Source organism: Canis aureus, chromosome 2 (genome assembly GCF_053574225.1).
Source record: "Canis aureus isolate CA01 chromosome 2, VMU_Caureus_v.1.0, whole genome shotgun sequence".
NCBI classification, from domain to species: domain Eukaryota; kingdom Metazoa; phylum Chordata; class Mammalia; order Carnivora; family Canidae; genus Canis; species Canis aureus.
In genome coordinates this window covers 25,838,707-26,689,108 of record NC_135612.1, presented here as the reverse complement: position 1 = coordinate 26,689,108, position 850,402 = coordinate 25,838,707, and the positions used below count along the sequence as shown (strand labels likewise).

The window sequence follows — 850,402 nt, the reverse complement described above, 5'->3', positions numbered from 1 at the left end:
TTCATATTCTTTTTAAGAAGATTTTGAAGTTAGTGCTCTAACCTTACTGGCAGGCCAGTAAGAAAAGGAGATGAGGGGCACTTGGGTGGCTCAGTGGTTGAGCATCTGCCTTCAGCTCAGGGCCTCATCCTGGGGTCCTGGGATTGAGTCCCGCATCAGACTCATCGTAGGGAGCCTGCCTCTCCCTCTGCCTGTGTCTCTGCCTCTCTCTCTCTGTGTCTCTCAGAATGAATGAGTGAAATTTAAAAAAAAAAAAAAAAAAGGAAAGGAGATGAATCCAGAAATGTCATGCCCATGCCTGAGAGAGCTGTAGAGACCAGCAATCAGTGGTAATGTCCAAGAAGACATTTCAGGCCACCTCAGGCTTGGGCAGGCCAGCATCAACATTTAAGCTAGTCTGGGCTCCAGGAGAAGTGTGTCCAGGCAGTGACAACACACAGTGTCTGGCAAGTCACAATGTGGACTATTACAAGGTAGATTCTGTAACATGAGCCAGAATATCAGCCAGCCAGCCAGTTTGCAAGAGGTTAGGCCTGGTTAGGATAAGGCCAGCACTCCTGCATTTCCAAGTGCGGCCTCTTCCTTGCCAGGTTACTGAGGTATTGAAGGGGAAGTAGTGGCAGAGGCCCAGTTATGAAGATTGTACAAATGCCATGAAGATTGGCAGGAAAAATGCAATTGATTGGGTACAGACTGCAGATAACCAAACTGAGGGGTGCAATTCTAATGTCTTCTAGGTATTAATTTCATTTCCTTTTTTTTTTTTTTTTTTTTTTTATTTATGACAGTCACACAGAGAGAGAGAGAGAGAGAGAGAGGCAGAGACACAGGCAGAGGGAGAAGCAGGCTCCATGCACCGGGAGCCTGACGTGGGATTCGATCCCGGGTCTCCAGGATCGCGCCCTGGGCCAAAGGCAGGCGCCAAACCGCTGCGCCACCCAGGGATCCCTTCATTTCCTTTTGATACATATCCAGGAGTAGAATCGCTGGATCACATGGTTGTTCTGTTTTTAATTTTTCGAGGAATCTCCATACTGTTTTGCATAATAGCTGTACTAATTTATATTCCTACCAATAGTGCACAAGAGTTCCCTTTCTCTACATCCTCAGCAATGCTTGTTTATTGCTTGTCTTTTTGATAATAACCATTCTAGCAGGTGTGAAGTGGTATCTTATTGTGGTTTTGGTTTGCAATTTCCCTGATAATTACTGGCAGTTTCAGAACATTATTATTATTCTAAAAAAGAAACCTGTTCTTATTAGCAGTCTTTCTTCATTCATCCCCAAAATTCCGAGTCCTGTGCAGCCATTAATCTGCCTTCTGTGTCTCTAGGTTTTCCTGTTTTGGACATTTCACATGCATGGAATCATACAATGTATGCTCTTTTGTATCTGGCTTCTTTAATTTAGCGTTTTGTTTTCAGGATTCATTCATGTGGTAGCACATATGGTACTTCATTCTTTTTTATTATTGCAAACTACTCCACTTTACATACTTTGTTTTATTTATCAATTCATCAGCTAACGGACATTTGGGTTTCCATTTTTTGGCTTTTATGAGTAATTCTGCTATGAGTGTTTTATGTGGCAAGACATAGGGTTGTTTGTTTTTTTTAAAGCTTCCCCAAATCTAATGTGCAGTCAGGTTTGTGAGCTACTAGTCTCAATAATGACAAATGGCTAAACTATATTTTTCACTGGAATGACAATTATTTGCTCCAACCTCTTCTTTGCTTTCTCTTTCACTTAGGAGAAAGTATAGCATGCTATAGACACCCACCCCCCCCATACTTATTTGTTGAAAGAGAAAAGAAAAACCAAACCGTTTCAGGTTCGAAACTCAAGGAAAAGACTCTTCTTTTCATAATCAAGGTACCATTTCACTAGGGAGTCAATATCTATACAAAAGTATACTACATCTTAAAGTAAGAAAAATATTTATTCTGACAATTTATTCAGGTTTGAGCCTGAATGGAGTGGAGTAGTAATGGGGCGGATGAAACAGTGCCCACTGAATGAATTCCAGAGTAAAGGCTAGATTGAAATCCAGTGTGGTACACAAATTAATGTTGACCTTTACTTAGTTCCAAGATCAATATTAATTACTGCTGGGCTATGTAATTACAAAAGTGCTATTTGATGCTGTCTACCAAGGATATGGGTAGAGGGAGGAAGAAACTTGGATCAATACTATCTGTGGTTTCTAACTTTATAGTTAGAATGAATTCCTCTTTGGAGCATTGTGTAGTTAGTATATACAATTATTGTTAGATTTATTATACCCTGAGAAATATTGCTATTAAAGGGATATCCTTTCTGGTTTGGTTGGGACAGTCTTAGTCTATACCTGTTTTCATGGCATAGGTATTAAAAGTCTCTTTCACTCAACAATGTCCTGTTTTAGATAATACATTATATGGTTACCCCAGTTATATTGGCAAACTTTGCTGACTTGATAGATTTTAAAAATCATCTTAGGGGTGCCTGATGGCTCATTCAGATAAGCGTCTGCCTTCGGCTCAGTTCGTGATCCCGGGGTGCTGGGATTGAGCCCCACATCAGGCTTCCTGCTCAGTGGGGAACCTACTTCTCCCTCTCCCTCTGCCTGCCATTTTCCCTGCTTGTTCTCTCTCTCTCTCTCTCTCTCTCTCAAATAAATAAATAAATAAATAAATAAATAAATAAATAAAATCTTTAAAAAAATAATCATCCTAAAAAGTCCATTTTTTCTTACCTGTTGTACAAACTGATTTTTATCCCAAAGGCCTGCCAATTGTTTTTTCTGTTAGTAATAAATGCTTTATATTGTGGCATTTAGAAAATATGACTCTGCTAATTGACATGTTAGAGCTTTGTTCCCTAATCTATTTAAGAAAGAGAAAGAGGGCAAGCAGGAGGAGGGGCAGGGGGGGGGATGGAGCAGACTCCTTGCACGAAGTTCAACACAGGGCTTGATCTCCTGACCCTAAGATCATGACATGATCCTAAGTCAAGAGTCGAACACTTAACTGACTGAGCCACCCAGAAACCCCCTTAATCTACTTTTGAAACTACATTCCTGAAAATTATTTGTCATCTGTTTTGTTTCTATGAAATCATGGTAAAGAATGTGCACCTACATGACTTCATAAGATAAAGCAAGGCTGTCTTCTTGCAGAAATAGTTACTGAGCTTGGAAGGAAGAATCAGTCTTTCTCAGGTCATTTTGTCCTTTGCTGAAATCCTCCCTTCATTGCCTATATCCCTCCATCCCCCCACTTTTTTTTTTTTTTTTTTTTTTTTTTTTACATTTAGAAAAATTTATTTCTTTGGGGAAAAAAAAAAGAGTTTATTTCTAAATTAGAAATACTACATGCCATTTTACCTCTTGTTTTTTATTAAACCATACTTCCCTGAATCTCCCTCATTGGATTGAGTGTGTCCTTCTGTTTATCAGAATCAGCTAAGGAGTTTTCAAATGCATATTTCTAGGCAGCACTGTCACTGTACTGAATCTGAATCTAAGGTTGGGACATGGAAATGTCATTTACTGTTAAGTTCTTTACTCCTCTCTTCATTTTCTCTCCTCTTCTCCTTTCTTACCTCTCCCCCCATGTTAGTAATCTTGTCTCCAAAGCCATTTACTAAAAATCAGATTCCTTAGATTCTAACTGCTTTACAAGATTCTGTCCGATTTGGTAGGTCTGGCTTGGGGCCCAGAGAACTTTATTATTTTTAAAATAGACTTTATTTTTTAGAACAGTTTTAGACTCACAACAGAACTGAGCAGAAAGTACAGAGATCCTCTATACTCTCTGCCCATCCTCTCCCTCCCCCCCAAGCACTGCCTCTCCATTGTCAACATCCAGTGCCAAAGTGGTGTATTTGTTATAATTGATGACCCTACATTGGCACTTCATTTTCACTTAAAGCACATAGTATATACATTAGAGCTCATTCTTGGTGTTGTATACTCTGGGTTTGGACAAATGCATGATGATATCTATCTACTATTGTAGTATCCTACAGAACAATTTCACTGCCCTGAAAATCCTCTGTACTACTCCTACTCAACCCTTCCTCTCTTCTAACCACAGCAACCACTGATCTTTTCACTCTCTCTTTAGTTTTACCTTTTCCAGAATGTTAAGCAGTTGAGATCATACAGCATTTGCTGATCGGCTTCTCTCACTTAGTAATATGTATTTAAGTTTCTTCCATGTTTTTCACAGCTTGATAGCTCATTTCTTTTTAGCACCAAGTAATATTCCATTATCTGGGTGTGCTACAGTTTATCCATTTACCTGCTGGAGGATATCATAATTGTCTCCCAATTTTGGCAGTTGTGAATAAAACTACTATAAATATCTACATACAGTTTTTTATGCGGACATAGTTTTCAGTTCATTTGGGTAAATACCCAAGTGCAATTGCTGGATCATATGGTAAGAGTATATTTAGTTTAGACTGCCAAGCTGTCTTCCAAAGTGGTTGTGCCATTTTGTATTTCTTCCAGCATTGAATGAGAGTTCTTCTTACTCCACATCCTCGCCAGCATTTGATGTTGTTAATGGATTTTGGCCATTCTAATAGGCATTTAGTAGTATCTCATTGTTTAGCTCACAATTTTCCCACTGACAGGATGCTGCACATCTTTTCATATGCTGATTTGCCACATGTATATCTTTGGTGGTGTGTCTTTTCAGGCCCTCTGCTCACTTTTTAATTGGGTTGTTCATTTCTTGTTGCATTTTAAGAGTTCTTTGCATATTTTGGACAACAGCCCTTTTATCAGATGTGTCTTTTGCAAATATTCTCTCCCAGTCTGTGGCTTGTCTTCTCATTCTCTTGATTATGTCTTTTGCAGAGCAGAACTTTTTAATTTTAATGAATTCTAGCTAATCAGTTATTTCTCTCATAAATGGTGCCTTTGGTGTTGCATCTAAAAAGTCATTGGCATACCAAGATCATTTAGATTTTCTCTTATCTTCTGGGAGATTTATTACTTTGCATTTAACATTTAGGTTTATGATCCATCTGAGTGAATTTTTGTGAAGGGTGTAGGGTCTATATCTAGATTCATTTTTTTAAGTAGATTTTATTTTTAGAGCAGCTTTTGTTTCACAGCAAAATTAAGCAGAAAGTACAGAGAGAAAAATTAAAAAAAAAAACCTGAGTTTCAAGAAACATGGACATAATGCCTCAAATTCTTTTTCTTTTTTTTTAACATTTTTATTTATTTATGATAGTCACAGAGAGAGAGAGAGAGGCAGAGACACAGGCAGAGGGAGAAGCAGGCTCCATGGAGCCTGACGCGGAACTCGATCCCGGGACTCCAGGAGCGCGCCCTGGGCCAAAGGCAGGCGCGAAACCGCTGAGCCACCCAGGAATCCCCTCAAATTCTTCATCAGAAGAAGCCACTTTTGCAAATAACATTGGGCCTTTAACTCCCCCAAACCCTTTGGGTTTCTTTTTAACAAAATATCAGCAAAAGCAAACATTTAAGGTTGCATTCTTGTGTTACAAGGTTTAAAGGAGTGCCTATAAAGAGCATACATGATACCTTGAACTGTTCATAGGCTTTCTGCTATAATGGTATTTTAATAATAGTCTGTCATTCAAATACTGATACTATTAAATGATATTCTAAATAATCAAACTGATGTATAGCATAATCAGGAAAGGAGAAAATGAAAGTATTCCCAAGCACCATCTCTGTTTCATGACCTTGAACACTACAGTTTTCCAGCCATCAGTGGCTTTGCCATCAGTACATGGCTAGATTCTAAAATGTTCTTTCACTGTCGGTACAAAAACATGATGATGGCCTAAGTCAGAAATTTACCCAAGAATTGACTCACAGTTTGTAAGTAATAGGTAAACAGATCCCTATGTAAACTAATGCTATTGGCACTTTTGTAACCTATACTTGGAATATTACTGCTCCCAGGACAATCACTCCTATGTCAAGTAGAAACCTTGGAATAAGGTTTGAATTAAGAAGTTTTTGAGTTAGTGTTCTCTTACAGTGACAAAACGCAATTCCTTATTTATAGGGAGGAGCAAGTTGAAAATACTGACTTTTCTATGGAGGTAAGTATCAAGCTACAGCAAGGCATTTGATTTAAATATAAAAATAACATTTATTAGTAGCAGATGAGTATAAGTGGCCAACTTCAAGGCACCTAAATGTATTCAGGTAATTAAGTTACTATCCCCAGAACAGAAGAAGTAAAATGTTACATAAATGCCCAACCACAGGTAGGATCTTTTGAAATTAAAATGATCCCTTCAGAATAGCAATTTATCATAAATTTAATGATCTGTGCATAAAGGAATAATTGCAAACTTAGTTAATAGTGGCAGACTCTTAAGTTGTGAGAATGGAGAGACACCTAAGGAAACATTGAAAGTAAGGAAAGCAAAGAGCAGCTTAACTTGAGCTAATAGAAGATAAATTGGAATAATTTTCAGAACACCGCATATACAGTTCTGTTTCTTTCATTTGTCACTGCATCAGCAGTGGGCTCCCGTTTCTCCTACCATTTTAGCGAATCAGCTCTTCTCTTTGTTTCTGTTGCTTCTGACTTACTCTCTGCTTTTTTCTCTGTTCTCTAGCCTCCAATTTCCCAGCACTTAAAATTATTGCGTTTTTTCCAGGGTTCTCCATCTCTGTCCTTACCACCAGTCTCTTACTTTGTTCTTCAGCTGCCCTGGGAAGGCAGAACTGGTTGGTTCACTGGATCCTGGCTGTTCCTGCCGGGTAGTTTTGGTTTGGGCCGCATGATGGGCAGCTGACTAGCCTGAAAAGTAGCAACCTTAAATCAAGCAACCACTCTATTCCGTCAGTTCCATCCAGAATGGCAGCTTCACTTTACTCAGAAGAAGCTACAAGCTTGGCAGCAACTTTGAGCACCAGTAGAGGTGATTTCACGAAAGTGCTGGAGGTCTTCACAATATATAAATACACTGGCCTCCTAGAAATAAAGAACTTTACTGGTTCATCCTAGCTGGAGCAGTATGCCCACATACCCACCTAAATTAGTGAAATACCTGAATCATAGAACGCTTTGCACAATCTATAGATTCAGTAACATCTTAAATTTGAAAGATTAGCTAAAACAAAGATTAAAATGTTTGGTTGAGAAAAATATGAGAAATACCTTTGATGAAATCTTAGGGTTTCTGTGAATTGTTAGCCTTTAAGTGGTGAGTCCAGAGTTAGTGTTAAAATGTATATAAAGTGATATGGAAAAACTTTTTTACAGTTTTTGAGGGAATGGAATGAAACTAGATCCTACTGGGAATAAATGTATTAATGATAAGGACAGATCCTTAACTCTTAAAGTATTTAGGATTAAGTTTGTGGGTTTTTTAAAGTTTTTTTTTTAAGATTTTGTTTATTCATGAGAGAGACTGAGAAAGAAGCAGAGACATAGGCAGAGGGAGAAGCAGGCTCCTCGCAGGGAGCCGGATGTGGGACTCCATCCTGGGATCAGGCCCTGAGCCAAAGGCAGATGCTCAACCACTGAGCCACCCAGGTGCTCCTAGGATTAAGTCTTTTGAGTAATTACATCCTGATGCCACACAAATAGGAGAGTCTTTTCTTCTTAGTAACAATTCTCTCAAATCCCACAACTGGGAAAATGTTATAATGATCCAATACTTTTTTGTTTTTTTAGCTGAGTTCTAAATTCCCTTGTTTAAATGTAGATGTATGAGTTGATTTAGAAGACTTGGTATATACAATTTATTCATTGGCTATATTACACACATTGAGCAGGTTGTTATCCTTGAACTTTTGACTAAATATTTAGATGAAAGAATATATTCCTGTCACAGGGATGGAAGCACTTGCTAGTGTTCATATTCCCCCACAGTAGAGGAGAAGTGAGAAGACCTAATCAACTCTGGATTATCATACTTAAGAAAGATTGCTGTGCATGTAGCTGGGTGAATTGATGGTTAAAATGTCCACTGAATGCATCTATCCCTTCCTTCTCTGTTTCCCCATGCTGTTTCTCCTTTTCCTGTTCTAGTAAATAATTCATAACTTCCTGAGTGACTTCCTTTACTCCTACCTGTACTCATCACCCTTACATGCCACCTGCCATTCCTCTACCTTTTCTTATTGTCTCAGATCTGTGATGTCTACTTTCCTAAAATACCTTTCCCCCCTGGCTTCTCAGTGACTAAACTTGCTGAGCAACTTAAAGCTTTTGGGTAAAAAGGGGTCCTTGGAATTCAGTCACTGAATCTTAGTGGCCTTGGTGTGTGTGTGTATATCTGTGTGTGTTTGTATCACTGTCATTTTTACCAAGTGGAAGATCCACATGGGAACCACAAGGGCCATCATTTTTCATGATACCTAGTATTCATTATGGTAGGAAGAAAGAAAAATTTTTCATTGAGCTCAAAATTTCTACCTGAAATGATGATTTGCAGAAATAGCACTAAGCAGCCTTTACTTTGGCTCCAAAGACAATTCTCTAATTATGACTTGCCTGATGATTAATGCAAATATGAATGTGATGTGTGTACAACTAAGGTTCCATGGCTCAGTACACGGAGCACTGCAGAGTTAACAGACCACTTCTGGTGCTGACCCTGCCACTTAGTATCTTTTTAAAAAGCCCTATAAAATATAAAAATCTCAACAACTTGCAAGGAAAACGAACCTCAAAATACCTCAAATGGGGCAGCATGGGTGGCTCAGGGGTTTAGTGCTGCCTTAGGCTCAGGGTGTGATCCTGGAGTGCTGGGGTGGAGTCCCACGTCAGGCTCCCTGCATGGAGCCTGCTTCTTCCTCTGCCTGTGTCTCTGCCTCTCTCTGTTTCTGTGTCTCTCATGAATAAATAAATAAAATATTTTTTTTAAATGCCTCAAATGTTAGACTTATCAGACAGTGACTTTAAAGCAGCTATTCTAGCCAAGCACTCTTGAAATGGATATAAAGGTAAAAATTCTCTGTAGAGAAATAGAAGCTATGAGAAAGAACCATGGGGGCATTGGGGAATGGGTATAGAGTTTTCAGTTTTGCAAGATAAAACGTTTTGTGTATTGGTTGCACAACAATGTGAATGTTGTGCACTACTGAACTGTACACTTAAAAATGGTTAAGATGGTAAACTAGTTTGTATTTTACACAACTTTTTAAAAGAACAAATTGTTATGTACTTAGCTGGAGATATATTAAGTAAAAATAAAGCATGTTTCACAGTGGGGGGAGGACCAAATGGATATGTACAAACTGAAAACTACACTTATCTTGGTGAGAACTGAGTATTACATAGAATTGTTGAATCTATGTAACTAATACAACACTGTTAACTACACTGGAATTTAAAATATATATAAAACCTTCATGTGTTTGGAGTCTCAGAAATACAGGAGGAAGAGATTGGTACCAGCTAAATACTGAAAGAAAGGATGACCTGGCAAAAAAAAATATAGTTAAAAGATTTAAGAAGTTCCATAAATCCCAAACATGGTAAACCAAAATAATAAACTGCTCACATGTATCATAGACTACTTAAAATTAAAGAAAAATTTGACAAAGTCAGAGAAAGGTGGCACAGTATGTAAAGAGACAAAATGATCAGAATATTGTGGATTCTTCATAAGAAATCATGGAGGATAGAAAGCAGTGAAACAGCTTTTTTTAATTAAAAAAAATTTTTTTTAAAGATTTTATTTATCCATTCATGAGAGACACAGAGAGGCAGAGACACAGGCAGAGGGAGAAGCAGGCTCCATGCAGGGAACCTGACATGGGACTCAATCCCAGGCCTCCAGGATCACGCCCTGGGCCCAAGGCAGGTGCTAAACGGCTGAGCCACCCAGGCTTCCCACAACTATTTTTTTAGAACAATATTTTTTAAATGTTGAAGGAAAAGAAATGTCAACCCAGATTTCTATATTTTGTAAAAATATTATTCAATAATGAAGGCAAAATAAAGGCTTCTTCAGATGGATGAAGGGAAATTAAGAGAGGTTGTTGGCAATACACCTGTTGTAAAAGAAATGTTAAAGAAAGTTCTCCAAAAAATAAATAAAAAATAAATGAAGTTCTTCAACAAAATAATACCAGAGAGAAACTTGAAACTTCAGGAATAAAGAACAACAGAAATAGCAAACATATGGGTAAATATAATACTGTTCTACTCTTGAGTTCTTTACGTATAATGGTTGCAAGAAACACAATATGATTTTAAATGGTAGAATTTTTAGTGTACATAGATGTAATACATATAACTCCAACATAAAGTGTGCAATATAGAGGGGCCTATGTGCTTGAAAGTTTCCTACATTTTATTTGAAATGATAAAATATTAATAAGTGGATTATAAAACTTAAGTATATTTTAATCCTTAGAGCAATCATTAGAAATATTATGCAACATACAGAGTTCAAAAAACCAAGAAATAAGTTAAAATAGAAAACTAAAAGATACTCAAATAATTCAAAAGAAACCAAAAAAGGAAAAACTGAGAAATGAGAAAAAGGGAGAAACTGAAAAGAAAGAAAATTATAGGTCCAACCATGTCAACAATTGCATTAAACGGAAATGTTCTGGAAACCAATTAAAAGGCGGTTTGTCATTTTGGTTAAAGATAAAGACCTAATTATATGCTATCTATAAGTTCACTTTAACATAAGTAGCTAAAAAGTAGGATGGAAAAAAATACACCATTCACAGGCTAACCAAAAGATAAGTAGCTAAAAAGTAGGATGGAAAAAAATACACCATTCACAGGCTAACCAAAAGAATTCTGGAGTGGCCATGTTAATCAGACTTAAGAACTAAGAAAATTAACAAGTATAAAGAAGTAAATATGTAATTTAATAACAAAGTTATCAATTCATTAAGAAGACCTGAGAATCCTGAATCATGCAGCCTAACAACAGAATTTCAAAATACATAAAAACTGAAAACAAAATAGATAAATCTAGATAAATCCAAAATTACAGATGGAAACTTCAACATTCCTTTCAGTAATCAATAGAGCAAGTTTACGGAAAATCAGTAAGAATATAGAAGGCCTGAATGATAACATGAACCAATTTGATCTAATTGACTTTTATATAACATTCCACCCAAAACAGTAGAATATACATTCTGTTCAAGCATACATGTAATATGGGCCCTGATAGACATATCCTTGGTCATAAAACCTTAACAAATTTAAAAGGAAGAATACAAAATATGTTCTCATTAAAATGGAATCATACTAGAAATAAATAACGAAGCTATCTGGAATTCCGCCAAATACATGGATATTTAATAACACACTTATAAATAATCTATGGACCAAAGAAAAAGTCCCAAGGGAAATTAAAAAATATTTTGAAGCGACTAAAGTGCTGAAGCAATACCTTTAGGAAATTTATAGCATTAAAGGATTATATTAGAAAACAGTCAATAAGCATCCACTTTAAGAAACTAGGAAAAAAGTGAACAATACTCAAAGCAAGCAAAAGGAAGGAAACAACAGAAAAAACTAATGAAACCAAAAGCTAGTTCTATGAAAAGATCGACAAAACTGATGAACTTCTAGCCAGACTGATCAAAGAGACACAAAATATCAATATTAGATATAATAACAGTATAGGCCACAGAAACACTAAAAGGGTAGATAATATGGAAATACTAGAACAAGTCTGTGCACATGAAGTTCAACAATTTTGATTAAATGGACCACTTTCTTGAAAGGCATAAATGACTGAAGCTCACGTAAGAATCAGATCATCTGAATAACATACAGGAATTAAGCCTGTAGTTAAAAACCTTCCAACAAAATTCCAGGTCCAGATCTAAGGAAGACATAATACCAGCTCTACACAAGATCCAGCAGAAAATGGAAAAGGAAGGGATACTCCCCAACTCATTTTGACAGCCAGCATTACCCTAGTGCCAAAACCAGAGAAAGACATTTCAAAGACTAGACTAATATCTTAAACATAGACAAAAATCCTGAACAAATTATTAGCAAATTGAATAAGAGTAAAGTGATCAAAACCAAGTGGAGTTTCTCGCAGGGATGCATGGCTGGTACCACTTTTGAAAATCAATGTAATCTACCATCTTAACAGACTAAAGTATAATCGTAATCAGGTGGGAAATGCACTTAACAAGATTCAACATCCATCCTTCACCAAAACAAAAACCCTCAACAAACTGGAAATATAATAATTTCCATAAGTTGATAACATCAACTATAAAAAGCTGATAGCATCATTTTTAATGGTGAAGGACCAAATGCTTCTTCCTAATTGGGGGAAGAAAACAAGAATGTCTTCCCTCAGCATCTCTATTTAACCTCATAAGCCCTGGCCAGCATAGCGAGGCAAGAAACAGAAATGAGACATACAGTGTGCAAAGGAGAAAACAAAACTTTCTCTATTTGCAAACAATACGATTGTCTATGTAGAAAATACAAAGAAATCTACAAAAAAGCTGCTAGAACTAATTAGTGTGGTTACCATGGAGGATACACAGTTAACATAAAAATCAATCATGCTGCTATATATTAACAGCAATTGAAAGTCAGAAAACAAATTACTGTTTTTGTAGTCTTCCAAGATGAAGTACTTGGGTTTAAATTTAACAATTTCTGAAGAATTTTTATGTTCAATACCGGAAACACTGATTAAGGCAATAAAACCTAAATGAATGAAGATATTCATGGATTAGAAGACTCCGTATAATTAAGATGTCAATTTTTCCGAATTGATTCAGTTTTAGTGAATTCTAACCCGAATCCCAGCAAGATTATTTTTAAATTTATATGAAAAGGCAAAACAACTTCAAAAAAGAAAAATTATGTTGAAAGCTTGTCTTGGGCAGCCCGGGTGGCTCAGCAGTTTAGCGCCGGCTGCAGCCCAGGGCGTGATCCTGGAAACCCGGGATCAGGTCCCACGTCTGGCTCCCTGCATGGAGCCTGCTTCTCCCTCTGCCTGTGTCTCTCATGAATGAATAAATAAAATATTTTAAACACAAAATAAAATCATTATTTTTAAAAAGCTTGTGTTACTGGATTTTAAGACTGTAAAGATACAGTAACCAAGACAGTGTTGACATTAACAAAAAGTATAACCACATAGATAATGGAATAAAATAGAGTGTGAAATTAAATCCACACAAATATGGTTAATTGACTTTTGATGAAGGAGAATGGCATTTCTTTGGAGAAAAGGGAGTCCTTTCAACAAATGATGTGGAACAATTGGGCATCCATATGCAAAAGAATGAGCCTGACCTCTTTCTCGCTCCTTGTATAAAAATAAACAGTGCGTCTGGGTCTGGGTGTCTCTCTCAGTTGGTTGAGCACCTGACTCTCGATTTTGGCTTAAGTCATGATCTCAGGGTCATGAGATCGAGCCTCACGTTGGACTCCATGCTGGGTGTAGAGCCCGCTTAGGATTCTCTATCTCTCTGTCTCCCTCTGCCTCTCCCTGTCCCCGCTCACTTGCTCTCTAATAAACAAACTCAAAATGAACAGTAAATATAAAAGGTACAACTATAAGGAAAATACAGGAGAAAATCTTCATAACTTTCAATTAGGCAAAGTGTTTTTAAATATGGAACCAAAAACAATCCATTTTAAAAATAAGTGAACCTTAAATTAAAAAAAAAAAAAACTTTTGACCCACAAAATACACTATGAGAGGATGAAAGCTCAGCTGTAGACCAGAAAAGTATTTTCATTTCACATAATTGACAAAGGACTCAGCCACCATACATAACTCTCAAAACTCAGCAATAAGGAAAAAACTCACTGCAAGAATGGACAACAGATTTGAATAGACTTGTCTACCAAAATGATATATGAATGGCGAGTGAGCACAGAAAATGTGCAACATTGTTAGTTACTAGAGAAATGCAAATTAAAGCCACAATGAGACACCACTACACACCTATTAGAATGTCTTGAAACACAAAAATAACTGATAATACCAATTGCTGGTGAGAATGCGGAGCAACTGGAATTCTTACACATTCCTGGTAGAAATGCAAAATGGTAGGGTTGTTTTGGGGCCCCTGAATGGCTCAGCTGGTTAAGCATCCAACTCTTGGGGTGCCTGGGTGGCTCAGCGGTTTAGTGTCTGCCTTTGGCCCTGGGCGAGATCCTGGAGACCCGGGATCGAGTCCCAAGTCGGGCTCCTGGCATGGAGCCTGCTTCTCGCTCCTCCTGTGTCTCTGCCTCTCTCTCTCTCTCTCTCTCTCTCTCTCAATGTCTATCATAAATAAATAAATCTTAAAAAAAAAAAAAGTATCCAACTCTTGATTTCAGCTCAGGTCATGATCTGAGAGTCATGAAATTGAGCCCCATGTAGGACTCCATGCTGGGCAGGGAGCCTGCTTGAGATTCTCTCTCTCTCTCTCTGCACCTCCCACCTGCCCTCATGTGCATGTGTGTGTGCACTTGCATGTGCTCTCTAGCTCCTAAAATAATAATAATAATAATAATAATAATAATAATATAATAATAAATAAATAAATAATGGTACAGTTGCTTTGGAAAACAGTTTGGCAGTTTCTATTAAAGTTATTATACAGTTGGCATAAAATTTAGCCCTCCCACTCTCAGGTGTTTACCTTAGAGAAACAAAAGCTTACATTCACACAGTAACTCATACATTAATGTTATAATAGCTTTATTCATAATGACCCATTACTGGAAACAAGTATCTTTCCACTGGTGATGGGGTAAACTACGGTTGCTCCAAAAAATGGAGTACTTTTCAGCAATGAAAAGGAACAAACTATTGATACATACAACTGGATAAATATCTCATGTGTTGTGCTGAGTGAAAGAAGCCAGTTCCGGAAGTTTACATATTGTATGATTCCACTTACATGATGTCCTGGAAAAGGCAAACTGTAGGGAAAACAAATTAATAATTGCCTATGGTTGGGGTTGGAGTGGAGCAGGATGTACAAGGGAACTTTTAGGGGTTCTGTATCCTGATTGTAGTTTGTGATTGTACAAAGCTGTGCTTTTATTGAAGCACCTAGAACCATACATCAAAGAAAGTAAATCTGACTGTATGTAAGTTTTAAAAAACTTCTAAAGACAATGCAAATAATTTTTAAGACACATTGTCAAGTATGTCAATGTGTAAGTTAATAGACTTCAAGGAAATTCCAACACACAATGCAACATGGATGAACTTTGGGGACATTAAGTTAAGTGAAATAAGCCAGTTAGGAAGGAAAAATGCTCTGAATCCACTTACATGAGGTACCTAGAGTAGTCAAATTCATAGAGACAAAAAAATAAAATGGTGGTTTTCAGGATAGAATAATGGTGAGTTATGTCATATATATGCCCTATTCAAATTCATTTTGAGTTCTTTAGAGAACAACAAAAAAACCTATTAACTTTCAAAAAAAAGTCATGTATGATTTCTGTATAATATGTTACCATAGAACGTTGAGGAGTCTTTTTGCTTTTTTTAGATTTTTATTTATTTTAGAGAGAGAAAGAGTGGGAGGAGGGCAGAGGGAGGGGGAGAGAAAATCCCAAGCAGACTCCCTGCTGAGTGTGGATCCCAATGTGGGGCTTGATACCATGACCCTGAGATCATGACCTGAGCCAAAAGCAAGAGTCAGAGGCTTAAGCAACTGAGCCACCCAGGCCTCTTGCCGTAGAGTAATGTTACAAAATAAGTTAAAATAAGTTCTAAGTGCAAAGCTTGCCTTAAATGCTTCTGCAAAGCCCCAGACAACAATGAAAACAATGTTTCCTTCCATAATCTCAGAGAAATCACAGGTAGTTACATAATTGCCCTGATTCCTATCCCGAGGATACAGAGTGGAATGTGAAGGAAACCATGCTCTGGGAGAGTCGCTTTGCAAGGACTCTTGTCAGGCAGGCTGTGTCCAGGGAAGACTAGGCTTTAGATGTCAGGTTTGCTTCTAGTATAAATGAGCTTCTCATTTATAAAAATGTATATAAATAAAATAAAATGAAAAATAAAATAAAATGTATACTTTTTTTCAAATGAGGATCTGCACTATGAAAGATAAGGCTATTGTGGCTGCGTTAGAACTATCCCTGGAGCCAGCCTAATTCTAGATTAAAATGAGAACATGAGGTGTTGCAAGACGGCTAAAATCCTTTCTACACTCAGAAGGGGTTAGAGCTGAAGGGAAAAGGGGACGGAGCTCATGAAATGCAATCTTTCATGACTGTTTTAAATTGTTTTTAATATGGTTGCATTGTTTATTGAAAATTTTAAGAAGAAAAAATAAATACCGTTGCACATTTAGTTGGTTCTTTGAGTGGCTTATCATCACAGGATAACTAGTAAGATCTGGCCACTATGCTTTAATGGCAACAGGAAGACTCAGTCAAGTTTTACAAAAGCTTAATGCTGAGTCACAAATGTGTGTGACCATATTGAAGTGAATAATGGCTGAATGACACAGTCATCTTTTTGATAGATTGCGTTTTCATTCAAAATATCTGTTGCGCCTCCCTGAGCTCACCTTCCCACAGGAGGGTAGTACTCTCGGCTAGTGGACACGGGCACGGCCAAATTGCTTTAGTCATCAGCTGTGAGTGTTAAGTGATGGGTGTCATTTTGGAGCAAGGAACATCAAAAACCAGCACCTAGTTCACGGTGGTCTTATTCCTCTGCTGCAAGAGCAGCAACGTCCCATATGGGAGCTGCTCCGTGAGGTTGGGCCTGTGAGTAGAGCAGAGTTGCAGTGGACGTGTAAATTGGGCAGGAAATAAACCTCTGTTAACTGGGGGTTGTTTGTTGCTGCAGCATTACTTAGCCTATGCAGACTCTTTTCCATGTTTCTACTCCTGACACAACAGCATCATAAACATTTATGTAGTCAACATCACATCTTGCTTGGGCTTCTTATTTACCAATTAACCTTTCCCCAAAGGCCAAATTTGCACAATTTCGTCTCCATTCCTTGATAACAGAATCACAAATTCATTCTAGCTCAACTAATTCTCTGAGCCAATTATTAACAACTTGGTTCCTCTTTGAGAGTAATTAGCCCAGGGGTGAACATGTCACCAAGTTCTGAACAGTGAGATTTAGGGAGACTCAGCCAGTGAATTCAGGAGAATTGTCTCCTTTCTGATAAGAGCATCTTGCAAAGAAAAAGTTGTTTACTCTCCTCCAAGTTTAGCTTTGAAAGCTGTAATAGAAGAGTATATAATGCCTGGAACTGTGACCATGAGGATTAACACCAATGTGCTGGGAGCAGAGGAGGCAGGGATGGCAAGAGCCGGAGTCCTTGATGACATAACTGAACGAGCAGATCAACCTTGGTCTTCTTAGTGAACTATCAGTGTCCTTCTAGTTTAAGCCATAGTCTGATTTCTCTTTTGCTTGCTGCCAGGAGCATCCTAACTGACGCAGTACATGTGGACAAAGCATTGTTCACTTGGTCAGTTTCACAAGAGGTTCATCTTTATGACTGCCCCAGATCGGCTTAGATATACGAGTTTGTTTTTTGTTTTTTGTTTTTTAAGATTTTATTTATTTATTCATGAGAGACAGAGAGAGAGACACAGGCAGAGACACAGGTGGAGGGAGAAGCAGGCTCCATGCAGGGAGCCCAACGTGGGACTCAATCCTGAGTCTCCTGGGCCAGGCAGATGCTCAACTACTGAGCCACTCAGGCATCCCAGATTTACAAGTTCTTAAAAAAAAAAAAATACAGTGGAAGTCAAAGGAATTTGGATATTTTACAGAATTTGGTCACCATAGTACAGCTCTATCCTTGTTGAAATCCTCTTTGGTGCATGCACTGAATGAAATGCTCCACTCCCTTGGGGCACCTGGGTGGCTCAGTGGTGAGCATCTGCCTCCAGCTCAAGGTGTGATCCTGGGGTTCTGGGATCGAGTCCCACACTGGGCTCCCTGCATGGAGCCTGCTTCTCCCTTTGCCTGTGTCTCTTCCTCTCTGTGTCTCTTATGAATAAATAAATAAAATCTGAATGAAAGAAAGAAAGAAAGAAAGAAAGAAAGAAAGAAAGAAAAGAAAGAAAAGAAAAGAGAAAAGAAAGAAAAGAAAAGAAAAGAAAAGAAAAGAAGAAAAGAAAGAAAAGAAAAGAAAAGAAAAGAAAAGAAAAGAAAAGAAAAGAAAAGAAGAAAGAAAAACTCTCCACTTCCTATGGCCATTTGGTTGGTATAGGGTCATATATGTCTAGGTAGACCTAGAAGCTCCCTGGGCCTCATTTTTCCCCCAATGGGGAAATAAGTCTTTCAACCACTGGTCCCAGTAGCTCTCACGAGCAGCAGCCACCACTACAGAGTAGATCATGGCTTTCGGCAAGTAGGCCTGCGTCTGAATGTTCAACATAAGTTTGATCTTTTCATAGTTCCTTGGAACAACATCTACTTTGGCATTCTATTATCATCCATTATTTCCAGATGTTCCTTGTTTTTATTCCACTCTTCTATTTCACAAACCAGGTTTTGTTATTTTTAATCTTTGTCTTTTGTCTGTGTTTGTGGATCCGAGAAACAGTCTCAGAAATAGGATTATTCTTTGATTTTTCTAGGTATCTTTTTTCTTTGTTGTTATAGCTGAGTGTGGCTTCTAGACATCATGTAGGAGACTTACTTTAGGGTTTTTGGAAATAAAACAACTATCTTAATTGTCTAGCACTACTTTCCTTTTATTTCTATTTTACATGTATTTCCCATTTGCCAAAAATGTTGTTTTAATAGTTGGTGGCCCATTTTTTTAAGATTCATTTATTTTTAGGGGAAGAGCAAACTCACAAGTGGGAGGGGCAGAGGAAGGAGAAGAGAGAGCATCTCAAGCTAACTCTCCACTGAGCATAGAGCCTGACCCAGAGATTGGTCTCATGACCCTGAGATTGCGACCTGAGCAGAAACCAAGAGTGGAACACTTAACTACCTGCACCCCTAGGCCCTTGTTATTGTCTACGCTACCATATACTTCTTTTCATCTTGCAAATAAGAGAGAAGTATACAAAGTGTGTCTAGTACAGTTATTTATATAAATCGTGACTATTTTGGAAAATACCACTAAGCAGTTAAGTTGCTGTTAACTTAATAGAGTCCCCCAAGTGCTGAATGGTACAAATTCATATTTATCAAAATAACTTACTTTAAATTTATATTATCTAATTTTTATTTGCCTAGTATAAAGTAGAGAGCATGTATTTGCTGTTTATCTCTACCTTCTATGTCCTCCATTTTATACTTACACTGCCCTTTAGGTCAAGTTTTGTCGCTCCTTGGCACCTGTGAGTTTGTAGCATTCCTTCTTAGATTTATGCCTTGAATCAGAAAAGCTTTTTTAAGAAATCTGTTTCTGCACATTGCCCCATAAAATTTTCTTTGGATGGATTAGTAATATGCCAAGCTCATAAGGAGTTTAACGGCTATTTCGACTTGTTGATTTACTGTAGTTTCTTTGTTGTTGTTTTTGGAGAATTTCTGTTCTTCCAGCAGCTCCCAGAAACCTTGAAACATCTGTGCTGAGGAGAAGGATGATCACATGGAAGTGGAAAAGCACATGGAACTGCTTTGTTGCTGCATATCGTGTGGCAATAAAAGTTATAGGTCCTGATGTTTCAGGTAATCAATGATGTACCTTTAGCTTGTAGTCTAAAAGTCGATCTCAGCTGCTCATTTGAAATGCATTTCCCTATGGAAACAAGGTTAAGTGGGTACTTACATTTTTTTAAAGATTTTATTTATTTATTCATGAGAGACACACAGAGAGAGAGACAGAGACACAGGCAGAGGGAGAAGCAGGCTCCATGCAGGGAGCCCGACGTGGGACTCGATCCCAGGACCCCAGGATCTCGCCCTGGGCCAAAGGCAGATGCTCAACCACTGAGCCACCCAGACATCCCAGAGAACTTACATTTTTAGGTGAGTTCATAAAAGCCTATTTCACCCAGAATATAACTAAAATTCTATACTTTGTAGTGAATAAGAGCAGAATATTGTTATAATACTGGTAAGTCTTAAGTAGCCAAAAAAGAAATACAATTGAATAGTAAAGTACTTTTAAAAAATATATGTATATATTGGGTGCTGATATATTGGGTCTTTGGAAAGACCAATTTAACTAGAAGAGCAAATAAAGGAATACTCTTATGAAAATTCCAACATGGACAATGGAAGGACCAATGGTATTAGTTTTCTTCCTTTCTTCCTTCTTTCCTTCCTTTCCCTCCCTCCCATCTTCTCTCCCTGTCTCTGCCTTTCTTTCTTTCTTTTTTTTTTTTAAAGATTTTTATTTATTTATTAATGAGAGACACAGAGGAGAAGCAGGCTCCATGCAGGGAGCCTGATGGGGGACTTGATCCCAGGACCCCAGGATCACGCCCTGAGCTGAGGGCAGATGCTCAAGCACTGAGCCACCCAGGCACCCCTCCTTTTTTCTTTCTTTCTTTTCCTTCTCTCTCTGTCTCAGTCTTTTTCTCTCCCTCTCTTTCTTTCTTTGTTCCCTCCCTCCTTCCCTCCCTCCCTTCTTGTCTCATAATACAGCCAGTTTTGCTTATCCACATTGTCCCAGGGAACCGCAGGCTCACTTTAGCATGCTGGCATCTTAGGCTGTGCGGGTTCTGGGTCATTCCAGTTCTGTTCGTCCTGCTTCTACCCTCAGCGGCTCTCCTGCTCTCCCCTCCTGCCCAAGGATTCAGGGAACCACAGCCCTTGGCCGCGCAGGCCACGTAGGCCACGTGGAAGAATGGGGGCAGAGCAGCAGTGGAGCTTCATGAGTGGGGAGACCAGGACCAGTGACACCCTCACACTCCCACTAATTTTCTTTATTACATGTTTCTCTTTAAAATAAACAGCTTGAGGGGCCCCTGGGTGGCTCAGCTGGTTGAGCTTCCGACTTGGTTTTGGCTCAGGTCGTGACCTCGGGATCATGAGATTGAGCCCGGCATGGGCTCAATCCACAGGGAGTCTGCTTGCCATTCTTTCTCCCTCCCTCTCTGCCCTTCCCTCCCCTCCCCTCTCTGTCAAATAAATAAGTCTTAAAAACCATTAAAAAAAAATCCCAACTTTGAATTCTGCTACCTGGTTACAGTTTTACTGTGGCCCCTCAGAAACGTCAACGAGAAGGGCTGGTTTTTCCTTTGGCTACTTTGTTGCTGTGTTTTTACTTCAGTTTCTTGATCTTTGAGAAAAAAGAAGGGTTTGAGTCAAAGTATTGGCAAATTCACACAGATCCACCACAATCTTCAGTCTAAACTACTATCTGTGCCTAAACTGACAGTTTCTCCCTTTGTCCCCCAAAAACTCATTGTTCAAAGCAATGTGACCTGTTGCTCAGATACCCCAAAAGAAAGGGCAAGGAGGACAACTCTAAATGTCAGTGTTAGGTGGGAAAATGCTGTTCTTCTACACCCTGTAAAGTCATCCTGTTCTCTATATAAACAGATTTTATTATTATTTTTTATTTTTTTTAAAGTTTTTTTAATTTATGATAGATATACAGAGAGAGAGAGAGGCAGAGACACAGGCAGAGGGAGAAGCAGGCTCCATGCCAGGAGCCGGACGCGGGGCTTGATCCCGCGACTCCAGCATTGCGCCCTGGGCCAAAGGCAGGCGCTAAACCGCTGAGCCATCCAGGGATCCCCAGATTTTATCTTTTATAGAGACAACTGACTGCTATTGAATATTGTCTAAGGGGGAGAAAAAAAGGAAAGAACGTGTGTTTTCTACTTATGCTATCGGCTGACTGCACCTATAATCCAACCAACATATTACTTATGTGAAAAAACGCACATTGGAGCGCCTGGCTGGCTCAGATGACTAAGTGTTTGCCTTTGGCTTGGGTCATGCTCTCCCAGTTTTGGGATGGAGCCTCACATCAGGGTCCCAGCTCAGTGGGGTGTCTGTTTCTCCCTCTCCCTCTCTCTCCTCTCTGCTCATGCTCTCCCTCTCCTTCTTTCTGTCTCAAATGAAAAAAATAAAATCATCAAAAAAAAATTTTAAGCATATTTTACCTGTCATACTATACTCAGGAATTGCTACATAACACGAATTTAGAGCCCATCTTTATAATTTAACAGGATATGATCATCTAAACAGTGAAAACAAAATGCACCAGAATTATCTTTAAAAATTGAGGAGCACCTAGGTGGTTCAGTCAGTTAAGCAAGCATCCAACTCAATTCAGTTCAGCTCATGATATCAGGGTTTGGGGATTGAGTCCCTTGTCAGGCTCTGCGCTGAGATTCTCTCCCTCTGTTCTTCCCCTGGCCCCCAATTGAATAAATAAATCTTAAAAAGAAAAATTGAAAGAGCCTTTGGGGTTTGAGTTATTTTGCTTGGATTGAGAACTCTAAGAGGTGACCAAAACTGCCTTTGAGACATAAAAGGGAACTGTTAAAAGATAAACTGAGACTTATTAAAATTTTAAGAGTTTATTTGAGCAAGTATCTATTTTAATTGGCAGTGCCACACTGGAAGTAATTAGGAGTGCTCCACCAATAGTAGCCAGGGGAGAGACTTTTATAGGGAAGATGGGGAAGCAAAGCAAGGGAATTACTTGATTTGCCATAACTTAAGCATTTGTTTTATTTGGAAAGGTCAAATTGGCTGTTTGTGACTGGTTGTCCTTAGATTTCAGTTTCTTGGGGTTTTGAGGTGTTTACAGGCTTAGGCTCTGGTTTGCTTATGGAGGCTGCCAAATGTTTAGAGCTAGCTCCATCGAATGGCCTCCTTGTTTAATCAGCTACTGTGGGGGGGCTGTGATGAACTTAGCATATTTACCAATTGCAGACCATTGCTGCTTTTAAACTTCTCTAAACCTCTATGTGTATCAGAGAAAGGAATATCTCACTAAGCCAAGAGCAGATATTTCTGATCGAATGGTTCCTATCAAAGTGATTCAGTTTGTGTTAGTTTAAGGAGCCATTGCGAATCACTTCATTCACACAAACTGTCAGGTGTGGTCTGAGGGGCCCACCATGAATGATAGAGACACCAGACATTCCAGGACTTAAGAGGTTTCCCAGAAGCTAGAGACAAAGGCCAGTCCAATTCTTTATTATACAACATTATGTAGATGCTGATAAGGGTTTAATGTTCAGAATATATAAAGAATACTTACAGCTAAACAATAAAAAGACCATTAAAAAGTGGGCAAAAGGGGATCCCTGGGTGGCTCAGCGGTTTAGCGCCTGCCTTTGGCCCAGGGCGCAATCCGGGATTCCCGCATTGGGCTCCCTCCATGGAGCCTGCTTCTCCCTCTGCCTGTGTCTCTGCCTCTCTCTGTGTCTCGAATGAATGAATGAATGAATGAATGAATGAATGAATAAATAAATAAATAAATAAATAAATAAAATAACCTTTTAAAAAAGGTGGGCAAATGATTTGAATTGACATTTTTCTGAAGAAGTTACACAAATGGCCAATAAACATGTGAAAAGATACTCAAAACCATTACTTCATTACTCCTCTTCCCAGAATCTATACTGAACTGAAATTTCTTTTTTTCTTTTTTGACTGAGGTACAAGAATGCAAAGGTAACGCGGCCTATCTCCCAATCTGTCTGTTCTCTGTTTTTTCCAAACCTCCATTGGGAGTCTTGTACTTTGGAAAGAATTAGGTAGACCTCACACTTCAGGCTTCATTTAGTTCCTTGTGTCCATTATCCAATGTTTAGAAACTGAGGAATGGAGAGGACAGTTGATTGGCTCCTCAGACCTTCTGGAGGCCTGGCACCGTAAGATTAAGCATGCTGCGCCTTCTGCTGCATGTTCTCCATGACTGACTTCTTGTTCTTCAAAATTTAAGTTGAATGCCACCTCTGCTAGATGACTTCCGAGAACTTCTCCCCTATTCCCAGCCCCAGTTTTGATTCTGGTACTTTGTGTATATCTCTGCCATAGGTGGCATTTATTAATGTTGACATGTGGACAGTCTAGTGTGGTAATAGACACTGGAGTCAGAATGTCTGGATTTTAAATTCTGACTTTATTTTTTATCAGCCATGTGACATGAAGAAAGCTTCTTAAATTTTTTATGCCTCAGGTACCTCATTTAAGATAATAATAAGGGGCACCTGAGTGGCTCAGTTGGCTAGGCATCTGACTCTTGATTTTGGCTGGGCTCATGGTCTCGGGATTGTGGCATTGAGCCCTGCATTGGGCTCCATGCTCAGATTCTTTCTCTCTCCTCTTACCTTCTCTCCCACCGCCACTCCCCACCCCTTGCTCCTGCATGCACTCTGTTTCTCTCTCTCTCTAACAAACAAATTTTTAAAATCTTAAAAAATAAAATAATAGGGGAGCCCGGGTGGCTTAGTGGTTTAGCACCACCTTCAGCCCAGGGTGTGATCCTGGAGACCCAGGATCAAGTCCTGCGTCAGGCTCCCTGCATGGAGCCTGCTTCTGCCTCTGCCTGTGTCTCTGCCTCTCTCTCTCTGTGTGTCTCTCATTGGTAAAAATAAAATAATAAAATAAAATAAAATAAAATAAAATAAAATAAAATAAAATAAAATAAAATAAAATAAAATAAAAATACCTCTTACATAAGGGCTGTTGAAAGAATAAAACAATTTATATATGGCAATTAGTATTACATGTTTGGCACATAGTAATTGATCAATACATTTTAACTATCATCATTTTTGTTTAAGTTTCTAGTTTATCCAGAAGGTAGCAAACGTCTTAAGGACGGAGAACCCTTGTCATTCTCCAGGACTAGTAAGTGTGCCTGACACATGGTAGATACTCAACAAATGTTTTTTTTTTTTTTTTTAAGATTGTATTATTCATAAGAGACACACATACACAGAGAGGCAGAGACACAGGGAGAGGGAGAAGCAGGCTCCATGCAAAGAACCCGATGTGGGACTCGATCCCAGGACCCCAGGATCACGCCCTGGGCCGAAAGCAGATGCTCAACTGCTGAGCCACCCGGGCATCCCTGTGGTTTTGAATATAGATAGAACAAGGTTCTGTCTCAGCGGCAAAACTAAAACACCACACTTCAGTCTCTCTCTAAATGCCTAGGGTTCATTTGTTCCTCTCTGGTCCATGCAGGAATTACCTCTTGGGACTATCCATGGTGCTGACCTTTGCCCATGTGGCTTAAGTAGCCAGAGCTTGACCCAACAATTTGGGCCTTATCATATCATCTGTTGACTTAATATCTCTGCTGTACCCCCGGCCTGACTGAGCATGCTCAGTCGCCTCAGTGTGCCGAAGATGAAGGCTTTTAGTAGCTCTCCCTACCTGACTTCCTAAATAGGCTCGTGGACTCTTTCCTAAATCCTACCCCGTTCAGCTTGCTCCTCATGACACCAACACAGAAGTAGCTAGTCTTCTCCACTCTCACTCTCTTTCCCTGAATGCCCTTCCTGCTTTCATCCCCCCACTACTTTGCTGCTGTTGTTTTTCTCTACCTTTACCTTCTTCCTCAAGTATGATGAGAACTTTTGTGTCCACTTCATTATTGGTGACCCTCCTCCCCCAAATCCCTTTGGAATTGGTAGCATATTTTCTCTAAGTGCAGTGAGAGGAAGTAGGGGAGGACTTCAGTGGGAGACAGGCAGGCTTTTCAAAGGTAGGGAGCTGTATGTTTGGTGTCTAACATTGACCTGTGTAAAGTCAATGGAAAATAGATTTTCCGTAAGCCAGAGCTGAGGATGATGGTGGTTATGAAGTGTGTGTGATGACAGAACTTGGAAGGCGGACAAAGCCTCGGTGGGAAATGCCCCAAGGATGAACTTTGGTTAAATCCCTGGCGTGTGTGGGGCCAGATTTGGTGAGAGAGACAGTTTTGTTTTGTTTCCAGATAAACTCTGCTAGAAGGAGGGCATCCAAAGAAAAAAGGGAAAGTTCTGAGGGTTTTTTCCCTCCATGAACCTACTTAAAAGAAACTGTGCTATATCTACACACAGATAAAAATCATTACTGTCTTTGTGTAGGAAGATGGTGCAGTTCCTAATGTTGTTACAGCAAAGTACAACCAACAAATTAAGCCTAGTCAAGAAATTGAAGTGAATCAGATTCAGATGCCACAGTCACAGACTTAGAGTTCCTCTGATGGTCAGTGCTGGGGGTTTGTGAAGCCTAGACTGCTGAGCCAGCTCCTAACTCTTCACATGACCACAAGGATTTACTAGAATGTTTCCAAAAGAAAATTAAAATGCATGCAGCAACATTTGCTATTATTTTCGTTTCTGTGAATAACTGGCATAGTAATTTTTAAAAAGATTTATTGATTTAAGGAAGAGAGCATGTGAGTTAGGGGAGGGCCAGAGGGAGAGACTCTTCAAGCAGACTCCCTGCTGAGTGTGGAGCCCAAGGTGGGGCTTGATCCCATGACTCATGAGATCACGACCTGAGCCAAAACCAAGAGTCAGATGTTTAACCGACACCACCTACATGCCCCAGAATTCAAAGTTTTTAAAGAACACTTTGTTATTAATCTAGTTATCCCTAGACTATTAATCAGTTATTCCCAAATAGTGACTATTTTTGTTTGCTTTTACAATAAGCATCTTCTTTTTTGGTGATTTCTTTACTGTGGTAAAATGTACTGAACATCTCCTTTCCTAATTAGGAAAATCAAGCTGTTTCCATTTTAGTATAATTGGAAACTGTATCAGTGGAAGAATCTTAACTATGATTTGCATTAAGATAAGTTCATGTGAGGCATAATGGAGTAAACATACACATACTACTGGTGCTAGGTTTAGTTGCTGTACTTTGTTTTTTAAGATGTAGTTATTTGAGAGAGAGAGAGAGAGAGAGCGCGCGCACACACACACACACGCACAAATGAGGGGAGGGGCATATGGAGAGGGAGCCAAGCAGACTCCCCACTGAGTAGGGAGCCTGATGTTGGGCTCCATCCCAGGCCCCAGGTCAACATCATGACCTGGGCTGAAATCAAGAGCCAGACACTCAACCAACTGAGCCATCCAGGCAGCTCTAGTTGCTGTGCTTTTTAAAACATGGGTCTGGGGCAGCCCTGGAAGTTCAGCGGTTTAGCACTGTCTTCAGCCCAGGGTGTGATCCTGGGGACTGGGGATCGAGTCCCACGGTGGGCTCCCTGCATGGAGCCTGCTTCTCCCTCTGCCTACATCTCTGTCTCTCTCTGTGTCTCTCATGAATAAATAAATAAAACCTTAAAAATACAAAACAATAACAACAAAAAAACATGGGTACGAAACAGTGCTTCAACTCCCTGCTGAAGGACTTTACGTACTCTCTCACTCCCCACCACCATTAGTTTCAATGGGAATTAGCTTCGTAGTCCATAAAATGGAACAGCCCTTACTTTGTTGTGAGGTTTACAACACTCAGTAGGATGCATGATAAATAAAAAATGGCCCTATTGCATGTTGACTGGAAAGAACAAATGTTTTGCTCGTTTACTTATATGGCCCAATACAAAATTTCATCCAACATTTGGATTCTGGACCCTGTATCTTCCTATTTTTAATGTTTCCTAACGGTCACCGCCTTCAGGTTTTCTAGACAATATCTTTTCTTCTCAAGAGGTTCTTGACAACTGTATTGTAAAGAAAATAAGTGGGATCCCTGGGTGGCACAGTGGTTTAGCGCCTGCCTTTGGCCCAGGGCGTGATCCTGGAGACCTGGGATCGAATCCCACATCGGGCTCCTGGTGCATGGAGCCTGCTTCTCCCTCTGCCTATGTCTCTGCCTCTCTCTCTGTGTGACTATCATAAATAAAATAAAAATTAAAAAAAAAAAAGAAAAGAAAAGAAGTGAAGATGTGACTTTGATGATTTACAATGACATATCTAGGTTGTGTGTTGATCCAGTTTGCATAGAGAGTAGCCTGCAAGCTCCCACATGGCATGGCATGGAGCTGCCTGGTGCAGCTGCCTGGTGCCTGGGTTTTTCCACTTCTGACTTAGACTGGAATGTCTAAGCATTACCAGACCCAAACTGTTTTAGGTCTGGCGGGGGGATGGTGGTGGGGGCCCCTCTGCTAGAAGGTGAAAAAGATGAGGAGACTAATGACTTTCTTGGAAAGAGGTGATGAATACAAACAGATTAAAAGATTAACCTACACACATTAATCTTCTGTAAGGTGCTGGCGCTGGCTGCTTTGGGAAGTACAAAAAGAAGAAGAGAAAGTCCTGCCCTTCAAGGAACTTAGTCAAGATGGATATCGAGGATCCATTCATCCACATGAATTAAATTGAGGCCAGAGGTAAGTATCAACACGAAAGATCCCAGTAGGCTGCCAGTGAATACAGTTGATTGTTGGGGGTGCTACTCGGGTGACCCAGAGGAAAAAGAGAGAACAGTGGGCTGGGGGGCTCAGCAAAGGCTTTTAGGAGAGAATGGAATTGGACAGACAGAAGAGTCCAAACAGCCAAAGAACAATAGCATAAGAGCGGTGGTGCCAAGGAATGTTTGGGTAAAGATGTCAGAAGCTTTGTGAGAGGACGCAGTGGGGTGAGAGGCCACAGAGAGGCTAGGAGCATGTGGCTTTGTTTGTGTAAGTCAGGGGACCTCAGTTTCCTCATCTTCCCGAGAGGATGAACATATGCTCCTTATAGTCATTATAGTCTGACCTTTTAGGATCATGAGTGCTGACCAGAGGAAAAGAAGTTGCTTGCTTAATGGGAGTCTATTGGTTCACGTAGACAAGAAGGATGAGAGTGGAATCAGGAAGGCTTTGCTAGTACTTAGCATACCTTCGGTCAAAATAGGACAGGCAATGTTTTCAGAATAATAGGTCTTTAAATTTTAATGAGTTGTATTACAGACTCACTCCATTCTCCTTACTTTTCTCATTTCACAGGGAATCAGTGAAACTTTTTATAAACCAGTGTTTTAAGAATTATGGTCTAAATGAATTCCTAAATGTCATTCCTGCCAGATGACATATGGGCACATTTTGATATTTTTGAAGTAAAAGCTTGCTAGAATATGAGGAAGTGCTATTGTTTTATTTCATTGCCCGGCCTGGGCCCCAGCAATTGCTCTAATGGGAATATTCCAGGAGTCTAGGCCTCACTGGGCAATGGCTCTTTGGATGAGCTTGGAATGGAGCCACTGGTAGAACTGGATATGGCCCAGCAGAGGTTTAGCTGCTTCCTTGGGGCCAGGCCAAAGTGAGCCAAAGATGGTGCCTTTGATAAAGGACTTTGAAAAGTAATTTATTCTTTTTTTTTTTTTTTTTACCATTGTGACAGTCTAGAATGGAAAATGCTCAAGAGATAATGTTACTATGTCATGTAGCTAAATTAGTAAGAAAATTTTTTTTGGTAAAGATTTTATTTATGTATTCATGAGAGACCCAGAGAGAGAGAGAGAGAAAGAGAGAGAGAGAGAGAGAGAGAGGTAGAGACACAGGCAGAGGGAGAAGCAGGCTCCATTCAGGGAGCCCGACGGGGGACTCTGGGATCACGCCCTGAGTGGAAGGCAGACACTCAACTGCTGAGCCACTCAGGCGTCCCAGTAATAAAATTCTAAGGGGGTCCCAATGACTGGAAATCCAGAATTTCCCAGTGGTTCAATGCCTGTGTTCAACTATGCCAATCCTAATCAGCAAAACTTTCTTTCCAAAGTCACTGAAGTCCACCCTGTGTGTCCCTGCCTGAGTAGTTTTTTTTTTTAGATCTTCTTTTTTAAGATTTTATTTATTTATTTGAGAGAGAGAGAGAACGAGAGAGAAAGCATGAGTGGGGGGAGGGGCAGAGAGGTAGACTCCCCAGTGAGCAGGGAGCCAGACATGGGACTGGATCCCAGGACCCCGGGATCTTGAACTGAGCCTAAGGCAGATGCTTAACTGCCTGAGCCACCCAGGCACCCAGTTTTTTTCTATATCTTGATTTCAAGGCAATTTCAGTTTTTTAAAAAGCATATTCCTTGCCATTAAGACATGTAATATACTTTAAAGTTCCTGTGATCTTTCAAGTTTATTCCTGCAGTAATCTGACAAGCTAGAGTAACAACACAGGAAATTAAACCAAGAGATCATAAGCTGAAATTCAGTTTTTTAATTTAAAAAATGTCATCACCAAAGTCAGGGTGCAGTTATCATCAGATTTGGGGCAATTTCTCAGTTTTCTTCAGATGCTATTAAAAAATAAAGTTTGGGGGATCCCTGGGTGGCGCAGCGGTTTAGCGCCTGCCTTTGGCCCAGGGCATGATCCTGGAGACCTGGGATCGAATCCCACGTTGGGCTCCCGGTGCATGGAGCCTGCTTCTCCCTCTGCCTATGTCTCTGCCTCTCTCTCTCTCTCTCTCTCTCTGTGTGACTATCATAAATAAATAAAAATTAAAAAAAAAAGTTTGAAGTGTCCCCAGAATATTTGGTCTTCCATTAAGGAATCTATAATCCACTTTGCTTGTCCTCTTTCACAATTATGGTGCTTGCCATTTGTATTTGAGATGAAAATAACACCAACATACATGTGCTCTGTGAGTGGGAACCTGGTCCACTTAACAACAGGAGGTAATTTTGTCATAAATAATGGTCACAGCAGTAGATCTTAGCAAATACACCACCATACGAGTCATATAAATAAACTCATTGAGGGATGCCTGGGTGGCGCAGCAGTTAAGTGCCTGCCTTCAGCTCGGGGCGTGATCCTGGGGTCCTGGGATCGAGTCCCACGTTGGACTCCCTGCAGGGAGCCTGCTTCTCCCACTGCCTGTGTCTCTGCCTCTGTCTCTCTCTGTGTGTCTCTCATGAATAAATAAATAAAATCTAAAAAAAAAAAAAATGAACTCATTGACAGTTCACTTCACATGCTCATGGAAACAAAGGCAAATAAAAGAAATAAAAATGCATTTGCAATGTAGTGTAAAAGCTCTCAGCCTTATCTTCTGAAGTTATTTCTTTTACCAGCTCAGAGGATATGGAATTCTGAGATTTTCTTTCAAATGTCTCGGGGTCACATCGCCTTCTTTTTAAATAAATTTGTTTTTGACTTTTAAAAACCACCTTTTGAGGTACGCTTGACATACCAAGGGCTATACATAATTAATATAATTTGATGAGTTTGGAGATTAGTATACATCTATGAAACCATTACCACAATCTGTGCCATAAAGATTTCTATCACTTCCAAAAGTTTCCTCTTACTCTCTTAATTATTATTATTATTTCATTATTATTTGGTGATAAAAACACAACATACCAAAAATTTAAGTACACGATATAGTATTATTAACCATAGAAACTATGATGTACAGTCGATCTCTGGAACTTACTAATTTTGTATAACTGGAACTTGTACCTATTGACTTGTCCCTGTTTCTCCCACCCCCTCCGCCCCTGACAACCACTATTTTACTCTCTGCTTCTGTGAGTTTGACTATTTTAGTTTCCTTGTATAAGTAGCATTATTTAGCATTTGTTCAACTGTGTCTAGCTTATTTCACTTAGCATAATGTCCTTCACATTCAACCATGTTGTTGCAAATGGCAGGATTTCCTTCTTTTTTAAGGCTGAATAATATTCTATTTTGGGCATATGCAACATTTTCTTTATCCATTCATCTGTTAATGGGCAGTTAGGTTGCTTAGCTATTGTGAATTAGGCTGCAGTGAAAATGAGAATGCAGATATTTCTTTGAAATCCTGATTTCAAAAAAAAAAAAAGAGAAAGAAAGAAAGAAAGAAAGAAAGAAAGAAAGAAAGAAAGAAAGAAAGAAAAGAAGGAAAAGAAAAAGAAAAAGAAGAAGAAAGAAATCCTGATTTTCTTTCTGTAATTACCCTGACATGTGATTGCTGGATCATATGGTAGTTCTATTTTAATTTTTTGAGGAACCTCCATACTGTTTTACATAGTGACCCAGGTCACAGTGAAATATTCAAAACATGTCCCCTAAAATAAGAAACAAGGCAAAGCTGACCCCTCTCCATCTTCTACTCCATATTTTACTGAAGTCTTAGCTGATACAAACTGTGAAGTTTGGATACAAAGAAAAAGGTCTCTATTCACAGGGAACAAGATTGTCTTCATATAAATCCTATGGAATCAACAGTGCAACTATGAAAACTAAAAGTGGACTTAGTAATCTTTCAAGATACAGTTTTCACACACATAATTCTGTTTAATGTCTATATATACCAGGAAAAAACTGAACATGTAATTTAAGAAAAATATATTTTAGCTTCTTTAAAACTTATAAGATAGATATGAATAAATTTAAGGAAAAATGTGAAATAATTCTACACTGAAAACTACATAATGCTGCTAAAATTAATTTTTTTTGTGTGTGTTACGGGTACAACTATATTTATATACCAAACGGGAATCATAGAGTACATGCAATTTTGTAGCACCCTTTTTCTGAAAATGAATACATTAAGGACACATTTTGACATTCTTAGTTATTATTTTCCGACCTTAAAAAAACCCTGGGGCCACCTGGGTGGCTCAGTCAGTTAAGCATCCAACTCTTGATTTTGGCTCAGGTTGTGGTCTCAAGGTCAGAGGATCAAGGCTCCTGGCCGACTCCATGCTCAATGGTGAGTCTACTTGAGATTCTCTCTCTCCTTCTCCCTCTGCCCCTACTGCCCTACTCTCCCTCAAATAAATTAATAGATCTTTAAAAAGTAATTAAATCTTAAAAAACATCTTTAAAAAATAAGAAAAAGAAAAAACTCTGGAACTCAGAAAATTTCAAGCATATATAACAAGGTCATAAACCTTCATTCACCCATCACGCTTTTGGCTCATCTGCCACTCTCTTGCCTGCCACAGAGGTATTTTTCTTTTAATGAAGTATAGATGATATACAATAATCTTTTAGTTCTGGGTGTATAACATAGTGATTCAACAATTGTATACATTATGAAATGTTCACCATGATAAATATAGTTACCATCTGTCACCATACAAAGTTATTATAATGTTATTGACTATATTTCCTATGCTGTCCTTTTCATTCCATTACTTATTTGTTTTAAGTGAAACACATTGCCTTCTTAATAGAAGCATCACAGAGTTTTTCTACTGGGTCAAGATCTAGAGATTGCTGCTACTTAGAGACGACGGTTTTATAAAATGAATGTGCATTTCAGGCCTAAGTTCACATTTGATCCCAGAAAAGAAAAGCAGAACTGTAATTTGAGCAAAATATAACTATTGAATCCTACAAGAAAAAAATGAAACATACTCCTATGCCAACTGCCAGGCAATGTTCCTGGCTCCCAAGTACAGCCTGGGGCAATGCCAGATGGTCCTTCCCAGGAAATTGAGCTTGTCCTCCACATAGGAAATCTGAATGACTCTATCCCACAGGAAATGCTTTATTGTCCATTATAATGATCATTATGAGAAATACAAAAAAAAAAAAAAATTGAGGGTGGCCATGGCTGAAGATTAATCAAAGAAGGAAAGCTGTTAAATAATTGAGACTTTCTGCTGATTGCTTGGCATTCTGGCTAAGACCAGGGGTTGTGGCCTTAAAATAATGGGGTAGAGGGCAGCCTGGGTGGCTCAGCGGTTTACTGCTGTCTTCGGTCCAGGGCCTGGTCCCAGAGACCCAGAATCGAGTCCCACATGGGACTCCCTGCCTGGAGCCTGCTTCTCCCTCTGCCTGTGTCTCTGCCTCTCTCTCTCTCTGTGTCTCTCATGAATAAATAAAATCTTTAAAAAAGAATAATGGGGTAGAATTATTATTGGGAGGGGGTAATAGAGCAATAATAACTAACAAAAGAATATATATTATGTTCCTAGCACCGTGCTAAAAATGTATGCACATTAATACTGTAAACAATTTCATGAGGTCAGTGTTATTATTATTTTGATCACCTATTGTCCCTAATTACAGATGTGGAAATCAGTGGACACGTTTCCACTGGATTCTGGGGTGCCAGCTCACAGAGTTGCCTAAAGTCTTACATTTGATAAATGGCAGGGCCACAGTTTGAACCCTGATCTATTTGCCTTCTGAGTCTGAGATCGACATTCTGCGTAACAGTATCGTGACCACCCCCAGCATTTGTATAAAATAATATTGCCTCAGACGTGCTATCTTTTGAGTGTTAGGAGGCTCTATTGTGCTTTGCCTTGCTCAGATAACATTGGTTGGAGAGCTTCTCTGTCTTGCTTTTTGCTCCCCAGATCTTTACTGAGGTGTCTCATCTAGGCTGCTTGTCTTCTTCAGTTCCAATTACATATGCTTTGGTCTCTGCTAGCAACAGGATTATGTCCATCGATCATTTTTTAAAATGGCTTCAGTGGTGACATTTCTCTGCTGCTGAAAGGGCCTTTTAATTTTCATGCTGCTTCTGGGTGAGCCACAGCTAAGCTTAGCGGGGAAAAAAAACTAAAGTAAACCAAACTCTACAGATTTTAATACTATTTAGACAATTAAATTCCTACATAAATTCTGAGAGATGATAGGCAGGGTCAGATCTATAATAATGCTCAATTTAGGGCCTGGAATCCTCAGGAGAGGTGTGAACATGGATTCATTCAAGCCACCTCTGCTCTCCCTTAGAATTTTCCCTAGGAAAGCTCCTCCTCTGCAATGTCCAAAGTGCTCTAGAATTAAAAACAAGAATGAAAAGATACTATTAATTATAGCCAACATGCATGGTGCACTTAGCGTGCCAAGCTAAATGTAAGTTATCATTACCCTTTTAAGAAAGTCCAGTGATGCTGAGCAGTTGATAATTCCTTTGAGTCGTAGCCAGCAAGTGACAGAGTTGTGGGATTTAAACTCTGAACCCTGAACATGAGTTGAGTTTGGTTTTTGGTTGTTTTGTTTCTTTTTTGCCAGAATCCATGTGTCTAAAAGTTATCAAACACTGTCTGCCTGGGCCAGGCCCTTAGCAACACCTTGTGGGAAATATGGATCCATCAGGTATGATTATTCTTCAAAAAAGTCACAATCTAACTACTAAGATAAAATATAAATACAGGAAAGTTTATTGACCACAAAAAAAGTTAAGTCATATTTCAAAAAGTGTTGCTTGGGATACAAAATTGGTTGTCAAATACATTTTACTTTTTTTTTTTTTTTTTAGGATTTTATTTCTTTATTTGACAGAGAGCACAAGCAGAGGGAGGGGCAGGTAGAGGGAGAGGGAGCTGGGAGCCCAACATGGGACTTGATCCCAGGACCCCAGGGTCATGATCCGAGCAGAGGCAGACACGTAACCGACTGAGTCACCCAGGTGCCTGTCAAGTACATTTTACTAATCCTAATTGCTACATTTCAGAGGAAGATGAGGGGGTCTCAGGTTCAAGGCAGGAGCCTCAGGGTCGAGGTGGGGTTTAGCCACTTCTGCAAAAAAGACTGGGTTTCCCAGAATTGGCAAGTGGTGGGGCTTTCTAGGTGAGTGGAGGGGCCAGACTCCAGGGGTTTGGACAGGTGAGTACCAGAATTTAATACCATACTCCACCTCCTTTTCCCTTCCTTCCCTCCAATAGTTCGCTCTTTAGATCTGGGGCTTTTGTGCTGCTGCATTTGTCTTAAGAAGGAATATGAGCTAATAAACCCATTCATGCCAAGATGTGTACCCTTGGCAGGAGTATATGCATTTTTCATATGGGCACAGGGACACAGTAATGACAAAGTAGTAGTTACTGATACTGATACAAAGTCACTGATAGTGGAATTTCTCCTGTTTTGTGTCCTCCAGAGGCCTATCCTGCCCGCATGTACTTCCACTCTGCCTCCCACAGCACCAGATGTCCACATGCCCATCCTTGGCCCCCAGCAGGACTGGATGAAAGAGTGTGGCTGGAGCCCCAGAGTCCATCTCTGGCTGTGGAAAACCAACTCAGAGCACTGTGCTTTGCCAGTGGAGATGAGTAATGTCTTTTTCAAATGTAAAGTATACATAAGTTGTTATTCCTTATATATTTTATCAAAACTTTTACCGAAGCTTGAACAAAAAATAATAATCCACACTTTAAATGATCTTCCCATACTACTTAAGAACTAAGAGCAGCAGCTACAGAATCTCATTTTATTTGCCTCAGCAAACATATGCTACTCTATATGTGTTTTTGACTGACACATTTACTGCCTCAGAATATGACAATTTTACCATTTCAAATAAACTATGGAAATTTGCGTAAGGATTTGATAACAAGCTCCAGCATGGTAAGCCTTAGGTCATGTGGTAACTTGTCACGTCTACCCTCGTGTGGACTTGAACCTTGAATAGGCTTAGAAGTAGCCCTTGAACAAAGAAGTCCTGCACTGGCACCAGGGTTAGGGGTATCAAGCGTCCCGTTTGTCCGGGCCTCTTAGGTTTCCCAGGAGGGAGGCCTTTCAATGCTAAACCCTCAGGAGAGTCCTGAGCAAACTGGGACAGCTTCACCCTGTGAGACCAGGTTACAGGGCAGGGGCAAGGCTCCGAGGCTCACAGCTTAGCTGCTGTGGTCCAGAGGGAAGGCAGCTCTCTGGCCTCGGAGGTCGACACCCGGAAGGAAAGCGCTTCTCTCCTGGGTTGTCCAGGATTGGGAGGTTAGCCTTTTGGGCCACAGAGCTGTGGGTGTGGGTAAAATGGCCCAACAGAAGGGACGGAAAGGCCAAGTAGGAAGAGAGAGGGTGAGGGGTGTGAGCAGAGCAGTGGTTAGAGGCAGCCTGCGGAGGACTTTGGCAGGATTGGAGAGAACATGAAGGGGAAGGAGATGAGCTGAACTATTGTGTGGGCCCAGAGGAGGTGAATGGGTGCGCACAGCTCTGAGCTGCCTCTGGCCATTAGAATCACTTAGGCACTTTTGAAAAATATAGATATCTGGCCTATATCCAAGCTAATCGGAATTAGAATTTCTGGAGGTGGGCATAGTCATTGGCCTTTTTTCCTAAAGCTCCCAGATGATCCTAATATGCAGATAAGATTGAAAACGGTTGGCCTTGGGCTCCATGCTGGGTGTAGAGTTTACTTAAAAAAATAAAAATAAAAAAAGAAATAAAACCGATTTTGATATACTGATTTCTTTTTGTTTTTGTTTTGGTAGTCTCTACATCCAGCATGGGGCTTGAATTCATGATCCTGAGACCAAGAGTCTCATGCTCTTCAGATGGAGTCAGCCAGGGGCCCCTGATATGCTAACCTTAAATCCTACCACCTTGCTGTATTCACTCATAAGGTTTTGTAACCTTTTCATACATTAGGATTTTCTATATAGTCATGTTATCTGTTAAAAAAGATAGTTTGATTTTTCCTTTCATATCAGTATGTCTTTAATTTCCATTTCTTGCCTTTTGCCAAGGCTAGGAACTCTAGAAAATACTGTTAGGTAGAAGTCCTGAAAGTGCTCCTGATCTTAGGAGGAAAGATTTCAGTCTTTTCACCATTAAAAAGTAGATTTTTTATTTTATTTTTTTAAGAAGTAGATTTTTTTTTAAGAAGTAGATTTTTAATAGATGCCCCTAATTAGGCTGAAGAAGTTCCCAGCTATTCCTGTTTTGCTGAAAGTTGTTTTAAACCATGATTGAATGCTGAATTTTGACGGATGTTTTTTCTGATATTCATATGGTTTTTCTTTTTTAATTGTTCAATATGGTGAAGAAATAGCTGATTTTTTTCAATGTTAAATAAACACTGAAACATTGACACCTCCTTGCATTCCTGGTGTAAACTCTACTTCATCATGATATGTTATCGGCTGTTGATCCCATTCGGTGTATTTTTTTATCTAAAGCACTGTGTTTTTCATTTCTAAAGTTTGATTTAGGACTTTTTGTCTTCCATTTTTCTTCATCATTCTGATGCATTCTTCTACCTTCTTGAGTATATGAGGGGTATGTTTATAATAGCTATTTTAATGTCCCGGTCGACTAATTTTGTCATTTGTATCATTTCTGGCTCTACTCTTACTGTTTGCATATTTTCCTTCCTATGAGCCACATTTGCCTGCTTCTTTGCCATTTTGGTTAGATGCCAGATATTGTAAATTTTACCTTTTGGGCTCTGTTGTTCTTGCTTTTTGTGTGTGTTGTAATATATTCCTTTTAAGTATTGTTTTACTTTATTCTGGAACCTCCCGTTAAGTAAATTGAAAATGTTTGATCCATGTGAGACTTACTTTTAAGCTTTTTTAGGTAGGCTCAGAACAGCTTCTAGTGTAGGTAACATGGCCCACCCATCTGAGTACTCCACTTCATCCCTCCCGTGTTCTGAGACTTTCCCATTCTGACTTCTGAGAAGTGGTGTAAGCTCTGGGGATTTTTCCTCCTGCTTCTTTCTGGGGGCTATTTTTCTGGCCTTAGTCATATTCTCACATGCATGAGCTAGTCAGGACTCCACTAAATATGGAGGGAACCCTCTGCAGATTCAGAGCTTTTTCTTTAAGCAACTATCCCCTGCCCAGCAGTCTGTCCAGTGTAATTTAGCCTTGCTTCTCTTAACTCTGAGTCTTGTCTCTTCAAGTCAGTGAGGCCATCATGCTTCTTTAGGTTCTCACTCACAGTGCTGCATGCAGTCTGGCCCTTCTCTTTAGGCTGCAAGCCAAGGCAAAAATAGGGCTTATCTTATTTGTTTCCTTCACTCAAGAATCACCGTTCTTTTCTGCCTAATGCCCCATGTCTAGAAACCACTCTTGTATTTTGGCCTATTGTTTAAGGCAAGAAGTAGAAGTTCTGTCTTTATTCTTCAGAAGTTATTTGACAGTTGCTCACAGATGAGGAAGGGTTAATGTTACTGGGATTTCTACAAAGTAACCTTTTTTTATTTTTTAAAGATTTTATTTATTTATTCATGAGAGACACACAGAGAGAGGTAGAGGCACAGGCAGAGGCAGAAGCAGGCTCCCCAGGAGGAGGCCAATGTGGAACTTGATCCCGGATCCTGGGATCACGCCCTGAGCCAAAGGCAGACGCTCAACCACTGAGCCACCCAAGCATCCCAAAGTTAACTTTTTTAAAAATAGGAACTTTAACTCTCACTGTGAAGAGACTGTGAAAGAGCTGTACCAAATTTGGCAGGCACTCGCTGTGGCTTGGAGTATTGATGTCCTACTTACCTGAGATGTGCTATTTGACACCATAGATTATATAGACAGCTTATATTGACTATAAGTCCCATTAGAGTCTTAAAGCAAGCTCTTGGGGGTAGGACATGTGTTTTCTGCTAATGAGAGCAAATCTTTCTTCCACAAAGTCATACTGAGAGCAGATTGATGCTGTGACAAAAAATGACAACTAAGAGGAAAAGCTTGGATTGAAGGGAAAAAAATACTTTTTTTTGAAGCAGAGAACTCCTGAGTTAGTCTCCGTGTCAACATGTGCATTCTCTACTTTCTCCCCTACAGTTCTCTGTTGTTTTGAGGGAAATTAAAGAAAGGACCTATTCCATACTTAGAATGGATTGGCAAAGGTTAGTGGTGCTTCTCCCTGTCAATCTCCATTCCCATTGGCCAGAATTGCAAGAGGGTGATTCTAGCTTCAAGGGGATAATAGACAACGGCCCCTGGGTGGCAACCCAGTGAGGAGGCTGGGGGAGGAGACCATGTGCAGATCTCTTTGTGAACCCTCAGAGTGGCCTCTTAGCAATAATAAGGAAACATTTTGGGATGGCAAAGTTTCTACAGTCAACCAGATGGGGGCATGGAAGGATGATAGGTAGTCTAAATATTAATGGACATGTTCCTTATTTATCATCTCTGACTGTTGATGCCTAGATACACACACACACACACACACACACACACACACACACTGCTAGGTAAACTGACTCAGGTACCATTTTATCATTTTTAAAAATTTTTATTTATTTATGATAGTCACAGAGAGAGAGAGAGAGGCAGAGACATAGGCAGAGGGAGAAGCAGGCTCCATGCACTGGGAGCCCGACGTGGGATTCGATCCTGGGTCTCCAGGATCGTGCCCTGGGCCAAAGGCAGGCGCTAAACCGCTGCGCCACCCAGGGATCCCCTCAGGTACCATTTTGAATGCACAGTGATATATACCTTTAGGTTGACTGAAATCAAAATGCCTTCCTCAATATATCACATGTACACTCACACACACACACACACACACACACAGACACTCAGATATACAAGCCAAAGGTTTTCTTTTCTTTTCTTTTCTTTTCTTTTCTTTTCTTTTCTTTTCTTTTCTTTTCTTTTCTTTTCCTTTCTTTCTTTTTTCTAAAGATTTATTTATTTGAGAGAGAGAGAGAGAGTACACACATGCACGAGTGCATGCATGAGCATGAGAGAAGGGGTATGGGGGGGAGGGGAAGTGCAGAAGGAAAGATTCTCAAGCAGACTTCCTGCTGAATGCAGATCCCATTGCAGGCACGATCTCATGACCCTGAGATCAAGACCTGAGCCAAAATCAAGAGTTGGACGCTTAACCGACTGAACCACTCAGGAGCCCCCAAATCAAATGTGTATCTATATAACGGTCATTGAACAATCAGAAAATGAATCAAAACATATCATTTACTATTTGTTGTGGACTGAATGCTTGTGTCCCCTCAGGATTCACGTGTTGAAATCTAACCCCCAAGGTAATGGTATTTGGAGGTGGGGCCTTTAGGAGATAATTAGGTTGTGGGTGTGGAGCCATTGTGAATGGGATTTGTGTCCTAATAAGGTGATAAAGGGACCAGAGCTCATGCTCTCTCTCTCTCTCTTTTTCTCTCTCTCTCTGCCATGTGAGGATACAAAAAGTCAGTCATCTGTAATTGGGAAGAGGGCTTTCGTCCAACCATGCTGGCACCACGATGTAGGACTTCTAACCTCCACAACTGTGAGAAATAAACTTTTGTTGTTCGTAAACCACCCAGTTTATGGTATTTTGCTATCACAGCCTGAGTTAAGACATTATTGCATCAAAAAATATGAAATGCTGGGATGCCTGGGTGGCTCAGTGGTTGAGTGCCTGCCTTCAGCTCAGGACATGATCCCAGAGTCCCAGGATGGAGTCCCACATTGGGCTCCCCACAGGGAGCCTGCTTCTCCCTCTGCCTATGTCTCTGCCTCTCTCTCTCTCTGTGTCTCTCATGAATAAATAAATAAAATATTAAAAAGAAAATTATTTAAAAATATGAAATGCTTTGAGATAAATTAGATAACAGTTGTACAAGACCCATACACTGCAAACCACAAAATACTGCTGAGAGAAATTAAAGACCTAAACAAATGGAGAGATATACCATGTTCATGGATCAGAGGATTCAAAATTGTTAAGATAATAGTTCATCTCAAATTGACCTATTCAACCCAATCCCCACGTAATTCCAGTAAGACTTCTTTTTGTATAAATATATAAGCTGAATTTAAGATTTACATAGAATTGCAAAAGATTTAGAATAACCAAAACCATTTTGAAAATAAAGAACCAAGGTGAAAATCATAAATGACTTGATTTTAAATTTTTAGAAGCTTGGGATGCCTGTGTGGCTCAGCATTTGAGCATCTACCTTCAGCTCAGGGCATGATCCCAGAATCCGAGATCAAGTCCCACATCAGGCTCCTTGCATGGAGCCTGCTTCTCCCTCTTTCTGTGTCTCTTGCTCTCTGTGTGTGTGTCTCTCATGAATAAATAAATAAAATCTTTAAAAAATGTTTTTTAGAGAGTTAAAATAATCAAGATAGTGTGATATTGGTATAAAGACATACATCAATGTAAATTTGTATGTATATAAGGATATACATCAAAGGAACAGAGTAGAGTCCAGAAATAGACTCACATATGTATAGCCAAGTGATTTTTAACAAGGATGCCAAGGCAATTTGACAGGGAAGGAATAATCTTTTTAACAAATGGTGCTAGAACAGTTGGATAGCCATATGCAAAAATATGAACCACAACTCAATACCCTACACCACTAGATTATAGGGCTAAATGTTAAGAGCTAAGACCAGAAAAATTCTAAAAGTAAACACAAGAGGAAAATGTTAATGTTCTTGGTTAATCCAAAAAATGACCCAAATGTTCATCAACTTGAAAATGTCTAAGCAGGAGTATCTGGGTGGCTCAGTCAGTTTGAATATCTGCCTTCAGCTCAAGTCATGATCCCAGGTCCTGAGATTGATCCCCACATGTAGCCCCACAACAGCAGGGAGCCTACTTCTCCCTCTCCTGCTCTCCCTGCTTATGGTCATTCTCTCTCTGTCAAATGAATAAATAAAATCTTTTAAAAAATGTCTAAACAAATGTGGTATATACTCATATAGTACTACTATTAGAATACTATTTAGCAATAAAGGAACAAAACTATTGATATACTCATCAAAATAGATGAATCTCAAAATCATTATGCTGAGTGAAAGATGCCAGACAGAAAGAGTACATACTGTATGAGTCCATTTATGTAAGCTTTTAGGAAATGCAAACTGACTCAGTTGCAAAGTGGACCAGTGGTTGCATGGGGGTGGAGGGCAAGGAGAGATAGGAGGGGAAAGATTTAAAATAGGAATGAGATAGAAATGTTTGCTGTATTGATTGTGGCCATAGTTTCATGGGAATACAAATATGTCAAAATTTATCAAATAGTATTCCTTAAATATGTACAGTTCATTTTTTAAAAAGATTTTTAATTTATTTATTCATGAGAGACAGAGACAGAGAGAGAGGGAGGCAGAGACACAAGCAGAGGGAGAAGCAGGCTCCGTGCAGGGAGCCCGATGTGGGACTCGATCCCAGGACTCCAGGATCACGGCCATGAGCTGAAGGCAGATGCTCAACCGCTGAGCCACCCAAGTGTCCTAATATATGCAGCAAATTGTAAGTCAATTATATCACAATAAGCCTGTTTTTAAAAAGTACAAAGAGCAGTCTATAGTATAGTGCAGTTTAAATCCTGGAGAAGTGTACCAGTCAGGGCAATTAACACTAGATGTTGTAACAAGAAACCCAGTATCTCAGTGGCTTAATACCACACAAGTTTGCTTTGCTTATGTTACAAAGTCACTTGGGTTGTACAGCTCCTGGCAGCTTGCAGGATAAGAAAAAGAGCAGAGGTGATCATGACCAGACATACAAGGAGATTCCCATCACGTGTGCCCACATCCCTTAGGCCAAAACCAGTGACATAGCAGGCAAGAGAGTCTTCTCCAGGCTGGTGATGAAGTTTTGGAATATAGGTGACGTTTGGTGGGGGGAGGTCCGGAGCCCACCCTGAGAAAAAACTCTTGAGACGTCTTTGGTGCAAAAGGGTGGTTTTATTAAAGCTGGAGGATAGGAGCCTGGGCAGGGAGAGGGCTGCCGGGCCTGGGAGGGGAGGCTGATTGTACCCCTGGGAGAGGGAGGGTTGGGGCACACGTCCTCCCTAAGGAGCTTTGGAAGCCGGGTTTCCAGGACCTCGAGGGGCAGCTGTTGTGGGAAAAGGCCACTTACCACCGTCTAATGAGACCTGAGTCATGAGACCCTACAGATCTGTACCGGTGGGCCACGTGCTTGGGGATGATTGCCCACACGTGTGCTGGGGGCAGAGCTAAAGGAATTTCTAAAGGAATTTTTATATGTTAAAGTAGACGGACAGGCTCCTGGGGGTCGGGCTAAGCTTGCCTCTGCCCTTAGCAAAGTCTGAACATCGAGGCGGTTGAGTATCTGGAGGAAGGTCCCTCTGCCTGTTTCAAGGACTCGTCAGTGTGCTCTGATCTCAGTGCTCCGGTCCCCCGTCCCTAGGAGGAAGGAGTAGTGCTTTCATCTATATATCTTGCCAGTTTCTGCCACAAGAAAAAGAAATGTCAGAGTAGTTGTGCACACAATAATGGGCAATACAAACGAATACTGAGCTTCTGAGCCAAAATACTTGCTTTCAGACCTCTTCAGTTTTCTCCCAGAATGAAGGGGTATTTATATTTCTGAACTAAAGCACCTACCTCAGGAGTTCTCATGAAGGACCAGTGTCTGTACCTAGAGAGAATCCCAGTCTCCAACTCCTGGGAGACAGAAAATTGGTATAGTTTGTAAATCACTCTCACAGCCACCCCCACTCCTGCTCTACTTCTACCCCCGGAGCACGCAGCTCCCGCCCTAAGCCATTTGCATCTGCAAGGACAGCACATCTAGCAGGACGTTACAGAACCACCCAGAAATTTGCCCAGAGTCTTTTGTGCAGCATTGTGGGATAAAGGGATCCCTTGCCTAAGCAGCCAGTTAGCCTCTCTGTGTGACCATTTGGACAGGCAGTGGCAGCCACAAGATGTGGATACAAGGGCTTGCACCACCAGTCATGTGAACCTGACCAGGTCCCTCCCTCTTTCCTCCAAAAACTGTCTTCGCTTAGCTTCTGGGACAGCACACCCTCCGGGTCCTGCCTCCCTCCCTCCATGCTGTTCACTTTTTATCTGCTGTCCTCCTCTCCCTAACCTCTGAATGGTACTTTGCCCCCAGGGCCCTCTCCTGCAGTGTCCTCTCTTGTATGACCCAGGGATTTTGAAAAGCTTTAGGATAGGTTCTACATTTGTAGGATCAGCTCTCCACACCTACCCCCCCCCCCTTAATAGTTTTGGACACTGAGATAAAATTTCTCCTCCCTCTCCCTTCCTTTATTGTCAAATTATGTGGATAACTTCTACAAGTAGTCAGTAGGTCCCAGGTATGCAGCTAATTGCTAATTTCTTTCTCTTGCCTAGAAAAAGGCAAAAAAGACCCTTTCACTGCCATCAGTGAGAAATGCTTTGTGGCCCTTGAAAATCAACTGAAACTGACCCTTTCAGGAAAGAGTCCCTGAAATGCAAGAGGGAAAAACAATGAATTCACAGAAGAGCTTGCTCCCACCCACTTGGAACATAGTCCCTTTAGCCAACCTGTTTGATCAGCTAGGGAAAAGCACCCCTATTTACATAACCTCCTGGCCCTTTGTGTTTCAGGATGGCATCATTCCAGGGAAGCAGTTTCCATATGAAGGAAGAAGGATAAAGGCCCACCAGTGCCCATCAGACCCTACAGGATATGGCTTCTCTAGATTGTCCGGGAATTTCTGGTTGTTTCCATTCAGTCTTGCAAAATGCTCCAATATTTGCAAATGTGTGCACCCTTTAAACAAGTCAGTGACCAAATGCTATATTAATTTAGGAAACAGTTATGAGTCGCTTGTGTGCCAACTGCATATAAGCTCTCTTACGGGGTGCTTCAGGGATCAGGGATACAGCCCCATCTTGGAGAAGCAGACAAGTGAGAAACACCTAAACATTAAATAATACTCCTAATGGTCTGAGCACACGAGGAACAGGTGCACTGTCTTTTCTCTGTGTCTTCTGCGTCACCTAAGTATCACGTTGAAGGGACGCCTGGGGGGCTCAGCGGTTGAGCATCTGCCTTTGGCTCAGGTCGTGACCTTGGGGTCCCAGGATCGAGTCCCGCATCAGGCTCCCCTGAGCAGGGAGCCTGGTTCTCCCTCTGCCTGTGTCTCTCTCTCTGTCGCTCATGAATAAATAAATAAAATCTTGAAAAAAAAAAAAAAGATTTTCTCCCTCTCCCTCCCCTTCACTCTCTTTCTCTGAAATAAATAAAATCTTCAAAAAAAAAGTATCATGTGGAAGACATAACAGGTGATCAAATCCATAGTTCTCACAGTGAATTTCCGTAATTAAAGCCAACAATGAAAAAAAAAATAAAGCCAACAATGATTACCAGCCAAATTTCAGAGGGAGCCAGAGCTCCCTTCTGTCACCGTCAGGGGCCATATGACAGCCACAACATCTTACGTGGTAGCAAGTGATGACAGACCAGAGGCTGAGAAGAATACTTTGTGTGGTTCAAATCAAAAGGACATTTGAGTAGAGAAAAAGGATAATTCAGTGCCGAAATTAGCCTCCACACCAGAGACGTTGCTCATGAGGGGAAGAACGCTTCACATCTGAAAAAACACAAGTGGCTTGAAGGTCTGAATACTCATCGCAAAATTGGTTTTGTACTGAATTCACAACCTTAATGGCTTCGGCTCACAGGTGGCAGGCATCAAATACACAGGTGTCAGCTCACTCAGGGCTCTCGGAGCTGGGACTGGACCACAGACAGGGAAATAAAAGGCCTCCTCCTGAGGCCATTGTCCTCTCCTCTGCATCTAGAATCCCGCTCAAAACCTTGTCCACGTTTACTTATTGTCTCTGCTCTAAATAACAATGCAAGCTCCCAGCTGGGTGAAACCCAAATTAGCACAGCCCTGTCCCTGACACATTTAAACACGTCTAGAGAGAAATGACCACTGTCCTCACACTGTAATTTCAATCGGCAATTTCTCTATTGTACAGTTTTTAATAGTGAAAGTGTTTTGTTTTTGTTTTTCGGTAAAATGGAAAAAACACTCAGCTGCTCAGTGAGGCAGAGATAAAATACCCCGCAAAAAAATAAACAAATAAATAAATAAAAGCACCGATGGGAGGGGGAGTACCCCTAGGCCATCAATTTGTGAACACACAACTTGTGGTACAAGACAGGTGCATTGTTGCAGACCCATGGTCCAGAGAAGGATTTTCTTTCTTTTTTTTTTATTTTTGAGAAGGATTTTCTTTGATTAAAAAATACATAACAATAAACACTTCATGGCAAACCACTGTAATGATCAGTGACTAGAGGGAATGAAAAGTCTGTCTAGCAGAGTCAAATCCTGGCACTTCCTGGGGCTTTCACTGGCTCTCTCCTGCAGCTGCCGGGCACGTTTTTTCTTTTCCACTTACAGTGTATAACAGGGGTCTCAGTTTTCTGGTCGTACTTGTGAGGTTTGTTAATCAAATGAATCTCAAGTCCTACCTGGGGTATCTAGTGAATCTACAACAGCAGGGCCTCCGGCGACTTTCTGCGGCGGGGAAGGGGGGGGCAGCAAGTCTCCCTTGTTTTGTTTTGTTTTGTTTTCTCATTGAAAACTCTGTGCTCAACGTTTAGTTGCTTTGCCCTTAACCCTGAGAAATCCCAGTCCTTGAGCGGGAACTAATAGCACCTGGGAAGGGGGACGCCCTCATTAACCTTCTCCTCTGGTTTAAGTACAACAGTGAGTCCGATGGAAAAGTGAAGGTCGACTGGTAGGCAAGCCACCTTGTGACTGCACCCACTGCCATGGGAGTGCACTGATGGAGACTGTGGCGGGGGAGTTGTGAGTTGGTAGGAATGGGTTTGTGAAAGTGCATGAGTTTGCATGAATATGTCTTTGTGTCTTTGTAAGTGCTTGTGTAGGAGTATGTGTATGTCTGTGTATGCATTATTTTGAGTGAATGTGTCTGCATCTGTATGTTCATGTGTGTCTGCGCATGATCATCTATGAATGCATGAATATAGACGTGCGGATGTGCGTGCGTTTATGTGGAATTGGCACGAGTGCGTATGTGTGTGCTGTGTGTGAGTATGGTTTGTGTGCGTAAGTGTGTGTGTGGGTGAGCGTCAACAGTGTGTGTGCACGCGTGCGGTTGCTGTGTAAGTGTGTGATTGTATCTGGGTTTGCATCTTGGAGTGAAGTGCACACTGTGGTGTGTGTGCATATATGAGTGCACAGTTCTCTGCGTGAGTGTCGTGTGTGCGTGTGTGTGCGTGACCGAGTGTGTGGCTGTGTGCGTATTCCTGCCCGTGCGGGTGTGAGCGTGCAAACGCGAGCGCGGCGTGGCGACCGCGCGCGTGTGTCCGCGTGCACACGTGTGCCCGCGAGCGCACCCGTCGGCCGGCGCGGGCGGGCGGGGGGCGGGCGCGCGTGGGAGCGGGGTGCTGCGCCGCGCGCCCGGCCCTCGGCTCCCCGCCGCTCCCCGCCGCTCCCCGCCGCCGCCCTTGCCCTCCCGCCGGCCCCCAAGCCGCTTACGGCTCGTCTCCCACGTGACGCGCTCCCTCGGCTGCCGGAGCCAGGGCCCCGAGGACAGTCGTCCCCGGGCTGCGCGCGCCGCGGGGCTCGGGCTCCCGCCACTTCGGCCGGGGCGGCGACGCGCCCGGCGCCCTCTCGGGCCGCCTTCCCGCGGGCGTCGGGACCGGCCCTGGCCGCAGCCCGGCGCCCCCCGCGGCCCCCGCGGCCCCCGCGGCCCGGGGCGCCCTCCGCCGGCCGGGAGATGGCAGCGAGGCGGCGCTGAGCCCCGCGCCCTCGCCATGCAGAAGAGCGTGCGCTACAACGAGGGGCACGCCCTGCACCTGGCCTTCCTGGCCCGCAAGGAGGGCACCAAGCGCGGCTTCCTGAGCAAGAGGGCGGCCGAGGCGAGCCGCTGGCACGAGAAGTGGTTCGCCCTCTACCAGAATGTGCTCTTCTACTTCGAGGGCGAGCAGAGCGGCCGCCCGGCGGGCATGTACCTCCTGGAGGGCTGCAGCTGCGAGCGCACGCCCGCGCCGCCCCGGGCCGGGGTCGGGCCGCCCGGCGCCCGGGACGCGCTGGACAAGCAGGTACCGCGCGCCCTCCCCGCGCGCCTGCCCGGCCCCGACCCCCCGTACCCCCGGCCCCGACCCCCTGTGCCCGCCCCCCCCGTCCCCGTTCCCCCGCCCCCCCGTCCCGCCGCTCGCCCTGCGCGGCTGCCCGTCCCCGTCCCCCCGTCCGCACCCCGCCCCGCCAGGGCTCCCCGTCCCCCCGGCCCCGTCCCCCCGTGTCCGCCCCCCCCGCCCCGCCAGGGCTCCCCATACCCCCGTCCCCGTCGCCCCGTGTCCGCCCCCCCGCCCCTGTCCCCGTCCCGCCGCTCGCCCCGCGCGCCTGCCCGTCCCCGTCCCCCCGTCCGCACCCCCGTCCCCCCCGCCCCCCGCCCCCCGACCCTGTCCCGGTCCCCGTCCCGCCGCTCGCCCCGCGCGCCTGCCCGTCCCCGTCCCCTCATCCGCCTCCCCGTCCCCCCGTCCCCCCGACCCCGTCCCGCTCCCCGTCCCGCCGCTCGCCCCGCGCGCCTGCCCGTCCCCGTCCCTCCGTCCCCCCCACCCCGTCCCGCTCCGCGTCCCGCCGCTCGCCTGCCCGTCCCCGTCCCCCCGTCCGCCCCCCCGTCCCCCCAACCCCGTCCCGCCGCTCGCCCGGCGCGCCTGCCCGTCCCCCCCACGGGAACCCGGGCTCCGCTTCCCGGCTTCGGCGCCCCCGAGAGCGGGCGGGTCTCTCCGGTCGCGGGCGAACCGCGCATCCGTCCCCTCCGCCCGGCTCGGGAGGGCCTGGGGCGGGGACGCGCGTCGACACCTGTTGGGCTCCGAGGCCGCCGCCGCCGCGGCTGCAGGAGTCCGCGCCCCCCGCCCCCCGCCCGGCCGCGTCCCCGCACGGGTCCTCCGGCTGCCTGCGCCGCGGCCAGCGGGCCCGGGGAGGACGGGCGCTCGCTCTCGGCGCTTCTCACTGTTGTTGGTTTGTTGTTGTTGTTGTTTTTGGTGGTTTTTGTCAGTTTGCTGTGCTGACATTTGACCCGCGGGTCCCCCCGGGGTGAGCGTGTGCGGGGCGCCCTGGGGAGGAGGACGTGCTCGCCCCCGCCTGCCGCGTCCCCGCCCGGGCGCGTCTCGGAAGGACGCTTCTCTGTGCTTTTCAGTGAAAGCTTTGAAAATAAATGTGACCTTTTTTTTTTTTATCCTGGGTCATAATTTTATTAGTTTTCTTGTGTGTGCGTTCAGAGCGGAAAAAACACCCCCCCCTGTAGATTTAGGAACTCCTGCCCACCCCACCCCAACCCACCCCACCCCTTCCTGCAAATGAGAAATTGCTTTAAAAAAATTTTTTTTTCCCCCAATCACCATTCGGTCATTAAAGTTAGAGCAGCAGACTACTTTCTGCTCTCAAATGCTCTCACTTTGCTTCTTGAGCTCCGCCTGGAGAAAGAGACGATGGTCTTTGCTGGGGCAGAAAAAGGTGTCGCTGCCGATTTTCCCTGCGGCTCTGGCTGCTGCGGCGCGAGCGCGGGGGGCGGGGGTGGGGGGGGGAAGGGGCGGGGGGGGCGCCAGGTGCCTGCGGAGCCCCGGCTCCCAAGACCTGCGCCAGGTGGACGGCGGGTCCCGCCAGAGCGACCGGAAGCTCGGGGATGCTTTTTTCCACTTTGGCTTCACTATAAATCATTAACAGACTTGATTGATTATGAACTTGTTACATCGCACATAAATCGGATATTTAAAGGATACGCCCTTTGGCCCTTTGAAGGCATGTTGAGGGTTATTTGAGAAACGGACTTTCAGTGTTGTAGATACAGACACCGGAAATAGAAGTTTAAATTTCAAGTGTGCATTTTAGAATTTAAGAGCACGAAAAGGGTGCTGAGGAAGCAGTTTTTTTACAGTGTCCCCTCCCCCCTTTTTTTTCTATTGGTGAGATTTTTTTTTCCGAAGACCTGTGTTCCAAGGCCCCACAGAAGCCAAAAATAATAGGTTCTTAAGTGTTACTATGTGCAAAAGAAAATAGGTACTTTGAATTACCCTGAATCTATATCATTGACTTAATTCCAAACTATTTTTTTCTCCTTGTATTTATACTAATATCAGGAGACAACCACTTTCTTTTCTTTCCTTCCTTCCTTCGAGCTGAGGGTGTGAATATGTTACTTGCTGCAACTTATCTGGCTGGCTGACCAGTTAATCTATGAAAACCAACATTTTTCTTTTTTCTTTTAATTTTTATTTATTTATGATAGTCACAGAGAGAGAGAGAGAGAGAGAGAGAGAGGCAGAGACACAGGCAGAGGGAGAAGCAGGCTCCACGCACCGGGAGCCCGACCTGGGATTCGATCCGGGGTCTCCAGGATCGCGCCCTGGGCCAAAGGCAGGCGCCAATCCGCTGAGCCACCCAGGGATCCCCATCCAACATTTTTCTACTTGAAAAATATCTGGACTCTCCTCTTCAGGACAGTTTTCTTTACAATACACTTTAATTGATAGATGTAATCTCCAGGTAGTATGACTTTTTATGCCACTTTCTAAGAGAAGTCCTAAACAGGTCATCCTAGCACAAGAAAAAAAAATTCTGTTGGGCATACAAGTTATGAGTATTTCTCTTTTATTCGGTACATCTTTAAGGGGATAGAAACTGGAACCTTCGGTGTGTGGCATGTGGAAAAACAGATACAGAGAACAAGCATTTCAAAGTGGATTAGGAGTTGGATTGGGAGATCTTGTCTTCTGTTAGACACGCTCCTGTGACTTAGGTTAGCTGAGCAGATTGCTGCTTTTCTCGAGCGCTGCCTGCACGGGTGTGTATGAAGAATTAAGAAGAAACTGCAAAGATAAGAAACAAGAAGCAGCATCCTATCTTTAACCTACAGTTTATGCAATGGGTTCCCTTCCAGTTCATTTGTGTTGCTACATGCTCACGTTTTTCTCAAGCACCTAGACTGGAAACTGGCAAAGGTGGTGCACTGAGCAGGGGCCATGTGTAGGTCAGCTTCTCTAAATGTGCTTCTGGAGCTTTCCGAACACATACCTCTATCAACCCCAGAAACAGCTGAAGGTTAGGGCTTGCAGCAGGACTTAGGGAGGCAGCATAGGTTTCTTCCACCACGTTGCTGTGACTTCCCTACACAAAACCCTCAACAGTTCTTTTTTTTTTTTTTCTGTGAATGAAATCCTTCTCCTAATATTTAAAAATTAAGAGTTTGGCGAAGGTTTCAAGTTGCCTTCCGATAATGACATTTCCTGTTTCTAATGTTACAACAGCAGCATGAGCTTTTGCTGTGTAGAGGATGTGCCGGACTGTTCCACAAGACCGAAAGATTACCAGCCTCTGTAATAAATCTTAAATCTGAGAAGCTAACGACAAGCAGGTGATCAAAGTGGACATCCTGGTAAATCAGTTAGATTAGCAGATGTGCAAACTACTGGTGACATCATTGCTAGACACGGAGACTTCTTATTTACAGCAGAGGGTGATGTATTGCAATGCTGTCGACACTTACTTACGTTAATGTAATTTTTGCTCTAGCGTCCCTCCAATCGTTTTTGTGAGTCCTAAATGCTACTTATCTTTCAAATAATTCTTAAATTCTGATTAATTGTGTTTTTAGGTAAGCGATAAGAGGAAAACACTCATTGGTTTGCTTCTTCTAAAGAATTCAAAGTTGGTTGACAAAAGAACAATATTAAGGTTTTTTTTGTAACCACTAATACAGTAGTTTTTAAAAAACTATTTCCAGTTAAGAAGAAGAAAGACAGGTGTTTTTCCACTTTCCAAATGTGTCTAGGTTGAAGGAATATTTACATAATGCCCCAGTTTTTCAAGAGTGTCCCAAAGACTTCACTTTGGTTAGGTTCTTGGTTGATTGTAAGGCTCTCAAATTAAGTTTCCATCGTGGCTACTTTTTTAGGTACTTTTTAGGTGCTATAAGCAAAATAGTTCAGCTAAAAAAATTTCAAGGAGTGGTTCTTTTCTTGAACGTGTATGTTGGTGACACTACTTTCTAAAGAAATCTCCATTTATGTGAAATGAAAAATTTACTTTTCATTCTACGTAAAGGTGTTCAAGGGGACTGGGAATATGAGCTTAAATAGTGCCTTCTGTGCGCCGGGCTCTGTGTGATCCTCCACCATCATGTCTAGCATGAACCTCACTTCAGCTCTGAGAAATTGGTAGTACTTTTTTCGTTTGCACCTGTGCCAGCACTGAAACTGAGAGCATTCTAGGGAGGTGAGGGTGATCGGAGTGCAACTCCAAGTATGAAGGTTGAGTAATCCTGAAGTGTGCCTTAGGAAGGATGCTACCCTAAGTTGATTGAGCTTCAAGAAATTTAAAATCTGGTTCCCCCCAGGTGGCTCAGTGGTTGAGGGTCTGCCTTTGGCCCAGGGCGTGATCCTGGGGTCCTGGGATCGAGTCCCGCATTGGGTTCCCCACAGGGAGCCTGTCTCTCCTTCTGCCTGTGTGTCTCCTTCTCTCTCTGTGTCTCTCATGAATAAATAAAATCTTAAACAACAAAAAAAGAAATTTAAAATCTGAGGAGTGCCTGAGTGGCTCAGGTGATGATCCTCGGGGTCCTGGGATCAAGCCCTGCATTGGGCATTGGGAATTGAGCTCCCTGCACATCGAGGAATTTGGTTCTGTCTCTCCCTCTACACCTCCTTGCCCCACCCCCCACCCCCCATAGTGCATGCTCCCTCTTACAAATACATGAGTAAAATCTTTTTTTTTTTTTTTTATTTATTTATGATAGTCACAGAGAGAGAGAGAGAGAGAGAGGCAGAGACACAGGCAGAGGGAGAAGCAGGCTCCATGCACCGGGAGCCCGATGTGGGATTCGATCCCGGATCTCCAGGATTGCACCCTGGGCCAAAGGCAGGCGCCAAACCGCTGCGCCACCCAGGGATCCCCGAGTAAAATCTTTTAAAAAAAGAAAAAGATTTAAAATCTAAGCGGGATGGGGGTTGGGATCATAGTATGTGAATCCCTATTTTGTTTATTCTTATTTCCCTTTAAAAACTATTTACAGGGTAGCTGAAATTCTCAAGAAATGTAATTGCAGACCATTGCATTTTGGGGCGCCTGGGTGGCTTCAGTTGGTTGAGAGTCTGCCTTTGGCTCAGATCATGATCTCGGGGTCTTGGGATTGAGACTCGTGTCAGGGGGGTCCTTGCTCAGTGGGGAGTCTGCTTCTCCTTCTCCTTCTGCCTGCCACTCCCCCTGCTTGTGCTGTCTTGCACACACTCTGTCAGATAAATGAAAATTTAAAAAACACAACTATTTACAGTAGTTACAATTCTTGAGAAATGCAATTGCAGACCATTGCATTTTTAAAGAAAAATGAGACTTATGTGTAAACAAACAATTTTACGTGGCATTCATTTCCTTCGGTAGGGGATCTTTAGAAATATTTGCACTTAAGTGAAAGTACATGTCGATTAGTCTGGTCCATTGAAGTGGCTGTATATGTCTTGCCGGCTGGCAGGCATATAGGAACAAAGCTGTATTTATTCTTATTTTCTTGGTAATGTTAAGTGTTCTAGTCACCCTGATTCCAGTTGTTTTTGGAGTAAAACATCTTCGTTCTGGAGGCTTAAAGTAGTAGATACTTGTCATATTCATACTGAGTTAAACATGTTGATTTAATTTTCAAAAGATTAAAGGTTATGTGATTTCCCCTGTCACCTCATTACTAGCCAGTCATTTTAGCCTTCCTAGCTTGACCACAAGTGGAGGGTTTTAATCGTTTTATGGAATTAGGCAGAGCTATAAGCAAGCCCTGGAATACTTGTGGAGGGTGGGGAGTGTGGATGGTGGATGTTAAGTCTAGTTCATGTTGTTTAATTGGTAATATAAAAACCAGCTCAATATTTTCTTTTCGACCTTTGCTTATTGAACACAAGTGAAGGGAAAATGGAATAAAAATATTTACTAAATCCTATAAAAAGTTGTAAAGTCTAACTTAAAGAGAAATGATTTATTACTTGAATTTTGTAATCATTCATTTAAATTTAAATGAAGAAAAATAATCTATGGATTAGCAAAACAGTTATTTTCATTTTGGCTACACTAAACCTTATTATTTATATTATTGTAATATCTGTTTTCTTTGGGAATTAAAAACATAGAGATATTTTCTTCTCACTGGGTGATAAGCTGTAAAGCATGTGTAATAACCACAGATTTCTGGTTTTTAGTAAGCAAATGTTAATAGTTGATTAAAGCAACTGATATTTTTGTGTGTTTAATACAGATTGTATTTTTAAGTTGATTTTGTTCATATTTTTTCAGTAAATATGCATGCTGTGGGGATCCCTGGGTGGCTCAGCAGTTTAGTGCCCGCCTTTGGCCCAGGGTGTGATTCTAAGGTCCTGGGATCGAGTCCCACATTGGGCTCCCTGCATGGAGCCTGCTTCTCCCTCTGCCTGCGTCTCTGCCTCTCTCTCTCTCTGTGTCTCTCATGAATGAATGAATAAATAAAATCTTTAAAAAGTATAATCATGCTGCAGTCAATATAGTTTTAATTCTGTAGAATATAAAGACTGACTCATTAAGATTACTTTGTGATGAAAGAAGCCAGATTGACAAACAATATGGCTTTACTTAAGTCTTACTTAAGTCCTAATTTTCACACTTTTAAAGTAGCTTTGAGTTTTCATGCCTGTTCATTTGTCCTATAAAAAGAGATATATGTGTATATGTGTGTTTATTACATTGTTATCTTCCATCATAAATATGAAACATTTGCTATGCACTTACATATTTTTGGAGTTTACAGATTTTTATATGTATTAAAGCATTTCAAGATGTGAATTGTAAATCCAATTTGTCTACAATTTAGGGAACTTTATTTTTCAGGACCAAGTATATAGAATTACTCTGTTGCATTAATCACTGAATAAATTTTTCTCTGAAATGTTTACCTTAATTCAAGTGTGTAGATATAGTAAAATCTTAGTTAATATTTAAATGAAACTAGAAGCTGATATTTGTTAGGCATCAAAATAGTACTGTGGCAAACATTTGTCTATTTGATAATATTTGGTCATTATTCTAAAAATTAATTATTCCAAAATTATTCATTATATAATAGCTAGTATAATTTTCAAAGATTAGCTGATTGAGAAGTTATAAATACATTATTACGGCTCCACCAAAGGGTATAGTTGAACTTTTGCCCAACAAATTCAAATATGGTTGTGTGTACATTCAGAAAAAAAAATACAGTAGCAAGATTTTTTTTCTGCTTGAGAAAACAGTATTAGTAGATGGAACAGAGATGCGGAAACTGCATATTCTCACTTTTCCTTTTTATTGGCATTTGAAAAACTTAACGATTCAATGAAAAATAAGGACTCAAATCATTTCCCTTAAAAGTCCTCACAATGAAAAAAAAAGTCCTCACAATGAATGCAAAATGCCCCAGATGCACTTTTTTTAAAAAAAAGATTTTATTTATTTATTCATGAGAGAGACAGAGCGAGAGAGACACAGAGACACAGGCAGAGGGAGAAGCCCCAGATGAACTTTTTTTTTTATTTCCCAGATGAACTTTTAAGGAGAAGGCAGAGAACACGCACACACACAAGTCTGACTTGATCCGTGTTTATTTAAATAATATTTTTCTTTTTTGAACAATAAGGGCCGAAGTGAGACAGTGGGGAGGCCAGCTTACTCCAAGGGCTTAAGGCTTCAGGGTACAGTACGTCAATGAAAGCTACTTTCTCGGAAGACCTGAGATAACAGAGATAGAATGACATTTACCAAAAGCTACGATTAAAAATAAAACTCATCGATCCCTTAGTGCTGTTTCCTTTTTAAACATAGGCGGCAGTTTCTCGTAGTAACTCTGGCCCCGAGGTGCCACCTGCCTGGGGTCGGAGGGACTCCGCTTACCTGGACATCGCATTCTTTTCAGATTCCTGAAATGTTTTATTTTGTCGTTGGTCTGACTTGATGCAGACGACGCCTGATTCACTTCCTGCGCGGTGTCCCGAGCCCCTGCCTTTCGGGTGACCCGTGTTCCCCGGGCTCGTGCCGCCCCACGGACGGAGGCCCCAGCGCCTGGGGGCGACCTGCCCGCGACCCCCTGGCCCCTGCAGAGCCCGTGCGGGGGACCAGGTGCTCACATCCCAGGTGAATCTGCTGTCTTTAGGCTGATCAGTTTCGAGGGCCGGAGGCAGTGTGCGAGGGGTGGGGTTCAGGAGTCCCCCTCCCCGAGTGTCTGCCTCCTCTGGGCTGCGGACCCCTGGGCCTGAGCCTGACCCTGAGCTCGAGCCGGAGCCTGAGCCTGACCCTGACCCTAAGCCTGATCCTGACCCTGATCCTGACCCTGGGCCTGAGCCTGACCCCAAGCCTGAGCCTGACCCTGAGCCTGATCCTGACCCTGGGTCTGAGCTTGAGCCTGACCCCAACCCTGGGCCTGACCCCAACCCTGGGCCTGAGCCTGACCCTGGGCCTGAGCCTAACCCTGGGCCTGAGCCTGACCCCGAGCCTGACCCTGACCCTGACCCTGGGCCTGAGTGTGGCCCTGGGCCTAAGCCTGACCCTGAGCCTGAGCCTGAGCCTGGGCCTGAGCCTGACCCTGAGCCTGACCCTGCACCTGGGCCTGAGTGTGGCCTGGGCCTGAGCCTGACCCCAACCCTGACCCTGACCCTGGGCCTGAACCTGACCCTGGGCCTGATCCTGACCCCAACCCTGACCCTGACCCTGGGCCTGAGCCTAACCCTGGGCCTGAGCCTGACCCCGAGCCTGACCCTGACCCTGACCCTGGGCCTGAGTCTCACCCTGGGCCTGAGCCTGACCCTGACCCTGAGCCTGACCCTGGGCCTGAGCCTGACCCCAAGCCTGAGCCTGACCCTGAGCCTGATCCTGACCCTGGGCCTGAGCTTGAGCCTGAGCCTGACCCCAACCCTGACCCTGACCCTGGGCCTGAGCCTGACCCTGGGCCTGAGCCTGACCCCGAGCCTGACCCTGACCCTGACCCTGGGCCTGAGTCTCACCCTGGGCCTGAGCCTGACCCTGACCCTGAGCCTGACCCTGGGCCTGAGCCTGACCCCAAGCCTGAGCCTGACCCTGAGCCTGATCCTGACCCTGGGCCTGAGCTTGAGCCTGAGCCTGACCCCAACCCTGACCCTGACCCTGGGCCTGAGCCTGACCCTGGGCCTGACCTGGGCCTGGGCCTGAGCCTGACCCTGGGCCTGAGCCTGACCCCGAGCCTGAGCCTGACCCTGGGCCTGAGTGTGACCCTGGGCCTGAGCCTGATCCTGACCCTGAGCCTGAGCCTGACCCTGGGCCTGATCCTGACCCCGAGCCTGAGCCTGAGCCTGACCCTGGGCCTGAGCCTGACCCCGAGCCTGAGCCTCAGCCTGACCCTGGGCCTGATCCTGACCCCGAGCCTGAGCCTGAGCCTGACCCTGGGCCTGAGCCTGACCCCGAGTCTGAGCCTGAGCCTGACCCTGGGCCTGAGCCTGAGCCTTGGTCTGAGCCTGAGCCTGAACCCGACCCTGACCCCGACCCTGACCCTGACCCTGAGCAATCCCTCCTCCGGACCTGGGCCCGCACCCCACTTGGGCACCAACAGGCTGCCGGCGCTGTCCCTGGTTCTCAGCACGGCCTCTCAGTTGTCTACTCGTTTGTCCACAGGTGTTTCTATTAAATCCTTTCTAATATAATTACTCTTTGGCTCTCTGCTTTTTGTTTTCATTACTTCAGTCATTTCAGAAGTTTTTTCTGCCTTCCTCTTTAAAAAATTTTCAACACAAAATCAAATAGTTCAGGGAGTGCCAATATACTCCTTACCCAGCTTCGACAATCTCCAACCTTCTGCTTTCTTGTTATCTCTTTTCCCTCCACACATGCTGCTTTTTTTTCTTTTTTTTTTTTTTTCTCCTAGACTATTTTGGAGCAAGTCCCACACATTGTATTATTTCACTTGTAAATAAGGAAGTTTTTTTCTTTTTTTGCACAGACCTTGTTTGGCACTGAAGATTGTACTAGATGTGGCTCTGAAAAGAATGATCTTGGAGAGAGTCTATCATGTGCTTCTGTGTTAATGTGTGTTATTATAATAGTCATCTTGTTTCTTTGATATTATATTGATTTGATATTATTATAAAGGAAAAGACAAAAAAAAACTTAAGACAGTAGTTGTGAAGATATAAACATGGTGAAATGAACTTTTAAATAAATCCCAGTACGTTAAATCCAAAAGAAAAGAAATTTGAGATCAGTTGTTTGTGGCCATGGGGTAAAGATATTTTCATGTTCTGACCTCACGTTAGGGGAAATTAAATTATAGATGATTCTCTTACTGAGGGTTCTTCTCTGCTTTACTGAAGTCCTTTTTCCAAACTTTTACAGCTGTGTAGTTGAAGAGCCTTGTTTAGAGGAGAACGAGTGTTTCCTCCTGCGACATCCTTCATGCTTCTTCTAACTCAGTGTTCTGCATAGATTTGCAACAGTCAGGGCATCTTTCGTAAGCCAGTGTTTCATCAATCTTTCAAAACAAATCCTGAGGCCCAACAGCTAGTCAATGTTATTTTGAGGCAATTACTAAGGTTTCAATAAACAAGGGTGTAGTTTGCTTTCTCTAGTTTTGCTAAACTTGTCTAGGACTGGTTGGTTTCTGCTAATGTGATTATTTGCTTTAGGCCCTTTTGATTACAAGTTGTCTTGAATTAGGGTCACCTCTGTGTGTGGTGGGGGGACAGTGGGAATGCTGAAAGGCAATATAAGGGCGAGTCTCACTCTAGGACCTCTCTTGTGACCTCACTGATCTCTGGACACCGGTACTGGCTGCCCTGAACCTCATGGTGCTGACTTAACATAATGTGGTCCATTTCTCTTTCTTTTTTTCTGCTTTAATTCTCACTGCAGCATCTTTCATTCACTCCATCTATTCAGGCTAGTGGGAGGGAATCTGATTGGCTCAGTTTGCCTTTTTTAGGGCCCTACAAAACCAGCAGCCTCTGACCGATTCATGGGAGTGAGGGGCTGTGGGTTAGGTCATTTCATGGAAAGTTTGGGGAGTGTGATAGGCATCATTACTGACATGTCTAACGTACTCGTCAAGCTAATTAATGTTATTTTCACCAAACGAATACTTATTCGTGATAAGTCACCTTCTCTTCTTGCAGTAGTTTTATACCCTCGCTTTAGCAATAGGAACATTCCAGTAATATAATTACTGTCCTCTGGTCCTGATTGGCCTTATTGTTTAAGATTCATGTTCATCATTTTCCTTTACTTTTTAATATTTTGATGTTCAAAAATTATTTGAATGTTCTCTTAACAATGGATTAAATGCAAACCTATTTTTAAAGTATAGCAAACATACAGAACAATGCACAAATCCTGAGTGTGCCACTTGATGCAGTTTCACAAAGTGAATATATGCAAGCACCACCCAGATCAGGCAATTGACATGATCAGCCCTCCAGAAGCTAGCCTCATGTCCGTTCCTCTTCACTACTAGCCATGGTGGCCACCATCCTTACGAAGAACATTAAGGATTGCTTTTGCCTCCTTTTGAATTTCTTCATGGACTCATGCAGTAAGCACTCCTTTGTATTAGGCTTCTCTCCCTCACCTGGATGAGTGTACAAGGTATTCCTTGACTTATGGTGGGGTTGTGTCCTGATAAACTATTGTAAGTTAAAAATATCACAAATAAAAAATGCATCTGATATGCCTAACCTACCAAACATAGCTTAGCCTAACCTACTGTAGCTGTGCTCAGAACACTTACATTGGCCTATAGTTGGGCAAGTCATTGTAGAACACCTAACCTATTCTCTTTTTTTTTAAATTTTTTTAAATTTTTATTTATGATAGTCACACACACAGAGAGAGAGGCAGAGACACAGGCAGAGGGAGAAGCAGGCTCCATGCACCGGGAGCCCGACGTGGGATTCGATCCCGGGTCTCCAGGATCGCGCCCTGGGCCAAAGGCAGGCACCAAACCGCTGCGCCACCCGGGGATCCCGCCTATTCTCTAATTAAGTGTTGAATATCTCATGTAATTGATTAAAGACCCTGCTGCAAGCAATAAACAGAATGGTTGTGTGACTATAGAATGGTTGTTAGTGTATCGGTTCTTACCTGTCGTGACTGTGTGGCTGGCTGACTGGGAATTGTGGCTCACTGTCACTACCAAGCATCGTGAGAGAGGATCATATTGAGTACCACTAGCCCAGGAGAACGTCAGAATTCAAAGTCTGCTTTCTACTGAATGCGTATTGCTCTTGTACCATCATAAAGTCAAAAAATCATGAGTCAGTCCATTCTTCATCTAGTGCTGATAGACATTTGGATTGTTTCCGAAGCTATTACAAATGCTATGACCGTGGAAATTCCTGTAGCAGCCTTTTGCTGCAGAAGCACGTATGCATTTCTGTTGGGTATATACCCAGGAATGAAATTGTCGGTTCACAGGACGTACGTATGTTTGGCTTCAATAATTACAGCTAAACAGTTTTCCAAAATAGTTACATCAGTTTATGCTCCCACCAGCAGTGTACAAGAATCCCAGTTTCTCTTCATCCTTGCTAACACTTAGTATTATTGGTCTTTTAGATTTAAGCATTCTAATGGGTAGGTAGTAGTATCTCCTTTTGGTTTTCATTTTCATTTCTCCGATAATAAGGTTGAACACCTTATCAAGTACTGACCGTTTGATTGTTCTCTGCCTTGAAGTGCTTATTCAACCTCTTGCCTACTTCTTATTGAGTTGTCTTATTGATCTGTAGGAGTTTTTGTTTATTTTTTTATTTTTAAAAGGTCTTGTTTTAGAGAGAGAGTGTGCGCAAGTGGGGGGCGGGACAGAGGGAGAGAGAATCTGAAGCAGATTCCACTCTGGGCGCAGAGCCGGAGGCAGGGGCTCCATCTCAGGACCATGATGAGATCATGACCTGAGCCAAACCCAGGAGTCGGATGCTTAACCAACTGAGCCACCCTCACGCTCTGTAGGAGTTTTTATTTTTAATTTATTTTTTAAAGTAAGGAAGATTTTTTTTTTACAGATTTTATTTATTTATTCATGAGAAACATAGAGAGAGAGAGAGAGAGAGAGAGAGGCAGAGACACAGGCAGAGGGAGAAGCAGGCTCCATGCAGGGAGCCCGACGGGGACTCGATCCCAGGTCTCCAGGATCACACCCCAGGCTGCGGGTGGTGCCAAACCGCTGCGCCACCGGGGCTGCCCTAGATTTCAGGTTTTATGAGAATACGTCCATTTCCAGTTTTCATTAATTTCTTTTTTTTTTTAAGATTTTATTTATTTATTCATGGCAGAGAGACAGAGAGAGAGAGAGACAGGCAGAGGGAGAAGCAGGCTCCGTGCAGGGAACCTGATGTGGGACTCGATCCTGGGTCTCCAGGATCACACCTCAGGCTGAAGGCAGCGCTAAACCGCTGGGCCACCGGGGCTGCCCTAGTTTTCATTAATTTCTAAAGTATAGCCTTTCCAGGGTCTTATCTGGAATTCTGGGTGTTTACAGGACCTTCTCCTCCTTGGTCTCCTCCATCCTCATGAGACTGCTAGAAACTCAGCACTGATTTCTAGCCTCTCAGCTGCTGCTTCCGGCATGGCCTCCTAGCCACTTGGCTTTGTACCACGTTGTACCACAGGCCAATTCCTTGAGAGGAGCAACTTCAAAGATTGTCAGACTCACTAGTTTACTTCCCTTCTAAGGTGTGTTTACTCCTTCGATCGTGGCTTAGGTCTTGTTAGTTCACTGATGCTTTCAAATGGATTATTTTTGTGTGTTGTGTCCAGCTTTTCTAATTGTTTCAGTGTGTGTGTGTTGGGCTAGAGACTGAGGTCAGATCTATAGCAAGCTACTTGGCCATTACCACTCGATGATCAGTTTTAATAGTGACTCTAAAAATCAGTAAAACTCATTTGAAAAAGGTGAAACACTTATCTTGTGTTTTGTCCTAGAAATTTATGTTAATTACTTCTAATTCAGTAATGATAAAAGAAGTCAAATCATAATTAACCTTTATTTTATCAGTTTGATCCGAACATCTTTGAATATGGTGTTTTTGAACAAAATAAAAGTATACTGTGGTAGCCGTAAGATTTTTTATAGATGTCTATCTTACTACTGAGTGGCAAGGTATATATTTTGAAGGCATTGAAATGTAAGCCCCATTTTATTTCTTCCACAGCGGATTCAGTTTAAACTTTTCTTTTAGATAGTTTCATCATTTTTGATGTCTATATTTCTTCCTCCCTGCCTCCCTCCCTCCCTCCCTCTCTCTCATCTGTTTGTCTATCATCTTAATTTATGAGCCCTTGATTTAAAACAATCATCTTTCTTCTGGCATAAGTTAGTCCCGTCTTTTTAGAAAGTAAAACAAAATACAATTAGACTATTGCATTTAGGATACTGATTTGTTAGTTTTTTTTTGAATATACATTGTTTTATATTATATGTCATAAGAGCTACCATTGCTGAGTGCTAATTTGGGGTTAAAAAGCCAAGCATTCTACATATATTATCTCATTTAATCATCACAGCCATCCTGAGATGACAGTGTCCTTTTTGTTTTGCAGGTAAGGATACTGAGGCCTACAGAGGTTTAGTAATTCAGCTGGGGCAAAATTTTACTAAATGGCAAACTTATTTAATAGAACCTAATTTAGTAACTTAGCATTTGTTGCATGTGGCCTTAATGAGGAGTTAGAAGCGTATAACCAGGAGGGAAACATTTTTGTCTTCAGTCTCATTCTTCTCTGTCATGGTTCATTTGCAGTTTGAGTGGAAAACTTCTCAGACTGATCTGGCCACATTCATAAAGCCCATGAAACAAGTTGTTATTTCCACTCCAGATTGATGAAATCATGTCAACAAAGCAAAGCTATGGGCTTATATTTATATAAGGGAAGCATGAGAACCAGCTCACATAACCTCTATAATCTCTATCTGCTTGGCCCTGTGCTAAGGGCCTGAGAACTGGGTCATGGTGGAGAGTGGGATGTTGTGGATCAGGTCAGTCTGTCTCCAGAGCACCCTGTCCTTCTCCTGCGCTGCTGACTTCTAGCACAGGCTTCCTTCTTGTGTGCCCAACACCACAAGGGGCTCCGAGGGATGTAGAAGACACATCCCTCTCTGCCATTTCAGACCTTGCTTATTCTTTGACTCTTGACAATGAGAAGATTTCTTGTATCTTGCTGTGAGTCCACATCCTCAGGGTCTTGATTTATACTATCACTTTTTGGCCGGTAGGTCTAACTAGGTTATAGTCTCCCCTGACCCAGAGCAATGAATACTGTTGTCTGAAATATTCAGCAACCAAGAATAATATTTGCCATCTGTGCAATCAACGTAAATGTAATAAAACGAGAAGGGGCATATATATGTATATAGTCTTTCTGTTCTGGGCACCAAAGTGTCTTCTTGTTTTTGTTTGGTTGGCAAATGAAAACAAAACAGATGAACTGCTGTCTCTGGAATTTGTAGTCAAATGGTTGAACAATAATATCAGTAGTATCCTGTGATTGTAGTGCCTTAGCTGTAGTTTCCTCCTGCAAGTTATTATAAAAATAATTTTCACATGAGACCCGAAAACATAAAACTCCTAGAAGAAAACATGTGCAGTAATATCTTTGTCATCAGTCGCAGAAACATTTTTCTAGATATATCTCCACAGGCAAGGGAAACAAGCAAAATTAAACTGTTGGAACCATACAAAAATAAAAAGCTTTTGCACAGTGAAGGAAACCATCAACAAAACAAAAAGCAACCTACTGAATGGGTGAAGATATTTGCGAATGATAAATCTGATAATGGTTTAATATCAAAATACATAAAGAACTTCTATGACTCAGTATCAGAAAAGAATTAATACAATAAAAAATGGGCAGAAGGTCTGAATAGACCTGTTTCTAAAGTAGACATACAGATGGCCAACAGACACATGAAATCATGCTCAGCACTACTAATCACCAGGGAAATGCAAATTAAAACTACCTCACACTTGTCAGAAGGCCTAAAAGCAAAAATGCAAGACATACCAAGTGTTGGTAAAGATGTGGAGAAAAAGGATCCTCGTGCATTGTTGATAGGTACGCAAATTGGTATAACCATTTTGGAAAACAGTTTGGAGGTTCCTGAAAAAATTAAAAATAGAATTATCATGTGACCTAGTAATCCTATTTTTGGATGTTTATCCTAAGAAAATGAAAACACTAATTCAAAAAATATCGTGTACTTTTATGTTTATTGCAGCATTATTAAATAATAGCCAAGGTATGGAAGCGACCCAAGTGTCCATTCACAGATGAATAGATAAGGAAAATGTGGTATAATTATACATGGAATATTACTCAACCATAAAAAAGGATGGGATCTTGCCATTTGCACCAATATGGGTGGATTTAGAAAGCATAATGCTAAGTGAAATAAGTGACTCAGGAAAGAGAAATGCCATATGATTTCATTCATATGTGCACTTTAAGAAACAAAACAAGTGAACAAGAAAAAAAAAGACTAAAAGCCAGACTAGGAAATACACTGAAAAACTGGTGATTGCCAGAGAGTTGGCAGGTGGGGGATGGGCACAATAGATAAAGGGGGTTAAGAGTATATTTATATTAGTGACCCCTGAGTAATATATAGGATTATTGAATCACTGTATTGTACATCTGAAAATATAATCCTGTATGTTAATTATACTTCACTTAAAAAAAAATTACAGTTTGTTTTCAGCATGCCAGTTTGCATGGAGACCATCGCCCTTCCTGTTTACCTGCCATGGCTGTGTCTTACAGCTCTGAAGATGCAGTGGCTTTCCATATGGTTGAATGGTAAAGAATGCCTACTATATTGTGGCAAAGTTCCCGAGTTCAAGTTCTAGATCCACCCTTAACAAGCTGTGGATTCTCAGGTGCCTGGATGGTTCAGTTGGTTAAGTGGATACCCTCGGCTTCAGTCATGATCTCAGGGTCCTGGGATCAACTCCCACATCAGGCTCCCTGCTCAGTGGGGAGTCTGCTTCTCCCTCATCTTCTGCCCCTGCCCCTCCTTGTGCTCTTTCTCTTTCTCTCTCTCTCAAATAAATAAAATCTTTAAAAACAAACAAACAGGACATGTGGGTGGCTCAGCAATTATCTTCCTTCGGTCCAGGGTGTGATCCCGGGATGCCAGCATCAAGTCCTGCATCGGGCTCCCTGCATGGAGCCTGCTTCTCCCTCTGCCTGTGTATCTGCCTCTCTCTATATATGCCTCATGAATAAATAAGTAAAATCTTAAAAACAAAAACAAAAAAAGTGAACTGTGGATTCTCAAGCTTAGTCATTTCCTTATCTGGAAAATGGGTGTGATAATTCCTACTTCATAAAGAAAGTAGGAAGATTAAATTAATTGAGATAATCTTTGTGGAAAGTGTTCTGTAAACTAAAATGATATAAGAATGGCATTTAAAAACTTTCACAATTATATTTTTCGTGTAAGTGAGGGCAATTTTAACAGCAAATTAGTTGGAAGTTTGATTACTGCAGATGGTTATTCTGTTCATTTTAGGGCCCATTTTGTGAGCCAGATAGCTTTTCTGCCTACTTTGTAGGCATCTTTATGAGTCTAGAGTTTTACATTTCTATGAACAATATTTAGTGTTTGATAAACTCCTTGAGAAATAGAAGATTACTCTAAGTGTGGGTGAATATTACCTATTACCTATAAGGATAGATGAGTGAAGAGGTTTTTCTTTGACATTTAAGCCCTTTCTGTTCTATGGATCCTTTTGACTAAAATAAATATTATTTTATATTTTATAATATATGAGAGTGAGATTAATAGGTTTTTTTTTTTTTCAGAAAAAGGTGTAGCTAAATTGATGTTTGTGCTTTAAAGATTCAAAGTGTTTTTTTTTTTTTTCCAAAGTGTTTTTTACAGAGAATGTTTAAAATGTTTACTGAAAGGTAAATAAATCTGCAGCTTACTCATTTTCTCCTTTTTGGTATAAACTGCCATGCTATCAGAACATTTTTTAAAAGATTTTATTTATTTATTTATTCATGAGAGACACAGAAAGAGAGGCAGAGACACAGGCAGAGGGAGAAGCAGGCTCCATGCAGGGAGCCCCATGTGGGACTTGATCCTGGGTCTCCAGGATCACGTCTTGAGCTGAAGGCAGACGCTCAACTGCTGAGCCACCCAGGCGCCCCTTAAAGCAGTTTTTTATTTATAAAATAGTTTCTGGAATCTAATGTGTACAGACAGCATGGTGACTGTAGTTGGCAATACTGTATTGTATCATTGACATTTGCTAAGCGAGTAAAACTTAAACGTGTTCACACACACACACACATACACACTCACAGGTAGGTACTTTATGAAGTGATAGGTTTATTAACCTTATGGTAATCAATTTTATTTGTCAATTACATCTCACAAAAGCTGGAGGAGAAGGAAGTCAGGGAGTGGATATAGGTAGTGTATATTTTCTCATTCCATGAGTTACATTAGAAGCAATTGGTTGTTGTGGCACCATTGTATAGACACATCATTAAATTTTAAACTCATTCTCAAAAAAGGAGTATAAAGTTTACTGTGTAAAATTTGAAAAATTGAGATGATTTATAAAATAAGAAAATTAAAATATCCTGAAATCCTATCCCTCAGATAGGATTGCTTTGCAATTTCAAGTTATGTTGCAGTCACCATCAGCATGACATTTGTGAGTAAATTGTCAAGGTAGGTGGAGGCACGTGCAAACAAATGAACAACCAAAAAGCAAGAAGGGAGAGTCCGTTTAACCACCATAATAAGGGTATTTTCCTCAATTTCTCCACCTTAATGAAAAACTGTTCAAATACCCCACTTGCTTTTCAAGGTAGTTTTGTAACTTGTTGAAAACACAACATAAAATATAGATTCTGGAATGAAAGTATGATCTCATCTGTGAATAAAATACAGAAATAAATATGGCCAAATATGGTTGTCCAAATTTTGGAAATAATAATTCTAGACTCCGAATGCTTTTTTGGTGGAATTTGCTCTCCGTAGGGATAATATTTGTTATAATTAGTTGGAGTTGCTTGGGACCATGATCAATGAGGTCCATTTGAATGCACAAAATAGAAATGCCCAAAATTACTGTTCCATTGATTTTAACCATACTTGGATTATAATGTTTTACATTTTCTAAAATCAGGATGTGTTTTCAATCAGTGTGCACATTTGATTAATGTGATAGTACTTTTCCTATGAACTTTTAATGACTTATGTTGCATTTAACAATACCATCATAGAAGCAAAAACAAGTGGCTGCTTCCAGGCCACTTGTTACTTTGAGCCTTTGGCCTTTGAATAATAATTAAATACAAGTTTAGGGATTATCATGACCATGTTGAAAGGGGAAAATTCAATGCTTGGCTTCCGAAGTACTTACTCTAAAAATCTACTTGAAAGATGGCAGATGGGGACGCCTGGGTGGCTCAGTGGTTGAGCGTCTGCCTTTGGTTCAGGGCGTCATCCCAGTTTGGGGATCAAGTCCCCGCATTGGGTTCCCTGTGGGGAGCCTGCTTCTCCTTCTGCCTGTGTCTCTGCCTTTCTCTCTCTCTGTGTCTTTCACGAATGAATAAATAAAATCTTTAAAAAAAAAAAGAAAGATGGTAGATGTTAGTATCAACCGATCTTAACTGTGGTTGGTTTCTCTCTCTTCCTGCAGCCCCTCTGGCCACAGTGTTTTGGGTCAGTAAAATTCATACAACACACTTCTTCATGTAACTACAACGGTATTTACCTTTTTTGGCAGTGGGTTTTCATTTTTTATATCTTTTATTGTGGATCCTTAAATTTGATTGTGTTCCCTTTTGTGATTTAGAAAGACCGAAACAAAACAATCGAAGGTTAGGATACTCCTTCTTTCCTACCTTCAATGTTGCAAACAGCTGCCTTGCCTCCTTGGTCTTATTATTAACCTTCCCCCTGAGAGAGAACATTGTATCCCGAGGTCCCCACCCGTCCTCCCTCCTCGGCCTGTCCTCCCTCATCCTGCGTGGCTCTCCCTGTGGCTTTTGATAATGAGAGTAATTTTGGGCCACAGACAGAACTCCTGAAAGAGTATTACTCAATTTCTGATGTCTTCCTTCTATTTTAAAATTTAATCTGGTTGTGAATTTCAGTAAATTGTTTCTAGTCTTGATGTTTAGACAAAACATTTTATTTGAAGATTATTTTGGGGTCTTGGAAGGCAGGTTTGTTTGGAAACTCTCTGTCACTTTGAGTAAAAGAGGAAGATCTATCAGCTTTTCACTTGGCAGCCTTGTTGGCTAGCAAAGTAAGAGACTTCCAGAGAGCCTACTTTTTCACATACCCTGGGAACCCAGATCCCAAATTCCTCAATATTGCTGCTAATGACTTCACAGTAGAATCCAGGCAAGCATTTTCCAGATTCCTTGTAATCTCTTTTGCACATTTGTCTAAAAGTCACTTAAAGTTTTGGAGCTGTGTATTTATATATCCATCATGTAAGTGTAGTCTCAATACACCAATACTCGTTACACAGTCACTGTAAGAAGGGAAACCTTCCAGTGTAGACTTTACTAAGACTTGCTGTTTTTTTTTTTTTAATTTTTATTTATTTATGATAGTCACAGAGAGAGAGAGAGAGAGAGAGAGAGAGAGAGAGAGAGGCAGAGACACAGGCAGAGGGAGAAGCAGGCTCCATGCACCGGGAGCCCGACGTGGGATTCGATCCTGGGTCTTCAGGATCGTGCCCTGGGCCAAAGGCAGGCGCCAAACCGTTGCGCCACCCAGGGATCCCAGACTTGCTGTTGTTAGTGTTGATATTGTCTGGCTTCTCACTGCTTGAGAGATACCATAGAATGGCTTCCAAGTTTTCTAAGACAATCTTGATTTAAAATATTCTCTCTACAGTCCTACAAGAGCATTTGGGGTTTCAGGCCACAGGGTTGTGATTTGCTTTGGGAATTATGGTATGTTGCACTTCCTGATAGCTTTGAAAAAATTTACACAATGCTGGTTAGACTCTTAAATGGTGTTCTCAGTGGTCCATGTGGCACAACTGAGATGGAAAGAGACTTTATTACAAGAAGGGCTGTTGTTTGATGCTGCGGCTTGTGAGAGAGAGAGAGTGTGTGTGTGTGTGTGTGTGTGTGTATGATGCTTTAGTAACTAACATTCTCCTTAGGGAGCATCCCAGACAGTTTCCTTTTCATACTGAAAAATGCTTTTTAAAAAGCAAAACATCTAGTTTCACTGGGAAAATCACAGCGCATTACAGTTGTCTTTAGAGAACAATATGTAGAGGATAAAGTATCTTTTAAAAGGAAATAGAAGTTTGACCATGAATTAATTCACCAGCAGTGGAGTCCTTCAGCGATATGGCTCATGCCCCAAAAAGCTAAATCAGAAGGGGATCAGCGTGGTTTTTCTGCCTGTAGAGGTTTGAAGGTCTCTCCTCCCCGCTGGGTGCCACTTGGGAGGCCTGAGTGGGCGCACAGGCAGACCCCTCCTTCACTGAAGCCTGGGCCCCCCATGCCTTCATTTATTGGCTAAGGAAGTTTGAGTATTTGCTGCACATCCCCGTACGGGGCCTAAGCTAGATGTTGAAGGTCTCGTCTCTCTGGTCCTCCAGGTGCCTTTTTAGGGTCATGACGAGGGAGTGTATTTGAGAGAGTTTTCCGATGATGCGTGCGGCTTAGTAAAGGCCGTCCGTGTGCAGGGGATGCAGAGAAGTTTCCGGCTTTGTGGTCAAGCAGGGTTATAGGAACGTCTGAGGTCTGTGGTCCGTGGCAGAGGCACCGGGTTCAGCGGGTAAGAAGGAAGCACTAACTTCATTTTGGCTTAAGCTGGGGACATTTAGATTCACTTTGGAAGTGACATTTGGGCAAGACCGGAGAGGCAGGCAGTGCGGAGCACATTCGTGGTCTTTGGGCCTAGAAGGCCTTGGAGGGACATGAGTATGGGGAGGGGAGAAGCGGTATGTCGACAAAATAATCTGGCATGGTGTTCGGGGAAAAGGGAACGAGGAAAGATGGGAACCTGAGAAGGAACCTAAGACTTTGATTCTATTATTAGAGTTTACTGTGAGGAACTTTTCCTGGTATCGCAGGGGCTTCACAAACTTAGCTTCGAGCAGCGTCTCTCAGAGTGAGCCACGTGTTCCGAGGAACACCCGCTTGTGTGCCTTGGGTGTGTGTTACTTGTGAAAATGGGTTCACACCAAAAAAGTATTGGGGATAGCTGAGTTACCCCAAGTGAAGCAGGTTTCTTTATGACTGGATTTCTTTTTTCTTTCTTTTTTTAAAAGATTTTATTTATTCATGAGAGACACACAGAGAGAGAGGCAGAGGCACAGGCAGAGGGAGAAGCAGGCTCCATGCGGGGAGCCCGATGTGGGACTCGATCCCGGGACCCCAGGATCATGACCCAAGCCAAAGGCAGACACTCAACTGCTGAGCCACCCAGGCGCCCCTGTGAGTTATGTATTTTCTGTGATGTAAAAATCATGACCTTATATCTATTGCGATCCACTGAATCCATTTCTAGGATTCTATCTTAAGGAAACAACTGAATGAGTGTGCAAAGATGTGCACATAAATATGCTCACTATGGCATTGCCATAAAGAAAAATTAGGAACAACCTTGATGTCCAACTATACAGATTAATAACTAAATTTTGGAATATCTACATTTTTATTTTGCCAGTATAGATGATGGCAATGAGTTATTAAAGAGTTTTATAGACAAAAAGCATTTTATTTTATTTTATTTTATTTTATTTTATTTTATTTTATATTTTATTTTATTTTATTTATTATTTTATTTTATTTTATTTTATTTTAAAGAGAGAAAGAGAAGTAGAGCTTGTAATTGGGAGGGGGGAGGAACAGAGGGAGAAGGAGAAGGAGAATCTTAAGCAGGTTCCACACTCAGCGTGGAGCCCAACACGGGGCATGATCTCCTGACTTTGAAATCATCACCTGGGCCAAAATCAAGAGTTGGTCGCTTAATGAACTGAGCCACCCAGGTGCCCCAGACAATAAGCATTTTAAAGAGAAATATACGAATTTATGCTTTAAAAATTCTGAGGAAAGCAAAACAGATTTTACCTGTTTATATGGATTCTTTTTGGGGACTTAGAGATTATTTTCATTTTCTTCAGGCTTATTTATATGGTCTAATATTCCACAATAGACTTGTATATCTTACATGATTAGTTAAAATAATTATTTAATCACAGTGTAACTAATGTATGAAATAGCTCCTCAGAAACAGGAAAAGCTCATATTTCTAAGTGAACATATTTATGTGGCATGGGAATTCATAAAAGTAGATTTTATTGTCACATAATGTGGGACATTAGATAAAAAGCATTTTCCCTCAGGTTGGTCACATACTGGAAAGAAATTGTTCTAGGAATAAGATGAGTGGTCATTGGTAGTGAGTAGAGAAGTTTGCACTATCTGGAAGATAAAGTTCTTATTTGAAAACCTTATGAGGTCTACCCTGGGTTCTTTACCTCACCACAAGTGTGGTGGCCAGTGACTTTTCCACTAAAATAATTTGCTGAAAAATTCCCCCCCCCCCCCCCCCCCCCCCCAGTTTGCTGAAATTTTAAAATGCTTCATGGCTAGTTATTTTTAGGTGACCCAGTACAGGAAGGATGCGGAGGGGGTGGAGTGCCATGGGAACTCCTGCCTGTTAATGGAAAATTGTTTCAAAGTGGACTGAGGCACGACAAGTAGTCTAAAGAGATTGCTGTGTAAAAAATCAAGGTTTTTATTGTGGCAGGTATGTGTGTACTTAACCCCAATAGGTCTTGAGATATTTTTTTTTCACATTTTGTTTACTTCCATGGCAAAATTCAATGCTAAGAAACAGTTTAACAGTGGGAACTTTGAAAAGTAAGAAAATGACTTTTGTCGCAGTAGTTGATGGGTGAGCCCCAGCTAGCAAGCAGGATTCTCCAAATGGGTTTTACCTGTAACATTCACAACATTAAGCAGAATTTCATAGAATCGATTATATGATCTATTCTGACATATATTTTGAACAATTTATGCATAGCTTCAGCTACGTTAATGGGGAATGTCACTGACAATATGTATAGCATTAGACCCTGGTGATAGTTCCTTTAGATCATTTGAACATAAATGGAGGGGATCCCTGGGTGGCTCAGCAGTTCAGCGCCTGCCTTTGGCCCAGGGTGTGAACCTGGGGTCCTGGGATCGAGTCGCATGTCAGGCTCCCTGCATGGAGCCTGCTTCTCCCTCTGCCTGGGTCTCTCTCTCTCTCTCTCTCTCTGTCCATCATGAATAAATAAAATCTTAAAAAAAAAAACAAACCATAAGTGGAGTCCGACGTTAGCTTTCTCCATCCCAAGCAGCACTCTGTCATCCCCGTGCGCTCACCCTCCTTGCAGCGGGGGATGGCGTGGGGGTGGTCACCTGTGTATCCACCTGCCTTCTGCTAGGCCCTGAGCTCCTTATGCACCTTACGGAACTGTCATCGTCGCTTTCGCATCCCTAGCTACCAGGACAGGGCATGTAGTCAGTGCCCAGGAGATGTTTATGGGAAGGAGGAAAGTGGGAGAGGAGCCGTCCAGGTGGTAGAAATTCTCTAGTCCCCCGGGGGGTCAGGTGAATGGCTCCAGGTGCTCTCGGGCCGCGGGCCATCCAGCGGGCTCCAACGTGAGAGCTTCGGCCCCATTTGCAGGGGAATCCGTTGGTAGTTCTTAAGGTCCATTTTTCTATCTCGCTCATCAGGTTTGAATTCGGACCTTCCTCTTCCCGCAGTGAACCTCGAGGCCTGCCTTCACTCTGTCCGCGTGGCCGTCGCCCCGGCTCTCTGAATCAGCACCAGCAGACCACACTCCTGCCGAGCTGGGCGCCTGGGGGCGGCTCCCGGTAACTGCTCGGTCCTGCCCCCCCGCACAGGACACTGTGGCCCTCTGCGGTGTGGCCCGGACACGCCCGCTGCCCCCTGTCTGGGCCCCATCAGCCAGGCAGGGTGGCCGTCGTTTCTTTCCAGGCCATGTGCTTTGCTGTCTTCTCTGCTTGGGATACTCTCCAGCTTCCCATTCCTGCCAGACGAGCACCTCTTCTAGAGAAGAGCATCTCTCGGACCCCTCCGGGGAGTTGGCTGCACCCTTCCCAGGCCCCCCATCCAGTGCTTATCGGCTCTCCCAGTTTACTGTGACCTTATATACTTGTTCTTTTGCTGCTGCTGGTCGTCGTCATTGTCCTCCTCCTCCTTCTTCTTCTTCCTTCTTCCTTCTTCCTTCCTCCTCCTCCTCCTCCTCCTCCGTCTTTGTCTTCTTCTTTTTTAAAGCTTGAGAGAGAAGAGTGCGAGTGGCGGGGAGAGGCAGAGGCAGAGGGAGAGAGAGAATCTCAAGCCAACTCCATGCTGAGGGCAGAGCCTGACTCAGGCCTTGATTCCACAGCCATGAGATCACCACCTGAGCCCACCTCCAGTGTCGGATGCTCACCCAGCTGAGCCACCCAGCCGCCCCCCCACCCCCCGCCGTCTCTTTGCTTCTTGACTTCTACTTCTTCAATGTCCCGCTCCTCAGCTATGATGCACAAGAAATGGAAGCTCCCACTTATTAACTGTTGACTGCATACCAGGCATCGTGTAGACTCAATTCCTACTGGATTAAAAAAGTCCTTGGGGGCAGGAACCAAAGCTTACCCTGGGCCAAACAACTGATTGTTAGGGGCTTTCTAAATAAAACACATTGGTTGAGTGTAAGTCCCTCCATGTCTTTTAAAATAAATAGGCGAATAGTCTAAGTCATTTGAATGCAATACTCATTTAGGCTTCACGCAGGCAATTTTGGAAATAAGTGGTGGGTGATTATCACTCATTTACTCTGCGAGTTTGTTTTTGAGCAAATCATTGCACACTGGTGGGAGACAGACCAGGGAGGGAACATAAAGAAATGGTTTCCACTTAACACTTAGAAGGTTGCCTGGAATGCTGAGATGAAAGGGGAATAAAGCCAGAAGAGTGAAAGTGATAAGTGTAAAATAAAAAGTAGATTCTTGGTTAAAGGAAAACCACTGTGAAATTGCTCATCACAGTTTCATATGACTTGAAATACTTTGCAACATACACTCTGTTCTTCAGCTGCCACCTCCTTCTCTCCTATTACCTTCTGCTTGTTTTCGATCCCAGCATGAGATTTCCTTAGTCCATCACTCCACCAGTTCAGGGAGTATTTTCTTAGAGCTACGCTTGGGATCACCTCCGTGACACTTCCCATTATATCTGTCATTTTCCCCTTTATTTCATTCATACCACGTTGTCATCTCTACTTAGAAGTAGCTTGGAAGTGAGTGAATTTTATGTATATATTTTTGTCTCTTTAATTAGTCTGCAAAGTCCTTGTAGCTAAGGACTTTTCTTTTAAAAGTACCTGCAGTTCTGGGGCACCTGTGTGGCTCAGCTGGTTAAGCGTCTGCCTTCAGCTCAGGTCATGATCTCAGGGTCCTGGGATTGAGGCCCGGATTGGGCTCCCTGCTCAGCGGGGAGTCTGCTTCTCCCTCTCGCTCTGCCTCGCCTGCCTTCTTGTACTCTCTCTGTCAAATAAATAAATAAAATCTCAAGAAAAAAATTACCTGGAGTTCTTAGTACCATTCTATGAAAGTTGTTATTATATGTTAGAGTCCTGTTGAATTAACTCATTGTGAAGTGTTTAAAATTTTAGTGGATGAAGATATAATCCAGGCCCTGATGGATACTGTTTGTGTTAATTGGGTAGCAGTTGAGAGAGAAACAGGCTGCCTGGCTTCAAATATTGACTTTCCTAGATATTTGCTGTCTAACCTTTCTGTGTTTTAGTTTTTCATCTCTTAATGAGGCCACAACTAACTACTTCATCTACCTCATCGATACAAGGATAACGGTGTTGTGAGGAGTATGTAAAACAGTTGACAGTGCCTGGCACGTCACGAGTGGCTGATAAATAGTAACCATTATGTATAGTTTGTGCATACAAACACAGAAAAATAAAACACAAAATATGTGTGGTTTATGCATACCGAATTTACTATGATGATTATAAAATTGATGTATTAAATTGCAGGCATTTAAAGAAATTAAGATGACATTAATTATGAACTAGAAAGTGGAACACTGTTACTGTTATTATTATTATTTTTTTTTATAATTTCTTTTTTTTTATATATTTTTAATTTTTATTTATTTATGATAGTCACACAGAGAGAGAGAGAGGCAGAGACACAGGCAGAGGGAGAAGCAGGCTCCATGCACCGGGAGCCCGATGTGGGATTCGATCCCGGGACTCCAGGATCGCGCCCTGGGCCAAAGGCAGGCGCTAAACCGCTGCGCCACCCAGGGATCCCTATTTTTTTTTTTTTTAAAGAAAGAACCCCCTTATTGTGTGTTGATACTCAAAATCAGATTAAGTCTGCTCTGTGAAGTCTAGCCTAAACATACAGGATGTTGAAAGAACTGAGCAAAACACACACTTAGGGAAATGTTTTTTACGCAGCCGTTTTTAGTTTAGACATTGTATTGTAGTAGGAGTACCTTAAAAACTCCTCTGTGTGAAATTCTGTGTCAGAGCAAACTTTATCATTGCAACAACTAATAATGTGGTTGCAGTTTGGAGCCATTAGTGTAGAGTGGTGAAAAGAATGTTTTCATAAAGTGCCCCATGGTGTTAGCAAATGACGACTAGATGGACCGCGAGTGGAGGAGTCACCTCACTCCCCTTCCTCGCTAAAATAAACAGCCCCATTTTTGAAGCATGGGCTTTATTATATTCTTGCATTTTGAAATGCATGCCGTTACTGCCAACATAATATAGTAGAGTTATACTGTAGTTCATCATGCCATCAGCCAATTTATAAAACTCAATATCATCATTTTGTGGCAAAATACAATTATAATAAGGGTTATAATGAGATGAGAGAAATGGATGACTCCTCTGGGAGTTGTTCCTTCCTTCTAGAGAATTCTCCAGCCAGACTGTTTATTGGATTCTGGGATTCCTATGCCAATGTACTCCTCCTTTCCCTTCTCTCCCACCTTAGAGGCTGCCAGGGTGGGGAGGGCAGATGGTTTTGTGTATAAATGCTGCACACATGTGCATGCTAGGGGTTGAGAGGGAGCCACGTCCTCTGGAGCAAAGAGGGCCGTTTTCTTAGCACACAAAGGAGTCCTTTTACGACTTTAACTGCCAGAGGTTTTTTCTGCCCAGCTGGAGACCCATTTTTTAAATTGCCCAGAGGCACAATGTATTGTGTAGCAGTGGCTTGATTTCCAGGTTCTGCAGGAAGTAGGTGAGCCCCCTCACACCCAGTTTCATGGCCAACTCAGAGCCCATTCTTAGAGCCCTGAGAATGAATACTCCTGACCTCTCCACTTGCACAGTTGCCCGCAGAAGGAGGGACCTCCAGCCAGAAGTGGTCAGGACCCGCATTGCCCTGCCAAAAGAGTTGTGAAGCTGGGGCTTCCTGTGTGCTGGGGACCCCCCCCCGCCCCCTGGCCTTTAGCTGGCTTACATTAGGAGCTCTTCCTGGCAGGGGGCATGTTTTATTGAGCAGCGCTGTCAGTCCAGCTGGAAGCTTGGTGGGGGCTAGCTTAGGGGTGGTCAAGCCATCGCTTTGTTCTGCAGCCCTGGGTTGGTTGTGCGCCCAGTCACAGGGACTGTACCTGTGGGGTCCCCCCGCCGGATCTCCCACCAGGCCAAGCTCTGAGTTCCCTGGGGCTCTGCGTCACTTTTGTCGTGGGCTCTTCCTACTTCCCAGCTAGGTTTTTCTTTTCCACGCCTTGACTGGCTGGCTGGCTGGCCAGTCTGTCCCTCGCCATGGTGGTTTCTAACTTCTTTCTTCAGGGAGTTCCTTGGTGCGGAATCGGGAAAGAGCAGAGTTCAGGTTGTCGTAGGATATTAGAAGTGCTGAATTCTTAGTATATGAAGATTTTCACTTTGCTATAAATTTCTGAGACCTCTTGTTTCTAGCAATCCCTCCTAATTTATATGTTCATTGATAGATTATCTGAACTTCAGGGACCTTTGAAGAAGGCCTCTCAAACTTTGTATAGGTCTACAAATCACCTGGGGCCCTTTCTTTTTTCTTCCTTTTTTTCTTTTTTTGTTTTAAGTTCAATTTGCTAACATATAGTATAACACCCAGTACGCATCCATTCAAGTGGCAGATGGTTTTGTATATAAATGCTGTACATTAATGCTCTTTAATAGAGCCATTTCTGGTGTGCCTGTTTGCTTTACATCGCTGAGATGACATGGATATACATTTTTAAAAAGATTTATTTATTTGAGAGAGAGAACACAAGCAGAGGGAGAGGGAGAGAGAATCCTCCAGCGGACTCCCTGCTGAGCGTGGAGCCTGACACAGGGCTCGATCCCAGGACCCTGAGATCATGACCTGAGCCGAAATTGAGAGCTGGCTGCTTAACCAGCTGAGCCACCCAGGTGCCCCATAGATGAACACTTTAAGAACCTTCTGAACTATTGAATGTGTTCTCAAGATAATATATACAAAAGAAAAATAGTTCCTTTTACTTTTAAAATGTTTTCCTTCTCAGGGGCACCTGGGTGGTTCAGTCAGTTAAGCATCTGCTCATGATGCTTAACTCAGCGTTGGCTCAGGTCATGACCTCAGCATCCTGGGATTGAGCCCCACATAGCATTGGGCTCCCTGCTCAGCAAGGACTCTGCTTCTCCCTCTTTCTCTGCCCCTTCCCCTGGCTTGTGATCTCTCTCTCTCAAATAAATAAATGACATTTTTTTTTTTAAAAACTTTTCCTTCTTAAATTACATAAATATGTTCAAATTTTACAGAAACATTTTGAGCACCTACAGCGACTTTACTGGGAAAGGTGTCTTTTAGCCTAACAATGTCAATATGAATTCTAGAGGCAGGAGGCCCTTAGGTGCTGCTGTGGCAAGTAAATTTAATAGGCAGGCAGGGCCCTAGAGACAAGGGAATGACTTTTTGGTTGAGATGTCCCAGGAGGAAATTCCCATGAGGAGAGTCATAATGCAGATGGGTCTGCAGATTGCTTCCATCTGGGTACTCCCAGATTGCTTCCAAGGCTTTTCTGGTCCACTCACGCTCTCCCCTAACCCCCATCATGGACCAGGGAAGCCTCTCTGCCTTTAACGTAAAGAGTAGCCCTCTTTGTTTGCATGCATGGCTACATGCATAAACGTGTACGCACACACCCTCAGGTACACACACACAGAGATTGAGAGACTGCCATCCTCAGCCAATATCGTCCTCAGCAGGACCCTGCCTCTTGGAGTTGACCGTTTCCTTTGGTGTTGAGGCTGCGGGAGGAATTGTCTTCCTGTCTCTCTTGGGGGCATCTGTGGCCATGTCTCTGTCAGACACTGTCAGAGTTCATCCCATGTAGTCTACTATCTGTTCCACTTTTTTTTTTTTCTGGTTAGTAAGGTGAAAAATTAGTGTTCTAATTTGCAGAAGAGACTAGGAGGCAGATACAGCCAAGGTCTTGTGAAAGGAGAAGAAACTCTAAAACAAATAGGAAGGAGTTGGTTCTAGGATAAGTTGTAAAGGTTATGATCTGAAATCAGCCTTCTTTATGGTTTTTTTTAAAAGATTTTATTTATAAAAATTTTATAAATTTATACATTTCAATTTATTATCATATTGTATTACTCATTTCAGAGGTAGAATCTGATTTATCAGTTTCAGATAACAACCAGCACTCATCACGTCAGGTGCCCTCTGCAATGCCCGTCACCCACTTACTCCATCCCCTCTTCCAGCAACCCTGTTTGTTTCCCATAGTTAAGAGTCTCTTATGGTTTGCTTCCCTCTCTGTTTTCATCTTATTTTATTTTTCCTTGCCTCCCCCTATGTTCATCTGTGTTTTTTTTTTAAACTTTTGTTTTAAATGTTTTTTTTTTAATTTTTATTTATGATAGTCACACAGAGAGAGAGAGAGAGGCAGAGACACAGGCAGAGGGAGAGGCAGAGACACAGGCAGAGGGAGAAGCAGGCCCCATGCCCCGGGAGCCCGACGTGGGACTCAATCCCGGGTCTCCAGGATCGCGCCCTGGGCCAAAGGCAGGCGCCAAACCGCTGCGCCACCCAGGGATCCCTGTTCATCTGTTTTGTTTCTTCAATTCCACATATGAGCGAAATCATATGGTATTTGTTTTTCTCTTATTTTCCTGTAGCCTCTAGTTCTATCCACATTGTTGCAAATGGCAAGATTTCATTCTTTTTGGTGATGATGATATATATATATATCACATCTTCCTTATCTTTTCATCTGCTGATGAATAGGCATCTGAGCTCTTTCCATATTTTGGCTATTGTGGACATTGCTGTTATAAACATCGGGGTGTAGGTGCCCCTTCAAATCTCTATGTTTGTGTCCTTTGGATAAATACCAGTAGTGCTGTTGTTGGGTGGTAGGCTAGCTCTATTTTCAACTTTTTGAGGGACCTCCATACTGTTTTCCAGAGTGGCTGCACCAGTTTGCATTCCCACCAGCAGTGTAAGAGGGTCCTCCTTTTCTGCATCCTTGCCAACATTTGAGAGAGAGAGAGAGAGAGAGAGAGAGAAACATGTGCACTTGAGTGGGGACAGAGGCAGAGGGGAAGGGAGGAGAGAATCTAGACTCTCTGCCATGAGTGCGGAGCGCCATGCGGGTCTCGATCTCATGATCCTGAGATCATGACCTGCTCTAAAACCAAGACTCAGATGCTTAACCCACTGAACCACCAGGTACCCCTTTTATGTTTTTTTTTTTTTAAGATTTTATTTATTTATTCCTGAGAGACACAGAGAGAAGCAGAGACACAGGGGGAGAAGCAGGCCCCCTGAAGGGAGCCTAATGTGGGACTTGATCCCCAGACTGGAATCACCCCCTGAGCCAAAGGCAGACGCTTAACCACTGAGCCACCCAGGTGTCCCCCCCCCCTTTATGGTTCTAATGGAGTTTAACATATAGGTGGGGTGCCTGGGTGGCTCAGTGGGTTAAGCTTCTTTCATCCAACTTGATCATGATCCCAGAGTCCTGGGATTGAGCCCTGAGTCAGGCTCCTGCTCAGCAGGAAGTCTGCTTCTCCCTCTCCCTCTGCTCCTCCCCACTCCCCACTTGTATACTCTCACACTCTGCCTCTTTCAAATAAATAAATAAAATCTTAAAAAAAAATAAAATATAGGTTAAGTTTCATGAGGAAAGAAACATGTCACTATCTTCAGCCTTTTCTTGCTTATTCTAGATTATTTTCATCTCTACCTTATTTCAAAAAGGATTTGACACAGCCTCTCTTGGTCTGTTTGGGCTTCTATATCAAAAATACCATAGACTAGATAGTTTATAAACAACAGAAATTTATTTCTTAGAATTCTGGAGGATGGAAAACCCAAGATCAGGGCACTGGCAAATTTGGTGTGTGGCCAGGGCCCACTTGCTGGTCCACAGATGGCCGCCTTCTTGCTCTGTCTCCACATGGTGGAGGAGGCAGGGGAGCTCCCTGAGGTGTCTTATAGAAGGCACCAGTTCCATCCATGAGGGCTTCACTCATATGATCTAATCACCTTGCAAAGGCCGCATTTCCAAAGACATTTGTCTTGTCATTTCCAAAGACACATTGGGAATTATGGGAATTGGGTTTCAACATGTGGATTTGAGGGGACAGACATTGAGTAGTTAGTATAGGCTGCAAACTTATACCCACAAAGATTAAAAAATAAAAATATTCAAAGAGATGGAGTGGAAAGAAAAGAAGCTAGGGGTAGGGTCAGCACACAACACATTTCCTAGAAAACGCTGTTTACTTGTTCGAAGTGAGCTCCTGATAGGGCTGAGAGCTGAGGTGTCCTGAGCTAGTGATAGGATCCATCATGGCCCAAAGAGTAAGGTGAAACAGTTTCTCCTGTGCTGAGACTTGAAAAAAATATCTTCTAAAGGGAAAACTGTGTTGTGAACCATGTACATCCTCAGCAACATTCCTCAAATAGATGGTAGAGTGTTTTGTGGGGCTATTTTTCAAAAGGTCTTTCCGTACAAGCTGATGGCATGTGTATGCATAATTTAGCGAAGACCTTTTCGCAACAGCCCCAAATGATGAAGTCTAAATATCCAGCTCTCTGGCTGCCTCCAGACATAGAATTACATCTGGAGGAATGCATGGGCCTCTCCGTTATGTAGTCTTTTATGAGGATTATTTTGCCCAACTGAGCTGTATTTTGAAATATCCTTAAGCTGCCTAAAAAAATGAAGAAAATATGCGACTTAAATCTTTCCTTAGCAGAAAATCATCAACTTTAATTTGAGGGACAGTATACGCAAAACAGATTAAATCCAGTGGCTGCTACCAATTGCTCAGTTCCCCAGTTTGAAGAGTGAGAGGATTGAAATACACCCTTGAGTTCCCTTTGGTTTCCAGTCTTTTTAAGGTCTCGGCAAGTAAGAATTGCTATCCTCAAACTGGGCAATTGACGTGACATCGATCGATGTCAAAGGTGATGGCAGGGCCCGGGGAACGAACAGGGCACAGCGCCCAGGGTTGGCTGGGGCAGGGAGCCATGGCCACGTGTAGGCCACGTGTAGGGAGTGTTTACAGAACTTCTGGAGGTGAGCTTTAGGGAATTCTGGAGGGATGCATCCAGTCCCGGTAGAGAGCTGAGCTGGAGGAAAGGCCACCTCACTTCCCTCTTGTCCTGACGGCGCCCCTCATGGGCCAAACCCAGGAAAAAGCCAGAGGGTTTCCAGACAGTTCAGCCTCCAGGTGCTCAAGAGCAAGGGGAAGAAGAGTGGCCAGGCAGGAGGGGCAAATGGGAGACACCTAGCACTTTCCCACATGTTCCTAAACGAACACTAGGCTTTTTTTCCCTCAAGGTAAACAGATTGTGTCTTCATGTCTCAGCTTCATGGGGGACCTTATCTCTGACTCACTGCTCTGGCTCCCCGGCCTACCACAGGCCTGGCCTCTGGTTAGTGCAGCGAATACGGGGCAGCTGGCAGCTGAGCATCCCGCACCCTAGGAAGGGCTGCCAGGAAGGGGCCGCGATCAGGCTCTCCTGGGCCAGAGGAATAGAACAGGAATGGTGAGCTGACGGCCTCGTCACGGTCATGTGTTTGTTCCAGTCCTACTGAAATCTATGAAAGAGTTGTTTTCAGACTGCAGGACAAAAATAAAACCTTCACAGGACTTCACTTGCTGCTTTCATCTTTACTGTATTGAAGGAACTCCTCATTTTCGGATCTATAAATCTCGCAGACGAAGGACAAGATGGCCCTGTGGCCTTGCCCATGTGCAGCCTCTGGAGGGAAGAACAACCCTCTTAGGCTGTACTCGCTGACACCATAGCTTGAAGCAGAATCAGCTTTGCTTCAAATAAAAAGTATTTTGATTTGAAATCGAGTATGGGAATATACTCTCCTGAGGGAATGATAGTGCATCTTTCCCCATCTTCTTAAAATATTAGTACATTTGTTAAGAAGTTCAATTGGAATATAGTTTGTATATAATAAATTTCATCCATTTTGAGTATACATTTCCACGAGTTTGGGTACATGCACACAGTTGTACAATCACCACCACCATGAAAATATAGAATGTTCTTGTCATCCCCAAAACTTTGCTGGGGCCACTGTGTGGTCAGTCTCCTCCCTCCCTCCTGAGCCCAGGCCATCTCTAGTCTGAGTTTCATCACTATAGCTTTGCCTCTTGTAGGATTTTATATAAATACAGTCATATTTACATTTTAGAATCAGCTTTTCAGTTTCTACAGAAAGTCTTCTGGGGTTTGTTGTCTATTTGTGTGTCTATGTTTATACAAGGTAATAATATTTATCCAAGTATATATACATGGTAAAAATGATCCGGGTAGTATAAAGCAGTGTAAAACGAAAAGACAAGTCTACCACCCACTCTCTTTCATTTCTAATCCCACTTCTCAGAGCCTCCAGCATTTAACTGTCTCTGTCTTTAGTTCTTCTGGAGGTTTTAATTAATATCCAAACCACTCTTTCTTGACAGTGTCTATTGACACTGTGCAGTGAGAGGTGATGATTTTGCTCATTATATTGCCTCCTCTGCCTTCCTCGCAGTAGTTGTTAGTTAAATCACCATTTGGATTATCTGTATTATTACCTTGGAACCTTAAATGCTTATTTTTGATTTTATACCTAAAGTTAAACTAGCACTTTGGAGAAGAAAATGGTTACATTATAGTGCTTGGACTAAACAGACGATCCTTTATATAAAATAGCTGTATGAACCATGAATTTCAGGGGTGGGGGCCAGGCATGACTAGTGAAGTTACTTTGCCCTTGTGTTTGTGTGCGTGTGTGTTAATTGATATGATTCACTTTTGTCTCAGTCATATATATGTATTACGAACAGCTAAATAGATAATCAGATGTTTAAAACTTGATTTTTGTTAACAAAGAAAATCCAGAAGGAAATTGCAAGAGACTTGAAAAAAGCTGTTTGTTTCGCTTCTTTGGTGTACACAGGTTCAGCAAAGCAAATTAAGAAGGAAACTTTCTCTTTCTAGCAAGAACATGAAATTGAAAGCTAAAGGCATATGAAAAAATAAGCTAATGATAAAGTTTTTACAACTAAGAACTTTTTATATTGGCAGCTAATTGAGTTAAAACATTCTTAGCCAAGTTACATAAAAAAACCTTACCCTTAATAGCAATATTTACAGACACAAGCATACTTCCTTTGTACTTTTATAAACAATCATCTTTGAGAGTTTATTTATTTATTTATTTATTTATTTATTTATTTGTTATTTTTTTCATCTTTGAGAATTTAAAGGTGGATTCTGATTGTGGTTTCCCGCTAGCATGAAGAGCTGCCGGTGCAGACAGGATGGGTTAGTAACTTTGCAGAGTCTTCTTTGTAAGCTCTGACTTCATCATCTGACACCTGGCACACAGTTTGTGGGTCAGACTTAATCCGTGGACTCTACAAACTAAAATTGTGTCATCAAGCATAAGGTCTTTTCTATGCTCAAGGATACTATTGACTGTCAAATACTTGATAACTTAAGTATAGAGAGACTTTTTAGAAAATTGGAGTGTAGTAAACATACAGTATTACGTTAGGTTCAGGTGTACAGCAGTTCTGTACATTTCTCAGTGCTCATCAAGAGAAGTGTACTCTCACTCTCTTTTATCCATATCACCCATCCCCTTCCTACCTCCCTTCTGGCAACCACCAGTTTGTTCTCTGTATTTGAGTCTGGTTTGCGTGTGTGTACATTGGGGGGGGGTGTGTGTCTCTTTTTTGCTTTGTTTGTTCATTTGTCTTGTTTCTTAAATTCCACATGACTGAAATCATATGGTATTTGTCTTTCTCTGACTTATTTCACTGAACATTTTCCTCTCTGGATCGGTCCATGTTGTTGCAAATGGCAAGATTTTGTTGTTTTCTTACGGCTGAGGAATGTTCTATTATTACATACATACCACCTCTTCTTTTTTAAAGATTTTATTTATTTGAGATAGAGAATGAGCGAGGAGGAGGGGCAGAGGGAGAGAGAGAGAGGCAGGCTGTCCACTGAGCAGGGAGCCCAATTCAGGGCTCAATTCCACGACCCTGGGATTACGACCTGAGCCGAAGGCAGACGCTTTACAGACTGAGCCACCCAGGTACCCTAGGCCTCCTGCCTTTTATCCATTTATTTTTGGATGGATATTTGGGTTGCTTCCATATCTTGGCTATTGTAAATAATGCTGCAGTAAACATAGGGGTACATATATCTTTTTGAATTCGTGTTTTCATTTTCTTTGGGTTAATATCCAGTAGTGGAATTACTGGATCATATGGTAATTTTATTTTTAATTTTTTGATGAACCTCCATACAATTTCCACAGTGGCTACACCAAGTTAATTCCCACCAACAGTGCACAAGGGTTCTTTTTTCTTCACATCCTTACCAATACTTGTTATTTCTTGGATTTTTTATTTTAGCTACTCTAACTGGTGGTGTAAGGCGATACCTCTTTGTGGTTCTAATTTGCATTTCCCTGATGATGAGTTATTTGAGCTTCATTTCATGTGTCTGTTGGCCATCGGTATGTCTTCTTTGGAAAAATGTCTATTCAGGTTTTCTGCTCATTTTTAAATCAGATTATTTGATTTTTTTACAGTGTTGAATTGTGAATATAATCTGGATATTAACTCCTTATTGGATAAATCACTTGGAAATATCTTTTCCCATTCTGTAGATTACATGATGGCCTTGATTATATTAAGATATCTTTTCTCTAAACATATTTGGTTGAATTTTTATCACAGATGTATGTTGTACTTTGTCAACTGCTTTTTCTTCATCTACTGAGATTATCATATGATTTTTATCTATCTTAATAATGTGATATATCACATTGCTTTGTGAATATTGAACCACCCTTGAGATAAATAAATAAGTAAATAAAATCTCACTTGATCATGGTGAGTGATTTCTTTTGATGTGTGGTTGGATTTAGTTTGCTAATATTTTGTTGAGGATTTTTGCATCTATATTCATCAGAGATATTGGCCTGTAATTTCTCTTTTTTGGTAATATCTTTATCTGATTTTAGTATCAGAGTAATGCTGGCCTTGTACAATGAATCTGGAAGCTTTCCTTTCTCTTCTGTTTTTTGGAATAGTTGGAGAACAAGTATTAACTCTTCTTTAAATATTTGATAGTAGTAATGTGTGAAGCCATATGGTCCTGGACTTTTTTGGGGGGTGGGGAGTTGATTTCTGATTCATTTTCATTGGTAGTGATCAATCTGTTGTGATCAATTTTCTATTTCTTTTTGACTTAGCTTTGGAATAGTATATATTTATAGGAATTTATCTATTTTGAAGAGAATTCATAATATAAGATTAGATCCCTCTTACAGAAACCATGAGCTCCCAAACAACAATTTTACTTTCTTGGCGTTTTCTAGATGAAAAATGGCTAATTTGGGAAATCACTGAAACAGCAATAGTTTCATAGTTCATATCATGAACTCATTTGTTTTGTCACAAAATGCAACAATTTCCGTAGTTCATACAAAGTGAGATCCAAAGCATAGAAGAAAATCATCAAGTATTTTCCTTTAAAGTTGTCAAGGGTTTGATCTCTTCATTGTCAAAGGCTGTATCTTTAAAATAGTAAGATGACAGTAGGAACATAGCATAAGAACTGGTGTTGAAATAGAGTTTTGAATGGCCAGAAAAAGAAGATGTTATGTTTGCTGAGCTATTTGTTCAGGGGAAGGTGCTCACATGTTGTGCAAATAAAGCCTGAGGTAACCTTCCCACAGTGACTACCATATTCTTATTTTATAACTTTTAATAATATTTATAAATTTGTATTTCTTGTTTCACTAACTTTCAACAGTTCCTCTTTATTCTCTGCTTTCTGCCCTTCCTCCTCCTCTCCTCTCCTACTTTTACTGTGAAGTTATTATGATTAAAAATATTCATTCTGAAATTAATTGTCTGCTTTACATATTGGTTGATTTTTGAAAGATAAAAGCTGAAAGTAGGTTTCATTGCAGCATATTAGGGGTGTACTGTGGTTAGATTGCTTTCTCTGCGGTTCCAATGCCACAACATTTTTGTCCTCAAGACATAACTTTATTTTTTTGTTTTTGTTTTTTAAAATTATTTTTACAAGAAGTTTTAATATCACGGAAAAACATTTATAATAAGAAAGCTGAGTATAACTTTGCACATAGAATTTGATCACAGATTAAAAAATTTTTTTAATATTTTATTTATTTATTTATTTATTTATTTATTTATTTATTCATGAGAGACACACAGAAAGAGGCAGAGACATAGGAAGAGGGAGAAGCAGGCTCCATGCAGGGAGCCTGATGTAGGACTTAATCCTGGCACTTCGGGATCACCCTCTGAGCCAAAGGCAGATGCTCAACCACTGAACCACCCAGGTGTCCTACAAATTTTAAAAATTGAAAATAAATATCTTGAAAATAAATGCACTAAAATATTAACTATGATTTTCTTGGGCTGGTAATATTATTTTTTTCTATTTTTCTATATCTTTTAAATTAAGAAATAATTTTAAATAAATTATTTTTCCAATGTATCCACCACATTTGGCTGCATTTTAGTTGGTTTTGTATTTGCACTGTGACTTTCTTTTGCATTTTCCCCTTCTTGGAGTTCCTTATTGCCTTTCGTTTTTCTCATTGAGAGACATAGAATGCCTTCTATTATGTCCCTTTATACCCACTCTCCACCCTTCCTCACCCTCTCTGCCTCAGTGGTGTACATCAGCAGGCTACCATACCTGATGGCTTCTAGTTGGGTCTAGCCATAAGGGAGACCAACAGGAGACAAACAGGAGTGGGGAGAATGAGGTCAGTGTATGCATTCTGCTGGAAGCTTGATCTGTGAGGGTGCCTCATCTGGCTTTCTTCTTCTATTGAAGGTCCGTTTCCCTTTTAAGGTAATGTGCTTTTTTTTTAAGATTTTTTTTTTAATTTTAAAAAAGATTTTATTTATTTACTTGAGAGAGAGAGCATGAGCCGGGGGCAGGGGCAGAAGGAAGAGAAGACTCCCTGTGGAGTACAGAGCTTAACACAGGGCTCGATCCCAGGACCCTGAGATCACAACCTGAGCCAAAATAAAATAATTGACCACTTAAATGACTGAGCCACCCAGGTGCCCCTAAAGATTCTATTTTTAAATAATCTCTACACCCAACATGGCGCTTGAACTTACAACCCTGAGATCAAGAGTCACATGCTGTATTGACTGAGCCAGCCAGATTCCCCTCAGGGTAGTACTCTTGGACTTCCCGGCTTTTTGATTTGGTTACTCTTGTCTCTTTGAGCTTAGAGAGAAGGGTGCTAGTCCCTCACTTAACTGCACACTCCTTTCCTCAGTTTTATAAAGAGAACCAAAATTACTGTATCTGTCCCACTCGTTTCCTGTTGGGATCTTAACTGATGCAGTAGGGTTTCAGGAAGGAAGCAAGATTCAGAGGTTGAGGTTTGTTCACCCATTCTGATTTAACATGACAGAACCAAAAAGGCTGACTGGGCTCTCTTTTTCCAGGTTTGGGGCAATCTTCCCTTTCTGGGGATCAGGCAGGGAGCTCACTACCACATACTGCCCTCATAACCACCTTCCCCCCAAAGCCAAAATTGTAATAACAGTTTTCATTCTGGGAGCACCATATATCCTGGTTGGCTGCTTCAGTTCTCCTCAGTTCAATGTCTTTAAAGAGGAGCCCTCCCCCCCTTTTATGTGTGCTTTTGCTTTATTTTTTGTTTGGGTCTGCCAATAAACTTCTTGAACTCTGTGTCTTGGATTGGGAAAAGCGGAGAGGGGTTGTTTCATAACAGCCTCCCTGACCAAGTCTTGTCAGCATAGAACATCAGTCATTTTATTATGTTCACAGATTCTTTGGGTTAAGAATTCAGAAGGGCCAAAGCGGGATTGGCTCTTCTCGGTTCCACAATGTCTGGGGCCTCCACTGGGATCATGAGGGACTGGAACATGTGGGTCTGGAATGACTGGGATTGAACAGCTGGGACTGGAGGAGCCCCTTCTCAGATGGCTTCTTGATCCGTGTGCTTACGCCTGGTCTGGGGTGGCTTACGGAAGACTCACATTTGGAGTCCTGAGCCACCACATGAGACATCTACCTACCCTGTGGATGCTATTCTGGAGAGATTACATGTCCCTGTTTAGGTTGAAAGTTCCAACTGAGCCACGACCTCAGTTTATACTTTCTTTTCCATTATGGAAAAGCAGGATCTAGCTTACTTTTGAACAACTTACTTAAAAAAAAAGTAATGTTAGTAAATCAGGCTGTCATGCCAAGTCACTAGCAATAGTTTTCAGTTTTTGCCTAGTAGAAGTTCAAGTGTCAAAGGCACATCTGACGTTACCCATCGCCAGTTTATCAAAGCAACGCAGACAGCTCTGATGGTGCGGGAGCAGAATCTGAATACAGCAAACTTTCATAGGGTAGCTTGTCTTGGTTGTGTTCTGTGTACCTTGCTTGCTAGGGACTCCTCAAAGAAAGGCTTTGTTCAGTTTGGATTTCTTCAATATAGTACACAAAGTACAGATAAGTACCATCAGTAATGTTGCTGCCCAACTAAATTCAAACGGAGCTGCAGACCTGACGCCGTATTATCTGAGCAAACCCCAAGAAAGGCTGCAGGTGAAACCAGGACAACAGGCATAACTGGACATCAGTTTCTTGCTGCTGTACCTTGCCTCCATGAATTGGAAGCTATGTATTTCAAACAGGAGGATCTGAGAGTTGCGAGCGTGATGAATTGTTGCATAGCCGACTTAGGCACCACTGAATGTTATCACAGTTTTCTATTTTTTCTCATTTACCATTTAAATAGACTGGGCATGTCTACCAGACTGCGGATGTGTGCAGCCGTGGTGAGGGAGGGCTGTTCTAAAGAGACCGACATTGAGATGATATTTGAGATCCAAAGGGCTTGCTTGCTTTGCCTTTCTTCCTTCCCTCCTTCCCTCCTTCCTTCATTCCTCTGTAGTTAGTATGCTTTCACTTCTGGGAAGTAGAATTGCTACTCAGCCAATAGCCTTCCAGCAGCAGTCTTTTATTATTATTATTATTATTATTATTATTATTATTATTTCTTATTTTATTTTTTAGATTTTATTTATTTATTCATGAGAAACAGAGAAGCAGAGATATAGGCAGAAGGAGAAGCAGGCTGCAGGGAACCCCATGCGGGACTCGATCCCTGGACCCTGGGATCATGACCTGAGCCAAATGAAGGCAGATCCTTAACCACTGAGCCACCCAAGTGCTCCAGCAGTCCTTTTTTTTTTTTTTTTTTTTTTTAAATTAGATCTGTGAATGAAGCCTGTCTTTATTACATAAGTCTTCTCAATGATAATTTTAACCCAGGATAAGATACTCTGAATTAATGATGGGTTTGAATGGTGACTTTCCTGCCTGTAGGGTTGTAACTTCCTTGAGAGCTAGAGGAAAAGTGTCTCATCTTGAAAGACAGACGGTGCCCAGCATAGTTTTGGCCATGTGGTGGACACTTAGAAATATGTGTTACACAGAAGGGAAATATGGGCTTTCCCTCATCTGCCAGTTTGAACAAGATCTTTGTCTTCTGTGTCCTTTTCAATGGCGACAGAACTGGTGGCCTCTAGGGAGTGGGTGGACACTGTTCATACATTTCAGTTGGAAATGGGTTCTGACAGTTTATGAAGAGCCATATCCACGCGGAATTAGATAATTTGGTTACCGCTGTAGTTTTTAGCAAATGATTTTGCATCAGTAGTCCAGTTGGCAAACTCCTGTGTATGTTCAGTGGAAAATCTGTTTTCTAAAGGAGTATCAATGAACTTTTCCTTCTAGTTTTGCTGTATAGGTGGCACTTTTAGCATTTAATGCCCATTTCCATTAATAGAGGGAGTAGTTATCTAATTTATCAACTTTATATTCAGGGCCTTTTTTATTTTTCAATCTATAAACAAAGCTGGTTGTTTACTTGCTTTTCTTTCCTGCGTTTGTGTTTGGATCCTAGATTTAGTGCTATGTTTTGATCAAAGTATTTCCTAGCAGAGCTAGATGGCAGTTGACATGCCATTCATTTGCCACCTGTTTTTAAATGATTGATGGTGAAGTAAAAAAACTAACTGGGGGATAGTTAAGGAGCATCCAAACAGTAACTTGTGGTGACCTATCCATTTTAATATTTTCTGTGGCTCAGAGGCCGCAATTTTGTCATTGTAATGGAGTGATTATATGATATTAAAAGGAAGGGCCTATGCTTGCTACTGAGTAAATTTGCATCTTTGGAAGAAGTAAAAGAATAACCCATCTCACTACAATCTACTTAGTAACAATCTGAAGTGCCTAGGTACTTATGAGATATAGAGTCCATGTAAATAAGAGTACACGTTGTATAGATATAGAAATTTTGTAATTAAGCCATTTTTCCTCCCAGAAGACTGCAGGATGTTATCTCACTAGACATGGTGAAATAGATTTGATAAAGGGATTGTCATTTTCCTTGGGAATAAATTATCAGTAGTGTATTACATTTATTATGACAGGTTTGGCAAACAGAATGCCATAACTGGCTTTGGTCATTAGACTGCATGGATACAAATAGCTTTTTGGAGGACTTTGAACAGATGGAAACCATCAGAGTCTCTTGAACTACTTTGTCCAGTGGGCATGAATTTGGTCTAAGTAATTGATTACCTATCAGAGGAAAGTAGCTATCTCAGTTTTTTTTTTTAATATATCATAAAGAGACAATTGCTTTTTGTTTTTTGAGAAAGAGAAAAAGAGGGAGGGAGGTGGAGAGAATCTTAAACCGGCTCCACGACCAGCATGCAGGCTGACTGGGGCTTGATCTCACAATCCTAAAAGCAAGACTTGATCCAAAATCAAGAGTCAGATGCTAGCTGAATCACCTAGGCACGCTGACAGTTTTTTTTTAATAAAGGAAAAATAAGTTGGTTTGGATTTTAAGGTTTATTCATAAAAACAATTTTTTCAGCTTTGTTGAGGTAAAATTGACAGATACAGTTGTATGAAAACAATTTGTTTTAAATTCAGGTAGTGAAGTAGAAATCTATTCAACATGAGTCAGTTCTTAGGCTGAACTGTAGGCCTAAAGAAACAGAATATCTACTTTTTCTGAATCAATTTAGGAAAAAGAAGCCTATATTTTTCTCCCCAAACTGGGGCAAGCTGAGCTTTCTGACACGTTTACAATTGTCTTAGATCTTTGAAGAGAGTCCTAGAAATAACGATTAGGGGCTTTGCCTAGACTCTGCTCATTTAACCTTAACAACGGTGCCAGTCAGTTGTACACATCTTCACTGCCCTCTTATTTGCTTGCTTGCTTGCTTGCTTGTTTGTTTATTTCCTTCACCATCCTTTAAAAACTCCTTTAAAAATTGCTGCCTGAAAACAGGGTCCCTGGCACAGAGCCGTTGGTGAAATGAAGCCTGGGAGTTGACCTGTGTGCCTTGTGTTTGTGCTAATGTTGGCAGGAAGGCCTGGCCAGAGCCTAAGAGCATTTGAGGTTCTCTGGAATGATTGAGGCCTGTGGCCAGAATAAAGCTTTCCCTTGCTGCTGAACTTGTACACAATGAGCAGTTTCCTGTCATTTAACAGGGGAGGAAGAGTAGTGCTCAGCTTCTGAGTTCTGGATGCACTTGGATTCTAGGTCTCCTCCTTGATGAGAACTATGATAAGGTGTGGAACATTACTTTCACACCCTTGTATTTCTGGCCAGCGATTGACTTCTTGATTGCAGAGTGGTCTTTGTTTTCTTTTTCTAAATTAAACTTAATTTTAATTCCAATATAGTTAACATACAGTGTTATATTGGTTTCAGAGTGGTCTTTATCAGTGAGTTCCTGGACTCTCGGTGGGTGGGTGGGTGGGTGGGTGAGAGATGGGGCTCACTAAGAGGCTGTTTCAGGTGTGGTGTCAGGTCATGAGGCTGCATGTCCAATAGCAACATTCTACTAACTGGCCTGTGAATGAGAATCACCAGACACCCAATCACATGGTCTTGCCATTGAAAGCAGGTTCATTTCATACCTTTGGATTAATATATCATTCTTTAAAGGAGGTGGCCCTCTAGGCCGAACCTGGCTTGTTCCACAAGATGATACATGCAATTATTTAAACTGGTTATTTTCTCAGTTGAAATGGTTCTGGAGAATTTACCCTCTTAACGGATAGAGGCAGGAGTTCCAGAGCCTAGGCGACAACCAGTTCCAGAGAAACAAATACGGAAAAGATGTAATGCCCTGATGGAAATCATAAGCTACATAGATGGTTGTTTTCTCCATCATGTGACATCATCAGTATTGTTCTTTACTTGGAACAGAAATGCAGTGCGTGCTGATAAATTTTTAGTATTTGTTTTCATCTGCGCTCATCACCACAAAGAATTAAAGAACATTTTTGTTATATTCAAAAAAGGAACTTCTCATCCCTTCGCTATCACCACCTAACCCGCCTGAACTCACCCCCTGCAGCCCTAGGCAGCTATCATTTTCTGTCTCTATAGATTTGCCTCTTCTGGACATTTTATATAAATGGAATCATGTAATATATAGTCCTTTATGATTGGCTTGTTTCATTTAGCATAATGTTTTAAGGCTCATCCATGTACATATATAGCATGTTATCAGTGCTCTGTTCCTTTTTATGACTGAATAATATTCCATTTTATGGATATGCCATATTGTTTATCCCTTCATTAATTGTTATATATATTTGAGTTGTCTCCAGTTTTTGGCTATTAAAATAATGCCTTCTGTGAACATTCATACGCAAGTTTTTGTATGGACACAGATTTTCATTTCTCTTGGATATACAGCCAGGAGTGGAGAGATGTTATATTTTGCAGTGTTTTTTTCTTTCTTTCTGGAAACTGAAGGGGTTGCTTTCCCATGTAGACTCAGTGTTGGAGAGAGCATTGAAAAGGAGACAGGAATTGTGGGTCAGAGTTCCAGGTCAGCCCCTTACTGATCATTTGTTAGGAAATTCACTCTATTTCCTGGGCTGTAGAATGAGATCGTTTTTATTGGAAAATCTTTTAAGGTCACTTCAAAGTTAAAAGATTTTCCTGAGTGACAATAAAAGGCTCTCAAAATATGAAGGAAAATATTTCCAGAGAGGTCTAAATAATAAACCACACCTAATGTCCCTGGATGGCTGTTTTTGTTTTTGTTTTTGTTTTGTCCTAGTTTGAAAATAACTTGGACTTAAATATTTATTTAGTTAAATGTATGTTTTTCAATAAAAATAAGTAAGTGCTCCTTTAAAAAACCAAATGACTATAGATGAGAATTGTTCAGATTTGTATTACAGACATCTACTTGAACATTTTGTTGTATTTCCTGTCAGACTTTTTTCCACTTGAGGTTGTTTTTTTATTTATTGGAGTGTGATCATACTCAGTTCAGTTTTTTTGTTGTTGTGGTTGAGATCCTGTTTTGATTACCCACAGACTCTTCTTGTTTTCACTTGTATTCTGATCGGAGGATATTTGAGACTGGAAGTGTTTCGATATAAATGACTTTGGGAAAGCCACAACAATTTTGGAAGTGAACAGGTGTTTCCAAAAGTGTGTTTCAGTTAGAGTAGTGAGTAGAAAGATTTGTACACAGTAGACAGATGTGAGGCTGTATATGAGTTAAAATCAGTTTCATGGCACAGGGCAGCTCATCCATTTCCTCTTCCTGTGTTTTGACTGATTCAGATGCCATCAAAATTACATGCTTATTCTTTTCACAATGTAGTCTGTTCATAGTGTTTCTGATTGTATTTCAAATTTACCAAGTCTTCCCAGAAAACATGCTCCTGGGATTCTTTCCTGTGTTGGAAGGAAAGCTGTTGAATTTAAGTTTCCTTTTGCCTATTTGCTGGTTTCCATACTCAGCAACTTGAGAATTTATGTTGACCCTTTCTGGTTCTTGAGAGACCAGCTGTACGGTAGAGCAGGCCCTTCTTCTCTAGGGGCCAGATGGTCCATTTGTTTCTGGGACCTTTCCCAAGCTGAGTCCTGAGGCTGAAGTTTCCCTTCCTTACTGGCACCAAGGCTTTCAGAGAGCCCCAGTGTTGATTCCTGGGGGCACCATCACCCTCTTCCTGCAGTGGGAGTTAGCTAGGCATGCATTCCCTTACTGCCCCACCCCACTCCCTTTAAAAAAAAAAAACAACAAAAAAAAAAACGTGTGCCATTAAACCCAACTTTCTCACTTTTGGTTATAGTAAATATTGGTTTGTATTTATTCAGTCAATATTATAGAGCACCTATTATAGGTCAGGCACTGGTAGGCACTAGTATTAAAGAGATCAAAGTCACAGTTCTTGCTTTGATGAAATTTAGTACTATATGCAGAGTCCTTAAACATCTGGCTGGAAAATGTGTGCTTTTAAACAAAATAACAGCCCTGTTTTGAATGAATGTAGACAATTTCCTACAGAAGATTTATATAGCTGTCAGATTAATCCTTACAAAACACACCTTTAATTATCTCATGGGGGGATCCCTGGGTGGCTCAGAGGTTTAGCGCCTGCCTTTGGCCCAGGGCATTATCCTGGACTCCTGGGATCGAGTCCCATGTCGGGCTCCTTGCATGGAGCCTGCTTCTCCCTCTGCCTCTCTCTCTCTCTCTCTCTCTGTCTCTCATGAATAAATAAATAAAATCTTAAAAAAAATTATCTCATGGTTCCAGTTTAAGAAAACATAATAAATCTCTATTATCTATAGCTTAAAATTTATTTTATTTCTTAGTAATTCCTGCGACTCTTTAAAATTGGATAAATAGATTGAGACAACGCAGAGCCCTTCTGTTAAGTGTTTGGATTCCCTTTGTCCTTTAGGGCTTTTGCCAGTAGACCACGTGCGGAGGAATATCCAGTCAAATGAATGGTAAAGGACATTTTATTAATCTGGGCATACCTCGCTCCTTGAATATGTGAGACAGTGCAGCCGAAGCTTGATATTGAACCTGTGTACTCAGGCCCTGCAAATAAAGAGTGAGGCAAATCCAAGTTTGTTACTGAAAATACTGCCGTGTACAGAAGTCCTTTACTTGTAAGAACTCATGCAATTCTCACAGTAACTATGTGAGGTAGCCAAGGCAGTTACCCACATTTTTAGATGAGAAAGCTGAACCACATAGAAATTAAGCAACTTGCACAAGGATATATGTAAGTTCGCAAGGGACATTAATGTGACCTGAACCCAGGGAAGCTGGCATTAGGATGAGCGAGGTTGACTGTTAAGATCCACCACCTCTCCATGAGGACTGCTAGCCTCGCGCTCTTAGTTGCAGGTACAACACAGGTGGAAGTGTGACCTCTTGCTGCTCTTCAAAGCAGTGACCTCACCCACAGAGGAAGACAGCTCACTGACTGTCAAATGCTGAGCAAGCAGGTCACATGGGCCTCCCTCATTTGGGAGGGGGTGAGTAGGGGATGGATGCATAAGTTGGAAGAGCAGCAAGACTTCCACATCCCTTGGTGGTGGCAGTAATGAGAGGTTCTAAAAGTGCCATCCACAAGGGACCTCTGCCTCATACTTGCCAGTCTGCTCACACTTAGATTTCATAGTCTGGATCATCCTTCTTATCTGGGACTTAGCCTTTGGGAGAGACCCAGATGTATTTTGATCTATTTGCTCAATGAGCTCTTGGAACATTTACTGTCTTCCTCAATGGTAAACACTCCCTAATAGGACAAAAATCTAATAGGCATGGTCTAATATACAGGATCGACTATCGCAAATGTATATTAATCTGAAAAAAAATGAAGATGATGGTTGCTATTTTCATACAGCTTATTTTAGCACTTTGACACATCTTGCACTGCTATTTAATCTTTTTTTAAAAAGGGATTTTATTTATTCATGAGAGAAACAGAGAGAGAGAGGCAGAGACATAAGCAGAGAGAGAAGCAGGCTCCATGCAGGGAGCCCAATGTGGGACTTGATCCTGGGACTCCAGGATTACGCCCTCGGCCAAAGGCACACGCTCAACCACTGAGCCACTCAGGCGTCCCCCTGTTTAATCTTATATTGTTATTTAATTGATTTGTGAGTGCTTGATTTGGCTCTTTGGCTGAATTGCAATGTCCTTCAGACCAGAATGTGGTGAAATACATATATATATATATATTGCATACCTGCAAAGTGGTTGATAAATATCTAATGGATTTCTTCCTCCATTCTTCTTTCTCTTTTTCCCTCCTTCTCTCTTTTCCTTTGGTAGCACTAATGTCTCTAAAGCCATTGATGTTAAGATTAGTCATGAGGTTAGAAATGGTTAAGGCAGCAGATAGGAGCATTATAAAATTCAAGGACAGAATAGAACTGTGTAGATTTGATAATTTTGGGGAGTTTGTTTTCTGGACATGTTGTCTACCCAGGATCCAGCCCATCTATTTCTTCCTTCTCATGTGGTCTGTCCTTTGGTGGGTCCACTTAGAGTAGACCTCTGAGTCAGAGTCCTGAGTTTTGGACTCATGCAACCTGGTTAGCTTTGCCACATATAAAGTTTTCATGACAGAGAATAGGGAACAGAGTGTGGGTGGAGAGTATGAGTCCATTACTTCTCCTGGGCCTACAGCTTAGGACACATGCCCAAGCAGATTGGGAGTGGCCATTATGCCTCTATGAGCCTATATCCTCATCTGTAAAATGGGGCTAACTTGTGGGTCCTTGTGAGCATTCAATGAGAAAATGCAGAAGGAATCTTAGCACGATGCCTGGCATATGTTAAGCACTGAATAGATGTTCATTATTATTATTATGCCCAGCCATGTAGGCATAAATATTTTCATATGCTGCCCAGGTTAAAGAAGCTCTCCTGAGAGTGTAAGCTCTTAGACGGTTGGGAATAGTCAGTTGCTTATAATTTCTAGTTAGAGTACCACAGATGGAGCCACTCAGTTGCTGAAATGGTGGTGTGAGTATCGTTGAGTAGCTATCAGATCTGTCATACACAGCCTCACATCAACTGTGGCAAATAGGTGGAGCAAAGATCCCTAAAGAAAATTTAAAAACAGATTTAAAAAAATAAACTACTCATATCTTTTGCTTATTCATGAGAATCTCAACCAGTTGACTAACTCAAAATTCAAATAAAGATTTTATGTACCAAGATGTTATGGGGAATAATTGAAAACCTTCTAAATGTTTCAAAAATAGGTAACTACATTTAGATAAACAGTAGTATATCCTTTCTATATAACGTCATACAAGCTTTATATAAATGTTTACCACATTTTAAGTAACATGGAAAAAGTATTTTGGTTATCATGTGACGTGAGAAACACTGGAATAACATTGCATATATGCAGCATGTGCTCAACTATATTAAGATGGTTTTAGAAAATAGGCTGGAATGAAATACATCAGAATTTAACAGTGGTTATTTTTGAATGATGTTGGGATTATGGATGAATTTTCCCCTCCAATTTTACTTCTCTATACTTCCTATATTTACATGATATATATGTATTATTTTCGTGGATAAGAAAAAAATAAACTTTTCCAGAAGGGGTAAGTAATGTTCATAGGTGGTAGACAAAAGCCGTGATATTTGGCTTGCATTTTCATGATGGAAAAAAAAAACACACACACACACAAATGCATAAGGCACAGACTGGATTATTTGCTATATATTCTCTGAAGAGAAATAAAATTTAGCATAAGCTGAATTAAAGACAGAGTACTTTGGAGAATTTGAGAGAGTTTTCGTTTTTTGAAGATTTTAGAGAGGCAGCAAAAATACAAAGCTTAAGCTAATGCACACCCATGTCCGTGTCTCAGTTTTCTTTTCCAGCCCAGAAGTTTGGTCTTCTTAGCCATTCTGATTATTGGAGGTTTGAGACTGTCATCTTCTTCTAAATGTCTGACAGCTATAAGCCTTAAGCTATCAGCAAATGAAGTGAAAATGTATTTTTGATATTAAAAAATCTTTCTAGGGAAAGAGGCCCAGCAAAACCATCAATAATAGTTCACATTTAGGCAACATTTTAAGCTCCCTTTCTAATCCTCCTCCTATGGTATTTAATAGCCAGGCATGTTCACCAGATGTGCTTCAAGTCCTTTTATTTACATAAATGTTTCCAGCAATTCACTGTATATTTTTCTACTTATAAATAAATATGTACCAAATAGCCTTCCTCTTTTGGCTGTGCTTCAACATATTTGTTTGTTTTAAAGCTGGAAAATGCCTATTAGGCCCTGAGTATCTTTATGTCTTTTCCACACATAGAACTCTATTTGTCTTTTTTTTTTTTTTTGCTTGCTTTTTTTTTTTTCAGATTTTATTTATTTATCCATGAGAGAAACAGAGAGAGAGAGGCAGAGACACAGGCAGAGGAGAAGCAGGCTCCATGCAGGGAGCCCGACGTGGGACTCGATCCCAGGTCCCCAGGATCACACCCTGGACTGAAGGCGGCGCTAAACCACTGAGCCACCTGGGCTGCCCTTTATTTGTCTTTAAAATGAATATTCTCATTATGGCTAATTTGGAAAATGCATAAAATGTATGAGTAAGAAGATAGAGGTGCCTGGTTGGCTCAGTCACTGGAGCATGTGAGTTTTGGTTTCAGGGTCGTGAGTTCGAGCCCCACATTGAAGGTAGAACTTACTTTAAAAAAAAAAAGCAGATGCTTACTCAGGGGTAGCTACTGTTAACATTTTGGTATGTTGCCTTCCCCTTATTTTAATAATGCTTTTTCATAAGTGCTAATTCTGTATTTATTCTCTAGCTTGCTTTTATTGCCTGTCTTATTCATATTGGTACATATGGAACTCTTTTTTTTTTTTTTTTTTGGAACTCTTTTAAACTACTGATGCATGGTATGCTGTAGTTTAATTAGCCATCCTTTTATTGATAGACATTTAGATTGTTGCTTCTTTTGCTATTGAACGATATTGGAATGAACATACTTCTACGTGCTCTTTGAGCACATTACTTTTTTTCACGGAAGTAGAATTACTTGATGATGGGATATGCTTTAAAATTTTCTTTTATTTACTATGTGTTTTCAGTATATTTCTTTATGCACTTACAGACATACACATTATATATAAAAGATATTACATATACTTCCTTTTTCCCCCCAAATTTTATTTTTTTTAAGATTTTATTTATTTATTCATGATAGAGAGAGAGAGAGAGAGAGATAGAGAGAGGCAGAGACACAGGCAGAGGGAGAAGCAGGCTCCATGGAGGAGCCCAACATGGGACTCGATCCCGGGACTCTGGAACCGTGCCCTGGGCCAAAGGCAGGCGCCAAACTGCTGAGCCAACCAAGGATCCCCAACTTTTATTTCTTTATTTGACAGAGAGAAAAAGAGAGAGAGAGAGTAAAAGCAAGGGGAGCTAGCTATAGGCTGAGCTGGGAGCTTGACAGGGGGCTCCATCCCAGGGCCATGGAGATCATGCCTGAGCTGAAGGTAGACGCTCAACCTACTGAGCCACCCAGGCACCCTATTTATTTTTCTTTTGAATTAAAGGACTGGTTGCATTAGTCTTATTGGTTTTAATATCAATTTTTTTACTTATTAACACAATATTGATCTCTTTCCATTGCGTGTCATATGTTCAAAAGGAGTCTAGTGTTATAGGTGGTCTGAACTTTTGGAGGAAATCCACAAATACCTGGAGATAGGACTATGAATTTACCTTCTCTCATCCTAACTTTCTTGTTCTTTTCTTCTTTCTTTCTTTCTTTCTTTCTTTCTTTCTTTCTTTCTTTCTTTCTTTCTTTCTTTCTTTCTGTGAGAGAGAGCTAGCGTGCAGAGTGTAGGGCAGAGAGAGAGGAGAGAGAGAATCCCAAACAGGCTGTACGCCCAGGGCCTGATCTAGGGCTCGATCTCATAAACCAGAGATCACGACCCAAACCAAAACCTAGAGATGGATGCTTAACCAACTGAGACACTCAGGTGCCCCTTACAACCTAGTCTTTAAATAACTTTAAATTTTGTTATTATTTTAAACTTTAGTAAAATTGTAAGAGTCATACAAAGAGCTCTTTATATGCTCTTTACTCAGATTCCCTAGTTCTGAACATTTTGCCCCATTTACTTTCTCTCTTTCTCTCTTTCTGTATGTGTGAGTTCATAATTGTCTCTGCTGGAAGATTAGTTTAATAAAAGCTACTCTGCCAAATTGAAACCAGAAAATCATTTAAAATTTTAATAGATATTGTCAAACAGTTCTTCTAAGTCAGTTCTTATCAATGTTTTCTCACCAGTGTTTATCGATGTTTTCATATCTCCTTATGTTCAGTAATACTTACATTGTAAAGCTGTTTTCATAGTACCCTACCTGATGGATGAAAATCATATTTCAGTATTTTAATTGGCATTTTCTAAGGTCTAGTGAGGTTGAGAATATTTTCATTCCATTGGAAGGTTTTCTTTTTTTAAAAAAACTTATTTATTTATTTATTTATTTATTTATTTATTTATTTATTTATTTATTTGAGAGAGAGTGAGCAGAGTGAGCAAGAACACGAAGGAGGAGGGGCAGAGGGAGAGGAAGAAGCAGGCTCCCCATAGAGCAGGGAATCTGATGCGGGGCTTAATCCCAGGATCCCGGGATCAGGACCTGAGCTGAAGGCAGATGCTTAACGAACTGAGCCACCCAGGTGCCACTGGAAGCTTTTATTTTCTATTTTGTAATTTGCTTATTTGTAGTCTTACCTATTTTCCTATGGGTTATTTTCCTTATTGATTATGCATAAGAATTATAATTAATTGTCAGTAGTTTGCATCACAAATAACTCCTCATAGTCCATTTTTTCCTTTGCTCATGTATCTTTTATCTTACAAAAGCATTAAATTTTATGTAAACTTTATCTATCCTTTATGTTTCTTGCTCTTTTTATGCCAGTGCTTTTCTAGGTATAGATATTAATTTCTTTTTACAAAATTTGTTTCATACTCAGTTTCTGAACTCTGTCTTCCCTGTGGTAGGCAGCAACTGAATTCTGCTAGTGTGTATTGCCTGCTTTGACACTTAATATGTAAAATAAGAACTATTCCTGGGAGTATTCTTGAACTATTCTTAGCAAACATGATTATTAATTAATTCATTAATTGACTAATTAGAGTTTGAAATTATTTTTATTTTATTTTAGTTCCAGTTAGTTAACATACAGTGTAATATTAGTTTCAGGTGTACAGTACTTCAACACTTCCATATATCACCCAGTGCTCATCATGACAAGTGAACTCCTTAATCCCCATCACCTATTTCATCCCCCCATCAGTAGCCATCAGTTGGTAACCATCAGTTTGTTCTCTATAGTTAAGAGTCTGTTTTTTGGTTTGTCTCTCTCTCTTTTTTTCTGTTTGCTCATTTGCTTTGTTTTTTAAATTCTACATGAGTGACATTGTATATTTGTCTTTCTCTGACTGACTTCACACAGCATTAGAATCTCTAACTCCATCCATGAGAAGATTTGTGACAGATGGGAAGATTTCATTCTGTTTTCCGGCTGAATTATATTCCATTGTACACCACATCTTCTTTATCCAGTCATCAATTGATGGACACTTGGGCTGCTTCCGTATCTTGGCTATTGTGAATAATGCTGCCAAAAACATAAGGGTGCATATGTATCTCTTTGACTAAGTCCTTTGTAAATACGCAGTAGTGAAATTATTGGATCATAGGGTAGTTCTATTTTTACTTTTTTGAGGGGCTTAGATATTATCTTCCACAGTGGGTGCACTAGTCTGTGTTCACACCAACAGTGCACGAGGGTTCCTTTTCCTCCACATCTTCGACAACTCTTGTTCTTTGTTTTTGATTTTAGCTCTTTTTACCAGTGTGAGGTGATTCTGTTGTAGTTTTGATTTTCCTTTCCCTGACGGGCAATGTTGAACGTCTTTTCACTGTCTCTTGGCCATCTGAATGTCTTCTTTGGAAAAATGTCTGTCCATGCCTTCTGCCCATTTTTTAATTGGATTATTTGTTTTTTGGGTGTTGGGTTTTTTAAGTTCTCTCCTTCTTTTTTTTTTTTTTTTAGTTTCAAAAATTTTGTCTTTTAAAAATTAACATGTACATAAAAGGAAACTGAAAAACACAAGAAGCAAACAAAGTCATCCATAATCACTTGCAGTTTATAGTTTGGCTTCTAGGTCCCATGAGTGTATCTATACAACTGAGCATTTTATTTTATTATTTTGGTTTTTTAAAAAGATTTTATTTATTTATTCATGAGAGGCACAGAGAGAGAGAGAGAGAGAGAGAGGCAGAGACAGAAGCAAAGGGAGAAGCAGGCTCCCTGCAGGGAGCCCAATGTGGGACCCCTGGGACCCCAGATGCTTAGGCAGACGCTTAACCGCTAAGCCACCCAGGCATCCAATAACTGAGTATTTTAATGTAAATAAGATCCTACAGTTATGTATCATTTTTACACACCATGGATGTTTACCATTTCAAAGTCTCAAAGCTATGAGTATTTCGTTAACCAACAAACACTACACCAACTCAACCTGAAAGGAAAAAATATAATCCTACTTTTCTTGGCGACAAAAATTTCATAAAAGACAAAAATGGCAACAGGCCTCTAGATAAAGATATGGGCAGAATTACAGTTAAAATACTGCATTGTCTTAATGTTCAATTAAAAATGAGATTTAAGGTAACAAAGTATGCAATGCATAATGCTTCTAAAAGAATTCATTATCCAATCTGTACTATTCAAATATTAACAAGGACGTATGTTTCCATTGAATCACATAATATATTCCTACAGTACAGCCAAAAGAGATGCACACACATTAATGGTTATTGTTAAAATGTAGATACGAACACATCTGCATACATCTTTCCCTCTATACTTCCTTCTGCCCCTCTCCTGCCAACCTAATGAATAAGTCCAGATGTACATTTCTCAGAGATGTCCAAGGTGCTTCTTTCCTATCAGTTATAACAAAAAGAAACTTATACATTGGTTAATTTACTAGCTGTACATTTTATCATACATTATCACCTCAGGACATCTGGAAAGCTTAGATGTTGCAAAATAATGAACCTGTCCACAAAAAACACAGGTATTTTACAAAAATGCACATATAGACTTATCATTATAACCTAAAACTGTCTTCTAGGTATAGAGATACTAGCAAAAAAACCCCTCTCATCATAAGTTTTATAAGTTCTTTATCTATTTTGGATACTCACCCTTTATTGGATTTGTCATTTACAAATATTTTCTCCCATTCTGTAGATTGCCTTTTAGTCTTGTTTCCTTACCTGTGCAGAAGCTTTATAGGTTGATTCAGTCCCAATAGTTTATTGTTGCTTTTGTTTCCCTCACTTCAGGGGGCCTATCTTGAAAAAAGTTGCTGGCAGATGCCAGAGAAGTTACTGCCTGTGCTCTCTTCTAGGATTTTTCAGGTTTCAGGTCTCATATTCAGGTCCTTAATTCGCTTTGAGTTTATTTTTGTGTGTGGTGTAAGAAAGTGGTCCAGTTTCATTCTTTTGCATGTTGCTGTCTAGTTTTCTCGACATCATTTGTTGAAGAGATTTTTTTCTCCCCCGGATAGTGTTTCTGCTTTATTGAAGGTTAATTGACCGTATAATTGTGGATTTATTTCTGGATTTTCTCTTCCATTCCATGGATCTGTGTGTCTGTTTTTGTGCCAGTAACTTACTGTCTTGATTATTGCACCTTTGTAACATAACTTGAAATCCAGAATAGTGGTGCCTCCAGCTCTGTTCTTCTTTTTTAAAATTCTTTGGCTACTTGAGGTCTTTTGTGGTTCTGTACAAATTTTAGGAGTGTTTGTTTTAGTTCTGTGAAAAATGTCGTTAGTATTTTGGTAGGGATTACATTAAATATGTAGATTGCTTTGGGTAGTATAGACATTTTGACAGTATTTATTCTTCCAGTCCATAAGCATGGGATGTCTTTCATTTTATTTGTGTCATCTTGAATTTCTTACATCAGTATTTTATCGTTTTCAGAGAACAGGTCTTTTACCTCTTTGGTTAGGTTTATTCTTAGGTATCTTATTATTTTTGATGCAATTGTAAATAAGATTGTTTTCTTAATTTTTCTTTCTGCTGCTTCATTATTGGTGTATAAAAATGCAATAGATTTCTGTACTTTGGTTTTGTATCCTGTGACTTTACTGAATTTCGTTTATCAGTTGAAGCAGTTTTTGGGTACAGTCTTTTGGGTTTAAATATGTAGTATCATCATCTGCAAATAGTGAAAGGTTTACTTCTTTCTTACCCATTTTGATGCCTTTTATTTCTTTTCCTTGTCTGATTGCTGTGTCTAAGACTTCCACTAATATATTGAATAAAAGTGGTGAGAGTGGACATCCTAGTATTGTTCCTAAACTTAGGGGAAAAGCTCTCAGTTTTAAATCTTAGGATGACCACATTTCCCAGGACTGGACTTTTTTTTTTTTTAATTACAATTTAAAAAGGTGGTCTTAATGTACTAATATGCATTTCTTTTTCATATTTTCATGTGCTTGTGTTATTTTTTGTTTGTTTTCATTTGTAGGCATCTGAATATTATATTCTTTTTCCAACATTTCTATTAGGGTGTTTGGCTTTTCCTTATTGATTTAGAAAACTTCTTTATATTAAACACATTAATCCTTTTATATTATTCTAGTTTTGAGGTTTGCTCAATGAATTTAAATATTAATAATTATTGCTGAATAGTTACCATCTAAAATATAAAAAATGAAATAAGAATTTAAATGACTTTTTTTTTTTGGTCACTTTTGCAACAGTGCTTCTGATTAAAAAACATCAATGCAACTGTGGTTTCCTGTTAATCTGATATATGTAGCTGATGATTATCAATTTAAAACTGATACAATGTTATAAAAGACTTTCCTTCTTAAAAGTCTGTCTCATTATCCACATTTTTCCTGCCCATGTTTTGGCATAACCATGGTCCCTCTTTGACAGGGCACCTCAAGAATAGGCTTGCAACAAGCAATCTGTAGGACTTACTGTATCTGTCAAAGTATTTTCCTTTCTGCTAAGTGGCACTAACTACCCTGGGCATTAACAGCATACATTTTTTATTGTCTATAGCTTCCACACAATGAGAATGTGGTTGGGAAATGGGAAATAAAATCAATGGTTGAAATGAGAAAGTGATGAAAATGGTATGAAGTAAAAGAGTTTTGTGGATTTCATTATTTAGAATTTTGGAAGTTTGGGGCTCTAGATTAGTTCATGAGAAAGCAGGATGGAATGGATATTGGCATGGTGATAAAGTTTAGTCATCTTTCTATGAGAGAAGGCTGTGACAATGGTGACTGAATTTTCAAGTGTACTCAGTCCTTGGCTCTAGGCTGACCAGAGTTAGATGTCTCTCCCTTGAGATAGTAAGTAAACGGGAAGGCTAGAGGTGGGATGAAGTCAATCACACAGATCAGATGTTATCTTCAACAACATCCATCCCTGTCTGGAGTAGAAAGATGAAGGAGAGGAACTTATAGGAGACTTAATGAAGTCTCACATGAGAGAAATCATTGCTTTTCCCTTGCCAGTCAGGGATGATGACTTCAGCCACAATGCATCATGCTTACTTTTTCACAAATTTCAGTATACTTGATGATTATGGGAGTTCGGATTCCTTGATTGATGAAAAGTTTCTCTGTTCCAATTTTTATATGATAGCTTCTTGAAGATTTGAAGAGCAACCAAATATATCAAGTTCTTTTAGCCATTCTTAAAATGACAGGTTTTCTGGCATCTTATCTTTGTCATTCTTAAACGGGCACAGTTTAATTTAACTCTGTTCTTTATGAAATTTGGAAGCCAGACACAATGTGTTTTTCCTGTTGTAGAAAACCACAGTAGGAGGCATTTAAACTCTAAGTCCTTGAGCTGGTTTCTAAGTTAAATTCTTATTTAACTAAAACCTAAAATATACTTAATAGAAGAGTATATATTCTGAGTCAGTTCTTAAAAATTGATATTACAACATAAGTGTGGATTTTACTTTGCCATAATTATTATTTCAAATTCACAATCAATGTATTGGCTTTGTTGGGACAAATTGTTAAACTCTCTCGTGCCATTGAAGCTTCAAAATATAACGCCTCTCTAAATCTTTGGGAGAATTAAGAATCTTTGCATCGTGAATATCAAACAACCACAAAAAAGTCCTCAAGAACAAAACAACCAATAACCAACACAACAAAAACAGTATGACGTCTTCTTAATTACCAAGTATCTAGTGTGCTGGCTAATGATTTTAATACATCCTTTTCTTCTTTTCCCCATGTACTTTTATCTGAGAACACTGGAGAAAAAGGAAAGAGTATTTGAATTACACAGATGTGTGGATCTGGACCAAGTCCAGTGTCCTAGGCAGACTTGAGATGACTGGTTTCCAGGTGAGACCTGTCAATTCCACCCCCACAGGAATGCCAACACGTACTTCGTGCCTTCCCAGGCACTTTGATATCTATTATTGCATTTGCTCTTTACCCTGGGGATTAGTAGAAGTGGCCTTATCTTCTCGTTGGCCCAAGAACAAACTGAGCACAAGAAGAACTTGTCATAGTTCACACTTTGTCTCCAGAGGCAGGAGAAAAAACCTGATGTCTCCTAGCCTGGGGCTCTTTCTTCTGAATCACACTGTGTACTTGGATGCTGGTGTGAATCTGTGAAGTCGGCTTGCCCTGAAGTAAATATGCCCATGGCAAGGCCTCCAAATCTCAGAGTTGCGAAGGCAGTAAACCAACAGGGATGAGAGAAGCCTTCAGCATCTTAAATCTTTGTGTCTAAGAAGACCTGGAGAAGGTAGTTGGATGATTTGACATGTTTTAACTATGAAGAGCTTCACCATATAACTATGATATGAAAAGATGGAGTCTATAAAGTAGTTGGGAAATCAGCCTCCTTTAATTTACACAGAATCTTCTTTGGAGCTAAAAGTGCCTATGGGAGAGAGCTGTGGTAAAGAAATGATCCCAGTAGATAAAAACAATCACTAAGGCTGGAGAGTAAAATATTTTCTCTCCTAGATACCAGTGGAGCTGCATCAAGGGAATAAAGCTTTAGACTTTTCTTCAGTTAGTGCCTCACCAGCTGGCATAATGGTAAGCAGATGCCGTGGGCAGAGAGGTACCTTACAAGTGACATTTCAATGACAGGAATACAAGGGAGTGAGAATTTGAGGAGGAAACTTTTATCAAGAAGCTTGAAGTATTTCTCCCCCCCTTTTTTTTTATATCCACCTTACTATTATTCTCAGTCTCTTATCTCTCATGCGACGGCAGAGGCCGCACGTCAGACTTAGAGTGATCTGTCTCTGCCTCTAGGGCTTAGGGATGGGGTACTTTTCTCTTTGAAGGGCCAGTCATATACTGGGAAAACATTAATTGGAGTTCCTGCACATGTTAAGGATAGCTCAGTTGTCAGGTTGGGTGAAGTTGAACTTCTCAGAGTCAAAATGAGTAGTATAAGAGCACATAAAGCTCAATTTCATCAGTATATCGAATGTTTAGTGTGTATGTCATTTCCACTCTACAAGCTGTTACAGAAAGAAAGAGAAAGAGCAGGAGCTAATGAATCACAGGATGAATAACAGGACCACATAGTTCATTATCACTTTGGAAATGGATCTAGACCACTGTACACAGCTTTATTAATCTCCATATCCTAAACACTTGGAGTCTCCCCTTTGACTGGGATGGATGGCCATAGCAACCCATGAGGGTAATGAGGAGAAATATGCTGTGGGCTGCAAAGGGCCACATTTCCAGGGACTCAGAGGCCAGACCCCAAGGCCTGGTGAGGGTAGAGAGCTCTATCCCATGTAGAGCCTTGCTGTGATCCCAGAGGTACTGTCACCCAGGCTGCTGTGCTATCAGGATCCCTAGTCCCATGGATGTAAGTCACCTAGCCAGGGACAATTTGGAAGGCACCCATTCCTTTATCTATCCTGTGTCTGACCTACAGGGTCAGGCCACTGGGAGGTCCAGAGGAGAAGACCACTGAGGGTTCCTGTGGGGCATCTCCCATTCCTCCTCCCTGGCAGGGGCAGTGGAAAAGGGATACTTGGAGGATTTTCTGACTTAGTGGTTGATGACAGAGGGTTGGTGTTGGTTCTCTTAATCAAAAAGTGAAAAATTTCAAGGACTTACGTAGTAATTTAAAACCCTACAGTACCATCCAAATAATAGCATGCATGGAACAGCATTTTTAAAAGGAGATTATTTTTTCTGCTGTGTACTTTTAAGAAAACCACGGTAGTTTTTAATCTGCCTTGAACATTAATGATTTGACCAATGTAATTTACTTTCTCTTGATATATATAGGTTCTATTAAAAAGATCTGAACATAGTTTTTAAAATAGGTGTCTTTATTGCTGATTATATAGCTGAAGGTATCTGTTGTAAGTGGCTCAAACACTTTAAAAATGGAATGAGCATTTTTGGGGGCTATATAGCTGTGTTTAGTGTAAATGATTTGAACAATATAGTAATGTAGAAAGTGGAAGTGGTCCTGTAGTACTATCCCTCAGCAATTGCCACAGTTAGCTATAAATTTGTTTCTAACTTGAAGGAGCTTAGGGACCAGAGTTTTAAGTGAGCTTGTGTTTTCATATTGGGTTACATTTGTTCTCTCTGCAAAAACACATAGCATTAAACGGCAGCAAACCCATTATAATAACAACCAGAAAAATGAAAATCGTACAAAGCTACAAAAGGTACCAAAAAGACCCTGAACATTTAAATGTACTAGATCTGTTCATTCTGTTGTCTTTCTGGTATTTTATGGTCATTGTAGGTAGGGGGTAAGAACCTTTGGTGAATCTGCCAGCGTATGGTATCTGCTCTTATTGCTCTTCTGTGTTTGTGAGATCATTATGGTGTTCTGACTTTTCATACTTAGGATCAAAAGATATATTGGTAGTTTAAGCAGGCTTTTTAAATCCCTTCTCTAGATGGCTACCTGGATATGATTATATAGTCATCAAATTTATCATCACATGCGGCTGTTTGAAGAAAACTTATTAATTTAATTATACCTCATGTTTCTTTACTGATGATTATTTGTTTATCAAACAGTATTGGGGGCTTTGTGTGTGCCTAGCACAGTGCTAGGATGTGAGAAGAGGGTACACGGGGTTACTAAGACCCAGAGGACAGAGTGACTCTTTTTTGCTAGAAGATGCCAAGGAGGGATTTTAGAGGATTGACATTTCAGTGACACGAGTCATGAAAGTTTGGTAAGAACTTGTAGGTGGAGAAGAGGCTGGGGATGAAAGAAGAAACAAGGTGTGTCATGACAAAGATACACTTTACATTTGTTAAGTGCCCACTGTGTGCCGAATGCTGCCCGTCAGCTGATTTGATCCTGTAAGGTCTTTGTCCTTGTCCTTGTTATGCCCAGGAAGAAACTCAGGCTCAGAAAAGTAGTGTGACTTGCCCAAGTTCTTGAGTTACCACTTGGGGTCAGGATTCACACCGGTGGTGCTGGCCGTAGCATGAGGCTGAGGAAAGAGCCCGTCTTCCTGTGGGAGGGATACCCTGGTGTGGCTGCAGTGCAGCAGAACCACAGCACCACCAGACTACAGCCGGCACCAGCCAGAAGAGAGTCCTCCAAGAGAGCCTTGGTGAAACCACATGTGAGGGTGATGAGGAGGAGTTGAAGAGGACTTTGGGGTGCCTAGTTGGGGCAACCATTGAATAAAGATTCACTGGACAGAGAAAAGACAAGAGGAGAAGGAATAGTTGTGTGGGCGGACGGGAGGAGGAGGAGGCTTGGGGGGGTAGAAGGAAGAGAGGGAAGTTAATGAATTCAGTTTTGGATCTGACTGAAATGCTGTCTATAGGAGAAATATGGGGCTGGCACCTGGAGAGAATCTGCCTGGAGAAATCGATTTGGGCGACAGGTGAGGATATCTTGGGAGAAAAGGAAGAGAAACTCACTGTCATTGTAGATGCCGAATTTAAAGTCATAATTTTTTGTAGTTGAGCTAAATTTGTTAAGTGAACTCCTGGAAATGCAACATGTGCGCCTCAAAGCCGTCATCGTTATGCCGTGGGACATGGCCTAACCTTTGCATGTACTCTGCTAATATAATTGCCTTGCTGTCTTTGAAAGGTGACTTTTAATTGGGTTTCAGAGTAGCAGTTGCTGGCGAGGGCCTGGTTGCAGCCTTTCAGTTTTGGGCCAGTTCATTGAGCGTTTCCTCTCTCTCGACTGGACACCTGGGCTTGGACAGTAGCCAGCAGTTACTGAAATGCCATCACTTACAGGATTGACCTTTAAGACACTGATTTGTTATATTATTGAGTTTTAACTTTTTTTCCTCTCAAATTTAAGTGGAGCTTTATTGAATACCGTGCTAAACTCAATTCTTCTCATTCTCTGTGGCCTTTTCATCAAGTTATTGCCCCCTGGTTCCTAGCATTTAGTCCTCTGGCTGGACAAGAGGCTTAAGAACTAAAGACAGCTTGCCATTTATGGGGCTTAGGACTGTCCGTGGGAAGCGTGGTGGATTATCACACAGACATGACTCAGAGTCCTCAGTGGACTGATGATTTATGCTCAGGTAACCTGAGAAGTCTCTTAGTCATTTTTTTTTTTTTTTTGTAAAATTGTGCTGAAAATTGTTTTTCTTAAGTTTTAATTTTAATTCCAGTGAGTTAACATACAGTGTGGTATTAGTTTCAGGTGGACAATAGAGTGACTCAACACTTCTGTGTGTCACCCTGTGCTCATCACAGCAAGTGCCCTTTTTAATCCCCATCACCCATTTACCCATTCTCCTACCCACCTCCCTCCTGGTAACCATCAGTTTGTTCACTGTAGTTAAGAGACTGTTTTTTGGTTTGTCTCTCTCTCTTTTCCCTTAAGTTGGAAATTCTTATCTCTAGGATTTTTGTCCCAAAGTTTTTACATTCATTTGAAGAAAGTGAGTACATAACTGTCACACTGAATAAACAAAACTTTGGGGGTGGGTGGGAAGGTGGGATGAAAGAAAGAACTCTGGCTTTGGCTCGCCCTTAGAGCAGCTCTGTAGCACTGGTTCTTTTTATGCCCTAGGAAGACATTCTGGGTAGGTCCAGTCTATTTTTGATCATTTTCGTATAATAAAAAGCTTGCCAGGGGTGTCTGCCTTTGGCTCAGGTCATGATCCCAGACTCCTGGGATCAGGCCTCATGTTAGGCTCCCTGCTTAGGGACTTTGCTTCTCTCTATCCCTCTGCTCCTCCCCTCAGCTCATTCTCTCTCTCTCTCTCTCTCCCCCATATAAATAAATAAAATCTTAAAAAAAAAAAAACTCACCAGTCACATTTCCTTTCCAGACAGTCTCAGTTTGGTAATTAATATGCCGACCTCAAATAGACTGGTTTAAAGTGAAAGCTTCTCCCCTGGCACAGATTTCAGATTCAGTTTGTCAAATTCTACCAAAAATAAAGACTGATGAAATTATAGATTAATTTACTTAATAGAGATGATAAACACATTTTCTTAGATTTAGCCTTAAGTTACTTGTATTTGTTGTTGCAAATGCTGTATTTTCAAAATTAAGCTTTGAGTCTGTTGATATTATACCAAAGTGCAATAAATTTTTGTGTATTGATTTTATATCTAACAATTTTATCCACTGCTCTTATTCTAATAGTTTCTCAATGAACTTTTAGTACAGGCCTATCAGCTGTGAAAAATTTTTCCCCTTGCTTCCCATTTATTGTGCCTTTTTCCCTTCATTTTTCTATACTGCCCTCCAGGTAGAATTAGTGAATAGAAGCACTGATAACTGCCATCTTTTTCTTATTTTTGATCTTAGAAGGGCTGCTAGTACTGTACACCAATGGGTAAAATGTTGGTGAAATTTACTCATTTACACTGAGTAAATTTTTGCTCGGTATCTTTTATTAGGTTTAGAAATTTCAGTAAGGAATTTTAATTGTGTGTCTGTGTAGAGTCTTATCAAATTACCTTTTCCATATCTAGTGAGGTGTTGTGGGTTGACTCTTACAGAGGGTGTTAAGATGCAACCTATTGTATCTTCTAGGTGCAAAGTCATTGCCAAGTGGACTAGGAGTGATATTACGTTTTGAAATAGGATTTATATAATGCTGATGCATTTTTAAAACATAGACCCATGTAGGGAAATAAATGTATTTTATGGTCATGCTTGAAAACTAAAACTAAACTTTGTTTTTCTCTCCAGTACTACTTTACCGTTCTTTTTGGCCATGAAGGTCAGAAACCTCTGGAGCTGCGCTGTGAGGAGGAGCAGGACGGTAAAGAGTGGATGGAGGCCATTCACCAAGCCAGGTAGGGGCTCAAATCCTCTTGTGACGCTGAACTGGCCGGGTCTCTTGTGTTGGGGTTTTTCACTGTTGGCTGTAGTTTTGGAAGAACTTGCAATCCCTTGGTACCTCCTCATTAGTCATGTGCGAGATGATTCTCTGAGCCTTCTATGGCCATATTCTAGCTAACAGTGAAAAGTAATAGATACAACAATAATAATAATAGGTCACTTCGGCGGACTGTTCCTATGTGCCAGGTGCTCCTCTGAGGGCTTCTCAATTAAGGAATTTATTAAATGTATTGATTTTGCTTATCCTCTCCACAATCTGAGAGTGAATATTATAATTACCCCCTTTTACAGAGAAGGAAAGGGAGGTCGGGAAGGTTAGTTTGCTTGTCCGAGGTCACACAGCTGCTAAGTGGCAGAGCCAAGGATATGGATGCAGCCAAGCTCACATTTCTAAACCCTGCCCTGGGTTTACAAAACAGGTGCTTATCAAAAAGGGTGATGCTGCTTATCAAAAAAGGTGATGCTGACTCTATCCAGGGAGAGAGAAGACCATGCTTTTATTTCCTCCTAAGAAATACCAGGAAGGTAGAAAGAACACACTCGGCCTCACACAAGAAGAAATCTGAAAGAGACCCAGGCAGTTCCCTCTCTTTTATTTTTCAAATTCATTTCTGAAATCCAGTCTATTTTTTTTTTAATTCATAAGAGACACACAGAGAGAGGCAGAGACACAGGCAGAGGGAGAAGCAGGCTCCCTGCGAGGGGCCCGACGCAGGACTCGATCCCAGGACCCCAGGATCACGACCTGAGCTCAGGGCAGATGCTCAACCATGGAGCTGCCCCGGGCGTCCTAGCCCAGTCCATCTTTGCTTCATATGGCTCCCATCTCGCTGCTTGCCTGCCTGTCCCCTCCCTGTCCATCTCGGGTGACTCTGTAGCTCCCTGTTCATCTCCCAGGTGCTTCAGTGGCAAGAACTCCGGCTGGGCACAGCTTCTTTTCCTTCACCTGACAGGCCCCCTGCTTCTCCTCAGTGCCCCATCTTGCCTCTCCCTCCCCGTCCCTGTAACTGCCCTTCACAAGGAGCCCTCGGGGCCTCCTTCTCCAAACCGCTCTAGCACTTGCATTACTGCACGTAGAATATTGAACGGTCTAGTACAATTTAGGGCTTGTTTGTTTGTTTGTTTTTACATAGTTCACATGTGTGATTTCTGTGTCTTGAGCTGGATTGTATGTATCTTGAGTGAGGAAGAGGATGCTTCATTTCTGAACAAAGCACAGTGCTAATTATGTAGTAGGTGACAAAGAAATACTTTCAGATTGACTATAATGAGGATGGAGCATTTGTTCTGAGTTTAGACTCTTCTTGAACCCTTGAGATGTTGTCTCTGGAAGTCTCCTCCCCCTTTTCCCCTCCCCACCCCTCTTTTTTCTTCAACTACTTTATATTGACCAGCTACCTACCTCTTCTGTGGCAGGCAGCACGCTGAGTGCTTTACATACCTTACTTATTCCTCACAACTACCCACTTTCCAGATGAGAAGACAAAGGCTCATGATTATTAAGCAGATTGGCCAGCATCTAACATGAATTTGTTCAGCTGCAGCGCTCGGCTTCGAACCCAAATCAGTCTGACTCCAGAGCCTGTAGCCAGTGTTTTGGATCGTACCTGTCTTCATTCTCATCTTTTTCTCCTGAGTCTTCCTCTTTTCTATTTTTTTTTTTTCTTTTCCTCTATTCAGAGATGCAGATAGATTCATGTAAGGTCAGGATTGAGAATTGAGGATGTTATTTGCAAAATATTTCAATTCCATTTCCTTCCTCCTCCTCAAAATCTTTCTTTGAGATGCACAGGGTTGGCAACCAAAGGCTGCTCTCTGAGGGGCCCTGGCACACGGTTCAGCTGTCTTTTCTCTCATTGTTTCTGTCTGAGGGTTTTGCTCAGGGATCTCCTGTAAGGCACAACGACTGGCTATAGAAAGAGGGTCAGGTCTTCAAAGGTGAAAGGAGTATCGAGTTGGAAAGGTAACACCTTTCTAGACACAATCTCTGTGTAATTCCTATCTACCTGGGAATTAAAATGAGTAAATAACTTAAAACATGTGTGTTTGTTCTCCCCTCTTTTTTCATTCCAGAAAAGTCAGATACTTTTAGTAAATACCTTACCTTTGTAGTTGCCAAGCAAATACTGTGGTAGACCAAATACAGAGTATGCATTACTTCAAAAATGATTTTAAGTGGACGCCTGGGTGGCTCAGCAGTTGAGCATCTGCCTTCAGCTCAGGTCGGGATCACGTCCCACATCGGGCTTGCCGCAGGGAGCCTGCTTCTCTCTCTGCCTATGTCTCTGCCTCTCTCTGTGTGTCTCTCATGAATAAATAAATACAATAAAAAAAAATAAAGATAAAAAAATAAATTAAAAAAAAGATTTTAAATAAGTTTTTTTTCCCTCTGCCATGAGAACTTTGTCATACATGGGGGTGTGGGTCAGTATTTGGTATTGATTGACATATGATCAAAAGCAGGGCACTTTTGGTCTTGTTAGGAAACAGACTTTAGAAACCACTTTAGTGGTTTAGGTGATCAAATAATCAAAATTCTCTTCTCTTGTGGATTTGAAGACTTAGTTAATAATTGATTTTTTTTAATGTCCTGACTTTTTTGGTCCATTAAATTTGCTCTTCTTTTGATTTATGGCCCAGAACTGGATTCTTTGATGACTTCTTTTTAAACAGACTGCTTTATACTTCAGTTCTTATATTTGACTTTTTGCATTGAGTTGCTTCTTAAATTTTTTGTTTTATAAATCATTTAAGTTTAAGTTGAGTTTTTGGTGTAAACTTTGATCTGTGAAATTCATTCTGACTATTCATACATGTACAGAGCCAGAAAGTTAATGAAGCTGATTCAGAGAAGGTGTTCGTCAGCCAGTTTTGCTTGGCATTGTGCTAATTACACAACTGATTGGTTGACTAAATATTTCACCTTTAGAGGACAGTCTGATGTCATTAATTTGGTGCTACTGCTTAAATAGAAAATGTTCTATGGTTTTATTAATCTCTGTTTTTAAAAGTCTGAGTTTTCTTTTTTTTTGCTAAAGTCTGAGCTTTTGATTAACTGATGACTATTTTAGCCTGAAACTAGTTCTTTTCTGAGTGTCCTGCCAACACTACATAGAAACACTCAGAATCTTTCTCCTGGTCTCTGCTATTTTCCTGGGTTGTCTTCTCAGTACTGGCTTGGGTCTGCTGTCCTTGCGTGCCATGAAAATCACATTCTTGCTGCTGGCTTTTCTACCTCAGAGCTGAATCTACTTGCTCCAGTTTGCCTTCAGAGAGGATCTCTGGGTCATTTTCCGGGATGTTGAGTTGCATATTTTCTCCCTTAGATGAGATTCAAGGAAAGTCTTTTTGGAAATTACATTCTCATTTCCAAGCTCTGACAGGGTCCAGAAAGCTTGTTTTACAGTTTTTCTTGAAGTTGGCCAATACTACATTTCTAGAACACTGGCACATTTAAAATATCATTCCATCACATATTATTGGCACCAGTTCATGGGAAGCTGCTAGCAAGACTCGGTCTTATTTTTGTCTGGATGAGGTGAGGCCAGAGCATTTTAATGGCATTAAAATCTATGCTTATTCCATAAGTGGTTTGGTAGTTGCGTATGGAACTTTGGTTACTCTTAATAACCTGATTTTTTTTCTTGTTGTCTTCCTCTTGGTCATATCTTTCCACTATAGTTGATTTAGTCCTTGACATTAGGACAGTCAAAAACATTGACTGAGTTGATTGTGGGTCCGTAGGTCTCATTGGCTTTAAAGACAGCATCCACAGCACTTTTTCTCAACTTTTCATCTGCTGGAACACTGACCAAGCAAAGCCTCAGCAGTTAGAAGGTGGTTATGACCGGAAAGAGGAGCTAAGTGGGTAGAGGTACCAAAACTCTGCCCATTCTGGTCTAAGCGTAAGACCCAAAGGCCCCGGGCTATGACAGTTAAGAAAAGAGAAGTGGAAAGTATTCCAGAGATGCAGTGGAAGATAGACTTCCCCCAGGACTTTGTGACCACCTGGATGAGGGTGGTATTAGATCAGGGTGCTAGCCTACACATCTCTCAGGCCCCCCATCATGGATAGTGTCACTTCCTGGGGGAAGAAATGATGGAGGAAAGCAGGTTTGTGGGTCAGAGATGATGAGCACAGGTCAGGAAGGGCCTCTGTGGGGAATTGGAGAGTTTACTTGCCTGGAAGGGGCAGTCAGGAGCCATTCTGAGGGCTTCCTTTGCCCTTGGCTGTGCAAGATATGAGAAAATGCGTATCAGAAGCTACTAGAGAAGCAAGATGTGTTCTAAGGGGAAAGCTGGCTTTGGGTTTCTACCAAAGCTGAGGTTAGAGGACGACTTGTGAAAAGTTGGAGATGTAGAGACTATTGTGCCTGGTACAGCGCACCACAGAATGTTGCAGCTTTTTTTTTTCTTCCTGCAAAATTATGGCTTATGCTTTCTGTGTTTGAGACGGGCCTACTGTGTCTTTTGCCTGCTTTCTAATTTTTTGAACTGCAACTCTGCTCAAACCCCATCTTGACTCTCCTCCATCCTCTTGGTGTGTGTGTGCCTGTGGCAGGTGAATCTTAGACTCTTCTCAGTGGGGAGGACATTTGCGAGTGAAAAGGAACTGGGCATCGTGCTTCCATTCTGAAAAGCTCACGTCAGATTTAGGTTGGGAGGGGCTTGACATAACCCATTCCTGCACCCTGTCAGTGCTGAATTTGATGAGCAGAGAGACTTAATCTTCCAGTTAAGTCTTGTCCTCTTGCCCACTAAAGAAAGCCCTGGGGCAGCCTAGGTGGCTCAGCGGTTTAGCGTCGCCTTCAGCCCAGGCCCAGGGCCTGATCCTGGAGACCCGGAATCGGGTCCCACGTGGGGCTCCCTGCGTGGAGCCTGCTTCTCCCTCTGCCTGTGTCTCTGCTTCTCTCTGTGTGTCTCTCATGGATAAATAAATATTTTTTTTAAAAAGCCCTGATTCATCCACTTGGGTCTGTTTTCACTTGTAGTCCTTTTGATCACATATGCCGGAGGCAGCCTGTAGTTCATTCTCTCCACGCGCCACTCCCCATCTGCTCTCCCCTCCCCCACACCATATACCACACAGACAACACACAACATACACAACCACATGCCCCAACATAGTGACTGTACCAAACACCCAGTGCCTATAACCTCATCCTTTTTACTTGGACAGAGGCTTAATTTAGAGGGAAATGTCTAAAATCTGTCTATCACTATAAAGGCCACACTGCATATCACATCCTCCCCATAAAATCAGCTCTTTATAGAATGTGCATGGAGAAACCCCCTACAAATCAGAAAAAAAAGGTGATTACATAGAAAAGTGGAAAGAGCTTCATGTATCACAGGGAAATGACAGGGCTAGAAAATCAGACGTGGGCAGTAATGTTATAGCCTCAAGCAATCCTGAAGCCATGTTTTGTATTCTTCTTGTAGGAGCAAGACTATCACTACTTCAAAGCGGAAGGTGTAGATTTTGTTCATTTGAGATACATCCTTTTTTTTTTTTTTTACTAAGAAGTGCTGTTGGGAGGAAGGACGTTAGGTTTGAGGAGAAGAACTACCATGACTTCAAGTGCTTTAACGAAACCTCAGATGCGAGGCCTTCTGGCCAAGCGTCTGCGATTTCATATCGTTGGAGCCTTCGCTGTATCCCTGGGGGTTGCAGCTTTTTATAAGTTTGCTGTGGCTGAACCAAGAAAGAAGGCATATGCAGATTTCTACAGAAATTATGATTCTATGAAAGATTTTGAGGAGATGAAGAAGGCTGGTATCTTTCAGAGTGCAAAGTGAATTTGGAATATAAAGAATTTCTTTGGGTTGTGTTTCATTGAAGCTTGACTGTCCTGTGTTCCTGAGCTATGAAACACGAACACTGGGTTATGGAATAGTTTCTCTTAATAAACAACTAAAAAATGAAAAAAAAAAAAAAAAAAAAAAAAAGAAGTGCTGTTGGTCCTTTGCCTCCAGATTTGACAGGATGAAAGAGAGACTTCAAGGCTTTCTTCCTTAGAGCCTGCAAAGTGCAACAGGAGAGAGGAGGGATAAGGTGTCTGAGAACAATGCACAGTTTCACTTGATGAGATCCTAGAACTTGTTTTCTACAGGGAAGAGGTGGCCTTGAGTTTGTTAATAGGCTGTGCAGCCCTCTGTTAATAGGTTCACCTGTCGGTTCTGCTTCCTACTCCTCCCGGCGCTTTTGCTTCTGCTCCCACGGCCCAGGGAACGGCCACGCACCTGCGGGACAGGTGTCCTGTGTGCAGCGCCCGGCCACCTGCGGGGCGCCACTGCCACGGGGCTGGCTCAGTTTGAGGCCGATTTCTGCCCTCAGCCCTTCCCTCCGCTTCCCTTGCTCCAGCACTTACCCCCTGGCTCGCTCACACTTCCCATCTGCCTACCAGCCCCCCTTTGGCTTTTTTCCTGTATTCTCGGATTCTCCTTGAATGAATCTCTCCCACCTTAAGCCAAAACATGAAAGTCTTTCCCTTGGGACGCCTGGGGGGCTCAGCGCTGGAGCACCTGCCTTTGGCTCAGGTGGTGACCCGGGGGTCCTGGGATCGAGTCCTGCATCGGGCTCCCTGCATGGAGCCTGCTTCTCCCTCGGCCTGGGTCTCTGCCTCTCTCTGTGTCTCTCATGAATAAATAAATAAAATCTTTAAAAAAACCCACAACTCTTTCTCTTGGGCCTGCATCCTCCCTCCAGCTGCCCTCTCTTGCTCGCAGCCAGGCCTTTCTGAAGGAGTGATTGGGCTGCTCCCTTTTCAGCCCCTCGTGATGTGTGTCTGTCCCCACCTGAGTTGACCATGCCTTTCCGAAGCTTTTCTTTCCTTATATAACTCCAGCTTCACAGTTATATTTAATACTTAGGTTTTACTACACAAATAGTCTAAATCCAAGCTGTCTAAAAGAAAGGAAATTCAAACAATGACAAGCAGAGAGAGTAAAAAGTTAGAGTTTGCACTTACTCGTATGCTGGTCCTTCCCTGGCCCCATTCCTCATGCCCAATTACTTCCTCAAAGGTATTTCCTAGTAACAACCCTGTGCTCCGTTTTTCTACGTATTTGCATATCCATTAGATAAATAGGTAAGATGGGTACATAAGATAGGTAAATTATATGATTACACCCTCTTTATTTACTATTCACATTATTTTCAATTTTCCTTTCTTACTAACTTGGAGGTGTTTTGTTTTGTTTTTTTAACCTCCGTTATAGAAAGACCTGAATCTTCTCTTGAAATGATCTTTTCTTTTTCTTCTACAACATCACTCACTCCTGGTTCTCCTTCTACTCCTTTGATCATTTCTTCTCCTTCTTTCACTGCTCCTTATGCTCTATCCCTTTTGTTAACACCACTGCTCTGCTCCTTTGCGCCTTTCTCTCCTCACCAGCAGCAGCATGGAGCCACCCTTTCCCCACGCTTTTGCTCCACTGGATACCATGGTAACTGCACTGTGTACTCTTTTCACTAAACAATCCCACAGCCCATGAAGTTGCTGGTACTATTCCCATGGAGTCTGGGGTCTTAGAGGATGAAATGACCTCCTGAAGGCCACCAGCCTACTAAGTGGCAATAAGTGGCAGAGTGGACATTCAGATCCAGGCAGGCTAACTGCGGAGCTTGTGTACTTAGCAAGATGTATTGCCTCTATTATGTAGAGTCATCTTTCTATGCTGACCTATCTACATGCCCTCTCCCCCTGGGTGCCCAGTTAACTGACACTCACTGAGTCCAAACTCCTGTTTTTCTCCATGTCCCCTTCTTGTCCCCTTCTTCGTACCAGGGTACAGTCTCCTGTAGATGTACCTTCAGCCACTCCAGCCAGCAGAATGCCATCCTTCACCCTTTGCCCCCACTGCTCACATCCATTCAGCCCCTTGTGGATTTGAGCCCTGAAACATCTGGTCTATATTCCTCTCCGTGTCCACGGTGGTTGCCTGGCTTACTGCTCAGCCACCTCACCTGTCCCTCTTCAATGTTTGCCTCCTAATCCCTTCTCCACAGGGCACCGGAGTGTCCTTTCTGAAAAGAACATCTGCTCCTGGAAGGACTCCAGGGTTCCTGTTAGCTCTTTTGGTTATTAAATTCCATTTACTTTTTACTATAGAAAATCTTAACCAGATCCAAGAGTGGAGAGAATAGCATCATGATTCACATTGCTTTTAAGAAAAAAAAATTGTATTCATTTGACCGATATTTGTTATATCCTAGAACTTGGGGTTCAGTGATCCGGTCCAAGCAAGGCCCCTCCTGAGCTGACCTCTGTGAACTTCTGACCCCACCCATCCCCTGTGTCCTGGATTGTAGCTGTAGGACCACACCCAGGAACTCGAATGTGCTGGCATGTCCCCTTCAGTCTAACAGACCTGCCCTTCAGGACTCAGCTCTGCATCACCTTCCCTGGTCCCCTTCCTCCCCCTGGAGAAAGGACCAACCATTCCCTTCTTTGAGCCTCCACTGTAACCCCTTATTTCTTTTCAAGCCCCTGCAGGATTATTGCATTGATTTGTTTAGGTCTCTTTCTCTCTGGCAGCCTGAATTCCTTCAAAGCAGACCTCTACTGCTCATCTCTTATCTGCTGCTCCTGGCACAGAGACAAATTGCTTTTCAGAAATGTGTGTACCAGTTTAATCTCCCTCCACTAGGACATGAGAAAGCTGGAATCATTTTTTAAATATCTGTATTATATGTATTGAGGGATAAAAAATGGTATCTTGCTGTAATGAGCATTTCCTTGATTATTGGTGAAATTGACTATTTTTTGCTATTGTTAATATTTGTGATTCCTATATGAATTATCATCTCGTGTTCATTCCTCATTTTTTCTGTTGGTGTGTTTCTCATCAGTTTGTTTATGAGCTCTTTGTATGACAAAGATATTATTATCTCCTTGTATTTGTTATAGATCCCCTAGCACCATTTTTTTGGTCTTGTTCTTATATATATGGCTTTTTTTTTTTTTTTTGGCAGAAAGTTTTTGAATTATAGAGCAGTACAAATACTGTTTTTGGTGGGGAGGTTGTCCCATTGGTTTAAAAAAAACAATATTTAAAAAATTCATAAAACCCACCATTTAATTTTTTAATTTTTATTATTTTTTAAAAGATTTTATTTATTTATTCATGAGATGCACAGAGAGAGAGAGGCAGAGACAGAGGCAGAGAGAGAAGCAGGCTCCATGCAGAGAGCCCGATGCGGGACTCGATCTCGGGTCTCTAGGATCACACCCTGGGCTGAAGGTGACACTAAACCGCTGAGTCACCCTGGCTGCCCAAAACCTACCATTTTAAAGCATACAGTTTAATGGTTGTGTAACCACCACCAGTATCTAATTTTGGAACCTTTCCAACACCTGCAAAGAACCCCAATATCTGTTAGCATTCACTCCCTACTCCCCATTTTCCCTGGTCCTAGCCAACCACTGACGTACTTTCTGTGTCTATGGATTTGCTCATTTTGGACATTTTGTATACATGGAATCATGTAGCCTTTTTGTGTCTGGCTTCTTTTACTTCTCTCAGTGTTAACAGAGTTCATCCATGCTGTAGCATAATCAGTCCCCCGTTCCTTTTTATGGCACAATACTATTGTATGAACGTACCACCTTTTGTTTATCCGTTTACCCATGTTGAACATTTGGATTGTTTACACCTTTTGCTATTATTAAATAGCAAATGGTAATGCTGATATAAATATTTGTGTACACATTTTGGTGGACATATATTTTGAAAAATCTTGGGTATATCTAGGAGTTGAATTATTGAGTCAAATGTTAACTCCAGGTCTAACTTTCTGAGGAACCACCAAACTAATTTTCCATAGCGGCTGTTATCATTTGATGTTTCCACTAGCAATTTATGAGGTTCTAATTTCTCCACATCCTCACCTATTTCCATTGCTTTTTTTAAAAAAGGATTTTATTCATTTATTCACCAGAGACACAGGTAAAGGGAGGAGCTGGCTTCTTGAGGGAAGCCCGATGTGGGACTCGTTCTCAGGATCCTGGGATCATGCCCTGAGCTGAAGGCAGCCACTCAACCACTGAGCCCCCCACGTGTCTCTCTATTGCCATTTTATTTAGAGTTCTTGTAGTAGAAATTGATTATGAGAACTTACAAACCCCTTTAATCCATTTGGATTTAATGAATATACTAAATAATTTTTTGTGATCAGAAAGAGAATTTTGCCGATACTATTTAAGCACATTTGTAAGGAAATAGAAGTGTCAATGTTAGGAAAGAATCATCAACAGAAATGTGATATAAAACATTTTCTTAAGTTTTATAATATAGTACTATAAAATATATTTGCTTTTGGAAATAAATGTTCCTTAAAATGTCTCTGCCTCAAAGTAATTATTTTACCATTATTGGCTTTCTGTTCTGTTACCTTACAACAATATTTATGTTGCTTGTTTTTTATGTTTAATTGTGTTTTGGAAAGGGTTACTGACAACTTTCCATACATCCTGAAGTTAGGTGTTTAAGTAATGAGCTACTCACTGTGAACTGGAAAGAAGGAGCAATATTTAGACAGAATTTTAGTCTTTACGTTTTATTCCTCTTTTTGATCTCTTCTAACAGAGCAGTTGTTTCCATTCATTGTAAAGGGGACAAGCATAGGAGAAAAGAGTCAATCAGTAAAGAGGGGGGATTAGCAGGGGTGATAAGTTAGACCCTCACCCTACTGTGACACCTAATAAATATTGATTAGCCAGTGGGGTAGAGCTATCAATGCAAGAGAATTTGAGGGCCAGAAAAAGTGGATAATAGTAATGCTGAAGTGGCCATGAGTAAAGCTAGGGAGGTACAGTCTTGTGTAGATGAGGTAGCTGCTCCCAGTGCTCAAATATTTAGATGGCAACTGCACTGCTGTCAGGCAGGACTGGCTTTTCCCAGTTCCCAAAGACATCATGATGCCCCTGATATGAGGGATGCTGATTCCAAAGAGAATTCTCAATAACATTGAGCATAATCCTGGAGCTTAGTGGGAGTTTTTCTTCAGTCACTTATAATACAAATTTTCAGTTTGGGTTTTGTTACAGTTCTCATTATATCTCATTAGCATATCTATCTAGCTTATTATATCTGTCTGTCTCTAGCTAGCTAGCTAGCTAGCTATCAAATATGTCTTCAAGTAACTAGGATGAGGTTCTGGCCCATTTAACCATTTCTTATGAAGCTAATGTAATTTTTACTCTTCTGTAAAAATAATTAAGGCTTATGATTTTATACTGTACTTCTCTGGACTCTAGGATTCCATTGGAATGTTTCCTTTTGTCCCATATGGAATAGTGGTGTCCTGGTTTTGATTATGAATATTACACATGAGTGTTTTACTCTCATATATATACTGAAAATCTGCCATCTGTTGGTACTGGACATATGAGTTTGGCTATCATCATATTGATTTATGTGACTTAATTTTATTATTTCCTTTGGCAGTGAAGAGACTATTTTTTCCCCCTTGGTGGAGTTAAACAGAATAACAAAAAAATTAAAAATAAAAATAAATAATAAATAGGCAGAAATTCTTAAACTTGAGTAGCTGGGGGGTGGGAACCCTGGGTGGCTCAGTGGTTTAGTGCCTGCCTTTGGCCCAGGGCGTGATCCTGGAGTCCTGGGATCGAGTCCCGCATCGGGCTCCCTGGGTGGAGCCTGCTTCCTCCCCTGCCTGTGTCTCTGCCTCTCTCTCTCTCTTTGTGTCTCTCATGAATAAATAAATAAAATCTTTAAAAATAAATTTGAGCAGCTGGAAAACTTAATCAGATAGAACATATATTGGAAATATAGTAAAATAGAAATACCAGTGCTCTGAGAGTTCTTACGTTGAAAGGAAGCATTTTGAGTTGATTTGTCATAATCCATTCACTAACAGGATGCATAAAGCTTTGTGACACAAAGTAAAGTAGATGCTCCAGTAAGAGTAATAAACTAGGGAGAACCAATTAAATGAATGGAATGACTTGAAAATTTTGAGAAATGAAAATTATGTGAAGAAGAATAAAGCATGCAAAGCAAATCATCTTAGATGACTTTTTTTTTTTTTCCACTTGACAATGACTTTTATTTGAATGACTATTTTGTCCCAGGTCCCATGCCGGGTGCTGAACTAATCTTTAACATTTTTGCCTAGATTATTGTGGAGCCTCCAACTGGCCTCCCTTCTTCTCCCCTGGCACTTCACCCCCCACCACTGTCTTTTCCCATTACAGCAGCCAGTGTGATCCTGTTAAAATGTCAGATCTTGACATGCCTCTGATCAAAGCTCTGAATCTCATTTGTGGTGAAAACCTGAGACTTTATATTGGTCTACAGGGCTCTATGTGCTTTAGAATCCTGTTCCCTCTTCTGCTTCCAATTTACTCCTCCAGTAAGCTGGCCATTCTGCTTTTCCTCAGGCAGCCCAGCCTGCTTCTACCACAGGGCTTTTGCACATGCTATTTCCTCTACCTGGAATACTCTTCCAACCAGCTAGCCACATGGCTCACAGCTTTAGGTCAGCACTTCAGTACCATCTTCTCAGGGAGACCTTCTCTCACACCCTAAGATTGTAACCCTTATCTCCCCCACTTTCTGTCCTACTCTCCCCACTCCCACCCCACTTTTTCCTTTAAGGTACTAATCACCAGGTAACATAGTATGTATTTTAAAATTTGATTTTATTGCCTCTTGCTCCCTACTGCAATATAAACTCCATGAGGGCACCGTTTTGTTTTGTTTGTTTCTGTGTTCTGTTTACTCCTGTGTCTGGAGCTTTGAACAGTTTCTGGGTGCATAAGAACATTCAGTAAGTACTGAATGGAGAGTGGGTTTGGAGTGGATTTGGAGTCATCTAAAGGAACATATAAAGAAAGTAATAAATATTATGTAAGCTCACCTCACAGAATAAATAATTGCCATTAGGAGCTGCTTATTTTCTTTTTGCCACTTAATATAGAAATGTTGGAAAATGCAGAAAGGCACAAAAGGAGTACTTAAAAATCATCTATAATTGCCCCAGCACATGTACATGTACAAATTATATTTACTTTAATCTCCTGGGATTGTTTTTTTTTGCTGTTGTTGTTGTTAATTTATTAGTGGGTCTTGAATGTATTCCATTATGTTAACTATCTTTTTAAAAATAGGACTTTAAGTGGCTTGTATCATTCCATTGTGTAGAGGTAACTATTATTTGTTCACCACTTCCATACTATATGCATCTATATTTAGATTGTTTCAATTTTCTTATATGTTTTAATGAATGATCATCTGATTTTTTATATGTCTTTGTGGGAGTCTCTATTTTCCTTGGGTTAGACTATTATGATTGAAATGACTATGACAAAGGATATGAACGTTTTAGCCTGTTGTGATACTTATTACGATACTGTCTCCTAGAATGTCTCGCTCTGGTACACAGCGCCCATTTTGTCATATCTTTGCCAGTGCAGAGTATTATTGTTCTTAAAGCTCTTGACCAAATTTGACAAATGATTTTTACTTCTTGGTTAAGTAGATCCTTTCCCCTCTCTTTAATATTTATATATTATATTCTATGATGTCCTTAACTTCTTGACTTAATGATTTTAGGCCCTTTTATTGGCTCTTTGCTATAAAGATGAGGAATTTAACACTTTTACAATACCTTTTACCTACTCTCCCTTTACCTCCTCTGTTTTTGTTACTTACATATTCTTGGCTTTTAAATTGGTTGAGTTTGTCTTAAAATAATATAATTAACTCTCTTTGTTTAACAGTTTTGAGCAGTGTGTAGTGAATCTCTGCTATGACAAATAAGTAAATTTAGACATTTTCATGTGTCTTTATTGTTCTCTTCTTTCCACTAACCCTGAGGCTTTTTTCCTTTCATTATTATTTTCTTCTCTATTTATAAACTTTTAAATACCTTCCGTTCCTAAATTGAATTAAGCCTCTTGATTCTGAAAATAAAAAAACCAATAAAGAACTCAGACAAAAAGCCATAGTTTTAGAATGTACCAAAGTATCAAAACTGGTGTTTGGTTCTACAGAGAACGAAGTGTAATCATATGCAATTGAATACTTGCTCCTTGAAGGAGAATCTTGCATACATGAACTTTTAATTTCTTTCTAGCTCCCGTTACTTCATCTGGCCTGTATTCTTGCATACGATGTTAACTTTTGTCTTTTTTTCTGTTTTGTTTGCTTGGAAAGTCTCCTTATAATTTTTCTCCTTTAGTAAATGTGATTGCTAGTAAACTGTTTCTGCCTTGAACTGGCACTTGGTTGGTTGAGGTTGCCTGGGTGTAAGCATTTCGGTTCAAAATACTTTCTCTTTAGTTCTTTACTGTGATCTAGCATCCCAGGTTACTGATGACAAGTATGTCATCTTGATTCCTGCTTTCTTTAGATAAACTGTGATTTCTCTTTGGAAGACTTTATAATCCTTAGAACTCTCATATTTTACCAGGGTGAATCAGGGTATGAAATGTTTTCATTTATCCTGTCTGGCATTTGTTTTATCCTTTCTATTTGAACTGTATCATGTTCAGTTAAGGGAAGATGTTTTTCCCCTTCTAGAACTCCCATAAGGTAGATATTAGAACCCTTGGATCTGTACTCAGTGTTGCTCAATCTTTCTTCTGTAATTCTAACCTCTTTGTGTGCATGTGTGTGTGTGTGTGTGTGTTTTAAGATTTATTTATTTATTCGAGAGAGAGAGAGAGAGTGCATGCATGAGCAGAGGGAGGGGCAGGTGGAGAGAAAGAGAGTCTTAAGCAGACTCCATGCTGAGTGCAGAGTTCGATCTCATAACCCTGAGATCAGGACCTGAGCTGAAACCAAGAGTCTGACCCTTAACCAACTGTGCCACGCAGGTGCCCCATTCTCTTTGTGTTTTTGTTGCTATTGTTGTTCAGTGTTCTTTATGTCTCCAACCATCTAGCTTAGTTTTCAGCCATGTCTGTTTTATCAGCACATTCACTGAGGTGTAATATTTCAGTAATCATTGTTTGTTTCCAAGAACTCTTCCTGTTATCTGGTTACTTCTTTTCTATAGCAGCCCCTTTTTGCCTTATGACTCTAATATCCTTCCATATCTCTCTGAAGATGATCATCTTTATTGCTTGAATTGGCCTTGTTTCTTTAGTATCTTTTCTATTTGTTCATTTGGCATGCCAATTTACCCCATGATGCTTAAAACAGTGAGCAATTTATTGTCCTCCCACAGTGTCTGTGGGTCAGAAATCCAAGCATGATTTAACTGGGTGCCTCTGACTTAAGGTCTCTCACAAGGCAACAATCAAGGTGTGAGCCAGGTCTGTGGTCTCAGCTGGAGACTCAAAAGAGGAAGGATCTGCTTCCAAGTTAACTCACATGATTGTTAGCTAGATTCACTTCCTTATCAGTTCCTTATCTGCTGGTGGCCTGAGGCTTCTCTCAGTGTCTGTCTATGTGGACCTCTCCATACAGCAGCTCACAACTTGGCATTGGCTTCTTCAGGACAAACGAGCAAGACAGCAAGAGAAGGCAAGCAAACTGGAAGCCAGAGTCTTCTTGTAAATTGATCTGGGAAGTGCCATTCTATCACTTTTGCCATATTCTATTCCTTGGAAGTGAGTCATCTAAGTTCAGCTCACACTTACGAGGAGTTACATAAGGACATGAATACCAGAAGGAAGGGATCAGTAAGGGCTATCTTAGATGCTGCCTACTACAGAAGTCTTTCTTTTTGGGTTGTTTTTTTCAAGACTCTAGTGATCTTTGTTTCTAAATGAAGGACCTTATGAGTTATTCCAGGTAGCTGGCCTGGGTTTATTCTGCATCTGTGTCACTTATATATAGGCTTCCTTTTCAGGTAATAGGGCATACTTATTGTATGTTCATGGGTAGAACGTGTGACTTGCTATTAGCCATTATTATATGACAAGCACACTGAGATAGTCACTCTCTTGATCAGATTACATTATTTGATAAAGGAAAAGGGACTTTGCAAATATAATTATGGTCCTAAATCAGATCCTTTTGAGTTAATTAAAAGGAAGATTTTCCCGGGTGGGCCTGAATCAATCCTTGGAAGCCCTCATGGAGGGACGGAGGTCCTCCTTGGGGGCAGAGATGCTCTCCTGATGACCTTGAGGAAGCAAGCTGCGTGAGTTCTATACCTGCAAGAAAATGAATTTCTCAATAATCTGAATAACTTGGAAGTGGATTCTTCCCCAGTCAAGCCTCCAGATGAGAATGCACTTTGCCTGACACCATTATGGTTAGCTTGTGAGACTCTGAGCTGAATACTCAGCTAAACAACCTGGATCTTTGCTTGCACAGATACTATGAGATAATAAATATGTGTTGTCTTGAACCAGGGAGTTCATGGTAATATGTTCACAATAGAAAAACAATACATGTTTTTCATTCCTATTCCCTTCTAGTGCTGATCCTTTTTTTGGTTCTCTTATGTCTACGGTGGATGTCTGGTGTAAATTCAAGCTCTGTTCTCTCTGAGTCGAACTTCCTCATTAGACCAGTTGATGGTCCCTTTTCTACAGAGAGCACATCTTGGGTTGTGACTTGAGGGCATGTCACTGCCAATTGTCCCTTTTATTTCTTTACTTTGGGAATTGGGAAGAGGAGAGGCCTAACTTGCATATGTTGTAAAAGCACTTGTTTAATGAATGACCCTAATGATTGCCCCCTTACCTACTCTATTTCTTTGAATTTGTTGACTCCAGGCTTGGAGTTCTGGCCACCTTGGTGGGACCTGTGCTTATGCAAGGTGTCTCCTTGTGTGGCTTCCCCTACTCTGAATTTCCCACCACTCTGATTCTACTTGATTTTTCTCTTCATGGAATTTCTTACAACTTCTGGTCTGTTGATGGCATACTTTCCTGTTTTATAATGCTGTTATGGTTTCATTCTTTAAACAGAAAATAATTTTCCTAGCACTTCAGTGGGGCCTTGGAAGTGAAGGGAGACAGATGTTGGTAGAGTCTGCATGAACTCAGCTGTACAATATGGACTGGACTTTTTATAAGAGAAAAAAATGCCATCTTGCTATCTAACACTGGTTTAATATATTTGCAATAAATTTGTTATAGTTCTAATAAAATCGATGAGAAAGGGCAGAATTTTTATTATAGTAACTACATTCTCATGTTCTATTATTTCCTCCTTTTAAAGTTTCTAAAAGCACATTCTATGAAGACTCTGCCCTTTTTTCCCTCTCTTCCCACTTACACTTATACAGCCTTTCTTTCTACTTTATTAGGGTGATTTCTTAGAAGAAGAGACTTTAAAATATTGCTGACACTATGTTTTTTTCTAACACTAATAGCACACATGATGTAAGTGCTGAGGATGTTGAGATAATTGAACTAAAATTGTGATTTTAGAAATATTTTAAGACTCTTAAGTTCTAAGTAACAGAAACCTATTTCAAACTAGTTTAGGTTACAGAGACTTTATTTGAGAGAAATTGTAGTATCTCACTGAACCCAAGAATAAAAAATATATTCAGGTATCATGAGGGTGTGGAACCAGAAACTAGAAAGTTGACAAGAACCCAAATAGGCATTACCTTTCTATCTCTCTTATCTTTATTTTCTTAAACATCTGCCTATTTTCTTTCTTAGCAGACTCACTTTATTTGGCATGGATATGGCCAAATATGGTTGCCCAACAATGGTATCCAGGGGTTCCAAGCTTATATCATATTAGTTCAAGCAAATAGACAAGAGACAGAGTGCCAGATTCCAAAAAGGACTAATTGGTTTAGCTTGGGCCAGTTATCTCTTTTTAGACTAGTGTAATGTAGCGATAAGGACAGATTTTGTGGTATAAACATGGCTGCTATGGCCCAAGTTCTCAAAGAAGAGGTAAGAGGTAAGTGAGTACAAGATTGAGCAGATGTCTCAAGACATGTCTGATGCAAAGTTCTCATTCAGATTCAGTGTAATATTTCATATTAGAGACACAGTTTAGCTTGTGATTAAGAATAGGAGCTTAGGGTCAAACATAAGTTGATTTGATTCCAGCCTTGCCAACTACTAGCTGTGTGACCTCTGTGAGGATTAAAATCTTTCTGTGTACAATGGGGATGATAAAGTCTGTGTCTTGGAGTTGCTGTGAGGATTAAATGAGAATATATATATGGTACATCTGAAGCACTTAATAATAATTATTAGTTACTACTATTATCAGGCAATTTGAGAAAGATTATGTGAATGGAAGAACAAACATTTTACTGTCTCAAATGGTGCAAAAAGATCTAGAGGCAAAATTCCTGATGCTACAGAATTGCATAGCCAATAACAATCTAAGAGAGAGTTTTGCCCTTACCACACTTGACCAAAAGAATGGATACAGGTGAGGCTGATGGTGGTAGGGCCCAAGAATCTACACTTATTTTTAGAATGAAATTTTTGCTGCTTTTGATTTTTGAAAGAAATGTCAATGGTCTCACAATACTAAAGAGAGCCAGGCAGGGCTGATGGTCACCGGAATAGGCTTCATAGTTCTTTTGAGCTAGTGCCTATTCTGGTGGTCACATTCTACTTGGCAGGTCTGCTCTGATTGGCTAGTGACTTACCAGTGAAACATTTTTGGATATCATCCCTGGAAACCAAGTGTGTATCATCAGTTCAAAGACTTCAGTTTTTGTTAAAGGAGATGCATCTATTTCTTTATAAAACAATCGATTTCCTTTGCATTTTTCTAGCTTATATGGTAAAATTGTGGGTGGCACCCATTCATTAAATGAACTCTTAGTAAAAGATATGTAAGGTGGTAATGTTCCAAATTCTATATAGTTAAATGAACTCTTAGTTTAGTTAGTGAAATGTAAAATGATGATTCAAATTCTATATAGTTAAATGATATGAAATGTCAGCCAGAGGTTAATATTTACATAAAGTAGAGCTAGCCAACAAGCTACATTTATGGTTTCTTTTTAAAGCATAGTGTATGCTGTTCTATATGAAATTGCAGTAGAACAGTATCTCATTGACTAACTGTGTCATTTTCTCTTAAGTTATGCAGACATTTTGATTGAGAGGGAAGTGTTAATGCAGAAGTACATTCATCTAGTTCAGATCGTAGAGACAGAAAAAATTGCAGCTAACCAGCTCCGGCATCAACTTGAAGATCAAGATACAGAAATTGAAAGACTTAAATCAGAGGTACTTCCCAGTTGATAGATTCTTCCCCGTTGTTTCACATTTATTGTCATCTCCTCGTAATTACATAAGGCCTACCAGGGTAAAATTTCAATCCCAAACTTAGCTCCTTTGCTGTCAACATGTACATAGACTACATATCTGTGCTAGAAAGGTATCTCGTCTATGTTAGGATTGAGTAAATATGCTACAACAAAATACCAGAGTAATATGCTGCTTTTTAATTATTTTGTGCTCCTGATGTCCTTCATTTGATCAGATAATCAAGAGTCGACTGTAATATTTAGCCATTTGTAGACTATTGTAGTAATGGTAACTGTGAATCTGTCATAAACTGTAATAAATTCTCAAATGGCAACTAAGGAAGGACCAGAAATGAAATCTAGAGGACATTCCTGCTTCTACATGTAAGGAGTCCAACTTTCTCCCCTCTAGTATTTTGAAAAACACGTTTGAGTTGAAGCATAAGACATTTTCTAGGGTATACTTTTTCCTAAATTTAGCACTTCTGCCTCCCTCCACCTCTACCCCTACCCTCTGAAGGTAAACTTCCGAGGCCCAGCATGCCCAGATTGTGAGATTGTACCAAGTGAGAATAGAAGATGGTCATGGTGTCGGCAGCCATGGAGGTGGGCCTGGGTCCTCCCACGCACACAAGTGCCTCTGTCTGTATATAGAAACCTGAGTGTATCTTTCCTTGCTGTCCTATTATTCCTTGTGGGAAGTGATCAATAACTGAAGAACTGAAGAGGAATGTAGAAAACAAGATTTTCCCCCTTCCTGACTAGAATGCATTAGCATTTTCTTAGCTTCAAAAGAGAAGAATAGAACAGAATGAAACCTACTACTAATTGTAATCCACTTACAGAACAATTCAGTCTTCGGTCTTAGTAACTTTCTTGTCACTTTTATAGCCATTGGATAATGTTTTCCTCTTTGTTTCCTTACACTTTCCTCTAAGACATACTCTGAATCCTGTGAAGGGTTTTCACCTCCTGCTGCCTGTGTACATCACCTCCAGTTCACAGAACATGAGTATAAGCTGATTCCACCTGGGATCTAATTGCTTCTCTGGTGATAAGTTGCAGACCATGTTCACCATATCATTAGTGTTGTTAACTTCCCGGTTCAACCCTGAAATCTGATATAGTGAAAACAACAACAGAAAACTTAACAAACCTGCATTTTAAAAGACTATATCAGGCACTGTAATTTAAAACAAAATTATTGTGTTCTTTCTTAACACAGTAAGCTAGAGCAGATGCTTGTCTGCTAAGTGAAAGAGGTTGGCATTTACTCCACAAGAGAAACTCAGCACCAAGCAGTGTTCCCCAATATTTATTTGTGCATGTTTATATGTCTTCACTATATTCTATTTTAGTCTGAATATAGATTGCAGCCCCAAACTGTCAGTAGCAGGTATGTCTTGTGTGGCCGCTTGGCAGGAACCATAATTTATTATTATGTATTTTCCCATGTCTTTGCCAGAAAATGGCAGAAATGTGTGTTTGGTATTGGTGACAAAAATGTAAAGACAAGTCAGAGGAATCAATTATGACTCTTAGCTTCTTAAGTGTCTGCTTGTTAGTAAATCTGAATAGGTATTTACCTTTATAAGAACCTGCAATTGAGCAGTAGTCTAGTGAATTTTGTTACCAAGTATATTGGCGTGGCCATCTGATCCTGAATTGCCCCTCACAGGCCACATAACTAGGCTGGAGATACAAAGAGATCCCAGGTTGTTTCTATCCTTTTTATCTTTTCACCTTTTCTTGGTTGGCTTAGATCAATCCCAAGGCTCTGAAGTTTCTTTGCAGTTACCATTCTCCCAAAGAATTCTGTGAATCTGCTGTTCTCTGTGTCCCTGGAAGGCTGTAGGCTGATTATAGGAAGCAAGAGCTTTGGCTTGAGTGTCATTGCATTTGAAGACTGTGCATTACAGTAGGCAGCTGCCATCAGGCAAAATGGCATCATGCTACTCAGCTCCTAGAAAGGCCTTGACCTAGTTATCACTAGGCTGAGTTTTGGGCTAACATTTCTCCTAACCCAATCCTATTTCACACTTTTCACAGTCACTTCTTGTAAGCACTTTTGTTAGCAACACTAAACAGGCTTGGGGTGAAGTTATGCTTCCCCTGTCTTAGCACCAGAGGAAGAAAGGATGGGTAAAAAGTTTCCTGAGGATCTCATAAGCTTCCTTGTAGACATAACTTCTATGAGTTATGGCTATAAACCGGTATTTCCCAAATCATGAAATGGACCGATTCTGTATTATAGATTATCGCTCTTAATAAAACCAAGGAACGAATGCGGCCTTACCAAAGCAATCAAGAAGATGAGGATCCAGACATCAAGAAGATTAAAAAGGTAGGTTGTTGGGGGTTTCTGGCTTTGGGGAAGCATGGTGATCAGTTGTCTGTCCTGTAGTGGTGTCTTGCCACCCTGTCCCTGAGCTGAGAACGATCTTGGTGTATCTGTTCTAATGGCTCTCAGACTTGCCCTTCGGAGTGATCCAGGTATGGCTACTTTGGAAAGGTTTTAGCTTGAGATTTTTTTCCAGTTCTGAGAATTCTCTTTTGGACTCTGTGGGAGGGATGCCAAAAACCAGACGCTAAGACAGCAGTGTTCTCAAGTTGGGTTAAGTAAGTGCTGTTGAACCTCCTGATTTTGTGCTGCTTTCATATTTTAGAGGAGTGTTTTTTAAATGACATTTAAAAAATATTTCTTTTAGCTTTAGATTTAAGTGCTTATTTAGAAAGAATTTTTTTGAACATATGAAAAGATTGACTAAATACATCTGCTCTGATTTGTTTTGTTATCGTTGTTTCTTTCTTGTTTAACATCTACATAATCAGCAGATCTTTCTACCTTATTATCATACATTACTGCACAACTTTTGCAATTAGCCAGACACTGGTACTAACTCTATTCTACTGTGTTTGATTTATGTCATCTATGTTTTGAGTTCTATAATCTTAATTCTCTTATAAATTACCTACTCAGCTTTGTTAACATTATGTGAAAAGCGTCACAGTTAAAGAAGTTTCTTTGGATACACATCTTCAGATCTTATTTCATCTTAATTTTTTTATTCTTGTGTTCCATGCTAAATAATTATTCCCCGTAAGTTGTAACAAAACTTTAAATATTGCTTGGAGTTTGAAATACAGATGCTTCTTGGAACTAAATTGCAATATTTTCAGTTTTTAAGGAATACAAAATGAAAGGAACACCATTTCTTTCTTAGAATTTAAAATTTTTTATATTGAATTAGGTTGATGTTGTGATACAAGATTAATATTATTGCCTTTATTTTAATAGTCTGAAGTTGACTGTAAACAAAGATATCAGTAAAGTACAATTTTCAGTTCTTTTTTTAATAGAAACTTGTAAGTAAGTAAATAAGTACACCAGCTTTTGCTCAGCAGGCAATACCTAAGTAAATGGAAAGATTTTATTTAATACAAAATTTGATTAAGTTGAATTTTGTAAGTACTTTTATTAAATGGAAGAGTAAAGATAAATGTTTTTTATACTTTCTACCTTCTTATTTCTCAATAGAGGCAATTTAAAAAAATCCCGTTTTTGAACTTAAGTAGGTTTTAAAAATAATTCTATTGTTCTTCATGCCCCAATCAACCTAATGTCTGTGTGGAAAGGGGTGTTTCAAATGAATTAGTTTCTCTAGTCTCATCTTGGCAAATACCAACATAATTTTTTATTTTCAAGGAACCAAAAATTGAAATTTATTATATTACACAGAAAGTTTCCATTAGACCTCTCCAAATAATGTGCATGTAACTTCCCCCACATAAATCTATTAGAATGTGATTGATTTTTATTATTTGAAGCATGGCAACTGTATGAATGCCTGCATGAAAATTGACAGTATGATGGCAACATTGGTAGGTAAATCAAATAATTTTAAAATTGCAAAAGAAGAATAGTTGTTTATATGCATGATAATTTAGACCATGTGGGTAAAATAGCAGGGAAAAAATAAAAAGTATAAGAATGTGTTGAACAAATAACAATGATACTAAAAGGACATTTTGGGAGTGATTTAATGTTTTCAATTATATGTAGATTTGCAACCTGCTTTGTTGCTAAGTCTGCCAACTTAGATAGATATCATAGACCCTAATAAGCTATCATGTAGTTGTTTTTTTTTTTTTTTTATATTAAGAAAGGACTTCAGATTGTTTTGGTCCATTATTTTATAGGTGAGAAAATGGAGGACCAGAGTTCAGAGTTAACCCTTCAGGTTAGTGCAGAGTCTTGGGTTAAGGATTATGACATCTACTTGTCTGGTTACCACCCAGCATTTACCTGGACACTTGAAAGATGTTAAGTAAATATTCATTGGCTAAAATTCATAAGTCGGTGCACTTTCTCACGTTTGTCTGTTATTTTTCAAATCAAAATCAGATCAGTTTTGGAGGCTATCGTGTTTTTTACAGATTTGATTTTTAATTATATTTCACATTTCTTTTAACAAAATAATCTCCATTGCAAATCTTTAACATGTGTTTTCTCCATGTGCCTGGGAGAGAACCCTTGCAGTAACAAAAAGCCGGTAAAAGAATGCCAAGTCTGATTGCATCTTTCCTGTGTGATTTAACCATGAAATTTAGTTTACTTATCTATAAATGGAAGGGGTGAGAAAAGCTGATGTCTAACACTTACTTTCTAAACTTACTAAAAACCCTCAATAACAACAAATCAAATAGCCTGATTTAAAAATGGGCAAAAGATTTGAATAGACATTTCTCCAAAGATGAAATCATACACATGATCTTTGAAGAAGTCATATACACTGAAAAGCTGCTCAGTTTCACTAGGCATCAGAGAAATACAAATCAAAACAACAGTGCCTATTAAAAAATCTCACACCCATTAGGATGACTACCATCAAAAAAACAACATAAGTGTTGATGAGGATGTTGGGAAATTGGAACCTTTGTGTACTCTTGGTGGGATCATGAAGTGGTTCAACGTCTATGGAAAGCAGTATAGTCATTCCTCAAAAAATTAAAAATAGAACTACCCCCATGGTGCAGCATTCCCACTTCTGGGTATATATCCAGAATAACTGAAAGCAGGATCTTGAAGTGATATTTACACTCCCACGATCACTGAAGCATTATTCACAATAGCCAAGAGGTAGATGCAACTCAAATGTCTATCAGGAGATGAATGGAAAAACAAAATGTATGTACAATGGAATATTATTCAGCCTTAAACAGAGAGGAAATCCTGGCTCATGGTACAACATGGATGAACCTTGAGGACATTATACTAAGTGAAATAAACCAGTCACAATAAGATAGATACTGTGTGATTCCACTTATAGGAGCTACCTAAAGTGGTTAAATTCACTGAAACAAAGAATGGTGAGTACCACGGACTGAGGGAAGGGAGTAGTAGGAACTATTGTTCAATAGGTATAGAGTGTCAGTTTTGCAGGATGAAGAAGTTCTGGAGATCTGTTGTACAACAATGTGAAATACTTTATCTGAACTATACACCTTAAAATGGTTAGGATGGTAAATTTTAAGTTCTGTGCTTTTTTTTAACCACAATTTAAAAAACTTTAATATCTGCTTTTATATTATTAAAGAATAAACCTTCCATTTATTCCTTTATTGAAATGTTAATAACTGAATATGTACTATTATCCTATTCTGGTGTCCATATGGGCAGTCCTAAAGGGCTTAAGATATAGAAGAAACTTGTGAAGCTGAGAAAAATATTATTTTTAAATCCTCTTTTTTCTGCCATCTGGAAAAGCCTGCCGCTATTTACTCTAGCGCTGGGACCATTATTAATGCACTAATGATAAAACAGGGTTTATGTGGCATAGGATGGAAACCTTTACTGACAGGCTGACCCCACAGCTCCCTGAGATCTTTCTGTTGTTGTTGTCCTTTAGGTTCAGAGCTTCATGAGAGGATGGTTGTGTAGAAGGAAATGGAAGACTATTGTGCAGGATTACATTTGTTCTCCTCATGCTGAAAGTATGAGGAAGAGAAACCAGATTGTGTTCACCATGGTTGAAGCCGAGTCAGAGTATGTTCACCAGCTCTACATCCTGGTCAACGGCTTCCTCCGGCCCCTGCGGATGGCGGCCAGCTCCAAGAAGCCTCCCATCAGCCATGATGATGTCAGCAGCATTTTCCTCAACAGGTTTGTATTGGCATAAATCAAAGAGTCATGTGAAAGACGCATTTTTATTTCTTAAAAGAATTTTTACTCTTTAAAAAAAATTATTTACTCATGAGAGACACACAGAGAGAGGCAGAGGCACAGGCAGAGGGAGAAACAGGCTCCCTTTGGGGGAATTTTTACTATTAATAGGTACCATAAAGTCACCTTTACAGGTGTGTGATATTGAAAATGAGAAAGCTGTCATTTGTGTCTCATTATTTGTCCAAATTTACATGTCTTTATCTTGAATCATGGCATCTAGTTCTCTGGTTTGTCTCTATTGGACATGTGTTTTCTTGTCAATCTGTGGGCGTGTGTGTTGGGAAAGATAATCTCCTTCATAAACTGAGGGAAATGGAATGAGTAATGGGTCGTCATATGTAATTTATACAGACGTACTTTAGAAAGAACAATAACAGAGGGCCTGAGAATCTATAGCAAATTTATTTGCTACTTATAGTGTCCTTCCTGCTGAGGATTCATCAGTGAGCAAAGCAGAAATCCCTGCCTTCATGGAACTTAAATTTTGATGTGGGAAGGGAAATAAGGAATGGTGAATAAGAGAAATATGTAGTATATTATGTGGTGATGAGTGTTGTGGAAAAAATCAAGAAGGGGAGAGGACTTTGGGGTGCCTGGGTGTTGTACTTAAAATTTATTTATTTGTTTTTGAATATATAATACATTTACATCATCCAAAATTCAAAACAACATGAAGACATCAAATAACTTACTCTTGTCTCTGCCTAGCCCCATTTCCCCCACTTTCCATTTTTAACCATTTTCGTTAGTTTCTTACATATCTTTCTAGTGTCTCTTGATGTAGAGCAATCAAATTTGGATGTGGAATGCTATTTTCTTTCTTCTTACACAAAAGGCAATGAACTTCAATATGTACTTGCCTTTTTTCACTTAATAATATATTCTAGACATCTTCCCATATTGACATCTAAAGAGCATTCTATTTTTTTAAAAATCACTATGGGGCAGCCCGGGTGGCTCAGCGGTTTGGCACCACCTTCAGCCCAGGGCCTGATCCTGGGGTCCCAGGATTGAGTCCCACATGGGGCTCCCTGCATGGAGCCTGCTTCTCCCTCTGCCTGTGTCTCTGCCTCTCTCTCTCTCTCTCATGAATAAATAAATCTTAAAAAAGATAAAAATAATAAAAATAAAATCACTACTTTTTTTACATTATGTGAATATGCCATAGTTTTTCTATAACCAGCTTTTAGAAAGTCCTCAAAGATAAGTTAACTTTTGAGTAAAGACTTGGAATTGATGAAGCAGCAAGCCATTTGGCTATCTGGGAGAACAGTGAGGCAAGCAGAGGAGACAGTCTATGCAAAGGGCCTGAGGCTGGGGCAGATCTGGTTTGCTTGTTTTGAGGAACTGACTAAGGATGAAAAGAGGTAACAATAGGACATTGTAAAGATGTTTGCTTTTACTGTAAATAAGATGGGCAGATACTGGTAACATTTTGAGGAGAGAAGTAGTATCATATAACTCATATTTTAAAACTCTGGTTTCTCTGTTGAGAATAGTGCAGGGAAATCAGTTTGGTGGCGATCTCAATAAACCAGGTGAGAGGTGATTGTAGCAGGGAGGCCTGTTAGGTGGCTATTACAATAATATAAGCAAAAGATGGTTGTCATTGGAGGCAGTGATATATGGTTGGATTCCTGGTACATTTTAAAATAGAACCAATGAGATTTTCTGATGAGTTTGATGTGGGGTTTTGAAGGAAAGTCCAAGGTTTTGGGGCTGAACAGCTAGAAGGATAGAGTAACTTCTCACTAAATGGTAAACATTGAGGTATAGAGAGGTTTGGGGGAAAGACAAAGAGTTTTTGTCTCAGACCTCTCAAGCATGAGGGCTATTATCCATCCAAATGGAGAAATCAAGTGAACAGGGACTATATATCAGGGAAGGAGTTTGGGCTGGAGATATAAATTTGAAGCTCCAATAGCATATGGATAGTATTTAAAGCAGTTGGTCTGAATGAGATTACCAAGGGAGTAAGCACAGATGTGAATGAGAGAAGAGGAACGACACTGAGCCCCAGGAGATTCCAACATTTGGAGATGAAGAAGATGAGGAGGAACTAGCAGAAAAGAATGAAGAAGATCCATTAGGGTCGTAGGATGAAAACCAGCAGAATGGGTTGTCCTGGAAACCAAGGCAAGAACAAATGAACTCCGTCCAAAAGGTCAAATAAAATGGTAACTGAGAACCGACCATGGGTTTAACACAGAGCTTATAGGTAACTTTAATGAGGGCCATTAGGAGAGCCATTGGAGGGTACTTAGGAGAGAATGGGAGGGAAGGGTAATCATTGGAGAGAGTTGGTATCGAAAACTCAAAGAGTGTTGCTATAGAGAGGAGCCAATAAACAAGACGGTACCTGGAGGTATAAAAAAATGTGTGTGTGTTTTGACTTAGGATAAAAATTACATTGATAACAAGGGGGAAATGACGTAGGGTAGAGGAGGATGTTGCTGGAGCAATAAACTTGCGTAGACAAAAGTGGGTAGAACAGGGCGTACAAGTCAAGAGGGTGCATAGGGAGGGAGGGAATAGTACCTTGATACATATGTCATTAGGAAGCAAGGACATGTGACAGTGCTGATAGAAGGAACGTATTGGGGTTAGATAAGAGGGGAAAGTGTATAATATTGTAGAATAATTGCTACACAGCTGGAAGAGCCTATATTACTCTATTAGGGTGGTGGTCATGACTGTCAGTGAGACTAGTCAGGATGGTTGTGTGTTTTTCTTCAGCCACTTTCAGCTGCACTGGTGCAGAGTGGGTGAGTGAGTGGCTTTTTTGGTGTTGTGTGAGGCTAATATGATGACATGAGAAATGAATAGGGGAGTTGAAGGTTATGCAAGGAAGAGATTATAACAGTGAGCCATAGAATCTAAACTGTGCAGAGAGGGAAATGATGGTGCGAGGGGTTTTGGTCAGTGATAAGATGACAGGATCATGCATGAAGTCAGAGTTCTAAAGGCAGTGAATTGAAAGATCAGAGAACAGTTTGCTTGAAACTGAGATAGGGAGGGGATGTAGTTACTGACAATGACAAGGTCTAAAGTACCATCAAAGGAGTGTTGGTTGAAGTTATTGGAGGGAAAGATGCCAAGAGGAGAGGAGTTCAAAGGCCCTAGAGGCCAGGAGTGTTGTTTTTTGTGCCTATTAGAGTCACCCAGAATTATGACAGGAGTAGTATTGGAGAAAGGACTGCCAGCAAGCTGGGAACTTGGAGCTCAGAGCTCAAGGCATTAAAAGAAAGGCTGGGGAGAGTTCTACTCCAAGATAGTGTTGTAGGAAGACCCTAACTCACCTTCTCCAGGGAACACACCAATGACACCTATTAATAGAACAATTCCTCTTAAAGAAGGACTGAGGGCTTGATTGAATAATTTCTACGTAACCAGAGCTGGAGAGAAAGGGCAAGAGAACAGCAAGAGGGAGAGAGACATGGTAACAAAGGGAATTGACCCTTGATGCTGCAAAGAGCAGTGGGACTGTATTGTACCGAGGGACCGGGAACAGATTCCTCTGGTCTTGGGCAGCGAATAAAAGCTACAGTTTGAAAGAGCAGCTGGCATATAAAAACGAGACAATGCTAGAACTTTGCCAAGTGGTAGATAAGCCACATGGGTGCTCTCCAAGTCAGAGGGTTTATGTTCCCACCCCACTTTTTTATTTGTTTTTATAAAAACCTGGAAAAAGTAACATATTTGTTTTATTAATGTGTTCTTACATCTACATGCTTGGCTGTATGCTCCCTTAAGGAAGTAACTTAAGTGTCCACCAGTAAACCAATAGATAAGGAAAAAGTGCATACACATGAGACGCACACACACTGGAATATTACACAGCCATAAAAAGGGATGAGGTTTTGTTTTGTTTTAGGTTTGTTTGTTTTTTTTTTTTTTGCCTTTTGAGACAACATGGATAGACCTGGAGGGTGTTATACTAAGTGAAATAAGTCAGACTGAGACAAATACCATATGATTCCCCTCAAAAGTGGGATCTAAAATTAAATAAATAAACAAAAAGCAGAATCAAACCTATAAATACAGAGAACAAACTGATGGTTGCCAGAGGAGAGGTGGGTGAAGGGTTGGACAGAATGGGTAAGTGGAAGAGGGAGATACAGGCTTCTAGTTATGAGATGAGTAAATCATGTGAATAAAAAGCAGAGCATAAGGAATACAGTCAATTGTATTATAATAGTGATTTAACGGGACAGATGGTAGTTACACTGTGGTGAGCGTAGTATAATGTATAAACTTGTCCAATCATGAATTATACACATGGAAGTAATGTAATATTGTGTATCAACCATAGTCAAAAAAATTTGTTTTAAAGAAAAAGAACAAAAATTATTGCAATATATTTTAATTTGTTTTTTTAAGGAATTAAGGCTTTTTTGCATTTATCTTATTTTACTTTATTTTCTTTTATTATTGAAGTATAACTGACATATAGTGTTACATTAGTTTCAGATGTGTAATGTAATGGTTCAACAATTCTGTACATTACTCAGTCCTCAACAGGATATGTGTACTCTTCATTCCCTTTATTTAACCCATCCCCCAGCCTGCATTTATTTTAGGTTATTGCCAATTCTGAGCTAAAGGTTTTTTTCCCCTGGATGCCTGGGTGGCTCAGAGGTTGAGCGTCTGCCTTTGGCGCAGGGTGTGATCCTGGAGATCCGGGATGGAGTCCCACCTCAGGCTCCTGCAGAAAGTCTGCTTCTCCCTCTGCCTTTGTTCTCTCTCTCTGTGTCTCTCATGAATAAATAAATAAAATCTTTAAAAATAAATAAATAAATAAAGGTTATTTTCCCTAGGTTTTTATAAAATGAAGACCCACACTATAAGGAAGATTTTAGGGACTAAATCATAGATCATAATTAAAATGTACTTAAATATTTAGAAAGGCATGGCTGGGGGGTGTCTATAGATGACTGAGTGGATGATAGATGGTAACTTTTTTTTTTTAATGATTTATTTATTGGGCGAGGAGGAGCAGAGGGAAAGGGAGAGAGAAAATGTCAAGCAGACTCCCCACTGAGTGCAGACCCCATCTTGGGGCTCGATCTCAAGACCCTGAGGTTACAACCTGTGCTGAAACTAAGAGTCAGGTGCTTAACTGGCTGTGCCACCCAGGCACCCCTGGAAGGTAACTTGTTAACAGGAGATTAGAAGCTTGGCTTCTCTGTTGTGAGGCAGGAGGAAGATCTCCCCACATTAGGTGGCAGTGGCCCTGCGCAAGTGTGTGAGACATCTTGAGGGACCTAAGAGGAGCTCCTGATCGTCAGGCTGCACAGCTAGCCTTTTGGCAAATACTTCCGTCACCCAAGCATGTCATTTCAACAGTTCTGATGACAATGGATGGGATTGTAAACTACCCTCTGGTAGTGATGCCAGCAGAGCCTGCACCACCTTGCTCTTAGGTCAGCTCTGGGGATTTGTTTCTGTTGGATTGCGTGATCTGCAATCTGGAAGGCCAGATTTGTCATATTGTTTAAATTCGGAGTCAGGATGTGCTGGGCCTCTTCTTGGAAGGTGAAGCTGTAAGCTCTTCATACACTTAGCAGTTGTTTACTATACCTAGTCCTTAAGGGAGATCTGAAGAGGTATGTTTTTATCTTTTTATTTTATGTATTCATTTTTAAGATACATGTTTTTCTTTTTTTTAAAGAGTTTTTAATTCCAGTTAACATCCTGAAAAGAGATGTTTTTAAAGCTGAGGTTCATAGGGTGTTTGTTGTCACTGCGGCTGTTTAACTGGATTCCTTTCCTTGACTTTAAATGGGAAGGACAGGCTTCCAGTTATGGCAGGTCAGTTTTGAATTTCTTTTTTAACAAAATTATTTGTTTATTTATTCCAGAGAGAGAGAAAGAGAGAGGGAGAGAGAGAGAGAGAGAGAGCGGGAGGAGGACAGAGGGTAAGGGACAAGCAGACTGCAAGCCCAGAGCCCAGTGAGGGGCTCCATCTCGGGACTCTGAGATCATGACCTGAGTTGAAACCAAGAGTCTGACACTTAACTGACTGAGTCACCCAGGCACCCCAATTTTTTTGCATTTCAACAGTTTATACTTAAAAAAAAAACTTAACCTACATGCAGGATTATTTCATTTTTTTCTAACCATCCTGGTATCAAAATATGAAAGTAGATGTATCAGTTATATACATTTTCAGTGTAGGAAAAAGAAGCCTCTCTGTGAGTGGAGGGAGTTCATTGCTTACAGAACTCTTTGGAAGAGCTGGAGGAGTAAAGTCAGGGAGCTGCGCCTGGAGCTTTGAGTTCAAGGGCACAACACTGTAGACATGCTTCGGTAGTGAGGAAGTACAGCACCACCATTGCCACTTGTCTGCCTTTCAGGTCCAGGAAGCTGTTGCCTAGAAACAAAAACACTGAGGCTGGGTGCTGGAATGGCCCCTAAAATACTCATATTTCCGTGACTGACTTTCAGCAACAGGAAGATTGCCTCTACTCCAGCCTCCCACGTCTTACCAAGTGCATCTATTGGTGCAACAGGTGGAACCAACCTCACATCCAGAACCACATTTACAAGGGAGTCAGGGGAGTGTGGCCTTAGCTCTCCATCGTGTCCACCTAGAAGGAGGAAGGGATGACTAAGATACAATATCTAGATTTGCTTGAAGTCCTTGAACAACAAACACTGCTTAGTTAAAATTTCTTTTTTTTTTTTTTAAGATTTTATTTATTTATTCCTGAGAGACACACAGAGAGAGGCAGAGACACAGGCAGAGGGAGAAGCAGTCTCCCTGCAGGGAGCCCGATGTGGGACTCGATCCCAGGACCCCAGGATCACGACCTGAGCTGAAGGCAGACACTCAACCACTGAGCTACCCAGGAGCCCCTTAGTTAAAATTTCTATAAAAGAAAAATAAATTATCATCTTCAAGCAGTGTGTATTTTGTTTACTGGACCATTTGGAAAAAATTAAGGATTTCCCATTGATTTTTACTGTAGTGGAATTTGACTTCAACAAACCAGAGTATCTCACTGACATGAATGATTCTGTGTTTGATTGTGTGGATGTGTTAGTTCAGAAAAGGCTTTAGAGGTTCATTCCAATGGGATAATTGTAATGAGGAAGCAAAAGTTGCTTTGGTAACTACTCTTCTTGAACTTTTTAGAAATTTGGATCTCTATGCCTAGTTCTCATTTTATTTTTTTATTTTTTTGTTTTCAAGAATTTTTTTAATAATAAATTTATTTTTATTGGTGTTCAGTTTGCCAACATACAGAATAACACCCAGTGCTCATCCCGTCAAGTGCCCCCCTCAGTGCCCGTCACCCATTCACCCCCACCCCCCGCCCTCCTCCCCTTCCACCACCCCCAGTTCTTTTCCCAGAGTTAGGAGTCTTCATGTTCTGCTCTCTTTCTGATATTTCCTACCCATTTCTTCTCCCTTCCCTTCTATTCCCTTTCACTATTTTTTATATTCCCCAAGTGAATGAGACCATATAATGTTTGTCCTTCTCCGATTGACTTATTTCACTCAGCTTAATACCCTCAAGGTCCATCCACATTGAAGCAAATGGTGGGTATTTGTTGTTTCTGATGGCTGAGTAATATTCCATTGTATACATAAACCACATCTTCTTTATCCATTCATCTGTCGATGGACACCGAGGCTCCTTCCACAGTTTGGCTATTGTGGACATTGCTGCTATAAACATCGGGGTGCAGGTGTCCTGCCGTTTCACTGCATCTATATCTTTGGGGTAAATCTCCAGCAGTGCAATTGCTGGGTCGTAGGACAGTTCTATTTTTAACTCTTGGAGAAACCTCCACACAGTTTTCCAGAGTGGCTGCACCATTTCACATTCCCACCAACAGTGTAAGAGGGTTCCCTTTTCTCCACATCCTCTCCAACATTTGTGGTTTCCTGCCTTGTTAATTTTCCCCATTCTCACTGGTGTGAGGTGGGATCTCATTGTGGTTTTGATTTGTATTTCCCTGATGGCAAGTGATAAAGGGCTAGTTTCCAAGATCTATAAAGAACCTATTAAACTCAACACCAAAGAAACAAACAATCCAATCATGAAATGGGCAGAAGACATGAACAGAAATCTCACAGAGGAAGACATAGACATGGCCAACACGCACATGAGAAAATGCTCTGCATCACTAGTTCTCATTTTAGTATCTCCATGTAGGCTTTGTCCTTTTCAGAGGATTCTTTTACATTTCTGTCTTGGGAGTCTTGGGAGTGGTTACAGTAGAGTACTGCCAAACCTTTGCTATGGATTTTTTCCCCTCTCTCCTGTCAAAACTCATTTTAATGAAAGAGAGAGTACTTTCCCTGAGTTATCATCTAGACTCAAATCTAAGAGGAAAAGGATCATAACTAATTCATTGATTATCAGTTGAAGTGCTACATTCTAACAGTAGAAAGATATTGCTATTACAAATTGATAATGCGAGTTATATGACAGTGATTTGGTGCTCAGTGTCTTCCAGTGTTTGAAGCTTAGCTCAGAATTTTCTTTGAATTTTTGAGATCTTCTGAAAGATAAATTGCTTTATGAGGGCTAATGCAATCCATGTTATTATTGGGCATAGAGTTGGGAGGCCCTGGGAGACATGTATATCACGTATTTATTAAAGTTTTAAGGACTCAGGAGGCTTCTTTAACAAAATAGACACTTTGCAATAACTGAATTGTTTTTCCATTTTTATAGTGAAACGATTATGTTTCTTCATGAAATATTTCACCAAGGACTGAAGGCGAGGATAGCAAACTGGCCTACTTTGATTTTAGGTGAGTGCATGCTTTAGAGATAAAAGATTTTCTCTTAAGATGGCTACAATTAAAGTAAAATAACTTCGGCATCATTCAGCCTAAGCTGTCTGAATTTCCCTCTTGACCGGTGAGCTTCCTTATGTTCTGGGGATCTGTTTCATTGCCCTTTCAGCCCTTTGCCCTGACCTGTCATAGTGCATTTGGGGCAAGAGTCATGCTTGGCCTCCGGGTGACTTCCACCAGAACAGTCATTCAGGCATCTGAACTGGGGGCCCTGTGCATGTGTGACGCCTGGTGCTGGGAGCCGCTCTCTGCCATCCCATCAAGTGCACCTCTCCTCATACCTTGGGTAATTTACCAAGGGCAAAGAGAAACTGCCATGTTTACTTCTTTTTTCCAGCTGATCTGTTTGATATTTTGCTCCCCATGTTGAACATTTATCAAGAATTTGTGCGTAATCACCAGTACAGCCTCCAAGTGCTTGCCAATTGTAAGCAAAACAGAGATTTTGACAAACTCTTAAAACAGTATGAAGCCAACCCTGCCTGTGAGGGGAGGATGCTGGAAACGTTCCTGACCTATCCAATGTTTCAGGTAAGTCATCTGGGACACATTTTATAAGTCACTGACTCCAGTCTGGTGGTACTGATGCCTGCGGTGACCAGAGCGAGGTGTCCAAGTGTGCCCTGTGGGGAATTACGGCGTGTATGCATCCTCTGTCATCTTGAGCTTGACCCTGAGATAAGCAAACATATGCCACACATTTTCTGTCTGTGTAGTATAGGGAAGAAGAGCAGACATTTTTTTTTTTAAACCAGGCATTTTTGAAGCGATTAAATCAGGAATGATTTTGTGCAAAGTGGCACAATTTTCTCTTTACAGAAAGCTACCACACAGACTTCTTCCATGGAGTCTCCTCCTCCAGCATGTTTAAAAATATTATCAGGTTTACAGAAATAGGATGCTGTGCAAAAGTTCCAGTATATGCTGGTTGCATAAAAGGCTCCTGCAGGGTGGAGTGACTGCTGGGAAAATCTTTGTTTTCCTGCCCATCCTCCCTGCCCCGTTACAATTGCTATTGGAACTGGTCTCGAGCTTGTCTGGAGCTCTGGAGAGCCAAAGGAGGACGGCTGGGCCACAGAGGAAACCAAGGGTCTGGAGGCCCTGGCAGGACCTGGGCACTCTTGGCCCAGAGTCGGGTTCTTGCATTGAGGCTGGGCCTTGTCCTTACATTTACCTTTTTGGCATTAGAGGGTCCCTGAGGGACCGAGCACACTTGTGTCCTTGCCTGTGTCGCAGGCTTTACCATTCCAAGTCTTTGAGTGAGGACTGGGGAAGTCAAAATGTGAATTGAATCTCCCATTCTTTTGAAAAGCGTTGATTCTGTTCTTTTGGAAAGGCATTGAGTGTTCTCATTGTGGAATTTATGGGGCTTCTGGCCAGGCCTCCAGATTGTCATGTGGTAAACCGATTCTCCTCATCATGTGTTAGGGCTTCTGCGGAGAGCTTTGCCCCCCTACAGGCACCGCTGACCCCAGCAGATCGTTGTGTAGCCTCAGAAAGAAATGTTGCTCTGGGTCATAATTGTTTGTCTTAAAGTTGGTCAGTCCTGCTTGAAATCCTGGAAATCACCGTAGAGGTTGAGTAAGGTTTTTAAAAACCAAAAGGATGCATTTGAAACAACTTAAATATAGTGAAACTTTATAATGTTATTGTGTTGTTTCATGGAACTGAGTTGTTTGAACTCTTGGCCTCTCTGAGGAAATATTTTACAAGAAAAACTTCAAAGCAAACAAAAAAAAGTTTGCTTTTTTTTTTTACCTTATAAAAATTGTAATTTAAGCCTTTATTTATAGCAAAACAAACTTTATATAGTGCAGTGTTCTGAGATTCTGTTTGAATATTTGGCATTACTCTGGATGATGATTAAATACCCGAAATTGTGTCTTTCAGGCAACTTTGCCTCGGGTGACTATTCAAAGGTAGAGTTATCAAAGGCACATGGAATATTCAGGGAGGTACCTAGCTCCCTTTCTGATAGCCCATTAATGCCTTCCTGAGGCCTATTTAATTTCCCTGGGTGTGATTCTCTCAGTATTTTATTTTATTTTTTTAGGATTTTATTTATTTATTCATGAGAGACACACAGAGAGAGGCAGAGACATATGCAGAGGGAGAAGGAGGCTCCCTGTGGGGAGCCCAGTGCAGGACTCAACCCCAGGATGCCCGGATCATAACCTGAGCCAAAGGCAGACATCAACCAGTGAGCCACCCAGGTGCCCCTCTCTCAGCGTTTTAAAGTGACACGACTGCACTTGAGCTTTAGGGGAGGTGTCCAAACACAGTAGAATGTAGGGCCTTGGAAAGTCCTTTGGATCATCTTTAAAGTGCTGAGATACTCTCCTACCACCCTCCCTCCTTTGCCCTGGAGGTTAAGCCCAATGAGAATGACTTGGCATTTTCATTGACTCCAAGGAATTCCCATAATGTCATGAAAGGACCACTGGACTGAGAATCTTTAGAAGACCTGGATGTCTGGCTCACTCTTCAGTTGTAGCATTGAGGAAAATAATTGAAACAATATAAATCTTGGTTTCTTATTCTTAAAATTGAGGCACTTGAGCTCTAGTCATCTCCCAGAGGTCTAGCTGACTCTGTGATTTTAGGGGGACTGCACCAGTTCTAAAAGTTTGGGTTGGGTAACTATGTGGGGGTTCAAGGAGCCTGGTCCAGGAACCCCCAGTCCAAGACTGTGGTGGCCCCAAACCCTAGAATTTAGCTGATAGATCAGATGTTGAGGCTCTGTGGCTTCTTCCAGACCAAAGGCACTGGTTCTGAGAGCCTGGGAGGTTCAGGGAGAAACCTCAAACTTGAAGAATTTAGCCAGAGTTGGTCCAAATTGCAGGAAGTGTGCAAATTGAAAGAACATTAAGTTGTGCTATTTATTTATTTGCTTCCCTAGAACTATCTTGAATAGACCAAGAGGGGAAACCATCAGAATCTGCTACCTCTAAGAGCCTCATTCTCCTTGATGTCTCTTCTTTGTCTTGTTCACTTGGTGTCTCTTCTTCCTGCCTTCTCCCTAGGAGTAACCATATGGAACACTTGGGGGAAAATTGCCCTTTCTAGAAGCTTGAAGGTTTTTTTCCTCACTAGGTTCATTCCCTCCTTCTTGTTGCCTTTTGGTTCTTTCACAAATGAGGTGAAATAGTCATGAAAGTGTTTGCTCCCTTGAAGGATCCAACTGTTTCTGCTTCGCCCTGCATACATGTGTCAGCAGTAGTACTTTAGCACTTCCACCTTGCTCTAGTGGAGGCTGGACCTGGGGATGAGGCTGAGGCACTTTACATTTTTTTGTGTGTGTGTGCTATTAGATAACAGTAGAAGAAGTGACTCTAGTTCATGCCACCAAGGGACCTCTGGCCAGACTTTTACTTGAGTCTAGACACGGGGGCAGAGGTTGGTGTGGGCATAGGGGAGAGGCGATTGGCAGCTTTTAGCCTGTATATGTATAGAAGAGCAAGTGTTCTGGGCTCTTTGTCAAGTAAGTCAATTGCTGCTTTTAATGTACTATGTTGAGCTTTGAAACATGGAAGAATTGTAGAATTTGGATGATGTAGTAAATTTATCCTCAATTGAACTATCAGACAAATAAGTCCAAGTGTTGCCAAGAAATTTGTTTATGGAAAATAATGTAGTTATTAATATAATTTTTAATTAGCAAAGACAATGGCATGACTGGTACTGTTTAAATTGGCTTCAGCTGCTCCTAAGTCCATAGGTAAGCCAGTCGTGAATTCTGCCCCCTACGAGAACTGTTAGATGTTCTCCAGCAAGTAGCCACTTGCCGCTCTAGCCACCTATTTACTGTAACAGCAGAGCAAGCTCATTAATGTCTACAAAGTGACAAGCATTGTTCCATAATTGAAAGGAGAATTATGATTCATCTGGACAGCACTTACTGTGATTCTTGTTTTTTGGGGGAACAGATTTATAATCAGCTCTTGAATATACAGATGCGCTCTTTGGAGAGCCGTCCACTTTTCTGCAGAATGTCCTTTCCCAGCTTTTTGGCAGCTTCAGGCTTGTTTGTTCCTCCACCAGAAAGTAGAAAGGGCCAGTTTCTGAATTTCAAATCCATCTACTTGAATCTGAGCCAAGGAGCTCTCTAAAATAGATTTAATTAATGGGGGAAGATCATGAAGCTATTGACTAAACTTAGTTTTGTGGGTTTTCAGTGCTTGCATCATACGTGTCAGGCGCTCCCACTCCTACCTTCTTTGTTATGAAAGATCTAGTGCATTAGCTGTTGTTTGCCTTGATTTTCTTCGTATGACTGCTGACTTAGAGGCATACTGGCTTTGTGCGGAAGGGATATTTGAAAGCGTATCTATCCCAGGGACCTTAACCAGGAGAAGTTTATGGGATGGAGAGGAAGTGTCCTCCACATGTCTTACACAGGAGGGGTCTCCCTCCTTTAAGGAGTCTGTCTGAACTTCCAAAACTTTAATAGGATGACATTCCCTAGGATACGGTCCCAGAATATCAACTGCAGATCCATGTCTGTGCTGATGGCCCTGCCCTTTGTGCTCATGCGTAAACATAGGCCCTCAGTAGACCACAGTAGGTGACCCAGTGAAGGCCACCCCCTGCACACGAGCAAAAGCAGATCCGTGGACAGGGCTGCCAACACCTCAGGACAGGATGGAAGGAACTAGCCACAGCGCTCCGGGAGGCTGTTTTACTTTCTTCCTTCTCAGAAGTCCTTTTGAGGGTTGAGTGAGTCCCCAGGCCCCACAGAGGAGACCGAGTGGGTTTGTGTACCAGTGAGAGCCATGATCATGGCTGGCTCTGTCATGTACTGTGAGACCACCCTGGGCAAGTTACCAGACCGCTTCACGCTTTGTTTCCTCCTTATCTCTGTATAATGGGGACATAACCCTTCTGTTGGTGTGGAGGTTTGGGCATACATGCCCATAGCAGGCCGCGTTATGGCAGCTGCGGTGCATGCATGTCGTTATTAAAGTTAAGCCCACTGCCCCAGCTTTCTTTTTTTTTTTTTTTCACTGCCCCAGCTTTCTAAAAAAATTTTATCTGTAAACCAGTAAATAAATAAGTAGAATAAAAAAAAAATATATATATATAAATAAATAAATAAGTAGAATCAGTAAAACTTGAATCTCTACTATGTTCATTTAAAATTGTCATATGGCTGGTGGAGTTTCCGCTTTTGACAGAATTCAGATAGTTTATCCATAAACAAAACTATAAGTAAATAATGTAATTAAACAATACATTTTACTGCTAGAAGGATGAGTTAAGGTAAAGTAGGAAGAGAATGTAATAAAGGTGAGTATGTCTTCTCCCAAGTTTAAATTCTTAAAGAGAACATTGCAGTAGGGATGTGAATTAAAAAAAAAAAAATTGTGGGGCCACCTGGGTGGGTGGCTCAGTTGGTTATGCATCTGACTTTGCATACATCAAATCACAATCTCAAGGTCCTGGGCTTGAGCTCAGTGTGGGGCTCGGGAGCTTCTCTCTCTCAATCTCTCTCTCTCTCTCACTCCCCATGCTCATGCTATCTCTCTCTTTCTCTCAAATAAAAAAATATATATATCTAAAATACGGACTCATGTGACTTGATAATCACTATGTTTCTCTATGAACCAATTTTCAAATCTTATGATTAAGAAATATATGCTTATGTTAAAAATCTAAAGAAACAACCATTTCTTTGGAGTATAATATTTTATTACTCTTTTCTTGTGCTCTTGGTGAATGTGGATATGTGGATGTGTGTGTGAAGTTTGAAGTGTAATTCATTTGAGAATTGTAAAAGTAGAGTTGAATTTCTCAGACATGATGGTGCACAGGAGAGGATGTCCCAGGGTCACTCATCCTGACCTCTTGCTCATGCTGGCCTTTATTTGCATTTAGATCCCCAGGTATATCATCACACTTCATGAACTCCTAGCTCATACACCTCATGAGCATGTGGAAAGGAAAAGTCTGGAGTTTGCTAAATCGAAACTAGAGGAACTGTCCAGGTATGTAGAGAACTTATAATAAAGGCTTGATTAGAGAAACCAGCGAGTTAGTTTCTATGGAAACCTAATATATATATATCCAGGGAATAAGAAGTGAGACACAGTCCAACTTCTCCGATTCACCTGAACATGAAATGCTAGCTCTTCAGATGGTACTGAATCAGCATAAACGTTAATTTTAACCAAGAAAAAAAAATCAATCTTTGAAAATGGTTTTATAGCATGTGAATTTATGTGATTGAGATTATAGGTGTATTTGCGTTTGAGTTTGAAAATATTAACATTTCTTTTAGCGTAGTAGAAAAACAATTTTTAGTTGTGTCTTTGTGTTCATATTTGGCAAAAAGCTAAGAAATGTGTATTTTGGATTTTTCAGTGACTGCACTGTTTCAGAGAATTATTTACATCTGTGTTCCTTTAGCTTATATGGAATAAATGGCATAAAGGTCTCTAACTTGCTCCACCTCTAAGAAATGGCATCCTAATTTCAATGAAGGGGCTGTCCATAAAATGATATGTTGCTTTCCTGTTGCATTTATAAGCAGCACCCCCAGGGTACTCATTGGTTGCTGACCCACTTGTCATTTAGAACTGTGTTGTACGTTGGGTTTGGTTTGAGTCATGGCTGGTTCAAGCCTGAAGGTCTCTCCTCACAGCCTCAGTTGTACTGATACAAGTTCAAAACTGAGCTTCCCAGATAGAGCTCTTTGCATACCTGCTAGAGCTATACAAAACCTCTCTTCCTGTGATCTGTCCCTGCTGTGTCTGACAGGATAATGCACGATGAAGTGAGTGACACTGAAAACATAAGGAAGAACCTGGCCATAGAAAGAATGATCGTAGAGGGCTGTGATATTTTGCTGGACACCAGCCAAACTTTCATCCGCCAAGGTAAGTCCTTGTTCGGTGGACCCACTGTCTCTAGTGATCTCTGCAACTGTCACATTGTCACTGGCAGATCCTGGCAAGCATTTTGGAGCTGTGTGATTGATACTGTTCATGCAGGACATCCCCATGGTCTTGACCGAGGCTGTGGCTGAGGCCCACATTTGTGCTGTTTCTTTTCAGGGGCCATGAAAAACAGCAACACAATAATAGTAAAGCACGAGTGGGACAGTAAATTACATTCTGACTGGACTCTCTTCCTCAGTGGACCAGACATTCTCTACAGCTCCAAGGAAGACAGATCGGTCTGGCCGATGAGAGTGGCAGTGCCAGGTGGCGACGATATACAGGCAAAGGCCCAAGAGAAACTTGCATTACTCAAAGCCCTTTCACATAGCGGTGGGGACAATGTCCGAAGTGAAAACAGCTGTCTCTTGTTCCCATTCTTTATCAGCACTTCTGGATCCGCCCCACACAATATGATTTAATTCAGTTGGTGACTCCAGTTGCCAAATGAAATGTCTTTTGACCCCTGCCACGCTTTGGTAATGGTGAACGTATCTTGTATCTTGTTTGTGGGATGTGTGCTTTGCAAGCATCACCCAGTATATTAAGCTTCTGAAGTGTTGAAGATTTTTGGGCCAGAAACGAGATGCAACAGCCTAATGGTGCATCTCCCTCCGGGGCTCTCACTGCAAAGCGCACTAAGTAAACCTCATCCAAAGTCCTTTTTAAGTGCTTAGGTGTTCTGAGGGAAGGGAGCATGGCCCATGGAGTTGATCTGAGACAACACATCTCACACATTTATAATTTTGAACTTGGTGAGCGGTGGCACATACATTTAGAACTAGAAATAACCTTTAATGTAGCTTCTGTTCGTAATGAGCCAATATCATTTGAAGATATTTGCATTTCCATTGCCTACCAAAAATGTGTTGCTTAAATTTTTTTTTACTTCATCAAACAAGACATTATTTGAGCTGTGAACCTACATTTTTGCACAGAATACTTAAAAAATGTAACACGCGCTGTTCTATTTTCCATTATTTGTTGATAAAGAGAGAAATTACACATATGTTAAAGTTTGGAAGTATATTTTAGGAAAGGATAGCTTTTCTCATTTTTGGCTTTTGATACTGATTTTCCTTGAAATGTAGTGGAATATAATGCTAACAGCATCAGGCCTTCCTAATCGCTTTGCGTTGCTCCACACAGACTGTGTCCCCACGGGGCTTCCTGCCTTCCTGGCCCTTGCCTGCCCGTGTGCCTTCCCGTGTGCTGGCCCCAGTGTGGGGACTGGGAATGCCCCTATCCATCCCTTCCATGCCTATTGAAGGTCTGCTTGTCCTTCCAGGCTCAGGTCAGACACCTTTAGGGAGCCTTTGACAATTCTCTCCCCTTCCCTCCAGGTAGAATGAATTTACCTTCGTCCCGGTTTCAGGGCCCCTCACTTCTCATGTCTGTGTTTCATCCTCTTGTGTGTTGTAGGTACATGTTTGCACGCCTGGCGCTCCCAGTCATTGTATCTCTGAAGGGCTGTATTTATGAATTCTCTCTTCCTTTATATGCTGCTTTCCATTATAGATACTTGAAAGAGGGGCACTGCATTAAATCAAATTGCTTGTTGAATTGCAGTTTTGATTATTAGATGTCTCGTTTTGTATTTTTCTTGTATTTGGAGTTCATGGAAAAAATACTTATTGACTAGAGCTTTATAATATGTGAGAATGCAAACAAATGTTTCTGTAACCACTATTTTGTTTCTGAAAAGGCTTGTGATTGAAAAGTATTATTATGCATAAACATTTATTTCTACAAACTTAGACTGCTCTTATCTAAGTTTGAAAAAAACATCTCTAATGAAAAATGCTGGGAGGTCGGATACATTGAATAAGTCTTTTTTTTTTTTCAATGCACCTTGAGGAAAAACCCTCATGAGCCGCCTCTCCCTTTGATTCATGTCCAGATGTTTATTGTTCTCTGCCACATGTTTAAAGCACTTTTATCAGCTATTAATATATCTGATGTTGTTATCGTATTGATGTTGATATAATGATTTGCCTTTATGGTATTTTTCTGTATTGTTTGGTTAGTGTGTTTAGGAATTATTCAATAAAGTTGGTTTTAAAAAATCAGACTGGAACCTGAAAGTAGAAAGGAATCCAATTAACATATAATTTGGGAAGTTTACAATGTTTTGCTTCGGTTGCTCCTATCATCACTTCTACTAAATACCCTTAACAGACTTTAAAACCCAGTGAGATGGGTTTCTTATTCTTTTGAAGTTTGCTGAGTTCTGTTTTCTATGAAATGGACTACAGCCTATCTCTAATTGTCCACTAGTATTTGTGTTATTTACTTTTAGGAATGGTTTGAGGTATGTTTCAGGCTGTGTGCATGTGCACGTGTGTACATATGCACAAATATATTGCGGTTTCAGTCTCAAATGAACTGTTATTCTGAGACTAGAAAAAAGAAGCCTTCTGGGTCATCTAATAGGCCTCCTTAGAATAGGGGCATCAGCTAATCTCAAATGTCAACCTGTGGGAATTTAGTTATCAAAATAATAGAAGTTCTATTGTAAATTGATTCTAATTATTAAACAGTTAATGAGCAGGATGCAAAGGATTCTATCATATTATAGTCTGGAAAAGTCGTTTATTTTCCAAAATCTACTCAAACTTTGTTGAACTGAGGTGGAAAAGTCTGGGGCAATTATATGAAGGCAGTATTGCCATGTCAGTGGAGGTCAAATCCCATCTCTTCCACTTCCTTGCTGTAGGATATTGGGTGATTTACTTAGCACCCCTGTGCCTTACTTTGCTCTTGTAGTTAATACTACCCAGCTTTTAGGGCTGTGGTGAAGATTACGTGAGCTAACATTGCTCACAAGAATATCTAGACTAATGCCTGGGAGAGTGTGATGTAAATTTAAAAACCAAGATCTAAATTTTGGAGTGAGTTTCTGTTTTTCAATAACATGAAATATATATGAATGCTTAATAGAAGGTAAGGCACTCTAAATTGACCAATTGCACAAAACCCATTATGCAGAGTCAGCATCTTGTGGATATGTGAATCAGGATCATTAAGTGAAGGTGACTGAATTCAGAGTGAAAGACACTGAGAATGAGACCTGGACGTCTGTGGTAGTAAACTAATCATTCCCAGACTTGAAATCCTGTCCTCTCAGTGTAGCAGTGTTCTTTGGAATTGTAACGTGGGGTCTGGGCATATTTGTACCTTCTCAAATACCTAATCCAATAACCTGGAGATTACTCTTTGTTGCCTCTTACTACTGAGTGAAATGAAGAATCTGGGCATTCGCCCATCTTGGATGCCACTCTTGGGAATTTAGTGATTGAATTAACAGAAGTTTTGTTGTAAATTGACTCCCAATTATTAGGTGACCGATGATAGAGATGCAAAGGACTCTGTCACAGCAATGGTCTGACCCTGAGGAATTACTAATTTAATACTAAATATTCCTTTCATTTGTATCAATTAGAGAGGAACCTCCAAGTCTTATAGTTGTGTTGAAACACCAGGTCAAACATAAAACGAAATACGAGAAAAATCCACTATGATTATTTTATGAACTAAACAATAGTGTTGAAATTGCTAACTTTTAATTCTGACGTGTAGACTTCTGTCTATACCTAATGTGCATAGTGAGGGGAACAGTTACAGATCAAGCATATTAGGGTATCGTTGCCAAGGAAACATTTATTTATTTTTACCTCAAAGGTGAAATTCATATTACTAATATATGAGCTAACGATGTGTTCTGTAATTTCTGTTTTACAAAATCATTGAATGCTGAAGGCACTTAACAACGCATGATATTAAGTCTTCATGCACTTCGTTATAACCTTTCTGAAAATGACTCCCAAACCTACTGATCCACCAGGATATTTGTCTTATGCTCCAGTCTTTCACTCCGCCCTAACTGATCTCATGGCCCCCATGGCAAAGCTAGAATGTATTGTCTTCTCCCACCCCATCCCTTTCCAAGGGTCAGCTTTCATGTTGCCGAACCCATTGCCATCTCCTGGCAGTGCCACTCACTGAGGTGTGACCTTAGGAGAGCTGCTTAGCCTCTCGGGGCCTCTGTTTTTCCCTTCTGTGAAAAGAGGGGCAAACCAGGTCTTCCGAAAGAGCTCCTTTGGCCTTGTTTCCACCCTGTGAGCCCCATGAGTACAATCCCTTTGCTATTACTTGCTCATTTACTTCTCTAGGCATTTTGCCTTGTGCTCTCCCCACCCCTCCTCTACTCTGCAGATTTAATTACTTGCTGCCTGTGTTCTCTGACAACTTGCTCCCACCTGCCTCACCTCCTTCTTTCCCTCTCCTCTTGCCCCTTCCCTTCAAGGGAGTCAAGCGTTCTCCTGCCCTTTGTTTCACAGGCCCATGCCCTCCCCCAGGACTCCTTCCACGCTATTCTTTAGCCCCCTGCTCCCCAATAGCTGCCTACTTTGTCCGGCAGCCCCACCTAAACACTCACCTGAATAGATGGAATCTGCACATGGAGTCTTGGATCCTCACCACCACCACCCCCGCGCCGCCTCGCACTTCTTTAGATCTCCTTTCAAAAGTAGATGCTATTTGGAATATTCATATGCTAATGTGAACATTTTGTGACCCAAGTCATAGTTTTACCATTTAACATATATGAACAATGTTAGTGGGGTTTTTCCCCACTTATGGATGTAATCTATGCTCATTTAAAAAAAAAGAGAACACAGAAAATGTATGAAGAGGAAATGAGGTTGCCCACAATCTCATTTTGTAGTGCTGACTCCTGTTAATATTAAAGGGATGAATATGCATTTAATGGTTCTTAAGGCTGCATTTGGGGTAGGTGGTAGATTGAACAAACAGTAGAAATATTGCTGACTCAAGGTATATTGGAAGTCAAGATATTCACAAGAATCTTTCCTGGTATTTTTTAGTTGGAGATCTAACTTAGATTAGGATTTTATTTTGTGAGGAGAAGGTGGTCATTATTAGGGTGAAATTGCATTTAGTCTACGTAGAGCTTCTCACATGCAATAGAAGACAGTTTTGCTCACAGAAATGCTCTGGGTATAGAGTTTATAGGAGTTCTTTTCCATTTAGATTCCACAAAGACTCTTTATCACACTTTTTAAGTTTAATTTAATTTTATTCTATTTTTGTGAGAGAATTGGGAGCATAAGTGAGGTAGAGGGGGGAGCAGAGGGAGAGAAGAGACAGAACCCAAGCAGTCTCCTCACCCAGTGTGGAGCCCACATGGGGCTTGATCCCCTGCCCAAGTGGAAATCAAGAGTCAGACATCCAACCTACTGAACCACCCAGGTGCCCTTATTGCACATAATTTGAATGTAACCTGAAATAGTTGCCCTTTAAAAATTAACCAATTGCATTGACTTGTACAATTGTGTATTTTTATAATATACATGAATTGTGAATTTTATTTTTTAGATACAAAGTAAACTCAACTAATGTGCCAGTTTCTACCTTCGCTGCCTCAGGAAGGATAAATCCTATTTTCTTTCTATTGTGTTATTTTATTATCGTATATAATTACACAATGTGTATCTTATTCTTAAGTAAATACATTGATTGAGACCAGACCACTAACAGACAGATGGCCAAAGTGCCTTGTTCTTTAAATTCAGTTTGGCTTTCTTTCAAACTTCTTTTAAAGTTTAAAGATGAATAATCAAGTCTAAAGCATTTCACAGAAATAGTAGGAATTAGTTGGGCCCTTAACACACAATACACTGCCTCTTCTGCTCATAGTGTAGCGGATTTTCTTCCAGGGGTGTAGCAAATAAGTCCTTGGTGTCTTGGGAAACAAGCCCTAGAGTTTATTACATCAAGAACAGCTCTCACTTGACATAATTTTAATTGCTATGTATTCTTCACTTTTGTGATCACCAGGTTCTCTTATTCAAGTACCTTCTGTTGAGAGGGGAAAACTTAGTAAAGTTCGCCTGGGTTCATTGTCTTTGAAAAAGGAAGGAGAAAGACAGTGCTTCTTATTTACAAAACACTTTTTAATTTGTACAAGAAGTTCAGGAGGAAAGCTACATCTGCTCAAGGTACGGGTTTTACATGACTATTCCATCTATGTCCATGCACTTGAGAGGCATCCAGGTTAATTTGATTGTGGCTTTCCCACGCCTAGTATCGTAAAACCCAGATTGTCACAAGCGCATAGTGAGGTAATGTACAGTTGCTAAGCTTGACATGTACTTTGTTGTCAGTTGTATCCAAAATAATAGAAATTTAAGTGTGTATTTCCATTAAAAAGTGCAATTAAAATCACCTGGAAAGAATTATTACTATTGAGCTGCAAAAATCTTGTTAAATCACGACAGCGCACTGATCTAATATTTGCTAGATGCTTTTTAATCTTGCTCTGTCAAGAGGCAGCGAACCACAGCCTGCGGCCTGTTAATACAGTTTTATTGGAACACAGCCATGCTCATGTGTTTACATATTGTCTGGTTGCTCTCATGCTTTTTTAAATGATAGAATTGAGTAACTGCGATAGAGATTGTATGGCTTGCAAAGCCTAAAAGATTTACTATCTGACTCTTCATAGAAAAAGTTTCCCTATCCATACCTTCTGTTATTAGTGCCCGAAATATCATCCAGCACCACGATGATGGCTTTCTACTGCTTCCAGCACTTTCTGCTTGATGGGTTCAGCTGCATTCACTCTCAGGGTGCCTCCCACTCTCCCACAGACTGACTTGCTAAATTTATAAACACTGTGAGTGAGAGGGGTTTGAGGGAGAAGAACCATGAAGTTCAAGGAGTTTAATTACTTTTTACACAACTAAATTTAGTTTTGGAACCTATGAAAAATTATTTACGATGCAGAACTGTTACTCTTTCTTCCATGGCAATTTGAATCAAAGGTTTATAAATCTGAGCTTCCCAACTCATGCAAGACTGTCAGCCTCTTAATGAGAAATTGGTTTGTTTCCAGACAGGTGGGGTTCTCTCTCTAATAGAATGTACATTGATTGAGGAGCCCGATGCAAGTGATGATGACTGTAAGTCACATTCTATCTCTTAGAATTATAGTAGAATAACAAGGGTTTATGGTTTTTATCTACTGAGAGCTAAGAAGAGCTGCTTAAGGAGGCAGGAAAGGGGTTGAGAATACACTCCCTGAAGTCATTTACATATGAAAAGTTCTGTTGAATCATTTAACCTGTGAACCTTGTTAAAGATTTTATTTATTTATTCATGAGAGACAGAGAGAGAGAAGCAGGCTCCATGCAGGGAGCCCAACGTGGGACTCGATCCCAGGTCTCCAGGATCACACCCCAGGTGAAAGCAGCACTAAACCGCTGAGCCACCGGGGCTGCCCACCTTGTGAACCTTGTTAAACCATCTTTGGGACTTCACATTTTACTGAGTTTGTCTCATGATAGTGACTTTTTAGTGGCAGAGAAGAAAGGAATTAAATTAGAGAGTATTGAAATTCTGTAGATTATGGAAATGAAAAAAAGAGAGAAAGAAAGAAAAAGAAAGAAAACAAAACAGGAAGTGACTAGGAGACGGGGATCCTAGTCCTGAGTAACCTGCTGACCTCAGTTTCTTTATCTGCTTATGAGCTTAGTACAGGCTTCCCCTTGCCCGAGAAGCCCAAGAGGTACCATGTTGCTGAAATGAGATCCAATATTGTCACTAGAACTCTGTGAAAGCAGCTATCACTCGTATCTTTATGTTCACATCTAACTGTTTGCTTTACATGTGTTGAAGCTAAAGGTTCTGGGCAAGTGTTTGGACACCTGGATTTTAAAATAGTAGTGGAGCCTCCTGATTCTGCCCCTTTCACTGTAGTCTTGTTAGCACCTTCACGCCAAGAGAAGGCTGCCTGGACGAGCGACATAAGTCAGGTAAGCAAGTGGCATTTGCCGTAAATTGTGTTCTTGTTTTTTTTTTCTTTTTGTTTTTTAAAGGTTTTATTTATTCATGAGAGACACAGAGAGAGACAAAGAGGCAGAGGGAAAGGGGAGAAGCAGGCTCCATGCAGGAAGCCCAATGTGGGACTCAATCCCAGGACCCCGGGATCACGTCCTGAGTCAAAGGCAGATGCTCAACCATTGAGCCACCCAGGCATCCCTGTTGTCATTTTTCTTAATTTCACAACATAAACTTGGAGGGAAAGATTTTTAGTTATTTTGTTTTTATTAAAAAAACTTCCATCTGGTTGCTGTGGTCACTGCCATCACCACTGTGTATCTTGCTAGAGCTGGAATCATTTGTCATTGTTGTTTGTTTTTCTTTGTAAGTTTAACATTTACCTGAAATGTGGTACTTGCATTTTAGTTTCTGGGCATTTTTGTACAAGCTATAAGTGTAATTGGTTGTGTCGAAGAGTGTTTAAAATTGCCCTGTTAGTGATAAATTATCCAATGATCCCCACTAGATTATCTTTTGCTTCTTTGTTTCTGAGGTAGGAAAATGGTGAGAGATACAAAAACAGCTAACAAGGGCCTTGGTGAGAAATCACAAATTAAAGAATCCCATCAAAGAAAAGTGTCTGTAGTATGAAACCTGAAAATTAGCTTTCCTTTATTTTATATAGAAAAAAATTAGGAAATGGATTTACTTACTTTTCCTTGATCGGGAATGCTCAGTTAAGGAATTGCCTTTATTCAGAAATTGCAAATATATCAAAACTAGTTGTGATTGGGCTTAGGCATTCCTAAATCCAAGCTCCACATTAATTTTTACTCCATTAGCCAGCATAGGAGAAAAATGTTCGTGTAAGGAAAATATTAAAAGGCTTGGTAATTATTTTCCAAGTTGTTAACTCAAGATTGGGGCAAATGGAAAAAGCTTATACTGTAGATTCAAATACCTTCTTTTCTCTTCTGAAGAGCTCATAGTAATTTATATATAAATCTTAGGTAAAAATATTAATTTTTTTCTGAGTGACTAAGAACTGAGGGAAAATAGACAATATAGGGCAAAATATTTTTTTATGTGTCAAAGAAATTTTACAGACTTAATCTAATTTGATCCTTACAATGGTATTCTGAAGGTAGACAGAAATATCAGCCCATTTCATAGGTGAGGCACACGAGGTTTGGTGGAAGGCTGTTTGTCCAAAGTTACACAACTGTGTTGACTCAGGAGTCAAACCTAATCCAGTCAAAACCAAACCTTATTAGCATTCTAAACCTTCTCTACAGGAAGGCTGGATTTTTATGTATATGCCCCAGGATTCCTTTGACGGTGAATAAATAGCTTGAAATGAAGATGCTTCTTTTCTGGCCAAAAAAAGAATGAAAACTTGGGATTTGGGATCTTCTATATTTGCATAATTATATCCTTGTGGTGATTTATTAATACTTTCATTAGCTCCGTGCTGTAAGAATTAATACATTAGTCCCTGTTTGTAATACATCTCTTACCTTATGAAACTCTGAATCACCCACTGATTCTATGAATGTTTTCTGAGCAATCAACGTATACTACCAGGTATCATGTGGGTATCAGGGATATGGCAATAGTCCCTGGTCTCGAAGAGATAGGCAGGCCAATTGGGAAGAAAGGGCCATGGACAGTATAATGCAACAACGTAGGTGTTAGGAAGCTAAGATAAGTAGAGCAAATGGGGAGAATAGGAGTAGGCAAAAATGTTTTTCTAGCTGCTTCTAGCTTCTACCTTATGATATAACTGGGGGTCCTAAGATACAGAATTGATAAAAGCTCCAAACCTTCCTTAGCGTGCCTGGTGTGGCATTGCTATGGAAGAAAGACCCTTACGTGCTTGGATGATCCTATAACTGGTTTCTTCAAGAAAGAGTACAATGCTTTGTCTGCCATAAGCATCCAAGTGAGTCTACCTACTTAGACTCCATCTTGAGGCAGAAGTATACAACTTCTTCATATTTTTCCCTAAGTCTCAATGGCTGATATGTTAAATTCTACTAGATTGTGTCTGCAAGTGAATTGGAAAATAAAGCTAACAGAAAGTTATATCGTTTTGAGTGCCAATTATATAATTCATGAAATTGCTATTTGATGGAGCCTTGATGTTGTGTGGCTTTGGCATATATTATTACATTCATTCAACAAATATATTTATGCAGTGATACTATATGCCAGGTACTGCTTAGGCACCTGTGATATATCATGAACAAAAGAGGTAACAACAACAAAAATTCCCTGACCTCATACAGCTTACATTCTAGTGAGAGGAAGATCAAAAATAAAGAGTAAATGTAATAAATAAAGGCATACTATTTTATGCTAGAAGGTGATGGGACACGGTAGAAAGGATTGCACTACTGGGGGTAGGTGTGGGTAGGTACACTTTTAAAATGGTGGTCACCTCAGGCTACAGGAGACATCTGAACAAAGACTGTAGCAGGTGATGGAAATACCATACGAGTATGTGAAGAAAGGAAAGTCATTTCAAAGAGAAGGAAGAGCAATTGCAGAGACTCTAAAGTAGGAGGACACTACCTATTTTGAGGAACAGCATCAAGTCAGTGTGGTTGAAGTGGAATGTATGAGAGGGAGAATAGGAAAAGAGGAAATCAGGGTGGTAACAAAGGTCCAACCAGGGAGGGCCCCCTAAACCAATGAAAGGTCTTTAGCTTGCACTCGGAGTCAGATGAAAAGCTCTTCAAGAATTTGGCAAAGGAATTCCATTATCTGACTTCCTTTTTAAAGGTTTCTTGGCCTGTTGTGTTGCATATAGACTGGGAATGGAGGGTAAGGGTGGAAACAGGGAGCTGAATGAGAAGGGTATGGTAGTCATCCAGGTGAGGGTTCTTGAAGGCTCAGATCAGCATGGCAGGAATGGAGTCTGAGATAAGGATTTTGATTCTGGATTCGTTTTGAAGGTAGAGCCAGCAGGGTTTAATTATGGCTTATATTTGGGGTAGGAGAGAAAAAGAAGAGTCAAGGATGTCTTCAGAGTTTTTGGCCTGAGCCATTGGAAGAATAGAGTTGTCATTAACAGAGATTTTGTGGTGAATATCAGAAGCTTACTCCAGATATGTTCAGTTTCAGAAGGCGGTTAGACATTTGTGTGGAGTTGTTAAGTAAGCAACTTACTGAGTTGTTAAGTGAGCAGTGGTCCAGCACTTAGGGGAGAGGGAGAGGTTCAGGTGGGAAAGTCTGTGTCATCTAGGTCACATTTAAGGCAGTGAGGGTATTGAGACCACTTAGGGAGTAAATAGGGATAGAAGTGAGAAGAGGGCTATGGACTGAGTCAGGGGTCATGGAGAACAGTGAGAAGACTGAGAAGGTTCCACCAGTGTGGTTGGACAGCCACGAGGGTGTGGTGTCCTGGAAGTCAAGTGAGGAAATGTACCAAGGAGGAGGTAGCGGTCATGTATCAACTGCTCCTAAAAGCTGAGTATAGTACTGAGTGCTCTGAGGTACTTAGCCTTTTTGCCAATGCAAGGTTTCATTAGTGGGTTGTAGGGTTGTGCTATTGATTGAGCCTAGCCAGCTGCCAAGCAGCCTGCATCTCCATTGGCTTTGTTCTCTGCTTAAAATATTTTCGTTTTAGGGGGGAAATTATGCAATATACATACAGTGATGGTATTTGTCAGTCTCCCAGTATATCTCTGGACATATTAATTTTTAATAAGATGAGCCCACTGAATGCTTGAAAATGTACTGTTTAATATTTTATTATGTATATGTAAGAATATGGACGTAAAAAGGAAATAATACTCCCAATACTCAGCACACTAAATTAATATTTATCAAAGTATTTCCACAGATAACTATGGTAGAGTTGCCTGAGGATTTTTGTAAACTTGCAGATTCCTGAGTCTATATTCCAGACACCCCCCAGGTTTAATAAGCTCCACAGATCACTTTTGCACAATTAAATTGGAGAACCTTTGCTCTGAAAATCAGTGGTTTCCATCTCTAAAACCTCCACAATCCTGCCATACAGAAATAATTTTACAGTTTGGCTCTCAGTGTATATATACATTATTTTTGTGTTTTACCTCATTTGTACCTTTCTGTATTCCTGAAGATTCTTCATATTGGGGTCTTCTAATGGCCATACACACTACCACATTAACATACCTCTTTTCCAGCTTTTCCTAAATAATTGGATATATTCTGGGTTTTAGCATTAATATGTGATGTGGTGCTGCGCATTGTTATACAGGGAGTTACTCTCCCTTTCAAGGTCCCTTGTTGTCCTGTCTTCCCCACAGAGGGTCAGGTTGGTACAAAGGGCCTGTTCACTTCCATGACTTCGTGATTCATGACTTGATAGACTGCCAAAATGCAAGAAATCTGTACCTCATCATTTTATACCTCATCAGCAAGGTATCTGTGCAATTTTTTTCTAAGTCCTGTGCCAATGTTGAGTTTTGTTGTATCTATCACATCTTCCTATTTAATGGAAACGTGGTAGGATTCTCCACTGGTTTTAATTTACATTTCTATAATTATCAATGAGATTAACATTTCTACCATTTTTATTTCTTATCTTTTATGCCAGATGGACATCTATTCATTGGAGCTATCCTTATAGACTAGGGAAATAAACATTTTCTTTCAAGTCAAATTATGAATATGTCCTCCATTATTTCATCATTTTATTTTTGTCACTCTATTTTGCTAGATCTTAATTTTTTTGTGACTTGATTTGAAGCTACCTTCCTAAGTTATTGTACCATGTTACACTAATCACATATGGCTCTTATTTAAGATAATAAAGTGGTTTCTGAGTATTGATACAATCTCAGTTTCACATAAAGAACTCGATATAAAAATTACGACTATTGGTTTTGCCAGGCCTCTTTCTCTGGAGCTATAATTTTTAGAAGTAACAATTGCTTGAATGATTAATTACACCTTTAGTTACACCAGTAAGGCCATAATTAACTGTTGGCACCTCCAACAAAATGAACAAATAGCTAATGGTCTTGACCAATAATTCTTCCCTTTTCATCTATTTATAGGGAAAAATTTGAGGCTGAGGATTTGACCATTTATTTCAATATAGTGCATTCATTTATGCATGTCTTCTTGTCATACATAATAGTGTATTAAACAGATTTTTCTGTAATTATGGGTATTAACTAAAATGCAGAATTAAAATTCACCTCTAAGCTTGGTTTGGGCAGATGTGTGAAAATGTACACCTTGTGTAAAGAAATCTATAGCACTCTCACATGCTTTCTCCCTTAAAATAGCTTCTCTGGAATCAATAGAGAATTTTTTACTTTAAATTAAAAGGTGAATTAAAAGAAAAAAAAATGGAATCTAACCTTTCTTCCCACTACTTAGAAGTGGTAGAAGGTAAAAAGGGTGGAGACATAGTAGACTACGGACCTTTGAACAGGTATTGCCTTAAGCAAGATCCTCAAAAGACCTTGCTGGAGAAGTCATTCTCAACAATTGTCTAAGGACCAATTGCATCAAACTTACGCAGGGCTATTGTGAACATACATGTTATACTATTAATCCTATTAATTTCAAGGTTTAATTCACATAGATTTGATGTGTGCTTAGAGATGTGATACCTAGTTTATCCTGATTCTTCTTGAATGAGTGAACTGTATTCATTTTCCCAGGGCTCAGTCACTTTTCCCCAACATAACTAAAGGACAGGCTTATATGGTCATGAATTTATACCATGCCTTGCAATATAAATATATTCATACATACATTGTTCTGTTATAGTCTAACTTTTTTTATGAAAGGAAACCCTTTCTCCAGTGCAGCATTATTGAAAGTCCCAAATGGAAGTGAGATATAATACTCTTGTTGAAGTAGAGCTGGTGGACACAGAGCCCCCAAGAGTTCTTTTGTTCACCCATGTTGTTGCTGCAGCCTGTCTGTGGAGCCTCTAGGAAATGAGGATTTTTATTACATGGCCTTTGAGCTTTGGTTCAGATTGCAGGTATGTTTTGATTTCCTGAAACCAGAGCATAAGTGAAAACATTTTTTCTCTTGAAAATAATTTTAATGCTTCACACAGTAAATCAGAAAGATTTATGAATGAGAAAGGACACTGGCTAATGAGATGGTCAAGAGTAGTCACATAAACCTCTTTTGGATCTAAAATATTTATCTCAAGTTCCAATTCTGACAGTGTAGAGGACTGAGCTGATTTAGTTCCCCCCTAGTTACAAAAACAGAAATGTTTAACATAAAAAATCAGTATAATAAAAAAATTAATACATTGGTGATATTTACAGATATAAAAAGAAATCTCTAGTTGTCAGAAATACTGAAGAAACTTAAAGTTAGAGCAGAAAGCTTATAAGTTGAAGACATAGAGACCTAGGAATGATTTTAGATTGAGTATTGGTCCCAAGCCTGAGGAGCTTTAGCCAAGGTAGCCTTGGATCCCTTAAAGGAATTAAGCTCCTTAAATAAAGCCTAGATATTGGAAGTGTATCCCTTCCATCAGATAAGAACTCAAAAAACTCTTCCCATTAGCCCAAAAAAGAAATAAGGAAGTTTGGTTTTGTCTTGGGTTCTGATTTTTCAGAAATCTCCCTTGAAAAAAATGAACGCATTTCTGGCCTATGGGATTTCAAATTTAAATGCACAGTATTCACATGGTGTGAAAAATGCAAACCGAGAAATTAATGTAAAAGCAATTTTTGGCCCTGTTGAAATCCTAGGACTGCTTGGTAGGAGCAAACACAAAAGTCATTCCATTAACAACACTTTACAGGGGTCCTGGGATCAAGTCCTCCATCAGGCTCCCCTCAGGGAGCCTGCATCTCCCTCTGCCTATGTCTCTCTCTCTCTCTCTGTATTTCTCATGAATAAATAAATAAAATCTTAAAAAAAAAAAAAAAACAACACAACACTTTACAATTCAGGCCTCATGACAGTGTGCTCAATATCAAAAATTACAATTATGTGAGTAATTTATCTATCATGAGAGAGTCAGAAAACACAGTGAACAGTAGAATTAATACTGCTGGAACCTCAGATAGTAGAATGGCAACTTGGAAAAGACTATAAAATAAGAATGTTTAAAATATATGAAAGAAAGAAAGAGAGAGGGAGGAAAGAAAGAAAGGGAGGAAAAAGAAAAGATTATTATATAAAAAGTCCAGGTTGATCTAAGAACCAAAGAGAAATCTAAACATGGAAACTATAATCCTAAATCATTCTAAAACTGTTGTTTGTGTAACTATGCCATTTGCTTGAAATGTTAAAGGAAACTGAAGGAACATTGTTCATTTTCCACATTTCTCACCAAACACCATCTCTGTCCTCTCATCTTCCTGTGTTGGTGACTCAAGCAGCATCCTCATTGTGCTTTAGAAACCTTGAGAATGAAAAGAAGGCCACTGGGGTAAAGGATCACTTATCCCATGTCTTCTCCCCTGTGTGTAAGTCCGGTCCTTATACGACACTCTTTCCCATGCCCTCACCCTCCACCAATCAACCTCTTTACACCATTTAATTACTGTTATAAATCACTATGCCGTATCCTAGTAACTAGAGATAATTTTTGATTTTAAAAATGGCTTAAATCTTTTCTCATTTTCTGTTTTGTTCAAAGGGAATATGTGTAATTCAAAATAAATCCTTCTCTAACCCTTCTCTAGTTGCAGAGGGAATTTTTAAATTGATAAGGCCTAAGTAAATAAGGCAGTGGAAATTAGCAAAAGTTCTTGAATTTCCTCCTCTAGAGAAAAGAGAAAAATGATGAATAGGGCTTTATGCATTCCAGAAAGAGGAGAAAGTACACAATACATCCTCATCAAATCAACATGGTGCCAATAGAAACTGCTAGAGAGACTAGTAAAATGTGGGAATTTGTCGGCAAAAAACACCTCAGAGGCAGGCATAGAGTTTACTAGTGATCTAGAAGATGAATTCCATCCAAGAAAGCCATCATTTCTACTCAGCCTGCCCCAGACCACCCTCGGGCAGAGAATGAATACAGCAGAGGCAATTTCTGTCAGAAGGTATAAACCTCTCAACTGGTGCAGCTACTGACAGAGAATTGTCATGATGTGACACTGAGGCCAGAGTCCTTAGGAAATACATTCCAGGAGAATACAGCTCTTATACCTATCCTCAGGTATTCGCCAGGTGCACAGTTTTGGTATCTAGATATTGAATCTGTTCATCAAAGTATAATGTTTCCTGCTGCTGTGTGTGTGTGCGCGCACAGATGAAATGAGAAACTAAACTTGTTTTTGTGGCTATAAACAATTCTGAGAATATATGATCTGCCCAGGTTTGCATGTGGATTGTAATTGTTTATTTTTTCATTTCACAGTGTGTGGACAATATACGGTGTAATGGTTTAATGACTATAGTATTTGAGGAGAATTCCAAAGTTACTGTGCCCCATATGATTAAGTAAGTGTAATAATCCTTTCCCTTACATTTTAATCAAGTCGAATTGGTAAAGAAGATAAAGCCCTGCATAAAATATTGCTTCAGTAGTATTCCACTTCATTTTTATGAGTATGTTTCTTGACAGGAATGTGATAATTCATGGTGTGCTATTATAAATCATAAGACTTTCAAAATGGCTTTTCATAGTTTATTGATTCATAGCATAAAAAATGTTTTTTATACTGTTACATGTGCTTTCGTTCAAGACAAAAGGCCTATTGAGATTTTTCAAGTTCAATATAGAAAGTTGTGACAGCCAGATGTATCCAAGGTCAGAAGCTGGGTCAAAGGATGGCAGATTCTTCTGGCATCTTCCCAGTGGGTATGAATCGTATTACTTGGATTTGGTTGTAGAGATATATATTTAGATTTCGAAGGCACTTGACAGGAGTCAACTGGTCTTCCCATGGTACGTTTACCTACTGCTCATATGTGGATTTGCCCAGGTCTGTCATCATGCTCTTTCTCTACTTTGTTAACAAAACATATCCTATAAGGTGATCAATAGGGAAACTGTAGTTTAAAATGAGAAGTGGTATCATTAACTATGTGCCATTGCTCTCTGTATTAATGCTTTTGTCTCTACATACTTTTTTCTATTCCAAATTCGGGAAGTGTTTCAGGAGTATTTCAAAGCTGACCAAATTGTTCCCTGTTCTCATTTTTTTTTTTTTTTTGGTTATTTGCAGCTCAAATTCTAAGAATAAAATGTATTTTTGAAAGCAGTCCTGTTATATCTTTTTAAAAAAAGTTACACGAAAACTATGAAAATATTTGTCTTCTATGCATTTTTAATGTGGATTTTTTTTAGGTCTGAGCTGTTTGTGCTAAGGCAATAAATAACATTAATTTTCCTCTTTTGATAGGTAATAAGTATGCTTAGCACCATCCCAACAGTATAGCTTTTAGAACTTACTAATTATTGTATCAGATGAAAGCAGTATACATTATACTATTGAGATGAAGGCAGTGTACATTATACTATTGCTGTAATTATTACAGGAAAATATAAACTGTAAGAGAATGATAATATTTTAAATTACTGGTCAAATTTAAAAACATTTTAGGTAGAATCATTTTAAGGTTCCAGGGCAAAGATTCCTTTAGCATTAAGTTTTTTTGGTTTTTAATACAGTATAGTTTTTTTAACCACATTATTTAAAAATGTATGATGCTAAGATTAAGACCAGGTATGCAATATTCAACCAAAAGGTCTAAATTGTGACTTAATTTTTAAATTCACATCACTGGGTTTGATGATTTAAATTTTAAATTTTCTACCATGGGATTCTTATTTTAATATTTCACAAAATAGCCTATGTTACTTTTATTCATTTCTGAAAGTACTTTCTTGAAGGCTAGACAGCCATGAAAGTCCCAACTGCTTTAGAATGAAAATATGTAAGTTGGACATTGTGGCCAAGTTATAAGCTCCTAAACCCTAAGGTTACTTCGCGTATGCTAGACATACATTTTGTTGACTTTAAAAACAAATACAGATGCAAACTTCCCTTTTGTGCCTGACTGGTTATGGCTGGAACCCAAATGCATCTTCTGTCCCCTGTGGGGTCAATTTGACCAATGCCCATGTCCAACCTCATCTGTGTAACCACCCCCCACACAGACCAAGCTTTCCCCCTTTCAGGTGCACAGAGTGACCTTGAGTGAATGGAGACCGCTCTTCTGCTAGGGCAGAAACCTGTAGCTCAGGCTGTAAAGGTTTTGTATTAGAGTCATGCACATTTTGATGCCCATCTATCTCATTCTAGCCATAAACCCACAGCAGAGGAAAGTCTCCTATGTTTCTTTGTTTCATTTTTCCCAGCTTCACTGAGTCTAGTTTTCCTCAGTCAGAGGCAAGAGGATAATTTTGCAGTCTCTGTTCCTTCTGATATTCCCTCTGTGGCCCTATTCTACCCTAAGTCCTGTAGTAGTGCCTCCCTGTGCATCTCCTTAGCCACATACCACGAAAAAAAAAAAAAAAAAAAGAACTTTTTTTGAGAGTTAAAAGAAAAACTATATTAATTGTATCTGTTACTGACATGGCATCACTTTGCAAGCACTCACTTCCCTTTAAAACTTTAGTAATTATAATAGGTGATCTGGGTTTGATGTCTCAAGATTGCTTTTTACAGTATTGACCAAAAAGGAATTGTTATTGTCACAGGAGGCTTAGGTAATGCATTCTACCTTACTGGAGAGTCCCTTAGGAAATAAACACTGTGTTCAGTGTAATAAAAGACAAATAATTTCATTATATTGAATTTATTTTCTTTTCTTAAAAGGAAAATGTAAAAAAAAAAAAAAAGGAAAATGTAATCATAATTTTGAAGGACAGTGGTGTAATTAGTTTTATTTTAATTTCATGTTGCCACACATATTTTTTCTTCCAGTGTTGTTATTTTTTAAGTAAGCTCCGTGCCCAATGTGGGGCTAGAACCCTCCACCCCGAGATTAAGAGTTTGCGTGCTCTACTGACTGAGCCAGTCAGGTGCCCCATTTTTTCTGATGTTTTGAATAAAGTAATTATGTCGAAAGATGCAAAGCCCTAAACTACCATTAGAATGCAAAATTATGATATTTATTAAGTGGAGATACCCCTTTAAGCAGTGCTTTCCATTTTAGGGTATGGAAGGATAAGTCTTCCTTCCTTTTAATAATAGTTGATCTCACCTTTCTTAGAAAATAGAGATTATTATTGGGAAAATGGTGGGGGAGAAAGTGATTACCTTAATCAGTCATCTTCTAGAAGACTGATTGATTCATGAAAGTTCTACGATCTTTCTCCTAATGAGAAAATTAAAAACCATAAAAGTAAAGAGTAAGGGTCACATAAAGAGTGGGGAAAAAGAGCCCCATACTATTTTCAAGAATCTCAAAAAGATGCACTTGTGTATTTTCGAGATCAATAATGTGGCTCAAAGTAACAGGCCACCCTTAGTTCCTCAGCAGGGTAAGCTGCTCATTTAAAATGCTCTTTTGAGCCTGCAAATGAAGTACTTTTGCCTGCACCAAGCATATGTTGGGGTGGGAAGTTTCCAAGAGCAAGCTAAGAAAGTTATTGATTCCTTTTTGTTTGAAAGAAAATAAATATATAATTTAAAAACCCTCGAAGTGAAGGGGCTAATTAAGGGTACTCAAAACAAGCGAACTGATTCTAAGCAAGCAGTTGCCTCACTGAACGTTCCTGGCCCTGCAGCATGTCCTTTAATCAAGTGGTGAAATCCAGAACTTCACCGATGGCTTGTTCTGAGATACTGCAGTGGAAGGAACAAGGAGTCTCAGAAGGGAATGCAAAAGGTCTGGGCAGTCCTAATGAAGGTGTGCATTTCTTTGAGCCCCACTTGGATTCCACTTCTGCTTTCAAGCATGTTCTCTTACAAGCTTTGCCTCTCTGCTGGCCTCTTTTGCCCTTTCTAACAAATGTGTGCCACAGGCTGAGGGCTCTGAGCACAGCCAATGATTGTGAGGGCTACTGTGTGAACCTTCCCCTCAGTGTGCTCATCCACCTGCACACGCTGCTCAGGCACTTGGGGAATCCAGTAGGGTTAAGGAGGTTTTACACAGTGAGGGAAAAAAAAAAAAAAAAAAAAAAAAAAAGCGGAACACTGCAGGGGGCAATGGCGAATCTCTACCATTACTTTTTTTTTCTTTTGGAATGAAGATATTTTTAACACTACAAAATATTGCAAAATAATGAAGACATAACATTGCACACAATTTATGGATTAAACTGTACTCCTAAAATGGATAGCCCTAAATGCATTAATGAGCCAGGAAGAATGGAATGAATTAAGCATTCAGTTAGAGAAGTTAGAAAAAGAATGACAAAATAAACTAAGAAAGTGTGGAAAGAAAATAAGGACAGGCATGAATACATTAAAATATAGAAAAACAGTAGAATTGATCAAAGAGCCAGCTCTAAAGAGAAAAATACCTAAGGCTATAACCTGTTGGTTTAGTTAAGAAAAAAAGGGAAGAATATAAATGCACAAAATTAAAAGTGAGGAAAAAAATAACCACAGATATAGCAGTGATATCTGTGTCTTCCTGTCCCCTCTCCCTATCTGTGGGAAGAACATCACCCATTACTTTTTAGGCACACTTCTGATATCCTGATCTAAGATCACAAGCAATGTCCCTGCTTAAATGGGGCATTTGGTTTCATTTCCCTAAGAAAACATGATTGAAGTAGAGAGAGAAGTGAAGGATAGCAGAATGTACCACCCTAAAACATGCCACTTGGGCATATTGATTGAGCTGTAGGCACTTGAAAAACAGCAAATGCAGGGAGAAACTTTCTCTGAACTCTTCTTATTTGCTACCTAAATACAGATCCTCCAAAAGGCATTCAGTTGTCATAAATTAAGAACCATAATTCAACCTGGTTGAATTTCATCAACCAGGAAGGATTGACTTTTATTGTAGGAGAGGAGACTAGGAGTCAACACCCCACCTGGATGAACTGTCCCTAACTATCATACCTCCCATCTAGTCTCCTAAGGGCCCATTTATCTTTCCTAAAAATCATTTACACTCCCCTAAGAGGCCTATACCCTCTCCCCGCCCCCCCACCCCCCCGCCACACACACATACCTTTTCCATTAGGATGGTACTTAAGCCTGAATTCTAAGCCACCTCTGGGAGTTGCTTATTTTTCCCTGGGTATCTCCCATGTGTACATGAGAGATGCATGTTAATCAACTTCTGTTTGTTTATCTCCTGCTAATCTGTCTTTTATTACAAAAGTCTCCGCCAAGAACTCAGAAAGGTAGAGGGAAAATTATTTTTCTTCCCCTGCAGAAGGAATCCACAGAGTGAAATGGATTATTATTACCTTCTCCACAATTAATTCTGACCTTCCTAAATTATAATGATTTATTTGATGTTTTAATAGCCCTGCCTTCTTGCATGTAATAAGTCATATCAACATCTTTTATCAACTGCAGTGGGAAGCCCCCATACAAGTGCATGTTTCCACATTCTGAAATACTCTGTGGCCGAGAGGAAGCCACATCCTGGTTTTATTCTTATGTTCCTGCTTTGTGCGTAGGTCTGATGCCCGTCTTCACAAAGATGACACCGACATTTGCTTCAGTAAAACACTCAACTCCTGCAAAGTGCCCCAGATCCGCTATGCCAGCGTGGAGCGCCTCCTGGAGCGGCTGACAGACTTACGGTTTCTCAGTATCGATTTCCTCAATACCTTTCTGCACACCTATCGTATTTTCACTACGGCAGCTGTGGTGCTGGCAAAACTTTCTGACATATACAAGAGGCCTTTTACCTCCATTCCTGTCAGGTAGGCCCAGGATCTGCCTGTCGTGAAAGCTAGCCCCCCTGGTCCCTGGGTCTCCATGGGGATGGGAAGACAGACACTCCGCAGAGCTGCTCCTACAGGATTGGCTTGCCTGGGAACTTATATGCCCTGCCTGGAGAAGGGGTGGGTAGAGGTCACAGATGGTTCTCCACAGAAGAAGTTGAGAACGCTAGTGTCCCCAGGTCATCTTTGCTTGCTCCACGATTATTTGGAAGCTAACTCTATTGTTTTAGGCTTTCCTATTATTATTATTATTTTTAACAGTTGTGCTTTTCCAACTTTCACACACATTAAGAATCACCCAAGGGTCTTGTTAAATTGCAGACTGTGATTTAGCGTGTCTGGATAGAGCCTGAATTCTGCATTTCTAACAAGCTCCCCAGAGATACCCGTGCTGCTGTCTTTGGGCCACAGTTTAGTAAGCAAGGGTTTAGACCCAGTCTAAAAAGTGTCTGTATTCCTTTCGGAAGTGTGTGGTATATAGGTAGCATTTAAATGAAGGAAATTCAACAACAGAAGTGTGATGATATTGTGGCCTTTTCATGTAGGGAGCATGTTCTGAATGATATCAGGGGAATAGTTTTTACTTGGCTATAATCTGTTAATAGTTTCTGCTCTCATTTTTAGGTCATTGGAATTGTTTTTTGCTACCAGCCAGAACAGTAGAGGTGAACATTTGGTGGATGGCAAATCCCCACGCTTGTGTCGCAAATTCTCTTCCCCCCCACCGCTGGCTGTGTCCAGGACGTCCTCCCCAGTGAGGGCCAGAAAGCTGTCCTTGACTTCTCCATTGAACTCAAGGATAGGAGCGTTGGACCTGACCACCTGTTCAGCATCCAGTAGTCCTACCGCCACCCACAGCCCCGCTGCCTCCCCACCACCGCACACCGGGAAAGTACCGTTGGATCTTAGCAGAGGCCTTCCTTCTCCAGAGCAAAGCCCGGGATCTGTAGAAGAGCACGTGGATAACCCCCGCATGGATCTGTGTAACAAGCTAAAACGAAGTATTCAAAGAGGTATTACCCAGCTGCCACACCCCATGTTTGCTGTCGGCCCCCTTCCCCACCATTCCTTCTGGAACGCCACATCCCTTTCTTTATAGCTTTCCTACTTCTTTGTAGAAAGTAGAATGAATACAATGGCTAGTTAGAAGAGGAAATTCCTGTAGGTAACTCTAGCCTGTGTGCAAAGGAGAGCAAAAGTAGCTGTCCTGAGGTCTTCTACGGCAAAAGGCTAATTGTCATCAGTTGTATATGGAAGAACAGAGTTATCTGAATGGTATTACTAGAAGGTTCTTCGTGGAATTTGGTTAAGGCTGACTGGGTAAAGAGCCTAATATGAAACTTTGTGTAGAGGTAGGTAGTGGGCATCCTCTTTTGTGAACTTGGGCCTCAGAGCCTTCTTCTTCTCCAGGGTCTGCCTTGAACATCTGTAACTGCTTGCAGCCTCCCCTGCTGAGGATGACCCAGCCTGGAAGCATTAAGATGGCTTCTTCAGTTTAGTTACCAAGACAATGCTTCTTCATATTACAACAGAGATGGAAGGAGAAAAATAAAATCTGAGACGATGTTCATTGTCCATGGCACCCCGAATGATTTTTTTTAAAGATGAATTAGATATGTTTTCCTGATTATATTCATTTTCCCTCACAAGGCCTTCAGATCCTATGAGACTTGGATTTTGTCTCTCTCTTCAACCCCTGTTCCTGTCATGCTCCCTCATCTACTAGGATATAGTCACAGGGATTTCCTTTTTGTGTCTCAGAAACACCTCAATCATTTCTGCCTCAGGATTTTCACGCTTTTCTTCCTCCTTCCTGGATATGCAAGTTCCATAAGATCAGCAACATTGTCTATCGTGTTGGTCTCTGTACTCTCGGTGCCTTGGCCAGTGCCTGGCAGGTAGTGAATTTTTGTTACATGATTGAATCAGGCAAAACATTCAGTTAACTCACCAGCAGTCTTGTGTCCTGTCACCTTACCTTCTGCAGCTTGGTAAAATGTAGAGGTTAGAGGAGGTGACATTTGTTGTGTTTAGTGTTTCTGTGATGAAAATAAAAAAGGTTTCATGGCCAAATTAACAAACAGCTTTTTTTTTCTTTTGCTGTATGATAACTGATTTATTTACTGATAACATTAAAAAATGGGAATCGAAGTGTCCAAAATTCAACGAAGATCACCCAGATGGAAGCGTAGTCTCTTGCTTTTCTACGTGCTTGAAGCTTCTCTGTACTTCCTAACTCAGATAATTTAAAAATAAGCTTCCTGAGTGAAATACTAAATGGAATTTTACCTGGATGGTTGTCATCATGAAAAGTAGCACCCTTTTAAACAAGAAATTCGTTAAATTGACAAGTTAGCAACTAAGGAGGAGGCAAGGAGGAAGATAATTAAAAAGTCATTAGAACAACAAGCTTTAGTAGAATCATAATGGATTCTTCTCAGGAATAATGAGGCAACATGCAAGCTGACAAGTGCATCTGGGGTTCAATCCAACATTAGTGCCTGTGAACCTCTGTGGAGAGAGTGACTTAGGGAAGTTTAACATAGACTTCCCTGCTCCCCAGCGCCCCCCCCCCTCCCCCGCCCCGGGTCCTGGTGCTCAGGGAAGGACAGGAATTCCCCAGAATATGGGAAGTTCTGTTCCCTCCTTTAAGTGGATGCAGTAAGGAGAGGAGTCTGGGAGTAAGTCTGAATTCTTGTGTTATTTTGAGTTAGGAGAGCTTTAGGATTAAGCATGTTAGTGTCAGACATTCATGGCTTTGAGGTTGGTCTAAATACATGTTACAGTTCTAGAGGTCCTCAGTCAAGTTGCCCATTGCTCACCATGGCTTGTTACACACAGATGGTGACATTGTTCACCAAGTTCCCTCGTTCTGGTCTCAACTCCGAAGCCCAGAGTGTCGTGATGGTCCAATGTCATATAAAACCTGTTTGCCCTACTATCTAAGATGGAGGTGTAGTCATTGGTAGGAGTCAGTAGTTTTTTTCCTGGATCAAGTTAGACTCAGGGAGACCAAGATAAATAAGAATTGGATTAAGTTCTGCAGGAAGGACACAGACAAAGTCTACTAGATGTTGGACAGACGTGCAGTCATTGTGGTCACAACCAGTGGCACCTGGAGAGCTTGTCATGTGGCAGTGTTGATCATTTATTGCCAGTGGCTAGAGGTGGAGAAAACCTATGAATGATGGTGTGGTAGAAATATTAGGTTCTCGGGGAGGGGGGGCACCTGGGTGGCCCAGTTGGTTAAGCATCAGACTCTTGGTCTCTTGGGTCAGGTTATGGTCTCTGGGTCATGAGAAAGAGCCCTGTGTGGCAGTCTGCTTCTATCTCTCTCCTCTCCTTTTGAACCTGCTGCCACTCCTCCCTTCAGCCCCCCATTGCTTGCACATGCAGTCTCTCTCTCTCTCTCTCTCAAATAAATAAATAAACCTTTAAAAAATATATTAGGTTCTCTGCCACATTAGAAAAGCAGTTGAGGGCAGCCCAGGTGGCTCAGCGGTTTAGCGCTGCCTTCAGCCCAGGGCGTGATCCTGGAGACCCAGGATTGAGTCCCATGTCCGGCTCCCTGCATGGAGCCTGCTTCTCCCTCTGCCTATGTCTCTGCCTCTCTCTCTCTCTCTCTGTGTGTGTGTCTCTCATGAATAAATAAATGAAATCTTAAAAAAAAAAAAAAGAAAAATAGTTGAGGGATTAATAATGTCTCTAGTTTCACCGCATTTCTCCAAAAACAAATGATTTACAGTTAGATTTTCAAGAGTTAGTTTATCCACATGGTTCATGAGTGAGAAATGTCATTTTGCTGTTCCAGCTCATCATTAAATGCAGAGCTGTTCTCACTCTGGGTGATGGAGAAGTTCCAGGATTGTGTCAGGTGGGCCCCATGGCACTTGATGAAGCACACTGTAGCCAGACTGTCCTCCAGAGATGCCAGCTCCTTTGTTCTGTGTTTCTTAGTCACATCCACTAATGTGCACCCCCTTATCACTCATTGATTGCCCCCCAGGCCTCCCATGCCACTTATTTATTCCATCCCACTTCTTTGCATCATTATTATTTTTTTTTATTTTATTTAAATTCTAGTTAGTTAACATAAAGTACAATGTTGGTTTCAGGAATAGAATTCAGTGGTCTATCACTTGCATACATCCTAACAAGTGCCCTCCTTAATACCCATCCCCCATCTAGCCCATCCCCCACCCACCTCCCTCCATCAACCTTCAGTTTGTTCTCTTTTATTAAGAGTCTCTTATGGTTTGCTTCCCTCTCTCTTTCTTTTCCCCCCTCTTGTGTTCATCTGTTTTGTTTCTTAAATTCCGTATATGAGTGAAATTATATGGCATTTGTCTTTCTCTGACTGACTTACTTCACTTAGCATAATACACTCTAGCTCCATCCACATCATTGTAAATGACAAGATTTCTTTCAATGACTGAGTAGTATTCCAACATATATTGGAGATAAATGTGAGATATATATATCTCACATCTTCTTTATTCATCAATTCATCAGTTCCTGGACATTTGGACTCCTTCCATAGTAGTTTGGCTATTGCTGATAATGCTGCTATAAGCATCGGGGTTCAAATACCCCTTGGAATCTGTATTTTTGTATCTTTTGGATAAATACCCAGTAGTGCAATTACTGAATTGTAGGGTAGTTCTATTTTTAACTTTTTGAGGAACCTCCATACTGTTTTCCAGAGTGGCTACACCAGTTTACATTCCAACTAACAGTGCAAGAGGGTTCCCCTTTCTACACATCCTCGCCAATACTTGTTTCTTGTGGTGTTAGTTTTAGCAATGCTGACAGGTGTGAGGTAGTATCTCATCATGGTTTTGATTTGTATTTCCCTGATGATGAGTGACGTTGATCATCTTTTTATGTGTCTGTTAGTCATCTGCATATCTTCTTTGGAAAAATGTCTATTCATGTCTTCTGCCCCTTTCTTAACCAGATTATTTGGGATGTTGAGTTTGATAAATTCTGCATAGATTTTGGATACTAACCCTTTATCAGATACATCATTTGCAAATATCTTCCTGTGCTCTGTTCAAGGATTTTTATGGTTTTGGGTGTCACACTCAAGTCTTTAATCCATTTTGAATTTATTTTTATGTATGGTGTAAGGAAGCGGTCCAGTTTCATTCTTCTATATGTTGCTGTCCAGTTTCCCTTTTATTTGTTGAAGATACTGTCTTATTTTCCATTGGATATTCTTTCTTGCTTTGTTGAAAATTAGTTGACCCTATAGCCCCTTCCTGGGTTCTCTGTTCTGCTCCACATGTCTGTTTTTGTGCCAGTACCATATTGCCTTGATGACTGCAGCTTTGTAATATAGGTTGAAGCCCAGAATCATGATGCCTCCAGCTTTGTTTTTCTTTTTCAGGGTTACTTTGTCTATTCAGAGTCTTTTGTGGTTCCTTACAAATTTTAGGATTGTTTGTTCTAGCTCTGTGAAAAATGCTGGTAGTATTTTGATAGGGATGGCTTTAAATGTGTAGATTGCAGGATGCCTGGGTGGCTCAGTGGTTAAGCGTCTGCCTTCAGCTCAGGGCATGGTCTTGGAGACCCGGGATTGAGTCCCACATTGGGCTCCATGCATGGAGCCTGCTTCTCTCTCTGCCTATGTCTCTGTGTCTTTCATGAATAAATAAATAAAATCTTCAAAAAAAAAATGTGTAGATTGCTTTGGGTAGTATCGACATTTTCTAATCCATGAGCATGGGATGTCTTTCCATTTATTTATGTCTTCTTCAATTTCTTTCAGAAGTGTTCTATAGTTTCTAGAGTACAGATCTTTTACCTGTTTGGTTAGGTTTATTCCTAGGTATCTTATGGTTTTTGGTGCAATTGTAAATGAGATTGATTCCTTGATTTATTTTTCTGTTGATTCATTATTGGTATATAGAATGAAACACATTTCTGTACATTGATTTTATTTATTTGTTTTTAGTGATTTATTTTTTTCAGCAAGAGAGATAGTATGATGGGGGAAGGTGGATGGGAGGAGAAGAGGGATAGGAAGAGAGAGAGGGGGATCCCTGAGTGGCTCAGCAGCTTAGCGCTTGCCTTTGGCCTGGGCCCTATCCTGGAGTCCCGGGATCGAGTCCCACGTTGGGCTCCTGGCATGGAGCCTGCTTCTCCCTCCTCCTGTGTCTCTGCCTCTCTCTCTCTCTATGTCTATCATAAATAAACAAATCTTTAAAAAAAAAAGGAAGAGAGAGAATCTTTTTTTTTTTTTTAAGATTTTATGTATTTATTTAGAGTGCAAACAGGGAGAGGGAGAATTCTAAGCAGACTCCACTGAGCGCATAGTCTGACTCAGAACTCAATCCCACTACCCTGAAATTGTGACCTAAGCCAAAATCAAGAGTTGCATATTTAACTGATGGAGCCTCCTAGGGGCCCCTCTACATTGATTTTATATCTTGCAACTTTTCTGAATTCATGTTTCAGCTCTAACAATTTTTTGGTGGAGTATTTCGAGTTTACTATGCAGAGTATCATGCTGTCTGCAAATAGTGAAAGTCTGGCTTCTTCCTTGCCGATTTGGATGCTTTTTATTTCTTTTTGTTGTCTGATTGCTGAGACTAAGACTCCCAGTACCATGTTAAATAGTAATAGTGGGAGTAGATGTCCCTGTCCTATTCCTAACTGTAGAGGAAAAAGCCTTTGGTTTTTTCCCATTGAGGCTGTTATTAACTGTGGATCTTGTGTATATGGCCTTTATGATGTAAGACCCCTTTTTTAGTGGGGTCTTTGTCTGATTTTGGAATCCAGATAATGCTGGCCTTGTAGAATGAGTTTGGAGGTTATTCCTTCTATTCCTATTTTTTGGAACAGTTTTAGAGGAATAGGTATTAACTCTTTAAATGTCTGGTAGAATTTTTCTGGGAAGCCATCTGACCCTGGACCTTTGTTTTTTGGGAGATTATTACTGATTCAATTTCTTTACTGCTTATGGGATTGTTCAGGTTTCCTATTTCTTCCTGTTTCAGCTTTGGTAGTTTGTATGATCCTAGGAATTTGTCCATTTCTTCCAGATTGCCCAGTTTGCTGGCATATAATTTTTCATGATATTCTCTTATAATTGTTTGTATTTCTGTGGTGTTGGTTGTGATCTCTCTTCTTTCATTCCTGATTTTATTTATTTGGATTCTTTCTCTTTTTAGGTCTGGCTAGGGGTTTATTAATTTTATTAATTATTTCAAAGAACTAGCTCTTAGTTTCATTAATCGGTTCTCTTGTTTTGTTTTGTATCATTTATTTCTGCTTTAATCTTTATTATTTCCCTTCCTCTGCTGGCTTTAGGTTTTATTTGCTGTTCATTTTCTAGCTCCTTCAGGGATGAAGTTAGGTTGTGTATTTGAGACTTTTCTTGCTTCTTAAGATAGGCCTATATTGCAATATACTTCCTTCTTAGAACTGCTTTTGCTGTACCTCAGAGGTTTTGGACTGTTGTGTTTTCATTTTCCTTTGCTTTAATGTACTTTTTAATTTCTTTCTAAATTTCTTTTAACCCGTTCATTCTTTAGTAGGATGCTATTTAACCTCCATGTATTTATAGTCTTTCCAAATATTTTCTTGTGGTCGACTTCCAGTTTCATAGTGTTGTGGTCTGAAAATATGCATGGTATGATCTCAATCTTTTTGTATGTGTTAGAGGGCTGATTTTTGACCCAGCATGTGATCTGTTTTCACAGACCCACTATGAGAATGTTCCATGTGTACTTGAAAAGAATATATAGTCTGCGGCTTTATGTAATGTTCTGAATATGCCTGTTAAGTCCATCTGGTCAGGTGTATCATTCAAAGCCATTGTTACCTTGTTGGTTTTCTGCTTAGGCAATCTGTTCATTGCTATAAGTAGGGTGTTAAAGTCCCCTACTATTATTGTATTATTATCAGTGAGTTTCTTTGTATTTGTTATTAATTGATTCATATATCTAGCTACTCCCAAGTTGGGGGCATAAATATTTATAATTGTTGGATCTTCTTGATGGGCTGACACCTTAAATATGATATAATGCCCTTCGTCATTTCTTGTTAAAGTCTTTGGTTTAAAATCTAGATTGTCTGATGATATGGCTGCTTCAGCTTTCTTTTGATGATAGATTGTTCTCCAGCCCCTTTATATCTTTATTTCTTTTCCCTTTCTGTAGCTGTTTTCTGATTACTTTCAATGTATTTACTTCCTATCCTGTTAAGTGGTAGTTCAAATAGGAACATGGGCTAAAAATAAAATTAATAAGGAAATCAAGCAATGAAGAAAAATTGTATGAGACCAAGGGAATGGTTAGTGAACAGTGAGTGAACACAACACTTGTGTGGTCTTCTGCACTTCCTAGAGTAGCCCAGGTTTGGATTCTGAAAGTAATCAATTATGTGATTCATAATGAAACGTAAGAATAGACTGGTGTACAGACACATCTTTTCTTGCTACTGGAACTTGACAATAATTTATCCTGTGGATTCCCGTAAAGAAAATGCTGTGAGTAGAAAGTTCAGAATTAACACTGGACACCAGGGAGCTCTGTGGTATTTTTCTGAAGAAGTGAAACAAAAGAATCATAGATTTTTCTTTTATTTTTGCATTGGTAAATGGGCAACATTGGTCATCAATAGGCCTAAGAAAATCTTGGATAAAACACTTCAGCATAAGTCTGACAGATTCAGCGTGTGTGTGTGTGTGTGTGTGTGTGTGTGTACACGATGTCTGTAGAAGCCAAGAGTGCTGCTGTGTTAACTCTGTTGTCTGGTCTTGAAAATTCTAATTGGCAAAAAAAAGGGAGACACTGATCTGTCTTTAATTTGAAAGATGTTTGCATGTGCTTTGCATAATGTTAACACTTAAAACAGTTGGCAAACTTGAATAAGAATCCTGTGCCAACAGTTGATACATTTTTGGCTTTTCACTTCAGGAATCAACTCTGTACAACCTCATTGCATAACATCAGCTTCATCCAATAGGTCCATACTGAGGCCATAGGTCTCTCTCACTGCTGATCAGTTAGACAGTTTCAGGGCACACCATTTGAAAAATGCTAGTGACCTTTGTCCAGTTTTATTGTCATTGCAATGATAATGCCAGCCTTGCAATATCTCCTGGCAAGAGAACTTCAAATGACATAAAGGAAAAGAAGAGAAATAGGAGCTATCCCTTAAAGTGAGCAAAACAATGAACCTTATAGGGAAAACGAATGCACTTTCTTTTCCACCCAGCTCAGTCCCCAGATCTGTTACAGGCTCACCTATTATTCATTAGTGCCCTCCTTTAATTCCTAGTAGGCAGTTCCCACCTTCTTCCACCCTGGATTCTCCTAAGAAGTGCACATATCAACCCAGCTCACATACGTTTTCCACCCCACAGTAGGATCTCCACAAAAGTCCACCCAGTGGCAGGCAAGAAAGGGAAGGTACAGGATTGCTCCCTGTATCTGAGGTTCTCACCCACCCGTGTGCACTCAGGTCACGGCTGTGCAACCCAGCCTAAATGTTGCTGCCTAGCCTACATCCCCGGTGTCTGTTTCTGTGTTCTTAGCTTGAAAATTGCCTGCCCGTGGGCTGAAAGTGCTCCCAATTTTAGCATTTGTTTTGAGCCCACATCTGCCTACTAGTCCTGAAAGCAAAGCTGTTTGCATGGAACTTGATTGAAAGTGAACATGCCAGAAGGAAATGCTTCTTCTCCCCCACCCTGCTGGCATGGTTTCTTCTCTCTGTAGCTGCCTTTTGCTTACAGTGTTATTCTTTGCTTTCCTGTCCTTTCAGGGGCTGTTCGGGGGCCTGACCAGCTCTCTCACTGGGAAGTTTTCTGGGTTCAGTATAATTGCTGACTAAATGACTTTTTCATCTGCCTCGGAGGAGTGAATGGTTGAATCAGCTGAAGGACATGTATTTGATATTCTGGTCGCTCTTGCAGAGCAGATGCCTTCCATTACTGAATTTTGAGAGAGTTATTTAGAAAATAATAAAACTAACAGCTAAGCATGGATTTTTTTTGTCTGTATCCTGCATCACTGCCAGCTTTACTGTAATTATGTCATTCAGGGAAAGAGCCGAGCCATTTCCCTTCCTTGGCCCCTTTGTATTTCAAAAGAGCCAAATTGTGGCCCTATTTCCAAGGAAGCAGATCACATGCAAGAAGTCATTAGGGATTTTGGAAGGGTTTATTGGGGGAAAATCTTGAATGGAATGGCAAAGGGAGCTGAGCTGAGAGCAGTCCCACGGACAGGGATAATGTGAAGTTAACAGAGGTGACACAGCTGTTATTGGTTAATGAAAAACCCAAGGAAAAAGAAATACAAGAGTTGCTGGAAATTTATTAATTTTTTGTAGTGCTTTTCCGTGAAAGAACATGCACAGAGTTGCAGTTTTACCTGGTTAATAAGCCAGTAGGAGTGGTACAGAAACATCACCAGTAATAGCCTAATGTGACCCAGGAATGATGTGTCTTTTATTCATGGGATCTTAGTTGCAGTGAAAAGGCTCAAATGATTTTAAACTTCCCCAATAGTTCATTCTAAAAATTTCCACTTGCCTCCTGCTGATCTGTAGTTTTAGAACAGGGCTATCCAGTAGAACTTTCTGGGAGGATGGAAATGCTGTAAATCTCTGCCATCCTGTACTGTAGCCACTAGCCACATTAGGCACTGAACACTTGAAATACAGTTAGTGCAAAAAAGGAACTGAAATAGTAATTTAACTTTAGTTCGTTTTAATTTAGATTTACCTAGTTCATCTTTGGCTAATGCTACCATTTTGGAGAGGGCAGCTCTAGATCCTTAGGAGTTCCCAGAGCTTGCTGGAGGGCCACAGTGGTAGAGATTCTAACTCTAATTGGCTTAAGAGGGTAACCAAAGCAAAGAATTAGTGAAGTCCTAACTCTGACCCCAGTCTGATTTACAATCTGCAAATATCTCTCTTCCCCCACTCTTCTGGAGGGTAGGGAAGTCACAGCATATCCCCTGATCTTTTTGACACCTGTTGTGTTGAGCAGAGAGGACTGGGTAGGGTTAGCCAGGCTCAGCAGGGTCAGTAAGATAGCGATAAAGAAGACACTGCACTGAGATTTAGTGACATTAGCACTCTGCTAGGAGGAATGACTTGATTTCATATTGAAGCCCTTTAAAAATCTTGGCTATTCTGAAAGGCAGTTATCCATAGCAAACCTTTGTGTTTCTGTGCATGAGACTGCCAAGAATGTCTTGAATTCACAGCCTGGTTGTTAAAATGCCCAATGTTTCCAAGCAGCTGTCCTTGAGTCTGTCCCTGTGGACCGAGCTGGAGTGGAAGGTTCCCCGGCGGTGGACAGCACAGACCTTTCACCTTGCCGATCACCCTCCACGCCTCAGCATCTCCGCTATCGCCAGCCTGTAGGTAAGTAAGCTCAGTAGGAGACACGGAAATATAAAAGCAAAAGGTAGTTTCTAGCTTCTGAACCTTTCTTTTACCTGTGTTGCTCCCAAAATATTTTGTGATCTTGGTTATAAAAATCAGTTGGAAGGAAACGATGTTGCTGTCAAGTAGTGGAGAGATAAAGGATTTGAGGATAAGTCATTGCTGTAACTAATGCTGATTTGACCCCATCATTGTACTGCACTGCCCGTGGAGTAACATGAATCGAGAGGCTTGTCCTTAGAGGATGGCTTCTTGAAGAATCTCAACGCTGCTTCTGTCAAAATGTTCCCAGACTGATACCTTGTTGTGAATCCTAATGTAGTTTCTATATAAAATAGACTCATTTGAGACACCACAATTTTGGAGGGACCTTATTAAGAACAGTATTTCACCTAAAATCGGGTCCAGTTGGATGAATTCCTAGTAGTGCATTTGCTGGGCTGTAGGGTGGTTCTAGTTCTGATTTTTCAAGGAAGCTCTATATTGTTTTCCAGTTTCCATTCCATCCAACAGTATAAGAGGCTTCCCCTTTGTCTGCATCCTCACCAACATAGGATTTCAATCATATGTGGAATTTAAGAAACAAAACAGATGAACATAGGGGAAGAGAAGGAAAAATAAAATAAGATAAAAACAGGGAGGCAAACCATAAGAGACTCAACTCTAGGAAGCAAACTGAGGGGTGCGGGAAGGGAAGTGGATGGGGGATGGGGTAAGTGGGTGATGGGCATTACTGAGGGCACCCGATGGAATGGGCACTGGGTGTGGTATGCAACTGATGAATCACTGGATTCCACCCCTGAAACTAATAATATACTAAGTTAACTAAATAGAATTTAAATAAAAAATTTAAAATAAAATAAGGTCCAGTTGCATGGGACCCCAGTTATCATTATTGTTCATGTGGCAGGAACTGGTATATTTTCTATAGTTATGAAAATTATGAAGCGTTACCCATACTTTGTTTTAGAACATACCAAATGTCCTCTAATTGGAGGAAAACCGGTCAGACCAAAAGGTAGAAATCTTTGATTTCCCCATTGTTCAAATAAAAAAAAAAAAATCCAAATAACAGTTGTTTTTTTGAAACATTTTTATAGTGGTTTGCCATTAGGTATGCATTCAGATAATGTTTTCCTCTTCTAGGATTACAAACTTTAAACACTTTTTAAACCTTAGAAATATTTAAAAACAAAGTAAAGGGATGTGTTGTTAATCCTTACACTTTTTTTTTTTTTTTTTTTACTAATCAAAAACAACACAACAGTTGTTTTTGAAATATTTCCTTCTTTCCCTTCAAGTTAGTTATTTCAAACTGGAGGAGAAAACTATTCAGTTATGAAACCAGATTCACCCCATGTAATCCAAGTAAAATGTAAACAGTTTTTGACTTTCGTACTCCTACTTCGAGTAGAACTGTTTAGCAAAAGGGAGAGTGTATACTCCAAACGGCTGCTTCATTTGTAGCCTTGGCTCTGTGGTGGAAGTTGTCATTGTGATTAGATCCAAGAGAAGCTAACCTGAGTCAGGCTGTTGTCAAAAGACTCGCCCAGGGGGCACCCGGGTGGCTCAGTAGTTGAGCGTCTGCATTTGGCTTGGGTCACGATCCCCAGGGGTCCTGGGATCGAATCCTGCATCGGGGTCCCCACAGGGATCCTGCTTCTCCCTCTGCCTGTGTCTCTGCCTCTCTCTCTCCCTGTGTCTCTAATGAATAAATGAATAAAATCTTAAAAAAAAAAAAAAAGAAGACGACGACGACGACGATGACGACTCACCCAGATGGCTATCAGTCTTGGGGGAGTGGAGCCATTTCAGGCTCCTGATCAGTCATGGGTCACCCTGACATTTGAGTGGCTCTGGTAAATGCAAATGGCAAGCAGGACTGGCCCTGGCTTGTTACGGGTCCACTAGGATGCTTAGCCAAATCTCTTTACTACTCTTAGAGCTTTGATCAGTCCAGGCCTTGGCAACTTCCTTGACCATCGCCACATAAGTTCATGGTAACCTGGAAGAGTCTGGAGCCAAAATCCAGGGAAACAAAACTCTACCAACATAAGAAACAAATACTATTTTCACTTGGTCGCTATTATCAGGGCTCTGTTTTATAGTCTTTTTTCACATATTTATATTCATATATGAAAACTTTAAATTTATATAAGCATTATTTGGAAATCCTCATCCTGTTTGTGAATTAAATTAAGTCCTTTGTTTCTTCTCTGATGTGACTAAATCCTAGAGACATGTGAACATGGGAAGGAAGCTGAAATCTGTGAGAAAACGGAGGATCCAAATGGGGACGGTGTCACACATTTCCTTGCCGTTTAGCTGAAATTTTGCCCGTTCATCTGTCTACTTGCCACCTTTTTCCACAAATATTTAATTGCTGCTGCTAAAGGAGAGGGTGGAGCCGTTCTCTGCTTTCTACTTGGGCGTATTAAGTAGCTCTTTGCTTCGCCTCATACTTACTCATTTTAAGTGTGACTTAGGGGTAAACTAATGAAAACCCTGCAGGTCAGAACCACAGTGAATTATTTTCGCTAAAAGCGTGAATGAGGAAAAACAGTGAGGTTGGCATCCGCATTATCAGACGCTGTATGTAAGGTATCTGAAGAGGGAAGGGGCTGCACAAGGGTGCTCAGAGCATCCTTTTGATTTTAGAATGCATCCTTATTTTAAAGGTGATTTGGGAAGAAAATTCTATCTGTAGTATAATGTGGGGAATTTTTTTGAAGCAGGAAATTTTAAGAACTATTTTTTTTTTGTATTGAGATATAATTCACATACCATAAAGTTTGCCTTTATCAACCATACAGTTCAGTGGCTTTTATAGAGTCACAAGTCACATCACCACTGTCTCATAGAACATTTTTATTACCCCGAAAGAAACCCTGTACCTATTAGCAGTCATTCTCCTTTCTCCTCTCCCTCTGGCAACCACTAATCTACTTTCTGTGGATTTACCTATTGCAGACGTTTCATATACATGGAATCATACAATGCATGACTTTTTGTGATTAACTCCTTTCCCTTAGCATAATGTTTTCAAGGATCATTCATGGTGTAGTATGTATCAGTGCTTCATTCCTTTGGTAGCTAAATAATATTCCCTTGTATCAATATACCACATTTGGTTTACACATTCGGTGGTTGTTGGACATTTAGGTGTTTGTACTCTTTGGCTATTGTGAAGAATGCTGCTAGGGATATTCACACAAGAACTACGTATTGGTTTTTGTGTGGATATGTTCTCGGTTCCGCTGGGTATATACCTAGAGTAGAATTACTGATGTAAAATCTTTTTTTTTTTTCTATTAACAAGGACAATACAGGGCATTGGGCCCAATCCTTCATCCAGTGCAGGAATGAAAATAAGAGTTTTCATTACAGAATATTACCCATCTGCCTCACCATGCTATTTCCATTCTTTTAAATAACCAGGACAGACGGCTGACAACTCCCACTGCTCTGTTTCGCCTGCTTCTGCTTTTGCAATTGCCACGGCGGCTGCAGGACATGGAAGTCCACCAGGTGAGTAGGGGTGAGCAGCTACGTAGAATAACTTATCCTGAATCAGTGTTCTTGCCTGCCAGTGTGTTAGTTAGCGTTGGGCAGCTCATTAAGAATGCCTGGTCCCGGCATCCCCACGTGTGTGCACCTGGTCTGGGCTGGTCCACCTGAGACCCCCTGAGCGCCAACCCTGTTCCCCCCACGCGGTCCCATTTCCACTCCCACAAGAGGAAAGAAACCATCATGAGCCAGGAGATAACTCGCCAAACTGCAAGCACAAGTGCACACTGGTGGGAGAGGAGCTGCTCGTCGAGAGAAGGTAGAACAGCTACAGCAGATGATAAAAAAAACTTCAGTTCTCCTTAAAGAAGGTAGGGGTAAGCAATATCTCTGGTTTTGAAGAAGTGAATATGTTCACAAACCAAGGAACAGTGATCCACTTTAACAACCCTGAAGTTCAGGCATCGCTGGCGGTGAACACTTTCACCATCGCAGGCCATGCGGACACAAAGCAGCCAACAGATACGCTACCCAGTATGTTAAACCAGCTTGGTGCAGACAGTCTGACTAGTTTAAGAAGATTGGCTGAAGCTCTGCCCAAACAGTCTGTGGATGGAAAAGCACCACTTGCTACTGGAGAGGAGGATGATGATGAAGTTTCAGATCTTGTGGAGCATTTTGATGAAGCTTCCAAGAATGAAGCAAACTGAATTGAGTCAACTTCTGAAGAAGATAAAACTTGAGGAAGTGATTGGGAGCTGCTATTTTATATTATGACTGCTTTTTAAAATTTTGTTCATGGATCTGATAAAATCTAGATCTCTAATATTTTTAAGCCCAAGCCTCTTGGACACTGCAGCTCTTCTCAGTTTTTGCTTATACACAATTCATTCTTTGCAGCTAATTAAGCCGACGAAGCCTGGGAATGAAGTTTGAATCAAGGTTAATAAAGTTCTTTGCCTAGGAAAAAAAAAAAAATGAATGCCTATTCCCAGCTCCTATTTTAAGCCAGTGTGTCTTTTAGTGATGTATTATTTATTTACTTATTTTTAGTTTTTTTTTTTTATTTGAGTATAGTTGACACACAACGATACACTGGCTTCAGGCGTACAACCCAGTGATTCAACATCCCCGTACCTTATGCTATGCTCACCACAAGTGTAGCTACCATGTTATTGACTGTATTCCCTCTGCTGTGCCTTTTATTCCCACGGCTTACTCAGTTTTTAGCCAGAAGCCTCTATCTCCCCACTCCCCTTCATCCACAGACTGTCTTTTAAGTAAGCGCCTTCAGGTAAGTCCTACACAGGTGTTGTGTGGATGATACTTTTAAGAACTTCTGTATCATGGAAGGATGTGTTATTTCTTCCATGTTGTTTTATGGAGCTCTCTAACCTTTCTAGCCAGATTACAAAAGGAACAAATATTTCCTTTTTAATTGACTACAATGATAAAAGCATATGCAAGGCGGGAAGGAAGGCTTGTGGAGGGAAGGAGGACAGAAGGACTGTTGCTTGAGCTGACTTATAATCACTTCCAGTAGCTCCACAATGCTTACTGAATTGCTCCTGGGTAATTTTCCAGGTAATGAAGAAGAACTTAAAATATTCTAATAATTGGAAGTCATAATTCATTATCCCTGTCTTCTTCTCTCACGTGCAAGAAGGACTTTTAAAACAAATCTGTATGTGGTTTAAACCACCTTGGTGCTGTCAGTGTCTTCACCTAAACCTACCCAATGGGTTCTGATCATCATGCTTTGTAGAACCATGAGTGAGTGTGTATTTTGTTAATTAGCCATTGTTCACCCACCACAAAAAACTCCCAATGCCAAAGCCTATGAACCTGTTATTCAACAATAGTAGCTGGTAGGTACTATCTGTGTGAATTCTTCCTAAACTGAAGTAAGAACAGAGAGATGTTCTATACTGAACATGAACTACCATAGTAATTACATATATAATTATATTCCATTATATATATGTGTGTGTGTGTGTATAGATAGATAGATAGATGGATAGATAGATATAGATATATATCTCAACTGAATGGAAATCTTTGCAGACTCACGTCATTCTACTCCACTATTTTGCCACAAATGCTGCATTGGATGTGGTTGGGAAAGCTGGGTTTGTTTTTGTTTTTGTTTTTTTTTTTTGTCTAATTATTCTCAAAACTTTTCCCCCAAATGCCCATCACCATAACACAAAACAGCCTGTTATGGTAATAGTATTGATGTCTTGTCCATCCAATTGACTTCTGTTGTTGCCTCCATTCTACAAAAATGAACATTTCTTTGGTGAAATAATGCAGTAGTCATCACTCTACTCTCAGCAGAATTGGTTACCGACTGTGATTTGTGGAGAGCTTCTCCTCTGTCTCTCCATCTCACAAACTAGTCTGTCTTTGGCAAAAGTGAAGTACAGAGCTTCCTCGAAGGTTTTTTAATTTAAATATGGCTCATGAGGGAAAATAGTTTTTATGTTAATTCACAATGAGCCTATTTCTGCATTTGCTGGAGGCTAGGGAGGAGGAAAGTACTTCTTTTTCACCTGGGATTGCAGCAAAATTCCAACGAGCTTTAGAGAATGGCGCTTGACTTTGGCTTGGGCACGCATAATGGGCCAGAGGATAAAGTAACCAAAACAGCCAATTCTTGTGCACCATTTAAACATTGCTGTTTCTGCCGCCTTTCTTCTTGCTTCTTCCATACTTCTGAAATAGCTTTAGGAAGAAAGCTCTCTTCAGTGAGCCAGTTAAGGAGGGATGGATAGTGATTGCCCACAGCCAGTGTGGCTAGGGGCAGGGTAGCCTGATCCTGGGTGAGCAGACTGCTTCTTTATTTCAGTGTTGCTGATGTTGCCTGTAACGTGGTCTGGTGCCACATGATTCAGTTTAGAAGTAAAGAAATAAAGGGTTGATTTGACAGTGGCTGTGGCCCTGCTGTAAGGGTGGCAGGTTGCACATGGGTCAGTTGCAGTGGCTAGAGATGGTAAGAGAGGGGATTTCTTTTGGACTGGGGGTCAGTATATTCCGGGGGCTCAGCCGCTCGGTGGAGCTGGCCTCCCACCCAGGGGATTCCTGGAGAACTTGGCCAGAGAGTTGGGTACTCAGGTGGCTGAGGAAGGTGGACTGGGAGCAGAAACTGGGAAGTGTGCAGAAGATAATCTGGACTTACTGGCCAGCCAGGGAGAGTCTGAGCTGCTCTGGAAAGGGCTAGAGCCAGACGGACAAGTGTTCAAGGGAAGAGAGTGCCAGATAGCAGTTAACTCCTGAACCAGACTTTGTATCCACTTTCTGAACCAGGAATCACTGACCCAGATTCGCTGCAGAGAGTTGCCCAGGCAAGCAGGAGGGAAGGTTGTGTGAGCATGTGAACCTTCACGCTTACATCAGCCTTTGCAGGCCTCCTGTCTGCTTGTACGACTCTACCTGTATCGTGGGCCCACTTGTCAGTGTGACTCTGCTGTGTCCCAGCCCCGGGCAGGAAGAAGGAAATGCCCGGTTAGGCCATGTGGTCGCAGAGGGCCTCCGTGTTTCAGGCTCCCTTCAGGTGCACTCCTGCTTTCATCCTCTCCCACTTGCCTACTCCCACCCCTACCCCCATCCTAATACACAGAAGTCTGGCGACTCTGGGTTAGATCTGTCAGTCAATGATTATGTTTTCAAATGTCCACTCCAGGCATTTGCATGTTAAGCCATTTCTTCCTAATTATTGCTTAGAAGGCTTTGCTATTTCATTAACAGGAATTTCAAATTTAGCGAGAAAGCAGACAGAAAGTTTTCCTTATAAAGACACAGACAAGTAGCACCCACTTGGCCCTAAATGCATAGAAAGCTAATTTTATTTGTGGACTGTGGCCTGGGGATCCACTCCCCGGGTCTGGGACTGCCTAATTTCCATGCACACTGGAAAAACCTGGGTTTTCCCCACAGGTTTCTTTAGGACCTAGAACTTGGCCCTTTTCAAAGGTGGATAAGTCTCTCCTGTATCCCTTTACCTCTCTTGGAGGTTCCTCATTAGAGACAAAGAAATCCAATTCCGTGGGTATGATTGTAACCCTAAACCAATTCTGGTTAACTTCACAGTCTGAAGATTTAACAGTTTATTTAGTGCTTGCCTTCCGATTGGCAGCCAAGTTACACTGGGCCTGCTTATGGTGGTATCTGGAATTTTTTTTTAAAAAGATTGTTTATTTATATATTCATGATAGACACACAGAAAAAGGCAGAGACTGAGGCAGAGGGAGAAGCAGGCTCCCTGAAGGGAGCCTGATGTGGGACTCGATCCCAGGACCCCGGGATCATGCCCTGAACCAAAGGCAGACAGACACTTAACCACTAAGCCACCCAGGTGCCCCAGGATCCAAAATTTGGGGACCTAACACTCAAACAATCAGCTCAAGGAAAAGAATATAAAATCACCAGTACAAACCTTTAGGACACCTCTGAGGGCTTTGGAAGAAGCCCATACCCGATGGGAGGCCCTAAAACTTAAGTGTCATTGGCTTCCTAATAAATCTGCTTATGAATCCACTCCAGATCATTCTTGGAATTACCGCAGCTATAGGAAATTTTGTTACTTGGGGAGTGGCGGTGGGGGTGGGAACAATCATCATCAGTTCAGGAAGTGTCCTTTCCTGTAGTGGAGCTTTAAGTCTATACAAGATGTAGATGAAGGACAATTAGCAAGGTCTTGTGTGTCTCTATACTGGTTGCAATGTATTTTTAAGCATCTCAAATTTAGAAGCTCTGCATTAAAGTAGAAATTAAAATGTGTGCATTTCAGAGGGCTGCTGATACAGGGAATCTGCAGGTGCACTTTGGATATAGTTATATGAATAGAAATGCACATCCAGTGAATAGACATATCAGGGTGCATCATGGTGCTTACTACACACCTGAAGCTCTAGGGTTAATTATAGAGTTCATGGAATGATCTAAAATGAAATATGGAAATGTGAGATGGGTTATTTTTATAAGACTAGAAATAATGGCAATGGAGGTACTACAAGCAACTCTTGATTATCTGTGAGCAGATTATATGTTTTACTGTTCTCTGCAAGTCAAGGTAAATTAACAAAATTGAGGAATGGTCGAATGTACTTATGGGAAAATTAATGGTACAGTTAAAATTGCTTAGGGAAATAGTGAGTTTTTTATTGGTAATTATCTGGTACTTGTAAAGTAGATAATTCATTATCTGTTTTCTCTTTTGTCAAACCACTCAAGCCTGTGTAGTCAATAGTAGATCTGAACTTGGTGTGAATTTGGCTTGGGCCAGTTTTTAAAAATACTGGTACCCAGAGGTGCCTGGGTGGCTCAGTGGCTGAGCATTTGCCTTTGGCTCAGGTCATGATCCCTGGGCCCTGGGATCGAGCCCCACATTAGGCTCCCTGTATGGAGCCTGCTTCTTCTCCCTCTCTCTCTGTGTCTCTCATGAATAAATAAATAAAATATTTTTTAAAATACTGGTACCTGGTTCCATCCCTGGAGATTCTGACTTGACTGGTCTGGGTCCATGCTGGGCATCAGGATATTAAGTTCTCCAGGTGATCCTAGTAGGGAGCCAAGCTGAGAAACTGCTGGACTCTGGATTTCGTGTGTGTGTTCCTTCTCTGGTTGTAGCATTCCCAATGTGTTTCACTGAAGCCCTGACCCCCCTAGACTGTATTATTTTCTCCATAGATAAGACAGGAGTGGGAGGGATTCTCTTCCCCGAGCTGAGTAAGGCTTAGCCCGTCTTTTTCCCTGGAGAATAGACCTTTTTACAGAGAAGGCTCTAGGCGTATTTCATAACGGTGCTCTTCCCCCTCTGCCTGCAAGAGCCAGAAATAGTGTGGGGTCCCCCTAAGAAGGCAGTCCTCAGCAGTTCCCGCTCTGCTGCTGGTCCACATTCAGCCACTGACCATTCGGTGTTGCTTCCGGTTCATGGCTCCAGCAACTTCTGCTCCCGAGAAGCAGATATCAGCTGTGTCTCTCAGGATGCACCTATCCCTCTAGATTTGGGGGTGGTCGTTAGTTCTGCAACCTCAATTTTCTGATGTGTCCAAGAAACATCACTGATTTTCAGTTTGTCCATCTTTTACTTGTAGTAGAGACAAATGTGTCTGTCACCTACTAAGTTCTTTACATGTCAGAGCTGAAAATGAAAGTCTCATGTGGAATTTTTATAGCGATTCTATTGATTTTGTAGGTCAATTTGGGCAGAATTGTCAATCCTAACAATATTTGGTCTTTTTTTAAATCTATGAATGTGGAATGTCTTTATTTATTTAGATCTGTTTCCATTTCAGCAATATTTTTTATTTCTCAGTATATAAGTCTTACATTTGTTCTGTTGCATTTATTCCTAAATATAAATGACTTTGTTAGTTACACCCCCCTCCACCACTGGAGGTATCCTCATTTGGGACATATTTTCCATTTTTTCTCAAACTATGTAAAAAATTTTTTTTTCATGATTTCATCAAAGATACATACTTGAAAGTTTGGGGGATAAAAGTATCTAATTTATCTTTTTTGTAAAACATTACTATCACTGTTATGAATGAAAAATAAAGAGCTTTGATAAATCAAATTTAACTTAGTAATGATTCCAAGTCTTATTTTTAAACAGACACACACAGACACACATGGACACACACTGCCTGGAATAAGAATTTTGGACCTGAGAAGTGACATGTTTAACTGTACCAGCCTGCAGAGCAGCTGGGAATGTCCATGTTCTGTGGTCACTGCATTCTTTTCTGGGGGACGTGCCCCATAACAAGCTAGACCACATGGAACGCCTCCTCTGCTCGTCCTGTGTCTTTGGTCTCAAGTAGACCCAGACCGCTGTTCCCGCTGGCCTGGGCACCCTGTCACACCGTGTTGCATTGCCAAGTTCCCTTTCTTTGTTCTGTCCTTTCCATGGGACCGTTCTCCTCTATTACTGTCTCTACTCAGCAAAGGTACAACATAGTTGCTTGTGCTTGTTCACTTTTTTGATTCACTCACATTGCCCAATTGCCACTTGATTGCGTTACTGTTTCGTCCATTTTAGAGCCAAGCAGGTAACTGAAGGAGAGGCTGGAGAGCTGATGCCATGTGTCAAGGAGGTAGCCACTGGTCAGCCACCGTCTCCATGATTTTGCCATGACGGGTTCTAGACTGGGGCTGTCACATCTGTTTTCTTTCTTTTCTTTTTTAAAGGAAAGCCAGGAAGTTGGATATTTATGCGAAATCTGTCTTTAAATGCTAGAAGTGAATTCATACTTTAAAAAAATGCCATCCAAGTCAAACAAAATACTTCTGAGGACCACATTTGGCTGTGAAGCACTAGTGTGTGACCTCCGGGTTCCTGTGACACTTAACATCTAGAGTGGAGGTTCATACAGATAAGATTTCCCAGAACAAGGCGCACCCGGGTGGCTCAGTGGCTGAACGTCTTCCTTTGACTCAGGTCATGATCCCGGGGTCCTGGGATCGACACCCGCATCGGGCTCCCTGCATGGAGCCTGCTTCTCCGTCTGCCTGTGTCTCTGCGCCTCTCTCTCTCTCTCTCTCTCTCTCTCTCTCTGTGTGTCTCTCATGAATAAATAAATAAAATCTTAAGAAAAAAAAGGATTTCCTGAGACATGCCTACAGACTAACAATGGACTCCCGATCCCTAAGTGCCCTCCCTGATTGTTTCCTATGCCTTGGGCCAAGCTGTTCTACAGGAAGTCCATCTTTTCTCTTCTACTTGACCACTTTTGCTTTCACTGGGTAATCTTATCTGAAAGATCTGGAGGCTGCTCATCATCACCTCCCCCCGCCCCCCTCATACACACTGTGGAAATAACAGCAGGGACCAGTTTTCTCCATCTTGTTTGATAGATTCTGAAGCAAGCGTGAGACCCAGATCAGTGGAGAGCCTGGCCCGGATTCTTGCAGTTACTGAGAATAAGGCTCACTCCAATCTGTCCACTACCAAGTTTCTGCTTTCTTTGCCCTGATGGTACCTTTCATCCCACATCTGCTTCAGAAAGAACCAGGTCATGGGAAACCTGTTACTTAATATTGTTACTGACTCTTGATCCTGTCTTTGTCCACAACACCCATTTCTTTCATCTTCTTCCCACTGATAGGTCCACCTGGCATTCACCTGACAGGTCAGCAGCTGGTGACTCCAGAGAAATGAGCCCTGGTGAAATTAGTCGTCTGTGGGTAGATTCTTACTTGGCTAGCAGTTGGTATTGAGGATCTGCAATTTCTTTCACTGGACTGCAGAAATGAGGGCCTTAAGTACAATGATATAATCTGATCAGAGGAAGCGTTTATCTCTGTATCGAGAATTGGATTACATTTTCAGTAGGATATTGGTTACCATGAATTAAGTTAATGTCACATATACCTTGCTGTCTGTGATCTCTTTCAGGATTTGTGAGCATACTCAGCTCTGTTTAAGTAGCTTATCTATTTATTGAGTGAACTCATAAAAAAGGCACAGAATGTGGCCTTTTCCTCAGTGTCTGTTTTACAAGGTAAAACTGTAACTTCAGGCAGGAATCACAAATTGATTTTCTGTTTCAAACTCAGAAAGTTAATGCCTTGTAGATATTTCTTTGCAGTGATTCTCAATGGAACATGGGTAGGGTGGAATGAGAACAGTCAGGGACTGCTTCAAAATACCCGTATCCCCCTGAGGATTCTGATCAGCTTCCCCCCAGAGGGAGACACTCCAAAACAGAGAGATGTTATTGATGGAAATGTGCTGCAGTGTGAATTGTGTAAAAGCAGAAATAAGGCTAAGAATCACTGCTCTACTATCTGCCATCCGTGGAAAGACTGCTCACTGTCTCAATCTAATTCTCTTGTTTCCCCGTGTCCTATTTCCTGGTAATCAGGGCATCAAAGGAAATAGGCTGTCTATCTAACCCAAGTTAGCACCGGTGTTGAGAAGTCTAAGGTTCAAATGCTGGATGCGTGTAGTGTTTCTCATCTGGGGCTCCCCCTATCTTTTAATTTTCTGTGCAATACCCCTTGTCTTAGTTCTTACTTGTCCCCCCTTCCCTCTGTCCTACTGTGTTTTTTCCTTGGTATGTTCTCATCTCTTGGAGTTCTGCACAATTTCAAGGAAATATGTTCTATTGCCAGGAGTATCTGCATTCACTGTAGAGCCCAGTGGAGTAAGAAAGTGCTGGTCCCCTTGTTTAAAAAATTAGAATTTCAAGATGGTGAGAGTGGAACATTAAACCAAGTGTGGGCCTTTCTAAGCTTGGGGCACAGTGCAATACAGGTTATACACCATGAAGCCAGCCCTGCATTTTGCAGTCTTGTCAGGGGTCTGATAGTTTTTTTTTTTTTTATTTTTTTTTAACACTCAGGATATGTCCTGTAGTGCCTTTCCAGAACTTTTCCATGGTGAAAAAGACAGTAATAGAAAACAATCCCATTTATTTGAATGTGAAAAATCTTAGGCTGGAGGAGACTAATTAGAAAGAGAAAAAAATCAACCTAGGACTCCCGATTCTCTGAAGAGACTATATATTTTAAAATATATAGTCAGCGAATTTTCTTTTGGCAGAAATAATCAGTGATACTGTTCTGATTATGTAACATTGCATCAGCTCCATGCATTAAGCAGAATGAAATAAGCTTTTAGTTACAATATTTCTCAAAGTAGTCTGCCAAAGATTAAGTGTTGTAGAAGAAATAATCTATAGAAATGTCCCGCTTTGGGGGCACCTGGGTGACTCAGTCAAGTGGCCAACTCTTGATTTCAGCTTAGGTCATGATCTCAAGGTTGTGGGATCCAGCCCCATGGTGGGCTCCACACTCAACAGGGAGTCTGCTTAGAGATTTTCTCCCTCTGCCCCTCCCCACTCTCTCTCTCAAATAAATAAATACATTTAAAAAACTTTTTTAAAAAAGGAAATGCACTGCCTTTGCATAGTTAATAGTGCAAGTCAGCACAAGGTGAACTGAATCTTAAAACTTCTAAAGTCTATGGTAAGGGAGGAATGGGCTTTTCATCTGCCAGGAACATCCCCTGAGAGCACAGGTCCTCCACATGTCCTTAACTTTATGCAGCCAACAGTGTTTGGTTCAGGTGGTTTCTCTTCCAGCATTTGTAGCCAATGGCCTCACAAATCCTGGGAAGACCTGAAGAGGCAACCTGACAGCATGTAATTAGCCTGTTTTATCAATTGTGAATACATCATTGTGGATGACTTTAGCAGAGGGTCTCCTAAAGTGACACCCACTTCTTATAAGCCCCTATCTAATGCTGCTCTCCTGGGTATTTCTATATGCAAATTGAGTGGTTGCCCTTATTAGCAACAGGACAGTAACAACACCAGGAAAGTCATATAATTCTATAGAGTATACTATGTACCAAGCACTATTCTAAGCTTTACATGTGTTAACTGATATGTGAAAGAGTCACTGGTGTTATATTCTCTTGCCAATAGAGGAAATTGAGATGGAGAGAGTTAAGCAAATTGTCTAAGGTCACATAGGTAATAAGTGACAGCTTTGAATCTGGCACCTGGCTAATGAACAAAAGAATAGCAGGAATTATTACCTTTCCAAATCTCTGCCTTGCATAGGGCAGGGTTGAAACTTCATTCTTTGGGTTTCTGCAATGCTGCCATTTTGTTTGGAGAACATGGACATTTCTGTTGAGTGGTCTGGTGGTTAAAAAACATGCCCCCAAATGCTTTCACACTCCTTCCTTCAAGAGGTGGAGCTTGATTGCCTTTCCTTTTTGTGTGGATGGCATTAGTAACTTGCTTTTAATGAAATTAAGCAAAAGTGATCATGGATGACTTTGGCACCTAAGTCATCAAGAGGCCCACTGGCCTTGTCTTGGTCAGTCTGTCTCAGATCACTCATTATGGGGGAAACAAACTTCCCATGTCATGAGGAGAGGCCCATGAACTAGCAAGAAACTGGAAGGCAGGCCTCTGGCCAACACCCTCACAGGTGAGCTTGGACATAGATTTTCTAGCTCTAGTCTAGCCTTCAGATGACTATAATTGTAACCCTGGTGGGCATCTGGATGCAGCCTCATGAGAAACCACAAGCCAGAGTCACCCTGCTGAGCCACTTCCGAAACCTTGCCCTGAAGAAACTATGCGACCAGAATGTGTCTGGAGTCTCTAAGTTGTAGGGTAATTGTTTTGCAGCAATGGATAACTGCTACTGGTAGTGTCAGGGTAGCCAATAAACCTATGGTCAAATTATTCATAATCACATTGAGTTTAAGGAGCATATTTTCATTTTGGAAAGAGACAGGGCGCCCTGGGCATATTCCCTACCAAATATTTTGAATTTGGGGAACATATCTAAAATTAACATGTAGTTTAAATCTACCGTATATTTCGATGGGGCAGCCGGGGTGGCATGGCACAGCGGTTTAGCACTTTCAGCCCAGGGTGTGGTCTTAGAGTCCCGGAATCGAGTCCCACATCAGGCTCCCTGCATGGACCCTGCTTCTCCCTCTGCCTCTGCCTGTGTCTGTGCCTCTCTCTCTTTCTGTCTCTCATGAATAAATAAATCTTGAAAAAAAATAAATCTACCATATATTTCGAGATCTCTAAATAGTCTTTCTCTTCTCCCTTCACCTTGTAGTGCTCTGAATTGAATAGACTGATTTTTCCACTGTTTGAGAGCAGAGAGCAGTTTGATTTTAACAACTGTTGCTTAGCAATAGGAACGAACTTAATGGCTCTTCTGCAAACTGCGAGGAGCCTCCCTGTGTAGCTATTGTCTGTCTGTAATGCTGAATTTAAAATTGTAATTATCATTTAAGATGAGATTGAAGCTGGCCTCTGTAACACATTACACTTACCCTAGTATCTCCGCTGCCCAGGGAATTGTACTGTCCCTGTTTGAGGCCCCTCTGCGGACAAGCTGGTCCCTTGGAATTATGGGGGCATTTAGAATTTGAAGATGAAGCTCTGAAAAAGCTAGTAAATCCCTCACTGGTAGGAATATGCTATATTATATATACATAATATAGTATATACATATACTGACTTTGTAGATCTGCACCAAAAACTTGACTCTTCAAATGTTGTGACTAGAAACTGGGCCAGTGATAGGAAGGAAGGGACACTGCAGGGGTGGGGTTTCCAGACAAATTCAGGGGAGGAGGAATGGGTGGGAAATCTAGTTGCCGGGTTTTTACCACTTGGCTCTGATGGAAAGGCTCTGAGACGTGTCAGCTGCTTTGAATTTTTAAACAAACGGTCTAAATTCAATTGTTCATCTGGAAAGGTTGATATCAAGATTCAGAAATCTCTGCCTGGCTTAAAAGCATTATTCTTTCCCAGTCTTTGGATTAAATCATGCACAAGTTTATTTGATTTTATTTAATCTTCAATTAGTCATATAGGTCTCCGTGCCATACCCTGTGCCATACCAGGTACTATGGGAAGATAATGAAATATGAGGCATTGCCTGTACTCTCTAAGAACCGACAATCCACTTGAGGAGATTAGATGAACAAGCATAAAGTAAGTCTCAACTGATCAAGAAGGGAACGACAGTTACTGATAATAATCAGTATAATTATTGGCCTCGTTGTAAAACTTTGGACTTAAAAACCAAGAGAAAATGTCACATTAGCAAAATAACAAGGCTTCAATGCATGACCCTGAAAGAAAAGGTTAATATAGTTTCAGAGTATTTCACACACCCTTCCAATTAGTCAGCTTTCTCTGAAAATTGGGTTTGGTTTTTGTGTTTGTGTGTGTGTGTGTGTGTGTGTGTTTTAACTTTGAGAAAATTTTTTCCTCCGGATCTGCAATTATTTTTTATAGGCGCACGCTCCCTGGTGTGTGTGATAGTCTTAGGAATTAGCTAGTGTTAGATTAAGTGGAGGCAGCGTCTGTCATATTGGACTAAATTAATACTACCACGATTTCTGCACCAGCATCATAATGAGAAGTGCTGAAAGACTTCCACTGAAGCAAATGATATTTCAGTGGCTTCAAAAATTAGAAGCCATAAACCTACCAAAACCCCCAAATAGTCTAGTTGAAATAAGAGTAAAATAATAGTATTGTGATGTAGTGTGATGTGGTGTGTGTGTTTTAAATAAATGTAACAAATAGTTGGGGGAGCTAACCATCTCCTCCTTCAGATGATATTGGATCACCAGCTGTAAAAACTCTGAGGGTAGGTATTTAAATATGTTTTAGCATTTGAGTGGCAACATTGCAGGTGTTACCTGCCTATAATCCTCCTCCTCTTTACAGACTTTTCTTTGTCTTGCTTCTAATTTTCAAGATCCTGTGCACGGTTCAGAATAAATTCAAAACAGTAGTGGAGCACCTTAGTTGGGATAAACCTTCATCTGGCAAACAATGTTATGCCACCAGGGTCCGTTCTCTTGATTCCTGTGGATTGTACATAAAACAAACCACAGTCCCCTCTAGAGGCAGGCGCCCAGAAGCAAGCAGTCTTAGCACAGGCTGGCGTCTCCTGCCTCCTACTTAACTTTCCTCAATGGAGAGTTAAAGACTTGTCAGTGATGTTCTCATTTCCTTTTTTCTATCCTAGCATTATGGATTTATGAAGACCTAATCCTATATCTAACATTTGTGCCTTATGATTTCAAAGCCCTTTAATAAATAATGGTGCGTGTGTCCTCCACAGCAAGCCTGGGAAGTGGGAAGCCTGGTTATTTTTGTAAAGCGGTAGTATTTCAAGAGACAGTTGAGCAATTAATTGGTAGACAATTAATTTGTATCAATTAGTTAATTGGCCTCCAGTGATTTTAATTCAGATTTTTAAAATCTGAATCTCCACTTTCTTCCCTCTCAGATCCAGCCACTTTCTGTACATTAGGAATTTCAAGGACCACCTTTTATTCCTGCTGTCCTGTGCATGTTTGTTTGTGTTTAATTTCCCAACGGGGCTCAGGGCCCAGCACCAAAGCATTCCTGAGGGGAGGGTAGTTGGATACTGACTGGCCCACAGGAACACAGTTTTGGGGGTTTAAACATATTTTTCATTCTCCTAAACATTTCTTTAGGTAAACATCAAGGCCAACTGACCAACCAGATTTTACTTATTTACTTTGTCATAAAATTCACCTATCATGGGGCACCTGAGTGGCTCAGTCAGTTAAGTGTCTGCCTTTAGCTCGGGTCATGATCCCGGAGTCCGAGATCATGGTTGACCCCTGTGTTGGGGCTCCTTGCATAGCAAGGAGTCTGCTTCTTCCTCTCCCTCTGCCTCTCTCCCTGCTTGTGCACTCCTGGGTAAATAAATAAATAAAATCTTTTTAAAAAATTTAAAAATACATCTGTTGTGCATTTCTTTAAAACATACTCTGCTGTTCGATTATGTTTGATGGTGACTTAGAGATAGAAGCCTCTCATTTTCAAAGATTGGCTGCCCTGCCAGTTTTAAATTTTAAACAGCTACGTTAAGATATACTTCATATACCGCACGACTCTCCCATTGAAAGCGTAGCTTTAGTATCACCCTGCCATCCTTAGTGGACTTCCAGTGTTGGGTTTGAAAGCGCTCAGGCTGCCAGATGTGGAAGACAGTTCAGGTGAGATCTACGACAGACTCAGGGTGTCTGCTCTTGCTCCTGGCACCATGCAGTGCGGGGAGGATACAGCCAAGAAGCCCCTTGCCCTCTCAGGAGTTAATGGTTCATCCTGAGAATTTGACTTTCTGTTCTTTGTCGAGAGTGGGAAATAGAGGCTGTGTGCCTTTTCTCAAGAACAGTGCTTTCTGGAAAGGCAGCCTCCAATTCCTGGTGTCTGGCGATTTGGCAGTAGAAAAAGAATTTCTTTTTCTTCAAGGAAAAAGGGCCATGAGGGCCTAGAAAAAATGACATATCAGTTAGGGCAGTTAAGAATCAGTATCCAAAAGGTCAGGCATGAAAAGTGGCCAAGAGAGTGGATTTTGGTGTCAAATAAGCCTGCGTCTAAGTTCTCATTGTCCAGCTGCGTGATCAAGGACAGCCTCTCTGAGCCTCATTTTTTTTTTTTTCCATTTTAAAGTGAGGATAATGATTATATCTTCCTCAGAGAGTTGTCAGGAAGATTAACTGAGATGATCCATGGCAGTTCTCAGCTCAGCATTTGGAACCAACTAAGTGCTCAGTGAGTATTTCCTGCTGTGACTAGTAGCTGTTTCATCCATGTGATTTATAAGGTTCTTGAGAATAGGGACCAGTGTTTACCATTAGATCTCTAGCCTGTATCGTCATGAGAGACCAGTGCTGAACTGAAGTGAATGCATTTGCCTGTCGTCCACTTATTCCCTCTGTCTCTTCCCATCTCACTTATTGTGCACATGTGGCATGTGTGTGTATGCATATGTGTATACTACACCCCCTACTGACTGTTATATTGGCAAGAATTAGTGAAAAAACTGCAAAAGATATTAATTGTTTGTCATCCTGTGGTTAAGGAGTATTGTTTCTGGGCACAATCAAGGGACCTAGAAATAACTGTGCTAAATAACTCTATGGTATTCACCACAGTAAATTCTTGTGTATAATGACAGGTAGTTGGGGACAGAAGAGGCGAGAGTCAGACCAGTATGTTTTTGTGGTAGTACTGGTAGGACCTGCATTGGGACTGTTCTGGAAGGGGAAGAAATCTAAGAAATGTTGGTGGAGACCTTTGTGATGGATTATATATAGGACATGATAAAAAAGAAAGAAGCAATGCAGATGATTAAATTGTGAGTCTAAGGCCTGAAAGACTAAGTTAGTAATATGATAATGATCTCAGTTCACAATTAGCTAAGTGTTAGATGTCAGCAAATCTAAGTGGGGAGAGCCAGAGAAGGGACTAGATGTATTTCCAAGATGAGTTTGTCTAGCCTCTTTCACCCTTGGAGAGGTGTCCCCTGATGTTTATGTGTTATACCTTATATCATTTTGGAAAGGGCTTGAGGCAGATCCCTGGATATACGGTGAATCAGAAACATTGCCTGGATACCATTCTGGATAGAGTCCAAGGGAGAGAGATTGAGTTTGGGGTCCATAGGGAACTGGTATCTTAATAATACAAATTATGTTTGCAACTTTCTATCTTAAAAATGTCACACATGCCAGTGAATGCATCTTGTACAAATGGTTGCCATTATTGAAGACAAGGTCATCTAATGTGGATTTTTTTAAAAAGATTTTATTTATTTATTCACGAGAGACACAGAGAGAGAGGGGGGCAGAGATACGGCAGAGAGAGATGCAGGCCCCATACAGGGAGCCCTACGCGGGACTTGATCCCGGGTCTCCAGGATCACGCCCTGGGCTAAAGGCGGCCCTAAACCGCTGAGCCACCCGGGCTGCCCTAGTGTGGATTTTGCTGTCATGAATTTCAGTGGATTGAGGGACAGGTGCTCTGATTGCCTGTGTGTACAGCCTAAAGTTTTGAATTAAGTCACTTACTAGCTCTTTTGAACATCAGTTTCCTCATAACCAAAAAAGGAACAATTATGTGTAATTTACTGGAGATTTTGAGAATTAACTTTTTTCCCCTGCATAGTAATAATCAGAAGAAAAGGTACTACATGAGGACAAGTTTGTAGTGTGAGTTGCAGGATGACAAATGGATTAATAAGCCCCATTTTTTTATTCCCAGGGCTTATTTATGGCTGCTTTCTGCTTGTTGACACTTTCCTACTGTCTGGTTGACCTATGCCAGAAATGGCTCTGTTGGATATAGAGTAGACTGAGAACGGAGAGGCAGGAAGTTTCGGATCAGAGAACATGTTTGAGTAGCTTCCAGTTGCTTTATTTCACCCTCTGTGATCAGTTCTGGGATTTTCTTACACAAGAGTTCCTTGAGGCTTCCCCTATTATTGTCTTAACCATGCTAGTATATCACAAGTCCAGCTGCTGGGACTGACATTCCTATGGATGATTTTTATAGGTACTATCTTGGATTATATCCAGGGCTGGACTCAGCTATACTGGTGCTGTGATCATGCATGTGTTCCAGAATAGTTTCCAATGTGGTTTAATTTAATTTATGATTTTTAAGGTTCTGATTAATTTTTATGCATAATGATTATAATATTTTATTCAGGTATGCTGCAGTATTGGAAACACTGGGTATTTTCATTAGAAGGATCTTGAGAAGCATTGCTAAACCTATGGAACAAGGGTATTTTTGTTCAAATTTGAATAAAAATGACAGGTACTAACCTCAGCCTTTGGACACTTATTGCTTATAGTTTAAAGCTGTCACAAAAAAAAAAAAAAAAAGCTGTCACCAATACTTCAATACCTTCTTGCCAAAGTATGAAATGATTTAACACATCTAGAAGGAGAAAATGGTATGCAAATTTAGGTTATCTTTTTTTTTTTTTTTTTTTTCAACGTAGGTAGGTTTTTAGGGAGTGTAGGAGTCTCTTTTCACTACAAAGCTATCAAATTCAGAAACTGAGTGACTTTTTCTACTTCAGGTAAAGGATCTATAATATATTATTTGCTAAGATTTTTATGTGCTTAAAAAATGGGTGGGGGCTGGGTGGCTCAGTTGGTTAAGCATCTGATTGTTGATTTCAGCTCAGGGCATAGTCTCGGGGTCATGAGACTGAGCCCTGTGTCATTAGGCTCCACACTCACTGAGAGTCTGCTTGAGATTCTCTCTGTCTCTCCCTTTCCTTGTACCCTTACCCTCTGCACACACACATCCTCTCTCCAAAATAAATAAATAAATATTTAAAAAACAGAACAAATTAAAAAAAAAAAACAGAACAAAACATGGGAATGATGGTATGAAGAGTTTGGCAGATTTTCTTCCCAAAAAGCAAGAATAAAATTGGACAGAATTATTAAAACCAATCTTTCATGGACTCTTAAAATAACTATAGCCATATAAAAAACTACTGAACCATAGGTGAGAGCAATGGGAGTCTATGGCAGTTCAGCCTGGGGTTGTTCTCATTCCATCATTTCCAGATCCTTTGGGCAAGCTATGAAAACCAGCAGCTTTATTGTCAGAAGATGATGACCTAATTTGGAGCACAGCAAAATATGGTAAAAACCTATGATGTTGGGTATTGTCAGAAATATTAGCTATCCAGTGACAAGCAGACAGAGAATACCAACATTATGGGTAGCCTGAGGTTGAGATCCTGGCTGGGGGAATGGAAGTAAAATAATAATAATAGAATCAGAATTTAAGTGGCACATTATAATAGATTTATTTAACACAAAAGAAGGCAGTAAAGGATGAAGAAGGAACAAAAAAGCCTTTAGACATTGTGGCAGGAAGATGGCTTCCTAGAGATGCCTACATCCTACTTAATGTAATCTGTGAATATATTACTCTACATGGAAAAGGAAATTAAGATTAAAGTTGGAACTAAGGTTGCTCAGCAGCTGACCCTTGGATAGAAAAATTGTCCTGAATCATTCCAGTGAGCCCAGTGGAATGACAAGTTTCTCTAAAAGTGGAAGAGGGAGGCTGAAGAGTCAGTGTCAGAGTGACCAGAGCAGAGGAAACCTCAGGCAGCCATAGCTGGCTTTGAAGATGTGAGAGCCATGAACCAAAGAATGCAGGCAGCCTCTAGAAGCAAGAAAAGGCCAGAACATGGATTCTCCTTTAGAATTTCCAGAAAGGAACACAGCTTTGCCACCACATTGCTTTTTGACCAGTGAGACCTGTGTCAAATTTAGACCTTTGGAACTAGGGTAAATAATTTTTGTTGTTTTAAGCCTCTAAGTTGCTGGTAATTTGTTACAGCAGCAACAGAAAAATACAGAATAAATAAAAACTAAACAGCAAAATGGCAGAAGTAAATTCAAGGCAAAATAGGATATAAGACCAAAAAACTGTTACTAAGGCAAAGAGGGATGTTTTATAATAAAAACACAGTCAATTGCTGAGGAATAAGTAATAATTATAAATGTATATGAACCTAATGAGCCACCAACAAAAGAAGCAAAAACTGACAGAACTGAAAGAAATAGACAATTTAACAATGTTTATTGACTTCGATACCCTATTCTAAATAATTGGAAAAATAACTATACAGAAAATCAAAAGGATATAAAAGAATTGAACAATACTATCAACCAACTTGACCTAGTAGACATTTATAGGACATTCCACCAAATGAAAGCTGAATATATATTTTTTAAAGCAGACATAAAAATATCTCCAGGATAGACCAGACGTTAGGCCATGAAACAAGTCTCAATAGATTTTTAAAAGACTGAAATCACAAAAGATATGTTTTGAGGACATAGTAGTATTAATTTAGAAATCAGCAACAGAAATACTTTGGAAAATCTCAAATATTTGGATATTAAACAATACATTGCTAAATAACTCATGGCTCAAGAAACAAATCACAAGAGAAATTAGAAAATATTTTGAAATGAAAACCATAACATTTATAGGAGTCAAATAAGCAGTCTTTAGGAAGGAATTTTATAGCTTCTAATACCTATACTAGAAAAATAAAAATGATCTCAAATCAATAATCTATCTTCTACCTTAAGAAATTCATAAAAAGAAAGCACACTAGGGCAGCCCAGGTGGCTCAGCGGTTTAGCGCTGCCTTCAGCCCAGGGTGTGATTCTGGAGACCCGGGATCGAGTTCCACGTCAGGCTCCCTGCATGGAGCCTGCTTCTCCCTCTCTCTCTCTCTCTGTCTCTCATGAATAAATACATAAAATCTTAAAAAAAAAAAAAAAGAAAGAAAGCACACTAAACTCAGAGGAGGCAGAAGGAAGGCAAGATTAGAACCTAAGTTAATGAAATAGAAAACAAAATAGAGTAACTCAAGAAAGCCAAAGGTTATCTTTTGAAGAGATCAACAAAATTGACCTTCAGCCAGACTGATCAATAATATAAGAGATAAGGTACAAATCGCCAAAATCAAAAATAAAAGTAGGACTATCCCAATCAAGCTTGCAAAAATTAAAACAAGTATAGGGAAATGCTGTGAACAACTTTATGCTAAAAAATGACATGCAATACATAAATTTTCTATAAGACACAAATAACTAAAATTGACAAAAAGAAATAGAAAATCTGAATAGATTTAAAACAAATATATTGAATTAGTAATTAAAAATCCTCCTGAAAAGAAAATTACAGACCAAATGCATTCACAAGTGATTTATACCATTTAAAGAATTGAGTCAGTCGTTCATATCTTACCGAAAATGAAGGAGAAAACACTTTCCAACTCATTTAATGAAGCCAGTATTACTGTGATACCAAAACAAGACAAAGACATGAAACTACAGACTAATAACCTTCATGAATATAAATGCAGAAATTCTCAATAAAGTATTAGCAAACTAAATGCAGCTATTTATGAAAAGGATTCAACGCCATGAGCAAGGGGGCTTTATCCAGAAATGCAAGTTTGGGTTAACATCAGAAAGTCAATTCATATCATAAATCGTGCAAATATAATAAAAAGTAAAATCATATGATTATCTCAACAGAAACAGATAAGACATTGCATAAAATCCAACACCCATCCAAGAAATTAGGAATAAAAGGGTAAATCCTTAGTCTAATAAAGGACATCTATGAAAAACCTGCAACTAGCATTGTACTTAATGGTGAAAGAATGAATTTTTGAACAAGAACAATATCCAGATGCTCACTCTTGCCATTTCTATTCAACACTACAATGGAGTATCTTTCCAGTGCAATAAGAGAGAAAAAATATAATACAAAGGCATCCTAACTGGAAGGAAGGAAATAAGCTGGTAGACTGAATACAGTTCCTTTCAAAATACCAATAGGTTTGTTTGCAGAAATTAACAAACTAATCCTGAAAAAAATATGTAACTTTTAATTTATGTATTAGAAATCTCAACAAGGGTTTTGTTTTTGCTTTTAGTAGTGTGCCAGCAATTTTATGGAAATGCAAAGAACTCAGAAGAGCCAAGACAATTTTGAAAAAAGGGAACTAAATTGGAATACTTATACTTCCTGATTTCAAAACTTAATAGAAGACTACAGTTTGCAAGATACTTTGGTACTGGCATAAGAATAGTTACGTATATCAATGGAACAGAGGTACGAGTCTAGAAATAAATCCTGACATTAGTGGTCCATTGATTTTCCATAAAGGTACCAAAGCAGTTCCTTGGAGAAAGCATAGTCTTTTCAACAAATGGTGCTGGGGCAATTGGATGGCTACAAACAGATGAATTTAGTCCTGAATGTAAGGACTAAAATTATGAACTTCAATAAGAAGCATAGGAGAAATCTTAGTGCATTGAGTTGGGCTAATAAGCACTTTTAGATACAACATCAAAAGCAAAATCCATAGGTGAAAAAAAAAAAGGATAGATTGGACTTCATCATAAGTGAAAATTTTTGTGCTTAAAAGGATGCCGTCACCAAAATGAAAACACTCCATAGAAAAAAGGGAGGAAAATATTCACAAATCATATATTTGATAAAAGACTTCTATCCAGAATATATATATAAAGAACTCTGAAGACTAATAAGACAAATAACAAGTCAAAATGGGTGGATGATTTAAATAGATGTCTCCCCAAAGAAGAGAAGCAAATGGCTAAAAAGCACATAAAATGATGTTCATTACTCATTAGAGGAAATGCAAACCCAAACCACAGTAAGATATGACTTCATATCCATTACCGTAGCTATAATAAAATCCACAGAAAATAACAAGTGGCAGTGAAAATGTGGAGAAACAGGAACCTTCATATATTGCTGGCAGAAATGTAAAATAGTACAGTCACTTTGGAAAACAGTTTGCCAGTTTCTTAAAAAGTTCATAATAAGTTTATCATAGGCTCCAGCAATTCCATTCCTGGGTAGTAGGTATCCATGCAAGAGAAATGAAGGCTTTATGGTCACATAAAGACTTGTAGATGAGTGTTATAACAGGATTATTCACGCTAGTCCTAAATTAGAAACAAGTCAGACATCCATCAACAAGTGAATGGATAAACAAATGCAATGTATAAATACAATAGAATGCTATTCTGTAATAAAAACAAATAAATGATACATGCTACAACATGAATAAATATCAATAATATGCTAAGTCAGGGGTTAGCAGTTTTTAAAGGGTCAGATAGTAAATATTTTAGGCTTGTGAACCATATGGTCTCAGTCACAACTTCCCAACTTGACCCTTTCAGTGCTAAAGCGGCAACAATCTGTATGTAAATGAATGGGTGTGACTGTGCTCCAGTAAAATGTTGTTTATAAAAACAGGCAGCAGGTAGTGTGCTGACTTGTTTGCTGATTGAAAAGAAGCCAGAAAAAAAAAAGAAAAGAAAAGAAAAGAAGCCAGAGGCAGAAGACCACACATAGTCTGATTCCATTTATATGAAATCTCCAGAAAAAGTAGACCTATAAATCTATTAAAAAATCTAAGAAAGATTTCCTGGGATGCGTGGGTGGCTCAGTGGTTATCCATCTGCCTTTGGTTCAGGTCACAATCCCCGGGTCCTGGGATCGAGTCCCACATCGGGCTCCTTGCAGAGAGCCTGCCTCTCCCTCTGCCTACATCTCTGCCTCTCTTTCTCTGCCTCTCATGAATAAAAAAATGAAATCTTAAAAAAAAAAAACAAAAACAAAACAAGCAAGCAGATTCCTAGTCCAGGTGAGGGGGTGGGAACAGAGATTGCCTGTGTAGGAGTGCTGACAATACTGACTCCATCTTTGGCCCTCCATCTTGTTCACGTCTGCTCCATGACATTTCTTGGGGCTATGTATTTTGGGTCTCTTGGAGGTTTATATACACCTTAGAAACGCCCACCAAGGCTGGAATGTGGGGAGGCTTGCTTTGGTCCTCTGTAAATTTGCTAAAGGTAACATAACACAGTTTCTCCCCTTCCTGAGGTACAGATGGCACCACAAGATCTAATTAAAGGTTAGCTGTCAGGTACATGCAAACCCTTTGGTCTCACCACAGTGCCCTCTGTGTGTCCCCTTACTCTGTAAAATCTAGACGAAGGTCTGGACTTTGAGGAGAATAACTGTGCAGCTGAGAATTCATCTGCCCTGATAAACTCTTATGTAAACTGCGTGGAGTTACCGGTTTCATTTTTTGTTCTCAAAGTGCCTTCTCAGTTTGAAGGACACTTTATGGTCATTGTTCACCTTCTAACAGACTGCAGGTTGGCACTAGGGGTATTTTGGGTCTGATGGAAATGGTCTGTAGTTGGCTTGTGATTAGGGTTGCACAGCCCTATAAGTTTACTAAATATCAGCTAATTGCACACTCAAGATGGGTGAATTTCATGGCATGTAAATTACATCTCAAAAACCCATTAAAAATAATATGTATTTTCATTTATCCTGGTTTCAATTGTGCTAGTGACCTGTAATTTTATCCTCATATTATTACTTACATCTTCAGTGAAAAGCTGATTAGTAACTCTAGTGGTCAAGCTCAGAGCAGTGCTTGGGGAGTTTTATAGATGCTTTGGAATTTTGAATTCTTCTCTCTAGAGCAAAAGTTGATACAAGTTAAGTAGGTTCTTTTTGCACTCTCTCGGGATCTTATTATAAGGAAAAGCTTAGTTAGAACTCTGGAAGAGGCTTTATGACACCATCAGTGCTGCAGTACCCTGAACCAAAAGTCAGGGACTGTGGTTTTAGAGATGGATAAGAAAGGAGCTTTTAGTTGTACATATTCTCTTCCTGCCTTCTGTAACAATTCTTGTAACATCGAACTTAGATTAGAGTAGGTTAACTCATCTTATGCTTAAGGAATTTTCCATGCCTACTGAGGATTATTATATGCTAAAGAGAGAGCATTTATATCTGCCAGTGGTCTGCTGCAATCATTGCGTTCCCTTCATGTGATCTGAGTCCCAGATGGGTCAAGGACTCATTTCATCATTGATCATTGATCTTCGGTGATTGCATGATTTCCCTCTGCCTCTTACCAGAAGAGAAACTTCATAAATCGTGGAGTCATTTGATATTTCCGATACACAAGCAAGTTTTCATAGAGCTGAAAATTAGCTTGCTGGTAACAGAATTGGTCATACTGAGAAAAAGAAGGTCATGTGATGGCTGGTGCAGTAGGCTGCTGATTTGGTTTTATTTCCCTCATCAGAGAGCATTTCTGAGATGTGATCTTGAAAGAAAACAGCCTTTTCTCTGGGCTGATGGCGTGGAATAAGCTCTAATAAATGACCTCGCTGTGTGATTGAGATTCTGGTAAATCTTTGCCCTTGGACCTGAGTGTATGAGCCAGTTCTTAAAATCTTCAGGAGCCGGATGTGAAAATGCATCCTCTCAGGAGGATGCTGTATGTACCGGTCAGCTGAGCTACTATAGCTGGAGAGGGCCCCTTAGACAAAATATAAATATTGTTTTGTTCTTACTGTGGCTTCTCTCCACCTTGTATACAAAGAGTCCCACTTGTGAATTGTAACGTGTGAATGATTTGATGCCTTATTCAAATCCTCGCAATGAAGATACTATTGTAAACATTATTGGCACCAGTGATATCCTGGCCCGTATGGTAGTCTGATACACGCCATCATCTATCTGAATTCTTTCATTCTGTAGTCAACCTTTTTGTCTGAATCTATAGAACCATCCCTTATAGGGGTTTGGTTCTCATTTGAATGAGAGGTCAGGTTCTTCCTGGCAGACAGACCAAGGCAGGCTTTTTAAAACACTCGTAAGCTAACTGTCTTCTAAAGATAGATCAAGAGCGCTTAATGGACCCAGGACTGTCTTTGGGGTTGAGAAAGAAGCTCCTATGTGAAGTCTCCCTGCCTCTGCTGGGATTTTTGTTCTTTTCTCTTTCTTTCTTCTTCTGCATTCATTTTTTTTGGGGGGGGGGGGCAGTGGTGAGAAACCAACTGTAAGAAGCATGGGTATTTAAGTAGAAATTATGCAGGTCTGTTAGAAGGCAGGCTTCAGCAGAGCAACACTGAAGAGCCTCCAGGGGTAATACCTTTGAATGTGGGATGTACTGTTTTAATTGAACATCAGGACTTGCTCAGGTGCTGACCCCCTCATCTACCTCCAACAGCTGGTTTCTAATTGCAGATATTGAGCATCATGGGCATATGCCAAAATTTGTCATTGGGCAGTTGTTATCTGTTATCTCCTGAAGTTTGGTCATGAGGACCAAGTTAGCTATTTTCTTTGGGAAGAGATTTTTTAAAAACATTTATTTAAAAAGATTTTATTTATTTATTCCTGAGAGACATAGAAAGGCAGAGACATAGGTGGAGGGAGAAGCAGGCTCCATGCAAGGAGCCCGAAGCAGACTCGATCCCTAGACCTGGGATCACGCCCTGAGCCCAAGGCAGGCGCCCAACCACTGAGCCATCCAGGAGTCCCTGGGAAGAGATTTCTTACAGGAAACTGGGTATATAGGAAGGGCTGCAGGAGTAGGCCCCGGGCTGACCTTCCAGGAATCACTTCTGAGATACCAGGTGGAACTGACCCCCTGGGGGCTGCTGCCTCTGCTCTCCTGGGATGGTGCACAAGCAGGAGATGGCCGTGCATGCCACTGACCTGAGAAGACATGGACTTGGCCACGTCAGTGACCTGGAAGCTGCTGCCGCCTCTGTGGGCCAGGACAGTGCAGTGCCCCTGCAGGAGAGTCCTGGCTGCCAAGGCCGGGGCTGCCCGCAGAACTAGCTGCTGTTCCAGCAAACACCCTCCATCTCACTGCCACCTTCCAGGCCCTGAGCATAGGCTCTGATTTGCATTGAGAACCTGAGTTGCAGGAGATCTTGGGAAATGTCATTTTTAGTTTTGAGCCTTCCAGCCTCAGAGCACAGGAAGAAACCCCCCTCCATTTTAGCCTTTTACACAGTATCAGTTATGCTGAAAAGAACATGTGAATTTTAACCATCCTAATTCAAATACAGATATGAATATATTGGAAAAATATGCAGAAAATAGTTAAATAGGCACATAAAGTGCTCTCGGAAATTTGAATGCACCTCTGTTGACTCCCAAACTCACTAATTAAAAATATCTTCAAAGCAAGTTTTTTGCAATATGTCTGGCTATACACACACACACACACACACACACACACACACACACACAGGAACCATGCAATTAGAGGGCTCTTGTGGGTTCCCAGTTTATGTGCATATGAGTGTACATCAAGTCCTATGCCTAGAATAAGTGGCTCTTTTTTTTTTTTTCTGACCTGGGGAGAATACAGATGTATTGTGTGTCCCAGCATGAGATGCTGTGTAATCAGAGAGCTAGGCTGGCTGGCTACACCAGGAGGTGTTTCTCATTCAAGAACTCCTGTTAGGTGGGGAAATTAGCACCAACCTCTGCTGTAGTTGCTTCTCTGATGTGAATGGTACCTAATGACCTCGTGCAATGCAAAAACTCTGCTATCTCAGGAGGTTATCGTGGGGGTTAAATAAGTTAATATGTGTAAAGTGCTTAGAGTAGTGCATGGCATGTAATAAATACTATGTGAGTGATTGGTATCATTATTATTTTCTAAAAAATGAGGAGAACTCTGACTTAGAGTATTGTTATAAAGCTTAAATGAGTTTAATCCCTGGTATAAGTAAGCACTGAATGAACTTAGCTATATGGTAATAATGATCATGGTGTTTTAACTCTTTAACTCTTGGATGCTTTCCCATAGTATATTACTGTAGGCCTTTGGTTTTTTGTTTTTGTTTTTTTTTAAGATTTTATTTATTTGAGAGAGAGTGAGGGAGAGAGAGCACAAGCAGGGGCGAGGCAGAGGCAGAGGGAGAGTGGGAGGGAGAAGCAGAACTCCCCACTGAGCCAAAAGCCTGATGTGGGACTTGATCCTAGGAGCCTGGGATCATGACTTGAGCCAAAGGCAGACACCCAACCAACTGAGCTACCCAGGTGCCCCATTACCTAGGCCTTTTAACTAGAGGCCTTCTACCTCTGATGAGTAAGACAGAGTTGCTGGCTTCACTTTGAGAGAAGAGCACAAAGGCCATCTTCATTTCTTTAGGGCAGGGCATTTTCACAGTAATGCGCACATTTACTCCACTGGTTTAGCGTGCCTTACGGTTTTCCAATAGAACCCCAAGTCAAGATGTTAGTTTACTTTTGGAAAATTATTTTTCTGACCAAAATGACTTTGCACCACACTTACTCACTATGTGAATTAAGATCCCTGTCCTTAAAATTGGGCAAGTATGACGGAAAAAATAGGTTGACCTTGATGAAGTTTAGGAATCAATATAGTTCATTAATTAATATTTATATTAAATACTTTGACCTGATCTGATAGAAAACATTTTTGTACAAGTATCTGGTAGACTGTTGAATCATTTCTGGACTGTTTAATCATGTCTTGGGGATTAAATAGAAACTAATTTCAGATTTTGTGGTTTTAAGAAAGGACTTTCTGTAGCCTAATGAACAGTGACAGTAACACATGGAATTCTTGGGAATCTTCTGGTATCGTTTTGCAGTTGCATACCATTTAGTAAGTGTTGTCTTGATCAGCAAAGTATGGCTTCTGGTGGGAAGAATCATAAAGTACCTGTATGAGAGTTAAAGTCCTATGTAGTTGAGATGAAGGTGTCTGGGTGGGGCAAAGAGGAACTTTGAAGCTCTCAAACATGTTTTAAGAATTGTTAGGAATCTATTTGGAAGTTTTTAACATTAACCATTGAGCAGCCATCTCCCATTGAAATGATACAAATGGACTTTGTCTGAAATACTCCTCAAAGATATGAAAGTCAGGCAGGGCCCCACCTTACCCAGCTGAGGTAGAAGGTAGGCCAAGGATGGGGCCCAGGTGACCCTGCCCTTGTGTGCAGGGTACTTTCTTGGGGCTGAAGTTTCCACAGCTGTATTCAAGCCTTCCTGGTCCTCAGCTGCTAAACTAAAAGTACTTTAACGATACCTCAAGTCTTGTGGTTATAGACCCTGGGGAGTGCGGGATGGGAAGGAGAAGTGTGGTAAATTCCAAGGCAGGGAGGCTCAGGAACCTCCTGGCTCAGGAAATACCAAGGTCTTCCAATAAATGGAAAAAGTCTGTGTTGGTATGTTTATCCACAAATGATAAAGTTAATAAAAAAATATTGGGTTTTACAAAATAAGAGTAATTAAACAGATTGACTGAGTCCCCATTGTGTATCAGGCCCATTGCATGAAGGGAGATGTGAATCCAACTCAATATCCCAGGCCTCCAGTGTGGAACCTCAGAGTGAGGCCCAATTTCTTCAGATACTTGAAATATAATAATTTTAAGAACTGCCTCCCTGACTTTGTATCCAATATGGATCATCTCTGGAAAGTCTAACTTTCAGAGTTCCTTCGGAATATTTCCAAGAATTCCTACTGCTGTTTTTCCCCATCTTAGCTTGGCTGCTAGTGCACCCCTAGATGGGCCAGCTATCCCATCCTAACCACATGAGAGCCTCACCCGTTGGTCCTACGTGCCTCTGTGCTGATGCCGAAGCTTTGGCCAATCTACAGAAATGCTCCTGTGAAGCCCATTCTCTTCACCACCACCCCTGGAGCTGGTGCAGATTCTGTTAACTTGCCTAGATTACATGGCTTCCATCTTCCCTAAGCCCTGACACTTGTTCTGGGGTACCAGTTCCAGTTCAGACTCTCCTTTGCTTCTAGTGACTTGACTGTTAGAAGCCCCCTTCATCCTTTTCTACAGCCTGACCTGGTTCTCTCTGTGCCACATGAGTCCATCTGATGCATCCAGTGTCATTGAGCCTCAAAAAAAAAAAAAAAAAAAAAGAGAGAGAGAGAGATGGGGTTGTAATCTATTTTCCACTCAGGGAGCCTTATTCATGGATGCAATCAGATCTATGGAATTGGTGTTGTCCAGCTTTCCCAAGAAACATTCAGGATCAAACACCAGAGGATTACTGGGGCAAGGGCCACACTTTATTCCTCCTGTCCAGAGCCTTTGCCTGCTTAAAAATACTCTGGAGAGACCCTGGATAAACAAGAAAGACCCAGGCTCCATTGTCACATGTGAAGGAGTGGCAGCACTGAGGCAAGGCCTGTTTAGGCAGAAAGGTGGGATCCATGGAGATTGAGGTGCTAGAGGAAAGATCGGGGTAGGGGGGGCAGGTTGTTCATGATGCCAGGGAAGCAAGATTGTTGGACACATGGTGGGACAGCTGAGCTTTGTCCAAGGAGACGCTGAGGAAGGTGGCTCAGAGGCATCTAGGTAAGCACCTCTATTTCCCAAAGAGGAAACTGAGGACCCGAGAAACAAAAGAAGTCTTCCAAGGCCACTCAGTGAGATAAGTCCATTAAACAATTGTTTCTTCCATCACATCTCGTGCCACCCTTGCTGACGGAAGAGAGTCAGGATGGAATTGTAGAGAGATTTTAAAGGAAAGGGGAGTTGTCCTCTGATCTCCTTCATGGGGTGGTTGCCAACTCCAAGTCACAGGTGATGTGGCGAGGTTTGTGGCAAGTGAAGGGCCAGGATGAGCCTGGCAGTACGTGCTTAGAGTTGGCTGTATTGGGCTGCTAGCAGCAGCGTGGGCTCTTGCCCTCGGTGGGGAACGTGATGGATCCAGCGCTGTTGCACAAGGGACCTGGGCAATCACTCATCAGCCGGTATTATTAAACCAGTCCCCTGGCATATACACAGCAAGCTGCTCAGAGTCTGTCTGAGATCCTGGAGGGTCTTTAAAACACACACTTCAGTGCACTATCGGGTGGCGGTGATACTGTCTGTAAGATTCACAGCAGGCGCAGAATTGAAAGCTAAGGCCACAGGAGCAGCTGCAGACAAGCGTCTGCATTCCCACCCTCCACCTCTCCGTGGCCGCCTCCAGGGCACAAGAGGAAAACCCGAAGCCTGGCGGGGCAGGTTCTGATGCTGTGATCACAGACCGGGCCTTCGGAGCAACCGAGGCCGTAAGGGCGCATGATGGAATCACACGGACTCGGGATTCAGACGGAGCAGAGCCGTTCTCCGGACACTCCCAGGGTGGTGCTGCCTGGACGCACTTTCCGACTTCAGATCTCACATGAGCCTCCCGCACTGATCCTAGTAGTGTCACTTGCCCACACACTGGCATGACCGTTTCATGGCTTCTCGCTTCAGATCTCCGTGCCCCTGACCATTCTTGGCTGATGAGCTTGTCTGTTTCACAGTGAAAAACAGAGAGCTCAAGGTCAACCCTTCCACTTTGTCTCCATCCCACCCCCTTGCTCCTCAAGAACTCTTCTCATGCAGTTACCCTGTCCACCCTTAGCACCGGTTTCTCCCTCTACTCAGTCATCCTCATCAGCGTGCCAAGAGGTCCTCATTTCACCCATTTTACCAGCTACTGCTCCATTTCTCTGCTTGTTTGCAAGCAAGATGTCTTTAAACAACAACAAAAAAGATTGTATTTATTTATTCACAGAGAGAGAGAGGGAGAGACGCAGGCAGAGGGAGAAGCAGGCTTCCTACGGGGAGCCCGATGCAGGACTTGATCCCAGGACCCCGGGATCATGACCTGAAACAAAGGCAGGCGCTCAGCCACTGAGCCACCCAGGTGCCCCTCAAAGCAAAATGTCCTGAAGGAGTTGTCCATACTTGTTGTCTCTACTTCATCACCTCTGTTTTTCCCTCCTCTTGGACTTGTCCTCCGCCAGTCCTGAGATGACTTGTATCTAGGTCACTAGTGACCCACATCTTGCCAAAGCCCTCATCATAGTCACCTCTCAACAAAATTTAACACAGCAGGTCACTTCCTCCTTGTTGAAAGGCTTCTCCCACCAAGTTCACACGTGCCTGGTTTTCCTTTTGCCTTACTCTCCTCTCCCTTTTGGGTCTTTTCTTTGGCTCCTCTTCTACCAAATCTCTACTGGTTGTGGGGCCAACAGGGCTCCGTCTGGCCTTTTTCTCTGATTAAAAAATCTCTACCTAAGTAAGCTCATCCAATTGCAGGATTTTAAGGCCTATTTAAACTTAATATTGGGGCACCTGGGCGACTCAGTCAGTTAAGGGTCGGGCTTTTGATTTCAGCTCAGATCCTGATTTCGGGGGTCTTAGGATCAGCCCATGTTGGGCTCAGTGCTCATCACGGAGTCTGCTTGGGATTCTCTCTCCCTCTCCCTCTGCTCCTCCTTCCCTCCAATAAATAAATGAGGCCTTTTGGGCACCTGGGTGGCTTAGTGGTTGAACGCCTGCCTTTGGCTCAGGTTGTGATCTCGGGGTCCCGGGTTTGAGGCCCACGTCATTCTCCCCACAGGGAGCCTGCTTCTCCCTCTGTCTGGGTCTTTGCCTCTCTCACTCTCTCTGTGTGTCTCTCATGAATAAATAAATGAAATCTTTAAAATAAATAAATAAATAAAATCTTTTTAAAAAGTAAATGTTTAATACTCTCCGATTTACATCTCTAGTCTGAACCTTTCTACATGAATTTCAGGCTGTTAAATATAATAGCCCCACGGATATTGTCACTTAGATGTATGCAAGAGACATGTTTTAGTTTAAAACCAAACTTGATTTTCTTCCCCGAACCTTTCCCATTTCAGGAAATGGCATCATTATCTCCCCAGTTGCTCAGGCCCCAAACAGCAGAGCTAATCTTGATTCCTCAGTTTCCCTCAGACCCTGTGTTAATTTCTAAGAACTTCTATAATAAATTATCTCAAATAGGCAAATAAAAACAACAGAAATTTACTCTCTCACCGTTCTGGAGGCTAGAAGTCTGAAATCAAGGGAGCAGTGAGCCCCTGCTCTCTGGAGGTGCTAAGGAGGGAGTCCACCTTGCCCCTTCCGGCTCCTGGTGATTGCTGGCAGTCCCTGACAACCTTGGTTTGCGGCAGCAGAAATCCAGTCTCTCGTCTGTACAGAACTCCGCATCTGACCCAGCAGCAAGCCTTAGCCCTCCGTCTCCAGTAATTTTTACCACTCCTACCACACCTTTGTCCAAACCTGCATCACCTGGATCACTTGGACAACTGCCTCCTACCTGGTCCCTCCCACTCTGCTTCGCCCCTTCCGATCCCCACTTCACAAGGCAGCCAGAGGAACCTGTCCAACATGTAAATCAAATGATTGCGTTTATGCAAAAGCCTCTGATGGCTTCCCAATACCAGAGAACAAAATCCGGCTCTTTAACTTGGCTTGAAGGTGCCTGGTGATCTTGCCGGCTCTGCACCTTCATCACCATTCTCCGGCCCTCGTGTTCACTGGGCTGCAGGCACCGTGGGCTGTCCCTCTAGGCATGCTGAACTTCTAGGTCTTTCCATTTGCTGTTCTACTGGAAGCACTCCTCTCCCAGGACTTCATGTCGCCACTTCCCTTTCATATTCATGTCCCAAATCATGAGTCTTCTCAGAATGGGCTTCCCAACCGCCTAGCAGATGTGCTGTCTCTCTCATTAGCTCAGTTATGCTCCCCGTAGCTCTTTTTTCCAATATCTGATTTACCTTGTTTATTTGCTCATAGATTTACTATTGATTTTTCTGTGGCCTTCCAGTAGATCCTAGGTTCTATGAGCAGCTATTTGGTTGCCTGTGTCCACTGCTATATCCCCAACTCCTATAAAAAGAGTGCCACAAGATGCGTAACAAATATTTTGTGTCTGACTAAAATGGGCTACATTTGTGTTTTGTGGCTTCCCCCCTCCCAAGGTATGTTTCTTTTTCTAGTAGTAAAATCCACCATTTTTATTCATTAAAATTTTTGTATAAATTTCTACATGTTAACAACCAAGGAGAAAATGGCCTATTTCATACCCCTCCCCAACTCTAAACATCTCTGCTTTGGATTATTCAGAATATCCCAGCTAATTTGTGGCCACCTCTCCCTGTCCTACCACACCCCACACACACAGGTGCATGCTTGTTCCCAACTTTGTACACACCCTCCCCAGAGAAGAAGCTAACATTCATCCTCACCACCATGGAGAAGCAGTTCTTAATGTGCGTGTAAAATAGTATAGAAAGATTTTTTACAATGATTACTATTTTGGCTTGGGGGGGAAATTGACTTGATGTAAAGGATGTGAATATTGTTCCACATCAGTCTGCCAAGTCACACCTTAATCCAGAATAGGTAGCAAATACCCATTAGGGAATTCAAACTAACGTACCAAAATATCTTCCTCCTTCCTCCCTTCCTTTTTCAGATAGTTAGTTACAAAGTTAGGCATAAAAGAAAATGACCAACAAATTTAAAGTTGTTCCTTAAAAAAAAAAAAAAATTCTCCATGTTAACCATTTCTAGTGCATTCACTATATTTTCTTTTTTTAATTTTAATTCCAGAATAGTTAACATAGAGTGTTATATTAGTTTTCAGTATACAATGTACTACTTCAACAGTTCTATACCTTATCCAGTGCTCATCCTGATAAGGGTACTCTTAATCCCTTTCACCTATTTCACCCATCCTCCACCTACCTCCTCTCTGGTAACCATCAGTTTGTACTTTAAGAGTCTGGTTTTGTTTTGTTTTGTTTTGTTTTTTGGCTTATCTCTTTTTTTCTTCATTCTTTGGTTAATCTCTTTTTTATTTTGTTCATTTTATCTATTAAGCTCCATATATCAGTGAGATCATATGACATCTGTCTTTCTCTAACATATCTCACTTGGCATCCTGTTCCATTGATCTATGTTTTTATCCCAGTGCCATACTGTTTTGATTGCTATAGCTTTGTAGTATATCTTAAATCTAAGATTGCAATACCTCTGGCTTTGTTCTTTTTCAAGATTCTTTGGCTATTTGGGGTCTTTTGTAGTTCTTACACATTTTAGGGTTATTTGTTGTACTTTGTAAAAAATGCTGTTGGTATTTTGATGGGACTACATTAAATCTATAGATTGCTTTGGGTGGTATGGACATGTTAATAACATTTATTCTTCCAATCCATGAACATGGAGTAGCTTTGTTTGTTTGTTTGTTCATCTTTGCTTTTTTTCATCAGTGTTGTTTTATAGTTTTCAGAGTACAAGTCTATCACCCCTTGGTTGAGTTTACTCCTAGGTATTTTATTATTTTTGGTGCAATTGCAAATGGGATTGTGTTCTTTTTTTTTTTTTTTTTTTTAGGATTGTATTTATTTATTCATGAGAGACACAAAGAGAGAGGCAGAGACATAGGCAGAGGGAGAAGCAGGCTCCCTGTGGTGAGCCTAGTGTGGAACTTGATCCCAGAACCCCGGGATCACAGCCTGAACCAAAGGTAGACGCTCAACCACTGAGCCACCCAGGTGCCCAGGGATTGTGCTCTTAATTTCTCTTCCTGCTACTTCATATTAGTGTATAGAAATGCAACAGATTTCTGTATACAGATTTTGTATACTGCAACCTTACTGAATTCATTTATCAGTTCTAGTAGTTTTCTGGTGGAGTCTTTATGGTTTTCTATATAGAGCACTATATCATTTGCAAATAGTGAAAGTTTTACTTCTTCCTTATCATTTTGGATGTCTTTTATTTATTTTTAATTTTTAAAGATTTTATTTATTTATTCATGAGAGACACAGGGAGAGAGGCAGAGACACAGAGGGAGAAGCAGGTTCCCTCTGGGGATCCTGATGTGGAACTCGATCCCAGGACTCCAGGATCATGATCGGAACCAAAGGCAGATGCTCAACTCCTGAGCCACCCCAGGTGCCCTGGATGTCTTTTATTTCTGTTCCTTGTCTGATTGCTCTGACTAGGGACTTCCAGTACCATGTGGAATAAAAGTGTTAAGAGTGGACATCCTTGTCTTGCTCCTGATCTTAGAGGGAAAGCTCTCAGTTTTTTTGCTGTTGAATGTGGTGTTAGCTGTGGGTTTTTTATATATGACCTTTATTATGTTGAGGTAGTATGTTCCCTCTAAATCTACTCTGCTGAGGGATTTTATCGTGAATGGATGTTGTACTTTGGCAAATGCTTTTTCTACATCTATTGAAATGATCATATGAATTTTATACTTTCTCTTGTTGAAGTGATGTGTCATGTTGATTGATTTGAAAAGATTGAACCACCCTTGCATCCCCAGAATAAATCCCACCTGATTGTGGTTAATACTTTCTTTTAATATATTGTTGGATTCAGTTTGTTAATATTTTATTGAGGATTTTTGCATCTGTAGTCATCAGAGATATTGGCCTACAGTTCTCTTTTCTCATAGTATCCTTATCTGGTTTGGTATCAGGGTAATACTGGCCCCACAAAATGAATTTAGAATCTTTTCTTACTCTTCTTTTTTTTTTTTTTTTTTTGCAGTGGTTGAGCAGAATAGGTGTTACCTACCTTGTCTTTAAATGTTTGATAGAATTCCTGTGACGCCATCTGATCCTGGACTTTTGTTTTTTGGGAGGTTTTTGATTACTGATTCCATGTCATTGCTGGTAATTAGTCCATTCAAATTTTCTATTTCTTCCTGATTCAGTTTTGGAGGATATACATTTCTAGGAATTTATCCATTTCTTCTAGGCTATCCAATTTGTTGGCATATAATTTTTCATTATATTGTCTTATAATCCTTTGTATTTCTCTGCTGTTGGTTATTTCTGCTCCTTCATTTCTAATTTTGTTTACTTGAGTCTTTACTTGAGTAAAGACTTACTTGAGTCTTACTTTGATCTCTCTCTCTCTCTCTCTCTCTCTCATGACCCTGGCTAAGGGTTTATCAATTTTGTTGATCTTTTCAAAGAACCATCTCCTGGTTTCATTGTACTATTGGTTTTTTATATTCTATTTCATTTATTTTTGTTCCAATATTTATTATTTCCTTCTTTCTAATGGTTTTGGGCTTTCTTTGTTTGTATTTTTCTAGCTCCTTGAAGTGTAAGGTTAGATTGTTTATTTCAGATTTTTCTTGCTTCTTGAGGTAGGCCTCTACAGCTTTTGCTGCATCCCAAAGATTTCAGACTATGTGTTTTCATTTTCATTTGTCTGTATGTATTTTTAAAATTTCTTTAATGTTTTGATTGATGCATTCACTGTTAGGTAACATGTTATTTAGCTGACAAGTATTTGTGTTGTTTCCAGATATTTTTCTTGTAGTTTGTTTCTAGTTTCATAGCTTTGTGGTTAGAAAAGATGCATAGTATGACTTATATCTTTTTGAATTTGTTGAGACTTTTTTTTGTGGTCTAATACATAATCTATTCTGGAGAATGTGCACTTGAAGAGAATGTGTATTTTGCTTTTTTAGGATGGGATGCTCTGAATAAATCTGTTAGATCCATCTGGTCCAAACAGTGGTTCAAAACAACTGTTTCCTTGTTTCTGTTTGGATGACTATCCATTGATGTAATTGGGGTGTTAAAATCCCCTATTCTTATTGTATTACTATTGAATATTTCCTTCATTTTGTTATTAGCTGCTTTGTGTATTTGCATGCTCTCTTGTTGGGTACATAAATATTTACAATTGCTATATATTCTTGTTGGATTTTTTTCATTATGATTATATAGTGTCCTTATTTGTCTCTTCTTATAGTCTTTGTTTTAAAGTCTGTTTTGTCTGGTGTAAGAATTGCTACTCCAGCTTTCTTTTCACTTCCATTTGAATAATAAATGCTTTTCCATCCCTTCACTTTTCATCTGCGTGTGTCTTTAGGTCTGAAATGAGTCTCTTGTAGGCAGCATATAGATCTTCCCTTTTTATCCATTCTGTCACCCTACACCTTTTGGGTAGGGTGTTTAGTCTATTTATATTGCAAGTAATTATTGACAGGTATACACTTATTGCCCATTTTGTTACTTGTTTTATGGTTGTTTTTGTAGTTCTTCTCTGATCCTTTCCTCTTGCTCTCTTCTCTCCTGGTTTACTGGCTTTCTTTAGTGATATACTTGGATTCCTTTCTCTTTATTTTTTTTTTCATATCTATTATTGGCTTTTGATTTGGGGTTACCATTAGACTTGTATATAACATCTTATGCATATAGCAGTCTATATTAAGTTGATGATTGCTTAAGTTTGTACCCACTCTTGACTCTTCCACCCCATATTTTATTTTTTTATTTTATTTATTATTTTTTTTTATTAAAAGATTTTATTTATTTATTCATGAGAGACACACACACATACACAGAGGCAGAGACAGACATAGGCAGAGGGAGAAGCAGGCTCCATGCAGGAAGCCTGATGCGGAACCTGATCCTGGGACTCCAGGATCATGCCCTGGGCTGAAGGCAGGCGCTAAACCGCTGAGCCACCCAGGGATCCCCCCACCCCATATTTTAGATACATGGTATCATATTTTAAATCCTTTTGTGAATCCCTTGACTGATTTTTATAGATGTACTAAATTTTACTTTGTGTGCTTCCTACTTTTCTTATTCTTACTTATGATCTTCCTTTCCACTCAAAGAGACCTCTAACATTTCTTGTAGGGCTGGTTTAGTGGTCATGAAGCCCTTTAACTTTTGTTTGTTTGGGAAACTCTTTATATCCCCTTCTATTCTGAATGATGGACTTGCTGATTAGAGCATTCTTGGCTACAGATTTTTCCTTTCATTACTTTGACTATACCATGCCACTCCCCCAGTCTGTAAATTTTCTGCTGAAAAATCAGCTGATAGCCTTATGGGGTTTCCCTTGTATGTAACTGTTTCCTTTTCTCTTGCTGCCTTTAAAATTCTCTCTTTATCACTACTTTTTGCCATTTTAATTACTATGTTTCTTGGTGTGGACATCCTTGGATTAATTTTGTTGCAGGCTGTATGTGACTCCTGGATCTGGATTTCTGTTTCCTTTCCCAGATTAGGGAATTTTTCATTTATTATTTCTTCAAGTAAATTTTCTGTCCCCTTTCTCTCTTTTCTCCTGGGGTTCCTAAAATGTGAATGCTATTATGCTTGATTCTGTCTCTGAGTTCCTTACATCTATTTTCATTTTTTATTATCTTTTTCCCTCTCCAGTTTCATTTCTCTGTACTCCATGTCACCTATTCTTCTATTCCCTCTAGTCTACTATTTATTCCCTCTACTGTATTTTTAATTTTAGTTATTGAGTTCTTCATCTCTTATTGGTTCTTTTTTTCTATCTCTTTGTTGGGAATCTCACTGAGATCCTCCACTCTTTCTCAAGTTCAGTGAGTATCTTTATGACTATCACTTTAAATTCTCTAGTAAGCACATTACTTATCTCCATTTCATTTGCTCCCTTGCTGTGATTTTTGTCCTGTTGTTTTGGGATATATTCCTCTATCTCCTTATTTTGTTTAACTCTGTGTCTGTCTCTCTGTATTAGGAAAGTCACCTATGTCTCCTGTTCATGAAAGTAGTAGCCTTGTGAAGAAGAGGTCCTCTCGTGCACAGCAATGCAATGTCCTCTGTCCACCAGAACCTGAACTTGAGAAGGGTCTCCTATGTGTCCTGTGTACCCCTACTATTGTGGCTGAGCCACATTTGCCTTCAGTCCGGTCATCTGCAATGTCTCTCTTTACCTGTTTTGGGCAGAGTTTAGTCCCTGCTTTGTTAGTGGAACAATACGGGGTTGCTTTAGGCTTGAGTTGAGTCAGATTAGGAGTTTGCCTTGAACTGTAGGGTGCTTTCTCTGTGTTGCCCCCCTGGGAGACTTTCAGTGATGAACAGGGCCTGTAGCCAGACCAGATATCTGCCTCTGACCCCTTGCTGGAGCTGCAGTTGGACTGGTGTGTATCAGTTATCTTCCCCTCTTCATGGGGCAGGAGTCCCTTCGGAGCCATGCTGTTCCCTGCTGGGGCTGTATGCACACTGTCAGGCTTGTGGCACTGCTTTGGATAGGCTCTGGTCAAGGACCTACTGGAGTGGGTGGGGTGCGTGTCTAGAGGAGATGCAGGGGCTGGGTATGCAGTGTTAGCAAGGCTTGTGCAGACCTGTTGTGTGAGGAGACCCAGTGCTGGGGCCTGGCTGGTAGGGCATGTCCATTAGAGAACACAGCGAGCAGGGCATCCTGTTACCAGTTTAGCCATAGAAAGTGTTGGTGCAGGACTGGTTCCCATAGGTGTCCATGTGTCTAGACTATGGGGCTGTGGAGGGAATGGTGTCCTCAAGCTCCGTTGTTTCTGAAGTCTCACAAATATCTCTGCACCTCCAGCAACATGCTCTGAGATGAGTAAAGAAGTCTTGATCCTGTTTATCCTCGATATTTTTCTAACTGCTCTTTCTATGCTGTATCTCCAAAGGGCTATTGATCGTGCTGTCCATTTGAGGGTGTGAACTCCATTTCTTGTGGCTCTGCAGCTTTCCTGGAGTCAAACCAGCGGACTTTTAGAGCCAGGTGTTAAGCCCCACTGATTGTAAGAACTCATGAAATTATACCGCTCTTCTGTTCAAAGCCAAATGTTATAGGGATTTGTTTTCCCCATGCAGGTTCCCCATACCTGGCTGCCCAGTGTTAGTGTCTGTTTCTTTCCTCTTTCCACCCCCACAGTGTCCCTCCCTCTGTGGGCAGTCCCATGGGTTTGTTTAGCTACCAACTAAGTCTCTACCCTTCCTACCCTCTTCAGTGTGGCCTCTTCTGTACATTTAGCTGTGGAGAGTCTGTTCTGCAAGTCTTTGTGTTATTTTCTGCATTGTTTACACTCATGTGGGTGTTATCTAGTTGTATCTGTGGGAGGAGGTAAGCTTAGGGTTCTATGCTGCCATCTTCTCCAGAAGTTCTCGTATTCACTGTATTTTCATAGGCCTCTTGGCTAATACTGGTTGTGCTGTCAAGAAACTCTGACATAAGGTATTCTATATCTTGATTTTCTTTTTTTTTTTTTAGATTGCTGTATCTTAGTTTTCAAACTGGTTCAATTTATTGTCTCCTATGAACCTGCGTCACCTCTCACTTTCTAGGCTATTTATTTCCTTCTTGCCTCAGCAATAATCTTGAAAAGTTATTATGCTTACTTGGTGGCTTCACTTCCCACTGACTCCTCAAATGCCCTCATTCTGCTTGGGGAGAAGTTACCATCACCTTCTTTACTGGCAGAATGTTCTTGTTGCATTTCTATGCCAGCACAGAAGCTGATGGCAACAGCAGTGGGAGGGCTTAAGATTAGACAGCAATAAACAGTAGCACCTTGCACTTCTTGGGAGCAATCATTCAGGTAGTGTGTTTCAGTAGGAAGAGCCTGGATTTTGGAATGGGATCATCTGGCCATGGATTTTACTATCTGTACCTTTGCGTGGCTACTGGACTTCTCTGAGCCTGAGTTTTCTCATCTGTAAAAGCAAGGAATATGTTTTCTGGAATTGTGAAAATAGAAATAATACACAAAGGTTTTTGTAAGTTTTAAGTCTGGTATATAATCATTCCTTTAAGAATCTAGACAGCTCAGGGGCACCTGGGTGATTCAATCAGTTGAGCATCCAACTCTTGATTTAGGTTCAGGTCATGATCTCAGGGTCATGAGATCAAGCGTCGCATCGAACTCTGTGCTGGGCATGGAGCCTGCTAAAGATTCTCCCTCTCTCTCTCTCTCTGCTTCTTTCCCTCAAATTATGTACCTGTTCTCTTTCTCTAAAAAAAAAAAAATCTAGACATTTTTAAAAATCCATAAAAACAATGCAGCTGACAGTCTTACTTATTTCCTTGAAAAATGAAAGCAAATGAAAGAATATTGATTTTGCCATTCCTCATGTATTTTTTATCACATAACAATAAGCCTGCTGAGCTGCTTTTCCTCAGTCTAGAAAAATATGTTTTTTTTATTGTTATGGTTAATTGTACTTAGAGAGAAAACCTCAGGTTAATATAAGGAGAAGAACTTAAAAACAGAGATAAGAACACACTTGTAAGTAGGTAAAAACAAACAACAAAAACCACTATGCAGCGTTTGTTCATTGTCTCATGCATATCTCAGCAATAGAACACTGTTCTCATGATGTTTAGCATTGTATATATGCAAATCTGCTTGTCTGTACTTACCTATTTTTTTCAGTATACTAGCTTTGTGATCTTAAGTAATTTATTCACTTCATATCTAGGAAAATATTTTATACTTGGCTCAGTGTACAGTAAGGAGTCATTAGAAGTACTTGTACTGAGACAATAACAATAAAAGGAATATTTAAGGTCAGTTTGAAGAGGCAAGCAACTTGCTCATCTGCAGGTTTCGAGTTATACATTTTGGTGTTTTACTTGTTTGGAGGCTATCATTTCTCCATTTACAGAGCAAACTCCATGAGATCAGGGACCACATCGCTTATTCCTACAGCACCTACACTGTACCTGGAACAAAGTAGATGCTCTATAGGTATTGATTGAATAATTGAATTAGGGTTGGAGGAAGAATAGAAGGACAGAGAATGAAAGGAGGACTTACCTAGGAGACAGTAGCTACTACACATGTGTGAAGAACGTAGACTTAGCATTGTGGCAGAAGAGTGGAGAAAAGGGGATAAATCTGACAGATGCTACCAAAAAGTTAACAGTAGTTGTTGACTGAATGGGAAAAACAAAGGAGAGACAGAGAAGAGTGAGATTTTCCCACCTGAGAAGCTGAAACTGTGGTTATCCCATTAACTCAATAGGAAAGTTAAGATGGGGAGGAACTTGAGAGCAAGAAACATACATTGAATTTTTGGGTGTACTTCTTATTAGGGTAGAATGTGTCATTAGGTGGAAATCTCTCATAAGAGTCTTGAAATGAGGGATTTGGGGGCATACAGGAACCGGAGGTGTCACGTTGGAGGGCATAGAAAAACCATGAGACAGAGTTATGTCCCTGAGGGAGTGAGAACTGAATGGAATCATCTGGAGCACAGACCAAGAACCAAGGGATGAGGTAGTGGTGGAAAAATTGGAGGATTGGGCACAGAGTGGGGAGAGTATTTGGTGACAGAAGCAAAGGGGGGCACAGTAGGAGAAGAAGCATCCTTTGCTTGTTCCTGCAGACATGTTTCAGAGTAAGGAACACAGTTACCCAGGATTTCTGGAAGATTCATGCAGGTGGTTTAAACCTGCATGGAGGTATACAAACCAATTATATGACATTTTTTGAACAATATTTACTAGATTATGCAAAGCATATTGATAACATTGATGTTATTGGAGAGATCGAGCTTTATTTGTATAAAGTGAAAAATGATGATCATTGATAGACTTTTCTTAATTCCCTCACTGATGTGGACATTAAAATGATCACATTGCAGTTATTCAACAAGCTTAAATTTATTAAGACCAGCAGTGCTGGATAGTGGGGATAAAAACACAAGAAAGAGGTCCTGGATATAAAGTAACCAATAGTTAGCATTTACTTTTTCTCCTGGGCAGCCCACCACCATGGACCACTGATAACATTATAACCTCTAAAAAAAAAAAAACAAAAAACAAAAAACCAAACAAACAAAAAAAACATTATAACCTCTGTGGTTTTCAGCTCTTTGTGAATGTACTCTAACTTTCCTCACCAATTCTGAAGGATGGCTTAAAGATACTTTGCTGAAATTAATAAGAGCTCCACAGTCCAATTCTGGGTGATCTACTTCTGATGTTAAAATGAGTATGCTCAAGAACTTCTTGACTTTTATAGTTTGTCCTCTGGAGCCTCAGGGTAGCTCTTACTGGACTGACCCATGATCCACCTATGTGTAATCTTATTTCCATCTAACATTATTTTGCTTGCCTCTTACATAGTAGGCAATGAAGTTGGCTGAGCGTCATACCATTTGAAGAATAAAATGAAACTTTCCCTTTTCCCCCCCTATTTTTCAACTTCCTTGTCTCCCTCCCCACTACTTTATTGTATGGTCTGGTTGTGATAGATTTCAAATGTGTGGTCATCACAGTAATACAGTGAAAGGATGCCTTAACTTCAGATATAAAGCACCTGCAGACACTATCAAATAGTTTCTGGAGGGAGTGATGCGATTTTTATTAAGAAAAGTTAACTGCTGAGTGCCTGTGTGCCAACCTGGAGGGCCTACAAAGATGCTTGAAATGAAATCCCTTCACCACGGAGTGTCCATTTAATGAGAGAGGTGTCACATCTGTCAGTTGCTATGAGGGATGGCGTGGCTCACAAGATATCTGGGGGAGGGACCATAAAGTTGAATCTCATTCTTAAATTCACATGAATGGGGGTTTGGTTCTTAGCACTTTCCCAGATGGCTTTTGTTGCTCACATTAGTTATTTTGACCAGTGCCTACAAATGAAGAAGAATTTACAAAAATTGGAAAGACGGGAATCTTGAGATGCTGGTGCTCCAGATGTATGTATTTATAAAAGAAACTCTCCTGGTATATGTGGTTTCATTGTGCTGTCACACTTGACAAGTGAAAGATATATAAAGCCCTGCGGAGATTTTCTATTTGCTATTCCAAAGAATGGCACAAGAACTCCTTGGGGGTGGATCTGTGATTCTAGGATAGAATGGCTTCCACATGGATGTTGTCACCAATGAGCTGTGTAGTTCATGCTTAAATTCAGAAATAAATAGTGCCCAAGCAGCCCCCAATTTAGATGGTGGCTTAAAATAAGGAGAAAATCTGATGGGTGATGGAAAACTGTTACTCTGATCACATAGCTTTAAAGTCTGTGAAAAATGGGGAGACAAGCATATCTGATTAGGTGAGAGCACATGGGAACCCAGTTAAGGCATTAATTTCAGTTCATAAATAAGCAGTAGCTCCTTTTATAAAACTTAATCTATCAGCATTTGCTACAGGTATGCCCCTCAGAAATATGGTTCATGTATCTGGTTTAGGGAATTTCTAAATTGTTGCTGGTTTAAATAGAATTGAGAGAGTATTTCTCTAGAAAATCAAAGGTCTCCATCTGTTGATCAAGCAGTGAGAAAGGCTCTTCAGGAAGGAAATAAGTTGATGTCCATCACATCCTTACTGCTTTCACATGTGCTTATAACTAGCTTTCTGTCAAAGGTATTTAGTAAGGGCCACTGGATCAGGGCGGTGGATGGATGAAGCCACCTCGAGGTGCGAACGTAATTATAATAAATATGATTTCATTGAGTACTTTGTTTTACAAGAATTATTTAATATTTAACTTAACTTTATGTGGTTTATCCTGCCCATTTTACAAGTTAGGAGACTGAGCCACAGAGAGGTCCAGTAATTTGCTCTGGACTTTACTTCTTGTTCATCCTGGAACCATATAGGGCTGGCCTGCCTTGGGAAGGGCACAGAGGAATGTGGGTCTTTGGAGCCTTCCTTCCCTAATTCTCCACATTCCTGCAGCACTTGGAAGGGCGGTCCTGCCTGTGGCTGGTCCTGCTATCCTAGTCATTTTTCCTACTAGCTGTAGATTGCTCCAGCTGCCCCAAGTGCCCATTTTTGTTGCTGGAGATTGCTTAAGTGAGTACCTGGTCACTTTCCAAGAGGATGTTGAGTACTACAAGTGGCAGCAGGTGATAAGCCCCAAGCAGCAGGGATACTGAGAACTTACCAAGCTATGATCTCTACAGAAAAGATAAATAATGTGGTAATTAGAAGGAGGTATGCAGAACATCCAAACAGTGTAATCAAATCCTAACCTAAATGGTAATAGAGGTTGAGATTTGAATTTATGTAAATATTTGAAATTTTATAAAGAAAATCCCTTAAGTGGACTTTTAATGTGTGACACTAAATAACTTGGAGAGCAGAAGAATGTTCCTTGCCTTTTATTTTGCCTGTCTTTGAAAATAAATTGCTCTGCCACCCACCCCTAACACAGCCCAAAGAGACCAGTAGAGAGAGATGCTTTTTCCAAAGTACATTAAAGGAGTAGCAGCAGCTCTGTTAAAATAGCTTTTCTTTCTTAACATTTCACTTTGATTTTGATATTTCTGTTCCTTCCTCACTCCCATCTTCTGTTCTCATCTCATTGATTGGTCATCCTTATATATGCAGGTGGGGGGCCCTGCCCCATTACCCTTTTTCAGTGTTCCAAGAGCTTTTGGCTTTCATCCTCTAGCAACATGATGGTGCCTTATTATTCCCCAGCTCTCACTCCAGTTGAAGTCTCTAGTATGGTTGATCTGAGCCTTCCCATCTACTTCACTCATTCCCCATACCATTTCCTATCCTTTTCACCTGCCTTTCCCTTTATAGATCATCAGTATATCCTCACCAGTTGCTTCAGTGGTATATTTGTCTGGGAGTTCCATCATTTTGCAGTTTTTCTGGGTGTGGTTTTCATTTTATCTATCCTGCTTAGGATTCATTGCAGTTCCTGAGCCTGAAGATTCATGTCTTCCATCGAGTCTAGAACAATTCTTTTCCTATATTGTCCTTCTGATTTTTTGTTGGAACTTCTCTTTCCTCCATGTCTTTTAATACCCTTTTTTCTGCTTTCTCTCTTTAACTGCTTGTGCTGCATTTGAATACTTTGCTGAAATCTTTTTAAAATCTCTTTCTACTTTATTGTTTGTTTATTCAGTGAGGTCTATCTAATCAGTATTTATCTATCCTTTGAGTTTTTTATTTCATCTATTTTTCTAACAATATTTGAAAGAACAATTATATTAGCTTGAAGAAGTTTTATGTAGTTCTTGTAAAATCTGACTTTAAAAATTTTTTATTCTTTTATCATGTTTTCAGTTCCCACTTTTATATCATTAGTCTTTGTAAACGTTTTAATTTTAGGATGTTTAAACTGGATCTATATGATAGTACTGGTACCTGGAATTCTTGGTAATGGTGGAGGGGTGGGGTGGGGAGTTCCTTATCCCTGTTTCTACTGATCTGTGTTCATGACAGAGAGTGTTCATGACAGAGAGTTTGAGTGTTTTGTAATTTTGGATTGTGAGTTTTTCTTTGGGGATTGATTGATTGATTTCTTATAATCCACTACAGGCTGAGGTTGAGTTTCTGTCCCTCCAGAGAGGTTTTGTGTATACTTTTGTCAGGGGTCTCAGGATTATCACTGGCCTGGGCCACTTTGTAGCTTCACATTTAGAGAGACAGACCACCCAATAGGGGCTTAATATGAGCTTCAAATCTACATAAAGTGGGCTGTTGGCTGTGAGTTCTCAGGGAGGCTTTTTTCCCCACTGCCACTGAGATTCAGGCTGAGACAGATAAGCTTCTTCACTGTCTCCTGTGCACTTAGAGCACTTTTCCTCCTAATCTACTCTTTCACAGACAGACTGGTTTTTTGTGAGTTCTAGCTTTATGTGGGAGTTTCAATTGACATTCTCTCACCCATACTTCATGAAGGTCCTGAAGCTTCTTCTCCTGAACCACATGGATTTACAATCTAAATCCTGTGTTACCCAGACTGGTGAGCTGCTTTCCTCTTGGGGCGGCTAGCATCAGTTCAGAGGCTTGGTTCTGGTTCAGATCTCTGTGTGTTTGACCCTAGAAAATTCCTTATTTTCTTGAGAACTCAGCTATGCGCTTTAAAAGATATGTATTGTATTTTACCCAGAATTTATAAGCTTTTAATAGTAACAGATTTTTTAAAAAGTATCTATTCTGCCAAGATCACATCATCACTGTCCTCTGACAGTGTACACTAAAAGGTAGAAGATGACTGTCGACATCCAAAGAGCAATATGGAAAGGGGGCCTCTGCGCTCAAAAAGTTCATAGATCTTTTTTGGTCTAACTCATTCATAAGCACTGAGGACTGTTCATTTAGTCTTTTACTCCATCATCTTTACGTTCAAATCACATTCACTATGTTTTTAGTAAATTTGTGCTTTCCAGGCTTTCATTCATTTATTCAGCAGATATATACCATGTACAGCATTGCTACACGCCAGATATGTGCTTGTTGTGCTCAGCAAAAACATACCCAATCCCTAGCTACATAAATAAATGTAAAATTGCACATGTAACAAATACCAGAAAATAAATGTGCATGGTGCTGTGAGATCCGTTGATTTTGTTCAACTCAGGCTCAACTGGGGAAGTGAAATAAACAACAAGAGCTTTCACTGAGTGAAAAGGGGAGCGATAAATGTGTCAGGTCCAGGGCAGTATGTATAAAGGCCCTGGAGTGTGGATGAAGGACTTAAAGAAGGGTGGTGAGATAAAAGAGGAGAAGTGAGAAGAATATGGTTCCAGAAAAGGCTGAGAAGGAGCTAGGAGTCTAACTGTGAAAGACCCTGTGGGCTGTGTTAAGGAATTTTTCTGTTTATCATAAGTGTCATTGAAGGGCTTTAGAAGGGGGAATGATACATATAATTTGGCTTTGGAAAAGATCTTTCTCATTTGAGGGAGGAGAACAGAGCTGAGGAAGCAAGAATGACAAAGGAGACCAGTTACAGGACTATTGTCAGTAGACCAGATTGAGAGTTGCTGGTAGCTCAAGGTCAATTTTGGCTTTGTAGAGTTGAAGGTATGGACAGATTTGAGATTTACTTACCAGATAAAATTATTAGGAAGAAGCCGAGTGTTGGGCCAGGGACAATTCCAAAGTTTCTAGCGTATATAAGTGGATGGCTAGTGATGTTCCTTTAATGAGATAGGGAACACTGGATAAGGTCAATGTTTGGTGGAAAGGCCATGGTTTTTTCTTCTTTTACAGATTGGGTCTGAGGGTTTTGAAATATTTAAGAGGAAAATATCAAGAAGCAGTTGGATGTATGGATCCAGAGCTCAGAGAAGAGATTTGGGGATATAAATACATAAGGATTTGCTTATAGGTGTCCATCAGATGAGCTTTCCAATGGGGAGATGATGGATATCGCTTGGATATAGGGACATGCAGGTTACTAGTGACCTTATCAGGAGCTGTTTGGGTGGCAAAATGGGGTGAGAAGCTTGGAGTAGGGTGTAGAGCATATAGAAGATGAGGACATGGAATTAGATGAGTTTAGACAACTTTCAAGAAGTTTGCCAGTGAAGTTATATAAGGCTTGCATTCATTTTTAAAGGAAACATGTCACTTAATTATGATGGGAAGGTAAACATTTTTAAAACAGAGACTCAATAGAAAAAAACTTAAATAGTTTCTTGAGAGTGAAAAGGTGGCCAAGAAAAAGAGACCTATACTGGCAAAGAGAGGAACCAAAGACACTCAACCAACACTGAAGTGTATGTCCTAAGAGCAAGCATTTATTGAGCTCTCACTATTGTACCAAGTGCCATTCTAAATGCTTAATCTGTATTAACTAACTTAGTCTCCATGGTAACTCTGTGGGGTAGGTGCATATTAGCTCATGCAGGACATGAGGAGACCAGTGACAGAGAGGCCACCACTTGCCAAGGTAGAACAACAGGGATTTGAACCCAGTCTGGCTGTTCATGGAGTTCATGTTCTTAACCACTACGCTGTCCTGCTTCTCTAAAAGTGGGTGCATAATAAGCTATTTGTCTCATCTATGAGGCAAGATATGAGCTAATCCATCTAAAATACTGAAAATGTTATTGGGATCCCTGGGTGGCTCAGCAGCTGTCTGCCTTCAGCCCAGGGCGTGATCCTGGAGACCCGGGATTGAGTCCCACGTCAGGCTCCTGGCATGGAGCCTGCTTCTCCCTCTGTCTGTGTCTCTGCCTCTCTCTCTCTCTGTCTCTCTCATGAATAAATAAATAAAATCTTTACCAAAAAAAGAAAGAAAAGAAAAGAAAAGAAAATGTTATTGGTTGTGTAATGACTTTGGGGCAAAAGTATAAACTAATGTTCACTTAAATGATTTGTTAAAACTTTCTTTAGCTTTATGTTCTAGAACAAGGCAGGCGTAAATGAAATGTCATTACATCAGCGTTAGCTTTCACCAGTGGCCTTTAATAAATGTGTGCACATAATTCATTTAATTGCACCTGTATCTGTGTGGTAGCCTCACTGTTGAGGGTATAATAGGTAAGTAAGCAGAATTCACAACGGTCTGAAGCCATTCATACCTCTCTGCCAAGGTGTATTTGTGAGTGTCCACTAACCAAGGTCCTAAGATAAGTGACCTTTTCCAGATTCCTAGGGATTGGCTTTAATATATGTGTGTGGGGATGCCAGGGTGGCTCAGTGGTTGAGCATCTGCCTTCCGCTCAGGCTCTGATCCCGGGACCCAGGATCGAGTCCCACATCGGGCTCCCGGCATGGAGCTGCTTCTCCCTATGCCTGTGTCTCTGCCTCTCTCTCTCTCTCTCTGTCATAATAAATAAATCTTTAAAAAAAAATAATGGTGATGCATGTGTTTATTCTTTTCCTAAGGATTTAACAACACTGAGAGGACATGTGACAAAGAGTTTATTATTCGAAGAACAGCCACCAATCGAGTCCTGAATGTCCTCCGTCACTGGGTCTCAAAGCACGCACAGGTAATTTATTGGCATTGCTAATGACTTTCAAGGATTATTTTTTTAAAAAACCAAGCTTCTAAGTTGTTATATTTGTAAAATGCCTTCTGAGTCTTAGAGTTAGAGAAACCTTGGAATGAGAACAGAAAGGGAAGAAATGGGATAGACCTTTGGATCAAAGTAAACATGTGCCTGTTTGCCAAATATCCACTGTCTCCTATCTGGCATGACGCGAGGTGAAGCAGGGCTCCTCTCTTTCCTGATCTTATGAGGCAGCAGCCCCCGGCTGTGGGTGCTGGAAGCGCTGGCCTGTGCCACCCAGGGAGTGCTCTTCATAGGGCTGTCACCGTAGGTGGGATTGCGCCAAGTGTGGCCGTGCTGGGGGTAAGCAGAAGGTACTCATACCCCTCAGGTAAACAGCAGGTGCCCTTGGAGATTAGAGCACTCTGGTGTCTGGTCTGGAAGTATTTTCTCAGGCTGATTTAGAAGGTATGTAGCTTCATGTCTTGGATGTTCTGGTTCCTAATATTCTTTTTTTAAATTGCATCATGCTGACAGGACACCTACTTGATAATTGTTTGTGTGTTTTCAGTATATGTTCGTAAAATTTACACCCATTTCATAATTTCACAAAATAAAGGACGTCCTTCACTTCATTGGCTTGAGCGTCCTTCGCTTCATTGGCTTGAGACATGTGTTGTCCTTTTGTGACCCACTGCCAAATAAAGGGGGGGCTCTGGCGCACATGTGGTGGCTAGCACCTGCCAGGAGAGTTTTCAAGAGAGGGAAGGGGACCCTGCATGGCTCAGATGAGAACATGTTAATCATATAAAGTGTGAGTAAAATGCTAATTAATAAAGAAAAAGGGAAAGGAGGCGTTCCCGGGTCTCCCTTCATTATATTCTCAGATCTGTCGCGGATCTGCAGCACGGCCCTTGGTAACAACAGTCCATGAGAGAGCCAGAGTCCTGGAATCCCTGTGCAAGGAGAATACACTAATTGGGAAAAGTGGGATTTGGGCCTCACCATCAGTTAGCCCATGACAGTTCTTAAATGTAAATTAAAATAAAAATGAAGGTAGCATGTTAAATATAGGATGTAAAAATTTTATCTTACACCTCTTGAATAAAGAAAAATGGATCCCCTATGACTCAAATTCTGAAACCATCCTGAGCCCATGGAAAATGTCTCATCTCTCTTCCTCATAATCTGAGGGAGCTGCTTGTAGGTCCCGCTTGCCTCATTGCAGGTGCATGATAATGAGGTTTCTCCTGTGTCTGACTGTCCCATTCCCCTCTGGCTTTTGATTCCCAGGGCTCCAGTGGCTTCAGAGGTGCAGAGTAGTTTCAGTACACAAGGCTTAGCAGGTGCCCCTCGATTGTCTCCCCTGCTGCAAGTGCAAGCCCAGCCCCCTCCTATCTGCAAATCTTCTCTGAAACCTCTAATCTTGCTTCCCTGTCAGCCTCACCTCCTTTCCCTCCCTCCCCAGTGCCCTCTTTTTCTAATGATCTGAAACAGGAATCCCTCCCAATTTGCATAGAACCCTTGCAGTGGCTAGGAAAAGAGTCGTGAACCAATTTACGATATGCTGGGCTTACTTTACTTTGGGTGAAGAGAGCTCATGGATGGGGAGATGGGTGGGCTGAATCCCTTGCTTGTACGATAGAGATGTGCAGGCAGGTGTGATCATCTGGCTTGACTGGCTGCATGGATACATGCATCCAGCCGGGATTAGAAAGAAAAGCAGCAAGTCCCCGGAACAGAAAGTGGATTGATATGAAAGCAAGGGTCTCATTATTCAGTGTGTTCTGGGGCCTTTAGCTGTAATCTTGAAAGACCCTAAGTGTTTGCTGTTGTTCAGACAGTTGAGATACTTCGCTGCCTGTTACTTAAGGTGTGCTTGGATGTGGGGAGGCACTTCGTCATCCGCTTAGGGGGCCCATGCTGAGAAACCCAGCTTCTCAGACCCTCCCTATGTTGGGGACAGACGTGGATGGTACAAATTGCTCAGACATCTAGTCTTCCATCCTGAGACAATTAAAAACATTTTTTGTATATTTTTTTCATTGGAGTTCAATATGTGAACATACAGCATAACACCCAGTGCTCATCTCATCAAGTGCCCCACTCAGTGCCCGTCACCTAGTCACCCTGTCACCCTGCCCACCTCCCCTTCCACCACCCCTTGTTCATTTCCCAGAGTTAGGAGTCTCTCATGTTCTGTACCCCTCACTAATATTTCCCACTCATTTTCTCTCCTTTCCCCTTTAAACCCTTTCACTATTTCTTATATTCCCCGTATGAAGAAACTATATAATGTTTGTCCTTCTCCGATTGACTTACTTCACTCAGCATAATACCCTCCAGGTCCATCCACGTCGAAGCAAATGGTGGGTATTTGTCATTTCTAATGGCTGAATAATATTCCACTGTATACATAAACCACAGCTTCTTTATCCATCGTCTGTCGATGGACACCGAGGCTCCTTCCACAGTTTGGCTATTGTGGACATTGCTGCTAGAAACATCGGGGTGCAGGTGTCCCAGCGTTTCACTGCATCTGTATCTTTGGGGTAAATCCCCAGCAGTGCAATTACTGGGTCGTAGGGCAGGTCTATTTTTAACTCTTTGAGGAACCTCCACACAGTTTTCCAGAGTGGCTGCACCAGTTCACATTCCCACCAACAGTGCAGGAAGGTTCCCCTTTCTCCGCATCCTCTCCAACATGTGTTGTTTCCTATCTTGTTAATTTTCCCCATTTTCACTGGTGTGAGGTGGTATCTCATTGTGGTTTTGATTTGTATTTCCCTGATGGCCAGTGATGCGGAGCATTTCCTCATGTGCTTGTTGGCCATGTCTATGTCTTCCTCTGTGAGATTTCTGTTCATGTCTTCTGCCCATTTCATGATTGGATTGTTTGTTTCTTTGCTGTTGAGTTTCATAAGTTCTTTATAGATCTTGGATACTAGCCCTTTATCGGATAGATCATTTGCAAATATCTTCTCCCATTCTGTAGGCTGTCTTTTAGTTTTTTGACTCTTTCTTTTGCTGTGCAGAAGCTTTTGATCTTGATGAAGTCCCAATAGTTCATTTTTGCTTTTGTTTCTTTTGCCTTCGTGGATGTATCTTGCAAGAAGTTGCTGTGGCCGAGTTCAAAAAGGGTGTTGCCTGTGTTCTCCTCTAGGATTTTGATGGTATCTTGTCTCACATTTAGATCTTTCATCCATTTTGAATTTATCTTTGTGTATGGTGTAAGAGAGTGGTCTAGTTTCATTCTTCTGCATGTGGATGTCCAATTTTCCCAGCACCACTTATTGAAGAGGCTGTCCTTTTTCCAGTGGATAGTCTTCCCTGCTTTGTTGAATATTAGTTGACCATAGAGTTTAGGGCCCATTTCTGGGTTCTCTATTCTGTTCCATTGATCTCTGTGTCTGTTTTTGGGCCAGTACCACACTGTCTTGATGACCACAGCTTTGTAGTACAACCTGAAATCTGGCATTGGGATGCCCCTGGCTCTGGTTTTCTTTTTCAGTATTCCCCTGACTATTCAGGGTCTTTTTTGATTCCACACAAATCTTTAGATTATTTGTTCCAACTCTGTGAAGAAAGTCCATGGTATTTTGAAAGGGATTGCACTGAATGTGTAAATTGCCCTGGGTAGCATTGACATTTTCACAATATTAATTCTTCCAATCCATGAGCATGGAATATTTTTCCATCTCTTTGTGTTTTCCTCAATTTCTTTCAGAAGTACCTTACAATTTTATGTAAAATCATTATATAAGATATACAAAACAATTATGATATACAAAATATGAAGGGCTTGAACAATAGAATTTTTTCATCATTTCCTATCTCATCAAGGATAACTAATATTGGCAGATACGACCCTGAACTTCATTCGGGAGAGAGTTACAGTATTATGAGTGTTGGTTCTCCAGAGAAATAAAATTTCCCTAGGATGTCACCCTCAACTCCTTCCCTGCAGTGTGTACTAGAATGCCTTTCTGGAATCTTCTAGCCTTTCCTTTAGTAAGTATTTGGCAAGGCTAGAATATTGTGGTTTTTTATTCTGATTCTAAAATTTTTCATCCGTTACATGTTCTGCCCTAGTTTCTCCTCATTTTGTTTTGCTTTTTCACTCATGTGTTGCCTTTCTTGATGAAAGTGAAGCCACAAGTCTTCCCTGGGTGTCTCCCACATGTTTTGTCTGTGGGTTAGTAGAGTCGGGATACACGAGTTCTTCTTCGAGCTCTGTCACTATATCTTCTGTGGGGGCTGATTTGGTCCCTTGGCCTCACTGGGTGTTAATATTCTCTTCTGAGAATGAGAACAACCCTCCATCTCTTGCCTCCCCCGAGGATGTAGTAAAGAGGTTTAAAGGCAACATTGAATCGAGAAGCAGGAAAGACATAAAGTACACTGTGGGTGGGTGTGACCAACTTTCCCTTCCAGCTAAGGATAGGAGATGAACATTTCCTCCCCCTACAAGGAGCTCTTAATTCCCTGTAGATGGGATGTGTCTCCTTCATCGTTGTGTCTGCTTCCTCAGGGCTCTGCAATGCAGGGTTCATGGGAGATGCCCAGGAAAAGTTATCAAATAGAGTTTACAGGTTAATGTTGCTGTTGCTCATTCTCTAGCATTTAAAATATGCAAAGTCAGCCAGGACAGAACTAAGGCCACTGAGGGACCAGAACTCAGCACTGTGTGTTCAGAAAATCAGAGAGAAGGAAGTATTTTTGTTAGGTGTCCACACACAGCTCCAGTGTCTCCTAGCAGGAGACGTGTGTGGACATTTGCACAATTCCAGGGTGTCTATAGGTTTCGGGGCCTGCAGTGCTTTTAACCCCATGCTCCCAGGACTGCTTTGTCCTCTGTGCACAGATGGGAGAGGGAGGGGCTTTGAGGCTGACACTCGAGGGTCTGTGAGAGGCCTGGTGCGTACAATCTATAGCAATTTTGATTTTCCCGAATTGCCTTATAGACCCACTGATTCTGGAAAGATTCTTCTGTCCCGATTGTTCGAGGGATTTTACATACCATGGAGTGGCACTAATAAAGGAGCCTGCAGCTGTGTCCACAGGCTACAGCCTGCTCCATCAGACCCTGGGTTACTGTCTGAGGGACAAGTGACCAGAATGAAATGGTCACTCATTTTCTTAACTGTAGGTTAAGGGGAATGTTTTAAAAGCATGAGATCAGATAAAACTGACCAATTCACATGAAAATCTCCTTCCTAAAGGAGTTTATGAAGGAAACGTTGCTACTTCCTCTCTTTTCCCTCACCTCCTTCATTCATTCACTAACAAGAATTGAGCACTGGAGTGTGCCAGACACAGGGCAGATGTGAGTGTGAAAGGATCCAGACATTGCCTGAGTCAGGGGTACTGGCCTTACGTCTCCCGTGGAGAGAACTCCCAAAATCCCACCAGGTGCCCCTCAAGACTTAGCCACTGTCCATCTGCTATATCCAGAGCCGAGCTCGGCTCCGCCTGCCCCAGCATGTCAGGTGATGTTCTATATGCTGGACAGTGGAAGCAAGAAGGGAAAGCAAGGAGTGGCCTGGGTAGGCCAGTCAGTTAAGTGTCTGCCTTTGGATCAGGTCCTGGGTCCTGGGGTGGAGCCCTGGGTCGGCTCCCTGCCCCATAGGGAGTCTGCTTCTCCCTCTCCCTCTGCCCCTCCCCCCTGTTTGTGCTCTCTCTCTCTCTCACTCTCTCTGTCAAATAAATAAAATCTTGAAAAGAAAAGGAAAGAAAAGAAAAGAAAAAAGAAAAGAAAAGAAGAGAAAAGGAAGGCGAGAAGCGGAGAGGAGGTGTTGGGGAAAGAACAGGGGTCTTTAGGTAGACTGCCAGGCTGAGGGCAGGCCCAGCTATGCCAGGAAGGAAATGTCTTATTCTGGACTGAACTGGAACTTTGATTAATGTACTGGACTGGACATTTTGATTGAAGAGAGAAGTCTCATACCTAAAGGTTCTCAAAGACTTCAGTGCTTGCCCAAAATATATGCGGGGTGGAGAAGGATGGTGGACAGAGCAGTTTACTGTGATCAGTGAAAAACAGTACCACTGCTTGACGATGACGTCACTGTTTGTGATACAGGAAGTGCAGGTCATCTCAGGAGAGCAGCTTCACAGACTGTATCAAAATAACTCAGCTGTTAGGTTTCTAACTCACTTCAGTCCTCTTTCATTCATTGTCTGGGGGCCAGAGAGAGCCCACATTTAGCTGCTGCTGAAGAACTCTGGAGTTTACATTTCAGTTTAGATGCTTTGTTGCATTTTACCTGGAGATCACATTCTTCATAGAAAGGGCACTAAACTTAGGGTGTGGCTCAGCGACTTTTTACCTTTGACCACACCTGTACACCTACCACCCTGATCAGGATGGGATAGCACCCAAGAGGCCCCTCCTAGCCCATGCCCCTCTTCCTGGGCACTGCCCAATCTTCTGCTAGTTTTAGTGTTGATCTTATGATATTATGTACTATTTCTATATTAAGGATAAAACCTTTTATCTGCTAATTATACTCGTTTTCCCTGGTTTGCTCTTTTAACACTCTGGATGATACTTTTTACATACATACATACTTTTCCAATTACGAGGGCTTTTTTTTTTATTTTTAACGAGGGCTTTATATATGCTTTATCATGTAAAATGTAAAAATGCACACAGACCCTACAGTCTTTTTTGTTAGAATCCATATTCTGTAACACTTCCTGAACACATTGAAGAAATAAATGTAGTTTGGGGTATAAGACAAGAATTAGCAGCTCTCACAGCTCCACTGTGGAGCCATGCATAGTAGTTGAGGTGAAAGCTTTCACACCTCCAAAACTCCCGGTAGGTTCTGACCTTGGGCCACTGTGTCCGGGTAGCATGGATGTCGGAGCAGAGGGGCCTTCAGAAGCCTGCTGGAAAAGCAGTGGGGCCGTGGTGGGGAGCACAGGCTTCGGGTCAAAGTTATCTGAATTGAAATCCCCTCCCTGTTTATTAGCCATGTGGCTGAGCAAAGCTCCTCTAGGCTCTCCATTTCTCCTTCTATCTGAGTGTGGATGAGGTCATGTCTTTCTACTACTGATTTTGAGGATTACATGAAGTAGGACCTACAAGAGTCACTGTTAGAGACGGATCCTCAGGACATGACAGATGGCTGCCTTCGGCAGAGCCACAGGCCGAAACCCAGGCAAATGTTGTTCCCCCCGATTTGACCAGTGGAGGGATGAGGTCTCAGAAAGGTTCCATTTCCACTGACCCCAGTGAACCATTTATACTGGTGGGAACATTCAGTATCTGTAGTGCCAAATTAATGTTATTTAATTTAATGAAGTTTAACTGGCCACATGTGGCTAGAGACTACAGCATAACTGTACAGCTCTAGACCTCTCAGAAGTACAGCAGTGAGCCGACCCGGCTCCCCGACATCCAGCTCAGAACAACCCCTCTCTCGTGCATTGCCCCATCCCTCTGAAACAGGAAGTTACGGGTCATCCATCTCTACTCGGCCCTTGCAATAAGCCTGCCAAAGAGGGACACACCTGTATTGGGTCTGTAGGTAGAGCAGAACTTCTAAGTAACATTGATGTTGGGATTATAAATCTCAAAGAATATGATCTCAAGAAGATTATAAATCTCAAATCTCAACTCTTGGGGTGCAGAGAGCTTGAAAGCAAAATCTCTTTCCCAGTAGGGAATGTCCCAGTGAGTGTCCTTGTGTTTGAGCTTCGAGCCTGCAGCCTCCAGTGGGTGGTCCAGTGGGATCATGCCCTGTTGACTAACAGAGATGGGAAAGTGGGTGTTGCCGGGGTGCCAGGGACTATGTGTGTTCAAAGACCTCAGGGATCACGGTGTCCTAAAACGGGAGTTTATGTAGTTCACCTCTTCTGTTAGTTATTTTGACAGGTGACAGAGTGCCCTTTTTAAATTTTTTAATTTTTTGGCATTGCGTAGTAAGACACTAAATCTGGCATCAAATTAGAGCACTAAGTTCAGATTTATGCTTTGTTCCAAATCTGAAATGGAGGTTGGGCCAAGGATGAGCATAGTACAGACTTTCAATGTGGGTGGGAGAATGAAACAGGTAAGAAAGATCCAGCCATAAAAAATAATAATAATAATAATTTTTAAAAAAAGAAAAGATCCAGCCATGGAATAGGCAGGTCCTGGCGACCCTACTGACAGTGCTCAGCTGGCTTCCAGCCCTGGCCTGCCCTTGGGCTCAGCCCCTGCTCATCTCTACCTGGCCCTGCCAGGCTGCCCTGGGCATCTTTCCCATCCACACTCGCTGCTTGGTTTCTGCTCTTGAGTCACCGCTCCCCTTCCACTTGTGAGGCTGTCTTCAGAGGACAGGTGCCTGTTCTTTGAGCTCTTTGCCGGAGAAAGCATGCCTCCCTGGACCACACCACTGTCTGTGTTGTGTGGCTGCTTCCTGTCCTCGCACTCCTGAAGGGGCCAGGACTTTACAGGCCACTCTGCCCCAGGTCCTTACTGCTGCTTGAGGAGATTTCCCTTCATCCCAGGAAGATATGTAGCTGGCACTGAGCTGGGGGGACGTGCCACTACATGCCAGAGGAATGATCTCTGGGGTCTGAGGCTGTCCTGATTATGCTACAGAGCACATGGTCTTTAGAGGCAACTTGAAGACATCACCCCCCACTTAGAAGGAAGTGTCCTTTTCCTCTATGGGGGTGCATTCCGAATGACAAGGCTTCCAGTGTTTTGTTTGTTTTTTTGTTGTTGTCTCTTTTATCGCTTGCTCTTGTGTCAGGCACTGTTCTAAGCAGTTTTCAAATATAAAATCATTTACCCCTCACTGAACCTTTTAAGAGACTGTCATTATCCCAGCTTTACAGATGGGGAAATTGAAGCCTCGGGAGATGAAATAATCTGCCTGAAATGACACAGATAGCAGGTGGTGGAAGCAGGTTGCACACCCGGGCTGCTGGCTCCCCAGCGTATGCTCTAACCCCTGATCTCGTCAGCCAACTCTTGGGGTGCAGACAGCTTGAAAGCAAAATGTACAAAGCTACTTCTGACTCAAAAGCACGAGAATATCCTATGCCAACCCTGACAACATTTTTTCTATTTCTAAATCTTTCCTTAGAAAAGTTACTTTTGTCCCAGAGTCTATTCTGTGTCCCTTGAACAAAGGATTTGTATGGTTTTAGGGGGCAGAGTGCTGGCTCCCCTCTGACAGCCAGGGGGGCACCTCCCGCATTCAGACGGTGAGAGCAAGGCTCCCGTACCAGCCTCCCCAGCTGGCCGTGGTGGGAGCTGGAGCTAGTGCTGTCTGTGGTGAAAGGTCAGGAGACCCCAGACTTCCCCCCAACAGGTGGATGAGGGTGCTGGCCCCCTGCTCAGCATCCCCGAAGTACAATGAGGCTCCCGTCTCCTGCCAGTGGGTGTGTCGATGGGGACACTGGAACCAAGAAGAGGGAATTTAGTAGCAACGTGAGAAGCTGGCAGCTATGAACTATTTCTGTGTAATGACAAGCGCATTGTCTCCTGCTTCTACCTGGCAAATAGTTTCATAAGGGCCCCGACTGGGAAGGTAACCAACAGCTACACCGGTTTTTATGTTAGTCTCAGCTTTACTGATGAGCGCCCGGTTGCTTCTGGTTGTCCATACCACTTCCCATGGACCTCTGCACATCCAGGCTAAAAAAATCCCAAAAATCCACCAGGGACAAACCAATGTTTGTTCGCAAACTCAGGTTTCCCAAGCCGGCAGCCAAGGCAAGACAGAGAATGCTCTATTTGATTAGGCCAGGCCCTTGTGTTCGCTGTGGCCCCCCCTCATTCCCTCAGCACGAAGTACAGTAGCTGGTACTTCGTTGCATCAGTATCGTATTCCATCCTGCTGTATTATTTTATCAAAATCTGTCTTGTCCTTCTCCCCTTGGAACAAATGGCCTTGGGCATCACATTTCAGTTTAGTCCCTGGGTCAGAAAGGACTCAGGTGAGGAGAGAAATCTGGAACCCTGGGCTAGAGTCCTCTGTAATTTGCCATCTTGCTCATTCATAAAACTGGTGGAATGATCTACCCGTAAGGGGGTCCTGATGCACAAATGGATTCTTGGTCAGAGCTCTCTAGAAAATACAAAATGAACATACAAAATCAGAAACTATTATCTGATAATGATGGACTTTCCTTTTTCTTTTTAACCCCGAAAATAGATTTTCATTTTCATTTTTTTAAAGATTTTATTTATTTACTCATGAGAGACAGAGAGAGAGAGAAGCAGAGACACAGGGAGAGGGAGAAGCAGGCTCCATGCAGGGAGCCCGATGTGGGACTGGAACCTGGGTCCCCAGGATCACGTCCTGGGCTGAAGGCAGATGCTCAACCGCTAAGCCACCCGGGCTGCCCGATTTTCATTTTCTAACTTTAAACAACCAAGAAGATCCTACTTCCTTTAACTACTTACCAGAGTTTTTTCTTACCTTTTATACGTCCCTTTTGTCATCCTTTAAATTCTCCTTAAGCTTTCCACGCATGTCTTCAAAAAAAAAAAGAAAAGGAAAAGGAAAACAGTGAGAAATTAACAACAGGATTTATTTAAGTCTGTGTGAAACAGAATTAAGAGTTTAGGAAACCAGTGTGTTAAATGGAACTTATTTTCAGTTCCCATTGTGGCCAAGACAGAAACTTCGCTTTTTCTGTAGAACAGCGGGATTCTTTAACTCTCTGTGGATGGGTTTCTTGGACAGAAAACAGCGAGAGACACCATACAGGATTTTATGTACATCAGGAGCTGCTTCTTCCAGTTTCCATTCTCCATGGTCATGCTCCCTCGTGGACCTAGGAGGTATTTCTGGAGCCCGTGGCTCGCAGGACTGAGTCCTCGGGCCCTCCTCTAGACCAGCACCCCTCTGTCATGTTAGGACTCTGTCTCCAGGACTCCAAGGAGCTGTCTCAGCTCTAGGGGCATCAGCTGGTTTGTTCAGGTCTTGTGTTGTTGCCTACCCTTTGCCCTTTTCTTTGTACTCACGCTGCTTCCAGATGCCACCAACCTGTACCTCCTAACATCTTTGCAAAATAAAGTTTCTTCCTGGATGAATGTCAAAGATTCCATTTCCACCACATTCCTGACTCTCAGTCTGTCTTCTCGACGGGCAAAGGGTTGAGGTTTGCCCACCAGTCTTCTTGACCAGTCTTTTCTCCTCTTCTGGGTCAGGGCATGGAGAACAAAGTATAACTTAGAAACTAAGACTTACTCTTTGAGTTAAAGTCAGTGATCATTTTGTTGCCATGTGGCATTAATTACCTAAGAAAATTTAAAAAGAAGATTAAAAGCAGTTTTTGCAAACTGGGGTTTTTTTTTTTTCTCACCAATCTTTGTCATTGTCTTGAAAGCTACCATCCGCATCAATTAACCACCTCTCTAGAAACCAGTGGAAAACAGAGCACCTGGAAAAATCCTTCTTCTGATAAATGCTTTCTAAACTGACTGATTCTCTTTTGGGATGCAGCGATGTAAGCCTGGGAGTTTCGTGATTTCAAGGTTGTGGGCAGTATTTAAAATTCTTCTAGGTGCAGCAGTTCAGGTCTAGAGGCTGGATTTCAGCAAGTCATTCAGATGCAGAATCATTTGTTAGAAAACGGTCAAATAACTTCTTCCCTGTAGGAGTCCTTCCTTGTTGCTGAGTTGGTGTCATTCATTGCCATTTGCCTCCTCCCAGTTAATTTTGTTCTAACATCTTCCACATTCTGCATTGTGCCTCCCTCTGGTAGCCTCCCACCTCACATCTGCTAAAATAATTTCTGAAAACTCCAGTTTAAGAAGAATTAGGTAATATATTACCACGCGTCTCCAAGTCAAGTATCCTCCCTAGAACTTTTGTCCATTCATTCAACAAATATTTGAGCACCCACCAGGAGCACCCATGCTTAACAAATCTGGGGTTTAATCATATCTCGGTTTTAGCACCTTTTCCTGGTGCATAAGCTGCAACATGACTGTCAGTTACACATTTTCGGTATATTCTGTTCCTCTTTGGAGATTCTAGAACCTTATGAGTAAGTGTTGAACAGGTATTTGAAAATTCAGAATTACTGTGGGGTTGCTTTGTCGGGTTTTATTCCAAAGTTAATGGCCTTCCTGATGTTTTTAGAGTAGGTTGTTCCTTTTGTAAGGCAAAGAGGCTTTTAAAATACTTTTATAGTCAGGTGATGGGAAATGCTGGAAAATGCTGCCTTTCACTTTTCCAATGACGAACTGTGATTCAGAGTCAAGATTGCACAGAGGCAGCAAGAAGGCAGGACGACCAGGGGTGGGGGCAGGTGGACGAGGTCACACAGGTGCTGTGCACAGTGTCCCTTGCCAGCTTTTAGCCAGCACAATCTCCCCCTGGGATCAGGTTTCAACATTTAAGTTCTGAATAAAGTCTCCCCTCCTCAAAAGAATTGAAAACCACATTGGTTTCGAGACTTGTTATTTCTAGGTCATTAAAATGAGGAATCCAGAAAAGCATATCCTCAACCTATCAAGGTTGATTTGCATAAATCTTGGGAAGATCACTGGGCATCTCTGCCTCGGTTTCCCAATTGACAAAATGGGCCCAGATCTAACCTAAATCTCCACCACAATGTAAATTAAACTCTTCATCTTCTGTAGTCAAAGAAAACAAAACAGCAGCACACTCTTCATTTTCTTGAAAGTCATTGTCAAACCCCAGGCTCTTATTTTTGAGCCTAATACATCCTAAGCCCCTTCTTTATGAGCCCACTGTCCCAGATTTGAAATTTATGTGGTCTTACTTACTCCATTCCGCAGTATTTCTACTTAGCTTTTAAAAATTCTGGCCACAGTTAGGAATACACTGTTCTGATTACAGTGAGAAATTCTCCTCATAATTCTCTTTACCCTCAAACTTTTTTTTTTTTAAAGATTTTGTTTATTTATTCATGAGAGACACAGAGAGAGGCAGAGACACAGGCAGAGGGAGAAGCAGGCCCCATGCAGGGAGCCTGACTCAGTACTCGATCCTGGGTCCCCAGGATCACACTCTGGCCTGAAGGCAAGTGCTAAACCGCTGAGTCACCCAGGGATCCCCCTCAAACTTTGTTTTTTGAATCAGATCTTCCCGATGTCCTGGAGTTCCCTTGGCCATACATAGTGTAAGGGAACTAATCGTTACCCTGCTCTCCCATGAAAGGATGAGTGTAATTGCCACCATGCCTCGGCCGTCAGCAAGAATCTGATTTATTGTGCCACAGATTATTTTCCTGTCGTGTGATCTAGTCTTACTCATACAAACCTGAGTTTCAAGATCTCCTTCTCAAATGGGTGTTAGGATAGGTGGAAATAGTTCCCGACTCAGTGTGGCAAGCAGCAGTCTGATGTGTCCTCGGCCCAAGCCACCAGCTCTAACTCACTGGCAGCCACTGTTTTTGGACGGGCTGCCGTGTTAGCAGCTAGACACTCCGGCTGCGGCCGACCCTGCCTCGGGAGTGTCCTGCATCCGCCGCTTGCTATCTCCTGACTTAGAGCAAGACACTTAGATTCTCTGTACCTTGACTTCCTTGTATATAAAATGGGAGTCATGGTTGGAACTGTGTTGCCATCAAGGGTGAAATTAGATCATAAAGTGATTAAAATATCACCTAGCAGTGGCCAACTCCCGGAAGTCTTACTTACAATTATGACCCTAGGAATTGCTCACTAACCTAAGGGGAATACTGACTTTCTAATCATTTATGAATGTGCTGGGGCAGAGTCAATAAAATCTGGGTAAAATAAACTCATCTCGCCACAGCTTATCTCTTGAGGAGGATTCTAGCATTATTGACTGGTAACCTCTTATCCCCAAGCATTTGCTGTGTTCCTGGATACTCCACGTGAGCTGTCACCGGTTTGCAGGGGTTCGGTGAAGCAGCATTTGCAGGAGTGTCTGGAGCTGCATTTGCAGGAGTGTCCGGGAGCTGCATTTGCGGGGGTACCCGGGAGCTGCATTTGTGGGAGTCCCCGGGAGCTGCATTTGCGGGGTCCCCGGGAGCTGCATTTGTGGGAGTCCCCGGGAGCTGCATTTGCGGGGGTCCCCGGGAGCTGCATTTGTGGGAGTCCCTGGGAGCTGCATTTGCAGGGGTCCCCGGGGAGCTGCATTTGTGGGAGTCCCTGGGAGCTGCATTTGCAGGGGTCCCCGGGGAGCTGCATTTGCAGGCCCAGAAGCTCTCCTTAGGCTCAGCGCAGCAGGGCCACACTGTCCCGGGCTCCAGGGGTCAATAGTTACTAACGTTTCTTTCCTTCATCTGCCCACGGCCCGCGGCTGTTCTTGCTCCGCCTTTCATAAATTGAGGTGCTCAGGAAGTGTTGAAGGATTGCGAGCTGTCGTCTCCCTTTTGGGGACGGAAACGGAGCAGCGTCCCATTTTCTGGGCTCCCCACCTTTGGAAGCAGGGTGGTTTCTTCTTTCTGATCGTCTGTGTCCTCATCTCCGCTGCAGCAGTTGGAAAACAAAACCTGCCCTGCGTAAGCCGTCGCCGCGATGGCCTCGGGGACAGGCTCCTCCTGGGTGCGCGGGGTGCGCGGGGTGCGCGGGGTGGCCGAGCCGCGCAGGTGCCTGCAGGTGGGGGCCCGACTCCCGCGCGGCCGGACGGCCCAGGAGCGCCACCTCGTGGGCACCCCGATTGCGGCCTCGCAGCAGGGGCCGCCCACCTCCCTCCAGGATTCTCCTTTCCCGTTTCAGCGCTTGGGGAAATGGGACCAAAAATTAGATTCCAGATAATTTAAAAATGACTGTCAGGCAGACTTATTATGAAGCATCTACTTCTGGCTTTACATAGGGCAAGTGCCTTTTAGCTGCTCCAGGTTTCTATCGAAGTGGTAGCTCTTGCGCGGTTAGGCCAAGTCTGCATTTTACAGGCATTGGTAAAAAAGAAAATGTTGGATGAGCACTGGGTGTTATGCTATATGTTGGCAAATTGAACTCCAATAAAAAAAAAAATGTTAGTCTGTTACAGTCTAGGTAGTACATCAAAGGAATGAGAATTTCCTTTTTTTTTCTTAGTCCAATTTTAAGAAGTTTTTTTTTTTTTGCATGAATTTTAAAAAATAATGGCAAAGTCTTTGAACTGAAAGTGTCATCAGCATCACCCAGTAGCTCGTTAGAATAGAATCTCAGTCCCTGTTCCAGCCCTACTTACAGCATTAGGATCTGCGGCGGTTCGTGGCTACCTTGACAGGTAGAAGTGCAGGTGACCAGAGTGACATGGAAGACCTGTGATTTTGTCCTTACTCTGGTGCTTCCTGACATGTCTCAGCCATGTGATCACATCCCTTCAGCCTCAGTGGCCCACATGTGACACAAGATCATGGGTTCCTGCCTTGTCTGCTCCTGGCCCAGCTGAGGGACAACTAAAAACATGCACAGCAGGTCACCTTGAACATGGGGAAAACCTGTGCAAATGTCAGGGGAAACGATGAGTGAGAATTCTTACATTTCATACTCAGCCATCACTGGATAATGTGCTTTCCATCAGCTACATCAGCAGCAGAGCAAATGTTCACCTAAAACCTTCATCATGCTTCACATGGTGTCTGGTCAGATCCCACCAAGTTTTCATGGGTCTCTTTGTTTTTTTTGTTTTTTTTTTTAAAGATTTTATTTATTTATTCATAGAGACACAGCTAGAGAGAGAGAGGCAGAGACACAGGCAGAGGGAGAAGCAGGCACCATGCAGGGAGCCTGATGTGGGACTCGATCCCAGGTCTCCAGGATCACACCCCGAGCTGCAGGCGGCGCTAAACCGCTGCGCCACCGGGGCTGCCCTCATGGGTCTCTTTGAAAGGCTAGTCTTTCCAGAGTGCAGAATAATAAATTGCCTTCCTGGGGTCTCAGAACTGTTTCCCCTCTTGAGCCCAGGATGGGGTGCAGTCAGTACTCAATGGAGCTTGTTGATGAAACTGCTGATTATCCCTCAGCAAGGTCCAAACACTGGCCTGATGTCCTTCACACAAATCCTTTTATGATAATCAGATTATGTGCATCATTAGAGACTGACACAGCTACAGGAGGACTCTATCATCACTAATAAATACCAATATTCATTAAGGAAACAGACTCCTGATGGCTGAGAAATCCTTTGGTAGTGCTCAGGGATCGAAGTTAGTGAGGTTATTAGCTGTATACAAATATTCCCTTCACCTTGAAATGGGGCAAAGGCAAATAAAACACAGTAGCAAGATATTACCCTCTTTTCCTTGCACACATTTTATTTTTTTATTTTTTTTTAAGATTTTATTTATTTATTCATGAGACACACACACACAGAGGCAGAGACACAGGCAGAGGGAGAAGCAGGCTCCATGCAGGGAGCCCGACATGGGACTCCATCCCAGGACTCCAGGGTCGTGCCCTGGGCTGAGGGCAGGTGCTAAACTGCTGAGCCACCCAGGCTGCCCTCTTGCACACATTTTAAAAGCAAAACCAACAGCCAAGAAGCTGTTGGAAAATAAATAGATGAAATTTTAGAAAAACATATCAGCTGAAAGCCTGAGGATGCTGAGAGATGTTAAGCTCCGTGTTGCCCCAGGCCCGTGTGGCTCCTGTTCCAAAGAAATGGTAGTGATTGTCCAGTAGTAAAAGCAAAACATGGAGAAAAATTTCTTGCACGATTCTCCACTGAACCGAGGCACAACAATATTCAACTCAAATTAGGGCAGACTGTCACATTGTCTGCAATTTGTGAAATTATGGACCTTTTTGCTCCTAATTTACTAAATATAGGGAAAATGTGCTGTTTTCTTCTTACTAGATTCTAATTAGCAGTGTTTTCTCTAATCATTTAAAAGAACTCGGACTGTCAGTGCTTCAAAATTACTTTCCTTAAAGTTAAAATGTAGCTATGAGGAGTAACTTTATACAGGAGGGAAAATACACATTCAGGCCTACACCTAAAAAGATAGCCTGTCAGTCAGGACCTTGAAAGCAGGCCTTAGCAGAGCGCACGTCATCTCTGAAAACCTGACCATCCCCGATGCTGCCTGTCGGTGTATTATAAGGATGCATTTAATAAGAGAGTACAAGAAACATGATGTTACCTTTTTACTTCTTTTTTCAACTTTTTACCTTTAAAAATTTCAAATCAAGAGGGAAAAAATGCCAGAATATGTAACACTATTCTGTTTTATTTTATTTATTTTTATTTTGTTTCTTTGTTTTTTTTAATAATAAATTTATTTTTTATTGGTGTTCAATTTGCCAACATACAGAATAACACCCCATGCTCATCCCGTCAAGTGCCCCCCTCAGCGCCCGTCACCCATTCACCCCCACTGCCCGCCCTCCTCCCCTTCCACCACCCCTAGTTCGTTTCCCAGAGTTAGGAGTCTTTATGTTCTGTCTCCCTTTCTGGTATTTCCTACCCATTTCTTCTCCCTTCCCTTCTATTCCCTTTCACTATTATTGATATTCTCCAAATGAATGAGAACATATAATGTTTGTCCTTCTCCGACTGACTTACTTCACTCAGCATAATACCCTCCAGTTCCATCCACGTCGAAGCAAATGGTGGGTGTTTGTCATTTCTCATGGCTGAGGAATATTCCATTGTATACATAAACCACATCTTCTTTATCCATTCATCTTTCGATGGACACCGAGGCTCCTTCCACAGTTTGGCTATCGTGGCCATTGCTGCTATAAACATCAGGGTGCAGGTGTCCCGGCGTTTCATTGCATCTGTATCTTTGGGGTAAATCCCCAACAGTGCAATTGCTGGGTCGTAGGGCAGGTCTATTTTTAACTCTTTGAGGAACCTCCACACAGTTTTCCAGAGTGGCTGCACCAGTTCACATTCCCACCAACAGTGTATGAGGGTTCCCTTTTCTCCGCATCCTCTCCAACATTTGTGGTTTCCTGCCTTGTTAATTTTCCCCATTCTCACTGGTGTGAGGTGGGATCTCATTGTGGTTTTGATTTGTATTTCCCTGATGGCAAGTGATGCAGAGCATTTTCTCATGTGCGTGTTGGCCATGTCTATGTCTTCCTCTGTGAGATTTCTCTTCATGTCTTTTGCCCATTTCATGATTGGATTGTTTGTTTCTTTGGTGTTGAGTTTAAGAAGTTCTTTATAGATCTTGGAAACTAGCCCTTTATCTGATACGTCATCTGCAAATATCTTCTCCCATTCTGTAGGTTGACTTTTAATTTTGTTGTTTTAACAGAAACGCTAATACCCATCTACCTTCCTAATAGTGGTTAACATAGTTACATGCTGACCGTATTTATGCTCTCTCACTTTCCACCGCCTGCTGCCCTCCCAAACAAGGAGCTGCTCTTAAATAGCCTCAGTAAAATGACCAAATTCAGGACAATTTAACATTGATAATATTCCCACCTAGTACACAGTCCTGGCTGGACTTTTGCCACTTGTCCCAGGGATGCCCTTCATAACATTTTCCCCTTGATCCCGGATCTGATCCAGATTCGCACGTTGCATGGAACCGTGATAGCACCCTCTGGTGTCCTTTCAAATGGAAGACCTCCACGTTTCGTCTTTTAATACATTAACATTTTCGAAGAGCACAATGCTTCCTCACAATGCAATTGTGAGACTGTGCAATAACTGATGGCTTTCACAGAGCATCACACAAGTAGGTACCCGGTGGTGACTTGCTCCTTTATTAGTGGGGTAACTGACCACGTGATTGAGGTGATGTCTGCAGAGTCTTTCTTTGTAATGAACCCGTCATTTCTGGCACAGCCGGGAGAATTAATAAATTCTGCTTCCCAGTAAATTTCGGCGTCCATTCAGTTGCCTGATCAGTTATTACTGCTTTGGACAAAATGATGATTTTTCTAGCTTTTTAAAATGTCTTTGCATGTATTAATTGGAATTCTACTATAAAGTAAAGTTTCTCTTCCACCCTCTTTATGTGTTTACCCATGTATGTCTTTGTGAACATCAGTAGGGGTTCACAGGTTGTTTTGATACAGTTGGTTATTACTTCTCACTCTCACTATTCATTTTGATGCTCTAATCGTTCCACCTTTGCCCAGTGGGCGCCCCTTCAGTCTCACTCCTGGGCTTGTGTGTGTGTGAGTGCCACTTATTCTTTAGCCCTTAGCATATCTGTATTGAAGTTCTTTTCTTTTTTTTCCTTTTATTTATTCATGTGAGACACAGAGAGAGGCAGAGACACAGGCAGAGGGAGAAGCAGGCTCCATGCAGGGAGCCTGATGTGGGACTCGACCCTGGGTCCCCAGGACCACACCCTGACCTGAAGGCGGCGCTAAACTGCTGAGCCATCTGGGATGCCCTGTATTGAAGTTCTTAATTCAAGTCACTGCCCAAATGACAAACTTTATTCTTAAATCAGATCTTTTTTTTTTAAAACTATTGCTATGTCCCAGTTACTATCCAACACATGGTCCAGTGGGAAACCAGACCATTACTTCAGCCTTTACATACAGTAAAGATTATTGTAAGGGGCACCATGGGAATGTCAAAGCAAAGCCCTTTATTCCCTTGGGTTGACTAAAGAAGCTCCTGGGAGAAAGTTTATCACCTCCTAGATGTGAAAGATGATTAGAAGTAAATGTGGAGGGGTAAAGGAAGAGGCACAATGGTCCAGGCTAAGGGAAGTACCTATGTCTGAGGAATTCCCACCCTCTGGGGAGCCTGTCAGAAATAGCAACAATAGGACCCCATCCCGAACCAGTGAACTCAGGATCTCCGGTGGGGAGAACAGTCCTAGGGTCCATACATTTTAATTTCCATACATAGCTTCTAGAGAATTTATCATGAGAAATGGTGTCATATGGCATGGAGCATAAACCTTCACAACTAAAATTTTTAAAATTCCATTTTATTTTATAGGATTTTGAACTCAACAACGAACTAAAGATGAATGTCCTAAATTTGCTAGAAGAAGTTTTACGAGACCCAGACCTTCTTCCCCAGGAAAGGAAAGCCACGGCGAATATCCTGAGGTAAAACACAGTTGCAGGTTCCTCCTAATGACATTGGTTGCTTTGTGCTGTGTTCTAGAAAATAAGATCCTATTCGACCAGAAAGGAGTATCTTAGATTCCTGGGAGCAGTCGGGATTCTGCTGTCACTGTCAAATGTTACATATCATCTTCTCTCTTCTGGGGGCAGGTTGGTGTCTGCTGCCTCGGGAAGACTTGGCCTGGGAACATAACTTGTGTGGAGACAGGAGTGCAGTTGCTCCTCTCGGTGTGGCCAGACAGTGGTTCACTGCAGCACCAAAAGTGAAAAGGAGGAAGCCTTAAAGGATCTCTCCTGTGACCCCATCAGGCATTGCAGACAGATGTTTTCCTACTATTGGTTCTAGTTGTTGATTGTAAGCTTGGGTATATGAGCAGGGTTGTAGCATTTCTGTGACAGTCCTGTGCCCCTGGCTTGTGGATGTGCCACCATATAGTAGTTATATGTTTTCTTTAGCTTGTTTCACAGGTTCTAGGCCAGTTTCACTGACGACTTCTCAGGTTAGGATTCCCACATCATGTAGGTTGTATAAAAGCTTGTAGGTGTCATAAAAGCTTGAACTTTGGGTTTCCCACGAGAGACTGTTTGTTTCTGTCATTACACCCAGCATTCAAGCAGGTAACAAACTTTTCTATAGTTTCTTGAACTGATGGGCGAACTTTTTTCTAGGCCATTCTATGGGAGAAGGATACCCATCAGGGATTTTGTGCAGACATTTTAGTTACAGCTTTCCACCTGATGCATGGCCATATCATCTGTCCCCACATAGGGATGGGAAGCCCAGCATCTATCTGCTAGACCTGATACTCCTTTATCATTTTGACTTCTAGTTTCATCTTCATTTATAATCTCTTGAAGAAGTCCTTTATTTCTTCTAACCTTGACTATACTGTTTCTTTGTTATTCAGAAGGGAGTCTATCTTAGCTCTACCATGTTTTTGGAAGTCACTCTAATGCAGGGATGCTGGATTTTGGTCTGTGACATTTTAGCAATTGGCTCATGAGTTATTTTTAGTACCATCAGTTCAAGATTCCATCACCAGACCCTTCTTTGGTTTAGGGGCTCTTCTGGGAGTTTATCTTAAGGGAGTTAGTCCTTAAGATAAATCCTATTTACCATCCCAAGTCTTTATTATTTATCAGGTTTAAGACATGCGCATACTTTTTGTTGAATAAATGACCTGAGAATTAGAGGTGTGGGATCAATAAGAAATAGAAATTTTAGTAGATGGTACAGTTGGGACCATGACATGGAGCAGAGTCTGATTCTAACTTTTGCAGCATTCACAGGTATAATCTTGGTTCCGACACTTGGAGATGCCAAGTTTCTCAATGAGTCTAAAACTCAGTCCCCTCATTTGTAAAATGAGGCTAATGATACCTACTATTGAGTTGTTATGACAATTACATGATATAATATGTACAAAGAGCTTAACACAATGCCTGAAACATAAATGGCACTCATTTTACTGCTACACTTGTTATTATTATTTTTATTTACTCTGACAGTAACTCTTAGGAAAAATATTTTCTTCCATCAAGCTAATATGGCACAAGTAAAACCAAGCTAGGTCTTAATTAAACTCAAATTTCCTCAGGCTTCTTCACCTTGTCTCTACAAAAGAGATCATAATAACACTAAAAGCCAATTTAATATTGCACAAAGATATGAATGCAATAAAAAAAAGAATTCAAATGTATACTTCAAGTGGATGAATTCTTTGACATGGGAATTATATCTCAATGTAGTTGTTACACAAAAAACTATAGTCATAACCCACTTGCTATTTTGCAAGAGGAAAAAAAGAAGTAAAAAAACAAAACAAAAATACAGTTCTACTGATGGGATGCTCCCAGCTGTCCACTCACACTTCTGACCTCTTTCAAAGTCTTCCCAAGAATTCCAGAAGTCCCAAGAACTGTGTGCTAGGAGCAAACCCAGTCTTTTTTCTGCCTTAGCATCTTAATTCAGGTTCACTGCCCAAATACCACCTGAGGGAGAGACTTTATCAGTGCCACCATTGTTTCTGTCAAGAATGCTTTGTCCTGAAGATGGCGCCCAAGGCGAAGAAGGAAGCCCCTGCCCCTCCCAAAGCCGAAGCCAAAGCAAAGGCTTTGAAAGCTAAGAAAGTGGTGCTGAAAGGCATGCACAGTCACACACACACACACACACACACACACACACACACACACACAAAGAAGATCTGTACCTCACCTACATTCGGAGGACCCAAGACCCTGCGTCTATGAAGGCAGCCCAAATATCCTTGAAAGAGCGCCCCCAGGAGAAGCAAGCTTGATCACTGTGCTATCATCAAGTTCCCCCTGACTACCGAGTCAGCCATGAAGAAAATAGAAGACAACAACACACTTGTGTTCATTGTGGATGTCAAGGCCAATAAGCACCAGATCAAACAGGCTGTGAAGAAGCTCGATGACATTGATGTGGCCAAGGTCAACACCTTGATCAGGCCTGATGGAGAGAAGAAAGCATATGTTCGACTGGCTCCTGACTATGATGCTTTGGGTGTTGCCAACAAAATTGGGATCATCTAAACTGAGTCCAGCTGGCTATCAGTCTAAATCTAAATTTTTTCACACACACACAAAAAAATGCTATGTCCTCTAAAGCCATTATTTCCCTATCAAAAAGCTGACAAAGATGCCACCTGCCTTAGGGATCTAAGCCAGACGGGCCCCAGAACAGCCTCACTCAACCCAGAGTCTTGGTGTTGGTCTTTTCCATCTTTGGTGAAAATAGCTCCTTTGGCTCCATCTTTCACCATCACAATTCAAAATCCACCCAAAGAGCCTGCAGGGAATAGATATTTACACCATCCATTCTCCCCGCCCCCTGACCTATCTTTTTTCCCATGAGGCCAAGACAAAAGTCTTTGTTTAGCCCTAAGTACAACAACTAGGGCAGACAGATACCAGTGGGGTCAGCAGCCCTTTGGCTTAGCAGACAGCCATGCCCTGAGTCCCTCTTGGGTCAGCTGGGTCTCCGAGGCACTCACTTATCTTCCCAACAAGTAAGTGAATATATTTGTGCAAATAAATAAATAAATAAAATCCTGTGGTACAAGAAAACTGACCTTTGATTGAAGCTCTCCTGCCAAGTAATTCATCCCACCTGTGTTAAGTTTCCCAGTCCCTGCCCCAGCATACACAATTGTGATTAGAGGAGGAAGGTACAGTAATTTGTTAGGATTTTTGATAACTTACCATACAGATACTTATGTTTATATGTATGATACTTACATATTTATATTTTAAAAATCATGTCAGAATGATTACAAAGTAGAATAGGAAGGAAGACCTCTATATAACCATCACCAATGAAATACCATCATTCATGAAATCTCTTTGTGAAAAAATCTCATCATGGAGTTTTTGAAAAAGAAACAAATCAAAAGGATTTTTTAAAAGATTTTATTTATTTTTTTTGACAGAGAGAAAGAGAACACAAGCAGGGGGAGTGGCAGGCATAGGGAGAGGGAGAAGCAGGCTCCCTGTGGAGCAGAGAGCCCAATGTGGGGCTCGATCCCAGGACTGTGGGATCATGACCTGAACCGAAGGCAGATGCTTAATCAACTGAGCCACCTAGGCACACATCAAAAGGATTATTTAAAAATTATCTGAAAATTGTAACATACGATAATTATACGAAATGATAATAATTATTATGGAAAATTATAAAGATGTTTCTCTTTCTTTCTTCCTTCCTTCCTTCCTTCCTTCCTTCCTTCCTTCCTTCCTTCCTTCCTTCCTTCCTTTCTTCCTTTCTTTCTTTCTTTCTTTCTTTCTTTCTTTCTTTCTTTCTTTCTTTCTTTCTTTCTTTCTTTCTTTCTTTCTTCTTTCTTTTGAAAGATTTTATTTATTGATTCATGAGAGACACAGAGAGAGAGGCAGAGGGAGAAGCAGGCTCCATGCAGGGAGCCCAGTGCGGGACTGGATCCCAGGACTCTAGGATCACACCCAAGGCTGAAGGCAGGCACTAAACCGCTGAGCCACCCAGGGATCTCCTGTTCATTTATTTCTTTTCTTTTTTTTTTTTAAAGATTTATTTATTTATTCATGACAGACATAGAGAGAGGGGGGGGTGGGCAGAGACACAGGAGGAAGGAGAAGCAGGCTCCATGGCGGGAGCCCGACATGGGACTCGATCCCGGGACTCCAGGATCGCGCCCTGGGCCAAAGGCAGGCACCAAACCGCTGAGCCACCCAGGGATCCCTCATTTATTTCTTAATCTGGAAACAAACAGGGAATTATTTCCAACCCAAACCGGGAGATTTTAGTACTAAAGGTTTCCATGCATGTGTGGACATCTGACTTCAGAGCATACGTAGCCATGGGCTCAAGTAAGCCTGGAAGGAAGAAAAGCCATGTGCAAGAAAGCCAATGAAGGAAAAGTACCAGAAGGTACCAGAAGGGGAAGTAACAAGTGATAAGACCATTCACAAAGTAAGGAGGAGCAGAGACGGAGGCAGGTCATGCCATGGGCATAAGCCGGCCACTCTCAATAGCAAGCAGGAAGCCCAGAGAGTGTGGACCAGTCTTCAGACAGAGGCCAATTGCTCTTGGCTCTGTTTTTAAGATTTCTACTGTTGATTTCTGATTTCTATCTGTTTCTACTGTTTGATTTCTACTGTTGAAAAAGGACTTTTCCAGTCATAGAACTTGAAAAATCCCATTTCCTTTTAAATTTTTTATTTGGCATTTCATTTATAAATGCAGATATTAAGTTGATCATGCCAACTGGGAGATGTGAGAGAAACCCAGTATCCCAGAGTGTCTGTCAAAGCACTATGGCAGTCAGGAGACTAGGAGCAAGTCCATCCTCTATTGGAACTGGGCCAGAGATAGAGGGGCCTTCACATCTAAGGGAAAATTTGTGAACATACCCCCCAGTGAATACAAGTTGTGGTTGCGAGAGATAAAGACATATCACATTGTAGTTAAATGTAACCCTGACATTAGAGATGTATATGCAGTTAAGCTGTCAAACAATGAGATATGAACATGAACTGTATGCAAACATATATTACATTTATACAGTAAACTGAAAGCTTCCAATAATAAACCGCTTCTGTCTCACGTAGTCTCACAGGGGTTACTTTCTGATGAAGAAACTTAATTGGCATATCTAGTTTTTTGTCTTGTTTGTGAATAAAAACCTCCGATCAAGACTTCTATTTCTAAAATACTACTTCCTCTCCAACATTGTCTGACTAGGTGGCTTCTGAATCTCTGTAGATGTAGATTTTGGTAGACAAGGAACATGCCGAAAGATGAGAAAAAAAAAAAACAAAAAACAACAAAGTCTGACCTCATGGGTGGTCAGCTAGAATAGGTTCAGGTCATGAAAAGGTGACCCCCAAGCCTCACAAAGCCCCAAGCAACAAAGATAGGCACTTGGGAAAAGAAAAAATGGTAGATAATTTAACATGACCAGAACACATCTTGAAACATTAGTGTGAGATCACCAAGGAAAGGAACATTTGATAGAAGCTAACTAACTCCTTGACCACTTCTTTCCAAGGAAAGACTATTGCCCAGCCTCGTAAAGAAAGATCTTTTCCATGGGTACACATAGTTATGTGGCCACCAATCTCTCTCCAGGAACCTAGACTACCCTGGAAAGAATGACATAAGCTTTGGGAAAGAGTCACTTTTCTCCCTTGTGTGCAATCCTTAAGGGTGATTTAACAGTCTTTGGAGAAAGACTTGAGTTTGCTTATATTTTCCTCACCTTAATCTGCCTTTTATCATATGATGAGTATTTCTCTCTGCTCACAAATAATACGGCTCATTGCTGGCCAGAGTTCTGCTACTCCTGTCATCTAGAAGGAATCTTCTCCCTGGCAAACAGCCAAGAGCTTTTGTAAGAGAGAAAGATAGAGGGAAGAGACTGGACGTTTTGGGATGTGTTCTGTGCTGGATACTCAGAGAGGTGCCTTTTTACACTTGCCTAGGACAAGCAAGGGCAGCAGGACAGCACAGCTGACCAAACGTTTGGGCAAGTTAGTTCCCTTGAGCTTTGGTTTCCTCATCTGTAAAATGGAGATCAGAATGCTTACTTTGAAGGCATATTTTTATGATACGAGAGAGTGTGTATCAGGTGGCTCACACGTGGCTGGCGTGTAGCAGGTATATAGTAACCCATCTCTGTTGATTTCATATTTTTGAAGGGGTGGTTTTGTTTTCATCAATTCAGAGCACAACGGAACATCACATTGTAATTTCTTTGAAAACTGCCTTCTTCCAGCAGACAGGCTACGTGACCTGGGACTGTTTAAACATTTTAGTACTTTTAATATGCAATTGTGCCTTCATCTTGGACAACTTAAAATGCTTGGCCCTGATGGTAAGTTATATAATCAGTATAATTCTCCTGGACTCTGAACTTCTGTTGGACATGAAATATCTCTCCCACTCTGAAACCAGCACCCATTTCAGGGTTAATTAACTTATGCATTTATTCAGTCATTCATCACTAAAAAAAAATATTGAGAGCTGAATAACTGTGTGTGGGGTGCTACAGCACCAAATGCATCTCAGGGAAGTCCATCTAGGAGAGAGAAGAGTTTACCTGCTGGCTTCTGCCTCCCATTGCTCAAATTCTTGACACGCCCCCCCCCAACCCTTGCACTTCTGGTCTACGTGTACGCAGGGAGGAGGTGGCTCTGCATCTTCTGCTTTGGCATCAGCAGGGAAGGGGCAGGGTGGGTGGTTGAGGAATGTGGATGGGGCCCCCAGGCCTCTTGGGATCCCCCACTGACAGTATTGCAGGATGCCTGAACTCACGGCACTGGTCCTCTCATGCACAGGCTTGCTTTGATGGTGGGTGTTTCGACTACCACCGTGTAGGTAACAAGTTGGCTCCCTGGGATAAGTCAGCCCTCTCGATGATCCTCCTGTGCCTTTAACTGTGTGTTTTCCTGTTTCTTTGATTTCCCATCTCCAGGTCATGTCTCTGCAACCTCCAGCAGGCACCACAGCCTAGTGGACCCAAACCTTCCAACTTGCCAGCCAGGAAAAGTTGACATTTCATTCCTGGCGTGTCTGTTGTCTTTTCATGGAGGACATTTTTATTTATTTTTTAGGGCCCTTTCACAAGATGATCAAGATGACATCCACCTAAAATTAGAGGATATAATTCAACTGGTGAGTCCAGCCATGGTCCCATCCAGCACAATTATGTGCAGACTACTTCTCAAAGGCAAGCAATATTATGCCCATAACTGGTAACTGGGTACTTGACCGTAGTTCAATGAACCGTAGTTTATGGTTCAAGGAAGCACCATGAGATTAACTAAATTTGACTTGGGGCTTAGCAGTTGGTCCATACTGTTAATGTTGGCTGATACTTCTGAGCCTTTTACCATTTTCTTCTGAGCCTTTTACCATTTTCTTCATAGCTAGAATCTCTGATGGACTTTGTACTGGAGTAGCTGTGGTGAGCTGCTGGGCACCTGCTCTAGGCGTGTTTCATTCCCACTTTCCTCTCTTGCAGACAGACTGTCCGAAGGCTGAGTGCTTTGAGACCTTGTCAGCCATGGAGCTGGCTGAGCAGATCACCCTCCTGGACCACATCATCTTCAGAAGCATTCCCTACGAGTGAGTGCAGCCCTCACAGCTGTAGGCCCCCTCGGGCGGGATCTGTGCACTTAGAGCTGCCATTGTTCCTAAGGCAGATGTAGGCACCAGAGGTGTGAGGTCTTCATCCTACGATTGTTTGATCCGACTTCAATGACTTTTGGTCCCAGTTTATGTTAGAAATATTGAGTTGGAAATACTGGGGGCTGTCCAGATGGCTACTCTTATGTTTCTTTATGTTTAGTGGTCCCCATGGCATGTGAATTTCTTTGTACCCTCACATCCTTGCATTATAGAAACCTCAGTATGGCTCCAACAGTGGTTCTCAGACTTCATGGTGCCTAAAATCCTTTGGGAAACTTGTTAAAAATGTATATTCCTACATAGCCCCTGCAGAGATTCGGATTCTAGTAGGATGGAGGCCCAGGAAACCTTTTTCACTGAGAACCCCATTGAGAACTGAGTGATCTAAGACTATACTTTGAGAAGCACTGATGTTGGGTAAAATCTGTAAATTCTGCTTCAGTTACTCATTCACCTCCATGAATCAACAAGTATTGCTGAACTTTGAGTCTCTACAACAGTAGAGATAGATTCCCAAGATGGAGCTTTACCTGGGGTGTGTGTGGAGCAGAGAGCTGTGCTGTGTGAGCTGCCCTGTGGTGAGCGTCCATATGTATCAACACTTTCAGCTTCTCACATAGAGCACAAGGGGGCCCTCTGGCCCCTTCCAGCTGCAACAGTCAGTAGCTCCACAAGCAAGGCCTTTGTTTGGACATATGACAACTGATGGCACACGTCCTTGAAATAGCTAAATGAAGGGTAAAGGAGGGGCTGGGCAAGAGATACAAATGTGACCCATGTCATGGGTAGAGAAGGAGGGCATCATGATGATGTGGATGATGTGGGCTCAGACATGGCAGTGGTCAGAGCTACAGCTATGTCAGAGAGGTAATAAGGGGCAGAAGATGCCCCTGCAGGGTTTTCTTTATGCATTGTATCTTCTCACCCTCCCCCTGTCTCTACCCATGAACAAGAAGGGAGGGGAGCAAAATGTGACCTATTGGCTATACAGGTGAATCCAGTAACTACTTGAAGACTTGAGGTAGAAACTACAGTGCCATGGGGTACCTGGGTGGCTCAGTCGGTTAAGGGTCAACTCTTGATTTAGGCTCAAGTATGATCTCAGAGTCTTGAGATGAAGCCTCACGCCAAGCTCTGTACTGGGCATGGAGCCTGCTTGAGATTCTCTCTTTCTCGCTCTGCCCCTCCCCTCCTTGCATTCTCCTTCTGTCTCAAGAAAGAAGAAAGAAAGAAAGAAAGAAAGAAAGAAAGAAAGAAAGAAAGAAAGAAAGAAAGAAAGAAAGAAAGAAAGAAAGAAAGAAAGAAAGAAAGAAAGAAAGAAAGAAAGAAAGAAAGAAAGAAAGAAAGAAAGAAAGAAAGAAAAAAGAAAGAAAGGGAAAGAGAAAAAAGAAAGAAAGAAAGAAAGAAAGAAAGAAAGAAAGAAAGAAAGAAAGAGAAAGAAACAAACCACAGTGCCTCTGCCTGCTACCTCCTGACTCCCCTCTAGTGCAGTGGGGATTTAGTGGGGAGATGAGTGTGATCACCATAAAGGAAGAGAAAGAGCAAAGGCCAAACCCCCATGGTTGATCTCTTTCTGGGACTCTCCCTTCCACTCCTCTCCTCCCTGTGCTCTCTGGTGTGACCATCTACCAATTATTTTCATTTATGGAACTGGCACCCTTTTATGTCCAACAGCCTTACAGAACTTGAAGGAATAAAAAAAAACCTTTGGCAGGGACTCAGTCAACATTTCTGAATTAAGAAATCCAGAGTCAGAGTAATTTCTTTCTTTCTTTTTTTTTTTTTTTTTGAAAGATTTCGTTTATTTATTCATGAGAGACACAGAAAGGCAGAGACACAGGTAGAGGGAGAAGCAGGCCCCCCAGGGGGAGCCTGACGGGGGACTGGATCCCAGGACCCCGGGATCACGACCTGAGCCGAAGGCAGATGCTCAACCACTGAGCCACCCAGGTGCTCCTGTGTCAGAGTCCTTTCATTTCAGCTTACGTGTAGTCATGCCTATACAGAATACTGCCTGCATGCTCCAGTTTAGCTGTCCATTGCCTTCTGCCATCAGTGAAGTGAAGGAGCAGGGAGGTTATTCAGAAGACAGACCTTCTACTGGGCTGAGCTCCTACCACTGTAACTGCCTTCACCATATGATGTGGTAGCAGCAGTGTTTATTCAGCCTTCACTGTGTGTCCTGTTCTGGGCTCTGGGGAGAGCAAAGGAAAATCCCTGCCCATGGAATTGACATTGTCCTGGAGAATATCAGAGCAAAGTGGAGGAAAACACGTTATTCATCATTAACATTTTTCATAGTGATGGATTTTTCAGCCCTTCTACTAAGGCTTAAAAATTTTTTAAGCTGATCCAAGGAAAATAATCTGGGTTCCTGACTTGGTCCTTAGCCTCTTTACTCTTCTCGAATTGGTCATTGTGTTCCAATTTCAGAGAAGTCTTTATCATGATCTTAATAAGGACAGAGTTCCAAACCTTTATAAGAGAAAGGTGGAAATTGAAAACTATTTTTCGGGGATCCCTGGGTGGCTCAGCGGTTTCGCGCCTGCCTTTGGCCCAGGGCGTGATCCTGGAGTCCTAGGATAGAGTCCCACATCGGGCTCCCGGCATGGAGCCTGCTTCTCCCTCTCCTCTGCCTGTGTCTCTGCCTCTCTCTCTCTATCATTAATAAATAAATAAATAAAAATAAATTAAAAAAAAAAGAAAACCATTTTTCTATTTGGCATCAAGCAGTAAAATCGTGGAGATGAGCCAAAATTCATGTGAGAGGAACAAATTTAATGTATATAATATTCATGCTCATTGTTCGAGATTGTAGCCACCATTTAAAAAACTGAATTGGTTTTCTGTTCTCTTTTGCACTTACAGAGAATTTCTTGGGCAGGGGTGGATGAAGCTGGATAAAAATGAAAGAACACCTTACATTATGAAAACCAGCCAACACTTCAATGATGTGAGTAACCTAAAATTAAAACGTAAGGCATGTTATAGAAGATGAGTATCAGGGTCTTAAGACTTCTTCTCTAAAATTAAGCAAATCTACTACCCACTCTTTAAACAAAACTGACAAAATGTTTCTTTAAAAAAAAAAAAATCCTGTATTTTCTCTAATTGCTCACAATGATGTAATAACTTCCAGTTAACTTCCAGACCTAAGAGATTCACTTTTGATGGTACCCAAGTCTGGTAAATGCCCAGTGACGCATAGATTGCTGCTCTATTGTTATAATCATCATTACTTTGTGGTTATACATTGACTAGTTCTAATAGCACATGTGTCCCTGGTCTCTAGTGGTGCTGGTGACAGTAAGGCTGGATTAGTAGAAATCATCCCCATTATTACCGAGCACTCAGGACACATGCATTCCATGGTTGGCAGGGACCCCTTGGAGCATAATTACAGTGTTACTGCAGCTGTGCACAATGGTGACCAGCTGTTGGTCCATCTCCCTGCCTTGCTTTTCTCCAGCAGTAAGACAGAGTTACTTTTATACCCACCAACTCCTAATTGGCTTTGTCCTAATGATTTTCATCCTTTGGCAGAACCACATAGGTGGGAGTGTCTTCAGGCCTATCTAGGGAAAGGGAAGGCTCCCTTACCAGTTCTACTAAAATACAGTAAGAGGAATAATGATGATGTTAAAAAAGACCATCAGGATTCCCCGTGGGCAAATTAGTCATCCAGCATCAAAATACAAAACAATAGTGTAGATTCCCAAGACGGTGCTTTGTGCAGGGTACTTGCAGAGTCTGTATTTACTGAATGAATGTTCTCGCATTCCTAAAGGACAGGACGCATGACCCCTCTAGGCTACTGTCTGAGAAGCAGAGCCCCTGCTGCAGAAAAAAATTGTCTATGGTCTGTGCCATCCATACACTTGCGATACAATGGATAATCAAATCATAAGTTTCATCCCAGATTCCAGACCCTCACGTCTCCACTTGGATGGCTACTTGCACCGTGCCTTCAACAGATTGCAAATGGAACTCAGCATTAGTACCTCCTGGACCTGCCAAGCCTACTTCTTCATCTTACGCTATGTTCTTAGTCTTTCGTGGTGGCCCAGACCACGAACTCACCCAAGCACAGAATCTAAAGGTCATCTTTGACCCCTTCTCTGTCACCTACCCCACCTCACTCCTCAATATATTAGTGAGCTCTAAATCTACATATGCCCCAGACCCTTCTGTTCCTCTTCTTTCCTACTGCCATAACCTCGACTTGACCTTTCACCCTTTCTCCAGGAGCTCCTACATCACTATCTCCACAGTCATCTCATTGCCCCCAAACCCATTCTTCACACAGTGTCACGGAAATAACTTTTCTGAAAGACTGATTATAACACTTTCATGACAAAATCCTGTCAGTGACTTCCCCTCACCTTCAGGATGCAGTTCTAGCTACTCAACATGGCCAACAAGAGCCCTGCCTACTGGGCATCTGTGTCTGTCTCGAGGCTTCCCTGTGCTCCTTAGACAACTGCCAGGTCCTTTGTTACACCTCACCTTCTACCTCTGTCCCTCTCCAAATGTTCTTCTCCTTTAATGGAAAGCAGTGGCTAATTCGTGCCCATCCTTTAGGACTCAGTGCAGGGATGACCTCTTTCTGGAAGCCTCCTCTCTACTAGCCAGATGCCCCCTGCTATCTCCAGGTCCTCAAATCTTCCATGCAGACTTAGCTTTGTATTTCACTACATGATACTTGTCTGTGTCTGCCTCCCTTCACCTTTCCACCTAACTAGGCTCAGTACCTTGAAGTCAAGGATGCTGATTTATTTGTTTTTCCTGTTCTCAGAACCTAAAGAATGCCTACTCCATTCTAGGTGCTCAACACAAAATAATTTTTTAATGAATATGTACAGTGATAATTCTGAGACATCTGAAATACCTATGGAATGGTCAGAGAATCGGTATATTTGCCAAATAAAGTGTATGGATATAAGATTACAGACCCTGCGTTCCCTTTGTTAGTAATCAGCCCTCAACTGTTCTTTTCCTTTCTGTATTCTAAGTGTTGAGCTGCTCCAGCTGCTTCTTTTTCTCTTGGTTTCAACTGATAGAATTATGGTACTTAGCCTTGAAACTATAGGTCCTATTAACTCTGGTGGGAAAAAGATCCAGTGAGATAAGATGGAGTAAGTGTTATCTCTTCCTCTGTCCCTAAATGTGTCTGGCTTGAGAGCGGATCCGGTTAGAGTTTGATTTGACTGGGGGTAAATATGTTTTCTTATAAGAAGTAAGTGGGGCTTCCTGGTCCCCACGTGTCAGGGGCGGAGAAACATGTGGAGAGGCTCCAAGGAGTGAAACCCATAACCCATGAAGGTTGCCATTCCTCAGGGGTTAGCTCATTCTTTTCCATTTCCTCAGTGATTACTGGAAATAACTCCTGCATCAAAATTACTGATTAAAAAAATGACCTGGTCCCCCAACACGTTGATGCCAAACAATCCCTCTGTCTGCTTCGAGGATGAACAGATTCCCATTAGTTTCTTCTTCTTATTATTATTATTACCACACACACTTTAGTCTTTTAAGAAGGTTGGTATCTAAATAGGAACTTTGATCTCCATCCCTCTCGGCACCTATTTTCCTGACAGTTCTATGGTTAATTAGGCACTTTGCCTGAATGCGTTCCTTTGGCTCTTAGCTGGCGTCTCTTGGCTTTTCCATTGTCTCAGATGAGTAACCTGGTGGCCTCCCAGATAATGAACTATGCGGACGTCAGCTCGCGGGCCAACGCGATAGAGAAGTGGGTGGCCGTGGCGGACATCTGCCGATGCCTGCACAACTACAACGGCGTGCTGGAGATCACCTCAGCCTTAAACAGAAGTGCCATCTACCGGCTGAAGAGAACCTGGGCCAAGGTGTCCAAGCAGGTGAGCGCCTGCATGCCACCCAGCCTGCTGCGGAGAGGAGAGGCCCAGAGGAACAGTACTAATTAGGAAATAATTAACTCAATTGAGCAGCTCAGTTGCCAAAGAAAGGGGCCAGTGTGGGTAATTACTGCGTTCTTATCACTTCGTTGATGCCACTCATGTGCCCTTCTAATTGGTTAATTTGAAAAACAAATGCAACCCAAAACATGCATTAAAACATACACAGGGCACTGGGTGCCTGGGTGGCTCAGTTGGTTAAAGGTCTGCCTTTGGCTCAGGGCATGATCCCAGGGTCCCGGGATTGAGCCCCACATCGGGCTCCCTGCTCAGTGGGGAGCCTGCTTCTCCCTCTGCCCCTTACCCTGCTCACCTGTACCCAGGTGCACACACTCTCTCAAATAAAATCTTAAAAAATAAAAGCAAAACATATAGGGGGACAGCCTCAAATGGTGTGGTTGATAGTCAGGAGTTGTTTCCTGATTGAGGGAAGACACCTTGATTCCAATGAACGGAGCGATGTCCCGCGGGTCCACTCTTTCTCCCCAAAGTAAGCAAAGAAATGCCATAGGGCCTCAGTGTTCACTTTTTTAAGTTGTTTTCTTTGGTGATTTATGTAGTAAAGTTTTGTCGTAATGACTTAGGTGTGCAGAAAACGTTCTTAATTTTCTTTTATAATTTTTTTTAAATTTTTATTTATTTATGATAGTCACAGAGAGAGAGAGAGAGAGGAGGCAGAGAGGGAGAAGCAGGCTCCATGCACCGGGAGCCCGACGTGGGATTCGATCCCGGGTCTCCAGGATCGTGCCCTGGGCCAAAGGCAGGCGCCAAACCGCTGCGCCACCCAGGGATCCCAATTTTCTTTTAATTAGACTCAGCTTGTTCATGCCTGTCGTTTTCATTCAGTATTTTTAAGATTCAAATGAAATCACGATCTCCCCTTTGCCCTTTCTCCCGGCCTTCTTCCCAGGTGTTGGGGGGTGTTGAGGGGAGGGCTCCTCTGGGCTTCTGGGAGCTCACATGCACCCACTGGTCTCCTGTTGTAGTCTTCTGCTGGTTGGTCACTGGGTGCAGGCTGCTGTGAATTGCATGTGCCCGTTGTATGTGTGTTCCTGCCTGGCCTGTCCAGAACAGGGTGGCTTAGCTGATCTCCCCTCCCGTTGGGCCCTCCCTGGCTCTCCCTGGCTCCTCCGAGCTGGGTGTGTCCTGCCTCTCCTACAGGCTGCCCTGCCCTTGGTAATGCCTGGTGGGCAGGCTAACTCTTCATCAGTAGATAACTACCTTAGCCCTCTCAAAGGGCACTGGGAGAATTTTCTAGATTCCTTCACATCCTGCTGGTACCAGAGGCAAATTCTTTTGTCTGTGAACAAAGTCTTGGACCTTGCAAATAAAAGCCACAGCTTTTATAAGTACTGTTTTAAAAACAACACTTCTTATGCTGAGATCATTGTAGCTTCACATACGGTTTGGAAGAAATAATAGAAATCCCCTGCATCTGGCACCTCGTGCCCCCCAGTGCAACCTCTCATGTAACTGTGAACATCCCAATCACAAAGTTAACATTGCTAACATCCACTAACCTTATTCAGACGATCTGTTTTACATATACTCATTTGTGCCTGTATTGACTTTTATGTACTTGTATTACCCTAGCAGTCAAGATACAACACGGTGTTCTTACCAGGATCCCTCCTGCCACCACCCTTTTAGTCATAGCCACTTCCTGCCTGCCCCCTCCTTAACTCCTGGCAACCAAAAATCTATTTTCCATCTCTATAAAATTTCATCATTTCAAGAACATTATATAAATGGAATCATATGGTATGTGACATTTTGAGATTGCTTTTAAAAAATTCCCTTGAGATCCATTCATGTATCAATACTTAGTTTCTTGTTATTGCTAAGTAGTACTCATGGTATAAATGTAGGACATTTTAACCATTCACCCCTTGAAGAACATCTGGGTTGTTTTCCGTTGGAGCTGTTACAAATAAAGCTGCTATGCACATTCACATCTAGGTTTTGTGTGACTGTAAGTTTTTGTTTCTCTGGGATAAATGCCCAAGAGTGCAAATGCTGGATCATATGGTAATTGTGCATTTAGTTTTATAAGAAACTGTCAAATTCTTTTCCAGGGTGACTGTACCATTTTATACTAGTATCAACAAAGTATGAGTGAACCAGTTTCTCCAAATTCTTGTCCGCATTTGGTGTTATCACTGTTTTCTATTTTAGCCATTTTGATATCTCATTATTGTTTTAATTTGCATTTTCCTAATGGCTAATGATGTTAAACATCTTTTCATATGGTGGTTTACCATCTGTTTATCCTCTTCAATGAAATGTCTGCAGCTCATTTTTTAATTGGATTTTTTTTTTACCTTTGAGATCTGGGAGTTCTTTCTATATCCATCCCACTTTATTCTGTTGCAAAATTATTTTAGCTGCTCTAGGTGGAGAGGCCCCAAGGAAGGCCTTTCCATATAAATTTTAGTAAAAAAATTATGTCTAAAAAACTTTACTGACATTTTTATTGGAATTTCATTAAACCAGTCAATTTGAGAACTGACATCTTTACTCTGTTGAGTCTTCCAGTCCACAAACACAATCTGTCTCCCCGTTTCTTTAGGCTTTCTTTGCTTTCTTAAATCAGCATTTTGAAATTTTCAGCATGTAAGTCTTGTATAAATGTTTTAGATTTTTGTCTTAAATATTTCATTTTCTTTAGAGAAATTTTAAATGTTATTGTGGTTTTAATTTTGGTTTCCACACATTCGTTGTTAATATATTCAAATGTCGTTGATTTTGTGTGTGTGTGTTGGTCTTCTGTCTGCAACCTTGCTGAAAACCTTGCTGAACTCACTAATTAGTTCTAGGAGCTTTTTTTGTAGATTCCTTGGGGTTTTCTACATACACAATTGTCACTTGTAAATTAGGAATTATCTTATTTCTTTCCAATTCATATGCTTTTATTTCCTTTTCTTGTCTTATTGCTCTAGCTAAACTTCTAATACTATGTTGAATAAGGGTGGTGAGAAAGGACATTCTTCCCTTGTTTTCAATCTCATGAGGAAAGCATTTAGTCTTTCACCATTAGGGATAGTGCTAGCTATAGGTATTTTGTAAATGCTTTTATAAAATTGAGGAAACTACTCTCTTCCTAGTTTTTTGAGAGATTTTATGATGAATGGGTGTTAGAATACTATTTTTAGTTTTAATTTTTGTTAAAGATCTTATTTACTTATTTGAGAGAGAATGAGAGAGTGTGGGCAGGGGAGAGGGGCAGAGGGGAGTAGCAGAGGGAAAAGAGCAGCAGACTCCCCACAGGGCAGGCAGCCCAACTAGAGGCTAAATCCTAGGATCCTGGAATCCTGACTTGAGCTGAAGGCAGACGCCCAACCAACTGAGCCACACAGGTACCACTAGGATACTGTTTTTAAAACGGGCTTCAAGCAGCTATTTCAGAATCTAAAAGCTGGACACTGATGCCCCTGCTGTGGCTAGATTTTGCCTCCTCCTAAAGCGATGGTAGCCTTAGCTGTTGGGCACAGGATACAAAGAGCATATTCTCCTGTCATAGATATTGTCACACTTCATCAAGATCAGCAAGTCACACTTCTGCCTTCTCTTTAATTCTCCTCCCCCTATTTTTTTCATCTGAGTTGATACCAAGAGATTCTTAAATCATCTTTAAGAAAATATTAGGCTGGGGCGCCTGGGTGGCTCAGCGGTTTGGTGCCTGCCTTTGGCCCACAGCATGATCCTGGGGTCCAAGGATCAAGTCCCACATCAAGCTCCCTGCATGGAGCCTGCTTCTCCCTCTGCCTATGTCTCTGCCTCTCTCTCTGTGTGTCTCTCATGAATAAATCAATAAAATCTTAAAAAAAAAAAAAAGAAAATATTAGGGCTCTGATCCAGCAATTGCACTACTAGGTATTTACCCAAAGGATACAAAAATACCCATTCAAAGGGATACGTGCACCCCGATGTTTACAGCATCATTATTATGATAGCCAAATTATGGAAAGAGTCCAATGTGCATTGACTAATGAATGAATAAAGAAGATGCGGTATATATATATACTGCACACACACACACTATACACACACACACACACACACTAAATTGGAATATTAGCAATAAAAAGGAATGAAATCTTGCCATTTGCTATGACGTGGATAGAGGTAGAGAGTATGCCAAGGAAAACAAGTCAGTCAGAGAAAGACAGATACCATATGATTTCACTCATATGTGGAATTTAAGAAACAAAACAGATGAACATGGGGGGGAAAGAGAGGAAACTAGAGAACAGACTTAACTATAGAGCACAAACTGAGGGTTACTGGAGTAGAGGCGGGAGTCAGGGATGGGTTAAACAGGTGATGGGCATTCAGGAGGGCACCTGTTGTGATGAGCACCAGGTAGTGTATGTAAGTGACAAATCACTGAATTCTACACCTGATACTGAATGTCAATTAACTGGAGTTTAAAGAAACATTTGAGGAAAGAAAGGAAAATATTAGGACTTTCCTGTGGTTGACTTAAGTGAGATTCATGTCTTTGACACGATGCGGCTTTAGGAATAACTGATGATGGAATAGGGTGATAAGACTAATATCCAAATTATTTTTTTTTCAAAATTGAATATACTCCGATAGAGGCATTAAATAGAATATACCATTTCAACCACATGTATGTGTCACTTGATGTGGCTTTAGGATGAGTGAGGGACTATCCTCCAGGGCCTAGGACCCCAGTCTAGTCACCATAGGTAGTGCCTGGTTGTAGATAAGTTCCACTTCAGACACTCTCATCATACCATCTGCTCTCTAGCTGTCTCTTCTTCCGATCTGAGTCCTGTCTGGGAAACATCCAGAAGGCCTGGTGGAATGTGCAGTCTGGAGTCCACCAAATTTGGTCTGTGACTATAGGACAGACTATATTTCTGCAGCTTCTTTCTCCCCAAGGATAGCTCTGGGCCTGGCAAGAGGCCTATCCAGCCCCATCCCATTTCCCCACACCTACATCCCTGCCAGGCCTTGCTGGCTGTCTTCTTTCAGAGTCCTCAGGAACCAGGATGGAGAAGGAAGCCCTTTGAGTCATTCTGAAAGCTCTTGTGAAGCATGCAGCTCCTCTCCAGATTGAGGCAAATTAGTCTGAGGTGTTGCAGCTTGGGCATTCCAGGTGCCTTTCCCTGCCAACCTGCCCGGGCATCGGTATTACCAGGAATGCGTCATCACCCCCAAGGGCCACCCTACCATTCTCTCATGTCCATGGAAGAAACTCCAGATCAATATCAACAACAGTTTTATTTCTTGGTAAATGTCACTTAAACTTTTCTAACAAGTTGATGAAGATGATCACAAAACAAAGGGTTTGTAGCAGAAGATAGCCAAGCAACCAAATCTGTGTTTTGATGATTTGGAAATTAACACCCAAAAGATTCACCATGAAAACCACCTGACATGAAACCTCTCCTTTAAGATTCCGTAATTCAACATGTGCTTTATCAAGTCTTTAAATCTCTAAATTTCTCATGCATTGCAATTTTTCATTTTCCTCTTTTTGACTAAATGAGCAGTGTAGTCAATTTCTCTTCTTCACATGCTTCTTTTTTTTAATCAATCAAATTAGATGATAATGCCCCATGTCTGTATTTTGAAAATAATATCATATCACAACAGTCTGACAAAGGTATCAGCACCTGCAACTGTAGAAGGGAATTGAGGTAACTTGGTAACTTACCCATCTTGTCAAATCACAGGAGTATTTTTATGACATGCTAAGTCGTTTGTTTCTTTCTAGACAAAAGCTCTAATGGACAAGCTTCAGAAGACCGTTTCATCTGAAGGAAGATTTAAAAATCTCAGAGAAACCCTTAAAAAGTATGTTTATCTCAATTACTAAGTTATTCACAACTCAGAAATATATTTTAAAAATGTATACAGTATACAAATAGTGGCCTACCTCCTACTTGAAAAAAAAAATGCGAAATGACTTCCATCATCTAGGTATTTTCCTGATTTTTCTTTATATTTGAAATACTATGCATACAGTAATTGTCTTGTAAACAGACACGTGGCATGCAGACTATCCCAAATAAGAAGAAAATAACATCAGCTTTTACTCCAAAATAAAAGCATCTTTTACTATAAAAAGTTTCTTGATTTGGTATTTATTAACCTAAACACAATGAGGAGACTGTGGTTTGCATAGTTTGCCCAGCATCACTTAGCAAGTGTTCTTGCTGGGACTCAGACCCAGTTCTCTCTGGTTCAAAAGTCTGTGTCCTCACTCTTGACTCTGAGAAGACCAAGGTAACCCCCTAAAAAAAAAAAAAGAGAAGGCATCGCCTTAGAGTACAATGGGGATATCCATTAACATCGAATATCATCTTGTAAATATTGAAATGTTACCTTGTAAAACATTGAAATACTAACCAAAACAGAAAACAAGTTTTACAAGCTCTAACCACATTGATTTTTCTTCCCAGTTCTTTAAGCTTCCTGCATGCTCTTACTCCTGGGAGAAGTATGGCCAGGTTACAAGTACTGCAGACAAGTACTGCTAAGCACATGTTTTGTATTTGTCTGCAAGACATCCTGTTGTTTGAACATGCCACTGTCTCAAGCACATTGTAAGATATGGGCTGTAATTTTCTATTAGATTCTGTTGTGAGATGTATTGGAAACTCAATATCATGAGTATGCTTGGGAAGACGGAATTACAAGGCTTTATTCTTCAGGATTGAAGCAGCATAGTTGCTTCCTGTAAAACAGGGGAGGGGAATCGCTGCTTGTGTGAATGAGCTTGAGAACAACGTCTCTTGGTTTTGCAGCTGTAACCCCCCAGCTGTTCCTTATCTGGGGATGTACCTGACAGACCTGGCCTTTATTGAAGAAGGAACACCAAACTTTACTGAGGAAGGCCTCGTTAATTTCTCCAAAATGAGAATGGTAGGTGATAATTTCATCGTCCACCTGATGCAGCGATTCCAGTGGCTTATAGGGAAGAGGCTTAGTCAGGGAGGTCACTGCTTTTGCATTTTGAGGCAGCGGGGATAAGGGACACTGGGTTTAATTAATCTGCTGTGGCTGATTGAAGTGATTTTCAGCAGGGTTGTTTCAGCTTGCAGCCTGGGCAAAGGGGCGGGGAATAAAGCTCCAGGGACGACTGTCTAAGACGAGACACACAGATGTGGAAGGCTTCTTGCTGGACAACCAGGTTCTGAGCGCCAAGATAGAAACAAGGAGCCCAAGGACAGTAATGCCCCAAGCTTGCCACCTCTGAACTTGAGGGCACACCCAGTGCCAGCTGTTCCTCTGATTGTGAATTCAGTGTCTTGCTGCATTTCACGTGGCTCATTGAAGGGCAAGAAAGCCCTGGCTGGGCATAGAAAATGATAGGGCAGGGCTCTGACCCTTCCCGGGGCGGGGGGTGGGGAGGAGTCAGCCCTTGCCTACTTGTGAGCAGGGCCAGGAAGAATGTGTGGTGATACAAGGAAATATTTTTTTTCTTTGCTTTTGTTGTTATTGTTTCTCTACTAGATATCACACATCATCAGAGAGATACGCCAATTCCAGCAGACTTGCTATCGAATAGACCATCAGCCAAAGGTAATATCATGTGGTTGTTAAGGGGACTAATAAAGAAACAGTGGGAATTTATGAATTAGAAACAGTGGTTAAGTTGATTGATAATATCTAAAGCTGACTCACAGAAAAGACCAATTGAATAGACAAATCTTTGGCAACTCTGATTAAGCAAGCAAGCAGGCAGGCAAAAAGAACATCAATTTTTCAAGTTCTATCTGTTGTATATTCTATATTCTCATGAACCTGTCTACACCATCACCACCCTGGTCCAAGCCACCAATTATCTGTTACCTGTCTACTTGCATTCACTCTAGAATGCAAAGTCCATTCTACAGATTGCAGTCAGATAGAACTCTCTGAAACACAGAGGAAAATGTCCCTTTCATAAAATATTTCATAGATTTTTCATTGCTCTTAGGATGAAGAAAGAAAAAGTCTTGATGTGTCTCATAAGTCTTAGATTATATGGCCCCTGTCATCTTTCAGGATGTATCTCACATCATGTACCCCCCTTCTTCCTCTGTTCCAGCCACAACTGGACTTTCTTTCTTTCCTTTTTCTTTTTTAAATAGGTATTATTTTTTAGAATCATTTTGGCTTTACAGAAAAATTGAGAGGGTAGTACAGAAGATTCACATATAACTCACAGCCATGTTTTCCTTATTATTTCATGGAACTTGACAAACTTATTGTGAAACCCATAAGTCAGCTTAGATAGGCCAAAAAAAAAAAAAAAAAAAGAAGACAAGGATTTTTTGGGAAAAAATAAGAGCTTTTCCTACCAGATACACAGGCATTTCCTAAAGCTGTGTGAATAAAACAGGACTACATTGGCATAAGAATGCAAATTCAGTGGAGTGGGATGTAGTCCAGATGCGGATTTTGTCTATATGAAAATCTAATATGGAATAAGGGAGGCATTTAAAGAAAGTGCCAGAAAGAAATTGACCAGTCAAGTAAAAGAATAGGAATTTTGGCTCTACAGCTGATAAGTCACACATGCAAAAAAAGTCCAGATGAGTTCATTACCTAAATATAAAAACAGATATTAAATTATTTGCATAAAATATAGTACAAAATATTCACAACCTTTAGATTTGAAGGATCTTCCTAAATACAGAACATATGAACTGTAAGACACAAGCTTGAATAAGTTTGCTGCATCAAAATTAACCTTTGGTATGACAAAATGCAATTATTTAAAAAGCAAAAATAGGGATCCCTGGATGGCGCAGCAGTTTGGCGCCTGCCTTTGGCCCAGGGCACGATCCTGGAGACCTGGGATCGAATCCCACATCGGGCTTCCAGTGCATGGAGCCTGCTTCTCCCTCTGCCTGTGTCTCTGCGCCTCTCTCTCTCTCTGTGACTATCATAAATAAGTAAAAAAATAAAAAATAAAAAAAAATAAAAAAAAATTAAAAGCAAAAATAAAACCAGTCAACTAGGAGATGATTGTTTTGAAAAAAATTTTTTTTTTTTTGTGAGAGAGAATGAGAGCAAGAGTGGGGTGCTGGGTGGGGCAGAGGGAGAGGAAGAGAGAGAGAAAATCTTAAGCAGGCTCCATACTCAACACAGAGTCTGACCAGGGGCTCGATCTCAGAACCCTGAGCTCTTCACCAAAATCAACAGCTGGATGTTTAACTAACTGAGTGACCCAGGCACACCTAGGAGATGATAATTGTAATACGTAGAAACAAAGAGACAGAATAAAAGTCTTTCTATAAGTCTGTAAGGAAAATATAAACAACTCAGTCGAAAAATCAGCAAAATTATGAACAGGTGAACTCACAGAATAAGAAACAAAATTAGCCAATAAATATTTTTTAAATGCTCAACTTCACTAGTGAGAAGGGGAAACACAAATTATAATGAGGCATCATTTCCACCTTATAGATAAACAAAATTTTAGAATACTGGAAATCCCGAACATTAGTTTGTGCACAATAATACCAGGTACTGCAGTTTCAGAGGTTATTTTGCATCACCTGTTAGAATTAAAAATTGATGAACTGAACAACCACAACTCTTCTACATTGCTGGCGAGAATAACATGGTTCATCCACTTTAGAAACCTGTGTCCTGTGGATATTTCTTAAAACATTAAATATGCATCTATCTGATGACCCAGGAATATCCCTCCCAGGTATTTATCCAGGGGGACATGACAACATGGCCACTGAAAGTCTTGTATGAAGTGTTCATAGCATTTCTTAATAATAGCCCCGAACTGGAAACAGCCCAGGGGTCCATAAATAGGTGAATGGATCGACAGATGTTGTGTGTCTCACAGGAGACACAACAACAGGGCAGACTTGTGATACTTGTCACAGCCTGAAAGAACTTCGGAAGAGCACACTGGGTGAAGGAAGCTAGACACACAAGTACATGCTGTAGGGTGTTATACTATATGTCGGCAAATTGACTTTACATAAAATATTTCTTAAAAGACAAGTACATACTGTATGCTTCTGCTTCTATAAAGTTCTCGAAAAAAGAAGAGAAAAACACAAAAAAACCCCCAAATTCTCGAGTAGACCAAACTAATGCGTGGTAATAGAATCACAGCCATGGCCGCTTCTGGGAGCAGACAGGGAAGCTGAATGAGCACTTCCTGGGGGAGGGGGTTGTCCAACTGTGATATGGACGTAAAGCTGAGCGGACCATGAGCTATGCCTACGTAAGTTTTAGCTCAATAAAAGTAAAGAACTATTTCCACAGAAATACACCAGGCCCCAACATTCTTATTTTAGTGTCATTTCCTTTCCTTTCACTTCTCACGTCCACTAGAAGTGAATGCACGTCCCCAAGGAACATTCCCATGTGAGCACCAAGCAAATGTGCTAACGAGGATTTTACTGTCACTTTGTGTGATAGCGAAATGTCAAGAGCAAACACCCCTCTCGATAAAAAGTTGGTGACTAAACTGGTGGATCACATATTAGTGCCGCACAGCGTTCACACTCTGTGGACCGACGTGGGGAGCTCTCCCTGCCTCACAGTGAAGATGTGAAAGCAGAGTAAGATGTACCTTAGGATCACAAGGGGAAAACAGGTTTCTGTAAGTACCTGTAGGATCTAAAGAGAATGCAAACCACATGATAGCAGTGGCGCCTCTTCAGGGAAGTGCCTGGGGTTAGGAGCTGGGAGAGGATGGGACGTGTATGGTGGCTGGCTTTCCCTCCCTCCCTGCCTTTCTCCTCCTCCTCCTCCTCCTCCTCCTTCCCCTTCGGCTTCTTTCTCTTTCTTTTTTCTTTCTCCCTCCCTTCCTCCTTCTTCTTCCTCTTCCTTTCCTTTTCTTTCTTCTTTTTTCTTTTCTTTTTTCTTTCTTTCTTTCTTTCTTTCTTTCTCTTTCTTTCTTTCTTTCTTTCTTTCTTTCTTTCCCTCCATTTCTCCTCCTCCTTCCCCTTCAACTTTCTTTTTTCTCTTTTTCTTTCTTCCTCCCTTCTTCTTCCTCTTCCTTTTCTTTTTTCTTTCTTTCTTTCTTTCTTTCTTTCTTTCTTTCTTTCTTTCTTTTTCTTCCTTCCTTCCTTCCTTCCTTCCTTTCCCTCCCTTTCTCCTCCTCCTCCTCTTTCTTCTTCTTCTTCTTCTTCTTCTTCTTCTTCTTCTTCTTCTTCTTCTTCCTCTTCTTCTTCTTCTTCCTCCTCCTCCTCCTCTTCTTCTTCCCCCTTCCTCATCTTTTTCCTTCCTTCCTTCCTTCCTTCCTTCCTTCCTTCCTTCCTTCCTTCCTTCCTTCCTCTTTTTTTTTCTTTTCTTTCCAATGAGAATATATTCATGATCTCTTTTTTAAAAATCCCGTAACATTTTTAAATGCTCGAGGGGGCATGTGGAGTTGTGTCCGACTGCATTCGGGGGACAGTGTTCGGAGCGAGCCCACGGCCGGCGTTTCCCTGTTCCTCCAGGTCACCCAGTACCTGCTCGACAAAGCCCTCATCATAGACGAAGACACGCTCTACGAACTGTCCCTCAAAATCGAGCCCCGGCTCCCGGCCTGAGGCTGGGCCGCCCGCACCGTGCATGCCTCGCCCCGCGGCCTCCTCCCTCCTCGGGGCGCACCCAGGCCCCCTCCAGCCCGCGAAGCCCCGGCCCTTGGCGGGGGCCGGACGCTGCAGACTCGGGGGGTGGGGGGTGAGCCGAGGGTGCGCTCCTCCGGGGGGCGCCGCGCCGAGCACCAACCCCCCACCCCCGCCCCCGCGGGCCGCCCGCCGCCTCCGCTGTTTTCTGTTTTCTGCCTCCCGAGGAGCATCCAGAGCGGCCGAGGCTCCGTCTGCGGGGCGGCGCTCGAGCAGCCCCGGCGTCCCGCACGTGCATGGTTCGGGGCCTCGGAGCTCACGTGCGAGGAGCCGCACCGCCTGCAACTGCTGCTTTGGTCCGGAGGCAGCAGGCCCGGGGAGACCGAGGGCAGGGAGCGGACTGCGCATGCGTGGGCCGCGGTTGGCTGCAGGCGCGGCCCCGCACCTCCCCGCTTGCCCCCTGCCCTCCCCACGGTGAAGGCGGATTTCTCTCTCTCTCTCCTTTTTTTTTTTTTTTTTCTGATTTGCACAAACCATTTTTACGCTCACTGCAAATACGGTTGTATTTTCTAGAACGTTGTTCAACAGGATTTTCTCTTGCAAACCCACACGTCCGTGTGCTGTTGGTAGACGGTCCTGCACCGGTCATCCTTGGTTTTCAATTTGGGGATACTCGTGAGGGAACACATTCCATGTGTGGGGGGACGGGGACCCACCGCTCAACAGCGCTTGCATCAGAAGACGCAGTGCAGGGGTCGCCGCTGCCCGGGCCGGGAGGTGAGGCGGCTTTTTCCAGGATTGATGGTTGTTGCAGAAATAGGGCTATCTCGCGTTCACCTCCCTCTTCTCTTCTCAGGGAGAGCTCTGCTTTACAAGAAGAAACAGCAAAATACAGAGTTCTTGGTACCTGAGCCTATTGCACCTGCTGGTTTCTCTTGGAGGCATGAAGTATATTGATGCTGACAGTGAAAAAAAAAATTGACCTGTCTAGCTGTTTTCCCTCCTTCTTTGCACTTTAATTCTCTTGTTAGAACTAACGGCTGCCTAATACGTTCAATGTGCCGGCTCGTAAGACCCAGTGGAAGCACTAGCGTTCCTAATGTACCATAGAAGTGGAAAATGTACATTTTTCCTGCATGGTAAGGGCCATCTCTGTACATAACTATCTAGTGAGATACCAAGTAAGTAAAAGAAACTATTTATAATATTTGAAGACCATTCCAAAAAATATTTTCAATAGCTCATATTAGCCAACAGTGTAGCACTAAACCCCAGGAGGGTTACTAATGAATGCTTTCTTTTTTTCTTTTTTTTCTTTCTTTTTTTTTTAAAAGTTGCTTGTTTGTTCTCTTTAGTTTCAAATAAGAGGTTGATGCATCTTGATGCATGATAAGAAGCATGGGTTGTCTGGATCCTAACTGCATAACGTGCAATTTATTTCACAGTGTTCACAAACTGAGGGTTTGAACTAATACATGTCAACTGCAAGACCTCAAGGTCTTGCAGAAGAAAAGGAAAATAAAGGTTAACTTTCTTGGCTCAAAAACACAGTCTTGGAAGGTGGACTAAGCCCAGGAAAAATCAGTGACAGCACCACACACATCGTAGTTTCAGGCAAAACAAACATGTGGGAAGGTCCATGCGCTCTGCTTTGAAGCCCCCCAAAGTTTCCCAGGGGCGAAGAGGTCATTCTGTGTGCACTTTCCCGGGAAGTTTGGACCATTATTTCTCTGACCCAAATGTTCCAGGGGCACTGCAGCCATTCTTACTAAAGAAAAATGAGAGACCGAGGAATTTCCAAATGCTCCTCCCCTTTCTCGGAGAGCCCAGGTTTCCTCAACCCAGTGACAAAGGTTTCTGGGGTTTTCCTGTAGAATGTTGTAAGCGCCCCCAGTGGTCAGCTATAGGAACCATCAATTGCTATGATGACCTTTAGTGTTTTATTGAATTACACGCCCCTCCTGCTTACTAGAGTCCGAAACCTTGCTGGAACTGCAAGAGAGAGAACTCTACCTCCAGGGGTGCTCCTTTTGATGACCTGCACCATTTCTGTACCATCTGGGATAAGAATGTGCATTCTAAAAAACCTCAGTTTGGTCACATTTAAAATCGCCAAGAGCAACTTGTAGTGCTTTTGATTGTTAAGGCACCCATCCTCTTCTGCCTTTCAAGTGTGTATTTAGTGTTGCACTGTGCACTCCCAGCTGTGTCTGCCTATATTCCATTATATGAGACCCACTTCTAAGACTCAAAGGCAGGTCAGCCCCCAACAACCAAATAGCAAATTCTTATATTATTGCAAAATTAACCTAGAAAATCAGAAGTAAAAAAGCCAATTTCATGCTTTCAGCTGAATACCCACATTTTGTACTGTCAATGAAATTACCTTGGGACTTTTAGGGGATGCCTTTCGTTATTAGCTAAGACATCCAGTTTTGCTGCAGGGACAAATCTCTTACTTAAGCCAATATATTATGTGACAGATTTAGGCATGAAGTAGAATGTTGTCACTTTTCCTTAGCATTTCTCTGAAGGAATCTAAAGAGAGAATTTTAAACTACTGTTGCAATATTTGCCAGTGGCTCTCACACAAAGCCCCCAGCACTGTTTGTTAGATTTTTTTTTTTTTAATCTTAAAGCACTGCTTAAAAACAAATGAAACTCCTAGAACCTGGATAACTTGGAAGAGAATCCATTCTGGAGTATATGATGACAGACTAGCACCTCTTCTCTCACCATATTATAAAACATATAGCCTTGGGTTGGCAATGATTGGGCCACTTTTTAAATTCTCAACTAAAAAAAATAATGTGATAGAGGGCTTATTCTCCCCCACCCCATTAACTTTTATTTTAAAATAAAGGATTTTATTTAGCTTTTCTTTTAAAGTTCGATTTTATTCCCCCTGACAAAAAACTTTCTCTTTGCTTTAAAGACTTTTAAAATCCAACCTGTGAAGTTTATCATTTTTTTTACTACTCTTGAAATGGGATATACTATATATGGGATATATATTACATGGTGGAATAAATTATATGTTATTTATGGCTAGAGAATAAAGCCAGGCTAATGTCCACAGCCAGAAGGAATAAATGAACTCAATTCACTTTCATTTCAGCAAGAGAGCAGATTGTAAGTTTAGATAGTGACTTGATTACAACGCCACTATGTGAATCCTGGTAATAAGACTTGAGTCAATGAAATCTAATCACAGTGTCATTTTTCCATGGCTGTGGGTGACTTAAAATTAAGGCAGGGCAGAGAAAGAGTAGAAAACAACCATTTTGTTATAGGTATAAACACATGGATGATGATTGAGATAATTATTCATTTTGGCTGCCACACAGCCTAAAATTAACATTAGGGTTGATTGTACTTGATCTCATCTGCCCAAGAAAAAGAAGAGATCTACTTGATGTTGAGCTACTGTCTTTTGCACAGCCCATGTCGTTTTTCCCTAGAAAAGCAGTTGTGAAAGAGCTGGCCGAGGTGCCCTAGCTCTGAGTCCAAGACCCAGATGTCCACCTGCAAGCTGGGAAACCTTAGGCCAGTGCTAAAACCTCCTTGAGCCCATTTCCTCATCTGCAAAACGGAACTAATCTTGATTCCTGTGCTGCCTACCTCACAGGGCTGTCATCAGGACAACATGGGTTAGAGTGTAAACTGTAATGTGCTGTCCAAATGTGAGGTAACATGATTACCATCCTCAGCTCTCTTTGGCAGAGAATTATTTAAATGTATTTCTTTGTTATTTGTGTGTGTGTGATGGACAGACCCGTGTGTTACCTTGAGGAGCATAATATTTGTGTCCAGTAACTGCAAATCTGCTGACATTTGTGATTCTGACAGAGGGGTTTGTGCCGTGGCCTAACACTTGCCAGGTGGGGTGTGGGTTATACCTATATGCAAATTAAATTTTGCCTTTCTTGATTCTCGAAAATCTCGTTAGTCTCTTCATTGATTTCTTTTTGCATTTTTCTACCTTGCCTTCTTTGTAGCAATGGGCTTCTTCGGATATTCTTTTACTTCTAAAGTTCAGGAGAAAGTAAAGTTTGGAAGAAGCCTATGTTGCAAGGCACTAAAATATCAGAGATTGGGGGGGGATCCTTAGAAAACATATCAAGGGTCATTGAGTCCCACTGTCTTTCAGTGCTTGAACCTTTCCTGTGACACCCCAGCCCACGTTTGACCACCTTTGACCACCCCCAGGCACACAGAACTCATTGCTGCCCAAACAGCTCGGTTCATCGAATGGCAGCTCGATACTCATGAACAGGCCGAGTGCTCGGGGGACATGGCCCATCCATCACTCTGACCTTGGATGGGCTACTGAGCCAACTGAGGCTAAGTTCCTCACCTGTGAAATAAGACGCCTATCTGTCCTCAGAATTACTGCAATGGCCAAGTGGATTTATGTCAAGTACATGAAGTCGTGCTAACGTTTCGAGCCAAAGAGAGCATGGTGCAGCTGTCACCCACAAGTGAGAACTGAGGGAAGGAGGACTTTGGGTGTCTTCTGCTTCATTGGCTTTCTTTTCCAATTCTGAAATGAGCCATCAGGCTAGTGGGGATTCAGGAACCCAGGTTCTTCTTAACTTATGAGTTGGCCGTCCCGCAGAGCATTGCGCTTGCCCGCCGCCACATGCAGAGCCCTGGACTCAGGAACGAGAAAGAGAATAAGCCCAGGACTGATTCTGATTCCCTCTAATGCAAGTGTTAGGGCAGTGGCATGCTTCACTTCCGTTCCTGTCTGTATGACGAGAGTCAGCCACGTGGCCACACTGGCTACCAGGTGTGGATTGAACCCCCGAACTTGGAAGAGAGTCGGCAGTGATGAGAGAGGGATAAATGACATATAACAGGGTCATGTTTGAGGGATTTTTGGAACTGTGGAATTATGTTGAGTCCCTTGTAGAGGTTTGCCAATCCGCTCATAAGCTTCAAGATGGCCAGGTCCCCAACAGATAGTCAGCACCCCCTTTTCTCAGCAACATGCCCACTTCTCTTCTGACCTTACTTACTAATGTAAAACTGCCCTGTAAGAGATGAGGGGTTGGGGTAAGGGGGGAGGGGCTGAGGAGGGGGGAGCACCAAATGTCCTTTAGCAGGGACTTGGGGAAAACAGACAAAGAAGAGGGGTTTCTCATTGTAACTGCCATTCTATAAATTCTCCATTTCCATGCTCATCAAAGCTTCGTCATTTTCTGGGTTTGGGATCTGGGTTACTTCAGGGTCACTGGATTTATTTCATTTGGTGCCTGAAATGACTGGAAACAGTGTGCCCGCCAAAGAGCTACTTTAGGAAGAAATAGGCCTAAACTCCCCTCACTCCACCTTCCCTTACCCCAACCCACAGAGCCCAGCTTGCTGAGCAGCTGTCAGCCCAGAGACCTCCAGCTTGCTGCCTGTTCTGCTGGGGAGGCCCCCAGAGACAGGAAAGACCATGGCCCTTTATGGTAGAACTTGCATACTGGGAACTCCGACCCCTAGAAGATCATGCAGTCTGTTTGGTTGGTCCCAATCTGTAATTTTTTTTAATGAAATAACATAGAAGAGGTTAGAAAATATCTGAGTAAATCATACGTAGAAAGGATAAGTATTGCTTTGTAAAAATTTCGATTCAGTACAAGCTAGACCAAAATGATAGCGTATGTATTAACCAACGTATGACCAACACACAGGCAGGGGCTTGACTTTTGTGTGTGCAGCTTGAGGAATTTTTACGTATATGAAGTTGGGACAGATGGGGTTAGTCAGGAAAGGATAAGAAAAAGGCCCAGAGTCAGGCTCCCATAAACCTCTGGGCTCCCATAAATCCCAAGGACACCGAAAGGCCCCAGAATCAGGCTCCTACCCATCCCAAGGAAACAGAGATAAGGCAGCAAAAACAAAGAAGATTAAAACAAAACAAACAAAACAAAACAACAACAACAACAACAACAACAAAAACCACACACATAAACCTGGCTTCCTAACTCCAAAATGTTAGGGAGTATCTCCCTTTGATGGTTACCAGGCAATCACAGGAACTCAGCAGACCCCAAAACAGCCATACATCAATGACTCAAGAAAGCACAAAGAAATCTCCAGGCTGTGGGCTTCCTGGTTAGTTCTCAATAAAAAGTTGGCCAGAAAGCCCTCAGTGGCAGATCTGTCGCGACCCCTCTCGCTTCTGAGCTTTCTATCTCGGCTTAATAAACTTCCCTCCTGGGATCCCTGGGTGGCGCAGCGGTTTGGCGCCTGCCTTTGGCCCGGGGCACGATCCTGGAGACCCGGGATCGAATCCCACGTCGGGCTCCCGGTGCATGGAGCCTGCTTCTCCCTCTGCCTGTGTCTCTGCCTCTCCCTCTCTCTCTCTGTGACTATCATAAATAAATAAAAAAATAAAAAAATAAATAAACTTCCCTCCTTTGCTGACTGTCCGTTGTCCGCGAGATTCATTCTTCCACTGGTGAGACAAGAACCCAGTTCTCCTGTGTCACATGTATGCACCCATATGGTCACCCTAAAATCAGGAAACTTCCAGACCCCAGAAAGTCCCCCTCACGCCCTCTCCCGGTCAGTAACCCCATGCAAAGGTAAGATACTTATTTTTGGTTTGGGTCACACTTCAAAGTAGGAGCTCTGAAAGAGAACCACTCCAGGTTGGAGGTTATTCCTGGGCTCGGGCTTGGACCCGGAGAAAAAGGGAAAGGAACCAGCTGGTGATGTGCACCTGGCCAGAGAAGCCGGGTACGTGACAGTCGCCAGACACCCAGGCAGCTCCCTCTGAAATGTCAGGGCTGCTGCCCAAGTGCCCTTGCGTCGCTGCTATTTACAGGCAACCTTTCTGGTGGGCGCAGGTCCCAAGGAGGGCTATTTTTAAGCAGGGCAGTGGCCTGCAGGGTTTTCTGCGCACATTAAACTAGTGGAGATTGCAAGTGAAGTCGTCCCGCCGGCTACCGGCTACCGCAGAGAGCTCCGACCGAAAGACAAACGGCGGCCCGGGGAGTCGGGGCTGAGCGTCTGCCTTCGGCCCAGGGTGTGATCCTGGGGCCCGGGAGTCGAGTCCCGCATCGGGCTCCCTGCGTGGAGCCTGCTTCTCCCTCTGCCTGCGTCTCTGCCTCTCTCTCTCTCTGTCCCTCATGAATAAATAAATAAATAAAATCTTTGGAAAAAAAAAAAAAGGCAAACGTGCTTGCCACTGCCCCCGGAATCCAGGCCGCAGACAGCAGGTTGGAAGGACATCAGGTCCCCGGCTGATTGGCAGCCGCGGAGAGGCAGCTTTAGCATCTTCGTCTCGGCCCCCGGCTGGGGGCGCGGGGTCGTTCTCGGGAGCCAGCCGCCTCGCCCTCCGCCCGGTGGGGCTGCAGGGGGCGCAGGGCCACGAAGCCGGGCCCGGAGCCCGAGCCGCGCGCCCACAACCTGGCAGAGCGCCGGGAGCCGCAGCCTCCAGACCCGAGCGCGCAGGCGGCAGAACGCGCGGAGGGGCGGGCGCCAGCGAGCCCAGCGCCAGGGGCCGCGCCCGCGCCCGGGCTTCAAGGGCACCGCGGGGCCGCGCCGACGCCGACCCGAGCCTCGGGATCCGCCGCCCAGCGCCCCGCCCCGCCAGGGCCCCGCCCCGCCCGACCTGCCCAGGGCCCCACTCCGCCCACTCAGGGCCCCGCCCGGCGCCCAACCCGCCCACCCTGCCCAGCGCCCCGCCCACCCAGGGCCCCGCCCCGCCCTACCCGGAGCCCCGCCCACCCAGGCCCCGCCCCCACCTGCCCCGCGCCCCGCCCACCCAGGGCCCCGCCCCCACCTGCCCCGCGCCCCGCCCACCCAGGGCCCCGCCCACCCCATGCCCCGCCCCCCACCTGCCCAGCGCCCCCGCCCACCTCAGGCCCCGCCCACCTCAGGCCCCGCTCCACCCCCCGCCCCGCCCTGCCCAGCGCCCCGCCCACCCCAGGGCCCCCGCCCACCCAGGGCCCCGCCCCCGCCCCGGCCTGCCCGGCGCCCCGCCCACCCCAGGCCCCGCCCCCACCTGGCCAGCGCCCCCGCCTGCCCGGCGCCCCGCCCACCCCAGGCCCCGCCCCCACCTGGCCAGCGCCCCCGCCCACCCAGGGCCCCGCCCCGGCCTGCCCGGCGCCCCGCCCACCCCAGGCCCCGCCCCCACCTGGCCAGCGCCCCCGCCCACCCCAGGCCCGGCCCACCCAGGGCCCCGCCCCGCCCGCCGCCTGTCCCGGCCCGGGCCGCCCGCCGCCGTCACTCTTCTCAGCTGTCGCGGCAGCGGACGCGGGGACTCCGGCTCCGAGGTCAGTGGGCCCCGAAACCCGACTTTATTCCCGCAGGGCGCGGGTCGGGACGGGTGGGACCGCGGTGGTGCGGCTGTCGCGGGCCCCGCTGGGGGGGGAGGGGCTCCCGGCCGGCGACCCGCCCCGGCCCCGCCGCGCGTGGGCTGCCCGGTCGGCACCCTGCCCTCGGGAATGCCTCGACGGAAGCTCGAAATGCCCCCGAGCTCGGGCCCGCGACCTCCAGCTAATCCACTGGTTTCTGGGAACGATTTCCAACCTCAGCGGCATCGACGCAGGTGCAGCCCCGTGAGCTGGGGTAAGTAAGTGGGAGATGAACGCGGAAGGCCGTCCCTCCCGAGGAGCTGGCGCCCAAGCCAGCGGCGGACCCCGGCTCACCTGGTTGACGCCGTGTGGCCAGAGGTTCGCCCCGGGGGTCACCGACCGTGAGCCCAACAGGTGCCCGAAATCCCCCGGAGGAGGCGGGAGGCAGCGCCGCGCCACCGGCCCTAGGGGGCTCGTCCCTGCTCGCGCGCCGCCTGGCTCCCGGGGACTTGCTGTCAGCCCTGGTTGGTCCCTTGGGTGGGGGACACGTCTGCCTCCAAATGCCCCGGCGGGTGTGACAGCGAGAAGCGCCGGAAACCAAACGCCCTGGTCCGGCGGCCCTGGGGTCAGGGGAATCCGTGAGGCCGGTTCGTGCCCTTGTGACAAGGTGATGCTGCTTGGGCCGCTTTTCCTCCTGTCGCTCTCACAGCCCCGTGGCTGGGCCCGTGTCCTCGGGCTGTTTGCTCTGGGCTCAAGGAGAAGCCCTCCCTCCCCCCCCCTCCCCCCCCCCCCCCCCCGCCGGGAGCTTGGCAGGGGGCCTCCGGCCCAGCAGCTCTGGGAGGCTACCTGGGTATTATTGGCTGTGTGGGATCCACTTCCTCCTCCGCACTTAAAGGTGATTTTCCCCCAAACCCAGCTTTTAGAGTTGACCCTTCTGTGGGCCGAGGCTCCGTGTCAGCGAAGGGCACAAGGGCCCCCTGCATCCTCGGACCCTGCCAGTTCCATGATCGAGTCCTAGATCCTTAGGGAATGGGCCCTGGGCCCCGCCAGTTTCCCTAAAGAGGTGCCTGAGGAAGGTCCAGCAGACCACAGGGTGGGAGGTGGGGTGAGGAGGAGGGGGCCCTGGTGCTCAGAGGCAGGAGCAGCCTGCGGCTGCCTTGAAGGCCCTGGGCCTCCATCGCTGCCGCAGCGTACAGGAGCCCCTGGCCGCCTTTGCCCACTGAGCCAGAGCCCTGCAGGGCGCCAGGCCTGAAGGTGACTGTGGGAGGGCACGGCCACCCTTGCCGGAGGCCACACAGATCCCTTTCCTTGGGCAGGGGAGAAGGCACCCACTCCTTTACAGCGTTTCGCAGGACCAGACATCTCCTGTTTCCTTGAAAACCATTTACCTGCGAGAGAGGAGCATGTAGTGGCCATGACCCCACCCTGTCAGGAGCCCTAGGAGAGGCCTCTGGTTGGGGGGGAAGGACCAGCAGTACCTCGTGCTTATCACTTTCTACTTGCGGAATGGAAGAGAGGTGGCCAGGATATCTAGAGGTGGTGAGGGAACTCGAACCCTGTGCCCTCTGGGAGAATTGGGAGGGGACAGCCATTTGCTGCTGGCCTGGTGGACTGACATCATGGGAATCTGTTCAGAGTGTTCTGTGGAACTGGTCCAACCCCGAGCATGTCCTCTGTTTTGGGGTGACTTTCTGGAAGGAAAGCTGGCACGTGGTCCTCCCGTTGGCCTTCCACTGCCCTCCAGCCCCAAGGAGCTCAAACACATGGACGCGGCGCCTGGCCCGGCCAGGAATAACTCTGAGTCAGCAGAAAGGCACCCGGGACATCTCGCTCCAGGACAGTCAGGGAGACCAGGAATCTCCAAATCGAGGCAGTGACAGACCAAGGCCTCCACATTCTAGAAAGTGACAGAACCAGACAAAACTCTTCCACCAGGTCCCAGACTCCCAGTATGCCTACCTAGGCCGGAGAGATGGCTCTTGGGCACTCTAACCAAAAGCCTTCATATGCTGGTTTCTTGGTTTTTTATGGAGAGGGCAAGTAGCAACAAACATAATATTATTGCCTTCTGCTGAGACCTTCCCCCAGATAGAAACCTCCCTGGCTCGGAGCCCAGGATTTTTTTTTTTTTTTTAAGATTTTATTTATTCATGAGAGACACAGAGAATGGAGAGAGCGAGAGAGAGACACAGGCAGAGGGAGAAGCAGACTCCATGCGGGGAGCCCACTGCGGGACTCAATCGCTGGTCTCAGAGCCCAGGATCTCTGCCAGGTTTTATCCCCGGTGCTATAAACAGTGCTTTTCAAATCAGGAGCCCTAGAGGTGTTCGGGGTTAAGGAGACAGGCAGACGGTTTCTATGGGGTGAGGGCTAGAGACCACCGCCCTCCTCATCCCTGCAATCCCTACTGCTGCATAAGGGAGGGCACAGGAGGGGCGGAGAGAGAAGACAAGCCCATGGCCCACCTCCGCAGCCAAGGCAGGCTGGCCCCGCATCCCCTGCATGGCTGGCAGGCACGGTGGTCACCTGATAGCCCAGTGGGGTGGACAGAGAAACCCTGATATCTGGGCTACCTCTGGAGCCTGAGGACAAGGAAAGGGCATGGTTTGTAATATTCTGGGACTCTGCGGAGTCACCTGCTTTGAGGTGACGTTCCTGTGCCTGGGAGCTCTTTTGATAAATGCATTTCTACAAGTCTTGGGGAGTCTGAGGGCAGGGTCCTGTGGTCTTTTTTTTTTTTTTTTTTTTTTTTAAGATTTTATTTATTCTTGAGAGACATAGGCAGAGGCAGAAGCAGGCTCCATGCAGGGAGCCCAACGTGGGACTCGATCCTGGGACCCCAGGATCAGGCCGTGAACTGAAGGCAGGCGCTAAACCACTGAGCCACCCAGGGAATCCCACTCCCAGGTCTTAAATCACAGATGCTTTCCCTCCAACTACTGGTCAGTGCAGGGCTGCCAGTGAGGTGCTGCAATTTGCAAGGATCCCAAATTCAGGGCTAAAGACACACGTAGCTTTCAATCCCAGCTCTTTCAACCTACCCTAGACCTGGAGCAGGTCACCCAACCTCTCTCGAGCCTCTGTTTCCCCAACTACAAAATAATGCTTCCTTGTCGGGATTGTTGCAAAGACTGAAAACACTGTTTGTAAGGTTCCTTACATGGTGCCTGCTCATGATAGGAGTTCAATAAATGTTAATTTAAAAAAAATAAAAAAGCTTTGGGCACGCAGGGATGGAAAGGACATCCCAAGTGGAAAGGCAGAGCGAAAGTTCACCTGGGGGCAAGATCCCCTGATATAACAGGGGTCTGGAGAAGAACTTAGGAGCCCAGGTGGTTAAATCCATTTAGTGAAATCAGATGCTGGTTTTCGGAGCAGGTTCAGTGGATCTGAATGTATGCAGTGGTTTCCTTCTTAAATGTAGGCTTATTCTCAGCTTACAGATAAAACAATTAAATGAAACACTTGAAATGCTAAAAGCATAAGCTAAAATGAACAAACATTCAGAGAAGGGGTGGACCAGTGCTGGTTGGGATAATCAGGGTTGGCTTTTGGAAGAGAGTAGTAACCCTCCCAGACCCTTAGGGTCATCAAGGGAGAAGGGCCTGGCATGTAGTCAGTGCTCACCGCAGCCTGTTAACCCTCACAACACCTGGGGGGAGGTCTCCTCAAGCCCTTCTAGAGATGGAGCTGCTAAGGCTCAGATTCCCAGACCCAGCAGGGGCCTGTGAATCCCCTGTGAAGCTTTCTTCAAATACACATGTGATGGCCCCATTCTTTTTTTTTTTTTTTTTTTTTAGATTTTATTTATTTATTCATGAGACACACACACACATACACACACACAGAGAGAGAGGCAGAGACACAGGCAGAGGAGAAGCAGGCTCCCTGCAGGGAGCCTGACACATGGGACTGGATCCCGGGTCCCCAGGATCACGCCCTGGGCCGAAGGCGGCGCTAAACCGCTGAGCTACTGAGCCATCACCCTGCCCTGATGGCCCCATTCTTGCAGAAAACTCAGTCAAGAGATACAGTCTCAAAAGCTGGACTTCTAACACACTTCACAGTTGATGTACGTTTTAGCCTGGTACTTTTTTTAGCCATAAAATTATATAGCTTATTTTTGCAAGTGACACAATAAAGAGTTCTATTAAGAAAAACTAATAATCTGCCTCCTCCAAGTCTGTTACTCTGACATAATCCTCTTTAGTGGTTTGAATAACTAGTATGAAGAACTTTTGGTACTTTTTGTTCACATAAATATATGCAAATGCATATATATTTACACTGTTATAAAACTGGAACCACTCATACTCCTTACTCTGCAAGTAGTTTTTCCTTTTAACCTAAAAAATATGGCATAGATGTTAAGGGTAAGTGGAGGCAGTCTTACCTAATTCTTTAATAGCTGCGGAATATTCCACTGTATGAATGTGCCCACTTGATACAACCCTTCTCACTTTAATGGACAGACAGCTTGCAGGTTTTAGTTGTCTGTTTGCCACTACAAACAGTGTTCCATAATCATAATCATAATTGACTCTCTTCTTATATACTGGCAGCTTTATTTCTGCAGAATGGATTTTCAAAGTTTGATGCTGGGCTAGCAGCTCTGCACTTGTTAATAGATGTTTCTTGGTTCGCTTTCCAAACTGGTTGTAGTGTCTCTCTGAGCAGTGATTGGATCACAGTTGAAATGGGGATGGCTAATGTAGAGCTGCACCCTGTCACCTCCTGCCTCCCTAACCCTCCTCAGCACTACTCAGCAGGAGCCTTTTAAGGCCAAAAGAAGGCCTATCCTTGCCCTTTGCGTGGGCCTTTATTTATTGCTCCCCTCCAGCTTTATTGAGATGTAATTGGCATGTAACATTGTGTAAGTTGAAAGCATGCACTGGATACATGTATGTATTGTAAAATGATTGCCAGCATAGCATTAGCTAACACCCCTATTGCATCACGTAATTACCATTTCTATTTTGTGGTAAGAACATTTAAATCTATTCTCTTGGCAACTTTCAAGGATATAATATGGTATTTTTAATTATAATCCTTATACTGTACGTTAGATGATCAGAAATTTTTATTTTATGTTCCAGGTTTCAGCACCAAAAACAAACAAACAAACAAACCCACACCAACCTCCCCCCCCCACACACACAAAAGACGTTTTTATTTTATAACTGGAAATAATCTTGGACCAACATCTCTCCATTTCTTCCACTCCCCATCCCCTAGTAACTACCACTCTATTTCTAGGGGTTCGGTTTTTTAGACTTCATATAACTGATGCGATACTGTATTCTTCTTGGTCTGACTTATTTCACCTACACAGTGTCCTCAAGGTTCACCTGTGTTGTACCAAATGGCAGGATGTCCTTATTTCTCATGGCTAAATACTATTCCATTGTGCGTGTGTGTGCGTGCGTGAGTGTGTGTGTGTGTGTGTGTGACATCTGTATCCACTCATCTACTGGCAGACACTGGTTGTTTCATATTGTGGCTACTATGAAAAATGCTGTAATGAACACAGAAATGCAGCTTTCTCTTTGAGATACTGATTGCATTTCCTTTGAACATATAACCAGAAGTGGGAATGCTGGATCATGTGGTAGTTCTATTTTTTAATTTTTGAGTTATCTTCATACTGTTTTCCATAGTCACTAACCAGTCAATTGACACTCCCACCAGTCGTGCACAAAGTTCCCTCTTTTCCACATCCTCACAGTTACTTATCTGATTTTGTTTTTTTATGAAGTATAATTAACATACAGTGTTATAGTAGTTTCAGATGTAAACATATTGATTCAATATTCTATACTCACCACGGTAAGTGTAGTCACCATCTGTCACCAGACAATGTTATCAGTCTTACTGACTACATTCCCTATGCTGTACTTTTCAACTCTGTAATTTATTTCATAACTGAAATTATGTACCTCGTAAACCCCCACCCATCTTTCCTCTGGCAACTACCAGTTTGTTCTCTGTATTTGAGAATCTTTTCAAAAACAATTGTCTATTTTTTCTTTGTTCAGTTTTATTTCTTAAGTTCTACATATAAGTGAAATCATGTGGTATTTTTTCTGTCTCTGTCTGACTTAGTTCACTTAACATTATACCCTGTAGGTCCATTCATGTTGTTGTAAATGGCAGGATCTTCTTTTTTATGGCTGAATAGTATTCCTGTGTGCATGTACACACCCCACCCTTCTTTATCCATTCATCTATTGATGGGCACTTGGGTTGCTTCTATATTCTTGGCTATTATAAATAATGCTGCAATAAACATAAAAGTACAGACATCTTTTTGAATTAGTGTTCATTTTCCTTGGGTAGATACTCAGTAGTGAAATGGCTGGATCCTATGGTATTTCTATTTTCAGTTTTCAGGGACCCCCTACTGTCTTCCACAGTGGCTGCACCAGTTTGCATTTCCACCAACGAGGGTGCACGAGGGTTCCTTTTTTTCCATGTTTGCCAATACTTGTTCTTTCTTGTCTTTTTTATTCTAGCCACTCTGATAGGTGGAAGGTGATAGCTCTTTGTGGTTTTGATTTGCATTTCCTTGGTGACTAGCGATGGTGAGCATCTTTTCATGCGTCTGTGCACCATCTGTGTAGCATGGGCCTTTACTTAATGGTCTCCACAGGAGCAGAATTTCTGACTTGGAGCAGCTAAGTGTAATTGTCCTGCAGAAAAGCTCCTGCTCTCCAGCTCTGTGGTGCCCTGGACAAGCAGCAGGCCTGAGGAGTCCCTGCAGACGGGGCCTAGAAGGAGAAGATATTAGGACTGAAGGAAATGAGGGTTCCTAGGAGGAAGCCGTAGACACAGAAGCGTTGCAGTCTGGAGGGCAGAAGCAGGCCTGGCCTGCCAGGGATGCACACCCCTGGAGGACCAGGCATTCTCAGAAGGGGAGCCTAGGGCCAAGGGTAAATCTTGGTCAAGTAAACCCAGGAAGGCCCTAGAAGACAGCCTGATCCAGGAAATGGCCTGACTGAGGCGTAAGACAGAAGGGTGCCATCCCTGGGAAGACAAAGTCATCCCTGGGAAGAACCTCGTGTGGCCCCAGGCAGGCTCTATAATCACTTGCTCAGGCCTTTTGCGTCTCTGGTGGGTTCTCTGGTGGGTGCTCTCGGTGTGTTCAGTTGGTAATTCTGTCAGTTGAAAGGAGTGAGGAAGCCGTCAGACCACTTCCCTTGGACAAAGCTGGGCTGTTTGCTAAGGTGAAGGGCGAATGTCCTCAAACACTGTGGCAGCAGGTAGAGGTGACCTCTCAAAATTAGCACAAAGTGACATTAACAAAAGTGGACGACGAGTAGACATGTTCTCCCCTTAGTAAGTGCTGGGTGCTGTTGTGCAGACTCCACCTGGATTATCTCTGTAATCATTTTTCATCCTTATTATTATTTTCATGTTACATTTGAGAAAACAAAGACTTGGAAAGCAGAGTCATTTTCTCGGGACAATAGAGAAGTGTAAGTGGCAGAGCTGGATTCAGATGCAGACCTTCTGGCTTCAGAGCCTCTGATCATGATGCTACACCTGTGTATGTTCCTGGCCACTCACTCCCTGTCACTGCTGGTATCTAGGTAGGGCCTGTGTGAGCCCCCAGGAAAGCCGAAGGAGAGCATTTAGGAACAGGGGGATAGTTGGATAGTTGGCATCCTTTCCAGTCTAGACCTCTCTGATGAGGCCTCAATCACATTAAAAGACATAACCTCCAGGGGTGCCTGGCTGGCTCAGGCAGGAGAGCACGTGAGATTTTTGATCTCAGGATTGTGAGTTTGAGCCCAATGTTTGGCATAGAGCTTACTTTAAAAGAGAAAAAAAGAAAAGAAAAAAAAGGAAAAGTAATTTCCCTTGGAATACGTCCCAGGTACCTCCAGTTCAACCTGACCATCCTACCCTTGCCTGTACCCCAAGCCTGCTCCCCAGCTAGGATTCCCAATCAAGTGAAATCCTCAAGTCAGAAACCTGGGAGTCTTCCAAGACTCCTTCGTGACTCTCCTGCCCACACATTCGACTGGTCACAAAAGCCCCCTGAGCCCACTAAGTATCTTGGAAATTTGTCCATCTGTTTCCATGAAGCCTTCCCACCACCATGGCTGAAGCCCGGAGAATCTCCTGCCTAGTGTATTCAAGAACATTAGGACCTGATTTCCCTGCCTCTAGACCTCTCCCTCTCTCACCAATTTACCAATTTAGTAACACTAGCCACAAGAACTTCTAACACTTCTGCTTGTTCCCTCTGTCAGTGTTTGTGCTAAGGGCTCATTTAATCATCACAAAACCTCTATGAGTAGGTCCTATGATCACCCCATCGTATCGGTAAGGAAACTGAGCAGCACTTCTCAAACTGTCTGTAGCAAAGCTGTTATTAATTTCCAATCCATAGCAGACCAATATGTTTGTAAAACATAGTAAGGCACAACTAGTAGAATAAAATAAAGGCTTATAAAATACCAGCTTAAATTTTCTTAGTTAAAATTTTTCTATCAAAAGCGCCATATGCATTCTAAATGCTTAATCTCAATTTTTCATCTTCAGGAGAAAAATGTCCCTAATCTACCGCGTAGACTCGGACCTTTTCTCCTATTAATTCTCTTTGCTCATGTCACTTTATAATGATCTGCTTTTACAGTGATCTCTCTCTCATTCCAGACCATAAGCTTCTGGAGGGCAGCCCCAGCATCTGACGCAAGGATTGGTTCTCTAATATTGATGAGTGGGTGGATAGACAGCCAGACAGATGGACAAATGGATGGATGAATAATGCGATTCAAGGCTAGCCTTTAGGTTGTGATGTGATTTTCTCCACTGTGGAGGCTGTGTTCCTACTTTGCCTGGGCTACTCACTGAGTGGTTGGCCTTGGCCTCATTCATATCTGTCTGTGGAAGCTGCAAGTGTTCTGGAATCTAGAATCAGTTGGGGTTGTCCCCACATCATGGGTTTTCCATTAACCTTTGGGGATAGATAGGCAGCCACCGCAAATCCTAGGCAGATTCAGTCCCAGCTTAATTCAACTCTCTAATTTTCAGGGCAATTATTTTCCATAGATTCCCTCCAAAGCCAAATTTAGATTAGTGACTGTGGCCTGGGATGCCATGTCCTCATCCTGAATATTAGGGACCCAGCCATAGAACAGGGGTATAATTGGCCTTTATTGTTCTCTTTCTTTCTGTGGCATTCAAAGGTAGATTGAATCTGGTGTGGGCTGAGGGCAAAATGGCCATACTCCCACCTGGGAGATGCCTGGAAAGCAGCTGGCCAGAAAGAGGCACTGCATGCAGGCATCCACAGCCATCTGTTTATGTACATGGTACATAAACATAAACACATGTGGTGTTTAGTCAGTGTTTCTGCTCTAATCCTTTGTGGTTCGTGACCTAGTACTAGTCACAGGGCAGGTGGGGGCGAGCAATACGTGGGTCTGATTAAAACTAGACAAGCACAGTGTGGCAGAATGATGTGGTCTCAAAGCAGACCGTGCCCTCCCAGGAGCTCCCGCTGGGCTCTGGCTCCCCTGGCAGAGCGCATACCCCTTGACTTGTAGTGACCCAGGAGGGCTGAAGCCCATGCAGGGCTCGATCCCAGGACCCCGAGATCATGACCTGAGCCAGAGGCAGCCACTTAACCAACTGAGCCACCCAGGCACCCCTAGTATTAAATCTTATAAAAACAGGATCTTCATTTAAATGAGTGCCTCCTGAAACTCGATATGGACTTTTCCTCTACCTATGTGACCTCAGGCTATCAGTTAACCTCTCTGTTTTTGAATTCCCTCATCTGTGACAGGAGGCAAGATAGCTGCTCCTGGGGGTGACTGGAGAAAATACTTGAAAATACTCTTGAAATGGCTTTGAAAATGCTAATTTTGATTTTCCCATCATTAAGGTATGGAAATAAATGTAATAATTACAGTTATGCACAGTAAAATACGTTGCTCTAGGAAGTGGTGAGATGCCCAGCTCTGCTGGTGTTTAAGGAGGGCTGACGGGAAAGGGGTGCCTGCATTCAGGCTGGGCTAAATGACTGCTAAGTCCCTTCTGACTCAGTTCATTCTCTCTCTTATCCAGCATTTACTGCAAACCTTCTGGTGCAGGCCAATGAGCTTGAGAACCAACAAAAATTGTGGCCTTGTCCTATGGTCGTTGGGTCTTGTCTCTTCAAAGTATGGGATCAGTTCTGAGGGATGTCCACCTTGCCTGGAGCCCTGCCGAGCCCCTGACACAGTACTCCCCTACGTGTGGGAAGGGGAGGAAACAAAATTATTGCTCCCTACCAAAGAAAGGGGAAAGAGCCCCTCCCTTTTTCTTAGAGCATTTCCTTTAAAAACTTGTAAATTCTTTCTCTGTCCCTTTGAGATGTATATAAGTCTAAGACTAAGTGAGCCTCCAGACAGTTTTACAACCCAGAGATGTTTTTCTCAAGGTCCTGGGAGCCATCTCTTTGAAATGTATACTCAAGGAAGAGAAGCTCCCAGTCTCAGGAGGATGCTAGTTCAACTTAGGTGCCAGGTTCCGAGTTGTAAAGCTACCTGCTGGCACAGAGACAGAAGAAGCTTAATTTTCCTTTGGCTAAAGGCAATTAGCTAACATCAATGGCCACCCCAATTTCAGGTGAATTTGAAATAAGCTCTGTGTGACAAATAGTGGTCATGTCTTCTTGAGTTACCTCGAGAACATGTATGTAATGGGTTCTCTCAGCATGGGTTCTCTAAAAGGGTGAGATTTTATTCTGTTCTTGTAGTTTCTTTAGTGGACTGCCTGTGATGTGCATCACAGCCTGGCTTAATGGGTAGTAATGAAAATCCTTCCTATACTTTGTGGAGAGGCAGTTCTAGATGACAGATTTTAGTTGGATTTCCCCAATACCCAGCACTGGCTCCTCATCTGCCTCTTCCTTCCCCACCTACCTACTCATTCAGGGGATTCTTGATGGAAGGACACACACACATGAGGCTTCATGCTCTGCTGGGAGGCTTTGTCTGTGGGACACCTTCTACTGGATCTCCCTGGGAAACAGCTGAGGTCAGGCTGAGTGAGCCCCCACCACGCTGATCCGTTATGGTCGAAAGATCAGGTCAGGGGCTGCTTTGTTCTTGGGCAGCTTGGAGAGACTAGGAACCTGAGCAGGGAGGTGCTGACATCCAGCCTAATAGCCTGGCTTGGTTGCTTTTATGCTAGGATTTCAAAATCAGTAGCTGAAAGGGATGTTTAATGTAATGTAAGTAGATTTTTTCCCCTAAGTTTTGACCTAGGAAGCTAGCTTACCAAACTGAGTCTAAATTGGCTTAGATACCAGGCCTGAGGCTTTATAGCAAACTAAAAGAAGTTCTTGGGAGCAAAAAGAGCCAGGCTAGAGGGGTTACAGGTCCCTTGGGGGAAGAGCCCAAGGAAAGGGTCCATTCCCTTAGATCTACAGGCATTGTCTGAAAGGCGATAAGCAGGAGGATGGTGGGAGTTCCTCCTTCTGGAAATCAGCCAAAGCATGGCTCAAAAATAAGTCAGAGAAAAAATGTTTATTGATCAGCTACTATGTGCAAGCATCTGTGGCAGATAGCTAGGTTCCTGTCCTTGAAGCCATCAGATGGGAAGACAATGCAAACACAGTGGGCAGTTCCTTAACATGACAGGAGATACAAGACAGTTGAGTTCACCAACAGGTGTCAAAAACCTGTGCACTATACTTGCAAATGAATGAGCAGCCCATGAGTGCTTTAGAAACTCAGAGAGAAAGCAGTCAGCGAGGGCTAGGGGGGCACAGAGAAGCTTTGTGCGACTGAGGCACCAGGCTATAGTGCAGTCACGGGGAAGATGGACAGTAAAGTCCAAACTGGAGGGGCAGTGAGAAGCAATTATTACTCACCAAACAGTAATAATTTTATCAAAACAAAATAGTATGGTTTACTGCATTAGCACAAAAGCGCAGTAAGTAAACTGATTTTATTTTTAAAAATTTGTATTTAAATTCAATTTAGTTAACCTATAGTGTGTTATTAGTCTCAAGTTAGAATTTAGTGACTCATCAGTCTTATATCCTACCCAGTGCTCATTACAACACGTGCCCTCCTTAATGCTCATTACCCAGTTACCCCAAACCCCACCCACCTCCCTTCCAGCAAGTCTGTTTCCTATTGTTAAGAGTCTCTCATGGTTTGTCTTCCTGTTTTGATATTTTAAAATACATTTCTTTTCTATATTATATATTTTATGTATCTACGTATCTATATTAGAATATATATTAGGTATATGGTATGTATATATGAATATATGTAATATTTATTAATATATAATAATATATATATATGTGTGTGTGTATATAAGATCAGCACCCAGCTCTAGAGCTCTCAGCCTGAAAGTCAGGCTGCTGCCCTGTGTCTAGAGCATTCTGGGCTCCATGATAGTCCCTGAATGTGTGTGGAATTTGCTGTGTGAGCTTTTCACAACTTTCCTTAATGGGTTCGTTTAGTTGACATTTGCCTCTTTCCCCCAAATAAGTCAGGATTCCTCTCCTAGGGAACAGTGACCACCGGGTATCATAAGGCGAGGGAAGCTGGCTTCGAAACTTCTCTGTTGCCTGTGCTCCTATGCCTGTCCTCTCAGTTCTCTGGCCTCACATCCCCCACTGGGCCCACTCAGATGACACCAGCATTCTCATGTGGACCCTGCCAAGCCTCAGAGTGGCTTCCTACCCCAGCAAGAAGCGTAGAATTCACTTACTAAAGAATGCTACCGAGCGCCTACCAAGTGCCAGGTGCTGTGCCAGGTGCTGTGCCAGGCAATGGTGATACAACAGTGAGCGAAAGAAACCAAGTTTGGGGGCTTTGAGGACTTTATAATTTATTTGGGTGAAATGGTCAGCAAACAAAGCAGATAAAATAATTAGAGGTGGGGATGAGTGCCAGGAAGGAAACAAACAGGCTATTATGCAGAGAAACTGGGAATGATGCTTAATTTCAAGCAAGCGGTCCAGCAAAATGAACAGCAAAAGCCAAAGCCTTACAGTGGAGCCCTCTCCCCCTCGTGAGGGTGTCTGGATGCTGAGGCCTTTGTCCCTGGAGAAGCACCACAGCTGCTCTGGCCCCTCATCTCCTCTCTCCAGCCATCTCCTCACAGAACAGTTCAGTATGTTATGCTAATGCTTGGGGCATGGAAAGAATAAGAAAAAAAAAAAAAAACTAAAAAAGCTTTGCAAGGAAGCCTCAGATTTCTTTATGCTTCAAACATTGGTCCTGCTGGTTTCACAAGATAGACTGACTTATAGAACCACCATGTGTGAAAACTGGGCAAAGCCAAATACTGACACCTTTGGTAGATGTGGATTATCTCTTATATGCCTTTGCCCAGCTTGGCTTTTTTATGCCACACGTTACCTACCATTTTACAATCTATGTAAATAGCAAATCCAGCCTCTTGTAAGCAGGGGCTTTAGGGGCAGATGATTATGGAAATTTTGGGGCCTCCTGGGTAATAGATTCTGTAAGACAAAGCAATGTTGTCCTGTGCAGCTTTTCAACGACTAACTTTTAACACACAATAGAGATTTTATTTAGTCACGAGGAAAAACAGTTTTATTGCAAGCCTGGCTCTAGGTCTTTAGGGAGCAGCTGCTCCCAGGGTCCCTAGGCTGTTTGATGAGAACTTTAGCTCAATCTTACTCTCAAATTTATCGACTGGAATCTCAACGGTGAAATTCAGTGTTTCTATGTGTCTTGGAAAGAGAACAACATAGTCAAGGAAACAGGAATTCTTCACTTCACCAAAACTTTGAGTCCATGTCAATTCTCCAGAAGGAATTAAAGCAAGAACATTAAAGAATTTCAGCTCCAGGATTGCTTAGCTTGCGACAAAAGCTTCCACAGGGTTATCGGCAGGAATCCTGTATCATGGTTCAGAGTACAATGTTGGAACTCTTGGATGTAAATTAATATTGTTATTCCCAAAAATAAAACATAGATACATTTCAAACCTGAAGATTTTGAGTCCAACACCCACCTACACATCACTCTTACAGGGAAGAAGACCTTTGAAGACCACCAGTTGTCAGTGGCTTGCACACAGACACCATTCCCTCCACTTCCTCCTGACTCTGCTTAAGCCTAGTCTTCTCAAACAGACTCGGACGTGAACACATATCAGCATTCAAGCAAATTAAGAAAAATAAAGATCAAGACGTTTGAGTCAGGCTCAGAAACAAAGGGACTTTGTACTCTGGACAGTCCTAGCTTATTGTTTAGCCCTTATGTTCCCTGGAAAGAATTTAGACAAAACTTCTTACTTTGATGAATTCTATGATAAACCTCAGAAATGACAGCATTACTTTGCTGTTCAGGAAGGAGACCAGAGGGTGTGGATGCAGCTAAAGCAGGGCTGAAAGACATACGTTAGTGTTGCCTGTCATGCACAAGGGCCAGGCAGTATTGGTGCAGTTCTCTGAGGAGGGAGACCAACAACAGCCTGAAGTCGTGTGGTGTGAGATTAATGTTGGGCCAGGCCAAGTCCCTAGGACAGCTTTAAGGAATGGCCTATTTATCTTGCCTGTGGGTTACTAAAGTTATTTCTGTTGTCTTTAAGACTGAGGGAATTGTTTTTAGACATTAGCACAGAAGAAAGGCTCTCTGATAATCTGATTTCCTGGACTAATGTAGAAAAATAATGTCCTAAATTCTTTCAAGGACTCTGGTGCTTTTGGTTGGGACGTCCAAGTTTCTCCCTAGTATTGCTCAAAAAAAAAAAAAAAAAAAAAAAAAAAAAAAGTTAAAATAGAGACTTCTGGGTGGAGATTCTGGAAGCATAAAGTTCACAGAAGGATCTCAGGTCCCAAAATATAATCATGGGAGAAAGTGGACCTCAAAAGGCTGCTCTTAAAATTGTGTGAAAGGCCGTGCCAAACTCACCTTATTAACAGTCTGTCTTCCACTGGGTGGGCCAGGTTTTCAGCCACAGACACGTACCTCAGTGGGCTCTTTCCTGGAACTAAGCTTGGAGGATCTTGAAACAGTCCTTGGAACCTTCTAAACATTAGGGAAAAAAATTCCCCACCCCCTGTATTTGGGCATCACAGAGATGAACATAATGAGAGAGTACTTAGAGCAACCTGTTCTATTGTTCTGCCCTCAACAGCCCACATTAAATAGCTCCCTGCTGGGTGATGCTGCGGATCAACTAACCAGTCCTTCTGATCTCTAAGCAATAGCAGACACAGCAGGGTATCTATCTGGGCCTGTGCTTACACTGATTTCCATTCTTTGTTGATGTTATAGAAGTATTTGTTTAGATGTACACGTTTTCTACATTTTAGCTGCATCTCAGGCTGTCCTTCTACCGTCTATTTCTTCCTAAAGTACCTATTTTCGTGGCTCTTTTGTTAACTAGCTACTCTTTATTTTCATTCTCATTTTTAAAACATAGTTTGACTCTGTTGACTCCCAGTTCCTCCTCGAATGCTTGCTGATCTTTGAGAGCTTATTGCTTGATCTTCATCTGTAGTAAACCAGAGCCAACACTAAGTATACTTTGCATAGAGGCTTTGATTATGCTGCTGCTGGGAGGCAGGGATTGGTGGTCAGCAGACCTTGGACCACTTTAGCCCCTCTCCAGGGTCCTGGCTGACTAGGGGAGTCACAGATGGAGCTCCACCTCACTACTGGTATCCTGACCTTAGGGCTCAGATGGATATCCATCCTCAAGATCACCCAAACCTCCTTGCTTGTTACCCTGAGCTCTGACCATCAGTTCACTTGGGGCAAATGGAGTAGAGGGTCATACTCAGACTTCCTCTACTTCTTCCAAGCCCAGGGACCTGTCCTTTTGAGGCTCTCCTCATTGTGCAGTGGCAGGACCCAAAGGAGCACCTGGTCTGTCAAACAGCCAGAAGCAGAAATCCTCTGTTCTTATTTTTCCTGTATTCTTACCCAGGGAAAATGGCAATGGACTTCAGGCAGCTTGACATTCACAATGTCTAGAACTACCCGGATTTCCCCAAGCAGTGTGAAGGGGCTTGGGGGAGAAAGGAAGACAGAGAAAACCAAACCAGACCGAAAGAGAGGCTGTGGCTCCTGCCATTCTCTCTCCTGCCTGGTGGTCTCTATGCTGTGATTCAGGTCCACCCATGAGGCTGTCTAATCCGGCATCTCTGCTTTCAGACACTGATCCGAGAGGAAAGATGGCCAGTGCCTTCTCGAAGTTGCTCACTGGCCGCAGTGCTTCTCTGTTACTTGCCACCGTGGGCACCAGTGCCCTCACCACTGGGTACCTGCTGAACCAGCAGAATGTGTGTGCTGAGGCCCGGGAGCAGCATAGGCTGTTCCCGCCAAGGTAAGTCCTTTGGCTTTAGAAGAACTCCACGTGTCGGCCAGAAATATGCTTCCCCTGCTGAAACTGTCAGCAAGGGGCCTTCTGTTTTTGAGAATGACTAGGTCAAATTGACCATTCTTTAAATATAGATTTTTATTTATTTGAGAGAGTGAGCAAGCACACAGAGGGAGAGTGAGAAGGAGAGGGAAAAGCAGACTCCCTGCTGAGCAGGGAACCCACTGTGGGACTCGATCCCAGGACCCAGGATCTTGACCTGGGCTGAAGGCAGATGCTTAACCGACTGGGCCACCCTGGCACCCCCTGACCATCATTTTTGACATTCCATAAGCACAGTAATGGTGGTGAATTCAAGGAAGTGCAGTGTCTGCATTCCTGCCTGAAGCTTGTGGTCTAGTTGAATAATAATAATAGTAATAATGGACATTTGTTGGGCATTTTTAGGTGTGTTAAGCACTATATGTGGCGTATCTAATTACCTTAGCATCCCTTTGTGATAAAACAGAGGCTTAGAAAAATTACCAAGTTCACATGCCTTGTGCAGCCAAGTGCAAACCAAGGACCCTCATTCCAGACCCATGCATGCTTCACTCACTGCTGTCCCACTTTCTGGAGAATGATGTTAGGGTGTTGATTAAAGTATCGGCTTAAAGGCCATTGCAGATGGAAAGTGGGGAAGTGCCATGAAGATGGACACGACTTCTCAGCCCTTGGTCCCTCACCACGGATGATCCAGCACATGCTCAGTCGAGTTGGCCTGCGATGCTGAGTTGAAGAGATTCTTAGAGGCAGGTGTAGAGGAGAGATGAGAAAGACTTGATGTTTTTCTCAGAGATCTTCTTTGGCTCTTGTGGGAATTACCAACACGTACCACGTACCTCAGGAATTCCTGAGGGGAGATTCCCTGTGTTTGAACCTGTGGTTGTCCTGAATCCCCTACTCTTCAGCTAGTACCCCTCCCACTGTCAGCACCTCATTGATTTCTGTGTACTGTTCCAACAGATACTTACTGAATGAATCCCTGTTGCAGTAGCCAGCCACTGTTCTCAGTCTCTCAGCAGAGAGACTCTGCTCTGATGGATCTTACACCATAGACAGAGGACCAATAAATAACTGAATTTCTGTGCAGCTCCACTGGCAGGTTTCTAGTCTCTCCACTACAGACCTAAGGCACTGAAATGTGGCTGTTGCATTTTACCATAACTGCTAGGTTAAAAAAAAAAAAAAAGGCTGCATGGCATTGCCATTTATTTTCTAATTTTCACTGTCTCTTCTTTATATGAACATAAGCCATAGTCTCTTGGCTCTGACAGCCAGCATCATGAAATCCTTAAGCAGGGCCAGGTTCCTTTCTCTGGCTGTTCAGGGGACTGGTTTTTTTTAATCATGACTCCCAGCTACACTTCCCCATGCCTGCTGGCCAGAGGCCATCCTTCTGGTGGAGGGATGGCCAGAAACAAAGCCCTTTCATAGGCTGCTCCCTGAAAGCCTCTCTCCTCCTTGTGCAGTGCAGACTACCCTGATCTGCGAAAGCACAACAACTGCATGGCTGAGTGCCTCACCCCAGCCATCTACGCCAAGCTCCGCAACAAGGTGACACCCAATGGCTACACACTGGACCAGTGTATCCAGACTGGAGTGGACAACCCTGGCCACCCTTTCATAAAGACCGTGGGCATGGTGGCTGGTGATGAGGAGTCCTATGAGGTAAAACTTGGGTGCTGATTCCGGAGTGGGAGGGATGTTCTGGGTCCCAGAGTCCGTCTCTTCTCTATGGGGCCAGTGTTCATAAAAGGAAGCCAGCTACAGCAGAACATGCGGAATGCTTTCTGGAACAAGGAGGTTTATAGCTTCCCAGGGACAAGGCTTCCTTTGCTGCTGTTCTAGTATCCCACCTCAGGGAAGAACAGTTGTAGGACAGAGTTGAGACTGTCAAGGGGATGAATTGATACAGCCAAAAAATAAACTCTCATGATTTATTGGTGATAGGTATTCACCAATAAGGCATTAGGAGATGGTGTGTTTGTGGCTAGCCTTTATGGAGGAAGGATGGTCTGTGACTGGTTTGGGAATAACTGATTCCATGGACACCGAGTTTATCAAGTCTTTCCAAGAAATGCCATGATCTCCGTGTCCTCATCCTTGGAGCAGAAGCATAGGATGGTCTGCCACTAGCCCAGCTCAGGCACCGTGCAGCAACAGAGCAACTTGTACATCACAGCAAGTTGCAGGGAGCTTCCTTAGCACCCTTCTGAAGGCAGCTCCCTGGGAAAACAGCCATCGAGAGCAGGGAGGGGTTGCCTTGAATAAACAAGACTGGTAGTTCATTCACTGACAGCAGTGCACGCTCTGGGTGCCCAGTCTCGGACTAGAAGTGGCTCCCTGGACCTAATGTGCTCCCCCACCTGGCCACCCACTTCCCACAGCTCCCAAAGGTGGCAGGTACTCTGTCGTGACTCCTCTTAACGTTACTTTACCTAAAGGATACACCTGAAGTTTTTGGTTTTAAAAAAAAAAAAAAAAAAAAAAAAGATTTTGCACAAAGAGTTTGGGCTGGGGTGAGAGGTCCTGGCTTTGCCCTGACTGCTGCCGTGCACTTTTCTTGTAGTACAGCTGGTTTTCAACGAATTTATTATGTTCAAACTCTAGAACCTGATCACCTCTTTTTTTTTTTTAAGATTTTATTCATTCATGAGAGAGAGAGAGAGAGAGAGAGAGAGAGAGAGATTGATAAAGGGAAAAGCAGGTTCCATGCAGGGAGCCCAACCCAGGACTCAATTCCTGGTCTCCAGGATTGCACCCTGGGCTGAAGATGGCGCTAAACCACTGAGCCACCCGGGGATCCACTGATCACCTCTTTTGGCCACAAACTGCTCTGGCAGCTTCTTTTACCTCACAAAGAACTTTTAAGGAAACCCTCAAATCTTTAAACACAGGATCTTCTTGCTCAGTCTCATGGCAGTGAGCTTGGCAGAGGCACTAGGGAAGTGGCCTGTTCCTATTATTTGTTAGCCATCGATGTACTCACATTTCCTGCGTGGCAGCACTGAGAATTACAGCCGAGGGCATGGGCTCTGGCCCTCAAGGTAAAAGGGGGCAAATGAAAGGAATTACCTTTTAATAGAGGAACCAATTAAAGAGGAAACAGGTACCTCTCCCTTTCTACAGGTGTTTGCTGACCTTTTTGATCCTGTTATCAAACTAAGGCACAATGGCTATGACCCCAGGGTGATGAAACACCCCACGGATCTGGATGCATCCAAGGTAGGTTGCAGCCCCCTCTACTTTGCCCTGAAGCTTGCACTCCAGAGCCTGGCATGAGGAGCACCTGAGAGGAGGGCTACTCAGCCTGGGTCAGATGCCCTCGGCAAGATCTGTGATGGCCCCGGCATAGCCTACTCCCCAGAGGATTAAGGAGGTCAGAAAGGTCCTGAAATCTTTGTTTTCTTTAATAAATACCAGGAGGGTGGTGCTGGTCACTGGGAACTGCAAGCCTTTCCTAAAGCAGTTCCTTTTTTAAAATCCCACACCTAGTGGGTTAAGGATTCCAGATGACACCGCACAAAGTAGCTCTGCCCCTTATCTATAGGACTCCTGCCCCCATCATTCCAAAATGTGTCCAGCGTGTTGTGCACAGTGCCTGAGGGCCCCCAGCAGGGGATACTGCAGGTCAGGAGGTTGGAGCCCACTGTGGTTGTGACACGGCTATAGTCCATGGCGGGCTTGTGGTAACCCCATGCTCTGCTTTGGCAGATCACCCAGGGCCAGTTTGATGAGCGCTATGTGCTGTCATCTCGGGTGCGCACAGGCCGCAGCATCCGCGGGCTGAGCCTGCCACCTGCCTGCACCCGGGCTGAGCGAAGGGAGGTGGAGAATGTGGCCATCACAGCCCTGGAGGGCCTCAAAGGGGACCTGGCAGGCCGCTACTACAAGCTGTCCGAGATGACTGAGCAGGACCAACAACGGCTAATAGATGTGAGTGGCCCTTGAACCATCGGGCCCTGCCTGGGGTGGGACTGTGACCAGAGCTCTAATGGGCCCAGTGAGGCCTCATGGGGAGCTTGCTGGGACTGTATCCTATTCAGTATTAGGAAGGAAAATTAAGCCTTAAAACTTGACGTCAAGCCACTGAGGAGTCTGGTTAAAATCTGCAGAGGAAACTCCGTTCTGGAGTTGGGGGTCTGGGGGATTCATTGGTGGAGGTTAAAGGGAGGATCCCCTTGCTTGTTGAGGATGGTCTCCATTGCCACAACCAAGGAAGGCCCTGCAAGCCAGGAAAATCTGGAAAGGAAATTTGGAAGTCGAGGTGGAAGGCCTACCCTGATTCCCATGGAGCCAGCTGGGATTTCTGCTGCCTCCATGAGCCCTCTACAGCTTCATTCTAATGCTAGGGGACACAAAACCGAAGTCTTTTATTTTCCCAGTAGTACAGCTAAAAAGGGATAGCAGTTTCAAAATAACTTTTAATTTAACTCCAGGGCAAAGCAGAAACAAAGTATCTGTCATTTCAGAAGATGCAATGCCACAAAATATGCCCCACTGCCATACCAGACAAGCTAGCTTTGTGGTCTGTACAGGCCTCAGTCTCCTGGTGTCTGCGGCCATCAGGCCAACCTTCTGCCTGTTCTGTTGCAGAACAAGCTGTACTCTGCCTCAGGTAGCCACTTGTGGTTTCCAGTGTAAGGCCACAGAGCCTATCCTGGCTACTGTCCCCCACCCCTTCCACTCAGATTGTAGGACTTGTCTCTGTGTATCCTCTTCTTACCTCAGTGTAATCAGATTTGAATATATTGTATCCATATTCATGTTCTAACTGTATACATACAGTAAGAAAACGGTCTGTCTCTTCACGGATATTTTTTTTTTAAGATTTTTATTTATTTATTCATGAGGGAGGGAGACACAGGCAGAAGGAGAAGCAGGCTCCCTGCAGAGAGCCTGATGTGGGATTCAATCCTGGATCCTGGGATTACGCTCTTAGCTGAAGGCAGATGCTCCACTGTTGAGCCACCCAGGTGCCCCTCTTTTCACTGATTTTGATATTAAGAGTAGTATACTGTAGTCAAAGGCACAAGCTTGGGAGTCACACATATCTAGGTTTGAATCTAGGCTCTGTTACTTCTTAGCTATGTGATATAGGGTAGGTTTTCTCACTCTGAATGGGTTTTCCTGGCTCATAAAATAAAATGATTATACTTGCCTCCTAGTGTTGTGAGGATTCAGGTAAATAAAAGCACACAGCATGGAGCCTTGCACATATTGAGCATTAAATTAATGGTAGCTATTTATTTATAAACCATTATTCTACATATCTAATACTTTCTAGGGAAAGGTATGCTAATAATAAAAGAACAAATAATGTCAGCTACACAGAGAACAGTGGCTGTATAAGACTTCAGGGTAGCGTCCCTCCCTCACTGGCCACTCGGTCACTGTGTGGTTTTGGTGCCAGTAGGTGAAGGTAATCCATAGTGATTACTGCCGTGAGGTTTTCAGCCTCAGCTGTACACTAGAATCACCAGGAGCTTTCAGAAATCCCAGGCCACACCCCGTAACAATTAGGACAGAAACTCCAGGAGCAGGAAGGGAGCATTAGTATTTTTTTAAAGCCCCCCCCCCCACCCCGGTTATTCCACTGGACAGCCACGGCTGAGAGCCACTGCCTGACAGAGCTGCGTCTCATCTTGTCATTTTCTCTTTTCTGCTTTGTCCCTTTTGGCCTGCAGGACCACTTTCTATTTGATAAGCCAGTATCCCCTTTACTAACATGTGCTGGGATGGCCCGTGACTGGCCAGACGCCAGGGGAATCTGGTAGGGACATAGCACTGCTCACATTTGCAGTGTGCGCACAGGATCTGGTTCAGATCACCGGCTTGTCCTAACCTGAAGTTGCTGTGATCTGCAGCTGACAGCATGCCCAGCTTGAGCTCACTGGAGAGGATTTTAGAAATTGCGTGTGTGTGTAATTCCAAAGTGTTGTGATGTTTCTAAGATATATAAGAATGTTCACTGGCTTGCATGAATTATGCATGAGAAAAAAGACTTTTTAAGAAACTTGAGCTTCATATTATTTGACCTCACAGAGAATGTTTTATGACCCCCCCCAAAAAAAAAAAAAAAAACAGAAAATGAAAAATATTGAGGATTTAAGCAAAATCCTACAAAGAATGGATATCGAGTATGTACATATTTTTATCTTGGCCAAAGTCCTCAGTCCCCTTTGATTCCTGTACTTTGGTAGGTTATTATGACACTACCCAAAGAAGTTGTAGCAAGTGTGCTCATGAGCAGTTACTCAGTGTGCGGATAGGTAGCAGCTATGCAGCAAACATGTGAAATATTGTGCACCCCATACGTCTTGGACTGCAGGTAAAAAACTTTAAGCAAACATGATTTTGGTTGAGCCTATTAGGAGAATACTCTTGTTAGTGTCAAAACCAAATGTTACCCATAGTTATTATCATCCTCGTCAAAGAACTGGGGAAGATTATATCCTTTTTGGGCAAAAACATGAAGTTGGTCTTACTCTTAATTCTGTCAAGGTAACATTATTTTGTAGTACTTGTTCAGGCACAAAGAAAGAATCAGGGCTAAGAAACGAGGAAGGCGAAATGAAGCAATCAAGCTACAGAGGTAAAGGGAATTTTCATGTGTTGAAACTAATGTATTTAACGAGCAACACCATATTTCTCTTTTCATCAGGCATAATTATGACAAGACATTTCTCATCTGGATTAATGAGGAAGACCACACGAGGGTAATCTCTATGGAAAAAGGAGGCAATATGAAAAGAGTATTTGAGCGATTCTGTCGTGGACTAAAAGAAGTAAGATGTTATCAAGATTTCTGAATATTCATTAAAATGAAATCACTTTTTCATTCTTGACAGAAGACACTATGGTTATTTCCAAGGGCTAATTTTTTCTCAGGATCATGGCACTCCTTGAGGGTGGGAACCACCAGGGCAGTGCTTCCAAGAATTGGTGACTTTTTTTTATTTTATTTTTTTTTGCTTTTACTAGTAAGTTCCTATGCTTCCCTCCCCAATCCAGGATGGTTTAGGAAGTCTGTGGATCGCTAATTATAGTCCAACTTCTGTAACAGTGCTCTTGGCTATTCTAAGAATAGAGACAGTATAGGATATAACTACGTTCATAAGTAACCTGAACACAGCCTTACTTGCTGAGAACACCTATATTCTATTATTCTCAAATGAAAAATAGTAACAGCATCCATTGAATGTTTAGTATGTTCTAGGTATTGCCTTCAGTACTTTACATGTTTCATCAAATTTAATTGGACCATTTTCATATTCTGATAGTAGTGCCTTTTTCCATTAAGGACATTATAATACAACTTAACCTAAATTTCATTCATGGCAAACATCCAGTACACGTCTCTGCATGTCAGCTACACAGAGAACAGTGTAGGATGTACTGAGTGTTTGGATGTACTGAGTAAATGGATATTTAAGAACTCCATTTGTTCACTGTTGTAGGTGGAACGCTTAATCCAAGCTCGAGGCTGGGAGTTCATGTGGAATGAGCGACTAGGATACATTCTGACCTGCCCTTCGAACCTTGGCACAGGATTGCGTGCTGGCGTCCACGTTAGGATCCCAAAACTCAGCAAGGTAATGTTAGGTAGCCAACAGCCCTGTAGGGTTCCACCAGGATAAGCTCGGATGTGAATTCTTTGTGGAGAGAAAAATGGTCATCATTCCTTAACCCTTAGTTTCTGCACCTGTAATAGAAAATAATAAGAAAGAGTTCATTTTGCCTCAAAAGATACTTGTATCAGTTAGGATAAAAGGCTAATAAGGGCTGTAAGAGAGAGCTGTGGCTTCAAGAACAAGAAGTTTGAATATTCCTCCCTACAAGTCAGGATGGTCGAGCAGGCTGCTCTGCCCTGCTTCTTGGAGTCCCTTCCACCTGTCTCTCCCAGGGTAGGGGTTCTCCTGCCTGAGCCTACATCAAAATTACCTGGAGCTTGTAAACAGATTGCTTGGCTAACCTGCAGAATTTGGATTTTTAACAAATTCCAGGTGACTGTCCCCTCGCCATGGTCACAGTCAGGCCCTAAGTTCCAGCTGGTGGGAAGGGGAGAGAGGATGCAGGTGTGGCCCTGTAAAGATTTAAAGTCTAGGCTTGGAAGTGCACACATCCCTTGTGTTTGTTCCATTTACAAGAGTTCAGTCAGTGGCAACTTTCTCAGCTCCATCTGTGGAGGAGGAGGAAAAACAATTCTGGTAGGCACTCAGGACTTTCTGCCACAGCACAAGCAAATCAAATAATTGCTAACAATTTTAGAAAATGTGCTTCCTACCGAAAACAGAATGAAAATTATTCCAATGGTAAGAAAACTGTTTGATGTGATTTAACTTCATGATTTTAATTTTCTCGGTGAAACTATTATACCGAAGAATAATCTCACCAAGTAACTCACCAAAGCTGGCATCCAAATGCCAAAAATGATACAGAAGTTAATACCAGTTCTACTACCTTCTAGCTGTGTGACCCTCATGAGTGAATTCCTGAGCCTCATCTGTGAAATGAGAATGAGAGCAATACCTACTTCATGGGGTTGTTGTAAAATTTAAAAGTTCTAGCATAGTGCCCTGGTATATAGTAAGTATATGCTTAATATACAGTTAATATTAACTGTTACTATCTCTCATTGTACATTTTACTAAGTGAACATGTCAATGATGGCGAGTCACTTTTGCTTCTTATGACATTCAGTATTGTCCTTTGTCCCAGGATCCACGCTTTTCTAAGATCCTGGAAAACCTAAGACTTCAGAAGCGTGGCACAGGTGGCGTAGACACGGCAGCCGTGGCGGATGTGTATGATATTTCCAATATAGATCGAATTGGTCGATCAGAGGTAACATCTCTTCTCACTTTCCAAACATGAGCTAACAATATTAGCTTAAGAGAACAAGGGAATAGAGAAGTAGCCTAAATAGCCTTGCCTTATTCACAGAAGTCAAGACCTCCTCTTTTCCCTGAGTACTATTAGTGTTTCATTCTGTGGTACTAATCATCCATGGGAAATAAGCGCACAATGTAAGCTGAGACCATATAGGTAAATAGAGGAGTTCACAGCAGGACTCTTGTCAGCACCTCACCCCTGAGAGGTATTCCAGCAGTCTTTCAGCAACAGGAGCTCTATTATGCCAAAGGACAGCAGCATTTTATCACTGTGATGTCGGACAATGTGTGAGCTCTCTGAGAGTAGTAAAATAGTGGACTTTTCTCTTGATTTTGAATTTCCTTTGGTGAAAGCCACATGCTTCATTTTTAGATACTTGAGAGTTTGAAAATTTTGTTTTTGGGGGACTAAAGATGACATATAACATATGCACTAGGGATATAAAAGATTGTGCTCCTGAAATAATGTTTAGGATTCTGTGAGCACATAGGATGAACAGCATTCATAAACTAGAGGTAGGCCTGGAGTGATGCATAAGACAGAGCATACAGAGCACTTAAGGAATATACCGCTGAATCCTAAGCAAGTGCTGATCCCAGTAAGTCATGCCAATTTATCTGGATATGGTCCCACTGAATGTATTAGGTTCATTATTAATTTAAAAGCCTCTCCTAACATAAAAATCTTCATAACTCAGTGGCTGGTTATTAAATCTTTGCATTATTGATGCTCTTTCTTCTTTGCTAGCTTTCAAATATTTCACTGCCTATTGGTGTATCTCTCCCAGTAAACTGAGAAAAGGGAAGGAGGAAACACTCAAGGCAAATCAGCTTGTGTGCTTCCACCTCTGGTAAAGTAGTTGAGAGAGAAGTAGCTATAAATACAACTTCTGAAATTTATTGAATAATATGTGGTGTAGTGAATAAAGAAGATCTGGAGCCTATGCCTGTCTGCTTCTAATAGTAACTAGATTTTTATTGGAAAGACAATCATAACTTAAAAAAATTTTTTTAAGTCCTAAAAGTAAGTTAGGTTACCATTATAAAAGCTAGAAATATGCCAAAAAGTATTAAAAATAATACTTATTTAACTTAACCCTAAGAAAACCATTGTGAACATTATTCTGTATTGCCTTTCATTTTTAAAATAGGTTTATTATGTAAAATTTATGTTTTGTATAGTTTTATTCACATGAACAAATTTAGTCATGAGTTCACAGCTCTTTGTTATTTAGGAAGACAGTGATCTTTTTAACGTATTAACCTTTGCTCTGGATGAGGCTGATTTAACACTCCATGTGCTATGCTAACCTCACCACAAATGTAGATACCATCTGTCACCATGAAGTGCTATAGCAGTAACATGGATCATATTCTCTTTCATCCCTGTCACTTATTCATTCCACACTGGAAGCCTATACCTCCACTGCCTTCACCCATCTTTGCATCTGGCAGCCACTAGTTTGTTTTCTGTGTTCTGTATTTATGGTCTGGTTCGTTTTTGTTTCGTTTTGTAGATTACACATATAAGTGAAATCATATGGTATTTGTCTTTTTCTATCTGATTTATTGTACTTATAATGCTCTCTAGGTCCACCTATGTTGTCACAAATGGTAAGACCTCAATCTTCTTATGTCTGAATATTACATTGTATATATATATATATATATATGTATATATATATATATATATATATATACACACACATGTCACATCTTTATCTGTTCGTCTATCAATAGACACTTAGGAGTGGACATAATTATTCATATTTGTCTTTGTTTTCCTTGGGTAAATACCAGTAATGAAGTTACTGAATTGTATGGTATCTCTCTTTTTAATTTTATGAGGAATCTCTATACTGTTTTCCACAGTGGCCACACTAGTTTACACTGCCATCAAAGGCACATGAGGGCTCCTTTTCCACTGAATCCTTACCAACATCTGTCATTTCTTGTCTTTGTGATACTAGCCATTCTGACAGTTCACAGTGCTATCTTGTGGTTTTGGTTTGCATTCCCTTGCTGATAGTGGTGTGGAGCCTCTTCATGTGTCTGGTGGCTATTTGTAGGTCTTGTTGAAGAAAATGTCTATTCAGGAGTTTTGCCCATGTTTTTAAATTAGATGATGTGGTGTTCCATTATTTTGGCATAGTCCCATTGATGTGTTGCTGCTTTTGTTTTACTTGCCTGAGGAGACCTATCCATAAGTATGTTGTTGAGGCCAATGTCCAATGGTTTACTGCCTAGGTTTTCTTTTAGGAGTTTTATGGCTCCATTTAGCTCTTTAATCCATCTTGAGTTTATGAAAGTGGTCCAGTTTCATTCTTATGCATTTAGCCATCCAGTTTCCTTAGCACCATTTGCTGAAAGACCATCTTTCCCCCATTGTATACTCTTGCCCCCTTTGCTGTAGATTAACTGACCAGAGGATCATGGGGTCTTTTCCGAGCTGTCCTGTTCCCTGGATCTAAAGGTCTCTTTTGGTGCTGGTACCATACTGCTTTGATTACTATAGTCTTGCAGTACATCTTGAAACCTGGGATTGTGATACCTCCAGCTTTGTTGTTCTCTCTCAAGGGTGTGCCTTGGCTGTTTGAGTTTTTTTTTTTCGATTTCATGGAAATTTATTTATTCTAGTTTGGCAGAAAATGCTAGTACTTTTGATAGGGACCATTCTGAATCTGTAGATTGCTTTGGGCAGTATGAACATTCCAGCAATATTCATTCTTCCAGTCCATGACATGGTATATTTTCCACTTGTGTCATCAAATTTCTTTCATCAATGTCTTCTAGTTCTCAAGAGGATAGGTCTTTCACCTCCTTCGTCCAATTGATTCCTAGGTGTTATTTTCTTTTTGGTATGATGGAAGTGGAATTGTTTGCTTAATATCTCTTTCTGCTACTTCATTTATTGTGTAAAGATACAAGTTTCTGTATATTAATATTGTAGCCTTCAACTTTACTGAATTCAGTTATTCTACTAGTTTCATGATTGAGTTTTTGGTGTTTCCTATGTCTAGTAAAAGGTCATCTGCAAGTAGTGACAGTTTTACTTCTTCCTTACCAATTTGGATGCTTTTATTTTTACCTCTTCTGGTTTCTGGGGCTAGGGCATCCAGTACTATGTTGAATAACAGTGTTGAGAGTAGGCATGCTTGTTGTCTTCTGATCTTAGAGGAAAAGTTGTTTTTCACCACTTAGTATGAGGATGATGTTTTCTGTATGTTTGCCTTTATTATGTTGAGGCCTGTTCTCCCTGAACCCACTTTGATAAGAGTTTGTATCTTGAATGATGTTGCCCTTGTTAGATTGCTTTCTCCGCAGCTATTGAGATGATTATATGGCTTTTATCCTCATTTTGTTAATGTGTTGTAGAACACTGATTTATGGATATTTATCCAATTGTGTATCCCTGGAATAAATCTCCCTTGATCATGGTGAGTGATCCTTTTAATGTACTGTTGAATTGGTTTGCTACTGTTTTGTTGAGGATTTTTGCATCTATTTCCATTAGTGATCTTGGCCTGTAGTTTTCTTGTGTCTTGGTCTGGTTTTGGTGTCAGGGTAATGTTGGTCTCATAGAAGGTGTTTGAAGGTTTTCTTCCTTTTCTGTTCTTTGGAACAGTTTGAGCAGAATAAGTCTTAACTCTTTTTTCAATATTTGGTAGAGCTTGCCTACAAAATCCATCATCTGGTTCTGGCCTTTTCTTTGAGATTTGATTACTTGTTCAATTTTGTTACTAGTTATTGGTCTGTTCAGATTTTCTATTTCTTTATGGTTCAGTTCTAGAAGATTATATTTCTAGGAATTTCTCCATCTCTTCAAGGTTGTCCAATTTGTTGGCATGTAAGTTTTAATAGCAGTCTTTGTAACTTCTGATTTGATTTGGATCCTTTTTAAATGATTCTAGCTAAAGATTTATCAATTTTTAAATGTTTTAAAAGAAGCAGCTCTTGGTATAATTGTTCAATTTTTTTCTCTTCCTTCTGGGACCACTATATAATGCAAATACTTCTTTGGTTGATGTTGTCCAAATGATCCCTTAACCTAGTTTCTTTTTCCTATGTAGCTGGGGTACTACTGCTGTTTTCCATATGGCTTATTCATTCTTCTGTATCCTCTAATCTACTGTTGACTCCCTCTAGTGTATGATTGGTTCTTTTCAAATTTTCTGTTTGGGGTTCTGAGATCATCTACTCTCCTCCTCTCCAGTCTGGTGAGCATCTTTATGACCATTACTTTGAATTCCTTATCAGGTAGATTGGTTATCTCTGATTCACTTAGTTCAGTTATTTTTCTGAGGTTTTATCTAATTCTTTTGTTTGGAGCATATTTCTATGTGTCCTAATTTTGTTGACTTTGTCTTTATTTCTATGAATTGGGCAGAACAACTACTTTTCCTAAAGCTGAAAGAATGGTCTCATGTATGGTTGTCCCATGTGTAGACTGTGTGTACCTGGTGACTGGATGGCTGCAGCTGTGGCTGGCATGGGCTGCGGGTCCCATGGCACTTGGTGCTGGGACTGCCCTGGGACTCTCCAAGCAGAAGGCATGCCTTCCATTTTTACAATTATTGGAATACCTCTTTTTTTAAAGATAAAACAGTCATATATTTGATATCATAACAGTTTTTTCCAACGTATTCTATCATGAGCTTTTTCTTACAATATTATTCTTCAAAAACATAATGGGGTATATCTTTACTATGCTGTCATTAAAAATTATCTACCTAACATCTAATTTGTTGATCTCTACATAATTCTGTACATCTATACATAATTCTGTAACCATCTCTATACATAACTCTAATCACAACTCTATTTAGTTAGGATATATTTTTAGGAAGAGAATTCCTGAGAAATTAAAGATGAGGGGACCTTACTTATGACCAAGTTTCTTACCAAAAGATTTATATCAAGATAGAGTCCCTTTGGTAGTGAATGAGAGAACCATCTCACCATGTCCTCATGAACACCAGGAGAGGTCAAATTGGATAAACAAAAACTTGTGTTTGTTTGATTACTGATGGCTAGCTTTCTGACCTAACCTTCTCTCAGGGCCTGTTTCCTTATGCCTGAAAAGAAGTGAGGAGGGTACTAGACTCAATTATTCCTAAGGTATATACAGCACGAAACAATCCCTTTTCATCCTTGCTGTTCATTCTTGAATTATTAATTGCTTACTATTTTAGTTTGCCCTTCTTTAGGAAGCATCCCAAGAAAAAAATTCATAGGTAGATGTGCTCTAATTTAATAAAAACCAGTTTTTTTGTAAATCAAAGTTCTAACTTTTTTTTTAATAGTAGAATTTTTTAAAGGTTTATTCTAATTTACAAAGTTTCCTTTAAGTAGCAAATTTGCCTGGTACAGTGAAAACATGATTTAATCATCAAATATTGGATTTTTCAAAAAGCTAGTTACTGTGTAAATGACAAGATATTTAGTTCAGATACTATCTAAGCTATAGTGCACAGATAGCTTAATGGAACATTAACAGGTCAAAGAACAAAACAAAGGTGTCACTGTAATTTTACCTTTTTTTTTCCCCTGAAGATTTACTTATTAGAGAGAGGGGGTGGGCAAGCAGGGGGAGGGGCAAAAGGAGAGAGACAAGCAGACTCCCAACCTAGCAGGGAGCCTGATGCAGGACTCGATACCAGGACTCTGGGATCATGACCCAAAGCAAAGTCAGATGCTCAACCACTCTAAGCCACCCAGGCAGTCCTGTGATTTTACTTTTAGATAAACTTAAAGGAGAGACTGATGGGGGGTAGTGTCTGACATGCACACTAATGGTTTTCATAGATTTAAAAGGGTCTCACAAAAAGTAACTCAAAAGACTGGGAGAGCAACCCTCCCCTCTATACTTTAGAGAAATACTGAGAAAGAAGAAATTGTTAAGTCCACCTAACATGGTAATTTCTTATTTCTCCTAGTATTGTTCTTATTAATGCCTTGCATATGTCTTTTTTTTTTTGCATATGTCTTCTATGCAAATTAATCATTCATCTTTTTCACTATCAAAGGTTGAGCTTGTTCAGATAGTCATCGATGGAGTCAACTACCTCGTGGATTGTGAAAAGAAGTTGGAGAGAGGTCAAGATATTAAGGTCCCACCACCTCTGCCTCAGTTTAGCAGGAAGTGAACTTTTTCTTTTTCAAACTACAAATAATCTGTCTGCTGGTATGACAGACATCAAGAATTTTTACTCTGAGAGTTTTTATAGACTTGGAAAAATGTAAAATTGTATATCCTATCTTTAAAATAAAACTCTCCTTAATATCCTTAGTTTCCCTGATTTTTAAAATTAAGAATGCAAATAAATCAAATTACAAGTAGCAGGCAAAAATATGTTAAAGCAAGATAAAACATTTTTAAGACCACTTACACACAAATCTAAAAACCTTCCAGTCATCTAGATAATATTAAGACTAACAAAACTTTATGGGCAACATTGGTATATTACTCCTTCATTTTCCAATCATATTTCTGGTAACTAGAGCATCTCTCTTGAGGATGTGGAAATAAATACAACTACACAAATGAGGACACACAGAGGTACTTATTCAGGGATGGATACAGAAAGGGAGAGTCAGCCACCATCACTTAAATTTATCAGAAACTCAAATACAAGCATACAAAACCATTCCGGTGACAAATGGGAGTTTCAGGTATAACCTGATGGGGTTGTAGGCATGAAGAAACAAAGCAGAACAACTCGAAATAAGGTATCTAATGGAACTGGTTTGAGAAGCATATTTAGCTTTCTTTGGTTGGTCCTGAGTTGGAAGAAGGGTAAAAAAAAATTAGGGAAAATGGCACTTAAACAGACCATGCCAAATCTCTCAGCTGTTAAGTTAGACAGTGGCTTGGCTTCCTGAACTGGATGCTGCAAAGATTATGAGTTAAAGTAATACTGTCAAATATGGTCTGAAATTGTGTGTTTGTATATATGTGTGTGTGTATTTTATATATATATATATATATATATATAATTTTTTATTCATGAGAGACAGAGAGGGGGAGGGAGGCAGAGACACAGGCAGAGGGAGAAGCAGGCTCCATGCAGGAAGCCCAATGCGGGACTCGATCCCGGACTCCAGGATCATGCCCTGGGCTGAAGGCAGGCACCAAACCGCTGAGCCACCCAGGGATCCCCATGGGTTTGTATATTTACTCTCTCAAGAGAAATATACAATTTGAGGTCGAATATTGAATATGTGTTAGTATAATTCAAAAGCTAAATTATTCCCTCAGCATGCATATACTTATATCAAATTCTGATATACTTTTACATCCATCATGTGATATCTGGAACATGAAGGGGCATGACAGAAGAGTTAGGGGGAACTCTGTAGGAAGTTGTGAAATTGTGCCACAACATTAAAAAAAAGTGTTTGCTTCAGTGACAGGAATGAGATCAAGTTCTGCATTCTGCAGGTGAACACTATAGGTGCTAGGGTAAAAATTAATTGCTGTTCTAAATGTACACATTTGCCTTCCATCCTGCTACACTGAGAAAAAATGAAAAGAGAATGTAGTCAGGCTAGTGCTGATAGGTATCACATTAATGTCTGAATGGTAAATTGATGTGTGGTAAAAATTCAGACAAGGAAACTGGAGTCAATATAACTGAAAATATCATGTTAAATATCTTGAATGGGATGGAATGGAGGCTGTTCTATCAGTCAAGGCCTATAGACAAAGGAGAGATCAGAACTTCATGCAGACTGGCATTCTAGGGACAGACAGATGAGGGGGAGCTAACACTGGTGGTATGGTAGTTGACTCCATATGCACATTGGAATTGCACAAGTCCCAACTCTCCCACCATAGGACATTAAGTGATTTACTCAACCTCTATGTTCCTCTGTTTCCTTCGTATATAATGATCACAATAATGACTACCTCATAGGGCTGTTGGGAGCAGAACATTGATAATTGCAAAATGCATTTCAAAGTGCTCAATACATTGTAAGCACTATATAGGGAGTTTTTGGAAAAAGTCATAAAAAGATAGGAACCATTACAGTAATATTACAATAACCGATCTCTGAATATCCCTTAAAACCATGCTTTATGGCAAACCAACAGACCTGACAGTTCCTCTTCTGAAAGGCCTTATAAGAGGTAAATGAAGGCAAATGCCTACAGCTAAAGAAACATAAGCATATAGGAGCTGAGGAGATCAGCAGGGGCATATGCCAACATTATTTTGGTGGGCTTTTTTGTTTTTTTGAAAGAACAGCTGGAAGGCAAGCACTGGCATAAAAATATATGGATACTGACATAGAAAGGAAGCAAGCTTTGTGATCTAAACCTACATGACAACATTTAAAAAGAGTCAATTATCTATTCTTCTCAAGCTATTCCCAGAAACAGAAGACGAAGGAAAAGTTTGAAATTCATTCTACCACACCAGCATTAGCCTGATACCAAGACCAAAAGCACAGAGAAGAAGAAAACCCAGGCCAGTATCTTTGATGAACACATGCAAAACTCCCCAGCCAAACATGAGCACAATCAATTCAACAGCACATGAAAAGGATCATTCATCATGGTCCAGTGGGATTTATTCCTGAGACACAAGGGTGGTTCAATACTCACAAATCAAGCAATGGGATACATCACATTAATAAGAGGGAGGATAAAAACCCTATCATCTCAGTAGATGCAGAGAAAGCATCTAACAAAATACAATATCCATCCATGATACAAACTCTCATCAAAGGGGATTCAGGGAAAACAGTCCTCAACATAATAAAGGCCATATATGAACAACTCACAGCTAAACACATACTCAATGGATGAAAAAATTTTTCCTCTTAGATCAGGAGGATGACAAGCATGTCTACCCTCACCAGTTTTATTCACCATAGTAGTGGACATCATAGCTACAGCAATCAGAGAAGGAAAGAAAAAGCATCCAAAGTGGTAAGGAGGAAGTACAACTATCACTATTGTAGATGACATGATAATATACATACAAAACCCAAAGGTCTCCATAAAAAAAAAAAAAAAAAAAACTCCATTAGAAACCAGGAAGAAAGTATCAGAATACATGAAATCATTAAAGTTGCAGAATACAAAATTAATACGCAGAAATCTGTTGTGTTTCTACACACCAATAACAAAGTAGAGACTAAGCAAACAATTCCACTTACATCGCACCAAAAAGAAAACATCACCTAGGAATAAATTGGACTAAGGAGGAGGTAAAAGACCTATCCTCAGAGAACAAGACGACATTGATGAAAGAAATTTGATGACACAAACAAATGGAAAATATACCATGCTCATGGACTGGAAGAATGAATATTGCTGGAATGTTCATACTGCCCAAAGCAATCTACAGATTCAGAATGGTCCCTATCAAAACAACACTAGCATTTTCTGCCAAACTAGAATAAATAAATTTCCATGAAGTCGAAAAAAAACTCAAACAGCCAAGGCACTCTTGAGAGAGAAGAACAAAGTTGGAGGTATCACAATCTCAGGTGTCAAGATATACTGCAAAACTATAGTAATCAAAGCAGTATGGTACCAGCACCAAAAGAGACCTTTAGATCCAGGGAACAGGACAGAGAGCTCGGAAAAGACCCCATGATCCTCTGGTCAGTTAATCTACAGCAAAGGGGGCAAGAGTATACAATGGGGGAAAGATGGTCTTTTCAGCAAATGGTGCTGAGGAAACTGGATGGCTAAATGCATAAGAATGAAACTGGACCACTTTCCTATACCACACACAAGAATAAACTCAAGATGGATTAAAGAGCTAAATGTGAGGCATGGAGCCATAAAACTCCTAACAGAAAACTTAGACAGTAAAACACTGGACATTGGCCTCAACAACATACTTATGGATAGGTCTCCTCAGGCACGTAAAACAAAAGCAGTAACACACAACTGGGACCTCAACAAAATAACAAGCTTCTGCACAGCGAAGGAAACTATCAACACAATGAAAAGGCAACCTACTGAATGGGACAAAATACAAGTGATATTTCCAATAAGGGGTTCATATCTAAAATATGTAAAGCACTCACTGAAGTCAACATGGAAACAACAAATCATTAAAAGATGGGCAGAACATCTAAATATACATTTTCCCCCAAGAAGACCTACAAATAACCACCAGACACATGAAAAGAATCTCCACATTACTAACATCAAGGAAATGCAAACCATAATCACAATGAGACAGTACCTCACATTTGTCAGAATGGCCAGAATCACACAGACAAGAAATGACAAGTGTCAACGAGGATGTGGAGGAAAAGGAGCCCTCATGCACTGTTGGTGGCAATGTAAACTGGTGCAGTCACCATGAAAAACTATGGAGTTTCCCCAAAATATTAAAGGTGGAATTACTGGATCACCATGTGATCCACTATGAGTTGTTTACCCAAAGAAAACAAAGACACAAATTTGAAACGGTATAAGCACCTCATGTGGATAATACTGCAGCATTATTTACAATAAACATGATGTGGCAACTATCTACGTGTCTGTGATAGGTTGAACAGATTAAGAAGTCATCTAAAGGATTCAAGGGACTTCATGACTGCAGAATTTAGACCTAATCAGGCTGAAATCAAAAATCAATTAAATGAGATACAATCCAAACTGGAGGTCCTAATGATGAGGGTTAATGAGGTAGAAGAAAGAATGAGCGACATAGAAGACAAGCGACAAGCTGATGGCAAGGAAGGAAGCTGAGGAAAAAAGAGAAAAACAATTAAGAGCCCGTGAGGAAAGGTTAAGGTAAATAAATGATAACCTCAGAAGGAAGAATCTACATATAATTGGGGTTCTAGAGAGTGCTGAGAAGGGCCAGAGGGCAGAAAGCATATTTGAACAAATCATAGCTGAGAACTTCCCTAACTTGGGGAGGGAAACAGGCATTCAGATCCAGGAGATAGAGGTTTTCCCCTCCCAAAATCAATAAAAACCGTTCAGCACCTCGACATTTAATAGTGAAACTTGCCAATTCCAAAGGTAAAGAGAAGATCCTAAAAGTAGTAAGAGACAAGAGATCCCTAACTTATATGGGGGGAAATATAAGATTAACAGCAGACCTCTCCACAGAGACCTGGCAGGCCAGAAAGGGCCGGCAGGATATATTCAGGGCACTAAATGAGAAGAACATGCAGCCAAGAATACTCTATCCAGCAAGGCTCTCATTCAGAATAGAAGGAGAGATAAAGAGCTTTCAAGATAGGCAGAAACTGAAAGAATATGTGACCACCAAACCAGCTCAGCAAGAAATATTAAGGGGGACCCTGCAAAAGAAACAGGAAGCCCAAAGAAATAATCTGTAAAAACAGGGACTGAATAGCTATTATGATGACCCTAAATTCATATCTTTCACTAGTTACTCTGAACATGAATGGGCTAAATGATCCCATCAAAAGACACAGGTTTTCAAACTGGATAAAAAAGCAAGACCCATTTATTTGCTGTCTACAAGAGACTCATTTTAGACCTAAGGACACCTCTAGCCTGAAAATGAAAGGTTGGAGAACCATTTACCATTCAAGTGGTCCTCAAAAGAAAGCAGGGGTAGCAATCCTCATGTCAGATAAAGTTTATCCCAAAGACTACAGTAAGTGTTGAAGAGGGACATTATATCATACTTAAAGGGTCTATCCAACAAGGAGACCTAAGAGTCATGAATATTTATACCCCTAATGTGGGAGCTGCCAAGTATATCAATTAATAACCAAAGTAAAGACATACTTAGATAACAATACACTAATAGGAGACTTCAACATGGCATTTTCTGCAAATGACAGATCTTCTAAACACATCACCAAAGAAACAAGGGCTTTATTTATTTTAAAGATTTTATTTATTTATACATGAGAGACAGAGAGAGATAGAGAGTGAGAGTGAGAGAGAAAGAGAGAGAGGCAGAGACACAGGCAGAGAGAGCAGCAGGCTCCATGCAGGGAGCCCAATGTGGGACTCGATCCTGGACCTCCAGGATCAGGCCCTGGACTGCAGGTGGTGCTAAACCGCTGAGCCACCCGGGCTGCCCAAAACAAAGGCTTTTAAATGATACACTGGACCAGATAGATTTCACAGATACATAAAGAACTTTCCATTCGAATGCAACTGAATACACATTCTTCTCAAGTGCACACGGAACTTTCTCCAGAACAGACCACATACTGGGTCACAAATGATACCAAAAGATTGGATTGTCCCTGCATATTTTCAGACCATAATGCTTTGAAACTTGAACTCAATCATAAGAAATTTAGAAGAAACTCAAACACTGGAGGTTAAAGAGCATCCTATTAAAAGATGAATGGGTCAACCAGGAAATTAGAGAAGAATTAAGAAGATTCATGGAAACTAATGAAACTGAAGATACAACCATTCAAAATCTTTGGGATACAAAGCAGTCCTAAGAGGGGAAATGCATCACAATAGAAGCCTCCTTCAAAAAAACTGGAAAAAACTCAAACACACACGCACCTAAAGGAAGTGGAAGAAGAACAGCAAATAAAACCTAGCAGAAGAGAGATAATAACCTAAATACACCAAGCAGAAGAGAGATAATAAAGATTCTAGCATAACTCAATGAAATAGAGACCAGAAGAACTGTAGAACAGATCAACAAAACCAGGAGTTGGTTCTTTGAAAGAATTCATAAGATAGATAAACCAGTAGCCAAAAGACCATGAACAGAAATTTCACAAAAGAAGACATAGACATGGCCAACAATCACATAAGAAAATGTTCTGCATCCTTTTCCATCAGAGAAATACAAATCAAAACCACAATGAGATATCACCTCACACCAGCAAGAATGGTGAAAATTAACAAGACAGGAAACAACAAATGTTGGAGAGGACGTGGAGAAAGGGGAACCCTCTTGCACTGTTGGTCAGAATGTGAACTGGTGCAGCCACTCTGGAAAACTGTGTGGAGGTTCCTCAAACAGTTAAAAATAGAACTATCTTGTGACCCAGCAATTGCACTGCTGGGGATTTACCCTAAAGATAAAGATGCAGTGAAACACCGGGACACCTGCACCTCAATGTTTATAGCAGCAATGTCCACAACAGCCAAACTGTGGAAGGAGCCTTGGTGCCCATCGAAAGATGAATGGATAAAGAAGATGTGTAATATATCTTCTGTGTATATCTATATACGATGGAATATTACTCAGGCATCAGAAACAACAAATACCCACCATTTGCTTCGACGTGGATGGAACTGGATGGTATCCTGCTGAGTGAAGTAAGTCAATCGGAGAGGGACAACCATTGTATGGTTTCACTCATAAGGGGAATAAAGAAAATAGTGAAAAGGATTATAGGGGAAAGGAGAGAAAATGCGTAGGAAATACCAGAGAGGATGATGGAACGTGAAAGACTCCTAACTCTGGGAAGCAAACAAGGGGAGGTGGGAGCGGGGGATGGTGTGGCTGGGCGACGGGCACTGAGGAGGGCACTGGACAGGATGAGCACTGGGTGTTATATGTTGGCAAATAGAACTCCAATAAAAAAAATACAAAAAAAAAAAAGACGTCATATAGAATATTACTCAGCCATAAGAAATGAGATTTTTACCCTTTACAACAGCATGGGTGGATCTAGATGGTATTTTGCTAAGTGAAGTAAGTTAGAGAGCAAGCAAGTAGTACCATTTGATTTCACTTGTGTGTGGAATGACAAAAAGAAATGAGTAACAGATTCATAAATACAGAAAACAAACTGTTGTTGTTTGCCAAAGGGGAGGTGATTATGGAATCAGTGAAATAAGTGATGTGGATTAAGACTTACAAATTTGCAGTTATAAAATAAAGTCAGGAAGATGAAAAGTACAGGAATGGGAACATAGTCACAAGAAAAAAAAAAAAGGTTTTGAAACCCAGCATCCCAAACAGCAAGAATTCTTAAACAAGAATTAACAGAGTATCTCCAGTACAGGAAGTATAGCTAATATCTTTCCTTTTTGTAATATTTTTACCTAATTCATTTGTCACCTTTGCCATTCGTTCTACTCATCAATAGCAAAATCACATTTGCATTGAATATTAGTTTGCCACAGACTTTAATTATCTTATCTACATTTGAAACTACTGATTTATAAGACTATTTGACCTTTATTGTATTATAAGGAATTATTCATCTGTAACTTTCCTTTTTAAGAACAAGATATTCATAACTAAAGACAGGCATTTAATAACCAGGTCTACAATGAAATTTCTAAACACTCAATCTGGCATCTCAATTCTTGTTGAAATCTCCATATTCATTAAATATCCTTCCCTGACTGTTCCTCATTTTTCAGATCATGTAACAGCATCTAAATTGGATACAAGAATATTCTTTCTCCTCAAGCATTGCCAAACATTTGATAGATATAATCCTGTTTGCAGAAGTTGTGGCAATTTAGACTTTTGCCACAAAAAATAAGCATACTAGCAATGTTACAGTGAAAATAAAAGGTGTTTGATGTGAAAGTAAGTCTATTGAAAGAGATAGACTTGTAATTATTAAAATTCTAATTGAATGTCCTATCTCCCAAGCAAAGTAGTCATAGCATGCAAATAGTTCCTATTTCCTACAGTTCAATCAGTATTCATGAAGCAATGATGTGAAAGAACATTGTTCTTAGTCATGGGATCTTTTTAATTTGCTATACTTCATCTGAAGCAGAATGCAGATAAAGGAAGCTTTGATGGCTAGGAAATCATTCTGGTTCTCTTGCATGGGGAAAGAGAAACCTGTGTCCTTCTCCTTGACTTCGCTGCTACACTATCATCATAAGTATGTCTGTTTATGGAGACTTGGTTATTCTCCCTCAGGCCAAAAGTCATATAAGAACATATTTTGGAAGCAGACACAAGTTGTTTTGAGGTCAAAAGATCTGCCATAAACTCTGGCTCTGCCATTATTCAACTATATGAATAAGGGCATTTTTTTTCATAGTCTTATTCTTTCTCAAATTTTATTTTATTTTTTTAAAAGATGTTATTTATTCATAGAGAGAGAGAGAGAGAGAGAGAGAGAGAGAGAGGCAGAGACACAAGCAGGCTCCATGCAGAGAGCCTGACGTGGGACTCCATCCAGGGTCTCCAGGATCACGCCCTGGGCTGCAGGCAGCGCTAAACTGCTGCGCCACCAGGGCTGCCCTCTTTTTCAAATTTTAAATTCCAGTTAACAGTGGAATATTAGTTTCAGATATAGAATTTAGTGATTTGTCACTTACATACAAAACAGTGCTCATTACAGGTGTCCTCCTTAATACTTATCACCCATTTAACCTCACTCTGCCCATGTTCCCTCCAGCATCAGTTTGTTGTATGGTTTGCCCCCCCCACTACATTCATCTGTTTTGTTTCCTAAATTCCACACATGACTGAAATCATATGTTGTCTTTCTCTGAGTTATTTCCACTTAGCATAATACACTCTAGCTCAATCCACAACATTGTAAATAAGATTTCACTCTTTTTGATGGTTGATTTTGAATTTGAATGAAATTGTAATATATTTATATCATATATAAATGTAGTTTCTTAGCTCCATTTATCAGTCGATGGATATTTGGGTTCTTTCCGTAATTTGGCTGTTGATAATGCTGTTATAAACATCAGGGTGCATGTATCCCTTCAAATCAGTATTTTTGTATCCTCTGGGTAAATACCTAGTAGTGCAACTGCTGGGTCATAGGGTAGTTTTATTTTTAACTTTTTAAGGAAAGCTCCATACTGTTTTCCACAGTGGCTGCGCCAGTTGCATTCCCACCAACAGCGTAAAAGGGTTTCCCTTCCTCTGCATTCTTACCAACATCTGTTATTTCCTGTGTTGTTAATTTTAGTCATTCTGAGAGATGAAAGGTGGTATCTTATTGTAGTTTTGATTTGTATTTCCCTGATGATAAGTGATGTTGAGCACCTTTTCATGTGTCTGTTAGTCAATTGTATGTCTTTTTCAGAGAAATGTCTTCTGCCTTGAATTATTTGGCTTTGGATTATTGAGTTCTATAAGTTCTTATATATTTTGGATACTAACCCTTTATCAGATATGCCGTTTGCAAATACCTTCTCCCATTCCGTAGACTGCCTTTTAATTTTGTTGATTGTTTCCTTCGCTGTGCAGAAGTTTTTTAACTTGATAAAGTCCCAATAGTTTATTTTTGCCTTTGTTTCCCTTGCCTCAGAAGATGTATTTACTAAGAAGTTGCTATAAGCAAAGTAAAAAAGGTTAGTGTTTGTGTTCTCTAGGATTTTGATGGTTTCTTGTGTCACATTTAAGTCTATTTTATGTTTTGTGTATGGTGTAAGAAAGTGATCTACTTTCATTCTGCATGTGGCTCTTCAGTTTTCCCAACACCATTTGTTGTAAAGTCTTTTTTCCATTGGATATTCTTTCCTGCTTTGTCAAAGATTAGTTGACCATATAGTTGTGGGTTCATTTCTGGGTTTTCCATTCTGTTCCATGGATCTACATGTCTGTTTTTGTCCCAGTGTTTTTATCACTACAGCTTTGTAATATAACAAAGTCTGGAATCGTGATGCCTCAGCTTTGCTCTTCTTTTTCAAGGTCACTTTGGCTATTCTGGTTTTTCATGGTTCCATACACATTTTAGGATTCTTCGTTCTAGTTCTTTGAAAAATGCTGTTTGTATTTTGACAGACTAATTAAATGTGTAAATTGCTTTGGATAATAGAGATATTTTAATAATATTTGTTCTTCCAATCCATGAATATGGAATGTTTTTCCATTTCTTTGCATCAATTTCTTTCAGAAGTGCTTTATAGTTTTCATAGTACAGACCTTTCACCTCTTTGGTTAGATTCTTTTTAACTTAATAGAATCTTGATTTCATTTGTAAAATGGAGGTAATTCCTGTCTCACAAAGTTTTTATGATGAATAAATAATAAGGCAGTGACTTTTTTTGCTGTAACTTATGTAGAAAAATTTTGTATTAGAATCCAGTACACATATAGGAGTATATAGATGTATAAATATACAACCCAAATAAGTTTTACATAATAATTATCTTTATTAATTGAAATGCACTGTTTCTATTCTATAGTTCCTATTCCCTTTGCTTTTAAAAAACACCTGGGGTATATGGAAGGAAGATATGCTTACTAATCTCATAGCCCATGCTGGAGGGGCAGGGATCACTGGGAGACTTCTCTAAGAACAGAAGAACTGGTGGGCACCATTTCTTTCCTCTGCCCCCCAGACTAGATATACAGACACCTGCAGGAAACTGCATTCTCCACCTCGCTTACTAAGAATTCACCCTGCCCATGGATAGGTCTGTGGATTTGCCCTCTCCAATATAGCCACCCTCAGCAGGAGTTTTGAGCAACTGCAGGTCCTTTCCCATAACAGATGTTTGTGGACCTTACTGACACAAATGCCCCACCTCTGCACTCCCCTGTAGAATCTCTTCTAGCCCTGCAGCAAGAGTTTTCTAAAACAGTTTCAGGTCCCTTCCTGCAGGAGATCTATGCAAATCTTGCTAAGACTCTATGTCCTGCCCTCACATTCTCCTGCAGACCTGCTCCCTCCAATCACCCTTGGCTAGAGCCCATCCAAAGCACTGCCATAAGCCTGGCATTGTGCAAGTAGCCCTGGCAGGGATGAGCACCCTTCCAAAAGATTCCTTCCTGGGTGTAGAGGGGGAGATAATTACCCATACCAGTGTAACCCTGTCCCTAGCAGTGGGCTGGGAATAGATATCTGGTCTGAATGCAGGTCCTATCTACCAACCACAGCTTCTCGGGGGACAACCATAGGTAAAATATCCTGCAGTTCAGTCCTCCTGCAGCTCTGGCAAACACCTGCTCTGACTCAACTCACCCCCAGTGGCTCCAGACTGGATCAGTAACAACACAGGGACTTAACTCTGTCTCCAATGGGCAAAGAGAAACATTGCAGGTAGCTGGCATGAAGACAAACATGGCTCAGCCACAACAATAGGATGCAAGCAAAACACATAGGAAACACCCAAGTGCAGGTTTTGGTGAACAGGTGACATTGCACTGCAGAGCACTACAGGACCTCTACTTCATAAGACCACTGCTTTCAAAAGCAAAAGAGACAAAAACAGACACAAAGAGTTAGACAAAATGAGGAGACAGAGGAATATATCCCAATGAAAGAACAGGACAAAATCACTGCAAGAGAGCTAAATGGAGATAAGTAATATGCTTGACACAGAATATAAAGGGTGACCATCATAAAGATACTCATTGGTCTTGAGAAAACAGTAGAGAACCTTAGTGAGATCCAGACAGACCATAAAAAAGAACCAATCAGAGATGAATTTAGTAAGTGAAATATAAAATACACTAGGTGAAATAAATTGTAGACTAGAGAAGAATGGTTGAGCAACCTGGAGGATAGAGAGATGGAAAGTAATCAAGCTGAAGGGCAGAGAGAAAAAAATAATAATAAATGAAAACACATTTTGGAACTCAGTAACACCATCAGGCATGATAATGTTCATATTACAGGGATCCTAGAAGGAGAAGAGAGAAAAAAGGGGGCAGCAAATTTATTAGAAGAAATAGATGAAAACTTCCTTATCTGGGGAAGAGAACAAAGATCCAGATCCAAAAGGTACACAGAGCTCCCAATAAAATCCATCCAAGAAGGGCTACGCCAAGGAACACGGATTAAAATGGCATACAGTAGTGATAAAGAGAGAATTCTGAAAGCAGCCAAGAGGAAAGGAAACAGTTACATACAAGGGAAAGGCTATCAGCTAGTTTTTCAGCAGAAACTTTGCAAGACTGAAGAAAGTGGCATGATATCTTCAAAATGCTGAAAGGGAGAAACACCTACTGCCAAGAATACTCTATACTCTATCCAGTAAGGCTATCATTCAGAATAGAAGGAGAGATAAAAAGAAAAGAAAGGAACAGAGAAGAATTATAAAATCAACTATAGGGCAGCCCGGGTGGTTCAGCGGTTTAGTGCCGCCTGCAGCCCCGGGTGTGATCCTGGAGACCCGGGATGGAGTCCCACATCGGGCTCCCTGCATGGAGCCTGCTTCTCCCTCTGCCTGTGTCTCTCATGAATACATACATAAAATCTTTAAAAAACAAAAACAACAACAACAAAAAAACCCCACAATTATACACTGAATAACAAAGTGGCAACAACTATGTACCTATCAATAATTACTTGGAATGTAAAGGGACTAAATACCCCAATCAAAAGACACAGGGTGACAGAATGGATATAAAGGAAATACTCATCTATATGCTGCCTATAAGAGACTTATTTCAGACCTAAAGACACATGCAGATGAAAAGTGAAGGGATGGAAAAACACTTATCATTCAAATGGAGGTGAAAGGAAAGCTGGGGGTAGCCCAGGTGGCTCAGTGGTTTACCGCCCCCTTCAGTTCAGGGCCTGATCCTGGAGACCCCGGACCAAGTCCCACCTCAGGCTCCCTGCAAGGAGCCTGCTTCTCCCTCTGCCTGTGTCTCTGCCTCTCTCTCTCTCTCATGAATAAATAAATAAAATCTTAAAAAAAAAAAAAAAAAGGAAACGAAACACAATGGTCCAAAATTTTGGGGATGCACCAAAAGCTATTCTTTTTTTTCTTTGGGTAAGAAAACCCAAAAGCAGTAGAAGGAAGGAAATCATAAAGATTGGAGCAAAAATAAGTGAAATAGAATCTTAAAAAAAAAAAAAAAATCTAATAATGAAACCAGGAGCTGGTTCCTTGAAAGGATCAACAGAAATGATACACCTTTAGACAGACTCTTTAAAAAAAAAAAAAAAAAAAAAAAAGGACTCAAAATCAGAACTGAAAGAGAAATATCAACACCAAAGAGATACAAGAGAATTTATGAGAAATTATATGCCCACAAATTGGACAACCTAGAAGAAATGGGTAAGTTCCCAGAAATCTATAACCTCCAAAAACTGAATGAGGAAGAAATAGAAAATTTGAACAGACCAATTAATGAAATTGAATCAGTGATCAAAAAACTCCCAACAAAAAAAGAGTCCAGGATCAGGTGGCTTCACAAGTAAATTCTACCAAACATTTAAAAAAAGTTTCTTTCTTCTCAAATTATTTCAAAAAGTAGAAGAGAAAGGAAAGCTTCCAAATTCCTTCTGAGGCCAGCATTACTCTGATATCAAAACCAGATAAAGACACTATAAGAGAACTACACAACAGTACTTCTGATGAACACAGATGTCCAAAAATCAACAAAATAACAGCAAACTGAATCCAACAATACATCAAAAAATCACTGACCAAGATCAAGTGGGATTTATTCCTGAGACGCAAAGGTGGTTCAATATTTTCAAATCAATCAACATGATATATCACATCAAGAAAAGATAAAAACTGTATGAGTATTTCAATACAGAAAAAGCATTTGACAAAGTGCAACTTCCATTCAAAATAAAAACCCTCAATGAGGGATGGATCCTTGGGTGGCTCAGCGGCTTAGTGCCTGCCTTTGGCCCGGGGCGTGATCCTGGAGTCCAGGGATCGAGTCCCGCATTAGGCTCCCTGCAGGGAGCCTGCCTCTCTCTCTGTGTATCTCTCATTGATAAATAAATAAAATCTAAAACAAAACAAAACAAAACAAAAAAACCCCCAATAAAGTAAGTTTAGCGGGAACATACCTCACGATAATAAAAAGCCATATTTGAAAAACCCACAGCTAACATCATATACAATGATAAAAACCTGAGAGCTCTTTCCCTTAAGATCAGGAATAAGACAAGGATGTCCACTCTCACCACTTTTATTCAACATAGTACTAGCCATAGTAGTCAAAGAAAAGAAATAAAATACATCCAAATCGGAAGTGAAGAACTAAAACCGTTACAACATGTAGATGCCATAGTATACAGAGAAAACCCTAAATACTGCACATGCACACAAAAAACTACTAGAATTGATAAATGAATGCAGTAAGGTTGCAGTATACAAAATCAATATACAGAAATCCATTGCATTTCTATACACTAATAATGAAATGGAAGAGAGATTAAGAAAACAATCCTATTTACAATTGTCCCCCAAATAATAGAATACCTAGAAATAAACTTAACCAAGGAAGTTAAAGACCTGTACTCTGAAAACTATAAAACACTGATGAAAGAAATTGAGGATGACACAAAGAAATGGAAAAAAATCCTATGTTCATGGGTTGGAAGAACAAATATTGTTAAAAGTCTATGCTACCTGAGGAAATCCACATTCAATCCTTATCAAAATACTAACAGCATTTTCCACAGAATTTGAACAATCCTAAATCCTGAAATTTGTATGGAACCATTAAAAAAACTCAAATGGCCAAAGCAATCTTGAAAAAGAAGAACAAAATTGCAAGTATTATAATCCCAGATTTCAAGATAAACTATAAAGCTGCAGTAATCAAAAACAGTATGATGCTGGCACAAAAATAGACACATAGATCCATGGAACAGAATAGAGAGCCCAGAAATAAACCCATAATTATATGGTCAATTATTCTTTGACTAAGGAGGCAAGAACAAGGAATGGGAAAAAGTCTCTTCAACAAATGGTGTTGGGAAATTTATATGCAAGAACAAGGAATGGGAAAATGTCTCTTCAACATATGGTGTTGGGACAATTATATGCAAAAGAATGAAAGTGGATTACTTTCTTATACACAAAAATAAACTCGAACTAAGGATTCTAAATGTGAGACCTGAAGTCATAAAAATCCTAAAAGAAAGCACAGGCAGTTTCTCTGACATTGGCTGTAGCAACATTTTCTACGCCTGACTCCTGAGACAAGGCAAACAATAGCAAAAAGAAACTATTGGGACTACATAAAAATAAAAAGCCTCTACAGAGCAAAGAAACAGTCAACAAAACTAAAAGACAACCTAATGAATGGGAGAAGATATTTGCTAATAATAAAGGTGTAAATTCTGATAAAGGTTTAAATTCCAAAAAATATAAAGAACACAAAAACACTCATTTGAAAAGATATATGCACCCGTGTTTGCTGTAGCTTTATTTACTATTAATAGCCAAATTAGGAAAGCAGCCCAAGTGTCCATTAATAGAGGAAGGGATAAAGATGTGGTACACACATAGACGATGGACTATTACTCAGCCATAAGAAAGAATAAAATCTTGCTACAATATGGATAGATCTAATAGTATAACACTAAGTGAAAGCAGTCAGAGAAAGATAAATTTTGTAGGATTTCACTCATATATGGAATTTAAAAGACACAGCAAACAAAGAAACAAACAACCAAGAAACATCCTCTTTACTGTAGAGAACAAACTGATGCTCACCAGAGGGGTGGTGGTGTGGAGGATGGATGAAATAGGTGAAGGGGTTTAAGAGTACACTTATTGTGATGAGCACTGAGTAATGTATAGGATTGTTCAATCAGTACACTGTACACCAGAAAGGAATGTAACACGTATGTTAACTCTGCTGGAATTAAAATTTTTAAAAATACAGTAAGTCAAGAGAGATCATATGATGCAAAGAGTAAATGATAGTGACCATGAAAATATATCACTGAGATCTTCTCTTGCGGGGACATACTGACAACTCCAGGTACAACCCCTCTGGATCAAACATCATGTTCATACTGACTCCAGGCTTCCTGTACTCTGCTTTCAGTTCATAAACGAGCAAGGCCCATTCCTGCCTTAGGACACGCAAGCCTCTTCTAAGAGGCAGGAAGATGCCCCCCGTGGGCCTGTGTGAAACTTTCCTGGACCTGTATTGTAGCCTGGGACTTTTCTCCTTTCTTGTTCAGTATCATGTTTTGAACGTATCTCCCTTCTCCTGCTCCCTCCTATAAATAGCACTTGAATGTTCAATCCTGCCATGGCACCTGCTTCCTGATCCAGATCCTGATCCAGATACAGTTGATAATCTAGTTTAAGGCCTTTGGGTTCTTCTTGATACTTTGTCAACTTGTCCTATGTCATACGGAGAAAGGAATGTCATGTATTTATTTCCTCTTTAAAAAGTTCTGTCATTTTGGGCTCATGTATTTTAAACTTATTACATGAATTCCTATTTAGAATTTTTAAGTTTTCTTAGTGGATTTATATATACACTCTCTGCATCATATGGACTTCTAGGAGAAGCTTTCTGTGGCTTCTATGGATCTCCCTTCTAAGGAAGATCTCAGAAAAGAGGGGAGGGTAGTGGTATGAACTAAATATCCATTGTTGCAACTGGTATTTCTCTTTAGCCTCTTCCATCATCCTTTCTAAATTTCCCTCATTTCAAACTATCACCTTGGCGCCTTACCTTCTGTTGTGAGCAAAACCTTTAGTTCTAAGGCCTTGGCAATTACATCCTTCTTGGGCTGGGGTTGTTTTACATTGTTACAATACAAGGAAGTACCAGGTGTCCAAGTGGATCACCTGGGTTCCACACCTATTTCTCCTATCCCATTGTGTAAAAAGCAGCTCTATATCTCCTATCAGGATTATCCCTTTCACAATGATGATTCCCATTCTCACCTGCTGGTCCCCAGACAAAAATCTCGTATTCCTTTCTGAACGTCAAAAGTATTTTAGAACAGCTTTTTAAGATTTAAAATGGAATAAAGACTAATTTTTTAATGTGAGATGTATAGCTATTAATTTTAATAGAGGAAAACTTTGGTATAAATTATGGAATATCTACTATATTTTTAAAAAAGATCTTATTTATTATGAGAGAGAGAGAGAGAGAGAGAGAGAGAGAGAGAAAGAGGCAGAGACATAGGGAGAGGGAGAAGCAGGCTCCCTGTGGGGAGCCTGATGTGGGACTCAATCCCAGGACCCCGAATCACAACCTGAGCTAAAGGCAGATGCTCAACCACTAAGCTACCCAGGTGCTGCTATCTACTGTATTTAACTCAATAATCATGGTAGAAATGAAATACCATCTTTCAACATTAAAAATACAGCTGACCCTTGCACAATGTGAGGGTTAGGGGTGCTAATCCCCTACACAGTCAAAAATCCACATAAAACTATTGACTCCAAAAAAAAAAAAAAAAACAAAAAACAAAAAACTTTTGACTCCCCAAAACTTAACTGATAGGCTGATAGCTTATCCAATTGACATATATTCATATTTTATATGTATTATGCAACATAATGAAACTAAAAAGAAAATCATTAAGGAATATAGTACTTTATCGAAAAAAATCCACATATATATGGATCCATGCGGTCCAAATCCACACTACTTAAGGGTCAACCAAATTTATTTTTCTTATATATGTAGAGAGATCTCTACAGGGGCTTGTAATTTTATTAAGAAATGATGCATATACGAGGGATCCTCAAAACCTCAAGAAAGAAAGGTAAATAAATTACTGAGAATTAAACTAGAAAAATCTGCACATAATGATGATTAGTCATCTGGAAGACCAAACGAAAGAACTGTGAATCTACAATCAAATGATTCAGGAAAGAAAGCCAAATTAACTAATTTTATCCTTTCTGTAAAAAACAAACAAACAAACAAACAAACAAACAAACCTGTGTGAAAAGAAGGCAAATGGTTATCATGGAAACGAGAAAAGTGAGAGGTCCCATCTGGTGGACGTGCCTTCACATCGTCGAAGAGAGCCATATCCAGTTGCTAGGAACAGCTAAGTGTTCCTGTTCTGTCCTAAGGTAAGGAAGGGGTTAAATTGTTTGACCTCTTGCTTTGAGCGCATATGTTCACTGAGTCACTTATCCTAGTGCTACGAAAATACCCATACCAGATTAAAAAAATACCTCAAAGATTAAAGAGGTGCACCACAATTATCTGTTCTTTCTGTAAGAATAAATTATGTTTGACAATGAGTAAATCAGTTTGAGAGATATAATTATGGAATTGTAAAAGCAGGATTTAAGAGGATATGGCGTACACATACACACCACAATGGAATATCACTCAACCATAAAAAAGAATGCAATCTTGTCATTTGCAACATGGATGAACCTAGAGGGTATAATGCAAAGTGAAATCGGTCAGAGAAAGACAAATACCATATGATTTCACTCACAAGTGGAGTTCAAGGAACAGAAAAAAGAAACAAGAAACCAGACTCTTATTATTGAGAACCAGTGGTTGCCAGAAGGAAGGTGGGAGGGGTAGGGAGGGGAGGGAAACAGGTGAAATAGGTAAAGGGGATTAAGAATATACTTATGATGAGCACTGAGTAATGGATAGAATTGCTGAATCATTATATTGCACACTTGAAATTAATGTAACACTGTATGCTAATTATACTTGAATTTAAAAATATAAAATTTATATTGTTAAATATAAAACTTAAATATAGAATATATTTAATATTTAATTTTCAAATATAAAAATTATATAAGTTTATATAAACTATTAAAATTTTTATTTAGTTCTATGAATCTTAGAGTTACAGTGGAAATGCAGTGAACTGATTCTGTCATTTACTTTTTTTTTTTTTAAAAGATTTTATTTATTTATTCATGAGGTGGGGAGAGAGGCAGAGACACAGGCAGGGGGAGAAGCAGGCTCCATGCAGGGAGCCCGATGCAGGACTTGATCCCAGGACTTCAGGATAATGCCCTGGGCCAAAGGCAGGCACTAAACCGCTGAGCCACCCAGGGATCCCGTCATTTACTTTTTAACATATACACCAGACTACTTTTCAAAAATGCATTTGACTCATACAGGCTATCTATATATTGAATCTGAAGATAAGGGACAGAAATGTTATATTTTAGTATCTCCACAAAATCTTTGTTTGCACAGAACTCACTTGTATAAAAGCAGCTCCGAAAATAGAAATCTCTTTTGCATGATATACACGAGGTCAAAAAAGAAAACACTGGGTTCCTGGAATGCAAAAGCTGTGCTTCTGAAGACATGGGCAAACATGCATGGAGTAGACAGACAGACATGTAATTTGCCATCATGGCCTGAATCATTGGGAACTCATCAGTACTGATGAGGCACTAACTACATTCCGGTGCACCTCAATCAGAACCAGATTATACCATTAAAATTAATGAAGCACTAGGAGACTTTAATGAGTAAAACAGGGTTGGTTTTAAAGTCTTCTATGCACTTTATTCATTTCACAACAATTTGGTTGACAGTGCTATGACATTTCTCTCTTGTAAACAGCTAAAAAGTTTGTTACTAAAAATTTAAGTAACACATTATATTCAAGAAACTCCCTGGCACAGTTTAACATTCACTTAAATGGTCTAACACTTTAGTTTAATTAAAACAGATCAATTTGTCTTTTGCCATCCTGTGTGTGTTTTAATAGACACTAAATAATTGTTCTCTCTGATCCCAAGGTTTCTCATTATACTGATGAGATGTGTTTTGCTCTTTCAAGCTGCTATCACCTCTCCAGCCTGTTTTTCCTCTTTTCTAGAAACATATTCATCATGAGTATGTGTCAGGGAAGGGTGGTTGGGGATGGGGAAGGAGTCCAACCACCTCCAAATAGGGCTTCATTATGAGATTCAGAAGAAATATGAAACTGAGAAGGACAGATGAATATTTTCTAGGTATTAATATTTAGTATGAATCTGAGAAATAACAGAATGAATTGTTAGGCAACCATAGGAAAGTGACATGGCCATATCTCTGAGCACAGGAAAGGGACCAAACATTTCAAATCCTGGATCCAGTTTTGACAGATTTAATGTTACTCTCTCCATATCTTAGTTTTCCCCCAAGTGTAAATGACTATCACTGTTCATGAGTATTAGTATGTAATGAGTACGACCATTCATAACTATTCGGGAAGTTTGAGAGCATAAAATGTGTAATAAATAGAGGGGAAGGGGTCAATGCTTTGTTCTCCAAGAAGAGCACTTTCTAAATTCAAATTGGTAACTGATTTTTCTTTATAAGGGAAATTATACACAGGTAACAACTTGATTCTTAAATTTAAGAACAGCTCCTTAGAATTGTAAATAAAAGATGTAAAAATGAACTTCAAGAGAAGATGAAAGTACTGTTAAAGGTTAAATATCAGTTTTTCTGATATTTCATGAGAGACACAGAAAAAGAGAGAGAGAGTGGAGAGAGAGGAGAGGGGGGGGGGGGCAGAGACACAGGCAGAGGAAGAAGCAGGCTCCATGCAGGGAGCCTGACGTGGGACTCGATCCCGGGTCTCCGGGATCACACTCCGGGCCGAAGGTGGCGCCAAACCACTGAGCCACCGGAGCTGCCCTATTTTTTTAAGTTGTAGTAAAACATACATAAAATTTACCATTCTAACCATTTTAAGTGTACAGTTATATGGCACTAAGCACGCTTTCAGTGCTCTATAACCATCACCACCATCCTAAATATGTTTGTAAAACAAATACCCAATACAGGAAAAGCAGCAATACTTGCAGACTGAAGAGTGTGCAATCTAGTTTAAGAGAAGTTCCACTATCTGGTTTGCTCTCCTGCTTCAATACACATTGTTTAGATATCTAAAAGCAACATATACCCAAGGTAACTAATGTTCTATTTGAAAGCTTGCTAGTGATTTCCATATTGAGCTGCCTTGGGCACAACTCGACACAATTCCACATTTGCCCTCCATTTATTCCTTGGGGTATTATGGGCATAAGTGTTTTTCTGGGGGTATGGACTGTGCCCAGTCCGTCTTAACAGAGCTCACCATCATATGTTCACATCTTCCGGGATATGTACAATATGATTTTATACATTTTCCTCGTCTATAAATATTTCCTAAAATATTTGTGGGATCTCTCTTTTCCCATGGCCATTTATTTTCTATAACAAACCTTTTGGATGGTTAGTTTTTTCCTACTATGCGATTCTCTTAAAGGAGTTCACCCAAAGCCGTTCATTAATTTTTTACCCAGAGAATTATAGGTAGATTTCTTACGGTAGTTACTAAATCTGTACTATACATTTTGGTCACTTGGTTATGTTCACTTTCATCCTTTATAAAGTATTACCTTAAATTCTTCTCTCCCTCTGTGCACACACCTCATTTACACAAAGCCTTTCAGCTTACTGGAATAATGATTATTTCTTTTTTATTGACTCCTCCCCATCACCTCCCTAATCTCCCTCTCCAGTTGTCTGCAACACAGTCTACTGTAAAGTTTTCTAAGATCTCCCAGGAAGAATGAATTTAGATTCATTCTTATTCATTCTAGTAAAGATTTCTGTAATCTTTACTACCAGAGTAATTTCTTAATTACTGTCTTACCAGTGGTTTACCAGGCTGCATCTTACCCACACACGTTTTTGGTTATTGAGAGCCAAGAACTCTGTCATTTTTACCTATCTGACATTTAAGAAGGTACTGGCATACAGTCGATATCAAAAAATGCTTTCTCCTCACCTACCCCATTTTAAAGAATTCCATATATAAAGAATTCCATATAGAGACTTCCCACTGCTCCCTTTGAAGGGACCATCTAGGGCCCAAATCAGGTAAGACTTCCTCAGACATAAGAGGAGAAGCAGAGTAAGTACTCCCTTCAGAGAAGAGAGCTTGGAAATCTTACCACTTATACGCAATTTAGGTTTAAGTATTCATTTGAAGCACTTGACACTGTAACCACTAAAAAGAATGATTAGGAACTCGAACTTGAGAGATACACCAGAAGAGAGTTAGAGTCAGAGGGCCACCTCCCTTTTGTGATTAATATTCGCAACGCTATTCTTACTCATGTTTAAACAGAATATGAAAAAGATTTAAACTTTTTCAGGGGAGAATACTGATGTCCTATTACTCCTATTCCTTATTGTTAAGCGACCTCAAGCAACTTCTCCTGTTAAACACTTCAGATACCATTTTTTTTACTTCTGAAATTAAGCAGTACTGCTTGTAACTTGTTACTGAGAAAACCAACACTGCCAATGAAGAAATAAAAACACCTGGCCATCTCCATGTGTATGTCAGGTAATAAAACTATTGCTAGTAATGTGGCAATCACTTCTCTGATACTTTACTAACCTGTAAAATAAGATTTTTTAAAGGTATGTATTTCTCTAAATCTGTATATTTGGAAATTCTCATGAGCAGTCTCAAAACTCATGGATTTAAAAACTCTTTAGCAAAATAGACGAAAACAGAGAGGGAGACCAACCATAAGAGACTCAACTCTAGGAAACAAACTGAGGGTTGGGGTGGGGGGGGGAAGGTGTCGAAGGAAGGGAGGGAGGTGATGGGGTAACTGGGTGATAGTCATTAAGGGCACTTGATAATGATCACTGGGTGTGATGTGCAACTAATGAACCACTAAATTCTACATTTGAAACTAATAATACACTGTTAATTAAATCAAATTTAAAACATCTTTTAAAACTCTAATAAAAATTCTAAATGTAATTCATATTCATTAGAGTATTTGTAAAATGATGCTGAAAGAATTAAAAAGGGACTCTTAATTTCTTACCCATTGGCCTTATTGTAAGAGTTCTAAAGCACCTTAAAAGATTGATTTTTGAGAAGCTATTAGAATGTTACTGGCATAGATCTCATTTTTATTTCCAGCAATAGGGTCATCAATTATTTTCCTGTTCCAAAAAAGTTCAGTAAGCATCCATCAGGTACATGCTTCAGTACATAAGTCTCTTCTCTAGATCTTATGATACCTACTGCATAATCTAGAAAATTATGTATAGTTCTTCATTGCTTAAGCTCTACGGGATAAAATGGAAACCCTTTGATCTATTATTAAAAAATACTTCAACTGGGGACGCCTGGGTGGCTCAGCGGTTGAGCGTCTGCCTTTGGCTCTGGGTGTGTGATCCCCTTCTGGGGATGGAGTCCCACATCAGGCTCCCCCTAGGGAGTATGCTTCTTCCTCTGCCTATGTCTCTGCCTCTGTCTCTCATGAATAAATAAATAAAATATTTAAAAAAAAAAAAAAAACTTCAACTGGTAAAATCTGATTGCAGCCATCCTTTCTAGATTTGCCATCCTTCACTTCAAATACTCTACCGTTAAACAGCTTGTTGTTTTTTTTTTATTTTTATTGATTTATGATAGTCACAGAGAGAGAGAGAGAGAGACAGAGACAGAGAGGCAGAGAGGCAGAGACACAGGCAGAGGGAGAAGCAGGCTCCATGCACCGGGAGCCCGATGTGGGATTCAACCCCGGGTCTCCAGGATCGTGCCCTGGGCCAAAGGCAGGCGCCAAACCGCTGTGCCACCCAGGGATCCCAAACAGCTTGTTTTGAATCTGCTCACACTAGTGTTAAGACTCAGCTAGAAGGCCAGCTCCCTGAGGGCTGCGTCTTGGACACTCCTAGTCCTGCAGCAGCTACTGGTCATTTTAGCTACACTGACTAAGCACCTCTTGAGACAATCTAGACAAGAGTGAGGATTCAAAATTCTAATGGGAGAGGTTCCAATTCCAGGTAAGATGGAATGAACACACTCCTCCCTGTGTCTCCCATTGAATGCATCTATGAAACAATGCATAGATCAGCTATTTGAGGACTTGAAAAAAATAAAACAGTAGCAGGCAAATTATGGAAGAAGACCAGAATTCAAAGTACCACTGAACCAGTAGTGAGTTTACATTCTGGATTTTTATCCTGGACATGTTATTTTGCATATATTCTGAATTGTTTTAATCCTTTATGGAAAAAAACCATTTTAGTAGGCAATGAACTTGTTTAGACTTGTGTTACAGGCTTTGTCTCATTTTTTTGTGGGTGGGCATTCAAATCTCAGTTCCTTTCTTTAAGCCTCTGAGTTTGTCTTGTGCATTTGGGGTCATGAGCTAGCTCGAGACTTCACATACAGAAGCATCCTTTTTATGGACTCTTCCTTTCAGGATTCCCCTTCACTTTCCAGGTATGGGTGTTAAGTGCTTTTTTCCTCTGGTTCTTCCAGCCAGAAAAATGAGGACAAGCTTTCTTTTAGTTTTAGCTGCTCATGCACTTTGGGACTGTGACCCACTCTCAGCACACAGACACTACCCATGTGCTAGCTGCTTCTTCAGATTTTAACTCCCCTCCTTAAGGGTCTGCATTTACTTGCTTTTTCAGAACCCTCACATAGTTGTTTTTTATATTTTGCCCAGAATTTCAAATGATCAGGATGAAAGACAGTTTACAGAAAACTTCTATCATAACTATTTGAAACATAAAAATGTACTGCCCGTGTAAAAATTACATTGATAAAATTTAAATCAATATCTGGCAATGGTCAGCTTCTTAAACTTGGTAGTATTCACATGAATGTGTTTTATAATTATTTTGTTTCATATCCTTTTTTGTATGAATACACAATTTTCTAAAAATGAGGTACTTTGGCCCTTCATAACCAAAACTTAAGCTCCTCACTTAACATTCACCCAGTGGAGGGACACCTGGGTGGTTCAGTCAGTTAAGTGTCTGACACTCAAGTACGGCTCAGGCCATGATCTCAACAGCCGCACTGGACTCTGGGCTGAGCGAGGAATGGGCTTGAGATTCTCCCTCTGTGGCTCTGGCTGTGGCCATCCCCGTCCTCGTCTCCTCACCCTCTCGCTTGCTTGCTCTTTAAAAAAAAAAAAAAAAAAATATATATATATATATATATATATATATATATATATATTTATCCTCTGGATAATACTGTTTTGTAGTATTTCAATAATATCTCAATGGCTAAAATTTAATAAAAAGATAATCCCTTCAACTGTAAAAGCCAATACATACCAAGAAAATACAGTTTCACATGGGCAAGGGTAACTTAGTCTCAAAATGGGTTCGAGCAGGCAAACAATGCCCTGCAGTATTTTAAGGTAGTAGCCCCCACACCTTTGAACTGAGGTCTTCATTCAAAGCTTAACTCTACCTCTTACTAGATGTGCGACGTTGGGTAAGTTACATCAGCTTTCTGAGCCTGTTTCATCATTGTAAAACGGAGAAAACATAGTATCTACCTCTCAGGGTACTGGGGGAAGTAAGCAATGAAGGCAAAACATTCAGCACACCTAGGTGCTAGGTGCCTATAAGATGTTCAGTGAAAGTTAGCTGTCATTAGTAGGTTAACAGTAATAGTTTCTTCTGAATCCCACAGGATTTCCATGACTTACTCAACTACTAATCTTCACCTGATGTACTTCCAAAAAAACAATCTGAGATCATGTTTCTTCACTGCCAGGAAATGGACAACTTTTTACAATTTAAAATTCAACATAGTACTACAAAGACAAGTTTTAGTTGAATACACCCTCTAGTGGTATACGTTACGTGCAAGTACCTGGCTTCCACAAAAGAGAACCTCTATGAAATGTCATTAAGTTTGTGCTTAGAACCTGAAGCCAGCCTGTTGAGAACATGGCATGAAGTGGTTAATCTTTTAGGAAGCTCTCGCTCTTCAAGAGCTGGAGGAATTTTTTATCTTTTAAAACTTCCCCCACCATAATAAGACCTAGGATATCTGTGATATTCACCGTACCAAATCCCATTATTCCTACAGCATTGACTTTAATCTTTCCTCCTAAAGAAAACGAGGTCACTTACTAGTTTGCTTCAACAAGCACTGCAGTGCACTTACTTCTTACTCAAGTTAACAAAAACATACGGAGTATCAACTATATATACCAGGCAATGGGAATACAATAAACAACTTATTACACAATTCATTCTGTAATCTGAAAACTGCTTTATGTAAAGACCACCATGAGTGTACAACAGGGAACTGGTCTAACGTGCATGGCAGGGCAGGGGTATGGGAAAGCTTATTTAGGAATAAAACGTGAACAGCCTTTGAAGGTAAATGGCTTCACCGAAAGAAGAAAAAGAGTGCCGTGCAAAGACAACAGCATCCTTTATAAAGGCCTGGAGATAGTAAGAGATATGCAGCATTTGAGAAAATGAGGGAAGTGTCCTGGTCAAAGAAGGGGAGATGGTGCAGGATGAGACTAGTGAAGAAGAGAGGTTTTTAATACCAAGTTAAGGAGTTTGAGGTCTATCTTATGAATAATGGGAGGGGTGCCTGGGTGGCTCAGCTGCTTAAACATCTGACTCTTGATTTTGAATCAGGCCGTGGTCAGGGCAGTGGGATTAGTGCACCCCCCACCCCCCAAGCTCCCCAGGGAGTCTGAGATGCTACAATTCTGCCTCTGCCCTTCCCCTCCTCTCTAAAATAAATAAAATCTTTTAAAAAAGGAAAAAAAGAACAATGGGAAACTATGAAAGGGATTAAAGCAGAAGGGTAACAATCTGATTTACATTTTCTCTTTTTCTTAAAGATTTACTTATTTTAGAGAGAGCAGGAGCAGAAGGGGGAGAGGGAGAGAGAATCTCAAACCAACGCTCTGCTGAGCCAGGTGGGGCTCGGGATGGATTTCCAAGACCTTGCGATTTTAACCCGAGCTGAAACCGAGTCCGCGCGTAATGGCTGCACCGCCCAGGCGCCCCAGACTCACATTTTCCAAAGTTCACTTGGGCTACGGCATGGAAATGGATGCGGCAGTGGCAGCAGCGGCGGCCGCCAAGACCAGCTGCCGGGAGTCCAAGGGAGATGGGATGAAACCGGGGACGAGGGAGGTAGCAGGGGCGACAGAGCCAGACAGACTGACCCTGATGCCGGGCGTGCGGGCCGTGACCTCGGTGAACTGCGCGGTGTGGGGAGGCCACCTCCCCCCAAGCACAACGGGCAGCCGTAGGTGTTCGGTAAAGGTTGCTGAGGTGACGAAAGAAGACTAGGGTTTTCCTCTTAAACAGAGCGCTTCCGCGGGGCGCCCGGGTGGCCCAGCGGTCAGGCGTCTGCCGGTGGCTCAAGCCCGATCCCGGGGTCCTGGGGTCGACTCCCAGACCGGCCCCCCGGGAGCCTGCTTCTCCGTGTCTCTGCCTCTCTCATACGTGAACAGATAAAAAAAAAAAGCGAGAGCGAGCGTCTTTGGCCACAAAGTATAATCATTTCGATTGCCAGTTTAACCAGCAGTGGGCAGGAGGATCCTGGGGCCCCCTCTGCACCCACCAGGGCCCCAGACGTCCTTCCCGGATCTCCTGAGAAGGACCCACTCCCGCGGCGCTGGGGCGCTCACCTGGCACCTCCCCGGAAAGCCCAGGCGCACCCCCGCCCCAAAGTCCATAGAGTTTTGTTCTTAAAAGTACAGTGCAGAGGTCACCTTCTCCGGGAAGTCTTCCCGGTGCTTCCCACACCCGCATCCGGCAGCGCGTCTCCGCGAGCTCGTGGGGAGCGCCCACTCAGCCGCGCTTACCCGCCTCCGACGCCGGCTTGGCCCGCCGGAAGTGACGCGCGCTCGGGGACGGCGTGCTTCCGGCCCCGAGTCCCGGCTCGGCCGCCGGGCGTGGGGGGGCGCTCTGGCCCTCTAGCTCGGCTGCCCTGGAGGATTCGTACGCGGTAAGCAGCTGCGCGCCGCCGAGCGACTCGGGCCCCGGGCCGGTAGCGCCGTCCCGCGCTCTCCCCGGGACCTGGCGGGGCGGTCGGAGGGCGGGGGGGCCCAGGGACCGACTGCCAGGCCCGCGGCGGCCCCGAACGCCAGATGCGGCCGCAGTGCGGGGAGGCGCGGCCGGCCGAGGGCAGCGGCGCGGGGCAGCTCAGCTCCCCGGGCCCCGCCGCGGGGGCTCCGCCGACCCGGCCTCGCGACGCAGGGCTCCCCCTTCGCCGTGACGAAGCCGCTGCGCGGCTCCGACCCCCGCCGTGACGGTCGCTGGGCGGCAGCCACCAGGGTGCGCGGCGTCCCAGCTGCTCCTCGGGCCCGTGTGCCGGCGGGTTCCAGAGGTGACGGCTGAGGTCCAGCCGCTGGGTACTCGGGACGCCCCGAGGAGGGGAGCGGGGGGGCGGGCTCGGAGCCGCGGAGGAGGGGGGCGGGGGGCGGGGTGGCGACCTCGGAGCCGCCGAGGAGGGGGGCGGGGGGCGGGCTCCGAGCCGCCAGGCCGGGCGCTGTCCGCGGCCTGATTGTTGCGGGGCCAGGCGCCGTCATGGGACCGCAACTCCCAGCCGGGCAGAGTCGAGGTGACACATTTCACGTCCAAGGACAGGATTCCAGGACGGGCCGGGCGGCGCAGCGGTGGAGTCCCGCGTCGGGCTCTCTCTCTGCACGGGGCCTGCTGCTCCCTCGGCCTGCGTCTCGGCCTCTCTCTGCATCTCCCTGCATGTGTCTCTGCTTCTCTCCATCTCTGTGTCTCTCATGAATAAATAAATAAAATCTTAAAAAAAAAAAAAAGGACAGGACTCCTGTGTGTGCTTAACTGGCTCTGCAGATTGTCTGCCCTGCCCTGACCTAAGCAAGGAGATGGGAAGAAAGTAGCCCTGGGACTAGAGATAGGAGACAGCCAGGGACGCGACAGAACCTGGGAAGAGTAACTTCATTCACTGCATTACTTTGTGATTCAAATTTTACAAAGTAATTTGGTTACTTCATGAATTGTTTTACAGTTTTAAGCATTTATATACGTGGTTTTTGTTGTTGTTTTACTGGTGTAGCTTTTCTGGCAAGGGCTAGATTTATATTATAGGCATATCTATGCAGCATATTGTAGAATTAAATATTCAAATATCTGGGCAGCCCGGGTGGCCCAGCGGTTTAGCGCTGCCTTCAGCCTGGGGCGTGATCCTGGGTACCCGGGTCGAGTCCCTCCTTGGGCTCCCTGGGCTCCCTGCGTGGAGCCTGCTTCTCCCCCTGCCTGTGTCTCTGCCTCTCTGTGTCTCTCATGAATAAATAAAATCTTAAAAAAAATTAAATATTCAAATATCTAAATGAAGTAAAAAGTGTTGCGATAAGTAAGACTTTAATATATAGGCATCATGTGATACAGTATGTGTCTTTAGTTTTTTTTGTTTTTTTTTTTTTCAATGGTCACTAACCAGCCATGCTTGTCTTAAAGCTTGATAAGGTACTGATAAAATCATGACCAGGTGGGCACGAGTTACCACCACGCGTACCAAGAGACCTTTGGCTGCAACATCATGGGAAGACATGAAGAAGGGGTCCTGTGAGGGAGAAAGCCAAAACCTACCAAAGAGTAAACAACTTGAAGCCAATAGGCTTTCTGTGAAAAATGATGCTCCCAAAGCAAAACACAAAAAGAACAAAAAGAAAAAGGAGTATTTAAATGAAGATGTAAATGGATTCATGGAATACCTAAGACAGAATCCACAGATGATTCACAATGGAGAGATGATAGCAACAGACAGTCAGGAGGTAAGGGAAGAAATTGCAATTGCCTTAAAGAAAGACAGTCGACGGGAAGGAAGAAGACTGAAAAGACAAGCAGCAAAGAAAAATGCAATGGTAAGATCATTCTCTGGGAATGTTACTTTATATAGGTCAAACTATGATTCATACACTCACACATCTTAGTAGAGTCTGAATGCTCTTACGTGCTAGATTTATAAAGCATCTTTTTGAGGACTAGTAGTAACATTAGGATTTTTTTTTTTAGCACTTCTTATATGCCAGGCACTGGATGTACTGATTATCATAACACTATAAAGATGGTAGCATTATTCTCATATGGGGAGAAAACACTGATGTGTAGACAGGGGATCTTGCTGAAAGCCACTTAGCTATAGTAGCAGAGATGAAATTCAAACTCTGAGTTCGTCTGACTTCAAACCTGTGTTCTTACAATAGTGTCTTTTCAAATAGTCATTAAAAAAAGAGTAAGGAGGAGGATTAAGTACAACAGATTCGATATGTGTGGTTCCCTTTACTTAGAAAGGATGTTTTGTCTTTTTTCATGAAAAAACGGAGGCACAGGAATGAGGTCTAATAAGAATAGACCTAGTTACTAACAGAACAGAGTAATAGAGTTAAAACCCGTTGAGTTTGTCCCTAGTCATTGCTCCTTACTCTCAGAGGAGTTCGGGGCCTCTGAAAGTTGATTTCTGCAGTGCTTAGCCCTAGATTTTTAAACTGTCAGACATAAGAAATGAAATTCTTTGTATAATTTCTTTCCTTCTCTAAGTGAATTTTTCAAGTCTTCTAGCAAGATACTACATAAAAATCAGTAGTTGTTACTATTTTACACTTTCATCTTTATTTGCAGGATTAGTTGTATACATATTTGCAGATAATTATTTAGAGATAATGGTGATCAAACTTTCCTTATGGATAAATTTGGATAGAAAAGGTAATCCTTTTTATTTGGATCAGGATAGTTTTTTTTTTTTTTTTTTTAAGATTTTATTTATTTATTCATGAGAGACACAGGGAGAGAGAGAGGCAGAGACACAGACGGAAGGAGAAGCAGGCTCCATGCAGGGAGCTGGACGTGGGACTCGATCCTGGGTCTCCAGAATCACGCCCTGGGCCGAAGGCGGCACTAAACTGCTGAGCCACCCAGGCTGCCCATGGATCAGAATAGTTTTGTTTAAATTATACAATTATTTAAAATATTTTTATCAGTGGCACCCAGGTGGCTCAGCGGTTTAGCGCTGCTGTCAGCCCGGGACGTGATCCTGGAGACCCAGGATTGAGTCCCATGTCGGGCTCTCTGCAGGAAGCCTGCTTCTCCCTCTGCCTGTGTCTCTGCCTCTCTTTCTCTCTCATGAATAAATAAATAAAATCTTTAAAAAATATTATATTTTTATCAGGGCACCTGGGTGGCTCAGTTGGTTAAGTGTCTGACCATCTCAGGTTATGATCATAGGAACCTGGGATGGAGCCCTGCCTCAGGTCATGTCCCTCCCCCCACCCCCTATGGAGGCCCCCACCAAGCCCCATGTAAGGATCTGTACTGGGCAGGGAGTCCTCCCTCCTCCTCTCCTCTGCACTCCTCCCCCCTGCCATTCTCTCTCAAAAAGTAGTCTTATTTTTTTTTTTAAAAGTAAAAACCTAATCAATGAACTGTCAGGTCACTAGAGACCATGTTGACCTCACCAGGACTTCAAGTCTTCTTATGACGATCCAGTTTTTCGCCATAGCTTTTCTTCAAGTTTTATGATTGCATTTTCTGTGTTTGGACCAGGTCATTCTAAATGTAAAAGTTAGGGAAGATTAAAAAGACTCATTCTTTTCCTGTATGCTATGAAACAGGAGAAAAAGAAAGAACATAATTGAAAAATACTGTTATGTTTTATTTTGCCTGTTTAATTTGCCTTTTAAAAATCCTGTGCTTATTTTGAAAAAATTGTTTTCAAAAACATTTTTGAAAAAGACCATGTTATTCAAGAAATATATATACTTTTTATCAGTTTAAATAAAATAGCTTAAATATCTTTGAATATCTACCATGTTTCATTATACTGTTCTCATTCATTGCAGCAAAAACTATTCTCCCAATTGCTAGGTAATATCTAAAGCAACCAAATCATTGTTTAGTGTTACGTTGGAGCCAAATAATTCATCTTTGAAATATTCCTTTAAAATGTATTGTGTACATATTCTAAAAATGAAACATCTAATTCTGAATATTACGGAATATGTATTAAAGATATAAGAACTATAAGATATATTTTTTAGTATGAAATAGGATTTGAATCATAACTTGAATCATTTGATTCAAATTCAATTATATGAGCCGTTAAGTACTAGTAATCATTATGACTGATAATTTTTATGGTCATTTTCTATTTTCCACAGAAGACTCAGTTTTTCTAGTGGAGACATCCCCATTAATGACATAAATAGCCCATATTTGCTTAATTCATTTAAGCAGTTTCTAAGAAACCGTTTTTAACTTTGAGATTGATAGATTTATGGATTGAGGGTTTTCAAAAGCACTGAGACCCTCTGATGGAAATGACATTTCTTACTGTTTAGGAATATATAAAACAACTTTTTTTCTACATAATATACTGAGATTTTTTTTTTTTTAAGAACTAGATACCAAATGAGAGAACTTTTAAACATACTTTTGATCACAGGAATTAATAAAGCCAGTGAGGTTTTGTAATGTGGAAACTCATATTTTGTTTTCCCAGGTATGTTTCCATTGTAGAAAACCTGGCCATGGGATTGCAGATTGCCCAGCTGCCCTTGAGAATCAAGATATGGGCACTGGAATATGTTATCGCTGTGGGTCCACAGAGCACGAAATAACCAAATGCAAAGCCAAAGTAGACCCAGCTCTTGGTATGTTTTCTTTCTATTGTTTTTTGATTTGGTTAATGTCAGAAGTGCGGGATTTTTTGGACAGAGTTTGTCATGAGTGTGCCACTTAATATTTTGAAATCAAGATTAAGTTGTATAAAAATAGGTTTTTTTTTCAGAGCATTTAAAGTAGTATGAATTATATGACATTTTCTGTTATACTTAGCCAACTTAACAGGACCTATTTGATCCTTACAGGTGAATTTCCTTTTGCAAAATGTTTTGTTTGTGGGGAAATGGGACATCTGTCCAGATCTTGTCCTGATAATCCCAAAGGACTCTATGCTGATGGTGAGTACTCTTACCCTTATATGTCAAAAAAGGTGAATTACCATGCAGAGTTGTGATTTAATTTAAACTCTTAATCAGCTCTTGAATAAATTTTTGAAAAAATAACAGAACCTTAGGAATTTCAATTTTTATCAAACTCTATGTATTGTACTTTATGTGTAATATATTAAATCAGAGAAAACTAAAGTTTAAATTTCAAGCTTTGTGCTTGTTTCAGCTTCATTTGTGAGACTGTTATAAATATCTACTTTTAAACATAACAGAACCAAAGGGGTTATATCTCAAGCTAATATAAGATTTAAAAAATTGTGTTGTGAGGGGTGCCTGGGTGGCTGAGTTGGTTGGGCATCTGCCTTCAATTCAGGTCATAATCCTAAGGGTCCTGGGATCGAGTCCCATATCGGGCTTTCTGCTCAGCAGAATGCCTGCTTCTTGCTGCTCCCTCTGCTTGCTGCCTCGCTCAGTCTGTCAAATAAATAAATAATATCTTAAAAAAAAAAAACAGTTTTGTGAGTTTAATCACAGGCCAGGATACCATTTTGGATACACACTCTTTAGTACTTGTTTCTGAATGTGTTCCTTGGTTAATTGTCTAGCACAGGATCATATAATTTCTTATGTTTAGCTCAATTAACATCTTAAGCTCCTTAAATAAAGTCTGTGATGTCTAAAGCTTTAAGAAGGAAATTTTTTGTTACCGTGAGAAATGTGCTTATGTGATAGCTGGTTCCATCAGGTTCTAGACACCTCTTGTGTGTCACGTCCTGGGATGAAAAGGAAAAGTCCAATGAAAAGGCATAGCTTTTAGAATCAAGCCGACTGCTTATAGCTCCAGGACCACCACTAACTAGTTGTGGGACTTTGACTGAGTTACTTAATTTCTCCCAGCTCAGTTTCCTCACCTGTTAAATGGAGATGAAAAACTGTATTTTGTTGATTCTAAGATGCACGTTTTTTTCACATTTTAATGTCTCTGAACTCAAAATGTATCTTACCAGTGGTGAGTGCCACATAATTGGCAGATTTTTTTTTCTGAGGTATGCAAAATAATGATACATCTTATAATCAGTGGTGTCTTAGATTTGATGAATTATGGTATTCACCTTGAAGAGCTTTGAGAATTAAAATATACTGTTCAGAGTGCCTCTTTTATTTCACTATGGCATCTATAACCATAAAGAAGGTGGCCCTGGAAAATGCCCAAGGGTGCCTTTCAGTTTTGAACTTGTGACACAGGTCAGATGACATGACTAATGGATCAAAATGGCTTTGGATAGTTATGCAAAATGAGATATTTTAAAAAAGTACAGCAAAGGAAAGAGATCACACAGAAGTGAGAAATTCAGCCAGGGTACACCCTCGAGGGTCATTTTTCTGGGTAAGTCACTTAACATTATGAGCATATCATGTTAGTGCTTGACCATTAGGTAACAGTGTTTGACCATTAAGTGAAAAACTAATTTTAGAAACGACATGTGTTATAATTCACAGTCATGGAATGTTGCTTAAAGTAGGCAGATAGGCATCTTTATTAGGCTTAGGGTGCCTGGCAGATAGAAGGCACTAAAACAAAAGTGAATTTCATTCCTTTTGTAACTGCTCACCCCCATCTGACCTGTACAGGTGAGCTGTGGAGCAGTGGCTCCTACTACTCATTTGAGAAGAACTAGGAACATCCTCCTCAAAAAATGCATCTGGACACAACCTTTCCTTACAGGTCCAACAGCTCACAAATCTTTGCCTATCTAACTATGGTTAAGGTCTCATCTTCTGTGCAGTGGCTCTTGGACACTCCAGGGCACAAGTACCTGCTTCCATCATATCTCTCCTCTCTTTCTCTCCTCTCCCCTGAAGGCCAAGTACAAGAAATGGTGAGTAGGCACACCTTAGTGCTCTGTGGGAGCAAAAGGAATGGAGAGACTTACTAATAGGAATGGTGGCACCTACCTATGTTTCTGTTTCCACCTCCCTGTACAGCTGACAAGGCTGTGACTACAAAATAAGACATGAAAAGTGCTCTGAGACATTACAATCCCTTGTAAGTACGAGAGGTCTTCAGTGACTTTGTTCTTTCAATAGGTGGTTGCTGTAGACTTTGTGGCTCCGTGGAACACTTTAAGAAAGATTGCCCTGAGAGTCAAAATTCAGGTGAGATCTCTGGGCCTCCATTTGGAAGGTCTGAGGTTAATATTCCGTTTTTGTTGAATTTTGTTGATACTAACTCATTGAGGTACCACTGATTTCAAGGCAACCTGGTTTCCTACTGCAATGACAACTTAATCATTTTTCTGTCAGGAGTAAGTACAGTAGTGAGTGACCATTAGTAGCTAGTACTATGGAGTGGAGGTGGGGAGGATGACCACTAAGCCCTAGAGGACCCTGATTTTATAAAGCATCTTATTCACAAACATTCATATTTGGCAATATGAATGCTAATCAATTAAATAATAGACCCAATTCTGTTACTAAAAGAAAAATACTGATTGACTAAGAGAAAATATTAGGAAAGTAACTCAGTATTTTTATGATTGAGCATCTTTACATATGGTTTGCTTTGGATATACCTGAAGGATTCAGAATTGGTTGCAAAAACTGCCCAAAATACTAAAATTGTGTTAGCTACACATCATCTGGCTAGTTATATTTTCTTCCTAATGAAATACTACTCTTGGTCATCAAAAACTTCATAATGTTCACTATACCTGGGGGGTAGAGAGTGGAGACTATTATTATATTAGTTTACCTGGATTGGAGTGACGTTCATCTTGAGTGAAAAAGACAGGAGGGTAGCAGTAGTGCTTCTTAGGGTAAAAGCACATTTTTCTTTTTTTTAATCTCATATACTCACTGTACTACACAAATAAGTCTGCCCATTCTTACTGCGTACCCGAACATTTACATCTGAAAACCCAGAGTTCTTGTTTATGGTCTTGTCTAGAAGAAGATCGTCTTTACTACATTGCAGGCAGTGAGACTGAAATGATGGAAGTGGAATTTGAATTCTCCCTCCTGGGAGGATTGCCACTTCCCAAATGACAAGACTGACAAGCAGATGTTGTATAATTTCACAGGTGGAATCTTGTGCATTTAAAACTGATGCTTCATAAGTCATACTGTTTACAGATTCTTGGAATTCATTGACTCTATAATGATGAACTCTGGGAAAGAATGAAAGAGCTTTCTCATCAATTTGTGAATTGCAAAGCAGTTGCTGCATTTCCCTAATTGGGATGAGAAATTGCCTATGGTACTCTGAAATCAAGGGTTATAATCAATTACGGAATTGCTCACTCTCCTTTAGTGATGGAGTCTTCCCTCCTTGTGATTATTCATGTCAAAACTAGTTCCTTTGCTAAGCCAGTACCAATCTATGTGGATGTATTTGATTACCATTTTTCTTACATTCTGACTTACATTACTTGGCAGATCGAATGGTCACAGTTGGTCGCTGGGCAAAGGGAATGAGTGCGGACTATGAAGAAATTTTGGATGTGCCTAAACCACAGAAACCCAAAACAAAGATACCTAAAGTTGTTAATTTTTGATAGTGACTAGTAATATCATTTGTTACCACCTCATTGTTAAACATTATGAACTGGGCCTAATTCACAAATTGGAGCTGGGCTTCCTTGGAAACCTGTGTTGTGGGTACCAGTATGATCTGGGTATGATCGAACAGTTTCCTGAGTGCTTTCCATTAAAGAGTGCTTCTATCACTGGAGAAAATCACTGAAGAAAAGTATAAGATGTTTAAATTGGATTCTCTCAAAGAACATTTTTAACAGAACTGAGGTATTACTGAGTGGTTATATACTTGATTGTAACAATCATCTTTTTATTAAAAACTATGCATTAATGTGAACTACCCCTAAACAAAGTATAACTGCTTTGCATTTGGAATTTTTGGTTTTACTGTTTTCTTGGTTCAAAGTGCCAATTTTTTATTAAGAATTTATAAGTTGCCATAAAATCTACTGTATTTTTAAAATATTTAATAAAAATTCATTTGCTATTTACTTATTTTCCTAAATACCTAATTCTGGATTGAACTAGCCATTGTCTGCTTATGTCCGTGTAATGAACCCTTTGGAAACACGATCTTTTGTGAATCCTAGATGAGATTAATTTTGGTTAATATTTGTTTTAGTTTTGACATAAAGAAGTACAAATTATTGATGTAAAATAGAAGAAAACTTTAACAGCATCTCTTTCTTTGTTCTTGATTTTCAAGAGAGAAATTCTAGACAAAATTTAGTTTGGGGTGTTCAACCAGAATGAAGTCACTGAACAGACTGTATATCACACTTAATAGCATTTGTTCACATGTTTTCGATGAGTCCAGGTGAGATGCAAATATCACCATAATAGAGTTAGAACACTAATCAGAGGCCCATTAGCTTCTTTGTTTGATTTGATGAATACATGCATACTTAATACATATATTTCACAAGACTTAAGGCTCCCATTGTAGTGTTTAATGGAACGACTCTAGCGGATTGTGTGTTTCATTTGGAATTTTACCTGATTGGATACATTTGTAACTAAAGGAAACAGCTGTGATTAGTCACTGATGCTTCAAAAGCAAAATATTTACCAAATAAGAAAAGAAACACTTTTCTCTGTATTAATGTCTGCATAGCTCAACAGTTCTAGCCTTAACAGGAGCTGTTCTTTTATTTCTGGTGCTAGAGGAAATCATGACAGTATAGCTCAGCATCCCAGAACTTAAGGAGTGCCATTTAAATCATACCAGTCCCGCAGCTAGAAAAGGACAGCAATGCTGCCTTAGACATTTCGTCCAAATACACCCAGATTTATTTCACCTGTCAGATGCGAAAGACTCTGGAGAGTTGAAAGACTCCTCAAGAGAGGAAGGCAGACGTTAAATTTATCTATTCACTATGTATTTCTCCAGTACCTGCTATGTTTCTGGTACTCTTGTAGGCACTTGGGATTGCGATAGTGGTGAAGGCAAACAAGGCCACATGCATTCTAATACGGCTTTAGAATGAAGAGGAGCCTTGGGGTGGGTGGGTGGGGGGAATATGTATCAAATATCAGTATGTCAGAAAAATAATATCAAGAGATTTTATTACATTTTTAAAGTATTCAGTTGAATCCCCTAGGACTTAGTCATTAGCATTCTTCCTGCAGTCCTCGGAAATGCCACCTCCTACAAGCTCATCTTTTCCATGGCTGACTCCTAAATCCATCCGCCCTAATCTCCCTGGTTTCAGTTCCTACTTGGATGTTCCACCAACACCTCAAGTCATTACTGCAGTAATTTTCAAAAAATATATATAAATTCAAAGACCTACAATAGGCAGAAGTTAAAACTCTCAATTATAGGAGAGGTTTGAAATTTTACCATATAAAATTTTAGTGTAATGTAGCCTTCATTGCTAACTTTTTCACCTTTTTTAAAATATAAAAATATTCTCAAAAATCTTCCTACTTCTGAAAAGTATAGTCATTTAAACCTGCATATCTGCTCTTCTTACTGTATATCAGTGTTAACTCATAAAACGAGCACAATCCAAAGTTTATGGAAGTGAAAGCCTGCTGATACAGAATAAAAATAATTAACAACCAGATCTAGGCTGGGTGAGTGGATGGGCCGGGGGAGGAGGCAGGCACAGGAAGCAGAAGTAGAGATTTGACATAGTGACAGCAAGGATGTACCTAACCTCTTAAGTGCTCTAAATTCTAATGGAGAAGTCCTTCAACTTTTAAATGTTGTCTTGTAGAGGAGGCCAACTTGCCATATTCTGGTTTGTCTTTTGAGTTAAGACAAGTCACAGAGTAGAATAATGAATGTTGAAGTCTGGGGAATAAAGTGCTAATGTAATGGTTATGAAGGAAGAGCTCAGTTAATATTCTCTTTCTCTGCAATATCACATTTTGCAGGTACTTTTTGTGTGTATATATAGCAATAGATACTAAATTGGTCAGCCACCTTGAATATATGTGAAATGACACTACTAAAGTAGTTCCTATTACTAAAATTGATTGGATTCCATTATGTTTTAATGTCTTCCTAATTTAAAGCTCTAAAACATGTAATACATCTTGTCAGATGCTCCTGACATACAGATATCTGCCATATATGGAACAATTCCACACTATTAATCAACTAGCCAACTTACCTTTATTGATTTATAAAATTTTAAACAGAACACATGTTTCATCTCTGTAGCCTAAAAATGCTTATGATCATTTTAAACCATATTTGTACCATTTTATAGTCCATACAGAATTGCGTATGGGCAGTTTTCACTGCCTGTGCCCTTGGAAGGTTGTGGAGAGCCACCGATGATCTAAAACAGGGTTGAAGCTTGTTTAATACTACCCACATCACTGGTATTTGACCTGAGATGATTTTTATTTTTTAAAAGATTTTATTTATTTATTCATGAGAGACACAGAGAGAGGCAGGGACACAGGCAGAGGGAGAAGCAGGCTCCATGCAGGAAGCCCATTATGGGTCTTGATCCCGGGACTCCATCACAGCCTGGGCCAAAGGCAGGTGCTCAACCACTTAGCCACCCAGGCATCCCATGAATTTTATTTTTTAATCCCTTTCTACCTGCATTTTGCTTAGACTAATATTAAATTATTTTGTGACCCAAAGGCTTACCAAGTGCCTGGGCTAGTTGGAATTAAAGGTAGGAAATAAAATTACAGGTAATTGAAAGTTTACCGTTTAAAATATGTCTATCAACCCATCATCAGTAGCATTCTCTATGAATTGTATACAAGAGGCTGCTGTCTCTTCGATGGATTTTGACCAGCCACCAAGATTTCCAGCAAAGTAAGGGGAGATGCTAGCAGAAATCTGGTTGAAGTATGATACCTGTTTCAGAAAGAAAATACATTATTTCAATTGTTGACTTAGAACTTTTTCACATAGGGATCTGAGTCTTGTTGGTATAGAGGAGGCTATCGCCCTGATCTGGGGATGTTCTGGAGTGGATCTAAAAGGATGACCTTAGGATTCCCCTGATGTGGAACACACACGATAGAATTACAGTTAATTAGGAAATGTGGGTAAAGGATTTCTCTATATATGCAGGAGCAAATTAAGGTGCAGATGTTTCATCAAACTTACGGTACAGGAACTGCTGTCAATAGCATGGATGAGAAATCCAGCACATAAAATTTCACTTCTGCTGTACTGAGGAGAAGGTGGAACTGATGGTAGAGTAACCGACTTCACTGCCACCGTGTAAGTGTTGCTGAAAAATGAAAGGGCATTCTCTAAGTTATTCTGAGAAATGAAGAACAGTTGTTAGAAAATAAATTCCTGCAGTTAATTCAACTTGTTTATATAAGTAGAAGTGAAACTATGGAGACCCAGCTTTTCTGGATGAGGGTTCTGCATTAGAATACCTTCTCTATGGCTACATTCAAGTATAGGGAAGGGTTAGGGGCCACAGGTATCTTCCGCCTAAGAATTACTTACACTTTGTGTAACTCCACAAAGCTGGAGTCATGTTCTAAGCATGTTTTATTATGCCTTAATGGGTTGTAGTGACTGCTGTTAACATTTGGCTGTGTATCCCTGAAGACTTTTTTATATATCTATAACACTGATGTATGCCAATGCATACAAAGATTTTTGCATAAATACAATCATTTTCTAAATACTGGCCTACAATTTGATTTTTGCCTACTTATAAATCTTTGGAGGTATTTCTGAATCAGTGCCTCTATAGCTACTTCATTGTTTTTAATGATGGCACAGCACTCTACCATAATTTATAAGATGGACCTTCAGTTTATTTCTCTATCTATTGCCATAATAAATGATGCTACATTGAATGTCCACGTGAATTCATATTCACCCATGTGTGTGATTTATTTCCATAGGCCAGCTTTGACCTGGGAAACGATGCTGGCCAGTTCCAGGTGTAGACCTTAAATGTTCTAGAAGCATCTACCTCTTATTTCTTTGAGCACTTAACTCTTAGGACACTTCCCCCTTAGAACACAGACACTGTGCCCGGAGAAGTCCAATGCCCACAGAGAAGTCATGGACAAACTCTCTAGTCAACAGTCCTAACTGGCAGCCAGACATTTTGAATGTCTAGCATAATTGAGCCTTTGCAAATTCTAAACCTATTCCTGATGTTTTATTTGGCAGTCACTGCATTTTTGGCAGTCACTGCATTTTTACTGATAATGGAATATTCCAAAGTTCTGCTAACTATCAGCATTAACGTGCAGACAGCAAAAGGAAAAGGAACTGCTTCAGGAACCTTGAATGGTGCTTTGCATGCAGGTGGCATTTCATAGATGACTTTTTAAAATAACTGAAGGTCCATCTAGAAAAAATTCAGATGAACATCATTCAAGACCAGAAATGCCAATATTGCTTTCCTTATTTTCATATCAACTTTTGCATTTCCTCCTCTTCTATAAAACATTACTATAACACTTAAGTCCCATAGACTCACCCATCTTTGAGAGGCCTTCTTCGTGATACAAGTACTACCAAGTCTTTGGGTTTGTCACCATTCACTACAGGACAAGTGATATAATATATCTGATCATCTTCACTCACGCAGTCTATGACTTCACAGGACCTATGTAAATACAACAGTGAAAGAAAGGCTACACTTTGCTACTTGCTTGAATAAGGCATTCACATCTGTTTGTTTACAGAACTCCACTACTTTTTTTTTTTTTTTTGAGAACTCCTACTGATGCCTACATTCAGTCTTCTGCTCACATCCTCCCAAAGCCAGCATTATTTCCCAAAGTCTGTCTTTAGAAAGCTGTTTGGTCAGCAGGAATAATAATGCATATGATGGAGAGAATGGTGGCCATATGATTCTAAGGTCACTGCCCTCAACACTTCAGAGAAAGGCATTTATAGTTGTTTTCTACAAAATTATTTCTCTCCCTAGGATCAGGTAATAATATCTGAAGACTAGTGAATTATAAGGACAGTCATGGAAGAAGGACTCTTAGATAAAGGAATATGGTATGCTGGTAAGAGCATCAAGTTCAGAGTCAAACAACTTGTTTTTGAATCCCATATGCATACTCCGTATCTATGTTATATTAGGCAAGTCACTTTATTTTTTTCACCTAAAATGCAAGTAGAATAACTATGGAGTTATTGTGAGGATTAAAGGAAAACATCTGGCACAGTACCTGAATCAAGGTAGGTACACAAGACAAGTAAGTTGAGTTAAAATTCATTCATTCATCCATTCCTCCATTTATTCAAGTTCAGTTTGGCTGGAATGTCAGGTGATGTAGAAAATAGTACAAGGAACATTTGAAATGAATCAACGCCGAAGTTTAGCTATTGTTCGTGCTAATAGTTTTGTACTTAGAGAGTATCTACAAATATTGATGCAAGAGTACTGTGAAGTATCCCTTCTTTCAGAGTGTTCCACTATGATAGCATTAACCATGATGTATTATTCTGGCATCTATGCAGATGTAACTCATGACCCCAGAGGTGTTTCACTTTAGCGGTATTAAATGGTCTATTACATGGTATTAATCATTATCAGGTTTAGCCTTTTTAAAGCTGAGCTTCTAACCTCATCAAGGTTAGGAAATAACTGATAATGCCTAATAGGAAGCCCGTCTCCCAGCAAGATGCCCAGTGAGGCCTTGGGTGCTGTAGCCCTGGAGCTGGGACTCCTCGGAGGAGGGGACGTGGCCCTAGTGTAATCAGACCCTGTCCCTGCAGGTGAGGGGACTCAGCACCTTGTATTCCAGGAAGGGAGCGACAGAGCAGAGGAGATTGGTTTGGGATGCAGGAGACAGGAAGTAACAGAAGGAAGAGACGTGGGCTTGAAGGGAGTCGGCCCTGATCAGGAAAAGCAGGAAGGAAAGCCTTTGACTTCGTTACTCACACAGCTGCCCCTCAGCTTCTCACCAGAGAATGCTGCTTCACAGAAAAAGAAGGAACTGCTAATTAAATACCAAGAGTGGGAAGTGGGAAGGATGATTAGATAAACACTTCCTCAAGAGCAACAGAACTGTGTATTAAAGTACAAGGGTGTGGAATTCAGAACTCGATGGATCTGGGTTCCAATTCAGGTTTGGTTGCTCTCCTGCCTGTGCCATCTTGGCAAGTCTCAGAACCTCCCTCTTGTTAAGTGGGACTAATACCAAGTGTAGAGTTGTTGGTAGGATTGCAACAGATGTAGGTAAAGCATGTCAACTCAACAGAAATGATAAATAAATTATTAAGATAATTTTTGTTTTGCATCTCTCAATAGCACTTGATGCAGTTTTCAGTGCAGAGCCAAGTTCTAAAATATACTCTTTCATTAATAAACAACAGGTCATATGTCGGGCAATGGAGATGGATTGCAATATGGAGACCACCCTTTACATGATGTTATTGAAGGAAATATTTTAAATGTATTCTTACACGTAATGGGGGTCCCACAAAGGTCTCTTGGTAAAGTCAGACAAGAGATGGTAAGTCAAGTGTGCAGGCCTTTCCACATGTTTCTCAACCCAAACAGATAAAATGTCATTCTCTTCCAGGGTATATATTTTTATCTAAAAGATAATAACAAGAAAAAATAAATTATAAAAGAAATATGGATATTTTGACTTTTAAAATCACACACAGAGTCATAGGTTGATTGTACTAGCTAAGGTATCTCGGCACCTGAATAACAATGAAGCCAAATCATGGCAATTTCACTTCGAATATTTGGATGTCTAGAGCTTGGACCAGGATGTTATCCTCTATGTCCTCTATATAATATGTGACTTGGGTTATTTAATTATTGTGCAACAGTTTGATCTTGAAAAATAAAAAAATGTAAGCCTTTATTTTTTTATCTCTTTGTGATATTTCCCTGCCTCTACCCAGGAACAATAGAAAATATCAGTAGGCTGATAGAGAAGCCTGTCAATTCCTCTCCAGAGAACCTGGACACTTTCTTAGGATGCCAAGCGTGCCAAGGCGTGCCAAGGGGTGCAGGAAGCACGCCACCACCTCTAGCACCAAGTCAACCTTTCCAAAGGGCTGCTGAAGCACCATGTTTCTTCAGCACAAAGCATTCTTTAATTTATGAATCACAAGTGCCCATCCTGCAGAGAGGCCAATTCCTGGGTTTCTAATATTGTTATTCCTTAGATGAGAGGACACCTGTCTTGGGCAGCCATTTGACATAAACGATAATGGATCCCCTGTTACTCCAAACTCTCCTGCTATTGCACTTTTGCTAATAATCAGAGATATGTGTTCAGTTAAGAGCACATTTCCACCCTGCCCATTTTCTCCATCTCTTTCATGGTGCTTTGAAGTTAGTGTTGAAATGTGCCATCTTATAATCATCCCCATGGCAACAAGCTGTAAGAAGACAAATAAACAGAGGGTTAAGACTTCACTGTAGGAATCGAGCAGATGGACAAGTCAGGCTGTGAGGGAGAAAACCTTTATTTAAACATAAACATCTTCAAGAAGAGAATCAAGAAATAAGAAATTGACTAAAAGCAGCTTAGAAAGAAAAGGAGTGGCTATTTGTTCACACCATTTTACCTCTTTAGTTGATCCTTGTGCCATGACTGTCTTTAAACTGAGCCCACAAACGAGGACATGACCTGGGCTGTGGACGTATATCAAACAGAAAGCCATGAATGCGGCTCCAGGTGGTGGCTGAGACTCACCCCAACATAGCCATGCCTAACTTTGTCCCCTATAAGGCAGGAGTAAACTGAGGTTCCCTGGTGTAAATCCAGAAGGAAGTCATCAAAATTTGGTGGCCCTGGGACCCCACATCAGACTTCTGGGGCTCTGCAATCTCACAAGAGGCAAGGGCAGGTGGCCAGGTTAGCTTCTGTCAGATTCAGGCCTTGGAGCAGCCATGGTCTACACTGATGGAATAAGGGTGGAGAGGGATGTAATCTTGGGCTGAGTACAAGGGCTAAGGGCTGAATTGTGTCTCCTCAAATTCATATGGTAAGTTCTCTCAGCACTTCAGAATGTGACCTTATTTGGAAAGACGGTCCTTGTAGATGCAACTAGTTAAGATGAGGTTGTAGCATAGTTGGATGGGCCCCTAATCCAATAATGACTGATGTCCTGATAAAAAGGGAAAATTTAGACGCAGATATGCTCACTGGGAGACACCATATGAAGATGAAGGCAGTCAGGTGACACATTTAAAGCCAAGGTCCGCCAAAGATGGCCAGCAAACCACCAGACGCTAGAGGAGAAGGCCTGGAACAGATTCTTTCTCACTTCTTCAGAAAGAATCAACCTGGGAGCAGCTTTCTAGAAAAGCGTTGTGATGGCTTCCTAGGGCTGCTCCCTGGGTTGCAGACACCTGCTGCTGCTTCCTCTCCCGAAGCCACAGCAAATGTCACGCTGCGCAGCCACCACTAAACTCGGCCCTCCCAGGGGTTACTAAACATCTCCAGCGCCGAGTACGGTATTGGACGAGTGCACGGTGTTTCGAGCCTTCTCCCAGAAGGTGAAGGTAGCAGAAAGCCCTTCTCATTGCTCTTCTGTGAGAATCAATGGCACCGATGCAGACAAAGCAGGCAGGGGAAGGCGGCGGTTGGTGGTGATCTCTTTAAACCTTAGTATTTTAGAAAAGTCAACTTCTGCTTAGTGAAAAAATTCTCCAAAACCAACTCTTTGAGAAAATGTGAAACCTTTCACGCTCACAAGAATACAGGTTAAATTCCATCTGTAACCAATCAAACATTTCATCATTTGATGCCTCGTGAATTTTATTCTATGACATGAAGCTTAAGGTGAGTAAGCTTGAAATTGCCAACAGTTTAGAACGGTATTGTTTTTTCATTCTAATGAGATTCTGTTTAATGGATTTGGATATCTTATGCCAACAGCAGAAGAGAAAAGAGTATAGTTTTAGAATTTTATACTATCTGTTTTTTTTTTGTTTTTTTTGTTTTTTTTATTTATGATAGTCACAGAGAGAGAGAGAGAGAGGGGCAGAGACACAGGCAGAGGGAGAAGCAGGCTCCATGCACCGGGAGCCCGACGTGGGACTCGATCCCGGGTCTCCAGGATCGCGCCCTGGGCCAAAGGCAGGCGCCAAACCGCTGCGCCACCCAGGGATCCCTACTATCTGTTTTATACTATACATTGTTGTTGAGACAACATTACAAGAAGGAGGACAAAGTTCTTCACAGAGGCCTGGGTGGGGAGGTGCCTGGGGAATTACCCAGGGGGTGGGGTGCGGGGGGGTGCTGGGGAGGAGAACTGGTCGTTGGAGCTCTGGGACCAGCCCCTTCCCAGCTGCAGTGAGAATAGCTCCCTCTGCTCTGTTTCCTGTACTGGGTTTTGTTCTATGGAAAGGTTTTCAAGGGTCCTTACCATTCTGGCTTTCATCACCTTTCTCAGCTACTACCCCCTAAATAAAAAGCTACTCTCCCAGGACAGTCTCCTATCCAGGCTAATTTCTACCCTGGGGATTGGGCTCAAGCTACTCACTGCCTACACAGCCCCTTTCACCCTCCGGCATCTACTCAAGCTCCCGACAAGGAGAAAAGAATCACCTCCTTTCAAAAGTTTTCTCTAAACAGTCTTGTTTTACTTTGCGGTGCCTAAGAGCTGACCTTTATGATTTAAACACTGGACTTGCTTATCAACTACCTGAAAATTATTCATCCGCTGCTAAATGTTTATGTGTGGTGTTGCCAAAATAGCCTGCAAGCTCCTTCAGAGTGAGGGTTCACCTTTTGCTTCTTGTACTGCTACTATTATGAATTCCATCACTGTACATAAAAATGAAATAAGACTTAAAAGAATTAGTACTGCTCATTTTAATTACAAATACCAGAAATCTTCAACCTTTGCTATTTAACTAATTTATATAAAAAATAAGTACAGATTTTAAAACCTGAAATAAGTATGATTCACAGCAGATAGTTGTAAGAATTATTCAGTGAAGAGGTAACAGAAAAAACTAAGAGCATTGTATTTTAAAATTAAAACAATATGAAAGTTTTAAGAAGTAGGAGAGAAGAGGATGGCCTGGAAAGGAAAAAGAATCAAGTTTTATCATAAATATAATCTAAGTAACTGGAGGGCTTTGAATTCAACAGAAATGACTTAAGAATGTTGCTTTAATTATATAGTATCTTCTAATCAGAACCCACACAAAAATTAAGAATGAATTATTGATGGCTCTCCTTGGACACTAACAAATACAGCATTTCTTTGTTTAGGTTTATTTTGGCCCCAAGCTCCCAAAGAGCTGAAGGTTTTGTGTATTATATGACTTCACAAAACATGTTCTCTTCCTTCACTCCAGACACAAGTTTGCCCTTTCCAGTGCTGCTTAGACTCCAGCAATGATGCAAGAAGCAGATTTCATACTAGTAACAGTCTTGAAGCATCTTTTGTGTGGGATAAAGAGAAAAAGATCATTTTATTACATGAAACCTATGTTTCTGCATCACTGAATTAAGCATATGTGGAAACATAACTGGATCCAAAAAGGGTAAGGGAGATCCTGAAGGGATGCAGAAGCGACGACAAAGACATGGGAAAAGCCAACCATCCGGAACGAAGCACTGACAAGAGCCAAAGTTGAAAAGAAGCAGTAAAGTAGCATCTGAGTTTGCTTCAGCTTCAGGGTAAGTGACCGCATAATGTATCGTCCCGACTGGGGCATGGAAGCATTATTAATAATTATGATAAGACAATGGATTACGATGGGATCATCACTATGATGGGAGAACCAGGACTGCCCCAGGAAAAGCAGGACATAACGGTCTCCCTATTGTGGAGGCCCCTGCTCCACTGATGAGAAACAGGACACCCCGACTGTGAGCACAGAGAGTAGACATGACTGCGCAGCTGCCGGGTGCCGGGCACCGCAGGGATTGGGACTCCTGGGCTGACCTGACAGTTTAGCTAGTGTGGACAGCAGCTTCCCCAGATCCCCTGACATGCCTGTGAAATTAGACAAATCAGGATCCAAATGATATATGTGTATTTAAGTTTGAAGACCTGCAAAAACGGTGTAAAAGGTGCCAAGAGAGATACAAAGAAATCAAGGCAAGGCTTCTTTCATAGAAAGTCCGTAATCTAGTTAGAGGAAAAGACCACGTGTAAAAAGTTAAATTACACCATGAGACACCAACATCAATGCGATGTAGCTGTGGAGACAAGTCACAAGACAGTGCATAATTCATTGACAAATTAATTTTGAAAAAGTCATTGCTAAGGGGATTCCTACGGGGAGGGGGGAGTTCCTTCAGTCAGGGGTAATAGGGGTGGCTTCATGCAGAAAGAAGCATTTGTCCCAAGGCTTGAAGACCAGTTAGAGAGAAGTGGGATATGAGAAGTTCAGAGGTAGGAATGTTTGGGGCGCACCAAAGGATCCCAGATTCACCAGCATGGAGGAGTAGAGACAGCACTGGAAAGGTACTTGAGTCTTAGAAAAAAGTTTCTCAGGAAGATTTACCTTCTTAAAAGCAGCAGTAGAAGCAGCAGAACCACCACTACCATGACCACTTTCATTTGTGATGGCCAGCAGGTTGTGCATATACCTGGATGCCTCCTACCTTTTCCACCACACTGGTAACCTCCCAACCACTTCTGGCTGCCAGATTTTTGAGAGCCTCCACATTGGCGTTACTCAGGGATACCTAAAATACAAATGTTGTAAAAGCTGAGAGTTCGACCCACAGATATGTGATCAAATAGTTTCTGCCTCTAAGTGGGACCTGTTCAAGCCAAATGGTAATGCTGAGCTTAGAACTAAGCTATAGGTAACACTGTTTCCATCTCCAACTCTTTTTAAGATTTTATTTATTTATTCATGAGAGACACATAGAGAGAGGCAGAGACATAGGCAGAGGGAGAAGCAGGCTCCCCGCAGGGAGCTCAGTGCAGCACTTGATTCAGGGATCAAGTGGATCCCAAGACCCCGGGATCATGACTTGAGCTGAAGGCAGACGCTCAACCACTGAGCCACCCAGGTGCCCCCCTCCCCCCACCTCCAGCTCTTTTTACTCATTCATTCATTCATTCATTCATTCCTGAGAGACACACAGAGAAGCAGAGACATAGAGGAAAAAGCAGGTTCCTCACAGGTAGCCCAGCGTGGGACTTGATCCCTGGACTAGGATCACATCCTGAGTCAAAGGCAGATGCTCAACTGCTCAGCCATGCAGGTGTCCCTGTCTCCAACTCTTAATTCAGAATTCAGACAAAATAACACAAGGCCTACATGCTTCGCAAATTAGTGTCATATTAATTGGTGTCTCCAGCAAAGACAACATTATCTTTTAATATGACTTAGAATCAACAGTAAACTTCGATTTCCCTTTATATTTCATGGTCAAAAACTTTATAACGGCTAATACTTTGTTGTTGTGTTATAAAAATGCAAGCTGGAAGGCATATCATTCAGCACAAATCGCAGGGACACCAGCTCTTGATGTCATGCTGCCTGAATGCATCTGATGATAGATCATTCTGAGTAGGTACTTTGGAAACTATACACGTAATTCAAACAAGGCAGAGAAGCAACTAGTTGGTCACCACTTACTGAATGGTTTTGTTTCATTTTGAGATAAATAGTTGATATATTTCACCTTCTCATCTAACCTGGGTAGGCACAACCTGAATCTGTTAAACATGGGAACTTTCATTTTTATGATGATGCCATTTTCCATTTTAATAATGATGCAATTTTTACATGAAGAGCTCCATATAATAAAACCGTTACCTGGTTGGTTACGTCCCAGTGTACACAGAGTGGTACCTCTTCTTTGTGGGAAATAACATATTTTCTGGAAAAAAAATTAAAATTAAGTAACATATCATAATAATAATGTTATAATAGTAAATAAGTTTCCTTCCCTGCATTTAGTGCAACAACAGTAATCGAGACACTTTCTTGAACTGAAATCCACAGTTTTAAAAGCTGCTTTTTAGTAGTGGAATTATCAGGAAGATCAATTTCCGTCACGGTTAGCCTCCAGCCAGGAAACATCAGACCTTCTCATTTCACATGGTGTGGGAACACAGACCCAGAGAGGAGCCTTTTGTTACGTAATTTGCTAGATAAGAGAAGATAGCATGAAATCCTTAACCCAGGTCCCTTACCTGCCTAGGCGAATTCTCTTGCGTGCAATAGCTCCATGATACCGTCTCAAATCGTCCTTTAATAAAAAACAAAGCAAAATCAATAAATTTCTAATATTTCAGTGCTACAATCCTGACGTCTCTCTCTCCTAATTCAGTTGAAGGGGCTAGCTGGGGCACACGCAGTGTCCCTGCGTGAACTGTCCTCATCACTCACAGAGGCCGGGTGCATGGGTAAAAACACAACCTTTACAGCCTTTTTCTTTCTTTTTTTTAAAGTAGTGATTGTTACCATTTCTGTTACCAGAATTATACACATATCTCACTATAGAGTTTTTAGGAGAGGTGAGAGTTGGCACTCACGCACCTCAGATGAGGGGAGGGTATAGTCCCACCGCAGCTAAATGTAGGGAAGTGGGAGAAGAGAGTCACAATGTGGCCCAGAAGGTGACAGGCTCCCCCGCCATGTGTGGCCTAGCCCAGGTCTCCAGGGCCTCTGTTACTTCAACAAATGATGAGAATGACGCGGGGGGGCGGGAGGGGGGGGAAGAAAATAAAATGTCCATTTTACTTTGTGATATAGAAGAGAAAAAAAAATCCAAAGAGGGAGAGGCTTGGAAGTTGTGGCAGGTGTGAGGAATTTCTGGGTGGAGCCCTGTACCCACCATTTCCCCTCAAATAAGTGATCCAATCATGGAGACTCACGTGCCAATAACTGACCTTTGACATGGGTTTGATTCTGGGAAATGTGACCAGTTCTTCCTTATCATTGACAGCATTATAAATGAGAAAAGCACTGTTGATGTGCCGGCCCCGGCCCTCAGACCACTCCTGACAGTCAAAGGCCTCCACGCGCACTCCCACTTCCACACTGTGGAGGACAACACGGGGCCGTGGGCGGAGAACCAGAGCACGCCAGGCCTCTCTGCCCGCCACCACCACCACTGTCACCACCGCCACCGTCACCACCGCTACCACTGTCACCACCAGCACCACCACCACCACCACCACCACCACCACTCTTCCAAGTGAGAACAAGAATGAGGGCCCTGGGCTCTCTCTTTATCATTGCAAGTCTATGCAATTGTTAAAATCCGTTTCATCAGGTCGATGGATCTGACCTACTAGCCCCTGGAAGCATTTCCACTATACTTTCCCATCATCATGTGGGGGAAAGGCCAGCTAGGACTTTATATATATTCATGAACATATTTTGGCAATGAGGCGTGAGGGGAGTTAATTGTGCTAAAGGCAAGTTTCCTCCCTTAAAAACAACAGTTCTATATTAAAAGCATCAGATATTAAAATTGGATAGGAAACATACTCTTTTTCACATTTTAGAAGAACTAATATGAAATTAAATATTTTCATTGTGTATCATGAATAATAAAAATAACTGGGAAGCGGTTTGGACTACATGGTGATAAATAACAGGTCCATTATGAGTCAGTTGAAAAAAAAAAATGAGTCAGTTGAGCATGAAGTCACTGGGACTCTTGAAAATGAAAGGAAGAGTTAGTAATTATGACAGGACCACACCAAAACCATACCAGGCCCACTGGGAGTCCCCTTTATTAAGAGACAAAAACCAGCCCATCACAATTTATGAACTATGAAGAGGCCCAAGCAAAAAGAGGGTTAATATGAGTGTCTACAGCTGTTGACGACTGAATGAACTTCCAGAAAAAAATGAGAAGGAACTTGGTTACTTTATAGTAGTACCTACACTCATCCCCAGATTGAAATAAAAATAAAAAATTATTCATGTGCAAGTTCAAATTTGTTCGTAGCTGCCTAAGAGGATTAGGTGGGCTTTACCAGGTTTGAAATGTATTGTTGACAATGGCATTGAAAACCAGCCGATCTCCCACAGTGGATGGTCCCCGGAACTTAAACATGTCCACGGACTTCAGAAGAGGGTGCGCCCCACAGAGGCGGCTGAGGAAACAGGGAAGGGAGGAGAAAGTGCCCACACTCTTAAGTATTTTCATGAACTATTGATTTGTTTAACCAATGCAAGAGACAAATACTCAATGTGCTCTCTAAATCATCATATCTTTTAATTCTTTTAAGAGTGAAATAAATAACTAAATAACGTGCGTTGAGAGTTTGTACACTCCCTGCAAATATTTTGGGAAATATCACGACCCCAAGCTGTAGGTTCTTTACCAAGATGCTTGGTGCTTCTGCTCTTGGGTGGACAGCCCTGCTCTTGTTTTGTTCTTGATAAAAGTCCCTCTGAGAAACAAGCCAATGTCCTTTGTTCTCATGGGAGGGTTCTACTCATCCTGATGGCTCAGGATCACAATCACAGAGTCATGACTCCCAGGTTGAAGCAGGGCACAGTGAAGGAACTGCCAGTTAATACAGTTCATACCAGTTCCTCAGCTTCACAGTTAACTGAATTCACTCATATATCAAAAGACTAATTTTTTTCCCTATGGGAAAATTACCTGGATTGCTACACAAAGCCTAAAGGGCTACAATGTACACATATTACAATTTTTTTGATTGTGAAATTTTGAAATACGTAAAAAGTATATTTAATCTCAGAAAGTTACTTTTGTAATTTCCTACATTTTAGATTCCCACTTCGTCGTTCAATTACTCAAAGGAATTGTGCCAACACTAAGTGAACAGACTATGCCACAGCTAATTATATTGTAAACTTTTACAATAGAATAGGTTCAAATACTTTGTCATTGAGAATGACAATCTCATTTTAAAAAGGAGCTCTCGGGATCCCTGGGTGGCCCAGCGGTTTAGCGCCTGCCTTTGGCCCAGGGCGCGATCCTGGAGACCCGGGATCGCATCCCATATCGGGCTCCCGGTGTATGGAGCCTGCTTCTCCCTCTGCCTGTGTCTCTGCCTCTCTCTCTCTCTGTGACTATCATACATAAATAAATAAAAATTAAAAAAAATAAAAATAAAAAGGAGCTCTCTTATTTGTGCATGATTTATAAGAAGGATTTCTACAGGTTTCTAACTATAGTCACAATTATAAACATTCATAATAAAATTCTTTTAATTTGGGGAAAATAAAATCTTAACAATTTTCAACAGTCACAGAAATTGTCAGTAGGGCAGTTCCTGTTCAAATGCCTTTTTAGAATACACAATGTTCCTTAAAGCTGCTCAATTAACCTATGTGGTTCCATTAAGAATAAAATGCCTTTTTTTTTTTTTTTTTTTTGAAACTGAAGAATACTTAAAAGTTTTCTTTCAAGCTCCTTCCACTTTCTCATTTTATTTTTCAGGTAATCCTCTAGCCATATGATTCTAACCAGGCATTTCAAAGGTCAAACCTAATTGTAAACTGCCTTTAAAAAAGTTTGCAACTTGACTATTTTTAAGTGTAAAGGCTGCTTCTATTTCTGTTTTGCATCTATATCATTACGGGGAGTTTAAGGGTTACATGACCAACATTTACAATTCAGAATAAAGTATTAGAACAGTCATTTCATTTTTATTTTTGAACTAAGAACATAAACCTTCACCTTCAAACAAAAGGACAGATTAATCCTTAGGGAAACAGGTAAATGGCTTATTTTTTCATTTTAATAAAAGGCAACACTCTTCTCCCCTTGGCTAGCTCAATAACTGGGACCCAGAACCCTTCTGACCTCTCCTCACTTAACCCAACATCAAACGCCAAAGCCAAAACCAAGAACCTTGCAGAAATAGTAGCCACGGTCTCCATCCAAGCCATAATTTGGCCACCAAAAGTATTTCCATGATGGTTTGCATGGGGTGGAAGGACAAGTTCAATACTCTGAACAGATGTGCCACTTGTGGAAACCATTCCTTCATCACAAATGGGGTCTGAAAGGTAGATGCAAACATTAATATTGGTGGAGTTAACTGCAGAACTTGGGACCATGGCTTTCCTTCCTAGCAGCACGGATCTTAGGGGATTTTTAGAAAAATTAAATTATTCCCAAAGATTTAAATCTCCTGAGGAAATAAATGGACTTCGTTCTACAGAGTAACTTTCACCTGAATGGTGGATATTCACAGAGAACTGGATAAGATAACTGATGAGAAAGGCCCTTTTAGAGACTGTATTCCAATCTATCTTACAAGTTCACAGGACTTTTGATTAAGAGAATAATTGAACTTAAACTTGAGTTGTTTGGAGTGGAGGTGGGGCAGATCAGGGAGGGAGAGGAAAAAAAAATTTGGGACTTGATGGATATGTTATCTTGATTGAGGTGATGGTTTTATTGGTGTACATGTTTCAAAACTTATCAAACTACACTTCAAACATGAGCACATGAATTGACGGTACATCAATTATTTGTAAGTATATTTATAAGCTATAATTACTATTTATAATTATTATTCATAATATTTATTATTTATAGTACATAAATTACACCTCAATAAGGTGGTCAAAATGAAAGGAGTTTGAGCTATAAAGGACCACAGACACTGAGAATCTGGAATAGTTTGCTCTAGTATAAACTTTAGAATGGGAATGTAGCCTCCCATGGTTACTGTTTTGCAATGAATGCAGTCACAAACAGAAAAGACACAATGAGTATTTCCCGTGTCCTTCTGCTTCCTTTGAATCATATCTGCTTCATTTACTGACAAATTGGTTTTTACTCTCAACAATGGAGAAATCATTTACTCTGGCTGCAAAGCAGTAAAATGTATTCAATTATGCTTCCTGCATCGTCTAGTGAATCACCAGCTAGGCCTAAATCTCATGTGCTATTGTTTGAGGAGGTAGGGGGAGGATTTACAAATCAGGGGTGCCATCCTGGTTGTGCTGTCAGAGGCAGAGCTGAGCTTGCAGTCCAAGAGCACAGATTGGCCAGCTGTTGGGAACTGGGAATGGGGCCATTCTTGGCACAGTCACATATAAGTGAGAAGAGAAGTGCAGCTGCAAAGACCTTAAACTGCATTTTCTCATGAAATTTTTAGATTTCTAATTAATTGATAGTCTTTTAATTTCCCCCCTTCATTCCACTGATCATTTCAGTCATCTACTTAAAAACACATCAGAAACATCCCGTAACATCCTAGTCTAAAAAGCTCAAAGCCTTCCCATGACCCTAAACTCCTCCTTCTTTGTCTGGCTTGTGCCTACCTCTCCAGCCCCAGGTAGTCAGGACCACCACCCTCCCCTCAACATATTCCCTCTCAATCTCTCTCTCTTTGTTCCATTCCAGCTATGAGACCTTTTTTCAGTCCTATACCTAAGTACTTTTCTGGGTCTCTCCCATGTATGTAGACAGTATACATATAATTAAACTTTTGTTGATTTTCTCCTGTTAATCTGTCTCTTGTCAATTGAATTCTTATACCAGCTAGAAATAGTTTATAGGGTAGAAGAAAATTTTTCCTCCTCAACATTCTGTTGGCCCAGGCATCTTTTCTTCAGGAGAGCCTTCCCAGGCCTAGCAGCTAATTCCCACTGACATGACCTCTCATGTGTACTTTTCTTTCACAATTATAGTTTTATGTATATTTGTGTGATCTTTGATTGTCTGACCCACTAGATCCTAAGCTCTTTTGGTCAAGAACTGATATTTTCTTAAATTCTAATATAAATCCTGAAGATAGGTGCTTAGTAAATATTTATTGAATGAATGGACAAATAAACTTAGCTGTGCTGGTTTATTCCACATTCAGTCTTTGCTTTCAAGAGAATTTTTTAGGTAATTAAATGTACCAATTTACATTTCTATGTGTTGTTTATTAGAGTTGCCACTGCTCTGCATTTTTGCTTAATATTGTCTCTTCAAATTTTTCCAGTTTTGTGGGTGTGAAATATCTTGTGTTGGTTATAATTTTCATTTCTCTGATTAATGAAGTCCAACATCTTTTCATAAGTATATTAAACTTTCTTGTTACTTCTGCATGAAATGTTTATGTCATTTGCTTCAAGTGTTACCTCTCCCTTTCTTTTTATTCTTTCCTTCTGGAACTTTGATTAGATGCATGTTAGACTTCTTATTCCTTTATGTCTTCAAATCTTCCATATAATTCCCATCTCTTTGCCAATCCATCTGCATTCTAGGTAACTCCTTCATATCTATCTTCCGGTTACTGTCTTATTGGCAGCTTAATCTGTTCACTGAGTTTCAAATTTAAATTATTATATATATTTTTGTATAGAAATTCTCTTTGTTTCTTTGTCCAACCTTCTAGGTAATTTTTTTTTTTTTTTTAAGATTTTATTTATTCAGACAGACACAGACACAGAGAGGCAGAAACACAGACAGGGGGAGAAGCAGGCTCAATGCAGAGAGCCTTGATGCAGGACTTGATCCTGGGTCTCCAGGATCACGCCCTGGGCTGAAGGCGGCGCTAAACTGCTGAGCCACCCAGGCTGCCCTAGGTAATTTCTTTATTCCTGAACAATACTTTTGATTCTATTTCTTAAAATATATTAACATTCTTACTTAATATTCTTTATATGTTAAATGCAGTAATTATAGTCTTTGTGGGCCTCTTTCCATTTTCTGGGGCTTCCTCTGGATTTGGGTGATTTTTTTTAATTTTATTTTTTATTATTTTTGACTAGGAGTTAATATCCCTTGGATCTAATATGTGTGGGGATTCTTGAGAGCTGGGCTTAAAGTCATTTTCTACAGGGGTTTGCATTTATTGTTATAGATCACCAGGGGTATTAGTGGGAAGTAGCAGTTCCCACTAAATTTCATGTGGTCTTGTTTCAGTCCAAACAAATGATGTGAATTCTGATGTCAAATCTACATGAGAATGTGCTAGTGATTGTGCTTGAATTCCTTAAGGTTAACACGTTTCCCTGCCCCGCCCCCCCCCCCCCCCCCCCATTCTACCTAGGGCTAAGGCTCAGATAGGAAAGCATCCCTAAGAAAGCTCTCTGGGGATTGAGATTTTTCTAACTGACTCACCAAGAATATCATTTTTTTAGGTTTGCAGCTACTTATAAGGTTCCCTGACATAATCTTCAATGTAACATGGGCCACTGGTTTTGTCCTGATCTTTTGCAGGCCCATTAAAACACAAGTTCAAGGTCTTCTAACACCTACAGAGTCCAGAGCAAATGCCAGGTCTTCTATCACCGTACACTGCTACATTGGGTTTTCTAGTCATTTCTGGACTTCAAGGTTTTCTCTTATTTTTCTCCCTGCTGAGATGTGTTTAGAAACATGTTTGTAAATATTTTATCCAGAGATTTTAGTTTGTTTTTGACAGCAAGTCCACTATATTGCTGTCATCAGTATTGGCCTGCTTCTTAAAGTGGTCTTTAAAAGGCACATGAAATCTTCAATCTATTTCAATTTCTCTCTCTCTCTCTCTCTTTTTTTTTTTTTTTTTTTTTTTTTTTGCTGTTACTGACTTTGTCAGATGATATCCTATTAATATCTAAAACCAGTACTAAGTTTTTTTTAGGTTGGTATATCTTACTTTTTTTGTTCAAAATAAATATAAATTATCTCTAAAATAAAATGCTAAATGAAAAAAGAAAGGGACGTAGCTGTTTGAATACTGTGCTCCAAATATGTGCTAGAGTGTAATATTGGTTGTCTTTGACGATAGGAACTGGCTAACTGGGAGATACTGATGGTAGGAAGTCTTACCTTTTAACTGAATGCCTTTTTTATAGCTTTTGAGCTTTTCACCCTGTGTATGTGTACTAACTATTTTTAAATAATTTAAAATAATTATAAAATTCAAAACTGAGTGGGCCTTATGAGAGACATTATAAAGACTCAAATATAAGGCAATTCCTTCTTTTTTGAGGGATAACTTTAAAGAAAAAGCTACTCAATTCTTATGAAGACATACATGGCATGCACTGGGCTACACAGAAGTGGGTACTAGGGCAGGTCATGTGTGCATAAGCATCAGCTGTGACTTGTATGCAGAAATATACTGAGTACAGATGACCTCGGTACTAAAGCATGCTTGTTGGCGGCAGGTAATTGCCAATCAATGGAGAAATATGGCTCTCCCAGGCTTAGAGACCAAGTCAGGCTCACAGCTCTGGCTGTGTACTCAAGTTAAGCATGGTAAACAAACCTCACCCTTTCTACAGCCTTTAAATAAGAGCATACTTGTCCAGAGGTCAATACTTGTACCTTGGATGTTCATTAAGTATTGGGTCATCATTCTGTTTGGACAATTTTTGCATTCATTCTACAATTTTGGGTCAGGAACTTTGACCTGAATTGAGGATATTCTAGTTTTCCTTCTCATAACCAGAAAGGATCAAACTAGGATAATGCTCATAAAGACTTGACTTCTAGCTGAGAAATAATTGGGGGATCCCTGGGTGGCACAGCGGTTTGGTGCCTGCCTTTGGCCCAGGGCGCGATCCTGGAGACCCGGGATCGAGTCCCACGTTGGGCTCCCGGTGCATGGAGCCTGCTTCTCCCTCTGCCTGTGTCTCTGCCTCTCTCTCTCTCTCTCTCTCTCTCTCTCTCTTTGTGTGACTATCATAAATAAATAATAAAATAAATATTAAAAAAAAATAAATAAATGCTCCAATATGAAGTCTTTTCCTATAAGCCAAGCTTCCAAAAAATGACCCCGTGGTACAAGAGCACATTCCAAAGAAGTCCTGCTTTTACATCATCTAATCTCATCTAATTTTCCTTTTCTTCTGAAAGGAAATTTTGACTCAAATTTCTAACTGTTCTAACAATATGCACTTCAACCACACAAAATCTTGAAAGAGATTCCAATTAGTTGTGATATTGGTATCACTATAGAACCTTGGGTTTTCTAAAAATATGGTTTAATAATGAAGATGATCTAGCTAGCTTCCTTTAGATGGTATTGTCCAGTTCAAAACAAACTCCATCCAGATACACCAGGGGGCAGATGGGCAAACCATGTGCTCTCTGGCAACTTAGAGTTCCAGGGTCCAGCTCTGACATTAAGAGAAATTGCTTTTAGGTTCTACGATATCTTGATGGCAAGAAAGCTAGTAAAATTTCTAAAAAGATTAAATCAATGAAGTTAGGTTAAGAGTTGTTTTGTGCTAAGGAATAATCTGTTTTAGGGCAGATTAGAGGAAACATGATTAAAAACAAACTCTGAAAATCTATAATTCTAAACTAAACCAGACCTCTAGAGGTTCTGTCCAACTTCCTAACAAACTGAAACTGAAGTCCATTACAGTCATTTTACCTCTATATTTGAGTGGCTGGAGCACGAGAGGGTGATGTCCCCATTCCCAGTTCAGTGGGCAGTTTTTATTCCTAACTTCCTGGAATACAGCTGACCTTTCATTTCTTCATGTACCTCTACTCCTTTGGCTCATGATGCCAGTCTCTCTGGTTCTCCTTGCACCCCTTCCACTAGTCACTCTAGGTCTTCTTCATAGACCCATCCTCTTCCGGTGATCATCTCTTGAATGGCCATGTGCTATAAGTTCCACTCTTAGCCTACCACCCTTGTGCCACTGGGAGCCCTTCCTGGGTGATTGTAGGTACTGGTTCATTTGAATTGCCACCGGTAAGCTGTTGTGTCTCAAAGTAAATCTCCCCAAGCCCTGGTTTTGTCCTTTTGGTTGTTTCACAGGCATGTCAGGCTAAACTAAACTCATCATCTACCTCATCAGAAATGCCCCTCCCCTGCCCTGTGTATGCATTAGCTCAGTTCATGACACCACTATTAACTAGACAGTTGCTCAGGCAAGAAACCTGAGAGTTACCCTGAATAACTTCTTCCTCATCCATCACCCCTCATGAGTGACCCTATTCTGCTGAGTTACCCTCTGTATATATTTGGACTTTTCCCTCCCCTCTCTACATTACTGCCTAGAGTAGCCACTCCTCACTTCTTGCCTGGTCTCCCTCCCTCTAGCCTCCCCTCCTCTATGCAGAGTGACCACATTAAGTGCCAACCTCATTATGCAATTCTGCCCAAATCTTCATCGGCTTTCCTCAAGGAGAGAAGAAAGGTCAAGCCTCTTTGCTTGGCCTAAGAGAGCCTCAACGACACAGTTCTATCTTTTCAGTCCTGCCTCCTTCCACCTCCTTTTCTCTCTAGTAAGTCCTTGTTCTCTTGGTTCAGCTATTTTATTACTTCAGCAAAATGTATTTTTTTTAATTTTTTTTATTTATTTATGATAGTCACAGAGAGAGAGAGAGAGAGACAGAGACAGAGACAGAGACACAGAGGGAGAAGCAGGCTCCATGCCCCGGGAGCCCGACGCGGGATTCGATCCCAGGTCTCCAGGATCGCGCCCTGGGCCAAAGGCAGGCGCTAAACCGCTGCGCCACCCAGGGATCCCAGCAAAATGTATTTTAAGTATATTTTGGTACTGAGACCATCTTTACAGAAGGATGGACTCTTTAGCACAGTAATTTAATGAGGAGGTCTTCATTTCTTTAAAAGTAGCTTGATAATGGGCATTGTTTTTTACAAGTCTGCAAGAATAGAAGCTTTTGAAAAACGTTTTTTCTAACCCAAAGCTCATCTGTGGGGTGGCCCCGGGAGCATGATGATGTCATGCAGGGCAGAATGAAGCTGCCCCCTGTCCCCCTTGCCCAGGTCACCCCTGCCTCTGCCTTTCCTCTGGTCTCTGTATGTCCTCTTCTTCCTTCCTCTCTTTTAATATTCTCATCCCGATCTATTCTCATCTCCTTTCCTTTGTCTTCTACATGTTTGTCTGCTTTCGGAGCTCAGATGAGTTGGACCTTCTACAAACTTCCTGGCTCCCCTGGCAGTGGTGAGCAGAGGGACGCACATTGGACCACTCCATTTCCTCCCTTACCACTCTGCTCTTCCCAACAGGTCATGTCCCCTGGGACTGCAGGGGATGGGGTCAGAAGAAAAGGAAGGGTGTGGGAGAGGCAAGGCAGCCCATGAGGCCTCAAAGAACCTAGGAGATAACAGCCAGAGAATTAAGACACTCTGGTCCATCAAACATTGTCACTGGGGAAGAGCCAGGAAACAGGAATAGAATCTTATCGTTTCCATTTATAGCCCCAGTGATCTTTAGCAAGGTTCCTCACTGCTCAGTTTCAGTTTCCTCCTTTGTGGATATTATAATCAGCTCATAGGAAGTAACCAATGAAGCACCAGATGGATATATTGTGTTGTCATTCTTTCATTGACTGATCACTGAGTGCATGCTTACTGATAAGTACTGCTTGGTCCCCGTCACCCTTCTTTCCTGTCTTCTCCCCTGGAGAACCTCTAATTTAAAGAGATCTTAGGTGTCAGCAGTTCTATTTTGAATTGGCCAGGCCCTTCCTTCTCCAGTCACTGGGTTTGTTAGGAAAGATACCTAGCTTTGCCAGGGTTGAATTATAATAATAAGGTAAAAAGAAGTGTACTCCAAGGAAGGACCCCTTCACTTGTCACAGTAGTATAATAAGTTCCTATAAGTAGATTTACTGACCATCAAACTTGCTATTTTCCTTCATCAAGTTTTTAAAGGTATCTTCATGATGCAGTCGAACTTTCCTTCTCTCAGAAGCCAGATTATGTTCCACATGATCTTGCTCAGTTAGAAGTATGACTGGTTTTAAATGAATCTAGAGAAAGAAAAACATTTATTGTTCATTACCTTGTTATATTATAAGAGCACAACATGAATGTGCAAAACAAATGTTACATTGTTTTCTAACTCAAAGTAAATAGAGCATTTCTAGGTATTTTTACACATATTATTTGACTAAATTTTTTTTTTAAATTTTTATTTATTTATGATAGTCAGAGAGAGAGAGAGAGAGAGAGGCAGAGACACAGGCAGAGGGAGAAGCAGGCTCCATGCACCGGGAGCCCGACGTGGGATTCGATCCCGGGTCTCCAGGATCGCGCCCTGGGCCAAAGGCAGGCGCCAAACCGCTGCGCCACCCAGGGATCCCTATTTGACTAAATTTTTAAAAGATTTTTAAACTAAAAAAAATCAATATAGACTTAATTATTTCTTCATACAATAAGATATGTGCTTTAAAGAATTTTCCAAATATTAATTTTCCCTCCCTTTAAATTTTTCAAAAGAGCTACAAAACAAAACAAAAAATTCTTCAAATTAATGAATGAGGAGAAGGACTTTGAATACATTGAATTCTTACCAAGAAATGTTTTCTACTTCTTGCAAAATTAAGATCTCAGAGGGAGGGAATAAACATGTTCTAGAGAAAGCTATTAAGTACTGAGAGATGGTTTCAATTTGGAAATTTCATCACATGGTGTAAACATTATCTAATAAGCAAACTAAAAAGAATCAAAAGGTCAGAACAAAGCTTTAACTGACCTCCAAAAACCTGAAAATATGATGCAACAGAACCAAGCGCTCAGGCTCTGCCATAAATGCTTGTCTGTTGACCTGCGTGTATAAGGAAGTCACCTTGCAGCTGGATGGGGATAATTCCACGGACACCTGAGGGCTGGCACAGACCCTTAGCCAAGAAGATGGAACAGCTAGAGATTCATAATATGCTACTTTCAAGTCTAAAACTCCCCTAGATTGCCTTGTCTAATTTGTTTGGGAATATATAGACTTGATAACTTTTACTGGTTTAACACTACAGCCATGCTTTAGTTGTGTGACCAGCAGGGTATAAAAGTCCACCTGGTAAACTTGTGTCTTGGCTCTCCAATCTACACATAAAGCATACTTTGTATAACTGGAAAGGACCCTGAAAGTGAAAAACTGAGAGCTTTTCCCCTAAGGTCAGGAACAAGACAAAAAATGTCCACTCTTACCACTTTTATTCAATGTAGTTCTAGAAGCTCTAGCCATAGCAATCAGACAACAAAAAAGAAAAAAAGGGCATCTGAATTGGTAAGGAAGAAGTAGAATTCTCACTATTTGAAGATGACATGATGGTATATACAGAAAACCCTAACTCCACCAAAAAATCACTAGAAGTGACAAATAAATTCAATAAAGTCACAGGATACAAAATCAATGTACAGAAATCTGTTGCATTCCTATACACTAATAATGAAACAGCAGAGAATGAAATTAAGAAAAGAATCCTATTTACAAATGCACCAAAACCAATAAAATATCTATGTATAAACCTAACCAAAGACGTGAAAGACCTGTACTCAGAAAACTATAAAACAATGACAAAAGAAATTCAACACAATGTAAAGAAATGGAAAGACATTGCATGCTCATGGATTGGAGGAACAAATATTGTTAAAATGTCTACACTACACAAAGCAATCTACACATTTAATGCAATCCCTGTCAAAATACCAACAGCATTTTTCACAGAACTAGAACAAATAATCCTAAAATTTGTAGGGATCCACAAAAGACCTTGAATAGCCAAAGCAATCTTTAAAAAGGAAAACAAAACTGGAGGTATCACAATTCCAAATTTCAAGTTATATTACAAAGTGGTAGTAATTAAAATAGTATGGTACTGGCATAAAAATAGACACATAGAACAATGGAATAGAATAGAAAACCCAGAAATAAACCCACAATTACATGGTCAATTAATCCTTAACAAAGGAGGAATAAATATACAATGAGAAAAAGTCTCTTCAACAAATGGTGGTGGGAAAGTTGGACAGTCATATGCAAAACAATGACACTGAACTCCCTTCTTTCATAAAAATCCTTGAAGAGAGCACGGACAGTAATTTCTCTGACACTGGCTGTAGCAACATTTTTCTAGGTATGTTCTCCTGAGGCAAGGGAAATAAATACAAAAATAAACTACTGGAACTACAACAAAATAAAAAGTTTCTGCAGAGAAAAGAAAACAATCAACAAAACTAAAAGGCAACCTACTGAATGGGAGAAGGTATGTGCAAATGACATATGTGGTACAGGGTTAGCATCCAAAATATATGAAGAATGGATACAACTCAATACCCCAAAATCAAATAATTCAATTAAAAAATGGGTGGAAGGGCAGTCTGGGTGGCTCAGCAGTTTAGCACTGCCTTGGGCCCAGGGCGTGATCCTGGAGACTCAGGATCGAGTCCCACATCGGGCTACATGCATGGAGCCTGCTTCTCCCTCTGCCTGTGTCTCTGCCTCTCTCTCTCTCTCTCTGTTTCTCATGAATAAACAAATAAAATCTTTAAAAATAAATGGGTGGAAGATATGAACAGACATTTCTCCAAAGAAGACATCCAAATGGACAACAGGCACAAGAAAAAATGCTCAACATCACTAACCATGAGGGAAATACAAATCAAAACTACAATGAGATATCACCTCATACTTGTAAGAAGGATTAAAATAAAAAACATAAAAAAATAACAGGTGTTGGCAAGTACGTGGAGAAAGGGAAACGCTCTTGTGCTTTTGGTGGAAATGCAAACTGGAAAACAGTAGGGGGTTTCCTCAAAAAATTAAAAATAGAACTAGCCTATAATCTAGTAACAGCACTACTGAGTATTTACTCCAAAAATACAAAAACATTAATTGAGAGGGAAACATGCACCACTATGTTTATAGCAGTATTATTTACAATATTTAAACTATGGAAGCAGCCAAGTGTTCATTGATAGATTAACAGATAAAGAAGATGTGGATGTGGTATATACATATACAATGGAATATTATTTAGCCATAAAGAAGAATGAAATCTTGCCATTTGCAATTACATGGATGGAGGTAGATAGTATGATACTATGCAAAATAAATCATAGAAAGAAAATACCATATGACCTCACTCATGTGTGGAATTTAAGAAACAAAACAAATGAGCAAAGGAAAAAGAGAGAAAGCAACAAACCAAGAAATACTCTTAAATATGGATAACAAGCTGATAGTTACCAGAGGGGAAATGGGCAGGGGCATTGGTGAAATAGGGGATTGGGATTAAAGTGTGCACTTAAGATGATGAAAAATAAAATTTTATATATATATATATATATATATAATTTTTTTTTTTTTAAAGGAAAAGGACCCGGAGAACTATGCTTGGAAGTCTTGAACTTCTCTGATGTTTCCCATGCTTTCTTTCTCTTATACCATTTCTTTTAGTTTTACTGAAGCCCTACAAGAGGATACCCTATGGAGTTTTGTGAGTCCTTCAGTGATCCAGCCCAGGGAACTGATGAACTGAGCCTCATCATGGCCCATCTCATCCTGGACTATACTCACTTTGGATAGAGATGCAGGTAGGTCTGCTGTTTCAAACCAAACCACTGATTTTTCATGGCTCTCTTCATGATATGCCACTGAACAAGAAGGTTACTAGGTGGAAAGTTTCTAAACTTCAATAGTTCAGCCTCTTTGACATTCTTCCTTCAGGTACAAACAAATGACTGAGCCATAATATGCAATTGCTTACTAAGTTGCTCTTGCTTTAAAAAAAATATTTCAACTCAATTATATAACTCAATTTTGAATTTATACAACCACAAAATAAAAGAATGAAACCAGTAAACACTATTTTTGAGAAACTGGTGGGCCCTTCAGATCACTTAAAACAGTATTTTTTCCTCTTTCACCAACTGATTCCATCTCCCTTTCTCTAAGGTATGGGACACTATATTGCCACACAATAACAACTTTTACAAAAAATAGTGGTAGACAAGTTTTGGGAAAGCATATGTCACAGTAAGAAAAAAGGTCTTTTTTTCCATAATAATTCTGATACAGTCATTAATAAGTCCCTGAATAACATGCTAGATACTTCACACAGAAAATGTACCTTTTCTTTTCCAATTGGTTTGGCTACAAATGTAGAGAAAGCCACACTAACAAGTTTCTCAATACCAGTGAACATGTCCTGTACTATGACCTTGATGCTGATCTAAAATGAAAAGAAAAATAGGTGAGTAAACTCTTAGCCATCCAGATAACACACAAGATTACAGCAATCAAGACTGTTATGCCCTTCATCATTCTTTTGTTTTTGAACAAAATCAGCATTTTAATTTATTTTTAAGCAACACTGTTCTTTCAGTGATGTTCCATAAAATTAAAAAAAACTTTTTTCTAATTATAGAAAAATACATATTTACCATGAAAGTTGGTAAACATAAAAAGAGACAAAAATGGATTCTGATTATCTAGAGTAAATATTATTAGTAGTCCCACCACCCAGATTAATAATTACTAATGTTCAGGTGAATTTATATAAACAAATCATCATACTGTATTTATAGCTTTATTATAATTTTAAACACAGGCATTATCTGACAAGCATTTTCTAATCCCATTGTTACTAAATATACTTTTGAAATCAAGATATTCATGAATGCCTTGTAGATCACCAGAGAGAGGGACTACAATCCATCTCTTTTAAAATCTTTAGTCTCTCAGTTTTATAACCAAGTTAACATGGACAAAATTGCATCATGTTATCTGTACTCCTCATGTGTTTCCTTTTTCAGGAGTTTTATTTTTCAGGAATGGCAAGGAGGTAGCCAAGACACTTTATGGTGACACCACAACAGACTTGATTTCCCCATGTGAAGAGGTCTGAAGCTTGGGTCCTGCAGATTTTACTTTGTAGAAGTGTTAGTAAACTCAGGAATCTGTCATTAGATTTTGGATAAAAAACACTTGCCCCACATATCCCTGGTAAATAACACTATGTTTTTGAAATCATGGGAAACCTCAGGCATCTTAGTTTAGCACTATGTTATCAGCAACAGAGAGGAGCTGTTTCTATGTCTTTGCCGAGTACCTCATGTACAAGAAAAATCAATAATCCATACTTAATTTTACGTCACTTACCTTGTTAACACAAACAAGTATTTGCATGGTAACACCTAAGTTAACTCAATGGTGATTAAACAAATTGAAGCCATCCATCCTCAACCCCACAATTGTAGAGGGTTAAAACGGGTTCTGAAAACTGTCTTCCGTTATAACAGTTATGTATGATGACCAAATAAATGTCCCAAAAACATATACCAGGAGGACTTTCACTCTGTCATCAAAGAGTAAGTCAGACTGGAATTACATTCTGTGAAAACAACTAGAAAGGTGAACCAAGTATAGGAAACAACTATTTTCATATGTCAGATAGCAGACAATGCAGAATTGTGACCCCCAACAAAGGGGAAAACAGATGAGAGGAGCACTTGAATTTCCTGGGCTCTCGGCCTGAAGGTAATTCCCAGAGTATGGCCAAGGAGGGGAAAATGAATCTTGCTGACTTGAGGAGCCAGAAATCAAGGACACCAAGGCACCTGAGATTTGTGGGCTGAGCCCTAGAAAAAAGGGACCTACACAAGGAAAGAATTCCAGAAATATGCACATGGTCCTGTTGAGTGTTTGGGTGGCTGCCAGTCTGAGCACCTGTAGGGTAGAAGCTCACACGGCCAGACAAGAGCACCTCCTGAGGCTGGAGAGCTGTAACGTGAGTAATCCCAAGAACTCACACAGCTAGGAATCTGGCATTCCCTACAGCCAGACCTCATTGAATACACAACATATTCAGAGATCACAGAAGACCTCAACTTGGAAGAGGGGCTAAATTTGCCCAAGTCAAGGCTAAGCTTTTACTTTCCTAGGGTCAGAAATCTGTACTTTTATTTATTTAAAAAGATTTATTTGTTTTTTTTTTAAGATTTTATTTATTCATGAGAATACACACACACACACACACAGAGAGAGAGAGAGAGAGAGAGAGAGAGAGAGAGAGAGGCAGAGACACAGGTAGAGGGAGAAGCAAGCTCCATGCAGGGAGCCTGATGTGGGACTCGATCCCAGGTCCCCAGGATCACACCCTGGGCCGAAGGCGGCACTAAACCCCTGAGCCACCTGGGCTGCCCTATTTATTTGTTTTTAAAATTTTATTTATTTATTCATGAAAGACAGAGAGAGGCAGAGACATAGGCAGAGGGAGAAGCAGGCTCCATGCAGGGAGCCCCACGTGGGACTCGATCCCGGGACCCCGGGGTCACGCCCTGGGCTGAAGGCGGAGGCTCAACTGCTAAGCCACCCAGGGATCCTAGATTTATTTATTTTAGAGAGAGAGAATAAACAGAGGGGCAGTGGGAGAGGGAGAAGGAAAGAGTCTCCAGCTGACTCCCCACTGAGTATGGAGCCCAACCTGAGGCTTGATCCCATAACCCGAAAGTCATGACCTGAACTGAAGTCAAGAGTCAGACACTTAACCAACTGAGCCACCCAGGTGCCCCAAAAATGTGTGCTTTTAAACTCATTGGGTTTTTCTTCTCTTACTTTTTAGTCGAATTTCCTTTAGAAATTCTAGCTTGCCTCAGGGAATAGGAGGAAAAGGAGAAAAGAAAAGGAGCTGTTATCCATGTTTGGGCTGAATATAAAGATGAGCACTAGCCCTCAGGAGAGAGGCCAAGCTCCTGGCTACTGTGTAGCAAGGTCAGGAGGCCACAGCTGAGAAAGATCATCACAACTGTTGCTGAAGGCGCTGGATTTTACAACAAACATTTCTCTTCTGTTTCAAGTGTTTTGTATTCTGTTCTTAGGGAGACCAGGGTAAAGCCATCACTGTAGATGTGGTTACTGCCAAGTAGTTCTGTTGAATAGGAATCCAGGTTGAATTGTGCCTCCCCACCAAATCTAATACCTTACAATGTGACCTTATTTTGGAAATAGGGTGGTTCAGGTGTAATTGGTTAAGATGAGGTCATGCCAGAGTAGGATGGGCTCCTAATTCAATGTGACTGATGTCCTTATAAAAAGGGGGAATTTGGACACAGACTCACACACCATGAGAACACCATGTGAAGATGAATGCAGAGATGGGAGTGATGCAGCAGAAGCCAAGGAATGCCAAAGATTGCCAGCAAGTCACCAGAACCAGGAGAGAGCATTTCTCTGGCATAGTCCTTAGAGCGAAAGTCAACCTTACTGATGCCTTGATTTAGGACTTCTAACCTCTAGGGCTGTGAGACAGTAAATTTCTGTTGGTTAAGCCACCTAGCTTAACAGACAAACCTCAAGTCCCCTCACGTCTTTTGTGTTTAGAGATCAAAGGGACTGGTACTAACCAACCTAGAAGTTGCCATATAGAATCCAGTAACTTCTTTCCTGCTAGTTTAACCTTGACAGTGGTTTCAAAAGCCTCTAAAATTGTCGCTTTCACAACGATGGTAAAGAAAATAAAACCAAGTGGATGTAGAAGAAAAATCTTCTAAACTTTCCTTCTCACTTCAGTTACTCTGCCTTTCAAAAACTAGTTAATCATGGGGCTAGTTTTCAGTAGAAAGTGAAGAGATGGAGAGCAAGTAGAATCAGAATAATTAAAAAAGAAAACCAATACCTTGCAAAGAACCAAGAGAGTACCCTTCTCCCCTGTATGTTTCCTTTCTATGTATTTTTCTAGGTAAAAATAGTACATTGCATCACATTTAATTTTAGTAGCAGAGTTGACTGGCAAACACAAGGCCCTTATTATTTACATGTGAGCCTGAATACAGATTCAAGGGCCTTCTGCAAGTCAGAATCTCATGATTCCAAATTATTCCAGACCTCCTCCTCTGCCCTCTGTATAGAATGAAGAGATGGACACCAACAGTCGAAAGAAAAGGGGTCACTTACCTCCATGCTTGTGCTGAATGCTCTGGTAACTTTTGCTTTGATGGTTAGAACTTGTCCAACTCTAGTTAAAGAAAGAGGAGGGGACCTTAGTAATCCTAGCACATCTCACTTCAGACTTAAAGATTCACTTCAATGCATGTACTATAGGGCAATCCTCCCGTATCATGCTGATAATGTTCATGCATGAAACCTCAGGTTAATGATAACAGAAAAAAGACAGCTGTAAAAACAGATGCCAATCACTGTAAACCACATGCATGTTAGCTGACTACTTCTATTCAAACAGAAAATGGCCTTTGCAAAGACGGTGTGCAAAATGCCTTCCAAAATCTGCAAGATACTTTGATTATATCACAGCTGTTTCCTTAAGAGAAGTTAAAACAAACACACAGGCAAACCTATACAACTGACATTTATTTTTAAATGTTTGTTAACAAATAAATGGATAAACATACAAGCAACCAAGCAAGCAAACTGATCGACTTCACCAGATTTAAATGGACTCTAGGTACTGCTGGATGATCCATTCACTCTCCATGATTACAGGAATTCTGGTCATACAGTTTGAAGTTGTTCCAAACCTTTTGTTCAGGCCCCATAGTTACTTCCCATCCCTTTACCTTAGCAGACGGTAAGGGTTTACCCAAGGTAAGCCTCTTCAATTTTTCTCCCTTACTTTCAAAGTTGAACTACACTCCCACTTTTCTTCTTACTCTTCTGTTTCAGAGGAAGGAAGATAGATCTCTTCCAGAACTTTCTGTACCCGTGCCCTTGTTACCTTTCCTCTTCTACCATGGCCTGCTTAGCTCTTTCCTCTTTTGTATCCTCAATCTCTGCCCCTTCCCTGACTTCTGATCAGTCTATGAAAATGTTTGAGGCTTCTCCTTTCTAAAAATCTTTCTCTCAAGCCTATTCTACTTCAAAAATGTTCTCTTCTTATCCATAAGGAAATTTCCTACAATAATCCTTTCTTTTTCTAAATCATACATTTAGGAAATGTTTACTGAGTTCCAGCTAGTCCTGGCAGTAAGCTAAGACCTCAGGATACAGTGATGAATAAAGTAAGACTGCTGACTGCAAGGAGAACAATCTTCACTTGGGACACCAGTATGCAGACAGATGAAGAGAATGCTATGACGTTTTTCAAAAAAGAAAGGACCAAGTATCATAAAGGCACTCATAAAAAGAAGCTAATTCAGAAAGTAGGTAGTCACAGAAGAGGTGACATTTGAGATGGGTCTTCAAAGATGAGGATTTTGCTAGGCACCAAAGTTTTAGAGCTTTGTTTCCCATTCACTTCTCAGCCACTCGAATCTAGCTATTGCCTCCACATCTCACCTCTCTGATACCTTCACCGTCACTTCCTAACAGCTAAACCCAAAGTCTCACCTTATTTAATGTCTTTCTTCAGGAGGCTTTCTCTTCCCTTGGTTTCCAAAATAGTGTTCTCTCTTTTATCTCAGTTTCCTTCACAGATTTCTTTTCCTTAATCCATCCCTTCAGTGTAGACATCTCCTAAATTTCTGTCCTTTGTCCTATTCTCTTCTCACCCTCTTCCCAGAAGACTTTGTTCTTGTTCATGATCCTGTCATCTTTATAGAAACGATTCTCAAATCTACATCTTTAGCCTAGACGTCATTCTTGAAACTCAGAGCCATATTTCTAAATTTCTCTCAACAAAGTCAACCAATAGTTACGGGAGCTCTACTAGGCTGTGTTAGCCATCTCCTCCATATTATATCTCCATATTAACCAATTTATCTTAATCTCCACATTCAGCACATGCAAACCCAAATCTATTTTCTTTTTTTCCCTGTATTTCTCCCTTGTAAGCTTCCTACCTCTGTTTGGTAAATTTTCTAGGAGAGACTCACAGTAATAGTGTTAGAGTCCCTCCTCAAAGCTACTTGTACTCATTAGCTACTAAAATCTTATGCCTCTCTGTCAGGCTTGAGAGGGGAAAGCACAGGCCTCTTCTGTCTCTTTTGTGAACCCTGGCCTGCCTTTAAAAGTAGGGGAATTTAAGGGACCCTGGGTGGCTCAGTTGGTTGAGTGTCTGACCCTTGGTTTCAGCGCAGGTCATGATTTCAGAGTTGTGGGTCAAGCCCCGTGTTGAGCTCTGTGTTGAGCACCACACACAGCAGGGAGTCTGCTTGCGATTCTCTCTCTTTTTCTCTCTTCCCCTCCCCACATGTGCACACTCTCTCTCAAATAAATATTTTCAAAAAAACCCAAAAATAAATAAAAGTAAGGGAATCCCATTGAACCTGGTTGTCTACCAAACCAAACTCCCAACACTGAATGTCAAATGAATGGAATGACTACAATCTCAAGTAAATAAAAGTAATTTCATAGCACAGCATTCAAGGTCTTCTGTTCTGTGGCCCCAGTCTGCTGCTGGGGAATCACCTCTGTGCAGACAGACCAGGCTCCTTCTGAGGACTCTCTGCTCTTCCACCCTCATGCTTATATTCTTACAAGTGCCTCATCAAGAGGAGTCCTTTTCCCTCTCACCAGGTGAAAATCTATATACTTCATTTGAGGTATACATTAAATGCTACCCATCTGTGGTAAAACTCTCATTGATGCTCCATAATGTGCACCTTCTAAATTACCCCACAGAATGGAGTTTATACTTCATCCTAAACTTATATCCTATCATGCTTTCTATTCTGATGATTATGTATTTGTCTGATTCTCACCAGACTCAGACCACTAGACTCCAATATTGTGCCATAATCATTCATATATCCTACTGAATACAGAGCAGTTTTTATAAAGGCAATAAATATTTGAGAATTTAAAAAATATCTAATCGGTTTATAACCAAATTACATGGTTTTCTACATGTAGCTTTCAGATTTCTCTTTCATGGTTCAAGTTCCATGTAAAAAATATTAGAAGGTTCCTTTCCATGATATTAGTGGCCACAAATCCTTTCCAATAACACAGACACAAAATGGGGCAAAATGGAGCAAAATGGCAACCGACATTTCACTGATGAGTTTACTAGTTAAGTCTCATTTATAGAATTTAAGTTTGGAAGCTACACAATAGATCTTTTATTACACTACACTGTTGACATTTCTAAATTTAATGATGGTGCTTTTATCTAGTTCTACATAAGTCTGGATTTCTAGTAATTTGTAATTTTACTGAGATACAAACATAAATATGTCATTTTTTTCTGTTTCAGGGAAAATCGCATAGCCACTATGTGAACTTGGTCAACGGACCTTTTATCTGCAGCTACAAGACCACAGAATGTCCACAGCATTTTCAATGACACTCCAGCTGCCTATGAGAACACCCATTGGGAAATGATCAGTAAAAGTTGCTGATCACAAAAACAGAAGCAGTGGATCAGGGAAAGTACTGGATTAAGCATAAGAAGGTCCACGCTCAAAGCACTCTCTGTCCCCTGGTTTGCGCAGGGTATGAAGCCTCAGTTTCTCATTGGTACAAATAAAGGCTGGGCTGAGCTATAAAGGTCTCTCCATGTCTATGATTCTAATTCCTGCCAAAAATTTCTCTGTGTCAGTTTTGAAGAAGTAATTTCTTCATGTATGTAGTTTTATTTAACTTAATTTTGTTTGCATCTAAATAAATAAATGTCAAATAGATAAATGTTCACAGTAAGGCTGGAGAAACAGACTGAGCATCTCACTGGACAAGAATACTCAGGGCTTGAAAACCGTGCCAACTACCTCCATGGTCCTTGAGAACCATCCAAGACCAGAAACAGATGACCTTCATTCTTCCTTTTCCTTGTAAGTTATGTTCATCTCTTCAAGGATCAAAATATTCAGAGAAAAACAAAAACAAAAAACAGATACACAAACATAAAATCAAAGAAATTAAGTAAAACCATGTAATCCTAATTTATTACAGGTATTAGTATAAACTCTTTAAAAAACAAATAATTCTTTCCCCTGAAAAGAACCTAGAAATAGCGATAAACCCTGTAGAAATGAGCACATTTCTCTCCATATTGTGATCTCTACTTACTATTTCTTTTGAACAACTTTATGACTCTAAGATTTTGTACAGAAACATAAAAGATGAGCCCACCTTATCATACCAGAATGCAAAGGAATTATTAAAGACTTCTAACTTTGTGGTTCTGTCCAAAGAACTTAGGAACCAAACTGAAGAAGCTCCCACTGTTTAAAGATGAGGCAGTTGGAGCATCTGTAAGAATAACCACATCCAGATTGAAATGTATCAAATATGTTAAAGTCCACAGGCTTATAATGACACTAAATAAAGGAAAAGAATTAAGCCGTCTTTCCTGGACAAACTTTACCTAAGGGTAACCAAGTAATTAATGAAATAAAGAGTCTCTCTGAAATACAAATATTTCAGAAAATAAATGAAGAAGAAATGATAGAACTGGCATATCACCATTTGACCAATATCTAATGAAATAATGCTCTAGATAATGAACATCAGATATTATGTATTCTTTTTATAAAAAAAAAGATTTTATCTATTTATTTGAGAGAGTGAGTGAGACGGAGAGAGAGAGAGAGTGCATGAGCAGAGGTAAGGGAGCTGAGGCAGCAGGAGATGGGTGGAGGGGGAGGGAGAAGCAGACTACCTACTGAGCAGGGAGTCTGCTCCGGGTGTGGGACTCAATCCCAGGGCCCTGAGGTCATTACCTGAGCTGAAGGCAGACACTTAACTGACTGAGCCACCCAGGAGCTCCCATTATGTGCTCTTGACAAGAACTAGCTTTAACAAAATATCAAATTTTCATCAGATCAATTTTTAGATGTAATTATCATTTTACAAGAAATACAAAGAATGGGTAAACATGTTAAACAGGGATACAATGAGCAAATACAAAATGTGGTAAACTCTATAGGACAAATGAGCAGGTTTCTTTAAAAAACAAATGAACAGAAAAGAAGAGAAAATTATATGTTAAAAGACATACCAACCATGTTGAATCCTGATTCAAGAAACTAATTGTTTATTAAAAAAATTTTTTTGAGACCACTGAGAATAATTATTTCTGTTAATGGTATTGTGATTATATTATTATGTTTTCTAGAAGAACTCTAATCATATAGAAATATATAATGAAATTTTCACAGATGATGCCTGAGATTTCCTTGAAAAAATCCAGGTGTGTGGTGGAGCATGGAGAGGTCCATGAGTTGATTACTGTGGTAGTTAGGTGATGGTCCTTGGGGATATACTGTACTAATCTACTTTTGTGTATGTTTGAAATACTTGTTTATCTTGAAATTTTCTGCAATAAGAGATGGTAAAGCACATACACACTCCCATATATAAAATGTTTTTCATAATTTAACATCTGTACTCAGATGAATTAATGTTTACCCAACAACCTAATGATGAAATTCCCCACATAGACCTACTTATTATCATTAATTATTCTTCTAGTAGAGGAAGAAGCCATTAAGAGGCAGCTTTTAGAAATCCTGCTCTGCTTTGTACCAGAAGGCATCTCTTCTGAGCTATTTCTTAACAAAACCAGGACTGTGAATTTACACTTAAAAGTCTTTAGCAAAGGAAGTCCTGCAATTACTATTTTACTGATTTAATTAGGTCAAGTGTTATTTTATTAACAAATTGGACCACTGACTCCAAATAAATAAGCATAGATGCCACAAATAAATGTTGTAAACGAGCCAATAAGTCCAGGAGAAAGGTGTGAGAGAGCAATGCTACTTACTTAGCAGTCTCCTCGAATCGTATGTCATCCACTGAGGCTGTAACACAGGAAACCCCAGCATGTTTTTCGGCTTCAAAAACAGGGGAAAAGTACTTCATTAATAGTTATGTTTAAATATTTCAGCATAAGGGAAAATAAATAAAAATTAAAGGACTTATTCTAGTAAATTGTCCTCTGGTTCAGTAAAGTACCACTATGCCCGCACTTTTGGATGATCTGGACCAATAACAGTTCTTTCACTCTGTAAGTTGTGCTTCTACTGCATGGAAATTACTGTACTTTCATCTAAGTTTTAACTTAAACTGTCTTTGATTTGAAATTCAATACCAATATCTAGTATACCTAGCTATTTAAATAGCAATTTTAGTAAGTTGGTGTCAACTTTAAATATTTTGTCACATATTATCCTTCTTTTATTTTAAAAACAATGCATCAAAGTTGTATCCATTATCCCACATAACCAGAAGCTGCATATATTTAGACTACTTAACAAGTATAAGCGCTGAACACTACAGAGACCCTGAGATCACACCCACGTCAGAGAGCAATTTCTCTGGATATCAGAGAGAAACCTAGCACATACTAGGTATTTAGACAATATTTATTGTTCATTACTACCAAATTTATATATATGTTGGAGAGGAGAGTAATAGGGTAGAAGGAGACTAGGGAAGAACCCTAGCTATTTCCATATTCCATGCCTGCATTTAATTTGTTGAAATTTTTAAAATTTGATTGTTGATTTGTTTCATATAAAAATATAGAATTTATTCTTTAGGAAAAATGTTGACATGTGCTTCTGCCACAACCCGATTTTGACAGTCAGTTAAAACCCAAAAAGATTGCCCTCGCTTTTTAGGAATTTTTAACCCCATTTTAATTTTGGAGATATCTCTCCTACTGCTACATTATGAAGGAGATAGTGGATTACACTGAAGTTGTCTTTGTGTAACTTGCTTTAACTATAATAATAATTGATAGTACTGGGTTAAAAGAGGTGAGAAAATACCTCACACAACAGGTATTTAGAACACTCCTCCCTATAATCTAATTTGTAGAAAATTGGACATTCTGGTTTTACCAGCTGGAAATAACTAATTGTTCTTCCAAACATGCACATAATATAAACGGAGTTACCAGAAAACTAACCATAGCAGCACTTTGTGTGTGAGTGATGAGATGATTGGCTTCCCAGATATGAAGTTCAGTGAGAGGAAGGGAATGTAAAAGTATCAGACTCTAGAAATACTCAAGTTGGGCTCAACTGAATTCAGTGTATCAAACATTTGTTAAATTTCTACTGATTTCCAAACTCTGAGCTGAGTCAGTCCTCTCTCTTACTAAGTCTACTCAGTGGCAATCAGAGAGCCAGCCATAGTTAGTGTCCTTTTAGAGCTTAAGATTTCTAGACAAGTGCTAGATTCCTGCAAATATATGCTATAAAACATTGAGTAAGGAGTACCTAAAGACATTCATTCCATTTACCTGACATGAGGGAGGAGGATGTTGAGTTTATTAAACTATTCTTGTTAATAAAGTGTTACCAGGTATACCAACATAAGTGATCAATTTTGAATGATTTAAATGACAAGTGCAATAATCAAAAGACTAAATTTTTATGATTTATATCAAGTATCTATTTTATATATATTTATATACATAGCACTATACTATATTACATTAGGGATCATGAACATTATCATATTAATAGTTATCATTTACTAAGCACTTATTACTGACCAGGCACTGATCTAAGTATTTATGCATGTCAATTACATGAGGTTAGTACTATCATTGGTTTCATTTTGCAAAAGAGGAAATTTAGGCTTAGAAAGATTCAATTCATTGTTTTAAATAGTGATTTTGACTTCAGAAGCTAAATATGGGCTTCAGAGGCTTCAACAGTCATGGTTTATAACTATACACTTTTAAGAGTCATTAAAAAGAAAAATATGGGGAACCTACATAGGACCACAATTTTTACAAGTGATTCTATGTGATTGTCCTGTTTTGTTTATGTCAGCTATGAATTCAACAGGACCAATTTGCTCTGATTCTTGATTTTGATTGTCCTTCACACAGTATGCCAAGAATAGTGGAGAAACTCTAAAGCTATTACTGCCTTCCTGGAGAAACTGGGAGCAGGAGCAGACTAGGTAAGATGTTGTAATCCAGGTATGAGATGATGACTGGTTAAAATGATGGTCTCTTCATTCATTTATTTCTTTAATGTTGACTGAATACTTGTGCTACACTATCCTCTATGTAAGGTGCTGGAAATATAAAATAACTATGATCTCTGCTCTCACAGAGTCTAGTGGAGAAGCCAGAGATTAACAAAATGAATAAGTAATAACAAAATGAATTAAATGTTCTGAAGAAAACAGGAACCTTTTAGAAGTCGTAACTAAGAAACCAGACCTAGGTGGGATGTCAGGGAAGACTTCCATGTGGAGGGGATGCTTCCGCAGAGATCTGAAGGATGATTAAGACTAAAATAGATGTGTTGGGGAGGAGGAACAGAGAAACAGAGAGCACATGTGGCAGAAAGGACAACAGACTAGAAAGATCCTGATCAAAGTCTTTGAGGATAAAATGTAGCAAGTGGTGCTTGGGTGGCTCAGTGAGATTGAGCCCTGTGTCAGGCTTTGTGCTCAGCATGGAGTCTACTTAAATACTTTTCCTCTCCCTCTTCCCCTCCTCCTACTCACACATGCATGCTCTTTCAAATAAATAAAATCTTTGGAAAAAATGCAGAAAGCAAGAAGCAGAGCTGGTAAGATAAGGCTGAAGGGTTAGCTGAGAATGGACTAAGCACAGGGCCTTAAAATGCTTAGTTGACAGATTTATAATTATTATTAAAGATATTGTTCCACTGTCTTCTGGACACCAGTGTTTCTGATGAGGTCAGAAATAATTCTAATCATTGTTCTCCTATTATACCCATAGTGTTTTTCTCTGTCGGCTTTCAAGATGTTTTCATCATAGTTTGCCTGTGATATACTCAGATGTGGGGTTTTTGGTATTCTTGCTTGGTATCTTATGATCCTCTTTGATCTGTAAATGTACATCTTTCATCACATGAGAGAAAATTTCACTTACAATTTCTTTAAATAATTGTTTTATGCTTCATATTTTTTCTCATCTCTTTTGGGCCTCCAATTATAAGTGTATCATACCTTTTGATGTATTTTTCATAAATCTGTTTGTTCATTTTTGAAATTCATGTTTTCCTTTTTCTTCAGATTGGATCATTTCTATTGTCCACCTTTATGTTTACTCACTCTTAGTCGCCTCCAATCTGGTGTTAAGCCTATCCAGTGCACTTTTTTATTTCAGATACTACAATTTTCAGTTTAGGAATTTCCATTTAGTTCCTTGTTTTAGTTTCTATTTCTCTGATGGGACTTATTATCTTTTCTTTCTTTTTTTTTTTAAGATTTTATTTATTCATGATAGACACACAGAGAGAGAGGCAGAGACACAGGCAGAGGGAGAAGCAGGCTCTATGCAGGGAGCCCGACGTGGGACTCCATCCCGGGTCTCCAGGATCATGCCCTGGGCCAAAGACAGGTGCTTAAACCGCTGAGCCACCCAGGCTGCCCCACTTATTATCTTTTCATTCTTTATGATCATAGTTTTTATTACATTCTCAAGCATAGTTATAGTAGCTGCTGCAGAATCCCAGAAGCTTTATTCTAGCACTTGGGTCATCTAGGGATTGATCTCCATTATCTTTTCAGTTAATAATGCATTGTATTTTCCTGTTTCTTTGTATATCAACTAATTTTGAACTGTATTGTAGCCATTGTGAGTGATACTTTGTAGACATTGTGTATTCTTACGTGTTCCTGTGAAAAGTACTATTTTCTTTCTTTTTTTTTTTTCAGGTAAGTAGTTAACTCAAACTATAAAACTCTTGTCTCCCTAGGGGCTGGGACAGCCCTTTTCAGTTCTTTTGGCATTATCTAGGAAGGCTGGAGTTTCTCTTGTACATACATGATTCAAGGTTCACCAGAGATTTAAGCAGAAAACATAGATTTTAGGGCTCTGCCTCTCTGGTTCACTCCTTTCTTGAATTTTCCTCCTCACATTTCAGTAGCTGTGTTTTCCCCAAATCCTCTGGCTCTTCAGATCAGCAAATGTGTAGGTTTTCTATCAGAAATTTAGCTAGAAACAGACTGGGGTCTTTCTTCAGGTTTAAAATCATGAAAAAATAAACAAAATGAAACAGAGAAAGTTAACTAGTACCACCCTCTTCAGTGTTGACTTCCAAATGTTCTAAATTTGCTTTTGTTCACTTGTCAGCTGTCAGAGTAGCTTTTATTTAATGTTTTTTTTCCCAGAGTTCATAATTGTTATCTCTATGACATTTATTTATTTATTTATTTTTTCTGATAGGACATACTTACCGTGCTCGGTACTTATAGCTCTTGATAAGGAAGACATTGGGAGAAGATAAACAACATACAACATGATCAGATTACCACCTTTGGAAAAATGCTGTAGATACAGTGTAGAGAGGAGACCAGAATGAATGGAGAAGATCAGCTTAGAAACCACTGCTGAAGTTCACATGAAGGATGATGGTAGCTTGGCCTACGTGGTGGTAATGTAGGTATAGCACAGTGGCTGGGTTTGAGTGATGCCTTTTTTTTTTTTTTTTAAGATTTTATTCATTTATTCATGAGAGAAGAGGTGAGGGGAGGCGAAGGGAGAGGGAGAAGCAGGTTCCTTGAGGAGCAGGAAACTCTACGTGGGACTCTCAACTAGTTAAGCCACCCAGGCGCCCTGACTGATTCCTTTAAGGTAACATTGACAGGACTTGGTTCAATAAGTAGAGCGGAAAGCAAGGTAAAGAGAGGGATCAAGAATGGATGACTCTGAGATTTCTGACCTGCACAACTGGATGGCTTGCATGCCATTCCTGAAAGAGTGAATCCTGGGAAAGATTCAGAAATGAAATAGAGGGAAATGTGAGTTTGTGATATTTCAAAATAAGAAATGGATATGGAGGGTGGAGAATGCCTCAGATACAGCTTCAATCCTCTAGGCTTAATGAGCTAGAAAAACGGGGCTACTGCCAGGAATGAGATTTAATGCCAAAATGATAGTGAACATATTTGATCTTTTTTTTTTTTAATATTGAGAAGATATTCTGGAATCTAGCAGTGGCAGGGGTGCGGGGGGATGTCACAGCAGTACCTTGGGGGCTATGACTGTGATCATTATTTATCATAGTAATATGGCTGTAAAGAAGTGCTGGTCAATAAGGAACTGTTGGCTGGGAAAATGCCAGGAAAAGCAGTTTTTATATTATTCTTACTATATAAAGTAAAGCACCATGGTGCAGCATTTCTCTGCATGGATTCAGTTATACCTCGGCTAAACAAAATCCATTGCTTATATGGTGCTTCTCACCATGGAGTTTTTAACACAGGTATTTCCATGAGTCCAAATCGACTGTATCCTAAAGGTTTCTTTAATGTTATATTGTTATATAACTATTATTCCAAAGTAATTGGTTATCAATTGAATCTGTCTATGGTTTGAGTTTCCAAAGAAATTTTCATGACAATTACAGGAGGGCAACTGTTTATCCATTACAGTGCAGAGGCACTAAGTGAGGTAATAAAAGTCACTTCAATACTCACATAATATATTCAATTGCCTTGGCAATAGGCATCATTATTATTAGCAACCTCAATGACTTTTACACATGCTTCTCTTAAATATGAATTAATTTTATATTCACGCTTCCATTATTTGTTATTATAATCGACCTCAAATACTGATAACTGTTAAGACAGAAACCAAACAGACCTATCAACAAACAGATTGGCATAAACATAGGACTAAATTTTGTGGGCAGTTAACATACAGGAGATTAGAAACCCTATTGATGCTTAGTGAGAAAAGCAGGGCTTGGTAATTATCTGAGCTTTACTTTGGCCTTCTGTAAAGAGTCCTAAGACACACAATCTTAAGCTCCTTCCAGCTCTAGTATTTTATCCTACCATATTTTCCTTCAAAATGTACACTTGCTGAGTCTGTTAAGTGCCTTATGCAAAGCCTGACTTCATTTTTAAAAAGGGATTCCAAGTTCTGGACCCATCCATCAGGGACCTACCCATCCATAAAAGTGGGAGGTTTTTATTTAGAGCTTACTGAGCACTGGAGAACTAGCTTTGGTTTGCATGCTAATTAGCCAGGCAAGAAATAGAGAGGTAAACAGATCGATATACAAAATAATCACAGATTGTACTAAGTGATATGAAGGAAATAAAAAAAAAAGAGCATTGTGATAAAATTGCTGAAAGGGTACATATGTAAACAGGTGGAAAGACTTCTCTGAGGAAAGGATCTTCTGGCTGAGATAGGGCGAAAGGGGCCAAGAGAAGAGCATAATAGTAAAATGAGAAGCAGGTGCAAAGGTCTGAGAAGAGGCTTAAATAGGCGCACGGTAGCAACAACCTGAAGGTAGAAGTGAGCAAAGGACAGGCAGGGCTAGGCAGGGAGAGATAGGTGGGGGGCCATGGAATCAGGCTCACAGAAATCCCACGGTGCTGAGATGTAAAAACCAGAGATTAAAAAAATAGACTAGAGCCCCTGGTGTCTGGGGAATATTTTTCTTTGGCGGCTACAAAGTCATCACAGAAACTCCCCAGACCAAAAAGAAATAGGTCATTAAGGGTGTTATGGACAGTCCTTGCTCAAACCAAGACGGCTTAAGAATCTCAAGGCCACAAACTCTCCTGTTAAGTTTTCAATAAAAGACCAGCCTTCAAACCTTCAGTGGCAGCCTGTCGGGACACCCCTCACCCCTGAGAGCTTTCTCTGTACCCTCACCTAATACACGTCCATCGCTTTGCTCGCTCCCCTTTGTCCCTGACCTTCATCCTGGGACTCGGGGACAAGAACCACGCTCTCCTGCTTCGGAAGCAGGTGTGAGAGGGGAGTAATCTCTTATCAAACTAGACCTTACAGAGATTTGCAGAGATGTAGACGAATACCAGGCTTCTAAGTAGGTCTTTATTACTGTTGAAAATATACTTGTTTTCCCATAAAACTACATCATGGGCTTATTCCTGTTCTCCTAAAATGAATTAATTTTTAAAGATTTCGAACATGGGGAATATCAACAAAAATAACGCACATCAACAAAAGCTGTCGGGGTCCTCACTTAATGGGGTAAAATAGAACTAAGACTAAAATGTTTGAGAATCACTGGCCTAGGTCCGTCCCCAGGGCTCAGCACCACACGTCCCCTTGCCCTCCCTCGCCCTCCTCCGTGACCCCGGGTCCTGCAGTGGCGCGGCCTGGGCTCCAGGCGTCGGCTTCCCCCTGGGGAGGGTGGGCCCGCACCCTGAGCCTCGGGCCCCTCGGCCGTCCCCTCCCCCGCCCCCTCCATCCCCGCACCCTGAGCCTCGGGCCCCTCGGCCGTCCCCTCCCCCGCCCCCTCCATCCCCGCACCCTGAGCCTCGGGCCCCTCGGCCGTCCCCTCCCCCGCCCCCTCCATCCCCGCACCCTGAGCCTCGGGCCCGTCGGCCGTCCCCTCCCCCGCCCCCTCCATCCCCGCACCCTGAGCCTCGGGCCCGTCGCCCGTCCCCTCCCCGACCCCCTCCATCCCCTCCCCCCGCGCCTCGGTCCCGTCGCCCGTCCCCACCCCCACCCTGCGCCTCGGGCCCCCCGCCCGTTCCCGCAGAGCCCCCGCACACCGAGCGCCGCGTCCCCCCGCCCCCCGCGCCCTCGGCAGCCCCTACCCGCCAGGCAGGCGGCGGCGTCGACCCACTTGAGCAGTGCCCGGCGCTCAGCTCGCCGCGGGGGTTGGCGTGCGCGGGGCTGATGGCGCGGCTCATGCGCACCTCCCCCGGCGCCGCGCGCTCCATGGCCGGCCGCAGCCGGGGCCCCGGGTCAGGGGCGTCGGCGGGTGGCGCCGCGCTGAGCCCGCCCCGCTCCAGCCTCCACCCACCCCCGTCTCGAATCCCGCTCCCCGCAGGGCCGCCAGGTGCGCTGCCCGGGGCACTCGGGGGCCGCCAGGTGCACTGCGGGGGCACTCGGGGGCCGCCAGAGGCGCTGCGGGGGCCACTCGGGGGACCGGGCCGTCAGGGGCGCTGCGGGGGCCACTTGGGGGACCGGGCCGTTAGGGGCGCTGCGGGGCACTCGGGGGCCGCCAGGTGCACTGCGGGGGCACTCGGGGGGCCGCCAGGGGCGCTGCGGGGGCCACTCGGGGGACCGGGCCGTCAGGGGCGCTGCGGGGGCACGGGGGGGGGGCGGGGCCGCCAGGGGCGCTGCGGGGGCACGGGGGGGGCGGGGCCGCCAGGGGCGCTGCGGGGGCACTGGGGGGGGCGGGGCCGCCAGGGGCGCTGCGGGGGCACTCGGGGGGCCGTCAGGGGCGCTGCGGGGGCACGGGGGGGCGGGGCCGCCAGGGGCGCTGCGGGGGCATTGGGGGGCGGGGCCGCCAGGTGCGCTGCGGGGGCATTGGGGGGCGGGGCCGCCAGGTGCGCTGCGGGGCCCCTGGGGGTGCCGGCCGTACCGCGGGGAGGGCCGCGGGGAACCCTGACCCAGCTCAGCAGAAGGCGGCTCCGGACCCCGAGGCTGGCGAGGCTGCGAACGGCTGTGTTCCTACCTGGGCAGGAGGCAGCGGCCTTGGAGGATTCTGGAAGGGCCTCCCGGGGTCGTGGGGGACGCGGGGAGGCCCCCACCGCCTGAAGACGCCGGGCGGCCGCGGGGTCACAGGCTGAGTGGTCAGCTGCGGCCCAGGGGACTGTGGCCTGAGGGGACCGCCCCCCCCCCTCGCTGTGCGGCCGTGGAGTGGGCGCTCCTAGTTCCAAGTATACCTTGGGTTCTTGGGGTGTTATCATAGTCCCCCCCAAACCCTTTGTTATTGATCGTTTCCTTAGGAAGCGGCTCCCACTGCCAGACCCGCAAACGCGAAGCGCGGTGTTGCAGGCCCCTCGGAGGCGCTCAGCGGAGAAGGGCCATCTTTCGGTCTTATGGAGAGAATTTCAGGCTAGAAACTGTCATCTCACCATGAATGATCCAGCAAATCCCGAGGCACTCATCTTCAGGGGAGAAGAAATCTAGAACATTCGATGAGAATTTCCAGTCTCGCCTGTTAACAGGTCACAGCTGTTACACTCCTAGAGCTGACATCAGTGACTTCACCAAGCCGCTCTCACTGAGGACATGGTGACACCAGAAAACCTCCAGCATGTAGTACGTTCCTAGTTACTGTGTTGTTAGGGCCGCTGCACCTGGGAGAGCATTTGCAGGTGAAGGAACCAGGCCTGGAGAGATGAAACATGTCAGGCATGCAGCTGACATAATAGGAACAGCTAGGGAAGGAGGAGGATCTGGTTTGACCTCAGGGCCCCTGATTGTCCACCGTAGCCTACCACCAACCCTAATCGACTCCAACAGTGTGGTGATGCTTTCTCGTACCTATGCAGCCTGCCAAGCCCCAGCCTAGAAATACTAGAGTGGAGATCCTGGTGATTTTGCTTCTCTTTTAAAATATTTTAATAAAGAGAAGAACTGTGGCAACATGGCCTTAATAACTTTTAGGAGCCTCTGTGGGCAGGTTTCCATCCTATACAAGCATAAATAAAAATTGGATGCATTGTTAGGCAAGCACTGGTTTGGCTTTTATAAAGAGGATAAAAATGACTTTTTAAAACAAAGGAAAACTCATGCTTCCAAGATGGTCCTCATTTGCAGTTATTATAATGCATATGAAATATACTTATTTCAATCACAATGTTATTACTCATATCACCCCTCTTTGGAAAATGCCTCTACAGGTCCCAATACCATTTTGGGAGATTTGTTCAGCATATCAAACATCAGAACAATCAGATATTGTTCAGCATATATTCATTCCATCCACTGATAACTTTATGGGAGGCACTTGTTAATGTTGGGCTAGGCCACATGACTTGCTTTGGAATGAAACATGGGGAGGTAAGGGTGTAGTTCCAAGCCTATCCTTTGAAGCACCGCATGTTCCTACTCTCCTGACCTCTGCCATGGAAAGATTATATGCGTGAATAGCTTTCCCATCAGCATCTGGGTGCTCTACTGCACACACCTATCGCAGAGCCCCTGAGCCAACCTAGAGACCTGCAGCCTGAAGCTAAGCCGCCCAGCAGGCATGCAGGCTCATGCCTGAGACACAACGACTTATGGTTGCATGACCTGTGATTTGGGGAATGTATGTTACACAGCAATAAGTGATGGTTACATGTATGAATTTCATTTATTAGTATCTTAGAAAATTAATTAAGTTACCAGAAATAGGGTATGCATGATGTTGGTTTTCTTATTTTGGATAAAAAAATAGTGACAAAGTGGTAATATCATGTATATACTCATTAACTTGGTTCCTTGTAAACTGGAGGAATTTCAAAATATTTTAAGCATAGGTGTGAGAAGGTAGCTTTCCTTCTGGAAAAAGGACAGCTTGTAGTTGCATATGTATGTGTAGGGATGTTTGATCCAAAAGCAGACAAGTTCACAAACTCACCATTGTGTTTTTTTATGTGTATTATCTCCTATTTAGATGTCTTTTGATTATGGTTTCATATCTTTTGTTGGTTTCCCACTGATTTTCGTTTTCAGCCTCTGCCTGAAACTACTGTTCTTATGTTTTTTGTGAATGGTCTCTTTTTCTCCCACACAATGAAAATGTCATCTGCATGTGTGAACATTTGCTGTATCCTTTATCTGTCAAGGATTTTTGCTATTATGTTTAAAGAAAAGGCTTCCATTTTCCATTTCTGTTGAGAGACATCTTTTGAAGATGAGCAGAATGTGAAGCCAGCTTGATTTTTAAAGGTCATGCACAAGAGCAGGAAAGCAGATCGGGAGGCGTATGGAAAGTATGGTAATCACTAGAATAATGAGAACTTCTTTAGGATGTTGGAGTGGGAAGGGAACCAGATAGTCTAACCCCCTCATTCTGGAGATAAGGAAATGAAATGTTTGCCCTGGGTCACATTGCAAGGTAGTGGTTAGGCTTTTAGAAAACTGAGAACAAGGGGTCCAAAACATAACAAGAGAGGTGGAAAAAAAAGTACCTTCCCCAAAGCCTACCCTCCAACAAGAATTTGAAAGCAAACATTATATTTGGGAGCAAAGTGTAGAATGCACGGGTGGGGGAACCCAAGTGTGGCCCCCAGACCAGCAGCACAGGCATCTGGGAGCTTGGCAGAAATGCGGAATCTCAGGCCCCATCCCAGACCTGCGGAATAGGAATCTCCATTTTTTTAAGCTTCTCCGGTGAGTCATAAGCACATGAAAGTTTGTGAAGAACAACCTAAGTTACCCCTCCAAGGGTCTTTTCTCCAGCTTCCCCCCACACCCCTGTGCACGTCCCCATCCTTCACTGACTAGGGGCTGTCCTGGGGAGCACCAGCTCCCTAGTATCCCTGCTGACTACAGGGCAAGCGCTCTCCGGGTGACACTGTCAGCTTGGGCTGGGCACGGGCACAGTGAGGGCTGCGGGCATTCGGGCAAGGCACACAAAGCCATGACACTTCTGTGCTGTCTCAGAGGCCGCCAGGAGTCTTTCCATTTTAGGAATTGCCAACCTTTTCCAGGGTTTCTTCCTCTTCTTCACTCCTGGACCCTATCAGTCTCACCTGAGGCAATTGGATCATCCCATTTAGTACCTGGAACCTCAAGCCAACCTTTTTCCTGTTTGTCCCTGTGCTTCCAATGGCCCCAGCTCTCAGACAGACCAGCATTAGCTGTACAACCCGGGGGTCACCTAATGCATGTGGAATGCAGCACTTGATTTTGTTTGAACGAAAGCCATGTATATAGAATCCAGGTTTTTTACTTCTCCAGGTTTCCTGGTTCCACCTTTATCCCAGGCATACTCAGTGGAGACCCTACAACACTACTGCTTGTCAGTATGCTGTGTTATAGAGATTGTTTTCAAATACTGAACCAGGCTTGCATCTAGAATAAATCCCATGTTTTATATATTTATATGTAAAATAACATATAAATGATACATATATTTATATATAATTCTTTTTTATTATTACTGAATTCTATTTGCTAGTATTTTGTTAAGGATTTTTACAACTTTATTTTTTGAGAGATATTGGTCTGTAGTTCCTTTTTTTAAAGAATTTATTCATTCATTCATTCATTCATTCATGAGAGACAGAGAGGCAGAGGCACAGGCAGAGGGAGAAGCAGGCTCCCTGCAAGGAGCCTGATGTGGGGCCCAACCCCGGATCCTGGGATCACGCCCCAAGCCTGGGATCATCCCCAAGTGGGTGGCAGATGCTCAACCTACTAAGCCACTCAGGCCTGCCTTCCTTCCTTCCTTCCATCCTTCCTTACTTTTCTTTCTTTCTTCTGACTTTCCTTCTTTGTCTGGTTTTGATGTCAGTTTCATCAAGTGAATCAGGAAGTATTCCCTCTATATTGTGGACGAGGTTGTATAGATTTTTTTTTTTAAAAGATTTTTAAAATTTATTCAGAGAGAGAAAGAGAGAGAGAGAGAGAGAGAGAGAGATTGAGAAGAGGCAGAGACACAGGCAGAGGGAGAAGCAGGCTCCATACAGGGAGCCCGACTTTGGACTCTATCCCGGGACTCCAGGATCAGGCCCTGAGCTGAAGGCACTAAACTGCTGAGCCACTCGGGCTGCCCGAGGTTGTATAGATTTATTTTTTTATTTTATTTATTTATTTATTTATTTATTTATTTATTTATTTATTTATTTTTGGTTGGTTGTATAGATTTAAATGTTTTTCTAGAATTCTCCAGTGAAACCATCTGACTGCTGTAGATTTTTAAAAAAAATTTTTTTGGTAGGTTTCTAAATTATAAATTTAACTTTTAAAATAGTTTTAGAGCTACTCAGTTTAGGTATTTCATATGGAGTGAGTTCTGGTAGTTTCTGGATTTCCAGGAATTGGTCTTGTTTGTCCCAGAGGTGATTTACCAAAGGTAGAGACTGAGCTAACATCTGACCAGGTGCCTGGATGCCCTGTGGAGAGCTCTCTTCTTAGCCCCTGAACCTGACCTTCCTTTGCCTCTAGTTTCCCCTCCGATCTCTTCAGTTTCCCACCTTCAGCTTTCTCTTGGTTTCTAAGCTGGCTCTCAACCAATTCCCTAACAGTGGTTCTCACAATTCTCTGGCCTTTCCCAGATGTACTGAATCAGAAACTGTGGAGTGGGGTAATAATCTGCGTTTGAACAAAAATTGCATGTGATTCTGTTGTACACTAAGGCTTAACCACTGGGATGGATGGAGCTGTCATTCCAGTCTTTCCCAAGCATGTCTTCAATTTAACAGGGGCCCTTTGTAATCACTAAAGGAATTAGTGATGCAAGAGAAAGAGCCATAGTCTCAGGTCCAGAGACATGTGTTTGTGTCTGAGTTGGACTCTGTTCTTGCTGGTGTTGACTTTGAATATGTCACTCAGCTGATTTGTGTCATTAGGTTTTCTTCTTTTTTATAAAAAGGGTGATGCTCTCCCTACTTTGTAAGATTGCAATTTGATAACAAATGTAATTGTGATAAACACTATTAAATGAAGGTCCTTCACAACCATGAAAGTAATAATCCTGTTTTAGAGTTGAGAACACAAGGTCGATAATGTAATAAACACTCATAATATGCTTCACAGCCCTGTGAAGTGGGGGATTATTATAATGGCTATTTCATAGATGAGGAAACTGAAGCAACTTACCTAAGACCATACAAAAGAAGTTATAAAGCCAGGATTCAAATCCAGTGATCTGGTTGTTGTCTGAGCTAGGCTAAGTTGACCAATGGGGTCTGGATTGCACATTTAGGAAATGAGAGAGATGGGAGTTTACCCAGCTCTTTCTAATTCCAAAGGCCGAGCTCTTCTAGTCTAAGCTACTTCATTTGTTCATTCATTCATTCATTCATTCATTCATTCACGCATTCAGTGCATATTCATGAGTACCTACTGTGTCCCAGGGACTGTTCTAGGCATTGAATACATGAAATTCTGAGTAAAATAGAAGGAGTCCCTGCCTTTATAGAGTTTGCAGTTTAATAGATAACATAAGAAAGTGTGACAGAAACACACATCATCCTAATAAGAACAAAACAGAATGAAAATTACAGATCGAAACTGGCCAATGGCTGTGGGCAGCTCTTCAGATTCTATCCTACAGTTGATCATCTACTAGACTGAAGATCAATCCTGATTTATGTATGTGTTTTTTAAACAATCACAAACTTACAGAAAAGTTGGAAGTACCCATGTAAATAACTTATTTATCCTGAAACATTTGAGAGTAAGTTGCCAACCCACAGATAGTTTAGTGTGAATTTCCTATAAACAGGACATTCTCCTCTTTAACCAGAATATACCATCAAAGTGAGAGAGTTAACATTAACACTTTATTACTGGTGATCCTCATTTTTATTTCACCAATTGTCCCAACGATGCTATATGTTACATTTGGTGATCATCTCTTTCGTCTCCTGTCTGAAAGGAGTCTTCAGTCTTTTTTTGACTTTCATGACCTTGCCACTTTTGAAGGTTACAGGCCAGTTGTTTTGTAGAATGATCCTCCGTTTGGATGTTGTCTGATGTCTCCTCATACCTAGAGTTCATGCATCTTCAGTAGGAATGTCACAAAATGATGCGGCATTCTTGTGCACCTTATCAGGTAATGCACAGTTTCAATCTGCCTCATTTTTGATGATGTTCATTTTGGTCATTTTGATTAAGGTGCTGTCTGCAAGCATTACTCTGGAAAATTACTCCTTTGTAATTTATAAACATTTTGTGTAGAGGTATTTTGAAACTATGTGAATATCTTATTCTTTGTTAAATTTTTTATTTATACGTTAAATTATTTGTATCTCTGTGGACTCATGGTTTCCTATTCAATGGGCTATACTCTTTCATTATCATTATTTATTTTGATGCTCAAATTGTCCTCACTTGGGCCAGAAGAAACCCCCTCAAGCTGGCTTCTGTGTTGTTGTTAAGGTATCTCTTTTATTCTTTTGTAATTCTTCATTTTCCAGTGCAAACAGATGTTTCTTGTATTTTTTCCTTCCATAGCCCTGGAACTAGGCATTTCTTGAAGGAAGCCTGGTTTCTTTTAGTGGGGAAAAAAAGAGTGTGCAATAACTTCTCATAAAAAAGCTTAAAAATGTTCTTTCTGGCAGTTCCACACCCTGTAAAGAGCCCTTATGCTTTCTGGTTAATAATATACTGCCTTAAGTTTTAGAATAATTTAATACAAGCATGTCTTTTCTCTCCATATAGATTATTTAATTAATTTAACACATTATTTTATATGCCTAATATTGACCAGTCTGGACTAAGTATAAGCTAAGGCCCCTGTTAATCTTAGGGAGCTCTCAGTCTGGTAGGGAACACAGATGGACAAATCAGTAGTGTAATGTGATAAGAGCATATCAAAAGATATGATACACAGTGCCATGGGGACACAGAAAAGGGCATCTGTCCTTTGCATGGCCATGCCCAAAAAGTCTTCATCGTTTTGTCAATCAAGAAGCAAGACCTAAGCATCCTAAGCAAGTGGGAATGCTTCTGGGGCTCTCAGAATTGACTAGATATGGAGAACCAGACTAGACAGTGGGCAGGACCAAAGGCTTTGCTTTGGATCTGGGAAGCAAGCAAAGTTGCTTATGAAGAAGATTCTGGTTTGGCTTGCCTCTGCTCCTTCCTTGTGGACCTGTCAAGATCTAAGATCCCAGGGCAGCCCCGTGGCTCAGTGGTTTAGCGCTGCCTTCGGCCCAGGGTGTGATCCTGGAGACCCGGGATTGAGTCCCACATCGGGCTCCCTGCATGGCGCCTGCCTCTCCCTCTGCCTGTGTCTCTGCCTCTCTCTCTCTCTGTCTCTCATGAATAAATAAGATCTTTAAAAAAAAAAAGATCTAAGATCCCAAAAAGAACATTTACCTGATGAAGCTTAAGTCATATATCTGTTCACAACTTTGGGGCTCAGGTAGAGATGAGTACAGGGAGGGGTGAAGTCTGTTTCTCTCAGTTTCAGCAGAGGTGAAACTGGTGCTTGGAATTACTTTCTCATTAAGATTAAGCAGTTATCCTCCAGGGGGCACTTGAGTGGCTCAGTTGGTTAAGCATCCAACTCTTGATTTCAGCTCAGGTCATGATCTCAGGTTTCTAAGATTGAGCCCCACATCATATCAGACTCTATGTTCAGTGTGGAGTTTGCTTGAGATTCTCTCTCTCTCCGTCTCTCTCTGTTCCTCCCTCAACTCATGCATGTGTTCTCTTTCTTACAAATAAATACTTCTTAAAAAAAAAAAAACAGTTATTCTTCAAAAGGAAATTAAGCTCTGATTAGGAATGGAGAGTGGGAGCTGAACAAATTGTTAAAATTACCAATGAGCCATACAAGGGCATTCAGGCATGTGGAAGATTATGGGGAAAGGCAAGTTCTTGGTAATGTTGTTGAACTGCTGGTTCAAGCTTCACCTGAAACCAACACTTTGGAGATTTCTAGTTACATGAACAAGTAAGTTTTCCCATGTTCCCTACTACTCTTACTCCCCCTCTTTTTGCTTTAAGACCATTTGAGTTTGGTTATCTGTTGCAACCAAAAGATATCCGATATACCACATGATGCTCTCATACAATTGCTGGCAGTTTTTTCTTTTACTTCCTATGAAAATATTCATTTCTATGTATTTTTTCAATCTCTAAGTGATATCAGAGCTGCTCATTTTTAGTTCATATCAGGTGAATGATCCAGCTTATAATATCATACTGCTATTTTAAGTCATTTTTCTCAGGTGATATACTTATATAATGATGTTGGATTGTACCCTTTGTAGTATTCTAATAAAACAAAGGAAAAATTATATTGACAATAGTTTTTTCTTACATAAATTTTGAAATCAATTTTTCAGCCATGCAGCTGATTGTGCTAGAGATACAGAAACCTACAGTCATCAATGTGTCCTCAATTCAGGCAACTGGTCAATTACCACTGGGCCTCACCTCACAGGCCCTACATGGGTGCTGTTAGGCACAAAGCAGTGTCAAACAGATCCAGGTCAGTTCCTGTCCCTATAGTAGACTAAGGAAATAACCTAAGAATGGGGACTTGACACTCCTTCCATTGAACGATGAGATCTATGTCCATTTCCCTTAAATCTAAGCAGGCTTGTGACAGCTTCCTACAATAAGATGCATACTTTGTGACTATGTGGTATTATGTGACTTCCAATGCTTGGCCATAGAATGTCATGGGTTCCTGCCTGGTTCTCTTAGGACTCTTTCTGGAGGCAGCCAGATGCCCTGTAAAATCCAAGCACCTTGAGACTGCCATGCTGAAGGGGTATGTGGTAGGTCTCTGGTCAACAGTCTTGGCTTAGCTCCCTGCTGATTGGCAGTTTAACTGCCAGTCATGAGTGGGCCCTCCTGGATAACCAATCTGATCAAGCCTTGAGAAAGACACAGCTCAGTTGACATGTCTTGCAAGTGCATGAGAGATCCCAAGCAAGAACGGCCCAGCCAGAGTTTCTATATTCCTGATACACATTGTTTTCATAATAAAATGGTTGTTGTAAGCTGCTGAGTTTGGGGGTAATTTGTTATGCAGTAATAGTAACTAGACAGGGATCCAGAGTGGTGTGGGTACATTTTCTTCGTTTGTAGTCCTGTTTCTAAGAATTGTGGGTCTTAGAGCAAGAGGCCCACACACCATATGTCTAAATATTTAAGGCTATAAATCAAGCAAATTGTTAAATAAAATATGTGCTATCATCTCATCTTAAAAATATACATTCATGATGACAAAATAGAAAGTTGGCAAAATGCAAAATACAACCAAATTTAATTATTGTTATATATGTCTGTTCTGTTGATGGGCCGGTGATGTTTGGATGAGTAACTAGCTGTTCCATATTGTAGAAAGTTACATGGCCGCTATTTGCCACTGTTATAAGTGCCGCCTCTCCAAGGGATCTCCTGAGTCAGGAATGAGAACAAGGGGGGACAAAAGATAGCATTCCTGGGACCTAGCTTGGCACGCTGTAGAACCTATTATATACACAACCATCCCACAGTAAGATTTTGTCAAGTGAATTCATTTCTCATTTCACTTACCTGAGAAATTCTCCCTCTCAGATTCTCATGCTCTTTAAAGCAGTGTTTATTGCTGACACTGAAAAAAAAAAAAAAAAAAAAAAAAACCTAATTAAAATCAAACACAGCCCCCTTTGGATTGAGAACATAAGGCCAGTAAAGTCGAGAGACATTTTCCCAGGGCCTGGGCAGTATTACCTGTCAGAGTGGATATTCAGGCTTAAGGATGATGCCGTGTCAGTGTTGTGGGCCCTGATCCGGAGGCAGACTATCTCTTAGGTGGCTTAACAGAAGTTTGGGTGAGTTGCCCTAGTGATACATGGAGCTCTTTACAGTGCCGGATCAGGGCAGAGGCCCCTTTCTCTGTAAGGGCGTTGCTACTTCATCGTTTCATGACATAGGGACTGGTGTCTGGGAAACAATGGTGGGCTCTAAATATGTGGGACTTTATCCATGTCCAGCTCCCAAACCCCAGCAGTAGAAAACAAGGATGAGCCTGCAAACCTACTGTGTAGTGATTCATACTCAGCCACTGTTTTCATCCTTTTGGCCCTTACTATGTGCCAGATCCTCTTCTAGGCACAGTAATGAGCAAGGCAGTCAGAAGTCCTGTTCTCAGAGAGCTCACATGCTTGTGAGAAAAATCAAAGATAAACACACAGATAAACTAAAAAGTAAGATTATTTGACTACAAAATAAATGCTATGAAGAAAATAAAGCATGAAATGGGGGTGGGGACAGGCAACTTTGGCTGTAGGACAGGGAGTAGCTGTTTGGGTAGGTGACCTTTGGGCTGAGACCCAGAATAAGAGTGGGAGGCAGCAATGCAAACATTGGGCAGATTAGCTAACTGTATTTTTTTTATATTAGAGGGTTAAGAAAAATGGCTTTTTAAACCTCAGTACTTGCTGAGCTTCAGTATTGAGCCCATTTTTTGTTATAGTCTATAGAATAACAAATATAAAATCTTTTGCCACCTCGATGATTAATGTACAGAATATAGATGTAGAATATGTTGTGATTAGACCAAATCTAACCCGAATCCAGAACATACCATACAAAGCACATAGCTCTCCTAGATTTTTTATATGTTTACTTTTCTGCTTCTCTTTCTCAAATAGCAAAGCAATAGCAAATTATGTCTTTGAGACTTCTGATTGTCTCTGATTTTAATATGAAAGACTAAAGAGCTAAATTTACTTAGAATGTGATTCTTTAGGCCTATACACATGTCATGAGATTTTTAACTAAAGATACTTGAAGTTATAAATTCTTAGTCTGCCAGTGTATCTCACTGAAATACAGTAAAATCTTATTTTTTTTCAACTTAAAAAAAAAAAGAAATTTACCAGTTGGTTTTAAGAGAAATCTGCATGTGTAATTTGGCTTTTTTTTTTTTTTTTTTTTTGGTAAGCAGTAAATATTCATTCATATAATTGAATCAGCCTGATAATTTTTTTTCAATATTTGCTAATTATAAAGAATCATTACACCTTATTATTGGTAATCTTAGCAATATTTATAGTTGTAGTGCCAGACAGTATGCAGAGTGATTTATATGCATGATTTCATATAATTGTCATGAGACCCTGCATGGATTGCTGTAGGTACTATTAATAGTTTCTCTTTTACATTTGAGAAAATAAGCACAAGGTAACCAGCTTGTTGTTGGAAATGGTAGAGCCAGGAACTGAACCTGACTTCAGAGTCAACTTAATGTTTGAGATTATGACCCTGATTTTCCAAATATTTTGTACTATTTTATTATTCCTTATAATATTGCCATGATTATATTCTTATGTTCATAATTAACTTGAAACTTATTTTATCTATCCTTAGGAGTTTGCTTTTAAAAAAAAATAATTATAACTTCAGAAATTCAGCATATTTTGTCAAAATTTTTTTGTCTATCCTTAGGAGTTTGCTTTTAAAAAAAATAATTATAACTTCAGAAATTCAGCATATTTTGTCAAAATTTTTTTGTAAAGTTAAACCTTATTCTAAAAAGATATCCAAAATTGCAAGACAAAAGTATCACTGAAACAGGTAAATGTATATGAATAGAGAATGGTTAAATGTAAAAAATGTAATTTTAGCTTTCTAAAGATAAAACCCATCCTAAAAATGTTTTTGTTTTAAAACAGTTTAAATTATACACATTAACTCTGGTGTAATTCCAAAAATGTAGTCAAAATAAAATACAAACTATATAAGAACTGTGAATTCAAGTACAAAAACAACATCTATATCTAGACTCGATCACTTTATGCAGATATAGAGTATATCAAGTTAACTGTGGTCTAGTTCAGATCAAACTGCACAACTAAGTAAAGAAAAATGTCCATCACAAATCAGAGACAAATAAAAGATTTTTAAAAAATGACTGTGAAAGGAATTATTTCTAATGTTTATATGATCTGGCAAGTGCCTCCTCTGCCTGTTTCCCTATCTTCAAAAAAACCTAGGTTCTGTTAAATCCGGTGTTTACCACTGCATGGCTTATTAGACAATGGACATTTTAAGACATTTTCATTAAAATTACTTTCCTGTGACATCTTTTTCTCATCAGTATGTCTTCATCTTCTAAACATTTCAGGTATTAACATCTCATTACTACATCATTATATTCTTAAAATACCTTTCTTCCCTGAAGTGGACATTTAAAGTTCTCTTCAAATGAATGAAAAAGAATAGCTAATCTCCACAAGAACAAGATGAAGTCAGAAAAATATTTTTTTATGCTTTAATACCTCAGTTCTTGAAATCTTACTAGCAACTTCACCAGGTCAGAGTTTTAGAGCTTAGACACAATAAAAGTTCAAAATGTAGTCAAGGGGATAAAAGTCTCGCAGATATAGGCATTAAAAAAAATTCTTGTTAAATATGTGAATAGGCTTAATGCATCAAGTAGGGAGCATATTTAATCACGTCACCTCTGGCTCTCATCACCTTTTAGGTGCTTCATGTGGGGTGTTTTTTTTTTTTTTTTCCTAGAGGTTACATATATTCTCTATTAGGAACATATCTATATCTTCCTATTTGGGAGAAGTCAAATTTTTATGCTTTGTTTCACTTAACAATAAAATCTGAAACCATAACACTCCTAGAAGAATAAAGGTAAAAGCTCCTTGACAGTGGTCTTGACAATGATTTTTTGGTTATGACACCAAAAACACAAACAACAAAAGCAAAATAATTAAGTGGGATTATATTAAAGTAAAAAGCTTCTGCACAGCAAAGGAAACAATCAACAACACGAAAAAGTAACTTACAGAATGGGAGAAAATATTTTCAAACCATATATCTGATAAGGGGTTAGGATCCAAAACCTAAAAGGAACCCCTATAATTCAATAGCAAAAAAAATCTGATAACCTGATTAAAATATGGGCAAAGAACCTGAAGAAGACATACACATGGCCAACGGGTGCCCGACATCACTCACTATCAGGGAAATGCAAATCAAAACTACAGTGAGCTATCACCTCACACCTATTAGGACGTCGCTTATTAAAACAAGAAAAGATTAAAAGTGTTGACATGGATGTGGAGAAAAGGGAAACTCTGTAGACTATTGTGAGAATGTAAGTTGGTACAGCCATTATGGAAAACAATATGTAGATTTCTCAGAAAATTAAAAATAAAACTACCATTTTGTCCAGTTATCCCACTTCTGGGTATTTATCCAAAGGAACTGACATCAAGGTCCCAAAGAGATATCTGCATTCCTCTGTTCAGCAGCATTACTCACAACAGCCAAGGTATGGAAACAACCTAATTGTCCATCCATAGACGAACAGATTTAAAAAATATATTACAATGGAAAATTATTCAGCCTGAGAAAAAGAGAAATATTGCTATTTGCAACAACATGGATGGATCCGGAAGATACTATGCTAAGTGAAATAAACCAGACACAGAAAAACAAACACTGCAGATTGTACTTACATGTGGAATCTAAAATAGTGTAACTGATAGACGCAGAGGGTAGAATGGTGATTATTAGAGACTGGGGTGAGGGGCAAATGGGGAAATGATGTACAAAGGATAGAAAGTTTCGGTTGTGCAAGGTAAGGTCTGGAGATCTGATATATGGTATAGGACCTATAGCTAACAATACTGCATTAGAGACTTAAAATTTACTAAGAGAATGTATTTTTTGTTAAGTGTTTTTACCATATACATACACACAAATGCACAAATAATAATAAAGGGCCAAGAAGGGTGTGTACATATCTCCAAACTCATTGAGTTGTATATATTAAATATTAAATATAGATAGCTTTTTACCCATCAATAAAATAGTTGAAAGCAAGCAAATAAACATATAAAAGCTTAAAAAATTTTTGAACTTTACTGCTCTTTGATGTCAATCACCCACTGGAAATATACTAATGCTGATATTTCTAGCGACCTTTATGCTCTCACACACCTTTTATGTTCAGGGAGGGTAAAGTTACTTTGGCAAGAAGTGTGTGCATACTCATTCTGCTGCCCAGCAGACAAGTCTGCCATCCCGGCCAGAGGTGTTTGTTCTCTGCAAGCACTCTCTAACTTGCCTTCCCCTCACCCTTTAATTTTAGCCTTTGAGTGTTCACGTGATTCATTTGGGACACAGTAGGATCACCCCATTTTAATCAGCATACTCACTAGTTAATTTTACTTGCCTACCTGTGAAGGAGGAAGTCTTATCTTGTGGACATAAGCAGTTAATTATTGTAAACAATCGTTAAATACTCAAGTTTCAGAAATGTGACTGTGATTTAGTTATTTTTCTTAAGAACATACTTACTATTTTAATTTTTGAAAGCCATACAATTAATCAGTTGTAACGAGGTATAATTGCCTCACCACCAGCAGTGCTCCTTCCCCCCAAATTAGGTGTTGAAGTAGCTGAATGAATGTGTTTGGATGAAAAATACTGTATTGGCATGTTTTGATGAATTAAGATTCACAGAAGAAAAAGTTCACAGATGAAATGAGCCTGATTCTAAAATTTAAATTATTTATAGATTCAAATTATTTATATTTACAGATATTTGTGAGCCTTAGGAGATACATTTACTGTAAATCTTATTTAGGAACTGTTGATTGAAGAAGTGAATGTGGCTTGTTGTAAGACAGTCAGGTCATACTTCATTCATATAAAGTACCAATAGGGCAGCCTGGGTGGCTCAGCGGTTTAGCACCGTCTTTGGCTCAGGGCATGATCTTGGAGACCTGGGATCGAATCCCACGTCAGGCTCCTTGCATGGAGCTTGCTTCACCCTCTGCCTGTGTCTCTGCCTCTCTCTGTGTCTCTCTCATGAATAAATAAAATCTTAAGAAAAAAAAAAAGGACCAATAATTAAAGATGAGTGGGCATGCTTTTTCCCTCCTCTGGTCTCCCCTATTGTTTCAAAACATTGAAAAGTATTTGACTAAAAGTGTTATTACACTTTCGGAATATTCCATTGGAGTTAATAAATAAAACATTAATGGACATTTGTTTCAGTGTTGTAATATGCTATTAAAAAGCAGAGTGAACTTCAAGGATCATATGCTTACCGAATATTACATGCCTAACATTTATCAGTAGAAACCAGAATCACGTTTAAGGAAAACAAAATGTAATCAGCTCTTATTTGTTGTTGAGCTCTTATTTTCTATCGATCACAGAACGCTTTTCTTGTCCCCTTCCTTAAAAGTTGCTAAAACCCAGACAAGCAAGTAAAAGTAACAACAAAACAAAATCCCAAAAAACAAAACCAAGCTTACACAATATAAACTATAAATTCCTAAAAATATCAATAAGGAAGTAGAGGTTAAAAGTAGGATTTACGATAGGTTTTGTAAGCATCTATGGGAACTAGTAGACAGGGACTGGCTCCAGGGAGGCAGTGGTGGTTCATTCTAAGTAGCTGCTAACTTGTGCTATATTGACTCAAGGAACAACTTGATAAGTGTTTACTAACATTGTTTCTATAATAGGACTTCAGGGGCCAATGGGGAGAGCTATAAGTAGGAACACATTGAGAAAGATTACTGTCAACTGGCTTGCCTATAAATAGTGGGTCTTGTGATAGAGATGAGGAGTATGGTTAGCCCCAAAACAAAACATCTTGAAAAACTGCTTAATGGTGAAATGAATTCTTTTATCAAAATGTAATCATTCATCATAGAAAAAAATTACAGTAATTGTGAGATGCCATGACCACTTGCCACAGTAGTTGGAGATCTGTATTGAGTTGGCTTTTAGTTAACTATGTTTTCCTGGAGTCATTTTTATCTTAATAGTATTTCAGTATTTTTTGGAATATTATTATTTTTGGACTTTTTTTTCCCAGTGCCCAAGTTACTCCTTGAGGATTAACGTAGGTGTTTCAAGAGCCACATTAATCATTTTAAACTAATAGCTACTTATGAAGGTACATTAATTCTTCAATAATTCTAAGTAGTAGTTTAACTACAGGACTAACTATAGGTACTAGAGATAACAAAATTCCCAAATGAGATAAGAGAGAGAGAGAGAAGTAGATACACAGAGAGGATTTAATGCAATTCTACTCAGAAAACTTATGTGAATTACTTCCTGAGCAAGTTAGATCTCAGTTGATCACGATAATGCATGACTGGATAACTAATTTCTTTGTTGACCTGTAAAAGTGTTCTCTATGCACTCTTCAATTGTGAAAGGAAAATAGGTGTCTTTTTAGTCCTTCTGAAGTTTCCATCCCCATTCCCATCTTAATTCACCTTTGCCTTCAACTTGGCTTGAGAAATGAGTCCTTGTGATGTAGGCAGAAGCTGTTAAACTTCGAGCCAAAGGAAAAGGAGTGTTGTGCTCAGGCTGAGTAAGCAAATGGAATTTTTTTCAAAGGAAGATGGAGGAGCCAACCCTGCAAATAAATGTCTTGGTCCTTTGCAGTAAGACTCCTCCTCTGGCCTTATCTCTTCTGGAATGTAAAGGTCAAAGGAAACTCCACACAGCCACCTTCACATCTCAGTGCACTGGCTAAATATCTCGGGAGAGTAAAGAATTCCTAACAGGAAACTAATCTTATAATTTTTTGTTTGCATTTCAGAATTGTGCAGACTATATTTTCCATTTCAAACAGTTCTACAGACATACATCCTCAGAAACCAGTTCTTTTACATCTCTGATCTGTCTTGTATTTGAGTCTGAAAAAATTTTCTATATACTCTTAACATAATCACTGAAAATAATAATTAGCAGCCAAGTGGCTATGTAAGGAATGTATTGAACTCTAAGCACATTTTGAATATTTAAGTTCATTTTCATCTTTTTTTAATTTTTTTTTATTTATTTATGATAGTCACTCAAAGAGAGAGAGAGGGGCAGAGACATAGGCAGATGGAGAAGCAGGCTCCATGCACCGGGAGCCCGACGTGGGATTCGATCCCGGGTCTCCAGGATCGCGCCCTGGGCCAAAGGCAGGCGCTAAACCGCTGCGCCACCCAGGGATCCCCATTTTCATCTTTTAAACAAATGGTAAGACATAAATTCAACTTACAAAGTAAAGAAACATTTACTCTAAAGAGTTTGAAAGTTGAAATATGTTAATAAATCACTGCACACACATACTCTCTCTCTCCAAAGCCCAGATTACTTAGGTAGTTTTTAAAAATGTCTTTTGGTGAAGTCCCTAGTTTCTGAATTCTATATATCTTTCGTGTATTGGTTTTAATGACAGATATGAAGCGTCTTAATTATTGGCATTTGTGTCTAAAAACAGACTCATGTAGCTTATTTTTGGCAAGTGGAATCAAGATCACCACAAAGGGATGTGTAATATAAAGCCTGAAGTATACATTTTCATCTACAGCAGGAAGAAATCTGCACAATAGGTTAGGAATTAACTGTATGCCTTTAACTTCTGGATGGAAGTTTATGCAGCAGTTTATGATTAATTACTCATCTTGGTAAACACTAATTTTCTACTCATTAGGAGTGTTACTCATAAAAATAAAGCTCTCAGTTATCTTACCAGTAAAAATGGGAAATAGAGAATTGCAATACAGGACCTGCAAGCCATGGCAAACCACAGGCGAGACCTGAGAGCAGAGGAGATGAATACTATCTTTTAGAGGAAAGGGGGCAGTTGGGAGGGACTATTATAAACAAAAAAAACCTTTAGAGTAAACTGGGAATTTGAAGTGTAATGGGTTTTCATTGACAGTCTTTCATTGGCTAGGCTGTTGCCAGGCAAGAAGAAAACCTCTCTTCCTTCTGCTGGGGTAGTAGAGTGAAGGCTTCTTCCTGTCGAAAATGCAAGGTATGTCTCTTCTTGTGGAGGGAGGGTCTCCAAGTATACAATTAGCAGTAGAATAGGAGAGCTCCTCCTGTTGACATCTCCACCTCTCCTTCCTTTCATTAATTTTCATAGGAGTAAGAGCATCTATTTGTGCCATGAAAACAAAAAAAAAATCTGATCTAATCATTTATTTACTCCAAAACTCCTCTTCAGTTGGATAAACTCATACATTTCCAGTGGGATGAACAAAACCTTTTTGAGGCCCAGTATAAACTTGATGAGAAGCAGTACTGCCAAGGAAACCAGAAAGATATTTTATTTTCAACAGATTTCAAATGAATATCTATGTTTTCTGGAACATAAACTTTTCCAATCTGTATTTCATGTTTTCCGAAGTGCCTATTGCCAGAGCAAAGCAACACAATATTTCTGGTTACTTGAAGGAAAAACTGTTGCTATTAGTTATTCATTTTTTGCAAATACACAGTTCAGCAACTCTCTTTTACACAGAAATATTATGCAAATCTTTCCTAGCATTTGAAAATATGGTAGCAAATACCTTTCCAAACAACAAGGTTTTAAATCATCTGGGAAGTGAGGTAATCAGAGACAGCTTGCCAGACCTCTGTTCACCCTGGACCATTTCCCCTTGGAGATGATTTAAGAAGCTCATTTTAGAGATACTCATGGCATACAAGTTCTATAGAGATCTGGGCTTTGCATGCTTTACATTCTAAAGTGAGTTTTACTGGACCATGTAATTTTGCACCCAGAAATCTTTCAGCAAGATTACTATTTTTGAGAAGAGCCTGAGATTATTGCACTGCCTCTATTTCACATGGTATTTTTGCTAAATGGATTGGATTTTAAACTCTGATGAGTCAATATTGAGGGTTTGGTTATGGTCTGATTTTGTGGAGTAATTATCCTTAGGCACACTGGCAGTGGATTTACAAATCTATCTTTGGTGCAAATTAGATTTGGCTCCTACGTTGGTTTTGATTTGATTATTTGGTCCAATAAATTTCTTACTAGTACCTGTTATAGTGAGCATTTCAATTTTGAATCTGGATATTAGTTTGGGAACTTTTATGGTGGGATAGATGTCCTGCCATTGCTAATGCTCTATTTTCATTTAACACTTTCATATGTGCCTTTTATTTTTTAAAGTGTTAATTGGATTCTCTTTTTTCAATAGATGTGAGTTTAGCTCCCTGGAGTTTTTCATAGAGATCACAAAGTATTCTTAGGTAAAAACTTCTCAAAAAGGATGAAATAAATATCTAAAAATTTGACTAGTAACTGCTTGTTGCAATAGCATGCCGAATTCTCAAAATTAAAATTAATATCACTTTCAATGATTAACAACATGTTCTTTAAAACAATTTTGAGACCATTTAGTATGTGTAATATCCCTTTAGTCACAAGTGAATAATGACTAACCTGATGACAAAACAGTTAGCACCACCAGACTATACAGAGAATACATTTGACTTTACAATTCTTAAGCCATTTCTTTCTCTGAAACAATATTTACATAAATAAGCAATGTTGAATTCTCTTACACAATGTATACTAATTTTTTTGTATACTAATTTATATATTATATGTGATAATTGAGATTAAATTGCATGCACATTTAAATACATATTTTTTTCATGTGACATAACCGGACATCAAGAGTTTCCTCCCTATTACCATAAAAAAATTATGTGCTATAGGATGCAAAGACACAATCTTATGAGGAAAAATTGAGATTGTTGTACATTGAGAAGTACAGCTATAACCAAACAGATCCCAACACATACTTCAAGAGAAGCTTTGCAAACTGAATGAGATAGCTAAACATTCATATGTACAATATATATTGGTTCTAGAGCTTTCCAAAAAGGGACATCATATTTCTCATTAGACAATATGTGTAGGGAGTGAAGCTTCCAGAATTTCTTTATAAATCTTTATGCCTCTTTTAAGTGTTTCTTTACTTTTAAGAATACATGGAAAGTGGGGGAGGGGGAATTGGAGGAAGACAGTCAAAAAGTAAAAACTTCCAGTTATAAGATAAATAAATACTGGAGATATAATGTACAACATGTGACTATGGCTAACATGGCTGTATGATATGTAGGTAGGCTATTAAGAGAGTAAATCCTAAGTGTTCTTATCACAAGGAAAACATTTTTTTCTTTCTTATTATTGTATCTATATGTTAGGTGAACCTATTCTGGTAATCATTTCACAAGATATGTAAATCAAACCACCATGCTGTATGCTTTAAATTTATACAAGATGCATTTTAATGATTTCTCAATAAAAGTGGGAAAAAATGGGGGATCCCTGGGTGACTCAGCAGTTTGGCGCCTGCCTTTGGCCCAGGGCGTGATCCTGGAGACCCATGATTGAGTCCCACGTTGGGCTCCCTGCATGGGGCCTGCTTCTCCCTCTGCCTTGTCTCTGCCTCTCTCTCTCTCTCTCTCTCTCTCTCTGTTTCTTGTGAATAAATAAATAAAATCTTCAAAAAAAAAGTGGGGAAAAATTCAACAACTGCAACACAGACATTTGGGGGCTACTGCAAAAATTGAATAGAGACAGGTTGTTAGATACTATTAGGGAAATTTTGTTAACTTCAATTGTGATAACACTGTTGTTATATAGCATAAGTCAGCAGCCTATAGTTTGTGTATCACATGCCTACTTTTGTAAATAAAGTTTTATTAGAACATAAATAAAGAACACATTGAGCTATGAGAACAAATACTTGATGACTTTTACCTGATATTTGATACATATTATTTGGGGCTGGGTACGCAGACACTCTGACCCCTTTTCCCTCATTTTGGACTCTTACTCTGTTATCTCAATCATCAAGAGGAGCTGAGGAGGAATTAAACTACTTCTACTGGCTTTTATTTATCTATGCTAAATCCTATTTTAGTTACAGGATTCCTATCTGTTTTAACTTTAGAGAGGATTCAGTTGCCTTGCCACCCACCCTCCATCTTCCAGAAATCCAGACACCTTGCTAAAATTGCCTGACAAGTTATTTGAGGTAACCTTTGGCTCAGTAAGATGTCTTGCCATTGGAATTTATAGTATTTTCCTTTCTAATCACTATGTACAAATGTGATGCATTGCTGAACTAGAAAACCTCATTTATGATCAAAACCCTAATACTAGAAACACTTAATACTTAAGCATTCTTAAATACTGAGGAACCAGTACTAAAGAATTTATTGAATAAAAGATTTATATATTTAATTTATACTTAGAATGAATTTTTAATCTCAGTTATAGATCTTCCTCCTTCTAAGTTTTTATTTACCTACAGAGTAGTGTGCAGAACCTACTTCAGAAGCTTTATTTGTACAGTGGTGAACTGAGACAACCATCTGTACAATTCAGGAAGATAAATGCACTTGAGGAAAAGCACAGTTTTGCATGAATTATCTGCATAATTGCTCAGATTTCCACATTATGTGTAATACTATTTGGAATAAAATATAAAACTATGAATTATTAACAAATATTTGATAACCATATTAGTTACTTTTGGTATCTGGTTTAGTTATCTGACCACATGGAACCAGTCACACATAGCCTTTTCTTGGTGCATATAAAATTTTGATATTTTAGACTCCTGGTTTACTTATTTATTTATTAAAATATTTTATTTATTTGTTCATGAGAGACACACACACACAGAGAGAGAAAGAGAGAGGCAGAGACACAGGCAGAGGGAGAAGCAGGCTCCATACATGGAGCCCGACGTGGGACTCGATCCTGGGTCTCCAGGGTCACACCCTGGGCTGAAGGTGGTGCTAAACCCCTGAGCCACCCGGGCTGCCCTAGACTCCTGGTTTATATTAGGCATAATGTATATCTATTTCAGTCATATACACAGATCCACATTAGTTATATTTTAATTTATCATTCAGAAACACTTATGCTAGCTTCCTATGAATAATTTACTTTTTCTATAAGTAATAAAGCAGAGGCTAGAAAAGGGTAGAAACGATAAACAAAAAGTAGTATTTTTAAAATGTGAAAATAGGTGCCAAATTAAGAGACATTTATGTGCGGTTTTATGGAAACTTTCTTCATTACATGAATAGCTAAAGTATTTGTACAAAAACATTGAGTGATAAATCCATATGAGAATAAATGCAGTAATGGACATGTGTGCACACATCCACATGCACACGTGTGCATGCTAAATTTACGGAATGTGTCAGACAGATAGCTGATGACCGTGGTTGAATTAAGGATAGTAGATTACTAAGAATCATCCCAGATTCCAATTATAGTCATACAAAAATTGTGCATTTGTAAAAACCTTACAAATAATTCGATTTTTCCAGGATGACATTATATGTAACAATTTAACAGATGTAAAAAAAAAAAAACCCGTATTAAATTCTTAAAATCACAATTAGGTAAATTAAACAATCCAGTAAGCTCATAGCTATTATGAATAAAGAACTCTGAATAAAACCGTTTTCATTTTCCATGTTTAAAACAACAGCATGTCCTTTATTTACTCCAACATACAGTTTCTGCTAAGTTTTTAGTTTCTCAATGCAAGGAAAATAGAACATCTTGAAATATTACCTGGTAGAAAGTAACATACACATTTTAATCAGTAGCTTATATTGAGAACATTTCTGAGGTATTGCTAAATGTAAAGGAGGTTTGTTTTCAAAATATGTAAACTGGACAGATTATTTGAATTGCTTTCTAATAACTAGATGGTTAATTATATTTTACTGATCAATTTTACCAGGACATGATGGAAATTTAGCTGACAATGAATTGTATTGTGTTCTGAGAACACTGTGAGGAATCCAAATTTCACTTCCTTGCATCATATGATGCAAAAGAGAAAGTGGGGTAAAGTTTTAATGTTAACCAGGAATGAATTCTTGATAGCATTTTTTTCTAGGAATATCAATACTCACTTTTCTCATGTTAATTGCACAAATGAAATGCTAAATATTTTTAGGAATAGACCATAACATAATATTTCAATGAGTAGGATAATCAAAACAAGTCCAATTTATCCCGAGGATAGCAAATCCACAAAAGGAAAAGAGACAACTGTAATTCTATATGTGAAAATACTTAGTCCCACTTTAAAATTTGCAGAATCTATGGAAAATAATGTATTTCATTTTTAAGGATGTAGTCAGCAAAAATATTTATATTAAACTACTTACAGAAATTATTTTCTTGTATTCAGGAACTCTGATCACATTATGCTAACATTAAGTTACATTAAGTTACAGAAACTTAATAGAGGAAATTCCTTAGGAGACATACTCAGCTGAGGATTTCTCTTTAGAATATGGTTTAGAAAAGGAAAGTGGTCTAAGGTGTTTTTCATCTGTAGGTCATCTCTTTCAATCTGATTTATAGTTCATGGGTAAAGCTGATCCTTTTGGTGAAATAAGTTAAGAAGGTCAATTCAATTTCTTGTGAACAAGCATCTAGATAAAAAAGAACTATAATTATTGCATGATTATTGGCAGTGAAATAACCAAGGGATAAAAGATCATTTATGTTCTTACCTTCAGATGCAGTGCCTTCCTAAGAAGGTCTGAGGTGGACAAACTAGCACGGCTATGTTAAAGCTGGCCACAGGAGATCCCAACTGCTTATGTCTTGTATTACTCTTTTCATCCCAAATCACTTTTATCAGCTACTTTACCAATGAAATAAAAAGCAATCAAAGGAAAGAATTATGTTTAATTGTTACTGGTTGTGGTATAATGTAAATCATAGCGGGAATGTTTTGTTAGCAAACTTCCTATCACCACCCCCAATATACACATGTGCACACACTCACTTAAGTTTAGTATCCAAAAATATGAGTGTATTAATAGTGGATCACCATTGTTTCTTTGACTTTTCTGGAATTTCTCAAGTTATGCTTCATAGACCCAGGGAGCCTCTCACACGTGGTTATGATTGGGTACTACTGTTTTACCTTCTGGAGATATGTGGCAACTCTTCCCCACCCCCATATTGACCTTCTCCCTCTCATACTATACACACTCATGCACTACTTGTATCAATTAGTATTTTCAAGAAAAGAGCATTATAGTACATAAAACACAAAAATGAAGGCAAAACCAGTGTTAAAATACTACCATGCATTGCAAAGTCAAGTAGCTAGGATTTGTGGCACTGCTTCTAATTAACAGTAATAATCAAGACATGGAAATTGCAATTATTTCTCCTGGGAAAATTATATACTGTATGAAGAAAAAAAGCTTAGGGGCTGAGAAGGTAAAAATGTTTAGTCTGTATCTTATTTCTACTGGACGATGCAGGGATGGGGAGGGGGGTGTCTGGAGGGAGACCTGGAATCGGCCAGTCAAGGCTTCACAATATTAAGGACTGTATAAAACTCTTGGCCAAGGGAGCGGTTTTGAATGCTTTGCTGCACGTACCCAGAATAATATGAGGAATATGAAGAAAAGATGTGGGCAGGTTTCAGTTTGGGCTTCTTCATGTCCCAAACTGAAATTTATTTTCACTTGCTGTTTTTTAAGCTACAGGAAGAATGTTAACTGAATGATCCTATGAAATGCATGAGAGTTCAGTTATCTTAAAGAAGCATAAAAAATAGAAATGGAAGATTTCTTTATTCTATTCCTGGCAGGAAAAGGGTGTTTGGGGCACTTTCCATGGCACAGGGAGCAGAGTTGATTCGTTAATCTTTTGGGCAACAAAGAAATTCTATCTTCAGGTTCCTAGTCACACAGTTCCTACACATCAGCAGCTACGTCCAAACCGGGGAGCACCTGTAACAGAGCACAGGACTCACCCCTCAGATGCATGAGGTCTTACCAGATCAACGACACTCCATAGCCTTTGTTCCCGTGGTAACTTTGTTAGAAGACAGCTAGACATCACAAAGGATTTGGTATATATTCTCACCTGTAGTGAGTCCAGCAAAATGCAAAGCAGGGTAATGAAAACTCATGGTTCACTTATTCACACATTTTCCCATTTCATGTGTGTATTCTATGTATTTAGTGTGGGCAAAAATTGCTGATACTATTCCTGTGAAATATGTAAAAATAACTCAGGAATTGGTAGTATATATCAAGACCAATACAAATGGAGATGGAAAACATAACAGAAAGGGATAAAATTTAAGTGATTCAGAACCTCTACAAAAATGACTATACAGATTACACTATCCGCCATGTGGTTCATGAAAAAGTTATTTGATATTAAAATTAACTATTCTTATTTTATGGCTTTCTTAAATAGAATCTTCTCTTCAAAAATACTATTACAGGAATTTTAAAAAATTGAAATAGCTGTAACATGGATTGCAAGAGAGAAAAAGAAATAAATACTTATGATGAGTTGATTGCTATACGTTGAAGAATTGAATTTTATTCTTTTTTTTTGATCAAGTAGGCTAGGAATAATGGGACCCATATTGCCACTTATATTCTGATATTACCCCAAAAATAATGGCAAGTAAAATTGGGTTCATGATTGTTTGTGATAATGGGAAACAATATCTTCCTAGAAGGCAAATAAAAGAAACTCAAGATCAGTAACAATGGAATGAATAGTCAAGAAAACATTTGAAATCTCTAGCATCATAAGATTAAGCTTAATAATCACAGGTTGAAAGTGTTCACACAATTATCATAAAAAGAGAAAATTAAAATTATTCTTGGTAAATTCACACATCTATCCAAAGTGCCATCTTCAGATTACCTTGGCTTGAGTTAAAGACCTTTTAATTTGACTTCTTCATGAAAGTTCTCTGCAGCCTGAAAGCTTGAAGCTGTTCTTCAGTGTGCAGTCCTATGTCCTGCCCACTGTGGGATTAATGGTGACTCATTTGATTAGAGTTTACATCTGGAACATACATCTAATTCAACTTCTTTCCCCCCCCTTCAACAGTTCTGCCCAGCATTCCTCTCATGCACAGAGAAAATCTTTACTTTCAGAAGGGATAAATCATTATGAATTTAAGAGAAATAAGTCGCCTGGGATCAGGAACTAGCAAATATACTGCTGAATTTTCATTTTAGAGACCATAAGTCTAAAGAAAGAAGGAATCCTCTTACCTGAGATTAAACAATGCTTTTCAGATTCTCTGGAGCTTGATACATAGTTGATATTTACCAGTGGTTATTTGTATCACAATTTTAACAGAAAGGATCACCAACTTATCTTTTGGAGTGTAAAATTAAAGTCTTCACACTTTTCTATTATGATTTCAGTGTTTGTATGTAAGATTAAACACAAAAGCCCCCAAAGATCTGGAAAGTGCCATAGAACAATGTGCTTTCATAAAGGAAGTGCTTTTTTTTTTCTTTAATTTTTAACATTTACACATTCTTTTCTCAACAGTTACACAACGTAGATTTAGCCTGCTGAAGTCAATGGCCAGATGAATATAGTTACTATAAATGATTTCCCTCTAAATAAAAGTCCTAGATCCTGGGAACAGAGCAGGTGCTCTGCTGCCAGTGAGAGGTATGCACAGATGGGACCGTTACCAGTCAGTTCTGCTGCTAGTAAGCAAGCTACCCAGAGAGAAAAGCAGCACTTCAGAGCCCCTTGGGTACAGTAAAAACTTCTTTTCCCCTTCTCTTGAAAAGTTCAGTCATTTGAATGTATCTTCTTTGCAGTGTCTATGTAGAAATGTTCACAAGAAGGCTGAGTAAAAATCAGATACCATTTTCCATTAGCATGTTATTAAAAATTTAGCTCTACTATTCCTGGTGAGAAGTGACAAATTCAAGCAAATGGTTTTGTTATCACTTCTGGGCTTTATCATGTTAAAGAGAAAATATGTCTCTAAAAATATGACGACCCCTGTCATTTTATTGCTATGGTCTAAGCAGTTGGGGCTAATTAATGATTTTCTGTATCATCAAAGACAAATCAAGAATTCCATCTAAAGCAGTTATTGCAGAAATATACCATTACGCCCTAGTTGAAGTATTTTTCCTAAATAAAAAGTACAAAAATACTTTTCACTAAAGATAACTGAGAAATTGTTGGATTTGACATAGGATGAGGACACACCTTTTCTTTGAGAGAGTACACTTTGTGATTCACAGGATAACTTGCATCAGACGCAATTTAATGAAAGCTCTCAAATAAGCAATTTTATTCCTATCCATGATTGCAGACATTTACAAAACCATAACATCTGAGTTCACCTTAAAAAATAACTTATATAAAGCAGTGATATACACAGCACAAAATAGTTCAGGGAGGGGCAGGAGCAACTTTTAATAATTAAAATGTAAACGTGAAAAAAAGGATGGAATAAAAGTCCCTACTTATTTCTACTTAAGATGTCATGTAATAATATTTTACAATGTCCTGTGGGTCAATGTATGTATGTGCATATGTCCATATAACATACACATATGCAATACATTCTCTTCCCCACACATATACATACACAGATAATTATTTGCAGTTCAGTTTAGGGCAATTCTCATATGCCGCTCTGTACAGTTGTTTGAATCACGTTTGGACCCGCTTTCTTCAAAAAATAGGGGAGAGAGCAGGAAATAAAAAGGTTGGTTTTGTGTGACTGAGATTCCTTTGTTTAACTGTACACTGGGATGAATAATTTTCTTCCGTAGTAGTTCTGTGAAGGGCTGACTCACTGTGGTTTTCATGAGGAGACTTGGTAATGGATCACACACTCATTGTCATGCTAGGGGAGTACTAGAAAGAAAAAAGAATCCATATTTTAACAACAATTCTTTTACAGGCAACTAATGCTCTTCTTGGTAAACAGTAATAACTATGAATTTTAATGTCTTAAAATCTTTTATGCTCAAGCTTTTAACCTCATATAACATAAAAATAAGAAGCTATAAAAAGAGTAAATTTATATAGAAGTGACTAAGCCCTGAAATTTTTAATATTTCCTCTGGAAGGCGACCACTCTCCTTCTCTCCTTGCACTTAGGTGGTTGATAATTACCCAGTCTCTCAGTCTTTTCCTTCTAGCCAGATTCATGTTTTGTGGGCATTTGTAACATTTTGGGTAAATCCAATCCACAATGAAATAAGTATGAGGGACACTCTCATTACCTACCAACTAAGTAAAGTTGGAAGGTTAAACAATCTGTGCTTCAGTTTCCTCACCTGTAAAATGGGTTTAATAATAATAGCATTTATCTTAAAGGGACTTGGGGAGAATTAAATATAAAATCCTTAAAACCATGTATTTATTGAATATACAGGAAGTGTTCAGCAAATGTTTAATTAATAGTGTAAAGGAAATGAAACAAAACAAAAGACAACTCTCAGCTTGCCCTAAGAAGTTCTCATAAAGCATTTAGAATGCTTATGAATCTGATTTACACTTTAGAAGTGTCTTCCTCTAATCTGTGGCTCCAATTTCAATCCACAATATTTTTAGGGTGGGAGCAGGGGGTACTATTGTTACACATTACCTGTCAGTTTCAGGCTAACAATTGGTAAAAGGTGAGGCTTTCAGGCATTTGGGAAAGAGGTCTCAAAACTTATTAAGAGGAAAAAAATTATTAAGAGAGGAACAGAGAGCACTTATTGTGATAATTATGACAATCATATGCATATTCCTGAGAAATGGACCATGACAGAAAAGTTCTGGAGCAACACTGTCCGACAGAGCTCACCTCAGCAACGGACAGGTTCTACACCCTGTGCTGGTCAACATGGAAGCCACTAGCCGCATGTGGTCACTGAACACATGAAATGGGCTATTGTGACTGAGGAACTGTAATTTTTATGTTATTTATTTAAATTTAAATATCCCCATATAGCTAGTGAGCACCGTGTTGGACAGCACAGTTCTAGATTCTCAGAGATGGGGGCAGGGGCATCCACTCTCAATGGTGATGGCCTCCAGATAAAGAGGGTTTCTAGGTGAAAATGTAAATGTAAACCCTTAATTATTTTAAATATTTTGTGAAAAATATTTGGTGAGGACCTGATGAGGACCAGGGCAAAAGGGGATTCTTTTAAACATGTTAATAATGGGGGCGCCTGGGTGGCTCAGTCGGTTGAGTGCTGGACTAGTGATTTTGGCTCAAGTTGTGACCTCAGGGGTTTGTGGGATCCAGCCCCAGTCATTGGGCTCCTTGTCAGTGGGGAGTCTGCTTGGGGTTCTCTCCCTCTGCTCCTCCTCTACTTTCTTTCTTTAAAATAGATAGATAAATCTCTTAAAAAATGTTCATAATGATTTTGCCTCAGGAAAAGAGGTGGGTGAAGTTGAGGGGACTGGTCTTAGGCAGCAGAGCCTCCAACAGGAAAAATGATGATCCTGGGAAGGGGAGTGTGAACTTTAAAAAGAGAGCAAGCAGAATGGAATGAGGTGAGGTCTAGAGGAGCTGAGCTACCGCAGGAACCAGAAATTAGGTGTAAGGTGGACACTGAGGTGAAAATGGGTTTTCCAGGGAAAATAAGATGCCCTGAGGAAGGAAGGGCACAGAGTGACCATGGCTCAGCTGACAGAAGTTGGGACAGAAAGCCATTAGGGGTAAATCTAGGGCTCAAACCAAAACCCCACATTGATCCTGCATAAATGGGGATGAGTAGGCCTGAAAAATGGGCCATTGCACCATCGGGGGATGATTATTAATCCTCTAAATGCGGTCAAATCACGGAAAATCTACTTGCTCATCACTTAATAGCCTCCAATTTCCTTTCAGTACAGGAAAGCTAAACTATGTACGTTACTGACTCTTAATGTTGGATTCCAGTGAATAGGGTGATAAAAAGGGGACACTTCCAGAGAAGAGAAGGGGATTCGGTTTGATGGAAAAAGCTCTCCACCTTTACCCTTGATAGTGGCAGCAAAAAGTTACAGCAGAGCAAAGCAAAACCTAACACCCAAAGCAATCAGACAAAAACTGATGCTATGAGCCCACCAGCCCCTGTGCCAGAAAGGTATCCCCTCATTTCATCAGATGATACCATGCAAATCTCCCATTATAAATTAATGACAGCAAGCTTCAGTGAACTATCCACAGCCTCTGACAAAACAGAATTATACTTTGATATTTGACTTTTAGGGGTAAGAATAAACAAGAAAATACAAGGATACAAAGGTTTTATTAAAAGTAGAGAAAATTAGAGAATATGGCAAAGTGGGGACAGAAAAATTTAATCTAAGCTTTTTATAGCTACTGTGGCAATAAGAATGGTGATCCAATCAGTGCTGTTCAATAGAACATTCTGTGATGATGGATACATTCTATTCTGTGCTGTCCAATGTAACAGTTATTAGCCACACATGGCTACTGGACTCTTAAAATGTAGCTAGTGTAAGTTAGGAACTGAAATTAGCTGTATTTAATTTCAATTACTTGAAATTTAAATAGCACAGCTAGATCATCAATCATTGTTTTAAGAAAAAGATTTTTCTGGGTACTTGGTGCCAATTATCTAAAGGCAGTAGAAGACACTGACAGCATTTCAGAAAGGATTTCAGAGGAAATTTCTGAAAAAAAAAAGTTTCAGGATAATCCATAATTAACTCTAGAGGTTATCTCATTTAATATACATCCTGAATAACTGAGATTTTAAAAAGTAAGGGCCAGATTCGGTCACAAAGGAGCATCTGCTCCAAGCAATACAACTCAGAAAAATTAGCAAACATCTAGCATAATTTAATTTTTGCATACTACAAGTAAGTGAAGCGATGCTCTAAGTGTGTGTGGCACAGTATACATGCCACATGTGAGCATCGGTATGGCAATGTGCGGCTTGCACTGCTGATGTTGTAGACTGCTCGTCTGCTGCTGCCTTTTCCTGAAACTGCTTCCTCTATGTAAAATAAGGGAAAGCACACAATTTCTGGGAAAACTCACAGAGTGTGCAAGCAAAAAGGAATTCTGTTACTGATGACTATTCTTCAACATCCAAGAGAAATGGCTTACGGTGTTCCTAAAGTAAAGGTGCTAAATGGCGTCTCATATTTAGAGACATAAAATATTCATGGTGTACTGTCCTGAGACCATACTGCAATGTTTCCGTCATCCTGGTGCATTGATATGGGATGACGTGTCATAATGTTTGTGCCCAAATGCTGTGAGGTGAGGTTGCCCAGTGTCCAAACTATTCTGTGAGTCTGGTTGTCCTTAATCAGATGATACAATGGCTCTTATAAAGTCATTAACTGTTTGGTTCAGCAAAAACAAACAAGCAAAGAAACAAAACCCTTAAGGTATAATTTCAAACATGTACTAATTTATTTTGCCTTTGTACGTAAAATATATTTTGAAATGGCATGCCTTGATATAAACTAGAGAATTTGTGATTTTTCCCTTTTTGTACACAGTTCACATACCATGGCACCCACTGCAGACATCCATTAAGCCTTTGCACATGTGCATGAGCTCTTGTTTATACGCTTCAAGAATGCTTCAGATCTCACTACATTTCTATTTCTAAGCATCTCTATATATTTTATTTTCTTAATGAGAGATAAATAAGGAATGGTACAGCTACGCTGAACTAAAGTGAAATAAATTTAATGTTTGTGTGACTATGTAAAAGAAAATGTGGCTATATAAGATTTCTTTATAATAGAAAATGACAAAGAGGAGTAAGGGTAATAGGAGATGACCTATCACCTTGTTTATAATTCCTATTAGAGTCCACGATTTTTAATACCACTGTTACTCAACTGATTATAGTTCAGTGCCATGGAGAAGATATTCTGCTAAATTAATTCAAGAAATAGGACTAACTGCTTTCTTTACTGGAGAAACACGAGAAAGTACTATCCAAAATGGGCTTTTTTGTAGTATTCATTTTTGAAAACAAACATTTTACGGAATTTGAACGCTAGGGGGCATGTTTGTTTCTTGAAATAAAGGTCTTGTTTATGATTCCCCCCAAAAAGGCTGAGTAGTGAAACATTTGATTCACATTTTTCTGTGTGTTGCATGTTGGCACTGCAAGGTTTCTGACTTTGGGTTGGATATTTTGTTTCTATAAATATTAATTAAATGAAGTAGCATGTGTGAAGTGACTAGGATAGTGGCTGGTACATTAAAAGCACTCAAGAGATGTTCACTCACTTCTCAGGCCTCCTTCTGTGGTTTTAACTTCAAGATATGCCTGACAAATCCTTAAAGGGCAGACTACTCAAAAGTATGTGCTCCTCACAGTCATATACATTTAAAAAACCCACTACAATTTACATGTTCATTCATTCAAAATGTTTTCTTTTAAAATTCATTAAATAGTTCTATATTTCCTTGATTATAGGGAAGCTAACTTCTGGATACCTAGCCTATTTACTTCTTCAAAGCCTTACATTTGTCAGCAGTGAATGTCTTTAAGTCTTCTTTTCTCTCTGTTTTTCATTTCTTGATCTTTTAAAGAGGTTTCAACACAATGTGTGGTGATGTGAGGCAGAAAGCCGTAGATAACAATTAACATCCTTCATAACCCAGCAGAGCCCTCACTGGGCAGAGAAAAGAGGGCAGCAGCCAGTGTGCACATGCTTCCCAGGCTGCACTGTCTCCAGGTGGTGGTACAGTTCCTCAGTGACCATCCAATTATTTTTCCTTTGGGGACTTTTTGGGTGGGGACAGGACAGAGGGAGGGAGGAAACAGGAGGGAGCTTCTAACTCTGTACAGTAGTCTGGCAGTCTAACCTTCTTCTGGGCTTCTAGGAGGGCGAGGCTGGGCCAGGAGTCAGGGATGGGAGAAGCCCTGCTCCAGCTGCTTTCTTTCTTTCCTCTGCACACATTCAGAAAACGATCTGCTGTTTTGCATGTGCGTAGTCCAGTTAACGTTAAAGGGTGACGCTTGTGTTTATCCCGTGCAAAGAAGATTTTCAAGTCCTGTTGTATCTGATTCTTTGATCCCCACAGAAAGCTTTCTGATGCCAGCTCTTAAGTGGCAGCCCTCCGCTGACTGATACACAAGGCAGTGGTCCCCAATGACAAATCTGGGAAAGAAGGAGAGCACAGAGGTCCTCTTGCCCCTGTCTCTAAAGCTAAAGTCATGTGGGACCTTTTAAAAAAAAAGTTTTCTTTTCTAATCCTAGATTAAGTATTTCTTCTATACTTTTTTTAAAAGCCTCAATCACTCAATCAATAAATAAAATAAAAAGGCTGGTTTCTATCTATTATAGCACCTACTAATCTGACACATGGTTTAATCAATTTTGTAACCACATTCTTCCCATCAGATTGCATTCTTTGAGGTTAGTGATGTGTTATATTTATCTCAGAATACTTTGTCCTCAACCAAGCACGTTGCATATAAGAGGCTCAAGAAATGTTGAATTGAACTGAGTTAATTATTACATACCTCACTGAATTATACCATTTTACTGCTGAAAGAATTAGCAGAAAAGGAAATAAATGTTTCTAATTAGATAAGGTGAACATTAACTAATGAAAATTAACTAATTTGTCCATTGACTTGAAGCAAACTAAATTATCTAAAAAATAACTCCTATAATCCTAAGCATTATGACAAACTAAATGGTTTTCTCATGTTTTTCCTATTTCACCATGACTGATGGGTTAACCTGTTGATTATTTTATATGAATTTTTTATGTACATACTTTCTCTTTATTAATCATATGTATACTGCAAATAAAACAAAGATCAGTATAATATTACTTCTAGTTTTAACAGATGTAGTATCTAAAAACAGGGGAAGTCTTATCCAATACAGAGGTGTTGGGTTGATACTTATTAAAAGTGAAAGAATCAAGCGAACACTCAATCTTAGGTTCAAAGCAGCCATTCCATGCAAAAGTAGATAGGTTACTAGCCACTGCTTCAAATTTTGATGGTATCATCTCTGGTAAAGGCTGAGTTAGGGCAAAATAAGGGAAGTATTCTCCTCTCCTTTTAATGGTACCAATCCATATGTGGGAGCACTGATTCTAAGAAGATGAAATTCTGAAATCCTTTATGCTATATTCTAATTTAGTAGTTCTTAGCAGAGCATGTCATGAGCATCATTAACAAAGCTTTTTCATTTTCAGGTATGACCAATCCTACTCCTAGAAATTCTGATTCATTAGGTCTAGGGAGACTTTTGGGCAATTGTATTTCTAAAAATTCTGTAGGTGTTTTTAATGTGAAAATTTAGGTTAAAAAAAAATCAGTGTATTATGTAATAACTCCTTGAGAAAAGACACCATATTGTCTTTTTGGTCTCTCCAGTGTGTCACATACTGCTTTGGACTGTGGTAAGTGCTCAGTAATTGTTAAATGAGTGAATGTATTTTATTGCTTCTCTTTTAGCTCCTGTCTACTTCTATGGAGATATGGAATGATATCACCTTTGCTTAACATCGTAATCATACTCTAAAAATAACTCTGGTATCCAGCTCAAGTTAAAAGTAAATAACAGGTTAATAGACCAACATTATTAGGCCTTCAGTCCAGTGAGGTCTAGTGCATGAAGTATAAACATCTCATAGAGAAGGTTCAGAGTCGTAAGGATAGTACTGAGAACAGACCTGGTTTTGCAATGAGTCCAGACATTTTAATAGTGTGAAAACTTGTAAAAACTATCAAATGTGCAACCTGTTTCCAGTATGTTCTTTTATAGTAAATGTTATCTAAAAGAAAATCAGTATTATGTTTTTTTTGTTTTTGTAACTATGTACATAGAACAGGAACAAAAAGCAAAAGTTAATTTTTTAAAAATTTTCTACAGAAATTCCACTTAATTTTTTAACTTAAAAGATCAACCTATTGAGCTCTAGGTGAACAGTCATAATAATGGCTTTATGAATATACTCTAATAGAAAAGCTTCAGAATAAATTTTGGATATAATAATATAATCAAGGGAATACTTACACTCTCACTCTGAAAAGGATTTAAGAAATTTCCCCCCATTTCGCCATCATCCCTTGGAGTGCCCGGTTGATTACTCAGGCTCATATTATTGGGAGAATTCTGTAAACAAGATTTAGAAAACAAGGCATTGTTGAAGATTTTAATTTCCCTCTTGCATTGTACTGTTTCAAAAATGGAATCTACAGCAGCATCTCTAAGGACAAAGCAGACTTATAATTCTAATCTTAGACTTTTACTGTGTATTCTAGTTCATTCTTTACACCTTGACAAGTTCTAATGCTCTCCCAAATGGAAATTAAAAAACAAACAAAAACCCCCAAATAACCAAGCACAACTGCTTTCTTAGTCTCAGAATCAATATTTATTCAATTTCTCACCCTTAGCTTATAGAGTTCCTGGAACTCCATAGAGTTAAAAAAACATTCCCAGCAGGGACATGATGAAGAGAGCCTACCCACTATCAGGCATGATGGGATAGTAACTTGCTTTTGGTAATTTTACTAATCAAACTTCAAAGGTCACTGTTTAAAAACATTTCCCCTTAATTCTACATGTGGTTTACATAGTAATATTATTTCAACTATTTTTTTTTTTTTAATGTGGACCATAGGGAAAAAAGGAAGATGGTTAACAAGTATAGTTAAGAACAAGAGAACTGCCTTAGGACTTGAGAATTCAATATGCACTTGTGGAGGAAAAGAAGGCTCAAAGTAAATTGGTTTAGAATCTTTTCCTATCATTAGTTGAACAGTAGATTTACTTTGAAACTTTAAGATAAAATGGCTGATATTGGCAACCTAATCAAACACTAAGTTAGCTGCATATTGCTTCCTATTCTACTAAATGTGCTAATCTTGTTATTACTGTGCAATTTTAGCTGTGGGAGGTCAGCTGCTACTCCATATCCACAGGAAATACAGAATGGCACTGCCATATAAAGCATGTATTGCAACTGTAACTGAGGACCTCTTTCCAGGTCTAATTTAGTGACTTGTAAAAATAAACTTCAAGGTTAAAATTTTTTATTTGTTATTTCAAACAGAAGAAAGATTTTAGATTTTTTCCCGAGCCATTTCCATTTTATATTCTCCTTTTGAATAAGTTCTAGATTTTTTAAAGGAATTGTTCTGAAGATTTTGACTTAACTAAAATAAAGTTATGTCATAAAACTTAAAATTTCATGAATGAGTTATTCCCAGAAGAATATGTGCTGTTTTAGAATATGGTTAACCCGTAAAGCAGAGACAGGTAGATGAACTGGTGGAAATACAGCTTATATCTTGTCCTGCTGTGCATCCCACAGGGAAGATCTGAGAACAAGAATCCTCTGAAGTCCATAGGAGCTCGGTTTTGCCAATGTACCCCAAGTGCTGGGGAACCACAGTTAATAGCTTAAAGAGGATTCTTTTTTTGGATAAATTTTTCTTTGAAAATGTTAGTTTCTCAAGTATACAGGAAAGCAACCACACTTTCAAATGAACATGGATAACTTCATTTCCTAAGAAAACATTTAAGGAAAATTTAACTAAGTGTATTATTTTATAGCTCATTAATTATTAAAGTTATTTATAAAATAATCAATTATACTTTGAAAACAGGAATGCTAATGCTGATTTAGTTAAAAAAAACTAAATTTATAAAAATGTTGTAATCTTCAGCCAAAATGTTTTTGGTGAAGGCAGATTTGTCATTTTATACATAATGAAAGTAGTAATCCCAGAATAAAAAATAATCTAATGTATATATGAGCATATTTAAGGATATGCTTGGAAGCTTCCCATTTCTGTTTAACAAACATGCTCCCTGTGGAACCTGAGGTGCCCTGAGAGGAACAGCACATCTCTGATGTAGGTGGGCGCTCTCTGTCTCTTCTTGCACTGTCCCATGCATCATTTCTTAATTTACAATTTTGAAAGTGTAGCTAACCTCAAATCTAATTACTGACTCAAAATGTTGATTTCAAAATATTTAAAATTTGAAAGTAACACCGCATTATTATTTATTTTTTTATGTTTATTTTTTTTTGTTTGCATTATTATTTAAATACTTCTGAAACAGTTCTTTTATTATTTCTGTTTTCCATGCAATCTGTTCATGGCATGGTGGCTCAGCAGTATATACTTTTTTGGGGGTGGGAGGAAGAGATCTAAGAACATTGGTAGGAAGACAAAAGGACATATTCAGCATATTCAGCATACAAAGCAGCTAGTATCAGGTCTCTGAAATTTATTCTTATACAGCTCAGTGGACATATTTGAGAATCTTCAAATGATAAGACAAACTTGTTTTTGCTTTTTTTAACCTGAAGTAATCACTGCAAAATGTGAAAACAGCAGGTTTCTCAATGAGGATTTCATTCATTCATTCATTCATTCATTCATTCATTCATTCATTCATAAGAGACACACAGAGAGAGACAGGTAGAGACACAGGCAGAGGGAGAAGCAGGCTCCATGCAGGGAGCCTGACGTGGGACTTGATCCCTGGTCTTCCGGATCAGGCCCTGGGCTGAAGGTGGCGCTGAACCGCTGAGCCACCGGGCTGCCCTCTTAGAGGGTTCTTATGGATATTGTGCTGTCCGTGATCCAACGAGGGACCTGATGAAGACACAGGCTAAAGACATACTTAATACTGGTGTCTAAGAACAGCTAAGACAGGGTTCCAGGTACCAGCCCAGAACAAGTTATGAGTGTGGGTGGCAATGGGCTGTGTGTACGTTACATTTAACTGTAGCTATGTTTGTGTGCAGTTCCCAGTAGATTTCATCATCCAGGCAAGAATATGACTGACTTAGATCAAGGCTACAGAAAAAGGGCTTACATCAGTCAAAAAAGCATGCTTCAATAGCTTGAGCACATAATTATGGAGTAGGGAGTACAAAAGAACCCAAGTAAATATCACTTTTAGCTACATTGGGCACTTTGGTTACACTTCTTACTCCAGTTAATGTGTATTTTCTACTTGTACTCTAAGAATTTAGCTATAAAAGTATAGTTAGAAAAAAAAAAAAGTATAGTTAGTATTATACCAATCCCGTCTTCAAGGGATTTTATTACATTCTCATTAACCCTTTCTTCAAACTGGAATGTGCTTCCCTTAAGCTATGACCTCATACACGAATGTTACATATAAGCATGTCTGTGTACGTGCTTGCATATGCATGCACACACACTCTCACACACACAATTTCCTCTGGCTAACACATTTAATTCCCTTAGACCCTCTGTTCTCTGATTTTATCTTGCAAGTATTTTTCCATATCATCTCTTAATTAAATTATTGTTCCTTCTACTCACCCTCAGAAATTATTCCAAACTTGTTCAAACTCCTATTAAGAAAGTGCACATTTACAGAAATTTTGATTCTGTCCATAATTGGAATAAAATAATATTGACATTATTTGAAGCCCTCTCAAGGTGGATGGTGCGTGTGTGTGTGTGTGTGTGTGTGTGTTTTAAGATTTCATTTATTTATTCATGAGAGACACGGAGAGAGAGAGAGGCAGAGACACAGGCAGAGAGAGAAGCAGGCCCCCTGAGGGAGCCCGATGTGGGACTCGATCCCGGGACCCCAGGATTGCGCTCTGGGCTGAAGGCGGCGCTAAACCGCTGAGCCACCCAGGGATTCCCTCAAGGTGGATTTTGAATTGATTTCTCAGAGGCTGCCAATAACAAGTTTCACAGACTATTGTTTTGACTCTGTCAGCCCCCCAAAAGAACACAATGCTAGTCATGGTTCTCTCAGGGGACACAGTAAGCTAGGACCCAGGCCACACTGAGAAGATGACAGAGATCTATAGTTGTCGATTAAGTCCCCTGTGATGAGTGTGGGATCTTTAATTGGAACTAAGGTTCTGGAGTCAGAAAGCTTCAGGTTGAAAAGATTTCTTTGATAATTTATTAAGCATGATATGATCAAATTTGGCCCTCTCTGATATGTTTTTTTTTTCAAACTCAAAAATATAAATGTTAAGTATGTTAAATGTGAACTGCAGAATTTCCTTCTAAGAAAATAAACCATATGCTCTTCTCCACCCCCAACTCCTAAAACAGCTCCAAGGGAAAATATTTTTGTTCCATTGATTAAATGGATGACTTTTCAGTTGCAAAAGGGATGAAAAGAATTTCACATTTGGGCTTCTAAAGATTAATTCTGCATTTTGAGAAAGATACATATGAGTTTTACTAGATAATCCTCAACTGAGCAAGAAATAATTTTATAACCCTTCCTTTAGAGTTTTGAGCTCACTTTATCAATGAAACAAGTGCTATCAAAATGCAGGTAACAGTGTGAGTTCCTAGCCTTCCCACAGAAGACAGTATAACTAAAGAGGAGGAAGATATTTAATATCTGTATAGTGTTTCAGAGCTCCTAGCATATGTTCATACTCGACTCTCAACAGTTTTGTGAAGAAGGCAGGGAAAGTGCAAACTGTCTTTTACAGCTAAGGAAACTAAGCCTTGGAGAAATTAAGTAACACGTTGCTCTAATTTATAGGTAGTAGAACTAGGCTTTCTGATTCTCAATTCAGTACTCTTTATTACCTTATGTATAAAGAGGATAAAATAGAGTATATTTACAATAAAAAATTAGTAAAAGAATAGTAGTTCTAGTAAACAACAAAAAATGGAGTAAGAAATTTTAAAATATATATGTAATACTGGTGCTTAAAAAATATACGAAGATGCAACTGGAGCCCTAAGGGATTTTGAACAAAACTGTTAAGCAGCAATGGTCACAACTATCTTCTGATTCACAAATAAGAATGACTAGAAAAATAACAGGATGAAAAGGAATGAATCCAGGAAATGAGAAGAGAGGAGAGTTTTTTAGGATAACTGGTCTTATGTTGGAAAAGGAAGAAGGTGGGGGAAATGGAGTTAGTGATAGTGTGGATAGTACGGAGTAAAAATCTGAAATAATTAGGCTGTGAGTAGAATGAGGTGGGGAGAGAAATAATTGGGGATGGTGGGGGGTATTCATGATGGTGCTGATTAGATAAAAAATGACCACAGTGTAGTGGAGATGCAAGAGACACCAGTGGTACCATCACCCAGACAGCCTCGCTAGAGCCCAGAACCAATGGACCTGGAGAGGGGGCAGTGCAGAAGTAAGCTGTATGGGACCTCAGCTGAAGGCAGACACAACTAATCATTTCTAGGACATGGTTAAATGACATGTTTTAGGAGGGAAATTCTTATGTTAATTGAAATGTATTTGGACTTCACTTTGTAAGAGTTTTTCCTTATTGGTTATACTGAGCTTCTTGAGGGCAGAGACCATACTCTGTTTATCCTGGGATTTTCAGAGCCCGGCATAATGCTTGGTGCATTAATGTTTACGGAGTGAAGGAACTCCTGACTACCTAACCACTTGAGGACAGAAATTATGTTTGTATTTAAAGAAGTCTTTTATATCTTCTCATACTGCACGAGGTTAACACCCAGAGCACAAAAGTACACAGTGGGTGGTCAATTAATGCTTAAAGAATAAGCAATACATCACCAGGCAAGAGAATGTTATCAGCAGTGGGCACAATGTAATGGAAAAAGTGGTCTCTGGAAGTAGAATAGGAAAATTAACAAAGAAGGAATAGTAGTAGATCTGATATGAGGGCAGATACAACATGGTATTTAATTTGTCATTACGAATCTATTTAAAAATTTTAAAGTGCTTTGATAATAAATTACAAAGAACTTTCCCATAGGTGGGCAGGGGGATGGGCTAAATGGGTGATGAATCTTCAGGAAGGCACTTGCGATGAGCACTGAGTGTTATATGTGAGTGATGAATCACTGAATTCTATTCCTGAAACTAGTATTATAGTATATGTTAACTAGCTGGAATTTAAATAAAAATTTGGAAAAAGAAAACCCAAAGTACTTTACTATATAGAATTTTGTTTACATCTGTCTAATGTACAAAGCTGTGGGTCATTGGTGGAAATTTTAGAAAGATGATGTTAAGCAATCTGGATGATCCCACCTTTGTGTAATAAAGATTATCTTTGGATACTAGAATACGCTTCTCAAATACAAAATTAGAAATTTTATTGGTGACCACGAAGCACAATTCGGTTAATATCAATTGTTAGATACCTATGATAGCCAATACAGTCATGGTCACGTGACTTGTAAAGGTGCTTCCCAGATAGATGGCTCTAATGGAATTATAAAATGAATCCTATTTTGAAAACAGGCCTTTTGCAGGTTTTACCTATTTTGCTTAGAATATGATTTCTCAGAGAAGTAATCTAGTACTCATTATGTTTACCTATTTTAAGAAAAGAAAAAGACCTTCCTGATTGTCCCTAAACATAGATATCCAAAGTGCATTAGAATGTGTAAGGGCAAGCAGCCAGGCAATGTAGATAGAATGTCAGAATGCCAGTTCAACACACTCTCTCTCTCTTAGCTTAAACTCTTAATTTAAAAGGTTTTGTAGCTTAATCAATCTTACTATATTTTCCTTGGCACCAGGAATTTTACATTATTACACATGAATATAAATTAGAAGTAGGATTAAAAATGAAGTTATCCTTTAATGAATTTCGGTATTTATTGATATAAAGCAGACTTCTAAGAGAGTCATTCTAATGGTAGTTAATAATTAGTTCTTATCGGCCATTCTAAATATATTTTGACCCACAGAGAACTATTTTAAATTCACCACGACCTAAAATGTACTTAGGTATTCTTTCGAAAAAAATACATGCATCTTAGCAAAAGATTAATTTTAAATACTCAAACTACAAAGGAGGAAAAATGGAGACACAAGCTATTGGAAGGTCTCTTTCCTACCTGTATTAATATAATTTTCTTCTAATTACTTTCCTATTCTATTTTGGGGAACTAGAATAATGATTGAGGACATCAGCATTCCATAATATAGGTTTGAAACACAAATGAAATGTACAAATGCAATGCCCTTATAGCATATACCAACTTTTTCAAATTTGCCTCTTATTATTTTGCTCTAGACTTCTTTACATTTTCAAAAGATTACCTACACTATGTCAATTTGCGTTATAAATAAGTGACATCATAAAGGTAATTAAATTGGTTTTACTGGGGTATCAATTAATTATGTATACAGTATGTCCTGTAAATGCATCTTACCATGTTAAAAAACTCATTTTACCCTTTCTTATTATATGCATTGATATTTTTAACTTTCACTTAGTTTTATCTGGACCTCTACTTTCAAATGCTTGTTCAAGAACAAAATTCATAGGATTATTCTAATAATCTTAATAAGGGTTCCATGTGGAATAAAATACAAATAAAAAACAACATAGACAATATATAATACTCACCTTGGAAATGCTATCCATATCTCCTGAGCCTGAAACAAAATATGAAAAGAAAATCTTTATTAATGATTTCATGTATAAATTATTTCTCTAAAATAAATAAAAACAGTACACTCTTTGTATTTTCCATTATAAATCTCCTGAATTTTTTAATCTTAAAAAGTTTTAATCTTAAAAAATTTCTTTTCTCTTATACTGTATGGTAAATAAGTATCATCTGATGGCAAATGAAAGGATGAGTTGCATCTCTAGCTCCCAATCATCTTTTTTTGTTTAGTTTAGGCAGGATGAAGGAAACTATTGTTATCATAAATTCCTGAAAATGAAATATTAGATCACTTACTAATCCTATTCAATTCCAATTTTTAAAATGTATATACATATGTGTATGTCTATATAGAGAGAGCAAGAGAGAGAGAAATATATTTTCTAAAATTATGCTTCTAAATTTGATAAAATATAAGATGGACATCTGCAATAATATCTAATACTAGTCTGAGCCATATTTTACTATAATAACCAAAGCAAAGAATTTTTAATAATATTAAAAATTTGACAGCAATCAATATTCATGCTGATACATCAAAAGTAAGAATGTCTTCAAAATATACTGTAATTTTATGTTGATTCATAAATTACAATATTATTTAAAATAATACTGTAATTTTATGTTGATTCTTGGGAGAAGTGAACAATCAATACTAATTTCTATCCTAGAGAATAATATAACTGAAAATCTTCTAACTATGACCAAATATCATCCTTTCTTTTGAATAATTTTATAAATTAAAGGATTCAAAAATGAATTATATTGCAATAAATTAAAAAATAAAGTTCTAGAATAGTGCTAACCAGTAGAGCTTTGTGTGATGATGGAGATGTTTCTCTATGCTGTTCATTATGGTAACCATTAGCTATGTGTGGCTATTGACATTTGATATGTGGCAGTGCAACTGAGGAAGTAAACTTCATATTTTATTTAATTTTAAGTTAAAATTAGTCACCCATGGCTAGTGGCTACCAGAATTGGAGATTTTGAAATCTAGGCAAAATATAAATGTATGTAAAATAAGTATGAACCTTAAAAGCTCAAAAGCCTATCAATGTGTTGCAAATAATTTCTTGATTATTGAAGTTACACAGCTTTTCAAAGTCTCAGAGGATGGCATTTGGGTGGAGTCCTGAAATCTGTGTATAACTTGTTACAGGAATAGTTAGTTACTCCAACCTAAGTAAAAGGTGGTCCCTTTCCAAAAGAAAAAAAATTATCATAAGCCTCTACCCTCACTGTCAACTTTTAGTTTCTGATAATGTTATTTAAACATATAAAAGATAAAATAAATGCATAAACCAATAAATTTTTGGTTTTGGTTTTGCATTTGGTCTGCCTGTACATACAGTGTACCGTGTGGCCTAGTCAGGTGGGTGCCACTTATCTCTATTCCTCACTATAGTGAAACTTTTTGTTCATCTTGAAGATATTTGGCTTCATTTGGTAAGAAAGCATCGTTTATGAAGTATGTTTCCAACCATTAGTCACAGTCCTAGAACTCAGCTTCATCACGAATGCAGAGTATGTGCCAATGTTCTCTCTTAAATTAAGAGAATTGTTCAGATTATTCAGAATATGATTGCCAATTTTGTTTTTAAAAGAGATAAACATTAGAAAACAAAAACAAACTTAAGAAATTCTTGCAGAGAACATAAATTCCTCTGAGATTGTGTCTGTAGACCTTTGGAGACAAACCAGTTGGGAAGATACTGTAGTCCTCCAGGTGGGGGATGTATGATTATGTGCCCAGAACAGCAGTATCTCTTTTACCCAAAAACACTCAGATTTTGATATATTAAACACTTGTGAATAAGAACTAAGAACAATTTGACACTTCTGATTTTCAAATGATCTCCTGTCATCATGACTAATATACTGTAAAATAGTCAGTGAAAGTTGAAATATTTTAAAATAAATTCCTGTGTACAAAAGCACTTTGCAAACTGCAATATCCACTATGTAGAATTAAGGTTTTGTTTTGATTTCTAAACATTAAACTCAATATCCTTACCTAAAGAGCCATTCATGTGATGTGACTCCATTCCTCCTAATCCACCCATGGGGCCATCTGACCCGGGGCCCATTGGAAACTATTTAAAAAATGAAGAAAATTACTATGACCACGTTGAAAACAACTGTTTATCTCAATGTTACAATACCTATCTTTAACATTAGAAGATAATGCCACAACTTATTTTCATTTTCAAGTAATGGAGGTTTTTTCCAGCCTTATAGATTCTCAAACTGGACTGCCCTACTTCCTTCATACCATCTTTAGGCTAATCCTCATTCCTATCCCGATTTCTCTGCAGATATTCTCAACTAGAAAGCACATACATTTCAGTGCAAATGAGAAGATAAGCATTCTCTTCTATGCTCTTGACAGATTTTACTATTATAAACTAGAGATGATTCTTAAGAAGCTGCTAAAAGTATTGGCTTATTAATAAGAATAATTTAACATTTTTATGCCAACATTAACATTTTTCTTAGCAGACAATCTATCTTTGTTCAAACGAACATAATAAATAATTTCATCTTGCAGGTTAAATACATTTAGCTCCTTGGGGACAGTTCAATATAGTTAATTCTTGGCAGTCTCAACTATGTCAGTTCAATGACAATTGGACATTCTACAGCAGTTATAGTTAACATTCTTTAAAGTAGTGGGATTATTTTATTTTCAGTTGGAAGCCCAGCACAAAACAGAGGTGAACTGACATACTGTGGCAGAGCACGTGGAGAGGCCATGGCCTGCCCATTCAGTCTTTTTCCTTATCTCCTCGGAATACTCCTGAGGAAATCTAAACCCAGTCTGAAAACAAGTTATCTATAATTATCTTACGTTTACAGTTAAAAGAGCCTATTGAAAAACACTTGCTCTTAAAATTTCCCATGCCAAAAGCATCTCTTCCATGTTGTATGGTACAGAATACTGAATGTGGTGTGTGTGTATGTGTGTATTTATGTGTGTAGATGGGGTGGTGGTGTTTATTAATCACACAGGATTTTGGGAGAAAAACCACTGTCCTCAGCAGACATGTAACTGTATATAATCTATAATCTGTTTCTATATCTACCTATCTCTATTTGTTTGGAGGTAAGATGGCTTTCCATCACTGGGATCATAAAACTACATGCTTATACATTTTCCCAAGATATAATGCCAATTCTGTTGCCTAAAATTTTGTTGCTTAAAGTACACAGACGGATTTTCAGTAAACAACTTAGAATGAATACACACAAACACACCTCAAACAGTAGCTTAAAGAAATTAACTTTGAACTTACTATTTTATTCAGCTTTTGCCAAAACCATAGTTTAGATCTGGGCTGAGAAATTTGTGCTGGTAAGGCCAAAACCCCCTGAACTAACTTGGTTTGGTCCTTTTATCTGGGTCCTACAGTGTTTTCATAAGTTATGAAGACTACTGGTATATATGCTTGAAGCACATAAAACTGCAGTGCTAGCCCTTAGCAGGCATTTGCTTTTACTACCTCTGGCAGAGATGAATGACATTTGAAAAAGTGACATGTTCAGCTTCTACTTTTCTTGGATCTCTTATCTTTGTATCGAGTTAAAGGACCAGAATGGGACATACTTGGATGATGTCGGCTTAGCTGCCCACAGATATGTCTTCAGTACCATAGGCTCTGGGTTTCCTCTCTCACTCCCTCCATATCAAATATCAAGTTCTAAGATATGAAATTGTACTATGAAGAGGTTTTCTATGTTTTTGCTGAATTTCTAAAATAGCATTGTTCGCTATTCTATTCAATGTTTGTTAAGAGTGCTATGGAAAAACCTTTCAGACATTATTGACAGGAAATTGTTTCTTTTTTCCTGAAAGCCAATTTATTTGATTATATAAAGAGAAGAGTGATAACTGAAGGCAGTATTGCTTAACAGAAATAATATGCAAGCTGCAAATGCAAACTTATGTAAGTAAATTTAGATTTACTAGCAGCTATCTTTAAAAAGTAAAAAGAAACAGGTCAAGTTAATTTTAATAATATATTTTATTTATCCAACTCCTCAAAATGATCATTTCAACATGCAGTCAGTATGAAAATTTTAATGAAAAACTTTACATTATTTTTTTCATACTAACTCCTCAAAGTCTAGTGCATATTTTATATTTACAACAAACCTCAAACCTCAATTTTTTTAAAGGATTTTATTTATTTATTCATGAGAGACACAGAGAGAGAGGCAGAGACACAGACAGAGGGTTCCAAGCAAGGAGCCCGAGCGGGACTCGAACCTGGGAATCTGGGATCACGCTCTGAGCCAAAGGCAGGGGCTCAACTGCTGAGCCACTCAGGTGTCCCAACAAACTTCAATTTGGACTGGCCATATTTCAAGTATCATACTATAGTGGTTGGATTTGTTGCCTTTACTGCTAGGAAGCTTAATTATAATAATTATTTCATTCCTGTTTTTTGGCATAATTATGGAAAATTCCTTTTTTGTGGAATTCTTATTTTTATTTAATCCTGGCAATCTTATATTCATATATCTGCGTATTAACCATCCTGTTATATTTTTGTTAATATGTAGGTCTTATAAATTAATACTTTTCTAAGTGTGGAAAAATCACAACCATATGCTTTATTAAGAACACCCAAATTCTTTATGTAGAACTGCCTCATTTCCATATTTAAATTCCAGATTTCAAAACTCTAAAGAAAAACAAGTATATCCAACTTCCTAATTTATTTCAAGTTTATCAGGATAAAAGAAACAACCATAATGAAAAAATTGGTGATGCTAAAACTGAGGTTAGTATAAATGATTATATATTACCTATCATTTTTAAATAGTATTAATAAGTATGTAAAATTTGAGATAAAACTACACACCAACATTTTATAATTGATTAGGTTCAGCTTTACATTTAAGTTATACTGATACAAAATCTTTTGTTATATACATTTTTTAAAAAATGTTTTATTTATTTATTTAATTTTTATTTATTTGTGATAGTCACAGAGAGAGAGAGAGAGAGAGAGAGAGAGGCAGAGACACAGGCAGAGGGAGAAGCAGGCTCCATGTACTGGGAGCCCGACGTGGGATTCGATCCCAGGTCCCCAGGATCGCGCCCTGGGCCAAAGGCAGGCGCCAAACCGCTGCGCCACCCAGGGATCCCTTGTTATATACATTTTTTGTATTATGTTTTTTTTTAACCCAGAACATAGAAAGGATTTGATTTTTTTCGGTATCTAATAAGTTTCTGGGTAGTAAAATAGAAAGCTTAAGTGGTACTTAGGGATTGCTACAAAATCTTTTGTTATACATTTTATGTATTATGTTTTTTTTTTAACCCAGAACATAGAAAGGATTTGATTTTTGGGGATATCTGATAAGTTTCTGGAAAATAGAAAGCTTAAGTGGTACCTAGGAAATGGAGTGCACTTAGTTTGAGCCTTCAAATACATTAGAAAATTTATTAAAAATTCATATTTACATTAGGCCTGTTAGGTCCAGGAGGTACTGCATTCATTAAAGTATACATGTTGTCTCCAGAGTTGGTTGAATCTGAAACAAAATATTACTTAATTAACATCTTTCTTTATAATTATCACCCAAGTCAACACAAAGTAATAATCAAAGATGATCTACATTCATATACATATTAATAGCTAGCACTTGAAATAGTCATTACTAACGTTCAGAAACAAATACTTGTAAGTCATTTTCCAACTCAGAAATTATCATTCTGAGGTTGTAAATGGGAATATTTACCTACTATATTAGGAGTAATCCCTTGAATAATTCAGGTCAGAAGGAGCATTACTTTAAAAATCTAAAAAATTACAGGAAAGTCTGTCTTTTTTTAAAAAAAAACACGGATACTTTTAGATTTCACTAAACAATTTATATGTACAAGTATAACAAAAAAATCTCTTAAAATTCAGATTCAGTAGCTTTTCATTATTTCCTTAGGCTTCTTATACACCAATTTTAAAAATAGTTTATTTATCTTATAATGATTAATAGCTGGTGCAATATCCTGGCTTCATTCTAAACGAAAGAGAATAGGATAAGACTATACAATTGGAATGACAATTTCTCTTGCTTGAAGTAAAAGTCAGCTTCTTCCAGTATAACTTTTAATAAAATTTTTTTCATTCATTTTATTCTTGATACATTATAGTAAAAATGACTATAGTATATATCCATATAAAATATGTAACATTTTATATTTTTAAAAATTTACATTTCATATCTATGAGCTATTTCTAATTAAGTCTCTGAGTACATGTGTTTTTATCATGTATTACCTAGAGTGAAAGGCCAAATATTTTACATTCAGGAAATGGTTTTCTATTTCCTCATAATTATAGTTTTCTTAAATATAATGTATTAAGCCTCACTATTCTGAAAAAGAATATGTTTCAAATTTCTTGTACTGATACAAGGCAGGAGATAAAAATCATTTGCTTTCTCATGGCAATAAACCTTAGAGCAAGAAATGGGCAACTCCTTTTCCTTTTATTTTGAGATTGCTTAGTAGATCTTAAAAAGTTTATTATTTTAGTGTGTACTACTTAGAGAGTAAGTTAGATGTTGTTTATTGGTTGTTAGTGTACAGTGATTCATGAATCTAAATATTATTTTCCCATCTAGACTAATAGATCATTCCGCTGAAAATGCTGAGATGCCCACCTCAGATCTTGTTTGTACTAAGGTCCCCATCGACTCATGTGGCCTTAGCTATTTTTACATCCTTACGTCCATTATACTCCTGTCAACCCAAGCTGCTTGTTCTTTCCTGCATATGACCAACCTTCTGAATCTCTGTATTTTTGTTCTTACTTCCTCCAAGTATCTTCTTCCCAGCCTTGATCTACTGAAATTCTACTCACGACTCCAGATCCACTGCAAATGTTACCTCTTACATGAAATTTTGTTTTCTGCTATTTCCAAATTCATGAATGCTCTCCCATCATTGAATTCTCCTTTGCATTCTAGTTAATGTTTTGTCTTATTCTTGTCCTGCTTCCAACAAGGCTATAATAAGTTCATTGAGAGAAGGAAAGGGACCATGTCTTATACTGTGTGCCACACACAATAAATATCTGCTGACTGAGATTTAACTAATGGGATATACTTTAATCCTATAAAAACGTATCTTTCAGAAATCCTGGATTGCTTCTTAAACATAGGAAATCTTCAAATGGCTTTTCATCTTTATTAGCCTTACTAATTTTATTTAACTGATTTTAGTAATTAATTTGGAAAGGAAATGTGCTGTATATTTTAAATATGTAAAAGGAAAAATAAATGTATTGCTTTTAATACCAATCAAAAACGTAATTTCATCTAAAAAACATGGAGAGGAATAAGGTTGGCATTTTCTAGAATACATCTGACATCTTTTTATATACAGAAAAACTTTATAGATTCTGGAACCTGTTTTTTGCGGGGAGGGTATTGGCTTCATATTGGAGGAATGACTGTGAAAAGGATGCATCCGCAGGAGTATGCACAAGGCTAGGAAGACATACTGGTGCAATTTCTGGCTTGAGAGGATAAAGTGTATTCAGATTACATATCAACTGCAAAGTTTAGTGGTTTCTCCAAAAAATTTCTCTTAAATTGTAGTGCAGTGGTTATTAATCATATGCTATCTTCATAAACTAAACATTAATTTCACCATACAAGAATGCAAATGTGGGCAAGATGTTCAATTCACATAATTCCATCTTGAATGAACTCTGTTTCACTTCAGTGAAGATGTTCTGAGGACAGAAATCCATGAAATGTTTATGATAATATCCAAAGAGTTAGTGAAGCAAAGCAAAATTTTGTGTTAATTATCAGATTGATGGTTTTTCAAAATTAAAGATTCAAAACTTAAAAATGACTATTTATTGGTAGGATTAGTGATATTTAATTTCAAGCTCCCATACATCTTAGATTTCAACAATCCAGCTAAGAACATATGGATTGAACAGTGCAACATGATTAAAAATTTTTCCTAATTATAAAACTTTCCCATCTATTTTATTACCCAAAAGTTAACACTGTCCTAGCCTATTTCTTTGTTTTCTACTTTCTACATTTCTGTTTTATATATTTTTTAAAATAAAATTGGGATCATATTGTACTGAATCATGAACATTTATTCTCCACGTTATTAAAAATTCTTTGATAATAATTTTAATGACTACATAGTATTCCATAAAAACTAATTTAACTTCACTAAAATTGCATTAGGTTTGAAGGTTGTATCTGCTATTTTAGTATTAACCACAACAAATGAGTATCCCTCTATATAAATCTTAGGTTGTGTCTCTAATCATTTCTCATAGAAAGATTATAGAGGCAAGTGGTGTGAACTTTTTCATGGCACTTGATAGGTGTTGTTCGAGCCATTTTAGGAGGGCTGTACCACAGTAAACTCCTACCATTACAGTCTTCAAGAAACAACACATTTAATAGTCTATAATAAAGTCTCAAAAAGAAAGGACAAAGCTATTTAAAATCTTCCTATGAAATGATTATAGAAATATTGAGACATTTTAGTTTACCAAGATTAAAACAAAAAAATACTCCTTCCACTACATAGTGACGTTTAGCTAATATATATACATACAGATGTGTAAGCATATCTACAGCCATGTTGGTAAGATAATGGTGGGTCTGATTAAACCTAATGGATCTATGTATATTTCATGTGTCACTTATGCAGAATTTTTTAAGTTGTGAGATTTAGATTTTTTTTTCACAGTCTCAAGGAATCTTTTTGTCAGATAAATTATTGGGCAATTCATATAGATTAACACCATTTGCATCCTGATTGTATCTGCTACCCACACAACAGGAATTTTCTACATGCTTAAAGTAATTGGACGATAGTTATTGAAGAACCCTGTTTCTTCCCACTTGCTCCCTGTCATCTATTTCTGTTACCATCAATGAGATAATGAATACTACTAACCTTCCATCATAACAATTTTTGTATTTTGTAATTTATTCTAATAATCAAATGCCCATGTGGCTAGTGTGATTACAATACCTGCTGGACTAGGCATGATGGGTGTTCCTGGTGGCCCTCCACCTCCTGGAGGACCCTAAATAATTATACAAAATTTCAGTAAAAATAAGGCATTTCATGAAACAATATAAGGAAAAACAGAAGAAAAGTTAGACTTATCTATAATAATCCAATTTGAAAATCACAAAGGAAATATATTTTCTCCATAATTTATTTTCTTTGAATGTACAATCATTTCAACATTATGCAAATATAATTTAGCTTAAATATGTTGAGACTGTTTTGACAAGTTTCCAAAAACAATGAGCCTTTAACACTGATTTATTATTCATGACTTAATCACATCAGGTATAATGAGGTTAAGGAGAAACCATTTATTGGGGCCTTTACAAATCCATAAAACAGAATCATTCATGTGTATCTGTGATTTAGTTTATTATAATTTTCTTATGTTTTGTATCATGATTTTTTTATAGAAAGCTAAAAACTCAAAGATATTCATATGTTTAAAAAAATACACTGATGCTATTTCTTTCTCTTTTGGTATCAACTATTACACTTCCAGAGCATTGAACCTTCTGCTATCACAACAATTAGAAATGGGAGGCAGTGCTGACTAATGCTGTGGGTTACTAATCGATCTGAAATGGAAATTAGGTGATTCTAAGGTTAATTCAGTTATTTCAGACAACCAAAATGGATAACTCCGGCAAAGGGTTTTAGAATTTTTCAGATGTACAGTAATTAATCTGGATAAATTACTAAGTGGATACATTTGTACTTCATTCTGAATGTATAGACACAGCCCACTAATTATTTCAAATGATATATATACTATTTAAAAAATAATTTAAATTTCCTTTCAAATAAATTCATAAAACTATATATTAGGCTTATTCTCAAGTGATTTAGGAAAAAAAAACAGGTTCTACCCACATCTTCTTACTTTCATTTTTGCTTCATAGTGAATGTGAAAAAAGTGAGGCTTTCTTAGTTTGTACAGCATAAGAGGACATTGAGCCCTAAGTTCACAGATCCAAAAACAGTGTGTGCTTTTTACTACGCTCATAAAACATTATTTCTACGGAGAGTAAAATGCTCATCGATCTTCAGACCTCCTTTTTTTTCCCACCCCAGTTAGCCACCACCTCCAAAATTTCTTTAGGAAAGATTTTCCTTTTTATCATTTTATCTTTGCTCTTCTGGTAGGCATTTACTCCTAAATATTATAACAATTTATCTTCCATGGCCACCCCGAGACGCAGCAAGGATTATAATGTGATGATGGTGAAAAAGTCATTTGAAAGTTCAAGAACTCGTGTAAGACCTGTTAATTTGACTTGACGTGTGTATGAATTAGTGGAAAATTTTAACATGTACTAAATAATAGTAAGAAGAAAAATAAGTGTTTTCAATTTCTTAATTCTTTTCTTTTAAGAAAAAATCCCTTAAAACTCCCCCCGCCTCCCCACTCACTCCCAATCACTAGTCATTATTCTGATTCTCTTTATGATTGGGGGAAAAAGTTTAATGTCTTCCTAAACTTTGAGTGTGGTGAGTGGAGTGAGGGAAGGGATGTAGATTATTCTTCGGGAGAACTGCAAATTCAAGCTTATCATTGTGTAACTCGGGATGGCTTTCTTCATGATTGGACACAGTGTATTGTATTGGTTTACAGAAACATATGCTGTAGTAAAACACAGTACTCAGGGCAATTTTGGCCAGATTGATAACTGTTTCACTAATGAATATCAACATATGTAGTGAGGTTGGCAGACGAAAAACTCAATACATATCAGATGTTCACTTCTTGGCCAATACACAGGGGCTCTTCTTAACATCTGGACAACTATTTCATTGCCCAAATAAAACATAACATCAAATCTTATGAGCAAACAATCCCAAATGTACTTACTACATAATTCCCAGGAGATGCTGAAGAGTATGGTATCTGGAATGTGAACAGGACAAAGAAATATATATTTTGATTCATGTGACAGTATGGAGACTTACCTAAAATGAACTATTTTCTGACTTTTATCAAGTTTTAAAATGTATCACAAAGGATGCTGAAGAATAAAGGCATTTATAACTGTAGAGTGCTAGAAAAATGAATAAATGCAGCATAAATTTAAATTTATAAAAAAGAGTGGATTTAGGTCAAGAGGAATTTAGATGGAATTACAGCCTCAAGTTATACTGGTTTCAGGGCAGCTGTACTCACTGCTTGATACTAATGGCACTTATTCTGTAATTAGAAAGATATATATTTGTGCAGCTAAAAACCAGAAACCAGAGTTTTCAAATTAATAGCTTTTACAGATGCAACTCCTAACTTATGTGCATTCTGGAGTACATTATTGTTATTTTTAAGATAGGTTTTAGGCTACTACATTCATGTGGTATGGGTCAATACTTTATCTGCAGACCTCATGTTTCCCCCTTTCTTTTCTAATTAGCTACGAGAAAATAATATAATACATAAATAAATGTAAAAAGATAATTTGTATAGATCAGACGGGTAACAAATTCTTTCTCTTCTAAATCAAGCTCTTAACCAAACTCTTTTCTAGAGATTACAGAGCGTTAATACAACATTGTTGTCATAATTTAAGAAATGAAAACTATAAAACAGATACTTAAAACTAAGCCCTTGAGTGTGGAATATTAATAAAGAGAGCTAAATCCAAATATTTTCTTTTTTCACAGTAGCTCACTAGTTCACTTGCATGAAAATTCTGCACATCCAGAGGAGATATTTTTGCATTATTCTGGAAAAGGCCAATAAACTACTACATTCTTTGAGGCAGACAGCCAGAAATGGACCAATAGAGTAGTGAAAAGATGATAATATCTTTACTCTAAACCCTCACTCTATCTCAACACCTTCCATATAATTAAACATAAAAATAATATGAAACTATAAAGCAAGAAGGAAGTATAACAAAGTTATGATTTTCCTTTGATGAATAATTCTTTGAGAGGAAATATTTAATATTATCTGAAAATTCTCTCCTTGTTTGGTGTCCATGCTTAGCTTTAAGCACGGACCACATGCCTCCGAGGCCCCTGCTTGGTCTGCCTACGGGTAATTCAGCCCTGTGGATGGCCATTACCAACCTATCCAGCATCACTAATGATGAGGATTACTTCTACTAGCAGTACTGAGATTTTTAAGATTTTATTTATTTATTCATGAAAAACACAGAAAGAGGCAGAGACACAGGCAGAGGGAGAAGCAGGCTCCCTGCAGGGAGCCCTGATGTTGGATTCCATCCTGGAACTCTAGGATCCTTTCCTGAGCCCAAGGCAGACACTCAACCGCTGAACCACCCAGGCATGCCGGGGTACTGAGATCTTGATGGCCAGTACATTTACTAAACTCAGTGGCTGAATACAACTTTGCTCTCCTGGGCCCCTTTTAGTTCATGATCTACCATCCATCCATCTTCTGCTTCTTATTATTTTTTTAATTTAATTTAATTTAATTTAATTTAATTTAATTTAATTTAATTTTTATTTATTTACAATTGTCACAGAGAGAGAGAGAGAGAGAGGCAGAGACACAGGCAGAGGGAGAAGCAGGCTCCATGCACCGGGAGCCCGATGTGGGATTCGATCCCGGGTCTCCAAGATCGTGCGTGAGCCAAAGGCAGGCGCTAAACCGCTGCGCCACCCAGGAATCCCTGCTTCTTATTATTTTAAATATGTGCATTTGCTCTCTCCAAATCACAAACTTATCTTTTGGCTCCAGTTTTCATCTCCTTATAACTTTAACATCGGGTCTATGTTCTTCTGCCTCTCTCTCTTGCATGCCATCATTCTTTATCAACTTCAAAATATGATCTAACCATTCTTTAAATCTTTGGAACTTAGGGGCGCCTGGGTGGTTAAGCATCTGACTTCTTGATCTCAGCTCAGTTCTTGATCTCAGGGTCGTGAATTTAAGCCCTGCAGGAGTTCAAGCTCTGAATTCAAATAAATCTTTGGAATTTATACTTCGCCACCTTCCTTCACTTTACAATATTCTTCCCTCTCCTCCATTTGTGCATATGGCTACATCCTAGAAGTCTTTACACAGAGATCTAAATGACTCTCTTGCCTGACATCCTTCTTATTCCTTAGGACACTCACAGATATTATTTTATATTCCAATCAGAATCTCCTTCCAACACAATTTCTCCATGTTTATTAAGTCCATTATTTCCCTATTAGTTTCCTACTAAAATGCCTCTGCCCCTCCCCATGCCACTGTCAGCATTTTGTTTCTCTCTCCAATATTTTAAATTCATTATCCTAAAGCCTACTTTTTTAATTTCCATCTCTTTGATCACCCCCTAACCACCTTTTCTGTTTCATAGTAGAGATTTCCAGGAGAGAAATACAAAGCAAGGGACAAGTCCCAACATACAATCATGTTCTCCTATTTCAACCTAGTCTTCACTAATATCTGGAAGCATTTTGGCTTGGCTTTCATGGAAGCCCTGAAGCATTTTAGTGGTGTAGCAGTAAACTCAACAAACTCTGGGAGAAAAAAGTCCCGATCTGTAGCATTTGCCAATTTATGTGGTGTGAATAGTCCCACATGGAAGATTTCAAGCTACCAATGATTTAACAATTAGCTCAAAAAATCCTGCATAATTAACAATTGACTTTTGTGAGAGGGCTCTCATGGTGATTATAACATCCTGAGTTGCTAGTCTGCCCTGTTGTCATATATTAAAGCTATCAAATTCTTGCTATACACCTTCATCTTCAACTCAACACTCCATATTTATAATTAAAATTTTTATCCATTCATCCAGGTGGAAAAAAGATATTATTTCTGTTTGTTTCCAGAGCTAGTTCCTTCCAACCACCTCATTCTCCTAAGTCCTTGCTCCTTTTTAAATTTCTCCCTCTTCGTGATTCTTTCAAACACAGTTAAATACAATAAACACTTAAAAATACTTAAATTTGGGAAGCCTGGGCGGCTCAGTGGTTATGCATATCTGCCTTCGGCTCAGGGCGTAATCCTGGAGTCCCGGGATCGGGTCCCACATTGGGCTCCCTGCATGGAGGCTGCTTCTCCCTCTGCCTCTCTCTGTATGTGTGTCTCTCACGAATAAATAAATAAAATCTTTAAGAAATAATAATATAAAAATAAATAAAAATACTAAATTTATTACCTCATCTAGTTCAATTGCTTTCCATTAGTGTCCTGTCAAAGTTCTTTAATTTTGACTTATACTCATTGTTTCTACTTCAAATTCTTCCATGCTCTCATTAAAAGAAAAAGAACATTTAGGTTTCTACGCCTAGCAGCACTTTACTAAACCTGTGCTCTTGAATGTTACCAGTAGCATCTGACAGCCTAGTGTGAGAGACAGAAAATATAACAATATAGTTAGAAGAATTATGTGGGTACAGAAGACATTTGAGCTGGGTAACCGACTTACAGAGAATAAGTGACCACCAGAAAGACAAAGAGAAGGATCAACCTTAAAGGAAGGAAGGAAGGAAGGAAAAGAAAGAAAGAAGAAGAAAAGAAAATGACAGTATATAGTTTATTAGGGAAATGGTACATAATTGTATACAGCTGGTACAGTGTGGTACTTAAAGGAAATTGAAATAAATGATAAGCATATATGGTCAGACTGTAAATGAGTTTCTGCTGTAGTAAATATGGAGTCACTGGTTTTAGACCATGTTCAAATTTATATTTTAGTAAGATAACCCTAGACGTAACATGGAATATGAATACAAGTTAGGAGTCTATTGCAAAAGGTTGAGGCAAGAGATGATAGTGTTCTAGGCAGTGCTGATCAAGGTAAATTGGAGTAAGAAGATTTGAAAGACTTTTCACAAACGTCCTCGGCAGGGCATGGTGACAAATTAGGTGTGGTGGACAAGAGAAGGCCAAAATTAAGGCAATTCCTAGGTTTCCAGCTTGGTGAGTGGGTGAATAATGGTGCTACTAATTTATACATAGGGAATTCAGGAAAGGGGACAAGTCTGGGGAAATATCCAACATGTTGAATTTGAAGGCACTGATAGACATTGAGGTAGATCTGATCAACAGATATTTAGAAATATACATCAAGAATTTATTAGAGATTAGGACTAGAGATAAAACTTCAACTGACTACATTTCCATTTTATGCTAGAAAATGATCTAGTATTCTATTAGATCAAGCGAAAGATTTAACATCCCAAAACAAAGCTCACTACCCTCTAAACCTTTTCTTTTATATTTCTAGCTGAGTTTGTGTTATTACTATTCTCTCTGATACCTGGATTCAAAGACATGATATCACCCTCCCCTTTTTCTTTCTCTTTATCCCTAAATGTAAGGTCAGCAAATGTTTTTGATTCTATGTGTGAAATGCGTCCCCATCATTCCTTTGATTACCACTCTACCTCAGGTTCTGATAACATTTTATAAAGCCATTGCTATAATCTCCTAACTTCATTTCCCTATTACATCCATTTTATATATGGCTAAAATATAGCTCTCTTCCACACAGATGACACAGTTCAGATTTCTCTATTCAAAAGCCCTGACCACCTCATGGCCTTCATTTCCCCTTTATAGCTTTTTTTTTTTTTTTAAGATTTTATTTATTTATTCATGAGAGACACAGAGAGGCAGAGACACAGACAGAGGGAGAAGCAAGCTCCATGCAGGGAGCCCGATGTGGGACTCGATCCCAGGTCTCCAAGATCACACCCTGGGCTGAAGGTGGTGCTAAAGCGCGGAGCCACCCGGGCTGCCAGCTTTGTTGCCTTCTATGCCTTCCCAGACAATCTGTCCCCCTAGCTAATAATTTTTCTCCAAGCATTTCCTGCATTTCTTCTTTTATTTTTGTCCAAGCTTTTTTCCACCTCTAGTGTCCAAATTCTCCCAAAGTAATTAATCTCCTGCCCCTCTCCAGACGTCATACAAAATATCCATTAACATGAGCTGAAAGATGAAAATGCAGATATGGAAGATAAGCAAGATCAAGGAGCTAAAAGATCAGAATCATGGAATTAGAAGAATTCTTTGTCAGGTGAGAAAATTAAGGGCTATATATACTGTCTGGTTAAGCTAGACAGATAATTCAAGAGACGTGACCAATAAATTAAATATTCTGAAATATTCTGACTCCTAATGTCCATGACAGTGGTACTGTAGCAGGGAAGAGTAGAGTAGCTGGAGATTTTGGTTTCTTTTTAAAAAATGGTTAGTAGCATTTTTGTTAAGTAGCTTTCTTCAACTGCGAAGTTTAAAACTACCTTAGAAGCACTGGCTTACTAGAAACCTCCCCAAGAGGGCAATGACAAGACATTAGCTATGCCAGTGTAAAGTTGAAAATATTCTATTACTTTTTAGTGCTTTTAAAAAAAATGAGGATATATTTGTACAGATATTTGTATTTCCCTTGGGCTTAATCACTATGATAGACTATCATGTTTTTTTTTTTCTTAAAGGGATTTCTTCTTTGTTTTTACTGTCATATTAGGGAGTTGATAAATACAATGCTATATTGGATATTTGTAGCTTTTACTTAACCCCTCTTCTGCTAACAATTCCTTGAATTTTCTTTGGTGAACCATACCTCTTATTTTTCCATGTGGTTTGAGTGGGGCTTGGGGAGTGGGCCTGTGTGACCCTGACCAGACTGAAGAGCTTGTAACCTCAGGTCATAATTCACAAATGAGTGTATGACTCAAGCTAAACAAATCTAGTTCAGTTAGTTATTCCCAATTTCTGTGTTTAAGTGATAAAGCTTTGTGCTGAAATGAGATCTCTGAGGATATAAATCTGGACTTCCACACAGCCTTATTGTCAAGGAAAACAAAGGTAAGTGATAGAGACCAGGTCCTGATGACATTATCTGGACCCTTGGAATCAAATACGCCCTAAAACTAATTTATATCTGGACTTTTCAGATACATAATCCAGTGATATTCTCTCAACACGAGTCTGGTTGTTTGTCTATACCCTGTAATCAATTATCTCCAAAGACAATTGAGATACTTTCAATAAAAGTGCTTGCTACTTAATGATTAGAATGTACCATAAAAGTAAACCCAAGTTCACAGTTCCTTTGAAAGATATAAAAAAGGAACAATCATTGGTGGGTTTGTAAATAAATTTCCAAATAAGAATCTAAGGCCAATATTGTAATGCTCAGGTTGAAGGAAGTTAAAAGTAAAAATCATTCTTCTATTCTGAACTAAAAAAATGAATTTATCCTTAAAAATGTTTCTTCTAGGGATCCCTGGGTGGCGCAGCGGTTTGGCGCCTGCCTTTGGCCCAGGGCGCGATCCTGGAGATCCGGGATCGAATCCCACGTCGGGCTCCCGGTGCATGGAGCCTGCTTCTCCCTCTGCCTGTGTCTCTGCCTCTCTCTCTCTCTCTGTGTGACTATCATAAATAAATAAAAATTAAAAAAAAAATGTTTCTTCTATGTTCCATGTAAAAGGGTGCCAAAATTTTTTTCTGATTAAAATACTTTTACATGACACAACTGTGGACTGATAAAGATGAAGCAAATAAATAAATAATGTACATAATGTTAGGCAGATTTTTTGCTTTTAGAGAAGTGGAAAGTAGAAAGTCTAAAATAAACCCTGTGTTGGACTGAAACTGAAGCACTGGTATATACTCATGGTTTTAATACATATATTAGATACAGAAAGATATAGATGTGTATGGTTATGTGCATGAATATACATCTATATCCTAGTTATGTCGGTTGAGAGGCTCTAGAAGTCATATCACTCTGATGGGTTCTAAATATGACTCTTCACTAAAAGGAACCAGGGCTTCTTAAAGACATGGCTGTGTCAGGACTAGCACTGGGAAAATATTAGATGAGCCTCAAGTGTTCAAAGAATAATGGAACATGTCAAAAGGACAAATGATCCAGCTTGAAGGGGTTCCTACTGGCTAAATCTGGAATGATTTTAGCATCAAAAACCTATTGAATGAAATAAGAGTCCATAAGTACATCTGATATACATGAATGAATGGGTGGAGAAGAAAGAAAAACTCTTTGTTATAGTAGAGATTCAACTAAAAAATGGAGGAGGAAAAAAAAAAATGGAGAAGGAAAGACAGAATTAGAAATCAGCCATTTGGTAACCAACATAGCAAAAGACGATTTGGGCAAGAGTCATCAATGGATACTAGCAGACAAAATTATAAGGAAGAAGAGGATATTTACAGTCATTTCAGTGTAGGTTTCCACAAGTTAATAATTACAAGAGGAAAAACAGCAACTTTACAGTAGAGAAACCTGATAAGCACCACCATTAACTAAGGGATCAGAGTTAACTCTACAAGCAACAGGACAAATCACCATCACACACTTCCTAAAATAGTGCATTGAGAAAATCACAACATTCTACTTCTGTGGCATCCCTACCAAATATGTATTACCTGAATCTAATCATGAGGAAACATCAGAAAAAAACAAATTATAGCACATTCTACAAAATAACTGATTTGCATTTAACAAACCTGCAAGGTTAAGAAAGACAAAAAAAAAAAAAAGTTGAGAAGCTGTCCTAGATTAAAGACAAAAGACACAATGGATAAATGTGACAAGTGAACTGGGATTTTCTTTTGATACCAGGGACATTGCAAGGACAACTGGTGAAATCTGAGTGAGGTCTGCAGATTAGAAAATAGCATTTCATCAATGTTTATTTTCTAATTTTGATTTTTATTGTAGTAATGAAAGATAATGTATTTGCTTTTAGGAAATAGATACTGACGTATTTGGGGGTAAAGGATCATCATGTCAGCAACTCAAATACAGCTCAAGTGGTTCAGGATAAAACAGGTATATGCAGAGAGAAGAAATCATAAAGCAAATGTGGTATTACTTTAATACCTGGGAATCTGGGTGAAGGGCACATGGGAATTCTTTGAGCTACTCTTGCAACTCTACTATAAATCTGAAGTTATTTTGATGTAAACATTTAAAAGAATAAAAACCAGTATGTGAAACATATTTGGAAACAGCAAAAACAAAACAAACAACTACTTTAATATGGGGGCCTAAAGAGCCAGAGACTTACTGTACTGATACAAAATAAAAAGTGTTTGTAATTAAAAAACATGGACAAGAAGTCTTAGGAATTTGGAAATCAAAACAGTATAGATGAATTGTCACTAGGATATAATCAACAGTAATTAGGGGGAAAATCCCTCTTTAATACTTTTGGTTTGTTTCATGTAAGCCCTATGTTTTTGCCAGAAAGTCATCAGGTTTTTTATGATTTTTTTTTCTTGTTCTCAAAATGATTCCTTCTTCAGAGGACTGTTTTGTCTTTCTCAACTCAGGATGATGACCCCCTTTCTTTTTCTGAAGAGAAAGCTGGTGGCCTTTCCCATTTTTTCCCTACACACATTTCTTTGAGGGAGGGGGAGACAGATCCACATATGATAGACATTAACACAAGGGATTGTTTGCGACTCTATTACTTCACTGCATGTGTGCTGGTCAAATGGCCACTCACAAGGACCACTGCGTGGTGGTCTCATATGCACACCTCCTACCCTAATTCCTAGTGTTTCTCAGGGGCTAAAGTAATGCAGAGTGGCTGACTTGTTACAGTACACTCTCCTATCCCCAGTGCTCGGGTCCATGAAATTCTGAAGAGGTAGAGTACATAGAAACTAAAGGTCACCAGAATGCAAAACTTTCTCATTTCTGCCTTTATCCAATCCTCTTACCTGGACAATATAACTGCTCGGTACAATGCACCATTCTCAATACCAAATCCTGCTCACCTTCCTAGGCAGCTTTTGGGGGATAGAATCTCCAGGTGAGTGTGCAAAAGGAGATACTGCTGAAGGCAGACAGTGGTGTGAACTGCACTTGGCTGCCTGCAACAGGCATTAGAGGGATAGCTGGTAGAGCTGACCGTGAGGAAGAAGAATCTTATTTCTAGGTGGGAAGGCTTACATAGTTAAGGTGCACTATCGATGGTGCTTTTTATAATTCAGTTTAAACAGAAGTGCAGATCCTAGAAAGTCTTTCCAGATTCTGGCAATAGGAAGATTGTCACAGTTTTCAGTGTTATAAAAAATTGTTTTTTCCTGTATCTTTATGGATATTTTAATAGAGAGTTGAAAGAACTGTTATCTCGAGCTGCTAGCCAGATGCCATTTTAAAGTGAAATCCTGAATGAATTTGAAAGGCATATAGCAAGAAGCAAATAGAAATGTGACTTCTTCAAAAGTATAAAGCAAAAGAAAAGAATTTTAGAAGATAAAGATATTCACATTATAACATAATCTGGCAAAACAGTATTTTAGAAAGATTTGTTGAGATAAAATAGTACACTGAAGACACAAATGAAAGCAAGATCATCACTTCTCTCCATCCCAAATGCTATTTCAATTAGCTGTTGAAACTAAGAGACAGGAAGATAAATAGTTTTTTTCTCTAAATATATGAATTGCTTACTTAATTGAGAAGAAAGTGGGTCTGCCTCAGAATAGCAATGAGTTTAGGATGATTCCTCCTACACCACACATACTTCACCTTAAATTTTCTTGAAGTTTAAACTAACCTTGAATATTGGATCAGTTTCATGTTTATTTAACATTAAGGCCACTGCCCATCAATGAAGTTACCTCTGTGCATATTAGTAAAAGGCATCCCTGCTGGGCAGATACTCATAGACTTTCTAAGTAGAACACAAGCTATATTTTAATACCCTACTGACTCCCTTGAGTGAGGGAAACTTTGTGCAGTGCACACACTACACAAAATTACACAGCAGACCTCTCTCACATCCTGAAGAAACTCAGATTTCAAAATCAAGAAGGAAAAACATCACCAGGATTATTAAATTAAAATCATATTAATTTTAAGACTGAAAGCTTAGTTTTCAACTTGTGCATATATTTGTGATATTATTAAGAGAGAAAAAATATTTGTGCAGTCAAACGACTATCACAAAACATGTGAGGAAAGAGATACACAGACAGATGTGTAAAAATGTCAATTTAGCCAACAGGCACAGGACAAATATGTACCCGCTTCCTGGCATAGTAAGAGAGCAAACCTAGGTTTAACAGTACAATAAATATAATCATAATAACTCTGATGGAGATTGAGGTTATCTAGCAAAAGTGATTATTATAGTTATTTTAGAAGATCAAATCATTTTATGATAAATATATGTTACAATAAATATACGCTACTACAGTATACTTAAATCACATTTTGTTTTATTTTTGGAAGTCTGTAAATCTACATAGAATATATGCTTACATTAGATGATGATGTGAAAAAATCACATACAAAAATTATATTTAAAAATAATATATGCAAAATATATTTTTGAATGATTACTTTAAAGTTTTTTTTAGGATTTTATTTATTTATTCATGAGAGACACACAGAGAGAGGCAGAGACACAGGCAGAGGGAGAAGCAGGCTCCATGCAGGGAGCCCGATGTGGGACTCGATCCCAGGTCTCCAGGATCACACCCTGGGCTGAAGGTGGCACTAAACTGCTGAGCCACCCAGGCTGCCTGAATGATTACTTTTTAAAATAAGTTAATATAATCAATTGCAGGGCTTTCAAAAGCAACAAATTTTTGTTGTTAAATGCTACGAAGTGTAAAGAAAATTTTAAAATACATATACTCACTGAATTGGCATTTGTTGGATTTGGCCAAGGTCTACCACCACCTGGACCCCTATAAGACAATATGATAAATGAAATTTTAACCTATGCTTTGAATGTTTCACAATAAGCAATAACAAATCATGCAGGATAACATTTGCAGTTCAGTTACCATGCAGTTCTAGTTCAACACTGAAATTACTTTCTGTATTTTCATAGCTTTTTTAGTTCTTTTTTTTCTAAAGATTTACTTATTTATTTTTAAGAGAGAGAGAGGGAGAGCACATGAGTTGGGGAGGGGCTGAGAGAGAGGGAGAGAGAGAACCTCAAGCAGACTCTGCCCTCAGTGTGGAGCCAGATGCAGGGCTCTCAATCTCACAACCCTGAGATCATGACTTGTGCTGAAACAAAGTTGTACGCTTAACTGACTGAGCCGCCCAGGCGCCCTAGCTTTCTTACTTCTTAAATCAAAAGATTTGGTTCCTCCACAAAATAGTTTTCTTCCCAAATCAAACTACTTTGGGTAGGTCTAGTTTTAATTCAATTATTGTGATAAACACTAAAAGTGATAGTCACCTTTAAAAGTAAATATATGTATATATATCTGAATCATTATGAAAACACACTTATGACGCAAAAAGCATGAATTATAAAATAAACATAAACTATAATCCCATGACATAAATAAAAGTGCCACCAGTATCCCATTCAAAATTAAAATGAAATTACTTTAAAATATCAATATATGTAAAATGACTGCTCTTATTAAACTATAAATAAATAAACATACAGAAAAGGTGATTAAAGTGGACTCCTTTTAAAAAAACACATAGAATATCACAGAATATATATTGTGACTTTGTATGTTATTTTATATCAATCTATCTTTCAGTGCTACTGACAATTTAGTTACTTTTAAACAAGGGAATCACATTTCTTGTTTTCATAATTATAGTTTAAGACAGTGACCAGAGTAAATCCTGGGAAAATAGGAAGTAATCTTTCCTATTTCAACATATGTTGGTAAATTACTTCATTTTAGGGTGGTGGATAATGTTTTGTATTCTATAGCTTAGAAGGACATAAATCTTTTAAAACAAAATTAATGTCTAATTAAGTGAAAAAGGTCTCTTGTCCTCATGCTTTAGTATTAAGTATACCTGAATAAATACTGCTTGATAAAAAGTAGACCGCTATCAGCAAGTCCTCTGTAATTAGGGTCACTGAAAATTCCCTTTTCCCTCTAATTGCAGTAGAAAGTGGAAATTTTTAATTAAAAAAAAAGTCCCTGGATTCTTATTTTAGGGACCTTAAACTTGAAATTCTACATGTTAGATAGAAGCTCTCCAAGTTAGCTATATTACTTGGACAATTAAGAACTGTTTTTCATTTTGTTTTGGAATTCCCCAGGGATATAAATAGCAGGGAAGTACATGAAAATCTATCTTTGGGCTCTGTTAGGGTGCCCAAATACAACTTTCTCCAATTCTGCTTGAGGAATAAAGAAGAAAATAAGATGCCAGAGAGGAGTTAGTCAAAGTGTTGTGCACAGGGAAAAGGTTAGGGGTACTTGTACTGTCTCTGGAAAGTGGTGCCTCTTTAAGATGGTGATAATGATGATGATTTTTACAATTAACTACTGGAACACTTTAGAAAGATGATTTTACATATACAATTCAATCAATGTCCTCATGGACAGAAAGTGAGGTAAAACATAGGATATATATTGACAAGTTAAATATTTTACTTGTTTGATGTTAATCCACATCATTTATTTGATGCTAAATAAAATATAATAATGAAATTGGGAAATATTTATTTTAAAATAGCATAAAAATACTATATCCAAATCATGGCAAAAATTGGTACACAATGACGTTATGTCGATAATGATCTCATATAATTTTGTAGTATTATTATTATTTTAAGATTTTATTTTTATTTATTTGTGAGAGACACACACACAGAAAGGCAGAGACACAGGCAGAGGCAGAAGCGGCTCCATGCAGGGAGCCGGATGTAGGACTCGATCCCGGGACCCCAGGATCATGCCCTGGTATGAAGGCAGGCGCTAAACTGCTGAGCCACCCAGGTGTCCCTTGAAGTATTATGTTTAAAACAGCGTTGTTTGAATAAGATTAAATATAATATTTCACTTATTTAAAAAATCATTTAATGTTAGATTAACATGCCAAATTAAATGTTAAATAACTAAATATTTTACTTAAATAAATAATAGCATTAAATTAAATGTTAAATGTTACATTTATTATCAGTAACAATACCTTTATGCATTTCAATTATTTGATAGACACTAAGTTAGTCTCAGCACACTATGTATTTCATATTAAATTGCATTTTAATATGATAGGTTAAATATTAATAATTCTTATGGATAAGCTAAATTTCTTCCAATATTACCACTGAGTTTGAAAACATTTTAAGTTTCACAAATAGTGCTAAATAAAATGGGGGTTATATTAATGAACAGTTCTTTTAAAACAATTACTAATTTCAGAGGCACCTATATGGCTCAGTCAATTGAGGCGCCTAACTCTTGATTTTGGCTCAGGTCATGATCTCAGGGTTGTGGAATCTAGCCGCAAGTCAGTCCCCACACTTAGTAGGGACTCTACTTGAGATTTTCTCCCTCTCCCCCTCCTGCTCTCTCTTGTTTTATCTCTCTCTCACACAAATAAATAAATCTGAAGAAAAAAACAAACTTAAAAAAAAAAAGAACAATTCCTTAAGTGCAGTCATTCCCACTTCTTTTGAGGACCATCAGTATTATCAAGAAAGTAACCTACAAACTGTAACACAGGCGTTATTTTGAATGGAAATTTTTTTTAAAGATTTTATTTATTAATTCGTGAGAGACAGGGAGAGAGAGGCAGAGACATAGGCAGAAGAGGAAGCGGCTCCCTGTGGAGAGCCTGATGTGGGACTTGATCTCAGGACCCTGGGATCACAACCTGAGCTGAAGGCAGATGCTCAACCACTGAGCCACCCAGGTGCCCCTGAATGGAAATTTTTATATAGGTATAGTTTCAAGTAGAATCAGGGTAGCCTCATCTAAAAATAAAGTGAAAAACAGAATTTAAAAGAAGAATGTGTTTTTTGGTAAGGGTATACAGATATGATGAAATCAAAGCACTATGATTACTATAGAGAAAAATTCTCTTTTGTAATACATTTTATTTAAAAATAATAACTACCCAAATTTTATCATTCTATAGGATAACAGGAAGATCTAGATCCTTTGAAATCCTTTGTCCTCTTAGTTTCTATAAAATACCAACATATACAAATTTGAATTAGGAATGTTGTAATGCTGAATCCTAAATTCTTTGGAAATTTGTAAAAATGTAGTTTATTTATTGTTTTTATTTTTTTAAAGATTCATTTATTTGAGAGAGAGGGAGGGAGTGGAGGCAAGGGGCAGAGAGAGGGAGGAAGAGAACCTCAAGCAGACTCCACTGAACACATAGCCCAATGCAGAGCTTAATCTCATGACCCTGAGATCATGACCCGAGCTGAACTCAAGAGTGGGATGCCTGACTGAGCCACTCAGGCACCCCTAAAAACGTATTTAATTTAGAAATATAGTTTCTCTAAAAAATTATCTATAATGAATTTGAAAATATTTACATTGTGGCTATAGTTTTAAATTATACTTTAAATTACTGAAACATATTAAAAATATAGTAACAGAGAAACATTAAAAGCATAGTTTTATTTTAATTTTGGATGACACTACATATAATTTATCCTGAGTTTAGAGCATGGAAATGTAAAAATTATATTAGAATAAGCATTTTCTCTGGAGGCAACCAATATTTCTTTATTAACATGACCAAACTTTTGTTCCAAATAGTTTGCCAGTTAGAATACAGTATTTAATTACTTCAGTGAGCACAGTTGGATATTATTTTTAATTATCATTATACTTTCATGGTAAACAAGAAAAAGAGACAACCTAAAGAAAACTCATCCAGATATGATTCTCTGGCAGTTCCACCTGACCCCAAAACACAAATATCTTAGACTGTTAAAGTCATAGTTAAAATAACACTATTCCAATGCTTTTTCCTTTAATTTTTAAGTTACCCAACATATAAAAAAGTGAAGAAAGCACAAATGCCAGTTAGAAATACTTATTTGCCATAACAGAGTAAGATTTAGTATCTTTCTCTTAAAGATACTAAATTATGAAGTGAATTTCAATGAAGTTTACTCTATTGAGTACAATGGACAAAATACATTTTAATTTTTCATGTCTCTTTAAATTCACTCTCTTTTTGTTGGGGCCAATATCAACACAATAATTTGCTCTGGTTGGATCTTCCATACTTCAGAACTTCCTTGTTAGAAGGAAATCTTTACAAATGTAAATAAGGAAATATTTACAATTTCATTGTTCCTTAAGAATATCCTAATTTAGAGAAAACTGGAAATTATGTAAGACTGCAAGTAAAAGTCAAGTAACAAATAATGGAAACCTGAATCTGTAAGGTTTAAAGGTTCTTTAAAAACCAGAAATTGTATGAACAGTGCAATATTATGTAATAAAAAATATTTTATAGCATCTTGGTATATTTAAATGAGAAACCCAAATTCAAATATCAACAAAATGATCATATTAAGAATTTGAGCTATATTTTTAGTGTTTATAATCTAGGGAATTTAATGTACCCATTAAATGTTTATGTTTATCTGTTTAAGTGTATGTGAGAAAGAAACTAGACAATTTTATGCAGCTGAATCTCTTAATGGTTACATAAAAATAGCTTTTTTCTCTATACTAATAAAAATAGGTTGATCTAAAGTTGACCACGTAGCCAATTATAGTGAAATGTAATATACAAAATGATTAGATACAGTCTTAATATTTAATGATAAATCTAGATTGATCATAATGTTCAAAGTGTATACCTCCTATGTCTATACACAGTATTCTAAATTATATTCCCTGAAAGCTGTTGCATTTTAAAGTCAGAATCTCAGGTAGATAAATTTTATATATATCTAAATCCTATTGGTAAGAGTTACAGCGTTTGATATAAGCATAAAATATCACTTCTTTTTGTAACAACCATTAATAAAGGCTAAGCCTTTAAGGGATTTACGAAAAGTCAGACTTCATGTCTACCCATTTTTACTTTAAAAGTGAAAAGATGTGATAGGAAAATTTGACCTACTTTTTCCCCCTTGTTCTGTTAGTTTTGAGTCTGGCTCATACCCACTTATTAACCTATTTTCTATTTTAGGCAAAATTACTTTCCATGAAAATGGATTCAGAAACTCACAAAAATCCCTATCTATATCAAAAGAGCTTATCTCATTATATCTTCAATGCCATTAAGTGATGGCAGAGTTATCTAATTTGATATGTAAATAACCAAAACATGGACAAATGGGAAAATATATTAGAGGTAACTACCCACAACCTTATATGGAACAGCCTCATTATTTCTGGTAAGCTTTCTTTAGGCCACATCATGGAATTGATCCTTTAGTAAATTAATGAAAGTCACGAATAAGCACCTGGTGTAGGTGGAACTTTGGGGGCAAGTTAGCTAATGAAAAATAAATAAAAATTCCTTAATGGCCGGTATTATTTTGGGTATTTAGAAATGACTCTCTTTGGGCTTCAAAGGCCTTTTCGGTAAAAAAGCAAACCAAAACAACCAAAAAAGTGTTAGTTTGCTCCTTATCCAAGCATATCCATCTTAGTTTTCAAACAAAAATTCACCCTGTATTATGGCAAGTTCTTTAATATAGAAGATACTACCAGAGAGAATTCTTGCTGGGTTAAAAGTGGTCCCAACAAAGCAAAAGTAAAGACTCAGAATGAAAAACTTTCAGGGATTAATATATATCTGTGAAAATGAAGTTAGTAGCAATTGTCTGCTTCTATGGAGTTAAGTCTCCATCTTGGTGCCAGCATCTCTTTATAGTTTTATACAGACTATATATGGAGACTATGTGCTTATTTATAAAAGACTAATTTTTTATTAAATAAAGGAAACATAAAAGTGTGGCTAAAGGTTGGCATTTGGCATCTGAAAACGGAAAAAATTAAAAGTTGCAGGGGAAGGAAGAAAACAGAGTTTGTTGTAAAAATGAAGCAAACACTACAGCCCATGTTTAGTTCATTTACACTAGTTTCATCTTATACTACACAGAAATTGAGAAGTTCAAATTGTATTACAAATTAGTGGGATTTTAAGAAGACAGAAAATAGAACACTGAACAGGATAACATAGCATTTTGCTTACATGTTCATTCCAGGCATTCCGGGGCCACCTAAAGCATTCAGGGGGGGTCTCATTGCACCTCCATAGTTCTGTAATGATAACCAAGGGTCAGACTACCACAAAACAAAAAAACAAAACCAAAGAGGAGGGGGGAAAGAAAGGAGAGCAGGTTAATGATTTCCCTACATAACTCCTGACTGGATAAGGCCTGTGCAATTCATTCTCTGAAGGGTCCACTCTTGGACTATTGCTTCTATCTTAATAATTACTTTGGTCTGTGTCTTTTTAAGAACTACATAACTAGGTAAGATCATCGGGGCATGTTAAATGGTTACGATATAGTTGCAATTAAAATATCAACATATCCTTATGAATTTCCTAATGTCTGTACCACAGAAAACTTTTTCAAATAAAACATTTTGTAAATCCAAAACTGTTTTTAAAGAACAGACTTAGCCAGCATGTTTGAAATTTCCAGACCAAGAACAATTACATAAAGCCTGAAGGAAAAAAAACCCAACAGGTGAACCCAACATAAGAAAGTTGAATGCAAACTTCGGTTCACAAAATATTATGTCCCATAGAGAGATGTCCTAATATACAAATACACAACAATATATGGAAATGAAAATACACTTAAAATATGTATACACAAATTATATTAATAGGCTTCTGTCAATATCTCTTACATACATTCAAAGGAGAAAAACATTTTAATGTTTTAACATGCATGTCATATTAGCTTACTTTAGTTTCCATTACGGCCAAAAGATTGATTTTAACATCCTCATGTTAATATATTTTGACACTATCAACTGTTTTTATGCTTGGCTTTCTGACAGCACTATTCCTCTAACTTTTCTCATTTGCACTTTTTCAATTTCTGTTGTTGGCTCCTTTTCTTTTGCTAACTCTTTAAATGTTTTTCTCCAAGTTCTAGCTGTAGCATTCTTTTTAATAAATACATATTTATGGGTAATCTCATCTGCCACTACTAGTTCAGCAACTATTTAGGAATCCTGAAGGTTTTATATTTGGTTGTGTCATCTCTCCTAAGCTCCTAGATGACCCCTATGTTGAACATCACTTGGATTGTTTCCATCTGGACTCTGCCTCATCTTCAACATATCTAAAAGTAAACTCAATGTTCTCTTCTCACAACTGCATTCTTCATATCGCCTCCATATTTCCTCAGTCACTTCTGTGGCATCGCCCGCCACACAACAGTCCAGGCTAGGAACCTCTGGGAGTTCAGTGATGTCTCTTCTTGTTATTTCAATTCCTGCACCCAGGCAGTTATCAAGGTCTCTTGATTCTACCTGTGAAATAGCTCTTGGAGTAGCACTTTCCTTCATATCACTAATCTTTTTGTTTACTGATACTAATGTACTGTCCTCATTGGTCTCTCTGACTTAACCTTTCCGCCTCCCAATCTATACTTCATGCTGCCTCCAGAACTATGGCTTCTAAAACTCAGTCCTATTTGTGTCACCTAGAAGCCATGATGACCACACTGGCTAACAAATACCTACTCCTCAGCATGGCTCTATGATGGCATTCAGGGTTCAGTCCTAACCTGTATTTCTTGTACACATTTCCTGTAATCTTTACCTTCTTTCCCTACTCTCAGCTACACCCTCCAGCCTACTGGATTTCTTGTGGTTCAGAAACACGCAGTATACTTTTTCACTCATGGTAACTCTTACTGTGGCCTCCTGTGTAGTAGGTGCTAAGATGACAAGGAAATATTCAATGAGTCTATTAATTCCAGAGTGTAGCCACAGTATATAAATAAATTACTAGTTACATGCTCCTCTCATTGTTTATTTACTTTCAGGAAATCTTATTTAAACATCCCAATTGTATGTGCTAAAGGATAGAATGGCTTCTATCCATAGTTGAGTCATTAAAAGGACAGTTACTTCCCTTAACTTCTGGGTCAAGCATGGCAATGGCAGCAGCAATATTAGCAAGAAGTCTCTGAGAAGAAAGTTAGCCACTGGAAACAAAATCTGGATGGTGATGTATAATAAAAATGCTTCAAAAGAAAAGTCTCCTTTCATTTTTGGTTTTAGAAGATCTGTTTCATTTTATCAAGGAAAATATTAGTTTTCTTTATAGCTCTGGACATAGAAAGACATTGGTTTGAACTTCTGTTGCCACTGCCCCATTTCCTCTGCCCTCTTTGGATATGTGTGATCATGGGCCAATCATTCCCCAATGATTAGTTCAACCTAATTTCCTTATCTGTAAAGTGATATCATGTCCTTTACTAGCTTGTTGGAGGATAAAGCAAAGTTATATAAAATACTATCGTTGTGTTTGGTGCATTAAAAGCATGATAATTGGTGCTCAAAAATTGTAGCTGCTAACTCTTTCTTGTCACCAATAATAATGGACCAACTTATATGAGTCCTCTTCTCATCAGCTTCCCTGAGCCTTCAACCCTCGCAGAATTACATGCTTGTTTATGTACTGATTCCCTGACAGAGTATGCATATTTCTTTTCTAGATTTTTTCTACTGCATAATACTTTTTCTTTACATATTTGTGTCTCCTGCTAAACAATAAGTACCTTGAAGGTAGGATCTGTTTTACTTATCTTGGTATATCCAGTGCTCAAGTGTCATGGGAAATTAGTAAGAAATTATCCAATACATAATTTGATAGGTTTACAAAATATTTCCATTTTGTGAATAATCTGAAGCAAAAGAAAACAGGAAGATAAGAAAGAATAACAACTGCCTTTCCAAGTGATATCAACAAAGGCAGAATGGGAAGAGCTAATTTAGAATCACTGAATTTTAAAGCGGATGGCAGCTATATAATTCCATCTGGCTTAATCTCTTTCCCAATGCAATGTTCCTGACAAAATGGCTGTTCAGATTCTGCTTGGAAAGTTTATAAAGAGTTTTCCCATGATTGGGCAGTTTACTTTCTAGAAAGTTCTTCCCTTTACTGAGCCAAATTCTACCTCTCTTAAATTTGAAATACAGAATCAGTTAACTCTCTCTTTACATGAGAGCTAATTATGTATTTCCAATCTCACCATTTCTCTACCTCAGGTATTTGATTTGGAATTCATGATATGTTCGTACTATATACAATTCATTTAACCTTCAGATTTCTGGAGGAACTAAAACTAATATTGGATAGTCTTGCTGCATTTTTCTGTTAATCATATGTAACCTGGTAAGCAGAAGAACACAAATAAGCTAGGTGTATATTATTACAAAAGAAGTAGAAAAATGTCTTCAAATATGGTATTAAGTAACGTATTTTTCTTGATTAAATAGATAATTATATGAACTACCACAGATCTTAAACTTAAAATAGGTAAAGGAGTGGGAAAAATATGCCAAGATTTAGAGCAAACTTTTGTTTCTTCATTCATGATAAGTACTAAGCACACGTTTACTATGTTCTAGGTGTGCATTGGCCTAAATCAACATTATCTAAGAATTGTTAGATTGTATATATTTCTCTGGTATAGGGATTCAGTTGTTCAGATTGATAACTACTTTCCTTCTTCATTACACTGGTCTTAAGCATAAAAAACCATGGAAATAACATCTACGATAAAAAAGATGTGTTTTATGTTTGTATATAAAGCTAGAAACAACATTTCAGAAACTATTTCTATAATTCAACTAGAGAAAAGCAGACATTCTGTTTTTGAGTAGCATCTGTATGGTTATAATATCTACTATGAGAATTGTTTTTTTATCATCTTTCAAGAAACACAGATAACCTTTATACAAATTTCACAGTTTATAATGCGTATATTTCACATACCAGGTATTATAGGTAAATATCTCATAATCCCTCATTCCAAATTATTTTTTTCTCACATTTTTACCTATTCTACCCTTCATATTAATTCCCTTTTCATTTAGGTACATAGTATATGTAGTTTCCTTTAACTTTTTACACTCTGTATATTGTGATTTAAAGAAGTTATTATAGGTAGTTCTGGTTTCTGAGGTTAATTCAAATCAAAACACCTTATTGCCCTCAATTATGAAGAAATAGATACCAAGGATACAAATCCAAATGGCAGAAATAAACTACTCTTTTTGAGTTTGAAAATACAAAGAAGTAATTCACACTTACATCATAAACTTGAGTATTAAAACTCATCAGTAAGAGATGACTCACCAGAAACATGTTTTCTTATTTTCTATTATAATTTATTTATAACACAAAGCACATGTACATACAGCTAAATATTTATAAAACATAAAGGCTAGTATGCTTTCCATTTATGCATTTTCAAATGAGATCTAAGTGTTCATATAGCTTAAGTAACCATTGCTGTATCTTTCAAACACACTGCAGAACTGACTCTTAAATCAGACTCTAGTTTTTAAAAGTACTGAAAATATTGGTTTGGGATGACAAAAGCTTAAAGAGCAGCTAGCTTAAAAATCAATGAACTGCATGAAGAATGATAACTAAATTATAGGCATCATATTTTTATGTGTATTTAAAATGTATCTATTATGGAAATCTTTTGGGAAAGATATCCTTCAAGTTCTGTATAGACAAAATTGGCTTAGTTCATTAATGACTAAAATATATATTCAGTCAATGAAATATCCTATAGATCCTATAAATTCTAATTGCTCTTAATAGCTTCTGATGGTTGGTCACATAAATCATCAACCCTAACATAAGCTGACATAAAGAAAATTAATTTAAATACGTAAATGAAGAGTTTTTTTAATCAAGAGTTTTATAAGAAAATACATAAGAAATAACTGAGCCTAAATAAAAGGAATTATTTTTTTGTGGCTCTGAGGATGTCACCTCTATTAACATATGGGGTTTTATTTTTTTCATGTAATGTGGTATCTTTGAAAATTTTGGTTGTAACACCCTTCATGTTTTAATATAGTTAAATCAAGCCTTTAATGAACATAATAAAAGCCAGCAAATGATACAGTTTATTTATATATAAGATAAAGGCAAAACACTCAACATCTAGCTTTTTGTGTTGATTATTTACCTGTGGTCCTAAGGGCACCATTCCTCTTGGAGGAGTCATTCTCTGCATTGGCCCACCCATATTTGGATGTCCTTAAAAAAAGAAAAGTATGAAGATATTAGCAATATAATGAGCATGAGTGCTAACCAAGGAGAGAGGAGGCTACTATCCTATGAGGTGTTAAAATTTTACTTACTAAGGAACTGGGTAATGGACATCATCTCATCTTGGCTTCCATGGCCACTTCTCTACCTCTTATCACTACTTGCCCACACTCTCCATTCAGAGATTGAATTTTTCTTCCTACTCTGTGCTGGTATACATCTCTCAAATCATTTGCTCCTTATACCTTGGAACAGTATAATAGAGCGATACATATCTGTGGTACCTAAATATCTCTGTTGGAAGGACCTGATTATTGATTTGTTAAACTAATCAGGCCACTGGTTGCTTAGCATCCTCTTTTCCCCCTACTCATCTTTCAGATGGACTAACCTATCTGAAAAAGGCAGAAGAAATCAAAAGTGATAATCATTTTAATTTCCACTTGTTAGAAGTTATATAAAAGGTTTTAGAAGATCTTAATCAAAATATGGATTTTTAGATATTTAATTTCTGTTTCTTATGTTATCACCACCCTCACTATCATGTATATTTAAAGGCTGAACATGTAAGTCATTTGGCCATGTTACCTGCAAAAATGCAATGTATAATTATGGAAGATTTATGCAAATAAAATTACCCTTCAAAAATAAAGGATTTATTTGAGATTCTGCATATCACTTTCACTTTTACTTTAAAGTAGTCACCTTGTTGTCGAGTTGGGTCCATTCCACTTGGAAGTAATGGCTGACTTCCTGGGACACCTCCAAGTGCCTAGCGTTTTTAGTAAAACAAAACAAAAAGAAATACTCTAAATATTTACAAAATAAGTGCTTTAACAGTTCTCTTTTAAAATTCCTGTAATTATAGAATGCATTTAGCATTTTACCAGGTTTCTTATATTTCACATTAATTCATTAATTTTATAGCTCTACATACCTACTATAAGTTCTTAGTTCTAAAAAACATTCCACTTTGCCCAATTTTGTGGTTAACAAAATAAGTACTTCCTGGAAATAAAAATCTAGGCAAAATTGTCCTATTTCATCCCAAGAAGCATAATACCTTCCCTCAAAATTAATTTACTATGGGCAATAAAATAACTAATTTTGATTCTTGAAAGTAATCTCTCTATTTTCTACAGATTATTTTACTCATCTGGTATTACAAATAGCACCAGGACTAAAATGCCGAGGGGCCAATAAATTTTTTTTTTTGGAGTTACATTTTCCCTAGGAAACCATTTAGAAAAATAATACTCCAATTAAGTTCAAACAATTTGGCTGCATGGAAAAAAGAAAACTAAAAGTGAAAAAGGTGGAGATTAAGACAGGGTTGATCTTAGGAAGGGTGTGATACCGGATGTATCCTGCATCACAAGTTTCTAACAGTTGTCTGAACAGCACTTAGAGCTGAACCAAACTAAGAATGATTTAAACCTACAAATCCTATAAAGTTTACATGTATCTGTTCACATATACATATAATCTTGACAATTGGCAAGAATCTCTAAAAGATTCACTCACTTAAAGCAGAATAAATCTTATCTAATTAGTGAAAAATTTCAAACATTTCAAAGGAAATTCAATATTAAAAAATGTATATATCCAGATAAGAGCATTTTCTTCATTGTTATCACTTGGGATACAGTAGAGAGCTGCCATTCCTCAAGTCATTTTTGTAATTCTTCAATTTCTTCTTACAAGCACATTGAAAACATATGCTACCATATGATCTGTTCCCTGCTTATCTTTCCAGCCTAATCTCTTGCCGCTGCTCCTAACATTCTAACCTCCAACCAAATCAAACTTCCTTCAGTTTTTTTCAATTCATGAATTTAATCAATAATATCTAAATGCCAACCATTAAAAACAAAACAAAAGTAAACTAAAACTAAACAATCTCTCATCTCAAGAAGCTCACAGACCCTTATGTGCCTCTTGTTGACATATTTCAGATCTCAGTTTAGGGATTACTTCCTAGAAAAATTCTTCCATATAACCCCACACTGGGTAAGTTCTCTTATTTGCTTCTGTGTATATCTATATATATTTTTTAATTTTCAAACTCACAGAAAAATTACATAGGCAGTACAAAGGATTTCCATATACTCTGATACCAACTGCCCAACTATTGACATTTCACCACACCTGCCCCATCACCCTTTCTCCTTCTCTCCATATGCACTTGTTAACACCAATCTTTTTCAGAGACACTTGAGAGCAAGCTGTAGACATTATGTCTCATCACCTCTAAGTACTACAGAGTACAGTTCTCTAAATAAGGATATTCCTATACATAACCATAACACAACGTCTCAAGGCACATTAATACAACACTACCATCCAAGCCACAGACCTCAATTAAATTTGCCATTTGTCTCAACAATGTTTCTTTTTAGTTTCTGTGACCAGGATCTTATGGAATACATGTTGCATTCAGTTGTCCTATTTCTTAATTCTTTTCCAAGCAGGAATTATTCTTTAGTCTTTCCCTTTCATGTTTCAAAAGTTTTAGAGACTGGGTCTTAAATTCTACAGGATAACTTCTGATTCCTTTCCTTTTCATGACCGATATTCAGATCATATTTTCTTAGAAGGAATACTGAAGAAATGATACTGTGCTCTTCTCAGTGAATCACACCAGAGGCACATGATGTTGACTCATCCCATTAAGGGGACGTTAACGTTTCTCATTTGATTGTGTTGGTATATGCCAGGTTTGTATACCATTAAGATAATTATTTTTCCCTTTTGTAATTGATTACTTTTAGCGTTAGAGCTACTCCAAGATTGTTAGTATCCCATTCCTCATCAATCATTTATCAACCCACCAGCATCCATTGACAACTCCTAAATACTAGGATAGTTGCCAAATGGAGGTATTCTATGTCTATCAATATTTCTACGTGGTTTAGTTGGCACTCCACTGTAAGGTACAACTTTTCTTCCCTCCTTCCTTCCTATTTTAATCAGTGGGTTTTAATCTATTACTATCATCATTTATATAATAATACTCAAATATTCAAAATTTGGCCAGTGGGAGGCTCTTCAAGCTGGCTCTTGTAGTCCTTTGACAAGTTTCTATCATATTTTGAGCATTTTCTTCCTTGCATGAGATATTCCAAGTTCATTTCACATTTTTTCTAGTCTAGCTCTGAAAACAGATCTAACTCCCTAGGGCCCAGAGCCCTGATTTCTTCTGGTGGAGGACAACATTTAGACATCAAGATCTGAGATCTGAGAGTGCTCATTGTGACTTGGGTACACTGTTTTTGGCCCTCTCAGTAGATGCTGCACTCAAAAATCTATGTGTGTATGTACACACATATATATGAACATACATATATTGTTTCCAATACACTGTAAACTCTGAGGGAGTGTGGAGCCCATCTGTGCTTATTGGCTCAGAGAAATATTTATTGAAGGAATACAAGAAATAAAGTCCTGAGAATGAAACTGATTTAAAAGAAAAAAGACCCAAAAATATAATTCTTTTTAAAAATAATTTATTTATTTGAGAGAGAGTGGAGAGAGAGTACATGAGTGGGAGTAGGAGTAGAGGGGGAGGGAGAGGAATGGGGAAAGAATCTCAAGTAGACTCCACACTGAGCATGTAGTCCCATTCAGGGCTTCATCTCACGACCCCAGAATTGTGATGTGAGCAGAAACCAAGAGTTAGATGGTCAATGGACTGAGCCACCCAGGTGCCCCACAAAAATACAATTCTTTAAAAATACCAAGAGAAGGAAGGAAAGGAAAGTGAAACTGGATAGGAATGAAATTAGAAAGCGGACCAAGACTAACATTTTAGAATGGAGAGTTTTAAGAAGCAGTAAGTAACCAACACTGTCAAAAGTTATTTTATTTTTTTTAAAGATTTTATTTATTTATTCATGAAAGACAGAGAGAGAGAAAGAGAAAGAGAGAGAGAGAGAGGGAGAGAGAGAGAGAGAGAGAGAGAGAGAGAGGCAGAGACACAGGCAGAGGGAGAAGCAGGCTCCATGCAGGGAGCCCGACCTGGGACTCAATCCTGGGTGTCCAGGATCACGCCCTTGGATGAGGGTGGCGCTAAACACTGAGCCACCCGGGCTGCCCTCAAAAGTTATTTTAAAAATGAATTAGGAGAACTGAAAATACATGACAAATTAGCATTATCTTCAATTTTGAGTCTGGAATTCTGGGTTTTGTGGGTCTTCAAGTGGTTAAAGTTTTATACTCTGTACTTAGTATCTGATTTCTAAATCTCATTGAGGACATTATGTTTTATCCCTGGAAATCATTTTCTTCAAAATTTTACTTTTTCCTGTTTATCTTGGAATATCAGAACAGTTGACAAGTCTTTAAGTTTCTATTTGCCACTTAAAAATACAGCATAATTTCATAGAAATCTTGATCAATATCAAGCTGTCTTTCAAAATGAGTGTCCTTTTTCTAAATTTAACTCTTTGGTCATCGGTGTTTGTCTTTTGGTAAGTCAGATCTCTAACTTTTAAATGATTTTTATCAGTCCTGGGATTACCAAATGATGGTTTCGCCCACTAGCAAGGCTAAAATTGCTACATTCCTTAGAACTTTAATATCAGAAAGAAGAAATTTATACATCTTGTGGGTTGATATCCTTTTCATATTTTTACCATGCTAATCATGTTCCATTCAGACATGTTTAACTGGTCACAAATTTTGACAGACATTCTTTGTTCTATAAAAGATTTTCACCATGACAGAGGAAAATAACCTAATGATGAGGGCACTTAATATTATTATTAATAATAATATTTATTTATTAATAATAAATAATATAAACAGCAATTTATACTTATGACTCTTTACATTATTTCACTCAATGCTTACAACAATCCCACAGGTTATTATTATTAATCCTTCCTGATGATGAGAAAGGGTTTAACACAGTAATCCTCTCTTACCTGCAGTTTCACTTTCTGTAGTTTTAGTTACCCAAGGTTTCAGTTGCCCATGGTATACCTCAGTCTTGAAACAGATCCCCCTTCTGGCATATTGACGGATGGTCAATAGTAGCCTAAAGCTTTGTCACAATGCCCATGTGATTCACGTAACGTCATCTTATCACATAGGCTTGTGATCATCTTACATTATCATCCGAAAAAAAGTGAGTATAGTACAATAAGATATTTTGAGAGAGCTGCATCCGCATAACTTTTACAGTTTCTTGTTATAATTGTCCTATTTTTAAAATTATTATTGTTAATCTCTCACCGTGCCTAATTTATAAATTAGACTATTATAAGTATGTATGCATAGGAAAAAACATAGCGTATATAAAATTAGGTACTATCTGTCGTTTTCAGGCATCCACTGGAGGCCTTAGACTGTATCTTCCATAGGTAAGGGAGGGACTACTGTTCATAAATAATTTGGTTTTTTTGTCGATGGTTATACTATTGGTAAGTAGTAGAGCCAAGGCTTCATATTCACATCAACATATTCCTAATGTTCTAAATATAAGCCTTAACTCCTAGGATTTAAAATAAATAATATGAAATTTTATTTATTATTTATTTATATTTTATTTATTTTTTAAAAGATTTTATTTATATGACAGACAGAGAGAGAGAGAAAGAGAGAGAGAGAGAGAGACAGGCAGAGGGAGAAGCAGGCTCCATGCAGGGAGTCTGATGTGGGATTCGATCCCGGGTCTCCAGGATCACACCCCGGGCCGAAGGTGGCGCTAAACCGCTGGGCCACCGGGGCTGCCCTGAAATTTTATTTAAGCAGAAACAAGTGGACAAATATCTTGCTTCTTAAAAAAATTAGTTCACAAAGGATTCATCATGTGATTCCAGTGGTGAGCCGCTCTTGGAACTTGACTCTAGTACATTATTTCATTGAATACTGTCATCTATATTGTCTCCTCATAGAGATTAAATGTTCACTGATGATAAAAAAATTGGTGAATTTATCAATGCTTTGAAGATATAATTCAGTTAATAATTTTGACTTACTAACATTTTTGATGGGCCCCCTCATTATATGAAATGAAGTAGAATAATCTAAGAAAATTCAAAATAGAAGGGATTTTATAAATACTTAAGTCTATTCTCATTTTACTAGTAAGAAAACCAAGGCCCAGAAAGGGTAAGTGACTTCCTCTAAGTCATGCATTGCTGGGCATTGCTGGCATTTCACCTAAGATGCTTGACACAACTGAGGTCCTTTCAACAATACCACTATCATTTTTTTTTTTCCTGCAAAAAGGCACTATCAGTAGAAAAGATATTAAAATACAGCAATGTTACATTCAGTATAGGAAAATATTTGTCTTCAAAGCACAACTCACCATTTGACATCTACTTATTTATTTAGTTCTCATTTTTCTATATCTCAACTACTGCAAGTACACTATCCAATATTTTAGCTCTTTGCCACATACAGCCACTTAAATTACAATTAATAAACCTAAAAAGAAGTTGTATTGGGTAGTACTGCATTAGAATGCCAACTACACAAGATGAGGGATTCTCATTAGTTTGTTGATGTATGCCCATAAGTAGAACGGTGCCTGACACATAGTAAACCTCAATAAATATTTGTTGAAGGACTGAATATTTTTGAGAGATATTTTGTATACTCCAGTGAGGTTTCCAATCAAATATATGGCAGTGCACTTTCTGTATTGGCTGATATTCAAAAAAAGGAATATCTGTGATAAAAATGTTATAATAAGATGTGTTGGCAAAAGGAGTAAACATTATGCCAAAAAAGTTCTATAGACATAACTTGAGTAAGACTGCCCCACATTTACTATGTTCAATTTTCTTGGTTTAGGAAGGAGAATGAATTCCTTTTGTTCTGGACATTTTGAATTTGTTAATTTCCTATGTTCTGCAAAGGTAGAAATTGCAAAGAACATCTGTCCTAGGACACATTCATAATTCAAAGTCATAAGAAAATAATATGTTTTTAATTGTGTTTCATTGTATTTCAAATAATAGTTTAAATATATTAATGGTGTAATTATTATAATAACAAAGAAGTAAGAAGATTCCAATGACAGAAAGGGATATTTTGAAATGGCAAAAACTGTACTTTATGCTTTCATTATTATCGCTAATTTATATTAGACAAGTGCAACATTTAATTTTTATTTTTTAAAATATTTTATTTATTTATTTATTCATGACAGACAGAGAGAAAGGGAGAGACATAGGCAGAGGGAGAAGCAGGCTTCATGCAGGGAGCCCGATGTGGGACTCAGTCCCGGAACCCGGGAATCACACTAAAGGCAGGCGCTAAACCCCTGAGCCACCCAGGTGCCCCTTAATTTTTAAAACTAGAGATTTACTGCTGTCATCCTTATAATTTCAGCTAAAAGACTAATATTATTTACTCAATGTAGAACATACTTATCTTTATGCAGCTGAAGCCTTATGTTGTCACACTGATATCATTAAATAAAAGTAAAATTCTACATATGGAAAATTTTACCAAGACAGAATTATTAAGAAAGGACATGCTAAACAGCACTTATCCTGAAAAGAAAACATAAAGTGTACTTTAAAATATAGGTACCCTGTTATACAGGGATATGTAAATTTATTTCAGCATATGAGTAAACATCCCAACGACTTTGTTTCTGCTCAAATGCCTGTTTATATTTTCCCAATGTGAAAAGTAATGGAGAAAAGTCTTTTTTTAAGATTTGCCTATATTGGGCAGCCCAGGTGGCCCAGTGGTTTAGCGCCGCCTTCAGCCGAGGGCATGATCCCGGAGTCCCAGAATCAAGTCCCATGTCGGGCTCCCTGTATGAAGCCTGCTTCTCCCTCTGCCCGTGCCTCTGCCTTTCTCTCTCTCTCTCTCTCTGTCTCTCATGAATAAATATATAAAATCTTAAAAAAATATTTGACTATATTTAGCATTATGTTTTTTCTTTTATCATGTAAGAGCTATATATTCAATATTAATGGAGGATAATCTTATATATTGAATAACCAGAAGAAAAAAATCTGTACTTTTATTTATCTATTGTATAGCTAATAATATCTTCTTCTAATCACAGATGAAATGCTTGTGCAAACTTTAAAAATGCAGAAATAAAAAAATCACTCATAATACTATTATTCAGAAATAAAAGACATGTTCCTTATGGTCTTTAACAGATGTGAGTGTACGTGTGTATGTGTGTGTGTTTGTGTGTGTGTGTTTGTGGTGAGGGGGGGAAACTGAGTTTGCACGGTGATACAGAAAAGATGATATACAACATGTGCTTTGTATCTTCTTTATCGTTGGTATAGATCATAAACATTTTATCCTACCAATAAATTTAATTCTATAACATGCTTTTAAGTAGCTGCATAGTATTTCACCATTTAGATATGCCATCATTTATTTAACCACTCATCTAGTATTAGAGAAATATCCTTGAGGCTTTCAGTAGAATGGTCGGATGCAGTAGTGAAAACCAATAAATGAAACCAATAAATCCGTAGTTCATTCTTGGTGTCATTTGTTAACAGACTTTGTATTTCTGGCTGCCTTGGTTTCCTCAGCATAGAATTGAATAAACATTGTGAACTTTACTGATTAAACTTTTTATCTAACAGAAGGGTTAAGACTTCTACTCCAGGTTATGGATGCTTCAACACCGATGACCTATTCTTACAACTGAGCCGATTTCAGTGTAAAACTGTATATATTTTTTGGATTTAATTACTATGTTTCATGTTTTCATATATATTTATTCTTTGCAAAATTGCAAATTTATTTTCACATATATTTATTCTTTGCAATATTGTATATTTTTGTAATTTTACTTTTCTTCCATCATTTTAGAGATCATTTTAGAGACCATTACCCCTTCCTATATATATGCATTTTCTTGGCAGAGTGATATTATACCATCTTCCAAATACCCAGTCCTATAAATATACATACAGTTTAAACTATTGTGAATTTAGTCTAGAACCATAAAAACCATCTCAGGAGAACTTAAGTTAAAATCTATAGTCTAATCAGTAGAAATTATAAATTCTGAAAAATCTGTTTATTAAAGGAATGTTTTACATATTCAAAATATCATTGAAGAATATTTCACTTTTTATTTTCTCTGATATAATTAATTTATCAGTAAAACAAATTTTAGTTTGTCATATAAATGAGGACGAAATTAAAAAATAACATATTTGTGTTGTTTTCCTATGCAACATTCCAATTAATCATCAAAAACAGCTTTTCCAATTCTACTTTAATGACTATACAATGAAACTGAAGAAACATGCTGTTGCTTGAAAAGGTCATGCTCCTAAATAGGTTAAACATTTTATTTTTTATTTATTTTTTAAAAAATTTTATTTATTTATTCATGAGAAACAGAGAGAGAGAGAGAGAGAGAGAGAGAGAGGCAGAGACACAAGCAGAGGGAGAAGCAGGCTCCATGCCAGAAGCCAGACGCGGGACTCGATCCCGGGTCTCCAGGATCATGCCCTGGGCCAAAGCTGGCGCTAAACCACTAAGCCACCTGGGCTGCTGGATTAAACAGTTTCTAAAACAATGTTTATACTAGTAACACAATTTGCTCAGAAAATTCTTTTTAAAAATAGTATAAATGTAAATTATTATAAATTTGAAAGTCAGATTTTTTTTCTTGAAAGACAGATGCTTGAATTAATGAAGTTTAACTATATAAATGTGTGTGTGGGGATCCCTGGGTGGCGCAGCGGTTTAGCACCTGCCTTTGGCCCAGGGCGCGATCCTGGAGACCCGGGATTGAATCCCACATCGGGCTCCCGGTGCATGGAGCCTGCTTCTCCTTCTGCCTATGTGTCTCTGCCTCTCTCTCTCTCTCTCTCTGTGACTATCATAAATAAATAAAAATTTAAAAAAATGTGTGTGTGTGTGTGTGTGTGTAGGGGGGATTTGTGAACAAAAAAGAGCCACTCATACAAGAATATAATTGTTTTAAAATACACTTAGGTAAAGACTGTTTAAAATCCTTGAGGAAAAAGAGCCTGAATCATAATTCTTTATTACCTTTAAAATTTTAATTGCCTCTTTTAAAACTCCAACAGTATCATGTACTTGTTCTTAAAAAAATCCAAACAATTCAGATTTACAATTCCATAACCCACTCTTCTTTCACCAAGTGTGTTTTCCATTTTGTGAGCCTCTGTAAATACGGAACCCAGCATTGTGTGTTATACATGGTAGGCATTTCAACAATGTTAAATGGATGTAAATCCAGTAACCCCATCAGATTTTCATCATTGATATAGAATATATGGAGTCAAAAAAATTCTAAGAACACACTTGGTACAAGAAATTCACATTTCCTTAATTCAGGTTTTCAGGAATCTCTTAGATCTAAATAACATAGAAAGCTATGGATGGGATATCTGAAACATCATGAAGACTCCAATGAAAGATACAACTTTCCATCCTTTAGAAGGAAATTTAAAAGACTCAGGCACCTACACAAGTAGATCTGACTGTCAATATACACAGGTTCACCCACAGAGAAAGTAAAATTCCCATATGTTGCAACACTTGGCATCTGTGTACTTCCTTTTCCTATTTCATGCCATGTTTCCCTGGCCCTGCATACTGAATGCAGATTCAGTCTGAAGGGGAAAACTCCTCCAGCTGCTAATGTGAGGCCTCCCAGCACTATAACCATGAGATGATTCAGCACTGCTGCCTGTTTAGAGTTCTCCCTTGGGGGTGGATGTGGGTGCTGGCATGGCTTGCTGTGTGCTAGAAGCAGAGAACACCAGCAAACTGGGACAATTCAAGGACACTGCATAATTTCGGTAAGAGTTAAAAAAGGAGAAGCAGGACTCTGTTGCTATCCGATATGCCAGAAAGCACAACTTTCTTGTTGCATTTTCAGTTAGGAAGGAAGTGGAGGCAGAGAGTAAGGATGGAAAAGAATTTATTGGAATAACAGGGTTCACTTTAGAACTTGGAAAATGCTGAGGTATACAATAACAATTAAAGAAAGTAACAAAACAATTATCTCGACCTAAATATTCTTTAAAATTAAGCTTTTAATTTTTTCTTGTGTTCTGTAAATGTACATTTTCTGTATCCTAAAACTAAATTATAAACTTCTTGCAAGTAAAAATTGTGTTTTATTGTCTTTAGCAAGTAAATATTTTTGACATTGATTAAAAAAAAAAACTATGTAAGGATAAAAGCTTAGGAAATTTCAGAGTTCTAGTACGCCAAAAAAAGTTAGAAGAGCTATTGCTAATGATTTATTTATTGATAGATCTAAGGCTTCTAGAAGCAGCTTATTCTCCATATATCATTATAATTGGGCAAAACTGATATGAGTATTAGAATCATGATATTGAATATTTAATACACTATATAAAAATAAACCAAAGTATCTTCAGAGAAAATTTTATTGCCATTTTTAAAATAACAGTGTTTTAGCATTTACCAAAATTATATATACACTCATACACAGTTAGGTTCAAAGTATATGGTAGACTTCAAGGCTCAGCAAACTTTTTTTCTGTAAAGATCCAGATAGTAAATATTTTAGGGTTGTAGGCTACATAGGATCTCCACCACAACAACTCAGATCTGCTACTGCAGTGTAAAAGAAGCCACAGACAACACATAAATGAATGACTGTTGCTGTTTTCCTATAAAACTTTATTTACAAAAACAGTCAGCCAACATATGGACAGTAGTTTGCCAATTCTTGAAGTAGATTATATATTATCAGAAGTAGCACTACATGGGATAGAGAAATGATAAATTAATATTTTTATAGGTAAGAAATATTCCTGACATTTTCAAGGTCTTTACTGATTCTTAAAAACAACAACAAAACCCATAGACTTAAGTAGCACATGAATCTTACCTGGTTAGGTATCCTCAGTGGGGGCCTTGGACCTCCAGGGTACCGAGGTGACATAAAAGGCTATTAAAGTAAAACAAATAAATAAACAAAACAAAACAAAACAGCACAATGTAAAATATAGATCTGAAAATAAACTGCTTTAAAGAATTTTTAAACTATATAAAACATAAATCAACCTACTTCCCTATGTGGCTTCTTTCAAGAGAATAAACGCTTTTAAGAAAAATTACCATCCTATTCTTTATTTTGTAGACTATCTGGAACATTTTCCAAAGAGAATATAAAAGCATAAAAAATGACTAAAGTAACTGAAGCAAAAAAAATTTAAATGTTAATTATTATTAAAATGACATTTAAATGGCAAAAAAAAAAGATTAAGGAGTTTAGGCAACAGAATCTCAGCAGACTTCAGGAGAGCTTTGTTGGCTGTATCATTATATACATTGGGTTTTGAACATATAGTTTGGACTCGTTATTAAGTTTGGTTATCAATTTCCTTTAATAATTTTACAGTTGTCAAATTTCTTCACCTTTTCTTTTGTATCTGTTTAAAATGGCAAAGAAATTTCTTTTCCATAGGTCCTTTGTGGTGAAAAGAGCTTTGGCTTTCCTTTTCCAAGTGTTTGTTATAATTCAGAATTGATTATAAATTTTAAAGTTGAAATTTCTCTGTGTATTTTAAGCCTTGGAAGTTATTAGCTGTGTAGTTTTAACAAAAGAAAAAATTTGTCGTATATTAAAATTTAAGTCAATTTATCTTGTTAGATAAATCAGATTTTTCTAAGATGTGTTGACTCTATCAGTCCAAAAAATGTCTGAAAAAAATCCTAAAAATGATTTTTAATTATCATCCAATGTTAAGTGGAAGAGTATTTTAGATCATTCTTATTTAGGTATCAAATTTTTCAAAGTAAATTCCTAACATTATGCAAAATTCCATTTTTACAAAAAAATTATATAATTTTGTTTAATTATATCACATGATATAATTACTTAAATTTAAGATTATTCCTTACATGTAACATAAGTAACCTGTCAACTCTACATTGTTGAATATCATGAAGTAAAATATTAAGAGTGAAGTAATGTAAATTAAGGATCAATTTAACAAAAGCTTGGGCAAGCCAAATCTATGATAGCTAACATAATTAAATTCCACATTTATAATATATTTTCTATAAACATTTTAGAAACTGAGCCTGTACTTCTTGGCTGCATTTTAAAAGCAGGGTTATTTTAAAAGGCAGCATCTAAAATATAAAATCCTAACAAATTTATGCTGTATGGATTGTTTCTATTTTATCTTTTGGAATACTTGACAAACCAATAAGAAGTACTTTAGAGTTTAACAAGCAATACAGTTTTTTGCTGAGTTCTTATTTGTTGGTCATACCATTATTAATTGTTTTTACATTTTAGTTTCCTGTTAATCAGATCATTTTAAATGAACAGAAAACACTGGATTATTTAGGTAATACTGTCATCATCTCCAGTTGACATGATAAAACTGATAGACTTAAATAGATAAAACTTAAATGATAGATCTAAAACTGATAAAACTTAAATGGATTTTCCAATTTCAACATTTGAAGAATGTTTAATTTTCATGTATTTTGGTCAAAGTTGTTTCTCTTCTATCCTTTCCAGACTCTATTCTAAATAGAATTAGTTAACTATACTGCCAACTAGAAGCTTATCCCAATGTTCATACTCTCTCTGTTATATTTCTAATCACCTAATTTCATTTATGGAACTGCCTTTTAAATTCTGGACTCATTCAAAAAGTTTAGTAACTAAATATTGTATCATTGGTCTTGGAATGTTTGCTTTTTCACAAATTGATGTTTTATGACATCATCATTAATCAAAAGTATATCAATTTAGTTTTGAAACGTGGAGAAATAAAAATAGGTTACTAGTAATTCCTATCTATAAAATTCACTTTTAAATGGAATCCAAGGTAAAAATTACGTAAAAATATTACTGAATACCAAATGCTGAGATAAACATTGAGATGGACCTTATTTTAAATAGAACATCTGAGATTTGCATATTCCTCTGAATGTAAAATGATGTTACAGTGTTAATTTAATGGACTATCTGAAAAGAGAAATTTCTCTAATTGATGATATTGTGAATAAATGTATTTTGATGGTACTGTCATACTCTCCTATCTGACTGTAAGGCCCCATAAAGGGACTACTGAGAGGAAGAGGCAGTGCATGTGCTACATGAGAACCTAAGACTGGGAGAGAAAAAGATTCTCTTTTTAGTTAATTTATGTCTTCTTGTATGCCCTTCTCCAAGCTCAAATTTACATGATTTTTGGAAAAAAAAATAAGAAGAAAGAAAGAAAAAGAAAAAGAAAAAAGAAAAACAAGAAACTCATTTGTAAATTCCCATTGGTATCAATCCAGTTAACACAAAAATGACAATAAAATCTAGTAATTGAGATAAAAATCAACTACTTTTACCTAAAATACAAAGACTGCTATGGGAAAAGCACTTTTGGTATTGAATTAATGCTGTTATAAGCTGTTACTATTTAGGTTGATGGTTACCTTATTAGTTAATGCCATAGGTCCCCACTTGCCTACTTGTTGAGGTATAGACAACAGCAACCAAATCCGAAAGAGTCTGCATATTAGCAACTGAGAATATTCTACTAATATTTGTACTTTACCATTCATAAGCCAATTTCCTTTCAAATATAATTCAAGATATTAAAACTAGTTTAAATTCTTTAATGATAAAATACTGATCTAAGAGGCTGACTAACTGACAATATAAAGTATATCTATTGGCAGATATGTCCATAGTCTCTGCACTAATAGCCTGGGAAGAACAGGTTCTTCAAAAGAATTTTTGGCTATGGAATACTCTTTATATTTGGGGAAAAAAGTTTTTTTTAATAGCTTGGGCATTAAAAAAACTTGCCTGAAGGTGTCATTATGGTGAATTAATATTTCAACTGGAAAAAGCCTTTGCCTTAAAAAAGCTATTTATAATGTGTGTGCAAAAATCATTTGAAAAGGAGTCAGGGCCTGGGTTCTAGTTTTGCAATAACACTAATTAGCAGAGGGGTCTTGAGCTAAAAAAACGTTCAGGGCTTTAATTTTCTCAAATATAAAATGAGAGAGTTGGACTGGATAATCTCTAAAGTCCCTTAGAAAAATGAAAAACCAAACAACAAACAACAACAAAAAACCCCACCCAAATACAAAACTCCATGATTCTGTGTTAATTATCTCCAGAATTATCCTTAAGTATACAGATTTGTACACTGCAAACAGCTACAAATATTTGAAGTGTGTAGGGGTGGGGATATAGGCATATGCACCTAACTGACAAACCACATTTATCAAGGAGCTGGAGAAATGTATTCCTGTGCATTCCAGAGAAAAGGAAAACTAAATTAAAGAAAAAAAATATTCCAACTGATAGATAGATACACTTTGTTCAGATCAAAGGTCAATCATAAGACTAAAAAAACCCGAACTTATCAATTAAAAGCTATACTAGTGATTCTTTATTTTTTTAATTTAAATTTAAGTAGCCAACATACAGTACACATCATTAATTTCAGGTATAATAGAGTTCACTAATTTATCAGTCACATATAACACCTAGTGCTCATCATATCACATGCCCTCCTTACTGCCCATCACCCAGTTACTCCATCCTCCCACCAACCCTAGGGATTCTTTAATTCAGCAAGTGTATTTTCAATACCTACTAAGACACTTTGGGCTACAACATAGGACATTTCAGTGAACAAAGCAGATAAACATCACTGCCTTCTGATTAGGATTAAGGTTCCAGTCTTGTAATTAATAGGAGAAACAATTTTCTGGAAAAACTGTTTTCTCCATCAGTCCACTAATTCAAAGAAATAGAATGTTCTCTTCATCAAATGGCAAGTGTCAATGAAAACCCACAGAAAATAATATTTCAATCTGGTGCCTTCCCTCAGAAGTCATAATTACATCACCCTTACTTGATAGAACATGTAGTGCTATGAGTAAATGAAAACCAAGGCTATGCTTTTAAAAAGTTTTCTAAATTAGGCGAAACTCAAAGAGTCAGGTTCTTTATAACCCAAGATAAAATGAGTAGCACTGTTAGTATTCTGACATATGGAAACTACATTTATAGGCATAATTTCTCCTTTCTAAATGTTTCAGCTATCTGCCCAGAAAGAATGGGATATCCAAAAGTGAAAGGAATACAAACATATACTAAGCCAGAGAAATTGATAAAATTTTGTAACTAAATGAATGGGGGGAAAAAACACAAAAAACCTGTAACAGAAATACAAACCGAAGGTCCAGCTCGTTTCCTCTAAGTAGTCTTTTAGAGAAAAGATCATACCATTTAGAATCATAATTTATTTCAGAATGAATGTCATTCAATCTTAAAGGATTATTTTCCATTATACCAAGAATTATTCATGGAATTTTAAACTTCTGCTTCCCTAAAAGAGAGATTTTCCTTTATTCTTTGCCCTTTCTGCTAGTCTGCCTCTTCTTATTTGATCTTTCATAAACCCTTAGTGCTTTGTATCAACACCCCAAGAATTAGGAGGAACCAGCTCTTTCTCTTTCCTCACACTAGGTGAAGTCAGATTGCTCAGTAGGATTCTTTCCTTCTCTGAGGATCCCAAATGTTCCCAATGAAATTGTTTTATAAATGATTTGCCCATCCTGAAATTACAGGTGCTAAGAACCACTTTAAGTCCTAACTTTTATTTATTTTTTATTATTTTATTTTATTTTATTTTATTTTTTTTCTAACTTTTAATACATAACATGATTTAACTGTACCTCTTAAATAACATATGGCTGAAATGTTAACTTTAATATTTTTTAAAAAAATATTTATTTTTTTGAGTATAGCTTTAAGTATATTTGAGTATAGCTTTAAGTATATTGAGTGTATTTGAGTGCCATACATTGTTACATTAGTTTCAGGTATACAACAGTGATTCCACAAATTTACACATTATGCTATGCTCACAAGTGCAGCTACCATGAATCACCATAATATTTTCTAACATTTTAATAGTTTTTAGAAAACATAACTATGATATAAAAACACCAGAATATTCTGTTTCTTGAGACTACCATGTACTCTCCTTTCTCTACCAAGTAAGTTTCTGCTAATCCCTCAAGGGACAGTTTAAAAGGTCACTTCCTCTTTTAAGAATTTCTATAGGCTTTGCTCCTTCGACTTCCTTAGCACTTTGTTCATGCTATTATCATAGAGGATTCAGGACACTGCAGTGTCATGTGTGTAATTATCTTAAAATCAAGGTAATTAATCCATAACGAAAAACTGGAATCCTTAAAATTGATATAGCAATATATAAATCAACTTATTTCTATCTCTGTTTCTCTTTTTTTTTTTTTTTTTTTTTTTCAGAGGGAGAGAGGCAGGGTTTGAGGTAGAGGGAAAGAGAGAATCTTATATCTTAAGCAGGCTCCGCACCCAGTGAGAGCCCCACATTGGGATGGATCTCACAATTCTGACATCATGACCTGAGCCAAAATCAAAGTAGGACACTCAACTGACTGAGCCACCCAGGTGCCCAAATCACCTTATATCTTATTTTAAATATTTCAACATGGCTTTTAGAAACTTTCAATTAATTTTTAAAGATTTTATTTTTAAGTTATCTCCATACCCAACGTGGGGCTCAGATTTACAACGCCAAGATCAAAGCCACTAAATTCCACTAAGTCAGCCAGGCACCCCTAGAAACTCTTTAAATATAAGTCTCAGAGAATAAATTGATAATAAAGAAAATTTAAGGAACACCTGGGTGGCTCAGTCATTTGAGTATCTTCCTATAGTTCTGGTCATGATCCCAGGGTCCTGGGATGGAGCCCTGCATCCATCTGGAGCCTGGAGCCTGTGTCGGGGTACCTTGCAGCGGGGAGCCTGCTTCTCCCTCTGCTCCTTCCCCTGCTCATGCACCCCCCCCCGAAACAAATAAATAAAACCTTTAAAAGAAAATTTAAAATCACTAAAAAATAAGTTTCTTTAAAATGCCACTTAAGCATTTTCTATATACTATTTATATACTATATATACCACATACTATTTTCTATATATATATTTTATTTTACAAGCACAATTTAGAACAAATCAGTGATGAAGAGAAGAATAATATTGATTTCTTTAGAATGGACATTTAGAACAGTGTACTCTTATGAAAGAAGTCTGAGGTCATGTTTCTAAAACACAATTTTGAGACTTATGTAAAGTAACTGAACTTCTTTGAGGACTAAATTATTCTGTGAAATTTGCTTCTAATTTTTGAAGAAAGAGTATTTTAAAATGACTTGAAAGAACCCAATTATCAAGTTTAGGAAAATATGAACAGACAATTTAAAAAATGAACACTCACTTAAAAGATGACTTCATCGGAATTACTCAGTTGAAGTTTATAAGTTTCATACTATACAATTATAATAAAATCTGGCTTATAAAATTTTATTTGAGTGTAATTTTTGGACACATTTTATGGCAGAAAATTTTAAAGTATACTAGGTCAATCTCCTTACTATGTAAAAGGAAACCAAAGACCAAATTTCTTTTTTTTTTTTTTAAAGACCAAATTTCTTAATTGCCATTTTAGTTTTCTTACAGAGAGAACATCCTGCTACAGTAATACCTTTATAGAATGAAGGCACATACACACACTTCATTCTTATGACCAACTGACCATAAATAAATTGCCTGACTTGGCACTTCCTCCTTGGCCCCCAGCAACTGTACAACAATTCACTTGATGCAGAATTCTTTACCCTTGCTACCACTCAACCAGGAAAAGTTGAAAAGGCAGTGGTATTTTCAGGTAAGCAAGTTAATTTGCATATAAAGCACTAATTAGCATGCGCTTCTGATTCACTGAACTAAGAAATGCGACAACTGAAATAAAATAAATTTAGTAAGCTCTAGTTCTCTTTTCTTAAACATTTTTGGCAGAGTTTTGATAATATATGTTGTCTTTAGTCCACTTATTAGTGTTCTTAAGTCACATGTTAAAAGGCAATATTTGATGAGTAGGGAACAGTGATGAATGGATGCAGTATTATTAGAAGAGTATCATCATTATAATCAAACTGTTCATTATAATGTACTTATAATGAGGTTCATGAGGAAGGAAAAGAAGCAGTTAGCACATTCTAAGAGAGAACGTAGAGTTGTATTCAATAAATATTTGATTGTTTCCATAGTTGGGTCATTGACTAAGTGAATGAATAACACTGATGGAAGATTTAAAAAAATAGCAAAAGATGCAATGAAGTTTGGTTCACTTGTATAAAATCTCACCTGACCGAAGTGTCTTGTTAAAACTAGGTGGTATCTATTGCGACTGTAAACAGTAAGCCACAGTATTAGCATAATTAATCTGGTTTGTATAGTGAGTACATGCTTATCAATTGTGTATAGAAGGAAAATTCTGTTTGCATAAATAGGATAATTTATATTTTCCAGAGGACCTCATAAAAGCAGGTAAGGGACAAAGTATTGACCTGAAGTAGTTACTGAATTATAATTAGATTATCCCTATCAACAACACCTAAGGAAATTTATAATTTAAATGACTATTAAGGCTTTTTACCCCCCTCCTACTGCTTTCAGGCTTCTATTTTTAGACTTTATTTATTTATTTGAGACAGAGAGGGAGAGAGTGTGTGCAAGCAGAGGGAGGGGTGGAGAGAGAGGGAGAAGCAGACTCCCTGCTGGGTGGGGAGCCCCGTACAGGATCATGACCCAAGGTGAAGACAAATGCTTAACTTACTGAGCCACCTGCTTTCACATTTCTTTAGCTATTTCTGGGGTGCCAGGGCTGAAAAAAATGTTTCTTAGTTTTACAAATTAGCAGTTTTTGGCATAAAAGGATGTCAGGTTAATTTACATGATTTGGGAAAAAAAAAGTGTGTTACCTTAATTGAACTTTTCTTGAAGCACAGACCAGCCTTGAGAAGTGCTATCAATTCCTTATTGCAGTTCATCTCTTAGCTGTCTAATACAGTGCTGCGTTTATACGAAGGGCCCTACCTCCTCTTTTTGGACTGAAATATATTCAAAGGGAGATAATCCTCAGATCTCAGAAATAACATTTTTAAGCTTACATATTTTCTTTCCATTAAAAAAAGGCTCAGTATTTGAGTAAGAACATGAAACATTCTGTCTTCTTATCATATTGTTTTTAGCACATAACCATCTTCAGTCCAAATCTGTAAGAAAATGGTTTTTGCTAAGAAGTATTTTGCTTCCATCACTGTTTAGGCAAAAAATATAAGATGCAAAGTGACATACAGGCAGAAAAGAATATATTAATTACATAAATATCAAATAACTAGCTCACTTGGTCCTGTGCAGATATGACTTTAGACAGATTTACTCTTTCTTCTGATATTTTTGATGTGCAGTTTAGGCAGACACAGGGAGTAAGACACAATTCCATTACATGAAAATTATTCTAGAAGATTTCAAGGGAACAACTTCTTCCAAACAAAATTTTTGGAAATGACAAATAAGGTAGGTTATAGTTATTTTTTTATAGTCTTGGAAAGGTAATAAAAATATGTTCACAATATTAGATTTTACCCAAAGCGTAAACATTCTTTTAATCACTAAATATTACCTTTTATTCATTCTGTGTCCATTTTTTTAGTGAATTCAATTCTCTTTACTGTACATATTTTCCTATATAGACCTCTCTCTCTCTCCTTTTTTATTTTATTTTATTTTTTTTAACAGAGGGAGGCAGGGAGGGGCAGAAGGAGAAGGAGAGACAGAATTTTAAGCAGGTTCCATGCCAGTGCGTAACCAACTTGGTGGGCTTGATCTCACAACCCTGAGATCATGACTGAGCCAAAATTAAGATTTGGATGCTTACCTGACTGAGCCAGCCAGGCACACCTGATATAGATTTCTAGTCCCTAGTTTTCTGTTCCCTATTTCACTTAGAAGTAAATCTTTTTTAATTGTGCTAACTTTCTTGAACTCATGTGCTATCTATAATAATATTATTGAGAATATTATTTTGAAATATCTTTGGTGTTGTGACTTCTGCATTTCACTACAACCATCTTTCATATAGTAAAAATGCTCACATATTTTAATTTTTATAATTCCATGAGATGCTTCATGAGTTTTCTGTAGAAAAGTAATGAAGCATAAATTATACATCAAATGAATTTCGTCAAAGTTACTTTACAATTCATGTATCTTAATTTGTTTAGTTTCTTTTCTGTTTTCCATAAAAACCTCCATCAGACATTACTGACACCCCAGTGGATAAGACACTCTTGATTAACATATTTTAATTCCAACTAGTATTAAACTAATTTAGCTCACAAAATGACACACTTGTGCTAGCGCATTCTGCTGATAAGCATAAATATGTAGCTTATCTCCCATACATCTTAGATATTCTATCATCATCAACACTTAATTAAAATAGCTCATATAAGATAACTGTAAAGTATTACCAGATCCAGCTTCCTAGATGTTATTTTTGTAAAGCTAATCCAATTCAGCACAGACTTATAAGCAGGTTTGATTCTTTTGATATGGATTTAGTCTAAGCATCAAAATTGCTCACTTACATTATGGGCCTTTTCAAGAAGATGAGACTATTTCTCAAGCCTTCATTACATATATTAGAGGCGTGTGGCAGTGGACTTCTGGATTGTGAGTGAGGACCATGCTATCTGCTGTCTAATAAGCTATAAAAGTTGGAAAACACTCTACCAAAAACTTTAATAATTTGTTTTAGACCAATTTATATTTACAAATACACAGAGACACATTTTTATTGTTATTGTCTGTGAGGTAAGTAGCTTGAGTCCTACATAAGCTGAATCTGGCTCTGTGCTACCTTCCACTACTGACTGAAGTCCCAGACAAATCAACCCAAATTAATGTATTTAAAAAATTACATTATGGGCATGAAAATACATATTTGGGATTGATAATTTAGGATAAAGTACTACCTTATAAAAGAAGCTGTAACAATAGTTTTTTAAAATCACCCTTACTTTTTTCATTAAAGAATGCAAAAGTATTCTATTCTTCCTTTTCCCTATTTTACATTCATCCTTCCATGTAAATTTGCCCCATAGGAGAGAGGTACTTTAATTTACCTAAATGTACCATCGGGGGGGAAAAAAAAAGAGAAAGAGAAAGAATGAAAGAATGCTGCTTTTCTCTTATCCTTCTGATAATATGGTAGGGAAGATTCTACTGATTAAGTCTTTTCAAATTCTCAAATAGCAGTAAGAATGTTAAATAAACTGGCCTGTGGTCTTGGTCTTCTAATACAAGTGACAAATCATATATATATTGATTTTCTTTAAAAATGAAATGACATTCTCATATTCACTTGGTTAACTTACCTATAAACATAAAATCTTTATTTATTTATTAATATTTAATTTATTTATTCATGATAGACATAGAGAGACATAGCTCCTCTATGCCACTGCCTCAGATTAGACATAGTATTCCTTCACAGGTCAGGGCTAGGTCATAATATACTGCCCTGGTGATCATGCCACTTTGCCAATGGTCTTTAAAAGGTATAAAGAAAAAATAAATAAATACTAGAAAACCGAGTTTTTTGTTTTACATATCATTTTCTTTTTTTAAAAAAAGATTTTATTTATTTTTTCATGAAAGACATAGAGAGAGGCAGAGACATAGGCAGAGGCAGAAGCAGGCTCCCTGAGGGGAGTGTGATGCGAGACTCAATTCCAGGACGCAGGGATCATGACCTGAGCCAAAGGCAGACGCTCAACCATTGAGCCACCCAGGCGTCCCCACAAAAATCTATATTTAAAGTTATACAAATCATGTCTAAACTTTATAGAATAGTCTTTCTACAGAACAAGTTTATAGAAATTGTTAATGCACCAAAAGTCTATATTGAAAATAGAGCTTACTAATTTGACTAATGCTAGAATGTATAAAAAAAGCAATAATGAGAAAATTCAAATTGCACAAAGTGATTTCTCCATCTCCAATTTAAAATATACATTTTGATATACAACTTAAATAGATATATGTACATAAAGTTGATAAGACAATTCGAATGGAAAATATTTACTGATGTCAAAGTAATGTATATAATATAAAAACGATAGAAAACAGGTAGTATTCATGTTTGCAAGCACTTGAAGTAATTAATTTCTATTTTACTCTTTCTTGAAAAGTATCCTACTGTTCCCATTACTCTATTCCCTGGCATTCTATCTTATACTCAAGACTATACCTGCTTGCTGGGTATAACGCATGATACCTGGCAGTAGCCCATATGCTCCTCTTCAAGGCACCAGCAGGCCGGTTTTCTTTGTTCCTCAGCAGGGATGAACAGTTTATAATAGCCAACACTTCATTCCCAGCAGCATTTCTTTGGCCTCCTCCCCTTTCCCTCCATCCACTTCCTCATCTCTCGCTTTCCCTTTAGAGCAAAACTCTGAGTTGGGCACAATTATTGTCTCCAATTTTTCTCTTCCCAGTTTATCCTGAATCTACTTTTATTAGGCTTTTATGCCCATCACTCCACTGAAACTGGCCTTATCAAGGCCACATATTGCCTTCTTGTTAAATCCAACGGTCAACCGCCAGTCCTCAAATAATTTAAACTATCAGTAGCATTTGACACGGTTGATTATTCCTCTCCTTGAAATCCTCTCTCCACGTGGCTTCCAGAATGCCACATTGCCTGGTTTTCTTCTTATCTCTGGGACTGCTCCTTCTTTGGAGCATTTTTTTTTGGTGGTTCCTCCTCATCGCCCAGACTTCTTGACATTAGAATGCACTAGGTGCATTCTAGAGCTCTTTGTCTCTATCAATACTCATGATCTTGATGTTCTCATTCAAGCATATAGCTTTAAATATTAACCATATGCTAGTAACTCCCAAATGACTCTAGCCCAAGCCTGAACCACAAAACTGCAGACTGATATTCTATTCCATACTCAACATCTCTTGAATATCTCATAGCCATCTTAATCTTACCAAGTTCAAAATTAAGCTTCTGGTATTCCCCCTCATACCTCTTTGCGGAAGTCTGATCTACACGAGTAAATATCAATTCCATTCTTCCAGCTGAATTAAGTCCAAAGCCTTGGAGTCACCCTTGATTTGTCTTTTTCTCTTACAGCACATATCCAGACCATCACCAATATCTGTTGGCTTGAGTTTCAAAATATACCTAGAATCCAAGCACTTCTCACTACTCTTATTACGTTAGCCTAGGCCATATCTCTGGTCAAAAGTTTGCAACAACATCCAAACTGGTCTCCCGGTGTCTACTCCTCCCTCCTGTAGACTAAACTCAACATAGTATCCAGAATAACTGTTAAAATGCTCCACTCAGAGTAAAATCCAAAATTCCTACAGTGACCTATAAAGTTCTACGATGTGACTTTCTATTATCTAGGACTTCGTGTAGAACTAGTCTCCCCAGTGGACACTACGCTTTAGCTACCTAGACCTACTGTTGTACCTGGAAAAAGCCAGTTACGCTTTGAACTCAGGGGCTTTATACTTGCTTGTCCCCAGATAGCATATGCTTGTTCTCTCACTTTTTTTAGATCTTTACAAAAAACGGCAAGTTCTTGATGGGTCCTTCTCTGGCCACCCAATCTAAATCTTTGGCAATAATGCTTATTTTCCTTTTAGGTCTCATTTTTTCTCCCTAGTCTGTACCACAGTCTAATATATCATATTTTTAAAAATAATTATTTATTTTGTTACTATGTCCCTTAATAGACTCTAAGTCCCATGTGGGCAGGGAATTCTTTTAATCTTTTTCTTTCTTTCTTTCTTTCTTTCTTTCTTTCTTTCTTTCTTTCTTTCTTTCTTTCTTTCTTTCTTTCCCTTTCTTTCTTTCTTTCTTTCTTTCTTTCTTTCTTTCTTTCTTTCTTTCTTTCTTCTTTTTCTTTCTTTTCTTTTCTTTCTTTTCTTTTTTTCTTTTCTTTTTTTTTAAATTCATAGGGAGAGCAGGTGGCCCAAGGTCAGGTCTAGGCAGCCTGCCCTGGGATTGCACCCTACTTCATAGGCCCCAGTCATATCTCCAGGAGCCTGCCTTTCACCGAGTTGTATGCCTGCAGACTTACTCTTTCAACCTTCACTCCTCACCCCACCAACTTCATTGAGTTGCAATAAATGTTTGCTACTGTATGTCATTAAGCAATCTTTGCCAATGGTTCTCAAGTTTTAGTTTGCAAGACTCATCTGTTAGAAATGAACAAACAACAACAAAAACACAAAAGATTTCTGCCTCACTCTCTACCCCCAAGAATTCTGATATTCTGGAAGCTGGCTGACTTCTAGCACTCTCGTGTCAGTACTACACAGAACATACTTGGAGGAACATTGTTCTTAGCCTTTACCCCTTAGATTTCCTATAAACTATCTAGTGGTGGGCCAGTTAAAGGTTCACTCACTAAATGTGGCTACCATTTGCTTTTGTAGATAAAGTTTCCCTCAAACAGTTTTGTTACAAAACACTCCAAAACACTCCAAAACAGTGTCCAACACTGCTTTTACACCAGAAGGGCACTACAACAACAGAATTGAGGAGTTGTAACCTCAAAGTCTCCAAAGCCTAAAATATTTATTCTCTTTTTACAGAAAAAGTTTGTCAACTCCTCATACAGATACAAGATAAATTATTTCAGAACACCACCTAGTGATAAGCTATCTTTTAAAAAAGCTTAAGACATCCTAATGTATACCTAAGACAAATCTATCCCACCCATGTAGGGCATTTGTAATATATGTCATAATTCATTCTTTTCTTTATTCTTCCTTATAAGTGTTTTATTTATTTAAGTAATCTCTACGCCCAACCTGGGACTCGAACTCACAACTCCAAGATCAAGAGTGGCACATTCCACCAACTGAGGCAGCCAGGAGTCCCACCCATCCTTATCCTTAATTCCCCAAAGGATGGTGACCATTTTTTTTTCTGTAACCAACATTAAATAAAACTAAAATTGTTATAAATTGCCTTTGTATATTTGCAATTTACTATACATTCTACCCCCCCCACCCCAATAGCTATAATAAAAGCTGAAGCACTCTGGGAAGAATTTTCAATAATAAGATTTTTTCAAAAGAAAGACTCTTTTTTCGAATTAGCTGAAAAACAGCTCTTATTAAAGATGTGATTTTAAAATATGATATTTTATTGCTTCATACTAAATATCCTAACACCTTTAGTTACCAGATGCAGCATTAAAGTAAAAGGAAAACCAATATTGGTCTAGGATGGCCAAGTTACCTTTTCCTAAATATTCATTTTGATAAATAAACAAAAAAGTAAGGTTTCTAACAGGAGGGATCCCTGGGTGGCGCAGCAGTTTGGCGCCTGCCTTTGGCCCAAGGCGCGATCCTGTAGACCCGGGATCAAATCCCACGTCGGGCTCCCGGTGCATGGAGCCTGCTTCTCCCTCTGCCTGTGTCTCTGCCTCTCTCTCTCTCTCTCTCTCTGTGACTATCATAAATAAATAAAAAATTTAAAAAAAAAAGGTTTCTAACAGGAAAAAGTTTCATTCCATTCTACTAAGAAACCCATGTAGACTCTGAAGCCCTGATATTCTCTTCTTTGCTCTCTGTCCCTCTAGTTAATGCTGTAGGATCTTTAGTTGTTTGAAACTGCAATTTTTTTAAAAAAGCCTACTTAGTTACTCAAGCTGAGCAGTTTTAATTTGTTCTAATAGTTGAGGCCAGAAAAACTATTACCACAACTGCAGGAAAGCATTATCAAAGCCAGCAGCTGTCAGCCACCTTTATTTTTTTTTTAGGCTGCTTTTTATCTTTGTACTAAAGAAAGACTTGTTCTATTTTCAATATTTAGAATCTCTGTTCTTTAAAGATTCAAAATTACATTTTAAAGAAAATTAAACTTAATTTTTATGTCTTGAACTTTGATAAATAAGCAACCTTCCCCACCTCTACTCCCCAAATCATGGTGTATTTAACTCTGAAAAACACTTATTTTTAATGTCTGGATTTTTAAACTGTATATACTGACAATATTATCGTTCAGTAAGTCAAGTCTACTTGAGATTTTCAGTACCCTACTCATTCAAACTAAGATAGGATATACTAATTTTTTGGCTTATTATCTAAGATTGGAGATTCTATTTACAACTTCCAGGGAGAGGGAAAGGAAGTTTCTACTGGTTTAGAGAATTTCCTAAAATTAACTGCAATAGGCCATGGTCAGGAAGGATAAGAGGAAAAGAAAATCAATGGGAGTAAAGGCAATACCAAGATTAATAATGAAAGGGAACCGAGAAAGCATGTAGACCATTTAAGTAAACAAGGTAAAAAGGATGTTACTGATTATAGAATAATTGTATAAAAGTTTACATAGGAATAGCAGAGCAGGGGTGCCTGGGTGGCTCACTCAGTTAAGCATCCAACTCCTGATTTTGGCTCGGTCATGATCTCAAGGTCATGACATTGAGCACTGTTAAATGCTCCACAATCAGCAAGGAGTCTGCTGGAGTCTCTCTCCCTCCCCTCTACTTGTGCACGCATGTGTGCTCTCTCTCTCTCAAATAAATAAATAAATCTTTAGAAAGGATTTTATTTGAGAGAGAGAGAGAGAGAGAGAGAGCACAAGCAGGGGAAGCAGCAGAGAGACAGGGAGAAGTGGGCTGCCCGCTGAGCAGGGAAATCTCTACAGGGCCCCATCCCAGGATACTGGGATGGTGACCTGAGCTGAAGGTAGATGCCTAACCAACTAAGCCACCCAGGTGCCCCTAAATAAATAAATTTTTTTTTTTTAAAGAAGGAATAGCAGAGCAGATGAGTATACTGAGTTATGAGAATATCTTCAAAACATAGGACTTATTTCCAGAAACAAATTAAATACCAAACCACCTCAAGAAACATTTAACCAAAGCTTGTAAATGTTTTTCCCTTTTTAGTTTCAAGATCATTTGATTGTTAAATTAAATAATCATTTTTTCTCATTTTTTGATTCATTTTGATCCTTTCTTTTAAAATATCAAGTACAGTGTATTACCCTGAGCTTTGTTGTCTTCATTGTTTTATGAATGTCATGTATACTGAGCTCTTTCTGTCAGTAACAACAGCATGGAGAAAAGGGAAGGTTTCTTTCATTTTTCATTCTTCTTATTGTATTATTATTATGTCAAAGCATTAGGTCAGCTTGTTACAGTGCAGTCTTGCTAAAAATAGAACCTTTGGAAAATACACCCTGAACAAGGAGAGACGTCTGCAAACCACCACTAGATGGCAAAGCAGCTTTCCCATTGCTAACATTATGCCAGCAAACAAAATGTGACTTAAAACCTGCTGCAACATGTTGTCTACAGTATCCGTTTCTATCAATTCAGACTTTAAAATATGGATGATCATCTCAGTCTGAAACTAAATTGCTTGGTATGTTCTATCTTCAACAAATATTTATAATCTTATTGATGTAAAACTTTACATTTATAACCCAACATCAAAGTATTACTAGTTTTCAACAATTACAGTTAAGAAAATTAACAATCTAGTGAGTAGAGTACAGTAAATTTATCAAGATAAAAATCAAAACAAAACATAATACATGGTAAAAATGAGCCAAAGGGTATAAAGTGCTCAAAAATTAGGTATTTATAAGCATATCCCACATTAGTTATATACTCAAAGGATGTAAATTAGCACTTATTAAAAGATTATGTTTTTAATATAAGATATGGATATGTTTATCTACAGTGACAAAAAACAAAATAGATTTTTCTACTTAAAAGCTTTCTTGTGGTAAAGACCAGAAAGGAGGAAAAAACAAAGTATTTTCACCTCCCTCCCAAATTTTCTTGGTTGAAATAAAAAATGCCCATTTCTTCAAGGTAGTATACAAGTAATGGTACATTCACAGGAGAAACTTTCTTGTTACCCAAATCTGTAAAATGACAGAACTTCATAAGGTGACAAATAGTCTAATTTCTTTAAACACAAAGGAAGAACTTTGTTTTATTTTATGCATTTTACTAAACCATTTTTATGGTTATACATAAGAAGAAAATCTCATTGGTTCAAGGAACACTACTACGTATTCAATAAATTACAGGAACCACAATTTGCCTGTCTTTTGATAATAATAAGAAAATGAATAAATAGAAGATTGATGCTTTTAATACATAATTAATATCTTGGCATACAATGAAATTTCACATACAATTCTAGCGTGGGGACAGGAGACTCAGAGTATAGACTCAGTTCTGATTGCCTACCATGTGTACTTCCACCATAATAATGCATTTTCTTCCAATAAAACTACCAAACTCTAGTTAGAACAGTGGCCACTTCTACTGCCTCCCCTGGACCCAGGAGCAAGACTTCTCAATTTAAGTAAGCTGCTCTGAAGTCATTCACCAGTTCCGGAGTAGGTAGGTCACTTTGAAAATTTATAGGATTTTGTATACAAATTACTCATTCGATAAAAGACTCCAAGTAAATAAATATGTGTCTTATTTTAAATGGCTTTATTTTATTAAATTGATATGTCCTTTTGCATGATCTACTATTCCCATTGATTTTACTTAATTGGTCTAGTATTCAACAACAGAGGCTCTTCCATTTCAGTAAAGATGTCAAAGTTTAAGTATGAACAATATTAATATCTGTCACAAAAAGACACTACTCTAAATTTTACAGTATAATCACCTAGTGTGTAAAACTCAGAATTATTGAAGCCAGTGCTTTATGTGCTAATTACAAACTCTTCTTTTTTTTTTTTTTTTCAAATTCTTCTTTCTTTAGTTTCGTTTTATTTTATTTTATCACATTCTGATAGGCTCAATTCTTTCCTGGCCTCGTCCCATGCCAGTTGACCCCACATAAGCTTTGAATTTCCTCACTAAGAATGGGAATTCAAAACTATTCTCATTCTGGATAAATTCTTGGAGGTTAATATTCCTTTTGGAATTGAATTAGAAACTGGTGTTTGGACTTGAATTATGATTGTTTGCTGCTATTTATAGTCATAGAAGTCAGCTACTCTTCATTAACAACAGGCATTACAGCCAGAAGTACACCAAAGTATAGACCAATCACTGTAGGAAACCAATGCTGATATTTAGGAAATATTTGAATAGACCAATCCCATCATTATATGTACCCAAAAGATAATAACATCTTTTTTTTTTTAAGTTTGATAGTATGAGTTGTTCAATATTTCAAAGAGGTATTATTTCTAGGGAGACTGGAATTAATTTTGTTGAATAGGGAAAAAGAATATTTGGGATTAGCTAGAATGGTCTCCCTGTATAAAGAGGAGTGACATATGTAACTTTTTCTATCTTCTGTCTCTCCTAATTTAGTTAAAACCATTAAAACTTTCCAGAGGTCCAAAGAAGGAACCTAAGGATGATCCTTGATTCTTCCAATTCTTTCTTTCCTACCCCAAATTTGGTTTATCAACTAAAGCCTATCAAACATAATTATGAATTACTTACTTCTTCCTTTCCAATCTTACTGCCACTACTCTTCTATAGGTCTACAAAGTTTCTTCCTTGGGCTACTTAACAATAGTCAACTGATTCCCTTGCATCACTCTCTTTAACAAGTTCTTTATCTTTCAAGTGTTAATGTTTTTGAAATTCAGTTGCATATCATCTTACTCTCTCATTCTGTATTTTCTTGCTGGATAATTAACCTACCTCCACCGACTCAAGTGCTCTTACTACAACGGTAATCCTGCAATTTTTATCTTTAGCCTGGATCAATCACTTTGGCTTCAAATATAACTAACTATATAGGTCCCAAAGGAACCTCATCTATCCCACCTCAAACCTACTCCACTTTTTGGTCTCTATCTTAGAAAATAAAATTCCCATCTGTCCAAGTTGAGACAGAAACCAGGGCACTATTCTTGAATTCTTTTGCTCACACCCTCTGCATTTGTCTCTTAAATCTGCTCCTCTCTCTCCACACCCACTGCCTTCAGACCATCATTAAATCTCACCTAGATCACTGTACCAGCCTCCTGCATGGTCTCCCTACCTCCAGACCTGTCCCTCTGCAATTCTGGCTACATTGGAGTGATTTTTCTACAAGTACAAATATTAACATGCTTCTCTCCTGCTTGAAATCCATCAATCGCTTAAAACTGCCCTTAAGATCAAGTTCAAACTCTTACCTGACCTACAAGCTCTTCAAGGTTCCTCTGGAGCTTCATCACTAGCCACTCTCTCTTTAGCTAAGTAAACTCCATTGTTTTTTTTTGTTTGTTTTGTTTGTTTTTTAAATATTTAGTTTCTCTCTTCTCCCCTCTGGGCTTTTGGAAATTCTTTTCCCTCTTCCTATACTATTCTTTCTCTCACTCCTTGCCTCTTTGCCTAACTCATCTTTGGATGCCAATCGAGATTTCATTTATTATTTTAACAATATTTCCCTGACAATGACTTCCAAAGATTGGGTTTGTTGGCCCTCTGATTTGCTCTGAGAGCACAGTCTCTACTCAATACAACCATCTTCTTTCTAGACTCCAATTGCTTGTCTCTCTCTCCTTAACCACAATGTATGTTTTTTTTTTTTTTTTTTGAGGGCCTCTATACTTTTGCTTACATTGTTCCCACCTTTTTTTCCTGGAAAACTTTCCAAACTACTCTCAACTTCATTCATGTAGACTCTGCAGCTCTTCTTCTAGGCTGTCACAGAATATTACCCTTGATTCTGTTACAACACATAGCTTGTTATATTACAGTTATTTATTTTTAATAATGCCTCTTGGCTAGACAATGAGCTTCAGAAAGGTATATATTAACATACTCATTTTTAGATGCCTGCCACAGTGCTTGGTATGTAGTAGTTCTTAAGTATGTATCCCACTAGAATAATTAAAACAAAGTTAACTCTGTTTCAACTACTCTTACCCAGAATTAGGCAGAAGACAGATAAGAGGAGAACAGTTCATTTTATAAAATGTGAACATAAAAATGTATAGGTTAATACATCTTTGTATTAATCCTGGAAGTATTTTGCCTCTTTCTCCACCCACCCCTCTTTTTAAAAGTGCCATTTAGAGAGCTTCTACTAGCTCTTATATGTAAATAAACTCTTTTGATTTACTCCCTAACTCTAATTCATCCTTGGCAAGAGAAATAGAGCATGAGAGAAAAAAAAAATAAATGAGCTAAAAATATTTTATGAATAATGATCAATTATGAACTTTAAAAGGTAAATTCTATGGCAGAAGTCCAGAGAGCCTTGATTTGAATCCCAACCCTGTCATTTTCTGACTTTGTGCAAACCATTTATCTATCAAGCCTTGGTTTTTCCATCTGTGCAATAATAATAATAATAATAATAATAATACATACTTCATGCTTAGGGTTATTGTCAGAAATAAGACTTTATGTAAAATATTTAGAATAAAGCGTGATATACAGTAAGCAGTTAATAAGCAGTTTGCTATTATTATTATCTTAAATATTGTTTAATTAATAATTAAATTAATTATTAATAATTAAGAGTTATAACATGTTCCCAGGTTATAAGAAAGGGCCCTTAAGACAGAATATGAGTTCTAAAAGACATTTGAATATTCTAGACCACTTCAGTATTAATATAGAGTAGCTGTCCAAATAAGCATATCCTAAAGGACTTTACATTTCAGAGTTGGTACTAGGTTCTAATTAAGACTTTTGTGTTCAATTGCTGTAACTATGGAAGATTTTATTCCTCTATTTTCACATTTATAAGTACACTGATCTACCCTGTAATGATGGTATGAATCAACTAATAAGTGACTGTTAGGATTTTGAAAATACAAAAATACTAAAGTGACAAATCAGTTTGTAAATACCTAATGTAATTCACTAAAAATATAGCATATTACATTAATTCCCATAATGCCTTCCAATTCTAGTTCTTAACTACGTTCTTGCTAATTTTCTCAAAGGATGTTATAAAAAATTAACTATGAAGTATAAAAAAAAGAAACTTCAGAATCTTCAGAATTACAGCACATCCGTACTGTAAAAATCATTATCATCATTGCTAAAATAAATGGTCTTGTTGAGATTTTAAAATACTAGCACATGTATTTTAAAATCCAATTTTAAAATGTCATATAATAATATTAATAACAATTCTAGCTTAAAAGCCAAAAGGATGATTATCAAAATATTTTGATTTATCCTATGATTTTGATAAATGAAAAAGTATGATTTAGCCATATTTTGAAAGTACAGCCAAATCTTGATTATCTTTAGTTCATGGAGATCTGGATAGCTGGGGGAGTTAAAATCCATCTATCATTCCAGAACTTCATCTTTAGCCTCTTCTCCCACCACATCTTTACCACAGTTAACTTAATGGGCCAGTTTGCATTTCCACTCCCTTTCTTTCTTACTTGAAGAAGGAAATGCCAAAATAAATAAGTGAATAAAAATTTGACAACAAATAAAACATAGGAAGGAAGGGCTAATCTATACACTTGATAAACAATCTCTGAATATCAAGAGTTGGCTGCACATATTATGTTTTCCTTTTAGAATTATAACAGCCTCATTCTCCTTCATATCTTTAAATAAAATCAAGCAGGAGTTCCTATGCCTTAACATTCCTAGTCAGAGTTTCTCTGAGTACCTGAAAGAACCCTGGTGGTACAGGACCTACTGGCATGCCATCTCCTGGGGGAATGTTTCCTAGCACTGGGCTGGGAGCTGCTGCAGCACTCTGCAAAGAATAAAGGAGAAACAAACCTATATCATTACAGCGAAGGCACAAAACCAAAGACTAACGATAATAGATTGTAGGAAGGGAAGGTTTTCACTCCCCCGAAAAAATACTGGTACTTTCTCCCACTTCAGAGGTAAACCAAGATACAACAGTTAGTTTAGTATATGACTAAGTAACTTGGTTTAAGCAAGTCTTTTAAAAACTTTTTGAATCATAGGATTTTAATAAGATGGTCTATTTGAATGATAAAATGCAAATAATAACATGACAAAAAGATAAAAGTTTAAGTAAATGCTTTATTGAAGGCACAGGCATCTGAAATGACAACATCAATAACAAATATGTAAATATATAGGTAGTAAGTCTGAAAATGGTGGGTACAGAAGTTGGAAAAAAGAACTCTTCTTAGATTATGCTTTTCTGTGTCATAAACATGTACAATTAATTTTCTGCCTATAGGTGGTAACACATTATTCAATTTCTGATATACTACAACTGGAAGCCAAAATATAATTGATAGCAAAAACAGGGTGTGAGGATGAAAACGTAATTAGGAGACTGAATAAAAGAAAAGAATTAGATTTAGACAGATTAGTCTCATATAAACAGATTATGAAAAAAACAGAATGAAAAACTCAGTCTATTTCACTTATAAAATGTTTCATGGAACCCTAGAGCTTCATGAAGTAGAAGTACTACAAATTTTGAGTTAGAATCTTTGTAATCAAATCTAGGTTTTAGATTTAATCCTTATATACAACAGTAATACATATCACTCACTATTCGACAACCATGGGTTTCTTCCTTCTGCCTAGCTAGACATATAAATACTAAGAACAGTCACAAAGGGACCAGAAATGTGCTGAAGAAAGATCAATATGAATCCAACAGTTCTGTTATGAAAAGAACTCAAAACAAATACTGGATCTAGTATATCTTTTGCACTGTCCTTGTCCATATATCAGTGTATTCATTTATACATTAATATTCCACTAGAGCATGTAAAATCCATATGTTTATAGCCTACATTTCCTGGTATACAAATTGATAAAAATATTAAATGTGTTTATTGTATAATACAAGCTGTTTTTAATAATGAAGACCAATGATTTTAGTATTTCCTGAGGAAATCTAGATTTAAGTGTCATCATATAAAATGTTGCTTACCTATGAATGCCAAAATTCTAAATTTCTGATAAAGCATATAAGAGGAGAAATAATATATACATATATTTTAAAGATTTTATTTATTTGAAAGAGAAAAAGAGAGATAGTGAGAGAGAGGGAGAGAGCTACAGAAGCAGATTCCCCACTGAGCAGAGAGCCCAACTCGAGGCTTGATCCCAGGACCCCAAGACCATGACCTGAGCCAAAGGCAGATGCTTATTAACCAACTGAGCTGCCCAGGTGCCCTGAAAAATAATATTTCTTAGATATTAAGATGAAACATTAATCTGTTATTCTATTCTATTTTATTATTATTTTTTTAAGTAGCCTCCACACCCAGCATGGAGCCCAATACAAGGCTTAAACTCACAACCCTGAGATCAAAGCCTGAGCTGAGATCAAGAGTAGGGTGCTTAACCGACTGAGCCAACCAGGTGCCCATGTTGTTCTATTTTAAGCAAAAACATGCAATTTACTTAGTTCAAATAACATTTATAGGAAAAATATTTATAGGAAAATTTTTATAGGAAATATTTAAAGGAAAAATATTTGATTGAGGTCATTTGACAGTCAATTACTGTCAAGAGGAAGGTGCTCAGTACTAAAAGCTAGACATAGGATGTCACTACTGTTCTAATTAATAATAGGATAGAAACATTTTTGAGACGAGTCTGTGAACCAGTCTCACCTATACTTTTATAGAAATGTGTACTAAAACTTTGAGTAGATTCGGTGAATTACTGCAACTTCTTAGTGTAATTCAAAGATGCTATTTGTCCCTCAATTCTAGTTTCCTAGAAAGCATATAAAAGAACCTTTGTCTCCCCAAAGGAAGTTTGTTTGTATCTAAATTAAAATACCAGGCCATCCTTTTTTTTTTTCTTTTTGGGGACCACATTGTTTAAAAGCATGTAATATGCTAGCTTTTTTCTTCAAAGTTCCTCATTATATATGCTTCCTATGGGGTTTTTTTCAGCTACTTTTAAACTTATTTTACTTATTTAAAAGTGAAACAAAATGTATGATTTAGATGAAGATTTAAACAATTAAATCTTTAAAATGCCTTCTGAATGTTCATTTCATGACTTTAAAATTATTGAACAAAGTCAAGCAAAATATATTTTGTCAAGAACTTTTTTATGCTCTGTAACATAGCAGTTAACACAGTAGGGGAAAAAAATCCCTGCTATTTGGAAGTTAACATGCTAGTGCAAGAAGAAAGTAATGAGAAGTTCTATGGAGAAAAAGAGAGCAGAGGGCAGCCCGAGGGCTCAAGGGTTTAGTGCCGCCTTCAACCTAGGGCGTGAGCCTGGAGACCGGGGCTCCCTGCATGGAGCCTGCTTCTCTCTCTGCCTGTGTCTCTGCCTCTCTCTCTCTCTGTGTGTGTGTCTCTCATGAAAAAATAAATTAATTTAAAAAAAAGAGCAGAGAATAGGGAGTGCCCAGTAACGGGGGTAGGGATTATAACTTTAAGTAGAATAGTCAGGAATGAATGAATATCACACAAACTAATGGATCATGTTATGGTGACTGATTTAAATATGCCTCTTACTCTATTGTTGAGACTGCCTCCCTATATTTCAAGATGTACCAAATCCTACTGTTTGCACTTACTCCCTCACAGTATTCCAAGAATTCTGTGGAAATTTTTCTTTCTTAATAATCATACTTTGGGCAAACAGTATTCTTAAAAATAGAAAAGAATAGAATAGGAAAAAAATAGAATAGAAACAGCAAATTCTTTCTTGAAAATAGCAAAGAGTTTTATAGCTAGATGATTTATGATTTTAGAGCATGATGATGTAGCTTTCTGGTGTGATAGTAATTTCTAGTCTTGGCCTAAGGTACAAAGTGAAGTGAACAGAATCTTAGTAATTATCCAGTTTCTTAACCTAGTCCAAAGCACTAGTTCAGAGTATTTCTGCCCAAACTTCACTCAGTGGATCACATTTTGTAGCTAAATTATGCATCCATTCTTCTGGGATGTATTGTTAAGGGATAATTCATCCTTTATTGTACTGTGTGGACTCAAGCTTAGAATACCATTTGGTACACTGTGTTAATCATTAATAAATACTAGTCTGATAATAAATACTACAGAGGGACACTAAATGGCACTGTAGGCATTGTAAAAGAGTGTATTTTTCAAATCACTTGCTCATTTATATATAGTAGCAATATAAATAATATATGCTTTGAAACTAAGCAAAATGAGAATCAAGTTTTTGGGATTAGGCATTTATGTGGAAGGAAGAAGTACAAAATTTCTTGAATTCATTGCTGCAATTTATTTATTTTTATTTTTTCTGAGAGAGAGAGAGAGAGAGAGAGAGAGACAGAGAAAGAGCATGAGAGCATGTGTGTGAGCAGGGGTTGCCGGGGCACAGGGAGAAGGAGAGAGAGTGTGTGTGTGTCAAGCAGGCTCCACAGCCAGTGGGAAGATGACTGTGGGGCTTGGTCTCACCACCCTAAGATCATGAACTGTCACTGTTACAATTTCTGGAACTTGTTTCAAGTTTACTTCCAGATTGTGAGAAATTTATCTTTTTTTTTTAAGATTTTATTTATTTATTTATTCATGAGAGAGAGAGAGAGATAGAGAGAGAGAGAGAGATAGAGAGAGAGAGAGAGAGAGATAGAGAGAGAGAGAGAGAGAGAGAGAGAGAGAAAGCAGGCTCCATGCAGGGAGCCCAATGTGGGACTCGATCCCAGGACTCCAGGATCACACCCTGGGCTGAAGGCAGGCACTAAACCACTGAGCCACCCAGGGATCCTCAAGAAATTTATCTTTTGACTTAAGGATAGACGGACAGTTTTTGGCTCTAACTTATAAAGTATGTACTATTCTGTAGGGTTGTGACTAAATCACAAAAGAAGGGCAAGTCATTTCATTATATTAAGAACTACTAGAAAGCATCACTTACAGGGAATTTGTGTGAATTCCCATTAGATACCATAGAAAATCCTTTATTATGCAATATATGCATAATTATTTAGGGTTGACTTTTAAAAAAATTCCTCTCATAAAAAGAAAAACATGCAAATATTATGGCTTTAAAATATTTCTTCTAACTAAACTGAATACATAAGACTTCAGGACAAATGTGAAAATACTAATTCATACTAAAAGTGTGTCATCTCTCTACTGGATTATTTTGTATGCTTTCAATACATACTTTCAGATATATATTTTCTAACTGTTCTTAAATCATTTACTTTGTCATAGCCTTAAATTTCAAGATTTTTTGAGAGTGAGAACTTTATTTTTTCTTTTGTATTTCCCCAAGTCACTAATATGCTTTACCTACTTTTTATATATCCAATATATTAAATTTGGTGAGTTATTTGCTTTCCCAAGAACATAGTAAAATGTATTTTAAAGAGTCACCTTGAAATATTTACATGTTGTTATATATTTATCTTTAAGTATCTATGGTCGTTCTCCTGTCTTGGACTTTCCATACTTTTATCATTCTACCTTTAAGAAGGCATAAGTCAATCTGAGCCTCTTCGTCTTTTTTGTGTTGTTTGTTTTTCCCTTCTATAAATGTTCAGCACCATTTACCATTTTTCCCTTTCTCTGAAATGCCATTATATAACTGCATTTTAAAAATATGTTTATTCTCCCTCTAATTCCCTATTTCTGAATTTAAAGGAGAGAGGGGTATACTGTTATTTTTCATTTTATCTTCTTAAACAAAAATTTGAAATAAATCATAGAAGAATTCTTATTTTAATCTTAGTTGTTATCACTAGTGGCCTCTGGTAGAAAAAAATTGTATATACTTTTGTGTGGAGGTTTCAAAACAACAGACATATAATAAAATTTTATTTAAAAATAAAATTAAGATACAACCTATTCGGGCAGCCCCAGTGGCGCAGCGGTTTGGTGCCGCCTGCAGCCCAGGGCATGATCCTGGAGACCCTGGATCGAGTCCCACATCAGGCTCTCTGTATGATGCCTGCTTCTCCCTCTTCCTGTGTCTCTGCCTCTCTCTCTCTGACTCTATGAATAAATAAATAAAATCTTAAAAAAAAAAAAAGATACAACCTATTCTTAAATTAGCATTTATCAAGATTCTACACATTAAATAACTAATAGTTTTATTTACTAAGAATGTTGGAGAATCAGCTGCCTAATTATACATCAGGGAATCAAGATATAAGTCTGTACTTGGTGCAAATATTTTAAGTATATGTAAAATTGTTAAGGTAATAACTGAAGAACTAACATGGTGACACAATTATTAGAAATAGGAAGACTGATTTAAGGGAAAGGTGAATAGGAAGAGATTGGGCAGGGAGTTGATTTATACTATTAAGCTATCTGTGCTATTTTTAAGTCATATGCAGGGATTCTTTTGAGAAATATTTAAAATGGTGATAATTTATTTCTTGTCTTTACAATTTTAATGCAAAGCATGATTAAATATTTGGCTGTTGCTTGAAGACATATTCTTTATCATACTAAAAAATTTTTCTATGCCTAGTATTCTAAAAACAATTTTCAAAGAAATCAAATTTAAAAAGATGCTTTGCCTTTTTATATTTGACTGATACTTCTGGTTTTTCTTTTAGGAAGTATGATAATTAATCATATATTGATAGTCTCCTTAAACTTAAATCATTAATGTATTTCTGAGGTAAGCGATGTTTGATCATCATGGGTGATCCTTTTAATAGGGCAACGAATTATATTTGTTAATATTTTATTTGGATTTTTAAATCTATATTCTAAATGAGACACGTTTAGAAATGTTCCTTGCTGTATTATATTTTTCAAACTTGAACATCCAGATTATTTTACCTTCTCAAAATGAACTAGATGGCAAACTATCTTCTATCATGCTCTGAAGAAGTTCTGTATTATGGTGTTTATCTGCTTTTCGAAAGTTAAAAAATATGCAGCAGTAAAACTGCCTGAATACAAAGGCAATTCTGGAAATAATTATGGTCATTATTCTTTTTATATTTTCTAAAACTTCTTTTTGCTTCAATTCTGTTCATTTACATTTTTTGCAGAACATTTCATTGAGATTTTTAGTTTTATCCATATTCACACTACTTTCACGTACTTAAAAAAAGTCCTCTGTAGCAGCTGTGAGAGACTGCTAGTAGACCAAAAACATCTGTTTTTCCCTTCTTCCATGGTAATAGAACTGTAGCCAAGCACACAGCAGCCCAACTACATCATATTTCTGTCTCCCTTCTTCTCACCAAGAATTGAGGTTTTTATTAATGGAATGTGAGCAGAAGAGGTATACACCATATCCAGGCTTTGTTCTTAAGAGTTAGGAATGTATCCTACCTATTTTTTAACTTTTATTTTTAAGTAATTTCTACACCCAACATGGGGCTTGAACCTACAACCCCCAGATCAAGAGTAACATGCTCTACCAACTAAGCCAGCCAGCGCCCCATCCTACTTATTTTTGATTAGAGATCTAATTGCTGTCAGATGAAGATTCATTTTCTCTCTCCTAAGCTAAATTAGCATTTTCATCATTATCTTTGCCAGAAAGTGCTTACTTCTTTTTTTTATTTTTTTGCTTCTTCTACTGTTTTGTTAATATGTTTACTTTTTAAGTTTTTTTATTATCTCTATTTTCATTCTTTTTAAAAAAGGCTTTCTTGTTTATTTTTAAACTTCCCAATTAAATTAGTAAATACTTTATTTTGTCTATTTTTAAAAATACAAAGAATATAAAACTGTGAGGTTTGGCTCTGAATTTACCTTTGATTGAATCTGCAAGGTTGATGTTGATGTTCATGACTTTTCTTCTAAATCATCTCATCAATATAGTTTTGATTACTGGATAGAAACCAAAATTATACTGATGAGATGATTTAGCAAAAACAAAAACAAAAAAGCACCACCAACATCAAACCTTGTAGATGTAAGCAAAGCTATACTTTAATTTACAAATGGTTGGAGGCTTAATTTTTGTTTTTGCTTTTGTTTTAGATTTTTATTTATTTATTCATGAGAGAGACAGAGAGAGGCAGAGACATAGGCAGAGGGAGAAGCAGGCTCTATGCAGGGAGCCCGACGTGGACTCGATCCCGGGTCTCCAGGATCATGCCCTGGGCCAAAGGCAGATGCTCAACTGCTGAGCCACCCAGGTGTCCTTATTTTCGTTTTTAATTTCAAACTTGCCCAACTATGTCTAGGTAAGATATAGTGTATAATTTCTACATTTAGGAATTTGTTGAATAGTTTTTTGTGGTCTAACCAAGATCAATTTTCATAATTTCCTATGGATATTTAATAAAATAGTCCACATTTTTATACATTTGTGTAATAACTTCATATTGTCTCTATTTTTTGTCCCCTTGCTCTTTCAAATATATATAATACCCTATAACTGTTTGTCCATTTCTCCCATATTTTTCGTATTTAATAATTACTGCCTTGAATCTACTTTGTCTGAAATTAATATTGCGAGCTCTTCTTTCCTTGTGTTTTTGTTTATTTTACATCTTCCATCCATTTATTTTGAAATTTTATGCTGTATTTGTTTCACTTATGAGCAAGAAAATCCTCGAATATGTAGCTAATGAGATGTCTTTTAAAATTGGGGAAAAAAACCCCAAGTTGTCTTTATCCTAAGTTTTAAAGGTATTAAAAAGTCAAGACAATATCATTTACTTTTCCCGATGAAAAATGAAGCTAGCTTATTACTCTTCTCTTCTATGTCTCCCTCTGACATTTCCTTCAATAATTCTTATTGTAAACATCTGGAGTTTTAGGCATAAAGTATTAATTTTCATCATCTCTTCTTTCAGTAATAATTTTTGCTCTCTCCATTCAGTTTCATAAACATACTTACAGCTTCAAAAATAAAGAACTCCAATTTTATCTATTGTTTTCCCTATCAGTTTCTTAAAAATAATATAACATTTGCTACTTTAGAGTTTTAATTTTTACATTCCTAGTTGGCCAGAGGATACATAAATATCATTTTCCAAATCCTTATATATGCAAATATTTTTGTTGACTCTCATCGAAACTAGAGATACCACTGTTGTCTGGTATTCAATGTTGCAGAAGTCTGATACTGTCCTGATTTTTGTTCCCAGGGATGTAATCTGTTTTTCTCTTCTAGATATTTGGAGAATGTTTTCTTGATATTTATAATTCTCAAGTGCTTCAATTCCATATCTAGGTACTGATTTCTAAATTTCTTGCCTAAAATGATGTGAACCTTTTCAGTGATCATTCCTGGGTTATTTTTTCTAATGCTAGAGAGTTGAGGGGGGAAATGTTTTCGGTTAACATGCATAAAGGAAATATCTGACAAACCCCGAAGGGTCATTCATTGTAAATGTTATTAGTAACCAAGTAAATAGTTAGGATATTATTGGTAACTAGGGAAATCTGCTTAAGAATCTTACCAGGAAAGGGGGCGCCTGAGTGGCTCAGTGGTTGAGCATCTGCCTTCGGCTCAGAGCATGATCCCAGGATCCAGGATCAAGTCCCACATCAGGCTCCTTGCAAGGAGCCTGCTTCTCCCTCCGCCTATGTCTCTGCCTCTCTCTCCGTGTGTCTTTCATGAATAAATAAATAAACTCTTTAAAAAAAAAAAGAATCTTACCAGGAAAGGATCTTCATAAGTTATTGGTGGCATGGGAAACTGGTACAGTTGTAGAAAGCACTTTACATGTATCTATCATGTACTATAAAAAATTAATAAATTTTGACTAAGTGATCCTTCTTTTCAGATACTATTCAAACATAAATTCTCAACTGTGAGAAAAACAGTATGCATAAAATACGTTCACTATCACTATTTATAGTACGAAATATTCAAAGTACCTAAAAATTCAGCAACGATGTAATGGTTAAACAAATTATAGTACATCTAAGTGACAAAACATGATTCAACTATTAAAAATAATGGTTACAAGTGGAATTATTTGGGAAACATGGGAATTTGTTTATGATATAATGCTTTGTGAAACATGCCAAATATAGAATTGAGTGTAGAATATATATATTATAAATATGCAAATGACAAAAATAATCTATAAAAGGCAGTGGGCAGATATATAAAATTAACTGTTAAAATTATATAGCTGATTTTTAAAATAAAATTTCCACAACTTTCTGAAATGTTATATTATTTCTATTTATAACATAAAGGAAAATCATTATAGGTTAAACATACAACACTGCTAGTTTTGTCAAAAGCTATATAATAGGAACAAATGCTAACTTTACTTAAAATAAACCTAATCCCTAAACTTTAAGGTTACAAATATGTGGATATTTCTAACTTAAATAAGAACTTTTATTTCAATAAAATAAAATATAAAACATTTCTATTTTAATACTATGAAATATAAGGTTTTTTGTCTTGGAAAGTTAGATCCTATCAACAACCTAAAAATCACTTACATTATTCCTGGGCATTTGTTTGCATTGATTGCACAAGTTCATTTTTAGCACTATATACTCTACCGCAGTCTGTCCCCCTCAGTTACCCTCTTAGAATGTGGAGAACCAGGATCATTGACTGTTGTGCTACTTTTTAGGTCTGCTTTTAAATCATAAACATATTTTATATGTTGCTTTCACCAAACCTTAATTATCCAAAGAATAGTATTACAACCCCTTTGGCTTCCAAAAGAGAGACAGACTCAGAAATAGCATTAAAAAAAAAATCAAGTAACAAAAAACAAACAACAGTGAAGAAGCAGATTCTGGACTCTGACACCTCGAAACATAGTAAGTGATGAAGAGTTGGTAATATAAATATTATAGCTGGTGCTTGCCATACAGAAGAAAAAGAGTGCTTTGGTTGGTAATTTCTACAAAATGCTAACTTTTTCATATGAAAGCCAAGAAACATGGGAAATAAATAGGCAACAGAAGGGACAGGGCTACTTGTGCTAAAAAATGTTCTAAGTGCAAGAGAAATGCAGAGGGACCCTGATAAACACAAAAACGATATCATTCCTGAAGGATACTTTGAGGAGGTAGCCTTTAATTTATTTAGTTGTTAATTTCCAGAACAGCAGCCATGTCTCAGAAAGCAGGTTCCATAAATTCTGTATTCAGCTTTATTAGAAAAGGTAGATTATAAGAAAAAAGAGCTGACCTAAGAGATTTGTTTTGAGATAATTAAGTTTTAGGTGATATCTTTACATCTGTATATGCGTCTCAAATACGAGGCGCTCATTATGTACCTGGGGCTATTCTGAGATTCACAGATTCATTTTGATCACACAAAATTTTTAACTTGGGTGCAATTACTCCTCAAAATGATAATTATGAGTTATTAAGAAAACTTATATAAATAGCACATAAAAATTTCTGTTTAGGGATCCCTGGGTGGCGCAGCGGTTTGGCGCCTGCCTTTGGCCCAGGGCGCGATCCTGGTAGACCCGGGATCGAATCCCACATCGGGCTCCTGGTGCATGGAGCCTGCTTCTCCCTCTGCCTGTGTCTCTGCGCCTCTCTCTCTCTCTGTGACCATCATAAAAAAAAAAAAAAATTCTGTTTAAAACATATATGGGGATCCCTGGGTGGCGCAGCGGTTTGGCGCCTGCCTTTGGCCCAGGGCGCGATCCTGGAGACCCGGGATCGAATCCCACGTCGGGCTCCCGGTGCATGGAGCCTGCTTCTCCCTCTGCCTGTGTCTCTGCCTCTCTCTCTCTCTCTCTCTGTGACTATCATAAATAAATAAACATTTAAAAAAAAACATATATGGATATTTATGACAAGCTTGCTTAGCATTCATATAAGATCAGCCCTCAAGAAGTATTAATTATCTTCATATGAATGTTAGAGGTTGAGTAAGTTATTATTAAAGCAATAAGCCTGCATTATGACCACATGGTTGAACTGTAGGCCTGTCTGTGAACTTTTCCCTTAAACACCCCTCCCTCCCCATCACAAACATTTTAGTCACTTAATGTAACCTTCAACAGTATTTCAAAAATGTCATAGTTTAAAGACAAACACAAGAAAAAGATGTTTAGAAATATTAATGTTGTACCCTCTCTTTCACAAGTTTTTAACCATTACAAATTCTAGTGGATTGCCCTACTTTTCCTTTTTGACCTTAAACATGAAAACCTTTGTCTCCTTTTTATACTTTTAAGTATAAAAATCCCTCCTGGGCTTCTACTTGTCTGAGAATCCAGGTATTTTAACTATTCCTACTAGCACCTAGTAAGGGAAACTGAATTATCAGAGTTATCCTTGGAAAAAGGAATTCCCTCTGTGGTAGACAGAATGACCCCCCCAAAGATATCCACAATCCTTTTTTAAAAATATATTTTATTTATTTATTCTTGAGAGACACAGAGAGAGGCAGAGACACAAGCAGAGGGAGAAGCAGGCTTCCTGCAGGGAGCGTGATGCAGGACTCGATTCTAGGACCCCAGAATCACAACCTGAGCTGAAGGCAGACACTCAACTACTGAGCCACTCAGGTACCCCCGATATCCATTCTTTTCATCCCTAGGGCCTGTGAATGCACAAGTCTCTATAAACTGAGAGAAGCCCTGGCTGACTCCATCAACCACAAGAAATTGAATTCTATAAACAGTCTACATAAGCTTGAAAATGGATGCTTCCCAGAGGTTCCTGAGTAGAACTCAGCAGGCTCACACCTTGATTTCAGCTTTGTGAGACCTTGTGAGTAGAAAAACTGGCCTAGTCAACCCAGACTTCTGACCTAGAGAACTATGAGATAATAAACGTATATATTTTTAAAGATTTATTTATTTATTCATGAGAGACACACACAGAGAGAGGCAGAGACATAGGCAGAGGGAGAAGCAGCTCTACACAGGGAGCCTGATGTGGGACTCAATCCTAAAACCCCGGGATCACACCCTGAGTCAAAGCCAGATGCTCAACTGCTGAGCCACCCAGGCATCCCAAACATACATTATTTTAAGATGCTAAATTTGTGGCAATTTGTTACATCAGTAATAGAAAAGTAATACACCTATACCCCAAAATGACTATTTCATTTTGAAGAATATTTTTCACAGGGCATCTATAAATTGGGGACCTCTAAAGATTCTTAGAGGTTATTGTACTTGACCTGTTGTACAGTATGTATTTGCTAATGTTACATTTTATTAAGTCAACTGTCCTGATTAAAAATAAACAACAGAACAAAATAGGTGGTTGCCGGGGGGGGGGGGGGAGCTAGGGGGATGGGCAAAATAGGTAAAGGGGATTAAGAGGTACAAAATTCGTTATAAAGCAAAATAAGTCACAGGGTTGAAAAGCACACCAGAGGGAATACAGTCAATAATATTGTAATAACTTTGTATGATGACACACAGTAATTACATTTATCATAGTAAGTACCGAGTAATATATAAAATTGTTGAATCACTATGCTGTACACCTGTAACAAATATAACAGTGTATGTCAACCATACTTCAATAATAAATTTCACACACACACACACACACACACACACACACACACACACACACAAATGTCCCCTAGGTTAGGTTTTGTGGTTTTCCTAGTCTCACAGTTATTTTAATGGCTTTGAAGCATGTTGCATGTGAATCAGTTTGCTCCCCTCCATAGTAGGGAAGCATAGCAAGGGCAAGAATGTAAAAAGCAGTATCTCTTCTTCAGTTATTATTGCCTGCCAGGCTCCAACTCTGACTTCCTCTTCTCTACAAAGAAATGGCTCCTTAACTGTTAACTGCAGGTTCCACCAATCCCATCTAGACTCTAGCCAAGTTAGCTCCTAGGTTGAGAAAATATAAAGACAACTGAAACCAGAGATTAGGAGTCACCATGATGCCTATTCTAACCCTGCACCCTGATGAAAGTAACTAGGATCTGGCTTCAATCCTTATGGCAAAAGATCCATTTCTAACTTCCATTTGCTGAGTTTCCAGCTCCGTTCCCATTTAACTAGCAGCTCAATGTCTTAGAGACTAGCTAGCAAAAACATTCTGCTGAGTTCTTTCCTCATATTAATTCTGAGAAGTATGCTCTGCTACTGAACTTCCACTTGCACAGCTGAGTCCTATTTGCAGTTGCATTCCCTAGATACAGATAGTTCACCTGCTTAGATTTCCACCCATTATTTCTTGCCATGCACGCTGCATAACATTTGCCACCTGCACATTTCCATGACGCATTCTATACCAACCTAATGATGATCATTTGCACATACCACTATGTGTGGCCTACTACTAACATCCAAGATCTCTGAGGCAGATCTACTAACCTTTCTTGACTTCCTCTCAATGGTCAGCTGTAGGATCGCTCTAAATTGTTTACTCTGTCATCCTAAATGGCCCTGTCTTAGAATCCAAGACACATGTATTTTGATCCCATGACCACAGAATCTCTATTTTTAAGTTCTTTTGAAAACAGTTTTTGTCACAGGACAGATTACAGTCATGGAGGTACAGCTCTGTATCAATAATATGAATAATTTAAATTTTTGGTTGTGTGTTTGATTTTTCCAGGAAGAAGGTAACCATTACATACTTGTCTTTTAAAAAGTCCTATCATTTCTAAGTCACTTAAAAAGTTTTGCAAAAGGCATATCTTCTCTGAAATAGATTATTTCTTTTGAAACTTATAGCTTTGGTAGGAAGAAATTTGAAGTCAATAATTCTCAGTTTTCTCTTTTAATAGCATTATTGGCATGGACTTGAAACAACATGCATCTAGCAAAACAAATTTCTAAAAGTTCTTAAATCTTATCTAGAACAAATAGCTAAATATTCTTAAGCAGAATCCCAATAGGTTTAAAAAAAAATTTCAAGTTATTTCATGACATCACAATATTTTGGGATGATTTCAATACTAAGATTAATTTTTAAAGCTTCAAATTTTGTCTTTAATTATTTAAAATATCTTTAGAAATATTTAAAAACTACTATTATTTAGTTTTATTTTATTATTATTTTTTTAAATTTATTTATGATAGTCACACAGAGAGAGAGAGAGAGAGAGAGGCAGAGACACAGGCAGAGGGAGAAGCAGTCTCCATGCACCGGGAGCCCGATGTGGGATTCGATCCCGGGTCTCCAGGATCGCACCCTGGGCCAAAGGCAGGCGCCAAACCGCTGCACCACCCAGGGATCCCTATTATTTAGTTTTAAAAGATACTAGTTACTCTTTTCTTAAAAGTGGCATAATAGATGAACTTTAAAAAGTATAAAATGAAAATAAAAATAAAATAATAAATGGAAATACTTGTTTACAGAGGCTTGAAATGGGAAACAAGGGCTACCTTTCTAAATCTTTTTTAATAATATAAAATATACCTCTGCTTAATTCTGTTAGTGGGATGGAAATTATTTAATTGTGTCCATAAGGCAAAACAAAGCAAAACATTACTATATATTAGCAAATATAAACATACAAATTAAGGGATACCTGGCAAAGGATGTTTTTATATCTGTGTAATGTTTTGGTGGAAAGGTCATCTAAAAAAATGCCTTTACAAAGATCCCAAAGATAATACCTATAAAAATACAGTTAATTAGACTAAAAAAATAAGAAACAGCTAATAATTGGTACTCTCCATTTAAACAGAGAGACAAAAGTTAAAGAAAATCATACTAGAAACTTGCTTTCAAATAGCAATCAATCTTATGAGACAGTGGCTGAGACACATTTGGCCAAACTTCACCCACCATTTCTTCTAACCTGCTCTACAGTAATCACTGATGTTCACCAATCTGAAATCTGTAAAATATTTAGTCATCAGAAAAAGATGGTTAACTACAATTTCAACATAAAGAGGAAAACAAATATGCCAAATCTTATATCACAAAGGGATACCAGGCTCTAGAGAATGCCAACACACCTCAAAACACTTGTAACTCCTCTTTTACAACTATCTGCCTTCAGATGCTATGCCATATTCTTTTGGGTATTCTCAAGATAAGGAATCTCTATCTTTTAGCAGTTAATTTGCTTTTTGGAAGCAGGCAAAATTCATTTGGCATAGTGTTTTGTAATAGTGGATTTTAAAGAAGGATAAAAAGATTTCAAATTAAAAAAAATTAACAGGAGAGCTTTTTCATATAAAATTCAATTGCAGGAGACCTGGGTAGCTTGGGTGGTTGGGCATCTGACTCTTGATTTCAGCTTAGGTCATGATCTAGGGCCATGAAAAAAAAAAAAAAGGAAAGAAAGAAATTCAATTGCAAAAATTTGACATTTTTTAAAGTGACCACAGGATTGAAATGTTTTAGAGTTTTTAAATATTTTTATTTATTTTAAATTTATTTTGTATTTTTGGAAGACTTTATTTTTAAGTAATTTTTATACTCAACATGGGGTTCAAATTCATATCCAATGAGATCAAGAGTTACATGCTCCACTGACCAAGGCAACTCCACTTTTCATATATTTTTAAATCAATTTTCTTACTTCCTTATTTTCATTCATGAGTGCATTTTTCATTCCAACAAGTACTTGTGCCTACTATATATCTGATACTACATCAAGTAAGCCTTATTCTTGTTACCAAGAGTTTATAATCTTAGAGAAGAAATATAATTACACACTTATTTATTTACCAATGGGATAAATGCTAGAAGAAAAAAAAAGGGCAAAAATGAATTTTGGAGGGTTACAGAGTGTTTTCTAGAGGTAACACTTAGGCTAAGCTAAAGAAAGAGTTGGTGATAAAGGGGCAAGAAAGAAAAAGTGAGGCAACAAAACTAAAATATTATAAACTAGGAGAATTAAACACTTGACAGGATGAGCACTGGGTGTTATTCTGTATGTTGGTAAATTGAACACCAATTAAAATTATTTTATTAAAAAAAAAAAAAAGTAAAGACCCTACAGTGACCAAGAAAGTGCCAGAGCATAAGAAATAAGAAAGGTTAGTATGCCTGAATCATAGTGATTCCAAAGTGTCGTGTTAGAAGATGATTTTAACTTATCAGAGGATCAATATGAATTGATTAAAGAGTTTTGAGGAAAAAGCACATGATCAACAGATTTATTGTTTTAAATAGATAATTGTGATAGCTCCCTTGAGAAAATGAAATAAAGGGAGTGAGGGGAGGATGTCTTCTGAAGTCATGCAGCTATAGGCTGAGCTGCTCAGGTAGCAGTGGAGAAGAAATGTGGAGGGATAAAAAATATGTCTCAGGGATGCCCAGCTGGCTCAGTCGGTCAAGTATGCAAATCTTGAGTTTGAGCTCCACGTTGGGTAGAGATTACTTAAAAATAAGATCTTTAAAAAACAAAACAAAACATATTTCAAAGTTTAAAACTGCCAGGATTGATAAAGGCAAACCAAAAGTGAGTATGGTAGAAGGACAGGTCATGGGTGACTCTAGGATTTCCGACATAAGCATTGCTCTAGTGCAGTGAGACCACTAATACTGAATGCACATCAAATGTGGAAGAAGGACTGGAAAAAGAGGAAAGCATAAATTCACTTTAGAAGGCATGATATGTTAAAAATGTTTAGTAACAATTCAGTTCTCAGTGTTTCCAGAAAGGAAATGCCACACACCCTAACATTTATCTAACCATCTTATTGATCTTATATTTTAAGCCCATTTCTTTTAAGTCCTTCTTTTCTATTTTTCCTACATTACAGGAAAACAATCGGCCACACCTTAGTTACAGAATTTTAACAATATATACCTTCATCAGCAAAAGAAGAATAAAAATTTATGATTTTTATAACTCTTGTATAAGTTCTATTTTAGGACCAACCAAATTATGGTGATATTTTCTATGTTCATACTAAAAATACTTAGCCTTAAAGGGCCAGGCCTCTTTTTCTCTTTTGTATCTGTAGCATTTAATAGTGCCTGGCATGTGGTCAGTAAAAATTGGAAGGATTGAATCAATGCTATTATGAGGACATGTCTTGTTTCTGGCTAAAATAAATGCTATGTCATTTATAGAATTAATAAGTATCTTAAATCTAAAGTAGCTTGTTTTATTTTATGTCACGTAAGAATATCAAGTTCCTGGAAGACAAAATGACTAAAGTCAATGTAGCTGATTCTTGCTTCACTATTTTCTAAATAGGCTTGGATAGTTTTAAAGGACACTGAAGTAGAATAAATTATATAATCTTCATGTTAGCATTCACTGTAGGTGAATCAATGGTGCTATTACATAGGAAATGTCAACTTATTTTTAGTATCATTTCATCTGAATAGTAATTTGACTACTATAAGATGACCACATAATTCATTTTCAAGATCAAATTCTAATATATGGTTGCCAATCACATATAACCATTAAGTTAACTTCATTTTAAACACCATTTTGAAAATGGAGCCATAAAATAATCATTTCTTTCATTGTGAAATCAGTATCAGTGATTATTCAACTAGGTAAGATTAGATGTTTTATCTACCAAAGTAAAATTTAAGCCAAAAAGCATTGGTAGATACAAAGGTCTTTACTTAATAATAAAAAGAACAATTTACAACAAGCAAAGTTATAATGTATCCTTAATGTACCCAACAGTGTAACTTTAAAATACATATAGCAAAACTGACAAAATTACAAAGAGAAATGAACAAACCCATAATCACAGTGAGAGATTAAGAGACTTCTCAAAAACTCATATATTAAACAGACTAAAAGTCAGATTCAGCCACAATTAATAAGCTTGATTTAAAGGACACTTAAAGGACCCAGCACCCACAAGTAGATTCTTAGTATATTCATAAAAACTATCAAAAAATCATAATTTATAAGGTATAGCTAAAGCAGTATTTAGAGCAAGTGCAAAGTTTAAATGTGTATAAGGTGATGAAAAGGCTAGAAAAATTAGATGTTCTGGATTTATCCCTGAATAGTAATAAATATAGGGAGCTTATTGTTTGTGTTCCATTTGAAATTTACAAACAAGGGGACCTGGGTGGCTCAGTTGGTTAAGCAGCCAACTCTTGGTTTTGGCTCAGGTCATGGTCTCAGGTTTCTGGGATTGAGCCCCCAATTGAGCTCCACGCTCAACAGGGAGTCTACTTGAGGAGTCTCTCTCGCCCTCTCCTCTGTCCTCTGCCCCTCTTCCTGCTCTCTAATAAATAAATAAATCTTAAAAAAATAAAATTTACAAACATACTTATTATGTTTCTAACTTGGACTTGGCAGTTGCCAGATACAGTTAAGTAAGTGGAAATGTAAGATTCTATTCTTAAGTTTATCGTAGAACAGAAAGAGAAATGACTATTTCATACAATAAATCAAGTATAATATAGAATGGTAAAAACATAGCTATGGGGTAAAACCAACCATACTGTGTGGTTTCTAACCCCTGAAATCGCATTAAAGTGAAAAGTAAAGAGAAATATCTCAGAAGGAGACAAGTGCCATTTAGATAGGGAGAAAAGTTATCATAAGTTGTAGTGTATTGCATTGTCTTGGTAAAAATACTACCTATTCTTCATATGCTTGTGAAAAATTTGGGTATTTATGCCTAAGCAGATGCATTGTCACCTCTCCTTCAAACACTAACTCCCACATACAGTTCATGTTAAGTTGACCCCCAGAGTATCCTCATCCTTCTCTTCAATACCCAGGAGACTAGCATCTCACGAAAGACACAGGTTATTCAGAACACAACTTATTGAATAGGAACTCACATTAAGAAGAAAACAACCTAACATTGGGGTTATCTTCACAAAAGGCTGAATCTTAAAGAAAAGCTAATATTAGATGGAAAGGGATAATAACAATAAAAATAATTTGGACCAGAATAAGAACATGGGAAAATGCACAGAGCAAACAATGAATTACAAAAGAATTATAGAAGATGGGAAACTATTTATTCCCTCCTTGGTCAACAGGGAACAAAAGAATTGTATATACAAGATAAGAACAGGTACTAGGAATTCTTGAACACCAAGGCAAATTTGATTCAATGAGTGATAGGTAGTTATTTTATGTATCCAAGATATGAAGCAACTTAATAATATGATGATATTCATATTTCTCCCATAGTAAAAAGAAGGAGGAGGAATAAGGAAAAATGGAAAGCAGAGACAAAGCATTTAAAGTAATTCAGGCTTTCAGCCTGGAAAAATGAATGGCAGAAATAGCAATACAGAGAAACTAAAGCACTTAGAAGAGAACCTGAGAAAGAAACAATTCATTCAGGTTTCAGACAATATAGCACTATGAGTTAAAACACATACACACACACACAGACACATACCAAAAAACAGAAGAATATGGATCCTATGTGATGTTAGTCAGTTACTGAAACTCTGTACAATGAATGGTTCCTTCTTCAGAAATTGTGTATAATATTAGTACTTACCTTTTAGAGTTGTTGGAGGAATACTGAGTTAACTTAACTCTTAACCAACTCTTATCCAACTCTTAAGTTGGATAAAGCAATTAGAACGTCTGGCACCAAGTTAGGACTTACCAAATATTAGCTACTGTTACCATCATTATTTATTTCTAGTTTGAGTTGATATACAAATAGAGATGTCAGACAGTCCAGTGGGAAAGTACACAACGGAAACATGAATGAAAGGACAAAGTAGAATAAATATTTTTGGTATTTTTCCCATCTTTATCCCATTGTCATTGTCATAGTTAAGTCTTTCATCTTCTTTTACAGAAGACTGGTACAAGAGTCCCCTGTTTCTCTTACATCTCTTTTCCTCTCAAGTCCACATTTTAGGCTGTCACTAATTAACCTTTTATAAGCACAAATGTGCTCATATCACTTCTTCACATGAAAACTAAAACAATTGAAGATATATCACTTCCTATAGGAGAAAGTCTAGGCTACTCATCATAGTGTAATGTATAATTTAGGATTATTTGAGTGTTTTTCTCTCATTGAAGTAAAAAAAAATTCTCAGGTGAAGGAGCTTTCCTTTATTAATCACTGAATTTCCTGTGCTTAGATACATGGAAGGTGTTAAAGTTGCTTTTACTCAAAGCTACATAAACATTTATAATGGTAATTTTATGGCACCAAGCAAACATTTGCAAATAGTAGGCTCTCATAGAAGAATGTTGAGGGAATAAACCAGAAAGATTTAGAAGGCAAGAGAGAAGACAATTTCAAGTGGACGGTTACAAATGTTGAATGACACACTGATCAAAAAAATAAGGGAAGGAGAAGAAACTGACTTTCAATTCAACTAAAAAATCAATTATGAGCTTATAGTTCAGACATTGCCAATGTAAATATAAATGAGACGTGATTACAGATCTAAAGGAGTAAATATAAAGTGAGAACTAGACACACATAGTAATAAGAGATATTCACAAAGAGTCCATCCTAGTTATCTGGAGAAGGCTTCTTGGAAATGACTATTTTGGAACTTAGTGCTGAAGTAAGTAAGCATTCACCAGGCCAAGAAATATAATTACAATAAAGTTGTAGTGTGGAAGCCAGATTACAAGGTATGAAGAAGGATGATAGTTGCTAAGAAATAGAGGTAGTAGCTACAGACTACTCATTTAAAAGTTTTGGCTAAGAAAGACAGAACAAATAAAAAAACAGTTAAAAAGAACAAGGTAGTCAAGTGGGTTTTGATCAGATGGGGAAGGAATTCAGGATGACAGTAAATTATGAGAGTCTCTAAGAGACAAAGAAATTCAGAGCACAGTCTAACAAGGGAAGAAAAGCATCTCTTCTGAGACTGCAAGGAAAGATGGGATTATCATCACTATCTGTTAAAGAAAAAAGAAAATAGTTGAGGTAAAAGCAGTCTGTCATACAGCTCATTCCAGATGGTCTGGCTCTTCTCTGTCAAAAAGAATATGAAGTTATCACCTGTTATTGAGAAGAATTGAAATTGAGAGCATTTAGAAAGGAAATATTTGAAAAACTTGCTATGAAGAGTAAAATATCAACTAATGAGTGAAGGGTAGTATTGGCAAGTATATAAATGGCCAAGAGAAGGTACTCTCGAGAAAGTACACTTTTAGGACAAAGTCCGTTTGATAAAAAGGATGTTCCTTAATACAAAGAAACAAGTAGTAATACAGTCAAAGCCAAATCTGAAAGGTTAATAGGGAACTTTATAAAGTAGTGCTCATTAATGTTTGCTTTAAAACTACCACCTTCAAACTACAACCTCACTAGTTTAAATTTTTAGTAATTGATTAATCAATGATGCACATAGTTGACATTGGCAATAATTTTCTAACTTTGAAGTTTTTTTCAAAGGAAAAGTAGATTATAGATATTGTAATCACTATAGTAGCAAAAGACAAGGCAAGAAAAGAGAAGTATACCTAACAGTGGAGTAGTGGAGATAAAGTAAAATATCAAAAATCAAATATTAAAAGATTAGAAAAAAAGGTCAAATTAACAAGAGGGAAAAATATTAAATGAGACAAACAGAAAACAATATATAAGACAACACCAAAGTATAGATCATTACACTAAATATAAGCCATCAAAACACAGCAATAAAAGGACATAGATTTCAGATAATAAAAAACAAGATCCAGAACATGCTTCTTCAAGAAACGTATTTTATATACAAAGATATATATAAGTTAAACACAAAGGCATCAAAAAGGACATACCTGTAAATATTACCACAAGAAAGCTGGGTACCTATATAAATATCAGATGAGTTAGACTTCAGGACAAGGAATATCAGAGATAAATAAAGACAGTTTTATAATAATAAAAGAGACAATGGACCAAAAAGAGCAACAATCCTAAATGTATATGCATCTAATTAATGAGCTTCAAAGTACATGAGACAAAGATTATCAGAACTGAAAAGAGAAACAGACATATTCACAATTATAATAAATAGAGATTTTAACACTTCTCTCTTAATTAATTGATAGAATAAATACACAGAACATCAGCAGGGATATAAAAGACTAGAATAAATCTATATATTAACTAGATCTAATTGAATTTATAAAACACTACACAACATAGCAAAATATACATTCTTTATAATGTGTATTTTTGAAATAATTAATGTGTATTTTTGAAACATTCACCAAAATACACTAATGTGTATTTTTGAAACATTTATGTGCTGGGCCATAAAACAAGTCTCAATAAATTTAAAAAGATAAAATACAACTTATGTTACCTGAACACAATAAAATTAAATTAGTAATTAAAAAGATATTTTAAAAAACCTCCATACATTTGGAAATTAAACATTCTTCTAAATAATATATGAGTAAAAGAAATTATTTTATGAACAATTAGAAAGTATTTTATACTGAATGAAAATAAACATACAATGTATCAAAATTTGTGGGATGTAGCTAAAGCAGTGCTACAGGGAAAATGCATAGCATTAAATTTTATATAAGAAAAGAAGATGTAAAATCAATAACCAAAACTTCCATGTTAAAAAGCTACAAAAGGTGGAGCAAATAATGCTTAAGTAAGCAGAAGGAAGGATACAATCAAGATAAAAGCAGAAATCAATAGAGTAGAAGACATTAAAAAAAAAATATATATATATATAAAACCACAAACAGGTCCTTTGAAAATTCAATAAAATTGATAAACTAGACTCAAGAAAAGATGGAAGATATAAATCATTTTTATAAGATGATAGTAATAGCTATCCTATTGATGTGAAAAAGGAGTATTATGAACAATTACATGCCAGTAACACTGATAACATAGAAGAAATGAACAAATACCTTGAGAGAAAAAAACAATGACTGTAGCTGGCCTTAAAAGAATTAGAAAATCTAAATAGCTCCATATTTAATAAATAAATTGAATTTTTAAAAAAGATTTTATTTATTTATTCATGAGAGAGAAAGAGAGACAGAATGTAGACAGAGGGAGAAGCAGGCTCCTCGCGGGTGAGCCCAATGTGGGACTTGATCCTGGATTCCTGGGATCATGCCCTGAGCCAAAGGTCAACCACTGAACCACCTAGGCATCCAATGAACTGAATTCTTAATAAAAATTTTCCTACTAACTAAATTCCTGGCCTGAATAAAACTTTATAACTCATTTTATGAGGCCAGTATTATTCTGACAGCAAAAACAGACAAATATCAGAAAATACAGACAAGTATCTCTCATATGCGTACACACATAATATCTTATACAACAACATATAAAAAAGCGAGATTTTTTTCCATAAATGCAAGATTGGTTTAATATTTAAAAATACTAGCAGAATAAAGCTGCAAAACTGCATGATCAATTCAGGAGGTATAAAAAAGCATTTACCTTTGACAGAATTAAATACCTACTCATAATTAATAAAAAGAAAAACCTCTCGGCAAAATAAAAACAGAAAGGAACATCCTAAATCCAATAAAGTTCTAGCTATGAAAACCTATAGCTAGGGTCATATTTAATGACGAAAGACTGCTTTCCCTTGAAGGTAAGAAACAAAGCAAAGATGTCCAACATTACCACTTCTATTTGACATTTTATGGGCAGTCCTAGCCAGTGCAATAAGGCAAGATCAAGAAATTAAAAGCATAGAGATTGGAAAGGAAGAAGCAAAACTCTCTTCATTCACAAAAAAAACATGATTACATACATAGGAAGTACCTAGAAGTAATACATGAATTTAGCATGATCAAAGGATACAAGGGCAATATACAAAAACTGATTAAATTCAGTTTGCTGTAAACAAATAATTGCAAAATAAAACTTTAATAAAATTTCTGCTCCTTCCTCTACTCCTGGAGCTCCCCTTTAATGCTCTAGATGCTGTGAGAGACTAATGAATGTCTTTGGGACATATGGCCAGGGAATCCAGGCGTTCATTCACTGACTCTTTCCCCCAAAGAAGGAAACACAGATTCTCTAAGTTAGCCCTACACTGTGCCATCTTGGAGAAGGGATGATGCCAGCAAAAATAAGCTGTTCCTCTTACTCACTTCACTGTGCCCAAACTTGGGTTTTTTCACACTCTTCTCCAGTGGAGTCTTCTCTGGAAAACTGTACTTCTATAGAGGCTCTCTCATCCAAAGGTGACTACCTAAGTCACTGCCCTGCAGGTGCTCCAGAAACACATTTGAGAGGAGCCAGAATCAGTTCATAGCAGGTTCTTTAGTCAGTTTATGTCCATCTGCCTATTACTTAGTTAACTAATTGTTGAGGCTCCTCTCAGATCCCTTGCCATATGCTACTAGGTTCTACAGCACCCACAAACTTATTTGTGGATGGATGCCAAATTTTCATTGTTGAAGGGGTGGAGAGGACAAAAACATGAGTTGTCTTGTGCTGCCATGGTGTTAATACCCCTGTCCCTGGGCATACTATATTTTATCTGGCAATTCTAGCCACACTAGATGGACATAAGTAAGAAACTTTTATTGTATTAAGGCACTGAGATTTGGGATTGTTTTTATAACTATTTGCCTACTTTGACTAGTATAAAACATAAAAATATTTTAAGGAATTTTAATAGAAATGATTAGTAGCAATAACACTAATAATAGTCATAGAATTAATTAGATTTGTGAATGAAGTCTGAAAATATCCCCACATCGTTGATTGTGGCTAAGCTGATAAAGAACCAAGTATCCTTACCTCTCAAACACAGTATACGAAATAACTGAATTCAGGGAATTTATTTATGATACTTGTTGAGTACATATTAGGTGTGATGGGATATATAATAATATATATATAATATATAAGAATATATATAATAATATATACCTGGGATATATGTCCATTTCATTTTTGGCAAACTAGCAAAGGAAATTCCCTTCCCTTCCTTTGCCTTTAATGATTTTGGTTTTAAAGAGTTTATTTATTTGAGAGAGAGAGAGAGAGAGAGCATACAAATGGGGGCAGGGGTAGAGGGAGAGAGTCTCAAGTAGACCGCATGCTGAGTGTGGAGCCTGAAGCAGGGCTCAGTTTTAAGACCCCAAGATCATGACCAAAGCCGAAATCAAGAGTCTGATGCTTAACCAACTGAGCCACTGAGGCACCCCTTCCTTTGTTTTAAAGGTAATGTTTAATGATAAGCCTAGCTGATCTTATTAAAAACAAGAACAATGTCTACCATTTATTGAGCACCTCCTACAAGGTGACAGACATTGTAGTGCTCTATGGGATATCATTTAATCATTATTTATCTTTTCTACTTGCTATGGCACAAATATACTACCTACCTTGTGTAGGTCACATGTTAGTCGATAGCAAAATCACAATTTTAAATTCAATTCTGATTTCAAAGCTTGTGTTCTTAATCTCTAAGCTATGATGCATAATGATCCCTTTCAGACTGATTAATCTATACCTCAACCCAACCAAGTCTTTAATTCATGTTATACAGTTGGAGTTATTATGCTGATATAGAAGTCACTACTTAGGTAAAATGTGAAAAAAAATTTTTTTTTCATTCCTAAGTGGAGAAAGAATGCTGCTACCACAGATGACTACTTTCTCAGTGTCATGAAACTTTCAAGAGTGTTAGTCCTTTTACACTTAAATTATATTTATAATATTAGGCCTTTGAAGTCTGGGATAAAATTCTTTATTAACAGAATTCTTCATGTATGTACAAAGATAAAACTACTAGTCTTAGTAAAAAGGCCCTGATTTTCTTAGAACAATTTTCATTTAATTTTCTCCTTTCCATTAACTTTAGTAAATATTATGAATCCACTGTAACTAGCTGTTAGGTAAGCTACTGGCAAACAGCAAAATCAGCAGACTTATTGATCAATTATTTCTATAAACATGACTTCTCAAAAGAAATTTGCCTGCTAACAATGCCAGTTTTATGAAAACAAAATTTTAAATGTCACGATACAGTCAGGACTCTGGATATATACATTTGGTAAAAAATCACTCACAAAGAATTCCCTTGGGATTTACTGGAATAATGACTGATAGGAGATCTCAGCTAGACTAACCATCATTCATAGTTTGGGCTTTTAGAATAAAAGGCAAATCTTGACCAAAAAAAAAAAAAAAAAAGTAAATGGGGTCTATCAAGAAATACATGTTCATATAGCACTGCATCAGGCTTAGACCTCTTAAGGAAATGTTTTAACTATGGATCTAATGTATAATACTTTTGCCCGAATTGGTACTTTATGACATTTGCATGAACTAAAGAGAAATTTAAAAAACAGTCCTTGCAGTTTCTTCCTCCATTAGATTTACTACTAGGGGTCCATGAAATGTTTTAAAATATATACTATCAGGAAGGTAATTTAATCTTTTATAAACTGAAATTTTGTATATATTAATTAGCATTATATGAATTTATTTTTATCTAAAAAAAGAGCAACCTAAATGCTTATAGTAAGCATTAACAATTTTTTTTTAAATTATCCAAGGAAGCTCCTAACTGATGAGCTACTACTTGGCTTCAAGGTTTAAAATATATGAATTTTCAAATTTTTCAAGATCTTCTTTCTCCCTTTAATCTATAATATTAAAGCCCTTGTTCAGTCATTATCATTCTTTAACTATACCACTGAAATAAGATAGCATTTGATCTACCTTCCTGCCTTTATCTTTCTCTTCATCTATCAACCCTTTATTTTGTTCTGACAATGTCAGACCACAGTGTCAAACATCTCTGCCTCAATCGTGTCATTGATATATTCAAATATCTTCCATGAGTCCCATTTACCTAACCTTAATTCTACATTTCTTAACCTTATAATAAAACCCTCCATGCTCTGCATCTGAACTGGGTTTCCAGGTTTTATTTCTACTACTTTCCTACATGTATCCTACATCATGTTGGTTCTATGTACTTAAGTGTATCTGTTTCACCAATCTAATACTGTAAGCACCTTGGAGGGAAGAACAGTGCCTACCTCAGTATTCTCCATATAAAATGGGGTGTGATAGTAGCCATTTGAAATAATAAATGGTTCATATAAAAATTATCTCAAAGAGTTTTGATTATGACAAATTTTACTGAATACTGATTGACAGTTAATATGGAATCATGGTTTTTTAAAAAGATTTTATTTATTTATCCACGAGAGACACAGAGAGAGGCAGAGACACACACAGGCAGAGGGAGAAGCAGCCTACCCACAAGGAGCCTGATGCAGGACTCCATTCAGGACTCTAGGATCACGCACTGAGCCACCCAGGCATCCTGGCATTATGATTTTTTAAAGTATCATAAGAACTAATAATCTTAAGGTCAATTGGGTTTTGGTATTACCCATTCTCTTTTTGTGCCCCCTTTTCCTAAATACCAATCTTCTCTCCAGAGGATACCATAACTCTCTTTTTTTACATTGTACTTCCTCATACTCTCCCTCCCATCCCCAGTCTTAAAGATAGATGTCCAGATTCACAGATCAAAGAAATAAGAGCGTCTCTGTATATATACTCCAGCTTGCAATGAACTGATTAAACTTCAGTGTAAATGAATTTTAGCCTATGTTGCTATATTTGAACATTAATTAGTAATTACCTATATTTTTACTCCAAATCTACTTTCTGATATTTGAAAGTCTAACAATGTTCCTGATACTATTTTTCTTTCTGAAATTGTCTAACATTCATTTATTTGTTTATTTAACCTTTCACGTGTTTGGGTCTTGGCTTTCTATCTAAATTACAAATTACTTGAAGATCACAATAATGCATTATAGTCTCTTTTTATCTAACGAAACTTCATTCAGCACCTTACATTTAAAAGTTAGGTGTTCAATATATAGTATTACGAAAACATATTAAATTGCCCCAAAATTTTTTGTTTTTTTACCCTCAAACTTTTATCAAAATAATTTTATTAATGAGAAAATGAAAAGGAACAGCTTAAAGGTTTTAAAAAGAGGAGGATGAAAAAAATCACATTGATTCATTATTTAACCTTTATTTTGAATTTGCACAAATGGTCTAAAACTTCCAAATAATCTTTCATTGGTTTTAACTGAGTTACATAAGACAATCTGATTCTCTACATAAATCTAAAATAATCAATAAATCTCTATTTGATTTAACCACATAGATATAATTTCAAGATTGGCTTCTTGTTTATATGGAATCATAGATGACAACTTATCAAGTTAGTTCTGAATTCCCAATACACAGGCATCATATTTTACTATAAAAAAGTATATAATGATAGGAAAAAAGGAAATTCATGTTATTACAATTAATGAAGAATCTATTTCATTTCATTGTTAATATAATTAGCCTCTAAGATTCTTCTTCTGTATTATTTCATTACACTATAAAATACATTTGGTTTTAGGAATTAGAAAAATAAGACCTTATTTTTCTTAACTATATGTATCTGCTTTGTAACAATAAATTTGATAATTCTGTATTCAGAAGATCTTTAACATATGCATAAGCATAGGTTTCCTAATTAGTGATATTTCAAGTGAAGTGAAAGGATGTCTTAGGTATCCATTTCTGGAGTTTTACTATACTCGTAATTTTAAAACTTTTAGAAATGCAAATGCTGGCTGTAAACAGAGTTAACCTATAAAATTCAGAAGTGTAGAATCAGTCTTTCTCAATGGGAAAGCTTGAACAACAAATGACTCTAAAGTAAATTTTCTACTTTTATCTACTATTTATTAAAAGTATTTTTTTACATAGAGAGGAATGTGATAGATTTCTTCCAGGGAAGCTTTCAACTTGAATCTTAAATTTTATGATGATTGACCATCAAAATACTTTAATAATTATACGTCAGCGCTGAAAACAGTATAAAATTAAATTTTCTAGATTAAAAAATATAGACTTTATCAAATCTGGAAACAATTAGAATTTATGCTTATAGTATGTCATTGTACTTTTTTGGGGGAATGATTTTATTTTTTTATTTGACAGAGAGAGAGAGAGAGAGAGCGCGCGCGCGTGCACAACCAGGGGGAGCTGCAGGCAGAGGGAGAAGGGCAAGCAGGCTTCCCGCTGAGCAGGGAGCTGGATGCGGATACGGGTCTCAATCTCAGGCTCCTCGGATAATGACCTGAGCCCAAGGCAGACGCTTAACCGACTGAGTCACCCAGATGCCTGTCATTGTCCTTTTTTAATGTCATATATACTTCTAAAAATACCTACAAGACAATTCTTTTAAAATGTTGATATCTATAAAATATTTCAAAAGTAATTGTATTTTTTGTGCTAATTATACATTTCAGGGAATTTCTAAGAACTTGCAGTAGGCTACTTTAAGAAAACAATTAATTAAATATTTAAAAAGTAAGTTGTCAACTCACATTGTACTAAGCAACTATTAGAAATAAATATTTGTGATCCCTCTCATATTCCTTCTCTCATTATACTCATTTGGGATTAGGAAAAATTTGGATAATATTTGTTTTGTAGCATGAAGCTAATAACATTAGGTGGGTAAGTCCTTGATGATGTGAATATTTGTGTAATTCTGTGAGAAATACATAAGCAGCTAAGAGTCTACAGAGTATGTTTAGCACTAGTTGTCACCTCCTTGTGATTCAGTTGGTTTCACAGAGTATATTTTTAGAATATCCATATTTAAGAAGCAGGATAAACCATATATTTAATAATCAGAAACTATATGAAAAAAACAGAGATTCATAAAATAAAGTAAAATAAGATTTGCAGAAAATAATGTAAAGGTGTGCATGTTGAGAGGAGGGAGTAGAACAAAATATAGTTTGGGATAGTTTAATTTTTTTGTTAACTTATGACTCAACTGATGATAGACTTTTAGTAATTATAAAGAGCGTAAAAATGCCAAGTAGATTCGGAATTTATAAAATTGACTTCATCCATTTTTCACAGCAATGTATAAAACACAGCATGCAGTATTGTCTCTTCACTTGAAAAGGCAACTTAAAAATAGGTCACAGCTTCTGATGGAGGATACAAACTGCCAAGAGAACTACAAGCACAGCAGGAGTTCAAGAAATGACGATAATAATGAGAATGCATTACTGCTGAGAATCAGACAAGAAGGCTTAAATTCTCACTCGAGCCCAATCACCCATTTTCGGTGTGGCCTTGGGTGAGTCACTTAAACTTGCAGTGATTTGATTAACATCGACACTGGATTTACTTTCTTTGCGAAATGTACTGTAAGGTCACAGAGTGTGATGAAATGTGAGTGTAATCCACATCCCTTTACTCATGACCCTAGTCTTTGTAACTACTTTTTAGGTTTTGTTTCCTCTAAGACAACGTGTAGATTTACATAAATCACGGAAGCTGAGAAATTAATTCTAAAATAATAAAAATCTTTCAGGAAAAAGATTTAGAAGGGAAAAATAACCCTGCAAAATATTTGTTTTACTGTTTCCTCACTTCATCTGGAACAAAGCTTGAAAGAAAAGTGGTGAGAATGGACTAGACACGTGCTGTCTCACAAACAGGAGTGGAATGTAACCTAAAACTTGTAGCATTATAATAATTTGGAAAAACTACTTAGTTAGCTTTTAAAATTCTAAGAATAACTTAGAAAGTGTCTCTTTATTGCCTCAGAGTGGTGCTTGTCAGTCTTTTAAAATCTATCTCCTACAGGAACTTTTCAATCTATCTTTTGTATATCCTTAGAAGCTAAGATTATTTGTTAAATTTTACCTCCTATAGCTTTTAATATAAAAATAGTTATATCAAATATGTATTTTCAACTGCCTAAACTCTTAACCCAACCAGATTTTGGTGCATTACTCCCTGCACCTTTCCATTCACTCCTATAACATCCTTTGAATCCCAGATTTGGGCAGGATATTTTCTTTACTCATAACATTAATAGATATCATTACTGAGGTAAACTTAGAAAGCTCTATGCTTAGCTGTTTTCCCCTAGTCATATGAAAATTCGGAAAAAAGTATAACCAGAACAACTCTCCTTTATGTTTCAATTACCTAGAAATTCAGTAATACCATCACCAAAAATATACTTGTTGCTTCATTTATTTATATATGAATAAAATTATATCATCAGAACAGCAGGGAGTAGAAATGAGACAATGACAGGATCCTGCTGTTTTAGCAAAACATTTTACAATTTATTTATTTTTATGCAAGTGAGCTAAATGTTTATATAGCTAACTCTCGTTTTCTTTTTTGTTTTTTTTTAAAGATTTATTTGAGAGAGAGTGAAAGGGAGAGAGAGAGCACACAAGTGGAGAGGAGGGTCAGAGGGAGAAGCAGACTCCCCACTGAGCAGGGAGCCTGAAGTGGGGCTTGATCCCAGGACTCTGGGATCATGACCTGAGCTGGAAGGCAGGCGCTTAACTGACTAAGCCACCCAGACATCCCTCTTTTTTTGTTTTTTCTTTTTCTTCTATTCCTTGCTCCCATCATCCCTGTCTACCTCTTCTCCCCTTCTTGCCTCATCCCTTCCCATCTAATATTGGTTCTTGGCTGAGCCCACAATTTCAGCAAGAAATAAAAACTGCATTATTCAGGGAGGAAGCTAACAAGTTTCTCCTCCCTCAAAAGCCATTAGAAACTTCCTGAATAAATGAGAAACATATTAATTTAAAAAAAAATAAAGGGTGCTTGCATAAGCAATGAAAACAGTTTCCGGTCTACATTATGATTAAAAGCAACTTGAATAATAAATGTCTGATATGGAATAAGATCTATCAGGACATGCATATCTATGTCCAGTGAGTTTTGCTCCCAACAACTCTGTGCATTTTTTCAGTGAAATGTTAATAGCAAACAGTGGGACTTCTACTATATCCCTTTAAGATAATTCCTTAACATAATAAATTTCATTAACAGGAGATTTCTTTTAAATATTACTGAAATTTTTCATTCAAAATCATTCCATTATTCGTTGTCATACTAGTTGGAATGGATGGATATAATGTATACACATATACACACGTCTATGTATGTGTTTGATTACAAGCATATATTGAATTTCTTTAATTCCATATATTTACATATTTAATTGATACATGGGCTCAAATTGTACATTTTACATAAAAATGCTATTTATATCCCTATGTATTTTTATTCTGAGACTCATTCTTTTTTTTTTTAAACTTTTATTTTTTTATTTTTTTTTAATTTTTATTTATTTATGATAGTCACACACAGAGAGAGGCAGAGACACAGGCAGAGACACAGGCAGAGGGAGAAGCAGGCTCCATGCACCGGGAGCCCAACGTGGGACCGATCCCGGGTCTCCAGGATCGCGCCCTGGGCCAAAGGCAGGCGCTAAACCGCTGCGCCACCCAGGGATCCCTGAGACTCATTCTTTATTGATTTTTTTCTTTTAAATAAGGTTGTATAAAAATTCCTCTTACAAGATATATTTTACAGCTAATGAATCATCAACCTATTTGATTCATATTTTTTTTAAAGATTTTATTTATTCAAGAGGGACACAGAGAGAGGCAGACACATAGGCAGAGGGAGAAGCAGGCTTCCCTTGCTTGATCCCTGGTCCCTGATCCCCAGTCTGGGGATCAAGCCCTGAGCTGAACGCAGACCCTCAATTACTGAGCCACCAGGCGTCCCTATTTGATTCATATTTAAAGGACAAGCAGAATATGGGTGGGGGGTTGGCTTGATTTTTGCTTTGGTTTTCTGGGTTTTTTTTACAAGACAATTTATTGGCAAGTCAGTAATTTGTATTCTAAGCTTCAGTCTTGGGATTCCTCTGAACAACGGATTTGGTCATTATACAGATAATAAATACCATTCATAGTGAATTTAAATTAAAAAAATATGTTGACTTAAGAGATGAAACTTGGTAAAAACTGGTTCCTCTTCTGTTTCAATGATTCCTAACATAGTACAGCCACTGAAATCAACTTACCGCTTGTTAAGAGCCACTGAACCTCATAGCGAGTGTCTGGGTAGTACTGCACAGGCACAGATGTTGGAATAGAATACTCAGTAAAACTACTTCAGGATTCATCTGGTTAACAACGGTACTTCACTGAAGAGATCACTTTCTGCAATTTCTGAGTTATTTTTGCCCAGATAAAAGCTGTTTATCTTTTTTTTTTTTTAAGGCATTGTTGGGGCTTCTTAACAAAACAAAGCTACAACTTCTATCATATATTGAAGTAGTGGTTTTATTTACAGCTAAATAACTGAATTAAAATTTTAAATTAAAAGCATTACCTACAAGTCACAAAAAATTAAGAAATCTCCATGAATTTTAAAAATTTGTATCTTTGGAAATGAGGAACAAAGGTTAAATGTAAGTTATAACTTATATGAATCCCTTTTTTGTTTTGGTTTGTCTGTAGGAAACTATATCATTGGACTGTGCTCATATCAGATACTGGTTAAATATAAGGAATTTAACAAAAAAATTTCTCCAATTTTCTTGGTAACCAACAAGAAGGATTTTCTTTATGCATCTTCTAGGATGTTTCATCTTTACCTGACCCAGCCAAATTCCCCATTCTTCGTGCTCTAATTTGCTTTGAATTCTATGTTCTCATTCTAGTCTACTAATAGTTGGCTTTATTATTAACACAGGAACACAGCATTGTAGAAAAATTAGAAAACATATAAGAACCAACATGAAAATAAAAATCAAGTGTAATCTCACTACTCAGAAACAGCTACTGTTAACATTTTAACATAAATTTTAAAATAAAAATGAGATTAAAGTATAATCTATATTAAGTTTGTAAAGTGATATTTTCATTTAGCAATATATCCTAAATATCTTCTACTTTTCTGATTCCCTTCACATTTTTAGTATCTTAATATCTCTTTCTCAAAAAATTTGTTTTCCAAGTCTTCAACCATTTAATTATTCTAAACAAGAGGTCAGCAAACTTTTTCTGAAAAGGGCAAAACAGTAAATATTTTAAGCTTTGCAGGCTGTGTAATCTCTGCTGCAATCATTTAATTCCAATATTGGAGTGCAAAAGCAGCCACAAACATACATCAAGAATGGCTGTGGCTATGTGCCAATAAATTTACAAATCAAATTTTTTTTTCAAATAAAATTTTAATTAGAAAGACAGGCAGTGGGCTGTTGTTTGCTGACCCAATATTCTAGACAATTGTTTATAAAAAATATTGCATACCATGATTACTATCACTTCTGAGTATTTCACAGATTATCTTTATACTTGATTTTTTTCTATCAATACAGATTTACCCCGCACACAATCCCAAGGAGTATGTTCATTTCCTGTGGTAATTTGCAAATCTGTTCTTCAAAAGTGGCAGAAAATCCTCCATGCTGGAACGGTACCAGAAAGACTTTCCCAGCTCAGTCTGTGGCTTAGAAACCTGTATTTCAATAGCAAAGTAGAAGGATGCTCTTCCCTCTCCCCTTTAGTCAACAGAAGTCCAAGTTAAATGGGTAGTAACTTGCTGACACAGAGAATTTTCATCCCTGTTTCAAATCTATGAAAGAGAGAGAAATTCATATTGAAGGAGTTGGAACAGCAGGAAACCTCTAAGTTTATATGCATCCACATCCATGCTTCTCCTCTTTTCCCCATTGTGACAAGAGGGGTCTTTCTCCTCCAAGGGCCCCTTTATTTTTATTTGCTGTGGGTCCTATTCCCCTACTGCCTTTTCATCATGGTTCAGAACCTCTCACTTTACTCCTTCTCTCCCTCTCTTACGTCTCTTCTAACACTCTCTCTTTACTTGCTTGTTTCATCAGTATTTAAACTTATTTGGGATTTGCCTATCTTAAGAAAGCCCTTCCTAAACCTGAAATAGTACTCTCCTATATTCCTACTCTTCATTTTCACATCCAAGATTCATGAAAGAATTGTCTATACTTCCCTTTTCTTGTTGTTTATTCCTCATTTCACTTCAGTCAGGTTTTGCCCCATTGATCCACTGAAACTGACTAAAGTTATTAGTGAATCTTTATTATTAAATCCATTTGGAACTTAGTCTTTCATCTTGCTGGTCATGAGTGCAAATTATGCAAATTGCATGGATTCAAATCTTGATTCTGTCACTTACTTCTTGGGTAAATCACTTAACCTCTCTGTACCCTCACTCTTCTTCTCTGCAAAACTGGGATATAATAATACCTAGCTCAAAAGATTATTGTAAAAATTTAAATAATGAATGCATGCAAAACTGTTCACAACAGTGCTTGGTCCATAGAACCTCTATATAGATGCTAATTAGCAGCATTTGACACAATTACCCTCTCTTCTTTCTGAGAGGATCTCTATCCATTAAACATTACCTAGGTTTTTTCTTTGCCCCTTTGATTCATTCTTCCTAATCTCACTTTCACAGCCCTCTTCCTTTATTTTATTTTATTTTTTATTTTTTATTTTTTTATTTTTTTCCCTCTTCCTTTATAAGCCAGTTCTATCCCAAATCCAATTTGCTACTCTATTCTCTTCCCAGGCAATCTCTTCCATTCACATGGCTTGAATCACCATCTGGTGACTTCTTATCTGTTATCTCCCAACAAAACTTTCTTCTTTTTCCAGACATCTGTATAAACTGGCTCCAGTACATCATTACTTAGCTATCAAAAAGCACTAGGTTACACCTCTCTAAAACTTACCTCATCTTCTCACCTCTTAACCCTAAACTATTTCTTCTCCCATGTTACTTAGCTTAGTGAATAGTACTGCTACCCAGGCAGTTTGCCAAGCCTGAAACATGTGAGTTGTCCTGGATTCCTTATCATGTATCATCTTCCACATGTTGTAAAGGTCCTTGTAAATTCCATTTTTAAATCGTTATCAAATTTGTTCACATCTCTCCATCCCTACTGTTACTACCTTAGTCTAGGCAACTATTATCTTTCATCTACATTATTTTTTTCAGTCTACATTATTTCTATAAGTTTCTAACTGAAGCTCCTGCCCAGAGTCATAAGGCCCCCTTCAAAACACTATACAATGCAATCAAAATATACTCCCTAATTGCAAGTAGATTAATATGAAGAAAAGTTTAATGGTTATGCACTGTCCTTATCAAAATCTGGCACTCTTTAATGTGGATATAAAAAGCATTCATGGCCTGGCCTTTATTTACCTTTAAAGTCTCATGTCACATCTTCCACCTTCTACCTACTTCAGGTTTTCTACATAATCATGACATTACAATTTTACCTCTTCCTTTCTGTTTGCTTTTCCCTTTTTCTTGTCGGAGTGCACTGGCTAGACCCTCCAGCAGGATAAATAGAAGAGGTAGTAAAAGTTGACAACCTTGCTTTATTATTGATTGTAGAGGGGAAACATTCAGTATTTTACCATGAAATAATATGTCAGTGGTAGGATTTTATCAAATTGAAGTGGTTCCTTTTATTCCCAGTTTGCTATGAGTGATAAAGAATGAATGTTGTATTTGTCAAATGCTTTTTCTGTGTTTACGGAGATGATACATTGTACTGACTAATTTTCAAATGTTAAACCAATTTTTATTTTTTATTTTTTATTTTTTTAAATTTTTATTTATTTATGATAGTCACAGAGAGAGAGAGAGGCAGAGACACAGTCAGAGGGAGAAGCAGGCTCCATGCACCGGGAGCCCGATGTGGGATTCGATCCCGGGTCTCCAGGATCGCGCCCTGGGCCAAAGGCAGGCGCCAAACCGCTGCGCCACCCAGGGATCCCTAAACCAATTTTTAAATTCCTGGGATAAACCCCACTTGCTCACAGTATACGTCTTTGTTGTTGTTGTTGTTGTTGTTGTTGTTGGATTCTGTTTGATTGATTTTTGTTAAGAATTTTTGCATCTATGTTCATCTGGAATACTAGTCCTTAGTTTTCTTTACTGGAATGTCATCTCATTTTGGTGGCAGGATAAAGGCATTTTTAATGAAATAAACATTTATTATGAAATAAACTTCTATATCCCAGGTTACATTTCTTTGTTCTGAAATCTTTTATTGACATTATCATAGCCATTACAACTTTGTTTTGAATAGTATCCTCCATTCACTTCACTTTTAGTCTATTTGTTTCTTTATGTTTATTTATTAAAAAAAATTTTTTTTTAATTTTTATTTATTTATGATAGTCACAGAGAGAGAGAGAGAGAGGCAGAGACACAGGCAGAGGGAGAAGCAGGCTCCATGCACCGGGAGCCCGACGTGGGATTCGATCCCGGGTCTCCAGGATCATGCCCTGGGCCAAAGGCAGGCGCCAAACCACTGCGCCACCCAGGGATCCCCTGTTTCTTTATGTTTAATGTGGGATTTTGTCGGTAGCAATGTGACAGTCTCTGCTTTTAAAATGGGGTGTTTAGCTCTTTTATATTTAATGTGACTTACCACAGGTTTAACTCTCTCAGTTTGCCATCTGTCACATCTATTCTTTGCACCCTTTTTCCTCTTTGATGTTCTCTTCTGGATTAATTTAAAGTTTTAAAATAATTTCCTTTTCATCTCTTTTGATGGGTTATTAACTATAACTGTTTTCCTATTTTAGTGTTGTTCTAGGGTTGATAGTACATATACTTACATAGCATACATATTTAACTTTTCATAGTCTATCTTCAAGAATCTTTTACCATTTCATGTATGGTATAAAGAATATTAAAACAATATACTTCCATCTCTCTCTCTTAGCCTTTGGGTTATATACCCTGTCATACACTGGACATCTGATATGTATTATAAACCACAGACAACACTGTTATTTTGTAGAAAGTCATTTATCTTTTAATGAGATTTGAATAATAAAATAATATCTTATATATTTATTTACATTGTTATAATTTCTGATTTTCTTTATTCCTAGTGTAGATCTATACTTCCTTTTGGTGTCATTTTCTTTTGGCCTTTAATATTTCTCTCAAACAAATCTGCTAGTGATGAATTCTTTCAGCTTTCCCATGTCACAAAAAGTCGCTACTTTGCCTTTGTTTTTGAAAGATATTGTCACTGAGTACAAAGTGCTAGATTTTGCTTTTAAGATATCATAAGTAAGACTAGAGTAGCAGATAGTTTAGGAATAATTATTCACCACTAATGTAGCAAAGCTCTTCTGAATAGGTCACACAAAGAATGGCCTGTGAATTATGCAGTTTTGCTTTCTTTCTGCCATGTGTTTCTATAGCACCTTTTACTTTTTCTTAAATAAAGCACTTCTTATACACTTCATTGAATTTGCTTATGTGATTGTCTTTTCATTATATAGCTCTTTCTTCACACTGTAGCTTTTTAAGTTCATATTTAGGCAACGCATATTTTGTGTTCCTAACACCTGGCACAGGTGGAAAAAAACACTTTAATAAAACTATACTAAATAACAGAATAAAAATAAATAAATAAATAACAGAATAAAATGGAACATCCAGTGAGCTCTCACAATGTACCATGATTAAATGCATAGTACTCACTATTTAGTTAGAAACAAGAGTCATTTTGCTGCTAGATTCTCAAATTATTTCCCTTTTTATTCTAAGGTCCTGTTTAAATTTCAAGAGTATCGCTAATTTTATTGATACAACCCAATATTAATAGTGAGGAAACTTTTATATTTCACTCCTTTGCTCCCTGTTTAGATAAGAACAAAGATGCGACCATAAACTCTTAACTGCCAAAGGGTTTGAGGAATGGAGGTTAGGGGATCATCAGAGTTTAAGTTTTTCCTTCCAAAACAAAGGAAAATAGCTTTTTGGAAGAACTTCAAAATCAACCTGTAAACAGAGTGGCTGTTATGGATATGCAGGTAGCATGAGTATTATTCTAGTTAGTTACGCATAGAAAGCTACCACAGTGCATATTTTTTTTACACCTCCCCTTACTCTCATCACAATCCATCAAAAAAGAAGTAGCAATGGAAAGCCTAAGAATTCTACAATTTGGCAATGATATATTTTAGCAGACTTGACTATGAAATTATGTTTCATAAATAAGTTATATTTTCATTATGTATTGCAAAGAATAACAATATTTAGAGAAGAATGTGTTAAAAAATTTTAGAACTTTTAAGCACTATAACAGTTGCTACAGATAAACATCTAAAAATGCTAGAGTAAAATATCACATCAAATTATATAATCCCATGAAAAATCCTTCCCCAACAAGGAGAAGGGGAAGGAAAACAGTTTCTTAAAGCCTAGAAAACAACAATGACTACTATCTCTAAATTATTAACTGAAAGCATCTTTAAAAGTCTCATCTCTCATTTGGGGGAAAAGAGATGGATGGCAATGTAGTTTTCTGAAAAAGACAGTTCATGCTTTTGTTTTGATCAATCCTAAAAGAATAATTCTATTTAATAACTTCTAGCCCAAATCAGTTGGCTTAGGGTATATGCCCATAAACAAATATAAACAAAACAAACAAATATAAATAAAAAGGCAAGTAATGAATGAATGAATATATAAATGAGTAAGCAAGCAAAATTATTAGGTAAAACTCTTCTACTAAATATTAAATATAAGAAAATATTTGGATTGAGGAGGGACAAAACTAGCTAGAATGAACTGCATTTTGTTTTCAATGACCCAACAATACTGAGAAGAAATCTTGAGTTGTGGCAATGCAGAAGGAAAGAAATCAATAAAACACTACAGAGTAGAATTGCATCTAGGTAGCCATTATACACTGTAAATGCCTCTCATTCATCATAATCTGCTCAAATTAAAGATTCATTTTTAAGGTCTTGAGAACTCACTAAAGCAATGTCACAACTCTTTTTAAAAAATCATTCTTTTTTTAAAATATGAAGATGGTCTTGAACATGATTAAAACACTTAGATCTTTTTAGACTCTTATAACAATGATGACTAAGCAGTGCAAAAAGAAGTACGACTGTATTCAAGAAGGTATTTTTCATTTTTGTTATTTATCTAAGTAGCCTACAGCAAATAAGATACACATTCTTTCAAAACTCATTAACAGAGAAGAGTGTAAGAAACATGCACTTCCCTATGTTACTTTCCACTTAAATAAATATCCTAAGTATATAAGAATATGGCATTTTATATGAGATAATTGGTTAAATTGGTCTCTGATACCAAATTATTAACACTAAAAACAACCAAGCAGAAAAGAGCGAAACAAACCATAAGAATTACCTAACCATATGGTGTGTGTGTATATATATATATATATATATACATCCCATGTCCTAAGGATATTATGAATAAAACAAAAGAAAATGTACTCTTTTTTTTGGAATCCAGACAGATATCATTGCTTACATACACACTTTAAAAGAGACTACAAAAAAAAGCTACTAAAACTAAAATTTGGTTGCTTAGCAAGGTAGAAAATCAATAATCTACATATGGGCTAATAACAATTAGATACCGGAATTTTGAAAGTACGATTTACTATACCACAAAATTATAAAAATATTTTGCTAAAATATAACAAAAATACATGCACTAAAAACTATAAATATTTAACAAGAGAAATTAAAGATTACTTAAATAGAAAGATATATAGTATTCATAAATGGGAAGACAATATTGTTACTATTTCAATTCTCTTCAAACTAAACACAATTTCAACCAATATCCCAAAAGGACTGTTTTATAGAAATCAAAAGCTGGCTGTAAAATTTATATAGAAAAGAAAAAGAACTCAAGTAGGCATATCAACTTTGATCATGGAAAGCAAAGTTAGCGGTCTTATGCTACCTGACTTCAATACTAACTACAAAGCACAGCAGTGACAATACAGTAATGGAAAAAGGACAGAGGATCCACACATATGATGATTTTGATAAAGATGCAAATGCGATTCAATGAAGAAAGAAGAGTCTTTTTAACAAAAGATGCTGCCATAACTGGATATGAGTATACCAAAAAAATAACAAAAGGGGCACCTGCGTGGCACAGGTTAACTCTCTAATTCTTAATTTTGGCCCAGATGATGATCTCAGGGTTGTGAGATCAAGCCCTGTGGTGGTCTCCAGACTCAGTACAGTCTGGTTAAAATTCTCTCTCCCTCTCTCTCTGCTCCTCCCACTCCACTTATGCTCTCTCTCTCATTCAAATATGTAAATAAATCTAAAAAAATTACATAACTAACTAAATAAAATAAAAATCAATTAAAAATAAGAACCTTAATCCAAACCTGTAGCACATATAAAAGTTAACTCAAAATGGATCATAGAATGAAATCTAAAACCTGGAACTATAAAACTTCTAGGAGAAAATATAGGAAGAGCAAAACAAAACAAAACAAACCTCATTCATTAGATAATATCACCAAAAGAAAAAAACTGATAAATTGGACTTCACCAAAAGTAAAAACTTTTGAAAAAATGAAAATAAAATAAATGATAAAGATAAAAAATAGAAACATCTTTAAAAAAGTCAGTTCTGCTCTTTGAAGTACACTATTAAGAAAATGAAAAGAGAAGCCATAGCAGGGAGAAAATATATGAAAATTGTATTTATGATAAAATTCTTACATGGTGACTACATAAAGAACTCTCAAAACTTAAGAAAACAAACAATCCAATTTTAAAACTGAGTAAAAGTGCTTAATAGACATCTTACCAAAGATACAGGGATGACATAAGCACATAAAAATATGCTCACCATCATTAGTAAATAGGGAAATGCAAACAAAACCACAATGAGAAATCACTACATATCTATTAGAATGGCTAAAATAAACAAACAAAAAATCTGGTAATACCAAGTACTGGTAAGGATTCAGAGCAACTGTCATACATCCATTTGTAAATGTAAAATGATACAGATACTTTTGAAAATATTTTGGTAGTTTCTTTCTTTCCTTCTTTTTTAAGATTTTTATTTATTCAAGAGAGAGAACACACACAAGGGGTAAGGGTAAAGGAATGGGAGAGAGAGAATGTCAAGCAGACTCAGGGTTGAGCTCAGAGTCCACCACAGGCCTCGATCTCACAACCTGAGATCATGACTTGAGCCAAAAATCAGGTGGGAATGTGAACTGGTGCAGCCACTCTGGAAAACTGTGTGGAGGTTCCTCAAAGAGTTAAAAATAGACCTGCCCTATGACCCAGCAATTGCACTGTTGGGGATTTACCCCAAAGATACAAATGCAATGAAACGCCGGGATACCTACACCCCGATGTTTCTAGCAGCAATGGCCACGATAGCCAAACTGTGGAAGGAGCCTCGGTGTCCAACGAAAGATGAATGGATAAAGAAGATGTGGTTTATGTATACAATGGAATATTACTCAGCTATTAGAAATGACCAATACCCACCATTTGCTTCAACGTGGATGGAACTGGAGGGTATTATGCTGAGTGAAGTAAGTCAGTCGGAGAAGGACAAACATTATATGTTCTCATTCATTTGGGGAATATAAATAATAGTGAAAGGGAATATAAGGGAAGGGAGAAGAAATGTGTGGGAAATATCAGAAAGGGAGACAGAACGTAAAGACTGCTAACTCTGGGAAACGAACTAGGGGTGGTAGAAGGGGAGGAGGGTGGGGGGTGGGAGTGAATGGGTGACTGGCACTGGGGGTTATTCTGTATGTTAGTAAATTGAACACCAATAAAAAATAAATTAAAAAAAAATCAGAGTCAGACACTTAATCGACTGAGCCACCCAGGTGCCCCTTGGTAGTTTCCTGTAAAGTCAAACACAGTACCATATGGCACAACAATCCTAAACCTATATTTCCAAATGAAAACAAACAAAACAAAACTTCACCACAACAATCATACATTTACACAAAAACTTGTTGGAGCAATTTATATTCACAATTATTCCAAAGTGGAACAACTCAAATGTCTCTCAAGTGAGGAATGGGTAAACAAATTGTAGTGTATTCATACCATGGAATACTGCTTAGCAGTAAAAGAACAAATTACTAACATATGTAACAGCATGGATTAATCCCAAATACATTATGCTAAGTGAGTGAAGTCAGACTCAAAAGGCTATTATGTGTGGTCCAATTTATGTGACAGTTTAGAAAGGCAAAACTATAGGGTCAAAAATAAATTAGTGGTTACAAGTGGCTAGGGATGGGGAGAGGAGTTAATTACAAAGGGCAGGGTAAATTTTCTTAGGTGATCAAATTGTTCTATATCATCATTGTAGTAGTGATTGTGTTACCTCATGTATTTGTCAAAACTCAAGAGTAGTACACCAAAATGGGTCAGTTTTACTACCATGCATTGACATAAAAAGTAGAAAAAGGGATGCCTGGGTGGCTCAATGGTTGAGCATCTGCCTTCGGCTCAGGGCGTGATCCCAGAGTCCCAGGATCGAGTCCCACGTGGGCTTCCTGCAGGAGCCTGCTTCTCCCTCTGTCTATATCTCTGCCTCTCTCTCTGTGTGTCTCTCATGAATAAATAAATAAAATCTTTTTTTAAAAAGTAGAAAAAACCCCACACCACAATAAGGCAATGAAAAATACTCAATTGAATATAGATTATGAATTATGATTAGTAATTATGAACATAAATTAAAAGCATGATCTCAAATTTCAACTAGTATTATGAATGCAGGTTTAAATACTTGATCTCAAATTTTAACCAGTCCTGGATATTCTATAAAATTTTATTACCATAAGGCAACATTCTATCATTTATTAGGTGAAATAATATTTAAAATAATAAAGTTAAAAAACTGAGAAACTATTGTATACACAAGGTTTTATGCAAGAGTGAATAGAACATGCATGCTCTCTATTCTCCAGACCATTCCATTTTATATATCAAATACATATCTATTTAAAGTAACAACACAAAACAAAATATGTCACCAATGTATAATTGAAGTAATAAGACACCATAGTGTGTTTGGGGAAAAAATCATAGGCTCTGGGGACAGATAAATAAACATGCCTAACTTCAAATCTTATTTATGCTATTCACTTAAGTTAGGAATGTCATTTATATTAGCTTGGCTGATTATGCAAGAAGTAATATAAAAGCACCTAGATCATGATCTGGCTTCTAAAAATTCCATGAATATTCCTTCCTTTCTTCCTTCTTCTCCTTCCTGAAAGCCAAAGTTTTTCTAAAAGTATCGGATCTCAGAATGTAAGGTAATTGCTTCTCAAAAAAATAGTGCTCTCATTTAGAAAATCTACAGCAATTAGTTGCACCATTTCAGCCCTCAACTGGTGATGCACCATTGATCCATTATTATCAATGAGTAGTTACTGTATCAAGAGTGGCCAATCTTTAGGCTCATCAGTGATCTGTGAATTGGGCAGGCTTGAAGAGCTCTGCTTAGAAAAAGTGATGGTAACTTGTTTAGCCAGTTACACTGAATATTTTCAGATATAAACAAAAGAAAACTGGCTAATCAGCAGCAAAAGGAAGAGACAAGTGGCATGTGTGTGGAGAGAACACAGAGCCATGAAAGTGCCTGCACTGAAATGGCTGAGTGATGAAAGAAAGAGGCTAGAACCTAGAGTTGCCTTGATACCTAACAGTTTTTTAGTTTCAGTTCTTTATTCAGTTTATGAATCCTTTAATGCAGTTCCTTTTTCCAAAAATGGTGTGTTAAACATGTTTCATTGCTTGTTCTAACCTTAACCATTTTAAGAAAAACTTTCTGCTGAGATCATCCCTAAAGACTATATGAAACTGATTGCCTCAAAGGAAATATTTGATCAAAAGCAGCCTATCCATCAGATTTTCTCAAGACTATTAGCCAAGTTACCTGTATTCATACAGACAATGGCTGATTCTCTAGTAAGAAAGTCATGCAGAGTTAGGATTATAGTAAGCATCTTAGAAAGGCAAAATCTCATGCAAAATAAGGTTGAGTTATCAGAAATCAAGAGAAAGCTGGGCCTAAGAATGGGCCAGTCATTCATTTATTTATAAGCTTTGGTATTCAAAAGTTCTGTCCTGGTTTCCTGCTCCTTCTAATGCCAAATATCATCTCACCAAATTCTTCATTTCAAGCAAATTAGTTCTAGAAACAACTGGCTAGCTGCTGTCAAAGAAGCAAAACTGTGCCTACTTGCACTTTTGTAGTCCTTATTTACTTAAAAATTTTAAAGTAATACCATGACAGCTGCAAAGAACCAATACCTATGATTCCCAACCCTATCCCAATCAAACTGAATGCTGCAAGATGATAAAGTATTATATGCAGCTTTCTGTTTATCTATTCCTCTCAATAATCCTTTCTACATGTAATGCCTAATGATTCTTTATTATAGAATATGAATAATTTATTAAATTCTTCGGTTTCTTCCAGGAATGTATTTCTAAATTTTAAAAGTTGAAATTTTTTTTTTCTTCAAGCAGTCCAATTATGGGGCACAATATCTGAAACTGGCTTCTCAAACAGAAGTTAGTATCTGTCAGTTATAACTATTTTAAAAGTATAACAAAGGTAGACTAAGGAGTAGGGAGACGATTACTTTTAGTTAAACTCTTAAAAATCATTTATATATATATCCCAGAAGAAATGCTTCATGCCTCCATGCTGTTACAAAGCAAAATAAAATACAAAATCAAACTGATGATTTTCTCTAAACATCTGATTGTTCTCCCAATACTGAGAGCCTCCACTATTGATACAGTCGTACCAAATCTACTTTGCTCCAAAAAATTAAATAACTGGTATTCTTAAAAAAATAAAAGAAAGAAAGAAAATCCATAACTAAAGTCAACCTCTACATACATAAACAACAACAGATACGGTAATAATTTTTTTAAAAATATTTTATTTATATTTGAAAGAGAAAAAGAGAGAACATGGTTGGAGGAGGTGGAGAAAGGCAGAAGGAGAGGGAGAAGCAGGCTCCCCATTAAGCAGGGAGCCCAATGTGGGACTCGATCCCAGAACCCCAGGATCATGACATGAGCTAAAGGCAGATGCTTAACTGACTGAGCCACCCAGGCACCCCAATATACAGTAATAATTTAAAAGGCGTATCAAACTGTTCTTTTGCTGGCAAGTTTTAAAGAATCTTCTCACAGGTAGAGCAACAGCTCTTACTGAATAGTTCTAGTCACTGGAGAATTTCTTTTAGCATAGATTGACATCATGGCCTAAATTCAAAGTGACACGAAATTAAAGCCCGTTATGGTAATAATCATGGCAGGGTAAAGTGGTTTAGGAAAACCTAAAGTCTGAATGTTCATATATAATTTCAATTATGTCACTGTTGATTCCAGCTAGCCTCAAATCTTACTTTAAGATAAAACTAGAATGACTTAAAAATGCTTGAAGCTTTGATTTTTTTTAAATAAAGACATTTCATAAACAGGTAAAAAATTAACAATAAATCTCTCTATTTAAATGATACACTACTTGTCTCACAACAGAGGAATGAATGGGGTAAAGTCCTTCAGAGGCTAGGTACTTAAGTTTATAGTTTTCATAAATTTCCAACAGTTAAAAAATAATATAGTGTGACATTACCAAGATGGAGGTATAGGAAATCCCAGTCCTCCTCCCCACATGGAAACACTGATTTAACAACCATATGAGGCTGGAATACTTTTATGAGAACCCCAGAATCCAGTTCATAGGATGCAGCATCCTAGAATAGTACAAAACCAAAACAACTGCATTGAAATGGGTAAAAATAGCAGTTTTACTTTACCTGCGTGTCCCTTTCCCCATGTCAGCATAGGTCAATGCTGAAAAAAAATCCCTTCAACATACTATTTCTCTTGCTGGGAAAGAGAAAGCCAAGGTTGAATACAACATCATCAGCCCTTCAGGCACTCCCAAGAGAACTGTTCCTATCTCGCCTCATTCAGAAAGTACTGAGAGATCCAGCATAGTCAGAATGCCTCAGGGCAGCTAAGAACAAGACAGAGGGATAGGTGGCTCTCAATAGACTGAGGCCTCCAGTGGTTGGCATGGGTGGCAGCAGGTAGCGCATGCCTCAGCAACTGGTATGGACCACAACAGCAGGCAAAGATCTCAGTAGCCAGTGGGGGAAGTGGGGGGGGGGGCGGTCTCAGTGAATGGGAGAAATCCAGAGTAGATCTCAGTGGCTGCATTGACTCTGTGAGATTCAGAAGGTACACAATCCTAAAACTTCTTCAGGGAAGGAGAGGATTGAGAGATGGAATTTGCATCTAACATCCTAGTATCTTCATGTACTGCCCTAGGGCAACGGGGCAGGTAGCTCTCTGTACCAATAATGGCTCTGTGGGATTGAAAGAAAGCATACAATACCAAGAATTCTCCTGGAAAGAGGAAGTAGAGTAGAATGTACACATTCATAAAAAAGTTGGAGAGGGGCACCTGGGTGGCTCAGTTAGTTGAGTAGTCTGACTCTTGATTTTGGCTCAGGCCATAATCTCAGGGTCATGGGACTGAGCCCCATGTCAGGCTCCAAGCTCAGTAGGATTCTGATTCTCTCCCTCTTCCCCTCTCTCTGCCCTTGCCCCCACTCACACTCATATCTTCTCTCAAAAATAAATAAATAAACTGTAAAAAAAGAAAAAAGGTTACACTGAATTTCTAGTTATACTGATGGTGAAGATCTTTCCTAGGCAAAGCCATTCCATAAAGACTGAAAGAAGTGCTGTTTCTTCAAATGTGGGGATGCCAATGTAAAGCTTATGAAGAACACAAAGAATAAGGGAAATACAGTATTACTAAAGGAACAAAATAAATCTCGAATAATAAACCCTAAAGAAATAGCGATCTATGAATTGCCTGACCAAAAGATAATCACCTTAAAGCTCAGTGAGCTACAAGAAAACAGACAACAAAATTGAGAAAATGAAACATTGAAAAAAAAAAAAAAAGCAAACCAGATAATATAAAAGAGAACCAAACAAATGCTGGAGCTAAAATATAGAATAACTGAACTGAAAAATCCACAAAGAAACCTCTTACAGACACACAAAAGATAGAGAAAGGAATCAAAGGACACCAATACAAAAAATCAACAGATTACAAAGGAAGACAGCAAGAGAGGAAGACGGGAATAAAAGAATGGCGGAATGGCTAGAAAACAATGGCAATAGCAACTTTTTATGAGTAATTATTTTAAATGTAAGGGATTACAAGTTCTAATAGAAAGATAGAATGTGGAATAACAGATTAAACGAGTAGGATCAAACAATTTCCTATCTATAAGAGACTCACTTAGACTTTAAAATACAAATAGACTTAACTACACACAGTGAAAACAAAGAGGGATGGTAAAAGATACTCTGCTAATTATAGCCAAAATAGAGCATGTTTGGTAATATTTAGACAAACTTTCAGTCAAAATTGATCACAAGAAATAAAGATGGAGCTAAAATAAGCAAATGGATTACATCAAACTAAAAATCTTCTCCACACATAAGGAAATCATCAGCAAAATGAAAAAGTAACCCATTGAATGAGAGAAGATATTTGCAGGTCTTATATCCAAAGAGGTGTTAACATTCAAAATATACAAAGAACTTAAAAAAGTATTATAAAAAAAGAAAAAAAAAGAAGCCAATTAAAAAAATGGTTAGAGGACTTGAATTGGCATTTTTTACAAAGCAGACATACAGATGGCCAAGGAAACAGGAAAAGATACTCAACATCACTAATCATCTGAGAAATGTAAATCAAAACCACAATAAGATACCATCTCACACTGGTCAGTTTGGCTAGAATCAAAAAGATCAGAAATAAAGTTGGCAAGAATGTAGAGAAAAGGGAATTCTCATAAATTGTTGGTATGAATGTAAACTGATGCAGCCGCTATGGATAACAGTATGAAGGTTCCTCAAAAAATTAAAAACAAGGGGGAGGAGCAAGATGGCGGAAGAGTAGGGTCTCCAAATCACCTGTCTCCACCAAACTACCTAGAAAACCTTCAAATTATCCTGAAAATCTATGAATTCGGCCTGAGATTTAAAGAGAGACCAGCTGGAATGCTACAGTGAGAAGAGTTCGCGCATCTATCAAGGTAGGAAGACGGGGAAAAAGAAGTAAAGGAACAAAGGCCTCCAAGGGGGAGGAGCCCCGCGAGGAGCCGGGCTGAGGCCGGGGCGAGTGTCCCCAGGACAGGAGAGCCCCGTCCCGGAGACGCAGGAGCTGCACCGACCTTCCCGGGGGAAAGGGGCTCGCGGGGAGGTGGAGCAGGACCCAGGAGGGCGAGGATCTCCTCGGGCTCCCGGGGACAGTAACAGAGCAACTGCGCGCCCAGGAGAGTGCGCCGAGCTCCCTAAGGGCTGCAGCGCGCACGGCGGGACCCGGAGCAGCTCGGGGGGCTCAGGGGCGGCTCCGCGGAGGGGGCTGCGGGGCAGGAGCGCGAATCCACCAGCGCAGGCTCCGGAGCACAGGGCGCCGGGACACAGCCCAGGATCCCGCCTCCCCCGGGACAGGCAGAGGCCGGGAGGGCCCAGGACAGCGAGGACGCTCCTGCCCCAGCTGAGCAGATCGGCGGCCCCGCCCCGGAGCCTCCAGGCCCTGCAGATGGAGTTCCTGCGGGGGCTGAATCCAGGTTTCCAGAGCTGCAGCAGCCACTGGGGCTGTTCCTCCTGCGGCCTCACGAGGTAAACAACCCCCACTGAGCCCTGCACCAGGCAGGGGCACAGCAGCTCCCCCAAGTGCTAACACCTGAAAATCAGCACAACAGGCCCCTCCCCCAGAAGATCAGCTAGACGGACAACTTCCAGGAGAAGCCAAGGGACTTAAAGAACACAGAATCAGAAGATACTCCCCGGTGGTTCTTTTTTTTTGTTGTTGTTGTTTTTTTGTTTTTTGTTTTTTGTTTTTTGTTTGTTTTTGTTTTGTTTTTGTTTTGTTTTGCTTTTTGATTTGTTTCCTTCCCCCACCCCCTTTTTTTCTCCTTTCTTTTTCTTTCTCTTTTTCTTCTTTTTTTTTTTCCGTTTTTTTTTTTCTCTTTTTCTTCCCTTTTTTTTTTCTTCTCTTTCTCTTTTCTTTCCTTCTTTCTCTCCTCTCTTTTTCTCTTTTTCCCAATACAATTTGCTTTTGGCCACTCTGCACTGAGCAAAATGACTAGAAGGAAAACCTCACCTCAAAAGAAAGAATCAGAAACAGTCCTCTCTCCCACAGAGTTACAAAATCTGGATTACAATTCAATGTCAGAAAGCCAATTCAGAAGCACTATTATACAGCTACTGGTGGCGCTAGAAAAAAGTATAAAGGACTCAAGAGACTTCATGACTGCAGAATTTAGAGCTAATCAGGCAGAAATTAAAAATCAATTGAATGAGATGCAATCCAAACTAGAAGTCCTAACGACGAGGGTTAACGAGGTGGAAGAACGAGTGAGTGACATAGAAGACAAGTTGATAGCAAAGAGGGAAACTGAGGAAAAAAGAGACAAACAATTAAAAGACCATGAAGATAGATTAAGGGAAATAAACGACAGCCTGAGGAAGAAAAACCTACGTTTAATTGGGGTTCCCGAGGGCGCCGAAAGGGACAGAGGGCCAGAATATGTATTTGAACAAATTCTAGCTGAAAACTTTCCTAATCTGGGAAGGGAAACAGGCATTCAGATCCAGGAAATAGAGAGATCCCCCCCTAAAATCAATAAAAACCGTTCAACACCTCGACATTTAATTGTGAAGCTTGCAAATTCCAAAGATAAGGAGAAGATCCTTAAAGCAGCAAGAGACAAGAAATCCCTGACTTTTATGGGGAGGAGTATTAGGGTAACAGCAGACCTCTCCACAGAGACCTGGCAGGCCAGAAAGGGCTGGCAGGATATATTCAGGGTCCTAAAGGAGAAGAACATGCAACCAAGAATACTTTATCCAGCAAGGCTCTCATTCAAAATGGAAGGAGAGATAAAGAGCTTCCAAGACAGGCAGCAACTAAAAGAATATGTGACCTCCAAACCAGCTCTGCAAGAAATTTTAAGGGGGACTCTTAAAATTCCCCTTTAAGAAGAAGTTCAGTGGAATAGTCCACAAAAACAAAGACTGAATAGATATCATGATGACACTAAACTCATATCTCTCCATAGTAACTCTGAATGTGAACGGGCTTAATGACCCCATCAAAAGGCGCAGGGTTTCAGACTGGATAAAAAAGCAGGACCCATCTATTTGCTGTCTACAAGAGACTCATTTTAGACAGAAGGACACCTACAGCCTGAAAATAAAAGGTTGGAGAACCATTTACCATTCGAATGGTCCTCAAAAGAAAGCAGGGGTAGCCATCCTTATATCAGATAAACTAAAATTTACCCTGAAGACTGTAGTGAGAGATGAAGAGGGACACTATATCATACTTAAAGGATCTATTCAACAAGAGGACTTAACAATCCTCAATATATATGCTCCGAATGTGGGAGCTGCCAAATATATAAATCAATTATTAACCAAAGTGAAGAAATACTTAGATAATAATACACTTATACTTGGTGACTTCAATCTAGCTCTTTCTATACTCGATAGGTCTTCTAAGCAAAACATCTCCAAAGAAACGAGAGCTTTAAATGATACACTGGACCAGATGGATTTCACAGATATCTACAGAACTTTACATCCAAACTCAACTGAATACACATTCTTCTCAAGCGCACATGGAACTTTCTCCAGAATAGACCACATATTGGGTCACAAATCGGGTCTGAACCGATACCAAAAGATTGGGATTGTCCCCTGCATATTCTCAGACCATAATGCCTTGAAATTAGAACTAAATCACAACAAGAAGTTTGGAAGGACCTCAAACACGTGGAGGTTAAGGACCATCCTGCTAAAATATAAAAGGGTCAACCAGGAAATTAAGGAAGAATTAAAAAGATTCATGGAAACTAATGAGAATGAAGATACAACCGTTCAAAATCTTTGGGATGCAGCAAAAGCAGTCCTAAGGGGGAAATACATCGCAATACAAGCATCCATTCAAAAACAGGAAAGAACTCAAATACAAAAGCTCACCTTACACATAAAGGAGCTAGAGAAAAAACAGCAAATAGATCCTACACCCAAGAGAAGAAGGGAGTTAATAAAGATTCGAGCAGAACTCAACGAAATCGAGACCAGAAGAACTGTGGAACAGATCAACAAAACCAGGAGTTGGTTCTTTGAAAGAATTAACAAGATAGATAAACCATTAGCCAGCCTTATTAAAAAGAAGAGAGAGAAGACTCAAATTAATAAAATCATGAATGAGAAAGGAGAGATCACTACCAACACCAAGGAAATACAAACGATTTTAAAAACATATTATGAACAGCTATACGCCAATAAATTAGGCAATCTGGAAGAAATGGACGCATTCCTGGAAAGCCACAAACTACCAAAACTGGAACAGGAAGAAATAGAAAACCTGAACAGACCAATAACCAGGGAGGAAATTGAAGCAGTCATCAAAAACCTCCCAAGACACAAGAGTCCAGGGCCAGATGGCTTCCCAGGGGAATTTTATCAAACGTTTAAAGAAGAAACCATACCTATTCTCCTAAAGCTGTTTGGAAAGATAGAAAGAGATGGAGTACTTCCAAATTCGTTCTATGAAGCCAGCATCACCTTAATTCCAAAGCCAGACAAAGACCCCGCCAAAAAGGAGAATTACAGACCAATATCCCTGATGAACATGGATGCAAAAATTCTCAACAAGATACTGGCCAATAGGATCCAACAGTACATTAAGAAAATTATTCACCATGACCAAGTAGGATTTATCCCTGGGACACAAGGCTGGTTCAACACCCGTAAAACAATCAATGTGATTCATCATATCAGCAAGAGAAAAACCAAGAACCATATGATCCTCTCATTGGATGCAGAGAAAGCATTTGACAAAATACAGCATCCATTCCTGATCAAAACTCTTCAGAGTGTAGGGATAGAGGGAACATTCCTCGACATCTTAAAAGCCATCTATGAAAAGCCCACAGCAAATATCATTCTCAATGGGGAAGCACTAGGAGCCTTTCCCCTAAGATCAGGAACAAGACAGGGATGTCCACTCTCACCACTGCTGTTCAACATAGTACTGGAAGTCCTAGCCTCAGCAATCAGACAACAAAAAGACATTAAAGGCATTCAAATTGGCAAAGAAGAAGTCAAACTCTCCCTCTTCGCCGATGACATGATACTCTACATAGAGAACCCAAAAGTCTCCACCCCAAGATTGCTAGAACTCATACAGCAATTCGGTAGCGTGGCAGGATACAAAATCAATGCCCAGAAGTCAGTGGCATTTCTATACACTAACAATGAGACTGAAGAAAGAGAAATTAAGGAGTCAATCCCATTTACAATTGCACCCAAAAGCATAAGATACCTAGGAATAAACCTCACCAAAGATGTAAAGGATCTATACCCTCAAAACTATAGAACACTTCTGAAAGAAATTGAGGAAGACACAAAGAGATGGAAAAATATTCCATGCTCATGGATTGGCAGAATTAATATTGTGAAAATGTCAATGTTACCCAGGGCAATATACACGTTTAATGCAATCCCTATCAAAATACCATGGACTTTCTTCAGAGAGTTAGAACAAATTATTTTAAGATTTGTGTGGAATCAGAAAAGACCCCGAATAGCCAGGGGAATTTTAAAAAAGAAAACCATATCTGGGGGCATCACAATGCCAGATTTCAGGTTGTACTACAAAGCTGTGGTCATCAAGACAGTGTGGTACTGGCACAAAAACAGACACATAGATCAGTGGAACAGAATAGAGAACCCAGAAGTGGACTCTGAACTTTATGGGCAACTAATATTCGATAAAGGAGGAAAGACTATCCATTGGAAGAAAGACAGTCTCTTCAATAAATGGTGCTGGGAAAATTGGACATCCACATGCAGAAGAATGAAACTAGACCACTCTCTTTCACCATACACAAAGATAAACTCAAAATGGATGAAAGATCTAAATGTGAGACAAGATTCCATCAAAATCCTAGAGAAGAACACAGGCAACACCCTTTTTGAACTCGGCCATAGTAACTTCTTGCAAGATACATCCACGAAGGCAAAAGAAACAAAAGCAAAAATGAACTATTGGGACTTCATCAAGATAAGAAGCTTTTGCACAGCAAAGGATACAGTCAACAAAACTCAAAGACAACCTACAGAATGGGAGAAGATATTTGCAAATGACATATCAGATAAAGGGCTAGTTTCCAAGATCTATAAAGAACTTATCAAACTCAACACCAAAGAAACAAACAATCCAATCATGAAATGGGCAAAAGACATGAACAGAAATCTCACAGAGGAAGACATAGACATGGCCAACATGCACATGAGAAAATGCTCTGCATCACTTGCCATCCGGGAAATACAAATGAAAACTACAATGAGATACCACCTCACACCAGTGAGAATGGGGAAAATTAACAAGGCAGGAAACAACAAATGTTGGAGAGGATGCGGAGAAAAGGGAACCCTCTTACACTGTTGGTGGGACTGTGAACTGGTGCAGCCACTCTGGAAAACTGTGTGGAGGTTCCTCAAACAGTTAAAAATAGACCTGCCCTACGACCCAGCAATTGCACTGTTGGGGATTTACCCCAAAGATACAAATGCAATGAAACGCCGGGATACCTGCACCCCGATGTTTCTAGCAGCAATGGCCACGATAGCCAAACTGTGGAAGGAGCCTCGGTGTCCAACGAAAGATGAATGGATAAAGAAGATGTGGTTTATGTATACAATGGAATATTACTCAGCTATTAGAAATGACCAATACCCACCATTTGCTTCAACGTGGATGGAACTGGAGGGTATTATGCTGAGTGAAGTAAGTCAGTCGGAGAAGGACAAACATTATATGTTCTCATTCATTTGGGGAATATAAATAATAGTGAAAGGGAAAATAAGGGAAGGGAGAAGAAATGTGTGGGAAATATCAGAAAGGGAGACAGAACATAAAGACTGCTAACTCTGGGAAACGAACTAGGGGTGGTAGAAGGGGAGGAGGGCGGGGGGTGGGAGTGAATGGGTGACGGGCACTGGGTGTTATTCTGTATGTTAGTAAATTGAACACCAATAAAAAAAATAATAATAAAAAAAAATAAATAAATAAATTCCCTTAAAAAAAAAAAAAAAACCAAAATGACAGTAAATACATACCTATCAATAATTACTTTAAATGTAAATGGTTTAAATACTCTAATAAAAAGACATAAGGTGGCTAAAAAAAAAAAAAAAAAAAAAAAAAAAAAAAAAAGAAAGGGAGACAGAACGTAAAGACTGCTAACTCTGGGAAACGAACTAGGGGTGGTAGAAGGGGAGGAGGGCGGGGGGTGGGAGTGAATGGGTGACGGGCACTGGGTGTTATTCTGTATGTTAGTAAATTGAACACCAATAAAAAAAAAAAATTAAAAACAAACAAACAAACAAAAAAACTACCATACAATCCAACAATTCCACTTCTAGGTACTTACTTGAAAAAAATGAGAACACCAAGTCAAAGAGTTATATAAACCCCTATGTTCATTGCAGCATGATTTATAATGGCCAAGATATGGAAGCAACCTATATCCATTAACAGATGAATAAATAAAGATGATATACTACATACATGTGTATACACACAAACACTGGAATATTACTCAGCCATAAAAATAATGAAATCTTAACCATTTGTGACAATCTGGGTAGACCTAGTGGGTATTATGTTAAATGAAATAAGTGAGAAAAAGGCAAATATCATATGATTTCACTTTTATATGAAATCTAAAAAACAAACAACAAAAAAACCAAATGAACAAACCAAACACAAAACAGAAACAGACTCATAGATACAGGCAACTAACCACTGGTTACCAGAGAGGGGAGGGACTGAGGGGATAGACAAAATAGGTGAAAAAGATTAAAACATATTAACCTCCAGGTAAAAAATATATGTCATGAGGATGTAAGTACAGCATTGGGAATTAAGCCAATAATACTGTAATAACTTTGGTAACTAGACTTACTGTGGGAATCACTTGGGATGTATACAATACTGAATCACTATGATATATACCTGAAACTAACAGGATACTATATGTAAATTATACTTTAGTTAAAAAAGAAACAAAGAAGTATAAATTGTATAAACAGGTCATTGTATAAGTAGGTCAATTCATCTACAGAATACAACATTGTAAATATATGCACTGAATATTGGAGCAAAAATATATAAAGCAAATATTAATAAAAGTGAAAAGAGAAATAGACAGCAATACATTAATAGAAAAGGACTTCAACATACCACTTTCATCAATAGATAGATAATTCAGACAGAGAATTAATAAGGAAACAGCAGACATGAATAACACTCTAAATTAAAGAGACCTAACAAACGTATACAGAATAATCTATCCAACAACATTGGAATACACATTTTTCTCAAGTACACAGGGAACATTCTCTAGGACCGATCAATATGCTGGGCCAGAAAACAAGTATTAACAAATTTTATGACTGAAATCATATTAACTATTATTTCCATCCATAATGTTATGAAACTAGTATCAACAACAGAAGGAAAACTGGAAAACTAACAAATATATAAAATTAAGCAATTCAACCAAAGAATTCAAAGAGAAATCAAGAAATATCTTGAGACAAATAAAGAAAGTAAAACATATAAAAACGTATGGGATACAGCAAAAGCAGTTGTAAGAGAGACTTCTATAGCAATAAACATCTACATTAAGAAAAAAAAATCTCAAACAATATCACATTTCAAGGAAATGGAAAAAGGAAAAAAAAAGAACCAAAACCCAAATTAGCAAAAGAAAGGAAGTAATAAAGATTAGAGCAGAAATAAATGAAATGGAGATTATAAAGACAATTTTAAAAAGCAACAAAATTATGAGTTGATTTTTTGAAAAGATAAACAAAATTGACAAACCTTTACGTAGACTAAGAAAAAAAAGAGAGAAGACTCAGATGAATAAAATCAGAAATGAAAGAGGAGACATTACTACAGATGCCATAGAAATAAAAGGATTGTAAGGACTACTATTAATAATTATATGCAAATAAATTGGGTAATCTAGAAGAAACTCCAAGAAACATATAATTTCCCAAGACTAAATTATGGAGATATAGAAAATCTGAACAGATCAGTAGGTCTGGTAAGGAGTTTAAATCTCAGTAATTAAAATTCTCTCAACAAAGTAAACCTCAGAACCAGATGGCTTCACTGGTGAATTCTACCAAACATTTAAAGAAGAATTTATACTAATCTTTCTCATGTTTTTCCAAAAAATTTAAGAGAATGGAACACTTCTAAACTTTTTATAAGGCCAGCATTACCCTGCTACCAATGCCACACCAAAAGAAAAGAAAACCATAGGCCAATATTCCTGATAAACTTAGATGCAAAAATTCTCAGCAAAATACCAGCAAGCCAAATTTAACAGTGCACTAAAAGAATCATAGGCCATGATCAAATGGGATTATTGTATGGATATAACGATGGTTCCACAGATGGCAATCAATAAGTGTGATATACTACATTAACAGAATGAAGAAAAGAAAATCACATGATCATCCTAGTAGATACAGAAAAGCAATTAACAAAATTCAATAATCTTTCATGATAAAATCATGTTTAACAAATGAGGTAAAGAAGGAATGTACCTCAATATAATAAATGCAATATATGACAAGCTCACAGCTCACATCATACTCAATGGTGAAAAACTTAAAGCTTTTCCTTCAAGGTCAGAAACAATAAAATATAAACAATAAAAACAATAAACAATAAAAATAAACAATAAAATAGTTAGAAATAAACTTAACCAATTAAGTGACAGACATACATTTAAACTATAACATTCAAAAAAATAAACTATAATATATTGATGAAAGAAATTAAAGAAGATGCAAATAAATTGGAAGATATCCCAAAGACTTAAAATTGTTAAAATGTCCATAAAAACCCAGTTATCTACAGATTCAATGCTTTTCCCATCAAAATTCCAATGGCATGGCAGCCTGGGTGGCTCAGCAGTTTAGCGCCGCCTTCAGTCCAGGTCATGAGCCTAGAGGCCTGGGATCGAGTCCCACGTCGGGCTCCCTGCTTGGGGCCTGCTTCTCCCTCTGCCTCTGTCTCTGCCTCTCTCTCTCTGTGTGTGTCTCTCATGAATAAATAAAATCTTAAAAAAAAAATTCCAATGGCATTTCTTACAGAAATAGAAATACAATCCTAAAATACATATGAAAATACACAAAACAAAATCCAAATAAACAAAGCAATCTGGAGGAAAAAATAGCAAAGCTGGAGGCATCACACATCCTAACTTCAAAATATATTATAAAACTAGAGTAGTTAAAACAGTATTTTACTAACATAAGAACAGACATATAGACCAATGAAACAGAACAGATAGCGCAGAAATAAACTCATCTGTAAGCAGTCAACTAATCTTCAACAAGGGTGCCAAAAATACACCATGAGGAAAGAAGTGTCTCCTCAACAACTATACTGGGAAAACTGAATATCTACATGCAAAAGAATGAAATTAGACCTTCATCTTACACCATACACACAAAAATCAACTCAAAATGGATTAAAGACTTATACGTAAGAACTGAAACTGTAAAACTCCTAGGAGAAAACAGTGAAAAGGTTCATGACATGATTCTTTTTTTTTTTTTTAAGATTTTATTTATTTATTCATGAGAGACACTGAGAGAGAGAGGCAGAGACACAGGCAGAGGGAGAAACAGGCTCCCTGCAGGGAGCCTGCCGTGGGACTCGATCCCAGGTCTCCGGGATCACACCCTGGGCTGAACGCGGCGCTAAACTGCTGAGCCACCTGGCTGCCCCATGACATGATTCTTGACAACTATTTCTGGATATGACATCAAAAGTTCAGGCAACAAAAGCAAAGGTAGACAAATGGGACCACAAACTAAAAAGCTTCTGCTCAGGAATCAATTGAGTGACAAGCCAACCTATGGCATAGAAGTATTTGCAAGCCATACATCTCATAAGGGGTTAAACTTCTAAAATATACAACTTCTACAACTCAGTAACAAAAAGTCCCAAATAAGCCAATTAAAAAATGTGTAAAGGACTTGAATAAACATTTCTCCAAAGACATGGTTAATGGGTACATGAAAAGGTGTTCATAATCAGGAAAATGCACATCAAACCTACAATGAGATTATCACTTTACACCTGTCAGGATGGCTATCATCAAAATATATATATATAAATTTCAATATATATACATATATATTTCAAAAGATAAGTTGGCAATGTTGTGGAGAAATGGGAACCCTTTTACACTATTAGTGAGAATAAAAAATGGAGCAGCTGCTATGGTAAACAGTATGGTTATTTCTCAAAACATTAAAACTAAAACTAATATGTGACATAGCAATACCACTTCTGGGTATACATTCAAAAAAATTGTAATCAGGATATGAAATATCTGCACTCCCATGTTCATTGCAGCCTTATTCAAAACAGCGACGATATGGAAACAACACACATGTCTAATGACAGATGAAGAGATAAAAACAATGTGGGAGATATGTACAATTGAAAATTGATAGGGCTGGAGGAAATTATGCGAAATGAAATAAGTCAGTCACAGAATGACAGATAATGCACAATTCCACTTACACGAGTTAGCTGAAAGAGAGTCAAACGTATAGAAGTAGAAAACAGAATGGTGGTTGCTAGGTGATGAAGAAAGGAGGAAATGGGGAGTTGTTCTACAAAGTAATCAACACACAAGATGAATAAATTCTAGAAATCTGTTGTATAATATAATGCCTATCATTACTGACACAGCGTTGTACATATAACAATTTGTTAAGAGAGTAAGCAGATCTCATGCTAAGTTTTCTTACCAACAAAGGGACACAAAGAAACTTATGAAGATAATGTATATGCTTATTACCTTAACTGTGGTGACTGCAGGTGTATGCATATGTCCAAAGTCATCAAACTGTGTATATTAAATATGTGAAGTTTTTTGTATATCAATTTTACCTTAATGAAGATGTAGATTTAAATATAAATTTAAACATATACACATATATTCATATACACATACTCTACATCATGTATGAAGGAAAGAAAAGTCTCTACAGCTACCCCTAATATAATGCTATAATTCGTATAAGAAATATTTATAATTGAACATAGTATAGCCTGGGGCCCCTGGGTGTCTCAGTCGGTTAAGCATCAGACTCTTCAGTTAGGCCCCAGTCATGATCTCAGGGTTTTGAGATTTAGCCCCATGTTAGCTCTGTGCTTGGCATGGAGCCTGCTTAAGATTCCCTCTCTTCTTTGACAATAAATAAATAAATAAATTCAATTTAAAAGAAGCACAAAGTAGCTCAGTTAATATTTTTTGATTGATTAGTAACATGAATTAATACGAGGACTCTTTATTAATTTTTGTTTTAGATTTTATTTATTCGTGAGAAATACAGACAGAGAGACAGAGACAGAGACAGAGGGGAAGCAGGCTTCCTCGTAGGCAGCCCAATGTGGGCTCGATCCCCAGACCCGGGACTACATGCTGAGCTGAAGGTAGACGCTCAACCGCTGAGCCACCCAGGTATCCCCAAACGAGGACTCCTTAAAACTAAATCTTCCAGTTATATGAAGTCAGGCAGATTTTAGAGCTTTCATTAAAACAAACTTTACTTCATTCAGAGGAAACAAGTCTTTGAGTAATGATATTTTTAGTTATTTTTTAAAACTACTCCAACAATAAGAGGAACAGTCAGTGACATTAATGAGATCACATTACACCAGCAATCAGTTTACAGAAAAATGATCTATGTTTCCACTTTGACCACCAAATACATATGCTGTGTGCGGTTGTACACGGTATGTATGCTGTTCCTTGCACAAGTGCATCTGACTAAGGAAGCAGAAGAGCCTAGAATTGTACAGCAAAATACAGAAAATCTTTCGAAAGTATTACATTGCCCATCATTAAAGCATCTCAATGTAGTATAACTGGAGGAAAGTCTCAGAATCTTAGTCAGAATTAATCTTAGGATATTGCCTTTCCAATTCCTCCTAATGAAATCCATCATATTTGTACATATCCAAGTCCATGGACAGACACGACCATTAAGTAGTACTATGTTATAAGCTAAATTGTACCACCCTGAAACTTCTGTCCTTTGCAATTATTGCTCTTGTAACGATAGCCCTAAAGGATTTTTAGAGACAACTATCATACCCATTTTTCTCCTCTTCTTCATTGCAAATAAGTTCAGTTCCTTAAATTCATCATTCTAGGACATATTTCTACACAGTGGCTACTCCAGAGTTCCTATATAGGGCAGGCTAGGGGACTCATCTTGAAGTTTCTTTTACAGAGCAAATATGCCAATTTCTACTTAGCTTTTGTGTAACACTATATTTGTCTCCCTAATAGTTGTCCAATTATGCCAAAGATAGATGATAGCATTTACTTGGTATTGCCTTATGGGTTTTAATCAAATTTGGTTGATTTTATTTATTTTTTTATTTCTTTTTTTGGTGAGGGATGGCTTTAGTGAGGCTTTGGGACAGAAGTGTAGGGAGCAAAAACCCATTTTGTAACCCTCTAATAGCATCTGGGCTAGTCTCCTCCTTAAAAGGTCATGTCCAGGAGGAAATCAAAAGAAAATAAGTTGGTGTAGGTCTAAACCTCACAATATTGAACTATTACATTGTATTTAATGTATAACGACTGAAAACTGTTATATTTTTCCTAACTAGCGGTTATCTATTCAGGTCTCTAGAGGTGTACATTTCATTTTTTTAACTTAAATATAAACTTGGTTGTATTTATATCTTGCTAATGTTGGTATATCTTTTAAAAAGTCAAATACATCAATTCAATTAGGTATATGAAAGAGTCCGTTTCTTTTTTAGTTATTAGAATAAAGATTCTAATGGGTAAATAAAATAAACTAAGATATTCAATAATATTATCTATCAGGAAGTTCTGTAGGTAGAGTAATTCCTATTTTCTTTGCTGTCTTTTCCTATTAGAGCTCTAACAAACTAAAAAGGACTTAAATTTTAATGATACTACCAATGAAAAATGCCTTTGGGAAAAAAATGTGAACTTCGTTTTTAAATAATATGGAAATTCATCTTATTTAAAGTAAACTTTTATACTTTTTTTGTGCTTTATAACTCTCCCACCTCAATACAATTGATTAGTTGCATAATAAAAAAAAGCTATGAAATGTTTTCAATTTTAAAAAACTTTCAAGAAATAGCAAATCTCGGGATCCCTGGGTGGCGCAGCGGTTTGGCGCCTGCCTTTGGCCCAGGGCGCAATCCTGGAGACCTGGGATCGAATCCCACGTCGGGCTCCCGATGCATGGAGCCTGCTTCTCCCTCTGCCTATGTCTCTGCCTCTCTCTCTCTCTCTCCTTCTCTGTGACTATCATAAATAAATTAAAAAGAATTAAAAAAAAAAAGAAATAGCAAATCTCAATTTGGGAAAATCAACTGCAAATCTCTGCACAGAGTATCACATGAGACATTTTAAGAAAAAGGTATTCTCTTTCTCACATCATTTTGATGGCACAGTATACATCTACTTTCTAAAGGATATTAATTAATGGTTTTTTTCAGGAAAATTTGAACAACCAATTAACCTAAAAATAAGTCTGGATAACTATAGACATGTTTAGAGTTTATAGTAACATTTTAGAGCCTCAGGGACAAGTATTGAGAAGTAAATCTGTTCTGGTTTCTAATGTCAGTGAATTCCTTTGTGGCAACTTTTAAGCCACAGGAATTATCCCATTTGGAGACTATAATTCTCTTCTAAGATGTGCTTTCCAATTAAAAACCACATCACAGGAAGGCATGTCAGTAAACATTATGACTCCATGGATAAATCTAGGGGAAAGATTTATATGGTCATTTAGAAGGTAGCTTACTTACATTAGACTTACAAATTTACAAATAAGTTTTAGCGGTAAAAGGAATAGCCTATCGTACTAAAGAATATAGAAAAGTTTCAGGTGAACCATAAGATCAATGTATTTTGAAGCTGAAAGGAACTTCAGAGCTCATATAAGAGGTATATAGCAATACCTTCATTTTATAGAGGTAAAGTGACTTGTCCAAGACCACAACCATATATGGAAATTGGACTTCTGCAATTTTCCTCTTTTAATTTGTCTCATCTCTAGTAAATATAAAACACCAACTAACAAGACAATGCCATCCTCACAGACTGTGTCACATAATTGCTTTTCAGTATATGAATGCAACATATACACTGCTATCATCCCTGTCACATCTACGACTTGGTAGCCTAAATCTATGTCCCCAAAAGAGGGAATGAGACAAACAACCATAATGATAACCTTTTCTTCCCACTCCTCACAAATCATGGTGCCATAAAAGGTCATTATTTAATTATTTTAAAAAGGATTCTTAAAGTACTATTCTGTACTTTGGGCAGCCCCGGGTGGCTCAGCGGTTTAGCGCCGCCTTCAGCCCAGGGCCTGATCCTGGAGACACGGGATCAAATCCCACATCAGGCTCCCTGCATGGAGCCTGCTTCTCCCCCTGCCTGTGTCTCTGCCTCTCTCTCTCTCTCTGTTCTCACGAATAAATAAATAAAACATTTTAAAAAGATTTAAAAAAAAAACAAAAAACAATTCTGTACTTCATGGGCATCCACCTGGCATACATACAATTGGCCGCTCTGAATAGCCAAAGAAACTCCTTGGTTCACCATTCCCAGATAGATGTAAACAAATGTACCAGAGGCCATTATTAAGGTTATCAAAAGATTCTTTTCAAAAGTATTCTTTTAAATGTTTTAATATTTAATTACCTTTACCAAGGGTAAAGGTAAATCTCTATTAGATTGAGCATTTTATCAATACTTGTAATGCTTGGAATCTGATCTATAAGATAAAAAAATACTCCCTGATAGAATCCAAAATCTGAGGGTTAAAGGGCTTTTTCAGACTTACAGTATCTAAACATAAATGTTCCAATGCCATATCCCACAAACTTGTACCTTGGAATATCTTAAACTTTTGAGGGAAACACAGGAGTATTCAACATATGTTGTATAGTGTGAGCTAGTAGCTTAAGCTAGTTCCCAGTTCCGACATTAGAAAATCAATGTGAAATAGGAAACGAGGGTGGTGTTGTGCAATCTGATTCCAAGATTTGAAAAGTTATACAGTGCCTAACAGGTGCTCAGATTCCAGAAGTCATTATGATTATTTTAAAGAAATTAATCTTTTCTTTCAATTTCTGTCTATTTCTTTAATAGAAATGGATTTAGATCATAGACAATTATTTAGTTGCTTGGACCTAACTAAATAAACAGGACTGTTACAGTTTTGTTTGTTTTCCAAACGGGCTCCATGAAGATATAACCAAGATACTAAGGGATCTGTGAACTGAGACAGAACCACTGTGTGAATGTAAAGCAAGGTATATACTGAATGGCTTAAAGTTTCATAAAACTCAATAATAAAATTAAAAGACTAGAATCCCTAATCATAAACACAGATATGCCTGAAATTATAAAACATAGACTCACTATTACCATGGATTTAGTTAGTTAGCATTTGTTTATTTTGTTTTATTTATTTATTCATGAAAGACAGAGAGAGGCAGAGACATAGGCAGAGGGAGAAGCAGGCTCTTTGCAAGGAGCCCGATGCAAGACTTGATCCCAGGAACCTGGGATCACAACCTGGGTCAAAGGGAGACGTACAGCAAATGCGCCACCCAGGCATCCCAGTTAGTTGCCATTTGTAATCTGTAATATAAAGCACTGGTTCAGTTTGTGGTATCTAGAGTTAGACAGCCTTAGGTTCAAAACCATTTTGCCAAAATTATGCACTTTTGCTCTTTAAATTTCAGTTTCTTCATACGTAATAATGAGAATAATAATAGTACTTGTTTTATAGTAAGTACTATAAAGGTTAAATGAAATAAAGCATGAAAACTATACCTAGCACAGAAGTGCTCAGGAAGGTACTAGCTATCATTATCACATTCATCATCATTATTAAAACACATTCTTCAGAGAGTTGCACTTCCAGATTAACAAACTAGGTATTCTCACCTAGTTTGTTGTCTTTGGTAAGACCAATCTTACCAAAAGTATGCCTTAAAGAGTCAGATAGGGTATATAAAAAATATATTTTTAAGGCGCCAGAGGCTACTGAGGTAGTAAACATGTCATGATTAGGAAAGGAAGTCAACACAGAGAGGCACTTGAGGGCAATTTTGTTCTCAAGGCTTTTGTCAATGTCAAAAGCATGGTTGAGAGGCTGAAAAGAAGAGCAGAGTTCTTAATAAATGTATAGTGCTGGGGCATGAAAATTAACGTTCAGAGCCTACCAAGGAGAATTCAAAGTTTGATATGGGTTGGGACTTCAAAGGTTATGCCCTTATAGCAAGTATAAATCTAGATATATACCATCACTCACAAGAGATAAAGCCATTTGAAATCATTTCACTCTATTACTTGGTTTACAATGATCTGGCTGCTAGTGCTCCTAGACTTGCTGCCTGAAACAAGCAAAAATTAATCTTTTTTTGGAATATCACTGAGATTCTCAAGTTATCTCTATTATTTTTCATATACAGCATATGGGACACAATAAAAAATATCCAGGTACATGAGAAGACAATAACACCAAGTATCCGGAGGCCAAGAAAAACAAACAGAAATCTGATCAACTCAGAGAATTCAGAGAACAGGATTTCCTAGGTGAGCTTAAAAACTATTTTGTTTAATACCACCAATAAACTAAAAAACAATATTGAGAATGTCAGCAAAAAGGAGAAATAAAAATATCTCAGCAGAAATTCCAGAACTAAAAAATACAATCACTGAAATTAAGAATGTAGTGGATGGACTTAAAAGCAAACCATGCGCAACTGAAAAAAAATTAGTGAACCATAAGCGAGGTGAGAAGAAAATATCCAAACTAAAAAATATGGAAGAGAGAAAAGAGTAAAAGTGATATATAGGATATGATAAAATATCCAGCATACAGGAATCTGGAGCCTCAGAATGATAGGATTAAAAAAATAGACGCAAAAGCAATACAGTTGCTGAAAAAATTCCAAAACTGAGTAAAGACATTAAATCTTAGATTTAAAAAACACTACAGAGGCACCTGGGTGGCTCAGTCAGTTAAGTGTCTGCTTTCAGCTCAGGTCATGATCCCCAGGGGCCTGTGATCTAAATAAATAAAATCTTCAAACAAACAAACAAACAAAGAAAAGAAAATGTGGGTATTTAAAAAAAATAAATAAACTCCAAACAGGGTAAATACAAACAAAACCGTACCCAAGCACGTAATAGTAAAAACTGCGGAAAACAAAAGCAAAAAATCTTAAAAGCAGCTAGAAATAAAACAAAACAAGGTACAAATATACTGACTGACTGCAGAAATCTCAAGAGAAACAATGAAAGCCAGACTATTCTACAATGGTATCTCTAACACAATGAAAGAAAACTGTCAACCTAGAAACCTACACCTAGCAAGAATTCTCTTCAAAAGAAAAGGTGAAATAGACATTTTTAAATAAACAAAAACTCAAAATATGTCACCAGTAGATCCACAAAAAGTATGATATATTAAGTAGTGTATTCTTTAGCAGAGAGAAAACGCTTTAAGAAGAAAACTCAGAGGGGCGCCTGGGGGTCAGTTAGTTTAGCATCTGTCTTCGGCTCAGGTCATGATCTCAAGATCCTGGGATGGAGCCCAGCATCAGGCACCCTGCTCAGTGGGGAGCCTGCTTCTTCCTCTCCCTCTGCCTACTGTTCCCCCTGCTGTGCTCTCTCAGGGCTCTCTCTGTCTCTCTCACTGTCAAATAAAGTCTTTAAAAAGAAGAAGAAGAAAACTCAGAGATGCAGTAAGAAATGTTTTCTGTTTAAACAGTTGTAATAAATGATGCCTCCTGGAGTTTAAATACACAACAATTAAATTACACAACAATAGCATTGGAGTTGGGGGGAGGGGTTGATAAATGTATTAAGGTGAAAAATTCTTTCACAACCCTGGAAGTTGTAACAATACTACTTCATGAGGGCACCTGGGTTGCTCAGTTGGTAAATTGTCTGTCTGGCACAGGTCAGATCCTGAGGTCCTGAGACTGAGTCCTGTGATGGGCTCCCTGCTCAGTCTGCTTCTCCTTCTCCCTCTGCTGTTCCTCCTTCTCATGGTCTCTCCTTCTTTCAAATAAATCAACAAAATCTTTAAAAAGAAATTCTATGTTATATCATACTTTAACAAATCTTAGGTAGATAGTATAGACTTTTGGGTAACCACACACAAAAAGGTAAAGACTTAAACATAACAAGGTGGTGATGGGAGGTAGGAGTAGAGATGCCGTAAGAAAAAATAATCAAACTGAAATAAAACAAGCAATAAAAGAACAAGTAACAAAATGGGAACATGAATAAAAAATAGTAAAATGGTAGATTTAAACAAAAATTATCAAAGTCTATTTTTTAATGATACAACTACAGTTGACCTTTGAACAACTCAGGTTTGAAATGCATGGATCCATTTATATACAGATTTTTCACAGTACCTAATCACGTACCTGAGGTACGTAAATGTATTTCCGCTTCCTTATGATTTTCTAATAACATTTCCTTTTCTCTACCTTTATTGTAGTAATAGAATATATATACAAATACAAAATTTGTGTTAATTTACTATTTATGTCATTGGTAAGGGTTCTTACTGATAGACTATTAGTCTTAACTATTAGTAGTCAAGTATTTGGAGGATCAAGTTACATGAAGATTTTCAATTGTGGGGGAGAGGGTTATTCAAGGGTCAACTTACATGCAAATAGCAAGAAACAACCTTTAAATATGAAATTTGAAAGTACAAAGAAAAAAGATATATAGATGTCAACAAAAGAAACTGGTTTAATACCAGGCAAAGTAGAGTTTGAGGCAAAATATAATAGCTAGATTTGGGACAGTGTTCTATAAAAGTGAAAGGAGAGGGGTGCCTGGGTGGCACAGTCAGTTAAGAGCCTGACTCTCGGTTTTGGCTCAGGTGGTGTGATCTCAGGATTGTGAAATCCAGCCCCAGGACAGGCTTCATGCTCAGTGGGGAGTCTGCTATTGATTCTCTCTCCCTTTCCCTCTCCTTTTGCCCCTCCTGCTCATGCTCATTCTCTCTAAGATAAAAAAATAAATCTTTAAGAAAAAGTGATAGTGATAAGATATTGGTAAAAGGGGAATTTGTACAAGGATTCTACTTCTTTGTATTCTTGGCATTTCAACGCACATACCACATACCTTTAACATTAGACCTGAGACACTAGAGATGCTTTAGTTCAATTATCCATATGGAAATAAAAAAAGAGGAAATAAGATTTTCTTCTTCATAAAAAGAAAAAAGGATGCCCAGATTTACATTATATCACTCATTAGTGGAGAGTTTTGTTCATATTAGCATTTAGACTCTCCAATACCACGTTGCATGGTTTCTGTTTCCTTTTACTTCTTGTTAGGTTTCTTTCAAGTCTATCCTCCTTCCTTCCTTTCCTCTCTCTTTCCCTTCCTTTCTTCCTTCTTTCTTTCCTTCCCTCTTCCCCTCTTTTCCTCTCCCTTCCCTTCCCTTCTCTTCTCTTTTCTTTTTTGGGGTCATTTGTAATTAAAGAATAATTATCAGTTTCTGCTGCTCTCTAAAACTTAAAACTTCTCACTCATTCTTTTTTCTGGACTACTTTTATACTCAAGTAAAATATTTCAAGTTAATTCCCTAGAATATCAACAAGTATAGTATATAACTCACACATAGCACTTAGTATATGTTAGGCTCTATTCTATATATCTATTAACTCATTAAATCCCCATAATCAGTATTTTTGATAAGTATTATTATTATTTCTATTCTATCAATATATACAATAAAGCATAAAGGAACTCAGCAACAAGATCACACATACAAAGAGAGACTAGGACTGGAACCTAGGCTTCAGAGTCTGGGCTTTTTAACTAACTAAAAGAAATTCTTCTCTGGGATTTACCAAAAACCACATGTCTGACCTTGGCAAGACACTTAACATTTCTTCATCTCCCTCTCAATACAAAGAAATGAGGAATTTAACAAATACTATCTAAAGTTTTTTTTAATTTTTAAAAAATTGATTTTTAATAGCAAAGTTTTATTATGTAATTATACCCTCAACCCTAGATAAATTAAATGAACACCAGGCCTCTCCAGATAGTTAGAAGCAGTTATTGTTTTTGGCTTCAATATATTTCTAACAGTCATTTCTAGTTTTCCCTCCAAATCCCTTCCTCTCTTACAAAATTATAGAAATTTTCAATTGAACACATGTTCACAGTAGCTTAAGACGATATTTCCCATGTGCACCTGGGTGCCTCAGTTAGTTAAGTGTCTGCCTTGGGCTGAGGTCATGATCCCAAGGTCCTGGGATTGAGTTCCATGTCAGGCTCCCTGCTCTCCCCTACTCCCCTCTCATATTCACTCTCTCAAATAAATAAAATCTTAAAAAAAAAAAAACCACAAACTACATTTCTCAGCCTCTCCTATAGCTAGAGATGGCATATGGCTAAGTTCTGGCCAATAAGATCTGAATATTGTTGATATGTACAACTTCTAGGTCATTCCTTTCAACAAAAAGGGTATGCCCTCTCCTAGCCCTTCTTTCCTCTTTCTAGCTGACTGGAATACAAGTAAAACTGACCATTAGATAAAGACTGTGTTGAAGCTGGCACAAGAAAGGAGAAGTCTGATTTTCTGATATTTGATGGGCCCTTAACCCAGCCCAGACATGAGTGAAAAATAAACTTCTATCTTATGGGGTCGGGAGAGTCTCTCAAGTTCAGTCACTGACCGACCACAAATTTTACTTAGTTCAGAACTAGAAAGTACATTATCATAAATTGGATTATAGCTATAATTAGGGAATATGTTTCTATCCCCCCTCTTAACTTCAAAATAAACATAATAAATATAATGCAAATAAAAAAGCTACAAAAATTTGAAATACCATTAAACTCCCTTATAATATAAAGTCATGATACATTTAATATTAAAGTACATATATGTTCTGCACATTGATTATACAAGGCTTATATGTAAACATAAAAACACATGTATCACTATTATATATGGCATATCATAAATAAGACCTATGATTAACATGTCAGCTACAATGTGGCTAACCATTTAATTAATATGGTTAATTAATAAGTTTGCTTATCCTCTTGAAACTTAATTAAAGTGGGTTTTTCTTGTTTCTCTATTTTTATAAAATGAGATTCCATTTGTTTTCTTAAAAATCAGGCCAGGAAAGCTTAAACTATAAACTTCTCTTAAATACTTCCCTGAATGCAGTCATTTTATTGACTAGACAGCTGTATTTTGGAAAAGCACCCTGAATTTCTTCTTTACTACCCTTTAGTTTGGCATTTGATGACAAACTTGATGTGCTATGGATAATTAATTCAGGAAACTAACCAGAATTCTAAGTGAAATTACATTAAATCTAAATAGTTGAGTCCACCTGGATTCATGTGTTTCTAATGAACACCTGAAGGAGGTTTTAAAAAAATTCTTCTCAAAATTAACTAAGAGAAACCAAAACAACTCTAGAATTGTCAAATCTCCAAGTTGTGATTTAGTCACCAATCACAAAACTCTACACACTAAACTGAAAAGCAAAGAGGCAAAGTCTTAGACCTGGCCGTATCTGATTCCTTTCTGAGCCGTGCACTATGGGTTCCACTCTCGTCTAGATGTCTGGATGCACACTGACTTTAAGAACTCCTCACCTCAAACTTTTTTTTCCATTTATATGAATCCACTTTGAAATGTATTAATTTTTTCTGCTTTTGCTGTAAGTCTGGAAGTTCTCCTATCTTGCGTCTATCTCTGATTCTTGGCATTTGTGCAGGAGAAATGCCTGTCTCCGCTGAGCAAGGAGAAACATCACTCTCCAATTGGAGCTACATTAATCAGTAAGGTGTTCGGTTTCCCAATGATATACTACCATGCTAAACTAATCTGAGCTCTCTTCTTACGCTGCTTAACGTTGTATATTTTCATTGACTCACTGGCCCTGAGGAGACTCTTTTCTTAACATAAAACATTTATACTGATAAATAGTTATCAAATCAGACGATATGTCATATGCCCTTCAAGTGAAAAATTTCTCAACATTCAGAGATTACTGAAAAGTTGCAGATTATTTAGAGAGAAAATACAATATGATTTCCTCAAAATAATAATGAAAACCCTATGCCATTATGTGGCTCTGAAATTACACCCTAACAGTGGCCATCAGTGACTAGGTTACAGACAAAGAATTGAGAAGAGACTTAAAATATCCAATAATGGCTTGCAAAGAAAAAAAAAGTATAAGAACAAAATTAGAAGGAGGGGAAAGTCATTTGTCTTGAAAATCCAATAAAACTGATTGATATTTTACCATATAAAAATTACAATTTCCACATAACTGAGCCAAAAAGTTTAATAGTAGCCCCCACATAAATTATGTCCACCTCTTTTGCCTCATGTTGAGATGAACTTTCAAATGTAATACAATAACTTAGTAAAAATAGTAGGATATTAGTTATAAAAGCAATAGCAGAGGTAGCAGCTAACATTATTAAATGCTTACTATATACCAGATTGTGTTAAAACATTATATGAATCAATCATATTTTTAAAAAAAATTTTTGCAATGTAATCAAACTACAGTATCACTTTAGTTTCACGTGTACAACATGATTCAACAACTCTATGGATTACCTATGCTAGTCACAATAAGCACAGTCATCATTGTTAAATTACCTATTAGATATCAGATATATACTAGCAGCCCCATTTAACAAAGAAAAAGACTTAGAGCATTTAAGAAACATGTCCAAAATCGACAGTTTGTAAATGATTCAAATGGGATTTAATCCCACGTAGACAGACCAAGAGTATACTTACAAACTTTTCAAAACTATAGTAAGAGCATGTCATAATTTTATAATTACTCAAATTTTCCCATATTCAGCAATTACATTTGTGTAGACTAAATAACAGGTAAAAAAAAAAACACATTACTACTTCCAAATATCAAAGGCTGCTTGAACTACAGAGCCATAGGAGTCCCACACACACTGACATCCTTCTGTGAAGCAATCTTGTCATTGTTCTTGCTTGCCATTCCAACATCCCAAAGAAATTCAGTGCTTGGCATTACAAAAACCAACTGGCTCTTTATGTTAATTAGAAAATAAATTTTACTTATAAAGAGATGCTATATGATTGAATTTAAATTGTTTCTAGATTTTTTTTAAAGATTTTATTTTATTTATTCATGAAAGACACAGAGAGAGAGAGAGAGAGGCAGAGACACAGGCAGAGGGAGAAGCAGATTCCACACAGGGAGCCCGATGTGGGACTCGATCCCGGGACTCCAGGATCACGCCCTGCGCCAAAGGCAGGCGCTAAACCACTGAGCCACCCAGGGATCCCCTGATTCTAGATTTTTTAAAGTAGTCTCTACACCCAATCACAACCCTAAGATCATCTTGGGGCTTGATCTTCCAAACTAAGCCAGCCAGGCGCCCAAGAGATTTTTTTTTTAAAGGTATGGAGATGTAATAAGAACAAAGGAAAGAGCCAAAGATAAAAAGTACTAAAGGTGTAGAAAGTAAAATAAATAAATAAATAAATAAATAAATAAATAAATAAATAAAAAGAAAGAAAGAAAGAAAGAAAGAAAGAAAGAAAGAAAGAAAGAAAGAAAGAAAGGTGTAGAAAGTGAGATGCCTGGCTGGCTCATTTGAAAGAATCTGGGACCCTTGATATCGGGGTTGTGAGTTCAAGCCCTACACAGGGTGTAAAGATTACTAAAATATCAATCAATAAACAAACTTTTTTAAAAAAGTGTGATAGGACAGCCCAGGTGGCTCAACGGTTTAGTGCCTGCCTTCAGCCCAGGGTGTGACCCTGAAGTCTGGGGATCAAGTCCCACTTCAGGCTCCCTGCATGGAGCCTGCTTCTCCCTCTGCCTGTGTTTGTGTCTCTCTGTGTCTCTCATGAGTAAATAAGTAAAATCTCAAAAAAAAAAAAAAAAAAAGAAAGGTGTGATAAGCAATTTAAAGAATGCAAAAGGGGCTATGTAAAAACCGGAAAAAGAAAAGCAGAATATTTAAGAATGGGAAAGATTAAAAAAAGTAAATTACAAAAGTAAACTTCCAATTTACAAAGGTAACTTATACAAGTGAAAGTAAATCATAAAACATACTGATAGCAAAAATGAGAAAAGAGAAAAATCTGTGTCTATGACCATTCTTTTCTTGTAAACATCTGCTTACTATAGATATCATTAATTTTTTTTTTTTGTAGACTTCTATTCTTTGGTAGCTATTCAGACAGTGCTTACTGTTTTGTAGATCAGGAAAACACTAACAAGATACCCTACTACTCTACTCACATTATCTCTGTTAACATTTTTTTTTTTCTTTTTGAAGTACATAAACTAAAATTCAAGAGTCTAAATGGTTATATGAAATATTAAAAGTATTTTATCTTTATTTTATCTTACATGTATTTTATTAATATGCTATTAATCACTTCATATAGCTCTTCTGAACACTAGAAAGCATACTTTCTTTCAAAGTTAAATATATTACTTACAACTGACAGAAGCTCTTTCCAATCTACAATATCTTTGGTATAATAAAACCACAATAAAAAAGAATGATGCTTATTTGAAATTTGCTAAGAGAGTAGAACTTATAAGTTCTCATGACAAGAAAAGATATTCTAACTATATATGGTGACAGATGTTAACTACTCATAGTGGTGATTAAAACACAGTATATACAAATATCAAATCATTACACTGTACACCTAAAACTAATAATGTGAAATGTTAATTATACCTCAATCTTAAAAAAATGTTTTTCTGTTTGGTCCTTTTTGCAGGCTAACACTCCTTTACATGGATACCTCCCCATTCATTCTAAAATCTGGAATTTATTACTTATGAACAAACTTAAGAACAACACTTTAAACATAAGTATTTAATACAAACCCAAATTCAACCAAGAGGATACCTTATTTCACAGAATTAAAAATGTGTGATGATACTACAGCTTACTTAAAAACATCATTGATATTCCTTCTAATGCAGATGAAAATTTGATTATAAGTAAAATCTGCCTTTGTAAGACTATTCACAAACCCACTGATTCACAACTGGATAAACATTTATAAATTAACTTCTGAATGGTTGTAAATATGTCCAAGGAACCCAAGTGGAAACAGACATAAAACACAACTCACTTTGGAAAAAACAAAAACAAAAACAAAAACAAAAAAACAAACCAACTTCATGTTTTATACATGTTTGAGAATAGCTATCCAAAAAAAAAAAAAAAAAAGTCATCCATTATGTCAAACTAGTTACCCAAAAAGCTTGAAAGCCTTCTTAAGTTATACAGAATTTTTATAGCTCAAAATCGAAACAGTAATGATCTTCCTATCATTGTAATTTGGTTCTAGACATAACTTCAGTTTTTAAAAGTTGAGGGGAATTTTTAATATATTGAAGAGCTACTGCATAATAAAAATGGAACTTATTTAAGTCATCAGCTATGTAAATTGTCAATTGATTGCTATTAAAAAATAAAGCAAGGGGTGCCTGGGTGGCTCAGTAGGTTAAGTATCTGCCTGTTGATTTCAGATCAAGTCAGGATCTCAGGGTCTTGGGCCTGAAGCCTGCTTAGTGCTCTACGCTGGGCATAGAGCCTGCTTAAGATTCTCTCTCTTCCTCTCCCTCTGCCCCTCCCCACTCTGCTGGTACATGCATGCACTCTCTAAAAAAATTAAAATTTAAAATGCATTTATTTATTTATTTTACTTTTATTTTTTAATTTTTATTTTATTTTATTTATGATAGTCACACACACAGAGAGAGAGAGAGAGAGAGAGAGAGAGGCAGAGACACAGGCAGAGGGAGAAGCAGGCTCCATGCACCGGAAGCCCGACGTGGGATTCGATCCCAGGTCTCCAGGATCACACCCTGGGCCAAAGGCAGGTGCTAAACCGCTGTGCCACCCAGGGATCCCTATTTTACTTTTAAAAAAGATTTTATGTATTTATTCATGAGAAACACAAAGAAAGAGGCGGAGACATAGGTAGAGGAAGAAGCAGGCCCCTTGCGGGGAGTGCAAGGCAGGACTCGATCCCAGGACCCCAGGATCACACTCTGAGCCAATGACAAATGCTCAACCACTGAGCCACCCAGGCATCCCAAATTAAGCACTTCTTTTTGATGTAAATTTACCAGGAAAGAAAGCGAAAAGTTGACATTAATTGGAAGATATTTTAATAATATGTAACTGGCTAAGGATTAAGAGCTGTGTTATGGACACATACAGGGAAAATAAGGATAGCTAGCTTCCAGAACATTTCTTAAAGAGCTGTAGAAGTCACAGCCACCCTTACTATCTGAGATCCCATACCACATTTAATTAAATATTTAGAAATGCACCTATAAAATTTAAAATTTAAAAATAAAAAGAACTCTGGTCATTAAGGGCACTGTTACCTGAGAACACTCAAGGAACAGACTCTAGGGATGCCTGGGTGGCTCAGCGATTGAGCATCTGCCTTTGGCTCAGGGCATGATCCTGGAGACCTGGGATAGAGTCCCACATCGGGCTCCCTGCATGGAGCCTGCTTCTCTCCCTCTGCCTATGTCTCTGCCTCGCTTTCTTTCTTTCTCTCTCTCTCTCTGTTTCTCACGAATAAATAAATAAATCTTAAAAAAAAAAAAAGGAATAGACTCTAGAATGTGTCAGGTAAAAATTAACTTCTAATAACTTAAAATCATAGTACCTTAGAAAAAAAACAACTTGTACTTTTCCCATGCATGATCCACTCAGTCTGGCCAGGAGGAAGAAGATACAAAGAAGCAGTCAAGCACCAGGGATCCAGTGATTGAGTCCCATGTCAGTTCCCTGCATGGAGCCTGTTTCTCCCTCTGCCTCCCTCTCTCTCTCTCTCTCTCTTTGTATCTCTCATGAATAAATAAATAAAATCTTAAAAAAAAGCAATAGTCAAGCAGTAACACTAATAAACTAGATTGAACTTCTTGCCATCACTTCTTGGCAAGGGATAGACCCCAAGGTTATGCTACCTTTTCTGATACTGCTTCTCTCTGCTGTCATACTCTCCTATGCGTATTTCCCAATGGAAAATGGGCCTATCAATCAACTTTAATGAAATAAATCTGCTCTCCATTCTAAAATATATAAATAATCTTTAGAAAAAAATCTGTCAGCACAAAGTAAATTAGAAGCTGAAGGAATTAAAAATATTTATACATGTTTATACTTGTGTGTGTGTGCTATACTTTAATAAAAATTCATTTTTTACTTTAAAGATGAGGAAGTGAGCCCCAGACAGGTTCATTAACACACTGCTTATGTTACATGGTCACATGGCACAGAAATGGTAGAACCTGGATATAAACCTGCATCTATCCATCTGTCTGACTCCAAAGACACTGGCGGCATTTGGTAATGATACTATACTGTCTTCCACTCAAATTAAGTACATCAATAAGGCTTGAATAACCAGTCAGGCCTATATACTAGGCATTGTGCTAGGTACCAGAAGTTTATGACTATAGAGTGGTAATAAATTATGCCAATAATTAAAATTTATTTTTGTTCATAACCATTGCTATATATGCATAAGTAAAAGGTAAGTTCTATATAGAAGTATATCCTCTGAGGTAATCAAATAAGGCCTTATGAAGAAAATTATGTCTAGGAAAGGAGTTCAAAGGATGAATTAAGTTTAACAGGTAGAGAGAGGAGTTGGCCATTAGAAAATATCAGGGAAACATTTCTAAAGCCACATGACTGAGAAAGGGCTGGATTTTTAAAAGCAATGAGTTTGAGCAAAGCTTTAATGCATATACACAGGAAAATCTGCAAGCAAACTTGGCTGAAGTAGACAGGCGTAGAAACTGAATGAACCAAGAATAGAGATAATCAGGAAACAATGTTAGGTAAAGAAATCTGGATTTCTCCCTGAAAGTACTAAGAGATCATTAAACATTTTTGAATAGAGGAATTACTTGAGTAAAGTAATAATTTGGGAACTCTTAGTTTGGTAGCAGGGAAGGTGGCAAGAGACAAAAGATTATTTAGAGGATGATGGCAGAGAGAGGGAAGAGTCAAATATTAGTTTCAAATCCTGGGAGAATAGAAGAAAAATGACATCAGAAATAGAATTATGAATGCTAGAAGGGGCAACAAGATTCTTACTGTTTCTTCATCAAGTTTTGTTCATTTGTTTAGGTTCAGTTAGTGGTAGGGTGATTTTAATTATTTTTAAATCACTGAATTTAAAGTGGCAGAATGATATACAAACATAAAAGTCCAATAGACCAACTGGAGAAGTAAGGTTAAAGCTTGGGAGGAACCTGAGAATCATCCTAATGAGGATAATAAAATCGATTATGAGAGAAAAAGAGAAAAATCAACATGGCAGCAGTTCTGAATGTTAAGGTATAAGAGGAGGATTGACAAAGGAAAAAAGAAGTCAAATTACATTAAAATATGCACACCTCATTAAGGATGATTTAAAGATGAGTAACTTCATTATGTTTCTAATTTTAATCTTGGCTGTTTCTGTCCTCATCTACTGTAGAAACAGGAGTGGGCATATTCTGGTCATAAAAGATACGGATTCTATCCTATAGTTTCAAGTAGCTAACAGTAAAAATAGCGCCTCGCCCCTCAGAGAAAGGAAAGGAAGCTGCAGAACAGCCCCAAGGTGCTACCCAGTTAATAGTTTAGCCTGTTTCTGTCGGACTACTGTCAGCAACAGTTTTCAAATTAATTATAATATACGGTCATTAAGTTCATGACAAGAATGCATTACAAATAGGCCTCTACTGCACCACAGATATATTCATAACAATGTACCAGTAAGTAATTTTTTTTTCATTTAGGAGATGTTTTATCCTAATTTCTGATCTTAATTTGGCAGCAAATCAACAATTCAGTTTTCAGTTTATCTGCCCTCTAGCCCCAGCTGAGTTAATGTTCTAGAAATAACATTTATTGCATTAAGAAACCTTACTATTTCAATAAGCCTTGAAGAAATTTTCTGTAAAAAAAACAAATTACTACTTTAGGTTTCCATTTTGAAAATTTGAATTTTAGGGAAGGGGTGGTATGAGGCTGGGCTAAGAGGCTTTTCATAGAATAAAAATACCTGTATTTCTATTAAATTATAGTATCTATAAGTCAAGACATTAAACTAGAACTACAGAAATGGTTTACTACTGTTGAATTTTTTTTTTAAAGAGAAATCTGGCTAACTGTATAGCAATTATAACAAAAAAAAAGGGGCTGTGCTGGTAGGAGAAAATACAGAGTAAGAGTGATATATCCTAAACAGTGGAGAAAGTTTATTAGGTCACACTCTTGGCTTTGTTCAGGTTGACAGTAAAATACCATTATCCATGTTAACCCCAAATTCAACTCAAGCTCATGAGTACCTCCTGAGACAAACCTACAGGGAAGAAGGATAAAGAAGGTGACAACTCACCAAAAGACAGCAACGGCAAAATCAAAATACATACCGGCTTTCTATGTTCTAATTTCAGACTGCAAATCTTAACTTTTGGCTGGGAAAAGGGCATCACTCTCTAGTATCTTAATCCTGTATTTTCATATCCTCACATTTTATTGTTTTTCTGTTTTATATTAGAATTATTACGTAACTCTGGTAATTTGGTTGTGGATGAGAAACACTGATATCTTATTAGAGATGATGATGATATAGGTATCTTAAAAACAGTCTCAGACTTAGCATCTTACCTCAGTGTATGTCTGTTCAATGTCAAGGTATTTATTAGGCAAAATATTTTAACTGGGAGTCTCCTTAAAAAAAAAAAATCCCATGTGTGAGGAAAAACAATGTTTTGTGAATAGAAGGCAAGAACATTCAATGACACCATATGTTATACTCTGGTTTCTCTTCAGATTGAATAAATCTTTCACCTTTTACTAAACAACAACAACAACAAAAACAAAACAAAACAAAACAAAACAAAAACAAACACATACACACACAAAAATAAAAACCCCACAGAATGTGAACTGGTGCAGCCACTCTGGAAAACTGTGTGGAGGTTTCTCAAAGAGGTAAAAATAGACCTGCCCTACGACCCAGCAATTGCACTGTTGGGGATTTACCCCAAAGATACAGATGCAGTGAAATGCAGGGACACCTGCACCCCGATGTTTATAGCAGCAATGGCCACAATAGCCAAACTGGAAGGAGCCTCGGTGTCCATCGACAGATGAATGGATAAAGAAGATGTGGTTTATGCATACAATGGAATATTACTCAGCTATTAGAAATGACAAATACCCACCGTTTGCTTCAACGTGGATGGAACTGGAGGGTATTATGCTGAGTGAAGTAAGTCAATCGGAGAAGGACAAACATTATATGTTCTCATTCATTTGGGGAATATAAATAATAGTGAAAGGGAATATAAGGGAAGGGAGAAGAAATGTGTGGGAAATATCAGAAAGGGAGACAGAACGTAAAGATTGCTAACTCTGGGAAACAAACTAGGGGTAGCAGAAGGGGAGGAGGGCGGGGGGTGGGAGTGAATGGGTGACGGGCACTGGGGGTTATTCTGTATGTTGGTAAATTGAACACCAATAAAAAATAAATTTAAAAAAAATTTTAAAAAATTTTAAAAAAGGAAAAAATAAAAATAAAACCCCACAAAAAAAACCAATGACACCATATGTTAACACCCCCTGGTGATTTTATAGTGCTTAGCCTCTATCCACTATTATCCCAGTTTTCTATTTTTTAAGGCACATATGATTACAGATAATCTTCAATATAATTATGTTCATGATGAGGGTCTTTAGGTCACTTAAATTCTCAAATCTAAAAATGAAGAAAAAAATATAGACCAAATATAAAACATTCTGCTTTGCTACCTAGAATGCCAAGAAATCCAGGAGAAAATTAAGTAAAAACACAGATTTTAGGGTGCATAGATGACTCAGTCATTTAAGTGTCCCACTCCTGGTTTCAGCTCAAGTTATGATTTCAGGGTCATGGGGTTGAGCTTTCCACCAGGCTCTGCAATCAACGGAGTCTGCTTGAGATATTCTCTTTCTGCTCGTCCCCTGCTCATGCTTGCAAGAGCTCTCTCTCTTGCTCTCTCATATAAATAAATAAATAAAGTCTTAAAAAAAAAAAAAAAAAAAGAAGCCCACAGACTTTTAGGTCAAATATACAGTCCACTACTGTGGTTCTCGTAGGTACATTTATGGTCTACTACTTGACAGGCATCAACTGATTACAATTCAATCATAGTATTTATTGTCAAGATTCTATAATAAACAGAAAAGGATTAGTGAATAAAGTGTAAGTAACATTAAGAGTCCCTGAGGTGCAAAATATGAAGCTGGAAGTAATCACGAGCATATAATCCTTGAGGATATGTGTAGCAATATTAAAGAGGCCACAGGATGGAGAGAAGGCTTGAAGTAACATCTGGGTTAAATGTAAAATGAAGCTAATTGACTAGATGATCCAAAAAGTCACTTATAGCCTTAAAAATCTGTTACTTTATACCTTACCATTTTGTGGAGTGTGTACCATGTTAATAGGGGTCTTCAGAGCTAAGAGATCCAGCGGCAATAAGAGTAACTACTAAGTTGAAAAATTTAATTTCAGCCTTTTAAAAACAGTAGTGAGAAAAAAACAGTAACTTTTGCCAATGAAAGACAGAGGACAATGTTTCTGCTTGGGAAAATCTATTACTTATAGCCTCTTGTTGCCTAAAACCGAGGATAGTACAATGATTTTTTTTTAAGTATATGAGTACAAGAGATAAAGTGCATTTTATGTTTTGTAGAAAAATCTAACAAGAATAGTCTTATTCTCATAATACAGCCTCTCTCTGTGTTTTGCTTCCTCAATATTTCCCATTTGACTGGCTCCTTTCAAGCAAGGCTATGTGCAGAAAAGCAATCTAAAACATGAGAAGGTCATATAATTGCTTCAAAAACAAATACCTGCATTAACTTAAACTTTATTCTAGCTATAAATTCAAACTAAAAAAAATTTTTTTAAAGATTTTATTTATTTATTTTACAGAAAGAGAGAGAGAAAGCATAAGCAGGGGATGGCAGAGAGGGAGAAGCAGGCTCCCTGCTGAGCAAGGAGCCCAATGGGGAGTTCAATCACAGGACCCTAGGATCATGACCTGAGTTGAAAGGAGACACTTAACCAACTGAGTCACCCAGGTGCCCCTAAAAGTTTTTTAATTTGGAAATTTAAATGTAAAGCTTACTAGATCTAAAATACATAAATGTTCTTATCAGTAGTAATCAAGTTCTATCTCAGCTAAGGCTTTACTCTTCCCCAGTTTTTCAAAGGGCTTCTTAAACTGAATCTCAAAGTAAATAGCTTTTCCCCTGAAATATAAGCGCAGTTTGTTTAAGTATTAAGTTTAAAGCTCTGGTTGTTTTGTCTAAGAAAAGCCGTATGCACAAGACGAAAGTATTCCTTTGTTTAGGGGTTCAGCTCTATGAGTTGCCACTTTTTTCTCTTTTCAAATTGTAAAAAAATATATTAAAAATAAAATAGTTAACAAAATTAAGTTCTCTTTATTTTGATGAATTATACTTTAAACAATTTATGTCACAAAGGGGCGACTGCTCCCATTTGAACCATTTAAAAATATTTGGTTCAATATGTATTCTCCTAAATTCACAAAAAGCAAGCATTCTTCTGAAAATACTTTATATTAAATCTAATGTATATGTACTCAATTTTTGTATTAGACTTCTACTAAACAGCACAATTCTCTAACACATATCTCTCATTTATAGAATATATACAAGTACACAAATGTTAAGAAAGTTTTGTAATGATTTTTGACATTTGATAGTAAACACATATGATCAGATATTACTATCTTATTTAACATATAAATAACATCTTAAAATATAAATAAAAAATGAAGGAACTATTCTGAAAACTAGTTAATCAAACCCATGAATAGGTGCTATGACATGTGTGTTTCTCCTTCATTTAAAAGTTGACACTGACACATTTTCCATCTGAAATATGGCTTTCTAACACAGCCCAATGAGTTTTAGAAGATATTAGATGACTAGAAATAGTTATAAAAACTATTACTAAGCTACAGTTTCTTGACTTTTAAAAAAACATACGGCATTTTTGTTCATAATTACCAAAGGCCTTCTCATTCCAGAAATTTCCACCCATTGTAATTTTCTAGCTTTTCTTATTTCAAATTCAGCTTCACCAAATATAATTTTCTACCTAAGTAGTGTTAATTCACCAGATACTAAATACAATATTTGAATACTGAATTTTTAAATATAATAACTATATAATAGCATATCAATATTTTACCCTATAGTAAAAATTAATTTGAAAAAGGTTAGTATAACATTAATATGTATTTTTTTAATGAATTTTAAGGCTATTTCTATGGACATCAGAAATCTAGAGAGAAGAGAATACATCAGCCAATTGTTGAGCTATTTGTTAATAGTTATGTGGTTTTTTTTTAATAATAATCATCAGTGACATATTCAAATATTTGATCTAAAATTTTTAACATTTCATACTGTTTACCAAGAGTTTTACTGCATTATTAGATAATGATTATTTAGCTATATTTCTAATAGTCTTGCAATATATCTTATATTTGAAAGAATTAGAAAATAAACTCAATTTTCATAAGTCAAATATTAATAAACAATTATAATGTGCTAAGCAGCTACTGGCTAGGCACTGGGCATTCACCTCTCTTCCCTGACCCACCAAATCCCTTATTAGCACAAAGAAAGGACTTCTGTTATATAGCTTTGCTACCCTGTAATTGACAACTCTTTAAATTTTATTTAACCTTAGAAATATATATATTGCAAAGAAACAAAAGTAGAGAAGATTTATTTTTTATAAAAGTTGCTCTCCAAATAGTTGAGTGGTGTGCCAGAGGAAAACACAGGAAACAAATGCCAAATAAAGAAGCTATATGATATGAAGAAGCAGGAAAACCCAAACCAATACATATGTAAATGCTAGATGCCTATACTAGAATATAAAAATGACTACAATGTTTAGCAGCAAGAAGACTTTCTGGTATGAATATTCAGTCAGGTACTAGGAGAACAAGTAAAGAAAAATGAGGAAGATACATAATAATGCTGTGCCCAGAACTTCTATACATAATAAAAATTATATGTTAAGTATATGCTTGATGTAACTCATTAGGATGAGACAGTTATAATTTTTTAAATGATGGCCATAAACACATATACCTTTTTCACATATCTTACTAAATCTTCATAACAACCCATGAGTTACGTAGTTTAAGGTAATGAAATATAACAAGAGAAATATATAATACCTGTACTTCATATAAACTATCAAATAAGAAAAGTAGGTCATCCTATAAATAGTTTTAGAATCCACAAAAACAGAAAATACATGGATCAGGCATCTGTGTCTCAAGAGGACTAAAGCAAAAAGTTACTGTGAATTTATGTTTGCTTCTGAGTAATAATACACAAGTGGCTCTCCTCTCTGACCCACCACATCCTCAATCTTCCCTTAGTCATGCTATTCAGGTTCCCTGGCATATCCTGTGTCCTCCCATCCCTTCTTCAGTTCAATTTCGATTTCCTTCATAAAACCTTCCCCAATGAATCCAATCTACTGTAATTTTTTCCTTCTCTGCAATAAGAAAATCCTAAAACTAGGTTTTATTCTAAAATTTCACTTGCAAATCAGCTGTTTAAAAATGGGAAGGTTTTTAAAAATCTTGTTATAAAATTTCCAGGCTTTGTATAAAAGTCTTCTAAACTCATAACAATGTAATAGAAAATTATTTCCTAATATTATAATAGCTTATAACAAATGCCAACTGTTTATTCAATTAGCAGAACATGAGGAAACACACCAGAGTTCTGATTCTGAATAGAACTTTTGGATGGTTTCTGGAAGGACCTTCAAAGTCCAACAGGTGTGCAAAAAACAAAACAAAACAAAAAAAATTAATTTGTTAACACTGCAGACTTGAGATTGACATCCTTCAAACGGCCTGTGTGTAAGGTCAGCCTTTGGGTGGTTTCTGGGAATTTTTATTTCAAGAAGGTTTTTAACATTCATAAAATGATGGCTCACTATACCTGAACTGTTTATAAAACAATATGGTTTTTACTAAACATTTGCTTTCTTTCTAGGAGTCTGAATTTTGGTATATACTAGGCAGAGGATGCCTGCATGACTAGCACCACCCTCCGTACCCCTGGAAAAACCATTGACACTGAGCTCCAATGAGCTTCCTTGGTGGACGGTTCACATTCGTTATCATATGCAGTTAGTTGCTGGAGTAATTCAGTGCAACTTGTGTGACTCTACAAAAAAAGGGCACTTGGAAGCTTAAATTTGGATTCCTCTAGACTTCCTCCTGTGAGCCTTTTCCCTTTTCCTCCATCCTTCCCCTGCCTTTTTTTTTCTTTATAAGCTTTTGCTGTAATAATTATATCCCTGTGTATGACTATATGCTGAGTTCTGCGAATCTTTCTAGCAAATCATTGAATTTTGGGGTGTTCCTGGGACCCCCTGCCACAGGCTAACACTATATTTTTTTCATTTCCATTAAGTGTATGAACATTTCATTCTTTTTTTTTTTTTTCATTTCATTCTTAATAAAAGTAAACTAGTAATGGTATTCTGATCCTTCTAATCTCTGATTAGGGTTGTTTGAGGTTCTTTATATATAAGAGGATGTGCAAAAGAGATAGATTTTAGCATAAAAACTAAACCATATTTAGAAAAGAAGAAAAGTTAAGTAAGATGTAAATATATACAGATGAGGGGAAAAATACTGCTTGAAATAGAATAAACTAAGATGTAAGTTGGGAGAAGGGTTTAGGGTAAAGGAAGGAAACAGAAACCTGGAACAACATTTCTTTTCTTTTAAGATTTTATTTATTTATTCATGAGACACAGAGAGAGAGGGAGGCAGAGACACAGGCAGAGGGGGAAGCAGGCTCCATGCAGGGAGCCCAATCCAGAGCTCAATCCCAGGACCTCTGGATCATAACCTGAGCCAAAGGCAGACACTCAACCACTGACAGGTGCCCCTGGAACAACATTTCTATAAAGAAGGAAGCAATGACAGATGGAAATAGTGAGTCCAGTCATTCTCTGTGTTTGCAACCATACTGGTGCAGAACATCTTGGTTGCTAAGTCCCTATAAAGGATGGTTACTGACATCTAAAGTACCGGTAGATGAGTACTTGTTAACCAAGCCCAACTTTCCTCAAAACAGCCATAGAGTCACCAAAGTTTCAAAAAACTTTATGAAAAAATGAGATTATTTTCAGAGAAGTTTAAAAAAACAGCAAATAACAGTATGCCTGGAAATATTACAACAAATTTATTAGAAACAAAAAAGAAATAAAGATAAAAAGACATAGTTTGAGATAAGAAAATTCTGACAAGGGAAGTTTACAAAGTAGAAAATGAGATGTTCAAATTAGATGTTAGCTAAAACAAAAACCAATTCAGGTCCTTACCATGTCTTTGAACGAATAATAAAAAGTTCATAAATAAATAAAAAACAGGAAGTCAGATAGATTATAGCTTGTCTTAATCTTGGTAAAAATAAATGTACTCATGGGTGAAAACTATATAGGAAAAGATCAAAATAAAATAGCAGTTTGTACCAAGTTTTACATCTTTCAGATTATTTACACACTATACCTCATTTGAGCCTTGAAAGAACCCTATAAGAGGAAGGAACATTTTAACATCCCCTTTTAAACGTGAATATTTAGATTGATAAATATAAGTGATTGATTTTAGATGAATCAACTAATAAAAGAAGAGCAGAGATTCTGCTACTTCTTAAAAATGGGATTTCCTTTCCCTAGCGCCATTTTAAAAACTGTGCCCCTAATTAGAGGCCTTAGAGATATGTTTGGGGTTGGGAGGGAAGTGTTAGAGGGAAGTGTTAGAAGAGTTATCAGGCTCTAGTCAGAGATTTAAAAGGAATGTTATCAGAAAGAAAATCAAAGTGGGAATTGTGGATCTTTCAGGTTATATGAGGAATCCAGTAAGTATCAGAAGTAATAGAGTTTAATAGTGTGATTATATATTGATATATATTGAGGGACCCACACATAAGATATAGAAGCTGGAAACAATATTGTTTCCAATCTTACAACAAAAAAAGGCAGTTAATCTACAAAAACACAAATTTTCTTGAACCCATAAGAGAGCTCATCTAAGTAAAGACAGACACCTCCAAGGAGAAATAGCACCACAGTACTTGATTACCTAAAGCAGATGACACATGGAATAAAGGCTGGTATGAACTGAGCTAAAATTTCTAAGAAATTGCTAAAGGCTGAGTGTGAACCAGCATGAGAATATAGAATCCCTGGGAGCCAGAAACTCGGGGGAATGCTCATCAACTCACAGACTCTTCTCACATGCCCCACAGGGTGCTCAAAAGAAAAGCTGGGGGAAAACAAGAGAATGGAGAGAGCCTCCTACACTAGCAGGCCTGGAGGAAAGGAAAAGCATCTCCTGTGAAAAATGCGCAAAGCCACCCACTCTCTCCTAAAAAGCAAAAACCTTAAACCACTGATGAAAGGACAAAAAACTCTGGTAGCCTCAGGGCACAGGTGAAGAGCGCTAACTGAGGGAAAAGAACAGGAAAAAAAAAAATTCCTCTATCCCTGGTGAAGGAAGAAGAGAAAAAACATCCTGAATTCACTAGTAGTGGTTCCCCATCTTTGGGATAAGACAGGATTACTTAGAATGTAACACTCTAGAAACCCAGGGAAACAAACAACACTGAGGCTGAATCTGAATAACAGAGAATGTCACCCCCTGTCCTATACTGCCAGGCTGGTAATCATCAAGTAACAAATCAAGAGTCCACTTCTAAGGGAGGTTCCAGATAGTAAGAAGACTCCATGCCTAAGGCTCAGAAACAAATGAAAGACTTAGAGTTGAAGGCAGACCAGATACTGAGTAAAACCCTTGAGTAAACCAAACCAGCCTTCATCCTGAACTCAAAGTAATGCTAGAGAAATCTGAAGCCCACGGTGCATTGATAATCAAGCAGAGTAAAACTCCTGACTAGATTAACTTAATTGCTTTCCCCAAACATGAAAGGACTAGGAAAAAAAAAGGCATGTTAATTTCTAAGCTAAACAAAATTCAGTCTCTATTGTCCTACACAAAATATTTAGCCTTCAACCAAAAAGTATGACATAGCAAAAAACAAAAACTAAAACAAAAAACAAAAAAAACCCCAAAAAAGCCAAACTGTCAACCACCACCAACAACAACAAAAAAACACTGATATGAAAAAGTTATTGGCATTACCAGGTAAGAATTTAAAATATCTATGATTAATTTGTTAATATGTTTTAGTGGGAAAAGGTGGGCCAAAAGCCAGAACAAATGGGAAATTTCAATAGAGAGATGGAAACCATAAAGGAAAACCAAATCAAATCAAATGCTGAAAATAAAAACATGATAACAGTTAAAGACTGCCTTTGACAAACTCATCAGTAAACTCAACACAGTAAGGAAAGCATCAGTCAACCTGAGTCAATAAAAAGCACTCACAGTGAAACACAGAGAGTAAATTAAAAAAAAAAAAAAGCCATAAAACCCCACACAATTTTTTTTAACCCCATACAATTTAAAAAATTTTGAAAACACAACTAAGAATAAAAGAGAGAACAGATCACTCAAGACCTATGTGACAATATAAACAGTCCAATATCCCTTTAAGGAAAGAGACAAAAAAAAAAAAGAGTACAGAAAAAATATGTAAAGATATAATAGCAAAGAGTTTTTCATAATTAGTAAAATATAACACAGATTCATCCTCAGAAAACATCAAGCAGGATAAATATCATACTTAGATGCATCATATTCAAATTTCATGATAAAAAAATCTGATGTCATCCAGAAAAAAAAAAAAAAGAAATTACAATAAACTTCTCATCATAATTTGCCATGCAGATGATAATGGAGTGATACCTTTTACAGAGATATCAAATATCATGGGAATAGATAGAGACCAGCCATCCCCACTATACCGTATCCATATCCAAATTCCTCTCCAAGGAATCCATCAATAAAGTAAATGATTGTTTTACACCATTACATTTTTGGGGTAATTTTGTTACACAGACACAGCAAGTGAAACAATGGTCTACACATCCCTACCTCTAGTATTGTTTTCTCCAACCTACCCTCCAAACTGATACCTGAATGGACTTTTAAAAATACAAATCTCATCATGTTATTACCTCTATAAAGTTAAAATCCCTATCATGATGCTCCAATTTGCCTTCAGTAAAAATAAAAACTTAATAGTCATCAAAATCCTCTCTGATCTGGTCCCTGCCTACTGATACAGTCTCATGTCTCCTCAGACCTTTTGTTCTAGCCATGTTAAGCTATAATAAGTCTCTTAAATATGCACAGTCTTACTTTTGTACTGATTTATGATTTACCAATATTAGAGATGCTTCCTTCTGGGTGAAATCCTACTTTGACTCTTAATCACCAAAAAATATAACTCGTCCCCCATGAGAAATGCATAAAAAATCTTGACTACCTTTATTTTCCAAACATGTATGATGTCAAGCAACAACCTGGTATTACCACCCCTGCTTTTATTCTTCTGAAGAGACTGTCTTAAATCATCTGAAAAATCCAAGACTCCACACTGGGGTGGCCAATTGGGAATGCACAGCAAACAGAGTGCCTAATTGACACCCGACACCTAAAGGCGAGCCTTTGCCAGGGGGATCACTGTAAGAAGAAAGAGAAAAATGAAGGATGCTCAACCTCTTTTTTCACAGGCAAAAAATTCTACGCTAAAAAACAAAACAAAAAAATCTACACTAATGATGTTAGCTAATCAGAAGCCCCTTACATCATTAAAGGTTTTATGATGAATCTAATGACATCATTTTTATTTTCTTCAAGACTGAAAGGAGCAAGTTGCTATTTTGCCCCTATTCTTTAATAAAAAATACCTTTCTAAAAAATATTTTGAGAGAGAGAACAAGTGAAAGCAGGAGTGGAGGGGAGCAGTAGAGGGGCAGAAGGGCAGAGAGAGAAGCAGATGTCCCACTGAGCAGGGATCCTGCTGGCTGGCTCCATCCTAGGGCTCCTGAGCTTAAGGCAGAAGCTTAACCAACTGAGCCATACAGGCACCTCTTCAATAAAAGCATCTTCAACAATAACAAATGAGTATAATTTTTAGACTAGAAAGGACTTTTCACAGGGATTTTGAAAATATTATGTCGTATTGTCTAACTTCTAGGACAAGGCACAAAGACCTCATAGCAATTTGCTTAGAAACAAGAGACAGTGGTCACAGTCCATAGATATTATGGAGGATGGGGAGGGAAACAGAAAAAGAGACAGACAGACAGAAAGAGAGATTGATTGATTGCCTCTGGCTCAGTAGAGGATTTTACCAAGGACATAAACTTTTGTACATGCTGGTTCTTTCAATTACTCACTCAACTCACTCTAAAGCCCTCTGTCAAAGTTCAGGTAGACATCTCTGCTTTTCAACCATCATCAAATATGCACTATGGTAGGTAATTGGGATACAGAAAAGAATATGGACTCAATTTTTCTGTACTCATGAAACTTAACAAATTCTAATTTCCTCTTACACTCCTCCTGAAAGCCTTCTCTTACCTGTGCAGGCTAAGTTTAAAGCCAACTCAACAAATGTTTCCTAATGTGCTGTTTATTTTTCTGTCCCAGGACCTTTTATTGTAATCATCTATTGATGTATATCCCCTATTGGACAGAAGCTCCTTAAGCACTGGGACTCTGTTTTATTTCTATTTCCTTATCACCTGGGCTTGTGTCTGGCAATGTCAATAAATATACTTTTAATTAAAGAAGGAACAAAATTAAAAAGAAGGTGTTAAGATGGCCTAACTGCCTTTTTAAAAATAAAAGATGTAGATTAGACACTAGAAATAAGATATATCACATATAATAATTCTCAGATATTCTATTTGTGGATCACAAATAAAGGAAATATCCATATACTAATATGTGACAAAGTTAAAGATCCTACAAGTGTTAGAAAATAAAATCCACACCAATGTTCCATAATGATTCAGACACTGTTATAAATAATTCAGAATCATAGGAGAAGATTAAAAGGTACAGGTGAGTATAGGAGAGAAATAGGAAAAAGGGAGGGAGAAACCAAAAATAGTATGGTAATCACAAATTTAAAAAAAGAAAAACACCAAATTCCTTACAAATTATTTTGCCTATTTCTCTTCCCATAGCAACAAAATACTATAGTAGAATAGATATTAAAGTAGTACAGAAAGGCAATTCTTCCTTTTAGAAATGCTTTCCTCTTAACTTTTCATGCTTGGTTACCTCTGACTAAATACGCTATGCAATAGAAAATAAAAATATCACCATTTAAGGTATACATACTTAAAGTATAAAAGCAAAAGGCATTACATTATTATCCAATCTATGTATATAACTGACCACACACAAATAAAGTAATTATATCAGTGCTTAAACCATCTCTAGAGAGCAGTGAAAAACAGTAGGCTAAATTAAAATAGCCTTTGTCAATATAATAGTTGTTTATTTTATTAAGAGATAAATTCTGAATTTGGAAAAGTCAAGCATTATAGATGTCTAAATTGAGGCCTTTGTTGGTAATTTTCATAGACTCAATACAAGAATCATACATACATAACATACATTCATTTTTTTCAAAGCACATCTAATTTTATAATGTGAACTAACAGATATAACAGAAATCAATCTGGTAGGAATTAGGAATAGGGTGGGGAGGCAAGTGTGGCTATAAATGAGCAACAGGAGGAATCCTTGGGGTTCTCCACCTTGAGTATGGTGGTAGATAAATGAATCTACACATACAAAAATCACACACAAAACTAGATAGACCCACACAAATGAGTACAAGTAAATCTGGGGAAATCTGAATTAGATCCATGGATTATATCAAGATTTTAGAAGCAAGGAGCTAGAGGACTACATGCAAAATACAGAAAAGTACTCCTACTAGTTAGGACTGGGCCCAGATCAAGGTACCAGTTACATGTGCCTTCTGGCTATTGTACTAGATCTAGTTATTGTACTAGAGTTCTGCAAGATGTTACCATCAGGGGAAACTAGAAACTAGATAAATGGCACATGGACCTCTCTATATTATTTCTTATGATTGCATGTGAATCTATAATTATCTCAAAATAAAAAGTTTAATAAAAAAACAAACAACTCAATCTGGCACAACCTACTCTGTGGTCACAACAATTCCTATCCAAGAAAAACACTCTCTTCCTCCCAATCCTGAAAGTCTTTTCCTAATTACAGCACTATTCAAAGTCCAGATTTAAGCATCTAAATCAGGTCAAGATATAAGTATAATTCTTACATACTGCAACTCAGATATAATTCCTCTCAATCTGAAGGCCAATGAACTGAAGAGACAAGTTATGTTGTACCTCCTACACACCCAAAATGCCTAGTTTTTGAAGACAGGATAATTCCAATAGATATTCCCACTCAAAAAGGTAAGGGGCAGTGAGTAGTTGGTGACAGGAGGCATGTAAAAGTCACTAGTCATACTACTACTAATTCTAATGCCTTGAGGGCACTTGTAACCAGTACCTTGATCAGGGCCCAGTCCTAGTTAGTGGGAGTACTTCTCTGTGTTCTGGCTTCTGTTCTCCAGCTTCTTGGTTCCACCATGTAAGTCATGCTTCCTTTTCCATAAAAAAGAACGCCATGTTTGCAACTAAGAATGTTTCTCAGCCATTTTTGTGGCTACAGAAGTTCAAGGATTTAAAAGTCTGTTCATTTTATGTTGTTTCAGGCTGACAGAACTCTTTTAAAAGCTTTATAGGTTTCTTATGTTTGGAAATGTGTTTTATAAACCCACCCACATTCAGGCAAAAGCCATGCCCACAGATCCCTTTGAAGTATGCCCTTCTCTATTCTGGGCCCGCTGTGAGGCAGCTCTGGGAAAAAGCCCTGAAGATTCTTAGAAAGCATTTGTTTAACAGAGGAAAACTAAGAGTTGTGCTGTTAGGATTCCTGGAAGGTTTTCTGTGTGTCTAGAGTCTATGAGGGCCACCTTAAATTTTTCTGAGGTCTTAAAAATGGTTTTATAGTTACATCTTACTTTCACTTTTACGTTGAGTCTACTTTTTTCCTACCTTTGCTCTGGATTTGATCTTTATTCTGAGGTCCTTTCTCCTTTGAGACTACTTTACAGGCGGGAAAAGCTGTCCTAAGCCCTTTATATTTCCTCCAAATTCTGCTAGAAAACAAGAATTTTTTTTTTAACTCATCTTTATCCATTCATATCTCTTAAGGTATAGCCAAAACACTGAGTTGACAACACTTTAGACATTCTGCCTGGAACTCTTCTTTGCCAGATCTCAGTTTATTAAGAATATTTTCTGTTTCAGATCTTTAACAAAAAAAAGGGGGGGGGGGACCTGGGTGGCTCAGCAGTTTAGCACCTGCCTTTGGCCCAGGGCGCAATCCTGGAGTCCTGGGATTGAGTCCCGTGTCGGGCTCCCGGCATGGAGCCTGCTTAATCCTCTGCCTGTGTCTCTGCCTCTCTCTCTCTCTACGTCTATCATAAATAAATAAATAAATAAATAATCTTAAAAACTAATATTTTCTGTTTTCCATGTTACCCTGGGTGGACTGTTTTGCTAAACTTTGTCACTAGATAAGAAAGACATATATATATGATATAATCTATTTGAGAGAGCATGTGCATGTGCACATGCAAGCAGGAGGAGGAGCAGAGGGAGAGGAAGAGAAAATCCTCAAGCAGACTCCCCACTGAGCAAGGGGCCTAACATAGAACCCTGAAATCATGACCTAAGCAGAAATCAAGAGTCAGCCATCTAACCAATTGAGCCACTCAGGCACCCCTAAAGATATTCTTTATTTCCAGCTTCAAATAACATTAGCCACACTTTTTTCCAAGCCCCATCAATAGTCTCCATGAATCTATTACAGGTTTTACGAAGTCTTGTCCACCTACCAGCTGATCCCATGTACTTATAGTTTTTGCTACAGTAGCACCCCACTTCCAGATATCAAGTTCTATTCTTATTATCTACTGCTGCATAACAAATCATCCCCAAATAACTTTGGAGAATGAACAGTGGAAATGGCTGTTTCTGAAGATTCCATGGCATTTGCAACTCAGTTGGGAAGACTCAAACAACTGGGGGCTTCTTCACTAATGACTAATGCATGGACTCAGATGACTGGCAGTTTGAGAGACTGCCAATCTTGGGTGTAGATTTCTCATAGAATGGTGATAAGGTTTAAGAGGGAGCATCCTAAGAAGAAATAGCTGAAGAGTAAGCATTCCAAGAGACCAAGGAAGATGTAAAACCTCTTCTGACCTACCTAACTTGTAGCATCACTACCACCATATTCTACCGGTCTAAGGTAAGCTCAGATTCAAGGGAAAGGAAATTGGACACCATTTCTTGATAGAAGAGAGGCAAGGTCATAAGCAAAAAAACATGGTAGATAGGAGATGTTGTTGCCATCTTTGAAAAATGTAAAAAGTCACAATGGATATGAAAAGATTGATCAGGCTCAAGAGGTAAATAGTTGAGGTTTTGACCAGTGACAATTCTACCTAAGTGATAATAATATGTACAATAAAAACTATAATCATTTCTCAAAAACCTTAGACTAGAAGTTATGAAATTATTTGTTATTGGGTTTACCTTTTAACGATGAGAAAACTGTGTTTTTATCAATCAAATTTTATAAAAGTAGTTTTCTAACCTTTATTATATTGTACAATTTTTTTGAAATATATATATAATGAGCATATAGAAATAAGGCTCTGAATGTCCTTATGAAAAGCTTACTGTTATCAAGTAATTAACAATTTATACAAAATTAGAACCTGATAATGAAAATATGTGTATCCTGTCATTAAAAAAAATTCAGTACATTGCACATGCAGAAAAAAAAAAAGTGTTGTTTTTGTTTTTAAGTAAGCTCTACACCCAATGTGAGGCTTGAACTCCCAACCCAAAGATTAAGAGTCACATGTTCTACCAACTGAGCTAGCCAGGTACCTCAAAACATGATGTATTAAACTATATGCTACTGATACTGCAAGAAGTGTAAGAAATGAGTATACTACTTTAAAAATATAATTTACTAATATTTTTTAAGTCCAGATAAGACTACATATCCACCATAATTGTAATTAATAAGATGTCAGTATCTTAAAACTCACAATTATCATAATTAACTTATATATCATTAAAAAGAGGGGAAGATGCTGCCAAATATTAGACCATGGCATGAAACTTTATTAGTTGTTTATAAGACACATATCAATTTCAGAAATGTTTAAAAACACATAAGAACACATGCATTTTTTAAAAGGACTTCCTAGAACTTATGAAATATGGTGCTCATTGATGTAACAGGAAGGATGCTATTATATAAAATCTTCACAATTGAACTGGTAAAGAGTATAAAAGTTGTGATATCTCCACTGTTTTTACACAGTGTGTTGATAGAGCAGAAAATAAGATTTTTCTTGGTAAATCACTTGCCTTACAACATGAGAAGAAATCCTTAAATGTTTTGATATATTCTTATCATCAAAAAGGTCTGACAAAATGTAGTTTGCTCTATACCGATTTTATTAAAGTCCTATTCGGAAAACCCACCAGAAAAAAAAAAGGGGGGGGGAACCCACCAGAAAAACAGCTTTAATATTAAAAGAGGAGAAGTTCTTTCTAAAATTATTGGAAATGACTAGCAGACAGGATGTTCCAGATTATCCCTTTTTATTCTGAAAATTATTAGCTGCCCCAAAGATAAAACTCTTTTTTATTTTTTTTTCTAGGCACAGAGGAGAGCCATGGTAAATTAAACACTATTAGCTAAAGGTCTGTCACATATAAACATGGTACATTAGCTTGCACAGTCTTGCTTATATTTTTAATAAGCTGAATAAATTAATTTTGACCACAAGGCTACTATAATTCCAATTCTAGGTAAAGTGGCAGCAAAGGCCTTAAAAATTAAATGTTTCAATTCATAATACAAAACAAAAATGTCAACTGTTTTAAAATTCAAATATTTCATACAGATAGGCATTGATGATCAGATCTTTTAAATAATATCACTGAACATACAATGTATTATAAAATACACTGTATTTTTCATTGAAAATGAAAATATTATCTGAGAAATCTAATCTTTCAATCTGATAAAAATGTACTTTTTAATTATCTTTTGATATTTTGAACCAGTTTACTTAGGGGCTGCCCTCCAACTTCGTTTTTTTATTTTATTTTATTTTATTTTATTTTATTTTATTTTATTTTAATTTTATTTAATTTTATTTTTTTTATTTATTAGATATAAAGATCACATGTGATAAGAATTCAAAGTATCTTAAAAAAAATTGATCATTGTTTACCTATATATTTGAATTAAGGGGCTACATTTTTTCCCCTCACTAGAACATTAGTTTAATATATAAATTAACCTGTGACTTTCAGAACTTTCCTAAATTTCAAGGTCTTATCTTCTGATTCCTATTCTCTTTCTCTAATTTTCATTATATACAATTAAATCTTTTAAAAATTATTTTATTAAGTGGAATTTATATTTCTTGTTATTTATTTTAAAAGCTAATCCTCAGATGATTCTCTTTAAAAAAAATTCCACTTTTTAAATAAAAAACTTCAAAAATAAAAACCCTTGAATTGAATTACTATTTAACCTTATAAATTACCTCTGACTCAATTAATTGATTCTCCAAAAGAAAGACAGCTCTTATATTTTAATTCTTGAAGTACCAATAGAGTAACATAAGTATCTACCTACTTATTCTTTACTCAAGGGAAAAACATGCATATTTTTTTCTACAAATATTTAATATGAAGATCTATTATTCCTTTAGATTTCTAATTAACTTCTATTATTGGTTAAAATTAATTAATTAATTAACTAACTAATTAAAAGGGCTTTAGAGAAATTGCAGTTTAATCTTTAAAAAGTCCTAATTTTTTTAAAATCTAAATTAAATAAATCAACTCTAGTTCCCTAAATACCTTCCATTACTGCTATTCTGGTCTTTTGATACAAGTAAGGTAAGCAACAGCTGCTTTTGTTCCAGATAGATATTAAAAGCCCATGAGAACGATATATACTTTAAATTACAGAAAACTATATATAATTATCACTTCTTAAATTTCCTAAAATAAGAAAAAATTATATTGGCTCTTTTTTACTTCAAAGAAAATTACTGACACAATTTTTTTTTCTGTTTTAATTTAGCCTTGCTATGACTTAAACTCTGTAAAAGTTTTTAAAAACAACAAGAAAGGGAAAACGTTTTAAGCTAATAATCTGAATTAAATTTGAGAAGAGCACAGACGGCCTACCTCATATTTTAAATCCATAAGGTGGAAAATCTACTAAGGTTGGAATTGTTAGAAAAGTCTTTACTAAAGAGGTAGAATTTTTTTGAACAACTTGTTCTGCAAAGGATGTAAGAGGAAAGCCTGTCTTTTCCCACTACTGCAAACTGCTCAAGTTTATCAGTGTTTAATAGAATTTAAATTTGGAAAAGAAGCCAGAGAGTTGATTCAGAGAATGTCTAGGAAACAACTGGAGCAGGAAGGTCCCTGAGCAAGGGCAATCATTTTTGTTCTGGAAATGAGCATCTTCTCAGATAGGAAAGAGGAATCAGTAGATGATCCAAGTGGTTGCACAACTTTGACACAGCAAAATATAGGAGCTGGCTAAGAGCAAGTAAAAAAGGCAGAAAGCTTCCCTCAGTTACACCTGCCATTAAACTTTATTGGCACTGAAGAAACTAATGTCAAACATTCATTGAAAACACAAAAGCCTAGTTTCTCTCAAAGGTAGAATTAGCCTGAACGTCCCATCAAGTGAACAAGCGGACAGAAAACTAAGCAATAAACGGCAGCTGAAGAGCCAGGAAGAAAACCTTTGAGAGTCAGCTAGCACATGCCCTGCTTATTCATTGCACCCTCCAAGAAAGCCCACTTAAAAGTGAGAGGTTTCCAAGCACACCCTAGATTCTAAAGGACCCAGCAGTGATGCCAGCTCAACTTGATCTTGGTCTGAGCTTGAGCTCTCATCCAATCAAGATAGGTAAGAATGATTCCCAAATAGTAGACTTAAAATGCCCCACCCACTCGACTCTCCCCACAATGCCTCCAGTAAATAAATGTAAATAAGTAATTGGGAATGTGGACACAGAGATAAAGCTGGATAACTTCCATTTCAAACATGAAATCCTGCTGAGATTCCTAATACTCTGCAAATCTCCCACTGCTCACGTTGCCACTTCCTGTGAATGAACATAAAATCCTAGACTTAAAAAAAAGAGTAGGCCCTATTGGAGGAAAAACTGACAATGGAAATGGGGATAAAAGATCAAAGGTTATAGTTATGGCGTGGAAAAGGTAAGAAGGGTATATAAGTTGGAGACCTATGACAGGATAGGTTTACAGATTTAACTTAGAGCAAGCTCCTAATGTCCTTGTGGAAGACTATTTCACATTAGAGAAAAAAGGAAGTTAGTCTGGTGTATGTGGTTATGTGTATGTGTTATGTGTTGATGAAATCTGTGTAAGGAAAACACCCCCATAATTTCTAAGACACATTACATTAGAGTCTTATTGTAAGCAATACAGAAGTAATTTTTCAATATCTAAGGCTTTTGATCACAATAAAAACTATAGTATGACGTCAGCTCTGAAATATTTTCCTTTATTTCCATTTTCATATTTATCTCAGAGGTGACAAAGGAAGGATAATGATGACAGGAGGTATACGATGACACATAAAATAAGGTAATAAGGGAAAACAAGAAGAGGGAATATGGAATGGATCACATGTGAGCATTACAACATTCCCATGGAAGTAGGTACTTAGTTTAGAAATAGTATGCCTGAAGAATGTATATTCCTTCATCAAATATTTATTACCGATTAAGTATAAGCCACTAGACTATAAAATTGAACATGATATATTTTTACAGCTCTTACATATGCTTACCTCCCTTAGGTATCAAAAAAATTTTTTTTTAAGATTTTATTTATTTATTCATGAGAGACACACAGAGAGAGAGAGGCAGAGACACAGGCAGAGGGAGAAGCAGGCTCCATGCAGGGAGCCTGATGTGGGACTCGATCCTGGGTCTCCATGATCAGGCCCTGGGCTGAAGGTGGCGCTAAACCGCTGAGCCACCCAGGGTGCCCAGGTATGAAAATTTTTACATTTACTTACTTAATAGGCAGGTCAATACATGACTGACTGCTAAAACAAAGCTGTAACGAAGAAAGAGGACTAATATAGACAAATTTCCCTACCTATTAATCTAACTTTCAGAAACTTCTAGAAGAAGTCATGGATCATTTACGTCCATTTAGTTTTCTTCCTATATTTGACTCTACTTTCTTCCCCATACAATACATTGCTGCTTTCTAAAATGAATTGTGGCCTATATAGATCATTCAGGCATTGACATAGTTTGAATCTCAAGTTTTGCTTCAAAAACCATAAATAGCTTTTGAATATCTTAGGAACTCAACATAGTACATTAACACCAAACAAATGTTATTAGTTGCCTTAGAGTTCAAAATAGAAGCACCCTGAAATAGTGAACTGATTCGGGAAATTTCCTTGGCTATGCAAAACACTAGTTAAGCTATCTAAGCGAGTCTATCCAGTGTGGTATTTATCTCCCATTGGTCTTCCACTTTTTTTTTTTTTTTTTTATTTATGATAGTCAGAGAGAGAGAGAAATAGAGAGAGGCAGAGACATAGGCAGAGGGAGAAGCAGGCTCCATGCACCGGGAGCCCGACGTGGGATTCGATCCCGGGTCTCCAGGATCGCGCCCTGGGCCAAAAGCAGGCGCCAAACCGCTGCGCCACCCAGGGATCCCGGCCGTCTCTCATTGGTCTTAATGGTAGCACCTTCTTTCCTAACACCCCCTAAATGTGAGCATTTTTTCCCAAAATTTCTATTCTGAGGCCTCAATTCTTAATTTACACTTATTCTCTCATTTTTTAGCCCACTCTTAGCTGAACCTACTTTCTCTATGTTCTTCCTTCCAAATTTCAGATTTCTCTGAAATCTGCTAATGGTATCTGCTAATGAATCTTGGTTCATCAGTAATGTTAACTACAAATTTCAAACCTTTTCTTTCTTCCTTGATTCTCACAACTCATCTTTTTTATCCTTCGTTTTCATCTTTTACTTTTTATTGTAATCGCTGCCACCCTAACTAGAGGGCTTTTCAGCTTATACCAAGACTATTAGGGTAGCCTCCTCCTAATCTTCACCTTTAGTCCTTTCTTTTCTTCAGTTCCTCTGACATGATGCCCTCATATTAATCATCCTAAAATATAACTTATTATATTTTAAATAAGCTAAAAAAATAACTCTCCATTATAGACATAACAAAAGTTTTATCCAGGATAGTTGAAAAAGTACTCAGGAAATATTTGGAAAATCTCAATTTTCCTGGCAAAACCTCACTCAAGTTTTAAGCAATGGCATATCTAATAAAATAAGTAGGTTGAACCAAAATAAGCATCTTTCAACTTTTTAAAGTTTTTTGATTGTTCTGGATTCTGACATTGGTAATATACAAAGGAAATAAAGAGAGGCGGTTCCTTTTCTTCTTTAAAAATCTAGATATTTTAACATAATATATCACGCATATTTTAAAGTTTGTCTTTGATAAGAAAAATCATGAAACTACATTAAAAATATCTATACCTTCTTTTTGAAGAGATTCCAAGAATTTCCTTCTAGAGAGTTCAAAGATTCAAAAGTTAGCACCTGAGCTTTGAGAACTAATGATATCTATCTACTGTGGCTGGCTGCAAATAATTCTTTGTATTATAACAGCAGATGTTTGTGGTTTTAAACCCAAGAGACAGGGAAAAGTATCAAATCAGATATATGTAGGGTGGAGGGGGACCCCTTAATACTCAAAATAAATGCAATCAAATTTATGAACATTAAGTCTGAAAATAGGTAATGCATTCTTATTTGTACAAAACTGTGTCACGTCACTTATAGCCCTGTCCATTATTTCTTAATAACTATTATGTAAATTTCTCATATATATTCAAAGATACAATACTTCAATTTGTGGGCATTTATTTAAAGAGATATGGATCCCTAACCTCACCACCAATGCCCACAGAATCCAAGAAATACAAGAATAATTGAAAACTAGATGTGGTAAAAAAAAAAAAAAAGAGTTTTGCCAAGTATTTTTAATGTCTTTCCCTCATATCAAAGGGGGAAAGGAATAAAACACAAGACAAGACTAGAATGAAGTTGTCTAAGTTGTCCAAAATAGAGCTACTATTTTTTTTGGCCTTTTAGTTGTTTGTTTAAAGATTTTATTTTTAAGTAATCTCTATACCCAACACAGGGCTCAAACTTACAACTCTGAGATTAAGAGTTGCATGTTCTACTTTCTTTTTTTTTTTTCATGTTCTACTTTCTAAGCCAGGTGCCCCCAAAATAGAGCAATTCTATTTTTTTAAGAGACCAATTCTAAATCAAGTTGTATAATATATGAAAAGTAAACAAAGTGGCTATAGAAATATGACACCATAAATCTTAGGTATTTAGATATATTTCACTTTTCCTTTTAAAAATCTCCAAAATAGCTTACTACATATGACTTATAAATTTATGCATTTCCTAGTTTTAAAAGTACATTAGAAATAGGTATTATTTTTGAAAGAGTATCATATTTCTATCAGGTTTTGTTTTTATGTTAGGACTCTTTTGGCAACATAACCTGAGGCAGTGTATCATCAGCATCAAAAATAGTAAAGAATAAAGATCTTCCCATATTCATCTTTTCACATTCACCAGAAACTTTTATTAAAAATGAATACATCAGTATGAAGAACGAGGTTTAAGATGAAATTCCTTTAAATCATATTTTTTAAAAAATATATTTTCCACAATGAAACAAATTGTCAATAAGCTCATCCTTGTTCTGCTTATCTCTTTTCCACATTAGTTTCCTCATTCATTTAAGGGTTTCATAATATCTCTCTAATGCTACAAATTATGCTATAAAAGATTTTTAAGTCGAATCCTTTCACAATGCTTTATAGTTTCTTTGATTGTCTCCTTTATTCATGTTTTCTGTCAAATGACTGACATCACATATTGCCCTATAAGAAATTCCAGGATCAAAAGAAATAAGAAACACAGCTGATACTGTTATCAGCAGTACTTAGAAGCCACCCAGAAGCAATCCTAGGTGCAGCAACAGACAAGCTAGAAATACAGACACACAGACACCACAGGTAAAGTGGTGAAAGTGTGTTTTCAAATTAACATAGGCTACACAAAACCAAAAAATAAATAACTTACCTTATGCTAGAAAGAATATAAGGTGGTTTATAAGGTTTATACATGGCAAAAGAAATTAAACTGGATCTTAAAAGAAATGAAAACAATGATAGAAACAATAGAGCAGAAAAGGTAAAAAGTGAATCTTACTACATCGCTACCTACTGAGGTGAAGAAAAGCCTATATACTGACAATATTAGTCACACACCTAAAACAGTTTTTATCATCTTTAATGGATTTTAAATGTAATTCTATTTGTTCCTAGCCTATTAAGAACTCTAATTTATATGCATTGTTTAGGAGAATTATGGCCTAAGGTGATTCATTCATTTGAGCATTTACTAATTATAGCTACTATATGCCGAAATCTAAACACATATTAGAATTTGTGTGTATTTGCCATCTCTATTTCCATATTCTTACATACATATATATACATTCTGTTGATATAGCAATTTGAAATATAATCTCTCCATGTATTTTACTACTTGATATTTCAAACTTCTTGGGGAAAAGTCTCTTTCACTAGGTGGTAGCCCATGAGAATAGGGATATTTATTTTGTTCACAGTTAGATTCCCTAGTGCCATGCCTCCTGAGATATAAAGCCTTTGCTGTCTGCTTTGATTCATTTGTTATGTCTTTACAGACTACTGTTTTATCCAAATTTGTTTTGAAATACAAAATGAATAAAGGTAGTATTAAATGACCTTCCTGCAACTACCATCCAGTTATATATACTAAGACAAGAAATAACAAATACTTATTAGATAATATTTTATTTCATCATTCATTTATATAAACACCCCACATAATTTGAATATCTCATGTCCAGCACCACAGAGGGCACAGGGGATGAAAAGACAAGTAAAACAAAGCCTAATCCCTGAGGAAGTTCACAAATCATTATAGAAAACATCTCATTATAAAAATCTAATACACAGGAATATTAAGGAGGTACACGGAAGATGTTATACAAAGGGTGTACTTAAATCTGCAATAGTTCCTTTTTCTTTTATAAAAAATATTTTAATTGAAGTATAGTTGACATACAATATTTTAGTTTCAAGTGTGCAAAATAGTGATTTGATAATTATATATATTATAAATGCTTAATACAGTAAGTGTAGTTACCATCTATCACCAGACCAAACTACTACAATATTACTGACTATGCTATACTTTCTACAGAAGTATTTTCCTAAATAATATATGATTATCTGAGAAAATAATTTTCATGAGGTAGGAATAAAAACATTATTCTCCTATTATTTTAATTACATAATATCACATGTTTTATATAATTTTTTTAAAGTATCCCATCACTACAAACCTATAATATAACAAAATCCTTTCTAGATGTTATAAACATTCTCTTAGGCAAGAATATAAAAATCAGCCACATGTTATCAACACTTATGACTAAAGTCTGTCACTTTATCCAAACATCCAAACAATTTAAAATATCTCTAGTCTCATGGAACTAGAGGGTATTATGCTAAGTGAAAAAAGTCAATCAGAGAAAGACAATTATATGATCTCAGATCATAATTCCACTCATGTGGAATTTAAGAAACAAAACAGAGGATTACAGAGGAAGAGAGGAAAAAAACAAAACAAAGCAAAAATCAGAGAGGGAGACAAATCATGAGATTCTTAATCATAGAAAATAAACTGAGGGTTGCTGGAGAGGAGGGGAGTGGGGAGATGGGGCAAATGCATGATGGACATTAAGGAGGGCATGTGATGTAATGAATACTGGTGTTATAGAAGTCTGATGAATCACTGACCCCTACTTCTGAAACTAATAATATATTTTATGTTAATTGAATTTAAATTTAAAAAAATAAAACATGTCCAGTCTCCCAAACTTACAGACCACTGCATTGTCAACATTTATTGAACATCTATTATTTGACAGACCCTGGGGAAGAACAAATCTAATTTTCTGCTCTCAAAGAGCTCATTGTAATAATGTGATTTCATTACTACCACACTAAAGCAATAATATATTTTGGCCCTATCATTGCTTTAGGACAATTAAGGAATCTTCATTCATACCAGAGAACTAAAATTATAATCACTATATACATTTCTCATTAAGTTCAGTAGTATATATTGATACTTTTCTTAGGAAATGAATGAAATTAGAAATAAATTGTAAAATAAAACAACTCTATGTTAATCTGAAGCAGAAAAAAAAGCTAGTAAACATTAATTAACTCCACATAAAAGCATTGCCTGTGATTTCAGGGTAAAATAAAAACATAACCAGTAAGGAGAAAATAAAAGCTAGTTCAATAAACTTTCCAAATTAGTAGGTGTTATTTTTAATCATGCAAGGTGACCATTTACTTTTTAATCACAATATTATTATAGTATCTAATAATAATTTAACAGCTCAGATGAACTTACTTCTCACTCAGGATAAAAATAACTGGTTCATGTTAGGCATCTCCTAGCCACATGGCAAAATAATTGTTCTATAGTAAAACCTCTACATCCTCTTATAAGATAAATTCCTAATTATTAAAATTTCCTCCAACATTTCTGATTTTATTCTCTACTTCCCTCTAGAAAATCAACAGGTGGACATATTTCACAGTACCTGTCATAGTAGAGAAGAATCCAACAGATTTGTTTGGAGATCATCCCTTTATTTGATGCCATCAGGTCTCAAATATGAACCATAGCAATACCATAAAGACATTAAAAAATACTGTACATATTTCTTTTCTAAAATTAATTATCTTAATTATAGCTTAAAATCTTATTTTAAAATTAAAAAAATACAAATATAGAAAAATATAGGTTAAATTTATGAATTTTGCAAAATATGATAAAGCAAACACATGGTTACTATAAAGTAACCATCACCATGGCCAGGCAAAATGGAATTTTGCCAACTATCTCAAAAGCCCTTTCCATGAGCCCTATCCCAATCATAACCTCTTCCCATTTCCCATTAGTAACCATTATCCTAACTTGCATAATGATCATTTCCTTGTGTTTTTTAGAACTTTGTCATCCAAAAGTGCATTCATATACACTATTAACTGTTGATTTCCAAATGTATCATGATTTTACATATAGTATTCCATATAGATGCTAAATATTTAATGTTTTAAAATATAAATGCAAGATGATCAAGGTTTTACTCATCTTAAATGTTTTCTTTTTTTTCTCACAATAAAATATGAACGGTGTGGTTTTTTGAAGGAAAGAACATCAACTTTTGAAGGAAAGGATGTCTATAACCATTTGGCAAATAAAATAATAAAGTGACAAAAATCCATATTCTAAAGAAGCAATGATCAGGAAAACTTAAACTAAATAAATAAATAAATAAATAAACCAAAAGCTAAAAATGTTTCTAGGATAACAACTACCATAAAAAATTTATTAAAAAGTATACAGTGGGGGCACTTGGGTAGTTTAGTCTGTTAAGCGGTTAAGCATCTGGCGTCAGCTTAGGTCATGATCCCGGGGTCCTAGGATAGAGTCCCTCATCAGGTTCCCTCCCCCTCTGCCCCTCCCCATAGCTCATGCTCTCTCTCTCTGTCTTACTCTCAGATAAGTGAATAAAATCGTTAAATAAAAAAATAAAAAATATACAATGTCTAAAAGTACCATCTACCCAGTTTATAGATCTCTCCCTTAATAGGTACAAATACAAAAAATACAAATTTTTTCATAAGCGATGCTAAATGCCTACAGCGTATAAAAACACAGGACCACCTCAAATGTAAACTTTATTTTCTTAAGTTTTTTATTTTCTATTTTTAGAAGAGACACTGTAATTCACTGAAAGGTAAAATTTAATCTGTTTTAGAGTAAATTTCCTGAATATAAAATTAATATTAACCAAAGATATTTGGAAAATACAGATATATAGACAAAAAATAATAGTCATGCATTATTCCAATATCAAAAAGTAATCATTCTTAATATTTTAGCCTATTTTTTAATTAAGAAGATTATTTGTTATTTTCTTCATTATGCCTCCCCATTATTTCTTCCAAAAAGTAGTCTACATTTTGTTATCCATTCAATCATATAGATAAACAAAGACTATAAAATAACAAGACTACTTTTTTAAACATGAGAATATGGGACACCTCTGTGGCTCAGTGGTTGAGTGTCTGACTTAGGCTCAGGGGGTGATCCTAGAGTCCCAGGATCGAGTACCAACATTGGGCTCCCTGCATGGAGCCTGCTTATCCCTCTGCCTGTGTCTCTGCCTCTTTCTCTGTGTCTCTCATGAACAAATAAATAAAATCTTTAAAAAAAATAAACTTAAAAGTAAATAAATAAACATGAGAATTTTACATGCAAATAAGTATTTTTTTTATTCTAAAGATGAAGGTATTAAAGAAAACATTTATCAGAATGCCTCCCAAGAGTTACCTTAAAATTCAGTAGGTCTACCTAATAATTACTACTTAGAAATGGTTCCATAATGAACTCTAATAAAGAAATATAACATTCTAGAATTTTACTACAATCTTATTATTTGTTCCTGTTTCCCATTTTCTTCCCTGAGTTTTTCAAACTTCTATATCTACACATTAAAGATGAATTATGTTGATCATTTTCAGAAACTGTCACTAAGTCAGAAAATCCTACTCATGAAAATTACCAGTAAAGTAAGCTACAAAAAAAGTATATTTCTAAAAACCCAATTATAACATGAAATTATGTAAGTCAAACTCTTTCACAAATCTCCATTTTAAAAAAATTGGAGATGTATTATCACTGAAAATAAACTGGCTTAAAGTTATAATAAAAATGCCACATAAAAAAATCAAATTTCTTAAAACTAATACTTAAGGTAAAGTCATAAAATATCTAATAAAGTATGTGCTAATACTCAAATGTATTTAAAAATCCAAATACTTAATTTTTTCTAAACTACATTTTCTTAGGACCAAATTACATGCTAAGGGGTTATTCTTCCTTGAAAATCTATTCTAATCTATTTCACTATTTCTAATATAATCTAATCTATTTCACTCGTGCCTCTAGTCAATGCTCATTTTAAAAAACCTTGAAATATTTAAGTGGGTTCCTAAAGTTAGTAAGTGTTAATGAAAATGCCTTATGAATGCAACACGTATATGACAACGATGATGATGAGGCTCTGACAATGACAAAGATGTATCTAATGTTTCTATGAGATCTATATTAGTTCGATATTCCTTATAAGACCTCCATGGTGAACAGTAGGGTGCATCTTCCTCTACAATAGAATTATGAAGAAGTATTTATATAATTAATTTCTTAAAATGTAGATTCATAAAAATTATGGTCCTTGGACTACAATTCTGGCATTATTTAAGGCCATCTAGTTATCAAAGTTAGTGAGTATTTAAAAAATATTTCCCATGACTGGTAGACCATATCTGGGTGTGTCTTTTTGGTGTGGGAGATATATGAGGTGGAGTATCCATCCCCCTCTAGCCAGATTCCTTATTGTCTTGACGGTTGGGTCTCTGCTCTACTTTCTGCCAAGGGTAAAAATGGAAAACAAGATTATCCAGATAAATACTATGTCCTGGGCCCTGCCTTATCTGCCTTTTCTCTACTTTTTCTTTACATGCAGAAGCATCCCTTTCGCTCATCTTCTCCTCAAGAAGTATTATTGCTTACTGCATAGCAAGCTTTATGAATATAATCAATATCAGATGAGGCAAGCATGAGCAGTCACGTTAACCAGTTTAGCACAAGGTTAAAGTATTACACTGTCCCTCCCAGATTCCCAAGACTTTTACTTCTCTTCAGCCTGTACACTTTTCCTTATGCTCTTTGGGGGCTGTAATGTCCTAGCTATGCCTACTCTTTAGTCTAAGGCTGAAGTATGTCTTTTGGAAGAACAAGGTCTTTTTTCCCTTTTGAGCCCAGTTTTAAGGCTATTCACACAGAATGATGTCCCCCTCCTATCAACTAAAATAGCTCTCTGATTAAGTTTTAGGTAGTCACTACCAGATGACCTCAGGTCTCAGCTCCATTTCCACTTCCTTCAAACTAAGGACACTGGATTTCCTTCCTCCCAAACTCAGGTTGTCCTTCCTTTATGGTCAATTATGCAAACAGTATTTTCCCAGCCCCTTCACAATACCATCTTATTTTTAAATGCATTTTTTCCCTAAAAAAATCTTGCATTTTTTTCCTCCTCTTTTTCTACAGTTCTACTTCCTGATACCATCGACTCTCTAAAACCACATTTGCAGTTCTTCTAACAAAATGCTCAATCTACATCACCTAGCTATGGATAGTACATGTCCTTCCTTAGGAATTAAAAAAAATTTTTTAACTGCATTTTTGTTTTTGCACAGAATCTTTTGCTCTCTTGTGTTTCCTTTAATTCACAATAAATTTTATTTGTAGAAATGAATTCAGTGTAATGGATATTTAGCTTTCTAATATATAATCCAAAGGTATAAAAAAGAAAAGTATATTATCATACATTTTTTTCAATCTTATGTACAAAAGAGGAACTTATCATTTACAGAATTCTTATGACTCCTTTTATGGAATACAGAATTAATACTTAATTTTTATAAATCTGAATTTTCACAAATCAGGCATACTTATAGATAAAAAATAAAAACCTTTAATAACTTGGCATTTGGACTAACCTCTTATCCTAAGATTTTCAACAAGACTTAAATACTCATTTGTATTTCACTTTTAAAGTTATAACCCTATTTCTCCAGAAAAAAAATAACAGCCAATTTCTTAAAACCAATGGAAAAGAATAGATGGTCCAATACATTTTTCAGGAGCAGTGATTAAAAAGAAAACTGATAATATGACTTAGTAAAATTATATATTAACTCACATAATCATGGAAGGCTTTTGCTTCACTTGAATGTTCACATGTTTCCCGTCTTTCTGGAGCTGCACAGTAGAGATCCCAAAATACACTAAAAAAGTAATTATGGTAACATTAAAAAAATCATATAACACCAAAGGAGAGATCACAATTCCAAAAATTGAAGACGTATTATTCTTTATATAAAAAGTGTTTTCTTCTTCAGGACAAATATTTCTTTAAAAGGTTTAAACTTAGAAAAGGTTCTTCCTGCAATAATAGGGTATAATCTACCTATCTCTCAGAAATGCTAAGATTTTTTCTAAAAGGATAATTTTTAAAAATTTTAAACTGTCATTCTTAATTGTCTGTTTATATCACTTAAACACAATTGAAATAATTATAATGCTTTTCATAATTTTCCTATGAAGAATAAAAACAGTAAATAATATCCTAATTTAATCATTAAAGAATAAAGTAGTTCATTATTTTTTTCAAGATAATTTTGTCGTCCAACTGCCAGGCAAATATCCTGACCATTAAATCAGATTGTTCAAACAAATATATGTTCTTAAAATATCCTCTTGTTTGCCCTTGCAATTTCCAAAATAGGTTAGTAATTTTGAAAATTCAAAAAGTTCATGTTCTCTTTTTTTCCTTCTATTCAAGAAAATGGGAATAAGCAAGGTGAAATTGGTTGGGAAAAAATAATTACCCTGCTTATAAAACTTATGTCTCTGATCATTCTTTCATCTGTAAAATTAAAAATGAGCATAACCAAAGGATTCAAAACTCAGGAAAGCAAATGTCTAGAAATACTGGAAACGAACAAAGGTAATTATACTGATCAACAGAAATCTTTTTTTATTATACATTTTTCACTCTACAAAAATTGCAAAGTAGACTAAATCAAGTAGTTAAGAGCACAGGTTTTGGAATAGGATATATCTCAGACAGAAGCCAGCCCTGCCAATTAATTACTAGCTCCAGTTGCCTGAACAAGTCAGAAACACAATTTCCTCCTCTATAAAATGAGGTTGTTGAGAAAATTAAATTATATAACATAAACAGAACATATGACATAGAGTAAGCATACTAGCAATAATATAATCAACACTGTGATTAGCTTGTATAAAAGCTTAATATGCATACATATTGTTAGGGCAGGTCATTGTACCAAGGGCACAGGTAACGATGGTACAATAAAAACTTGGTAAATTAAACCTGGCCTCTTTGGTTTGACCCTTAAAGACTCAGTCTGAATTTCTCTCTCCCCAGATAGAAGAAAACATTCTGTAGGCGTTATAATACAATGAGTTCAGTAAAATAAGATTACCTTCAAAGGTGAAAAATATGAATGATTGAACATTGGCATTTAATTTCCTTTTAAGTTTCTACAATAAACAAGGAGAATAAAGAAAAAATAATTTGAGTAAACTTCAATTCTTTTAAGAGAAGGAAATCAGTTAAAAGTTGTGCTTGGCCTTCCTATCTCCCTTTTTGTATAAAAAGTGCAAGAATTACAGATATACAAAGATACAGCTAAAAATTTTCCACCTGCATCTAGTGTGTTATGAGTTATAGTATATTGCAATTATTCTTATTTTTCATGTTCTTAAGGAACTTCAAAGCTTTTAAACCAAAATTTCATAATGGTTGGTAATCTTTAAATTGTATTAAGTTTAATCATAGAATATTATGTGCAGAATTATAATACCTTAATATCTCTTCTTATTCACTAATTTTCTAGCAAATGTTAAAAGATCCCTCTTGAAAATTTTCACATTATCATTTTTAAAATGTTTCTTACAAAGTGGACTGGAAGAAAACCATTAATTTATAATTAGATTACATCCTAAAAGTTATTAAATAACTATAAATAAATGATTATTTATACATATATAATTAAATTGAGGTTTTACCCTAGAATAGTAACATTGTTCTATTTCTATTTTTTGGTTTCCCTGTATGGATTTAATCAGAGTCAAAAGTTTACAAGATCAAGATGAGGGATAATAAAACAATTTAATAAAATGGGATAACTTTATATGTGGTATATTTCTGACAATCCTACATTACCCATGTATGATCTCCTTGAATAAAGATTATGATACATACCCTCTGAAGACATTTACCAAAGAGAAATACACAGTTCTACAATAATAATTACAGATATTAATACTTCACTCTCAGTACTGGATAAAACAACCAGAGAAGATAAAAAGGAAATGGCAATTAAACAACATAATAAACTAACTTCTCAAGTGCAATTGAGGCATTTTCCAGGATAGGCCATAAGTTAGAGCATACATTAAGTCTCAAGATTTGAAAAGATAAGTAGATATACAAAGTATCTTCTTTGACCACAGTGGGATGAAGTTAGAACTGAATAACAGAAGGAAAACTAAAAAATTCACAAATTTGTGAAATTAATGCAAACTCCCAATGAATCAAACAAGAATCACAAGGGAAATTAAAAAAATACTTAAAGATGACATGAAAACCCAACATATGAAAACTTATGGGATATAGTAAAAGCAGTATTAGAGGGAAACTTAAAGTTATAAATATATTTAAAAAACAAGACAGATCTTACATCAACAACCTAACTTTAAAACTTAAGGAACTAGTAGAGCAAATTAAACCCAAAGCTAGTAGAAGGAAATAATAAAGATCAGAACAGAGATCAATGAAATCGAGAACAGGAAAACAACAGAGAAAATCCATAAATCAAAAGTTGGTTCTTGGAAAAGATCAATAAACTTGACAAACCTTTAGAGCTAGATGCTAGAAGGGGGGTGGGGGAGAAGCCTCAAATTACTAAAGACTCCACCAAAAAAATGTAAGAACTAAATAAATGGATTCAGTAAAGTTGCTGGATATAAATTCAAGATTCAAAAATCATTAAGTTTCTATAAACCAATAATGAACTGTCAAGAAGAGAAATTAAGAGAACAATTCCATTTACAACTGCACCAAAAAGAATAAAATACTTAGAAATAAATTTAACCATATGATCAAGCAATTCCACTTCTCGGTTTATATCCAAAAGAATTAAAAATCTCAAAAAGATATTTATACACCCAGGTTCATAGCAGCATTATTTACAACATTTAAAACTGGGAAGCAACCCCAGGGTCCACTGATGGAGAAGACAATATAGTATAAAAATGCCACGGAATATTATTCAACCTTTAAAAGGAAGAGAATTTTAACATATGTACAACATGGATGAACCACGAAGATATTATGCTAAGTGAAATAAGCTAGTCTCTAAAAGACAAATACTATATGATTCTACTTAAGTAAGATATGTATAGTAGTCAAAAATCATAAAGAAAGAAAACAGAATGGTGGATGACAGAAGCTGGAAGGACAGGGAATAGAGAGTCACTGTTTAATGAATATAGAGTTTCAGTATCACAAGATAAAAAGAGTTACGGAGATGGATGGTGGTGATGGTTACAAACATTATGAATGTATTTAATAACACTGAAATACACACTTAAAAATGGTTAAGATGGTGAATTTTATGTTTTGTGCATTTTGCCACAATTTGAAAAAACTGAGGGGAAAAAACACAACTTACCCCTAGCCAGCCTTTCTAGGTACCATTTTACATGACTAAAACAAATGTTCATTATGTTTTGTGTATTCAGAATCTCTAGTCCATCACTTCAAAGACTATATAGCTAAGGTGGCTACCAGAAAGCTATGAGATACTAATAATAAAGAATACTCATTATAAAAATAAGGTAAAATTTCAATTTAAAAAACCCTACTCATTAGCAGAGTTTCACAATTAAGTAAAAATAATCTGAAATAGGGCAGCCTGGGTGGGTCAATGGTTTAGCGCCGCCTTCAGCCTAGGGCCTGGCCTGATCCTGGAGACCCAGGATTGAGTCCCACGTTGGGCTCCCTGCATGGAGCCTGCTTCTCCCTCTGCCTGTGTCTCTGCCTCTCTCTCTCTGTGTCTCTCATGAATGAATAAATAAAATCTTTTTAAAAAATAATAATCTGAAATATGAAATTCAAAGTACAAAATTAGTTTAAAAATTAAACAAAAATTTATTTTTCGAGCTATGATATTCATGTTAAACACATTTCATTTATTTTATAAGTATTTGTATGTTTTCACCTAAGAAGTGATCACAGATGGGAAATATACTTCAAAAGTTTATCTTTCCTAGAAAATTCAACCCATGTGTTTGCACTAATAAGCTGATCATACAGTATATTGGGACTGCTATAATACCATCCTAATATTTGAAAAAATTATGTAATGTTAGTTATATCATAACAACAAAGCTTCATTGTGATCAACATGAGTTCACATTCTGCAATTAATCCATGCTTGGCTTTGTGGGACAGTAGACAAATCACTTAGTTAATTTAGAAAATAACAAGGTTAAGACCACTATAAACCCTTGATAAATTAAAATTTTAAACTATTATTTTTTTCTAATACTTTCTAATACTTCAAGTATATATTAATGCAAAATCTATGCAATATGCTACATCATATCCTGCAGAAAAGAAAAAAAAAAGATATATAATCCATGGTATCAATGGCTGTATGAGACTGTGGATCCAAAACTAGTGATGAGTTGAATTCAAAATTTCAACTCAATTTCCTATAGCACCTAAATACAACTCTGAAGAAGTTACATCTCATATGTCATCAAGACTTTACAAATATTCTGGGCAAATGCTTTTGGCTGATATTATGATAATATAACACTTATCATCTGAAAATGTGGACTTACGTCTTAGAGGAGAAATTAGGCTTTTTAAGTAGGTGAGATTCGTAACAATACTTGATTTGTTCTTAGCTGGAAGAATTTCATTAACTTCTTTAGTAGCTTTTTTGAGGTCCCACTGAACTAATTCCTTGATTCTCATTAGGACCGAGGGCAGATAATTCTATAATTCCAAAGACACAGACTTCCTCTTTCCACAACCAGAAATGCTAGTGGCTAAGGAGCTTCTCATTTGCTCTCACCTCTACATCTATTAAGTTTGATATAAAAATATAATCTTTGAAATATGGAAGATTCATCATTATGAGTAATGGTTTAGATTTACACAGTTTCTTTGTTTCTAAGCAGATACAAGTGAAAAACATGTGTTTTACAAATGAAGTAGTTAAAGGGGTCAGTCAGTTAAGTTACCTACTCTTGATTTTGGCTCAGGTCATGATCTCAGGGTTTTGAGATTAAACTCCGTGTGGGGTTCCATGCTCACCGTAAAGTCTGCTTTCCCCTCTCCCTCTGCTACTTGCCCTGCTTGCTTTCTCTCCATCTCTCTCTCAGATAAATAAATAAATAAATAAATAAATAAATAAATAAATAAAGTATTTTTAAAAATGAAGTACTCAGAGACTAAAACACAGGAATCAAAGCCTGCAAAATATTAATATCTTTGTACTGGTACCATTTATTATTATTAAAAATTTCCCCACATAAATCAAAGGAAAACACAAGATTTCCAAGTTGAGGATTCTCATCCAAACACCATTTTTCTTCTACTCTGAGGATGTGAGTGAAAGTGATTTCACTAGCTGTCAATATCTCTATGAAGTAAGGAAAGCAAAATAGTTGTCAGAAACGTCTACAAGGGCGAATAAACATGCCAGAGGGGTCCAGAAGATGGGACGCTAACATAATTATATAACCTTAATCCACTGGCCACATTCAGGACTTTCTGACAAAAATAAAAATAAAAAAGAAGGAAAAAAGAAAAAACCACAGGAGATATATATAATTTTGAGCAAGCCATGTTACCATAATTTCAAATCATTAATACCTAAGGAAGTTATTTCTCTTTGGCCTCAAAAATATTTTCAAAGAATCTTACATACTCATAATCTATACTGAAGAAAACTATCTATTCCTAACTTACATAAGAGTAGGGTTTTACATAAAATGTACATGTACCTGTTCATCACCTTAAAACTTCCAAATACATGTACTTGTCTTATTCCTTAGCATTATTTAATAATTTACAAGATGCAAGCATTATATCTTGTCCCACTATCATAAAATTCTCACAATACTCTTGGATTAATGATAAATTCATATTTTAAAGTATCATTAAAATAGCTTATGTGCTAAACTCAAGCATCATATACTAAGCATTATACATTCAGCATTTAATCTTCCCATTATTATTTTTTTTAATCTTCCATTATTATGCCTATTTGATCAATGAGAGAGCTGAAGCTTAAAGAGATTAAATAATTTGCCTAGAGGACACACAGTTGATTAGTGGCAGAGCTGGACCTGAACTTTTTAGTTCTTACATCATTTTACCTCTAATGTGAATATGGTATTAAAGAGTTCTCACTTCAAGATGGCTCATGCTGATTATGGGCAAGGTTATACAGCTTTGGCAGTCCAAGCAGTATCAGCTGTTATAAGTGTAGTAGATACCTGTCCTAGATAAGACAGCAAACATTTTGTTATCCTACCTTTGACCCTCATACTCCAACTCATTTCCTGAGTATCCTATGGCAACCACCCCCTCACCCTACATGCAGCTGCCAGTGATGCATGGATGCCTCAATATAGACCAGACTCAGAAGAGACGACTTTTCTGAGTCCCATTTTTATCTACTGTCTAGAATTAGCCACTCAGGATGTTCAAAAGGGAACTGTAATTAATGTCTTATTAATAGTGGGCCACTAAATTCTGCTCTGTGTTGAAGAAATATCATCTGTTACTGAGATGAGCACTGGTTACAATTCAGGAAATTTCAATTCTAATTCTAAATCTGACCTTGAGAAAATAGCTTTTTTCCATTAGTTTCTTTGTGTAAAAAGAGAGAAAATAATATCTGTTGTGTATTTTACAAGCTTTTATACAGATACAAGACATGGTATATGCAAAAGTACTTTTAAAAGAATAAAGGTCCTAAAAATATATTCTAAAAAATTCTCATAACTAGTATGGCAAGAAACAAAGAAATCTCCCTATTAATACAGTAAAATTAGCCCCAGTTTCATTTCTAATCCTTCATATTTAGTGGAAAATTCCATGTTATTTACAATGTCTTCTCATCACCAAATTTTCCTATTTTTTCATTCTTTTCCTATTCTCCCAGATACCTTTTACTTCTTCTTCATAACTTAACCATTTCTGTACTTTGCTTTCTCTCTCGCTAACACTTTTAATTGCCTTCTCACCATGATTATACTCCCATTTTAGTTGTCACCTGCATTGTCTTATATTGCTGTTTAACTTTTTAAAAAGTTTTTATTTAAATTCCAATAAATTAACATACAATGTAATACTAGTTTCAACACTTCCATACAATACCCAGTGCTCATCCAACAGGTGCCCTTTTTAGTCCCCATCACCTATTTAACCCATCCACCCACTCTATTTTAACTTAATCAAATAATTAGTTATGCAACGTCTATTATAGGCAAGACATACAAGAGGAGTAAGAACCAGTCTGCCGATGAAAATTATTATACCATTCTAGTGAGCCAGTTGGCTAATTCAGTGCTTTTGTTTTCACATGCATAGCTATACCTGATGTCATCCATTAGATTCTAAAACCATTAGAATGCTAGTGTACTGTAAGATTTGACTTCCCATTCCCAGTGAAAAAACTGAATTCATGATAATCTTAGTTATTAGTATAATTTCCCTGCAATGTCATATATATTTAATTTCAGGATAAAAATACATGGGCCCAAAGTTATTTCCAAAAGTGTTTTACATATAAAATTAAGTAAGAATAAAGCATAATTTCTGCCATTAAAACATTTAATAGGAAGATTTAAGAAATGTCTATTTTAAAATTACACAAATTGAAAAAGACATTAATTTCGGGAGAAAGAAGTTTCTTGGCATTTCTATTTATGAAATTCATGGAAGCATTGGGAACTTTTATTAAAGAATACAAATGGGAAATACATTTTCAAAGGAAATTTGATCTGGGTACAAGTAATGAACATGGGAAGCATGAGAAATACTATAGCGCTGGGCAGAGTGCAAACTGGGAAAGAAAAAAAGTGCTAAGAGAAATTACATTTGAACAAGGAAAAACTTTCAGAAAATAAAATCACTTACTTTCCACTATCCATACTAAAGGCAGAAATCACCCCTCCTCTCCAAGCCCCTTGCCTCAGTTTCCCTGCATTTTTCTCCATTTTTGTGCATATTATTTCTTTCTTTAAAAAAAAAAAAGATTTTATTTATTTATTCATGAAGAGACGCAGACAGAGGGAGAAGCAGGCTCCATGCAGGGAGCCTGACATGGGAATCAATCCCGTGTCTCCAGGATCACACCCTGGGCTGAAGGCGCGCTAAACGGCTGAGCCACCCCGGGCTGCCGCTGAGCCACCCCGGGCTGCATTCTCTTTCATACATCTCTAACCTCCCCATTCTTTTCATCTCAATCTATATGCATGCTCAAATTTATTCTATTTTAAAAAGAAAAATATTAGGTCCTGTTCTCTTGTTAATCCTGAAACTATTCCATGTGCCACTACACCCTTCAGCTATTCTCAGCAACCCTTGAGGTGGAAAATGAATTAGAGCAGCTTTCTGAATCTCACTTTCACCACTCCACAAAAACTCTTCTCCTCAGGACCACAAAGTTCACCTTCCTTCCCAATTCAGGAAAATCTCTGGGTCCTTTTACTTACACTTGCCGCAGAATTTAATCTCTGCATTAAATGTCCTACCTGGTTCCCATACATTATTCTCTCCTGATTACTCTTCTTCCTCTCCAATTATTTTCCTTTAAGACTGCTCTTCATCGGCCCAGGCTTAAATGTTGACTTTCCTCAGGATTCCAAACTCAGGCTCTGCTCTTACTTATTACACTGAGCCATTGAATCTATAAACATTCTTCGCCTATAGTATGGTCTGCACTAAGAATTTTCAAACCATTATGGACCTGTCTCTGAGCTACAGACGCATATCTCTCTCTGACTTTGTATTAGGACATTTCTATCTGAATGTCAGTTAGGCACCTCAAAATTTAACCTGTCCAAGATAAATTATGACCTTTCCTCCAAAGTTTGTTGCTCTTTCTATATTTCCTCTTTCAGTCAATGACATCACTGTTTGTCCCAAATCTAAAACCTAGGAAACTTCTTCACATCCCAACTATTCTACTTATTGTTTACTATCACCTTGCAACTACAATTACACTTGCCTTATAACTAGATTTTATCTCTGTTCTCAACTCTCTTCAATCCATTTCTATGTTGATGCCAAGTGAATATCTAAAAGCCCAAATCTAATCATGTCATGTACAGTGTTTAAAATCTTCATGCTTTAATCTAAAACTTTTGATGCATTTCAGGACTTCATAGTCTGGTCTCTGCCCTGGTCTTTATCCTTATATTCTATCACTTTATAGTACTGTACCTACAATTCAACTGAGCCAAGCTACCAGTCATTTCTTGGATTTACGATCATTCCTTTTGAGACTTGATACTAACTATTCCTTAACCAAAATATCCTTCCTTCATTCAACTTCCAGCTCACCTCAGATTCACTTTTTCTATAAAGCTTTTCCTAAATCTTACAAGCTGAAGTAAGCAATCCTCCTGAATTGCTATTATAACTAGTATATACCTCAGTTATAATACTTTAATTGTTTATCTCTCCTATACTTATTTCCTTGAGGGAAGCATAGTTTTATACTTTGTAAATATTTGATGAAGAAGCTTAAACAACAGGACAACTCCATTTTCAAATATTCTATTAAAAAAAAACAGAAGTGAGAACTCACAAAATTGCAACTGGTCCATCCAAAAGGGACCTTGCATTTGACAAAATGAGCAAGCAGTAAGTGCTAGAAGAATACACATTATACTATTCACCTGGATCTTAACAGCATTAACAGCTTCCTGAGTTAAAAAGAAAAAGTAACCCTTATGATAATCCCGAATCCCTAATCTACAGCACCTATGATAAAGTGAAGCTCTAAAGAATTACAGGTTTAAAAAGTCAGGCATCTCGTATTGTCAAGATATCAGTTCTTCCCAACTTAATCTATAGATTCAATGCAATCTCAATCAAAATCCTAACAAGATATTTTTGCATATCAACAACTAATTCTAAAGTTTACATGGAGAAGGAAAGACCCCGAACAGTCAACACAGTATTAAAGAAGAACAAAGTTGGAAGGCTGATAATATCCAACTTATAATATATGACAGTGTGGTATTGGTGAAAAAAAAAAAAAAAAACAGACGATGATGCATCAATGGAATAGAAGAGAAAGCCAGAAAAGACCTACATATGCAGTCAAATGATCTTTGACAAAAGAGTAAAGGCAATGGAGCAAAGATAGTCTCTTCCACAAATGGTACCAGAACAACTAGACATCCACATGCAAAAATACAAATCTAGACAAAGACCTTATATTCATCACAAAAAAAATTCTTAGAAGATAACAGGAGAAAGTGAAGGGGATGACTTTCATTATGTAGTGAGCTTTTTAGATACAAGACAAAAAGGTATAATTTACAAAAGGAATAATTGATAAATTGAACTTCAATAAAATTAAAACCTTCTGTGATAGACAATGTCAAAAGAAAGAGAAGACAAGACATGGACTGGGAGAAAAAAATCTGAAAAAGACACATTTGATAAAGGACTATTATCCAAAATGTACAAAGAACTCTTAAAACTCAACAATAACAAAACAATCTGATTAAAAAGTAGGCCAAAGACCTGAAAACATACCTCACCAAAAGGGATATATGGATGGCAAATAAACATACTAAAAGATCCTCCACATGCACATGTCATCAGGGAAATGCAAATTAAAATAAAAAGATGACACTACAGATCTATCAGAATGGACCAAGTCTTAAATACTAACAATACCAAATGCTGGTAAAGCTGTGGAATAACAGGAATTCTCATCCATTGCTCATGGAAATGAAAATGGTACAGTTACTCTGCAAGACAGTTGGCAATTTCCTACAAAACTAAAAATATTCTTACTATAAGATCTAGCAATCATGTTCCCTGATATTTACACATACATGATATGTCCATACAAAAACCTACATATGGATGTTCATAACAGCTGTATTCATAACTGCCAAAACTTGGAGGCAACCAAAATGTCCTTCAGTAGGTGAATATATAAACAAACCCCAGTACATCCAGACAATGGAATATAATTCAGCACTAAAAATAAATGAGCTATCAAGCCATGGAGGGACATGGAGAAACTTTAAATGCATATTGCTAAGTGAAAGAAGCCAATATGAAAAGGCTACCTACTGTATGATTCCAACTAAATGTGGAAAAGGCAGGACCATGGAGACAGTAAAAGGACCAGTGGTTGCCAAGGGAGGGGTGTAAAAATGGGAGAAATGAAAAGGCAGAGCACAGAGGATTTTTAGGGCAGGGCAGTGAAAATACTCTGTATGATGCTATATTGATGGATCATGTCATTATACATTTGTTCAAACCCACAGAATGTACAACACCAAGAATAAACTGTAATGTAAACTATGGACTTGGGGTAATTATGAATGTGTCAATTGTATGTTCATCAGCTGTAACAAATGTACCATGCTGACAGGGGATGGTTAATATGGAGGAAGTTATGCCTATTTGGGGCAAGAAGGTATATGGGAAATTTCCGTACCTTCCCCTTAACTGTGTTGTGAAACTATTAAAAATTGCTCTTAAAAAAAAGATTCTAATGAAAAAGAAAGAAAATCAAAGGGACCTCCGAAACAGTTAACAACAACAAGAAAAGATCAAGCAGATTTAGGGCCCACAGATGAGGAGACTCAACTACATTCAGCAAACAGCTAGTTTTACAATCTAGATCTAGGTATCATAAATACATACTATGTAAAATGAAAAACTGACTTTTATAATATATAAGAGCTCAGTCTTAAACCCCAGGAAAACAGCACAGTGATAGTGCTTAACTGCAATAAACCGTTGATCCAAATACAGGAACAGCTCTGAGCCAAAGGACTGCACCTGTTCCTGCCATACATATGTGAGACAAACAAGGGAAACCCACAACCACAACTGATCGAGTGCGGTTCCATTCACCACAGAACTTCTAGTAAGGCATGTTTCCAGGAGAGAGGTTAAAAAGATGAAGGCATTAAATAACATACCAAGGAAACAATGTGCATGGCACAAGGAGAGCACTTTTGTTATTTTCCTTTTAAATAAGAACAGAAAATGCTTGTAATTGAAGAAATGCAAAAGAACATTCTACCCTAGCTTGTCCATGCAGACACCTGAACTGCCAACGCTGCTGCAGAAAAGTCACATATTTGGACATACTGGTTTTACAATGAAATTTCTAAGTTCTGTTATCAACTGGGCCTTCAATTAGTCTGATGGTCTTTTTTGTGTTCCTACACAGTTCTATCCCTGAATCTATACTGAACTATTTCATGGTTTGTTTGTTTTTTTTTACTACTTTTCAGTGTCTTAAAAATTCACCACTACCTCCACTTTCAGTGTCCTTAGGTTTAGATGAGATCATGAAGGTCTAAAAGCCAAGAAAGTCCTCACCAGAAACAAACCATACTAGCGGTTTGGTCTTGGATGTCCAGCTTCCGGAAGTGTGAGAAAAGAAATTTATGTTGCTTATGCCATGTAGTCAATGGCATTTTATTATGGCAGCCTGAGCTGACAAATACAGAATCATACTTACAGTAGGAGATTCCATATACCAAACTCAATTCCATCTTGACTCAACAGTAGTACCTTTAAGTTAAAGAACACTAATCTGGTTTTGAGCCTGACTTTTTTTAAGTGCTATCTTTCATAAAATAATTATAGAAAACAAAAGTAAATAAATAAAAAAGAAGTATGAAATCATAAACAAGTATAGTGCAAGACCACTGGAATATATCATCAATCTAATAAAAATGGAATAAAAGATACTTACCACCACCAAGAATGTAAGAATCCTGGTGGTTCCCCCAATGTGATGTTTTTTTCCCATCTTATCTAAAATGAATAAAAGAGATATTAAGTACTTTCCTAATAACACCTTTTCACACATATTACAAAACAATATTTTCCCATTTAAAATACTATGGTAACATATAAGATTTTAATCATTTTCATATTATGCTTTATTCAAGTTTTATAAGTACTCATTTTACATAGGGATTTGTTGACTGGATAGTTTATGAGAGAACATGCCCATCATTACTTTCCTGAATTTGCTTCCCACTATGCCAGGATTTTCAGGAGAGACTTTGGGAACTTAAGGCACATCAAAATCACCATTATTAACATCACTATGAAAATCAATTATCACTACTAACCCAGAAATTTGCAAATGACTGGACTTAATATGTGCAGACTCCAAATTATGCCTTAAGGATTGAGTTCTGATCAGGAATAAATTCCTGATTTGAGAGGATGAGAGCAAGAAAGCATAGGTCTTCCATAAAATAAGATTTTAAAAAAGAGGGGTCCCTGGGTGGCACAGTCATTCATGTGTCTGACTGACTCTTGATTTCCACTAAGGTCTTGATCTCAGCAGAGTCTGTTTAGGACTCTCTCTCCTCTCCTCAACGTCCTCCTGTGTGTGCTATCTCGCTCTCTCTAAAATAAATAAATCAATCCTTAAAAAATATTTTTAAGAAAGAGTTCGAAAAAGATAGAGATAGGATGCCTAGGTAGCTCAGTGGTTGAGCATCTGCCTTTGGCTCAGGGTGATCCCGGATTTCTGGGATGGAGTCGCACATCAGGCTCCTTGCATGAAGCCTGCTTCTCCCTCTGCCTGTGTCTCTGCCTCTCTTTCTGTGTCTCTCATGAATAAACAATTAAAAAAAAAAAAAGCAAAGAAACAAAAACGAAAAAAGACAGAGATATTAATTTTCCAAATGTGTCTATTTCAGATGAGTCGGAGTTCACTACAAAAAATTTAAAACAAGGTTGGTATCTCTCAAAAATTAAAATTTCTTACTAAATACTCTTTATAAATTGAATTTAGAAATTAGAAAGCTGGGTAGCTATTTATAAGCACTGATAGTGGTAAATAAAAAATAAAAATCTTTGCATTTAGGGAGACTATACTTTAGTAGAGAAGATAGACCATAAACAAAAAAAAAAAAAAAAAGGAAAGAAAGGGAGAGACTGTATTTATATTATAAGTAGAAGGTGACAAATGTAAGGAGGAAAACAAAGCAGGGAAGGAGGATAAAGAAAATAGAAAACAATAAGAAGTGAGCTATAATTTTAACTAAGGTGATCCAGAAAGCCCTCAAAAAGAATTTTTATGCAGGGGTGCCTGGTTGGCTCAGTCAGAAGAGCATGCAGCTCTTGATCTCACAGTCTTGATCTGAACCCCATGGTGGATGTAGAGCTACAGGAGAAATTCCAGGGATTAATGAACTTGAATTCATAAAGACTAAATATGAACAATGAGCCAGAATATGTTATATAAATATAAGCCAGATCCTAACTTGAATTCTCCTAAGAGTAACACAAATAATTTTTATATCTATACTACCTTTTATCTGAATTTCCATTAATTATTATTGTTATCTTCTAGGTTCACAGAAAAAAATAAGGAATGGTAGTATTTAGTGAGTCTGAGGATAAATAAACTCTGATGTCCTGATGAAGTTATAATCTAATAAAAAACCTGTGTCTCATCTTTCTCTCAAGCTTTTCTCTTACCATTTTTTCACTAGTTGATGTCTTCTTGAAAGGGCATAATAATGAACCTCACAGATATGTCCCAGACACTTAAGCGTTCCTAATCCCTGGAATCATCCTAATTATAAGAACAGCAAGTTTTTTTACGGTCCTCACCTTTCATCTCAGGTCATCCTAACTCAACAGATTGACTATTAAATAAAGCAGATAGCTCTACATTCAATTAAAAGGGGAATGTGTGATGACTTGGGTACAGTTAAAGTGGCATGACTAGGTCTCAATGCTGGACTATGCTGGAGGTAGGATCAGACTCACAGCCTAAATGAGTCCCATTGTGCTATAGCCAGTGCTTAGCAGTTTCCCTCCCACACTTCTACAACTTCCACAACCAACCATCATCAATTTCAGGAGATAAAGTAATCAAGGAAAATACCTACATGCTTTACATTCAATATGGACTTTTGTGAAAGGAAATCTACAAGTAAAGCACTTTTTTTTTTTGCATTTGTATTTTTTTAAGATTTCATTTATTTTTTTTTAAAGATTTTATTTATTTACTCATGAGAGACACACAGAGAGAGAGGCAGAGACACAGGCAGAGGGAGAAGCAGGCTCTACGCAGGGAGCCCGACATGGGACTCAATCCCAGGTCCCCAGGATCAGGCCCTGAGCTGAAGGTGGCGCTAAACCACTGAGCCACCAGGCTGCCCTAAGATTTCATTTATTTATTCATGAGAGACACAGAGAGGCTGAGACATAGGCAGAGGGAGAAGCAGGCCCTGCAGGGAGCCTAATGCAAGACTTGATCCCAGGATCACGAACCTGAGCCAAAGGTAGACGCTCAACCACTGAGCCACCCAGGTGCCCTGCATTGGTATTTTAAGCAGTATTACATCTTACTGGTTCTCAGAGAAGCTCAAAATGCTTCCCATACATCAACTTTTCCACCCTTATAATAACCTTTACTACATAAAGTTTACATTTCTTACTTTAAATTCCAAGTATGTGACAAAAGCAGCTAAAACTTTGGCCCATCATGTTGAAAATAACACAAAAGCCATCCTTTTATAGTTACTGAATAAACAATAATTAACATTTTAGGTATTTCCAAAGAAGAAATGGTTCTACATAGGAATATGTTTCCATAGTGAATGGTATTTTTTGCCTCCAAACTCATTACTACCGTAGGTATTACTAGTTTATAGGAAGCATGAGATAAGGCTAAGGAAAACAGAATTCTGAACTATATAAAACTAAGGCACATTCATTGTCACATTGTTAGAAATGATGAAAATTAGAAACTACCTGAAAACATCCACCAACTGTGAATGTAAAATAAATTTTGATACTTACATATTATAGAAGTATGCAATCATTAGAAAGAATATGTCTACATGCAAAGGAAGCCATGTCATATTGGATTTTTGAAGTTGGAGATTTGGAAGATTAGAGAACAATATATATAGTATAAACCTTTATCTTTTTAATGATTTTTTTATGGGAGGGAGGAAGGGGCAGAGAAAGAGAGAATCTTAAGTAGGCTCCACACCAAGCACAGAACGTGACATGGGGCTCAATCTCACAATCCTGAGATCATGACCTGAGCCAAGATCAAGTTGGACACTTAACTAACTGAGCCAGCCAGGTGCCCCTAAACCTTCTCTACTAAAGAAAAATATTGTGTATATATGTATGTGTGCATTTGGTATATATATGTTAAAGAAATCATACCAAACTTAAAACTATTATCTCTGGAAAAGGGTAAAGGAAGATTCATATCTTTCTATGTAGTTTATTTTTTTTAGCAAAATATGTTTTAATGATAGATATGGCTAGGGAATGGCCTGAAAATATCCCTAAATATCAATAGTCATTATAGAAACAATTCTTCTATTTATGAAAAGGCATTTTCTGTTGTATTGAATTTCATGGGCTTCAGGCTTTTTTGGGTATCCGAATGATATCTAGGCAAACGATTTCTCTCTCTATTCTATTTTTCCTTCTTCTACTCCCCCAGCTCCAATATGTATTCTTCATACTAGAGCTTTTTGTTGTTGAATCTCCACCTCCCTTCCTTCTATCATTTCCCCAGATAAAAGCTGTATTCTCCTATAACTTACAGATAAATCTCAATGCCCATTCCCACTGCCATATTCTACATTTTAGGGCCTTGTCTGTGATTACTCTGTGTTTCTACAATATGACCTCACATTTCCAGCATTTCTATGTAGGTGGAGAGCCAAACACTGAATGAACAAAAAGTATATTGGTAAGACATGCCATATAGTTTATAAATGATAATTATAATTTACAAATAACTCATACTATCTAATATAGCAATTCTTCTTCTAGGAATTTATCCTATAAATATGGTCATGTGTGCAAAATTATACACATAACAATTTTCAGTAAAGCACTGTTTATAATTGCAAAAGACCAGAAACAACCTAAATGTCCATTAGTAGGGGGTTGGTGAAATAGATCATGGCACATTTCATAGAATAAAATACCACCATAAAAATAATTATGAAGTTTCATGAGCTAATATAAAACAACTGAAGTCAAACAAATGAAACAAACATTAAAGCATGTAACAGTGTGTATAATAAATTAGTACTTGTATAAATAAAGAAAAAATAATATACATACACACACAAATACAGGTACCCTCCTGCTTAACTTTACATCATTATTTACTTCCGGTGAGGTCTACCGGTAATTTACCTATTATCTCTCAGCCCTACATTCACCCTTCTTTGTCCATTCTACACTAGGTGCTGGACATTTCCTGGTTTCCTGTTCAGTTCTGCCATCAGAAGGATACTAGCTGGAGATGAAATGGCAAGAGTAAGAGAAGCTTCCTGACCCTGGCTCCAAAGTGAAATAGTTGCTGTTTACAGCAGCAGTAGCAGCAGTAGCTACAGTAGCTATAGCAGCTACAGCATTGGACAGTTCTGGATGTCAGCAGCTCCTTTTCAGAAGTTCCAGGCTTGTCTATGTGGGACTTTTTTGAATGATCCAGATCCACTTCCACAGCATCTCCAATAGCACAGCAGGAAGTTGGAGGCTCATAGGCTCCAAACTTTCCGGAGTTTTCCTAAATCCTTTCATACTTCTTGAGAACCAATATTCAAAAAATGTTAATACCAAAAACGGATAGATAGTTCCTGTGTTAAGAACCTGTATACCTATGTATTCGTTTGTTCCTAGACAAAATTCCTAAGCCTTCTAATTTAGATATAACCTACCATTCCTGCTAATTTTCTAACATCTTCCATGTACATAGATGCATCTATATACTAAATTAAATGTTAAAAAAGGAAGGAAAATTACATTTTAATTTTAAAAATTAACTGAATAGACATATAACAGAAAGAAAAATCTGATCATACTTTAAAGCAGATAATGTAATACTGTGCTATCCAACATGGTATCCCCTAGTCACATGTGGTTTTGTACATTTAAAATTAAGTTTAAAATTAAGAGTGAATGTTCCTCATTCACTCTAGCCATTTTTCAAGTGCTCAATAGCTACATGAGACTAGTGGAGAACTTAGTAGATGCACAGATTAGAATTCATCTCCTAATCACAGGAAGTATTATTGAGTAGGCGCTGCTCTCTTCTAGAAGGTAGAAGTCCTCTTAAAGGCTACGTCCAGGTGAGACACTGGGCTGCTGAGATACACGTCCTACTTGTGCATATGATGTCTTTTATTGGGAAAACTCCCTGACGGAGCCCTTCTATTTTTGTTTTTATTTTTTGGCCTAGAAAGGTAGAGGCCCCTAGGAATGGTTGGAAAGTTGAGAATGAATGCTTAATCTGTCACATAATAAAATAACAAGAATTCAGAAGGCTGCTGATAATATCCCAGGAAGAAGACATCTGAGGAGTCTGGGGGGATTCAGAAAAGGAGACAGTCGGAGAAGTTGTAAGGAGGCAACAAGACAGAAGGCAGGTGGGAGCCCTCAGGTAAACTGCTAGTAAGAAATTCCCATAGCAAGGAGACCAAAAAACTTAAGAATAGTTGTGTTTAATATTCAAGTTGATGTTGTTGCCTGTACTGTACAAGGCTGAATACCATTCAGTTTCCCTCTAATCTTCAGTAAGAATCTTTTATACACAAAAGCAATGACTCAGTGAAGCTTGGAGGCTATTGGAGAAACATGAAACTTCAGACAAAGAACAGGTAGCAGCTATAAGGAGAAGCAGTGAGGCTGTAATACTTGGTGGGAGTAAGAAATTACAGCAAGAAAACCTCCAGCCCCCTCTTTCCCTAGTACGCCCTGGAGATGTTAGAGGGGACAAGTGGGAAGCTGTAATATTAGGGAATAGAGCTGGAGCTGTTTTGATAGGAAAAGTAATCCCAGGAAATAGGAGGATTGCAGGCCATCCAAGTGACAGATATTTGGAGTATATATGTACACATAGAACATATATTTAGATTTGTACTCCAGTATAGAAACTACAAAAGGTAAAAAAGAATTGGTCAAAAAGTTTAAAATTAACGTTTTGAGTATGTATTACATGCTAGGCCCTTCTAAGCACTTTATAAGTACCAACCCATTAAACCTCAGCACAACTTTAAAGTATCATTACAATTATCTTCCTTTTATAATTAAGAAAATTCAGTAACTAAATAAGATGTAGAAGATAATTCAAACCCAAAGTCTTACCTACCATACAACGTTGCTTCCAAACTAAAGTTCAAGAAACTGTTTAAGAAATTGTTATTTTTCTCTTTTCAGTGAAAGATAAATAGAACTTTGGAGTCTCTGAGGTTCAATAAGATAGCATTCCTAATAAAATTTGAAGAAGCAATCTGTTAGATGTTTTTAAGCTTCTACTTCTGGCTAACTTACTGGCTAATTTACGGCAAATAAGGGCTATTAATATAAACAATGTAAAATTCTTAAGAAGGAAAAAAAATCTCAGTATTATTTTAAAGATTTTTATTTATTTATTCATGAGAGACAAAGAGAGAGAGAGAGAGAGAGGCAGAAACAGAAGCAGGCTCCATGCAGGGAGCCCGATGTGGGACTCGATCCTGGGTCTCCAGGATCAGGCCCTGGGCCAAAGGCAGCGCTAAACTGCTGAGCCACCCAGGCTGCCCCTAATCTAATTCTTAATTATATTTGTTAAGGTCACCGAGTCTCATTCCAAGGCATGACAAATACCATGCAAAATTTCAGGAATGAGTTGGAATTATCTTTGCAATTGAGATAATCAGAAAAAAGAGAGTTTCTAATGAATTCAAAATAACAAAACTGATATAGAATTGTAAAGATTTCTTAATATTCTGTTTGTAATTACTGAATACCAAAGAATATAGTAGATAAATAAAAGATAATAAAAGATAAAGCTGAGGAAGAGTTCTACATGGAGACTATTTCTAAAGAATATTCAATTTTGGAGCATGGGGTAACTGGGTGATGGACATTAAGGAGGGCACGTGATGTAATTAGCACTGGGTATTATATAAGACTGATGAGGGCAGCCCTGGTGGCTCAGCGGTTTACGCCGCCTTCAGCCCAGGGCCTGATCCTGGAGATCCGGGATCAAGTCCCACTTGAGGCTCCCTGGATGGAGCCTGCTTCTCCCTCTGCCTGTGTCTCTGCCTCTTTCTCTCTCTCTCTCTCTCTCTGTGTGTGTGTCTCTCCTGAATAAATTAACAAATCTTAAAAAAAAAAAAAGATTGAGGTATAAGACTGATGAATAACTAAACTCTACCTCTGAAATAATAATTTGATTAATAAATTGAATTTTAATTTAAAAAATGTTCTATTTTGTCCTATTGAGGGTAAGAAAATTCAAAGTCATAGAAACTATATTTGGGATTCAGGTACTGGTTTAGAATCTGTCATGAATCAGATACAACAATGAGCTCATTAACATAACCTGAACAGAGATGTTTTGATTTCTATCATTAGTTCAATGCTCTCTTTTAACTAAGGGGAAAAACAAACAAACAAACAAACAGTTGAGCTAATAGTTCTGAGATCTATTCTTCTGGCTGATAACAAAAGCTATCAAGAGCAGTTCAGTTCCTCATAGCCCAGGCCAAGGGCATTATCAGAAAGGCCAAACCCTTGGGGTGCTTGTGTGGCTCAATGGGTTAAGCATTTTAACTCTTGATCTCAGTTTAGGTTTTAATCTCAGAGTCATGAATTTAAGCTCCACACTGGGCACCATGCTGGGTATGGAGACTCTTTAAAAAAAAAAAAAAGAAAAAGAAAAAGGCCAAACTCAATGAGAAACTGGGCTGCTGAGATATATATCTTACTTTTACTTTTTCAGATGATATCTAGAGTTCCAATTTGACCTTTTCACAACTTTACCCATAAAGTAAACCCACATGAAGGTGGCCCAACACAGCAAATCTTGATTCAAAAGGGCTCATTAACATCATAGTCATCCATAATGCCAAAATGGGAAGAAGTATTCTACTTGGCTCTAAACCAAGGTAAAAACATTGAGCATTTGAGTGGTTAGTGCCACCTTAATCATTTCCTTTTTATCACAACCCAACACAAATAAACAGGTCTTCCTAGCTTTCCCTTAAGTTCCTTATGTAACTGTCCTGAATTAGGTAAAAAATCTGGGATTGACTCACAAGAAGTCAGATGAGATGATCCTTTATTTCACAAACCACTTAAGAAAAGTCATTCTACAATAAGCAGCCTTAAATTTTCTTTTTATTTTATTTTATTTTATTTTATTTATTTTATTTATTCATGAGAGACACACAGAGAGAGGCAGGGATACAGAGAGAGGGAGAAGCAGGCTCCCCACAGGGAGCCCTAAGCAGGACTTAATTCCCAGACCCAGGATCATGCCCTGAGCCAAAGGCAGATGCTCAACCGCTGAGCCACCCAGGCATCCTAGCAGCCTTAAGTTTTCTGTATGATCCAAGGGAAAGTAAGAGAAAAAAACAATTCTAAATAGGGTGCAAAGGTCTAAATGATTACATTCTGTTTCTTTACTAACCATAGTTGTGGGGCAGGGGGAAGTGGTACTGCCATTCACATAGACACCAGAGTACAAACCAAACAATGTTTCTCTTTTACTTAAAAACCATAAAAAGCTCTCTTTTGCAAGAAGATAAAGTCCAAGCTTGCTGGCCCAGTATGCAAAAGTCTTCAATAAGAGTACACTGCCAGCCTAGAGAGGGGGAACCCTGAGAAAGCCTTCTTAGGGAAAGCCAAATCTAAGCTACTCAGGTAGAGAGGGATTTCAGGCAGAGTAAAGCCCAAATGACAGAAGCCAATGGAATGTAGAGACAAATACAAGCAGCTAGTTATTGTGGAAACTTAGTGTGAGGAAGATTATAGGGTATTGAAATTTAACCAACTGAAATTATTTAGAACTCTAGGGTGTACTCAGCAATGGCCTGTCATGATTCTACTTCTAGGCTTCCATTTTGAAATTGAGATAATTTTGTATTTTTTATTATTTTTATTAAGTAACTGTATAAATAATATATAATGTATATAAGGATAAAATTCCCCTTTAATTCCTTTAAAATCCCTACTCAGAAACTAGCCTCACATGTATATTCTCTCAGACCTTTTACTACACTTCACACTCATAAATATGTACCCACAAAAATATACAGTATTGCATCATGTTCCTTTATGTTCAAAGGTTTCCATATGAATGGAATACTTCTTTCTAGCTTGCTTCTTTTACTTGAAAATGTTTTGCAAGTCTATCCATGTTAAGTCCAAATAGATCTAACTTATTCTTTTACATTTTGGGAAACTTGCACCTCAATCTAGCCATTCCCTAAATATAGAAAATGGTATGTTGGTTATTTAAGTAATTAGAATGTATTTTCACAGTGCCACTTGGGGAGTTTGGCAAGCTAGAAAGTAAAGAATAGTTCTGGGAATCACATACACTCATCTCCAAAGTCCAGAAATACTGTATCTTCTTGGTGACAATAGTTTGTTTTCAGCTTAATTGATTCCTTTTCTGAAACTGAACCACACTGATAATTCAGAGAAATCCTCAGTTTTGTATTCCAGATGAAGTTGGGGAAAATAAAATCATGGCAAATACTTGTCAGAAAAGTGTGAATCTCTTCTGAAATTACATCTTTACCAAATAGATCTAGAAATGTTGTGTATCCATTTTCCATTCAGCTCAGAGTCTATCAGTACAGAACCTAGTTATCTCAATTTAGTCATGCTTAATCCACATGATCCATTTGAGTCAAAACAGCTGAGCTTCCTTAAATGCATTAGCAACATTTTTCTTTTTCCTAAAGTTTAAGAATCACTGCATCTGACATCTTAAAATGTTGGTAAGAAAATATATTCATGGGAACCCCCAAGGATTCAGCAAGTTGAGTCCATTCAAAATGGTCCTTGATTTAAGGAAAGAGATCAATAAATCCTTTCATCAAGCTTCATCAAGTTTTCAATTGCATTAAAAATTTTTTTCAATCTCCATAGCTGGTTTTAATTTCTTTTAAATATACTGTAAATTGGCAGTGATTAAGAATACAAATATTAAGAGCATCCCTTTTGCAATCTCAATCACTTCCTCTAACAACAGTGAGTATGGGGTAGCAAAGTGAAATACGAAGTCTTTTAATTAATGATTTAATGATATAAATACACTCAACTAATGTTTGAATAAACTTTAAAACCTAATTGTAATTACACTATATATATTCATTCTATTGTAAAACAATTGACTTCTTATATGATTCCAAGCATACCTCCCAAATTCCTTATTTGCAAATACGCTCACATACACTAATTAATTAGATAAAAGATGGAGGGACTATGTGTGTTTACTTCTGTATTTGTTTTTGAAACAAGTGAATCTCAAGAAGGTTACACCTCTAGCATGGCACTTTAAGGTCAAGGGGTTGCCTGTCATGTCCCTGATCTGGTGGGGGTCAAATTAGTTAGATGACTAGAGATATTATTTCAAGCAAGTCTTGTCTCACAAAACTATAAACACAGGCCACAATGAGAACTGCATATGCAACTTTAAATTTTCCAGGAACCACATTAAAAAAGAAAAAAACTGGTAAAATTAATTTTAGTAATATATTTTATTTTATCCAATATATCCAAAATATTATCATCTAAATGTGTGATCAAAATTTTAAAATTATTGTTATTTTATGTTCTTCTGTTCACACTAAATCTTCAAAATCCAGCATGTACTTCATACTTTTGGCACTTTTCAACTTGGATTAGTCATTTTTCAAGCATGAAATAGCCATATAAAGCTAGTGGCTGGGGGTCCCTGGGTGGCTAGGTGGTTTAGTGCCTGCCTTCGGCGCAGGTGTGATCCTGGAGTCCCAGCATCCAGTCCCACATCCGGCTCCCTACATGGAGCCTGCTTCTCCCTCTGCCTGTGTCTCTGCCCCTCTATCTCTCTCTCTGTATCTCTCATGAATAAATAAATAAATAAATAAATACATACATACATACATACATAAAATATTAAAAAAAAAAAAAAGCTAGCGCCTACCATACTGGACAGCACAGATTTAGGGGGAAAACCAGAAACGGGAATAAACATAGATCTAGGCTTGAATTCCAGTTCCAAAAATCACTAAGCTGCATGACCATGAGCCAGTTATATAAATTCTCTGAGCCCTATTGTTCTTATCAGTAAAACAGGAATTATACCATCTGTCTTACAAATGTCTCAAAGAATTAAAGATAATACAAAGCACCTTGGCATATTATATGCCTGGCATATAACAGAACTCAATAAAATCTTCTTCATTGTCACCTTTATACAAATTGAAAAAGACAAGAGGAGAAAGTACCATTGTAAAAAAGCTCAAATTCAAACTTTAAAAAATGTGGAGAAAAACAGGAAAAGAAACAAGAAGTTGAAATAAGATCATCAAAATGTTTTCAAACTGAAATTTAGTCATCAATTCACTATTATCCATACAAAATAAAAACAAAAACCCATATCTTCCAAAATTATGAATAATGCCCAAATAAGTTACAGCTAAAACTAGAGCTATGGTGGCATTTGTCTTTTTTTAAGCAAGTTTGCCTTCTTGATAATTGTGCCAAGGTTAATACTAGTTTCTATTCCTACAAGGGGAAAACTAGCTAGAAAGTTAAGTGGAAGGTTATTGGCATGAAAATGGGACACTAAAAATCTACAAAGACTATATTATACATATTGATAACCAAACATTCACTATATAATATGTAATGATAGTTTTTCAAATAATTGTTACAAAATATTTTCACTTATGTAAGATATCAAGATAAAATATGGAAAATATATAAAACATACCTCTGATAAAAATGTTTGGGCCGATTTTTGAGCTCCTACATGGAGCAGATATTCATATACGTAGAGTGCTAACCTAGAAAATGAATAAAAGATTTATTGAGAAGGGGTGTATTTAATACTCATTCTTTAAATAATGCACAGACCTTTACATTACAAAAATATCCTACACATTAACAGTAACAAAAAAAATCAGCTTTTCCTATATCTTTTCAATGGGAGTCCATACATATCTGTTCAGAAAGAACTTAAGGCAAAAGAGCACACAAAGAAAAAAGACAAATATATCTTTTCTTGAAAAGAAACATCTAAATAGAGATTTTTTTCTTGCATCATGTCACTTATAACCTCATTCCCTTTGTTATACCTAATATAATTGATAATTTATAAGCCAACATTAATAATCCCCATAATCTATTTTAAGGTATAAGTTATTATCTTTCATTATTAAAATAAGTGAATTAAGTAATTGGACAACTTTATGTCCTTCCATCTTTTTGGTGAATATTAACAAAAACTCGAGCTGTTTGCACATCTGTATGCCAAAATGGGTGTTAAAAGCTCATTTTAATATTTGTTCAGGCAACTTCTCCTTACTCTTTCGGTTTGATTATTAAACCAATAATATAATATATTAGCTTACAATGATTCAAATTATCAGCAAACCACAGCATTAAGAAAAGTTTAAAAACATCAACTCATATTAAGCATTTGGGTACTTGTAGTTTAAAGATTAACACAAAATTACATATAAATTTATCATTCAAATACAGAATATTAAGTATGCACTATACTTGTACTACTCTCATTATCTTGTGGATTCAGAATTTTAAGCTACACCATGTAGCTCAATTTCAGTTGAGCTGTTAACAAAATATTATTCATAAACCCAAATTAGTCTGAGGCAGTATTTTTAATGATATCTTGGACTGATGCCCAGATAGCTCACAACAGTTCAGTTTCTGCTACACTATATTTACCAATATTAAGCCAGGTTTACAGTAAACAAAACAATGTAATAATAACCACAATTCTGTAGAGCTCCACCATTTCTGTTGCCAACTGAATTTTTGATTGTTAAAGATTGATAGCGTTTGTAAAAATGAATATTTTCTTCATTTTCATGAAAAAACATCCTGCATGTAATGAAAAGAGAAAGCCCATACAGATTCAACTGCTCTGTCCATTTAGTTTTTTTTCCCATTCCAAAATTGTCAAACACTTAAAAAGAGAATTACTCTGCAGTTACTAAGTACCACAAGACAGTAGACAGACATCTGCTAAAACTACTCATAGATAAAAAGTTATGTTACTAGAAACATCCGCTAACCTCTTCCAGTGTAATGACACCTCTTAGATCATGCTTCTCAATACTTTTCTCTACGCTAATACACATGAGGGACATGACATGCTCCTTTTGATAGCAGTATCTTCTGTGGAATTTTGGCTCACCAAAGTATATAATGGATACGCAAGTTGGAATAATCCTATAGTTTCTAACAAACAAAACCTATGGGTGATTCTTATCACACATTCTTTAACCACACATATCTCACACAACCTTTCCCTCCACTAACTACTCCCAACTTTATCACATGATTCACTGACCATCTTGGCAAATCTCACCTCAAAAAAGAGAATTATTTGTGAATTTTTCCTGGAGACACTGTGAAGCCTCAAGATTGCCGCCAGTGACAGTGTCACCCTACTGCCTGAGAAGGAACCTGGCTCCAAGTAATCCCTTGCAGTTTGTCAAATCTTAGGCCTGGGCCCAAGCCAGTAGACAAGAAACCCAGGCTTAAGTCAAAGGCTGAACAATAAAGATGTTCCACCAAGCTTGGAAAAGTAGAAGCAAGAGGCAGGGTATGAAACAGAGATGCTTGGGGTTCTTGGTTCTGGAAGAGTCATGGCCAGAGCACAACTGCTGCTGTGTTCTTGCAATGAACACCATTCCTTAAAGTTAAGCAAATCACTTCCTCATAATCTCTTCTTTGCAATATTAAAGGGGCTAATCTATTTCTACTATGTTTTCCTCCAATTAGTTGGGTAACAAAAAGGATCTTTCTTTATAAATGAAATTAAAAGCAATAATCTCTACTCTTCCTCTGTGGGTGTAAGACAATAATTATAAAAAATGTATTGGAAGGGGCAAAGAATCAATGGAGGAGAGGAGTTTCAAACTATATAATGAAAAATTTGAAGCATCTTCCAAGTGGTGTGCATCTTCCCATCCTTAGAATCTGTGGCTGTAGCAGTACATCATTACCAACAGGATGATACAATGGGATAGGGCTAAGAAAACCTATCCATAATGCCACCTCATATGTACAAGTCCTATAACCTCTATTGAATAAAATTAAGGATTCCAGGCAGCCAAGATCTATGCTACAGAAAGAGGGGCAGGGAACACTGCATAGGTGAACATTAACTCTCTTGCCATCGTGACTCCATAATATATCACCAGCAAATCGCCAATACTTTAACTACCATTTCAGTACATAAGATTTTTCCAAATCTATCTCTTTAGCCCTATTGTCTCTACAAAGCTCCAAACCTGCTTCTCTAAAATTAGTTTGAAGTTCCTAACAAGATACTTCTCTTTTAAATTGATCACATCCAAAGTTAAATTCACCTTCTCTATCTGTTTATAGTACCTGTGCTCACCTTAAATGAAACAGAATTTGAGTCTTCATTTCCTCATTTGTAAAATAGTGAGAATATTTTCCTTGTAATATTGTTGAAAGAATTAGAGTACACAGTAAACAGTAACTAACAATGATTGTTATAATTTTGGCTAATTCTCTCACATCCAATAACATATTACCAATCACGTTTTGGACTCTAATGTCACATTCTTTCCCTCATTTGACAGTTCTTTCTATCCACCCTCTTCCTGCTCTTGATGAACCACTCAGAACCACAACAATAGCAAGAACATTTGCTCTAACTTCAGATACAGGTACTGTGTATTTCCCATCAGCTGCCCCCAATAGAGACATCAATTAGGGCCACCAGAATCTCCAGAAGGTTCTGGGGAAAAAGCCCTGTAGTAAAAGATACCTTTTGAACGCAGATGACTCCAGGGGAGTGGGGAGTGACAATTATCCACCCACGAAGGTAAATTATGGCATGGTCCCTTGCCCCATGGCATGAAATAACCAAACACAAAACATTTTATTTGGATTCAATTTCTACTGAACAGTAAAAATTTAAAAATAAATACTGAATATATAAATATTTAAACTGTGTATAACATCTCAAATTAACATCTTCTTTTTTCCTTTTCAGGATCTTTTAAAAATTTAACTACTTTTGATAAATAAGAGTGGACATACTAACCACAAAAACAGAGTATAAGGAAACAAGAGTTATAGCTAATGGTAGAAACATTAATAAGAGTAGAACTAAGAAATGAAGATTTACTGGTAACAGACAGGGAAAGAAAACCTAAACAAAGCATTATAACCTTATGGCCTCCTTAGATCAGGAGCAAACATCCCCATACCTCCTTCAGAAGACCTGAGGGCAACTTTCCTTATAGCATTCTCCTCTAATTAACAATCATAATGGTAGCTTCACGTCTCCAGCGGAAGTTTATAAACTCTGTGCCACTCATACCACCCAATAATCTAACATATTTGGCTAGATAAAGTATTAAACTTCTGATAATATTTTCTGAAGCATTTTCTTCCTAGTTTGTTTCTTGACTTAATTTTGGTCAGGGTTCTTGTGTGTGCAGCCTGGGGGCGGGGGCGGGGAGGGGTGAGAGTGGGGAGAGGGGAGGTAGATACTTTTAATTAAACTTTAAATATAGAAACAATAGAAAAAGAAAAACGGTAACCACCAAATGGGCAGGAACAGTAACAAACATCACAACTAATTATTTATTTTTTTAAAGATTTTATTTACCCATTTGAGAGAGAGAGGGAGAGCAAGCAAATGGTGCAGGGGAGAGGCAGAGGAAGAAGCAGACACCCCGCTGAGCAGGGAGCCAGACTTGGGGCTGGATCCCAGGCCCAGATATTATGACCTGAGCCAAAGGCAGTCAACCAACTGAGCTCCCCCAGGCACCCCAATCACAAGTAATTTTAAAATGTAGGCAATGTTAAACATCACTGTGAATCAAAGATATGTATATTAAACAACAATGGGATTTATTGATTTATTTTTTATTTTATTTTTTTAAATTTTGTTTATTTATTCACAAGAGACAGAGAGAGAGAGGCAGAGACACAGGCAGAGGGAGAAGCAGGCTCCATGCAGGGAGCCTGATGTGGGACTTGATTCAGAGACTCCAGGATCATAAGCAGAAGGCAGATGCTTAACTGCTGAGCCACCCAGGCATCTGAACAATGGAATTTAAATTCTTACTTAAACACAAAATATGTGAGGGAATGAATACTCATACTGCTGATGACAGTAAACTGGTATTACTATTTCAAAATCAACTTGGCATTAAAGATACATCAAGAATTTGAAAAAAAAAGTTTACACACTTTGACCCAAATAATTGCATTACTAAATGTAGAAAAGCTTAATGCACAGAAATTTTTAACCAAAGATTATGTAGAACGAGCAAAGAATAAATAAATAAACTGACTGGAATTACAGTAAAATATTTTGTATTAGTTAATTTCATGTTTGAAAATGTAATTCAGAATTTAGTTATAAATCTATTCAATAAGCACTGAAGTGATTCTTCTCTGCTTAACTATTGAATTTCAAAACCTGAGAAAATGTCATTACCACACAACCAAATAAAATTACTTCAAATTTACCTTGTGAAAATTACAAAATCTAACAAAGAAAAAGATTTTTACCATTCACATGAACAAATTCTATTACATGCTATCATTTAACAATCTAGGACAACTAAGTATATAACTAATAAGGCATCTATAACAGGTACTATCACTTAAGAGTCTAATTAAAGCAAATTCTCAACCATCCTTTGTAAATGAAGGACTTTACAGTCTGAGAAAGGAGTAAAGACATTACTCAAATCTTTCTATAATCTAGCTATTTAATTTGAGATTAAGTCTCTTCCTCCAAAGGAAATATTAGCGTAAAAAGTAACTATGGGAAGATATATAAAAGGTTTCTAAAACAGGATTGTTAATTTGCAAACAAGTTTGTCAAGCTACCCATAAATAAAAGGGGAATACTTTTTATAGTTCAGAGCTAATTCCTCTCTTCCTACATACCTATATATGCATGCATATATATACACATATGTAAATTATCTATGTCTGTGTGTAAAATACATCATTATTTTTAAAAACCATTTCAAAAAAGTCAGTTAACAAAAAAGGTCTGATTTTTTAAAATCTGAATTTATAGAACAATTAAAGTAGATATGACTATTGATATTATAGAGAGAATGTTTGTTTTTTCTTTTTTGTTTTTGTTTGTTTGTTTGTTTGTTTTAAAGATTTTATTATTCATTCATGAGAAACACAGAGAGAGGGCAGCCCCGGTGGCGCAGCGGTTTAGTGCCGCCTGCAGCCCAGGGTGTGATCTATGAATAAATAAATAAAATCTTTAAAAAAAGAGAGAGAGACACACAGAGGGAGAGAAAGGCAGAGACGCAGGCAGAAGGAAAAGCAGGCTCCATGCAGGGAACCTGACGTGGACTCGATCCTGGGATCACGCCCTGAGCCAAAGGCAGATGCTCAACCACTGAGCCACCCAGGCGTCCCAGAAAGGATGTTCTTACATCATGAACAAGATTTATCAAGTTACCTTTACAGTACATGCACTAGTTATAACAACATGCAATTTAATACTTATAAAACTTTTCAGGAATATACACTATAATGTGTGCTACTTTTTTGTAATGTGTGAATAACATTTTATTACACCTCACAATATTCCTACGAGGGAGATGGGAGTTATGAACTATGTATAATTATTATTAGGTCAGTGTCTGTGCAGTGAAAAAGCCAACTACCACTAACTGACCATGCTTGTCAGCCTGACCATAATATCCTATAACTACTTTTCAAACTTAAGTGTATTACCTATTAAAGAACCTGTCTTTTGCACACTATCCAACTAGTATTTCAAGATGTGGTATTGAAATTAAAAAGCAAGAGAAAGCAGACATTTGATATGAGAAAACATCCACCCATTCTGAACTCAGTGATTAAAACTAATTGTTAGCATTTTGCCATCTTCTAACATCTGGCACGGAAAAAGAAAAAAAAAAAGATTCAAATAAACATAAAGCTTTCAAATTAATAGATTCCCATTTGTAATTTTTTTTTCCCATTTGTAATTTTAAAATTCATTTGGTAGGCCCTGAAAATAAAAGGTAAAAAAAGAAAAAGTTATTTTGGTTAATTCATTATATGTACAAAGGTGAAAGGATTACAGGGTTGGATAATAACTTTTAAAAAAAGCTATTCCTTGGGACGCCTTGGGTGGCTCAGCAGTTGAGCATCTGCCTTCAGCCCAGGGCGTGATCCCATGGTCCCAGGATCGAGTCCCACATTGGGCTCCCTGCATGGAGCCTGCGTCTCCCTCTGCCTATGTCTCTGCCTCTCTCTCTCTGTGTCTTTCATGAATAAATAAAATCTTTTTTTTTTTTAAAGGCTATTCCTAATTTGTTTTGAAATTAAATTACTATAATGTACTTTACCTGTTTAGGTGCTATCTCCAGCACCTAAAGTAGTAAGTATCCAATAGATATATATTTTTAAAATTTAATTTTTAAGTAATCTCCACACCCAAGGGCTTGAACTTACAGCCCCAAGATGAAGAGTCTCATGTTCTACCAACTGAGCCAGCCAGGCACCCCTCCAATACATATTTTTTAATGAATGAATGGCTCTCTTACCCCAGGCATAATGCTCTTATAGAATCCTTCAGTTTCTTCCATTCAAGGCATTCCAATGAGAAATGTCAGATATCCCTTGGATACCTATTTTAGCATTTGCATCCTCTTAGTATCCTGATTCACCCTCTCAATAAAATACTATAGTTAACATGAATGTTGGCAAAACAATTCTTTCACACTGGTTCAATACCTGTATGTAAAAAAAAATTGATTGTTTTAAAGAAACAAGTTAGTCTATTTAATCATGGGTGGTAGATTTTTGTTTTATGTGTTATTTTTAATAAAATTAATCTTTAAAAGACAATAGCTTTCTTCTCTCTTTACTTTTAAAAGAAAATAAGTCAAGGTTAGGGAATAAATAATAAAAAGACAGTAGAGGGCCACAAGAGGGGTATTTTGTAAAGAATGGTCTAGCTGTTGCCATTTAGCACTGGTGAGCTGTATGTATCCAAAATGCTGCATCCAAAATTTAGTCCCAATATCCCAATATCTGTAACCAGAGAAGACTTAGATACAGAGAACTTAAAGCAGATGAAGTACTCCTAACAGTCTTTTTTAGTCATGTTGGATCTAGAAAAGAGATCTCGCTTATTCCTGAGCCACTGTAGAATTCCAGTGTTGGCCAATGACACCTATCAATGTCCAAATGTGACTCCTAGGTGATAAAATGCTAGTAGTTAGCTGGATCACAGCTAGCTAACAAGTAGCAAAGAGCATTTGACGGCTACTGAAAGGCTACTCGTGAGACTGTAAGTAGTGTAGCAGTGACACTACATCAGCCTGACCAAATTTTCAACAGAGTCTATAACCTCATGCTAAGGAGGTATAAAAATTAGAAATCCATTTCTAACATCGTCTTTTTAAAGTTCTTCATCATTAAGAGTGAAGCTAAAAAACTGACTTAAAGTGTCGAAAATTGTCTATGCAACCATACAATAATACTAAAACCCAACCTTTTTTTAAACAAACTAAAATGCCTGTTTTTTTTTATATTCTCAGTATCAGTTTTAAAGAAATAGATATCTGATGTATATTCAGATACTAAAGATACTAAATGTTCTAGGGCAAGGATTACCAGATCCGTTAAGATAGGGACAGTGGGGCAGCCCAGGTGGCTCAGCAGTTAATGTCGCCTTCGGCCCAGGGCGTAATCCTAGAGACCCAGGATCGAGTCTCACGTCCGGCTCCCTGCATGGAGCCTGCTTCTCCCTCTGCCTGTGTCTCTGTCTTTCTCTCTCTCTGTCTCTCCTGAATAAATAAATAAAATTTAAAAAAAAAAAGATAGGGACGGGAATGAAAAATTTAACAATTACATGGAAAGCTGGTCATAAAAAATATGTAACTCTGCTAATGTCTTATTGATGTCATTTATGATGACAATGTTTGGGAACATAATTTGAAATTACATGATTTAGTGTGCCTAGAAACAGAAACACTTGCCTTATATAGACAGGCAAGCTTAGGATTAAAATGGCTAATATCAATTTGGGGGAACTAAAAAAGGCTAAAATATAAAAATAAGAATTCATAAAAAAATAATCAACAACTTGTAGAAACACAATTACTCATAGAAAATTCATAGTGAAATTTTCCATCTAATCTTCTATCTAAGCTATATACACATTGGAAATACAGTAATGACTATACTTGATAATAGTACTTACTCCACTTCAATCCAGCTGGAAGATTTTATACTTTATACCGAGGCTCCCACTTGCCTACGAAATCCTGAAGTGTATAGTTTAAATCTTTAACTTTCTGTCTGTGTTATCCCTACAGAGAGTAGATTTTCCCCACATTTACTAAGAACACTGGAAGCTTCTTAATCCTTGCTGACTAACCTTGGAAGTCTGCCCACACTCTATTTCAACGTTTTAACATCAAAATTAACACCAGACACCAGACTTCTGCTTATACCAAAGAGGAGTAAGTGGGACTAAACTTGCTCTCTTTCTCTAGGAAACTAGAAAACTGGATATAACATATGATCAAATTTGAGAGGGATTAAGCCAGCCGGAATTTGTGGGCAGAGTATCAGACAGAAGGGAGCAACCTAGGGGAAAAGCTCCAAAAATCTGCAGAGGAGCCCTTTTGCATGTGTGTGAGGTAAAACTCCACCAGGCTGGACAAAGAACACGGCTCACACATGGCTGGGAAACCACCAGCTACTCACAGTAGTACAGAGACCTCCATGAACACCAAGAGCATTCAGTAGAGAACCACAGGTCACACATCAGAGGTAGAACTAAATTAGTCTTAGAGCAAAAGTAAACTTAACTCTAATCTTAACAACCCAAATCAAGCTTGTCACAGTATAAATGTGTAACCGCATTGATTTGGCTAGAAATTATCTTTAAAGTAGAAAAAAGAAGTGATGCTGAGTACCAGCTCAGGGATATTAAGATAACATTCAGATTGATAAATGACTTGGCCAGTGAGTACAAGGTGTATATGGGAAATCTTTGTACCTTCACTCAATTTTGCTGTGAACCTTAAATTGCTCTTTTAAAAAAAGTATTTTTTCAAGGTGATTGCAATGGGTAATGGAGCTTCTTACTCCCTTCTCTGTACTGTTCTGTATTCTGCAGATTTTCTATAATCAAGGAAAAATTATTTTAAAACTTAGTCATGAGCTCATAGCTCCTTCCCCAAGCTTATTGTAAATTATTATCTATATGGAACATTTTCCTCAAGTACAGACGAACAGTAATGGTTTACTCTAATAATGCTATTTCAACATACTATAACCAAGAAAATCTTCCCTCTAAATAATGTAAATTATATATCCCTAGAAATTAAGATGAGTAGAAAATATATAAAAGATGTCTGTCTAATGTTTTCCTGCTGGCTACTAAGTACTAAAAATAACTTATTCAGAATTTCTTCCTGATTTTATCACTCTTATTTTTCTTAATTCTTCCTATTAATTCTCTTTTCTAATCTTTGCACATGCCATTTTGGCATTTAGATCTATGGTGCTTTACATCTATTTTCCTTTCCCATTCATTTTACATTCCCTACTACTTTCTGCATCTTCTTTTTGAATGTTTTCCCTTACTCCAACTTTCTAGCCGGGTCCCTATGATCATCTAGCTGTAACACATTTGGCATTTGGTGATGTCTTTAGTTAGACCTACCACATTATTGCCATATTTAAAGCATCCCCATTAATATCATTAATATGCACCATTATGTGAGGCCAGTGCTTATGCACCATTTTCCATTTTCCCTAGAGGAATTTTAGAAGACTTTTTCTCATAACAAATTCTAGCAATGTCTCTGATCTGTACTCCTTAAGGTATAGGCAGGACAGGAAAGAAATGCTTCAGAAGAACAGAGCCACAGACACAGAACTCTTAATATTACAGAAGGAAATGGGCAGGTGTTCAAAGGATAACTGCAACTCAGGAAAGACAAACAATAATTCTTTCCCTCTGATTTTTAGTGCATATAAATGTTGGTAATTATTTTTTTAATTCTTTGGAGCTATTGTTTTTTAAAGTTCCATATAAAAGAATCAGAACTACATGTGTTTTTTTTTTTTCCTAGGTCTTAATCTATTTCCTAGCATTAGTTTGAAGTATTTAGACACTTACAGCACTTGGTCTTTCAGATAATTTATTTATCTCTTTCTTAAGACAACTCATGAGCGTCTATTTTGTGTAAAGTACTGAGAACCAAAGAAATATCATTAATTTAAGACCCACTAATGAAGAATCTATGGCAATATAGTTGGAGAATGCATTTTTACCCCCAAGAAAGAGTTCAACAAATTAGTAACATAAAAATAATTATAAATATCTAATGTTACAAACTATTTTCAAACATTCTGAGAAACTTTACAAATAAACATTTACACTAAACACCATCAATAGTTAGTAAGCTCCTACTATTATTCAAGGTACTAGAAAAAAAAAGGAGATACAAACTTTGCTCTTAGGTAATTTTCAGACTTGTTAATGGGATGAAACATATAATAAAAAATAAGATCAGGGGCTCCCTGGGCGGCTCAGCGGTTTGGTTCCTGCCTTTGGCCCAAGGCATGATCCTGGAGTCCTGGGATCGAGTCCCATATAGGGCTCCCTGCATGGAGCATGTGTCTCCCTCTGCCTATGTTTCTGCCCCCCTGCCCGCCACCCCCCCCCCATGTCTCTCATGAGTAAATAAATAAAATCTTAAAAAAAAAATAAGATCAGTAATTTAAAGTAGCATAGGATGGGCATGCAGGCAACAAAACATCAAGAAACCAGAAAAGGAAGAGGCCATTATAAAAGACTCTTGACAAAAGAACTTCAACTGACAGAGGAAATGGCACTTAATCTAGGTATTAAGGGAAATGAGATAAGCAGGAAGAAAAGAGGATTTTAAAGAAAAGGGTAATAGCGTGAAAGAATTATCTATATTATATTCAACACTGGTGGTCAAAGTAAAATTCTCTACGTACCTGAAAGTAATAAAACAGTTTGTTAAGATATTCTATTATTGAGACAGATTTCTACATATCAATATACAGTAGAAAGATTCTACTCTAGTATTATGGAATATAATATAATAATAATAGCAATTTCTACTTATAGTGTTATATAGCCTATAAAATGCTTTCACATATGAAAATAATTTATTATTTAGTAGCAACTTACAGTATTTGTATTTTATTATGAATTTAACATAATTCTCTTTTAATTCTTTTTTCAGTTTATATTAAAATGAGCCTGTATTATGTACATCTGTAATTGAAAAAAATGTTTATCTAGAAGCCATTTCCTATGGTATCTCCTAATTAAAATTTAGATTACCATGAAAAGCTTTAGAATACAGAAATTTATTTTATATTCAAAAACATAAGCAAGAAACCCACTCCTTTTTTAAATATCAGAAAGTGGAATTGATATTTTTCAAATTTAGATAAACTTAGTCTGATTCTCAGTTGTATTTGCATCTAAAATAAGTATTTAAAATGTATCTCTACGTAAGAAGCCAAAATAATGAATAGATAAAAGAGAAAAAAAACAGTCAAGGGAAAAAAAAAGATTAAACACAACATGAACCTCTACAAAATTAATCTCCAGATATTCAATTTCTAATCAATTGCACTAAGAAGCATTTACTATTCAAGGGTGCCTAAAAAAATGAAAAGAAAGTAAGCTAAGAAATCTGACTTCCTTAAGTCCAGATAGAAATAATCAAACTAATTTCTTGATTTTTGATAAGCAATTGCAGCATAATCAGCCAATTTTGAAAATAAAATTCAGGAGATAACTAATATATTTAGATTCTTGAATTCATATCCCAAAGACTAGACATTCCAAAACACTACATTAAATCTGATTAAGGTTAGTTCAACAAAAATAAATCTGAAATCCTGTGCTTGAATCAAAAAACTAGTACAGGACAAACATAATAACAGCCTATATAAAAAGACAGGTTTTAGTTGAATGAATTAATAGCATATTTGACTGCCCTGCCAAAAGAGCTAATTTTATCTTTAAATGTGTTAATAAAGTATAGAACTAGAAAGGAGAGGTAATGTTCCTAGAAAGATGAGCAAGAAAAAAAAAAGACAAGTCACGAACAATGGCTGAAAGCGTCAGTGATGTATAGCCTGCAAAACGAAAAGGCTTAAATATTTAAGAAGTTGTCAACTATTAGAGGGATTGGTCTAATTTCATATGGCCACAAAAGGTGGAGCTAAAGCCAATGGTTAAAGTGAGAGTAAGGCAAATTGTAACTCAATATAACCAAGTAACCATTAGAGCTATCCAAAAATGTTATGGGATGGGGAAGAACCATTTTGGGATTGGGAAATGTGAGTGTCCAAACAGTAAAGGTACAGGTTGACTATGGGGATACTGAAAAGGTTTTATTCACTGAACAGAAATTTGGACCAGATGCCCTTTAAAAGTACTTCCCAAGTATAAGATTATATAATCCTATCATTAACTAACCCAGAGCTACTGAACTATTTGCTAGAAAAATTGATATTAGGGCAGCCAGGGTGGCTCAGCAGTTTAGCACTGCCTTCAGTCCAGAGCCTGATCCTGGGATCGAGTCCCACATCAGGCTCCCTGCATGGAGCCTGCTTCTCCCTCTGCCTGTGCCTCTGCCTCTCTCTCTCTCTCTCTGTATCTCTCATGAATAGATAAATAAAATATTTTAAAAATATGATATTAGGACGTGTGACTCTTAAAGCTTAAATCACTACATCTAGAAAAATACAGCAAAATATGATTCAATATCTTCCTCGGGGAAATTATGTATCCAAGAAATAACACTGTGTGACCAAATGGCAAGCTCTCATGTCAAAGTTGACAATAAATAAAAAGAGATCTATAAATACATCAATAAACAGAAAAAAGTCTATCACCATAAGACTCTAAGAGAATAGGCAATCTCTAAACACATTTACTCTTTCCAAATTCCCCCAGATGTTAGCTTTTCAAAGAGCAGAGAACTGCTACATCCTATATTAGTTTAATCCTTTTAACCTAATCCACCCTATAATTAGAAACCATACTTTTTATTCCAAAACAGTTGAAGGGGATAAATTACACTAATATTGACAATTACAAAGCTAGCTAAATAGAAAATGTGTTATAATAGGTTCATGGTGATAAATCAGATTACTATGCCATTTCAATGTTTTCTTGGCATATCAAAATATAATTTATAAAATGTAAGTAAAATATTTTAGCAAAGGTCTGCCTTTCATAATTGGCTTCCCTAAATATCTGCAAAACTAAATGTGTTTGAAAGCAGAATGGTCTGCAGATTCAAACACTGTCAAGTGCATAATCTCTTCCTGTCTTTAAACAGTTCCCTTCTGATTATCCACAGTAATGTACAAGAGAAATACCATTTGAGTGCCAAAACAGCAGATTAACCAAATTTACAGAGCTTTAAGAAGTTTCTATTCTCCCCCAAACACACACACACACACACACACACACACACACACACACACAGAATTTTAACCTCTTCTATATCAGAGACTGTTAATTGCCTCCACATTTTTAGTTGGATGTTATTGTTCCCCAGCTAAAAGATAAATTTCCCCTATTACCCTCCAAGTTGGGTGTGTTCACTTGCCTCAAGTTTGGCCAAAAAGATATAGGTTGAAGCTGGAAGACTTAACACAAGGGGTACACTCTTCCACATTCCCTTATACTGCTCTCAGCCTCCATCTTGAGTTATGAGAATGAGACCACTTTAGGAATACATGATGCAATGCCCTTAATGTTTGTGTCCCTCCCTCTCCTCCACCAAAATTCATGTGTTAAAACACTAATTCCAGTGTGATGGTACCTGGAGGTGGGGCCTTTGAGAGGTAGGTACATCAGGAAGTTGGAGGCTTCACAAATGGGATTAGTGCCCTGACAAGAAGAGGCCAGAGAGCTAGCTAGCTTTCTTTCCATTGTGTGAAGATACAAAGAGAAGTTGGCAGTCTACAAGGTGAAAGAGGGTCCTCATCAGAACCAGACCATGCTGGCACTCTGATCTCAGACTTCCAGCCTCCAAAACTGTGTGAAATGAACTTCTGTTCTTCATAAACTACTCAGATTATGATACTTTGTCATAGCAGCCCAAGCTGACTAAAACACCAGAGTCAAGAAGTAGAAGGGATATAGATCCCTGACAACTTCATGGAACTGCCACTGCAGCCCTGGAGTCTCAATCTTCAGACTTCTTTCATTTGAGAGGAAATAATATTATCTTATTATTATTTAGGGTTTTCAGTCTTGTGCAACCTAATCAATTTCTAAACGCCACATATACTGACAAGTCAGGCCTCCTGTCCAGCCTTCTCATGATATTGACTTCTTTACAACTTGACCCAAACTGTTCTTGCAGGGTCAGAAGTAGTCACTGTACAACATTTGTCTTAGTGTACTTCTTTAGTGTATGTGATTCGGGTTATAATTCCTCCTTTGGACCTAAAACATCAAATCACTTTCTACTCATTCTACTCCATATCTCAAATCCTTATTTGTTTTCCTACAACTTTTTTCCTCCACCTATCCTTTTTTTTTTTTTTTTTCCTCCACCTATCCTTAAACTGTTGACATTCCCTATATTTACTCCATGGTCCTCTTCCTGTTCTACATGTTTTCCTCAGAATGACTAGGCTGGTCAACAGAAAACGGTCAATGCTTTATACTACTAAACCTCTATCTCCAATTCAGAATTTGCTAAAACCGTCAAATGCATTTATTCAACTGTTTACTGGGCATATCCACCTGATTTCCCCCAGACAATTTAAATGCCATATTCCTGTCTCTTCTTCCTCTTTAATGACACATATCCATCTAGCCCTCCAAACTAAAAACCTGACAGTCATTCTTCAATTCCTTACTTTTGCCTGATATGCAATCAGTCACTAAATATTGATCTATCTTCTCTGGCAATGCCCTCCCTGCTCGTTTCACAGATTACTGTAATAGTATTTGAAGTGGTCTTACATTCCCCCATCCTCACTCCTCTCCACAGTAAAGTCAAAAGATCATTATAAGGCTTCAATCTCTTAGACTTGCTTCCCTGGTCATCAATGGATTCTCATACCCAAACATGGCAAATATGGCCCACTCATATTTTTTAATGCCTCTTCTACAATCTCATCTATCTCAACTGACCTAGCACACCCATGTGGAAACCAAATGGAAGACTTCTCTTAATGGGTAGTATTGCTTCACAGCTACCTGTCTCTGTACAATGCCACTGCATGGCATTCTCCCCTCCTGTTAAACCAGAAAAATGGTTCCTCCTCCTTGAAAAGCGTAACCCAAGGATGCCCGGGTGGCTCAGCAGTTGAGCATCTGCCTTTGGCTCAGGGCCTGATCCAGGAGTTCTGGGATCGAGTCCCACATCAGGCTCCCTGCATGGAGCCTGCTTCTCCCTCTGCCTGTGTCTCTGCCTCTCTCTGTGTGTATCTCTCGTGAATAAATAAATAAAAATCTTTAAAAAAGAAAGTATAATCCAATGTTTCCTAACTGTGAAATCTTTCCCGACCACCATTTTCTCTCTCAATTTTCCGTCCTCTCTCTTTGTGACACTATTATTCCTTTGTTAAGGAAATTTGCAAATAGGGGCACATGGGTGGCTCAGTCCGTTAAGCATCAGACACTTGATTTCAAGTCAGGTCATGATCTCAGAGTTGTGAGATTGAGCCCCACGTCAGCTCCGCGCTGGGCATGGTGCCTGCTTAAGATTCTCTGTCTCTCCTTCTGCTCCTCCCCATTCCCTCTCTCTATTTCCCTCGCTCTCTTTCTCTCAAAATATAGAAGAAAAAAAAAGAAATTATGCAAATAATTACCACAGGATATTGTATCTAGCTTTTCTTTAGAATTTGAGACTGGAAAAAAATTATTAATCATCTTTACATCCTTAGCATGTCTCCAGGCACTGACTGGGAACAGATGACCATTAGTGTTAGTAGAAGAATGGAAGGAAAGAAGGCAGGAAGGGAGGGAGGGAGGTAAAAGGGAAAGGAAAAAGAAAAGGGAAAGAAAAGGAAAGGAGAAAAGTCCATCTGAGTGATCCTCACAACAATTCAAAGACAAAAATTATATCCAGGAAGATTTCAAAATTTATTCAAGGTCACTCAGTAATTAAAATATAGGATAAAAAGTATGACCTTCCCCTTCCATCTGTCTCTCAAGTTTATTTCCATCTCAGTATAATACTCTTTCTTTCAAATGAACTATCCTATCCCACAGTATTCCAATATTTTCTACTTTTGGTAACAGAGGCAGGTAATTTGTTTATAAAATTAATGTGCCCTCAAAGCATAAAAAGTTGCCTTTCAAACTTTTCATTTCTGTTCTAGCAAGTAAGAAACAGAGAAATCTTCACTCCATCTTACCAAGTTGAACAAAGTGAAAAATCAGCAACTCTGCTTAGATCTGTAAGAGAGCAGAGGTCACAGAGCAAACTGTAGAGACAGACAGATGTAGAAAAATACTGATTAGAGCAGAAACCCCTGTGGAGGAACCTACTCAGGAACCAATGCCTGCATAGAAAAACCTAAACTGTAACTAACAAATTGCTAAAGGCTCAGGGTGGACTAATCTGAGAGATAAAAACTCCAGAGAACTCAATCAGAAGGGCTCCCACCCTATGGTGAGTTTTATTTCCATGTAGCCTAACTTGGTTCTCACGGTATCAGAGAAAAAATCACCTCATGCTTCTGGCATGGGAAGGAGAAAAGAAATTTTTAAATCTACTAGATGATTCAATTTTTCTCTTTTTTAAAAAAGGATTTTATTTCTAAGTAATTTCTACACCCAATGTGGGCCTCAAATTTATAACTGCGAGATCAAGAGTCACATGCTCTACTGACTGGATCAGCCAGGGGCCCTATTTTTCTTTGAAAGACCTGTTCTAAAAAAAAAAGAAAAGAAGAAAGAAAGAAAAGAAAAGAAAAGAAAAGAAAAGAAAAGAAAAGAAAAGAAAAGAAAAGAAAAGAAAAGAAAAGAAAAGAAAGAAAAGTAAAGAAGGGATCCCTGGGTGGCTCAGCGGTTTGGCGCCTGCCTTTGGCCCAGGGCGCGATCCTGGAGTCCCAGGATCGAGTCCCACATCAGGCTCCCGGCATGGAGCCTGCTTCTCCCTCCTCCTGTGTTTCTGCACCTCTCTGTCTCTTTGTCTATCATAAATAAATAAATAAATCTAAAAAAAAAAAAGAAAGAAAAGGAAAGAAAAGAAAAGGAAAAGGAAAAGGAAAAGGAAAAGGAAAAGGAAAAGGAAAAGAAAAGAAAAGAAAAGAAAAGAAAAGAAAAGAAAAGAAAAGAAAAGAAAAGAAAAGAAAGACCTGTTCTCAGGAGAAACTATTTTGCTAGAGCCTAAACTGCTGGAGTTTCATCAGAGCCTAAGCTACCTGGGATAAGTGACATACCCAACCATAGCCAACTCTAGGCTTCCACGTGCAGGAAGAGAAACACACAGCTCCAGCCTTCTCAAGGCATCCTGCACCACCTAAGGGGGCAATAATCTTGAGACCACTGGGGACATTCAGAGTCCAGAGGCACAGGCACCAAAAGATTAAGAACTAATCCTAAAACTATAGAGTGTCTCCACCCTCCCAGTTGCCTTCACACATCCCTCCACTATATTACTAAACACCTACTTGCTACAGTTCCTTACCTCCAGCACACCACCTTTCAACAGAAAGTTATAAGGCATACCAAAGGCAAAAAACACAGTTTGAAGAAACCAAACAAGTATCAGAACCAAAGTCTGATATGGCAAGATTGTTGGAATTAGCAGGCAAGAAATTTTTTAAAAATATGTTTAGTGTGATGAGGGCTTTAGTGGAAACAGTAGACAGCATGCAAAAATGAATGGTTAATATAAAGTAACCTAAAGATCTAACTAACATCCAAGATGTTTATTGTTAGAAACATCTCTCTTGGGGCAGCCCAGGTGACTCAGCGGTTTAGCGCCGCCTTCAGCCCAGGGCCTGATCCTGGAGACCTGGGATCGAGTCCCACGTCGGGCTCCCTCCCTGGAGCCTGCTTCTCCCTCTGTGTCTTCGGCCTCTCTCTCTCTCTCTCTCTTTCTCTCTCATGAATAAATAAATAAAATCTTTTAAAAAAATCTTTTTACTTTGTCTAAAAGGGGCTTATTTGGCATATTTTCTTATTTAATAATGCCTTTTTCTTTTAAGGGAATTTATTTTATACTGTTTTTAGTTTATGCTAAGTTGTATAATATTTATCTTTGAAAAGATTCCAAAGATTATATAATTTAAAGGAAAATTTAATAAAGAATTTCAAGTGCATAAAAGTAACATTTTTAAAACCAATCTATGTGTTCTATGGAAATTTAAATATTTCCTAATGATATTACAAGAACAAGAAGAAGGGGGGAGGAAAAAAAGGGGGCAGGTGGAGAAGAGGGAGGAGGAGTCAGTAAAAGGAAGAACCTGATAGAACCTGACTTGCAAATGTCAATCCTGCAAATCTGCCACATGTGAGAAACTCAAGCCCCTGGCTAGTCTAACGGCCAAGATTCCAGCTCCCTTTTGTTTAGCTCTTGTTAAACATTCCCCTCCTGTTCCCTGTCCTACCATCTACTCTCCAACTTACTCTACCTCACTCTTTTAAGGCCAATTTGACTCTATTCCAATACTATTTCATCTCCCTTGAACTCCCATCCTTCCTTCTCTAGGTGCCAAAGATTCTCCATGTCTAGAATGATCTTTCATATATCTGTCTCCAGATACAATTACTTCACCTATATCCCTAACTTCCATAAGCCCGTATCTCCTTCCTGTCATAGCTGCAGGGATCACGCACTCTCCTAAGGACACTGCCACTACCACAGGAGGTAAAGAAATATCCTCTCACTGTCAATGAGCTGGAAAAAGAAGTGGAAACACTCCCTGTTGTTTAGGGGTATGGAAGTCAGAAAGAAAGAGGCAGAACATTCTCCTGGTTATAGGAACTGCTTATAAAGCTAAACAGATTCTCTAAATTTTAGATTTACAGTTGGAACTCATATCCTTAAAGATAATGGGAAACCATAATATTGTTAGTTCTGTAATTCAGCTATATTGTGGGTACCCTCTGGGAATGTAATTACAATTTATAATGTTTTCTCTTTACGGATATTTCTCTGTATCAAACAAGCCAATTTACAAATGACCTTTTGAAAAACAGCCTCCTTAAATACTGGGGGCAGCATGTTGAGTTACTCATTCATATTTTCCTATACTACTAAATAAACAGTATGGAGAGATGAAACTAAGCTGCTGAAGAGCAAGCACCTTGCATGTCTTGTTCAGCATTTTATCCTATACTCAGCATTTGACACACTTTAAGAAAGATGGAGGGGAAAGGCTGGGGATGAGGAAAAGACAGCCCAATATCCCCAAGAGTCCTCATCCATGATGAACTTGTGTCTATAATTAGTTAAGGGAGAACGCAGAACACTTCAGAGATCTAGAAGAGAAGAACCTTTATCCTTCAGATTATATGACATAAGTAGCGATTCCTTTCTAAATAATCCTAACGTATCCATGGCTAAAATCCTATCTACCCAGGATAGGTTGTCAAAAATTACTCCTGTCCAGTTAAAACTTGTTAAGTCAAAAAAAAAAAAAAAAAAAAACTTGTTAAGTCATCTTTCATTGGTAACACTACAAGATGTGATAAATGCTTTCGATTTTAACCAGTCAGAAAAAATAAAGTCGAGGGCTGATAACACTTTTCTATATAAAACTGAGGATCAAGGGAGAAAGAAGACTAGCTACAGTACAAAACCTTTTCAGATTAAATTATTCAAATTGACTGTTTTTGGTTCCACTTCTTATTTCATTCACTCAAATAGTTATATTCTTAAGTATGTTCTTATTACAACAGACTATGACTGCTTTATTGGATTTTACAACCTAGTATTTATTTACATGGAATGCTCCATTAATATCATTTACCTGATCTTCTATTTTAATTAGATTAACATCACTTGAAATAAAACCAGTTTCAAGAAATAAAGCACAAAAAGGTAAATATGATAGTTAACAACCATGATTACTGGCCCAAATATTTTTAATCTTCCTGTCTCTTGAAGTACTTAGAAATTTTGAAGAATAAAGTGAAGCAAGAGTTAAGGTCCCAGTGCCACTATCTGTTGTTCTGGAGACCATTAAAACCTCCTAAAGAAGAAATAAAGTTCTCAAAACAGGCAAGATAAAACACTAAGTTATAATATTATGTTATTATAAAAATAAATCCCTTAAATCCAGTAATAATTAGTAAAATATCCAAATGATACATTAAGATGATAGAAGAGAATGTATCAAATAAATATAGAAATTATAAAAATATAACCATAATTATTTGCCCAAGTAAAATTATTTATTTAAAATAGCTATAAATTCCTCTGAAAAATAAGTTTTTCATATTTTGTTTTATATTCCAACTTATTTTTTTTTTTAGATAGCGTAGTATTTATTTTATACACAGGAGGCCAAATACCAAATACATTCATTCAGCAGAGAGGTAAGTATATCTGTTTTGCTTTGTTTTGTTTCATAAAATTTAATAGCAGATTGTTCTAATTATTTTTGTGGGGGGGGGTATGGAATTTTATTTAGCAAAAAAAAAAAAAAAAAAAAGTAATGCCCAACTTATTTTTATTTCCAATTTCTTTTTCCAGACACTGTAACTCCTCAAAAGATGACACTAAGAAATTTATGTGACTATTTAAAATAATCAGACTATAACTAGCAGAGAATTATGAATGAACTATAAAGATAACATACATATGATACTTAATATAAAATACCAATCATAAAAATCAGATTATAGTCAAAATAAATTTTAAGTTTTTTAGCGTATTAACCTTAATTCTTCCACTTTATATGTAAACAATAAAATAGGTGGCTTAATGTATTATGCAATGCTATGTACACTAAAAGTATTTAAGAAAAATTTTTTTTAGATTTTATTTATTTATTCATGAGAGACACAGAGAGAGAGAGAGAGAGAGAGAGAGAGAAGAGAGGCAGAGGGAGAAACAGGCTCCATGCAGGGAGCTGGAGGTGGGACTGGACTGATCCCGGATCTCCAGGATCAGGCACTGGGCTGAAGGCAGTGCTAAACCGCTGAGCCACCCGGGCTGCCCAAGAAATATTTTTTATTTGGAGTTTCTACCTATTTCCACATTTCTTAATTTGTACCAGTTTTTTTTTAAAGGCACAATTTAGCTCAAAACAAAAAGATAAGTCAGTGAACATAAAATGTTATTCTATTTTTAACAAGTAACTCATTTCCAGCAATAAGGAAGGGATGATGTATAGCAAAGGGAGTAGGAGAAAAGTCATTCATTTAAACTCTGAGGGCTTTTGCCAAGTCCCAATAAAATAATAAATGCCAAACTCCATAGTACAACTTACAAAAAAAATGAAATAGCCAATGGTTGAGAGTAGGAGCAAACAAATCTTTACAACTTCAGTCTGCCAGGAGTAAGCTCAAGGAATAATAAAGCAAAAGGAGCAATGGCACATAGTTTAAGCTTCTAGGATTTGGCAAAAGAATTCCACTTTAATAGGTTTAGTTACTCTGATTGATACTGGCATCCCTTAGTCTAGCTAACTAAACTAATATAACACTTTGTTAGTTACAAAGTCCTTATTCATGACACATTGTTTATTTGAGACTGAGAAAGATTCAAGATAAAACAGGAAAAATATGCAACAGTCCAAATAAATAATTGCGAAGTATAATAATGTAAGATGTAGTGTCCATCTTTCTTACTGAATGTTCAATGCCAACTACTTTGGATAGCCATTCTTCAATTTGTACATGGAAAAAATAAATAAATAATAAAAATCCACTGAAAAAGTCACTAAGAACTCCAAGGCAGCTGCCTGGTACCACTAGTTTTGCCTAAGATTGCAGAACAAGTAGTTAATCCTACCATCACAGATTTACACTTCCTCAATAATCTTGTTCTCTACATCAACTGCCATGGGCCTGTCCATGCCTAACTCACTTAATGAAAGCAGTGGGAGTGGTTAATTCCTTGACATCCTCGGCAAGTATCCTTCTGTTCCACTGGGTTACTTCCAAGCAAGATACATACAAAACAGGAAGCCAAAAAATGATTAATACAATGGATCAGTAAAATATAAGAATGTGTAAATGCGTAAAAATAAGGGTGAATTTAAAAATAAGAGTAATAAGTAGGTTTTTTCCCCCTACTGTTACTCTCTAATTTGTTGGAGTTTCACTGCAGGCTTTAAAAACAAGTTTAGAAAAATGAATTACAGACAATTTTATGGGAAGAATTGCAAAAATAAAAAACCAATATAAATTTCTCAAAGATCATATCTTGCCTACAAAATTGAACTATCCAGTAACTATCACTTGGGGTTGCTGTGACAATTACAGATCATCTACATAAAGTGCTTAGCACAATGTCTGGCACATTATGGTTAAAATAGTAACCATTATTATTGTGGTAAATACTTTGGATATACTGATAAATAGATCAATTTGACCACATTATGAAAACATAGTTCATTCTCCTTGGAGCAAGTCTTAAAGGAGGCAGAAATATAACCCTCCAAGATGTAAAAGCCTTCAAGATTTCTAAAGTAAAACAGAAGAATAATATGGTGGTAAATTCAATTGGCCTGATTATTTCCAATCTAGCAGCACCTTCAGCCACAGACCTATATGGGTACACACAAAAACACCTCATGCATAAAGATGGAAGCAAAAACCTGCCATAGATGAAGCTCTTCTATAGTCTCTGGTGTAGCTGAGCTCAGAATTTCAGAATTCCTAGGCTCCTAGGTCTCCCTGCTCCTGATCTCTCTACCCTTTACCTCCCAGCCCTATATATGGAGAGTTGCAAAACTTTATGAAAAATGTTTCCTGGAGCCATCAAGGAAGGAGGATTCTACAGAAATGCTAAACACTACAAGAGCCTAATCTACTTTTAAAATCTTAATCTGAACAAAAAATATTTTATTAAGCATCTACTATGTGTCACGCATTGTGTTAAATTATTCCACTAAAGATGTCTCAAATGAAAAAGAACTTTTTGACTAGGCTAATCTCTTAAGGCTTTTTTTTTTTTATTTTATCAAAGTCATATCAAAACAAGCCCTCCAAAATGCAAACGTAAAAAGTCATTAGGCAATCCTTTTCATTTTATTTTACCAATGGACTCCAAAGAAACTCTGGACTTAACATAATTATTTACTGCAGTAACTCTCCAGTTCTTTGACATTATAATGTACATTATAAATCTCTAAAAAGAGATATAGTATGTACCATTTCATAAACTCATCTGACCTCTGAACCCTTTTCTCCTAGAACACCAATTTACATAGTAATTAATGTTTTCACAGAGGATTAAAACTTAATTGTATCATTAATAGGGATGATTAGAAATAAAGATATGAGACTAATACGGCAAACATTGAAAAAAATCAATATAATTAATTTTTAATAATAATAAAAGATTTTATAGTATTTGGAGGAGGACAAAAGCTATAGAAAAATTCTTCCTACTTCTCACTCCTATTTATATACAGGGCTTTCATGCAAAGCAATAGAAGCAAAGCAATGAAAGTTCTAAAATAGAAATCTGAAAATACAAAGTACGTGAAACACAATGCCAATAAGTTCTGAACAAATGCAGGAATGCTATTTTTTTTAACCGAGGTTATCATTTTATTCTTTCATCCAGCCTTTTGAGCTCATATGAGCTCTCTGGTGCTCAATCCCAGTAGTAAGAACTCCTTAAGTCACATGACCCAAATGCCAATTCAAACTGGGTCAGTACATTTTTCTGTCATTTTATATAGGAGGATAGATCATTTATTTTTTTGTCTCTTTCCATTACATCCCCTTAAAGAGCTACAATAAAAAAAAAAGAGCTACAATATATCTTCATAGCTGTTAGCCAACTAAGAGATCTGTGACCTACTCTAACTGCCATTAACATCTCATATTGAACTACTAGACTAAAGAACTTTGATTTTCTTATGCTATGGCTAAACTTTAACGTACCCAGGCTCTAGTAACTGGGAATAAGATCAGATATTTATACACTGTGCCTACTATTTACTACTACAGACAAGCTGGTCATTTTAATGAGATTTTTTTCTCCCCGTTTTCCCCAAATTTCTTATTCAGTATTCTCTGCGTAGTAACTACTTTATTAAAGTGGTTCAATATTTAATTAAGGATTAAATGGTAAAGCAGTTTGCCCATTAAATTATAAAAACCTTCAGTGTTTACATAGCTTTTTAAAATTAATTAAATAACATAATAGAAGTTTAAAAACTAGATTTAAAAGTAAGCTTTGAGAGCATACAAGTTACTCTGATGATAGTAAGCCAGGACAAAATACATGCACCAGTAATGATAGAATATACATGTAGTGCCAGCAACCAAAGGAGATCCCTAGAGCTCAGGCATCCTGAACCATAGTCTGCAGTGTTCATCAGATGAACACACAAAACTTGGCATTGATATAATGATTCTCTGAAACAGGAGAAGCACATCAGGTTATCTAAGGAGGCCCAGAGGGAAACACAATACATATTTCCAGGAAAAGAGCTCAAAATGATTATTTTTAAATTAAATTGTTTAAATTCAATTCCTATTTCACTTAATTGTTAAAAATTGGGTCCAAACCTTGTGTTTATTTTTCTAGTAATAGAAAATATTGGATTTCTCTTAGAGGAAAAAAGTCCCAAAACAAGCCTAATAAAGTCATATCATTTCAGATTATCTTTCAGGTTTTTTTTTTTTAAGATTTTATTTATTTGAGAGAGAGAAAAAAAGAAAGGGAGGGAGGGAGGGAGAAAGAGCATGAGCCAGGGGAGTGGCAGAGGAAGAGGGAGAGGGAGAAGCAGCTTCCCCACTGAGCAAGGAGCCCAATGTGGGACTTGATCCCAGGACCCCAGGATCACCACCTAAGCAGGAGGCAGGGGCTTAACTGACTGAGCCACCCAGACCCCTTTCCATTTATTTTAAATACGTAAGTTTTGCATTGTTGTTTTATTTCAATCCACAAATCCAGAATTTGGTATCAAATTTTTCCTAGTACCCATTGGCAAATTCTACATTTTCTTCATTATATTGTTTTTTCTTATATAATAAATACACTGTGGTAGAGCTGAAAATATGTGCTACCCAAAATGAATAAATGCTAAGAGTACTGGTTATGGAGCTTTCCGGCTACTTTAGTGCCCTCAGCACATGAACAGAAAACTGCGAGCTGAGGGACACCTGGGTGGCTCAGTCCATCTCGCATCTTCCTTCTGCTCTGGGCATGATCTCAAGGTCCTGGGGTAGAGCCCCACATTGGGCTCGCTACTCAGGGGGGAGTCTGCTTCTCCCTCTCCCTCTGCTTCCTCCCCCTGCTCATGCTCTGCACCTCAGTCTCCCTCTCTCAAATAAATAAATAAAATCTTTAAAAAAAAAAAAAAACACAGGGAGAAAAAGAAAAAGACAACTGAGATCTGAATGCTGAGGCACAGAGTGAACATCCAAGGCAGACAAATGCCAGGCAATCTGAGCCACGTGGAATGGTCATAGGACCACCGCTGTCATAAAGCAGCACTGGTGTCTGTGTTACCTAAGTAATGAAGTAGAGGGTTGGGGATTCTCCTTGGTCATCTGGTACTCTTAGCTCTCCTTTCTGAATCCTTCCACTCTGGTATATAATTAATGATGGCATGGTCACAATGTGTGAAGGCTCTGTAAGGCTTTCACGATCTCTAGTTCACCAACTCCTGTGAAAACTGTAACCCTATACATGCTTTCCCAGTTACCTACAGGTCTTATGAAATACCATCACCAGCTCCCAGGTCCCCGCCATACCACCATCTGTTCAGCTTTACTACTTCCATTACATAAAAATCCACTGTTTTTCAGGTTCTGTATGTACACACACACACACACACACACACACAATTTAGTATTTAAAAAACACAAACACATTGAGACAATTAAATGCAACCCAATTAGATTCAACTAATCAACAACTGTGCAAAACCAATTATTTAAAACCACTGCCTCTTACTTCAGAATTTTTCTGACTCAATCCTTCTTTCAGTTCCTTCATCTTATCCCTGAGTATAAGCCAAACTATAGGGAAAATCTTTAAATTAATTGACCATAAATGCTCATAACAAGTAAAATTTTAAAGTAGTAAAACATTTAAACTGGACATATTGGAAATCAAACATACTCATGATGAATCTGTGCTGTAATTTAGAGGTGAACTGACTTGTCCCAAATCAGTATTACTTACAGCTCTAGCCTTTACACCTTTTCTTGAGATACTCCCCTTTTTCCCTTCATCTATGCGTGGTCAACACAGCCTCCTGAAATTAGTTCAATCCTCAGTTCTGTGCAATTACTTTCAGATGATTCTACTCTACAGATATGTACTCATTCACCCCAGAATGCATAGCATAGAGTCCACATTGCTCACAGCATGTATTAATATTATACCTCATATTATTACTTCACACTACTATTTAACTTTTCACATATCACAGCTTTCCATCTATCTATACTATAACCTTTCTGAAGGCAAGGAACATTCTTTTTCCTTCTTTGAAACCTGCACTAGTCTTCAATAGAATAAGCACTCAAATTATTTCACAGAATAATAACGCTTCACAGCAAAATCTGCAGATCTTCCACTGCAGATAAAAGAGGAAGCCTAGAAAGGTGAAATTACTTGTCCAAGATTATTCAACTGGGAACTGAATCAGGGCAAGAACCCAAGTGCGTGAATCTAATCTAGCGTTGTTTTAGCCCATGTTAAAAGAAAGAAATTGTGCTAAAATACACTTGTTCACTTTCCAGTTTTAATAAGTAAAAAAAAAAAAAAAAAAAAAAAAGCTAACGTGTATATAACCAAGAACGTCGCCTTGCCTCAAAATCATCATTTACTTCTATATTAATCCTTGGCCCATCCTGAAAATGACAGTGATAACAATTATACATATTATAATACATATAATATGTAAGTGATTTAGTTAAGCATCCAGTGACCCAGAACAGCCTTTATTTTGTGTAACTCACCTCTTCCTTTTTAAAGCATTATGTTGGAGGGAGGGGGGGCTCAAATTAACAGTTCAGTTACCCAGGTTCTAGTTAATTAGGATTTTATCTAAATGATGGTAAAGAGTTCCCTGACTCCCTCTGAATCTTAACTGTTCAAGAAGTCCTCTCATCATTTGTTTATGGAATAATTTTTTAAAAACTAGCTACTTGATAGTCTGATTAACCTAAACTTTCCTTCAGAGACTCTTCTATCATCTGCCTAAGTCCTCGAGGGAAGTGAGGCCATTTAGATGCACAAGAGAACAGCTGGAGCATGAAGTGACAGATAGATTTACTTTAAGAGATTAGCCTCCAGAGAAGTGCTTAGTTCTCAGTTAACTTTGTGTATTTTACCATAAGAAAATTCCAGGGAAATAAAATCATAAATATGGATATTTTCACAAACTGATCATTAGAAAACTCTATGGCTCTAAGAACCACAACAAGGACGATTCTATCAAAAATGCCTTCCCCATTGGTATTAAATTAATTTCACCTGCGAGGTAACAGCACAGTGATGATCAAATGAGAAGTTTCTACTAAGATTTTTGAAAGAAAGTCCACACCTCCAGTCAGACTTCTTTTACTAAAGGGTAAGTGTTATGGGTAAAATAGCACCGTTCTCCCCAAAAGATACATTGGAATCCTAGCCCCAGTACTTCAGAATGTGACCCTATTTGGAAACAAGGTTATTGCAGATATAATTTGTTAAAATGAGGACCCTGGATTCAGTATGACTGGTATTCTTTTAAAAAGGAAATCTGGAAAAAAAAAAAAAAAAAAAAAAAAAAAGGAAATCTGGACAAAGAGGCATATGTAGAAGGAAGATGATGTGAAGAAACAGGGAGAAGATGGAAAGAGAGAGGCCTGGACAGATCCTTCCTTCACAGCCCTCAGAAGGAACCCACCCTTCCAACACTACAAGTTCAAACTCTGGCCTCCAGAATTATGAAGACAATGAATTTCTGTTGCTATAGCCACTCACTTTGTGGTGGTTTGTTACGGCAGCCCTAGCAAACTAAAACAATAAGCAACAAGAAATTTTAACAGGGTCTACAAGGTAAAAACAAAATAACATTGAACTAGAAATTCAAAAGTCCCAAATCCTAGGTTTTAAATTTACAAGCTTTGAAATAAATATCTGCCTCAGTTTTCTCATTTGTACCTCTTTCAGGTTGTTTTCAGGATAGGACTTAATGTGTATAAACATCCCTGGAAAAGTACAAAGTATTAGATAGAGGATGGTCTCATCCAACATTTAAAATTTACTTAACACATTTAGCTTTTAGGTAAGAAAACAGCTAAGTTATGAAAAAGTGTATGTGATCCCCACATACACTTTCCTTAGAAATGAGAAAGTAACGACTTAGAAATGAGAAAGTAACGACTTGAGATGTTTAATTAAAAACTAAACCAAATACACAGTACAAGTTAAAGCACATCCTGGTTAACATTTCCTTATTTGTTAATTTTTAAACCTGCAATTCCCCCTAAAAAAATAAAGAAATAAATACCCAGAAACATTCACAGCTCACAAACTGATTCATTCATCTAACATTTGTTTAGTATCTACTATATTCGTGAAGCCAGATTAAATCTTCAAAATACAGAGCTCGAAGAAATGGGCTCTGATTTCAAGGAGCTCCCTCTACAGAAAAGGAAATAGGAAGTGATTAAATAAAGATACATATGAGCCATGACAGCTTTGTATGTAGAACAAAAGAACAGAAACATATTTCGGTACCTACATTTGAATAAGATAATGTTTAATTTTCTGGAATTGACAACACATTAGACAACATATATAGCAACACCTTAATGAATTGAAGTTGCTCGATTTTCCTTCTTAGCTCTTTGCTGATCATTGCTTCATGTTCTATGTTCATCCCAGATTTTTTTTTAAAGCAGGTTTCAACAAAAAAAAGATGTTTCTCTTTAAATTTGCTACATTTGTTATTCTTTTGTGTCGAGGAAGAGGATTATAGTTAGAGCTTCCTAACTGGATATTTCTTTTCTTAAAAGAAAACCAGAAAATTAATGTTTCAACTCTTACTGAAAATCCTTCTAAAGTCCTTTTCTGAGGGGGCACTTACTTGGCGGGATGAGGTTATGCTATATGTTGGCAAATTGAACTCCAATAAAATTTTTTTTTAAATAAAATAAAATAAAATCCTTTTCTAGTTTTTATGTATGGATAGGCTATCCCAATTAAAGCTGTCTTTGAAAACGCCTGGGTGGCTCAGTCAGTTAAGTGCCTGCCTTTGGTTCAGGTCACAATTCCACAGTCTTGGGATCAAGCCCTGCATTGAGCTCCCTGCTGAGTGAGGAGCCTGCTTTTCCCCCTCTCTCTGCCTCTCTCCTTGCTCATCTCTCCCCTCTCTCTCTCAAATAAATAAAATCTTAAAAAAAAATTGGTCCTTGATGGCTAAATATTTTCCAAGTCCCTAGGAGTCAGGTGAATATCAGTGATTTGGACCTGGTTCTGCAGCTCTACATACTGAAAGAACAGTATAGTGGGTTGATCTTTAGCTCTAAAGGGGCTAAAGGGTGAAGGACAGGTGGGAGAGGCTCAAGCTAAAAGTCAATTTAAAAACAATTAAATAAACTAGAAAAAAGCTTTTAATTGAAAATACCTTTTTATTTATTTATTTATTTTTAGAAAAAATATGTGAGATAACTGATTCATTCTGAATCTAAGTTAAAGATTAACAATGAATAGTTTGATCTAAGAGCCAAGCTACACAGGAGTGTAAACAAACGTACACATGAAATAGTGAAATGACTCAAAAAGTCTTTATCACCCTCTTTGTTTACTTATGTCAATAAGAACTTGAAAGCTATATTTGCAAAGGCTAAAACACAAAGCAGATAATCTCTCCATGGATAATTGAGTTGACACTATTAGGATCCAGGAGTTGAAAGGCAGCAGAAGTAATGGCCCCCATTTTCTGGAAGTTTAAAATTCAATGAGAAAAGAACAAGTAAAACAAATAAATTGAAACAGAAGCAAATACATAATCAACTATCATGATGCAGGTAATTCTCTTTCCAATTTTTTCTCCTGATCTCTTTTATCTTTCTTTCCCACATTTTACCCCCTTCCCTTTCCTACCTTCTCTTCTATAATGTAGTTAAGCAAATACCTTTCAAATACATAATTTCTTTCATTTTCTCCACCATGTGCAGTTACTATCAATTCACTAATAATATCTTAACCCATTAGAAACAACAAATACCCACCATTTCCTTCAACGTGGATGGAACTGGAGGGTATTATGCTGAGTGAAGTCAATTGGAGAAGGACAATCATTATATGGTTTCACTCATATGGGGAATATAAGAAATAGTGAAAGGGATTACAGGAGAAAGGAGGGAAAATGAGTGGGAAATATCAGAGAGCAAGACAAAACATGAGAGACTCTTAACTCTGGGAAACAAAGGGTAGTGAAAGGGGAGGTGGGTGGGGGAATGGGGTGACTGGGTGACGGCACTGAGGGGGGCACTTGACGGGATGAGCATTGGGTGTTATGCTATATGTTGGCAAATCAAACTCCAATAAAAAAAGTATACAAAAAAATTTTTTTAATCTATAAAAAAAATCTTAGCCACAACTCATACCAACAAATCCTAAGCTAGTTCATAACATCTCATAGAAAATACAGTCATATGAGAGTGTAATAAAGAAGAGAAAGAGAAAACCTAGGAACCTACCATATTTATGTTTAACTTGACCTCCAAAAAATTAAGAAATTCAATGATAAGTATAGAAAGGGAAATACAGAGACAAAATTATATGTGATCTTCAAGAACTTGACTTTTTTTCTGAAAATTTAAAAACACGACCGTTTTCTTGTATTCCAGTTTCTTTATAAACCTTTCTTTCCAAAAGTAAAAAAAAAAAAAGAAAAAGAAAAAGTTTTAAAAATAATCAAATGTATGAAAGCTACCTTAGCTAGATATGTAATGCTCAGAGAATTATTATTTTGTACATGTAGGAGTCAGTTTGGGTTGCAGAGTTTTCCTTCAATTCCTAATTTAAAAAATTAAAAATTCATCAGAAGAAGGAAAATAAGCAGAGATAAATTCTTACTAATTCTTTCTGTTTGTGCTTTTAATCTTACACTTTCAAGTCAAATATTCAACTGAATAGTCAGTTCTTGCACAGTGTTCTCAGTTTCAGCACACCTACTGTATTAAATTAGAAAAGAAAAAATTCAAGAGAATTTAAAAACTCTAGTGAAAGAATTCCAATTGAGAATACCCTGTTAATTTAAAAACCAAACCAAACCAAACCAAACCCCTCTACCTGCCATGAACTGAGGAGGTTTTATAAAATACAATATAACTATGGTCCAAATATGATGGGACATAAAAGATAAATTAAGTAATAGGGGCAGGTGAATGAGGACTGTCTACTAGATAACATGAGGGAAAAGTGTGGCTTCTTCACAGCAGTGCTTTCTTATGTTCTACTCTAATAATAATGATATGCCCTTTTAACCTTTCATTAATTTTGCCCTAAATAAATCTCAAACAAGAAGTATATAATCAAGACTAGCACTGGCAAGTATTGCTCTTGATTAGAACTGGGCAAATGATGAAACATGATAAAGACGTATATAATTATCAACTTCAGTCAAATTTTTCTATGGAATTGCTATGTCAACATTTATTGATCATCTTATAGAAGCCAAAGTCTAATATGAGGAACTGATGAATGGAAAAAAGAACTAGAGGACCTGAATCAGAAAACAGCCTCTCATTCTTAAAGAATATAAACTCACCAACAGGAAAGTAAAAAGCACATTTCCCTACAAACCAGACATAGCCTCAAATATAGTATGAATATGTAAACATTGAGGGGATCTCAAGCATCATTCTTATATGAGTGAGTAGGAATGAGTGACAAATCCTAAGAAGGAAAAAGAGCTATGTTTTAATACAGGAAACACGCAAAAGTGGGCAGGGAGAAAAGAACATCACTGTCATGAAAACAAGAATAAAAATCTGTAAATCAAGTAAAAAAACTAAATCTGATTCTTAGATTTGTTTTATATAAATAATTAATTTTAATGACTTTAACACATCATAATAAATCATAAAGCACAAGGCAAGAAAAAATATTTTACATGTGTATTTGAATATGAATACATCTATTGCTACTAAAATTTATTTAATAACTATAAAAATTAACTAACTTGATTCTTCTTTCAGGCATAAATTGAAATACTTAAGAGTGTGAAAAAACCTAAAGTAGAACAAGTTTAATTCTATAAAGTCAATTGTTTGTTCACATCTTGATGCAAAAAGAGAATTAAACAATTAGGTGCTTGTCTTTAACTGCATCTTTCTTCCAACTTCTAAAATAAAGAACACAAAAAGACTGTTTATGTTTTTAAAGGGCTAACTTCAGCTAACTAATTGATGCTGCTCTATAAGTTTGCAAGAAAACATGTTCCAAATATACCAAAATATGAATAATTCCCCTTCAAGACAGTTAATATTTATTTAAAATCTGAAACGGAAGCATTTTCCTATAGCTTATCACTTTGCCAGTATGCTTGGGTAATAGTATAATGAAGCAGAAGGTAATCTTTGAAAAGTTATTATCAATGAACAGTAAAAGTGGATTATCAAAAAGATATCCATGCATAAGGGGGAAAAAGTTAAGCCTTTTAAGACCTGCCAGAGAAATCTAAGGTAACAAGTAATTTCTCTTTAGATAAATCACCAAAAGAAAAATCATTTTATGTCTGTAGACTATTTGTGATACATAAAGATAAAAATTCTAGCAGACAAATAAAGTGGATCATTCTCCCTGATAGGAGAAAATTAAAATCTTTAATCTCAACCAAAAGAGATAACCCCAGTAGCACATGGAAGTAGGATAGCACACAACTGGTTAAGAGTGTGGGTTCTGGAGCATGACTACCTGGATTTACATTTTTATTCCTCCACTTCTTAGTTTACTGTGTTATCTAAATAAAAGTGCCATAATCTTTCTATGCCTCAATTTCCTCATCTATAGAGGGGGTGGTAATAAGAGTGCCAACTGCAAAGTTGGAATGATGTTTAAATGTGTTAATACAAAAATGGAAGACTTAGTGCCGGGCATTTGGAATGCAATGGTAAGCTATTTAAAATATTCTCATTGTGGCACCTGGGTGGCTCAGTGGTCAAGCATCTGCCTTTGGCTCAAGTTGTGATCCTGGGGTCCTGGGATCTAGTCCCACATTGGGCTCCCCAGAGGGAGCCTGCTTCTCCCTCTGCCTGTGTCTCTGCCTCTCTCTGTGTGTCTCTCATGAATAAATAAATAAAATATTTTTAAAGTTAATTATTTAATTAATTAAATCATTTTCATTATCACTTGTTTTTATTATAAACTAAATAGCTGTACTGAAGCTTCAGATATTTCTTTGGTGATTATCTATTGTAGTTATTATTAGCCACTAGTTCTTTTTTTTTTTAAGATTTTAATTATTTATTCATGAGAGACACAGAGAGAGGCAGAGACACAGGCAGAGGGAGAAGCAGGCTCCCTGAGGGGAGCCCAATGTGGGACTCGATCCCAGGACTCTGGGATCATGCCCTGAGCCAAAGACAGATGCTCAACCGCTGAGCCACCCAGGCATCCCAACCACTAATTCCTCATGTAAAATATCAAAAGTGATGATTTGAGCTTACATTTATAGGTACATTCTCCCACCATATGATAGTAAAAGGACTTTTAAGGTATAAATTCATAAGGACAAAGAATCCAGAAGACAACAAATAACAAAATTGTGTTAAATGACTTCTGAGATCCCAGAAATCTGAATACTAATCAGGCAAAGGGAAATTAAAAACAACTCAATTTATTTGACAGAATCTCCAGAAAACTGAATTGGCAGTACCAGGTACTTCTGGAAGATGCAAGGTATTATGAACAGGAGGACTGATTAAAACTCTGTTTGAAAAGCTGTTAGATTCCCAGTTTGAAAAGCTGTTAAATTCCCAGTTCCCAATTCCACCTCTCCCTCCCTCCAGTTAAGACGAGTACTCCTTCCCAGCCCTACAGAACATCAGAGGTTTATTCTCATTTTTTAAGTGATCTTATCATTACTGGATGACACAAGGCAAGTTTAGAGAACAGACAACTCACACTGAAAAAGAGAGGAATAAAGAGAAAGTCTATGTGCTTCTCCCCCAGTTTAGTTTCCAAAACACTGGAGAGAGGCTCATACTCTTCAAGCAGGTAACAAAGATTCTTCTCTAGGGAAACTAAGCAGCCTAAAATAACATCCTAAAAATATGGATATCAGAAATTAGGAAAATCCAACCAGATTATTCTGAAAGTCAGATTACAAGAAATGAAACTCAGCTCATAAATCCTTATCCACAGATCTAGAACTAATGGGCAGCTTTGTAATTCTCTTTTTAGAATGTTTACGTGAACAGATAGCCAATGACCATCACACATTTAAGGAAAGCCTGAAATAGGAAAGACAAGGACAAACAAAAAAGAATAACTTGGAAGAAACAGACAAGTCAAGAGAAGAAAATGTCCAAAAACTATCAATAATTTTCAAAGAGATAAAATAATGTATGGATATATGAAACAAAAACAGAATAGCATTAAACAAAAGTAGAGGTCTAATAATAGGAGAGGTTTTCTTCAAGATTATTATTTATTTGAGAGAGAGAGAGAGCAGAGGGAAGGGTAGAGAGAGAGAGAGAGAGAGAGAATCTCAAGTAGACTCTGTGTTAAGCACAGAGCCTGACACAGGGCTCAATCCTAGGATCCTAAGATCATGGACATCAAGAGTTGGATGTTTAACCAATTGAACCACCCAGGCACCCTCAGGAAAATTTTTTTAATCTACAGAGGGTTGAAACATAAAACTGCAAAAATCTCCCAATAAAGTGCAACTAAATACAGTGGGAAATAACTGAAGAAAAAAGATAAAATAATTAGAAGACTAGCCCACTAAGTTTCTACAACATCCAAAGAAAACAGGAATTCTAAAAGCAGTGAGTGAGTTAGTAAGTGAGTGAGTGAGACAGACAAGAGACAGTGAAATGAAGCAAGGAAATCAAAGAACTAACACACATACACACAAAACAGCCCAGAAGAGAGTATGATTTCCTAGGTCAAAAGAAGCTACCAAATACCCAGAAAGCTACCAGAGAATGTGGTCAACTGAAATAAGGACCCAGCAAAGAAGAAATCTGGAAACAGGGGATCCAACACAAAACAGAGAAGCAAAAGGAATCCCAAAGATAACAGGTATGGTGGGAAAGAGAGGGCCTAAAATAACAACTATGCCAAAGACCAGGAGAATTTCCAGTATAGACTAGATTAGAACAGTATAGACTAGAATATCCAGTAGAGTGCAGAAGAGTCTGAGAGCTAGGTCTTCAAGACAATGAAATTAACAAATTAAGATGATATTTAGACATTAAGATAGAGTTTGGGGTTAAATTCATAAGTACATAGAAAATTAAGCTATCTCTAAACAAATAAATGTATTCAAGGAAAAACTGTGTACAAGAAAGAGGGGACACCTGGGTAGCACAGTCAGGTAAGTGGCCAACTCTTGGTTTTGGCTCAGGTCTCATCTTGAGTGAGATGGAGCACCATGCGGGACTCCACACTCAGCAGAGTCTGCTTGAGTTTCTCTTTCCCTCTCCTCTGCCTCTCCCCCTCCTTTCTCTAAAATAGAGAAAGGAAGGAAGAAAGGAGAAAAGAAATCATAGAATACTACCACATGGCCGAGCTATGAAGGGCATTCACATGGTTATAATAATATAAACATTAAATACTACTCTAACCAAAATTAGAATAACTATGGTGAGAGGATGAAAAGGCAAGAAACGGGTATGTGGCTTTGGAAACGACAAATGAAAGAACAAATTTTCAACTTCCACTGTGAGAACTGAAGAGACAGTATCTAAAAAAAAAAAAAAAAAAAAAAATCCAGTAGCAGCAATATAAATTTGTTATTTAGAGATATGAAAATAAATAGCAAAAGAAATCAACTAAAAGAGTTGAAGATAGTTGTTCCTAAGAAATAGTAATGGGATAAGGGTGAGAGCAGGCAATGCAGTTTCTTACTACAAGCCTTACAGAACTATTTGGCACTCTTTCAACATGTGTTTGTAAAATATTAATAAAATACATATAATGATAAAGATACATCAAAATTAAAAATAATTTCCTAATTATAATCTTGATACATGCTCACATAATTTGAAAACTGCACAGGAACTAATAACAAAATAATGTTGCCACCCAGATAAAACTATTAATATATTGCTATATTGCCTTTGAATATTTTTGCTACATAAACACACACTCATGTATGCAGTCTTTTAAACAAAGACTCACTTGATGGGATGAGCACTGGGTGTTATACTGTATGTTGACAAATCGAACTCCAATAAAAAAAAAATACCAAAAAAATAAAATAAACAAAGCTTCAGATTCATGCTAAATATGCAAATTTACATGGTCCTTTTCAGTTAACATTATATAATTAACTTTTCTAATGTCCTTAAATATTCTCTAAAAACAGTATAATACTCCTCTTCATCCTAAAACATCACGTATTTTTACGTGGGAAACAATCATTTTCCCACTCACTCTTTAGCATTTACTTAACAACATTTTCCTTTCTTTAACTCCCATCACTTGATTTATGTCTTCCCTGATTCTCTTCTCTTCTAACTACTTCTCTTTCTCCTTTGTGGAATCCTCCTCAGCCTATCCCTTACATGTTGGTGTCTCACAAAATTTCATCCTCCATGTTCTCTCCTCAGCCTGGATGACTCCAACAACCACACTATATCCTGATAAATGACAATCACCAAGTTCTGTTAATTCTGTTATTTAGAAGATAACTTGAACCTACTAGCTTCCACTGTCTAGTTCAGACCACCATTACATCACCAGCCTAGATTCCTAACTGATCTCCCAGATTCCACTCCTGCCCCCTTTCAAAGCATTCTCCACATTAGCAGTCAGAATCATCTTTTCAAAACACAAACCTAATCTCCTAGTACCCTGCTCAAAACTCAATAGCTTACTGTTGTTTTAGAAAAAATTCCAAACTGCTTTTTTGCCTATAAAGTCCAATAATCTTGCCCGAGCCAACTTCTCCAGCTTCATTTTATACCATTCTGTCTCTCTGGTTCTCTATGCTCCAGACATATCACCCCTCTTGTTCTCTAAATACACCAAAACCTCTCTTGCCTATGGGCCTTGGTATATGCGGTTTATTCCGCCTGAAACAATTCCCTCTGCCCACCCCCTAACTTTTTCCTTGGCAAACTCCTATACAACCTGAACCACACGCTCAAATTTTTAATTTTATTCTATGTAAACACTACCCTGGAGTTGGACAACACTAGAGCTCTGAAATCTAAGACAGGAAGCACTTTAATAAAAGAATTTGCAATTTTTCTGTTTAATGTCTGTCCTCCATGGGAATATAACCTGCACAGGAGCAAATCTTATTAAATGCTGGTTCCTCTGCACCCAGCAAAATGCTTTATAGACAGTAGATATTATTTTGCAATGAATAAATGACTCCCAAACCTGTATCTTGGTGTTCAAAACTCTCCTCAATTCTAAATCCATGTAATCAAGTACCATCTCCACCTGTATCTCCTATGAGTATCTCAAACTCAACATATTCGGGCATGAACTAATCTGTCAGATATTACTTCCTCTCTGTACTATTCCCCATGCTTCCCATTAATGGCACCCTATCAATTGTGCTCTTCAAATCTCCTTTGACTGATCCCCTCTTTTCCACCCATTTTGTCAGTCTTCAGTTCCTTAACCAAATCTTACCTGCATTACTATGATAGTTTAATAAGGAATCACCACACATCCAACATCAAACTCACCTGTCTTCTAACCTCAGTGCCAACATAATCATTTGTTTTTAAACGAAAATGAATGTGGTCCTGTCATTCCCACACTAAGAATTCGCCAATGGTCTTTTTCCATATATGTGAACTACTACTGCTGCCATACTGCTATACCATGGGCAGGTATAGTAGTATTGCTGAATACAACAACTTTCCTTATTTCTTGTGTATTTGCCTTCTAGTGCCTCTGTCTCTATACCCAACCTCTTTATCCATTTTGCTTTTATTTATTTTTATTTTTTTAAGTATTTTATTTATTTATTCATGAGGCACAGAGAGAAAGGCACAGACACAGGCAGAGGGAGAAGCAGGCTCCCTGCAGGGAGCCTGATGTGGGACCCAATCCTGGGTCTCCAGGATCACACCCTGGGCTGAAGGCAGCACTAAACCACTGAGCCACCCGGGCTGCCCCCATTTTGCTAACTTTTAAAGACTCAAAGTTACGTTCCTCCAAGAATTCTCCTGACCATACCACCCCAGGCTGAGTTAGGTGCCCTTCCCCTGTGTTTCCACAGCAACCTGGATATCACAGTATTTATTACACAAGGACATAATTTACCTGACTGTTCCTCCCTTTAATCCTGAGTGCACAGAAGTGCTACACGTTGTTTAATCTTTGTATTCTCTGAATCTATCAAACAGTAAGTCTCCAAAACTATTTGCAACATGGCTATCAATATAATGACATCATTGGTAACATGATGTTTGGTATAAATTTTATAATTTTTAAGGAAATTAAGAAAATACACGGCTTGAACCTCACTAGAAGAATTTTCCATTTTAAAATCTCCTTTAGTTAATTGTACTTTAAATACTATATTCACAGTTCTAAAACTTATAAAAAATAGAAGAGTACTTCCTGACTCTTCATAGCACCTATTGGCAAACACTCCTCTTTGGGTCTCTCACACTCCTGTATGTCTTCTTGGGAATACCAGGAATGCAAGATCTGGACCGTGCTGTATTGGGGCCATTTCTCCAGGTGGTGTGTGCGTGAGCAACCTTGAGGGATGAGGTAAAGTCACCCTCCAGGACAGAGAACAGTCTTACTCCTCAGTGGCAACCCACTACACGTACATTTATCTGTACCATACTGCATCACCTCCACGGGACCTGGGGGCAAGGAGGTCTAAAGCAAATATGCTAATGTTCATGCTGCTTGCTGTGCCAGGATAAGTAAAGTCATTTGTCTCTGACCTAGGAGTTTCATGTCTTCTACCAGCACCTGTGAAAAGGTAAAAGGCTACTTAAAGGAGAGTGAAATCAAATCACAAACCCACCAATTTGCCTCTTGGCAATTTACCAATCAAATATACAACATTTAAGCCTGACTAATACTGTGATTTCTTCCTTTACTATTCATTTAAACAAACATATGAAAATCCATGTTCCCCACAAATTTCAATTCATTTAGATTTCAAGATTTTCTAGTTGCTTATTTTTTTACTTTTACTGTTTCAATTATTTTTTCTCCAACAAAATAAACTTCACAATTCTGTTTTCATTTTCCTCTTTTATTTTCTGTTTTCCCTAAAATAGAAGAATTTACCAGTCTATTGTCTCCGTAACTATAAGATATAAAACCCACACCCAAACAATTCATAAAGCCTACCAAAAAGTTACCAGAACCAATCAGTGGAACATACACAGTTGTGGTCTCTCCACATAAAAAAGTTGTCAGCAGATAGCTAAAGCATGGTGGTACCTCCTCTGATTTGAGTTCCAATCTTATAAGCCCCTGAGAACTATGTGCACTGCCCTCTGGATGGTAAGTAGCTTTTTTCAACATTTATTTATAAGTTTTCCTTTTTGATAATAGACCTTCTCACACTCCCAGGCATTAAGCAAATAACTATGAAATTATGTTTCTGAAAAAGGCAAGAAAAGGCGACAAGGGAAGCTCATAGTGACATATTACCAACATGGAAATGCCTTTGTAGGAATATACATTAAGGACTATGAATGAAGGAAGAAACTATCAAGATTTTCCATTGTGCCTATAATATAAATAATGTACCACAGACAGGGAAAGAATTCAGAGGACTAACTGGAATGTGTAGATCCAAAGTAGCTGACTAGCAGAGAAAAATCCATACAAAAGCTGAGAAAAATAAAAGATAACGATGATAAGAAAATATAACAAAAACAAAAAATCCAGAGACAGGAATTAGCTTTGAAAGCAGGCAAAGCCCGCTAGCTCACACCAGAGGTCATCCAGCAACTACCAATCAGCCTCCTACTGGAAGCATGGCTCAGACTGGTGGCAAATCTAAGTGAAAAAAGTCCCCACATACAAAGGAAGCAACTGAGACTTGAGATCAGGAAGTTGGTGTAGGCTGAGGGTTTCACCACCTTCACCCAGCAAGCTCTGAGCTGATGTTTACATTAGTTAAATTTGCTAACGCAACTACGATAAGAATATAAATTTTACATTTCAGATATTCCCAGGAGTGCCACACATGAAAAGAGAATGTATCAACTTGTCAATATTCAATGAGTCTAAATCTTTAGGGGAATCTATATAAAAAATACACTGACTAGGTCTTCCCTAATATGTAGCCACAAGAAATGCCATAGCACATAGGGCTGTAGCTTCTTTAACACATAAAAGCATGTTAGGCCACAAAAACTCTCATGTAAACTTCTAAGGCCAATTCTAATCTAAACACTGGTATAAACTCCTCACATGAATCTCTTGCTTAAAATACAACTCATCTTTAATGAACATTAAATTTATGATTTTTCTCCATGTTCCCTCTACTTTTTATAAAAACAAGAATATATCTTTGCCAGGATCATATAATGTCATCCTTTCTTCAGTGAAGGTTTACTATGTTTATATCCACAGCATTTTTCTACTGAAGCATCCTTGTTTATACAGTAAGATGCAGACAAGGTCACTAAAGGTTTCAAAACAAAGTATCATAATAACCACCTGCCAGAGAAATCCATAGGCTGTTTCCAGGTCATAAGTGGCAGCAATATGAGAAATCTGTTCTGTGTCTTCTTCAGCTGTGAGTAGCTGCAGGTGGACTTTCCTCTGAGGTCACTCAGCTCCCCTTCTCCCAGGACTTATGGCCACTACTGCTCTTCCTTTCCCCCACATACCCCATCCTCTAAGAAGAGCTACAACCTATCCCCCCCAAGGAGAAGTGGGCAGATTACGATCTTCGAACACCAAAGTCTGTTACTTCTTCTCAAAAGAAATACCTTCCATAGATTTCTCAATATCCACAACCAGGGAGTGGAGGAAAAAGGTGTAGAATTAGCTGCCCACAGAAACAATGGAAAAACCATAGAAGCCTAAGATATTTCTACCCATCTTAATTATGAGCTAGAACTGAGACTTAGCTAAGAGTAGCTAAGGAGACTCCCGAAGACAGCTGGGCTCATGTTTTAAATGTACCCAGGACAGGCACATGGGTGGCTCAGTCGATTGATCATCCCAACTCTTGATTTTGGCTAAGGTTGTGATCTGGGATCCTGGGATGAAGCCCCTCGTTGGACTCTGGGCTCAGCAAGGAGTCTGCTTGAGGATTCTCTCTCTCCCTCTGCCTTCTCTGGCTCTCTCTCTCTCTCTCAGGAATAAATTAATCTTTTAAAAAATAAAATAAAACAAAATACAACGTACCCAGGATTTGTTTTTATTGTAAGTGTGAGACATGGAGACAACTGTCTTCATAAGAAGAGTTTATTATTATTCATAGTTCCCAGGAGAAGAGGGCAAGCCACTCCATAAAAGGCCACAAGGGAAAGTACCAGGTTGATCTGGAGACGGAAAGAATTAGGGGAAAACATGAGCACAGCCTTTATTGTCATTTTCTCAGGAAAGGCAAGGAAGGGTAGGGTAAATAGTTCTGAACTGCCTAGTTTGAATAATTTCAGCAGGCTCTGGGGTATAAGGATTGCCCCTAGTTGCCAGCTAGCTGCCCTGAGGTGCTGTTCGCACAGGTGGGTCAAACTGTGCGAACTCAATAAGGTGGTGTGTAAGGGCTCCAGATTGGCTGGGGTGCATATGAAAGGCACACACCCAAGGGAGTGCTATCCATAGGAATCCCGGCTATCTTTAGGAGTTAATAAGCCTTGGAAGGGGCAATCTGTCCCCAGCTAGCAAGGCCCAAGATGTCAAAGTAGCATAAAATGCAGAAAATAAAAAATATGACCAATTCAGTCCGGGATGTACTTCTAAGCTCAGGATTCATCTAAATTGTACTTTTTTTCATAAATGCCTGTTCTGAGCTCCAGAATTTCCTTGAACTAAAAGCATTCCTTCCCTGAAGCACTACCAATCCCGTCTCTACCTTATGTCACCACTACCATGCATTGATGGAAAATATATCAAAGTAGTTACTCCAAACAATCTTCCCTTGGTTTCAAACTGATTGTTTATATCACAATTGAAATCTGTACCACAATCCATTAAAGTGATGGCATGGCCTTTGACACAACTTCTGAATAAGTCACACCATTGCCATCAGAATCATTTAGAAAACTAAAGCTTCAGTGCTAAAAAGGCATATGTACAAAGCTTTTCAAGCTAGGTTGTCAGCTACTGTTTAGATGTTTGCATAAAATTTCAACAAAAGGAACACAAGCAAATACCTCAGGATTTCAAAGACATCACTAATGTGTATCATCTTCTAGAAAAAAGGCAAGAAAGCTGACTAGATAAATATCAAGACATCTCCTCCTATCCTCGGCTGCTAAGCTCCTGAACGATGTTTTTGTTCTACTTTAAAACATCATCAGTCATGCACTCTAAGAATTTATAATTTGGCTTTAACCATTGCTCACTGCAGTAGATGTTTAGTCATAGGAAAACTTAAATCTCTACATTGATTTTTTTAACTGGTAAGATGTATTTCACTGTTGAACTGTGATTTCACTGTGGAACACACTGCCTGATTATTCAACATAAAAAGTAAAACAAGATCTGCTTACAACACACACAAATAGTATCACCAGGGATTTTCTTTTTGCTATATTGTTTTCACAATCACAGACACACTTGCTAGGTAATATAATCATCACAAAAAAATATTAAGTAGAATACTAGTTTAAAAACAAAACTAAGTGGGTAAAGAAGCAAATTAATAGACTTTGGATGGGTACCACAAAAATAAATAAATAAATAAATAAATACTGAAACTACTACCTGATGAGATAGTCACAGCAACAGAACATGATGGTTCAACCCCATGGATGTGAGGGCGATCTGGCTGCGACATCTGTCACCCCATTGATCGCCAGGGTTGATTCGGCTGATCTGGCTGGCTAGGCGGGTGTCCCCTTCCTCCCTCACCGCTCCATGTGTGTCCCTCCCGAAGCTGCGCGCTCGGTCGAAGAGGACGACCATCCCCGATAGAGGAGGACCGTTCTTCGGTCAAGGGTATACGAGTAGCTGCGCTCCCCTGCTAGAACCTCCAAACAAGCTCTCAACCCCAATGCTTCATAATTAGTCAGCTATTTAATAATCCGTCTATTGGCCTTGAGAATCACAGTATCTAAAAATATTCCCAAATATCTTTCTTAACTTCTGGAGAACTCATCCAACTCAGAAAAGAAGCAAACAATGGAACTCTCTAACAGACTGTGAGATCACAGACAGGACATTTAGGTTTCCTGAACCATTTCATCAATATTATCATAAGGAATCAAATACCTGAGTAAAAATCAAACAAAAAATTGCCAATTTCACTAATGAAATCTGGACAATTGTTCCAGCAAAATCAGATTCTATGTCCATAGATATCACTTCCTTTTTTAGGGTTTTTATACATTTCCTGCTGTCCACTCCTACATTGGTCCATCAGGGCATCCTGATCCTCATTTAAATCTATGGTCTGAGGGCATCCCCGGTGGCCCAGTGGTTTAGGCCGCCTTCTGCCTAGGGCCTGATCTTGGAGACCTGGGATCGAGTCCCACGTCGGGCTCCCTGCATGGGTCCTGCTTCTCCCTCTGCCTGGGTCTCTGCCTCTCTCTCTCTCTCTGTCATAAATAAATAAAATCTTTAAAAAAACAAAAAAAGAAAAAAAAATTAGGTCTGAAAAAAAAATAAATTTATGGTCTGAAAACAGGAAAAAGAAACACCTTCCTTTCCTCAGTTCTCAGTACAGCTGACACATTCAAGCATTCATACAATATTTACTGCACAAATATTGTCAAGTACTTTTAAACATTAAAAGTTGGAACAAGCTTAATAATAATTGCAGTAATTAGGCAAAGTCTGTGTATTATTCTTCAAGTAGTAATCATTTTAACTATTCCAGAAATATTCAAGGTAACAGCTAGTAAATGGATATCCTAAGATTGTCGTAATACAGAACAACTCTAGGCACTAGTTACATGATCTTGAACAGATACTTTATTTCTCTAAACTTCTGTTTACTCATCATATGTTAATAAGATATACCTCATATGGCTGTTGTGAGTGTAAAGTATGCCAGTGTAAATGAAGAGCCTGGTACAACGTGTGCTACATGATAGAAATACACAGTAAGTCTCTTCCCTTTAAGTATGCATAAATATCCAACATTGCAGAACAGACAAAAACTATCGCTCACTCATCTTTTTGTGTGCATACACAATTATAGTATCACAATTCTATAATTCTTTATCACAATTCTATAATAATTTAAATCCCTGCATGGAGCCTGCTTCTTCTTCTGCCTATGTCTCTGCCTCTCTCTCTCTCTCTCTCTCTCTGTGTGTGTGTGTGGGTGTCTCTCATAAACAAATAAATGAAAATCTTAAAAAAAAAAAAAATCAAGAAAGGTGCCTGGCAGCTCAGTCAATACAGATGTGACTCTTGATCTTAAGAGTTGTAAGTTTGAAAAAAAAAAAAAAAGAGTTGTAAGTTTGAGCTCCATGTTAGGTGCAGAGATTACTTAAAAATAAAATCTTAAAAAAAATATATATATATATATGTATATATGACATCAAGAATATACTTAAAGCTCTTCCTGATTACTCAAGATCACCATTACTTATGAACATCAATTATAGAGCCAAATCTTAGAGATAACTGCTACAGATGCTATACCCTAGACAGTTAAATGTTCCACATAAGGCAGTTGAATTAGACATGGTATGTAGTCATTAGCAAAGCAAAGATAAGGCAAATACTGAGGAGCATTATAGGTGGCTGTTTGTCCTCTAGTCTTACCACATTCATTTTCTCAGAGTTGAAGAAGGATTATGTATTTATCCAACCATACTTCACTTGTCTTTCTCCATCTTTTCTGTTTCTCTGCTGAGAGTGCTACTTGCTGCCACCACAATTTCTATCCCTGCTAATCAAAACATTTACCTCTGTGGCTTTCTTCCCTCCTCTGCTGTCTCCAATCAACTGCCCATCCATAAGAATACAAAAACTAGTCACTAAAAAACTACAGTATACAATACAAATACAGTATATATGAAATTATACATTTATCTCAAAAAGTAACACTTACTTATAAAATATTCCAAATAAATTTTAGAATAAATATGTTGAGATCTACAAAAATCATACTGAAATTTTTATTAGTTGCATTTGAATTTATAGATTAATCTGGAGGAAATGACATCTTTATAACATTAAGTCATCCCATGATATTCCTCTCCCACTAGTTATATCTTCTTTTATATCCTTTAATAGAGTTTTAAAATTTCTCTGTAATAGTCTTGAACATTCTTTTTCAGTTTAATTACTTGATTAAATTGGTTGCTATTGTTGTATTGTATATGTTGCTAAGACGATGGTTAAAAAGAGGAAGGACTTGCTCTACCAGACATTAGGACACAGTGCAAAGAGCCACAGTCATAAAAACATTGTGATACTAGACAGAAATAGACAGATGATCAATGAAATATAAGAAAGAACTCATATATGGGAAGGGTATATTATAAGTCAGTAGGAAAAGCACAAACTGCTTATATTCTACAGGAAGAAAAATGAATTCAAATACTTACACTTCACATTTTATACAGAGATAAGAGGCTAAAATGTAAAATATAACATGTAAAGCAAATGGAAAAAACATAGGGGAATTTGTGATGTCAGGATAGAAAAGGATTTCTTCAGACCACAATAACACAAATCACAATGTATTGATTTATATGTTGTGGTATGATGATTTAACCCCTTAAAAATTAAGGATTCCTTATCAAAAGAGGATACCATAGATAAAATTAACAGATTATATTACAATGTCTAAAATCAACAAGGGATAAACATCTAGAATCCAAGGAAATCCTGCGGAATAGTGAAAATGGATAAACAATATGGGTAGCAAATTCACATTTATTCAGTCAGCAAGTATTTATTGAGTACCTACATTTTAAGGGCTAGAGTTACAGATATGCACAACAAAGATAAGATCCTTGCCTTCAAAGAACTTGAGCAATGGAAATAAATACATAATAAAATTAATATGCTACGTTTTGTTGTGATAAATAGTATGAAGATAAAGCAGAACAAAGAAAGTGATGAAGAGTAGTCTTTTATTTTATTTATTTATTTTTGAAGAGTACTCCTTTATGTAAGATAGTCAAGGATATAATATTTAAGCAGAAATCTGAATAAAGTGGATGAGCCAAGTGGATAAGAAGAAAGAGTTTTCTAGGCAGAAGAAATAAGAACTAGAATCTCTAAAGACAACAGATTATGAGGAGAGAGAATCAATCATATTAATAGAGAAATGAAAATTTAAGTAATGACATACCACTTTATAAATATCAGACTAGCAAAAATATAATGTAAGATAATTCCAAGTATCAGCGGAAGTGGAGGGAAAGGGATGGAACTCACATGTACTACTAGTGGGAGTAAAAAGTGGTATAGCCATTCTGGAAAGCAAGCTGGCAGCACTTAGTGAAATCAAGTATGTGTATAGCCTATGATCCAGACACCTCACTCTAGAAAATCAGAATTCTCCCAAAAGTCCGTAAGAGGACTTGTATGAAAATGGAAATCACAGACTTGTTTATAGTTATCAGGAAATTACAGGCAACCAAGGTTATCATCACCAGAGGACCAGACAAGCCAGATGTGGTAGGTATATACTCCGAAACACCTGCAGCAGTTATAAGTCATGAAATATATATATATAAATATATATATATATATTTAGAGAGAGAGAGAGAGAGAGGAGAGAGAGAGATTCAAAGAGATAGAGTTTTTTTAAGTATTGGAGAAATACAGAAAAAAAATCTCAGATTTTCTTTGAAATAATGTAATACATAGAGATGAAGTTGTGTGCCTTTGCAGAGACAAAAGGAAGAGTGATTTGAAATATTTATTAAGCAAGATTAGCCAAGAGTTAATAATTCCTGATGATGGACACATGGGGATTATTATACTATTTTCTCCACATTTGTACATTTAAAGTTATCCATCATAAAAGCCATTCTTAGAGTGCTAAGTGAAAAAAGAAACATCTATACCAGAATATCTTTAATATAAATTAAAAACATCTATGTGCATAAACCACCTTTTTTTTAAAAGATGCAGACATATCCAAAGACTTTAGTACAGATGTCTACACAGGCAAAGAATGGGAATAGAAATTGTGGATAAATGAAAACCTTGTATTTTTTTCAAAGAGGGAGTGGGGGGTGAAGGTATTATATTTTATTTTTTAGATGTTTTATTTTTAAGTAATCTCTACACCCAACATGGGGCTTAAACTCACAACCCCAAGATCAGCAGTTGCATGCTCCACCAACCAAGCCAGCTAGGTACTCCAAATAAGAACTATTTAAAATAAAATAAAACAAGAGAGAGCCTTATACTTGCCAAAGCTGATAGTGAGCCACTACCTGAGGAATTTGATTAATTCAAATTTTTTCACCTGAGGTTTAAAAACATTAAATAAATACAAAGTGCTCTAGGATCACAGACAAGGGGTAACTAAATCTAACGTAAGAGGAGGAGGTATTTCTGCCCCATACCTTAGACCTACTGAGAAAGGGTTCAATTCCCATTTCACAGAGGAGAAAGAGGAGGAGAGTAAGTGAAGTAACACTGTAAGTTCATAAACAATCAAGTAGGAGAGGTGGAATCCAAGCCTAGGACCAGAACTGCCATTGTGCTTCCAATGCTGCACTATTCTAATTTAAAACCTGCACACTGCTAACAGATTGAACTTCCTAAAATATTACTTTATCCCACAATGCCACTGTTCTTGGCATCCACAGAAAAAATTAAATTCTGTATAGATTATATACCGCCCCCAATCATTTTCATCCACTTTTTCAATATCCTACTTTTCTCCAACATAAATTCTCTCTTCTAGACACACAAGTCCTCCTTACTTCTTTCAAAATACCCACAACACTTCCAAGCCTCAAAGATTCTCCAAACTGAATACCTCTACTCTCCTCTATTACTTATTTGTATCCCATATATCCTACAAGTTCTGGTATTCAGAACACTTTCATAGTATTAATTGAGCAACTAAAATCCTACAGCTTCTTCAAAAAGCTTCCCTGATGACTTCAGCACACACCTTTTCCTTCTTTGATTTCTTTTGCACTTATTTGCTGCACCATTCAATTAATACCTATAACAGTTAACACCTCAATTATCCAGCATCATTAGGAAACAAAAGTCTTCCTCAGAAGCAAATTTTCCAGACAACTTAAGCATTAATTTAGGAAGCAGCAAAGCTGAATAATGTTGACTTTAGTTATAGAAAGACCTAGGTTCAAATCTCAGGTCTGCCACTTACTAGCTAAGTGGCTTTGAGCAAATGGCAAAACTGTTTCATCATTTGTAAAGAGGGGATATACTAACTTCACAAAGTTGTCATGGGTTATTAAAAAAAAATCACACGAAAAAATCTGGTATAACATTCTTTAAATTATGGCTACAAAGCAACCCCAGCTGCTACTATACACTAAAAGAAAATAATTTTGACCGGATGAGCACTGGGTGTTATATACTATATGTTGGCAAACCGAACTCCAATAAAAAAAAATACAAAAAAAAAGGAAAAAAAGAAAAAGAAAAGAATTTTATTAAATGTATATACTTTGAGATTTTTCTTATAGGACAGTGAATGTAAATAAATCACCATTTGCAAACTCATTCATTCAATATTCATTCGTTCAATAAATATCAATTCAGTAGAGATACAGAACACAAAATCAATATATAAAAATCATTTCTATATACTAATGATGAATTGTTAGAAAAATTTTTTAAAGTAGTTCTACATAAAGGTGCCTGCCTGGCTCAGTCAGTAGAGCATGTGACTCTTGATCTCAGGGTTCTAAGTTCGAGCACCACATTGGGTATAGATTGCTTAAAATTAAAATCTTTAAAAAAAATAAATGAAACTTGGTTAACTTTTCTAACAGAGTAAAGAGATAACCTACAAAATGATAGAAAATATCTGTAAGTCATTATCTTTGATAAGGGATTAACTCCTAAAATATGTAAGAAAGTCCTACAACTCAATGGCAAAACAAAACAAAACAAAACAAAAACCCAAGTAAACCAATTTAAAAAAAAGCAAAGATGGAGCACCTAGGTGGCTCAATCAGTTGCGTGTCAGACTCTTGATTTCAGCTCAAGTCATGATCTCAGGATCCTGAGCTCGAGCCCGACACAGAACTTTGTGCTAAGCACAGAGCCTACTTAAGATTTTCTCTCCCTCCCTCTGCTGCTCTCCCTCAACTCATACAACTCTCTACTTAAAAAAAAAAAAAAAAAAAAAAAAAAGAAAAGAAAAGAAAATAGACAAAGGACTTAAACAGACATTTCTCCTAAGAAGACATACAAATGATCAAGACATAAATGAAAAGGAATCCTAATCCTCAGGGAAATGCAAACCAAAATTATGAGATATCACCTCACACCTGTTAGAATATTATCAAAAACACAAGAGATATAAAGTGTTGGTAAGGATGTAGAGAAAAGGGAACTCCTGTGTAATGAAGACAGACAAAGAAAAACAAATACTGTATGATCTCATATACAGAATCAAAACAAAAATAAAAACAAGGGACACTTGGGTGGCTCAGCGGTGGAGCATCTGCCTTTGGTCCAGGGTGTGATCCCAAGTCCAAGGATCAAGTCCCACCCGCATCGGGCTCCCTGTGAGGAGCCTGCTTCTCCCACTATGTCTCTGCGTCTCTCTGTGTGTCTCTCATGAATAAATAAAATATTTTTAAAAAATAAAAATAAAAACAAAAACAAAAAAACTCATAGATACAGAGAACAGATTGGCAGTTGCCAGAGGCAGAGGGTTAGGGGTGGGCTAAATGGGTGAAGATGGTTGAAAGGTACAAACTTCCAGTTACAAGATAATTAAATTATAGGGACCTGAAATACAACACAGTAAGTACTGTTAATAATTACTATATTACCTACTTGAAAGTTACTAAGAGTAAAGATGCTAAATATTCTCACAAATGGTAATTATGTGAAGTGACACAGGTATTAGGTAACACTATGGTGATAATCATTTTGCAATGTGTAAGTATATAAAATTAATGTTGTACACCTTAAACTCACATGATAGTATATGTCAGTTATATAAAATAAAGCTGAGGGAGAAACCTATATTTATAAGGCTGGGGTAACTATATATATATATATAGTTTTATTTATATATAAATATATAAATAAAAAATTATATAAAAATATTTTTAAAATAAATATAAATAAAAATATAAAATATAAAAATATAAATATATAAATATATGAATATATAAATATATAAATATCAAGGGCCAACTATGTGCCAAGTGACTAAGGACTCAATAGTAAATGAGACAAACATGGTCTCTGCACTCATGGGAGTTTAGTCTACTAATCATTTATTAATTTTACTGTCTTATAGGACAGAGAATTAGGCAAGGATCAGATCACTCAGAGTTCTATATGCCACAATAAAAAGTTTGAGTTTTGTTCTAAATGTAATGAGTGATATGACCAGACAGATAATTTTTTTTTTAAAGAGAGAAAACACATGCACGTGCAATGAGTGGGGAGGGGCAAAGAGAGAGGGAAAATCAGAATCTGAAGTAGACTCTATGCTTAGCTGGGAGTCCAAGGCAGGGCTCACTCTCGCGACTTTGAGATCATGACCTGAGCCAAAAAGAGTCAGAGGCCTAACCAACTGAGCCACCCAGGTGGCCTAAGATAGATAATTTTAATGCACCAAGTATAGGCGCGCCTGGGTGGTGCAGTCCCTTAAGTGTCCAACTCTTGGTTTCGCCTCAGGGTCATGATCCCAGGGTCCTGATCTTAGGGTCCTGAAATCCAGCACTACATGGGTCTCCACTCCCAATACGCTTGAGATTCTCTCTCTCCCTTTGCCTCTCCCCACTCTCCTCCCTGTTTCTCTCTCTCTCTCTAAAAACAAATCTTTAAAAAAAAATAAATGCACCAAGTATATCAGGAATTGTAGACTTTTTTATTATTTTGTGGAGTTAATATTGATTAATTTGACTGAGAGCTTCTCCCCCCCCAAACAAAAGCAGCAGCAACAATGATACACAGCAATGATTTTCAGTTTTGTTAAATGGAGTAGTACTTTTTTTAATGAAACATTTCTAATACTTCATTATATAGAAACATTAATAATAGAGCCACTTTAAGACAGCCTGATTTCATACTATGTCACCTCTTTCAGTTCTTTTGGAGAAAGAGTATGAAAACAAGACTATAGAATTAAGAACACTGGCCTAGAAATCAGAAGATTCCAATCCTAGTCCTAATGATGACTTTACAGCAAAGTAATCTTGTGCAAGCCAATTGAAGTCCTCAGTCTTAATCTCTTTATTAAAATGGAGACAAATCTGATATATTTATGTATCACCACAATAGTAGTGTGGATCAAAAGTGATAACATTGAAGGGGGAGAATTACCATCAACTGGACTGTTAACTAAAAACTACATATTTTTATTGCTTTTGAAATAAACAAATTCTCTTTGCTGGACTGATGTCCAAATCATATTGAAATATTAAGGCCCCCAACTATGAATTAACTTTTGAAACTGCCCAAACCAATTTAGAAATTGGTAACTGTGGGGGCAGCTGGGTGCCTCAGTCTGTGGAGCATATGAATGTTGATCTTAGAGTTGTAAGTTCAGGCTCCATGTTAGGTGTAGAGACTATTTAATAAAATCTTTTTTAAAACATGAAAATTGATAGGTGTGGCATTAATTGGAAACCATACATGTATGGAATCCTACTACATTTGAGGTCCTATACAATGTAATAACCAATTGCAAAGAATAACTGAATTTGGTGCTTAATGGAAAATGGTGTTTATCTTTTAAATACTAAGTGAGTTTTAAAAAAGTCAATGTGGGCAGCCTGGGTGGTTCAGTGGTTTAGCACCACCTTCAGTCCAGGGCCTGATCCTGAAGACCTGGGATCAGGTCCCACATCGTGCTCCCTGCATGGAGCCTGCTTCTCCCTCTGCCTGTGTCTCTGCCTCTCTCTGAGGCTCCTGGGTGGCTCAGTCGGTTAAACTTCTGCCTAAGCTCAGGTCATGATTCCAGAATCCTGGGATTGAAAACCAAATTGGGCTCCCTGCTTAGCAATGAGTCTGTTTCTCCCTCTCCCTCTGCCCTCTAACTGCTTGAGTTCTTTCTCTCAAATAAATAAATAAAATCTTTTTTTAACAATTAGAAGAAAAAATAAAATAAATTGTACATAGCCAAAAACATATGTAACTCTAAGTCTGAAGCTTGAGTTTTATCTCTATTGAAAACTGTACTTCTCATTCAGTGACAAACTGATATACACTTATTCCCTGGTACCATAATTCTGATTTATATCTCATCTTTTAACTTTATATCATCCACTAGATTTCTTAAAGAAATACAATCTTCTGATAGTAAAGAAAAAAAAACTAAACTTTTTATTGCTTAGTCCAAAACTAAGTAGAAACCCAGTTTCCTCTTAAGTGTAAAATTTCATTTGGATGACAAACAAAAATAATGAACATTTTACATCATGTTATTCTTCACTGAAAGTTTATTTAATAAGTAAACCAAAAGAAAATCACTTCTAAATAGAATTTTTTATGTAGTTAAAAAAAATACATAACATAAAATTTGCCTTCTTAATGTTAACTGTACAGTTCATTAGTGTTAAGTATATTCACATTGTGGTGAAACATCTCCAGAACTTTTTCATCTAGTAAAATTCTAGATCTATTTAAAAACAAATGTTTGATGGAAAGAACAATGTTCAAATACAGATTCTACAAATACTCAAATGTATGACCTAAAGTTTCTAACTGCTAGCCTCAGAGTCTTTGTCGATAAATTAGAGTTAACATCTACTTCATTAGGACTGTAAGATGATGATGAACTCACTAGTTTAATATCCTATGCTCCTTAGGTCATTCAAACATCTTAAAATCTATTAAGAAATTATACATTAACCCTTTATCATTTTTAGATGATCACAGATTAAGTAATGACCGATATTTTCATAGAGTAGAATTATTACCTTCAAGTTATCACAACAATCCATGTGACTGTGAAACCAAATGAATCTTTGGCAATATCCTATGGAAAAGTATCTTCACTTATGCCAAATAAGGGAGAAAGATTTCCTGGCTGCCTTAATAAGCTTCAGGCAGAAATGCTTATCCATTTCAAGTGTTCCAGTAACCATTCCAGTAAAGAACTTTAAAAAATAGAAAGCCAATTACCTTATCCAAATAGAGTTCAAGTAATGTGATTTTTTTTTTCAATTTCCAGGTTTTTTAAACACTTTTTCCAAATTATAAAACATTTATTTTATTCATCCATATTTTCTAAAATTGTTACTTTTTATCTTTTAAATTAAAAAAGAGATTGATAATATTGGGCCAATCATTTAGAATTAGTATTTTAAGTTTTGAGATTTGGTGTATCTATGTATCTATGTAACTGTCTATTTATTTTGACCACAAGTATAGAGGGTCAAGTTAATAATACCACTCAGTTCATGGCACGTATTGTCTTTGGTTCAGATTTATAGAAGAGACCATCATCCAAGTTAGAATATACCCTTTACCCTTCCCTTAAAAACAATGAACCTCTGATTTGTAGATTCCTTGGGAGGGATCCATACATAAAACTTTGCTTCCCTCCTCCCCATTGGTTCTTTGTAACTTGAAAAGGTAAAAAGATAAAACCCAAAATGGAACTCTCTTGCATGATAACATTAACTTAAGTGAAATATGAAAATTTCTAAGTCCATTTCAATTATCATGTCACAACGAAACTCTGCTGTTTTAACACTGCAATCCCCTGGACCACTGGATTTCAAGGCTTTAAAACTGGCTTCAAAAGATGGTCTCTGATTTGCTCTTATGTCAAATCAAGGCTATCCCTGATATCATCCACTTGTGAATTGGAAATTCTTAAGGGTAATCCTTAAAAAGCTACATCAGAAGTAGAAAAACATAATCAGAACCATAATATAAATTTATTTCAGAACTAAAACATGCAAAAATCAATGACACATTATGCTAAACCATCTGGCTCTTCAATTTTTTTTTCTTAATTCTTTTTTCTCAGTTTCTAAATATGAAAACTAGGGGCGCCTGGGTGGCTCAGTTGGTTAAGCGTTTGCCTTTAGCTCAGGTCAGATCCCAGGGTCCTGGAATAGAGCCCCTGATGGGGCTTCCTGCTCAGCAGGGATCCTGCTTCTCCCTCTCCCTCTGGTCCTCCTCCCTGCTTGTGCTCTCTCTTGCACTCTCTCTCAAATAAGTAAAATACCTTTAAAAAATTTCTTTTATTAAAAATAAATTTAAAAATAAAGATGAAAACTATAACTCCCTTTTTTTGCAAAATATGGTAGTAATCCATGACTCACAGCATGTATAAATAAACATAAACATGCATTAAAAATTATTGGTCTTCATTGGAACAAAGTTATAATAATTTACAGTCTGGAATCTAACACATGCAATATGCCATGCACTGATGCCAGTGCACTCTGTAAATTTACTCTCTAATGATGTTTTTAATGTTTTTAAATAAAATTCTTTTGATTTTACATGTCCAGTTTCCTATCAAAACTATACCAAGATTAAATGGAATCTCTCAAACTTAATTTTTTAACTAATCTCTATATCATAAGCTACCAGAAGAAATGACAACTTGCTTGTTTTTCCTGTTTTGTTGCTTTTTATAAGAACTTCCCTTTTTACAGGTACAATAAATTACATATGCAAATAAATAAAAGCAAAACAAGCACTATGAATGCTGCTCTTATATGTGGCATAAAGCTTTGCAGCCTGGCCACTCTGAATGATTCACATAGAGAAAAAGAAACTCTGACTACAGGTAAAATTGAGTTTTATGCAGATGCACCTATTACTAAAATAAAGTATATTATGCCCTTTTTAGTAAATATTTAAAAAAGAAAAAAAAAAGGCACCTCCCCAGCCCAGTCAGCTGTTTTAGTAGCCTGGTACATTGCTAGTAAGTTACTTATTCTAATTTTAGACAATTAGGCAACAGCACATTGGAGAAACATTCAACTTCTGCCTTCAGAAAAGTTAAGGGACACCTGGATGGCTAAGTGGTTAAGCATCTGCCCTCCACACAGGTCACAATCCCAAAGTCCTGGGATGGAGTCCCGCATCAGGCTCCCTGCAGGGAGCCTGCTTCTCCCTCTGCCCATGTCTCTGCTTCTCTCTCTATGTCTCTCATGAATAAACAAATAAAATACTTTTTTTAAGTTAAATAAATAATTTTCTCATCACTGAAAGGAAAGAGGTCTTAGAAAGTAATTCTAAATTTTAAGACCCTCCAATTTGGATAATTTCAAGATTTAAGTTTCTAAAATACTCTAATAAACTTGCTAATATTATAGCCTTCTTGGTCAAGCAAAATAAATATGTCCAGAATCTCTCAATAATAAAGGTCTTATTGAGCTCATTTTAATGTCAATGAACAAGATAAAATACTATCAAACAGCAAAATAAAATACTATCAGTTATCAACAGAAAAAAATATATATGAACACCTCAACAATCTCAGGACTCCACTGAATGAGATAAAAAAAACTTGGAAGTCAGCCAGAGAAGAGAACTAGTCATATGGTAGTGAACAAACATATAGGGAATATAAAGGGCTCCCATGACTTTCAGACATCAGAAAAATGAGTCTTTGTCATAGTAAATTATGATTATAGGGATTCCCATCAATATATTGATAGCTGGCCACAATGAGATACCACCTCACACCTGTGAGAATGGTGAAAATTAACAAGATGGGAAACAACAAATGTTGGAGAGGATGTGGAGAAAGAGGAACCCTATTGCACTGTTGGTCGGAATGTGAACTGGTGCAGCCACTCTAGAAAACAGTGTGGAGATTCCTCAGAGTTAAAAATAGACCTCCCCTACGACCCAGCAACTGCCCTGCTGGGGATTTACCCCAAAGATACAGATGCAGTGAAACGGCAGGACACCTGCACCCCAATGTTTATAGCAGCAACGTCCACAACAGCCAAACTGTGGAAGGAGCCTCGGTGTCCATTGAAAGATGAATGGATAAAGAAGCTGTGGTCTATGTATACAATGGAATATTCCTCAGCCATTAGAAATGACAAATACCCACCATTTGCTTCAACGTGGATGGAACTGGAGGGTATTATGCTGAGTGAAATAAGTCAATCGGAGAAGGACATTCTCTGGTTCCATTCATTCGGGGAATATAAAAAATAGCGAAAGGAATTATAGGGGAAAGGAGGGGAACTGAGTGGGAAGTATCAGAGAGGAAGACAGAACATGAGAGACTCCTAACTCTGGGAAACGAACAAGGGGCAGTGGAAGGGGAGGTGGGCGGGGGGATGGCGTGACTGGGTGACGGGCACTGAGGGGGGCACTTGATGGGATGAGTGAGCACTGGGTGTCATGCTTTACTTTGGCAAATTGAACTCCAATAAAAAATACAGCAAAAAAAATATCAGCAACTGGAAGAGAGGGTCAGAAACCCCCAATTCAGTCACACAAGTGGTAATTCATTTAAAACTGAAGTATTCTCACTGATAAGCATATTCTCACATACTTCACATAATATGAACTTATTATAATCTAACTAAAATGAACTATTTTATTTAAAATAAAACAAGTCAAAAATTGTCCTTTATAGTCCTTAAACTTTGCTGACAGATCTTATATGTTAGGAAATCTAAGAAATTATTAACCCTTGATTTTATTAATTCCTTTCTTCTTTCTATATAACTCATCTTGATCTGACCAAATGTCACAATTAGACAGCATTTGCTAATAGGAATATAACTTAGGAAACTGAAAGATCTCCCAAAACCTGTAACAGTGGCTATTTTTGTCAGAATAGGGCTTTGAATACTAAATAGTACTTATTTCAATTAGTTAAATTTCCACACATTTAAAGATACGAAATTATTCTCTGCAACTACAGAGACCATCCGAAATGTACACATTGCATTACAGACACCTATTCACTTAGAGTACATGGACAAAAGGATGATATTTTCTGATTAGAATTGGTAACTAACACTTTATCTTACTTGGACTAAAGCTACTTAACTGAGTTGGTACGTAATTTGGAAAAGCAACATCCATGTGTAACCATTTTCTTTACCTTTATAATTTCGTCAACACATGGATAAAAAGATCAATGTTTGTGTATTATTTCCATATTAACAGTAAGAAAAAATGTGATAAAATAGACAACATAGCAAAGTATCTCAAAGGCCTGATAAACCTAAAATAAGAGATTTGGCTTGCTTTTTTGTTTAGTTTAACCCAAGTATCTCCCTTCCCCACCATAATCTAAATGACAGCAGGCTACTATATAAATCCATAAGTAACTCTTACACATTCCAAAGTTCCTATCCTTGCCAAGAAGACAAGCAAAACAGATAAGAAGTATATCCAAACATAAATTCTTATTACACACCATATAGACAACCAACCAGCAAGGTAAATGGATATATTACAAAGCCTCAGGAATTTAATTAATTTTTCTATATTTAATAAGCATTTATAAAGAAAACATTTAAATATGGTATGCTACACTCTTAAACCAGGACAATCATTGCCTCCCCAATCAATAACTGGTTATTTTATGATTCATATCAAGACCATTGCCCTTATTGGAAGTTTTTTCAAGCAAATGCCACTTGATTCAAATTCCCACAAGAAAAATCAAATTGATCTGCATATACACTTCACTGTTGATTTTACATGAATGTAAGCATGCTAAAATAATGATCAAATTAAAGTACTTAAGCATTCTGCTTAGAACAGCAATGACTGTAAACTTTAATTTATCTCATGCTGGATATTGCAAATTTTATTAAATATATACTGACAAAACTTAATTTATTGTGTCTTCTAACCATACAACAAAAACCCCACCCTAATCTTGTTAGTTACATTTCAAAGCTCTAATAAAACACTGAGATTTATGTAAAAGGCAGTTATGCTATTAATGATATATTACATATGACTTATTCCAACTCAAAAATTTTTAATTCAAATATAATTCTAAATAATTAAGTAATAATATGGAATTAGTATTTTACAAATAATTCACAACATACTTTGTAAAGGTCCCTGTTGACAGTGCAAAAGTGTCACAAATTTTATTATAAACTGTTAACAAAAATGGAACATCAATAATAAACCATACTTGGGATGCCTGGGTGGCTCAGCAGTTGAGCATCTGCCTTGAGCTCAGGGCATGGTCCCAGGATCGGCACTCGAGTCCTGCATCGGGCTCCCTGCATGGAGCCTGCTTCTCCCTCTGCCTGTGTCTCTGACTCTCTCTCTTTCTCTCTGTCTCTCATGAATAAATAAATAAAATCTTTAAAAAATAATAATTAACCATACATTATATGATTTCTATATGCCCATTTTCTTTCCTGAGCTTAAGCTTGTCCTTCAACAAATAATATATCTTTCAATCTATCTGTGCTTTATTATACCTGAGTAAGATGGAATTGACATTTTTTTAACATCTCAGATGACTTATTTCCTGTTTTCACAAATAGCAGACAGTAAAGTCAGTTCATGTCACTTCCTTGCTTAAAACCTTACAGTGGGGGTGCCTGGGTGGTTCAGCTGGTTGATTACCTGACTCTGGGCTTTGGCTCAAGTCATGATCTCAGGGTTATGAGATCCCAGCATCAGGTCTCACACTAAGGAGTCTGCTTGGGACTCTCTCCCTCTCTTTTTGTCCCTCCCCCGGCATGTACTTTCTCTCTCTCTCAAATAAATAAGTCTTAAAAAAAAAAGACCTTACAGTGAGCACCAAATAGCCTCAGGTAACTTCAGAATTGTTAGCCTGGCTTTCCGAAACTAGCTTTAGCTTATCTCTGTAGTTTCTACCACTCCTCCAAAATCACCCCTCCCCCAAACACACACACACACACACACACACACACACACACACACCTTAAGCACTACTGAAACATTTTTTTCTAGGAAACCTCTTTACAAGATGACAGAACTAAACACTGTTCCCCAACTAACACCCCTATATACACAAAATTCCCCAAGTAAGGTATAGCCTCCTCAAGTTGGTTTTCTCTCTGCTTCCTTTCTCAAGTATGGCTGTCCATATTTGATGTCTCCACCTTCTTGCCTTATACTCAACTCCTCAAAATACTGCATGGTAGCTTAGATCTACTCCACTGAAACTGTTCTCTGTAAGTTCATAGATGGTTTCTTATTCTAAAAACTCAAGCCCTGTTTAACCTCTCCATTCATTCTACTATATCTGGCATAGTAATTTAGGCCTCCATTTGCAAAAGTCTCTTTCCTTGCCTTCTGTGACTGATGCCAACCCTGTGAGTTTCCCTCATGTCTTTCTAGTGTTCCTTTTCTGTCTCAATCTCAAATTCCTCTTCCACTTGTCACTTAAATATTCCCTAAATTTCCATCTTTGGTCTCTTCACACTTTCTCCTAGACATTCCCATGAAAAACAACTTCATTCCCATTTCATGCTTCGAGTACTCCATCTCTAGGTCTGAATGGCCCTTCAAACTGAACACACCATTTTCTTCCTTACATCTCCTATATACTCTTCCTCCTATAGTTCCTCCAAGGCTAAGAATGACACTTCTATCCATAAATACAGCCATCTTAAAAAGCCTAATATTTTCGGGATGCCTGAGTGGCTCAGTGGTTGAACACCTGCCTTTAGCTCAGGTCATGATCCTGGGGTCCTGGGATCCAGCCTTGTATCGGGCTCCCCACAGGGAGCCCGCTTCTCCTTCTGCCTGTGTCTCTGGCTCTCTCTGTGTCTCTGATGAATATATAAATAAAATCTTTAAAAAAAAACTAGTATTTTCACATTTAAGCCACCAAATCCTATGTATTCTAAATCATAAGACATCTAATGGACTGCCAGTAGGGTAGAAATAATGTATTATTACCATAGCTCAGTTATTACAATAGCTTCCTAACATTTCTGTCTCCCCTTTTACCCCGCCCTCTGTGTAACTTCCAGAATGATTCTTCTAAAATGTACCTCAGATGATGTCACTTTTTTTGCTTAAAACTATTCCTCTCTCAGGTCAAGCTGTCATTCAAGGTCATTCTTGAAACAGTTCCTGTTTAACTTGCCAGACATATATATCTGGCAGCACATCCCAGACCTATCCTACAGTACATCCAGTCATACCAATGTTCTTGTAATTCACCAAATATAGAGTACTCCTTAATACTTTCCTGTCTCTGTACATGTTTCTCTCTCCCTAGAATATCTTTACCTTCTGCCCCCTTCCAATCCAAATTTGGCTAATGCTTATTTCTTGTTTAATAAACATCCTCTTGGAAGTATCTCCTGAGAAAATCATAGCTCTACACTGGATTCATGCCCTTCTACAGAACTCTCATTACCTTCTGTATAGCCATTATCGCGCTTGTTGCCCAGTGAAGTCATCAACTGACAGCGAATTCCCTCATGTGTAAACAACAATAAAAAAACTGGACCAATAGTGCGTCCCCTCTGGATAGTGAACTCCTGGTGGGCAGAGACTGCATGGTTACTCAGGTCTGACACAAGAGAGCTCAGTGCAGTATAACAGAGAGAAAGATGTACTTAACACTTCTCAAATGAACAAAGGAAAGAGGAGACAGCACAAAGCTGAAGCAATATTACTCCCACACCTCATGAAATGTATTCAAATTTATACTATCATAAAATGCTTAAGTGGGTTTTGAAAATTAATGTTAAGCGGTATTTTGACAAAACCCAACTTTTTTCAAAGTTCCATTTTCTCAGGCCATTCTATGAAAGAAAGAAAGAAGAAAGAAAAGAAAAGAAAAGAAAAGAAAAGAAAAGAAAAGAAAAGAAAAGAAAAGAAAAGAAAAGAAAGAAGAAACTGCTTCAAATGTATAAAAATTAAAATTGTCCTGAATATTCTTCATTGGTCCTGCCAGACCTACTCTACCTTTTCTGCCCCACGTGATCTGGGAGGCTATTTCTAAAGAGTATCTCATCTCCCTTGCCCTCTGGCTTCCAGTTGGGCTCCAGCTGGGCTCCACAAAAAGAAGGCATCAGTTGATCAGAGGGCAGGAAAGAGGGAAGATCTCCCTGCCAGGCCTCCAGCCTCTGATTACAGTGGGTGTGACAATGGCTATGGCCCTCTTGGTAAAATCACAGATCCAGGAGGGCAGCCTTTCTGCAATGACCATAGCACTCACCAGATTCTGGTTAACTCCTCTCCCCTTTCCACTTCGGAACTAAGAAGGGTAAGGCTTCCCTTGCTGCTAATTCCTGGAATGTCCCTCCATCCCAGGTTGGTTTTAATTTTAAACATAACTGCACTAAACTCTCCCCAGTTTTCCTTCGAAGGAACTAACCTACTGGGGATCTGACTAGTACAAACACAGAAACGTTAGTCAACTAGTAGCATTTTTGGCAGTGCTTGCTATGAGTTCTCTTGCTAACACTGTACCCATCTTACAGAAAAGCAAAGCATCAGCACCCTTTAATGTTCAGTAAAAACCTGCCAACACGCAAATCTTTTTGCCCTGAATTTATAAATCCAACTCACTTACAAAGTTGACCCAGTACCATTTTGAATTCAAATAGATTAGTAAGTCATTTCCTAAAATGAATTCCTACCTGAAAAGTATTCCCAATACATACACACGTACATATTTGTGTGTGTGTGCATGTAATGTATTTGACGGTAAGAAACTTCACTCAGATTTTTCCATTACAGTATTTCTAAATGAAAAAAAATAACTGTATCAGTGTCAGTTTAATTCATGGTTAAAAAAATGTTTATCAAAACACCTTTAATAGCTTCCTAATAATTGCTATTGCTTAAATGCACTGAATAAAATGTAATCATCACATAATTTTAATCCAATTATAAATGACAAATAGCTCACGATACTGTGAAAAAAATAAAACAAAGGAATTGTTTCTATTTTTTTCTAATAGTCTGTACTATAGAAATGTGCTACAATACTACAGTACTAGACTCAGTATGGTTGTACTATTGCTCCTGGAGCACATAGAACTTTCCAGATGTCCTAGTCCAAAAACAAACAAAAAACCAACAGGCCATATGCTGGTTGGAAGAGACTCATAATTAGAGGAGGAAGTTTTTTTCAAGACATTGCATATTCCTCATCTGTTTATTTCTGACTCTAAAATTTACTAAGGAAAGCAACTTAGGCCAGAGTACTTCACTTCTAAAACAAACAAACAAACAAACAAACAAACAAATGGAGGCACAACTTTATCTAAAATTATAACCTGGACTCCTAACTGGCATCTTCCTCTCTGACAAGCATTACATTTAAGCTGTTAAATCTCAGACAGACATCAGATCAGCTAAAGAATTTGGAGCTACTTGTGGAACACTTTTGGTAGCTATATAATTCTGCCCACCTTTTTAGCAGGTGTAAAATGCTTTCCTTAATCTTTTTCCTTAGTGCCTCTCTTTTCTATTGCCTCCCACCCCAACTAAAAATGGTGGATACATGTAAAGAAAACTATCCAAGCATTCCCCTCCCACTCACCGCCCTCACATCTTCCGTTATTTTTTCCCCCAGATTAAGCAATGAAACACTCAGGCAAAATGGTTAAAATGGGCAATGAAGTAAGAAACCTGAGTTTGAATCCAGCCTATGCAACCTACTATGGCCTTGGACAAAGTATATAACCTCATTGAAACTCAGTTTCCTCCTATGCAAAATGAGGATTATATCTACTTAATGAAGTTGCTGGAGGGATTAAGCAAGAAGAAAGCCAAACACACAAAGACAAATACTGCTTGGTTCCACTCATACATGGTACCTAGAATAGTCAAATTCATGTGACAAAAAATAGAATGGTGGTTGCCAGAGGCTGGGGGGGAAGAGGAAATAGGGAGTTATTTAATGGGTATGAAGTTTCAGTTTAGAATGATGAAAATGTTCTCGAGATGGATGGTGGTGATGGTTGCAAAACAATGTCAAGGTACTTAATGCCATTAAAATGTACACCTAGGGGCGCCTGGGTGGCTCAGTGGTGGAGCATCTGCTTCTACCTTAAGCTCAGGGCGGGATCCAGAGGTCCAGAGTCCTGCATCAGGCTCCCCAAGGGGAGTCTGCTTCTCCTTCTGCCTATGTCTCTGCCCCTCTCTCTAGGTCTCTCATGAATAAATGAATAAATAAATAATATTTTTAAAAAATAAAATAAAATGTACACCTAAAAATCGTTAAAATGGCAATTTTTTTCATATATATGTTATCATGATAAAAAAAGAAAAAAAAGAGAAGAGTCTATCATTAATCCATATCAAAGGACTTTCCCTTCTTTAGAGTGAGGTACAAAAGGGAAAAAAAAAAAATCAAAAAAACCTTTCCTTTCCGTATTGCTATTTCAGCACTGCAAACTGAAGCTAACCGGCAAAGGAAGAGAGAAGAGTTCATTGATCAAAGAGCCTAAACCTTCACAAATTAAAAATTCAAACTACTCTAAATCCCAAACTAATTAATTTATATAAAACAAAAACATAAAGATTTCAAACAAATACCAGATTTTATTTATAATGTAGCATTTTTTTGGAGTTGTATTTGTGTAAGATTAAGATTGTGTTTAACTGGGGCGCCTTGGTGGTTCAGTTGTTGAGCAGCCAATTCTTGTTTCGGCTGGGGTCATGATCTTGGGGTCCTGGGACAGAGCCCCACGTGGGGCTCTGCACTCACTGGGCAATCTAATCTAGGATTCCCATTCTCCCTCTGTCCCTTCGCATCCCCAAGATTCATGCAGGCACGTGCGTGCTCTCTCTCTAAAACAAAATAAGGAAGTCTTTAAAGGAAAAAAAAAGAAAGATTGTGTTTAACTCACAATATAATATTTTTCACTTAACCAAAGTATTGACATAAACTGTAAACCAATATCTAATCCGTGATTCTCTGTTGAATCAAATCCATACACAAGCCTTCATAAAATATATATGAACCTCTTATTTTTTATTTTTTTTATTTTTTTGAGAGAGAGAGAAAGGGAGTGGGGAAGGAGGGGAAGAGAGAATCTTAAGTAGGCTCCATACCCCAATCTCTCATTTTAAATGAGGCAGCTATAGTATAATTAAAGATACATTGACCCTGGAACCCAAACAATCTAACTACGGCTCAGTTCTGCCACATATTATCTCTATCTTCCTAGCTGGGTAAGTCAATTTCCACCTAAAAATCTCAATAGGCAATGACAATTATCACCTATCTCAATTATGAGATTTAAGTAATACAAGGTACATTTAAATACCTTGAAACTATAAAATATACTTCTGTTCATATTATTAAATTTGTTGAGACACAAAGGAGATTTTCCATCCAAAATTCATATTAAAAATATACACATGGGGAGCCTGGGTGACTCAGTCAGTTAAGCAACAAACTCTTAACTTCAGGTCAGGTCATAATCTCAGGGTCGTGGGATCCAGCCCTGCATCAGGCTCTGTGCTCAGTGTGGACTCTGCTTGAGATTCTCTCTCTCCCTTTGCCCCTCCCCCAGCACTCACACACAGGTATGCACTCTCTCTAAAATAAATTTTATTCATTTATTTTTTTATTTTTTAAGACTTTTTAAATTTGTTCATGAGAGACACACAGAAAAAGAGGTAGAAGCAAAGGCAGAGGCAGAAGCAGGCTCCCCGAGGGGAGCCCAATGCAGGACTCGATCCCTGAAATCCAGGATTACACCCTGAACTGAAGGCAGATGCCCAACCACTGAGCCACCCAGGCACCCCTCTAAAATAAATTTTAAAATATATATATTTAAAAATATACATGCATTTCTGAGTAATATGACTAGGTAATCACCTGTAGTCCTAAAATTTACAAAATGACCACTAAATGCCCACATTATAGAAAACTCTTCTTTAGAAATTACATAGTAATTAATCCTCAGTAATATCAAAACATTGAGGAGAAAATAAACTAGGTGTAGGGATTTTATGTTGCAATATATTTATAATAGGTTACATCCTTAATTCATTTATTCCACAAATATCTAATCAGAATTCCACACACTACTAAGGAGTGGAATACATTGGAGAAGATGATGCCATAGTTCTTGTCCTCAGGGAGATTCCAATCTAACTAGGAGATAAGGCATTAAACAAAACATTATCAAATAATTCATTAATTTATGACATATTTGAAAAGAAAAAGGAAAGGTTGCAATAAGAGCATAGAATAAGGGTGTCTAGGGATGCCTGGATGGCTCAGCGGTTTAGTTCTGCTTTCTGCTCAGGGCGTGATCCTGGAGTTCAGGGATCGAGTCCCGCATCTGGCTCCCTGAGGGGAGCCTGCTTCCTCTCCCTCTGCCTATGTCTCTGCCTCTCTCTCTGTGTCTCTCATGAATAAATAAATAAAATTAAAAAAAAAAAAGAATAAGGGAGTCTAATCCAACCTGGGAAATTTATGAGAAATAATTATATCAGTTGTACCATCCTTTGTCAATACAATAGGTTTTAAGTGTTCAACAAATCTTAGCTATTTCTATCAATGTTATTATAAAAGCCATATGCTCTAATGTCCTTATTGGAACAAGTGCATCCTTGGGGTTCAGGAAATGACAGTCAATCTTACTACCTAGGAAACCCAGATAAACTAGACCCACCACTCAATTCCTCAGTAAAAAAACAAAACCAAGCTCTGGGAGTAAGCTAGAACCAGTGACTGGTTGTATTCTATTAAGCTAGGGTCCTTATCCCAAATTTGACTCATATTTTATATATCCTTGAGTAATTATGCTGATGCTGACAGGTTTCCTCAATTATAGTTGAGACCTGTCTGAAATGCTCTAACCCCAAATCTTCTCATGACTGATACTTTAAATATTAATCAGGATTCTGCCTAAATGTTTCCTTCTCCAAGAACCTTCCCCTGACCACCCAGTCTAATGCAGCCTCTCAGTCGCTCTCTATATTACCCTATTTTACTACTACTTTTTTTTTTTTAGCACTTACGACTATCTGAAATTGCCTACTGTATTTATTTACTTATTTATTGTTACATGTTTTTCCTTCAAACTTGAAAGTAAATCCCATGAAAGAAGCAGACCCATTGTATTCTCTCCATATCCTCAAGACACATCTTCCTTAAAAAAAAAAAAAAAAAAAAAAATCTTCCTTGCCAAAGATCTTAAGTTTCGTTCAGGCAGCTCGGGTACAAGGGAGCAAGGTTTCCAATCCAGAGGATGAAGATGACTGACTTAGGCCAATTATGGTAATCCCATTACCTTTGCCAGTAATTGGTTTAGGATAGGGAATTTTACAATTCTCTTCAATAAGGCATAAGAAGATATCTGCTAATCAACTTCAAGAAAAGGTTTTCCTCCCTGATTAATGAGACACGAAAAGGAAAAGCCTTGCCCTTCCTTCTGCATTTGACTTGGTCGTATGAGGAAGTGATACTGGGAATATAATATGTTGATGAGAGAGAAACCACGAGGAATGGCACAGAATCGGAGCTTGAACCCTGATATTCCTGAGTGACTGAATCAACTCTGAAACTATCTCTTCCAGACATCCTGCTGTGTGAGATTTATTTTTAAGCACTGATCAAACCATTTTCTATCTCCTGTCTTAATATCTGCCACCAAAAGCATGATAAACTCTTAAGCCTCTGTTTCTTCTGTAACATTAACAAAAGATGGCACCTAAGGTCTAGTGAATTCTTGAAGGGATTAAATGGGAGCAATGCAAGTAATGGATCAAACACAAACAAAATACTCAAATGACAATTAATAGTAAAGAATAACTTTCCTTTTTTTTTTTTTCTTTTTTTCTTTTTTTTTTAAGAATAACTTTCTATGACAAAACTCCACAAACTCTTTATGAAGTATTTAGGATTTTCTTATTTTACAGAAAATATTTATTTTAATTCTATTTAAATAAAATCATTTTCAATTGAACAATTCATTTACCTAGCTTTCTTCTATCGATAAAGTAGCTTTGGTTCTTTCTCAGGTTTGAATAGGTAAATAAAAGGAGAATCAAGCCAAAAATCAGATCACTAAAGAAAAAGAACCATATAGGGGTTCTGGGTGGCTCTGTCGGTTAAGTATCTGCCTTTAGCCCTGGTCAGGATCCTGAGATCAAGCCCTGCAACAGGATCCCTGCTCAGTGTGGAGTCTGCTTCTCTCTCTCTGTCCCTCTCCCTGCCCATGATCCCTCTCCTTCCCTTTCTCTCTCTCTCAAATAAATACAATCTTAAAAAGAAAGAAATAAAGAAAAAGAACCATATTAGTTTCAGGCAAGAGTCTGTTCTTAACATCAACTCCTCTTAACTTACATGGACAGAGCCACATATAAATTTTCATCTACTATTCTTACCTTCACAAGTATTTCATCAGCATTTTAATATGGTTTAGATTATACTAATTAATAATTAAGCTATATTAGTTATTAAAGATATATCATATTTACAATTACAAAAAAATCTTTAAAAATAGGAAAGAAAATAAAGGGTTATACTTCAATCTCTACAATTTTTTCTGTGAACTATTTGTATGATATGCCACAAAGCAAAATTAATACAGAAGATCAAAAATAGAATATAGCCAGGTCAGTGGTTCTAGCTTACTCCAAGCTGAACTGGGATTTGAAATGTTAACGATGGCTCATTACTACTGGAAAGATGTTTCGGGTCCTACGTGAAATAGAATCATCAAAATTCTTTTTTTTTTTTTAAAGATTTATTTATGTATTTATTTATCATAGACAGAGAGAGAGAGAGCGAGAGAGAGGCAGAGACACAGGAGGAGGGAGAAGCAGGCTCCATGCTGGGAGCCAGGATCGCGCCCTAGGCCAAAGGCAGGCGCCAAACCGCTGAGCCACCCAGGGATCCCCGAATCATCAAAATTCTTAAAGTAAAATGTCAAGGTAGTTTCATCATTACTAAAAAGTGACAGCAACTTAAGTTACTCTTTTAAAAATGAACAAGAAGTGAGTATTAGTTCTTTCATTGCATTGAACTGTCCAGGTGCTTCTGAGTCCAAATACATTTTTAGTTCTGTCAATATTACAGTAACATTATTAGCTCCACTTTCCAAAAATCTTTCACTATTAACCTACTCTGACAAAAATTACCAGTTACCCATTATGACCAAACAAATTTATTTGGGCAGCCTGTAGGGCTATTAAAAGTCACCTGGAAAAACTCTGTTATTCCCTAGGTGGACCATTTTTCCACCTGTTTTTCAATGTCCTCACAGAGTGAATAAGTTATACAGTTTGGGGAAGAATAGTAGAACAGCCTCTACTATTTCTCTAATATTACTGAAAACAAGCAGGACATAAATTTTGGTGAACAGTTCTTTGGATCGTTTATGGTAGAATATATGGGGTTTTGGTATAATTGTTAAGTAACTTGCACAGTCCTAGTTATATTAAGCTATATACATACACTGATATGTAGATGTTAAATAGGCAAAATATATACAAAATCAGATAAGCAAAGTTTAAAATCTAAATATAAGTACTTATTTTTTATTCCAAACTCTCTTCAGATATTAACAAATACATCTTATTCTATTGCTCCAATGTTATTTTAAGACCTTCCCTAGGGAAACAATACGTTGTTAATAAGATTAATATTTTAGCACATTTACAGAGGCTCACATATTACATACAAACCAACAATATGTCTCCGGTATGCAAACGTTTCATGTCATTCCCATACCAATGCCAAAGCAAATGTACACACAATAGAGAATATATCTACATACTCCAAAATAAAATGTAATTATCTTCAACACGTATTTTTAAGTTATGCAGTCCAAGAAGTATTATCATGTCTTCTAAGTCCAGTGCATTAATTCTCAATCCTATACCCCAACATTAATGTAACAGCTGTAATCTCTCTAGAAGAAGATTCTAAATTCAAAATTATTTTTTCCCAAATTTTACTTTTAACTGTTAGGTTGAAATGTTAATAAACTGCAACCTGGGTATTTCAACCCCTGCCCACAGTGTACGTTTTAATTTTAAAATAATTCTATTGGGACACCTGGGTGGTTCAGTGGTCGATGTCTCCCTTCAGGTCAGGGCATGATCCTGGAGTCCTGGGATCGAGTCCTGCATGGGGCTCCCTACTCAGTGGGGTGCCTGCTTCTCCCTCTGCCTATGTCTCTGCCTCTCTCTCTGTATCTCTCATGAATAAATAAATAAAATCTTAAAAAATAATAATAATTCTATTTTCTAGTAATAACTGAAAATGTGACATACATTTGGTCCTCTACTACAGAGAGACTAAAATCTAATGATATTTTTTTTTTCTAATGACATTTTCATCCTGATTTGGTTTTATGTAGCAAACTACCTCTAAAGCCTGGAAATAAACCTTTCCTTTTTTCTTTCACAGCACTGAAAAAATACATTACAGTATTAATACCATTTCTAAGAGCTAAAAATAAATCACTGGTTAAACAACACTAAAATTTTACTCTCAATATCTTACATATTTTTTTCTCTAGACTTGTTCCTTCAAAAAAGTTGGATTTTAGATTCTTCTACAATAATGGAAAAGAGACAAATCAATAGAAAAACTCTCATAGCTAAGATGACATTTTAGATACATGTTATTTCGTATTTTGAAGGAAACATCCTGGGGATAGGGAAGGGTAGAGTCAATTTAATACAGAAAATTTCATTCCCAAAAAAGCACTCCTTCACTAGTTTTAGAAATCTTGATTTAACGGTTAACTGCCCAATCAATCAAGTTTCTTTTTTCTTTTTAAAAGATTTTATTTATTTATTCATGAGAGACACAGAGAGAGAGGCAGAGACATAAGCAGAGGGAGAAGCAGGCACCCCATGGGGAGCACGATGAAGGACTGGATCCCAATCCCCAGACTCTGGATCATGACCTGAGCCAAAGGCAGACTCTCAACCAGAGCCACCCAGGCGTCCCCCAATCAATCAAGTTTCTAAAGAGATTTGCATTACTTAATTTGTCTTAACTTTACTTCCTTCACAAAGGAAGGAAGAAAAAAATTTTATAATTTCTTTAGGTGAGTGACAATAATAAAAACAGGGAATAAGGTGATGCTGGCAGATACCAATCCCTACAATCGCTCTATTATATGGAGTAGTATTTAAATGTTCATTAGACTTACCCATTTAAAAATGAGCATATGGCATCTGTTTCTTGGGATACTCAAGTAAAAGATTCATAACTGAAAAACCAAAGTTACTTTTCAGAGCCCCAGGTAAGATGCATACTTTGATTTCTCGAGTTTCTCACAAGTTTACTTAATATGATGTCACTGTTTGGTATGTGTATCTTATGTCTAACTTTGCTTTATAGAAGATTCCTATTTCTGTGCTATTACATAATTTTAAAAGATGCCGTTAGTTTAATACGAGCAGTATCACCACTCATCTATTTACAGGTGCCGGTTATTCTTTCTGTGGCAATGTGGGACACTGAATGGATTAAACTCAAGCAACGTTTCATACAGTAATCGTTCACAGCTACAATGTCTAATTTCAAAACTTAAGTGGTCAAACAAAATTCCAGAAGAAAAAATCTGAAGAAACAAGCATTCTTCATTATTTTAGGCTTCTAACTTTCACTCCTAACAGGTCCACGCATTGCCCACACCACACACAGATCTGCAATCTGTCAAACTGAAAGGTGTAAGCATCAAGGTGCACCACGAGTTGAGAATTCCTATGTGATCAAATCTTTAAAGTCTGTTATATCTGATTATGTAATACTGCTCCCTAAACCTGTAGCATCCTACCCTAGATCAGGAAAGCAACCTGGTATACTGAAAAAATATATCTTTCAGCTTTAACTACAAGTTCTAAAGGTAGAGAAGTCATTTTTGGAAATCTAGCTAGCAAGGTGTCCCTGGGTAAGTTACTTAATTAGTCTGAGTTTTAGTTTTCTTATTTCTTTAATGGAGGAAAAAATTACTATGTTGCAGAATTATTGGGAGAATTATAGAAAATATACATAAAATGCTGAACACAGCAACTGACATATAGAATGAGAAACAAATAATATTTGTTGCCATTGGCTGTTTTTGAAATACAACTAAGCTAGATAATGTGGGACTCAAACGTCCAAAGTCCCACAGAGATTTTGGGGGAAAAAAAATTTTGGAGATTTGGGGGGAAAAAAAATCCACACTGAAAAGAAATTCCTTTGAGTCTAACATCTTCATTTATTTATTTGGTGCTTTCAATATTTGAAGGCATTATCCTTAATGTCAGGGACACTTAAGAGAGGAAATGAAAAGTATCATCCCTTGCCCTCAAAAAACTTACATTTTAGAGGAAGCTAGACATTAAACAAGCAATTACATAGTTACTTAATTATAATTGTGATCAGTGTTACAAAGAAAACCCGCTAAAGGGGGGAAATGACCTAACAGAATCAGAATTTAAATTTCTATGTAAACATCCCACCTCCCACCGAGGGGTTTCAATCACTCCTTCTATAATTAAAACTAATCTAACTCTTTGTAGAGACTTGATTCCTCTGGTCTTTAACACAACAAAACAGGGGTGCCCGGGTGGCTCAGTCAGTTAAGTGTTCAACTCTTCATTTCAGCTCAGGTCGTGATCTCAGGGTCATCAGACGGAGCCCAAGCATTGGGCTCTGGGCTGGGCGTGAAGCCTGTTTAAGATTGTCTTTCCCCCCTCTCCCTCTGCCCGTCCTCCCCACCCCTCTCTCTTAAAAAGAAAAAAAAAATTAAAACAACAAAATAAGCAATTAACCTTTGGCCGTTTTTATATTCAGAACTGTGTATTGAAACTATAGCTACTGGATAAAACCTACAAATTAATTTCAAGTATTCTTCACAGTAAATTCTTAGTGAAACACAAAGCAGAAACATAATAACATAGGTAAGCACTTGTCAGCTCTCAGCCATGAACTCATTAGAAAACACATTTCCTGATAGATTATAAACCAGTATTTTCATACGCATGCCATTATTCATAACTCAATTTTTTCAGAATGTTTTTATTAAAATAAAATATTTACATCTTTAATACTGAAAAACAAGTTATTTCTGTGATTTTTAAGATCAGAAAAATTCTAACCTTCTTACTAAAGGAGAATTCTTTGCTCAAGTACCTTTTAAAATGTGCCACCTTAAATTTTCTTCTTCTTTTTTTAAAATCTGGTAACATCTACTTTAAAGATAACTTCAAAATTCCTATCTTCGGAAGTCAGCACACTGTTGTAGAATAGTGCCATTAAAGTCCCAAGTGAACAATAAAGGAGAACACTGAGTGATCAGATCAACTCTCCCATCAAAATGAAACTAAGTTTATTCTATAAAATGGAATCTACCTCAGTGTTTGTCTTAGATTCAAACAACATTCACTCAGAAACTGATGTAACAACAATTAACCCAGAACGACTGTCAATTCCCCAAAAGTGGCCTCTTCATCTATATTTAGTTCATAAGGCAAACTAGTCCAGGATTCCCGCTGCCAATTATAATGAATGGAAGAAATATATTTAAATCAAATAGCACCATCTAGCAGAACCCTCACCACTTTGCTTTCAAGAGGAGATATCACTTGGTGTTCGGTTTGGTAGACTGGACAGCATAAGTGGCAGTTATTTGTTTTCAGGACAGGATCACAGAATTAGGCTAGAAAGGACCACAGACCCAACACATTCTCATCACATTATCATCTTCATTATCATAAAAAAAAAAAAAAAAAAACACTTTTTTTTCCTTACAAAGTTACCAGGATACAGACTAGATCCAACCATTCCTGGGAGTGTAACCAAAATCCAAACAAAATTACTCTGATTCTCGAATTGCAGCAACCGCCTCCAAATGCCTGAATACATTTCAATCCCTTCACTCTTAGCGATAGGAAATCCCAATACTCTGTAATCATTAAAACATCTTGTTTTTCATCTTATCAGGTGGGTTATGCAGCCAAATGATTAATGCACATAAACTGAGCTGTTATTTCAAAACTTCAGTTCTAGTAACTGCTATTTCTTCATCAGGCTGTCTTGCTTGTCTTTTGTATATTTCACAGCCCATCAACTAGTTCCTAAGCGTAGCTCCTCGGAAAATACCTCTGGAAAAAACCAAACCAAACCAAACTAGCATCTCTCCGTTACATTTTTTTGTTTGTTTGTTTGTTTTGCTACAGCAAGGCCTGCCACCCCTAAATCTTATGGGAATTGTGTGTTGCTGCCAACACGAAGATTAGGAAATGTTCCCATCCCTAGGGCACAAGAAACTTTTCAGACGACTACCAAGTGCCTAGAAGCAGGAGGGAAACGCGCCTGTCGGAGTGTGAGGTTTTTATTTACGCAGCTATTTCCAAGCGCAAGGTAAGCAAAGTAGCTCCCGAGAGATGCTCTCACTTTCCCGCAGCGCGAACCCCTCGCGGAGGCGGGGCGGGGCGCGGGCGCCGGGCCTCAGCCTCGGGCGGGGGCGGGGGCGAGGGCGAGGGCGAGGGCTAGGGCGGGGACGGGGGCGGCGGGAACCCCGACCCGCGGCGCGCAGAGCCGGGCTCTTCCTCGGGGGGCACCGCCGCGGTTCGCTCTCGTTTTTAGTAACAACCCAATCCCCGTTACAAGTACGTGAGCACAGCAGCAAGCGGCCGCGCTTCGCAGCGCGCCGCGACCGCGGCAGCATCCCGGCCGGGAGGGCTCCGTCCCCGCCCGCCTCCCGGGGCCCCAGCCGAGCCCACACCTGTGTCTGCCCCCCGCCCCCGGCGCCCCCCCCCCGCGGCCCCGGCCAGCCCTGCCCCCGCCCGCCGCCGCAGCGCCCGGACCCCCACGCCGCCGCCCCGCGGGGGCCCCCCGCCGTCCCCGCGGCCCCCGGCGTCTGCGAGGCACCAAGTCTCCAAAAAAAGTTCTCGGGCCGCGGCGGAGAGTGGGGCGTGCCGGCCGGGGGCAGGAGCTGCGGCCCGCCCCGGCGCCTCCCGCCTCCCGCCGCCCGCCCGCACGCTCGGCCTCCCCGGGAACCCGACCCGTCCCGGGCCCCCAAACTTCAGCGGCGCCGCCGGCGCCCACCAGCCCGCCCCGCGGGGCACCGGGCACCGCGGCCGCCCGCAGCCCCTCCGCGCGCCGACAGCCCGACGCCCGCACGCGCGTCTCCGCGCCCCGCGGGGCCCCGCTCGGCCGCTCCGCGCCCCGCTTCCGCCCGCCGCGCGCCCGGCACCGCCGCCCTCGCCTCGCCTCGCCTCGCCTCGCCTCGCCCGCGATCCCGACCGCGAAGCCCGGCGCCGCGCCGCTCCCGCCGCTCCCGCCGCGCCCGCCCTCCGGACGCCCCCGCCCCCGCCGCGAGCCCCGCTCCGCGCAGCTGCGCCCTCCCGCCCTCCCCGCCGCCCTGGGCAGCGCGCCGGGTCCCCGCAGCCCCGGACCCCGGCTCTAAAGTTACTTTGCGCGGAGGCGAGCCCGCGGGTTATCCCCCCGTCACCCAAACAAGTTTCCCTCCGCCGCAGCAGCGCCGCCCCCGCCCGCCCGCCCGCAGCCCCCCGCGGGCACCTCCCGGGAGGCAGCCGCTCCCCGCCCCGCGCGCCCCCAGCCTCGCGCACCCCTCCCCCTGCCGGCGCACCCCCGGCTCTCCCCGGGCCGAGAGCGTCTGGGTCTGCGTGTCTCCGAGAGTGTGCGAGTGCGTGCGTGTGTGTGCGCGCGTGTGCGGGCGGAGGTGGGTGAGAAGCGGAGACACTTACTTCTCCCGGGCCTGGCTGTCGGACGGGACGGCGCTGCTGTTACTCTTGCCTTTGCCGTACATGCTTGTGCCGAGAGCAGCTCCCACTGTCACGCACCTGTCAACCCATCACAGCCTCCCCGGGAACAGCCCCGTCCCCATGGCGACCCACGCAGCCACCCCCACCATTGGCCGCCCCACGCCGGAGCTCCGCCCCCTTCGCCCGGGCAACGCGCGAGACTGACAGCCCTCCCCTCCCTCCGGCCCGCCGGGCGCGCGGCGGCGGCTCCAGCCTGAGCGGCAGGCTCCTCCCTCCCTCCCTCCCGGGCGCCCTCCCTCCTTCCCGCTCCCTTCTCCTCCCTCCTCCCGCTCCCTTTCCCCCCTCCCCCTCCGAACCCCGGCGCAAGGGGGGAATTAGAAACTGCTCTAGAAGGATTTTAAACAACTGGCTGTTCCCTCCGCCGCCGCGCCTCCCCCCGCGCCGCCCGCGCTCGGCTCCTCACTGGAGAGAAGGCGCCGGGAGGAGGGGAAAGTGCGGCCTGGAGTCGCCGGGAGGAGCCGGCGGAGCTGGAGCCGCGGCGGCCCCAGACTTCGGGGCGCCCGGCGGCTGGGCGGGCAGACCTGCGGCCCCAGCCTTCGGGGGAGCCCCCGCCCGCCCCCGGCCCCGCGCCCCTGCTGCCTGCGACCCGCGCCCCTACCCTGGGGTGACCTCTGCCGCCCGCAGCCCTGCTCCCTGGGGTGTCGCCCCCCCCCCGCCCCCGCCCTGCTCCCAGGGGCCCGGCTGGCGAGGGACGGTCGCGCGGGTCCCTCGACCTCGTGCGGGAGCCTCCGGGGCGCCTCGCCTTTCCTCCCGGGGAGGGCCTGGGCCCCGGCGCCGCGGGGGTGGCGTCGCCTCGCCCCGGGGGCCGCGCCCTGCCTCCCCGGGGAACACCCGGCCTCGGGCCTGCCTCGCCTCCCCCGGGGTGCGCCTCCTCCCCGGACGGCGGGCCCCGCAGCCCCGACCCCCGGCGCCCGCGCAGCAGCTCCCCGGCCGGGCCGGGCCGGGCCGGGCGCCGCAGGACGGGGCTCCAGGCATCCCCACCTGCTCTGCTTTTCCAGCCTTGCTCGGGCGATGCCCACTTTTGCCAACCTTCGAAGTAGAAAGGGCCACTAAAGGCCTTTAAAGACACCCCTGCCCTCGTCCATCGGAGTAGGCCCCAGCCCTCCTCCAAGGTGGGCAAAGTTGTGCCACAGCAGACAGGCTTGCCTAGGAATATTTCAGGATCAAAGCCCCTAATCCCATTTCAATAGATGTGCAGAAAGTTTTCGAGAGACACAATCTGGCTCCCGATAGAACTCCATCCTTTATCTTGTGGAGATCCTTGGATGCAAAATCAGACAGAGTGCAAATGGGGTTAGAAAGAAGACATGGGCATCAAATAGGGAATGACAGAGGAAGAGGGGTTGCAGGTGGGGGTCAGACTGAGGAGACATCAGGAACAGATGAATAGACATGGAACGGCTATGGGAGGGAGGGAAAACAGGATGTAGATTGGGAGAGCTACCTTTCTATTTCTCACATAGAGGTTTACGCTTTTAGTAGTAGCACCCTAAAAATGCACATGGAGCTATAGGGATAAATGGAATGGAAAGAAATGGGTTTATATGGCCAGCCACAGCAAATGACAGGAATGAAACAACAACAGAAGGTTAAGGAAGGGCAGTTAGTAAGAAAGAGACTGAGAAAAGGGGTTGGTAACCAAACATAAATCAAAACCTGGGGGAAAATGAAAAAGGGACTGCTATTCTAGTGTTAGAGAATTTTTTTAGTTGGAAAAAGTAAAAAGATAGGAAAGAATAAAAGATGTAAGATTAAATGAAGAAAACAATATGATAGCAAAAGAAGATGGCAAAAACAATAGAGGACTGACATTATGGTAGAAAGACTCAAGCAAAATAAAAGTGTCCTTATTAAAAGGACAAAAATCCATCCCATGGAAGTGAGGATGAAGAAAATGAAAAAAAAAAAAATCACATAGGCTTAAGCTGATTAGTTTCCATGAGAAGTCATTTGTCATTTCTATTTCAAAATCCCTCTTTCAGTTTACAGTGAACCACAGTGATTTGGTGGTGGAGACATGGCATTCATGGACTCAGAAAGAAGTAGTGATGCTGAGTGAGTAAGTCTTTTGATGAACTTCTGCTCAAAATGTTCAGATAGGGATAAGGCTACCACTGTTTATAGACTCTACCTTCAGAGTTACCATATGTCATTTGTTGTTCAGTTATCAATCTCCATTGGCTTTAACCCAGAAAATTATCAGCATCTCAAGGATCATGACCCATAGAATACTCCCTAAAAGTGACGCTTACAGAATGTTGTCAAGGACAGAGCTATGGCAGCTGCTAATCCATGCTCCTGCCCACACTTGGACTAAGGTAAGTTTTCCATTAAAGGCCAAGAGTAGGCTTTGTACTGTTATCTAAATAACAAATTAGTTCTCATCCTTGCACTGGTATTGAGGTTCTCTATTGTTCTTAGTCATGGCACATTAGAATTACCCTAGAAGGATTTATTTTTAGTTGGCTTTTGTTTAAAATACAAGATCTGGGACCCCCCACCCCAAACCAACTCACTAAGAAATTTTGTGGATGGACCCAGGCATCTGTTATTTTTTGTAAGCTCCAGGCGATTCTTTTGTGTAACTAGGGCTGCTTAACTCTGCTCTTCAGTATCTACTTATAGACAGACAATGGGCACCATCAGATCTCAGAACAAGATTCTTAGGTTGTGGTTTACATAGCAGATGACCCTCCCCATGTAAGGCATTAAGGCATCTTTACAGTGGACTTTACTTTCTATCCAGTGAGCCAATAAATTTGTTAATAGGATGAAAAAGTACGACCACATGTGTTCTTATAGTACAGGACCACAAGTAGCTATGGTTTAATGTACTGTTTCCTAAGGAGAAAGGAAAACAAAGAGAAAACGAGAGAGGCTATTTCCTGTCTACTGCTGCAATTTATTCATTTGATTAGTTTTTACTCAGATTTATTACATGGAAGAGTCCTTTGAGTAATGGCATATTTTCTGGTATTTAAAAAATAAATAATAGATCTGCCCAGTAGGGTATGGAATTCAGAACAATTTGGTCTTAGTGTCTAGAAAGAATAAAATGCTGAAAGATCTTAGTTCTGAACTTGCCAAGTTAATGTCACTTAACTTCACAAGACTGTTATTATCCAACAAATATACCAAGTGAAAACATGACTATTCTATACATGGTAACCTTAAAGCTTCAGTGGTAGTCAAATCAATTATCACTAAAACATCTCAGCAGCTATCTGAACCATCTCTGTTTTATTTTCCTCCTAATGTTTACACATGTAAGTAAAATGCTTCTTTGCCCTTGTTCAAATTATTTTGAGTACAAAGAGTGTTCTTTGCATCAGCAACTGTATCTCATGGGGCCAATATTGTAATTAATGAGATTTGAAACACATATTCACAGCCAAATTTGAGATCCCAGATACAGAATTGAAGATCCATTGTTTTGTTTGTTTTCATTTTTTAAGAAAGGGGAAGATAGGAGATTTAAATCTTCTTGTAAAGAACCATAATATATTTTTTAGAAGTTACAGTTTTGTTTTTTAACCTCACACATAAGGCTGATTAATTTTGGGGGGCTGGATTTAGGGTAGGGGAATACTGGCTAGCTGAGCCACCAAAATGAAACATTTGCATTTGAGGTTGATTTTTTCTTTTTACCTTATTCATTCAGATACAGAACACCACAGTTAATCATTAGGTCTTTCTTCTCCTACCCTTGTTTTGTTTGTGTACATATGTACAATCTTCTCTTTTTGGAACCTGCATCTTATTCTTAGAAGAAGTCTTTATCAATTTAAAACAGGCAGTGTGTTATACCACCCTGCTAAAGCTCTAGATTGACTATACATTTCTTTGGTCTTAATTTTTTCTGTAAAACGTTAAGTTTAATAACGTCCTTATTCTTATAGTGCATGGAACTTCAGAGAAGATTTTCCTTTGCTATATAGAACAAAGAAACTACCTCTTTATGTGTAAATGGAAACTAATGATGATTTAATTATTTGCATCACATAGAATACTTAGCATGTTAACGTTAAAAAGAAAAATGTTTAGGGGCACCTAGCTGGCTCAGTCAGTAGAGCATGAGACTCTCGATCCCCAGGTTGTGAGTTCTAGCCCCACATTGGGTGTAGAGATTCTTTGAAAATAAAATCTTTAAAAAGAGAGAGAGAGAGAGAGAGAGAGAGAGAGAGAAAACATTTAAAGTAGAAAATATTTATTTAGAAAAATTAAAATAAACTATTTAAACATTAAAATTCATAAAAGTAATTTTTTTGTTTTGGGGTAATTTTTCCAAATGACAAAATTTTTCTATTACTTGTTTGTTTCATAAACTAATTAGTTTATAAAAAAAATGTTACATTCATACCACTTTTCATTTCAAATCATTTAACAGATACCCATTTATTAATACTTAATATATCCCTATTAATTGGATTTTCCTAACCAGCTTTTTAAATTGGGTAAACTGAGTCATAGAATGATTTATTAGCATGATTTGATCCATAAAGAAAACAGAAATAGTTCCAGGATGAGAACTCTGTGTTCCTGGCTGACAGTCCTGTTCTCAGACCACGAAGCCGCACCTCTTTCTCTCAAAAGTGACTATTCCACAGAGGAATGTGAGCAAGCTCTGAGATGTTTGTCACTCAAACTACCATATGAAACTTCACTCCCAGGCAGAAGAGACTAGCATGCTTAGGTTCACAAACTGCTTACATGCCATGTACCAAAATAATTCAATGAACAGAGTCATTACAACAGTAACACTATGCGATGTGGTCTCTTATACCAGAATAATAAATGAAATGGGGCCTCAAATTAACAGTATTTGACACTGTTATTGGTTTAACATCAGTTAGTCTGAAGCAATGACTGTTTTCTTAACCTATTGCCCTAGATTTTTAAAATCCTAACTTAGCTATTCATAAACATTTACCAATGGGTTAGGAGAGACAGTGTACAGAACTACTGGTTCTAAACAGTTCCATCTCTCTAGAGTGCCTAGTCTTTTTTAGCACCATCAAGATTTGAAATTCAGTAACTTGGAAAAAATAGAATAATCCTGTTACAAAAAATTGTACATAAGCTGAAGATGATGAAAAGTGAAAAAAGTAGGGCTACCATGTATTGCAATTTCACACACTTTAGCACATTTTGCAAAACAAATTCCAAGTGTTGCAGTATTCACTGGCTGGATTTTTGTCATTAAATGTTGAAAGTTATGTAATAGGAAGTGTGCCAAAGAGTGTTCTTCATTCAAAAGTATTACTATATTTTTTTAGTGCATTCCTAAATCTTCACAATGGTTTTTCACCTACTAAGGTTATGCCAATATGATGTCTTTGCACTCTTGGATTTGACAAAAGACTCAGTCTCAAGAAAGAGGCTTGCAACATTCATGCAGTGTCATTTCCTTCTGTTGAAAATAGAAACATGGGGGTGGGGGGGGACTACTACATTTGTTTTTCATAATTTTCCAAAATAATTGGGTCCTCTCAATGAAGTATGGCAAAAAAAAAGGAAGGTGACAAATTATTGCCACTATTACATTTTGTTTATCTTGAAATAGTTTTGAGTAATAAGGAGTTAGGATACATTTTTAACTTCTTTAGCTGTTTTAAAAACATAATTTAAGACAAGTGCTGACTATGGCCTTTGCCAGTATTAAGGTATATGGTAGATATAGTCTTAACTAAGGTCATGTATACTTGCCAAAGATATAGAACATACTTCAAATATTTTATTTGGGAATACCCAAAAAGTCTTTGAAACCAATGGCTCCATCCTATATATTGCAATACCTAAAGGTTTATAAGTATTCTGTGTGGTAGTTGCTACCTGCTAGCAGTATTGTCATTAGGTTATACATGTTCAGGGACACCTGGGTGGCTCAGTAATTGAACGTCTGCCTTTGGCTCCAGTCATGATTCCTGGGGTCTCAGGATCGAGTCCCACACGGGGCTCTCTGTGGCGAGCCTGCTTCTCCCTCTGCCTGTGTCTCTGCCTATCTCTCTGTGTCTCTCATGAATAAAAAAAATATTTTTTTAAAAAAGATGATATATGTACAAACCAGATTCCTTGTCAGACAAATAATTTTATAGTCTCGTTATCATCAGCTTTCCAAACTTCTCAGGTCTTTTTCCTTGAACCTAAATTCTTGAGGCAGAGGATAGAAGGATTCCCTTCCCCATGTTGCTGAGCTATTGACTACTACATGGCAGATCTCCGTTAGCGTCACCCAGCTTCTAAGACCCAAGTTGTCTATGGTACTGGGGACCAATGTTAAGAAAGTTAAGAAAGGGGATACCTGGGTGGCTCAGCGGTTAAGCGTCTGCGTTTAGCTCAGGGTGTGATCCTAGGGTCCTGGGATCAAGTTCTGAGATGTAGTCCTACATCGGGCTCCCTGCATGGAGCCTGCTTCTCCCTCTGCCTCTGTCTCTGCCTCTCTCTCTGTGTCTCTCATGAATAAATAAAATCTTTAAAAAAAAAAAAAAGGAAAGAAAATTAAGAATACATTTTTGTGTTGTGGTCTGCTACTACCACTCTATGCTTACCTTCTACTCTACCTCCCTCTAAAACTCATGAGATTTTTAGTTCTTTGACGAAAACCTTAACCACTGTCTGTAGTCCTGTGGACACTACTTAGGGCTAAAGTTATTGTTCTGGGTTGAGGGGAGTTTTGGCCAAGGATACTGACCCATGGAATAATGTTCTTTGGTGCAGTATTTGAGGCTGAGGTGCCCAGAAATTTTAGAGGCTTCATCAATACTATATCCATTTACTTTGGCTCTTCTGTCTGGTTCATGTTCTAGGAGGGAGGTAGAAAAAGAGCTCACTCTGGTAATGAAAGTAAGTAGTCTGCAGAGAAGGATGGTCAAGGAAGAATCCATTTCTGGGCACTTTCTCTTAGGCCTCTGGAACAGTTAACCCTATACCCCAACTTTCCTGCACTGCTTCCTTTGTTCTTGCCCTTGACTTGTCTGTCCTTCTAGGAGGTACCAGCTCTGTTCTATAGTCTGGTTGTTTTCTTTGTTTTAAAGGAGCATTTGTCATTTGACACAAGGAGACATATGTCACATCCATGTCTCAGGAACTTCCTAAAGACCTAGAGAGCTCACTAAAGGGCTGTGGTAGGAGGTGAAGGAGCAGGGGAAGCGAAGGGCGACAGGACTATACCTCCTCAGCTTCTACCCCATTCCGGGTGCTCCATAGGGCTTTACTACATAAACTCCCACTGTTCCATTCCTTCTTTTAAGGTGTTCTTCCTCTCTCTTCCTTCTTCCCATTCTTTTCCCCTAACCAACCCCTAACAAAAGACAAAAGTGAGAGAAATAGGGAAGTTTTATGGAAACATATTAGATTGAAATATATGAAACTACTATGTTTGTAAGTCAAAAATGTTTGTTCAGCAATGTTACATGGTTCACTTACGTAACATTTCAGTTCTTGCAAACCACACCACAGAATTCTTAGGTATTAACAACACTAATATTTATCAAGCCTTACAATGCGGTAGGCACTATGTAAAGTGTTTTACATAGAGTACCTCACTCAGCAATCTTTATAATCCTTTTTGGTGGGTATCATTATTCACAAATTTTGCTGGTTCACACAACTAGTGAATGAGGGGACTGTAATTCACACTCATGTAGCTTATCTCTTCAGTCCCTCTCCAAATCCCTTACAGAGATCCTTCCAACTACTCTTGCCCCATAATATTTGCTCTTTCATGTAGTATGATTCTAAATGTACACACTTTGTGAATTCAGGTTAGATTAAATACAGGCAAGATCACTCAAGCAGGGTTTAAGGGATCTTGCTTCAGCATGGTAAGCAGCAGTGAATTCTGTTCTTATACCTAAACCTCCTGATTAGGCAATATCAGAAACACCAAGTCACACCCTGTTTTATTTCAGACTTTGGCTTTATCAAATACATCATTTCCTCCCATTTTGGCTATTATTAAGTGAATACCTTGGCTCACTATAGGATATTAAAAGAAGTGATTTGGTATGAGTCTGTTTCTCTTGTTATTTAAGATACATGTTCTCCATATTCCTACTTAATTGTTCAGTTCATGTCATCTTTCCAAACTTCACCTTGTTCATTATTTCCCAGATCTATGTGGCTTTGAGATCTGTGATAGATAAAACCTGAAAACCAAGATACTGTTTTAATTTACGTTCTGCTTGGGAAAAGGAAGACTTGGATCACTGGATCACTATAAATATGGCCCATACCTCTAGAAATGGTAAAAAACAAAACAAAACAAAACTGGTCTAAATAAGCCGATTGCAAAATTCCTTTAGGCGTTGCTTTTTGTTGTTGTTTTGGGTTTTGTTTTTTAGGGGTTTTTTTCTATGTGGTTTTCCTTTCCTGGTGGATTATTGTAGTTCACTGTTACCTTTCCTTCTTCTCTTGTTTTTTGGCTTCACTTCCTCCTTCTATTGTTGTAGCTGTCTTTTTCCTCTCATCACTTTTCCTGTTGCCTTTCCAATTGGGTGGGGCCCCATCCAATTCACTCAGTTGTCTGGCTCTAGAGTATCTTTAATCTCAGGGGAAAATAATCTTGTGCCGAATAATTAGGATCCCTGGGGCTTCAGAAGAAATCCCAGAGACTAAATATCCCTAAAATTTTCCTTTATTGATTTTATGTTAGAATGAAATCCAAGGATGCTTAATTGGAGGAAGAAAAAAAATCATCCTTTTGGCCTCCTAATCCCAGACCATTTTGAACTCTGACAGCACCAACATCCATCAAATCAAACAATGAAATCAACTTTGGTTACTTAGCATAATAGAAATAAACTTGTAATATTCTATTAGTGAAGGATCAATGTCTCCTGTCTTGAAAATAAACATCAGAGCTTGGCCTCAACATTTATGTAGCAGCAGGAGACCATTATTTTGTGGCAACATTCGATTACATTGACATCAAGACAGATTTATTAAATTAATAAATAGTACATGATTTTCAGCCTTTCATTTCCAACCATCACCACCACCCACTCTGCAAGGTGATCATCTAAAACCCTTCATCCATATTTTTGACTCCTTATTATCTATGACCTTTTATTTCTTTTTTGTTGTCATTTTATACTCAAATTAAGTTTTTTAGTATCCATTTTTAGATGGAGATTTTTAATTGGTTATTAAGAGGAAAGTTGATAATGAGGATAATCACATTGTTAATTGTTAAAAACATTTTAATGATGTAATATTGGAAAAGGAAGTATTTCAGATATTCTTTTTGGAGTTCTGAATGTGACTAATGGCAAAAACCTACCATTCCTGCTTTGTCTTCCTCTAACTCAACCTCAGGGCCTTTGCCCTGGCTGTTTCCTCTGTCTGGAATGTTCATCCTTCTCTTTGCATGGCTGTTGTTTTTTTTTTTTTTTTTTTCTCATACCGAAGTCTGCTGGAATGTCATTTCCACAGAAAGGTTCTCTCTAAGGGTCCTTTCTAAGTGTTTGCTCCCCCATCCTTAATCACTCTCCATCCTATTGTTCTGTCTTATTTTCTTTGCCATCACATGTCACTATCTGAAAATATTTATGATTTGAATTACTCTGTTGGCTTGGATAGTCCTGGGGCTAGTGGTCTTGTACTACTTTTCATACAAGATCTCTATGTCCTCAGACCTAGAGCACTACCAGATCCCAATGGCACTCAGTAAATAGATATTCGTTGACTAACTAGATGGATGAATGAATGAATGGATAATTCTTTTTTTTTTTTTTAAGATTTTACTTATTTATTCATGAGGGACAGAGAGAAAGAGAGGCAGAGCAAGAAGCAGGCTCCCCACAAGGAGTCTGATGTGGGACTCCATCCTGGACCCCGGGATCACGCCCTGAGCAGAAGGCAGACGCTCAACTGCTGAGCCACCCAGGCGTCCCAAATGAATGGATAATTCTAATAAAACAGGCATATGTGAGTGACCTCAGGTCTTACCTCTTTTAAATATTTGCAACATACAATCTGTCTAGCTCTCTACCCTTCCCTTACCCTACCCCTTATATTCTTAGAAACAATAGTGATTGGACAAAGCATCAGCACACCTTCAGATTTTAGGCTTCTGCTCTTACTCCAGTTTATTGTTCCAGCATCTAAACCAATTTAGCAGAATTTTGGTGAGCAGGACATGAGAAAGAGAAGTATTTTCTCCTTTTGTATCACCACTTACTTACTTGGGAGTTCCAAGTGGCTTAGTGTTGCTGACAATAAGGAAACAAGTAGCACCCAGTCAGCAGATTAGTTTTCAGTAATAAGCTTTCATTATGTCACTCTCCTACTCTAAAACCTCAATGCCTCCTCACTGCTTATAGGATAACTTTCTCTCCCCTCAGTTTTTTATGCAATCTAATCCATTAGTACCTACATGTTGTAGTCATTTATGCATGTCTGTTTTTCCTACCACAGTATATACTCCTTGAAAATAGCCTTTTCATTCACGGATGCTTGCAAAATACCTACAGGTTTCAGCCTTATATGAATGTATTGCTGAAGAAGACATTTCTCTGCTTTCAAGCCTTACAATTCCTACCTCAGTTTGTACCTTGCCTTTGGGAAGTGATTACTAATGTTTCTGGAATTAAATTTTAGTTCCAATAGCTGAAGTCTGACAACCTAGATTCCCTGCTCCATCATTAGCTGTGATCTTAGCTGAGTCACTTACCTTCTTTGTGCCTTAGTTTTATCAACTGTACACTGAGATGTTACTAGTATATATATGTTAGAGTTATTATGAGAATTGAATGAGAAAATGCATGTACTGGGTCTAGCAAAGAGCTTGGCATTATCATAAGTGCCTAGTGAATGTTTATAAATGTTTTCTTCCTCGGAGCTGGTATATACCCTATGTGGTCTGTTACCTCTCAAATATACCTGGCACATATGTCAACACCATATGACTTTATACATGCAGTTCCCCTTGCCTGCATGACTTTCCATACTCCTCTCCAACTCCTGACTCCTTTGAATTCTCTCCTCTGTTAATTTATATCACTCTGCCTTTTACTAGAACTTAACTTTTTCTGGGTCTGTCTTCCCAGTGAGATATAACTGCAAGGAAAATACTGTGATTCTTTAGCAGAGCCCAAGATGGTCCTATATTAATAGAATGTATCTGCTGTTTGTTATCTGAATTTAGTAACTAGGGAATGTAATGCCAAATTCAACAGCCTCTGTTTTGGTGGCAGTTGGTCACTGTGATGACATCTTTTTGAATTTCATGGACTTGAAGGTGAAAACAAGAGTTTTGATGTCATTTAGTCACATCTGCAAAACGGGAGTTTCCACAATGTTCCTTAATTCCAGCAAAGAAATTCTTATCTTCCACTGTTAATACAATATTAAGTACTTTTCCTCATTGAACCAGCAGTGCAATGGAGAAAAAAAATTAAGTCATCCTCCTCCTCATAACAAGCCTGCATATACTTCAAGACAGTCATCAAGTAATCCTCTTCTCCCAAATGAACAATCAAAATATTTATTTGCATAGCTAATATCACAGACAGTCTAGGCAAATAGACAAAGTCTCTCTCCTGTGAATACTATTAGCTTATAGTTCATGGTTTAGGCAACTGCTCTAGAGTGAAATAAACTCTTCAGAGACTTCTACTGGTCAATCAACACTTAAAATGTTTTTCTAAGCTACTCCTGGTAATTGGAATCTTTTAAGCATTTTTTGAAAGTAGAATGGTAATACTTACAACAGCAACAATATAGTTATCCACTCAACAGACATTCATTGAGCACCCACAGTATGTAGTATTAAGCAACACAATATTTTGCTAAGGAATGGAGAGGATGCAAAAATCCATTAGAAGCAATAGCTACCACAAAAGAAAGGTACAAAACTTTTCTAAGGACTTATCATGAGCTGGGCACTGTGCTAAGTGCTGAGGATTTACAGATAAAGTTTCTTTCTCTGAGGAGCTCATAATCTAAAGAGGAGTATAACAGTCTTATATTTCATTATGGTATTGTAAGTGATATGAAAGATGTTAGTGGCAATGGTACTCTGGAGATATGGAGGACTGCTTCTCCCTAGAGCTTGCTTGACATTTGCATGGAGTCTGGACTATAGAATAAAGTTTAGCTTGAGGCACCTGGGTGGCTCAGTTGATTGAGTGCCAGACTCTTGATTTCAGCTCAGGTTGTGATCACAGGGTTGTGAGACTGAGCCCTGTGTGGGGCTCCATGCTCAGGATGGAATCGCTGGTCTCTCCCCCTCTGCCCCTCCCCTTTGTGCGCCTGTGGATGGTCTCTCAAATAAATAAAAATCTTAAGAAAAAAAAAAAGAATAAAGCTTAGCTAAGTTTTTAAAAGCTAATTTTTAAAAAAAGTGAGGAAGGGCATTTCGCCAAAGGGAGCTGCAGGTGCAAAGGCAGAGAGGGAAGAGCATGCACATTTCAGAGGCTACAAGGAACTTGGCTGAAGTAGAAAGATTGGAGATAGTTGTGGAGACAAAGCTGGAGAGTAAGCAAAGATTGATTCACGAGGAGTTTTGTATGAGTACTATGAAAAGACTGGGTTTTAAATCCTTGAGTAGCCTTGGGAAGCCACTGGAGAATTTTAAGCAGAGGAATTACCTGATCAGATTTGCAATCTAGAAAAATCACTCTGACAGTTTTGTGAAGGAGAGATGAAAGAATAGATGGAGGCAGAGAGGTGGAGGGGTTAGGATGAAGTGGGAATTCGATGAAGGACCGATGCAGGCTGGATGCAGTAAGGGATGGAGAAGAGAGAATCATATACGATCTGGAGATGGAGAAAAATAAAAATGGATGAGGTGTCCATCTCTAAGATTGGGCAAAGATGATCTATTTGACCAACTTCTTAGAAAATTTAAATATCCATAGATTTCACTCAGAAAGAGTTTACTCCTTATTTTTTTGCATGTACAAGTCCTTGAACTATAAATTACTTAATAAGGTAGAACCAATTTTATTTTTCAGTGGGAATACATCTTTTCTATAATAATGGAAGTCGTTGGGGAAATCAGCTTCAGGTTTTTGGTTTTTACTCTTTTCAGGGTTTTTTGTTTTTTAGCTCTTATTTTTTTTTAAAGATTTTATTTATTTATTTGACAGAGAAAGAGAGCACAAGCAGGCAGAGCAGCAGGCAGAGGGAGAGGAAGAAGCAGACTCCCTGCTAAGCAGAGAGCCCTATGCAGGGCTCAATTCCAGAATGCTAGGATCATGACCCCAGCCAAAGGCAGACACCTAACCAACTGAGCTACCCAGGTGCCCCTTGCTTCAGGTTTTTCATAAAAACCTTCCTAGAATTCTTCCCAATAAGCAACAAACAAAATTTGCCAAACAAGAATAAAACAAAAATTAAAACCACAACCAAACAAAAGAAAAATTATTTTTAAAAAAGATACATAGATAGATTCAGGATAAGGAAGGTTTCAAAATTCTGCCTTAGATCATTTAGACCTTGACTAGAAAAGCCCCCAGATCCTATAGAACTTACCTGCTGTTGAAGACCAGTTCTCTGAAAGGAGAGTCTGAGATGAGTGTGAAATATAATATTTACTAGGCATCAACTCTGTGAAAGGAAAGGGGAAGTAGTAGGATTGTACAAAGAAGGGAGCCAGCCCTAATGCAGGCATGACAAAGCCTCAGTCAATCTAGTGGAGGTCTCTAGAGCAAATATTATCCATCAGGGTGTCCTGTGTCCTACCAAATGGCCTGGCTTTTATACCCCAGTCTCACTCATCTCGGAGCTGCCTCAGGGAGGACATGATCTCTGGAGAGGTGGCTCTTAGCAGCTGAAGCATTCCTGAAGATGCTGACATATTCCATGTCTGGGTAGCTTGTCCTTTGAAAGGAGAGCTCTGTGCATCCCACACCTGCACATCAGCGTTTGAATGGAGCTCAAAGACAGACCAGGCCATCTTCCTGGCCTTGGCAGAACTAAATCTACGTCACTCTAGCCACATCTTTTATGTCTCCTACCCTTAGAAGTGCTATTTTCAGAACTGTAGAAATTCTGAAATGGTGTTGAGGAAAGAATTGAAAACTGAGTTTAAAATTATTTACCAATAATAAAATATCAGTGGGAACTAAAAGGAAAAAAACAGAAAAAAATAATATTGATGGGAGGATCTTGTTCTCCAACCTTTCTTCATACATAGTGGAAATCATAGAATTAATAAAATGTATGAAGCAATTACATAGCTTCCTGGAATCTAGAACATTAGTAACTGACATAGAGTGCTCCTGCACTATGAAAGTCAACTGTGGTTTCCTTTCTCCATCCAGCCAGTTACAGCTTTACCTGAGGGACCTTTTATAAAATATTTAAATTCTCTTTGCTTGAGTCACTGATAATTGAACAGTGCTTGTAACAGGAATACTATCATGTAGAAATTATAGCACAAGGTACAAGATGGAAGAGATAATTTTTAAAACCAACAGAATGAGTACAGAACAAAATGGCCCAAACAAAAAGATTTTGGGACTTCAGTCTTTTTCTTTTTTTAAAAAAAATATTTTAATTATTTATTTGAGAGAGAGAGAAAGAACACGAGCAGACGTGAGGTGCAGAAGGAACGGTCAAGCAGAGAGGGAGAGGGACAGGCCAATTCCCTGCTAGATGTGGAGCCCTCACACAGGGTTCAACCCAGGGCTCATTCCCAGAACCCTGAGATTGTGACCTGAGCTGCAGTCAGATGCTTGACTGACTGAGCCACCCAGGCACCTGTAGAATATCAGTCTTTTTCAACATTATGGCAGAGTGAGGGGCAGAAAATAGTGAAGATCTTTCATTGTGATTCCTGTAACTTAGTACTGTGTACTGAGTTCACAAATTCCTCATCCCTCAGAATTTATCTCTATTGTTAAAACTTACTGATTTAGATTCCATAAATTTGTCATGCTGCAGTTATACAGTTGTAGTGTGTCATTCTGGCTGAGAAAATATTTATTTTATAATGATTTTTTTTCCCTGAAAAAAGGAGCCTATTAATATTCTCCAAACATAACTTCAAAATTTGGGTCCACCTATTATTTACAGAATGTCAACTGTGGTTATTAGCCAATTACAATGGACAAATAATGACTTATATTTTTTAAACAACATTCTTAACACATTCTTAACAAATATCTTTTTTCTTATATTATGCAGATCATTTAGAAAATAAATAAGAAATAGCCTTTACTTCAAAAAATATATTTTTCACTGATTTGGATGGGTTTTTCTGCTCTTCTTTCACACTAGGAGCTTTACTGTAGTCCCATTGTAACTCTTCTATCCACCCCAACTAATGGGGTTCTACATTCTTCTCTAGATGCCATACTGTATACCAGAGAGTCTCTGTCCTCCTAACCCTAAGTAAAACCACATTAGTACAATAATATAAAGATGTGAGAAAAAAGCAGAGAGAGAGAGGGAGAAGGAAGCTCTGAAATGGGTAAATGATAATATCCAAATCAAATTTAAACCTGAATGTGCCCCCCAAAACATGTAGAGAGTAACTATGCCTCACTAGTTTCCCACAAACACCTTGGTCTTTGAGTTTATTTCTCACTACTTGCCTATGGAAGATAATGCACTTAAAATTTGTCATTCCTAAAAGTTGTCATAACTTTTTTTAAAAATCCAACAAATGAAGTTAAATATTTTGATTTTCAAAATGTGTATGTCTAATTAACAGTTGTGTTAGATGCCTTTCAATTATTTTCTTTTAATTTATTGCAAAGAAGATCTTCGTCTTAGGCACTGCATCCATCCCAATTGCCATGTAAGACCTCATCATCTCAGTGTTCACTGTTCATACGGGACACTGGATGCCAGAACTTCATTCACTGTCCTCCCTCCAAAGCCAGAAGCCTCCACTGCCACTTTTGCCAGAAGATGTATTCTTGTTAAGGCACCTCCTTCCTCTCATTGTTCTCTTTCAAAACTACTTCTCTTACAAGCAAGGTGAATTGCCTGTGCCTAGGTCACAGTTGTGCGTCCCTGCTATAAAAGAAGCTGGGGAAATGCACTAGGGGTTTATATGATGGGGAGGCAGGACTCATTCTATGGGGAATTCCTCAAACATAGAAAAAAATTTTCAAAAGGTGATAAGCAGCCACAAAAGCCAGAGCATGGAAGGCAACCAAACGTAGAACTCAAAATTTGTGCACCAAATTACTGGTAGTGACCGTTAAATTTCCCCAATCATGGAACTGGGGGAAATACTGCTCTTCCCCGGGGAACTGGAGAGGAGTCATTTGAGTACTTCTTGCTGACATCTTTCATTGTGCTCCAGACTGTTCCAGATGGCAGGAAGTCCCTGCTCAGGCCTCTGGCTGGGACTTTCTCCAAGAGCTGACCCTCAACACTGCACAGGGGCCAGCTGCCAGAGCAGCAGGGAAAGACGACTCACCTACACAGGCACAACCCGTTCTCCAAACACCTTGGAAATTTAACTGACACACAGTGGGGAAAAGAACAGGTTTTCAAGCTTTGTTACTATGCATATGCTAATTATTAGGCAGAGGGGAACACGATAATTGAGTTATGAAACTACTAAATAAAAATAGACTACCTGACAGAGAGCTTCTTTACATGACGTTTTTACACAAGAATAAACAATGTGTTCTTTGTAGAGCCTTAAAAAAAAAGAAACAGGGTTAGTTTTATTCTGTAAACTACGGTCTCTTGTAACTAGACGAGTGCTTGTATTTGTTGACATTTTGATTTATAAAAAACCTGAACAAGTTCAATTTCAATAATTCTTTTTGTTCAAGCAATACCAGAGAAGAGGGGAAATACTGATGTTCATTCCCCTCCCCCCCCCCCCAAAAAAAAACCTGGCATATGCAAAAGCTTTAGAATTCTCTTTGTTCAGCTCTGGGTCAGATTTCATGAAAAAGTAATTGAAATTCCTTTTGCTCCCCATTCTTCCATGCATGTAGAGAAGCTTGTGTTCCTAATGAGCACCAAGAAGCTTTCTTCCACAGAACTTTATCTTTGAAAGATGAAATAACCTGTTTCCCTCAACTCTTCTCAATCCTGTTTCTGTCTTTCATTTGCTCTCCCTCCTTAACCACAACATGAAATGTGTGCTAATTAATTCACTGTTGAAAAATTCAGTCTAATGCCTAGAACTGGTATCATGTGCTAAGTGACCAAGGTAGAACCCAAAGTAGAGAAGTAAAGATTACTTGGGTTCTAGTGAGCATTTTTTAACACTGGATCACTGTGGATAAAACCAAGGATAATTATACCTGTGAAATGGCATACAGGTATATGTATTCATGTAATCAGATTAATGATGAATTTGTAAAAATTCTCTGAGATCCTTTGTTTAAGAAGAAAGGCAACAAATAAAGATAGTAACGTCTAATAAAACAGGAGAGTTTCATGTGAGCCATGCTTGCTCATAAAATGTTACTTTCTTCACATCAAATGATAAAAGTTAAAAAAAAAAAGGAATGTCACAAATAACATTTTTGGCTTTGTCAGTAGACATATATTCTTAGTTTTTGCCGATGCAAATGCCAATAACTTTGGATACAAAGTTGTCTGAAGGGACGCCTGGGTGGCTCAGTGGTTGAGTGCCTTCAGCTCAGGGCATAATCCTGACGTCCCAGGATTGAGTACCACATTGGGCTTCCTGCGTGGAGCCTGCTTGTCTCTCTGCCTATGTCTCCACCTCTCTCTTTCTGCGTCTCTCATGAATAATAAATAAAATCTTTTAAAAAAAAAGTTGCCTGAAAATCTGAGGATGGACTTTGCCCCAACTGTACTGTTCACAAATCAATCAGACCTCACTTGAAACTCAAATGTGATACTTCTGCTTCCCTTCCTTTTTGTGTCTTGGCCACTGCACTTCCTTTCACCAAAGAGACCTAGAATGAGAAAAAAAAAAGTGAAATTAAAATCTATGAATTATTTATTACCAGTATTAGGGAGAATAACTTGAAGTGTTTTGGGAAGAAAAAAAAAAAAAAGGTTTGAAGGTTATTTCTGGTTTTGTATACTTTCCCCAATTGTAAAACCAAGTTACTTAGGCACTAGTATGGTATTTTAGTATATACTTACTAAGAAAAGCCTATTGTTTTCAAAATGTTTTTATGCCATCATATCATTAGATCCTTCTAAAATTCCAGTAAGATATGTTAACAGGTGTTATTTTTATTTACTTTAACACTATCATTTATCACTCCATCTTATAGGTGAAGAGACTGAGGGCAGAGTGTTAAATGTTGTTCATGAATACCAAACCAATAGTGGTAAAGTTGAAACTACCTATCAGCTCTTCTGACCTATGAGCCCAGATGCCTTCTATTTGGTCATCTCCCTCTGTTTTCTGAACAGTCGCACAGCTCGAAGCTGGAAGGCTCTCATGCTGCTGTCCATTTCACAGCCTATCTTCCAAAAATGCAGTTGTAGAACTTAGAATGCATTGTCCTACTAGAACAACAATGCCTGTGTTCCATAAACCCCTGTGTCACTTCGCAAGAACCTATGCCTAACCCACAAGAGTTATGTTCCTTTAAGATGAAATAGGTTTCACAGAACAATATTCTCTTAAGAAAGTTTTAAGGAAAAAGTTCTGAGGCCAGATAAGTTTGGGAAACATAGCATATCATATATCCCACTCAGAGATTCATAATGTACATTTGCATATTAAAGGCTGTAAGAAGTTCTGCAGGAAAGAAAACTGCTGAAAATTGTTCCATTGAGAATTCATCAACCTTCTTTGACTTTGAAACCCTTTCCCTGAGTAACAGCTATTAACACCCAAAACTAGAGTTCCCCAAAACACATTTTGGACATTTCTGCTATAGGAAAATATGTTGAGTTACAATTTGAGATATTAGGAGTATCTCACCTACTCTGAGATTGGGAGTTACCCTGAATGTAAGATAGATACTGATGATCATTCCTGTGATATCAGTCTGGACCTAAAATCAGCCCTGGATATTGGGACATAAAGCAGAGTCAGACATTAAAGGATAAGAAACAGAACAATAAAGGATAGGAATGATGCCTGGGAACACAAAGATGAGATTGAAATGATGGGGCCAGAAACGCATGAAAGATGAGAGTGATGAGGGAGCAGATAAATTGGAAATTTATCTTGCCCCCTTTTTCTTCTTCCTCCAATCCAATCCAACTTCCCCTAGACCAAACCAAGGGTAGGAAGCAAGGATGATGCTGAGAGAAAGGGGGTGGACCCAAGCATTAATGGCTGTCTTGGAAGGAAAAAACAAAACAAAACAGAAAAAGGTATACTAAGCTAGAGGATATGTAGTAGAAGCAACTATTTTACTGTAATCATGTTCAGGAAAGCATGAAAGCCAGAGGCTTATAGCCTATGTTCTAGAGCAGTCAGATGAGCATCCAATGTATCATCCATATTGGGACACTTTGGAGTGAAAGGGGCGCTGTTAATAACCATATGAGGACGACAGATGTAAACTGGGGCTGTCCCAGGCACACCAAGATATGTATTCACCTTATATGCTTGTTCCTCTTTGAACTATGTGCCATGACATTCAGAAGAAAAAAAAAGATATAAAAGATATGTATGTATACGTTGATAATGTGAACTATAACGGATTCCACTTTAAGTTGTTTAGATCAAAATAACCTCATGACCCCATTCAGCAAACAGGTGTTGAGCATCTATGATGCGAAAAGCCCTGTGCTCAGCACTGGGGGGGATATAGATAAGCAATACACATCAGTGCTCTCAAGGAGCCTCCAGTCAACATAAGGAATTAAGAGATTCAGATGACCAAGCTGCAAGTAAATTATCACAGATGGTCATAAGAGAACTAAACGTAATGCTGGGGAAGTTCTAAAGAGTGCTGACGTGGGAGGCTTTGGAAATTTGTGATATTTGGAAGGACAGTAGATTATTATCAGGACTGGAGTGCAGGCAAAAGGAGATAGAGCTTTCTGGGTGATAAGACAGTAAAAGTAAAGAGCATGTTGTGGTAGCATGAAGAGCATGGTCCCGTTTGGCAGGAGTGTAGGATTTGGGAAGAGAAATAGTGGCAGATGAAGTGGGGAAAGCAGATTGGGGCAAGCCTATATTGGGACTTAAATGCCAGTATAAATCAAGGGGAAATAATTCAGGAAATAGTCAAGAACTTTGATTGTATAGAAGCGGTCTGGGGCAACCATAAGTAGAACCACAACCACTTACCAATTTGGAAATCTTTGGAAATAATCGGGCCAGTTCTGCACTTTCACAAGGTTGAACCCAGAAAGCTGAAGGACTTAGAAGCATTTAGGTTAAATATAACTATTAAGACTATTATCAAATCCAAATTAGGCAGTCATAATTAGTTTTCTATTGCTGCTATAAAACATTACCACAAATTCAGTGGCCTAAAAAAATAGAAATGTATTATCTGACAGTTCTATAGGTTAGAAGTCCAACAGAAGTCTCAGTTGGCTAAAATAAAGGTGTCATCAGGGCTATAGTCTTCTCTAGAGTCTTCCTGAGAGGAGGGTCCATTCCCTGGTCTTCTCCAGCTTCCAAAGGCTACTAACATTCCTTGGCATATAGCCCCCTTCCTCTGTCTTCAAAAGTAGCAGTGATGGATAGAGTCCTTCTCACATTGCATCACTTGACCTCCTCTGCCTCTTTCTCCAACTTTCAAGGACCCTTGTAATTATATTTGGCCCATCTGACTAATCCAGGAGAATCTCCCTATATGTTAATTAGCACCCACTTTAATTCTCCTTTGCCATGTCAGTGACATATTCACAAGTTCCTAGGATTAGGACACAGAAATCTTGGGGGAGTTATTACTCTGCTTAGCACAGCGATGTAGCAGTTAAGACCTCCCATGATTTTTTTCTTCTCCCCACTCCCCTTGCATAGGGAAGGCCAGGCATTGGAAAATGGCTCCATCCTTGGTTTCTCAAGGCAGCTCTGGTACTCATTGTATGTATAGCAGACTTTTACTGAAGATTTGTGGTTCTCAATGGATGATCACATTACAGTGTAGAAAAGCACTTAAATTTGAATTTAAAACTTTGCTTCTCAAGTTTTTGACAGGGAGTTTCTTTTTAGCCACTTTCTCTTCTGGTCTGCCCATGCTCCCCATCCCCAGGGACGTTTTTCCTTCCTTCTCTCTTCTTTAAGTCTTGGGCCTGCCAACATACCTCCCTCCTAATACTCACTAGAAAAGGAAAATTCCTGTTACTTTATTGTTTAAAGCAACTTGGCTTGTTTAGCTCAGCCTTTCCCAACCAGGATATGTCCTCGGCCTTCCCTTTCATTACCAAAAAGATCCATCAGCATCTTTTGTGACAAATTCTGTGTCTGCAGTCCATTTTAGTTTTCTGTTTTTGTTTTTCTTTTATTAGAGAGAGAGGGAAAGAGAGGGAGGAGTAGAGGGAGAGGGAAAGACAAAGTCTTAAGCAGGCTTCACACCCAATATGGGATCCATCCCAGGGCTTGATCCCACAACCCTGACATCATGACCAGAGCCAAAATCAAGCGTCAGATGCTCAACCAACCCCCATTTTAGTTGTTTTTAATAGTAATTTTTGTCTTCTCCTTTCATGCTATTAGAGAAAGATTTATTATCAATTTTAGAAAGAGCGTTCCCTTTCCATTATTGGTGGACTACCTTCTGCAGTACAGGAGGTAATTGGACAGTGCTTTACAAAGAAATGAAACAAAGTTGCACCACGTCACTTGGGGTAGCAAAATCAGCCTGCCTCTAAGAATCAGGAGACCTGGGTACTGATTCTAGTCTCCCAAATGACCTGATGACTTTGAGCAAGTCAGAACCTCTATGAGTCACCATTTTGTCAGGAAAGTTGACTTAAATGTTCTCTGAATTCCAAACTTGGGTAAATACGTCACTGAATTAGTGGAATTTATGTTTGTAGCCAGGGGGCTTATTTGACATAATAAGTAGTTAAAAGCAAACCAGTGTCACAGGAGCTTTGGGGACTCCCAGAAATTTTACTGCTGTGGTATCTGGATTAATCATCTGGGACTACATTGAATTTGGAGACCCTATGCTTTCTCTTTCATTTTTGAAAGGACTGATGAGATCGTGTGCCAGCTACAGTGATGGACTGAAAAGAAAAATATGACAGGAATCAGTGTTTTTTTGAGGAATATTAATTTATCAGTTAGATATGAGATAAAATGAAATAGCAGGCAATAAGCAGCAGGAAAACCAATTAAGAGACTGTTGTGAAAGTTCAGGCATAATAAAAATGTAACAGGATGCTAGATGGGACTTTTCCTGTTGTCTCAGGGTTTCCGCCAAAGCACCACAGCTGAGGACAATAGGCAGTAGGAGTCCACATATTTTAAAGAAAGTTGCTAAACACATCCATGTGTGCCTTGCTAACTGGTTCTTTGCCCATTCTATCATGACCCCATCCTATATGAGAGAAGTTAGTGAATCGTTAAAGGGAAGAGTCTGGGAAGTAAAGGAATTTGCAAAAGTTGAAAATGCGATGGTTTTTCTCTCTTCTCAAATCACATGTTCTCTGGAGTTTTGGGAACAGAGAGGCTGATGTCTGACTCTCACCTGGAGGTGGGCAGGGACAGACTGAAGAGCATTGAGAGAGCCTATCCTTCTGGAATTTGACCAGAAATTTGTGGGGTGAATTTCCCACGAGCTAAATATGTAGTATGGAAGGCAACTGAGTTACAGGGCTGCAGGCTGGACCAGAGTTTCACTTTTTTGGGGGGAACAGAACAGTGTTTGACATTCTTGACAGCAGGAAGATGGAGGGGATACAGTTGCAGAAGAACTCACAAAAATAGTCCATGGAAGAAAGGGCCAGCATTGGATAGTTGCTAGGATGAAGGCCATTTGAGAGAGTTCATCAAGAGAGAACCAAGAAAGAAGTACAAGGAGCAGAAGCTATCATCTCCTCTAGCTAGACCCCTTGATCCCCTTAACCTATCTCCTCCATACCTATATTGAAGGAGCCAGAAGCAGGTGACAGAGAAAGTAGAGCAAGAGGGCCAAGAAACAGACTCTGTTTTGCCCCCATCACTGATCTGAGGATTCCCTGGCTAGGCCTGAGCTGGAGAGAGGGGAGAAGCTTTAAACTGGATGGGAAACGGAAGTTTTGATTTAGATTGGACTAGACTTTTTCTATTCTGAAAATGAGACTGTTGTCTAATCTGTATCTGTCTAGTCCTAACAGAACAAGAATGTACACAGAATCTGCCTGATGTATCATCCAGGGGCAGGAAAACAGGATAAGACAAACATGTTTGAAGGCAATGAAATTTTAAAATAATGCTTTTTCCTGTTTGCACCTCAGAGAGGCCAGCTCCTATGATAAATTAGTATGACAGCAATATAAATAATAATGATAATAATGACAATAATAATAACAACCAATTGTTAAATGTTGGCATAGTTTGCCAGACTTATGTTAGGTGCCAAAGTTACATTATTTCATTTAATCTTTACGACAATATCATGAGGTAGGTAGTATTAAATTTAACCCCATTTAACAGATGTTACCTTGGAGTGATTAAGTGATTTTTTTTTTTAAGATTTTATTTATTTATTCATAAGAGACACACAGAGAGACGCAGAGACACAGGCAGAGGGAGAAGCAGACTCCCTGCAGGGAGCCCAATGTGGGACTCGATCCTGAGACCTCAGGATCACACCCTGAGCCGAAGGCAGACGCTCAACCACTGAGCCACCCAGGCGTCCCAAGAGTAATTTGTCACAAAATACAGTTAATGAATAGCTGCTTTCAGATCCCACAAACCATTTAAGGTAGAATAGGGTAGCAGTTATAAAAGAGGAAAGAAGCAAAGAATTAATGAATGAAATATCAGTATTTATCATTCTAATCCAGGAGTGGATGAAATAATTGATAAAAAGCAATGATACAATTAATGTATACTGATGTATACTGATAGGACTTCAATTATCATACAACCCACAAATAGCATTTGTTGCTAAATATAAAACCAGTAAATGTGTCTATTAAATAACTTGCTTTAGGTGGTTTGTTTTAGGGGTTTTTTGTTTGTCTGCTTATTTTTAAAGAAATGTTGCCCTGTCATTTTGAAATTAGTTTCCTGGAATACAACTAATATGTTGATTTGTCATTTATACTATGTCAATGTTTTATTATGTCTAAGATATTTGATGGAAATAATGGAGTACACACACGTTCATTGTTTTAGTGATGATGTAGATATTTAAAACAGATACCTAAATTGAAGAATAACTTCTTCACTGTGAACTCCATGAAGCAGGGGTCTTATCTTACTTATAATGGGGCTCTAACCCCCAAGGTCATGAGATGAGTATCTGGCACATTGTAGATGCTCACGAATCTAGAATCTTTTATTAAGCGCCTACTATGTTCCAGGCAACAAGTGTTACATATTTATGGCAGAGCAAGTCTCCTTATAATATGTGTTCACAGCCCTTGCTACACCCCTCCTGCCATCTAGAAAGAATTCTGGCTTTTGTTCTATAGCTTTTATTATATGCCTTCTGGGGGAATTGGAGTTTGTTGCTAGATTCTACATTTGTGATGTAAAAATGAGAGACTGGAGCCAGAGAAACAGAACTGATAAGGTAAGAGGAAGGAAGAGGGAAAGAATGGATAGCCCTATGAAGGGAGGACTTTGGGGAAAAGAACGGGGGACAGGTTAATTTAGGGAATACTGTGATAGATTACAAATAGCGCCTCCTTTCTTGTGCTCTGAGAAACCCAAGGAAAGGATATGATTTATTTCTAACTGCTTCTAGTGCCTTTTTCTTCCCCAAGATAGGAACATAGGGTCCCAGATTACATATATATTATTTCTAATCCTTAAAACACCCTGCCAATGGAAGCATTATTGTCTTTAATTTCCAGGTGAAGAAAGAGCCTTGAAGCAAATAAGTAATTCTCTCAGGACTCCACAACTAAAGCTAGGATTTGAATCCAGTTCTGGTGGGCCCCAGCCTGCCGTCTTTCCATGATGCCACATGACACTTCCATAACCATCTGTTGAACTGACTGAATCAAAAGGCTTCCCTTGTGAGGGACCTCTATTTATTCTGATATCATACATAAATGGGAAAGGCTTATTTCTGATATTTGATTCAGGAGAGAAAAGCTTAGCTCCTAGCCTGGAAAGCAGACCGGCTTGCTGTACTAAGCTTGCCTGTGGGCTGGGTGGTTCATTTTGAAGTCCAATCACTTTGCACCTAGGAAATGGCATTGTTTACCGCAAAGGTTCAGCTAAAACTGTTGCAAAAATTGCTCTGTGGCCATTCACGTTTCTGGAAATCAATTTTCTGATCAGGTAGCTTACCTGATGCAAAGAAGTAAGGAATAAAAAAAAGGTTTCTTCAGACTGCCAACCAAGTTACCCTGGACCTTTCAATGGCTAGGTAGTAAACTAAATTGTATGCACTTATTTTGGTGAATTATCATTTTAAATGGCTTGAGGTAATGTTCTCATCTTCTGTCGCCATAGAAACTGTTATAAAATTTCATATAAATACCTCAGAAACAGGACTGCCTACTCCCATGGAAATAGATAGTAGGTACAATGGACCTCCAAGGAAATAAATGGCTGCTTGATAGAAAATAATACAACCCATTAAAAGAAGCCTCTTTATGATCCAAGTCCTTCCTAATGGATAAGCTAAGTATATGAGTAGGTAGGAAGGAGAAAGGGTCTGAAAGTAGTGTGAGGTGCTTTTAGAATAGTTTGCAAATACCACTTTCCAAAGTTGAATCAACTTTCTGTCTTGTTGAGGGAACATTCCATCGAGGTGTTAACACTAGAGTGTTTTCATCTATATTCAGAGAGTACATGCCACAGAGCCATTATGGACCAGACAGGAGTTGTATAAAAATGATTTGACAAAAAGAAATAGCCAGTCTGCTATGCCAAAATCCAGAGTGCTTGTCTTCAAGGTGAATCATATTCCATTCCAAAATGTCAAGTAGATTTAGTCATTTTAATCTTTTTATTAGATTAAAACTTGGTACCTATATTATAAAAGCAAAAGGAAATGACTGGAATATAGGCTCCACCACTGATAAATTGTATTATCTTGGGCAAGTTGCTTGGCCACTCTCAACCTCAGTTTCTCCATTTGTAAACTGAAGGTGGTACTTATTTTTATGGCACAATTAAAATAACCCATGAAAAGTACTAGAGTGATGTCAGAAATTGTTACTTATCAAAAGAAATAATAAATGTAATAACTAAGTATGTTTAGGTTATCAACATATATTATTAATTTTTACATTCTCTCTTTCCCTTGAACCGATAGATAATATGTGATCTTGAATAATTAAAAAGATGTGCTAAGGGATAAGAAAACAAGATCTTAAGGCAGAGTTGATGCAATTTCTGACAGTTCTGGTATTGGTGAATCTGAAAGTTTCCAAGTGCCATGGACGTCTTTTTTGCAGTATTTCCTCCTGATGCTTGAAAAGAAAGTCTGTTTTCATAAGACCTTGGGTCTGATTTCCAGTGGGAAAAAGGCTGAGGAAATTTGGCTTCATTTCCAAGTATCTTTGCACTTTTCCCAATTGCATAGAACCTCCAAGCTTCCCCAGATTACCTCGTTTCAATGACATCGAATCTTTCAAAGGGAATGTAATAATTCCGCAGAGAACTTAGCATTTCTGACAGCCTACCTCCCACTGTCCTCAGTGCTTCATAAATTATGCTGCCTCTGAATGTGAGCTGGGCAGCACCATTTTCCTGGTCCCCTCGTGATTCATGGTTTCTCTTAACTATGTCAGTGCCTCGTCAGCAAAGCTGTTCCTTTTGGACAGAGTGTGATGTGATCTGCTTCTTGGAGGGCAGCTTGCTAATTATATACTGATTTTATATACTATTTTTTTTTTTACATTTTCAAGGTAACTAATAACTATTAACTTTAGGAATTACTTCAAAATTCAGAAAACATTACCATTTAATTAACAATCTGCTCTCTGCAATACACTGTGACCTGAGAAGCCACTCTAATGGTAATATGCTGTTATCATTAAAATTAACTAACAAACCAGAAGAATAGTGCTGTTCAGGTCAGATACAGAGAGACCATAATTAAAAGAAAGTGAAACTAAAAACAAGTATCAGACCAAAGATCAACACAGCGTGGATGGCCACTGTGCCAGCTTCCCTGTTTTGCACTGCCAAAGCAGCTCCCTCCTGACCTGTGTCTGCATGACTCCTCAGGAATTCCAAACCTAGACCCTCCTTGGGAACAAGGCTGAGTCAGTCGTTGGGTGGTTAAACAATGGAGACTGAAAGGAAATAGGATGAAAAGTTCCTGAAAATGACTTGCTTCTAGATACCTTCTTATGTATTATTATCTTTACATGTAAGAATAAAAACCCATCGTTAGGAATGTCTTATCTTTTCCCAGACTCTAGGGCTTTCCAGAAACCTTCCCAGTGACACAGGTTCTTCCTGATGTAGGAAACTTCTGTTCAGGAAGATGTAGTGGAGGTTATAATGTGGAGGCCTTTCCAGCATTTGATTTGTCCCTGTCTATTCAGAAAGCTTTCTGATATTGCCAGGATGCTTCTTTGAGCTTAGGGAATGCAGAACTAGGAGAAAAGGGGCTGGAGAGAAAAAAAAAGTCTTATGGGATATGGCTAGGAAAAGTTTTACATAACTTAGAGAGGAGTATTCTAGAAAATCTATAGGATGAAGCCAATAGGAAAGCAAAAGATTTAAACAAAATAGTTCTCTAGACTATCTATTGACAGCATGGTGTTTGAAAGAGGCAATATTTAAATTATCTTGAGATGTTCTTTGTCACTGGGACATGTTTCTTGGAGATCATGACAACTTGAGATTGGACTTCCTGAATTTCAGCCTCAGTAGAATTACTTCGGGGATGATTAATACAGATAAACCTCTGCTATTACTCAGTTCTCCTGCTGTCAGAGTCCACCTGATTTCTGAAGCTTATATCCAGGAGCTTCAGAATCTTTGTTGGTACAGGATTCTTTGCACAACTTTGCACGACTCTGATCTCCTGCTCTTGCTAAAGCTTCTTTACCCTTGTCCACCAGCTCCATCCTGTGTCTCTCTCCTTACGGGGTTTTAGGAGATTCATAGCTTATAGAAAATGAAGGTGTGGGGATTGTGCTACCTTTAAAGAATTTAGAAATAGGCTCAGATGAGAGGACTAAAAGCCATTATGAGTTAAGTAGGGGTTTGTTTGTCTTTTTATTTTTGGGGGGTTGAATTGATAGTGTATCATGTACACAACATTTCTATAGGGAAAGTTCTGATTTCCAAGTAATGAATGTATATAAAGATTTTTATTTATTTATTTTTTAAAGATTTTGTTTATTGAGAGAGAGAGAGAGAGAGAGGCAGAGACACAGGCAGAGGGAGAAGCAGGCTCCACGCAGGGAACCCCACCTGGGACTCGATTCCGGATCTTCAGGATCACACCCCAGCTGCAGGCGGCACCAAACCGCTGCACCAGCGGGTCTGCCCATATAAAGATTGTTAAAAGACAATCCAATGTAGCTCTAGGCTGCCTTTCAAAATGCCTCTTGGGTTATACTTGTGTTCGTCTGATTTGATTTTATTTCTAAAAAATATACTCACTATTTATATTTTAAAATGTGCATATATAGGTATTATAAGATTATTGAAATATGTACCAAGATGCTAACCACCAAAATAAGATTTTTGAATATACACCCAAATGCTAATAATAATCTATAAGTGGTCATAGTATAACTGATACTTTCTTCTCTATATTTTTTCTACAATGAGAAAACAATAAGGATTTTCTCATTTTTAAGCAAATAAGATTGGAAAATAAAATGTATAACAGCATCCAAAAATATTGTAAACATTTAGAGATTATTTAATAAAAGATGTACAAGATTTCTCTGCTGAAAAAATATACAATACTGCTGAAAAAAATTGAAAAAAAAAGACCTAAGTAAATAGAAATAAACATGTTCAGGGATTAATACACTTAATATTGCCAAGATGTCACTTCCCCCCAAAGTGAATTTTATATATATATATATATATATATATATATGATTTTATTTATTTATTCATGAGAGACACACACACACACAGAGGCAGAGACACAGACAGAGGGAGAAGCAGGCTCCACGCAGGGAGCCCGACATGAGACTCGATCCTGGGTCTCCAGGATCACACCCTGCGCCAAAGGCAGCACTAAACCACTGAGCCACCAGGGCTGCCCCAAAGTGAATTATAGATTCAATGAAACCCCAATCAAAATCCCTAAGGTGTTTTTTTGTGGAAATTGGCGTGCTGATTCTAAAATACATATGGGTGGGGCACCTGAGTATCTCAGTCAGTTAAGAGTTCGATTCTTGATTTTGGCTCAGGTCATGATCTTAGGGTGATGAGATTGAGTCCCACATGGGGCTCCATGCTTGGCATGTAGCTCACTTAATATTCTTCCTCTCTCCCTCTGCCCCTTTCCCTCCCCACTCATGTGGACGCTCTCTCACTTTCTTAAATAAGTTAATTAATAAAATATATATGAAAAACCAAAGAACCTAAAATAGCCAAAGCAACTTTGAGGAGGAAAGAAAGATCAAAGTTGGAAGACTTAATCTACTAGGTATTTATTTCAAGATTTATTTTAAAGCTATAATAATCAAAATGGAATAGTATTGACAAAAGTTAGGCAGATAAATCAGCAGAACACAAGAGAGAAGTTTAGAAGTAGACCCACAATTATGGGGTCAAATGATTTTCAACAAAGAAACCAAAGAAATTCGATGGGATTAGAAGTATGGTTTTGTTCAGTGACAGTTGGATACCTATATATGCCAAAAGATGAAACTGGATCCCTGTCTCACATCATACACAAAAAATTAATTCAAGGTGCATCATAGGCTTAAACATATAAAGGAAAATCTTTGCAGTGATGAGTGGGCAAAGATTTCTTAGACTGACCAGAAAAAGCACTAATTGTAAAAGGGAAATATCAATAAATTGGACTTTATCAAAGTCAAAAAACCTCTGCTCATCAAAAAACACCGTTAAGAAATTAATAGTTTACAGAGTGGGAGAAAATATTCACAACACATGTATTTGGCTAAAGGCTTACATCCAGAATACATCAAGCATATCTATAAATTAATAATAATAAGGACAACACATTTAAAGAATGGGCAAAAGAGGGCAGCTGGGTGGCTCCAGTCAGTTAAACATCTGCCTTCTGCTCAGGTCATGATCCCAGGATTCTGGGATCAAGCCCCACATCGGGCTCCCTGCTCAATGGGAAGCCTGCTTCTCCCTCTCCCTCTGTCTGCCACTCCTTCTTGTGCTCTCTCTTTCTCTGTCAAATGAATGAAAACAAAAATCTCTTAAAAAGTGAGCAAAAGACTTGGACATGTCACAAAGGAAGACTTATAAATTCCCATTAAGTACATTAAAATATGCTCATTATCATTAATCATCAAATGCCAACTAAAATCACTGATATACCACTATGTATCCCCTAAAATGAGTTAAGATTTAAAAGATTGCCAACATCCAGCATTGGCAAGGATGTTGAGTAGCAGGAATTCTCATCACTACTGGTGAGAGTATAGAGTGGGATAAATACTCTGAAAAATTGTATGGTATTTCTTATAAAAAGTATAGATCTATTCTATGGTATACCAGTTCTACTCCTGAGTGTTCATCCAGAAAATTTTCAAAATATGTTCACAAAAGACTTGTGCTATATTCATAGCAGCTTTATTCGTTAAAGCCAAAAAAGTGCGAACAACTCAGAGGGGAGACTCTTCCTGCCCAGGCTTCTCACTACCTCTCTGTTGTCATGTCATCTTACATGAATCACCTTGCCCTTACGACCCTTCCATTTATACTCTCAGAACATTCCAGTCTCTCTCACGTTTATGCCTTTGAACAGTGCAACTCCATCTATCCAGAATTTCCCCTCCCTCTCCTCTTGTTCTAACCCATCCCCCCAGGATTGGCTTGAGTTTTCTGAGTTGTCTTCCCTCCCTACTCTTTGCAGTTTTAAGCTTGCTTTACCTTAGGATCATGGAATGATCATGCTGCGTTACAATGCATGTTGATCCACTAGCTCATAAGCTTCTATCTCCAAATATCCGTAGCACCTAGCATTACATCTAGCACACAGTAGATATTATAAGAAAATTTGTTAAATACATGTCAGAATCTAACTTATTCTGTATCTAATGCTGAAATATATACTACTTTACTTTTATTTCCAAATACAGGTAAGTTCCATAATAATGTTGCCAAATGAATACTTTCCTTGACATGACCCCCATCCCCCAAGCAGTGCCTATGGGATAGTTGAATAAATACTACTGTGATGATATTAGTCAGTGGACTCTGCCAATTGTCAGAAGTTCTCACTGTGTTTTACCAGTTGCTCCTAGTCCTTTCAATTCTTTAATGATTTACTTGCTAGTGGGAGATTCTTAAGTAGATGTGTCGCTGAAAAATGTTTTTTGCTTTTTGTAGTGGTCTGGGCATGTGGGCTTTCAGTTGTTTACATCCTATAATTGTCCAAAGGAAATAATCATCTTTTAGGAGTAGAAACTTTTCAATAAGAGCTGGTTTCTTTGTTGAGGGCTGTCCTTGGCATTGTACAATGTTCAACAGCATCCCTGACTTCTACGCTCTAGGATTCAGAAATACTCCTAAATTGTGACTACCAAAAATGTCTTCAGGCACTGCCAACTATCCCAAGACATATACTCACCATCAGGTAAAAGCTACTGCCCTATAGGTTAAGAGAAGTGTCCCTGGAATCTGATCTTTGTTCCGAGTCACACTCTATTACTCAGTGATCCAGGTTAGGGTGTTACCTTCTTATGTTCAATTTCTTAATCTGTAAAATGTGGATTGAGGAGAAAATTGTGAAAGAATTTCAGTAGATCCAAAGATTCTTAGATATTTTCAGTTGAAAACAAGGCATGTATGTCTACCATATCCTTCTAAATTCTTTAATTCTATAATCTCTTACTTTTCATTGTCTTTGAGCTACTTTATAATTCTATAGCTTGTGGAAAATTGATAAAAATGTAATTCTTTATTTATTTATTTTTTTTTGGGAGACAGAGAGCAAGAGTGGGGAGGCACAGAGGGAAGAGGAGAGAGAATCTGAAGCAGGATCCCCACACAGTGCAGAGCCTGATGTGGGACTCATCTCAGGACCCTGATTATAACCTAAGCTGAAATCAAGAGTCGGATGTTTGACTGACTAAGCCACTGAGACACCCCTACAAAAAAGTAATTGTTTTTTTTTTTAAAGATTATATTTATTTATTCATGAGAGACAGAGGCAGAGAGAGAAGCAGAGACACAGGCAGAGGGAGAAGCAGAGTCCATGCAGGGAGCCCAAAGTGGGACTCGATCCTGGAACCCCAGGATCACGCCCTGGGCTGCAGGCGGCACTAAATGGCTGAGCCATCCGGGCTGCCCCAAAAATGTAATTCTTGGTGATGAAAATCCAACTTGTGTCTAGTAGAATGAAATCGATTACTTGCCTGTGAATACTAGCACATTTTTCCTCTTTTTGCGTCAGAGGGTGACACAGCGGTTGGCTCAGCGGTTGAGCACCTGCCTTCGGCCCAGGACGTGATCCTGGGGTCCTAGGATCAAGTCCCATGTCAGGCTCCCTGCATGGAGCCTGCTTCTTCCTCAGCCTCTCTCTCTCTGCCTCTGTGTCTCTCATGAATAAATAAAATCTTTTTTAAAAAGGATTTATTTGAGAGAGAGAGTGCAGGCATGTGTTCTCATGTACACACAAACGTAAGGTTGTGGGGGATAGAGGGAGGCAAACCTCAAGCAGACTCCCTGCTGAACATGGAGCCCAATACAGGGCTCAGTCTCATGACCCTGAGATCAATACCTGAGCTGAAACCCAGAGTCGGAGGCTTAACCAGCTGAGCCACCCAGGTGCCCCATTTTTGCATTTTTTTAAAAATTCATTTCAGCATACCTTTTTTGCCCGCATATAAGTGGTATTATAAATTTTCCTTTGAATCCATTGTAGCATCTTAGTGGTTCCCTGATTAATTAACAAGTTAAATGAAATCTTTGACATGTGTTTTTTTTTTTAAAGTGGTTGCTTCTATAGTGACCCACTCATTCTTTTAGGGATGAAAGCATACTTGCTTAAAGACCTCCAGAGCAGAGGTTTTTAATATGCAGGCTCCCTCTGCCAAACCACTCTTCTCCTCATTCCTTACGGCTCTTATACTTTTTATATGAATTAATGAAATAAATTAGGAGAATAAAGTAAGGGTTTTGGAAGCAATGGTGGTCTCTGCAATGCTACTTGCATTCTCTGGATTCATTGTTTTCGCTGTAGAAATTTACGAGTTCAAATGTCAGTCCGTTGGTGACAAGAACAAGAGAAAGATCCCTGGTACCCAACAGGGACACAACTGCCTCATCATTTGCAAAACCAAAATGTACTTCATGTCTTAATTGATAGGGATCGTATTTCCTATAAAAATCAGTACTTACAAAAAAGTGTCATTATTAACTACGCCAGACTGTTTCATTTCAACCTACTTATTGAAATGAAATGTTCCAACATGAGCCCATAGCTAAAAGGGCTTTAGAAGTATGGAAAATTTACTGGGACTCCAAAAGCACTGTCTTAAGATCTAGGAGAAATTGACTCCGGTTCTTTTTAGCTCTCTGCCCCCAATTTGTATGTGACGTTGGGGAAGCTCTTGGATCTTCCTGGATCTCCCTTTCTTTGTCTATAAGGTAGTTGAACTAGAAAACCTTAGCTTATTGTCAGGTTCAAGATTGTGTGACATTGTGATTCCTTAATGACTGTTCTTGAGAACCAAGTAGAATCAGCATTTTTCAGAGGAACACAAGTACGGAAAACCTGTGTTGATGTTCTCTAAAATTCCATTCCTCCAAGTTTATTATTACTTCTACTACTTTTGACTGGGCCCTACCTTCCTTCTTCAGTCCAGTAACAGGACTGCCATTGGGAAACTGATACCCAGGAACACCCTTAGCAAGTCACCTTACCCTTTGCCTCTTGCTCCACATGGGTGAGAACATCTTCATGAAATATTTCCTCCTCACTATGGACAAAGGGATTTTTGTTGTTGGGGTTGCCCATATTTTCAAGTCCACGATTCCTCCTTTATTGTTTCCATTTCCTCTGATTCCTTGTCCACCAGCTGCTTTTCTTTCATGGCTGCATGTTTCTTCATTTAGTGTTGAGGGCTAGGTCAGCAGCTGCAGGAGAACTTGATTAGTGCCTTGCCTCTGTGCAGACACATTTCCCTGACAGCATCGATCCTGGGCGGTTTCGCTTTGCAGGCAGCTCCACAGAGGAGGAGCTTGTGCTGCAAAGGAGGTGGACTGTTGTCTGGTCAAGGTGAGTTTGGGGCAGGCTACTAATTCATTCCTCTTTGCTCAGCTGTTAATTTTGCTTAAATAGGAACTGCTTGCAAATTTTTATTTAAAAATCCACTACCAGACTGAGACCTTGTGATGTCAAGATTCAAAGACAATTTTTTATTGCTAAATTATTAGTCCTTTGAAAGAAGGAAAATTTGATGTTTAATATTTAAACAGTTTCTATTTTGCTGAATTCTTTGATATCTGAATGTTAACTGTGTAACCATTTAAGGTCCATTTCTAGAGACTTTCCCAGACATTTAAAAAGCACTACAGGAATTTATTTGTAATGCTCTTGCATGAAAAATTGCCATCCATTTCTTGCCATTGTGGTTCATTGCCAGCAGATATGTCCATTAGGAATGAAATAAAGAAATGTTTTATATTTTGATGCATTTCAATTTGTCTGTTATACTAGACTTTTGGGTTTTTTTTTTTTTTGAGAACAGGAATAAATTCCTCTCATCTTCAAAATATTATCACTTCTTTACATTTTGGAAAAATTAATCAAATTTAGCATAGGGAAATTGCAGTATCTTTAGGCCAAGAGGATAACTCCAAGCATTTTCTTTCCAATTTTTTTTTTCTGGATTTCTGGTTTAAGGTTCAGGAGTCATTGAGAAAAACTAGCTTAACTGTGCCTGCATGTAGATGTGACTAAGGATTCATTTCTTCATGTTTTTTTAAGACATCCCCACCTTTATGTAGCCTGTGTCTCCATAAAATGTTCCAGCTCCACAAAACTGTCACATGACACTTCAAAGACATCTTCTATGCAGAACTGAACAGCAATTACTCTATAGCCCCAAAACAATCTATTCTCCTTATTCTTCTCATGGTCTCCATAATTGCTACAAGTTCATCCAATATAAGAAAACGTAGGGACACTGGGGTGGCTCAGTGATTGAGCGTCTGCCTTTGGCTCGGGTCATGATCCTGGGGTCCTGGGATCAAGTTCCACATCAAGCTCCCCACAACGACCCTGCTTCTCCCTCTGCCTATGTCTTGCCTCTCTCTCTGTGTCTTTCATGAATAAATAAATAAAATCTTTTTAAAAAATGTAAAAATTTTTAAAAAGTATAAGCTTTTGATGGAGTATAGTACTGATCTTTAGGTACAACACAAAAATGTAGTACTATAAAGAGAAGCTAAAACCCACTGTAGTTTTATTATTAGCAAATTCATTCATAAATGTTAATTGTGAATTAAACTGTAGATTTAAAACCACCACCACAACTTTCTTCTAAAAATTGTGTTCACTTCCGTAGACAAAGAGGCGACCTAATATGGTGGAAAGACCTAGGCTTTGGTCTCTAGTCCTGGGTCCTCCATTTACTTTTCCTAATGATTTTCTGCAAATCATTCAACCAGTTGGTCATAATTCCCTTATTTATCAAATGGGGATAAATAATATCAGATCAAAGGAGACTATAGGAAAATACTCCAAAACTATAAAGTCATAGTCACATACTTTTAATTTATGGGTGGAAATGGATTTGGAGTGCCTGCTTCACTCTAAGCCCCCTTCACCAGGAAGTGCCCATACTTGTAAACCTTACTAAATAGGTAAGCATAGCGATCATGTTTGTACCTCCCAGGTTAAAGAAACTTAAAAGTGTCCTCAGATGGCAGTTTGGTAATCATGAGAAGTTGGTATCGATAGTGGCCATTTTCAACCATAAGCATGCTGATGAGTAGGCAGAGGGTGTTGGAGAATGAAGTATATGTACAGAGAGAAGCAAAACCAGCAAATTATGAAGTGACAGGGGAGACAGGAGGAAGTACCTTGGTTCTAGGTCTATTTCTTCATCCATCCATGGAATGTACATTGATTTTTTTTTTTTTTCTAGGATGGCCAGAAGATGGCCCATTTTAACCTCACAATAAACTTGCCTTAAGAGGCTTTCTCTTCCTGGCAACAAATAGAGCTTTGGCTAAAACATTAATACCACAATTGAAAAGGTCATTACCAAGAGCACTATAGATTTTATTGTATGAAAACCAAAAGTTTCCAACTGTCCTTTGTAGCTACCAACATGAAAGTCTTTCCAGATCATATTTTTCCAATTGTAAAATTCAGGCTGGACCACAGAAGATTCAAGAACAGTCCCAATTCACAGCACGGATTTACCAACTAGGTTTGAAAATATCTTCCAGGGATGCCTGGGTGGCTCAGTGGTTGGGCAGCTGCCTTTGGCTCAGGTCGTGATCCCGGGATCTGGGAGAGAGTCCCGCGCGGGGCTGTTGTGAAGACCTTGGTTCTCCCTCTGCCTGTGTCTCTGCCTCTCTCTCTCTTTGTGTCTCTCATGAATAAATAAATAAATAAATCTTATACATATATATATATATTTCAAATATTATGAGATGTTACCCTCTAAATGAAGTCTCTCCTACTGGTTCTCCTTATATGAAGTTTCAGAATCCAAAGAACAGCACAATATAGTAGAAATAACATAATAATAATAACATAAATCTTAGATTAGACCCCGATGGAAGTTCTGGCTCCTTTAGAGCTTCATGAGTTTGGTCAAGTTATTTAACGTCTCTTAGCCTTAATTTCTTCATCTACACATTGAAAATAATATTTCTCTTTCAGTTTGTTGTAAGGAATAAATGAAATAAGTTACAGAAAGAGCTTGACACATTTCAGATCCTCAGCAAATGTTCATCTCCTTCTCTTCACTCACCATGTGAGTCTTGTGTTTTTTTGTTTTCTTGTTTTTTTTTTACAGCAAACCACATAATGCCACTCCAAATTAATAAGCAGAGTATGGAAATTAGAAGGAAAAAAAGCCTCTTTTTGACTTCTTGACCTAGTCAGCCAGCAAGTTTCTAATATTCGTATTCAAAAAAAGGAAATACATAGGTCTTAAAATCAGAATTTAGACAAAAGGGACTGGAATTGAAGAGGAAACTCTCAGACCTCCTTGAATTCAGATATGCATATTTTGGTCAACAAGTTACTTTCTCAGTGTAATACATCTGATGTTAATACATGTCCAAGCTGGTGTGTGCTTGCGTCTACATGTACTAAGAGGGCATAGCTGACAGAGTGACTTTTTTCATCACATAAATTCAAGACTGACTTGTTAAGCATATCTGCTCATTTGCATGAAGAAAGCTAGAATGCTTCACATACTGAGCACACTACTTCATTGTTTAGCAATAAAATCTACTAAGCTACATACGTTATTATTTAGCTTAAAAGAGGAATATTCTTGACAAGGAAGCCCTGTGAGAAATGTACTACATGGTATCACAGGAAATGATTTCTGGAGGATGGCGATGAGCCTAACCAAATCATTTCAGACATCTCCAGCCCTGTCAGTTCATGAAGCACTATAGAAAACCATGTGCGTTCATTAAAATGCCTGATTTCCTATGTGATAGCCAGACTTCAGAAGCTGTGACCTGTTTGATGCATAAGATTCAGATTGCAGGTTTCTAATGGAAGGACACAAAAAGAAAAGAGAGCAAAATCATAGTAGATACATACATGTATGATTATTCCTCAAGCAATCTAATGGAAAACATACATGAATCATGAAATACTTTTCTAAAGGGTACTCTCTCCAGACTCTCTCCATCCATCTATGTCTAGTCATGATGCCAGGCCCAAATAATGTTAAAGTGGATATAAAATATAGAGACATACTTATATTCTAAAATAAGAGCTCCATTAAAAATGAGTCAAAGAATAAGAACAATGCCCTTTTATTTATATTATTTTTTCTTACACTGTGAACATTACATGCTAATCCAGCATTGTAAGAAAAGATATTGACAATGACAAATCATGTTTAAGCAGGTTATTTAAATTGGGAAGTTTGATAGCATATCAATATTAATAAACCATAATCCACTGGTCCATAGTTTTATACCAGCCTCTGTCTATTTAAGGTCAATTTAGAAAAGTTTTCAAGCAACTACTCTAAACCTAACTCCCTTTTCCATTTTGCTGTTTGATTAGTGTTTAACTAAATAAGTTTATGATATAAGCATTATGACTATCTAAAAAAGCACTCCCTCTCTATCCCCCAAAAAACCCTCACTAATTTAGGTTAAAAACAAAGTAATGGCAGCAAAAGTGTCTTTAAGTTTTGCAATAATCCTTCCAGTACTTTTGCATCCCAAAAGGCTCCAGATGTGACCAGCCACTGCAAAATGGTTAAGTTGTTTATCAGCATTCTACACTGGGAACTGGCACCTGTAATTTTACTCTTATTTTGCATCAGCATTATTAAAACACCTAAAAAATGACCAAGTGAAGGTTTTGTGTAATCACACATACACCTTCAGGGTGAAATGCCCTGTGGGCTGTCTGTCGTCCTGAGGGTGCTGGCTGCAGCAAGCAGCTTCCTTCTCTCTTGTCTGTGTAGCTGCTGTGAGCCTCCTTCTAGAGGGAGTTTATGCTGGTGGCTGGAGCTGGGAAATAATGGTAAAATGTTATTCTGGCAGCCTTTAAAGAATTGATTGTGGATCAGTTTTGATAATACATATAATCTCGATCCTTTTCTTCTTTTTATTCATTTTTTTCTTTCTTTTCCTTTTTTCCTTGTTTGTTGTTAATAGTCATCTGTAGCTAAAAAGAAGCCCCTTACCCCCCTCCATCTGGGGTGAAAGTTTAGGAAATAAACATATTTGAATCTTATGATGACAATTAACCACTTTGTTAAATCATAGATTGCATTTCATCTTTACCTCCTCTTTTTGACGCTGGGCTGTGTTTCATCCTGCCTAGTTTTCCTAGCTGCTTGCTTCAGCTTGCTCCCATCTTGCTAGTGGTTTAGAAATATGACAAGCTACCTTTTGCTTGCTGGCACTTTAACAATGCATATCCTTGGAACTTCACATTTGCTTGACCACTGATTTCTAACCCTATATGGCAACAGACTATAATTTGGTACTGATGTAAAATCAACTGGGGCTAGAAGTTTGCTTTTTTTTTTTTTTTTTTAAGTTTCTTTTCTTTGTTCCTGTAAAATGATTCACACTCAGAAGCTTGAAAACAGGTCATTTTTAAAGTCCTATTCTGTACAGTTTTTGCATACATGTGAAAGCCAGAGGAGTGGGGAAACTGAGGAGCAGAGGGTTTAAGTGATTCACCTGGGATTACAAAGTGAGTCATCACCAAGCTGATGCTGGGATTCAGTGTTCCTGACAGTTGGTGGTCAGCAAAATATATTTGATTATACTACCATTGGAGTTAGAATTCGCTTTTCTGGTTTTACTGGAGCTTTGACTGGTTCTGTTTCAATTTCTTATTGATGGTGATTAAACCTGTATTGATACAGTAAAATAATCCCAAAACCGAGGACAGTTAAAGTAAGGTTGAATAGGAACTTCTAATTCCTGCTTGTAGTGCATAAGCATCCTGAAGCTTTGAATGGTAAGAGTACCCAGAAAAACCTAGTGTTACCTTTATTTCCCTGAGTCAGATGTCAAATTATCTTTTATGTCAGTGTTGGTTAAAATGTTTACATACATCCGAATAACTTACTGCAAAAAAGATCTTACATTCAGCAGCTTACCCATAAATCAATGTTAGGAGATTCTCTTATCAAATACGCAAGGTTGTGAAATGTGTTAGGTATGTGGGAAGACAAAAAGGTGTGGAGTGGTTATATTCCTGCTCTAATGTAAATAGGACCTCATCATTCATGACCAGCCAGATGAGAGTGACCATAGTGCCCAAGTGAGGACCATGTCAGGATCTAATGCTTCATAACTTATAGGGTCCATCATTAAGCATGCGTGTCCTCAACAGAGTTTGGGGGGTTTGAACCCAGTCCTCTGCATGTCGCTTCACTTTAAAAGGCTGTTATTCAACATTGGAGGTGTCAAAGATAAGTTTTTAAACGGATAATAGAATATTTTCTAAGAACATTATTTTAAAGAAATAAAGTAAGACTCTTAAAAGCTCAAGCCAAAAGACCCTTCTGATTTGGGTGCAGATACAAAGACCCGTACCTTCTTCATCATACGCATTCAGTGTAGGAGAGTCCCTTGGGAATAAAAAGAAGTCTAGAGAGAACCAGGATCTCCCCCTGAATCAATCAGAAGCCCTTGGAGGAGTCCTAGAACCACCTGTCTCTAATTAATCTCCTCTACTGTATTCCCTCAGCACTTACACACTCATAATTATATTTATGATTGTAATTGTATTATATTACAGTTCAGATCCCCTTACAATAAATACTGTCATAATGAAAACCTCACTATTATAAAAAGATTTCCCAGCCTTAGCCAGTAACTTACTTATTTAAAGCATATTCAATACAATAAAATTCTAGTGAAATAAAGAAATTTGGATGTCTCTTCAATTATGCAGTAATGGAATTTGACCTTGTAACTATAACTGTTGGGTGATGGTATAAAGGCTCTTCCACTGGATATGGGATCCTTAGCAAAATAGTCCATTTTTTATACATAAGTAGATGCTTTTATACATAGTAGATGCTTACTGAACACTAGAATAAGCGAATGATTTATAATAGAATTGTATGTGAAATAGAATCTAATTTCCCAGTATGTAGCAATGGCATTAATTCTTTATCACTATTTTTATCACTGAAGGAATTAAGTGTAGAACTATAGCCTCTCATGTGAAATCTAGCCTCTTTCATTCATCCCTGATGCCTTCTTCAAAAAGTAACCAGCTTAATATTAACCAATAACAGGAGGGCTGTTAGTGGCAACATGATGCCAGCTACAGTGGCATTAACTGGCTGGTGCTCATCTGGCCTAAGATATTTCTGTTTCCCTATAACTGTAACTGTACCATTGATATAAATCTTTCATTACAGGGCAGCCCGGGTGGCTCAGTGGTTTAGGGCCGCCTTCAGCCCAGGGCCTGATCCTGGGGACCGGGGATCGAGTCCTATGTCGGACTCCCTGCATGGAGTCTGCTTCTCCCTCTGCCTGTGTCTCTGCCTCTGTATGTGTGTGTGTGTCTCATGAATAAATAAATAAAATATTTAAAAATAAATACGTAAACAAACAAACAAATAAATCCTTCATTACTAGTGGAAAACAATTCTACATGGATAACATTGGTCCATAGTATTATTTTTTTAAGTAAAACATGGCACATATTTGTCTGCTCTTTCAAAAAATCCACATTTTAGGAGTGCCTCGTTGGCTCAGTCAGTAGAGCATGCAACTCTTGATCTGGGGTTGTAAGTTCGAGCTCCATGTTGGGTATACAGATTACTTTAAAAATAAAAATAATCTTTAAAAAATCCACATTTTAAAAAGAGAGTGCCATAGTGCCCACATTAAAAATACAACATTTTAAATTTGAAAAAATAAATAAGGAAAGCAAAAAATTTTTTTACTGAATATGAGTAGGATCATTGAAATAAGAAAGCAATATGAATATTAACAGACAAAGGTAAAGGTAAAGGAAATGGGGGATTTGGGAGTTACTCCATGGAAAGATGTTTCTCTGGGTATATGCTGTACATAAAAGTAATTCAGGGTATGAGAAGAAAAGAAATATGTAGGCTCTGTGTATTTCACAATCATTTTTTTCATTGTTGGAAGGTGAGAAGACATCTAAATAAAAAGGAATATGCTTGTAATTTGTATTAATGAGCTCACTCTAATATACAAACTCAGTGACCTGAGAGCGAATCACTGCAATCAGAAATCTGGATTTTTTTTGCACGAGCAACTTATGTAAAGGTAAATAGATATTAAGCAAAAATATTGTTTTTCCATCAGGTCTAGTGTTAACAGTTGTACAGCCTTGAGGATATATTAATAACCACTGAGTTATATGTTTTTAAATTATTTTAAGATTTTATTTATTTATTCATGAGAGACAGAGGCAGAGACACAGGCAGAGACACAGGCAGAGGCAGAGGGAGAAGCAGGCTCCAGGCAGGGAGCCTGATGCGGGACTGGATCCCAGGTCTCCAGGATCACTCCCTGGGCTGAAGGCAGATGCTTAACCACTGGGCCACCCAGGCATTCCATGTTTTTAAATTATTAATTAATTTTATGGCATGTGAATTATGTCTACAAGAAAAAGGGAGTCACCGAGTCTTTTACATCTAGGTCCCACACTGTGCATGCACAGGAATAGTCAGTCACCAGTTCCACAGATTGCCAGGGAAGGAGGCCTGACTGGTCCTGAGAGAAGCTGTGTATTCTAAAAATCAATCAGTCGATAAACCAGCAAACAAGGGGATAAACTTGTCGTTTGTCTGAGTTCAAGTGTGTATTATACTCACCCCTTGGCACTGTGCCCTTAAACCAACCCATTTCCTGAGCCATAAAGGCAAATATAACATTTGAGTCTGTGGCACAGATTCAAGCCAACAGTCAGGCCTGTGAACGGAAGAGTGAACAGACCAATGATTCCAGGAGTCTAGCAAATAATACATTACTGAAAGATCACTAAGTTCTGAGTATGAAACAGACAGAAAGTGGACATTTGACTCTGATAGACACATTTTATAGATGGCACTTTGAGCAAGTAAACCCTACCCCTTCATCATCACCACGAGCATCATTGCAACAATGTCCCTCTGGGAACAGACTTCTTTCAAATCCCAGCTCTTCTACTTAGCGACTACATGACGTTAGGTAAGTTATATAACCTTTCTGAACCTCTTTCCTTGTTAGTAAAACAGGGTTGCTGGTGCTACTAGTGTGTAGTTCTTAGGACTATTTTGAGTATTAAGTAACAAAATACAAAAATCATACTTGGCACAAAGTAGTGTTCAACATTATTATTATTTTTAACAGTACTTTGTTGACAAATTAAAATTTGACATGCATTCCTTCAAAAATTTTGTTTTCTACGTGCCCAAATCTCTTACTAGATGCAATTTTTTTTTATTATATTGCTCTCATTAGAGGAAAGAAGCTACTTTCTCTTAAAACAGATAAATTAATGATCATGCCAGCTTCATTCTTCAGTATTTTTGTAGAATTTTGAGATTTTGTAGATCATTTAGGAAATAACACTAAAATTTGACTAAGGCTCCTAACATCTTATAGTTGATTATTTTCCACAAAGTTGAAATTTTTATAACAATTTATTCAAGGAAAATTATCATCCGGGCTCTAAAATTCCTTCAGATTGGGCGGCCCGGGTGGCTCAGCGGTTTAGCACTGCCTTTGGCCCAGGTTGTGATCTGGAGACCTGGGATCAAGTCCCATGTCGGGCTCCCTGTATGGAGCCTGCTTCTCCCTCTGCCTGTGTCTCTGCCTTTCTCTCTCTCTCTCTCTCTCTCTCTCTCTCGCTCTGTGTCTTTCATGAATAAATAAATAAAATCTTAAAATAAAATAAAATAAAATTCCTTCAGATTCAAAACCCTGACAAGAACAAAAGCCATCAGGAACTTCAGATAAATAATAAATGGGACTATGGCTTTAGAAGATGTTTGAGCAATACTGTCTTCAAAATTCTTAAGAATTAAGGGACGTACTTTGGAATAAAACCAGTACATTTTGGAAGCGGGACATTTGCACTGCTGACATGCCCCCCTTAACTACCCAGACCACCTGCTCCAGAGCCTCTCTGAGCCCCTCAGCCACAGGAGTTACCCAGCCCCTCAAAGCTCTTTCAATGACGCTTTGTGCACAACTGAAACATAGCAATTAATCACATGTATACCTTGATTTGTTTTGGCATAGCTTGGTTTGGCTTGTATTTCATCCAATGAGATTTTTTAAAAAAGATTTTGTTTATTTATTGATGAGAGACATATGCAGAGAGAGAAGCAGAGACATAGGCAGAGGGAGAAGCAGGCTCCATGCAGGGAGCCCAGTGCTGGACTCCATCCTGGACCAGGGATCACACCGTGAGCAAAAGGCAGATGCTCAACCACTGAGCCACCCAGGCGTCCCGAGATTTTTTCCTAAAGAAATGAAATCTAAATATGTTCCTTTGTCTGCTCAAAATCTCTCCCACTAACTTCAGGCAAAGAAAAAAGAAAAAAGGAAAAAAAAAAAAAAAAAGCCCAAACTCTTCCATGCAGGATCACGGGCCATTTGTGATCAGCCATGCTTCCTTTTCTATTACCCTTTTTTTCCCTACCTCTCCCCTCCTCAGCCTTTATAGCTGCAACCACAGTGAGCTGTCCTAGCCTGGGGCAGGCTGTGTTCCCTCTCCCCTCTGGGTCTTAGACCTGTTGTTACTGGAGTCCTTCCTGTCTCTCCATCCTCCTTCCCTAGACACTGTTTATGGGCTGGTTGATGCTAATGTCACTTTTTCTGGAAAGCCTTCCTAGACCTTCTCCCTCAAGACGGAGTGGGGTAACTCTTGAAAGTGTTCTCATAACAACTAGTAAATCTCCCAATATCACACTTAGCACTCTGAGTTGAAATGAATGTTTTCTTTTCCTTCTTCCCTAATTTACAGTAAGCTCATTGAGGGCAGGTACTGGGTTTTGCTCACTGCTATGGCTCCAGCTCCTAATCCATTACCTGGCAGATGAAAGACCTTTAGTAGTTATCTGTTGAAAAGATGAATCGGAATCTACATGCTTAAATTCAACAAACATTAATTTTAATCTTATATTAATAAGATTAATCATATTAATCTTTCAAATAATAAAGCATATGTAACATGGAGAAAACACTTCTTCTTGCCAGCTGGTAAGAATTCCTTTTTAAAAAGAGGCTTGCTTTGCCATAAACACTCTTAAAAGCCTGCTTTGGGGAAGGAGTAAGGTTCCTACTGGAGTCCTGGCCTTATGCAAATGAAGAAGAATCTGCTTGATGAAAGAGGGAGAGCAAGCAAGCAGGTGTGAGGCCAAGGGCTCCTTGAAAGAGTCAAACGATTTCAGATGATGGTCCACTTATAAAGAAACTTTTGGGGGAAATGCATAATGGGGGCTTTACGAAGTTGTTTCCGATGTGGTGTGTGATTAAAAACACTTTCCTCAGGACTCCTGGGTGGCTCAGTGGTTGAGTGTCTGCCATGGGCTCAGGGTGTAATCCCCGGGTCCTGGAATCCAGTCCTGCACCAGGCTCCCTGCATGGAGCCTGCTTCTCCCTCTGCCTATGTCTTTACCTCTCTCTCTGGGTCTCTCATGAATAAATAAATAAAATCTTAAAAAACAAAAAACAAAAAAAAACCACTGTCTTCCATCCATCCTATTAATCTTTGGTAGGTCTACTTTGATAATGCTTTTGTATAAAAAGTTTTGTGATTTAGGAAGCTTAAAGAGAGCAAGGGGGAACCAACATATGTTTATTAGACATTTTAAAAACTGTACATCTTCCTGAATCTTTCTCTTGACTACCAAGTTAGGCTCCTAAGAGCCCGTAATGTGAAGGTAACTCAAAATTGTCTTTAGGTCCTATATATCTATCCTCCTTCCTGAGGAGACAAGATTCAGCAAGGATCAGCTGGCTCACTTGATTACATCTTGAGGAGTTAAACCCATCCTGGGTTATCATACAGCCATATGTAACTCAGAGTTTCTCTGAAGAGTTATTTTGTGCTAAGCATCTGCATGTGGCTAGGCAAGTTTGGAGAAAGTGGAGAAATTTGGTGAAATGGCCCTGTTGAATAAAGGGTTTATGAGAGTGTGTGATGTGCAAGGTACAGTATACAACCTTCCCTGATCTCCCTTCCAAAAACTAGTAAGTTCTACATGACTGATTAATATATTTGGCTTGAGTGGATTATATCTCACATCACCAGTGTTTATAAATGATTTGAGAGTGACTATAAGGACTATTCAGAAAGTTTTATGTAAGGGCATTTGTAGCAGTGTTTATTCCTCAATTCCTTTTCTTCTCAGACTGCATAAAATCACTGTTCAAAATCACCCACTTCTGACTTTCTTTCTTTTTCTTTCTTTCTTTCTCTCTCTTTCTTTCTTTTTCTTTTCTTTCTTTCTTTCTTTCTTTCTTTCTTTCTTTCTTTCTTCTCTTTCTTTCTTTCTTTCTTTTTTTTTTTTATCAGCACCCCAGACTTTGCACTGGGACAGTTTCAAAATCAGTATTATTCTTCCTTCCACATCTAGTACAACTCAGCTGGGTGGCAGCTAGCAGAGTTCTGATATTAGAGTCCCTTTAGGCACAAGAGATATGTGTGTTGGGACTCTTCTGCTCTCTAAGGGAAAATGAAGCTAAATACCTTTTGCCTGACCAGGGATCTATCGGCCATGTTCTTGCTATATTTTCCCTAGCTTTCTCATACTCCAAATCCTCTCAAAAGAAGAAAAAAAAAAGAGAGAGAGAAAACACTAATATGTGTTAAGCATTTGCAAGCCATCTGTCATGCTAAACATTTAATATGGGCTAACCTCAGGCCTACATATTTCCATAGGTATCTATCAAAGAGACAATGGACTAAGGAACCCCACCTGGTTATGGATCATTCAGACCATTGCTTGAATCGATAGCATCCCAGCCATAAAGATTTGTAGGCAAATTATTTGAGGCATGAAAGTGGATTTTGTTTAGACTGAATTTAAACTACTATCTTGGGATGCCTGGGTGGCTCAGCAGTTGAGCATCTGCCTTCAGCTCAGGGCGTGATCCCGGGGTCTGGGATGAAGTCCCACATCGGGCTCTTGAGGGAGCCTGCTTCTCCCTCTGCCTGTGTCTCTGCCTTTCTCTCTCTGTGTCTCTCATGAATAAATAGATAAAACCTTTAATAAAATAAACTACCATCTTGATTTAGGGATATCATGGAAAAGCAGGTTCAAATTTCTACCAATGCCAGAGATTTAAGGCAGGGGAGCTATTCCTTATCAAGAACTTCCTAATTGATAGTTATAGACTAAATACCTCAAATATAATTTTAAAATCCACCCCCAGGATTTTAGTCAATTTAGCATGGTACCTGGGGAACAGGAAGTGTTTCACTGAGGAAAGCTAGCATCTCTCCCTGAGTTCTTTGGAATTCCTCATTTTAGGAGGGGGGAGGGATAATCTAGAACTCCCCCATTTTTCCCCAATGATTTTTTTGAGTCAGAAGAAATCAGCTTGCTGGTTCCCAACTGCAACGAATTGTGTGGATCCAAAGCCAGATGGGTTTAAATTCAAAGCATCCCAAAGCCATCACATTAGTAAGTAGGTCACAAGAGGTCAGAACATACTCTGGTCCTCTGTGGTGGCTAATTCTATTGGCACTTGGAAATGTACAAATTGATACTCCAGCTTACATAATATGTGTATGACTTCAGTGACTAACACTCTTTAGAATGTAACAGATTTAGATATAGGGCATATCTAGGAAAGTTGAAAAACCTTTTACTTTTCAAGAGAAAAAAGCCTATACAAGGGTTAAAAGGCTTTTAAGTGGGGGAATAGTATTAAAACAGGTCAGTGTTAGAACTAGGCAAGCATTTACTTATGAGAAAACTAAAAGTCTAAATCGCTTTGTAGTTCATTACCATTTTGGGCTAGTAGTATTCAAAATAATTTTAATTCTTAAGAATAAAGAACATCATAAGTCCAGGATAAAAATAAAATATGATTTACTAAAATAGTGATTTGATGAAAGGTTATTTGTTTTTATTTTAAAATCTTAAATCACTGAGTAGCATTATTTTGAATAAACTTGGTATTAACCTTGAGCTGTAAAATGATTTTCAGTAATGAGAAGGGGTATAATATCAAAGAAAATTTTCTAATACAAATATAATGTTTTGAGAGACTACATAAAACGGTGAGACTTCTTCATTTAAACTGACCAAAGGAAGATGCAAATTAAGAATTTACCTAAAATAAGAGTAGGAACCCATTTTATTAGAAGTAAAGCAAAATGAAAGCTTCAGCCACCCAAAGTCTCACACCAGTGATTTAATTGGAAAGGTCTTTCCTTATAAACAGGATTAATTCCAATTAGTTGAAAATTCAAATTATGCTGATAAACACTAACAAAATGCTATCATTCCATAGCATATTACTTGCACAGCACCTATCCTATAAGACATTTTATGAAAGACAAAGGTTCGTTAATTTTGCTAATTCTCCATTTTATAGATGAAAAACTGAAGCGTAAAGCATTTAAAAGACAAGCCACAAGTTTCCAAAAAAGCTGAAGAATTTCCTTCCCTCTTAGTCCTTTGTTCATGATATTCCTACAGGAAAAATAAATAAGTAAAAGCAAGTCCCAAGTAGCACAAAATGAAAAGGGGAAAGTTATAATTTTTAAACATATTTATTTATTTAAGAGAAAAAAAGAGAGTGTGCACTTGTGAGTGGCAGGAAGGGCAGAAGGCGAAAGAGAATTGCAAGCAGACTGCTCATTGAATGTCAAGCCCAACATGGGGGCTCGATCCTAGGACCCTGAGATCATGACCTGACCTGAAACCAAGAATTGGCTGACCAACCGACTAAGCCACCCAGGCACCTGGAAAGAGGAAAGTTTCATGAGGATCTATAGCAGCAATCCAGAAGAGATTTGGAATTAAAAGTAAGAAATAAATATGTATAAGTTGCAAAAACTTAAATTCCCTTTTCTCTGATCATTGTAATAAGGCATGAATTCAAAGTGTTGCTTTTTCCAAAGGAAAAACTTCTTTGTAACAAGGCTCTTAGGTTTGTAGCTCCTGACATCTTATATTTTGGACTTGGTAGACCTTTAGTATCCTTGGAGCAAGTGAAGTTTGTGATTTTGTTGACACCACCAGCCACAGAGTGACCTGGCAAAGTTGAGTTCCTATGAGACCTGCCTTAGAGTATGGGACCAACTCAACTCCTGACCTGCTGCTGTGGGACTGAGATCTCAATTAGAAGAAGCTCACAGCCTGGCAGGTAGGAGCAAAAGGCTATCTGACCCGACCAGCAGAGAAATATACCTATTGAGATTCACTATGAGCCACCCAGAAGCCATTGGGCGGGGGAGGCAGGGGAGAGGGGAGGACTAGAGAATGAGCAAGAGAGAAAGAGAAAAAGCCAACAAGGGACATTTGTAGTCACTACCTGCCTTCCTTCCAGAGGAGCTCCTGTGCTCCTGTAGTTAGTTTACCAGCAGAGCCTAGCACAGGAGAACACCAGAAGATGTGTTTGCGGAAGAGAGAGGGGCCAGGTCACAGAGGGTCTGCACTGCTCTCCATATTGAGGAGCTCAGATTTCATCCAGAAGGCATTTGGAAACTATAACAAAGGTTTTTAATAGAGAAATGCACTTGAGAATGGGCATTCTGGCCTGCAGCATGGAGTGAAATGAGCAAGAACTGCCTTGTTCATCACTATAGCACAGTGTCTGGAGTAGAATGACCTAAGTAGGTGCTCAATAAATATCTGTCGACTGGATGAGTGAATGAATGAGTGAATGGATAATTTTAGTTGGGGAGAAAGAAGAGCCTGGCAAAGAGCTCACTTTGTTGAAGGGTGCCAATAGTATTTGAATTGCAAGACAAATGAGATTCCTAATGTGTGTGTATGCGTGTGTGGGGGGGTTAACACTGTCTACTTCATAAAATTGATTGTCTTTTAGGCACTTTCATTATAGTGGAGGAGTCAGACACAAAGACAATTAAGTAAACTATTAACGAATTGTGATTGGTATCATGAAACCAGGGGCCAGGATAGGGAGTAACAAAGGAGACTTATTTTAGAGGAGAGGATAGAGGAAAACCTCCCTGAGAATGTGATATTTAAGCTGAGCGCCAAAGGAGGAAAAGGAATGAACAATGTGAAGAACAATGTAAGGGCTTTACAGGAGGGGAAATAGCTTATGCAAAGACTCTGACGCAGGAAAGAGCTCATTTTGTTCCAAACACTACAAGACCAGAGTGACTAGAGGTCAAAGCCTGAGCAAGAAAGTAATAGGCAGGAGCAGATCACTCAGGGCACATCAGGAGCTGACAACTTGGTCCAGCCAACCCATCCCCATTCCAGCACAAGGAATGAAAGGTATCTAAGAGGGGTAGCAGAACAGATAAGAACCGGAAGTCTGAGGGGAATTTCAGACTGGGTTTATTCTAGATCTTCCCCCAAAGGATTCCATAGCCTAGAAACACTCTAAAGGGAATGGAGTGGATGCACTGAAAATAAAGATTTCAGCTTGGTCAAAGGAGAGGCGTGGGAAATCATATCCCCTGGGTAACCAGCCTTTCTCCCCAGGAAAAAGTATCATTCATCTGCCTCATGGAAAGGAAAGGTTTTTTGGTTTCCATTTTTCCTTCAACATTATAGACCACCCTAAAGGAAAATTGACAAGGTGAAAAATATGAAAGAAATAAACGGGCGGGGGGAAGCTGCCAAGAAGGTGCAGAGCTTGTAAAGGAGAATTACTTTTTTTGCCCCCTTTTCCAATGCTTCCCATCACCCTTATCCTAATGGAGACTGAATTGGTTGGATGCAGGATTAGGTGGCTTGGAGGGAAGAGGTTTTGTTTTTTTGTTTTTTGATTTTTGACCTCCTACCCTCCTTCGACTTAGTGTATGTTATATTTTTCTCCTGAACAAAGGTACACCTACATGGAAAGTTCCTTTGCAGTGGGGAGAATGTCCTTTTCTTTTATTCTCTTTGATAATTCCTGATTATCGTTCTTCAGATTTTGCTTGCAGCTCCGTGGTTCCATTAACTTGTCTAGGAAGAAATGTTTTGTAGCTAAAAGCAGATGGGATCCCAGTAGTGGGAGGAAGAAGTGTGTAACCCATATGAACTGGGAAAGTCTGTGAGATGAAGGAGTAGTTGTGTCTTGGGTATCTCTGAATACCAGGTGGGACTTTTCCCTGAGGCTCATTCACACTTAGCATAATAAATATGGGGAAAATCCCAGATCTACCATTTACGCTACATGACCTTGAATGAGTTACTTCAGTGGGCCAAAAAATAACTTTTCTATAACTCTGTATTTTTCTAAGATTAGTGATCATTAATGGATCATGAAATCAATTCATAAGCTTGGCAATCATTTTTCTTAAAAAAGAAATAGAATATGCGGCACCTGAGTGGCTCTATGGTTGAGCGTCTGCCTTTGGCTCAGGTCATGATCCCAGGGTCCTGGTATCGAGTCCCGCCTTGGCTCCTCACAGGGAGCCTGCTTCTCCCTCTGCCTGTGTTTCTGCCTCTCTCTGTGTGTCTCTCATGAATAAATAAATAAATAAAATCATAACAATAAAAAGAAAGAGAATAGAATAGAAAATAATACAAGGGTTTGTTTTTTGTTTTTTTGCTTATGGTAAGGGTTAAGTATTATTCCATGAAACTTTTTTTCAGATATGTTTATTGTCACAATGTCAAATACACTGCTTATTGTGGGTGGTGTAGTAATTAAAGGAGTTTGAAAAATACTGATAGCTTAGTTAAGTTTCTAGCTCCCATTCTCAAGTAGGGAAAGGGTTAAAATTATACATTAAACCCTAAATTGTCTATTTGGTGGTGGTGGGGGGGGGTGGTTATGTCCACTCTCTCCTCCCCTTTTACTTGCCTGTCCTTCTGTTCCTCCTCCCTTCCTTAGGCTGGACCTCAGTCTCAGCGCTTGGTGTTAATGGTATGAGAGCTTCAAGGAGATGAACTAAGCAACAATAAACCTCTGACTTACCAAGAAAGAGACACAGCAGAACATGCTTTTTAAAATAACATTCTACACTATGCATATTGTCTGTCAGAACCTCAGTTTCCGTATATGTTAAACTTGCTTGAACATGCTGAAAATCAAATATGCTTAATATTTAAATGTCTGCCACATTTTAGGTAGTGGATAAATATATTGCTTTTATATTGCTCAGAGAATTTCTCTAAGCTAGCCCTCGGTCTCTGGGAATTTAGGCCGGGATATAGATGTGTATGGTACATAGAGACAGCAAAATGAAAACGAATCAATACATCAATGGAGTGGAAGGTATTTATATCATACACAGGTCAAGTGTGTTTTATGGCCCATGGCCAAGAGTCTAAGATATCTTAACTGATGACTCCTCCAGGAAACGAGCTCCAGCATATTCAGATTAAAAACAAAACACAAGTGTGCTGTACACAATTAAACTGCATGGGCACGGGTAGGGCTAACCAAGCGTAAGCAAGATTCAGTGGTGCCGCCCTGCCCTGCTCCTCTCATTGAACATGTGGTTGTCCTCATGTACTTTTCTCAACCCAACACCCCAAGCCCCCCAGCCCAGAAGATTCTGATAGCATGCAAAATAAGTGACACCACAAACAAAACCCATTCTCACAGAAGTGTTCCTGTGGGAGATCTATATGCATACATATGTAATTTTTTTTCTTCAAGAAATTTCCAACAGGATCAAGGGACTTGAAGGAACTTAATTTAACCCCGTGATGTGGCATAGCAGTTGGGGGGGGGAGGGGTGGCTAGTGGGAGGAGGAAAGGACCCATAGTTTAACCTGCCTACAAGGAATACCCTCCATACCTGAAGACCCTCTGACCTATCCCTGAAGCAACTGAGATAAAGAAACATGCCTCTATCCTCAGCACTGAAGTTTGTAGGCCAAACGGTAACTAAAAAGCCTCATCCCACCAGGAAGTTATAGCCTAATCTGTCTCCCACTTTACTGCTATATTGGTCAGAGTTGTTAGAAAAGAAAAATGCAACTGAGTAAATTTTAAGATCTCATTGGCTTTATGAAATGATTTATGAATCTGGCAGCACCCCATCCAGCAAGCAGAAGGGAGCTCTGAGCAGTTGCACAAAATGGAAGGCTTTTATAGAAGGAGGGTGGGGCAGGAAGCTTATAAGCAAAGGAAAGGAAAGGATTATTCCAGGCAAGGTTCCATACCCTTGAGGGGAAGATGGATGGTCTTCTGCAGATTTCCTTCTCTTCCTTTGGGGGTTTGGATCAAACCCCCCTGAGCAAAATATTCTTGACTGACCAATTAAGATTCCATTTCTGGGGGGAGGTTGAAACTGGAGTTAGATTAGATATTAAGCTCCAGTTTGGTGATTTGGCCCAAGTGAAGCCATTTTTGGGCCTGTGGTTTCGTTTTTAGAAGGTTCTTCAGAGAAATAGAACTGATAGGAGAGAGAGAGAGATTGAGATTGAAACTGGGATTCATTTTAAGGAATTTACTCACATGTAGCCTGGCAAGTCTAAAATCTGTAGTGTGGACCAGTGAGCTGGAGACCCAGGGAATAGCCAGTGTACAGTTGAAGGTTGTCTGCCTGCAATACCATCTTGCTCTGGGGAGATCGGTCTTTTGTTCTCTTTAGGCTTTCAACTGATTGTTGGGTTGTGGGGAACAGATGAGGCCCATCCCCATTATGGAGGGCAATCTGCCTTACTCAAAGTCCAGCAGTTTAAATGTAACTCTCATCCGAAAACACCCTCACAGAAACATCCTGAATAATATTTAACTAAATATCTGTGTACCCTATGGTCTAGCCATGGTTAATTCATGACAATTGCCATACAGCCAGAGCTGGGCCTCCCCAACATACCAACCTTAACCCAACTGTTTGCCAGCTCTGGCATTCTTTCAAAATTCCCGGATTCAAAATGTTATATTCTAACCCGCTTAAAGATATTCAAGTGTTTAAAGATTGATCGTGGTTGTAATTCCTTCCCCTTATTTGACACACAGAAGCACTGGGGGAAGAAGATAGTTTTGTACAGTTGTTCTCAGACTTTTTGCGTTTAGGACCCTCTTACACACTTAAAAATTAAGAATTTAAAAGGGCTTTTGTTTGATGGGTCATATCTCTAGATACCATGCTTTAGAGAAATATATATATATATATAGTATTAGAAATGGAAAATAGGACATTCAAAAGTGTATTTTTGCATTTCTTTCATAATAATAATGCTAACAAATTTGTTAACATAGATAACGTATTTTTATTAAAAATAACTGCTTTCCAAAACAGAAACAATTGGTGAGAAGTGTGTCATCTCTTATATTTTTGCAAATCTCTTTAATGCTTGGCTTAATAGAAGACAGTAGAATTATCATATCTGCTTCTGCATTTAAACTGTTGTACTATGTTTTGATTAAAGTATACAAAGAAAACCCAACCTCACACAAATATATAGCTGGAAAAGGGAAGACTTGCCCAGGACTTTTTGGAGTATACTTTGAGTAACACTACTTTTCCTGAACTACCTCTACTTGTGAGTCAGAGGCCCCAGGTCCTCATCTCTGTTTTGTCGGTCGGTAATCAGCTGTGCCTCATCTAAACAAGTCATGAAACGAACATATTGTTGAACACCTCCTATGTGTCAGGCAGAGTGTATATAGTATCTACTGGAATCTTTGTAACACCTACAATGTAAGCAGTTGCATGATGGTAAATGCTTAACAGAGAGGAATTAGTCCAAGATACTCACATAGATGTGACTAATATTGTAGAATGGAACATCAAGCCCTAGAATAACTACACCACTTTAATCTACTGCCTGTGTGAACCAGTACACACCCCGATTACTTCTTTCCTATGAAGAATGATAATTTGGTGATCCAGGCACCTGCTTCCCCTATACATCCCTCTACTGAATTAATAGAAGTATTTGCTTACTGTATGCTGTAAAATACATTTGATAAAGTGTGATTGGCATTAAATACTGGTTTGTTTCCATCGCTCCTATTCTGACACCCCAAGGCATATGGGAGGGGTGAGGAGAAAAAGCAGGTATCTGAGGAGATAAGGGCAGGTAAAGGAGGAGAAAAGAGAAACATCAAATTTGAATTTGAATAGTAATGTAGGCTTCTTCAGAACTGGAAAGGGAAGTTAGAGTTAGCCACTCCATGAAGGACAGCAGGTTAAGGTTAGTATGCTGGCCTAGGGGAGCCCTAATTTGTAGTCTTTGTCAATCTCCACAGTATAAATACTTCCACCACAGCCAGCTTCATGCTTCCAACCTGATATTTGGACAAGGAGTTGGGAGTAGATGTATACAATCGGCTTTCAAGAGCCAGTGCCAACGTGAGCCTCTCCTTTTTACAGCAGACAGAAGAAACTGAGACCTAAGAGATTAAAGGACTCAACTGAGAACATGCAAGCACAGATACATCCCCGACACACTAAACAAAGTGAATTCAGATTATATTTAGTATAAATTCAGTCACAGAAACAGAAATGCATCTGTGTATAAATTAACTGTACATAAATGATAAAAATGTCCAGGCAGCTATGCACCAAACTATGCATACTAATTTATTGGGGGGAGGGGGAAGCAGTGAAATAGGAATGAAGATGACAATTAATTTTTATTTTTTATTCTATTTCTGCATTGTTTTAGGTTTTTTACAGAGCCTGCAATTATGCATTCCTTGTATAATTTAAAATAAAACATTTTTCAAAAAAGATGTAGGATATTAGATTTTAATTAGATAGCCTTAATATATATGATTTCAGAAGTTCCAAAGGGCTTCCGGGGAGTCTGGCAAGTGTCAGAGAGAGAGAGAGAGAGAGAGAGAGAGAGAGAGAAAAGAACACATATTGATGTGAACATCTTCTTCCAGGTCCCTTAGCAATTCTCTTTTCAAATAATTTATCTCCAGTGACTAAAATTGTAGTATTGAACAGAAAATGTATTATATTCTCTGGCTAATTAGAAAGGCCACTAGCTTTCTGAGTAGATTAATATGAAAGTGAGCCTTCAGTTCCATATAGAAGTTAGAACTCCGGTCTTAGTTTGTCAATACATACTGAGCTGAGCTCAGTTGGTTAAACCTGGGACTTCACATTGTTAACCTCTTATTCCTTAGAGGCGTGTGTGTATGTGTGTGTGTGTGTGTGTGCGTGCATGAACATTTATATGTGTTGAGGTGGGGGCACTTTTGGTGACTTGGGCTAAGCAAGGAACTATCTTCTCCAAGATAGTTTTCTCACATGTTCCACAAATGATTAACTTACCTGACATATTCTTCTAAGAGTAAGAATCATAATTACCTTAGCATACATTAATTTAGATTAATCTTCCTTTTTCCCTACAACAAAAACTTAAAGAATAGAATAACTAGGGAGGAGGAAAAAGGTTTTTGTAGTATGGGGCACCGAATTTGGGTGAAGGGGAGGGATCTCTAGAGTGATTTGGTAGAAAAGTCAGTCTAGTCAGACTAGAATGTGAATCTAGTCTTTCCATTTTCTTTCTTTCTTTCTTTCTTTCTTTCTTTCTTTCTTTCTTTCTTTCTTTCTTTCTTTTCTTTCTTTCTTCTTTCTTTCTTTCTTTCTTTCTTTCTTTCTTTCTTTCTTTCTTTCTTCTTTTTCTTTTTTCACTCTTCTAGTGCAAACTTCTTACCTTCTCAGATACCAAATTTCCTGTACCATAAAATAGGGATTGTATAAATGACAGGATTGTTGTAAAAACATATATGTAAAACATCTGGCATAGAGCCTCAGACATAGTGACTAGACAATAAATATAGTTATAATTTGGACAGCAAGAAAGGATAGCCAAAAAGACTTTGAGGGAAATTCTCTGAATTGAGATACATTTAAATAAGCTTCAACTCTGTAAATAACTTTTTTTAAGATTTATTTATTTGAGAGAGAGTGAGATAAAGAGAGCATCTAGGGAGAGGCAGAGAGAGAGAGAGAGTCCTAAGCAGATCCTGATATAGGACTTTATCCCATGACCTGAGGTGAAACCAAGAATTGGATCCTTAACCAACTGTGCCACCCAGGTGCCTCTGTAAATAACTTAATTTAAGCACCTACAGTTTAGATTATCAGATGTCAAAAATTGGAGCAAGCTACTTTCTGAGAATGGGATACTTAGCATAGGCACACCAGGACCTGGGAGGTACAAAGAGGGGTATGAAAAGAAGACAAAGGAAAACTCTATCCCATGGTGACAGAGGGAACCTTCAATCCTATTTCTCAAATGTATGCTTATGGTCAAGAGGAATTAAAGCAAGGGTGATGGATCATCACCATTCCTCTTTAACTCAGAAAACAACCCCAGTGGGCAGCCTAGGGAAGCTGGTCCTAATGCTATCTTTCTAGAGCAAGAACATGACATGTTAATGTGTACTGTGCCATTCCCATAAGTAGCAATGATGCCACCTATAATGAATTAGATGAGGGAGGCCAGTTCTCCTCAGGAACTCTCAATTCAAATAGAGGGCATTTACACCAAGAAGAATGGGATGTGTGAAAGGCAAAGCCAACAGACAGGGAGAGAGATTAGTTTCTGTCATCAGTCATCGCTGACACTGGGCATTTTTGAGATTGTTGTGATGGTCAAGGAAAAAGCTTTATAGAGAAAAATGAATCTTTTGGAAAGATGTGAGGTTGCTTAATCCAGAAGACAGAGGAGAGGTTTGAAGGAGAATAAGACTGGAGTGATGGAAGAAAAAGATTAGTCACAGAGGATTTTGAAGTGACTGAAGTGAAGAGAAGAAGGAAAATGAGTTTGTAATAGTTGAGATACAACTTGACACTGGTAAAGGTGGTGTGGTGATGGTGATGACAATCATTTCCAAGATTATGAAGAATATAACATTAAACTACCCTTATAGCTTATAAATTATTTCCCCATTCATCCTTTTACACTCCTACCCCCACCCTGTAATACCTCAGGGATACATAGAGATGGTAAATAAATCATCAGAATTCAATAACTGAATTCATTCAGAAAGCTCTCAATATTAGAACTGGGCCGGGGGTGGGGGTTAAAGAGGGGGACAAGGGATGTCAAATACCCAGTTTCTAAATTCTTCTAGATTCATCACAACTTAAAATGTATTTAAGTGTCTGAAGAACAAAGATTTTGCTATTAAAAAGTACAGTTGGGATGCCTGGGTGGCTCAGCGGTTGAGTGTCTGCCTTTGGCTCAGGGCATGATCCTGGGGTCCGGGATTGAGTCCCAAATAGATCTCCTTGTGGGGAGCCTGCTCGTCCCTCTGCCTATGTCTCTGCCTCTCTCTCTCTCTGTGTGTGTGTCTTTCATAAATGAATAAATAAAATCTTAAAATTAAAGTACAGTTAACTGTATTATTTTTCTAGGACTATGAATTCTCCATCAGAAGAAGTGTCCCTTAATATTAGTCAACTAGAATCTCCACATTCCAGGTAGCAGTGGTGAAAATCCAACCCACTCAACAATATTCAACCAATCTAGGTAACGGGATTGTCTCTGTACACTGGCCATTTTCCCCTCTCTACTTAACATTACTGTAAAATACTTGAAAATCCAAATTAAAATGGTTGCTGTAAAAGCAGACATAAAGGATTAAAATAAAAATGGCAAGGACAACTGCTAGAAAAAGCATTGTAGAGTCGGCAAATATTACATTTAACTCCACATTAATTCTCTGAAGGAATTTAACACAATTTCTCCCATTCTAACTCAAAAATTAATTTCTGTATATTGTCCTTGAGATTTGGATTGGGAATGAAAAGGAGAAAACCGTTGAAAATGTGAAGATTTTATATGAATTAATCAACCAAGAGTTCAGACACTGGGGACTGAAGATTAAACTTTATAGTTTAGAAACCCAAGGACAGTACTTTTTCTCATGAGTGTACCTCACATGAAAAAAATCTCTGCTGATATATATATCTCATTTACAACAGTCAAGTAGAGAGGTAATCTTTATGACATCCCAATGAGAAGGTACAAAGAGGTTAAACAATTTATAAAAAAGTCAAAGAAGAGTCAAAATTAGAACAAAATGGCCTCAGTTCTGGCATTATCTGTATTCTAGATGCAAAGATAATTTTGTTTCTCTGTCCATTTAACAGTCTCTGGTGAGTGTGACATTCCAGCCTTAAAGACTCAGAGAAAGAGAGTTGTTATTGTCCATGGGGTACTGGTATTCAGAAAGCAACTTTAAAGGCATCGTCACTGCTATGTTATTCCAGGAGCAATGGTGGCTCCACAGACCTATGACAATCTCTGTCCACTTTAGTCAGCCTGTTGAAGCTGTCAGTCACTGCTTGAAAGAATTCAGTCTTCTAGATAAGATACAAGTGCAAAGTTTTCATATAGGTTTATCTGCCCTGGTCTCTTGCAGGGCTAGTCAGAAGTACTCTTTGGGACTAACATGATTTAGCCTATAGGTATGCCTTACCGTGTGGTAAAAAGCTAACTTTGTAAAGGTTGCCTATTCCAGATAACACAGACTATCTGGGCTTTTTCCAGAGCAAAAACCAAAAAGAAATGTGTGAGCAAATGAACCTATGAAATCTGCTAGCCTTCATTTTCAAACACCAGTCAACTTATAAAACAGTCCAGAATACCACATGGTATGATTAGGGGTTGGGTTCCATATCCCATACAGTGAGCAAACTTTTCATTTCTGTCATACAAAATCAAGTAGGTAGATCTGACATAAAAGAGATGCCAGGAGTAATTCATTTTGTGCTAGACTTTAAGGCCCTTGAGGACATGGTGGTTTTCTTTTTTCTTGTACACCTAACATTCCCATATTTCTCGGTCTGTGGTAGATCCTCTTTTTACATATTCAGTCAACAATTATTAGACACCTCTTGTGTAGTTAGCCAGGTTAAAAAAAAGAAGTATAAGATGTGGTCTTTGCTAAAGACTTCACAGTAGAACTGGGGTCACAAGAAATAACTAAAAACATGTGCAAACATAGTATTATTCAAGGAAAACTATGCGTCAAGTATTAAGAGAGGGTTAGCAGGACTGTGGGACTGGAAAGCTTAAAAAGAAGTAGGTTTCTTTTGCTTCTTGGAGCTGTCCAAATGTTCTCTCCCTTCATTTTTTCTATACATGGAAAACCCCAAATAAAACAAAATTTGTTCACACTGAAAATTTCCCACTGCTAGGAAGCGGGGGTAGATGTAATTTTCCCTATTCCTCTAACTAAATACAGTTGAAAACATTGGATATTCTTTTTTTTTTAAAGATTTTATTTATTTATTCATGAAAGACAGAGAGAGAGAGAGAGAGGCAGACATAGGCAGAGGGAGAAGCAGGCTCCATGCAGGGAGCCTGATGTGGGACTCGATCCTAGGACTCCAGGATCACACCCTGGGTGGAAGACAGATGCTCAACCACTGAGCCACCCAGGCATCCCAACATTGGATATTCTGTATAAGACTAGCATGAGAAGGCTGAAAGAGTAAAGGTAAGACTTTATAGCGACCTCAGGATCTGGGGAACAATGTGGTGAGTGCTCTAAGTTTCTTTTTGCATTTATCCTAGGCTTGGAACTGAACACACCAGCAGCTCCCAAACACCAATCAGCACTTGTGAAAAGAACTCCAATGAAAAAGACTGCTCTCTCTAGCCAAACAAGGAGAGGGGCAGCCAGGAAAGATGAAACTTTTAGACAATAACTCTTCTACTCTAGCCAAACACTGAGGAAAAAACTATACTACTACATACACCCACACCAACAAAAGTCAACATTAACACTGGACCTTATTGTGATAATGGACTAGGGTGTTTCCCTACATCCTCGGTAAGAGGTACACAAGATCTCTCTGTGTAATTTCCTACTGCTGCATACAAAGCTACAATTATCTAAAAATAAAAAGTTTTAAAAATTAAAGGAGTTGAGGCGTTTTTGACACTTGGGGTGCCTATATTGGCAGAAAGAACTTTATTCCTAGGATAATCCAAAATAGCACTTTAAAAGTTAGTAGCATGTACTGGTTTTCCTGTGGCCACTCTAACAAGTTCCCACAAACTTGCTAACTTCAAGGAGTGGGAATGTATTTTCTCACAGTTCTGAGGCCAGAAGTCTGAAATCGGTATCACTGGGTGGAAAGCAGGGTGTCAGCAATTTCCAGTGGCTGCTGGCATTCCTTGGCTTACGGCTATACCACTCCAAGCTTTGGATCTCTTTCTGCTTTGCCTTCATGTTACCTTCTCCGTGTGCATGATTATCCCCCCTCTGCCTCTGTCTTATAAAGACACTTTGTGGGGTAGCATTTCGCCGTGCCCCCCCCCCCCGTAATTCTGAATAATCTTTCCTTTCTCAAATTCCTTAAGGCAATCACACCTGCAAGATCCTTCTTCCAAATAAGGTTACACTTATAGGTCTAGGAATTAGGGCCAGATATATTATCATCAGGATAAAATATCATTCTGCCTCCCACAATGTGCTAAGCAATCCGTTGTGTGAAAATAGTGTTATATATTTAATAAATCTATAATTTACAGAACACTCAGGGTGATCTGTTTTTCTTTACTATGAACATTAACAAATATTTGTTGAGCATCTGCTATGTGTCAACTTCTCTTCTGGACACTGGGGATAAAACACTGAACAAAACAGGCAAAAATACCTCCCTCAGGGAGATTATATTCTAGTAGGCGTGGAGGAATACAAGCATGAATGGATGAGTAAAATGTATAGACTGTTAGTTTGCGGTAAGCGCCATGGAGAAAAATAAAGCCAGGAGGAAGAATAGGAAGGATTGAGGATCTGCATGTTGCAATTTTAAATAGAATGTCCAGGAAAGATAGATGACGTCTGAGCAAAGACCTGAATGGGATGGGATGTCAAGCCCTATTTATTTATCTGGAATTGCAGCATGGCCAGAGCAACAGCAAGTGCAAAGGCCTGAAGAACAGTGAGGAGTCAGGGTAGCTAGAGTGGAGTGAAGGAGAGGTTGGGAAAGGTTGAGAAAGGTTGAGATATATTCCTTAGAACTCTTCTTTACTTATTGCTAAATGGGATTAAAATAAGGATTATCAATTTTTTATAAAAAAGGTTATCCTACCTGTTCCTATTCTTTTCCTCCTCCCTTCCATATCTCCCGGTCCTTCACCCACAGGGAGGACACATTCTTGGTTTTCCTGGTCCAAAGGGAGAGAGGAGGGGCAGGCGCAGGGACAGGAGGAGTACTTTAGGGCAGAGTATTTGAGGAGCACAGCTTCAAAGCACAGGAATAGTGAACTGGGGAAGAGGATCAAAAGAGGTCTAACATATAATTCTGTGAATCCATCCTTTCCATCGTGTTTGACGCTAACAAGTGAGTGAGTAAAGGATGTGAGTTATTTTGAAATTACTTTGAACTGTGAATTTACTTTGAATTTATGAACTATACATTCTAATACACCTTTTGGGACCCGAGATTCATGGGTTTTTTCTTTCAGGATACATTTCTATAAGCAAAATTGGCAAAAGGAAGGCTTTAAATTTTGATATACAGAATGAGATGTCCCCCATCCCCTGGAATGGTTATATTATTTTATACCCCCAGACAACTTGTTACCCACAAAATCATCATACTGAGTAGTGGCACTCTTAATATTTGTCAATATGATATGGGAAGAATTATTTCACAACAATATTTGAAAAATACACATCTTGGAAATGGTCGGGTAATGTCTTTTCCTATGTTTATTGGCCACTTGTATTTCCTTTTTGGTGAATTGTCTGCTTATATCCTTTGCCCTGTTATCTGTTGGAATACTCATCTTTCCTTATTATTAAATTGATAGAAACATGTATTTTCAGGTTATGTTGCTTTTGCCCCTAAACACTACAGGTAGGTTTCCCACTGTATTGTTAGGGGTTCTTGAGTGTGTGCAATGGAAAGTAACTGGTTTATTCCAGAAAAAAAAAAAAAAAGAATGTTTTGAAAGGGCATTTGGTAGATCACAGAATCTTTGGAAAAGCTAAGAAACTAGACTAGGAAAACAGAGCAGCACCGAGGGAGGTGGGGTAAATAGCAGCCCAAACCAACTTAGGAACTGCCTGGTGAGGACCCTGCTGATACTGACATTAGACATCGAAAGCCACTCTGAGCACCTCTGCCCTCACTGACCCTAGACACTTGCTGCTGCTGCCACCAAAATGGATGTCCTATGTCTCTGATTCAGTCCTGGGCCAGATCAGATTTGCTGATCCTCTGTCACAGCCTGCATCCTAGTTGCCTGGGAGCTGAAAAGGTATTGAATATGGGGACTTTTCATCTCCTGCAGTGGAAAGTAGGCCCTGGTTTAATCTAGAGTCATAGAGTGGAGAGTTAGGGGAAGTCAGAGGCTAGGCAGAGAGAGGGGGAGACAGAGACCCTTAGAACTTGCTTGTTGTTTAACTTTTTTTTTTTTTAATAGTGCTCTTAGCTTTACCAAGAATTTAATTTTTTGGTAAGTATAATCTAAAAATATCTTCTTTTATGATTTCCGATCTTAACAACTTTGCCATAACCCTTACCCTCTCTACCTTCCTGCAACCTCCCTGCTGAATGAACTGGGCTTGAATTTTTTCTTTTTAAGGACTTTCTGTGCTTTTACCAAGGGCTTTGCCGACTATCCTTTGAGTTTTTAGGCAGCTCTGATGTCCCAAGTCTTCCTCTCATGTCAGGGATGTGCTTGACCCTGAGACATGTGTGGTCCTGCTCTGGAGGCTAATTATCTTAGGTGGTGGCCCTTTCACCTTCTAGGTTGGGAATCTATTACCTCTCAAAATGTTTAACATTCTGCCTTTTAGACAGGAGAATTTTTTTTGACCTGTTCATCAAATATGTGCTTTCATGACTCAAGAGTCCCCTAACTCTCCTGCTGCTTTAGATATATTTTATTGCTCAGTTGGTTTCAATTGGCCTAGCAAAACATCATGGGATACTTGACATTTTGATATCATAGTATTAAATTGAAAAGCATCTAGTGGATCATTTTCATACAGCAGTCCTAAGTTCCCCTTTCCTACTCAGAGGGATATGGTACAGTCTTCAGGACATCTTGAATATTTTTTTACTCACTTTTGAGGAGCTTAGTCATCTTTGCTCTTCTTGTCTACAGAGCTAGGAACTTGTCCTCACATGTTAGACAGAACAGTAACCTTAACGTGTGCTAGTACAGAGAAGCTTTTGGAAGATTCTCTTCTCACTAAGTATATCTTAAGAAAGTTCAAATGCTGGGTCCCTAAGAATGGCCCTCTCCAGACTCAGCTGAGGAAGGAAGGAGAAGAATTAGCAGGTATGAAAATGCTGTGGCCACTCTCTTTCACAGTCATGGCGCTCCTTGCAGAAACTGCCCTGGCATGGCACATCAGGAATGGAGCCTGGCCCTTATTGTTGGAGGAGCTTGAGCCCAGATGTGAGATATCCAAGGTAGATGAGCAGAGGCTTGGAGACCAAAGTCCCTGTGGATGATGGAGGGAACCCTTGCCAGAAAGGTGGCATCTGAAATGTTCAGAGATGGGTTTTAGGTAGCATCCCAAGCAGTGATCCAGGGCAGAGAAGCCTAAAACTGGGTAGAAGGAGAAGGAGTGGGACTACTGGCTCTGGGCCCCAAGGGTTTGTGGTGAAGACCTAAGGCCCTAGGCAGCTCATCACCACAGCACCAAGGCAAATAGATTAATTGGAGACTTGATCTTTGTAATGGGAGAGCAAGCTAAGGACAGAGGAATAAAAGAATCCTGTCAGGGAGAAAGTAATTAAGTAGATAGCTTGTAGAGCTAACCTGCCCCAGTTCAAATTTCCATTCTGTCACTCACTGCCTGTCTGACTTTAGTCAAGTTACTTAGTTTCTCTGTGCCACAATTTCTTCATCTGCAAAATGAGAAAAATAACAATGCCTGACTCATAGGGCTTGTGTGAGAAGTGAATGAGTTGCTTAGAACAGGGCTAACACAGACCAGGTGTTAAAAAAAAGTTAATTATTGTTACTATAATAGTAATAGGCGTCCCATCAACAGGGTACTCTTGATGTAGAGTCACCAAAGTTATCCTTATCCTTCAGTTCCCTCTGAGTAAGGATGATTGGTCATAGATCTGGGGTGAGGCTAAGATTCCAGATGGGGGTAGAAAAGAGCAGCAGAGAAAAGGAGCTAGGCAAATTCTTGCAAGTACAGCTGGATAGGGTGGAAGTGGGGGGCACAAATTCTGACACATGGTTTATTGTGGCCTGTAACCAGTCCAGAATCTCTGGGCTCCCAGGGGCCCATGCAAGAGGTATGAACGATGAGAGAGGAATCTGGAAGACTCTCTGCTATCCTGGGAACTCAGCTATAGGCTGATGTGCAGTGGCCACAAGAGAAGTCATGCACCTCTGGCCTTATGCTGGTTCTTTTCTGGAACTAACGGCATTGAAAAGTACAACCCTTGTTTCACAAGTCATGCCCTCTTGGTTCCCACCCACACACATGCAGGCAAAACAAGACTTTAAAAATGCGTTTATTTAGGGCATCTGGGTGGCTCAGTGATTGAACGTCTGCTCAGGGCATGATCCTGGGGTACTGGGATCAAGTCCCCCATCGGTCAGAGGGAGCCTTCTTCTCCCTCTACCCGTGTCTCTGCCTTTCTCTGTGTGTCTCTATGAATAAATAAATAAAATCTTTTAAAAAAATAAATTAAAAACTTTATTTACAATAATAATGATGATGGCTGCCATTGTTGGAGAGTTAAATCCTGTGCCAAGGCACCATGTATGTACTTGAGTACCACATAATGAGCGCCTAATTTAGTCCTCATAACCACTCTGTGGGAGTATGCCCTATTATCATCCCCATTTTGCAGATAAGGAGACAGGCAGAGGGTCAAGCAACTTCCTAAGGTCAAATAGCCAGCAAATGGTAGCTGGAATTCCAGCTCGGAGCTTTTTAATGAGAAGAGAGATGAACAATGCTTTGGAGTTGCTATCCGAAAGGAAATACAGCATTTTTTTTACATAAGTGAAATGTTTGCTCTTTGCTCCCTTCCTTGGTGAGCTGACACCAACCTGAGACATTTGCCCCCCTCCCTGGGCAGCATCTGTTTTATTTCTCCAAGGACAGCAATTCACTCTGTGGAGACTCTGCGAGAGGCCAAAGTTCCTTATAGCTTCTCCGATCACAAAACCCTTTTCAACAAGATCCCTCAGGCCCAGGCCCCTAAAAACCATGTAATAAATTTACCATCAAAATAATCTCACTTGGTCCCTCTGAGACCATTATGCTACAAACAAAGGTAACTTGATATCCCAATAAATAGTTCTCCTGTGAAGTCATTAGGGTTTTTATCCCCTCCACACAAAACTGTATTCTTCAAATTTAATATAATTTCATAGTTCCCCTAAATCATTCATGAGTAAATATACAACATTCGACAGTTCCACATCCTGTCATTTAAATAAGAATGATTATTAAAGTTTAGGCTGAGACTAAAATACAAAAGCATTTTACTGTTTTTATTATTAAAAATGCAGTAATGAAATATTTTAAAATGTTATGGTAATTATCTTTTCATTGCACAAATCTGCATTGTCAACTATGTCACATTAAGATGTTAAATCACTATCTTAATATCAAATTACAGAAAGAGATAGAAAGAAACTGCTAAAATTCATCTTCTGTGCAGTGTATTTCTCTCAGCATTTTAGTACATGTGGTCTGTCATGGTTGAGAGGTGCTGCGTTATACAGGAAACACCACAGATTTTGGAGGTCCCAGAGTTGAAATAATGAGGAGTTCTAGGAAATGTGCATTTTTTCATCACTTTAAAAAATTGGGATAATTAGCTATTTTTCTGGGTTCCCAAACCCAAGCCTGCAGGACATCTCTGGCAAGTGAGCAAATCCCAAACAGCTGGGCTTGCAAAAATGAAATGAATCACAGAAGTCATTCTGTAGGTTGTATGCTCTGGGCATCAACGTTGTGGTCTTAGTCCTGCTGGGCCACCTGCATTGGGTTGTCACCAGCAGAGGTAACAGTAGAACAGTAGGGCAGCTCTTGTTGCCCTGGGACAAGTGTTAATGAGGAAGAAACATGGAGATGAGAGATACTGCATTCAGGCTCTTGCCTCTCAATGAATCCCGCTTGGTTCTCACAATATTATCTATAAAACCGAGCTACATGTCTTGATCACACTGGATATAATCATTACACAGAGGACTCTGACCTGGGACTTTGTCCCATTAGGTGATTAAAAAACAAAAAAGTACATTTTTAATAGATTTCATGAGGAGCTAATTGTGTAAGGCTCTGATTGCTTATGGGAAGCTATCAGACGAGGGCCACAATGGGCCAGTAACTCACTTGTATGCCCTTTGAATCACGTGATCTTATTATCTATGCAGTTTTAAAAACTGAACTAGTAAAAAAAATAAAAATAAAAACTGAACTAGTTATCAAAACTGAAAAATCATACCAACAGGTTATATTATAAATGAAGTACACTGTTAATGAGGATTACCATTCAGAAACTACTTATCTTATGGGTGCTTAGTAAATACTTTGCTAACTGACTTATACTGGTGTTATTCACATTACTACAACAGTTCAGCCTTAAGGGTTGCTACAAATTGAAAGCATAGAACTTAAAAGGAGTTTACTTTATTAAAATTTTAGGAGTAACTCCTTTTGCCTGCCCCTCCCCCCACATTAGCATCTTTGTTTAGTTCCTGGGTATCGTAGGTTTGATTCCTCGGGAGACAGAGATGAAAATAAGTGTGCAAGAATTCTATCAGAATGTTTTGGAAACAAACACTTGTAAGGGGGTGAGGAAAGCAAGACTGGGCAGAAGGTGAAGTTTAATAGTGATGCTACTGCAACGAGGCTGCAGCCAATCGCACCGACGTCTGAAAGTGGAAAGCCCCTCAGAAAGGTCCCCAAATTGAGGAAAGGGAGCTAGGACTTGGTACCCCTCATCAACCAGTCATGGGACGTGGGCTACCTTTTTGCAGAAAGAAACATTGGGCAAGACAGTTTTGTGGCTAAAGGCCATTTCTACACAGGGACTCAGCTCTGAGTCCTTGACAGGTAACCACCCTAATAGTTGGGAGAATAAGTGCCTGGGTCCTGAAGGTGGGATTTGGGTGGCGCACCACAGAGCCCACTACACTGGATTATACCACAAATTCACCACATGGGAGCTAAACTCAGCCTCTTCTTAACAAGTTAAATTTTCCTTCTGACTTTCCTCTCTTTGTAATCAGCATCACCATTTTTCCTTACCCAAGGTAGTAGAGTAGAAATCTGAAGATTTCTAAAAATTGCCTTGGGCGATTTTTAACAGTCTGTCACATTTAATTTCCAGCATATTTATCCTTTTAAACAATTTTAAATAATTCACTACAAAATGAAATCTGGCATAAGTCCTATCTGTCTTTTACTCCCTGAATTAACTGAAGAAGCCAAGACAACAGATTTCTAGGCAGTTTGGAAACTGGTGATATAACTAAGGAATGGGGAGGTGCTGTCTCTTTCTCCTCTTTTGGAGAAGAAAGCTGAAGTCAGTGGTCAGGCAAATAAATACTCAACTATTTTCTGGAAGTGCAACTCTGTTTATAAGAATGAAAATGAATGACCTTGAAAAAGAATGTTATTTTATGTAAAAAAATTTTTTTGTTAACATGAGCTAGATGTTTTCAGAGATGGAGATTTAAAAAAAAAAAAAATCTAGCTACTAATTGTGAGTACAATCTCACCTTCCACTAGGATAACTACGCTGTCAAAGACCTAGCTGCCACTCCAAACACTGTCCTCGAAGTACTCGCAGGGAAACACAGGGGATATTAAATTATCATGTAATTAAATTAAATTATCACTTTGCAATCCCACCAATAAGGCTGAGATGGCACTTCTGTTATGAATCCTTGCTTGCAAATCCTTTTACTCTGGGATGAGAACTCCTTCCTGGCTGAAGCAGTTTCAGCTTAAAGGTGAAATTGTAGATTAGATGATTATACAAGAATTCTTGCACCCAAAGGATCCTAAGGACAAAAATGAAAACTCATTTGCTATTAATAGTTACGATCTTTGGTTTTGGAATAATTTTATTTGCCCAAAATATGGGTCTATATTGTATATATTGATAAGTTCATGTTCTAAATATCTGTTTTAAATCTTAAGAATACTTTTTGGTTGTTAAGTAGTAAGTAGGGACATTTTAGTATTAGGAACTTTAAGATATGCAAACAAATATCTATTTCTAAACGAAGAGGCCAGAAACCAGTACTGATAGTTTGAAGCAAGAGCTGTGGGAGCCACCAGAGGTTATCTCCTCCACACTTAACTGTGTTCACAAGATACCATAACTATGTTCACAGTGCAGAAAAAAACATGAGCTCAGATTTCTAACAATATAGAAAGGATGGGACGCCTGGGTGGCTCAGTGGTTGAGCATCTGCCTTCAGCTCAGGGCCTGATCCCAGAGTCCTGGGATCGAGTCCTATATCAGGCTCACCACAGGGAGCCTGCTTCTCCTTCTCCCTCTGTCTCTGCCTCTCTCTGTGTGTCTCTCATAAATAAATAAATAAAAATCTTAATATATATAAAGGAAATATATGTATGTTAATCTATATATTATATATATAAAGGAAAACTGGGCAGGAAGACACTTGGGGCTCAGTTTCTTTCTTTATGCCCATGAGGTTTCTCAAGCAAGTCCTCTTAGATATATGGAGAATATGAGGTTTCTCCAAGAAATCACCCCCTAAGGGGCACCTGGGTGGCTCAGTTGGTTAAGAATCTGCCTTCAACTCAGGTCATGATTCTGGAGTCCTGAGACTGAGCCCTGTGTCCACTGGCTCCCTGCTCAGCGGGAAGCCTGCTTCTCCTTCTCCCTCCCCCTCTGCCATCCCCACCCTGCCCCACACACACACCGCTTGTGCTCTCTAGCTCTATCTCTCTCTGTCAAATAAATAAAATATTTTTTTAAAGTTAAAAAAAATAAACCAAAACCACCCCTAAAGTCTCTAGGTCCATAGCAAGCCTGTGTAGCTGACACAAAAATGTGCCCTCAAGTATACTTTAAATGTATGTGTTCGTGCTTGTGTATGAAAGTGCATATTCTTTTTGCAGGAGTACCTTGCCATGAATGAGCCATATGAGAAAACTCCATAGAATGTTTTTATCTGCTCTGCCCTTATTTCAAATTCTCCTTGGAATCTGTTTGGATGGCCCAGGTGGCAATGAATGGATGCATAGTAGTAGCATGGTGCATAGTGGCAGCACCCAGTGGACACACAGAGGCCTGCTGAAATACATGTGATGATAGGCCAACATTTTGGGAACCAACACTCTTCACTCAGGAATGCTTTGGATGAACCCTCAAATCAAGGGACTGTTGAAGGGATAGCTTAAAGCAGAAATCCTCAAACTTTAGCCTGTTTCAAAATCACTTAAGGGTTTGTTAAAACAGATTCCTGGGCCCCACCCCCAGAGTTTCTGATTTGGCATGTCTGGGAGGAAGCCTACAAATTTGTATTTCTGACTAATTCCCAGGTGCTGCTGCTGGTCCATAGATCACACATTGAGAGGCTGAAGAACAGAGAGCTTCCACTGTTCTCTTCTGAGGCCCTCAAATTCATTCCAATTTCTGGGCCCAGTGGTGAGGATGATTATAAGGTGAAGGTGAGTGAATATCTTCAGGTAATGAAGATAAGCCAGCGATCTGAGATGGGACAGGGAGTATGGAGTAGGTCTGCATGAAGACCTTGGGAAATTAGAGCAATTTGCTCTTCTCTTTCTTTGTAAATGGTAAAGTAGTAGAGCTACACCTCTTTTCAGAGATACAGTTTGTTTTGTCTGCACAGAACAGCATTCCTGTTCCCTGACAGACTACTCTTCCCTGACTCCAGTCACTTGTTCCTGGTGGGCTTAGAATCAGAGCATTATGCTCTTGGGCCACAGATGTAGGTGCGTGACTTCCCTTGGCAAAGAGTCCTGTGGCACATGACCAGAGCCCTGCCAATCAGAGTTCTTCCCCGGGAAACTACATTTTACTGGTTAGGAAAGTTCTCACTTGTTTCTTTACAGAGTTGGACAAATGTGGTCAAGAACTGCTGTCAGCCCTATACTCCCCCATGGAGAATATGCAAGAGAATGAAAAAGCCAAAGGCCAAAAAGAAAGAGTGGAAGAGAACCAGATCAGCAGTAAGTCTCTGTGTCTAGTCACTAAGGTCTCAGAGCTGTTTGGATTCTACAGCAAGTTCTTCAATTCTTTGCTTTCTATCAGTATCTAACTCTCATCTCCTTGCTCTTACCTTGGTTTGTTGTTTATTTCTCTCCTACAGCGATTTCAGTTGGGTTTCTGTCACTTGCAAAGGACAGGATCCTATTATCCCTCTTAATCAAACTGTCAAAGACAGAGGTGGAAAAAAGAAGTCACAGGAGGGTGTTGGTGATAGGATGCTCATATGGACTGCTAGGTTCTAGCAGCTGCAAGGAACAGGGCCTCACTAAGGTCTCCCCAAGAAAACGTCTAAGGACACACATGCAGAGACTGTAAGTGGAAAGCCGTCAAAAAAACGGAGACAAGTTTAGGGTCAGCTACTCTCTAGATGTGTCTCTTCTGATCTCTGCTGCATGTCATTTCCTCTTTTCAGAGTGTCTACTCCATTCTTCCCTTATTCCTATTGATTAATACTCTCCCAGTTTTCCAGTTCGGATCGCAAGAGGTCAGCTAATGATAACTGCTATTCTTATTGTGCAGAGTCTTTTGTTCTTGGCCACTTGTGGGTGGCCAGCTAGCCTCTTTGGATGAGGCACGATCTCAAGTCCCATGAGAACCCTTCTCTGAGCCATAATAACAAAAGCTGGGGAATTTAGAAGGAGGTAGGCTTTCCATTTTGTCCATCGTAAGAGATGGACAATGGGAACAATAGGAATGAAGAGTCATGATATGAAATATCAGGTCAATATTATATAAACACGTTTGCAACAGAAAAAGTGCAGAGAGGGGAGTATGGAGAAGATATAGGGCAAGGACTTGCTGAAGTGATCTGGGTCAGAGCGAAAGGCTTCAGGTCCTAGAAAAAGCAAGACCAGTGTGGGCACTTTTACACTCAGAAGGTTGAGGTTGCCCACAGCCACAGCAAAGCCTCTGGCCTCTACTTGGCTTGACTTCTACTCTTTGACTGGTAGAAACTGGGGATAGTCACCACTTCTTCTACCCTTGCCACGGTCTCTCCAGAAGACTGGGAGCCGGTCACACAGACCAAGGGTGAGGTCCTCATAATTGACCTTTCAGGTAAGTTTCATAGCTTCAGAAACCTTAGTTTCCTTATCTAAAGATGGCATTACCTGCTTTCAGAGGGTTGTTGTGAAGAGCAAATAAGACAATGCTTGTAAAATACTTAGCCTAGTCGCAGGCACAAAGTGTGCATTGAATGCTAGTTATCATTGCTATATCATCATCGTCATCATTACCATCATTTTCATTATGATACTTTCAAGGTGAGTGAGTGTAATATGACTCCAGGGACACATTTGTGAACAAAGCTTATCTTTCTACCTGTTTGCTGATACTAGTTGTTTCTCTAACAAACATCTCCCACTTACAAGTAAAATTAAAATCCAGATATATTTAAACTGTACAGTTATATGTCCAAAGTGAATACTACTTTATAGAATTTAGAAGATATTTTTAGAATATTTTTATTTTAAAAAAAGAACAAAAGGAAGGAGGAAAGGAAGGAAAGGGAGGAGGGAGGAAGGGAGGGAGGGAGGGAGGGAGGAAAGTAGGAAGGACTTACTTGTAAGATTTTATACTTCATTATGAAAGAGATGAATTCCTATTGTTAATTGAGGTATCAGTGGAACAACAGTGAAAAACAACCAGAAAAAGATACCTGAAAAATCTTCTTCATTTTGTAATACAGAATATCTGGGTGTTTTTATGTAAGAGAGTGTAAGATCATTCATTTGGTCCAACATGCCTCTAGCATTATCAGAAGTTTATTTGAAAAATATATGAGAAGGTTGGGAGGGTGTGGCTTAAATATAATCTTCATGTTTAAAATTTAATTTTACACACTGCCATGCTGTTTCGTTAAATATGCAGGGAAGGGAAGAGTAGTATTCTTCAGACTTGAAAAAATTAATCCATGTTTCTTGGCATGAACAACCATGTTATATTTAAAATATACATATATAATGTGAGACCCATTATCTAATAAAAGTCATGAAATCTATCCTATCTACTTTGTAACTTACACTAACTGGAAGTTGATCAAAGAAAACTACTTCCATTTTTTACATTGTTACTATTTTTATGGATAAAATTTAAAATGTATGATAAAAATCCAATATACAGTAATTGAAACATACAGTCTGACCTCACATTGTTCTGATAAATCTGTTCATTTCTGGCCATTTTCAGTGTTGCTATAGTGAACAGTGTTGACAAGTGGATGAAAAAAGCTTATAAATGGAATTCTGATCATAGATAAGACTGAACATAAACTGTCTCCCCACATTTCTGCATGTTAGAAGGCCCGGCTTGTGCCCCAGATGGCCATCTCCCAATAATACATAAAACATTTCTTGCTAGAGCTCGGCACACGTTGAATGCACAGGTCATTTGAACAGAACAATAATTCAATTCACTTAATAATGACCTCACTGGGAACAAACACAGACCCAGGATGATGCTGTTAGAAGAATAAAATCGTATTAGAGTTTTAAAAATGAAATTCTTAAAAAGCCGCCATGCTCTCTTGTCAAAATAGCACTTAAATGTATTCAGTGTTTAGCGACCAGGCAGGCTCACTGAGTTTATTTTAGTCTCTTGAATTTTACTGCTGTGTTTCTGTGCCATGTTTCTTCAGTTTTCATGCTGGTAGCTTTCCTGGGAAGGTCAACGGTGCCCACTGAACCTTCTATTGGCTTATTGGCTGAGCTCATTGATGAAGAAGCCTGGAGTTCATCACTTTTTCTTATCTTCTGGCTGAGATGGCAGTCAATGAGGAATGACTGCCGAAAGTTTCAGAAGGACACATGGGAATCATTTAATCTGACCAATAAAATAAGCTATTTATGTATGGAACAGTTATAATAACCTCAACCACTAAGGCAATATTTCTCTAGAATAATTTTTAGGTTTAAGACTAATTTTATTCCTAGCTTATAAGGCTTAAAATTCAGGATTCCCTTCTTCGGCAGAAATGAATGAATTCAGCCAGGAATAATCATATTCTAGAATGACCCCTTTCTGGCATCTAGATACTTGCTAACAAGATAGCTTCATGTTTTGACATCACTGATATACATGAGATCAGGCTCCACGTACCCAGAATTTTTCACCACAGTGTTCATTTCTATACTGTAAAACTAAGTCCAAGTGCTTTGAAATTAGGCCGTTTATTGTCAGAGTCTTAACTATCAATACCATATCTTCTAACTTAATAAACAGCAGGGGCTTTAAATATGTTTTGCCTAATACATGTTATGAAAAGGATCTTTATTTAACTTTTGGGATCCAAATCATAACCTTGCAGAAAAGAGGGGTTTAAAAAAAAAAGAGAGCACAGATACAGTCTATTCAAATCATGATTATTTCAATGTTGGAGAACAGGGAGCAAATTTTGGAGAAATTTTGTCAGCAATTGTTTTATAGTTTAAGGATTTAATTATTTGATTCCTTATTCTTTTCCCCACCTCTGTCTATCCTGGTAGGCTTCAAAACGCTGAATCTCCTTTCCTACAGAGTAGTGCTTTTATGTATGGGAAAGACATTTCTTTATAGGAAATACTCATTAGTTTATTTCTGTACCTGCCTCATCAATATCATCTGGAATACCCTGTAATAGTGGCAATTTATTAACCTCTGCTATAAAAGCAGGAGAAAGAACACTCATGCTATTTTTCCATGAAAATGGTGGTTAGGGTTAGGGGTGTTTTAAGGATATAGTAATATGGGGAGAGATAGGGAGGAAGTTAAAGAAGCAGAGTCATTTCCCACTAAATTTTTAGGCACTAAAGATGTAGCTATAACCCAAAGAAGATTCTTTTTCCTTCATTTTCCCCTCACTGCTTTTACTGATACTTCTCTGAGAAGACACCGCCCTTGCCTCTACAAGAACCTGCTATCTGAAGGAGAGAAAACGCAGAAGGGAAATAAATAAATAAATACATAAATAAATACATAAATAAATACATAAATAAATAAATAAATATAAAAGGCAGTTGGTAACTTAGGGACTGTGTTGAAAGTACAGGAGTGCAGAGAAATTTGAGATTGAGAAAGGCTTCCTGAAGGAATTGCAAGGTGTGTGTGCAGATCCTGCTGCTGTGGGGTACAACAGGTTGTATCTGGATTCTATGTGAGGCTGAAGGGGGGGTTCCCTTCTCACTACCCCAAGATGCTGGAGATCCTTCGGCAGCTATGTGCATCATTTCCGTGGCAACAGCTTAGCTTCTCAGTTTACCTGCCTAAAGGCTAGAGGACTTGCAGAGCCTGAAAAGGGCGCTGAAGAGCTCATGTACCCTTCTCGAGGGAAAAGGAGGGGAGTAGAGCACGGGAAGCCAAGTCTTTCCCAGCTGAGGCCCTTGGAAAAGGAGAGCAGGAGGGAGGAAAGCCCAGCAGGTGCTGCTAATCATCACAGGAGTAACATTTATGCAGCACTGTGCAGAGAACTGTTCAAAGCTATGCACGTGGGTTATTAACTCAGGTGATTCTCCCAACCACCCTATTAGGAAGTACTATTAATATCCCCATTTTACAGATGAGGCACAGGAAAGCTAATTAACTTGCCTAAGACCACACAGCTACTTAATTGACATAGTTGGGACCTGAGCCCAGACACGGCTGGACTCCAGCACCTCTGCTCTTCGGTGGTTCATGACTCCGGCTGCACATTAGAATCACTTGGAGAGCTGTTAAACAATATTGATACCTGGGCCTCCATCCCAGAAATACTGATTTAATTGATCTGTAGCGGGGCCTGGGGCAGGAGTACTTTTAAAATTTCCCCAGGTGATTCTAATGTGCAGCCAGGATTGCCAGCCCAGCTCTTCTTCCTCTCATTCTCCTGTTACCTCATTATCTCTGTACCTCTCCCCTCCTCCTCGTTACTCAGACTGTTCGGCCCTGCTCTTAGACCCTGCCGGGCTCTTGTTTTTTTTCTCCCGCACAAAATGGCTCTTGTACTGGTGTTAAAGTATGTCCACAAATCCTGTGACATTCCTCTCTTCAAAAAGTGAAGCCTAACTCTCCTCCTCTTGAATGTGGGCCGAAGTGACTTGCTTCTAATGAACGGAATCTGGTGGAAGAGATGGTCTGTGACTTCCAAGACGAGGTCATAAAAGACATTGCAGCTTCCTCCTTGTCCTCCCTTGTGAATTGTGGGCTGCTCACTCTGGGGGAAACTAGCTGCTGTGCCATAAGAACACTCAAACAGCCCTGTGGAGAGGATCTCGTGGCAAGGAAATGTGGATTCCTGCCAACAGCCAAAGAACTAAGGCCTTCCAGCAAATAACCACTGAGTGAGCCAAACTGGGAGTGAATCTTCCAGCACCAATGAATCCTCAGAAAGACTACAGCTCCAGCTGACATCTTGAACGCCACCTCATGAGAGGTCCTGACCTGGAGCCACCCTGCTAAGCTGCTCCCAGATTCCTGACCCTCAGAAACCATGTGAGCTAATAAATGTTGGTTGTTTTACACTGATAAATTGTGGGGTAGTTTGTCGTGTAGCAATAGATAACTAATAAAGCCGCCTTCATCCCCACCCTCCCACATTGACTTGGAGCTGGGGAAGTTGCCAGGGCTGCAACAGAAAAGTGTTCTGACATCCCAAGGTGGAATTCTGAATGTATTTACCATAGAAACATAGCGCCATGCATATTTATGTATGTACATATATGTATGTAAATGCATAGGAGAAGTCTGGAAGGAACAAGCCATACTGTTGATGGTGGTAGAGCCAGAAATAGGAGATGGAGTGGGATCAAGAGTGGGGGAGGAAGCCCAGGGGAATTTTCTTTCCTGCCCTTGCAGACTACCGTGTTCTTTGGATATTTCACAATGAGAATGTATCTTTGTGTCACCTGAGTAATTAAACATATTTTTTCCCCACATAAAAGCAAGGGAACTAAAAAAAAAAAAAAAAAAAAAAAGCATCATTGTACCTGAGTCTGGGTTCTGTTGAAGTAGAGTTTTATTAGGAATATAGTTGTACAAGTACATTATGGATACAACAGTATTTCATAGTCTGTCCTGACAGCCTTAACACCACACAGAACACTGCATTGCGGGCACTGTAGTGATGAAGAATGAGAGAACAACGGGCCTTGGAGCCTGACCCTCACACGTGTTTGATTCCCGACTCTGACACCAGCTTGGCAAGTCACGCAACTGTTCTGAGCCTGTTTTCCTCATCTGTAAAGTCAAAATAATGATAGGAGAATTAAGCAGGGCTTCACGCAGTGAATGATCCAGAGGCGCTACTCATTAAATGTCATTTTATGGAAAAATATGGGTCCTAGTTCCAAACATATACATTTTGGGATCATTACATGTAAATAAATTGAGGGCTCCATGAATTATATGTTTTTGCTGATTTACCTTTTCTTTACAGAAGGTTCATGACACAGAACAGACTTTTAAAACACATTTACTGCATGAATATTGCAAACATTGCCGTGGTCAAATATTTGGGTTTTTTATTTAAAGTGATAATGACCTGAACATATTTCACGTTTACAACAGAGAAACTGGAGACAGTGGAGATGAGCATATCATCCCAAAGAGTTGAAACAGTGCTAAATCTGATTTCTACTGGACGTTAGCATCAAGGGAAGTTGGACCATCCTACCCTGTACACATACATTAGAGGTTACACACAGGGAGCCTACAGACCACAGAACGTCAACAGAGACGTTTCATTTAACCCATACGGTGTTTTTGAGAAACATTTGAATTTGCTGCCCTCATTTAAACTTGTAAGATTTTATATAAATATACAGATTTCAGATGGCTTTTAGAAAACTGACATATCCGGCTATCTTGGGCCAGTTGGCTTGGGCTGAGTCATGGATTCATCTTTTAGTCAGGTGAAGGGTTTTCCAAGAGGCCACAGTTCCCTCTGGGACTGGCCTGTGTTACTCATTAAGGTTACTTCCTTGCCCTTGTATCCACTGAGTATGCACCTCTGAAACTCTGGGTGTGTATCCCAAATGCAGGAAGAATGTCATTGGGACAGGATTATCATGTGGTTTTACAATTATAAAAACTGCCGCAGCATGCTGCAATTGTAGAGATCCCAGAAATGAAGGCCATGTCTCTCTGTTTACCTTTTAATGAACCAAAGGAAAAAAAATGTAGAGCTCTCTGAAATGTTTGTATGAAGAAATGAAGAGCTGCTATTTATAATCTACTGTACTTCTCCAGTGAGCTAATATTTATTAGGAGGACCTTCAGTCTCCCAAATGCTCTAAAGTTGCATGTCATCATAGCCAATCTATTTAGAGTATCCTTTTCCCATTTGACTGAGGAGGCCAGGATTCTTTTCCTCAACACATGCTCAAATCCTACCAATGGGAGAAAGAGCTGAACCATGACCCTTGCCTTTGATAGAGAGATACTTATCAACTTTGGTGATATTGAGTTCATTTTTAATATCATAGAGTCACTTATAAATCAATACCTGTCCAATACTGAAATAGATGTTCCTGTCTGGTCGTTATTAAAAACAAACAAAAAGGGACGCCTGGATGACTCAGAGGTTGAGCGTCTGCCTTTGGCCCAGGGCATGATCTCGGGGTCCCGGGTTTGAGGTCCCACATCGGGCTCCCTGCAGGGATCCTGCTTTTCCCTCTGCCTGTGTCTCTGCCTCTCTCTCTGTGTCTCTCATGAATGAATGAATGAATAAATAAATAAATAAATCTATCTTTAAAAATATAATAAAAAAATAAAAACAAAAAAATCAGCCCCATTTCCTTAGCTCTGCTTGAAAATCTCTCTCCATGGTAAAATTATTACCCATTGCTAACAAAAGCTAAAGATGAATTTGTGGTAAAAAAGAATCTTTCATTTGCTAGTAATTTGTTTTAGTCTAGGCCATTTCCCCCTAATATTTTATTAAGGAAATTTTCTTCTTTTTTAAAACTTATAAGTAATTTCTACACCCAGTGTAGGGCTCAAACCTACAACCCCTGAGATGAAGAGTCACATGCTCTACTGATGAGCCACACAAGTGCCCCCCCAAACTTTCAAACATATGGAAAAGTTGGAAGAATGACACAATGAATACCCATACCTTTATCATCCAGATTATAGAATTTACATTTGCTATATTTACTTTAGCACATACACATTTATTCGTCTATCAACCTATCACTTCACATTCATTTTTTTTAGATTTATTTTTTATTGGTATTCAATTTACTAACATACAGAATAACCCCAGTGCCCGTCACCCATTCACTCCCACCCCCCGCCCTCCTCCCCTTCTACCACCCCTAGTTCCTTTCCCAGAGTTAGCAGTCTTTACGTTCTGTCTCCCTTTCTGATATTTCCCACACATTTCTTCTCCCTTCCCTTATTTTCCCTTTCACTATTATTTATATTCCCCAAATGAATGAGAACATATAATGTTTGTCCTTCTCCGACTGACTTACTTCACTCAGCATAATACCCTCCAGTTCCATCCATGTTGAAGCAAATGGTGGGTATTTGTCGTTTCTAATAGCTGAGTAATATTCCATTGTATACATAAACCACATCTTCTTTATCCATTCATCTTTCGATGGACATCGAGGCTCCTTCCACAGTTTGGCTATCGTGGCCATTGCTGCTATAAACATCGGGGTGCAGGTGTCCCGGCGTTTCACTGCATCTGTATCTTTGGGGTAAATCCCCAGCAGTGCAATTGCTGGGTCGTAGGGCAGGTCTATTTTTAACTGTTTGAGGAACCTCCACACAGTTTTCCAGAGTGGCTGCACCAGTTCACATTCCCACCAACCACATTCATTTTTTTAATACATTTCAAAAGAAGTTGCAGAGTGCATTAGTGCATTTCACCTCCCAAACACTTCAGCATGCATATCATTAGAATTGATTATTTGCTTATGGGATTCAAAAAGTCTTAGTGTGGTACAATATGTGTAACATAAAATTTAGCATTTGAATCATCTGTAAATATACCATTCTGTGGCATTAACTACATTCCCCTTGTTGTGCAGGCCTCACCACTGTCCATCTCCAGAACTTGCCACTTTCCCTAACTGAAACTCTGTACCCATGAAACAATAACCCCCCACTTTTTCCCCTCCCCCACTGCCCCTGGCAACCACTATTCTACTTTCTGTGCCTATGAATTTGACTACTCAAGGTACCCATATAAATGGGATCATACAATACTTGTTCTTTTATGACTGGCTTATTTCACTTAGCATAACATCTTCAAGGTTCATCCACATAATCGCCTGCCTTTTTCAGGCTGAATAATATTCCATTGTATGTGCATAGTACATGTTGTTTATTCATTCATCCATTGGTGGACACTTGAGTTGCTTCTACCTTTTGCCTATTGTGAATAATACTGTTATGAACATGGGTGTACAAATGTCTGTTCAAGTCCCTGCTTTCACTTCTTTTGGGTATATTCCCAGAAGTGGAATTGCTAGATCATATGGTAATTCTATATTTAATTTTTTGAGGACTTTATGATTTCTTTTTTATGTAAAATTTACACACAGTGAAATACACATATCTTAATCTACAATTTGATGGGTTGTGACAAATGCATACTCTAGTGGATATTTTTTGTTTCTTTTTATAAGTCCTGAATATATATAAGAATTTTTCAGTTAGAATGCTGACATTTTCTGTGACCAAAATCCTGAAGGAAAGAGTGTGGACTTGGATGACACTAAGCATCCATTTTCAGGATCTACTGACCTTATCAATTTTCATATTTTAAAATCTGTAAAAAAAAAAAAAAATCTCACAGTCCTGGGGTGCCTGGGTGGCTCAGTCAGTTAAGTGTCTGACTCTTGATTTCAGCTCATTGATTTCAGCTCAGGTAGTCCCAGGGTTGTGGGATGGAGCCCCATGTTTTTGGGCTCCATGCTCAGCGTGGAGACTGCTTGAGATTCTCTCTCTCCCAGTGCCCCTCCCGCCCACACACTCTTTCTCTCAAACTAAATAAATAAAATAAAAATAAAAGATCTCACAGTCCTGAAATTAGAATTTGCAAAAAATAATGATCTATGTCTTCCACTACTGACTATAAACACTTTAGTTTGTGTAAGCAATGACTACAATTGTTTCAGAGAGGGATTTTTTTAAACAGAAGAATGCATATTGAGCTCAATTTTTTAGCTCCTACCCATTACCAGGGATGAGATGATCTCCCCCTGCATCTATCATGCAGATTTTTCAGAGCCTATAATGAGGCTCTTCCTAAAGATTCTAAGCAGTGAACAATGTTTATCTTGCACATCAAGAATTTATATTTTTGACAACGAAAACAACAATGTATATAGTAATCGGATTGGCAAAAAGTGTTAATAGTCTCATCAAGGGTGTGGAAAAACAGGCATTCTCAAATACTGTAGGTGGTATTAAATGGTAGGAGGATTTGTTACTTAGTCCTTGTTAACATTTTTAATATACCTTTTTTCCAACCCTAGGAGTTTCACTTCTAGGAATTTTTGTTTTACAGAGATGTTTGTACAAGTGCACTAAGATATAATTGTATTCTGTTGTTTGTTGCTGCATGGCTTATAGTAGCAAAAAACTGGAAACAACCCAAATATCAGTCAGTAGGTAACTGCTAAAAATAAATCCTGATATACCCACATTTAACTGGTATAACTTGCTTTACCAGCTGGGACACAAATAAGGTTACATCGTTTTTATTTTTTCAAATTTCATTAGGCCTGAACATCTATGTGCCAGATTAGTGCCAGAGGAAGTCCACTGCCTGTCTCCTTTCTTAAGGCCTCTTCCCTCCCCTGAATTATCCAACTACCCTGGGGCTTTACTCCTTGCAAAGTGGCCAGTCCTGCTTCTAAATGCCTCATAGAGAGAGAACTAGGGAATCTGATTAGTCTATTAGAAGCCTTATTTTCAGCGTCTGTTGCTTCTGTTTGCCATAATATGACTGTTGAAAGCTGCAAAAGTAATAAATAGGGTCTAGCATTGTAAAATAAAGAATTAAAAAAAAGGTTTGATTGAGACTTTGTTTTGAAAAAATAAAAGATTATCTTATCTTTAAATGTGATTTATCTTTGAAGACACACATGTAACAACTCTAATTGCAACAATGGTCTAATTTTTAGAATAAACAAAGACTGAATCAAGTGTTGATTTGGTGAGGGGGATAATTTTCCCAGCAAAATTATATGATAGCAAATTTTGACACCCTTCACTTCATGCTGACTTTTATAGCAGAATCATACAAAGGTCATTTTGAAAAAAGATGTAAAGGCTTCATCAATTTTCCTGAGAGCTTCTCTTAATCCTTTGATATTCAAATAATTTTCCTTTTGAAGAATTTATCCTCTTATCATCCTTGTTGTTTTTCTCATCTTTAATTGTTAACTGGTCTAACACTGCCAGATACTCATTTGCTTATGGAACAGTTCTCCAAAATCACTTTCAATGACTTCATAAAATTCTGCATCTTTTGCAAGATTAGCAATCTTACATGGCCACTGAAATGCATTTTATTTACATTGTATTGTCGGATGTTTATAACATCTACTATCAGCAAAATTGACTGGGTGGGGAGAGATGCTGGTAATAAGTCGGAAGGGCTATTTAAGTGGGGACTAATTTAGTAAGTGGCCAGTATGTTAGTGGATATTTTTCTGTTATGACCAATTTTTGCTTTTCTACACAACTTATCAACTACTATGATTCAGATAATGATAATGAATAGTTGGATAACATAAATTTCTATATAATACAGCACTAAAAAGGAACGAAGTATGTGTTGACATGGAAAAATGTTTCACAATGCATTGTTAAATGAAAAAAAAAAGAACAAGTTCCAAAAGATATAAATAGCATAGTGATGTTTCCAGGAAATAATAATAAATGCTAGTGTATGCATCAAAAATACAAATAAGTAAAACAACTTGGAAAAGTATACACTATGTATTAGCAGTCATTTCTAATAGGAGTGTGGGGGAGGGGGAAAGCTCATCTTGGTAGCCTTATTTTTAATGAGTATTTATTACACTTTCAAAGATGATGAAAGCCAATTAAAAATATTTTTAACTAATACAGCTGTGAAATGGCCACAGGTTAAAAAAGAAAAAAAAAAAAAGGGCTGTTACTACATTAGTGTCCAAACGGTGTACCCTTAGAAAGAGCTGTCACAGGCCCATTTTGAAGGGGCATAATGGGACTCTTCATCAATATGAACCTGTTTTGTTATGAACACCCCAGAGCTCATTCTCAAAATAAGCCACAAACGTTTACCAAGAATCTGTTCTTCTCATGATACTGGGCTGCACTTAGTGCTCAGAGCAGTACAAGGATCTATAAGGCTACAAGAGCCTTTCCTCAAGAAGCTAACAGGTTAGTTGAGAAGGTAAGAAGCTCCTCCCTGAATGAAGTAGGCAACAGCACCTGGTCTTCAGTGGCCAGGGTGTGGGCAAGATGGTACAACTGTGCCAAGGCAGAAAAATTGAGTTTTCAGAGTCTTTGCTCCTGCTTAGAATTCTGTGTTAGTCCAAGCATTAGATGAGTGTCAGAATTGAGCACAGATATTAATCTTCAGAGAAGAATGCAGCTCTTTATTCTACATGGGGAGATAAACTCATAGCTTGGTCCAAAGACCAGTTAGAGCTCCATTCAGATCTTGTGAGGGCTTTGGGGGGCTTTTGATGGGGATACTAATGAAGTGAAATGGTGAACGGTGTTTGTATTTTTTTTTTTTTTTTTTGGCTCTTCTGCCTCATTTTAGTGAATAAGGAACCAGACCTGACTCAAGGCTACGCTGCTGCTGAGGGAAGAATCAGAATTTGAATCCAGCACTTGTGATTCTAGAGCCTGCTCTCATGATTTCTATGATCCATTCCTTTCTCATTGCAGATTATAAGCTAGTTGTCACCTGCTACGTGTGGAAAGGAGATGTTTGGCATGGCACTGATCAATGTGTATATTTGCTGAGAAGTTTACCCCAGGAGAAAAGAGAAAACAAGCTGTGTGAATGGAATTTGGAGAAAGGTAATACCTCCTTGTAAACAACAGTAAGGTCCATGAAATCTCTATAGTCTTCCTGGAAAAGAAGTTGCCAAGATTTCTGTAGACTTGGTCTTCCTTTTCACTCTTGGAAAAAATCCATTTAGGGCAGAGTTGAAACACATTAAATGGAGTAGCACTTTCTCTTCTGCCTAAGCAGTGGATAATCAGAGGTGCTTTGGATTCTGAATTTAGCTGCAACAAAATTAACTTTTAAAAATTTGCTGTTGATACACTTCAATTACAGACTCACTTTGGCATATTCAATACCTAGGGTAAAAGGGCTTTATATGTGCTATGTAACATAACCTATAGTGATAATGTAGTGTGCTATGATATTTACCGCTTAATTCTACCAATTTGTTCTTTAAAATAGGGAAAGTGTGACCTTATCATTAGAGTTTAGCTTGGATCTACGACTCTTTCCAGGAAAATTAAAAACTTTAAAAAAATTTTTAAAAATCATTTGATATTTTAGGCAAAAGTTTATTATATATGTATTATCTTGCAAAATAGTATCATAGAAGGATATAAAAAAAGTGGTTTTAGTTCACTACTGTGGTCATCGTAAAATGTAAGGCAACTCATTTAGGTCCTTTCCTTTGTTGCAGAGTGAAAACAAAATGCTTCCTACATCTACTTTTGAAACACGAAAGTACCTCCTTTTAATGGAAAATGTCTGGGAGTCACTGCCTTGAAAAAATTTCTAAAAAGTACTCTCAACATCCTAAACTATAGGAAAATAACTTGTGGATAATGAGCTCCACATTCTTTCTCTCCTTCTTTGCCCTCTTTATCTCCGAGAATGTGAGGAGTTGGCATTGAACATAGCAGTGACTTATGGACAACCTCAAAGGTCTATGGGAAAAAAAAAATCTGCAGTTTTGCTGAGGCAAGCATCAGAATCCCAAACATTATTGTCTGAGAACAAATCACTTGATTAGTGAGTGGGCTCAGCCATCCACCTGGTATTCACATCTTAGGCAAGATCTTATGGTTCTCTATAATCATCACATCTGCAATAAATCCTGCGAAAAGATAATACCTATGTTTCTTTGTAGAAACGGCCCTGAAAAGTAAGTTAACTACTAGTGCGGTGCTGAAAAGCGATGGCATTTATTAATTTGCATTATCATATTTAGATAATTGCATGATTATATTTATATTTAGATTATATTTAGATTGTAATTAGATGCATGACACTGGAGGCCTCTTGATATAAATTTGAAGACTCCCTGTGTTTTCAGTCATTTGCAGACTGGCACATGACTTTTTTTTTTTTTTTAAGATTTTATTTATTTATTCATGACAGACACAGAGAGAGAGAGAGAGAGAGAGAGAGAGAGGCAGAGACACAGGCAGAGGGAGAAGCAGGCTCCATGCAGGGAGCCCGATGTGGGACTCGATCCCGGGACTCCAGGATCACACCCTGGGCTGGAGGTGGTGCTAAACCACTGGGCCACCAGGGCTGCCCCTGGCACATGACTTTTTAAAAAGACATCTTCTGGTTTCACCTGTTGGTTAGGAAAAAAAAGAAGAAAATATTATATTATTATGATCTTTTGGGGGGTAAGCACCTTTGGAACCTAAAATGTACTATGTAACTGCCAGGGTCTGAGATTGATGTTTGTCAACAAAAGTTCTCTTGGGTCAGTGAAGTGGTTTTTTTCCCCTCTAAATTTTGCTCTCAAAAATCCTCTGGGGCAGCCCGGGTGGCTCAGCGGTTTAGCGCCGCCTTCAGCCCAGGGTGTGATCCCGGAGACTGGGATCGAGTCCCACATCAGGCTCCCTGCATGGAGCCTGCTTCTCCCTCTGCCTGTGTCTCTGCCTCTCTCTCTCTCCTCTCTGTGTCTCTCATAAATAAATAAAATCTTAAAAAAAAAAAAATCCTCTGTAGTTGACCTCGTTGTTCACCATTCCACAACTGAGAAAGGGCTCATTGTTTTCCACTGAGAGTTCTATATAGTAATAACAATAATCCTAGAATTTTATAAACCACAGAATTAAGGTGGCTCCCCAGCTGGCTATCACCAGCCTGCTGACAGTGAAGAACTTATGCCATCTTTGATATACATTCCCAACACCCTCTTCCCCAGAATATTATTAGGCATGTTAGTTTCTAACTAGAGACTAAAGTTGAATCACTTATTATTCTGCACATGCTCCTTACTGGTAGTCAGTGAAACTCAGATGAGAATACTCTATCCAGGATTTGATTGTGATGACACGTGGCAAGATGTCAAGCATCTTCAGAGGTCTTAGCTGTTTGGCCTAATGCCATCTGAGAGATGGCCTCTGATTTTCATTTGGCCTTCATGAGAATGTTGCAAAACAGTATTCTCATAACTGGTCCTAGCTGTAATTCTTTTCTTTTTTTGAGTTATTATATATCTAGGTGTAATTCTCAATGGTCATCTTAGAAAGATGGTAACATCATATAGTTGGATTTACAGATTCTAAAGAATCTTTGCTGTCTCAGAAGAACTCAGGGAAACTTAATTTCCAAACCTGGAAAAGATTCATTTTTTGGAATCACTTGTTTAGCCTTGTTGCCTCGAGTCAAATAAAGTGAGTTACTTTTTATGAAGCATGAACAATGCCAGAAACACATCATTAAAATGTTAATTTAATTTGGCCTGCTGAGGTAAGAATCCAGACAATTTGGTTCACCTAAAAGTGACTGGGATTAATGATGTTGTTTTTGATCTGGAATAATTATGGTCACATGAATGAGAGTTCCAAGGCAAAAAACATGGAGGTTAGTTATGAAGATGAGCTCACCACTTTTGCAGTAGGTTCAGGATGGAAGTATAAAGTTTACTTTCTTCACAGTTGTTGATTGTGTACTTTTGGCAAACACGAAATTCACTTTAAAATCTCTTTGGCTAATAAGTTTAATTTTGTGATCTCAGGTTTTCTTTTGTTCTTCACTTCCCTGCCAACTCCTTTGAACTGAAGTGGAAGATGTCTTTTTCATATGCTATGACTTTGTTTTGCAAATCACCAGCAGGTCCACAATAGAAGCTAAAACTTTGCAGGTCCAGATATCACAAGAGTATTCTTTTTCGATTTGCCAAGATAAAATCCCAACTTATGGCTTGGGACCATACTGTAAAATGTAAATAACATTTTAATGAGCGCTATAGAGGAAGACTGTGCTGGGCCAGTTGCCCACCACTGAAGGGCTGGATTTAAGTGTACCTTGGGTCATAATGAAACTAGTTTGGTGGTCTTAGCCTCCCTAGTAGACATTTTCCCACATTAGAAAACCAGCACAGGAGTTCATGCAATTCCTTGCAAAGGACAATTGTAGCTCTGCTCAAAACCAGAACTGGAGTATGGATGGGATAACTGGAGGAGAAGCTAGAGGAGATCAGTGTGAGCCTTTTATTCCTAAATTAAACTTCTGTTTTGATTTAGGAGGAACAGGGAAAGAGGAAAATAATTGCATTGTGTAGTTTTATTTCTGTCCACATTCTGTAATCTCATATACAATCTAAGGACATCTCCTTGTTTCCATTTCCTTCACTATCCACGATCTTGACTGTGAGAATACACTTTTCAAAAACATTGATTAAAAACATTGTTTTAAACTCTCTATTCCTAATAATTCCAGCTCCTGGGGCTACAGGACTGAACATCTCAACTAAATTCCATATGAACTATACTGGTATCTTTCTAACCTCTCCTTGACTCCAGATTCATCTTCTCTAACGAGCTGTATCTAACCTGTCCCTTAACTGAGGCACTGGCCCAGGTCCTACGGGGACATCTCTATAATGACAAGTGCAAACTTTCATCTCACCCTTTTTTGTACTCGTCTGTTGGAATAGTTAATGGCTGATCATACACATTTGATAACCAAATTTCCTAGTACTGTTCTATTTGACTGATTGAAAATGTAAGTGAACATTTAAAAGGTAGATTTAAAAAAACAAAAACAAAACCCAAACCTCCAAACATAAGATGCTACGTGGCTGACTTTATTTCAACAAAGAGGATTCTTTAGTCCTTTTCCCTCTTTGGAAAAAGACTTGGGCTCCAAATCCCTCAATAAGTCTACCCGATTTAAATCTGACTTTAATCCTGCATGATAAATTAAGATTCCATATCTTTTCACCCTTGCTTTTTGGAGTAATTTGTCTAACCCAACACCTGCATAAATAGATCAGATTCTCTAAGCGATCCAAAGGCATTCCACTTAGGCAAGGTAGCGTTAGCCCTACGAGTAGCAAATGATGCTGTCACCCTGCCAGGGGACATCCTGGCCAGGACAGTGTGTGGGTGCTTCAGGAGTGACTGCATTTAGAGATCCACCCTGTAAAGGAAAGACACCTGATTCCACTGATTGCATGTAGAGTTCCCTGGACAGCCAAGACAGGTCTCCACTTAACAGTATTTCCAATCCCCCAACACCCTGCCCTCCCCACCCCCGCCCCCAAACTAAAAAAACAATAAAATAAAATAAAATAAAAATTGTCCTTGAGAGGCTCTAGGTAGCCATCCAGAAGGAGAGTCCCAGCATTTTCCCAGCCCAGGGCTTCCCTGTAGCAGGCTAAGGTGCCTTTCCTGGAGTTAGGCTGACTTTGCCCTAAGGTTACATTTCCACACAAAGAAGTCTTTAAGGGTGCTGTTGCAGGCCTCTACACTGGAGGTTTCTGTCTGTCAATCTCAGAAAGGAAAAAAAAAAAAAAAAAAGGAGGCCGTAATAAAACTGCAGGAGCCAGCAGTGGGGAATTACAACTTCAGGATCAGCGGAGGTCTGCCTCACGGCCCTGCTCTGTGCAGAGTTGGCCTCTCGAAGGACGGAGAACAATAAAGCAGAAGGAATCTAAGTCACTCGGCTGCTGGATTGCATTAGCAGGACTCCGAGAAGGGGGCCCTTGCTGCGGGGGGTGCAGGGACTCTTGGCCTCCAACGCGGTGCCAGCCCGGCCGGGCAACCCGCGCCCAGAGAATGAGGAAAGTTTGCCCAAGCCAAGGAGGCCCAGGGACCCCCAAGCTGGAGGCTGTGTGTGGAGTGGCCGGTGCAACCCCACGTGGAATTCAGCCGATTTATGGTTCATAACAACAAATACTAATTAAGATCTCATGAATGACCGTGGCAGGCAGAAAAACCAGGCCATACATCTAGAAGGTGGACCTAAACAGTTTGCAAAAAGCTATGAGGGCAGACAAAGGTGGTGGCACCTGGGAGCCAGGCAGAGAGGGGTGAGGAGGCTACCGGGTGGATCCCGCCGGGCAGGGGGCTGGGGAGCAGGAGGTACCGGGGCTGAGCCGAGCGAGGGCATCACCACCTGCCCGGGCTCCGCAGCCCGGGTTTTGGCAGCGGGGCCCCACGTCTGCGCGAAAGGCTCGTTGGACTTGGCCTGAGAGCTTCCTAAAATATCCCCGGGCCTGATGCAACATCGCTGGGGGATGGCACCGCATTGCGATGTGGTGACAGGATAACCTGGTGGCGGGGAAGGAGGGCCTTGCAGGTCTCCAGATGGCCGTGTCTGCGCGAGGCCAGGCGATCGCAGCGCTCCCGAAGGAGGACGGGTCGGCTGCAAGGGCGGTTAAGCTCTCGGGTGGGGGGGGGGGGGCGTTCCCGTGGGCCGCCGGCCGTGCAGAGGCTGGGACCCCGGGGAGGGCTCGTCGGGGGCCGGAGCCCCAGGGGACGCCCCCAGGGGCCCCCAGGGCACCCCACGGAGCAGAGCAAGCGGGGAAAGGGCCGAGCGAACCCATCTTTGTGGGGAAGGCAGCAGAAAGAGGGTGGCTTCCTCCAGAGTGTGTCCTCTGAGCAACGGCGGGGGGGTCGGGGTGGGGACGGGGCGGGGGCACAGGCCCCGTCCGGGGAGAGCCGCCGAGCACCGGCGCGGGCCGGCAGCCTCCGCCAGGTGTGGCCGAGGCCCCCGAATAAAGGCTACCTGCCGGCTCCCGGCGAGCCCCCGCTCTGCAGAAGGACCTGAATTCGGAGACGTGAATGCAACCTTGCAAAGGAATGCAAGCCCTCCGCCCTCGCCGGGGCCACCCTGCGGCTCTCGGGGGGCACGAGGTGGGGGGGGGCAGGCGCCAAGGTTTTCGCCCCTTTCCCAGCGAAACGTGGCGAGTGTCCCCCACGTCTCCCGCCCCCCCCGCCCCCCCTGCTCAAAGTCCTCCAAACTGGAAGCCGCAACGTCTTTTCAGCGAGTAATCAGCACAAGTTGAAAGGCACATGCTGTCGCATTTCTGATCAGATTGTATGCTAAGCAGGCGGACGCCCCTCCGCAGCCCCCGCCCCCGCCCCCCGCCGGCTGCGCGCTCGGCGCGGGGAGCCGCCAGGCAGCGCCCCTCACTTTGGCGTGGCGGGGCACAGCCGCCCGGCGGAGTGGGAGGAAGAAACATTAACTTCAACAGCTGTTTCTTGACCCCGGCTGTCAGTCTTCCCAAGAATAAATTTTGGAGAGTCCTATTTGAAACAAAGAGGGAGTTTTCGAGGAGAGAAAAGTTGGTTGGAGGCGGGGAGGCCGCCCGGAGCGGCGGGCGCGGGCGGCGGGCGGGCAGGGCGCAGCCGGCGGGCCTGGCGGGGCGCGGGCACCGAGCGGGCGCCCCGCCGCCCCCCCCGCGCCCCCCCGCGCCCCCCCGACGCGCGCCCGGATCCCGCGCGGGCGGGGAGCGCGCAGCTCGGCTCCAGTAATTCCCCGGCTCGGGCGGCTTGAAACTGCTCGGGCTGAATAGCATTTGCTGTTCCGGCCCGCGGCCGCCTCCCGCCGCGCCCGCGTCCCGGAAGTCGCGCGCCCGCCGCCGCCGCCGCCGCCCCAAGTTTGTCAACACGAACTTCTCCGCGCGGGGTGCGCTCGCCTCCCGCGGCCGCTGCCGAGCCGCCGGCACACACACGCCCAAATAAAGCTGCCCGGGCGTCCCGGCCCCCCCTCCCCCCCTCCTGGAAGGCTGGGGCTGCGGGGCAGGGGCTGGCGGGCGCCGGGGGACGGCGGGGGGGGGGGCGGGAAGGGGCTGCGCGGCGGGCCGCGGGGTCGGGATGCGGCGCCGTCGGGGGTCGGAGGGGGGGAGGGGGGCTGCGGGGGCCGGGCCGGGGGGGGGGGGCTGCGGAGGGGCGGCGGGAAGGGGCTGCCGCAGGGTCGGGATGCGGCGCCGTCGGGGGTCGGAGGGGGGGAGGGGGGCTGCGGGGACTGGCGGGGGGCGCTGCGGAGGGGCGGCGGGGGCCGGGGGGTGGGCCCTGGGGAGGCCGGGGGTGGGGGGCGGCGGGAAGGGGCTGCGGAGGGGCGGCAGGGACCGGGAGGTGGGCCCGGGGGCGTCGAGGGAGCGGCGGGAGGGGCTGCCGCGGTGGCCCCGCAGGGTCGGGATGCAGCCGTCGGGGGTTGGGGGTGCTGCCGCGGTGGGCCCGCACCTCTGCACCTCTGCACCTCTGCCCGCGGGTCGGGATGCGCGCCGTCGGGGCCGGGGGTGGGGGGCGGCCCCTGGGCCCAGGTCACCTGCGGCGCCCTCCCCCCCGCTTCTGCGCTCCTGCGGGACCTCGCCGTAGCCCCCCCTGGAGACCCTTCGGAATAAAGGGCATTAGGGTCATGAAATGTGTTTTGAGGCTCCAGCCGCACCCTGACCGAGATGCTCGCGGTTGGAGGGCAGGGCCGGGCCACCTCTTCGGCCTGCAGCAGGTCGGGTCCGACACCTCGGTGAGGCCCTTGGGTCCAAACTTAACGGACTCCCTTCCCCGAGCAACGTCTGCGGCTGAGTTCAAGTCGCCGCCACCCCGTTCGGGTGTCCGTGGTCTCCAGCTGCTCCCCCCGCGGAGAGGCTCCCCGCGCGGCCCCCCATCCCCCTCAGCCTCCCGCCCGGTGCTGGGGAGGAGGAGGAGGAGGGGGATGAGGAGGAGGAGGGGAGGGGAGGATGCTGAGTAACCCTTTCCCTTCCGAGCTGTCGCCGCGACGCATCCATCCTGCTCGGATTGCTGGGGAGGCCCAGGCCTGACTTGCAGAGTTGCGGCCCCAGGCGCCCAGGAAGCTGTGCCCCTCGGGGCCCCCGGGTTCTCCTGGAGGAGCTGGAACCTCAGACACTGATGCTAACTTTGTATCTAGTTTGAAAGACTGCATAGCGGCGTTCAGAACCTGGAGGACAGCCGCTCTCCCCCACCTGCTGCAAAGTCAGGTGTGCGTGGCCGAGAGGGGTGGGTACACCTCACGTTGGCGACCCAAAGCTGGCTCCCTTGAACTGGAAATCCATGCACTTAATGGGTGCAGGAAAATTCTACTCTTCAAAACCAAGTCAAAGCGCATACATGTCTCCAAAGAGAGTATATTACCCATTATCCCACTAGAATACGGTGGGGAGTGGAGAGGCAGGTTTTTTTCATTTAGGAAGCCAGGTACTCCATTTACTCTCTTGCTTGTTGGCTGTTATTAATCATGTTTTTAGAAAAAATTATGTCTACAGCCATGAGTTTCAGATAACAAGAAGGAAGACACTTTTCCCTGTTTTTCAGAATGTCCTTAACAGGAAAAAGAAAAAAGAAAAAAAAAAAAAATTGTACTAGTCCCAAGGGGCCAGCTTACCTTAAACACAAAACAAAAAGCCAAAAGCAAAATCTAAAGAAAATGCAATTCAGGTGTTTCTCAGGGACTAGAAGATGCTTTTGACAAACACAAATCAAACTGACTCAAATACGGTTCTGGAGCACAGAGTTCTTTAAACACACACACACACAGAGAAAAGTGTTTTCTTGAAAGTTTAGCTATTCACTACAGTGAATTTTCCAGTTGGCGATGCCTCAAAAATTCCCCTGCGTTATTTAGACTTCTTTGGGTGGTGTTTTAATATTTATTTATTTTCTTATAATCCACATAGTACTACTCAACATTGTTGTACCTCTGTGTGGACATGAATCAACAAGGACATGTGGAGGATTCCATTTCCAACTCCACATGCATGAATTATTTGGCCTGATTGTTAATCTGTCATAGTGTAAAAAAAAAAAAAAACAAAACCTGATTTATAAAAGGCTAGAGGACTTTTGCAGAACAAGGTAGCGTATGGTTTCCATGGTTGGGCTTATTTACAAATAAAACTATTTTCCATTTCTGTCCACAATTTCCTGGTTGCACAAAGATAATTTTCAGAGTTTTCAGTTTCTAGTTCCCCAATGGGAGCCGTAAGCATGAGGAAACAATTTCTTTTTACAGTGATGTGAGCGCTATGCTCATCTGGATTTAGTTACTTCATAAGGTAAATATCACTAAATGTGCACTGGGATCTTTGGGGATCTAAGGTGCTGGACCGATGAAAATAGTCTACTGTGAAATGCTAAAGAATGTCAAACAACTGAATTTGAATTGGTTTGCAGAGCTAATTGGGTCAGCCATGGTATTCTTTAAAGTGGAAATTAATTTGAACATTTTTAAAAAGTAATTTCAGTTTACTTTTTGGTTACATTTAGGCTATTTTGGTCACTATGATTTTTAGAATTTTACCCCAGGAATTCAATTAAAACAGACCTATCTGAAAAATATATATACCCTTCTGTGAATATCTGCTAATGAAAACATAGGTTTTGAATTTCATGCTAATTACCTTTTTAAATAATGAGGTTTGTGAAATTATTTTTATTTAAAGGCAAAATATCTGCATAGATAATGGCCAAAGCTAACCAAACTGCTTTAAAAATTAATGAATATTAATGAAGTTCATGAATAGCACAATACTGCCCCTGCCTGCCTTAGGAAAACAAATGTATTGACTTCATTCTCCTAAAATAACAACCCTTAGTTACTGATAGTTAAAATAATTTTGTTGCTAAAAGCTTGTACATAGTGCAGTTTTTTTTTGCAATTAATAAGACTTGGCCTTGTTTACTAGACTTATATCTCTTCCCAATAACTAAGCATATTTTATCTTTTTACATATCTGAATGCTATTTCTTTTTATTCATTTGCCACCGCATGACGTTTCGTTATCATTTTCCTAAGTTCCCCTCCCCTGTCATTTCAGTAGCTCACATGAATGACTTAGGAATTTCAGGCCTTCATACATATTTGGTACATAGATAATGGCATCATTAGTCAGCACTTCCATTCATCTAAATTCGTCTAAGCATATTGGAAGCTGCTCATGACATTTTGCAATGAAAGTGACAAATGGATGTCAATCAAGTGGCCGTGCCCATTTCACCCTTATTTTGTGTGATGTGTAAATGTTTATGTATATTTCTTCAATATAGGCTATTTTTTGATCTGGATGTGTGCCTGCTAAGGCAAGTTTCCCAGGCAGATCATTGGTTGGCATTAGACTAAATTTGCAAAATTTAACAAATGAATGACAAAAGAAAAGAAATAGCATATACAATTAAATGATGGGATCCACTTCTATAAGATAAATAATTTTTGATGCTCTAAATTTCTAAGATTCTACAGTTTTACTTCAAATGAATTTGTAATGAGAAAGGTAAAAATCATTCAAGTAAGCCAGCAAATTTGGGTCAAAATGAAAGCAGCTCTGAGAGAGAAAGAGAGAGATGTTCCTGCTTCCCATAGGGCTGGTTGGAGTTTTCTATTAAAAAAAAAATATATATATATATATATATATATATATATATATATATATATGTATATAGATATATATATATACAAACACACGTATAAATATACATATATACATGTTTAAATATACACACACACTGTATTATACTCTAGTGTCCTACTTCCCTTTTCCTCCTTTGTTTTTAATAACCAGTCCAATCTCTAGTGTTATATGCTAAGTGAATGTGCTTATTAGAACTTAATGCCAGTTTTAATCAAGATTACTTTGCACTTGAAAATCTTTCGCTGTTTTATAACCTGTAACATGTTTTTACATGTTTAGGAGTGCTGCTGCTGCAGTAAAAATTCTGTGTTGATAGTATAATGAGTTTATGTGTTTAGCCAAAAAGTGCAGTATGCTAAATTAGTAAAGATTCTAAAATCCTAATGCTTTAGTAAACCTTTGATAACAATTGTAGCTTTATGGATAAAAAATCTTTTTAATATTTTAATACCACATAGAAGTATAGTTGTTGTTTTTTTCCTAAAGTTGTTATGGAATTTTTTGTCCGGCAGCCTGGGTGGCTCAGCGGTTTAGCGCCGCCTTCAGACCAGGGCCTGGTCCTGGAGACCGAGGATCGAGTCCCATGTCGGGATCCCTGCACTGGGCCTGCTTCTCCCTCTGCCTGTGTCTCCACCTCTCTCTCTCTCTCTCTCTCTCTCTGTGTCTCATGAATAAATAAATAAAATTAAAAAAAAAAAAAAAGAATTTCTTTGCCCATAAGGAATATTAAAGAAAAGTTTATCATTTGAAGTTATTTTATTTGGAAATGCTTTGGAGTGAAGCTAATCTTTATACCCAAGATTACAGATTACAATTTCACTTACCATTATCCATGGCAGGATGTTTAATTTTACTCCTGTGAGCCAAAGAATTTTTAGTGACTTTTTTAAAGTGGAATGTAGAAAGTAGGTCCAGCTCATTGTGAATGTGGGAATTTGATAAATCATGCTTGAAATGACCATTTTACTCTATGACTTGTTGTATAATGGGTAGATGTGAAAAAGAAGTTACCGACTCAACTGTGAGTTTAGGGTTTAGAATATCTTTTGATTGTAGCTAAGTCAGAGTCATCATGACAATTCCATTTAGCATTCAATAGGTTCTTGGGTCCACCAGTGCTTTTTGTTCCAAATTTCTGTATATAGAGGTACAAATCAGTTTTTTCTAACTGCCTTTTCCACAAACTAAACTTGCTTTCTAAAAATCAGACAGGGCATCTTTTTCTGTTTACATATGGGAACAAAGAATCTTGAATTAGAAAAAAAAATATTGGCTCTCTTATGATTTTGGATGCAAAGTAATATATATATAAATAAATAAATATATATTTATATCAAAGGGCTAACTGCCTTTTTTAGGAGGAAAGAAGAAGACTTGGTTTTGTTAATAAACAATACTAACTCAGCTTGAACTACGATTGGGAATTAGATATGGAAAGGTCCAAGCTGTTCCGACTTAAATTTTCAGATATGTAACATATGTGATGACCACCCACCTAGTGGTTAAATAATGTTTACTTTCCTACAATTTCCTGAGCCCACTTGACTTTGGAGACTTAAATATGGCATAAATCTCTGTGCTCAGGCGCCTGGTGTGGGAACTCTGAAGTAGCAGGAGCCTCCAGCCTTGACTCTAGTTCCTATCAGCCTGTGTTCCAAGTCCATGGTTTGTTCTCCATCGCACACTTGACTCTTCTCTCCCTGTAGGCTCTCGCCCTTTGGTGTGCCCCCATTGGGCCTGTCTGGGGCCCCCAGAAGGCAGCTACTGAATGGCTGTATGACATCCTAGGGGTATAGTTTCACAGGTTCAGCCTCACCTACAAGCTCTGTAAGGCTAAAATTAGCCAGCTTCCACCCCCCACTTTCAAAAAGCTATATTTAGCCAAAGGATCTTAAAGATGAAGAAACTCTACAAGAGGCCTGTAAGCTGAGGCTGCATTCAGCTTCTGGTTCCCGAAGAATCCACAGTCCAGAGCCCAGAGGCCCTTTAAAATGTTTTTTGATCTCAGGGGGGCTGGAATTTAGGAATCCCTAAATGCCTGTAAAAATCCCACACCCTTCCTTCTCATTTAGCCAGTGCTTGCAACCACACTGAGCCCATTGCCTTAACAAGGACATGAAGAAGCTTTTGGGTAGGCTTGGAAAAATGACAGGGATGAATGTTTCTCATCCCACTGTTCCAAGGAGAAGACTGGAGGACAGGCGGCTGAGGGGACAGATACCGGTGCAGACACTTGACAACTCCTGGGCAGAGGGCCAAACACTGGGCCAAGCACTGGGCGAGGCTCCAGAGGCCGGGCCCATGCCCAGGGCACTCAGTGGTTTAAAGCTGGCACAAAAAGAACACTCCTGCCGGCAGGAAACTGAGTTGAACAGATTGGGAAAGAGCAAAAACAGGCTGCCCAGGAGGCTGTCTCCCAGGCCTACAGTTTCTAGTTGTCAGTGGCAACCCAGGAGAGAACAGACTCTGGCTTTCCTCCTGCCTGGGGGGCTGGTGGAGCATGCAGTGCACAAGGACCAGCACAGGAAGGCACAGAGGAGAGGTTTGGCACATTCCTGCTGGAGAGAAACCCTTCAGCAAGTCAGAATTCCCAGGCCAGCTTGGTCTTGGCTCTGAGAGGAAGTCCTGACGCTTTATAATTTCTGTAAAATACTAGAACTTCCTTGCCCCAGAATTTACTTCAAGAAGTTTCGTTGAGAGGGTAAGGTGAAGAGCACGGTTTTCTCAGCCTCTAATTTCATTTCTTTTATGTAATGCTTACTGTGTTGTTGTCTTTTTTATTTTTTTATGATAGTCACAGAGAGAGAGAGAGAGGCAGAGACACAGGCAGAGGGAGAAGCAGGCTCCGTGCACCGGGAGCCCGACGTGGGATTCGATCCCGGGTCTCCAGGATCGCGCCCTGGGCCAAAGGCAGGCGCTAAACCGCTGCGCCACTCAGGGATCCTGCTCACTGTGTTTATAAGAAAAAAGAAACATGGAAGACTGGGATCAATTCCCCTCCTGTTGCGATAGGATCCTCCTATTTTTGATGTGTTAAACCAGGACAGCTATTTCTTAAGGGCTAAAACTCGCTTAATCACTGCCACTTCCCTACTCCGAGAGGAAGGCAAAATAGTTCTGAGTTTTATTAAAGAATGCTGGGTGCTAAGGAATCCAGGCATTGTGTTGATGCCAAAAGGAGAAGAAAGAGAATGAAGCTACAAATTTGCAGAAATCCAAACGGGCTTCGGGTCAATAGCAGGGGATTTCAGCCAGTGGCTCATATAATTAACAGAAAAAACAAAAACACATTTTTTCCCCCCTTCTCTCCTTGAGTAAGACATGACAGTAAAACTCACTAGTCACCTCAGACCTCCTGAACCCGCGTCTTTAGGTGTGCATGGGAGAGTGTGTTTGGGAATCTGAAGCTTCAGCAAGTTTCACAAGTGGTTTTTATACATGCTGAATTTGAGAACCACAGCCATAGAGCTCAAGAATAATGTCATCCTTCTGTTATCCCCAATCATGAAGGTACATGAGGATTTTTACTTACTTTTCTAAGTGCTTAGCTAAGTATCCCTATTTTACAGATGAAGAAGCTTGGCCATAGAGAGGTCAGACAACTTTTCCAAAGTCAAGATGAGGGGCAGAGCCGGGTTTCAAACACAAGCTTGTGGCATTACAGTCCCTTCTGATCACTCTGCTCTGGGCAAGCTATATCATCTCTATAAAATTTGGTTTTCTTGTGGCTACCATGGGGACAAAACCTACTTCAGGAAGGTGTGAGGGCTAGATATTGATGTAAGTAAAGCTCATGTCCCTCAATAAATGATTGTCCTTACCAAGTAATGAAGTACTTGGTACCAAGTACCAAATCAAATAATGGGTAATCCAAAAGTACCATTACCCAAATCACATAATGGGTAATCCATACAGAGATAACCAGTAATTGACTAGATTTTCTGAATCAGCTTCATAGTTATATTTTATTTCACCTGCACACCTACTCATACTTTTTTGTATAAGAAAGTCATCTCCTGGTCTCTATCCAGTGCTCTGATTTGGGACTACGATACATGAGAGGTGAACAAACCACAGAAAGTCTAGAATCTATTGCTGGATTTTCTAATGCCAGTCTGGATGGAATCTAAAAATCATTTCCAAATACCCAAGATAACTGGCTGAATTTTTCTTGACTAATGTATACAACATCTAAGGAAAATGTCTTAAAGCTGCTCTGATGCCACATGGCATTTCCAAAGCTTTGAAGTCCATTTTAAGAAATCGATTTGGTTACATCATTGCTTTATTAAGGCCATAAAGTCTGTCTACCTTGCCTGGTTCATCTCCCTAGACAGATTTTCCGACACTCTCCAATATGCCTTCCCACATGTTCTCTGTGCTGGAATATACCTTCTTCTCTCTCTTCCTGGAAGCTCCAATTCGCTTTTCAAGACCACATCTCAAATGTTACCATCTGCGTGAAGTCCCTCCATCTCACTTCCCCAGAGAGAATTGCTCTCCTCTGTGCTTACACAAAACACAGTTAAACCTCAGGTGCAGCACCATCACAAAACCTTACATTGAAATGATTGTCTTGTGTACACTTCCAAGCCAAGGACCATGATTTACGTGTTTTTGTGTATGTCAGAAACTGGCACAGTTGATGGTGCATTTTAAGTGTTATATAAATGCTTGTTAAATGAATAGAAAGTTGTAAGTGGGGCAGATTTTTTTTTTAAATTTTTGGTTAAAAGGAATTTGATAGTACACAGGCATCTGACTGGTTTTCAGTGGGGCCAAACTGGGAGTTCTTGGTTATTCATTGTGATGAAAGAAATAAACTCAAAGAAATGAACCTTCCTTCATGAACATACATACTGTCTGTTCTCATCTCCAGTGGTGGAAGTCATGCTTATCAACCTGACTTTGGACAGTTTTAAGAAAGCGAACAAATGCCAATAGGTACAATGGCTACAATTACATTACTAGGGATAGAAACTCAAAGTAGATGGGCTTGGGTTAGCATTGTAGTTGAATTTGAAGTCAAAGATGGCCTTGGAACATTTTAAGACCAATAATGTCTTATTGGTCAATATTCAGTTGCCCCGTATTCTATATTTTTTAAAGACTTATTTATTTGAGAGAAAAAGAGAGAACACAAGCAGGGAGGAGGGGCAGAAGGAGAGGGAGAAGCAGACCCCTCACTTAGCAGGGAGCCCAGTGCAGGGCTTGATCCCAGGACCCTGAGATTGTGACCTGAGCTGAAGACAGATGCTTAGCCAACTGAGCCCTCCAGGCACCCCAATTGTCCCATATTCTAAACTATGGCAGGGCAGCCCCGGTGGCTCAGCGGTTTAGCACTGCCTTCAGCCCAGGGTGTGATCCTGGAGACCCAGGATCAAGTCCCATGTCAAGCTCCCTGCATGGAGCCTGCTTCTCTCTCTGCCTGTGTCTCTGCCTCTCTCTCTCTTTCTCTCTCTCTGTCTCTCATGCATAAATAAAATATTTAAAAAAATAAAAAATAAACTATGCCATATTTCCCCCTCCTTTACTCCCAAACTTTCTATAAAAATCCTATGCTTCAGGGGGCTCAGATGATTAAGTGTCTGACTTCAGCTCAGGTCATGATCTCACAGTCCTGGGATAGAGCCCCTGAGGGGCTCCCCACTCAGCTGGGGGGTCTGTTTCTCCCTCTGCCCCTCCCCTAGCTCATGCTCTGGCTCACTCTCACTCTCTGTCTCTCTCTCTCTGTCTTTCTGTCTCTCTCTGTCCTTCTCAAATAAATAAATAAAATCTAAAAAAAAAAAAAAATTCTACTTTTCAGAGCAGTCTTGGGCTAGTGGTGAATGGGAAATTAAGGAAAAGAGTAAGGTGAAGTAAGGCATTTTCTTCATTTTTCTTTGGCTAAGACCGGCATCTTGTCAAGAAAAATGGTGTCCTAATTCCATGTGGCTGCCAGTGGTGGAATGAGTGGAGATTTTGGGCCCTGCATATTGTGGTCTCCTGTTTTCTTTTCCAGCATTATCCAATACAACACACCCCCTATGTCTCTCTGCTCCAGCCACACAGGTCTTTTTCTCCATGTGCTCCTCCCTACAGAGATTACATAGGCTGTTCTCTTTGCCTAGGGAGCTCTTCCATTCCCTTTTCATCAAATTAGTTCTTTCTCATCCTCAACTCAAGTATCATTTACATAAGGAAGCTTTCCCCAACCTCCCTGACTAGGTTAGACTCCTTCTGATCCTCGAAATGGAAGGCAGCAGATACCTTGGGTTCCACATCCATTCACTGAGTCCCTCCTGTGTGCCAAACACTGTGCTAAGTCTTAAGAATACATGATGAATGAGACTCTGAATGTTGTCCTTATGGATTCTTTAAATCTTTTCTTATCTATATATAAGTTGATTATAATGATGATGAGAATGATGATACTGTAAAAGGGATGGTGAATATGTATAGTAGACTTAGCATTGATTGCATACCAGATATAGTAAAATATAGGTGCCTTAACTTCATCAGTTCACTTGATTTTCACACAACTTATGAGGCAAGCATTTTATTATCTCTATACCTGATGAAATAGGAGTTTCAGAAAAGTTAAATTTCTTTACTTTTTCTTCTCTTTTTTTGAGTCCTCTCTTTTATCTTGAGTCTGGCTAAAGGTTTATCAGTTTTATCTTTTCAAAGAACCAGCTCCTGGCTTCATTGATCTTTTCTACTGATTTTTGGTCTCTATTTCATTTATTTTGGTTCTAACCTTTATTCTTTCTTTCTTTCTCTTTTTAAAATATTTTATTTATTCATGAGAGACACAGAGAGAAGGCAGGGAAAAGCAGTCTCCCTGCAAGGAGCCTGATGTGGGACTTGATCCCAGGACCACAGGATCACGACCTAAGCCAAAGGCAGATGCTCAAGCACTGAGCCACCAGGTGCCCCATATTTCCTTCTGTCTACTAGCTTTGAGATTTGTTCTTTTTTTAGCTTCTTCAGTTTTGAGGTTAGATTGTTTGATTTGTCTTGTTCCTTGAGGTAGGCCTGAATTGCTATAAATTTGCCTCTTTGAACTGCTTTTGTTACCACTGAAAGATTTTGGACCATTACATTTTTGTGTTCATTTGTCTTCATGTATTTTTTGGTTTCCTCTTTGATTTCTTGGTTTACTTACTTATTTTTTTAGTAGCATGTTATTTATCCTGCATGTATTTGTGCTTTTTCTAGAATTTTTCTTGTAGTTGATTTTTAGTTTCATACCATTGTGGTCATAAAAAATACTTGATACAGCTTCAGTCTTCTTGAATGTATTGAGATTTGTTTTGTGGCCTAACATGTAGTCTATCCTGGAGAGTATTCAATGTGCATTTGAAAAGAATGTGTATTCGGCTGTTTGGGTATAGAATTTCTGTATATATCAGTTAGCCTTTTCTGGTCTAATGTGTCAGTCAAAGCCACTGTTTCCTTATTGATCGTCTATCTAGATGATATATCCATTGATGTAAGGGGGGTATTTAAGTCCTCTACTCTTATTGTAGTACTGTAAATTTATTCCTTTATGTCTGTTAATAATTGCTTTATGTATTTAGGTGCTCCTATTGGGTGCATAGATATTTACAATTGCTCTAACCTTTTGTTGAATTGTTCCCTTTATCGTTATGCTCTTTTTTGTCTCTTGCAACAGTCTTATTTCTTTTAAAGATATTATTTATTTATTTGAGAGAGAAAGAAAGAACACAAGCGGGGAGAGGGGCAGAAGGAGAAGCAGACTCTCTGCTGAGCAAGGAGCCTGATGTGGGGCTTGATCCCAGGACCCTGGAATCATGACCTGAGCAGAAGGCAGACACTCAACCAATGAGCCACTCAGGCCCCTTGCAACAGTCTTATTTTAAAGGGTATTTTGTCTAATATAAGTATTGCTACTTTGGCTTTTTTTCCACTTTGATTTGCAAGATGTATGTTTTTCCATTTCTTCACTTTCAGCCTGCATGTACCTTTAGTTCTGAAGTGAGTCTCTTGTAGGCAGCATGTGGATGGCTCTTGTTATTTTTAACCATTCAATCATCCTATGACTTTTAATTGCAGAATTTAGTCCATTTACATTTAAAGTAATTTTTTATAGATTTGTATTTATTGCCACTTTGTTACTTGTTTTCCAGTTGTATTTGTAGTTCTTCTCTGTTCCTTTTTTTTTTTTCTCTTACCTTGTGTTTTGATGACTTTCTTTAGTTTATTTTTGGTAGTCTTATTTTTGGATTCCTTTCTCTTTATTTTTTGTGTGGAAAAGTTAAATTTCTTGCTCAAGATTACTCAGGACTCAACCAGACACTGGTCTAGATTATTTTAAGACTATATTTTTGTAGATTAAAGATAGGAACAAAAGGCAGAAATGAATCTGAAATCCCCCTAAAATCTTAACCTCTAATATCCTGTTCCCTGACCACATCTTCCTGTTCTTCCAAGTCTGTCTTTCTCTCACTCCTAATCCCAGTCAACCCCACAGAAACTCTCAGAGCCTCAACCTCTTATTCTTGCTGGTCTCCCTCCAGCCCCACTTCTGTCCCTAGCTTTCACAAAGGCTTGCATACCTCATAGCCTTTTACTTTCACTGCATCCATCAGTGAAATATCACTGCTGTGATCAACCTCTTCTACTCACATACACTCTTAGCCTTAGATCACTCTCATGGAGTTGTTATAAAGATTTAATAAGTCAGTACATGCACTCTCTAAGAAATACCTCACACATAAATAGTGTTATTGTTTTTATTTATCCCTGAGAGCTAAGCACTATAGGAAGAAATCTTGTTTGTGCTGACTTAGTCAACTTTCGGTGGATCCTTAATGTTTCTGTCAATCTTGTTACTTGGCAGGGGTAAGCCCTCATCTATTTTTTTAGAACTATTCTAAATCTCTATTCTTCAGAGGTCTTAAAGTCAACTCCCAATACCCTTGCTATTAAATGACCTTGATAGCAGACATCACTTGGTGCTTGCTCACCATCCATTCCCCTTTTCTATGGTAATTAGCATCTCCCACTCCACTTCCCCCACGTACTCGAGTCTGTGGTTTGTGTGGATGACCATATCATCTTGGCCATTGTAATTGTTTCAGGGGTAGGCATTTGACCCAATATGACCTAATCAAAAACTTTCCTGAGACCTCAAAAGTGTGAATGTAAGAGACACTTTCTCCTATTGATATTATCACTCCTAAGTAGTGTAAAAGGATGGATATGTGGGCACATAGACATAGCCTTCCTGGAAATGAAATGCAATCAACAGAAGACAACAGAGCCAAGAAAAAGATAGATCTTGAGTCTATCTCTTGAGAAGCTAGTTCTAGCTACACCCAATGATAGTATACTCCTTTTAAGTTATGTGAACTAATGTTTGCCCTTCTTTTCTTAAACTATTTGAGATTGGTTTCTGTCACTTGCACACTTGCAATTGAATACTATACTTCCTAATCACTGATAAAATGAAGGATAGTAAAATTCTTTCCTTGATGTTTGCTTCATCAGTACATTTCTCTATATCATATCAGAATCTAGTTCAAGGCTCACTCCCTACCCCTTTGCTCCCCTCTCTCTCTCCTCTATCTTTCTTTTCCTTCTGTTCTTTACCATTAGCCCAAAATTCACTAATTACCAACCCTTCTCTAACATATTCCATCTTTATCTTTCCATTTTCACCCAAACTACTCAAAGGATTAGTTTATATCACTCTCTCTACATCCATATCTTCCATTTCCTTCTCTGCTTTCACATTCCACTCACTTTGGGTCACCAGTGATTTCATATTGGCAAATCCAATGACACCTTTGGACCTCTCTTTACACTTGACAATGTCTCTAACTTCACTTCTCAAACCTATCTCTCTACCTAGATTCCAAGATGAGACAGTGCTCTCTCCTAGTTCCCCTAAAACCTTCCTGGATACTCCTCTATTCTCCTGTAGGTTTTTCTTCTATCTACTGCTTTTCTCAACCTACATACTTTTCTTGGGTGATCTAACTACCTCATGATTCTCATTTTTTGCCATATGCTGATGACACCAAAATGAATTTCAAATATTTGCTATGTGTTTAGAGCTTGATATTTCAAGGGCATCTCAAATTCAGCTTAATAAAAACAGAATTTACCTTACTCCCAAATCTGCTCTCCCTGTTGTATTCTCTATCTCAGTTTGTAATGCCACAATATCCAGGGGTGCAAGCCTAAAGTCTTGAGTACCATTTTTGTCTTCTGACTTTTACTTCCCAACACCTTGTTGGTCTTCCAAAATATTTATTGAGTCTATTTGCTCCTTGTAGTAGACACTGATGGCCACCTGTCCAACAAATGTTCTCCCTGCCTTCTTCCTTAGTAACAAAATTCCAGTTTTGTTCAGGTATCTACACGATTGTGTAAAGATATGTGCTTGAGGGAAAGCTGACATCAGCCTTTGTCCCAGTTCCAAAGGATGAGTCTTGATTTGTCTGTTCTACACCAATCATGATAATTCTTGTCAAAGAATAACTCCAAAATAGTTAGGTCGTTATCTACACAGGAATTTTTGACTCATATAGGAGGGAAACAGTCACTAGGTTGTTGTCAATGAACAAAGGTGAAACAACAGGAGTTATGGGGTGTGGGAAGGAAAAAATTCACAGACATTCTTGGAACGTTAAATTTTGTTTTATATTTTGGATAAACTGATTAGCCTGCAGATGTTTTTGTTCACTCTGCCACCGCATTTTGCAAAATCCTTTTACCCTCTCCACCTTCCACTATCTCCACAGGTATCATGTTTTCTGGGATTCTTCCCTAGTCAACACCCAACTCCTGCTACATACCATGTGTATTAGACACCCTTTCTTTGTTTGGAAAGCACACTTGAACATAGCATTACATGCTAGCTGCTAGGCTATGCTTTCTGTAGTTGTACAGAGTAGGAGGGAAAATATGTATTACATGCTAGATGTAGGCCTATTTGGGTATGGTGGAGTTTTTTAAAAAGGAAGAAAAGGCCATATTCATTGTGATTAAGGAACCTTGGTAATCCACAATTCTAGAGGTTGGATTTTCTCCTTTCTGAAATGCATGGTTACCAAACTTGAACTCCTATAACTGGAGAGAGACTCTCTTAAGGAAACACACAACTAGATCTCTCATTTATTTGTACGTTACTCAAGTGTTATAAAGTGCTTCATCATAGCCTTGTTAATAGATGCTTGCCCAGGGCAAGTAATAATTTACTGGGCAAAGTATAAAGGTTCTCATTTTATTCATTTCTTACAATATATTTTGTATGGAGGAAAAGAATTTACAGAGCTCTCAAATCCCACCTCCCAACTTTTTATTTTGAAAAATTTCAAATATAGCAAAAATCCATCATACCCTTCACCTAGAATCACCAATCATTAATATTTTGCAATATATGCTTTCTCTTGTCTTTCCCTCTACCTCTCCCAAACATGAACACACACACACACACACACACACACACACACACCATTTTTTTTTTTTTATGGCTGAACAGTCTGAAAATAAGTTGCAGACATCATCCCTTCATTCTTCTATGTATGTATCTCTAAGAATAAAGACATTGTCCTACACAGCCACAATATCATTCTCATATTCATGGAATTCAACACTGATACAATAAACATATCTAACATATAGTCTATGTTCAAATTTCTCTAATTGCTCTAATTCTGATTTAGCTTTTTCCTCACTGGGATCTTATTAAGAATTATGCATTGTACTGCTATGTTTCTTCTTTTCTCTAAAATGGTCTCTCCACTTTTTAAAACTTTCATAACATTGGTATCTCTGAAGAATCTAGATCCACCATTTTGTGAAATGTCCCACAGTATGTTTCTGATTGTTGGTAACATCAGGCTAAACATTTTTGGCAAGAATACCAGGAGATATTTCTTAGTATAAGAAATATACTAAGTATAAGAAATATACCATGATATATTTCTTAGTATAAAGAATAAAAAAGTTGTTCCATTATTGGTGATGTTAAATTTGATCATTTCTCTCTCCCCCGCTGCCCGCCTTTTAGTATTCTTCTTAAGTGAATCATTGATTGTAGTAACCTCATAGAGATAAGACCAATATCTCCATTTATTGAGCATTTAGTAAAGTGAAATGGAGAATAAGATATTTCTTTTTTAAAAAATACTTTTAAAATAAAATGGTAAGGTTTCAATTATTGGATATTTTCATTAAAACATTTATAACATCTTAGGAAACAGAATTATCTGCACAGTTGTCTCAAATCTGCAACTCTCTTAGTTCACACAGATCTAACCAGCTAATGGCATCTATTATCTCCAATTCACAAATCGGCACAAAATTTAAATGGCTTAAAAGCAACATGATATGGTAGGAAAAAAGAGATTAATCCAGAGCCTAGAGTCGTCAAACTTGTCTAAGGACCTTAAGTAAATCACGTGCTCTTCCTAGGCCTCACTTTTTGATTCTGTGTAATGGAAAAACAAGACTTAAGGATTTCTAGCTTCTTTCATTTTAAAAGTTTATATATCTGTAGCTAATGGCCATATACTCTGAATAATTTGACTCATAATTGTAAATGCTTATGCCTTGTGCAAGATCAAGTTAACTTTTTCTTTTACCTGTTGGAAATAACAGAATTTTAGGAGTAGGAAATATGGAAGTTATCCTTTCAACCTCCCACAGGTTGTGGGAAACACATCTTATTGTTGGCCACCTGGACTGTGCTTGAACACTTTAGTAACCATGTGAGGCAACGTGTCTGTGTGTGGACTCAAGTCCTGCCTCAGCCATTTTAGATCATTCTGATGATCCATGACATCCCCAGACTCAGGATCTTAGTCATGTCAGGCTACTACATCAAAATGGCATAGACTGGGACCCCTGGGTGGCTCAGTGGTTGAGCGTCTGCCTTTGGCCCAGGTCGTGATCTTGGGTCCAGGGATCGAGTTCTGCATCAGGCTCCCTGTAAGGAGCCTTCTTCTCCCTCTGTCTATGTCTCTGCCTCTCTCACTGTGTCTCTAATGAACAAATAAATAAAATCTAAAAACAACAACAACAACAAAACGACCATAGATTGAATGGATTATAAAGGATATAAATTTATTTCTCACAATTCTGAGGGCTAGGAAGTCCAAGATCAGGAAGTCTAGGCACCAGGGTGGTTGTGGCCTAATAAGAGCTCTCCTCATTTATAACTGGAGCCTTCACTGTATCTTCACATGGGGGAAGGGATCTTTCTCAAGTCTCTTTTATAAGGGCGTTAATCACATTCAGTACAGAGAACTGTACCCTCATCACCTAATCACCTCCCAAAAACCCCACCTCCTAATACCACCACATTAGGCATTAAGATTTTAACATATGAATTTGGAGGAAAGAGGAGGGATACAAATATTCAGACTATAGCACTTATCTTCTCTTGACCTCAGACGTCCCTTCCTTCACTCTCCAATGATGCACCTGTGAGTCTATCCCTGGAACTCATAGTTCAGCTCTTCTCCTTCTCTGAGATCCAGACGTTTGGTCTTCTCTACTTTAACCCTTCCTTTCACTCTCGTCATTGCTCTTGAATATCACCAGGATGTAAAATCCCTGGGCACTTTCCTTCTTCCCTATCTGGCCTACCAATTCCTTACAAGTATATTTATCTTCTACCCAGCCTGGGCAATCACTTCAGCATTGCCCTTACAACTTCCTCGACACCCACAGCATTTCTAATTTTACCAGGTGTACTTGAACATTTATTTATATGTGAAATACTGCACAACATAGTTGCATAATATAGAACAGCTGTGCAGAGAAACAAAAAATCAACTTGTGATAAATGCTGTAAGGTGAGTGTACACTTTTTGGAATAAAAATATGTGTTTAACTATATGGGTGACCTAAGCAAGCAAATACCACTGACCAAGTCGTACTATTCATGTAGCATAAAATGGCAACATTTCCAGGTGAAAATGAGACACTTGCCAACTTGCTGATGTGAGATTAAAAATATTACACAGGTAATTTTAAAGGCCTTAAAACATTGAGGGCTGCAGACACATGAGGTCAAATATTTCTTCTGATGTGTAGTGATACGCTATGGCTTACATTGGAGATGGAATATAACAATTATAGATCAAAAAATGTGACCCTAAGTCTTTGGATGTTTTTTTATTGTATTTTTCAAGAGTAAATAAGTACATCATATTTCAGAACAACATGCTTTTAATGCTAATGTAAATCATGGGTGCCTTTCCTCATATTTTGTTCCCAGTAGATTTCTTTGCAGGGTCTTAATATAAATAGTTATATTTAGAAATCAGAATAAAATATTGGCACTGCAAGGACTCTTAGAAATCATTCATTTTGTGAGTGAGAGAACTGAAGCCCAAAGGGGCAAAAACACTTTTTCAAATCTTATAGCTCTGGTGATTGAGCCAGATAATAGAGCCTGGCTTTGAAGTCTAGCGTCTTTCCCGGTGATTTTCCAGCTGTCTATCTGGGAGCTTTGGAATCTCTAGGGGTGTGTTAAAATTACCTTGGGGGGAGAGAGTTAATTGTTCCTCATCTTCTTCAATTAGAACTACATTACTTTTGAATGTTTTGTATATTGCAGTTTTTCCTAAAAATTTAAACTAAAGAAGAGGATCTTAGTGTTAAAACACACATACTTTATTAAAAAAAAATGATAGCCATGCTTTATCCATACAAATAGTGGTTGAAGTTTTTTCTCTGTAGTGACTAGTACGAAGTTATAAATTATATGCATTTCATATATTTTGGTTCTTTAAAGAAACACATCATAAATATTGCCACAGATAAAACTGGAGATAGAGATAAACTGAATAAAATCCTTTCTTTTGCTGTCTTCACGATCAGCAGCCTTCTTGACTTTTCCAGCATGCTACGTAGCTATTCCAAAATGAAGAGAAAGAAATTATGGCAGATGCCATGAGATGAAACAAAAAACAAGCAAGTTTTGGTCTCTAAAACTCACCCTGTACTCACCTCGTGGGAGCCCGATGTATTATGTATAAATGGCTAGAAGCCTATGATATTCATACTATTTTGTAGCAGGAACATTTATTTTCACAGCTCTGTTCCTTCTCAAGAATTTCTTCCCAAGGAATACAAATGTTGATTGATATCTAATTAATAATAGCACACATTTTCCTCAGTTTTCTCGCATATTGCTATTAAGAGCAACCAATAACTTTCTCACATTATCGTGACTATAGCTATCCGTGTTTTCCTGGGGTCATGGAGTGGTGTACATTTTAGTCCCTGTAGGCTTTCTGGCTTTCTAGTTAACGTATATTTTCAAAGTTGATTAGATTATTGGTGCCTGAAAATTTTCACTGATCATTTCGTCTCTCCTTAATTCTAAAAAGAGTTTTGTTATCAAAAGAAATTTGAGTAGACTGTTAAAAAAAAAACAAAATCCAAGTGCGAATATTTCTTGATGACACTGTTTTCCCCGTGGGGACAAACTTAGTTCGCATAGTGATAATTCACAAACATTTTGGTTTCCAGTTTGGAACTTCTTTCCTTTATTAGAGCAATTAAATTCTATGAAAACAGAAGCCCATTTCAAAAATACCAGGAGCATGGATTTCCCTTAAAATTTTTTTAACTTTCATAGAAAATTGAGATATAATTTCACTCCTTTAACACAAAGAGATGTATAACCTTCCTTAATCCAGTTGTTTTTCTTCAGTACCTATGGTGATGTGGTTGCAATGTTAAAAACCAAAGGTGTGGACTAAACTCTGGCAATGATGTTTCTAAACTAATCCAGCATGAGGAGAAAAGTGATTAGAAAGAAGACAGTTCCCAATGGAAGATGGATAAGCTATTTCCAGAAACTACCATTACTACTGAAAAAAAAAAAAAAAAAAAAAACAGCTAATTGCTTTCCTCTTGTTTTTAGACATTTGCACCAGTTCAAGAAGGACAAAGTGTGAAGAAACTTCACCTTTCTGCTACTTATAATGGCTTCTTTCCTGAAACTGCCCAGAGCTTTGGATTTCCAAAGCAATTTTTTTAAGTTTGTTTGTTTCTTTATAGAGACAAAGAGCACACAAACTAGCGGGGGGGAGGTCAGAGGAAGAGAGAGAGAGAGAATCCTTAGCAGGCTCCACACCCAGAGTGGAGTCCAATGCAAGGCTTGATCTCACAACCATAAGATCACGACCTGAGCTGAAATCAAGAGTTGGATACTTAACCAACTGAGCCACTCAGGTGTCCCTCCAAAGCAAATTTTTAAGATAATAGGCTAATATGCTTATGAAAGAAAAAATGAAAATGTTTCTCTGTCTATGAATGATTAGATCAATAACTTATTGTTGATTTAATAAGTATTATGGAATTCTTATTATGTGGCAGGCACCGTGCTAGATTAAAAACAGCTCTTAGAGAATCTTTGCCCTGAGTGGGCTTACACATTACTTCTAATATGACATAAATAATAACTGACAGTAGGAAAAATTGTTATGCAAGCCCCAGGAGAAGGAATGCCTCTAAATACAATTAAAATGGTTCAATTTATGATTTTTCAACTCTTAGATGGTGATAATCATTCAGTAGAAATAATACTTTGAATTTAGAATTTTAATCTTTTCCTGGATTAGCAATATGTGATACAATACTTTCTTTTTCATGATTATGGGTAGTAGCATAGCAGCAAGCCACAGCTCCCAGTCAGGAGAGTAAACACGCAATCAGGAGAGCAAACAACCAATACACTTACAACCATCTATATCCATACAGTCATTTTGGTTTTCACTTTCAGTATAGTATTCAATAAATTACATGAGCTATTCAACACTTTATAATAAAATGGGCTTTGTGTTAGATGACTTTGCCCAACTGTAGGCTAGTGTAAGTGTTCTGAGCATGTTTATTTATTTACTTATTTTTTGAGAGAGAATGAACGAGTGGGAGGAAGGGCAGAGGGAGAAGCAGACTCCCCACTGACAGAGGGCCCAATGTGGGGCTTGATGCAAAGCTCCATCCCAGGATCCTGGGATCATGACCAGAGCCAAAGGCTGATACGTAACCAACTGAGCCACCCAGGTGCCTCCTGAGCATGTTTAAGGTGGGCTAATCTAAGCTATGATGTTCAGTAGGTTGGGTGTGTTAAGTGCATCTTGACTCACAATGTTTACAATTTACAGTTTATTGTTATGTAATCTCACCCTCAGCTGAGGAAGATCTGTATCCCCCTAGTACCATTTTGGGGCTTTGCAAAAAAATTTCTAAGGCAGTTCTACCTAAACTTATATTAGGCTAGCAATTTATATGGGTATGGGAGAAATATATCTACTCTTAAGTTCTATGAAGTTCAATATAATATGCTAATAATATATTATAAGATCTGGAAATATTTGTGTTGATGACTCAAGACCTCAGAGTTGTCCAAGTGACTGTTCTCTGTGAGTTGACATTGTGGAAAGGATGTAGGCTTTTCTCTAAATCCAAATTCTTCCAGTTATTAATTGAATTAGCAGGAATGGTTCACTTAGTTGTTTTCAGTCTTGGTGTCCTTATATATAAAGGTAATCTAAGTGCCTTCTTAGTGCAGTAGGTAGCACATCAGTATCAGAAAATTAAGCTAAAAATACTAACTGCCCGGTGAGGTTGTGATGAGGTAAATTGAACTAATATGTGAAAGCACTCTGTAAAATTTGAAGTCCAATAAAAGTTACTATTTTATAGCAAATACACAGCAATGGACATTCATCAGCTTGGAAATAGCACTGTTGTAATCATAGTACCAACCTTTCAGAGAAATGCTCGTCAAGTTTGTCAGAATTCCTAAAAGAAGATTATTGCAATTCTATGAGTATTAATGGTTAATATTACCATATAGCTCTTTAATATTTTTAAGTAATAACTGTTGGATTTCGTGGAAAAACAAATTCTGTTTCTTTTCTTGAGAAGGTTACCAATTATATAAAATTTATATAAAACTGGATTGATAAACCAAAACTAAATGAGAATCATCTGCATAATCATGTGACAAAGTAATAGAAACTTACTACCTAAAATGAAAAGAATTGTATTGGTTAGGATGTTTTTGGTTACAAATATCAGAAGACCCAATAAACATGGATTTAAATCAAGAGGATATTTATTGTTTATTTCACAAGGGTCTAGTTGTAGGCAATCCCAGAGCTTATTCAGTGGCTCAACAATATTAGAGTTTGAAAAACAGCAACGACAATAACTGCAACAACACAATGTTAGAGCTTGGTTCAGCACCTTTGACATTATCTTCTTCTTTTGTCATGCTGCTGCCTCCTGGGCAGTCAGTCATAAGATACATGTTGCAACTCCGAACATCAAGCCCTTACAGCCCTATTTCAGACAGGAGGAATAGGAGGATTCCAAGAAAATCTTAAATACCCATCCCTTTTGTCAGAAAGCAAAATATTACCCAGAAGGCCCCTGGAGTTTCCCTCTTACATCTTATTGACCAGAACTAGGTCACATGACCACCACCTGCTGCTGAGAAAATAAGTATCCAGCAAAAGAGGTCCTTACTGTACCATAGAGTCTTAGACCTATCATGGTTCATTTCCTGGAGCCAGGCACACTGTGGCCAAAAAAAAAAAATATATATATATATATAAATATATATATATATATATTTATATATATATATATATATATATCAGCATCTTAAAAATTAGAATAAAGATGGATGGGAAAAGACTGTTGGAAAACTCCCTGATGGTGTCCTTCTGCGATATTTGAGTGTGTGTATATAACTAGTTATTGAGCTAGACCCTACACAAAAGAAATATTATCCTTGTCTTTTAGCAGATAGATTCTAAAAACCATAGCCTGAATTGTAAGTTTCTGGTAAAGAAAGGCCAGAAGGTCAGCAAATACAATATTATATATTGTAGCAAAAAATGTCAAATTAAAAGCCAATTGCCTCTATCCCCTCTGAAGCACATCCAATGTATGACTCAGTGCTTGCTTTCTCTCTCGTGAAGTACTGATCTTCTGAAATGATTATTTTAATGTTTTAGCCAACAAGTTCTTATCCATCCAAGTATGAATTCTGTGATTAATTACAAGGTATACAGCTCTTGTTAAGTTATCAGCCTTTTCTCTTAAGCCACTTAAAAATTAGTTCCCTTACTGAGGCTGGGCTTTGATGATGTAAACAGAAACAGTTAAGAACAAACTCCTGCTTGCTAAGTCAGATGAGAGCTGTTGCAATTTGCCCTCTTTCTATGTTATATCTTATTGATAGCTGACTTTACATCATTCTCTGTTTCATTAAAGCTAGGTATAAGGTGTGGTAAATTGCTTTTTTATAAATGCCATCTTTTCAACCCCCACTAGATCTAGCCAGAGACACACTATTTCATGATCCCACTGAATATCCTCTTAGAAGGAACATTAGTTTCAAAAGGAACATTAGCCAAGGACAGCCTAGAAAGATGATGACAATGTGTATTAGTTCAGACTTTGGATCCCTACTAAATTTCAAAAAGTGATCAAGTTCTAGGGCTTATTTCTTTGGCACTTAAAGTAAAAAATCTTGCGTTTCCTCCTTCACAGTTTAAGTAAATTACAATAGTATTTTTGTCATACCAGATATTAGATGCAATAAGCCTCAGTGGCAAAAAAAAAAAAAAAAAAAATCCAAGAATAATTTGTATAATTACAACTTTTCTCCCACCCTCTCTTCCCATTCAGTTTACACCATCTCTTAGTCTGGTTTCATATATTAGCAAGTAATGGAATAATACACAGGAAATGAATAACCCCTCCCCTGTCCTGTAAATCAGAAAAGTCATTTACAGGGACTGAGTGAATGGAGGGAGAGGTGTGTGGCAAGGGAATTGAACCTTAATGGCCCCTCAAGAGCTATAACCGTCTATCTCTTCTGCCACTATATCCCTCTTTCTTTCTCCCTCCCACTTGATCTTTCCCAATACCTCCATCCTTACCATCTCCCTTCTCTTTTCTCTCTTGATCATTCTCTCTCTCTCTCTCTCTCTCTTTCAGATTACAGATCTCTCAGGCCTGGAGACTGTTGTCTTACTAAGAGGTGATCTATATATTTTTTAAATTTATTTTTTATTTGAAACTCCTGGGTGGCTCAGTGGTTGAGCATCTGCCCTTGGCTCAGGTCGTGATCCCTGGTCCAGGATCAAGTCCCACGTCGGGCTCCCTGCATGGAACCTGCTTCTCCCTCTGCCTATGTCTCTGCTTCTCTCTGTGTGTCTCTCATGAATAAATAAATAAAATCATTAAAAAATTTATTTTTTATTTTCTTGAGTTTTTTCATTTTAATTTCGGCATAGTTAACATACAGTATTATATTTATATAGTTTCAAGTGTATAATTCGGTGAGTAGCTATGTATTTTAAACATTGAATAAAAAATTCTCCCAAGTTCCTAAGTCATTCCTTGAGGTAAGCTTTACTCTTTTTAGACAGTGGGGTATTTCATGATTGGTCCTCCCTGGTGACCCCTGTTTTCTTTCTGTGTATTTTCCTGTGAGATGTTAATTTGTGGTTCAATTCTACATTAATTGTGAAAGAAGTCAGAGTCATGGGGAAAAAAATCAAGATTAGTAAATAAGAGCATCATCAAAATACTGCTGTAGAATGTATTTCCTACTTATATTCAAATATGGCTACTAATGGATAGTTCTATTAAGCTTTTAAGCAAAAGATATGAGTCATCATTCTTTTCTATCTACTTTTTGCTACTTCCTTTCCTTCTTTCAACTTTGAAGATATCAGCTTCCAACTTCTCAAGATACCAGCTGATCATCTAAACTTTCTAAACCTTGTACATTAGAATCACCTTGGTAACCTCAAATAATACTGATATTTGAGTCTTTCCCAAAAATTATGATGTCATTCATCTGGGGCATCAAGATTTTTTTTTTTTTATGTCCCAGGTGATTATAATATGCAACCGAGGTTAAGAACTACTGATTGTTATGGAAAAAGTTACAAAACAAGGATGGAAAATGTGTTTAGTGGACAGATTGTACAAGTTAGGTTCCAAGTTTGAGTGCTGTGACAGAGATCCCAAATAACCATGGCTTAAATACAATAAAAGTTATTTTTATTTTATATTACAGACCAAGCTCATGGGCATCTTTACTTTGAAAAGTTGTCACAGATCCAAGGTCTTTTTATCATGTTGCTTTGCTCTCACTCACATGATTTAGACCAACTCACAACTATGTCCATATTTGAGTTAGCAAGATGGCACACTCTCTTCTTTTAAGGGACAACCTAGAGATTGCACATGTCACTTCTATTCCTGTCCTATTGGCCAGCCTTAGTCACAAGGCCACATCTTATTGCAAGGAAAGCAAGAAAGGATAGCCTTTTTCTCCCTTTCTTTTCTTTCTTCTTTCTTTCTTTCTTTCTTTCTTTCTTTCTTTCTTTCTTTCTTTCTTTCTTCTTTCTTTCTTTCTTTCTTTCTTCTTTCCTTCTTTCTTTCTTTCTTCTTTCTTTCTTTCTTTCTTTCTTTCTTTCTTTCTTCTTTTTCTTTTTCTTCTTTCTTTCTTTCTTTCTTCTTTCTTTCTTTCTTTCTTTCTTTCTTTCTTTCTTTCTTTGAAAGCTTTTATTTATTTATTTATGATAGTCACAGAGAGAGAGAGAGAGAGAGAGAGAGAGAGAGGCAGAGACACAGGCAGAGGGAGAGGCAGGCTCCATTGCACCGGGAGCCCGACGTGGGATTCGATCCCAGGTCTCCAGGGTCACGCCCTGGGCCAAAGGCAGGCGCCAAACCGCTGCGCCACTCAGGGATCCCTCTTTCTTTCTTTCTTTCTTTCTTCTTTCTTTCTTTCTTTCTTTCTTTCTTTCTTTCTTTCTTCTTTCTTTCTTCTTTTTCTTTTTCTTTCTTTCTTTCTTTCTTTCTTTCTTTTTCTTTTTCTTTCTTTCTTTCTTCTTTCTTTCTCTTTCCTTTTTTTTTTTAAGAAAAGGTAACTTTTTTTAAAAAAAGATTTTATTTATTTATTCAAGAGAGACACAGTTTGAGAGAGAGGCAGAGACACAGGCAGAGGAAGAAGCAGGCTCCTTGCAGGGAGCCTGATTGGGACTGGATCCCAGGTCTCCAGGATCACGGCCTGGGCCAAAGGCGAGCACTAAACTGCTAAGCCACCCAGGGATTCCCAAAGAAAATGGGACTTTTAATGTGAGCAATTATATGCCCTGAGAAAACTTGGGGCTTCTATTATTCTAAAGGAGGAGGAGGAATTATTGGAGGAAACTTGGCATTCTTTGTCACATATATCTTAGTGGCTTTCCAAGGTAAGATTCAAGAGGTCCTGAAGATGATGGGTTCAGCAGGAGAGAAAGTATGATAGAAGAGAGAACTCTGTGGTTAGAGAGAGTGATTTTGATGTTGAAGGTATTATAAAAGGAGTTGGCCAGGAACTGGCTTAGGTGAGTCAAGTAATGATAGATGAGCTTCCTAGAATAAAAGAGGTGCAGGAATCACAGGGCTACAAGGCTCACATGTAGAAACCATTGGTACAGAAAGCTCTTGTCTCCTGATCCTGCACTATGGATGCTGTTACTTTTCCCATCCCATGTATTTTATAACTGAAGTAAAATTGGACTATTTATTGGGTAATATTCTGATCCCTGAATAGGCTTAGTAAGAAATGTTTTTTACACCTTAGAATTGCAAAACTTTTTGCTGGGTGAGGGATTTACACTTTTCTTTCAAATACAGGCCATTGCTGGTGGGCATAGAACCCTGGGTGTGTTGATTGCTAACGTGATTTATGGCAGCCCCTGTTTATTCAGCTACATTCTATGACCTTTCTTCCACAGTGTCCTCTGGCTTGATAAAATCACTCTATTCTATGTCAAGTCCTTTTAATCCTTTTTTGGAATCAAGAATGAAACAATTTCCAATGCATTCAACTCTAACTTTCTTTGCTCATTGTTTATTCCCCAAAGACTGAATAATACATTTAGAAGTTAAAGGGAGTAAAGGGAAAAGGAGAAAAAATAAGTGGGAAATATCAGAAAGGGAGACAGAACATGAAAGACTCCTAACTCTGGGAAACGAGCTAGGGGTGGTGGAAGGGGAGGTGGGCGGGGGGTGGGGCTGACTGGGTGACGGTCACTGAGGTGGGCACTTGACGGGATGAGCACTGGGTGTTATTCTATATGTTGACAAATTGAACACCAATAAAAAATAAACTTATATAAAAAAAAGAAAAAATAGAAGTTGAAAAATTGGGAACTGTTGTTTTGTACACAGTACAAAGTAATTTTTTGTCCAGGTTTTCAGCCTGGCCTCAGATAAACCACTTTTTTTCTTTTTTACATATAAACTTTAGATCTCCAAAGTTAATAATTTGAGACTGCAGTTAATCATTTATATCCCCCAAATATATGGAATCCTCTAATTGGGTACATGAAGGGATAATTATACATACAAGAAAGACTGGTAATGAAGCAGTTATGAAGAAAAGTAGTATTGCAAAAAATAAAATAAAATAAAATAAGGGGGACTTTAAAAAGACTGGAAGTTTGGCCAGTTTGTCTATACATCTATCCATCCATTTATCCATCCATTTGTTCATCCATTTATCCATCCATCCATCCATCCATCCATCCATCCATCCATTATTCCTTTCAAAAATCTTGCAAAATGTCAGTCTCTTTAGAACTCACTGGGATTCAAAGATATTAGATATTTCTAATCCTCAAGGACTTTATATGTTATGTTAAGTAGACTCAATTTTGATGCATGGTTGGGAAGAAAGAAATGAAGGGAGATTATATACTGCATTTTAACTAGTCTGTGAAGCTTTTTTTTTTTTTTTTTTTTTTTTACTTATTTATTCATGAGAGGAGACACACAGAGAGAGGCAGAGGGAGAGGGGAGTGTGATGTGGGATTCTGTCCCAGGACCCCGGGATCATGACCTGAGCCAAAGGCAGATGCTCAAACACTGAGCCACCTGCTGCCCCTGAGAAGCTTTATATATATAATCTTATTAATGATTGAGACTAAGGAAGACAAAAGCTAATATCACAGTTCAGTAGAAGACAACACTGATGTATAAATAACTGTAAGACCATGTCATTGGTGCTATAATAAATGTAGGAAGCCAGATAAAAGACGGGCTGATTCTGCCTGGAATGGATGAGGAAAATTTCCTAGAGGAGCCCCAACTTCAACTGGATCCTGCTTGATGATCAAGAGTTGTCCAGGTAGAAAGGTAGGAAAGGCATTGTAGATGAAAAGAACAATGTACACAGAAGTATAGAGATGTAAGGATCAAGGCAGATTTGGGCAATATTGAATGGTTAAGTGCTAAGAGGAAAGATTGGAGAGTTGGATTGGAATTCTATATGCCAAGGAAAGGCATTTGAATTGTATTCTCTAGGTAATAAAAAGCTATTGAAAGTTTATAAGCGTGGAAGTAACATGATTGGATTTAGGTTTTGGAAAGGTGACAAGAAAAAAAGGAAAGGGGGGGAAAAGACTACATTTACTCATTTTTACCTAGCAAATATTTATTGTGTATTTGCCAGGCATCTTCTTGGGGCTGGGGATACAGCATTGCAATGGTAAAAAGTTCTTGCAGAATTTTTGCAGAATTCTTGCAGAATTCAAGTGGTGGAAGGAGACAGTCTATAAACAAAAATATGTGTAATCATTCAGATGGTGATGAGTACTATATGGAGAAAATACAACCTGGAAGGAACAGAGATATAATCTTTGCAATTGGGTGACCACCTTCCCATGTATAACATAGCCTCCCACTGAAGGAGGTGAGAGAACAAACCTTGGATATATCTGTAGGAAGAGACTTTTGGGTGGAAGGAATAGCAAGTGCAAAGCCCTCTCTCTAATATGAGATCTCTAGAAACCCCAAGATGACAATATAGTGGGATCTAAGACATAAAATTCCCATATTTACTTAAAAGTGACAATTAGCCAAAGAAATACTGATCATCTTTTACATATCATTCCAACCTTTGGTCATTTCTCTATAATATTTGAGTTTGGCCCAAACATGATCTTATATAGATTATTGTGGGGCCAGAATTTGGGACAGAGGTAATTAAACTGTTTTCTGCTATTACTCCAGATCAGCAATTTTGTATTTCAGCAGTAAAGCCTAGTCATCATGCCAAAGCCAGGAGAATATTGTTCTTTTTCTCTTTTGTAATTTAAAACCATTCATTTCATTTTCATATGTTCTGTATTTGGTGACCACATTTAAGGGAGCTTGCCCCCAAATCTAAGAAATACAGTGGTGTGGATAGCACATGTGGAAACCCTTCAGCAAATAAGCAAGATGAGTGGAATTGGGAATGTGTCTGGCTGAGAGCATTGCACACACACAGAGATAAAAATGAAGCCAGAATCTGGAATGAGATCATTAGTGTGTACCATTCTGGTACTGTAGTCAGACCACACACATATTTAATGCACTGAGCCCACCTTGAAATGCCCCTCATCCCCAAGAGAACAAAGTACTAGAAAAAATAAAGGGGAGGAGAGGATACTGAGTGATCCATAATGCTGTCAATGTCACAATCCATCCTGAACACCAGAATAAAGTTAATAGGGAAAGTTCTTTAGTGCGTGTTCAGCTGCCTGCCACCCAACTCTGTGGCAGACAAGCAAGAAGGAAATAGATATATCATTATAGAATGTATCAATAATAAATTATAGAGATGACATATATAAGAAGTAGTTCCCTGTATTTATTTGAAGTATCAGTCGTTAGGATTGTATATTTGACTGCTCAATACCAAAAAACTAGACAGTCTTAAATCATTTTTTAAGATTATTAACATTTTAATAATTGATTAAGTTAATAATCAAGCTGGTAAGAAATATTGAAGACAAGAATTTAAAAGTGTCAAGAAAATAGAAGAGAAGTAATAGTTTCCCCCATGTTCAAGAAATAAAAAATGCCTTGGAATAAACACAATCTATTTATAGCATACGTAAAGGAACATCTCTGAATTCTAAACTTTATTTTTCACCTCAGAGGATTTCATGGTTTAGAGTAGAACATTTTCATTCCAAATCTATGTACCTTTTACCTCCTAAAATTATTTTCTAAACTTTTCCAGCATTTCACTACTTGGTTTTATACAGTCAAGAACTTATACAGTTCAACTAACAGAACAGCTCTTAAACATTTTTTAGCAGTTAAACTCCTTCTATGTGTGAGGGTCCAATTGGGCAAGGTCCTGCAGGAAATGCAAATTGAGTAAAACGTAGGGTCTGCTTATAAGGAGCAAAGGAGGTAGGGTCAAAAATGATAGTACGATGATGCACAATATGCTTAGTGACCTAAAGGCTTAAAGGAGAGACAGATAACCGTGAGTTAGAGAAATCAAGGAAGGCTTCAAGGAAAAGTGACATTTGACCAGAGGGACCTGAATGGATGAGTGAGATTTCAATAAGCAGAAATGGGTTGGTTTGAATAGAGTGGGGAAAGCAATTCAGGTAAAGACAGGGCTCATCTGAGAAAAAGTTTCCTGTTTTGTTGGAGCATGGTATATATACGTGGGAGTAGAGGGACTAAAGCTGAGAAGGTGAGATGTCAGCTCTAGGAGTCTGGACCAGATTCAGTCAGCAATGCAGCTCTATCCAAATCAATGTGACATGATGTGACGTGACACTGCTCTGTTTATGCTCTGATGCCCAGGCCTTTGTACTCAGTCTCGTTCTCCTGCTGAAAGGGTAAAGCTGGTTCTCCAGCCCCTGGGGGAAGTGGTTGGTTCCGTACTACAGATTTATTTGGAGGGCAGAGCACAGTAAGGGTTATTTAGATGTGTTCTTCCCTCCCTGCCTAGGGGCAGTGTAGCAGCTGAGTGTGGCCTCGGTGTCCAGACTATATAGGTGTCATTTGAACTCCTGATTTTCAGAAGTGAAAGAAAGAAACATTATCTTCTGTAAATATTTGTTTACAAATATTTGCTCCTTCTCCATGAAGAGCAGCAGTTTTGCCCTGCTCTAGATTGGTAGTAAAGTAGCAATCAAATCCAGAAGCCAAATAAAATCTTGAACTCATGTCAGAATAGGAAAGGGTTAATAATGGTGCATCCAGTAGATAGGCCATTTCCAATACTGCCTTTGAATCATGTACTATTGTATAATTTCTTCTCAGCTAATTTTTCTTTAAGATCTAATTTAGGAAAAGCAGGAAGATTCAGAAGAAGTGAGAGCCATTCCTGAAAGACATACATTCAGTAGAAACCTTAACCTATAAATAATACACAACATATAATGAATATATATAGATAGTATATAAAGTTCCAGAACAGTTTTCTGCTTGGTTATGTTCAACAGACATGAACGTTGTTCAGACAACATCTTACTGGGGGATCCATTCTGGGCATCAGAAGCTAAGCTGCAGTGGTCATTAGGGTCCCAGTAGTCCAAATATAGATTTATTTTGTTTTCTTTCTTTTTAAAAAATCTTTTTATTTATGTAATTTCTACAATCCAACATGGGGCTTGAACTTACAACCCTGAGATCAAGAGTTACACACTCTTCCAACTGAGCCAGATAGGCACTCTGACCAAATACAGATTTTTAATAGTACCTAAAATGGTTCTTTAACTTGAAACTTTTTTAAAGACACAGAAACTTTAAATAAGAATGACTTGAAACCATTGTAGAATGAGAACTTTATGGTAGAAACTTATTTGATAAGACCAAAAGCAGTAGTGGATCAATTAATTTAAAAATTCAGTTAAAGTCTGAAATCCTTAAAAAACACAATAATAAAGCATGATTGGGACGTCTGGGTGGCTCAGTGGTTTAGCGCCTGCCTTCGGCCCGGGGCGTGATCCTGGGTTCCCAGGATCCAGTCCCACATCAGGTTCCCTGCATGGAGCCTATTTCTCCCTCTGCCTGGGTTTCTGCCTCTCTCTCTGTGTCTCTCATGAATAAATAAATAAAATCTTTAAAAAAATAATAAAGCATGATTCCTCGTTTGACAATATTTTGACATAGAGTCAAGGTCTTTTCCCCCCTTGAATGTAGATCTGTATTTTGGAGACTTTCTTGCATAAATCATATCCATAATGTATCTGTTTCTAGTTTCAATTTATTTAATGTAAAGCAGACATTTCTAAGGCAACCTAAATCTAGAACCTGATAGAATGTTCATGATTCCTTTGGCAGTCTTTTGCATACACCTATGCTAATAGTAACTTTTTAAAATGATTTGGGATTATCGAATCCCTAGCACTCAATTTCATTTTCAGAATAACAACTACTCTCTTTTTTGCTCTCCTTGTTTGTCAATTTTCATACGTAATTAAAATATGCTTAATTTAATTAATGAAAATACTTCAATCACAAGTCTAATGAACCCAAACAGGTTTGGGACAAAATACAACTGACTCTGGGGTAGTAAACTACAGCAGAGTGGGAGCAGAAGTCCTTGGGTGTATTGGAGAGTAGTTACTGCCCTCAAGTGCTCAGCACGTTGTGCATAGCAGAAAATTCAGTTTGAAAGGAATGGAGAGCCTCTGTGAATCTGGCAAGTTAGTTAAGGGAAAGTAGCTGAGACCTTATACTGTGTAGAGCTAGCTAAGCAGTTGATTATGTGTGTTTAACTACCCAGAACATGCTATGGGGTTCTGAATTAACATCACTGAAGAATTCGTTAAACACACACACACACACACACACACACACACACACACACATAAACACATGCCTAAAAGCAAAAATATTTTTGCAGGTGTGAATAAAGGAGATGTTAGTTCTGGCTCTGTTGTGAACTTCCACTTATTTACCTGTTGATATTATTCAGTTCTATCCTGAATGTTCTGTGTATAATATTTATATATCATTTTTATGTTAATCACGGAACTTTAAAATATCTCTATAAAATATAGATAGAGCTTACATTATAGGCCTTTGTAAGAATTAGTGAAACAGCATGTGTAAGAATGTTTATCACAGAGGTGATGAGCTTTAGCTCCTTCTATCCCTTTTGCTCTTAAATGTAATTGTCCAAAATTTAGACTTTGAGTACAGAGTCTTCATGAAAAGCTTATTGACCAACTTGAAGCGGTTCCCTCTGGCCGAATTTGAAATAATCCATGCATCAGGATGAACAATGACAGGAATTACCCAAACACACTGAGTTTTTAAAAAAATCTATGAATTCATGGAGATTAGGAAATACATTTAAGGCAAAGGGGAGAAGGGAAAGCCTTTCTTAGGGAAAAAATGCCAGTTATAGATGTATAATAGAAATAAGAAATTATCATTTTACAACCCCCCAAGTAATTGCAAATATTTAGTAAAAAATTATCAGTGTATACTAAAACCATTGGGTGAAAGAACATTGGGAAATAGGATATCCAAACAATTTCATCCCATATATTTGTATTAATCACAAAGGGAAAATATACTTTTCGCAATGCAGAAATCTGGTGAATATCACATTCACCAAGAGACCACACTTAGTACCACCAGTGAACTACCAAACTGACATCATGAGGCACCTTATTTGACGTACACAATGTCATCTATGTAGTATTTCTGCTCCACCTCCCCTAATCTTAGTTTAACCTGAATCTAATCATGAGAAAGTAATCAAAGCAACCCAAGTTGAGAAACATTCTGTAAAACAAAACAGCATCATCAACAACAAAATATGTCTATCAATGTTGCAAAAGAGAGAGAAAGACTGGGAACTAATTTAAGTTAAAACAGATTATAGAGATAATTGGGGGAATTTGGCCTGTGTAATATATAATGGTATCAAACAACGTTAACTTTTCAGTCTTAAGATTATGTAAGAGAATGTCTTTATTCTTAGGGATAAGATGTCAGCAAAATAATAATAATAATAATAATGTGTATATTTATATGTATAAAAATATGTATATATTTTACACATTTAAACGAATACATATACTGACAGAGAAAGCATATGTGATAAAATATTAATAGTTAGGGAATCTAGATAAATGTTATATGGGTGTTCATTATTCTCTTCCTACGAATTTTCTGTAGGTTTGTAATTTTTCAAAATAAAAGCTGAGGGACGTAAAGATATACATAAAGCTCTAGGTACTGCTCTTCCTAAGTTGCTGTTATGGGATTTATGCAATATTGGACCATCCAGTGCAGATTACACAATTGTCCTCTGTCATAGCAGAAATAGGTTTGCTTTGTGATGTTCAGTCTCTCCCTTAGCTGCTACCTATACCAAAACATGTAGAAACAAGGATTTTCTTTTACAGAATAAAGCAGAAGTTGCTTCAGTATCTTTAAGTAGATTATATTTAGATTTTAATGAAACTTGGTTGTGGCAAGAGGCATAGAAAAGAGCAAGACTCTGACAAGGCCTTAGAGGTTTTTGCTAGAATTCCCATTAACTTTTAAGGTACAGTCCAAACCACCAGCTGGAACATTTACAGAGGAGAGATGGTGTAATTGAGAGGTTAAGGCTGACTTTCTGCCTACAAGGTTGATTGAGACACATCCAGCTCTTAAGCAGAATATTTGAGAATGA

General features: G+C 38.8%; 6 protein-coding genes, 7 long non-coding RNA genes and 2 pseudogenes across 32 annotated transcripts; 10 read left to right on the top strand and 5 right to left on the bottom strand.

Annotated features, from left to right (window-relative positions):
* The first annotated feature begins 18,069 nt into the window (after positions 1–18,069).
* Positions 18,070–45,374, top strand: LOC144294675 (uncharacterized). 2 transcript variants are annotated; one of them, XR_013362080.1, is made up of 6 exons: positions 18,070–19,566; positions 28,028–28,150; positions 32,377–32,430; positions 34,692–34,775; positions 35,557–40,628; positions 44,702–45,374. It is a non-coding gene; the product is annotated as an uncharacterized LOC144294675 (long non-coding RNA). The 2 variants fall into 2 exon arrangements; XR_013362075.1 differs by lacking the exon at positions 18,070–19,566 and adding an exon at positions 19,573–19,866.
* Positions 45,375–47,831: 2,457 nt separating this feature from the next.
* RASGRF2 (Ras protein specific guanine nucleotide releasing factor 2) lies at positions 47,832–288,665 on the top strand. 2 transcript variants are annotated; one of them, XM_077866482.1, is made up of 27 exons: positions 47,832–48,182; positions 112,800–112,906; positions 131,950–132,097; positions 134,372–134,461; positions 138,027–138,280; positions 147,034–147,113; positions 147,496–147,689; positions 153,033–153,142; positions 153,915–154,033; positions 159,953–160,113; positions 161,010–161,076; positions 161,792–161,928; positions 170,283–170,365; positions 175,458–175,706; positions 176,352–176,740; positions 186,981–187,106; positions 190,566–190,655; positions 239,526–239,632; positions 259,432–259,544; positions 266,670–266,730; positions 267,080–267,183; positions 270,115–270,199; positions 272,925–273,122; positions 278,926–279,005; positions 279,959–280,076; positions 280,668–280,736; positions 285,582–288,665. In XM_077866482.1, exons 1-27 carry the CDS (start codon positions 47,895–47,897, stop codon positions 285,705–285,707), a joined length of 3,753 nt encoding a protein of 1,250 aa, XP_077722608.1. In that variant the 5' UTR covers positions 47,832–47,894; the 3' UTR covers positions 285,708–288,665. The 2 variants fall into 2 exon arrangements, with proteins under 2 accessions (XP_077722608.1, XP_077722614.1); XM_077866488.1 differs by having other exon boundaries at positions 284,615–288,665.
* Positions 190,676–191,612, top strand: LOC144294673 (transcription factor BTF3 pseudogene; annotated as a pseudogene).
* LOC144294670 (large ribosomal subunit protein uL23 pseudogene) lies at positions 259,644–262,161 on the top strand (annotated as a pseudogene).
* Positions 288,666–292,881: 4,216 nt separating the features above from the next.
* Positions 292,882–324,554, top strand: CKMT2 (creatine kinase, mitochondrial 2). Of its 2 annotated transcripts, none has more exons than XM_077866431.1 (10): positions 292,882–292,998; positions 309,168–309,339; positions 310,845–311,043; positions 312,505–312,600; positions 313,090–313,311; positions 315,063–315,148; positions 316,040–316,163; positions 316,836–316,970; positions 318,097–318,222; positions 324,296–324,554. In XM_077866431.1, exons 2-10 carry the CDS (start codon positions 309,188–309,190, stop codon positions 324,413–324,415), a joined length of 1,260 nt encoding a protein of 419 aa, XP_077722557.1. In that variant the 5' UTR covers positions 292,882–292,998; positions 309,168–309,187; the 3' UTR covers positions 324,416–324,554. The 2 variants fall into 2 exon arrangements, with proteins under 2 accessions (XP_077722557.1, XP_077722547.1); XM_077866421.1 differs by lacking the exon at positions 292,882–292,998 and adding an exon at positions 293,176–293,293.
* LOC144291646 (uncharacterized) lies at positions 314,596–354,039 on the bottom strand. The gene is made up of 4 exons (XM_077861311.1): positions 354,033–354,039; positions 352,423–353,119; positions 342,769–342,901; positions 314,596–317,080 (listed from the first exon to the last, which is right to left on the bottom strand). Exons 1-3 carry the CDS (start codon positions 354,037–354,039, stop codon positions 342,841–342,843), a joined length of 765 nt encoding a protein of 254 aa, XP_077717437.1. The 3' UTR covers positions 314,596–317,080; positions 342,769–342,840.
* ZCCHC9 (zinc finger CCHC-type containing 9) lies at positions 352,409–397,511 on the top strand. 6 transcript variants are annotated; one of them, XR_013362018.1, is made up of 9 exons: positions 352,409–352,565; positions 354,053–354,459; positions 357,093–357,243; positions 357,460–357,552; positions 359,632–359,700; positions 367,862–368,001; positions 371,823–372,147; positions 389,526–389,662; positions 397,219–397,511. XR_013362018.1 is itself a non-coding variant. In XM_077866460.1 (6 exons), the coding sequence occupies exons 2-6, from the start codon at positions 354,076–354,078 to the stop codon at positions 371,864–371,866; spliced, it is 741 nt and encodes a 246-aa protein (XP_077722586.1). In that variant the 5' UTR covers positions 352,409–352,565; positions 354,053–354,075; the 3' UTR covers positions 371,867–371,881. The 6 variants fall into 6 exon arrangements, 3 of the variants coding, with proteins under 3 accessions (XP_077722586.1, XP_077722571.1, XP_077722590.1); XR_013362017.1 differs by lacking the exons at positions 389,526–389,662; positions 397,219–397,511 and adding an exon at positions 375,385–376,707; XR_013362021.1 differs by lacking the exons at positions 367,862–368,001; positions 371,823–372,147.
* On the bottom strand, positions 363,931–407,624 carry ACOT12 (acyl-CoA thioesterase 12). Its single transcript, XM_077866405.1, is given in 16 exon segments — positions 363,931–364,405; positions 364,661–364,787; positions 366,009–366,137; positions 367,952–368,085; positions 373,081–373,164; positions 374,250–374,313; positions 374,630–374,685; positions 375,329–375,479; positions 376,427–376,546; positions 378,280–378,430; positions 385,962–386,097; positions 390,199–390,300; positions 394,023–394,083; positions 399,727–399,796; positions 407,490–407,528; positions 407,531–407,624. Coding segments are annotated over 16 exon segments (1,659 nt in total). The 5' UTR covers positions 407,616–407,624; the 3' UTR covers positions 363,931–364,255.
* On the top strand, positions 407,488–410,424 carry LOC144294660 (uncharacterized). The gene is made up of 2 exons (XR_013362038.1): positions 407,488–407,734; positions 408,630–410,424. It is a non-coding gene; the product is annotated as an uncharacterized LOC144294660 (long non-coding RNA).
* A 2,054-nt stretch (positions 410,425–412,478) lies between these two features.
* On the bottom strand, positions 412,479–432,050 carry LOC144294617 (uncharacterized). Its single transcript, XR_013361985.1, has 4 exons — positions 431,638–432,050; positions 431,390–431,556; positions 417,841–417,898; positions 412,479–417,702 (listed from the first exon to the last, which is right to left on the bottom strand). It is a non-coding gene; the product is annotated as an uncharacterized LOC144294617 (long non-coding RNA).
* A 3,142-nt stretch (positions 432,051–435,192) lies between these two features.
* Positions 435,193–743,751, bottom strand: SSBP2 (single stranded DNA binding protein 2). 11 transcript variants are annotated; one of them, XM_077866330.1, is made up of 20 exons: positions 743,598–743,751; positions 743,116–743,197; positions 741,892–741,955; positions 649,826–649,898; positions 637,817–637,878; positions 624,937–625,021; positions 550,923–551,173; positions 516,725–516,814; positions 495,080–495,139; positions 483,940–484,006; positions 483,152–483,222; positions 478,165–478,256; positions 471,911–471,959; positions 461,184–461,219; positions 459,290–459,344; positions 455,732–455,802; positions 452,276–452,354; positions 450,216–450,244; positions 442,901–442,999; positions 435,193–435,793 (listed from the first exon to the last, which is right to left on the bottom strand). In XM_077866330.1, exons 7-20 carry the CDS (start codon positions 550,950–550,952, stop codon positions 435,764–435,766), a joined length of 858 nt encoding a protein of 285 aa, XP_077722456.1. In that variant the 5' UTR covers positions 550,953–551,173; positions 624,937–625,021; positions 637,817–637,878; positions 649,826–649,898; positions 741,892–741,955; positions 743,116–743,197; positions 743,598–743,751; the 3' UTR covers positions 435,193–435,763. The 11 variants fall into 11 exon arrangements, with proteins under 11 accessions (XP_077722456.1, XP_077722466.1, XP_077722416.1 ...); XM_077866340.1 differs by having other exon boundaries at positions 743,121–743,197; XM_077866290.1 differs by lacking the exons at positions 550,923–551,173; positions 741,892–741,955; positions 743,116–743,197; positions 743,598–743,751 and adding an exon at positions 725,274–725,431.
* LOC144294629 (uncharacterized) lies at positions 581,082–585,364 on the bottom strand. Its single transcript, XR_013361994.1, has 2 exons — positions 583,586–585,364; positions 581,082–581,291 (listed from the first exon to the last, which is right to left on the bottom strand). It is a non-coding gene; the product is annotated as an uncharacterized LOC144294629 (long non-coding RNA).
* LOC144294610 (uncharacterized) lies at positions 723,588–797,422 on the top strand. 2 transcript variants are annotated; one of them, XR_013361981.1, is made up of 5 exons: positions 723,588–723,924; positions 727,334–727,410; positions 795,673–795,801; positions 796,207–796,323; positions 797,314–797,422. It is a non-coding gene; the product is annotated as an uncharacterized LOC144294610 (long non-coding RNA). The 2 variants fall into 2 exon arrangements; XR_013361971.1 differs by having other exon boundaries at positions 723,590–723,924; positions 727,334–727,406.
* LOC144294623 (uncharacterized) lies at positions 749,684–750,729 on the top strand. The gene is made up of 2 exons (XR_013361989.1): positions 749,684–749,899; positions 750,183–750,729. It is a non-coding gene; the product is annotated as an uncharacterized LOC144294623 (long non-coding RNA).
* Positions 797,423–801,356: 3,934 nt separating the features above from the next.
* On the top strand, positions 801,357–810,410 carry LOC144294573 (uncharacterized). The gene is made up of 3 exons (XR_013361932.1): positions 801,357–801,805; positions 809,219–809,353; positions 809,980–810,410. It is a non-coding gene; the product is annotated as an uncharacterized LOC144294573 (long non-coding RNA).
* The last annotated feature ends 39,992 nt before the right edge of the window (positions 810,411–850,402 follow it).

Coding starts and splice junctions, on each gene's coding strand:
- ZCCHC9 (XM_077866445.1), top strand. CDS start 354,076: ATGACCAGGTGGGCACGAGTTACCACCACGCGTACCAAGAGACCTTTG. Junction 354,460..357,092: donor CAGCAAAGAAAAATGCAATG/GTAAGATCATTC, acceptor TTGTTTTCCCAG/GTATGTTTCCATTGTAGAAA. Junction 359,701..360,978: donor CCCTGAGAGTCAAAATTCAG/GTGAGATCTCTG, acceptor ATTACTTGGCAG/ATCGAATGGTCACAGTTGGT.
- CKMT2 (XM_077866421.1), top strand. CDS start 293,191: ATGCCCCCGAGCTCGGGCCCGCGACCTCCAGCTAATCCACTGGTTTCT. Junction 311,044..312,504: donor GTGATGAGGAGTCCTATGAG/GTAAAACTTGGG, acceptor CCCTTTCTACAG/GTGTTTGCTGACCTTTTTGA. Junction 313,312..315,062: donor ACCAACAACGGCTAATAGAT/GTGAGTGGCCCT, acceptor TTTGGCCTGCAG/GACCACTTTCTATTTGATAA.
- RASGRF2 (XM_077866482.1), top strand. CDS start 47,895: ATGCAGAAGAGCGTGCGCTACAACGAGGGGCACGCCCTGCACCTGGCC. Junction 161,929..170,282: donor GGACGAGCGACATAAGTCAG/GTAAGCAAGTGG, acceptor TTCATTTCACAG/TGTGTGGACAATATACGGTG. Junction 273,123..278,925: donor GGGCCAAGGTGTCCAAGCAG/GTGAGCGCCTGC, acceptor GTTTCTTTCTAG/ACAAAAGCTCTAATGGACAA.
- SSBP2 (XM_077866290.1), bottom strand. CDS start 725,335: ATGTACGGCAAAGGCAAGAGTAACAGCAGCGCCGTCCCGTCCGACAGC. Junction 483,223..483,939: donor GGACCCAACTCGACAACAAG/GTGACTACTTTA, acceptor TCTTTTTTTAAG/GACATCCAAATATGGGTGGG. Junction 455,803..459,289: donor CATCATGCCTAGTCCAGCAG/GTATTGTAATCA, acceptor ATTTTGTTTCAG/ATTCAACCAACTCTGGAGAC.
- LOC144291646 (XM_077861311.1), bottom strand. Junction 342,902..352,422: donor CAAGCCGGCGTCGGAGGCGG/GTAAGCGCGGCT, acceptor TCCTTACCTTAG/GACAGAACAGGAACACTTAG.